General features: G+C 40.3%; 4 protein-coding genes and 1 long non-coding RNA gene across 12 annotated transcripts; 2 read left to right on the top strand and 3 right to left on the bottom strand.

The window, feature by feature from the left end:
* Window positions 1-60,135: 60,135 nt before the first annotated feature.
* Window positions 60,136-85,994, bottom strand: LOC137154077 (uncharacterized). The gene is made up of 4 exons (XR_010920059.1): window positions 85,862-85,994; window positions 63,526-63,635; window positions 60,944-61,015; window positions 60,136-60,640 (listed from the first exon to the last, which is right to left on the bottom strand). It is a non-coding gene; the product is annotated as an uncharacterized lncRNA (long non-coding RNA).
* Window positions 85,995-91,394: 5,400 nt separating this feature from the next.
* IKZF2 (IKAROS family zinc finger 2) lies at window positions 91,395-206,697 on the bottom strand. The gene is made up of 9 exons (XM_067549810.1): window positions 206,671-206,697; window positions 205,115-205,220; window positions 204,976-205,024; window positions 204,080-204,184; window positions 141,350-141,616; window positions 131,219-131,386; window positions 106,510-106,647; window positions 98,410-98,553; window positions 91,395-92,149 (listed from the first exon to the last, which is right to left on the bottom strand). The coding sequence occupies exons 3-9, from the start codon at window positions 205,007-205,009 to the stop codon at window positions 91,434-91,436; spliced, it is 1,572 nt and encodes a 523-aa protein (XP_067405911.1). The 5' UTR covers window positions 205,010-205,024; window positions 205,115-205,220; window positions 206,671-206,697; the 3' UTR covers window positions 91,395-91,433.
* An 84,895-nt stretch (window positions 206,698-291,592) lies between these two features.
* On the top strand, window positions 291,593-958,767 carry SPAG16 (sperm associated antigen 16). 6 transcript variants are annotated; one of them, XM_067548710.1, is made up of 16 exons: window positions 291,593-291,689; window positions 297,347-297,393; window positions 298,933-299,031; window positions 305,596-305,723; window positions 316,912-317,049; window positions 321,957-322,064; window positions 326,950-327,067; window positions 328,671-328,740; window positions 341,727-341,878; window positions 399,798-399,928; window positions 687,654-687,797; window positions 723,463-723,648; window positions 760,411-760,537; window positions 804,745-804,810; window positions 833,636-833,762; window positions 835,019-835,083. In XM_067548710.1, exons 1-16 carry the CDS (start codon window positions 291,638-291,640, stop codon window positions 835,054-835,056), a joined length of 1,731 nt encoding a protein of 576 aa, XP_067404811.1. In that variant the 5' UTR covers window positions 291,593-291,637; the 3' UTR covers window positions 835,057-835,083. The 6 variants fall into 6 exon arrangements, with proteins under 6 accessions (XP_067404811.1, XP_067404812.1, XP_067404809.1 ...); XM_067548708.1 differs by lacking the exon at window positions 835,019-835,083 and adding an exon at window positions 958,455-958,767 and having other exon boundaries at window positions 291,600-291,689; XM_067548709.1 differs by lacking the exons at window positions 291,593-291,689; window positions 297,347-297,393; window positions 835,019-835,083 and adding exons at window positions 298,065-298,344; window positions 958,455-958,767.
* A 23-nt stretch (window positions 958,768-958,790) lies between these two features.
* On the top strand, window positions 958,791-1,040,030 carry VWC2L (von Willebrand factor C domain containing 2 like). Of its 3 annotated transcripts, none has more exons than XM_067548715.1 (4): window positions 958,791-959,461; window positions 961,769-962,232; window positions 985,537-985,666; window positions 1,036,935-1,040,030. In XM_067548715.1, the coding sequence occupies exons 2-4, from the start codon at window positions 961,843-961,845 to the stop codon at window positions 1,037,081-1,037,083; spliced, it is 669 nt and encodes a 222-aa protein (XP_067404816.1). In that variant the 5' UTR covers window positions 958,791-959,461; window positions 961,769-961,842; the 3' UTR covers window positions 1,037,084-1,040,030. The 3 variants fall into 3 exon arrangements, 2 of the variants coding, with proteins under 2 accessions (XP_067404816.1, XP_067404815.1); XM_067548714.1 differs by having other exon boundaries at window positions 958,791-959,616; XR_010919793.1 differs by lacking the exons at window positions 958,791-959,461; window positions 961,769-962,232; window positions 985,537-985,666 and adding an exon at window positions 1,012,473-1,012,522 and having other exon boundaries at window positions 1,036,935-1,037,061.
* A 33,688-nt stretch (window positions 1,040,031-1,073,718) lies between these two features.
* On the bottom strand, window positions 1,073,719-1,140,136 carry BARD1 (BRCA1 associated RING domain 1). Its single transcript, XM_067548707.1, has 11 exons — window positions 1,139,943-1,140,136; window positions 1,138,434-1,138,490; window positions 1,131,875-1,132,020; window positions 1,122,804-1,123,849; window positions 1,110,557-1,110,637; window positions 1,109,665-1,109,837; window positions 1,097,462-1,097,570; window positions 1,094,853-1,094,988; window positions 1,092,073-1,092,165; window positions 1,076,632-1,076,729; window positions 1,073,719-1,075,906 (listed from the first exon to the last, which is right to left on the bottom strand). Exons 1-11 carry the CDS (start codon window positions 1,140,089-1,140,091, stop codon window positions 1,075,574-1,075,576), a joined length of 2,421 nt encoding a protein of 806 aa, XP_067404808.1. The 5' UTR covers window positions 1,140,092-1,140,136; the 3' UTR covers window positions 1,073,719-1,075,573.
* Between the last annotated feature and the right edge of the window lie 13,297 nt (window positions 1,140,137-1,153,433).

Here is a 1,153,433-nt window from a genome sequence, read left to right as displayed (position 1 = left end):
TTGGTAAACAAAAATTGGTGGGTCCAGAAATCAATGAATCAGAATTGGTGTATTGGAATCTAGGCCGAATTGGTGGACAAAATAATGAGGGGATGGGTTATTCCACCCATCACTCCCTTTTTGGATCCTTAAAGAAAGAGATTTTGGGAACAAAAGGAAGAAGAACAGAAGGAGGCTACTGGAGCAATGGCTGCCATCAGGGCTGCCAAAACTACCGTTTCTTGGGACCCCAGGCCTTCATCATCCTGATCCTGAGAGATGTCCAGATGATGTTGCCACCCTTACCAGCTACAACTGAATTCCAAATACCCCCTGGATGAACTGGGATCTGACTTTAACAGCGATAGCAACAACTTCAGCTCACCTCAACTAATTTCTTCTTCTTTACCGCCACAAACTCCACCCCCCCCCACACACACACAGTTAATATCTTCTATAATACCCTCTAAAAAACTGTCAAACAAGGAGTTTTTTCCTTATAAAACTTTCTCCAGTTAAAGGAAAAGGGAACAAGAAATGCTGTTAAAATAAAATCCTCACTTAATATTTCAAATGTTTTACTTGTTTTTCCTTCTTTTCTGTATTGTTAATAAAAAGTTAAATGGATTTTTAGCAGTGTGTTTGCCACAGTATTACGCAAGTTAACAGCTCTACATACGAAACCATGAACCTTGTTTAACACAGTTTAATGTTGGACAGTCATTGGTATATGTTAACACCTTTGGCCTATTTATTCCATCTAAATTAAAAGAACACCATTCTGGCCCACAACTTCCTGCTCTCTCCCATGCTGGGGACGGTGTGGGGCTGTACACCCAACCTTCATAACAGCATAGCATTCCCCTGCACAGAGGAAATTCTCCAGTGGCCATCTTCATCCACATTAGGTTCATCACTTACGCAGACCAGGGAACCTGGCCCAGAGCCTTCAGCAAGAGAGCAGGGCTATGAGCGGAAGACAATTTTATATGAGTGAGATTTTAAAAAATGATGATTAACTGTGTAAAGTCCTCCCTGAATGACTTTAGAGGAACAGGCATCTGGTACTTGAAGAAAAAATAAAATCTAATGTTTCATAATTATTATTGTATTACCATAGCACCTAGGAGCCCCAGTCATGTGCTAGGTGCTGTATGAACACAAAACAACAAGATGGCCCCTGCCCCAAAAAGTGTACAGTCTAAGTAGAAATGACAAATAAAATTAAGGTGCGGTTTTCTTCTGAAAGTAAATGACTGCTCTACGCTCTTTACTGGCTAGCTAATAGTATGATCTTCCCCCCAGTTGCTGGACAAAGCAACTACATCTCCAATTAAAATGAACTGTGAAAAAAGTGGTTTTCGCTTTTTCGCTGTGTTATTGCATACTTGAATACAAACTTTTTTTTTTCCTGTCTGCAAATCTATAGCTTCCTGGGGGTTGCAGAAGGGACTTCCCCACCAACCTCTAACCAGCACTTCAGACTGCTTGGGCGTTCGTCCTACATTGAGAAAGGCAGTCGGAAGTGCTTGTGAGATCTGTCTTGTATGTTCATCTTTTAGTCAGGGAAGAAAAAGAGAGAAACAATTTGTGATTGCAACATCTGCTTCATTAGCAAGGCGAAGCATAAACATGTCTAAATTCACAATACACAAATTCTATCAGCCAAAGGTGGGATTTGAACTTAGATACAGAGCCAGCATGTCTCAGGTTCCAATAGCCCCATTTTAGTTGTTACAGTTAATATGTTTTAGTGCAGTTATACCAGTATAGAATGTCACACATTGAGAAAATACACCAAATGAAAAAAGAAAAAAAAAAGGGGGGGGTCAGTAATAAATTAAAGCAAGATCGGATGTTTTTCAAAGAGATATGCACTAGTTCAACCACAAGCTATTTGGCTTGCTGCAGCATATCACCCAATGACTTTTAGGACCTGTGTTATATAGGAGGTTAAATTAGATGACCATAGTGTTTCCTTCTGGCCTTATAAATCAATGAATAACCATGTAAAGATGTCAGTCTGCTATTAATGGAAAGAATCAGTATATGTATGCTGCAAGTGCATCATTTTCCCAGACGTTGACTTGCCTCCCACAATTATTCATTTAGATTAAGAGGGGAAGAACAAAAAGAGCAAGTGAAAAATGGTGGTTCTTGCAGATTTCTCTTGAAAGTGGAAAGATCTATAGCTGGCTTTTCATCAACGATTACTGGTGGGATAAAGAAGCACCAACTCACCCTACTGTCTGTGAAAGCATTGGACAATGTTCCACGAGTGAAAGTTGCAGAATCTTACTTTGATCAGTCCCAGTGATCTTAGCAGAGCTGTTCATAGAGTAAAGTACAGCTCAAGGCAAGTAAGGGTATCAGAGCCTACCCATAAACAAAATGGTATGCCCAATTATCAGAATCATGCAAATACTGCAAACGAGTGCTTGAGATGCATACACATTTTAACTCCAAAACCTTTTTATCTGGAATGTCTTCCTGTTCCTTTTTATTTATTGTTTGCAAACATTCACTTGAATGAGTTTTTGTTCACAACTAGTTGGGGAAAGATGTTCTTTGGCTGTGAATATCTTCATATGCAAACAATGATAGGATAAAATATACTGAAAAGACTGTAATGCCATTACATAAATCACTCCTACTTCTTCAGCTATATTACTGTGCTCAGTTTTGGTTACCCTATCTTAAAAGAGAGAGAGCAGAAATAGAAGGGGTTCAGAGACTGTTGGCTAAAAGGCACAAAGAGAGACTGACAAGTCTGCGTCTCATTTTAGAGACTAAATGAATAACTGGGGACTTGGTAGTGCTGTACAATACAATGATGGGCAAATCTGGTGCTCTTATTTATAGTTTTATCATGAGATGAAGCCAGTACCAGGCCGGGGTATAGTACTGACCTTCCCTAATATACCTTATCTCCGCTGTGTTTCATTTGGGGTAGCTCACACCCCCCAATCAAAAATACCATTTTTAGCAATGGAGACAAGGCCTAGAAAAGCTGGAAGAGGCATGGTTTTGTCACTGTGAAAAGTTAATTTATCAAAGCCATTAAAATGGGCGTAGATCTAGAAGCAGTCAGCTCGGCAGGCTTTCTGGTACTCTCCTTTGCACACATTTAAACAAGCTGCTTTTGTTAGCAGCTTGTCAAAGCCACTTGATTTGTTGTTCACCTGTCTGGGATTGGATGTTCATTGAAACAAATATTTAATAGACTGTTAATGCCACTTAACTGTATTAATTTCACTGTTTTGCAGCAATTTCCATGATTCACAAAGACAGGATTAAGTGCTAACATAGTGCCGGCTGTTGCAATGTGTCACCTGCAGCCATGATTTTAAACACATGTAGTGGTGCTAATTGAATTCAGGTGACACTACTGTAGTTTGAAAGATAATTTTTCACACCTTATCAGCTCTAATGAAGTGGCTAACTGCATTCAAGAGAGACACCACTGCTGTTCCAAAGGTAATTTCTTGCACTTCATCAGAGCTTGACACCACACACTTAGCAGCGTGGTTAGCCAAAAAAATTGCATCATCAGAATTAATGAGGTGCTTAAACATTTTAATGAATGAGGATTTTTTTTTTTTAAATGATCATTTAGGAACTCCTATGAATACCAGACTTTTGGTGATGGACTTTACCTGCCAGTGGGGGGCGGGGGGCTCCTGTCTGAGTGTGCATGTGTCACTACTGCCCTCTAATGGATGGCATGTCAGAGCACATGTATGATTGTTACACTGTTTACAGAGGAAATCTATTATCCCTAAACTATATTCCACCTAAAGGACAGCCTCTTTTTACTCAAGTGATAGAAGCTTGTGTTTCTGGAGCCAAGGAACCAGAGTTCTATCTCTGTTCATGAATGTGAAGTAGCTACAGTTGTGCAGACAAATCCTTCTTTGGTCAGGGAAGAACGCTCTGGAAAGGTTAGGGCTGTGGGAGATGGAACTGCTCCTTCACTGCCTAGTATTCCAAAATGCTTGAACAATTGGAACTAATTTGATGACACATGCCTTAGAAATACCTGAGGAAGATGCAAGGCCTAATTTGGCCCTACAATACATGTATACAGCTCCCAGAATCTGACCACATAGATATAGAACAGTCAACCAGAGGTGTCCTTGGGTCTGATATTTCTAGCTCTTGTACTGAACAACCTTGTCATGAAATAAAAATAGGATAAAGAGAGCCTTTTTTTGGAGCGGGGTGGGGGGACTTTTAAGGGTTTTTTTAAATTCTCTTTACAGTGTCAGTCAGTATGTGTCTTGACTAGAGCTGAGCAGGAAATCATTTTGAGATTGCAAAAAAAATTTCCTGTTCCATATCAGAATGAAACAAACAAAGAAGATAACCACACCTTACCCACCTCAGAATAGCCAAGAGCCCAGTGGGTCAGGGCAATCAGCTGAGATGTAGGAGACACAGGTTCAAGTCCCTTCTCTACCTGATTTGGAGTGGGGACTTGCACTTGCGTCACCCACATTCCTGGTAAGTGCCCGAACCACTTAGTTTTTGGCTAGACTGGAGATAGTACATGTTGGTTTCTCTCTGTCACATATCCTGGACCTCAGGAAATTTTCACCAAAACTGATACATTCCAATGAAAAGTTTAGGTTTGATAAACTGGAATTTTCTAGCAAAAAGTATTTCAATCAAAAAAATCCCAGCCATCTCTAGTATTCACCCTTCTTCTAGTTTTCTGGTTCCTTCAGTCCCTTAACCTTGCAGTCCTAAATTCCTTTAGTTCCCATATCCCAAGGCTCTTCAAGAGCCCCAAACTCTGATTGCTTTATGTCCTTTCACTGCAAACCAAGATGATTCTGACCGGTTGCTGGACAACTCACACTGTATTTCCTTCAGCCTCAGATTCCAGAAAGAAAGATTTCTGATTCATGTATGCTTCAATTATGCAGATTTTTTTAAACTGACCAGAAAAGAACTAAAAGCAAAGTTACCGTAGGGTCATAGCAATATAAATATATAATCAATAAATAACTCATTAATTTCCCTAAACCGGAAACATTAGTGCCACTCAAGTGTACTGTAAAACTAGAGCTGGTCAGGAACTGAGTTTTCTGTTCTGCAAGAAATTCTGACATTAAATAACATTGTTTTGAATTGCAATGGAAAACGAAAGTTTGAAGTTTTCTGTTAAATGAAATTTAAGAAAGTTTAATTTCTGCTCAGTCAAAATATAGATATAAATTTCCAAACCAAACAGGCATTTGGAAACAAACCACTAGCGCAAAAATCAAAAAGTTCCATTCCAAAATTTTTGCTGAAATGCTTCATTTTGATTTTTTTTTTTTAAATCAGACCTGGAAAGATTGGATGTCAATGAAATGGCATTTTCTGATAAAAAACTTTCTGTCAGATGGTTTTCTACCAGCTATAATTAAACCCAGGCTTCTTCACAGTAGTTCAACCACACTGCCTATTACAACAGCAGCAGAACACTGAGCTATACCCAGACCAATAGTTAAATCCCAGGAGGTTAACGTGGCAGTTTTCTCCTGCTCTCATTGCAAATTTCATGCCATTTTGTACCTCTTTTCTCCCAGTAGTACTGGGTTAGCTTGGGTCTTTCCAACAGAGGTCACTATAGAGCAAAGTTAGAGTCATTATGGCGAGCAGAGGGCGTAATTCACTTAAGATTTTAAAAAACCCTCTCAATTAAAGCTGCTTCAGGTGACCACTCCCGCTCTTAGTTTTCTGTACTCCATTAGATAAAACCTTGTCTCAGAAAGTGACGGGTGGTAGACAAAGCTGCACAGATTAATCCCAAATCTGGTAGTGTAATGTGTCACAAAACAGACAATGTAATTACCTCCAAGTTAGCCAGCTAATACTGCAGCCAGCAATCCAGGGAGGAAACCTCACTTTTTCTTTATCCCCTCAGCCAGTCAAACTTGGTGGGCATGGAATGGTTATAGCTCATAAGATCCTTGGGGCAGGGACTGTCTTTTGGTTTTGTGTTTGCACATTGCTTAGCACAATGGGGTCCTGGTCCATGACTTGGGCTCCTCGATGTTACAATAATACAAATAATAAATGATAGTATTTGTAAACCCTAGAAGCTTTATGGATAACGCAGGATACAAATGCCTTATGAGATACATTACCACTAAGGTATGAACGGCCGGATTTGCTATGGAAGGAGAGATTACAATCTCTATTACTGTACTGTCAAGAGTTGCAAATTATGTTGGAGTGCCTCTGTATTATGCAGAATTATTAAGTATGTGACTTTATTACAGAATGATTTGACTGGCTGCAGAGCTCCAAAGTGGGGGAGCTGGAATCATCAATCCTCTGTAAGCTACACTAGCTCCTCTCCCAAAGGTGGATTTAATTTTTGGTCCTCACATTAAAACCCCTGAATGAGCTAGCACCCAATTACCTATTCGTTTTTACGATTTCACATTTTCAAAAATACAACTGTAGGTGCCATCCAGCACTCTGGGTGTGTATCCCATCAATTAAAAATCTCAACATAAACAAAAGGACTGTCCATAAACATAGCCATCTCAGCCCCCACCATCCTCAACAGACTTAAAAAAGAGTCTTTGCAGCATGCCGGGAATGTTAACAAATTAGGGCTCTTTGGCAGACCAAGGTGGGGGAGTGAGTTCCAAAATCAAGGCATCTAATCGACCACCCTTCCAAGAATATTGTGATCAACAGGTACAAAACAACTGGCAAATAGCCCTGAGGAGACTCGCTGTAGCTGAAGAATGGAGAAGAGATAAAAGACAGGGAATAAGAAAGCAAACTTTGCTGTAGATGTTTCTCTTAACTGACTGTCTAAACCTATAAAAAGTAACTAAACCCATAACACCAGCATCTGGCACCCTCTGCAGATGGACCAGCATGACAGTACATACTAGAAAGGTATTTGTATTTCAGATGTGCTGGAGGTGTTGCAGTTTGTCTTTACTAAACAACTATTTAATGATCAAATTTGGATGCGGGAGCACTCATCACTATTTGCAATACAGGAATGTCCACCCACAAAATAAAATAAATTTAATCGTCTTCACTCCCTATCTGCTCTTCTTCATCTGAGTTATAAACTCTGAGGGGCAGAGGCATAACTTGTGACATTTTCTAGATTTATCTTTTTAATAAATGAGATGCTTATCTCAGCACTATCACCAGAAAAGCAGAGTCCTTCTGACTGCAGCAATAAGCTCAATCACCTGGAATACGTTCTGTGTACATGATGGTTGATAGATAACTCAGAGTAGCAAACTACAGGGTGAGGGGTAGATGGGGTTTCAGGTCTCTTTCAGAGGGAGCAACGGGAGAGAAAAAGACTAACATGCGGCAGATGTTGTGGTCTAGTGGATGGGACATTAGATTAGGCGCCAGGAAACCTGGTTTCTAATCCCAACTCTGCCTCTTGTGTGGTGTAACTTTGATCAAATAATTTCCCTTCCTATCCATTGTCTGTCCTGTTTATTTAAAGTACAAGCTCTTGGGGGCAGGGATGACTCCCTATATTTTTGTACAGCACATAGCACAATGGGTCCCTTTTCTCACTGAAGGTCACTAGCATTTGTAATATAAATAATGCAGAACAAGACTCCGTGGAAGTAAGGAAACCTTAAACCCTAGCTTCGAGGGTAGGTTTTGATGAACAAAGTAAAAATACTGTCAACTACAATGCAAAGTTAAATAACTAAGATTCTTTGAGAAAAGGCCATCAATAAGCCTTTCTAAATATCACACATGCCAAGCCTAATCCTAGAAAAAGTGCCTCTAAATAAATCTTAATTTAACAAATAAGAACGTAAGAACAGCCGTTCTGGGTCAGACCAATGTTCTATCTAGCCCCGTATCCTGTCTCTGACAGAGGTCAGTACCAGATGCTTTGGAGGGAATGAACAGAACAGGGTAATTTTGAGTGATCCATCCCATTGTCCTGTTACAGCTTCTGGGAGTTGGATGTTTAGGGACACCTTTAGCATGGAGTCCCTGACCAGCTTGGTGAATAGCTGTTGATGGACCTATTCTCCATGAAATTTGGATTGTGTGTGTTATGTATAATCATAATACTAGCTAGCTCCTCGATAGCTCTTGTCATCAGTAGATCTCAAAGCACTTCCAAAAGAAGGTCAGGATCTTTGTCCCCACTAAGAGCACAGTATATTGTTTTGTGGGAAGGACTTGGTAGTTGGGGGGGTATCTGGAGAGTTCGGGGGTTTTTGTTTTGTTTTTTTCATTTGAAAGAGGAATTGGTGCACAAGGGGTCAAGGACAATTTGTCCCTAATTCATCTTGCAGGCTGAAGGATGGAATCATGGTATCCAGCAAATGGGGAAGATTATAGGGTCAGGTGGGGGCAGTTGCAATACTAAAGGTTCAATCCAGCAACATGCTGAACAATCTAGACCCAATCCAGAAAAGTCCTTATGCACATGTTTAACATCACGTACATGAGCATTCCCACTGACATTATAGAGTCTCCGCATATGCTTGGAGTGGAAGCTTTAGTCCTTACTTGGCTCAGGACCAGCATGCTCAGCATGTTGCAGGATCAGGGCCTAAAAAAAAAATGGGGTCACAGCATGATGACTCTTACAGAACTTAGCACAGATGTTGGGCTGGCGTGGGTGCAGGGGATGAGAGACTGAGCAAGGGAAAGAACTGGAGCAAAAGTGTGTCATTATATCATCCTTGCTCTAGAAGTGCAGAGACAGGCTGCAGATGTGCCCTTCCTGAACTATACTGAGATTCTACTGCAGCATTGGTTTGGCTCAATCTCCGTATAGGCCTTGCAGCTAGAGCACTGGATAGAGATGCAGGAGACTTGGGTTCCTTTTCTAGCTCTGCCACTGACCTGCTGGGTGACATTAGGCAAGGCACTTCATCTCCCTGGAGCTCAGTTTCCTCATCTGTAAAATGGGATGAATGACACTGCCCTTCTTTGTAAAGTGCTTTGAGATCTACTGATGAAATGTGTTGTATAAGAGCTAGGGATGATTATTAATATCTCTTATTGATTCAAAGTTTAAGAAAAATGTTATGTAACGGCTAGAAACATCAGTAATTGATTCTTATCATTATGAGAAAGAGGGGTAAAGTAGACATTCCTCACTCCAAAGCATGTGTGTTCTCATTTACATTCAGGATTCCAAATAAAATTTAGAAGACAGTTCAATTACATAAAGCCCAACACACTTCAAAGACAGACAACAATTATCAAAGAGATACAGGAAGTATCTACAATAAGTTGTATCTGTAGCAGTGCTCTTGTGTGCGATAACCACACTTTAAAGTCTCTTTCTTTTTGTTTCAGTAAGAAATAAGGTAGAATGTGGCACGCAAGGACTTAAGCATAAAGACTACAGAGGGGTAAATAATAAAAATGAAATATACACAAATATTAGTTCAAAAAATGGAGCAAAATTTATATGTATCTTCATGAACTACCCTCTTTGAAACACTAGAAGAATGCTCGTAAAGTTATGTCAAATTATTTATTTTTTTAAATTATCAGGAAGTTTGTTAAATAAAAAAGATTATTTTTCTACCAGCTCTAATAAATGCTCAGGGGGCAAATTGCTGCAGAGACTTAAGCGTGGCAATGTTAGCTAACAAAGTACTTCAAGATCCTTCCCTACCTGAAGGGAGCAGAAGGATCCAACAGAGAAAATGTCTAATCAGCATTTCCTGATCTTGTCCACTCTGACATCTGCCCATTTATGCCATTGCGATGCTGTCCTGATTCAGCTTGATTAGAGGCTGAATTGATATGTTTTCCAGATGCAGGCACACAATATTGAAGACATTTGAAGATTTTGCCATTAACTTAATTTGCCATTAACTTCGATGGGAACAGGATCAAACCCTAAATGTGGCCTCCGGAAAGCAAATTGGAAACTTATTTTTCATTGAAATATTCTTTTCCCAGCACAGTAAAGAAATGCCACAACCGCAGGGGATAGCTTTTTTTTTTTTTTTTTTTTTTTGGGGGGGGGGGGGTATGTTGTTTTTTTGGATCACTGTGTATTCTTGTCATATGTCATTGCTCTTATGCTTGACTCTGCTGTCATCTTCCAACTGATCATTTAAAGGCCACTCCTTAGACAATACATCTGAAAGTTCTTTAGGAGATTCTTGGGTGGAGTCGTTGCTAAGGTGGCTTTAATGGAATATAGCATTCAAATATTTGTCTGTTTCTGATTGTCAGCCCTCCTTACACATTCCTATCATTCGAGTTCAGATCAAAGTCTGTGAACTGGTTGCCTTTTCCAAAGGTAAACCGACTGGTTTAGCTTCCCAGCTAAATTTACTTCAGGTAGTTATTACCAGCGATGTGAAAACAAAAGAGGGAAAGTTGGCAAGCTTCTAGCTCTCTCTTGTAAAAGAAAAAAAAAAAAAACCCTCCAAGTTATTTATGCCAGGAAAAGTGTTAGAAAAGCTAATTGCGTATCACTATTGCTTATGCATTTAAAGGTAAGATATTTGTTAGAGATGCTACCCTGTTCTATCCCCACTGTCAATGGATTCTGTCCTCGGACTATTTTTTTTAGCCTGGTAGCTCAATGCTCTTTTGCACTCCTCAATGTTACTGGATATCAAAATAGCAAAAAACCATCTACTTCCATCTATCAGTGGCCTGAAAATAGAGCCCCATCCATCCGACACAGATCCGGTCGCTGTAATCCATGCATTTGTGGCTTCCAGTTTTTATTATTGCAACTTATATCTAGGTATGAAGCCACACAACCCAGAAAAAAAGCTTCAACTGCTCCAAAAACAGATCATTCTATCTGCTCAGCAACACAGGTCACCATATCACTATAGTGGCTCTGCTTTCTGCTGAATATATAGCCTGTGTCCTGATATTCAAAGCCCTCCATAGGGCTGCACTTTGTTACCTGAGAGAGTGTTTCTCCTTTCAGGACAATGATCTCCCATGACAGCTACCATTCTCTGAAAGCAAGGAATTGTCAACCAATAATAGCCACCTTGTGAGTACACCTGATGGAATTTGCATAGACGCTGGAGCAAGACTCTGCCACATGAAATAAGAACTGCTGGTTGCAAAACTGTCAGATGTATATGCCAAAACATATTAATGCTCTGAATTTCCTTCTATACAGTCTTCTATTTCTCACACACACCCGAGAACTAAAATACTATAATATTAAAAGGTACTGGTAGGTGCCAACAGAGGAGTCTTACGTCTAAGGACAATCACAGACCTTCATAAAGCCAATGGGAGAGCCAAACTCTCTTTCAGGTTCAACAGGAGCAATCAAGCCCGTTTATGTAGTAAAAATTGCTAAGAATCATGGAGGCTACTGCCCAAGGCACGAGGTTGCCTGGCAGGTCAGAGCTAAGCCATATGGGCCAAGGGTTTTCCTGGCAGGAGCGAGGAGAGTACATTGCAGCCTGTGTGCATTGGAGGCAGGAAGCCAGGAGAAGCAGTTGTGAGCATGACCCTGAGAAGGAGTGCAACACAGCTTCTTGGACAAAGAGCTTGCTAGAATGGCAGACTTGGGGATTTCTGAGCAAGGAAACTTCCTGCTGTTTCTTTCCACTATGTTCCAGGGAACTGGACTTTATGTACAGTTTTGTAAGTAAAGATCACACCAAGAACATACCTGATTTGAACAAGCAATTTTTCATCCTAACGGAAAAACCTTGCAAGGCCCTGAATTTGGTTAATAGTTTAGGCTATAGGGACAACAATACTAAGCAAGCTATTTCTTCTACAAGAGAGAGAAAGGGATGCATTGTTACAGTTATTTCTATTTTTAAGTATTTGGGAGGGGCTCAGACACATAGAATGATGGTGCCATAATAGACAACATAAAAATAGGCAAATGATAGAATAAGGTTAAATTAGATAGGATAGAATAAATGACATACATTATTTGGATTTATTTTGCATCATAGTAGCACTCATGGCGTGCCAGGAATACCAAAAACTCAACACAAGAAAGGTGCACTGGTTCACTTATAAGTGTGATTTTAGATTAATTTTATTAAACTGAGGGTGGGCTGTGGGGAGACAGTTGTTTCAGAGTAATTTATTTTGGTTTAGCTTAAACTGATTCCTAATCAGCTCAAGTTAAACTGATAAAAGTCTGGTTTAAAAGGAAATAAAAGCATCCACATGGTGTTTTGCCCCAGTTTAATTAAGGAGGCTTAAAAACGCACCTTAAGTTAAGCCCGTGAAAGTTTCTAGTGTAGACAAGGGCTAAAATGAATATAGGCCTTGCCCTAAAAGAGGTGGTCCCAGATGAAATGAGGAAGTTGATATGGAGATGGCAATAAATAATAAGAGAGGAGGCCATAAAGGGCAGAATAAGGGATTGGCTGGAATAGGATGAGAATGAAACACTCTCTAATGGTAAAGGAGTGAAATCTTATCCTCATTTAAAATCAGTGGGAATTTTACCCTTAATGTCAATGGGGCCAGAGTTTCACCCTCAGTGACCCTTACTTTGTATTGCTTATGATCATGTGAAAACTTTATGATTTCAATTATTTAAACTTCAAGAAAGAGAATCAGGAGACCTCTATTAACTTCTTAATTTTTTTTAGCTTGTTACAATTTTATGTTTTTATTTGTATGTTATCAACAAGCTGATCATGTAAATGCTAGTAACATGGAAGCAGTCCCATACCTCTCCCGTATTTACCTTTCATGGTCTTGAATGTGTCAAGATGTTAGAACAAGCACAGCTAAACAGGACAATCATTCATTAAACATAAGGATAATTCCATACCCTACTATAATTATTTCCTGAAACTCTAATATGATGAACTACAATAAGTGCAAATTGAAATATTGTCTTGGAAGGTTATTTATTTATTGCTACCTACAGCTACAAACATTTATAACTGGAATTTATTAGTTCATAGTCCTTTCATATAAATATTTTATGTTCAGCCTCAGGGATCTATATCTTTGCATTTAAATGCCTCAGTCTTGGTGTCTGTATCAAGAAGACATGCTCAGTAGACAAAATTTGTTGCACTATTATAGTACAGATATTATTATTTATTATCTGTGCAACAGGTGTGCACAGCAATTTACAGAAATATAAGATGACAAAGGAAATGTCCTTTTATTCTGCTCTACAAATTTATCGATGCATCATGCATGGAATTCCCACCTGCAACAAGATAGGCTCAGGTTCAGTGCTTACCAATGAATTTAACTTTTATTGGGAGCAATTCTACTGAATTGGTGAGATTGGCTAGAGTGACTGAAAAAGACATATGAACTATGGTGAAGTGGGAAGGTTGATTGCAAAGAAAGAGCCGAGTAATGAATCCATTGTTATTCCTGTTTTAGCATAGGTCATTGAGAGACCAACCTGAGATATAAAGTGAGAATTACTTACAAATTAGAAGAAAGGTTTAAAACCAGAGCCTACCAGCTTCCTCTCAAAGGCTCCTGATTCCATATGCACAGTGAGGTAGACAAGGAAAATTAAAGAGTCTCAGTTTAGGCATGAGAAGAATAAAACAATTTGGGAATGGAGATACAGAGCAGGATGGTACAGTCAATATGGACACAAATCCTAGAGCATCAAGGAAACAGGTATAACAGGGGGGTTGTAGTGTCAGTCTCGGAATCTGAATAACAGTGAAGTCAAAACCCTGATCAATATCAGAGATAACAAATTCTATTGGAATAGTAATAATTAGTGGGCAACTTCACCTACTTACATGTAAACTGGAAAGAATACAGGTACATGAACAATTCATTTTTGAAGTCTTTCATTTTGCAGCACACAAGAGGAAAAACTGTTCTTGCCTTTATCCTAGTAAAAGCATGAGGCAAAAAAAAGTGTGGTTGGCTCTTGTGGTTGATTTCTGAACTAATGAGTGACGTAGGCAATGGGGCTGTGTTTAACACCCAAAAAATATCAAATGCAGTTCTCCCTCAAACTTGGTTGAACAAATGGGGGTATAGACAAGGGTATGCCATTTTCAACATCTGATGCAGGAAACATGATCTTTATTCTGACAGGAATCCTATCATGCTTTCCGCATCACGTGTTGACCACAGCTAGGTAATGTCCATACCACCAGCCAAATTGATGTGATCATGGAGGAGTTGTTCTTCACACCAGGTATATTTCTAGTGGAGATAGAGCCCAAATAATATGAAGCTACAGATAAGTGAAGGTGAAGCAGGGTCAGAAGTGTAGATATTAATAAAGAGGTGATTGATCAGTTCCAGCAACTACATTATAATAAATCATCAGGCCTAATATCCTGGGACTGACATGGCTACAACAACACTGCATATAAAAACATGGTAGGTAATTTATCATTAAAAAGCAGCTACCACACTGGAGTGGGGCCAACATTATATCAAGCTTTTCAAAAGGGACTAACAGTCATCCTGGGAATTAAAGACCCTCACTTCAGTACCAGAAAAAAATAGCTGCAAAGATCATGGCTGAGGCGGGAGTGGAAAGAGAGTTAAAAAGCATTTTGATTAATATAATATGAAAGGAACAAACCAGCAAGAATTTTGTAAGGGAAAATTGTTCTGTCCTAACTTATTAGAATGTACTGAAAGAGTTATCAAAGTAACGGCTATAGGAGAACCTGGTGGGTATAATTTAGACTCTCAAATTATTTTTTTTAAATGGCCTCAAGAGACTATGAACCCTCAGAGCATGAAAGACAAATCCTTGTTTTAAGTTATCTGCATTGAGGGACTGGAAAATATATTCATCTCCAGACTCCTCATTTTCATAAATGGAAAAACACACAACAGTGTGTTCTTATTTTGGTGCCTTCACTAGGAGACTGTAGATCTGATTCTACTCTTGCTTATAGCAGTATAAATCAGGAATAACTCCAATGAAGTAGTCCTTCGAGTTACACCGGAGTAATAACTGCCTGTATGATTAGAATCAGGCCAATACGATGTAGATAAATGCTCCATGCACTAAAATGAGATTAGCCCCCTTCAGCTACGCCACAGTTTTTCCTCTTGTTTAATTTTGGTGCGTTTCCCAAGCAGTTCTTTATCATAGAGTTTTTAGCAGCCCTGGAGTACCCAAAGCTCCATCACATAAAGGTTATTGATCTCTTTAGTTTATTCTCTAAAGTGGTTCCCATCAAATGTCAGTAAGTCAACCAGTTTGAGCTGTGTGGGCCATTTACAAAATTCAGAATAAGACGCTCCAGTTTACCAAGGAAATGCTTTTTTGGTTTTTGTAGGGGGAAACTATGGTTCATTTGATACAGCTAACATATTATATTTGCATGCCCTTAAAAATCACTTTATAACAATACTGAGTGCCTCTAAACATTATGTATAAGTAGTTGGTTAACTAGTTGGTGAGTGCTCTAAATGCAGTAGTAAATAAAACAGAGACTCCAAACATCAGCTACATTTAGCAATGTAAGATGGTTTTTTAGCCATGTAATAATTCCAAATGTTAAACAGTTTTTTGTTTTTTTTTAGCTATTGTGTGACTAAAATGTACATTTCAGCTTTTGCAGTAGTTGCTGCTAAATCTCTCTCATGTTTCATCTGAATCTGCTCCCCTCCAGGCAAACAAAATCTTTTATTCGGAGGGAATGGGGATAATTTTGGGAGGCTACAATTTTGTTTGCACAAACTTTTAAATGCCAAAATATTGTTAAATATAACAGTCTTCTTTAGCCTTGGTCTATAGTAGAAACTTTTCCTGATATAATATTGTCTCTGTGGGGAGTGGTGGGTTGTTGTTGTTGTTGCAATATTTCTATACAAGCAAAAGCTGACACTTATGCTGACAAAAAAGTGTTTTCTCTGGCATAGTTATCTTGCTCATGGAACTGATATAAGCTACATCATGAAATGCACTTTTTCACTGGTATAAACAACACCTGTACTAAAAGGGCTTGCCCCAGCAAACCTTCTCTCACACTTATCTGACCTTAAAAGCAAAGGGATGGGAGAAGAACCACTTTGTACGGGGATGATGGTCGTTCCATTACACTGTAATGGAATAGAACCAGTTAACCCAATTTCAGTTTGCATTGCAGCAGAGATTGACAGAAACCACAGCTTCTTCCTTTAGCAAAAACCCTAGATTAAAATATCTGTTTCCAGGGGTTTATAGACCAGTGGTTATGATGGGAAAGGGAGGAGAAACAATTAAAAATAAAATTGAAAGGCTGGTGATTTTTCTTATTGCTTTTATCATAATTCATCCAAGCAACATGTTCTTTTTAACACATGAGGGGACAGCAGTAACTACTCATGCTGATGAAGGCAGTAAAAGAAGTGGAAAAAAAAAAAAAGGATCATTCTTTGATGTAGTGATAATATCCTACCTTATATCATCTTCTAGCCTATCTTTTAGTGAACATACTAGGGGACAATCCTATCATGGAGTCTGATGTTTGCCCATTGACATCAACAGCATCTTCCTATCGATTTCAATTGGCTTTGGATCAGATCCATGGGTATCCTAGCATCTTTCACATAGCCTGTCATGTCTGGTAGCAACAGACCACAGCCATTTGCTGGGGAAAAAAGTCTTTCTATTGACCAAAAAAAAAAAAAAAAAAAAAAAAAAAAAAAAAAGCAAGCAAGATGTATAGTACTTCCACCTCCTCCAAAGTCAAATGCATTTGTCACAAAATGAATCTAATATGTGGACCCAACGTTGGTTTCCCACACACAAGCATAAAAATTTGCTTGCATGAACATTTGCAAAAAGTAAATAGAAAGTGATGCAAAAACATTGAACAGAAATTTAAATTTTCGAATACACCAAAATGTTTGCAAAAAGCTTTCCCCACTACAAGTCCATTTCTAATCAGGTCTGTTCAAAAATCCCTGCTGTTCTGAGGTTAAGGCAATTTAATAAATATCTCAACTTTATTGTCTAGCTGAACAAAGTGGGCTGAAATCTGTTGGGTTATGCAAATGTTCATTAATTTTATGAGTTCCCCTAGTTCAATTACTATGTTGCTAAATATGGTCTACAAATTAAAAAAATAGGCTTTTAAAACATGTGACTAAGATCTGTTTACAGACTGCCTATGATCTGAGGAAAAAACATGCATTTTATAGCCCTCTACAAGGAGAGTTCCTTAATTATTTAAATCTAATTTAAACATGAACATAATTGCAATTGACTACTAATTGGTTCCTGGAATCTTTAAAACTACTATAAATTTGCCAAACATGAAATTACTATTAAAAAATATTCTAGCACACTGTAGTTTTAGGCATTTTCCTTTCCTAAACGCTAAATACCCTAATAGAACACAATGTGTAAACAAATAAGTGAAGAAGATGAATTAAACTTCTCGTTTTAATCTAAAACTGAAAAAAGAAAACCCTTAAGAGTGCCGTTTTCCAATTGAAAAATGTCTGTGTAAATACAGATCATTCAGACAGTAGCTCTTCTGTCTGGGTGTGTTCAAAATCATACGTACTTGCTCTCTCACCCAACTCTACCGCATGAGGACACCTCTGATCCTCTCAGCCCTGATTCAGGACCCACTTCTTGAGCCATAACATTAGCGCCATGAGGAACGGTAGTTGCCCTGACGCTGAAATGCAGCTGTCATGACTCCCGCAGGAGCAGGTAGGGTGACCAGATCACAAGTGTGAAAAATCAGGATGGGGGTGGCAGGGTAAGAGGTGCCTATGTAAGAAAAAGCGCTGAATAATCGGGACTGTCCCTATAAAATTGGGACATCTGGTCACCCTAGCAGCAACACAGTGACCAGAGTCTGGATGCTCCCAGTGGCACCGCTAGTCATTATTATGGACTACATTTTCCTAGAAATGAAACAGACAGAAACATTTGCAAATTCCCTGGTTTGCAACACCCTGGCAAGGTAGGAAAGTACTGTTTAGAGATGGGGACCTGAGGCAAGGACTGGCTAAGTGACTTGGCCAAGATCACACAGAAATCTTGTGCTGGAGTAGGGAAGTGAATCCAGGTTGCCCAAGTCCTAGGCTAGAGTCTTAACCCTTGAACACCACCACTTCCGCTTGCTTCATTCACTGGATTTCCTTATAATCTACTCTTCTGTTAATTCTTTCACAAAGTTCTAAGAAATCAGAGGCCAGTTTTAGCCTTCCAGAAGACAAACTGATTAGAACCTACAACTGTTTTATTACTTGGTTCATTATATACGATTCTCCTGGAAGTGAAATGGAGCCTGATTGTTTTGTGGATCACCTGCTGCTTATGTGATGATTAGCATCAAGCTGGGCACTGCAGGCCCTCTCTGGGTTACTGCATTTTACTTTACTTGGCATTTGAAGGTGGAAGCTATCTGGAAGCTCCAATTTATGCAGAATTTGGTCAGCTACTTCCTTAACAGGTTATATTGCCAAGAATAGCATTCATTGGCTCATAATTTGATTCTGATGTCAAAACAAGGCCTTGCTCCTGATCCTTAAAACATCCATGGCTCAGCACCTAGCTACATCACAGACTGTTTCTCCATCAATCAGTTGCTCTTCTTTGGAACAATGCAGCTGATAAAACCTCAGGGGATAGGCACAAGAGCTATAGATAAAGAATATTTGGTTGAGAAAAATGAGTTACCTGAGGAAAGGAGAGTGAATCAAAGTCTGACTCGTTTTAAAACAAGCTGCAGAACACACCCACTTAATTAAGCTCTCTCACCACAACCAACAGTGCTAATTAACCCCCTCCCCCACCAAGTTGAGCTTTCCAGAACCTGGCTGGGTGAAGAAAAGAATCCCCTATGAAGTTGACTTTGGATGTCAGTGACCTGACCGTGCCTAGAGTAGACCACCTGAAAATGCCAAGGTCAGGGCAGGCTGCAAAAGGAGAGCAGATTCTACCACCACTGGTGGGTGACACTGAAGTTATACTTCCCAACCAGCCACAAACAATGCTTCTGATTCCCCACACAGGTTATCAAGAAGCTAAAACAAAAATATACACAGTCCTCTTTACTGCATTTCAGTCTCTGCTTCCCAATCAGCCACTACATCCAGTAAAGAGATAAGTTATTTGAAACTCTCTGCTCTTTACCAAAAAGGTTTTCCTGACCCCAAAGGATCAGCCACATTACCAGATCAATCTACGTTTGGATCTTACCCAAAATAGCACGCGACCAGTCAATCCTTTAGTAACTAATACTAAAGGTTTATTATAAAAGGAAAGAAAAACCATAAGCGAAATGATAATTGATTAAAGCAATCACATACATACAAATGATTCAAAAGTCCATATATACTAGGTTTCCAGAAGAATTGTGGAGTTTGCAAGCTTGTATAGTCCCTCTGGTGTATATCCAGTACCTGGATGGGTCTCATTCCTTTGTTTCACAGCTTCAGTTGTAGATGAGTTGATCCAGACAGAGGTAGGTGAAAACTAAAGACCTACTGTGAAGACTGAAGAAAAAATGGATGTGGTGCATCTGCCTTTTATGTCCCCTTGGCCTTTGCCATGCTGCTTGTGGAAATTTACAGAAATAAGATGGATTCCAGGATCACATGAGTAAGTCTTGGTGACTCATCAGGTGTAACCCCAGCTTCTCTTCTGGGGCCCATTGTACCTGTGAGATTCCTTAATGGGCCATTAAGCAGGGTAGTGGTGCAACCATCTTGTCCGGGGAGTCGCCCAGAAACACAGCACAAGTTGAAATACTGATACATCAAACATCTCCATAACTTCTAATACAAATATGACACATGCACATAAACAATATCATACTTAGGAAACTATAAGTTTTCTAACGGTACCCGACATGGCTTATCTCATATGAATTATTGTAATTTTGACATATTGATGTTAAATCACATTATAAATGGTCCCCCTAATCCAGCCAGCATCAACCCCTCCCCCCCATGCGAAATTGATGGAGAAAGGGGTGTCACTAGACACTGCTGAATGCATCACAGGAACTTTCCATTTTTGGTTTTGTATTATTACAATTTCTAACACGTTTCCAGTGTTTTACACAATATCAGGCACACAGTACATTTTTACAGTCTCTGGCATTCGAAACAAATTAATTACAAGAGTTAACATCAGCATTAATATTTACATCAAATTAGTACAAATGTGTTCTTACAATCATTTTTGTTATGCCATGTCTCTAATACAGATAGTTTGTCACTGGGGCAGTTTGTTTAATACCCTTCTGGATTTTTGAACACTTAACCAGTCGCTTTTATTTTACCACAATATTCTTTGTACTACAGACTTTTAGTTTAATTACATCTTTGGATTTTGATATTTCAGGGTTAACCTGTGCCTTTCATTCACAGGATAAAGTTTTTCCCTTTTTTTTTTTTTCCTTCTTCCCTGGAGGTTTGAAACCTGGGCTCTCTGGTTTAACAGAATCCACTGGCTGGCTAGGTGTGTCTCCTTTGCTAATAGCTCTGGGTCTGGGCAAATTTTTCCACCCCAGTGAGTCAGGTAAACTACATTAACCCACACACTAGCTTGCTTAGTAGTTTTCAAATTTTCATTTATGGCCAATTTTAAGGCTGGACTGCGTCTCAAAGAGATACCCACCATTCTCACTAGCATCTAATAAACAGGGTTCTGATGTTTTTCCATTACCAAACTCTGACTCCACATGGAATCAGATGTACCTGAGTCCACTGAGACATTACCAGACATATCCAAAGTGTCTAGGGGTGAGAGTTTGCCTGCCACCTCCTGTATTCCTAAGAGATTAACTGCACAGCTGCTCTGCTTTGTAAATTCAGCTACCCAGTTTTCCCTTTGAAACTGAGACACTATCTGTTCACTTGAGTCAGCATGGAGACAGTCATGTTCCAACATCGTCTCCCCAATATACTGGCCAACCACAGCCATTTGGTTACAGCACTGTTTAAGCTTCCTAATAATTTCCACTCCATCTGGAACTTTTTTCCAAGGCATCCACACTGGTTCTTTCTAAAACAAAGTCAGTGAATCCATCCACATTTGAAAAACTCTCGTAGTTAGAAATTGAACCAAGTCTCTCACCATATAAACTGCTGCTTGCTGCTACAGGCAGGGATTCATCCTGAGCTAACTCAATCAATTCACTTTCACACCCTTCAGTTGCAGAAAATTTCTTGCAAAAGCTACTCTGAGGTTTTTTTTCCTTCAGGAGTCTGGTTAAGCAACAAACCATTTTTCACTGATATTCTGCCCTTACTCTTTTCATCCAGGGCCTGCTCTGAAGAAACATCTTCCTGAGCCCTACCAGACTCTTTCAGTGAAGTCCAGAACCAACACTGGTACAACCGACAAATCCTCAATCAGCATAAGCTGAGATGTACTTTCTGTCTGCTCCAGAGACAGAACACTGGAGACCAACAACTCTCCCCCAGCAGATAAACTGCTATTCTTAACATTCAAACAGTTTGACATTTCCTCCCCCTTGCCTCAGCCCTCATGGTCGTTCACAAACACCAGGAGAGCGGGATGGCTTCCTTAATAGGCAAATTGCCACTAACAACAGACAAGCACTTCGAGACAGTTTCTCCCTCAGCAGATAAACTTCTTTTCTGAACACATAAGTTACTATTTTTCACAATTCCAAGGCTAGAGACACTCTCTTCCTTGTCACAGTACACATGGCTAAATACAGACAACTTGGGAGTCATGCACCCCCACCACTTCACACACTTCCCTGTTGATCACAGGTAACACAGAATATTTACATTTATACTCTCTCTGGGACTGGGTTATGACATCAATCTGGTTACACATATTTGCCATATTATTATCAAACATATCAAAATTGTTATAAACTGGACAGATTCTCTCCCAATCTTTGCTATTGAGAGAAGCTGGACTTTCCAGGTGTGGTCAGACCTTTTTTCTCTTCCAGGATCTGGAGTTGGTTTCTGGCTGCTTCCATCTGTCTTTGAGGAGTCCTTTTCTCAGCAGCCATTCACCCCTATGAGATTCTTTGTCTCTCTCTGCAGCTTGCTCGGCTCTTTCTATAGCTCGCTGGACTCTCTCCTCAGCTTCTATTTTCAGTTGGGCAATGTTTAGTTTTTCTTGTATTATAAGGTCTGCCAACACCTTTACTGCTTCCATTGTGACTAACTTTAACCTTTAAGACTCTCAGTATTCAATTTTAAAATTTGCGTGGGGTCCTGATCCAAAATATCTGGTTCTGTGGATCCTGCCATGACTATGCCACTGTGACCCATCCATGCCTAGGGTAGACCACCTGAAAATGCCAAGGTCAGGGCAGGCTGCAAAAGGAGAGCAGATTCTACCACCACTGGTGGGTGACACTGAAGTTATACTTCCCAACCAGCCACAGACAATGCTTCTGATTCCCCACACAGGTTATCAAGAAGCTAAAACAAAAATATACACAGTCCTCTTTACTGCATTTCAGTCTCTGCCTCCTAATCAGCCACTACATCCAGTAAAGAGATAAGTTATTTGAAACCCTATGCTCTTTACCAAAAAGGTTTTCCTGACCCCAAAGGATCAGCCACATTACCAGATCAATCTACGTTTGGATCTTACCCAAAATAGCACGCGACCAGTCAATCCTTTAGTAACTAACACTAAAGGTTTATTATAAAAGGAAAGAAAAACCATAAGCGAAATGATAAATGATTAAAGCAATCAGATACATACAAACAAATGATTCAAAAGTCCATATATACTAGGTTTCCAGAAGAATTGTGGAGTTTGCAAGCTTGTATAGTCCCTCTGGTGTATATCCAGTACCTGGATGGGTCTCATTCCTTTGTTTCACAGCTTCAGTTGTAGATGAGTTGATCCAGACAGAGGTAGGTGAAAACTAAAGACTGACTGTGAAGACTGAAGAAAAAATGGATGTGGTGCATCTGCCTTTTATGTCCCCTTGGCCTTTGCCATGCTGCTTGTGGAAATTTACAGAAATAAGATGGATTCCAGGATCACATGAGTAAGTCTTGGTGACTCATCAGGTGTAACCCCAGCTTCTCTTCTGGGGCCCATTGTACCTGTGAGATTCCTTAATGGGCCGTTATGCAGGGTAGTGGTGCAACCATCCTGTCCGGGGAGTCGCCCAGAAACACAGCACAAGTTGAAATACTGATACATCAAACATATCTATAACTTCCAACACAAATAATGACACATGAACATAAACAATGTCATCATACTTAGCAAACTATAACCTTTCTAACGGTACATGACATAGCCTATCTCATATGAATTATTAATTTTGACATATTGATGTTAAATCATGTTATAAATGGTCCCCCTAATCCAGCCAGCATCACAGTCAGAATGCAGAACTAAGATGGTTGTTCTTTGTTCAGACACTATGGAGATAAATAGAATGTGTGTTTTTAATGCTATGTTACATATTTTATCAGCAGCTTGGTTGCTTTGAATTGTATCTCTTACTTCATTCGCAGACGAATACCATCTGGTCTGGTGATTTATTCCTCATGAGATTTTCAACTTGCTCCATTACCTCTCACTTAATTTTTTTTTCTCCCTCTAGTTCCACACAATCACTGGCCATAGAAATACACGAGAGATATGCATTTTTCTCTAACATACACTCTTGAAACAGATGACTGCTGAAAATCATTTAACGTCTCTGCTGCTCAAGAAGGTCTATGGTCATATATGCTCCTCTTTTGCAGTATTATAGGACAAACGTGTAGCAAGGTCCTATGAAAAAAGATGGTATGTGATCATGTAATGGAAGATTGTATTGTAAATCATACACACAAGGAAGTAGAACTATGATTGCAATAGCAACCTTAACCCTGGAAGTTTCAACCATTTAAGTGCTTGACCCTGAAACCTTAATAATATTGTTTTAATGTAACATAATACTTTGGGCTATTTTTTCTTCATATTTTCTATTTGCTCTTTACTTCCAACTTACTTTTTTACTGGAGCTGGTCAGGAATTTTTTGAGAAAACTTTTTTTGGCAGAAAATGCTGATTCATCATAAAAGACATCTTGCAGGAACAAGTTGGTTTTGACGTATTTCTCAACTCAAAAAATGTTGAAAAAATTTCTGAAGTGGTTGAAACATTATTTGGACTTTTTTTTAAATTAAAAATTCAAGTTCAAATAATTTTTAGAAATTTCAGCTAATTATAATAAAAATATATTTAAAAAAATTAAATCATAGAATCATAGAATCATAGAATATTAGAGTTGGAAGGGACCTCAGGAGGTCATCTAGTCCAACCCCCTGCTCAAAGCAGGACTAACCTCAGCTATATCATCCCAACCAGGGCTTTGTCAAGCCTCAGCTTAAAAACCTGTAAGGATGGAGATTCCACCACCTCCCTAGGTAACCCATTCCAATGCTTCACCACCCTCCTAGTAAAAAACTTTTTCCTAATGTCCAACCTAGACCTCCCCCCTGCAACTTGAGACCGTTGCTCCTTGTTCTGTCATCTGCCACCACCGAGAACAGCCTAGCCCCATCCTCCCTGGAACCCCCTTTCAGGTAGTTAAAAGCCGCTATCAAATCCCCCCTCACTCTTCTCTTTTGCAGACTAAACAAGCCCAGTTCCCTCAGCCTCTCCTCATAAGTCCTGTGCTCCAGCCCCCTAATCATTTTGGTTGCCCTCCGCTGCACTCTCTCCAAATTGTCCACATCTTTTTTGTAGTGGGGGGCCCAAAACTGGACACAGTATTCTAAATGCGGCCTCACCAATGCCGAATAGAGGGGAATAATCACTTCCCGTGACCTGCTGGCAATGCCCCTCCTAATGCAGCCCAATATTCCATTAGCCTTCTTGACAACCAGGGCACACTGCTGACTCATATCCAGCTTTTTATCCACCGTTACCCCCAGGTCCTTTTCTGCAGAGCTGCTGCCCAGCTCGTCGGTCCCCAGTCTATAGCTGTGCATGGGATTCTTCCTTCCTAAGTGGAGGACTCTGCACTTGTCCTTGTTGAACCTCATTAGATTTCTTTTGGCCCAATCCTCCAGTTTGTTTAGGTCACTCTGTATCCTATCCCTACCCTCCAGGGTATCTACCACTCCCCCCAGCTTAGTGTCATCCGCAAACTTGCTGAGGGTGCAATCTACCCCATCCTCCAGATCATTAATAAAGATGTTGAACAAAACCGGCCCCAGGACAGACCCCTGGGGAACTCCACTTGTGACCGGTTGCCAGCTAGACATGGAGCCATTGATCACTACTCGTTGAGCCCTATGCTCTAGCCAGTTCTCTATCCATTTTATAGTCCATTCATCCAACCCATACTTCTTTAACTTGCTGATAAGAATACTGTGCGAGACAGTATCAAAAGCTTTGCTAAAGTCAAGGTATATCACATCCACTGCCTTCCCTACATCCACAGAGCCAGTCACCTCATCATAGAAAGCAATCAGGTTGGTCAGGCATGACTTTCCCTTGGTGAATCCGTGTTGACTGTTCCTGATCACCTTCCTCTCCTCCAAGTGCCTTAAAATGGATTCCTTAAGGACCTGCTCCATGATTTTTCCAGGGATTGAGGTGAGGCTGACCGGTCTGTAGTTCCCTGGATCCTCTTTCCTCCCTTTTTTGAAGATGGGCACTATATTTGCTTTTTTCCAGTCCTCAGGGACCTCCCCCTTTTGCCACGAGCTTTCAAAGATAATAGCCAATGGCTCTGAAATCACCTCAGCCAACTCCCTCAGCACCCTCGGGTGCATTGCATCCGGCCCCATGGACTTGTGTATGTCCAATCCTTCTAAATAGTCTTGGACCTGTTCCTTCAGCACTGTGGGATGTTTGCCTCCTTCCCATTCTGTGCCACCCAATACAGCAGTCTGGGAGCTGATCTTGTCTGTGAAGACAGAGGCAAAAAAGGCATTGAGTACCTCAGCTTTCTCCACATCCTCCGTCACTAGGTCGCCCCCTCATTCTTTAAGGGGCCCACTCTTCCCCGAATCTTCCTCTTGTTGGCAACATGCCTGTAGAAACCCTTCTTGTTCCCCTTCACGTCCCTTGCTAGCTGCAACTCCAATTGCGCTTTGGCCTTCCTGATTTCATTCCTGCACGTTCGAGCAGTGTTTATATAATCCTCCCTAGTCATCTGACCAAGCTTCCACTTCTTGTAAGCTTCTTTTTTGCGTTTAAGTTCGCCAAGGACATCTTTGTTAAGCCAAGCTGGACGCCTACCATATTTGCTATTCTTTCCGCACATCGGGATGGTTTGCTCTTGTGCCCTCAATAAGGTCTCTTTAAAAAACAGCCAGCTCTCTTGGGTTCCTTTCCCCCTCATATTAGCCTCCCAGGGAATCCTGCCCATCAGTTCCCTGAGGGAGTCAAAGTCCGCTTTTCTGAAGTCCATGGTCCGTATCCTGCTGCTCTCCTTCCTTCCTTTCGTCAGGATCCTGAACTCGACCATCTCATGGTCACTGCTGCCTAGGTTGCCACCCACTTCTACTTCCCCTACCAAATCTTCCCTGTTTGTGAGCAGCAGGTCAAGAAAAGCACGGCCCCTAGTTGGTTGCTCCAGCACTTGCACCAGGAAATTGTCTGCAACACTCTCCAAAAACTTCCTGGATTGTTTGTGCTCTGCTGTATTGCTCTCCCAGCAGATGTCAGGGTGATTGAAGTCTCCCATGAGAATCAGGCCCTGTGAACTGGAAACTTTCCCTAGTTGAGCAAAGAAAGCCTCATCCACCTCATCCTCCTGGTCTGGTGGTCTGTAACAGACACCCACCAGGACATCACGCTTATTGTTCTTGCTTCTAAGCTTAACCCAGAGACACTCAACTGACTTATCTCCAGTTTCATACTGGAGCTCAGAGCAGTCATAGTGCTCTCTTACATACAGTGCAACTCCTCCCCCTTTCGCCCCTGCCTGTCCTTCCTGAACAGTTTATACCCATCCATGACAGCGCTCCAATCGTGAGAGTTACTCCACCAAGTCTCAGTTATTCCAATCATGTCGTAGTTTCTTGACTGTGCCAGGACTTCAAGTTCTTCCTGCTTGTTTCCCAGGCTTCTTGCATTTGTGTACAGGCACTTGAGATAAGTAGCCGAGTGGTCTACTTCCACAGTATGAATCGGGAGGCCTCCCCTGCTGCACCCTCCTCCTTCTGCTTTCTTGCGGTGTCCCTCTTCCCCACTAAACTTCGGGCTTAGGTCCCCGTCCCCCGTCGAAACTAGTTTAAAGCCCTCCTCACTAGGTTAGCTAGCCTATCTGCGAAGATACTCTTCCCTGTCTTCGTTAGATGAATCCCGTCCCTTCCTAGTAATCCTTCTTCCTGGAACAGCATTCCATGATCGAAGAATCCAAAGCCCTCCCTTCGACACCACCTGCGTAACCACGCATTTACTTTGCTTAAATGCTTAAAGTCAAAATGAAACCTTTTGAAATTAAATGCTTAAAGTCAAAATGAAACCTTTTGAAATTATTGAAATGAAATGCTCTGATTGTACGAAACTGATTTTTTTTTTCAGTTCGTGAAAATTTTCAAGATTGGCTTTTTGTCCTGATTCAGAATGGGAAAATTTTTCAAAATCTTAAAAATTTTTTCAGGAAGGCATGAAAAAAAAAACAAACCCAACCCCCCCAACCCATCTCACGCACTTCTACAGCTAACTTCTATCTATCTTAGTTTCTTATGTGGCCCCCATCACCGAATAGCTGAGCTACTCACAATCTTTATTTTACTGAGCATCACAGCACTCCAGTATTGTAGGGAAATGCTATTTTCTCCATTTTACAAACAGGGGATTGAAGGACAAGAGAAGCTTGGGATATGCTTACACCACAATACAACACCAAAACTGGCCCGTATCAGCTGACTTGGGTTCACAGGTCTGTAAAATTGCAGTGTAGATGTTCGGGCTTGGGCTAAAGCCCGGGCTCCGGGATTCTCCCCCCTCGCAGGGGGAGAATGAGCCAGAATCCTCAGCTGGTGTAAACTGCCATAATTCCAAAGACTTCACAATCTTTGTTACCCATATGACACACCTGAACTCAGAGCTAGACAGAGGGGGATCTAAGCAGCTTGCTGATTTCATACCATGCAAAGTATGGAGGAAGGGAGATTAAGTATAAAGTAAGGATCAGCAATTGAACTGGGGAAAACAATCTTCCTTTTCTGTCATGATTGAGTGTAACCCACATATGCACCCAGGGTCCCCCTGCCCAAAAGACAGACAGACGATAAGCACTCTACCTGCTTAGCAGCTTTGCCGGACTCTTGCTGTGGGACTATGACTGCACTGCAAAATCATATCTATATTTGCTAGTAGGAGAGAAGGGCTGGAGGGATGCAACTCTGTCTACGTAGCACAGCATCATCTACTGTCAACACTAATAAAACCATTTAAAAATATTAATGACCCTTCATATTTAGGAAACAAATGGATTGGACATTGTGTTGGGGAAAGATATAAAAGTTTTGTCTTACATCCCCAAATCTTCCTTAAACTAGCAGCTTGCACAAGCTTTCCTATTATTATTAAATATTACTACTTATTAATTATTATTAGTATTATTAATTATTGTTTATTATGGGGCTGAGATGCAAACTGTGAACCTGGAGCCCGATCCTAACTGCCTCAAAGGTTGGGGAGATGTGGATCTGGGGTTCTGGTTCAATGTGTTCTAGAAACAGGGGCAAGTGCAAAGATCACATCTAGATCCAAACTCTCCCAGAGTTCAGGCTCATCTTTCATTAACACCTCTCAAGAGTATGAAAACCTATTAAATGAGGAGCTAAAAGGGGGAAATACAGGGCACAGTGAATACAGGTTAGAGGAAAGTGAAAGGTAAGCAGATTGACTGCTCACAATCACCCCCATAACTATAATTCTTTCTCTGCTTCTTATCGTTCATTGAAGAATATGTCAAACAACTATTTTTCCATTTTTCTTATTTTCAGTTTTATAGAAAATTGTATGCAGCTACTGATGACATCTTCGAGTATATTCACAGCTCAGTGAGGCATTTTTGTGTGTGCTAAGTGGAGTCTTTGAAGGAACCTGATACTAAAAGCCCTAGAGGGAAGGACACAGGAAATGTGTGTTTGGGGAATGGCAGGCAAAATACACATAACTCAGACTCAAGCCACACCTGTGCCAGTCATAAGAGGTAAGTCAGTTTTAGCTAACAAATTACCACAAAGTGAATGAAGGGGTGGCAGGACCCTACACCTGCCTCTCAGCACTGCAAACCAGATTAGCTAAAACTCTTCACTTGTGACAATCACAGGTAAATCCTGGACTGGATTTTTCTATTCTCTACCATTCAGCAAATTCTTCTAACCTCCCAGCATAAAGCTCTCCATCCTACTTAGATTATGAACTTCTGTGTTTGGTATTTGTCCTATGCCTCGCTTCATGGGGTCCTGGTCCTACTCAGCACTATTGCAACACAAACATACATACACAATACAAGTATGTTAGTATACATACTACTGCAATACAAATATATATACAATACAAGTATGTTAGCATACATACTACTGCAACACAAATATATATACACAATACAAGTATGTTAGTATACATACTACTGCAATACAAATATATATACAATACAAGTTTACTATAGTATTGCAGTACAAGTATATTAGGCACTGTCACTGCATTGGCAGCCCAATGGTGAATCCTACAGAGAATGTTTTCACAAAAAACACAGATGAAAACCATTGGGGAGAAAAAAAACCTAATTATTTACATTAACATCTTGACTGGAATCTCTCTCTTTGCTCTGTATGTTGGCTCTTTAAAAATGCTAAATCAACAAAATCTGAAAGAGTTGGTCCAGGTTCTCCAGAAATCGGTTAGGGGCAAGGCAACCGAGCTAATCCTTTCAATGTTTTACTGCCCAGAAGAGGTGTGGCGGCTTTAGTGGATTATTGTCTAGTAGCTCTAAAGAAATTCCTTCTAGACAGACTTTAATACACTCACCAAACACCTCTGTAAAATGTGAAGTCCTGGGACACACCTGAAGTTTCTTAAACAAACTTAAACTGGTCATTAAGTGAGGGGTCTGTTTTCAATTAACCTTTACAAGGCTGACCATTTCTTAAACGCCAGCCAAAAATGCAGTGTATGGCAGGTAGGATTCTTCCCTCCACTGACACAGGTACCAGTGAAGGAATTAGGTGGAGGTGGCTTGTGCCCCATCCCATTCAGGCCTTGATCGGGGCCGGAGCAGCCTCCAACACACACACTAGAATAGCCCTGGAGGCTCCTAGAATTTGCACTATTGATGCAATGGCTCTTAAGGGCTATCGTAGTGGTGCACAATGACCAGGGTGCAGGTCTACCCCAGCTACACTTCCTCCTATACCCAGTACTCCCACCATGGCCTATGTCCTACCCTTGGACAATCCTTGCACCCGTGGCTTCTTCAGAGGCAGCTGTGCCTCAGCATAGCAACCTCCTGCAGCACAGGGGCTTATATCTACCCTCTGTACCCTTTTTACCAGTCTAGCTAGTCCAAAAGAGCACTAGGGTGTTGATGAATCAAGCCCACATTTGCAAAAGAAATGTTCATTTTGAGTAATACTTTTAAAAGTTGCAAATATTAAGGTCAATTAACTAGATCTGTGCTAAAGTTTGGAGGAAACCTGAACCAGATGAAACTGGCCTTGTTTGGGGCGATTAGAAACCCAGAACTCTGCCCTGGTTTGCCTAAAGGTTTTTCCGAAAGCACAAACAAGTAAAGCTGCCCTGACCTTCAAAATCTGGCTCAAAATCTAAATTTCCCCTGTATCTGAAGATGATTGGGTTCTGCCTGTTGTTGAAAAGCTGTGCTGAGGTTTGGGGAAATGTTTGCTGAGTTTTGGGTGAATTCCTCACTCCCCACAAATATAGGGGATCGAGTTCTAACTTTGGTTTGAAATTAACCACAAGAAACTCATCAGTTTGGACCTGAGATCCAAACTAAATCTCAGTGAGGCTAACACATGTGAAATAAACAACCCTTACAAGTTCACCCCCAAGAGGAAAAGGAATTTCATATAGCCCCAAGTGAAAGGCATTAAAAGGCAACTCCTAAGTACAGTTCAGTGGATATGGTCTTGGGATGGGCTCAATACACCTGAGATTTAAGTTTGTTTCCCATTCCACTCTTTATCTTTAGACTGTAAGCATTCAGAGTCAGGACTGTCTCCTACCACTTTTGACCAACACCTAGCAAACGAGGGCCCCAATCTCAACCTCTAGATCCTAGTGTAATACAATATATATCCATATAAAACTACGCTAATAGAACATTAAGGATACAATGTTAAGCACTGAAAAGTTAAGAAATATCACAATCAAAGTTGCCCATGCGAATTTAATTTGCCCCTTTTGTGTGTATGTATTCTGATACCGTTTATAATTATATGATCACGTTTTTTTTCTTCCCACAGGACATCTGCCTCATTAAGTCCACAATAAGACCATAATACCTCTAAGTGGCATTACTAGAATACTAGAATACAAATAACAAATAATAAAAACAAACAATAAAGTAGTGATGTGTTGGATTGTAGAAGAAATAGTCAATAAAGAAACAACTTACTCATTTATAGTCCCAGATCATTTTATTTTAAAGGTGCATAAAGATAATCTGGCAGTGCTAGAACACTAACTTAAAATGGGAAATGCTGAAGCAAAAAAAAGAGACTGAAATAGCAGCTGTTTTCCCAGTCCCCCTTTAAAATAAACATTAAACTTAAAAACAAAACCTGTAGGAATGTTATCTGTGATTTTCATATTGTTACCCTTTTTTTCCCTTAGGAAGAAAAGGCTCCTGCAGTGTTTTTAAATATACTAGTCTACAGATTACATATACTTTGTCCTTTTATAAACAATTTTATTATTAGAAAAGTACAGTAAAAATTAATGTTGAAGTGGGAAGATTAAGAGAGTTTTGGGGAGGTAGTCTAAGAGCTGTCAAAACTGTCAGACTATTAGGAACAAAATATTTCACACCCCCGGAATTGCTTATATGTTCATTTTTTTCTGATTCCAGAATCCATGAGTCACCTTGTCTTTACAGAAGCCCTGCTTATCAGTGCCTTATATGTTGAATAAGCTATATCTTATTTTAGTTTCAGGGAATATTTGACAAATGTATCTTTGCTTTAAATAAGAAAGTATTAGTTTGTATAGCTGTTTTGAAAAAAATTATTCTGGAGTGAAATTCACCAGTGGGCAGATGGCCATGGGGTGACCAGATACAAAGTGTGAAAAATCAGGTCAGGGGTAGTGGGTAATAGGGGCCTATATAAGACAAAGCCCCAAATATTGTGACAGTCCCTGTAAAATCGGGACATTTGGTCACCCAAGCTGGCCAGCACAATTTTGTACAACACACAAGTCCCACTTCCCCCTATTTTGAGGACATTAGTAGGGCATAGGCATTGTTTTGGTTCTCTAAACAGGGATACATTGCATCCTTTCTGAATATTGTATCTGATTCAATGCCCACTGAAGTCAATGGGAATCTTTCTATTGGCTCCAAGGGGTCTGGATCAGGCTTTTTTGTAGAAACAGAATGTGACAGTGCTGGAGGCTGAAATCCTTTGGTTATTAACAGCCCAAGTGATGGCTGTGTGAGCTTCCCCACACAGCCCTGCTAATGCATCTTACCCATAACCTGGAAGTGGGAATTTATTGGCTAGGTCATCCTCCATGCCACTCCAACCTTTGTCCTCGCTGTTGAGCGCACCCGTTAGCATGGTGGTCGTTTCTATGATGTGTATACCCCATTGCTAGGAACCCCCACCTCTCTCCACATACCAACTGCTGGCTGTTCAGTGATCTGACAACTTTTAGTCACTTACTTTGGTCACATTAGAACTAATGACCCAGCAGTGAAAGGCTCTGTATCCCATTATTAATCCTCTGACTCCGTGGTTCTCAATCTTCTATATTGAGAGCCTCTCTTTCATACCAGGGTCCCCCTCTTATCTAGCCACCTGATTTCCCTTCCTATTTAGCAGTATGGAAAGACAGGGTGATTGTGACATCTTTTGATTTCCCCCCAGTTTGAGAATTCCTGCTCTGCACGATGCAATGCCCCTAATGCTCCTTTAATGAAGCACTAAATCTTAATTCCTCCACCCACCCATTAAACTGAATAGCCTCTTCTCCTGCCAGAATAAGAGTATTTCAACAGGGTTCTTCTATCACTTTGGTGCTTTTTGAAATCTCACCCACCAGCATCTGAAATATTTCAAAGAAACATACATGTAAGTGGCCTATACTATAGGAAGAGATCTAGGTTTGTATAAAGTCTATGCTCCCCAAATGGACTATATATACTAAGAAGTCAAACAGTTATCTGGCTATGATTTTCTGGTGCCCATTTCTCTCAGGAGATGTACATGCACACAACTCCCATTGAAGTCAATGGGAGTTGCCTACATATCTCTCCCCATGGCTCTGAATGCAAGCATCTCAGACAGTCAGTCATCATATGGGTGCTTACAAAATGTACTTAGGACATTAACAGCGATAATGGAGGCTGTCTGGTATTGCTCAACTGGGTGTAGTCCTGATGGACAGGGATGGAGTGAGTACAGGCAAAATTGTCAGAGGTGCACAATAAATATAACTTATCGTATGAAAATCACCCCTACATATGGAGTCTATTAAGAGAGAGAAAATGAGCCATGTCACCACAGAGCAGGTGACCATTCTTTGGTTAACTTTAAAGGTAATATTTAGTCCCACTGAAGAAGTTGACTGAGTTGATCCATTAGATTATATCCTGCTGAGATGATTACTCAGGTGTGATTGGGAACAATCACTGAAGCACCAATTGTTTCATAGGTTGCAATTCTGCTCTAAAAGAAGATTATGTGAAGCATGCTTTCCTCCCCCGCCTCCCTTTTTTTTTTTTTTTTTTAACTTTAAAACCATCTCTGTTCCATTAAAGCAGAAATGGATCTGAGACAAAAAATTGTGGAACTGAAACCAGGAGCAAACATCTCCAAAATTTGGGAGTGTTTGGATCGTGGCTTCCTTAATACCATAATGGAGCTAAATCTTTCTGTGGGGTGAACGGAGGTAGCTGTACTGACTTCAATAAACCTGTGAAAATTTACACTAGTTGAGGATTTGACCCTCAAATTCAACTGCATAGACATTGAGACCAGCTATAAAGTTTAGGTCTGTACCTGAACCAGATTTCTTTTTTTTAAATCATGGCATTGGCAACCTTTGTGACTTGCAAGGTATACCCCATTTTTAAATAATGGAGGCCAATTTGTTTAAACAGAGCTGTATTCTCCAGCTGTTATAATGCACAAACATATGAAATACATTATAGTGTGGTGTAAATATATTATTCAGCCACTAAATATCTGTGTGCTGTAAAGAGTTCTGGACAGGATGTGGTTCATGGTAAACAAAAGAGACAAAGCTGAATCTCAAGCTGAGTGGAAGCCTGTTGGTGCATTTAGTCTGTAGTTGTTTTGTTTGATAAATTCCTCCTGTTTATAACAGATTGTGATTCCTTCCATCCAGGTGTAAATAAAGGTGATGTAGAAAGATAGAAACTGATCTCAGCTCTTATCGCACTTAGCCTATAACATTATGATTATACTGAAAAATAACACATATAATGGTCTCCCCCCACCAGCCGAGTGGGGTGGGGAAGAGGGAATGGAAAATGGAACATGAGTTCTTTTCGGGGTTGGGCTGCCTTTCACTAGTTCTAGGGGTGGCAGGTGTTGCTGGGTGAGAGCTCTGGCAGCATTGAAGTTTGTTGGATTTTTTTGACAATGTCTTGTTCCTTCAAATAACCTTGATGCTGCACCCACTAATAAACTGGTTTTAATATCGATTGAATAGTTATTGATAAAGCTATCTACAGATAAGTGATCCATAGGTTTTTAATCTATCTAATGGATGCATATTGCCACCATTACTGTAATATTTGAACAGCTCACAGGCTTTAATGTATTTAGCCACACAACATCCCTGCCACTGTAGGTATTATCATCCCCATTTTACAGACAGGAAACTGACACACAGCGAGATTAAGTGACTTGCCCAAGGTCATACAGGAAGTCTGTTATGGAGCAAGGAATTGAACCCACATCTTTAGAGTTCCAGGCTAGCACCCCTGCCACTGGAACATCCTTCCTGATGGTAAACTGCTACTTTTTCAAGTGTATTTTGCGGTTCCACTGAGGCTCTCAATGTTCTTTGCAAACATGAATTAAGTTAGGGTCACAGCACTCCAGTGAGGTGGTTAAGCACAAGTACCCTGGTTTTAGGAAGGTCGCAAGCACATTCAAAAACCTTCTTAAAACACCCCTTTTGGTTTCAGCATGAATGTCAGACACAAGGATATGAATTTCTGATCATTCAGAGATACTGATATTTGGGGTTTAGAATTCAGGATTTCCCTGTATTGTTTACGTTTCAATGATGAGGAAACTGAGGCACACAGATAGGAAGCGTTTTGTGCCTAATTTTGCCTCCCTCCAGTCGATCCAAAAATATTGCTGCCAAAAATAATCTTTTATCTCTTGTTTTAACTACAACACACCTTCATCTTAAAGCCAGTTAACTGGCACTGTGTGGTGCTTTGCATGCATCTTGTCCTTGCTTTCAAATCCATACATCATACAGCCCAAGCCCATTTCTCTGAATGGGCATCCTTTTAAGTTTCCCTCACCTTGATTGCTCTGCCGGGTACACCAGCCTCCACACCTCTCTTATCTGCTCACACAAAGAACCCTATTCCTTCTTCCATACTGCCTTTAATGCTTAGACGTTTCCAGAAGCTGATTGCTTAAAGTGCAAGCACACTGTTATTTTTTTAGGTGGTGCTGCAGAAGTCAAGCTTTTGTAGTGACTTCAGTGAGGGGAGGGTATAGACTGGACAAAGAAATACTAGAGTCACTGTGCTGTACGCATGCTTACATGGGCCGAACATGTGGCCAGGGATCTGTTACTTGCATCCTTTTTTGCCCCTCTTTCTTTGTTGTGTATGTTTATGTTGTGTCTTCATTTGCTTGTCATGTCCAGAAAGTAAGTGTTCTGGGACAGCGATCTGTCGCCATTGGGTTTTCAGTGACATGCCTAGCACATGTATGGGTGTTTGTCCCCTAATAGGCTTATGGATAAGGACCTATTTCAGAAAAAGAGTGAAGAATTATTTAAGGCTCAATGATACAAATTGCCAGGGCAGACAATGTCATTATATAAACGGAAACTCTCCCATATTCCTTAGTCATTTGTTTTGCACAAACCAAACCAGTTTGCTGTCTTCGGACCAATAATACAGTGATGTTAGACATGAAGTACATTATTAACTGGCAAAGCATCACATCATTTCATCTTTTGATGCAAGGTCCCTCAAAGGGGAGTACAAGATCATCTCTTTCCCTGTGAATCATGTTGATGTTTATTTTAAAAGTTCATGGAAACAAAAGAAAGGTAAGGCCTGCTACTGTATATGGAAAGACATTGTAACTAACAAAGAATGCTTCTGGATATCTGCCACGCACAGCAAGGAACATGCAACTCATGGCAATAAGAAATAATCACCATGGTGGTGACAGGAAGTCAACCTTGGCAACTGTAGCTCTGTGTTCATCAGGGTGTCAACCCACATGTAGGTTGGGCAGTAAATGCTGTAGTATAGACTGTGTATATCCTTGTAATCATCTCCATGACATGTGATGCTAGGGCTTTGAGTGGTTTGCTAACTCCCCCAAAAAGAAACAAAAAGTCCTAAAGCACACACTTGTAAATATTTGCTTAAGAGAGATCCTTTCTGATAACAGAGCTGGGCGCCTTTTCAGGGTGACTGCAAAGGTAGGATTAGGGTTGTCTGGGTAGACTAGGAGGGATTGGCAAAATATGAGGCTGTTACCATGGAAAGTTGGAATCTTGCTCTACTGGTGTGTTGGGTTGCCACTTTGGAATCTTAATTGCACCAAAGCCCCAAATCTTTGAAAAAACACGTGGAACTAATTTTAAACGAAAAAGGAGAAAGAGAGAACAGGGAGTCAGTCTCACTGCACCGAGACATAATGGGTAATACCGAAAAAAAATACATCCTTTTCACTTGTAATTAACTCTTTGTTGAACAAGAAAGCCCACAAACCCTTGACTAAATGTTTTGTAATGCCCCTTTGGAAAATATTGTGAGACACATGAAGTGGGTATTGAATGTGTCACATTCAAAGTACACTCCCTCCACAGTATTCTATCATTACAATTGCTTGTTGTATCAATGACTTAAACAAGATTTTAGGTACGGCAGGGCACAGACAGCATTTTTTTCTGTGTTTGTACAGTACCTAGCACAACTGGGCCCCTAGTCCAGATCTTTGAGGGGCTCTCTCAAAACTAATAAGAATTATTGCCGTTCTGAAGATATTAATTCATGGCAGAGCTCCTCTCTGTGTCAAACTCTCCTGGTTAATGACCTTCCCCAGAAAATACCATATAAAATTGACTTTGGAAAAAAAACCTTGACTGTCACTCATCCACTAATCTGTCCTTTTTGTGAATGACACACTCAAAGGTGGAAACTAACAGTCCATATTTTCTCAGCTCCACCTTGTCTTACTGGCTGGAGTTGATGATTTTGACTTAGAATAATGCCACTGGCAAAATGTAACAATGTGGCTTTCATGTTCCCAGTTTCTGAAGATGAAGAGCAGTCAGAGGTGCCATGCTCCAGTTATTTTATAACCCACCCTTAATTACTGTGTAAACACAATGAACAGAACTATGGAGTCATTTCCATGGATTCAGGTATCAGCTTGTTTCAAGTTGAAAGGTTTGTTTTCTCATTTTTGAAGGAACATTTTAACTGAGAAGCCTACACTTTTCAAACAGGTAGGCCTGTTTACACACATTTTTGCATAATATTCTACTGAAATAGTGCATCCTAGTGGGGATGCAGTTATATGGATATAAAGGCACCTTTGATCAGTATAGCTTACTCCTGTATAAGCTAGAACATTATAAGCACGCTGATACTGCTATAACTACATCCATATTAAAGGACTGTACCATTTTAACTATATCATTATCATTAAAGTGGTACAATTTTTGCATATAGACAAGCCCTTACTTTTAACTACCGCCTTCATAACACAGTGCAAAATAAACCTATTGGCCAAAGTCTCACGAGATGTATATCAATGGTGCTGCAACAATTTAATTCATTTAAGGATCTGTCCCAGTAACTCAGTGTGTAGAGCTTCAGTATTGCAAAATCCATTTCCAAAGGTCGTGGAACTGGACAAACATAGCAAAAGATTGTCCATTAAAATTAATCTGAGCTTTAAAACAAATTCACCTTGGATACGTCAAATCTCCTTTTGAGTTAAAGAGTCTAGAAACAAAATTTACTATCAGCAGTATAGCTAGTCAGAAAAATAGCCCTTCCCTCGCCCCCGCAGAAAATTTTCTGCAAAAATATTTTTCATTTTTCTCAACTTTTTATATAGAAACTTAGATTCTTTTAAGGAATCTTTTGGCCTAAATGCAAAATATTTTTATTCAAAATGGCACTGTTTTGCATCATGAGAATTGCATTCTACATTCCTTATGCTCCCTTACATTCTTCTCCATGGGCTGGATTCTCTGGCTAGACTACAACTTCCATGATACACTACCGCAAAGGACTCCTATGACTCACCAACTCCCCTCACCAAGAGGAGATAACATGGTGCATCATGGAAGATGTAGTCTGCACAGAAAGTCCAGTCAGTGAAGGAGAACGGGAGGATAAGGCATGCAGGACTACATGAGGCGAGGCAATGCAATGCCATTTTGAATAGAAATATTTAATATTTCAATATTTTGAGAAAAAATCAAAATTTTCTGAGACAATGTTTTTGTCTAAACAAAAACCCAATTTTTCATTAAAAAACAAAAACAGTTTTGACATTTTTTTGTCCAGCCCTAGTTAAGAAACAGACATTTTTTCCTTCTCTTTGAGGGGGGGGCAGTATTTCATTCTAAAAATTTTAAGCACTGCAGAACATTCATTAAAATCAGAGTTCATGTTTTCAGCTACAAATATTAACCCCATAAAATTGATTCTAAGAGTCACACTTAATCTACTAAACAATAAAAACTTCACTGTTTTCTGTTTGTACAGCTACTAGCACAATTGGCTCTTAGTCCATGACTATGACTTCTAGGCTGTATGATAATACAAATTATAAATAATAATAATTATAATCTAGTATTAAGTACATCCATCATGAAGCTCTCATTTTGAATAGCTTTCTCACATCAAATATCTTGCAAGACAGGTACTGAGTAAGAATTATACAGAGAAGATATACGGCAAATAATTCAATGTCTTGTGAAAATATGGATATCTTCCTACGTGTCACTTGAACAAAATTGGGCTGAAGATGATCCCTGATCTTACTCGCTGCACACCTTATAAGATCGACCAAGATGTATGCATAATGGCTTTCTGATAGCTTCTAGCCAAGCAGTGCCAGATTATGGAATTTCTTTATGCTTCAAAAAATAAATAAATTCCAGGAAATTTCATACAAAAATTAAATTAAGGGAAGTTATGGTTGAACGTTTGAAAGTCAGGAGGTACGAAAGTTAAGGTTACACATACAGCATTGTGTGTAGGCATTACAACACTATTTCTAAAATAACACAATGTAATCTAAACAATTTCCCCTACAACGATGACTGATGTGCATCCAGCACTCCTCCATAATTAGACAGTGGGAATACAAATCTGGACCTTGATTGTAGCCAGAGAGCCTTATTGTTTGAGCTAAAAAATTCACTCTAAAAGAAATAGTGGAGACTAACCCTCTAATGTAGACTAACCCCTACAGGGAGAAATGATTGCATATCTGAACCATATGTTATACCCAGTAGCAAAGCAAGGCTAATTCAGCTGCATGTTAAAGAACAGGCTAAATATGCACATGGACTCCTCAGAAACACTTGCCGTAGGTTCTGTTCATCTTAAAAGATGCCTAGTAGAGAGGCTCAACTAGCCTGTTATTCCTAAAATAGTAGAGAAACAATTAGGCTGCCTCTCCGTGAACTGAGATCCTATTAGAAGACTGATGTTGACTCCCCCCTTGTAAGCTTGAAAAAAGGTCTTCATACTTTCCCAATGTCACACTTAAGTGTCACTGGAAACTAGAATTTGTTCTAAGATGTTTGATTAAATTAAGTAGATATATGTGGACAGACACATTTTCTTTCTCTGTTATATAACACACTCACATATATTCATTTCACAGTCACACATTCAGGACCTGAGTAATTCTCATTAAATGACTAGGAAAGCCATAGCGAGTGACTAAATATGCTACTGTGAAATGCAATTACATCACATCTCAAGAACCTTAACGCTGACCTATGTCTATTTCAATGTCTTTCTATTATCTTTACTTTATTTCTACCTATTTCCTTTTATGGGATACTGGTGGTGGGAAATGTCAATTAATAACTATTCATCAACAGTTGCTATTTCTTGATGAAAGTGCTGAATTAACACACGCACACACAGACTCATGGCCGTGCAATGGCATGTGAGAATGGAAAGAGGATACCGTGCGTTCAGCAAACCAGCCCCAGGGAGCTCTTGAAGAACCTGAGTGTGGAAGGAAAGGATAGATGTAATGAATAACGGTAGATCCTTCTCTAGATCAAGAAGCCATCATGTTTGAAAACAGTGTTGAAACATGGTTCAACTATTGCTCCCATGAAGCCAGAACGCAGCTCTGCTACGGGTTGCCCCATCCCCAACAGCAGGAGAAAACCAATTTCTGACTACTTTCAGTGCCCTGTTTTCTTTGTGCTTTAGTTGGGGTTTTCACTGGCAAAGTGGAGGTTAAATTGATTTCAGGTTCTGCCATGTCTCCCTCACACACTCACTGATCCGGGAATTTTACAAGCCATAATTAGACCTCTCCTGACAAACATTTCACTAGTTTGTCTGTCTGATTGTTTGCTGTCACAGAGCAGGCAAGGAAGCGATCCAGCTCCTATTTGCAGCTGCTCAAAAATATCAGAAAGTGACTTTACGAAAGTTGAGCCAGCAGCTTGCTGAGCTCTGAAAAATGACATGGTACTTGTGCTTTAAAAAGCAGTTGCTGTTGCAAGCCAGTCGAGTTCAGCTCCTTCCCTTTCCTCCCCTGCACGCGTACACGCACAAACACACAGCTATTAGTAGGTTACCATAGTGAGTGGGATTACCACTCTAACCACAGGAATTGGAAATTAGAGCACGGCTGTGCAGTAGGAGTTGCTGGGCATAAGCAGGCAGTAAAGGCCTAAAAAAGAACCACCCTGGCATTAAGCTTGTCCTCATGGCACAAAAACGAAAGCTGAGTTTAGTATTAGCTTGGACCCTCCCCCCTTGAGCGGGTTAGAGCTCTTTTTTAAAAAAAATCCTTTCCAAGCTTGCGAATGTGCTTCACTGATTTCCACTGGAGATTGCTGCACTTTGTGTACAGGGCTTCTGGCTAGGTGTGTCTATCCTTGATGGATTTTACAATGTATCAAACTACTGAACCTTCAGCTTCTAGACGGGCTTTTCTTCCCGAATGGAGGCCACCACGGTCCATGAATGGACTTAAGCACATGCTTAGCTTTAAGCAACCAGGTAGTTCAATGGATTTCAATGGCAGGTGCTTTGCCGGATCACAGTCTTGATGGATTCAAAAGAATAAAAATCAGTAACAACAGAATTGATGAGTTGTTCCAAGCATGTCAAGAGAGGTTTGTTCCTCAGGATTCAAATGTGAGTTTGCTGCAGCTCTTTGGAGGCGGCACAGGTCTGGGAGCAGAGAGTGTGAGTGGGGATGGTGCTCAGGGGCTGGAAGGCTCTACTCACCGCCGGATATCACCTCCTCCTGGCAAGTCTAGGGATTAGCTCTGCCAGGCCAGCACCCCTTCCTCCAATGGCCCTCCATCACTCAGTCTTTTTCTCACTCAGTCTTTCACTCCAGGAGCTGCTGCAGTGGCCTGCGGCCAGGCAACTCAGCGCTTTCCACTTCCAGGGCGGTCCTTCTGGGTCTCTCTCCATGGGCAGCGGCAGGCAGTCCTCAGGCTCAGTGCCCTGACTCGGTCACACCAGAAATGACTCTGGCTGTCTTTGTCTCCGTTGCCCTTAACAACACCACACTACAGTGCTTGGTAGGGGAACCTGACCCACCCTTTCTTCGTAGTTCCAGGCCAGAGTCCTGTGATGAACAGCTAAGGTCTGCATCTGCACCAACTTTACTGCTCTCATGCCTGGACTCCTGCCCACCGGGCTGCTTCTTTGCCCCTTCTTCTTCTTCCTCCTTTTCCCTCACCTTAGGGAGAGAGACTTCAGGCTTCCTCTGTGCAGCTTCCCTGCACTGTTTCTAACCTCCTGATTTTATTGAAGCTCCTCCTGTTCCCTCACAGGTGATCTTCCTTCTAATTAGCTCCCTCCACACAGCCTAAATCCCTCCTTCATTGGCTGATTTGGCGCACTTGGCTTCATTCAACTCTTCCAGGGCTGGTGTGGGGAACCCACCCCATCACTGGTACATTCTCGTTTTATAGGTGACTTGTCTTTTCTCCAACAAGAGGGTGCAGGCTAAACTACTTGCATTGGCAAAAATAAGCAGGGCACAGGATGACTGAAGAGCTCAGGGGATCAATGATGAGATATGGCTCTTTTTACCTCTAGATTACTAATCTCAATCCCACCTAGACTGGCCGTCATCAAAAGCTTTAACATCTGAAGACTGTTGAGTGGTTTTTGTGGATGAACCAACACTCAGACTAGAAGTCAAAAATGGAAGGGTTATAGTCTGAGGCAGCAACCAAGCCAAGCCAAGCAAAGCTTATTACTATCCAAAACATATTACATTGAAACTTAAAATTTACAACATTACAAAACATTACCATGCTCAGAAACAAAGAATAAAAAGGACGCATGCCATTGGCTCTCAAACTGGGGGTTGCGACCCACTCAGGTGTCACAACATGGTTATGTGGGGCTCGTGAGTCGTGAGCCCTAACCCCAGCCAGTCATGGGGCTGTGAGACTCCCTGCTTCCTATAGGGGAGGGAGGCAAGCAGTGATACACGGGTATTGCTCACCTCCCCCCAATGTTCCTCCGCAGCCCCACAGGGGACTGTGGGTGGGGGAGCGAGAAGCAACGCCAGGGCTCCCTGCATCTAGTCACTTTCCCCACCTGGGCTGTGCTGTGAGGTGAGCATCAGGAGCTGCATCTCTCTGCCCTCCCCTTATGCAATCAGGGTTAGGGACAAAGAGGGCACAGTGCAGGAGTTAGCGGAGTGGGGAGCCCACAGGGGCCAGGAGCAGGCACCTACAGGGGCGAGCGGGTCTCACTCAGAGGCTTGCTAAGTGAAAGGGGTCAACCAATACAAAATGTTTGAGAACCTCTAACATACGCCATTAAACTGTCTATGATCATCAGGGCCTTTTTCTTATTTTAGCAGCTGTCCCTGCAGACAGAGCAACTGCTCAAATCACGGATACATTGTCAGCTCCTAACAAGTAATCTATTTTCTAAGAGGTCATAGAAAAAGGCATCCAGGACAAAAACACAGAAAGCCACTTTGACTTCTCGTGACAATACATAGGACAATGTAATAAATAATTGCATAGGTTTTCCACTTGTCTCAAGCCACCTGGGCAGAGGCAATTACATTTCTCGGTACCATCTATGGCCACCCTGCATGGATTGGAAACATAGAGCTGCAAAGGTCCTCCTCAGGGTGCTATTACAAATTATCTAAATATCTTGCATACCCACTAAATTTCATAGGTCATCTACAGAACAAAACTGAGTTATGGTGACAGGGAATTTTGCCCTTCTGCATTTTCTATGATGATAAACCAAAGCCTTCAGTTTCCAGATTTGTCCACCTGGAACCTTGTACCTTCACATAAAGTTTTATTATATTATTGGGATCTTTTTATTCATGATCTCTCAATATAGAAGGGGCTGTGACCATCCTGCCCTTTCAATAATGCTAAATAAGAGGAGAGGAAAGATGCTGTATATGGGGAAAGCAGAAGACTGGGGCTCAGAAGACCTGAGTTCAATCCTGGCTCTAGCACAGTTTTAGCATGCGACCTTGGGCAAGTTGCTTAATCTACGCCACCCCTTGGTTCCTCATCTGCGAAAAGGGGGATAGTGCTTCCATACCAAACAGGGATGATGGATAACAGCCATTAATGACTGTGAAGCACTTTGATGAGGGTCATGCAAGTACCTAAGATAGAAGTAGGGAAGAGGGACCCTAATATAAAAGAAGGTTGAGAGCCAGTACTATAGAGGGAGCTAAACAGTGAGACAATATCACTTCCTACTGATATAAATCTGATGTTAAGGGAACTATTCCAATTTTTGCCAGTGAGCAATTTGGTCCCCAATCATACATTGGGATGGAAGAAGAGAGAAAAATGAGTGGTCTTTAAGAGGGTAAAACAACTCTTACTTGCTGTTTGAGGCAGCAACCTTTTAAGCAGGGGAGGCGGCGCCGTCATCACAGGTGCATGGGGCAGGTGATTGCACATACTGTAAACTAAAAGGGAGAGTGACCTGGATGAGGAAGAGAAAAGATGTTAATTTACTCTGAGACTAGCAGAGACCCACCCATGAAGTATTAGGTTGGTGTTGTTCTGAAGGGATTAATTTGCCCTCACCCTTTTAGGAATTCTCTAGACTGTTTTATAACTGTCACTTACAGGTGCGGTAGGGAAGGGGTCACATGAAAGGTGAGTGAGCTATTAAGGGCTCCACTTCACCCAGGATGGAGCAACACAGAGCAGTCAAACCAGGTGAATAACAAAAAGGATCGCTAGGCTTCTCTGCAGATATATGAATCCAGATAGTCCCGAACAGCCAGCCCCCACTCTCCTACCCTGTGCTGTTTCTGTGTCTCCCCATCTTCCCAGTTGTGGCAGGAAGTATTTTGGATTTTTCTCTTTAGGGTAGCTTCTGATACCCTTAATCAAACTGAGTAGGCTGTTGCTTCACTGAGCTCTAAGGGATAATTCATGGAGTAAGGGTGGCAAACTCTAGTTCCAAGTGATTTGGTAATAACAGTTTATTAAATTTATGAGAGACAATTTTCAATAATTGTTTTGTCTCCCTTTCCATGCAGGACCTGAAATGGACAAGGAGCCCCAAAAGGGCCAGGCCTCCTGCTCCTCAGAAGGAACACCAAAAGATCCCCACGGGTCCCCCAAAAGACCAAATAATATTTTGCAGAGCATGTTCCGCTTGCAACTTGCATGCTAATTCTCAGCTGCCGTACACAGTCTGTGACCATCATCTATTTACAAAAAAAGACATTTTCATTTCATTTCATTGGCCCAGCTTTCACCCATGACACTCACCTGAAAATGAACTTTAACAGAAATAATTTCTGGACAAAAAATGAAATCATCTCTCTTTTGCATTAAACTTCCTCTCTACTGGATGGGCTCTGGAGTCTGTTCATGGCATTCTGGAGTGTACTAAAATCTCCGGTTTGACATTTTCCCTGCCCTGCTTTCCCACTCACTGAGCCAGCAGAAACTGGGAATGCAGATTAGACAGCATTCTCAGCGCCTGGAGTCGAAGGGAGTGGCTGTTGATCCCTTTGCTTGATTAAAAAGCATTGCTGACAGCCTCTGCAGGCAGCTCTGGCCCATTCTCCTTAGCCGGAAGTGAGAACTGTGACACAGGGGCTGGAGGGAATGAATGCAGTATCAAACAGGGGAATGGAGAAAGAATCATCTAAGGGTGGGGACTGGCTCTGTTATTTTTCAACCCATACAAATACATGTGTTAATACAAAAATAAAATTATTCCAGCAAAGTGTAAGCACAAGTGACTGGGGGTGGAGGTTCTGTTTAAAATAACTTGCACCCCCATCATTTTTTCCTACACAGATTCATAGGCCAGTGTTCTCCAACTTTTCCATTAGAGAGAGAGTCCCACTCACAAGTGATGCATCATAACTAGATAATGATAGCGGCCAGAATTCCGTCTTCAATGCAGACAGTGCATGCTGAGGCAGAAGCTTTACTACAGGCAATGATGGAGGCATAGCAGAATGGCCCTTGATTTTCATGTTCCAAGTTGTGTGTGGAGTACTAGCTCTTCAAAAAAGCATCTTCGGATAGGAGTCCTTGAGGGAGAATATGCCATCATATGATGTCCAGTTATTTTCTTTTTTACAGCATTACCTTTTTAATAATTGGCTTTTTAGGGCCTGATCTAGCAGCCACTGAAGTCAATGGGAAGTCTTTCAGAGTCAGGATCAGGCTCTTAAGAAGAGAGAATTAATTTTTGAAAGGGAGCTACAAATGACTTAATATGGACTAAACACTTTACATGGTATTCAGTGAATCAACTCCCACCAGGAAGCAGTGCATGACAGCTAATTAGTTTCAAAGCAAAGACTGGAAATGCAGCTGATATAACCCTACATTTTTCAGGCTTTTTTGCTAGATATGCCATTTTCGGTACCTGTAAAGCCACCCTCCATCCTCCGCTGTTTATGTTACTCTGTACACTGCTAAGTGATGGAGCAAAGGGTCACACACTGAGCCGTCGTGTCTCAAGAAGGCAATAATTTCAAATGCTCAGAAAACACATGTAGAAGTTAGTAGCTAGGCATGTGCCTTAGCAGCTTTATAGTTTTTAAACTAAATTTAAACTGAAGGCTTACACTAAACCAAAGTAATGCTTCTCTAATTCTGAATGAAAGTGTCCACACAGTGGTTTAGTGCATGGTTTAAGTAATCCACTTTAAAATCACATCTTTAATTAATTCGGATTAATTTTCCTGAAAGTTCCCATGTAGACAAGCCTTTAAAGAAGTCAAAATAAAACAGAGGTGTCTAAGACAGAATTCTGAGCTCCATCAATTTCTTGAGAATAACTGTGAGAGGAATAAAGGGAATAAACGCCAGCATAAAATGGAGAGTGGGATTTTTCCTTGCACCAGCGGCACTAAATATGTTTAAATAAAATGGGTGGAACTGAAGACACACATGGGCGAGACTGAAAAAAAAAAAAACAATTCTAATGACAGAATACTTTAAACTGGGGACTTTTATTCAAGAGAACTTCATTGTGGTGTGAAAGTTAACCCATCATTCTGGAAAAGTCAGTTACCATGCCAGTCACACAGCTATGCATCTGATTTGGTTTTTTTTGGCCTATTTTCTCACTACTTGGGCTTTTATAACCTTGCCTCTTTGAGGATATATACTTTAGCTTGGACTTCCCCCCTTGTATTCCGCCTTCCTTCTCCCAAGTGGTGTGTTTTAACCCCTTATGCTTCTACAGAAATTTTTGGAGCGGTGGTAGCTACTCTATAATCAAAGTAGAAACTAGCATCCTATTTTAAACCTGATTTTCAACCCTTCCCTAACTTCCCCCACAAAACAGCCGTCCACATAGCATCCCAAGGTCTTTCCATTTTTCTACTGTGCTGTTAATAGTTTAGATCTTGAAAAGCAAATAGCTTTTACTCCCTTTTTTTTTTTTTTTTTTTTTTGCAATAGCATCCCCAAATATACTAGCTTTTGAACAGACATAAGAGAGCCAGTCAGTCAATTGGTGTAAACAGTATAACTCTACTGGCTAGACTGATTTACACCAACTGTTTATACACATTGGGAAGACATGGAAAGACTTTTGTCCTGAAATAACACATTTTAAAAGAAAAAACAGATGAAAGGTGTGGTGAAAGGCTACAACACTACTATAATTGATTGTGTTATTATCTCTAAGTGATCAGATCAAAGAGCGGAATGCATCTTCTTGTGTGTTACCCACACGGTGCTCTCCTCCCCTCTAGAGTGGCTGGACCATATAAAGAGGTGTATGAACCTGCTACAGGCTTGGTTAATGGAGCTGGACCTTTTAACTCAGCCAGTAGTGACTCTTGCTTTATATTTAATGCCTCTAGATTACTGAATCCTGGACAAAAAAGGAGAAGGAAGATGCTGAGTTCTTCTCGAGGCACAATCTCTCCCCAAGTGCCATAATTTTTCTATGACTTAGAGCTTATCTACCCGGGGAAGTTACTGTGAAATAAGCGAGGGTGTGAATTTAAAGTGAAACCGCTATTCTGGACCAAATGCCCACGTGGACACTCTTATTCCATATTGAGAGTGCCTTGGGTGGTTTAGGTTAATTAACTTTAAAGTAAACTAAGCTACACTGCACAAAGGTACTTTTAGTGTGGAATAAGAGTGTCCGGGCAAACCCGTACACGTCTAGTGGAGGGCAGGGGGAAGGAGGTTTAGTCACCTGTACTTCTAGCTCAGTGGAAACCGCTGACATCGATGTGCTGCACTGGAAACTTGTCCTGCTTTCAAGCTTACCGTGCGCTTCACTAATTCTACAGCCGCCTTGTATAGAGCTGAAAGCTGCTCTCAGGCTCACTCCTGAGCTAGTCATGCTTTGGGTAGATATTGCTTACTTCCTGGAAATCTCAGACTCTAGCATGGAATTTATTTATTTCAAGGTAAGTAATACCTAAAGGGATGCCTCTCCAAGGCTGTAAATGCCATAACACGACATTAACAGTCCAATTCATCTCAGCAATGCTAAAATAATCAATTCACACAGGAACTCAACCAGCCAGTCACCTCCAAGAACTCCTTTCCATCCCTTCATCATCTAAGGTTGCTAAATTTGAAATATTTCAGATCAAGGCAGGGGGGGAAAGAAAGTTCCAGCATCCCGGAGCCCTCTCAGAGAACATCCGACCAGCCGCCACCTCTCTTTTATAACTAGAGGATTCATCTCGAATGCCTGGGCTGACTGCAGCTTTGGCAGTATGGCGTGGGGAGAGAGGCAATCCTTCGAGTAGGCTGGTCCCAGGCCATTCAGGACTCTATAGGTCATTGAACCCAAAGGATACACACACCAGGGCCACAGTTAGAACTGAGGCACAGGTAGCACTGTTTAACTGTAAGTGACTCCTGTAGAACTGTTTAGTAGTAGATAAGTGACACCATGGAGATGGAAGTCAGGCTGCATTTCTATAGTGTGGTCTTAAAATGCTCCAGGCTTCTCCTGTGCCTCTCAAGTTATGTATCACCCCACCGTTATACAATCTTCATCCCTCTGATTAGATCAGGCATTGCGGCACATCAGGATGTTTAGCAAGATGTCAGAAGACCTGGATTAGAGCTGTTGCAGAGTTTGGAAACATGGCCCTGATGAGTAAGCACTGTGTCTCCTTAAAAAAAAAAGAAAAAGAAGCTATCTGCACTCTCGGGAAGATGATAATTAACGTTGCCTGCTATTACTTTCAAATAATACCAGACATTAGTGTGGGCTGTAGCACGCATGTACTGCAAAGGGACAGGTCTGAAAGTTCACACCCTCCTTCCCCACTAGATATCCCTCCCCAGAGCCCATTGAATATAGCCTAATATCCAGAGGTCTAAATCCAGAGCTGGTGTCCATGGAGCAACAGCATCTGGATCTATAGGAGGTGGAAAAATTGGCTTTGGAGCTCTGGAGGAGTTGACTAGCACAGGGGGAGGTGTAATAACAAGGGTTAAAATAAGGGGGAGTGGGAGGGAGCTCAGCTGTCCCTCATCTGCTGAAAGCAGAGGGAGAGCTTCTCCCAGACTCACCCTGACTTGGATACATAGTGCTCCCTTCAGCTACCCCTATAGCCTCTTCGGCTGGTTCTCTGACGGCTGGTCTACACTTACGTGGAGATTCGGCGGTAGTTGATGTGAGTTACGCAAACTACGCAGAGTAGCTTGCGTAACTCATGTTGACTGCTCTGCTTCCCTCCTGCGCGCTGTCTACACTGCGCTGTGCCGACAGGGACGCAGCGCTATGCTGCTTGAGCGGGTGGTTTACCAGTGTTGACTTCCTGATCGATTGAGCGGGTCAACACTGACCGCTCAGTCGATCCAGAAAGATTGATTTGGCGGCGTCGAATTTGCTGCCGTCAGTATAGACATGGCCCGAGAGCCCTCCCTCTGAAGTCTACTCTTACCACTGCCTCAGGTTATGTCTAAACTGCCTTGTAAATCGGGGTCCAGTCTCAGGTTTGACTCCAAATCCCTTTCCCATCCACATACCAATCTGGCTGACTCAGGTCAACAGGTGCTCAGGACTCAGTTCCTAGGACTCACCCAGGGATATGGGGAACCTGAGCCAGAATCATGCTAAGACTCAGGTTCAAACCCAGTCATTTTGAGTATGGACACAGTTCAAGCCACAGACCCACATCAGAAGATCTGCATAGTGCCGTAGGGACATGCCAGCACCATTGAGAGACTTGGGTCCTGCAGCTGTACATCCAGTTTACAATGCAGTGTGGACATTCAAGCGCAGGTCCCACTCAAACATGGGATTAGAGTGCAAAGTAAACAGATTCCGCAGGGCAATTCCATGAGATGGAAAGGTCTGAGGGAAAGTCTTTGAGGAAAGGGCCCATGGATAGGGTGGCTGATGGCCACTTCACCTCCCGCAAGGTATACTAAGGGAAAGAGGGGAGCTCATTAACACTAAGCTAGAAGTAAACAACCACATTGCCAACTGTGAGCACTCAAATAGCATGAATCACACCTCGAAAACCATCAGATTGGCTTAAAAACCATGAGATTAAAGCAAAAAAAACCAAGGTTACTTACCAGTAACTGATGTTCTTCGAGATGTGTTGCTCAAGTCCATTCCACTATAAGTGAATGCACGCCTCCATGCATGGCTACCGGAACTTTTTCCCTCTTAGCAGATTCCATAGGGCTGGCTCCAGTGCCCCCTGGAGGCCTGTGCACATGCTGCAGCATATGAGGCACTGCTGGCCCTATGCCCCCTCAGTCCCTTCTTTCTGACAACTCTGGCAGTGGGGACGGGCGGTGGGTTGTGGAATGGACATGAGCACCACATCTCGAAGAACATCAATTACTAGTAAGTGACCTTGTTTTCTTCTTCGAGTGCTTGCTCATGTCTATTCCACTATAGGTGACTAACAAGCAATACCTTTGGAGGTGGGAAGGAGTTACTAGTGAGCTGCCTTAGCATGACTCTGCCGAATCCCACGTCCTCTCTCGCCTGCTGAGTGATGGCGTAGTGGGACGTGAAGGTATGCACCAATGACCAGGTGGCAGCTCTGCAGCTGTCCTGCAGGGGCACTCTCTCCAGGAAGGCCATAGATGAGGCTTGAGCTTGAGTTGAGTGCGCTGTGATTGTTCCCAGAAGTAGCACCCTCACCTGCTCGTAGCAGAACTTGATGCATGATGTAATCCATGAGGAGATGTGCTGGGTGGAGACAGGTGACCCTTTCATCTGGTCCACCACTGCAACGAAGAGCTGCATCGATTTCCGGAACAGCTTTGTATGCTCAATCTAGAAGGCCAGGGCTTCTCTCACGTCCAGCAAATGCCATAACCTCTCCTTCTCCAAACCGTGTGGTTTGGGAAAAAACACAGGAAGAAAAGTATCTTGATTACAATGAAATTGGGAAACCATCTTGGGCAGAAAGGCTGGATGCGGCCTCAACTGCACCTTATCCTTATAGAATACAGTATAAGGGGACTCTGAGGTCAAGGCCCTAATCTCAGATACCCTCCTAGCTAAGGTAATGGCCACCAGGAAGGATACCTTCCATGAAAGCATGAGCAGAGGGCATGAAGCCATGGGTTCAAAGGGGGGCCCCATGAGTCTCGAGAGGACCAGGTTGAGATCTCAGGGAGGCACCTGCAGACTCACAGACCTGCAGATAAAACCTCTCCACCCCCTTGAGGAACCTGACCAACATGGGATGGGAGAACAGTGATCTCCACCCCCTTGAGGACCTGACGGACATGGGATGGGAGAACAGGGATCTCCCCTCTAGCGGCTGATGGAAGGCCAAAATGGCTGCCAGGTGAACCTTCAGCGAGGCCAGCGCCAGACCCTGGAGCTTTAGCTGGAGCCGGTACTCCAGGATCGCCTGCAGAGGCGAGAGGCTGGGCGGAATGCCCCGGGACTCCGTCCAAGAGGTAAACTGTTTCGACTTAGCTCAATACATGACCTGTGTAGAAGGTTTCCTGCTGCCAAGCAGGACTCGTTGGACCTACACCGAACAGGCTCTCTCTCCCTCCATCAGCCACAGAGCCTCCAGGCCATGAGGTGCAGGGAGTCCAGGACTGGATGTAACAGGTGACCATGGTCCTGGGATAGAAAGTCGTGCCACCTCGGAAGCTCCAGGGGTGGGATGATCGAAAGGTCCAGCAGCATGCTGAACCAGTGCTGTCTCAGCCAAGCCAGAGCAATGAGTATAAGGTCCACCCTGTCCCTCTTTATTTTCAGCAGGGCCTTGGGCAGCAACGGAATGGGCGGAAACGTGTACATGAGGGTCTCTGTCCAGTCCATGAGGAACGTGTTGGAAATTGACCCAGTCTCACGACCCCAGAGCGAGCAGAGCCTCGGGCACTTCACATTCCAGGTCGAAGCAAATAGATCTGGTTGGGGAATGTCCCACTTCTGGAAGATCATAGCCACCACTTCTTGGTGCAATGGCCAGTCGTGGCGGGGTAGAAACGACCTGCTAAGGCGATCTGCCTTGTCGTTCCTCACTCCCGGGAGGTGAGAGGCAGTCAAGTAGAAATCGTGCCTCACGGCAAAGTCCCATAGATGGGTAGCATCCTCGCAGAGTGCCAAGGAGCACGCTCCCTCCTGCCTGTTTATGTAAAATATGGCTGCGGTGTTGTCCGTCAGTACCTGCACCACTCTGCCTGTCAGGAATCGGAGGAACATCTTGCACGCTAGGCAAACGGCCTTCAATTCCTTCATGTTGATGTGCAGGTGCCTCTCCTCCCCCGACCAGAGCCCCTGAGTGCCTAGGTTGGCGCTGATGTGGGCTCCCCATCCTACATCCGAAGCATCAGAAATTAGAGTGACTGACGGAACCAGTTCCCTGAACAGAACGCCCTTCATCACTACTTTCGGTGTCCGCCACCAGTTTAGGGAGGTTAAGACGGGCAGGGGAACTGTGACCACCCGGTCCAATGGATGTCTGCTCGGCACATATACTGAGGGCAACCATGGCTGAAGCAGTCTGAGCCTCAGGCGAGCTAGTCTCACTACGTACGTGCAGGCTGCTATGTGACCTAACAGCTGTAGGCAGTGCCTGGCTGTTGTCGTGAGGCATCGGTGCAGCTGGGAGTTGATAGAGACCATCGCCTCAAAACGTGGCTGAGGCAGGAAGGCTCTGGCCTGGGAAGCGTCCAGGGTGGCCCCAATGAATTCTACGCGTTGCACTGGGGTTAGTGTGGACTTCTGCGTGTTTATGAGTAATCCCAGCCTGCTGCATGTGGAGCAAGTGAGGGTCATGCTCTCCTGCAGTTGGGACCTGGACCTGCCCCTGATCAGCCAATCGTCTACGTACGGGAAATTTGCATACCCTTTCATCTCAGGTGGGCAGCCACTATCGCCATGCACTTGATGAACACCCTTGGAGCCAAGGATAGGCCAAAGGGTAGGGCTGTAAACTGGAAGTGGGAACCAGCCACCGTGAAACGGAGGAAACGCCTGTGGCTGGGGAGGATAGACACATAAAAGTATATGTCCTTGAGATCTAGGGCAGCATACCAGTCTCCTGGATCCAGTAAAGGGATTATGGAGGCTAGGGAGACCATTTGAAACCTGAGTCATTTGACATATTTGTTTAGATGACACAGGGCTAATATGGGTCTCAGACCCCCCTTCGCCTAGGGGATGAGGAAGTACCTCGAATAGAACCCCTTCCTCCTTCTGCTTTGAGGGACCATTTCCACTGCTTCTATGTTGAGGAGGGTGTCCACCTCCTGCAAAAGGAGTTGCTCGTGAGAGGGGTCCCTGAAGAGGGACGGAGGGGGAGGGTTGTTGTGGGGGGGGTGGGTGTAAACTGTAGGGCGTCTTGAGACTATCCCAAAGACCCAACTGTCCAACGTGATCTTTGTCCATTCTGGATAGAAGGGTCATAACCTGGTTTGGAAGGGGCAGGGCGGATCCAGGAGAGCAGTCGGGGTGCCACCCTCGGGCGCACCATCAAAATTGTCTCCTCTGGTTGCCTGACCTCCTGGGGGGCCCCTGCTGGGGGGCTGAGGATGAACCGGGGGGCCGGTTTCTCCTTCTAAACCCCCTATTCCTATCCCTATTTCTGTAGGGTTGAAAGGGCCTAGATGGAGCCCTTGGCTGCTGCTGCGCTTGGGGCCGTGAGTGACACCTGGTAGTCTGGGGCATGTACAGGCCTAGGGAGCAAAGCATTGCCCTGGAGTCCTTCAGCCCATGCAACTTTGCATCGGTCTGGTTGGAGAATAGGACTGACCCATCAAAGGGGAGGTCCTGAATAGACTGCTGCACCTCCTGGGACAGACCTGAGGATTGCAGCCATGAGCACCTTCTCATGCAGATGGCGGAGACTATGGCCCTACCTGCCGAGTCAGCAGCGTCACAGGAAGTCTGGAGCGCTGGCCTAGCTACCATGGTTCCTTCCTACACGATGGTGGTAAAGTCTGCGGCCTGGTCCTGGGGTAGGGCCTCAGCGAACTGCCTGAGGGAGTCCCACAGGTTGAAATTGTATCTACCCAGGAGGGTCTGATGGTTGGCAATCCTGAACTGCAAGCTTGCCGTGGAATAAACCTTTCTCCCAAACAACTCCAGCTTCTTATTGTCTTTGTTTTTGGGAGTGGACCCTGGCTGACCTTGCCTGTCTCGCTGGTTAGCCGTGTCTACCACCAGGATTCCTGGGCCGGAGTGAGTGAACAAATGCTCAGACCCTTGAGCCGGGACATAATATTTTTTCTCGGCCACCCTTGAAGTAGGGGCGACCGAGGAAGGGGTTTGCCACAGGGCCTTTACAATCTTAAAGACCCTTTCGTGAACTGGGAGAGCCACTCTCACTGGGGCAGCCGCCGCCAGCACATTAAAGAGGCTATCTTAAGCCTCTTCTAACTCCTTCACCTCCAGCCCCAAGTTGGAGGCCACCCTCTTGAGCAGCTCCTGGTGCACCTTGAAATCCTCCAGTGGCGCTGAGTGGTCCCGGGAGATTGCCTCGTCTGGTGAGGAGGAAGAGGACTGCCGAGGTGCATCCTGCGGGTGTGCTCCCTCGTGGCAGAGGGTTGCACCCATTGAGGGGACCTCCATGGGGTCCAACTCCTCGTCCGAGGAGTGGTGTCTATGGGACTTATCCTGTGCCGGACTGCACCCCCGATGACATATGGGATTGGGGCCCAGGCCCCATCTGGATACCCCAACGGGCCCAATAAGGCCATTGTTGTGGCCATTGACCCTGGGGCCAAACCGGGGCTGACTATGCCATAGGCTGTGATGCTTTGTGTGGGCATCGACTCTCCAAAAGAAACCTGAGAAACCCCGAGGCACTGGGCTGGCAGTGCCGTGGCCGTCCTCGGTCCCAGGCGACTTTCCGTGCCAGGGACCGCCCTCTCGACACTTCCGACCTGGAGGATGATGAGGACTGCCTACGTCAGTTTCCCCTGTGACACTATTCCCTTCTCCCTGGGTGGAGGAGGGGGCAGAGGTGGCATAGGCAAGGTCAACAAGGCTCTTGAAGTCTGAAAAGCCTCCGGTGTCGACGGCATTGGCAGGGGCACTTGCCTACTCCCAGGAGTTGGCAGAGGCTCCCTGACTGGAGATGCAGGCACCAGAAAAGACTCAACAGGCTGGGACCGGTGCATCTCCATACTCAACCCTGCACGTACCGATGGCACAGGGGAGTGTCCGCGCTCCACGCGCTGCTTCTTCTGCTTCGGTGCCAGCAATGTTGCACGGTGCCGAGTTGAGGCCAGTGCCGGCGGTGCGCTGTGCACCGAAGTCATGCTCGGTGCCGAGGTGGAATGGGCCAGCTCGGACGCTGAGCAGAACACTGCCTCCATCAGCCGGGCTTTTAACTAGATCTCCCGGTCCTTCTGAGTCCTCGGTTTAAAAGCCCTGCAGATCTTGCATTTATCTTTTCTGTGCGCTTCCCCCAAGAACTTAAGGCAGTGGTCGTGGGGGGTCACTGAGCGGGAAGGCCTTCCCGCAGGAGGCACATGGCTTGAATCCCAGCAACCGGGGCATAGCCTGGCTGCTCGAAGTACCCACAGGGTACTTATCTCTAACTACTCTAAACAACACTTAACAACTACTTAACTAACTAAAATTAACTCAAAATAACAAACAAGTTCAAACAAGGGGAATAGTACTTGCTGAGAGCAAGGCTAGTTCCAGCAACCGTCATGGGCGGAAAGAAGGAACTGAGGGACCGTAGGGCCGGCAGCGCCCCATATACCACAGCATGTGCGCGGGGCTCCAGGGGGCACTGGAGCTAGCCCTATGGGATCTGCTAAGGGGAAAAAAGTTCCAGGAACCATGCACGGAGGCGAGCACTCACCTGTAGTGGAATGGACATGAGCAAGCACTCGAAGAAGAAATTCTCATTTCTTTCTATTTGCCTTCTGGTTTCTCAGCCTTTCAGATAGGTTCTCCATATTTTCAGTTTTCTCTGCAGCTGTGAGGGCTAGAAATGTCCTTTTAAAATGAAAGCTGAGATTCCCATGCAGGCTGCAGAGTGCAGCCAAGGGGTCATCAAATATTGCGAGATTCACAATTAAAATCATGAGCGTCAGCAACCCAGAAATAAAACACGGTTTCTTCTGTGGGTGTAAGTGACACCTGCTTCCAGTTCTGCCTATGCCTGTGTTGCCCTGGGAGCAGAGACGCTAATTGACTGCAGTGGTTCTGCATATCTGCTGAGCTTCTTCACCCTCTGATGCATGACATGCCCTCAACTGTTTTTTAAATTCATATAATGCATTCAGAGTGGATTTGCATAAGATATAAAACAAAGCAGAGGTGGCTGTAGTTTACCCAGGATTTTGCTTCCTAAATTTCTTCTGTGGTTCCCATTAACACAGTATCTGAGCGCCTCACAATCTTTTGATGTATTTCTTCCTCACAACTCCATAGGGAAGTACTATTGTCCCCATTTTACAGATGTGCCTAGCTGAGGGACAGAGTGATTAAGTGACTTGCCCAAGGTCACACAGGAATTCTGTTGCTAATCACTCGAACTCAGGTTTCTCATTTCACTGTCCTAATCACTGGATGATCCTTCCTCTCTATGAAGGATTCCAACTTAGCAACTGCTTTGAGCACCAAATCTATGCACAGGTGAGCCTCCCTCCTATGGGAGTCTTATCAGAATCCCAGCACTGTAAGAAATCAGTATTCAAAATGCCCTACTCTTGGACATGCTTCAGCATGCCAAGTGCATATACCAAACACCTATCCCCACCCTTTTCCTGGAAGCCGAAGCACAAGAGTGATCTGTAAAGGACTGAATTAGTTGCCTGGGAATTTTGTGTGTCTGAAAGCATGAGTGATAATAAGGCTGAAAGAATATGAACTGTAGGGCAAACTCAAAACATTTGTATAGCTCCTTCGCAGTGCAGAAGGTCAGTAAAAAGTATTTATGAGTTTGTCGACTCTGAGTACAGCTTGGAGATTACCTAACATGTGCTTTTGCTGCAGCCTACCTGATTTATTTGGGACATCTGTGGGGGTAACAAACAAGAAGTCAAAGGAAATTGTTTCATCTGCTTCCTTTGACCAGAATAATTTGCTGTGTTCCATCTCCCTTCTGGCCTGACCATGCCCTGAGAAAGCAATTCAGAAGTAGGATTTTACAGGAATTCCACCTGGGCTTACTACAGCAATTCTCTCCTAGACAGACTTTAATTAGAAAGGACCAATAAACTGTATGTCAAACAGATGATTTCACTTTTAATTACCTTTTCCAAAGTGTAATAAATAGCTCCATTAAAGTGAATACGAAATCCAAGGTGCCATTTCACAAAACACTGCTTAGTGTCACTTTTAGAGGCAGGCCATTTGCACAGCCCCGCGTCGGCAGATTTAAACACCGCAAAGTGCAGATTGCTTTTTTGCGATGAACTGCTGAACAGCTATTATTTGTTGCAATTATGTGCACATGGCATTGTTATTCATGACTTAATGCCCATAGTAACTTTTGTCTCAAGATGGCCTCTTCAATCTAGCAGAGAAAAATGTAACACAATCCAATGGCTGGGAGTTGAAGACAGACACATTCACACTGGAAATAAGGCATACGTTTTTAACAGTGAGAGTAATTCATCACTGGAACAGTTTACCAAGGTCATGGTGGATTCTCCATGACTGGCTATTTTAAAATCAAGACTGGTTATTTTTTCTACAATATATGATCTAGGAATTATTTTGGGAAAGTTCTATGGCCTGTGTTATGCAGGAGGTCTTACTAGATGGTCACAATGGTCCCTTTTGGCCTTGGAATATATGAATCAATTATTCTACTTGGTTGTTTCTTCTCCTTGATCATTGGAAAATAAGAATGGCCATACTGGGTCAGACCAATGATCCATCTAGCTCAGTGTCCTATCTTCCAACAGTGGCCAATGCCAGGTGCTTCAGAGGGAATGAACAGAACAGATAATCATCAAGTTATCCATTCTGTCTCCCATTTCCCAGCTTCTGTCAAGCAGCCATCCTTGCCCATCCTGGCTAATAGCCATTAATTGACCTATCTTCCATGAACTTATCTAGTTCTTTTTTGAACCCCGTTATAGTCTTGGCCTTCACAACATCCTTCAGCAAGGAGTTCCACAGGTTGACTGAGCATTATGTGAAGAAATACTTCCTTTGGTTCATTTTAAACCTTCTGCCTATTAATTTCATTTGGTGATCCCCTACTTCTTCTTTTATGAGGAGTAAATAACACTTCATTTACTTTTTCCACACCAGTCATGATTTTATAGACCTTAGAACATATATAACTTTGCTCATGTAAGTAATGGAGCTACTTACATAAGTAAAGTTATGCACAGGCTTAAGTGTTTTCAGGGTCAGCGTGTCCGCAAGTTTGGACCCTTCTGGCATGAAGCAGGAATTTAAACTGATAGTATTATAACAGTGATAAAATTCCACTGTAACTTTGAAAGAACTGTGCTGTGCTCTCAGTTACCATGACCAAAATCCAGTGTAATGCCCTGTCCTTAGTGCAGTTACATTAATATAAATCCAGAACAACAGAGTAGAATCAATGAGATGCTGGGCAGACCCTGGGGTCTCCTTGTATCAAGCTCATTGCTGGACTAGGGCCCAAAATATTAATTTTCACATTAAGAAACAGTAAAGTTCTTTAATGTAACCTTAAGGGACAAAAAGCTGAAGTCACTTCTGTATAAGCCCATTGACTGCAATGGAGTTACATGCCTGTGTAATAAGCAAAGGCAGGATTTGGCCCTTAATTGCGAAACAAATCTCCCTTTACTTTTTTATGCTGTGAGATCACCACTATTTCCAGGGTAATGAATGCTCATGTGTCATACAATTGCACTGACATATCAGGAAAAAGATGGAATGAAGGGGCCTTATCTCATCTAGAATCTCAAAATCTCTCCTTGGGTTTCTGAGGCATTGGAAAGCAAGGTCAATATAAACAATTTTGTATCCTAATGTTGTTTAATGAAAACATTCTTGTGTTTACCAGCCTGCTGCTTAACAACGATCCTATTGACATTGTGCTAACTGGAAAGCAAGGAACTTCTGTGTAACGACTCTAGACCCATCAGAATATCTGGCCAGGGATCTAGGTCAAATTGAAAGTCTTATTTACCCTTAATCCAGCCAAACTTTACCATTTCATATTAAAAGTCTCCGCTTAAAGCTGATACTCTGTGTTTTAAAAGACGTTAGTATTTTTTTAAGCATTAACTATAAGGAGGTCACCACAAAACCCCAATAGAGTTCTTATTAATGGGTGCCGCTCAATCTGTACCACACACACACAGTTTGGTACTGCAGGGCATCTCAGAATTAAAGGTGAAATCACCTACAAGAGTGAAGCAAGCCAGTGTCATTGCTATATAGAGACAGTGGAATTCAGGTGGGAGGAATGTAATTAACTGAGTTGGAATCCAGCCAGATTGACATGGGCAGATTGTGCTGGTCTTGCACAAAAGACGGTTCTTGCCACAACCTTGCACAAATTCTTGTCACGGATCTGAAACTCTTTTACGTACAACCACTGAGACTCTAGTTTTAGCAGATGAGTGTAGTGCCTAGACACAGTGTAATAAGGCCAGTATCCCATAAGCATTCTGTACACAGAGCTCCCATTAACATCAATGGATGTTCCACTCATGGAAGTCTTGAAATGGCAGCTCATGTTTAAAACAGCACAAAGACCTGGGTTCTCTAAGGAGAAGGAGTTTGTTCTGGTGGAGTGCAAATCTGAAAAGGACAACCAGCATTCTGTTCATTTTCAAGGTCACTAATTTGCAAACAGTATTTTTAAATCACTGACCAAACATCATATCCAAATAAAATTTTTGACTTATAGCCTCAGCAGGATTAAATCGTCTCAGATTCTCCATTTAAAATTACAAGACAAATGACAAGCTTGTCACTGTGTCTACACAAGACTTGAACTCACTAACCTATTGCTATTCAATCATCAGAGAATGCTGCAGGCTTGTCTAGATTGTATTCCCAAGAATTTACAGTGCAAAAGACTGAAACAAACAACTGGCACTTTCTATTTTCTTCTTTTCAGCTTACCAGTCCTTCTCCTCTTGTGTCATGAGGCAATTCATATGGCTCAGCAGGTTTTCCCATGCTTGCAAAAGAGAGGTCAAACTTTGGAGAGAGAGAAGCTTCCAGATTTCTGAGGTGGTGGCTCATGTGTATCAAGTAATTATGTTTTTGGTTGAGATAAAATTAATCAGTTTTCAGATTTACATTGAAGCTCCTGTGTACTGTGAAGAAAGACATCATTCTTAGAGTATCATTGATCATAAGCCCCCTTTGCCTCCCACACTGGCTAAGGGAGACCCTCAACATCCTGACTAGACCCCCTCCATCTCAAGAACCAACAGGCACCCATTCCCCAACTGACCACCCAGCTCAGGCCCTGTTTTCCAAACCTAGAGATCACATTGCAACTTGCCTGCCATCACTGCTGCCTGTAGCGGCCACAGGACAACCCAGCTACTGAAGCTGCTCTGAGGAACATCAGCTCTGAAGCTGCTCTGAGGAACATCCTATGGAAGTGGACTGACCTTGGTGGCTGCTTCTGCTTTCCATCTCATGCACTCTGTCTTCTCCGTATTTGGAAGCCCTGCCAGAGGGATCTGCGAGATACAACAAAGGAGGAGAAAGAGAGGCAGCCTTGTCTCCAGCACACCAGTGACCCCTTAAGGACTAGCAGAAGGAACTGGGGTGAAAACACGGCTCGAACTGATGGAACAGAAGCTGGTACCCAGGTAAAAATTCTGTTCTCAGCTACACCTGAATAACTCCAATTACACTGGCACAAGAGGGAACAGAATTTGATGCAATGAGCTCAAAATCTGGACCGTCCTGAACAAAACAGGACCATTGACAATTATTTTCTTCCTAGTTTTGCTTGCTGATAGTTATTTCGGTGGCTGGAACAAAGTCAAATGCAGGCTTACCTTGTTGTACAGAGTAAAGTCTGTCACCTCACATAACAAACAAGGATGTTAACATGCAAAATGCTGTATCTATTATAACGAAGAACCCCATAATCATTTGGTCCATCCTGTATTAAAAATACAGTTAACTTCCAACTGCAACGTTTATCATGTTACGTTAAATGCTCGCTTCTTTAAATTCTCACCACTTAATTATAAAGCCTACTACCACTTAGACAACCATTTCCTTCCCTCGTCCAAATTTGGAGTTATGAGAATGATTAGTAATGTATGTCGGTATAATTTTGACCACTGCTTTGTCTGGGGATACTCAAAAACTGATAAAACTTTAAATGGTCACACTTGATATGTAACTAAATAGGGCCAGATCCTCAACTAGTGAAAATCAGCATAAGTCCGTTGACTTAAAACTGATTTCCAATCTTGAAACACACAAGGCTAATTTCAATATGTCAACTACCTTCAAAAATACCATGCTACTTTTTGCCAGCGGTGAGTTCATTTCAATGCTTTGTTAAACTGTTTCATTCACAAGTTTAAAGCCTATTATCTGGAGGTATAGAAGCAGTTCAGCATTATAGCTGGAGTCAGAGTATTTAGAGCTAGTAAAAGGTATTTAGTTTTGTAAATCAATACAAATGTGAATAGTTGGTAGGACTCATGACCTTTTTATGCCCATGTTTCTGCAAAATTTCATAAGGCTTTAATGGAAGCCACTTCCTGCATTCACAGAAAGTTGATGTGCCTTGTTAATTCCCCATTGAACTCTATAGATTGGCATGTATAACTTCAAAGCTAAAGATCATCTTTTAACCTTTTCCTTTCTGAAGAATTTAATCATTTGTTGAAACATAGTCACCAGAAAGCAACTGAGAACATATGCAACCTCTCAAGTTATTTTCCGTGAGGAGTATGTTTGCATGTTCACGTGATCATTTGTCAGAGGAGGAAAGAAACAAGTTTTGAATGGACTGACTGTAGCAGAGCAAGGAAGTATTTCAGATACATCTTGTAAATTTAACCATTGTGTATATAAAACTCACCTTAGCATATTTTCCTCCCATACTGCTATAGACATATAATTAAAGAAAAGCCAGTGTCCCTTTCAGAGCCCATTAATACCTCTCTCTGACCTGACAAACTGATTCAATGTGAATGACTTGAGGCACTCCTTCCTTCCAGGAGTGAAATATAACAGGAGCTGGCCCTAGGGTGAAAGACTTGAGACTTACTGAAGTGTGGTGCTGATACTCACACGTACGAGGCCACCTGGCAGCCTGGCTTTTCTTTAATGATTTGTTTCAGGGTTAGCATGATTTTAGTGTGATTGTGAGTGAGGGCCAGATAGCACTGGAAAAAGCTTGGCATGCTGGGTGCAGACACCAGGCCTCAATTCCCATACAGCTCAACACCAAGGCTCTTCTGGCTTTTCATGAAATATCCCTCACTGTTTCATGCCTGGTCCACTCCTGAGCAGAATCTATCAGCTTGGGTGTGGTTTGTATGCTCTGGGCTTTAACAGGAGATTACACTGAACCCAAAGTAAGGGACACACTTCATACTCCATTACCAAAGCACCTTTGGAAGGGGGAAAAAGCGACCTTTACCGAGCTGCCTCCTAACGCCATATAAGAAGTTTGGAAAGCAGCTATTAGGCACCTTCTGAAGACCAGTGAATGGGCCACCAGCCTTTTAGGAAGGAATGGGAGGGGTTTGGGGCATCACGCTTGCTGAAAGGTAAACTGAGTCCTAACTTCCATGGGAGCCTGCCAGGATACCTGAGAGCCGTAAATTTGGCACAACCGACAGCATTCATGCAGAGGAAGCTGAGAAAAAGAATGACAGAGGCGCTTCAGGTAAGGACTGAACTGCGTTTTGCAGAGCTGTCTGTGCAATCTTGCACAGCACCTGACTTCCGCTTTGCTTGGCTGTAGGCAACGCTATTAGTTCACCTCCATAATGAGCATTAATCTTCACAACAAAGAAACCAAAGAAACCAAGCATTTAGACATGCAATAAGGACAGAGCAATAAAACAGATGAGAGAGAAATTGCTGTTTGCATAAGGCGATTCACTAAATTTTGTGCATTGGGGCAACGGGATAGGATTATTGTTATGCCACAAGACATACTCTATGAGAAGTTGCAAGCACATTTCCCATGGCCGAAAAGAACTATAATAATTACCTGGAATTTCTGTAGTGGGTCGACCATTTGTCCACAGGGCACGAAAAATTCTGTCTGATTGGCTCCCACCTGAAACCACCTTCAAGTTCTTCACCTATGAACATTTTCATCTGAAAGAAATATAAGGAGCAAAAATGAACAGCTGTTTTATGGCTCCATTGCTAAAATTACATTTTTAAAAACTGCTCTATGATGGTTTAAAATAAATACTCTGCAGTTGAGGGGGTTGTTGGCTTTCACTAGTAGAATCAGAACAGGTTATCATCTGTATTACAGTAGCACCTCAAACCAGTACCCACTTTTGGGTCCCATTGTACTAGCAACCTGTACGTACACAGAGCAAGAGGCAGTTTCTGCTCCAAAGGGTTTACAAGAGGGTCAATGTATTTATCCATAGCACTGAAATTGTAACCTTTTAAAGTTTAATGGCCTAAGTTTTGTTGTTATTCATCATTTCCCTGCAATATTCGGAGACTTTTTGAAAAAAGTTTCATTTTTACCTTTGCCCTCTGTAAATTCTCCCACAAGTGACCGTAGCAAAAGGTAAAATGAAACGAAAAAGTGGAAAGAAGAAAAAAAATCCTCACTTTATTCAAAGAGAAAGAGATGAAAACAAAAATTTGAAAATGTAAAGTTTTTCCAAAAAAGATTTCACTAAAAAGTTCAGGGAGGAGAGGGGGGAGCGGAAGGTTTTGTTTTGAATGCTGCAAAACAGAATCAACTTTGAGGTTTCAACTTATTTTGAAAATTGCTTTCCCATTTTTCAACCAGGTTGGCTAATTTACTTCCACTTCACTTCTCTGCACCTCAGTTTAACTATATGTATAATAGGGGAATGTAAACCAGTGGGCCAATGCACCAGTCTGTGTCTCTTGGAACTCTCAGTAGCCACTGGATTGCAGGCCTTTTCTTCAGGATTTAACTTATTTCTCTCAACTAAGGCAGTTTAGTGGACATTCCACCTGTAATTCCACCTGACCCAGGGTCTCCTACAGGAGCCTATCTACACGCTGCAAGGCTCAGTGCTTGGGAGTTAAGGAGAGTTTCTCTTCTCCCTTCTGCTGGAGCATTCCGCCAAGAAAACCAGCCTTCCAGATAGCTCCTTGCAGGGCTGGACTCCTTAGCTCGCTATCTCGGCCCTAAGGAGAACCTCTGTGCTCCCCTCTTGTCTCTCACTTGCCACCTGAACTCAAGCTGCCCTTTACATCCCAGCAGACCTGGCTCTGAGGCACAATCATTTACTATGAGACCCCAGGTAAAGGTATTTATTCCCTTTAATAAATATTTAATAAATAAAGGTATTTATTCCTTTTACCTTGGAAGATGTCCTGATATGGACATAGGCCACCGCTGAGCCCCAGCCCTGGTAAAGGGCCTGCTCAGTCCGTAATAGGGAGGTTTAATCAATGTTTGCGGGAATGGCTCAGATTAATAGCCTTGCATATGTGCTAAGTAGCATTTTATAATGTGGAAATTTTAATTATTTGAGCTAGTTGGGAAGTGGGGGGAAAAGCCAAGAATTTTTTTTCCTTTTGTCAATGACATTTTAGAACACTCACATACTTTTAACTAGCTCTTGTTATTATTACATACTGGGGGTACCATCGAACAGTGTCTACTGCATATATACCTACGCATGCAACAGTGTCTCTGCTACAAGTTTCCAGATGAAGTTGGTTAGGTGATTCCTCTCATCTTGGGTGCTCTTTTCCCTCATTCTTCTCCTTCACAAAGATGTTTCTTGTGATATTTCAATGCCTCCACCTCTCCTCAACCACGTGTAAAACTGCCTGCCTGGATGACATAGCAAATCCCACCCAGGGCTTCAATGAGTGAGCAAAAACTGCCAGACTCTCGTGGCTCTTTGGTCAACTATGTAGTATGAGGCTTTATTTCCCTAGTCCACTTCATCACAAACAGGCATTGACCTGGGAAAAAGCTGCCACCACCACAACTAATACTGTTGTTTGCAGTTTCAGCAGAGGAAAAAGTTCTAAGGGGCCAGATCTTTAGACCTGTGAGGAATCTCAGCTATCTTCTCACCCCTAGGGCTGGTTTCTTCTGGACAAGGTTGAGACAGGGTGATATGAAGAATGCGGTTGCTATTTCAGCTCATCTGTTGAGATCAGGTGTCTGTAAGCTGCCTGGTCAATTCCTCATGATTGCAGTGGGGATGGGCATAGGTGAAACTCGGTCCTTCTTGTCCTTTTCCTCTAAGTTTCTCTTGGCATGTGGGTAAAGCAGAGGCTAATCATTTTATGTGAGAAAACAGCTGATCCAGAAAGCAAGCCTCTAGTATTTGCGATGCATGGATGGCAGATTGTTCTGTGACTGATTATTACAGTTGATAATTGTAATATTTTCCTTATTAATATTCTAAATAATTTAATTGATGAGTTTTACTGGTAGCAGATAGCGCAGCTAGGGACTTTTGTCCAGAACTAGATGTTTCAACCATGTAAGACTAGCTAGGGTCACATTAACTAGAGGGCACTTCAGAGCCTATGAATCCCTGCACAAAATGGGCCCAGCTGAATTTTTCCCTACACTTTACTGGTAACCAGCTCTTGTTAACTGAGACAGTCTCTTTATTTCTTCAGTGCCAGTGTGGGACAGAGATGTCCACATCTCTCTCCCTCACACTCACGCACACCACCAATGGTACCCAAGCATCAATCCCAGAGAGGCCTGGTTTTCAACAAGCATAAAGACCTTTCACTCCTAAAGGTGATCTTGCCAGATCAACTATGAAGCACATTGAAAGGACCACATGGGAGGCACTGCATCCTCATACTGTACCTTCAGTGTGCATAGAGGACTTCAGTCTCTAGAGCATTTTCATAAGCACCACATTGAATTTTCACATGTTTTTAAACATTAATGTAGCTAAAATGATTTCGTACTTTAACTAAACGCCAGGTCATGTCTCAGCTCGGACCCTAAGTAGAACATGAAATTAAGACAAAGAGTTTTTAATCTTATGATCATGGGAATAGATTACTCTTTTTCCATTTCCTCTGCTCTATATACTCGTAAGAATGAATTCACGCTGTGCTATTTCCTCGTCTCATCACACCCTCTCTCACAACAGGGAGTTTTCAGAATTTTAATGCTTAATAATATATTTGACCTTTTTGTTAGGCCACATTTTGATTGGCGGTCCTCTTGTGTCACAAGCTGTAAACAGGAGAGGAAGGCGGATGGCCAGTGATTCATATTAGAGCACACCGAAAAGGTCAATGAGCAGTTAGCTTTCAAAGAATATAGGAGTTGTTACAATCTAAAAAGTTCATTCTGTTGACACAGGCTATCAAAATAGAAATGGTACCAGCAGAATCCATTCCACTGGCATTGGCTAGAATCAGAAGAGCAAAGAGCACAACCATTAAAAACTATTCTTACAAAAAAATAAAAATTAAGTGTACTTGAGACCTATGGTTTGGCACTGCTGGGGATTGTTCTTTAGCCACAGAACAGATATAGTACAAAGAGCAGCAGTGCAAACGCTGAATAATATCAAGATTACAACAACACCAATTCCTACAATTGGACAGCCCAAAAGTCAACAGTTTACCATTTATCATTTTCTATCGTTACAGTCTTATAGCCTGTTTTCAGTCCACATGACAGTGTCCTTATCCCTAACAAGCTGAATTCATTTGACTATAGAATTTCCATGAGTCACTGTGTTAAATGCCTTACAACAATCTGCCACTTTCCCTTCATCTAGATTTCAGGCTAGATTTTTAACTGGCGTTAAATTAACATAATTTCATGGAGTCCATTAACACTGATTCACACCACACCAGAATCTAGCGCTTTGTTTTTTTTTTTTTATCTAAAGCAATCAAGTGTATCTGCCAAACTTTATAATTCTTTCTTAACCCATTTCACTTGTGGCTTATGGTTCTGTTAACTTTTATATGTTTAGTAATCTTTTCACCCTCATTTTTCATTTGTTCCATTAGTGTAACAGGAATAACAGTGTGACACTTGTCACGATTACTCAAATGTCCAGCTTTTCTTTTGCAGATCCTTTGGTAAAATGCATTTTGCCTTCTCTGGTCTTTTGTTACCTCCCATTTTTCTATAACTTTTTAATAAAGTATAGAACATCCTTACAATGGAGCAATTGACTGCCTAGGGTGCAATTCATACCTGTGCATAGGGAAAATATGAGGTCTAATCATCACTCATGTGCCACTAAAGCCATCAAAACAGTGGGATCTGCGTGGTACATAGCCTTGTCCAGGACCTTGACAAAAAGGCAAATTTCTTGTCTAAAATATATATATATATATACACTATCTTTCTCCCTTGGGGCTGTTGATTATTTTTAGAGTCCAATATATGTATCCCCAATCCAGAAAGTCTATTGTTCTTTCATACCTTTTAAGAATTTACAATGTTTTCCAATTTTACCCATTTTTGGTTTTCTCTATATGTAAATAATAATAATATATTTTCATCTGTGTTTCAGTATTTTCTATCTTTCTACGTGATTCTGTATTTTAATACCTGCTTCCATGTGCTATTCTCATCCCTTTCTCAAACAAAGTGTATGAGCTGAAACCTATTCCACTGGGTCAGTTTTTACTTTATTTTTGTTTGTCTGAATTAAAATTAAAAAGTTAAAAACAATATTTTAAAAAAATTGCCAGTAGTTTTGTAAATTTGTTTGCTAATTCCCCTAACATCATAGGATAAATGTTATCTGGATCACTAGACATATATGGGCCTAAACCAATGTCACTGGGAATCCTTCCCTGGTGTTGCATCATGCCCCATATTCTGAGAATTTTTTCCCAGTATCCCCTTATGTTTTCACAAGCACAGTTCTGAGCCCTGCTTGTGGTGTTGGTATGTTCCAGCTTGCTGTGCCTTTCTGTGCATCGGCATGAATATTATAAATAGATAAAAATGTACTGCAAATAGATAAAAACGGTAAAGAGAGTGGAGAAGCAGAATGGAACCAAATAAAGGTTTAAAATTTGTTTGCATTATACCACGTGACACACTTGCATTGGGAACATGGTAAAGGTGCCGGCCTAGATCTAGTGACCACAGGCTTATAGATGCCTCAAGGACCTGATTCACCTTTTAGGTTTTCTCTGGGGCAACAAATGTCTATTTCAAAATGTTCCCAGCAGTGGTCTGAGGCTTTCTTGCTTTGGTACCAGAGATAAGCACTGCACTGACTGTGAACACAGAGCATGGCAATATGTCATTGCTTACCCCAGTAATGGACACCAACTGAAAAAGGAACTCTCTCCTAATCTTATCCAACCAGCACATGATATGTTAAGTTACTCCACATTCGCATCCTCTTTCCCAATATTGCAAACATCCTTGCTGTGTATTCCTTTCTGCAACTCTGACCTGTCTTATCTCCAGTTTATCTTGTCATCACACCCAGGAGAATTGCATGTGTGGAACGAGGCACAGAAAGGCTACGACACTTTAACTGTTTCCATGGCTCTGGCCTGTTGTTCAAATGTATTGTCCAAACGCAGCAGAAATAAAGCACAAATGGGAGCTGGTTCCCTAACTGCTCTTTGTGCCTTTGAAGATCTCCCCCTAAATTAGTTTTATGAGGCACATGCAATTGTTAAGGGCCCAGACACAATGGGAAGCGTGAGACATGCTTAGGAGAGATGCTCCTTCAGCTGAAATTCACACTATTATATGAATTACAGTGGCATATAGATGCCCCAGTCATGGACCAGGACCCCCATTGTGCCAGGTGCTGTACAAACACGGGGGAAAAAAGGTGGCCTCTGTCCCAAAGAACTTACTTATCTCTTCCTGCTTACCCTTACAGACAAAGGTACAGTGAAATATTTGAATGACTTGCAATTCATTGTCCAAAGAGTTCTCTGCTTTGTGAGTATTTTTGTTAAATACTTCATAAAGGATTGTATCAATTCTATTGATTGCTATGCATACTTTTTAAACATAAAACATCAGGTTGTGCCTTGCTTGCAGAAGATATGGGGCTCCAGCTGGGAGGAGTGAATGATTAGCAACAAAATAGTGCAAATAAAAGCTGCAGTGACAGAGTGGTAAGAATTTTGGAGGTGATGAATAGGGCATTTGTGACACATGACTGCAACTCAGTGTGCTGGGATCATGATATAACAACTCTACAATGGGTTAAATACAATTTTATAAAAAAAAGGAGCACAAGGAAAAATCAAAGCTGACGTAATGACATCATACATGGGAAGCAGTGGAGGGAATGGTGACAACCTCAGAATATTAATGGCACTAATAAGTGGCAATGTGATAGTGTGAAAGACCATGTGTCTTCCAGCTTTCATTGGTTGCAACTGACTGACTTGCTTGCTTACTTTGCTAATTGCCTTCTCCCAACTGCTCATCTTTGCTGTAAGAGATAAGTTCTTTTAAAATGTGTCAAAACCAGAGCTGGGAGAAAAGTAGTGGTGGGCAGATAAATTCACTGTTCTATCTTCTCCCCAAGCCCCATCCCTGTTTCCTTATATGGTAACCCTAAAGTGAATTTAGCATCTATAGGCCAGATCTTCAGTCCACAGTAAGGTCCTTTAAACCAGCTTTTGAAGAAAAAACAATAAAACTTTCATGAATGAAAAATTAATTGATGAAATTTTCCACACAAATGTTTCACCAGTTTCACCCAGGTTTACTCTTATGTCTTTGGAGAGTCAGTCAACCAATCATGATTTTAATTCAACTATAATGTCTGGAACTGAGTCAGAACCATAAGATAATCATGTTGGTAGAGTGAGAGAGTCAATATTTACAAGCGATGTCCAAGCCCCACTTCATTCTTAGGTTAATTTCTCTAGGTGCCATAAGGACTCTCTTTGAATTCTGCATCCAGAACATCCCAGACTTCGGTGGTTTGGTAAGCACACACTGTCACCCCACATTTTTATAGATTCATGCACTACAAACATGCTTTCTCAAGCTGCGGTAACATAAATTACCTGGGAAGTTAGTTAGATGGCATTAGAATGCTAGGATGTATTACCACATTGTTTGGATTACAGCCCATCCTGAATAACAAACTTCTCAGCAGATGATGCTGTTGGTTTGTCCTAATTACAATACGTAACTATTAATCTAAATGTATTTAGGGCACCTATCACTATTGGCCTTAACAAACCACCTGACTCCATCATCATTCTTAGCCCATAAATCACTACACAACATACCAATATGCTCTAGTCTGCCCATTGGTCAGATGAAGAGGGGAAAGCAGAACTAACAATATGCATTTATTGCAGAAAGGACAGGTTTGAAATAACAGGGAAATGGGTCACTGGAAATAACATCCATTTATGTAATTACAAAGGGTTTTTTTTTAAGTTTTAAAGGAAATATTAAGAGAGAGAAACTGTAATATTTATAAAGTATTCTGAGATCTAAAGATAAACAGTCAGAACCTCAACTGTTGTAAATGGTGCAACTATATTGACTTTCATGGACCTATGTAAATTTACACCAGCTGAGGATCTAGTCCCATATTTACAATGTAAGGTCCCAAACCTGTACAGATTTATGCGCATGCTTAAATGTATGTATTGACTTCATGGGGCTACTCTCAGGTGTAAAACAAAACAAAACATTTGCCTACGTTACTGTAGAATTGGGACCTATGTGTTAAATGTTATTATTATGAAATATAAATTTGATGGGGACACCAGGATTAACACCACCCTTTTTGTTTTTAAAGTACTGTGGGGTTTTTAGTAACCACAGCTAGTCAGAACCTTGGTTTCTGTAAAGGGAAATCATGCCTCATCAATTTATTAGAATTCTTTGAGGGTGTCAACAAGCCTTTGGACATGGGTGATCCAGCTGATCTAATGTACTTGGCTTTTAAGAAAACCTTTGGTAAGCTCTCACACCAAAGGCTCTTAAGGAAGCTAAGTAGTCATGGGATAAGAGGGAAGGGCCTCTCATGGATCAGTAAGCTGGTTGAAAACCAGGAAACAAAGGATAGGAATAAATGGTTAGTTTTCAAAATGGCGAGAGCTGTACAGAGAGGGTCCTCCAAGGAGCTGGACTGGGATCAGTGCTGTTCAACATATTCATTAATGATTAATTAATTAATGATCTGAAGAAGAGGGTGAATAGTGAAGTGGCAATGTTTTCATACGATACAAAATTATTCAAGATAGTTAAGTCCAAAGCAGACTGTGAGTATCTATAGAGGGATCTCACAAAACTGGCTGACAGGGCAACAAGATGGCAGATGAAATTCATTGTTGCAAAGTAATGCACATTGGAAAAAATAATCCTAACCCTAAATATATAGCGATAGGTTCTAAATTAGCTGTTACCATCCAAGAAAAATATTTTGGAGTCACCATGGATAGTTCTCTGAAAACTTCCGCTCAGTGTGCAATAGCAGTAAAAAAGGCTAAGGATATGGAATTGCTTCCATATGAGGAAAGACTAAAAAGATTTGGGCTGTTCATCTTAGAAAAGAGACAACTAAGGGGGGATATGAAAGAAGTCTACAAAATAATTAATGGTGTAGAAAAGTGAGTAAAAAAGTATTATTGACTCTTTCAAACAATAAAAAACCAGAGGTCACTTGATGAAATTAATAGGCAGCGGGTTAAACACAAACATGAAGAAATACTTTTTCACATAATGCACAGCCTATCTGTGGAACTCATTCCCACGGGATGTTGTGATGGTGAAAAGTATAACTGGATTTTAAAAAAGAACTAGAGAAGTTCATGGAGGATAGATCTATCAATGGCCATTAGCCAAGATTGTCAGGGACACAACCCCATGCTTGGGGCAACCCTAAACCTCTGACTACCAGAAGCTGGGAATGGAAAGCAGGGGTGGACCACTCCATATTTTCCCTGTTGTGTGCAGCCCCCCTGAAGCTCTGGTACAACCACCTTTGGAGTCAGGGTACTGGGTAAGATGGTCCATGGTCTGACCCAGTATGGCAGTTTTTATATTCTAGTGTATGCTTAATGTATCATCCAGACTGATGGCACTCTAGCAGCACAGTACCCCAAACACCATACTGAGTTATTTATTCAATAGATGTGGGGGGAAGAGCGGTACTTATGAATCACCCATTCTATATCTTGTAGCATGTGATTTTTCATTGGAAGTCACGTAGTGAATTTGGTCCAATCATTCTTATACACCCATAAAATGTAGCACATCATCTAGTCACTGCAAGCAGTAACTCTAGTTAGTGCCAGTTGATGTAGCTGTTTTGTTTGATAGATAGCATTCACTGGGAAGTGCTTTAAGACCTCCTACTTAATGCCAGATGGGCTACCAAACAAGCATGTACTGGTTACATCTTTCAGTCATCATCAATATGGGCTGAATTCAGATGACAGCCTAGAAGCTAAGAGCGCTCTCTCCCTTATTCCCAACATCGAGTCCTCTTTGTCAATGTTTGAGCCACAACCGAAGAAAGGCAGATTGTGCCATCAAATAGCACCTTGATTTTTTGGAATCCATTTTGGCTATCAGAAGGGGTGAAATCAATTTCTTTAAAACAAGGCAAAGAAAAAAAAAACCAACCCAACAGATGAATGTGCTCAAGTTTCATTCTTTAAGAGATTCCTGCTGTTTGATAGTGGAGATTACAAAGGAGCTAAAGAAAACCAGATTGTATGAAGCAAAGCATGAGAGATAGGTCCTTAATGGTTTCCCCTTTAAATGATTTCTTTGTTGATTATGAGTAGAGACTCTTCCCCCATTAGGTTTGTAAGCATGGAGAGGCTGAAGAGCTTTTAACATTGAGAGAGAACTTATTCACAAAGCAAGTTTTTTTATTTTTTCCAAGTCCTCACAGCTCTGCTGAAAACCAGAAGTGAAATGGGTCAGGAAAAGGGTTAGGGTTAGCGCTGCAGGACACAAGATAAGCCATCAGGCAGTTAGAAGGCTAAATTTTTATCTAGAAGTACAGGCCTGGCTTTGTTTCCATCTTGATAAACGTTAGATTGGAGATTCTGCTGACGTGTAGCCTGGGATAGGGGACTAGCAGAGGAATTGTGGCAAACCACTAAAGGGAAGATTACATCAAGGTTTTGTGCTTCCACCATCTTATTCAACTTATGCCTCAACTGCCTTAGTTTAAAGTCATATACAGATCAAACTAAAATAACAGCAAATGTTGCCATGATCTCCTTAATAAAAGGAGGCTTTAAACAGACTGGAAATAGGATATCTTTAATTAATGGGAGTATATGTTGTAAAGTGTGGTGCACGGTAGATATTTGCCTCCATTTTGCAATGTAGGAGAGTGAAAGAACCATTGATGAATGAGTGATTTTAAATTTAGTAATATATAATGAAGAGTGATGCAAACTTCAGAATCACTCCTTCCTTAACAGCTTTTGTTATCTTTTATAAAAGATGCCTAAGATTATATGCACGCTAAACTCAGAATGCTTTCAGCTTTCATATATAATGGTGTCTTTAAAAAGTGTTTGAGGTGCCCTCTACAGGTCGCCGCATTCCAGATTAATGAAGCAAATTATCTTCCAGTTGTTTTTTAGCTGATTTGACCAGTATAAATATGGAATTCAAAGTCAATACTAGTCTCACTTTCTCTGATGGGAGAGGACAAAATCAATTCATATATATTAAAAGGGTTAAAAACTGGTTACCTGATAGATCTCACAAAGTAACTGTAAACTGGGAATCACCATTTAGTGGGGAGTATTCCTAGTGGGATCCCACATAAATCCAGTCTTGTCCCAATGCTATTCAATATCTTTATAAATTATCTGAAGACAACGTAAGTGTGTTACTGTTAAAGATGCAGATGACAAAAGAACTGGTGGAGAGATAAATAATGACAGGACAGTTATGGAGACCAAACTGGATCTCATGGTAAGATGGGCTCACTTGAAGATCATATGTTTCAATAAAGCTAAAAGCAACGACCTATATTTAGGAACCAAGAACGTAGGTCATACTTTTGGGATACGGGATTGTATTTTGGAAAGCAGGGACTCAGATAATGGTGGATAATCAACTAAACCTGAACTAACAGTGTGATGCAGTGGCTAAAACAGCAAATGCAGGTGAATATTGAGTAGAAATAGTGAACTGTTATTATTATTGTATATGGTATTAGTGAGACCATTACTGGAATACCATGTCCAGCACTGGTGCCCACACTTTAGAAAGGACATTGACATACTGGAAAGGGTTCAGAAAAGAGCTACAAGAATAACCTGAAGTCTCAGAAGATTGCCTTACAATGAGACACTACAAAAGTTCAATCTTTTATAGACTGTGAGCTCTTCAAAGCAGGGACCCCTCTCTTTGTCATGTGTTTGTACAATGCTTAGCATGACAGGTCTGCTAAGAGATACTGTACTATAAATAAGAATACAGAGCAGTTTCCTCTTCCCTATTTGGTAAGCTGTACTACACATCATACTGCTAACTTCTCCATTTCCTAAGGAAGAAAGGAAGAAACGTTGCAGGGCTAACAAGTGTGGAACAAAAGTAATTATATTAGTTGGCAGAAGACAGTTTTAAAAGGCCATCCAGAGAAAGTATTATTTGCACCTTGCTGCAACAAGTAAATGGCAGCACTGTACCAAAGACATCTAAACTGCACAAAGCTGGATGGGGATTAGAACTGAGGAACATCTGAACCAAAATCTCAGACTTCTACCACCTGGGCCCAAGAACAATCTCCTTTAGCTAGCAGGAGTTTAAAGGCTCATAAAGTAGCCTGTCTGTGGGCCAGCCATTAGAACATGATATTGTCATAATTACTGAGCAGGATCCATGCAGCAAAGAGAAATACAGATGTAGATTAATCCGCACATTGCATAGCCTCTACAATTTCTGACCCAGTCAAGACTCAGTGACACTCATTGCCCTTTTAATCCTCTCCCGTTGTTATATGTGACACTATGGTAATCAAGTGGCCAACATGTGGCTATTTTTATATGAGCACATAGGCCAAGATCCTCAAACAATCCCATTGTTTTCAGTGGGAGTTAGATGCCTAATCCCTTTGAGTATCTGGCCATTAGGTAACACAGTGCAGTACATGTGATATTTTATATATTTAGATCTGGCTATAATATTGATGCTATTCTGTATCTTTGTGCTTTTCAAAGTATACTGGCCAAAATTTTCAGGTGTGTCCGCTAGTTTTGGATGTCTGAACTGAGACACCTAGAACATCATTTTCAGAGGTTCTGAGAAGTGCAGATGGCAAAATGTCCAGCAGGTAGGCCTTAGGTGTCAAGTTGAACACCCATAAACTTAGTATCTAAAATAAGTAGACGTTTCTTAATTTTTGCCTCTGTATCTATCTTGATTGGAACCTAGAACTTAAGTTACATGAAAATGTGCAGTTGTGATCTCAAAAGGATCACTTAAGTAGCTCGTCCACTTGATACAGGCCACATTTATAATGTGCACAGGTAAGGTCTTATTAAAGCTCATATTGTAAGTAGTACACAGTGTTTGCAATCGGCACATTGCGTTCGGTGCAATACTGAAAGAACGCATCCTGTAAAACACAAGGACAGATCTTCTGATGGTGTAAATTGAAACAATTCCATTGAAGTCAATAGAGCTACATTGATTTACACCAGCTGAAAATCTGACCCATTGTGTGAACTTCATCACTTCTACTAGGGAGGCTTTTGATCTCACAGGTGCATTACAATAACTATAACACCATGTTATTACACTAAGAAAAATGTTCAGGGGAAAGGTATCTAAAAGCAGTTTTGGATAGGTATTGGGACACTGAAAGTACCTCCTAAAATAGATTTTGAAAGCTAATCTAAACAGTCCTGTAAACATACTGATGTTTCAGACATACCTCAAATAACTATTGTTAAGGAATTGAAAGTGAACTGGCAACTAAGATCAGCATCAAGAGAAGACAATACAAACTCTCTAATCCCTGCTTCTTACCAGTCATGACTATCATTCAGAGGTGGTTTGTTTTTTAAAGATGGGGCAATATTGGCAAAACATACTGTAGTTGTTGAGCTGCAGGCTGAAGGGTGGTAGGACTTTGCAACTACCTGCTAAAAATATACCATAGAAACAAGTTCATTTTATTTCAAATCTCCTCTGCTGTGAAGATAGTGATCAGCTAGTAAAGGCCACAAAATCAACAGTTAGAAGGGTTGAAAACAGAAGTTAGAACTGAATGGACACCACATATATGTAATACTCTCCATTCCTTGCAGCAGCTAACAGTGTCACAGTGAATTAAATATAACCAGCCCCTACGCTGGAAGAGCTGTTGATGTAGGCAACCAAAAGGAAATAATAAGGATTAGCAAGCTGGAGCCCAGGAAGAAACTTGAGTGGCCACTTGATACTACTACAGCTGGTCAGAAAATAGGGATGAACGGCGGTGGTTCCCATGGAAAATTTTGACTTTTCATTGAAAAACTGAAAAGTATTTGGCCAAAACCAGAAAGCTTTGCAGGTTTAATGTTTTCAGTTTTTCAGTGAAAGGTTTGTTTTCTGAAAACAGTAGACACTTCTGTTCCTATTTCAGTCTGAATATGTATTGTAATGTAGAGTTACAGGTGTGTGTGAAATAATAACAACAATAATGAGATAATACTTAATACTTCTGTGGTTTCATCAGAGGGATTAGACTTTCTTCTGTAGTAACATGCTGGTAAATGTTTTATTCATATACTACATTGGTATTACCTATGATAGGCATTAATAGACATGCAGGTTATTCCACAAGCATCTTAATTATAAAAAAGCTTTCATTTCACCCCTAAACTGCAAGCAATCAAAGGACTTAAACATTAATCCCTTCAATTCATATTTCATTGTATCCAAAAGTCATTATAGCTCACAAGGTATTCTGCTGTGAAAAATTATGCACTGATAATAGCATGCTGGAAATCATGGTCTGCCCATCTGATACAGCAGCAGGAGACAAAAATATGTTCTGAAGGGCAGGAGGGTAAAAGTGAAGTTTACTGAGGACTAAATACATTAGGATAGACATAAAGGGGAAAAAAAGAACAGTGTAAATTGCAATCCAAGCAAAATTTATTTTTAGTTCTTCAATTATTCCAAATTTTGCAACGGGGAAATGTACAGGGCATAACGATGCCTTATATCAAAAGAATTCTGTCATACTCCTTGCAGCATCTTACTTAAAAATGATTCAATATAGGTAATCAGTGAGCTAACACTCACATAAAGATAGAAAAGAAAGGAAGAATCTCTTTGCCCACTCACCACTTTTGAGGACACAAATACACATCTAGGCTCACTTCTGGCCTTTTTCTGGGCCTGCTACACAACAAAAATAATACTGTCATTTTAGAAATAATGGAGCCAGAGAGAATAAAGCCAGAGATGTAGCTATTTCCTGTTGTTTGGAACAACTATGTAGTTTTAGCAAAGCTGTCATTTGTTGGGTTGATTGTTACACCATATGGATTCTTATACATCAGGATTTTAGTCTCCTTACTTGTCTGAAGGGCATGAACACCTATAGCACTACATGAATAATTACTAACAAAAATCTTTCAGAAAGGTCTTGAATTATCTGCCACGACAGTTGTTTTGTGTGGTTCTTTGTACTTTCCTATGCTGGTTTCTTTCATGTACATAATAAAGCATGCTGTCAAATTTTGCTGCTCAGCATTCAGCTTTTGTGCTTACTTTCTTTTAATGGACCAGTGGAAATTTCACTTGGATCCAAATATCTCGGACAGGCAAGTCAGTCACATATTATACATGTACTGTGGAAATGAGCAAACGAAATATGGTAGGATGGTTGGTGAACATCCATGAAGAGGGAGAGGGGACTGTTTGTTGCAAGACCAAGCATGGTTATGTTTGGTTCAAGCAAGAAAACAAAGACAGGGCCATGAACTAGAGCAAGGCTTCCATTCTGTATTAGAGGTTGCGCTGAAGATAAAAGTAGATCACACAATGGCTCAAGATTACAGTTGGGAACACTTCAAAATACTTTTGCATTATAATATCCTCTCTGGGGGAGCAGGGAAGGGACCATTTTTAAGTAGATTGAGAATCCCCAGGTCCCCTGGAAAAGTAAGTAATGCAGAAAAGATTTCCTATTGCCTAATTTAAGGCTGAGAGAGCAGGGCTCTCCTGCATCTTTGCTTTTAGCTGTTGACAGGAAGGCACCAGAAAAGGGCACTGTTACACGATTATTTGAATCTCAGCCAAAAATTTTATAAAGCTGTAATAATATACTGTACTTAAAGCATTGATAGTAGACTTCCACAAGCCCCTTCCTTAATGACCTGAGACCTTGCATGGAATCTCCTTCATGCACAGACAAATAAGGAATCACCAGGCTTAAACAATCATCAATCTTTCAGGTTTTTCTTTCTCCTCTAACCTCTTGGAGACTGATCCAAAGCCCACCAAAGTCAATAGAAAAGATTCTTTTCTTAGAAAAGAAAATCCAATAAGCTTTGGAGCAGGCCCTTATTCTGCCCCCTACCTTCTTCATCTCATAACAGGTGACATGACTTCTCTTTTAGCTTGGAGAGCAACTCTTGTGTGAAAATATGTGCTCAGAGCATAACGTTCCCTGCATGTTAGAATCTTTCAAAGTGAAAACCGGTAGGTAACAGTAATGAACACATCATGGGAAAAAACAAAAACAAGTGAAAAACTTGCTAATTAAATACCCACCAGCAGCACTTAAATTAAGGGGAAGATTCATTCAGGTGATGCTCAGAGCTGTCACCATTATGATAACAGTGACGAGATACTTAAGGGGAGACGATGAATTCTTTTTATAAACTGAACCAATGTTTTATAAGAGTCTTAAAAACAAAAACAACCCCGCTTCCTCCAACTCATGGAGTTTCATGAAGTGGACTTTTTAAATTTTATTTTTAAAAAATTATTTAAAAGTTAATTTAGTTCTTGTGAAAACTACTGGATTGACAGCTCTGAAAACCAAAGTCCTTATTATCATCAAGGGGAGTAAGAAACAGCTATTGGCAACGCAAGCCTCCCCACAAAACCAACCTGGATTCTACCTCCAAATCCATCCAGTCAAAGACCTCTCTGGTGCCAAATATGGTGACTTTGATTTGAATGTGTGTCCATGAGGAATAGGACTGAGATAAACTCATATCAAACATTGCCAGGCAACACCTTAGCTTCCATGTGAACTGGTGATCTCAAAGGAAACAGCCCTGTATATAGGGGATCACACCTATATGCACTGAAGTCAATGGAAGGACTAGCTTTGGTTTTAACAGCCAATGGAGCAGGCCTCTAGTTATCAATTTCATAACCCATCCAGTCTTTTTCATGTTTTCTGTATTGTATGAGAATTCTTTGCAATTAGCTAATATGATTTATCATCATGTGTAAGTGTGATTCCTACTACACTGTTATTTGGCTATTCATGTTTTCAGTTGTACAAGAGAAATGTACGTGAACACCAATGTTAACATAAAGTTGGTATGGAAAAAACTTTCATGTCAGAAGTTTATTTTTATTGGTAAAATATTAAATAATATACAGAATTAAAAACTGCACTTACATTTCTGAGAAGAAATAAGTCTTGGACAAATTATATGCTTGTTCCTGAGATTCCCTACATATATTCCAGTAGCTGTGCACTCAAGACAGTACAAACCTTTATAATATAATCCTTTTCACAAAGTATTACAAAGTTTCTGCAGCTTCTTCTTTTATTTATACACACATACAGACTCGCGCGCTCACACGGCTGTACAACATTCAGACACATACACAATACACACGTACAAGTGTGGTGGAACCATATTATGCACATACGCTAAAGGGAAGGAAACGAAAATATAAATCCAATATTTCTATCTGCAGTGGCAAATCTGTTTAGCATGGGTGTACAGATTCATATTCAAGTGGCTCATGGCTACTACTATTGTAAGGGTTGTTTCAGAACTTCTGTCCTAAGGGCATATTCCCAAACCCACTGAAGGCTGTGGGAAGATTCACCCTGACTTTGAATTAGCCCTTAACCCTGATGTTTAGAGGTTTCTCGTTCAAGCTGTAAACTTCTGCACGGAATTGGAACTCAACCTGGAGGAAAGTTGTTGTTTGCCATACTAGTCAATTGGTTTGCCTCTACCTAAATGACAGATGTCAAATTCAGCCCCAGGGTAAGCAGGGTGCAACTCCACAAAAGGGATTAAAGGTGCATTCATACAAACCACGTTGCAGGATCAGATTCTGACACCCCTTCTCATGCTCAGCAGCTTCTTGCTCCAAGAGCAATCCCATTGAATTAATGAGACCCCTTGTGGAGTAAGAGGCTATTCAACCTGTATATGGTATCACAAACTGGCCCTACATTTGGCCCTAAGAGCATGAAAAATAACCTGGGAAGTTCACCAGTTTGAACATGTTTTGCTTCTAACTCAAAAGTGTCTTGTAAAGAATTTTGGCAATCGATTGGAGAGCGATTTACTCTGACCACCATTGCTATTATTATAAGGAAATATCTTAAATACAAATTGAAAAGACAAAAGTGGCTACTGTGCATGCGCAGTAACAGCCTTTCCAAGAACTCTCAGAGAGATTTTTTATTATGTACCTAGATACATATTTACAGAACAGCGGTTTCCATCTACTGGGAAATAGGCATTTAAAAATAATTATATATAAATATGTATGATATGTAAAACAAGCCCCATCTATAAGACAACGACAGCTCTAAAGAAGCTCTTCTGGTCTCTCAGCAGATAACAGACGCAAGTCCTGCACTTCTTAGACAGGCAAATCTCCCACTGGAATCAATGGGCGTTTTGCCTTAGCTAAGAAGTTAGAGTCTGGTCCAAAGATCATCATGAAAGTCAACAGGAATTTTTCCATTGAGTAGGCTTTGGATCAGGCCCCCGTGTTTTATAAATGTCCATGTTAAGTGCTTTTTCTTAAGAAAAACTGTATTTAAAAAGAAACAAGAGAAAGAGAGGCAATAAAATGTTTGCCCTTAGTTCAAACCATTGTACATATTTTGATGTCAAAGCAAGCCTGAAAGAAAGAACGGGCTTTAGCCTTCGCTTTTAGTTTCTCACCTTTTGTCAGTCTGCTTTGCAATTTTAACTTACGTAATTATTTGACTCTTCTCCTTTAATGTATTTAAGATAGAGCATTTTGGAGTTTTTTTTATTTGTGTTGACTGGGGAAAGATAAAGAAACCACTGTACATTTTTAAGACTTCAGGGAAAATATTGCACTTGAACAGAAAAATAACCAAAATATGTTTTTTGTTTGTCTTTTTTTTAAAAAACTGAGTAATATAAGCAATCTTCCATGTTTACAAACAAGAAGCACGTTCTGAAAGCAAGGTCTAAGAATGAAGTATCAAGAGCAATTTTGTGGTCACTGACCCCCACCCTGGAATACAGCAGTAGTAAAACATCTTTTAAAGCAATTTCTTCCAAAAGGAAAAAAAATTATATGACTTTTTACTTTGCAATTTTAAATCTTTCTAAACATTTGCATTAAAAGTTTCCAGTCTCTCATAAAAAGCTATACATTTTAGGGAAAAAAATTACAACCAGAAAATAAAACCGACTAAAAAGGAAGGCAAATATACAATATTACAATTACACAGCTGCGGAGTCATCTCTTTAGGTACCCCAGTTTTGAAAGTGTTATGAAGATTATGTACCTTAATATTTTTTCTCAAATCAAGTATTTTTTCTTTTTTTCCTCTGTTTTTAATATAAAACTACACTTGAGTATAAAAATATGTAAACAGACTGTACAGCCAACGAACAAGGAAAAAATAATAATAAACTAGACAGCCCGAAGCTATGGGAGATGAGAGCTGGCCCAGTCTTTAAGCTAGGAGAAGGAGGAGGGGAAGATAGAAAGCGAAAACAGTAAAGGAAACTTTACTACATGAAACAGGAAGTGAAAATGTTCAAGCTCTGAGAATGCTTGACAATTAGTCAATAATTGATCACAGTTTCAGAAGTTGAACTACTACAAAAATAACCCAAAGTCCTTCCTTTGTTACAGAGTGTTCAGAAATGAACATCCATTTCCAGTAAGTAATGTCAAATCTCAGTAAGTGCATAGTAGGGGATTCAGTAACCTCTGCTCCTTCACAAAGCTTTTCTTACTCTATGTCACTTGAGGTAAAACCAAATGGCCCAATTCCTGCAAAATGGCTCCTTAGTGCTTACTAAGGAGTCATGCTCTCGATTCTGCTTTGCAGTGGGCCTACATATTTTACATTTGATTCACAATGAAAAGTACAGCCTACTAGTCATTCTTGTACCACTCCGTGGATGGGATGAAGGCTAAGACACAAATCTGAGTGAATATATATTTCCCATAGAACCTCACTAATTTGTACTAGTGACCAAGACCCAATGAGTGAAACTGAATGTTACAAGTTAGCAAATAAGGCTCTGATCCAGTAAAAGAAATTAAGCACATGCTTAGCTTTAGTCCTTAACAAGTAGTCCTATTGACTTGAGTGGGATTGCTCAGGTACTTAAAATTAAGCATGTGTTGAAATATTTCATTGGACTGAGACATATAGGCCTCATCCAATGCCCACTGGAGTCAAAAGGAATCCTTTCAATTGGCTTCAGCGGGTATATCTACAATGCAGTGGGACCCAGGCTCAAGCCTACCCCCCTTGCATCTACACACAAATTGCGCTAACCCAGGGCTCAGACTCATGATCCTAAAACCTCGCGAGGCTGGAGGGTCTGAGGCTGAATCAAGTCAGGACCCAGGGTTCAAGCCCCATTGCCTTACAGTGTAGATGCAGTGCCACTGGACCCAAGTTCTGGGAGTGAGCCAAAAAATTCCACAATCCCATGAGGAGACTTTCTTTGTCTTCTGGACCATCAAGTCTGGTAGACCATCAAGTTTTCCCACACTGTACCACGAACAAAGGGGCATAGCGACCACATTTTGGACAGGTGCCTGCAAGTCTGGGATATTGGTGGTTGGACACAAGCCTACATAAGGCAGCGTAGCTGCTGGAGCCACAGGGTTCAATAATTCCAAACTTGCGGTTACAAAGGAGTGTAGCTACTCAAGACCTAGGTTAACACACCCAGGATCTGCTAAATCAAGTTCTACTAACCCAGGGCGTACATTGCAGTCTAGACACACCCAGTGAGTTTTGGATTAGGCCCTAAGTGAATAAATATGATTTAAATAAAAAGCCAAAAGACCACAGAATATGCTTTGAGCATTTAACTTGACGGATGTCATTTACTTGGACTTCATAATACTTCCAAATGCACTAGTCAATATACCATAGTATTTTTTTGTAAAAATATTGAAGGCTTAAAGTAACGATAGACCTCACTGCAGAAACCTAGTATTAAATCTTTGTAGAGAGAGAGTCTTTCTGTATGCAAATTATAAAGTGTGCAGATCAGCTAGTTTCCCAAATTTATTCCCAAATGGAATGCCTGAATGAGATTACGCTTAACCACCCTCGTAAGACTGCAAGGGAACGGACGTAGGAAGGAACACACATTCCCAGGAATACCAATTGCTGAAAGGTTTAGCAATTTAACCATTTATAAAGGTATCATTTTATTGTTCTCTTGGCCTAGTGTTAATAACAAGGCGTGGAGAAATGTTAGCCACCTCATGAGCCTATTGTACTCGTTTCATATTCTAAGTGACTAATATTAGAAAAGAAATCTTGTCCTCTCAGGAATGCATCACGTGAGTACTGTACAAAGCTCAGACAAAACCGAATAATATTCTTTTAATACAGTACTACAGGAAATTTCCTGGTGGGATGTAAAGGCTCTACTTTACATTCCAAGAGAGGTAAAATATTTGCTATGGGGCAAACGCTGTATTTTATCTACCCACCTTCCAGCCACTGTGAGCATGGTGGGTCCTGACCACTGGGGAACCCATGGGTTTATTCTGTGTGGGGCCTGCTTATGTCCATGAACACAGAGGGATTTGCAGAGAGAGCCACAGAGGAGCCAGGGTGAATCAGCAGATCAGTGACTACGTGTTTCCAATGGGAATTACCTGCCCTTTGGAAGGGGATGGAGGGGTTATAGAATCATAGAAGATTAGAGTTGGAAGGGACCTCAGGATGTCATCTAGTCCAATCCCCTGCTCAAAGCAGGACCAACCACAACTAAATCATCCCAGCAAGGGCTTTGCCAAGCCGGGCCTTGAAAACCTCTAAATATACAAAGGATGTACATGGGGGTTGCAGATCTCTAAGGCTACCATCACAGCTATGGAAAGCCCGATGGTCTGGTGGAAGGATTGCTACCCTACTGACCTCTCTGGCACACTTCAGTTATTCAGGCTGCATGCTGGGACTAAAATCCAACCCTATAGCAAGTCAGGGTCAAGTGTTAGAAAAGTGACAAGACTGGGTCAAAAAACTAGGTCACCAGTCCTGTAAAGCGAGTACCAAAAAAATACTGCATTTTTCACCAAAGCACTCTGCAAATCAAACCCCTATTATGACACACAGCTCCGTCAGGCTTGAGAAACAAATCACATTCCAGAATACCTTCCACAGATTAGTCTGGTTTTCCTCTGTCATCTTATCTGGACAATCAGCATAGCAGTGGTACCACAGTCTTCAAACTTCCACTTCTTTTTTGTATTAAAAAAATAATTTCTTTAAGTTAAGAAAAAGTTTGCAATGATACAGTACTTTAAAGTATACTCTTGTTCCGTCAGGCTGATCAACACAGCACTGGAATACAGAGAGGGATAGATTCTCATGCATGCTTGGTGCAGTGGAGTACAGAGAAAGCAAGAAGATGTTATTAAACCAGCTTTCTGCCCCAAACCGCTTAGTTCAGGAGGCAGCTGGGAGCTTTTTCGGCCCCTACCATTGTTGAGAGCAGTATCAGAAAAAGTTTCTAAATTATGGCCATTATTTATGGCACCAAAGATGCTGCCTGCCACTTCAGGATTTCTGGAGCACACTGCTCTGGACAATTACACACCCTTTCCCATTCCCAAGACCAGGTGGTGTAGAGCCAGCTACACCACTCAGGGATTTTCCCACTGAAGGGGAATCCCCAGCTAGCTATGCAAGCCAGCTTTCTCTGTGCCACTATGTAATATTAGTGTTCTTTAAAATGCATTATGAAAGGCTATGGTATGAAACAGCAGCTTTCAAAATGCACTTGAAAAGGGCACATGTACAATAAAACTTATTTGAATGACGTGATACAGTGTATATACTATTTCAGAATCACAAATCTCCAGATGCTCTATACTGCATATTATCACTGATGTTAACAGTTTTTTAAAAATAAAACTATATAATACTAAGATAAAAGCCAACTAAGACAAAGCCAGTTTCATCTCACTTTTGCAAGAGTTTACTAACCTGGTTTTGGCTGTTCTGCTAACAATATTACCCTTCTTCTTCCAGCAGATCTTAATGAAATGACAAGAAATAGTTGCTTCAAAGTAGTGAGGTTAAAGGAAGTTAACTAATTATGGAACCTTATAATTGCTACTCAGGTCCTTAGTTGAAATGATCAGCTTGCAAATCTTCCATTAGGTACAACCGGCATAAATCACTTTTTGGAGGTAGAAGCAGCTTGTTATTTTGGGGCCTTTCTCCCCCCCCCCCCTTTTCTGTGCATCCCTAAGAAAAGTGCAGAAGACCAGTCCTTGGCCTATGCATGCCTTAAGTCCTACAAAAGCCCAATTTCAAAGAGCTGAATTTCATTCAGACTTGATCCTGAAAAAGCATTCTAGCCCCAACCTAGCAAAGCACGTGTTTAAAACAGCAATTTGGAGAGTTAGACAAATGTTGAATTTCTGCACTTAAGTTTACAGGGTAAGTTTTGTAACAGGTGCCCTAAAGTTGGAAATGCTAATACTGCAGGTAAGAGTCAAGTTGATTTATAAAACAGGTTCTCTCTCTAAGTAGAGACCAATATAGGTTAATGCTGAGACATCATCTTCCACACTACTTCACTGATGGAGGCCCTTTTTAAGGGGAATGTAATTGCTTTAATCGCCTTAATTACATGGTAAAGAACCAGTTTTATTGAGAAACCCTATATATTTAGTTGTGAATTCCTAACTCAATGTAAAGGGCTTTGGCTGTAAAACTCATTAGTCATAACAACCGACAGATACAGAGCTAAAGCTCTGTGCACCAAGCCATGGGTTATCTCAAAACCAGAACTAAGCAGCTGCATCTATATTTAAATTAAGAGTTGCATCTGTTTAAACCAAGTCTGAATCTGCCTCTTTCCTCTTGAAAATCTAGTGAAAGAGTTTACCGGCAGGAATGTTTGAGGAAATAGCTATTTTTAAGCAAATATGGGAAATGCTCACAGAAAGCTCATTCTGAATTTGTAAACACCAGTATTTGACTCAAAACTTGATTCCAAGAGTTACACACATTCTGTGTGACTACTCAAAGCTAACCAGGTTTTTGCACATACGTTGAACAAACTGCTAGTGAACAATAGCAAATACGTGGAGCAGACCGCTCTGCTAATGAACAATCCACAGACCAAGAATTATCAGCTGAAATTTCTTAGTAAATAATTTTGAATAACTAATGAATTTGAAAAAAGTCAATAGCAGCTCTTAGAAATCTGCCAACAGCAAAAGGGAAAAAATCATCACCTAAGGTCCCGATCCTGCAAGTTCAGATTTGTAGGCAGACCCATAAGTCAGCATGGAGTCACACTGCAGTCCCCATTGAGTCAACCTGTGTATGTGAGCTTGCAGAATTGGAGCCTACATTATTGACTGAACTGTTCTCTCCCCTGTAATCTCCCACAGGCATGTATTCATTGATTATGCTAAAATAAGAATTAGCCCAAACTTTTACTCAAAACTTGAACTGAATTAAACCATTTCCCGCACAACCACCCTTAAGAGATGAAAAATCATAGTGAGTTTTAAGAAACGGACAATGACAATACATGTTAATGTCCCCTCCCTCGCCACCCTCCTGCCCCATGGTTTTGGTCTAGACAGGAATTGCCTGCAACTATCAACAAGTGATGACTAAAATTGTGTTGTCCCTCTGACACTCCTGGAAAATGCTAGGATGACAAAGATGTTCTGTGCATCTTCGTAGCATTAGGGACTAGTGCTATGTCATGGGGTTTTCCTGCTAACATGCGATTCTCCCTGCAATAGCTTCTGCTGTGGCAGCACTCAGAGTTGTTCTCACAGAGCTGCACTGACCCTCCAAGTGAATCTTGAATAGCACCATATAAAACACAAACATGAAAACAGGGTTAACGTAACTGAAATGGACAAGAGAAACCCCTGGGCTGTGGTGTCTGGTCTCCTACACGGCCACAGAACATTCCCTAAAGGAGAATGTATCATTAATTAACAAGTATACTAGCTCACAGTGGGTCGGACTGTGGCCAGCTCCTGTGTGTGTACAGAAAGGGATCTCCCCATTCCCCATTCCTTACACTCCTATACCCTTGTGCTAGCCATCCCAAGCGGCCCACCTTCATCCTGGCTACAGAAGCGACTGCAGTTTGCCCTCCGTTAGAGGGTGCAGCAATGGGCTTGACTTCCTCCATTTGTGCCAGCTCAGGCAGGCCTTTGGCTCAATGGTTTTCAGTGCCCCACACCAGCTCCGGCAAGAAGCTAGTAACTTCGAGGTCGAGAACCTTTTATTTTACAGATTATTCTCCAAGTAGCTGCCATGGTTGGGCAGAATTCACGATCACCTTTTAAAAGAGACAGAGGGGTACCTGTTAGTCTGTATACAGCAAAAACAACTAGAGTCCTGTAGCACCTTAAAGACTAACAAATTTCTGCGGGCATAGGCTTTTGTGGGCTGCAGCCCACTTCGTCAGATGCATGAAGTGGAAATCACAGATGTATATATATACCTCCTAGCTAAGGGTAAGAAAGAACAATGGGGAGGGCAAGTGCTAACAAAGTCAATTCAGTTAGGGTAAATGAGGCCTACTCACAACCGTTGATTAGAGGGTGAGAATGTGTGAACAGTGACAATTACTTCTTGTAATGAGAGAACATTCCAAGTCCCTATTCAGACTCAGGGAAAATCCACATGGGGCCCAGAAAGCGTTCAGGGAGCATCTCAATTGTCACACTGGGGATGGAGTTTGCATTCTGTGGAGGAGGCAGGGGACGGGTCACACATCATGAGAGAAATCCTGTTCGGTTATATGTACAGAGTGGGAACAACCACATGTAATGCCTTTGTCAATGCACTGCTCCCCATACCTCCCTCCTCACAATGGGAGAGTGGCTGCTTCTGGATCTATGCTATTGAGCTTGTGCCCAAACCGTGCCCTTCCACTCCTGCCCTAGATAGTGGGGTTTTCAGAGTGTGAAGGGGAACCCACAGGACACAATGCTAACTTGCTCAGTGCCATCTCTTGCAAGGTAACTCCCATGGGTTTTCATAGGGAAGAGGTCAGAGAATACAGCCAATCTCTCAATCCTGTCCCCAGCACACACCCTCAACAGCCACAGAGAATCAGCCCTACAGAGCAAGGGTAGGGCAGAGAAGGAGTTGCTATCCTATTCCCTATCCCCTGGCCATTTGCAGTTCCCTTCTCCTCCATTAATAGAGGGAATGTACGCCCTTTAACAACAACCCTTAGAGTCAAAGAAAGAGTTCAGTGATCATTAGCAGGATAGTAGCTACTTTGATTGCCCCCAGGCACAAGAGAATGGGAGATATAGGGGCAGCTGGTCTTGCCTGAGCTTTATCTGTATCAAAACTAATAAGGATAGAAGAAAAAGAACGTGAAGGACAATGTTGGAACCAGCTCTTTAAATCTGTCTCTGCAAAGTCCATACTTCCCCATCCTTGATAGCTCTCACATTACATGAAGGGACATTTCTATCCATACTGTATTATAATTAATAGGCTACTGCTAAACTTTACCAGCTCCCACTTAATAGCATTTCAGTGCCGGGAAACAGTCATCAGGTAATCTGGCCATGATCTACTGTATCCTTTCTAAATACAGGTTCTATCTGCCAAGCGTGTCGCCATAAAAAGATTTCAATCAATACCACTCAGCTCCTACTTTCTAACGCTGCAACTCTGGGAAGATAAGAAAAACAGACTGAAATGAGCAAAGGGGGATTCATTATGATGTAAGTACGTATGCACTTAAGTAACTTTACTCACATGAAAAGTTCTCATGGAACTCAATGAGGCCACTCATGGGCAGAAAGATTATGCACTCATGCAAACATTTCTATGTTTAAGCTCTATTTTTTGCAGTTCATTTTCAATAATGATTGAGACAAAAAGAGTTGAGTTTCATGTTGGGTTTCAGCTTACTTTGTGTAGAGCAATCAAGTCAACCTACAGGATATTTGACTGGGGGATCTGTTTTGCATTGGTAGAAAAAGAAAAGGGGAAAAAAAGAGCTTGCATTGTTCTTGTTTGGTCTGTATCTAAATGACCTGATTGCACCAGCTTCCCACCTACCCTGCAGTGAAATTAGTAAGTGACAATAAAGGTAACAAAAATACTAAACCAAACTAAACTTAGTGCCTCTAGCTCATGTACCAATTTTCCTAAAGCAAGAAGTGATATCAAAGCAAATTAGCAAATGTTTTTCTGCATGGTTTTCACCCTCTCCTAGAGCAGAGAGTGTGTATCAAGACCTGCAAGGGCTTCTATCCAAAATATAATGAGGAATTAAAGACACTAGGTAGTCACTGATTCAACAAATGAAAGCAAAGGATCTACTGGAGAAGTGGCTATCTGGGGCCAGATACTGAGCTGGTGTAGCTCAGATTAGTTTAATTGAAGTCAATGGAGCTATGATGATTAATTAATGCCAGCTGATAAACTGACCACCAGTGTTTTCCCAGGTGTAAGCCATAATTGAGGCTGCTGCTGAGAGGTTAATCCTGTAGATGATCGGATGAGAAAGTATTTAATATATATGTTTTAAAGAACACTTTGCTACTAACACATCTGCAATGTTAAAAACCAAATTATTTTAGAATCACCGCAGAACTTCTTGAATAAACTGCAGAATTTGTTTTTGCTCCTAGGCTATTTATTGTCCTAGAAGCTAGATTAAAAGTGTTATTTCTAAATGATGTTTCTTAAAACACATGGTGCAACTAACTAGGTATGGATACTATGGGTCTATAAGAAGCCAGTGAGTCAACACAGTTAGGGAATAACAGCAAATCAGCAATTCTAAAGATATGCTTCATAAGTTAAGTAAAATAACATCACAGGACCTCAAATCTACCACAGGAGGCCCCCAAGACTTATGAAACTAAACTCTTGTTACGTGGTACAGTGATACACATACATATTGTATACATTCCAGAGGGGCTGTAAACACAGAAGCCATGGAAATAGCTCACCCTAGGAAGAAATTTTGCAAGGAATATTGACTTTGATTCGTGCGCCTAAATCCCTAAAGTAAAACAATTTTGCTTTAAAAATAATTGTTCATTCTGTAGAATGAAATTCCCCACTCCCCCTATCTTCCCCACCATATCTACACATTTGAAAGGGCTCTCCTCTGATATATTTCTACCTATTTGCTTGAAATTATTAAGCTACAATTGGGTGGCAACTCATTATGACTTTAAAGCACCTACCAGAGTTGAGCGATACCTGAAATATGACATGACGTACAGCTAACTGTGACAGAAATGGACTGCCTTTCAATTCCCACAAAATATTCAAGACAGATCACTGAAACAAAATGACAGCAACAACACAAAACTCTCTCATCCCGTCCCTTCCTTCCTTCCATTTTTAAACTGGGCAGAGTGACTGAGGCTGGGTTCATAGAGTAAGGTTAATCATAATAATTAAACAACAGCAACAACAAACAACAACAACAAAAAAGGTGGGTCAAAGTCTGTGGAAAAGTGGGATTGTAAGTGCAGTACTTCTTCATGTGCAGTTCTTCTACTTCATAAGAGTCCCCTTTGGATGAGAAGGCCTAGCGGAATGTGTGCTCCCCTCGAACAATGTGCGACGAGAACTCATAGCGGTCCTGGCTTCGATGCCCACAGATGTTGCATTCTAATGGGTCCCGGTAGCCATGACAACCCATGTGGATGGTGTACATGACGTGGTCTAGGAAAAGAACTCGACAATGCTCACACTTAAAAGCCCTAATCTGCTCCCCTTCTCCATTGAAGACCTTATAGATATCCTTTAAAGAGCCCTTAGAAGCCTTTGTGGCATCCAAAGCCTTGGTGTCCTCCTTCATGTAAGCTGGGCTTTGCTTCCTCTTGGGATTTAAGGCAGGGTTTCCTTGGTAGGACTGGCGGTCTTCATGGCTGCTCTCTGAGTCAGTAGAATCCAGGCAGCTATTGCTAGGGGAGGCCTCTCTTTCCTGGGGTCGACTCTTTGGTCTGATGAGGGAGATAGGGCCATCCATGTTGTTTTCATGACTGTCAGCTGTTTCCCTGCTAATGGGCCTTTCTATCCTACTAGGATGATAGACCTGAGCATAAGCTGAGCTGATGACTGGGGCCACCTCTGCAATTGTGCTTGGTGTGTGCTGCATCAGAGGGTGAAGTGCGTCAGTTCCAAGGTAGTTGATTGCATTGTTGATGGCTTGGTCCATCATGTGAGACTGCATCAGCTCAGCCTCCTTCTCGTAGGTTAAGTTCATATCAAATGGATAGCCAAATCTCATGAGCTTCTCACCTAAAGGCAAGAACAAAATGAATGAGAAAAAGAAAGTCACCCAGACATTCAACTGTAATAGAGAAAAGACCCTGTCTTAAACATAGAGAAGAGACCATCTGATCATCTAGTCTGACCTCCTGTATATCACAGGCCACTAACCACCACCCAACCATCTCAACAAACACAATTAGACCAAGGTATTACAGCTCTCAGGAGACTAAACTATGGTGGGCCACAGGCAGAAAATAGGAGGGACCAAGGTCCACCAGCACCCTAGGCCTCTGCAGTGGCCAGAAAAGGATTAAGTGAGATATTCCCAGATCATCCTAGCAGGTGATCCCTGCCCCACACTGCAGCGGAAGGCAAAGTTCCCCCCATCCCACATGGTCACTACCAATCTGACCTGGGGGAAAATTCCTTCCCAGCCCTATATATGGCGATCATTAGACCCTCAGCACATAAGCAAGAACCAGCCAGCCAAGCAACTGAGACAGCGAATGCTCTCTACCACTTCAGACCACCACCCCATCCAGTCCAGTGTCCATCTGCAGTTGTGGCCATCTCTGATGCTTCAGAGGAAAGAGCGAAAACAAACAAACAAAAAAAAAATCCAAAAATACAGAATACACTGGAGAAAAACAATCCCTCACTGCCCCCTAAAGATGAGTGGCTGCATTCCTGACTTAGGACAAAATTCACCCCTGAGCAGTAGGACAGAACCAAGCACCATTCGAACGCCACTTAAGCCCTATTTTTGGTTTAAAGGCCTTATGTGGGCCCTCTGCCGAGGGACGGAATTGCAGCCTCAGTGCAGGCACTCTTGATTCTTAACTCTAAATAAGCCTACTTCTGGTATGAATTCCAGACCTGCTGGAAACCTTCCGATGATATTTTCTGTGCCTCAAATGAGGAAATATGGGCCCAGATTCTCAGTTGATGGAAAAGGACGTAATTCCATTGACATCAATGGAGCTACATCAGTTTATACCACCTGACTATCAGGCCAAAGTGTTTTCTATCTCAACATAAGATTAAATCTGCCATGAGGCACTCACCCTGGCTCACCCCTCACATTGCGGGTGTATTGAGGGGGTCTGTCCAAACAATGGCTATACAGGGCAGCAATACTGGGACCTAACAATACTGGGACTGCAGGTGTGCAGCTGCAGGGGCCTGCAGAAGTGAAGAAGATGGTTGCATCTGCCCACAGACTGCAGTAGTGGAGGCAGGTAATGGGAGGCTGAGCTGAAATCACAGGTCCTAGGTTGGGGTTGAATTTTGCATTTCACTCAGTGAAATATGTCCTTTAGTGAATACAGTCTATGTAAATCAGGACAATAATACAACAAAATCACATGCATTAGCTTAGTTTAATTCTCTGCAATCCACAGCAGAGGCTAAATTAATATCACTTTCACTGGCATAAGTTCAGTACACAAGGTATGATTCACTACTGCATTACTGAAATTTAGGCTGTTGAATTAGAGCCATGTAAAACTGGAACAACATAGTGGTGAATCAGGTCAATTCTGGGGCACATTCAAGTCCTGACATAAGGTACATCTCCACTGAGATGAACAGTGTTACATCTACTTACACTAGAGCCAACTCTGGCCCCATTTCTTTTCCAGTTACATTATTGTAAAATGTCAGATAAATGGGAAGGTCATTTAACAACTCTTTAAAAAGTTTTGTTTCTATTATTTTAATTGAAAAGTTAAGGTTATGTTTTAAAGTTACTGGAGACTGGATTTTATAAACTGGACAATACTTTGCTGGTTTTCATTCTCTCTCACCACTTCCCACCATATTCCTTGACAGAAACATATGTATCCTCAGTATTGCAAATAAATTAATCCAGGAAGTCACTAATGTCACTACTTTGGCTGCCCAGGAACTTAAATACCTCAAACTTTTCTTTTACTTTTTGGCAAATTTGCCTGGAGCAAAAAGTATATAAGCCAACACAAGAAAGAAACATAGCACAATCTCAACTCTCCTGAATGGCATCAGTAATGCTTTGATATAGCAACACTTTATTTTCATCACTGATACTGGATATTCCACTCCCTTTGCTTTGTCTTAAAATGATGTGTAAAAAGAGGAATGATTTTACATTACACATGGAAAAATTAGGTTATATCCTCAGAGTCCACACATCACTTCTGCTTGGGATCTCAGACCCTGATTCAGCAAGCTACTTACATATGCGCCTAACCAAAAGCACATGAATAGTCCCACTGACTTCAATGGTGTTACTCGTGCTTCAGACCAGGCAACACGTTTAAGTACCTGGGTCAATCTGAGCCTTCTCCAAGGCTGACCACAGTGAGGTTATAATTTAGCATACAAATGGGAAAAAAAACCAACCAGGAGAAGAAAATGTCCCATTTATTAAACAAAGAAGATGTCAGAGAAAAACAGGATGAGGAGAGGTAAAGCACAGTAAAATGACTGGCTTAATTGCATGCAATATGTTTTAAGTTTGTTGGTTGCCATCAGAAAGTTTCTTTTTAAGCTTTACTTACTGCAGGATTTTCTAGATTGACATTATAGCCTTGGGCTGAAAGTCCTGCCTGTTGTGATTATTATCCTGCCCTGCGGTGAGCTCCTCAGACCTCACTTTCGTTCCTTTCAAATGCCTCATTTAATAACTCCACCAGACTTAGAGCAAACACTAATGGCTTAGGACCTGTGTTGTTCTGTTCCTTTAGTTACGAACCAGATGTTTCACCATAACTGTAAAGATCTTGGGCTGAGTTTTAAAAATGAAATGTGACACACACAAAGAAATAATAATGCTAAAACGTACAGAGACAGTACATTTTAATTTACCACATGCAGCATACAATACAAAAGAAACATTTGCCACTCACTTCAACACATGTTAACATGGTTTTCAATTTTAAATAATTTCTCTTTGGTCACAAGAGTATTCAAAAGTAACTTGTCAGATTTATCTATTGAGTTTCATGGATTATAGGACCTTCCATTCCAATTATTGTCACTCTAATTAATGGAAAGACTAAACAATTTATCCCTTAGTTATCTTATTGTGTATTACCAGATAAATCACATATTTATAGCCAGATCAAGGAACATAGGAATTGCAATACTGGATGAGACCTGGGCTCTGTGTAGGCCACTATCCTATCTCAGAACCAGATGCTTCAGAAGGTGCAAGAAACCCTGCAGTAGGCAATTATGGAATAATCTGAACACAAAGAAAGTTTCTTCCTGACCCCCATTAACAAGAGGTTGTCTTATGTTTTGAAGCATGAGAGTTTTTAGTTCTTCTGAAACTCTTGTGTATTATTTAATCCTTATTATAAAAATGCTGGTTATTATTATAAGCCATACAACTGCCCAATCATCTTCTGAATCCTGATTAGTTCTTAGCCTCAGTGACATCCTGTGGCAATGAGTTTCACAATCTAATTGTGCATCGTGTGAAAGAGTGTTTCCTTTCATCAGTTTTAAATTGGCTGCATTTTAATTTTATTGACTACTCCCTTGTCCCTGTTTTATGAGAGAAAGTGAAAAGAAGTGCTCTAGACACCTTCTCTTTAACATGCATTATTTTGTATACCTCCACTATTTCAACAGAGCTTTCAAGAACTTCTGTGCCTCAGCACTGGATACAACCAATCTCCCTTTCTCAGAAATTACTAGCACTATTTGCAGCATACCACTTCCCTTTCCTTCTGAAATTTTAGCCACAGCACACTCAGTGTGGTCCATAAACGAGGCTCTTTGGAGACTGCTGGCCACAAAATGCAGAAAAGCTCTGAGAGATACAGCATGGGAAAATTCAAGCTTATGCTTTCATGACATCTCCTAGATACCACTATACTATGTTGAAGAAGGAAATGTTGCACAGGAAATGTTACTATGAGCAAAAGTAAGGTCTTCCTGGGTGTGTTGAAGAGTATTTTATTTGGAAGGAAAGGGGTCAAAAGTGAAGCCATGGTAGATGTGGTGGAAAAGAGAAGACCTGCACAAGAGATGAAACATCATTGCCTTTACACTCAGGCACGGCAATCTCAGGGGTGAGAGAAAGTCAGAACAATAAGATATCATTAATATCATACAATATGTTCCTTTTTCTCCCACAGCTGGATTTGGATAATAATCAGGTGTCACCAGAGGCTAATACCTCCCATCCTCTCCACCTTTTCTCAGAAAAATGGCAGAGCCAATAGATTTGTTGAGCCTACAGAGGAATATTCTCAATCTTAAAAAGAAATCTATCCAAGATGATAATAACCATTTGTACTTCTATACGGTATGCCATCCAAAGATTTCAAAGCACTAAGTAGGCCTTTATAGACAGTGATAGTTTGGGGTTGTCACATGTGGGTAGACAAATAAAATAAATCCTCTATATACTCCAAGGTCCATTACCTACATTTTAAAAGGATTCAGTTAATTTAAACCACCCAGAACATGGAGATGACTCAGAGCTATCTCAATCTGTGCAGTAAACTTCTAAAGATCAAATTGTACTGATTCATGGGGACTTTTTTTTCCTCTGGTGATTTTCATATTGTGCTCCAGAATGTTTTTAATTTTAAATATCTCTCTAGCCTTAGGATTGCAAAGATAATCTTAAAAATGTATCACAATGTAATAATATCTGCCTGAGTCTGAAGCTCATTGGAAACAATAGCTCTGAGAAGTGTGAACTACCCTCCTTCCTTTCAAATATTGTCATAATTCTGAAGTCTAATGATGACAATTTAAGTGTCAACAATGTTAACTATGTCACTTTTGATCAAAGCATGTAGGGAGAGGGATGATCATATCAGGAAGATCAACTGTGAGTGAGATCATGTTATACAATTGCAAGTGGTTGGAGTTTGGTTTTGTGAGTGGAAAACCCCACTCCTTTCCAATTCAGCACCTAACTGTTGTATTAAGAGTAAACCAAACTAGTGCCTCTGCACCAGTTCTTATAGCTTGTGTGCACACTAGTTCCTCCAGACCACTTTTAATGTAGGTAACAAAAGCAAAAGAATCTCTAAAAATATATGTCTTTATGCAAGAAATGCTCATTTTAACCCAAGTAAAAAGAAAACACGGGTCACGTTGTCCTGATCCTTTGTTGGTGCACAAGGGAGCAGGAGAGAGGAGACGCACAATTCAGCACAGTTCTGATCAGACACACAGTGCTGGAGCCTAGCACTGCTGACAGTGTTAGACTACTCATAGTGGTCAGGGACAGAGAATGACCTCAGCAAATTCTGCACCAGCAAAACTGGCCTCCTACTCAAGGGCTAGGGTGGAAAACGTTTGTTGCATCTTTTCTAAGGTTAGTGGCATTCCTGATGTGGCATGCACTTCCCCAGAAGAATTCTATCCCAGTCCAAACGCCAGCAGGTGCTCTTGATGTAGCACAAAGTCATCCAACCGCCACAACAATGTGAGCTGCAGCATAAAGTCACAGACTACAACCTAACATGGGTAATGTTTACTACAGCATTTTGTGCTACAGTTTAACAAGGATTCCTTAATATTCTGAGGTATAGGAAACCTAGACAAAAAATGGTTAAATCTGGGCCAGAGATTCTAAAATAAATGGCTAATAAATAAAAGTGGTCTGGTGCTGTCTTGTATTTCATAGAGTCATGGAGTTAAGGCCAGAAGCAACCATTAAATCATTTCATCTGACATCCTGTACAACGTCTTTACATTTCACCCAGTTACTTCTGTACTGAACACAATAACTTGTGTCTGAGCTCCGAAGAATCAATGTATTGTTTCACTTTGAATAGGGGCTTCTTTCAATAAAAGCTGCAAACATGTTGCCAATTCTCAGTTTTATCACAAGTCTTGAGGTACTTGAGGGTTTTTTTAAGCTTCAACTCCTGGAGTCAGATGATTACATGAGAATCTCAGCTTTAACTACAAAATTAAGTTTTTAGCCCTCACGATGACAGAGAAAAGTTCGAAAATGTGACCCAAATGCATGCTGAAGGCTCAAACCACAAAAGAAAAAGACCCAAAACATATATTTTAAAATCTCAAGATTTTGAGGTCCTCACTCTTGAATTTTAGGATTGACAATACTGTAATTCAGTCACTTGCAAATCACTTTTAGGTTGTTTTCTGCTTTGATTTAATCATCTTTCAATTGTTTGCCCGTCCCCCACACACTACCAATCGTGCTCAATTCTCAGAGTGCAGTTTTCCCCTTTGATCTTTTGGCTGTTCTTAGGAGTTAACAAATAACCTATTCCTACTCACTAAGAATAAGAAAAATGCTCTCTCAAGCTTACCCACAAACTTCTGTGGGGTGGAGCTTTTACGCTTTCCCATGTTGCTTGTCAGCTTCTCTATAACAGCAGGTCTCTCAAAAGGCACCAGAGAAATATTGTTGTCCATCACAGGTTCTTGTTCCTTACAATCTTCCATAGGAGGTACTACATAAAACCAAAAAGTCACATCAGACAGGTCTGTCTACACTTCAGAGATGGCGCTAACTATTTTGAGCCCTGTAGACTATCTTGAACAAGTGCATATTGAAATACGAGTGAAAGAAGGTGCAGGAATACAATTGGCAATGAAACAGCATTAAAGTTTGAGCAGTTAGGACCAAGTTTTCAAATGCGGTCTCTGATTTTGAATGCTTCCATTTGTGAGAGACCAACTTTAGACACTTAACAAAGACCTCCTTTTCAAAGGTGCCAAGCACATGGTTCCCAATGAAGCCTGGGGAAGCTGTTATGTGCACAGCACTTTTGAAAAGCCCTCTTGGGACCTGATTCTCTGTTGACCTCCAGCTTGTGTATTCCGTGACACCAGTGCATAGTGAGTGTGAAGTGCTATCCGTTCTGACTTGGTAGCATTTCATACTCCCTTTGCTCCAACATCAATAGCTACATGAGGTGCATGGCAATGGAGATTCAGGCCTCTTCCAAGTAAAGCTGAACACCCAAAAATGGAGGTTTACAAAATCTGAATCCTCTTTTGAAAATGTGGGCTTAAGTGTATATTTCCTTTTTTTCATGCATGAGACTGCTATTCTTCCAGCCATCCTGCATCTAATTTATAGGATTATCATCTCATAGTTTCCCAGTTTAGATGAATGGCATAAAGAGAGGTTCGCAAACATTTTTAGTCTCAATCACCAAATAATGTCAAGATTGCCCTACCCACGCTTTGCAATCAGCAGACAACCTCCCTATCCACTAAATAACATAATCTGTGGCAGCTACAGGAGCTACTTACATGGAGGAGGAATACTCAGAAAATATGTATGTACTTTCAGCTGTCTTTGAAGCTAAAAATAGAAGTTAGTTACACCTTCTATTTTTGCTTATTTCACCGTCCATCTCACGCCTGGTTTGGTTCTCTCAGCTAGAAACAAGGAGCAGGCACCAGACGCACATGAACAGCAAGTACTCTACGGATTGCCAACTAACTTTGTGAACCTCTGGCACAAATTTTTATGAACCTAGCTGAAAAAAAACTCATGAACCCTGACATCTGACTCCTGAGTAACACTTTGTTTTCTTGTTGTTTCTTTTTTACATGCACTAGAATATTAGTTAGATTCAGTGGAACTATGCTGACTGTCCCCAGCTGAGATTCAGACCCACAATTTCTGAATCATTCAAATTCAGCACAGTAGGCTGAAGAAATTACGCATGACAAAAGGCAAGTCCAATTGTTTCAATTGTTCCATTGTATTGAATCTATAAAATAGACTGACTGTCTCCGATTCATCCACAGAAGGTAGCTTTGGTTGAACAGGTTCAACTATCGGCGTCTTTGTGCTAACTGGATGGTATTAGCACTATGATTATGGTTTATATTTAAGAAAGATTCTTAGCCGGCAAACAAAAAGAGGTTTCTGGAATGGCAGAGCAAACAATTGCTCTAATCTGTATGACCTGAGGACACCAAGTTTTCTATTGTTCCCTTCTTTTCCCTCACACCATGGCAACTTCCTTAAGACTCAGTTCCAAGGACCACATCGTGTATGCTTCAGGCACGCATGGAGTCTGTGGGTAGACTGTAGAATTGGGCCTGATCCGGCACTGCATTACTCCAGCGGGACTCCACTGATCTCCATGCTAATGAATCTCCTGGCCTTAAACAGGTAGTTCTTTGGTAGCACAATACACATGAAAATGAGAGAAGAGCATTGCCTTTGCCTCCTCAAAAGGAAGAGCAAATACCAGGCAACTGCAAAATAAAAGATCTGTTCAGGTGAACTTCTCAACTCAAACATTCACATTAAGAAAACATGGGACCATTTATTCCTTTGATTCCATTTGTGTTTGTGCTGGTAGGGAGAGCTGAATGCGTTGAGTCTTAGAATCCAGCATGCACTGTAAAATGATTTGCCCTGCTGCCTTTTTATTTGTACAGGATGCTCTCACTGAGAAACACAATGATTTCTCATTAGCAAGGGAATCCTGCTGGCACTGGTGAAAAGAAATGGAAGAGAAATAGCACCAATGCAAAATGAAATTAATGTTTAAAAAATTGGTGTGTGGTATGCATGAGACCTAATTAATATCCAGGGGAGACTGTGAGGGGTGGGGTAACTGACAGCAGACTGGAATTAGGAAGAGTACTTGCGTAGTTTGGGCTGGTCCAAAGAAACTTACATTGGGACATATTGAGGTATGTACTGAAAACATGGGGAGATTTTCAAAGACACAATTGGCAGTAAGGAGACAGCTCCCATCGACTTTCAATGGTAACTGGGTGCCTAACTGCGCTTTGGGCTTTAAAAAAATCTCCCTCCAAGTATACTATGGGCAAAATCCTGTCCCCGGTGAGGTCAATGGGGAAACTCCTATTAACTTCAATGGGGCCAGAATCACACACACTATTAAGATAAACCAATGACTGCCTGCCCCTGCCATGCATTACATAGGAGGCTTTCTTGGGGGAAAATCGTGGGACGTGCTCAATGCTCTCAATTCCCATTGTAAGTGGGTGTTATGAGCACACTGCACTTCACAGGATTGGGTCTACATAGGCCTGATCCAATGCCCATTGAAATCAGTGGAAAGACTCTCATTGACTTTAATGGTCATTGGGCTGGTCCCAGGGTCATCATATTCATTGATATATGATATAAGGGTTAAATACTAGCTAAAAAGTGCCAACACCCCTTTCTTGGATAAAGATATGTGAAATTTCATAGGAGGAATTTGACCAACATACAACTGGACTTCTTTCTTCCATGGAAATGAAGAGTGTTCACAGAAACATCTTACACCGTATAAATTAGACAAGGATTTTTTTGTTTGGACTCCTCTGTGAAATATCACAGTCAATAGAATACCTTATTTCATATTTCTTAAACTGCCAGAAAGAGAAGGTTGGCTCCGCATTTAGCAATGAGGATGATTCTATTATCTGGTTCAATAGGAAATTAGGTTTTTGCCAATACAGTCAAGTTCCACTCAGAAACATTACTGTGTCTGACCCTCTCCAATATTTACATTACTGTGAAGATAAATTGCCAGAATATGTTTGGTTATGTAGATTTCATAAAAAACAACCACTAAACTCTAATATGTTAAACCTCATGCAAATCAAGATTAGATTGGTTAGATGGTGCCACTATGGAAACTTGGAGAACTAAATGGAATGTCATGTCATTGGAAGTTTTTAATTGAGAAATATTCTTTGACTTTTTAAACAAAAATGAATAGATCATATATGTTAAAAAACAACTGGCAAGTGAGTAAAATGTTGCTTATTTCCTGTATGCTTTTAATTTTAAGGAAAAAAATCAATACCTAAGTAAAAGCCACATAATTCACTGAAGGATATCCCTGTTATAAAACAGAAAAACAAACCCAGAAAGATAACACATGCTCACAACTAAGGATCAAATTCTGCAAATCATCTCTATTCAGCAAAGGTGCGTTAAACACAAATTTAACTTTAAGTCCTGCAAAGGATGTGCTTAACTGCTTGTCTGACTGGGGATGGATTTAAGCAGGTGCTTAAGGGCTTTCCTGTATTGGAGCCTAAGCAAAGATGTTAAGTTTCCTCTGATATTTGCAAGAGAGGATATTAGAAGTAACACTAAAAGTTCTTGTTAGCCCGTCCTTTCAGTATGCAGATGGACAGTCTTCAGGGTGACAAGAGTTGGGGAACACTGCTTCAGAGCCTCCATTTCCCTGAAACCAATCAGACTGTAGATCAAAAGTCAGGACCTGGAGTAACTTTCAGGTTTTGATTGCTTTACTTGTACTAAATCACACACACGTAATAAGCGTCTGTATAATTCACGCAACAGTGAACCCTGCATAACGAAAGTAAAAGCAGTCACCCAGGAGATATTTAGCCGCTGAATGTTTCTTGAAATAGTGAAGCTATGCTGATTTACACCAGCTGAGGCTCTCCACCCTCAGTCTTCTTTCTCAGCTCACATTCTTGATATTAAAAAAAAAGAAAGACGGGGAAAATCCTCATGGATCCTGGTAGGAAATGCTCCTCGGGGTTAGCATTTAAATCAAATTCTACTCAGTTATGTAGGAATACAAGGACACATCATCTCTAATGCGCTGAGCTAACTTTTTGGGGTCACAGAACCAATGACTGGACTCCCTCTCCTCCTTGTTTTTGGGGACCTAAATAAGCAAGCGGAGTACTCTTGAAGCATCTATTTTTAAGAATGTCTCTAGCCTTTTCCTTTGTGAACATCAGATGGAATCTGGAAGCTGATGTAAACACCCAGCTACAGTTGAAAGTTTGTCTTTGGTTTTTCTTGAAGATCACAGATTATTAATGATCACTGCCATAAATGTCCAGACTCTAGACCTATAGCTACAGGTCCCCAGACCAATTTTGCACCTGGGAGGGCCAACATTGCCCAGCTTGCCACCTGCGGCAATAAGATCACTGCAACTTTCTTCTGGCAAGCTGCCTACAAGTGAGCTACCTACTTTGCTGTAGCAGGTAGTGTGGCTTCTAGTCACAAGGAAGGGCAGGTCAGTAGCATGAGAGGCTGCATGCTAGTGGACTAAGCAAGGGACAGGGAGCCAGAAATGTCTGGATTTTAACCCATGCTCTGATAACAAACCACCTTCATGGCTTTAGTTAGGTGATTTATCTATCTATAACACAGAGAAAATGTACTTACCTGCCTCACAGAGCTGTTGTGAGAATGAATGAGTAAATATTTGTAAAGTGCTATAAAGGACCAAATTGAGCAGAGTGTATAATCAACACTCCAGGGGTGCCCAATCCCCTTCTCCCCACCTTATTACAATAACTCACCCTGGCAAAAAGTACTATTCATCGTTGGCAAGGATGCATGGGTCCCAGCACAAAAAGTTGGGGTCTCCTTCCTCCCACAGCAAGACATTGGTGAGGACCAGAAAACCCCCACCCACATCTTTTTATCAAATATGTTTCAGGTAATTTCAGGACCGCTCCAGAGAATCACTTTGCTAATTGTTCCCTAAAATCCTAGGCCAGACGCATGCATTGTGGTATAGAGTTTGTAGGAAGAGTCAGTTATGCTGCAGTGGTCTCATAGGCCCATGCAAATCTTTTATGGCTCATTCTGGTAATATAAGATAAGAAATGTACTGGGGGCATGACAAACGTAATTCTACACCAGGTGTCCCTCCAGAAACACAGCAAATGAGGAACAGTTACAAAGACACACAGGAAAGTGCAAGTTCAGCCTGGTGTGGAGTAATTCTGAGATATCGAACACTCCAAAGCAGTTAGCTCACAATACTAATCTTCAAAAATATATTCCACAGGATAGCAAGGGACAGAAGGAAATATGGGTATATTTTTGCACAATACATTCTTAGGGGTAGACCAAGACCTAACTTTTAGTCTTGCATAATGGACACAGCACAGTTGTGCCACCCTCAGGGTGGCTGTGGGAAGGAATTGTGTCTCAGTCAGTCACAAATCCCTCTCTGTTTCCCCATTGCCCCAGGGAGGAGTAGATTGCTTTAATCTCTTTTATAGGGCAATGGTCACATCCCCTCTCTCACTGGCTAAGCCACACTGGCTAAGCCACACTGGCAGGCACGCTGGGGGTGGTAGACCAGACTCTGTTCACTGTTGGGTGGAGGAGTGGATTTGAAGAGTTTACTGATCTTGCACCTCTCCCCCATGCCCAAAGCAGAAACGCAGGCTGGCCACATAATGGAATGGGCTTGTGCTCCCTTACTCAACTGCACAGCAGGAGATTTAAACACAAGGGACTTGTCTGCATGAGGAAGTTGCATTGGTTCAACTTAAGGTGCGATTTTCAACTAATTGACTTAAACCAGTGAAAAAGCTGTGTGGATCCTCTTATTTGACTTTAAACAAGGTTTAGGAATAAGTTTAGCTTAAACCGATTCAGAATAGGCTTAAAGTAAACTAAGCTAAACTCGACCAAGAGTGTTCACAAAGGGCTTTGCAGTTGCACAGTTTTAACTGAAATTGGTTGAAAAATTGATTTAACTTAAACCAGTGAAACTTTTATGTGTAGAAAAGGCCACGAGCTTGGCCCTCACAATCCACGTTGCACCTTTAACTAGTTTAGATACTACCTTTCCAAGCAAATCTAAAACTGTCTCCACACTGGGGGAGAGAAGCTTTTTTTTTGGCCAGAAATGGAGTAGAACTTGGAGAGATCCCACACAACCTGATCCCTGAAGCATCTGTAGCTTTCATAATTATGTTTTATGGAGAAAGCTCACTAAGGACCCACTTCTGAAAACACCTACACATCTGCTTAACTTTAACCCCTGAAAGAAGTCCCACTGAAGTCACAGGTGTGTAAGCCTTTGCTGAGCTTGGAACCTAAGACTCTTCTTGGGGATGCTGTAGCTGGGTAAAGTCTTTGCTTCCAACTAAGCACCGTCAGTAAAAAAAGATCACGTATGTCTGAAAGTCACAATGCAGAAAAGTCCTGATCCAAAGACCATTGAAATCAGTGGAAGAATTTCTATTGACTTTATGAGCATTAGATCAAACCTAAAATGTCTAGAGTCTAGACAGAAATATCAATCTTTCTGAAAGAACCAGATTTTAAATGCTGATTTTCTTCTCCATGGCATCTATGGTGGTGGTAAATAATTGAAATTATTTAATAGAGCAGTTGAAATTTTTCTATTACAACTTTTTTTGTGTGAAAAAAGAAAGGTCATGAAAACATTACCCATTTAAAATATTTTTATGAATTTTTTCAGCAAAATTTTCTATTAAAATCAATCATTTGAATTGATTTGTTTGTTCTTGGCTTCTTGCTATACATTTCTGAAAATTATTCTTTTAAAATTTGTAAGTAATTAATTAAAATATCCCACCATGTGACTAAACTGACTAATGAACAGTTACACAGTAGCAAAAACCAAACAACAAAATCCCAACTAAACAAACAAACAGAAAGGAAAAAAGTAGGATGTTTTTAATTTTCTTTCCTTTTTTCATTTTGCAACAGTGCAAATTTTGACTGATTAAAATTATATCCTACCAGAGGACTAAGCTAAACAAAATTTTAAAAATATCATTTTCAAAAAGTAATAAAAAATTTAAAAAAAATGAAAATTGTCAATAAAAATATTTTTAAAAGGATAAAACATTTTGTGAAAAATTTCAAAACCAAAAATCCCATTTTAAAAACTAAAAACCAAAAATAATTTTGAAAGTCTGGAAAAAAATTATGGTTTTCTTTTTTTAATTTTTCAACTAGCTATTATTTATAACTAAAGATAAAACTACATTCTCATAGCCTGATAAATTGTACTGTTTGTATCTCAGTACCATAGACCTTTTAGATACGGTAGATTTTAAAATCAACTATATGTAGTTTGAAATTTCTTGCTTTTAATATCCTCTTTTGCAAGCTCCTTATACAACATGAAAAGCCTCAACAATCTTTTTTGATATACTATTTACACATACAGCATGCCTATTATGTAAAAATATTTACATATACACACTTAATGTTTTATATATATATATATAGCATACATCAAGCTTGCAAAATTCTACTTTCCTACCTGCAATGGGGAAGCTTTGTTTTCTCAAAGACTTCAATATTTTTAGAATATTCATAAGCAGTTATTTTAAAAGGTGGGCACTTAATACATTTTGTGCTTGGTCTAATCAATTTTTCATGATAATTTTGCAGGGCTGATTTAGTTACACACTCTCTCTCTCATGTACATGAGGTGAAATCCTGACCCCGCTGAAGTCAAAGGGAGTTTTGTTGACTTCACCAAGGCCAGGATTTCGCGCATGGTTTCTGTCTTAAAAACATTTGAGCTTCACTGTTCTAGGAAGAATGAGGTTATTTAAAGTAAAAAAGGAGAAAAACAAACAAACATGAAATAAGTACAGAAGTCACTCGGTGGTATAGGAGGTTCCTGAACATCATTTCCACCCACCGTGATGACTCATGACCTGCCCAGCAGCCTCCATGCTGACATTCTGAAGATAGTTGTGGCAGCGTTCCTTGTGTTCTTCCAGTGAACTGCGCTGCTTGTAGCTCCGGCCGCAGTAGTTACACTTGTGAGGCTTACCCACTGTGGAAAGAACAGAGCTTTAGGTTAAATTGTCATCTGCACCAAAGTTACATCTCTGTTACAAGCAACTAAATGGACGGAAAGACATTTACAAAGGTCATTTAAGTCCCAAAGCTTTTCTCCTTGCCCCATTTTCCCACCCCCCACGCACCTCCTCCTATCTACCACGCACATCACCCTATTGATCAATCACACTGAAAAGGAGTATCGTCAGACACGCACAAAAAGGCTGACTTGATTGCAAAGCCAATAAATAGACTACACCCATGGAGAGAAAAATAACAGTTGAATCACAACCATCTTATGACTATGTCACCAACCCTGGTGGGAAACCTCTGAGCAGTTTTGTCCATAGAGTCAGCATTTGCCCTCATAGAAGCTTACTGGCCTACTTTAACATCAAAGTGGTGGAGATTGAGTTATATGGCATGAGGGAGGTTTCTTCTGAGTTGGCTTGTTTTGCCAAAACTAGAAAGGTGAGAAATAAAAAAAAGACAACAGCAAGTTGTTTCCAGTTTTTGTGGTATGTCTGAACTGAGTGGTCAACAAGGATATATATAGGGACTGGATAGTTTAAAAAAGCAAACAAAAAACTACAAACACACACAAACAATAGGGGAAGCTGTACAGTAAAAAACAGACTAAATGTAGGCAAGAGAAAATTCCTGTATTATTTTTAGTAACACTTAAGAGCAATATGATCTGGCAAAGGTCTTAATACGTACAAAACCTGGCACCAGATCCTAGTAAAGTGCAGCCTTTTCATACCATGTCATTGAGAAACCACAAGAATAGCTTAACCCTAGGACCAGAAAACTAGCCAAATGGTGTATTTTGCCAAACCCATGTTAATAATGTTTTTAAATACATATTACATGTAGAACATGAGGGTATCCTCTAATAAGTACAGGGCTATTCATTCAGTAGTGGAGGTTTAGTAAAACACACTAGAGTGAGATTTTCAAAACTGCCAGGGGGATTAGAATGGTCAATTCTCAAATGCCTTGAAAATCTAAGTCTTAATGTCTTCTGCTAAGTCTCCCGCCGGCATAGCGCTGTCCACACTGGTGCGTCTGTCTGTAAAACTTGTCAGTCGGAGGGGGTGGAGGGGTTACACACCTCTGATCGACAAAAGTTTTACTGACCAAAGTGCTAGTGTAGACATAGCCTAAGCAGTTACACATTGGAAAACAGCTTGGCTATTCCAGATAAACTCCTTAGATGTACTGTAAGGCATGAAGAAAAAAGCCAGGTACCTTAATCTCAAGAGGCCTCAGTGTCTAGTATTAGTTAAATGCATTATTGCTTAGTCTATACAAACATTTTTTGCTACATTTCTGAGGCCCTAGATAACAAGTCTTGACTTTTGTAATTATAACAAGTGGAAGCAAAACTGGCGAAGTTATCATTTGGATTCCCACTTTCATAACAACCATTGGACAAATTGCATATCATCAGCGAGGCTGAGATTTTCAAAAGGTTTCTAAGGTGTTCATGTGCCCAAATCCCATTGCTTTTCAAGGTTTATAAAAGATGCTAAAAGTAATGGCATTCAGTGGATTTTCCATCTAATGTCAATCCAGTGTATACCTTTGCTTTTAGCTTCTTCTATAAACCTTGAAACATTCAATGGGATTTGCACACATAACCCCCCTAGGCACTTTTGAAAATCCCAGCCTCAGGGTCTCTCCACTACAAATGCAACCACATCAGAGTTTTGTAACCATGTACATAGCTCAGTTAATGTCCTTTCTATGCTACAAAAGTAATCCTTCTCATAACTGGCTCAGGGGATGTCTGTGTCCCTTGACAAAGTTGGGCTGTGTGTGAGGCCATTAACATACTTCACCAAGAATGCTCACAGCCACAATCCATTTCCTGAGAAGTGCTGTTAATACAGGTAGCAATTATGATCTAGTGCACTCACATGTCTAAGGAACTCATTTTTTAAGTAAGAAATGTCAGGTCATTGCAAATGCCTACAAATCTCTCCTCTAGTCCTTAGGAGAGCAACTCATGACAGAAGTAAAACCCACACGCAGGTTAGCAATGGGTGCCATATTTTGTATCACTTGGTAGGAAGATGAAGTACTACGAACATATTGAAAAGCACAAGGAATTCAATTTTGGGGATCGTCTCAATACTGTACTTCGTTCCATGTAGCAGAACCACCCTCCACCCCCTATCTGTATAATTGCAATCTGTGCTCAAGCAACACTTCCAACTGGATTAGCGGAGGCATTACAGGTCACAGCATTGTGCTGGGGATTATGCCTGCACAAATGTTTGCACAGGAAGCCTAACTCACGCTATTAGTCCTTGGTGCTTTGGGGGCCTGAATCACAGCCCACGGAAATGAAAGCAAAGACTTTGGATCAGGTCCTTCATGAGCATTCAGTTTCCACATTAAAAAGGAATACGAAAAAGAAAAACAAATTAAAAAATACTGAACGACACTAATGGAATATATTTATAGTTTTAGTTTAGGATATTTAGTTTCCCACCATATTTTTATGGGAAGTAATCAGATAAAAATAGTATTTAATTATTTAGTATATGTATTACTATAGCACCGAGGAGCCTTAGTCTTGAACCAGGACCCCATTGTGCAGGATGCTGTACAAACACAGAACTGGAAATATATATCACACATATTTTCATACAGAACTGCCAGATTATATTCGATAAAATATGCCTAAAGCTATAGAAACATTTGTTGTTGCATACAGAAAGACTATATTACATGTCCTACGTAAGAACAAAAGGCCCCAAAACCATAACAATGAAAGAGACCACTCCCAGAATCTCAGAAAAGGTATTTCCTTCTTTAAATGTCAGAATTTCCACACATTTAAACTCAGGTTCATTCAGACAAAATGTGGCACAGAAAACCCATAGCTCAAGTCTCAGCCTCAAATGGAAAATAGTACGACAGCCTCAGCATAAAGGACATTTCAATTTCAAAGAGAATTACCACCTTGAATCAGATAAAACATTTACTGAAATTCACAGAGGCCCTGAGATTATGAGATTAAAATGGATGGAAAAAATAAAAGCCAGACTGTTTCTGAGTTAGGAATTTCTCCAGACTTGTAGGTGGACTTTGAGAGCTGAGAAGTCTGCATGCAGTGGTGGAGAGGTGTTGTAATTTTGAGGTCACTATTCAAAATCTAGAGCAGACTTGAGTTTAGGGAAACTTCTTTTAAGTCATAAAAAGGATCAGCATAAGCAAAAGAGCCGGTATGGCACTCACACCCCATTGTGTTACCAAATGAGCTACAAGCACATAGCAGAATATGAAGGAAGTCAAAGGGAAATTACCCATGGAAAACAAAGCATCCCAGGTAATACTGTGCCATAAGCACACAACATGACAAATGCTTATAGAAGATGCTAAAAGCAATGGTGCACACTAGGTGTGAAATCCTGCCCCCCCTGAAGTTAAAGGACAACACTCATTGATTCAGTAGGGTATTTTACCCCAAATTTCTACATGCTGGAAACCATGTGCGGTTTGGAAGAGGATTTCTCCCCTTTCTAGTTCTACCTACTGTGCATAGCTCAGCACTCAGGACTCAGCACTGCCCCACTCCATTTGTCAGAGATTTGGGTCTCAATTGAAAGCCAGCTGAAATCAATGGGATTCTTTCCACTGACTTTCATGGACTTTATATCAGGAATTTACAGTCTGAAAAATTATGCAGCACTCTGAGAAAGGAATGATGCTCAAGATTTCTGAATTCAGCCTAGCAATTTGAAGTGGTCTGCTTTTGGCTTGAAAAGCTATGCTGATGTCACGTCCCGGCCTTGACATCTTGTGGTGAAGTTTAAACTACAACTGAAACTCTGACACCTCATGCAAAAGTCTGCAGCAGCTATTTTATCATCATCATTTTTGAACCAGCACGTCTGCAAAAATATTCAAGGAATTTAATTTTAGCAGCACATGTTATCAGGGGCAGGGTCATAGCTATGAATTATTATTATCATCATTTTACATTTATATTGCAATGGCTCCTAAAGGCCAAAACCAGGTTGGGCCTCATTGTGCTAGCTGCTGTACAAAGGTATAGTAAACAATAGTCCCTGATTCAAAGAGAACAATTAAGTAAAATGTTGAATTTTTAGAAGCACATTCAATGCGTTAATACTGAAAGTAACTTGGCTACAGGTACCTCCAACAATGCTATTCAAGCAGGGCTCATAGAATAGTTTCCATTCAGGAATGTCATAGTATGAAGTTCACGATGATTAGTATCGCTTTACATTTAAAACGGGGCCTTTTGTCCTGAAGGGCCCCAACTTACTTAAACAACATGTAGCGTGTAGGAGAATCATCACTGATATGTAGCTCCTGCAAGTGTGCAACATGGCAGCTGTTTAACAGCACATCACAACACTACACATTCAACGTTAGGGAGGAAAACAAAAAATACTGTTTTTTCCATATCCAACAGTTTGATAATTATAATAAATATATATTCAGTTGTGTTGAGTCCTGGAAACTTCATTATAAGAAAGATGTTAACAATTAAGAGGAAATTCTGACAAGAGGACCCAACTTTTTAGGAATAGTTTGGACAAAATTCTGCACCCAGATAAAACTAGAGCTAGTCTCCTGAGATCAGTTTTAACCAAGGCAGGAAGTACAGTTGTGTGGTTAAGGCCTGGAGCTAGGATGCTAGAGAGCGAAAGTCAATTCCTGGCACTACTAAAAACTGAGTCTGTGATCTTGCAAAAGTCCCGGAGTCTTGCCTTGCTGTTGTTCCCATATAGAGATAATTCTCTACCTCTGAGAGGTGTTATGAAAATAAATTTATGAAAGTTAGGAGCTGCTCATGCACTAGGGCAATGGAGGATCATATAAATATGTAGATGTAGAAGAACCTGGATGGTATCTACAGCCTGACAAATTAAGGACTTAAAAAGAAAAAGATGATAGCAATATACAATAAGTCGATCAGATATGGGAGTAAACAGGGAGAGGAAATATTTAGGATAGTACAGTTGGGAGTAAGGAATGAATACGAGTAATGGGATTGAATTAGAAAAGAGAAAATTTAGGCTGAATATCATCAACATTCCAGGCACATTGTCCTGTTAGGCTGGGAAGAGTCATAGGGCTTAGCTGGTACTAGGGATTAGTTTGAAAGACACAGTCAGGATAAGACAACAAAGCCTGCACAGTAACTAATGTACAATATCTCTGGCCTGTAATTAAAACACACTTTATTTTCTTGAGCAGTGTGTTCCCAAAGCTTCACAGAGACAAATATTTACATGAAAAACAGACCATGAATAAATTATCGAAAAATTAAAATCAAACCTGAATACACTCAGGCTCTGAGCAGGCTATAGCCTTGCCAGGGACAGAGACTCCTGCTCCCCCTTCAGCTCTTAATGATTGTAAATGTGTTCACTGAAATTCAAGGAGCAAATAAATATGAACATACAGAAATGTGACTAGTAATTTGGGATGAGTCAATTTTTGAGTGTCCTGTTTAAAACATCCTTAATAGGCTCTGATTCTCAAAAAGTGCCGAGCACCCACCCTCTGAAAGTCCGGCCCTTTATAAGATGCACCCAAAAGCACTGAAAATCTTGGCTGTGATTTTTAAAGGGTTAAAGCTTTGCACTTGTCAGTCCAAAACGAGATAGCAACACGTGGAATAAATTCTAATGTCTGATCCACCCAGCAGATCACTTGAAGGCTTTTCTTTTCCATAACGTGGATCAGAGAGAAAACTTTAGCCCTGAACACATACTAGTCCCATCATTGCACAAAAGCATGAGTTGGGAATGAAAGATCTGCTTATTAATTAATTGAAACACAAGAAAGCAACATGATATCATTGTTTGGGAAAAATATAACAAGAATCTTATAATAGGTTTTAAAACAGGGACCAATTCTTTAAACCATTATTCACATGAGTGAGGCTTTGCAGAATCAAGCTGTTTATATTTGCTTTTTTGTTTTCTTTTAATTCATGAAAGTACACAGGTGTTGTTTCACCTTTGAATGTTTCAGTATTGTTCTAAGTTGGGTATATAATGCAGAGTTTCTCCAAACTTGGGAAGCTTAATTCTAAAAGTACAGGTTCAAAAGTTCTAGTGTAAAATTACAAGATCAGAGCTCTAAACACAGTTTATGCAGCTGCAACAATGTTCTTGACTTTGAGCTTGAAAAAAGAGTACTCCTGTCACTTCATTCCTTGCTGGCCTGGTGTGTCAGAGACTTGAAGATTAACATTAATTATTTTGTTCACAAATGCTTTGCAAACTACTGGACTGTTCTGGATTTCATGCCCTTGTTGGCAATTGAAAGACAGCCCACCCTAACTTTCAGTACCAGAATCGACAATAAATCATCATTCCTGTCTTTAACTACTACAAACTGTGGTAGCAATCCTACCATGTAATAATGCAATCTGTAACACCTATAATACCATCTATATACTTGTAGTACAATAGCCTGTATTAAAACAATGGCGAAACATTCACACTGATTTTCACTCTTTGTTTTCTGGACACACCCACCTTCTCTATAAATACCTACTGGGCACAAAACAGAAGCCGGAGGCCTGTGCTTACCTGGCAGTTGTTTATTTAAATCAAGCAGGCTAGCAGGAAAATACTGAACAGCCAACATTTAGTCCTGCCTGATCTTCTGCAATGAGAGGTGCTAAACAACAGATTAGATATTAACTCTGAAAACTTTATCCCTGCCATAGTTTGGCTAGAATGAACTGATAAAACAAAAATAGGAAAGAAAGTTCAGAACACATTGTTCTAAATCTAAATATCTGGGCCAGGTTCTCAGCTGGTGTAAATCAGTGTATGTCAATGCCAATTTATAACTGACGATCTACCGCTTTATTTATTTAAAAAAAATACTTCCATCTATAGACATTCATGCTTTATTCTATGATTTATCTTGCATTTGCTGTTAATTATTAGCTCTGTCATTTAATCAGATAAATCAGATTGCATGTTTATTTATTCATTAATTAATTTGCACTATTTTAGAGATACAATAATGATCTCAGCTACCCTCAAGGGTAGAAACAAGTAGCTGGAGTATAATAATAATCTCTCACCACCTCTTTGTCCTTTCCAGGCCATAGGAGAAATTTAGTTTATAGGCTGGCTGGTATATATGTTTGTACGCTGTGTTTATATGTGCTGTCTCTCTGTGAGTGAGTGCTTACAGAGAAGTTATTGAGGGAAAGATGAATTTTGTGGTTAGTTCTGCTCTGCTTCCTATCTGTTGTGGAAGTAGGGTCCATAGCGTAGGCTCAGCTCTTGTGAAAGTTCTGTCTTCCAAATTCATGAGCCTTCCCTAGTTGAACTAAAGACACAGGAGCACTTTCTTTGTGGTGGGCTAACCCTATCCCAAAAGCATGTTTTGTTTAGATCATAAAAAATCCATTTTACCACTAGCTGTCACACTACCAGACAAAAGAGGGCATGCCACACTCCAACTTTGGGGATGCCAGGAAACTTGCATTTCCAGAAAAGTCCTGCAGTTTCCCTCCGCGTCAGTCTTCGCCAGGTGGTGTATGAGATTACACTGCCATGACCGGAGGGGAAAATGTCTTGTGAGCAGGGCTGAGGTGAAAAGGGCAGAGTGCTGATCATTCCGTTCAATCAGGCAGAAGGCTGGACAGACAGGCCTGATGGCGTGGGAACACTGTGATGCTTTTTTGTGGGGAACAGAATTCTGTGACAGAACACGACAGAGGTCAGGGGTGAATTAAGTCTCTGCTGATCCCTCCAGATGGGGAGGGACAAGGAAGCTCCCTCCCAGAGAGATATGTGCAAAGCATGATGGGAAAGGGAAGGAATAAAGAGCAGCCTCATCATTTACTTTCCCCCTGTTTTAAATGACTGCATGGGGACCCTGCATTTTACTAGATTAACCGCCACCTGCAACTGAGGCTTTAAGTATGATTTGCTGTTGAAGGTAGATACACTGATCCAACATGTGCTTTAATGGCTAGAAACTCTTCTGGTATATTTTCATTTGTTTGTAATTTCTTTTCCCTTGGGTATTAAGAGTGAGATTTTCAAAGCTGCCTAAAGGATCTGGATGCTCCTGTTTCATTCAAAATGAATGAGAATCAGGGCTCCAAATCCCTTGTGTAGTTTTTAAAACTCTCCACCCAAATGTTTAGCATATATGATCCAAACACACTACCTCATTCTTGCTGGATCAGAACATTATCCCAGCTTCTCAGGTACACCTAACTTCTGTGAAACTTCCATGAATTTTATAGCAGACACTGAAAGGGTTAAATGCAATTAAAACTGCTGTTTAAATAGTACTAAGGTTGTGAGATAAACTCATAAAAACCAGGAAGTTCATAAGCAACTGAACATTTGTCAACTTGCAGTCTGAAAGTTATTTAAATGCACTGGGATTTAATCACCTTTGGCTGTAATTTTCTTTTGAAGCTGGGGAACCATTGCAGGTGATATATAGGATCATTTAATATTTGGTGTTCTCTACAGCAAGTGACATCCCTATCTACAATACTTAGGCACCAAATGTGTGTGGGAGGGAGTGTGTTAAGGACAGAGATTAAGCCTTAACTGAATTTACTGGCTCTGGACTTTCTACTGCATTTCAGACCTTTAGCATTACGTTATTGTAGATGTGGCATGCTGCGTGCAAATCGATTTACATAAGAAGCCTTCTGAAATATACCAATGAGCGTCTTTGGGTTTTAACCCAGTTTCAGCAAAATACAGCTAGGAAGAAAGAAAGTGCTTTGGTTGACTTATTTTTCTTGTCTGCATGATTAGCACAACTGCCTCTAAGGAATTTAAGGAGCTGGCTGGAGTTCTTTACGTCATTTGCAACTGAAGGTTTGCATTGACCAATCCCAAATGGAGATGAACTGCTCATGCACGCAAAGCAGGGTGTGGAACCTTCAGTTCATATCAGGAATGCTGTTGGACAAACACTCCTTGACAGGTGATTCTTTCTCTTAGTAAAACAAATGTAGATTGTGGGCCAGATCTTCAGGTGATGTAAACTGGGGTAGATCTACTGGAGTCAATTTACACCAGCTCCCGATATGGTATTCTTTTCTTTAAAGTGTAATCTCTTGTACACCACAGTAAGTCCCTCTAGCATTTTACCATAACGTCCACAGCAAATGTGTGTGCTGTCCTCCCAATTCAGTCTATGGAAGGCCTTTATAGTGAGGATGCTGAATTGGCGACACAAGAGATGAAAAGCTCTGACCACTGACCGACAGTGGTTGGTACCTGCTGCTTCAGAGAAAGGTGCAGAAGACAAAGGTGGGATAATCTACCCCCTGTGATGGTCTTGTCCCTCCCAAAATATTTTTTTTTAAAAGCACTAGCTACCATAACTCTTATTATACACATAAATGTCCAATCTTTCATTAGACGTTGCTAAGTTCTTGGCTTCCATCAACAGCATGTGTCAATGAATTCCATGGTCCCAATTAAGCATGTTGTAAGGAAAGTATCTCATTGTATCAGTTTTGAACTTGATGTCTTTCAATTTCACTGAAAGTCCCCTTGTTTTTGTATTATGACACAGGGAGAACAGACACTCTGGACCTATCTTAATGTTCTGGTTTTCATTTAAATAGCTTCATTTTCCCATTTCTCCACAATATTAGAAGATCAGTTTTGAAAACAGATTTTTAACAACAAGTTGTCATGAAGATCAGAGCGACATGGGGAGGGAAAATATTGCCCAATCCTCATTTCTGCTAAGCAGCAGATTAGGAAGTTTTCACTTACTTTGGTCAAAGGCAGTAATCTACAAAACCAGCACTGCTTCCAACAACAGGAAATACAGTGACACTAATGGGCTCCCATGAGACTCTAGAATTATAATTTTTCTTCCTCTACTGCCCCAGGAGCAGTTTAGCACACCCCCCAAAGTTATCCTCACAAAGATCAACAGCTCAAGAATTCATTTGTGCCTTCTCTTTCATGTGTCAAACAAGGTCAGAGACAACACTATCTGATTGAGTCCCTTCACCCTTAAGCCTGTTAGAGTTGCTCGTGGCTTGCCTAGCAGTCTGTTTCTGAAAACTCTACCCTTAGCTCCCGGTATGCACAAGATATTATTACTAATGGGTTCCCTGGTATGTGTGGGCAAGGATACATGGAGCATAAGCCACAGACAGCTAAGGACAGAATCTTTCTGCTACTCATAGGGTGTTGAGTATAAGGACCCAGACAGAAATGATGCTGGAGTGAGCTTGTGCAACATTTGAGAGAAAAATCAGGATCAGTTTTTGTGGGTCTAATTCTGAGCAGCCTTCAGAACAGACTCAATAAGGACATATTTTAAAAGGGGGGCAGAGTCTTTATCTATACGAAAAATGAATCATGGGTATCAGACTACTTCTGTTCTAGTGAAAACCTCTACATCAAGTGCCTACCTCTGACAGTAAAGCTACATTCATCTCTGTCAGGTAATAAAATGCAGCAATTCCTGTTAGCCTTAATACCCTTCCCACTTCTTCTGGAGAGTTTGCAGTTCCTTAAAACATTCAAAATTTGCTTGTTTATAGGTGAAATTAGTCTGGCAATACAAGAACTAGAAACTGTAAAGCCTAAAAAAAGAGAAGAGGACAAAACAAATGGAAATAAAATACAGGTGTAAAATCAAACCAAAAGACTAATCCCTCCCGCATGAAACTGTTTGCATTGAAAGTTAAGGCAGGGGAGTTACAGAAAACAAATCAGGGAACTCTAAATCCACTGATGCACTGTGTGGAAGCAGAGAAGTTAAAACAGAGAACTTAGGAAACTCTAATGTATTAACAGAATTTCATGATCATGGAACAACTAAAAAAAATGCACAGGAGAAATTTTCATGAGAAAGTTTAGAGCTGCTTGCTTCTTTCCATAGTTTTAAAAAGCAGTTTGATGAAAAATATAAAGGTTATCATTCCTCAGTATCCTGAAGGAGGAAAAATCTTTGCTTTCACAAGGTTTTTTTCCTCTTTCCTATTTTAATATTACTTTTTTTTTTTTTTTTAAGTTTGAGGAAGAGTAATCTTGCAGTTAAGGCATCGGCTGGGGACTTAGGAGATCTGTGCTTAGTTCCCAGCTGTGTCACAGACTCTCTGTGTGCCCAAATCACTTAATATATCTGTGCCTCAGCTAACCACCTGCGAAACGGTGATTAAAAAGCCTTCCTTCCTTCTCTTCTTTTCCTGTGTTTTCTATCAAGATAGTCAACTCTTTCAGCAGTGAATATCTCTCACGTGTGTGTACAGCCCCTAGCACAATAGGGCCCTTTTTTTGGTTGAGGACTATAGAAATAATAATAATGTAATTAGTGAACACATTCAAAAGAAAGATCTGAAGGTGCTAGGCACCACCAACTCATACTGAAGTTAATAATAATTCAAGAGGAGGTTGGGCCCTGAGTGATTTTTGTAACTAGCCTGTATTAACTCCACCGATCTGAAGAATATTTAAACTGAGATTCTCTTGTAACCATCTGACTTCAGGAGCTGGGACTTGAAGAAAAACAGCTTTTATATTATAGCCATTTACATTTTTAGGTGTTCTTACTCCACCAGCTTATTTCCTTAGCCAGAAAACAAGCCTGCCCAAGGTTTGCCACACCCAGGGCTAACTGGGAACAGCATGCCAGGGGCCTGTGGGCTGCACAGAATTTCTAAGTAGCTATGCACACTTCCTTAATCAAAAACTGAGGCTCTCCACACCAAAGCACTTGCTCGTCGTTGTTTTTTCCTTGATAGGCAAATACAGACGCACGGATGTCTCAGTTCATTGGCAGTACAAAAATAAAGGCAGAAGCTGACCAGTTCTGACCGCCCCATGCGGGTGTCAGAGAGATGGGGACCGACAGGTAGGGTGTGAGGAGTCAGATCCGCACTTTCACCAAAGAGCCACTTGGCTCGCTGCAGCCTCTGCCGATTTGTAATGTTGTCTGAGAACTGTTGGATTACAGTGCCACCCAGGCACATCCTCCTCCTCCTCCATGTGCCAGTGCTATCACAGGCACAAAGCTATGTTCAGGGGCCAGAAGATCATGGGGCTACTGTCTCTGTGGTGGACTGAGATTCACTTCCACCAGTGAGGAATCGCTGGTGAGGGCAGGTTTAAGGCTGGTTTGCCCTTACTGGAGGCCAGATACTGGCTCTTATATGAATATCTGAGAACCCTTAATTAGGGATGGATTAATTAGTTCTAAAAAAATTGAGACCCACTAACCCCTACCCCAGATCTTCATCCTTTCCAAGGACTAAACTGAACGCAAACCTTTTGGAAGGTTCTGGATTGTTCACATAGGTCTGTTCATAGAGGTTTTATAGAATCATAGAGGATGAGGGTTGGAAGGGACCTCAGGAGGTCATCTAGTCCAACCCCTGCTCAAAGCAGACCAACGCCAACTAAGTCATCCCAGTCAGGGCTTTGTCAAGCTGCACCTCAAAACCCTCTATGGATGGAGATTCCACCACCTCCCTAGGTAACCCATTCCAGTGCTTCACCACCCTCCTAGTGACAAAGTTATACCTAATATCCAATCTAGACCTCCCGCACTGCAACTTGACAGCATTGCTCCTTGTTTTGTCATCTGCCACCACTGAGAACAGCCAAGCTCCATCCTCCCTTGAACCCTGTTTCAGGTAGATGAAGGCCGATATCAAATCCTCCCCCCTCTTCTCTTGGGCAGTCCAGTTCCCTCAGCCTGTCCTCATAAGTCATGTGTTCCAGCCCCCTAATCATTTTTGTTGCCCTCCGCTGGACTCTTCAATTTGTTAACATCCTTCCTGTAGTGGGGAGCCCAAAACTGGACACAATACTCCAAATGTGGCTTCACCATTGCCGCATACAGGGGAATAATCACTTCCCTCGATCTGCTGGCAATGCTCCTACTAATACAGCCCAATATGCCATATCTGATCTTTCACTGTTGCTAACTCTTGCAGTTTTATTTCCAGTCACACAATAATTGGTGTTTTTCTTAAAGTTCCAGCTCCTGGAATCAGGTGATTTCAGAAGAGTCTCACCTTTAGTTTTTTTTTTTTTTTTAAAGGAAGTTTCTAGCCCATATGATTGTGGAAACAAGCTGGGAACATTAACTCTAAAGGCTTAAACACCAGAAGGCCAATAAAAAGAACTGCACATTTATTATTTTACAATCTCCTAATTTTTAAGCCCGTCACTGATTTTAGGATTCTTGACTCTTGATTTTTGACTACTTGGAATTTGCAGTGCTGCAAAACCAGAAGGATTCCATTGAAAACCAAGGGATTTTTTCCTTCAGATTAACTATAATAGAGATCAGAATATCACTCCTTCTGTTTAAAAGATTTCTGTAAATACCTTATCTCTTCCTTCCTCCTGTCATTTTAAGACGTAGCATAGTTAAGATTAAGTTTCAAATCTCCATGAACGTGCTTTACTTTTACTTTACTCCCCATTTCACTTTGGCACTTTAGAGGAAGAAGAGCAGCGTTACATATGAAATTCAGAATAAAATGCCTCTTCCAAAAGATAGCTGTCTTTACTGGGGTCATGTTTTAAATTGTGTATTTACTGCATACTGAGTTTCCTTTTACTGTAGGGTCATATGTGGAAACACTGTGTACATCAGTTTTTCTTTTCATAATCTATTCCTGATACCTACAAGTATGATGAGCTCTGCTCCCAGATTTGGCAAGACAGAACAGGTTGTGCATGGACAGGTTTCTCTGACTCTCCTATTTGGATCAAGTAGGAAAAAGAAAGGGTAGAGGGTGGAGAGTATAAAGAAAAGAGGTGACGTGTTCCTTTGGAGAGAGAATGAGTAATGCAGCTGGCACACAGCCTCGCCACTGCCACAGAGAGGCAAGCACACCAATCGCACAGATTCAGCTATTTAGACAGGAGAAAGGCAAGGTGGAAATTTCACAAACAGTTCTGATATCTGAGGGATGGTGTTATCCAGGAAACAAACTCAAAACCCCACACACCTCATGCAAGATACATGAGACATGTTAACGTGGGATGTATCAGGGCAAGATGTTCAATGGAGAAGCTTGTACAGAACTATTTATGCTCTAATCAGATCGTACAAGATTTTCACCTAATGTCCGTTGGAAATTACAACAGAACTCCAGTTTCGTTCCCCTCCCACAAGCCAAAAACGCAAGACTTTCTACAGCCAAGGTTAGCTGTTCTGATGTAAGTGGCAATCTCCAAGGAAACAAGCAAAATGCATGCAGATGAATAGCACACAAATGAGGAAGATTTTATGGTCTTGCTATAATCAATTTCTCAGCAATGTATTCTTTACAGGTAATGGGTCCGTCTTCCAGTAGGAGTTTAAAAGCCCAAAATATACTGGGATCTGCCTGTCAGAGAGCAACCCTCTTCCCATGTCACATTAGCACAGCAATAGTGCAATCTGACTAGACATGAGGTGGGAGAAAAGGCAGTGCTACAATCCCCATTTTACAGATGGGTGACTGAGGCACAAAGAAAGCATATGACTTGCCCAAGGACTATCCATGTCAGGTTATCTGGCCCACATCATCATGGTCTCTTAGCCCCTCACAATCTTTTTAAATCTTTACTTCCTCTGTGAGGTAGGGCAGTTCAATTACCCTCATTGTACAGATGGGGAAGTGAGGCACAGAGAGAATAAGTGACTTACCCAATGTCACACAGGAAGTCTGTGCTAGAGTCAGGAACTGAACCCAGGTCTCTAAATCCAACTCCCAGGCCTTAACCACAATACTATCCTTCTCAGAGATCACTAAAACTTCTCACACTTGACCTACCTCACTATAAGTGAGAGGTGGCAGCTTGTAGTCTACATGAAGGTCAACTGCCTATAAAACTCATTCTCCTACCCTTGAACCAAACAGCTGGAATTTGCCAACAGTACAAAGTCTTCTCTCTTCTGGGAAGGGTTGAAGGTGGGGCATTGTGCCGTACTGACTGGTGTGTGAACTTTTCTCATTGTATTGTACTGTTGGGTGACATCTTTGCTGATAACAGGCAGGGTGCCAATGTAAGGGTATTTTTTTGGGTTTTATTCTTTTAAAAAAAAATCAAAAGAATGAACATGTTTTAATGATCACTTCTGAAAAAAACAAAAAACATATTTTGCAGCATATGAATAATTGTGCTAGTTGGTATGATAATAACCAGGTGCTCCTTGTGAAATTTCAATGGGGCATGGTGTAAGTAGTGTTCCTCTTAGTTCAGGAATGAAGATATATATCTCTTCTCTCTGTTGCAAAGCATGGAGGAGAACTTGGTGCACTATATCTGAAATCAGTACTACACAGTTATGCAAAACATGTGTGCAACTGACACCTCTTGTGTAATCCTCAGTGTTATCAACTCCTATCAACCACCTCCAGGAAGGAAGGAGGGGCATAAGGTGGGGAAAATTCACAGTTAGATCAAATAGAAAATGGGAAAATAGCCAGAGCTGCAATCAGGTGAAAATTCAGTTCCCCTGAAAGGAAACCTTCAGGATAAATTTCATTGCTTTCCACATACAATTCTAAGAAGGCATGCAGAGAATCACACATGGTTCAAAAAGGTTCACTAAAAAAATTGAGTCTCTCTCTAAATTTTCCTTCTCCGGTGATATCCATCAATATCTTAGCCCTGAAGCAATTTTAATAACAGGTTGGTCGGTGCATGGGAAAAAAATTCAGTAGAAGCCTTGTCCAACTCCACTGTGGTATGGTGTTAACCAGGTTAATTTTTTCTCCAATCTCTCTTAGTTTCCCTCAGGATGGCAAAAAAACCTTGCTCACCTTAGCAGTCTTGCTTATTACCGGAGTTACTGGCCAGTTTCTGGTCTCTATTTTACTTGGCCCCATAAAATGCTAAGTGTTAGCATGAAGGATGGGGCCCAAGACACATATTTCAGACCCAGAGCCAAAGTTTCCTAAAGTGAGGGATTTTGCAGGTCCTTGCAAGAACTGTCAAAGCCTAGCTGACTTTGGATTTGCTCCCAACATAGGCCATTCTAAGAAAGGCTTTTTCCAGTGAAAATAATATTTCCCCTGCTTTCAAAGCAGCTGCAACATCGAGCTGCTCAGATGGCGTAGATCCAAGAAAGTGTCTGGTTTTTCCTGCGCTACGGCTCACTTAAGTGAAAATCACATTTTAACATCAACAACAGGGGCAGGCTCATGACTGCCATCTTGGGTCGTCTTCGCTGAAAAAGTATCTACAGCCAGCTATGAAATTGGTGGTGTGGCAGGATTTGTGTTAAGCCTATCACAATTTTAATGCAACGACAAGCCCCAAAGAGGGCCCAAGATGAGATGTACAAATGCTGCTTAGAGTAGCACTTCTGAGCTTAAATGTCTGCTTATGTGCTTACATGCATTTTGAGCATTCCAATATAAGATGTGTCTAGTGACTGTCATATTGGTTCCCACCAAGGGTTGACCCCCCCAGGACCTCCAGAGCCTCTACATCTTGAGTTAAAGGCCCTTTTAAAATGTGTCCCTAAGTCTTCTAGTTGAAAGACTGTCCTTTATTTATCAGGCACATGGAGAGACACATAATATGCAATCCTCCTTAGGTGCCTATGTTTGCAAATTGGGTCCTGTATGTATAAAGGCCAATGTTTTAAACTGGGATGACTGAAAACTGAAACCTCAATCCAAATTAAGGAAGATAATCAGTATGATTTTTCAGAGGTATTGAACACCCACAGCTCCTAATAATTTCAACTATAGATGATCAGGTCCTTAGATTTTCTGATTCCATTTTCCCTATCAGCAAAAATGGGGTAACAATATATATCTACAGTAGCGCCTCAGAGTTACAAACACCAGCGTTATGAACTGATCAGGCAACCACACACCCCATGTGGAACTGGAAGTACACAGTGAGAAAGCAGAAGAGACAAAAAATAAATAAATAAATAAATAAATAAGCCAATTCAGTATAGTGCTGTGTTAAACATAAACTACAAACAAAAATAAAGGGAAAGCAGCATTTTTCTTCTGCACAGTAACATTTCTGCAAAGTAAATCTGTATTAAGTCAATGTTTGGTTGTGGAACAACCAGAATGTTGTGTTCAGCATTACAAACATTTCAGAGTTACGCACAACCTCCATTCCCAAGGTGTTCGTAACTCTGAGGCTCCACTGTACTTCTCATGGGTATGGTGAGGATTAAATAGTTAATGGTTGCAAAGTGAGTGAAGATGAAAAGTGCAGTCTAAATACTTTATAATTTATAATAAACGCCTTTATCATTTTGTCTGAGATAATCAGCCAGTTATCAGGATATAATACTGCAGTGGTGAGGGTAACACCATCAAATTTCTTCCACTAAGTAATTAATGCATATCACTGTTGCAAGAAGGATATGTAAAATTAAGGGGATAATACATAGATCTACATAGTCTTGGTGCAATAGACACGGGAATAGTTAACTACTTACATGGCTCTCCTTATCACAGAATCCAAGTACCTCACAATCATTAATGCCTCTTACTCTCCCACTACCACTGTGATGTAGGGAAGTGGCATTATCCTCATTTTACAGCTAGAGAACTGAGGCAAAGAGAAGATTAAAATAATTTGTCCAAATTCACAGAGGAAGCCCCTGTCTGAACTAGTTCTAATTCAGCATTTGACCACAAGATCATTCTTCCTTTGGGGCTACTGCCTCCAATTTTGGTCCCTCACAGTTTAGGATGGAAGTAGAAAAGTAGAGAAAATTCAGAACAGGGCAACAAAAAAAAGGTAAACAGATTGGGAGATAAGACAGAGGACAAGACTGAAGAATTTATAGAGTGGTGAACAGAGGCGACTCGGGGCATGTGACTATGGTCTGTAAAAGCCATCAAAATCACAATATAAATAAAGTAAAGGAATTATTCCCGGTCCCAGAAGGTGGTATTACAGGGAACAACAACCTGAAACTGAAGAAGGGATTGTGTAGGTTAAATGTTAGGAAGAGTTTCATAGCTGCAAAAGCAGATGGGCAGGGGCATAGCCTCCCAAGGGAGTCGAGAGAAGCATAACCACCTCCCATCTTTAACATATGCTGGGCCTGATTCACTACTGGGTTATAGCGCCCTGCTGGTATAAATCTGATGCAATTCAGTGGTGAATTGGGCCCCAAATTATCTATCTCAACAGCAGCTCTAGTAGTAGCGTGACAAAATAATGCAAGGGCCATGTTCTCTGCCCTGCTTGCAGCCCCTTTGTGCAGCCTGAGCAATGCTAAGTTGCTGCTGCCAGGCTGAGAATTCCCCAGGGGTCTATGGGGGGGGGGGGGGGGGGGTGACCATCAGCTGGCACTAAACTAGCAGAGGCCACACCCGCACTAGCTGCCTTATCTCGTGCGCGCAGATGCAGTGGCGGTGAAGGCGAGGACATGTAAAAGGTGGTGAGTGACATGCTGGTGGCAGAAAAGAGTGCTATTCCTCTCTGCCCAAGTTCCAAATGGACCCTAAAATCAATGGCCAGCTGTTGTAAGTTACATTCGGGCTAGGACAACCTAAGAATCAGGAAGCCATAATGAGCCCTTTGCATCTGCCCATCTCATGCTGGGCAGAGCTGGATATAGGAGAATCTGGCTCAGCATTACCAGCACACTGAGCAGCTCCAGAACTCCTGTTTTGTTCAGTGGCTGCTATTCTCTTCCATTCTCCGACCCAATGGCCTTCCAGAGGATTTTTCAGCCCCACGTGTGGCTGGATTACCTGGCTATGTGGTAAAGGCCAGTTTACTCGTGCTTACGAGCAGAACCACAATCCTTAGAAGATTTGGGTTTTTTGTTGGACGCTTGAAGAATCTCTCTGCTATTGGCACCCTTTTCCCCCAAACCACAAATGTGTGATTTTTTATTTTCTTAAAAATCAACACTCATCATTATCAGAAAGTGAGTGTTTGGTAAGCCTAGTACACCAAGCACTGTCCTCATTTGCCAAGGCACTTCTCCTATTTGTCAGTCTTATCTGTAAGAAACAGATCTTTTGGGTTTAACAGCTGGTGATTGATTCATAACTTCTGCAGCTATTAGGGAATCTTTAAGAAGGTTTATCTTTTAAAAAATACTATAAGCAAAATAAACCATAGACATATTGGCGGGGAGGGAGAGGGACGAAACTGGATCTCCTTCAGAACAATTTGTACAATAAAATTAGTGTGCGCTTTTTTTCTTTTACGGGGGTGGGCGAAGGATCCTGAATCACTTTTAGAAAACAGTGTTGGGTAATGCTAGTGTCCTGGCCAATACGGTCACTCAAGAAAAAAGGCTCAAAGGCCCAGACCCTCAAACTTATTTAGGCTCCTAACTTCCACTGAAAATCAATGGGAGTTAGAACCCTAACTGGCCCTCTGAAGATCTGGGAATGACCAAAGCTTAGTATGGGAGATATGTCTCAGCGTGTAATGGCTACTCATAATAGGTAGTTGCTGCACTACCAAAACTTACGATCATAAAAGTGCTCTGCAGGTGAAATTCCTACTTGTGCAGAGGGTCATGCCCCACATAAGCCTTCAAAATTGGGTCTCTGTGAAGTGAAGTATGAGTCTTATTCTGGAGCTCTTCATGAGAGCGAATTTCTTGGGATGCCTGGAGTACGAAAGGCCTTATATCACATCAACTCCTCTTCCTTTTACATATTTTAACCTCTCACCTTTTCAGTTCAAATTTAAAACAAGGAACCAGGCATGTGGGAAACCTAAGATATTACTGACTCTACAACAGAGTGAAGGGACTGAATGAAGAAGATACTGCAAGCCCTAACGGGAAAACAACTGTGTATGAACTAACAGCATTTAGGAATACACAGACCAATAAGCAAATAACAAAGCAATTTAATTAAGGGTAATTAATTCCACTGACTTTAACTGAAACTGCACAAGCAAAACCCTGTGTGTATGTGCGCGCACATGTGTGAAAGTCCTGCCTCATTCCGCAGAATCAGAACTCAGTAAATACAGCTACAAGTATTAGATCAGTGGTTCTTAACCTTTCCAAACTACTGTACCCCTGAAGCCTGAGTCCCACCCCCACGGGGCTGAGGCATGTAACTTAGTTTCATGGCGCCCCTGTGGCTCCAGGCAATTGCCTTTCTTGCCACCCCCAATACCAGCTCTGCACTTGCAACCCCTCTAAAACCCCAGGTTAAGAAACACTGTATTAGATCATCAAAACAAACTCTCATTGGGTTATGGAGACACTGTTAGCTGATTGTGGAAGCAGTTCCTCAATGGTATGTAGCCACCTAACTCCCACTAAAAGAAACAAGAGTTAGACGTATAAATGACCTGGAGGATCTGGACCTTACAGCCCCTGCATGCATATCACATATTTCCTTTATTGTTCATAGGGTAACCTCTCAGCTCATGTGTAACTTCTTCTCTACCCATAATATATTCAACGCAAGCAACTCCAGCTTAAAATAGTGGGTGAAATCTTGGCCCCACTGAGGTCCATAGCAAATCTTCCATAATGGCAATAGCATCATAGACTTTAAGGTCAGAAGGAACCATCATGATCGTCTAGTCTGATCTTCACAATGCAGGCCACAGAACCTCACCCACCCCTTCCTGTAATAAACCCCTAACCTCCGGCTGATCTGTTTTTCAGTACTGTGCTTGTTCTTCCAGTTTTCCAGCTGGACTGACTGAGACACTAGAAGGCGAGGTGACTTGCCCAGGCACAGATTGAGTCATTAGCTCAGGCAGAATTAGAATTCTTCTTGGCTCCTAGCCCACACATGTCCATTCCCCAAGTTTTACCTACTCCCCTCCACTGCAAGTGTGTTCTAATGACTAGTGCCTGGAGTGTCACAGAAGGCTGGAATGGACAGCCCTTATTCCTCCCTGAAGACTGCTAACTCATGCAAGTAGCACCATTGGTTTAATTGAGATTACTGTCGCGGTAAATGTCCATCAACAGGAGAAAGGGGTTTGCAATCAAGCCCATAAAAATGAGACTTGCAACCCAAAAACGTTAAGCACAGTGAGAAAACCGTCTTTCTGTAAACGGACATTTGCATGGCTAGTGCATGCCATTTTTCTTAGAAGCTGTAAGTATTTTGCTAAGATCATGCAAAATTTTCTGAGCTGCTCTTTTCAAAACAAATGCTTCACGGCTTTCCTGTCACAAATAAAAAGGATACCATTAGTTCAGTGCTATTGAGAACAGCTCTGTAATAAGAAGCCAATTTTCAAGTACAATAGGGGAAGGCAAAAGGCAAATATTTGTTACAACCATGAAAAAAAATTTCAAAAATTATTTTAAAATCTGTAAAAAAAAAAACAAAAAAACAAACCCCACCCTGGACTCATACTTTAAATTTACATCAGGAAAAATTTCTAAGACAATACACAGAAAAGCCTATGTTAAAGAGAACAGTATTAAGGCTGCAAAGTCATAGCACTGAAAAGTTAGGAAATGGCAGTATAAAAGCTGCCTGTGTAACTTTAATTCAGCCCCCTTGGGCATATGCATTATGATACAGTCTTTAATTATATGATCATATACTATTTCTTTCACAGGACCCTGGCCTTATTCAGTGCACAAGATGGCCAATTAAAGAGCAGTTATTCAATATTATGTTTTCTCCTCATTGTTCTATACATGACCCCAGGTCTTATTTACTACTTACAATTCAAACCCTACTCTGAAGACAGACTTATTAATTTCCTCATAAACTCTTCTATGGCACTCATCACCAGAGAATCTGAGTGCTACACAAACATTAATGAATTTATTTTCACACCTCTGTGCAGGGAGGGGTGGTATTATCCCCATTTTACAGATGGGGAACTGAGGCTCAAAGAGATGAAGGTCCAAAGTATTCACTAATTTTGGGTGCCCAATTTGAGATGCCGAGGACTTGATTTTTCACAGTGCTTAGCTGTATAGTAAATAACTTAGTAAATAACTGTAAGCTCAAACCCTTCATTATTTAAGGCTAGACTATGTCGATACTACACATGTTCAGTGGTATCTATGCGTTGAGTAGTGCCTTCATTTTGGAGCTATGTGCATTGTAAAGTACTAGTGAAGAAGGGTGGCATAGTATGGCTTTTAATGCTTCTAACTACTTTGAGATCCATGGATGAAGATACTACATAAGTACAAAGAAAATAGAAATACAAAAAAAAAAAAAAAAGAATAAAGGGAAAACTGCCAACTCAAAATCCAAGCACAGTGTAGTTGTAGCTGTGGCAGTCCCACGATATTAGAAAGATAAGGTGGGTGAGGTAATATCTTTTATTGGATCAACTTCTGTTGGTGAGAAAGACAAGTATCAGAGCTAAATGTACTTAGGTATGATGCTCCATGTACCTTTCCCAGATGCGAAGAAGAGCTCTGTGTGGCTCAAAAGCTTGTCTCTCTCATCAACAGAAATGAACTCAAAATCTAGTCAGTTTAAAAAAAAGTTAAAAGTAGTTTCAGGTACTTTAGCGGCCTCTGAGATGCTAATTTCTATGGGTTTACATTCACTTTTTCCTATTTTTTTTTAATGTCTTCCTTTCCTCCCTTTTTGTGTGAAAGACCCACACACACAAGAGTGGAAAGCTGACTAACTGACTACACAGGGGAAACAGTAAAACTGACTAAGTGGTGTCATAAACACAAACTGCTGACAAATTCAGAGACTAAACAAGCAGAAAAATTAGATGTTTAAAAAAATGCACCAGTCTCTTTCTCCTATAGTACTCTTGGGTGTTTCTTGTTACGGATAGTACATAAACAATATTTCAGAGAAAAATGTGATATTTAATTTGATGGCGTACTTTCCATTACTAAAATTCATTTTAAGGGAAAGAGTTGAAATTCACATGTTGAAATAATGCCTCAGCACAGCAAATCAGCATAGCTCTCCTGATTTAAGTGAAGAAATGCTGATTTAAACCACTTCTATCAACTCTGGCTCAATACGTAGTGCTTTCACTTAAAAAAAAATTATATGGAAAGAGTACCAGATTAATACCAGTCTGAGGTCTCATATTTCATCATTATCTTCATGCCCTTATTTTTAGGTTTCATCTCTGATGTGCCTAGTTTTATGACTAGGGAAGGGAGAACAGGCAAAGATTCTATGAAGTCTACCACACTTCTGTTAGATCTTCCAGATCAGCTTTTTTACTAGACTATTATGACCACTCTATTAACATGGAAGGTGGTCACATAGTACAATGATGGGAGCCAGTAAAATCACTCCCTCAAATGAAGCTGAAGTTCAAAACTAAAAAGGCAGAACTTGCGAATGCAAGTGAATCATTGAGGCACACAAGTCCAACTGGCTCCCAATGAGACTTGAACTTTTAAGTGACATAGGCACTTTTGAAAAATCTCACAACTGAACAGCAATCTTACATCCTCATACAAAAAGTACAAGATCCGCCTTATATTTTCACACAGGAAATGTGAACAACCTGTATCTAGGTAACAATATCTATAGTCATATTATGAAAAAAAAGACCTTAACCCACAATGTGCATGTTTTTGCAATATGGGTTATTTTTTTGTCATGATTCACTTATAAAAATAAAAATTAACAATTTTTATCATCTTTTCTTTTCACTATATTTCAAGCGTAAGGTGCGGTTATAGTCAGAAGAGCATATGTGTGAAATTCACCGCGTAATGTTCCATATCTATTTTCTGCTGTGTACCAAGAATCATACATTACAACAGCTTAAACAAGTTCTTCAGTAAAAAGGTAAGTAAAACCATTTCCAGACAGTCTTATTATCTCTGTTCATCCAACAATGAACACATAGTCTCCTGTAAATCACATCCCTCAAAAGATGAGCATTCCAGAGGGAAAGAATATGGTGTGTGATTTTCACTTTTTCAGGGGACACAGGCTTGATTGTGTCTGTCTACCCCACAAGTGAGGAAGTTGGAAGTCTGGCCCCTTGAGATACCCATGTACAGGGTCCAGACACAACATGCATGACCCTCAACACAAGGACTGCTGGAGTCAATTGCCACTTACAGTACCAGACTCCTTTCAGGGAGACAACAGGGGTTTGAAAGGATGTGACCATAGCTCCAGCAAAGCTGGTTTTGTATGGGGGGGCGCATACAATGCATTCTCTCCAATGGGGGTGCAATTGGTGCATCCTCCTGATGCTCTCAGAAGCACTGTGGTTTAATGGTATGCCTGAACCCTACAAGTAATTCACGTCTAGAAATCTTACCAACATATGGAAGTTACTAGGTGCCGACAGGGAACGTGACATGAATAGTAAAATACATTTTTAAATACACTAATTTATTCTTATAAATCTTTGGGATTTCATAGCTGTTTCAGGCCAAAGATGTCAATACAATCTAACACTGAAGTCAGGATACGCCCACCGAGATATGCAAAGGGAAATGTGTCAGCATCAGTGCAGGAGCTCATCCATACAAGAGGTAGGTCTGAAACACAAAGCTCTGATTTAGATTCTGGTTTTCCCAGAGTTCAGGACTCAGTGTGCCTGGGCGCCCAGAACTAATTCACCAGGAAAGGTGGTTGCAATTCCACAACCTACTTCAGTTTAAGTGACAAGGAAGGAAACAACAGGGAAGAGGAGTCATTGGAGGCTCACCAGAGTGCGTCCTGAGGTGTCCTGTGAGGGCGTCCCTTCTCCGGCAGGCATAGCTGCAGAAGGGACATTTGAACGGTTTTTCCCCAGAGTGCAACTTGATGTGCCTCAGCAGGTTCCCCTTCTGCGTAAAAGACGCTCCACACTGGTTACAATGGAATGGGCGCTCACCTATAGTGGAGAATGCAGTGGAGAGAATCATCAAGAAACCACTGAACACAGATCCAACATTCGATTGCTTGTAACAGTATATAGGGTGGCCATATTTAAGTCCATTCTATCACCCACTTTAAACCCGCCAGAGATCCTTTTTCTAATGTCTTTGTAACATGGAACTTGCTGATGCTAAGGGCTCGCACTTCTTAATGATCCTGGGCAATATTTTCAATAGTGATTTTGGGCTCCTCAATTTTGGACATCCAATTTGAGATGCTTTAAGTGGCCCAATTTGCATAAAGTACTGAGCAAAAAAAAAGGTAGGAAATGAAAACCACTAATCACGATGGAAAATTTAAGCCCATTACTGGGCTGCTATCTCTGTAGTTTGCAAATATTTTATTACAGGCCCCATCCTCAGAGGGGTTTAGAACCAGTCATAAAAATTTATTCTGGAGAGATATCAAGGTTTCGACTTAAAAATTTTTTTTTTTATTTCAGTAAGAAACCTGAAATAACCCACAAACGTTTTGTGAAATGAAACACAAAAATATACTATGTGATCCACTTTGTAACATACTTAGTCTGTCCCAATTCAACACAGCACTTAAGCAAGTGCTTCACTTTAGTCATATGTTTAAACCCTATTGATTATAAAGGAAGTCTATGGGATTGAAGCATGTATTTAATCTTAACCATATGCTTAAGTGCTTTACAGAATCGGGGCCTTAAACACAGGCACTTTTACTTAGGCATTGATTCAACAAGGTACTTAAGGATATATCTAACTTTCTACCTGCTAGCAGTATCATTTATTTTTTTTCAATCTCTCTCCTATTACAAAGTTTTGGCCAAATCAATTCCAATGTGGTAATGGAATGTTTGGTTTGACACTGAAAGCTGGCTGGACAGGAGTATAAATCTTTTTTTTTTTTAAATTGACAGCATTCTGTAATCAATTTTTAGGCCTGGCTTGACAAAGCTCTGGCTGGGATGATTTAGTTGGGATTGTTCCTGATTTGAGCAAGGGATTGGACTAGTAGACCTCCTGAAGTCCCTTCCAATTCTAATCTTCTATGATTTTTGATTACAGAATGCTGTCAATTAAAAAAAAAAAAGATTTATACTCCTGTCCAGCCAGCTTTCAGTGTCAAACCAAACATTCCATTACCACATTGGGATTGATTAGGCCAAAACTTTGTAATAGGAGAGTTGTGCAGTTTTCTAGTATTTAACTTAGAATCATAGAAGATTATAATTGGAAGGGACCTCAGGAGGTCATCTAGTCCAATCCCTTGCTCAAATCAGGAACAACCCCAACTAAATCATCCCAGCCAGAGCTTTGTCAAGCCGGGCCTTAAAAACCTCTAAGGATGGAGATTCCACCACCTCCCTAGGTAACCCATTCCAGTGCTTCACCACCCTCCTAGTGGAAAAGTTTTTCCTAACATCCAACCTGGACCACCCCCACTGCAACTTGAGACCATGGATCCTAGTTCTGACATCTACTACCACTGAGAACAGCCTAGCTCCATCCTCCCTGGAACCCCCCCTTTAAGACTGCTGCTATCAAATCCCCACTTATTCTTCTCTTCTGCAGACTAAACAAACCTAGTTCCCTCAGCCTCTGCTTGTAAGTCATGTGTTTGAGCCTCCTAATAATTTTTGTTGCCCTCCGCTGGACTCTTTCCAATTTGTCTACATCCTTTCTGTACAGGGGTGACCAAAACTGGACACAATACTCCAAACGTGGCCTCACCAGTGCCGAACAGAGGGGAATAATTGTGACGCTGGGTCACAATAATCACTTTCCTTGATCTACTGCCAATGCCCCTACTAATGCAGCCCAATATGCCATTAGCTTTCTTGGCAATAAGGGCACACTGTTGACTCATATCCAGCTTATTGTCCATTGTAACTCCAGGTCCTTTTCTAGAGAACTGCTTCCTAACCAGCTGGTCCCCATTCTGTAGCAGGGCATGGGATTTTTCCGTCTTAAGTGCAGGACCCTGAACTTGTCCTTGTTGAATCTCATTTTATTTTTTTTTGGCCCAATCCTCCAATTTGTCTAGGTTACTCTATATCCTATCCCTTCCCTCTAGGGTATCTACCACTCCCCCCAGCTTAGTGTCATCTGCAAACTTCCTGAGGGTGCAATCTATCTCATCCTCCAGATCATTAATGAAGATATGGAACAAAACCAGCCCCAGTGGGGTACTCCACTTGTTATGGCTGACAACTAGACATCGAGCTTTTGATCACTACCCGTTGAGCCCGATGATCTAGCCAGCTTTCTATCCATCTTATAGTCCATTCATCCAACCCATACTTCGTTAACTGGCTGATAAGAATAGTGTGGGAGACCATATGAAAAGCTTTGCTAAAGTCAAGGTATATCACGTCCATCACTTTTCCCACATCCACAGAACCAGTCATCTCATCATAGAAAGCAATCAGGATGGCCAGGCATGACTTGCCCTTGGTGAATCCATGCTGACTGTTCCTCATCACCTTCCTCTCTTCCAAGTGCCTCAAAATGGATTCTTTGAGGACCTGCTCCATGATTTTGCTTGAGACTGAGGTGAGGCTGACCAGTCTGTAGTTCCCCAGATTCTCCTCCTTCCCTTTTTAAGGATATATTTGCCTTTTCCAATCATCCGGGACCTCCCCCAATCGACTTCCATAGTTTTGCCCAATTTTGATGCAATGGTCTGTGACACAACAGTTTTCCCAAACATAGATTTAGGGTAGAAATCTGGACTTTTATTTGTAAATGCAAAAAGAGAGGGAAGGAATTCAACTATGTGCTATCAGCTACATTTCAGCTTCTTCTCCCCAATCTGGGCTCAATATATGACCTTTGTATTTAGGATCATTCATGTTGGCTAAATAATGGAAAGGTTCCATAGCTTCTTTGAATCATTTTCCCAATTTTGCTGTGTGTGGTTCCATTTCTTTGCTGTTAATTAGATTAAGCCACATTTACATGGCAACTGCAACAGGGCTGTCATCAACCTATAATCTGTCACATCTGTCCAAAACCTTTGTCGATTGCTTTTATAAGATTAATGGGCCCTTCTTCTATAAAATGCATGTTATGTTTTCTTCAAACCACTTTTTGTGACCAGTACAAATTCCAACATGTGGGTTGGATACAAATTTAGAGATATAATGTTCCTGAGAGCACGACTGAGTGTAATGAAGAAGCTAGGCCATAAATCCTCTTTTTCCAATCAACCAACCATGAGTCTGACTGTAGTTGGGGACTTTTTTTTTGTTTTAGGGACTGGGTTGGGTGTTACTTTTATCTCAACAAGGTTTAAACAGTGAGCAGAACACCCACAACTGAGAAGTCTAAGGCTCCATCTATAAATGGTTTATGAAGGGTTAATAAATGAGTAATAGATGCATTAAACATGTTACAGATATCAGTAGTATATGTTATCGATGGTTATAAGCATCTCAATAGAAGGTGATATAGGTGGTTATAAGCAATCTATTAATATTTTGGACTCGATAATTATCCATAATAATTAATTAGCCACTTATTAAAACCTCTCTTAAATCATAAACCATTTATAAAAGCAACATTAATATACAGGGTAACAAAAAAGACTTCTAGTACCAAAAAAAACCTTTTGAATATACATTATGTTTTTCTAAATATGTGATAGCAGAAGTTCAAAACATTTAAAAAAAAAATCCCTCCCCGACCCCTCACAAAAATAGAAAAAAATCCCAAACCACTGGGTTATTTTTTTCTGAAAAAAAATCCAGGTTGTTCACACCTTATATATAGCCCCCCAAACCAAACAATCAATCAAAATTTCTGAAGCGTGTGGTTCTCTAGAAGAATAACTCAGGTCTCTTTTATGCTCCTGGATTAACTTGTGCATTAACTTCCACACCTAGAAGAACACATAAAAGGTAGACTGAGTAAAGGTTACAGAATATCCTTTTTCTGAGGTCCTTCTGCTTGTGGACTAGTCCGATGATACCTCAAAAATCCTTTGGCTTTTACAAAGGCAAAAATCAAGCCAACAATCATGTGGCTAAATGTTTAACTCCTTATCTGAGCAAAATGCCTACTGCAGCTTACTGCCCTATTCACAATTTATGTAGTCATTAACAGCAGAAATAGTGGGTATAAAATGTTACCGTTCTTGATCTGTTACCATTCTACATCCTCTTTGCACTGGTGTAAATGGCTGCAAAAAGTGTAAGGTGAATTGGGCCCTGAGAATTTGGGCCAAGCTGATTTGGCAGGGTTTGGTCCTTCCCAACTAATTTTAACTCTATTATATATACACACCTTTGCTATAGACTTTACAATAGCACAAATTAGTACTGCGGTATCACGTGAAATGATACAGTCTGGAACCAGTACTATGTATTGATCAACTTCCTATTCACGTTTCTGTATTTTACAATATAAATAGTTCACATGTTCTCAAGAAGCAAAACTAGCCCCTTTTCTGCCTAACCGGACAGCTTCCACGTACATTCTCCCTAATCACTTCAGCCCGGAAGCAGTGTGCAGAAGTTTCAGTATGAGTTACCCTCCTTTATATTTTATCCCACTGTGAAATAAAACTGTGACATTCTCAGCATCAAAGCAGCTGTTTAACTGAGGACAGGGGATATATCCAAAACTGATCTGATGCTTTTAGTGAGACTTGAGTCCAAACAACTTGCAAAGTATTGAAGATGATACGAGTAGCCCTCATAAGAAGGCAGGACACTAAAGGTAAAATAAGTTTCCCCCAAATTCAACAAATTGCTTCCTGCACAGAACTGACACTTGCTTTTTAAAGGAGCTCCATACATTCTGGAGATTTTAAAAGAAAAATTAATGAGATAGAAGTATTGTTGGACCACATTTCTGTTATATATAATTCCAAACATATTACACCTGCATACTTTGAGCCTAAGTTAGGGCTACATTCTAACACCTGTGTTAACAGTGAACAACACCTCTTTTCATAAATTGTCTCGCTGAAGTCAACAGAACTGGTTTCACGTTAAAGCAATGGGCTTAATTCTCATTTACACAAAGGCCACTTTTACACTGCTATGGCAGTGCATATTAATTACATTAATTAAAATTAATTGAAGAGAGTGCTGATGTAATTATTTTACACCTGCCTTTAAGGCTCCTTGGCACTACTAGAAAGGTATAAAGTGGCCTTTGTGTAAATGAGATTCAGGATCAAAATGACTAAAGGTGTCAAAATCTGGCCCACAGAAATAAAGGGATTCTGATTTTGACGATTATTTATTTTGCAGACAATTTTGCTGTTAAAAGAATGTATTAAGCACTGAAAGAGAGACACTTACAAAACAGCCCTCTTCACCTCCTCATGCAAAATTGCAGTGCCCAGGGAGGTATGAAAAAAAAAGTGTTAGCTTAACATAAATAGTAACTTTGATTTTTCACCCTCCATGTTAAGTTGGTTTGGGTTGTTTTAATTCAACTATAGGAAGAAACATTTCCTCTGTTGCACGAGTTGCCTCAAGTGCTCTGGGAGCACAAATTAAATGGTAGCTGCAGTGCTAATCTATCAAACAGGGAAAACATAGCAATCAGCCTTAACTGAGGCAAAATAAGAGTGGATGAACTCACTCCATTTCCATATTTGCTGTTTTTGAATACTTCTGAGCTTCTTGGTCTAGATGTTTACTTATGGACTGCATTGTATTCCATTAGATAGTTAAGCGAGGGGGCTAACCATCACTTTAGACCAGTGGTAAACTACAGAACAAACAGAGAAGCAAGGAAATTATGAGTTTTACTTTATTTTAGATAATCCCACCTCCAGGAGGGGATTTTATTTATATTCTTTTATTAATTTCTCAGTAATTCGTGAGCTCAAATACTTCAAGGGCCCAGATTTTCAAGAGCACTCAGTATCCAAATAGTTGGTCAGATTTTTAAAAGAGCTCAGCTCCCAATTAGTCCCTTAAACAAAGGGACAACATTTTCAAAAAACCCACCAATTCTCATTATTAACCCTTAGAGATGGTGGGCCCAGAACAGTTTTGAAAACCCAGCCTCTTCATTTAAGTTCCGAAATGGGAGCTGAGTTCTTCTGAAAATCCAGCCTTTTTATTTAGGCGCCTAACCAGAAAATGCCCAACTCTTTTGAAAAATTCGTCCTCGAACTTTTCCTCCATTTAATCAATGCCAGATAATATCATGCTGCAAGAGGCAGCAGTTGGCAGTAGTCTATGAATTAAATCAAATTAAGCCTTTCTATAAAAATATTTGACAGTCTGACAAGGTTAATTCTAAGCTATTATTAGGGCCATCTATTTAAATGTGTTTGTGGTTAGCCATATTAAACATAAACGTCTTGAATACTGACTAGCGTAATTGGGTTTTTCGTCCCAAATTGATTGTGCCAAAACAGCCTTATCCCTGAATAAAAAAAGAAAGTTAAATAGCATTTTCAGTTGTTCAAAGTTCTGTATGTCCATCTACAATGCTATGAATTGGATTTGGAAAATTTCCTCACTGGTACATCAACTATACATTGCGGCACTAGCATGCAGGTGGGGTGAAAGCGCAGGCTTGAGAGTTTCCTGAGGAGATCACCGAGAACAGCATAAATGCAGTATTTTGCCAGTGGGAAAAGTGGATTAACATAAGTGAGCTAGATTGCGATACCCTCATCCACGGTGAATAGTATCTTGCAATATAAGCAGGCCCACTGAAGAGAGGCAGTATGGCCTAGTGGACAGAGCACTGGACTGGGACTCAGGAAAACTTGGTTCTATTCTTGGCTCTGCCACGGGCCTGCTGGGTCACATGGGAAAATCACTTCCTTGCTCTGTACCTCAGTTTCCCCATCTGTAAAATGGGGATACTGAAACTGACCTCCTTTGAAAAACACTTTTAGCGATACTGACGAAAAGTAGAGCTAGGTGTTGTTATGGTGATGGATCAAGTTACTATTCAGTGTGTGTAAGGGTCTCACAAACTTTACTGAGGCAATAGCATGGCTACAGAAGAGGATCAATGTACACAATATGGCATCAGCTCTGCTGAAAGCGGGAAGATATGAGAGGGTTTGGTTTCAAGCCTAGAGGGATGACAAATTCACTTTAAAAACATTAGAATTCCTTGTTATTTCAGTAGACAAATTGGATTATTGACCCTATTTTTTCCCCCTCTCTCCTCGATATCACCAAACAAGAATGCCTGGAGTATCCGATGACAATATTACCTGATTATCCAACTACTGCAGTAAAACAAAACCCTTAGAAAGATATTGTTACTGCCCCCCTGACCTTCCCCAGTATGCTATACCATGGAGTACAAGGTTTTTTACTGAAGAGAAAGAGGACGAAAGAGGAGGGAAATAAATTGTGTGCTCTGGTCTTGTGAAATAAGTTGGGACACTACAGCTTACGGAAACTGTTCAGCACTTCACATCTCATCCCTACGCTGAATTTTACCCATACATGACAAACAAATGGAAAGGCTAGCCTTAGGGGCTTGGAAATTGCTTTCCCTGAATTACCAATGCCTTAAAAAAGTGCAGGGTTCTACAATAATGCCTGCTAACTCAGCAGTTGCATTATGGACACCACAGTGGGGGTACCACAAGCCCTGAATTGGTGGCATTGTGAAACTGTGCCATCAGAGGAGCAGACCAGAATTGAATTGAGATTTCCTGGTGCTCTGGGGTGGGGAGAAATAACCTGACAGATTACTTCCCTCATCCATGTCTGTTCGGCTGTGCTGGCTGGTGTGTCATGGCAGCAGAAGGAAGCTTCACCAGGAAGGAAGAGGGAGGCTGCTTTTCCCTCTATGATGAAGGCAGGACCATGCAAAAAAGTAAGGGGCCATTTTGCAACCCCTTTTTCCCCTAGGTGAGCCATAATTTTGCCCTGCCCGTGTGCAACTGATGATGATTAGTGTAAGCGGCAGGGCTCGGGACAGAATGGCATCAGCCTTTTGGGACGGGATCCAGAATTTTGTCTTGCTGCAAGGCAAACAGTGGTCCAGACTGTGCCTTGCAGTATACTGGGCATATCAGCTAAGCAGGAAAGGAAGGGGGAGTCAAGTCTCCTCGTGTGGCGGGAGGCAGTGGGATGGGGAGCATGCTGCATCATGGAAAGGCTGATACTGAATCCGTTAGCCCATGGAAAAAGGGGAGGTGTCTCTGGAGCACAATTCCTTACCAAAGTTCCCTTGGGGGCTGCATAGCCACACGCAGCCTAAGTCTCAGTCCTGCCCATTAGTAACTGCTGCTGATGAAACGGCGGTATATTATTTTCAATACTACCCTTGCTCTAGGATTCTTAACGTTTGCTTCTTTCCAGTAAAGGCCAGGACGTGGACATCCAAGCAAATCCCTCCTTCTATGAAGCTGCCGTTGTGGGCAGCGAAGCGGCGGCATCGAAAAGAAAACAACGTGCCGGCTAGTTCACTAAGACACTGCGTGGTTGGGCACACTGTTAAGGAATGCCCATTTCTAAACGCTCGAAATCATCTGCACAGCGCAGTGCATCACAGCCTCTTTGCTCAGGGGCAAAGAGCTGGGGCTCGGTACGGGAGCTCTAACGGCTTTGCGAAAACAGCAGTGGGTTATGTAATCCTTATCTATACACGGACATAGAGTTGCATCAGTCTGCACAGTAGAAGACAAATGTTGTTGTTTTTGAAATATATTGAGGCACCTAAATAATAAGTGGCTTGATTTTTAGGTATGCTGACACTGCCCTTTAAGGGACCCACCAGTGCTCCACAGGCCATTTTTAATTAGGTGCCTAAATATAAATGTAGGGAGTCTAATATGGCCACTCAAGGTAGACAAGTAGCCTTTCATGTACCTACTGTACACATTTACTTGCCAGTGTGCATACGCTACTGAAAACTTACAGGGCCTCTTTAAAACCTGGGGACTCAGTACTCTGCAGTTTCAACTTGGTCATTCACTGTTCTGTCCTAGTAGTGGGATGTCAAATTATTCATCAAGATTTCAGTTCTCTATCTAGTGCTTTTCCTCTGCTGTAGTTGCCAATCTGTCTGAAATCATTAATGCATCATAAATGATACTGCAGTGTTTTACATTATACATATATGCTAATTTTTATCAACACAATTTCTGTAAAGAGCATTAACTTATAATATATATTATTGCTCTGTGCAGAAGTTCTCTTGATCTCTTTGTCATCAATTGCTCATTACTTGACTGCAAACTAATATGTTCACAAAGGGATAATACGTCTTTTCTTACTCTTCTTTAAACCTCCCACTTTTCTGTTTGTATCCGGGCAGATAGTTCCCGAGTATGACATCTGAGTGTGGACTCTCTCTCACCCCATTAACAATACAAAGGGCATAAAGCAAGAAAGAGCTTTCCCCTTCCCAAAATCTGTGATGAAAGCATGTGTTCCTTTGAGCCCTGTTTCAGGAAAGCGCCTAAGTATGTGCTTGACTTTAAACATACACTTAAGTCCCATTAAACTTAGGCACATGCTGGGTGCTTTCTTGAAATGGGGTCCCAATCTGAGTGCTGCCTAAGGCATTCCCCAGATACTTACACGTGTCCCATCCAGAAGCTAAAAGCTGCAAAGCTAGTAACTTTAGCCACTTAGCTATACAGAACAAATGTGGGATCACACAAACATTAAAGAAATGGGGAAAAAATTGCACTTGTCAATGCTACTTGTGCTGAAATCTCACCATATTACTACTGGGCAAGAATGATAAAGACTGATTTCCAAGTTTCTTTTCTTTGCTATTTCTAAGAACTGAAGGCTGGCACTCAATACCAAGGAAGCTTTTTGCCTGCCAACAATAGAGTGCCACTAGAATTTTGAAAGAACAAATCCTTCCCACTTCCCCTCCCCACCCTATGCCACCATCCCCCGTTGTAACCCTTGAATAAAAAGGCAAGAGAATAGTTGTCAGGTAATATCAACATCAGATGCCACAGGCACTCATCAGTTTTTCTTTCAGCTGCTTACCAGTGTGGCTCCTTTTATGTACCATAAGCACATTGGGCCCAATGCAAACCATGCCACAGACGTCACATTTCAGTTTACCATTCGGAAGCCGGATTCCTCCCTCGCCTGACAGCTCCTGCATCTTTCTGCTGTCCGCCATCTCGTTGTTCTCTGTGAGGGGTTCTTCCAAGCTGCTTCCCTCATCGTGACCCCTGATCTCATCTTCGCGGCTCAGAAGTTTTCTGTCAGACTCCTCATCGCTTTGCATTTCTAGCTTTACTGAATTTGCTGAAATGTTAAAAAAGACATCATAAAAAAAAAATCAATCTTTTCCTTGTTACCAATTAACTAATGCCATGATCAATTAGCATTATTATTATTTGACTACAGAAGTTTCTAGAGGTCCCAAACAAGGTCAGAGCCCCATTAGGCTAGATGCTGTAAATTCACGTAGTTAAAGACAGACCCCGCCCCAAAGCATATACAATCTAAACAGGCAGAAGGTAGAATCAAGGAAGCGTTTTTATCCCCATCTTGCAGATGGGGAAACTGAGGCACAGAAAAATTAAGTGACTTGCCCAAGGCCACCCAGAAATTCTGTGAAAGAAGCAAGAACTGAATCCAGCTCTTCCAGTGTTTTAACCATAAAATCACCCTTCCTTTCATGGAACCACTGAATGCAAAGGGTATGAAGAGTGGTGTACCACAGGGAATGAGCTGTTCAAAATATTTACCCCTCCCCCTGCACCTAGTTCTAGCAGTTGCACATCAAACTATATAAAGCAGTCTTCCCGAGAGAGAGAAAGGGCTACTCAGTCAGTCAATTCACTGAAATGAGCTCTCCTAAAATGAGGAAACTTGTTCAAAATAAATTAGTTTAATGAAGCAGGGCATACATGGTGCAAAGATAATCTCCAAATCATAGTCCTTGCACAGACATGTTATTGGACCAGTTTCTGTTGGTGAAAGAGACAAGCTTTCAAAGCTTACACAGAGCTCTTCTTCGGGTCAGAACCAGATGGCGTGAAGAAGAGCTCTGTGTAGCTCAAAAGCTTGTCCCTCTGCCCAAGAGAAGTTTGTCCAATAAAAGATATTACCTCACCAGCTTGTCTCTTTAATATAGGCTGCAGGAAAGCCATCATGTAGGAAAAAATTTTAGACACCATAGACTGAGGTTAGAGTTGAACCAGAGGGTAAAAGCTTCCTCTATTTCCCATTACAAGTGCCCTGAGCCATCAAGGCCCTCAGCATAAACTTCAATAGTTACCCTTCTGTGTCCCCACCCTAAATATTTGATAGTTTAAAAAATGAAAAGGTTCAGAAATCTGTGTTTCAGTGTTCTCTAGGGCGAGAGTAGCGACAGGAACAAAAACACAAGAGATCAAACGCCAGTTAGACATGACTTGCTAATCATACAATTGTCAAAATATACCTCCCACAATCCATCAAGGCACTAAATGGGATCTAAGGAATGAATATATTGTAGTGAGGCCCGTACAGAAAAAGGAGACAGATAGACCACAGTAGCCTTATGTCGTTGTAAACCCAACCATCAAAACATTGAACATTTTACGCTATGAAATATTTTTGCTCTTTATTTGCCAAAAGGAACTGATATTTTATTTCTACAAAAGATACACTTGATGATATAAAGGCACCATGCTGCACTAAGGGCTATACCGTGACTTTGCCACAAGCTCTGGTTCTGGGTTCCCACTCATTCCTTGTGCCTTCCTGCCCATTACCCATGCACTAGAGAGGCAACTTGCTCCAGCATGCTGCTACCCATAATATGGGTAACTGGCCCAGAAGAATAAGGGGAAGCCTTCCCACACTTTATTCACCCGCATGGACATGCAGGGCAAATCACCATCTGGCCCTACATATGTACAATTCCTATGTCTTACACAGAGCTGGTCAAAAAACAATAATTTTTTTTCTTGAAAATGTCCATGAAAATCTCAACTTCTTTTTTTTTTAAAAACATCAAAATTGCCAATTTCAGTTTGTACTCTAAACAGCCCCAGTTTTGTTTGCTTGAACAAAGTGAGCGGATTCAAGGTAACAAATTAAGAGCCAAAGACCTGGGATCAGTTCCTAGCTCTGCCACTGGTTCACTGGGTGACCTTGGGCAAGTCACTTCCCCTCCTCGTGCCTCAGTTCCTCCATCTGTAAAAAGACACTGACCTCCTTTGTAAAGCATTTAGAAATCTAAAGATGAAAAATGATGTATCATTGCCAGAATTATGCCTATGATGTAAAATGTTCTATAAGAGGTGGAGTTTTTTAACTCTATTCACAATCTTTGAATATATTTATCCTCACAATACCCCTATAAGGTCAGGCAGTGCCAATATCCCCATTTTATAGATGAAGAAACTGAGACATAAAGAGGCAAAGTGACTTGCTCCAAGTTCATTGCAAAGTTTTTGCTTTGGGAATTAAAGGGCCAAGGTTCTAGTCCCACCTTCTCTTTGAAAGTATCTGCTAGTGATGTATCTGGAGCCTGATTTTGAAAGGAGCTGAGAACCTGCATATCCTATTGACTTCTGCTGGAACTAGGGGAGTTCAGGGTACCAATACAACAAGCCCAAAGTAATCGTGTCTGCTCTTTACATGGATTTGTTACATTCAGCTACACAGGAAGTCTGTGGCAGAGTGAGGAGTCAGACTCTGTTCTCCTGACCCCGTATACTGTGTCTCAACCACAAAACTACCCTTTGTCCCTGTACAGTAGGGTTAATATGCAAAATAGTCAAAACACACTTTGCATCAATTGAGTAAAGGAGTGTGTGCATACGTGACTTAATGAGTGTGCATATGATTGACTGAGTGTGTGCCTGTGCAAATGCAAGAGAGAAAGGAGTATAAGTTGTATCCAATGTGTATTTTTATAACACTGTATCTCTATATGTATTTATTGTATCTGGAACAATAAACGTTCATAGATGCTGAGCCCTCGCAGTTCCCATTCAAGTCCATGGGAGTTCTTGTTGCTCCAGTCCTCTGAAAATAAGGTCATAAGTGCTTAGATACTGGAAGATTGTTGTCATCGTCTTATTTTATCTTACCCTGGTGTTTCCTTCTGCTGAATGCTGGCTCGCATCCAGTAGGATAAACAGCAAAACAAAACAGAGCAAGTTGTTTGCTGCAAAAAACCTTGCAGATACACAACCCTCCCAACTCCTTAAGACAAAGCTTGCTAGAACCCTCAGAAGTCTGTATATGTATAGTTGCTAAAACCACCTAATCACTTAAAAACACTCTGGCTATTGTGCAGAATTGTGCAGCCTGTTGACAATTCTCATAACCACACCGCCTTTGACTCTGTCCCTGGCGTTTTCAGAAACCTGGCATCATACTTGTTGCTCTGTGAAGGTTTCCTCCTCATCTGGGACTAGGGAGAGTTGCAGGTCTCCAAGGAAGGGAATGCTGCTACTGTGGGGATCTCCTCAGCTCTTCACTTAGCTCCTGCTAATCAGGTCATCCCGGCTGCATTACATCATATGGATGCATATATCAAACCTGTACACTATTTTACACAAACACACACACTCAAAGCACAGCGGGTGTATTTATTTCTTCTATTTTATTCAGCCCTAAGAAAAAAACAACTATTTACAGAACCTTATCTTTGATTTCACTAGTGCCACAAATTTAACAAATAAAAGAATTATGTTAAAGAGAGAAAGGATATAGAAGTGAGGCTTGGGCTATCCGGTACTGTACAATGTCTACAGGTAAACTGCACCACAAGCCTCTTTCATTCCTTCTTTGCATGCTTTACTGAAAGCTGTGGTCATTCTTGCACTTGACTATGCAACACATAGTCACAAACTTGAAACTTTGTAGCTCCTCTTCTAAAAAGCACAACAAAACAGCAAGTGAGTCTAAAATGTCAAACATAATCCAGAAAGACAAAGGTGAGTGATATCTTCTATTGGACTAACTTCTGTTGGTGAAAGAGAGAAAAACTTTTGAGCTTATACAGAGCTCTTCTCCAGCTCTGAGTCAAAAGCTTGACTCTTTCACCAATGAATGTTGGTCCAGTAAAAGACATTACTTCACCCACCTTGTCTCTTTAATATCCTGTGGACAATACAGCTACAGCCACATTGAAAAAAAAGTCCAGATTTTTTTCCAGGAGCATCAAACCTGAAGCCAGATGTTTTTCCCAGTTCAATGTAAATTTCTTCATTTTATCACCATTCACTTTATTGTACTGTTCAGCACCTCCTGATATAAGACAATCACCAATCAGAGAAGAAAACCTGAAGCTAACAGCATGCTTTTCTTTCTTTCCTTTCCTTCTGAGTATCACTATTCAACTGATTACACTTACACTTTATGAGTAATTATTTTCTACACAGCCACTATAGATAATGCAATCTTGTCTCAAGCTAATTAATCAACAATGCCATATTAAGCAGTACTTTGGTAAGTCCTTAGTGCCAAGATACTTTCTTTACGCCTGCAAGTATAACAATCACCAGCAAAATATTAGCAGTTGTTATATTCCTATTTTAATGATTTTTCTAGCTTGAATATTATAGGATGACCCTCCTGCAGATTTTATCCTCTATTATGGAAGTTATCCCCCCAAAAAATGAAATTTAGAAAATCCCTAGTGTCTCATTAAAAGTTTTGATTCCCCAGGTGCGGCTATAAGGTACATTACTGAAAAGTAAAGGTCATTATTAAAAAAAAAAAAAAAACCAAAGAGATAATAATGCATAGTGGCACCCCAATGCAAGACAAAGGGAAGCACAACAGCTCCTGTGGATGGCATATCATGGGGCAGATGGAATGTAACATGCAAAATCAAAGAAATTCTAAGTTAATGCTGGCAAAATGTGTTCTTAACTCAGCATGTATCTAAACAGAGTAGAGCAGATGGCAAATTAGCTCACCCAGTGTTTGTTCTGAAAAACCTCATCCAGAATACAATGTGATGCAATCAATACTCAAGGCACAGTGGCAAAGTCATGGATAACTTGTCTGCCTTATCTCAGAATTTCAAAGAGCTGAGGAAATTAAGTAAAAGTTAGTAAATTTAACTACTCAGGAAAGTAAGACTCATAGTACTAACTAGAGCAGGAGGTATTACAGGTAGGCACAGTGTAAGCATCTCCATAAAGTCCTGCCAATGATCCGTAACAATTGGTCTATTCCATCCCGAGCTTGTCCCTGATCGGTATAATTCATGTGGAGCGGTTTGATGATGTGGCCAGCTGTCAGCTACAGATGATCAGACATGGACCTAACTCCTTCCACATCTGAACCTGGGCTTATGGACGGAAAGATTACTACATTAAAACACTGTGCCTCGTGTCCATCCAAATCAGAGGAGGGGTGTGTGGGAGAGAGGTATATTTAATTTTAGAAACATGAGAGGCGGAATGACAAGTGGTTTATGACACTAAATAAAGACAAAAAGAGTTTTGCTAATTGCATTACATTTGAGAAAAAGAGCACGTTTCAGCTGGAATTGGTTCTGAAAGCTTGAGGTAAAAAACAATGTCAGAAGCATCTTTTTTCCTGGAAACAAACAAGAGCCTAATTCACAATTAACTCTAAGGCTATGTCTACACTGCAGAGTTGACTCAGGAAACTGGCATCTGGGTCTAAGCACCTGGGTCAGCCCAGCTGGAATGTGAGCAACCCCACTGCAAAGCCCTCCCTGAGATACTGGGTCCTCATCGTTTCTGCGCTCACCCGTGTGGGTCTGGGGTATATGCCCTGGTTCTTTGACCTGAGACACTCAAGGCTTCCTTTCCCAGTCACTTGTGCCAATTGCAGGAGACTTTATCTATCCTTTGGGTGGAGAGGGGAGAATTTTGGGAAGAAGACTGGAGGACTAACAGGACTTGAGTGAGTTAGCCTACATCCTCACTGCAAAGCGGATGGGTGCCGGCCTGAGTTAAAGCAAAGCCTGGGCTCTAACCCACACCCCAGTTGGGAAAGCTAACCCGGGCTTAACACATCTCCAAACCCGGGTTAGAGGTTTTTCTGTTTGGGCAGTAGGGCAGGATGGATAAAAGTGAATTATTTAAAATTAATAAATGGATTTTTAATTTAAATTCGATTTTTAAAAAATCAAATACAGGTTTATAAAAAATAAACCTATTTAAAATTAAAATTGAAATTGACAATCTATGTTATGGCCTACACTTATTATCATCTATTAAAATAATTTAAATTAAATTTAAAAATATATTAAGTAGTACATATTTGCTGCCAAGTTTTAAAGAAAGGCAAACCACTGAACTGGTGGAAGTTACTGGCTAAACATCTGGAACCAGAGTTTGTTGAAGTTTTAAACTAGTTTTTGATAGCAGTAGTCTCTTCTGCGGATGCAGAGAGAATATTTTCTTCATTTCAGTTTATTCAATTAGTTCAGTTCAAAAACCAGTTCATTCAAAATTAAATAATCAACTGGGAGTTGAAAAAGCAAGCAAGATTGTTTTCTTCTTCTAATCTATTAATAAAAACTAGATGCACATTGATTAGATCATTTCAAAGAACTATTCAGGATGGCTCCAAGATGGCTCTTACTTGAATAATAACAGCCAATTTAGACCCCACTGTTTTGTATGAATATTTGGATTACTTTTTCCAATGTGCATTTCATTGCACTTACCAACATGAAATTTCATCTGCCATTTTGTTGCCAAGTCACACAGTATTGTGAGATCCCTTTGTAATAAGTCCAAAGCTGACTTGGAAGTAACTATTTTGAGTAAATTTTTATTTTCTGAAAATTTTGCCACCTCACCATTCAACCTCTTTTCCAGATCATTTATGAATAATGTTGATCAGCACCGATTACAGCACAGATCCTTGGGGGAACCCACTTACTATTCACCTCTCTCCATTGTGAAAACTGGTCATTTATTCCTATCCTTTTTTCCTCTCTTTTAACCAGCTACTAATCATTCAGAGGACCTTCCCTCTTATCCCATGACAGCCATTCTGGCAGTGTAAAGAGGCTTTAATGCTAGTGTAAACATAACTTGACGCTTGAGCAATGCAAAGGGGTCTCTTTATAAAGAAGAATCAAACCCTGAGCCTCTTCTTCAGGGCAGAATTTGGCCTTTAATTAAAGAGGCTTCATAATCAGTTTTGGTTCTAACAATAGTGTGTTGTGAATGGTTTAAACAAGGAGCACCCACAAGAATTCTCTCACTTAGAAAATCATGTGTACCAGGGGTGTGTATCTTGACAGAGCAGAGGGATAAGAGACTAGGGAATCTATTAATTTGTTTTCGCATAGCCAAAGAGGGAGGCAACTCCTCTTGGCAAACAGACTTACATTAAAGTATACTTACTGGAAATTTTATACTTTGTTCCTGAAAAATGCACAGGGCCTGATTCTCCTCTTGCTTACACTTGTGTAAATCAGGAGTAACTCCAAAATCAGTAAAGCTACACTGGTGTAATGCTCACAAGAAAGGAGAACCAGGCCCACTAAGTACATGGATAGTATACTGCAGTGTTCAACTTATCCAATGGGGAAGTGAGGGGGAAATGAAGATATTTCAATAGTGTCTATGAATGGTATCTTCCTGCAGAAAATTTTCTGGAAAATATTTTGACCCTTGTGCAACGTGGTACATTCCAACAGGAAACCCAATGTCTATTCCAGTTGCTCTTGGACTGTATTTTTTATGATTGATAAGCCATCTTTGGCTGGACTGACTGAACTGTATCTAGGCAAAGGGTGAACTCCATGAACAAAGGAAGAGGAATTATCCATCTCTCCTTTCAGTTTTAACTAGAGGCTCTAACACACATGCAAAAGTCCCTTCCACTCCATTACTGGGTGTCAAATTTGTTCGCCAGCTCTGACACAGGATGCATGAAGCTCTTGTGCACACGACAGCCCAGATCCTTAAATGGTGGGCCTCCATGTGACATCACTGATTTCAATAGTGCTATGTTGAGTTATGTGACAACCCAAACACTTTTTCACCTGCCTGTGTTAACTAGAATTGTTAGAAGTAGGTCACAGAATTTTTATCCACTCTATAGCTGGGATTTACCAATGAGTGTAAAGGAGCTAAATGTCCATCTCCCATGGGAGTTGGGTGCCTAACATAGGTACCTTTCATAAACCTGGCCTACAAAAGGATTTTATAGTGACACTGAAGAATCGCAAGCTTAATCCTGCTCCCAAGAAAATCAATGGCAAAGCTTCTGTTGAATTCAATGGGAGCATGAGCCACATACGTCAGGTGTGCGAGATGGGCTAGTCTCATTTACAGTTCTGTTATACCCAGTTGGCTGAAACCAGTTTCTCTTCATCGTCCACACAGGGTTTTGATTGCTCTGTTCTTACCACAACCTTAACACCACAATTTGATTTACACCAGAGATTCACCCCTAATATTTATAGTGAGTTTTCGCCAATCTTACAGCACTGCTCTAACATTAGAGACTCCAACTCTTTGGTTTTTTTAAGAGGTTGGTTCTGACCTACAATAAGGAGCACGAGATGCACGTACTCATTGACCATATGCCAACATTCAATCCAAAGTGACTTTTTAGATCCCACTGTGAATTTTCTATACCCCAAAATTCAGAAATTTGTAAGTGAAATGCTGACAGACCACAGCATATAGGGATCATCAATCAATAAATAAATATATATATAGCACCACTTAAAATTACCAAAACCTCATAGTTTCACTGATCATCTCTACTTCTCAAAGAGCACATGACTTCCTAAATGCTTTCTGAAACACATGAAGCATAATAATTATAACAATAATAATGACTTCATTTATAAAGAGACTTCACCACCAGGGAAGTGCACTCAATTAAAAAGAACAAAAAACATTTAAACACAAAAACGGTGATCAAAAGAGAAGTGAAGTGTCTAGAAAGAATCGCATTGACTTCAATGTGCTTTGGATCAGGTGCTTGAAGAGTGGCAGCTCATTTTCTATGTCTACTAATGTATATATTTTAAAACTAAGTGTAAGGCTTTCATCACAAGTTACAGCCTTTGTGCCACTCACACATTCTCAGCTCATGGAAACAAGCTTGCTTTGTTTTCAATTATGAAACTCTAAGTGATTTTAATATGACTTGACCTATCTGTGTCCTCTTCTAGGAAATAACTATAAATGACACAGCAACGGGACTTCTCCCCAACAGAACACACCTCCACTGAGTAATCCACCCACGGAAAAGTATAGGATAAACACCTGCACAATCACAAAAATATTTTGTACGCCTTCATCTCTGAACCGCAAAAGGGAGCTTCACTGACAGTGGTAAATTCGCCATTGTCAGATCAATTTTTCGGGACTGACTGAGTGGAAATGAAGACCCACTCAAACGATCCGGAAGTTGACTTAATAAATCCACCCCCAAAAAAAGAGTAACGCTGTGTTGAAGGGAACGCATTTCCCGTTGGTGCAGTGTACTGGAGATGGCGTGTAGAACCAACTTTAGAAAGTTGACAGAAGATATGTAAGCTACTATATCATGATGTGGGTGTATATACTACTCAGTTCCTGTGGAAAAGTTTCCAAAGTCAGTGAAATCATTTTGGTTTTAGATGTAGTGTTCTTACAAAAAATGTGTGCTGCTTTAAAAGACCTGTAGTTTCATTTGACACAATTCAGAAATGTGTTTTTCTCTCATTTTTCACTTTGCTGATTTCAGACAGTCCATGAAGGTCAGGGTGCCGGATGGACTCTTGGCGGCTAGCGAGATCCGCTTATGTTCTGAGACACTAGTAACATGTACAGTCAGAACAATGTAATGTGCAAAAGGATGGAGTACAAATGCCAAAGGCCAAATTCTTCCACACTCAATTATCAAAAGGACTATTCACAGAGTGAGACACTGCTGAACCTGAGCAAGGATAACACAGTCTGGTCCTGAACTTCCTTGCTTTTGCAAATTCAAAAGACCAAGTTTGAATATTATTCTTCCATCCTTTTACCCATAACACTATTTTAAAGTAACTTTAGTTATCTATGTAAATCAGAAATTAGATATAAAAGGTTCTGTTAGTTCATCAAGTCCAATTCCTTTTTACTGCATGATAGATTCTGATCTCACAGCCATGGAACTATGGAGTAACTAGTCCAATGAAGTCAATGTATGAGCCTCGGGTTCTGATCTCATTTATACCAGTTAAAACTTGACTAATTACACTCCACTACAATCAATGGACCATACCCTCAGCTGCTATAAATCAATGTGACTTCAGTGGATTAGTTGCACCGCTTGAGGATCTAACCCAATGTTGTGCACAGATTTAAAATTGTTTAAATGAGAGAAGAATCAGACCTGTCAAGTCTAATTCTGCAAATTCTTACATACATAGGTAACTCTTGCCCACGACTGATGCTCCATTGAAATTAATGAGGGTTTTCATTTGTGCAAGGATTACTTCTCATTGCAGGATTGGGCCCATATTCCAACAACATAAGACAACCCAGACGTTCAAGTGGAGAAATATTTAAATGACTATCCATTATTAAAAAAAATCCAGAAATGTTACGCTTTCACCTGTATTATTATGTAGGCAGTGACAGATGGCTATGGAAAAGATATAATATAACTCTCAGTGTATTAACTTATTTCAGGAGCATGTGTGCCAGATTCTTTAGCATAAATAACTGGCATTACACAATCTCATTAAATCTATACATCTGTGTAACAACGTGCAATTTCTGGATATTTTCTGACAGTGTTCAAACCCAAAGCTTTTGCCTCACATTTCTTTTCTCACCATGCCAGCTCTAAGCCACAAGAAAGGCAAACAAAAGCAAAACCCTATAGTAAATATTCCTGAATAACTCTTAGAGAAGATTTGCTATTCATCATCTGTACTTTTTTCTTTTTAAGGAGAGATGAGGGGGAGGGCAGGTGATTATACCCATGGAAATCCTAATATTTATCAGATAAAGAAATGTTTACTGATTTTAAAGCAAAGCAATAATTTTCTCACTTTTTTATTGCTGCCTGAGCCACATCACATTTTTTCAACATTGTGCCCATAAAATGGCATGCAAATAGTCCTATTGACTTTTATAGGACTACTTAGAGAAGTAAGGATTACAGGTTGCAGGACTGGGTCCAAAATCTGAGACATTTCAGATTACTCTAAAGGTGCAATAATGTACAAACAGCTAAAGAGCTGGAGAAAACCAGGAACCCCTTTAAATTCCACCCTCAATGTTCTTCCAGAAGGCTCAGCATTGTCCAGGAAGGCAGAGAGCTGGCAGATTTGCACAAACTGAAGTTCCTACATATTAATTTCAATCTTCTCTCTGCTGCATCTGTTGTTTTCTATTGCTCCCACCCCATGCATGGAACTGTTGCTACTATCAATGGAAGTGCAACAGGCTCTCCAGAGCAGAGACTGTGTATACCCGTGCATACAGCTTCTGGCACAATGGGGCCCTAATGTTGATTGAAACTCAAGGACACTACAACAGCACAAATACTATACAACAGCAGCATGCAATCCAGTCACTAAATATTCACTGGAAACTGACAGGGAGAATAAGAAATCAATAGTGGAGATGAAGACTGGAATTTTACCTAGAAGGAATACAGTAGCTCTACTGGTATTTGCATATTCAGCTATAACCTCACAAATGGTAATTGCTTTTTCAGCTACTCTTATGGTATCTTAGACGTACTGTTCTCTAAAAGAGCTGTTAATACCTCATGGAAAATTAAAACCAATGTACTCAGAAAGATTTCTGCTTAAATACCAAGCCATGCTGTAGGGCCAAATTCAGTTCTCACATACACAAAGCATCCCCCATTGAGCCAAACTCAGACCGGGCATAAGCCATTTCTGTGTTGAAATATTTTGTTTCCTTGGGCTATGGGTTTGTCTAAAGCTATTTGCATGTCAGCATTGACTATAGGCAGGGCTGGTTGCACCACCTACTATTGGCCGATCCTTCTCATTATAAGACCCCCCATTTTCAGTTGCTTATAACTTTGTCAAACTTTAACTGTTTGAGCTGAAATTCTCCATGCCAGGTATCTGGATTTTGGAAAAAATTCAGCCAAAATGGTTCATTTCCAAGAAGCAGGCTAGGGAAAAAAATATGTTGCTGTGCAATGTTAAAACAATTCTGGCAACTTTTTCTTTGAAAAGCTCTAGTGCTCCCATGATTTGGAGCAGGGACTTGGAATTTGGTGGGGTGGTGGAGAGTGAAGGAGGACATTGTGTGTCAGGGATGTGTTTTTTGCTAGGAAAAACTGCCCAAATTTGGCTACATTGTAATTTTTTGAAAAAAAAAAAAATCACAGTTTGCACATGCTCAGTAGGAACTTTTGATTTTAGGAACAAAAATACCTTTAGTTCCCATCTTCACTCAGCAATGCATGTTTGAGTCTCTCACAATTCCTAGTAGAGACTGCACTGCACATGTGGCATCCCTACTGAGTGATGGAGACTGCTACCGCCAGCGCAGGGATACAGAGGTAAACCAGACTTTCTCTGCAATGTCTGCTCTCAGTAGAACAAAAACCAGGGCGCTTGTCTCTCCTATGCTATGACTTCCCTGATGGTGCCCAGGCAGAGCGCAAGAGGAAGCCACCTGACTCATAGGCAGAAGAGCCAATAGCCAGACAAGTGGGGTAGGAGGTGGTGGGGGAAGGGCAAGAGTCGTAGATTAAGATAAAGAGCCTGGGAGATGATTGGGATTAGAAGATGGGAGGAGAGAGAGACTGGGACTGGCTGGGCATGGAAACTAGATCTGGGAGTCTGGGATAGAATGGGGGGAGACTAGGAGCCAGTAGGTGAGGGGGAGACTGAGACAGGCTGGGCAAAGAAACCAGGACTGGAGCCAGTAGGCAGGAGGTAGCTGGGAGAGAGATTTGACATGGGGCCAGGTTGTGGGGAAACAAATGACAGTGGCTGGGGAAAGAAACTGGGCATGAGATGGGATTGGGAATGGCTGGGCAGGGAGACCTGGAATGGGAGTGGGGTGGGAGAACACCAAGAGTGGGATGGGGAGTTAAAAGAGGTGAGAAGAGGACTTGCTGGGGAAGGAGACTGCAACTGAGATGAGATGCCTGAAGAGCAGTGACTGGGACTATGATGAGGAATCTGGATGGGAAACAGACAGGACTTGGACAGATTGGAGGTAACATAGCAGAAGCAGTCAAGCTTGGGGGGTGGGGGGGATAGGCAGAAGAGACTATGCCCTCTACACTCCTAAGTCTCACCATTCCTCTGCTGTCAGCAAATATCTGTGAAACTCAGGGTCAAAGTTTCCATCCCTCTCTAGTGCTTGTTCATAAAAAGGATAACAACCTATTCCTGCTATCAATTATTCCATTGTGTGTGCAGTGGATCTAATGGTTGCAACCCACACTTATGAACCAAATGAGTGTCAGTATGATATAATATGATGGAATTTCTGGTTTAGTTTGCTATTTTAAAAATCTAGGATATTACACACAAATCCCTTACTTTAATTACATGATCACATGCTATTTTTTCCCCCCACAGGACCCCCTTACCCTCTTTTGATGCACAGAAAGGATCTGTTCTGCGGATGAATCAGTGTTGCGCAGCAAATGAGGCTATTCTCCATAGGGAACTCTGCTTCATTTGTTGCAGAAGTTGGAAGGTGTGTAGTGTATTAGATGGGGGATTGCAGGAAGAGAAAGGAAGGTCTCATGGTTAAGGCACTTGCATGCTGCCCTGGAGAACTGGATTCTATCTCTACCTCTAATCCAGAGTTCCTATGTGTTGCTGGTAAGACATTTAGACCAAACTTTTCATTGATCGTCACTAATGTTGTGTTCCTCATTTTCTGGGTGTCTGACTTGAGACCTTGAGGTCTGATCTGGAGAAGAGCTGAGGACTCGCAGCTGCAACTGAACGACCGCATAAAATGCTGTATAATGCTAATTGCTCTGAAAAAAATCAGGTCCTAGGGTATGTGAATTTGGACACCCATAATTAGTGGATGTTTTTCACCTTAATCTCTGTGCCTCAGTTTCCCATCCATAAAATGGGGATAACAGCATCCCCATCTCTCACGGGGTGTGACAATAAATCCATTAATGTTTGTGAAGCACTTGGATACTATCATGATGAGCATCATCGAAAAGTCCAGCAGGAAATGAATAATTCTGTATTCAGAGCATGGTCTGAATAGCCTGCAGCAAGGGTGGAATCGAATTTTCCTAAGGAGGGGACCCAGGTAGCATGTGCTACATTCCCGAGATTCCTCATTGGCGAGATCCTGTTTTACGCGTGTGTTGCATTCTGAGAGACATGTACCCTCATCTCTTTTTCCAGAGTGGATCTGGATGTTGAAGAGGTGGGGGAAGTACCGTGAGGAGATGGTTGTCCGGCGTTCTGGGAAGTGGAGTCCCAAGGGCTAGAGTCCCAGGTGAAGTCTCCATTCCAGCTCCAGGCAGCTCTGGTCACTGACCACTTCAGTTGTCGCTTCTTCCCTGTCTCTGAGGAGCAGGTCTGGATGAGGGAGAGTAGCTGGGGCCCCTCCATCCGTCTATTTCCTTCTCACTGGAGCGACTGGGACCATGAATTTGTAGTAGTGTTTATGGCCAAGGGAGAGGGGCCTGGACCTCACCCTTCGTTGAGCCACTGGTGTGTATTAAATAAAGCCTGGGACCACACAATGAACAACGAGGAGAAAACAGAACTCACTTAATACCAAGCTATTCAATATTTTGTCAATCGTGTGTGCTGAATGAGGCAGAGGTCTAGAAGAAAAAGCAGTATGTGATCATGTCATTACAGACTGTGTCACAAGTGGGCCAAATGAAGGTTACACCAGCTACCCTTAATTCCATCATTTCTTGACTTTGCCACCTTAATAATGTCCTCTTAATGTATTTTTGTGTTTGTAATTATATTAAAGGTAATTAACTGATTAACTGTGCCAAGATGTGTGATTTGTATCTAATATATTAAGCCCAATTCAGCCAAGCACTTAAGCACAGGATTGATTTTAAGCATGTGATAACTCCACTCCTACTTGGCAAAATGCTTAATCATGTATTTAAGTACAGTGAGAATTGAGTACGTGCTTAAGTTTAAGTGCATGCTTAAATGCTTTGTGTAATCTGTGAGGCAATGTCTGCTCACATATATATTGATATTATTAGAGCAGGTTGGATACCTGTAACAATACAAATTGGATCCTATATTGACATTTTTAATTCTCTAAAGTATTGAATCCCCTGTACCAAGTGCCTTAATAAGCTGTGCTTTTAGCTGGTGCAAAGTATGAGACAGAGAGAAACATACAGTTTGCATAATTTTTGTCTCACTTGTGTTTCTTCTATTTTGTACTGTCTAACGCCGAATTACCTCCCTTTGTTTTTCCCAGCTTGTGGATGGGTTGCGTGCATTTTAAAATGGTTACCTACTGCACTCAGAAAGAATCTGACATCCTCAATACAGCTCAGTTAAGTGCATCATTCCATCACCGTACTCTACAAAACACACAATTTCCATGAGGTAATTATCCATGGATTGGAAGGCAATGTGAATACGTGCACAGTCAGTCAATAATATGTTGTGCTTACTTTTTTTTTTTTTAATCAATTTTAATCATTTTGGATCTCTTTCTGCTCCTAAAAGAGAGTGAACTGATTCTGCTTGGACAGATTTCTGGGTATAAAAGATGAGTGAGTGAAACATGAAAGTACTTACTGTTTTACCAGAAATATTTATAAATGGCACCTCTCTCCCTGGGCTGGCAGGATATTAAAGCACTAAGGAAGAAACATCTATGGCTTTTAAAGGGGGAGAAAGGGAAAATCCTATAAGTCTCCATCAACCTCCTCTACCAAACTGAAGGAGCAACACTAAAAGGCTCCATATAAAACCACAATCAGAACTTCCCATTCCCTATCAGACCACCCACATTAAGTCCCATTTTAGCCCCATTTGGAATGTCCTCCAAGTTAGAAGGGATATCATAGGACCTCTTGGAAGAGAAAATAAGCAAGCATGTGTTAACATTTTGGTATCATAATTTATTAAACCCATTGTTTTAACTGGAGTCCCAAACTTTTTTAATTCAAACGAGATCCCAGGACAAGAACCTGATTACTACAACAATGCTGTCTCATTAACTGGATTAGGGCATGATATATGCACACAGAGAACTGAACTCTTCCTACATCCCCAGGCCTTGAAAGCAATTTTCTCTACTTGTTCTTGGATTTGACCCATAACCCGTAGGATGCATTTGATATCTTCGTGCAAGTAACATGCAGTGAGGAAAACTCATCACATTTTTAAGAGAGGTATATGGAACGGTGTTCATGCACTTTTGCGTGAACTCAGCTCAGGCCCATGCAATCCCCTGTGCAAACACAAGCTGGGTTTACGTACGTACGTACGTACACACACACACACACACACACACACACACACACACACACACACAGGCGGATGTAAATCCCTGGTTTGCATGTGCACTTTTGAACAACCTGCTTTGAAAATTTGGGGGCTAAATCTACTTTATATTTTAAGATTTTGTTTTTGGGGCTGGGACCATCCCTTCATTCTGTCTTTGTACAGCACCTCACACAATGGGTCCCTGGTCCACGACAAAAGCTCACAGGTGCTACAGTTATAGAAACAACAACAACAATTAACAAGTGTGACAGAGTTCCGAGTTGTTGTTTGTTTGTTTGTAGCAGCATCCATGGTATGCTAGAGGATTTCTGGACATGAGTCTCAGAACATGCTTTGGGAAAACCTAAGAGGATGACATCACTATATCTCCCACCCTAGAAATGGGAATGCCAGGTCCCAAGGTAATTTGTGCTAAATCTGGTAATTCTAAACCTCGGTCCCTGATCCAGAAAAACATCCCTATAAAAGACAACACTTATGCAACTGCCTAATTTTACATATCTGCTTATGTCTTCAAGTACATGCTTAAATACTGTCCTTGCTGCGCTACAACTTACAGAAGTGATGGAAGGACACTATGTGGGAAGAACTAAGGGTATGTTGGATCAATTCAGTGGAGACCCGCTCAATCGATCCGGAAGTCGACGGCGTTAATCCACCCCCTGCAAAAAGATTAATGCTGCGTTGACGGCAGGGCATTTCCTGTCAGCGCAGCACAGTGGGGATGCTGTGCTACGTAGAAGTTAGGAAGTCGACAGGAGATACGCAAGCAATCTCTCGTTGACCACCGCCGATGGCAGTGTAGACCAAGCCTACGCTGCTTTGAAAGCCTCCAGGAAAGGAGTAGTGGAGTCTAACATTAAACATCTCCACCCTGATGATGACACACAGGATAGGGTGGTGAGATTAGGGTACCCCAGTCATTCAAAGAGGATGACTCTAGTGAGATCTCAGAGGTTATCCTAGTCTGCTCATGCTACTGTCAGAGTTTTAGATAACTTGTGAGCCTTTATGTACAAAATGGGATATTTGTAATAGTTTCCCTGTATGTAAAAGGTATTTTCTTTTTGCTTTAAGTACATGCATTTCCTATTCCAGGATTTCACATATTGGCTCATTTTACTTTCTCATCAGATTTAGGTATTAGAAATAACGATAAGCATATCTTAGTCTTCAAGCCCTGCAATCTTGTGAGTCAAGCTTTTTAGGTATAAAAACTCATAACAAAATAAGGATATAGCCTAATATATCAGAGATAACCCTTTGCATCCACTAATTTAAAACCGGAAATATTGTTCTGGTGACAAAGAAATTTCAGTTACCTTCTAGAGAAACCCCAGCCACAACCAGTGTTGGCCTATAATAAAAATAATCTCTATTGGTAAAATGCATTAATTTCTCAGTTTATCTTAATTCACACTACATATACAAGTTCCTCAGATGAGTATGTCTTCTTTTAAGTACAGGAAATATTAAGGATTTACAATAGGTCATTGAGCACACTAGGTTACAGCAAGCAGAAAGTATTTCAGCTGGCACTGAACTAATTGCCATCTGAGGAAGAGATAAAGACATAAAACAAATTTATTAGCCGTCCAGCAGACTTTAAGTTCAATTTTCTCATCACATTCACATCAAGTGCATGTACCTGCATGATTCTAGCTACAACCAGAACCCTGCCTGACTCAGCTGCCATGGTGCCAAAATCTGAGTCATCACAGGGTACAGGGAGCTGGTGTGTATTGCCCCATGTACAACACACACATTCTTACTGACACACACACACACACAAATACTTCATTCATCTGCCATGTGCTCGGACTAGATCCACTGGTTTCCATTTGGCGTCACTAACCATGTGCAACCATCATTTCTCGCATACACATGTGCCACACCAGTTCACCTACCCTCCTCCCTATTCTTGTCAAGTGACTCTGGCTTGGGGCCATGGGAACATTGTCTTTCTCAGAGATAACACCAACAATGGGACAACGCTTGGAGTGAAGGAGTTTTGGAGTGAAGAAGTACCCTCTTTCACACACAGGGTCTCAACTGTCAGTTCTGATTGCCAAAGAGCTCCCCCCGGCAGCTCCTGAAAGCAGCCACAGCTTGTCAGCTCCCAGAAGGTGGTCTTTATCCAAACTAATCAGGACCTAATACTCTACATCAGTAAGCAGGGATGACCTGGGCAGAGAGAGGTGCCAGGAACCCTGCAGCAGTCCAGAATTTTATTTAACTTTTTGTTTTGTAATTCTACAATGTCAAAAAAAAAAAAAAAAAGGCAAAATCCCAAACATTTGAAATACATACACCTATCTGAAAGCATGGCAATGTGGAATTTAGACAGGCACCCCAAATAACCTTAACTCTGTCCTTGGATCTGCACTACCATGTGCACTCACCATGTAAGAGAAAGGGTAGGGAGGTTAGTCTTGTGGTTATAGCACTGGACTGGGCCTCAGGATACCAGGGTTCATTTCCTGGCTCTGCCACAGACTCCCTGTATAACCTTGGAGAAGTCACTGAGGGCCAGATTTACAAAGGTATTTAGGCACCTAAAGATGAAAATAGGTGCCCAGTGGAACTTACAAAAACATGTGAGCAGGCTAGACACCAAACTCCCATTGAAAGCAAGTTAAGGTAAATCCCACTACCTGCATCTTTAAGCACCTAAACAGCTTTGTAAATCTGGTCCTAAATCCCTCTGTAACTCAGTTGCCTGTCTGTAAAATGGGGATGATACTTCCCTACCATACCGGGATGGAGTAATTATACAATCTTTACTGTTTGCAAGATGGTCAGGTGATGAAGTCAGTGGCAGCAGAACCAGGTCCTAATTCAGTGTAACTGGTACTCACTGTTTAGAGGAAACTGAAGACTAGAATAGTAGTGCTCAAGCTGTCCGGACTGAGATGTATCCGGTACTTGTAAGAGACTTACACAGCATTTACTATACTATTCTTTGCTCAAACTAGTAGGAACAGCTTCTGATTTTCATGAGCACTAATGTTTATTAAATAACTGTGAATCTCAGTTTCCTAATGTTGGACTCTGGGAAAATGATGCAGAAAAACTTGGAACTTTAGTTCTTGTGACATACAAAGTTAAAAACAGGCTGGGAAAAAAAAAATAGAGGTGGGACTTTGCATATGTTCACACAAACGGGAAATTGTTCAAATGAGTAGGGTAAAAAAAAAATAAAATCCAGTGTTAAAGGCTTATAACATGGCCATGCCAGCACATGCAGAGGAGATATGTATCTCACAAAGGACATGTGACATGCTGTTGTATTCATGACTCATTATTTCCATTGGTAGACAGGCTCGAGGAAAATCACGCCAGAGACTGTGATGAATAGGAAAATTAATTTGCGTCATTATAGCAAGTCCCTTTTATATTGCAAACAAGAAATGCTGAGAGAAATCAGACTCAGACTTCAAGTTAAAATAAGATATTGATCTTAAATTACATATAATTGGGGGGGGGGGGAGGAAGAGGGAGGAAGGACAACTAATGAATATATCCTATAGAATAATTACTTTAATGGATGTGAAATCAACAAAATATGACATAACATATTTGATAACATGTTTTATTATATTCTTTGGTAGGTTAGCACAATCCAGTTAACTGGCAGGATGATATGACCACAGGGTCATTTCCCATCTGTTAAACTTGTTTCTGTGAAATGGTTTCTGAGTATGGTTTTTGGTTTGTTTCTGCTGGGGAGACTGGATTTGTCTCTCCCTTTTTTGGTTTGGTTGTGATTGTTTTTAAATATAATGAAATTTTTACTTGCTTGTGGAGCTTGAGTGCGTTCAGTGACACGATCCTTAATCAGGTAACTTCTCCATTGCCTTCTTCAGTACTTACATTGGCAACACTTCCATTCACATCAATGAGTACATTGCCAAAGTAAGTTCTGAGTAAGGTCTGCAGGACTGGACCCTGACTGAACAAGGTCAACCCCCTGTCCCTTTTTATAGTAGAAGTGACAGTTAACAGCTTTGCTTTTATTATGTCTCCATCTTCTGGTAGGAGGATTCATCCATATTGCCTGACCCAGCACTAAAGAAACCGGAAGAAAATAAAATTCTACTATGAACCAATTTAACGTGCTATTGGCCACTTGATGTCTGATCCAACTACCATTCGAGTGAATGGCAGTCGTTAAATGGGAGCTAGACTGCATCATAGGTTATATATACCGTTATCAGGTTTTTGAAATATTAACCAATACCATTGGTTAAACAGTTCATGTGACATTTTCTAGATCAACTGATCTGTGTTTCGTAATCCAGAAAATGGGATTACTGTCTTCCCTCCGGCTTTTTTGGAAGGGGATGAGGGTTAGATTTGGGGTTTGTTTTGTAAAAGGGGCAGGCATCTTGCTGTGTTTCCAACCTTTAACTTTCAGAGAGAACTGTGGTTTCCTGCCAAGCTGCAGCAGCTGGCATCTTTGCCCGCCATAAATTCACATCAGTTAGCCCACAGTCTTTTTCATTGTCTGCCAGAGCGTGTCAAAAGAGATCCTTTTTAGTGCCTTATTTAACCTATCATCAGAGGAGCCACGTCAAAAAGTGCAAAGGAAACTGGACCATGCAAAAGTAGATTCTGGATACCATCACAGAACTAAAGGCAGAAGACCCCTCTGTAACTTGCAAGGGGCAAATGGAGGAGACACTTACCTTATTAAAAATAAATAAGAGAAGGAAAGGGGAAACAAAAAATGAAAGGGGCTATTTTTCTCTGCTTCACATTAAAGATTATAAATCCAAAGTGATTGAAGAAGTTTATGAACCAAGTGTTTCAAAGCTGTCCAATGATTTTGGGTGCCCAACTTGACACATCTTTAAGGGGCTAGATTTTCAAAAAGTGCTGAGCAGCCTCCCCTTCTGAAAATCAGCCCCCTTTAAGCTGTCTCAAGATAGGCACCCAAACAAAGTCACTCAACAATTTTGAAAATCTTGCCCACGTCTTTTAACTGAACTGTTGCTCCTTGGAATGAAAAGTGATTTCTAGTGGAAATTACCATCATCCTCCAATCAATCATTTTTTCAACCCAACTGGCAATGCTCTACACACTTTGATTCTGATCCGGACATGTGCTGAGCACCTGCAATTCTCACTGATCTCAGTGGGAGCTGTGGGTGCTTAACACTTTTCAGAATCAGACCCTTTGCTTCTAGTCAAGATTGCCTGATTTCTATAGTTGTTGAACACTTTGCAAATGCCACTAATGACATTGGAAGCTGCTGGCTGGTGCTCAGCACCCCTGAAAAGTGTCATTCTATATTATAGAACTTGCTAGAGACAAGCAAAAACTATGCATTGTAGGCTCAATTCACTCATGGCAAAGGGCCCACTAAAACCTGAATATTACCCTAGTGTGCATGGGAAAGCTCCACGCGAATTCCAAACAGGATGGTGTCAAAGGCAGAGGTTATGGAAGTGGTTCTGTTTTCACTATTAAGCAGATCCAATGAGCATTAACATCCCATAAAAGTGGCACACCGGTTGGGAAACACTGGCCTACAGTATGTTGTCTGTGCAGCTTACAAAAATGGTTCTCAACCAGGAGTATGCGTACTGCTGGGAGTATGCTGAGGTCTTCCATGGGGTACATCAACTCATCTAGATATTTGCCTAGTTTTACAAAAGGCTATATAAAAAGTACTAGCGAAGTCAGTACAAACTAAAATTTCATGCAGACAATTACTTGTTTATACTGGTCTATATACTATACACTGAAATGTAAGTGCAATATTTATATTCCAATTGATTTATTTTATAATTATATGGTAAAATGAGAAAAATAAGCAATTTTTCAGTAAGTGTGCTGTGACACTTTCGGCATTTTTACGTCTGATTTTGTAATCAAGTAGATTTTAAGTGAGATGACACTTGAGGGTACTCAAGACAAATCAGACCCTGAAAGGGGTACAGTAGTCTGGAAAGCTTGAGAGCCACTACCTTACAGTATTTGACTCAGAGCTTAAGATAATCAATTCTAAAAAACTGAATTTGATAACACACACACCCAAACCCTCCTCAGTTGCATACAACACAAACTCACTAGTGAAATGACAATTCAAAGTCACTGCTGAATTCTCAGGGCGTAAGCATTCACATCATCAGCCAAAAACTTTTAACTCCTTTCGGAGTTGCAGGGGCCCATTCCTCAATACCAGTCCATCAGGATACGTTTCCTCCTAGATTTCCTTTTTTTAAACACCAGATACTGTTTGGGTACATTCATCACTACTAGTTATTTGCATTACAGTAGCGCCTAGAGACTTAGCTGAGATTGGGGCCCAATTGTGTTAGGCAGTGCATATATACTTAGTAAAGCACAGACCTTGCCCCAAATAGCATACAGTCTAAATAAACAAGATAGGGTAGAAGGGGAAACAGAAGCACCCCCAAAAAAGGGGGGGGGACTCACCCAACATCTGAAAGTAGGTCAGTAGCAGAGCTGGGAATGGAGCACCAGGTCTCTTGACTCCCAGTCCAATACCTCATCCACTAGACCCCATTGCCACCCAGTGCAGTGCAAAATACATACAACAGTTACCAAGCTCCTGTTCTACTCCTCAGTCAGAAAAAGCACATCTGGTCTGATTCTGTGGCCAGTTACACTGGCATAAAGCTCAAATGATTCCAGTGTTGTCAGTGGAGATGTTCTATATCTACATGGCTCTAACACCACAGAATTTGGCCCAAGATATGAAAGGGTTATTTTTAGGAATGCTTTTTTTTTTTTTTTTTTTTTAAGTTGATACCAGGAAAAAGGTAACTAGGAAACAGAACACCTAACTGCCTGAGGTGTTCCTTAGCATTCTCTGACTTTTTCCTGGTTGAAACCAGTTTGCCTGGGGATGAGCCAGCTAAGCTGCCGCTTCTCCTGCTTTCCCAGCCTTCCAGCTGAGGACATGACCTTCGCTAACTCCAGGCTACAACTGGATCCAGCCAACAAAATCCAACACATGTAGGAACTTGTCACTCCATTCTCTACTGTCTTCAGGGACAGAAAAACAAGGATTCAGCTGTTCCAAAACTGTCCTTGAGGTCTCCCAATCCTTTTTATTTTTTTTTAAATGACAAAAGACGTTATCAAGACTGTTAATTGCTGATCAACAGCTGCAGTGGCTTCTTGGAAATCTCAATGCCTTGTGCTAGCTCTATTCATTTTGGAAGAATTAACTTTGTCACTCTCCTCAGAGACTGTGGAGACAACTTGGGAGCTTCAGGCAAGTTAGTTTATAACAAATGTAGTATTCCCAGTAAGCCAGTTGTTTATTTGTCATGGCTGGGCATCAGGGTATTAGCCAGTAGAATATGGATGTGTCCCAATTTAAAAACCAAACCAAAAACTCAGAACTGCAGCAATTTGGACAAACAAAATTTGAGGAAAGGGAAGAAGACACCAAAGTCTGTCTCACATACACCCATTATTGGAAATATGGAAAAGATACTGGGAAGTGCACCAAATGATATATGAGGCTGTCATCCTCTCTAGATTTTTAATTGTTTTTTTTCACATCAGGAACAAAAATGCCACATACGAACTGTCCAGGATATGTCCAGGCAGTGGACTGCAGGGCCCAACAATATATCTGAACGCTCTTTTTCAGAGTTCATTCACTAATAGGACCAAAGTTCAAAGCTTTTTAGACTCACTGACGGCAGGCCTTACCCTGACCGAATCAGCCAACTTCGACGGAGTTATTCCTGATTTACACTGGGCTCAGAAACAGAAGAGTCAGGATTAGCATCTCCAACTTTGGAATCTGCATCTAACCTACAGAAGCTACACCTTGAGTGTAGAATAGATACAGATTGCTTTATTTTAATGAGATGTAAGAAGAGGACATTATTATTACTACTTATTATGGGCCAGATTCCGAGACCCATACTCACACTGACTAGAACCTTACTCCACAAGTATCCCTACGGACTTCAGTGAAAGTACGTCTGGTGTAAGGTACAAAAGAGCATGAGTAAGTGTATCACAACCTATTTCCACTTTTATTACAGTAGCACTTGGAGGGCCCATTGTGGATCAGAGCTTCACCCAGTGATGTATAGACTGAGACTGTAACTTGTGGCTGTCTTCTTTGCCTATCCAGCTGAAGTTCTTTACATGCAGGTCCCTGGAGGTACTAGTTCTGGTCTCGTACCAATACATAACAAAAACAGTCCTTGCCCTGAAGAGCACGTAGACCCTGACAATACATGTAAACCTTGTTTTACGTTAGGATTACAGAACATAGGCATTGGCTATGAAATGTAGGCTCTGGGCAGTAGAAACACCAGCTTTGGGTCACTCTGCATCCCTGTTGTGGGGAACTATGGTACATCCAGATATCAGCAGCTCAAAACTATGGATATCTTTCAGAGACCACACTCAAAATATATACACTGCGAGGAGATGACTTTGAGTTATTGTGGCAAGAGAGGAGTTAACTCCTGATTAAACTCTGCAAGATACCAGGATATGCCACACACAGTAACTTGATTAGTATCCAGTGGAATTACTGACCAAGACATGGTATATCCCCAAATGATAAACTGTCTCATGAGATAAAGTGGAGTTAAAACACTTAACCCATGGAGTCTGTGATTTTGCTTTGCTTGGTAAAACCCAGTGAGGTGGTCAGACAAAAGGTTCTTTGTAGCTTACATTAAACTGTACTTTAAAAAGGCAACCATCCCAAACCATAGTATTTTCCAGTATGGGTGAACTCATGGTTTTTCATGATTTTTATAGTAGGAGCACCAAGAGCGTCCATTCAAGACTGGGGCCCCATTGCGCTATTCAAAAAAAAAAATCACAGAATGAGAGAGAGAGAGAGAGACCCTGCCCCAAGAAACTGACAATCTAAACAGACAAGGCGGACAAAGCAAGAGGGAGTGGCATATAACATAAAAATAAAGGAGCTGTCATGATAATGGGCATTAGAGATTTTAGTTTCATTATCCCCTTACCCTCTTCCAAAAGACAAGCAAAATATAAAGGTTCAGGGAGAGTGAAACAATTAAAATATGTTCACTTTTTATAAAACATTCATTATATACATATTTTATATACTAAATGTAAATAAAAACACATCAGTACCTGAACCTAGATAGAGGCCTCTAGGCATTACAATGATATAAATAATAATAAACAGCAGTAACAGGTATACACAACAGTTTTTCAGCATTACAGCTTCATTTATTATCCCCCTCCATCCCCTCAAGTGGAGCTTGCACAGTAAACTACCATGTGTGAGATCATGTCACACACTGGTGGATAACTGCCCACTACAAGAGCTTGCTACTTTCTCTCACTTAAAGGAGTTCTCCATTATGTTGAGTAACAGAAGCCTGTAGTTTTTGTGTCTGGTTTGATCTCAGCTGATGACCAGGGTGTATGTATGCTGCCATGTTTTATTACACTTGGTTCAAGCTAATGCCACTGAATACTTAATCATTGCAAGAGTAATACTATCAAATCACAACTTTTTAAAATATATCCATATTAGAGAGATTTTCACAATACCCCATTTCCATGAAGGTTTCATGCTTACATTTTTCCAATCAATATTTATACACATAAAAAATTTTCCAGCCATATGTCTTAATCTGCTTCCCCCTTCACCACAGTCATTTCATCACCACATCACAGTTTACTACACAGTTTGGAGAGAGTTCCATCCAATACAGAAGGCCATAGATTTTCCTGTAGTTATGGCTTGGAAAATGTGTTACTGGATGTTTTAACTAAAGCCATTGACTATAAAGAATATAGCTCTGCAGTCTTGTCCAAAGTTTGTGATAAAGCATATGAACATACAGTAATGTGTTTGCCTTTAAAGGCCTCTGGGTGGGAGGTTTAAATTAGGAGATGATTCTTCCCCGAACCCTACTTTGTTTTTATATCAGTGTTTTCACATGATCTTGCAGTCCTGTGATTCCTATAATGCAGAAAGTCCTGTTTGGATCTCATAGGCTTTGGGGCACACTATGTTATGTTACTGGAATTCCTTACACAAGATTCCCTTTCACAGATGATGAGACCATTTATACCACAGAGAATTTGCTCCTGTATCAGTCATACAAATTACTGTATTGATCCTTGGATTAATTAATACAAATTTAAATTGGGGGAGAGGAAGGGGGAATGAAGAGAATTCTGATGCTAGTTCTAATAATGACAGAGACATATTCCTCCATTCTGCTGTGGTAAAAACAATGCCTTTTGTTTTCCCCATTTCCATGGGGAGAAAGAACTACATGGAAACAACAGGAAAGAGAGAGAGAGAGAGAGGCACACACAGAGAAAAAAATGTTCATAGGAAGTCCTGGTAATACGTCATCTGTGACACAAGATTACAGACTTTTAAGCAATACATTTCCAAAATAAAACAACTCCTGCCATCTGTCACTGTAAAAACAAGGAAAGAAAACTATACATCATGAGGAGGTCTATGGGGGTGGAGAAAATCATGAGAAAGGTGGGATCTATAGACTTCTAAGGCCAGAAGGGGCCAATATGATCATCTAGTCTGACCTCCTACATGACACTAGCCAGAGAATTTCACCCAGTGATTTCTGTATTAAGCCCACTAACCTAAAGCTGTTAAGTTTGTCTATCCCACTAAAGTCCTTATGTACAGCTCTTTGGATGTAGTAGCTCAAGGTTTCTGACAGTCCACTCAACTCCACTCCACAGTAAAATACAAACACATTAAGTACACAGCTCTCCCCAGGGATAGAACTGGCTCTCTTACGGCAATGGCTGCTGTAATGAAACCGGGCTTCATACAGAAGTGATGTGACGGATACCACCTTGGGCCTGAAACACAAGGGCACACACATTGCTGCACTTGGCTATCCACCACGTTGAGTCTAAGGTGACACACAACACTGTGCCTTAACCAGCACTGGAGGAAGGAGCCCTATAGAAAAGGCCTATAAACTTTGATAGAAAACATAACTCTCTAAAGACTTTTTAAACAACCCATGAAAATTAGTCACGGAATTATATCCCTGCTATACGATACTTCAAAAACATTAAAAAAAAGAGATTCTTCTTTATTAAATTATATGAGGTATTAAGAGTATTTTCTATAGAACCTAAGTTCAAGTGAATCCTACTTGGGAAATCACTATTAAATACTGTAGGACTTTTCCATAAGGAAGCCCTAGGGATAAGCAGACACTGCAGTCTGTGTGTTCCATTCACTCCTTGGCCACTATCTGCAGAGACTGTCAATAAAGGTGCCAAACCTGGTGGTAGTTGTGTGTAGCAGATAGCTACTGGAAACTGTACTCAGATCACCAATCCATTTATACAGGCCCACCTCCAACAGCCACGGTGTGGTAATGAGTTTTGGTTACTACCAGACTTCAGCCAGATTCTAACTGGAGGTCTCAACATGAAAGGCTCCATGCCAATATCAATTCTGTAAAGGCTCTCTGGTCTTCCAAGCCGTGCAAAATGTTAATGGGTTAAGGGACAGGCAGCTCGTTTAACCTCTAAGGAAACAATCATCAAAGTGACCCGCAAAAAGCATAACATGGTAGCAAAAAGGAATATGTGAGCCAAAAGGAAGCCATTTTTTTTAATACTACTAAATTGTTCCTTCCCACAACGAAACTGTGAAAAAGAGAGAGCTCTTCTTTGCCATGTTATTTTTTGAAACACATGGACTGTTGTTATTACCAATGGTTGCTCTCTGGTTTAGTGAGAATTCCAATGGGCACGATCATCAGTAAGTTTGAGAATTGTCATTGTTGCCTGAATGAATTGAGTTAGAAGAGAGATTTGTACTCCCTGCAACGGAGTGATTAACTACACTTATTACCCTCAGGAAGGCCAAAGCGTGGTCCTTATTGGCATGTTTTAAGGTGTCCGTTTCTCCAGACTTTTTCCAACAGGAGTAAAGGTGCTAATGAGGTAAACTGCAAATGAAGTAAGGAGCAACATGTGATAGTCAGGATTCCCTCCAGTGAATGTTCCATATTCATTTACATGGATTTTCAGTGTGCGCAACGATCAGTGCATATAGTACAACAAGAAATAAATGAGACACACGGAAAAGCTTAGACTAGGTTCATCAGAGAAGCTTGGCCAGGACCAACAGGCCTTTGTTAAGGACATTTCTTAATCCAGAACCGTATGTGATAAAGATCAGACAGATAGAAAACATAGACTCTACATGCACTGTATGGAACTTGTTATGGTACAAGTGATAATACACAACCGTCAATAAGAATATTTAGCATTTTTATCCTGGACAGTTTTACACATTCAAAGGACAGGAAGGACTAATTAATTGTCCTGACACCCACCTGCATCTCAAGGGTGCTAAGTATTACCCTCATTTTAGCAGATGAGGTAAATGAAATAAAGTTCAAGCAACTTTCCCAAGTCTACCCAGTGAGTCAGTGGCATAGCCAGAATTTAGAATTCAAGAACTCCAGATTCCCAGCTGGGTGCTTATTATTCATTCCAGACTGCACTGCCTCTCAGCCCTGCTCTATTCTAGTAGATAAGCCCTAATGAAAATGACTCAAGGATTCAAAGGTTTGGTTTGATTTTAAATAACCACATGGGAACAGTGGCAGGTTGATGACTTCTGAAAGTGAGTAGGCAAAGGTGTAAGATTGTGTTCAGATTGGAGCTAATATGCAGCATATGTATAATAAAGTATCTAACTAAAACAGTAGCTTTCCTGCACAACACCTGAAGAAGCTTTCAGCATATGGAACTAGAGTCCATTCACTGATAACTAAACCTTGCCAGCAAGTTAAACCACTTCTGCTACCAAATCGCTATTATGAATTTCAGAAAATCTTTATCAATGTTATTATTCTCCAGGGTATTCACATAATATAACCCAAGGTTTGGATGTAAGACTAACACATCATGGCAATAAAATATTCAACACTGCCGACATTTGTAAGATTTCCTTTGTTACTGAAAGCATCTGCAGTTTATAGAACGAGATTATTAAATGGCGTTATAGCTTTAATGATTTGAACAGAGCTATGCTGATTTTCACCAGACCTGTAATATCTAATGTGACTACAGATTCCTCCTGTTTGGAAATATCAGAATTTAATTAAATTAGTCAGAAGTACATAGTGAATTTATAATGGAAAAGAGAGTAGAGAAAAAGCATAGAGATACACACGATAGATACAGTTTATTGTCGACACTCTTTTTTCTACTCTACTTTTCACAACAAATACTATATGCATAGTAAAATTCCAAAGTGGTTTAACCTGGTTATGGAACCAACACAATGGTGCATTCTTTCTACCAAATTAGCATGATTCAGTATTAAATTAAAATTTAGTAACAAACCTAATGCAGCCTTGTGTAAACTGCGACACATTTTTCTCAACTGAAGTCTGAATATGGAAAAAGACTCTTGGCAGAATATCCTAGTTTCAGTTTGACTTGGATGAAATCAGAAATTACTATAGTCCACATAAAATGAGAAACAAATACACCCAGTTGCATACAAAACTTCAAAATTTAATACACACAACAGTTGCAGTGCACGTGTTTTTTGTTTTGTTTTTTAACGTAAGTACTAAACAAGAGAGGGGGTTAGATATATAAAGGAGTATGGCAAAGTTGAGTGAATATGGGTTGAGACTCCTGATTACACTAAGTAAATATATTGTTCAAAACTACAAAACTCAGGCTTTCAAATTTTAATAAATTGTAAAATGTAGGATTTAACAATAAGTCTTAGGTTCCAATCCTAGAAAGACTAAAGCACATGTGAGTAGCCCTACTGAACTCATTGAGATATTCTGTGCACTCAGACCCTGATTCAGAAAAGCACTTATCTGTGTGCTTAAGTCATCCCTATTCAGCAAAGCATTCAAGAACTTGCTTAAAGTTACACACATATTTAAGTGCTTGCTGAATCAGGGCCTTACAGTTAATTGTCTGTGTAAGTCTTTGCAGAATCAGAGCCTTTATTTGTTCTTAACTGAAGAAATGCAAATGGCATTGCCCAGCCCTCATTTTGAAAAGGGATCCACTCAACCAAGAGTTTATCCACAGGCTGAGGTTTGCACTCTGATTGATACTTGCACACATCCCCCCTGCCAAAACAGACATGGTCCACACCCATCCAAGAGCAAAATTTAGTTTGTTCAGCTTGTTACACACATGCGCTCAGAGCCAGATGTCCAAAAGCGTTCCTTTGTCAGAAGCTGCCATGCCCATTGTTCTCAGTGACAGAATCTGGATGCTGAAAACGTTGGAAACCTGGCCCTCCGGCCCTCATCTGATGACTCAGTGGATGCTGTGTGGCACTGAACTCTTTTGAAGATATAGTACTCAGCGGTCTCTTTTCAAAGACAAACTCTGTCACTCAATAATTTCAGGGACAGACAGAGAAAACTGTGGACTTTCAAGGTCAGATTCAATTTTTTTTTTTTTTTAAATGTATGGCGTTTTTTGACAAATCTGGGCTTTCTATACCAATGGCTCTCTCCATGTTCCTATCAGAGAACATCACCTTAGCCATATGCTTGGCAGGCTGATGCACTTGAAAGATGGCAGGACATGATAAAATTTCAGATTAAAATTGGTTATCTTTCAGATTTGTTGACTGTGAAATTTTAATTTCCAGTTTAAAAAAATAAAATAAAATAAATGCAAATTCTTGTTTTAAAATGCTCTTTGAATGGTTAGGAAGTGTCTGCTGCACACCCACAGCAGAGCTGAATTCTGATTGGGGGCATAAAATGGGATGATTGTTAACTTGTTGAAGGATGGCTCCGCCACACAGGAAGCTTCCCGAGAATCCTGAATGTCATCTAAAGAGAAGCTCACGAGTAAGCTCAGTAACTCTGTGTCTTTAATTTCTGCCTTGAGTTCCTCCATCTCATTTCTGTTCCTTGTGAGTGGTGGGGAACTAAGAGTTAACACTGTGCATTCAGAACAAAAACCACAGAACTCAGGCAAAGCTGCACTCATCCAATCCATTCCTTACCAAACTTGTTGCTAGTCCTGTCTGCACCATCCCAGATCTCCCAGGTTTCACTGGCCTCTAGCCAAAAGTGTCATTTTACTCTCATAATGAAGAAGGGCAGAGGGTTTATTTTTTCCCCAACCCCTCCCCATATTATATCCATCCCTGCAGTGCAACCTTCTTGTTTTTCCACATTTTGTAGCAGTCTCAAACTCTCCCAAGGGCATATCCGCAAGGATCTACTGAGATGGAGGGGTTCTCAGTTTTCAGCTTGTACCTACAATGCTGTACTTAGCTCATTAAATTCCCAATGTTGTACACAAAAACTCCTTCAAAGCCTTTATCCTCACTCTTTGCTTTCTGAGTCGAGTTACACGTTACTTAAAAATCTTTAGAAATTGCGTCTGGCATAGGGAATAACTCATTCTGAGGTTTTAAAGTGATATACACAGTATAAATAATTTTCTCCCAATCCATTGTATATTAAACAAGGAAATGCAGTCCCACCTTAAAATTTCCACATGACGAGTGAAGTCTAAACTCAATGTGCTGTCAGCAACACAGTAAAAAAGGGAAGGCTGCTTTATTATTTGTTAAGCACTGACAGTATATTCAACAGCATACAGGAGAAAGCAAAATATGGTCCCCGCTCCTGTAATTTGCAATTAAACAGACAGGCAAAGTGCAGACAGCAAAATGCACTAGGAGCAAGTGTTGTCATTATAAACTAAAATGTAACCCCAGAGCTTGGTACTAAATTAGGGTGATATTCTTACTGCTTACCGACATTAAATAGTACTTTATTTCATGAGGGCTCCCTCTGACTAGAGCAAGCTTTTTGAGTAGTAAGGTGCTAATCAACGTGAGCAAGGATAATGGGATCTGCCTCTTAAGAGCATTTTTACCAATCTGGGTTAGCATTTGTTGGGATCATGGAACACTTAGAACACAGCTATATGCTGAAAAGTGACTAAAAAAATAGCATTGCATTGTTATTCTACGTTGGTGGTCCCCAAAGGACTTCTGCAACAAAGGCGCTCAGCTATTCCTTACTTCTGGGCTTGGAAGCCAAGCCTAGGCTAGAATGGGAGATTCAAACTGGATTCTCTCTGGCATGTGGACCACCACCAGTAATAAAGGTTTTGCATCTGGAACTTAAACAATACTGTTGATGATGCACAGACAAGAAAATAATCTACACTCTTCTAATGCTTAAGTTCACTTGAACATCTATAGCTGCATTGGCTCTGATAATACTCTGCCTAGAGTAAAAAGCTCTCTTTTTTATGAGTAAAGTGAACAGGGCTCAGAAAGCACAAGGAGCAGACTTATATAAGAAGGTGTTATTTGTACACAGTCACTTTTTCAGACATAACCACACTTTTAAGAAGAAGGTATCCATTATTTCCTATTGCTGTGGTCTTGGGACAGGAATCTGAGCCAGAACACGCTTGTCCTGAGTTTACTTTGTTTTTAGATGCCAGCTTTGATAAGGTCACACCTTAAAACAGCCACCACATACAGTAGAACAGATGGGAATAAAGCTCTCAGCTCTATTCCCATTCTCTGATAATAGCATTTTAAAAGAAGGAAATCAGAATTCATTTGCATATATAAATAGGTTTATATTTCCAAATCATTTGTACTTATACACAAGCCCACCCACACTAGAAAGATTTCTGCTGCAGTGGAGGCAGCGACGTCGGAAAGTGCACAGGCAAGTAGCCCACTCACATAGGCAAAACCCTCCTGCGACTCCCCCCCCTGACAAAATCAGACCTGTCCCCCACCCAGCTGCTGACCCCCAATCCAAAGAGATGTGACCCACACTGTACATTGTAGATGCCACCCAGATGCCTATGTCCAATCAACTTCCACAAGTACAAAAAATCAGTTTTCACTACAGCCTTCCTTTCCCCAAAGGACCCAATCACCTGCCTAACGCAGCCTCATGGGTGTTTTCACTCCCAGCAGTTCTCCCAAGAATCCAGTCTTCCCTCATCCCACAAGGCTCCAACAGCTCCCTAAAGAGTCAAAGTCTCTTTTATTCCCTTTACTCCTGACATCTTCCCATACAACTCAACTTGGGTGTCATTAGTAAGAAGGCAACTGTGTGGCAAATAGATGACAGGATTAAAAAAAAAAAAAAACGGGTGAGGTAATGGTGACCTAATTTCCTAAACTGGCTGTCTTCTAACCACAACTTTAAGGTTTCAGAAACTTTGGCTCACTATCAGGCTTGCTCTAAAATGCTTTCTCTGCAAACCAGAAAATAGGCCTAGTACACTGTTTTGGACAACATCATCCACAAAAACCCAAGGAATGTTCTGATCTTTCATCCCTCCCGAGTAGCAGATCAAAAATCATGTCATCCAGGTCAAACACAGAGCTTGAAAAACAAGAGCTTCATATTTAAAGTGTCTTTTCAGCTGTAACTATTACATCTCAAGTGTGATGTTATGCTTCAAGCTACCCCTGCAACACGATTGCTACATACTTTCAGCTTTAGTGAACTAGGTTAGAAAAACCCTCATTTTACTTTTTCTTTTTCCTAACAGGTTCAACAGATAAACTCTAAAGTTAGTAACAAGCATGTTTAAAATCCATTGTGGGGAGAAAGTTTTGGAAACTGCAGTATCTTAATAACCATGTGCTTGGAAAACTGTGGAAAATCAGTTTGAACAAGGCATAAGGGGTCATTGCTTAACTAACCTCCTGGAATTCTGGAGGATAGTGCTGTCATGAGAGATAAGGAAAAGTCAGGGGATTGTGTACTTAGATTTTTCTAAAAAGCATTTCTCATGATTCTGCATCAGAGATTTACAACTAAGGTGAAGAGTTTCGGAATAGACTCTAAAGTAGAAGCCTAGATAGCAAACAGGGCTAACAGCAGAAGGTGAAAGGGGAGCCAGAAGTGAACATTTTTCATGTTGGAAAAGGGATGAGAAGTGGAGCACCCCAGGGGTCAGTTTCAGTAAGTCGGAATATATTTATTTATTAGCACAAACCCTGGTTATTTGGCTCTGGGTTTGCTACAGATAAAAGGATTTTTGGTTTTCCCCTCCCTGTTCGTGTTAGAAAGAAACAAGATCTCCATGTTCATATGTGACATTACAACTGTTAACAGGGAAAACAATGCAACCAAAGTGAAAAGGGGTTGGATCATTCAGGGAACAGGGACATCATATAACAAATGACATTTAATGGCTCTGTGTACCTAAGTATTATAAACTGGCTTCTTTGCCTAGAACCCAAATCAGATCAGACTCCAGCACACTTTCAGGACAAGGAGGGTCATGGCAGAAAGTTAATTACAGCCACCAGCCCACTACAAAAAGGCCGTAAAAAGGTAATTAAGGAGTTTGGTTATATTATGAGAATACAAAGGAAAAGTAGAGATATTGTTACTATATAAAGCTCCATTCAGCAAAACACTTAAACACCAGCTTAATTTTAAGCACATGCTTAAATCCCATTAAAGCTAAAGGAGGCTTAAGCATGTTCTTTAGACCCATTCCTATTTAACAAAAGCATTTCTTGAAACTAAGCATTGTGCAGAAGTGTTCAGTTGACTAATTTTCTGAATTGGGACCTAAGGCACTTCCTGTAACCCCATCTTGATTGCCAGATGCAATCTTAACTGCCTCACAGGAAGAATTTGTGTCTTGGAAAGGATGCTACTTAGGACAACTACGATGATACCAAACCTCAAGAATTATGCGGAAAGATTAATTATGGGGAAAGATTAAAGGAGTTGGGATTATTTTCCAGTGGAAAAGAGGAGATTCCAAGGTTAACTAATAGAAGTTTTCAATAGAGGGAAAAAGGACAGATACATTTAACACAGGTTAGGGGTTCACAAACTAGGGGACAATCAAAAATTAGGAAACTAGGATTAAAAAGAAGCTCAGGCAAATCTCTTATACACCAGGATAAGTGACCAGGGAAAGGAAACTGAAGTAAAGCTTTTCAGTGAGTTCAGAGAAACTCTGTATACTAAAGATGTTTCCAGCAAAAGAAGGGGGGTAGATATGTATGGAATAAAAACAGTAAGGAGGTCCAGATGACCTTTTCCTGTCCCTAAAATGTATTGAGCCTGATACTCTGTTGCATGGCACAGTTATTTACACCCAATGCAAAGTGGATGTAAAATGCCACCATTCTGAGTTGAATGGGTGTAGAGGCGCAGCAGAGATGGTTGCTTATTATGTTCTTCCTATACAGCACTTCTTACATCCACACTACAGCCTATTAAGTCGCCGACCTTCCAAATGACCTTATATCGACATACAGTTACGAGCTTCTGTATTGTGGCACTGCATTTTGTCAGCTGACTTTCTTCAGCGGAGCTATGGTAAGAACAAAAGGAAGATACTTCTGTGTGCTCGTCACTTCTTGGGTTACGTGCTGAGATCGTTCTTAGGCCAAGAGGTTTTGCTTTCTCTAGCTTTCTTTCAGGCCTTAGATGTGCAACATTCTGGACCTATCTGGTTGCACTAATACTTCTAATGCAAATCTACCGCAAACTATACTAAACTGAGGACTGTTTTACCCACAGAAACCAGGTGCTATGCCTCTCCTTTCTTCCAGCAAAGAATAGGAAGGAGATATATTAACATTGTTCCTCTGCTTAAAGAGAACAAGCACATTTTCAGGGCTAACTTGCAGCTCAAACCTGCGAACCCTAACTTATGGGAGTATACTTACTTGGGTTATTGGCACCAATGAACTAGACATGTGACTAGGGCAGGGATACTCAAACTGAAGCTTGCAAGCAGCTCTTTAATATCTCTCCCACAGCTCTTTGCAGCACATGCTGTCAAAACACGGTGTGATTAATTATTAATAATCAGGATGCTTTGACTATCTTTTACTACTGTAGTTGATAAAATAATACTTGGTCAGTCATTTTGCTGTGAGAATAAACTACATATTTCCCCTGCCACACTGTTTAAATATGAATATCTAGAATTATAGTAAATGAAACAAGCAATGAATTCAGACTACAGTGGCTTGTTTGGGTAATGCTGATCGCTAATTCGGCTCCTGAGCCACTGAGGTCTGAGTATTATTGGACTAGGGGTTACTTGCATGGGTACAGGCTTGATAAATCAATTCCCTATCCTTTACACCACATCGAAGCTATCCAACTATAATAGTCTGAGATCTGACTCCAGCACAAGCAGCTATCAATCTGCACTGACCCTAATCTAGGGCCACTTTACAAAAAACAACTTGCTGAAGAATTGTGCTCAAGATGTTTGTGTGCACACCAGCTGTCCCTCAGTTTGAATAAGAATCACCTGGTTTCAGTTTAATGAGGCTTTGAATTGCTTTTCTATTGAAGGAAACAAGCTCACAGTACAGGCTTATCCTATTCACTTGTCAAATCAGACAGCCTGGAAGTGGGTTTTAATTTAAAATTATGAACCATGGGACAATTTTTAGTTAGCCTGCTAATATATATATATAAAAACATTTCTGAAGCGGCTTCCAGTGCGGATGACAAGTGCCACTGCAATTTATAGCATCAAGAAATTGCCATTCAGAGCCTTTAAAGAATTAATACATCTTAAACATGTTTCCAGAAAACTTCTGACACTTTAGGGTATGTTTTCATAGCAGTGCCTGGGAGGTACATGCACAAATCCCATTATTTGTTAACAGGATTAGTGAACACTGCTTTGAAAACATATCCCTTAGAGTTTTAGAGTTAACACACACATTTAGCCATCTCCAAAATTCTAGGATTAATTCATTCCAACCAAACACCGAGCTATAGATTATAGTCCAAAAACTTCTATTAGCCATCTCCAATTAATCCCTTGCCTCGTTTAATATCCAAACTGCATATATTATATATAATACAGACTAGACTTTACACCACTCTATTTCATATGACAGGTGTAGACGTTTGAAAAAAATCATGTATTTTCATTGTTTAAGTCAGTTCCTTGTTTAAAACATTCCTAACATCACACAAAGAAAAATAATGTTATTCTTTATTACTGAAGAAAGGAAAACAATTGATTGTTATTTATAGTACTTGAGTTTACATAGATTTTGGAGCCCAAAGAGACCACTGTGATCATCTAGTCGCACCTCCTGTATCACATGGACCATAGAAATCCCCCAAAGTAATTCCGAGAGCATATCTTTTAGTAAAGCATCCAATGAGTTAAATGAAAATGACTGAAAGTTAATGGGCCAGATTCTCAGCTGAAAGTAAATTAGCATAGCTACAATGATTTCAATAGCACTACACCAGTTAATGCCAGTTTATGATCTGACAGTAAATGTTTTCAATTTATTCTGACTCTGAGCCTACAAAAATGTACACAAGTGAACAGTCCCTGGAACTATTCATGTGCATGAAATTATCCCCTCCCCCACATAGACAGACAGAGGTATAATTACCTACATATATTTAATATCCAAAAAAGAAATGTATTATCCCATAAATTAATTATCCAATAAACGAAGTGCGGTTTTCTAATTATATTATCTTCTGATCTTTCATGCACCCCAGCACCAGAACTTCAGCTCCACCAGCAGCCTTCTGTGCATGTTGGAATAATACTTTGGAAGGCCCCCTCACTAAAATAAAATTCATATTGACTAGCAATAATATACCAAGTCTACCCTGCAGGATTTTATAGCAAATTATTTGTGGTTTTGGCAAGATCTGAATATTCACTGGAATTTTATTTACTATGTTCAGAGTCAGATCTAAGATTTATGGTGTCCCAAGTACAAACTTGAACTCCGATCTATACAACAACGTATCTTCTTAAAGTCAAGTATGGGCATATTTGCAGTTCTGGGACAGGGCCTGATCTTGCTCTGAGTGAAGTGAATGGCAAAAATTCCCACCAGCTTCAGGGGAAGCAGGATTTGAACCAACCCTTAGGTATTCAGAATCTGAATCTATGGCCATGTGACAAAAGTGATAGACACTAAATCCTGACACCTATCCTTTCAGTCTAGACTTTTTTAGGTATCTAGGGCACCCATCACTGTAATGTCTGAGTGTGTGGGTGTATAGTATATATGAGACATCATGAAAATCTGCTTTACACATTTGTAATTGGGAGTGAGTATAAAATAAAAAATTGTCATCCGGAGATTTTACAGGGAAACTATCAGGCATAAAACCATATATATATATATATATATATATACACACACACACACACCCCCCAAAAAAAACAAAAACAACAACAAAAAAACCAAAAACATCTTTTGTATGAACACTGTTGGATTTTTAAGTTTACTTAATTCACTAATTATGCTTTTTTGAGTGTATTTAGTTTGTGGAGTGGATGTTCCTGGATTTGGGCAATGAACCAAAACACTGCAGAAGTAAGGGTGTGTCTCATGCTGCTCAATAAGGCTAATAAAGGAGTGACACTGACAAGCAACAAAAGAAGCATGGCAGGAGCATTGTGAGATCCCTTTAATCTTCCCCACCCTCACTTGAGTGAAGTAAGGTGAGATGGAAGTCTGAATCCCTCCTCCCCAAGACTTCCTGCACAGCATTCTTCCACCATCTTGCTTTGTGGCACAGTACAAAGTTACCTGACTCTCAATATCTGAAGGCCAGGCCAGCCTTCGGTCCTTAATCCAGCTCAATCCCAATTTATAGCCATGCCCTCATGTACTCACAACACGCCCATCAACTGCTTCCTCCCTGTCTTTCACTCCTCTAGTTACGCTGAGCCCCCTCACACCTTCCCTACCCAGACACACCTGCTTGTGAGGCTCTGCAGCCTCTGGTTTTTGTGGACCAGACAAGCAGGAAGGAGAGCTGATGTGCAATGTTCCAATCAAGAGAGGGGAAGGGCAATTATGGTAAGAAGTATGATGTCTGCTCTTGCCTACTGAGCTGGACGGGGGCATGGACAAGGAAACGGGGACCAGGCTCCTGCTGGCATGCCATTCATGTGGTTCAAGGAACAGGGAAAAGCAGGGTCTTGTGTAGCTGCACAGGTGACAGGCCCTTAGGCTGATTCCATGAAGACAGAGCTTGACACAGGACTTCAAGTATGCATTTGAAAAAGGCAGAGAGAGAAATCCAGGTCAGGGCTCCCAGCAGGTTTGCAGGGATCTCCAAATCCACCCACTCTTAGTGCAGAAAGGTTTTCCTTGATCTGAGACATGCCAACAGATTATTTGCCATCTCTGCAAGTGCTAAGTGTGTATTCATTAAATATTATTTGCATGTAATCCATTTATTTAAAAGCCCCAAGTTTCCATTAAATTGTACTTGCTAAGAGGAAGTATGTACAATTTAGTTTATGGGGAAGGGCATGTTGTGGTAACCAGCTAGTCATACTCAGAAAGGCATAAAACTTCCTGGTAAAAATTGCTGCTGTCACCATCAGACAGTTATTAAAAAAGTCAGTTTCTTTTGCTCTTCTTATTCCCTCTCTGCTCCCGATATGAAGGAATGGGGTTGCTATTTTACACAAATCAGTACTTGGACAGTGCACCCGCAGTACGGCGTGCTGGGCTTCCCCTTCCAGTGGTTTGTCAGGTGGAAGTTAAGAGTCCCCGCAAAACTATTTGACAAGTCATGGAGGATGATCCTGGTGTCCTGCCCAGCATTCCTTCTCTCGCTTTCATAACCAGACACAAATTAACTGGCACTAATGAAATGCTCATGACTGTGGAATATTGCTGCATGCCTAATGTCTAGCTGCAGATACGTAATTAATTGTTCTGGGAGGCATTTTGAGGTAGGGGAAATAAAAACACAACATAAATGCTGAGACCACAGTCTGTAACGTTACTGGACTAGAACAAAAAAGGCCTTCAAGATCAAATAAGAATCCCAGTATTTTTATGCAGAGGACTAATTAGTATATTATTTGTTACCCTTCTTAGTTTGGTTAGAGCACTAATCAGCTGCTGAAATCTAAACTGATTATCTCTGAAGTGTCAACAGATGCAGATGCTCCCTGAGTGAGGTAGGAACATGTGTCAGCTTTTTGTGACAAGGCAAGGGAATATTTCTTGCTTAAAAAACCCAACCCATCCCAACCAACACATTACTTAACATTGTGTAACAATCATGTTCAACTGGAAAATACCATCTGGAGTGCAAAGTGACAACAGAAGGTACTGATTTAACAGTAAAAAAAATGCATAGATATGTTCTCTCCCCCCTCAGGATAGAAAGCAGAGGCGAGGGCCAAATTCTGCCCTCAGTTATGTTTTTTCTTTAATGGAAAAGTAAGGGTATAATTGAGGGCAGAATGTGTTCCAATGAAAGGAACAAAAGGGAAATCTTTAATGAGAGCCAGCAGAGCTGCAAGATAAATTGGTTGGTATAATGTGCTTATTAATGCCGTAATTTAAATAAGTGCTACAAATAAGATGTTTTTTACCCCTATAATATTGAGCTCAAATCTTCTCTCTTCAGCAGGTCACAGCTTGTGTATCTGGCTCCTCCAGCAAGAGTAAATGGATTGAGAGCCACTGGCAAGCTTTTTATTATTATTTATAACCTGGCAGTGTCTGTCTCAACCGCGGGTAGAGGCACTGTACAAATATACGGCAAAAGTAGGGGGTGCACACCCTGTAGCTGCCGTTGGCCGAGCTTACTGAACTCACCAGAAGCTCTTAGCATCCTTGCATGTACTCTCCATCTCGCAAACTCCTTGTGAGCCACCCAACAGTGCAGTCATGGGTGAACGGTGTTTATCAATTTGGGAATAGAGAGTTCAGGTTAGGTCAGATTACCCACTAGGTTTTTTTGTTTGTTTGTTTTTTTACCACTACACCACAGGGGCCACCCAACCCTCCTCTATTCCAGGGACGCTGTCTATCTTCACCTCCCCGTGCTCTCAATTCACCCATTCCCGCCTCCCCCATGCTAAGGGTTCGGTGTGAGCCCTTCCCCAAATATCAGGGTCTCCCTCAATCTCTCAGCAGAAGTTCTGTGTGCTCCACTCCCCTCTTCCTTCACATCAGGGTCCTCCATTCTCCCCTCAATGGCAATGCCAGAGGCTGTGTGCACGCCCCCACTCCTCCCCGTCACTATTCTTCTTTCCAAGGGCATGCACAAGGAGGGACAAGCAGGGGCACGTCCCCATCCTCCCCCCACCCAGTAATCATCTCCACCACTACCCCTAGCTTCTGCCATGGGTGGCAGGGCCTGGGGGCACTGGGTGGGGGTCCGATGTTTCAAATACCCCTCCAAAAGTAGTCACATTTAAATCCCTGCGCATGCCCCTGCTTCAGGGAGATCAGCCATTTAACAGCGTTAACATGTTAAACCCAATGGGCAGGATGGAGAGAGATGAGCAGGGGTATTGCTGTGTTGGAAGGTATTAATGTGTGCCGCCAACTGTTGGGTTTATAGACAATTGTGCAGGTGCTTGAGGCTGTGGCTATGCTAAAGAACTAACAGGGGCTACGTGCATCCCCCATTTTCTCCCTTTTGGTTTCCTGATTTGCCCCCCAAAATCAGTAGGGTCCTGGCCACTGATGATCAGAACATTCCCTGAAATGTTGGTGTTGTTTGGGCAAAGCGTTCAAAAGTTACTGTGTTACAGGCAGACCGAGAGGAAAATGCTGTCGGACTGAGTCTAAGGCCAACGCAAGCTCCACCATGACACTCTTTCCCCTAAAGAGTTTATAATCTAAAGGCCCCAAGCCTGAAAATACTTAGGCATGAGTTTAAGGGTGAAATTCTCACTCCTGCTTCCAGGAAGGTGTAAGGATGGGAGTGGTGTAAAGAGGCCCTAAATGGCCTGGTTTCAACTGGGGAAGGATTCCTTCAGCACAGGAACTGCTTTCCGAGGACCCTTCCAACACAGGGGACATGCCAGAAGTGGGATTTGTGCTGCAGCCCACAGTACTGCAGAGATTTTGGGCAACACCACGGCACGCAGGGCAGCTCGAGGAGGCTGCTGTAACTTAGACAGCAACCCCAGGGATGTTTTGATTATGCTGGTGGCCTCTTTACCCTCCAGAACAGTCCAGGATTGGGAGGGTACAAAGGTGCCTTTGAGTCACCTTAATTCTGCCTCCTTCTCGGGCTGTGAATTCTCAACCCCCGTGTTTGCTGGAATGCAGTCAAAGTGTCTGAAACCGAGCACCACTGAGCCCCATTTTTAAACCTGCGCTAACAGCAGCATTATTTATATTACAGGAACATCCAAGTTGTGCAAGGGGCAGAATGTATAACAGAGGAAGACACAGTCACTGCCCTGAAGAGCGTTAATCCTTCCAAAATTTAAAATATAAATGAACGCGTGGGCTTTAACTGCCATTGTTGAACTTCACAGCTGAAAAGAGTTTTGAACCATCTGGTAAAGCATCACAACAATTTGAAACATCCAATTATCTCTCAGGAGCTTTTTAACTTAAAAATGCATAATAATATCATTATGTGCAGCTCCTATTGACTGGGAGGAATACCTGTTCAAGAATTTAGTCTCCATTTTTTTTTCTTATCAGATAGAATACGAATGGTGTGAATCAGCCAGGGTAAGATTTATTAGAGCTGGTTTGATCTAGTGGAATGAATTTGTGGCGGAAATCAGTAAATCCAGTTTCTATTCTTAGCTCTGTCATTGACTCGCTATGTGTCCTTGGCGAGTCACTGAAACTTAATTTTCAGAAGTGGCCTGTGATTTTGTGCATCCAATTTGACACACACAAAATCTAAATTTTGGAGAGGCTGAGAATCCACCTCTAGCGCTGAGTGAATAACAGACTTTTCAGTTCTATGGTTGCACTAAAAAATTCATTTCTAATCAACCCAAACTGGACATTTTCCCACATTATTTAGGGGTTGTTTGCTTTTAAACTCTTTTTAGTTTTTTAAAATGAGCAAAATTTCAAAACAAAAATGAAAAAGTCAAAATGTTTCAGTTCGAAAGTGTTGAAAGTAAACATTTTGACTAAAAAAATTATATCTGGGCAAACCTACTCCCCGAATTTGACCCAAATTCACTCATAATTTGTTACCCCAAATCTGTAGTTCTGGTTAATAAAATATTTGTCTGAAAAATTTTGCCCAGTTCTATCACCTCTAAAAACCAGGCCCATGATGTCTCAAGTCAGTCACCCAAAAAGACAGTGGCAACTTTTTGACAATGTGGCTGGTATTACTCTCTCCGCTTTGATTCCCTCTGTGTAAAATAGGGAGAATAATGCTTGCTCAGTTTTAAAATAAGCTTTTTGGGAATAAAGACCTGATCGAAAGCCCACTGAAGTCAATGGGAGTCTTTCAACTTCAATGGGCTTCGATCATCATGATGACCTGTGAGCACAAAGCTGCTCTAGTAGTTCAGATAGTTCAAGATGAAACTCATTTTACCAATAGCTTCATGGGACACTAGAAAGAAAGTTCCAAATCTACTGTACATAAACTTCAAAGATAAGTAATTAAAAAGCACCTTGTACAAAGTCAATTAACTCTTTAACTTATTTTTGATTGAGTGGACATCCATGAATCATTCCATTTGTTAAGCATTTCCAGGGAGGAATTCATGTTGGTCTTTACAACATACTGTTTGTGCCTAGTGTAACTGGTATGGTACTTTTCTCTTCCACCAGCAGCTGGAAATTGATCACTGGAGACAAACAGACATTGTGTCTGCTGAATGTTATATAAATAACTGTGAACTTTTAATACTTCAACTTTTTAAAAGCAACAAGTTTTGTCTTTGAAAACCACACTGGAAAATAACCCTTCAGAGGTAACTCAAAATAGAGACTTCTGAAGCAAAGGCAAACACAACTGAGAGTTAATAAAGCCCTATCTGTTAGATACAGCATCCTGTGAACTGATCTTGGGTCGCTAGCACTTGCCATTCTAAAAACGGCTGGAAAAAAATGGTCATGGGTAAAACCCAATAATGTGACAAAATCTTCCTATTTCACTGAAAAGCCACATGTTATTTGCATCTGTTTGAGCGAATCATTGAAGAATAACCAACTATCAATACAGCTGCTTCCATGTCACAAATCATCCAGAGGGAGAAAGGTGATGTTTCAAGAATGACAATTCTGCTGGGGCAGGAGACAAATTGGTGGGGTGGTGGGAAGAGTGAAAATACTGGTTGTTGCAATGTCTCTAATTCAAGGGCCCCCTTTACACCAGAACTGGCAGACAAGGGGACACTGCTCACTGCTACTCTACTGCTGCCCGCACCTGGGAAAAGGAAAAGTTTTAAGTTAATGAGGAAGTGCTCTTAATTGAAGGAGAAAGGGGCAGAGACCTAAATTCAATGGACAGCCAGTAGTCTGAAAAGATCAAGAAAGATTTAATAGACAGCAAAGGTCACTCGTTATGAGCACTGAATGGAAAACTACAAAAGACAGTAGATAGGACCAATTTATCTGTCTTCACTGGGCCTTTGCCCACTAGTACCAAGACTTGGTGTTTTTTGCTGTCAACTAGTGAAAGTCAATCTGTTCAACAAAGAACTCACACACAAAACTTTCTGTTTACAAGATGCAAAAGCTAGACTATAGAGGACAAATCTACCAGGACAGTAGTCTAAAGTAATTTTAGAATAAATGGGCACTTGAGAAATGGTGTTCAGCTTCAATATATCCAATTTCTTCTCATCACCATTTCTTCTTTTAATTCACTCAAAATTCCACCCTACAAACACTGAAGTACATAAATAATTTTACTCAGGTGAGTATTTCCATTCATATAAGCCAAGCTATGTGCCTGCTGAAATATTTGCAAGACCAACTTAAAGACGTTTTCTCTCTGTGCTTTTCCAGATGGCTTGACTATGCCTTGAGATCACCAAATCCCCGAATGAAAGTTGTGTGAAGCACAAACCAGCAAAAAGCAATGGCCTCACACTTCCTTGCAAAATTGAAAAGGCTTAGAGACGGGCTGATGAGTGTCTATGCTCTGCACTTCTAGATAATGGAATCCCTAGAGGAAAAGGAGGATGTCAACACATCTAGCCACCCCAAGTCAGAAGCAAGGTTGCCATGACATGGGGTCCTTTATAGAGGCAAGTGGGGATATCCAGGGTGAAAATCAGTGCCAGCTGAATAATGTCATTGAAATAAAAGGTTAATATGTTTGTGAAGATGCCCATTTTTTGGCCAGCTGGACCAAAAAAAAAAAAAAAAAATTAAATTAAAACAAAAAAGGGTTCTAACCATTTTCATAAAAATGTTGACCTGTGTTTCAACCAGTTCTAGTGAAAATACAGAACTATTCCCATAGGACACCCTGGAATTGAAAAACTGAGATGGAAACGTAATTGTAACACTTCGTACTTCTGGGCCTAAGCCAAAGCTCGCTGAAGTCAAGGGGAGTCTTTTCACTGACTTCAGAAGATTTTGGATAAGGCCCATATAGTCAATACCTGCCTACCCCATTCCCCAAAAATATTTTGGAAATATCAAAACCAGACTAGCCCAGTGCCTTAGTGGTTATAAGCTATGCTGCCACATAAGAAAAGCATGCTATAGTCTCTCTCTCATATATATACACACACTAATTTACTGACCACAGATTCCTTTACTCTAAGATTAAACTGGTTTCCAGATCTCTAGGCAGAGGGGTGACTCACAGTGGTGGCTCTGAAGGATAGCTGCCCACCTAGGAAAATTCAGAAAGAAGAGAAGAACCTTGGGGGATGTATTAGCCTTCTGTATTTAGATCTTTGTGATGTTATATGAAGAAATGATAATGAATGAAGCTGAGAAGTAAGATGAGAAAATCTGGAAGTAATACAGTACTTAACACTTATACAACACTTCATCTCCAAAGTTTTTTACAAACAATGTATTAATTGTCATCATTCTCATTTTAACAATGAGGAAACAGACGAAGAGGAGTGAGGGAATTGTCCAAGACCACAGCAGGAATGGATATAAGACCAAAGATTAGTACTCAGAAGTTACTAGCTCACAGTCCTGCGTTCAGACCACCAGACCATTCCTGTCTCTCAAATAGGAAAAACAAATCCTCCCATTTATTATTTCTCCAACATAACAAAGGATATTGAAATAGCACTTCGGGGGAGGAGGAGAAGGCATACATAGTATCAAGCCTTTAGTGTGCATTTATAATGATGTACAGAAACTGCATTTCAAGATGAAATGATTATTGATTTCTTAATGGATTACTGCTGCACAAATTTACACCCCCCAAAAAACCATCAATCTTAGGATAATAATTATAAACGTATCACAGTTTGTAGAGCATTCTGACAGAGTAGAAACTTATCACTATCTGCCGGGAAATGACCAGTTTTCTATATCTCCTGCTCCGACCACATTACAAGGAGCTACTTAAAAATAAACGCTAGTATAAGACAGTTTATAATAGCCACAATACATACCTTCCATCAACTTGCATTAGACTGACCATTTTTTGAAAGCTTATTAAGTAAACAAATCTGCTGTCCTTAAAATAATGACCTACCCATTAATTACAAGTTTATTAGGATGAGAGTAATTTCTTATGTATTTATTATTTGTATTGCAGTAGCACCTAGGAGTAGAGCCCTGCAAATCTGCAGATATCTGCAGATATCCACATGACCATATTTGCGAATTGGATGCCAACACAAATTTTGTATCCATGCACAACTCTGCCTAGGAGACCTAGTCATGGACCACAAGTTCAAACACACATTTTGCCAACTTATCAACAAGGTCTTATAACTAAGGTTTTTTTGGTCCATAGAACAACTTTGTTAAGAGAGGAATTGTCTGTGGCTATTGGCATGCTGCAAATCACTTAGGAACTGATTCAAAGTCCACTGAATTCAGGGGAAAGATTCCCATTATCTTCTATAGACTTTGGATCTAGCTTTCAAACCATCTGGACTTTATATACACTAAAAATGGACCCGAAAAAAAATATAGCAGATTGATGTACCTACCCCCTGAGCTTTGGGAAGGGTCAGATCTGGATCTACACTTTGAATCTGTCCCCAGCACCTGTGATCCAGGCTATTCAGTATGAGCAACAGGTGTCAGCAATAGACACAGCCCACAGTTTAACAGCAAACAGTCTCTATCTATGTATCCTGGGGGGCATCAGGTCCTGATGTTTCAGTTGGTGGCTCTCTTATCCCAGTGCTGCCTATCTCCTTTCCAGGAACCACAAGCATTAGACCAGTACAAAACACGATCAGTACCATTACAGAAGGCATGAGTTAAAACCTACACAGAGTAAGTTTTAACCTAGTTTTCTGAAACTCTGCTCCACACCTAGTTGCCCTAGTATACACTTGCAGTTAAATCCTGTCCAACAAAACTTCAGCTGCACCCACTGCAGATATCAACTGTATATTTCCAGTGTAAATCAGCTTTAGATAGGATCTGAACCAATTCTTCAGAAAAGTTCAAATTTTGAGTTTTGCTACTCTCTCTCTCCTATATACAGAGTTTCGCTGTATCAAAGTTGACAAGAAGTAGGTTGTACAATGTAATGGTCAGATATTTCCTCCATGTACTGTTACCACGGCATACAATTTTCCTGTGTGTTAAGAGACTGATCCAAAGTCTTCCATTGACTTTAATGGGCTTTAGATTAGGCCCTAAATTACTGCTAAAGAAACTATCCAGCAATACAGAATGTCATCAGCATCCTACAACTATTTCTTTTTAAGAAATATATAAAGAAGTGTTAACAATGTAATTAGTAAGTTGCCTTTTCCCCAAAAAGGCAATTAGACACAAATATCATAAAAAATAACTTCTCAAACAGCCTAAGTTACTCAATATTGTGCGTGTGTGTGTGTATATATTAAAAAGGCCAAAGAAAGTGTCTTTATAAAGTACCATGACCGATGAAGTACAGAAAATATAATCAAACAAACCACCTGGTCTGCAACTCTTTCAATTGGCTTCAATTAGTAATGGCTGCAAAGCGAGGTTTGGAAAAATATGGATGCAAAGTGAGGAAAATTGGAGGCTCTTCAGAGCTGCAGTCGGACAAGAGATGATATCCAAGAATCAAAAGCAAAATGTCAACACACATGCTCACATTAATATTCAAAAGGCCTCTCAGCTTAAAGTCAGCCAACATGCATCTTACTCCAGTAGTTCTTAACGCACTCTTGTTTACAATTGGAAATGTATTATATTATCTCAGTTCCACCTATTCATATAACGCAGAGCAAATTGTCAGACATAAAATGACAAAACTATTATTGTCAGGGATCCCCTTCAGCATAAGAATTAATTTGACCTATTTTATTACTAAATTTTTACTCCCACACAGATTTGCTACCGTAGATATCTATCAGTGCTGACATTTGTATTCTAGCTAGGCGCTCTCAGATGCATATTTTTTTCTCTTCAATCTCAAAAGTGTATTGAACAGATTTGATGTAAACAGCCTGCTGCCAAGCTAGTGAAATTCTTTAAACTGTATACGAATAATTATATTGGGGGTTTAAATAGAATTCAGAGGAAGTTTCAGATCAAAAAACAAACCATGTTATGAGTCAATGCAAATTAGTCTTAATTTCTAGGGGACCTACACATTTTTTTTTACTAAAACTCCCAATGATGTGGCAGCATGTGCTTATTGCCATCACTCGACAAGCTAAGGGAATACAACATAGTGGCTCTGATTAAGCATGTGCTTAAGTTTCACAAAAGTCAATGGGAGTTAAGAACATGGTTAAGTGCTTTGCTAAATCAGGACCAGAATGGGCTACATTTTAAAAACTTGGGGCCTAAATTGAACACATATTAGTATATATTTAGGCCGGGCAGAATTTGATTTTGTAATAGATATCTATTATTTCTATGGATAATATCAGTGTTTATTTTAAAGCATTTTTAATATTTGTCCAAAGTATACAGTGAATTCTGATCCAATCCTGCAACTGTGTCAATTTTTCCTTTTGAGAAGATATGAATGCTGAAACTTTATTATGAAAATGCTAATTTTAAGACTGCACATTTTCCAAAAGTGAATCTCAGATTCTACAATTTGCACTCCACCTTGTGTTAGTTAGCTATATAAGTCATCCAGCCAAGAAAAGGAAAGAACTTCACATGGAATTTGCATAACTAAGTAACTGAGCGTGGATTGCAGATATTAACAATGAATTTCTTGTGATCTGCAAACCAAGAATTAGAGAAGAAATTTGTGAATAATTTCAAACTAATTCTGCTGAGAACCAGACTTGCCAACTCTCACTATTTTATTGCCATTATCATGACATTTGATATTTTTCTTAAAGCGCCACATTCTTGAGTCCAGTCAGAGCAAGAAATCTCAGCTTTTATTTTTTAAAAAAGTATTTTGTAGCTCTCATGTTCACAAAGAAAATCTTGAAAACATGATTTGAGTGGACCTTAATGGCTCAGAAACCAGAACATGAATAAACAGAACGCCAAAATGTATTAATTTTTAAAATCTCATGATTTTTGAGCACTTGAGGTTGGCAATGCTGACTTACACAATCTGGTCACAAAAGTACTTGGGTTCTAGAAATAGTGATGTCATTAAAGGATTATTTGTTTTTAATAGTGAACCAGAAAGTACCAAGAGGAGATCATATAAGGAAATCAAGAAATAAACCAGGTAAAACTTATTTCTTTGCTGAACATCCTCCTACAGCCTAGATAGTTAGAACATTCAGGACAATAATTGGAGTTTAACTCCATATTTGCCATTTTGCAATTCACCTTCATAGGATGATAGGAAACCTTAATAAGACAAGCAGGTCACAAGAGTGGCTGCTTGTGAACTATTGACTTTACTGTAAAAGGTGGCAATAAAAGCTACATCAGACCTTATGTTTCCTTCTTTGTGTATGGTTCAGATAGTTTGTTAAAAGAAACACTATGTGAAGCATGTACAGCCTCTAGCAGGATAGGTCCATTTCAGAGCTAAATAATAAATAAATAAATAATAAAAAAAAAGGAGAATGCTGCTTATAATTTGACCAAAGTGAAAAGAAACCTAGTAGGTCATATGTGCAAGAGAATGGGAACAAATGATGATCTGACTACTGTAGATGTCAAAATATTGCACATTGACATTTTGATATAAAACAATTTTTTTTTAACTCCCTGGTTCCTGCCATATTATAACAATTCCTTTGTTATTAAAATTCCAGGTAGCACATAGGGAAAAGTGAGTGAGAATTATTCTACAGTAAAAAATCCTTATGGCAGATGAAAGATCATGGAATGTTACTTGTTCCACCTTTTTCATTATTTATTATTATTGCGTCGCCATTCAGTTTTGAGAGCTCCAAACTCCAGCAGAAAAGAAACAATTTGGGGAATCCATAAACAATCCCAATATTCCCATACCTCCGACCTTAATAATGTTATGATATACTGGCACCGGCGTAGTGCCTCTTGGCACAATCTCAATCACGAGCAGTAGTTTTTGGGTAAGATTTCCAAAGGCTCCCAGCTTTTGCCTAAGCTCTCATCAAATTCAATAGGAACTGAATTAGAACAATGCTGAGCGTTTTTTAAAAAAGCCCAGCCTAAAGTAATTAACGAGCCAATGGCGCACTACGCTTCATACTTCCTTTCAGAACACCTCGCTCTAACCACTTCCAAACAGTAGCTTTTAAATCTCCGTTTTTAAATTAAATGCATTGTTGTTCCATAATTACTGCTACAATTATTCTCCTCACCTACGGCTCAGCTTTATTTGCAATTCATTTAGATAATTAGTTAGTGGTAGTTTTAGTTGAAAGGTAATAGAAGAAAATTAATAATTCCCTGAGCCATACAAAATTGTTTTTCACAACATGCACATGTTGACAAAAAAATTTTTTTTGGAACACCTGCCAATAACACACAGAAGAGTTTCACTATCTGAAAGCATCAAGTGTTACAAAATTTGATATAGTGGAGTAAACTGTTTATGATTATAAATTATAATTCATAATTATAATTTCTAATCATATTATAATTATAATTTCATCTCAAACTTGTTAGGAAATGTTATCCCTTCCTCTTGCATGAGGACCTGGCTGTGCGTTCATCACCTCCAGGCTGGATTACTGTAACTCATTGTATCTAAAGATGAATGTAAAGATGTTTGCCAGGCTCCTGCTGGCATAGAATGGGGTTGCCTACCTCCTTCACCACTCAGGCGACTGTAAACACATCAGACTTATGCTTAAATCCTAATTTTCAAAACAATTAATATTCACACCCTAGCTACATCAAAGCCAAATTTAAATCTGGAACCACCAGGATAGCTGTGCTCCTCTGGGGCAACGCAGATCACAAAGCCCAAACAAAACACATGCGAACAAAGTATTTTCTGACAAGGCGACCCAGCTAAGGAACAATCTTTCAGAGGAGATCAGGTTAATTCCGATTCTGAACATCTTTAGGAAACACTGCAAAACCTTCCTCTTTGAACAACGCATTAGTGACACTCACAATTCCAGCACGCCTTATATTCCCAAACCCCTCCTAATTCTGCAAAAACAAATTAACCAAAAATAAAACCCTATACCTATCCCAAGCAGAATTCTGACTCCGTAAAGGGAGAAGTGCCAGAGACTCCATGAAATCCACTAGTGACTTTGCTATTGATTTTACGTGGAAGCCACTCAGAACTATGGCGATGGGTGGCAGCACGAAACTACAGTAATTATTTGGACCGCATTATTTATCTAAACCATATTATTTTGGCATTATTACTTCTGCAGGCAATACAGCTGCATCCTAACCAAATGGGCCTATGGCCTTCTTGTTTCATCCTGGGGGAGCAAGGCTGGGTGGGTTCGACCAAAACTTAATTGGGAGATTTTTAAGGAACGCCTAAATTTTATATGAAGTGGTGCTGATGATTCAGAAGCTGATACACACCCAGGTGAGTCAGTACTGCTGAACTAATGCTCCGGCACAGTGTTATGAAGGCACTTCGAAGCTGGAGGTGCCATCTTTTGGATGGGATGTAAAATCAAGGCCCTCCCTGTTTGTGATCACTAGTGATCCTCGGGTAATTACACTCTGCCTATCCTTTGTACGTTTAATTGGAGAATATTACGATCAGTTGCTTGTCTCAGATGTTGTATAACGTTGCTCTGTGCTGTTAAACAGCTGTTGTGTTTCACTCCAGACGAGGCTGCATTTGAGTGGCAGTTAAGGTGATCTCTAAGCATGGTATAGAAGACATGTAAGAGTATGTATGGATTATTTTCTGCAATGCAATCCCATTTGTTTTGATTTTGTATTAGCATACATATTTATGTTTATTAATTATAGCAAAAATCTCATTACCCTCTCTCAATTTTTATATGTAATAGCTATTTGTCAAAAGCTATATTTAAATAACCATGGTACCAGACTCATAAAAATGACAATTTTAAAGTGTGAGAAATAAACAAGTTTCTCAGCATTTTTATATAATTATAGTGTGTAAATGAACTGAAATCATGTTATATGTAATTGGCTGAGCATATCTGATGCCATAGCCTTACCATAAAAGTAGTTTTGCATAACTGTCTTTTAATCAGAGTAAAAATGTTTAAAAATATAATCACTACAACTTGCCCTTTAATATTATATACATAAAAGAATTGGGCAGAGCTGGTAACCCCACTTAGAGTAAATATTGCCTGACATGTTTCATTATAAGATGCTGTTTTCAGTTGTTTATACCATTGCCAAACTTTAACCTTTTGAGTTTCACATGCAACCTTAACTCTGCTATTTCCTAGCTCTGAAGTGCTTGACTTTGTAACCCGAACATTCTTTCAACACAATTGTGTGTGTGTAATATTTAAACATGCAGCTGTGAGGTTTTGTATAGGGTTTTGTAGAAATAAAAAAAAAAATGCTTGTGTAACTGACCAAATATAAATTAAAGAAAAACTGTGCATAAAGTTACACACACGTCTCAGGAGTCTGCCAGGGTTACCATGCTGTAACCATGTTCTCGTACCCTTGTTATATCTATGTATAGTCTCAAAGCTTAAGGTATGTGTGTGTACATTATGTTTTTATTTAGATGAATGAATGATTAAGTCCACTAGGAACCTAGCCACGCAGATTTAATTTCCATGGGTAGCATACAAATACTATGGTGTTGGGTGTAACATACTCTGTTTTCTGGCCTAGTGGACAGAGCACTGGACTGGACTCAGGAAACCTGTTCCATTTCCAGCTCTGCTCCACTTGCCTACTGGGCAATGCTGGTCCATTGGCTTTGTGGGTGACCTTGGGCAAGTTATTTCACCTCTCTGTGCCTCAGTTTCTCCATGTGACCTGGGCAGGATTGGGTCTAATTTTAAGAATTTAAACCATACAGCTATTACACATATTCACATACAGGACTTGCTTATACTTGAAAGTTAACTTGGATTAAGATAGAGTATGAATTTGAAGTCTAATAGCTATTCCTGAATAATTCCATGTTTGGATATTCTTATTTCAGAATAAGAGTGTCTTGTTCCTGTTTAGCTTTGAAAGTAGATTCCAGAATAAGATCTATTCCAGAATAAGTCCATGTGTAGACAAAATCCTCCTCCCCCCATTCACCCCATATCTCCCACCCCCAAGAGAGTTCCAGGAAGAACTTATTTATCAAGACACTGCATATACGAATTACAGGATCTATCCAAGAAAAGTAGCACTAAGCAGTATGAAAAATGAAAATGTAGCATTGATCATTAGAGTTTCTTATTGATTTGTGTTCCTTCTGGTGGCATTACAAGAGCATGACTAAATGCACACATTGATGCAGGACTGAAATAACCATAATACGAGTTTCACATATAATCATGAGTCGAATTTGGAAAATAAACGCCAAACTATCCTAATCTTCTCTCTGCAACTTCTTCTCTTACTTATCAAGTAACTGCTACAGTAATTACTTGAATCTTGTGCAACTTTCCCTGGAAACTACTGAGCCATCCAAGAGAACAGACAATATGCTTCTTTCGTGTAAACAGATTTGCTGTAATATTGTTATACAAAGAGTGGTAAATTCAGCTTCAAAGAAGGGAATTCAAAGAATATCATCAGGTTACTAATCTTCACCCTTTGGACAGATGTTGGTTTGTAATTCATGCTACCAGAATTTAAAGGCTGCATGGAGTCCCACAAACTCTCCCATTTCCAGTCTTATGACCAGAGTATGGCACGTAGGCCGTGTCCCCTCTCCTTACTTTGGACCCACAGATAGCTCTCCCTGGGATCAGGGATCTACTGCTGGGGAAGGGGTTGAGGAGGAGGGAGTGCAAATTCACACAACTCACTAAGTCAAACAAGAATCATGAAAACTGTTAACATGGCCTTCAGCAGAGAGGGTGGATTCCTGGGGGGGCAGAAGTGGTATCAATGCACTTCCAATGGCGTTATATTTCCTGAAAGCTGAATGAAGGCCAGGGATCACATAGCCCATGAGGAAGGCTCTGGTCTACTGTGAATGCCCACGACATATGGATTCTGAGGAAAAAAACCTATTTTGTCCAGATAGAGGGGGATGGGAAGGAGAAACAAGATACCTTCCACCCCATCAAATGTTTAAGTTTAGTATAGTGTATATTTTAATTAAAAAGAACCAACACCTCTTCCATAACAATCTTCCTAAACCATCTATTACCTGAAGATGAACTATGCACCAGGACATTCCCTGCTGGGAGGAAACCGATGGAAGAGCAAAACTGCTCTGAAATGTTTATACTCCTGAATTTAAAGTTATAGGGCCAGATGGTCAGTGGGTATAAGTCAGGAAAGGATCTTGCCTCCAGAGTTTTCACGGTATCATGTCATCAGAGGGCATATTTGTCTTCCCTAGAGTGACCAGGGCTCATGATCTTTCAAATCATTGGCTGCCCTGAGAAATCCAGCAGATATCAGGCCATCTGCACAAAGAGGACAGTCAACTACAAGGGCTGCCCTCTGTGCTATTTCCTAGCCCCTCCCACTACAGCATAGCATGTCTCTACTTAGGAAACCTATTTCCACTGTCCCCAGAGTCATACCACACACCCCTCTGATAATGGGATATAAGGTGCAGAACCAGGTTTCAGTGATATTAGCATCAACATCTATGGGAAATTCTTCAGCTTTTTCCACAGGCAAGCAGGAGATGCTACTGCATAGAGCATCTGTGCATGACTACGTTCTGTGTAACGCTCCCTGTGTAAAACACAGCCAAAAACATGCATAGTGCATGCAGAGAGACTTCGGCATGTTTACCTGGACAACGATGTAACTTTTGCACCACTCTCACTCTTATTTACTACTTCCTGGTATCTGCACACATTTCATCTCCTCCAAACCTATAAGCAGAGGGAGCGATTTGGCCCCATAAAGAGCTACACATATTCACCAAATTCCTAACAGCAACATAAGAGAATGTGCTCGGCTTCAAAGGGAGATAGCTGTACATCTGCGCATCAGAGGGCAGACTTGGCCTCTTACAACACGTATGAGCAATGGGAACTACAGAATGCTAATTAGCGAAAAAGGCAGATCTATGTATGACACAGACAAAATTCATAGTCATTGGGATTTAGTCCTGCGGCATAAGAATAGGGTCCAGCGCATAATGGAATTTAAAACAAACAAAAAACGGAGAGTAGAAAAAGAAGGGTGAGGAAAGTGAAATACAGTAAAAAAGTGAGTGCTAGTTTCCATAAGGTTTTTAAAATGCCTGTTTTAGATGCACCCAACTGTGCACACCAAGAGAGAAAAAAAAACCCCAAGAACTTTCAGAGAAAATAATTGTAAAAAAAACCCAAAATCTATTTTACCACATATTCTGTCACTATAATGTATTTGTATTACAGTAGCATGGGAGGCATCAGTCAAGATCCTGGCACTGATTGGGCACTGCAAATAAGGGCTTGTATACATAGAAAAAGCTGTGCTGCTTTAACTATACCGGTATAGTTAAAACGGTACAGCCTCTCGAGAGTGGAGACAGTTATCTGCATAAAGGTTTGTTATACCCGATACATCTAGTCCTGTGTGGGATGGGAAATAAGCTATTCTGGTATAAGGCACCTTTATACCAGTATAACTATGTCTACACTCGTGGTTGTACTCATATAATTATTTCTGATCTTTTTTATTAATGCAGATATGCGTGTACCCCAGATCTAAGATAAACATGAGTCAGAGTCTCTGTCCTGAATAGTTTACAATCTTTACAATTCAGTCCAGGGAAAAGCAGTGCCACACACACATGAAGTGACTTCCCTAGACACCCAGATCAGTGGGAGAGCGGAGAATGGACCCAGGACTCCAGACTCCCAAGCCAGTGCCCTAGTCACCAGGCCACACAACCTCTCCGTGATTTGTGATGGCACGTGGGGATTCTACTTCTATTCAAAAAAATCACCCGTAGGCCATAGAGAAGCTGATGTTCAACTTTCCAAGTTGATGATGTTAGAGGGAAACCAACGTTCTCTGCCCCAGTGAAACAGAGACAACATGGAGCATGCCCTCTGCTCCCCACATTCAAACCATGTAAAGCAAGAGGGAGTAGGAGGTAGCACAGGGGAGCTCTTCCCTCAAAGTTCCCTTTCCTCCTTGGCTGGGAGAGTGAGAGAAGCTCCCCCTGGTGTTTCAATCTGTTTTAACCACTGCACCTAAAGCAATGGCCAATGCAAAGAACTCCAGTCCTGTATCTCTGAGCCCAATTCTGCAAAATGCCCAGCAACTTTTCTCTTTCCATTGGCTTATGGAAGTAGAGGGAGCTCAGCAGCACTCAGGGACCAGGGAGCCAGCACTCAATCCAATTGCCACTGAAGTCAGCAGAAGGCTTCCTATTTACTACAATGGGAACTGGATCTTGCCCCAAGTTTGTCTTCAGGAAAAAAATGAAATGTTGCATATTGAATTTCTATTAATCTGGTTTTGAGAAGCACATGACAATTACTATACTCCAAAGAATTTGAGGACCTTTTTCCCTCATGGGTGTTGGAAAAGAAATCAAAATGCAGATTCAAAAGCTAAGTATCAAAACCTGCTGACTCTAAAGCTATCAAGAACTTTTGAGTGCCGAAACAGGGTGTGTACTAGAGAGCTAACAGAAGATGACAGTCAAAGGATATTACAGAAGCTCTGGAAGGAAGGTGTGTCCTATAACAAAGCTGGGGTAGGTGACCTCAAGAGAGTCCACTGGCGTAAATAAAATAGTATTTAAACAAGATTAGCTGATAATTCCACTCCACCCTCATTATAACACTCACCAAAAGGGAGGAATATTTTTACTGCCAAGTATCTGATATGGTAGGGAGTGATACTAGGAAAGAGTACACATAATATACAGGTGAACCTAGCTTCACCTGCCCTCTCTCAGGATAGTTTAGGTTGTAACGAAGGTCTGGTCTACATACAGATTTTGTATGTATGACTATTTTGATTAGGAGTGTGGTTTTTTAAAAAAATCAAAATAATTTTACCAGTACAACCTCTATTATGGATTTAGTTACACCAGTATAAAGGTGCCTTAAACATTTATAGCTTATTTGCCTTCTCATAGAAGCATTTTTATACCAGTGTAAATGTGTCCATGCAGGGGGGCAGGGTTTCCTACCACTTTAACTATCAGTATAGTTAAAGCAGTACAACTTTTGTTTGTAGACAAAGCCTGGGTTTCTGTTTAAAGCATGATCTTTCCCCCCTCTAACTTCACCAATGCTCAATCAGTTTGCCTAAAATGTCATGTATCTTCTTCTGCCAGGGAGAATATTTCTTGAGAAGTCTGAGGTTAATTGGATGAGGGATTTGGGTAATGCAAATGTTTTTTAAAATGAGGATGGTTATTTTTTTCCAAGTCTCCTTAAAAACAACAACAACAAAAAATCTTCATCTCTCTAAAATAAGCTTGGCCTAAAAACTTCACTGGCCGACATCCTGTGAAACCAGAACTATTGCTTTACCATATTCTGCATTGGCCACCCTATGAAACTTAATGGCTGTGCTCATTACACACAAAAGAATAAAAGTTCCAAGATTGCATCATGACACAATCTTCAAAGCTGTTTTAATTTCAGGCTGTTTCATTGCAAAAGTTAGAGTCCATGGATGTGTTCATTTATTGAAACAAATGTAATGTGGGAAGTGAAGTTGATACACCTACAGTAGATGCAACATTTTGCACAGGAAAAACAACTGAGGTAACACAAGGCTTGTACTAGAATTTCCAATTCAGAAGGCAAATTAAAGTTACAAAGTAAGATTTTGAGCTTTGAGGTTACAAAAGAGGAACACAATTGATGGTGTAGAATAGTTTTCTTTGATTGGTTGGAATACTATAGGTTATCTTAGAATAATGTCGTCTGACTTCCCTGTAACAGATTTTTAACTTCTTAACATTGTTTTTGAATTCCTTTCACTGGGTACAATCATCCCAATAGCTAGCTAGTCAGCTACTGTATTATTCCCCAATGTCAACGATTGCGGTAGAGTCATTATGTTCAGCAATTGACTCAGGAAACTATAATTATTTTCTTATCAAATTACTTCTTATTCTTTAATAATTTTTCTGCTCTGTTATAAACGTTTTTTTTTTAAAGTACATTGAATTTTTAATCACTTTCCAATATCAATATTGTTGGATTTTAATATTTATGATTGTTCTTACTCCATTTATTTTAAGGCTTCTTTGAATCTAGACCTAGAAAGAAGAAGGCCATCTGTGACACCCACTGTAGCATCATTTAACTCCCTAATTTAAGAGGAACTTTCCTCTGTCATGGTCAGACAGCAAGAGCTGCCATTATTTTCCATACAACAACGGGCAAATGGATTTAGAGAAATATCCTTCATGTTACACAGAGTGGTCGTCAAGTCAACTAAACAAACAACCCAGCCGTTGTAGTTACAGTGGACTTTTTCTGAGTCCATTGTAACCCGGAAAATTGTTTCCTCTTAGACAACTCTATAGCAAGAACATAGTTTGGAGAAACACCGGAATTGATTTGTTTCTTTTAAAAATTGTTTTATTTGTCTGGTTTATCAGCTTTTACTTTAGTACACTGGTTTATATCCTGAGAATCTTGCTCAGTTTTTAAAAATCCCTGACCATTTTATTTCCAATTCAAAGTTCACTGAAGTCAACAGAAAGACTTACACTGACTTCAATTGGATACGGGTCTTCAGTCCCTGTTCTACAATGAGCTTTGAATGGGTGGTATTGAGGTCAGTCAATGCAGCTCTGTCCAGCACCAGCATCCATTCACACCAAGATCACTGCATGACCAGAGGACTTGTGAGAGTTTGCCCAAGTAAGGAGTGAGTAACTAGTGAACTAGGACTTCCAGATTTGGGCCAGTGTAAACATGTGATTCATTGTAAGCATACTACTGGATTTGGTATTTCTTAAACTGAAGTTGGAGGGAAACAGTTTGTCTATTCAACTGGCGACTTACAATTATTAAGTTACAATAAGCTATTTAGAATTATTTGAGTGTCTGCCAATACCTATCCAGTACTTTGCTAAAGGGAGATGCATACTATAAGGTATATGTAACATCGTTAGTTAGCTGTGACAGGCAATCCACTCTGATTTATCTTTTAGGGATCATCTCATTTGGAAGAAAAGTGGGTCTCTGCCCCATCTGTAACCTATGCATGTAACTTGGATACTGTAAAGTGATACTTATGTTAAGCAAGCAATAGTCATCTCTTCAACATGAGCCAAAATATTTAACCTGCAACCTTTTGGAACAGAAGCTGAAAACATCAGTGGCCTGGCCAAAAGTCTTACTAACATGGAATTGCCACAGGCTAATGAATGTGAAAAATTCTTTACCAAGCACATCATTTTACTACTACTGAGTGAGAACTGCTTGATTGTTTCGGAAGCAGGTCTCACACGCTTCTGTCTGCTCTGTGCACTATTTACTGTACATATGAGCCATAGAAAATTGCCTTGTTATGGTTTCATCTCTGTTTAAACTGGACACGACTAAATGAGAGCTGAGGCTCAAAATGATCCAGTCACACACAGGACTGAGGATCTAATCCTGACCTTCACCCCTGCGGACCCAAAAGAACCAATACAGTTCCACTTCTTTAGGGGATGGAGGGTGAATCAGGAAGTGGAGGATTTGGGGACCCAATCCACCTCCCATGGAAGCCCCAATACACCATTGCCCTAAACCTTGAGTCACCACTTATGCCAGTGCAAAAGGAGTGCAAAACACTACCAAATCAGAATAACTTGCACTTTGTACCAATCTAAACAGACAGGCCAGCAGTGTACCAGGGTCTTTCAGTGACTTCACTGGCCATTTAATCAGACCCAAGGGCTGAGCACATAAAGTGCCCATCCTCCCTACCTACTATGGAGTCAACGTTCAACGGTCTTGCATCCCAACAGCAGGGCAAGAGAATCCACAATTTAGCAGTTTCCAACAGCCATTCCCACCCCCGCAGAGGGAAAACATTGAAGCCCATGGGCTGGGGTGTGGACACAAATGTACAGCCTAGTTATTTGGCCTATATACATTGGGTTAAGGATTTGGCCCTATACATGTAAGTTAACCAATTGAATCGCAACCAAAGCTTGACAGCCTGTAATCAACATCTGCAAATTTTTATTTTTTTTTAAACATGGGGAAAAGCGCCTCGTTTTAAAACATTCTGATGTTTAATCTGAATAAAATCTAGTTATGTAATGAAATGAAGAAGAATTTTATATCAAAAGAGGGGGTCATATTCTGAGGTCCCAATACTGCAGTCACCACATAGGCAAAAGTCCTGTGTCTCAAATCAAGTTTTTGCCTGTCTCCAGAACACTGGCTAGAGTCTTATATTTGTCCCCAGCCACATATCCTTAACTCAGCCAAAAACAATGAAAGTTATTGACACATACGCAAGATTAATATTCAGCACATGCAAAAGAATTTTCGTCAACACTAGTAGTCATGCTTATGCTGAACTCAGAACATGCATGCTTCAGGCATGAATGAGGTTAAACAAGAATAATGATTGCAAATATTAACACAGTGAAATTAGAGGTTAAAATATCTTCACCTGAACTCAGCATATACCTTTACTAATTTATTAGACCCTAGTTTTTAGTCTATACGATGAAGATTTAGAACAGTGAAGGGGGGGGGTTATCTCTGATGAAGCCTTCTTATTAATAAAAAGTAAACAAAAAAAATGAAGAAAGTAAGTAGTAAAACTTTTATAACCTAATAAAAAATATCAGAATCCCAATGCAGCAGGATTGGAATTGTCTAAGGCTGCTGAATTATGACAGCTTGTCATATAAAGTTCAGTCCACAGTATTAGCAATCACATTCTTTAGCAACTTGTATATAATTGGAGATCTTTGTAATAACCCTGAGTTTTAAAGGCTCATAAAATCTGTATTTTACACATAATTTGCAGGAGGTAAGGAGAAATTGTTAAGGGAAATAACACTTTCCTCTCAGTAAAAAAAGGCTTTGAAGATAATATATTTATTATTACAATAAACTAATTCTTAAAGCCTTATTTTTCTTCCAGAAAATTTCTGAGAAAGGTACAACCATTTCTTTTACTGTATGTATACACACACACCCACACACATACACGAGAGAGAAAGAAAAAACGTGTATCAAATAAAGAAAAAGAACCCATTGAAAGTATATGAGAAACAACACATTTTAAATTACTTTTGAATACAAGTTACAGAGCACTTTATGATAAATATCTTGATAAAACATTGTAATCAACAGTGAAACAATCTATACTCTTAAGATATGCACGTGCTCCAAAATGTAGCTGAAAGGTGTTGTTTCATCCAAGTGTGAAAAAATCCATCATTAAAAATATTAAGTACACCTGACTCTCAGTGTTCAGACACACAGATCCCTCTGCTCTTTCTCAGTTTCTCTTTTGACATGCTAAAACAAAACCCTTTCAATTTGTTAAAGACTCAACTGGTGAGAGAGTTTCATAAATTACCAATTTATACTGGGCATTTTCTGAAATTTTCAAAGAAAGCTAAGGTAATGAAGAGGATGCTGAAGTTTCCATTCAAAACAGTAAAATACATCCTGCCATCAAGCTTGCAAAGCGTAACTTTAGATTATGCTTGAGTCAAGCCTTTTTTAAATAAAATCTTGTTTGCTTGTTTTAAAGCTATTTCAAACTGCTTTTTGGAATCTGCTAAAAAACTGTTTGGATCTCAAAACCTGTCAAAGCAAAACAACGACTAGTAAAACCTAGCGTTTCCTACCTGATACAGGTAAGGACCAGCTCTCAAATGCCACCTTAGGATAGTTCAGACTAGTAATCAGGCTCATGTTTACAGGACACACTAGCATGAACAAAACCAAAACTGTCCCGTCGTTCTCTTCTTTTGTTAGCAAAATCTACGGCGCTGGCTTTAGTCTGGTGAGCAAGATGAAGACCCCACAGACTAAACTAGTCCAAATATGCTGCTAGAGTGAAATACATAAAAAGAAGGCTTACTGCTTGTCATGTGACTTGGTGAGGTATGCAGCCCATTGGGTGTGCTTGAAGTGAGGTCAATAGCCATGTTGGAGTGCTCCCTTTCGGGCGAAAGCTCATTGTCACCTGCTTTCACAAAATAAAACATTTAGGTTTCTGTCCAATGACTCAATAAAATTATCCAATTACACAGAATTCAGAATTGCTAACTTCTTTCCATCCACCCCCCTTCCAATATTAATAGATTCCTCCACAGCCAACTAAAATTGGTTTTCTAGTAACCATAAATATTAATTTTTTTGAGAATGAAAAAGTTCCCTCCAATCCTCACTGATTAAAAAAATTCTTGCAGAAAATCTTGCTTTGGCTGCTTTGCATGAACAGAATTTAGAATTACTTGCCTATTTCTACATATTGTGGTGCTAAGAGACTAGAAACTGAACTGGAGAAGAATGAAGTACCATTCTGATGTAAGGAACTTCCACTCCAGTTTTGATTCATGGTTTTCAGATAGCTGGCCATTAAGCTATAATAGTTCAACAGAGTAAAGTATTTTTCCCTGATGCACAAGACTCGAGCAATTCATATAACTAAAAAGCCTCACAGTAAAAAAATGATTTAGCTTTTGTCCTTTTTCTCATTTATGTTTTATATAAAATAAGCATCGTTCTTGTATGAAAAGTTCATTCATCCTTAGCAAATATTTAAGTAAATATTTTTTTTTAAATAACCACCAAAGTTTAGTGTCAAATGGTATCTGTCCAGTGTTATCTTACAATATGTAGTTTAATGACAGCACAAATAAAAGTTAAGAGTTTCAGGTGGTTTTGTAACATTTCATGCAGAGATACTGTGAAAAGGAAAGCAAAGGAGGCTTCAAAAGTAAACCAACAAAATAAAATATAATTAGTACTTACATGTTATATATCCATCAGCAGACTCTGCTTCCATAGTCAAAGTGCAATGCTAAAAGGCAAAAGGATACACCCTCAAAGATGCCTGCCACTATCAACGATTAAATGCTTAAACTTACTTAAAGCTATTAGTAGTAGTTACCTATTTTGCTGCTGCTGCTGCTGCAACCAGCACCTAAGAAACATGCAAATGAGCAGATGCAGTGCCCTGGTAACTCTCTGAACTCTTGGCAAATGATCTAAAGCTGCTGCAGATGGGGTAGAAAAGGTAAGTTTGCATCTGGATGAGCTGTATTGAGAATATCACTTGTTTTTTAATTATGGTTCCTTTAAGATTTTTTTTTTTTTAGGTTTCAATTGGATCATGTATGTTTTAACTGGGATTTTAACACTTTATCAATTATCAGTTCTCACAGCCATAGCAGCCCTGAAGGATGTTGATACTATAAAAATTGCCCTTTTCACTTTTGTTCCACGATGGTTCATCATATTCTCACTAAAACAAAACCCTTCAGTGTCCATGTTGCTTTCACAGAGTTATTACAACCTTCTGTCTTCATTGTCCATCTAACACCAACACACACACTCAGGGCACCTGTTCATTGTAACCATACCTATCTGTCATGCTATGGGCTGCATATCATATTTAATATGTCCAGAGCATGCATTTTGTGGCGTGCGCCAATCTCAAAGTTTCTGGAAGCACTTTGCTGACATAGAACAAGCTATTACTTTCCAGAAACTCAAGTAACTGTATAGGATGACACCCCCTAGCTTTCATTAGATTAAGAGAGGACAGGGGGAGGAATCAATAATCATAACCATATTCTTTTAAGTGGAAAAGTTAAGAAACTGACATGACTAGAAGAGAATTGTATTTCCTCTCTCCCTCTACGGACCCTTTTTTGCCTTTAGTTTCAAAACTCTCACTGCACCAAGCAGCTAAATTATTCACAATGAGCCATTTCTGTATTGATCGCCAAGTATATTTAGCCCTGGCTCCTGGAATTTCTCCATTACTTACTGGAAAACAGGCAGCTTCACTTCTTGTCTCCAAAACCACTTCCCTCTCCCCTACTCCCGCCCCCTTCCCCCCCCCCCCCAAAAAAAAAAAAAAAAAAAACTTTTCTCTGTGTTCCTCTCTGGCATAAGGCAGATCAAATTCCCAAGGCAGTCACTACACATAACACTTACATTTCAAACTGCAGAGCTGCTATCCAACTCTTGCAATTACTGATTTTTAAAAACTTTAACAACTTTTAGAGATCACTTTTTTTCAAACCAGACAAGCAGCTTCCTCAAGCCCTTTCAATATTACCTTATCTCTCCCCTAGCACAGGTAGACGGACGGACAGACAGACACGGGGGGGAGGGGGCGGGGAACATGTCAGAAGCAACAGGGAAAGAAGATCACCCTAGCCAATGAATGGAAGGATAGAAAGGAGAGGCCGCGAAGGGTGGAGGGGGAAGGAATGAAATATACATAAAAAGAAAATGGTTTTTGATTCTTAAAAAAAAAAAGAGAGAGAGAGAGAATGAGAGAGAAATAGTTTGATCCATCATGTCCAGGGTGTGATAGCAAATCCCAGCTGCTAACCCCTCCTAGCCACTACGAAGAGAGATATAGCAAGATGGGAAAAGTTCAAACAAATTTTTAAAAATCCCCCCTCCAGCCCGGTCCGTTCCCCTGAAACTTACAAGTAGAACATTCAGAGCCAACATCGGTTGGGGGGGGCTAAGCAGAAAACTGCGAGCGAGGAGAAGGCTCTCTCCCTTGGGATGGTCTTGGTGAGAAAGTCACTCAGGAATGGCACATACTTTCAGGAAAGATGAAGAACAAAAAGAGGGAGGGAGGGAAGGAGGGGGAGAGAGAGAGAGAGAGAGAAAGAAAGGTCAGCCCGTGTTACAGCAATGCGATTAACCAAGAGAGAGAAAAACTTGATCCACCGGTTCCTTAAGAATCGACAAGAAAAGTGAAGGAGAGGAAGAAAAAGGGGACTTGGCGTGGGGTGGGGGGAGGGAACAGAGAGGTTAAAAATAAAAAAGCGCCCAATCCACCCACACATAGCAATAAACCTAGGCCAACTTCACAGGGTTGTTTTTGGCCCTTGGCAAAATGAAGAGATCTTCATTTCATCTCTGTCTCTCCCCGCCCAGAGCAAAACCTGTCAAAGTAATTTAAGTCCGGCCTTGTTCACTACCATGTGTGTCATGCCGGTAACATTAATAATAACAAATACAAGGATCTCGATCACCCTTCTTGCAGGTGGCTGCAGCTAGAATAGGAAGCTGTTGCAAATTGCAATTCAACGCCTTGTTGTCAGCTTCCAGAGATGAGAACTCAGGAATCGATTAACATCCCAGAAAACAGGTTGGGTTTTTTGTTTTAAAAGCACCCCAAATGGCACTGCCAATCCTACCCCTTCGCGCCAGTGACTCTGCTAAACCTACAACAGATAATAACAGGAATCCCTCCCCCAAACACACATCCACAAGCAGATTTATTATTATTAATTATTATTATTATTATTATTCAACAGCAACAAGTCATTTGCTCACATCAGCGCGAGAGATGCTGCATAATTACACTTTACTTTGAGACAGCCCCCTCCCCGTTACAAAACAGACACACTCACACACAGAGAGATGTCTATGAACCATAACACAAATAAGGCAGAGCTCTTCCCCCCCCCCCACAAAACAAAATGCCCAGCGAAGATTTACCTCAGCAGTGCATGCAGTCCCTCACTTCCATCCCCCTTTCGTGTGTGTTTTTATTACTGCCTCTTCTCTCTTTCTTTCTGTGCCTAATGCTTGTGTGCTGTTTGTGCACTGCAGTTGGTTATGGAAACTGTAGGCAGTGGATCTGTAGCTAAGGGTAATCCTGTTTTTACTTCCTCCATCTTCAGAGAGCAGGGTTAGCCTGGGACAGCTGGTCAAACCCCGAGAAACCGATCCGGCAAAGACACACACACACACACACACACACAAACACATCTCACCCAGGCAGCCTCTCTCAGAGACATGCTGAGCTGGAGGGAGAGGCAGGAGGTGGGAGTGTGGCTGGGAGTCTGGCTGGGCTGCTCAGCACACTCGGCAATCGATTACAGGACAAATGCTGCTTCACACACTCACACACACTGTTGTCTCCCAGCAAAGGATCTTAAGGTTGCTTCACCACCCAGGGGTGCCACTGAGACACTGGATTGCAGCCTGAAAAGCCAGAGAGATCCTTCTTCCGAACGAGGGAACCACAGAGCAAGAGGAAGAGGCAAAGCCATGACCCGGGGCTGCGTTTCTGCTGCCTGAATGAACTTATTTTGCTGCTCTCAGATTCATGATTCAGCAGTTCTATTTCTGAACTTTCTTTCTTTCTTAGACTCTGCACTGTGAAGTCACAGACCCAGAGCACGAATACGGTTATGCCTTGTGTGTGAAAAAGAAGAACAATAAGCCTTTCTGGGTGATGGAATAGCAATTTAGAGGATTTAGGGACATAACTCACATTCATCTCAATGTTAGTTACATATCTTAATCCCCTAACTGCAGTGAAAACCTCAGCCACTATATGGGTTTCTCTAATGTCACTGTATAGTAACAGACTGTCAGTGTATAGCACTGTGCATGTAGATATGTAAATAAAATGAAGGTGAATCTCAACTGAACATATGGTGCCCATAATCACACACAGTTTCAAAGTACTGTGCTATATTGGATTTTTAATTTTGTAACTATTTGCTGTATTAGCGTTGCCCCAATTACAGTCTAAATGAGAACACGTGAAAAAACAATAAAGAGGAGAGCAATGTTCCAAATCCATTATTATTATTTAATTGGACATTCATTGTAAGTGTAACATAATTTTTTATTTTTTTAGCATCCTGCCTGTACAGAATATCAGTAAAATAAAGGCGTTTCACTTCTTTTTTTTCCCCTTCTTTCTCAAGTCATATGTGTAGGAGTCAGTTTAGCGAGGAAATTGGTACTATTGTCCCTAGGACTATGACTACACTCATATGTGATGCTAAAATAATATGTGAAAATTCAATGCCTCTCACAATGGACTGTGCAGATCTTGATATGGGGCCTGATCCAAAGCCCATGAAGACAATGGGAGTCTTTCCGCTGACTTTATTAGATTTTGGGTCGGGTTCAGGCCCAACATGATCATTCCTTTTGTTCTTTCGTGCTTTGATCAATACTGAATTAGTTAATGATGTTGGACTTCAAAATATCATCGTTAAGTATCAGGGTTAATGCTCCATTCTTATGAAAGGAGGTTCATACTTACTTCTGAGCTATTGTTTATATGCTGTCTATATCATATTAAATATATTGTAATATGCAAACAAAACAATATTAAAAGAACGTTAAATTTGCAAAGTTAAACACTCAGCATCTTGGAAATGCCAGAATTCAGGTGGCCCATGCGCCCTCTATCACTTGAGCTAACAGATTAGCTGCTATAGTAATAGGTTGTTATACTTTATGTGCACCAGTCACTAGAGGAGGACGAGACATACAGTTTGCCAGATATTTGCAAAGCAATGTGAGACTCTATTCATACTGTGCTCAGCACCATAGGATCTGAGCGCTTTCCAGCAGTGCATTCAGCAATGCGACTAACATCTGTCATGTGTTTGTTCTCTCATCTTCTCCCCAGTAGGCAAAATGTATATAGGGTAGTGTTTTCTTTTGGAAATATTTTATTTGTGTGTATATATATGTGTGTGTGTGTATATATGTATCTCTGTGTATGTGTATATATATAAAATACACACCAACACACATTGCTATATGTTTCTGGAATGCATATGTTTGTGGACTCAGGAATCTTGGGTTCTATTCCAGGTTCTGCAGGGGAGTGTTAGCTAGAGGTCACAGGTCCTTCTGCTCATATCCCCCAACCCTCACCCTTTTCCCCTCCAGCCTGCCCTGACACAGCGCTCTGTTTTCCCTCCCCTCTCCCGCTGGCCCCTTGGCCCAGTCGCAGTTTTCCCTCCATGGTCCTGGACTGAGTCCTAGGTTCCCCCTACTCCCACCTCCTGACCCCCTGTCCCAGTCCCAGTGTTCGCCCTCTTGGGCTCCTTACCTGATCTTAGTGTCCCACCCCACTCTACCTCCCAATCTCCTTGTCCAGCCAGTCCCCTTCTCCCAAGACCTCAGTCTCCTCACTAGGCTCCTTATCCCAATGTACTCCCTCCACTGCCTCCCCCACTTTCCACAGATCCAGCTTTTGTCCCCTCTGCACTGTGGTCAAGCAAACTTCTTCCATCACATTTCTTAGGCACCAGCTGGTAGAGTTCTGAGAGCACTCTCCCTGTGGTCAGTTTTGGTGGCTGGCCCCCAGCAGCCAGGAGCAGTGGTTGCAGGGAAAGTCTTGCTCAGCCTCCCTAGTTCTTGGCAGAAGCATGCTCTGTGCAGATGAAATCTTCAGAGACTTTAGCGGTCAAATCTTAACACGTGTCTGTTGAACTTGTGTGAACAGAGATTTTTTTGCAAAGGCTTATAACTTGGCCAAATGTGGACATCTTTTCATAAGAACAGCAAAAGGGACATTCTTGACATCAGGCAGACTTACCGTGCCAAATTTCTAGTCCCCATTCCAAAGCATGGAGACGCTAGAGCTTCTCAACAAAACAGCCATAAGAATGGTTTTCAATATGGGCAAAACAACATATCCCCTAAATTTGTTCTTTGAAACTTTGAAGAAAAAAAAATCAGTCTGAGGCAGACACCCTGGCATGGAAAATTTCAGCCCCAATGGGGCTGAAAGCAAAGTATAAGCAACTGAAAACAAGGTACTGTAATGGGAAATACCAGGTAACTGTACTGTAGGCGGTGCTATCAGCTCTGCCTATAATATATAAAGAGAGACATTAATTATAAGCAATAAAATAAAAATGCAAATTAAATAATGCTTTCTTCATTTTAAGGACCAAATTCTGCTTGCCTTATGCATGTGTTCTCATTGGGTCAGATTCTAATCTCATTGACATTGTAAATCAGAGAGTTACAATGGTACTAATACTACTGTAACATCAGTAGTATTAGTACCGTTGACTCCAATGGCAAGACTCGTGTTAGGGAAGTGAACAGAATTGGACAGTGGGGTGAAATCTGGTCCCCATTGAAGTCAATAGCAAACCTCCCATTTGATTTTTGTGGAGCCAGGATTTCACTCTAGGTGTGAAAATACATTATATGTTTTATGAAAAGTTAAATCATAGTATATAAAGGAATTTGACGCTTGATGAAATAATACCATACACTATTCTAAGGCACTGCTAAAAATATTTAGCTGTTATCATTTGTAATGTGAGGGAAAGGTAGCTTATTTAAAATATAAAATCTTCTCACACAAGTTATAATGTTAAATTTAAAATTTTCAAATTATGTGTATACACGTCTTTTAATATAACATAATCAGAAATAATTCTTTCCTAAAATATTTTGGATTTTCTTTTATTTATAATTGAATTACATTTTCTGATTGCACTATATGGATTTTCACTCTGTCTGTGTGAACAGAGGGTTGCTGTTAAATTATACCAAGACAACCAAAAGCTATCACTTTTCCATGATGCATTTTGGGATTCTATGGTGCCTAAAACACAGTAGTTAATATTAAATTGGTATTTCAATCCTAGTCACCCAGATTTAATATCGCAAGTATTCCACAACAAATCAAGCTCCACTTTTTTAAATTATAGTATTATGAAAATCACTAGTGCCCTGTAAAGCACTTTGTTGTCTAGCTTTCTGAATCAAGATAAGTTATTGACAATACTTCAATGAAATGATTACAGAAATCAAAGACACTAAGGCTAATATCTATATATAGCTCTTTACACATCCAAAGCATTTTACAAATAGTAGCTAATTAATCATTACAAAACACCTTTGAAGTAGATAAGTTCTACTGTTCTCATGTTACGTGGGAAGAAGGTAGAGCAATTAAGTGACTAGCCCAAAGCCATGTAGAATGGGAAGAGATGAGACTAGAAAGCTGATCTTCTGACTCCCACACCTATGGACTTGGCTTGTCAACACAGGGAAATTGTCTACATGGGTATAATTATCCTATTAGAGCTACACTGGTATCTCTCTCCCTCCATGGGGACACTCTATTCCAGAATAAAAGTGATTTATAAAGATCTGATTTTACAAAGTGATTTATAAAATCACTGTTATTCTGGTATAGAGTGCCACATGGAGTGTTATGCCAGCATAGTTACAGCAGTAGAATTATACTGCTGCAGGGTCTGCTTGTCAGTTTCCCTTTGTAGACAAGTCCTATGCTGCTTTTCTGGATGAAGATTTATAGTTGGAATGAGTCAAAAAACAAGGGAGGTAGGATGGCAATTAATTTTTGTCAGTTTCTAAATTTGAAATTTTATTAGCATTTCAAAACCTATGATCAGCTCTCTAGGGGATGAAATAAATGTAAGTGAAAAATTCTTCCTAATTTTGTAGTTGACATTTTGATGAAAATTTTCATCATTTTGAAATTTGAAAACTTCCGCCCAGCTCTGCTTTCGGGTAGTACATTTCATTAATTAATAAGAACTGCTTCCCCAAAGCAGCCAGAACTAGCTACAGCCGAGGGATGACAGGGACAAATCAGGACCATCTAGCTTTCTTATTTTATCATTTTTCTTCTTTCTTACTTTTGCTTTTGTTGCCCTGTAACTTCTCAAAAGTTAAGGATCTTCTGAACAAGTACAGAGTAACAAAAGGAAAAGTAGAAAGAAAGAAAGAAAGAAAGAAAGAAAGAAAATACAAATGTGTCTTTATAATTAGTTTAATCTAATCTGGGACCACAAACACTAATATCTCTCAGGCATAAGCCTATAGTTAGCACCTGGCATCATGGGTTGAACCCCTGCTTTAAATGCAAAACTTAATTCAGTCTTAATTCAGGAGCTTAGACTGGAGTTTCCATAATAGTCTATATCAAGCACTTATAAATATTATTTATTGAAGCAGTTGGAATGATCTTTAGATTAAGGCCCGAGACTGGGGCTCAGGAGATCTGGGTTCCGTTTCCATCTCTGCCACAGATTCCCCTTAGGATTCCTTACTATATCTGTGTCTCAGTTCTTCCTCATCTTTCAAATGGGGATAATGATATTTCCCCATTACACAGGGTTGTTGTGAGGATAAATTCCTTAAGGCACTTCAGGAATGCACGTAATACTCCATTAATAGGCCCAGCATAAGAACTTGAACTGAAGAGAATTTTTCACCTTTTTATATATAGAAACACTCAAAAAATTGTTCCAAATATCTGTCAAAATGGTCTCTGATAAATCCCCAAATGCTCCTTTTCTATGTGGCTAAGTAAGTTCAAGGAGTTCTTAAAGTGAATCTTCAAAACAATAGGTAAAATATTTATATTAGAATTTATACTAGCCCTCAAATTAGATTAAATAGGTATTAACCCCAAGCAACCATTTATCACAACAAAAGTTCCAGATGTGTTTTGGTTTTGCTCACTTTTGGGGAAAAAAAAGGATACTGTTGAGTTGGACAACTATGAACACCAAGCAACAGACCAGTGGATCAGCTTTATAATAATAATAATAATACCTAGCTCTTATCAAGTGCTTTGAGATCTACTTAGGAAAAGCACGTGCAAAGGGGAAACAGCTGCAGAGGGAATAATGTGACTTGTCCAAGGTCACCCAGTAGGCCAGTGGCAGAACCGAGAAGAGAACCTAGTCCAGTGCTCTAGCCACTAAGATATGCTGCCCAACTTACTTACTGTTGGACTGACTCATCAATCATATAAGAACTACTTTGAGGACATATTACTTCAAGTCCTAATATATTCTGAAGAGAAAAAATATATACTATTATTTACCTAATTCTGCACTTGACTACCTAAAACTACATAAACACTAACTAATCTATTCATTATGCATGCTTCTCTTCCTTACTACACTAAGGCACTGTTTTATGTTTATAAGCACCAGCATCAGTAAAGAGACCTATAAAGAAAATAATGATCACTCTGGAGTATCTGCAAGCTATATCCCTATTAAATCTGAAAGAGGCACAACATACTGTACCCATTGTATTTCATTGAAATAAAACCCATAGATTAATTTCTATTAAAAACAGTTGATATTTTCCAGACATACATATTTCATTTATGGTGAGGCACAATTCTCAAAATAGCTCAAAGAATTCAGAAGCTGTAGATCTGTGTTTTATTGTTGTTGTACAGGCATACCTTGTATGTAGAACTGAGAAAAGGTATTTTATGTAATCTGCATACTGCATTTGTGAATAATTCTACAGCTCCTCATACTAAAGCTAGTTAGGCTTTCAAGAGCAGTGGATGCTTTGTGGGGAACTTAGTGAAACTATAGCACACCCTGTGCTTTCTGTGTTTTTCTTCTTTTCTTTGCAGTTAAGGATATATTCATGAAGACACAATATTTGATTCTTAAAAGTTCACTGGCTCCTGCTGCATTTTGCTCACCTGGATTCTACATCCTCTGTGTGAGACACAGAAAATGCATTATTGCTTTTTCCCCACCAAGTGGACAAGATAAAGCAAATAAATACACACACACTGAGATGCCTTTTTCCTTGTACCTCAGTGCCCAATCTAATCGCTTTGTCAGTTAGTCCATATGGTGCTGTATTTTATGTTTCCCTATCAATAATAAAAGCCTACATATTTTATGTTCTACTATCAATATGTAAACTTACATGTATACAGCATCTTTCATGTAGGATGATCCCAAAGTGTTTTAGAAATTTGAACTACTGTACTAGCTATAGATACAATACTGTGGGGGCAGCACTCATCTTTTTGTTTGTACAGCACCTAGCACAACATGTTTCTGGTTCATGACTGGGGCCCCAGGCACTACCTCAATATATATAAATAAATAATAAAGATCACTTTATTTACCCTTGAAATGTTGCTACCAGTAGTGTGCAATATAGATGGTGTTTGACTGTGCCCAATAGGGCAGCACAGCAGTAGCTGGTATGAAAGAGTACCAACTCCGTTTAGAATTACAGGATGCATTTTCAGTAGGCAGACAATTGTTACCCAAATTGGAATTTGACTAGATCATAGACGTCAACACATATACTCTTGCGGAAAGTGCAATAGAATGTTTAATGGAAACTGAACAGAATCATAACTTTGTCTCATCTGAAAATTGTGTTTGGGGTGAACTGCTCTTCTATTGACAGGACTACAGCTCGGTGAACCTAAAAATGTTAGGAGTTTACATCTGGTTCAGATCAAAGTCAGAAGACCTTTCTGAACTTTTCAAGTCTACCAAAACGGACTCTTAACATGACAAGAGTCAGCTTTTTTTTGCAAGAAATCTGGCACTTACCCTTCTGGCTACAGCCAGAAATACTGCAAGACTGGTCACATTTACGATTTTTCAGCACTTTTGGTCCTGATCCTGCCTGAAAACCAGAATCGATAACACCACCTGCTGTACAGACATTTCTGACATGCAAAAAGAATTGCAATTTGAGTTCTTCTCTAAAAGTGGGCAAAGATTTAAGAGGCATATATAAAGTTCTCATTGACTCCAACCCAACAGGTCCATTCCAACCCTGGAGAACTAAGTTCAAGTAAACCATGCCTTCCAGTTTTACTTGGGCAGTCCCACTTCTTCACACAACATCCTGCTGTTTCGGGAGAATCTTTCAGGACACCTAAAATGTTCTGATTTTTTTTTTCATCACTCAAAACATTTCTTTTTATGTCTACAAAATGTTTGGTCAACATGTATTGCTCTATAGAATAAAATTTACTCTGTTTACCAGGAGCAAGTGGTCCAAGGGAACTAGGGTTCAGTGTGATGAATAGGGTTTGCAGTGAAAAGTCTAATGAGTATAGATGCTATCAAAGCCGTTCTTTTGCTCAAAGGGAAGGATAATGACCCTTGCTCAATGTTTTAGGACAAATTCATTCAGAACATATAATTCACTGAAAAGAATTCTCCACTCTGAGAAATAGGCATAGTTCACTGTTGAGTTAAAAGCTGGCAATCGTGACACCACCTCATATTAGCGGTGACAGACGGTCCAATAGTCAGAGTGTAACTTTGGGATTTGGGAGATGTGGATTCAATTCTCTGCTCTACCAGAGACTTCCTGTGTGACCTTGTAAAAGTCACCTAGTGTCTCAGTTCCTCAGTTATAAAAGGGAGATAACACTACTTCTCTACCACAGTGGAAGGAGGTTGAGGATAATTAAACACATGGAAGAGTACGAGGTGCTCAGATACTACAGTAAGGGACCTATACAAGTACCAAGATAGACTTTTTTTAAAAAAGTATTCTTTTGTATGACTATTTCATACCAGTAAAAATGTGTCACCATAAAAGTGTCCTGGCATTTCATTGTGAAAATATAGTCACCTTAAATTAAATGCACCAATAATCCTTTTTTAAGTGAAGCCATGTTAATGTTAATTAACCATAAGCAACAATTCAGGTAATAAAAATTAAACATTTATTCATGTCTTTTGACACTGCTACAGATAATACATTTAACTATATTTGACCACAGCCTTTTAAAGCTGTATGCTAATTTTTATTGTGAGCCATTCAATGGACTCTTTGTAGCTGTGCAGTTGATGGAATGGTTCATAGTTTTTGTTATGAGTCTGAATCACTTAGTGAGAAGGATAATTTTATTTTTTCAGAGCATTTTTTAAAATTATTATTTCAGAAAAGGAATGAAATTTTCCTGCCTCCCACAGACAATTTTCCAAGAAAAGACCACTTCAAATCTCATTGTTCAAATCTCACGGTTTTTTTACAGGCAAAAATTCCCTTCTTTTAGTTTTCTTTTGAATCAGAGAAGAGAATAAATCCATCTCTCTTACTATAAAACAAATTTTTTCTTCCTGTCTTCCGCCAAAATCCTATCATGGTCTTTGATGTCCGGAAATGCAAGTATTTTTTGTGTATGGTCCATAGTGGTGATTTTCCTAACCAAGGTCTTGTACATCTTTCCTACACTGATAGGGTCATTGATTGAGTGTAATTTCAACAATTCAGAAATCAATTTTTCTGTGCAAGAACCTGATCCTGCAATACTAAAATCAACAGGAACTTGCCAGTGACTTCAACAGCAGCAGGATTGATCCGTAGGGGCCTAATTAAGATTCCTGTTGACTTCAGTAGGTAATGAATCAGGACCTAAATAAGAAGACTTATGCCTTTGCAAATGGCCGGCCTTTATTGTGCCAGGAAGGCCATTTATTTGATTTTTGAAATACCTCAGTGGGTTGCCTGTCTCAGTTTATGGCTGTCAAGACCCCAGAATCAAACCCAGACCCCTACACATCGTCCTTAGTCTCTGTTTCACAGCAGTAATGCTGAATCACTACCCCTGACCAGCAGGGTCAACAGCTCCAGATCCCAAGCTGCTGATTGGTTGGACAAGCCACAGTCCTATTGGATAACTGGATTCTATATTAAAGACCCCAACAGGAAAAGGAAGCTGTCTAGGCAACAGGCCTTTGCCTGCTGGTTGCTGTCTCACCTGACCAGGCTTTGATGCCTTGCCACTGACCCTGCCAAGCTGGCTCCTTGGATTGAATCTCCTGGCTACCAACCCCTTATGGGAACTCTGACCTTTTCCATGAACTGCCCCTTATACTGACTGACCTCCTGGCTACCTGACCACCACACACCACTTGATTACAGCTCTGGACTGCCCAAGCTTGTTTCAGCCACAGGACATTACAATGGCATCCATCCATTGCTGAAGAGTATTCATCTTACACAAGAGTTTCCCTTATGGATAAGCCCAAAAGAATTTATTAGGGCTGAAACCAACCCTGTAGGAAAAACATTCTTACAACATATATATCTAAAGAGAAAAGGAAATCTTTTGGGTATTTTTTAACCCTTCCGTAGCATTCTCTTGCTGGGATATGACTGTATATTAAATTCCATAAGATGATTCTTTTTTTAAAAATGATTAAAAATTATCATTTTCTCTTAAATGCTATAGAACCTTTCCATAAGAGTTGTCCAGTTTTGCAGACAAAGTAGCTATAGGTGTCTTGAGCTGATCTGGTTTTAAACTGATTGCCACCTTACACTGAATTAACTTGACAGGGCAACAACAGAATCACAGTCTTCCAGTGAAGTTATTGTAGATGGCTTCATATAAAGTTTTGCCTAAGGTATTTTCACTTCAAGATCCTCTGTTGATTTTACATTGTGGCATTTTCTATACAGTGGGTCACCAGAGACTGAGATTTCCAAAAGCATGTATCATTGGCTTAATTTTGTTTCGATGGAAGTCACTCTGAGATTTACCATGGACTTCATTGGGAGCAGTTTGGCCATCAATGAGGTGTTTTTTTTTTAAATATTACTCTGAAGTCAAGGCCTCATTTATCATTTTATATTAAAATGGACCTAGCCTTCTTCTCTTGGCATCTGGTTGACCATTCCAGCAAGCAGCAAGCCGCCCCCCCCCACACAGACACACAAAGTAACATGCCCATCCTGTTTTAATGTTGTGATTTGTAAGACCACTTACTAATATTAATACTTACTACAGCAATGGTAAAATCTTGATGCAATACACTAAAGTGTTAGGCTCCGTAGCTAAACAAATGAAAAGTGTTGTTACAATAATGAGTCTCTTATCTGTGATTGCATGGCTCTTGTCATGTGCAGGGCTATCCAAAAATAATCTTCAGAACTACAGGCCTGAGCCCCATATTTTCTCATGGGAAACTCTTCACTGTCTTTCAATGGGAGCTGAATCAGGTCTTATATCCTTTAAGAGCAAGTTTCTTAACTCTAGATAAGTGGTGCTCCAACAGCTTTGTGATAGAACAAAGATGCCACCCAGTGGCCATCTACAATGCTTTAAGTACTGTTAACTAGTAATTCATGCCTTACTGTAGGACCATAGAAAGTGGAGATGGGAAAGCCCTATTGCTCATCTTGTAACCCTCCTCTTTAGAATGCACAGGCCCAGTCATCCTATCAGATGTATGCACGCAACTCCTATTGACTTGGATTGGAATTGTGCAAGGCACCATCAAGCAGATGACTGGCCCTTGGGTTCATTCATAGAATCATAGAGTTGGAAGGGAACTCAGGAGGTCATCTAGTCCAACCCCCTGCTCAAAGCAGGACTAACCTCAGCTAAATAATCCCAGCGAGGGTTTTGTCAAGCCACATCTTAAAAACCTCTAAAGATGGAGATTCCACCACCTCCCTAGGTAACCCATTCCAGTGCTTCACCACCCTCCTAGTGAAAAACTTTTTCCTAATTTCCAACCTAGACCTCCCCCACTGCAACTTGAGACCGTTGCTCCTTGTTCTGTCATCTGCCACCACTGAGAACAGCTTAGCTCCATCCTCCCTGGAACCCCCTTTCAGGTAGTGAAAGGCTGCTTTCAAATCCCCCTCATTCTTCTCTTCTGCAGACTAAACAAGCCTAGTTCCCTCAGCCTCTCCTCATAAGTCTTGTGCTCCAGCCCCCTAATCATTTTTGTTGCCCTCTGCTGGACTCTCTCTAACTTCTCCACATCCTTTTTGTAGTGGGGGGCGCAAAACTGGACACAATACTCCAAATGCGGCCTCACCAATGCCGAATAATCACTTCCGGCAATCAGCTGGCAATGCTCCTACTAATGCAGCCCAATATGCTATTAGCCTTCTTGGCAACCAGGGCACACTGCTGACTCATATCCAGCTTCTTATCCACTGTTACCCCCAGGTCCTTTTCTGCAGAACTGCTGCCTAGCTCGTTGGTCTCCAGTCTATAGCTGTGCATGGGATTCTTCCGTCCTAAGTGCAGGACTCTGCACTTGTCCTTGTTGAACCTCATCAGATTTCTTTTGGCCCAACCTTCCAGTTTGTTTAAGTCCTTCTTATCCCTATCTTCCAGGGTATCTACCACTCCCCCTAGCTTAGTGTCATCTGCAACATGACAATACAAAAATATTTCCAAACTACGGACCACATTATGGTGTTATTGGGAAAAAAAGCAAACTTTTGAAATTTGTAGAAGACTCTAACTTTAAGAGAGAAGCAGGAAGAGCTGATATATGGCTCTATTAGGAGCATGCCAGGTTCATTATTTGGTTAAAGAGATTCACAGAGAATATAAAACCTGTGAAAAACTTAATCCATGTTTCTCAGAACTCCTGTGAGATTATAAAAGAACATGGGCTCTTAGTACTTAATGTAGGGGCCTGGATTCTGCACTGGGCCTCTGGGAGCGGTGTGGGAATGTACAGGTGACCCACATCCTCCATGACAAGCATCCTCATGTTGTCATTCATTGTCTACAGCTCCTCAGGAATGCTGTCTATATTCTGCCTCAGAACCAGCAAGCTGTCTTCCATCTGCACTGAAGAAAGATCCACCAGAAGCTATGGTCTAGGCTACAACACAGCGAGCTAACACAGCTTCAGACATGTGTTAGCATGCATCTTAATGATCATTAGAAGGCTTTTTAGTCAGATTGACCTAACTTCATTTACTTAACACATATGAAAAACACACTCTCTTTGCCCATCAGAACAGAACTCTTGGGTAAGATTCACTCCTGTGCAGAGAGTCAGAACAAGGTCTATGTACCACTTCAGTCCTACTTTGAAGGCTAGAGTGAGACTTCAGTGGAATTTAAGTGAAGCAGAGGCCCTTGCTCACCCTCTGCACAAGAGTGAACTTCACTGAGAGGAAATGCAAGGAAAGGCATAATTTATTTTTTATCATATCTAACCAAGGACTCCAATTTGTGGTGGGTTTTTTTATTTTTATTTTTTTTTATTTTTTAAAGTATAAGAACCACCTTATTTTTCAATCTATATACCTGATGATTACAGCAGGTGCTCAGCACCACTTCTTTATTATTTGTATCACCATAGCACCTAGGACCTAGTCATCAACCAAGGTCCCATTGTGCTAAGCACTGTACAAAAACAGAACAAACAAAATGGTTACTAACCTTTCAGTAGCTGTTGTTCTTCGAGATGTGTTGCTTATGTACACGCATGGGAAAAGTGGAATACATGGTTTAAAATGAGGAAATGTAGATGATCCAGATCCTGGATTGGTGCATCACCCACCGAACACCCCATTAAAAGTTATGCTTTGGAACTTGGGGGTTGCTTCTAGTGGCCTGCTCTGTGGCCAGGTGGGTTTTGGTGCTGTCTTGTCCTGTAATTTCTGTCCCTACTGTAGCCGAAGTCCTGCCTTTGTTGAGGGTGGTAGAACCAGGGCAGCTTCTCAGATTTAAAATCTCTCCATTGGGATGCTGGAGTGCTAGGCCCAGCAACTTGAGGGTAGTCCTTGAGACTATGCAGTTTCGAGTCCGTTTGGTGGGAAAACAAGGACTGTCCCTTGAATGGCAGGTCTTGGATCATTTGTTGCACCTTGTGGGGGAGGACCAAGGACTACAAGCATGAGGTATGTCGCATTGCCACCCCCAAGGCTACACTATATTCTGGAACACCTCCCCTTCCCCCCCACACACCCCCCCCACACCTCCCCCAAACTCTGGTTTTAGATGACAAATTCTGGGACTTCTATTGCTTCCCTTGGGAGATGATTCCAGTCCAACTGACCTCACTATTTTTCTGATACTCAGTACAAAATCTTTCAACTGTTCAGTTTTATCCCATTACTCCAGGCAGGGTCTATTACATTTACACCCATCAAAAACTTACCTGCCTTCAACAGCAACTAGCCAAGCTGAACGTATTTCCCTTTATTACTCTTCCCTCATAGACAATCTCTCCAGAACAATCATCATTTTGGTTACTCTTCTATGAACTCCCTCCAGTTGCAGACCGCTTACTATCAAGGTCCCCCAAAGTGCTTGCTGTATATCAGGTGTCCTATCACCAATGCTGTATAGAGAACAATTCTGTCCCAGCTCTACAGCGTGATGTTACAGTCTATATAGTCCAAAATTACATTGGCATTTACATACCTATTCTGCAATTACACTGCAAGTTCATATCTGATTTGCTGTCCACTTAGGTATCTTTTCAGTATCTTTTTGCTTTCTAAGTAGCTCCCTCCCATTAAATATCTGTGCTTCAGATTATATTTATCCCCTCATGTACAACTTCCATTCCCCCTTCCCCCTCCGGACTGAATCTAATTTTCTTATTTCCTGCTCATGTCATATATCATTCGACTGTAGCCCTTTTTATTATTTCTTGATCCTGTCGGGTCTTTGAAACATTTTCCAACACTGTTATATGGTACTGATTTCATATTGTGCATTATAGTCTATCTGGAATATGTCACTTTGCTGAACGCTACAGCATTATATTTTATGTAACCAGTACCCCCTTTTATGCTTGTGTGATTGGTTTGCTCTTTAGCTATTTTAAACAGCATGATAGTACATTATTCAAAATTTAAAGCAGGGTATCTTTAAAATGCTGCCCTGTTTCTTATCACTGTTGCCAGACAGTGTAGACATCTTAAACTGTTATACAGGACAGCAAAAATGTTACCAATAAGCATTAACATTCCATTCTTTTTCATCCCTACTACCTAATTTGACTCAGCTACCAGAAAAAATGAAGTTCAAATAATCATGCTCTCCCTTTTGTCAGTCTCATGTTCGGCCCATAAAGATCTTGCCAGGAGAGGAGGGCTTTATCTTTTCTGTTTTATTATTTTTAACTAAACGTTTATACAGATTTATAGTTCCTATTTAAACTGATACTGTTAATTTTTTTTAATATTCTCAAATGGCTTTCAATTTTAATTTATAGATCTAATCAAAACGCAGTCACGCTTTATATTAAGGGAACGTGTATAAATAGTTTATAAAGGGCTAATAAATTATTCATAGATATTTTAATAACTGGTTAATGAATTATTATAGAATCCAGCAGATCAATAGGTTGTTTATAACCATGGCTTATAATGATCTACTAATATGCTTCTAATCGTCTATAACATGTAGTCTACATGACCGTAATACACTTACAATAGCTATGTCATGCATTAACTCTTATAAGCTATTTATAAATGCACCCATAAGCTTTATAAAATGTGATCCAAAACACAGAAGTCATGTGGTGATATCTGGTGCTGCACCTTTGCACGGAATTTGCAGCCCAGGGGTTGGGGCATTATGGTAGATTTAAACCACCTTTGCATCGTCCCTGTCTTAAGCTGTTCTGGGGACTGGAGCTGTCCCTAGGGTATGGCTATACTGCATGCCATGCCGAGGCTCTGACTCAGGTTTGAGCCCAAACCTCCCTTCCTTCAACACACAAATCAGCCTGACTTGGGTCAGCAACCCCTCGGGAGTCAGGTCTTAGGATCCTGCTGGAGCGGTGGATCAGAGTCGAAGCCTTGCTGTGACTTGGATCCGAGCCCTCTCATTTTGCAATGTGGACACAGGTCAAGCTGCAGACCTGACTCAAAAAGTCTGCGCAGTGCCGTATGAACATGTTAGCACAGCTGGGGACCCAGCTTCAGCAATTGTAAATCTAGGTTTGCAATGCAGTGTGGACTCTCAAATGCATACAAGCCTGGGTCCCAAACACCTGGCCTTCATGTGCAGCATGGATATTCCCTTTGACAGCTCTGGGGGCCTGTAAGTTATAGCAGCCTTTCTGGACTATCCTATGGGCCACAGCATCACCCAGAATCTCCTCAGTATTGTGTGCTGTCACCTGGTCCCCAACACGCTCCTCCTGTTCCTGTCTCTGACCCAGGGCCCACATCCCTTGTGCCAGGACTTGTGAGAATGTCCTCGGAAGATAGCCTCACTGTCTTCTGCATTGCCTGGACAAGAGGAATCCTCCCAACACCAGGTATAGGGTTTTTAAAACCCTTCAGGCCCTTTTTACCCAGTGTGAAGTAGCTAGGGTTGGTGTCACCCAGCTGATTTCACTTAGCTTCTCAACTGATAAAAATCAGCAGAAGTTCCACTGACTTGAATGGAGCTAGCCCAAATATTTTATTTTTAATTTGGTTTGTGTCACTCATTAGGCAGTTCTTGGCATTGGCTGAACTAGAAGACGGTATTGTGACTACGATAGAAATACAAGTTGCTGTGCTCATTCTGGGTGCAGCTATATGGACGTTATTTGCCTTCACCATAGAAGCCATATAGGCAGCGACGGGGAAAGGTAAGAGCTGGGTTTGTCAATCCACCAGGGGCTGGATCTATCAGGGCGCCCTTGACTTCAATGGAGTTATGACAATTTACACCACCTGAAGATCTGTAGCAACGTTCCTTACTGCAGCAAACTTCCTTTTTCTAGAGTTGCTTAATTCTGAGTTTATATTGAGATAAAATGAGTAACCATGTACAAAGTATTGTTTAAACACCAGCAGAATTTTGAGACATTCATTCCTGTCCTAGGTCTTTTCACAAAGGCAACAGTCACCATGTTTGATTTGGACAAAAAAAATCCTCTTCATAGTATTACTATTACAATAATATTAGGACACATTGTACACCGTTAATGGCTACACATCATTTATTGATTTTTTTCAGTGCTTAAAGCTAGCCATGATTTCAGGCAGATAAAAAAATCTGTCACATTGAAGTCTTTCTGCTATAAATTGCTTTTATGTTAAAAAATAAAACATTCTGTAGAGTGGCCTCTGATTTTTCATATGTACCGTAGGAGATCATGGGTTCTGATTAGAATATGAGTAAGTCCCCAGCTTAGTACATGTCCACACACACATTTGTGGGTTTTCTTCTATTGGCTTGCTTTCAGTATGAGGAATTTTTGTGCTTGCTTTTCGGAGATCTGTCCCCTTTTATAATGTGGTTCTTGGTTATTTTGTTTTCATATAAATGAACATCTCCTTGTTTAACTCTGCGGCTCTCATTTTCAAAAGTTATTTCTGAAAAATCAGTCCACAACATTGCACAGACACGCATTTGCAGATACAAAATCTGCAGTTATGCCTGCAAATGAGAGGTTAGGTGTTTGGGACCTCAGTGTTGGTGTACAAATGTGGGTTAGGTGTGTGCAAATGGACCCATGTGCCATTTTATGGGACATTTTTTGAAAACTGAGCCCATGGCAATGACAGGATTCAGTCCACTGTTCTTGGGTGCAAGAACAGTGCATAGCACAGAGCCACTCTTGCACAAATTGAGCTCAATTCCCACATACATAGGAAGCAGATGGTGTTGAATTAATATTTGATATTTAAAAATATTGACCCTGCTGCATCCTTTTAATACATCTGCGAAGGCACAGTGAACGTGAGGTCTAGTAGGTGTCTCACTAAGCAATTCTTTCAGTTTCTTGGACTAATATTGAATAATATATCTGAGCCCTGTAAGCTGTTATCTGCCCTAATTTGTGGCATACAAATCCAGGCATGTACAATCAGTCACATACAGTACAATGGTCCAACTCCATTTTATACTGGATCTGAATAAGGTTAAGATTCTGGAGCATCCATCTTATGACAGATATACTTGACAATGATAATATTCTTTCAATGAAAATATTAAATGGTGTTCATGGTGTAGATGGAAACAATATGGTGAAAACTTCTTTACTGGGTAAAAATTAATTATGTACACTTTCCGCACATAGGCAGAAAGTCCAAGTTTTATAAGTGTCTTTAATATTAAATGAGAGGGACCTGAAGAATTTGAAACATTTAAAAATGTCAAGAAGTAGTCACTTCTATGTATTTCTAATTTTTCATACATTCAACAGGATGTCTTAAAGCTTACATAAAAATTTAATCTGGGCATCTTCCGTAAGCGGTCTGAGTTTGGGGAGAAAATATTTTATTTTACTTAATCAAGGGAATAAGTGCCAATTTTAACTACATTTTCAATGCCAGCTTAATTATGGAGTCACTCATGATCAATGCCTCCGTAGTTTCATCAACATTTATTTTTCTAGTGTGAAACTTCGTTGTTCACCTTTAGTATCTTTAGACTGACCAGCAAATTATCTATTCTTTGTCCTACAGCATTCCTCCCACGCATGGGGCACACAGACATTTCTCTTTAATTTTTCAGTTTAATGACCTGATCCAGCAAAGTGCTTAAACCCTTATTTAAGTGTTTCGTTAAATCTGGTCTAAACCCACAATTAACACACATGAAAAGCCAGCACACTAAACCCTGACTCAAGGTGTACTAAATGGCAATATCCTTCCAACAAGGTAGGCTTGTATTTGGGGCACAGAATTGGCATTGTTGCACTGCTTCGAGAGCAGACTGGGAACCAGAATCACAGTTTTGTTCCCAGTTCCACCCTTGCTCCAGCTCTATACCTCGCAGAAATTGCTTCCCATTTCATGCCAACTCAGATGTGCTGGACAGCATAGAGGGGGGAAGAGGCAGATTCAAGGTGCCAACCACCTGAGTGGCAGTAGAAATTGCCCCTATGCTGATATCTATGGTTATTTGTATTGCGGTAGCACCTAGGAGCCCCAGTCATGGGCCAGGACCGCACTGTCCTCAGTGCTGTACAAACACAAAACAAAAGGACAGTCCCTACCCCAAAGATCTCACAATCTAAATATAATACAAGAGATGATAGGTGGATACAGACAAACAAGGAAGCACAAGAAAACAATCAGACAATATTGCTTAGCATGCGGGGCAGTGGAATCAGCATACCTGCCACCTAACCATTGTCTAGGTCTTTGTAGGCATCATGGCAAAGGAGAATTTTAAGAAGAGATCTGAAGAAGGATAACGTAGTATGTTATGGGTTGCCAAGGTCACAATAAATATGAAAATTTATAATGCATAGAATATTTCTACTCTTTCACCAAATCAATTTTTTTAAATTTGGTAAAAAAAAAAAAAGAAATAATGGAAGGTAGCTGAAAAATATTACCTATAAAAAGCCTTTTGAAATTGGAGCTCCTACTGTGTACATTCTCTGCCCATTCATAAATAATGGAAATGCTGAGCCCAGACATCATGGGTATATCTACACTGCAATAAACCACCTGCAGCTAGTTCAAGTCAGCTGACTGAGGCTCATGGGGCTTGCGCTGAGAGGCCATAAAATTGCAATGTAGACATTCAGGCTCAAGCTGAAGCCTTGGCTCTTGGACCCTTTCACCTGGTGGGGTCCCAGAGTCTGTGTTCCAGCCTGAGCCCCAACATCTACACTGCAAAGGTATAGGCCCACAGCCCCAGTCCGAGTCAGCTGACATGGACCAGCTATGCGTATTTTACTGTGGTGTAGACATAGCTGCTAAGTGTGGTGGTACTATTTATTGCGTTCCTTGGGGGGGAAATAAGAAGTCATTTTTCTTAAATCTACTACAGTTTACTTTCTAAATTGTGTGTGATTGTAACACTTGCAGATGCATATTTTGAAAGTTGGATTTGATCACTCATGCACTCACACCTCTAGATAACATGTTATTTTTAAATTATCCTCTTCCACAACAATACTTGATGTCTACCTGGTTCCCAACATTCACAAAACAGAAAAAAAGAAAACCTATAATACACATGAAGTATGGTATGTTCAGATCAGTTAGATATAAAGATTACATTACTCTGCTCTCAGTATCACATTGTTCTTTCCAGTCTACAGTGCATCAAATATATAACCTAAGAAAATGACAGCTAGGATAGTGAAAGATTTTATATATTTGTCATTACCCTTTGCTTGGAAAAAGAGAAATGAAAAAAAAATTAGCTATGCCAGTTTACGCTAGCTGAGGATCTGATCCACAGCAGTTATGTCAACAGATAGAAAGATGTTCATCTAAAAAAAGATTCCACTTTCATCACATATTTTAAAACTATTTATCCTAAAACATTGAACTACCTTTTAGTTCAATAGTATTTCCTGCTATTGTAATAGGCTGGTTTCAGTACAAGAGAAATTCGGTGAAATTCTATGGCCTGTATTACACAGGAGGACAGACTAAAGTCTCTGAATCTATGAAGTAGCATGCATATTCTTAAAACCAGAACTAATGTATAATGTAACTTTAAGGGCTGGATCCTGCTAGTCCATCCAGGTACGTAGCTTCGACTTAAGTCAAAGCTGTATTAACTCTATACATTCTTTGGGGCAGGGTCTCTCTCTTACTATGCATTTGTATAGTGCTTTCCACAATGGGACTCCAATCTTAGCATGGAGGCACTCTAGCGCTGCTGCAATATACAACTTTTGTTGTGCAAGGGTTGTATCACTTTCGCATGAAATATATAATACTTAAAACTAAATAGTGTAGTTTTTTTAAAAACCAAGAGAAGTTTTAGGGCAAAATCTTCATTTTATATGGGTTTCTCTTTTGCCTATGAATCTCATTTTGACTGAAATTCCACCTCAGAAATGGATCTTGGTGTGGGAGGAGATTCCAGAACTGCATTTCCCTACTATATCAGTGTCAAACTAATCATTAGAAATTTATCTCTGCATGAATGTATGAGATAGAAGATTCTATGGGGAGATTTTGTAAGGGAGTAATGGTAGTGAGGCACCTAAGTGCTATTTCTGCCTGTGTTAATCTCCCTTTCAGTCTCCGATTTTTGCAGCAAATTCAGACCTCACTCATTAGCTCTCCTCCACCAGAAGAAAGGAATATATCTTAACATATGTGAGGGTAAGTAATTCTACAGCTGAGCAGTGAATGGGATTTTTTCCATGGAAATCAGATACAAACAAACAAAAAAAATCATTTTCATCTAAATTTTCAATGGAAAATTTTGATTTTGATTTTTCACCAAAAAACAGCAACCTCTTTTTGTTTGCTTGTTTTTGTTTTGCCAACCAAACAGAAATGTTTCAGCCAAAAACTGACAAAAAACAAACAAAACAAATCTTTTCTCAGCCATACATTTTTGGTTTTCTAATGAAAAATCATGTTTTGGGGAAACAGTTACTTTTTATGAAAAATTTCATTGAAAACCCAGATTTCCATTAAAAAAGAAGTTCTGATGGAAGATTTTCAACCAGCCCTAAATGTTTACTCTTTTTTTAAATGCATAGCAGAAGGCGAGGGGCTGAGGTGGAAACTAGAGAAGGTTCTAGACAAAAGATCTACAGTGAATCAGAGAGAGAGAGAAAGACACACAGTAACTTTAGGGAGAATTTTGTTTCCCTTATTCTAATAAAGTCCCTTGTTTAATGTCAGAAGAAAGCAATTTTCTGTGATTCTTTACCACTATTACATTACAAGTGGGACTAATATTACCTAAAGCACATTTGTACTTCTGTTGAAAGGCCAGAATCATAAATAGACTACCTCAAACAATTTGCCCCCAATTGTATATCAAATATAAACCAAGGATCATGCAACAGGTTTGCTATAGCCTTGATCAAGTCACACTGTCATCAAGAGACGGCAGTAGGAACTATAGAATTTTATGGCATGTTGTGTATTTGCCGGGGGGTGAAAACAATCGTGACACATGACCTTTGCCTATAATATGCCCACAAGGATGCATTATGTCACAAGCTTCCTATGGCATGGTGAAGGCCATAGTAACAGTAGCTTGTATGGCTCAGCCTCTTCTCAGATGTGTACTATACTTTGTGCTTTAACAATAGACTGGCCATGGAGAATTACTGACAGGCCCTGTTAGGTTCTTCTGTAAGGCGTGCATTTTTAAAGGAAGGATAGCAAATTGTTTGATATTATATTTTTGAGATTTCCTCTTCTTTTAGACAAGTCTCTAGAAATGTATAAAGAATATAGTAAGTTCTCCTATAGTTTTTGCATGAGACGCACAGGAGTTCATGGTTCAAATCTTTACAGTTTTACCTTAGAGAAGTCCAAAGACTGTGAACTTGTTGAAAGAAAAGGAAAGGTCAGATGTGGGTGAATATCACCCAGAAAAGACTTAGGTGGCCTAAATACCTTGGGGCCATAATATCTATGGAGGAAATCCTGGACCGCATTGAAGTCAATGGGAGTTTTGTCTTTGACTTCACTATGGTCAGTATTTTACCTTATATTAATTCAGCAACAGACGACTGCACCATTTGTCTTTACATTGCCCTTTCTCAATTAAAGATCAGGCTATCCAGGATATTATATAACCCCCCTTCATCGTAGTATCTGAGCACTTCATACACATTCATGAATTTATCCTTATAAAATGCACTGATAAGAAAGTACATTCACAATAACTGTGCATATACTTCCTTTATGAGCAGAGCAGAATATGGCTTGTGTGGGCTGGTTGCTGTATTCTCCAGCCTAAAAAACTTTCCCCATTGAAAGGGTTTAGAGTAGGGGAGGAGATGTGTAATTATTTTTAAGAAAAACAAAATACTTTCCACTACACTTTACCTTTTCTTTTTCTGTGGTGAGAGTCAGATAATTTAGATGTCTGTTATCAGTTTTTCCTATTGGAACTGCACAGGCTCAGTGTAACTGTCGTGCTGTAATAATATACATCTGCTCTTTGAAATGCACTGGTGAAAGTCAGTTAGACAGTATTGATGCCTTTTATGGTAGCAAAGTAATTAGCACCCCATGCAAACTTTAAAAAGTATGTGATGAAACAATACAGTAAAGATATCCATAGAATAGACCATTTTTAATAAACAATGGTTATAAACTCTAGAATATCATAAACATTATAAAGGTTAGGGCTTGAATTCAGCAAAGCACTTCAATATGTGCTTAACTTTAAAGACATGCTGAAGTCCCATCGAAGTCGTGGGAATTTAAGCATATGCTTAGATGCTTTTCTGAACAGGAAGAGATTGCTGACTCAGGGAGATAATGATGACATTATACTGTATACAGAATTTTAAACGGTGATGGACAAAACTTAAGGGTGTGGAGGTTAAATGTCTGGACTCAGTTAAGCCAAAACAAGAGTAGGCCCAAATGAAACCCAGTGCTCAGATCAGTTCTATGAAGGAGGCCTATACCATTGCTAGACCTTTAGAGACCTTGGCACTCTTCCCCGGCCTCTAGCCCTCTATACCTTTAATAAAGGAGCTCGTCTACCTACATGGGGGCAGCTCCATTTACTTAAAGTAGAATAGACCCCACTGAAGTTCTATATTTAACTCCTTGAACTTCCTTCATCTTTTAAAACCAGATCCTCAACACAGTTCATGGCTTGTGATTAATTGAGAAATAAAGAGAGGGACTTGATGCGATAAATCATGATGCCCAGTCATAAATTGGCATATGATACCATACTCTTGAGTTCTGAACTCATGATGCGTGAGTTACTTTGATTTCTTTTTTCAGTGATCTACTTGTCCATCTTAAATCTCTCTCTCTTTTTTTTTATTCAATACAGCATTCAGTTTCATTAAATGTTTATGATCCTATTATAGGATACATTTTTAGATGACTGTAATAAAAGGGAGTTGATAAAACTTCATTATCTTTAGTGCCAGAGGATGAATAAAATCTTACATCTTCATAGTTTGTCCGTAATATTTGCTGCAATAACTCCTCAAAAGAAACACCACTGTAACTAGAATTATTTTTAAAAAAATTACACAGTGTGGTCCTTATACATTGATGGCACAAAGGATGTGAAGGAAACTCTGCACAGATAGACTTTCATTGTCATTGCATTAATTACAAAGCGGCAGCAATTTTTTTTAGTGCATTATCATGGTAGAGTTATACTAGTATATTTTGTCACAGGCCAACAATCATAAGAGTAGAAGATATACACTGGGTGCAGGGCTGCAGAATTAATATGGTCCTTTAATTTAAAAAAAAAAAACCAACAAATCTGCCATCATTTAAATCATTTATCAAAGAGAGGTTGGCATTGTTTCAAAGGATCAAAAAAATCAGGGCTTTAAAATTGCACTTGGCTCATCTTGAAGTTCTAACTGGATACAGAAGTAATACGATTTCAAAGATCTGAGGAGGGTTGTTTTAATACCTTTAAATTGTACAAGGATGACTTCAATCTTTTCTTCTAGCAGATCTGCAAGAAGCACTATTTTAATGAAAACATATTCCCAACTTTGCTTTCTATAAAAATTATAACATTGCAAAAAGCTGTACTAACAGCAGCTGTAAAATACTCACATACTCCACACCTATGACATTTTAAGAGTTCAATTTTGTTCAGAAAATGAATTGGACTGAGACACACCACAGAGGCATTTAATCATATACTGGCATAATTAACAACAGTAACTTGCTGCAATTGAGTCCCTACACTTCTGCAGACAAGGGATGGAGCAACCAGAGAGTGTAAAAAGAAGGGAGTGTGGGAAGGAGAGGGGTCCAGAGCTGTGCAGTGGGGAATATAGAGAGAGTTTTAACTCTGTCCCTTCCCCCATACATATGCCTTCCACCACCTAATTTATGCCCCTTTTCAAAAATGCCCCTACTACTTGCTCCAAGCAAGCATGAGATACACCAAAACAGGAAGGGAGATAGTAAGGAACCAGAATGGGAGGTGTGTAAGGGGAAAGAACAGAGGATGGGAGATATTAGGTAGGTAATACAATGAGAAACTAGGTATTAAGAGTTGCGTTCAGGAAGTCATTTGCTGTGTATAACAACAACAGCTTTACTGAACTTATAAATTTATGAACAATACAACAGATGCTATTGTTCCTGTACACCACTTGATGCTGATGTTTAGATACACTAATCACACACACACACACACATATACACGTATACAGATACTGCTTTTCACACACAGCCCTCATAAGACTAGGAGAAGATGGGTTTGCATCTCCTTTAATCAACTGGTTCACAAAAGAGGTTTATGTTTCCCACTGCTTCCAGCTATGGGACTTAGGATACATCTACACTACAATCTTTTCCTGGCATAGGTATGTCAGTCAGGGGTGTGAAGCGGTGTGATCCCTGACTGATACAGCTCTTCTAGGAAAAACCCCTCATGTAGGTGCAGTTATACGAGCAAAACTGTGCTATTGCTGATATAGTTTATTTCGCTATACCACTCAAAGTGCAGTTTTGCCAATATAAGCTGCATCCACACTAGGAACACCTGGCTTGTATAGTATGCCGGTATGGTGTAGGCTCATGCTTCTCATGCATTAAGTCTGGGGTTTAATCACTGATAGCACAAGCAAACTTCATTCTAAGAAACAAAGAGGAGGTCTATGCTAGTTGGATAGAAGAGACTTTGCCTTTGTTCTTTCTTGTTTTTGTTAAGGGACTATGGGAGGAAGTTTAGACTAAAAGTAAATGTTCTAATTTTTCTTTGTAGAAGTGTAACCTGACAGCTAACTTACAACTGATGATTGGTCTGAGTGATGCTCAAAGTGGGTTCCATATTAGTCAATAAAGTGGTTTTCTTTTGTTTGGATTAACAGCACTCAGCACTGTCAATCATAGACATTCAAAAATCATGAGTTAGGTCCCAAAAGCCATGAGATTAAAAAACAAAACAAAGCCCAAAACATGATTTTTAAGACAAAGTAGTTGGACTTCTGGTTTTTGAATTTTTAATGTATACTCAGGTCACATTTTCAAATTTTCTCCACAAGTCTACTTTTTTTTTTTGAATGAACAGTGAAATTTTCATATATTCACATGACTTCAGGAGCTGAGGTTTAATAAAAAACAGCAAATATTGAAAGACCTGCGATAAAAATAATGAAAATTAGCAACACCGGGAGCTCCCTGGCTGCTCCATTTTGTACTAGGGAGATATTAAAGTGAAATTTACATGATTCCTGATCCTTGAAATATCAGGTGCTCACATAAGTAATAAGAGAATGATATACTGTGATAAAAATTTACCTGTACACATGCATGTTACTAAATATGTAATGTCTAGTGATGAACACCAAATCCAAACTGTGGAGTCAAACAGCTTTGAACTTTGAAATCTTAATCCAGATCGAAATGTTGTAGTTTAATTCCAATCTAATGATTGAAGGAACCATTCCAATCAGAGTATTTACTGTCATAGGTATTGCTGGTCAGGAAATGATTCTTTTCTCCATAAAAAACTTTTGATGAAAATGAATTTTTTCCTACTGTTGTTGAATTGTTCTTTAACTTTCGTGGAGATTCTTGGGTGAAGAAAAATGAAAAATTTTCAAAGAAAACAAATTTTTTTCCAATTTGTTTTCTTGAAACAATTTGCAGTTGAAAAAAAAATATTTTGAGGAAAAAATTTTGACCAGCTGAGTCATTAGCATTTTGAATAAATATATAAGTAAAATTTGATGTTTCCCTTTCCATCCCACATGATTGAAAGATGCATTTTAAAAACTCTTGGAGCAATTTATATATGAACTGCAGGATTGGACTGTGCCTCTGAATTTTAACTGTTTAACTGTTGTTCAATTTAGCATTGTTTAAGCTGTGGAGGAGGGGACAGGCTGCAGCAAATATCTCCTAAGGCCTTTTGTGAGAGCACAAAGAGCAAAAATTAAGTTAGTGTCTAGTATTTCTGAAACCACCACAAAGCTGCTATGTTAAAGAGGATGTTGATCTCCCACATATGTTATTTCACACCTGTTAGCTTGCAATGCAACTGTATCCAATTAGTTTCTTTCCCGTTGCATTTGTGGTTAGCAAAAAAACACCAAACCCTCTTAAACAGTGGCTTCATGCTTAGACTTTAGACTCTAGCACATGTTGCTACGAGGACTCCGTCAGGAGAGACAGTAACCTGAGTATCTTGGCCTCTATTGCAGAATTCCTCAAGGAGCAGGACCTAGGGTGACAATGCATGAACTGCTTTCTGGACATTTGTGTTTCAGGAGGAGAAAAGAGTGGATCAGTGGATCCCAAACAGTGGTATGCGTACCATTGGTGCTACGCAGGCCACCTCCCAATGATACACGTCCACCAGTTGCTGGGGGGCTGCCCAGGAGCTGCTCCAGCACCGCCCCCAAGCAACACAGCGGCTGCTCCCCCCACCTGGTCCTGCCCTACCCCTTCCCCCTGCCCCTACAGGTGGTGGCGTTTTATGCTGATGATATGCAACATGGTAGAGTTTGGGAACTGCTGGAGTGGATGAATAATGAAGATGGAAGGACAGCTAGAGAGAGAGAAACAAAATGAAAATGAGGAGCAGGAGACAGAAAGAAAAAGATAATGCATTGCTTACAAGTAATTAAATATGTTTGCTGGACATTTAGGTTTGCATTTTCAAAGGAGACTATAGAAGTTTAGCACCTCCCGGCCTTTTAAAATCAGCCTTAGTGTATGTTCATTTAAACACAGGTGAAGAAGGGCGTTTGAGCACTCCAGAGCACCATCTATTCTGAAGCCTTGCCCACACTATAGCACTCTGGCACTGCAAGCCCCTTACATAGCTGCAGCACATCTTGCATCCATTCACAAACCTCCTTGCAACAGGGAACATTTCAAAGCTCACCACTGTTGCAACCTGCATATAGGATCACTCTGTGCCGTTACAGCGGCACCACAGTGGCCACGAAACACAATCGTCGCAGCAGCTGCAATGGTGCAATCATTCCCACCGTGGTCCTGCCATTGCGCTGGTGACAGCTCAATGCACGGAGGCTATCACCTTTCAAGCTATTCCTCTACCAGCTGCTGGTCAGTCCAACCACATCCAAAACATTCAGCTGCTCTTGGATCTGCCCAGTCCTAATAACCCTGTTCAAGGCAAGTCTGAGTTCAAGGGAGCAACTAAGCAGCTGGTCTTGTTTCTTCAGGTCTCCATTTTCTCCCTTGCACACACTACAAAGCAGCAGTGGACACAAAAAATAATCTAAATCCACCTTTGTTAATAACCTTTTTAGGAGGAAGTCTTTTATTTTTTGGAAGATAAATGAACAGATTCAAGCTCCTTAAATCTTCAAGCGCCAGCACCTGGCATAACGTAAGTCTGTCTGTCTGCCAATAGCTTGAGGAAGGTTGGTGACACCCTCTGGAATCTGTAAGCGTCAGGCTGCAGCAGGGCATAGGCTTTGTCCCTCATTATATATAAGAGCTTGCAAAGGACTGAAGCCTTTGAAAAATACATTGGAACAAACCAAACAGTGGAACAGATCCACATCCACTCTGTGGGCCACAGACATGATGCACCTGCTCTGGAGAGAAGTGCTGGGGTTTGTGGAATCGTGCAAGAATCTACAGGCCTTGCAATGCTTGCAGAGAGCATTCTGGGCAGATGTGGTACATTGTCTGCATCTCAAACAGGATGGGCAGATTGGAAGCTCTATGCCATTGTCACTTGCACTAGTGCAATTTGTAATGATGCAGTCTTGAATGTAGGCAAAGCTTGAAAGGAACATGCAAACTTTGTTAATAGTGAAAAGAAGCAGAACATGTACAGATAAGTAAAGAGTAATAACGGATGAAGGCGCTGGCTAGCAGAGTGCAGCAGTATGTTTCAGTCATCTCACTAAGCTCAAATGCCAGAGCATAGGCGGCGTTTACAGTTGACATTTCATCTTGATAATATTTTGGTGTGAGGGTAAGAGACTTGTGTAGGTTCTACTCAGAAGTACAACTCAAGGTACAAAGGTGTGTGTGTGTGGGGGGGAGGGGGGAACAGGGGGAAGAGAGAGAGAGAGAGAGAGAAGAATGGCAGAAGAACTCAGATGGAGGGTAAAAGCTGGTCAATTACAAAGCATCATCTGGAGATTCAAACCAAGATGCACTTCTCCAGACAAATCAGTTGCTAGTTTGAGATAATTTTGAGTGCCACAAGATGACAAGGAGGCTATAGTTAGAAAATACATGCTTAGGTCTAGATTCTTTCCTGCTCAGAGATCAACAAGAGGTGAAGGGCAAGGAAACTGTCAGGGAGTTGATTAAGGCTCCCTGATTCTAAAATTGCCCCTGAGCTGATGTAAGTTAGAGCAGCCTTGGAGCTGCTCTAATTTATGACAGCTAGCTACTGTCCCTAGGAAACCCTATGACAGTTATGAATTGTCAGAATTAGCTATGCTTTGCTCTCCCCCTAACCTGCCCCCTACATTAAGGAGGCAATGACTGGCATAGAAGTTAGTTCTGCCATGTCAGTGGACAGATCCCCTTCCTCCTGCTGAGGGAATTCTCAACCATGCAGCCGTGACCAAATCCTACTTCTTTCATGCTGCTGGAGCCAGTGCAGAGAATCTGAACTTCTGTTCCAAACAATAAAATCTTTAAATGTGACAAGATTTGTAGGGCTTTTAAGAACGTTTTGAATGGGTCCTACAGTTTGGAATTTTGTTATGTTCTTCTGTAATAGGTCTGTCCTGCACTCCCATCCCTTCTCACCACAGACACTAAGGTTCAGAGAACAAATGTATGTACTTTGGAAATTCACTGACGTCTCTGAAGAATTAATTTGGTTTCATTTCAGTATGCATTTTCCTCTCTGTCCTCAATGCCTGGAGATGCACCTGGTGTTTAATTTACACACCAGTGGAATTTCAGTTGTGATTTGTGCCAGCTGATTTCCCTGGAAGGGGAGAGAGTAGTGGCAGTTAACTAAGCTAAATCAATTTAAAAATTGTGGTCCAGGGTGGGGAGAAGAGAAAGAATTTTCCACATCCACACCCACTACCCCTCTTGTTAGCAATTTTAATGATCACTTTGAATATCTGTAAACCTGTTTTAATTTGTGTCAGCACTCTGTGCTGCCATGCTTATTCTGCTAAGAACATCAATTATATTTCAGTAATTGAGCCATTGCATCTGATTGTCTAGATGGACTAGTGTCTGATGCAGTATGGTAAATCCTACATTCCTGGGGACAGCTCTCTTGTTTCTGAGGTTAGCTGTAAAGCCAAAACCAAAGAATTTTGGTTTAGGGCTCTTAAATGATGCATAAAGAAGATGGCCTCCGATTTTATTTTGTTGAATTAATGTGGTCATACTGATGGAAGCCAGTTAGAGATAAGTTGTGAGTGCACTCATTATTAGACACTCTGGAGGCACAAAGTGTTTTCCATTGACTCTTTGTTTTACACATCCCAGGCCTTTTTGCTGTGGGCAAGTGACTGTGCACAGACGATACTCCAGTGTACAAAGTTCAGCCCTGTAGTAATATTGCCCAAGGAACGTTATAGGTTATATTGCATTCCTGTCTTTCAGGTGTCAAGTGAGCATGGAAGGAAGCTGCTTGTCATATAAGCCAGGGTCTAATCAAAAGGAACTTGCTGATGTTTAAAGGACATTTTATGAAGAAGGCTGCAGGGTGCAAGTGGTTAGTTGACCACACTGAAAAACGCGGATCACCAAGCTTTCCACATCTGGTGGCTCTACAGTTACATTCCTATGCCTTATCTACAAGCCTCAGCGATTGCCCAAAGTGAAATTTAACACTGTCATTGAAAAATAAAAGCAGATGTGATGTGTGAATGTTTCTTTGCCTCTTTTATAATTATTTGAATATTTGCCTCTCATGAGACTAAAAGGGCCTGATTCAAAGCCAGTTAAAGACAGTGGAAATCTTTCCATTGAATCCAATGGGCTTTGGATCAGGCCCTAATAGTATAGTTCTTTTCTTAACAGCATTAACTATAAGATTGACCGCCAGAGTACCGATGCTGTAGACAACTCCAGAATGTCACTGGTTTGTCACTACAGCTGCCGATCCACTCTGAGTGTGACAGCTTGTCAAACTCGGAGCCATCTTCCATCGAAAGCGACACATTTTTTAGCAGCTGTGGTACATAGCTCATGTAGTGATGCTATGAAACTTGTAAGTTTTCTAAGAATCAAGAGAGTGTCAGTAGCATCCAGTATAACATTTCCTACTCTCCCTCTTTCATGCCAGTCTTATCTCACCTCACAAAAATTGGCTGGTTTTATATTAAAAGCTGGAGTGCGTGGGGGTGTGTTGTAGGGAGAGATAACCCTCTGGGCCTCACAGCCTAATCCGGAGAGATTCTCTGCCTCTCTCTGGGCTCAGGATTGTACAATACTAGCCTGTGGATGAAGACTGCCTGGTTTTCATTGTTCATGGGCATCTTCCCAAGTTCCTGCCTATAACCCTCCCCCACCCTCCTCCCTGCACTTCCAAATGTAAATATGAAAATGTGCTGCTCAGAGGTAGCACTCTTTTCATCAGTGCTCACTTGCCTCTTCCCCCGGGCTCATTGAATCCAGCCCACAGACAGTGAAAACTTGTCGGCAAATTACCCTTTATGTGAAAAAATGAGCCATGTTTACAACCACTGCATCCCCTATGGTGCATTCAATACTGCTGCCATCATCTGAAGAGAAACCCTGTTGTTAGAAATTCTTGCATAGCAATTTTTTTCCAGTAGAGAAAATGCAACAAGGTGGCATGGTTTGCGTGCCTTCCTTCCAGCCTGGTCTCTCCTTCTTGCTGTACAAGCGTGGAGATGTATTTTCAAAGCGGCCTGTTGTACTTCTCCACACTTGATTTTGGCATGGAAAGAGCGCTGGTAGTTGTGAGGGAGAAATGAAAGAGGTATCTGAGCTAGGATTATTTAAGTATTCTCTTTACAGGTCTTACCTGTTCTCCTGAAACAATGGCCATATTTGAAACCAGAAATAGAAAATAGGCCTTTTCGGTGTATATCCAACCCACAGTCTGGTGTCAATGAGTTACATTAAAAAACATTTAAAAACATATTTGGGCATAAGCTTTCGTGGGCAGAAATCCACTTCGTCATCTGCCCACAAAAGCTTATGCCCAAATAAATTTGTTAGTCTTTAAGGTGCCACAGGAGTCTCGCTGTTTTGCTAAAAACAGACTAACACGGCTACCCCTCTGGAACTCATTAAAAAACTTGTGAACACTTCTCTATTGCGAGACTTTTGATAAAAATCACAAGAGTTGGCAACACTGCGTAGTCCTTGGGGGAGGAGGGTATACTGCAAATCTACTGGTCTAGTTATTTTCTGTCTCTTCCATGTTAGCCTTGCTATTCACACAAGCTTTCTGCACAACACTAGGAAATGATCTTGAGACCAAAATGTTGTACAACCATATGTGCGGAGTGCACATTCATTCAGTTACTTGCTCTTTCTCAAAAATTCCCAATGGCAGACGTCATGGACCTTATTTTGCCTCTGACTCATTATTATTATGAATTATTTGTACTGTATTACCATAGCACCCAGCACCCTATTGCACAGACTCAGAGGCCTCTCCCGGCACACCTTGCCTTTGTCCGGTCTTTTCTTTTAATAGAGAGAAGGGGATTTTCCCCATTTTGTTGTTGGTGTAAGAAGAAACAAATACAGCCCAGATCCTGAAAGATACTTAGGCGATTAACACCCATTGACTTCAATGGGAGTTAATGCCTAGATTCCTTTGAGGATCTGGTCTAATGTGAGTCGAGTACAGGTGCTCTGTACAATGCTGCTCATTTGTGCTACAGTTTCTCATGACAGCCTGATTTTGATAGTTTTTAATTATTTTTCTTCCCTTCTCTTCAGATCAAACACTTGATTTTCCAACTGCAGAGACATGATGGAATATTCCAATGGCCAAACGTAGAGGGCCTCCTGGACTGAAACTTCTTTTACCTTGTCCTCATTAGCTATGATATAACCATTCCGGGGGGGGAAAACACGACCATATTTCGTTACTTTGTTCTGTATGTACTGTATGCAAGGAACAAAATACTAAGGACATTTAAATTTAAAAATATTATCAGCTACAGAGCCTGACTGACGTACAATATTCATGCAAGTCTGACTGAGGCCAGGTCTACACTACAAACTTATATTGGTACGACTATGTAGGTTGGGGTGTGAAAAATCCACAACCCTGAGTGACGCAGTTATACCAACCTAACTCCCAGGGTAGACAGCGCTATGTCAACAGCAGAGCTTCTCCCATTGACATAACTACCGCCTCTTGGGGAGGTGGATTAACTACGCTGATGGGAGAAGCTCTCCCACCACTGTAGTAGTGTCTTCACTGGAGCACATCTGCAGTGCTGTACGTGAAGACAAGCGCTCAGTCCATCATGGATACTTGTCTTCCATTCAGACAAATCAAACACAGTCAGTGAGATTGTACACATTTATACTAGCTCAGAAGTTAGTCCATTTTCTCAAGTAGTATTATGCACAAGGGTTAAATCAAAGCCCGTTTCTTTAAAATAAGACAGCATCCTGTTCCAGAGAATGAAACATATACAAGGTGCACAGACAGTCATTTTAATGACTATACTTTTCTGTAATGTTATCAGATATTTTAAAGAGTATATCATTTTAACAGAAGCCACTGCCATCTGTGCTTTCCCAATTAGCAATGCAAACAAATATGTATTTTACAGTAACATCAATAAAATGTAATGCACAAATGACTTTTTTTTTTAAAAGATGCAAATGAGGGTACTAGCTATTTTTGAAATTGTGGAATTCCTTGCACAAAGACTTTTTTCATGGCCAAAAGAACAATCTATGCAACTACTCCACGGCATTTCTGTTATTTCTCAAAACCAGATGTATGTAAGTACATTAAATACATTTTATAATATATTGTCTGAAAAGGACATTTTCTCTTTTTATTAGCATTTTAGTGAGATTATGCCCTAAATTTTCAAAAGTAACTTGTGATGATGGATCTCTCCATTATTGCATGCCCAGTTTGAGACTCCTTCACTGGGCCTAGTTTTCAGAGGGGATGCTTAGCTCTTTCGGAAAATTAGGCCTCTTGAGAGGTCTCAAATTGGTCACCGACAACGTGAGCCACCCAAAATCACTGGTTACTTTTAAAAATATTGGCCTATATGCTTATTAGTCCATTTATTACTTGTGAGAGGGTGTTTCACAGATGTTTTCAGCTCAAAGTATTTCCAGAATGTTTTTGTAACAGATTTAGGCTCCTGATCCCGTACTTAGCGCCACACACTCATATCCCTGTGGTTCCCTTGTTGTTTATGCTGCAACCTAGATGAGGGTTTGATCATGGAAGTTTTCAAGGTAAAGTCACAGGGAAATCAGAGTTAAAATGCCAAGGGTTGTGGACATACAGTGAAATTGAAGGCCACAGACATTGTTTAATTTCTACCCAAAATAACCTTTACTGCTCCAGATCTAGGAAAGCTATAAAAACATTGAAATCTGTGTGATTACTTGCACAGCATAGTACTGCACGGAAGAAATGAGGCTGGCAAGAGTTGAGTCCTAAGACATCAAGGCATGAAATCCTGGCCATATTTAAGTTAATGGGGCCAGGCTTTTACTCAAAGTATGTTACTGCATAGGGTATTACAAAATGCTACCCAGCTACAGTCCTGGTAATCACTGAAATAAATGCAGGGTGTTTTTATTATGATTTGTGGATATTATCCAGCAATGTGCACAGACGTGTTAAAGTTATAAAGTTTGTTAAAGTTATATAAAGCAATTTTCTGAGTGCATTCAAATGCAACAGTTCCATAGATCTATAATGGATCATGTTTCTTCATATATATGTCAAACATGAATCCTCTCAGAAGACTAATGGCTGGATTTTCAAAGGTATTTAGGTTCCTGAATATGCAGATAAATGCCTAGTGGGTTTTTCAAAAGAGACTGAGCATCTTTAAGTGTCTACATACCTTTGAACATCTGGCCCCAAAGTGCGTAAGACACTTTTGAAAATGTGACTTAGGCTCCTACCTGTCTTTGGCACTTTTGAAAATTTGACCTTAAGTCCCTGCCCAGTTGGAGGTTTTGCAGAAAGATTTTTTTAATGAGAGTGTCAAAAACACACCTGAAAAATATCCAGAACACCCTGTGTTCACCATAAAGACAAGTGCAAAGTACTTCACTTATGAAGGAAAAAATCAAATGTGCAATTACAAAATGAAGAATAACTTGCTAGATGGTAGTACTGCTGAAAACGATCACAAACAGAATATGAGTTAATATGAGGCAGTTACAAAAAAGCTAATATCATTGTGGGGTGTATGAACAGGAGTGTCACATGTAAGATATGGGAGATAACTGTCCCACTCTACTCAGCACTGGTAAGGCCTCTGCTGGAGTACTGTGTCCAGTTTAGGGCAACACGCTTTAGGAAGGATGTGGACAAATAGGAGGGAGTCCAGAGAAGAGCTACAAAAATAATAAAAGATTTAGACAATTTGCCATATGAGGAAAGGTTAAAAAAACTAGGCATGTTCAGTGTTGAGAAAAAAAGACTGAGCGGGGACTATAGAACAGTCTACAAATATGTTAATGGCTGTCATAGAGAGGACTGTGATTAACAGTTCTCCATGTCCACTGGAGATAGGACAAGAAGTAATGGGCTTAATCTGCAGCAAGGGAGATTTAGGTTAGAAAATTTTCCCTAATATCTAACTATAAGGGAAATTAAACTCTGGAATCAGCTTCCAAGGGAGATTGTGCAATTCCCAATACTGGAGGTTTTTAGAACAGGTTGGATAAACTCCTGCCAAGGATAGTCTAGGTTTACTTGGTCCTGATTCAGCTCAGGGGGCTGGACTAGATAACCTCTTGCAGTCCCTTCCAGCCCTGGATTTCTATGATTCTATATAAACCTTTCCTTCCTTCCATTCTCCCATCAGAACAGGGCTGCTTAACTTCAGCACCATCCACAGTTTGGAAATGCCTATTTCTTTTTTCTTTTCAAGTGTGGACAAGGCAGCTTGCTGCTCAGATTCTCTATGCTACAATTTGCGCCATCCCCTTTCCTGCTTTAGGAAGTGCACCTGCAATCCAAAGCTCTCCTTCTTCAGAAGGAGTGGACAAAGGAGCACAGAAAGCTACACAGGCCTTTTTAAAGTGAAGGAGGAAGTAGGAGGGGAGAGGTGATGTGGCCATTCCTCTTTTTTCCTTTCACTAGTAACAAATATTTCCTTTTTAATTCCCCAGTGGTAGCGTAGGATGGATGGAACCACATGCTACCTCCTCTGTCCAGATGTGCTGAAATGCTGGAGTGGAGGGACACATACAGAAATATCAGACCCCCATAAAGTCCCTACATAATCCTCCACATCTGGATGGATGTAATAGGGCAAGAAGGCTTCCTTGGAGAGATGGGTATTATGACCCCTAGGTTTCCTCTGATGATGAGGAGGCTCTGGCTGTGAACAGACATCCTCTGCCCCGAAGAGAAAATAGACAAAGGATGGGAGAGGAAACAGAGGTGAAGTGACTAACCCAAGGTCAGTGGCAGAGCTGAGGACAGAATGGAGGTGTGCTGACCCCCAAAGGGGGCCCTCTCCCCTGGAGCACACAGCCTCTCTAAGAATATTTATTAGCTGGAAGCTAGGGAGATATGGGAAACAGCAGCAAGTTGCAAAACAGTCTCTGTTGGTAGAGTCACGCAGGTGCAGCTTTAATTTAAAGAGCCAGCCCCAGTAAGGTATGTTGGGAAAAAAGTTCCTGTAAAAGGGCAAGCCTTACCTAGGGGGAATTAGTAGACACCAGGAGGGTATTACTGGGAAGATGAGTTGCTTCAGTGCATGCCACTGCTGTATCACAGGGGCATAGCTCTGAGGCTAGGGGGACTTGGAGGGAGAGGAACCCTGCACCAGACCCTCTCATTCTAGATGATTATCAGACTGATAAGTTTACATTGTGGCTGCTCTTTGCAGACTGGGGAGATGTTTGAAGTTGGAGGGGAGCCGTTGAAAACCTCCATTCTGCTGCAGCACAGCTTCAGTCTGCGGTCAGTCGCTTCTTTATTTTTTTTTTCCATGCAACTGTATTTCAAACTGTTTTCTATCGCACACCAAGCAGAAAAACAAAATAAAAACACAAAAGCACCCTGTCTGTGACTGCTAGTGAGCCATCCCCTGCGTATCTCGTGCTGAATGCTATAATGACTCTTCCCCTAGGAGCTCTTTGTGGTTTAGGGCTTACTGAATAATAATGTAACACAGAATACACATAAAGCCACAGTTCTCTTTTAGAAATACACATCTGATCAGAAGCTGGGCTGCAATTAGAAACATAGCATAGTTTGGTGCTTACTGTGTCAATTTTAGATGGTATTTCATTAGTGCAGTGAAGGCTGGAATACAGAGTAAACATTTTCCATGCAAAGGAAAGGATAGAGTGCAGTTTTAATTATATATATTGTTTGTTTATAATACTTAGCAGTTATGTTAGCACTTTACATCAAAGCTCTTTACAGATATTAACTAATAGTCTTGTATATAGCTATTAACTATCAATCTTGTGGAATACTGAAGGATTATCCCCATTTTATAAATGCAAGAAGCAACAGACACAGAGGTTAACACAGGTCTTGCCCAATAGCCAAACAGTAATATGTAGAGCAGCAGTTAGACCTGAGGAGTTCCCTAGAGCCCAGTCCTTAAGCCATTCGGCCGCACTGTTTCTCAATCATATTAATGATGCATATAAAAAGTAATGCTTTATACTACTACAGGCTCTTCTGAGAACCAAAAAGCACTACCAGACCCCAAAGAGACATGGAAATGTTACCCCATTTTACAGCTGGGGAAAGAAGGGCAGAGAGGTTAAGTAGCTTTTCCAAGGAATCACAGCATTTTAATGGCAGAGACAAGAACAGAAGAAAGCTCTGAGACCTACTCTTGGTGCTACGACTACCTCTCTGTGCATATACTGTGTTTTAAAAAAACTCCTCAGAATATTTAATGGTTGAGCACTGCCTGATGAAATAAGGCTGGAATAATAAATTTAAACTGACCAAAATTATGTGGGCAGTTAATATCAGTGATTGTATATATCCTAGCTGAGAATACATTACAGTATGTCTCATAGATATTAGGTATATTTATAGAGATGCACTTACAATAGGTTGAAGTCTTTGTATTTTTTCCACCTTTAAAAAAAAAGTAGGACATCAATTCACCTGACAAGCTAAACCGTTTGCCAAATCTTGACTTGGATGATCATAGTGTTCCTTTCTAGCCTCGGAATCTGTGACTATTTATGTTAACTCTGAACCAGAAAGACAAAGCCTGATTTAAAAATCTACCTAGCACTATCTCCTCTTGCAGCAATTCCAAATCAAATAAAATTGAATTAGGGAGGAAAAAACATGGAAGAATTCTAATATAGCAGCTATCTAGAGATATGCGCTTGCTCATTGATGCTACAGATAAGGTTGCAAAGCAGACAATTACTTAGTGTCAGTAACTTTCAGAAATTTACTCTTTAGGCTGAAATTTTTCACGATTGATCTCTCTAGTCAAAAGTTATTGTTTGTTGAAACTTTGAGCGAAACCCCTTCAACCATTAAAAAAAAAAATTGGCAGAATATCCCTGTTTTCTTCATTTAAATATGGTGCATATATAGCTACACTACCTCTCTGCACAGGTAATTCAAAGATGAATTTTTGAACTTGGTCAGTAGTCCTTATATAAATAGTCATCACAGAGGAGTAAGTCCAGAACCAAGTCTGAAAACAATAATGGTCTGACTAGTAATTCAAAGCTTTAAAAAATAGAAAATTGGCTATTGTGTCTGAGCAATAGAAAATTACATAAAGTCAGAGTATTTGCCCATATTTAGGGTGGGATTGTGAAAAGTGCTCAGTGTTAGCCTAGCTGACCCATTGACTTCAACGGGAGCAGAGTTAGGCCAATGCTTAAGACATCTGAAAATGCTATCAACAGAGATGCTCTGCACATGCACATGGCCTTTCATAGTAACACATTTATGAGTTTAGGGGCCTGAGCCTGAAAGGGTTAAGAAGAGATGTAAGTATTGAACACCATTCAGAATCAGGCACTAATGGGTCATATCACCATAAAGACCTTTAAAGGTATTTAGGCATTGCTCTGCTCAGTATTGGAATGCCTAACAGTCTTAGAAGCCAAAATTTCATTTTTATAAGTGACATGGGCTCTTAGGAACCTAATTGCCATTGACTTTCAGTGAGACTTAGGTTCCTAAATCAGTTAGGTATTTCAATACTGAATGGGGCAATGCCTAAATACCTTTAAAAATCTAAACCTTAGACGCTGGCCCTGCAAACATTTACACACATGCATGACCTTACTCATGTGAATAGTCTCATGGAATCTAATAAAACATGTATGCAGGACTGGGGCCTTACTGCCAATTTACTATGAATGTATGTTTAAAAGGATGTCCTGCATTAAATCCTAGACACAGTTATTGGGGATTGTTAACCTTGTCCTTATAAAAAATAAAAAAACCAGGAGAAATTAAATGCAAAAAAATGCTGATGCATTTTTAAATGCATTTTAAAGTTACAGTTTCAATTAAAAAAAAACAAACCATGAAATGCAAAAGATGACGTTCCTCCAATTAAATTTCCTGTCCTGATTATCTTGTTGAATGTATGCCAAAGAAATGTGTGCATGTTCACAATCCAGCCTGGTTAACATTAATGTACAGAGATCTCTTATTTAGTGAAGAAAGACATACTCATGAAGGATTTTTGTATGTACCTTGTACCTTGGAAAAATTCAAACAAAACATTAAAGAAAATCAAATCACTAAATCTTCACTCTCTGTGTGCTTTCTCATACATTAATGGTTGCTTCCTTCCTACTGGAATTCTGCTACAGTATCTCACTTAAACCTATCATAGGAGATACACACACAATGAAAATTAATTACATAGCTGTAGAGATGTCCCTGAGCCTTGCTAATAAAGAAATAATTCAATTTGATGGCCATCTTCATTTCTATCTTAACCACAACGTGCAAGATTAGTAATACACGTGTTTCACTTCAGTTAATTACTCTGGGCACAGACACATATACAAACAGGTGCTTCACTTCAATTAATTAGTTTGAGCTCAACAAACTTATTAGGGAACACACCATGCCCCTTTGATAAACAGAGTGCAATTCTGCATAATATTTACATTACTGCCTAGATTCTGTGTTGTTCCACTTTGCACTACACCATTGGTTCAAAGCCAGTGTAACCAGCCCCCGGAGTATCACCCCAGTATAGAGGGAAAAAGCCAGAATAACGCCTTCTGGTCCTGCTGGCATGGAGACATGAGCTAAGCTTCCTTGTTAAATTGAGACCTTTGGCCACCATAACAGCTCATTATGCCATTGGCAGGCAGCTTAAGTTAAAGCATCTTAAATGTTTATGTTACTCTAAGGGAAGCTATTCTGGAGAGCATAGGACTGGTCTAAGAAATGGAGGAGTGTCATTGCTGCCTTTCCACACTACCCATTCTGTGCTGCTTGGGTTTATAACTTCTGAGATTAGAAGCAGACACGGCTCTGTTACCACAGCAGCAGATATAGAAACACAGGCCAAAATTTGCATAGTTAAGTGCCTAAGGTTAGCAGTGGGAGATGTAGGGGCTCAACACTTTGGAAAATCAGGCCACTGTTATTAAGACACCTATCTTCAAACATTTGAGCCACATGACTTAATATACCGGATCAGCTCACTGCTCTATCTAGCCTAGCACCTTGCCTCTGAGAGTAGCCAGTGCCAAATGCTTCAAAGACAGACAAAGAAAACCCTAACAATACACCACACCAATTGTTTACTGCTCTGTATGGAGAAATGTATCCAGACCAATATTGTCTTTGCTGACAACGATTGCCTTGTTGTTTCCTTGTACTTCCTCTTCTCTCTTTCTGTTGTCTCTTGTCATATACGCAGATTGTAAGCTCTTTGGAGCAGAGTCTACCTTTTTGTTTTGTATTTGTACAGTGCATAGCACAATGGGATCGTGGTCTAAGACTGCAATACGAGTAATAAATAATTCCTAGCCCTTACAGGAAATTATTTTATGCTCCAAACTAGAAGATTTGGTTATACTTAATGTTAGCTTAGAATGCATAATTAGAAATCTTGTAAATTGGTCATACGACTGGGCATTTCATTTTGAAACTTGCTCCTTTAATAAAACCCATGTATTATATTTTACACACACACACGATAATATGGATACACACCTAAGTAAACATGCAAACACACACACGAGAAAAATGATGGCAATATATATTCCATGTATAATCAAGGGAGTTCAATAGATATTTAAAACATGAGGCATTAGCGGTTACATTATATTTACTTAGTGACAGGTCACCAATGTGCATCTGTAGCTTGCTTTGTTTTCCTAAATACACAACATTTGTTTGACAGTGTGTGGGCATGTTAAGCACGGAACAAACATATTTATTTTCTCACCTACACTCTACCCACAGACCTAGCTCTGCAGAGACAGTAAGATTCTAATCAACATCTCTACATAGCCATCTCTTAAAAAACAAAAACAATATTACCTTTCCCTTCGTCCATAGACGGCACCTGAGATCAGGCAAGAACAGGAACTAAAAATTATATTTGTTATATTCAGTCCTGGAGTTGTACCAGTTTTAAGGTCTGATCTCCAGTGAACTATCAGGGCAAGATATACTCTAATATTGTATAGCTGGGATTTCTTGTTTGTAATATTACAAAAACATATTTTTCTAGTCCAGGTGCTTCTTATGTTTTCTCAGAAGTGGAATCAGACTTAACTAGGGCTGCCAAATGATTAAAATAAAATAGTCATGATTAATAGCAGTTTTAATCACACTGTTAAACAATAGCATAATACCAATTTAAATTCAGCATGGAAGCATATCCTCTGGAATGGTGGTTGAGGCATGAAGGGGCATACAAATGTTTAGCATATCTGGCATGTAAATACCTTGCAAGGCTGGCTACAAGAGTGCCATGTGAACACCTGTTCTCACTTTCAGGCAGGCAGCATTATCTCCTGTAAACTTGTTTGCCTTAGCGATTGGCTGAACAAGAAGTAGGACTGAATGGACTTGTAGGCTCTAAAGTTTTATGCTGTTTTGTTTTGGAGTTCAGTTAGGTAAAAAAAAAATTCTACATTTGTAAGGTGCACTTTCATGCTAAAGAGATTGCATTACAGTACTTGTATGAGGTAAATTGAAAAATATTATTTCTTTAGTTTATCTTTTTTACAGTGCAAATATCTGTAACAAAAAATGTGATGGAGTAGACTAGGTCTGGAGGCCCCTGCTAGCCGCATCCCGGCCCAGCCTCACCCTACCCCAGAAAAAAGCAGTCCTCCAAGCTGCATAGAGTGGCAGTGTGGGACACAGCAAATCAGGAAAGAGGCTGCAGGGGTAGCCAATCAGGGCCCAGAAGGCTCATATAGAAAGAGTTGCAGGGCCACAGTGAGTTCAATTTGCTTGCAGTGACTGGGGTAGCAAGAGGTGTTCCTGGGTGGCTGCAGGACCTGAAAGGCTGGACAGAGCAGCTATTAGCAGGGCTAGTTGGACTAAGCACGTAGTTACTGGGAGTGACTCAGCCAGGAGCTGTGGTCAGCGAACTGAATCCAAAAGCATGAGAGGTGGGTGCCACCCTGTTACAAAAAATAATATAAAGTGAGCCCTAAACACTTTGTATGCTGTGTTGTAATTGAAATCAATATTTGAAAATGTAGAAAAACATCCAAAACATTTATAATACATTGAAATTGGTATTATTGTTTCACAGTGTGTTTAAAACTGTGATTAAGCACGACTATTTTTTAAATATTTGTTTTGCGTTAATCGCTTGCATTAACTGAGATAAATTGACAGCCCTAGATTTAACCTCAAATTTTATTAGCAGTCACGAGGCACATGACTAAAGCCACTCTGGAAATCTAGGAGTTAAAATCCAAACTATGGGAACACAAACTTTGACCCAGTTTACTAAGATTCCTTAAACTGAATCTTTTATGGCTCCTTTTAAGGACAAGAAGGTAATGCCATTTTCTGGCTCATTAAGACCCCTAAGCAGCAGGCTACTACACACACTTAAGGACCTTCAAGCTCCTGAGTAGTCAATCCCTTTGACTGCAATGAGACTACTCATGCACTCAAAGTTAAGCACGTGCTAAAATACTTTGCTGAACTGGGGATCATTTTCTTTTCTGCTGAGATTGCCACCTAGAGCAGTTAGCATCAGTTTTCATGTGAAACATACATTAACATTTATAAAGCAATTGATTGTCTTCCAGGACCACTGTAAAGTATCCTGATATATTTTGACTTGTTTTATCTGTATTTTTTAGGTTTATATGTCTGCTCATCATTACAATTGCTTCTACATTTCCAAATCCATCATTTTCAAGTAATTATATAAACTGACTTCAAGAGGCACTTCTGAACATTGCTAGCTACTGACATCTAGAGAGTAACAAAATTTGCTCTCTTTTTTACCCTTTTCAATCTCAAAAATCAATAACAAAATTAAATTTCAAAGGAATTTTTCAAAACCTAAAACATTTCAACCAGCTTGCCAAAAACCATGGGGAAAAGATGGGTATACGCTTGTGACGGAATATACCCCTGTATTCACACCTTACACACTATTATAATATACTTTGTACAAAGTATGCCTTGTAAGGTATCATTTAAAAACTCATAATTGGCTAGACATTATTGTCCTGATAAAAGGTGTGCCGCAACACTGTATGCGAAGTTATAAGATTTCCCTGTATGATGTTGTTAACACAAGTTCCAAACCCACAGCCTTGCCAAAACTGAGGTTGGCAAACAGCTCTGTCCTAAACAAAGGAATGTCTGCTGCTTAATTTGCATGTAAGCAGTAAACAGAGTCATCAAGCAGGCAGGGTAACAAAGGAAGCTCAAGCAGATGAGAAAAAGCAGCAGGGCACATCTTTCCCCATAGACTTGGTCTCTTGAATTTCAGTTGAAAATCTTTTTCAAGAAGGGGACTAAAACTATTAAAAGAAAAAAAAGAACCACCCTCCTCTCTCTCCCTGCCCATCACATTCACGGCACCTGAAGGGACAAAGTAAGCATTGGTTGGATTTTGGGAGAAGGCGTCCTGATCTACAGAGTTTGGTCAGTAAGACTGCTGAAAGCATGTGGTGAGAAATTTTGCTTGAATCTGATATGGTTTGAGTGTTAGTAAATGTCTTTTTATTTTTCTTGTAATCATTTCTGACTTTTATGCCTCATTACTGGTATTCACTTAAAACAATAAAACAAATTTATTAACTACAAAGTAAGATTTTTATCTAATCCAGCATGGTTAAATTGAAGTGGCTGTGAAACTCCATTTGGGATAACAAGCAGTGTTCACACTATTCTTTTAAAGAAGTAATGGACTTTATAGAACTTGCATTGCCAGCTCTCTCCTGGACAATACAGGACACATGTCTGGTGGCTGGGTGAGGGGAACTAAGGCTGAGGTATGTTGGGGTCACGCTGCAGTATAACAAAGGCTGGTGAGAGCCAGAATGTAACCCAGGTGTGGCTGGCAGGCTGCAGTTACACACACGTACTTAGGGTGTGGCTTGCATGCTGCAAGGCTGTTTGTGAGTGGCCCAGATCGGAGCTACTTCAGAAAGGCATTGTAAAGCACCCCAGCGTGCAGGGCAGGGGTGACACAGTTGCTCATTAGTCTAGACCAGTGTTTCTCAATTGGTGTTCCGCGGAACCCTGGGGTTCTGCGGGAACACTGTTAGGGTTCCGCGAGCAGCTATTCTCCGCGCCGCCGAGAGCAGCTGTTCTCCGCGCCGCCGAGAGCAGCTGTTCTCCGCGCCGCCGAGAGCAGCTGTTCTCCACGCCGCCGAAAAAGGGAAGATGTCCCGGATATTCCGGCGGAGGGTATCCAGTGTAAGTGTAATTTAATTGAGAAATGCTGACCTTTGCTTATTTCGACATTTGAAGACTGTTAAGAGTTTGGGGGGTTCCGCAATTATTTATGGAGTTCAAAAGGGTTCCGTGGCCAAATTTAATTGAAAAACACTGGTCTAGACAGTACCCTGGTAGGTCACAGTGCTAGAATTCCAATCTTTAACAAAAATCCAATAAAAAAAATTCAAGTTAAAGTTTTGGCTAGCTCTGACATCACAGGCAAAATATAACCAGCGCCACTTTTTGACCATTAAGAATGTGTAACTCCAGAGTTACATTGCTTTAGTTAGCAGGCAAAAAAGCAAACAGATTTTTTATATTTATTTTTGAATGGAATATTTTCAGTTTTCCTAATTTAACAGTTTCATTTTGAGCACAGCACTGTTTCTTTGTGGTGTTTTCTATGCAAGGTCAGTAATAAAACTTCAATTTACTGTAATGCTGCAGATCAGGCTCTTAGTGAAAGGAGAATAAGGTCCAGGATTTTATTGGCCTAGGGTATATTCTCTACCCCTCTTAAAATATAAAATTCAATAATAGAAAATCCACACTAATTTTAATGTTTACATAACATATGTGAACACAGGAGGCCATGTGTAGTTTCACAGAGTTTAAGGTCAGAAGGAACCATTAGAACATCTAGTCTACCCTCTTGTACAACACGAGACAATAATGTCACCCAGTTATCCTTATATTGACCCCAATAACTTCAATTACACTAAAGCATTTAGTTCATCAGGAGGCTAAATGGTAGTGTGCCACAGGCAGAAAACGGGAAGGATTGATGGGTCACCAATGCCCAAGGCCCCAGCGATGGCCAGGAATTGATTAAATAGGATATGTCCAGTAGAACCTAACAGGCCCATCGGATCATATTTTCCTGTCAAGTTTATAGTGCAGTGGAAAGACTTTTCTAATAACTTGCTGCAAAATGAGTTTAAAAAACCCCTCGTATGGGTGAAAGCAGCCTAACTAGCCTGCAAGATAGACACTGCCGCCAGATGGCCACGTAGAAGATCCATAGGCTATGCCAAGGTTCTAACTGGGAAGGATCAGCTGACAGAGCTGTGCTCCAGTCGCAAACTCCCCCAGCAGCATACAGATAACACTGGAAAATCCAGTTTAATAATATTGCCATAGGCAGCATTAAATATCCATGATAGCCTTAGAATATCATCTAAGAAGTATACAGGCACTTCCAGTAGCAGCAAGGCAAGTGAGCCAGGTATACTGCCAGTTGCAGGCAAATGGACAAAGGTCTGTGTGGTTTGGGAACTCCTTCTTCCAATGCATCCTCTATATCTACATATTTTACAGGCTACAATGCCTGCCAGTTCCCTCTCAACTCGAGCCCTGCCTCACAGAGGGAAGTATGCAACAACACTTCAAGAGAAGCCCTGCATGTTTTGAGACAATCCTCCCTTTCTAAGTGATTTTACTCAAGGCAAGGGTGGTTATCTCCCATAATATTTAGCATATAGTTAAGTTGTTATGAACACACCGTGTTACATGTTTTGTAATTTTTGCCCTGGAGGTGTCTGAGTTAAATCATGGTGTCTGAGTGGAAGCAGAGAAGGATGCCATTTCTGTGCAGAATTCTTGCCAGAAAAAAAAGAACAATCTCTCTCTTCCTTAGCACATCAGAAATTGATACCCTTTGAGGTTTATCTCTTACTAAATTTAAATTTTCACAATGGCTTAGCAAGGGGGGGGGGGGGGGGGGGGGAAGGAACAGATTCCAGTGACTTTCATTTTTGCCTGTAAAGACTTTCTTCAACAGAAATATCACCAGGGCATGCATGGGTCTCAGAATGTTTGTGCATGTCCTTGCTACCCATTTGGTAGCAAATCAGACTGTCCAAATCAGACAGCAAGCATTTGTAACTTAGGTGGCCGTGAGCTTGGCTCTGAGGGAGAGAAGGTGGAGACTTATTATAATACTTTCCTCTGATGGTAGAATATTCCCAACCAGGAGTCATGCCTCCATCCTAAAACTTATAAGCAAAGTAGCGATCTGATGGTTTGTGTTCATGTCTAACCTAGCTGTAGCATCACTTTCAAGTCAATGAGCCAATTTGCCCAGATGCTAAGTAAGAGGGTGTGAAAACAACCTGCCTTCTATTGCTCCTCTGGCAAGAAGTCCTCCTCTATGACAGCAATGTGACATTATTGCCAAATGACAGCGTTTCATTGCTGGAATAATTTGGTCTGGACTTTCGCAAGAATGTGATGCTGTTGCAAAAGACGCTAATATTTGTTTTGGGTTGTATTAACAGAAGTGTTGTAAGTTAGAAACAAGAGGTTATTGTCCCACTCTAATCAGCACTGATCAGGCCTCCGCTGGAGAACTGTTTCCAACATTGGCCACCACATTTTATGGAAGATGTGGACAAATTGGAGGGAGTCCAGAGGAGTGCAACAAACAAAATCAAAGGTTTAGAAAACCCAACCTACAAGGAAAGGTAAAAAACCTTTAGAAAAGAACACTGAGGGGAAAGACCTGATAACAGTCTTCCAATATGTTAAGGGCTTTTGTAAAGAAGGCCATGACCACTGAAGGTAGGACAAGAAGTAATGGGAGATTGACGTTAGATAGCAGAGAAAACTTTCTAACTATCAGGGTAGTTACGCTCTGAAATCTGTTTCTGAAGGAGGTTGTGGAATCCCCCTCACTGGAGGTTTTTATGAACTGGTTAGACAAACACCTGTCAGTGATGGTCTAGGTTTCCCTGGTCCAGCCTCAGCACAGGACTGGACTTGAAGACCTCTTGAGGTCTTGTCCAGCTCTACATTCCTATGATTTTATGATTAAGAATCAATAGGAGATAAAGTAGTTGGGGTGAAATTTGACATTATCTATATCATAATTTGTACAGGCTTAATACAATGTTTGACTCAGAATGGGAGTGAGACATTGGGCTGAGAGGCAGTGTGGTCCAGTGAATAGGGCACTGACCTAAACATCAGGAGAGACAGGTGCTATTCCCAGCTCTGCATGATCCTGGGCAATAAACTTCAGCTGTGTTTCTCTTTCCACACATTATCCCTCTTGTCTGTTAGCAGAAACTCTCTCTTCGTATGTGTAATGTACCGTACCTAGCACAATGGGGCATTGATTTCAATTGGTGTCCCTCAGCTCACTGTAATACCACTGATAAAGTTGATAGCCACCGACAATGTACAGTGCTGAGCTATAACAGTCTGGCCAGCAAACCAAATGTATTTGGTGTCATCCTGATCAATCTTATCTTTAGCACAGAGACTTTCCCTGGATCAGTGTTAAGAAGGCACACCCAATATTCTAAATGCTCTGAGCAAACTCTTCAGACAGATGATCAACCAAGTGTGGGATTTCAGAAGATTTATGACTTGGTTCAGAAGTTCTGAGACTTTTTACCTGAACTATAATTGGACTGGAATATCATCCAGCTAGGGTTGAAGCTGAATGCCCTGCTACTGAAATCTGGGCAGTCTGGATAAACTGCATATTTGTGAAAACGATCGGGGCAGTGGCTAATCCAGATTAGAGATACCAATATTGCAAATAGAATCCCTATAGTACACAATTATTATTTTTTATTAGTAGTAGTACAGTAGCACCTAAAGGTCCCAGCTGAGATTTTGGCCCCACTGTGGAAGGCACTCTACAGACCCATGGCAGGAGATACTCCCTGTTCTGAAGAGTTTAGTCTAAACAGGCAAAAGAGACAGAGCTGGAAGGGAAACAGAGGTAAAGGGACTTGTGCAAGGAGGTATGTGGGAGGTTTAGAACAGAAATACTTCTCTCTTTATGGGCAATAGACTCTTGGTTGTTATTTCTGGCACATTATTTTTTACTGGTTGTTGAGCATCAAGAGTGCACTTTACTGAACATCAAAGATGTAAGTCTTGCCCCTAGGATCTTAAAAACTAACTAAACGATAAAATATTAGATAGACAGACAGTGCACTGAGTGATGAGCAGGGCAAACCATCATAGGCTGTTACAAATCCAACTGGCATTGAACAGTAACTGAAAGCTGTTACCACTGTTGCCAACTTTTGTGATTATTTTTTTATAGAAAGTCTCATAATTTGGAGGGGGGGGGGGAGTTTAAAGGTCCAGCTCATGGAGGCAAATGGTTACATGAGAATCTCAGTTTTTATTTTTTGAAATATAAATTTCTAGCCTCATATTTGCAGAAAAACCTGAAAATGTGAACCAGGTGCATCATAAAGGTTCAAAAATCAGAAGGAGAGGTGGGGTGGGAACCCTTCTCTCTCAAGTTCATAATTTTTAAGAAAATTTCACAGTTCTGGGGGTCTGACTCATGATGTTTGCATGCTTAGGGTTGACAGTGCTGCAATAATTGGAACCCATGGTCTAAACCATTAAAGGTGACCAGCAAAGGATTTCCTTTTAAAATTAAGCTTGTGCCTTTTTGGTTTCAATATGATGCAAAACGGAGACTGGAATGTTTGTTTTGGCTTAAAAAAAAAAAAAGTTCTAGTGCCTTATTTTTTTTAACCTTACAAAAACATAACACCAGGAAAAATCAAAATGTTGTTAATCACTCATAAAGGTGGCAAAGCAGTTCATCCCACGGAGCAATCTGTGCAGCAGGCCCAAGATGTGTTCATTTCCTTCTTCTCCCACATCCCCATGTTAATCAAGTATGTATTTGATTTGTTTGTCTAAACTGTAAGGCGAGGAGCAAACACTCAGAACAAATAAGGTTATACACCCCACATTGATCCTTGGGTTTCTGCATTCATTCTGTTTATCTGTTTGCTTGCATGTCTTACCTGTGATTTAACTCTGTCTCTCTTTCAGTGCTCTTTGTGTGGAAGGTTGGGAGAGAACACTGAGTATTCTAAGGAGCAGTAAAGCCTGATTCTTTCCCCTAGCTAGGATATTTTCCTGATGAATTCCCCCTCTGAGGCCTCAAGCCTGCAACTTGTTCTCTTCCTTGTGCCTGTGAAGAGCCCCACTGACTTTAATGGGGCTCTGCAGGGGTCCATCTGCACTGCTCTCAATTCAGGAGAGGGACCTTACAAAGCCATTAGTATAGTAACCTCAGCGGTGGTAAGTTTGAAAAGTCTGCTGTCCATGAGGCCCTACATTGATCCTATTAGCCAGAGGGGGCAGGAAGGCAAATCTCTTCCTACAAGGAGAGAAACATAAATTGGCTCAGAGTCATCAACACTGGACTTCCCCAGGCATGGTTTGGCCCTGCTCCCATTGAAATCCATAGCAAAGCTCCTATTAATTTGCAGTAGGTCCAGATTCATTCCTGGCTTCAATGGAGTGAATTTGGCTGCAGGACAATATCTAGCCTGGTTAGACTTAGGAAGACTGAGACATGGCTACCAACAACCAGTGAAAATAGAATGGATGTTTATTGCTTTTGTGTGTGTGTGTGTGTGTGTCTTGATTTTATATTTATTCTTGTGATTTTAATGCTAGTCTTCTGATAGTTGGGGCTTTTCTTCAAGCCCCATCAGCTCCTGGAGTTATGAATATCAGCTTTTATTTGAGTGTGGAGAAGGGAAAGTAAGTTTCTGGCCCTCATAGTGCATGTAAAAGCTTAAAAGTGTGACACTCTCCTCCTCCAAGGGCCTGAACACCAGAAAAAAATAACCCCAATTCTTATTTTTTAAAGTTTCATGATTTGGGCAGACCCTGATTTGTGACTACTTGGATTTGGCAGTACTTTAATTCTAGTTAAGAGAGGGGATAAAAATACACATAAAGGAAACAAGCATTAGTGCTCAGACGCTATGGTGATAAGCGTGGTATAAAAACCTATATAGAATAGAATAGCACCATACATAAAGTTCACATTGAACAAGATCTAAGCTGCTCATTACATGATGACTCAGAGATTACTAAGAATATTTTCTTTAAAATGTGGTAAAAATAGGCCAAAGTCATCAATGCTGTATTGATCTGGTAACAAGATATTGTTCAATACTATGCTTACTCTTCTGATTTTCATATTAGAAAACAATAGATCAGGTAGTTGGCACTGGAGTTCCAAAGGATAGACACTTTCAGCTGACAATCCAATTCCACTGAAGCAAAACTTCCATTCATTCTTAAAGGGAGTCTTTGAGTAAGAACTGCAGTTTAGGCCCTGTATGTTTAACCATCTGAAACTTTAATCCACCCTTACTTGCAGAGGGTACAAGGAGAACTGTGTGTGGTCCTCACAAGTGTAAGAATACACTCACATGGATCCGACTGACAGATTGCTGTCTTACTGGGGTAGGTATAGGTGGTATGTTGGCGGGGGGAGGGGAAGGGTTTAAATATTTCAACTACGTAATTTTTTTTCTGTGTTTCCAGTGTTGCTGAATCCATGTGTTCACATTGTATAAGATTAGCGTAAAAATCATGAGATTTAAAATACATATGCACACACATATACACACTAAAATTTGGGATATCTTTCTTAAGGTTAGGGTTTTGAGCTTTTCTCTGCAACTTTTTTTTAAATGAATGCTGAGATTCTTCATAAAACCTCAACTCCTGGAGTCATGTAATTACAGAAACCACCAAATAACATAAGTCATGAGAGTTGGAAATGCTGTGTTTGTTAAATTGCTCTGAGGCCTTGGGTGTGTACACCTAAAAACCTTAAAATTTATTTTAAATTATTAAATCCTTCCCGAGCTTCCACATTCCTGATCAAAGATAAAAGGAAGAGGTGGCGAGACCGCGGGTGGGGCTGGCTATTTCCTGCAGTAGCCGTTTCCCAACTACCCCCTGGGAAAGCAGTGAGTGAATTAATGCTGTCGCTGTCAACATTCATTTACCTGCTCCCCTCTGAGGAGGCACTATGGGAAAGGAACACTACAAGAGTCCAAGGGAACACAGCTCCTCTCAGTCATGTGCCAGTGTGGGCTAGGTGGCAGTCTCTCTGCCCAGAGACCTTCCTAGTTTGTTCCTTCTTCCTCTGCTCACCTCAACATTTGCAAAGTCGCCTGTCCCATTTGGGGGAAAAAACTCACATAAACTAGGGCTGAGCACTCCCCTAAGTTCCAGTGCTCCCTTAAGCACATGTGTCAGCTCTAGGAAAAAAGAAGCCCCAAAAGTTTGTACTTATGAAGTTTCCTCATCAGTCTCTGTTAGGGGATATAAACCCATGAATGTCACCATCGAGCTGGATTATCTATGCTGAGGCAATGCTCTTGCACACTGACTCCAAGCTCTCCTGCATCTCTAGCTCTATGGCGAGTATCCCATGTCAACCACTGCTTCCAAGCTCCTTCAGAGAGGTGGAGATTATGTAGGGTAATCCTGACACGGTTATTGTTAACTTGTCCCAGGATCTTCCACAGGGTATGGGAGGGGGACCATGTTCTAGAGAGCTTCTGGCCCCCTCCTTGTTTTGTTGCCTTTATATACAAAGAGGAACATCCCAGCAGACTGGGATGCGAGTAGACAAGAGGAACAGGCTCTTGAGATGGAATTACTTCCTTGTCCCCCACCCAGCTGGGTTCCATTGACCTCTGCTCATGAAAGTAGAAGGTATCATTAGATCCTTGACCAATGAATAACTTTTCTAGCAACTCCATGATGGCACACATCACACACACCTACTCACTTTACTGACTAGAGTATACATCCAATTGTTAGAAGTCTATCAGATGAATATTTTAAAATCTGAACAGGCACGAGCAGGCATTTAGTTAGCACGGATAGTATAGTTTTAAAAAAATATTCCTCTCCCTCTTTTCACCCAACCTGTTCCACTTGTCAGGATACTCTCCCCTCTCATTCCATACCCACTCCATTATCTTTCAATTCATACTTCAAAGGCTCTTCTTTTTATATCCACTCCCAACATTAAACACATCCATTCTTTGAAGCACATGGGCCTCCATCATTACTAAGAAAAAAGGTTATGCTTTACATCAAGCGTGGGTGGAAATTCATTTATTTGGAGAATGTCATTAGGGGAATAGGTGACTACTCCCTCTTTTCCTGACACAGGCCAAATACATGCAGGAATACACTTCTTCGTATTGGGTCTTGAACAACACCTTCTATCAGTTCAGAACGAAATTAAATTGTTATCAATCTGATCTTATAGTGTCTTATACCTACTTTTGCTGGTGTAGATGACTAAAGGTGACTGACAACAGAGAATCAGGGTGCTTATTTTTATATATCTGGGCCTTCACATTAATAATACACAGGAAACTATTAAAAAGACCACATTTGCTAAGTTGCTACGAAGTTGTCATTTAATTATTCCACAGATATGTCCTTTTCTATGGGCCAGATCAAAAAAGCCTGTTGAAGTCAGGATAAGGACTCCCATTTACTACACTAAGAATGCATTAAGTCATGTCAAGTGATGACATTTTTATAGAGATCACTGTGGCATACTTAATTTTCACAGCATTGTTTTCTTTGCTTATGAAAGCAGAGTGATCCTCATTGCACTGCACAACACAACAGATGAACAGTAACTGAGTAGTTTGCTTAAAGCTAGGCCAGACTTCTCTAATTTGACACTAAGATTCAGATTTCAAGTAGTCTATTGAAATATGCACTTTTATGCTGAAAAGCTGCACGTTTCTACAGGGATAATGAGCTTTGCTGGTAAGGACTTTTATGTCTCCAATAACCAGCTGTGGTCATCCTTGGTTCATGTTTTAGAGGAAGGCTTGCTTTAAATTACCATACTTACCACCTCTAATAAGGAGGGACAGACAAAGTACAGTTCTCTGTACTTGACTTCTGTTGTTGCTACAGTAATTCTGTAGAAGAGTGTTTCCCATAGTTCTACTCTAGCAGTGATCTACACAGCTTTACTATCTCACATTTGCAATAGATGAAGGTACAAATGGCTCAGAGCCTCATAAGGTACTTATGCACCTAACTCCCATTTGCACCTAATTCTCATTGATTTCAATGGGAGTTAGGTGCCTCAATATCTTTTGGGGATCTGGGCCAAATCTTCCTGGGTATTTTAGACCCCAGAATACAGGTGTTTTTTCCACTGTGTTAACTTCTGCCCTATTTCCAATGTGGGTCCAGTCCTATTCTTATTTTGTGAATAATGCCAGCTGGGATATAGGATGTTACAGTATTATAATGTAGCTACCCCTTACAATATCTGGATTGCTCTTTCATCCAGAGATCTCAAAATACTTGTCAAGCATTTGTTAGTTAATTTGCCCCCATCATATGCCTGTGAGGTTGGTAAATATCTAGCCTCATTTAGCCAGAGAAGGATTAGAGCCAGTATCTTCAAGTGCAAATTTGCTCCTTATTTCCAGTCTGAATTTGTTTAGCCTCAACTTCCAGCCATTGGATCTTGTTACATCTTTATTATCTTTCAGTCCATCAGACAGAGTCCTTCTTGTCTTACCTCTGGTTTCCTAATACCCTCCCTTTCTTTCTGCTGTGATGTGGGTACAAGCCTTTTAAACAACCCAAGTGCAAAGTTGCCTGGCGACTCGTTAAACATGGTGTAGAGTGGGCAGGAAAACGCTGAATAGTGTTCTTTGCAGGTAGCCTACCTAGTTGTTGCTGTGGTCTGGATGTGTCAATAATGAGGGAAGCATGTCCTTCAGACCCTTCCCGCCCCATATTTAATGTTCTACATGCAAAACAGAGTGTAGAATTTACCATGTTGTGCTTGCCTGTGCCTTCAGATTCAGTGTGTGATGTGCTGGTCCAAGATATTGTTGGTAATTGGTGTTTCCTGAAGTGTGCTTCTATTTTTATTGGACATGTATCCTGTTGCAGACAAAGAATGGTGCAGTGGCCCCTTATCAGGTGTACATTCTTTTTTTGGCAACACTTCTTCTGGAGCTAGCCAGAGCCAGAGCAATGGGAAAGATTGCCTTGACCCATCCTAATAGCATGGACATTTCTGATGTCTTTTTCCTGGGGTGATGTGGATTCTTCTTATTAGCCTGTGATGACTATCCAGATCCTTTCTTCCTCCCTGTTCAGCCTTCCTCCTTGCAGCCCAGAGCAGTAGCTCTCTACTTTTGCATTTAGGGCTACCCCATGTTATGCCTTGCTGCCCATAGCACCAAAAGGCCGTACCAGCAGCCAAAGTTTGCTATTATGTAGCTACAAGCCAGCCAAGTCCTCTTTTACTTTGGCCACACCCCCACAACAAGGGCCAGTGAGGGGAGGAGTAACATAGGAGGAACTCCAGCAATCCTATTCCACCTGCAGACTCTTCCACACTGGAGGAATCCTCAGTTGACCAGATCATTGGATATATTGCAATATAAGAGATTGGCACAAAGGTTCCATAGTGTAGTGGAGATCTGGCCTAACTGCTACAACCATATGAAAGCACAATGGATGCTTAATCTAAAACATGCCCTTGGTCTGAGTGCAAAAAGTGTCCTAGAATGAAGTTCCGTACTTCCAACCAATCCTATTCTTAACTTTTTCACTGACACTCTTTTGCAGCACTATAACCTGTTTTGATGCAAGCACAGTTAGAATGAGTGCACTAGTTCTGGCCTACAGAATATAGCCTCCACTTTTATTTGAATCAGATCATCCCTCTTTCTATGCTTTTACCTCCTTTCTCTTTTGCTACATTTTTGGTATTTTTCTCAAGATACGTATCAAATTTTAGAAAGGAGAATAATAGGTTGAATCTACAAACCAACCCTTATTTAAAACAATACAAAACACTGCAATATTCTACAATGATTATCCAATAATGCAATATTTGTTTTATGACAGTTTCTTTTTTCTTGTCCAAGCTGGGGGAAAAAAAAACAAAACTATCTTAAGGAAAGGTGAAAGCAGAATGCAATGTTGAAACCACCAGAATTGATAGAAGGTTCCAGATCAAGTTGGCTATTGAAGATAAGGCAACTATCATCTTCTGTTAGTTACTGGAACCGAGAGCCAAGTGTTTTCAGTACACACTGGGTAAGAAGTACTTTATAAATCACAGTAACTTCTGACATGCAATAACATCCAGTCTTATTAATATAAACTGCAGGGATTTTTTTAAAAGTCTGTTGGCAGTAAAACCACCCTTTTCATAAAAATCTTGGCATTCACACATGCCCTGCAGGTTTGCACAGCATCTTTAAGCACTAAAGATGTTCATTACCTCATACACTAAAAACTATAGCAAGATTATATCATTGCCTTGAAATATCTGCTTCTCCAAATGTTAGTGAAATTGGAAAGAGCCTATGTAAAGGGTCAGATCCTCAACCGATCTAAATTGTAGTAGCACCATTGAATTCAGAGAAGCTTCCCTGACTTACAGCAGCTCAGGATCTGTACCAATATGTTCCTCCTGTAGTCATTCTCCCATAGCAATATGTCAGCTTTAAGATACTGTGGTGTGTGATCAGAGTTTGAGTGGTATTTGTTAAAATATGGGGACTCGGGCGGGAGGAGAAAAATGTACTGTCTCTCTGTCTTTCTTCCTGCACTGTATTCTTTCAACTATTGCTTTTGTTTTAATATTAAGATCAGAAGAGCAGGGCCTCCCTTCAGACCAAACCCTGTCTGTTGCAATGATTTTATGATCACAGAACTTGGTTTCCTGCTATAGCACAGGTAGCACGTCTGTTTCCTACTGTGGGACACATAAGTACCCCAACTATTGAGCTTCCCATGTCAGCCTGACTGCTCCTATGTGTGAATGTCACTGTGAGCTGATTAAGGACTTGCTCCTTCTTCCAGGGGTATTTGAAGTCAAAATTCTACCTCCCATGGGAGGAGAGGCACCAAGAAGTGTCCTTCTGAAGTCCCCTAAAAGGGAGGAGTCCATGCAGCTTTCCATCCTGCTGGAATCTGGAGGTCCTTGGTCCCACCGAAGCCTGGGCTTCTCATGCTGTCTCTCTCCTCCTTCTATCTCCTTTCAAGAGCCAGGCTCTCCGTGGGGAGAAGACAGACACCCTATTCCTGAGTAAAACATCTCCTCTGAGGGAGCTGCAGGCACAACACCTGGCATCCTTAACTCAGGTGTAGCTGGCCACTGGAATTCCCTGACACTGGAGGCATGAATTCTGTAGACAGGCCCTGCCCCCAAAACTCCAGACAGCCCCAAATCTGTGGATCTCCATAGAGGGGTTCCTTCATGCCTCCCGGTAGGACAGATGAAAACACAAAGTTGAAACTCCCTACTTCCAGCTCCATCCTATCAGGTTCCATTTCACTCACAAAAGCAGAGGGGATGAATGGATCCACATACACTAGAGATCAGTCAGTGATGGGTAAGTTCATGTATGCATGACAGATAGAACTAGATCATTATCCCAGCAGCGTTGATACCATGACTGGAGGGCTAGATTGTGGATGGCCCTCCATGGATGCAAAGGTGGGAGTGGGGAGAAGAGGATGGGAGCTATGCAACACCATGCTTTCTATCACACTGTCCCTTATGAATGGCAAAATCTCCTTAGTAAAATCCAAACAGCCACCAATTTATCTTCCTCCAAATTCCTCCTTAAGACTCATGTCTCCCATGGTGCCTACAACCCATCCTGATCATGACTAGACAGGTGACAAGCTGTGACTATTTCTCTTCCCCTTCTTTCTTTTCCTCTCTCTATCCCAATTAAACCCCCACCTACTCCCCTGCCTCCAAAAAATCCTAGTCCATGTAACTAACAAATCTAGACCAATTCTTCACCAGATTCATTTGCTTGTCTGTAGTATCCTCATCCTTATTCTTCATCTAGTTATGCCTTAGATTGTAAGACATTCAGGACAGGAATTGCCTTTTCAGTGCGTCTACGCCTACCAGTATAATGGGGCCTAAATTTCAGTTGGGGCCAGTGGTTGCTACTATCATATAAATGCTTCTCCTTTCCTTGTATAGGGTCTGGACACAATCCCATTGTGCAGAGGCATTGCATCCAGCTAGTCCATTGAAGCCACCTAGTCTCTTGAAAAGGGCTGTGTGAGAACTGAGGTGAAGTCAATGCCATGATTCTGCCTCCCTTTCTATATCAACCAGCAAAACAGGTCAGGTATACAGCACCCTTTCAAAATGTGGTGGAGCTGCTGCTGCATGCCAGTTTATATTACGCATAGATTGTAAGCTTTCTGGGGCAGTGACTATCTGTTATGTTTGTAAAGTGGCTGGCCCAATGGTATTGAGGCTTCTGAGCTATACTGTAATACAAATTCATAACAATAGTGCTGTGTCAGCTAAAATTCCTTCTGAAGTTCCCACTTTAAGAACATAAGAACTGCCATATTGGGGCAGACCAATGGTCCACCTAGCCCTGTATCTTGTCTTCAGCAGTGGCCAGTACCAGCACTTCAGGGGGAGTATACAGAACAGGGGGATTGTGGAAAGATCCACCTCTGTCCTCCATTCCTGGCTTATAGCAATCAGAGGTTTAAGGTTGTCCCAACCTTGAGGTTGCATCCCTAACCATCTTAGCTAATAGTCATTGATGGAGCTATCCTCCATTAACGTATCTAATTATTTTTTTAACACACTTATAGTTTTGGCCTTCACAACATCCCATAGCAAAGAGTTCCACAGGTTAATTGTTCACTGTGTGAAGATGTACTTAATCTTGCTTGTATTAAACCTGCTACCTATTAATTTAATTAGGTGATACCTGGTTTTTGTAATGTGGGAAAGGGTAAATAACATTTCTCTATTCACTTTTTCCAACACCATTCATGATTTTATAGACCTCTATCATATCCCCCCTTCATCATCTATTTTCTAAGCTGAACAGCCCTAATCTTTTTAGTCTAGTATGGAATACTTTTAGTCTCTTTAAAATACTATTAAATACTCATGATAAATATATGATGATTAAATTATCATAACAATCACTTTATGTAGTTCTCAAACTTATACATTAATTTATACACAGTCTTATCGGCTTGCCTCAATTTCATTCCAGTGTAGCACCACTAGATACAATAAAATTACTCTTGATTTGCATAGATGTGCATGAGACAAAAATCAGGCCCATAACTTCTCATAGAGATATGGGAAGAGTCAGAAGAGAAAAATAGTTTGTCCACTACAGAACAGGTGCTATCTCAACCTGTTAACTTTCTTTGATGTATAATTTGGCAGCAATTCCTGAGAAATGCTAGTGAAAATAACTGTTACTGCCAGTTAATAAATACATTGCTCATAGCTTCAATACAGCATCTCAAATAACAACTGACTATCAATAAAACAATTTTCACAATAAGTTTTCACCATTTCTTGACCATTTCTACCGTCCAGCAATACTAAATAATAATAATAAAAACCTGTGAAACCAGGTAAGCAAAGGATAAAAGGGCAATGAGTGACAATCATATATTCACTACATGTAAACTCTGCTGATATTTTTCACCATCAAATAGAATATGAGCAGATTTATGATTGTTATTTGGAAAAAAACTTTGAGGAATGAAATGGAAGAAATGACTAAAATATGATCAGTATTGTGGGTGGCATTAAAATGGTGCATACAACTTTACCGCTACAAAGCATACACACCCACTTGCTGCATCAATATTTATGTTAATTGCCATTCCCTCCTTGTGTTCTGTTTGGTCTGCTGCTTCAAAGTTTATCTTCACCATAAAATGGTTAAGAAAATATACACAATAAGGGATTCACAATTTCCACTTAGGTGTCATTTGTGATAGAGTGTTGCAGTGCCATCGCAGAGTCACAAACACATTTATAACCTTCCTTTGCAATCTTTTTTTGAGGGAGGGGTGAGTTGTCAATTTTTTTCTTTTTTGCTTCAGGAAATAAAATATATTTCCTATCTGCACATCAATTCTCTCAGCATGAGAAGCAAGACTTCAGTACTAATTGGATGAAAGGAGCAGTGTAAAACTTAATGGGGAAAAAAATAAATCTAGAAGGAGAAGGAAATTAGCGTTTAAATGTCCATGCAAGTCTCCAAAGAGAAAGGAAATGTTTACTTTTACTGAATGTATACAATTTGAATGTACCTTTGTAATAGTAACAAATATTAGATTAGCTGAATATAAAATTCCACAAGTGTTTGCACCTAAAAATTCACTAGAGCTAAAATATCACAGCATTAGTTAAATTCCTTTAGTTTATTACTATGCCGTGTTTGTTTGCAGATTGTTATAGTGCATACAAGTGTTAATAACAAGTACAAAGGATAAGTCATTTGATGTTAGCACCTACTTACGTGGTTTTTTAATTTGAACAGTAGATGTCACCATTGTCATTTTCCTAACAGGGGAGGAAAACTGTTTAAAAACTCTTGCAAGTATGCTTTGTGTGAAATTTTAGTTAAAAAAACAAAAATCTTGGAACCTATTCAGAAATAGGGGGACACAGAAAAAGTAGTTTAAATAATCTGCTAAAGCATTTTATTTTATCTACAGCACATGAATACAAAAAAGCCATTAGAAATGTTACCTAGGGCATTTAAGATCTGTAAAGATGGCCCTCCGAAATCTTTTACAGTTAATTAATATGCTGTCAAAATATCCTTAAGGCTCCTCTTCCATTACTTCTCAAATGCCATATGCCTTTGAAAAGAATAATAAGAAATCATTGTTTCTTCTTCTGATCTGTTTTTCAGTAGTAAAACTGCTGTTCTCTCTTCCTATTCTTCTTCAGTGATCACTGTATATAATTAGTTCACTGTCCAAAAGCTTTAACACAGAGCTAAGGCTTACAGAAAACAAAGAGTTACAGTACACATCAGCCCCACTGCACTGCCCCACTTAACTCAGCCCACGAGAGCTGGCAAGAGTCAATAGGGATATATTTTAAGTATGTTTCAGGTGGTGCTGCCCTGTGAGAAGGAGATATGAAAAAGGACTATGTAAATGGGCCATTTTATCTGAAGCAATATGTTCCATAGAATTGTGTATTGTCATTTGTCTCCACAGACTCCAAATGCCATTCACCATGTTAGGGACAGCTGTGTTGGCTGGGGTAGGGATTAATTGTAGGAAATTGCCAAAACTCATGCTGCAATATGAGGAGAGGTGCACGTCAATGAATCATGAATCCCTCATTTCTGTGTCTAGTTATGTCTGTGTGCAAGTAGAAGAGTGCAATAGTCTATTCTAGCTGTAAGGATGTATAGCTGTCTGGTAGCACACAGTTCAGAGTGGGGGAAGAGTGAAGACAACATTTCAGAGAGAGTATCAGGCCTGGTCTACACATAAAACTTAAGTTGACCTCATTACGTTTCTCATGGGTGTGAAAAATTGCATGTCCTGAGTACTATAGATAGGTCAACCTGACCTATTCAGGTCTAAGCCAGGGGTTGACAGAAGGATTCTTCTTTCAACTTAGCTACTGCCTCTTGGAGAGATGGATCAACTACATCAATGGACAAAACTATTCTATCAATGTAGGAAGCGTCTGCACAAATGCAGAGCTGTAGGTGTGCCACTGTGGCTGGTGAAGTGGCTGAGTATAAACCAGGCCTGGCCAGATGGTGTTCTTTAAATCCACCCTAAACATAACTTGTGCCTGAGAGAGGACCCAGCCGGAGAGCCATGTGCTGTGTCCCAACAGTGTTCCTTATTGCCTAGAAGGATAGAGTGCTAGGATGTCTGTCAGGGGCATTAGTCAAAGAGGGCAAAGAGAAGGTTTCAGGGCACAGCTGGTGTGTAACTTAATTCTGTGTTTCCTGGTTTTCAGAAATTAAAGCTGAGGTGCATTTGATGTCTGAAAGGGCGCTGTCAATCAGCTCTGTGTTAACCAAGTTTTTTGTGCAGTGAATTTCCCTTGGTTTTGGAGAAAGTGGCGGTAGTGAAGGGGGCATGATTGGGGAAACCTATGTGGATGCAAAAGAAGCCTACTCAATTGCTACCTCTGCCATTCTCCCGGCTCTTCCACAACTTCACTACAGCTGCGGGGGCTATGGGGTGGAACAAAGGTGGTAATCAAGAGGCTGAGAGGAGCATGTCTATCATCTGTAGGCAGCAAGGTGGAAGGGGGCTCCAGGGGGCTAGTGTAAGGGGGGAGGGGTTCTGTAAAACCATCTGCAACCCAGGGGCCCATTCATCTCAATGGGATGTTCTCAGATGAGTCTCTCATGCAGAGTCCATTAATTTCAGTTCTTCTCCCACTTTCCCAAAGTCTATCACAGCCCCTGTTGCAGAACACCAATTTTCAAGAAAATCTCCTATGCACATGGGCTTTAGAGTGTTTTGATTATTAAAATTAGCTCTTTATTGGGGAACTCTATTTGAGGAACCCATTGACCACATGATCCCAACTTGCATCACTAACTCTACCCCTGGACCTATTGTGGCACAGCAATATTATGGGGGAAGCAGAGCAATCACCAAGATTTCCATTTTTACAGGGGTGAGAATGGCCAACAAATATTGTCATTTGAATTAGAGTATCACTTTTAAATGTTGATTGTAGTTTGTGCATTATTTGTTTTTTCCATAGCAGATGGGATGAGGAAAGAGAGGGAGAACATCTGAGTTTTGCTTTCAGTGTCTTTAAAAGGACCATGTGACTATCATTTTTCTAATGTCTGACATTTCTTTCTTACTCTTTTTTTCCACAGAAACTGCAGCACTCTGTGGGGTGAAATTGATATGTATTCTACAATATTTCATCCACAGTTGACATTTGTGTTCTGTGTATCTTTTTCATGAGAAACAAAAACTACTGTTCTGACAGTATCCTGGTGCAACTGGGTACTCCTGTCTTTGCTTTATCTACACAGACAGACACCTTCAGTTGTTAAACTGCACTTGGGTTATGATTTACATTTGCTCTTCCCACCACTGATCCATACACCTTATTACTTACTACTTCAGTTCTCTGGAGGAGAGGGCAGAGGAGGAGAGGCTCTCTCTGCCCAGCAATACTTTGTGATTCTGACTTTACAAGCCTGCTTCTCTATTGCCTGCCCTTTCATCCTAGACCCTTTTATATCTCCTGTGTTACTGGACCAATTTGCTCATTAGTCCTCCCCCAGCTCATTCTAATTAGACTCCATCAGGTCTGTTCTTCAGGGGAATTAATTGGCATTTAAGTGAACAGAGTGCTATCCCTGCTGTTAGTTCCCAGCACTCTGTCTCAGCTGGCACCGCATTAGGCAATCTTGACCATATGACAGTCCATAGAATAAAAGTCCTTTAAAAAAAGAATTAGCTAAGTTCATGGAGGATAGGTCCATCAATGGCTATTAGCCAAGATGGTCAGGGATGCAACTATATGTGCTGGGTGTCCCTAAACCTCTGATTGCCAGAAGCTGGGATTGGATGACAGGGGATAGATCATTCTATAATTATCCTGTTCTGTTCATTCCCTCAGAAGCATCTGGCACTGGCCGCTGTCGGAAGACAAGACACTGGGATAGATGGACCATTTGTCTGACCCAATATGGCCATTCTTGTGTTCTGTATTATGGGTGCTCTTGCTGATGCTCAGCAGCCCTTTAGATCCTGCTGACACTTTTCTTTTCTTTGATCACACTCAGTCCCATTGTTCAGGAAATGGATGAAGTTTACATTACCCTACCAATGCTTCTTACTGGAGCCTTTCATCTTTCTTCTGTTTAATTAAAGCTATTTTCTTTGACAACACTTCTAAAGTAAGTCTGAGTATGCATATAGAACCCTTTGAAATATTGGCTCTTTAGCCAGAAACCTTGCTCTTGGGGCAAAACTTCCAAAAGGTGTGTGAGCTCCATAATACACATACATAGAGGTCCTTCTGATAACATTAACTTGACTTCTCTGACATTTCTAAGGATAAAATATACCTGGGGAGGGAAGGAGGGGGAAACCCCACCAATTCCAAAGTCTTTATATATAAGCAGGTGGTGTGGAATCTCTTAAAAAAAATCTTTTGCAGACCATCTTTAAGAAAATGCTCCATGATATTGCTATATTGCTAGAAGATAGGAACACATGCTAAAATGACACAATGTGTGACACAGCAAGGAAGGCAAAAATCAAAAGGGAAGCAACATAGGAAATGTTTGACTCCTTCCTTTAATAAATTGCTACAATGACATTTGGAAATGCTTTGGAAATGTTCTTTTCTTGGGCAGGAGAAGCAAGATTCAACAGATGACATGATCCAAAGACCACTGAAGTCAAAGGGAATCTTTCCATTGATTTCATGGAGGAATTGCTGATATGCTATTTATAAATCAACATAGCTGCAGTACAGATTCCCTATGCAAATGAGGATTTCTTTTTAAATAATGGCTAATGAGCAGAGGTCAGTTCAGATAAGATTAAAAGTATCCCAGTTATGACCCTAGCTACTTAAAAGATAATCATGGAATCACAGAAGGGTTAGGGTCAGAAGAGACCCATATGGCCAAATCCTGCAGTCTACATGTAGGCAAATCAACTATTGAGGATGGGTCTGTAACTGAACAAGGGTTGTGAGCCAACCTGTCCTTTTTAGATTGAATAGGAGGGTGGGGGTGCAGAGCCATCATGCCTGTTCCATCCCTTAAGAGGGTGCTGCACATACTCCCTTCCATTACTGGACAGGCTCACATGCTAATATGGAGGTAGGCTTGTGCCTGGCCCCAGCTTCTTCTTTGTTCCTCCCACTGACCTTATTGAGGGTGCTGTGCACTCCAGGAAGCTCTAACAGGTAGTAGTTTATATGCTCAGGAGAACACAGGGACTGCAACAGCAGCTAATCCACCTGCGCCAGAAGTGTCAAAGTAACAGCAGCTGTATCCCTCAACTGTAGTCCACTCCAGAAGTTTCCAGTGAGGTCTCAGGCCTCTGGACATCACCTGTCTCTGGATAGGGACCCGTGTCCCACTCCCTTCTGACCAGGTGGTTTTAAGGTAGCACACCCCCCCTGCCATTCACAGCGATATCCCCAACAAGCCAGTCTGCTTTAAGGCCAATGGCTGGGCTTTGCTTTCTCTCGGAGGATAAATACAGTGAAGCTCCAAGTTACCACACAGCTGCTTCTCAGAAGAATACATTTATTTAGGATAAAAACAAAACAAAATAGAGAAAATAAAAATTATAGAAGTTCCTACACACTTACTAACCATACCAGAAATCACCCATCTTCCAGATGGGGAGTCCACCAGGCCAGTGTCCCTTCCAACCCTTCAGCATGGGTAAGGGTCCCCTTAGAACCAAAGGGTTTTTGTCTGTTGGTTGAATGAAAAGAAAGGCCCTGCGCCTGTTTCAACTCAGACATTTTTTTACAAAAAGTTTTTCTTTGTCTCTTGTTCTCTGGAAAACTCAGCTTGAACCCAGGCGTGGTACCTCTCTAGAGTTGGTTGCAGTCTGAATGACTTGCCTTAGTCACTATCCATTGTTTTTAGTTCCTATAGGATCTGCGGTAATCTTTCCCCATGGAGTAGAACACAATCATACATAAACCATTAATAAACTTAGTACAGGGGTCCTCGAGATAATGCATGGGGTTGCAATATCAGCCATAGGCTCTTTCTGCCCTCCCCACTTGTATGCACATGCAGGTGATTGCCAGAATCTGGCTCTGAGTACTGCAGGATTTGAACCTTAAAACAGTGGATCATTCAGTCCAGCTCTGGACTGACCAGAGAAAGAGCTAGGGGGTGCAGCACAGCAGAAGATACATACATGAATACATACAGCGAGTAGAAAGGATGTTATCAAAATATATAACAAAATAGTAGAAAAATATATACCACATCCCATTTATTTTTACTAACAAATTTATGGTGTAGTAGGTACATGATTAATTGAGGTGGCATGGTGAAATTGATTGAGGAGAATAAAGCAGTAGCACAATATCTTGGGATCGTAGAGAAGCAATCAAATTTGCAAGGAAATGTTGTCATAGCTAATAACCTGAAGATGGGCATGAGCTGCAAATCTGCACAGCTGCAAAGCTGTAAATTCTGGATTTACAGACATGCGCACAAAGCTTCAGATCTGGAGGGTTTGGTTTGGACCCATCGCTAGTTTTAAAATTACACTCCAAAGTTCGGAGAGTTCAGAACTAAGTTTGGTTCAGGCCCATTCATGCTACTGCCATCCCTGGTAGTAAGACCAGCTTTATTGGTCACTTCTTGATTTTTAGAGTCAGTGTTAACTTTGAATTTTGGTTATTAACACTAATTAAGCAATAACAAACAGGTGATGTAGCCTTTGTAGTAATGGAGCAGATGAAATGGTTTCATAGGGCATAATACTTTAGTCACTTCAAATGCTCTGATTTGAAGATTTCATAGTGCTTACAAAGTTGGATAAGGGTTACTGTTTCTCCATTTTACAGATGGGGAAATGTAAGTACTGTGAGGTTATGGCTCAGAGAGGTTGTTCTCAAAATATCCACTAATTCTGGTTGTCTCCATTTTGGGGTGCCCAATTTAAGAAGTGTAGATGTCTCAAGCTGGACTTCCAAAAACAGGAGCACTTAAGGATGGACATTTTTGAAAATTTGGGTCTAAGTGACTTGCCCAAGATACCACAGTAAGCTGCTAGTGGCAGAGGTGGGAATAGAAACTAGATTCCCAACATTATGTGCCGTGCTCTATTATGAGACACCAGTTCTCTAATGCCAAATTATTTAACATTACCCAAGAATTGAGATAATCCTTTTGCATACAACATTTAGGGCTCATCCCCTGCATTCCTTCCATGGCATTTCAGGAGAGCACGAAATGAAGGATTGGACCTTAAGAATAGTCAGCCATTTACTAGGTGTTATTGACATGGGTAAAAATGACATCATTAGCAACCAGATGTGTCCAGATTTCCCAAGCAGTTTGTAATTTATCTACTTATAAATATATTCATTTCACACAATGTCCCATGGCTGTTTAAGAAAAAATGCTGGTATTTGCTGAACTCCAGTAAAATAATGTGTACTCAGTGACTTAATGAATGGGAAGGAAATTCTTCCATGCAGGTGATTAGTGGGAGCAGGACTGGATCTAAAGTCAAAATTTCCATTGATTTCCAGGGGAGCAGGTCTGGGCCCAAAGTCTATTTTCCTTCTTTTAACAGTGACAGAAGAGGGTCTGCCAGTACGGTACACAACAAGCTTTTACATTGTTAGTTCTGTGGTCAACGTCTCCCGAAGCTCACTGGCTATTTGAAAAAAATCAATGCAATGAACAAGAGTATTCCTTTCTGAATTATTCATTAGAGAATCTTCTGCTGATGAATGAGTCAAGCACATGTGACATACATGACCTGACCAAATATCAGTTTGAATAATTACACTTGGCCAGATTACTTAGAAGTCTAAAGGTGGGGGCCAAAGTGTGAACGAGAACTCTCTCCAGTTCCAGTCTCCATATTAGAGAACCTTGCAAAGGGGGTTAAGGAGGGACCAATGCTTGGGGCTTGCCATGACACCAGGGCATCTGGAGTGCAAGCCTAGCTGCTAACAGACACACAGACCTCTCAGCATGCACCATGTTTACCTTGCCAATCTGTCAGGCAATTGTTCTTTTTAGTGGAAGGAGCTTGGGATATACTCAGTGGGCAAGGGAGAGGAAGGGCATCCCATTTCTCAGAGGATGGAGCTGTCCTGCATTGTCACCTGCATCTTTATACAACAGTGCTGGCTCCCCATCCCCTTGGCAGTAGGGGCCATGCTGCTATTGGCTGAGCTCCACATGCCTACCCAGTAATAGCAACAGAGGAATTAATGTTTGCAACAGCAGTATTAATTCCTGCCCAGTTTCCCACATGGAGATCTGCAGAGGGCAGGTCTGGGGGGAGGGATTGGCCCTTGCTGCATAGCTTCCCAGCTTTCAGCCCAAACCCCATGAAAGAAGAGCTTATGGAGAAGCCAAAGAGCAGATTCTGTAGAGGCCGAAGGATGCTGGAGGAAGTAACACAACCACCTCTCCTGTGAGCAAGGGATAGAGCCTCTCTTCTTGCATAAGCAACAGTGATAACAGGAGAAATTCCACCTACGTAAAATCCTCCTCTATAGTGTAAGGCCTGATCCTACTTGAGTTTTAACACTGAATTTAAACACCACAGGATCAAAGACCTTAAGCATATCTACTGATACTATATTTTTATCTATGTCCTGTCCTAAATGTCACTGTGCACTGTTAATGAGCTACCACATTTCACTCCAAAGACTGCTACACTCAGGAGTCACTTCACTGCCTCCCCTAGCACATTCACACACACTGAGGGCCTGACCCTGTAAGCCTTCTGTGCGCAAGACATCCATTGATTTCAATGCGAGTTCCCTATGTAGAGGTCTTACATGAATTGAATAGAAGCTGGAATCCACTGAGAAGAAAGATACTGTCTATGTGTGTGTTTAATAGGGAAATATCTGTAGCACTGTTTATGAACATGGTCCATGCTTCTGTGTGTCTGTTTATGATCAGTAACTTGCTAAGACCTAAAGAGTGGTTTGCAAAGCTTGGAATGGGAAGATTGGAGGCTTCCTATTGGAGGAGACTTGCTGTACTTAAGATTGTGAGTGATGTTCTGTGGACGTTGTTCATCCTAGTGACAGCAGTCTAGCAGCACATGCACGAAGCTCACTGGACCAAGAAAAGAAAACCAAAGATTAATTAGAGACTTACCTTGTTCCAGATCCCCAAGTTCCTGGTTCCAGCTGGTGTGTTCCTGATCCTTCCATCCCATTTCATCATGGATTGATTCGTCTACTAGTCCTGTCCAAGAGAGAGAGTGTGATGCATTAATTCTCGTATCTTTATACCCATGGTTTTATGTTCATAGAGGTTATGGGTCCTGGCTTCAGGCCTTCTCTTAAAATCAACTCCTGAGCTATGTTTTCCTCATTCAATGTTTATGAATTAATTAATTGATTATAATAAATGTTGACTGTTTTCACCCTTCACATTTGTTATTCTATTGCTAGCTGGTGATAGATACGGAATAGGGAGTGAAAAGGATTTGCGGAAGGAAGGGATCCTGTTTTAGAATCACTCTTTTTCCTAACTAGAACAGGAACATTGCCTCAGCCTGTCAACAAGGGTGTCAGTGAGAACTGACAGACGGGCAAGGAGATGGAGAGAAAGACACAGAAAATGCATCGGGGCAGGCTGCTTCTCACAACCCAGAGATGTAGGTAACTGGACTAGAAGAAATCCACCAAAGCTTGCAAGGAAAGATTAAGGGTGAGGGGAAACATGCAGAAAGACCTTTATTGTTTTTACTCTTTGCTCTGTGTGCTTTATACCTTTGGGTGAATGAATAAAGAATGCTGTGATTTCAAGCAGCTGTTTTTGAGTCTCTTTAACCACCTCTCAGATCACAGGTCACCAGAGTAAAAAGTCTGACAGATGCCAAGATGAGTTGAGCCTGTTACATTAACATGGTTGGGTAACAGGGAGGCTGGTGCCCAGAGACCCAATCCAGAATGGATGAACCATATGAGGTGCAGGAAGCTAGGCCTGTCACCTAAGGGATATGCTTGAAAGGGGATGAAGAGGTCCAAAGTGGAGTTTGCAACCACATGATCACTCTGACATACAAGTAAATCTTAATAATACTTTAAAAAAAATAACATCGCAAATTGTGATATGCTAGTATAGTATACATATTTGCATTCTCTCTATCATACACACCCATTTTGGAGAACTTGAAAATATCTTACATTATATAAATTTGAGAATACTTATTGTTATATTTCTACTTTACTTCTCTTCTGTTTTGTTTGTTGAGTTCAGCTGCAATATTGCACCATATTTACATCTAGAATGGCAAACAAACTGTTTTTTTCTGTAATCTGCAATGATGAAAAGCTGTGGTTTAACTTTCCAGCATTAGGAGCAGCATACTAAATAACAAGTGCAGCTTTGAAGTCCCTGAAGAAATTGAATTTGGTTCCTTTGCACTTGGTGCTTATTTAAAATATCTTGATTAGTCTGTAATAAACATTATATGTTTTACTTATGACTGCTACTGATTTCAAGAAAAAGGTAACTGAACAAAGTTGGCTCTTCAGTCCTTCTCATGCTATGACTGGCTTCTCATGCTATGTCTTAATAAAATATTGGTTTGATTTCCGGAGATAAAAAAAAGAAATAAATGACAGAATATTTACAACATTATTAATCTGAGAAGTTTAAGTTCTCTTATTTGGTATGTCTAGTTTCACAAGTAATACACATATGCATAATTAAATATTAGTTTGATTATGCAAATCAGTATATATATTTTAAAGGACAGCATATAGGTCTATATGGATACTAAAAAATAGAGATTATGCTACAGAAGTAATAAACATTTGATGAGTTACTCAGCCGATCTCTAAGAATGGGTTAGTGGCCCATGGGCAGTACTTGGTCAGTAAGGGAATAAAAATCAGTGGAGTTGTTTTAATCAATTTTTTTTTCTGCAAAAGAAAGGAAATGCAGGTTCCCCTTCTGTTTTAAAAGCCACAGAAGGGAATGAATTAATCAGAAAGCCATGCCTTAATTAGCAAAGGCATTGTTGTCTGCAAGCAATTCTGTGCAAATAGTTTACAAAATAATGAATTGGACTTCTGTGCAAGTAGGGATTTTAATGACAGTCATTTCTCAGATGTTAAATAATATTTTGGCTGTAGCTCCAGCTGATAAAGGCTCAAATGCTCTCATCCATGAGAAGGGGCAGGGGAGGGGGAAAAAAGGAGATCTGGCTTGGGGAAGTGTTAAAAGGGTGTGTATTGGCTGCACAGCCTTCTTCTCCTTTTCTTCCAATCTAGTATACCTGCACCAGTGGGACCTCTAGGGTGTGAATTCCTTGGAATCAGAGAGTGTAAACTGTAAGGATATACATCTAGAGCCACTGCGGAGCATGTGATTCTGTCCTTTGGAAACACAGAGGTTTATGCAGCCATCTATGGTCACAACTGGCATTAAGGGATCACTTCTGAACGGAAGCTTCCCCTTCAAAAAGGAATCAACCTTCATAATTACATAGCTCAGGAGATTTCAAGAGCCTCTGTAGACTAGAGGATGGATAGACAACAGCGATGACAGCAATTTCTGGTCAGTGGCAATGCAGGACTTATATCAATATCCAAACAGAAAGCTTGTTCAAAATGTATTAAAGAAGAATTTAAGTTAATTCAGTATACTTAAATTCTTTCTATAGAGCGATGATAAATTGCGGACACTTTTACAATGTCAGGGAAAAATGGTGTCTTTTGCATGGGTTGATATTTGTTTGAAAATATATGCTATCTAAACATTTGGGGCTAGATTGCACAGACTTTTAACATGTTTAACACCCACTAAAGTAAATTGCAGTTAAAGAGCAAGTTATTCAGACTTAGATAATGATTAAGAGAAGCTGAATCTCTGTAACATTAATGGTACCAAATTGTGCCACTGAATAGAAAAGCTTCCTAGACCAAAACTATGACCACACTGTAAATTGCAAAGAATAGGAAATCAAAGCTGAGGAGCTTAAACTTTAACATTTTCAGATTTCCACTGTCTGTGTCACTTTGATATTTAAACAGAAATATAATGAAACCACAATGCAGAGGTTTGACATTTATGCATACAGTACCGATATATTGTATTGTAGCTTTCATCGGAGATATGTGAAAATGAAAACCACAGTGTTTCATCCGCCCACATAAACTATAATCAATAGGATGCATCAAAGGGTTATATGAAAAGGGTTTTTAAAAATTATTATGCATGATACAAAATATAGGATTTTTTAGAATCACTGCTCCAAAAGCCACAATTTATTAATAACCAGAAGCAGGAAGATGGCTATATGTACTTTGTACTCTGTAATCTGACTTTCTTTGTACACAGTTGGCCAGACCTCAGATGGAGTAAACTATTGTAGCTCTTAGTGACATCAATTGAGATAATATTATTTACATAAATTGAGGGTTCAGCCCCATATCACTTATATTTTTAGCATAATTTATCCGACAAACTGGCACTGCACTAAGAATAAACAAGATAAATTCTAACCTGAGCCTAAATCAACGCAATCACCTTGAATCTCTCTTTGAAGATTTGGCTAAGTACTCCAATACTTAGGCTATGTCTACACTACAGCCTATGTTGGACAAACTTATGTTGCTCAGGGGTCTGAATATTCCATCCTTTGCACAACACAGATACACCGACATAAGCATTCATGTGCACAGCGCTATGTTGTCGGGAAAGCTTCTCCTGCCAACATAGCTTATATCGCTCAAAGAGGTGTTTTTTTATGCCAGTGGGAGAGCTCTCTACCGTTGGCATACAGCATCTTCACCAGACATGCTGCTGCAGTGCTGTATGTATAGACACACCCTTAATAAAAATCACTTTTGCTCCAAACTGGCCCTCCTGCCTTTACCAATAAGCCACAAAACTCACTACTGGTTCCTTGCAGGCTCAGTGATGTCTGGCTCACTCTTTTATCTATTTTCCTGGGATTAGAAATACACCATACATTCTAGGGTGCTTCTAAGTGTGCTTCAGAACAGATAAACTTTGAACATCCATTCTATTAGGTATCACCAGACCTGCTAAGACCACGTGGAGGAACAAGTGGCATCTGAGAACAGGTGTGTCAGGATCAAGATGGATTGATTTAAATCAAAGCAACTTAAATCACTGATTTTAATTATGATTTAAATCAGATTTGTACTGTTTAGTTATTTTCCTAAAGAAAGGTTGATTCTCATTTGATGGTAACCATTAAAACATGTTGATTTCCAACTAAATAATAGCCTTTACACTAATTTTGGTGCTTTTACTTAGCTAACCAGCAGGATACCCTATATCTACCCACATTTATTTAAACAATTATATAGCTTATCATATAAAAATTAAGAATCTGAATAAATGTACTTTTTATATTTTAGAAAATGGTGAATGATGCATTTCTAATGTACTAGATTATTATTAATTTGTGTCAAATTCTATATGGATGGAAATTCAAATTCAATTAAAATATACTAAATAGCATTTTCTTCATTTAATAAAAACTATATTATATCTTGGAAACATAAGAAAAAAATTATTAAAAATTATCAAAACATGTTTTGCATTTAAAACCAACTGATTAATTGAATAAACCAAGCTTTATCTGTAGACAGTGAATTGAATTGATTATTTCTGGTCCCTATGTTCTTCAGAATTTTAGAGGTAGCAGATCTCACCCTCTCGTACCTATTTTTGTAAGAGGAAGACAACCTCTCCCACTTTTTCAACCCTCAATTGATTTTTAACTTTGAATGAGCTAGTCATTGCACTGAACTAGTTGAATAAACTGAAATGAAGAAAATATTCGCTGCACCTGCCGAAAAGGCTACTACTCTCAAAAGCCGTTTTAACTCTTCAAGAGACTCTGGTCCCAACTACTTAGCCAGTGTCTTCCATCAGTTCAGTTGTCTTTCTTTAAACATTGGTGACAAATATGTTCTACTTGTAGTTAATTTAAATGATTTTAGTAGATTATAATAAGTTTAAGCCTAACATAGGTTGTCCGTTTTAAATTAAAAAAAAAAAAAAAAACAACCCTGTATTTAATTTAAATTAAAATATCTGATATATTTTATTCTTTTAACATTGGTTTTTTTATCCATCCTAGTCAGGATGGAAAGTATAGGGGGAGAAGAGTTCATTCTAGTCAAGAAGATCAGCAAGCAAAACAGGATGTGGGCTGAGAGAGGAAAATGGAATGATGTCAAGAGAAGAGAGAGGATCTAGTTGGTGCTTGGAGTATGGAGGGAAAAGGAGTGGGAGCAGAGACAAGATTAGCTAAATCATTTTGACGTTAACAGTCAATATTTTTTTGCTTATGCATTTGTTATGTGCACCTTAAAATTGCCAAGGATGGGGAACACAGGGACTTGGCTGTAAATATCTAGAAGGCGGCAGAATAAGTAGAAAAAGAAGAACAGGAAACCAACCAATATTCTGCAATGTGGTGATCAGTGTGTGGCTGGGAGTTCTAAAGTGAAGGTATTTCATCTGGGTGGTAAATGCATCAATATGAGGTAAATAAGAACTAATCCTCATCTCTATTAACTGTCTTTTCTTTCTGGGTCATCTGAAGCAATTTTCATTCTTCTGTGTGTTATTTAAGCAGCAATAAGGATATATTTCAAATGTAGCATTATCCCTCCTTTGTGTTTTTTAGTATTATGAACATGTGCTTTTCCTTTTTGTAACCTGTAAACGTATTTAGAAATAAATATTTTCTTTCACTTGTAATAAGAGTTAGTTTAGCAATTTTTTCTTTAATAGGTTACTCATGACCACTGTGATTGGTCTTTATAGCATGTTAACTAAATTTAATAGCAGAAGGAGAGGGAGAGAAGAGGTGGGAAACTAGCCTCTAAGCAGAAACAATCTCTGCTGGTTACTAGCTGTGTAAAATATAATGATAATGAAATTAGAACTTGTATGGGGCATGGATCTGTGACACTTGTATATGCAAAAATGACTACATAAATCAAAACTCTTTTCTCTCCCAGCATCATTATTTCTTGCCACCCATCTAGAGCTACCTACAGTTTGGCATGAGGAGATATGGAATACATCACTGTCCAAGTCCCCTTGAATTTGCAATAGCAGAAGATTTGGAGGCTCCAGCTTTTGAAGCATCAGAAATAGCAGCAGTGGCATTTTCTGTGCATCACCATCTGTCACCTGCTTGTACGACAACAGGGTAGCATGTTGAATTTGGCTGTCTCAGAGTCTATCATGCATCAAAATGGTATTTGTGTACCACTTACAACTAGAAAACAACTTGTTCTAGTACAATGTCATGTAAAGTCCAACAATGTGCAGTCATACCATACCTAACCCATTCTGTTGTTATGACTGAAATATCTGAATGCTTATGCCCAGATTTAAAGTGTGTACAAACATGGGGCCAAATCTTTCTCAGAGTCTACTGTATAGACACACAACATGGATGTCCTTGAACAGAATATTGTGTACTTGGTGCAGCTGCCCTGTCACAAGAAAGATTCACATTTATACACACACATTCAGTGCAGTCTAGTCGAAAGAGCCAAGATAAACCCTCAGTAGTTCATCAAGAAAAGCATGGTTTTGGCACTAACCGACTGAATTATGGCTGGTGTTCAAGGCTCCTGCTGTTAATGCATTCAATAAAATGCTGTCTACAGAAATAAAAATTGGCAGGTGCACTGATTCATGTGGAAACAAATTATTTTTGGGGGATAGGATTCGGTCTAGAACCCTATCTTCATTTCAAGAGGAGATTTTACACATCACAGCCATAAGGGCAACAAACAGCCATAAAATGTATGAAAATGGAATAAAGATCAAAATGTTATGTGCTCTACTGAAGGTAGAGAAAAGACAATATGGCTTATTTAATAATCTGAGTTGGACTTTTCACTTGGCAAATTATTAAGTAACCAGTTAAAAGTACCAGTTAAAGCCCCATTAGGGCTACTAATTAAAGGGAGCAAGTAAAGGTTAAAGAACAGACATATATTAACAGTTACATTGATTGTATCTCCATCAGTATTATTGTTGCATCATTTCTGGAAATGATTAATGAATTGCTAATGTTTCTGTCTTTTATTTTGTCAAAATAAAATTAGTTCTCAGGTTTGTGATTTGTATTAATGCTCCCACTAAACAAATGTTATGCTCACTCTGGTTTTCTGTATTTACACTGGTTGAAAGTTCTCTCCTTGCATAACTGGAGAAAAAGTGTATTAGAAGCTGCTATTCTTATTAATTGAAGAAATGGAAATATTCAGACTTTCCAAATCATGCCAAAATGTTACTTTTCATGAACAAAAGCTGTATTGTTTGCAATATTCACATATGTAGGAAACATTTTGATGACTTTATTAGATGTCTTGTAGAGCTGTCTTATAAACAAACACTGTCTGAAACATTTTGTATCCTTTGTGATGTTCCAAAGTATGAAGGACCAAATTCACACTAGGAGGAAAGGTATCATACTCGGTCTATGGATTATATTTGCATATAAAATGTGATATTAGTACAACACTTATTAATTTCTTTCTGTAGAGAATTGTTTACCCATATCCTACCTGTGATATCTCTGTGCATACAGTACCATGAGCCAAAAGCTGCATGGGAGAACATTCGGAAATGCATGTGTGCATGTTAATGAGGCAGAGAATGTTATGTTAGCTGCGTGTCTGTTACAACTGAACCCACAGGATACCCCTTCTAGATAATTACTTGAGGTGGAATGACAGTCAATGGAAGTAGTTTGGGAGGATGCTTTAGAATTGTTTCTGTGCCCACGGAAATCAATGTCAAGATTCCCATTGACTTCTGTGGCAATGGGATTGGGCTCTTTGCTTAGAGTGGAAGCCAAGTCCTATGTTCCTCTAGTAAGTGTAATGAAGGGCTGAAATGTTTAGATTTCCCCTCCTAGAGGGTAAAAAGCACATCAAGGTGTTTAACTGACTGCTGAAGCTGTGAAGGGATAACCCTTCCATTTCTCAAGAGAGGTAACAGGATAGAGTAACAACATTTGTTATTTTACTAGGGGCAAAGTAATAATTTATAACTCAGTTATAACTGTCATGCTGTTGTAAACCAGGATGAATGTCTCCTAATTTATTCTAATTTCCATTAATTAATGTTTGGAATGCAGTATTGCAATAATCAAATGTAACATTTGCATGGGGAGTTCTTAGGTTCATATAGAAAAAACATGATGGTCTTTCATGTATGTTAATGGAAGACTATTGTGATATCAAGTCATTCATGTAACAATAGCTTGATGTCCTAATCAGCTCACATCATAAACTGCCAAGCAAAGCCTCTTAGCTGTTTCCAAACAAAGATTAACACCAGTTGGAGAATAACAGACACACGTTGAACAAACTTTAGAATAAATACTGAATTATTTTTTAAATTAACCTTTAGAATACTAGTTAATCTCCACACAATGGGCCTGATTATCCTCTCAATTACATCATTTTTTTCCATAGATTGTAAGGCCTGAAGGGATCAGTGTGATCATCTGGTCTGACTGCCTGCATAACAGAGGTCACAAAACTTCCCTGAACTAATTCCTGTTTGAACTAAAGTACATATTTTAGAAAAGCATTCTGTGACAAATATTGGAAGCCTATGCAGCATCTTTGGGGGCCATTACATTAAATTTTGAATGGTTTATGTATGATTGGTTCCTACTCCATGAGGGAGGGTTAGTACAGCTTCTACAGGAACTGAAAACAGTATGGGGGGGAATGACCCCTGAGACTGTAATGATTCCAGAAGTTCCATCCCCCCTGGGGGTGGTTCGCATACACTGGGTCAAGCTAGGTTTTCCAGACACTAGGAAACAAAGCAAGGGCTATTGGTATAAAAGGATGAGCTTGAATTGACTCGTAGCTGTAGGTATCAAAGTTCCTTCGGCTGAAGGGGAGTTGGGACTGCACTGCCGACTCTCCCTGAATGCTGTTGAGATCCAGAAGTTCCGGTATGTTTCAAGTGGGAGAGCGTTTGGTGTGTGGAGCCACCATGGTCAGCTGGGAAGAAGAAATGAGAGCTCTCCATGCCAACCAAGCAGGAAGGGTTACCAGATTTGCCTGTCACCTTGAGATATGCTCATTTATTAGTGTTCCTTTTCTGTGGGGGAGGGCGAGCTGGGAGGAGTTGTAATTCTATCAATGTACTATATAGTTCCAGAGGGGTAGCCTTGTTAGTTTGTATACAGCAAAAACAACGAGAGTTCTGTGGCACTTTAAAGACTAACAAATTTAATATTTGCAGGCATAAGCTTTCGAGAGACTTCAGCTCTCTTCTTCAGATGCAGTAATACAGAAAATAGGTAACACAGAGGCATCTTATAGATATCCAGGTGCATTGAGAACAATGGGGGAGGTGGAGTCCAGTACTTAAGACCTAATGACGACCACTGAGTAGGAGGTGAGAATGGGTGAGCAAAGTAATTTACCTTCGGTAGTGAGATAGCCACTCCAAGTCTCTGTTTAAACCCAGTTTGAATGTGCCAAGTTTGCAGATCATTTCTAACTCAGCAGTTTCTCTTTGGAGTTTTTTTGGAGAAGTACAGCAACTTTCAGGTCAGAGACAGAATGCCCTGGGGAATTAAAGTGTTCTCCCACTGGTTTATGGATGTTGTTATTTTTTTTTGTCTGATTAGTGTCCATTTATCCTTGTGCATAGTGATAGTCCAGTTTGGCCAATGTACATGGCAGAGGGGCTTTGCTGGCACATGATGGCATATATAACATTAGTGGATATGCAGGTGAATGAGCCCCTGATGGTGTGATTGATGTGGTTAGGACCAGTGATGATGTCATTAGAGATGATATGTGGGCAGAGCTGACAACGTGGTTTGTTGCAGGGATAGGTTCCTGGGTAGGATTTTTTGTAGGGTGTATGGTTGCTGGTGAGTATTTGCTTCAGGTTGGGGGGCTATCTGTAAGCCAGGATGGGTCTGCCGCCCACTGCCTGAGTGAGAGATGGATCATCTGCTAGGATAGATTATAGATATTTAATGATGTGCTGGAGAGATTTTAGCTGGGGACTGTAGGTGGTGACCAGTAGGGTTCTGTTGTTTTCTTTGTTGGGTCTGTCCTGTAGTAGGTGACTTCTGGGTACCCGTCTGGCTCTGTCAATTTGTTTCTTTACTTCTCCAGGTGGGCATTGTAGTTTTAGGAATGTTTCATAGAGATCCTGTAGGTGTTTGTCTCTGTCTAAGGGATCAGAACAAATCCGGTTGTATCTTAAGGCTTGGCTGTAGACAATGGATCATGTAAGGGTGGAAGCTGGAGGCATGAAGATATGCATTGCATCAGTTGGTTTTTGGTATATCAGATATGCATCAGTTGGTTTTTGGTATAGGGTGGTATTAATGTGCCCATCCTTTATTTTTATTGTAGTGTCCAGGAACTGGATTTCTTGTGTGGATTGGTCCAGGCTGAGGTTGATAGTGGGATGGAAATTATTAAAATCCTGGTGGAAATATTCGAGGGACATCTTCCCGTGGATCCAGATGATGAAAATGTCATCAATGTAGCATAGGTAAAGAAGAGGTGTTAGGGAACGAGTTTTGAGGAAATGTTATTCGAGGTCAGCCATAAAAATGTTGGCATACTGTGGGGCCATGCGGGTGCCTATAGCTGTGCCACTGACTTGGAGGTATAGATTGGTTCCAAATCTGAAGTAGTTGTAGGTCAGGACAAAGTCACAAAGTTCAACTGTGAGGTGTGACGTGATCATCTGGGAGAGTGTTTTTGATGGCTTGAAGTCCATCTTTATGTGGAATGTTAGTGTAGAGAGCTTCTACATCCATAGTGGCTAGGATGGTATTTTCTGGGAGATCACTGATGGGCTGTAGTTTTCTCAGGAAGTCAGTGGTATCATGAAGATAGCTAGGAGTGCTGGTGGCAGAGGGCCTGAGGAGAGAGTCCATATAGCCTGATAGACCTGTAGTGAGAGTGCCAATGCCTGAGATGATAGGGCGTCCAGGATTCCCAGGTTTGTGGATCTTGGGTAGCAGATAGAATAACCCTGGTCGGGGCTCGGGGTGTGTGTCTGTGTAGATTTGTTCCTGTGTTTCTTTAGGGAGTTTATTAAGTAGATGTTTTAGTTTCTTTTGGTATTCTTCAGTGGGATCGAACAGTAGTGGCTTGTAGAATGTGGTGTTTGAGAGTTGTTTGGCAGCCTCCTGTTCATAATCCAATCTATTCATGATGACAATGGCGCCTCCTTTGTCTGCCTCTTTGATTACGATGTCAATGGTCATCATTAGGTCTTAAGTACCGGACTCCACCTCCCCCATTGTTCTCAATGCACCTGGATATCTATAAGATGCCTCTGTGTTACCTATTTTCTGAATTACTGCATTTGAAGAAGAGAGCTGAAGTCTCTCGAAAGCTTATGCCTGCAAATATTAAATTTGTTAGTCTTTAAAGTGCCACAGAACTCTCATTGTTTTTATCAATGTACTGCTTGTGTTACTTGTGTTTTCATATGGAGCTTTACTTCTCCCTTCTGCAAGTCCCGTCCCAATGGAGCTACCCAAAGGACCTAAGACTCCAGCCCCAGACTCAGATAAAACACCCCCATCCCCACCCTAAAAGAGCACATCTGAGTGAATTGGGTCAATCAGCATTCTCAAGCTGACTCCTTATGTGTCCCTGGACTCAGCAGGCTGGACAGAGCAGCACTTCCAAGTTGCCACCCTTATATGCCACTGGCACCACACCAGAATAGAGTACATCTGAGCAGGCTGGGTCAAACAGCACTTCCAAGCTGTCACCCTTATATGCCCCAGGTCGAGCACATCGTTATCCCCACTTTCACTCTACAGTTGTTCTAGTAGTAACCCCCTTGATGAGCAAACCCCACAGGATTGTTGGGTGCAACAGGGACCTTTAGCTTAGGTAAGAAGTGTTGCTGCAGAGCAAGATAGGGAAGCCAAGAACACGCAAGAGTAAACGAAGTTTGGAGAGAGAGACTGGCAACCAGCTTGATTATAAAAGTTATTTTATTGCCAGATATATAGAACTTATGATAGTAATAGCTATGCAAGGAGAGAAAAACAACCAAACAGTTACAATATTTCACGATTTCACTTGGGGTATTGGGGAAATCTAGCCCAAGTTTGATTATAAAAAAGTCAGGTTTAGAAAGTTATACTTGGACTAAGAGAGAGAGAGATCAAATTAGGTCTGAGGGGGAAAAGTGAGCTTAACCGGAGAAGCGAGAGAGAGAGAGTTGGTCTCGCCATTCAGAGCAGCTTGAACCGGTCAAAGGTTCCCAGGAGACAGGCTGTTCAGCTTAGGGTCCGGAGTGCTTGAGAGAGGCAAAGCCCCCAACACTATCAGTCAGGAAAAGGTAAAGTCCCAGTGGAACTGATGCAGTTTTTGGATTCAGGCATCAGAACAGAGTTTTGAACTTGGTTAGGGGAATTTGTAGGGAAGAAATGGTGGTTCCAGGAAGAACAATAGATTTGTTTCTGAGTAAATGATGACTCAAGGGAATAAACCAGAGTTGTTTTGTTTAGGCTGGACAATAGGAACTGATCATTCCTGGCTATGGGCAGTGTTCCTTCGAGGGAGCTCACAATGTAATCAGGCAGATTCAGTGTTCTGGATATCAATAAAGGATCTATGACTAGGACTGATCTGATAACTGCTGAGCTGGGTGCGTGCAGTTATGGATTCATTAACATCTGAAGCAGAGATCTCCCATCATGCCGTGTTTCCCTGCTTCGCTAATCCCAGAATTCAGTGAGGTTCCTGCCTTGGAACTTGGTTCTCCATTCGGTACGCTAATACAGATGTTTCCTCGTTCCATCTTTGATGCAAATTTGGCTCTCTGTTTTCCATTCAGTGTGCTAATGGAGATGCCTCCTTCTCACATGTTTGATGTAGATGAGGTTAGGGGAGTGGCCTTAATCCTGTCACCCTTGTCCAGAGGGGTTTAGGTGTGTCTCCCACTGATTTTCATTGCTTTTTGTAAGTCTTTTTTCTGATCAGTTCTGGTTCAAGTGGCAGCTGCGGGCAGGAGAGGGAGAGAATTCCTTCATGAGTCAGAAAGGTTGGGTACTGTTCCCTGGTTCCCCAAGAACACAGCGCTGACAGGTAACAGAAGTGGAATTTCAGAAATTCCCAGGACTTTAAAGGAGTAGTGGCAGGTAGCTGCAGAGCAGCGAAGTTCAAACTGATGGCCAGAGCGGTCAGGATAGGCACTGTAGGACACTTCTGGAGGCCGTTTACCATGACATAACCAATTGTGGTGTCTAGACTGACACTGTTGATTTAAGTTGGGTGAAAAAATCTCTATGCCTGTCATCAAGGTGGTTTTATTTTGTCGAATAAAATTGGGGAGTGAGTGATTGCAGTGTGTATACCAGCACTGTTTTGTAAAAAAAAAAAAAAAAAAAAGCTGACTTTGGTCAACAAAACAGTCCAGTGTTCTCTCTAGTCTTATAGAGCTCTTTTTAGCCAAGAGGCCATGACACAGAGAATTAGTAAAGTATTACAATCTCTCACTACTGCTGTAGAAAATATAGTACTAACATGCTCTTCCACTACACAGATCATCATGGTTCTCACACTTTTTGTCAATCTCTCAACTGCTGTCTCACACAATTTGGAAACCTTGAAACTGCAAATCTGATCAGTTTCCTAAAACTTCTGCCTCTACGAATTAAAAAGGCAGCAAGTCTACTGTGAGCATTTCTACTAGTTTAACATTTGTGGCATCTTATGACTCACGTGCAATATGTCCTCACTCTGATTAGATCCTCCATTTGATGATCTAATACCTGTTCCATCTCTAACTTTTGTGATCCTCTCTTTGTATGCTTATCTGTCTGAGATACTCTCATCTGGCTCGCAGAATCAGTACATCTCCTTTGAGTCTGACTGCTAGCAGTTCTCCTTCCTGAACCCTTTCAAATTGAAATTAAGAATTTATTTTAAGTTTTTGTGCACAAATGCTAATATCCTTTCTTGCCTAAACAATCCTGAGTTTCTGATCATGTGTAACTACCATTAAAAAAAATAAAAGACAGTGGCAATTTGGAACTGGGCCCTATGGGCCATTTCAAAATCCACTCAAGTCAATGGAAAGATTTCCACTGACTCCAAAGAACCTGAGGTAAGGCCTTTCAAGAACATTAATATACAATACAATATAATATTCTATGACCTCAAAATCAGTGCCCATATTTTTTATTAAACTACAGAGAAATAGCATACCATAGAAACATAATTTGAACAATTAATCCCCTCAAGGATATGCTAAGGTGCAAAATCAGCTCCAAGACATCTTGTTTCTGCTACTCAAAAAAACCCCCAAAACCCTTACTTTCTCTAAAGGGATAATTAGCTCTAGTCTAAAAGGCTTAGGCACCAATAATTTAACTTTTCTTTCTATTAATTTTATTCTTTCACATACACACACTCATGACCATATTGCCTGGATAAAAAGGTACCTACCTGAGATATTGTTTTTGGTGATGAAACTTGTTTAGAATTCAGAGTAACTCATGACTTCTATTTTTAGGTCTGTCAATGACTCATTGTCAGTCCTTATACAAGTTATACAGAAAATCTGTGGCAAAGTGGCTCAGATTACTTATTTATAAAATAGGTATAATACCTTACCTATCACCAAATAACAATTAGTCCACATCTATAGAGTCCTTGAGATGAAAAGTGCTATAAGAATTCAAAATATTATTTATTACACAATTACACCATGAACTATTTCAGTAATACCAACTCCAAGCATTCAAAAACCATGAGTAAACCCTAAAAATATGAGGTTCACTTAAAATGAAGATATTTTAAAAATACATTTAGGGTTCTTTTTATTTGCCTTCCGGTTCTTGAGCCATTAGGATACACGTGATCAAACTTCGCTCAGAAACCATCAGGGCTAAAAACCAGTTTTTAAAATAGAAGTGGAGAGTCTGATGTAGTCACATCACCGCGCTGAGCTGGCATTTTAAGAAATCTAGATTGGAGATAAAATTATGAGTTGGCAACATTGATTTTCCTTTCAACTAAGGATCCCCTGGAGTTGGAATAAACCGAATTCTCCAAAGGGCTTCCCCTTGTTATAGGCTCAAACTTTGCTGTACTTTGGCATTATCTCGTAAGAGTCCATTTTATGAATAACATTGTCCCATTTCCCTTTCAGACGACTGGAAGCTCTGGGTTACACAGAAATGGCTGGACTGCGGGGACTGCCCCGCCAAACCAGAATGTTTCAAGAGTGCTCTGGGTCCATGTATACGTATGCATGGCGAATTCCCAGAGAAAGTGCTAGCATATGATGCCCAGCAATGTGCATCAGGATGCCTGGGGTATCCAGGACAATACACCTGGCCAACCTGCAAGTCGCTGAGCTCTTTGCAGTTCTCCCAAGCAGCAAACTCTGGGCCACTGGGTTACCCTCCATGGAGGCAATTGGGAGGGGGATCAGCTACTTTATGCCCCCCCCCACCCAGAGATGGAGACTCAGGGCTGCATCTGCGCCCCAGGCCCTCCGCAGCGCGGGGGACTCACGGGTGGGTCTGTGCTTCGCCCTGTCAGCGTAGCTGGGCTCCCTTGTCTGCCCACGGGAGGGGAAGCCCTGGACTAGGAGGCGGGACTTTATCCCCCGCCATACACTGATTGGTCAAAGACGCTCTCGGCACCGTCTTACTAAAGCGCCATTGGATCGTCTCTCCCCCGCTCTCCCCAGGAAACGACGGTTGTTATGGCGACCGGGACGCGTCCAACAGTTCCCGCTCCCCCCATCCCCTGCCCTGTCAAACCCGCATAGGACCGAGGTGGGAAGGGGGCGGCGGCGGCTCCTGCTCTCGCGAGAGGCTCTCCGGGTGGGGGGGAAGACACCCTAGCAACTGCGAGCGCCGCGGGGCGTAAACAAGCGGCCGGCGGCGATGGAGGGGGAGGCGGCGGTGGCCGGAGCCGAGGGACCCTTTTGGCTGCAGCGTATCCTCGCCCCGCGCCCTCACAGCCGGCCCCCTGGGCCTGGTGGGCAGCGCAGCGGATTGGGGAGGAAGGGGTCGGAGGGGGGGCGGTTGCTGGCGGTCCTTGCTGGAGGGGGATGGTCAGCCAGGGCAGGGGGGGTGTTGAGGGTTTCGCCGGGGCGGCTGCCTCAGGCCTCCCCCCCACACTCCTTCTGAGTCCAGGGCAAGTTCAAGCGATGGAGCGGGGGCTGGGGTCGCCTAGAAATTTGCAATACTGCAGGGCAGCCTCCGGGCCCATCTCTCTCTCTCAGGGGCCCCAGCACCCCAGCTCTGTCCCAGATTGAGGGAGCGGGGGAAGGACCTTCTTTATGGCCCCTTCAGCCAGGCTTCTCCCTGGCACCTGCAATATGGGCTCCGTTCAGTGCCCCTCTAGTGCGGTGATGGGTATTATTAATACAACAGCAGCATTGAACTCATCAGGTACAGACCCACCCCGTGGGAGCAAGGCCAAAAATCAGGTAATTATGGTGGGGGGAAGCTGTGATTGCCAGCTTATTTTACAGAGGCAGAGTGGCAAAGAAACTCCCTCATTTGCCGCTGGCTAATAGTGAATGTGAGGGGCTACCCCCAAAGTTAGTGCAGTATTAATTTTTTTTTTTAAATTTGAACAACTGTTAAGGCTCTAGTCCTCATGATTAGGAAGATCTTCTAAATGTGAACTGAATGTAACTTGAATCAGTGCCAGCTGCCTTCCTCTGCCAACAGAGGACTCCACAGCCTCTCTGCTGGGGAAGCAGAAAAAGTCAAGTTGTCATGATTCTTGTTAGTTTCATGGAGGGGACTAGGTTCAGAATAGTAAGGGTGGGATTGTCCACAGTCTTGTCCATTTCCATGTGCTCTCATGATCAGCTGTTTAGAGTGGGGAGGGGGGGTGAAACTAACAAGAACCATGACAATTTCACTTTTCTGCTGCTAGTTAGGCAGCAACTGAAGCTGTCACCTCTTACGCCTTTTTGTATTTGTCTCTCTCTAGTAAGCATCTGGAAAGTTTTTTCAAGCCCTTCTCATCAAGCACCAAATACCTATCAGAATGTAACCCGCATTTGCTCATCCTTCCACCGGGCATTTTTTGAATCCCTGATCTTGAGTAAAAGGCTCACATTGCATCATCAAGTGCCTGAATCATCTAATCATGCCCTAAAACTATTTTTCATTCAGTAATTTATACAAGTAATATAAGAGTTTTATTACTAGAGTCCAGTACAGCAATTTACAAGTTTTTTTGTGAGTTATGACATTTAGAAACAAATCAGTTGGGTTCCTTTTCAGTTATAAAAGAGCACAAACAAATAATAAGTTTGTGGATTCAGGGGGTTGGGTTTTTTGGGGGGAAGGGGAGAGAGGGTAGTGTATATTTAAAGTCTGGCAGGCAAGCAGATCTGAGTTCTGTTCCTGACTGACTCACTTTGTGCCCCTTTGTAAGCCACTTCTGTGATTCAGTTTCTGCTTCCCTAAAACAGAAATTTGTAGTTTTCTTCAGTGCCCTGTTGCTGATAAAAGGCATCATGAGTGTCTATATTTATAAATACATTTAAAATAATAAAATTTGTATACAACTTTTGCTCAAAAATGTAATTGAATGAGGAATTATGTCTTTAAAAGATTATGCATCTGAAGTATGATTTTTGAAAAATATTTTCAAGATTAACATGAGGTTTTATTCCACATGCACAGCACCTGCAATACGACAGTAGTCTAGACTATAATGGCACATAAGGGTTATCAAGTCAGTAAACCACTTTAAAAAAAAACAAAAAAACCAAACAAACAAATAGCAAGCCACCCTTCTTGGAAGCACCTACATAATCAATAGCATATTGCATTAGTTTGGAATGTCTGGTGGATATGGCACTGTGACATTTTTATCCACATTGTAAAAGATTCTATAATTGTTGAATGGAATTGTCAATATGGAGAAAAAGGTATGAAGTGTTGCACATATGTAAAACTGTTTGACAAAATTGCTCTCTCATATTATACAATTAAGCATTTTTACTCAAATTGTTGGATGCACAATATGGTATTTAAACTGTATTGTACAAACATTCAAACCTCTATTTACTAATACAATATGATAGTATCAAAAGGCTGCTTAACTAATTACACAGTGACATTAATCCTGGCTTTTATTTTATAAAATGATACTTTGTACATTTTCAGCTTCAGCGTGCTTTGCAAACTTTAAGGTACTATGCAGTTATGATGCTAGTGAATTAATGGTAAATCCTAATTGTTATACAACCAGCAAGGTAGACAACCTTTATCATCCCCTATCTACTGATATAGGACTCTGAGGCCCATAAATTTAATCTGATTTACCCGTGGCCACACAACATGATGGTAGGAGGGCCAGAACTAGAATTCAGGCATTTGTGATGCTCAGTCACAGACCCACATGACTAGATAATACTTGCCTCAAATGTTGTTATACTTTTTTGCTATAATTAAAGTAGTTGCAGTTACATTGTGATTTTTATTATAAAAATGCTTGTAGCTTTCTGAAAAGTTCTCCTGTGTGGCTGAAACTCGCTATTCCTGATCTCAGCTCTGTTTTTTTTTTTTTGACGCTGAAATAAAATCCCTTCATGATCTCAAGTTATCGGAGAGTGGGGAGAAAAATGTTCCCAGACTATTAAGACGTCTTTGGCTTATCCATAACTCAAAAATATCTGTAGGGCCCCCTAAACCTCACATGTAAATTACTACTGAGGAGCCATCCCTGTGCTGTTTGTATAACTAAGGCAAATTGAAAAATTAACATAAGAAATTTAATAAACCCACTTCTGAAATCATCATTTCAAATCAGCAAAGGATTTTTGCAGCTTCAACTAATGAAGCCTTGACCTTTGTCAATAACACAATTAACTTTTTCCTTTACTTGCCACTTTCTCTCTATAGCCGTATAAAAATAATACAACCAAGAACAATTCTCCAAATGAACCAGGGGTTTTAGGGGCCTGCAGAGAGGCACACAAATCTGATTCAGGTTTATAATCAAGGAGTGAGTACAAATATGTAAGTAGCACACATAAGTTGGTCCCTCCTTTATAAAAAGTTGGGCCTTAGCATCCATGCTGTGCAAATAGGACCTCACTTTTTAAAGTCTCATTCACAAGATACCTGCCCCAAATGAAGTAAATTGGATCATGGTCACTTTATGTAGAGTGAAAGGATAAAGAATGAATTGATTCTTGAGTGTCTAGATTTTAAAAAATGATTCTTAGACTACTTACCAAACTCAAAAAAACAGTACTTCTGACCTCACCAATCAATTCTTCTGCTACTAGAGTTCCTCTGCTTTGACTGAACCTATTATACTCCAGAGCCATGCAAGAAACCTGTGATTTCCCTAGAATACATTTTAGTCCTGGTCTTCCTTCCCTATTCTTATAGAAGTAATAGGTCAGAAGCAGCTCTCCTCCCTGTCTCAGCTTGTGAACACTTGAGCAGCTACAGCTAGTTGGCCCTTTCTTCCCAGCTAAGAAGCAGCTAGTGGTTCTTGGACCAATTTGCCTGCTTTTCCACTCCCTCCAGTTAAAGGAGCAGAGTTCAGGCATCACTAGTAGTTTCTTAAGAGCATGAAAAAAAACCAAAGGTAGCTGTTGATGTAATGTCCCTAGCCATTTATCTTTGGGAGTGAGGAGCTAAGACTCAAGGGCCAGACAGCTGCTAAAGTCTTGGAAGGTTGACCAGGGCTCCTGTTCTTCAGGACAGCTCTTCAAAGTCCTTTCCAAAGTGCAACTGTTCTCAGCTGTGTTCACCTTGCCCAATTCAACAGGCACATGGGCTGCTGCTGGGACACATTGGCAGAAGGAGATTGTAAAGCATTCATTGAAACACACACTGCTCAATCCTCCCATTAAAAATCAGTTAATCCAGTTTTAGCTTGGTGTAACTGAAAGTAGATGTAGGACTAGTAAATCTAGTAGTGTGGGATTTTTTTCCCCTCTTGGATTAAAAACCAATTAACCACCCAATCCAGGGTTATTAAAAGCCAACATCTTGTAAAATTAAAGTTTTAGAATAAAAAAGCCCAAAGTTAAGAGGTAAGTTAAAAACAGAAAACATTTTACAGAGAAAACCTGGGACACAGGGAGGTTGTGATTTATCCAGTCCCTGTATTCTGTCTTTCAGTAATTAGGCCTATACGTATCTGTGCATGTACATGAGAAAATCGGAGATCTATATATGCATAAGGCTAGATAGGAGACGTTCATTATGGTTACAAGCATAACTCTAATTTGTGTACGTACATTCTGTAGAACACGTGAAGGAGTCATGCGGCTGGGTGTGCACAGATGGTGTACTGACCTGTTTACTGAAAATCAGGCACTTATTCTGTCAGTGACTTCCCTATTCATTTTGCTGTTTAGAAGAGAAAATCAGCTGTCTCCAACTTTTATCTCAAGCTGGTATCTGAGAATCAGCTGTGTTGCTTCTGCTTAGGACATGATAGCAAACAATAAACATTCTGAGAAGTTGAAATTTAGCTGACAGTTTTATTGATGCACATTGTTTCTGCACTGAGGATAGTAGTTAAAAAACTGTTTGCACCTAGAACTAGATCAGGGAAGCTGGATGGAAATCTAAAAAGTAATCTATTCTATATTAAATGCACGTAACATGATTGTTTTATTTCTTTTCTATGCAAAGGTTTAAAATTAAAGCCTTTTAAAATTTAAATTTGTTTGCAAAGTAATTTGTTGCCAGGTTTTCTTCAGAATTATTTTTCAATAGGAAATGTCTCTAGACTTACATAAGGTGATTGTCAATGACATTCTTGGGGACACAATCAACAGTATGCCACACTAGCAAACATTTTAATTTTGCTTCCAAGAACCATTTTTGCCTTTCTGGAGTGAGAAGTACTTATTTTAGTTTCATTCTGCACCAGTTCATTGTGTTTTTAAAGGAGAGATGAACTGTAGTGTATTTGAAGGAACCATAAAACAATTGTCAAATGAAGTTTTACATTTTGCAAGGTTCACTGATATATAAGTGAATGTTCCTATTAGATCTATACTGCAGATCTTTCACAGGTGTGCTACAATAAGTGTTTTGAGTGGATAACAGAAGCTTCAGTGCTCAATTTACTGTTATTTTTCCCTAGAGCGTGGATTCTCAGATGTGCATTTGTGATATCAGATCTCTAAACCTGATAACAAATGGTTAGTTGTCTAAAAGGAAGAAATTCACACAGAGGTATAAGGACACTGAAAGTCTCCTACTGCACTATAGCCACTGTGATGAATTGATTGTGTACTTGAGTGTAGAGTTTGGCCTATTGTTTATATTAAACACAGCAACTGGCTTCTAGCTATAGCAGAGAAAATAGGTTGTATTTTAATGCTGTCCAATCTGCAATGAAAAGTTTGAGTGCTAAATTCTGTTCTTGAATGCAGAGATATGCCTTTCATTGGAGCTGTGTATGGGTATCCCAGGGCCAAAGTTAGCCTTGAGTATATGAAATTTGGCCTTACGCAGAACAGGGGAGCGGCTGATAGTTTCTGATTTATGGACAGCTGTTTTTTTGGGTTTTTTTAATGATCATTTTAAAATTATTTTAATTCTCATTGGAAAGCACCACATCAGCTGTTTTAGACTTGACACAATATACAGAAGTTACCATTACAGAAGACTCTGAAGATGATTATCAGTATGAAGAGGTAATTTACTTAATTATAATAATACCTTTTACTTTTATAGTGCCTCATCAGTAGATCTCAAAACTTAGGAGATAATCTTAAGACATATCTGTATTGTAGTATCCATCTTTTCTTTTCTTTTAATGCAACAGTCATTATGGTATCTTAGCACAAAAGAAGTAAATTCTATTTTGTGAAGCATACTTTAAAATATGCACAATATTATGCATATATTTTCATTTCATAAAAAGTAGTAACATTTAATTTATTAAGTCTTATTTCCATTTAAATAATTTTGAAAATGTAGTAAGTAGTAGCCAAATTTAGCTGATTTCAGCTTATTCATAGTGAGGAATTTGGGTATTTATTTAAATATGTTTATATTCTATAATATATCTGTGCTTTCTTGGATTTTGTTTTCAATATATTAATGTCTTAGTCTTTAATGCAAAGAAAATTCTCTAACTAAAGCCCATCTTTGATCTCTTTCTATATAGTGGTTGTGTGATGGGGTGAAAACCCCACACAGGTGAATAAAGTGTTAGTAGGAGCTGGAGAGCTCAATTAGCCCACCTTCCTGCACCTGGAGGGTGTGTCAGCCATGATTTGTTATCAGACCCAGCTGAGGTGGAGGAGCTGCGTCTGCTCATAAAGCAGGGAAGTGAAATTTATAAGAGGGTATGTATGGAATAGAGATCTTTTACTCTAGAAAAGGAATTATAGGGTAGCTGTAGGAGAAGATAGAGTATTGGGCTTAGGGCAGAAGTAGGGCTTCTAGGAAAACAATGTTGATAATCAGTGTTTGCAACAATGAGCTGGGGAGACTCTAGTGGGACTAAAAGATGGGGAGTAGAGGGGTAGAGATTCTGTTAGCTGGTTTTGGTTTCTTTAGGATTTTCTGTGTTTTGTTGGGAGAGGCTTGGGGAAAGCCTGGGAATGTCCTCTTCTGAGAGAAGAGTAAGATTGCAAAGGGTGAGTAGAAAATGGTATGTAATGAGATTTGTGTGTGATGTTGGTTGTATGGGACATTGATGTTTCAGAAAAGATGAGACTTCTAAGTGATCTGGCTGGAGGACTAAATTGTGAGAAAATGACTACTTTAGGACTACGTGTTTAGGTGAAGAGAGATTGTTATACCCTGTTGTGCTACAAAGGGGTATGTCAGCAGTGAGTCTACTCTTTCATGAGTAAACTGCTTTGTCAGGCACCATCATCTAATTCTAAACCTGGTGACATTTATAAGAATCTTTCTATTGAGCTTTGGATCAAGCACCTAGAGATCAGGGTTGAAAGTTTGACTCCAAAGAAGTCAGTGGGAGTTTTTTCACTGACTTACATAGGGCTAGGATACCATCTTGAGCTTTTATTTTTAAACATCATATGCTTCAGCACCAAGTAGAACAATAATCAGTTATGTAACTATAACACCAAACTCTTAATAGGGCTATTAACAAGACTTTCTTAACCACTGTGTGCTATTGGGACTTAATTATATTCTGGAAGAAAATATAATACATGAATGCACATTTTAATGTGACTTCATTTATTTTTTGGGTTTAGGTTCCAGCAGATGATGATTTTAGTGTCCTGGAAGGTGATGAAGATTTGGTAAAGGCTTTACAGACAATACAGGAGCAGGATGAAGATGCACAAATTATAGTAAGAGTTTTCTGAAGTTCTTTTGTTAAGAATCCATCAGTAATAAAACTAACTTCTATTAGCTTAAAGGTTAGACATTAGCCACTGTTTATTCAATATAGATATGGAGAAAGACTTTGCCATGTCTTATGGCATAACATTTCTAGAAACATTAGAGATGTGATAAAATGAATGTATTTAAGCTCTCTCACCATTACATCTACCCTGATGTTTCTCTAGTACTTTATTTACTGTTTGCCTGCTTGTTATATGTTTCATGCATCGCTTAATATTTTAAGGTGAATTACATTTCTTTTTAAATGTGGTGTTAGGATCTTCTCTTCTAAAGGGAATGAGTTAAATGAAATATCTAGGACCTGATTCAACAAAGTACTTGACCCATGTGTTTAAGTTCCATTGACTCATATGCTTAAGCCCTATTTAACATGTGCCTAAATGCTTTGCTGAACAGGAGTAGAACTATTCTCATGCTTTTATTTATAATAATAATAAAAAAAAAAAGCCTCTAGCTGCTTAGCTGAATCAGAGATGTGATGAAATTATCACCCATTTAACATTTAGTATTTTTAGATGCTGTTTACCTTTACAGTAATAGAATAGCTTGTAGTGGTGTGGTGGGATTCTATTATGTTCACTGCATGCATCAGCAAGTTAAATTAAAAACCTAAATACTTTAACTGGAAAACTATAACATGACATCACTTTATTTCTTAGAATTCAGAGTAATACAGGAGCCCCAAAACAGTGAGACACAAAGCAGGCTGCTCCCTAAAACAGAGAGCCACAACTAACTTCTCCCTGCTGCAGCTGGCTCTTAGCAAAACTGATTATGTTGCTAGGCCCAGATCACATGCTTCCCTACAGAGCCATGCCCCAACCTGGAAGCAGGACTAGGAAACCCCCTGAGCATTTGAACTGATCACAGCTTGAACACGGTTTTCAATTTGCCATAGTGAGTTCAGGTACTATTTGCAATTTCAGAAAAAATTTGGCTTGGTTGCTTATAGTCACATAGCAAGGTTATCTTTCCTTTCTATTGTATCACCATGAATTTTATTTTCTTCATTTAGGCAGTGAGCAATTGTCCTAATCTTTGTGTTCTATAAAGGCAAACTAATATAATTTAAAAAAAATGAAAGTTAACAGTTGTGAGTGACAACTGAGGAAAGAGGCACTTTATTGTGCACTTGTGTGTAAGTAAGGGCATTTGTTCTGTGACACACACTACACCTTGGATGAAAAACATTGAAAATAAAAAGCCCATTGTCTGTCTTAAAACAGATTCAATTTTTAAAACTTGAAGCAGTGGAAATATTTGAAAATTTTCAGCCATCCTCTGATTATTCAACTTGGCATTAAAATAAAACTTAAAAAACCCAGAATATTTGGGTTATTAGTAGTCTAATAATCTTTTGACTGTGGTAAAACTAGGTAATCTTTCAGCTGTTCCGTAAGTGCCTCTTTCTCTGTTGAACTGTAAGACAGCATGCTACACAGAAACACTTGTTCTAGCCAAACAATACATTAGTTTATATACACTTTGTAGGAACATCTAAAACTTCCTGCAGTTTTGATAGCAAAAAGCGCCATGTGTATAGTTAGCCTCAAGTTCAGTAAGATTTTGTGTTCTAGCTAAAAGGTTTCTCTTTGCTTTTGGGCTTTGGTACTGAGATACTTAATACAAATCTTTTCATTATAAATAATTTTGGAAACGTAGCATATATAAATGAGATATTTTCAGCCATTAGATGGTAGGATCTGTAGTGCAAAACAAAGGTACTTTTTAATCACACTTGTTAATTGCCTTAATGCTTTCATAATTAAATGTTTACTGCTTATTTTATGAGAAGTATCTGCTAGGTTGTTCAGTGCTAATTTACTGGAAAACCCAGGTGTTGAAGCAAGTGGTTGTGATGACTCAGCAAGTAGTAATCTTCTCTCTGATTGTCTACTGAATCAATATCCCAACCCTCTAAGAAACACAATCTTCTATATGTGAGACAAGACTGAGGCAATGAATATTTGTGGCCATTAGATTCCCTGGCACGTCTTGCAAGTGGTAATCCCCGTATTTTGGCTAAAATCCAACATAAATTAAGTCATGTCAGGCACACTTACATGCCCTCTATTGCTTCAGGTCAATTGTTGTACACTGTACACGGAATTCTATAATGTCTGCGTTTAAATAATGGGTGACAATTTATAAGTAAGGAAATAAGTATCCAAAAATCTGCCCCCATAGATTTAATTTGATCCTACTGACCAAAATTCTGCATGTTCCTGTTTCTTCTCTCCTGGCTTCCAGCTGAGTAAGTTTAGAAGAGATTCCTTCAAATGTATTATCCTGAAGGGAGGTGGCAGCATAGAGACCATCTTGTTTGGAGTTGGTCTCTTTCAGCATTCCTTGGACAGAAAATTCCTCTGAGTGCTAGCAGATGGTGCTATGACAAGCCCTAGATATGAAGTCCAAATGTGTGGGGTGTGGTTTTTTTTTTTTTTTTTTTTTTTTTTTTTTTTTAAATTATATTATTTTATTGGGCATGCTTGCTATTGTCAGACCCAGCATCCACTGAGGATTTTTGTGGCGGCTGGCTTTTTTTTTATTCAGTAAAAGAAATTAAACAAACATTTGCACTGAATACATAAGCAGAAGAACTTACATGCTGATTCTAACTAACTACTCATATGGTCTTTGTCACTGTAGTATCTGAACCCCTCACAATCATTAATGGGTTTTATCCTTTCAGCATTCCTGTGAAACAGGGAAGTGTCTCTCCCCATTTTTCAGATGGGAAACTGAAACACAGGATAGGTTAAGTGACTGGCCCAGCATCACAAGAAGTCTGTGGCAGGATCAGGACCTGCATTCCACTCAAAAATCCCAGTCCAGTAGATTTCTAATCTGTACTCTGCTTCTATCCAGTTCCTTGCTCAGGTCTAGCCCTTGGGTCTTAATATATTAGCTAGATGCCACTATCAAGACTCTAAAATATGGGTCAAATTAATATGTGGTAAAGTTCTGCTGATTGTAGTGGCTTTATACCAGAGATGAATTTGGCCCAGTGTTTTAAAACTGGTCTTATGAAGGTATTTTAAGGACCAGCAAGCAGCCTATGGTGGTTTGACAGAGACCTCTTGAGCCCAACTGGTGGTAGGCATAGGGGGTGCATAAGGGTTACACTCCAGTTCCTCAGAGTGTCTTCTGAGGTCTGTAATGAAAGCCTGTGTCATACATCAATATGATTGTGAAAAGCATGTCTGGATGTTGTGTAAGGAATTAAGTATTTACACTGAATTATGTTCTTATGGTTGGTGTCTACATTAGTCAACCGGCAAAGGTGAAAAGCAAACTTTCTTTCAGACAAAGGTTTGTCTACTCACCTTAAGTATTGTATGACTCAGTGAGCCTCCACTCCCAAGACTGAGCTGAATACTAACAAAAGAGATGGACTCCTTTAAAGAGGACAACCGCAGGCCTTAACCTTTCTAAGGGTAATACAATGAACTTTTGAAACTGTATCTGGTATACAGATAACCCCCTTGGTAGTCTTTCAGTCTGTGAGGGGAAAAGCTGTCAGTGGGCTTGATCTTATGAGAAGGGATCTCAACCAAAGTGGTTGAAAACACTGGAGGAAGAACTTGGAGTAAGCTGTCTTGTAGGAGATGGGGAAATGCCTTGTTAAGTTTAGTCTCTAAAAAAGCATGTTACTTTGTTGTATAGGTAAACATTTTGTTTCCAGTAGTCTTACTCACGGTCACTTGAATCTCTCTTCTCTTGATAGTGAAAACAAGAATTTACCTAAGTGCTGTGTATTCAGTAGTGCTGTATTCCAAGATATAACTAATAAGTTGTGGTGTACTGCTCTTAAACAGTACTGGTAATTCTGAGAGTGTTCAATGGAACAGGAGTTGAACACTACAGGGAATGCTTGGAGGACTCGAGTTGATTTGTGTTGTTGCTAACCTATACAGAGAGTGAGGCCTGGAAGGTAGTTCTTGTGTTGCCAGAGGCTGGTGGTTTCAGAAGCGGATCCCCAGCAGGCACAGACAAGATTTCCTCACACTAAGGGCAGGTGGTGGTGAGGAGCCTTGCTATCCTGGGTAGCCTTGGGATGTGTCTCAGTTGGGGAATTTACTTTAATTGGGCCAAAAGAACACCAGGAGCATAGAAAGGAGACTGCTGTATTGCTGCTGCTGTATTCTGTATGGCTATTGTATTTTCCCAACCAGAGCATATCTGTCTGTGGCACATCTTTAGTAAGTCAAAATACCACTGTGCTGGAGTGTGCATTGGTGTGCAGTGTGCACATAATTGAGGACATTGGTCCTTCATGCTCAATTCATACTGCCCATTTAAATTAAACATGCGGTTTGTATCATACAATATCTGTGTTTAGCTCAAAGTGCCTATGAGATATTTCAGTATAGAGTGCTGCATATTCTTAGTTTCCCAGGAGAGCTGCTCTTCAGAGCCAATTTACATTTGAATTTGTGTTCAGTAGAGCTCCAAATAGGGTCACTAACTTCCTGGAAGTGGGTGGAATTAGCAACACCCCATGCCCATGCTGGCCAGTTTTGAAATAAGTGACTGAAATAACTTGCAACGTCCACCTTTGGAATGATGAAGGAAAATCTGAGATTTAGGGTAGGTTCTTTTGGGGCTTTTCTTCTGTAGCCTGATTTTAAGTGTATTGGTTATTTTATAGGGTTATAGGTTTGCCAATTGATTGGATTAGAAGGTTCTTGTCCTAAATCAGACTCCAGAAGGACCCCTGGGTGTACAACAGGAAGTTTCTTAGTGATAACACAAAATGATAGACAAATAACTGATATAGGAAATAAACAATCAAATGGATAATACAATCTTAATTTTAGAGACTCGTATAATATATATATTTCTATTATATGCTTTGGATTCTTATACTCACGCCCTTCCCTGGTTGAGAGAGATGTTTGATTTCTCAACCCTTGAGTAGAGGGGTGGAATAAGCACTGCTAGAGAGCTAAGAGCTATAAACTAAGACTACAAATAAGATTAAGTATAGAATAAAGAAGAAATCTTAACACTAACTAAAAGAAGCTTCAAGCAAGAGTAGATGACGATTGCACCAAATAGCACGATCTTCCCCTTCTTATACCCTAAGAATATTGGTCTTCCTTCTAAGTCCATATTTGGATTATCCACCCCCAAATTATTGGGGTATGCATACTCTATAGGCTGGTAGGTTCATGAATATTAAGGATATCCATGATATTTTACTTCCCATTTCAAAGATTCCATTACCTCACCTTTTATGCCTGATATCATTGCTTTCAACACTTATTTAGGCCAAAGGTCCCGAGTATGTCTGCTAACTGCCAACTAATTTAAGACAAACATGACCGTATATGTCTTGTTTTTGTTATACCATTAACACTTTCAACACTAGTTCCTGAATGTGTATAATAATAATAACGTAGCTGTCATCCAGGATGTCCTGTAAGGTACCTTGCATTACAGCAAAATATATATAAATGCATAATTCTATTATAATCATACTTGTATCTATAAGAAAAGATACATATCTATATAATGCAAGCAAGCAGGCTAGTTCTATAGGCTACACTTCCTATTTCTATCCAGGCTCTAGAGTATTAACTGTAGCATTCACTGATAAGATTTGGAAGGGACACATGCAGGCAGGACCTGGCTGAGGCTCTGTGGAACTGACAGCATAACAATACTGTTCTGGACAAAAAAAAATATCAAAGCAAACTTCATTTTTGAGGTGATGCACTCCTCTCCTCAACATGATGCATGGGTTCCTGAAGTCAATGGAAGTGGCACACTTGTAGTGTGGCAGGGTGGAAGAGGATTTCACAAGTAGGAGGCAAACTGGTTAGCCAAGTACTGTGTCCATTTTTCACCTTGCCATTATCCATTAACATTTGTGAGCCTCAATTATTGAGGGGAAGAAAAAAGCAAACAAATTGGCAGATTACCTACTAATTACAATACTTTGATACCTATGGGATAGAATGTGTCTCGGTCTAAAATCCTGTTTCAAACTCTTCTCCGTCTCTGATAACTCAAATTGGCAGGTGTACTGCAATTTTGTTGTAAAGCCAGATGGAATCCTTTCCATCACAATGTATAATCTTGCTTGATTACGTTTTAAGAAACAAAAGAGAGAACTCACAAGGCTAAGCCTAAAACTTCAGAGGCCTCATTGCAGCGTCTAAATTTTCTCTCCACAGCATTAGTGAGTGCAAATGGCAAAGCTAGGTCTCCAATTACTTGCTGTGTGTATGCGTATTTCTTTGTTTGCATCCAAAGAAGAGGTCACTTTTGACACTTTACCTCATATATAAATGAATAATCTCTTTACCCCCAACAATTATGGAACTGCTTTTTAGTAATATTTTTCTCACACAGGTTAGATGTCTTGCATTGTTTTTATTCCACTGGCTATTGGATGGAGGATGGCCTTGGGGTTTGATTATAGACTAGGAAGTAAGGGGTTCTTGTAGCTTTTTCAGGGGTTGCGCATGTTTAAAATAACAAATATTAAACTTTAATTTCAGGCTCAGCAATCAGTTCTGACTTCTAAGCATTCAGTGTCTGAAATACCTGAAATTGTGGATGACTTTCTTTGCAATTTCCTGGTCAGAATGGGGATGGCCCGAACCCTGGACTGCTTCCAAACTGAATGGTAAAGCTTTTAAAATGTCCATCTAACTGTGAGGCCTCTGGAATAAATGTAGACAATCCAGCCTGTGTGTGCTTCTAAAAGCCAAACCTGCTGTGAGAAACCTACTCTTCAAGAAAATAAGCTTATGTTGAGAATTGGAACAATCATTTGAGCCATATTTTCAAAAGAGCTGAAGCACAGCAGCTCTCATTTAAACACCTAAATGAAATGACCAGAACTTTAGACGTTCTCGGAACCCACAAGCTTTCACCATTCTCACTTTTGAAAAGTGCTCAGTGCCTAAATAAGTGCCCAGATTTTCAAAACATTTTGAAGCATATGTTATTGAATACTTACCTCGTATCTTGAGGCAGAATGATCGCAACTCTTATTTTATTGGTTAAAAAATTGATGGCTACCCTTGGTTTTTTGTTTAAAGTCAGTGCTTTGAAGAGTGGCCCAGGTTACTGACTACGCCTGGTTTCGTCTCTGTATTTTTAAGTATGGATACTTTTGTCTTACAATTTACAAGCAAAAGTCGTATAGGAATTCCATGCACTGCTTTAAAAATGTGTTCAGTCATATACTTTGTTTACTGTAAGAATGACACCGCTTCTGTGGAGAAGAGAGCTATGTTATGGATCTATGGGGTGACTCTAGTAGCAAGATTCTAATGATACAGCTTTCATTATCAGCCTGTTTCAAATCCTCCAAGTAAGTTCTTCTCTTCCTCCTCCCTCCCAAGCTATCTACTTGGTGTCTTAGTGTTGCTTTTAAGGCAGGGGAGAATTCTTAGGCTGATTGACATGCTGTTTTGGAATAATGCAATTTGAAGAGATTGCTTTCACAATGTGAAAGACCCTGAACTTTTTTACAAAAATATTTAAGCCTTGAAACTTACTTGTTTTATTACTGACTGAGGCACTGTCTTGTTCATTGGATGGAGCTTCAGCCATTTGTAAGACTCTGGTGTTACTTAAGCCTTGTCTACACTAACACTTATGCCAACAAGATTGTCACCCAGGGTGGGGGGAAAAAACACATCCCTGAGTGAGTTTTGCCACCATAAACACTTGTGTGGACAGTGCTATGTCAGTAGGAGATGCTCTACTGCCAACATAGCTACCGCCACTTGTTTAGATGGCTTTTATTATGTCAGTGGGAGAGCTCTCTCCCATTGACGTAACGTGGCTACACAAGCACTTAGACCTGCAAAATGTTTGTAACTCGAGGGATGAGAGGGGAGTTCCACACCCCATGAGCGACAAAAATTTCCTTTGCATAAGTGTGAGTGTAGACAATGTCTTATACAGTTTCCTAAGCCAGACATTGCCTGTGGAGTTTGCTGCTTTTTTTTTATACAATATAATTTGTTAAATATAAATGCAGAAAAAGCACCCTGTTACACATTCAGGAACTCTTGCATCTAAGATGGTAAGCAGTTGATGCATTAATATCAGATATAAAACTCTGATGGTAAAAGACAGCTACCCCTAGATGGATATGACTGCTTTTGTATGAAACTGAAACTTTGAAAGGGCAATATCCTGCTTAGATTCAAGTCTGTGGCAAAGCTTCCATTGACTCGAAACAAAGAGGATTAGACCCTAATTTATGGAATTGATCTTGCAAACCTTTACTCGCATGAATAGTTACTCATGTGGGCAATCCCTTAACTTCAGTGATACTACTTTTGTATACATAAGGATTTTCAGGGTCAAGTCCTATGCTATTAAGACACTTCCTCTGAAATACACTTTTATGATATTAGCAAGTGGTTTTTAAACTGGTTTTGAGTTGCTGATTTACACTGCTAATGAGGTGAGCGCAGATGAGTGATCAAGTGCTTCTTTGAACTGGTATCTTCCTCTTGCTAATGTACAGTTGATCCATGCTGTGATCAAGTCCTAATGGGATTTAAAATTAGAATAATTAGTTGAGAACTTCTTTCATTTTCACCAAAAGAGCTTGACTAATTTATCAAATGATCCACTTAAATGTAATCTGCCTAAGATTTAATGCTGTATTAAATTAGACAAAACTATTAGTGTGTTTTATATTGCAGTTTGAGAAAATAGTACTTTCTGTCTGGCTATATAAAAATGTTTCATGTTCATATTGATATCATTTTAAATAAGTACTGCCATGTCATAGGGTAGCAGCATGAGTGAAAAGCAGACTCTGCAGAGTTGCAGTGTCCTCCCTTGTGCAGCTGCACCAGTGCATTGGAGGAAATTTTGCTCAACCAAGGATAGATCCAGTGCAGCATAATTCCTTCCTGGAGCAGCAGAGAAACCAAGAGGCACAGTATGACTGAGACCTTGTTGACACTGGCAATGGAGGTTAACGTAATACCACTTAAAGTATGCATCTGCATTGGCACGCAAGTTCCACCAATCTAAAGCACAATTACGTCAACCTAGTAAAATCACCTCTGCAAGTGGCATAGCGCTAAAGTCAAATTCCAGGAGTTGAATTTGCATCCATGTAGGCAGAGCGCAACATAAATCAACACCATTGGCCTCCGAGAGGTATCTGATGATAATCTGTTGTGACTGCTCTGGACATTTGCACTCTACTGTAATGTTGTCATGTAAAAAGGAAATAGCTTCTCCCCTCAAGCCCCGGGAAATGTTGAATTCCCCTTTCCGTTTTGGACAGCATGGAGAGTGCTATGTAGCTAAACTGCTCATGGCAACTGCATGGCCCAAACATGTGCCAGCTTGGAGTCGACTAGAGGTCTTGGATCTCATCGGTCTGTGGGGCGAAGAGTCTGTTCTGGCTCAGCTCCGAGCCAGCAGAAGAAATTTAGATATCTACAAGAAGATAACTTGCGGCATGTTGGAAAAGGGGCACCTGAAGATCAAAGAGCTGAGGCAGACTTACCAGAAAACTAGGAAAGCTAACAGCTGTTCTGACTCCTCGCCCAAAGTGTGCTGCTTTTACAAGGAGCTGCATGCAATTCTCAGCGGTGAACCCCACCACTGTGCCACCACACATCAATACTGCCGAAGAATCCAGTCCAGAATGAATGAGGAGGACTGTGGAGGAGGAGAGCAGGGTGCAGGAAAGCAGGATCTCTTTTCCCTGAGAGCCAGAACCTGTTCGTTTACCCCCAGAGCAGCGCAGCCACTCACAGGACAGTGGGACTGATCTGGTGAGTTTGTGTGGCTTTTTTTTTTTTTTTTTGGGCATGGTATTTTTCCCAGTTCAGCTTATTCAAAGGAGTTTGTGGTTTTTGAGGGGATGGTCTTCCTGGGTGTTGGTAAACTTCAGTGTAGGGTTACTCCCGGAACAAACTATTTATGTGCAGAGGTATGCTCTGGGAATCCTCTGTGGATATCTCAAGGAAACTTCCATGTTAACCTTTGCAGAAGGTTTCTGGGGAGGGCAGCCTCATCTCTTCTGCCACGGTAGGATACTTCTTCCCTGTCACTCTGCTATTAAATGAGCAGGCATCATCCCAGAACACAGCATAGCAGCATAAAAGCTGATGCTTGCAGCAAATCTTTCCTTTCCACCTGCGTTACCTTCAGGAGATTGATATCGCACACAGTCACCTAGAGAAGATGGTGCACGTTTAAAGTATCCCCCCAATAAAGTCACTCTGTATTATTCCTCTGCTGTGGACAGGGTCCCTGGGCACCTCCCCAAGGCTATTCCTAGTCTTAGTACTGTTGCAATGGGCATTATGGGTCGGGACACTGGTTGCCCTATGTCTTGTGCTGCCACAATTCACCGCAGTGTCCTCTAACTTGTTCTGCCCACTTCTTCCCAAACTGGTCCTTGGCATATTACAGGGGAGCCGGGTGATCCCTCTCCTTGTTCAAGTGTGGATTGTGGGTTTTGGTGCTAATGAAATCTGTCTGTAACAGATGCAAGGGCCCCTTGCTTACCACGTCTGGAACGCAACTCTGACTTGTCCAATATGTACAGATTGAAATGCAGGTCTAGCTTAGCCTTGTGAACATGAAGGGGAGTTTTTACATTGTAACATTTCCTTTACTACTTTGGGTCAGCTAACAATGGCAACTTTGTGCTTTGCTTTTCTTACAGCCGACACTTTGGCCTTCAGCCTCCTTCCCGAAGTCCTGCTGAAAGACTTTCCCAGATTAGGAAGCGGGGTGTGTATGTGTGAAATGCTGGATATGTTCAGTGAACTAATGAACACCTCTGCAGCTGCTGACAGAGCTGTGAGCCTACAGGATGTCCTTGTCTGAAAAAATAGACATGGACATAGAACACACTCCTGTGCACATCATGTGATACGCAACAGGAGATGTTGCGTATTATGGGGGATCAGTCTGCCATGCTGAGGCATCAGGTGGAGCTCCAGAAAGAGCAGAGGCAGGACAGACTCCCCTCTGCAGCCCCTCCAAAACCGCTCCACTGCCTACCACTTATCAGCCCCCACCCCCAAGTGCTCTAGAAGGAGGCTGAGCGAGGTGCAGTATGTGCTGCGTTCTACACTGGTGGAGGTGAGCAGGAGGATGCGAAGGCCCCCTTAAGGACTGCACGCAACTACAGTTGCTTGCACCCCCATTGAAACAGGTCACAAAACTGTACCATTAAAAAAATCTCTTTATTCCTGCATAACTTGGGCAGGAAAAGAAGGGGAGGAGCCCGCTGGAGTGAGTGTGGGGGTTAGGAAAGAAAGTCACAGCAAAGATGTACATTACTGTGGTTCATTGCAAAACCAGTTTTTCAGCGCGTCCCGTAGGTGAAGCACTCAACGGTTGGCTCTTAGAGTAACACTGGAATCTGGCTGCTCAAAATTTGTGACCAGCTTATCAGCCTCTATGGCCCAACCCTGAGGGACCTTTACACCCTTTGTTTCTCACAAATTATGGAGCATGCAGCTATAACTGATGAGATGTTCTTTTCACTGATGTGAAGCCTAGTAAGCAGACATCTCCCTCTGGCTTGTAAATGGCCAAATGCACATTCCATAACCATTCTGCAGTTGCTGAGCCTGTTGTTGAAATGCTCCTCCTTGCTGTCTAGATACCCCGTGTAGGGCTTCATTACTCCAGGGAGCAAGGGGTAGGCAGGATCACAATGGCATTTCCACATCCCCAGTGTTGATTTTTTGGTAGGGAGAAAGTGCCTGCCTGCACCTTATTGGACAGACCTGAGTTCCTAAAGATGCATGTGTCTCATGCATCTTTCCAGACCACCCCCCATTAATACCAGGGAAACGTCCTCTGTGATCCACAAGGGCCTGCAACATCCTTGAGAAGTATCCATTCTGGTTTACGTACTCCAGCAAGAAGTTCAGGTGCTAGGCTAGAGATATGCATGCCCTCAATTGTCGTCGTCCCCTTCTTCCCCCCCCTCACCCCCCCCCCCCAACAGATTGGGAACCCTGTTTCAGTAAACCCCTCCACTATGTCCTGCACATTTTCCAAAGTCACTACCCTTCTTAGCAGAAGCCATTTGATGGCCCTGCACACTTGCATCACAGCAGCTCCAATGGTGGCTTTATTGCCTCCTAACTGACTGGTAGCAGTCTGGGGTTGCCGGCTTCCACAGAGTGGTGGCCTCTCGCTTCTCCAGTCAGAGCTGGGTCTCAAGCGAGCATTCATGTGCTTCAAGGCTGGGGACAGCGCTGTTCAAAGTGGCCTTTTGTATAAGAAAGTTGTGCAGCCACTGCTCATCATTCCACACCTTCTTAACGATGTGATCCTACCAGTCTGCTTTTCCTGGGACCAGAACTGGCGCTCCACGGGTTGAAGATGATGCGTGACAGCCTGCAGCAAATGGGAATTGTTCTGCTCTACGGCTTGTAGCAGGGTGGCCTCAGTAACATCACTATTTTCCATGCTGTGGCTCCTCTCGTGCCTTTGAAAATACTGCAGGATAAGCTGTAAGATATTTGTAATGCTCACGGTGATAGTGAAGAGCTGAGCAAGCACCATGTCTCTCCGGCAATGGATTGTGTGTGGCATAGAAGAATGGCACGAAAAAGCATTTGCAGTTTGTTTGGGACAAGAAAGGAGGGAGTACATTGCATCATGGGAGGACAAGCTTCCCAAAAGCCTGTGTAGCTAGTTGCACTGTGGGATAGCTACCCATGGTGCACTGCTTTGAATGTCAACCCAAGTGGCAACGCAAGAGCCTGGTGGAAGGAGAATGATGTGATCACGCACCTGTGACTTCTGAAATTCAGTGGGTGAAAGTCAATTTAAAGTAAATTGCCTTCAGTCTGCAGTGTAGATATACCCTGAGTCACAATCCCTTGCTCATGCTACTAAAGGGGCAGTGTAACCATATGTTGCCTTTTATGTGGGCCATACTATACAGTGAAAATCTGGTCCTATTAGAGGAAAACGAAGGACAGATTTGCATGCTTCGTTGGAAGGCATTCAAAACAATTCATTCTGGTCTTCAAGGTGATATGGTTTTTATTGAAATATTGGTGTATTTGTAGCCCTATGCATTTATAGGGCACCTATCTCTTTAATATAAGAGTGCACTTTATATAATTTAGTGCAGGAGTAAACAAAATCTTTCCCTAATAGTGAGTACATGCTAGTCAGCACACTGTTTTCCACTATGGTGGAAAACAAATTTATGCTACTGAGCATTTAATGGGAAATATGTAAGGCTGCTGAGGTGTGGTGCAGTTAGGTATCTACTAAATCTTACCCACACAACTGCCTTACAGTTGGATAACGAACAGGCAGAGCAGGGCACTGCAAGTCCCCACTAATCTGTTTCCGTTGTAGATTGGAGGGCCTATTCTGAGGGTAAAGAGATAATTAGTTAAACTTCTATACTCTCTTCCAGCCTGGCCTTGCTGCTGAGACTTCCACTAAGAATGGTAGTGTTTGACAGCATGCCATCTTAAATATTAAAACTTACAAGTGTTAAAAATGTTATCTGATACACAAAGATTGACTATCAACCTAATTAAGTACCACATCCATTAGCTAACCACTGCAGGATCATCATACCACCCAATTCCTTCAAAACACTTTGAGACCTGAATTTGTTTAAAGATAGTTTTGCCAGTGTATTGAATTTCATGATTTCAGCATAGACCTCAATGGGCTTTAAATTGTAACCTCACAGTTAGTGTGTCTGTTTTTTCTCCTCTCTCTTGAGAATCTGTCTTGGGTACTTGTTGTTTCGAGTTAAGAGTCAAGAACTTTGGCAAAGCAATGGTAACAAACTTGAAGAATGCTTGCCTGTAATATGTATGCCTGGCTCCAACGAGACTTTCATTTTGTTTCACAATTCCATTCCAAATTTTAAAGTAAAAGAAACAACTGTCTAGATAGAAATACTCTATGAATTTTCATGGGCAAAATTTAACAAAAGACTCACCACTTTCTGCTCTAGCAGCATGCTTTTTTTTTCTCCTCCTCACTGAAAAAGTAATGAGACATGGATTTTTAATGCTCTTAAAGAAGAGCATGTTAATTTTAATGAAATACAATTTGTTCTGATCAATCTCTTTCAGGGTTCTTAACTCTGCTAGGGGCTAACTTAATCAATTATCCATGTCTTACGCATCTTCATATAGAAAGTCATGGCTTTTATGCTATGGCGCTAGGGCATTCAGTTGAGAAATTTGTTTGACAAAAAGAGTACATAAATTGAATCTCTAGTTGGTGGTGTTGATGATGATTTTATCCCATGAGCAGTCATAGGTTCCTAGCTACTGTAACCAGCAGTTGTACTGTTATCTGAGATATCTGGGGGGTGGGGTAAGAAATCCTATCGCTCTGTCCTGAACCCACAGCCTTATTGAGCAGTACATCAAAGGAAAGATTCTCCTTATTTGTCCAGTTGTGGTGGTGGGGTACAGAATGCAGCCCCAGCTGCACACAGGTAAGGCCACTTAATACTTCCCCATCATGATCAAGAGGGCAGAGATGGGAGAGGCCACTGCTGCACTGCTTCTCCTATGCCTTAGCCAGGAGATCTAATTAGGCATGAAAGGGTAGTGTGGTGCACCTTGACTCTGGCTGGCTGTGTGGTAACTCACATGAAGGGCCTGCAGCAGTGATCCCCTGGCTAGTAATGACTGTTCATAGTGTGCCCTACCCATACACGTAAGTTACTTGGTAAAGTATTAATTTAACATATCCCATCTATTAGAATATACTTGAGGTCTATGCTGTGGTGTTTAGCTTCGTTTCACAGTGACATTGAATTTGTTTGAATATGAAATTTGAAGTTGTGAAACATAAAGAATGAACTTATGTCTAAAGTGCTACACTGGGGTGCCGGAGAGCTGATATTCATTCCTGTGAGACTTCCTGTGTGACCTAGACCTACACTTTCAAAAGCTACTCTTAATTTTGGGTGCCCCTCCTGATGCATCCAGGGTCTGAATTTTTCAGAGGTACTGATCAGCCATAATTCCAGTAATACCACCTTTTGAAAACTAGACCTCAATTTCAGTATGTCACTTGTCCCATTTGTAAAATGGACATAATAGTCCATTGAAATCAGAGTTCTGATTAAAAATTGAAAGTACAGTAAGGTCCTGACTGATTTTTTGGGTGGGAATTTCCAAAGTGAGTAAATGACATATGAACACAAGTGCCATTAAGTAATTTAGATGCACTGACAATACCACTCTTGTAAGAGAATGTTGAGAATATATAATAGTCATAGATAATTTAGATGAGACCAGTTTTAATTGTTCTCTTCCTCTACCCCGAACTGAAAGAGTGAACAGTAAGATTCACTTTTTTACCTTCCCAAAAAGCAGGGATATTAGCCCTAACTAATTAATTTGGGTTTCTTAGAGCGATTTCTAAATATTTCAAGTCTTCCCCAGGCTGTGAGAATGAAAATTTAATACAACTAGATAGGAAGCATGTAGAAGAAAAACACTGGTTCATTGGGTAATCTGATATTAGTGTTTAGTAACTGAGAAAGAGGTTCAGTTTGAGATTTAAAACAAACTGGTTAGTGCCATCTGAAAGTTCTTCCAGAAACCTGTTTTTCTCAATAAAAAAAACATTAGTATTACCATCCTAGACTGTCAAATGTTTTATTAGTGTCAAGTGACAAAGCCATACTTGGGCTGAGGTCACTTCTGCCAGAAAAAGCCTTTGATTTTAATGAAAGTTTTATTTAAAAATCAATGACATGATATGGCTATAGTTCTTTTCTTGAGTCTCTTGGGTTGTATGGTTAGCCTATGTGATATCAAAAGCTACTGTGGGGTAAGAAAACCAAAAGTGGTGCTAGTGTTAATTTTGCTTTGGTTAAATACTATTGAATATTTTCAAAGATCACACAAATCCTGTCACTTTTCTGGTGGTAAAAAGATTCATGAGTGACAGTTTCATTCCTACCTATGAATGGCAATCTCTACTCCTATGGGGAACCAGGGGTAACCCAGACGTCCCAGATCAGCAATTAACCTTGGCAAAGCCCATATGCATGGAAATAATTTCTAACATTCACCTACATCCTTTGAAAACCTTCCACTGAGAATAAACATACACATTTTCAACTGCTGTGATAGCTGCTCTCAATGGTTTACGCCCTCCATAGGATAGTCTACAGAACTTCTAGCTTTCTACAATGTGTGTTTACTGATATGGCTATAATTTCCAGGTTGCAATTATTCTTTTGGAGCCTGTTTGAGTCCTGTTCAGGAGAAAGTGTACAATCTATCCTTCCTGGTTCAAATTTCTACTGCTGCCATGCACAATGATGGTATAAAATGCTGGTGCAAATTCAGTATATTTGCTTTTGGCAAGGCAAAACCTATTGATGAGATTTCCTCTAGCAAGTTCAGCCCCAATACACATGTCTATGGAAATCAGGTTTGATGGAGCCAAGAATTCTAGGTGTAAATTGATTGATATAGTTCCATTGAGGTGATGCTGAACTGCTGTAAATTGGCATAGCTCCTTGGAGCATAGTTTCATTGATCTCAAAGGAACTATGACAATTTATACTGGCTGGGTATCAGTCCCTGAGAATGAAGCCAGATTACCCACTCAGAGCTAAGAAAGCTATGCACTTTAACCTATGTGTACTAGGGAGTAGTCTCTGTGGCTGTGGAATCTGAGAACTCCTTTATAATGTCTAGTGGTACAGAGGCACCTCAAATTAACTGGAGCCCATCGGATCTTGGATTTGTGTGTAGATGTGTTTTTAAAAAACAAACAAACAAAAAAAAACCACACAAGTCTTGGCAAATCTTGAAGTTCATACTTGCTCCCGGCTCGAGTAGAACTCCGACAGAAGGTGCCATATAGGAGATACTGTTCTTGTGGCTATTATCTGTCCTTTTGTAGTGCCTGCCAGCCAGCCAGCCAAAGTGAAATTTGCCTTTCTGCTGGGCGGTTCTGCATCTCCAATGACCTCAATCCCATAGGCTGAATTGCTCCAACGAGTCTGAGTCTTAGATTGGGTAAAGTCACAGACACGGTCCCTAGAATGTAAGAATGACTGAAGGGCTGCATGTGTGTTACGCAAATGTACGTGGCTACCTAAGGATCACTGTTCATTGCTCAGGATATGGGTTGGTCTGCCACTGTTGAGCATAAAATTGGCTGTAAAGTTCTGCATTGCAGAAGCTTGTAGGCTCAAGATTTGGCCTGATAATAACAAAAATGTATAAATATCACATTGAGATGGGAGTTGTGATTGATTCCAAAATAATCAAGGAGAAAAATGTAATACTGAAGTGAGAGGGCTATTGGTAAAATGAAAGTAAAGGGGGTGTTTTATGATATTTCTCCAGGTGAATTATGAGTTCTACACTTGATAGGGTCATTCATCCACATGTTCCATAGCTTGCTTTGAGTCATAGAGGCCATCAGAAAAATATGCATGTGTTTGAGACAGTGACCTAAAAGGACTGTATATATCTATGGAGGCTGCTACTTTTAAAGGGTTACCATGTGAGGTGAATATTTTTCCTTTAAAGCTTTCTCTTGATAGCATAAATCAGAAGAAAGAAAGGAAGGAAAAGAACAAATGTTCAGGTTAAGGCAGTATGCTACAAATAAGATGTTTTGACTGTTATGAAAAATGCTAACATGAAAGGGACTAAAATAGTGCATAACATAGTGAGTGATACTATAAATGTTTGAGTATAAGAGAAGAATTTTTCAATGAGACTGATGTTTGTGATTATAGTTAATATAAACATGAGCATAGGAGGGACAACACTGGGGTGGGGGAATAAAGGAACTTAAATTATAACATCAGTCCATTTATATTGCGTTAGGTATGAACTGATGCAGAAAGGTGCAATTGAACGTAAAGATATTGGCTTTGTCCCAGATATGTACACCTACAATCAGCATTTAGAGATGGAGAACAGAAGGTTAAAGAAGGAATTGGAAAACTATAAACTGGCTGCCAGGTATGTTAGTTTTAATGGAACTTTCTTTCTAATGCTCAGATAAATTAAAATCAAACTTTTAATGGAATTAATACATTTCTAGTTTCTCTGTGCCTCTGCACATTCCCACTTATGGATGAGACCCTGAATGAAATTGCCAAGTATCTCTCAGCTCTGCCTAGAGAGCTGAGTCTGAATTTCTTTTGTGTCTGGTTGTTGGACTTTAGTTGATATTTAAAATCCAATAGTTACAACAAAATACTCCACAGGATTATGAAAATGTAGTGTATAGGGATAAATGAGAAGTTACCATATACAGCTATATAATGAAATGTTACAAATTGTAGAATTGCAACAAGTTGGCACATAAAGGAGAATAATTCCTCATTCTACACCTGGTCTTGTAGTCTTTTCAAATCGAAAACTTCTATTGTTTATAGGCCCTGTTTAATAGGTATGTGTGTCTAAATATATATGTGCACATTATTGACTGTATTTATGCATATGCATCCACAGTAGCAGATTTTTCAAGAGACACACAAATTCACACAGTAATTTACATTCAGACTGTATAACAGAGATGCAGCAGTGAATTACACTGCAGTCTTTTTAAAAAAAAAAAAAAAAAAAAGTTTTCTACATTTGTATTCAATGTTGATGTGCACTGAGAGATGGACTGTGGGTAAAACCATCCCCTAATTCTTCCGTGCACCCTTCCTGAACCTTGGGTCTGGGTGTACAGGGGAAACCAGGCAACCAGCTACTCCAATTTGAGTAGGCAGGGGAAGAGTGGCAAACTGCATTGTAAGAAGGAAAAGCAAAATCCTAGCTCTCTGAAATTGTTGTTTTGGTGGTATCTTCTACAGATTTTCTCTGTAGAACAAAGCATGTTGCTCGCTTTCATAGCGTAACAAACTTTTGACTCATCAGGGCATATCTTCAGCTGGTGTAAATTGTCAGGCCCATTGACTTCAATGGATTTATGGCACTTCACACTATACCATATATTTCAGTTGAAAGGCTTCTATAATCAACCTTTTTCCCCATTGGTGGTACAAAGGGTTATTTTCTGATGCTTCCAACTAACATTACAATGGCTTGATTCTGCCATCTTTATTTAAACTAAATTCTGCAAATAGTCCCATGGAAATGAATGGGACTACTCATAAAGTAAGGTGCTATAGTATGTCTGTAAGGGTGATCAAATAAGAGTCTGTGGGTGAAGTCAATGGGAGTTTTGCCATTGACTTCAATGAAACCAGGATTTTACCCTATGTCTTTTTTTTTTTTTTTTTTTTTTTTTAATGTTTCTCTTCCACCTCAACATGTCAAAAGTGATACTTTAACACTGAGTTATATTTCTTTTCAGTTTAAGAAAATATCTTTAGGAGGTTTTTAAGATCTTTTATTAGATTTCTATCAGTTGACCAGCATAACTAGACAGGTCACTATCAGACGAGAGTTTACTGCTGTTATACAAAATAATTGGATAAATTTGCATTTTCTTTTAATATTTAAATAGGGAAAGAGTAAGAAGGGACACAGTATAGATGAATACTCCAATTAGATCCTTTTATGTAAACAAAAATTTCTTGTCTCCTGTTCCCTTTCTCTCATAGGCAGTCAAATCTTATTCTGAATGTGTTTCTACTGCATAAAACCTATTAAATCCAATTTACAGTTGAGTATTTTTAGCCAGCCCAGTTCATTCTGTTGTGGCTTGATCTTATAGCCATTGAAGTTAATGGCAAAGTTCCCATCGAGGTCAGTGACACAGGATCAGGCACTTTGTGGAACATCAATTATCCTTATTTTGCTATGTAATATTTTATAAACTAGCGCAGTGCAGTTACTTGAATGGTGAGTGAAGCTAAGCATTTGTGGTATCCATACAATAAGGGTTTTTTTATCTTTCAGAGATGTGCCTGACAGCAAATATTTATGACCAATCAACCTATTTCAGAGTTACTGTTAATGACTTTCTTGTTCATATACCCAGTATATGATTGGAGGGAACATCCTTGCTATAATGAAGGAACTGTAGGAACTGTTCCGACAGACAAAATTCCCTCCTTACCAATTTTCAAACATTCTCAACACAAAATAGGGTGCTCTGAACATACTGGTCGGGGGGGATGCTGATTTGACTGATTAGAAGATAATACTCATGCTCAGTCTATCAAACAGAAAGTTTGCATGGTGAGATGCATCGCTGTGAAATGTATTTGAAAATAGCTTCTAATTAAATTTGTTGCTTCTGAGCTTGCTGTTCTTGACAATCATCTCGCTGAAAAAGGATGTTATTTGTGACACCACCAGTACGAGGGCACAGTGTAAGAGACTGTAAACCAATTGCCTCCTGCTTTACTGTTGTTTAAAAATCATAGGGAGAGCTTTAGTGTCTAAAAGCTAAATGTAATTTTGTGTTAGTTTAATATAGTATTAAACTGATTGTATGCAACAGTAGGCACATTTCACCATGGATTTTCAGCATTTAAAGAGAAATTCTTGCTCCGTTTCAATTCTTGTGCACAATAAATGCTACATTTTTAATAAGATGTCTAAAAGCCTCTGTATGCCTACTGAAATAACTAGAGAAAACACTAAAACAAATACCAGAGCATGTGTAGAAATGACCCTTCCACTCCTGCAATACCTTCACAAATATGAATTACGATGCAAAAACTTTGTTAAAATTGATAGGCCTAAATTTCAGTTTAGGATTTTTTTTAATGAAGAGTCTTTTTTATAAAAACTAAACATTTTGAAAGTCATGGAAATCAAAGTTAAAATTGCTTTTATTTTGAAGAATGTAAAAATGTAGAGACACCTCCCCCCTCCCCCCAACAATCTTCATTCTCCTCTTTTCTTTGTACCCTTCAGATAAAATCCTAGGCGTGTATAAATTAGCATAGTTTCATTGAAGTCAAGTTCTGATGACTGGGCAAGGCAGTTGCTTTGTCATCTGCTGGAACACTTCTTTCGCTATAGCAAGGACGTTGTCTCTAGCTGTATAGTGTATGAATAAGAAAATGTCGAAAACATTAACTCTGAAACAATGTATTTAAGAGTACATTAATTGAGATTTAAATCAACAAGTAACGAACACATACCTGGAGGGCTTGATGCTCAGCTGCGGTAAATCAGCATAATTCCATTGTTTTCAATATTGATTTACCCCAGATGAAGATGAGACCTTTTTGTATATTAGTTACTTTTCAGTCAAGTAACATTACAGTTTCAAAGCTAGTTGAAATAGTAAATATTGGTTATCTCGGTGATTTGAGATACCTTGAATCTCTTAGGATTTGTCTTTTGACGTCAGAGGTACCTTCCCGTCCTATGAGCCTATGTTGTTGTTGTTTAAACAGTATTGTATGTATTTAAACTATAATAATGTAATACAATTTATAATATATTATAAAATATATGTATGATTGTTTAAACAAAGGCTATGAATTACATGTGCATATCTCTCTAATGGTAATCAAATTTAAGGTGCCCTTAACAACAGAGGGTCCCAACCACCAGAATTAGTTATAAAATTTCTAGCACCTGATGTGGTGGTAATCTTTTAGGCAGATGTGGTGATGGCTGGATGTATAGCTCTTTGGTTTTGTTTATGCAGTATAGTAGTAGCAATTATTAATAGTTACCAGTGAATACCAGAGCCATAAATCTGATATTTACATGTTTTACAAACGCATGGGCATTGTAATGCTAACTTAAGCTGATGAGGAAATCTAGCTATTGTTTTCATTTTACAGATAGGAATCTAATCTATTTTATGGCACAAGAGATTAGGAGTCTAACTTTCAAAACTGCATGCAATTATATACCATTTACAGCTGAAGTGGGACAATCAGTGTAAAACCTTCCTCAGAATTTATAATCATTTAAAAAATTGAACCCTTGCTTGACTTCCTTCTCACCACACCAAAACACCCATACAAATTTACTTGCCTTTGCCACAGAGAGAAACTCCTTTTTGTGTTTGTTTTTTGCGTCTTTGTTGTGCGCAGCATTTCATACAATGATGTGCTGCATACAGTGTGTAGGTAGAGGCAAGATATTGGTGTAAGTGATAACACATGGTTTCTAAAAGGTTCCACTTTATATTACAGACAACTCAAAGTTTAGGGCTGGAATCTTCAGAGTTTACAGGAGTTAGATGCCAAATTCCATTGCGATTCAGTGGGACCTGGGTGATTAACTCCTTTAGGCTCCTTTGACAATCCCAGCGTAGTTCTATAAATGGTCCTTACACTAAAATCTCTGGCATTCATACCCCCCAAAAGGGATAGCAATGACAATGCTACAGAGGAAGTAGAATCTTCCACACTCTGAACCACCAATGTGCTTTGATCTGGAAGGATCATCTTCAGGAACAAGGGCTTTCTGACAACTCTAGTCTTCAGTCTCTCATCTGAGGCTATCAAGTAGCACTGTGATGGTGTTCTTTGAGCAGACACAGTTCAGTAGGAACTAGACTGAGACTATCCCTCATTTCAGTCACTACTAATCTGAGTTGGATTTGAATCTGTAATTTAGGGGTTGTCTACACTGCCTCATGATTAGGACTATGAGGATGTGAATAGCAGTGTGTATCAAAGTGCTGCACTGTAACCGAACCTACAGCATCCACTAAGGGAAACTAAAAGGTTTCTAGCTAACGTATTCCCCTTCAAACAGGGCTGTGCTAATGTGAACATAGGAACCTTTTAGTTTGCACCTGCAGTGGAGTTACAATGCAACACGTTGGTACACACTGCTATTCACACATCTGTAGTCTCAACTCTGGGACAATGTAGACATAGCCTTAGAGTTAAAAGATTCTGTATCCTATTACCCATCTCTTAAATCATACAGCCTCCCAAGTTCCTGTCTTAAAGAAATTGAATTACAAGTTTCACATTGTTTTCATGCAGCAAAGCTAAAGAGGCTCTGCAAAAAATACAGAAAGAACGTGATTTCCATCGAATGCACCATAAGCGAGTGGTTCAGGAAAAAAACAGGCTCATTAGTGATATTAAAAGGTAAGCACACTGATTTTTTTTTTTTTTTTTTTTTTGAAGTCATTTATCAGAAAGCTAAGTGAGTTTGAATTGTTACTTGGCAATATTATAGCATGACTGAATTTTAAAGTGTTAGGCCCAAGCTAGCTAAATTTAACTAGCATCCTGGTAAATGGCAGTTCTGCCCATCCTTAGAAGCAGAGATATAATGTCTCCAGTGTTCAGAAATTGGAGGGAACTTCTTAAGATGCAGAGAAAGGAGACATATGTACTCTATTTGGTACATAAAGCATGTAACATTCCTTGACTGTCAATTCCCTTTTTTCCATGGTGGTTGGTGAAGCTCACTTGTTTGTTTGAATATGAGTTAGACACAGTAAATCAGTCTTCTATTTTTGTCATTTAGTTCGTGTTCTTGACACTTGTTGACGGTTTTGAGCTAATCTGTAGAATTTTGTGATGTACTTCTTTTTGTTTATTTTGGCATTTTTGCTGTACTGATACAACTGTGCAGGTTTTAGTATATAACATTTATAATTTCTGCTTTCCATGTTGCCTTTCTTAACCTGAAAGAAAGGACTTTTTTTTTTTTTTGTTTAAAACTACATTTGTATATTTGAGATGGCCCTATTGATAGGTAGAATGAAGGAGGATCAGAAATATATAAAAGCAAATAGTACTTTGCACTTATACAGCATCTTTCATGTGAACATCTCAAAATGCTTTCCAAAGGCAGGTGATATATTTATGACACCCAGTGCTATCCAGACCAGTGAGGGGCTGTGTTGCCCTGCCTTGCAGCCTTGGGTATCTCGCAATGCTTTGCTGTTGTAGCTTCCAACTTGGGTTGCTCACAATCAGCCTGCCAGCATGCAGGTCACAGTCTGAGGATCTTATATAGCCACAGTCTTGGTCCAGCAATTCTGACTTTAGCAGCTTGTCAGCCACTCTGGCTTCCAGCAACCTTGGCTAGTACTTGCAGGGTGACCCCAACACACTCCTAGTCCTGAATTTTCCCCCAAAAATGTGTTCTGCACTGCCTAGCCCTCTCCTGGACAGTTCAAATATTTTAGGTCCATTGCCTATGTAATGGAACACTATACAACAATTTGCTACTTTTAAATGGAGTTACTCAAACAATTCACAACACTGGATTAGTGTTTAAAGAGGTTTATTTAATTACAAAGAGATTTTTAAGTGAGTATGAGTATAAGGCATAAAGTCAGAAATGGATACAAGAGATATAAAGATAAAATACTTTCTGTTAACTAAATTTAACAAACTAACCTTGGTTCAGGGTAAAATTCTTCCACATGCTCCCTGCAACAGGGATGGCCAAATTTCAGGTCAGGATCTCTTCCAAAGTCAAATGGCTGATTCTTTTGTTGTCTTAAGTGAAAAAGAGAGGCAGGGGAAGGAGTTCAGGGTGTTCATGCCACTCACTTTATAGTTCAGTCCCCTTTTGAAATGCATTTTCCTGAGGGTTATCCCTACATAATTCCTTCCTGCTATCAGGATGGAGACCAGGAGTCTTGTGGTGAAAGAGGTTCCATGCTATTGTTTGCTAAAATGTGAATTGATCTGTTACTGCTCCCCTTACATTCCAAAGAATGACCACTTGTCAAAGTTGATGGACAATCACCTGTCTTCTGACTATAGGCACCAGCTTGTTCTTTGTCTTTAAGAAACAGGTTAATCCAGTTCCCAGACTTGTCTGGTACCATATTTCAATCATAATTTCAGATTATGTTGTTAACTCTACATATAATGTTGCTACATACATTTCACCTGATATTATTGAACGGTAAGTTGTTTTCAGATGATACCTCACAAGGCATATTTTGTACAAATATCATTGCAGTAGTATGTAGGGTTTGAATACAGGGGTGCATTTTGGTCACAATATTATCCCCATTTTACATATGAGGAAGCTGAGGCACAGAATGGTTAAATAACTCATTCAAGGTCAAACAATGAGTCAGTGGCAGATTTGGAAGTTGCACACTGGTCTTGTGGCTCATAGCCTGGTGCCCTAACTTCTAGAGAACAATGCATCCAGTAAAGCAGGAAGATGCTTTTGGAAGTTGTGTTAACGTATGAGATGGAAACAAGTTCCTTAGTGGAAGTTCAAGACTGTCAGGGTATTTGCGTTGAAGAGATGTATGAGCATCACTTTGCACACTTTCCTTCAGATATAGTACTCCAGCTGACAGTAACTAAGTTTGTCCCATTAATTTCTGTGTGAAGTGCCATGGAGTGATAGATGATACCTTACCACTCACTGTGTGGATAAAATTCATGGGGTGAAGTCCTTGACCTAGAATTTAAAAAAAAATCCTTTTTTATTTTATCATTATTAACATACATGAACTTTCCATATAAACATTTAATCTTATAACGTGTATTTATCACCTTTAAAAGATCCATTAGTGTTCCATCAATCTCTTTTCTGTGTATTAATTCTGTTCAAATTCCTAAAGAATGGTAACTACACATTATAAAATCTACTTCATATAAGGCTGTCACTTTACCGATTCAAAGAATTTCTAATACTTTCCTTCTCCATGCCACTAATGGTGGGGAGCCGTTCTTTTCCAAAAATGAGCTATATCACATCTGGCTGCTAGTAGTAACTGCATTACTAATGTGTCGTTTTCAGAAACGAATAACCTCCTGTGGGCTATAACCTAATAGAATAGGTTCTGTGAGTGGCCTACATTTTAGTTACCTTGAAAACTTTATTTAACATTTTCCTCCCAAACGCTATCATCTTAAGGTATGTTGGCACATATGGTGGCCTGCAGCAGACATATGCTGCACACCCAGCTAGCATGTGTATAAATAGCAATGTAGATGGCGAGACACTGCTTAGGTGAGTAGAGTGCCCTACTCACCTGAACCCTAGGGTATATATTCTACACAGCTCCCCATATGCCCAAACAGTGACTGCCATGTCTGCACTGCTATTTTTAGGAATGTAGTGTCCTGCTGCTTGCTGGAGCCTTTTCCTGCTGTAGTGAAAGACTCCGGCAACAGGGAAAGGTTCTGGCAGCTCCCCACTATTGCAGCCTTTCCCTGCTGCCTTCCCCTTCCCAGAGCCTTTCACTTTTTCCACATGCAATTACACACCATAGTGAGTATGGATGCAGCCTACCTAAAGGCCACTGCAAGTGTAAACAAGGTCTTAGGTCATTCCTCCAGTATATACAGAAAGATATCTAATTCCTCCACATTATCTTCCCTTAGGTTTAGGACTTCCTTTTTTGTATAAGGAAAATATATGAAATGGAGGGATATACTATTGATAAAGTATTTTTTTGTAAATTTCTTTAATGGTTAAACAAATAGATGAGAGAGTGGCTTTCCTCCAGGTATTTTCCCATTATTACAAAGTGACCTCTGATTTTTAGATCCATTTTTCTCCAAAGGTTGTCTTATGTTCAAGATCTGTTTAGTAAAAAGTTGTACTACCTGTGGAAATCAGGCCCTTTGAGATGGTCTTTCCATTAATCCTTTTTAATAATCTCCTGAAACTTGAGCTTTCTACCTGGGTTTTGAATTGCTTTAAGTGCAAATAAGCTCAAACTGTTATGACTCTTTCCTATGAGTTCTTTACTATTAATTTCCATTATTTCATCATTTTGAAATAGCTACTGCTCCTGGAAATTTTTGTGCTCCTTTCCTTCAACTAGTATTACCTGTCATTCCTATGCTGGTCAAGATTAGGTAACTGACCAAGGGTAGGTCTACACTGTAGTAAAATCCCCATTGCAGCAAATCTCAGAGCCTGGGTTCATTGACTTGGGCTTTGGGGCTCACATTATGGGGCTTAAAAAAAAAAAAGTGTAAATGTTCTCCATTGGGCTGAGCCTGGGCTCTGAGACCCACACCCCTGGATGGTTTTCAGAGCCCAGGGGCCAGCCCAGGTGGAGATGTCTATACTGTTTTGCTTTAGGCCTGTAGCATGAGTCCCAGGAGCTCAAGTCAGTTGACATGGGCTCTGAGACTTGCTGCTGCAGGGTTTTTGGTGTGTGGGTTTTTTGTTGTTGTAGACATACCATAAATAAACAGTGATAATTCTTCAGAATCTCTCTTCCTTGAGTTGATCAATTTTAAAGCGAGCTTTAGGCCGAATCCTCGGATTTGCATATTTTAATCCCTCTCAGCACCCCTAATGATTTTGGCTGACTCGCATCATATACATTTTAACTTTACAGTCTATCTTACTGCAAGAAAAATCCCGGTTTTGTCTTTTTGCCAGCATTCTGGCAAAACATAATATTCTTGAAGTTGTTAATTGTTGTGTATTGAGCTGAACAATTTCTCCTGAAAAATGTAGCAGAACATTCTCCTATTTTGATTAATGAGTTGGTATGGGAGACTTAGCTTCTTGTTAATACGATGAAGGGATCCAAATATAGTTTCTACTGTAATTAATGCCACAATTTCATATTTTTCTAAATTAGCAGCCTACTTGGTTGTCAAATCCTATCTGCATTTTTCTTTCTCCCAGTGAAATAATATCCATCTAAAAAGGAAGCAAAGATTAAAAAGGTAGCAAAGATTAAAAAAGGTTAATGTATGTAACGCACTTACTGTACTTTGAAGATTAGGGGAGTTGCTGAAAAAGAAAACAAAACTGGATAGATTACTTCAAAAGGTTTTGGTGGCAGGATATACAGATCCTATTACTGAACAACTGAGACATACTTCTTTTGTTTTTGTTTTTGAGGGGGAAGTACTTCAGTGGGATGGTTGCATGCTAAATAACATTTGCTGTCTCCTTTGTTTTGACCTTTCTACATTCTATTCTCTATAGTACATGGGGGGAAAAGTTATTTAGATGGAAATCACGGATTTAACTCAGTCATCCTTTAAAATACTTTTGGCTTTTTATTGTTCATAGGCTGAAGGCACATTATGCATCATATGAGCCAATGCTGAGGCAGTTGACTGAAAAATATCAGACTACACTGAGACAGAAAATGCTAACCAGCTTGGAGAGAGACAGAGCAGTTGGTCAGGTAAAAATACAGTCAACTACACTGGCAGAAATATACAGGCAGCTGATTCATATTTTTTTTAAATAAAACAGCAGGCTAGAGGTTGAAGAAAAGTATTTCTGAGTTTCATGTGACTTACTTACAAATATTTTGTAATACAAATATTTGAATACAAATATTCTTTAAAAGTTTATACAAATCTTGATGCTTTAGTTTAATGTAGCCAGACAGAATGTTAAAGTCATATCTGCCTTCAAGTACCCTGATGATGTCATGTAGTTGAAGAGCCAAAATTTTGTTAATTGTTTAAACTGGATGTACCTATAGTCACCTCAGTATCAATCAGAAAAAATCACTAGTACAGACTCCTGGAATTTGTTCTTTGCTAGGCCAATCTAAAACTGAACACACAGTCCTGCACCCAAGTAAACATATTAACAGGAATAGGTCTACCAGAAGCATCATCTTAATCATTCTTTCAGCTTTCATATTTCAGAATGAAACATCAGTGGAAATATGACCTAGTCAGATTACTTATGCTGAAACCATATCAAAGTACTATAATTTTGATAATATATTAATCCTTATGGATACTGCATAGGAAACCATCCTCAAAGTTTATTAGCTGCCAAAATAGCTTTAATCAAATATTGTCAGTCAAAAAGGTTTAAAGAAAGATGTATCAATTTATCTTCAATAGTTTCAGATACTTCACAGCATACCTATAGAGATGCAACATCAGTACTGCTAACCTCCACATAATTTAGCTGAGGCCTAGACAATTACATAATTACAATTATACATGTATTTTTCTACTTGGGAATGATCTTAAAACTCCTGCTTCCTGAAGTAGTATGTACCAGATAAACACCTTTGTCCTCCAAGTGGAGATAAAAAGGTTGTGTTTTGCCTGTTCCTGGCCCTTTTAATCTCATCTAAAGGTTGGTGTAGATGACCTCTTGCCCCTTTAGGGATGGGTTAAGAACAAAAGTCTACATAAAGGAAAATGTCCTAGAGGAAAAGAAGGGTTATGGCCAATATATTGACACAGGAAGAGATCAGTTATTTAAACACAGAATAAAAGATTTATCTTGCAAAGTCATCCTCTGGTGTAAGGAAAATGAAAGTTCTTATACTTGACAGTTCAGCTTACCAACTACTGGGATGACCAGCATTCCTTAATGTACAGTACCATATCATGTCATCAGTTGTATCGTGACAACACCTATAGGCCATATTGTACCACCACACTAACTCTTAATTCAATGAGAAATTATGTTTGAAAGTTGATGTAACATGGGCATAACTTTGTCTATATTTGCCTTGTTTTAAAAAAATATGTAGTAATCCAACCAGAAATTCTGGATAGGTTATTTTATATCATTGTTGGACTAAATATTTTCAAAATGAGTTAGTCGAGCTGTTTCTTGGACAGGAAATTGAATGAAATGATTTAAAATCTCTGTATATTCTGACAGAGGTAGAGTGTTAGATAAATCAGTAATTACGTATGGTATTTACTGATTGATTAATTATTTATACATATTTGTTCTGTCTTCTGTACTTGTGGTTACAGGGTACAAAAGCAAAGTCCTCATAACTGTTCTTTATTTTTATTCTTTAGGTTACAGGTTTGCAAGCTACGTTACAAACTTTAGAATCTGGGCGTGCCATTGAGGTCCCTGTGACTAGAGGTAAAACATTCCCTTAAACGTGCACATATACTGTGAGGAAAGAATCTAGTCTAATTCAGAACTTGATATAATGCAAAGTTTGAAATACAGTGGTACTTCAATTTACAAACACCCAATCTTTTGAACCACAAGTTATACAAACCCTTTTTCCCCGTGGGGGGGAAAAAAAATCACATAATGAAAGGGATGTCATTGAAGAACAAATTAACACCCCTTCACCTTCTGATGCCTTCAAACCATGCAAGGCGATTTTCAAGGTCTTGAAGGACAAGAAGAAAGCAATACAATACATCTTACTGCAACTTAGGCATGGTGCATACTGTAGTTTGAGATGTTCATCTTAGTTTTATGAACTCCTCAATCACCAATTAGTTCATAAAATAGTGGTCCTACTGTACTTGCATTTCAAATGTTTTACTAGTTGTTTTAGGGACAGCTACAAACTAAGGATTTAGTTTTCTTATTCTCTCAATTGGTTCTATTGAGGACAATGAAATTACTCAAGCAAGTATTCCTTACAGATGTGTAAGTGTGAAAGGATCATGACCTAGAAACCTAATTTGATTCTGCCATCTGGTCCACTACGTAATACATAACCAGGAAAGCAGGCTCATGTAACTCTCTCTATAAGGTTGGAAGAATTTGATGTTTTGAGAGCTTTTAAAAATTCTGGTATTGTAGAGCTCAACATCTCATTTGAACACATTAATCTTCTGAGGAGGTTTTTAATGACCGTGTATAGTACCTTCTGCAATAACACTGTATCTGTATCTAAAGGAAGTACTTGTCCTGATACTTTGAAAAAAGGAAGAAATTAGTATAAATATTAAGTGAATTTTGTGGCATTTTCAGTGAAAAATGTCCTTTGCTGTGCTTTTTAAAAGTATTTCAGGGGAAACCATGTCTGGAAAGAACTAATAGCCAAATCTTCAACTCTTTGGGTTTTCTAATTCCTGTATTTGAATGAAGGGGACAGCAAATATTTTCCTAGATTATTCCATGACTTATTTAATTCTTAATGCAGATATTATAGCAATCATCCAAATCTTTCACCACCATAAATCCCTTCTCTTTTGTTCACGGTTTGGTTTGCGTCTCTCTTAATTTAAAGGATGCATATTTTCACATTTTGGTTTGTCATGACACTAAGCATCCCTGTATTCACACCCTATATACCATTGTAATCTTTGTTTAAAAAAAAGTGTGCCTTGTGAGAGCATTTGAAAAAATTTGCTGTAACAATGTTATATGTAAAGTTATGAATTCCTCCATGTGATATTAGTACACACTCAAAATCACACAGCCTTGCCTAGGTAAAAGTTGTTAAAGGGGGTCTATCCTAAACAAAGGAATGTGTATTTACCTCACTTTACATATAGGTAGTTTAACAGGGTACTCAAGACAGCAGGGGATAAGATGGCAGGAAACTGACCAATTTGGATTTCAGCAGACACAGGTGGGGGAAGAGCCTGGAGCTACCTTCTCCAGTAGACTGTCACCACCTTTATTACTTGAATACCCTTTTTACTTTGAAGGGTAACCCTCAGCAGAATCCACTTCAAAGATTCAGTGGATTATAAAAGAAAGGGGCAGAGAACCCTAAATTGTCTTTCATCTAAGAAGACACAGGCACCAACACCGTTAAGCCTCTGAGAGAGATCCTGACCAAAGAAAGAGTCAATCACCATCTTGCTGGAATACTGTGGGTGAGCTGTTCAGCCATATAGCTGTTACAACCAATCTATTCTTGGACCTGGGTCGTCTTAACAATACAGCAAAATCAAATCTATGCTTGACTCAGATAATTCTATTCATAGATTCCACACTGGATTAAGTGTAAGGGAGAGTCTTTTAGCTGTAGGTCAGGCTTCTGAGGTTGAGGCAGCTTATTCTCAATGCTCAGGAGTGTCCAATTTAAGAGTAATCTTTTTTTCCTCCCCCCCCCGGGTCTCATGGTGGTCACTACATATGTAACTCCTTTTGTACAATGCACAATGCCTATGCAGCACTGGATGTTTCAGGTTTACAGTCTGTCTGGGAAAATTTGCTCTTGTGGGTCACCATACCTCCAAACATCTTAATGAGAATAAATATCCTAGGAGATGTCCAGTTTGATCCTCCAGCAGCTTTGGTGGTGATAATTTCAGATGTGTTCAACGGTGGTTGGGGGGACACATCTGAATCATCTTGCAGTTCAAGGGCATTGGTCTCAGGAGGAGATTCTGCATGTCTGTGTGTTGGAGTTGAGCCATTTGTCTAATCCTCATATCCTTCCTTCCTCAGGGAAGGATGGTGCAAGTAGTAGGACACTGCAGAAGTATTGTCCATTATGTCAACAAGCAGGGGGGAGTGTGCTCACTTTTCACCTCTTTGTGCAGAAACAATAAGGTTATGGGATTGGTGCATCTTCCACAATATGTTTCCAGTAACCCTGCATTTGCTGGGAGAGAGCAGTGTGCCTGCAGACCATCTTAGAGACATGTCTCGGATACAAGTGGTCCCTGAAGGATTAATTGGTTTACCACATGTTTGCCAGATGCGATCGGCCAGACATGGACCTATTTACAAGTTTTAACAGGAAATGTTAACTCTTCTGTTCCGGAGCCAGAATGGACAGCCAGTCTTCATCAGATGATTTTCTACTGCACTGAGGAAAGGGCCTGTAGTATGACTTTTACCCCCTTTCCATTGATCCAGAAAGTGGCAAGGAAGGTATATCTGGACATGAGGATGATTATCATTGCCCAGCCTGGCTGTGCCAGCAATGTTATGCTGTCTCCTCCAACTGTCCAGCAGAATCTTTGTGCATATTCCTCTGTCATCAGATCTGTTGTCTCAGCTGGAAGGGAGGTTTCTTCATCCCAACTAGCAGTCCCTCCATCTGACAGCATGGGTGATTGACTTCTTCAAATTAGATATAAAGTCCAATCAGACAATATTACAAGTCAAAATGGACCAGATATGTGACTTAAATGACTGGGAAGGGCATCTCTCCTGCTTCCATATCCGTGCTCTGTGTTCTAGAATATTTGATGTTTTTTTTAAATCTGAAGTGTTATCTAATTCATCATTAAAGATTAATTTTGCAACCATTTCTGTCTATCATACTTTAGTTGATGGTAGATCACACTTTGTACATAATACCATTAAGAAGTTTCTGAAGTTTTTATTTAATGTGTTTTATTTCTTTGAGAGATCCTGTCCCTCTTGGGAACTTAATTTGGTTCTAGCCATGCTGATGAAACTACCATTTGAATCTTTTGCTGAATGTTCTTTACGTTATTTATCTATTAAAATGGCTTTTATTGATGCTGTAACATCTTCCAGAAAAGTGAGGTGAGCTAAATTCTCTTATGGCTGATCCACTGTTCACCATTTTTCATGAAGGTAAATGGTTCTTTAATGTGACCCTAGCTTTTTGCCAAAGGTGGGGTTTCTGATTTTCATGTCAATCAGTCCATTGATTTGCTGGGTTTTTCCCCGAAACCACATTCTAATAAGGGTGACTTGGCTTTATGTACTTTGGATGAAAAAAGGATTCTTGCTTTATTATTTGCACAGAACTAAAAGGTTATGTAAATCATCTAGATGGTTTGTTTATGCTAAAAATCGAATGGGATGTATAATTTTTCCCTTACCATTTTTAGGAGCATTAGGCAATGTATTGTTGAATGTTATCCTTTGCAGAGACTCCTCTTCCTGGGACAATATGTCCACATTCCACTAGAGCTGTGGCAACCTCTCTCCCTCCCCTTAAACAAGTCCTTGTGGTGGAGATTTGCAGAGCTGTTACCTGAAGTTCTGTTCACACTTTCGATAAAGCATTGTGGTTTGGACTTGGCCTCTAGGGCAGATGCTGCAGTTGATAGAGTGGTGCCTCAGTCTATATTCACTTAGGACTCTGTCCTTGCCTCCATGTTATTTTCAGCACTGCTTATGAGTCTATCTCATAAATGGGAATATGCAGAACCATTCAAACAGGAAATGAACGTTACTTGTAACTTGGGTTCTTCAAGATGGCTCTGCATATTCTTGCTCCCCACTTATCTGTCTGTCTTTGCCAGAGTCCTAGCTGTGTATTGTTCCCGGGCATTGCAGTGAAAGGATCTGAGGTGGTAGAGGGTGCTCCACCTCATCTATAGTCTCACTCTCAGGATGTTCAGAGATCCTGAAAGGGAAGGGCCTGGTGGTGTGAGTGTGCTCTAATGGACACTGCTGGGAGAAGATTTTACCATAAGGCACCACAAGACTGCGCAGTACCCATGAGTGTGAATACACAACTATTTTGAAGAAATCTGGTAACAAATAACCTTTATTTACTGTTCATTGTTTGTTTGAAATATTTTCTTAGGGCTAGATTCTGATACCCTTAATCATGTGGAATAGCACTTTACTCCTCAAGTCCCACCAAAGTCTCCCAAAAGATGTTGGCCATGCAATGTTGTGTCCACTGGACCTGCTCCATTGTGTACGTTAACTCTTAAGTTACAAATGAATGTGTAAACGTTTGTACCTGAGGAGATGTCCTCACTCACTTTGTCACATTTCAGGTCAGGAAATGGTGTATAGGCTTCCTGTTCCATGCCAGTTTAGGAGACCGGTGTTGTGGCACTCACTACTTTATTGTGCTGTGGTCTGAAGACCTGGGGCATGGGTTCTTCCTCCACTAGTGTTTTATATTATGGGTGCTCCCTCAGTCTCTTTCATATTAAACAGTACTTTCATTTGTTCTTAGGTGATTCAAAGAATCACGGTCCTGCTTGCACACACAGCACTTGTTTATTGCCCCAAAATCTTGAGCATTTTATAATACCAAAAAGTGACAGTCAGAGGAGCACTTAGAAATAAATAAAATCACTTTACATATACCATACAAATGATTAAACTCTTCAGTCATCCACATGCTCTCACAAGCTTTGATTTACCTCATACCCACTACATCACGTTTCAGATGATATTTCATTTCATTCCCTTCTAGTGCCTTCAACTCATGCTTTTTATTGCTTTATGTAGGTCTTGCTTGTGCCTCAGTGCGTAATGCATTTTATTCAGACAGTCTGCACTGCATATTGAAAGATGGGTAGCATATTCTGCTGCATGTTGACAAAAGCTTTTTCAGGCCGTAAGGTAATTGAAACCTTGAGTGGTGGACCTATGCACAGATGTAAATTGGAGGAATTTTGGTGGCTGTTTTTTCTGAATTTGATATCACGTATAGGGAGTACTGAGTAGAGAATGTGATGTGCTCACAATAACCTCTGTGGGGCTGAGGATGTCCATTACTGCACTTTGTACTAGCTGTAGTTACTCCAGGGTTGACAGCTTCATACCCTTATAAACTGCCTTGGTATAGGCTAGCTAAGAGTTAACAAAGTAGTGTATCTGGCAAGTTGTCCTCTGCCAGGAGAAGTAGTAGTTTCCAGATCAGCTGTAGAGGATAGAATTTATTGCTCATGAACACTGCAGTGTGAGGGTTTAGTGTCAGTAAGGCATGCAGGAACAACCCTAACATATAGACCTACTTGATCAATATGCATGTTCAGTCAGAAGGGACTGCACTGTAGCTGTGTACTCAAAGTTTTCTTCTGCCAACTAGTATAATCTCCATTTTCCTCAAATTGAACATCAGCCAGCTGGTTTTTGTTCAGAAATTGAGCTTGGCTTGCAATGGGCTAGTGTGGTGACAGTGATGGTGCTATATGTTGTAAAGGATAGCCAGAGCTATGTACCTGCTGCATATATTTGGTATCAACCCCCCTGTCATTTTATCAGCTCTCCTAGGGGCTATGAACACACAGTGAATAGGACAAGGGATAAAATTAATCTTTGTCGGACTCTTCAACTGAGTGGTCTGATGGCAGATGTACAATTCCCATCACTGTCCTCTGAGTGTGTCCCTTCAGGTTGATCTCAAACCACTTTTGTACATTTCCCTGGACCTCTGCTGAATCTTTTAGGCGGGACAGCAGTATGTCATGATCAATTGTGTGGTGTGTTGCAGAGAAGCTCGAGAGAGAGAGTGGTTCTTGGTCCTTTAGCCATCAATACTCATCTGTGCCATGAATGCTGTTGCCATTCCATATCCTGATCTGACTCGACTCAGATCAGCTTTGTCTAGATGAGCTAGAAAGGAGAAGCTGTGGCATTTGCTGCATGTAAGGCAAGCCTTAAAGTTTTTATCTGAAAAGAACAAAGCTCATAAGAAAAATAGCCTTATTGGTCTTTTTCATGCATGCAAAAGAGGTGCTCCGGTATCTAAAAATCCATCTCATAGTGGATATGCTGGTGCGTTGTTGAGGTTTACAGAGCAAACTGATTCAATCTCTCCAATGGGCACCAGAGTTCACTCACTACAAGTGGTAGCTGAGAAGGTATAGGCCTCTTAGGATGAAAGCTGCAACTTGGTCATCCCTGCACATATTTACCAAGTTTTACAAGATGGATCCTCCGTCTTCAGCTGATGCAGCTTTTGGCAAGTGGGTCCTGCATGCTGAGGTGATCCCTTAGAAAGTATTCCCTTACTCTTTCTCCCACTATTTTGTTCTCTTCCTAGGAATTTTTGTCACTACTGAGAAAATCCTAACCTGAGTATCTGTGGACCCAGTACTGAGATAGAATGGGAGAAGTTGTGCTTGCTTATCTGAAAAATTGCCCTTCATCAAAGTGAAAAATCCACAGATCTGTCTCCTTGGAGAAAAGAGTTCTGTTTAGCTTATGGTTAAAGTTCTGGGCTGTTTTTCTTGTTCTCCATGTTTTTTTTGTTGAGAATTATTTTTGAAAGGTGCTGGTGCAGGTTGAGAATCTTTTTCCCATGGTCCGGAATCTGGGGGAAGCATCATTAAACTGAGGCAGTCTCTGAAAGACGGGGAGGCCGTCTCTAATCCACTGTCCAATCAGTTTTGATTCTGCCCCGCCTCCCCCCCACAGCTGCAGATGGGACAACTGACACTGAAGACCTATGGACCTTTCCCTCCAAAGAAGGGTGAATATTCATGTAATCCATCACAAATCTCCAATTAGGTAAAGCCAACTTGCAAGTCTGAATTGGTGTCATTTTTCCAATGATGTATAAATCAAATATAGACCCTCTTACCTGCTTCTTCTCTGATATGCTGCAGGTGCATTTATTACATGCATATATTATTAAAGAACTATCACACTTTCTTGCTGAACTAAAACTACATTACTTTAAGGGAACGAACCACTGCCTACAAATTAAAGCTAATTCTTAAAAGCCTCTGAGTTTTGGTTCTCATTTTTTTAAACATTTATTGAACATAGTCCTTTTAAAGAAAAACATTAGTGGTTAGAAGATGGGAATTTGATTTGATATGAAACTGTAGTAGCTATTGTCAAGTCATAAAGACGCAACACATTCTGTACTCCAGTGGCTAACACTTTCATAAATAAATATGAGTTCAAGTTACTTTTTAATCAAATATTCACCAACTCTTAAAGCTAAGTGTGCAGATGTGTATATGCTCAGTTAAAGGTAAGGGATTTACAAAAAGAAACAAAATGCAACCAATGATTCAGCAAAGTAAGACTTCTGGCTTTACAGAAGCTAGCCAATTGGAAAGTGTGGCGGTGGTGATTGGTGGTTGTTAAGAATCATAGTGTCATAAGTCAAGTTTACTGTGCTCCCTTCTAGTGCTAGGAAAAGCTTTTGAAATGTTTTTACATTGAACCATTGATATTTTATGCACCCTCCCACCCACTGAATTTTTGTCTACCACTGACCTCCAAAGAGCTAATAGAAATGACATACTAGATTAATAGAGTATGAGGCCAGAAGGAACCATTGTGATCATCTAGTCAAACCTTCTGTATAACACATGCCATAGAAATTCCCCAGCGTAATTCCTACAGAACATATTTTAGAAAAAAAAATGCATCTTGATTTGAAAATGGTCAGTGGTGTAGAATCAACCCCACCCTTTGGTAAATTGTTCCAATGGTTAAAATAAGCTGTACATTTTTAACAAAGGGGTAATTAAGTCTGAATTTATCCACCTTCAACTGTCAGCCATTGGATCATGTTATCTCTCTCTGTGCTTGGTGAAAGAGACTTTATTAAAGCTACTCATAGACTGTAATTCAGTCCCTCTTTAAAATTCTCCCTATTAAGCTAAATCGATTTGAGCTTTCTTGAGATTATCACTATAGGGCATGTTTTCTAGTCCTTTAATCATTCTCATGGATATTTTCTGAACCGGTTCTAATTTGTCAACATCCTTCTTAAACTGTGAATGCTAGAATTGGACATAATATTCCAGCTCTGGAATAGTTGGATATTTTACGCATCCAAGGGTTGCATGAGCCCTTTTGGCCATAGCATTCGCACTGGGAGCCCATGTTCAGCTAATGATCCACCCTAATTGCCAAATCTTTTTCAGAGTCAGTTTCCCAGGATAGAGTCCCACATCCTGCAAATATAATTGATTTTCTTTGTTCCTAGATGTATACATTTACATTTAGCCGTAGTAAGATACGTGTTTGCTTGAGTCCCTGATTTATCAAGTAACCTAGCACAGTGGTTCCCACCCTTTTCGAGTGAAAGGCCCAGTAGTTAATACTAGGTGTAAAACACGTCCCCCTCGTCCCCTGCCCCCCTTATTGGCCATAACCCCTATAAACACATACTAATAACCTTAAATGACTAATAATAATAATAAATTACTCTTACCTGAGTAAGAAGCTAAGTCTTCCCTGGCACAGCTATCAGTGCGTGCCCGGGCTGGCCCTGCCTCTTCCCCTCCCTCATAGACTAATGATAAGGAAGGCAGCATTTGGCAGGTTGGCTGGGGCTGCTCCAGGCCCCCACGGGTGCGGAGCTGCTCCTCCCCAGTTGGGTGCCTGGCTGCTGCAGGGCGGGGGGACTGTTCTGGCCTGCTGCTCCTTTGAGGGGGCTGCTCCTCCACTCCACCCGGTGTGGCGCTCGAGGTTGCTGTGCCTGGTGCGGAGCTCGGGGCTAAATGACCTCAATATTACTGAAGCCTCATGTACTCTCTGGAATCTTCGAACCCCCCCACCCCCAACCCCCCCAGTAGGGTCCTGCCCCTCAGGTTGGGAACCGTTGATCTAGACAAAATGAGAGTCCTGTAGCACTTTAAAGTCGAACAAATTTAATTTCTGTAGGCATAAGCTTTCATGGGCTGTAACCCACTGACACATCTGACAAAGTGCTATAGGATCCTTGTGGTTTTTGCTGTATACAGACTAACACGGCTACCCCTCTGAATTGAGCTAGATGACTGTATCAGTGACCTATCCTCTTTATTATGTACCATATCCCCAATTTTTGTGTCATCTGCTATCTTTGTGATGATTTTGTTTCCTTTGAGGTAATTTAATAAAAATATTAAATAGCATAGGACCAAGAATGTATCCCAGCAAGACCTCACTAGAAATGCACCTGTTTGAAAATGATTCTCCATTTAGAATTACATTCTGAAATCTTTCAGTTAGCCAGCTTTCAATGTGGTACCAAGTCAAATGTCTTACAAAAGTCTAAATATATTACACCAACACAATTAACTTTTATCAACCAAACTTGTAATCTCATGCAAAAGGATATCAAGTTAGTTTGATAGAACCTATTTTACATAACCCATTTTAATTTGCATTAACTACACTACCCTCCCTTCATTCTTTATTTGTCAAATTTCGTATCAGCTGCTCCATTATCTTGCCCAGGATCAATGGCAGGATGACAGGCTTTCTTCTAGTCTTCTGGAACATCCTCTGTGTCCCAAGATTTACTGAAAATAAACATTAACTGCCCAGTAAGCTTCTCAGCCACCTCATTTAAAACTCTTTGATGCAAGTTATGTGGACCTTTAGATTTAAAAATGTCTAACTTTAGTAGCTGCTGTTTAACATCTTCCAGAGTTACTAGTGGAATGGAGAGAGTGTTATCCTTATCACATGATATATCTACATAATCTGTTTTTTCCCAAATACAGAACAAAAATATTTATTGACCACTTCTACCTTCTCTGCACTATTATTGATAATTCTACTATTTCCATCTAATAATGGACCAATACCATTGTTAGGATTTGTTTTGTTCCTTATATACTGAAAAACTCCATCTTATTGACCTTAACTCTGCTGGTCCTCTGTTTTCTCCGTGTGTCTCTTTGCTTCCATTATCCCTTCCTACATAGGGATAAATTTTAAATGCAGTGAACTGAAGTTAAACTGTTAAAGAAACTGTGTAATGAAATCCTCCTTGATAACATTGAAAATACACAGTGTGACAATTAGGGTAGTCAATGATTTTTTTCCTTGCAGCTGTTAGAGCTACAGGCAGAGTGTTAAATAACTTTATCAGAAGCTTTTCTCTCTCTTCTTTTTCTGGTGAACTATTAGATATAATGGATTCCCTCCTCTGGTTTCCTAAATAAGTAAGTATTGGTTAGTAATTGGAAATCTTCTTAAAGGGCTAGTTGAGCAAAACACTTTAGCATGCAACTAACTTCAAGTGTGGTCACGCCAACTGAAATCCCTACTCACATGCTTCTTTTTAAGACTCCTCACATTTGTTACATTCTAAAGACTTTGCTTGAATTGGGGCCCAAAAGGATAAATTATTGGAGCCAATACAAAAATTTACATTTTTTTTCATTGAGAAGAGGGATAGCTCTTTTGTGAAAATTGTAATGAAAAATTTCCCCGTGTTCAATACCAACTTTTCTTAAAACCTACCCTGTCCAGAATTTGAAAAAGGAGTCTAGATAGAGAAGGACTAATATTAGTTCACTGAATAATTATTATTATTTGTTTGTGTTTGTTTGTATTGCTGTAGTCCTAGACCAGGATCCCATTGTGGTAAGTGTTGAATACAGAACAAAAAGACAGTTCTTTCCCTAAAGATCTAAGTAATCATTTGCTGGTTAACATATATATTTGAACCCAGCACTGCTATTAGAATTGGTTCTGAAAACCATGCAATTAACTTGTACTGAGCTGGTAACATTTCATTTATTTTTTTAGAACCTCCAGCTGCTTATTTATTACCCAGTTATGAAATCTAACTCAATGACTTTGTTCATGGTTGAATTAACTCACTGCCAGGCCTCTTAACCATGCCTCCTCCTTCCTTGACCTGATGTAACCCACTCTTGGGATATTATGCAAAAGGAAATTTCAGAGATGCTGGTTATAGTACTTAAACCTGGCTGACCCTTTTCCAGCCACAAGGCAGTCAGAAATGGGAAGTCTGAAAACACGAGCTGTTGCCGATTTATAGAGCATAATCACAATCCTTCAGATTTTGGTCATTCTTTCAAGCAGTTACTGACTTTTTAAGCTCTTTAACTTTCATGGCTCTGTGGTGGTTTATAAATATGTATATTTCACAAGTGCAAACAAACCCAATGTTCCATGAGCATCATAATTGCTAGTGGACAACCGTTACTGAGTGAGGGGAAAATCTTCCACATGAATACAACAATTCTGCATTATATAGTACTTCAGGAAATGTTGTTGTTCAGAGCATTTATTGCAGTAGTCTTCACTTTTAAAGCATTGATAATAGGGCTAGTCTGTTTTGTAAGACACAGTTCTTTTTAACTTTTTATAGCTTTTATTGGAGTTTGTCATACAGAAAGTTTTGATCCTTATTTAACCTGGTGGGTTTTTTTTGAGAGTTAGAATTTCATGACTGAACTGAGCTTTAGTTCCAAAGAGCAGATGTTTATTAGATATGTATATTTTTTGTTTGTTTGTTTTTTAGCCTACTTATTTATTGTATGTGGTTAGAACTGTGTAAATAATGGATATTTTAGGTCACTGGCAATTCCGAAAAGAAAAAATTAGGGTTGACCAAACATTTTTGTTTAATCCAAAATGAAACATTTTATATTGATTTTTTGGTGAGCTTTTTAATGGTTTACATTTACAAAAACAATCAAGAAAATTTAGAAATAGAATTTCTCAATGTTTTGTTTTTCACATTAAACAATATGGCAAAACATTTCAGTGTTTTCAAATCTGCATCCCCCCCCTCCCCCCCGCCAACCCCCTCACAGTTTTGGCTGAAAAGTTTTACCCAGCTCCACATATGTTTTAAGGTTGGGATTTTCAAAAGAGACTTAAGAGCCCAAATCCCATTGAAATTGTTCCATTCTTACTCCTCCAGGGGTCTAGAATCCATTCTAGTGCAATACCAACATGCATAGTATCCCCTATGATTGCCATGGAAACTTCCCAAATATGAATCAGATGTAAACCAATGTGAACATCTCTGCTTGAATCTGCCTGAAATATTATGAACTTTTCCATTCATCTCAGTGAAACCATAACTGAAGTCTAATAACAATTTAAATATCATCATTAACTATTATACTGCTGATTATTTTAGCAGAAATATCAAGCTAATATGTTTGTGTGTCATGTTTTGGGAGGCAATGGCAGATACTGAAATGAAATACAATGGGGAAGCTAATTCCTGTCAAATAGTGCTGGAGTGAAAATTCAAATTCCCTCTCTCTAAGTTTTTAGTCATCTCTACCTCTGGGGGAAAAGGAAAGAGGAGGTGCTATATCTTGGGTTCCAAAATAATTCCCACACCTTGGATGCCAAAAATTACAATTCTCCCCATCTAGTTACCAAAACCTCCAGCTTTTCTTTGACTTACTTCTACAGTGATATTTTTTTGTTTTCAATACTAAAATCTGTACCATGGTTGAAAATCTGGGGCATTGGTAATAGAAGTTAAATGGACTCACACAAAGAACTTGTATTTATGGGACTGAACTGAGCGGGAGAGTAGTAATGTATAATTCTGGAGTTATTGATACATACAACCCGATTACTTGGATATTACTTTATTTCAAAAACCTATTTTGCATTAGTTTCAGCTTCCAGTTCTGTTTAATTTGTCACACAGAGATTATTGCTAGGTAAATGAGATTTTTTTTTTTTCCAGAAGAACAAAAGAGAAATAAATTCTAAAGGATTAAATTGTTTTTATTTTATAGCAGGTCATAGGTGCGAAAGGGAGGATGAAAGACAAGGTCCTACCCAGAAAGCTGTTCAAGAAGCCAGGGAGCAAAAACATCTCTATGCTGGCGTTGCTCTGTATGATCCAGCCAAAGATCCAACAAAGCAGAAGGGCAAGAGGTATTCAAAGGTATGAAACTTTCATTTTGCTTGATATTGAATCTAAACTAAACTTCTTTATTTTACTAACTTAGCAGGAAAGATAGTCGGTTAATGTAACTGAGTCTGACCCTGTACTCTCAGATGTACAGAAAATGTAAGTAAGGAAGACATCTAACAGTTAAAGAGCTCTTGAGTGTGTATCTTTCTAGCTCAATTATCTGAATAGTTCAGGTAATTGAATGAAGTTGTAGCAATATACAGGACTAATGAGGCAGGGTCGGAAGTCCTGCTTAGAAAGCCCAGCCCCTGGGCAGGTGACAATTAGGCTAGAGAGCATGCAGAAGCTGCACTAGAAACTCTGTTTTGTAAGGCTCTAAAACTGCAACATCAGCCTAACCTTGCTTAGCCGGAAGCAAGTGTTGGAGCCTTTCTGAGCGAGAGAAACTTTTGACTACCTGTATGTAAAGCCTGGAAAGTCCAGCCCCAGTCTTGTCCCTCCTGTCTCCACAGATGTCTGATTAAGCTTGCACAGCAGCACATACCTTACATGGTTCCATCTCTTATTCTGCAAAGACAATATTTCTGTGGTTGACATCAGCAAGGTCTCTCCTCTCTGACTAATAGTTTTATTTTTCTGCTCCTTCCCTTCTCTTTCTACCCCTTCCCCTGGGTGACAGCTCAGTTCTATTGCTCTGTTCAGTCCTTCTCATCACTGTATAACTGAAGCAGCTCAGTTCTGGCCAACCTCCCTTCCTATTGTCATCTGAATACTGCTGTGCCTCATTCCACACTCAGCCTATCCCCAGTCTCCTTTGGTGAACTTGTCCAGTTGTTAGGAAATTTAACCCTTTGACTTAACCCAGATAGCACTTATATTTATTTCTGGCTACTGGGCAATTGGATTTTTCCTAGACTAGCAGGTCAGAGATACGCCTGCCCCACAGAGCATTGGGGTGAAGAAATCCTGGTGCTACTTAAGCCAAAGGGAGTTTTAGTATTGAGTTCAGTGGGGCCAGCATCTCACCCTTGGAGATTATAAGCTCTCTTCTCCGATTACATTTATAAATGCTAATTGACTGAATCTGGCAGGCTTCTCTGCTGCCATGGATCATATCAGCCTCAGGTGAGTCCTGTCCAGGTACCCTGAAGTTTTGTTTGCCCATGGAGTTAGTTTAGAAAACCAGAGAATAAGTCCAAAAATAGCCTACCAAATATTCTAGGACTAGTCAAGGGTACTACTCCTTGTTGAAAAGACAAAATAAACCAAATCTGGCATTTTTGGAAAAGAAGTTGGAAAACTTCGATTTTTAAAGTATTACATTTTATGAATATATTGTTCCAGAATGTTTCCTCTGGTGGAAAAGCATCCATGAGAAACTATAGGTGGTGGTTTTCTTTTCGGCCAAGTTGGAGAGGGTGGGGGAATGCCAAAATCAGGTTTAAAACAGGATGTTGCTGATGTCAGAGGGCTATTTACAGCAGAGACTACCGTCTCTCCATAACAACCTCTGTCCTGCAAATCTTCTCCCCCATATCTACTGAAATACAATTCTACTTTGAGAAGTGATTCTAAAAATGATACTTTGAATCAACTCCCCAGATGCCTGCTCCAGTGGGAAAGATTAGGCTATGATTGACTGCTTTGATCTCCCCTATAATGATGACTGGGATCAGACTAATGGAAGTTGCCTCAATTGCATTGTTTGCAGCAGAAACGCCTGGTAAAACATGCCATGTTTTAAACACCGTGGTCCCTCACTTAGTCATGGTCTGTGTGCAACATTGCAATTTATGCTGAAGATAGGGTCACAAATAACGTGATGTGCCTGATTCTTTTTTAAGATTTCTTTTCTAAGATCCCTTTAAGTGCTGTGGTGTAAAGGGGATTTAAGTGGAGGTAAATTAAAGTTACACTCACTCTACGACCCCTTTACACCAGTCTGGCAGTGAAAGGGGTCTTAGAGTAAACACAAATCAGGCTTCATGAGTTCAGAAGGGGGAATAAGCAGCAGGGACCAATACAATTTAATAAACCTGTCCTTTATAATGAAATAGGGAAAGAGAAATAAAAGAAACCATGTGAGAGAGAAATAGAATTGACTGTAAAAAGAATGTTTTCCATAGCTTTTCATGAGGGCTCTGTGTGTTTAAAGCTTAGCTGAAGTCAGAGACAGTGAATTGTTCATCTACTCTCTTATACTTCTTTCAAATATAGCCATGGATTTGTTACCAGTAAAAACAAACAAGAAACTCTCATGAAGTGTCTTTTGATACATGGCAAAAATTAGAAAATATTTGTATTAAATTTATCTGTGCAAACATGAACGAGTTCTAACAATTGAAGTGTTTTTAACTCTTTTGAGAACACTGTGGTCCAGCCATCTGCTAAACAGTGATTTGTTGGTCTGACTTGCTCAGTATCAACTAACTACAAATATGGCCAGTAGCTATCAAGTTTTCTCCAAGGACAGTCAAACACTTCAGTATCCCAATGTCTTATAATAGATGAGGTTTAATTTTAAAACCCAAAGAATCTTTGATATAAAACCTACTACAATAAGAGTGAGAGAGCAGCAAAGGGGTTTCTTTACAGGGAATGGATTTTCCTGGTTCCAAAAGTTTTGTTTCAAGACTTAATTAGGTCACAATATATTGGTTTCCTCATCTGTTAATATCAAAACTCTATTCTGTAATTTTCCGATATCAATTCCATCAATACCTCATAGGTTAAGAATTTGAATCTGATACTTCATAAGACATTTACGTTAATGAAAAATCTCTTACAGCTCAGTTAACCTTTGATAATATGATTGCCTATATATATAAATATGTTTGGAGTAGATTTTTATTGCTTTTTATTATTATTAATTTATGTCAAATTTCAGGTAGAGTGCACACCATAGCTGAAGACTTTGTGTGTTTGTTTTTTTTATTAGCAGGGCAGATTCAGCTTGTCAGTGTCATATGTATTCTGGCAGTAATTTATTGTAAGATGTAATTTCATTCTCTAAAATTTTATTAGGTGCAAAACTTTATTGAAAGGTGCATTGTAAAGCTCAGGGGCTGAGATATTTTCTACCGCTATGGAATAGAGGTTGAAAATGATGATGGCAAATGACATTTAAAAAAAATATGTTCACAGAAATAAAATGCAATACTAATATATGAATCACAGCTCTGGTAATTGTTAGGTCTCTGTGTTTTGATAAGATCACACGTGCATGTAGGTAGGAAGTGTGAGCTGTTCCTTAGAACAGAAAAGCTCTTTGGAAAAGATACAAAAAATAGAGTGAATAAACTTAAAATGCTGATTCTGAAAACATGTATGTACATAAACAACTTTCTAGGCCTAGATGTTCTGCTGATGTAAATTAGTACAGTTCCATTGACTTCAGCGGAGCTATGTCAGTTTTTGCCAACTGATGTTCTGTCCCCTTGAGTTGAAGTCCCATGTCTATAGATACCAACATGCACATGTGTTTACGGGAGTGGGACCTAAGACTTTTAAAATTGTTCCTATGCCTCATATATATGTTGCTACATAAGAATTATTTATAAGACTATTATTGTTACTGAAATATTCAAGGAAAAATACATCAGTGGAGCAACAAAAAAACTTTTTCAAAATGTTTTTTCCAAAGGAATTTACACAGTACCTGTGGTGTTCTTTTATATAAGAATTGTATTTCACAGTGATCCCCTCAATTTCTGCTCTGAGATAGAGGAGGATAGAGGAGGAGAAAAGCTGCAGCTACCACTTAGGGGGTGTTGGGAAGGATTCCTGTCTTCCTCCTTACTCCTGCTTTCCCCTGGGGGATGTTTGTACCACTCAAACTCTTTCGCTCCACAATAATTTCAAGCTATCTCTGCATTTCTGCAAATGTAGGCATCCAGAGTCAGATCAACCACCCACTGAAGTCAGATGTCTTTCCATTGATTTCAGTGGGCTTTGAAGCAGGACTCAAGAGAGTCCCACCATCCTGAGGTTAGGATGAGGAGATACTTTGTGAGGTAAATTCTCTCTTTTGAAACTCCAGGTGTAATTTTTTTTTTTTTGGGTGGGGAAAACACTAATATCATAGGAGGGTTCCACTGTATTTTGTTTGGAATGAATGCTTACTGTATTCTGTTTGAAGTGCCTGAAGGTGGACTCATTTTTTAGAATATACATGGAAAGAGAGCTTTAATGACAGTGGGTCTTTTCTATGTAAGGGAGGAATTAAAAAGAAAAATAGAAATCTAAGAATTTTGGCAAGAAATGATGCTGTCTAATTGGATGACAAAAATCCACATATTTAAGTAGCATATACAAAAAACACAGTTACTACATTTTCCATCTTTATTGTGATTTTTATTATGGTAAGACACTTCAAGCAGTGCATTTCTGGGAAAGGATTATAGTTTATTGGATCTGAAGCCATTGACCTTAGATCATATTATCATACAATGAACCCAAAGCGGATCTATCAAAGGAATGCTTTACTGTCATGACTCATTGCATGCTAAGTATGATATAATAACATGGATATCTTGGGAAGGATAATTACAAAGGAATGTTGAAAAGTATGAGATCTTTGGGCCTAATTCTGATCTCAGGTACTTGATGCACATTGCCAGATATCTTATGAAATCTGCTGTTGAGCTAGCACAAGCATAGCAGCTGATACAAGATTTATAGTAATGCATTACTGCATGCAGCATGGAAGATCCAATATGAGCTGTTACAAGAGCTAAGATGGTAAAACCAATAACTGTTCATATGCACTGCCCTGAATTTATTTAAATGGGAAAACATAGAAAATTAGTATTTTAGAAAACAATTGAGGGTATTATCACACAGTGGTAAGTGGTGATCTTTATTGTAGCTTATAATGCTATCAGATTTGCACTGTGTCTAATAGTGGCTTCCATCTGAGGTCATGGCTCCACTGATATATTAAGTGCGTCTCTAGGTTTGTATGTCTGTCGATATTTGTTGAGTGAACCAGAGCAATGGTCTGGTCTGATCAAAATGCTGGTATAAATTAACCTCCCAAATAATCCATATTTTTTCATCCATAACTGATGGTTATTTGGCAAATGTTGTGGGCACAAGATAATGCCACTCATAGCTGAAGTAACTTCATTCTTTAGCATTAGTCTTTGTGTAGTCACTAGGGACCTGTGCTTTGTGAACTTCCTCATGTGCTGTAGCTTACTAAAATAATCGTGTATGCATATGTTTCAGTTCCATTTTCCACATCTTCTTGGGTTTTTTCCTTGGCTATCTTATAGCTTGATTCTTTTTAAGCTAAACTGTTACCACCCAACTCTGAGACTATGATCTCATGACCACCTTCCACTTCACCTGAGAATTCACCACTTCAAATAGAGACATTTCAGGTAATAACAGACATGTAACCATTCAGAAAAAGGTTGCCGTTACCTACCATGCAGTGAGAAAAATGGGCATATATTACTAAACTCACACAGTGCCCGCTAACCAAACCAAGGCACTAGGAAGGAAGCCCATGAACAAGCAACATGAAGAATGTTAAGATGTTATTTGTGGACATTGTACTAACCACCTATGTGCTTCTTGCTACACCAGTGAGGGTTGACAGATTTTGCAATCTGTTTATTTTGGACATTTTTTATAAGCTGATAGATCAATGAGGAATCATAATTGTTCTTTGCCTATCCAGATTTTGCTGATTTTAGGATGTCATTATGTTTCTCATATGTATTTTCTACTACGATCGTCCCCATTATTGATACTGGGTAGTGTTTTCTGACGCTTCTTTGGACTAGCAGTGTTTTGATGACCTTAACAGTTGAGGGTCTGACAAGATATCTGGCACTGAATTCTACAGGTAGCAATTCAGTTATGATGCAAGGGCATCTAGGAGCTAAAATATATTTTAACAAAAATATGTAAGCATAAGTGTGTTTAAACTGCTTGTAATGCCCTTATTTGATAGCGGTGTGTATCTGAAAGCTTTATTGCCAGCCAGATGTGTAATCTCTACTCTGCCATTTTTGAAGTCAAGCTCTCTCATCAGAAGGATCCTTTTACAGACCTACACTCCATCAATGAACCTCATTGTCCTGTCTCCTGGACTATGACACTCCCCTTTGGTGTATGCCAGCAGTCATTTGCAATTTAAATACCTTGCCACTTTTTTTTTCCCCGTTTCTTTAAAAGGAATCCTATTAACCCATTTAGTGTTCCGTTGAGCAGTTTTACACATCCGCTCTCTGTCACAGCAAGAACACTTCTGCCTGCTCTCTCCCTCCAGCAAGAGAAGGCTCCCTTTTACAGGGAAAATCAGGAGTCCCCTGCTGTGGGTGAGCCACAGGGAAAGGCAATTTCCTTTGCTCTGCACTTTAAATAATACACAAAATAAACAAAGAGGGTTAGGATAAAGGGAGGGAAGGAGGGAAAGCGACATGTCTAACTTCAGGGTCTACATTAATCATAGACCTCTAAAAAGTTAGCCCAAATTGCTTTGAAAGTTTCAGGAATTCTCCCTCTGTGGAATGGAGAATTCGTTAGCTGTGAGGTCTGCCTATCATTGAGCCAGGCATCTATGTTTGGTGGGGATCAACTTTTCCATTTTTTCAGGATTAATTTTTTAGCAACCAACCTGCATGTTGGAACCAGACTTCTTTGTTACCAGGTAACCTCCAGGTATCAGGAATATATCTAAGAATGAAGCTTAAGGAGGGAGGGCTCCAACATATCCAGTTTTTGTTACCTTTAAATAAAAGTGAAAAGACTAAAAATCACAAAAATGCACTATTCAATGCACCTCAGAAGGCTTGGGAGAGAGAGCCCCTCTTCTTGGGCCCTTAGGAGCTGCAAAAAAATCTGACACACAAGTTTGCCTCATTCACTTTGCACCACAAAATATGCACTGATATTTTTCATCTTTCACCTTTGAATGTATGTTTGAGGGCAGTGTAAGTTACGTGTGGTGATACCCAATGATGAAAAATTACATGGAAGAAGAGAATTTGCTGAATCTCTTGTTCATTTACGGATTTGTTAATGTTTGAGTTATTTTGAAAGGTATAGAATTTTGTCAAGAAAATTAATTTTGGAGGTATTTCCTAATTCCATTGAAACATTATTTTAACCTTAAATTTGTTTTTTTTTATTTAAGATTTTTGCAGAATAAACTTTAGTCTACATGACGAATTTCATAATAATTCAAGTGCTATATAAAGAGTTGGGTAGTGTCTCGCACAATGAGTCCTGATCTTGACTGGTGTATCAAAGTGCAACTGTAATACAAATAAAGCTTGACTTTGTGATTTATACATAATTATATCAAAATGTTTTAAAGGAAAAATGTATTTCAACAGGAAGAATAATCACCCATTTATTTTTAAAGTAATATTCTTCCAAAATGAACATTCTGAATACAAATTTCTGTAGCTAATTTACATCAGCATTTAAGAATATGGTTAAAAAAGAAAAGGACTATGCATGCGACAGCACTGTGTACTTAACAAAATGAAAAATTAATGTAAATTGAATGAGACTATAGTTAGCAATACTAATTGTTTTTATGTTTTTCTATTTTAATGTAGGTTAGTTTAAATTATTCATGCACAATACTGGATCTCTTTCAAATTACATAAATGTGATTGAAATGTAAAATAAGAACTCAAAAGCCTAAAGTCTGGAGGAAAGGGGCTCAGGTGCTCATTTAGTGTGGTATTTATATTTGAAATTAACAATTCTATGTTGAATTATGGATTTTCACTCTTAAATCTTTCCCCCAATATTTAAACAAAGCTTTTGCATATGTAAACATCTCCTTAAGAAAAATGAAATGCATTTTTCATGAAGCCTAACTGTAAATGTTGAATCTCTCTAATATGCCACAAGCATCCTGTGCGTAAACATGGTATTAGCTCTGCTATTCATCATATTCAGTGTTGTTTACGTTGTATACTTAAACAATACTTGACTTCTAGGAGTATAAAATAAAATCTTAATTGTTTTTGATAGAATATACTGAAGATGTTAAATGAAAGAAAATGCTAAGGTTACACTCCAAATATCTTATGAATTAATAACCAGATTATTCCCCTGACCATTGCAAATGTGTTCCTTTGGGATGTTGTCTATATCTTTTAAAAACAAGGAGTTTTTGCTTAAGCAGGATTAAGAATCTCTATAAATATATACACACACAACCCCTTTCAGACCAGAATGGGATTTAACTTGGAATCAGAGGCTCAATTAACCCCTCTCCAGGTGCACCTTTAGTGACAGTTAGGGCTGGGTACAGGATTTGAAAAAAGGAGGAAGCACAGTAGTTGGGAGGAGAAAGGGGAGAAGAGCACAGAGGCTTCTGCAGCGGTGAGCTGGACGCCTGACTAGAGATAAGCTATAGTCTGCCTGAATCCCTGAATAAGGGGAGGAGTGTGCCACCCACTGCGCCATGAGGTTGACTGAAGCACAGAAGCCTGTTTACATTCCATTTTGAGACCTATCAGTTAGCCAGTTTTTAATCCATTCAATGTGCACCATGTTGATTTTGTATTTTCTAGTTCCTTAATCAAAATGTCATGCGGTATCAAGTCAGTGCCTTACAGAAGTCTAAATATATTACATTAACACTATTATCTTTATCAACCACACATGTAATCTTACCCCACCTAAAAAAAAAAAAAAAAAAATCAAGTTAGATTGACAAGATCTATTTTCCATAAACCTGTGTTGATGGGTAATAATTATGTACTTTCCTTTAATTCGATATTAATTGAGCATATATTAGCTTTTCTATTATTTGAATGACAGGGCTATATTTACCTGGATTGTCCTGTTTACCCTTTTAAAATATTGGCACAACATTAGCCTTCTTCCTGTTCTGTGGAACTTCCCCAGTGTTCCAAAACTTTTTGAAAATCAATATTAACAGTTCAGAGAGCTCCTTGGCTCAGCCAGGTTTTTTTTTTTTTTAAAATATTTGAATGCGAGTTGTCTGGATCTGCTGATTTTAAAATGTCTGTCTTTAGTAGCTGCTGTTTAACAGCCTCCTTAATCACTGTTGGAGTAGAAAGTATTTTGTCGTTATATGGTACTAATGCGTAATCTGGGTTTTTCCTAGAAATACAGAACCAAATACAATTTATTGACCGTGTATGTGAAGGGGTTTGCTCCCCACAGGCACTGTCTAGTGATTAGGTGAGGGCATGACAAGTGATTTTCTATCTTGGACCCCTCTGCTGATAGCCCTTCTGGCCCCATAGTGGTCTGTCCTCTTCTGCATAGTTCGCTGCCCAGCAAGGGACTTCAGGACTTTATCTGGCTAGAGTCCCAGACTTGGGACTCTGTAGGATATGGGGCCTATTTAATCCTGAGTATCAGAGGGAGTCATTTTGCTTCCAGCTCCCTCTTCTGGGTTCCAATCCAGGGTCCAAAAGATAGGTGACTGAGTCTTGGACTCTGGAATGCTATGAAACTGCCTTCCTAATCACTTTCTGCTGGTCTCCCTATGCAACAGGTTAAAGCTAAGGCTTGTAAACAAAATAAATCAAAGAAGAAATCTCCAACCTTGCAAACATCCAGTATGCTTTTCACTCAGCAGGTTGGGTAGACCACCAGTAGTTAGGGGCTCTAGTAGCAGAACCACTACTCCCCCCCCCCCCCACCCCTCCCGCCGCAACCGTGCTTCATTTTCAGAATTTCAATATGTAGCTACTCTGCTCCGCTTCAAGCTACTCCTCCATCCTGTGCATACATTACGGGTGTGATGGCCCAGAGCAGCTCCTTAACCCCTTCCTCTACAGTTTGGGGTTTGTAAACCCCATCATAGTGTTATACTTGTGTGTTTTAAATCACTTTGCAAAATGCATTACATGCTCCATCACCAGATCATCTCATTTCCACAGAGCCAGATGGTGGTATCAGCTTTACTCCAGAGCAGTGCTTCCCAACCTGTGGCCCAATCAGCGCACTGACATCCTCAGTGCCATACAGGCAGTATATATATTGTGTGGATGCAGCCCACATAACACAGAGAGCTGCATATGCAGCTTACAATGGTCTTCAGCTGTACATCGTTTTTACTCGACGATGACTGTGGAGGAGGGAAATTTATCACTTGTTAGGTTGGTGATGAGCACCAAGTCTAGCATTTGAAATAAAGCCTCTGACAGTTCGGGCAGGAGAAATTGGAGAGCTGCTTGATATTCTGCCATTGAAGATGGTGCTGTTGATATGCTGCCTTTCTGTGCGCATCAACTGGCTGGGTAGAATCATACACTACAGATCTCCATTTACATCAGTCTCTGGCAACTTCTTCCCAGTTCGCTGTTAATATTTGCTTTCTTCAAGTTCCTTTTCAAAACATCCTTGTAGGGCAGCTTCTGCTCTCCTCTATTGCGCTTCCATTCCTTAGATTCACCACAGAGGAGAATCTTTGGGAGCCGCTGATCTGGCATACAGAGAATATGATGACCTGTCCCTCTCAGCTGTGCAGCTGCTAAAAGTGCCTCAATACCGGGCATGTATGCTAGCTCTGCTCAATAACTTGGTGTTTGGAACTTGAACTTGCCATTTAATGTCTAAACTATTCCGCGGATGTCTCAGTTGCAGGCTTGTAAGCTTTTTCATGTGTCGCCTACATAGGGTTATTGTTTCCATAGAATACAGAAGTGCAGTCAGCACCACAGCACAAATGACCTTCATCTTAGTTGCTGTAGTGATGCTGAGCTGATACCAAAGATGTTTCAATAGTCTTTTAAATGCTTTGAATGCTGACTGAATGTGATATGCAACTTCTTCATCAGGGGCGTTTATCGCTAGCAACTGTGCTTCCTACCTATAAAGGTGTTGACACATTTAAGAGTTTCCCCTTGACAAGAATTTCAATTCTTCAGAATATGGCATCACTGCCTATATTTTGTCTATTGGATGGTTGGTAAAGAAGTTTAGTTTTACTGGTATTTATCTTTAATCCAAATTGATTTGCTGCTGACACAAAGCAAGTGGTTATCTCTTGGATATCTCTGAGTGAATGAGCAACTACTGCTGAATTATCTGCAAAGAGAAGTTCTCTAATGCTTTCTTCATACATCTTGGAGCTGACATGTAATCCAGCCAAGTTGAATAGCTTCCTATTGGTTCTAATGCGAATGTAGACTCCGAAACAGGTTTTCTGACACCATAGTGAGGAAGCTGGCTAAGAACATAGTAAAAAGTGTGGGAGTAAAGACACAGCCTGGTCGCACACAATGACATACATCAAATGAGTCAGTAATATTTCCTGCCACAGAAACTCGACCAGTCATTCCATCATGAAAATCTTGTCTTATCTGAACAAACTGTTCTGGAAAGCCATATAGTTTAAGCAGCCTCCATAGGGTTTCTCTATCCACTGTGTCAAAGCCTTGGTAAAATCGACAGATATTACGACGAGGTCTTGATGTTGTTCAAAGGCCTTTTCTTCTAGTTGCCTCATGGAGAAAATCATGTTGTTTGTTGATCTTTTAACACAAAAAAACCCATTGACTTTCAGGAAGAACACTTTGTGATATATTTTTAAATCTGTTTAAAAGAAGTTGAGCCAGGACCTTTCTCAAACTGATAACAGAGCTATACTATGATGATTATCACAGACACCCTTTCACCTTTTCTTTTGTAAATAGTAACAATAAGAGCATCTTTGAAATCCTGAGGGAGCCCTTGGTAAATAGGTTGAGAACCACTTCTCCAGAGGAATAGAGCTATATATCACAAGTAGTTCCAGTGAAGTTGATTTGATTTTTTTTTTTTTTTAAAAGCAGAAAGTGCCATAGGATTTTTAATACCCGCTAGCGGTTTCATATCCCATCTAAAATAATCCTCTTCCTGATTCCTTAGCAATTTTCCTCTTTCATTCAGTCTTATTCCTGTCTCTCATACTCTGTCTATTCCTCATCTTTTCCATAACGCAGTAAGACCTTCCTACTAGTGCACTGAATTAAAAAACAAATGACCTCCCCCTTCACCCCCCCACAGCTTTAAAAGTCTTACAGTGTAGCATTTTGTTGTTTAAAAAAAACTAGCTAAAAATACAAATATTGCTTCAGGTAGGGGTAATATAACTCATGATTGACAAATTCAATTTAAAATGTTTTTTGTGTAGTTTATATCATTTTTGTTTTTGAAGTTTTCCTTTTTATCATGTAGTATCCATGTTTGTACAGTGCATATAATGTACAGTATATTGTAAGTCATCTAAAGGCGATTAGCCAATCAAAATTGTGTGTGTGTGTGTGTGTGTGTGTGTGTGTGTGTGTGTGTAAGGAACTTGTATTTTTGCAGGCATGCCTCACTCAAACAATAGAAAGCAAACAAGCATTACAAAACCCATCAAATGTTTCTGTTGTACTCATAACAAATCCTACTCTTGAAGTAATAGAGTAAAAAATTGAGATTGTCTGCTGTGATTTAAATCTGTTGCAAGCAATTTTCACTGGTTAAAAAGTAAAAGAACAAATAAATAAAATGGGGGAGGAAAAAATCCCAGACCTCCTAGATTTTCAAAAATGCTGTCAGATAATACCATTCCTTCCTTGCTTACATATGAATACTACATGTGTGGCACCTGTGATAATAGGACTATATCTGTCCTACTTACACGCTTGGAGACTTAAATAATATGTACTGATACTTTGAAGTGTTTAACAATAGAACTAAATAATGTAACGTTATCAATTAGCAATAACACAAATAGCTGCAACACCTCTGTGTGTCTCAGCTGTTGAAAGATGTCTCCTTGCATTCCCTTAGCAAAAGAGAATGGCTTAGCTTTTCTTTGTAGTTCTCACGCTGTCAGAATACAGAGTAGAGTGATCTTAACTAAGAGATTTTCAGTCATGATCCTTCACATTTCATATTTAAAAAAAAAAAAAGAGTCCTATTGTATGGTATTTGTGCACCAGTGTTGAGAGAACAAATAAAAACATTCATAAAGGACTTGGTAAAGTCTTACAGTGCTGCAACTGTGTTGTTACAATTAGAACAACGATTATCTAACAAGATCCAAACTGTTTTCTTTTCCAAGTGCAAATACAGCTAACACAGGGATGAGCAGGCAGGGCTGGATAGCATGGAGCTGTGATATCTGGTCTTGGCATGTAGGGCTTTGGGGAATATATGGGTAGTAGGAAGAAACTGATAAGGAGTTGAGCAAGACATAAAAGAGGTGCAGGGGACTGGGTGTGGAAAACGTAGATTACTGTACTCTTTTAACTTTTACTAGTGTAGTACCTAACAACCCTCATCAAAGATCAGAGCCCCATTATGCTACACACTTTGCAGACATGTTAGGTGTATAAAAGGACACGATAAGACAAACTCTCATTAATTTTAAACTAAGCATAAGAGAATGCCCCTTCCGTTTCATAGCCAGTGGTGCACAGGGGAATGATGTGGACAGCATCACATCTGACTCCCTTTGAGTGTCCTAACTCAGTGGCTCACGTACTCATTTTGCAGCTAAATGAACTCGCGCTACTTTCAATGTGAGATTGAGCGTGACACAAACTCAAGAGCTTCAAGATTATTGTCAAGCTCTTTAACCATGTCAGCCAGATGAGCTGGGTACTTTAGTAAGAGAAGAGCTCAAAGTTTTTATTGTGGATAAAAACATTCACCTTTTCTCTTTCTAGTGTGTTCTGCTCAGTACCCTCATATCACGCCAGGTATAGCTCTCTACTTGCCACCTGTGCCTATAGATTTGCTGAAGCGTGTCAGAGGCTCAGAAGAGCTATTGGAGCTGGGTTCCCCTTCTATGGACTTTATATAGGAGCACAATTTCTTAACTTTTTAATTCAAAACCTTGAGGAATTCATATTAACAAATATCATTAACAAGACTAAAGATTGAAAATGTTTTGGTGCAGTCCAACTGTTATCCATTCTAATAGTGCTTTACAAATCTGCATCTTTAACACTCCTCTCTCCCTCCCCACCCCCAGACAGAGATTAACATGTCTGGCAATGAACAGTTAAGAGATCATCTGATGGAAATTGCTATAGAAATGCTAATTATTATCATATGACAATGAAAAAGTCTTATATAGCAATTGCTATTCTATAGCCCTTTTTATCAGATCTTTGTCCAGACTCATAGGCACCACAATAGTACAAATAATAAAAATATTTTGCTAACTCAGCTTTTTTTCTTAATATCTGTCTTTTAAATGTGATGCTGTGTGGATCACTGCCTCTTACCTTTTTATTCTTAGAGAGTATTCTCTCTTGAATCGAAGCTATGTAAAGTGCACCCAGATGTTACAAAGGCACCATATCAATCAAAAGTAATGATACTTTTGCCTCTCACACTTAATGCCTTCTGTCCATTCAGTCCATGAGCTGCCCTTCAGCCCTCTTTCTAGAGCTGACCAGTCTGCCTTTGCTCAGATCCTTCCCTTGATATCCCCTTCCAGGCCTGAAATAGTCAATGATGTCCCTAATGTATTTCCTAGGGGTGTTACCCTTGTTATGAAAACTGGGTTTGCACTCCCTTTTTGCCATTTTGAGGGCTCAGACTTTCCCTCCTAAAGCATATCCAGGTGTTAGTATCCTGTTTTATCCTGTCATTCATAAATACAAATGTTAAAACTAAATATTTTGTAGGCCCCAATAGTACATCTACACTGCAGCTCCCAGGCCAGGAAGACCTCTTTATGCTAACTCACAGTGTGACATTGCAGCAGTGGCAGTGGCATGGGCTAGCTGCCTGAGTCCAAGCCTGCCTGACTCCCTTTGTCCAACCTCGAAGGGCTCTAACCTAAGTGGTGCCCAGCTCCCAACATCCACGGTATTTTTAGCATGCTATCTCAAGCAGAGAGAGCATGTGCCTGTCTACCTACTCTGGAAGCTTACTTTCCAGCTCCTCTGTGGACATACTCTAAGTTAAAAACCAAAAATCAAATCCTTCAAAAAAAAATTTCCAAATCTATCCTAAATTACTGCGAGGAAGGAAAATTATTCTCTTTTCTCTCATTTTCATTCTCCTCAAAGTCTGATTCAGAGGTTAAAGGGAGGGAGATCTCTTCGAACAAACTAACAAATTTAATTGAAAACCCACACAAAAAACTTCAAGGTGGTATTAAGATGACAGGTAAATAGCTTCAGTGTGAGTGCATATTACCTTTCTCGAATGTTAGATTTAAAAAAACCCCAAACCCTAATATTAAAAACCTAGGAACTGCAGAGTTGAGATTACACATCTCAAACGAAGCACCCAAAATACTTTAACTGAGCACTGGCAGACATGCCTGCATGACATTTTCCCTTTGCATGTAAAATATTGAAATTGTATACCACATAAAAATGTTTTATATCTATATGTTTCCATTACTAAGTTTGAATGCCAGACCTTACAGGCTGGTATTGGTTATATACTTCCTTAATGCTTAACATTGATTGCCATTAAAAAGTCAACCTCTTAGCAACAATTAACATAGCTGTACATGTATTTTGAATAAGAAATAAATGTTATTTCCAGTTCCACTGTGTGAAAAAACTGTGTGGCAAATATTGATTTTTTTTTTTTTAATGGGCTCTCCCTATATTTGAGATTTTAACAGATTGATCAAAGTAACAACTGAAAATGGGAAATTGTGTCCAACTTATAAAACTGGTCTGTTTAACATGAATGCACTTACCACTCAGGAGACTCCATCCCTCATTCTTTCTCTCTGCCATCCCTGTGCCTGACCCTTTTCCTTGTTTATATGTATAAGTATTCCCCAACCAAGATACACACAGTCTTTGGAGGAAGTCTCCTGGGTATTCTATGATTCTGGCATGCCACCTACACAGAACAGAATATATAACCTCAAAATCTGATTGAACATCCACAATAATGGATACTGCCTGGGTACCGTTGTATTATAATGTAGCTTAATCAGCTGGAATAATGGTTCCATAGCTATAGAAAAAGAAACCAGAGAAAATCTAAATCTGGACTAATGATTTTTTTCTTTATTGAAAGTCATCAGCAGTATGGAACCACTATTAGGCTTTTTCAGCAGTAGGAAAGGATAAACATGCATTTGATTGTGAATATTGTGGAAAAATATACATATATGGTTTAACAACAATTCTGGATATATTCTTCTTCCCCCGTGCAGGAAAGATTGATTGCTAATGATTCTAAACAAAATATCGTGGGTACTTCAGGCTTTCCACAGCAAAATGTAATGCACCTTTGATAGTAACAGTGAGACGAAGGATAGGCAAACACCACACTAGCGCCCACACAATTAATTAGAATGGGAAATCCCTGCACCAAGAAAGACAAAAATTCATAAATATAACAGATATGAAGTGTGAAAATGATATACGAATGATCTTAATACAAAAATGCAATACAGCTTTACCTTGCATAATGCATCACAGAATTAGTTATATAGTAATAATGAAAGGAGAAAGAAAGTGAGAGAAAATGATAGGAAGAAGAGAGATCATTTCAGCTGAGATGTGATATAAAATGGAGAGGGTGAAAAGCTGGAGAGTAGACTGCTGTTTTGTATGGCAGGAGGTGCAAAGTATTACATCTGTCACATAAGTTTAAAGGGATAGAGTTTAAAGGGATACATTAGTTTAAAGGGATAGAGAAGAGGCCAGTGCTAGATGACTGAAAGGATAGGTGAGGGGGGTAAAAACAGCTAACATCTGCAAATAAGAGGAGCAAGTTTTTAGGAAGTTTCAAATAAAAGGAGGACAATTTGCAACTTGATTTAGAAATGAGTGGAAGACAGTTTGAGAATAGGGTGGTTGTGGGTTTTATGTTCTGTGAATGAAAGTGAGCAATTACGATTCTACATCTGCTGGAGTATGGAGACCTGAGACTTTGAGAAGATATAGATAAAGGAACTGAAATAATCAAAGTCAGAAGAAATGTAATCATAACGTTAAGCAAATTTGTAAACATAGCAGGTGAAGGAAGGGAAGGTGATTTCCTGATGATGCTAAGATTACAGATAGTGGGAGCAAGGGGGTTGACTAGATGACCTCCTGAGATCCCTTCCAACTCTAAACTTCTATGTTTCTATGAAAAACGAGGCCTGGGTCAAGAAGAAGAGGTGAGATGTATTTGAGGATTGCACAAGGACAGCTATATTTGGGAGATTTTCTTGAGGGAGAAGAAACGTAAAGCTTTCTAACATAAACAGACCAAGAGGGACAATAAGGAAGAGTAAGAAATGACATGGATAGTCAGATTTATTGAAACTGTGTACATGACTTTGGTATCTGTGTGCCTTAAAAATATTGAAAGACATGTACAGATGAGTTTCCTCTGCATAAATGTTAAAGTTAGAGGCAGCTTACAGACAGGAACGTAGATAAAGAATGGTAGAAAATGCAAGAATGTACAAGCACTCAATCCTGTTTGACTCCTTTGATTAGAAGTGTTGGAGTGGAGGAGAAACCCCAGGCATAGATCCAATCAACAAATCCAAGAAGGATTTCTCAGAGTTGCCATTTCCTCAAAGAGGAGCTTGGGGCTACATGGTCCTCCCTTCACCTGTCTGATTCAGTGGCTGGGACTAAAGGAGCAGGGAAAAGCATCAGAAGCTGCAACAGTGTTGCGTAGAATAGGCAGAGGACCATAGGGAAAGGTTCAAATCACTCCCAACATCACTACAGGAAACTCCCTTTGCTGTTGGGGGATGGAACAAATGATGCTAGCAGGCCCTTTGAAATTGCCTACCAGCTTATCTCCCTGCTTGCTGCTCCCACTGTGTTCAACTCTGGAATAACCATTCAGGGAAGCATCACCTACACAGAAACAGGGCAGTAGCAAATTACAATGGTGGTCTTTTTTCCCCAATTGCTGGCAGATGTGCTCTAGGTGGGTGGGAGCACAGAGGGAGGAAGAAAGGGGCAGAGAGTTCAGGGACTATGAGTGATGGCTAAAGTGGGATAGACTCACTAGGAACTTGGAGTGGGGCAGAAGCATAGATTCTGTATGGGGAAAGGGTAAGGAGAGAGTGTTATGATTTAGAATTGGCATTTTAAATAGAAAAAAAAGGAGCAGAGAAAAAATAATCAACATTGAATTTGTGCTTAGGGATGCATAAGAGTATTATTGCAACCTGGAGTCACCACCAGAGGCAGAGCAGTTAGGTAAGAGTAGAACCATGACAGAAGAAAACTAAAAATGTCTACATCCTGTATAGCTAGGTGTGTGACAAGGCAAGGTACCATAGAGTTGTCTACATAATTAAACCCTGTACTGAAGTCAAAGAGGAGAAAAAACTGTCGAGAGCAGACACTAGGTGGTCATTGCTCACAAAAAAAATGTTTTCCATAATAAAGGTGTAGTGAAGCCCAATTTTAAAATTGGTCGTGGATATTGTGTAGGTTGTTATGGAAGATAAGAAAAAAAGGTATCTTCCCAAGTACTGCTGAAAGACAGAAATAGGTTTGTAGCTGTCGTATTGTAGTTAAAGTAAGGTTCTGAGAAAAGAATGGACCATTACAGATTTTAAAGACTTGGGGACAGTATCAGAGAAAGTTGTTGCCACATATGGAAATAGGGGAAGCAAGGGCAAGGATACAACAACCAATGACCGCAGAAATAATGAAATCAAGAGAGGAGGTTATTTTCCTAAGGTTCTGGATAATGTTAGCAGGATGTGAGATGTGGAAAATGAATGGGAGAAAAAAGTGAGTGGGGAGGAGAGGAAGTATGTTACATATCAATAGCGATGATTGGTGTGAGGTGTTGCAGAGTGGGAGTTGTGTTTATGAATTAAGACAGTTCTATGGTAGGTAGCAATAAGGAAGCAAAACCCTTTTCAGCTGGCTGGAGAAAAGCTGTGCTGGGGGTTAGAGAAGAATGTTAATGGATGGAAGCAGGAACAAGGTTTATCAGGCTCTTTGTGGACATAAAGAGACTGATGAGATTTCCAGGTCTAGCTGTAGACACACATGGGTTACACAACGCTGTTTTTTCATGCACTAGCTTATGCACTTGAGGGTCTGTAACTGGTTTGAAATTTGAATACTAAAGAGAACCTGAGATACAGGACACAGAGTAGCTTGGCTAAAAGTGCACTTTATGTGAGTAGTTTTGTTCCGCCTGCCAGAAGTAAGAGCTACATTATTGGTTTAAATGCCCTGGAATTCTGTGATGCCACAATTGGGGGATTTGAATATTCTAGAATTGGCTTAGCCTGGGACTTTGTTCATTTCCCTGGCTTTCTAAATAGACTTTCTTGTATGTGCAGAACAAAACTTAAAAGTCCAGAAATAGCAAATATCTAACCCATCTTCTGCCAAATCCTGACTAGAGAAAATGTGTACTTAGCTGTTCCTAAACAATATTAATAATTTTCTCTTACTTTTGTTACTTATACTACATTTATTAGTTTCTTTTATAATGCCATGTTCCAAATACAGCTTTGTGTTGCGTAGGTGAAAGCAACAAAGACACTTTGCGTGGAGACTTTTCTCCAGCCTGACTTTTGCATCTGATTGGCTAAGATCTCTATCTTAAACCATAGCCACTCAGTAGCTCTCTAGCCTGCAACAAACTTCCAGGTTTTAACAGCTGATAGTTGGAGGGTCTAGCAGTCACTAGAAAGGACCAGGTGGAAGCACTTTTATCCATTCATGGTTTGCAGTAGAAAACATGGGACTTACCTGTATACTCCTCAGAAGGTTGTAAATACTTCATTGGGGCTAGAACACTGACAGTTTAAATATGGAGTCCATTGAATTTTCAAGGTTATTTCTGCTAGTATTACAGTGTCAGTGTTCACATGCTACTTTTTCAGATCTGAAAGAAAGAAAATCAACATTTCTTGCAGCAAAAGGGATTGATACTGGTCACATTATTTGCTTTAGCAAAGTTCTCATTACATTTCAAGTGAAGTTCTGTTTGATTATGATTTTTCCACTGTTATATTACAATGATTTTCAGCTTCCTTCTGTGGTAAGTCTCAAGCTTTACAGAATGAATTGGGAAAGTTATATTAATTGTTTCCACCAGTACATGCATGCTTCATTTCTCATAGTGTATGTGCAAAGAATTCTGAGTGCAGAATTAAAATAGGTATCTGCAGGGAACAGTGACTCAGCCATCTCAGCGGATGAAGAATGACCCAGGAGACTGTACTTGCATTCTTTGTGTGTGCAATTTTATTCCACTGATGAAACTGTGCCATTTGGTAGTGCTCTGAGGATTGTAATCAAATAAGCACACTTTTTTTTTTTTTTTTTTTAAATAGCAGATTTGTCCACTGCATTTATTCTCCAAATGGGACAGTGTCTTTGAATTCCTCTTCTCAGTGGAATTTTCTTGATATGTTGTCTGAACATGATGTAAAAAAGTTCCGACTGCTAAGTGCCAGATATACTGTTTCATATTTATTGTGTTTTTATGGATTATTTCAGTTTCCATTATTAGTAGCAGAATTGCAATAATAGCACCTCAGACAAAATTTAGGGCATATGGGCCAGGTACTGTATATATATTTTGTAAGAGAGTCTCTGCTACAAAGAACTTACACTATAAATAGACAAGATGAACAAAGGATCAGAGAAAAGCAGTAATATCCCCATTTTACAGATGGGAAACAGACACACAGAGGCTGAGTTTGTGTCCAGAGGCAGAAAGAGAATCTGTTGGAAAATCTGGAATTAAATCCAACTCCCCTGAGTCTCAGAGCAATGCCCTAAGATCAAGGCCATCTTTCCTCTCTTGATTTATATTTAGCACTGCCTGTCTCTATACATGTTTGTTATCAAAAAACAGGATGGTGTGCAAAGTCACTATGTCTTTTTATTACTTTTTGTGCTATGACTTTAAAACAGATAATCAAGGAGCTAGAATAGTATTTCTTTTTGTGATAAGAATATGAAAATTGATTGGCGTATACACACTGAAAAAGACACAATCCATTTAAAAGAAGTTACCTCCCATATTAATTTACATATAACTATCAGATTTTAAGATGGTCGCCTAGACTCTCAAATTAGCATATTTTAATTGAACATCAAGAAACTGTTCATAGTTGTTACCACCAGAAATTTGATCCTCTCCTTTCCCATCAGGGCACCTCATCCACATGTTGCTATAGGATTACTATAGCTCAGGGTACTGCTCTCTGGTGGTGCCCACAGGGCCAAGGAGGATCCCAGTTGAACAGTGGAAAGGTCTGCACACCAGAAAGTCCAAAGTTCAATTAGACATAGGTTATGACCGGCTGTGACGGTGCATGTAATAGTCCTGTTGCCTTCCATGGATCAAACTCTTCCCCAGGAAGGTGCTGTTCTTCCCACAGCCCATGTAGCTCAGAGTTGCACGTAGCTACAAAAGATAAATATTGGGCTCCTAACTTACTGGGGTTACTTTGAGCTCTTAAAATTCTTGCAGCTGCTGACCCATCCTCCTTTTGTAAACTGTGAAGCTTTTGTCTGACCCTTCACCCCTCTTTTATTTAAATCCCTGTCTCATAAACATAAATGTGTTTTACCTATGTGCCCTTTGGGAAAGGGACTCTTTTTCGATACCATATAGCATTTTGAGGCGCTTCTGCGGCATACAAATAACTGTAAGGCACTCAAATCTATATTCATTGTGTCTTAAAAATCTATTATTACTGCTAGTCAAAATGTAACTCTTACTTTTAAAAAATGGGTAAAAACACCCTGAATAGAATACCTGGTAACTAGACTGCCCATAACCACGCTCCTTCAGGGGCTAAAAAGTCCAAATTAGGTCATTGATTTATAATTGGCTTCTACCTTTTTTTTCCTGTTGGCATATATTTTAGGGCCTGGTCCAAAGTCCGGTGTGAGTCTTTAAACCGACTTCAATGGCTTTCAATCAGTCCTATCGTGTTTTGTGCTGCTTGAATGTGTTTTGGCAGGCCATACCCATTTTGAGTGTTTTCCATCAAAAATCTTGGACATACAGAGTTATGGAGATGATCATCCATTTTACAGGGCGGTAGCATGCAGTGTGGTCCTTAGCTAAGTGCAGCAGCTGCTGTCAGCCTCTCAAATGTCTGATCAAATGTCAGGATCTGTAGTGCAGATCTGATGACGCCGCGTAGCCCTGAGTGCACAGGTTTAGAAGCAGAATTTGAGAACTATTTTAAATGTTTGCCATGCATCGGAGATTAGAATCTGGCCCTAGCAGTGCTTTTACCTCCTCTTTGCAGTATGTTCATCCTCTGTAACTCCAGCAAGCAAGTTTCTCTCCTTCTCTAAATTGGTTTCATGTGCATGGCAAATTGTAATACTGTCAGATTCCCACAATATATCCACGATAAATAATCTAAAACCTGATTAACTATTCTGAGGATGCCATTGGATCATATATACAGATAAATGTTTATTAATGTCTCTTTAGACATTTGTTCTAAACTTGCAATTATTTGTTGATAAAAGCTCTGCCTCAGAACCAACTGCTGTCATATTTGAGTGTATATGTAGTCAAATTAGGTGAAATCTTGGTGCTGTTGAAGTCCATGAGAGTTTTGGCATTGACTTAGTGGAGCCAGGATTCAACCTATTACGTCTATGAAACTTTGTATGTGGTTGTTACTGTTCCCAGTGTGAATCGTACCTTGGCTCCTCTTTCATTCACTCCTATTTGAGAGAGAACTTTAGTCCCCACTCCCCTTTCCAAGCCACTGGTCTGTGCCTGCCCTTCTTTCCAGGCAGAACCTCCAGTTCAGTCTACTTTTACACTGGATCACCAGGTTATAGCACCTCATTCTCAGAATCATATTACCTCTGCAGGCCCAACTGAATTCGAACTTTCCTGCAGAATTATCTCTCGGAGTTTATAACTACATGGGTTAAAATAAAAAATAAAAATCTAAACACATACTATCTTATCTAAACCTTGACCTGGCCAATTTTAGATAGTCACAGCATTGGGATGGACGAGATAGTGCAGTCTCTACCAGTCAGTGTCTCTCTCCTCTGAAAGTCACAAGTTACTTGTCTTGTTAATCATTCCAAAGTCATTTTAGTCAGAATTTCTGCCTGAAGATCACCTGGGGTATGGAGCAGAGTAGCTGAATCTGAACAAACAAGTTTGTGTTTCTTCAGAGAGGTATTCTTGGAGGTAGATTGCTGGTATTGTCCCTTTGAGCACCAGTGAATTGAATTCTGTCCTCAATCAGTATTTGTGGGTTTCTGCAGGATTTAATCTTAGCTACTTTTTAGCCAGCCATATAATAACCACCCGAGCCCAGAAAGATAATTATAGATATAGATTACATTCATAAAAATTAATACAGATAATTCCAACATTCTTCACTGTGTTCATGTGCTATGGCTGCTATCAGATGATATGTGACACTTGAAATGGTTAATGTAGTGCCAAAATCTAACCATTTTAAAAAATATGATGGGAAAGTGGTTTTTTTCAGTTTCTTCATTTCAAAATGGCAGAATGGTTTTTGCTCAAACTTTCCATAAGAGATAAGATCTGAAAGATGAAAGGTTTTATATGTAATATATACTCTCTGACTGTGTGTGTGAGACATTTGATACGTGTGTGTCGTAAATTTAAATAGTACTAGAAGCAAATTTGACAAACTTTAAATTAAACAGGGAAATAGTGCCACAATGAATAGAAGTGCCTTTAAGAGTGCCAGGGGAAAACTACTTTTGATTTGACTGAGTTATGGGATTGTGAAAACTGTCCTTTGAATGTGCACAGTATTTTGGGAATGATTTCTTTTTTACACATTTCATTGATGGTTTAAGCAAAGATTGTTTACATATCTGCTTTGGCTGCATACTGAACATGTACATCTGCTTAGGTGCATAATGAAAAGGTGGGACTTCTAATTTAATAATCTAGTCCTATGATTCAACTACTGCTGATTTTTTACTTACGTTTGAATTCCCTTCAGTCATATATCTTGTATGTGGGTGACATGTCTTGTGTTATGCAGAGGTCAGGCTTGATGATCAACATTGTCTTTTCTGGTCTTAAAATCTATAACAAGATCTCTTCTTTTAAACATAAACGGCAGCCCAAATGCTGTTATGGAACAAACTTTATAAAAGTCTAGATACCTAGGTCTGAGATCAGCAGAGGCAGGGTGGTTTGCGCCTTTCCGCCCCTGGTGATGTCAGGGGCGGATTCAGGCCCAGGCGCTGATTAGGACAGTTTTGAGGGCTCCCCTAACTTGTACTTTAGCTGCCATTAACTCTGAGGAACTTGTCGGTATGTCTACACTACACTTTCACTATGTCCAGACTCTGATTCATGTTTGAGCCCAAGCTCCATTTCTGTCCATGCACAAATCAATCTGACTCGGGTCAGCAAGCACTCAGGACCCAGGTCCTAGGACCCTGTTGTTGTGTGTGTGTGTGTGGGGGGGGGAGGGTGGGGGAGAAAGAGGGGGATGAAGGGTCAGAGTACAACTCCCACTGTGACTCAGGTCTAAGCTTTGTCATTTTGGAGTGTAGATGCAGGTCAAGCCACAAACCTAAGTTAGAAGGTCTATATAGTGCAGTATGGACTTGTTAGCATGTCTGAGACATGGGTCTAGTAATTGTAAACTAAGGTTTATGATGCAGTGTGGACATTTAAGTGCAGGCTTGGACACACTAAGTCCATAAGCCCAGGTCCAATAGACTCAGGCTTAATGTGCGGTGTAGACATACTCTGTATGGCCCAGGGAATAGCTGGGGCACAGTAGATGACCCGGATGCATTCCTTACACCCAAATCTAATACTATATCAGCTAGTTCTACTGCCAGACCTCCTTATAACCTATGAAGAGAGCACCTAAGCATTCACCGATCAGAATGTTTAGGATTACCATCACACTACTGTAGATTTGTAATGAAACTGAGTTGTTGTGCCAATTTTCTTGTGTTTTTATATGAAACGTAGGCATAAAAATATGCAGAGGAAAAATCTAGTGTATATTAAAGTGTAGTTTTACTCTGAAACATGACTCTCAAAGAACAACTAGAATCCAGCTTCCTCTCAGAACTTTATTGGTTTTGAAGGGCTAACGGTAATAAAAAGCAATAAAAACTTCCACCCATTTCAGGAGATATGATTCTGAATACACACAAACCGATCTATTGAGTTAAGCCAGTGCTACTTTTCAGAATAAACCTCGCATTAACTCATCATGGCATCTGTTCTAACCCCTGTAAATAAATTATCTTCCTGTGTAGCGATCTTAGACTGAGTTCAGAAATTGAATAATAACTTCAAGTTATGATATCTTACAAAAATGCATGGTATTGCAATTGTGTTATTTGGGAATAAGGTTAATTAATTCCATTCTTCAACCCTTTCTACACTAAGAAGTTGGCTGACTGCGATTGGAACTGAAAGTGAGAGATTTACAAAATCACCTAAGGAATTGAGGCAAGACTTGATTAATAAAGGAGGGTAATATAATTAATGCCAATCAACATGGGTTTATAGAAGATAATGTTCGAAACTAACTTGATACATTTTTTATGAGATTACACGTTTCGTTGCTAAAGGTAATAGTGTTGATGTAATGTACTTAGACATCTGTAAGGCATTTGGCTTGGTGCTGCACAATATTTTGATTAAGAAACTAAAATGATACAAAATCAACCTGGCACATATGAAGGGATTAAAAACTGGCTAATTGATTGGGATCAAAATGGAATTGTAAATGTAGAATCATCACTTAGTGGGTGTATTTCTGTTTTATCATGGAGTGGGCTCTGCAGTGATTGGTTATTGGCCTTGCTCTATTTAAAATTTTTATCAATGACTGGGAACAAAACATAAAATCATTACTGAAAAAGTTTGCAGATGACAAAGATTGTAGAGAGGCAAATGATGAAGAGGGCAGGTCACTGATACAGAGCTATCTGGATCACATTGTAAACTGGGGGCAAGCAAACAATATGCATTTTAATATGGGCACATGCAAAGCGATACATAGAATCAAAGAACTGTAGAAATGCTGGACTGGAAGGTACCTTGTTAGTACTGCCTGTACTGAGGCAGGACAGAATATTATATAAATTACCCTGGCAGTTGTTTGTCTAATCTATTCTTAAAAACCACCAATGACCGAGATTCCGCAACCTCCCTAGGTAATTGGTTCCAGTGCTTAACTGCCCTTACCGTTGGGAAGTTTTTCCTAATGTCTAACCTAAATCTCCCTTGCTTCAATTTAAGCTCATTATTTCTTTTCTTGTCCTCAGTGGATAAGGAGAATAATTTATCACCCTTTTCTTTGCAACAACCTTTTATGTACTTAAAGCCTGTTACTATGTCCCCCTCAATCTTCTGTTCTCTGGACCAAACAAACCCAGATTTTTCAATCTTTCCTCATAGGTTGTGTTTTCTAGATCTTTAATAATTTTTGTTTCTCACTTCTAGACTTTTTCTCAATTTGTCCCCACCTTTCCTGAAGTGTGGCACCCAGAACTGGACACAGTAGTCCAGTTGAGGCCTTCTCAGTGCTGAGTAGAATAGAAGATTTACTTCTTGTGTCTTGCTTACAACATTCCTGCTAATACATCCCAGAATTCTTTGCTTTTTCTGCAACATTGTCACATTATTGACTCATATTTAGTTTGTGATACACTCTAACCCCCAGATCCTTTTCTGCAGTACTCCTTCCTAGGCAGTCATTTCTCATTTTGCATTTGTTCAATTGATTATCCCTTCCTAAGCAGAGTACTTTGTATTTTTCTTTACTGAATTTCATTCTATTTATTTCAGATCATTTCTCCAGTTTGTCAAGATCATTTTGAATTCTAATCCTGTCCTCCAAAGTGCTTGCAATCCCTTCCAGCTATGTATCATCTGCAAACATTATAGGTGTACTCTCTGTGCTATTATCCAAATAATTTATGAAAATATTGAATAGAACCAGACCTGGAACAGATCCCTGTGGGATCCCACTCGATATGCCCTTCCAGCTTGACTGTGAACCAATGATAACTACTCTCTGAGTACGGTTCATCTGGGCTATATTTCCCTACTTTCTTTATGAGATGGTCATATGAGACGGTATCAAAACCCTAACTAAAGTTGAGCTATATCACAACTACTGCTTTCCCCTAACAAGTCTTGTTACCCTGTCGAAGAAGGATATTAGGTTGGTTTGACATGACTTGTTATTGATAAATCCATGCTAACTGTTACTTATCACCTTATTATTGTCTTGGTGCTTACAAATTAATTTTGATTATTTGCTTCATTTGCTTTCCGGGTACAGAAACTAAGCTGACTGGTCTATAATTCCCTGGGTTGTCCTTTATTCCCCTTTTTATAAATAAGTACTATATTTGCCATTTTCCAATTTTCTGAGATCTTTCTTATCCTCCACACATTCGCAAACATAATTGGTAATGGGTCAGATCTCTTCAATCCGTTCTTAAGTATTCTAGGATGTATTTCATTAGGTGCTGCCAACTTGAAGACGTCTAACTTGGCTAAGTAATTCTTTACTTGTTCTTTCCCTATTTTAGCCTCAGATTCTACCCCATTTACACTGATGTTCACTATATTAGTCATCAGCTCACTGCTAACCTTTTTGGCAAAAACTGAAACAAAAAAGGCATTTAACATTTCAGCATTGCAGTGTTTTCTACTATTGTCTTTCCCTCCTCCATTGAGTAATAGGACTGCCCTGTTCTTAGTCTTCCTCTTGCTTCTAAAGTATTTGTACAATGTTTTCTTGTTACTCTTAATGTCCCTAGCTAGTTTAATCTCATTTTGTGCCTTGGCCTTTCTAATTTTTGGAGATGGAGCAGCAGACCAACCAAGCCTGAATGGCTTGGTGACTTGGCCCATGTGGTCCTATGACTGCCACACCAAAATTGTAGTCTTACCTGTTGCTAACAATTATTGTCATCAAAGGGTCACTTTCTTAATGTAGAGAGGGTCTTAATCTCTGATGCTGGCAAACTGGTCTGAAGGCTCTGTACTTTCACTATGAACTACAGGTCAACATGTTCCTATATAATAGCTTTATTTGTGTTAATCATCCAGTGGGCTTGGGATAAAAGTTATTAGTTAGCAAGTTGTCTTGAAACTGAATCAATATAATGAAATGCAAAAGGGAGTAGGATGGGAGGCACCTCTAAAGAAAAATTGCAAATGTATCAATAACAAGTGGTTTATAAATGTGTTTACCGGCCCATTATAATGACCTTTGAACTCTTCTAAACTATATTTGATTATAAATGTTATTGAGATAATTAAAATAAGAACATGATTACATATGAGACGTTAAGAATTACAGATTCTATAACCACTTTTTACTTCCTGAAAGAACCCTTATAACAAAGCAGCAATTTAAAGAAATATGAAGTTTGGCTTTTTAAATGTTTGAAAAATGAGAAATTAGTAAAGGAAAAAGAACCACAAAATAAATAAATAAATGGAATTGTATTTAATGGCATCAGTACTTTATGAATTATACCACAAAGTATTTGACAGATATTGCAAAGAGTTGTTCTAACCTCTGGAGAACCTTTGGGAAAAAGTATGTTTCGTCAAATAACAGAAATTCTAAAATGGGAAGTATATCTGAGTAAATTACTCAGAAGGCAATAAAAACAGGGTTTTCTACTTAAAAAATTGACAGCATGTCATATTATATAAGAAATAAAATAAAAATTAATTAAGCTGAACTCTAATTTACAACTTCCTTGAATGGACAGATGCTCCCAGATTAACTTCTTTACTAATGGTCTTTAGCATATCTCTCTCCTCATGTCTCTTTCTTTATCTTTTTCTACTTCCACTAGGAATATGTCTTCCTCTTTTTTGTCTGTTGTTTTCCATCCAAAATCTCATTTGACTTGCACAGAGTTGATAGCACAAGTCCTAATCTCTCATTCATGTTTCTTGGAACTTTCCACATCTTAGATTTTTCCCTGAGGTTAATTAGGCCAGCCATGTAGAAGTCTATTTAAAGTGGTCCAATGTTGAAAGCTTTCTAATCTGAGTAGCGGTCAGTGTCCAGCAACAAAGAAGCATTCTGATATTCCACACTGGTTAAAGTGGCTCACTTTTATCCATAGTCTTTCTGCAGTGAACTCTGTGATACCATTAACTGCCTATGTTAGCAAAATATTGGCAGAGCTTCTTCCAACACCCACATACCCATTCTGCATTATACAGACTTCCTCTTTTCTTTCTATGTAATCCTTTAATTTATTTTAATCTGTTTTATAATATGACCAGTCGCAGTGGGTGTTTTTGTCAATATGTGGACTAATCTAGTAGTTTATGGAACAATGTGCTTAATCTGTTGATCCACTAGGATCCAAACTATGTGTTACAACAGCTGGACATGTCAGTAAAAATTGTTTTGCAGTACTATAATGAATCTCACTACAATCAGCACTCAGGGAGCTGCTGTTTGTCTTTGGAATCTGTCTATTTCCTGGCCTCCTGTACAGAAGAGCTGGGTGGGAAATGGTTTTCCTGTCCCAGGAAAATACTTAAGATTTCAAAGAAATTTTTTTCATCCTGAATTGGGATGAGAAATCAAAATCTTAATTTTTTTGCAAACTAACAAAAAAACAAAAACAAAATCAGGTTGGGTCCCTCAAAATGCTTTAAATTATAATTAGTTTGAATTTCTAAATGAAAAGTTGTTTTGAACCAGGAAACCAAAATGTTTTCATTTTGAAACTGGAAAGTGAAATGGGATGTTTAGAAAACTTTTTTTCAAAGTTTTTTGGAGTTGAGAAATTCATCAAAACTACCCCTTCTCTGTGAACAATTTCAGTTTTGACAAATTGATATAAAAGAGAAACTATCACACTGAAAGATTCCTGAGCAGCTCTACTGTTCAGTCAGAGCCCTGCATTTCTTCTTTGTTTTGGGAGTTCCACAGACACACAGGAGCCACAGGATTTGGTCCGCAGTGCTGACTAACATTAAAGAGCCCCATTTCTGTAGCTCCTGATTTCCCAAAATACCAGTTAGAGAGTAAGTAGAAGAGAAAGAATAGAACTGAGAAGAAACATGTAGCATCTATTTCATAATGAAATTTTGTAATTGAAAAGAAAATCCAGAAGAACTCTAATAATTCCAGAGCAATATAGTACTGAAATATTTGCATTGTTATATTATGTAAAGGCAATTTCCTGTATTTGATGTGCAAATGGTATTAAAAATACGCCAAGGATTAATGGATTAAAAAATGTTAAATATTGAAACACTTATTTCCAGAGTGTTTTAATTCTTCCTGCATGTATTGGAAGTGTCACAAAATTTGGTGCTTTTCTTAAAGCTGCTGCTCCAGGAGTCATGGGATTTGAGAAAACCTTAACTTTACTTTTTTTTAGAAGTATGATTCTGGCACTCATTGGTGTGAGGAAAAGCTTGAAAATATGATCTCCTAAAGGCTCAAAAACCATAAGGCAAATACAAATAATCCTTATTTATTATTTTTTTAAATCTCATAATTTTTAAGCCAATCATGATTTTTTGCAGCCTGAGTTATGATTTTTGAATGGCTGGGGTTGGCAATTCTGCACATATGTTTAAGGAATCTTGAACTGAAATGCTATTCTTTGACTACAAATTAAGGGTCAAATCTTGCAAACATCTTATGCACATGAATAATTTTATGTACATGAGTAGCTTCATTGAGTTCAGTGGGACTACTTATGTATTTTACAGTTTGCAGGCCCAGGGCCCAAGTTATATACCATTCCCAGTATTGCCAACCTAACGAGCTGAAAAATCATGAGGTTTGGTTAAAAAATCCTAAGGGTTTTTTTTTTTTTTTTTCAAGCAATGCATTTTGAGTTCAAACCAATTCAATGAGAAGTGCTTGTTTCCCAAGATACCTCAGATTACAAATGTGACAACAAGGTATATATCTCTATATCTCAGTACTTGGCCTTTCAGTTGAGAGAATCAACAAGGGTGCTAATTAGTGCCAGCTGTGGTGTAAGCAGTGGTGGATCATGCATGATGCATGGATTCAGACCCCCTACTTCATGGGGACAATTGAAGCTTGTAGCAGAAGAAGCATCTAATGCTGCTCAAGGTCCAGAAATCTATTGATAGGCACCCTGCTTTCTAAGGTTTGACATCGCTAGTGGATCAATGAAAATAAAGTTCCTATGTCCACATTAGGAATCTGAGACCCTCATTTTAGATAACCAGGTTTGAAAATTTGGGCATAAATTGCCTAGTCAGTTGATCTCTGTGGCTAACTCAAGGAAATGAGGAAATAAATAGGGCTAATAAGTTGTTCAAGGATACCATACCTTTTAGAGTTGTAAATACAAAGAATTAGACCCTGGCAACCCAACATGAACCCGCTGGGACCCGTCTGCAAGTGTTGGGGTGGGGTCTGGTGTGAAAACAACCCAACTCTTTTGGGCTCGGTTTGGGTAGTATCTGATCTCCTCCTGCCTGGGGGGTTGGTGCAGTGGCTGAATGACCCACTCCTGCCAGCTGCCACTGCTTCGTTGCACTGTGTATATGCTGCAGAGCGAGAGTCTCTGCGACTTGTCAGCATACTCAATCTGCAACACATACAGGGCAGCAAGGTGGTAGTGGCTGGGGCACCAACCCCGCAGACAGGAAGCAGCCACTGATGGATTGTGGGCATGGGGAGCAGAAGGCCCCCCACCAGTTGAGTCCCAAGAACGAGGTGGGGGGTGGTGCCGGCACAGGTTTGGGCTGGTTATGAAAATGTCTTGACACTCTTGGGATAGGGTCAGGTTTGGGTTGTTATGGTCTAGCCATGTTCAGGTCCAACTTTCAGATTTGGCCTGAGCAGATCTCTGCACAGAACTGAACAGTAGACCATAACAACCCAAACCTGACCCTATCCCAAGCTCATAATAATCTCCCTCGGTTAATAGATGTTAAAAATGATGAAATGTCTAGCTCATAACAGCAATATTGATAAAGTGCTCTACAAAGCTGAACTAACTTCAGGTCTATCGTATAACCAGAACTGCCTACTTTAACATGCCTCATTAAATTGTATGGGCTATGCACCATGTTTTGCAGTCATTTAAAATATCACTGAAGTCTGGTAGAACCCTAAGCAAAATTTAAATCTCCAAAATAAAACTATGCTCTAGTGAAGTTTGCATATTTTTACACCAATGTTTATAGTTAATGATGAATATAGTAGCTTTCTCAAATGTAGGCCTACATTTGAGAATGAGACAGGTAACGTCCTCAGGAGTGACATGCATTTCATTGTGATGTGCCGAAGTGGTCTTGAAAATTTCCTAGTCAAAGTATAAAATCTGCTTGCATGTGTTTTGCCATAAGGACGGATAGTATTTTTATTAACACTATTTTCTTCCCTTTATATCAGACTTGCAAAATTCCTCTTCTAATTTGCAACTATATTCTCTGAAGCTCTTTTCTATGAAATCATTGACGTTTCCACAATTTTATAGCTGTGGTGTATAGTTACATTGTGGGGGGAAATGGTCACGTTTTACATCTCAAAAAGGAGTGAATGATCTGCTATATTCAGGGTAATTATATATTTGACTATGCTGGAGAATATTCTACCATAATAACGGACTGATGTCATGGCAACAAGAATCAGTATCAACACATTGAAGATTATTAGCTATAAGATATGAGAGAGTTTATTTTTCATCTCTGCTGGGAATTTATATACCTAACCATTTATATACCTGCCATTAGTGGGAATGGGAGTTAGGTGTGTAAAATCCAAGGGTATCTGTAGAATAGACTGTGCATTTTATATTTGTAATATGGAATTAAATGATTTTGCTGATCAAGGGATGAGAATTAAATATACATATTTACTTTTATCTGTCAGACCCTGTAGTCAGAGCCAGAGTCTGTAGTCATGAGACAGGAGTCAATTATCTACAGGGCCAGAATACTGAGAGTTCAGAAGCAGGAAGAAAACTGGAGATCAGGGCCTTGAGTTGGGAACCAGAGTCAGGCTGGGTCAGGATACCAGAGGGTCAAATGCAGGAGCCAAACTGGAGGTCAGGAACCACATATCAGATGCTAGGAGTCAAGCCAGGGAAGCACAAGACACACAATCTAGAGCATGATGGAGGGTATTTAGACAGCTTCTTGTTCCTACTGCTGTCTTAAATAGAGCTGGCAGGACAATCAGTTGCTCTAGGACTCCTTCATGCCGGGCTTGGGCTTCATTGGTCCCAGGTAAGCAGTTGTCAGTAGGTTGCCAGGTATATGGTGTGAGCATGGCTGCTCCCATGAACCGTGTGGGCCCATATTTGAGATTGAAGAGTCATGATTAAGGATAAGATTTTGTCACAAAGGCCACGGAAGTAATGGATACTATGACTTTCAGAGACCTCCGTGACATTTTCTGCTTCAGCCCGTGCCCTAGGGTGGTGGAGACCCTGGCATTCCGAGCTGGTGGTGGAGGCCCTGCAGTTTTCAGCCACCAGTGCGGGTAGCAGGGGCTGGAGTTGTCAATCCCCTGCCAGTAGTCAGCCCTCACTATTATTTTTAGTAAAAGTCACAGACTGGTCACGGGCTTCCATGCATTTTTGTTTATTGCCTGCGACCTGTCTGTGACAAAATCTTAACCTTGGTCATGATAATATCCTTATTCCTAACACCAAGGAGTAATAAAACAATTGGGTAATCATTATGTAGCGTGGAGACTATAACAGAATATAGTCAGCTGAATTACTAGTGTATTGACAGCATCCTGTCTGAGAGCTCACAGTTACTCAATTTATGGACCTAGTAAAGATTGCTAGATTTGCTATATTGCACAATAGATATGGCATGATATTTACAAAGACAGGGACAAAGGTAGGGGCAAAAAATACGTTTGATCAGGCAAGGAGTTTCTTATGTAAACCGATCTAATCCTTCCTAACCAATTATTGAATGTTTGGGCTGAGGGTCAGGACAGTCCTTGACTTTTACTGACTTGTTCACTCACTCACAACTTTGATACTGCAAAAATTAAAAACTAAATGCTGCTGGCCTCACTTATGTGAGGAGTCCTGTTGATTTCAATAGAACTACATGTGCAAGTGAGACGAGAGAGAGATCCAAAAGAGTTCTTAATATGGCCAGTGTACAGGCAATTCCAGAAATAATTCAGTTTCTCTGCTGCATTACTATCCTTTACAGCTGAACAAAGACTTCACAAAATGTGAAGTCTGAGGGCCAAATTTTTCCTGAATGGAAGAGGGTGCAAGGAGCTTTATCCCCACCTTGTACATTCCCCCAGAAGGCACAGGAAGAAGGACAAATCGCATTCTCTATGCTTAACATAGTGTGAAGGCTGTTCCTTCTGTGTGAAAACCACACCACTTGTATAAAGCCTGTGAGTATTCACTCTCCAAGTGAGTGGAATGCAGAGCAGTTGGGGAAATGAAATCTATTTCACAAGCAAGAGTCTGGGTTCACGGCTTCTAGACTGGTCCCAGCCCTCACTCCTCCAAGCAACTCTACCAGCCAATGAGCTGGAATAGTGGTTGCAGTCCCTCCATGCCATATATCTGGGGTGGGGGGTTTTGAGCGATGTATTTGCATGGATGTGGGTCTGTGACCACTCCCTGGCCACTCCTATTGTGGTATTCTGCAAATGCCTATGTGGCTCCAGTTTCCACAGCACATACAATGGCACCCTTGTGTGGCTGTTCTGCCAGGGGAAGCCCCAGTCAGTTTTTTTATAGGGCTTAAATAATGGATATTTGGATTAATTTGTCTGTATGCCCGTAGTAGCGCAAATGATGACTCATGCAGCCTGCACATTTCTGTGGTGTGCCAGGGAGATTAGGAAGAAACAGTCTCACAGCTCCACCTGGGAGAATCGGTCCTTATGTCATTATAAACACTTTATGTTGGTGGTATACGATTTTGCTTTGGATCCTTTACATATATAGTTAATTTGTTTTGAATGTTAATGATTAATTAATTAAGAGATGTGATTGTCACAGATATTTGCCAGCATGTTCACTGAGTTCATCTGGAGCATGAACTGTGCAAAAATTACTGTTTCTATAGGGTTGTACAGTATGAATCATATAAAATATGTTCAGAAGGTTTCTTTAGTTTGATATTTACTTTTACTTACTGTACTAAGGGTACCAAAGGGTAGTCAAATTATGATGGTAATGATCTGAAAAAAGATTACTAAATATTATTATGCACATTGTTGAATTGTACACTTATTTAGTATCAAAATCTAATCTTTTTGTCATATATGATGGTATCCAACTTTGTTCTTGTTCCCAGGTCCGCTGATATACTAAACGATGCTAAGTATAATTTTAACTACTGTAATAAAAGAAATACACCACTAGTTAAAATCAGCAGCATTTCTTCTCAAACCTTATATTCCTTTTTTTTTTTTTAAATAATGAACAGTAAGTTCATTTCCATAAAGACATCAACCAATGCTAATATGAGCTCAAGCCGGGAAAGTATCATTAGGCACCAGAGAAACAGCTGTAAACAAAGTTACCACTGTGTCCCTATCTTCTTCACATCACAGGCAACTGCTGGAAGGAGTTGCCTTGGCAGACCCTTAACACTAACACTGTAAGGAGCAGTTTCAGTTTTAAATTTACTGTTGGCACCAGTACTTAAATTCTGTCTGAACAGTTTGATGAACACAGTGGTCCTGTAGATAAAGTAAGAGCAGTTTTACAATGGCTTTTTTTAATTAATCTAACTTTTACTATCTATTGCATATTATTTTTATGTTTATTAAAAAAAGAAAAATCTTTCAGGGTTATAAAGCTGAATAAGGGAGATTTATGTAGCCACAACCTTTGTGGGTGATTTTTATGAGTTTTATTAACAAGCTAAGCAAGATGTGGTATGCAATAAAACTGAGCTCTCTTGATATTGCTTTCAATATTTTTCCTGATATTTTTAGATGTTTATAAAATAATTGTAGTTCTGATTAAAACAAAACACTCTGTAACGTGTTGTACTACGATATAATGATGAACCCAGTGACATTATAAAAAGCAAGTTTCTTCAATATTAGGGATCATACAAGATTTTGATAGATTGGGAATGTATTAATGATGTTCCATTTATTGGATATACATATTTCTGCATTGCTTAGATTATAGTTTCTTGCACACAGTGCTAACAGTGAAGAATGGAAAATTGGTCTGGGTGGAGAGAATGAATAACAAAATGAAACAACAATGGTTTGCCTTATTTTACACTCATATAATGTGATGCTTGTGGTATAATGCTTAGAAGCACAGTAATTCAATGATTTCCTGTTTAATAATTTATACATTTTCAATCAAACCATCTCCTCTGTACCAAAGCTAAGTCACCTGGCTTTGTGTGGGTCAAGAGGGTGGGACCAGAAATCTGCAGGGGTGGGGGAAATACGAACTGACCTAAACATTTCTTCAAATCTCAAACCGAACTTAAAACAATTTAAATCTATCTTTGTTAGCTAGCCGGTTGTTATTCAGTGCTTCAGCATCTGCATCTTCTGTTTTTTGTGAAGACCAGGAGTAATAAGAAAGAGGTTGGAAATCTCTTGAGCAAGCTTGTTTTCTTAAAAATTTTAGCCCACATATGAAATCCCTATAACTTTAGATTATAAAAAGCATTTAAATTTTGAGGTGCTGTACTGACTGGAAGTTACCTGTCATAAACAGAGATGCAATTAAGATGGTTTTCACCCTTCTTTTGATGTATACATTTGGATTTTCAAGAATTTATGTATATCCGCACTTTGGACTGAGTGGGTTCTTAATGAGCTTAGCATCATCTTGAAAGCAGTTGGGGCTGGAACTGGGATGCAATACCGACCTCTACAGCGTGGTTCTGCTGAGACACAATGGCCCTATTCTAGCAAAGCCCTTATGCTTAAAGCATGCTTCTGAGTAGTCCCATTGACGTCAATGGGATAGCTCTCGGGTTTAAAAATAAGCATGTGCTTAAGTGCTTTGATGGAATGAGATCTCTATTTGTTCTACTTTTATATGGCTCAATAATGTTTCCCTTTTAAATGTATGCATGTATTTATATAACATGTATTTATTTATTCCTTAGTCACATCAGGTCCTTTATCTGGCTTTGTATTATTGATTTTTTTGCTTCCTTTATTTTGGGGACAAATTTTCAAAAAGACAGGATATTTTTCTCTTTTGTATGCATTCCACATATTTTTACATATCATGTAAAATGAGGCTAGGATCAAATGCTCTGCACCCTTCCATATTTTCCCTTCCATAGGTATTATCACAGATCATATTCCATATGCTTCTACATAGTAAGGTCCCAGTGAGCTCCATGCAGGCAGGCTCATGTGCCCATGCAGAGCAGGTTGGATAAAAATCAATGAGGTTTTTGTTTTTTTTTAAGTACAAAAAATCAGATTTTTTTTTTTATTTAAATCGATTTTTTTTTTAAATCATCAATAAATTACTAAATTTCTCTCTCGTTTAAAAAATAACAGTTACAATTAAAACTTATTACAAACATGCTAAACCTACACTTAAGTCTCATAAAAATGAATTAATGACTCTAGTCTGTCCAGCCTAGCTACCAGCTCTTGCTTCTTGAAAGTTCTGGGCTTTCAGTTTCTGTTTCAGTTTCTGTTTCTCAGCAGACTAAAGACACGTGCAAAGAAAGACATAGGCTGAATAAGATTGTTGTTCTGTGCTTTATGTGGTGGTGGAGCTGGGCCACACAAGGCAGAGGAGTTCGTTAAGACACTATCTTAAAAACAGAGACAAAGGACGGAGGCAGAGTAGAAAGGAACAGTGGAGTAGACTGGAAAGAAAAAGGGAAGACATAATTCAGTACGCACACAGCTTCCTATATTCCCTCACACTTTTGCCACAGAAAAACTGTTATGGCTTCTGGGCATAAGAAAGACCCTATATGGGAATATTTTGAAGAAATTCCTTCCCTTGGTTAAAAAGGAACACGTGTCAAGTGCAGGAAGGAGATGTAGGGCCTACTTGCAAGAATGAAACATCATAATGAAAACTGCTTATTGGGAGAAGTGATGTGGATGAAGATGTGGATGTGTCTGAAGAACTATGTGGATCAACTGGTTAGTAACTTAAATAATTCACTTTGCAATGCATCATTCTTCAAGACTCTCTCTATACCTTTTAGTATAAATGTGATTTAACTAGTAAATTCCCAAGCTGTTTGCTATGTTGGATGTTGCTAGAAAAAAAAGTTTAGTTTAGCTAATCCTTATGGCTTGTTTAATTAGTTAAGTAGGTTTAGAATCTATCACCCAAGTATACGGTACAGAAAGCTGCAGTAAGAGAAATCTAGAGTTGCCAGTTGCCACTGGGTGTCATTGTCTTATTTTATATTACATAATACATGCCTCTTATTTTAGAACATCATGGCCACAGACCATAATGGTGATGCCATAAGTCTGTTCCCTATTTTACTTCAGCATAACTCAGCTTTCCCAAGGGAACCCCATCCTATACTTGTTTTCACAAAAAACAGAAGTGCCAGTGAGGTCTATGGGGCTTACTCCAAAATTAAGTGCACTCTAAGTGCAGTCAGTCTTAGCTTTTTTTGGTAATTTGGAATCGGATCTGTATCCTTGCTGAAAAAAATGTAAATGATTAACTGAATAATAGAGTGAGAAGAACAGCTATTCAAAATCATTTTTGATTTTTGTTTCAGGATTCCATTTAAGCATAAGAGATTTTAACTGTGACTGTCTATCTGCAACAACTTCAGAGTCATCATTTGATACTTTTAGCAGCAGTGCTGCAACTTAAGGTATTTCAGACAACAAAGTATCAGTAGCAAGCAAAAAATTTCAGTCATCCAGTAAAACCACCACTAGGGTTTGTAGTAAGGACCAGCAAACATCATCATAGATGAAAAGATTGCTCGGTTCATTTATGCTACAATTTCTCCTTTTCGCATTGTTAACAACAAACACTTCACTGACATGGTTAAGTCCTTATGACCAGTCTATACTTCACCTGGTGGAGCAGACATTGGTGGAAGGTTGCTAGATACAGTGTATGAGAAGGAACTTGAACAGTGAGCAAGAAATACTGATGACAAATTTGCCAGTTTAAGCCTTGATGGGTGGAGCAATGTACACAATGACCCAGTAATATGTGCCTTTGTGACAACAGAAGTTGGGGTTGCATATCTTTCAGAAACAATAGATACATTGGGAAATGCCCACACAACAGAATATTTAAAAGTGGCAGTGAAAGCTGTAATCAACTGTGAACAAAAATTCAACTGTCACATGTGCAGTTTTGTCACAGACAATGCTGCAAACGTGGCAAAGATGAGAAGATACTTAGAAGAAGAAATGGAAGGATGCTCCTTAATAACATATGGCTGCAGTGCCCATTTAATGCATCTTTTAACCAAAGACTTAAGTACGTCTTCTGCAGGAATAAAATAAAATGTTATCGAAGTTGCAAAATACTTTCGTAACAACCATTTTGCTACAGCTTCACTGAAGAGAGCAGGAGAATCCAAACTAATTCTCCCTCAAGATGTTCGATGGAATTCTGTCGTTGATTGTTTTGAACAATTTATTAAGAACTGGCCTATTCTCATAAAACTCTGTGAAGAAACCATGATAAAATAGATGGAAGTATCTCATCCAAAGTATCTAACATTGGATTAAAGAGGAATGTAGAGGATATCCTCAGTATATGGAAGCCTATATCCATAGCCTTAAACAAACTTTAGAGAAATTGTTGCTGCATTGCTGATGATGTCGAAATTTGGAAGGCACTTCAAGAGACATTGAAGAAAGAAATACCTCAACAGAAAGTTAAACTGCAGGCAATAAAGAAGCAAATGGATCAAGCACTAACTCCTACTTCATTTTCTTGTGAACATTCTTGACCCCAGATATAAAGGTAGATGCCCAACTTCTGAAGAAGATGCTGCTGCCATGGCACAGACATCTCAAAATCACTCCTCAGTTATGCCAGTCATAATAAATTTCAGTGCTGGAGCGGAACCATTTAAACAGTTCATGTTTACTGATGATGTTTTGAACAAAGTCACTCCCCTGAATTGGTGAAAATCATTAGGCAGGCACCTTGAAACTGAGTTCCTTCAGTTGCTAAGTCAATTTTTCACAGCAGTAGCTTCCTCTGCAGACACAAAAATAATATTTACATCGTTTGGTATTATCACTCACAGCTAAGAAATGGACTGGGAGTTGAAAAAAGCAGGAAAACTCATATTTCTGTTTGTCTATGAATAAAAATGACAGTGGGAGTGGGGAAGATGAGAGCTAGTTGTAGAAGTTTGAAGGACAGTGTACATTTAGTGTTGTGATGATTTGTCTGTTAGAGTTAATAAAATTTGGAGGAAAAAAAAAAAGAGTTTAAGGACAACCATCAGCCGGCACTTCAGGAGACTGCTGCAATTGCAAATGTGAAATATTTATGTAACATTTAATATTTAGTTTAATAAAATACAAGTGCTATTGTGTTTGTGTGTGAGTTATTCTTAGCATTCCTAATGTACTGCTGCTGTGTCTGCAGCTTGACACAGGTAAAGAGTATTATGTGCTATTTCCTAAATTAATAAAAATCAAGTTATCTAAAAATTTACACAAAGTATACCCTCCTAGATATTGTAAAATGCTGTATTGAATTCTAAATTAACATGTTTTAGTGATCAGATTTGCACCATTGTTTAAGAAATATGTGACGAAGTATCAGTGGGAAACTTGATTTAAATCAATTATTTACTTGGTGATTTAAATCGCCTTGATTTAAATCAATCCACCCTGATGCAGAGTCCCATTGAAATGAATGGAGTGCCACGTAGATACAGTGGTTGATGTACCTGGAGCTGCTTGCAGAGAAGCTGCCTAAAAATGAAATTTTCACTCAATTTTTATATTCATTCATGTGCAACTCAAGTAGACTGTTGTGAGATCATCTACTCAATGGAAATACCCAGTCCATTTAAATCATACAAATGTCAAATGTACATGGACTATAGTGGCAGATTATTTATCTTAGAACAAAAATCAATGCATACCTGCAAAATATTTCTTTTTAAAAGCATTGTACCTCATTTTAAAGAAAATCTGTTTCTGTTGGACCATTGGCAGGTATATATGTGTAAAATAAGGGTCACCTCCCCAAGAAATTGTAAGTTTCTTCTTCTGGTTAATATGCTACAGCTGTTCTTTACCAAAAAAACCCCAAAAATAACAGCAACAAAGAGTAACTCTTTTATAATAATAAATGTGGTTTTTTTTTCACTCTTCTCAGTCTCAAAAACAATTAAAAGTTATTTTTGAAAATGAAGCCATTTTGAAAGGTTTAAAAGAAAAAATGTTTTCAAGCAGAGATTAAATTTGTCAAATTTTTGCCTGGAAGGTGTTATAAACACCTGAAAATAATCCTCTGTTTTGAATAGACATATATAAGTAAGGGTGTGCTTCATAGTAGTAATTGGTAATAATATTGAGCATTTGTAATTAGAGCTGGTTAAAATATTTTGAGAGAACAATTTTCCATTGGAAAATGTAGTTTTGTCAAAATCTAAGCATTGTGCAGGAAAGTTTTTGAAGGGAAATGTCAAAATGAATAGTTCCACTTTCTCATTTCATTTTATTAATGTTGAAACATTTTGTTTCAATAAGATTAAAACTTTTTTTTACTTTACTATTCGTTTTGACTTTTATATTATAATAATTAGATATATAGTATTATGTATTTTAATATAGTATAATGTCTTGACATTAATGAAACAAAATGTTTTGAACGAGAGTCTTGTAGCACTTTAAAGACTAACAAATTTAATTTCTGCAGGCATAAGCTTTCATGGGCTGTAATGTCTGACAAAGTGGATTATGACCCATGAAAGCTTATGCCTGCAGAAATTAAATTTGTTAGTCTTTAAAGTGCTACAGGACTCTCGTTGTTTTTGCTGTATACAGACTAACACAGCTACCCCTATGAAAATGTTTTGAAGTTTCCAAATCAATTTTCTTTTCAGAATTTCCATTCCTTGACAATTATTGAAATTTCTACCTTTTGTTCTGATTCAGAACAAAAACAAATTTCAAAATGCCAGAATTTCCCATGAGACGGAATTCTATTTCCTGATCAGTTCTACTTATAAAGTGCTTGTTGTCTTCAAAGAAATACAAATATTAATTTTTCTGAGTATAGCTAGATTTTGGGCTTCCAATGTTGTGTTTCTTAAGCTCTTCTATTCTTCCTTTACCTTTTTCCAACAAAATATTTGTCAAGTATGTTTTAGATTTGCTTTTTGTTGCTCCATGGGAAAATTTAGACAAAGTGATTGGTGAATTTGTGTGTTTCGGTTTTTGAGTGTCCAACTTAAGGCTACTTAAAGGGTCCTGATTTTCATGGGCAGGTGCTCAGCACTTTCTGAAGCCCTTTTTAAGGTATCACAGTTTAGACACCCCAAAACTGAAATACACTAACTCACCAGTCCCTTTTGAAAATATAAGTAATCATTTTTATGTTTGCAGGGTTATTGTAGCTGTATTGGTCCCAGGTTATGAGAGAGACAAGTAATCAGAGTGTCCCAGCTAAATACAAGGTGGGACAGATTGTTATGCATAAGGAGTTAATTCATCTTGCAGGAGACCACTTAAAATGAAGTGGGCAATTAACACCTCTGCAGTCATAGGATAAAGGAGGGTTAGTAGATTTCAAATTGTAAAAAGTGGGCAAACTAATAACCTCTCAGTTCTCACCCTCAAAGGAAACTTGCACATCTTCAGAAGACAAGCCTGGGAACTTACATTCATAACTCTGCTCGACACTAAAAATCATGGACTCTCAGACACTGGTTTTATGGCTCATTAGCACAATTTGTAACCTACTAACTCTCCTTTGTCCTATGACTGGAGAGTTGTTAAAATGAAGTGGGCAATTAAGTGGTCTCCTGCAATATTGTTAAACATAAGAGGTTAACACATCTGTCCCAACTTGTATTTAACTGTGACACCCTGAATACTTTTTCCAGACCTGAAAATGGGTCTGGGTAGCTTGAAATTTATCTTCTACCAACAGAAGTTGGTCCAATAAAAGATACAGCCTCACCTATCTTGTCTCTATCATTTTTATGTGGCTTTCTAGTACTAATCAAAAGAATAGAAAATAAAATGTCACAATTCCAGGAATAGAAAATACATTTTTAACATGTTGCGTCAAATTGACACCTCTGAAGATTACATTTTTACTTCACTAAATTAATACTAGAGAGGGGCTGAACTGGTTTGAAAAGATCTAGGAATTTCCAAACAGTCTTGTGAGTGGATCACATAGACTGACTACCTAACCTACTTTCTGAGGCTATGTTCAGACTCATGGTGGCAAAATCGCCGCTGCCAGATCGATCTTTCTGAGTAAGTCCACCCCCTCAAGTAGCGTAGTGCTGAGCCCCGTCGGCTCAGCACAGTGAGAACAGTGCGCAGAAGGGAAGCAGAGCAGTTGATATCAGTTAAACAAACTACTCTGCGTAGTTTGTGTAACTCCCGTCAACTGCCGCCAAATTGTTTGGTATGTGTGAACCAGCCCTAAATTGCTACAAGCACCTATCTTAAAGCAGTTTTTCTGGAAATGACATTGTAGTCAATACTGATTCTTTCTCCACTTCTTGCTTGTATATAGATAACTTTTCTTTTAAAGCCAATTATGTCCTCCAAAATATAAGTGCACTTACAAAACATATAAACACCTTCCTGAAACAATGAAATGAACAACCTTTTTAAAAAGTAGATACACTTCTCTCTCTGTGTGTGTCTCTTTTCCCACAATAAGTTAAAAACTGATTTTAAAAGAAGGAGAATAAGGTTAAAATAGCTGATCTAAATGGTGCTTTTCCAATTACAAAATGCATAGTCATTCTTCATTTTGGGTGATAGCCAAGGCAAGAATATTTCATATGGTGAAAACAGTTAGGCAGCCATACAGGTCAGCACTTCGTGAGGATATTTGGACATGTATGTTAAATAAATAAGAAGAACTTAACCTTCACAAGTCTCTCCACCCTTCCTACCTCCCCATTGCCCTTTCATTTGTTAAGTCTCTTTATTTCCTTTTAAAATGAATAAACTGATATATCCAGAGGAGCAATCATCTGCCTTTCACAGGATATGCCCCTTTCATTTTTTTTTTTTTTTTTTGCTTCAGTCTTGATTAAAAAAGATTAATGGTGACCAGATATTCAACACAATTAATATTAAGAACAAGAAGGAAGGAAGGCAAGTCAAAATAGGGAAAGAACACATTAAAGAATATTTAAATAAGTTAGATGTATTCAAGTCAGCAGGACATGATGAAATTCATCTTAAAGTACTTATAAAACAAGCTGAAGCAATTTTGGAACTGTTATCAATTATCATCTAGAACTCATGAAAAACAGGTGAGGTCCTAGAAGACTGGAGAAGGGCAAACATAGTACCTATATTTAAAAAGGGAAACAAAGGGGCCGTCGGGTATTATAGCCTAACTTTGATACCTAGAAAAATACTTGAACGAATATTAAACAATTGGTTTTTAATCACCTAGAGGACAATAGGGTTATAAGGAATAACCAGCATGGATTTGCCAAAAACAAATCATAGCATACTAACTAATTTCCTTCTTTGACAGGATTGCTGGCTAGTGAATAGGGAGGGAGCAGTAGATGTGATATTTCTGGATTTTAGTAAGGCTTTTGACTCAGTCTCACATGATATTCTCCTAAACTAACTAGTGAAATGTGGTCTAGATGAAATTACTATAAGGTGGGTGCACAACTGGTTGAAAGATCATACTCAAAGGCTAGTTACGGTGGTTTGCTATCAAACTGGGAGTGCATTTAATGGGGTCCTACAGGTTAGTCCTGAGTTCAGTACTGGTCAATATTTTTATTTATAACTTGGCTAATGGAGTGGGGAATATGCTTATGAAATTTGCACATGACATCAAACTAGGAGGGGTTGCAAACACTTTGGAGGACATCATTACATTTCAAAATGACCTTGACAAATTAGAGAATTGGTCTGAAATCAAGATGAAATTCAATAAAGATAAGAGCAAAGTACTAAATTTAGGAATGAGAAGTCAAAGGCACAATTACAAAATGAGGAACAACTGTCTAAGTGGTAAAAACAATGAGAGTCCTGTAGCACCTTAAAGACTAACAGATTTCTGCGGGCATATACTTTTGTGGGCTGCAACCCACTTCATCAGATGCATGAAGTGGAAATCACAGATAGGAGGTATATATGTACATCCAAGGGTAAGAAACAACCGTAGGGAGGGCAAGTGCTAACAAAGTCAATTCAGTTAGAGTAGATGAGGCCTATTCACAACCGTTGATTAGAAGGTGAGAATAAACACTAATGTCTAAGTGGTAGCATTGTTGAAAGGGATCTGGAGTTAGAGCGGATCACAAATAGAATAGGAATAATAATGTAATGCAATTGTGAAAAAGGCTAATATCATTCATGTATTAACAGGAGAGTTGTGGATAAGACATGGGAGGTAGTTGTCCCTCTCTGCTCAGCATTGGTGAGGCCTCAGCTGGAGTATTGTGTCCAGTTCTGGGTGCCACACTTTAGGAAAGATGTGGATAAATGGGAGAGAATTCAGAGGTGAAAACAAAAATGATAAAAGGTTCAGAAAACCTGAAGCATGAGGAAGATTAAGAAATACTCGGCAGGTTTAATCTTCAGAAGAGATGACTGAGGGTAGGAAGATAACAGTCTTCACCTGACTGTAACAAAGAGGACAGTGATCAATTGTTTTCCATGTCTTCTGAAGATAGGACAAGAATTAATGGGCTTAATATGCAACAAGGGAGATTTAGGTTAGATATTAGGAATAGGCTTCTGAGGGAGATTGTGGAATCCCACTTACCGGAGATTTTTAAGAACAGGTTGGGCAACCCCCTGTCATAGATGTTCTATTCTTACTTGTTCCTGTCTCAGCGCAGGGGGCTGGGCTTGATGATTTCTTGAGGTCCCTTTCAGCCCTACATTTCTATGATTCAATGATTGATCTGTGTTTACAGGTTTGGAAGTTGGAAGTCAGTGACTAACATCATTGCAGATGTAGTTTTCAAAGCAGAGCTACAAACTGATGTTGCAGAGATCTCAATTGATTTTTTGAAATGGAAATAGACTCCTGCTCCTCATCATAGGGATTTTTGAGTTACTGAGTTACTTCCTGGTGATCTCCCTCTGAATAAAGCTCTCTCACTTTGCAAGCAAGGTAACAAGTTTGATTCTGCTGACATTTGCCTAGTGAAGCTGACTGCCTAGACTTCCATCTAAAACAGTTAGCAAAGCAGAATCATAACATTATAGCCTCATTGATATAGACAAGGCTGAAATTAGACATGAGTACACTGATCAGGATGCACAATACTTCCTAACAGTTCACATATCCCTTACACTATGTCAAGCCTTTCTTGAATTTTGGGAATGATTTAGATGAATTCCATTCACACACTATTTGTCTTCTGTATGTTTTGACAGAAGTGTTTGCCAGCCTATCATCACCCCTATTTCTGCTGTGTACTCTGGTGCTTCCGCACAGTAGATCCCCAGAGTACATAGTATATTTTGAAAGCTCCTGGTCTTACGTGCTTTAGGACTTCTGGATTATACTGTGCATTCTGGGATGTAACTGACCTGAAATGGAAGCCCTAGAACAAATATCAATTCAAACCAAGTAGCAGCTGGACACCGCAGAAAGATTGGTAGACTGCATTCAGGCAGCTGCAGCTAATCTTACTGGAATGGTACTTGAACTTTCTATCTAAAATTACTATGGAGTCTCATCTCTGACAAATTCTGCTAATGTAAGGGAGAACCCCTTTGGTTTTTCTCAGAAAAATCCTGACTGAGGTCCACAAAGTTGTCCTGAAGATTGCTGCTGTCAGAGGTGGGAATGTGTCCTTACAGTAAAGATACAGGACAGGGAAGGAAGAACTCCTTTAGGCATCTCAGGAGATTTGTAAATTTGTTTAAATAAGCAGATAAGTATCTTAACATCTTGGTCCGAGGAATTGTCTTGTGATTAAGGCACTGTATTGGGACTCATGAGATTTGAGTCCAATATAGCTTTGCTGGGTGACCTTGGGCAAATTATTTAATATCTCTATGTCTCTGTTTCCCATCTGTTAAATAGATGGGAAACTGCAAATAGTTTCTTTTCCTCCCAATCTTTGTTTTGTCTATGAGACTGAGAGATCTTTAGGGCTAGGACTGTCTCTTCCTGTGTGTTTGTACAGTGCCTAACACAATAGATTCCCAGTCTCAGTTGGGGTTTCTAAGTGTTTATGTAATACAAATTAATAATCATTATTGAATAGTGGGTAGAGCACTGAACTGGAAATTGGGAGGTCTGGATTATATTCCTGGCTCCCTCATAGACCTGCTGTGACACCTTGAACATTTTACTTTGTTTCCCCATGCCTTAGTTTCTCTATCTGTGAAATGGAGATAATGATACTTACTCCTCTTTGTAAAGTGTTTTGAGATTTATGGTACCAGTGTAGAAGAGCTTAATAATAGTAAAATCTGTAAATTAGCCCTATCTTGTGATTGGCTGACACAATCCATTTCACTGTGTAACTTTAAATAACAAAGATACTGTGATTTTTAAATGACACTCTGGGCATATACAAGGGGTCATTTGTTTTCAGCATCAGCAGAGACTAAGACTTGCTCAGAATGGCCAAGGTTCATGGAGATTCTCTCATGGTCATTACTTAGAAGTCAGTGTTTAATTTTACAGGCAGGAAATGCATTAGTCTGTTTTGTACATAGTGGGGAGAGAGAATCGTAAGGCCTTTTCATGTGCAATGTAATACAAATGTAATACACTGTGTATGCTAGAGCAAACAAAATAATACACAGTTAATAATAAGTGCACATTGCTTTGGATGCTTAACTTTTCTATTTCTTTGACTTTTGTGTATGCAAATTCTTGTTGTTGATGTTGAAATAGCATACATATTTGCAGTTAATATTTGCATTTTCAAGAAAACCTCTGTATGCTACATCTCAGCTATGCTGCACTGAGGATTTTCTACTGTTCTGAGGGTTAGTGAATGAGGATTAGACAATTGAGCTCCTGCCTCTGCCAAAACTTGTTGGCATGCTCCTTCACATCCGAAAGCACTGTGCAACTGTGTAACATTTTTATTGAATGATACTCTTAGTATAAGGATTGTGCATTTATTTCACAATGCTAAATAACTGTAATTACCTTAGGGCCCAGTCTTAATCTTGTTTAACTCCTATGACTTCAAAGGGAACAGGTTTGGGTTCCTTTGGAAGAGCAGGACTCAGAAGTTATCCATTTTGCGCATTGAAGAGGGGGAAAAAACATGAGGAAGGATGGTCCAGTGGTTAGGGCACTAGCCTGGAACTTGGGATATCTGGGTTCAATTTCCTTCTTTGCCATGGACTGCCGATGTGAACTTGAGTAATTTGTTATAACCTTTCTGTCCCTCAGTTTCCCATCTATAAAATGGGAATACTACTACTACTTTTCAGGGCTGTTGTGATGATAAATACATTAAAGATTATGAAGTGCTTTGAGATGTACTGATGTTAGGCACTATTTAAGAACTAAGAATTAAGATGTGTTAGTTAATAAACAAAACAAAAAGATCAATAATAAATGTTTATTGCACTAGGCAGAATCTAAAACTGGTTCCAATTCTAAACTCCATGCAAAGTAGTCACCTTGGTAGTAAATTTGATTGATTACATTATAGGGCCAGATTTTCAGCTGATGTAAATTGCAGTAACTCCACTGACCTCACATTTAATTTGGACATCAGTGGAGTTACCACTATTTACATTATCTGGGCCATGAATTGTGATAGAATCTTCATAGTTAAGGATGAATCTCATGTTCCTGAATAATGCAGTATTCACACTCTTAAGGAGATTGAAACTGTCATTTCAAAAATGTACATGGAGGACCTTATTGCATTGTTAAATTGATAAGGAAAGTTGTAGTTGAAACTGGTAAGGGATTTCAGAAATGTCTTTTAAAAATAATAATGAAAATATGTATATATTTTTCATGCTATCCTAGTGCTTTTTTGCTGACTTAACTGAAAACCAGAGCTGGTTGTAAAAACGAGAAAAAAAAAATCATAAAAATTTCCATAGAAAATATTAAAACTTTTTCAACTAGTTCTACTCAAAATGCCTTAATCTAAACTCTTCAGATTTGTTACACTTAGTTACCCATGCTAAGATGAGTGTGTTTGACTGTAGTGGTTAATTGTAATAACCTTAAAATGGAGTGATGTATAATTTCCAGTAAGCACACAGTGTTGATGTGGCATAAAATTCATGCTTATTATTACATTGTGATTTCAGAAGAACATGTTTAGTAGTATGCATGCTTGTTTTATAATGCCCTAACATTTACATAGATGAAAGCAATGGGGGGCAGGGAACATGTGGGCCTTAGGCTATGTCTACACTGCTGTAGTGCTTCAGTGTAGACGCTTACTATAGCAACTGGGGTGGGAGGTGTTCTCCTGTCAGTATAGTTAATCCACCTCCCAGAGAGACAGTTTCTAGGTGACAGAAGAATTCTTCCATCCACGTAGTGCTGTCTACACAGGTAGATAAGTTGGCTTAATTATGTTGCTCATGGGTTTGGCTTTTTCACACACCTGAGCGATGTAGCTGGGTCAACCTAACATTTTAGTGTAGACCTTATCTGCATGAGGAGAGACGTATGTACTGGGATCATATGGACTTCTAGCCAACTTCCCCAAGGAAACTCCACAGTGCTCTTTGGCCTCTATCTGTTCCCATAGACTCACCACTGCACCTTCCCAAATTTGGCTCCTTGTAGATTTCCTAAAGTCCACAGAAGCTGCTGCAGGTGTCTGTGAGAACGAAGGGGCTGATGCATATTTCAAAAGCCTGTTTTGGGCTATTACAAATATTTATAAAGAAACTTGACTTTTAATATTTAATCATAAATAAATTATGGTTTGACCCATAGCTTTCTGCAATACATGTGCAAAGTTAAGGTGTTTTTGGAGGCTTTAATGTTCCTTTCCTTAGGTTTAAAAGATTGGGTGTCTGAGCATTTGAAGCCAATTCATTATTTTAAATTTGCATACATTTTGTGCACCTATTAATTTAACTTTTTTTTTAACTATTTTTTTTTTTTTGCCTGTGAATTAGGAAAGATTTCTGTATTGACAATTTTGTTTATCGTCCACATATTGCAAACAGAACTTGAAGAGTTCAGGGCTTAGTTTAAGTCATATTTCCATTTCTGTTTATGAAAATGTTTTCACTCTGTTGTTAAAATTAGGCAGTTAGGCATTTTTTGTAAATTCCATTAGATGCCTATCTGCATCTTTAAGTGCCTAAACAACTTTGTATATCTGTCTGTCATTGTAAAACAACACATAATAAAGAGAGACTCTAACCAAATAATTGCCATCAATTCCATAATTAGAGAATGAAATGTTTTCCAAAGGAAAGTGTGTTCTAGTATTTTAATCAAAATGCTTCAACATAATAAGGGGCTCAGTATACCACCCTTACTTTGGTCTCATTGGGACTACTTGTTTAATAAGAAAGCATTTAACAGGAGTAAGAGTGATAGAACTGGGCTCTTAAAGACTGCAAAACTTTTGGGGCCAGGTTTTCAAAGGTCTTTAGGTTCCTAAAGATGCCACAATGTGCCCAGTGGGATTTTTCAAAAGACCCCAAGCAGATAAAGCACCTAACTCCCAAGGATTTCCACAGAAAAAATTAAAACTCCCACTGATTTCACTGGGAACTCAACTCACACACTTATGAAAATTCCACTAGCCATCCATCTGCATCTTTAGAAACCGAAATACTGTTTCAATAATAACATCATTGCAACCTTCAGGTTGCACAGGGAAGCAAATAAAGAGTTAAATTAATCACAGTAATATACTGTGGCTGAAGAGTTTGTGCCACAGCGAGGGGGGCGTAGCCTCCTTCACAGACTGACAAGGAGGGATGGCCACGCACTCCTACAGTCCCATAGCGATGCTGCTGGTTCAAAATAAAGGGTTCCTAGTTCACATTAGCATATTCCTCTTTCACACAAGACTATGGGAGTGTGAGCTAGGTACCTTTTGAGTTCACACCAACAGCATTCCCATGGAGTAGTTACAGTGCAATTCTTCGGTGTGCTCTATAGTTCACACCTCTGTAGTCCACATTGTGGGACTGTGTAGAAATAGCCTGAGTCAAAGAAGAAATCCTTACAATAAACAATGTTGCTAAAGTTCTGTATGTGTATTTCTCTGGAAAACCAGCTTCTGAGATACTGATAAGTTACTGTTCAGAAGTGCGTTTGCAAAAGAAAAACAAAATTATTGAAATATGTAGTACATGGCTGCTGAAAAATTTTATAAAAGATACAGACTGTAGAGGGAAGAGAATTTACAAATGTCTAGGAGCCAAATTATGAGTAATGCTGACCATCTGCATCTTTCTCGGTCCAACTCCTGCATTCATTAAAGTCAAGGCAAAACTCTAAGGATGAGGTTTTGCTGTTGTCTCATTGAGCTGTGTGCTGCCAACCCCATCTCCCCCAACATCTCTGCTTGGTCAAGTAATATCTCCCTGCTGTATCCGGCAGCCTTTGCTATTACAATATTAGTAATCAAATCAATTCAATATAATATTTCAGACAGTGGTTAAAGCATTATAGAATGTCTGGCAGTATTAAGTGGATTTCTTTTCTTTAGGAGCTTCATGCATGATATGAGTTGATAGTCTGTTTAGATCACTGATGTAGAGCTTGTCAAGTGTCTCTCTTGTCTTCCTTTTTGTGCATATTCAGTACCTGAAGTAGCTTGGTCACAGTACTTTCCCCACAGTCTGTTACATTCCTTTGTAAGATCTGTGTGATAAATAGTAATAATAACTTATAGATCTCAAAGCACTTTACAAAGGAGGTCAATATCATTATCCCCATTTGAAACATGGGGAAAATGAGGCATGCAGCAGTGGAATGATTTGCTCAAGATCACCCAGCAGGCCAGTGGCAGAGCTGGGAACAGAATCCAAGGAAAGCTGCAATGTGGGTAAAGGATCCAACCTAGTACCAGGCCCTGGGCTGGAACCCAGTATCAGGGGTAGGATTTGGGTTCCTCTACCAGCCCCAAGGAAGGGGTAGGTAAGCCCTTCACACTTGTGCCCAGCAAGGGGGCAGCAGACTGAACTGAGGATGGGTTGAAGAAATGCCCCAGAGTGGGTGGAAGGCTTTTTGTTTCTGTTAAACAAAGTTTTAGAATTTAGTTTGGACACAAATGACCCTGGAAGGGGTGGACTAAAGACTGTGACCTGGATGGTGGGCTGAGTCATTGGCTAAACTACCAGACAGAGACATGACCACCGCAGCTGAGTGACTGTCAACAGGGGGTGCTAGTAGAGCAAGAAGCAGATATGTCATTCCTTAATGGACTTGTCCTATGCCATGAGGGGATGCTAAGTGGTGAGTGGACTCTACAAGGCAGCATGAATTAGAGAGAGGTTTTAAAACGTGAATTAAAATGATATCCTTTTAATACTCTGCAGTTTTGGAATTTAATTGGCTTATGCTTATTCCATCAGTTTAATCATAAAACTGAGCAACTATGACTGAGTTCAAGAACTAGTGCAAACAGACACTAAAGGAATGTCAGCATCCCTGCTGTATGCACATACTCAGATTATACCATGTGGATCTTATTCCATCCTTAATCTTAGTGGGTGATGGGGATTTTAAAGAACACTATAAGCTAATTTATTGTATAAAACTACTTTCAACAGTGTATTTTGGGGAATGTTGCAAACATGTACGGACAACTGAGTCTTTTTAGAATTCTTTTAAGGTTACAAGCACTTTTTTTAAAGTCCTTAAAGTATATTGTATAAAATTAGAGCTCTCCTGACCTTCTTAAATGACAATCTGTTTTTAATAAAGCCCATTTAGCCAGACAAATTAGTGCCGGTAATAAAATCTTCTAGCTGGCTGATTATTTTTTAGAAAATATTTAAGCGTCTACATGGTCAGAGAATTGAGGCTGCAAAACCATATGGAGATAGAGATAGAAACACATTGACTGTTTAGCATTATATCCTGGATAAAGATAAAATATGCCTTTCTAAAGGATATGTATTAATATTTTTTTATTTTTCTGATAGTTTGAAAGACAATTTTATCACTAAAGATGGGATTAAATGAAATCCCTGGCTCAAAACATCCTAACCCTTGGAATGTTTGAAATCTGTAATCAGGTTAAAATTTTGCTAGTAGTCCCATCTTTATGATGGTTAGACCTAAATCCTTAATCTGGACACCATGGAACTTGTGGGCATTTGAAATCCAGTTCTGACTTTTGCAGTTTGAGCCCATCTCTCTTCTGCAATTCATTACTGATTGTCTAATACAATGCAGACTAGTCTAATCTAGTCTAGGTCTTTATACAACACTCATCCCCATGGTATCTTTGCTTTATTAGAAATCGCACATGCAATTTAAATATCTGCAAAAAGTTCAAACTTTGATGCTGAAAGATAAGTACTTATAACACCATAGTTAAGGATCTGATTGAAAGCCCTTTGAAGTTGGTGTTGGATTCTTTCCGTTGATTTCAATGGGCATTGGATCAGAGCTTTAGGGCCAGATTTTCAAATTTATCTAGGTGCCTAAAGAAGCAGATAGATGCCTACTGGATTTACAGAAGTGCCTAAAAAGATTCGATATCTAAATCCCATTGATTTCAGTGGATTTAGGCACTTTACCTACTTAGGGCTTCTCTTCACTTGCAACTGTGTCAATGCTGCAGCAATTGATGCAGTAGCAACTGACTGAGCAGATTTGGTGAAGGTGCACTCAGTCAATTGCTGAGCCGACGCTGATACTCCACTGGAACGAGAATAGTAAGCTATGTCAACGAAAGTGTCCCATCAGCATAACTTAGGGAAGACAGTGCGGCTACTTGACACAAGGTACATCAACGTCAATTACATTACCTATGTAACGTAACTTGCATACCTAGCGTTGACGTAGCTGCCTAGTGTGGACAGGTCCTTAGGCTCCTAGTGGGATTTTCAAAAGCAGCTTTCTTCCTCTTTAGGCACCTACATACCTTTGTAAATCTGGTCCTTGGTGCCTAAATAACAAATGACTTAATTTTCAGAAGTTGTGGATGCTCACAAGTCATTGAAGACATTGCAAAACTATAGATGTCAGAACCTAGAACCTGTTTAGCCATCTTCTCACTCAGTCTCTTCTTCCTGGCATTTCTAAAGACAACTTGGACAAGAAGGAAGCACTCAAGGAAATGAAGAAAAATGGGGGGAGGAGGAAGACGCCACTAAAGAAGGATAAAATGAAAATTGTCCACTAACCCTTCGCTATCTGTGTAGTTTCCCAGCAGTGTAGGCGCCAATAACTCTCTGCACCAGGCTCCTGGCTCCTCTGAACCTACTATAATTGACTCCCTTCCAGATGTGGATGGGCTTCTGTGTCTGAAGCTATCTACACAAGAATGCATTCGGCACCTCGGTGTTACTCCTCTCTCCTGCACTCGATTGGGACGTTTCTCATTATGCAGCCAGGAGATACCTCTCTTTGGGACATTTTCCCATCTGCAGTGCTTTTACCATTTGAAACCTTACAGTGCCAGCAATCCTCTCATCCAGGAAGGGGAGAGGGAACACCTTCAAAGAAATTGAAGGCAGTGGGTATCTCTGACCCCATCATTTTTAGTTGCAGCTCCTAGTATATTGTAGGACGGTGGTTCTACATCCCAGGCCACTTGTCCCCTTCATCCCTCATCTGCTATTGATTCCAGTTCGAGGGTCTCTATTGGAGGTGATGTAATCTCCGGCCCAGTATACACTCTGCTAGATCCTCTCAATAGCTTTGTGTACTGGATTCTCCTTCCCTGCCCACTCCCTGGTCACTATTTTTCTTCCTGAGAGAGCTGGTGATGTGCAGGTCTCCCCTCTCAACCTTCCTCTCCATCATTAGAAACCTTGCTGCAGCTTATTGGACTCTTCAGTGCAGGATGATTAAAGTTCAAGTGATGCTGGTGTTTTACTGTAGTATAGTTTTCACTTTGCAGGGCTGGATATGTCAGCTGTGTCTAGTTCCTTGAGGGGATGCAGTGCTGTGCCCAGACTCTCTTTCCTTCCCTTCCCTCCTGTGCTTCCCAGTGTCAGATTTTTCCCTCCATTTTAGTGCCCTGTTTCAGGAAGTTCAGGGATTCCATTGGTGCAAAAGGAATTTCCATTTTTTGTACAACAATTGGAGTAAAGTAGTTTGTTTCTTAGTTTGCTGCAGAGTTGATTTGTGAAATCCTGGCCCTATTGAAGTCAATGGCAAAACTCACACTGAAATAAGTAAGGCCAAAATTGTGTTCCTACTTCCTCAGTTCAGCTGTTCTCCCTGTTACTCACTGTCTCTGTATCCTTCTGGCTGCTGTACAAATATACAAGGTGCAGAACCAGATGCTTAGTGATGGAAGTCAGTAAAATCTGTCTGTTTACCTTAGATGAAGTTCTGGTCTACAGTCTCTGTTCTAAAGAGCTTAGAGTCTCAAAAGACAAGTGACATAGAAAGGGTACAGGAGGGAGGTAAAACAAAGGAATAGGGTGAATCTGTTCACACATGGGTATGAGCATGAATACAAAAAACCACTTTTGCAGATATTTTAGATGCATAAGCATACAGGTTTAATAAGTTCTAACAAGTCTCAAATTGTTTAAAAATGTGTCCCTAGAAGTCTACATTAATGAATAATTATCAGACTTGGATTACTCTGTAATACAAAGGCCTGTTGTGTTCTGCTCCTGAAACAATAACTTGTGTGGTATCCACTGTAAAGAAAGACTGAGCATCTCTTTTTGATCAAGGGTTACAGAGGGAAAAAGCAAAACAAAAATAAATACACAGGATGCCATATAAGTTCTAATTTTATACATATAACACAGACCATGAGCCCCATTCCTGCTTCTGCAATTGAACCCTGACATCTCCACTTTGCTTCTGCAAGATGTATCTGGTTTAAAGTAGGACCGATCACAATGAAACACATGTTAACAGGTTGTATCATAGGATCTTATGAGAAATGCTGTATATGACAGATGTCAATTTTCTGCACTATCCTGGACAAACCTCCTTGAATTAAGGTTTAGTATCTTTGTAGTTAATTATATTAAAAATGCAAACGTTAGTATGTAACCTCTCTAGGGAGGAGGCCTGACTAATGTAAATCCTGGGAAGTGTGGTGAGTTTCAAAGGACTATTTGAATCAATGTGAACTTTTTAAAGTTAAGAAGGTTTCACAGGAAGTCTCTCAGCAGAGGAGTATGCAAATATAAACTCCTCTGGGTATCCAAGAACTCAGCCTTTAAAGCCTGATCAGGAGGAGGGGATCTTTTGTCTGCTGATTAAATATTACAGGGGTGTCAAACATACGGCCTGCGAACCTTTTTAGTCCATCCCACGAGCGGCTGGGATACGGCCTGCGATCATTTTTGTTCCAGCCCCTGGCGGCTGGATAGTGTCCGCAAACCTTTTTGTTCTGGCCCCTCGTTGTTGCCGCTGAAGGGTAAAACGCCGTGAGTTGCCGCCGAAAAGAAGGATGCGCCATCAGTGTAGATGTACCCTAAGTGTATGTTTTCTTTCTGGACCATAAGGGGGAAATACAAGGGTAGTTTTCCTGAACTGTGACACTACATTTGCAAAAACTCACCTGAGCTAATGAAATAAGTGTGAACATAAGTAACACTGCTAACACTCATTTTTTGACCAAAATGTAGATATTTTTTTAGTAAAAACAAGCTTTTACAAAACTGAAGACCAAGACAAATGTTTTCATCTTTATTTCCTCTCCAAATTATGTTGAAAACAGTTGATCTTTAACTGATAAAGACTCCTGTATGATGTTTGCAACACAAACATTACAGCTCTGAGACCTGATAATGAAAATGGACTTCAATTTTTTTATTGTCCAAATTGAGAGAAATAAAAAAAGTAAACAAATAGGAGTAAGTAAAAGGTAAACAGCTTAAGTAGGACTGATTTAGTGAGTGCAAATTATAATGCATAGGCAGCTCTAAGTTACACTGGAAGCAATAATGGTTGAAGATTGGGGGAAATTGAAAAAAGTGGCTTAAAATCACCTTTGCTTGAACATGAGTTTGCTATAGTGCAGGACTGAATCCAAGATTTTTAAATTGACAGTGTCCTTAAATTTCTTGCTGTAATGCTGGCTAAACAATCTCAAAGGATTGCTACTGGTTAAAGAATAACATGTTGCATAATAAATTGTAAACTGACATTCATCCTGTGATTTATGAAACTGGTATTTATGGCGTAGAAATTTGGTTTAAATTTTATATAGTGTTGCTCTGCTGCTGGTTTAACCAATTTCACTTTTCAGCAACATAGTTGCCACTATCAGTAGGTTCATAAATGGTCATTTTAATTAAAGTACAAAACCAAATTCTTCTTTTATTTACATCCATGTACTTGCATAAATTTCAGTTAAGGTGCATGTGTATAAATGACAGCAGAACTTGGTTATTATTTTCCATTATATTTCACAATTTACAGTGTAGATTTGCTTCTCGCTTTGAAAATTTATAAACTGCTGTGTTGAGTGGTGTAGCTGCAGTCTTTTCAGATTCAGAGACAAAGGGATGGGTTTGGGCTACTTTGAACAACTAACATTGCTTCAGAAGTATACTCAATGGAACACATATTTAAAAGAACAAATAATTAGGTCTTTGCATATACTCAGTGTTATCACTTAGACACCAATCCTGCAAATACACTTTTGCTTAGCTTTGTACTTTATTGTTTGCAGGACTGGAGCCAGAGTGTATTTTACTAGAAGTAATATTGAAGAACCAATAGTGATCAATGGAAAAATTAGATAAAACTGTACACATGCAAAAATAAATTAATAAATCATTTGTTACATGAACTTGTGCAGTAATCTCAAGAATTAATACCTCTTTCTTTTTTCCTAGGATTCAGAGTTTCCCATAGATACTCAAGTGAACCCTTACCTTGCTCGCGCCAAGGAATGCACCCGACCATTGAAATCTGGAGTATACAGGATGAGCCACACTTTAAAAGTCCATGATCTAGCAGTCAGCTGGTAGGAACCTTAACAATTTATTCAGTTTATTAATATATAAGTATTGAATTTTATGTTTCAACAGGTCATAGACAGCAATTTGCTGAAAGTGAAGGGACTGTTCTTGCTGAACATCTAAAACCGTTGTCAAAAGCACTGGGCAGCCTAGTGGACTGTGCTGAGTCCTTGACTAAAAGACTTAAACCCTCATCTATAAAATGTATAGAATACTTTCTCTGAGATTCGCATGCTATTTACTTACTGCCATAATCATATCTCTGCTGCTCTGGTGTAAATCTAGAATAAATTCATTGAATCCAGTGAATTCCTCCAGATAGTCCCTTTTACCAGTTGAAGTAACTGAGATGAGTATCCGGACATTAGAAAAGAATAAATGCCTGTGTCTATGTCCTTTCCCTCTCTGTAGTTCATTTTGTCAGAGTGGATTTTCAAACCAGGTGAAAAGCATATGTTATGGGCCAACATTCTCAATATATCCATTAAAAATAGCTGGAAGTTTGGCATAAAAAAACTGTATGGTAATTGAGTTTGAATGTATGTACCTCTAATGTTAACAGCTGTTCTTTATAGACATTTAAAGAGTGTGTAAATTGGTCTTCAAGAGAAATAAAATGAACAGAATTGGCTTGCCAAGGTATAATAGATAGGTACTGTGTAGTGCTCATCCAAGTTAGTCTGCATCTAATAGGGACCTATTTAACATATTCATCTATTTATAGTGCCATGTTCTTTTACAGCAGCATAAAATAATTAATAATAGCATCAGAGGCTAACGTTTTTTATTCCTGCTTTTTATTTTATTTGAAATGTTTTGTTATAGTTGTACATAAGGAAATGAAGCATTCTTCCTCTTGTTTAAATATCAGATCTGAATGCTTGTCGTGAAAAACTTTTCTGGTTTATTGGAATACTTGCATGCCTCTTATCTCAAGCAGAATAATTGATGGAGAAACTATTCCATCACATTTTCTTGGTGTTCTTGTTATCTGTGTGTGCACCATCCGTTACAATGCTCCATTCAAAGCTAGTTGTTCAAGGTTTTGGGCACCAAATGTTATTGCATTGCTTTTGGATCATACCTGTCTGCATAATTGTTTTTAAAATCTCCCCAGGGAGCACTTTGCATTGTTGACTACGAATAATATTTATAAAGTGTATGGTCCAATATTATGTAAAACATACATTTGTTTGTTGTAATAGAGGCGGTCTCCCCCTTAAGAGCCAGGGGACCTAAGATCAGTTAGCTTTGTTCAGGAGCAGAGCCACTTCAAAAACAGGTGTTTGGACCTTGTCAAAGGGATTATCAAACCCAGCTAGAAAGGGGTAAGGTGACTGCTTGATGAACATCTGATTTCTATAAAGGCTGGAAGAGTGGGCGGTGGGATTTACAGGAAACTAGCTGAATCCTGTGGTAAACCATGGGACTGGGTTGCTCTGGGAAGGAAGTCTCTGGGTCAGGGAAATGTAGCTGTTGGGCCTATGTTGAACTGTTTTATTTTGGGGATTACTTAAGGTTGTCAGTGCAAGAACAGACTCTGAGGTTGGCATTAGTCTCTCCTGGGCTGGGGAGACAGCCTAACACCCTAACTATCTCTACATACACTCTTTAAAAAGATAGCATATATTCCTGTTTACATGTAATTGGATGCTCTGAAATCCTTTTAGTCCTGCATGATACTCTGTAGTGGCAAAGAATAGGTCTAAACAGTTATGTCTGGGCAGAGTAGCCATATGACTTTAGAGATAATAAAGAAAAGCAAATATAAAGGATTTAATGAGATATAGGTTTTCCTGATAGGATGAGTCAAAGATATTTTTCCTCAAGGATTAGCTCATCATTATATCTAATTATAGTAGTTTTCCCCATTATTATCAGTGGCTTCCTGCGAAGATATATTTTTTAATCTCTTGGAGAACTCAAGCAAATTGATTTGCTGTAGAAAATGTTATAACATCCCCTCATTCTAAAATTACACATTAGAGATCTGCAAAGACTCAGCGATCTTCTGTGCTTTATACTTGTGTTCAAGTCTAGTTTTGGAGAATTAAAAGGTCAATGCTATAGTCTGGTTCATCATCCAATTTACATGTGGTTTTCTTCTTATTTAAAATGGAATCCTCTTCAGACTGCTTGCATGTTTAGGATGTAAAGACAGTGTTGCTTGTTGTCAATTGTGAGTCTCTTCCTTTAACAGCCAAACATTTTAGCTTCCAGGTAAAAATGCTCTGTTTGCCAAACTTCTATGGAGCAGTGATGACATCTTCTGTGTATTAAGGAAAACCCAGACTTTTAACAGGGTCTTTATCAACTAACCCTGCTATTCCTGCATACAGAGTTCAAAACTGAGCAAATGTTATTTGAGCAATTGCAAATTAGATAATCCAACTGCATATTATTAGTACCTTAGAAGTACCTAATAGTCCTCCATTTGCTATAAACTGGAAACGGTGTTGAACTTAAACTCTTCCTTCAGACATTCTTTCAGGGCTTCCACTGAAGGCTTTCGGTCTTGTTCTCGTGAATCAGAGAGAAAAAATTAGCTAACAGTTTGCATAATTGCACATTCTGTGGCACCATTTGATATATGAGCCATCTGTCTGACATTGTCTCTTTAATGTCTAAAAACTCATTTTTTAAAGTGCCCAAATCTGGGGAGTTTATACAGCTGTTTGAGATGAGTTAAGATTCTGTCAGATACTTAAGAACTGTCGCCTTACTAGAAATAGTGTGTGTACATTAGATAATACTTTATGAATGTAGTTAGCAAAATCCCTCAAGTCCCCAGAAAACGTATGTAATAAATTTCTTCGATGCATTATGACTTGTTGAATCTTTACTGAGAAATATATGTAAGAACAGCAAAAGGACCTCACATTCCTTTACATGGAAACAACTGGCTTAGGGGAATGGGAACGTTGTGAATGCTAACTTACTTACTTTCCTCCTAATTCTTCTTTTAGAGGATGCAGTTTTCCTTCTAGCTCCATTGAAGTGGCAATGGGTCTGCCACAGAACCTATAAGTCACCACTCTTTTCCACTCTTCCATGTGGAGGATGTGTGGGATCTTTTGCTTGCATGAAGCAAAGGGAAGCACTATCCCTCAGGTCACAGTTGAAACTGATTAGTAATTTTTGGACATGTTTTTTGGTTGGAAAATACTGATTTGACAAAACTGAAAACTTTCATGGAAAACCCATTGGTTTTGAAAAAAATTTCATTGCAATGTTTCTCAGGTTCCAGAATAACCAATAGCCCAGTACTATGGCATCATCTGGGATATGGAAAACCTGGTTTCTCTCTGCTATGCCAAACTTAGAGCAAGAATTTGAACATGGATCTCCTGGGTCCCAGATGAGTGCACTAACTACCAGTCACTGTCTTTCACTCTCTGGCTAAATTAATATTTAATTGTTTATATGAAGTGGAACAGCTCCAACAGGAGAAATTAACTTTATAGCCTGGTGTTTAGGGCACTTACCTGTTATGTGGGGGACCCAGTTTCAAGTACCTGCTCGCCTGAATCAGAACCTCCTTTTCCAATATACAAGGTGAGTGCCTATCCTAACCACTGGACAACTCTGGGATGGGTCTCTGTTTTTTCACTAAAAATAAAATAAAAAAGAAATGGAAAGGTCTCAGAACACAGATTTCTCAAACTCTCAATTTTTTGGAAAACTGAATTCATGTTTTCCATCCAGCCTTAGTCATGATAAAAAAAACCCAATATTTTGTGCCTAATGTGCCTAATATGTGATGGGCATATAATGTCTGCAGTGTGAGAATTTTAAAGCTTACTTTATTTTCTTTGCAAGCATATCTTAAATGAAGTGTAGTAGAAATATTTTTGCTTTTCATAACAAGCCAGCCCTACCTAACATTACACTGATGATGCAACTTTCTGTAGTCTACCTCTGAGGAGCACTGGTAAGGTTTAATACACTTTCATGTCTGTGCCACTTTGCCACTTGCCTTGTGTTTCTTGGCTTCTGAGACTCTTTTTTTTTTTTTGGCCTAGGATTTAATATTTTGATACAGAGATGTCTGAGGCATATATAAATACTGTGTTAGCTCAAGTATGCATGCACACGCACATGTTTCATGGTTTCTTTCAATCTCTGGGGAAAGAGTCGTGGATTTCAGACTCATTGTCCAGGTTTGGCCTGGAAGTCATGGAAAATTAGATGGGTTCATTCATAGAATCATAGGACTGAAATAGACCTTGAGAGGTCTTCTATTGCAGGCTCCTACAGGTTGAGTAGAAAATACTGCAGAGAAGGCAGTGATCAACTGCTGGGCCTGGGCCCTCTATTCTGAAGTGAGATTGCTCCCAATTTTGATTATCCCAGGCTTTGAGGTTCAGGTGGCCTGTGGACCCAGTTCAGGCTCCGGCAGGTAGGGAACTATAAACAGACTGTCTTGGGCCTTCCATGGCTTTAGAGCATTCACATGATAAATTTGTTGGAATTTTCACTTGTGTGGTTGCAGAGTTTCATAATTCACCAGCCCAAATCATTATATCACTTCATAAAGCCCTTGCTAGTGGGCCAGCAGCTTTGATTCTGCACTGAAATAATAAGAGAACCTCTTTATTATAGACTGCTTCTTGGGTATTCTGGGCATGTAAACGGTTCTCCCTGGTCAATGAACCTGTAGCTTCAAGCGTCTCCCAAAGGTTAAGGATGTAGTATACCATGTTATTAGCTCAAGGTGACTGTTCTTCCCACATTACATAATAGCTGTAACATCAAGAAGTCGGTGGAAGACTATGGTACCTCTCATATGGCAAACAGGAGAGGAGGGAGTAATTGATCCCAGTGTCAGATGTCCATAGCAATGAACCTCCTTTAGCATACACTTTAGGATCCTATTGAACCAATATACTAGCCTGTCTGTTTGGGAATGGTGGATAGACATTCAGAGGATCTTTTTCAACAGCAAACATAGTGCTTTATTGTGTGGGACATAAAGCTTGTTCCCTGGTATTGTAATCTCCCACGGTACCCAATCTGGTTTTCGTAAGTTCTGAAGCAACCACTTTGGCATTAGAGCACAGGCGTATGGCCTGAGACTACTGGGTAACAGTCTATCAACACTAATATGAACTGGTAGCCTGCAGTGCTCTTTTCAAGGGGGAGGCAGAGTACATATATTCCAATGCACTCAAAGATTATATTGCCCTCCTGCTAGTGAACTGAGGGAGCTTTATCTGTTGGCTGAGGACCCAGGAGCTGGCACTCCAGGCATGAGGCACAGAAGCTGAGAATTTCCTTATAGACTCTGGGCCAAAAAAACTGGGCTAAAATTAGAGCCAGCATTTTCTACCTCCTTAGGTGATGAGGTGATGGGCTATGAAGCACCATCCCTGAAGGGCACCGGATCATTGGCCAGTCCAGCCCCGATGAGTGCTGAGCACCCCCTATTTTTTCCAGAGAATCGGCACCTATGGCAGGCCCTATCTTTGTAAGCCTGACAGGAACAGGGTCCATGGAAGATTGAGGCTCACTGGCCCCACCGTGGTGGACAGCTGTAGTATGTTGACCACTTGCTCTATTAGCTGCTGCTGCTGTTGGGCTGTTTGGTCATGGATTAACTGCTGCTGCTGGTTGGCCATTTTTTTGGAAGAGTTGCTGTCACTTTTGGAAATGAGCATTCTGCTCAGTCATCCATTTTAGTAGTTGATCCATATCCATTCAGCAATGGGGTTAAGAGGAGGAGGATGGTCGTTCACTTTAGGGCCCTTTTTAAAGGCTTGACCAACTCCCTTGCACAGAGACTGGTTCATTGCCCACATTCTTCACCAAATTTGTAATGGCGTGGCTAGAATAGTGCCCCCTTGTGCCCTTCCCAGCATCCTGATGTAGCCAAGGGTCTCTCCAGGGAGACAAAGATAGGAGGAAGTCTCTGTCTTCTGTATTCACTGGACTTTCCTACAGTTTTAACCCCTTCAGGGAGCTGAAGGGGCTTAGCCCCAAAATGTTCCTAAGCAAAAAGTAAAGTCAGTTCACTAAAGGTCATCCCCAGTCTCCTAAACAGTTACTTAGTTGAGTGTCACTCTCTCTATTGGGAGCTAAGTGCTTCTCCCCCAGTGGCTGCCCTGGCTATAAGACCTGTTTCTCCACCAGCAAATCTCCCCTATTGCAGTGAGGCACAGCTCCATACTGTTTCCTTGCCTGTCATCCCTGAACTGAGCCAGATTCTTTCTTTTTATTTTTCTTAGGCTTGGCAGAGCTGCAGGTGTAGCAGGGTGGGACTAGATGGGCCCACTGGCTTTCTTTAACCTCTTCTGCTAATGTGAGACCTCTCTGCTCCATCACACCTCTGTTTTGCTGCTTCTTTGCTTCCTTTTCGTGTGTGTGTGCTTCATAATAGAGAAGTGCATGCAGTCCATAGAGGGGATTACTCTGCGTAGTTTGCGTAACTCCCATCAACTGTCGCCGAATCGCGCGGTAAGTGTGAACCAGCCCTAAGTGACATGACAAAGACCTCTAGTTTGGTTGGTTGAATTGAGGTCAGTAGTGATTGGAAGTCACTTCTTTCATTGGATGTATCAAATGAGGTGTAGATTTAATTTTGTTGTTGTTTTGGTGTGCTGGCTTTCAGAAGCACCATCTTGTGTTCTGTCCTGTTATGTGATATGGCACAACCAACGTAATCAAATCTGCATCTGAATGTCACTCAGTGAAGTTCCAGATCAAACAGCAATGGAGTAGTTTCACTGTATTTGTTTAACTCTATTAATTTCATTGTAGAATCATGTACAAAAAGGAGTTTATATCCAAGAGGCTTTGCTTTGATTCTAGTTCCCATTCATTAAGTTGTCTGCTACTTGACAGCAAATTTCTGCATGTTGAGATGCATAAGAAAAGAAGATAATATTTCTTTGGAAAGAGCAAAGAGAGAACAATGTAAATATACCCTGTAGATGATTCAATCATGTTTTCATGTATATTTGAGTCAGCATACATACAGCTTGCCAATATTGTAGGAAGACTGTAGTTTGGGGAAGTCTAAAGCATTGTTGAATGAATTGTCATCAGAACCAAAGTTTTCTATGTATGATATAATAAAAAAAGAGAAAAGGAGAAAATATCATGGCAAAAAGAAGGCACTAAGTTAAAATAAATGAATCAAACTTAAGATAAATAAGTGACTTACATAATGGAATAATTTCAAGAGTAATGCAAAGTGTTTGTAATACTGGTCATATGAAGATGCCACTCAAAAATAATGCCCATGGTTGTCTATACTATTTTAAATGAAGAATTAGTTTTGCCAATAATTAATGTTTTATAATTAATATAGTAAAGCACTTTTTACTTTCTTTGATACTATACTGTACAAATTGCAAATTAATTTGTTAATGCTTCTAGGCTTTCCTTTTTCTTAAGCTGCTTACTTGATAATGTAATGCATATATTAAAAAGTTGTTACATTATACATTACTTTATCATTGTATACAGGAAGGGAAACTTAAAAGAAATTACCTACCCTTCCTTTGTAGGTCTAGAATATAAGATGAATTGTAACAACAAAATGGTAAAAACAAACAAAAATCCTAAACATTTAATTTAAAGTCCAGTCATACATAAAGACATTTAAGTTTTTAACTTCGTCTCTTTGTGATAAAGTCAGACCAGAGGACTACAAAAGGTACTTGAGGGCAGGTGTGTGTCAGCCTTAGAGTGTTAAAGGCCCTTTTCTCTGCAGGCAGGAGAGAGGTTACTGCAGGTTAATTAGAAATACCTGAGCCAAATCAAAAGCTACTCCAGGCCTGTTAAAACCCCACCTCAGCTAGAGAGTGGGGAGAAAGTGGGGGGTACACACACAAGCTGCCAGAAGGCTTGTGGCAGCGGGAGGAGAGACTTCCCCAAAAATAGGAGATAGTGCTTCTCCCCAGGAGGGGAGCAGCAGAAGAGAAGGGGGGGAAAAAAAAACCCAGACAGCAGGTTGGGGGAAAGACTGAGATCACTCTGGCCCTAGGGCGACACCGCCAGGTCTACAGCTCCAGCAGAGGAGCCAGACAAAGGTACTCCCTGGGGTCTGGGCGATATAAACTTACTGATTCCCTCCCTCCCAGTAGGATGGAGGGGCATTCCATAGGCCAAACCAAGGCCAAGGACTCATCCAGGGTGGGGCAGATTTACCCCACACCCGGTCCACCAGAGGAGATGGTTGTTACCTGGCAAGACTGAGGGGGTGTTTTGCCACACTTTATAATACAGCACAATAGCAGTGGTATTTTGATTATACATAACTCTATCCCCCGAATATATTTTGGGTTGATGGATCTCATATGGGTTTTATCCATGAGATGAATGTATTTGAAAAGTTTGAAACAAATTTGTTGAGGCATTTTCCCCTGTCTGAACATTTTAAACTGTTGAAACTGTTTTTTTATTTTTTATTATTTATTTATTTATTTATTTTGCCATTAAGGTGAGCGTAGTACTTGAACTGCAGTGTCTGTCATAGATCTTTAGAGAAGGGAAATATGCAAATATGTATGCCCTGTAGAACTTCAGGTCAAGTTTACATGTATAAGGGTGCATGTGTGTGTAATATATTGTGAGGAAGTTTGCAGAATTATTGAATGACATTTATCAGTACCAAAGGGTAATAAAGACAAGAGAAAGTGAGGTGCATTAGCAAAAAGAGGGCATTGCATAGATATAAATAAAATGTGAGCCATACAAATATGGAACTGAGTAACTTACATAATGAAATAATGACAAGAGTAATGCAAAGTGCTCCTCAAATCATTCACATAAAATTTCTACTCAGAAATTATTGATGTGAAGATTAAATTCCTTAATATCTAGTATGTGAGCTACTCAAATACTATGGAATGTGTCACAGAGCACCCTTTAAATGGCCAGTAAAATCAGTGCTTGCCCACACAAAGAGCCAGATTATGATGGACCTTTTTGCAGGTGCTGTGTAGAGAAGAGGGCTCAGAGAATCTTCCACTACCTTGTACACCTTACATGAAGAGCAGAGATAATAGCAACTCTTGTGCTTAGGAGAGTGTAGGGACTGCTTCCTCTCTGAGACTGCAGGGGTGCACAATACCTAACAGAGGGCAACAAGTTGTAGCTGCACATCCCAACCTCTGCTCCAGTCTATTGAATGGGCTAGATAGTCCAATGAAGCAGGCTGCCCCATAAGAGCATCTACATCGCCATGAACTGCAAAACTCGGGGAAGGATTATGCGTCCTTGAGGAGGTTCAACTCACCCCTACTCCCCTGTCTAAGATACCATTGTTTTTCCTACTTTTAGAATGGAAATATCTGGGAACTATCTAATATTGCTAAATGTTGACTTTTTAATGGCGATCATTTTCTGACTGTTCAATAAACTAATGGCTGGATTTGTTAGATATGTTAATTTCACCAAATATGAGCCTGATTTCCTCACTGCGTTCCTCCAGGTTTACACTGCTGTTACTCCATTGAAGTTAATAGAATTACAGTTGAATAAAATGGTGACTGAGACCCTGTATAATTAATGATAATGGGTTTGTACACTGCTGCATTGAATATTGCCTTTTTGCCAACCATCAGAAGTATGAAAATAGAGATCAATCCTACTTATATTCTGTTTAGATTCTTATATATTGCCCATCACCATGCTATATGGATACATAACTATGTTGTATTTTTATTGCATATCTCTTGTACTGCGTGTGTACACATAACTTCATAGATTCCAAGGCCAGAAGGGACCATTGTCATCATCTAGTCTGACTTCCTATTAAACACAGGCCATAGAACTTCGCCCAAATATTTTCTAGAGCAGATCTTTTAGGAAAAAACATCCAGGCTTGACTTAAAAATTGTCAGTGATGGAGAAGCCACCATGACCTTTCGTAAATTGATACAATGGTTAATTACCCTCCCTGTCAAAAATATACACGTTGTTTCTGGTCTGAATTTGTCTAGCTTCAACTTCCAGCCATAAGATAGTTTTATACCTTTCTTTGCTAGATTGAAGAGCTCGTTATTAAATACTTGTTCCCCATGTAGATACTTATAGACTGTAAACAAGTCACCCCTTAACCTTCCCCTTGTTAAGCTAAATAGATGAAGCTCCTTGAGTGTACCGCTATAAGGCATGTTTTTCTATTCCTTTAATCATTCTCATGGCTCTTCTCTGAATCCTTTCCAATTTTTCAACATCCTTCTTGAACTATGGATACCAGAATTGGACCCAGGATTCCAGCAGTGGTCACATGTGTGCCAAATACAGAGGCAAAATAGTCTCTCAACTCCTACCTGAGAGTCACTTGTAAATGCATCCCAGGATTGCATTAACTCTTTTGGCCACAATGTGACAGTGGGAGCTCATATTCAGCTGATTATCCACCGTAACCCCAAAATCTCTTTTAGAGTCTCTACTTCTCAGGATAGTGTTCCCCACCCTGTAACTATGGCCTGTATTCTTTGTTCCTATATGTATACATTTATATTTAGCCATACTGAAATTTGTATTGTTTGCTTGCCCTCAGTTTTCCAAGTGATCCAGATTGCATTGTATCAGTGATCTGTCCTCCTCATTATTTACCGCTCCCCCCAATTTTTGTGTCATCTGCCAGCGTTGTGATTTGGTTTTCTTCCAGGTCATTGATAAAAATGTTAAATAGCATATGGCCAAGAACCAGTCCCTGTAGGACATCACTGGAAATGTACCTACTTGATGACGATTCCTTGTTTAAGGTTACATTTTGAGAACTATCAATTAGCCAGTTTTGATCCCTTTAATGTGTGCCATATTAATTTTATATCATTCTAGCTTTCTAATCAAAATGACATGCAGTGCCAAGTCAACGTATATTATGTGAACACTATTACCTTTGTCAACCAAACTTGTGATCTCATAAAAAATATACTGTTAGTGGGACAGGATCTATTTTCTATAAATAAATGTTGGTTTGTATTAATTACATAAACCTTTTAAAATTCTTTATTAATAGTCTCACATCAACTGCTCCATTATCTTGTCTGGGATCGATGTCAGGCTGAGAGGCCTATAATTATCCAGGTCGGAGTATGTTCACAATGCATAAAAATAGAATTGTTTTAAAAAGATACAATACCACTCCTGATTGCATTTTTCTTTTTCTCTCTTAACTGCAAATATATTTTCTTTAGCTTAATTCCCTAAAATCTCTGTTCTGGTAAATTCCATGAGCTGCCCAAATGTTGGCAAGGTTAAAAGAGAACATAAGATGCTACCAGTTCCCCTAGATTGCAACCTGGAACTGTGGAAATGAGACTGCTATGCTCCCTTAACTCTCCACCCTAGGCTGTCTCTCACAATGCCATACTAGTGACAAGCAGTAGACCCTGCCAGGTGCTGTTATCACCTAGCCCAACAGCCTGTGGAGCCCTAGACTCAGTTAGATTGCATTAATGTTTGTCTGGGTTGCCTCTCACACTGTGATGCTGTTGTCAAGCTACAAATCTCTAGCAGGTATTGCACTTACACAGACATCCAGAGGCAGGGACACATCCAACTGAGTTACCTGAATGCTTTCCCCAGCCACTCTCGAACCAGCAATAGAGGCACCAGTCAATTCCCCCCAGCTTTTCGGTCTTGCACCCCGGTACTGTACCGTCTTGCACTGGTCAGAAGCCTGGCCAGTGTAAGTTCAGTATCCAGTTCGCCATGTCTTCAAAGGAAAGTGGACGTTCACCAGCCTTTGTAACATGAGCAGATTTCCCAATTCTTCAACCAAATCACACTGTTTTATTAACTACAGAAAGTTGGATTTTAAATGATTATAGGTGGTATGCATAAAAGATCAGATTTGGTTACTTAGGAAACAAAAGTATATTTACAGTCTAAGTTTGACAAACTAAACAGGATTTGAATAAAGCAATGTATCACCCTGACAGATGGTACAAGCAGGATACAGATTCTTAATACACGGGCTTCTCCAGCCTGGGACTCCCTTCACAGTCAAACGTCTTTTTCCTCCAGCTGTATTTCCAGGTGTTTAGTTGTGGGGGGAGTGAAGCCAAGCAATGATGTCACTTCCCCTCTTTTATAGCTTCTTCCAGCTTGCTGTAAAGTTCTCTGGCTATGATGTCGGGAGGTGCCCAATTGGTCAAGAAGTGCCCATTGCGTATGTGATTACTCTGTGAAGTCTTCATTGTAAACAGTCCCTGAGATAGTGAATTCTTTCCTTGATGGGTGTTGGTGATCCATTAATACTGTCTGGCTACTTCATTGTTATACCTGAAAGGCTGGCTTAAGGCTGGTTTGTGGGTGTTTTTCCGCTTCACATCATATTTTAGTAACCTATATATCATACTTCATAACTTCACATACAATGATGGTACATACAATCCAACAGGATATTAATGTTTAGTAGATCAAGACTTTTAAAATGATACCTTACAAGGCATACTTTGTACAAAACATATCATAATTATATGACAGTGGTGAATATGGGGTTCCAGGATGCTGTTTTGAGGCACAGAGTGTCACAGTGAGGTTGTTTAAAAATTACTGAAAAATAGACAAGTTGTTCAGGAGGAAAGTAAATTCCCTGGAGTTTGTTTATTGGAATGCTGAGACTGAATTTCTTGAGTTCATTTTACTTGTTGGACTATTCCCAACAGAATTGTCTGCTAGTTCCTCTGCCAGTTAATTGCCTTCTTAATCTTTCAAAATATACCTCCCTGGAGATTTTCTAACACTATAATTTTAAATGTCCAGATACACTGGTTAGGAAAGTAAGTGAGACAGAAGTCTCTAGATTTTTCTTCAGGATGGTTTATCATTCCCTTTTTTATAGCAGTCATTTAATTTCTGTACACAATACCAAATTTTCAGATGTATTTAAGGTGCAATATTCATGAATTTCCTGATGTTGATGACTGGACTTGCCATAATATTTCACCCATAAAACATCAATAATGCATTTTTAAAGCGTTTTTTTTAAGATACTGTATAAAGAACACTTTGTGCACTGCATGTAGCACTGAGATTTTGTTCCCCACCCCTCCCACTTCATAAATATGCTAGCATGTCATAACAAGTGCCCTAGCATGCGATAAATATATATAGGAACAAGTGAAAAATGCATGAATGTGACAAGCTGTGACAGTAGATTTGTTTACATAATGGATCTGATTCACCATTACTCTAGTTTTATGCCAGTCCCAGCTGGTGTAAGATCTCTTAAGGACTATAGCCAGCTGACATAAGTATAGCAGACCCTACCTATGTCAGGGCAAACACAGATTGGCCCAGAGAATTAGGGAGTTGTAACCAATTCTTGAGCCTGCACCATCTCATCCCTCCAATGGCTATTGGCACAGGGGAGAATCTGGGGTAGAACTGGGGGAATCCGGTAGTGAATTAGGCCAGATATGTCTAGAGCAAGGAAGGAGAACCACTGACAAAAATGTCTGAAGGACTATACATTTTTGCCAGTTAACTAGGAAAAAAGTGGATGATAGAAGTAACACAATTGTTAAAATAAAAAAATTAATCCCTATTTAGGGAAAATGAATTTATAAGAATCCGGGCCAGGTGGAATCCACCAGAGTATTAAAGGAATTATCTGAGAAATGATTAGCATGTTTATCAGTTATATTTAGTTGCTCGTTTTGGACAAAGGTCTCTGATAAATGATGTAGTGCAAGTAAAAACAGCCTTCAAAAAGAAAAGTAAAGGACACTAGTTAGTTTAATGTTAATGCCAAGTGAAATGTTGGACAATCTATTATTGAACATTTGAAGAAAAAATCATGTAGTTCATATCTCATCTGATGTGTTGTTACATGCTATTATTCATATACAACTATAGAAATTAACAATAGAAAACATGTATTTAGTTCATCTTGCCCTTCCCATGCTAAGGCAATATTGTTCTTATGTGGCGTATTGGGCCAGGTGTTGAGATAGAGCTTATTCATCATGAATAACTCTATTAAACATTTCCAGAGGGGTAGCCGTGTTAGTCTGTAAACTTGACACATTCAAACTGGGTTAAACAGAGATTTGGAGTGGCTATCTCACTACTGAAGGTAAATTACTTTGCTCACCCATTCTCACCTCCTACTCAATGGTCGTCATTAGGTCTTAAGTACCGGACTCCACCTCCCCCATTGTTCACAATGCACCTGGATATCTATAAGATGCCTCTGTGTTACCTATTTTCTGTATTACTGCATCTGAAGAAGAGAGCCGAAATCTCTCGAAAGCTTATGTCTGCAAATATTAAATTTGTTAACCTATTAAACATATTATGCAACAGGTATGTAACCCATTCTCTTCAATGGGGTTTTTGTATATTTGTGTTAGGTAGCAAACCTTAAAGTAGGCAAAATTGCTCTCTGCCTGCTGTTTGAATGTACAATAGTCACATATTCCTGAAATGTATTTTTGTAACTTTTTAGTTACCAGATCGGTAAACTTTTGCTGAACTGCAATAAGGTGCTTATCTTCTCGAAAGCAGTTCAGTGTCATCATTTTTTATATTTCCCAATTCGAAATGATTAGGATGCATTACATTCATTTGTATTATAATTGTTGTTCATCTTCAGGGGAACCTTGGTAAAACCTATCACTTTGTTATCAGACTGTCTTAACATTTGGTTATTAAAGGGACACAGTCAACTTTCAAATCACATTTCTTTCTGAAAATTGTGTTGCTGTTGTTACAAGTGAACTTTCAGATCAATAGAATTGTAAGTAAATTTATATATATATATATTCTATATTCAGTCTAGGACCATGTGTAATTTTGTGGGCAAGTAAATAATAGAAAGGAAAGGGAATTGTCATCTGATTTAATAAAAATCTACAGAAACATAATTTCAGTGGTATCACTTTCTGCCCCTACCTCCAGCTCCTGGTCTCTTGGTGAAAATTTTCATAATACAGCATGGCGAGAAATGGGTCAAGGTGAGTATCATTCAAAAGCTCTTTCTCCCACTAAGACAAGGCTACCAAACATGACAAACCTAGAACAGTTGTGTAGCGCTTTATTTTAAAAAAAAGTTTTTAAAAAAATCAGTGTTTAATTATACTTTAACACAGGCATGTCAAATGTGTACCCTCAGAAAGTTACTTGTACTCTTTACTGAAAATTTTGTTATCAGTTAATGCTCAGAACATATTACTTGATGAATTTTTTTTAATGTTAGATTATATAAATGGATGGAGTGCTTCAAGATGATTTGCCATCATCAGCAAAAAGCCTGTTAAGTGGTATTGATTATCAGATTTGTTTATGATTCTAAAAGAGTTTTAATGAGGTACTAGTTAAGACATCAGCATCCATCGAGAAATTCCTGGAGTCCATCTGCTAAAAGTATGCATGTACTTACCTAACATACATTATATGACATAATTACAATCCCAAAGTAATTTATTACAAAGTCCTTTGTTTCACTTTGGTCTTGATCTTTTTATGCATCAGTGGGGAGACAGAGTATCAACTAGTAGCTGAAACTTTGGAGAATAACCACAATGGATGATTTGATTAAACACAGTGCTTGGTAGCACCTTACATACCCTAATAAGTGCACCCATAAACTGAATTTGGCAAAGTTGGAGAGGAAGTACATAAAGCGAGCATCAGGAGAAAGTTGAAGATACTAGGGCAAGTGCCAGCTGTGGGTGAGATTTGCCTTATAGTAGGTCCTATGTCATGCATCTTGAGAAAATCTGCTTCTTCTCTGGTAAGCCCAAAGTCATCCATTAAGTACAATTCCAACATGTGTGACAGGTGAGAATCTGTATGAAGTATTTATTCTTACTGAGAATGTTGCATGGAAAGTAAAGTTGGTGCATTGACCCAAAGATGCCCAGGCACGTGATATTTGGTATCACACTGAGTGCTACCCAGAGAATGTATGTAATGTATTGAGTCAAAAGATAAAAGTAACAAACAAACACTGATTTTACTACTGCAAACTGTATGACTCAGCTGAAGTTCATAAATTGCTTTAGAGAGGCACTAATGGAGGGGAAAGTGGTGGCAATGGCCAGTGCAGAGGCTAAGTATAGAGAAATATGTGCTTTGAATGGGATTGAAGAGGAACAAATGTTCAGCAGAAAGGCTCTTAAAGCAATTATTGAAGATGAACTGTGGGATATGGATGTCATTTTCAGCAATCCTATCTTCAGAAATGAATCATGGTGCATATCCTTAAAAGCTGCAAAAGACATGGCACTAATAAAAGCGGAAGAAAGCACTGATGTCAACAGTAATATGAAGACTCTGTTTGCAGCTGTTAAACTTTTATGAAAAATAATTTTGTCCTGTAGTACATCGGAGTTTAAGGGATCCACAACTGATGCCAAACCTTAAAAAAAGTACTGCATGACCTGTACTACTTTAAATGGTGCATTGATGGTTACAGTGACTTCAGTACCAGCATGTCTGATAGTAAACAAGTAGAGCACAGGCTGCTATAGAATCATAGAAACATAGGGTTAGTAGGGACCGTAAGGGTCACCTACCATCTGCCAAGATGCAGAATTTGTTGAGTCTAAACCATCCAAGACAGACAGCCGTCCAGCCTCCTTTTGAAAATCTCTAGTGAAGGAACTTCCACAACCTCCCTTAGCAGACTGTTCCATAGTCCTACCGTTCTTACACTTAGGAAGTTTTTCCTGAGATTTAGTCTAAATCTGCTATGCTGTAGTTTGAACCCATTGCCACTAGTCCTATTCTTTGTGGCAATAGAACAACTTTTCTCCATCTTTTTTCAGGTATTTGAAGACTGTTATCATGTCCCTCCTTAATCTCCTCTTTGCAAACTAAACATACCCAGTTCATAAGAACATAGAAACAGCCATACTGGGTCAGACCAATGATCCATCCAGCCCAGTGTCCTGTCTTTCAACTGTGGCCAATGCCAGGTGCTTCAGAGGGAATGAACAGAACCAGTAATCATCAAGTGATAGTGATCCATCCTCTCTCGCCCTTTCCCAGCTTCTGGCAAAGTTCCTTCAGCCTTTGATCATACGGCTTGCATTCCATCCCTTTGATCATCTTAGTCACCAGCCTCTGGATCCTTTCCAGTTTCTCCACATTTTTTCTGTACATTGGTGACCAAAATTGGATACAGTATTCCAGCTGAGGCCTAACTAGCAGTAAGTAGAGCGGTACTATCGCCTCTCATGACTTACATGGTGTATGCCTCTGTTAATACAACATAAAATTGAATTTGCCTTTTTTATTTTTTTTTTTTTTGCAACAGCATTGCATTGTTGACTAATGTTAAGGTTCTGATCCACCAGAACTACCAAATCCTTCTCAGCAATGCTGCTACCAAGCCAGTTATCCCCCATTCTGTATTTGTGCATTTGGTTTTTCTTTCCTAAGTGTAGCACCTTACATTTGTCTTTTGTTGAATTTTGTTTTGTTGTCTATAGCCCAGTTCTCCAATTTATCAAGATCCCTTTGAATTTTAGCTCTATCATCCAAAGTATTTGAACCTCCCCAGCTTTGCGTCATCTGCAAATTTGATCAGCATGCTCTCTATTACTACACCCAGATTATTGATGAAGATGTTAAACAATGCTGGACCCAGAACAGATCCCTGTGGAATCCAACTTGAGACATCCTTCCATTTTGATACCATTCCATTAGCAACTACTTTTTGTTTGCAATTGTTTAATCAATTATGTATCCATTTAATGATAGTCCCACTGAGCCCCCTTTTCTCCAACTTACTTATCAGAATGTTGTTTGGGACTATGTCAAAAGCTTTATTGAAGTCCAGATATATTATGTCCACTGCATTCCACCTATTCACCAAACCAGTGTTACCAGATTTGCCCTTCACCTTGGGGTATGCTCATTTATTAGGATTACCTTCCTGGAAGGGGGGTGTGATTCTAGGGGTGTGATTCTACTAATGCACTGCTTGTGTTACTTGTGTGTTCATGGGCTACAAGCCCCCTCCCAATGGAGGTATCCTGCAGGACCTAAGGTTTTCAGGGCTGGGTTCCTCCAGCACAACCCCCCACAGATACGCACACACACACATACACAGTTCAGCTCAACTTAGTGCGTCTGAGCAGACCGGGCTATCAGCGCTCTCAGCTGACCCCTTATATGTCCCTGAACTCAGCAGGCTGGGTGACACCACACTCTCAGTGGCTACCCTTATATGTCCCTGTGCAACACACCAGAATAGAGCAGGCTGGGTCCAAACAGCACCTTTTTGGCTACTCCCCTTAATTGCCCCTTGGAATCAATCAGGCTGGGTCAAACAGCACTTGAGCTGCACCCTCATTTGCCCCTGGACCCCATAGGCTAGGCAGAGTAGCACTTCCTGGCTGTCCCCTTCATATGCCCCTTTACACCACAATTGTTCTAGCAATAACCCCCTTGATGAGCAAACCCCATAGGATTTTTGGGCACTCCAGGGATCTTTGGCTTAGGTAAGAGAAGCATTGCTACAGAGCAAGATAGGGACCAAGGACACAAAGGAAAAACATAAAGTTTGGAGAGAGAGACAGAGAAAGTGGCAACCAGCTTGATTATAACAGTTATTTTATTGCTAGGTATATAAAACTTATGATACTAATAGTAATACCATACAAGGAGAGAAAAACAATCAAACACTTACAATACTACACAATTACAATTGGGGTATTGGAGAAAGCTATCCCAGGTTTGATTACAAAAGTAGAAAGTTATACCTGGACTGAGAGAGAGAGATCAGTTGTGTTGGGGGAAGGAGGAGGGGGTTGATCTCACCACTCCATGCAGTTCAGAGGTTCCCAGGAACAGGCTTGTCAGTTCAGGGTCTGGAGTGCTTTGAGTCTGGCAGAGCCCCCAGCACGATCAGTCAGGAAGGGAAGACAGGTTACAGTGGAACTGATGCAGAGTTTGGATCCAAGCATCAGAACAGAGGTTTGAGCTTTGATAGGGGATTTGTAGATGCCAGGTTTGTTTATGGATAAACAATGTCTGGACAAAAGGAGCTGATCCTTCCTGGAAGGGCATCTTTCCTTGAGAGAGAGCCCACAATGCAACCAGGATATAGTGTTTTGCATATCAATAACTAGAATGTCTGATAACTGCGGAGCTGGATGTGTACAGGTGTTAGTTCATTTACATCAAGAGCAGGGATTTCCCAACATGCAGTGCTTCCCTGCTTCAGCAATCCCAGAGTTCAGTGCGTTCCTTGCTGTACCAATCCCAGAATTCCGTGCGTGTTCCATCTTTGATGTAGATGAAGCTTCTGTTCTCCATTCATGTGCTAACTGAGATGCTTATGAGGCATGGGGAGTTGTCTCACCCTTAATGGGGAGGGTTTCAGTTGTGTCTCCTGCCTTTTCATGTTAAGAATGTCTTTGATTTCTGATTCAAGCAGCCTGCCAGGTGGTGGTGGGGGGGTATTCAGGTGAGCAATTGGTGTTTTGCGCCCTGGTTCCCCAAGAACACAGAGCTGCTAGGTAACACCAGTTACCTTGTCAAAGAAAATCAGACTGGTTTGTCATGATTAGTTCTTAATAAATCCATGTCAGCTGCTTGTACTACCTCTTCATTTTCCACGTATTTGTAAATTGAATGTTATATGCATTGCTCTAGTAGCTTCCCAGGTATCAAGGGTAGGATGACTGGCCTATAGTTCCCAGCTTCTCCTTTTTCCCATTTTTAAAGATGGACATTACATTGGCCCTTCTCCAGTCTCCTGTCATCCATGAGTTTGCAAATATTATTGCCAGTGACACCGAGATTTCTTCAGCTAATTCCTTCAGCATGCTGTGGTGAATAGCATCAGGCTCTAGCATCAGGCCCTGCTGACTTTAAGTCATTCAAATTTGTCAGAATATCTTTGATGTGTTCTTTACTTATCCTGATCTGTATCCCTTCCCCTCTCTTGTCTATGGTAACTTCAGTAGTCATCTGGTCACATGTTATTTTTTTGCGAGAAGACTGAAGCAAAGTAGGCATTGAGCAGCACAGGTTGAAATCTGCCTTTCTGAAGTCCAGTGTCCTTGTTTTGTTGTTCTCATGTCCTCCTTTCCTTAGGACCTTGAATTTTGTCAGATCATGATCACTTCCTCCCAAATTCCTGACCATCTTCAGATTCACAATTAATTTATCTCTGTTGGTCAACACGATATCCAAAATGGATCACCCTTTAGTTGTTTTCTCAACTTTCTGAATCAGAAAGTTGTCCCCTACACATGCTAAGAACTTGTAGAACATATTTTGTTTTGCTGTAATAGTCTTCCAACAGATATCAGAGAAGCTAAAATCCCCCTTTAATACATGCTTGTGTGTTAGATAATATTGTTACCTGCTTGTAGAATTCCTCATTCACTTCCTCTTCTTGAATTGGTCGTCTATAATAGATCCATAACATCGCTACTGTTCTTTTCCCTTTTTCTCCTCACCTGGAGACTCTCAGTAGGTCTTTCACTTACTTCCTCTTGGACCTCGGAGCAAATGTACATGTTCTTGACATACAGCGCAACACCTCCTCCTTTTTTTCCCCCATACCTATCCCTCTGGAAGCTATACCCCTCAATGCTGGTACTCCAATCATGGGAGTTGCCATGTTATTACAAAAACTCATGTACGAGTGTTGAATGAAAGGCAACAGGTTTCCAACACCTACATGACAACTGTTCAGCATATGCATAATTTACCACTACAAGTGGCTGTTTAACAAATCATTTAAAAAACCCGTAGCAAATACCATGAGCAGCTTATGCACAGCTCTCAACAATCCAGAAACTGTTAACATCTCCCAAGATTTGGCAGAATACTTCATTATGAGGCTACCGAGAAGATACTAGATCTATGACAAACCACCTCCTGCTTGACATGTAGGCAGAGGAATCCATTAACAATATTATCAGAAAGAAGGGACTCCATGGTATTACATCTGTCCAGTACAAAAAAATTGACTCCACGAACATCTCCAATGTGCAATGAAGAAGCTACTGTCTGATACTTGCATGAAGGACAAGTTAACCACATACCTTTCAGGAAAAATGTGCCAGCATGTGAAGAACTGCTCAAATTTCAATAGTCTCATGGCACAATGAAGTTGCTGCCTCACACTGTTCAGTGGCATTTCTTTGTAGCTCAAATGAGGAAGCTAATACTAAAATTATTTTGCATGCCATCAGTGCCAGAGAGAGAGAGGTACTACTAAACTCCAGATTTTTGCACAAGACACAGTTTTCTCTGTGAGATGCTACCAAAGACCAAAAACAAGATTTTGTTTTTGTAGCTGTAGCTACAGAACAGAAACGCTGTATATCATTCAGTTGTGTTCCTATAACTCAGACCATAAAAGCCATTCCACTGCCAGGTTCCATGCCCTTTCATTATGTGACACTACTAGAAAGTTGGCTGGAAATACCAAATTCTTATTTCAAGGAATTTAATTAATCCTCCCAAAACTAACTTTCCTCACTTCTGAAAGTGTTTAGAATGTCTGAGACAATCACTGAGGTCATAAATGCACTGCAGGCATTTATGTGCAGAGTTTACCATTTGAAGACCAATATTATGACACTTGCAGAGCTATGTTGGATGTTTTTCCAGGAAGCAGACAAATAGAGGACTTGCCATCAACAAGGGGTACATTTATACCTGGTATCAAGACGGCAAATGATCAAGAAATGGAATGGCTATGAGATAATCAAGTGCATCCAAAACTACCCTCTTTTATCAGGAATGGATGGGTCATAAAGAATGGATTCATCACCAGGTGAATCCATTCACCATGCACTCCCAATCCTTCAAGTAATCAAATGCCCATGTGCAAAGACCAGAACACTAGCAGCCTGCCTTATACAGAGATGTGCAAATGCAGCAAGGAGGAGGATCAGTGTGACATTGTATCTACCATGCATACCTTTAATCGAGATGACACAGATGAAATTATTTGATTAATAAATTTTTGAATCCTACATGTCAAGGACAACTTCCCTAGGATTACGAATGATCAATATCCTATTTTTTTATGTAAGCAAAGCATTCCCCATTTTAAAGTATAATTAAAAAGATGGCCCATAAACATTTTCTCTAATATATATGGCCATAATTGTTCTAAGTTTCTCATGGTATCACTGTGTTTGTGGGAGAAAGGGCTTTTGAATGATACCCAAGTTGACCCACTTCTGACAATGTTATATTATCAAAATTTCCACACACTTGAGGACCTGGGGCTGGGAACCAGTGGAAGCGCGAGCTCACCCCTCCCCCATGCCATGCTGCAGAGGGTGACACCATTGAATTTGCTTCTTTTTTTACATATCAAATGACACCTCCCTTACCTTTCTATCACTAACTTGCCCACAGAATGAGATTTTACTACATTATGCTCCCTGACTAATCCTTTCAGTTTAACTTGGAGAATTTTGTGTATTTTGTAGTCCATTTCACTATTTGTTCGATGATTATTTTTAGCACTGCTCAGTGGGGCTTCACCTGCACATTCTTCCACAAGAGGATGTTTGTCAGTAACAGCAGCAGTGAAAGTGAATCTAAAGAGGCGGTAGGCATATGTATGAGCAGTGGGATGGGCCTGAGCATGTTTAATGTACTATCAAGTATTATCTCAGAAGGACAAGGGCTGTCTCTAGTTAAAACATCTTTTATGACAGCTTTATTTCCAACTCTAAAACTCTTGTTTACCTCAGCAAGTGGAAGCAGAACTGGTATTAGCTCATGATGTAATATTTTGTGCAGATCAACTGTGCTTCGTGCATTCTAGACATAATTGATGTGCTGAAATCTGAGATGATAAGTCTTTATTGTGACTACCTTGTCTTTGATTGTCTTTTGCAACTGCTTAGGGAAGAAAACATTAGAGTCCTTGTGTTTTTCAGTAGGTCACAAAATTTGGTATGGGCACTTGCCTTCTTTGGCATCACAAGCCTTTCCTGAATATAGGCATTCAATTGCACCTGGCCAAATATTGGTGCATTCAGCAGAGCTTACTGAATCCCTTCTGTAGTTAAATAGTTTCTTTTAATATTTTGTAGTGTGTTGGAGGCTGACTTGGTAGTGAATAATTTGAATCTTTGAAGTGTATTTAACATTTCATTTTCATCAACATGATCATGCTGCTTTCATGCTTGTGTGGTTTCACTGCAAGTCATTTCGTCATCTGGTTCGAGACTGAACAATTTTCTGGTTTGAGCTGCAATTGGGGCACATAGGAGAGAGCCCATCTGTTCAATACTGAGGCCATTCTTGTGATACCCTTAATTCTTCTTCCTCTTTTACCAGTGGCATTGAGCCACTCTTGGATGTGGTCCAGATATACCTGATTGAATCTGTGGTTGGAACCTTTCACAACGCCATTGCATCTTTGGAACTCTTCAAGTATCTTCAGAGGGAGCTGGTTCATTTCTGCGGAGTATACAGATCCCCCATCAAGCATCATTTGTGGTCATATTAGTGATATAATAGAAACATTCTTCTGAAGGCATACAGATGAAGCTTCCAAATTCCATCCAGTTCTGGTGAAAAAGTAGGATATGCACAATGTCCATGTGCTGCCACCAGTATTGGAAATTGGGATGGCTGTCATGTCACTCAGCACAAATTATTCCATATGACCACAGAAACTTGGTGATGACAGAATAAACAGTAGGTTATTGTAATCCATGTCAGGTTTCGCAAAATCCAGGAGCTTTTCTTTGCATTTCTTGTCATGTTGTCATAGATAGCTCAAAAGTTGTAGTAACAGTTGCCATGCTGCCTGAAGGGTGATCTTGTGAGCATGAGTTTTATTTTTACTTTTGCATAATTTTTACCAGCAATTGCATGCTCTATTGTTGATCTACCTAAAATTCCACTTTCAGTCCACACGTTTGAACATTCAGAGTTCTGTTGCCTCAGCACTTTTAGGATGCTCATTGATATTCTGATTCCACAATTAGGAAGTCTACTTATCGTTATATTCTGGTACAGATCACATTAGCTGCATCAGCGTAGGGAAGAGTGCTGGATCAACAGTCAAGTATACATGTTTCTGTCAAAGATAATGTGTGACTTGTGCTAGTATTTTCATGACAATGTTCAGTATATCAACCTCATGAGCAAAGAATTGAATGATAGGCATGTTTCATGTTGTTAATGGAGAGTTACCGTTACTGCACTTTACATTAAAACTTGTCCAGCCATATTCTGAATTTTCAAATTGATGTTTAAGGAAAAATGCCGTGTCTTGTGCTTGTGCTTTCTCAAAGCTGACTGTCAATTATTTGCGTCCATTAAATCATTCCTCCAGGATATCTTCTTTGAGTTTTGGTTCAGCTGTACCTTCTGTGATATTAGCAGAAAAGATGGTGTTCATGACATCTGGAACATTCAAAGTAGTAGTATGTGTTGGCGCAATGTCCTGCGGTATCAGATCAGATGCGAGTCCTCTGTGCCAGGCTGGATAATGTGTGGCATGAAATGTGTTTTAGCCCATCAAGTGTACACTCATGTATATCAATGATATCTTTCGTAAAACAGGTAAATCTTCCTGTAGCCAGATTTGATGTGATCATTGTTCCATCCTCATTCTTTGTCATCATTGTGCTCTTGGCCAGTTCTGTGTCAACTTGAGGTACTTCCTTGTAGCTAGTACAGTGCCCAGCATTGTGAAACATCTGGACAAGTTTTTCTGATCTTGTGGCCTGGTGAAGGGCGCTTCCAAGCCTAACATCAAATCAACATATACATCACATCAGGATAGGCCAAACAGCGCACACGATCAAGCTTTCATGCTGACAACATTCTTGTTTTTGTATCTGTACCTAAAGATTCTGTTCTTAACCTATAAAATCTAACAAATTTGGATTTCTATCAAGATATAAAACCAGTTGTGAAAAATCATAAATTCTGGTTTGATTGTTTTATTAGGAATTTTTTAAAAACTTATTTTCACATATTTTGAAACCACATTGGCAATCATGCTCTTATTTTCTGTATTTCTATTCTGTTATGTTCATTGTGGCCTACATTAGGTATTTAACTGGCTGAAGGTGATGTGTCTTGGGAAGTAGATGGCAGAAGTAATCTTACCTTATAAAATTGTTTTAATCTATTTTTGATTCTTTTCATAAAAGGTGAAATTTTTCAAAAGTGCATAAGATAGGTATCCAACTTGCATTGTTTTTCATTCCTTCCCAAAGGATAATATTAGGGCCAGATTTTCAAAACATCCTGCAGCAGCTCCCATTTTGGTATCCAAATAATGTCCACATTTTCAAAAGAGCCCAGCTCCCATTTAGGCACTTAAATAAATGGCCAGAGTTTTTAAAAATGCCCAGTACCCAATAGAACAATGGGAGATGCTGAGCACTTTTGAAAATGTTTCCATTTCACTTAGGTTTCTCAATGAAAGCTGAGCTCTTCTGACAATCTGCCCCCAATGGAGAATGCTGAGTACTCTTGATCTTCTGCATAGCTTTAAATTTGAAATTAATGATGTAGTTTAGATTTTTTTCAATCAACAATGTAGAAGAGAGCAGTCTGCAAAGATGAGCAAGTAACAAACTGATCCTGTCAAACCAGACAAAAGAGCATCTTGATTTGCATTTTAAACTAATTGATACTAAAAAAAAAAAAGGGGATACAATGGTGCTTGCAAGATCATTATCTCTTTTTGTTTATTTCAAAACAAATGAGATCTATAAATTAAACTTTTCATCAAAATAGATGGAGCTTTCTATTCCTAATCTGTCTCATTTACACGTGTGTTGGTACTTGAATTTGTATAAGGAAAAGGTCACCCTGACCAAAGCCTGTGCAAAGTTATGATCATGGGTGGGTTGGCTGGTTGTGAGTATTCATAATCATGAAAGTTAATAGATTGCACCACTGAAAATCAAATTTTCTATGTATCTGTCACATTCTGAGGTGCAATCCAGACCAGTGCAGGGTTGTTACCACCTGTTCTGCAACCTGGAATGCCTCACAATATTTTGCTGTTGTAGCTGTCAGTGTGGCTCCTTACAAACAGCATGCACATCACAGCCTGAGTGTCTGTATATAGCTGCAGCCCACCAGCAACATTGACCCCAGCAGCCTTGGTTACTACTTGCAGGGTGACCCCAACACACTCCCAGTCCTGAATTTCCCCCCAAAATGTGTTCTGCACTGTCCAGCCCCCTCCTGGACAGTTCAGATATTAAATTACCCTGCTCAAGGGTCAATACACAACAGTGTGCTACTCTAATTGAAGTTACCCAACATTTCAGTTTAAACATTACACTGGACTAGTTTGATTAAAGCATAATGCAAGTTTATTTAACTACAAAGACAGATTTTAAGTGAGTACAAATATAAGGTATTAAAGTCAGAAATGGTTACAAGAGAAATAAAGAGAAAACATTTGCTAGTACTAAAACTTAGCAAATTTTACTTAATTCAAGGTAAAATCCTTACCACATGCTTGCAGCAATAGACTTGACCAAATTTCAGGTCAGGATCTCTCCCAAAGTCAAAATGGCTTGTTCCTTTCTCTTAAGTGAAAGAGAATTAGATAGGGAGAGATAAAAAGAGAATGGGGTGTTCTTGCCTCTCACTTTTATAGTCTCAATCTTTTGAAGATTACCCCTCAAAGCAAAGTTTATTCAAACAGTAATGAAGGCGATGAGAGTCTGGGAGTGAGGTGCCCCCATGCTCTTTCTTCGCCCCCTGTGTATGCTGAAATGCAGATTTGCCTTGATTCTCTCATAGTATCAAGAATCTTGTTTACTACATATATGTAAATTGGGGTAAACACACATTCCTTTGGTTAAGATAGACTTGCTTAACCACTTCTACCTAATTAGGACTATGTGGGTTTGAACACGTGCTACTAACATCAGTTGGGAAATTCATAACTTTACATATAATGTTGCTACATACATTTTGCCATGATATTATTGACCAGTGAGTTATCAGTTTTCAAATGATACCTCACAAAGGATATTTTGTACAAAGATTATTACAATAGCACGTAGGATGTGAATTACAGGGGTGCATTTGGTCACAGTATCTCCAAGCTATTTACAATCAGAGCTGCTGCAGTGATGGCGTTTTGTGAAGCCAGAACTATATATAAGGCATCTGGCTTTATTTAGGTGTCAATAATTCCTTTGTTTGTTTGTTTGTCCTTGTATAAAATTACATGTTTGAGGCAAGGACTGTCCAAAATAAATTTGCCTTACGCAAGTTTATGACTCATAGTTATCCAAACATCTGCTGCCAGCTTACTCTGTCCTGCTTTCACTGTTTTGCTTTGTTGTTTTAAAATTGAATCTAAACACAGAGACAGTAAAATCCTTTCCATTTATTTGTTGAACTTAAAAGAGAAAACTTGTGATTTGGCACATTAAGGAAAACATTTTGGATCCTTTCTTAAATGTATTATTTTAAAAATATTTCTTTGAAATGGCAAGGCATAGAGAAGGAGAAATCAAGGAAAGAATGAAACCGATAAAATAGGGGAAAGTAATAAAATACATAACGAGCTTGCTTGAAGAGTCTGCTTAGTTTCTTCACCTAATGCTTATATGAACTACTACAGTCCTTCTAATATGAACAATAGTCAAAATATTATACAAATATCATATTGACAATAAATACCTCTTTAAACAGCTGATATTGCTGAATGGAGCTCCACTGACCTTGCTTCATCTGGAGAGAGATGGCTTTCAAAAGTTTGTTTCTCTGCACTACATAGGTCAAGAGCTATTTTACACCAAACAGAAACATTAATTGGAAAGTTACTCATCCACTGACCTAAAATGATTTTCTAAACAGAGAAAAATAAGTTGTATTAGTTTTTTTCATTACCCAGGAGTCCTACCAAAATGGAAATCTTATACCAAAAAGAGCTTAAATTGAATATATAGGGAGCTAACCTTTTCAGTAGCTTCACATATTTGAGTGAATACATCAGTCCAAAATGCACAAGACCACAACTAGAGCTTTCCAGAAAACAATTCCATTTATTGAAAAATGTTGAGGTTTTGAAATTCTGTTTTTTGTTCTCAGGTGGAACAAAACCAAGAGCTTTCAAAAATTTTCACAGGAAAAACGAGAGAGAGAAATATAAATTTTGTCAGGGGGAGGGGGAAGTGGTTAAATAAAAAAGTCAGCATAAAAGTCAACAGTTACTACACAGTAGTATTGGAGATTACCATCTTTTCTTTTCTCAGAAAAAGAGGCATCTGTTTTAGCTTTGTGGAAGTAGAATGGTTGTCAATAAAAGCTATGTGAAACTATAAAACTGTTCATGTTTCATATATAGAAGAAAAGACAGAAAGAGACATAATTTTCTCGAAATACTTAAAGTGATTAAGTTATTTTCATTGGGTCAAGAAGATCTAACAAGCAAGAGGATTAAAATGTGTGACAGGGAACGCTGTTAAGACAATTAAATGATAAATAGAAGATCATTGAAGGGCTGGAACAAGATAGCATTAATGGTTCTGGAATCACTGTCATTTGGGATATTCAAGACTGGAGACAAAGCCAGTCTACATTAGTGATGATTTACAAATAATTAAATCAGTCCTGTCACAGTCTTGTGCTGATGGGACTAGATGTCAGGTTGGAGGTTCTGTCTAATGCAAATGAGTCTGGAATTCCATAACAAGGGGTCATCAAAATGGAGAAATTCTAGATCTGGAGAAAAGCATCTGATAACAAGGTCAGCTATACAACTGAATAACATTCTGTGGGAGGATGTGAGGGACAACATTGCTAACAATGTTCAAGATCAGAAAGTGTACAGTAGAACATTGAATGAGAGTGGATTAAATGGTCTAGCAGGTCTGTTCCAGCCTTATCTTTTTATAGTTTCACATAGCACTTAATGAAAGCAGGAATAGAAATTGTTTTTTCAGGAGGGAAAATTTGCAACAGTTGAGCATCAGCTTTAAGGATAGTATATATAACAAAAATGCTAAAGACCCATTAAGGCTGTAGTGTAGTGAGTTATGAAGAAACCTAATTAATACTGTTTTGGGGGAACACAGATAAACAGTTATTTAGTACAGTGCTTTTCAGCTCATTTAAATTAGTTAATGTTTCAGCACAGTATCCCCAGTAGGGGCTCATTGAATTGACTCATTTGAATTGAATTGTAAATCTCATTTATATGGTTTTCTTTTTTCACCCTGAATTCCTTTATAATTAAAGATTTTGCTGCCTGCAATCAATGGCTATCCTAACTGCTTCATTTTGAAATAGTTTTTGATAATATCACATTTACAAGTTATGGTGGGAAAGTAGCAGAAAAACAAACATCATAATACCAGCTGCCTAAACAACTGTAAATTAACCAATCAATACAATTTTAAGGTTGTCAGTAAAATTTTACAGGAATCAATGAGGGCCAACTGTTTAAGCTCTTTCCTAAATGCTGTCATTTGCAAATCTTTTTCCTTATGAAGACATTTGATTTTGTAATATATACATAAGAATTTCTACAAAAATGTCTACAGGCAGTAAACCTGGAATGTAGCCCTTTATTGTCTGAGTTAAATTTAAATACTGTGGTTTCAGACAGTACATGCGTTTCAAACCTGAACTTAGATTGCTAACCCATCCCCTTTATTGTATGACCATAATTGCTCAATAATGATAATGTGGTCAGCAAGGTAAGAGGAAAAGAACCAGGGCAGTGCAGAATCACAGGAACCTAGATAAGAGAAGATACCAACAAAGACAGAGTAATCAGCATTTTGTAAACAGCTTAGAGATATAGAACAATATGTGCTAGCTAGTGTCAACTTAGTGATCTGATCAACTGTTGTAAGGGAAATAAAACTTTGAACTAAGATCTTTGTATGTAAAAAACAGAAATGATTAATAAACTTAAAATGTACTTAAGATTTTAAAACTATACATAAAGGCACAACTGCAAACTCTCCTGAAGAAAAGAAAAGATAGGAAGAATAGTAAGAGGCCATTATAGCTCCATCTGGAGCTTTTTAATGACCTGAAAATCAAAAAGGAATCATACAATTATACTCTAAGTGGAAACTTGGACAAATTGCTAAGGAGGAATACTAAAGAACAGCACAAGCATGTAGGGACAAAATCAGAAAGGTTAAGACGTAAAATGTTACAGCTAGCAAGGGACAAAAAAGGCAATAAAAGAGGTTCTTTAAATACATTAAGAGCAAGAAAAAGACAAAGTAAAATGTAGGTCTTTTACTTGGTGGGGAAGGAGAGCTGATAATATCAAGAAGGCTGAGGTATTTAATGCCTATTTTGCTTCAGTCTTCACTAAAAAGTTTAACGGTGACCAGTTACTGAACACAATTAATATTAATAAGGGGAAAGGAATGCAAGCCAAAACAGGGAAAGATAAAAGGTTCAAGAATATTTAGATAAGTTAGATATATTCAAGTCAGCAGGACCTAAAGAAATCCATTCTAGGGTACTTAAGGAACTAGTGGAATCAGTCTCGAAATTGTTAGCAATTATCTTTGAGAACTCATGGAGGACAGCTGAGGAGGACTGGACAATGGCAAACATAGTACCTGTCCTTAAAAGGGGGAAGAAGGAGAACTCAAAGAATTATAGACTGGTCAGCCTAACTTCAATACCTGGAAAGATACTGAGAATAATAAAGTTATAAGGAATAATCAAGGATTTGTCAAAAACAAATCATGCCAGACCAAACCAATTTCCTTTTTTGGCAGGGCTACTGGCCTAATGAATAGGAGGGAACCAGTAGATGTGATATAGCTTGATTTTAATAACACTTTTGATACAGACCCACATGAAATTCTGTGGGTACAATCTAGATAAAATTATGATAGATCAACAAAAAGACTAAAATATCATCAATGGTTCACTGTCAACAATGTGTAAACAGGGTCAGGAACTATGTAATATTTTCCTTAATGATGTGGATAATGGAGTGGAGTATACTTATACAATTTGCAGATGATGCCAAGCTTGGAGGGGTTGCCAGTGCATTGGAGGACAGAATTAGAATTCAAAATAACCTTGACAAATTGGAGAATTGGTCTGAAATCAACAAGATGAAATTCAATAAAAACAAGTGCAAAGTACTACGCTTAGGAAGGAAGAATCAAAAGCACAACTACAAAATGGGAAATAACTGGCTAGGTGATAGTATTTCTGAAAAGGATCTGTGGGTTAGAGTAGATCACAAATAAAATATGAGTCAACAATGGTAAACAGTGGTGAAAAAAGGCTAGTATCATTCTGGGGTGTATTAGCAGGTGTGTCACATGTAAGACATGGGGAGGTAATTGTCCTGCTCTAGTCCACGTCTCTGAAGCCTCAGCTGGAGTACTGTGTCCAATTCTTGGTGCCATACTTTAAGAAAGATGTTGACAAATTGGAGAGAGTCCAGAGGAGAACAACAACAATGATATTAAAAAACCTTATGTGATATAGCGAGGGCAGAGGACAGTAGGAGAGTGGTGGAAGGAAGGTATGTGAGCCCCAGAATGCTCAGGGCTCTGTTCCCTGCTGACTAGCTTAGAGCCATTAGGGGGCAATTAGGAGCAGCTGAGGCCAGTTAAGGACCAGCCAGGTGCTTCATAAAAGCCCTCTGCTCCAAACAGTCAGGGCGCGAGCTGGAGGAGTAGGAGTGCCGTGCTGTGGAATGGATAGGAGTGCTGAGTTGAGTGGAGGAGCAGATCGGAGTGCAGAGTTCTGTGGACAGAAGGAAGATACCAGGCTCAAGAAGCCAGAAGGAGGGGGAAAATTAGCCCAGGGGAAGACAGTGCAGCTGGGAACATGGTGCCAGCAGCACATAGCTGCTTCTCATAGGGCCCCTACCCCCTCCTTGGGGAAGACGGGATGACTGGAGACGCCCTGGCCCACTACAAATAGTACAAGCATGAGACCCACTGGAGGGGAGCCGGCCGCTTGCCACACTTAGAAAAACTGACATAGGAGGAAAGGTTAAAAAGGAATGGGGATGTCTAATCTTGAGAAAAGAAGACGGGGGGAAGGGGATCTGATATGTCTTCAAATATGTTAAGGGTTGTTATAAAGAGGATGATGATCAATTGTTCTCTATCTCCACTAAAGAGAAGACAATAGCTTATCTGGTCCTGCCTCTGTTCAGGGACCTAGACTAGATGACCTCTCAATGCTCCTACCAGCCCTCCATTTCTATGGTTCTATATATTTTGTAGCTTTGGTGATCTTCAACTTTTTAACAAATCATCTGAATTCATATTTAAAAGCAAATATGCCACTGATTTGCAGAACCTCTGAAATATTATTAGGAATTATGGATCACTGGCTGAAGTGCTGCAAATGTCAACATATTTCAAAATCACCATATGACTAAATTAATGAATACAAATGTGTTGAGTTTATAGCATTGTCAGAACTAAATATTATACAGCTATGTTTTTATTTTAAATCTCTGGTGAAATTTACAGCAAATACAAGGGCACTTGCTTAATAACAGGATGTGATTAATATTTCTGTCTTTACTCTCTGTACCATACATTGACAATTTGAGAAATCCATTCTATCATGTTTTGTGGGAATGGTAGTCTGACATTTTGTAGTTATAGTGTTTAGGGCTCAATTCTGTACTTTCTTGCACTGATGCTCTCCCACCATCCATGGTGAAAACACCCAACCAACATTCATAAAGCTGCCAGGTTATAAAGCTTTGTGCCTACAAATCACTCCCTGTGATGCTGTGTATAAGAAAGGTTCCCATATCACTGTTGTTGCCATTGTGACACAATTTCCATAAATCTTATACAAAGTGTATCATGTAGAGTGTCAATGGAAAAATTAAGATTGATTGTCCTCTTTATATGGATATATCATCTTTGTATCTGAAATTATGAGTATTGGCTATGTGATTGTATCTTAAACCTGTGTTTGTATTCCTGGGGGATGCCCTCCAGATAGAATTTACATTAGGGCTAAATAGCAATGTGTTGATGGCCCATCAAAGAAACTCAGCTCTCACAGTGGGCCATTGAAGAAACTCATCCTGTCCAGATAGCTCTTCCTGAGTATGCCTTACTGTGGGGTGCGAATGGCCACTCCTTGTGAATCAGCAAACCATGTAAGGACGTGTGACCATGAACTCCATCTTGGACCAGTAACTTTCTACATACAGGGGCAGTGGGCTTTGTTTGGGATAGTAAAATTCCATGCACCTGGCAGAGGATACAAAAGACTCCTGAGATCTCCATTTTGCCTCTTTTCCTGCTCTAATTCTCTGGGCAATGAATTTACAAATAAAAAGGAGCATCTTGAACAATGGACTGAGGATCTTCCAATATTTTGGAAGTTACCAAAGTGACTTTACAAACCAGAAGTCTATCACTGCTACAAACCTGAGATAAGGACTTTGTAGTCATTTGTATGTATATGGTCTATTAACCATTTATAACTCTGTTCTTTTCTTTTATTATTAAATCTTTAATTAGTTTACTAAGGATTGGCTGACAGTGGGATATTTGGGTAAGATTTGAGATTCATATTGACCTGGGGGTATGTGTCTGATCCTTTGGTATTGGAAAGAACCTTACATATGGTGAAATGGGTTTTCAATAACTTCTCACTATATTAGATTGGGTTGCCTGGATGGGAGCCAAGGGCTGAAATGCCTAAAGGAGATTGTGTTTGTCTTCTGGTTACTGAGCGTGGTACTGCAGAAGCTCTTTTGTTTCTGGTTTGGTGAATCTAATTATAGAGTAAACCACCAGTTTTGGGGATTGTCTGATGTATTTCTTGCAGCCTGCCCTGAGTGTGGCATTCTCAGTGTGGCCCTTCCAGGCAGCCAGTCACACTCTTGTCTGGTATTGGTTAGGCTAACAGTGAGCTGGTATGTCTACTTTTCTGCTAATCCTGCACAATGGGGCCATGCTCCTTCGCTGAGTTTCCTAGACTGTAATACTACTAATAAATTGCTCTATGTATGTGTGGGGGTGTGTGAAGTGGTAAAATGGAGACTGATTCTACCATAGACTCATAGACTCTGAGGTTAAAAGGGACCAATATGATCATCTAATCTGACCTCCTGCACAATGCAGGCCACAGAAACTCACCCACTCACTCCTGTAATAAACCTCTAACATATGACTGAGTTATTAAAGTCTTCAAATCATGATTTGGAGACTTTAAAGTACAGAGAATCCACCAGCAAGTGAGCCATGCCCCATGCTACAAAGGAAAGTGAAACACCCCCATGGTATACAAAGCCCACAGTCAGCATCACTGTTACATGCAGAGAAGTAAATCACAGATCACAAAGACATGGTTTGGTAGAAATGATGCCTGGCTAGTATCCAAACCAGTTAGAACATATGCTGGTCTGAGTAAGTGCTGGCTATGATTTGATTTATCACATAGCCATCCACTGGTAGTTTTAGGATTCCCATCACTGTAGAATCTGAGCATTATGTTTCAAAATCATTATACATCATGTACTTTGCTGCTCTCCTCTTATAGGTTCCAGTTGTCTTGTTTCCATCCTCTTCTTTCTTGTTGTTGTTGTAATTCCTTCCATATCTTTGGCTATTACAAGAAAGCTCTGGCAAAAAAGGTCTTGCAATACGTTCTGAAAATGATGAGACGTGAGCTCATCTTCTCTCTTCTAGTTGGTTTTTCCATTAATTGGGACCCTGAAACTACAATTTTTTTTTCAGTGAGAATTTTTGAGATTTCTAAAAAAAATTCCCATTCCAAATCAGGAAACAAATGGGGTTTTAGTAAAATGCATGCATGCAGCACTGTTGTGATGTGCAAGGCTGCTGCCAAACATGGGATCTCTGAGGTGGATGCCCTGTCTTTGGGTTGGAGATAGGTTTGGTTGCCCCCAAACAGAGGGAACGGGCTGCTCTGTATCTGTGAAGAACAGCACAGTTCCTCACTGTATGTGTCCAAGAGCAGCTCTGGAAGGTGCTTCTGCAACTGCCCATGAGAGACACCAGGGGGCAGGGAGGGCAGAGCTGATGGACATTCAGTGTAACTACATCATCACTAGTTGATGGAACTACTTATATAATAAGTTCTCCAATACTGCTGTCAATACTTTGAGAAGAATGCTGATAAACTGGAGGGTTTTTAGAGAAAAACCATGAGAATAATTACAAATTTGGAAAACATATCCTATAGTGAAAGGCTTAAAGAACTCAATCGAATTAGCTTAATAAAGATTAAGGGATGACTTGTTCACAAATGCCTACATGAGGAACAGAAATTTGATCATAGAGGGCTCAACAAGATCCCATGGCTGGAAGTCCAAGCTAGACAAACAGAGATACAAGATGGGTGTATTTTTTATTGGACCTGACTGGTTAGCATAAGTAATTAACACATATTGTAAGAGACCATTCAAAGTGAAGTGTGTCCCATGACACCAACATGGGACAATTTAAGGTCATCTCCACCATCACCTGGACCAGAAGTTTCTGAGCTATAAGAGAATTTATCAGAGGAGACTGAGGAAGGAGTAGACCAAGATATCACAGCATCCCATAATTCCTCATCACCACCCAATGAGGCTACGTCACTGCCTTCTACCACGGTTGATGACTTTCAACAATTTCAAGAACTTTTCAAAAGAGTGGCAATAAGCCTACCTCTGCAGGAGATAAAGAAAAATCAACGCAAACTCTTCCAGATACTACACACATCCACCAGTGCTAAGATTGCCTTACCAATAAATGATGCTTTAATGGAACCTGCCAAGGTCATTTGGCAGATGGCAAGCAGCTGTCCCACCAATCTGCAAAAGGTTGGACAGAAAATACTTTGTCCCTGCCTAGGGCATGGAATTTCTATATACCCACCTTTCTCTAAACTCCTTGGTTGTAGATGCAGTGAACCAAAGAAACAAACAAACACAATATAAGTCTATACCACAAAACAAAGACAGCTGTGGTCATGCGCCACGCATCATGGCTGCAATCATCAGGCATTCCAAGGGATCTGCACTTAAAAGTAGAAGACTTATCTTTTGGCAGGGAGAAATTATTCTCAAAAAAAAGATAACGTACTCTACTCCATGAAAGACTCGTGAGTGACTCTGAGAATACTTGGGATCCATACACCTTCCCACAAGCATAAAAGATACCAACCCTATCAACGCAGAGAACCCTCGTTTACCCAATGACAAAGGCCATTCAAGGCATATAGACAAAAACAGAGATCTTAGAGATGCAGGTCAAATCAAACCCAAGCTTCATCCTCTCAACCATCACAGGCAAAGCTATCATTTTGAAGCTTTGGTCGAGGATATGAGAAACCTCCCCACCACTTTAGCACCAGCAGCCATCACCGCATGAATTTTTGGACACAATTACACCCTTTTTACAATACCTGGGCATCAGTGACCACAGACAAATGGGCCCTAGAGATCATCCGAGCGGGCTACTCTGTCGGTTTCACAACCATACCACCTACCCAACCTCCCTCCCAGTCCCTTCTCAGGGACCCCTCTCATGAGTACCTGCTACAACAAGAGGGGTGTCATCTCCTACAACCAGGGGCAATAGAACCGGTCCCACCACAATACAAAGGGGAGGGATCCTGTTCCCATTATTTTTTAACTCAGAAAAAAAGCAGAGGTTGGAAGCCAATACTAGATCTCAGGAAGCTCAACAAATACATTTGTGTCCAAAAGTTCAAGATGGTCACTTTAACCACAATTAATTCCAGCGCTGGAACAGGGAGACTGGTTCTCAGCCCTCGACCTGCAAAATGTGTATTTTCATATCAAAATATACCCAGCACATCGGTGATTTATTCGTTTCACTGTGGGAGCAGAACACTATCAATACAAGGTATTGCCATTTGGCCTTTCTACCATACTATAGATCTTCTCCAAGACACTCGCAGTTGTGGAGCACATTTATGCAGACAGGTGATAGTCATTTTCCTATTACTGGGCAACTGCCTCTTGAGAAGTCCCACATGCTCAGAGGCATTACAAAATACACAGAGGGCCATCTAGCTCTTTCAAAGCCTAGGACTTCAAATAAATTAGCAGAAATCAACCACGGTATCACTCAACAACTGGAATTCCTAGGGGCACACCTTGAACATCACTACCAACACAAATATTCTTTACACTAACAAATCTCATTTCAGAAATTATAAATAGCCTGTACATCACAGCGTGTATCTGCATTCAACTATTGGGGCGTATAGCAGCCACTATATTCATAGTGCAACATGCAAGGTTACACATGTGCTGCCTCCAAGGATGGTTACATTTCTTCTACACACCAAACAGGCACAACCTAAACAAACGACTGGTACTACCTCACAAAATCAAAGACTCACTACGTTGGTGGTCATATTCAGACGTCTGCAACAGCATACCATTCCAACGAGAACCATTCCAACGTCTGCAACAGCATACCATTATCCAATGATAATCACTACAGATGCTTCGCTAGTTGGTGAGGGTGTCCATGTGCGAAATCTTACTATTCAAGGACAATGGTCTCCAACAGAAGCTCGTCTGAACATCAACCTACTCAAGCTAAGGGAAGTGTGCAATGCGTGCTCACACTTTCTTCCACAAATAGTGAACAAGTCAGTGCAAGTGACGACTGACAACATTGCTTGCATGTTCTAGATAAACTGACAGGGTGGGGTGGTGCTTGATTCCACTGCCTACACACTGAAGCCACAAGACAGTGGAATTGGTGCATCGGCCAGAATATAAACATCTCTGCCTCATACCTCCCTGGTTGTATGACTACAATAGCAGACATTCTGAGCAGAAAATTCAATCAAGAACACGAATGGGAACTGAACGACATAGTGCTACACGATATATTCCAACGATGGGGAGTGCCAACAATAGACTTATTCACAACAACAACAAACCGCAAATGCCCCCACTTCTGCTCGAGAGTGGGGATATGACATCGATCCCTAAGAGATGCCTTCCTCCTCAAATGAGAAACGACACTACTATATCACCATTCCCATTATTGACTGGGATTGATTATTGATCATCATAGCAATGGAGATATGTCTTCAGGTTTTGCATCTGTTGTTGCAGTGTCTGGTGCCACTTTGAGTTGTTGGGTCATGGTCTGTGGGAAGTCTGTGATGAGTTTGATGAGGTTGAGGGGTTGTTTGAAGGCCAGAAGAGGGGGTTTAGGAAAAGACAAGCCTGGGAGCTTAAATTCATAATTTTTTCTAGACACTAAAAATTATGGTCTTCATAAATACACTGAATTTATGGCTTCTTACAACAATCTTTAACCCACTAACCCCTGCCCCCCTTTTTTGTCCTATGACTGCAGAAATGTAACAGGCCAGTCCACTTGGAATGGTCTCTTACAATATGTATTAACTACTTTTGCTAAACAATCTGCTCCATCTTTTATTTAGGTGTGACACACCAAGTATCTTTTCCTAGACTTGTAGATGAGTCTGTGTAACTCAAAAACTTGTGTTTCACCAACAGAAGCTGATCCAATAAAAGATATTATGTCACCCACCTGTTTCTCTAATATCCTGGGACCAACATGGCTAAAACAACACTTTAAGCTAGACAAACTCAGACTAGAAAGAAAGCACAGTTTTTTAACCATTGGAGCAACTTGCCAAGGTTGTAGTGGATTCTTCATCACTGGAAATTTTTAAATCAAAATTGAAGTTTTCTAAAAGATATGCTCCATTTAAAGCACAGTTGTTAGACTTGAAGTGGGAATTAATACAGTTAATTCCTGTGGCCTGGGAGGTAAGATTAGACAACGACAATGATTCCTTTGGCCTTAAAATCTGTGAGCCATGCTGCCTATGTGGATTTCATGACCTGCCGTCTTTTCCCACTACCTCAGAGTCTTATGCCATCTGGATTCTGTATTGATAAAGGAAATAAGGGACATTTGGGCCTGCTCCATCCTTTCTGGGGGGATATGAGGGCATCTTGGGTGCAGGCTTGTCCCCAACACACATGGCTGGCCAAAAGAATCTGAGTGCATGCACCGTAGAAGTGGAATCCACGTGGACAACACATCTTGATGAACCACAGTTAATGTAGGGTAAATAGCCATTGTTTGTTATACATCTGCAATTTATTTTAAAAGTACAAGCCCTAAAGGCTCAGAAGACACTGCTCTGATGATAAATTACCATATATTTTTTGTATTAGTACCTTAGCAATATTTGTATGAGCTTTGTTATAAGTCCTGTAGGAATTCTTGAAAGTTGAATTGACTTTTTTTTAATGAGGTGGGTGTACATACAAAATGATATGAGCAGTTTTTTGGTTTTGTAAATTACTTGGCTTTATTAATTAACATAGCCCTTTGAGAGCTCCTTGTGTGAAGATTACTTGTGTTTCTCCAAGATAAACAACCAAAAATGCAAGTGTTCAACCTTTTGAGACTAATATTCTTCTAATTTATATAAAATTTTACTAAACTAAATTTAGTTGATGGAGGAAAGGCAAAACCTCAGAGGAGATGTAGTAAAGGTAATGCACATCCACCCATATTAATTCCTCTGTTCTCTATCGCTAAAATATACTTTAAATTAAAGAATGTTTGGGTAACTTGTAATGTTTTTAAATTAAAGAATGTTTTAGTAAACTGAATAACAAAATGAAAGAGAAATAATCCAAAGTAAAACTTTAAGGGGAAAATTAAGTCAAGCACAAAGGGTGAGCCTCTGCATACCATGTGTGGTGAGGAGGGGAAGGTACATTGGAACCAGATAGGATGACAGTGTGGGTGGCATTGGAAGCTATTCTAGAAGGGAGTTCTAGATGCCTAAGTATGTACCCTTTTTTCCTGCCTTCATCAGCAGCAATTTGCGAGGTTTTCATAGACCTGGACTCTTCTAAACCCAGAATAGGACCAAAATCTTTGCAAGGAAACTGCAGTTCCCATCCACCTGTCAGCTAGCTTTGCAGTTTTCTGCCACATGTTCAGTAGTCCTAGACTATGTCTCATTGCATTGAAATTTGTATCCTCATTTGCATCCCTTTGTTATTCAATAGGGATAACACAGGTTTCCTAATGAAATATATGTCACAGTTTCATACACATTTCTTCTGATCTAGAATTAAGCCTGGTGTTGACAGTAGATCATCTGCATCATCTCCCAATGGTGCAAATGAAAAAAAATTAACTTGTTCAGCACATTCATGAACATGTCCTGTTGTAGAAAATCACTATTTCAATGGCCTATTCCTTATGACAGTGCTGATTTAACAGCAAATTTGAAGATCTTTGGAGGGACACATAGATCTTTGATCCATGGGACACATTAGTTTCATTGATCCTGAAAAATAACTCATATTCCATTACAAACTCTGATAAGGTTTTTCCTGAAGATTATGTGCCTTTAAGAAAGCTCTCACCACTCCTTTCCTCCTCCCTCTCTCTTGCTGTGCGAGGTAGGCACTTTTGTTGCAGTTGATTGTGGTATACGGCCAATTTCTTTGCAGATCCTCCTCAGAATTAACAGACTTTACTTTCTCTGTGCCACCTGATTTTCTATTTGCCTTTCTGCTGTCTTTCTTCTTTCTCTTTCAGTGTCTTGTTCTGGGGGATTATCCAGAGCTTGGGGACAAGCAAAAAAAGTTCATTACAGAGGATTTTCACTTGCTTGCCCTTCCTTCATCCCTGTTCCCTTTTCTCACTCTTGTTTCCTGGCCAGCCCTATTAACTACGCATTGTGCTGTTGAAAATATCCCCTTCATATGGCTTGCTGCAAAGCTTAATGAATTATCACCAGTTTGAAAGACATCCCTTCTAGATGAATGAAAGACCTTTACTGAGCTGGGCGTGCTATGCTGAGCCAGAACAATGCTGAACTTGGGTTTCTTAAGTGCTATCATTGAGGGTTTCCAAACCCATTTCACTTCACCTTAATCTTTATCATTGAATATAGAATTGATTGTTTGCCTGCTAATCCACACAGATTATTTAGCTAGATAAACATATAGTGACAACAGATAAACTCCAAATAAATGACTTTCCTCTTTGTCATGAAACAGCAACATCCTGTTGACTAGAGCTGGTGTTGAAACTCAGTGTTTCTATTCTGCAGGAAGTTCTGATATTTCAAAATTGTGACAAAAACAAACAAACAAAAAATAATTTCTGCAAAACAAATTTTTATAACAATTAATTCCAGCTCAACCAAAATGTTATGATGTTGCCTTTTTATTTCATATAATCATTTACAATTTAAAATAAATTCCAAAATGAAAAATTGAAACCTTCTAAATGCTTTGTTTCAATTTTTTTCTCACCAAAATTTCACTGACATGTTTCCATGGAAAGCTTTGATTATTGACCAGCTCTTCTGCCGACTACATCTTTCTTAACTCAGGTTTAGGTTTACTTCAGAGAAATGTAGATGTATTAGCTCGTTGTTATTTGCCAAAATCAGTTTGTACATTCCTAATGTTCATGGAATCAGTTTTTGATGCCCTTATTCAGGCAAACTGTCGTTTACTTCAATGGGAATTTGCCTTAGTAAAAAGAGGGTCCCATGATCTCTTTACCTGAATGCAGGTGAATCTGTGCCCACAGTAGGGAAAGAAATGCATGTTTGTGCCACAACCCGTTCTCTAACCTAGTGGAAGCCCTGAGTGGAGGTGTTGGAAGCTGATGCAGGAACTGGCAAGCAAACAAAAGGAAAAATGTGCAAAATTTAATCTCAGCAAGTTATATTCTTTGCCTACTCAGGTTTCTGACCTAAACTGAGTTCCCACAGACTTCAACACCCTTGGCTGAAGGATCCAATGTTCTGTGATTTCAAGAGCTTTGTGTCCTTTAATCCCATAAGTGATGGATACCAAAATGACTTTCTGTTTTAGCTTACATCTCCCAATGTTCATTGACCCATTACATGTGGTAGGAAGGTTTCCTGCTGTTCTTCCCTCCCTGTTGACTTCCTGTCTTCCTGCTGATTTTGTATATAAATGGGGATTTCATTGTTTTGATTCCACGATGTTTAATGCCCAGTGGAGATAAGTAGATAGCTGCCTTCCCTCCTGTCTGGGAGAAAACCTTTTCCTCCCTGTGTTTGGTCACAGACTTTAAAGCATAATATCACTGAGTATCCATAATTCCTTATATAGTGTTAATGCATAATTTCACAAAGCTATTAATCACCAGTATGTCACAGGCTTTCATAAAAGACCTTATTTCATACATTTCTATAATACAATAATAGTGTATACAATCAATTGAATCAAAAGCTTATCACTTGAAGTTCAGCACCCTCTGTCTTTACAGACCAGTAAACCTTGGAAATGTATTCTCTGAAGTTTCTCTCTCCTTCTGGGGTGTAGTCACCATGTTAACTCGCCCCACACACACTTGTTAGCTTTGTGTACCTTGTATGGAAATGTACCCGCATTGTCTCTGTCTGACAGCCAGGCTGGTCAGACAAGCAAATACACATTGCTTTGTCTAAAGCATATTGAGCTTACACACAGATTGCCAGATATGCTTTAAGAACATAATTCTAGCATGTGCTTATAACGCTTTGGACACATCTTGTACATATATCACACAAGAATATGAATGAATGAGTTATTAGTTTTCCAATGATGATATACATGCCACCCTTTGGGTATATGTCATGACAACAGTGTGCTAGGTATACTGAGTATGTCAGGCCTGACAAGAGTTGCTGACACAGATGAGTGAACCACTAATATGCTTTTGGGTCACAATGATATTTAGTTGGAAATTTTAATAATTTTTACAAACCTAGATTTAAGAATATGATATAAAACAAACAAACAAACAAACAGGTTTTTTTTTTTATGGAGCAGTTATCATATGGTAATCTATTTTGAGATAATTTTTGTTAGTACCTTACCTATGGAATATTTGGCATTTTTCTGATTCTCAGTGTAACAGCATGAGTAGACTGGCATTGTGCCTTTAAAAGGATGACAATTATACTTTACCAGCTGATGGAAGACAGATTTGGAGTAGATGAACTGCTGGTATGTTGCATACTTGCACTGTTTGCTATAATTACACAGTTGATCTCTTACATAGTTTGCTTCTTCAGCTCTCTGTAATTTATAATTATGTCACAATCATAGCTTTTCAAATGGTTGAGAGTACTATTACATCAGAGCTAAAAAATTCAAGGGCTAATTATCTTCATGGCTCCTCTGTGTATCTGTTAATGTTTTTATGGGGCTTTGAGGGAGAGTTTAGAAATTGGCGAAATAAAGTGCTAAATACTAGAAACAAGGTAAAACTGGATTCAGCTCAGAATTCAAAAACTGGATTAACGGTATAATGATTTATAATGAAGGGTAATTATGCTCTATCAGTTTGGTGACAGATGGGTAGAAATCAAATGTGGGAAAACCTGCGTGGCCAGCAGTCTGTCTGTCATCACTCTTTTTTATTTTTGAAACTAAGTAAACAAAAGGGCTGATCAAATTAATAAGTTTAGGTAAAGTTTACTTAAAATCAATGGAGGTTTTTTAAACATAAGAAAGAAGAATGAATCAAAACCCTTGTTGAATTTCAAATAGTGTGATGAATTAGAACTGCACCCATAGAAACAGAAACAAAAAAACTCTCCAAAACATGACCACCGCAATCATGCAAGCCATTCCACACAAGCAGACTCCTGCGCTTACTTGGAGGCCATTTTAATGGGGCTCCTAGCAGGTGCACTGGTTCACCTGTGCAGAAGAGCAGGATCAGGGCCTATAGCTTGCAAATTAGAGTGACATTCTTGATTCATAGCTGGCTGATGATCATGTCTGCATTGGGGAAAGCCATTTTAGCTGGGATGCTGCAGAGAGTTAGTGCTGTGAGAGCTCTACTTCTTTATCCACTATAGGGCCCTGAAGGGGCCATCACCATCCCCTTGGCAGGCCTTAGGGGAAAGGAGGACTTTAAAGCTCAAGAAACAAAGAAGAGCACAACCATTTTGCACCAAATCACAGATGAGTCACAAATTTCACACATTCTTCTTTCCTGATCTAAAAATAAGCCAATAAGCAAAGATATTACTTAGTAAAATAACATCAAATAAGTCTGTCAGTAAAATATCTTAATCTAATTGAGATAGAAACTAAAGTTTTGTGTTAGTCTGATTGTGTTAAATGGTGATGTGTGTGTCTACTGTGTAAGGTTCCATGTTAGAATGGAAAGTGAATTTATTGTGGGGCTGAGGATCATATCCAAGAAATCTCTGAATTGGAGTCAATGTGGACATTAGATTGTAAGCTCTTTGGGTCAGGGACCAACTTCTGTGTTTGTACAGAGCCTTGCACAATAGGGTGTCCTGGTTCATGACCAGGTCTCCAGGGCACTACGTTAATACAGATAAATAATATACTTACTGTTGGCTTAACTGTTAAAATCCTTATTTTATTGATTATGTAGTTAAGAAAAGCCGTTGGGCAACCTTAACTCTAAAAGTTAGATTTAAATTTTAGATTTTGTTTTCATACATGCTTCTCAAACTTCTCAAGGCACTGTAGCTCTTTTAAATATTCTCTGCTTCTTGAGTTATGTATTCTTTTATTGAGTAGACTGACTGACACTTTCAGTCTACAAGACAGACACACTTATCTACAAGCATTCAGTGAGTGGTTTTCCTGGGTCAAGAGGTATCAGTTCTAATACTGTTCTCATTCCACTCTATTATGAACTCCATCAAGTATTTTACTCATTTTTATTGCATTTGCAAGTAATAGAGTAGTGTTATTGGAGGCTGACTGGATGATAAATGCAAACTCTTTTATTATTTAGAATTGTGTATTCAAGGCATTTAGGATTTTTTTTAATTAAATGGCACAAAGGGTGTTAGAGTGACAAAACCATCTGCTTCCAATCCCAAAAAAGCAAAAGCAGAGAGAACTTGTATGATAAATTTAACAAGTTAGATTAGTTAAAGACACTTCTTACTTTTACCCATCATTATTTTTATGCAAACACAGTCTAAGGGGAAGGCTTCACAATAGGTTCCCATTTGCGGGTCTGTTCTCCTACTTGTTATAGGGACTGAAATACTCAGTAACAAAGAACTCTAAATAGCGCTTGATTTGATCCAAAAATGGAAGCCCTTTAGAGCCTCTCTCCAAGGATTTGTCTACATTGCAGTCAGGGTTGTGAATGCAGCAAAGATAGGCAGGATTGAGCTATCTTTAATCTAGCTAGCGCAGGTACCAGAAGCCATAGCAGCATGGGTTTCATCAGAGGCAGTACAAAACCACATGGGGACCCTGGGTACTTGAATGGCAGTTCACTGGAGCCTCACTACCAGAGATGGTTAGATAAAGTTACCTCACATATGTATAGACATGCTGCAATCACACCTCTATTGCCCTGTAGACATACCCTCAATCTCTAGGGCCCCCCTCATTATCTTGGGTGACTGGAAAGCTCTACAGGAGCAGGATGCCTCTTAGGGACTGTGAGAGGCCCCTTAGAAGCAGGATAGCTGGATTGCAGCTAGGACATGCAGTACCAGCCATACCAGATCAAGTATGTTCTTTATTAAAAAAACTTAAATTTCCTCACCACTAGAGGGAAATATTGGTGAGTAACTGTGGTTATCAATTAGAGCTGAGTGAATAGCTGAATTTTTGGTTTGGTAGTCAAATAAAAAAAACTCCTCCCAAAAATTGTTTGGGTTTACCCCCAAATGGAAATGTTTTGGCTTTTATTGCTGAAATGAGAAACCTTCTGTTTCACATGGTATTTTTACTCCTTTCTAAAAATAAATGTAGCTAGATTTTGGAACAAAATATTTTGAAGTGAAATGTCAAAATATTTTATGTAGAAAATGTCAGCTGAGAATGTTTTGGCTTTTTATTTTTTTGTTTGGCCAAAACAATTTGCCATATTCAGCCTAATATTCACATTATATTTTGTCTACCTAAAATTGCATTTTTCGGCAAATAAACTATTTCACCAAAAGATTTTTGTGCAGCTGTTCAGTATTGCCAGTTCTTGAGATTTTATTGAGATCATGAGAGATCTCATGATAATTGTGTTTTTTCTTAAAGCTCCAGCTCTTGGAGTCATATGAATAAACCCCCCAAGTTTCTAGCCTTTGGGATTGCTGAGAAAGGCTCAAAGACCAGAAGGCAAATAAAAATGACTCAGTATATTATTTTTTTAAAATCTCATGATTTTTGAACACTTGACATCGCAAATGCTGTCAATCATCTATTCCTTTCTTCTGATTGATGACCCTCCATTGGATTCAGAATTCAACTCTAAATTTAGTAATCTTTCACATTTCAGTGATATTTCTCAGCTTTTATTTTTCCCTGGTATAGATTCCTTCAGAAGTTTTACCTTTTTTTCATGAGTAAGTCTGCCCTTTGGCAATAAATCTGCTTCTTAGAAACTTACGTTTTTTGTATAAATAAGATTTTTTTTATTTCAATTTTTGTTAGCCATTTTAGTTGTATTTTGTTTTGGAGATTGAAGGATTTAGTCCATATATTGATGTGTCTTTTAAAGGCCACTGTATTGAAACCTGAGGGCATAGTACTGCTAGAGATTAGTTTAGCTGTAATTTGGAGCAGACTGCTGGAACTGGACTTTTCTGCGTGCTTGGATTTACTCCCAAAAGACAATCCACTCCCAGTGATTACAAGACACAAATGTCAGTCTAGTTTTTCCCTGGCTTGAATGGGAGTTTTACCTGAGTAAGGACTACATATGCCATGTATGCAAGCATAGCCAAATGGATTATTTGAAAGCTTCTAATTTTTAACTTTTATGTTTCCCATTTATTTATTTTTTTTACTGAAAGGCTTTCCAAAACAATTGGCTGGTAGATAGTAAAATGATATAACCTATTTTTAGATGCTTATGAAAAACCATTTCATTTTTCATTTATCCCATAAATGCTTCACTAACCTCATGCATCCAGTTTTTTAAAAAAATACTTAAAATTAACATGTCAAACAGTTGTTGCTGGATATGGCACATTAGAATATAGAAAGTTGGCTGGATGCATCTCAAAGTTAAGTTCATTAAAAGGGAATTGGAATGAAATATTAATCTAAAAGTCATCAAATCCTCGTTGAAAAGAAATGAGGGTAAGCTTTCAAAAGGTCATACTTCTGATTAACCATTTAATGCCCTTTTACTCACCCAAAAGACACGTTCTCAGAAGAATTATGGAATTGTCATTCTCTTCTTATTTTCTCTTTCCATTATCCATCTTTTATTTTTATACCCTGACATTTCCTGCATGTCATACTTCTTAGTCAGCAACAAATGCACACAGTGAATAGTTACAGCTTTCCAATTAGCACACTCTAGTTCCATACACTATGAACTATATGAAATAAGAATCATTAATGGAATTGCAAATGCAAATCCCAGAGCAATCGTGACTCAGGGATATTTTTTTAAAAGTTCATTAAAGTAATGTTGCAGTTCTGACATATCTGGCAATGTCCTTGTTATAGTTACAATTATAAGGCTTCCCGTAGAATATATCTGCTGTTCCTAGTCAATGGGGTCTTTATGGAACATGAGTAGGTCTCTCAGCACTAGGCAAGGTGACATTACATTTGATTAGTTGTTCTTTGTCATTGTAATATTGTAGGCTAGGTGGTATTGTAATACAAAAAACTGCATTGAGGGTAAAATCCTGCTGTATTGCTTTGGGGCATAGGAGTGAAGTGATACGGGCCACACAATGAGCCCCTGAGCCATCTTGCGAAAACAGTGCAGAAGGGCATGGGAAAAAAACCACACTGAGATGCAACCTACTGCTGCTCTTGAAAGGAACACAAAGGGCCCTATGCTAGGGGGTTCTGCCTCCTACAGACTTACACACATGCTCAGAATGGGGACTGATCTTGTCCTCAAAATGACAGACTACAACTTTGTGGGGTTGTGGAGAAATACGGCCATGGTAGCTTGGGCTCTTCCCTCCCACCCCAAGGGCTTAAGAATACAGGATGGTATCTCATCTTGTTGTATGGCTAAACTTGTTGGCTGCTACTCCTCCTCTGTCCTGCCTCACACCCATACAACGTGAGGCATTTAGCCCTACATTATTTTATTGAAAGTTAATCTTCAGCTGAGAAAATCAGAGAGCTTAGTAGTTCAGAATCTTGGCTGGATTCCTTTCCTTAACTCACAAAGTGTGGAAAAAAGCAGAATGAAAGGGTATGTGTTAAGGATGGTGTGTTTCTGTGGGATAGAGTTTATAGTCATCCGTATTCTTAATTCATAGAATTCATTTACCTGTTTTCATGTATTCCAGAATTAATGTCCTTTGGTTTTCACCAAAACTTTGAAAGTAAAATAATTTTTTTTGTAAAATTCAGAAAATATGGGGGGAGACTTGTGCCAAGCAACCATAACAATGCATTACCTATGGCTGTATTGACTCCATACTCTTTTTACCAGAAAAGTTTGTCACTGTGGCTGTTGTACCATTAGATATGTTAAAAGGCCCATAAGAAGCCAGGTGGGCCTATAATCAGATATTTCTGAACATTTGCCTCATTGTGTTTTGCTTCCAATGTTTTATGTCTACTAAAAGTCTGTTCTACCATTAAAAAAAAAAAAACATTATTGGCAATGCCTTCACAAACCTTGGATACAATCCACAAGTTTAAGAGTTCACTCCAGTACCTTTTATGGGGAAACTCGAATTACCAAAAGGTACTGAAGCTGGGTTCTATAATACAATGGCCTACTGCACATTTGGAACGTACTTACTGAATCCTGGCATGACTGAAACAATAACTTGGACACTGCATCAAGTAGAAGGCACTAAAGTTAACATGTTGAGTAACACAATATTCTACATATATTCAAGGGGGTCTAACAACTTTTAATTTAAAATCTCAACAGTTACTTGCATTAGAACAGATTTTTGCATTTGATTTTGTGTGTATATGACTATCTGACTTCCTTACTGCATGTGTCATATTATAATAACAGGAGCAATCTATAGTCAATAGTAACAAATATTCATAATGAAAAAAGTCATCTTTTTGTTTACATTATGTAAATCTGATACAAAACATAAGATAGAGTATGTATCACTAGCATTTGACTTAGTAATGCTGCATGTAATTCTCTGAGAGCTGGTCTACATGGTGCCGGCGGTAGACAGGACATACATTGCGATAGCTTACGTATCTCCCATTGACATACTTACGTTGACGTACCGTGGCGTCTTCATAGTGCTGCGTCGACGGGAGATGCCCTCCCGTCGACGCAGCCTTATTTCTTTTCAGGGGGTGGACTAATTGAGTAGACCAGCGAGTGCTCTCCGATCGACTGAGTGGGTCTAAACGATGCCGCTTCATCGATCCGTGCTGCCGTGGCAGTGTAGATATACCCTCAGAATATTTTCTGTTCTAGTGTTCGGTCAGCGCGATATTCTTTCTTTTTTTTTTTTTTTTTTAACCTTAGTTAAGAAAGAACTTGAACTACCTGACTCTGGTTTTTTGGGGTTTTTTTAAGTGCACCTTAGCTAACTCATTCTTCAAGCTGCCAGCCTTTGACAGTCTTCTGGTAGCAATGAGCCAGGAAAGAAAGATTTGTTCACTATAAATGAGGCACAGTGAAGAGCTGTCCTTAGTGAACACATGTACTAAAAGTTTGCCTGCCATATCATGCAGCCTGCCTCCTTTTCACAGCTACTAATGATTTTAGCAATGGCTTGATGAATGTTAAACTGTGGAGAAAAGCTGCATTGTGGACACAGTAGACCCATTCCTTCCATGAAACTTCTGTTATATGTTCAATGGTAGGGACAGGAATACATAAAAACCATAAAAATGGGCCCTTTGTAGGTTAAAAATAGCTGACCACAACTTTGGCTAATGCAAAAGGTTAATGATGAACATGACCCAAACTGGCTTTACATTCAAAAGCTTAAGGGAGTAATAACCAAACCACATCTGCTAAGGTCACATAGAGGATGAAATTTGGTTTTTGAACATTCTAAAGTGTAAAAAGTGCACTGACTGTAATTATATACTGCAAATGATAAAGCCATATACAGTAATTTGAAAGTCTCAGGGAGTAAATGTTCTGACTAAAAAGTCTGTAATTAAGGAATAAAGAAGAGGACAGGCTTCTAGAATGAAACATGCTTCTGAAATAGGCATATTAATCAGTAATAACCGTGTAAAGATCATTGCTGTGAGAGAAGGAACTATGTCACTAGTAAAGTGTCTCAAGATCGCTGAGCAAGAGCAAGGTCAATTGTACACCATGATTGCTACTAGAAATAATGTTGTTATGAACAGAATGTTAACAAAATACTGTCTGATTTTTGTTATTATTAAGATTAGTCTTGTTGATGTGATCTTAGATTAGAATTTGGTATTGGGGGAGGAGGGAATTGTACATAAAGGTGATAATTCTGTCTTGTTGTATTGGGGTTTACAGAACCCACACTAAGATAAAAGGAGTGGTGGGACAGCCCCATCCCTCAGCAGCTGCTGGGCATATTCCCTATGGAGGACCTGCTTAAAAGGGAGCTCTGGCAGTCTGGATAGGGATAGTGTGGATGAGAATCTGCGGAGGCAGACAGACTGCAGCTGCTGAAGCAGAGCAATCTACAGGGGCAGGACTGAGATTGTGGGTAAGACTCAGCCAGGTTCCCCCCTTCCTCCTGACTATAATGGGGGAACAACCAAACGCTGAGGGTGAGCTGGGAAGCCTTCCCTCCACTCCCAGCTGAAGCCCTAAATTACAGAGATTGTGTAAGCAGAAGGCTAGGGCCACAACTGCAACTGAAAGGAAAGCAGGGAAGATAGGAGGCTGCCTGGGGAGGTTGATCTGGAGTGGCAGCAAGATGGGACTAGCCATTCATCACTTTTATTCCCTTGAGCCCTGACCTGGTTGAGAGGGAAGGCTTGGGTCCCCCTATCCTTCCCCTAGCCTCCTGGGAGATCCCGGAGATCTCTGGGGTGGGGTGACAATGAATTGTGGCTTGACTACTTGCCCCTGCACTGCTTAGAAAAGTTGCCTCAAGACTGTTTGGCCATGGTCGGACCACTAGGCATGTTGGCCCCCAAGCAAAACCTGCTATAGTTGTACATAGTCTGGGCTACGTTCCAAGGAACCTTAATCCAGTTTTAATTTTGGATGAAGAATTGTACCTGTTTAATCTATAAATCATCTTATGCAGGGGCTTGGGTTTTCTATAGCCATAGTATTACCATGGCCATAGTATCTAGGAGCTTTGGTGGTAAATTAAATCTGAATAACAAAGTCTCCAGTGAAATTCTGTGGATCAGATTACAGAATTCACATGTACAAAACGTATTTGTGAATGTAATGTAATGACAGGGGAGATGCAAAATTAGAGGCCAAATCTGGCCAAATAACGGCCTTCAAATTGTGGTAGAAGGATTTAGCCATGCAGCTCCTGTTAACATTGATAGGAGTCAGGTGGCTAAATTCTCATTCATCTCTTTAAAAACAAATGTTCCTTAGATATCTTTATCATTCACCTCTCTACTTCACAGGGTGGGACCAACCCAATTAACACCCACAGGCATAAAAGCATTGTATGCCTTATATTTTTAACCTCTTACATCCAATGTGCTACTCATAAATCAAAGGGATGTCACATGGTTCTAGAATATGTTGCTGTCAGTTTTATTTCAAATAACATTACTGCTACTCCTCTCACTTGCCCATCTCTAGTCCTTCTCAGTCCATGCTTACCTCTTCTCCTTTCCAGTCCATGATGGACCTCTCCCCCCTACTTACCCATTAGCTGGGTCAGCACAGCTACCAACTACATGCCAGCTAACTACCCACTCTTCTAGTTAAGTATGAGCTTCTCCTTTGCTCTTTCAAAGCTCTCCATACCATCACACTTATTTATTTGTTTTCTTTCATCTCCTCCTTCAGCCCAGTGCAAGCTTCTCTCTTGATCATTTCTTTCATCTACTCCAAACTCTACTATTGATGTTTTGCTTTCTTTAATGCGACCCTGAATATTTTGAGCAACCTATCAATGAAGATACACTAAGCTGCTGCCTCCTCTCTTCCTTCAATATCTCATAAAATTTCATCTTCTCCATAGCAAAAACAACGAGAATTTTGTAGCACTTAGAAGATTAACAAATTTAATTTCAGCAGGCATTATGCTCATTCTCATTGTTTTTGCTATATACAGACTAACATGGCTACCCCTCTGGAACTCATCTTCTTTATAGAATCATAGACATGTATGTCTGGAAGGGATCTCAGGAGGTCATCTTGCCCCTTACCCCACCATCCCCATGCTAAGGCAGGGTTGAGTATACCTAGATCATCCCTGACAAGTGTTTATCTAACTTGTTCTTAAAAACATCCAAGGACGGGCATTCCCCAACCCCCCTTGATAACCTGTCCGAGTGCTTAGCTATCCTTACAGTTAGGAAGTTTTTCCTAATATGAATCTTCGATCTTCCTCGCTATAAAGTAAGCTGATTACTTATTGCCCTATCCTCAGTGGACATGGAGAAAAATTGATCACCATCCTCTTTATAATAACCTTTTACATGTCTCCCCTAAGCCTTCTCTTCTCTAAACTAAACATGCCCAGTTCTTCCAACCTTTCCTCATAGGTCATGTTTTTCTAAACCCCTCATCATATTTGTTTCTCTTTGTTGGACTATCTCCAATATGGTCATATTTTTCTTAAAGTGTCATTCGCCAAACTGGGCATACTACTCCATGCTGAGCCCTCACCCAGGCTGAGGAGAGAAGAATTACCTTCTCTGTTTTAGGTGCAATGCTTCTTTTAATACATCCTAAATTAAATTGCCTTTTTTCGCAACAGTATCCCACTGTTGACTCATATTCAATATGTGATCTAGTATAACCCCGGATCCTTTTCTGCTGTACTGCTGCTTAGCCAATTATTTCCCCATTTTGTATTTGTGCTTTTGATTTTTTCTTCCTAAGTATAGTACTTTGCACTTGTTTGTTTTGCATTTTTTTGACCAATCCTCCAATTTATCCAGATAATTCTAATCCTGTCCTCCAAAGTGCTTGCAACCCCTCTCAGTTGGGTGTCGTGCAAATTTTATAAGCATTCTTTCCATTCCCTCATCCAACTCATTAATGAAAATTATTGAATAGTACTGGACTTAGACAGATCCCTGTGGGATCCCAGTTTGACAGCAAACCATTGATAACTGCTCTTTGAGTTTAGTTTTTCAACCAGCTGTGCATTCACCTAATAATAATTTCATCTAGACCACAATTCCCTAGTTTATTAATGACACTGTCATGTGGGACTGTGTCAAAAGTCTTATAAAAAATCAAGATAGATTATACCTACTGCTTCCCTCCATCCACTAGGCCAGTAATCCTTCAAAGAAGGAAATTAGACTGGTTTTATATGAAGCATTCCCATTTTAATCACCGCACATGATTTCGTGCTTATTCTGTATTGGACTGTACTTGATGATGAATAGAGACTGTAAGGTTCTTTTCTAGGAAGGAACCCATTATTTTCTGTAATATTTATAAATAGTATTTATTTGCAAATCAGCTTTGGTGTAGTGTGATGTAAATTTAAAATTCTTTATAAATAATCATTAATCTCTGAATATTACTGTATATATTTTTATTAAATATTCACTTGGTGTTCTTATAATACCTGCAAAAAAATTATCTGCTAACGTGGCACATCCTTGTTTATATTGCTCAACTGTGTGTCCACCATACCTGTAAATTACAACCTTCATTGAAAAACATACTGTATATCATCAGAAATGTTTTGTGCAGTTGGAAAGAGTGAAATGATTTTTGGTTAAATCTTCAGAAGCCATTTACCCCTCAGTTTTCTAAACAGTGTATGATCCCATACACATACCCAGTGTATGATTCCATAGATTTTAATGGGAGTTAATGGCTATGGCCCAATGCAACATTTACAAATGCAGACACTGTTGTATTGGGGATTCTGTTTTCTGTGTGTGATTCCTTGAAAGTTTAATCAGATTTGGTAGGTATCATTTCTGCAAATTTTGTTGCTTTCAAATGTCAGATGCTCAGCATCTCTCAGGATTTGGTTCTTAGTTTGTGTCACTGAACACATGAACCTAGTGAAACACTGATTTACACGGTTACTATGCTGACATTTATCTGGGAGCTGTTAGAATTGTTATTTCTCTATATCCCACAAAGTAACAGTCACAATTAGCATCTCATTTAGAAACTTCTGGATGTTTTGAACTTTGCCTTTCATGATTAGCATTTTTAGTGAAAAAAAGAATAATTTTCATGGATATAAACAACGGATTTTTTTTTTCAAAACAATTTTCAATGTTTGAAAAACAGCTAGAAAAGTTTTGAAAGTTTATCAAACTCTGAACTTCCTTGGTTTTTCCCATTGAGTGAAGGTAATATAAAAAGCATAAAGGTGCAAGGAAAAATACCTTCATTTAGAATGCATGCTGTTCACGTTGGCCTTTATACATTGAGAGAGCAGACACTTATTCATTGACCCCATGCAGGGGGCCCACACAGACATTAATGCACCGTTTCAGCACTACACTAATGCCCCAATGACCTCAGTGAGACTGCTCGTTTGCTTAGTGTACCGTCTAGATCGGGGCCTAGAATACTGATTCAGTGATCACTGCAGCTGTCTACTAAAGCAAATGGAAATATTCCCACTGACTTTTATGGGCATTGGATCAACCCGCAGGGATTATTCATTTATATGTGGCACATAGCGCAAGCCCTCTGTGCTTGAGTTTATTTCACTCTTAGACCTTCATAAATTCATTCTTGTTTGTCAACATATAACTGTTAATTTTGATTGATTGGGTGATAATGATTGTGTGGGATGGGACTTTCAAAGGGGCCTAGGTGAGTTAAGTGTCCAATTCCTACTGATTTTCAATGGGACTTGGGTACAGATCATATAAGCTGGAAAGAATATCTCTCACACAAATGATTCCTCTTCTTCATGCACTGTGGAAAGGGAGGATATTGACTGTATTTATTGGAATGCTTTCTGCCATTCCCACCAAGTGTTATTTTACTAAGTGACCAAGAGCAAGTGGCTGAGATGTGTTGAGATGTGACTTATGAATAGCACTTTTAAGTGACTCATTGCTATTGTCCTTTTTTGTTCAGGCACTATAGAGAAATATTTCATTCTATAAGCCGAATAAAAAGAGAGAAAAGGACAAGTAATATTTTCATTCTTGAATCTCAGTAATTACAGCTTTTCTGCTTGCATATCTCTGAAAGGTCTGAAAGGAAAACATCACAAAAAATAATCCATTCAGGAGGAGAAGAGAATGTTGTCTCTAATGGCTTACGGTGGTTGACTGAATGCTTGAAATTACCACTGTGATAGTAAACTGCCTTATTTTTTAAAGCAATGTATTCACTACATGCAAAACAAGTGTGGATATTTTTCACTTCTCACAATTTTAAAAAGAAAAGCAAGTCTGTGAATGTGATTAGATTTTAACTATCTTCTTGAAAGTTGAGTTTAGGTCAAAAAGCTCTATAATTCAGCTGTGTTCTATCATCAGTTGGGATGAGAAGGAGATAAAACTAAGCTAAGACTAGGAGGACTAGATTCTTGCATATAAAACATAAATAGAAATGAAAGCTTTCAGAGTTAAGCTAAGATTTCTTCAGAATTCAACAGGAAATTCTATTAAAAAAAAAAACAACTTGAGGTCTGTAGCACTTTAAAGACTAACCATTTTAATTTCAGTAGGCATAAGCTTTCGTGAGTCTCAGCTCACTTCCTCAGATGCAGTTGGTAGAAATGATACAGCAAAATAGGTAACATAGAAAATATATAGAAGGCAACATTTACATATTTTGCTGTATCATTTCTACCAACTGCATCTGAGGAAGTGAGCTGAGGCTCACGAAAGCTTATGCCTACTGAAATTAAAATGGTTAGTCTTTAAAGTGCTACAGACCTCAAGTTGTTTTTTGCTGTATACAGACTAACACAGCTACCCCTCAGGAAATTCCACGTATATTTCCTCCCTATTGATTGTTTGCCTTAGGGTATTTGTTTTTTTTGTTTTTTTTTTTTAAACCCACTATTATAATATCCTTGAAGATACTCTTTGCTTCATTGGTCTCCCTTCATCACATCATCCTCTGAATTGTTAAATAAATTTCAGGAGCAGTGTTTTTCCTCTGTTAAACCTGTGCAATCCCTTTAGAGAAAATGGGGTCAGCACGGGAGTGACTGACAGAGGAATTTGAAGGCAAATGATTAGATACTCAGCAGCGTCACACTGCAAGAACAAAAGTACCAACCACATGTATAGAAAATGATATGATCAGTTTAAACTCATCAAGGTTTTTCCCCTCTTCAAATCAAAATAAGAAAGCCAACTTGCATTTCAACAAGTGAGTTGATTATCTTTCAGAAGCAAATTCACTTCCGGGCAGTCTTCCGTACAGCCCTGGCAGTAATTTGCTCTTCTTAAGAGAACTTTGACAAGGTAGTGTCCCTGGTATCCCAAATCAGAAGGCGAAACATGTCTGTCAGACATTGGGGATAATAAACCTGGTTCGGGACTAGGAAGTATGCAGGTAATTTGCTTCATTTCCTGTTATCTCAGTGGGATCTAATAGAAATATGCCCTCCAAGTCAGTGTTCTCTTAATGCATCTCAAATTGTAAGAGATCTGTCTGGGGTGGAGACTTGCCTCTGAGCTCTGCAATATTTATGAATAGTTCAACTTACTCTTTTCCAATCTACATTATCTTGCACTTGTCTTAAATTTTGTCTTACATTATGCTGTCTAAGCCCCTACCTTTGTTTAGTCCTTTTGGAGTTCCTTAAGTTCTCTTTAGATTTAAATAGTTTAAATAATTTAATATAATCTGTAAATTTGCAACCTCACTTGGATAAAAAAAAAAAAAATGTGGGAAAAGGCCTCTTGTTCTCTTTTATAGCGAAGTGGCTGTTTCCATGCCTTAAGGAAACTTGCATGGATAAGGGGCTTTTCTCTGCTTTGGCTTCCAAGATACATTCCTTTAGAGGAATATTGGTTTCCTGGGCAGAAAGAGAATCTTCTGAGGTAAAGATTTCCAAGACATGAGCTAATCACCAGATAAATACTTTTACTTGATATCAGATAGATATCAGCATGTCAACTAATGCAGCCTTTGGATATAGACTCCTGGAAGCCATGGTCCAAAGCAACACCTTGTAGTTCTCCTCTCTTAGAGTAGACCACTCAGTGTTTGTTGTGGATGTGGTAGATATAGTTCATTTCTAGGATGTTGGGCTTACGAGCATGAAGAGGAATTTTTGTCATGGCATGCCTTGCAAATTCTTTTCCCAGGTGAGGAAGCCACCAATATGGAAACAACATTTCAGTATTGTTTTTAAACTGTGTGGTGTTCTTTGAGTGATTGCAGGTGTTTGTGCAATCCAGTGCACAGTTTTCAGGGAGTTTTTACCCTTAACAGTACCCGTTGGTGTGGCCTGAACACCCTCTGCTGACTTGTGCACCACATGCAGGCATAAAGTGCTGAGCCATCTCGCGACCCTCTCAGTTACTTCCGTTCTTACAGCCTGTGAATGTTGTTGGAGCTCCCTGTCCTAGCTTATGCAAGTCTTTACATGATACCTGCTTAGTGTGAGTGTGTGTACGTAAATAAATCAATAACTAAATAAAAATGTTTGATGTGGTTCCAGCACCCAGTTTGGGTACCAGGTCTGGTACCAGAGATATGCTGCGCTTTCTGGGTTTCAAGCCCTGCCATTGTTTGCAGCAAGAAAATTCATAATAAGAACCATCACCCCAGCTGTCTTAAGTGCTTGGGGAAAGCTCATGTGAGCAACAAGTGTGGCATTTGTAAGGGCATTAAGCCCCATTCAAAAAAAGACAGGGCAGCTTGGTTAAATTATCTGCTGATGGAATCAGAGCTACAGCCTCTATCTGAGCCCTTAACCTTGATCCGAATACTGAGCACCATAACATTGGTCTGTACACATCACCAGCATTACCAATACCGAGAGGCAGATCAGCATCACCAATACGAACGAAGAGCATAGGAAATTGGAGTCTCTCCCAGTGTTATCAAAAGACTTGTAGAGGGTTGGTTCTGCTAAAGACTCAGGAGGTTGTTCAAAGAAGAAGCACTTCCTAAAGCACACCTCTAAACAAAGGAATTTGTTGACTCCAGAACCCAGGGTAGGCTGTTGAGATCAGCTCCTGAAGCACCTTCATCAGCATCTCCTTGCACCGTGGTGCCACAGAATGTTGTCCTGGTACCATATGCTCCTGAGGTGTTTGAGGCTGAGAGAGAGTTGTAGAACCTCTCCGTGCCACTGTCACCAGCGGTTCAAGAGACACACCCAACATTGGCATGCAAATAGCACCTCCAGTGCCTTCACCTCTGTACCTAGAAGCTCCATCGTATGTGACCATCAGGATACCAGGTAGGCTGGTACCATCCAGGGGAAAGCCACAGGTGATCTCCCGGCTTCCCTTTCTTCAGAGTCTGATCCTTCTTCACTGGTACCAACAGGTGTGGTGCTGCCTTGGTCTCAAGAAGACGCATCTTGATCATCAGATTCTGAAGTGGGATCCTATGTATGCCAACCTAGTCAGTCCCATCAGGAGGGATAAGTTCACTTGCCTGCACCTCAATACCAGCAGGAAGGTTATAAGAGGGACATGTGAGCTATGCATCATTGGGGACTGATGCTATACCAGTGGCTCTTTTGGAACCTGTGGGGCTCCCTGCCTCCAATGAAGTGTGTCTCTGCGGCCACTTAAGTCGGCACCATCTACTGGGCATTGGAAGCTTCATTGCCGCAAGCACCATAAAGTTGGTACCAACCCTGACACCGAGCATAGCTGGGATCCCTCTTACAAACAGTTGCAAGAAGACCAAGAACTGGACCAGCTTCATGTTCCTTATCCCCAGATGAGGCAATTGTAGCGGTGCCTATTTCTCCAACTCCGGATAATTTTAAGACTGATCAGGAATTGAGGAGACTGGCTGTGGTGCTGGATATTCACACACAGGTCAGGGGAAACCCCGCAAGCTGGTGGACATTCTGACATCTGTGGACTCCAGCTTCCCTTCCTCAGACTGCAAAAAGATTGGTGAGACAATACTATATCTCCTCCCACATGTTCAAGCTATTACATAACCATCCTCCTCCAGGTTCCCTTGCAGTGGCAGCAGCCAATGAAAAAGAAATACAGAGGCACTAAGCTTCAATCCCAAAGAAGAGAGGAAATGAAGCTGGACTTACTTGGGAGGTGGGTGTATTCCACAAGTGGTTTACAACCTTGTATTGCAAACCAGCAAGCTTTGAAAAGACAAACAAGACTCCACATAGTCTCAAAGATTCTACAGCAACCCTGAAATCTCTGGGCATTTATGCTCCAGCAGTAAGCGGTAGGTGTTTTACCCTCATCAGTCTCAGCATTTTCAGGGGTTTTCTCCTTGAACCCAAGACCTTCCAAGGAGACGGAGCAGAGTTGCAAATATCAACCACTGCCTTTCTCTATATCTGCAGCCACCAGTTCATCAAGGTTAGTGGCATCTTCCAAAATTTAATTTTGATAGGCAGGTTGTGAGCAGTCCATCAGTTCCAAGAGTGACATGTTTTTCTTTTCCAGTTTTTGCAATCTGCTGTCCCACTTCCCTCGTGCTTGGGCTACACCACAAAAGATCAGTGGGTTCTAAGCACAGTGGAAGTGGGATATATACTCCATTTTCTTTCTATCCCACCCTCCGGTCCTTCTTCAGGGACTCCCAGACAAAAAAGTATTACTGTAAGACATGCAATCTCTTCTCCTTGCAGGCTATATGCAGGAGATCCCTCCTTTGTTCAGGGGAAAGAGACACTTACTCCCGGTACTACCTGATTCCGAAGGCAAAAGCAAACCTTAGGTCAATTTTAGATCTAAGGCAGTTTAACAAGTTCTTGAAAAAAATCAAAATTCTAGATGGTCACTCTCGCTTCCAATATTCCATCCTTGGAGCCAGGGAGTGGTATGATGCTATCAACTTAAAGGATGCCTATGGTCATGTGGCAATTCATCAGGACCGCAGAACATTTTGTAGATTCGGTGTGAGCGACCACCATTATCAGTTCACAGTCCTCCTCTTTGGTTTCTGGGCTATTCCCAGTGTTTTTATGAAGTGTATCATGGTAGTAGCAGTATTCATCCAGAGGTTAGGGGGTCCAAGTATTCCTTCACCTGGATGACTGGTGTTGTCAAGCATTGACATAATCCAATACATCTTTGATGTGCTAGGCCTCCTGATCAATTCAGAGAAGTCAGTCCTGTCTCCAGTACAAAAATAGCATTTATTGGAGCTGTCCTGAACTTGAGAATGGTCAGGGTTTTTCTGTCTCACATAAGATTACATACAATATGAAGCCTCATTCTGGACTTAGCTTCTCACCATGGTGAAAGGATAAATTTGTGGCTGCTGGGACACATGGCAGTGTTCACTTATGTCATCCAGTATGGCAGACTGCACCTCAGACTCCTTCAGGGCTGGATGGCAAAAGTATCTTCGCCAAGCCTCACATAGGTGTGTTAGTGCATGAACCAAGTCACATCTCATTCTCCCTGAATTGGTGGAAAGACCCAATCAATGTGTGCAAGGGAGGTTTTTTTGCCCCATCTCAGTGCTCATTCCTGAGCCACAGATGCTTCAGACCCGGGATAAGGGGCTTACCTGGGACACCTGCAGGTGCAGTGTCTTTGGTTTCAAAGATCTCAGTCTACTGACAAACATCAGGGAGGTGTGGGCTATCTGTTTAGTTTGCCTGGCATTCCTCCTTTGCATCAGGAGAAAGGGTGTACTGGTCCTGACCAACAATACGACTGCCATGTTTTATGTAAACAGAGAGTTCAGTCCTCACTACTTTGTCGAGAACCAATCCTTTTCTGGGACTTTTGTATCAGCAACTTCTGAAAGCAGCCCTTCTCCCAGGGGCCCAGAATACACTGGAAGATTGCCTGAGCAGGTTGTTTATCTGTCATCGTGAGTGATCTTTTTGCCCAGACATAGCAAGGTCCATTTTCCAGCTCTGTGGAACTTCCCAAATGCATCTGTTTGCAACAAAGGACAACACAAAATGTCACCAGTTCTGCGTGACGAAGCCCAGTTTATTGATGTTTGCTTTCTACTGTCTTGGTCAGAGTCTACTGTATGCTTTTCCCCATATCCTTCTTCTGCCAAGAGTTCTGTGCAAGGTCAAACAGTACAAGGTAAGTCTTGTACTGATCACCCCAACTTGGCCTTGTCAGAACTATTTTTCACAGGTCTTGGACCTCTCATTCAGTTCCAGTGTTACTCTCACTTCACACAGACCTAGTTTTGCTGAATTGTGGGTGCCCCCTCCATCCCAACTTTCAGGCCCTCCAATTGATGGCCTGAAAATGTTATCATTAATATTGGCAGAGGAGTCTTCTCCAGAGAGGTGCAGGAGGTGCTTCTGAATAGTAGAAAGCCATCAACAAGAACAACTTACCTTCCGAAATGGAAGAGGTTTTCCATTTTGTCAAGGCTGAAAGGGATCTCCCCCATTCTTGCTTCTATTCAGCATGTCTGCACTTTCTTTTGTTTCTGAAACATCAAGGATTAGTGGCTGGTTTGATTAGGGTACACCCAACAGCTATAACAGTATTTCACTCTCCTGTGGATAATTGCTCCCTTCTTTCCAGCCTGATGGTTGTACAATTTTTAAAGGGTTTGGACAGGCTGTTTCAACACATGCAGAGCCCTATTTCACCATGGAGCCTGAATTTCATCTTAATAAAGTTGATGGGTCCCTCCTTGAAGCCTCTACTCTCTTTTACACCTTTCAATGAATGTAGCATTTTTAATAGCTATTACATCAGTCAGGGGAGTTGAGTGCATTAGTATCAGGTCATCCATATACTTTTTTTATGCAGATAAAGTCTACCTTCATCCTCATCCAAGATTTCTTATAAAAGGGGTTTCCTCTTTTCATATCAGCCAAGCAGTTTTCTTACTGACTTTCTTCCCAAAGGCTCACAGTAATGAGGGAGAGGTGTCACTGCATGCTCTAGATTTTAAAAGAGTGCTAGCATTTCATCTGAAACGGACTAAATCTTTCAGGTCTTCCTCTCAGTTGTTTGTTGTATTTGTGGACAGAATGATGGGCAGCTTGGTGTCCAAAGGATTTTGTCATGCACATTCGGATGTGTTTGCCTTTTTTACCAGTTGTCTAATGTGAAGCTGCTGAATTGAGTATTGGGTCATTTGACTAGATCCCAACCAGCCTTTGCAGCATTTCTGGCTCATGGGCCGATATTAGACATTTGCAAAACTGCAACCTAGTCATCTCACACATTTGCCTCCAACTAAGCAATGTCTCAACAATCTGGATACAACACTAAATTTGGACAAGTGGTTCCTCCAGTCCCTGTTCAAACAGACTCAACCCAGTTGCGGATGGGACTGCTTGTGAATCACCCACAGTGGAATGGATGTGTGCAATCATTGAAAGAAGAAAAAATGGTTACTAATCTTTATGTAACTGTTGTTCTTCAAGATGAGTTGCACATGTCCGTTTCACGACTGACTCTCTTTGCCATCTCTATCGGAGTCATTCTTATAGGAAGGAACTGAGGTGGGTCTGGGGCAGTTTGGCTCCTTATGTCTGCGTGGTGTGCACAAGACAGCAAAGGGCACTGGAGTCATCCCATCAGGTACCGCTAAGGGTAAAAAGTCTCCAACAACTGTGCACTGGACTGCATACACATCTGCAGTGGAATGGACATGTGCAACACATCTCGAAGCACAGTAGTTACAGAAAGGTTAATAAGCATTGTATTCAGAATTTCACTGCAATTGATACTAGATGCTAAAGAAGTTTTGAATGTGGAGAAGATGGATTGCTGGGGTGGAATGGAAAGCTGGGTATGAAAAATACTAGCAACAATTCAGGGCCTATCTACTACAAGACAACAAGGAGATTTGGTAGGGGAAATAGAAGTGGGTGGCAACCTAGGCAGCAGTGACCATGAGATGGTCGAGTTCAGGATCCTGATGAAAGGAAGAAAGGAGAACAGCAGGATACGGACCATGGACTTCAGAAAAGCGGACTTTGACTCCCTCAGGGAACTGATGGGCAGGATTCCCTGGGAGGCTAATATGAGGGGGAAAGGAATCCAAGAGAGCTGGCTGTATTTTAAAGAAACCTTATTGAAGGCACAGGAGCAAACCATCCCGATGTGCAGAAAGAATAGCAAATATGGTAGGCGTCCAGCTTGGCTTAACAAGGATGTCCTTGGCGAACTTAAACGCAAAAAAGAAGCTTACAAGAAGTGGAAGCTTGGTCAGATGACCAGGGAGGATTATAAAAACTCTGCTAGAACGTGCAGGAATGAAATCAGGAAGGCCAAAGCACAATTGGAGTTGCAGTTAGCAAGGGACGTGAAGGGGAACAAGAAGGGTTTCTACAGGCATGTTGCCAACAAGAGGAAGATTAGGGAAAGTGTGGGCCCCTTAGAGAATGAGGGAGGCGACCTAGTGACGGAGGATGTGGAGAAAGCTGAGGTACTCAATGCCTTTTTTGCCTCTGTCTTCACACACAAGGTCAGCTCCCAGACTGCTGTACTGGGTGGCACAGAATGGGAAGGAGGCAAACATCCCGCAGTGCTGAAGGAACGGGTCCAAGACTATTTAGAAGGACTGGACATACACAAGTCCATGGGGCCGGATGCAATGCACCCGAGGGTGCTGAGGGAGTTGGCTGAGGTGATTTCAGAGCCATTGGCTATTATCTTTGAAAGCTCGTGGCAACAGGGGGAGGTCCCTGAGGACTGGAAAAAAGCAAATATAGTGCCCATCTTCAAAAAAGGGAGGAAAGAGGATCCGGGGAACTACAGACCGGTCAGCCTCACCTCAATCCCTGGAAAAATCATGGAGCAGATCCTTAAGGAATCCATTTTAAGGCACTTGGAAGAGAGGAAGGTGATCAGGAACAGTCAACACGGATTCACCAAGGGAAAGTCATGCCTGACCAACCTGATTGCTTTCTATGATGAGGTGACTGGCTCTGTGGATGTAGGGAAGGCGGTGGATGTGATATACCTTGACTTTAGCAAAGTTTTTGATACTGTCTCTCACGGTATTCTTATCAGCAAGTTAAAGAAGTATGGGTTGGACGAATGGACTATAAAATGGATAGAGAACTGGCTAGAGCATAGGGCTCAACGAGTAGTGATCAATGGCTCCATGTCTAGCTGGCAACCGGTCACAAGCGGAGTTCCCCAAGGGTCGGTCCTGGGGCCGGTTTTGTTCAACATCTTTATTAATGATCTGGAGGATGGGGTAGATTGCACCCTCAGCAAGTTTGCGGATGACACTAAGCTGGGGGGAGTGGTAGATACCCTGCGAGGTAGGGATAGGATACAGAGTGACCTAAACAAACTGGAGGATTGGGCCAAAAGAAATCTGATGAGGTTCAACAAGAACAAGTGCAGAGTCCTCCACTTAGGAAGGAAGAATCCCATGCACAGCTATAGATTGGGGACCGACGAGCTGGGCAGCAGCTCTGCAGAAAAGGACCTGGGGGTAACAGTGGATAAAAAGCTGGATATGAGTCAGCAGTGTGCCCTGGTTGTCAAGAAGGCTAATGGCATATTGGGCTGCATTAGGAGGGGCATTGCCAGCAGGTCACGGGAAGTGATTATTCCCCTCTATTCGGCATTGGTGAGGCCGCATTTAGAGTATTGTGTCCAGTTTTGGGCCCCCCACTACAAAAAGGATGTGGACAAGTTGGAGAGAGTCCAGCGGAGGGCAACAAAAATGATTAGGGGGCTGGAGCACAGGACTTATGATGAGAGGCTGAGGGAACTGGGCTTGTTTAGTCTGCAAAAGAGAAGAATGAGGGGGGATTTGATAGCGGCCTTTAACTACCTGAAAGGGGGTTCCAGGGAGGATGGGGCTAGGCTGTTCTCGGTGGTGGCGGATGACAGAACAAGGAGCAACGGTCTCAAGTTGCAGTGGGGGAGGTCTAGGTTGGACATTAGGAAAAAGTTTTTCACTAGGAGGGTGGTGAAGCACTGGAATGGGTTACCTAGGGAGGTGGTGGAATCTCCATCCTTAGAGGTTTTTAAGCTGAGGCTTGACAAAGCCCTGGCTGGGATGGTGTAGCTGAGATTTGTCCTGCTTTGAGCAGGGGGTTGGACTAGATGACCTCCTGAGGTCCCTTCCAACTCTAATATTCTATGATTCTATGATTCTATGACACATCCCAATTTCAGATTGTTGGTTTGCCCATAGATTACATCTTACAAAGTAATACTAAAATTCTACTTCCTACATGGCTACTGGAGCTCATCCATTTAGATTTTGGTGGCTGTATCTTAGTAGTGAAAAATAATTAAACCTTTATTCTTTTTGTAACTGAAATTTTAAAACAGTATATTGTGGAATGTGATTTTAAAAAACCTGTTATTTAAGGCAAAAAATTGGGTCTTTTTCAGTCTCTTATAACTCAATATGTTCTATCTTTGAGTGATTGCTCATGTCCATTCCAATATAGGTGTGTGCACGCCACAGTGCATGGTTCCCGGAACTTTTTTCCCCTTAGCAGACCCCGTAGGGCCAGCTCTGGTGCCCCCTGGAGTGCCCTGCACATGCCGCAGCATATGAGGCACTGCCGGCCGTACGCCCCCTCAGTCTCTTCTTTCTGCCCGCCTGTGATGGTCGGATGGAACTAGCACTTGCTCTCTGCAAGTGCCATTCCCCTTCTTTGAACTCTTTGTTAATCAAAGTACCTAGTTAGTTTAAGTAGTATGTTAGGTACTGTAGTTTAGGAAGAAGTCCCTGACAGACTACGTCCCGGCCGCCTGGGTTTAACCCCCTTCTTTTCCCCCCACTCGGTACCTTAAGTGCCTGGGGGGACAGCAGACAAGAGTAAGATATGCAAGGCTTTTAAACAGTGAGCCAGAGGCAGAGAGATCAGGTTTAAAGTCTTTCTCCTATCGCAGCGCTCCACTCTGTGTCCGGGTTGTCCTGCTCTCCCTTGGTGTGGAGCACATCATTGGCACCGTCGGCACCGGATTCCACTCGGCATGGAGCAGCATCCCCGGTGCCGATGTCGAGGAGAGCGCAACTCCCCTGCGCCGTGGGTACGGGCAAGGTCGAGGACAGAGATGCACCAGCCATGACCCGTCGAGTCCCCTCCGGGTCTGCATCTCTGAGCAGGGGTCCACCCCCGACTCCTGGGAGTGGGAGAATGCCCCTGCCAATGTGGAGGTCTGGCAGCAAGAGCCTTGTTGGCCGGCCTATGCCACCTCCGCCCCGCCCCCCCCGAGGATGAAGGGGCCGGGATCCCAGGACCGTCAGCACTGGATTCGACTCGGCATGGAGCCGACGGCGAGGTGAGCGCGTGGAGCGTGGCACTCACCTGCGCCGTGGGTGGCAGGGACGCATATGAGCAGGGAGCCATCCCCGACTCCTGGGAGTGGGAGAGTGCCCCTGCCAATGCAGAGGTTTCAGGTGGCAAGAACCCGGTTGGCCTGCCTACGCCACCTCCGCCCCCCGTCCCCTCTCCCCCCCGCTGAGGGAGAAGGGGCTAGGGTCCCGGGGCAAACCCGCGTGGGGTCCCCTGAAGGGCAGTGGAGATCCCCGGTCCGCGGAGGAAGATCTCCCACCAGACAGCCACCGGGGGTAGAGCAAGGACGCTCCCCCAGCAGGTTGGCGGCGCTGCAAGTCCTGGGTGCCGAGGCTCCTTCCCCCAGTACCGAACCCCCCGGAGCAGTAGCGGGGCTCTCGCGATGCCGCAGCCCCAGGTGGTGCGGGGCTCCCGGTGGTAGTGGGGCTCCCGGCGGTAACGGGGCTCTCCCGGCACCGCAGCTCCAGGCCGTGCCTGAGCTCCCGGCGGTAGCGGGGCTCTCCCGGCACTGCAGCTCCAGGCAGCCGGAGCTCCACGCGGTGCCGAGGCTCCGGTGATAGCGGGGCTCTCAGCAACACCACAGCCTCACGTGGCACTGCGGCTTCACGCGGTACCGCAGCTCCACGTGGTGCTGCAGCTCTCTGTGGTGCTGAGGGCTCGTGGGAGCTGCCCCTTGATGGTCCCCTTCCCCCTGCCCATACCGACACAGGCAGTCCTTGTCGTCCTCCATGGCTGAGGCAGCGAAAACACAGTCCCCGGCATGGGCACAACACCCGTGACCAAGCACGGCTGCCTATGTAGCGGCTCCGGTCCCACAGGGGGAACAGTAGTCTGGACGGCCGACGCCCCCATAAGGTGTCCAAGAAGGTGGCACAGTCAGCCTCAGCTGGGACCTGGGGTCAAAAGCCTTATTGGGACCTATGGAACACCCAGATGGGACCAGGGCCCCAATCCACTCTGCTAGCAGGGGTACAGTCAGTGCCCTGGCACAGTGTAAGGGGCATAAACACCGCTCCTCAGCTGAGGAGTTGGACCCCGTGGAGGGACCCGCTACAGGTGCATCCCTTCAGCAAGGGGAGCACCTGCAAGACTTGACTCAGCAGTCCTCTTCCTCCTCCCTGGATGAGGCAGCCTCTGGGGATCACATGGCGCCACTGGAAGATTTCAGGGCGCACCAGGAGCCGCTCAAGAGGGGGACCCCTACCTTGAGGTTGGATTCTGCCTTCCTGCATGGAAGAATCATGGTGGATAGGGCAGCGCTCCTAACCTCCAATGACGGTGCTGCCATGGCAGGTAGGGCCATAGCCCCCCCAGTTCCATGAGAAAGTACTCATGGCTGCTACCCTCAGGCCTGTCCAGGAGGTGCAGGAATCAATCCAGGATCTTCCCTTTCATAGGTCAGCCCTCTTCTCCAACCGGACTAATGCGGAACTGCACGGCCCAAAGGTCTCCAGGGCCATGCTTCGCTCCCTGGGCCTGTACACGCCCAGGCTTCCAAGCGGCAATCATGGCCCAGGCGCAGCAGCGACCAGGACCTCCGCATAGGCCCCTTTCAACCCTACAGAAATATGGACAGAACTAGGGGGTTTGAAAAACAGGCTCAGCCCCCCCAGCTCGTCCTCTGCCCCAGCAGGGGCCCCCCAGGGGGTCAGGCAATCGTAGGAGACAGTGCGATGGTGCACCCGAGGGTGGCACCCCTACTGCTTTCCTGACCCGCCCCACTCTGCCCTGAACAGGTTAAGGCCCTTCTATCCTGAAGGGGCGCCCCCAAGGGTCTGAGTCCCGTACTAGACCTGCGTCGTTTGAACAAATATATCGAAGACTCAGGTTTCGCATAGTCTCCCTAGCCTCCATAATCCTTGCCTGGATCCAGGAGATTAGTATGCCGCCCTCGGCCTATGCAGACGCATATTTTCGTGGGTCCATCCTCCGGAGCCACAGGCGCTTCCTCCACTTCACAGTGGCTGGCTCTCACTACCGTTTACAGCCTGCCCTTTGGCCTACCTTCGCTTCCAAGGGTGTTCACCAAATGCGTGGCAGTAATGGCAGCCCGCCTGAGGCATAAGAGTGTGCAAATCTTCCCTTACCTGGACGATTGGCTGGTCAGGGGCAGGTCCAGGTTCCAAGTGCAGGAGAGATTGACCCTCACTTGCTCCACGTGCAGCAGGCCGGTACTGCTCATAAATGAGCAGGAGTCCACACTAACCCCAGTGCAACACATATAATTCATGGGTGCCATCCTGGACGCTTCCACGTGATGACCTGCACGTCCATAGTGAGGCTCGCTCGCCTGAGGCACAGGCCGCTTCAGGCATGGTTGGCCTCGGTATATGTGCCGAGCAGACACCCACTGAATTGGGTGGTCCAGTTCCCCTGCCCGCCCTAGCCTCCCTAAACTGGTGGATGTTCCCCAGGGTAGTAGGGAAGGGCGTTCCATTCACGGAACTGGTCCTGTCAGTCACCTTAATCTCCGACAACTCGTATGTGGGATGGGAGCCCACATCAGTGCCAACCTGAGCACTCGGGGGCTCTGGTCGGGGGAGGAGAGGTGCCAGCAGGTCACCGTGGAGGAGCTCAGCACCATTTTCCTAGCGTGCAGGCTGTTCCTCCGATTCCTGATGGGCAGAGTGGTGCAGGCGCTGCCGGACAACACCGCACCCATTTTTACATAAAGAGGCAGGGAGGGGCATGCTCCTCCGTTCTCTGCGAGGAAGCTACCCGTCCGTGGGGCTTTGCCGCAGGCATGACTCTGCTGGACTGCCTTTCACCTCATGATCGCCTCAAGAGGTCGTTTCTACCCCACTACGACTGGTCGCTGCACTCAGGGGTAGTGACTGCGATCCTCCAGAAGTGGGGTGTCCCCCAACTGGATCTGTTCGTGTCGGTTTGGAATGCGCAGTGCCAAGGCTCGGATTGCGCCGGGGTCATGAGACTGGGTTGGTTTCTGATACGTTCCTCAGTAACGGGACAGGGACCCTCAGGTACATCTTCCCGCCCACTCTACTCCTGCCAAAGGTCTTACTGAACATAAACAGGGGCAGGCGGATGTCATATTCACTGCTCAGGCCTGACCGAGCCCGCGCTGGCTCAGCATACTGCTGGACCTTTCGTTCGCCCCACCCATGGGGCTCCCGAGGTGGCATGACCGTCTCTCCCAGGGCCACAATCACCTGTTACACCCGTTCCTGGATTCCCTGCAGTTCACGGCCTGGAGGCTCTGTGGCTGACGGAGGTAGAGGGAGCCTGCTTGGTGCAGGTCCCACAACTCCTGCTGGGCAGCAGGGACCCTTCTACAGAGGTCGTGTATCAGGCTAAGTGGACATGGTTTACCTCTTGGGCGGAATCCCGGGGCATTCCACCATCCTCTTGCCTCCACAGGCAACCGTGGAGTACTCCGGGGTCTGGTGCTGGCCTAGCTGACGGTCCACTTGGCAGCTACTCTGGCCTTCCATCACCCGCTAGCGGGGAGATCCCCGTTCTCCCATCCCATGTTGGTCAGGGTGCTCAAAGGGGTGGAGAGGTGGTATCCCCAGGTCCGCAACCCGGTACCTCCCTGGGATATCAGCCTTGTCCTCTCGAGACTCATAGGGCCCTCCCCCTTGGAACTCATGGCTTCATGCCCTCTGCCGCGTTTCGTGGATGGTAGCCTTCCGGGCAGCCATTACCTCAGCTTGGTGGGTCTCCAAAATTACGGCCTTGACCTCGGAGCCCCCTTATACACTATTGTATATGGATAAGCTGCAGTGGAGGCCACGCCTGGCCTCCCAGCCTGGGTTGGTTTCCCAATCTCGTTGTAACCACGATTGATCTCTCCTGTGTTTTTCCCAAACCACACAGTTTTGGGAAGGAGCGGAGATGGCATTCGCTAGACGGGAGACGAGTCCTGGCCTGCTACATTGAAGATATGGCCGTTCCAGAAATCGGCGCAGCTCCTCGCCGCTGGGGGTGGGGACCGGATGAAAGGATCACAGGTCTCCACCCAGCACATCTCTGCGTGGATCACATCCTGTATCAAGTGCTGCTATGAGCAGGCGAATGTGCCGCTGCCGGGTGTCATCACAGCGCATTCACCCAGAGCTAAGGCCTCATCTGCGGCTTTTCTGGAGAGAGTTCCCCTGCAGGACATCTGTAAAGCAGCAGCCTAGTTGTCGGTCCACACCTTCATGTCCCACTACGCCATCATTCAGCAGGCGAGAGAGGACGTAGGATTCGGCAGAGCCATGCTGAGCGCAGCTCACCGGTAACTCCTACCCACCTCCGAGGTATGGCTATTTAATCACCTATTTTGGAATGAATATGAGCAATCACTCGAAGATAGAAAACATGATTACTTACCAGTAACTGTTGTTCTTTGAGATGTGTTGCTCATATCCATTCCACCCCTAACCCCTGTGCTCGCTGTCGGAGTTGGCAGAAAGAAGGGACTGAGGGAGCGTAGGGCCGGCAGTGCCTCATGTGTTGCGGCATGCGCAGGGCACTCCGGGGGGCACCAGAACCGGCCCTACGGGGTCTGCTAAGGGGAAAAAAGTTCAGAGAACCGTGCACTGTGACATTCACACACCTATATTGGAATGGATATGAGCAACACATCTCGAAGAACAACAGTTACTGGTAAGTAACCATGTTTTTTAAGGGATTTTCTTCAGGTTTTCTGAACAAATCCATATCTGAAATGAGCCAAATTGTAGAATGTTTGAGACCCAAGGAAAACATTTTGGAAAGTTGTAAGCACATGAAAATGAAAATGTTAATGTAATTCTGAATGTATATTTAAGATTACCATACCTTACACTCTTATATTACACAAAAAAGTTGCAAAAGATCTGAACTGTCCATATTCGTATTCTCTGGTATTAGCAGTTTCAGATAGAAATATTTTTTCTTCAAGATATTTATTGAAGAATCCCAGAGGATAATAAATTGTTTACTTTGCAGAGCCAGAAGCTCTTCCAAATTTCCCTTAAATGTATTAAGCCTAAAGTTAAAATGCAGCCACTATGTATTCATGTGTGAGAGACTTCTGTAGAGCAGTACTACATTATGTTGGTACTTAATTTGCTTATTTTCTATTATATGTGTGTTCTTAGATCTCTGCTATCAACATGTTCATCTTTTTCTCTCTGACATTCAGAATGTTACCCTTTTCCATTGCTGTCTGTGTAATGGTGACTAATTTTCAAGTTAATACATTTATGCAAAACACAGACTAAATATAATATAATATATTAACCTTAAATATATATATTGAAAACTGTAAAAAAAACCAAAAAAACCCCAAAAACTCTCCCCCCCCCCCCAAATAAATACACCTATGCACTATTTTCCCTCATGGTCATATTATTTTACCTTATTCAAATTAAGTATTATTGGCAGTTTTATGTTTTCACCAACAGGTGGCACTAGCATTTTCTCCAATTTTTTAGATAGGTAACTGAACTTTTAGGCTCCAAACAAGCATTGAGTTGTTCTGATGGTACCTTATGGTTACCAAGTTAAGTGTATTTCCTTATCCTGGTTTCTTGTGGTTGTGTTTTAAGCCTATCATGGCTCACACAAGGAAAACTGATAATGTTTTTGAAGAAACAGTTTTATTTTGAGGTCAAAATAGGATTTTGTAAAATGTATGAATCAAAATCTAAATATTACTTCGGAAAAGGATAGAACAGAGAAGAAGGGTAGGGTTACTTAGCTTTAACAAAATATATGGCGCTCTAGCCATTGAAATGAAGTTTTGTAAAATGTAAATTCTGAAAAAGTGTGACATCTTTTGGTCTCAGGTGACTTTGCTTTTTAATTGTGCAAACTATGAACTCAACACCAGAGGTATAGCAATATTACATTACAATCTTCCCTTGCTTCCAAACAGTGGTGCCAATCTTTGATGCTCAATCTTTCAAAGCAATATAACAGCTTTAGGGCTGCAGGGATCACTTCTGAATTACAGTCTGCAAGCTTTCCAAGTGAAACTCTCCAGGCACAGATTCATCTCATCTCCACTTGTAAGGTCAGCAAGTGAATGAACTCATGGTAACATAATTTAATGCAGATTCTCTGGGAAAGAAACACAATTATTGTTGGGTACATCAGCATGCTTAGTGGAAATGTGTTCTATTGTTGTTTCCATGGAAGACAAAATGGTAAGAGAAATATAAAGAACTGGAAGGCAAGAGGTCAGCAGAATTTATTGCAAACCATGAGAAAAATATATTACTCAGTTAGGAATATTAATCTATATCTATACCTGTCTAATGCAATCTATTTTATATTTCTAAGGTGCCTGTAATGATGATATCTAAAGATGAATTAACAGGTGTGGTCCTGACAGGTGATTTATATACCGGTCACATCACATTTAAAACATTTTAATTATTCCAGACTGGATTTTAGGTTATCTTATTCCTTGTAAGTTCTACATCATAAAATATTTAGAAAATCATTTAAATTAAATATTGCATTAACCTCAGGTTTTTATTTAACTCCAATAATTTTCACAGTTACCTTTTGGGTGCTTGAATTTTGTGTTGTAGTGTAGGCAGGAGCAAGGAGGCCCATGTGGTTATGGTTCAGGAAAGTTCTTTATTAGTAATAACCCAGAAATGACACAATTGTCACCACTGCTACTTGTATAGAGTTACAATATAAAATCTTTAAGACTCTCCCAGCACAAATCTCATCTCAGTACATACATTCCAAATGAAATCAGGGAAACTATATGAAGAAAATACACACAGAATTCTACTCTTCCGAAGTGTGCGTGAATCATTTTGAAAGCCTTAGTTTTGTCTAATTTCTGTCTATGATTACTATGCAAGAGAGGAAACACTTCTTGGGTAATACAAAGATTTTTAAAAAAAGACTGTCGAGAGCCTTTTATTTTCACACATACTTGCAAAATAATTCATAATAATACTAGCAATAATTCATAATACTAACAATAATTGAGACTAACAGAAAATGTTTATTGTGTTTGTGATGGTGTGATTATTTTTGTCTTGGTTCAGTGGCAATTACAATTTTTTCATTCAGCCCTAATTCCTTGGACATTATAAACTGGATTTCCTGCATTTTTGTATTTAGTTCATACTCTTTATGGCATTTGGATATAAATAAAATATTATCCCACAATAATTATATGCAGACTTAAGAATTGCAAATACATCTAAACTTTAAAAGTAGATTTGAAATTTGGCTTGAATATCAAATTCACTTCTATGGCCCAGTCATGCCATCCATATTCAGGCAAAACTAGTGGAGTTAATAGGAGTTTTGCCTAAAACTGTGTTGCAGTGCCCATGTTTCCTTGCCAGTTCAATTCAGGAAAGTGGCTACCGCAAGGGACTGGGAGCCAGGACTTTATGAGTGATTAAATGTTTGACCTTTGGCAAGTCAAGTGAACCCTCTATGCTTCAGTTTATCAATACCTGAAATGGGTATGAGGAGTGACTTGTGAAATACCTTAATGTCATCAGATGAAAGTTATTATATAAGTGCAAAGTTTTGGGATTGATTACAGAGAAGTCATTGGAAACTTGGTTCTAAAGTGCTACTTTCAGTCTCACTGAATTGTGTGAATAAAGAGTAATTTCCTAGGTTGAGTGTGCTCTCTAACATCAATGAAGTATATATGATACAATTTTTTTTCAAAATTTGTGTGCAAATTGGTAACGAACATATCTATATGACTCACGTTAATATTGTCATTAGGAGATTAAAGGCAGTGGGGGCTGGAGTCAGCCATAGGATAATTAGAATAGCTTGTGGAAATGCTGAATGTCCTCTGCCTCAGTGACCTATTGCAGACCTACATACCCTGCCTTGTGCTGTCTGTAGTGTATAATGGTAATAACGTGGGAAGCACAGAATAGAGGACAGCAGTGTAGTTTCACCAGTGATACATGAGCTATTTTTTCACTGTAAAAATGCAGCACAGAATGTGCCAGTGATGAATTGTGCATAACTCAGAGTAACTGTTCCATGAGGTTGCTGCTATTGAACAAGTTGGTTTGTTTATGAAGTTGTTACTGTTAATGGTTACAGAGGAGAGATGTGTGCTTTACTTCTTGCATGTCTGGAATGAAAATGCACATGTGCTAGGTTAGTGATTATTGTAGGGAAGTGCTGGCCCCACCCTATTTGTTCCTGTGTGTTTGTCTGAGTATATCACTTTACATTCTGCCTGATGTGTGTATTTCATCTCACAAAGTCTCACTTACTGCATTTCACCACAGGATAATAAGTAACATCCCTTGTGCACATCCCTGTGTGTGGTTGCCATTTCCTGGGCACACTTGGACGTTTCTGAAAATCCTGAGGCCTGTGTTCTCCTCCAGACATTGGGTAAATAATCTGTGGAGAAGGCAATGTTGGGGCTGAATTTCAGAGCTGTCCTCCAAAAATTAGCATTGTATTTATGGTGGCCCAAAGAGACAACTTTCCTCTATCACTTCAGTGGGCTTTGGATCAGTCTCCAAGAGTCTTTTTTGAAAGCCAGACTAGATTGTAAGGTTACAGTCCATTTCTCCTGATTCCCAGTTAAGTATTAGTATTTTAGCCTACAACTGCTCCATACTAAAAAATGTGTTGTAATGCCTATTTTTCTCAAAATTCAGTAATTCGCAATGGTTTGCCCAATAATTGTTGAGAGCTGGCAAGGCTCCATTGGAATTTTGTTTAAAAACAAAACAAAACAAGCCCAGCAGCTTCTAGTTAGAAGTCTTCTTTCACAAGAATCTATTCATGGTATTCTGGCTTGTATTTTTTCTTAGTATCACTATAGTTTATCCTTGCTTGCTGGTATAGGACAACACCAATAACAGTTTCAACCATTGCAAATGACTCCTATGTTGTTCTTTTCTATACACCTAGATACCACCTTGTGAGTCAAATTCTGATCTTAGCTGCATATTTTCAGAATCTGATTCTGCTTTTGCATGAGTAGCTATCATCGTACTCAGTTTTGCCAAAACCAGGCAGGGACACCAACATTATTTCTATTTAGTTTTATAAAATAGATAGCTGGAGATCTTGAGTGAAATGAATTGCTCTTATTTCTACTTTTATTAAGTTGATTTGCAGTTCATGATACCAGTTTTAAGCAGGAGCAGGCATGTCTGATTGGAGGAGAGGGTTTGTTGAGTGAAAAGAAATAGTACAAAAAGTATTCAACCATGTGCTGAGCAGGCCAGGGCACTAAATTAAATTTCACAGCTTTTTTATTATAATTATGAGCAAATTACCATTCTTAGTAATTTTTGACAAAAGGATAACAACCTCAACTCAGTAGAGAACATCTGGTCTAGCCTCTGTTGACTGAAAATCAATTAGAATCTTTAATTATTTTTGTGCATCATCTGAATAATGATCTGTGGAACAAAATTAATTGGTCTTTCATTTGGTAGAGTACAATGATACCTTCATTGCAATGACAAACATTTTGTTAGTGTTGGATGGATTTGTGTATGCATGTTGGAAAAGCTTGCCCCATGTTTGAATCATGTTTGAAAAAATTCCTATGGGGTGCAACACAATTGTGAAATCAGTATATTCAGATCTTTGAAGAATTCCTATCTAGAGGAATGATTGGGTGGCACAGAGTGGCTGTAGCAGCTTTACATACCTGTCCTCCTGGCTTTTAGTGTAGGGGATGTGACTAGGGCATAGGTACACCTTAGTGATCTCTGGCATGTCCTTCTGGGTTCTAACTTTTACCAGAGACTGTCCCAGTCTCTGGCTGGCCCTAGGAGCAAGGAAGCATAAAGGTAGCTTTAAGCCCCTTTGCCTTTACCACATCAGGCCTTGCATCATATTCATCTTGGTTCAGCTGGAGGATCTTGACCATAGTATAAGGTTTATACTATAATTATACTAACAAAAAAACAAATTATGCAGTTTTGAAAGTTTTTTTGTAAATTGTATTGCGAAATCCGCCTATGGATTAAACTTAATCTTTTCATCAATGACCTACTACTGTCTACAGGGATTTCTTTGTATTCTTATTTGGAAAAAAAGGAGTGCAGAGGAGAGTTTCTCATTAAGAGCTGAACTCAAGAAGTGCTCATGCAACAGTATAGTAGGACTTCTTCCCTTTGTCCTTCATCAACATTTCCTGATGTTGAGAGCATTGACAGGAAGCTATATAGTCTCTGGGAGTACAGCAATCAAATCTCATTACAACTCTAGGTATACCATATTATTCTGTCTTTAAAATTACACTGGCGTATAAAAAGATTACACTTTAAATACCTTTTTAAATGAAATTAACTTTTACTGGTTCCCTATACTTGAGAGACTCCCTACACTTAAAATGGGAAGTACCACTGGAATCAGTAATATTATTAAAAGCAAATAAGTATTTCTTAAATATTATTCAGAAAAAAACATCCTGAAGTGTTTATTTGGGCACTGTCCTTTATGTACAAATATAAGTGGTCCACAAATTGTCATCAAATTGCCTCTCAATCTTCAAATCAACCAACATGTGACACCAGTAATCAAAGGATATATCTACACTGCAATTAAACAGCCATGGCTGGCTCATGTCAGCTGACGTGGGCTTGAGCTAAGGGGCTGTTTTAACCATGGTATAGACATTCAGGCTTGGGCTGGAGCCCAGGCTCTGGAATCCCGAGCCCAAACATCTACACCGCAATTGAACACGCCTATAGCTCGAGCCCAAGTCAGGTGACATGGGCCAGCTGTGGGTTTTTTACTGCAGTATAGACATACCCAAAATGGCTGACCAATAACTGAAGTGTTGAATGCCTATATTTTGTTACACATTGCACCATAATTTATAGATTATAATGTTTGTTTGTTTTTTTAAAAAAGCACCTATTAAAAGTATGTCATCTCACTGTCAGAATGAAATAAACTAGTTTTTAAAAACAATACTTGAAAAACGAATTCTATCTCATCCATATATAGACATTCTTCTTAGGTTGATGGCAGTACATGACTTTGGACCTTCATCACGCAACCCAATCACTTGAGCTACAGGAAGTATTATCATACTAGATAGATCATACTGTTTGTGAATGGGTTATGCAACTAATTAAGATTAGTAGTAGGATATTGGAGATCTGGAATTCTGAGTCATGTCCCTGGCTCCCTGGGGTGGGAGTGTGGTGTGGTACTTAGATATAGAATAACCAAAGTGCACTGGCATTGGAGAGTTTTCCCTTAGGAGTACCCATTGGAGCAGTGCACATGCCCTACGCCTCTTCAAAGACCCTCATGCCCTAACGCCCCTTATTTCCTTTTTACAGCCAGCAGATTTAGTTCAAGCTCACCATATGTGAGTCTTCTCCTCTCAGTTTTTTTCTCTTTGTCATGCTTGTTTTACTGAGTTTTTATTTTGGTAAATAATTTTTAATAGTTGCTTGTGGTAGTACCATAGTCTAGTTTAGTTTTTAGTGTAGTTTTTATAGTCAGTCTTGTTTTGTGGTGCCTGGCACTGAGGGTTATGCAGTGGGGTCTCTATCCATGGCACTAACTCACAGACTTGCTGCTTTCTCTGCTTAAAAAAGGGTCATCTTAAAGAAAGGTGTAACATCTGTTGTTCTTTTAAAAAGAGAGCACAGATCATCAGAGAATTTTGTCTGAAGCAGTACTTTCTGGAGCAGGCTATGAGGCCTTCAAGTCGGATCACTCTCAGCCATCTTCCCCCTCTGAAGTTATGGCAGGGGGAAAGAGATTGCTCTGCATCTTGGGAACTGCCTTGAAAGAGGACCCACAAGATGGATTGATATTAAAGTTAGATCCAGGCAATCAACCCATGTCTCCCCAGTATGGGGGTAGGAGATTTCTGATACCATTCTGTTGACTCCAGATCTATCTGGGGGATTGCCATCAAGTCTGGTATCTACAGACACAGTTACAGCACCACTGCTTTTGGTACTTTTAACCCCATAGGCCTATGTGGTAGCAACAGACCAATTCTATTTATCCATGCCAGCCTTGCCACTACCTCAGGAATCAATGGGACTATTGATACCACCTGCTATTCCAGGCCCTTCAACTTATTCAGAATCAAGGCTGTGGTTAATGCCATCAATATCCTTGGTACCGGTGATGAAACAGATGTCATCTTCAATGCAGCTGACTGTGGATTTGGTACCAGTGCATTCCCCCCGCCCACGTGGTACTGTCTGTATCCTTCATCTTGGTGCTGGGGATCTCATTACCTAGACTCTTCTCTAAGTCCACTCTGTTTTCTTATCACTACCAGGGAGTACAAAGAGGCAATTCCCTGGGCCTATTGGCAACATGTCCAGTACCAAAAACACTCCTGGTTCTTGGGACTAACTTTTCCTTTTTGTCAAGGTACTCATAGCCCCACTTGGGTCGTCTCCACCCATGACCACAGAGGGCTTCTCAAATTCTGATATGAAGTCTTCTAGCTCTTCTTCACCATGGTGGAAGAAATATCGCCGATCCTCTAAGTACCCTGCAGAAGAAAAATGTCAGTACCAAGAGTATTCCCATTGTTACAGTAAGGACAGACCATCTTGGCTCCTGCTATAGTGGCCTCCTATGCCAGTCCTCTTCTCACAGTGGCCCTCCTGGGACACGTGGAGTGCTGCCCGCTCATGTAGAGCTGTAGGAAGTAGTCAGGAAGTAGCTCTTCCTGCCATCAGAGGGAGCTTCTCTTATAGGTGCAGGAGGATGTCCATCCTCTAGAGCCGCATCTCCGGAGGAGCCTCTGACAGAACAGCAACCATTCCTTAGGGAGACAACCCTGGCTACATCATCTCTCTTCCTGTCACCTCTGTAAAATCCATTAGTCCCAGATTCCTCATCTCCCCTCCCAGAGGATGTTAAATTTTTCCAGGACCTGCTTTGAAAGGATGGTGTCAGCTCTGGGTATACAGGCTGAACTAGTCCAGGAAAATACCCACAACTTACTGGACATTCTACCCTTACTTATTGGACTCTTACTCTGGGAAAGATTGCTCTCCCGATAATTTTTTATTATAACCTGCAAAGACTTTATGGTTAAACCCCTCTTTCACTTACCTTGACACCTAAACATAAGCATTATGTACCTGCTCAGGGGGTTAAATACTTTTATTCACACCTACTATCTAACTCTATAATAGTCACAGCTGCCAATGAGAGGTCTTAGTGGGGGAGGTCCAAAGCAACAACAAAAGAAAGAGCTTGATTTATTGGGAAGGAAAATGTATTTGACTGCCTTCCTCCAGATGATGATAGTGAACCAGCAAGCATTGTTGGCAAAATATGATTTCCTCAGTTGGGAGACGATGGTTACATCCTGGAGGATGTAAGGGACAAGTTTAAGTCCTTCCTCACAGAGGATAGCTGATAGATGAAGACTTCACTCCAATCGGCGCTTGATGTTGCAGATGCCTCTTCAGGGGCTGAGGCTGATGCAATTATTATGAGAAGGGCAACGTGGTTGTGAAATTCTGGAATAGCACTGGCCATTCAACAGTCGCTGGTTACCCTGGGGCTATAGAGGAGGTTCCCCCACAGTTTTTTGGGGTTGGGTTTTTACCCTGCTTTATGATCCCCAAAACCAAAAGGAACTGAGACCCATACTCAACCTCCATGCTCTCAACAATGTTATCTAACAAGCGAAATTCCATATGGTTAGGGAAAAAGCTGATCTACACTTTTACAAAGGTCACAATTTGTAGACGTTTTGCCATGTGTTCAGAGATCAGTCAAAATTTTCAGTTCAAGTTCTATTTCATTTCTAAAGACAGCATATGGAGCAGTATTTAGTCAACAAAGACAACTGATCCCAACTTTTTACTGCACATCCTTCATAGTTCATAGCACTGAAACAAAAAATAAAATAAAGTTATTTCTGCTATTTACTACTGTATTTACAGTGTCATACTGTTGTTGTCTGTTGGCCTTTTAATGACAAGTTTTACTCAATCAATTATTATGGTAAAAGGGACCACCTAAATACCTGTATAAATGCAGTAGATGGTTAATTGCTAGGGTTCTCATTATGGTGTAATGTTTTTAGCTATAAAAAGCTTTCAATCACTTTAGTAAATTTTAAAGTTATTCCTAAATTATTCCTTCTTTATTCTTTAACTACTTCCTATTTGATCACCATTAATCATAATAAAAAATAGAAAAGTAATTCAGTCTGACTCAGATAAAGTATCTTCTACATTTGCCATTAGTAAAACAAGCCTCCATAGTGGTTATTTTTTCTGGAAAACAGCTTAAGGTATTCATTAAGCGACAAGCTGCTTTTCAGAATATTATTAGATGTTTAAAATACTTAAAGAACATTTCCCATTAATATATGTTATATGATTCTTAAATCTACTTAATGCTTCTGACATGTAGTGTTTTACAGGATACATCACTGTCTGTCATTCCTATTTTACATTGAACACCTAAATCTGAACAAAAACAATTAGAAAAAATGCAGACAGGGCAAAAGATTTATCCTTCACCACATAACGATCACAAGGGCTGAATTTGAAAAATCTGATTAAATAATTTAATTATTGCTCAGATTCTTGAGGATCATGGTTTCATGAATTCTAAGTAGAAAGTGGAAAAGGCTTGAGGTTGTGGTCTAATATTATCCATGTCTTCAGGTGGAAGTAATGCCCAACTTCAAGCATTTCCTAGCAATGGGCCAAATTCTGTCCGTCTTACTGACAGTAGTCTCACTAAGAACTTGTACAAGACAGACAAACAGGATTTGGCTTAGTACTGAATCAAATTCTCCCCCAGTCACGTGCAGGAAACTCCACTTATAGCAGTGGAGTTACATAGATGTAACTGGGGTCAACATTTGATTTTGTCTCCATATGTTTTGCCTCACTTGACAATGTAATATTTTAATGTTAGAAGGGAAGTAATGATTAATTGTTCTGTTACAAATGATTAAAAACAACATGCCTCATCATTTTTCTCTTTATGCGGCTTTCCTGTTTGAACTGTATTTCTGAATATTAGCATGTCGATTGAAGAGAGTCAGGTTCCCATGTGCTCTGCAGCAAGCTAGACCTAAATTCTGGAGTTAAGGTTTCTAAGTATGAAAATAATTAATACAGTCAGCACAGTAGCCCGTGTGGGTTTTTTTTTTTCCTCTTAAATTCAATTGCACTGTTCCTAAATTTACAGTTTTCAGTTCATTGTAATTCTTACACTGACTACATACAGTTGTGTTTTCTGGGACCTAGTTCCACTGGCATGACACAGATGGGTAGCTTCTTCTTGAATGTAGATCAGGCAGGATATCTACTAAGACAAAGCTCTCGTTTAGGAAGACTTCACCTAGCCTAGCTGTGCTCCCTCTCTGTGCTCTCTTACTGGGAAGAGGTAGCATAGTGCAGCTTGTTTCCTTTTTGGACTGTGCAGCATGCTCTTTCCTTGCAAGAGGCTTCCTATGGAAGGTTTTTCCATGGCTCTTATCATTTTCCTTCACCTGGCTCTGAACCCCCTCTATTTCTATTATGCAATTTTTGCGATGAGATAATCAGCAATGAGCACACTACTCCTTCAATAAGGGTTATATTCCTCACCCAATTCTACAGCCTTGGAATTGCAGAACACACAGGGCCCTGCTTATAGTGCAGCTAGCTAAATCAGTACACAGTTGTTTGGTTGTCAGTTGTAGATTCCAGTATAGTGGCAAGTTCAAGTGTAATGCATGCTAAGATGTACTTTCTATATTGATCCACTAGGATTTTATATTGATCCACTAGGATTTCTTACTCACTTTCTTTAGCACTAGCAGGACTCACACATACAAATCCTAGTGAACAAAGTGGACATCTTCGAAGTAAATCCAAAGCCCTGATGTGGGAGGGCTGCATCACTAGGGAAAAATCAGTTGATCCAAAGAAGAGAGACCCAGTTTTTGCGTGCATTGGGGGATATTTGGAAGTTGCTCTTATTTCCAGAACTGGATATCACTGTCATGTTGTCACCATTATCCAGTATTATTCTGTTCAGTATCTATTCTCCCAGTTGTAAAAGAAGTGATTGTGTTGTTGTAGTTAGAAATTAAATACAGTTATAGCAATACCAGACCTTGGTAACTTGTTTGAATATTTATTGTTTCCTTTCCCTGAACACCCCGGAACAGCAATCTTTCTTGTTTGCTCTTGTACAAGTTTCATGAGCAGAGAATAAAAAGTTCCAGTGAAGTCAGAGAAGGTTCAGAAATACTGATGTTGCTGAATGACAAGTGTTTAAAATGAGTGTGGTTTACAGATTTATTTCATGCTATATAGATTAGTGTGAAAAATATCTTCTGAATCAGCACTGAGAAATAGCATAATAACCTTTTCTTTTTTTTAAAAATCATTGAATGTCTGTCATGGTTTTATTAATCAAATAATGAGTCTCTGGTGTCTTTGGTTCACTACATGGTTCACTACATATCAATGTCTGATCATACTCTTGGGATAATTTCAAAGGTATAATGAATACTTGCTTCTGATAGGATTTATGTACAGGACTTGTCATATTGTTCTCACCTAGCAAGATCTTCGCAATGAAGTAGAACACCTCGTGCTTTCCTTTCAATTAATGTAATACCTTTAAAGTTTTAGATTTTAAAAAATAGTCTCTTGGAACATCTGATGCATGCATTTTACTTTTATGTACATACAGTAATTAGTCATTACCATATAGAATTAATTAATTACCTTCACTTTGTTTCTGGGGCATCTTATCATGGGGTTTGTAATGAAATGACAGCAAATGTTCATGAATGGTATTTTAATGTTATAAGAGTGAACATGGCTTAAATAGTTAAATTTAAAGGATGGGACTGGGAGTCAGGAATTCTGCGATGTTGGGCACATCATTTAACCTCTCTGTGACTCATGCATCAGAGGAATCAATTTTTTTTTAACTCTATTAACTTAAATATTCCTTTTCAGACAGAATTTCCACACAAGGAAAGATAGTTATGCAAAGTTTGCACAGCATAAATGAAATTTATTTATGCTGAGAAATACAAAATTTGAAAAACCTTTTTTTATTCATGAACTTTTGGGCTTCAAAAACCTGAAACAGAACTCTATAGCAGAGCTAAACAACTGTTGAAGTAAAATACAGAAGATGCTAACATAATGCGTATAGTGTGGAACTGTGCCATCCTTCAAAAATACTAGGAAAGTATACAACAGCCAATGAACTGCTGGAATAGAATAAAAATACTCCACTGGCTCCGAGGATATTTCTTTTAAGTATTCTCCCTTGAAGACATTTTTCTCGTATATGTTACACAACAAAGAACATCAGGAAAGGCCCTGACTGTACATGAATGGATTTCAGAAGTTTCACAGTGTGCCACGTATGAAGAACTGGCCTATATTGTAGACTGAAAAATAACACTACAGCAATAAGACAAATTGACTATTACTTTCATTATACCTTTATGACTCCATCAGGATCCACTACTATGAACCCTGCATCTGTGTGGAGTCCCATTAAAATAACAGTAACAGGATTTCTCTGGACTCTTTCAATGAGTGGCCATCTGCAGATTTATTGTTAGAAAATGCTATAGCTTTTTTGGGCAAGCGCAGTATGCAGTATACCCTATGCTAATTTCATTCAATCTGAAGTAGGAAAGCCACAGTTCTGAGAGAGTTAAAATATATTCTATGGCCATTCAATAAATTAATTTGTAAGTATACTTATTTGCATAAGTTTGGCTTCCACTAATCATCATCTGAAGTGCCAGAGCTGTCAGAGCAGAGTTGAGTTATCACTGTCGTCCATAACAATGAAACAGCATCTAGAAAGATTAAAGGGGACTGCTTTTGGCAAATTTATGCCTGCATGTTTGTGCAAGTGTAAGCAGTTTAGCTAATCACCTCCACAGCATATTATGGTATTTTATGAATGATTAATTTACTGAAATCTACAGCTCAGTCATGTTATATCATTTTACAGATCACTTAGGGAATAGGTGCATTTAACTCATGTATCCCAATGCTGTAAATCCATAGGCTCACTTAGCCAAATTACTTCAGAGATTTTTTTAAAGAAAAGAGTAATTAATATTTAAATTAAAATCCACCCTGGGAGCTACATTCCAAGTGAGTCAACAGCTAAGCTAATCATCCACTGGCTTACTTGAATTTCCAAACCTGTTCATCTTCTCTTGAGTCTTCTCACTCATACCTGTGCAGTAATATAATAGATTACACAGTAGTCTCCCTTTAAAACTACCTCATTTTTGTCTTGGCAACTAGTAATGTTGTTGCAGTATTCCTTATACAAGTGCTAGGGCATAAAGGGGGTACCACATTTATTAATTTAGTTAGTTAGTTACAGAGGCAACTGAAAGATTTTTGTGGGTGACCTCTGTAACAGACAACTTGCATTAAAATACTCCTTGTAGCAGGGCTGGATTTAGGGGCAGCGGACTACCTTGGGTGATAGACTTTGGGGACGCTGGGCTCAGAGTGCTGTCCTTGACCAATTGTACGGACCTTCACCGGACGCTGACACATGGGGAACGTTCAGACGTCGGTGATAAAGACTTCTGTCCAGTTGGACAACATCCGTCACATTTTGCCACACAGGAAGCACTCTCACTCCAAGTTCTCCAATTAATTCATGATGCAGAGCTGAAGGACACTTTTCCTAATGTGTGGATAGTGTGGTAAAGTCAGGCCAGATGGCTATGAAAAGGTATACTATTTGTAATCCAGGGAGTGGGCAGAAGCAAGCCCGCCCACTGCTAAAGGCCCCTCCCCCAGCGTAAGGAGCCCGGGATACAACTGAGTACGGGGGAAAACTAATGAAAAAACCAGGAAGCGGAGTGGGGGTCACAGGGTCAAACAGAGGGAACCAGAATGGGACACCGAGCAGAGAACCCCAGACAGCGCCCACTGCTTCCGGAAAGTGTCAAGGGAGCCAACGGATGCTGCCCAGAGGAACTCTGCCCGGATGCGTGAGTGGACAGAGGAACGGAAGTAGACCCCACAGTCGCAGAGCACCTCCCCTCCCCAGCCAACCTCCTCTCCCTGGTCTTGTAGATGGCCATTTTGGCCAGGGCTAGGAGGAGGGTAGATGAGGAGGTCCCGTGATTTTGTGGGGCCATGGATGGGTATACCAGGGCAGGTATGTGAGCCCTAGACTGCTAAAAGCCCTTTTCCCTGCAGGCAGAGCAGAGGTTACTGCAGATCAATTAGAGACACCTGGATCCAATTAAGGGCCACTCCAGGTCTACTTAAACCCTGCCTCCCCAGAGCGGAGGGTGGGAGACAGGGGGGCAAAGAAGGAGAGAAGGAAGCTGCCAGAAGGCTTGTGGCGGGAGGGGGAGAGGATCCCCCAGACTAGGAGATAATGCTTCTCCATGGCCAAGAGAGACAGACAAGGGAAAACCCCTGCCCGTCGGGAAGGACCGATGCAGCTCTGATCCTCCAGGGCTTTGCCACCACCTCTACAGCCCTGCGCAGGAGCCACAGGAAGGTACCTCCGGGGGTCCTGGGGCATACAGTGACTGGACTTACCTGCCTTCCCATGGGGTTGAAGGGCACCCTTCAGGCCCTATGGCCATGAGAGACTGTGGGGTATACCATAATAGCTTTGAGGATTCAGCTCACGCTGCCAGTCACAGTTGCGAGTGGTGAGTGCAGCTTTTTGAAGCTTAGGCTCATTAAAACATATCTTTGATTGATGATGGCTGAAGAGAGGCTGACATCGCCTGCTATTTTATCTCTTGAAAATGCCATTGGCTAGTTTTTGGATCTCTCTGATGCTGTGCTTCAGTTTACAAGGGCAAAGGCGAGAAAAACAACCTTTTGAACGAACGGACAAGGTTAACGTTCTAAGGCTGTCACCTACTGTAACACTATTTAATACTGTCCACCCAATGTTGGTGCACAGTTCAATTTCTTGATAGTACAGTTAAGTTACTCTTAAAATCAAGCAATTTCTATAAGCTTAGAGGAAAAACATTTTTTTTATTTTTATATATGGCATGAATAAACACAGATTTACAGATCTTAGCATGCAAATTTATCATCTTATATGACAGGGATAAATCATGCATGAAAATCATGCATCCAAGGCATGAAATGGGCTACAAATGCAATACAAAATAAGATATTCAAAAGTTTAACAATGGGGGTGGAGGGCGCCAAAGATGCTCCTCATCTGGGGCACCATTTGATCTAGGGCCAACCCTGCCTAGTAGTAGAGCCAATTGAGGGACTTAAAAACCTGCAGCTGGAGAATTCTGATAGTGGGAACAGAGGTAAGTGAAAGAGTCAGGAATTAAAAGGGGAAACGAGTACAGCAAACTGTTACTATTATTTATATATTGCAGCAGTGCCTAGTAGTCCCAGACATAGACCAGAACACTGTTGTATTAGGCCCTGTACACAGAAGAAAGCGACTGTTCCCACTCAAAGAGCTTACAGTGCCAGTCCTGTAACTAGACCCAAATGGATAGCCTTCTGTGTGCATGAGAAACCTCAAAGTTCTTCAAAGGTACAAGAAGCCAGCCGCATGAATCTGATTGCAGCATGAAGGCCTAAACTTACATCATTGTAGTTACTCCCACTGAGAGAGAGTTTTTTGCTTTTTTTAAAGAGTTGTGAAAATAAGGTATAGTCAGAAGTTAACTAGCACCGGTAATTACGTGTATTCTATTGCTAATAAAAAGGAGGTGATTTCTGAGTGACTTGGTATAAATATTCTGTTTTAAGCTCCGTCACTAATTTACAGTGCAGTCTTCAACTGTAATTTCACCTTGCTGTGCTTCAGTCACACATCTATGAAAAGAGAATAATAATAGTTACCTACCTTTAATGGATGTTGTGAGCCTTCGCTAGTTGTCTGTAAAGTGATTTGGGATCAGATGAGAGCTCTTCAGAAGTCCAAAGTAGTGGTTGTATTATTATTATTATTATTTTATTTATTATTATTATTACTATTGTTGTTTATTACTAACTACTGGTGGGCCTCCTCCCTCTTATTTTTTTAACCCATTCACTCTCCTACCCCTTTTGCTCAAAGAAATTGAGTAACATGTATTTAAGATTTGTGAGTATAAATATTAGAGATTTTGCTAGCAAAGTCACTTATTTTACCTAAAGGATATGTAAAGGTGACAAGTTTTGGATAACATTTCCTTTTATGATGCTCCAAGTTTGCTGCTTTTAATCATGAGAAGTGTCAGGAAGAAAAAGAAACAAAATAGTTTCTTAGGAAATTTGTTTTAAAAATGAACTGTGTATATTTTATGAAATAAAAGTGTTTTAAAGTAAGCACCACATTGAATACATGAAAATGGCACACAAGTGATTTAAAAGACCTTCAGTTATTTCATTTCCTTTTTTATCCTTTAATAGAGCGTTTATGTATCTTCCATTACTTCTTATCAAAAGGAAGACCTCCTCATAGAAATATAATGCTTGTTTAACAGGAAATTGAATATAGCCCATCAAAATGTAGACCTATGCTAATGTTTATTAACTGTGCTATTTGGACAGTTGGAAAGCTTTTAATGTTATTTTGCGGAACTGTGCTGTCCTCATCCAACATTCATGAAAATCCTGTATAATAAAATTCACAATTGCAAAAAGATGACATTGTGGTAATGCTTCACATCCATTTTCCCTGTTTTTCATTTGAATGCTAAGAATACAGAATCACTGGTCACAAAGTCTCTGTCAAAAGTATTTTTCTTATGCAAAAAAAAAAATGGGTATAAAATATAAATGATATGACTGAATAGTAGATGTATACGAGAACCTCACTCATTCACACTTGACTGAGAAAACCCAGTAAATTCAAATGACTGAATTTGGGGAATTGATGAGGACTTGAATGAGCACAATAATAAAGCACGGAGAATTCCTCACAAAATGCACATTGTTCATTTAGAGCCAGATTGTGACCCAGTTAGTGCAGCAGCAGAGGAATGTAATGGGATACAAGGGGCCTTTTTTGCCCCTGAGCTGGCTACTCATATAACAAGTTAAAAGGCAGGCCTTCCCAAGTGAAAGCAGTCTCTGAAAGGCTAATAATACCCCCTCCCCACCGTGCAGAATGGGGAAGAGGCAGATCTTTGGCTCCACATCCTCAATGCAGTGGGCAACATAGTCACGGCAGCAGCATCAAACAAACTGTAGTGCACTGGATGTAGATGCAGCACAGTTTATTCCCTCTCTGGAGCAAAAAGAGAACCAGATCAGTGTTGTTTGAACAATTTTTATAGTGGGGGTGTTGAAAAACATTGAACCAAACAGTAAACCCTGTATATGCTGTAAACCACTTCAAGCTAGGGGGTGCTGCTGCACCCCCAGCACCCATTGTTCCAGTATCCCTGAACCAGAAAGGAGATTGTGACACTGTCCTGAGATGCTCTAGGAACAGAATAACAGTGAGCTACACCTTACTCATACTGTAGCCTTTATTTAGATAGACATTTTAGTTTACATTACTTATAGTAGTTCATATTTTTGAATATCTAGCGAGGTTTTAGAACTGTAATATGACCTCTTACTATGCCATCCTGTTTATTTAAGCTTTGTCAAGAAGACAAGGAGGATCTATAGTTTTTATTGTATTTATTGATGTATGAATGTATTTATTTATTTATAGTGTGAATTATCCAGTGTGACAATTAAAGTGTGTCTTAGTGAGAGCCTGTAGATCTTGATTACTAGAATGAAATATGTTATTTTGAGACACCCGTAATGTTCTGTTTCATTACCTAGATTGACTATTTCCAGAAAATTCAGCAAATATGTTGAAAAACAAAACAAAATGTATGTCTTGTCAAACTTCTATCTGTTTGAGAAGGAAAGAAATTTTCATAATGTGCCGTTTAGTCTAGTTGATTTAGTAAGCACATTTAATGCTAATAGTCAGCCCTGTGCCTAAGCTAGGATGATGTCATCTGTGTTTTCAAAGTAAATAGAAGTGAGTTTAAATAAAAATGGATTCTTGCACCCAAAATGTCAGTCAGTGTGATGGAATAGAAAACCACATCTTTTGTAGGTTAGATGAAGATATACATTACACTGATGATTCAAAAACACAGAGTGAGAGAGAGAATGTAATGCCCATTACTTGTTGCAGGAAGGCTCAGTGTGCACCTGTTTGTTAGCTGAACTCTTGTACTAAATGCCTGCACCTGTGAAATCCAGCAATTGACCTCCAAATGGACCTGAGTCATATGCAATATATGTTAGTGGAGTTTGAAGGGAGGGGACATGAAAAAGCTCTGGCTAGTGCAAACTACAGCATCATATTTGTCGAGCAGCCCAGGCCAATGGGAGGAGATAATATCAGCGCTTCACTCCCAGCACTAGCTCCTCGGTCTTGTACTAGACCCATTTCACGTTTCTGGTCTTAATTTTCAAAATCAGCAATAGGCTGGGCCTGTACTGTCTCAGGGACAGAATCTCCATTGCCCTCCATGACAGCTAGCTTTAATCATTCATTATAAAGTTGACCGTGCTTACAGTTGTGGTGTCCCCTTCCTCCAGAATTTAGGTTGTCATTAGACCTTGCCATGTTCAAAATAAAATGTACCACTCCTGTCTTTGCTACATCTGTATCCAGAAACTCCCTCACCTGCCTTAACTTATGACTGGATGTTGCTGTATGTAATTTTGCTGGTGCCCAGATATTAAGGTACTAGGATGCTAGGAACTAGGATTCCTATTCTGAGAAATTCCAAAATGTCAAAAATGTTTTCATTCTTAAAGGGGGAGCAGGAATTCCAAATTTCATTGAGAAAAAGTCAAAATGACACCTCATTGTAATCTTTTCTACAAGTTTCTGAGGTTCTCTGAACTGCCCAGAGCCCCAAGAGATAAGGTGCCTGAGTCTCACAGGGCTTCTAGGCTGCTGAGAAGCCAGGAATTGGAAGCCTTGGGACCTTCAACTCTGAGGCAGCCACCTTTGTGGGCTGTCCCAGAACCAGGGACACTGGGCACTCAGGCTGCTGAAGAGCCGGGAGTTTGAGGGGCCAGGCTGCTGAGGAGCTGTGTGGGTGAACTGGCAGAAAATCAGGGAGGCTTTGAAACCTATCCGGCAGGCAGGGTTCCATTGGAGTGGAACCGCATCAGTGGCACACCTTCTTGGGAGAGAGCTGAACAAGTCCGTTCCTCACCATTTTCATAGCTAAATGCCAGACTCCTGCCTCTTTTTGGATAAGCACTCTCCAAGCAGCAGCATCTGCTTTCAGTACCAGCCCTCTAACCACTAAGAAGTTATTTTATTATGGTTTTTCCAGTTCCAGCTCCATAGCTAAGGTTTTGTTAAGTGTTGCATTTAAGATAGTTGTTATGAAGCTTCAGCTAGTACAAAATGCATGCCTTCTGAATAAGTGTGACCCAAGAGTTCATGTTACACTTCTGCTCCATACACTAACTGCCAAGTCATTTCTGGGTGAAAATGGAGGTATGATTATGTACAGAACCTTCATGGATTTCTAGGTCCTCGTTTCTCAGGGGTCACCTCTCCCACATTTTGGCTGGCTGTCCCACAGGTTAAGGTTTCAGGAAACAGGGATAGTGGTTCTTAGTGATAAGATTTTTACTTTTGAAATTTGCTCCTGCTAGACCCGTGTAGCAGTATGAGCCTGGCCAACTTTATAGCATGTTATAAGATTCAGCTTCTAGTTCAGGCTTCCCATTCAATGCAATTCTGGAGTATTATGTCTTGTAGACCAACTATGTTGTTTCCCCATCTCCGGTGTCATTGAGGAAGTTAGTTTGGTGTTGTGGAGTAGAGTCTTAGTGAGAAATCCTGGACCCATAGAAGTCAATGGCAAAACTTCCTTTGACTTCAGTAGGACTCGTTTTTCACCCGTAATAGGTATGATTGTGAGTTTTGGGAAATTATTGTTATACCTGAGACTTTATCTGTGTAAAGAGCCTCCATATACTATGGTGATGGATGCACTTTAAATGTGTGTAATAATATATGCTTACATAGTAAAATCTTACTATAATTCTTAATTATATCTGACTCCCTACTAAGCCTATTCTGTGTTAACCCTGTATTTCCACAAGCAGTCAGAAAATTCATTGAGCACATTGAACCCCGCATTTGTTCTACTCCTTGATGAAAATGACTAAACATAATAGAATGGATCAGGAGTGGCCAAACTGTGGCTCATGAGCCGCATGCAGCTCTTTTACAGTTAAAGTGCAGCTTGCAGAGCTTCCTATGATCCCCCCTTCTCTGCCTACCAGACTGGAGTAGGGAGCTTGGAGCTTCTGCCCTGCGGCAGCGGGGTAGGGCTAGAGGATTCTGCCATGTGGGGGGCTGGGTCTTGGGGGGGTCAGTAAGTTTGGCCGCCCCAGAATAGATTTTAAAAGTATATATTGATGTAATTCAGTTTTTTCCATATTTTATATTGCTTTATCAACTAAGATTCATGTTAAGACCTATAACAAAATTAGAAATAAAAAGTGCTAGAGTAATAAAGGCAGGGTTTTCAGACAGGTATGCCATACTACAAAGAACTATACAGTACATGAAGCTCAGTGCGAAACTGTAATTAACTTTAGTAGGAGTTCTGGATGCTCAGGGAATATAGGATCAGGCCCCATGTTAACAAATAGGAACTTTATAGCACAATTATAGCAAACTAATCTGACAAACACTGTCTGAACAATGCCGCCAAGATGAGGGTTATGCACATGTGATAGTATCATTCCATTTTACAGATTTTTGAAACCTGATGTCCCAACCCATGCTTAAACTCTTGGTGGATATCATCAGCTTAAATATGTCCATCCTTGTGCTAGGAGTAAATAATGAACCCAATAAGAAAAGGTAGATCCTCATGTTAAAATCCTCTTAGTCATAATTCATTAATACATCTCAGCTGGCCAGAATAATGCTTATATTTCTTCTTTAAACTGGTTCAAAGGACAAGTGAGACACCACTGTAATAGAGAAATTCCCATGCCTGAAAAAATGAAGAAAAAAGGTATGAAGTACTGGACAAAAGGGTATTATTTTTATCAAGATCATAGACTCTAGTGCATAGTAATTGCCTAAAAATCAATCCTGCTAGCCTCTTTTACACTTTATTCTATCTAGGTATTTATGTAGCTCCCATCAGTGTAGCATCTCACAAACGTAACTGAATTTTTTCATATTACAGCCCTGTGAGGTAGGAAAATGTATTGTCCCAATTTTATAGATAGAAATTGAGGCACATAGATTTCGGTGACTTGCCCAAATTCACATGGGAATTCTGTGACACACTGTCAAATAGAACCTAGATCTCCTGAGTTCCAGTCCAGTGCTTTTGTCATAAGACTATCCTTCCTCTCATTATTAAATGAATCTTTGCAAGATCTTATAAACCTTGAACATTATTTTTGTATGTCTTCACATTCATTTCCTATGTCATGTCTAAATTCTCAGGGCAGGGGCCTGTCTGTGTTTTCTGTGAGGGATTTGCCTCTACCCAATGCGGTGGCACAAATAACTGTTTGTCTTCTGTGCACGTATTGATATAACACAATGTATACTCTATGTAGCAATAAGTAGCTCCTGGAAAACTTACTTGATGATTAATGCACAAGCCATGAGATCATTTATGTGTTGTTCCTACTGTTCTTTTTAAGAGTTTCTGAAATGAAAAATCAAATATGAAAGATGCTAGTTGAGAAGTGTGCATACAGATTGTTTGTGAAAGTCACATATTGAAAGGAAGACGTGGTGCCCTGGCAAGGTGATTCAGGGATCTTCAGATGGAAGGGGGCTTGATGAATCAGGTACAGAACAAGTATAATATGGTCGTTTCTAAAGCTCATTTTACAAACTGAAGGATGTTCAACGGGGCTTGACACACCTGTGAAGACGTTACATATTTTCCTCTTTTTTTTATACTCTTAATTATCACTTCAAAGTCCCTGTACCAAGGAGTTGATGGCTTTATAAATTGGTCCTTTTGCAGGTGGGAAAGAAAAGGGTTTCATTAAGAATTAACTGAATATTTTTCAGAAGAAAATCCATTATTTATCCCTGTGTTTCCATCCTGGAAGAAATAGAACCCATCTCAGTAGACAGGAAAAGCACAAATTCCTCCTATTAGCAAAGAAGTTGTTATTGGCAAATCTGGTGCCTATATTATAGAATTGCAAAGGGTGAGGTAGTCCCAGACTGTGGACCTTGCAGCAGGTCAACTGATCCCGAGAATGGTAGGGCATGGCCTAGAAGAAGTTCCAAGATGTTTCACTCATCTGTGTGACTGCAGCATCTGAAAATGTGGGAACACAATTCTTTCATTGGTTCATCTCTAGATATTTATGTGCATTTTAGGACTTAGTAGCTGCTTGTGGGAAAGAAAATCATTTACTGATAATTCATGAAGCTCTTTTTGCATAGTAAGACGCTGATTTTGAAGTATCTCCTGTGCTGTTTGGGGAATGGAATCTATATGCTAGGGAGATATTTTCCATGAAAGGGGAGAGAAGCTTAGTCCCTGTCAGAGATTCAGAGGCCTTACAGAAAACAGAAGTGGCAAAAAACTGAGAAGTGTTGGACACAGAAGGATGAAGGAAGCAGTGAAAAACACCCCCTGCCAAAAACAGCATCTCTTGCTAGTCACAAACAGAAGGTGCTGCATCTAGAGGAGCATCGGGAAAAGGAGTGAAATGAGCGAGTCCTGATTAAGGGCCAGGTTGTGGCCAGCTCTTGTTTGACTCAGGGTGGGGGCTGAGAGGCGGGGAACCAGGGAGTTTCTCACAATTTGCTTTTCTTGTGGATAGGCCGGCCAGGATGGTCTCCAGTGCACTAGGGGACTGCAGGTTCTGTTACCAAGACACTGACCATAAGAAGCGCACAGTGCCAATGGAAGAGGGAAAGGGCAAAGGAGGGTTAGAAGGCGATCCAATATATACCTTATATATGTAGCTTGTTGGCTGGAATATTATGTTCACTTCTGGGCAATTCATTACCAGAAATGTATTGACAAATTGGGGAATGTTCAGAGACAAAAATGATCAGGACGCTTGAGTTACTGATGTCTGATATAGATTTAGGAACCATAATCCATGTATTATTCACATCTAGACTGCACTACGCAAATCTGACACTTTTCTTAGTGTCAATTTTGACATTTAAAAATTTCGTCTCTTGAATGGGTATAGCTGCTGCAAGCACATTATGTAAGTTCTCTGCACTCTCCACTGTCCTATTCTAATTCCAGCTCCCTGTACTAATCTTCAAGGACCTTGGTGGTTTAGGACCAGACTTTGATTGCCTTTCTATCCACAATCTACCAAAACAACTTTGGTTCACTGAGGAATAGAAAAAAAATCACTTGCAAAGGTTAAACTTTATGAACCAGGAAGCAGACTTTTGATCCTTGTTTGTGGAACTCTCTTGTCAGAAAAGATAAAACCAAACCTGATCCAGTAATTTTTACAGCCCAGTGCTAATCCCAGTTTAGTCACAGAAGCCTACTGTTATGATTCAGGTTCAGCTTTACCTTTGTCTTCTCTCTCTGTAGACATCTCTTTCATTTGCCTATATTTGCATTTCTCTCATAGTCTAATCCCACAATTCACTCCACATTTAGAGTGGATCACCACCCCTGTTTACCAAAAATATTACCCTTTCAGGTCCAACTGGCTTTGGCCCCTGCTATTGAAGTCCCTCCCTGGAAGCTGTGATCAGTCTGAAAATGCAGTGATAGAGAGCAGCTTGTCAAAACAAAGTATTTATTAATCATATGAATATGATAAACAGAGAGAAAAGGATTAAGACAACAAAAGCATATTGTCTTATCTAAACTCAGCATTTACCTCATGCAAGTAGGCAGGCCTGAATTAACCTTGGTACCTCCCTGTTCTCATGTGGACCAAGCTATAGTATGTTTTTCTGCAGACCATTTTTCTCTCCAGCATCTTCAGAGGCTCAACTTTTTAGCTACTTTCCAGATTTTTATTTCAGAGTTCCTGCCTAACAGCCCATGAAGTTTCAAGCTGGAATTTTTTCTCCTGCCTTCCTGTGAGACCAGGGAGATCCTTATTCCACATACATTTCAAAGGAATTATCATCTTCATTGTCTGAATCCCAGCCACTGGGGATGGTCTGTGTCCATTGATTTTTGGTTCCTGCAATGGTCAATAAGACTGATGTAATTCTCTGTTACCCCATAGCCAGCAATACAATAACCACCAAGCCCACAGAGTTATATATAACTTTAATAAATTAATACAGATAACTCCCACATTCTTCATGCCTACCCACAATAACAGGTGGTATGAATGGTGAAGAAGAGAAAAGAAAGGGAGGACTGGTGGGGAATCCAAGTTAAATAAACAGTGGAACCTAGGATGACAAGAGCAGAGTCAATTTTGAGAATTTTGTATTCTATTTCAAGCTCCTTGAAATGGAAAGGGCACTGTTAAAATCAAAAGCCTAATAAAGGGCTACACAAATGAGTGTTCTGTAGAAGAGACTGAAGAAACTGGATGTGTGGAACTTAAAAGAGACATATAGAGGGACATAGAGAACTAGAGTTAGACTGTAAGCCCTTTGAGGATTTTTGATATTTGTTCAGGATTGAGAACATTGGGAATACTCAATGAATAGTATAATGATGCAAAAATCTTGACACAATGACAAAAAGGAGTAGTATTTGGTGTGGCTAAGGCAAAAATATAAGGAGTGAAATCCTGATGACAGAAAAAGGAAAATTCAACTGAGATTTTAGGAATTAGAAAGTCTACAAGTGAAGTTAATTGGGCAAAAAATAATGCGCTAAGAAAAGTTATTGAAGCATCTTTGTTTTATTTTAATTAAAGGAAAACTGGATTTAATATTTGTCAAAATGGAATACAGTAACTTATGTACTTATTCAGAAGGATGGGCTATATGACCCAGAAAATCACTTCCTATCCCCTTCTAGAATGGAATGGTGACTATATATATGACTTGAATCTGCTGTTGTGGTCAGCAAACCTGTAATATATGCATGCATCATTGTTTGTTAGCCCAGTTCACATTCACATTATCTAAGACAGGATGTGGTCATTCATTGCAACAAGATATGTCTAAATGATCCACATATGTAAATGCGTATGCTAGTGTATGTGTTATTCAGAAGAGTAGAAAATATATGGGTAATTTACAGATGACTCTTCAGAAACATAATTTAGTTAAAATTTCAAGGCAGAAAAATGGTGGATAAGATACCCTACTGAAAGTGAGAGGTAAAAAAATCCATCAGTGCTGTCTCACATAACCCTTCCTCCCATCCACAGCCTTCTTAGGCACAATAGCCATGCAATTAATTGAAGCTAACTGGGAGCCCATAATGAAAAGTCTAACATCATGTAGCTGCTTTCATTAATAATATCATTGTCTTTTGTCAAGTTTAATAGCATTTGGGTTTATCCAGCTGGAAAAAGTTAGACAAAGACAGATAGACAGGCAAGTCTGTTTACTGTCAATTAACTTAAGAAGAAATGCAGCCTTGCTTTTTAGATACATCAATCTTGACACTTTCTGCACTTTTTAGGTTTACTTATGAAACTTTGTGTACGGGGGCTGTCAGCAGTTTGATTAATAGTAGAAAAAAGTAGTTGTAGAGGACAATAGTTGGAAGAGCTAATGGGAGCCACTGCTTATTTCTTGTTATAAAGATAAATATCTTTATAGTACCCAATAAAGTTATAAATAGCTGAAAAACAGAAATTGGTATTAATCTTCAGCGAGAGATTAAGAAAAATAATATAAACTTTGCTGCTTCTTATTCTTGTTGGACTATCAATTCTGTGCAAAATACAGCTATAACAAAGTTTGGAAATATATTCTGATAACTAGAAGCCTTAATTTCACACCTTTGTAATATTACATAATTTGGGAATTCACCTTCAATGTCCTAATTGTGAATCCTTTGCTGATGCAAAATTTTCAATGAAGCTTCTGTGCAAATTATTGGTGGACAAGGAATGCAGGATTAATCTCTAAATCACTAAACAGAAATATTAACTCATTATTATGCAACAAGCAGGTATTTGGTTATTGAAAGTCCTGGCTATCATTATTTTCCAATGCTGAATTTGCACTTCAACTTATCCTAACATTAATTATTCAATAATATGATACTGAATTGTGCTTTGTGAATCACCCTTATGTATTTCATCAATGTATTTTTGTGCTTCATTAATTAGTAAGTGGCTGGAAGTAAATGATCATCAGGTGTCAATCTCCACAAGATGCATTGGTTTGCCATTCACTGCCAGATTAGAAAATGATTGCAAATTATTCCCATCATGTCTTTATTCTTCCATTCTGATTATAGCAAACTGATTAAATCACATGACATAGGGTATTAGAAATGTGTATTGTAATCTAATAAGTAGCAAGGAAGTGATCACTTTATTGATAGCTGTAGTGTGCTGGCTAATATAGTTCATGGAATGCAGAAAGAGGAATCATAGCCCTTTTGCTTCTGCTTAAAGTTTCAGATCCATCCTGTATAAGTTAATTTTATTTATTTTTAGAGTTCTCTGATGTTTCTGTGCACATCTTGTGACCCATGTAAACATCTAAAAAATAAACAATATCTCTTTTGAAAAGCAAAGGAAGAAGGTACATTCTCCAGATAAACCTTTCTCACTTTCACACACTGTGTTATTGTTCATCTTTGAGGGGGAAAAAAAGGTGGCCCTTACACTATACCCTGAAGGCCCTCAAATTCAACTCCTCAACAAGAGAGGGAGAGAATCCCCGATTGGGAGCAAAGGGGTGGGAATGGGCTCTTTATCCTGCACTTTTAGAAGCTCAAACGGTGCTGATGCATGAGCTATAGAAAAAATATGTTGTGAGACAACAGGGGGATGGCGGGCAGGGGGGACACCCATACACAGGAAAGGAGCTGAGGAAGATATGATAGCTAACTATATATTTCTCCACATTAATAACTGTGGGCCAAATTCTGCCCTCTGTTAAAGTGATATAAACCTAGAGTGACTCCACTGAATTTACATTGGTTTAAGTGAAAGCAGAATTTGGCTCCATCTTTCTGAAAATGGCCTGAATTCTTCATTTACGTTCAAGGCCTGGCCTCCATTTTGTCCCTTTGGCATTTATGTGATGTCACAAAGGAGTCGTAAAGCTGCCCTAACCATCTAGCAGCTGGCGTACAGGTGGTGTAGCTAGCCCTACTCAACTTCTTCTCCCAACCCCAGTAGGGATATGTCGGGTGCATGTCAAGGAGAGATGAGGCATAGTTATAGTCTGCTTCACTCTGGCAATTCTTGGGGACTATTACAAACTGCATAAATTAAAGCAATCCTGAGGCTACTCTAATTTACCCAACAAACTGGCTAGCACTTGGGATCAGGAGTGTGCAAAGGTAGCTTGAAAAGACACCTTTACCTTCCTTTTCTTCATGTCTACTGAGCAGACCGCTGGTGCTCCTGAGGAACAGGGATTCTCTATCCATGTTTGATATTGCCAGAATACCTGGCTAGAATTAATACCTTACTTAGGTACAGTATGCATGAAATCAGTGTAACTAATCCACATATGAAGTTTTATGCAGATAGTGAATGCCAATTGCACTCATTCCAAATTTAATTTTAATTTTAATTAGCATGTCTCTTGTCCAATAATTTATCTGCTTTCAGAAGCAGTGTCTGGACTAACAGTAGAGTAACTAAAAACCACAGATCCTTATCTCAGTGCAACCCTCAGAACTGTCACTATATTTTCTCTAAATGGAAGGATATTCTTAGCTCAAATTTATGCAAATTATCTTAATCAAATATCATTTTGCAAGAGGGCAGAGTAGCAAACTCACTGACAACGTTTTATTCTTACATACTGAATAGTTTTTAAATGTGTTGTAGTAACAGAATTAATCTTTATTAATAAACATGTCAAGTTGGATGGGGCTGGGTAGGATGCAAAAGAGACTGCCAGATGCCAGCTTCACTGGAGTATAAAATGCTGACTCCTTTGTATTGATGCTTACTGGGAAAAATGCCAAAGAAATGAGAATTTGACCCAATAAAGGTGTACAGCTGAGATCAGGTTTAGAAGAACTGACCAGTGTTATGAATTGCCCTTCCCCCAGAGCAATTCAGTCAAGTTCAAGAGAGACTGGGTGGTTTTAACAATTTATTAAAAACTACAACACTATATGATCCTAGGCTACAATTAAAGCACGTAAGTAAAATCTCATCCCTTGCTGGGTGGTCTGGTGAGGTGTACTGTCTGTGGTTGGATGAATCTGTTTCTGTCTAGAATCTGTCACCACTGCACCGCCATCACATAGCACCAGAGAAGCCACCAACCTTTATACCATTTTTCAATTCACACGTCATCATCCTTCTTTTGCTATCTGCTATCTGTCAATTTTATTTTTAGACTTGCAAACGTTATTTACCTCACAGTTTTATAATCTGCAGCATCGATGTTTACCACCTTTCCCTGCCAATTCTATATTTAGCGCTACATGACCTGCAGCTTCCATCTAATGGAGGAGTAACTCTTGCATATTCAAAATGGAGGCCAGGGGTACAAGATGGAGTCACTGAGGATCTCCCGTATCACCAGGCTATAGCCACACTTGAGAAAAATGTTTCTTATACATTTCCTTTACCCATGTTTGTCTATGCGATTACCATGATAGCAGAATTTTTCAGTTCCAACATAATGTCAGAAGCTTTTGCTTTTGTTTGGGCATGAATTAATTTTTTAATATACAGCATATTGCACACAGTAAATACAAATTGAAACAGAGTTTGAATTTAGAATTTCAACATTAACCAACTTTTGTAAAATAATAAGGCCATATTCTGGTTTCTCATTAAATATGGAACATATCCCTAAATGATGATAGATTGCATACTTAACACAGTGCCTTTTGATTGTGAATTTTATTTTATTTTAAAAGCTAAATTTTTAAAGAGAATAAATTTCATGTTATCTAAATATTGCTAATTTGGATTAGTGAAGATTACAGTTGTGCAATGCGAGTATGCTGTTTCATTTCTTCTATGTTTACAATCAATTTACTTGGGATAACCATTAAGAAAAAAAATCTGTCAGCAAAAGTAACAAATATATTGTTGCTATTGTACATAACCTACTCAGACTACCTCTTTTCTCTTTGATTCTGTAACATCATATTGTGTATTTAGAAAGCCTCAAAATGGCAGACGAATCAGTATTACTAGTGAAGTTTTATAGTCTAGTCATATTCTGTGTATTTTAGTCTGTTTTTTAGATTTCTTACGATTGGGGCAAATTATACCTAGCTCTTGTACAGTGGGGAAAGACTGCTAAAGATAGAACCATGAGATCTCAGAGAATGATTTTGCACTACTTGGGACTGTGCCTAAAAGGCATAATCTAGTCTTTAAATATTTATGTTCTTTTGTACCTATTGGCCTTCCTTCTGTATGACACTTGCTGTTGGGAATGTCTGGAAATTTGTAAAGTTTTCTCTTTAATCTAGTGACCTATAACCCCCACCCTGCTCACAATTTTTTTACTGCTTTCTCAAATTTAAGACCATATTCTAGGAAAGAAGAACACTTATCAAATTGTAACCCAAGTCATGAAGAATTTTGTTTCTTTGCTACAGAAGTGATTCTTTCCTGCTACCAACACTATTCAATCAATTCTATTTCAAACCAGAAAATGAGCCCAGTGGCAGTGTGAAATAACTGTTTTCATGAGTAATGGTATACAACAGACATCTAAAATTGGGTGTCACAAAACCAAATCTTGAGAGTTGGTAATACTGCTAATCTCTGCTGCATCAATGGTTTTAATTATGACTTGGAGGGAACTCTCTCTTTGGGGGAAAAGTAATTTGATTTCACTGCAATTTCAGTTTTGTGTCGTTCCCTTAATACTCTATCAGTGCTGTCATATCACGTCCTTTTTGTGATTTTTTAACTTCTGCTTTTTGTGAAATAGACCTAATAGAAAACTGATGTTACCTAAGGTCTTGGTTAAGACTAAAAGTCCCCTGTAATGCACTGTCAGTTAATAGTTACACCACCTTGACATTACTGTGAAAATATCTGTTCATAAACAAATTCTTTGGCCCAAATGTTCTTTAACAAACCCACGGAAGAGGAAATGGTCACTCAAAAGTCAGTCATGCGCACAACCTGATATAGTGTCCTCATAGTGGGAGAAGTTAGTGGCAACATACAAGGGTCTTAGTCTCTTAATCATGTAGCATGAAAGGATCCATGAGGCATCTTTTGGATAACTATGTTGAGCACCAGCTCCCTGTGCATTCTTTACAGGCACACTTTGCCTGCCCTCACAGCCGTTTCAGTGGCCATATTTCCACTGTCTCTCTCTCTCACTCTCAGTTGCATACAGATTCCATGAGATGTGGAAGCTGCAGATTAGACATTAAAGATACAAAAAGAAATGTTAACATCTGCTGGGATTGACATATGTAAAATGTCAGTTTGTCAAAGGAGCGTTCTACCTACAGGATTTACTCATGGGTTTGTGGATACCCCAGCTGTGCATTGTTTGTACAATGGATCTTCGATTGTCTCAGGAATTCTTTTGGGTTATGGTGAGGGATTGTGGAGGATGATTGTCCACAGGTCTCCTCCTTCCACAATTTCTGGACAGATTTTACATAATTAGAGGGCATTAATACTCCTATGAAGTGAGAAACGGGAAAATTTGGCCCTTTGTTTTCTTGAAGTGCTAATCCCTTCACCTTCCATATGTATTTTCAAAGTACTGAAGGTCTGTAACAGCTCCACTGATGTGATGAACATTTCCATCTATTACTGCAATTAGCTTGATTCATCCTATGGGATGTTGATTCACTGTTCATTTTTGACAAAGCAAAATAGCTGATATTTTGTTTCACAATTCGTTTCCTTTATTCTTTCTTTCTTTCTAATCTTCTTTCCACTACCATCATCTCCTTCTATTTACTCTCTACTTTTCCATTTTGGATGAAATACACCCACATTGCCTGCATTGTGGAAGCCTAATGGCTACCCTGCATAGCTGTGGTAGTCATGCAGTGGTATCTTTGCAATTGCTGCTCACCAGCAAGCTGCACTTTCTGCTATCACCAAATGGACAGGTGGAGCATTAGGGCGGCCACTGAATGAGAATCCCCACAGATGGTAGATGGAGTTTGAAGGCTGACTATCCATGGGAAGTGGGTTGATGCTCTGCAGCCAGGCATCCTGCCCTCAGGTCTAGCAGTGAATTTCCTTTTCCTTCCAAGTCCTCTGCAGGAAGCTGCTATAAATCCCAATTACTCGGCTTTTATGTGGCTTTCCTGAATGTCATCTTTAAAGAACAGTTTGTTTTTTGTGAATACAGCTACTGGCTCTGCCACTCCTGCAGCTTCCAGTCTGTCCTTCTCATCCCAAGCAGTGCTGAACCAACACTGCTGGAGACTAAGCTCACAGTCAGTGATTGGCATGAGATGCTGCTGCCTTCATTGTTAGTTCCCTGCTGTGGAGCCATCAAATTAATAGTAACTGTGGCAGTAAGAGGAAAAGGCTGTAAGCAGTTATAGTACAAAACAATAGACCAGACTTTAAATCAGTAGGATTGAATGTCATGGAGTTAGCAGAGATGGGACAGATCAAGAGTTCACTTTTTTGCTGTTAAACTCACATACAAAGTTACAGGTTACATCATCACATCTGCTCTTAGGCCAAATGTAACAAACACCAGCAAGACTGATACCTGGAAATTTAGCACTACACATTAAATTCTGACCCCACCGATGTGCCACATCTTGAATTAGTGGTTTGGGTGTTGTAGGCCTGATTAGCCCATTGCTATTCCATTAAATGTTTACATTCCATCTCTTTAAATTTATATATAATAATAAATACAGCGTGCGATTTTAAACTTAAATTTAAATGGGGCTGGTAGCACCACATATTATAAAGGTTGACAGGCATTTCCAGTGATAAGACCCAGTTTTCAGTTGCTTATAACTTTGCTAAGCTTTAATCATTTGGGCTGACATTTTCCATGCTGGGTGTTTGCCACAAGCTAATATTTTTGGGGGGGAATATTTCAGTCATAATGGTTTTGTGCATTGATTTGGCTCTGTTAAAAAAGTCTTGAGACCTTCACTTTGAAATGCTCTAGAACCTGCATGCTTTGGAGGTGGGACTTGAAATTTGACAGAGGTTTTAAAGAAGAGAAATAGGCATGTTAAGGTTAAAGCAGTTGAATGTTGTCCTGGAGAACTATATTGAATCCCTGCCTCTGCCACAGAGTTGCTATGTGAAGTTGGGCAAGTCACTCAAACCAAATTTTTCACAGGTGATCACTAATTGTGTGTTTCTCACTTTCTGGATGCCTGAATTAAGATCCTGGGGTCTGATTTCTAGAAGTGCAGAGCTCTCACAGCTGTAGCTGATGTCAATCATACCTGTGCTTGAATATATAAAGTGCTATCTACGTAGATACTCTGAGAACGCAGGATTTAGACATCTCAGATTAGGCACCCAAAATAAGTGGATTCTTCTAACCTTAATCTCACTGTGCTTCTGCTCCCCTCTGTAAAATGGAGGTAGAACCACTCCCTCTTCTCACAGGGGGGTTTTAAAGATAGATTAATGTCTGTTAAGCACTCAGATACTATAGTGATGAATGCCATAGAAAATCCCATGAGGAAGTTAATAATCCTCTGTTCAGAGCAGGGTCTGTGTAGTGTGCAATGAATAAGGCCTGAAGCCACACACTGAACCATGTGGATAAAACAAAATGTTGAATAGCTGCTTGCTATGTGAGCACTGTCCATTTTGGGCACTGAATGAGGCAGGGTCCTCCAGAATAAATAGCTTGTGATCATGTAATTACTTTATCCTAATGCATACACACTGGAGACCCAGACTGAGATTGCACGGGCATCGTTAATTCTGGCATGTACTAAGGTTTGGTTACTGAACTTTGCAACCTAAATATTGTTCTTTGAAGGTAGTTTTTTCTGTGTGTAATAGATAATAAAGTTGGCTTTTTATTCTAGGAAGCAGGTTTAGCCATGTAGATTATTAATTTCATCCTGACTTCAAATTTCACAGCACAGTAACTATGGTATTAGATCAAACCAAAATCAGCACTGAGCTATTTTATTTTTTGACAGCTGTTTTCTTAACATCTTTTTATCTGAATGTAAATATATGTTGGTACTATGAGTCTCTACTATCGATTGTTGTTTTAATTTTTATTTGACCTTAATGTATTTTTCCTGTGTTTCTTGACAATGCATTAGAACATCAAGTACATATACATCTCCTATTGACAAGCTGTTACAGCTGTTAGGGATGTTTAGATTCCTTGTAAGCTAGCCATTTGACATTTCCATTTTCTGCAGAGTGTATAATTTGAAAATATATTAGTGTCATCACTCAGATTGCTATAGCTAAGCCTTGTTGGAGTTTCTATTGCCTCATTTCTGAAATGTATAGTTTGCACAGTTAAATTCATTGGCATGAAAGATCTGAGTCTGGGAGCAAATATTTTTGTAACATTTGAATAAGCATTTGGCCATTTTTCTGAGTTTGAGTAAAAAAAAACAAAATGACTTTTGAATGCACTCTTTTGCTTGGATACCTAAAATACATTTTACAGACACTTTGTGGTACAGAATTTGCGGGACAATGTAACTGTTTATTATCTTCAAAAAGTGAGATTCTCTGAGTAGGGAGCAAGATGTAGTGATAACATACAGGCAGCATGTTTGTGGCTGGTGGGGACTAAGCATATTTTGTCACTTTTTAAATAACTGTGTGGTAAGGGAATGAAACAGTAGTGATGGGTTTTAGTGTTGGGGGAAGCATCCAGAGTCTTCCATTAGAGAAGAAGGCTGTAGAAGGAGGAAGGGAAATTGGCAGATCCTGGGATCTTCAGGGACTCATTGGAATCCTTTAAGTAAAGGAAAATTATATTAATGCATTTATTACACATTTTCAGAATGGTGGAGTCTCAACAAAAGGCGGAACAAGCCTGTCCGTACATTATATTACAAGTACTGGGTTATTTATAAGAAGTGGGCTCAGATAGAGTTAGTTTTTTTTTGTATTTACCTGTAGATGATCATTATTATTTATGATTATTTACCTGTAAATGATCTTTTTAATACTGTGAAAAAGTAAGTGCTTTCCCCAAATGCTAACTGTTAGGGCAACTGACAAGGGGTTTGGAAGAAAGCTAATATGTGTTTTCTCTGCTACATTTTAATAGTTGGAAATACTATATTTCTATTTCTTTTCTCTTATTAATAAAAATGGACTTTTATCGGATGTGGTTGTCTTCCCCATCCTCTGAGAGAGGCAGTCAGGGACACTTGGTTTTATTGCTCTGCCTACGAAGACTCAAGGAAGCAAAGGAGTTGAGTGTCAGAATTCCCTTATAGACTTCAGGCTGCCCCCTCCATTAATTTTTCTTTATGTCCTCCATCTTGGGAGCATGGGGATTTTTCTCTTTCTTCTTATAACCCACTTTTGTTTTGTTTCTATGGAAAAACAGAAATATAAAGATTCTCCCATCCATTGGATCTGACTGGAGGGGATACAAAATAAAAGAGAAAATATGGAAGGTGTAGTTACTTTCTTTGCTGGTAGCAGGGTGATCTCACCAAAGGAAATAAACTTCGGGAGCCATTTCCTAGCCTTCCTCTCTGTGATGATATTGAAGAGCCTGTGTATCTTTCAGTAAGGCCTACTTCTACAACAAAGCATGGCTTATTACATTGCTCTCTGGCTGATTCAAAGTGATGTGGGATAACAAACTGCTTTTGAATCAGGAAGAGCAAGGACCTTAGCCTGCATCTCCTATATGTGAGGACAGTGTCCTAACTACCAAGTTACAGGAAGTCTCTCTCTGGGTATGTCTTCACTGATGGTGGCAAAATTGCCGCCATCAGATAGATCTATCCGGACTGATTGAGCGGTCAGTGAAGAAACGCAAAATCGATCCGGAAGTCGACGCAATAAAACTACCCCTTCAAGGACGTAGCGCTATGTCGAATGGAATGCATTTTCCGTTGGCACAGCGCAGTGAAGACGCCATGTAGAAGAGGAGTTACGAAGTCGACAGTAGTTTTGCAAGATACTGTGCATAGCTTGCGTAACTCCCGTTGACTGTTGCCAAATTTCCAAGTAAGTGTAGACCTGGCCTCTGTGACCAGCAACCCCTGGACCCAAAAAATTCTTCCTGAATCAAAATGCTCAGGTTTCAGTCTGAAAACAAACATTTCAGCACAACTTCTCTTTTGCAAAAACATTAAAAAGGTTTTGTTTTTATTCCAATATGAAAGAAAAACAAATTTTGAAATCAGAATTCTTGTCTACTGGACAGGTCTCCTCAAACCCTCCCTGGGTTCATTTTCTGTCTGGACTAGCTTTTTGCCCTCCATTAGGAAATGATTTTTGTTTTGCAATTCACAATAACTATATATTGCCTCTAAATACCTCAGAGATTAATAAAAAGAGCAAGCGATAATGATAAATAGCCTCTTTAAAAAAAGGTATACTACAATACTGAGTACTACTAGAAGGAAACGTGATTTGTCCATGTATCAGTGGAAGTAATAGTATTTGATCATGTATTTAAGGATAATATTAGATATGGTGATAGATACTGTTTATGCATAAAGGAATAGAATAAAAATGGTCTGGGCAACCTTAATTCTGGCATTTCTTAACTTGGGTGTACTTGACTTAGCAACCTTAATAATCTTCTTTTAGCACAGGTGGTGCTCATGTAATTTTGTATTTCTTTTTAAAGAAAAAAAGGGAAAACACAAATTCTAAAATTTTATTATGCACAACTATAACAATCCTCCCCATGAGACATCAGTAGGGTTTGAACTGTGGACCTTGAAAACAGACTTCTATCATTTGAACTAAAAGAGTAACTGCTCTTTGGGTCAGGGAAGTCTTTCTGTTCTGTGTTTGTACAGCACCTTGCACAATTGGGTCCTAGTCAATGACTAGGGCTCCCAGGTGCTAATGTAATACAAATAACAATGATAATACATTGGACTGTGTAAGAATAGACTGTTGTCCTTTGTGAATCAGCTACTAGAGGATGATGTGTACATGCATAATGCACTGAAACAAGTATCACATATGCAGGAGTTGCCCACTTTTACCAGCAGTATAGTCAAGCACACAGATTTAGCACAGTTTTTCAGAAATACAGTGTGGGCAAGCAGATGAGATTTTGGTCAGTCATATTACAGCACTGGGTTCTGTTCCCAGCTCTGTCAGAATTGACCTTGGATAATTGTTAGTCAGAAGAGGAAGGAGATAGATCAGGAGCAACCATGGCTGAGGAAACATAGATGCTATTGCGGCAATAGCCGAAATGTAATGTGAGCTATTATAAACAACAATTCTTTTGCCATCCTTTCTTTTACAAAATCACACTCTTTTGCCACCTGTCATACACAATCTGTAATGCACACACACTTCTGCCTACTGTTCCCTAAAATTCACACAGACCAGCTTCTACCTTCAAAATCTCTCTCACACTGCCTTCCTCTCACAATCGATCAAAGATGCAAACACATATGGGCTCCTCCCATGCTGGTCCACACACATTGGGTTTGTTACACTAGCTCTTTCCCCAGAGTCCAAACAAATATTCAGATACCCCTCCCCAATACAAGTGGTGCCTCTTCCTCCGCTCTATGTCTTCAATCCCCAGTCTCTCTTCCCATTCCCCCTTTCTTGGCTTTCTCTCTGCTCTTTTCCTTCTGTTGCTGACCCCTCAGCATGCAAAAAGGGAATTTGTTGCGGGAGGAAGTGCTGCATTATTTAGCTTCCCTCTTTCATTGCAGGCTCTTGCAGACCAGCAATAACAAGATGAAGGGTTAGACAGAGCATTTCTTCTAAACTAGTCACCTGAGCTGACGAGGTGCAAAGGGGAGCTTAAGAAGTGCCCTGCAAAAGGGTGGCAAAGCTATTGTACTGCACATTCCTGGAAACAGCACAAAGAATTCCAGCTTGGCCAACCACAATTCCTTCTAGGATGTTTGCTGTCATGTGGCTCCCTCTTCACTTTCCATCTTATGCAGAGCTTAATTTGTAGGTGCAATCTAGCTCTATGTATTACAACTGAATTTACTATACTGCAACCAAGTTTTGTATTAGCTCTTCGGATTTATTAACATTAGAGAGACTTTATAAAAGACAGTTAAAAAATCAAGATTGCATTGTTTTGAAAGACACTTTCATTGCCAAATAACATGGCAAGAGTAGCTGTTCGGAATCTAAAGCTTAGTCCTAAGGTAAATGTAAGCAGAAGTAAACATTTGCTACCATGGAACTGTTACTCTACAGGACCAATCTGTTTCTATTGTTTTTTTTTTTAAATAACTTAAACTCTATTTGCGTTATTTAATCTAATTCTATAACATAAATCCTTTTTGTAAACCAAGATCTTACTCTGTTTTCATGAAAAGTTGTGAATGGCTGCTTTTGCAGCTTTAGAAACACAGAGAATGGCAAACTTTGCTGCTTACCCTCAGAATGAGTTCTTGAAGTGGGGGAATTTCTAAGGCCAAACACTTCATCTATGGCTGAGGGTGGCCAACGGTGATGATTTCAGGATTGTACCAGTACAGCTTCAGCTGCCCACACTGTCATGGCAAATCATCTGGGTATGTTCAAAAAATTGTTGATACAGATATTCAGCTTAAAGGCAAAGCTCTCACTTTGTGCTCTAAAATTCTGTTGTGCATTATATTCTAAGAACTTCTATTTATGTCAGTTTGATATGATATAATTTGGTATTTGGAGTCCTAAAGGTAAGGAGGATAATACTTTCTCTTGTAGCTTTCTCTTGTATGCCAAAAGCACCATGTTTGCAAAGTGGAATATCCAGATGGCACTGTTGCTGCAGGACAAGTGGTGTGTGTGTGTACAGTGATATTTCTGATAACAAGCTTTTAAGCAAAATTGTCTATTCCTGGTGTGTGACTAGTTCAGAGTTCCTACATAACTAGTTTTTGAAGTTATTTAAAGGATATGGTGAATGGTTCAGAGGTGTGCTGAACGATTCAGAGTAATTGCTATAATTGTAGCTGGTGATCCATTATAATAACTGATGCATGGATACTATTGATTATATATACTTTGTTTGCTGAACTTCTCTTCACCTCAGTAAATATGGGTGATACATCCACCATCTGAATTCATGTCTGCATACTAAAAAGGGTAATCTTCTTTTGTGACTTTGACAGAAACCACCCTCAATTAAATCATTTTTATGGCAAAGGAAAAAGGAGAAAGCTTGCGTTGTTTTGTTTTTCTTAAGACTGGACACTCTATCAGTTGTTTTCATTCCTGAATTTTCTAACTGTATTTTATTATATTGGTTCTCAACCGGAGTCTGCGTTCTCAGAGGTCTTCCGGGGGTACATCAACTCATCTAGATATTTGTCTAGTTTTACAACAGGCTACATAAAAACCACTAGTGAAGTCAGTACAAACTAAAATTTTATATAATGACTTGTTTTTATTGCTTTATATACTATACACTGAAATGTAAGTACAATATTTCTATTTCAATTATTTTATTTTATAATGATATGGTAAAATGAGAAAGTAAGCAATTATTCGGTAATACTTCACTGTGACACTTGGGTATTTTTATGTATGATTTTGTAAGTAAGTAGCTTTTAAGTGAGATGAAACTTGGGGTACTCAAGACAAATCGGTCTCCTGAAAGGGGTACAGTAGTCTGGAAAGGATGAGAGCTACTGTTTTACTGTATACCAAGCATTTATTACATGGAAATATTTTTCCACTAGTTCATATGTTAAAAAAATTACCAAATGCTTTAATTAAACAATTACTGCACAGTTATCAATACCATATATTCTCAACTCATCAAAGTTTTATAAATGTTGTTTATGGAAATATTAGCTATCCTAGTCTTCAGGGGGGGAATTCTGGTGAAAGCAATCAGTAGTTAATTGAGATACAGTTTTAGATATAAAATTTACATTTAAAAGTGTCTTAATAATAATAATAATAATAATAATAATAATATTCCCCTTGTTTCCAAACTACCATAATCTACCTCTTGGTTTCTCTCTCCAGTCTTCCCCCATTCCTTCTCCAGCTTTTCTGTCTCAATCCATATTCGACAAAGGTGAAGATTCCTAAACATTTTTTTTCCTGAAAAATGCCCTTTGAATAGATGAACACCTGTGTGTGAGTCTATAAAGAGCTGGTTGTGTGTGTAAAATATAGAGAACCATCTAAAACATGACAATGTTTAGACCATGGTGGCAGGTAATATTATGAGACATTAAAGCACATGTAATTTTCAAGTAAGTAACATATAAGCATCTTTAATCCTACACTTCCCAAATTCTCAAGGAAAAAAGCCCCAAACTCTTGTCATCCCTTGTCTGAAACAGAGAAATCATTTATTCCAATTGAAAGTGAGTGGATGGTAGAAAATATGACTTAAAATGCAAGTCTAGACTCATCTATGCCAATGGAGCTACAGCAGGATACTTCCTTTATAAGCAAGCATTGAGGGGATTCAACTTGCACATCCTTCTCATTGGTTTGTATCCACACATAGAAATCTGACTTGGTTTTCCTTAGAAGAGAAAATTTGTTAGTATTTCTGTGGTTTAAGTGACCTTTTGCTTGATTTAATTTTTGGTACCAATTTCAAGTAGTTAAAAATGTTCTCAGCACTTGTATTTTAAAAAGTTAGGTTTACCTCACTTAAACAATCTGACTTGCATAATATTTTCCTTTTTCTGATTAACATAATTACTGTTTGTTTTTTGTTAAAGCCTAATAAGCAACCTTCTGGTTAATCTTTAGGTATCCGAAACCACTGTTAACCTTCTGGTTAATCTTTAGGTATCCGAAACCACCTATTCTTCAACAGCTCTACTTCTGTGAGTGAGATTCCTTCTATTAAGCCTTTTCTTTTTTCTGCCCTTCTTTTCTTGAGTTCCACCATCTGCCATTATTATTTCACCAGCCCTTCCTCAGTTTCTGTCTCTAAAGAATCTTGTTGCATGTTCTTGAATCTTTATACATATAAACAGTGTTTAACCTTCCCTTCTTTAGAGTATTTTACTGTAGAAGACTGATTCTGAATGTAGATTGAGAGTTACAGTACAAATCCCCACCTCTAGTGATTTTAAGTCCTTCCAGGCCCTGGCTGTAATCTCACCCAGCTTTTTTTCTTCTTTAGCTTTTAGTTTTTTAAATCTCTTTTTGGCACAGAGAGGTTACTCCATAGCTGTTCCCTGAATCATGTCTTTAATTGTGAAACTTTGCAACTGACTTTGTCTCTTACCAGCCCTGCGTTGGGGAATTGGAACCCTGTGTGCCATTTCTGTTTTTATCTTTTTCACAAAGATTTATAAATCATTAATCAAGGTTTGCTCATAATGAAATTGGTTTCCTCTTGCTACGTCTTTCAGGTCTGTCTTGATACTGATCTTGTTTCTACTGACTGTGTTTTCCCTGTAGTCCATTGCTGCAGGTATGTCTTGCTTTCTGTGGTATCCCCCATTCTAGCTTCCAGCACAGTGACCCTGTCCTTCAAAATCAGCAATCTCTGTCATCACAAACGGAATTGTGAGACATAATTGTCTGAAACTCAGTTTTGTAGCCAACTGGCTTTAATTTTTGGCCTTGTCAGCTTTGTTTGTTTTGGGTACTATCTTCTCTGGCGGACAGAGCCTTCTCATTCTGCAAGCTTGATGCGCTCCTCTTTGTAAAATATGTTTAAATGAATAATTTTCTTGGAGTAAATAATGAGGTCATGGTCCATAACCAAGGCTTCTAAGTGCTGTAGTAGCAACTTGTGCTCTGCTTTTTGATGTACTGTTGTGTTGTGATGTTAAGTGAGTTTTAAGGGGTCAGTGAAGACAGATTCTTATACTATTCCATCAATGCTCAGGTCTCAGACAGATATTTTACATCTGACTTCCTGCTGGTCCTGCACTGCTGCTGGTTCTCTTCAGAATGATGGAAAAGTTCAATAGCCCACATTTTATGACATGGGCTTTTAGGTTCAGTATATCTCTTGGTCTCTGACCATTATTAAGCACCATAAGTAATCCGCAAAAGTTTCTCCATGAATGTGATCTGACCACATTCAAAAATCTCTCATTAATGAGTGAAGAGATTTAATTGCTGTATAGACAGCTTCTGACTTCTCAACATTGTGTTAATCAGTTCAGGGCCAGTGCAGATCTTCTGAATTCACCTACTGATTCAGAGAATCAGCTTCTTTCCTGTAATAGCCATCTCATATCTGTATTTTCATTATTCATATTCATTATTTCATATTCCATTTTGCCGGAAGAGTGCAAGAGTTGACATATGTTTGTGTGGTGTTGGGTGGTCTTTTTGCATTTTTTCCCATTGCTGTAAACCAGTTTTCACACTCACAAAGTAACTCCTTTTCTCTAGGATGCACAGTAGCAGAGGGTTGCACACCAGCCACTGAGGCTCCATAATTTCTTCAGAGTGTGTGTATGTGTAACTGGGTAAGGGTGTGCTATAATATATATAACCCTTTTTCCTGCAACTCAGTCTACTTTGGTGCTGAAGCATAGGTCAGACCTCAGTCTTGTCAGAAGGTAAAGAAAAGTATTACACAGAGTTAAACTTCTGAGAGTGCCATACAATTTCTTCCAATAACATTTAATATATATAAGCATCTGCAACCAGCATTTGGAATACTCATGAAACCTTTTCTTAAACAACTAGTATATAATAACTCCATTGATATTTTCTCACACAGATTTCCCAACTTTATTGCTGTTACATAAGTTTGTCAGTGCAAAGCTATACCTTAACCAAACACACGCACGCACACACTCCCCCTAAACTTTTCTCCCCTCTTTAGACTAAAGAAAATCAGTAGCTGCAGTGCAAGCATGTGGGTTACACACATGTGGGCTTTGCACAATAAATTTTGACCTTGGCTCTTTTCAGCGGTTGGTAGGACTCTACATGATAGATGAGTATATTTTCACAAAGTCCTTTATTTTCACAGCGTAGAAAAGTTGCATGCATTTACATTGCTGTGCTGATATTTTGGGTTCCTTCCTTTGTCAATTAACCTTATAGGCTGCACCTGGGGGAAAGTCAGGCTTGGTTCATAAGCACTAACTGAAGATGAAGCGCGGCAGGACAGGAGCATGCTGGGCTTCTATAAAGCCAGTAGTTGAGAAGGCCAGTGTGGCTGCAGCAAGAAAGTCTTCAGTTGCTCTTTATGTGGATAGAGAGAAACAGAGAGGTGGATAGGAGGAAATGTGGGGGGGCAGCAAAAGTCCTGGGCTCCTGTCCCTGACAGAAGGGGTTTACCCAGAGGAGTTAGGGGAAAGGAAGCCTGTGGAAGGCAGAGTAGGAAAAAGTCCAGAGAAAAAACAGCGAAGTTTGAGATTGTGTAGAACTTGGCTGCTGCTGATATGGTCACTGGAACCAGAAATAGTGGGTGGGCCCGAGTTCCCCTACTAGCCACTGGGGAAATGGCACAGACTGGGAACTGGCACAGAGGACTGCCAGGGGCAGTGTATGAACACTTGGTCCAGAGGGACTCTTATGCCCCAGAAAGGGAAGATTGTATAGTGACCTAAGTGGAGGGTTGAGTCATGAAAAGAGAGCACTCTGATTCTGGGAGAGCAAGAGGCGCTGCAGGGCAAGTGATGGAGGGGTAGGGGGGCTAGACTGAATAAGAGCTGATCCCCAGACCTAGCCACAAGGGGCACTCCCAGTGGTGAGTGAATCCCGTTACAGGGAGTCATTTGGATCTCTGATTCTGCAGCATTCTTTCCCCCAGTGCAGTCTGAACTGTAGGTGGACATGGGGCATCATCCCCAAGTTGGATTCTCCATCTGCTGAAAAGTGCAAATTGGCCTTAAATTGTTATGGGCAGATGTGAATCGGGGAGCAACAACCAGTGGTGCCCCCTCTGCCTACCTCCGCCTTCCTCTATGCTGTGCCTGTGTTCAGCAGTGAGACAGAATGAACTACCACAAACATTGACAGGTTAACCCATATAGGAGAGACACACGTGTGTCTCTCCTATATCTCTATACTATATGCAAATTATTGTCTTGCACTTCTCCTCCAAAGATGCATGTTCTCCTACTACCTTTGCTTGTTGTGCCCTTTCATGTGAGGTTGTCAGTGCCTCCTCATCTGTTGATAGTGCATTGAGATCAGAGACAATGTTTCTATCTGAAGAAACTCAAACCTGTTATGAAAATTATTACAGTAGCTCAATCCTCTGTTCCCCATGATCATTGCTTTCACCTTTTTCTCAAAGGCAATGAATTCAAAGAAGTAATCAAAGAAAAAAAGTAAACTTTTAGAAAAGACAAATGATAACATGGGAGAGTCGCCTCTAACTTATTGAGAAACACTTAAATTAGTCCTTGGGGTCATTTAGTAGGATACTACCATAAAAAAATAATAGGGCTCTCCCTTGCTTATTGCTACTGTTACCTACCCCTTCCTCTCCATCATTTCGTTCTTCAACTTATATTGCTATTGGGTATATGATGTCTTTTGAACCATCAATTCCCTGTTTCCTTGCCCACATATCAGACTTAATTCACCATTTTCTGTGACATGGTTAGCAGCAACCCAATTTTTGCTACTATCTCTTCCCCAAATGGTTCTTGAAATGACAAATTTATCAACTTTAAGATCTGAACACCTCAGAAATATTTTAAAATATAAATCTGTTTTTTTTCCCTTCCTGTCTTGTGAGAGGATTCACTTGTGGGTTTTTTGGGGTCAGTCAGGGATGTGTTTGTGTGTGTGTTTGGGGGAATTACTGGGGAAAAACCAAGGAGAAGAAAGGAATTTTGCATATTGTTCTGCTTGAGAAAGTTTCCTCACTGGTGTAAACAGGTGGAACCCCATTGACTTTCAGAGAGTCCTACCAGCTTGCTCAAATAGTACTTCTGAATTTTTAGGATTGAGAAATAGCAAGAAAACCAAGAGAATTTGTACAACATAAATTGAAAATATAGGAAATTGACTTCTTAAATACTTACCACTTTTCACCTTCAAATTGCTTCACAAATTTTAATTGATTAGTCTTCTCAACAACTCTCTCAGGTTGTTAAATATTGCCATCCATATTTAAAGATGGGAAAAATGGATTAGAGATGTTATAAGATGAAATTGGGTGAAATCCTGACCTTATTGAAGTCCAGGGAGTTTTTCCATTTATTTCAGTAGGGTCAGAATTTTCACCCATCTCAAATTTAAACTTCAGGCTTATGAATTTAAAATAGATTACCTACTACTAATACAAGCAACAGATAAGATTAATATAACTGAAAGAGATTGAAGAATAAAGTTCAGTTTTTTAGTTTTTGTACATTTGACAGCACTTCGTGTAAGTCCATTTATCATTTTGCTCTCATATATTCAGTTTTCCCTGTTTGTTTGTGGGTTTTTTGTTTGTTTGTTTGTTTTTTTGCATGAGCCCTTCTCACAGGAACAATCCAGGGAAAAACATTTTAATAACAAAAGAAAATGTTGACCCCAAAATTGGCAGAGGGATTCAGGGACTAAAACTACTTTTAACTCATATTTGAAATTGACTAGGTTCTGAATTGACAGTGACCCTTTAAGTGAGTTTAAGGCAATAGTTGAAGAGTCAGACTCAGTCAGTGTCAGTGCTGGGATTAGAGCCCAAGAGTCTTGAGCTCTAAGAATGCCTCTGACACATTGTGTTAAAATATTAATGATTATTCATGCAAATACAAGGGATGTTGTAATAATTGGTTCTAAAGATGTACCCTAATTATAACTGTAACTGTAAAAAATCAATAAAAGTGTATAAAGTATCAAATTAATCTATAACAACAAATACTAATGGGAAAAGGTGCAAAAACAAGACCTACTGAATTAGTCCAAACAAAAAGGTCTAATATAACTCAAGGACTGTGATAAGGTTATGCCTCATTGTAAGGCCCCGTGGATCTAAAACCCAGGCCTGCAGCGCTGCCAGATAGCTGGCATCTGCAGGATACCACATGGTGGCAGTTGTAACCAGCTTGCAGTCCACTGCCCATGATCTGCTGTGGACACAGACCATGAGAAGTCCTGCTGCAAAGGGACTGACACACGTAGCCTCATGGCTCCCCACCCTATATAAACACAAGAGGTATTCCAGGAAGTGTCCAGGCAACAGTATGGATCTTCTGTAGCAGCCACGACCATTCCTGCTCCCAAGCTCCTGGCTTCAACCTCAGTTTGATCTGGACTTTGCCTCCTGACTGGGCCCTGAAATCTGACTTGGACTCTGACTGTTGATATCAACCCTGGCCTAATCTCTGACTTCGAACTTTTCTGTTACTCCCAGCTTCAGATTTGACCCTACTCTGACCCTTGGTCCCGACAACCCTTTTTAGGATCCTGACACCAGTAAATAAGAACAGTATGAGACCAAAAATCAATTAACTGAACAGTGTCAGAAAATAGGGCTAATTGGTGGAAAAAATAATCAGGGGATAGGCTACTTTGCCCATCTCTCTTTTTTGGGGTTCTTAAAGAAAGACTTTGGGGGAGAAAAATTGGCTACTGGAATGAGCTTCACCATCATGGCTGCCACCCTCACAGTCTCTTGAAACCAAAGACCATCTTCACCATAATTCTAAAGAATGTTCTAATCAGAGCGGGTTAAAGAGCGACCCAGATGACATCACCACCTCCACAGGCTCCAGCTAAATCCCAAACACCACTTGGGATATAAGACTTTGTCTCCTTGCCCAATTGTGTCCTTTTCCTTCCGCACCTTATTTCTTCTCTTTCTTATGTCTCTCCTCTTTTCTTCTACCTAATAAGTATATCTTAGCTAGCCAAGACTACATATTTTACAACACTGCTCTGAAACTATAATAAAAAAACGTCAGCTAAAAGCAATGAACTAGTCAGTCTAATGCTGGTACATTTCAGAGGGGCTAATAAACCCACAGGCTGTGCCTGTGTTTCTCCAGAAATGAGGTTGCAAGTAAAAGTCAACACTAAAATGCAGAAGCTGTGTTTTCTGTCTTTGCTGTTCTTTTCTCTCCCCCTTTTTTGTGTTTTCATTTTGTTTTGACTTCTTTTCTTCTTTTCACAATGCCAACAACAGCTTCAACCTATCTCTACTAACTTCTCTTTTTATCCCAAAAACTAATTATTACCATCTAAAAGACTGTGAAATGGGTTTTTTCCTTCTAAAACCTCTTCCCAGCTAAAGAGAAAGGGAACAAGAAATATTAAAATAAAAGCCTTATTTAATACTTTACATTTGAAATGCTTTAACTATTTTCCCTTCTTTTCTATATCTTTAATAGAAATATCTTTTTAAACAAAATTGAGGTATATTTGCCATGATACTAAGCAATCTAACTCCAAACTTTGTTTAAAACTATTTAATGTTAAACAGTAACTGGGTTTATGTTAACACTTTTGCCCACATAACCCATCAACATTAATATAACAGGGACAAAATATATTTAGCTTTGTGTTAGGCATTAGGGATTACTGTATATCTGGTGCATTTGTATTTTGTGTCATGTGTAAATAAGAACAAAGTTTCATGCTCTACTTTTTAAAGAAAATTATATCCATTAAGTTATTAAATGGAGCATTACCAAACTAGTAATGCTTTAAAACAACAGCAAAATGAAATGGCAAGTTTTTGAAAGCATATAGAGGTTTCAACTGGAGTCCTGTGGTTTAGTTTAGCTGCACATAGAAAACCATGTTGTTCTTTCAATACTCTTTCTTGTTCCTTCCAACTAAAGATAGTTGTGAATTAAAGGTAGCGCCTGGCAAAAAGTGTGCTTGTCATTTTGTGCACTTCACTTAACCCATTAACTGTCACATTATTTAAGCAAGGAAGGCTTCATAAATCAAGAGTAAATTTCCCAATAGAAATTTACTTTTTCACAGGGAAACTTTTGACATTTAAGAACATCATAGTATTATCTTGCTTAATAGAAGTGGCAATATATGCAAGTAGTGTAAATGAAGAAATGCATTTAGCAAGTTGAAGTGGTAACATTTTTTTTCAGGTTACGGTGTGGTTATTTTTTCATAAAAAGGTACACACATATGAGTATAGTATATTTTGGTAATGTAGTAATTGTAAATATAAAATGTGTACATTTTTGTGCACAACTTGCAACTTCATAAAATTTTCAGACAGGCATGCTTAGAATGCCAATTTTTCAACACTCCAGGTTTTTTTTCATTTTTAAAGAGAAATGGATATAATTATAGTGGAAAAGTTCCATTTTTTTTTCACTCTCAAGTAAACCAAATTGCTTTTCCTCATTCATTTAAACAAATGAACTTAGAGCAGAGATCAAGGATGCAGATGTTCAACCCAAAAAGGTAATATTTTTGGAAAATTATGAATTTGAAAAAATAGAGGAAATTGGAAAAAAAAGGAATAATTGTAATGGCTTCTGCAAATTTAAACTATAGTGGTCACCACATTAAACAACTGTTAACCAGGAATGTTCATACTGCAAAGCAAGCCTGAAAAAGAACATTTACACAAAAATAAATGTACTTTTTATATTTATCTTTTCCCCCTTTTGCTATTTATTGACGCTAATGTTCACTTGTTAAATTCTTTCTCCCTACCAATTCATCTTTTCATTTTGCTTGTTCATGCAATGAAGTCATAATCATATATATTTAGCTCCCTTTGTAAAGTGTTTTGAGATCTACTGATGGAGATCAGTATATAAGGACTAGGTAGTATTATTATTAGGCACCGCTGTCTGTGGCCATGGAAATTTTTATGTCACTAATTTAGCATTTATAATTGAAAGCTTCAAACCTGCCGTGAAAACTGCACTAAACTAGCTAATATACAAAGTAAAGTAGCTAGCTCAGAGTCTTTCACAAACCCTATGTTAACTGCCCTGGCAACTGAAGTTCTCTTATCACAGACCAGGTAGAGGACAAGAATTATCTGTACAAGCTTCCCCATAGTGCCCCTATAATGGGCTTCAGTACTGTTTTGGAAAGACCACCTTTTAAGATACAAATAGTTCATTCTTGGTGTCCATTAGTTTTAGCCTTGTTGTTGAGACTGGTAGTCTCAGCCTAGCTGTTGGCAATTCATGTTACATACAGTGAACTACAAAAGAGACCGCCGTTGGTAAGGACATTACCATTACCAGTATTGTGGGTTTTACTGTTAGCATCTTTGATACTGTCAGTGAAATATCAACTAATGCAAAAAGGCAGTGACTAACACAATGTGACAACTATTACATTTGTACTGTGCTAGTATTTAAATTACAAAATGAACACTATTCCTATCACTTTCAGGCATATTTTGTCTCATTCAAAATATCTGTGACCAAACTGAACTTTCCCTGTCCGACTATTCTATTTAAGTTACTTGACAATGAAATGCCATTACTTGCAGCATTTCTGACTTAATATACTAACATTTATTAATTTCTAAATGTATTTAGTAATTCGGTCATAGTTTTGCTGAATACAATTTACTAAATAGATGGTCTTTATATAGGAGTTATTGCTTTAGTAACTAGGAACTATTTATGATCATTAAAAACTTAAATTGCTTTAGAGACTTGCAGTGTTATAATCGGAACATTTTAAAATGAGGAATTTTCAGCATCCACATTTTGAGCATGATAGTGGTTAGCTGGTTGTCAGCCATTTGTTAGGTTCAAGTTTTCTGAAATTCATTCCTAGTTTCTGTTGAACCTTTGAACCCATTGATAAATAGATAGCATTTGAATAGCTTTGAACAGTGTGATGCATTTTATATTACTGTAGATGTTTTGAAAATGTCACCATACTGCAATTAATTACATGAACAATTTTAAAAAATCACCCATTAGCATTGGTTATTAAATCGCCTAATGTAGGGATTTTATTCTCTTATTTGTTTAATTGTTTAAAGTTTCAGAAAATGTCAACTCAGACATCACAAGATCAGCTGTAGCTTTAAGACAAAGAAATAGCAGTATAGCTATGAGATATATATGAGATACAGGTCTATCCAGCACAGATTCGTTTTATTTTGTTCTTGATGCAGTATGTGAATGTCAAATACGACCATACTATAGCCAAGCAGAAGGGCTGTTACACTACAGTTACAAGCTGCTTGTTTTTTCCACAGAAGAACTTTCTGTGAATTGAAGGACCACACAGCACTTTCTTAGGCCTTTTTTCACCCAAATCTTTTACTTTTTTTTAAGCACATAAAGAAAACTCCAAGATGTTTAAAGCAGGGCTGAAGCTCCCTGATATTGTAGCAGACCAGGAGTGAGAATATTCCCACCTTGCAGATGTGTACATGAGAACATCAACAGGATAATTGTCATTCCCCTCATCCAAATTTTTCTCGTAGGTTTTAAGGCCAGAGGGAACCATTATGATTAGCCAATCTGACCTTCTGCATGACACAGACCATTATCTGTGGATGATCTCAAGTGTATTTTATAGAAAGACATCTGTTCTTGATTTAAAGACTTGAGGTGGCACAGGAGTCAATTTTTTAAAACTATTTCCCCCACTCTATTGTTCTGACTAAGGCTTAGAGATTTAAACAGCTTGTCTCGTCAGCTTCCATAAAGTGTTTTAACATCTCCTTGATCACCTTTCTATAGTTTTGTACCCAGACAGGTGCACACTAGAACATTAGCCTGATTTTTCCGTGTATTAGTTATTTAATAAGGTTATAGGCTTGCCAGTTGCTTTGATTAGAAGATAATAAGGTTCTTGTCTCTGAATCAGGCTCCAGAAGAGTTTTATAGGTACCCCGGGGTGCACAACAGGAAGGTTCTTAGTGATAACCAAATTTGTATAATTGTATAAGTTTTATTAAGGTAACATAAAATGATAGACAAATGACTGATATAGAGAAAATGAACAATCAAATGGATAATGGATAATCCAATCTTAATTATATATATATATATATATATTGACTCATATGATATATATATATATATATTTTTATGATATGCTTTGGATTAATATACTCATGCTCTTCCCTGTTGACCTGGTTGAGAGAGATGTTTGGTTCCTCAATTCTTGAGTAGAGGGAGAGAGATGGAGTAGTTTTGATACCGACATCAACACTTTTAACACTTGTCTAGGCCAAAGGTCCCGAACATATGTATGTTAACTGCTAACTCATCTAGGGCGAAGGCCATGACCATATATGTCTTGTCTTTTTATACATCAACACATATCTAGGTCAAAGGTCCCAAATATATGTATGCTAACTAGTATCTGTCATACAGGATGTGGCCTGTAAGGTACCTTGCATTACAGCAAAAAAATGTATATAAATTTATAGCTCTATTATTAATCACACAATCATACTTAAATCTATAAGAAAAGATACATATCTATATAATGCAAGCAAGCAGGCTAGTCCTATGGGCTACAAGCAGTAATATCACTTTTCATATGTTCCACACACTTTTAGCCAATAAGAAAACAGCTGAAGGGCATGGTGTCACTAATCCATGTAGAACAGACCTAAAGATAATTAATTGCTTCATTGCTGGATTAAAATAACAGTGTGAACCTGGCCACCTATATTAACACTGTATCCTTGTAAACACGTTCTATTGAGGAAAAAAGAAACAGATACATTTATTTTTGTTTTTACTGTTAAGCCTCATAGGCAGTGTGCTGTGTATTTCAGTAACTCTCTATTGGGAATTGTCACTAACGAAGTCCATATTCTCTGTAGAACTTAAAGACATTCTAACATGAGGATTACATGCAAAGCCTCTAGGCAAGGTGAAATTATTTCTACATGATTTGTTGTCAACAATAATATTTTCAAGGTCTCAGCTATTGTCAACACACTTATAAAATGTTTTTACTAGTCAGAATGTTTTTACTGGTTTGAGAAGTATTTCCTCTGTGTTTAATGGAGAATACTAGTATAACCAGTAAACTTTCTAACCAATATTAACTTTGTGTTTATACTGTACTGATTTATGTTTCTTAATCACATATGCTGTAAAACTTAGTACCTTTTTATTAAATTCTTTATTAAACTTTCTTTTTTCTCCCTCCCATATAATTTTTAACAAATGTTGGATAGGACCGAATGCACAATCTGAATTTACTCTTTCTTTCATATTTGATTATTTTTCTACTTATATTTTAGTTTCTCTTTCCTTTGCCACTTTTATTCTATGGGACGAAAATCTGGTTGCAGGATAGTGTTTAAAAATGATCAGCAGGAATTTTCTGCATTATTCCTTCAGGAATGCCACTTTGAAACAAAATATTTGCTACAAAATGTCTTACTGATATATCTGCATGATTAAAGTTTTCTTTCCTTTTTAACATTTCAAAAAAGTTCTCTTCTAACCTGTTTGTTTCAGGGTAGCAAATAACAGTGCTAGTATGCTTTGTGCTATTTAAGAATGTCTGAAATTCCTCAATTCTTAATTGAGAGCTATTGTTTAATAAGTCTTATTTGGAATCTGTTTTCAGCAAACCATTTTGTCAGAGCTTCAGTGGTTTTGCTAAAGGAAGTACCATTTCAAGCCACATCTAGACAGCTTGCATACGCATCAGCAGTTAAGGGAGAGGTTAGCTTGTCTCTTTTTGCAAGACAAAATTAATCTGTTGCCAGTCTTTGATCCCATTCATTTGGAGGGCACGACGCAGTGACAGGAACCTTTGGTCCACATCATATTGTGCATTCAACAACTTCATGTCATGAGCCATACTTGGCTTCCAAAGATAGGCTTTGCTAGGAGATTATCTAATTCAAGTTGGTTTGCATGCATTGTGGTAACACCATATGGAAACCTCCATTTTACAATTATTCAGCTGTCACCTTGTCTTTCAGGTTGCATATGAGGAAGGGAGGAAGTGTAGGCAGTAGGAAAAGGTAGGAGTTAAAAAACCATCAGCCTGATTCAGCAAAGTATAACACAGAAGGGCTTGGATCAAGCAGGTATAAAATAGGTGACAAAAACAGTAAGATAAGGAATATGAAACACTTAAGCCCCATAAATAAGCCCCATTTCCAAAATTTAATTGAAATCTAACTGTCCCAGGGTTTTATGAAGAAAGATTAAGCTTTGTGCAATTTACCGGAATCATAAGAAGCTTCCAAATAAGGGTAATTCTCTTGTAAGTGGGTTCAAATGATTTCCTATGTGTATCATGGGTATCAATTGCCCTGCTGCTCAAGTGAAATGTCAGTTTGTCCAAATGAAGGTCCTATTGCTAAGTTGTTCTATCAAATGCAACTTTGAAAGAACCAAAAGTTCTTCTTTGAGTGATGTCCCTGTGGGTGCTCCATTTTAGGTGTTGTCGCATCGCAGAGATCTTCTCAGCAGTACTTGCTCGGGCCACATGCTTGCAGCTCTTGTCTCACGGTGCCGTTGGCGTGTCTTCTGTCGTGTGCACGGTCTGACCCCCTCAGTTCCTTCTCAACCATCCACGGGCTGAGATGGTGCAATACCAGAAGTCAAAAGTTTTTTCCTCTAATTTTTTTTTTCTTTTTTCTGAGTAGCAGAGCTTATAGAAATAAGACATGCCAGGTTACCCTGGTTTCAAGAGGTGTACCTCTTGTAGAGAGGCTATGCCAGTGTCTGATGGACACTCACTCTGTGTACGCTGCTGAAACCCATATGCCACAAAAGTGTACACACTGCAAAGAACTCAACACAAGAGCCAGGAGGAACAGATAACTGATGTTGAAGCTAATTTTCCTGGAAAAAATCCCTCAGACCCTCATCTGACCCAGGCCCAGACAAGCCTGAAGCAAAACGAACACCAAAGAAAAGGGTCTCTTCCCCTACTTCTAGCTCTGCAGCAAAAATAAAACATTCGCCTAAGAGGCTGTCCCCCAAACCGAGTACCAAAGAGGCAAAAGGATCTTCAGGTACAACTTGGTCAGTGCCACCTAAGGACTGAAAATGTCCTGGTGTGGAGTCGAGCAGCTTACAAAAACTGTCCTTCTCCAGTACAGCACCGCGTAAAAACACGGTGCAGAAACCTCCTTGACCCATGGGCAATGGTGACTTCGGCACCACCAGACTCAGTGTCGCCAAAGAAAAGTACGGTGCTGAAAGACACATTAGCACCTATGCCGGCACCGACACCGATCATGGCACTGGCAATAGAGAATATGCAGGATGCATCACTGATAACCAGTAAGGTACCAACCATGGCAGGACCAGGAAGGCACCGACAGCGACACTGACTGTTAGTGATACACTGCTCATTGTACCTACCTCTGATATGGTTCCATCCTCAGCACAGACAACCATCACAGAACCGATGGGAGCCACGGCACCGACCCTGGCACCTTCAGGCAAAAGGAGCTGCAAACAACATCACATACAACCTGTGCAGTCTTCATCTCCAAGATCAGAAGGCACCCTGGGGTCACCGGTACACTCCCTCAATGCCGATGATAGTGATGCAGAGGAAGTTCAATTCTCATCTGAGCACTCCTCCCCTACCAGACCCTCACTAGTACCTCCTGATTATGCCTACCATAGGGGATATAAGCCATATCCCTACTATGGTCCACCATGGTTTGCCCCTCTTATACCATATCACGGGCAATGGTATAGCTGGGATGCCTGGTCCTTCCATTCAAGAGCATACGAGAGACCTACTAGCTCCCAGCACCACAAAATCTGTGAGACCATCAACTTCAAATACAGTGACTGAAGCAGGGAAGGAACCTCAGATGAAGAGCTTCGCTGTGGATCAGGATACATCTCCTCCCACAAACAAATCATCATGTTCCCCAGATGAAGCTGTGATTTCCCCGGCACCTAGTGTTGTCAATGATCCCAAACAGTTCAATGATCATTTTAAGAGGGTAGCTCGAGATCTGGAGATCCCTCTAGAGGAAATAACACAATATCACCACAAGTTGCTGAAAATATTGCATATGGCAACACCGTCCAAAATCGCAATCCCGATAGATGAGGCTTTAATGGAACCTGCTAATAATATATGGATGACACTGGCAATCATTCCTTCTACTAACAAGAGGAATGATAGAAAATATTACATTCCAGCCAAGGGGATGGGATTTTTATTCACTCACCCACCTCCGAACTTGCTTGTGGTAGATGCTGCTAATCAGAGAGGAAAGCAGATAAACTATAAAGCCACATCACACGACAAGGACGGGAAACATCTTGATTTATTAGGCAGGAAAGTCTACTCATCCTCTACTTTGTTAATGAGGATCTCTAATTATGCAGCACTTCTATCTAATTATGATCACAACATTATGAAAAGTTGTCACAATTTACCAATGACATCCCAGACACTAAGAGAGATCAATTTAAAAAACTGATTAATGAAGGACAACTTGCAGCAAGGACATCCCTGCAGGCCGCTTTAGACATGGCAGATACCACAGCTAGGACAACAGCCAAAGCCATCGTCATGTATAGGACTTCCTGGCTTCATTCCGCAGGTCTTCCAAGTGAGTTTTTCCAAGGGAGCTGCCCTTCGACAAAACACAGCTTTTTGCTGCCAAGATGGATGAAGTTCTGCACTCAGTGAAAGATTTCAGGGTGACCCTCAGAACACTGGGCGTATATACACCTGAAACAAAAAGAAAACAACACAGGTTTCAGCCCTACGCTCGCAGATATCCCTTCCAACCCCAGTATAAACAGTACAAACCTCAAATGGGAAGACAAAGATCACACTGACACAGACAGCCACAACAGTCATCTACCACTTCTCAACCTACACCTTGTACAGTTTTGAGAAGTTGATCAAGGGTATGAGAAACCCCAATCAACATGCAGTGCCAGCCTCACTAAAGAAAAATTTCAAATTTTGCCTAAGACAGTTCCCTCCCAATTGGTCAACAATAACAACAGACAAATGGGTTTTGGAAACAATCAACTCAGGATATACCATCCCATTCATATCCATCTCCCCCACCACTACTCTTCCCTGTCCCTTTTCAGTGACCCAGCTCATGTGCAAGTATTGCTACAAGAAATAGAACATCTACAAATAGGGGCAATAGAACATGTACCACTTCAGAATATAGGGAAAGGATTCTATTCCCACTATTTCGTAGTACAAAGAAAGAGTGGGGGACGGAGACCCATATTAGACCTCAGGGCATTAAATAAATCCATGAGGCGACAAAAATTCAAAATGGTCACTCTAACGACTATAATACCAGCACTGAAAAGAGGGGACTGGTTCTCAGCCCTCAACCTACAAAGATGCATATTTTCATATTACTTTCCACCCGACGCACAGGCATTTCCTAAGATTTACGGTCTCCGGCAACCACTATCAATACAGATTTCCACCATTTGGCCTTTCCACGGCACCAAGAGTGTTCTCCAAAGTGCTTGCAGTGGTAGTGGCACATTTAAGGAGACAGGGAGTTACCATCTTCCCATACTTGGATGATTGTCTGATAAAGGCATCTACTCAAAACCTAGCCAGACAAGCTACCGATCAAGCCATAAAAATATTTCAAAAATTTGGACCAAGGATAAACATTGAAAAGTCCACTTTAAATCCAACTCAGTGTCTGGAATTTATAGGAGCGGCCTTCGACTCAACAATAGCCAGGGCATCACTACCAATGCCAAGGTTCGGATCTGTTGCGGACCTGATATAATTAGTAAGGAATAGCCAGACCGTAACAGCGCGTGTAGCCCTACAGCTTTTGGGTCACATGGCAGCTACAAAGTTCGTAGTGCGTCATGCATGTCTACACATGTGATGTCTCCAAGGGTGGCTCGCTTCAGTATACAGACCGAACAGACACAGCCTGAACAGTGTTAACAATACCAAATATGGTAAAAGACTTTCTGATACGGTGGACTCAGGAAAATAATATGATGATAGGAATTCAATTTTCCCAGAAGCCATCACCACCGATTATGATCACCACCGATGCATCACTCCTAGGATGGAGAGCTCACATGCAGGAATACACAATTCAGGGAAGATGGTCAGAATTGGAAACTTACCTTCACATAAACATATTAGAAGTTCGGGCGGTGCAATACTTGCAGACACTTTCTACCACACATAAGGAACAAATCAATAAAAGTAATGACGGACAATATAGCCTGCATGTTCTACATAAACTGCCAGGGAGGAGCAAGATCCCACTCCCTATGCAGCGAATCAATGAGACTATGGAACTGGTGTATAAAACACAATATCGACATATCAATGGCATACCTGCCTGGCAAACAAAACATAATCGCAGACAATCTAAGCAGACATTTTGAACGAAATCACGAGTGGGAACTGAACAACGAAGTCATCAAAGAAATTTTCCATCAATGGGCACATCCAACAATAGATCTCTTTGCCACAAAACAGAATCTCAAGTGCCACCTTTTCTGCTCGAGAGCAGGACTGGGATCAGGATCGATGGCAGATGCCTTCATTCTCAACTGGGATGAGGGACTATTATATGCATTTCTACCCATACCAATGATACACAAGACCATGCAAAAAATCAAGGCCAACAAGGCAACTGTGATAATGATAGCAGCAACCTGGCCGAGACAAACATGGTTCTCAGATCTCCTTAGCATGTCATTACACAAACCGATCACACTTCTCCCGAGACACGATATCTTCTATCAGGATGCAGGCCAAATTTTTCACCCAGAATACGAAAACTTCACCTCACAGCCTGGCTAATAAATGGTTCTCTCCCAAAGAGTTCCAATGCCCTGAACAGTTGAGACAGATATTAATAAATAGCAGAAAACTAACAACAAGGAAGACTTACCTGCAGAAATGGCATAGATTCCAATCATGGTATGAAGAGTGATGAACTGACGCATCATCTTCTTCTATTCTGATGATTCTTGAATATATAATGGAACTAAAGAAAACAGGGTTATCAATTAGTTCCGTAAGAGTACATCTATCGGCGATCACCATATTCCATAACAAAATAAATTATACTACAGTATTCTCTCACCCGATAGTAAAAAGATTTTTAGCAAGGTTATAGAGAGTATTTCCAGTTGTTTGTGCCCCCACACCATCGTGGGATTTAAGTTTGGTTCTCGGAGATATTACTAAGCCACCATTTCAGGCTCTAGCAACATGTTCGTTCCTCCACATGTCCATGAAGGTTTAATTTCTGGTTGCTATTACATCTGCCCAACTAGTAGGAGAGATTAGCGCGCTGATGGCTTATCCCCCCACATGTTATTTCACAAAGATAAAATCACCCTTAGACCACACCCTAAATTCGGATTTCCATATTAACCAACCCATCCACCTACCTACTTTTTATCTGAAACCACATACCAATCCATAGGAGGCGGGCACTACGCACTCTGGACATCAGAAGGGCCATAGCTTTTTACCTGGAGAGAACAAAACAATTTCGAAAATCAGATAAATTGTTTGTGTCACTAGTGGAGCGCTCAAGGGCAAGGCCATCTCCAGCCAAAGGCTATCTAAGTGGATTTCAACATGCATTCGCTTATTCTACAAACAAAAAGGCTTACAGGTTCCCTCAGGGACCAGAACTGATTCCGCGAGAGCAATAGCCACTTCTGTAGCCTTCTTGAATGACATCCTATAACGGACTGTGACAGGGGCTACCGGAGGGTGGTAGAAAGGCGCTATATTAGCCTAAGAATGACCAAGGCCCTGTTCCCCTAGCAGCTGCCTAAGGCTTCCTCCAGGCTGATTAGGGTCAGCTGAGGCCAGAGTCAGCTGAGACCAATTAGGGTCAGCTGAGGCCAGAGTCAGCTAAGACCCATTAAGCACTGCCTGGGGGCAGATATAAGCTCCCTGCCAGCCAGGCAGGGTGCTCTTCGAGTATGGAGAGTTTGGAGATCTGGAGCTTTGGAGAGAAGGAGAAGGAGAAGTGTGAGTGGCAGGAGCCAGAGGAAAGCAGGGGCTTGCCCGATGGAGTGGCTGTTTAGCCCCAACGAAGACCAGGGTAGGGAAGTAGCCCAGAGAAAAGACTTACACAGTGCCTTATAGCAGCAGCCAGCCACTGCTGTCAACCAGAGTTTCTGGGCTGGTGTCAGAAGAAGAGGGCGGGCTCGGACACCCCCTACCCCAACCTTAGAATCTAAGGTCCCGAGGGCACTGCTCAGCCTGCGAAGGCCTGAAGGAAGAGGGGGCAGAAGCGAGGCGGCCGCCATCTTAAGACTGGTGGGAGCCTCGGGCGGCCATTTTGTGCCCACCACACTGGAAAAGTGCTCGGCCCACGGGAGCACGAAGGCCACCCCATCACAGGACATATGCACGGCTGCAACATGGGCAGCAGCTAATACCTTTATAAAACATTATGCTATTGATCAGGCATCAGCCAGGGATGCTTCACTAGGACTAACAGTACTGTTATCCGTACAAAACAATTCATTCCTAAGTCCCTTGTCCTATACAGTCACCTAAAGTGGTGCACCCATAGGGACATGACTCGAAGAAGAAGAAGAAAAGGTTACTCATCTGGTGCAGTAACTGGTGTTCTTCAAGATGCGTGTCCCTGTGGGTTCTCCACTACCCTCCATCCTCCCCTCTACTTTGAAGTTCTAACTGTGTACTCTGTAGTGGAGAAGGAACTGAGGGTGTTGGGCCACGGATGAGATAGAAGACGTGCCAATGGCACTGTGAGAGAAAAGCTGTGTGTGCAGAGCCCAAGCGAGTGCTGCTGAGAAGATCTCTTATCGAGGCCGCGGGACGCAATGACACCTAAAGTGGAGCAGCCACAGGGGGACACATCTCAAAGAAAACCAGTTACTGCACCAGGTGAGTAACCTTTTCATTTCCAACTCCATCAACGTTGCTTACACAATCACTAATCTTGATCTCAGTTTTAGATCATTTGAAATACTTAAATGGCCTTTCTCTTTGATCAAAACTATATTACCACTCATGTAACAAAAGACTTCTATGAGAGGATTTCACTCTTTAAAGATGATCCCTAATTGGGTTCTTTGACTTCTAAGGATGGTCTCTAACTCCTTTAGTTAGGGGAGTGACAGGAGAATTCTGTACTCATTGAGTAGCCACTTCATTTGATGACATTCCTGACAGAGAATCTGTAAATAGAAAAGAAAATTTCCCATTAAGAGAGGCAGAAGGAAAAGCCAAAAAGCTTTAAACCCTGAGAAAACTAAACTCTGTTAAATTGCATAGTTTCTGGTGAATTTATGCCTTGCTTATGATAAGAGGATAAAGGTTAATTAATTAAAGAGAAAGGAAGGCAGTCAGAAATCTGAGAGTATTTTACATGTTGGTGGTTGTTAATTTTGTGTTTTATGTAGTAATTCCAATGAATGTTGAAATAACAGTATGATTAAAAAAGGAATACATTTGTATGAGTTGAATTATTTTGTTACTTAAAATATATATAATGGAAACTGACCGTTTTCAAAGAAAAACATAATATTCATATTAATGGAAATGGAGCTAAAAGAATACAGATTAAGAAGTTTCGTACCATGCAGTATTTCCATAATTCAGGTTGGCATGGACGTTATCAATCAAAAGAAAAGGGAATTTTGTTGCAGTAGAGTAATTGGTACAAACACAGTGTCATATTACTCTATCGGTGTTTTAGAATGAGACTTCCTGGCATCTGGAATAGGTGTTGCTCCCGTGCCTGGTGCAGATTATTGTTTTGAAGGAGAAAAAAGAAGAGAGAACTATCCACCAAAGGATGGATCTCTTGCTGTTTGCAATCATCAGGACTACATGGAGATTAACAGTGCATTCACCCCAGGTAGATAGACTGACCTACTACTGGCTTTTTGTAGATTCTGTACTGATCCAACCCCAGCAGTTGTGTAGGAATTTTTGTGGATAGTTACTTCAATGGCTGTATTTCCAAACTGAGTGTATGTTGTGAACAATCAAATAGACTCATGGAATGGACTGAATGTTGTATGTGTTTTCTATCTATGTATCTGTGAATGTTTAAACTGTAAAGGTGAAGCAAGCAACCAAGGAAGGAACCCCATCTCCTTTTATCCTTTTATCCTTAATGCTTGAAAGGAAATCCTGAATCCGAGAGAATTAAATGACATTACAAGATTCAAAGGACTAGCACAAAAGGTGTAACTGAGAGGGATTTTTAGTCCCCAGTCACGTATTGCTGCCATATCCCTAGCTGATGTTTGCTGGACTGAAGAGCTCCAGTTACACTATTTCATAGATCATCTACTGACATAATTTGGCATCTTTTCCTGCACAGGCCACTGGTGCTATATTGAAGACAAGAAGATGCTCGAGGTCAAAATATTCCCTACTTAGCATTCAAGTATTTATGTTTGTAAGTTCTGTGTGTGTGATAGAATAAGGTATTTACCTTATCTCTGATAGTACATCACTGCTGTTTCAGTAGTCAAATCCCACTCCTTATATTCATCACTGTATTGAGCTTTTAGGTTGGTATCAAAAGAATTGAGCCTTTTGTTTTAAGAACCACTGTCTGCAGTGTTCCTTTCTGGGAGCTAATTGGGAGAGGCTGGGCCTTTCCGAACAGGGCTTCTTTCTTTTAAGACTCCTCTTGCCTCCAAGATTGTCTGCCTGAGCCCAAAGCTGTTCTCTAACCTCTTCTTGCCTGGTGCATGGTTTGTGCACCTTGTCATAGTACCTATTAAACTGCAGTGTTATAGCTGTGTTGATTCTAGGATATTAGAGAGAGAAGGTGGGTGAGGTAATCTCTGATTGGACCAACTTCTGTTGGTGAAAGAGACAAGTTTCTGAGCTTCCGCAAATTTCATCTTCAGGTCACCTGAAGAAGAGCTCTGTGTAAGTTTGAAAACTTGTTTCTTACCAACAGAAGTTGGTCCAATAAAAGATATTACCTCACCCACCTTGTCTCTCTAATTCATTGAAAATAACCGTTTTGTCTGGTCACACGTCCTGCCTATTTGTCCATTAATGTCAGTTCAGGAGTTGTTGTTCTTAACTTGCTGCCACAGAGGTAGAATGAGCAAGCAGTAGGGTAACCGCGTCTCCTTTGAGCATGACTGTTACAGAGAGACTGTAAACCTGGGTCAGGGGAAGCAATTGGATGGAGTGGGGGGAGGTTGAGAAGTGTCTTAAAAGTGAAAACAGAAACCTGGGTATAGGATTCACCAGTATGTCTGTTGTACGTCTGTAAATAGCTCTGGTATGCATCAGATTTGTGCAGTATGGGAGGCCTTCTAGTCTCTTCTCTGACATAGCCAGTGTGTATCTGGGATCATTGATGTTATCACAGTTAGTACTAGTTGTTGGTATTAAGACAAAAGAGCTCAAATCAAAACTGGCCTGAATCTGGATATGAAAGCAGTGTCAAATAGTGTACAGGCCAAATTTAGAGGAATTAGTCTTGAGCATGCTATTCTGGATCTCAAATATATATATATTTGGAGGCCAGTCATATTTAATCCCTATCCGTAAAATTTTCCATTTACAATTGCAAAGTTCATTCACATTCTAGAAATATAACCAGCTCCAGTGTTGGTCTCCATTTGAAAGGTAGTGAATATTACTGGAAATGGTAAATCTTTATAGAGGCATAAATTGAGAAGGAAAACGAAAGTGCCCTATGTCAGTGGCTGCTCCTAAAACTGTGACTAATTACCATCAAATTCACGACAAATGACAGTGCACAAGTGTATTTAATAACAGCTTTCAACCAACCTGCCCCCCCTGCCTTTCAGAATATACTGCCTTTGGCGGGTATGATATTCTTATTGTCCTCTTGTACTGTATTGGCAGAACATTAGTTTTTCACAAAGAACTTCATTAAAATAAACCCACACACACATGTGCCACAAAGCACAATCCAGGACTTGATGTAGATTACAACTGAATGGCCCAAGTGTAAATGCTTTCCAGCTTTGACAGCTGCTCTCTCTTTTGGCTTGATAGATATCAAGAACAAATATATTCATGGACACAGTGAAAGTGGGCACTCAAAAACGAAGGCAGATAGGAGTAATGGAGGACTGGATTAACTCTGTTTTATATGATCAGATCTTGATTTCAGACCAAACAGATATTATCCTTAATATAATTTAGATATTTGAATTTTATAATTATTGTGTATTCTCAATTTTGATGGATGGTCTCAAGCTAATTTTGGCTTTACTACCATTTATGTTAAGGGCATATCTACACTTGAAACATGGCTTAATTAACATGTTTGTAAATTCCAGAGTAGACAGAATACAAATGGTTTTGTCCCATTTGCAGGCTAGCGTTAAACATGACTATCAACAAACATTTGTGTCTTGTCTGCACTAGAATTTACAAACCTGTTAATTAACATGTATTCAAACATGACTAAATGTTAGTGTAGACCTACCCTTAATAAAAAGGATACAATTAAACATAAAAAACATATGAGTGTCAGATACACTAAAAGCAAGAAGAATTAAAAAGAGAGAACCTACACAATAATTGAACAATCAGAGAAATGCTTTCACAGCAGCCACAGTATTTCATTTTAATTTACTGAAAATAGTGTGATCACAGCTAGAAAAGTGGCATAATTGTTTTCTTGTCAGATGATCATGTTTGAAGCCCTGGGACCCATGGACAATTGAGTAGGATTTCCTTGTTCCAACCTATCCCATGTACTGTCATTAAATGGAAAACTGAAATTTTATTGGCCTGCCTGAACTCTGAATCCAATGTTTCTCTCTTCATGCTGGCCCAAAGACAGAAAAGAAAAAACAGATTAATTTAGTCTGAGAAACAATCCTGTTACTGTACATCTGTGTCTTGATATATGATTGAAGCAATTAGCAGTCTGATTAGTATTCAAACTTAATGTGCTGTGGGAAGAATAATATGTTACACTCACATAGCTCCAGTCATTCAAGGATTTCAGAATAATTTTCAGTACATGAAGGCTGCAGCACTCCTTTGAGGTATAGTAGGTATTATTATATACACTTACAGAAAGGTAAACTGAGGCACACAGCTCAAACAGTGGAATAGAGCCTCTTGCTCTTTACATGGGGGGAGGTAAGAGCTTCAGATCACAACCTCTCCTCTTGCTGGTATTTCATCCCCTGTAGTGTGAGGAGATGAATGAGGTGGACCAGGGCCTCAGTGCCACTCCCTGCTCAACTCAATCACTGGAGCCTGACTGTAGGGGAAATGTTTTCTGATCCCATTTCCCCAGAACATATTCTATAGCCAGGGGAAGGGGAGGAGTCCAGCTGACTGAGTGTAGCTGTTCAGCCATTCAGACCAGCATTTCCTGCACTGGGGGAGGGTAATCAGGTTGAAATCCACATCTCCCTAGTTGCTGTGGCAGCAGGTGAAGCTTGGGTTGGGAAAAAATAGAGAGAACACTAGAAAGTCTGGAAGCCAAGAATAAACAGAAGGCAGGAGGCAACAAAAACCATGGGGAGATCATGACTAAATAATTTCAGGAAGGGGGAGAGAGAGAGAGAGAGAGAGAGAACAAACAATAGTAAATTGTTTAAATTAAGGGGGGGATGGCTGTATTTGATGCAAATTAGACTGGTGGCTGAAAGAAACTCAGATGTATGAATTAGACACTGCTCTCTACAGGGCTCTGTTAGAGCTATGTACAATTGTGGGTCAGAGATTGTCTGAATAAATAAGACTGTGCGTGCAACCTAGCTATGATCTCATGGCTGCTTCAATATGAGAAGCTTTTAGAAAATATTCCACAAGGTCTATAGTCGCCTATGTGACATTTTTTGAGAAATGTCTTATTGCAGAGAAAGTCAAGACTGCTACCTTGATTTCCACTTGTAACTGTACATAGCCTTGTGCCATTGTCTTACCATGTAGGTCTGATATCCATTTCAGACAGCAGTTTTACTGAGTAATTTCTTCTCAGACCCAATATTTTAGTAGATGGTTGTTATTGTTGTTTAATCCCCCAAAATGAGAATCTAAACTGTACTGCCAATACTCCAGGGAGAAAGAAAAGCTACTTGCCTTATAACTGGTTGCTTAACTAGATAGTTAGTGTAGATGCACATTGCCCAGCCTCCCACTTGTTCAGAATCTTTTGGCCTGATTCTCCTTGTCTAAAGTGCTGATTCAGCAAAGCATTTAAACACATGAATAATCCCATCTTTATTCGGTAAAGCACTTAGCAACTGCTTAACTTTAAGCAGGACTGCTTACTTACATCTTTATTAATGTGCTTAGGTGCTGTGCTGACTCAGAGCCTTGGTCAGAATTAACTCTTTAGTAGAATTAATTCTTTAGTAGAGTTAATGAAAATGAATCAGATTCAGGCCCACTCTTTCATTTTTTGTTTAAATGGAGCAGACCTTGTGTGGGGCTGGTACAGTGACTCATTCTGCCTTGTGGAATATTTGGTTGCACTAGGGAGCATATACATGGTCCCAACAGCCACTGACTTCCTGTGGGTTGAGAGGTTGGCACTCAGAATTCATGCATGCTTACAAGCATGGATCTATATGAAAAATCTACCTAAATAACTATAGTTACTAGGTACTAACTTTTCTTTATTGTGCTACGATGACATCATGCTGCCTGCAGTGATTCAACATTGTTAAAAAACCAGAGCACAAACCCCAAATTGGTTGAGAGTTCCATACCTAGCTTTCACAAACCAATTATCAAGTGTAAGCTCCTCAGGCACTATAATAGCCTTAACATGGAGTCACAGACAGTCCCTTTGTGTACTCAGATCTGTCTTGCCACCCAGGTGAGCCTACCTTTGTGATATATGGGCCCTTACACCCAAGAATCATAGCAATATTTGGGTTACTTTGAGTCCCAAAGAACCAGACCTTTACCCCAGGTCAGTTGCATCATAGATCACACACCATAGACAACGCTTGTAGACAATCCTATAATAAATCATATACAGATTTATTAAATAGGAAAAGGAAATAAGAGTTATTTACAAGGGTAAAGCAGGTAAACATAGGTATACAAATGAGTTACAATCTTAAGTTTTAAAAGGTAATAGAAGCGTCTATAATAAACAAGCTCTGTATTTCCTTTAGGGCTAACTCAAGCTAAGCAGCTGGGGATCCCTTGCCTATGCCTAGAAACCTTGCCCTCCAGAGTTCAAACAGCATAGAGATACTGTTCCTTCTTGTTAGGGGTTTTTATTCCCTCCTCCCATATGATCTGAGCTGTGAACTCAGCTGATGGTAGGATTCCACTTGCATGGGGGAAGAGGTAGGATTCTTGCATGGGGGAAGATGGTAGGATTCCACTTGCATGGGGGAAGAGCAAAGCAACAAAATCTTTTGTCCTCTTTAATTTTCCACAATAATCTGTCTGGAGTCGATGGACCTTTCCTGTTGGGCAGGACATAATACCTATGATTGCAGATTGGCACTTCACGCTAGTTTAATGTGCCTTTCTTGTCTGGTGATTTACCTGGTTACAGAGGCTTACAATACCTTACAGTAGGGGATACAGATACTATAAGTGAGATTAATGCAGGCAGCAGCTCACAAGCATTCAATAAAGTCTAAATACTAAACACATTCTAATACCTATTTTAAGAACACTAGTACACAGGTGAGCCAGACTGATTTCAGCTGTGTATTTGTCAGTGTTCAATTGAGAAATGGGGATGCTAGCGTGAGCTGGCACCTGGTCTGCCAGCATCACAGATGTAGTTTATAAAGCTAATGATTTAGGAACTTCCTTTTACTTGTGGAATTAAAATTAACATCTGATCCTCCCCCCCCCCCACCGTTGGAAGTATACTTATATGTGATGTCCAGTGATATACACGGATGTGAAGAGGTTTTAAATGTGATGGTAGAGGTGAACATAGCTGCTGGAGGTGTTGCTGCACCCAATTGCTTGAAGTAATAATAACACCCCAAATACATGGTTTCTGCCTTCAGTACACCCACTATAAAAATTGTTCCAGCACCACTGGATCTGGTAGAACTTTGTTAAACCCACTGATGAGTGTTTTAATGAAGGGATTTGTTTAAAATGTGAAGTGTTTTCATACAGATTTTTTTTTTAAATCAAAAAAACATTAGGCTGTTTTACTTGAATGTTCATTTTATTGCCCAAAGCCGAAGAAACTATAAACATAAAAAAGATGATGGCAGCAAGTTTACATTACATATCAAAATGTGCCTTCTACTTGAATTAATTACATAATATTATTTTTTCCCTTTAAATATGGGATATCCATCTTTAAGCCTAATTTGAGCTATTTATCATCCTTATAAAAGTAAAAGAATGATATACTCTCTTGCAAAGATCCATCTATGTTATGTGTTTTGCATGGGCCACACGCAAAGTGCACTTTAGAAAACATTTTCAGCATATTTGCCACATGTTGTCTAGCACCCACAGCTGGCAGTCCAAACAAACAGTCATGTTAAAAAAGTAACCTAGAAAAGAAGTGGGAGCTAAGTGCTGCAATGATTTAGTTGACTTCTAGAGAGCTCTTCCCTAAACCTTTATTTATGCAAAAGGCAATGAATTTGGTGCTTTCCTACATCCTATTGCTATATGATATAAACATGCCATAAACAGTCATTTCAGTAGTGGCTGAGTGGATCAGCGTGTTTCCATCTCCATTTTGTTGACTGTGGGCAGACTTTAGTTTGGAGGGGATGTTTTATGGAGTTTGTCTCCACCAAACTACAGCTGTTCTAGATTTGTTTTGGTTACTGAGTTCAATGCTATGGATTTAATACACTTAACACTTGATTTAAAGGGGTAACTTTTTCTGGCTGTATACGCAGACTGTAATCCTTGGTAATAATGGCACCTCCAGTGAAGCATAGAGCTCTTCAACTTTCCCCAACAACTGTAGTTCTAAAAAGCTGGTTCAAAATCCAGTGTGGCCCTTTGAAGAAAAAGGTTGTGAATCAATGTATTAAATTCACATTAGTATACAAAGGTGGAAAATAGGTTAAGGAATATATTCCTCTCTTGTGTGGGACATCAACTGCTCAGCACCTACCACCATTACTGGAGTTGCATGACTATGGTGAGAATATACCCATTCAGTGGTTTTTATTTATATTTATCCAGGTTTTTATGCTCTCTCTCTCTCCTACTCATTAAAGTCAGATTCTAAGTCAAAGTAGAATTTATTGCAGTTTCAATTAACCCAAAATTATTTGTGAAGTTGACACTAATTTGCTGAATAGTTTTGTCCAAAAAATATATTTTGGGACTTAGGTGTCACTGCGTCACTGAAGGGAGGCTTTCCTTATTACCCAATGTTTAGACCACTCACCTGCAATATGGGAGTCTCAGATTCAATTCCCTGCTCTGCTTGATGAGGAAAAGGAATTTCACACATTGTAGGAAAGTGCCTTTGTCATTAGGTATGTAGTATTTTAGTGCCTGTATTTTAGATAGTCATTGGAGCAGGGACTTGTCTCCCCCACAACCTAGGTTTGTGCCCTAGCTACTAGGCTGATGAATCAGTCTCAAATTATTTACCTAGCATAATGACTATTCATTGTCATTATGAGTGACTATGAATTGCCACTATGAATGTGGGAGGCCCACATTCAAACTCCTGCTGCACATCAAGCAGAGAGAGGAATTGAACTAGGGTTTCCCACATCCCATGTCATTGCTCTGACCACTTGGTTAAAGGTTATAAGTGAGATGTCTACGGCTGCCACCTAAATCTACCCCTTTACAAATGCCCTCAAATTATTTTTTTATTTGCTGAAATATTTTGCAACTTTCAGATTGAGTTGGACCCAAACATTTTTTTAAAATGCTTTTATAACTGCCATCGACCCAAACGGTAAGTTATTTGCCCAGCTCTGCAATAAGCTGTGCAGACATAAAAAACAGATAGCGACAAGGAAAATATTATTTTGTTCATGGCCTGTCTTCATCCAGTTTCTTGTCAAATTCAATCATCATTACATACAATACCGTGATGATGTAACTTTTTGAAAGTATATAACATATAATAGTCAAGTAACTAGAGAAGGTTCTCCGAAGACTTTCTCTCTCTTTTTTTTTTTTTTTTATCATATAGAGCAATATTTGTGCACAGTAGAAGAACAGCTCCTTTGTAAGACAAGGTCAGTTGCACATACTGATTGAAATGAAAATGCGCAAGGACAGTTCTAATTAGTAAAGGTCTAGAAGAACATAATTTAAATGTTCAAAAGTGACTAATGATTCTGAAGACTTCTAAAAGGACCTGATTTTTAGAGGGTATATGTTCAATGCTTTCTAAATATCACAAATTTAAGGCCTCATATTTAGAATGTTTAGATATTCTAAATATCACAAATTTAAGGCCTCATATTTAGAAAAGTCAGTAGGTCAGTGTCTTAAAATATTAGTAAGAATGTTAAATAAAATCATTCTATAATGAAATAAATGTCTTATGGCACGTGAAGAAATTCTGGCATCAGTTAAGTCAATAAGAGTTTTACCATTGATTTCAATGTAGCCAGGGTCTCACCAATATTGTTTAAATAATCTGTAAATATGGCCTATCATAGCCTGTCATTGTTCCATATGTGAAAGGTTTCAATTGACCACAGAAATAGGGGTATATGTAATGGTATATGTATGTTATTCCTAGTTTAAATCTTCTTTTCATATTTTGTATCTAATAATGTTGACAGCAGAGTCTTGTCCAGTTCCTGTAAACTTTGTTGAACATGTGCACCCATTCGCATGTCTGAAATACACACCAAAAATAAAGAATGGGGAGTTCAGTACAGAAATGTAAAGAGAGTTTCTTTCACTCAAATTATATTTTAACTCAAAATTCTGAGTAGTGGAATAGAGCCCTAAGACGTATTTTCAGTGGTTCTAGTATTTAGGCATTTGTAAGTCAGAACAGCCTGCCATGAGAAATAACTAATTAATTTTCTGATCTTTAATGTCACAAAACATTTGAATCTTTATTCAGTAGATCATAATGGATTAATCCATAAATCACTTACATTTGCATCTAAACTTCACTGGATATAATAAAACATTATGTAAGACTATATTTTATGTGCCTTAAAGACAGATGTCAGTTAATTCAAGGTTGACATCAATATGACACTATTTTTAAAAACAAGTGAAAATGCTAATAATTTCCCATGTGGTACCATCTCAAATGCTTTACTGAAGTTCAAATATATTAGATGTACTGCAATTCTTTTATATAAAAATCAGTTATTTTCTCAAAGAAGGAAATGGGGTTAGTCTGACATGAAATGCCATTGTTAAACACAAGTTTCATAACATTCCTTTTACCATTTACCTCCTTTTTTCTCTTAAATATAGGTTTGATTTTATTCTCCAGTCACATGGTACTACCCTCAAATACATTGATATGTCAAAAATCCATACTACCAGACTAGCAATTTTATCTGCTAGTTCTTTCAGTATTCTGGGATGGAAGTTATCTTGTCTCCCCAATTTGTGTGCACATTTTCCATATTATTTTCCATATTATTATCGTTATTGAAAGCCAAGGGAAAGTATTCATTTAGTGGGATATACATAGATTGTCTTTAATATCCTTTCCATCCACACCGCTTACTGACCCAAACTCATCCTTTTTTATTCTCTTTTTATTTGTATGACTAAAAGAACCTCTTTTTATTTATTTCAATATTCTTTCCAAGAGCTAATTCAATGTGACTTTTAGCAATTCTCATTGTATTTCTACATTTTCTAACCTCCGCAATGTCACTTTCTTTGTTTAATCAACCTCTTTTTGTGTTCCCAATAGGCTTTCAGCTTACTTCTAATAACCTTTTTGAGATGCTTATTCATCCAGTAGGGTCTGAAGCCTTTCCTTACAAGCTTTTTCCCCTTGCTTGGGATGCAAATTTTAGATAGTTATTGTATATTTGTTTTGTTATGATGAGGCAGCAAGCAGACACATCTTCTCCCTGAAAATCATATGCAGATGGGAAAGTATCAGGAATAAATTAATTTGTGATTCTGTAACAATTCCAGAATCCAGTTTAGCATGTAAAACGGCAGATGATGTGGCCTAGCACAGGTTTGGGAATCAGAGGATTGGTTCTAGTTCCAGGTCTGCCATTCCCTCAGCTTTGCCATGATAGCCTCCTTATGTAGACATGCCCTGAGTCATGTTTGGAACGTAAATCCATAATCTTCCTATGGAAATCACACTAAAGTCTACAGTTTCAATAAATCATTTTTAATATGTCAAACTAATGCATCACTTTTTGATACAAGTAGATTTTGTCTGCTGTGCAAAATGATGTCAGGTGCTGATTCAACAATCAATTTAAAAACACCATTTGAAATTCCTGTATCATCAGAGCTCTTACACAGCTTGCTGTTTCTGGTATTTATTGTATAGCATACTGGCAATAGAAGAGGCAAGGAGGACTCCTGTAACATTTATCCCTCCTTGTATGGCGTAGGACTTTCCTCTCCCAAGTTTCAAACACTTTACCTGAGTTTACAAAGAGTTTATTTTGTGGTTCTGTATTCGCTAATTCTACCAGTGGACTAAGACAATAATAGTCAAGGAGATTATGATGGGTCTTCTAAATATTTGTACAAGTAGTTTTAAAGTATTGGCGAGAGGAGATATCGACTGAAGGGTGAAGAATCACTGTGTATAACAGAAGAGTTTCTCTGAGAATTCCAAGGGAAATAACCTGTGTTGGGAGGCACAAAGTAGCTACATTCACCAGGCCCCTGCCTCAGATCCTGGACATCTATAGGAACAGCTGGAAGCAAGGAGGAGGAATCACTATCATGCGATCAGCCATCTCCAAGCAGATCACCAACAACTTCTTTGCAATCAGCCAGTAGATACCACTGCTGTATTCCATTAGTCAGAAACTAAAACCAGCTATGGCTTTGGTTTTGCATTTGCAAAATATAACTGGGGGTTTTGAAAACCCAAACTACCCCCAAACTTTCTGCCATTTCTAAGAGAAAGATCCAAATGTTTTTTAATGGATTACATCAAAATACTCATGTATTACAAAACATCATGGCCCTGTGTGACTTCATACACAGATAGTGTGGCTTTATTCGGCTTAACAAGAAGTAAAACTTAATGAAACTGTTTCCTGCAAATAATACAAAGTGTTATTCATAAGGATTTGAGTAGTTAGTGGTTTTAATACTGCATAAATATCAGAAGAAAATATACTTCCAAAATGTTAGTAGAGGTGTTTATACACATAAATACACGATGTAGTTTTGGAATGCAGTAGGCAATGCAGGGTGCTAAATCCTTTTATAAACCAAGCCTACGCATTTCAGCAACGGAGATTACTTTTTCATAAATTCAGAGTAATCTTATTTTTCTAATTCATAGCAATGACTCACATTTTCCCCACCTGAAGGAACAGTTAATAACCCTCTCATTGTTCCCATGTACCCACCAATGGAAATGATCACTTGTGTATTTGTACTTTATGTTTTTAGGAAACATTACACAGAGGAGACTTTATCAAATGGACATGACTGCATGAAGAATTGCCCTCCAAAACAAGGCTCAGAAAATAGACCTTAATGAATCTGTCAGATTTTATGCTATTACCAAGAATTCTTTTCAAATTGAATTTATATTTATTACTTAGTTTTCTTTAAGGACCATTGCTTTATTACACTGTTGACATTAACACTTAATACTAAATGTGGCCAAAATGACATTTTGATGTTTTTTTCAAGGAAAACAGGTTGAAATATATATTGGCAGAGTTTGTGGCCAATAATATGTAATCTTCTTCAAGGTGGCTCCTACATGGCTCCTGTATATTCCCACTTGTGAGATGTACATCTTGGCATAGCTGAGCATCAAGAGTCTTCTAGAAAAGCAGACTTTGTAGTAACTGCATGAGAACGTCTTGTGGCACCAAACATTCTGAAGTGACTGAGGTGATGATTAAAGGTCATGCAGCACCCAGCCACTTCTGCTCCTTCTTTTCCATGGCAAGCTGATAATGCAAACACCTTTATTGTATGCCCATAGAGATTTCTCTTGGTTTGCACCAAAAATGCAGTTGCAGATTTAGATATCTTTACATATTTTTTTAGATAATCTAAGTGATGTTAGTTAGTGTATATGTACAGCTGGTCAAAAAAATTTCAAGGGAATAATTTTCCATGATGTCCTGTGTCATTAATCATATAGGTAAGATGGAGTGGATCTCGGAGAGGGTCTTCATTTCAGGGGAACTGGTGCCATCGGAGAAGAGACAGAAGAAATATAAGGGTGGCAGAGTATTTGGGCACATGTAAATCTTGGCTGTGGCTTACTTCAGTCATTTATGGTGGTTGCACTTAGAGAGTTCATTATTGTTTTAGGAATGCTGCCAGTCTTCTTAGTAGTCTCCATTTTAAGTAGAGGGAAATCATTCATATCAGCAGAATTTTTAAAACCAGTTAATTCTTCATTCCCTACTTAAACTCCCATTAGGGTCAGTGCGTATTCAGCATGGATTTTACTTTAGAAAGGACTGCTTCAAGGACACTAAATTGTGGAAGGGTTAATTCATAATGAGAACTTCAGAATGCTGAAGATTTGAAACTTATTAGTGGATCTTCACCTGATGTCAGTGCTCCATTCATGACAAAATCCACTTTTAAACAAAAGCAAAGGCAAGTATGTTACCAGAAAAATCTTTTTAACAGAGCATTGTAAGAACATATAGCCTTCCAATGGGCTAATTTAATAATTTCAGTGTAGAAAAATAAATTGACCTTGTTTTGATTAGCTAACAAATATGTAGAAACATCATTTTGCATGTTTAAATATTTCAGGGTCCATTCCAATGACTTTATGAGAGAAACTATCAAATTAACATGGGTCTATGTTAATCCCTAACGTCTTCGAAATATATTGAATTTTACTATTTTGAAAACAGGATTTAACTTTTCTTTTAGAGATCTGAAGTATTTTTTTAGATGAAGACTTAAAAATGAAGGTAAAAATATTTCATTTGAGTGCAGCATAGGTAAAGGTTAGTTACTGCTATTTAGATGATGAGTATATCAGATTTATGGATGTATGGCTTTCTATTTAAATCAAACACATTGTACACTAAGAAACTGACTTGACAGGCAATTAATATGGAAATATCTGTGTAACAGTTACACTTCTCCCTATAAATGGGAATTTCAGCTACTCATATTTTTAAAACAAAGACACCCTTTGGAGGTAGCTTTTAGAAATATGGAATTAAGTAACCATTAGAGTGAAGTTCTGGAACAAACTCCCGAGGGGAGCAGTGGGGGCAAAAAACCTGACAGGATTCAGGACTAAGCTTGATAAATTTATGGAGAGGATGGTATGATGAGATGACATGACTATGATGCAGGCATTTGGACTAGAAGACCTCTCAAGGTCCCTTCCAGTCCTGTGGCTCTATGATTTTATGAGATTGTTTACAATGGCATGTGGATAATCTGTGACTGCTCGGAGCAAATATCTCCAATGTCTGGAGCTGGGACAATAGATGGTGAGATCTCTGCATTACTACAGTGAATTCTTTCCCAGGTGTCTGGCTGGTGGGTCTTGCTGACATGCTCAGGTTCTAAATGATCACCATATTTGAGGTTGGAAAGGAATTTTCTCCCATGTTAGATTGGCAGAGATTCTGGGGGTTTTCACCTTCCTCTGCAGCATGAGGCCCAGGTCTCTTGCAGGTTTAAACTAGTGTAAAGGTGGATTCTCTGTAACTTGATGTCTTTAAATAATTATTTGAGGACTTCAGTAAATCAGCCAGAGGTTATGAGTCTATTAAGGAGTTGGTGAGTGAGGTTCTGTGGCCTGCAATGCGCAGGAGATCAGACTATATGATCACAATTGTCCCTTCTGGCCTTAAAGTCTATGAGTCTGAATCTATAAGTATATTAAGAATCTTGTTCCTTACTTTTAATGCTATCATGGTAGTCAGACACACTAGTGCCTGTGTGCTGTAATAATAATGAAATGATTACTACCTAGGAAAAGCCTTGTTAATTTAAAATTCATTTCATAAAGCAGCATCATTTTGGTAATTAGAGGCATCACTGACAAGAGTTAGTCTATAATCAATTAATCAATCTTTTCAACTAATAAATTGAAATTTATTTTAAATTCAAAAGTTTTATTCTAATCAAAGCGTTGAGGAGGTGCAGTGTTCCAAGAATAGTTCTGGTTTCAAGAAACTCTTTTTGTATTTTTCTAAACTGTTAGATTGCTTTTAGAAGCAGACAGACTGAATAATTTTATATTCTTCAGTATGAAAAATCTCACTTCTAAGCAACTGATAATCTGGGATCAAGATTAAGGTTATGTCTACATAGCAAAGGCTGTGCATGGGCTAATCTACCTGAGTTTGCTTGAATCCAACTAGCATGGGTAACAATAGCAGTGAAGATAGCACAGCATAGGCTTCAGCCTAGGAAGTACAAACCCAGCATGGGCCCTGGATATGTACTGTACTTGCTCTGAAGACTGCATTGCATTGTCTTCTCTGCTGTTGTCAATCTGAGATCCCTTGCGGAATTTGACTGAGTGTGCAAGGACCTTGTTACTAGTTGATACCACTCGGGAGGTATTGCAAGGGTTTTGTCTGTGGAGATGATTTGTACCAGCAGGGAGGTTTTGATAATGGAATGATTTCACATCAACAGCCATAAACTGCGCCCCTAACCCCTACCAGTCATCTTGTGAATGCATGCCACTGGAGCACAGGTGAATGGGGGAGAGAGTGTGTGAATGGTGTGACACAAGCCATCAGCACTAGAAAAAATCTATTCATATATTCAATGATGGAGGAAAGTCTTATAGTGATGGGCAAGTGGCAAAGCAATAGATATGGGGATCCTGTTGGTTGTAGCTTCAGCTTTGCATGTAGGCATCTCACAACACCAATTATCATAGCTTTGTGGAATATTACGACTTTGTGACAACCCTATCACCAGCTGACCTGAAAGAGACACAGAACTTGTTGCAAGAGAACTGGCCAGGTACAGGGTTGATATTGCTGAACTCAGTGAAACCAGGGCAACGCGGATGAAGGGGAACTCATAGAGGTTGGTGCAGGGTACATGTTGTTATGGTGAGGTCATCTGTCCACAGAGCCATGAAAATCAGCTGTTGGTTTTGCCATTAGTGACTCCATTTGCTTCCTAGTTCAAAAGTCTACCTAAAAGCATAAATAATTGTCTTATACTTCTATGGTTGCCACTGAAACATAAGCGGTATGTTGCCATCATCAGTGCTTATGCTATAATGTGATAAACTGATGATCATGGGGGACTTGAACACAAGGGTTGGAAGTAATGCAATAATCTGATTCATGCCATTGCATAGTATGAGACTGGGAAAGAAAATAGCAATGGAACTCTGCTTCTTAGTGAATTTGTCAAAGGGCAATTAGCGATCAGAAATATATTTTTCCGTCTACTAGACAAAATGAAAATGTCATGGATGCATGGAAGATTCAAACAATGGCATTTTATCAACTACATCATTGTCTGGGGGTGAGATTGGCAGGATGTACAACTCACTGCAGCCATGTATGGGGCAGACTGCTGGACAGACCATCACATGATCCACTCCAATTTGTTATTAGCAATTCAACCAGTGCATTGCAACTCAAATTCTAACCCAGTCAGATGACTCGATGTAAAGCAATTACAAGATGAAGCTACACAAGCACACCCTTGTAATAATATTGTGTCAGCTTTGCCTGACCCTGCTGATATGACTACTAATGCTAAAGTAAACAGTGAGGGGGCGACTTTTTGCAACATTATATATCGAGCTGCACTCGCCACCTTCAACAGCTACTCACTAAAAATCATGAGATGCATCGCCTAATTCTTGTATCCCATCTCCCTGTTGGCAGAGTTATAAGATGCTGATGTAAGCTTAGAGACATGTAGGATAAATGGTGGAATGCCAAGGTAGATGAAATTCAGTTCTATGGCAACTGTCATGAGACCAAAGACTTGCATGTATCAATCTACACTGAAAGACTTCTATACTGCTTTGAAAGACATATATAGTCCTGTGCATACCACTGCAGTGCCTTTGAAGAGTGTGAATGGCCTAGCACTGATTATTGATATTATTGACCTTGACTGATTATTGATTATTGCATTGGTGACTGCATTTTAGTGATCTTTTCAGCGCACTGTCCAACATTACAGACAGCCACTAATAAGAGTAGTGGATCAGCCGCCATGTAATGATAACCTGGATGCAATCCCTTCCCTTGACAAAGTCAGTACTGCAGTCAGTACCATGAAGAACTGCAGGGCCCCCGATCTCATGGCATTCCTGCAGAAATGTTCAAGTATAGAGTTGAGATCCTGGTGAGGCATCTTCATGGAGTATTTCTCAATATATGGAGTACTGAAGATGTGCCACAAGATCTCAGAGACACCACCATTGTCACCATATACAAGAGAAAAGGTGAAAAGTCTGATTACATACACATTGCAGTATCTCATTACTCTCCATTACTGGAAAGGTTCTGACCAGAGTACTCTTTGATCGTCTGCTTTGCAACATAGGTATTTGTGTGCCACCAGAGTGCCAATGTGAGTAATGGGAGACATGATATTTGTAGCCCATCAGATGAAGAGAAGTGCAGAGAACAACAACAGGACCTCTACACAGTCTTTATTGAGTTGGATAAAGCACTTGATATCATAACTAGATCTGGGCTTTGGCAATTATTATGTAAGTTTGGTTGTGCAGAAAAATTCACCAACATTCTGAGGCTCTTGCATGACATAATGCTCGGATGAGTCTGTGTACATGGTGTTCTGTCTGACCCATTTCCTATCACTACTGGTATTAAGCAGGGCTGCGTAATTGGCCCACTCTTGTTTAATCTCTTTTATGCAACAATGCTCGATGCTGCTACAAGAGACCTGAATGTCGGCATTGGATATGTTTCCAATCTTCTGGAAAACTATTTAATCTGAACAGGCTGTGATCTTCCACAAAGGTCTTCAAAGCAATAGTTCATGAGCTGCTGTGTAATGAAGACTGTGCTCCAGGAGCACATACTCTAAAAGAGAGAGAATTGATTATGGACAGATTCCACAGAGGCTGCAGAAAGGTGCAGGCTGATAGTCATTCTGAAAAATACAGAGGTCATGTATCAACCTGCACCAGGGAAACCCTACACAAATCCAGAAGTCACTATTAGCAACACATAGCTGAATTCTGTTACAGACTTCTGCTATTTTGGTAGAATTTCGTAGAATGATATTACTATAGACAAAGAGCTAATGTGTTATCAACAAAGCCCGTTCATCATTTGGCAGACTACTGGGCAGAATCTAGCAGCAACATGGTAGTGCTGTCCAACTTTTTGTATGGTTGTGAGACCTGGACCTGTTTCAGTTATCACATTGAGCTTCTAGATAAGTTTAATTTACGACATCTGTGTGCCATACTTTGCATTAAATGACAGAATAAAGTTACCAATAGTGAGGTTCTGGAACATAATCACTCCACAGGGATTGAAGCCATACCTATCGCATCACAGTTACACTGGGCTGGTCATGTATTGAGGATGGATGATAATAGAGTGCCAAAACAGTTGCTGTATGGTGAATGGAAAGTGGACAGCCACATACAAGAAAGACAGAAAAAACACTTCAAGGACACACTGAAAGATAACTTCAAATAGTGCAACATTGGTGTTGACAGCTGGGAGCTGTCAGCAACAAATAGATCAAGCTGGTGAGCAGTAATTAATGATGGGATTACCCAGTTCAAGATTTAACCACTGTATGGATCTTGAGGCACAGAGGCTGAATTGTAAACAGCAGCAAACTCAGCAGGCACAGATTGTAATCTCTTCCTCTGCATTATGTTACCTATGCACTTTATGTGGAAAGGACTACCACTCATGAATTGGCCTTTTTAGCCACAATCATATTCACAAGACGTAATACGATCATCAGCATCATCTTTGGTCATAAAGGACAACAACAACACACCTCCCTTGCTAGCTGGATTCAATCTACAGTAGGTAGGCTATACACTGCTTTTGTTGTGTAGACATGGCCTAAAACATGGCTTATTGAGTCCTGAATGGTTTCAACCTTCTTGTCATGCTGCAAGGGAGTTTCATAGACAAGCTATTAACTGAAAAAGAGGGTCTTCTTGCAACTTACAAACCTACACCAAAGGACTTACGCCAGTACAAAGAGAGTAGTGCACTCACTAACATAAATAATGTCCCAGAGTTCACTGCACAGCATAGTTAGAATGTGCATGTGGCGGTCACTACTTCTGTGATTGTTTATTTTTCTATTCTTAAATATTCATGAATTCAAATATGAGTCAAAGATTTGTTGCATTCTGAAAATCAATGGAAGTTAGGTACTTAATTCATTTACACATTTTTGAAAATCACACTAGCCACCTATATACATCATTAAATACCTTAATACTTTTGTCAACCTGGCACAATATTTTAATTGGTTCATTTTGTTTCATTTGTGTTATAACAGAGAAGTGCTAGATATAGGGGAAAGTGTTATTTAGATTACTGTCAACATTTTGGGGAGGAGAATGTATTTTTTATCTTAGTACTATCAGTATAGATTCCTCTTCCAGGGTGTTCATGCACTGATTGAAAACAGTGACCATGTGTTTGCTTATCCATCAAGATGAAGATTTGGCATGAAGTTGTGTAGGGGAATCATAGTCCTATTCCCTCTACTTCCTTTTAACTATGGCAGACACTGATGTCAAAACTCCATCTGGCATTCACCATTGTTTCATAAACTATAGCAGTCTGGTATTATTGGAAATGTTTGTTTTCTGGATTCATTAGTTATTTTTGTTAAATTAGTAAGCTCTTAACTAGATTCATGATTCTGAGTGATTCTGAAGTCTGTTTCACCAGGTTTGTTTCATCAGTCAGTTGACTTGATTTGATAAATCAGAATTGGGGCCAAAGAAGACATAAACACAAAGGACCATACCTACAGGCCCCTAGATCCATGTGTCATGTGATTTAATCACGTTGTCATTGCCATCACAGTGTCATCACATTGCCAGTGTCACCACATCCTTTTTTTCATGGCCACTTCACATTAGCAGTTCATAGTCATCCTGTGATCAACCAGTACGCTCAGGTCCTTCTCCTCCTCTGTCACCTCCAACTGATGCGTCCCCAGCTTATAGCAAAATTTCCTGTTATGAGTCCCTAAGTGCATGACCATGCATTTTCCACTATTAAATTTAATTCTATTTCTATTACTCCAGTTTATAAGGTCATCCAGATCTTCCTGTATGATATCCCTATCCTTCTCTGTATTGGCAATACCTCCCAACTCTGTATCATCTGCAAACTTTATTAGCACATTCCCACTTTTTGTGGAAAGGTCAGTAATAAAAAAGTAAAATAAGATCAGTCCCAAGACTGATCGCTGAGGAACTCCACTAGTAATCTCTCTCCAGCCTTACAATTCACCTTTCAGTATAACCCATTGTAGTCTCCCCTTTAACCCATTCTTTATCCACTTTTCAATTTTCATATTAATCCCCATCTTTTCCAATTTAACTAATAATTCCCTATGTGGAACCGTATCAAATGCCTTACTGAAATCTAAGTAAATTAGATCCACTGCATTCCCTTTGTCTAAAACGGGTGGGTAACGTCCGGCCTGCGGGCCGTATAAGGCCCACGAAATCATTTGGTCCGGCCCGCGGGACCATTTGGTCCGGCCCTGGCGGCGGGGTGGAATTCGGCGGTGGGGGGGAATTCGGCGGTGGCGCAGTTTCATGGTGGGGGGTTCCGTGGGGGGGAGGGGGCAGTGCCTGCCGCTGAAACCCTGCCGCCATTTGCCCCTTTTCGGCGGCGGACACTCAGCCATCTTCCGCGTATCACCATCAGGCCCTTTGCAGAAAAAAGGTTCCCCACCCCTGGTCTAAAAAATCTGTTATCTTCTCAAAAGAGAAGATCAAGTTGGTCTGGCACGATCTGCCTTTTGTAAAGCCATGTTGTATTTTATCCCAATTACCCTTAACCTTGATGGCCTTAATTACTTTCTCTTTCAAAAAATTTGTCAAGACCTTGCATCCTATTGAGGTCAAACTAACAGGTCTGTAGTTACCCAGATCACTTTTTTTCCTTTTCTTAAAAACAGGAAATATGTTAGCAATTCTCCAGTCATACAGTACAACCTCAGAATTTACAGATTCATTAAAATTCTTTGTTAATGGGCTTGCAATTTCATGTGATGTGCTAGTTTCTTTAATATTCTCGGATGGAGATTATCTGCCCCCCTTCCCTCTCCCCATCCAATTTAGTCCCATTAAGTTGTTCGAGTTTGGCTTCTATATGGTATGTGATAATTTCTACCTCCATATCCTCATTCCCATTAGCCACCCTATCACTATCCCGAAGATCATCATTAGCCTAATTAGAAATGAAGGCAAAGTATTTGTTTAGATATTCTGCCATGCCTAGATTATCTTTAACCTCCACCCCATCCTAGTGTTTAGCAGTCCCTCTTCTTCTTTCTTGATTTTCTTCCTATTTATATGGCTATAGAACCTTCTACTATTGATTTTAATTCCCTTTGCAAGGTCCAACTCTACCTGGCTTTTGGCCTTTCTCTCTTTATCTCTACATGTTCTGAACTCTAAAAGGTAGCTTTCCTTACTGATACCTCCCGTCTTTCACTACTTGTAGGCTTTCTGCTTTCTCTTAATCACCTGTCTGAGATGCTTACTCATCCAGCTTTGTCTACAACTCTTGCCTATGAATTTTTCCCCTTCCTTGGAATGCAGGTTTCAGATAGTTCTGCAGTTATGACTTGAAGTAATTGTAAGCCTCTTCCGCCTTTAGATCCATGAGTCCTTAAGTCCAGTCCACTTCACCAACTAATTCCCTTAATGTTTTAGAGTTAGCCCTTTTGAAGTCAAAGACCCTAGTCACAGATCTATTTTTGTTTATCCTTCCATTTAGTTTGAACTGAATTAGCTTATGTTCGCTTGAACCTACAACCAGTTCTTCTATGAGGTCCTCATAGAACACCAACACCAAATCTAAAATGGCATCCCCTTTTGTTGGTTCAGTAACTATTTGGTGAAGGAATTCATCAGTAATCACATCCAGGAAAATCTGGGCCCTATTATTACTACTAGCACTTGTCCTCCAGTCTATATCTGGTAAGTTAAAGTCTCCCATAATCACACAGTTCCCAGTAGTATTTACTTCATTAACAGTCTTAAGGAGGTCTCTATCCATGTTCAAATCAGATCCCGGTGTTCTGTAGCACAACCCAAGCACTATCCCAGGTGAAACTCTAGTAGTTTTCTTCCCCAATGTGATTTTTACCCAGACAGACTCTGTCTTATCACTTCCATCACTTCTAATTTCTTTACAGTCTACCTCATCATTGATATACAATGCTACTCCACCATCGTTGCCTTCATAACTGTCTTTCCTAAACAGCACATACTCTTCAATACTTGTACACCAGTCGTGACTACTATTCCACCATGTTTCTGTTATCCCTATAATATCAGGTTTCACTTCCTCTATCAGTAGCTCTACTTCCTCCTTTTTGTTATCCAGGATCCTCGCATTAGTATACAAACATCTTAATTTTTGCTGTTTGGATTCGCTCACATTCCTTACCTGATTTGTCACTCTCATTCTACTCCAATATCACCTATTAGACTGTATCTACACTAGCATTCCTCCTAAAGTCCATTCTTCTCCCCACTGCTGTGTCCTTTCTTGCTTCATTTTCCTCCCTCTCAATGCTAAAATTAGGCGTGGAAATTACCTGGGCATCTCCCAAACATCTCCCCCAACTCCCTAGTTTAAAGCTCTCTTAATCAGTTGTGCCAGCCTCCATCCTAGAAGTGCATTTCCCTCCCTACTGAGGTGAAGTCCATCCCAAGGGAACAGTTCTCTGTCCATGAATGCCTCCCAGTGACCATACATCCCAAAGCCCTCTTTACAGCACCACTGCCTGAGCCATCTGTTGATCATCAGAATCTTGTCATGCCTTTGTTGTCCTCTTCCTCTAGGGACAAGCAGAATCCCACTAAAGATCGCCTGGGCCTTGATTTCCTTAAGCGTCTTCCCCAGCCTGGCATAGTCTTGTTTGATGTGTTCTAGCAAGACTCTAGCTATATCATTTGTACCCACATGAAGGACAATCAGTGGATTCTTTCCCACTCCCATTAGGATCCTCTTCGGCCTCATGTCCACATCTCGTATCCTCGCATCGGCAGACAGCACACCCTTCTGTTCTCCGGATCAGCTCTGGTTACAGGCCTATCTGTTCTTCTCAGGAGGGAGCCCCAATCATGTAGACCTGCCTTTTCCTGGTGACGGTGTGATTCTCCAGTCTATCCCCTGTTCTTCCTGGCTGCAAGTCATCTCATCTACTATTCTCCTTTGCAATCCTCTGCAACCATTCCTATATCCTCCTAGGGCTCTTATTGGGTGATATCTCCATTGGCTCATCCACTTTTTGTATAGGACTATCTGCTCTTCTCTTCTTCCATGCCCTCCCACCTTCAGCAACCACCTGCTGTGCCCCTTCTTCATTTTCCAACTCCGCAAACCTGTTTCTGAGCTCTATTTCTCCTTCACTAGCCCATCTTTTCGTCTGCCGGGTTCTTGCAGTCACATGCTTCCACTGGTCACTTTCCTCACCCAGCATTCACCCCTCAGAGTTTGTTGGTTTTGCTTCCATCTGCAGGTCTGGGTTTTTCCCTTCAGCCTCCTCGTTCCTTTGCTCCATCATCTGCTCAAACCCCCTTCTAAATTCAACCGGAGTTTCCACGTGCATCTCCAACCCTCAAATCTTCTCTTCCATCAACTCTATGAGGTGGCACTTCATACAAACGAAGCTCTTTTGAGGTACCCAGGATCATGTACATCCCACAGCTTCCACATCCAGTTATCTTCATTGTCTCTTCCAGTGCTTGAATGACTACCACCTCTGTTGTAGATTATCTGTATACATCTATGCTTCCTACTCTCCATCCCTAATTCTTTGGAACCTTTATTAGGGATTTTGATTAAATGGAAGGAAAGTTGAGGCTCCAGCTCCTTATACAGAGTCAGTTTGATTAGCCCTTGCAATGGGGCTGGTGATGGTGGGGCAGAAAAAGCCCACCTCACTGTATAGCCTGCTCCAGGGTCAATCACCATATTCATCCCTGTGTGAATACCATCTAGCCCATAACCTTTCCCAGAATATTTGGTTCCATATGAGAACATCTATGCATCCCCCAAAATCACTGCTTTTCAGAGGGTATCAACCTGAACTCTGAGAGCACATGCACAAACCAGAGATGTGTATCTATTCACAAAGGGCCTAACTGTGCAATCCTTTTGTTAACAAGCACTTATGTGATTAGTCTCATTGACTTCAGTGGGCCTGTTCATGTAAATGCTCATCAGTGGAAATAATGGTTGCAATCGGACCCACAATCTACTCAAAGAACCTGTTATTGGTCATTAGATTTTCTCTCCTTCTTCCATCTTTCTGACATTTTATAATTCAGTTGCGGTTTATAATATCTCTAAAAAATCCACTGAATCTCAACATTTCTTCATTGGGTGTTTTGATAATTTTGTGCATGATATGGTTTTAGGGAGGGATTAATTTCACTATCTGGACCAGGTGCATTGTTTGAACTTCCTAATTATACAGTGTACTAGAAAGAGAGCAGAAAAGATTGCTAGTGGAACTCTGCCATTGCACCTTATTCCTGACCAGCAGCTTCTCTATTAGCCTCGCCAAGGGCCACTGTTACATACAGATTTCTGGTCACGGTATATTGTCATAAAATAGTGGTTATTGTGATGAGGATAAATGTCCATGTAATGGATTAGGAAGAGATCACTGGTCTCACTTCCATTTTTAGCCCTGCTGGAAGCTTCATAAAAGGCGAAAGCACCAATAGCATTGCATTGTTCCTGTACTCAGTTTAAGGATGGGAATATAAAAAAGACATATTTTGACAATTATATACATCATCTATTTGATTTCCAATGGGCAGCCAAAATTGGAGCTAGCACTACAATGTTTAAAAGAGTAATCTCTATCTACACTGAAAGAAGCGTAAACATTTTCAAATTAGAATATAAATCTTTTATAAATGGTCATTATCTACATTAATGGTGGTATTGAAACTGTTCACTGATTCTGTTTTTAATACATCTGTGTTTTTGTCCACTTTTTTCAGTATGAACTTGTTGTCTTCATCTTTGCTTTCTTTTTCTTTGGTTGTTTCCTATGGCTACAGCAATATGTTATGCAAGTAGTATGATGATAATTATTTATTCTCAATGTCGGGCAGAGAAAGTCTATAGAAACTACAAATTTGAACTGTTGTGCTTTCTTTATTTTTAAAAAATAGTTCCTCTTCTCCAGTCTTGGAGGCTAAAAATTGTACTCTCTCCTCTAGTCACCTATTCCTTTGTGTATCTTGTTAGTATTCCATCGTAATAATACTCAGCATCTAACAAGGATACTGTGAACACTGTGCACCACAGCAAACTAATCAGGCTATGGGGAAGTGGTTCTTGTTCCCTGAAACAGCCTGTTGTGCTTTTGAAAACAGTTGAGAATGATCTCCAGCATATATGAAAGAAGAAACAAAAACACTTCAGAATAAGGCACATGGGGTTGTTTCCTGCTCTCATAACAATATGTTACAGAATTGATTTTTTTTCATTTGCCTCATATTTTATTATGCTTGCTTTATTGGTGTGATGGTAACTCTGTTTAGCTATCTTGTCTGTGTAAGCAAAATTGCTTTTACTGTTTCTTATTCTGTTGCTCCTCTTAGTGTATTTTATGATGGTTTCTGAGTGCAATATATTCTGGTTTTCTTTTAATTATATTTCTAGCATTCATATAGGTAGGTTAATTATACAGATAAAAGTGGGAAAGTCTGCAGAATTCCCTGAGATGTACCATAGATTCCCACAGAACCTAGATAAAAACCCTCACAGATGTTAATGAACATGCTCAACAGATTTCTCTTGACCCTGTAGATTGCTTTTCCTCCCCACAAAATGTTTTGAAAACTATAAAACTGTGAAAGTATTGACTATGTTTTCTTTGTGCCTACCAAAATTCCACCTCAAGAAAAACTTTCAAGTTAGTAGTAAGTTCGCTTAAGAACATTTCTTGTCAATCAAAATCAAGAGAAATGACTAATCAACATTAGCATTTTAAATCAACATTAACATCTACAAGTTCAGCTCAGATCTTAAAATCCAAACACCATTATATGCAAATGCAGTCAGTCTGCATAGCCGATCAACACACTCATTCCTAACATAGAATCATATCCAGTGCATGCTGTAAGTTTCTCGCAAGGAAATCAAATACATGACCTTAACTGACATCAGTTAGATGAAGCCACATTGTCTGGACACATGCCATTAATAGTAGTATTTATTTAATTAATGAGTTAGTTAATTAATTAATTAATTAATTATTATATAAAGTAAATAAATTATAATTAATTAATTTATTTATTTATTTATTTTATTTTATTAATGAGTTAATTTATTTAATGAATTGTTTGTTCCTGAAAAAATATGAGGTCAGAGTTAAAGTCTTATGTGTTTGTGAAAAATAAGAGAGTTCTGGCAAAATCACAAAGAAACAAACACAATCCCAGCTATTTATAGTCTGAATACTTTATTTTAAACATTATCTTATGTTGAGCTTTTCTGTAATATGAAGCCATGTGGTTAAATTTCAAGCATGTGATGTTTTATATTGTCACTGAAAAAAAGTCACAATCTGTATGGAAATTTTTATAAGTGGGTCTTAATATCTTTTAGAACTCTGCAAAGAAGGCCGTAAGGTAGAGTTTCCCAAACTTTTGAAAACTAAGCATTTCCCTGAGTATCAGTAAAATGAAACCAATTGCTCCTCCCTTTAACTCCACCATGTGTTGTTAAAGGACTAGTCAAAATAAGTGGTCTCTCAGAGTAGACTTATCTTCCAGTAGATCTTAAAAGCTTTTTCTTTTTTCTTACATACTTTGATGAGCAGTGTAATAGTTAACCGTACTGACATTGAAAGTATCATTACTGGCAATTAAATAAGGACCCATTTAATTATTTGGGCCAGTTCAGACCTCCCAGCTATTCTTTCAGGCTGTATGCAACTCAGACAGACATCACTTCATCCGTGTCACTGGATCACAGTTTCTTGGCAATCATAACAATTAGAGACTTATATTTTTTTTTAAATGAAAATTGGACTCTGTAGAACAAATGAGCATCTGGTCCATGCCCCTTGACTAATCCTTTATGCCCACCCACCCAGGGTCACACCCTACAGTTTGGGAAATGATGCCCTGAGCAGAGTGAAAAGTACCTGAAAATTAAGTTTCTCTTTTTTGACATAGTTCATGGCTGTGATTGATTTTAGTAAAAGGTCATGCTTATTTAAAGGTATTTACACACCACTTCATGTAGATGAAGTCTTAACTATGGAGACACTTGGGCACCTCCATAATGTGCTATGTACACTTATAGTAAGATGTTTACTTTGAAGGTATATGGAGAGTCTTAGGCATCAAGCTCTGAGATTTTTACTGCTCCTACCCAAGTGGTCCAGAAATTATCATCACATTCCTATTAAACTGCCTTTTAACTTCCATCTTCCCTCCGTTGCTAAAATAAATCTACAGGTCAGTTCCATGAGACTTAACATGAGATTTGCTTGTTGGGGAGGCGGTTAATTAACAACAGAGAAATCAAAACACTCCCTTTTGGGAACTAATGATTTTGTAGTTTCCCACACTTCATTTCAGCTAGCCCTTTAAGTGAGAATTATATTGTAGAGATGAATTTGTACTTTGTGTATCTCCTAGTCAATGCATTACGTCTATGCCATTCAGTTTGCCATCGTGCTTTTTTAAAAACATGGGATTCTCAGTACTATAGCTACAATAGCTACTTCTGAAGCTGTGTCATATGTTGAGATTCCTCAGAGAAAAAGGGGAAAAAACCTGTATTCAGCAAGAAAATGGGAAAAAAACTGGTTGATATTTTACAATTTTACAATATTTTACAATGATTATTTCTAGTACACCAGTCTTCTACCTGTGTCAGCCAGATATGCAGCACAATTATTTGAGCAAATCTTAAATGAAATATGCTTAAACTAATATATGTTAAGGCCAATTTTTTCAAACTTGGGTGTCTTAAGTTAAGCACCTAAATAATACTATCTTTATTTTTAAAGACTAGAATATTGACTAGAATACGACTTCTGAATGCTGAGTTCCTCTGAAACTTAGGCCATTAGTTATGATTTGTTTTTCAGTATCTGGCTCCCATTGTGCTAAAAGCTGAACACAAACAGTAAGAAACAGTCCCTGCTCTGAAGAGCTTACTGCTTTTATAAGACAAAGGAAGTATTATTATCCCCATTTTATACATGAGGAATTGAGGCACAGAAAGATTAAGTGATTTGCTCATTATCACAAAGGCAGTCTGTGGCAGGGCTAGAAATGAACCAAGATTTCCTCAGTCCCACTCCAGTGCTTTAACCATACTAACATGAACTGAGTGAAATTGATGACTCAATGTCTACCTGGGTTTGCAGAGAGCCTGAAACAATACCTGCAAGGTGTGAACTGCCCCAGTAATTTAAATAGGTGCTAACTCAACTGGCAATTTTTATGCTTTAAATGTCAGCATTGTTACTATTTCACTGCTCATCAAATCATATATGTGCCTAATTATGGATTTAGGTGCCTAGCATTAGATTATTTTGGCCTATATCTCCATATATATCTTTCATTTCCTACACAGTATTTTCTAGAGGAAGAATTCTTCATTTTGTCCAGTGTTGTCTCTAATGCCAGACCCTGAAACATATTCTGTACTGATAAAATTTCTATCCTTTATTATCTTTAAGCCCCACATTGTTTTTTACAGCATGGACGTATGCAAAGCACACTCAGAAACATTCAAAGAAAATATGATGAAAAAAATATGGCAGTGCTTTTATTACTGGAATATGTAAAAGTTATGCATGATCTTGATACTAGAAGGGAAGTTATTGAACCGAATACAAATTCATAGAATCTGCTTCAGCTGTCTATAACAATTTAGCACTTTTGTTGGCAATGACATTGCATGTAACTGGTTTGTTGGTTGAGGTACTTGACTGTAATTGTTTTGAAGCATGCTTCTGTCATATTAGAAAAATTCCACAGAGATGACTCAGCTTCAACAATGGAATTTGATATAACAAAATCAAAATATTAATTTAATTGTGACAACAACCAGCAGTATCATTTTTATTAAAGAGAAATTTTTCCTGTACTTTTACCTATTTATTTAGTGTATTTAATGGTCCCAGAGAGAGAATTTTTTTGGTGGGATAAAAAACTCATAGCTATTTAGAGTCTGATTTTACTAACTTAGAGCAGATTAATTGAAACCCAGTGATCCTAATTATTATCCATATATCCATTATCCATATATTTTTACAACAATTTTGTCTTCAACCTCTTGAATGGTGTTTGCATTATGAAATGAACATACATACCATACCATCGCCCTCTGTTGTTCAGACTGGAAATAGTTCTTCCAATTCCTATGAATCCCAAAATCCTCTGAAATCTTTCATATTTTAATCAGTCTTGGTCTCACTGTTGATGCAACCCCATTAAACTAATTTTGTAAGCAGGCTTTGAGAGCGTTCCTTTGAAATTGTATATTGCACTTTTCAAATAAAGTAAATATTATTTAAATTCTGATTAATTTAAATTTTGTTTTCAGAATTGGACAATATAAGGCATTAGTTATCATTATTATTGGCAATCTTAAGAGAGACAACCCCAAATGAATGATTGTTGTTTGTTGTAGTATGTTGTAACACTTTGTTGTCACTATCATCAGCTCTAAAATTCTTGATCATCTGTCTAAAATGCATAGAGAATAAAACTCAGGAATTGAACAGAATTAATGCACAGGCAACCTTCATTCTGGCATTTCCTAACTTTTTAGTGCTTGACTTTATTTTAATGTAAGGTTTGTTTGTATTTTTTTAACATAATTGACATAATAATTACATGTGCTTGCACCTATTTACAAATCACTTGTTTCTCTGTATGTGTAATATACCTTATGTGCTGAACAGTCTTTTTGCTTTCCATTGCCTGGTAGATGGTACTTAATATTTGTGTGGAATCTTGTTTTGAAGAATGAGAGAAGGGAAAGGGCCTTACCAAACACGATTGCCTTGAAATTATTTTTGACCAGCTCCATTGGAGGAGAAGCACATGCACATGAGCTAGTCTGATTCCACGCAGTAGAAGGCAGTGGCATACATAAGACCAGTACATCACAGTATTAGGAAGCTTGCACTACTAGTGTTTATGCTGTATATACCATGGATTAATTAAGGAGTCCAATTTCCATTATTATCAGTTTTTATTTTTGAACTCTCCTTAGAACTAAATTCTTTTTGCAAATAGGACCAAGATGAGGCAGAGCTTGCTCCACTGCAACTTCTGGCAACCATTTCAACATAAACATTTGTAACAACATAAGTGAGAGGGCTATGTTTGTTTCACAGTTATTTCGTTAACTACCATATAATATACTTCAACAATAGCACCAACTGGCAAGCAACTGTCCTCAAGAATGTCTTTAGAACTTTCTCTTTGGAAATTGAAAAATGTTACATGGATGAACGATATTGTAAGACATCTAGAACCAATGGAGACTTGAGGCTATCTTCACATAGACAGCATTTTCAGAGTAGAATTTAGGCACTGCTATAACCAATCAAAAAGAAAAGGCTTCAGAAGGCATATGGCCACAGTATCCTTGACAGAGTTTGAGAAAGTGACTCTAACTTTTGTTCTGCTAATGTTCTCTGTTTAGATTTGATGCAGAAGTGATTCATGTCTCCACCTTTTTTCCACCAATAAATGACATTTTTTTTATTCATATGCTATTGCCTTTGGGGACACCAGCGCACATGCTAAATTCTATTAAAAGTAATTCAAGGGCTCAGCCACGCATGCAGTAATTATGATTGTGAGCATCCAAGGAAAATTAGTGTATAATGTCTTAATTAAAGCAGGATAATACAATTTTAGTTACAGATTGGATTATATTAAGTCTTTAGAATAGTGAGTTTTCCTTTTACTTTCATGTAATTAATATTAGTATAGCTGTTTTAATAATACATTGCATTATTAATAAATATTTTGCCAGAAAGAATAAGAAAATGCACAAAATAATCTCTTGGAAAGTCTAATAAATTATGGCACTGTAAGATTGAAAAATTCCTGTTTACTTTTGTAGACTGCAGATACTTGGAAGTTACTTTCTTAATTACTTGTTCAAGAAAATGTGCTTGCATCAGTAAAACTGAAGGAAATTGTAATATACTCTATAACCCAGGTTTCATCTTTCACATTAACTTCTGAGGCTGGTACACTAAAGTTTTACTGTCTTGTTTGTCTGAATCTTTATTTTATTTATCTATAGCAAATTACAGTTAACACACACATTGGTGTGATGTTAGGTTCAGTTTTAGGACTGAGTCATTAAGCTTCACTTCATAGTACCACAGATGAGTTGCTTACGAAGGATGAAATCCTGGCACTACAGAAGTAAGTGGCAGTTTTTCCATTGACTTCAATGGGGGTGACTTCAGTGATTTCACCCAAAATATCTACTAATTCAATGGAATGCAAACTTACAAACATCAGAGAATTTATAATAACAACATCTTAACTAATTATAAGGCTATTTACTAATAGCAGACTAGTGACTAAGATATGTATAAGAAAGACATGGTGGGTGAGGTAATAACTTTCATTGGACCAACTTCTGTTGGTGAGAGAAACTTTGTAGCTACACAGAGATCATCTATAGCTGAAAAGCTTCTCTCTTTCGCCAACAGGAGTTGGTCCAATAAATTATATTGTCTCATCCACATTGTCTCTCTAATATTCTGGGACTAACCCAGCTACAAAAAGAGTGCACATAAGATTTGTATAGATTTTCCCCTTTTCTTGTATGAAATAAAGATATTAGTAGATTTCAGAGCTAATAATATGTAGAATGTGTGCACTCACAAACTCACCTAATCAGCACAGCAAAAGCAATCATTTCTAATCCTTTGGATGAATCCCTAAAATGCTGCTGATATTCTTCTGAATGTCAAAATTTAGGTGTGAATTGTGACTTTAAGGCACAACCCTGTGTAAAAGCCAATGAAGAGTTTCACCATCCTATAGGTGAGATTTCTTCTAATCTAGCTACTGGTCTGTCTTAGATATTTATAAGGTTCCAGTCACCATAAGAGCTGAGTTATTTTGATTTTAATTTGGTCCCAGCAATATTGTTCCCACTCTTTTTAAAAATTAAATAGACATGAAGATTTTACCAGTAAATACACAGAACTTCAGGGTAATGACTACAAAACTTGAAAAAAAAACCCTGTTATATTGTATTTGAAGGACACAGTCCTACGTTTTGTTTTGTGGCTCAAGTAGTCTGTTAACAAATATCTACTAGTAACATGACATTGTATCTTTTTATTGGTGTCGCTATGACTTAAAAAGCAGAAACTGATTTATCACAGAAGTGCTGAGAATAATAGATACCAATAAGTGAATGACTGTACCATTTCTGAAGTATATTGCTACATTGATAATTTGATTTGAAGCTCCATTTGTAGAGAGTACCTTCAGTTTTGTATTTTCTTACACGAGGTTGAACCCATTTTATACTTTTAATTTGGCAAATATATGCTATTCCTTTGTTTTATCTGACTATTTAATATTTTTAAGCATCAATAATGTTCCTGATGCTGTACAAGAAACAGGATTAAGGCCCCAATTCAACAGTCCATTCTTATTCAGCAAAGTACTTAAGCATGTGCTTAACTTTAGGCACATGCTTAAGTCTAATTGAAATCAAGTTAAACATGTGCTTAAGTTTTTTGCTGAATAGGAATAGACTTAACCACATGCTCAGATTCTTGACTGAATAGGGGTCCATGACTGTACCTGCCCTGAATAATCTATATTGGGTTTGACTGGCATCTTGTATACCACCTGAATAAGGGACAGCAAGCATGTTTCTGCACTGCCCCTGATGCTGGACAGAGTCCAAACAGTGCCAGAGAGAGTCACAATTTGGCCCTGATTCCCTTTGCTCCATGTGGAAGTAAGTTGTGTCATCTCTTTTCACGTACTGTGCTGCTGTACCAGGATCAGAAATTGTGACAGAACAGCTCTCTTTTAATAACTGACACTCCACAGACTGACTGGATAGCTGTTATCTGAATCCAGAAATGGAAGGTCTTGTGTAAAAAATGGCTGTTGGATTTTGGTTTTAATTTCTTTGTAAGAGGGGTGGATTATTTCCAAAAAATAGTTTTCTCCAAAGGCATCAGTCATATTAAATGCTCTCTTTAGCAGAACTGGCTGACAAGCTAGGAATTGAAAACACTCTCCAAAGCCATAGCTATGTGACCTAAGGCAGATATTACAATGTCCCAGCTTTCTGCGCTCATCTTATTCTCTTCCTCTAAGGATCAAGGATAAGGCTAGACAGCTCTCTAATGGCTCAGCCATTAGAGACACTTGCATTCCTCTTTCTCGATTAATTTGCTTGCTGTTCAGTTTCTTACATGAAAAATGTATGGTTTTGTATAGTTTTTTTCTCCATTAGTTGAAGGAATTGTGAACTGAACTTCTTTATATTTAGAACATCTTATTGTGGTTTTACTTATTACTTCCTATTTGTATCATAGATTTTTGCTATTTCTTGGCTCTTCAGATTCATCTCTCACTCAGTTTGAAAAATTATTTGTTAGAACTCAAGATTGCAGGTGTCTGATCATACACTTCACATAACAATGTGTGTGTTCTCTCTGATTCCACTAGCTTAATTCTTTTTCAGGAAGAAATGTTGTCTAGTCAAGGGATTTTGCCCTGTCAGAACTCTGCATTTCAGAGATCCTTTGATAATCAGGAGAGGCATATTCCTACAACAGAGATTTTGCAGTGGGGAGCCGCTGAAGGAAGTCATTCCATTATGCCCTATCACATGTGAATGCTTCAAACTTTGAAGGCCAGCAGCTGGAACAGTGTGACTGGGATTGAGCTGTTTGCCTAGATAATGGCACCACTAGTTTTTCAGGCTGACCTCTCTGCCTCATGTGTGTGGCCTGCTTGTGAGTTCTCTCTTCACTATGGATTAAATGGAATAGGAGTAGTATGCATTTGAGGATGGGAACTTGAATCAGGCCCAGACACTCCAAGGCATTCTGTCTAGTCAGTGCAGTAGAGTCTCAGGTGTCTGGGGAGATCAGTGCATGGTGTTTTGAACGAGCAAACAAACAGTCCCTCCATAGTAAAAAAACAAATCAAAACAAAACACCCACTAACCTGTAAGAAGACTAAATTCACTTCTGCAAGCGCAAAGAAGTGCAAGCTATGCCTCACAGAACTAGGAGAGGGTGGGGAATCTACCCTCCAGGGAAAGCAGCTTGTATTTCTAATGGCACCCACCCTCAGTGAGGTGTATCTTTAGATTCCTCCAAAGTCTGCTCAGGAAGTGGTGATGTACTGAACCAGTTCAGTCCTCTGCAATATTAACTTCACTCCCTGTCCTGCCAACATCCCCAATTTAGGGCTATGCAGGCTGCCTGCAGTTAATTTGCTGGAGGGGAGGTTGGAGCCATTTTTTTTCCCTGCACCTTCTGCTCAGCAGTCTTTCTGCCATCAGATGCCTCTCCCCAGGTTTCACACATAAGCTGGTGGAAACCAGTATAAATAGGGCCAGCATAAAAATAGCTGCAGAAAGGGCTGGAAAGCCAGTGTAATGAGCCAGCTGGGAAAACCTTGACTCTATGCCACTCCTTCCTCAACCCATAGTGGAGGGGTGATGGCAAAAGCATGGCCAGTGCGTTGCACTTGGACAAATTCTAGCTATATAACAGGCCCTGTGTGCTGCCTGGGTGGCAAAATTTGCAAATGATACAAAACTACTCAAGATAGTTAAGTCCAAAGTAGACTGCAAAGAGTTACAAAAGGATCTCACACAATGGGGTGCCGGGGCAACACAATGGCAGATTAAATTCAATGTTAATAAATGCAAAGTAATGTACATTGGAAAACATAATCCCAACTATACATATAAAATGATGGGGTCTAAATTAGCTGTTACCACTCAAGAAAGAGATCTTGGAGTCATTGTGGGTAGTTCTCTGAAAACATCGGCTCAACGTGCAGCAGCAGTCAAAAAAGCTAACGGAATGTTGGGAATTATTAGGAAAGGGATAGATAAGACAGAAAATATCATATTACGTCTTTATAAATCCATGGTACGTCCACATCTTGAATACTGCAGATCTGGTCTCCCTATCTCAAAAAAGATCGGAATGGAAAAAGATGCAGAAAAGGGTAACAAAAATTATTAGGGATATAGAAAAGCTTCCATATGAGGAGAGATTAGTAAGATTGGGACTTTTCATCTTGGAAAAGAGATGACTAAGGGGGGAGATGATAGAGGTCTATAAATTATGACAGGTGTGGAGAAGGTAAATAAGGAAGTGTTATTTATTCCTTCTCATAACACACAAACTAAGGGTCACCAAATGAAATTAATAGGCAACAGGTTTAAAACAAACAAAAGGAAGTATTTCTTCACACAATGTGCAGTCAACCTATGGAACTCCTTGCCAGAGGATGTTGTGAAGGCCAAGACTATAAGGGGTTCAAAAAAGAATTAGATAAGTTCATGAAGGATAGGTTCTTCAATGGCTATTAGCCAGATGGGCAGGAATTGCTATTTGCCAGAAGCTAGGAATGGGTGATGAAATGGATCATTGATGATTACTTGTTCTGTTCATTCCCTCTGAAACAAATAGCAGTGGCCACTGTCAAAAGCCAGGACACTGGGCTAGATAGATCATTGGTCTGACCCAGTATGGACATTCTTCTGTTCTAAGATCATATGGCTTCACATTTTGATCCCTCTCCTCCCCTTCTCCATCATTAACATAAGAGCTAGAGACATTTATTTATTCATTTTAATGATAGCTCAAATTTTGCATAAAATTAGGCATCAACAGCAGGATGCCAAAAAAAAAAAAAAAAGGCAACCTGGCAGCCTAAAGGGTTCTGCACTATAGGGTGAGATCCTGACTCCATGGACATCAATTACAAAATCCCCAGTAACTTTAGTGGGGCCAGGATTTTCAGTCCATAGATTTAGTTCTAAAAATGATAATGCTTTTTATTCCTTTTCAGTTTGTATGTATGGGGGGAAGGGGGGGAGAAGGGGGTGCAAATGGCTTGCCACCATAAAAGGATTATGTGACACATCAAAATTCCTAACCTTAAATATCTTCTAAGAAAAAAAATATTAACCAAAAGTATTTTTTATCAACAACTTCTGAAGCATTTAGGCTAATACAATGCTTTAAATCAATTTAGCCTTTTAAAATATCATTAGTACCATTTTGTCACCATGAACTAAGCATACTGTACCTGCTTTGTATGGTCCTTTCTTGTGTTTTGATTTTGAAAATTTGGTAGAACACTATTTTTTTCCATTAGAAATACTGGTGTTGAAAAGTTTTAAGTATTAGCTGTGAGCATTTCCTGTCTGACCTTTTACAAAATCCTTAGCAAATGAATTATTGCCATAGGGAAAAAAATACATCTCACAGATTATTGTACTTTCTATACAGAATGTTAACTACAAGGAATTCACTGCTGTGCAAGAGAAAGGTTCAACCATATGCAGAACTCACTTATTTTTAGTAGGTTCCAAGATCAAGGAACTCATAAGAAAAGCTATCTTTTTTCCCTGCTAGTACCTAGAGAAACAAGTGTGTGTAGTGCAGGTAAAATTTCCCTCCTGAACTAGTGGATGCAGCCTAGACTGAATCCAATTGATGATTGGGCTAGAGTTGTTTGCATCAGCATGTCTCCTGACTAACCTCACCAGTCCCTGGCTAACCCCACCACTTCTGGTCTCCAGGCTGCACAACAGAGTGAATAAAGAGTTTAAGATGCCTTGCACTGATGTGACCTTTCCCGTAGGGAGATTTTCCTATATCCATAGCATACAATGATGCAAGACATAGTAAACAGGGAGTAAATGTGCTTACATTTTCTTAGTAAACTGTAGTAACATGCTTTTTAACTGAATTCAAGCTATCCTCATTTAGGCCTTGACTCAGTGTGTTAGCATGTGGTTTGCTGAATCAGTGTCTTAATCATGGGAAAGCGTATAGTATTCTAGATGACAATCACAGTATCTATTTGTATGAAATTGTGCCACATTCATGCATACACATATGCCTTATCTCCACAAGTGTTTAATCTATCTCTTCAATTAATTTAACACATTCATGCAATGGTTACAAGAAGTCTAGGTATACAAAAAAAGCTATTAATCAGAAAAATCAATAAGTTTCTGTATTAGATCTGGCTGAATTAAGGTCATCTTTAATTGATCATAGATGAAACACTACAGGTTATGGTGCTGCAACTAAAACTCAGCTCTGTATTCTAGATGTTTTTTGCAATACTTCATTGTTTCAGTGATTTATGAACTTGCCATTTCAGCATGTATGAAGAATTGGTTAAGGTGACCTTGAAAGGAAGAGGGGGTATTTTCACTTTTTTTTTGTTAGCTTTAATGCATGAGCAAAACAACCAGAAGTATTTTTTCCAGATTTGACCACAGTATAGAAATCATAATGAAACACTATAGCAAATGTTAAATATTTGCATTGTATACAAGATTTAGACAGCTATATTCTGCTTAGAGAGATTTCATTTTTTGAATCCTCTGAATGCTAATATCAAAAGCTTTTTGAGTCCATTCCTGAATTTGCATAACTAGTAAGCTGTTGTTTAGACACGCACGTGTGTGTGCGCACACAAACTATACGTGTGTTTGCATGTGTATTCTCAGGCTGTGGTGCTTAGGCAGACCCTATTAGATGTGGAAACATTTTTTTTAAATCCTGCAAATAGTTACATATTGGTTTGGAAGGATTAAACTGTGATCAGTAAATGGTGGTAAATATTGATTTCACCATGCACACAGATGAAAATATTTTTCCATCTATAATAATCAAAATGTAGAGATAGACAAAGCAAAAAAACAGATGCTTGAGAAATTATTACAGTTTGACTCAAGGATATTTCCTTAGTCTGATTCCCTCATTGTCTAAGCACCCCATAATTTCCTGCAACTGTGAAAATTGATTAAATTGATTTAAAAAATTGTAAATGCTTAAAACTCATAATTTTTGCAACTGTGAAAATTAAAATTTATTTTAAAAAATTAAATGTTTTAAAATAAGCATCAATATTATCCATCAAAATTATCAACAAAATAAAAATGAAATTTTTTCAAGCCTGGTTATATACCAGGCATTCAGATTTACATTGCATATCTAACCCACGGTACATATCCAGAAAAGGTGGATAGGTGCATGGAGAGGGGTTATTTCTGGATTCACCACCTGTTTATGCCACATCTTGGAACACAGTACTGGCTCCACACATGTGGCAACTGTAGAAATTTCAATTGTCAGTGTTCCCAGGGCTGCTTTTATAACCACTTTTCACATACATGTGCATGACTGCAGTTATAGATGTGCAATAAGCCTGCTATTTATTAACCTTCACATATTCATATTGCCACTCTTTGTTGCAGGCTCAAGTCTTAAGACTGAAAATGCTCTTTAAAATACCATTTCTTTAAAAAAAACGTAATAACAGATACCCGTATACACATTTATCTTTATTTTATTATATGTTTTCTTAGTCAGCTACGCAGTAGATTACTTCCTATTTCTCTTGAAAAAACTCCTGAAAACAAGATTTGCTTAGGTTTCGTAGGGGAAATAATGTATTGAAAAAATGATTGAAAATTAATTTAGTTTACTGTATTATCCCTCTGTGCAAACATTTTCTATTTTTGTCTTTATTTCTTTATACTTATGTTTTATTTTTTGCATTGTATCTTTTTAGATTAATGTTTTCACTACTTTCTCCCTAAATATACTTTTAAATGCCCTTTTTAATCCACAGCAGCCAGTAAATAGTTTTCATTATCCTACATTCCTGCTTGCTCATCAATACATGAACTACGTTTTATGAGCAAAATCCTTTGGCCAAAACTAAGTACCCTTTGAACCATTCCTAAAGGGGCATCTCTGATATAGATGCCTCCCCGGTGGTGTAAATCCAGCTCTAAATCACCCATTTCCCTTGGTACCAACCCATGTAGGGGGCATTCTGGCATGGGTTGGGGGAGAAAACAGCATAGCTGAAATATGCTGCAATCCTGGGACATTGGAATGGTCCTTAGCACAGCCACAGGACGGCTCTAATTTATGTGAGCTAGGGACAGCCTGCTAACTGTGAGAACTGGGGGAAGCAGAAAGATAGCTTTGCAACCTTTGTGTCTTGTGCCCCTTGGCTGTGCCATGCATGGGCTCAATGCAGCTGGGTTTGGGGCTGAGAAGCACTGGCAATGTCAACTTTCAGCTAATCAGCTATTAGTTTTAATCAGATTTCTGTTTACAATCTGGACAAATAGCCAGATGCACACTCATTTTATTTGTTCCCGTTTATATATTACTGATAGCTGTCTATTCTGACAATGTCACAGGAATGGTCGCTTCAGACTCAGGTAGAGGAAATGTGAATCTCAAAAACCTGTCTCTGCAGAAGTTTGGGTCTGTAATCTAATGACTAACTGGGAATTCCCTGGGTGTCAGACTGATAATCTTTGACTGGCAGTTGAAAATAGAGTTCTTTCAGTGTTGCCTGTCAAAGTGTCAGCTACCAAACCCCAAGACACAGACTTCAAGAAGCTTTGGTTGCCCTATCAATACATACATTTTAGTATCTGTTAATTAAATCTGATTCTGCCATGCTCAATATTCTGCCACATAGATCAATCAATACATTCCTCTACTTACTATATTTAAGTAGTTGTCCATGCTCAGAAAATGTGTACATTATTATTATTATTTATGTTGTGTCCAAAATGTGTTGTGTGCTTTACAAATCAAGTAACAGGCACCCACGCTGCTCAAAGGAGTTTGCAAGGTAATTTTAGACATGATACAGCGAGTCAGAGTAGCAAACGGTGGAGGGGGGAGTAAAATAAAGAGATTACATGATTACTGATATTTGTTATGTACGTGTCTTGTTAGTTCTAATATATTTAACAACGATTATTATTTGGGGAAAGGAGAGCCTGAGTCTATACTGGAGCCAATGTATAGCAGAATAAGTCCAACTTTGGGAAACAGAACTCTCCTGACTTTCTGCAAAAATCCAAAGTTGTTCTTTTCCTTTTGGAACAAAAAGATCTTCTTTGTACCTTACAAGTAAATGAGGAAAAGCAACACGCATCCTGAGGTGGCTTCTTCAAGCCCCAAACTCCTAAACCCCAGCACTATGTTGTTCTATAGAAAATACAGGGAGAGAGGAAGGGAACTCCTTAAAAGGAAGGATTTCAAATATATAGTTAAACCTGATGTTTCATATCAAGTCTCTGTATTCTGTGGAAGCAAAGGTCTCTGGTTTGGACTTGATTTAATGGGGTTGAACAGCATTTGAGCCATGTGGTGGCTGAAATTAAGGCTTTATAAGACTGTGGAAGGAACACCTAAATTTGTGAAATCCCCCCCCTCAAAAACAATAAGAAAAATATTAAAAACTCAAGAAGACTAAATGAGGGTTCAAATGTTTGAATTCTAGATTTCTGGATAATTTTGATGCTGTATATTATAGAAAAGTTTATCTACTAAACTTGATACACTATGGGGTTCCCATGCATAAACCTCGAGAAAGGCTCTAAGAAGCACCAATAAAGTCTCTCTATCCAATGTTCGTGACACGTAGAGAATCCTGAAGGCAGCTTCAGCTGCGGGTGACATCACATACAAAGGCAAAAACATTTTATCATTTTGTGACTTAAAATGGCCTTAGCACAAGAAGTTTACATTCCTCAAAATGACATTTGGAAAAACAGGAGAGAAACCATCATATTATTTTCTGCTAAACTCTGTGTTATTGAAGGAGGGAAAAGTGGAATCGTTTGAGCCACTAATTCTATTAAGACCCTATCGGAAAAGATTCTTAAAGCTAAAGGATAGATTGAAGTCAGTGGAACTGCATTGATTCATAGCAGCTTAGAATACGTTTGATTTCTCCTTCGAGTAATTATCCATATGCATATTCCAATTGTGCATGTACCCGAGTTGAAAGTATTTTGGCCAGCAGTGTTCACTGTAGTCACACAGGGCATAAATTGGTGTGGGAAGCCAACCATCACTCTGTTCCTCTCCCCATTTCCTGGTTTCAAGATGGAGCTGCATGCTGTGTGTTCAGCAAATTGCTGCCTCTTTTTCAACTTTGTGAAAATGGTGTAGTTAGTTGTTACCTGTGAGTATTTTGTTTGCTATTCCTAGTTTAAAAAAAAAAGAAGAAAGAAAGAAAGAAATGAGACCTATTCCTAAGAAAAACTGTATCTTTCTAGTACAGGAATGGCTTCTTCTAAATTTCCTGGATTTAAATATTGCTCCTCAGGAGGCAGTTTTGTGTCCATTAATGGTGGGCACATAAAATGTTTATTTTGTTTGGAAGAATCGTACAGCCCCAACAATTGAGTTATTTGCAAGTTCTACTTTCACAGCATCCACAAATTTACTTAATGGAGAAATCAGTAATACTGGCTGGAGACCCTGGGTCACATAATCCCCTAATCCCAGGTGTACATGATTTGGCTGCAGGCAAGAGTGCTAGTACAGAGTCCATACCTTCCTGGGCCAATCAGGAACATTACCTGTTTTAAAATCCCACAAGCTGAACAAGAAACTGTCTGCAAAAAAAGTACAGGGCATGGAGGATTCCAGAGGTAGATCCTTAACTAAGGATTTCTCAGAGAGAAGTGTGACTTCCCTGCACTACTCTGCCTCCTTATAGACCTTGCAACCTGATATGGTTCCTGCTGAAGCTCAGTCTAGCCACAGCATTGAGGCTTTGGCACCATCAGGCATGCTGAGCACTCATTTTGTGCAGTACCACCCCAGGCTATGTGTACGTTTCGAAGTAGGAGTGTGATTTCCCCTACGCACATACACATACCTGTGCTAGTTTGTACTCAGCTAGGTTCAGCTGTGCCTCCTCTGCTGCTCTGTGTGCTACTGTGGCTACATTGCTATGTATACTCATGTTAGCTCAATGAGAACTAGCATGACTACTTGCATATGAGCAGGGGAATCATATCCCTAGCTCATAGTATAGACATAGCCTCAAGCTCCCGCTATATCTCAGTGCTCAGTACTTTGAATTTATCTTTCTGCTTCATTGATATCATCTACATCTAGAACTCCAGCACCACATTCTCAGCTATGGACCATGTTGGCACCATTGACTTCAGCTACCTTTCTGCTAACTCAGCTGTTGACCCTTCTACATCATGTGGTACTAGTAACATTCACAGTACTGGCAGATGTTTGAGTCTTTTAGGAGCTGGATCACCAATGCTAACTACTGTGGTGTCTCTTGCAGCACTGGGCCCATCTTTGACTGTGGTACCGAATACCTCTACTGCTCTACCATCAATTCTTGTATCAACTGTTGGAGTGTTACTTCTCATCATCATCTTTGATGACTTTGGATGACAATGTTGGACACCCACACATATTTTCTAAGAATATCTCCTCCAATTTCTTCTGTCCCGTGCAAAGATTCCAGAGACTCCTCCTAGGACAGATAATATGATGTTCATCACCTTGGGCATGGCCTACCCCATGGCCACCAGGCTATTGCTCATCAGTGTTTATGTGGCTTTATTGGGGGTCACAGACTTCTTCTGGATGGGGATATTATCCTGGTAGACCTCACATTCCTAAGAAACCTCCTCATTCTGCAGCATCATTTATCCAGGCTACTCCTAAGCATCAACCTGTTCAGCCTTCTCTTCAGTCTGAGGAGTTATCTGAATGAGATGGGATCTCCTTAGCTGATTTGTTGGGTCCACTATTGTTTCATTGTCATTCCCTGAGGAGAACATGACTGGATGTATGCTCTGGATGACTGGGTTTCAGGACCTGCTTAACAAGGGTCTCAGACTCCTTACAAATTCCCTGGGAAGAGGTCCAGGAACTGAGTCACAGGTTGGTTGATATGTTTCCATTTGCTGCATCTGGTAAAATTAAGCTATTATTCATAAATGGATATGGACCCAGTGGAAGTTACTTGGCTACAGCAGTCTCCACCTCCCAGAAACTGAGTAAGAAATACTGAGTAAGGTTGCGTTAAGGGGGGATGAGTTCTTTTACATGCACATGCCTTTTATGCACATGCCTTTTATATGCCTTTTATGCCTTTTATATGCTCATATATTAGATGCCTCAGGGTCTATCACTGGCTCCTAAAAGAAAAAAATCAGACATCAATTCTATGCCCTGTAGATATCAGTTTTACCACTTCCCTTCTTTGACTATAAACTAACAGAGCCCCACCAAAAGAGGCAGCGTTTCCACAGGAAAAGACAATCTCAGCTGCCCATTCATTGTTGTCTGTATTTGGACCAAAGCTCTCATTTTGATGGGACAGTCGAGAGATGCAAAGCCACTTCCAGGGATCCAGAATCACCAGCTCTTCCTCTTTGGTACCATTTGAATTTCTTCAGGCACACCATTTATGATGGAATATTTTATGTAGTTTTATACAGTGCCTACTCCCTCCTCCTTTCCTCATCCCTGGTCAGTGGGCCATCTCATGAGGGTCTACTGAATCAAGAAGTCCTCCTGCTTATTTCACTCTGAGCATAGAAGGATTCCTCCTCAGTATCAAGAGAAGGGGTTTTACAGCATATACTTTGTCCTTCCAAAAAAGAAAGGAGTATGGTAGTCCATCTTGGACTTAATAAGGCTCAACACCTTTATATAGAAGTTGAAGTTCAGAATGGTTATGCTGGCTTCAGTAATTCCCTCTCTGGATCCCGGGGGCTGGTTCACATCTCTCAACTTCCAAGATGCGTATTTCTATATTTTGATAATACTATTGCACAGGAAGTACTTAAAGTTCATGGTAGGCCACAAACATTTTCAGTATCAAGTTCCACCTTTGGCCTATTGATTGAAGGTTTTTACCAAGGTTCTTGTGGTCATTGTGGCACATCTCAGAAAGAAGAACATATCTGTATGCCATTACCTGGATGATTGGCTAGTTTGGGGAAGGTCTCCTCATCAAGTATCAGCTGCCATTTGCCACATTTTCAAATCATTCTAAGATCTTTGTCTGAAATTCAACATACAAGAATCTAAACTGACTCTTGTTCAGAGGCTCGAGTTTATAGGGGCAGTCTTGGGTTCCACCAAAGCCCATGGCTTATCTACTTCAGGACAGGTTTAAGAACACGTCTGTCTTAATAATCAAACTAGAGTCAAACCCAAATACCACAGTGAAGGCATGTCTTGCTCTTCTTGGGTATATGGCTTCATGCACCTGCAAGACCACACCTTTAGAGTAAGCAGGTCTGGTTAAAGTTGGTGTATTTCTCCACCAGATACCAATAGGACATATTTCTGTGTGTCTCCACTAGTACTTTCCTCCCTAAAATGGTGGGAAGAGCCTGGAATACCTGAAAAGGAGAGTCCCCTTTGTACCTCCTCACCCATCCAAAACTATAGTGATGGACTTTTGATGGTCTGCAGGCTCAGAGCCTTTCGACTATGTGAGAAGCATGGATGCGCATTAGTCTGCTAGAACTCAGGGCAGTGCTCAGAATCCTGTCTCACATCCAAGGTTAAACTGTCTGTTTATGGTCCACACTCACTCTTAGAGCATTCCTTGTATTAGTGTGTAACGTCACCGGTATCCTCAGCTCCAGTGCTTCCTGCAGGCCATCTGCTTCTCACCAGATCTTCCATGGCTCGGCCCTCTGGCCAAGTCACATAAAGTTCAGACACCCCCTGGGATACTCAGAATCTCAGTTGACATACCAAAAGTCCTTACCCCTCCTGGGCTCAATTCATCCTTCCTTCTCACTCTTATCAGAGTGCTGACTACTCCAGACTTGTCCCCAATGTCAGTCCAAATGCAACCTAAACAGCTGTTCCACCACTGCTGAGCCTTTCTTCTGTTCCCTGTTTCTTGTAGTCACTAGTTCAGGACTCCCCCACAGGACCCTACCTTTCTCATTGTGTGTCTTTTCTGTTCCATTTCTCTTTTGGAACACTGGCCCCAGGACACCTTGCCCCTGGCTCCAGGCCCCCACCACAGGAGTTAGCTCTACTCCTATGGCTCACCTGTCCAACAGCAGCCTGCTCCAAACTGCTGGACCTCTCCAAAGGCACCAACCAGCTCTCTTCCCTGAGTTAACAATCAGATGTCCCCTACTGTCTCCCTTCCCCAGGAATCTGACCATCTTCCCTGGAGGCTCTCCCAGTTACGTTCTAGCCCTAGCTCAGGGCTCCTCCCTTACATAAGCCTGTACTGTTTCCTGAATTCCCCTAGCCTATAGTCCCAGGCCTTCCCCAGTGACAGAACTCTCTTCCTTTCTCTAACGTGCGATCTCTCTTCCTATCTGAACAGCTTCCTACTTATGCTGTTCAGGAGTCTTCTTACAGAACTCATCTGCTTCCTTGCTAATTGTCAGACGAGACACCACGTGGAGGACCAACCTGCTCTCAGGTGTAGTTTATGGGGCCATCAGAGGCAAGTTAGTTTCTGATTCTTCCTGAAGGACCACTGGCCCCATGACACATCCCTGGATCCTAGGGGACTACAGGAGAACAGGACTCCCTCTGATTCAGGTTTGACAGACTGTTCATCCAAATCTGGGGCCAAATCCTAGTTCCCCTGAAATCAATGACAAAACTGTTGATTTCAAGAGAAGATGATTTTGCCCCAGGACTAGGCTTTGCTTACATAAACATACGATTAAATAAGGAAAAGTTATTTCAACCCCATGGTCAGCATAACAGGAAATCTGCAAGGGACTGCAAATGAGTATGTCTCAAGTTGTAAGGGGAAGCATAAGAGAAAGGAACTGCAACACTATGACTGTGTACTACTGATACAACAGACCATGGGAAAATGTCTGCATGAATCCTTTATTCTCTGAATTCTGAGATGACAAGAAACAGAGATAAGGAAGGAATACCAATTTCAGTTCTACTTGAGATTAAAAGAATGAAAAAGAGTTAAAGGGTTCTGTTTGCTACTGGAAAGCTTGTTTCCACAATATTTCATATAATGATGAGCATGTTTAATAGGAGAACTGGTATCCCTTTGAGTTACACTTTTGTTAACTGCATTCCCAAATAATAAACTGGCAATCCCAGGCTTTCTTCTGTTAAGCAGGTTACTTTGCTTTTTTGAATAGTGAAGCGTGTTCAATCTGCAAAATGAAATAAAAAAGAAAAATAGGAAAACCATTCAGCTCACTCAAAAAAAATTTTTTTTATTTATCACCCAGTGCCCATTTTCTCCTGAAAACTACAAGGTGCCCGTGCTCGACTCCAACTGCATTCTGTATAAGAGAGCTGTCACTGTATTTCCTTAAATGCTATTTTACCTTGAAAAGCTATCATTTGGTTCTTATATAGGTGAGCAAATGATATGAAGGAGGGCAACACTTGCTTTTTTAAAGTAAAATGAAATTTCAGAAGATAAACTGTCTTGTTTCCATTATGTGTTTTTTAATAAAGAAGGCAGCAATGAAGGTCGTTTTCAAATCTTGGTAACTTCATTAAAAAGCACTCAGTAACTCATTTTAAAAACGTGCAGTATTAGCTTTTAAGCTATTTATTCTCTTTGAAAAGACACGTTTGTTTTCCCCCTAAGTCACATACTTCACTCTTTGTAATTCAGGGAGGAATGTGTTGTTTTTCAAGAGACTGTAAACGAGAAAAAAGAGTTTTTGTGAAACACTCTGTTCAGGAAGATCATCCCAAGGATCTTCCAATAGCTATCAGATTTGGGGCATCAGGAGTTAGTAGATTTCATGTATTGCTCATTTATTTATTTATTTATTTATTTATTTCATCCATTGCTCACCCCTCAATTTTTGGATGTTGTCACTTGCCATTTATCCGTCAAGAAATCCTTCATTCCCTTTTCACCTGCAGTATTAGTGGGTCAGTCAGTACCTAGGGAATCCCAGGCTCCTTCCAGCCTTTTCCCTACTCTGGGGGTGCAGTGAAGCCTTCCCTTCCCAGCTCCTGATCCTGTCTGGAAGCAATCAAGTGAGAAATGCTAATAAGAGTTGTTAAGAGAGAGGCTGAGGGAACTGGACTTGGGTACTCTGCAAAAGAGAAGAGCGAGAGGGGATTTGATAGTGGCCTTCAACTACCTGAAGGAGGTATTCCAGGGAGGCTGGAGCTAGGCTGTCCTCAGTGGTGGCAAAGGACAGAACAAGGAGCAATGGTCTCAAGTTGCGGTGGGGGAGGTCTAAGTTGGCTATTAGGAAAAACTTTTTTCCTTAGGAAGGTGGTGAAGCACTGGAATGAGTTACCTAGGGAGATGGTGGAATATCCATCCTTAGAAGTTTTTAAGGCCTGGCTTAACGAAGCCTTGGCTGGGATAATTTAGTTGGGGTTTGTCCTGCTTTGAGCAGGGGTTGGACTAGATGACCTCCTGAGGTCCCTTCCAACCCTCATCTTCTATGGTTCTATTCCTGCTTACCTCACTACCAAAATCATTTTCTTTTTATTCTTCCTACCTCATCAAGACCAAATTCTAACTAGATGCTACAGTGATGGGATTATATAACAATAAAATTAATCATAGTGATTATAATAATGACAGTGAAAACCACAGGGGCACAAATGGAAGCACAGCTGGTTATTCCATGATGGAACTTCCCAGTTGTCTGGCCACACATCCCTACATGCAATATTATCATATACCATCTGGACTTAATCTTCCATTGGTTCATTTTCTGCATCACTAGCTGCTAAGAAGCAAAACCACATAAGATGTGAGTGTAAGCCTCAGATAGAACAGAACAAATTACTGAGAGCCAGATTTTCTTAAGTACTCCTCTCCTAACTTTATTAATAGGAGTCGCTGGCTGCTGAGCTCTTTGGAAATCTGACACGTAATGTTCTGCTGGGGAACCAGTGGTGGCTGGTGACTTTTTTGACAGGAGAGGCACCTATCACAAAGTCTCACAAATTCCAATATACAGCATCCTCCTTCCAATCCTGGCTGGGGTTCTCTCCTGTGCCACTCCAGCATCACAGCCTCCCCACTTCATTCTGCACCTGCAGAGATCCAGTGTCACTGGGCCTGTGACCCTGCAGGGAGCCCTCTGCCTTGCTTACCTGCCAGGGTAGTGGGAGCAGTCCCCAGGCAGGAACTATTCAGCAGTGGGATGGCCTCCCTTGCGGCTGGGGGTTTGTCCTCCTCCTTACCATCTTGGCCAGGAGTCTCTGCTTTGCCAGGCCAGTATGACTGCAGCCTCCCCTACACCTTACGCCCTGGTGTCTTGGCCCCTTCCAGGGAACCCCCACCAGCCCCACTGTGTCACTAACAGGAGGGGGTCCCCTGCAGCCCCACTATCAGAACCAGCCTTAACTGCTGCCATTCTGCTGGGCCTCACCAAGCCATGGTTACTACAGCAACACCCTCTTAAAAGGCCTCTTGGGTGTGGTGAGTTGCCATGGCAACAAGGCAGCTTCTTGAGGCACTATTACCTACACCAGGATTTGAGCCTCACTCCACAGCACTACATTTTCTGGCATTGCCTGTCACTACAGAGAGAGTGAGTAACATGCCCAACATAAATCAAACCACGAGCACTTCTTGTGGATTTACCTGTTTTAAAAGGTACGTGCTTAACTGTCCTTAAAAATCTGTATATATACTAAAATGTCACTTTTGGGAATTAGGTTCTGAATTCTTTGGTTGCCTCAGAAATATGGGACTAAATGATCATTATCTGAGATTATGTTAAAGTAAACTCATTATCTGTATAGTAGCATGAGCACATGCTAAGAATATCCACGCTACACACATAGCACACAAGTTTATTATTTCCATCTAATCACTTTCGCTGTCTGGCTCCTTAGCAAGGTGTGGATTTTCCAGGGAGCATGTCAGATACTTTTCTTTGGTGTTACTGAGTGTCTTCATATTGAGAGGTGAATCTCTTGACATTTCATTGTGCTGATGTGAGGAGCATAAATACATATTTTCCTCTCATTTAACATAAAATACCTGGGATGTGGACTGTAACTCTGACAAGTTGCCAACCTGAATCTATGGAGTGATAGGAGATATATCCCCCAGGGAGTGTCCATTTGAAGTTCTTCATTGCTAATGCTTGCTTTGTGACCTTTCCATGAGCAAATGTGTGTGGCTATAAATATGCATCTGTCCCTCCATCTCCCGCATGGCTCCACCTCTGAACAACAGTTATTCATTCAGCCAGCAACTCCCATGACTACATATAGGGTGGGAGAATTCAGAACTAAGGATGTGTTGAGAGCAAAATTCTTCCATTTTGGCTAAGTCACAACCTGTCTTTTTTCAGAAATTTATGTTTCATGTGAGTAAATGCACAGTAAGCAGAAATTACTGTTACAGTGGTTCTCAACCTTTTCCATACTGAGACCTCCTCCAATTTAGTAATATGAGAGAGGCAGGTTTGGACCCCTGGCACCTTCTTGCAACCCTCTGTGATACAGAACGATATAAAGATGCTCAAAGTAGATATAAGGCAATTTCTGCCATGGATTAGACAGGATGATTTTGATTTTTCAAAGCAAGAATGTAGGATTAGCCACACCATATCAGACCAGTGGTCCAGCTAGCTCAATGCCTGCCTCCAATATTAGCCAGTGACTGATTTATTTATTCATAAGCACACAAAAGCTCAAACTCTATAATGCACTCAATCGTGCAATGCTCTTCATTACAATGGACTCAACCTGTAATTAAGGTCGGTTGATGTCCCAGAGTGTGAGATTACATTGGATCTAGTTCAAATTGTATAACTAACAGATATTATTAATAGTCATAGATTATCCAATATTTTTAGAAACCAGACACAATTACATTATTGAAGCTAACAACCTCATAAGACAATCACAGGGGGATTCCATCATGTGAAGCACTACTTTCTGTAATTTCTTTTACCTTTACCAGCCATTACTTTCATTGTCTCTCCTTGTTCTCATATTTTTGGGGAGGGATAGAAAGGTGTTTTTAAGGTACCAGTAAACTTAGTGTCTAATATAACGCGTGTGTCATCAGCACTGCATTAAAGGCTATAGTGAAATTTAGCAGTACAAGCATAACACTTGTGTTTCCTGTCCATACCCAGGAGCAGGTCATCTTTCAGTACTAGGTCTGTCTCTGTGTTATGTCCCGATCTGAAACTCCCTCAGATACCATCATAGAGTAACTGAAACAATGAGAAATCTATGGTTATTTTAATGATTGATACATTATTAAGATGATAGGAAATTTACCAGTTGCATACCTGTACATTTGTAATTTTACTTTCTTTTGATTTATCTGTTTTGAACAGATTAGTTTATTTTCTTTTAATCCATATATTTGTTAGCCCAACAACATATCCTGGGAGATGTAGACTGGCCCGGGAGATGAGCCAGGGAGCTAAGGATGGGGGTACAAGGCACCTGAAATACAATTCCTATGAAGCACCATGATGGTATTTCCAAATCAAAATTTTTGATTTTCAGATAAAATTTTCAGCCTAAAAGTGTTTGATTCTTGGTTGAAAATATTGATTTTTTTTTCCCATCCAAAAATGTACTGTTGATTTTAGACCATAGACTTAAGCTGTGGACTGCAAGCCAGAACGTGCTGCATTTTGATTCCAGTTCTGCTACTAATGTGTGGCCTTTGGCAAGTTGTCTTATTTAGACTCGAAACTCCTGCGGGCAAAGACCAGGTTTTCCTTTGTGTCATGTTCAGGGCTAAATTAACTGTGAGAATATAACAAATAATTAAAATGACAATAATTAATAATCTCTCTGTTTTAGTTCCTTATCTCTAAAATGAGAATAATACTGGTTTTCCTTCGCAGGGGCCCTAAGAAGATTAATGTTCATACAGTGCTTTGACGATGTAAAGCACTATGTGAATGCCAAATATTATTGTTACTTGGATTCTCATAGAAAAAGAGGAGGTATTCATCAGCCCCTCTTGCTACATGATGATGAGACACCAGTCTCAGTATGCTTGATATTTTGCATATTATCATTTATATCCTTGAAGTACTCTGATGGCCAAGAACAGGTGATCATTAGCTGTATGAAAAACTTGAGGGTTCCCCCCTAAACTTCAAAACCATGCTAAATTTAGTTTCCTGTTTGACAAGGATATTTATGCTTGATCTGAGTTATATACTGTCAGCTATATTTCTGACAGGAGATCCTGTTTCCTGGGGGAACATTTTAATTGATAAAAAGAGGCATATTTCTACCTTCCAGAAAAGACAGAATTCTTCACTTAAGCCTGTGTAGTTTTTCTAGTTAGCACACTAATTCTGGGGTCTGTGTTTGTGCACTTTGCCAATTTTGATCAGAGTATGCTGGGAGCATGCAACTCTTAGGTGTGCATGTGGAGTTAAAGGAAAGGGTCAATTTGGGATGAGAATAGGTCCCTATTTCCTGTTGCTTGTTTAATAGCTTTGTCCTTAGTTATTCAGGTCTGAACCACACTTACATTAGAGTTTATTGGGCAGTTTTAGTATTCTCCATAATTCTCTGGCTGTTCTTTCCTCTTCCATGGATGATGCGTTTTTCTTTTCAAGAAGTCCTTCTAGTGATTCACCTTAACCAGCATGTTAAGGGATCTTCAAACATTTTACCTGATCCTTTTCTTGTTTCAAGGATATCTTCCATGCATGGAATATTACAGAAAATGGCAATGACATTTTACATTACAATGGGAAGGAATTATCAGTGTCCTGAAACAGACCTAATTACTGAGAAAAAAAATCTTCAATTCAGAATTTTGACAGGTGGATTTATAGGAAAGCTTCTTTCCAAGTAATGCTTTTCTAAGGGACATTCTTTGTACTGAGTGTTTGGTTTCATTGTCAGTAGGTGCACATTAATGTACCCATGGGTTTACCCCACCACGCTTGTCTTAGTGCATTATCCCCATCTTTATGGGTAGGATCCATACAGCATCTTCTTTGTAACTTTATGTTGACTTCCAATCGTTTGTCAGGTTAGCTTTAAAAAATGTTGAGTAGGGTCGTGCTTCTGTCTCTTCACCTTTATTAGGAAGACTCTCCAGCTTAGCTCCTGAGGTTTTACTGCTTGCTGTTTCCAAGAATGGGAATCTGTAGTGGCAAGAAACTGAGTAACCTTCCGTAACTGGAGTTCTCTAATCTATTGGCTTCACAGATACACACTCTTCCTCCCACCTTCTACACTTTTCTTTGGATCACTCTGTGGCAGAAAGTTTTGGAACCCACTAATGACTGGTTTTGAGGCACTGGACCCTAAAATCTATGCTTTTAAGGTCCTCATCAGACAACACAAGCTCCCAGAGTGGAGGCAATATATTTAGTTTTACAGTGATAACCTAGTTTACTCATTTCTGATGGTATAAAATGCATATAGTAAAGTGATCCTATGTTGGATTGAGACATCCTTGATTTCTTGGGGTGGTTTTTTTTTCCCCCAGGAGATAATTTAATTTATTATTCTGCGTGCTTTTATTTTTCCAGATTCAAAAGAGGAAGTTTGTAAGAAGCAGTTTTAGTGCGTCCAATGAAATAACATTAGCTTGTGTAAAATAACAAATACAAAGTTCAAGAAGTGCGTAGTGTTTGCTGTATGATGAAATTTTCAAAAGCAAGAGCAGTTGTAGCTCTGTTAGATCCAGGATATTAGTGAGACAAAGCCGGTGAGGTAATATTTTTTATTGGAAGGTAGTTCAATAAAAGACATTACCTCACCTACCTCGTCTCTCTAAAAAAAAAATGTGTAACAAAAGTCTAATTCAATACCCATCTCTTAGTCCACACTCTCCTCCTTGAAAGAGCAAGTACTAAGAATAGGGGATGAGATCTTGCCTCATTGAATTCAGTGGGAGTTTCTCCATTGCCTTCAATGGAGCCAGGTTTTCACTCAGGAAGTATATCTTTACATATCAATGCATACTTAATTGAAGTACCTATCAGTAACAGTCCCCACTATGAGTTTTGTGGGCATACATGAAATAGGCCTTTTCTAAGTAGAAATGGAAGCAAGACTTATTTTCTTAGGCAGAGAAACATCACACAAACACCTAAATAGAGCCATATACAGTTTAAAGAAAACATATGAAATATCATATGATAATATTGTTATAGTTAATATCGCCCTATGGATATTTAAATTTGGACACAACTTTCCTGAATTACTGAGTAGAGTGGGACCCTCGTATAGAGCTCTGATACAGTGAAAATCAGTCCATAGTGAGTCGAGTGGAAGTTTTGTTTCAGTGTAGTGTGGTATGCAAACTTCATTCTTGGTTAGATCTTCCCTTTTAGGTCAGGTGCAGCAAGTCTCACATGTAGCGGAACCAGTATGGGTCGTCTGCGCAGGGGCTGGATTTGGGGAGGATGCACAAGGTATGTGCACATATGGGGAGCAGAGCCAGCTCTGCTGGAGTGCCTCAAATGTTGTCAGTCCAGGGAAAAAGCAAGGGCCAAGGAAACAGGAGTTCATGCCTTCCTTTCCCTTCCCCCACACTCTCCCTGTGGAGATCACCAATCACTCAGGCTGAATGCTCTTAACAAAATTTGGCCCCTCAGATAGGTGTCCTGTGAAGCAAGTTACTTCAACTATAGTATACTTCCATTTTTGTAAAATACAAAACTTTCCCCATGACAATAATAGTATATTGAAATATTTTCCTTTGTGGAAAAAAAAATTCTCAATTCCTTCTTGTATAGTACCTTGTTGCCATAGACTGAAGGCAAAATGAGGTAATCCAATGTATGAGGCTCTGGCATGAGTTTAAGGAAATTAAGGCAACAATCCTTGAATAGTAATCTGGTAGACAAATTCAGATCTTGAGGCCAGTTGGGGACCAGAGTTCAGATCCTGATGTAATTTAGAGTACATGGAGGGCTACATGTTACACTGACAGTAAAAGTCTGTCAGGCATGTCCCTGCCTGGGAGGAGAGAAGAATGTGGTATAGAGCTGCTTTTACATCACCCAGGAAATTCACCTATGCTAGGGATATAACTGACTCATTAGGGCATCTTTCCAGCAGCCTGATCCACACAAAGCACATGGAATGGTTGGTAGGGAAGATGCAAGGATCTGGCCCTACATTTACACACGTGTAGGTATAAATCAGAGTAATCAATGTATTAAATGTGATTTGTAAGCATGCTTGTTTTTAAGACACAGTATTTAAAATCCGTCATTCTTTACTTTGCAGGCTTGCATTTTAATTTTACCTTGGTACCCAGTACATCCGTGTTGTAAATTAAATTATATATGTATAAAATAGCGAGCCCTTTCTTCAGTTGTTACTCATTTCTTAGGCAAGACTCCTGTTAAAATCAATGGGAATTAACTTGGGTGAGATGTGAGGAAAACTGACTAAAGTCCTCAGAATTTAGCCTGTGGTTTTTTTTTTATTGTTTGTTAAGCAGAAGAGCACGACAGGATGTAAATCACCTTATATGAATCTTTGCCTGTTGTGTTATTTGGCATGAGGCCACAAACAAAGTGCTGTCATTACAGCTAGGTGCAAATTAGTGTGGCAATTCTCACACTGGAGTCCTACTGTGTTAATAAAAGGTTTTCATCTCATTAGCATAAATTCTGAACAGTGAGTGTAATATTCAGAGCTGCACATTCATAGCAGGCCATTGTGGTAATTACAGTCATGCTTGGGATTACTGGCCAATCAGATCGCTCTATTTCATCTTCTTATTTTATAATACAGTATCAATACAGTAGATTTGTTACTTAATATATTATGAACAGGTTAGACAAATGTCTGTCAGGGATTATCTAGTTATGCTTGATCCTGTTTTAGCAGGGAGGGTTGGATTAGATGACCTCTCGACGTTCCTTCCAGCCCTACATATTTATGATTCTGTCATTAGTTAGGGCCAGATTCTAGTCTGCATTGTTCTACTCCATCAGCAAAAACAGATTTACAGCCGGTCTTAGTGGCCAGCTGAAGACTTCTGAAGAAAAAAAGGTATCCCCATGTAGAAAAGAGCCAGCACAGGGGATGTATCAAGGTGAAGGACCATGAATGGAGAACTGCCATTGCCGCTGGGTATAACTATCTTCTGTGGTGGAGCAAATTGGTCCCAGAATTTTGGGGGCTCAAAGTGATGTGTAGCCATCTTCTATTACAAAACTCCCATGATTCTTGGAGGAAATTATGGAGGAGCCCCTAATGTAACTTGTCATAATGTGAATTCAGTTGCTTGATCAGATAGTATGTTTTTTTTTCATCACTATTTCTTTTAATTTTTTTTCTGTGAATCAGCAATACATAAAGTTATTGTCTATTAGCATTTCATCTCTGTGTGCCAATTGTTGACTGACTTTCTTTCTCTGAACTGGCAACATGTGCGAGGGCAAATTTTTGAGTGGTTAAACTACACTGTGACAGTCTTATAATGCTCTTTATTAATGAATGTAATCATTATTATTCTTTCTTTGTATTATGGTAGCATCCAAAGATCCTATCAGACCTAGAGCTGGGTGAAATTTTTGGCTGAAACTTTTTTTTTGCAAAAAAATGCAGATTCAGGTCTACTGAAATTTTCATCTCAATTTCAGTGAATTGTTTTCAGTCAAAAGGAAAAGAAATATTTTGGAAAAGTCAAAATTAACCATTATGACATTATCAAAATAAAGCATATTGCTTTTTCAGAGTAGATTCACAAAGGAATTTAGGAACTATTCACAAAAGAGAAGAAGGTGGTGGTGCCAGTGTCTCTGTTATAATCAGTTAGCCCAGCAATTAGAAAAATTGCATAAGATATGCGAGACCTAGGTTTGAACCTTGCTCTGTAGCAGAGACTTGAATGCAGGTCTCCTTCCCTCTCAAGTGTGTGCCTGAACCACCACGCTGCAGCCTATTTTGGTATTTGTTTCTCTGAGTCTCTCCCATTGAAGCTGTTCCACTTTGTATAAATTCTCACTCAGTTTCTCTGGCCCAATGACTATTCAACTATTTTATGTATTCACCCCTGCTTCCTATTCTAACTGATTCTGTTGTAACTGGTGGGCGTCATGGTAGGTCTGTTGGGTCTTGATGTCTGCAGGCCTGGAATTCCCATCCTGGAATCTGTACTTGTTTTCTATGTTTATAAAATGCATGTGAAGGTGAGTGGCTAGATAAACTTCTAGATAACTTAGTTAAATAGAGTGCCATCCCTTGACAATTAAGGTAGATGTTCTGGAAAAACCATGGGAGTTTTTGGTATCTTGTGGGATTCCTTCATGAGAAGGAAGAAGATCCCTGCTGATTTGGTTTGCATTTTAAAACACAGTGGAATAAGGCAGTGTACAAATACATCTAAACGTAAGTGTGAGAAGAAAAAAAGTTCTGAGTAGTTTAAAACAGCCACTGAGACTGGCTCCCTCTTAAACACAAAGCCATAACTGGAACTAAAATTCAATATGGTTGCCTTAATGGAATCTGCTTCCAATTACACTATGCTTTTAATGCACTTGTCATTTTATTTATTAAACAAGTTGCAGATTCATTGTAGCATAGTTGTTGTTTTTAATAACATGACCATGATGTAGTGGTAAAGTCAAGGCCTGGAATTCAGGATATCTGCATTATGTTTCTGACCCTACTGTTGCCTTACAGTGTCATATTTGGCAAATCATCTATCCTTTCTATTCCTTGGGGTCAACATCAGTAAAATTAAGATTATGGTTATGTACCTTGCAGAGGTGTTGTAAGAGTCACTAAATTATGTTTTAAAGTACTTTGAGATCCTCATTTTCTAGAGGTGCAAAGTATAAATTAGGTTATTAGAGACCATGTCGTCATTTTTTTGCAGATTGATCCATAAAATCTTACCAGTGCTGCTCATCTCTCATAACTAATGATAGAAGTCATGCAAGACACTACATAACTTCAAATTAACTTTATCTCCTCTACATATTTTTATAGTGTACCACCTTGTAAACATACATAAAAAATGTGTTCATGATTTGAAAAGGTCCAGAATACAATAAACTCAACACTCTGTACAAATTACATACATCAGGTGGAGTAAATTCACAATTAAGTTTACACAATAAGATTATGGATCAACCATCTACACGACAAACATACTTCACTAAATTCTGCCTTGACTTACTCTCTATGCAACCTAATTGACTTCAGTGGAACTGCACAGGGTATAAATCACACCAGAATTTGGTTAATTATTTACAAAATATTTAAAATATCTGTGCAAAGACAGTATAGTCTAGGAGATTGGTAATGGATTTCAGAGACTTTCACTTATCATTGGTTGAACTCAGTATTGACCTGAAGTCATTACCTTCTAATGACCTTTCAATAGCCTGTGTGTGTATGGTGGGGTGTATCTTATCTATTGCTTAGTAGACAAGTGTTCAAATCACAAATAACATCAAATCCCTTTGGACCAAAATAGCCCAAATCTGTTGATTTTCAGTGCATGCTGCAAGGCAGATGCAGACTTTCAGGGCACACTGCAAAGTGTATCTTTTTTGGAGATCTGATAAAAAAGCAATTCTGTAGGAGTGTTACGTAAGGAAAGTGGAGAATTTAGTTTATATTGTTGTGCTGTCTTGTTATGTATATTATTATATATTATGGGGTTGATGTTTTTATATACTGTATTTTTAATTATTTGTCAGAGACACAGTGTGTGCAGATAGTGTCTCTTATTTAATAAATAAATGAAAATTGGCAAAAATTGGCACTCCCCTTGATAGTCTCTATAATGTTAACTTTGCAATCGGTATATAGTTTCCCAAAATGTATTTTTATGAAATGAAAGTGCGAGAGATGGTAGGAGAGGGACAACTCTTATAAATGAATTTCATCATCATTGGCACTGATGTTTTTATTTTCTCATGAAGCATTAGACTCTTTCAGTGTATGTTCTCAGTGTCCCACTTCCTTTTCCTCAAACAATTCTATCAGCTTTTTTTCTTGTAATATCTAATGTCCATTCTGAGCACACAGAATCTTTCAGTGACATATTGAGAGTGCTACTGAAATATATTTTAGAACACACTATTGGGCTCATTTATGCCTAAGCTTGCCAGAATTCTATTTTTATTTTTTTAAATAATTTTGATGGATAATATTGATGTAATTTTAAAGCATTTTTTCCCCATTTTTATCAATGTACATGTTCACAGTTGTGCAAAACTATGAATTTTAAGCATTTTTATTTTTATCAATTTTAATTTTCACAGTTTGAGGAAATAATAGGGGAAGTGAGACATTATTTAATGAGAGTAGGCATTGAGATATAAAAGTTATAAAGCTTTATAAATGTTAAAGCACAAGTTGTCAACATCACATGTCAGAATATACAAAGTAAATATACTTAAATTAAACTACAATAAGTTCTCAGGCAGCATTTGACTTACTTTGCTTTCTGTAAATTTTGATTATTACCAATGGTGTGTGTGTGTATGTGTGTACAGTGAAATTGACATTTATCAATAAAAATCTAGCCTTTCCTAGTAATGCCTGTTTTGTGCAGTGTTGGGAGTTGGGCAAAGTTATATCACTTCAGTGGGAGCTTCAGGAAATAATGTGCAATATATGCTCCTTTCCTGGCTCAGGCCCTAGTGTCTTCCCTGCCTCCTTTGTGGTGCTTAGCATCCAGTGGTTAGTAGTCTTGTACTCAGCTGATTGTTGTGGCGCAAATACAGAAGAGCCCTCTTTGTGCACCCCAAAAGAAGGCCAGCTACAATCTGATCCTCAATTAGCTGGGCTTTTCCAATAATTTTAGGAAATCTTCCCTTGTTTTGCATAAAGCACAGTGTGATGAGACAGAGGTGAGACTAATTCCAAATATCTATTATAAATAGATTCTTTGTTATAAATAAAAATGTATCTAGATCTCTTTGCATTTTTTTTTTTTTTTTTTTTTTTGCTCAGAGTCAATAAATAATGGAGGAACAAATTCTCTTCTAGAATTCAAATATCTGTAGGCACTTGTCTTAAAACTTGCTGCGTCTGATGCCTCATCTGAGAGCCAAACTGCAGGCTGTATTATCTCTAAAAGATAACATGTTTAAAATGTTCTTGACTGACTCTCACTTTTCATATCTGCTTACTTGTTCACAGCTCATACAAAGTGGAAACAACATTACTCTAAACATGAGATGCATATCATAGCTCATGTAATTGTTATAGACAGTTAGGCCACAATGTGAAGACAATAATCTTATGAACATTCAGCCTTTCATGTTTTGTCGCCTCCCTTGTGTAAAGAATATTACTGAGTCTGCAACATTGCAGGGTTCAGAGCTAGTTATTAATGAGATATGAGGCAGTAACACTTTGGATGAAGGACGCATATCAGTGGTGACTACAACATGTACAGATGTTATTTTTTATTAAGAGCTCGTTAGTCAAATTATTTTCATTCTGTCCCAAGTACAAAGGAGAAATCTTCTGCAGCAGTATAAATCTTACTTTTTATAAACCTCATTATCAATAGTTACAGCCAATTATTTTGCAATGTGATGTATATGGTAGATTGTTTCTCATGATATAAACCTCCGTCAAGGTCATTTTGATGTGTCCATAAGTTATGAAGAATGCTTTGTGGCTTATCAATCATTATATTGCTCCTGCAGTAACTGTTCTAGCAAAAGCGTCTTGCTGTGTGGGATAGAGCTCCTGGGATTTAATGGTCTTCAGAATAGCTGTAGGTGTAATTTGTGAGTTCGCTGCTACAGGTATTTTTTGAGGGGGGAAACATGGTATAGGGAGCAAACTGAGCACAAGATAAGATAGTTTTTATTACATGATCCTTATATGTGGGGTCAGAAAGGAATTTTCCCCCATGAAAGATTGGCAGTGACCTTGGGGGTTTTCATCTTTCTCTGTAGTATGGTGTTTGGGTCCCTTGCTGAGATTATCTGGGTCGCTCACTTAATCAATTCCCTGCCATCGCGGAGGTCTCGGGCATTGGTGCAACTCGATCCTTCCTGTTCTCTGCCAGTGGCACATAATAGCTCATTCTCCTGGGGTTGTAATACTTTAGTCTAATTGTGTGATTGCTGGGTTTGGTGTGTGGGTGCTGGGTGGTGTTGGTGGCCTGTGATATAGTGGAGGTCAGTTTAGAAGATCTGGGGGTCTATTCTGGCCTGAATCTCTATATGACTCTGTGATTCTAAGAGGGGACAGTTTTCATTTCAATTTGGCATGAAAGTGAAAAGTTCCAAAATTCTCATAGAAGTGCATAGAGCCCAAACTCTGGGGCAGTCCGTTTGGCTCCTCTGCAGTCTGCCTGCCTCTGCCTACTGCGAAACCATGGACTCTAGAAATCTTGGGGTTTTAGAGCTGCTTGGCACTGAAATTTCCACAGAATGTTTCACTGAACATCCCCACAGAACATTGTGATTTCAGCAAATTCTTACCCGAAAGCCCCCCTCCCCCAGTTTAAATTCTTTTTAAACAGAATTCAATTTTTCTTCTTTTTAAACTGCTTAACAGTTCACAGGCATGAGTGCATTCCAAGCAAACAATGGCCATTCAGGTAGCAAGCTGAGTCCACTGCTTATTATGCATAAAATGTTGATTTTACTCTTATCTCTTCCTTTTGTCTATTATTCTGTTTGTTATCTCTTGTCATAATTCTAGGCTGTGAGCTCTCTGGTGCAGGGTCTTTCTTATTTACATGTTTATATAATACCTAGCACAATGTAATGCCTAGAAAATTGACTGGGGTCTCAAAGGAGCTACCACAGTACAAATAATAAATAATAAAGCAAATGTAGCAATTTGAATAGTTTGTCCTCAGGCCTGAGCAGAAACCAATGAAAGTTGCATTATTTCTCTGAGTAGCAGAATTTGGCTCTTTTTAATTTTTGTTCCGTGTTGGTCTGTTAAGGAAATTATAGGCAACAGAAAACTTAGAATTGAGTGTTACGCAGTCATTTCAAAGTGCAGTATCAAAGCAAAAGCACAAAAGACTCTAAGTTAGTCTACAATACTTCAGTAATCTAAAATATATTTATTTGTACTGTAACATAGAGCTTATTGACAGATATGTAGAAATCTTTTAGGTCTGATAACTCCACAAATAATGGTTTAGATAATGTGATTTTTTTGGTCAGTACCTGCACCAGCACAAAAAATACACTAATTTTAGCTTATGGAGTCAATGATCCTGCAAACTTCTGACATTTTAAATGTTATTTACAGGTTAAAAACCTGAGTCAATATTTTAATATGTTATAATTTGTTTATTGCTCTTTTGAGATTTTCTGAGATTTTCTGATTGTGCCAAGACCAGCTGCTGCTGAAAGCCTGCCTAAAGCATTTACAAGTGATTTTTGGCTTTGAAATATGAAAGGACACTGCTAGTATTGTTTCCTGCTCCTTAGTCGTTTTATGGCACAGAATGATTTCCTCCAAATGCCTTGCTGTTGCTAGGAATATGGAGGAGCTGCAGAGGAATGCAGCCCCAGGCTATATTAATTTTCCACTGGGATTTCCAAAGGGCATGGGGGAGGAATATTGTGCATGCCCAGCTCAACCCCTGTCCTCCTACCATCTTCCCCATCATGCTGCTCCTAAGTTAGACCCTTGCTTCATGAAGAGAACCCAATGGGAGCAGGACAGTTCTGTAGCTGTGGCTGTTCCCCTTCTCTTCCTAAACAGAATGGATTCTCTACTGTCCTCTGACTGACCAGTTGGTCTGATCCCTGCTCTTCGGTGCAAATTAGCAAGATTCTCCAGAAGATGTAAACACTATTCCAACCTTGTGTTTATTAAGTGATGTTCCAAATATTGAAAATATCTCAAGATCACAGCAATTTGTTATGATGAGTATCATTAGCAAGAACAAGACAAATGATATTGTGACAGTGTTTTGTTTCTCCTCCAGCAGAGGCAGAAAGGATTGCTTTGCTCAGGCAAACTGCAAGTAATGAGAGGGTGATATTCAGCATATAAAATAGGATAGATACATTTAATCATGTATTAAAATGTTTTATTGATCACATGGAAAAAGTGAAATATGATCGAAATCACTTATACTCATTTCTGTGACAGCATGAAAAACACTTTTGTGGAAGATTTTCTATATCTTTGTTTCAACCTTTATTCAAGGAGTCATATTTTGTGTCTGTATGCTCTTTAATGCTACTATTCAGTGAGTTTGAACATGCCAAGCTATGTGCCATGATTATATTGCTGGCATTTGGGTCTGTGGTGGCTCTCAGCTTCCTCCAATGGCTTCATGCAGATGTTAAAAAGTTAGGTTAGAGAACCAAGATTTGTGAAATTCCCAAACTCTGGGTCTTTGTCGCAGACTATATCCCACATTAGGGTCTTGGCAGATTGATTGATGGCAGGCATGTACTGCTCCCTTTTGAAACAGCAATAAAACATGGGTCAGAGTGTGTTTCCTCTGCCTCTCTCTGCCCTGCATCATTTTGACTTGAACCCTGTGCAAAGCTAGAACCATCTGTTCCTTCTGCAATGTGATTCCTATGAGTCAGGGCAGGATTTTTTTTATGGTAAAGTAAATAAAAGAATGGCAATTAAACGATCAAAGTCTATAGTACCAAAAGCTTTATTGGAAATTGTGGGAAATAGTCATGCAAACAAATCTGAAAAAAGACAAGGGCAGAAAGGAGTTAATGGTCTGTCCTGGAGGCAAGGACTGAGACTATCCCCACTATATAACTCCCACCAGCAACAGCAAGCTGGGAGGGAGGAAACACTTCAGAGCTGGCTTGTCCAGGAAAAGTGATTTTGGTTATGTAGCAGAAATGACATAGAGGATGGGTTGAGTAGCCAAGCCTGGAGGAAATGCTTTGATCATTCTTTATGGTCTTATTCATTTGATAATAAAACCAAAAGAAAGCCATGAATTTTGCGCTTACACTGGGTCTATGGCCTGTGTTTTAACATAGGTGGGAAAGTCACATGTTCGCAGTCCGTATACAGTATATTCCAAAGCAATGGCTTCCAAAGTGCACGGTCCATATCACTCATGACAAAGTGCTTTGCAGCTTTGTGGTGAAAAATCTAACCTTTATTTAGCAAACTCTCCTGTAGATTGTGTCAGTTCTGCAGTCATGTAACAAACTGGAAGCAAAAATTAATAAAAAGTTTACTAGAAAATCAATTACACACTACGTGAAGCACTAATTTAGGGGTTCTGCAGAAATAGGAAAAATTCCCTGTGTCTTTCAACAGTTTTTACATTGCCTCTGGTTAGTGGGAGAGGCAGGAAGGGTATTCTTGCACTGGCTCAAAGAATTCACACAATATTTCATGCAAATCAATATGCATATTTTTAATAACGAAAGTGATATAAAAAAGCCTTACCATCACCCTGTTTTATGGTGTAAAGTAGCTAAATGTGTAGAAGTAATATTGTACAAGAATACCATTCTGTCTGTTTCATCTGTGTTCATGATTCAGTCAACTGAATATATAACTTAATACTATATATATAACTGAAACTATATAGATTTATGCTAGCAAGATGTTTCATCTGTACACCTTCTCATATCTGATGAGGAGGTTTAAATATTCACTGTCAAAACACCCTGCTGATCTCTCTGCAGTTTCAGTTAATGAGGAAAAAATACACTGATACATTGTACAAAAGCATTTTAGCTAGTGCAGCCCCATTTATTCTTTAATTTGATGCCTCTGTGCATCACAAAATCAACCCTTACAAAAATAAATAAATAGAAGTCCAGAATTAATCTTCAGCTCCACTGAGCCTCATGATGGACTTTGTCTCCATGGAGCATTGGGGTGTGGATTCAGATCTTGCATGTCACTTGCTGAGCTCTGTGCCGCTTTCCACTCCACCCCAAAGAGATACACAGTTTGGTCTGCCTCAACAGCAGCTCAAGGAAGGTCTGTACTTCCTCTATAGAGCAGTTGCTTTCTCACCTCTCTCTTCAAACATACTTCTAATACTGGACATTTAAGCTACTTGTTTTCACTGGGTCACAAATACAATCATTTATCTAACTGTAACTGAACCTCTGGGATCTTCTGTCCTGTATTCAACTCCTCTTCTCCTTAGCAAGCCCATCAACACCTGCACCTCTACAGTGAAAAGGGATCTCATACAGGCAGAGCCAGAGGAACCCTTCTCAACTCAGGAGGCTATACAGCCTTCTGCTCTAAAGAAAATTTGAAACAAATCTAACAATCTACCCTTTAGGGTAACTTCTGACCCAAGTTATCCATTTCCCTCATTTACTCCGACCAGCCTTCCCACAAGCCAAAGTCAAGACAAAAGAAAATCTCTGCCAGATCTGTCTGTTCCAAAAAGAAATTACATGTCTAGTCCCAGTTTTCAGTACTCTCTCTCAGAATTAGGTGTTCCTCTTCTGAGATACCTCATTGTAATCTATTTTGCATACGACTCAGAGGAAAATATGTAGGAGGCAAGTTTACAGTCCTTTGTCCCTGCACTCCCTTGAATTCCAGCCATAGGAGAGAGGATTTCTCCCAAGTGAAGCTCATGAGCTCCAGCGAAAAGCATTAGGAGTGGCGCTTCACAAGTAAAGGGAGAGGGAGAGCTGTGCCCCTGCAGAGATACCTCCTCTCAGTCCCATCTGTAAAAATTAGGTGCTTGGCAGGGCCTAACTCCTTCGTTCTGAGCGCATAGGCTCTGCAGGAGCATCGTAGGGTGTACATCAGCCTAATACATTGTTTTCCAGGCAAATCCTTCCCCTCTTTTTTGTGGCTCAGTGGTGTCTCCTAGGAGCAGAAATGAAGAAACCACCCTCTGCAAGGCATGCACAGGAATGTTTGCAGGAGAAACAGAGCACATCCCATCAGTGACACATATCCCTGTGGCAACTCTCAGGGGAACGGAGGCACATTGGATCCAGGGAGTGCTGTTCCAGTTACTGGTTGCACTGTTCCTCAGAGACTTCACACCGAGCAGGAAGAATTCTTCTCCATGTATCTGCCAGGAGCCCAGCCCAGATATTTGGGATAAAATATATAGATAAAGATAAAATATATTTATTTATTAGGCCAAGTGGTTTTGGCAATATAGTGACCAGGTCAAGGAAGTATTGGGAAAGCCAATTCACTTTACTGTTTTAACCCCAATAGACTTGATTCACCTTTACACTAAGGACACTTCAGACCATTCTGGCAGCATAAAAGGGGCCTTAAAGTGGGTATAAATAGAACTTATGTCTACTTTACTCCACCAGAAATGTGTAAAGAAGCCTAATATAAATGAGAATCAGCCTCTGGTATCTCTAAAACATCCCATCCAATTTTATTCTGGGCTATCCTCTGGGATATGCCAACATAGTTAGGTTGGTTTGTTTTTTTGCAAGTGCATGTGTTAGAAAGGGTGTAGTGAGAGCCTTTAAAATGGGGCTTCAGCCTTAGCTGAAAAGAGACTAGTACCTCTGTATCATAGACACACACACAAACACACACAAACTATTAACTGAAACTGTAAGAATAAACAGAGTCCTATCTTGTCTTCAGCAGTGTTCAGTGAGTCTGAGTTAGTGTCCGAAATAATCCCTTTTCTGGGGTTTGGCCTTATAGATAACTCAAAAGCAATAACACAACATATGCTTCTTCCATGAGTTTAGCTGCCATAGTATTTCCTCCACAACCTTCTCTTTCTAGTTCCTCTTCTCCTGAGGGGCATGCTCACCTCCCTTCATATTCAGTGTCCAGTTAACAAGTTGCATCTGCCACAATAAATCAGCCAATCTTCAGCAGTTTTATGTAGGGTTCCAGAACTTGCTGACAGGATAGGTCAACAGAAGAGCTCTTCTGCTCTGTTCCACAAGTTTGCACACACAGGAGGGCCTAATCATATGAGATGCTAAATGTCTCCAATTCAGACTTAAGCGTGCTCATCCACTCACAGGAGTTGACTGCCTAACATGTAGTTTTCTTCCTTGTAAAATCTTTTCTTTGCACCATGCTAACTGTATGCTTGGGTGACTCTGATGTGTTCTTTCGTAAGACTGTAAATTGTAATGGATTTCTTTGCTTCTTGAATTTCTGGATACCTCTGTGAGATGATCTTGCATTGAATGAAAATGCCAAACCTCATGCAAGCTGTCAGTCAGTGTTAGCTAGTGCACATGATTCTTTCTCAATGAATTGATTTTGCAGACTCATCTTCTGTTTTTATTCCCATGAGTCTGCTAACAATTTGGTCATTAAATTGTGTCCTTAATGCTTGCTCCTCTGCCAATCATATTTTCATTCTCTTGTCTTAGTCTGCAGAATAAAAAAATACACGCTTGAGGTCTAGTTGTTTGGCCATAGGATATTTCATAAAAGTGATATATAAAAGAAAATAAATTATTGAATGATAAAACAGCTTCCTTGCAGGAAGCATCAAAAGCTTGAATATTTTAACTGAGTGTCAGAAAGAAGACCAGAATAAGCCTCTGTGTTAATTTTTCGTATATGAAATACAAGCTTCCTTTTTTCCCTATAGTAACATAAAGATGTCTGCTTTTTATTTAAATCTAATTGCTTGGTTTAGGGTTTGTTGTGACTGGCTGTATTAAATCTTTGTCTCCTCTCTGTATCAAAGATGTAAGCAGACTGAGAAAATGAATCTCATATGCTTATATTTTTTAATTTTCTTTTTTTTAAATCACTGAAAACCTAGATACCTAGTAAAAATAAATCATGCCTTTTAAAGAATTAAAGTTCTGTATTTATTGTACATAATCTCCAAATGGGGACAATTTAATCTGTACATTCTGGACAGTGGACAGTGCATGTTGATGGATACGTCTACCAGCAGGAAGAAAACCAGACAATTTACCATCTGGGGCCAAATTCAGAGCTGATGTAAACAGGAATTTGTAAATGCAAATCCACTGAAGTCAGCAGAGTTATTGTTTATTATTTGTTTTATGGTAGTGCATAGAGGCCTCTCTTGAGAATGGGGCCCCATTGCACTAGGCGCTGTACAAATACATAGTGAGAGGAACTTCAGTGAAACTATGAACATACTTAAAGTTAAGCACTTACTTAAGTCCGTTGCTAGACCGGAGACAGAGTGCACCAGACTGAAGCCCAAAGTGACTCACTCAAGGTCACACAGGAAATGCTTTGACAAAGGCTACGTTTATACTGACGGTGGCAAATTCGCCGCCGCCATATCGATCTTTCTGGATCGATTGAGCGGTCAGCGAGACCCGCTCAATCGATCAGGAAGTCGACTGAGTAAGTCCAACCCCTCAAGTAGTGTAGCGCTGAGCTGACGGGAACTCAGCGCAATGTAAACAGCGCAACGGAAGGGAAGCAGAGCAATCGACGTGGGTTACGCAAACTACTCCCGTCGACTGCCGCCGAATCGTGTGGTAAGTGTGAACCAGCCCTAAGTTGCAGATTGAAACCATATTTCTCAAGTCCCAGTGCAGTTCTTTAATGACAAGATCATTCTTCTGCTGCATACACTAAGATTGTATTTGACCTTGGGTATATTATGGTACGCTTTAGACTCTTCTGTGAATTGTTTTCATTTTGTCCTTTTGTATCTGCATAGGTGCCACTGAATACCTGTTTGTTCTGTGATATGCTTCTCTCCATTCCCTTTTAATCTCTCCATCCCCATACCTTTTTGTCATTATTATAGATTGCCACTATGTCACATTGTTTTCTTAGAAGTGGAACGGAAAACACTGCCTCCTGTTAGGCAGCCGTGAGGCACCCAATTCACATCAGGTTAAAACCAGCGGTCTTGAGATCCAAGAGCCCAGCATCCTGCCTATCATTTCACAAGAACTGCCCTCTTACTTAATGTCTGATATTTGGGACTCACCCATCAAGACAGTGGTGTGGTGGTTTTGTGGTGATATTTTACCTCAAGTCAGGAAGAAGAAACATAGTGTGAAGAGGAATTTACACTGATGAAGAAATGCACACCTTTGAGGTGCAAGGCCACAGCCCAGCACCCAGCTTCAGAACCTGGGTGGGGTGCTGGGCAGAGTTTATTCTTACTCAGTGACTGGGATAGGTTCCAGGGGGTTTGCATGATCCCCTGCCCCCCGTCCCTCTCATAGAGAGAGGTTAGCTGAATCCCTGTAGAGTTGCATCCTCAACCCCAGCTCCTCCTTTATCCTGCCCAAGCACCACCCCCACTATGCTGCTACACAGGAAGCCACTGCAGAGGTATGCATCCTCTGTCTGCCATCGTTCCCCTTGGGCAGCAGAACCCTTCCACTTCTGCCTGTGTTGTAGGGGATCCTTCATGGTCACAAGGGCAGATGCAGGATTTCTCCCTTAATGTAGATTGCATTAAAATTTACTTACCCAGGCACAACATTTATTCACCCACTCTTCCCATGTGGGAATGAGGAAACAACTTGCTTGCCAGGAGGAGTGGGCGAATGTAAATTACATAATACCTTGACAAAAATTAAACACAGAACCATTAAGTCAGCCTTGCAAAACTCCAGTGACATGATTTTATTTTGACAGTTTAATGTTGTTTCTGTAGACCTACCATGGCATCGCTGCATTTTGACTATGCTGTCAGCTCCATAGATTTATCCTGACACTGTTGTATTTCATCTTGATGCCATAGACTTGATTTGACATTGCAATGCCACCTCCATATATTCATACTGTCATTCTTAGCCCATTGTCTTGATATTTATCAAAAGAAAGACGGGCTGCAGGTTGGGAACTGGGGTCAATGTGAAGGAAAATTTTGGTGGGGTATGTAAGAGGTGTGCACAAGCGGATGCTAGCATCTGATGGGGGAAAGGGGTTGTGCTAGGTGACCAGTGTTCACTGGTAGGCCATGTAGGGACAGTATGACAACATATGACTCTCTACTAAGAGGTGGTCCTTGAGGTGTATATGCACTCAGCCAGTCTGTTGTCAGTTTCCACTTTCACTTTCTCAGCCTCTAATGTTGGTGGTAATGATGATGGTGGGTGTTCCAAAAAGTGAAATCAAGTAGCCACGGCACCAGGACGTGTCCTGAAAACAAACATTCCCAATATTAAGGAACGACACAGGAGGCTGTATCGTTGCGTTTGTGGAACTCAGATATGCTTTGTTTTATTTCCCATTGATATCATCATTGTCTTCATGGGCTCACATCAACAACTGGATATCATTTTGAACTTGTAATACCTTTATAGAAAGACAATATCACTGTTTCCCCTTGTTTTGATATCTTAATCGATTTGCGTTAATGTTGTTTAAAGGAGACCTTGAGCAACAAAGTCTGTCTACTCTGCATTCACATTAAATATCTCATGGCACTATTTGTAGGAGTTTTTACTACCCTTTTTCCCTCTGTTGGCCAGCATGCTAGTTGCTGTTCTCCACTCCAGAGGTAGCTGCATTGCAGTGGTGGTGTATATAGTAATATAGGACCAATGGGATCACCTAGTCTCTAGTTTAGCCTCTTCCTTATATATAGTTTTGTCAGCTAGTTATGGAGTGGCCTCTTTGCAGCAGGAGGGCTTGATATCAGAACTAAATGGATATGTATTAAAGTGACTATGCTGCAACTGGGCCACTGTATATCTGTGTATTCTGACTCCGTGTGACTAAACCCATTTGAAATGGCATGCAGAGTTTTTTGCTCACACAGCTCTTTGGCTTTTAGATTGATGGTAATGCTCTAACAAGAAGGATCACCTCAAAAATGACAGCTTGTCTTGTGGATTAGTTCCTCAAACACCTTGAATTACAATTTTATCTGCTGCACAGTTTAGACACAGCAGAAGAGGAATGTTTAAAATATCCAGCAAACTTCTGGCTGACCATGGTACAGATCCCCATGGAGGATTGTTCTAATATTGCATGTTTAATAAAGAGCTGCAGGAACTCACCAAGCTATACATATTAGTGATTGTTAGATCCATAATTTTGGAGTCCAGATGGGCCACATCACTGGCAATCTGACACATATTAAAAATGTTTAGAAATGCCTCCAAAATGGTATTTACTGTATGTTTTCTATTGAAAACCTCTCAATGCAACACTGCTGTTCTTCTGGTAAATTTGTATGTCTAGTGTGCTGCTAGTCCCAGAAAAGATTATATGATGCTTGTTTATTTCCCCATGGCTGTGCCATATTTCACAGAATTATTATTTGCTGCCAGAACATTTTCATAGATACAGTGATCAGTATTAAATTGTCAGGTTTTTTACCACGAGATAGCTTCTGAGATTACCATAATTTACCTTTACACTTAAAGTAGAAGATATCTATAATAATTGGTGGGTAATGGTTGGAAAATGTTAACAACTTGTGCTGTATCACAGATAACACTGGGGGTAAAAAACATTGTGGGAGGAAAATGGGTGATGGCTCCAAAAATTTGAGAATCCGTCCAAGTGTACACACTCAAAAATTTGAATCCTGCTTAGAGATTCCTCATCTCCCTACATTTCAGTAAGGCAGCTCGCCATGTGAAGAATTAGGCAATTTTGTAGCCAATAGGATTCTGATAGCTCTGTGAACAATTCACAGTGGGGAAAGGAAGGGATATGAATGAAAATGGCTGACATAATTAAGATGTACTTGCTATAAATAATGGAAATTTACGATAAAATTCATGCACATCCTACAGCCATGAGAAATGTTAGAATTCTCTATCATAAAGGATCAGTAGTACTGAAGTCCCTGATCCTACATTCGGATCCATGCAGGCAGATCCCTCCTTTCCTTTGAAGTCACTGGGGCTCCAGACAAGGACAGGGATATGTCTGTACAGATCTATTTGTGAGCATCCCTGTCTCAGGGCCACATTATGCCATCAATGTTTAAGCAGAGCTCTCCATTAAAATCAATAATGGGATATGAGCTCTGGTTCCTAAATATTTTAGTAGTAGTAGGCATTCTTCCATTCCAAGAGACCATGAGCATGCACCCCGAGAGGCAAAAAAAAATTAGCTCAGTTGGTTTTATGGCAGCCACGGCTGTGGCTGAAGAGATCCGCTTGCACCCTCAGCAAGTTTGCAGATGACACTAAGCTGGGAGGAGTGGTACATATCCTGGAAGGTAGGGATAGGATACAAAAGGACCTAAACAAACTGGAGGATTGGGCCAAAAGAAATCTGACGAGGTTCAACAAGGACAAGTGCAGAGTCCTGCACTTAGGACGGAAGAATCCCATGCACAGCTACAGACTGGGGACCGACGAACTAGGCAGCAGTTCTGTAGAAAAGGACCTGGGGGTAACAGTGGATAAAAAGCTGGATATGAGTCAGCAGTGTGCCCTGGTTGCCAAGAAGGCTAATAGCATATTGGGCTGCATTAGTAGGAGCATTGCCAGCAGATCGCAGGAAGTGATTATTCCCCTCTATTCAGCATTGGTGAGGCCGAATTTGGAGTATTTTGTCCAGTTTTGGGCCCCCCACTACGAAAAGGATGTGGAGAAGTTGGAGAGAGTCCAGCGGAGGGCAACAAAAATGATTAGGGGGCTGGAGCACAAGACTTATGAGGAGAGGCTGAGGGAACTAGGCTTGTTTAGTCTGCAGAAGAGAAGAATGAGGGGGCTTTGATAGCAGCCTTTAACTACTTGAAAGGGTGTTCCAGGGAGGATGGAGCTAGGCTGTTCTCAGTGGTGGCAGATGACAGAACAAGGAGCAACAGTCTCAAGTTGCAGTGTGGGTGGTCTAGGTTGGACATTAGGAAAAAGCTTTTCACTAGGAGGGTGGCGAAGCACTGGAATGGGTTACCTAGGGAGGTGGTGGAATCTCCATCTTTGGAGGTTTTTAAGCTGTGGCTTGACAGAACCCTTGCTGGGATTATTTAACTGAGATTAGTCCTGCTTTAAGGTCCTTTGATGACCTCCTGAGGTCCCTTCCAACTCTATGATTCTATGATTCTACTTAAAAGAGGCAATCTTTGCTGCATTTGTCACATTTAAAGGTGGTGTTTTGACCTTTTAGGCTCTGCCTTCTTCGAGCTCTTTTCTCCTCTGCTAAGATGGACTGCTTCCTCTCATAGCTTTGGAGACCTTTATTGAGCTCTTGTTCCAGAGGCTGTGGTCCTGAGTATGAGCTTCCCAGTTATCCATATCCATGTCCATTCCTTTGAGGTCTCACTTGCACACATTCTTGAAATACAATTTTGGGCATCCTTTAGGTCTTTTTCCAGGTGCCATTTGTCCCTAGAGGATGTCCTTTGGGGTGTGCCCATCATTCATTTGGCACACATGCCCAAGCCAATGGCGGCATCTCTGTTTAAGGAGTGTTTGCGTGCTGGTATGCCAGTCCGCTTGAGCATCTCAAAGTTGGTGACTCCGTCCCTCCAGGAGATTCCAAAAATTTCACAAAGACAATGCATATGAAAAGCTGTTGAGCCTTTTTTCCTGATGAAAGTATAAGGTTCATGTCTCACTCCCATACAAAAATGTACTGATAACACGTGCAGGATACACACAGATCTTTGTGTGTTCAGCCAGTTTATTGTTTTGCTAAACCCTCTTGCTCAGTTTAGACATTGCAGTTGTTATTTATTCTTAAATGGAGCATTGATTTTTTATCAAAACTATTCCTGAGTCATTGAAATTAATAGAACTACAAAAACATTTTATAAAACAGGTAATCATTTTAAACTAGCAAAATTTTAGAGCGCATTATTATATTTTATTACTTTTGTCATCGCCTTGTGATTCCATCAGATGTGTTTGCTATGCCATAGTGTTTGTGGGAAGAGGATGGATCTGTTATTTATAAAACCAGATTCCATAACCTCTCACTAAAGAAGGAAAAGAAATTAATTCAACATAGCTTTTTAATTGCTACAGAGAATTAAAATACATCAGAAATGAAGTGACAGATTTATCCTTTCTAAGCTAACTTTACAGATTCTCCACCAATGTCTAACAGAAAACAGATGCCAAAGGGCAATGCAATAGAAGGATAAAACCATCTGTTTTTTTTCCCCTCTGTGGAATGAGTTGAGCTAAAGCATTTAATATTAACTGGCTGCTGTAAAGTCTACACTTCCACTTTTAGGAGACACAGTAATTGTCCTAAAGGAAAATAAAATAAAATTTCATGCCTAGTCTATATTGAGATCTCTGTCAGTATATACTGGTGTCTATGGAAACATTAATAGGTATTTGCTGTACACCTTGCACATCGTGATAGAAGATGGGGAGTCCTGCCATCCCTTGTGTGAGCACCCCTTTCTGTGCTTTTGAGAAACGTGCGATGTTACAATTCATCTGTGGCACTGCAAAGGAGGGATCTGTGGATGGGGAGGGGACAAGGACAGTGACTCTGCAAACTTAATTGACCAAAAACCCAGCTTGGGGTTAGGGGAGCAGGGTGACCACAGACTGGCTACTGAGGAGTTTGAAGAGGTGAGTTCCCTCTTCATCCTCTCTCCAGTGATTTCATCTTTGCACAATTCATTTACACAGGATTTGTGCAACTGATGAGGATTTTACCCATAGGCTTTGATTCCACAAATGGCTCGCCCTTACTTCCACAAACAGTTCCTCTTGAGATCTTTGTGACTCTGCATTTAGGGGTTCATGCTTGATGGACCCATTGCGGGATCTGGTTGTCGGTAAGTAAACTGGAAATTTAACAGTGCCTAAAATGCCATTTGTAGACAACATCTGTATATATTGGCCAAACGCCTTTAACGAAGAGCAATGTGTCCTCAAATTAACTTCACTTTTCTGGCTTAGACACAAACATCACAAAGCATCTTCGGGAGTATGGGAAACTGAAGTGGCTGGAGAAAGAACTGAGGGAACAAAGGACCATTAGTGGCAAAAAAAAAAATGGATAGCTTGTTAAATATGCCTAACGTTCATTCTTTGAGTTCAGGAAATTAATTTTTTTGCGGACACAAACAAACGTCCCAAAGCCGCGATTTATTAACCTTCTAGACATGGCACAAAGACCATCATTTTTCTTGGGCATTTTGGGAGGAGGTGGACTGTGAGAAGTCAGTTAGAACTTAGGAACAGTTTAAAACATGATTATTGATTGGTGAGTATTTGTGAGAGCTGTGTGGGAAGTGCAGTTGCTACTTTGATTTTTTTAAGAATTGGGAATTAAATCAGTTAACTTAAATTGGGAAAGCTCTCCATTGGGCAGTTATACTGATTCCAAATTGAAATAAAGAAATAGTAAATGGTGCAATGACTTAATCATAGGACTGGAAGGGACCTTGAGAGGTCTTCTAATCCAGTTCCATGCACTAAAGACAGCACTAAATATTATCTAGACCATCCCTGACAGGTATTTTTCTAATCTGCTCTTAAAAGTCTCCAGTGACAGAGATTCCACAACCTCTCTAGACAATTTATTCCAGTGCTTAAATACTCTGACAGTTAGGAAGTTTTTTTTAAAGTCCAACCTAAATTGCCCATGCTGCAATTTAAGCCCGTTGCTTCTTGTTCTATCCTCCATGGTTGACAAGAACAATTTTTCCCTCCTCCTAGTAACAGCCTTTTATGTACTTGAAAACTGTCATCATGTCCCCCCTCAGTCTTCTCTTTTCCAGACTAAACAAACCCATTTTTTTTCCGTCATAGGTCATGTTTTCTAGACCTTTAATCATTTTTGTTGCTTTTCTCTGGACTTTCTCCAGTTTGTCCACATATTTCCTGAAATGTGGCTTCCAGAACTGGACATAATACTTCAATTGAGGCCTAATCAGTGCGGAGTAGAGCGGAAGAATTACTTTTTATGTCTTGCTTACAACAATCCTGCTAGTACATCTCAGAATGATGTTGCTTTTTTGCAACAATGTTACACTGTTAACTCAGTTAGCTTGCGATCCACTGTGACACCCAGATCCCTTTCCGCAGTACTCCTTCCTAGGCAATCATTTCCCATTTTGTATGTGTGCAACTGATTGTTCCTTCTTAAGTGAAGTACTTTGCATTTGTCCTTATTGAATTTCATCCTATTTACTTCAGAATATTTCTCCAGTTTGTCCAGATCATTTTGGATTTTAATCCTATCCTGCAAAGCACTTGGAACCCCTCCCAGATTGGTATCATCTGCAATCTTTATAAGTGCACTCTCTATGCCATTATCTAAATCACTGATGAAAAATATTGAACAGAATCAGACCCAGAACTGATCCCTGCAGGACTCTACTTGATATGCCCTTCCAGCTTGACTGTGAACCAATGATAACTAGGTCTCTGGGAGTGGTGTTCCAAACCATCTTATAGTAGGTCCATCTAGGTTGTATTTTCCTAGTTTGTTTATGAGAAGGTCATGCAAGACAGAATCAAAAGCCTTACTAAAGTCAAAATATACCACATCTACTGCTTTCCCCCATCCACAAGGCTTGTTATCCTGTCAAAGAAAGCTATCAGATTAGTTTGACACATTTTGTTCTTGAAAAATCCGTGTTGACTATTAATTATCACCTTATTATCTTTTAGGTGTTTGCAAATTGATTGCTTAATTATCTGTAAATGCGGGTTAAGTGGCCAGTGGAGTTGAGTTTCACAACTGCTTCATGTCATGGGAGTAGAGCAAAATCTAGGGCATATGGGTGGCCCAGTACATTTTGTAATGAATTATCCTTGCTGTATTAGTTGTGTATTCATTCAAAAAATCTCAACTATTTTCCTACCAGAAAAATCATGGAGCAGGTCCTCAAGGAATCTATTTTGAAGCACTTGGAGGAAAGGAAGGTGATCAGGAACAGTCAGCATGGATTCACCAAGGGCAAATCATACCTGACCAACCTCCTTCTGTGGAGATGACTGGCTCTCTGATGGGTGGAAAGTGGTGTACATGATATACCTTTTAGCAAAGCTTTTCATACAGTCTCCCACAGTATTCTTGCCAGCAAGTTCAAGAAGTGTGAGTTGGATAAGTGGACTATAAGGTGGCTAGAAAGCTGGCTAGATCATCAGGCTCAATGGATAGTGATCAATGGCTCGATGTCTAGTTGGCAGCCCATATCAAGCGGAGTGCCCCAGGGATTGGTTCTGGGGCTGGTTTTGTTCAACATCTTCATTAATGCTCTGAATGATGGCGTGGATTGCACCCTCAGCAAGTTCATGGATGACACTAAGCTGGGGGAGTGGTAGATACACTGGTGGGTGGGGATAGGATACAGAGTGACTTAGGCAAATTGGAGGATCAGGCCAAAAGAAATCTGGTGAGGTTTTACAAGGACAAATGCAGAGTCCTGCACTTAGGATGGAAGAATCCCATGCACTGCTACAGACTTGGGACTGACTGGCTAAGCAGCAATTCTGCATAAAAGGACCTGGGGTTATAGTGGAGAAGAAGCTGGACATGAGACAACAGTATGCCCTAGATGCCAAGAAGGCCAGTGGCATATTTTGCCGTATTAGTAGGAGCATTGCCAGCAGATTGAAGGAAGTGGTAATTCCCCTCTATTTGGCACTGGTGAGGCCACATCTGGAATACTGTGTCCAGTTTTGAGCCCCCCACTTCCGAAAGGATGTGGTTTCAGCCTGCAGTCATTACTCATCTCCTTTTACCCCCAGACACAGACCCTTCCTTTCCCCTGCCACATTGCCAAGAAACTGGCTTGACCTGATCATTTACAAATGCTAGGAACATGTTCGGGTCCAGAGTGTTACAGTACTGAGAGTTGTGGACCTAAGTTAGAATGAATGTACTGTGGAACATCCATCTCCCCATTTAGTCACAGGGAAACATAGACTAATCCAATACTCAGCTCAGCAGCCTAAGGCACTTCAGGTACAAAACTCCACCAAATGAAATCAGTGCCATGCTCTTGAATTGCTGAAGCTTAGTTACTGATAAGAATGGATTCAAATTAAACTGCCATCAGTCAGAAACCAACTTATCCAGAAAAGTGCTTTAAAAAAAAGTCCAGGAGTGTTTCTGAGCAAGCTCTGAACAGTTATGTGTACTAAAAACTAACAGAATACAGTAAGCATGAATACAATCAAATTAATATTGTAGGTAAGCAGACAAAGTAATTTGATTGACTCAAGTGCATTAAGTGATTTATAATTGTTGTTGCAATCCTGCCTTCTGAATTCTAACTCCAGGCACAATACATAGCACATATATCTTACTTTACCAAATATCCATTACTGTGTATGTGTAATCACTTTTTCAACATACCGTATATGTCTATGTATCTGATATTACAACTGAACTCTAAGTATCTAGGGAATTTAAAAAAACAAACAAAACTGGGATCTTCTTTAGAAGCTTGCTTGTGGCGTATTAAGCTGTATCAGCTGACATGCAAGTTTTTAGGACATTGGTTTCATGTCTTATTCAAAATTCAATGACAGGAGTCACAAAACAATGCCCCCCAGCAAGCTGGGACAGTCGCGGAGATTGATCTCTTAATATTAATATGAATCTTTCTCCTTTTGATAAACAGAGGTGCAACGTTTTCATTGAACTGCCCCAAAGCAGATACAGTGATTGGTATTTTTTTTTCTGTTGTATAGTTATGAGTGATCAGTCATCTGAAAATCAGTTTTTCTTTCTTTCTTTCTTTCTTTCTTTCTTTCTTTCTTTCTTTCTTATGTGTTTGTCTCTTTATTTTGTGAGACTTTCTTTAAGGAAAGGGAATCTATGTTAATGCACTTATGCAAGGAATTTGCTGCCTAGTAATGGGCCAGTTTATGATAACACCAACTCACATTGAGTAATATCTTACTCCACAAGTAGACCTGTTAATTTGAATAGGACTACTCGTGGAATAAAGGCACTGCTCAATTTGAATAGGAATGTCACACTCTGGCCCAATGTGATTAAAGGGTTTTTAATAGCATTTTTACAAAAGTTATCCAAGTGAATGTGTTAAAGGAACATAAGATTGGCGCTTTTATGTTTGCAGTGTTACATTCCTTTTAAAAAGTTTATTAGAAGTGCTAGCATAATAAATCTTATTTAAACAACTAGTAAATGGATTAACTACAACGTGTGGAAAGCCACTGTGTATGGAACAAAGGAATTCAGATCAGCAAGCCTTCAGATTCTGAGTCCTAGGGCCATGCTAGGGGGAGGGCGATCAGCATCACAGTCCTGTAATGACCCAGGAACAAGCCCTATCATTTTGCAGTGTGGACACAGTTCAAGCTGCAGACCCAAGTCATAGTGCAGTATGAGCGCGTTAGTATGGCTATGAGACCCGTCCAGCAGTTGTAATGCAATGTGGAGGCTCAAGCACAGGGCTTGGAAACACCAGGTTCACAGACCCAGGTTTACAAAGCAATGTAGATGTACCCTAAGTACCTTTGAACTTTCATACGGAGGACTTCTCTGATCATTTAGCCCCCTGCTGCCTCACTTGGTTGTTTGATTTTTTAATCCTGCATCAGCTTTCTCCCTCTCCATTGATGTTGGATCAAGTTCTTTATTGATGTAAATGGCACAGATTCATTGATTTTAATAGAGTCAATCCATTTACACCACCAGGCTATTTGACCCCCTTTCTTCATAACTGCTCTCTAACTTCTCAAAAATAGAGTTCCCTTTATCTAACCACTGCTTTATTTCCTTAAACATGGCTCACTTTCACCCAGCTTCCACTGTTTTATCTAACGTCTTCATAACATCGAATCCACCAACCTCCATCTGTGTAGTTCTCTCCTCCCATCCCTTTCCACACTTATCACCATTGAGTCTGTAGTTAACGACATCAACTTTAGTTTCTCCTCCATCACTGATACATCTCTCTCAATGCACCATCCATCTCACTAACCCCCAGCCATTGAACTCATACTGTGTACGAGCTCTTGTTCTCATGCCACTGCACATCTTTGGTGAAAATTGAAAAAATGCATAGCTTTCCTTCATTGCTAATTTATTCTTTCCTCCCACACAGCTGCCCTCTTCCTTGCAAACCAACTCTACTTCTTAAGTCACACACCTACAAGTCCTCTCCCCTCTTTTTTTCTCCTTCCCACCTTAGGACCTCACTGACTTCTTCAAGAGGATTTCCTTCTCTCCTGTCCCACCCCACTGTCCTCCTCTTCTCTTGTAATTAATTCAGCTACCTACACTCCACCTGTATGCCTTCCATATGTCCCTTTCACTGCCTCTTTTCCTGGCTATTGATTGCTCTTGGTCCCCACCCTAACCGACTCCATCTCTCTTTCTCTTTGGACTCCATCCCCTCTAAGTACAATAACCCTCTTCCTGAAAAACACTGACTCTGAAACTCAGCTGTCTTTCCAACTACTCTCCCATCTCCCTCATCTACAAATGAATTGAATTTGCAGTTTAAAACCATCACTTTGACTTCCTCTCCTCTAATTCACTCCTGAACAGGAGCGTGCACAAAGGGGGGCAATCAGGTGCATTCTTCCTCCCCAATAATTGGTGGGAGTGGGGGGGCACAGAGCTCCTCCACTCCTCTGAGGCCCGGCAGGGAGGGGACACATTCCTTCCCTCCTTCAGGGCCAGGTGGGAGCATAGAATGTTCTCCTCCAAAAGCACTGGAATTTAAATGTCTGCGCACACCCCTGCTCCTGGATGCACTCTAGTCTGGCTTCTGCCCACTTCTTGTTACTTAAACTACTCCCACTATCCTATAGGGACCTCTTCTTTGTCAAAAGTCAGGACCTTCACTGGTTCATTTTCATGGAGCTCTCTGCTGCTTTCAACATCGTTGCTCACTCAGTCCTGCTTGATGTCCTTTAATCCTTGGTATTCGTGGCACTGTCCTCTTACGTTTCTACTTCCACCTCTCCAAGCATCCTTTCAGCATTTCTTTTGATGATTTCTTCCCTTCTTGTCTCCCACTGTCTGTGAGAGCCCCTGAGTTCTCCTAGGCCTCCTCTTTTTCTCCCTCTACATCTTATCACTCAGTGACCTCCTCTTCTCAGACACATTCAAGCATTATCTCTATGCTGATGATTTACAAATCTGTCTCTCAACTCATGACTTGTTTACCTCTGTCCAAGAATGCATTTCAGGCTGTCTCTCCAACATTTCTGCGTTGATGGCTTGCTGACAACTTAACATAGCTAAAGCAGAGCTCCTTATCTGTCCCTCTAAACCCTCTACACTTCCCCCATCCTTCACTTCAGTTGACATCCATATTATCTATGATCAGTTAATATTCATGCTGTCTAAAAGTATGCCACTATGAATCTCCTCTTCTCTGGCTTTGTTGGCACCACCACCAAACCCCCCTGTCATTTAGATTTGTGACCCTGCTTTCATCTTTGATGCCTTCATTTTCTTCTCCACTTAGGCTCATTCAAAATTTTACTGTTTTTCCTATTGCCACAATGCTAACCTGCACTCGTAATTTACCTTTTGATTATTTCAATCTCCTCCAAATTTGCCTTGCTTGTCCTCATTTTCTTTCCACTAATCCATCCTAAATGCTGCTCTCAAGATCATCTTTATTTTGCACACTCAATTCATGTCACCTTTCATGAATCTCTGCATTTGTTTCCCACCTGATTCAATGAATGGTGTGAGAATATCTTCATTTGCAAAGATGTCCAGACAGTGTTCTTACATAGGACTCTGCCTCCATTTCCTCCTACATGTCATCCAAACGTCTCCTGACTGTTCCCTTTGTCTGCTTCTCGTATTCTATGCCTCCTTTCATGTTTCCCTGGGCCCTGGCACTCTCAGTTGATGTGTATCAATCACTCTCCTCCACTCCTTCAAATTTCACTTCTTAATTTCCACCTCTTCCATGAGGCTTAATTGATGTTGCTTTCATACACAGCCCTTTTTTTTGGTACCTCTGCTGTACTTGTTTTTGATTTTTTTGTAGGTCATTGGGCCAGCGGCTCAATTTTCACTTGCTATTTTTCAACTGTTGTGAAGCTGTGTATACCATTAAGGTATTACTAATATTTCATTAATAATCCTCTCACTCATTGCATTCTGAGGCAAAATGGTTGTTTTCTCCCTCAGATATGCTTTGCTGGGTTTTAGGCATAGTTGTGAGAATATGGAAACTGTTGCTTCAAACACTGTGGCATTAAACAACCCTTTTAAAATAGCTGTGATCTGTTTATAGAAAGCAATATGTTATTTAGCAACAGGAAATATCTCCCTCTGAAGAGAACCCAGGTGTCATTTCTTTTGTAAACCCTTTTAAGACTGCTAGCCAAGAGGAAGCTAGCCTCCAGATGACTCCAGCAAATATAATATAAAACATACAAGAACATGTTGTTCTATATTCACACATTCAGGGATTATGAGCAGTGTTGTTTTAGGTTTATTCCAAAATCTTAAAAAGTAAACTGGGCTATCATCAATAATAGATTTCATTTTTACAATGTTAACATTTTATTCCTTGGACACTCTTCACAGCATGGAAAGGATAATTACTTTTGCATTCAGAAGCCAAGATAGTGAATATGTAGAAGATATATTTTACTTTCAACTATCAGACCAGAATGGAAGCACCATCTTTCACAATAACAATCATCCTCTATAATTTGTAAAGCAGCAACAATCAGCTAGCTATTTTTGTTATCAATCCATTATAGGCTGCATGGCTTTTTAACATTTCTTTTAAATCACAAGACCATATTAAGGAAATTAATTTTGATCCTCATAAACACTTTCTGCCAGACAGAATCTGCATATCATGGTAAATGATCTCAGTCTCTTTGTAACAATGAATTCGTGCTTAACATTCACCATTTTTGTTTAATTATTTTCATAGTCCACTGACTGTCTTATTATCTATCCTTTTCCTAATGATTCCCAGCCTGCTGTTGCACATTGAGTGGATGTGTTCAGAGAACTATCCACAATGATTCCAAGATCTCTTTCTTGAGTGGTAACAGCTAATTTAGATCCCATCATTTTATATATATAGTTGGGATTACGTTTTCCAATGTGCATTGCTTTGCATATAACAACATTGAATATCATCTGCCATTTTGTTTCCCTGTCACTCAGTTTTGTGAGATCCCTCTGTAACTCTTCACAGTCTGTTTTATATTTAAGTATCTTAAGTTGTTTTGTATCATCTGCAAATTTTGTCACCTCACTGTTTACCCCTTTTTCCAGATCATTTTTGAATACATTGAACAGTACTGATCCCAGTACAGATCTCTGAGGGACACCGCTATTTACCTCTCTCCATTTTGAGAACTGACCATTTAGAATAAGGTAGTTGATCTTCCTTGCAGGAGAAAATTCTTCTCTCAGGGGCATGCCCAGCTCCCCGGGGTTTAAACACTGCTTTATGTGTAGGCCCTCTGTCTTGCTCTCGGATGGGCATTCACAGTATGTCTGCTGCCTTGGCAAGACACACATCCCACAGAAGTGCTCACATTGCCATAACCTGAAAGACTGTGCCAGGTAGGTGAATATTTGCAATTGAACCTCCTTTAGATGGAGAAGTCTCTGTGCCTGGTGTCTGAGCCTGAATCAAGGACCCCGCCTGGACAGCGGTCTCCTACTGCAGCCTCTGACAGAGGCTCTCCTTTATTGGCTCAGGCAAAAGAACACTCCAAAAAGAAAGTCACCAAAAAGTGGGCTCTGACTTCTCAGGAATTTTACAAGAAACAGTGTTTCCCAAATTGTCATACCCCATCGGTACTGACTGTACTGGGACATTCCACAGCCGATGTATCAGGATCATCCAGTACCATGGGTACCACAAGAGCAAAAGACCCTAAGTAGGCAGGCTCAGTCAAGGGCAGCAAAGGGAAATCAAAACTCTCTGCCTCAGCACCATCAGAGCTGACCAAGCAGCTTCATACCACTACATACCACGGCGCCACCTTCTGTAGGCACAATGCACACAGTGTGATCCTAGTTCAACGATGCTCCCAGAATGGCAGCAATTCCTGTGCCATAAATACCTGCTGGTCTCCTCAACACCAGAATCTCCTCTTCTTGGTCCTGACATCACTTCAGCATGGTTGGTACCAAGTCATTTTACCACGCCACCCAAATCTGCTCCTCCCTTCTCAAGTGATGAGGACGATGAAGACGAAGAAGAAATCTACTCACACCACTCTCCCTCCCTCCACGTCTACCAGATTATGTCCATCACAGCAAAGGGACTATCAGACAGGGTCTGAACCTCAAAGCTGGTATGGATACCCATGGATGCCACCGATGCCTTCCCCACCACAATGGTCTTACTGGAACCCTTGGGCACCATACCCCCCATGACATCACAAGCCTCCCAGTCCACCCAGGGTGAGGCCATGACCTTCCCCTTCATCTTCAGTACTGGGATTCTCTGAGCCCCCAGAAGAGGCAGCTGAAGAGTCAGATGATTTTTCAGACCAGGAAGCTGTGCCACGAACCAATATCATTCTCTTCCCCGGATGAAACCATCAGGTCCCCTCCTCCAATCACAGGGAATGACTTTAAACAATTCCAGGAGCTCTTTAAGAGAGTGGCAGACTCTTTGGACATTTCACTAGAGGAAGTGGCTGAATCCCAGCCTAAGATATTTTACATATTTTATATTCTCTAAAGTTGCTTTAGCAATTAATGATGCACTCATGGAACTAGCGAAAACCATCTGATGGACCTCAGCAACAATCCCATCACCTGGCCAAGTACAACTACATAAACTACTAAAAACTGTCAGAGTTTATTTAATTCCTGCCAGAAGAAAAGAGAGAACAATTTTGGGCCATCATCTCTGAGGGGCATCTCACTGCTAGAACAGCATTGCAAGCTTCACTGGATTCTGCAGACACCGTGGCTTGGTCTGTAGCCACAGCAGTAGCCATGTGATGCGCATCCTGGCCACACCTCTCTGGTTTTCCCAGAGAAGTACAAGTAAAGGTTGAGGATCTTCTCTTTGAAGACCCTAAAATATTTGCAGCCAAAATTGATGAGTCCCTTCACATGTTGAAGGACTCCAGAATGATGCTGAAGTCCCTGGGCATCTATATGCCTATGAACAAGAAAAAACAGGGCAAGTACTATGTGTCACAAAGATTTTGTTCTGTGCCTTACACACAACCTCTGAGACAATATGACCCACAAAGACAGAGACGGAGACCCGCAAGAAGACAACAGTCCCTGCCCCAGCCTTTGATATCCCAGCAAACTCCATCAAGACAATAATTTTAAGGTTTTGGTTGAGGGTCCAAGATTCCCACAATTTCAAGTGCTGGAAACACCTGCTACTTCCCATCCGTTCAGAGACCATCTGACCCCATTTTACCCAGCCTGGCAGACAGTCATGTCAGACAGATGCGTATTAGAGATAATTGAGATTGGCTAGTCCATCCCATTTACCTCCATGCCCCCTACCCACCATCCCTCTCCGTCCCTCTTCAGGGACCTCTCTCACGAACATCTACTGTGACAGGTGGTGAACCACCTCATACAGCTAGGCCCAGTAAAACCAGTACCAACATAATACAGAGGGAAGGGATTCTATTCACATTACTTCTTAACACAGAAAAAAACTGGAAGGTGGAGGCCCGTTCTTGACTTAAGAAAACTCAACAAATTTGTGAAGATCCAACACTTCAGGATGGTCACATTGGCAACCCTTATTTCAGCATTAGGAAAAGGGGACCGGTTCTCGGTCCTCGACCTCCAAGGCACATATTTTCATATAACAATAAATCCTTCATACAGGAGGTTCCTCAGATTTATTCTAGGAATTGATCACTTTCACTTTGTAATGCACTTTAAATATAAAGTACTGCCCTTTGGACTATCCACTGCCCCCCGGGTATTTTCAAATGTCCTCACAGTGGTGGTGGCCCATCTCTGCAGACAAGGGATAATAATATTCCCCTATTTGGATAATTGTCTATTGTATCGACTCGAAGCTACTCAAAACACAGTAGCTGTTTTCACACATAATTTTTGGGCTGTAGGAAGCCGCTGTGGCCTCCCCCGGAGCCAGAGCCCGAGGAAGGGCGCAAGCACCCTGATTGGACCACCTCACATCCTGCCACGGAGTCTGCCCGGCAACAAGGGACCCGTGCCGTGATAGGACCACCCAGCCAGTCCAATCGGCGGCAGCAGGGCGGAGCCCCGACAGGAAGGGGAAGTATAAAAGCCAGGCCCCTGAGCTCAGTAGGCCACAGACTGCTGCCAGAGACAGACGTGCGGCCCTGCCCACAGAGGCCTAGGCCAGAGCCGAGCCGCCGACGAACCCCGGCCATACCTGGGCCTGGGGACTGGATAGGGCCTTCGCAGAGTTGGACCAGGCAACCCGGCCAGGACGACTGGGCCGAGCTACCCCGACCCCGAGCCTGGGCCCGTGCTCCGGAACCACCGGACTGGGCCGAGACCCCGGAGCAGCCCGAGTGGTGGGCACCCCCGGAGGCTGGGCCGGATCTGGAGGAACTGCCGGCCGCTGAGCCCCTCCCTGAGGCAGGGCAGGACTTGGAGGAGCTGCCAGAGGCCGAGCCTCTCCCCACCTACAATGACCTTGAGGAGCTGCCCCCTGAAGAGGAGCTCCCCGCCTTACCCCCCGGTCGATGAAGAGGGACTGACGGCGCTATGCCCGGCGGACTACCCTGGCAGCCCGGAGGAGGCAGGTACTGGGGTCAGTGGGGAGGAAGTAGCCCAGGGACAGCCACTGCCTGTGGCTGAAGCCGCATATAGTCAGTGTGTGGCAGCGGGAGCCCCGCCGACACAATGGCAGCCGCTTCTGCCACTACTAGGGCTCTGGGCTGGGACGCAGTGGCGACGGGTGGGCCTGCGTCCCCCTCCCCTTCCCCTTTTCCCTAGCCACCCTCCGGAGAATCTCTCTCCTGACTGATCCTGAAGCCGTTGCCTTGCTTGCTGCTCACCCTGCCTAAGGGTTGGAGCAACTGACTCCTTGCTCGCTCGCCCCGCCTGAGGGCCTGAGCGATTAACTGCTGCTCACCCTGCCTAAGGGTTGGAGCAACTGACTCCTGGCTTGCTTGCCCTGACTGAGGGCCTGGGCGATTAACTGCTGCTCACCCTGCCTAAGGGTTGGAACAACTGACTCCGTGCTCACTCGCCCTGACTAAGGGCCTGAGCCATTAACTGCTGCTCACCCTGCCTAAGAGTTGGAGCAACTGACTTCTGGCTCGCTCGCCCAGATTGGGGGCCTGAGCAGTAGACTAGGGTGCTCACCCTGCCTAAAAGGGTATTGCTAAGACTGCTCACTCGCCGAACACGAGCTATTCCCCCGTCTGTAGGAAGCCGCTGTGGCCTCGCCCGGAGCCAACACGCTTACATGGGCCTACAATTAAATGCCCCAAAATCAACATTAACACTTATGCACAAACTGGAATTCATCGGAGCCTAGCAAATTCTCCGGAGACTACAGCCTCTCTTCCCCAACAACAGTTCATGATTTTACTCCATGATATTAGATAATCCACAGACATCAGCCAGGGCTTGCCTACCATTGTTTGGCCACATGTCTGCAACGATGTTTGTCATCAAATATGCAAGACTGCACATGTGATGTTTGCAAGCCTGGCTCTGGACAGTCTACATTCCGCACAGACACGGCATAAACAAATGCCTTACGATGCCAAGCAAAGTAAAAGACTCCCTACAGTTGTGGACATGACCAAGCAATGTTTGTGCAGGAGTCCCCTTTGTATAGAACCCTCCAGGAATGATACTCACTATGGATGCTTCCCTACAAGTTTGCGGGGCACACTTGCATGCTCTCACTATCCAAGACCATTGGTCTTCATCAGAATCCCTCCTACATAAACCTACTGGAGCTATGGGTGGTTTGCAGTGCGTGCTCCTATTTTCTACGTATGATCAAGAACAAAACCATAAAAACTGTCAAAGACAGCTTTGCTGGCATGTTCTATGTAAACTGACATGAGCAGGAGGGGCACGTTCATGCTCCCTATGCATGAAAGCCGTGCTACTTTGGACCTGGTACATCAGTTACAATGTCGACATCTCAGCCTCCTGCCCACCAAGATGTCAGAACAACACTGCAGATGCATTAGCCAGAAAATTCTCCCAAGACCACGAGTGGGAAATGGACCCCTAAGTACTATGGAATATATTCAAACAGTGGGAGTTCCCAAGTATAGATCTCTGTGCGACCACACAAAATGCCAAATGTGCACAGTTCTGCTCCAGAGCAGGATTGACTTCCGTTCCCTGGGCGACACCTTTCTCATCAAATGGGACGTACACCTACTGTACATCTTCCCTCTGACCCCTCTTCTATCCTGGGTATTACACAAGATCAGAGCAGACAATTCCAAAGTCATCTTGATAGCTCCCATACATAGTTTCCTTACCTCCTAAAGATGGCTGCATGTCCATCACACACTTTTCCTCTTCTACCTCTCACAAGATGTGGGCCAGATTCACCTGTTATACTTATGGAATAAACAGCAGGATCTTATTCAGGAGACAAGGCAGAATGCCTCATTTATTATGAATACAGAAAATATTTGAAAAAGCAATTGCCTAATACACACTTACACACACACATAGACACACACAAAGTTCTGCAGGAGGGATATAATTACCAGTCTTTGTGTTGCTTGAGCTGAATCACTGGCCAGGTGACTCAGACACGAGGATGGATCCAGGCTCTGTCGATCGCGACACAATGCTCCTTGGGGTTTGCAGAACGAGCCCAAAGTCCAGGTTTCTTCACCCCATTTTTATACTTATCCCTCCCCATTCAGGTCTATGGATTTTGTCATGTCAGATAGTCCTCGTTTGATGTAATCGTCACTTACGTTTGATATCGCAAGTGTGACAGCTTTCCCATTCTTCTTTCATTCCTGTTTCACACTTTGTCTTGTTCCTGTCCTTGGGTGTTAACTCCCCTGTTTTCTGGGGTTATTTTGATCTTCGGCCATCTGGGTTGTAAAAGTTCTTTAAACAAAAGCATCTTCTCTCCCTCCTGCCCTTGGAGGCTGAGAACCATTACCTCAGCAATTACTTCCTCGCCGTCTTATCTCAGCAGACTCAAACTGCATTCACTCCTCATTCATACTTACTAAAAATCATTACATTCTTATCACATTACATTGATACATTATCTTATACTAGCTTACCAACATAATAAAATCCTTATACCTACACCAATTCTATTAATACCAATTTTAGTAAAAAGAAATAAAAGAAATCGTATTTGCCTTCTGATTGCCCCATGATTTACACATCAACCACATTCCTGATACGCATTGGGCATGTTACTTTACTTGTAAATTATCACAATTAGTTTTCAGGGTGTTCCCAAACATTCATACATAGAGTTTCACAAACAAGGCCCCAATGTGTCATAAATGTTAAATCACAAAATGTTTAGGCAGGATGTTGCCACTCATATGTTCAAGCAGTCAATTATCATAGTGGAGCCTGGGGTGGCATGAACAAACAATCAATGTGTCCAGAACATCCCTATCTATAATGCCTAGTTTTATTCTTTCTCAGTGTGAGGATTAACCTTTAAGCTTCAAATATGTATTCATGGCTCGGGCCTGCTATGGTTCAGGCCTACATCACAGTGCTGGAGCCTACACACCACCCAAACCTGATAAGGCTTCACCTCAAGGTGTGGCTCGTTCATGGCTCCAAGAAGCCAAAATTACCTGCCCAGAGGAAGTTATATAGTCTGTTATATATAGTAACGGAAGTTATATAGTCCGTTACATTCTGTTATATAGTCATAGAACAACTATTCAACATACAGACCTACACAAATGGAGGCAATTCACTACATGGTACCAAAATAAACAAATCATGGCAGACTCTTCTCCTTTATCTCTGGTACTAGACTATATATTGGAACTTAAGAAATTGGGTCACTCCATAAGCTCAATCAGAGTACATCTCGCAGCTATTACAGCTTTTCATTGTAAGGTGGATGAGTTATTGATTTTCGCTCACCCAATCACCAAGCACTTTCTTGAGGACCTTTGTAATATTTACCCCAAAATGTGAACCACTGCTCCATCATGGAACCTTAATCTTGTGTTATGAGACCTTACTGGACCACCATCTGAACCACTCACTACTTCACCTTTCAATGAAGGTGGCCTTCCTCATCGCTATCACATCTGCCAGACTGGTGGAGGAATTAGGGGCCCTCATGGCACACCCATCATACACAACATTTTTCAAAAATAAAGTTACCTTAAGACCGCATCTCAAGTTCTTACCTAAGGTTGCCTCCTCATTCCATCTGAATCCGCCCATTTATCTCTCATCTTTCTTTCTGAAACCCAATGGGAATAAAAGCGAAGGAGCAGTTCACACCCTGGACATATGAAGGGCACTAGCCTTTTCCATCAAGAGAACAAAGACTTTTTGACAGTCACCAAAATGATTCTTCTCCATCACAGAAGTCTCAAATGGAGATGTCATATCTAAATAGAGACTGTCTAAATGGATCTCCAAATGCTTTTTCTATCGTCAACAACTTCAGCGCCCACCAGGGACCCCCACATACTCCACCAGAGCTCCCTCTGATTTCATAGCCTTCCTAAACAATGTCTTCATTATGGACATCTGCAAAACAGCAACCTGAGCATCAGCGCATACATTCACACAACATTATGCAGTAAAGCAGCATACATCATCAAATGCAGTATTCAGACTTATCTTGTCATCCACCATGATTACAACTCCAAAGCCCCTTCCTTCCAGTGAAGGACACCTAAAGTGGATCACTCACAGGGACACTCCTTGAAGAAGAAGACATTACTCGCCCTGTGAAGTAACTGAGGTTCTTCAAGATGGTTGTCCCTGTGGGTGCTCCACTACTCTCCCTCCTTCCCCCTACTTTGAAGTTTTCACACTAGATACTCTGGGGTAGAGAAGGAACTAAGGGAGAGTTGGTCATATGGCGATATGTAACCACCTGAGTCGGCACAAGATGGGGACATTGCATGTGCGATCCAACCAGGCACTGCTACTACAAATCTTTGATTACTACTGCAGGGGCACACAATCACCTAAAGTAGAGCGCCCACAGGTACACTCCTCAAAAAACCTCAGTTACTGCGATAAGTGAGTAACCTTCTCTTCAGAATTTGGCAAAGCATTACACTTACAATTGCATTTGAAAGACAAAGCTGATTTAAATCACAGTACAGTAGCTTAAAGTAATTCTTCACCGAACAGGTAAAAGTAAATTTGCATTAACTATAACAGAGTTGAATTAGCAGTACTGCTAATTTAAATTCAGAGGAAGAAATGAAAACATACATTCAAATTTTAGTTCTGGGAGCAGATCCTCACGTTGAGTAAATGGGCATAGGTCTATTGAAGTCAGTGGAGCTACATCAATTTACAGCAGCTGATATTCTAGTCCCTGGACTAGATATTTTTTTCACATGTGAATAGTGATTTTAGGCCCAGATTCTGATATATTTATTCATGTTGGATAACAAGTTATTCCATAAGATTTCAGTGGGACTGTTTGTGAAGTACAGTACTGGTATAATGTGAGTAAAGGGATCAGGATCTAGCACTTTATTGGATATTGTATATTGAGCCAAGTCCTCTTTGCCTTGTTCATGTGAGCAGTCCCATTGATTTATTTGGGAATAAAGGAGCAAAAGATCTCCATTGACTTCAATGGAGCTATGACAATATATGCCAGCTGAGGACATCCTCCAAATGAACAACATTTGAACCCTTTAGGTCATGCTTTGGAAACTCTTTCATCACTCCAAAGATCGACCTGGGAAAATAGATTCCACCTTAAAGTTTTAACAAGTTCCATTATTTTGATCCTGCTAGAGGAAATAAAAGACTCCGCCAAGCCTTTCAAAGATTATTAGGACATTTAAGGAAAAAAATGAGAATTTTATAAAGCTTCACATTGCAAAGTTAATTGGACTCCAGCAGTTCTAAGGAGAATGTTGCCATTTAAAAGAAAATTGGCCAGGGTTGGTGGATTAGTTTCCCTATTAGAGAAAAAGTTTGGTTATCCTGAAAGTGGGGAAATTAGTCCGTGGTTCCCATTTAAACTTTTACATACTTCAGACTTTTGGCTGCAGTCAGCAGTAAGAAGGCTTGCCCCTGATCAGTTCTTTCCCTATCAGCAGATACCAGTGAGGAAATTAATATGCAGTTTTAGAGCTGTGAGTGCTTGCAAAAATCCACTTGGCAAACAAGGTCTCTTTTTCTTGAAGGAACAAAGGAACTCTAAGCTTTCTATGATTGGAAGTTTCCCTTGCTCATCTCCTGCATTAAATTTTCTGCTAGTGTTAGCAGATACCTTATTCATCTTCCTAAGGATGTACCAATACTAGAATTACTTTCTCTCATATATTCCTTTTAGGGCCAGATGTTCGTGTTAGTAGTAAAGGGAAATATTTGTGTGAATAAGGTTTTGTGGAACTGGGCCCTCAATTAGCTTTCCTGGTGGCCACAGTGTTAAACTTTGTCCATGGTTCCCATTTAAACTTTTACATACTTCAGACTTTTGGCTGCAGTCAGCAGTAAGAAGGCTTGCCCCTGATCAGTTCTTTGGGTACTTTGATTTACTTCAAAAAACAGTCTACCTATAATCAACCACATGGTTTCATGTAGTCATCATAGCAGAGGTGAGTCTTCAGGAGGCATCTGAATATAGAGGTGCTATGGGCCTTATGGACCAGTTCAGGACAGGAAGAGGAATTCCATGTGTAGGGTGCAGCATGGAAGTTTGTGCATTGAAACTTGTGAAAGGAGCAGATAAACAGGGTGATGCATCTGGTATTGCTGGCAGAACAGAGGGGGGAAAGGAGACAAGAGTGGCTAAATGTGAGAGATGGAGTAATGCAGGGTCGTTAATGGGATCACAAGAAGCTAGAATATGGGAAAGCAGTGGTGGAACTGAAGATCAGAACAATAAGTGGGGAAGTTAATCATGGCAGCTTTATTTTGAGTGCATGGGAAGAGAGCAGGGAGACCAATAGTCAAGATGGGAGATCATGTGGGCCTGAGTGAGAGGTTTAGCTATAGAAATAGAGAAACAGACAAATTTTGGAAATGTTTCAGAAGAAGTGGCATGATTTAGATGTGTGGAGCAATGAAGAGAGAGGTTTCAAAAATGTCCCCCAGGTTATGGGTGAGAGTGACAGGAAGGATAGCAATTTACTCTGCAGAGAATATGAAGAATGGAGATGTTTTGGGAGGAAAGAACAAGATTAGGTGACAAGACTGAGAAAAACCTTTGTGTCAGGTCTACTCTAGCACTTCCACTTTTGCTTGGATCAGTGCAGCACTACCTATTGGGGTAAGAAATTTCCTAATGAAACCAGCCTAAGAATGCCTGCAAGTAAAGAATTAGACAAAAAATGAGAATCACAAATCACAGTGTTTCAGAAAAAATGTAATAGCTATTTAAAGTGGTAAAATCTCTTCTAGAAAATAATCCCAAGGTGAAATTTAAAAAGGGAGAAGAAGAGAGATACCAAAAACTCGTTTGCAACAACAATAACTACCTCTTCTGTGTTTTCACCTTCTACTGAGAGCTAATAAGACTGTCAAATTGATGTAAAGCTCTTCCTACTTGCTAAATTATAGCACCTAAATCTACATTACCATAATATGTGCTGAAAATGAAATACTGGCCTGTTTCAGAGCCTGTGATTTTCTTTTATTACTTACAGGTGATTTTGTAAACTTAGTTATAATTTTTGTTCTTTACTTTTTAAAGAAAAACTATATTCTTTTATGTTATATATCCAGTAAAGTGGATGAAGTTTTAGAGATAGAAATGGAGGACAATTTTGTTTCTTTTTCCCTGATGTCTTTTGAAGCCTATGGGAATCAGTTTCAGATGAAAGGATGTCACTGTGAAGTTGAGGTATAATATGGTTTTAAAGGAAGGATGGAAAGTACAAGAGCCCTGCAAAATGGAAACAATCCCCTCCTTAAAAGGCCTGTTCCTGCAAACCATTATTGATGCAAGTATTTCCACTGCCTTCTTGTGAGAAAGGGTTTGTAGATTAAGACCCTTAATAAATAATGTAACTATTTTTTCCATCTGAGTAGAGAGATACAAAAACTCTTTTTTCTTTATCTCACCTTAAAAAGAGAAGCTATTTTGTAGATAACTTTAAGAATACTTTGTTGTTTTCTGTACTTAAATACTCTGGCAGGCCAGGGGCATAAGCTAAATAACCCAGAGTGTATGTCATCTGTGTCTGAAGTCAACATTCTTTTAATAAAACTTCTTGTGTAAGTATTACTGTAAAATTTATCTCATTTCACTTTTGGAGGATCAAGATTTGTTGTGCATGGCATTCTTTTAATTATTTCAGGTGAAAATTGTAGCATAGCTGCAATTGTAGCAATAGCTGTAGGGAGCTTTTGTAATGTTGCATTGGTAACATTGCATTGGTAACATTACTGATATTTTATAATTATTTGATTATTATATTATATAATCAGTTAGTTATATAACGTCTATTTATATTTAAAACTTAGAGTGAGGATACATATTATGAATTCTTATTCTATTCAGCACTGAAATGCCACTTTGCATAATTCAGACTAAATGACTACTGAGTCTGATCATATGAATTAGTAATTTCAATAAACCACGTTCTGATGATGAAACACACCATTTTTTTTTAAGGAAAACACACAATGTGATGGACTTTGGCTGACTCTTGTTTAAAACAAACATAAGGAAGTACTTCTTCACACAATACATAGTCAACCTGTGGAACTTGTTGCCAGGGGATGTTGTGAAGGCCAAAAGCATAACTGGGTTTAAAAAAAGAGAGAGAATTAGATAAATTAATGGAGGATAGGTCCATCAATGTCTGTTAGCTAAGATGCAACCCAATGCTCCACATGTCCTTATACCTCAGATTGCCAGAAATTGGGACTAGATGACAGGGGATGGATCACTCAATAATTGCCCCATTCTGTTTATTCCCTCTGAAGCTACTGGCCCTGGCCATGCTGGAAGACAGGATACTGATCTTAGATGGACCATTGGTCTGACCCAGGATGGCCATTCTTATGTTCTCGTGAATCCATATATAATGCTATGCAGCATTCCCAATGGCACTCAATCTGCAAGGAGAATACGTCCCTTTGGGATTTACCTTGATGATGATGAGTATTGCCAATGCCAAACATTTAAAAATCATGTCAGTACTCAAAAAGAAAAAATTGAATTAATTTTGTTTGTCTTCTGGTTTTTGAGTCTGTGGGGTCATGTTTTTAAGCTTTCTCTATACCATAATGAGTTCTACAAACTTGTGTTTAAAAAAAAGGCTATAAGCTGGTGCTATAAAAAAATCACCAATTACCATTAAACTCCGTAAGTACTAGAACTCGGGGTGTGGTGGGTGCTGCTGCTTCGTCTGGCTTGGAGTGGTTTCCATCATATACTGGGTTTAAAGTTTGGTTCAATGGCTCTCAGTGCCCCCATTATACAAATTGTTCCAGCCCCCCGTTAGACTCCTGATAAACTCATGAAATTTGTCAGCGTTGGATATGGGCCTCAATGACTAGCATATTTGGGCTTCTGGTTGCATCTCACAGCTGTGGCAAAACAGTCATATGCATAGCTCCAGCAGCTGATTAGATTAAGCATCCAGATGTTTTCTATCATCAGAGCAGCACAGAGCATTTGGAGTATACATGCAAATCTGTCCCCAAATATGTGTGAGTGTATCTGTAGCCATATATCAAGGACTTTCATTTTTATGTACAAAATGCGGGTTTTTTTGTTTTTTTTGTTTGTTTTTTTTTTAGTAACTTCATTCCCACTCTTCATTCCTTGGTGTTGTTTCTTCTCACTTAGACTTGATCAGATTACTGTTGCTATAGCTGTACTATTTCTTTGGCTTGCCGGGAATTAAAATAGATTTTTCTTTTTTGTATTTGAAGCCATTGCCCATAAATTGCATAAAGGAACAGTGTGCTTGAACATGTAGCCAGTGGCTTTGTTCCCTGAAGACTGAATTTCTCACCAGTATAACATGCTCATTCTTAGGGGATTTTATTCTGAAAATTTAGATTTGATGGTCTGGGAAAATCTGCACCAAATAATAGTTTGGTAGAGTAAATTTTATACACGTGTTTAGAAGAATCCTATTTTGTTAGTGGAGTGAATTCAGATTACATAGTATATTGAAATACTTTGGCTACTTTAATACATAGTAAACAATGAATTAGAAGGAAATTGCAATGAAGGGTTGATATTCTAAAACTAAGAGAATGGTGTTTAAGAGTTTTGTCATAACATTAAACCCTAAAATTGCATGTATGTTATTATCATAGAATCATAGAAATGTAGGGCTGGCAGGGACTTCGAGATGTCATCAAGTCCACTTCCCTGCGCTGAGGCAGGACCAAATAACAGTAGACCATCCCTGACAGGTGTTTGTCCAACCTGTTCTTAAAAACTTCCAATGATGGGAATTCCACAACCTCCCTTGCGAGCTGATTTCAGAACTTAACAATCCTTATAGGAAGAAAGATTTTCTTAATATCTAACCTAAATCTTCCTTGCTGGACATTAAACTCATTATTTCTTGTCCTACCTTCAATGGACATGGAGAACAATTGATCACTGTCTTCTTTATAACTGCCTTAACAAATCTGAAGACTGTTATCAGGTCCCTCCCTCAGTTTTCCTTTTTCAAGACTAAACATGCCTAGATTTTTTTAAAACTTCCCTCATATATCGTGTTTTCTAAACCTTTTGTCATTTTTGTAGTTCTCCTCTGGACTTTCTCCAATTTGTCTTCATCTTTCTTAAAGTGTGATGCCTAGAATTGGACACAGAACTCCAGCTAAGGTCTCATCAGTGCCAAGTAGAGCAGGCCATTACCTCTTGTGTCCAATATATTACACTCCTGTTAATACACCCCACAGTGATTTTACCCATTTTCACAACTGTATCTCTTTGTTGACTCATATTCAATTTGTGCTCTACTAGAACCCCCAGATCCTTTCCAGGCATAATATCTAGCCCATTATTCCCCATTTTATAGTTGTGCATTTGATTATTCCTTCCTAAGTGAATTATTTTGCAGCTAACTTTATTGAATTTCATCTTATTGATTTCAGGCCAGTTCTCTAATTTGTCAAGGTTGTTTTGAATTCTAATGCTATCCTCTGTTAGCAACTGCTAGCAACCACGTCCAGGTGGTGTCATCCACAAATTTTATAAACATACTCTCCATTTACTGTACGTCACTACAGATCATTTATTAATTTATATACTATATAAATCCATAATGGTTCTTAAGTTTCAAATAATTTAAAATTAGGTTAATTAAAGTAGGGAGATTTTTGAAAATGCCTAAAGGATTTAGGAGTACAAGTCCCATTTGGGAATTATAGTTCTAAATTCCTTAGGGCCTTTTGAAAATCTTCTCTGTAGCATGTTTGTTGGAAATTATTGAAAGAATCAGAGTAAATAATGTGTGATGAGGTTTTATCTTAATGAATTTGGGATGGCTGCATTAATAATGCATGAGTTATCTAAGAAATCCCAAATGAATGGCTATATAACCATTATACCATACCATCATGGATTTGGTAGTTCACAAATGTAACAGAAAAAACAATTTTACAAATGTGCTAGGGGGTTTAAAATTGGTTTACAGCCAGTTTCTCTGGTGTAGGGCCACCACGCTCTTTGTCACATCACTCAGTAAAGCTATCTAGGTAGGATGGAAGGAATGATTATCAGTGATGTGAAGTGCTACTAGGACAGACAGTCCACGAGATGGAAAGGGCCTGATTCTCATTTACACGCAGGCCCCTGGTAATGTAAGAGGGATCTTAAAATCAGTGTAAATGTAACATGTCCACTCAAAAGTCCCCTTTACACTGCCAGAACTCTAAAGGGATCTTGGTGTAAATGAGACTCATATCCAGATCATTTAAGGAACAATACGGTAGCTAATTAAAAGTATGATCTGGGTAGATGAAGCTAAAGATGACCAAGTTATGCTAGTGACTTCTAAACAATGCCAATTGTCTTAGAAACTAAATAGCATTACTTCCGTATTTGCAGTATTCCCTAGGCTCATGCTACAGTAACCCTAAGGAATACTACAATTACCATTACCTATCTTTATATAGGACAATATTTTCAAAAGAGCTCTATTCCTACCACAACCCATACGCTGAGCTCTTTTGAAAATTTGGCTGTAAATGTCTCATTTACAGTGCTGAGCACTTCTGAAAGTCTGGTGCCTATTAAAGTAAACAAAAGGGAGCTCAACTCTTAAAATCTGGCTCAATTTATGGATTCTGAGCACTTGAAAAATTGCCCTTGTGCTCTTTTATATGTTTGGCCCTTAAGGCAAAACTGGTAAGATTGTAAGGGCAACCACTGCAACTTGTATATAATAAACTGTGGACAGCATAGGGAAAAAAAAAAGTCTACTCAGACAGACAACACTTGTATTAGATGGAGGGAGGAGAGCAATATTCTGTGTTATAGGATAGCTTGCACAGTCTGCATGTTCTTCCTGCAACAAATTTACACAAAGGAGTATATGCTTTTTACAAATACAGATGGTATAAAGAGTTTATTGCCCAGTAACCTGAAGTGACTAGAAAGGAGGAATCACTTTCTGGTTCAGAGCATAATTTAAGGTCCCCTAAGTGGAACAGGGTATCTTTGAAGAGCCTATCTTGTTAATGTCTTGTTTAACACATCAAAGCAAAGAAAGGATGTCTTTATTTCTCTTTGTAAATCAAAAGAAAATTATGACTTGTGATTGCATGAAATCCTGCTTCAAAAAGTTCCAGGTGTCCCATCTGTATTTGGGGGTGAATACATTGTCATTGGTAGTATAGAAATAGCTTTCAGTTTGTAACACCCGTACTGTATTTCCGGGACCTCACTCTAGCAAATTGGATGAAGAAATTGGCTCTCACTTGATCCTGGCTCCTACTATTTTTGTTTTAAATTATTTTGTGAAGAGAGATGAGAAAAGAAGCTTAAAGATTTTTCCATTTTGCCGTTACATCAAGATTCTGAAATATCACAGCCATGTTAACATTCAAAATATTCATTTTTAGCATAGTTTCCATTAGATATTTTTAAATATTCAAATGGTAGCTCGCTCTTTGAATAAGAGGTACAGTAAATTGGAAACACCCTAATTGATGTTTGATACATTCCTTTCTTCTGCAATTGGATCAGGGTTATTCTGGCCTTCACAGAATTGGTAAAGTATACATAGATATTACCTGCCAACCCTAATTTATTTGAACAGTAGTTGTATCATATAGGAAGTCGACTGAGTAGCAACTACAAAGCACAGTATGTGTTTTTGCTGCTGTTCTTTATTGCATGGACTCGATTAGCACTATTGTACTATATGATAACTCTTATCTCCCTTTAAAGCACACTATGGATTGGTGTCGCAACCTCGGCAGTAGGTCGCCTGAAGTACAATTCTTTTTCAATTTTTTTAAAGCACAGTGTTACCTATCTCCAAATGATGGGTGACTTGGAGGGAGCAAGCAGAACTAGCAGACTAAAATGCTGCCCAAAGTGCTATAACTGTTGGCCTCCACTGTTAGATCAATCCTCCATTCATAGAATACGGATGGTTACAGTAACTGTGTAGTAAGCCTTTTTTTGTAGGCATGCTTTAATATGATGATCCATCAGAGTTCTATTCTTCACCAAAGGGTTTCTACAACACTCCTTAATGAATCTTTCTGTCCAGAGAACTGGAGAAATGATGGTAATCTTTGTTCTGTTATATAGAGAAGCTCTGGCAAGTGGAAAACTGTCCTACCTTCAGATGCTAGCCTTTGAGGATGTGGACTATTGAAGGGGAGGCATAGTCCACAGAAACTGCTCAAAGGAACAGAGGGAAAACAGCATACATTTCTTGGAGCTGAGCACAGCAAGAGAAGAAGAAATTGGAAAACACAACATGTAATAGCAGCAACAGATAATGTAATCAGTCTCCTAATTAAACTGGCAACAAAGAGACCAGAGGTTCAGTGGAAGCCCCTCCACAAGTGAACAATTTGTCCCTCAAGTGTATCCATATAAGAGGAACATCAACCTAATGGCAGACTGGCTGTCTCATGGTGGCTGGATTGAGGGGGGCATTTATTATATTATTTAACATCAGTATGTCAAAATCATAATAATCCATGTGAGATATGCCATGTCAGGTACTGGTAGAAAGACTATAATGTGCTAAGTAAGATGATGATGTTTATGTTCATGTGTTATATGTGTAATGGAAGTTATGGATATGGTTGATATATCTGTATTTCAAATTGTGCTCTGTCTGGGCAATTCCCCAGACAGGATAGCTACAGCAATAGTCTGCTTAATGGCCCATTAAGAAATTCACAGGAACAAGGGGCCCAGGGGGAGAAGCCAGGGATATATCTGATGAGTCACCTGGACTTACTCATGTGACTCTGGATTCCATTTTGGGTTCCTGTAAAATTCCACAAGCAACATGGCACAGACCAAAGGACATAAAAGGCAGCTGCCCGGGATCCATTTTGTCTTTAGTCTGTCTTTCAGTCTTTAAGTCTTTCCTCTCTACTTACCTCTGGATCATCTCATCTACAGCTGAACTGAAGCTGTGAAACAAAGGACTGAGACCCATCCAGATACTGGATGTACACCAGAGAGATTATACAAGCCTGCAAACTCCACAGTTCTTCTAGAAACCTGATATATATGGACTTTCAAATCATTTGTATGTATCTGATTGCTTTAATCTTTAACATTTCTCTTATAGTTTGTTCCTTTCTTTTTTATAACAAACCTTTAGTTTTAGTTACTAAAGGATTGGCTGGCAGCATGGTATTTTGGGTAAGATCCAAACCTATATTGATCTGGTACTGTGGCTGACCCTTTGGGGTCAGGAGGAACCTTTTGGGTAAAGAGTATATAGTTTTAAATAACTGGTCTATTTACGGACATAGTGGTTGATTGGGGAGCCTGAGACTGAAATGCAGTAAAGGGGACTGTGTATATTTGTTTATTGGCTTTTTGATAATCCGTTTGTGGAATCAGAAGCAGTTTGTGGCTGGTTGGGAAGTCTGACTTCTGTGTCACCCACCAGTGTTGGGAGAATCTGCTCTCCTTTTGCAGCTCGCCCTGACCTTGGCATTTTCAGGTGGCTACCCTAGGGATGGACGGGTTACAGGCTGAACAGAAGGTCCTTGCAGCCAGGGGAATACCTGTGATCCAAAAAGCTTTTGAATGGGTTGTAATATCACTTGGCATTCTAGGCCTCCACAGAAAATTTCAAAGGCCTGTTGTACTTTTCAGGAAGCCCAATAAATGAACTCTGCAGTCAATACTCCTCTGCTGCAACTGTGGTCACAACATCTTCTATGTGCCTTCATCCAGTATCCCTCCTGCCCAGACAGTACAGAATAGAAGGTTGGAATGAGCCAAATGCCATACTTATTACACCATACTGGACACAGAGACCACGTGTGGTTTTTTTGAAACTCGTACTGATGTTAGCATATTGAGACCTCCAGATGAAACCAGATTATCTCAGCCATGGTCCAGCAAAGTACCAGCACCCACAGCCACTGAATCTGGTATCCTGATTGCTTAAAGAGAAGCTAAGAGAAAGGGAGAACTGTCAGAAACAATAGTCAACAATTTTATTTTTTTCAAACAACCATTCATGCATAAATCATAATCCAGAACAATTCAGACACTAGTTTATATGGACCTGAACATCTTCCTAAAACCCTAAAATATCAGAGATTCTTGAATGCATGAAAGATGGATTTAGGGCCGGCCCCCAGGAGAGCCTAGAAATTGGGAAGCAAAAAAGTGTCTTACAGCTGGCTTTGATCCCCAACTCCACCATTACAGGCTATACCTCCTGCGAGGCACAGTTCAGAATGAAGGCCACTAATCCAACTGAACTTTATCCAAGTATCTATATTATATATAAATGTAAAAGTATATAAATGGCTGGGGTATTTTTACTCATATCCTCAAGGCAAAATTAAAATTATTTTAATAATCTATTGCTGAATATTGAAATGGTTTTGCTTGGAAGTTAACTTTGAACTAATATACTTTAAACCATCCTCTGTGGGAAGTATAAACTCTGGAGAAACAGTTCATTGGAAGGTCCCTTCACCATTTGACTGGTGACTGACAGCTCTAGCTGTGAGTAAAGAGAACCCAATCAATTTGTAAAGAATCCAGAATCCTAAATAATCAGGCAGCTAAGAAATCCATTTTCTGTCGTCTTTTCTGTATACTGCTGATGAATTTCTACTTTGCAATGACGGATGCTGGTGGTGTGATCAGTCTTTGAGAACTAGTTCAATGGATAAGAAAAAAAAATGATGCAGCATCTATAATGGCAACATAAGTTAATTTTGAAGTTACTGCAAGATCTCCTTTTTTTTTTTTTGTTCAGATCTTGTGATGTATTGCTGTGCCTAACTGCTTTGTTTAGAAAAGATGTCTTACTAATAAAGCATCATAGCATATTCTCTTGAGTTCAGTCTTAATGGTATTTCCTCCAGATATTGTGATGGAAATTCAGCTAACTGGCAGAATTTATTTATCTTTTATACTAAGAATATGCACTAATAATGGTATAGAACCTCTGTAGCAAGTTGTAAAGTGTGTATGAAATTACAAAATAAAATCTCTGCCCAGTTCACTGAATACAAGTGTTATGTACTGTGCTGTTTAATGCACTATTCATTTGGGACATCACCAGCACAAAGACCAAAAATTAGAGAAGAAAAGAAATTTAAACATTTTTCTTTCTGTCTTTCTTTTCTTCTTGGCTCTTTCCTGCACATATATCCAGCTATCTATTTCATGCATTCCAGAGATGGTCCTTATAGAGTCTTCCCACCAGTTAAATTACTTTTTTAAAAAAACCACCTTTTTATTATATTGTATTAAATTCTCTATGCAATTTTCAAAACTATACATTTCCCCAATCTGGTGCTATAAGTAGTACATTAGCTGTCTCCAAAATCTAAAACAAACTACAGTGGCTTTTGACAGTGCTAGAGATCAGAGAAAGAACATTTTTCAGAGAAAGTCATAGAGGCAAAGAGTCAGACCCTTTCACAGAGTGCCCCAAGTATTATTCTGGTTAAGGCAGGTAGAAAAACCTACCTAACTGATTGACGGCTACCACCAGGTAAATTGTGTCCAATTACTAAATGCCAGCTCTGTCTCTATGTAGTTACATAGCCTAACCGTCAGAGACACTTAAATTTGCACATGGGCTAATTCCTTTACTGTCTTGTTGCATTTTCATTATCTTTTCAAAAATACAAGACTTACTCAGCCATGAATGTATTTCTGCACAATCAAAGGTCTCGGAAATAATCATGGGAGGCGGGGGACTGGGAATATACCTCCAAGAATAACCTAGTGTGCATGAAAAAAACCTCTTGTGTTTTTAAGTAACTGCAAGTTAATACATATTCATGACTTATGTTTGTGAGAATTTGCAGAACAACAGAAGAGAGAGAAAGAAAACATTTCCTTCATTTAATAAAAAAAACTGCAAATCCTCAAAAATATGCCCATATCAATGTACTTTCCCACCATTTACTTGGGAATTTAAGTTGGAAAATACCAATAGTTTAAGTTGTGTAATATGAAGATTTCAAAAGGTCTCTGAGAAGTAGAAGTCTACTTTTTCAATACTTCCAAATGATGGTCCTCTTATACTGCACTTGCTTGCCATTAAAGGTCTTATTCTCTTGACTCAAGGGAATACAGCTGATTGAGCTCTTACTGAAATTCTTCAGATTCTCCTGGGTTTCTGCTCCCAGCCTGTGACTCTGATAGCACCACCATAGATCAAATTCCTGAGCCTCTATTCAGTTTCACTTACAGTATAGTGGTCATCCTCACCAGCCCCAACAGCCATGAGTTCATGTTCTCTGATATCATTTGAGGGGATGTACTTACTGCTATTTGCTCTTCTTGTTTCTGTATTCCTGAACTTAGCTGATAAGTTTTTTCTTTTATCTGTGTTGCCTTTCTTTTGGCAACATTCAAGCTTTATTCTTTCAAAAGCATTGAGTAACATTTTAAAATACTTTTGGGTGGAGGGGAGGAGGAGCATGATAGAAAGTCTCGATTCCTTGTACCTTTTTAATGTCAAAGTTTATTTTTTCGCAACTATCAGAAAGGATCCCATTGGTAAGTCCAAGAGATGACATTCGTCTTTTGTGAACAGTCACGTTCAGTGTTTGTGCTGGCTTGACGTCAACCATGTTGCTTTTGGGTGTAGTATCCACTCGGGGATGCCTTATTTCAAACTTCAGCTCCTGGGGAGAACTTAGCAGGCTTTGGCTTGATTCTCTCAGAGCAGAATAGAAACTTTGAGGTAAAAGTTTTCAAAGGTAGTGTTTGGGCATTATGCCCACTAAGAGTCCAGTTCAGCTGCCGAGTTCAGCTCTTGCTTGTCTTAATAGATCCATTATCATAGTTTTGTGAAATTGGCAAGAAAATGTACCAGCCAAGGCAAAAATCTACTAGGTCACTCTATAAACGCAAGCCATAAACTTCTCCATCAATACAATGTGCGCAGGTTTGCACACACATTCACATATGCTCGAACACATTTGCACTCTCATTCTCTCTCTCTCTCTCTCTCTTAACACACACAATCTCTTGGACTCATTCTCAAAGAGCTTAGGATCATGCATTAGTGGCATTTCAACAGCATCAAATCCGTTTCCTTGCTCCCATGTGATGTGTTAGAGCATAGGGTCTGTGCTGACACTTTAATGTTAAATTTTCCCACAATGGTTCTTAAGGGCTCAGCTCTGACTTGAAGTCAAATTGAAGCCTCCCTGAAGCACATGTCAATTGCTGTGTAGTTAGTTAAACATACCATGCCTCATTATGCCTTCTCACCTGTCTTGTATTCATTCCAGCCTCCTCAGTCCCAATCCTTTTAGGAGAAACCCTAGTCTGCTAGGCACTAGGTAACTTCTGTACAGCCTGGTAAATTACTTCCCCCTTCTTCTCACAGCCACATATATGCTTTATGCACCAAATGCCAGCCATCACTGCCCACTTCTTAAATTTTCAAATAAACATCTTCGTGCTTTCTTCTATGTTGCCCTACACACTTGGGAGGTGCTCCCTGTACACATGCACAAAACTACCTTCAAATCCCTTCTCAAAACACTCCCTTGCCGTGATGCCTGCAGAAAGCTTGATATTGGTAAGGTTGCTAGTTTGCAGAGATCATAAGCTGTCATGTTGACCAGTATTGCCTCATTGTTTACTTGTACTTCGCCATCTATCTATATCCATCTCTTCTGTATTGTCTCATATTTACTTTGTAAGCTGTTTGGGGCAAGGGACCATCTTTTTGTTCTGTGTTTATGCAGTGGGGTCTTGATCCCATAATTAGAGCTCCTAGGTAATACAAATAAATAATAATAATGCTCTCTCTCCCTTACACTCCCTCTTTGTGCTCATCTGCAGCTTACTTATTCTTGGTGAATTATGTTAGATGATTAACCATTCCATTCTGTATTTTAAAAAGAGTACCTAAGTTTGTGATGAATATATTCTTAGATACAAGACTGCAGTGCCAGTGAGTAATAACAGACTGTCATCCAGTTTCTCAATCGATCCTATGGCACGAGGTTGAAAATGTAATAATACCTATCACATACACATGGTGAAATCATCTCTTTAGTAAATTAAATAACACAGACTCTCCCATAAAGCACATTTTCAAAGGAATGTGTTGTTTACAATAAAAAGGGACCACAAGAAAACAATCCATTTCTTATATTTTTTCCCTCTTTATTGTCTTTTCCTGCTCTTTCCCCATTTTCTTTTCCTCCTCTAATGTACTCTTCTGTTTGTCTCCTATCTGTGGAAATGTTCTCTTTTCCAGCTATATAGCGCCAAATCTTTAAATATAATTTTATGATTTTTAAAATCATACAATAGTTGCTAGTTTTAGTACTACAAGAGTGAAAACAAATCCTCAAAGACAGAATGAAAGAGGAGCATTTTTGGATAAAATTGAAGATACTTTCTAAGGTGTGACTTTGAAGCTGATAATAATCTAATGCCTTATGATTTGCCAATTGCATTGCATACTTGACACTAAAATTCTAGAGGCAAGGATAGGCTGATGCAACTAACAACAAGATTAAAGGAGTTAACAGACCTTCAGTAGTTCTGAGTTCAGAAAATGGGGACATAAAATAACAGCCTGCAAAAAAGAAAAATTTGAATGGCAATTTAGAGGAGCAGACCTCGAAGAAATCCTGTGATCTGAAAGAGATGAGAAAGTCCATTTAATGCCTTATCAAAAAGGTTGTTGACCTAGAAAAGCAACCATGGCTCCCGCTCCAATTTTAGATTTTAAAAGGATACCTGTGGAGGTCAGCACATAAAAGGTTTTATTTAGACTCTGCTAAAGAGCTTTTTCATTGAGATTTTTTTTTGTCTCACTGAGAGCCTGTGATGATCTACATTAATGTTCTAATCCTAAAGAAAGAACTAGAGCAGTAACCGCCCATTTCCTGAAATGGACCAAAAAAGCCAAAATGCATACATAGCTAATAGGCAGTGTTGTTCTTGTAGCCATACTGGTCACAGAATATTAGCAAGACAAGGTGGGTGAGATATCTTTTATGGAACCAACTTCTCTTGGTGAAAGAGGCAAGCTTTTGAGCTTACGCAGAGCTCTTCTTTAGGCCCCGTAAGCTTGAAAGCTTGTCTCTCTTACCAATAAAATTTGGTCCAATAACAAACATTACCTCACCCACCTTGTCTATCTAATACATAACTAGGACATGTAAGGAAATTTACACACCAAGGTTTTCCATCCCCAAAACTTCTTGGCCCTAATGCTGGGACTCAAAGAAGCTGAGAAACTCAGGCCCATCATGGAAAGCCAGAAAGGATGAGGGCTCCAAGCATTAACGTTATACCAGGGGACTGAATACTGTGCAATGCTAAAAGGTCAAATGCTCTGGCTGAGTTACTTTTCCTGGCTCATTCTGATGAGTGCCATTCCAATCTAGCTGTTGGGGAAATTCCTGACCAGGTAACGTGGAGGATGTCTTTATGAAGAGAGAAATGCAATCAGATTCTGGCACAACAAATTGGTGAAAAATAATAGAGAAAAATATAAACACTCATTTTTAATAACTATTTGCAAGAAAGAAACACAGTAAAGTTGAAAAAAGTGAAGGGGCATGAGTGTCTGTAACATGCAAGATTCATAGATATGTGCTGTGTACACATGCAAAGTTGTTAAGTCAAATTTCACATGGAGCTTTGTTGTTTTGAGAAGCTAAAAGTCAGAAATAATGGTTTGTAAAAGCTCCCATGAAAGCTACATTCTCCATTCCCTTCCAGAGAGTTTTATTTCTTTCAGTAGTAGGATTCGGGCAAGTTCATTTTGCTGAAATGTGTGGGTGTTTGTATGCCTTGCAGTATCAGATACGACACTCTTTAAACAAAAGGAAGGCAGTGAAAACACTTTTTAAGGGCATAAAATAATATTGGGCTTTTATAATCCAGCCAAAGGAGACTCCACTTTTGCATGTGTGTTCAATGTGAAAATCAAGGACTAATCACAGAGCAAGGTGTTGCTCCAAGTGGACTAATTTTGTTACACTATCACAATATATAGGGAAGATTCAGGAGAGCGCTGACAACTCCAGCATGTAGGCATATTATTAGTTGGATTAATTTTGATTAATGTTGCCAGAGTCCAGCAGTGCTTGTTTGCTTCCTTGGTTCTATATCAGAAAGAGCAGGAAATGGAGATTTCTGCTCTACTGTCTTAAAACTGCTTTCCTAGTTTTGAGTGCCAGAGTTATGCCCAGCTCCGAATCTTCTTTCTTACATGGAGAAATTGGTAGTAGCATGTAGAACAGCACACTTTATAACAAATAATCATCTGCTAATTGTGATGGTTGCCCTCTAAAGCTCAGTATGCATTCCTCTACTGGCAAATAGCACTGTAGCACTTAGTTTCGAAAAATTGTAGATAACAAGGAGTGGGACTGCAGATAAGAGACAAATTGGGAATCAGGAATGTTGAATTTAGCTTTTGATCTATGCAAAGTCAATGAGAGTGGAGTCTAGTGTAGGATCTGCTATTTGATGATTATCATGTCATTACCAGAATGGATTGCCTAGGCTTTCTGCTTTTTAAAATGAGAAGGGCAATTTAGGACAAAGAGGCAATGTTAGGTTTCACATTAATCTCAATATACATTGCGTAACAGACAGAACCAGAATCTGATCTTCAGTACTAAGATATTGCTCTTAGTATTATTTAATATTCATATTGTGGTGGTGTCTCAGTTGGGTGCTCAGTTGGGTCATGGATGTGTTATGCTAGTTGCTGTACAAACATAAAGTAAATTAACAATCTGCCCAAAAATGTTTATTAAAATTTTAATGGTTAATGGAATTTGACTAATTTAAATTTCTCAACCACAAACTTTCAAAAATCTGTAATGTCCTTATTTTTTAAAAAAAAGTGTATTGACATGCATGTGGAAAGCTGATACTTACCTATGAGATTTAAAAAACAACAACAAAAAACCCCAAGCATGTTTTGGAATACAGGCATTTTTACTGTACCTGGTAAATGGTGAGAATGTTAATCATGAAGCTCTCTAAACAATCTCACCATTTTTTGCTAGAGTGCAGGCAGTGATTCTTTGGGGACAGGTTATGTTCTCTAGGGCAGTAGAATAACTTGATTTGGCATTCTCACTTTCGCTCATTTGCTTAGATTACATTGTTCTTATTTTCCATGTTTTTGTTTATGTGCGTCCTCTAGTCAAGTACTGTTAAAATATTGATTGAAAACCAGACTTTAAGGTAAGTGGGCCATGATGTTGGATTATGATTGGGATTGGAAATATTGTTCTAATTCCCACAGAAAAAATTGTATTTCTTTACATGGGATGCCCTTTAAAAGACTAATGAACTTCCCTCATCCCTCACTCCAAGTCTTTACCTTAAACCAAAAGACTTCTTCTCCTTGTTCAGTTCTTTATGCTTGCGATATATCCACCCCACACTGTCCCACTATTCATTTTACCTAGCTGGCCCTAACAGTGAAAGCGTAGACACAAATAGCAGTTGATTCAGATAAAAGAGCCCTGTTCCATTGCAGGGTGGAGCCAAAATTGATGGGATCATCAGAGGTGTAGCTAGGCTGATGTACTTCACATGTCAAATCTTAAAGGCACAGCGGTGCCCAAAATTATATGAATGCATTGACTGCAATAGGACAGCTCTGAAATAAACGTAGGCGTTATTTTTAATATGTCAAAAGATCATGATCAGGCAGGGTGGGCCCTACCGCTAAACCCTCCTTGTCAGAAGAAGCCCGGAAACCTCTGGAAGGGTTATGGGTGGGCGGGTGGGTAAGTGTGTAACACCTCTGGAAAGGTGGGCATGTTTGAATTTAAACCACAAATACCCTGATTGGCTAAAGGGCACAATGCCAATGTCACATTTAAATTATGCTGATAAGGACTTTGTATGGGGAGGACTTGAATATTCCAATACATTGTTAACAACATTCTCTCATATATTGTTACAGTAGAGGTTCTTTTTCTTTTTGCATGTCATTATATTTAGTTTTCAGTGTACAATAGCAGACTGTACATTTTGTACATAGACAACTACTAGGGAAAAAGAAAAATCTCTAGTAGTTATTTATGGGTTGTGTTTTCCTACATTCCTGCTGAATGTTTATTTAATCTGTGTTGTTTCAAAAATGGTCTCTCTAGGTCTGAGAATGACAGATAAATAAATGAGTAATTAAAAAATAGGAGCATCTATGTCAATGTAAATAGAGTCAATAATATCATTGATAATTATATGACTCAGGGAGCTTCCACACACTGAAAACTAATTGGACCGAGTAGAGATTGGATCTGGTTTTTTCGGTAGTTGACAAATAGGCTTCCTTGTGTGGTTCAGTTTGTCTGAATGGTAGAAATTTTTCAAATTATTTAGTAAGCACACAGAGTCAGGATTGTCAGGAGAGAAGTTATTAACTGTACAAGTACTCAGTTGATTTGGACTATTGTGGCTTCTGAAAACATCCTATTCTCACTGTGCAGGTTCAGAGGCTTACCACAGATATTATCATAGTTGCTGTTATACCTGACACTACCTTGATACTCATACTTACACCTTCCTTGAAAAGTGCATGGATATCAAGGAACATATGGCAGAGATGTTTGTTGTCCTTTCTGCTGTTTGTTCTGTACTACACATAATTAAACAAACATTGACAGCTTTTCGGGACAATCTCTTGGGTTATTGACTTGGACCCAAATTTTTAAAAGTGATGAGTGATTTTGGTGGCTGAACTAAAGACACCCTATAGGGGCCTGGTTTTCAGAGGGTGGGTGCAATTCACTCTTTGATAATCAGGCCCCTTCAAGGTGGGTCCCCAAAAATGGAGACAACCAAAATACTAGTAAGCTTTGAAAAGTTGTGCCTAGGGAAGAAAATATCGCTCAAAACACCCAACAAATAAATAACTCTTACATAAAAGACAAAAATCCTGGTTTATAGTGGGCTGAAGATAGTCTTGAGATGAGTACAAATGATTTTCAATATTGTTCTTCTCTGAAGAGAGATTTGGAGGAATATTAAGCAATGATTTTGCATATGTAAATGAGAGCTACCTGCCTGCCAGCCTCTGAAATCAGTGAAAACTATTACTTCTAACCAGCCAATTAAATAGTATATGCACATCTCTGCATCCCAATTAATTTAGCAGAAGTAGGTTTTTTTTTCCTGGTCTTCTATATAAATACATGCTTATCATTGTTAATATGTTTATTAGTAGTCATATTGAGATACTGGCATATTCTATTTAATTAAACCCAGGCAGTTCAGGTGTAAAATTTAAAATTAATTCCTCAGAGTCTCAGAGTACATAGATTATATTTGTCTGTTGTTTTGTAATATGCAACATATCCTAATTCTATTACCGAATACTTATGTGCTAGGATCAGCTATTTTATAACTAAATTGGCTTTAAGCAAAACTGAAATGCTGCCTGTGTTGTGGGGGAGAGATTATATTCAAAAAATTATGTTTGAATGGGCAGACAACACTATAAATACTTGAGTCTCCAGGCCATATTGTTCCTGTTGTACCTCCATTGGTACACTAGTATGAATTTGGCCCTTGATTTCTCCATCTGTTCATTTTTTTGTGTGCTTGTAGCTACTCCCGTCTCCATAAAGAGCTTCCTCCAATGTCTTATGTTTCTCTTCTCCTCCCATTAGCTCATTAGTAGTCAGAATATGTAAAATCTAAATAAATCGCCTTCCAAGGTTTAGTTTTGAGATTACCTCTTTCACCCTGTGGACATACAAGGAAGGGTTGTCTGATACATTGTTTACTTGCAAAATTAATTTGGAATAACAAGATTTCAACAATTAATTTAATCTCTAAGGGGGTGGGAGCTAGCATGGCTAGATTTCATTTCAAAATATTTCTGAACAGTGAGGTTGAGAAATACAGTTGTCTTAACTTCCTCACACCTCAAAGAAGAAAAAATGGTCATCTCTTCTGAAACAGTTAGTTAATGCTGGGGGAATGCATATAATACTGTTAATAGCAATATTTTAAATTTACATAGCACCTTTCACCCAAGGATCTGAAAGAGCTTTACTGTAGTGGTAGAGTAGTGTTCTCCCCATTTTAGAGATGGAGAAACTGGAACATACAGAGCCTGATTCATAGTTCAACTGTAGCAGGCACATAGACCCCAGATGCAAGAAGTGCTATGTGGGAATAGGGATGAATTTGATCCCCAGACTTTGTGAGTTGCACAGAAGCCTAAAGTGACAGAAATAGCAATAGTGATCATGGGCCAAAGTCTGCTCTGAATGTAATATCAGAATAACTTCATTAGTTTAATCCAGATTAATTGACAGCCAATTTTTTTCCTGATGTCCTGTCCCCTGCTGTAACCACTACAACTATATTTCGGGAGCATTTTGTCTTTCTACTACTACTTATGTGGCATCTCCATTACTGGAAGTTTGGAACCTTTGTAACCCATTCTTTATGACCCTCCGTTAATTTTTTTGTGGATGAACAGTCCTTTTAATCCACTCAGGATACTAGAACGTTCACCCGAGATCTTTTTCTGCCTCATGTTCTTCTGCCATCAACTTTCCCTTCCAATGCCCGTAAATGCATCATCTGCCGCACCTCTTAAAGTGTGTCTGGCAGATCATATCTTTCTTTTCATGATTAGCATTTGCTGAGTTCTAATCACCTCCAATACTCTATTGCTCTATCCATAATATTTTCAGAATTCTTCTATAATGCCATAATTTGAAGGATTGTCATTTCTTTAATATTGATTGTTTAAATGTCCATGTTTCATAGCCATAATTTAGCACAGACCAAATGTCTTACCCAGGAATGCATGCTCTTTTCCCAGCCAGTCTCACAGACACAAGTCACAAAACCTGAACATCAAAAAGTTCAATTTTGTCTTTTCATGTTCAACACATGATGTTCTTGATTTAACATTTTCTAAGCAGGAATTCCTGCTACACAGAAAGTTGATTCAAAATGACAGAAGCATAACTGCTTCTAGGTTAACACATCACCAAAACCACTGACACAAGATCCACCGCCTGTGTTAGTAGTCAGAATAGAAAATATTATGACATCAAAATTAAGCAATGTTTCACTGAAGAGGTCATCTTTCCAGGTTATTGATGAAGAATTATGGAATGCTTGTCTTGCCACTTCCTGTCCCATATTTCTTTTGTGAATATAATACAAGATAGTGATTTCCATCCCAGATGTTCAGGAACTTCTATGAACACTACATTTTAGTGGAATTTCTCTCTGCCTCGGTTTACTGCCTGTGAAATGGAACACAACACACTTACCTCCATTCTAATTCTTTGTATACATAGTATAATAAATGTGCTTTCATCAGACAGTTGTTTTGAATGCAGTGTTTGTGAAAGGTGCTTGAATCCCTCTAATCACAGAACAGTTGCAGTGCAGGCAGTGAAAGTGAAAGCTTCCCCCTGTTGTTCTACCAATTCGCCTTTAACCTTGTTCTGGAGGGATTATCTCTGAGATGACAAAGCAGTTCACTGTGCTGAAACTGCCGGTAACGTTGCCCATTACAATGATAGCTTTTATGAAAACACTAGGAGCTACAGTGCAGACATCAACTTATTTTATATATGCCATTTGTCTTTATATGATAGTGATTTCAGTTACTCTTACCTTAAGAAATGCACACATAACTTACATTGAACATAATAAGGGCAAAATTTAGCCTTTGGCATGGGGTTTGAACGGATGATCCAGAGTGGAAAGCTGCATGCAGCAGCATTTCCTCTGCTTTGAGATAGTTCTGTGTAGTGCTAGTTGGGATAAAATTATTTCACTTGTTATTCTATTTGAGTAGTTTTTAAAGATCACATTTTGTCATCTCTTTAAACCACTGTTATTAACCAGCTGATAATTATGTCTAACAAGATTTTTAAAAGTCAAAGGGGAAAAAAAAGATCTAATTTTAACTTGACTGACTTTAACAATGTTAAAATTCACTGAAAATTCTTTCTTTCTTTGTTGCCTGTAAAATATGTTGGACTGAGAATTAAATATATCAAGAGAATAAACAGACCATCAGTTTTGTAGCATTTAGCTGGCTTTGACATCATCATCTTTTTCAGTTAGCAGATGTGTGTGTTGAGCTACAATATAGGTCCCAATATTTGTCTTGTTAATCAGATATTCTTGAATTATTTGGAACCTCTTCTTATTTTGTAAACATCCAGAATCCTGAAGCTCACAGGGTTGCCTGCAATATAACAGGAGACCCAGGAGATCTCTTCTAGTCCTTTGTTCTATATGTTCCGATGTTCTTAAGACCTGCAGTTTGTTGAAAAGCAGACACTCATTAGTTTAACAAAAATCTCTATTTTTCTTCTGGGTTTTTTGGTTTAAGCTGTCTTCTCTCCATCTTCCTTTAGAGATTCCAAACTTCTTGGGTGAAGATCCATCTTTATTTTGTGTCTTATGCAGTGCTGAACACATTGTCAGCACTTAATAAATAGTGCAGTAGATATATTACCAATATTAGAAAAAAATAGAAATTAGAGATGGAAGTTAATCCATGGTTCCTGAGAATGTTGGATTTTTCTCTAGGATACATTTTCTAGTCCATTGTCTAATTTAGTTTTCAGGGACCAAATGATGAGCCTTTCGCTATTGGAAGACTATTCCACAGTCATTAACACATTTTTCCTGATATTCAACCTAAATTGGTTTTGGCTTATATCTTGCCTCGCACCTCACTTGCATAATTCCTCTCTCACCTTGATGGCTTTCTTTCTTGGTATCTTGTATGCAGTTATTACCTTTCATCTTAGTTGTCCTTTGCCAAAGCTGCCAACACTCTCCTTCCTAGGTGCAGGTATCTCCAGTGTGCTAATTTACACTAGTGCAGCCACCTCCTTTCTGGCTTCCTTACATCTCATCCATATCTGCCCTACTTCTAGACTAATCAAAATGCTTCTTCTTCGAGCCATGTCCCTGTGGGTGGTCCACTTCGGGTGCTCATTCGCCTCTTGAGCTCTTGATCGGAGATTTTCCATTAGCAGCGTCCATTCGACCCAGGTACGTGTCCTATGCATCCCTGTGCCACACAACAAGTCTATATAGGGCTGTGCAGGTGAACCACTCTCAGTTCCTTGTTAACTGTGTCAACCTGAGACAGAGCCTTAGCGTGTCCACCTTGAGCATGCCTCGGCTAATCTCTTATATAGGTAACTATAGTTTTTTATTTAGAACTAAATATAGGAAGTTAGAGGACTGACTTATTTCTTCTCCCTCCCCTTCCTTAGGGAGCCTTATTCTCTGGTAGTGCATGCCTGGCTCACCAGGTTTTAAATGTTGCCTCTTTTGTCGAGAGGCTACACCTGTTAGTGACAGCTACTCCAAGTTCGTCTGTTGCCTGGGGGAGTCCATATCTGCCAGAAGTGCAACTACTGCCTTGTCCTCAAATCCAGGGCAATGAAGAACAGGGAGATTAAACTGAGTGCTGCTGATGAAGCACTCCCTTCAATCAGCTTCTGAGTCAGGTCAGAAGACGCCTCCCTTTCCCCCACTTGTCTTCAGACACATCCAGTGCCCCTTCAACCTCCATGCAGGTTTCACCTAAGAAAGGGAAGGCTATCAGGGAAAATCTTGTAGAAGAGGAGCTCAAACTCTCATCATAAAAAGCCAGCTCCGAAAAGGCCCTGGTCCCTCGCTATATCTATGGTCTTGGAAACCTCAATCTTTCAGCTTGGTACTGTACAGACAAAAACTCCTCCTCAGGTACTGATGGGACCAGAAGATCCTTGAGCTCTAATGAGAAATATGGCTCCAACAGCCCCAATACTGCCTATGAGAGACAAAGAGGGCAAGGATAAGCTTTTCAGACTGGTATTGTCTTGCACAACCTCACCATTGCGACTTACCCATTCAGCGCTCTTGGTACTGGGCAAATCATAATGCCCAACACTATCAGCACCTGGGTCAGTATACTCCAAAGGCACCATCTTCTTCAGCTACCATGTTAGTATCAATCCCTTACTGAAAGGTCGATTCTATGAAGAAGTGCCGTCTTCCACCCATACAGCCCTTGCTCTTTTCCAAGAATTGAGTCTCTAGCTAAATGTAAAAAAAATCCCTGTTAACCCTGGTACAGAAAATGCAGTTCATAGAGGTGTACATCTGTTTGTTGACAGCCAGGGCCTATCTTCGTACAGTCAAATTGATAAGTTTGTCAGGGCAATTCAGGGGTATGCTCAAACTACAATAAGGAACGGTCTCCCGTTCCTGGGACAGATGACAGCTTGCAATTTTGTGACTGAACATGCAAGGCTGCACCTCCCCTGCTTCCAGGGCTGGCTCAGAACAACCTGATCGCTGGGCAGAGACACTTTGGACAGGCAGGTGACGGTTCCCTCCAGGTGAGCAGCTCTCTAGACTGGTAGAAGAATCATCACAATGTCTGTGTGGCATTCCTTTCCTTTGCCCTGCTCCAATGGTAACCATGACAACGGATGCATCACTGTTGGCATGGGAGCTCACTTCAGTGCCCTTACAACTCAGGGTATATGGAAACCTCAGGAAACCAGTCTCCACATCAACCTGTTAGAACTCAGGAACACTTGCTCAATTTCCTACCCTCATCAGGGACAAATCATTCAGGGTTATGACAGACAATGTGACCTGCATGCTCTATATCAACAAATAGGGATAAGCAAGATCCCTCTCCCTGTGTGCCAAAGTTCTGGAACTGAGGAACTGGTGTATAACCCATCAGATCCAAATGTCAGCTGTCTACCTCCCAGGTATGCAGAATGCCACAACTAATATTCTCAGCAGATGCCTCTCCCAGGACTAGGAATGGGAGCTAGACTCTCAAATTCACCACAGTATATTCCAAAGGTTGGGACTTCCACTGGTGTATGTTCCACATCCAGGAACAAAAAGTGTCCTCTGTTCTGCTCAAGAGGAGGTCTAAGCCACTGCTCTTTGGGCACCGTCTCTCTCCTATCTTGGATGCAGGTGTGCTCTGTGCATTTCCTCCAATGCCACTAATTCAAAGGGTGATGAACAAAATCGGACAGGACAAATAATATAATAGTACCAACCTGGTGAAGACAGGCTTGGTACACTTGCCTGCTCCACCTGTCTGTCCAACAGCCATTCAGGCTTCTGACTTTTCTTCATCTTCTATCTGAGGTTGGGTGTTTCACCCCAACCTAGAGGTTCTCCTCCTCAAGGCATGGATTCTCAGTGACTCTCAGGGTTACAATCTTCCAGCTCTGTGGAAGTGCAACAGGTGTTACTGAACAGTAGGAATGAGTCAACACAAATTACTTACCTGCAGAAATAGAAGATATCATTCCATTGGTGTTATTGCCAGTGTCTGGTGCCAGCATCTCTGTCACTGTCAGTCATCTTGGATGACCTGTTGGATCAAAAGAATTCAGGGTTATCAGTTAGTTCAATTAAGGTCCACTTGGCCATGACATCAGCCTTTCATCCTCCAGCAGGAGGGTTTTCCATATTTCCTCACCCTATGTCATTAAGTTTCATTAACAGTTTGGGGTATCTCTTCCCCCAGGTTAGGGATCCCCCACCCACTTGGGACCTCAACCTGGTACTTAAATACCTCAGGATACCTCCATTCATACTAATGGCAAACTGCTCTCTGCTCCACTTATCTTTGAAAATGGCCTTTTTAGTAGCTATCACATCGGCCCATAGCAGTGGTTTTCAAACTGGTATACTTGAGCTCTCATCAGGGGGTACATGAGAAAAATCCTGTAATGGTAGACAATGTGTTTTATTTAGTAAGACTTGGCAATTTAATCGTAGGCATATTATGACTCTATCTTAAATGGGGGTATGCAGTACACTACATGATTTGGAAAGAGGTATGCAGCCTAAAAAGTTTCAAAACCACTGGCCTATAGAGTCGGGGAAATTGGGGCCTTGATGGCAGATCCCCGCTTTACTGTGTTCTTCAAGGACAATTCTCTTTATGTCTACACCTCAAATTCTTACCGAAGGTACTATCAGAATTTCATTTTAATCTGTCCATTCATCTATCAGTGTTTATTTTCAAAACCACATAGCCCTCTGCAGGAGACCTGTTTTCATACCTTAGATGTTTGAAGGGCACTGGCCTTCTACCTAGGCCTGGTCTACACTGGCTGCGGATTTCGGCGGCAGTCGACGGGAGATACGCAAGCTACATATAATAACTTGCATATCTCCCGTTGAGCTACTAACGTCTACTTACTGTGGCGTGTCCACTGCGCTGTGCTGACAGGAAATGCCCTCCTGTCAATGCAGCGCTACGCTTCTTGCCAGGGTGAATTCACAGAGTTGACTTCCGGGTTTGATTGAGTGAGTCTTCCAATCAATCAAACTCACAAAATCGATCCTGCACTGCTGGCGGCAGTGTAGACATAGCCCTAGATAAGGTCACCTAACTATTAATTTCCATCACAGATAGATCCAAGGAGTCCATAATTGCCGCTCAGAGACTGTGTCAAGGTAGATATTTGGGTGTATTGTCATTTGCTATGATACGGCTGGAGTCCATCTCCTCAAATGGGTGATAGCACATTCTATCAGATTGAAAGCAACATCCACAACATGACTCAAAAACATTCCAGTATCTGAGATCTGTAGGGCCACTGCATATATACACTACAATATATACATTTTCTAATCACGATGTCTTGTACCATGCCAACAGATCCAATGTAGTAAAGTTGTATTATTGTCCGTTCTGGACTCAGTTATGACGTTCCCTCTTCTTTCTGGGGATACTGCTTAGGAATTACCTGAAGAGCAGCACCCATAGGGACACTACTCAAAGAAAAAGAAGTTGTTGTTATTGTTCACCTTGTGCAGTAACTGTAGTTCTTCAAGATGTATGTCCCTATGCTTGCATTATTACCCACCCTCCATCCCTTCTGCTTCGGGATGGTTTCTGTGGGACATTTGGATGGAGAATGAACTAAGGGTAATTTGCCCACACAGTGTTTTATAGCTTTAGTGTGTGGCATGAAGATGCACAGATGCATGCATTGGCCAAATGGATACTACTAACAAAAAATTTCCCAGCAAGAACTTGAGAGGTGCATGCGCACCTGAAGTGGAGGACTCATAGGGGGACACATCTCAGAGAACCACAATTTCTGAAAAAGCTGAGTAATCTGTTCTTCTTCTACTTCTGTGGCCATGTCACCCTCTTGGAATTTCTTCACAGGCTTCCGTTCCTCTTCTGTTTAAGCATCTTGGACTCACCTTCCAAACGCTTTCCACTCTAGTGCTTCTTTCCTCCTAGATGCTCACGCAGTTTCCTTTTTCCTGTCTTATGCTCTGTCTTTTCATGTCCTTAGTCTATATCTGTAATAGCCTCCTAGTTCCTCTATATTACAAATATGAAAGTAGCATAATGTTAGTGTATTCAGGGAATTGTTCTTTGAGAGGAGTCATGTGAGTAGAGTTATTTACGTAGATAAATATTTGCAGGATCAGATTCTTAAATGATTAGGTGTTTATTCAAATTTTTTAAAAATACCCAAAACCCCAGAAATCTCTGATCTCGAAATGAAAGAGAATCTGGGTGAAATCCAGACTCCAGTGAAGTCAATGGGAGTTTTGCCATTGACTTCCATGGGGGCAATATTTCATCCTCTGTTTTATTGCTAATAATTTGGTAAGGCTGTTACAGATTTCTGACCAAAGATTATTTTCAAATTTGGGCATGGGGATTCTATAATACTGTGAAAATCATGGGATACTACCTTTTGTTAAATCAAAGCTTCAGTTTACACAGTTTAGTAGACTCCGGTTAGTACACTGTTTGCCAACAATCCTAATGCGTTACACATATCACTGCCACATTTCTTTATTGTTTTTTATGTTTCTTCTGTTAGAATTTGTATTTTGTAATTTCTATCTTTTTCTTTTATCTCCATACTCAATAGGTATGACAGGGTTTTCTAACGTTTTCTGAGCTGCAATTTTGACTTATCCAGAAAAACTCATAGCATTCAGATGTGTGTTAGTGAAAATAAAACAGAGTTTAGCATTTATGATCTGTAATTTTATTTCAGAAAGACAGTAGAAATTTTACACACATTTTATTAGACAGAAGACTTCAGAATATGCATTATCCTTTTCAAAACTACAAAGGCTACGTAGAATTCAAAGCATAGTTTCCCACATTACAGTCACAGAATCAGGTATCTTGCTATTTTAAAACTGAAAAAAAAATAGCATCACTTTGTCTCGGAAGTATAAAAGGCAGAAACCTAACCCAAAAGAAGTGAATATAACTGTAAACAGGTCAATTGTTTTATACTTATTGAATTAACACAATTTATTTAAAATGTGAATGCTGAATGGTCTCTGAATAGTTTAATTGGGTTTTGTAACTGATACTCATTCCCTTTTTTAAAAAAATGATTGGATTAACTATGGATTAACCATATTTCTCATCCACAAAGGGAAAGAGAATTAAAGTAATTTTGTTTTTAAGGTAGTAAAATAGTTTCCTGTTAAAAGCGATAAAGCCATTGACTTTTGCTTTGCAATTTGAACTGGTCAGTTAGTAACTGTTAGTAATTGTCTCTGGTCATTACAGTGGATCTTGACTCAGATATTCTGCTGTTGGGATAGCTTTGCTGGTAGGGAAAAGAGAATGTTGGTGCTCAGATCTGCCATGCAGAACTAAATTTTGCCCTTTGATGTTATTATATGTAAGTATAAGGGATTGATCCTATTATCATATATTCACATGAGTAATTTTACTCAGATGATGGTCCCGTTGACTCACCATTGTGTCTTAAAAGCAAGACTCCAGCAGACCTTCAAGAGAGAGTTCTACAAGTGAGGACCTTGGGACCAATAAAGTTCTATTCTAGTCAAATGACAGGCGTGCAGATAACTGATTCCCCTGCTTCTGTCCAAAAAGGCAAGCAACCAGTTGTGTTATGCAAATCCAATTAGCAGTGCATTACAGTAGTCTAACCTGCATGAGAGTAAGGCAGGACTAACCAAGGTGAGATCCATATCTTAGAGAAACAGGTTGGTTTTTCAGATGAGATGGAGATACCACTTGGATGCAGGGTGGACCCGCATGATGACAGAGCAAACAGGAGTCAATTCCATATTCCACACCTGTGTCATTAGTGAAGCTCTGAATAATGTGAACACCCACAAAACTTCAGTTGAAAGTGAAATGCTGTAATTCAGGCATCCTGTCCTCAGTGCTGCTGAGAGTCAGAAGTTTTAGCCACTGAGACTACACTTATTCTGACTTGACTCCTTCAGGAAACTACAATTTTGCTTGCAGAAAACCTCTCTGATCAACATAACTGTGTACCATCTGAGGAAATCAATAAAAGCATTGTGTTTCTTGTACGTAATGGTCTTGTGAAATCCTGGGGCTTGATGCTGATCTCACAGGCTCTCATTTTACACCAGCCTAACTGTTGAGTTCAATGGAATTATTCTTAGCCTACAGTAAAATCAGAATCAGAATCCAATCCCAGTGTACCAAGCCCTATTGATTCATTTTGAGACTGGAGGGATGCTTATAACTAAGCTGTTCTATATTACTCCAATACTTCAGTTCTATTTTTCATTAGAAGAATTATGTTCCCCTTTTTCAGTTATCTTGCCTGAGTAATAGTAGGCATATTTTAGTTAGTATGTAAATGAAGTAGCAATATCAGAGATCAGGATAAATTGGATATCACTAGCAGAAAAGATTTTCCCCAGTGTCCTGGCTAAAATTTCCATTTTTCTCAACTGTTGTATAGGAGACTATGCTTAGTTGGCTGATTGTGTTCTCCAACACAGAGGTGCTGCTTTGCAAGGGAGCTATATGCATAGAGTAGCGGTTACCAAACTGTGGGTCGTGACTCCAGGTGGGATCACTTCATCAACAGATGGGGTCATGGCAATCCCAAGTATACAAAGGATGCCATTTTACAAAATGGCCTCCTCTGCACAGAGTGACCTCACACGCACCTTATACACAAGGTCACATCAGACAGAGGATGCTATTTTGCTCTACAGAATGTCACTCTTCATGCAGCATGACCTTACACACACTGTATGTGTGTGAGCTCATGCAGTCCAGAGACACCATTTTGTAAAGCAAAATGGCATCCTCTTTGCAGTGTGACCTTGCATGTACAGTGCGTGTGAGGTCACACTGCAGGGAGGACACCATTTTTAAATGGCAGCTTCCATGCTGTTTGGGGTAGTGGGAAACAATGCATCTGAAAATGGGGTCATGCAGGGAAAATGTTTGGAAACCTCTGGCATAGAGAGTGAGAGCCTCACACCTACTCTGGCCCCTTTATTCCACTCCAGCACTTTTATGTGGTGTAAAGAGGTCCTGAAAGTCCCAGTTCCATTCCATGGAAGATTCCTCTACTGCAGACTTTGTGGTACACAGCTGTATGGCTGCCTACCCAGCACCTCCTCAGAAGTGCTGGAGTAGAGGAAGTGCTAGTGTTGGGAGTGGTATGTCAATGTGCAGTGAAGAGTTTGGGCAATGCCATCATGGCACAGTACAGAATCTCACCAAGAGTCTATGAAACACCTTGGAACTCAATCAGAACAAAAGGCGCAATATCTATGTAAAATATTGGACAGGATTGTAGCTTGGTGGTACCATACTGCCACTTAGGAATCTCTGGGAGGAATCTTGCCTACAAAAGATCCAGTGAGCAGAGGGTCAGAGCAAATACAATGGCTGCATTTAAAACTTCCTTATGTTTTTCCCAGAGTCTACTGTTTTTGGGGAGATTCCCTGCACTTGCAATGGGAAATACTGCTGGAACCAGTCATTAGAAAAACAAACTTTTGTAAGTGTCAGTGTTATACTTTTGGCCAGCAAAAGTGTGTCTGCAATTTTCCCCATGGAAAAAGAATTGGAAGCACAATTCAAAATAATTCTGCCTCTAAATAAGTCATTTGTATTAAAAGAATAAAGTAAAGAGAGTTGGAAAAAAATGCAAAAAAGTATAAATAGTCTGAGAATATCAGTGTTTCACTGTTTTATTTTAACCATCTAGTAGGAACTATTCTTATAAAAGGGGGAGATGTCAAAATAGAAAAAAGTTAAATAATAAATTTTAACAGTACAAAAACATAACCATATGGTAGCACAATATACAATTAATTTAAAAATATGATTCATTCATCCATTAATGCATACCTTGCGTGGTTGAAAATATAAACCAGACCTGGCATGTATTAAGGCATTGCTAAATCATATCCTATCATGGTTTATTATTGCATTAAAATCAATTTTGGCTTTCTTATTTGCTGTCAGTGATAGACTGACTCATGCCTTGTTAATTACCATTTCTCTCCTCTCTGTGCCATTGATGACATCCTCAAAATCCTATTTCTGTCCTCTTCCTGCTCCTGTGTCTAGGCCTTCTATAACTGTTCCAATTCTGCATGGACTTTCCAGTCCCAGTGTACCAAGCCCTATACCCATTTTTCCAAAACACTCACAAACACTAACTCATATCAGTCAAACATTTTCACTACCCTAAGATTCCATAGAAGGATGGTAAGTGGTGAAGTGGTAAAGAAAAAAATTACAAGTCAACCCTTTCTTCTGAGCCTCCCAATATATCTCTGATCTGTGTCTTTCAATTTGGAAGCTACTCTGGACAGGGACTGTCTTCATTTGTGATTTGTACAGCTCAGAACTTAATTTATTAATAAATAACAATGCTCAATGCACAGTATAGTGACTAGTTCCAACTGTGTTCTTTGGTTTTGTATGTTTCTTTTATAAGTACCAAAGACAGAACAGACAATTTAGCAGCTTATTGCATTGCTCAGATGGTTAAATTAATTTGGTTTGTCCTTGTGCCTTACTTCTACCCAACAATTACTATACTGGTGCAGGAACATGCTATCTGTCATATCTTATTGTTTAAATACTTTTCAGACATCTTTTTGTTTACACGTAGTACCTAAGAGACAAATTATAAGGAATTTCCATTAACATACTCTGAAATGTAACTTGTTTGCTACTGACCTAGAAGAAAAAAATTAATGAAAATTTAACATATTAAGGTCTGAAATGTGCTTTAATGAAATGCAGTATTTCAGTTACTTATGTATTTATTCAACGTACAGGGTACCTATCCACGGCTGAAGGCAGCACAGAACAGTTACAGAATACAAATGACTAAGTTAAAGATCCTATGGCCTATTTGTATCCCTGAAATATTCTAGAAGTTTTCAAATTAACAGATAACTGATAGTGCGGTCTAGATGGTCTCCCTCTCTAGAGATATCTGCATTAAGTCTGACAACAGAATTCCCTAAACACTGGTCAGAAGACACCCATTCTAATTTGTGTGAAATATGAGGATGCTCTTTATTCAGACCTCTCTAGTATACTCGATTTAGTGTGACATATCAGTTTTCTTGCCCTCTAGGACTCCTCTGTATGGGTACAGTGTCTTCTGCATTTCACAGGAGGCAGGCAGCCATCTTCCTCTTCTTCAGCCTTTATCCCTGCAAGTCCTACACAGGCATATTGATTCCCCCTACCAGTAGAGTAATCTTGTGCATCAGACTCTCTTTGCAGCACTTCCTGTCAAGCTATATCAATAGAGAGACCCAAATGCTCATTTTAATGGCCCAGTAGAATCTATCTATCTATCTATATATATACACACATAAACCTTCCAAAAATACCACTCCAAGGGAAAATCACCACTTGCATCTCTGATAATGGGCTGAAGAGGTGGGGCCAATGGGTGGGGGAAGAAGAATGAAGATACTACAATGACTGGCTGATCGTAAATGAAGAAAATAGAAATGGATCAGGCACTGGAGAGGGGAAATGGTTCAAGACAGAAGAAAGGAGGAAAGAGGTGGATGATTGGGAGGAAATATAAACTCTCTGTCTCTCTCGTGTGTGTGTGTGTTTCTAAATCTTATTTATGCTATTTGAATTGGCCAGAGAGCAACACAAAATGCACTCCTCCCTTTTAGTATTTACATCACCAAAGTGGTGGTCTTGTTTGACTCTAGCTATTCCTCAAAAAGGAAAGTCTTTATGCAGAACAACTTCCAGTCTTGCATACCCACAGAGAGGGTGTAAAGCTGTGGATAATGAATTGGTATTGCATGTAAATAGCCATATAGGTCTACATTCTGGGGGTTTTTTCTGGATTTTCAACAATTATGCCAATACACACACATTTTGAAATCAATAGTATCCCTTAGTTCAAAATAGTGGGGTTCTGATGATCTACAGGTCATCTGCAAAGTTCGCTTTCCCTCCTGAGGCATCTATAAACAGGTGTGGGGCTAAAACAAGAGGGGTATTTGTGCTTTTGGGTTGCCTTATCTGCTGGTGGCATATTGAATTGTACTACTGCATTTTAGTTATGGTTGGATTTTGATTTTCTTGTATATTTAAACTGTGTTGAGTGCTTAAAAGTTAGGTATTTTCTTTTAATGTGCATATAAATTTAAATACAAAAATAACAATGCTTTGTTGGCATGATCAGCTATACAAGAATTGCCCAGGTTTAAAAGAGAGACAACTCTGAAGTATCTGTCACAGGCCAAAACAATTTGAGATGGGGTTTGCGCTGAGCGAGGTTTTTACTCCTTTGTCTTTTTACTGCTTGTATCTATTTCTGATCAGGTTACTATGCAGTGTAATGCCATCTTTCTCTTTTTTCCCAGGCTTAGAAATGGTTTTTCCTCATTTCTTACTGTAGAAATATCTTTGGCCATTCTGACCATTTAAGGAAATGTTCTTCTTGTGCTCCTATGTATGTCAGATTTTGGAGTAGAAAGTGTTTCTCTCTCAATCCCTTCTCTGTTGTGTTAGTTGCACATACACTTCTGTCTGGTTTTGAAATGTGCTTTGTCTCTCCATCTGTAGTTCTTCCGTGGTTTGTGCGAATGGTGGGGGAGAGGAAACAAGTGTTCCATGCTTCATTCATTTTTCACCTATTCTTGTATGGTAGCCACTCTCACATACTTGCGTATTTGGAGCTTGAAAGGTTGTCTGCATGTGTTTTCAGTCACTTATTCTCAATGAGTAAGGCATGGGAAAACCTGGAAAAGATGGACAGCCTGTAAAACACAATGACAGGTGAAAATGACAGTATCTGTTTATTCTGATAAATAGATTTCTTTGTGCTGAACCTCTTCACTCAAAAAGGGATATAAAAAAAGGCTAAGATTATCCCTCAGTAATCTGAAAACAGACAACCACAGAGGCTTGAGCAGCAAAAATGGATTAGTGGTGCTTTCCTTATCTCTTGGAACCAAGCCATAAAAGTAGGAACCCAAGATATTGTACTTTTAATTTCTTCCTTTGCATGTCTGAGAGGCAAGCAAAATGAGTTTGGAACTCAGTGGGAGTTGTATCTTTCTCTCTCTCCTTAGAGACAGATTCATGAATCCTTTGGGGGAGGGGGGAAAGTGAAAGTCAATGGAGAAGAGTTACTGAACTATAAATATTAAGGACTATATTTTAACAGGAATTCATGGAATTGTATGTATATAAAATTGAATATCAATGCTGCATCTTTAATTAGTTCCTTTCTAACCTTCCTTCTTCTTCTGGCCAAGATACAGTGTTAAAGAGACAGCAGCTATTAACTATGGTAAGTAAGCAAAATATGCAGTCATTTGGTTCCCTTACTGCTTTTTGACAGGTATTGGGGATACTTTTCAGTTCTTCTTTTTAAGGACCAAATGTTGCTGTCTGGTGATCTAAACTGGTGTAAACCCGGAGTAATTTCATTGATGGAATTTGGCCCTTCATATGCATTAGAGTGATGCCTTCACAAGACCTGTTCAGGTCCCAACATTCTTTTCCCTGATAATATCTTCCTTACACACTGTAATATGGGGATTGATTTGATCTTGAACGGGCAAGCATTTTAGACCTGCCTCACTGAGACAGTAGAACCCATTTAACCCTTTCCCAGTAGGATCAACACCTACTCACAGAGTGAGGTTTTTCAGACAAACATTGCCATTGTGTTACAACCACTTCCTTGATCTACACCCCACGTGTATTTGGAGTGTCTGTATGCTGCAGCGCATGTCTATTGGTGAATGTCCAGCTCAAAATTAGTAGTGCTTTGGCTCCAACGGGCAAGGATTCTGTTTGCCTACCACACTGAGAGGCTTGTTTAACTGCTGTTTCTGCTTCTCCTGCATGTGTTCATTATACCCCTTCTGGACCTTTATCCTCTCTTTGTGGCTGTCTGTGTGCAGTGCAGATAATAAGAATCAGTGATGTTGATGGAATCCTGATGCAGATCAGGCTGAAGATGCTGCTCTCTGTATACAATTTACTTCCCTTGGGGAGGATTTAAGGGGGGAAAGCAAATTCCAAACATCATCCCCTTCTAATCTGCTGTGCAAACAAACATTTGCAGGTGCAAGCTTTTGATTTGATAGCTGTCTGGGGGAGAAATTCCAAGCATCAATCAAAGTGGCCAAAATGTTCACCACTTTCTCATGCTAGCTGCACCAGACCTGATATTTACGGTTCCAGAGGGACTCACGTTGCAAAGTGTACCCAGTTACATACTCACCACTGAAATGCAGCCATTTCTGAGGTGCTGGAGTGGCAGATGACAATTTAGGAAAAAGGAGTTTTAGGCAAGGACTCCTGAACAAACTTCTGTGCATACAAATGGTGCCATGGAATCTACTACCCATCTGGGGGAAAGAATTCCTTGGATTATCAGATCTCCTCCCTAATATTAAACTCTGTGGTAGTCTATTTATCAGTTTTGGAAAGATAATTGGCTGAATCATCCTTGCTGGGATTTCGTCTGGTTCCAGAGGCCTTGTTATTCTAAAAGTAATAATTCCATCACTACCTTCTATTCTAAACTAAAGTCCGAGATCTCTGCTGAGCAAAGATGGCCCTTAACAACTGATTGTGTGCTACTGGGGCCTTTCTCATTCCAGCATTTATGCAGGTGCATTGATTTCAATGAGAGCTGTGCATACTATCAAGATGTTGGACTATTTTATTTCTGAAATAAACTGTGTTCAGAATGAACCCAACAATCCCATTTGTTGTTAGTCAAATTAGTGATTAAACACATTTGAATGAACTCAGAACAGCCCATCCCAACATCCTCTACTGTTTGTTCGTTTGTTTTTTGAAGGAAAATTATTCTTCTTCCTTTACCTAGTTTTTGGAAAACTGCTAATTTTCAGTAAGCAATGACTAATAAGGTGCTAGCTTTGCATGATATTGATTCAAAAGAGGAAGAGAACCATCCAGTATGTCTGTAGAGGCAAATGTAAATGTAAAATTTTGCAAATTCTAAAAACTACTGTTACCCAGGGTTCCTTGACCCATTAACTTTTAGTCTCTGCGAGTCGGTATCAGGAAATAAACCAAAGGAAACGCAGTACTTTCACCTACTATATGGCTGGATAGACAAGTCAAAACCAAGTGCTTTTAATTTAAAGCTTTACTTAATGTTCTCCAGCAATTGCCATTGGAATGCTTCTACCAAAGTCTCCACTTATTAGTTTTAAGCACATATAAATAGGTGGTGAGGATACTCCAAAAACTTGATAGTTACCCCACAAGTCTGAGGCAGTCTTCAGGTGAATCAGTCACAGATTTCCCAATGGCCAATCCTTCAGTCTGCCCTGGAGATCCTTCCACATGTGTCCACAAAGCAATCCACCTGACTCAGATTTGCTACCTACCTCTTATACTCCAAAAGTTACAGAGACATGTCAATCAAAAGAATATTACATAGCTGAATAAACAGATCAATCAGTGGGCAGAAGCAGGAGTGAGAGACGTGTCATTACAAAAAAATGTTAAAGCAAACAGTTTTAAGCTGCTAGTCTGATCGCTAAATTTCCCCCTACTGACAATTCTAAAATATATCCAGATTTCCTGTTTTTCACAGACATTTGCCCCAGCATATTCAGAGAAAGAGAATGCATACAGCCAAGCTCACTTAACGTGTTCACTGTCTACCTCTTCTCCCCTCCTCCTAGTTTGATTAGTTATACTAAATTCCTGCAAAGGCCTGAAAATGGCTAAAAGGAGCAAGCAGAATAATTGATAATTCATCCCAATAATTGGCAGTGGCTTGGACACCTGGCTGGTTGCTAAAATGCCTCTGTATTTAACAAGCCACTAAATAGAAAGGATTAAAGTAAGATTTATTTTTTTTTTTGAGTTAAAAGTTTGTTTAAAAAGAAAAAAGAAGATATTTCAAAATGTGGGGTAAAACATTTTCCTTGTCCAGCAGTTGTTTTAAACCTATGGTATATATGATTGACATGCAACCCACAATGTCACATATCAATGAAATTTTAGTGAAATCAATGAAATATTCTAATCCTAAGGGGAGAATTGCATTTTTTTCTCATGAGCTAGCTTTTCAAAACATCTCTGTTGAAATGAAATTTTTGATTTGCTGCTAACAGCTGCAGAAAGAAGGAAAGAGTTCTTCCTTGCAAACAAAAGCAAGAAAATGACATTTAAAATTGTAATGTCCCTAAGGGGAAAGATATCTGTGCAGTGTTGTTTAAACGGTATTGTCTCAGCATCGTATGCAGTTTTATAGTAATATAATAACTCTCTTCAGGGTCTCAGGGGCTTCCAAACTAGATCACTACTTAGATGGGAAATGTCTCTGATTATGAGACTTGAGGAAAATATATATAATAGTATATGTATGTATAATAGAGAGATTTATTCTCAGGTAAGCTATAGTTGACAAAAGGGACACGATATCTTGAAGGATGCCTTGTAAATTTCTACTTATGGCAGACAACATGAGAATCAATTATATGAATGAAGTGATTTGAGAAGAGCCTGGAAGATGGGGCTCAATAGAGGTGATGTTCTTGGAAATATTTAGTGATAATCCTGTTTACAAGGGAAATAAGAAAAAGCTGATATTGGAGACCTGCAAATGTATGCACTGGAATTATAGGCCCCGATTCAGTAAACCATTCAGCCTTTAAGTTCCACAGTCTTCAGAGACTTGATTTCAATGAGGCTTAGGCAGGTGCTTAAAGCGAAGCACTTGCTAATGTGCTTTGCTGAATTGGGGCCATGATACAGGAGAGAGGTTTGGATACATGGAGCATTAGAATGCCAACAATGATTAATGAAGACTCTAATCCACTCTCCATTTAAGCAGATGAACCACTGTTTTACTGAGTTCAAACAAGCCGGGCTTGTCAGGTAGACTTAGGTAGAAAATGGGTAGAACACAGCTCTTGCTTAATTAATTTTTTAAAATCTAACAATTCCAATTTGAGTAACAAGTTAAAAACAGAAAACAAAAACAGAGATATTGACTGCAGCCAAACATAAATTAATTGACTGTAAAGGGCATATTAATATAAATGAATAAAAGGAGTATTAGAAATAAACACCTGTGATGGGGGTATAGCTGGCATGTGTTGCCTCCTGCTGGAGGCCACCCTACCACTTTATGCACCCTGCCCAAAGAAAATGTCCTTTAGGGGAAAAACGCCAGCAAATTTTGAGTTTCAAGAGCTGCTTAGTGAGGCCACCCAGGATCAGCTGTGGATGGAACCAAGAGAATTGGTCCTCCAATGGTTAGAAGGGCTGGGAACAGACAGAAACCAACCAGGACCCAACAGGCAGGGTAAAAAGGGCTCGTGGCTTCTTCCAAGGGGCAGTTCTGGATGAAACTGAGTTGGGGAAGGAAGAAGGATCTCTTTTGTCTGAACCGGAAAGCCTGGCCTGGTCAGGAGTTTAACTCTGGCTGCACCTTTTTGATTGAGTTCATGGAACACTGTTTTTGTTTGGGTGTGCACAAGGATTTAATGGGACTATTTTTGCAGGGGCACTTTAAACACCAGCCCCCCACCCAGTGCCTCTGGGCTCTTTTGCATCCCCCCACCCACCAGGTCCCTGCTGCCTTGCTAGGCTCCCCACCCATCCGCCCTTGATCCTACTGCCTCCTGCCCAGTTGTCCTGAGCTGTGCACCTCAGGTGGGCTCTAAACACTCACTGGAGGCTTCAGGCAAGGAAGGAGTGGGACTCAGCAGGCTTCCCTGCGTCCCTTCTGGCAGAACTGTGCTGCCAGCCTGGCTTCCCTGCACTAAGTACCACATAGCAGGACTCAGTGGGAGCTCTAGCTTCAGTGCCTTTTTCAGGCATGTCCCTTCAGCCATGCTCAGCCTGACTCCCACCTGGTAGAAAGTGGAAAGGATGGGCTCGGGGAAGGGAATCCCAAGGTGGCGGTCCAGGGCAGAGGCTGAGGGTGGTGGAGAGGATTATTGGGGGGGCCCTGCTGCCCCCCCCTCGTGCACATCCCTGGTTTTGTGGACTGTAAAGCCCAGGTGGCCATCTTGAATCGAATATCACTTTGACTGCTGTATAATTTTAGGGCACTTGCTGTGTGGGTCTTCACACTGGTTCAGGTGAACCAGTGTCAGCTCCTCAGGCCCTGAGGCTGTGTCTACCATAGAACATTGAATTGGTGGCATGGATGCTAGCCATGCTCCTTCAATGGCAATTGTGCCTGCATCGCTATACTACACAACTGCAATTCCACTGCCCTCTGGGTACCTACCATTCCCAGCCCAGCTCTCTGAAGCACGAGCTTCTGGAAAATTTCTAAAAGCTTTAAAGGAATCAAGGAGAATTGTGGGGAAAAGTAGGCCAAACTGCTATAGTTGGCTAGGAAACTGTGTAATTCCCCAGGTATTTCCCCACAGCTATTTCCTGGTCCCTGTTTCCCCCTCAGTGATGGCCAGCATGAGTGTTCCTCTCTTGCCTGACAAGGAATATTTTTAAAAGCAGTTGTAAGGCAGCTGTGATGAGGAAATGGGGGGCAGGGCTTCCCCATACCCTGAACCTGCCAGGTGTGTAGATGAATTAGTATCTGCTGGAAGTGTGTTGTGGAGAAACTGAAAGCAAGATGGAGACAGCTGATCCCCTACAATGACATTTCAGTGACAAATGAGGCAATTATAACATCTACAAGCTGCCTTTTGTGTATGATACCTGAACGCAGAGGTGAGGTCTTTAATGGACTGTGTAGTGAGGAAGCAGCAGAACTTGCAGCCACGTATGCACAGCAGGCTAGAGAAGCTGTTGAACCTGAGGTTGTTGCTTTATATTAGGACAGCCTGCATCTGGCATATGGCCCTGGTTGGTAATGCTCTGTGTACACTTTTTGAGACTGATGCTGGGGAGTTGTGGGATGAATCACCAAAATGGATATTTCCTTTTTATTTATTTTTTTAAAAGGAGAGTGAATGATACATTGCTCATGGGATTTATGTGCTTCTGATGGCTTTCTATGTTTCTTCTTCTTGTGGTTAATTAATTAATGATTTGTATTAGTTATGGTGAGGGAGTTTATGGAGGAGTGAATTAATATTTCATTTGTATTAAAGAACAACATGATTGATGTTCTAATTACATGGATACTTGTTTTCAATATTCTTCTTTATTATACAAAAATATAAAGACCAGCAACAATAGCAAATCAAGGTAATATATTTACAAGAGCAAAATAGATACAGTTTTTCAGGTTCATGGGTTTCCATTTTTTTATGCATTACTCTCACAAAGGGGTGGATTGTATAATAAATGGATGTGAGAGAGCTGGGCAATAAGGGGCTGTCTAAGAAGTACTGTTGTACTGCTTAAAACTGCCCTGTTGTGCAGGTGATGCAGGTACATGTGCAGTTGTTGGATGAACTATATAATAATTATTATTCTTAAGTATTCATGTACTAAGGATTCACTCCTATAAGGCACTGAACACTCAAGCCGCAATCCATCAAAGCACATAAGCACATGTGTGATCTTATTGACATCAAAATATATTACCGTGGTTTGCTAGTGACCTGGTCTTCATAGGACTACTCATTTTTAAAATGAAGCACTTGCTCAAGTACTTTGCCTTGCAGGATCAAACGTTAATTGAATATTTCCTAAAGACACTGTCAGTCCTCCATTCTCATTTCCCATGTATTCATCCCTGTCTGTTAAATGTTGCCCTCATTTTTGTCCTTTTTGAAATGGTACATTCAGTTCAAGCTTCCCTTCTTGTCTCAGTGTATGTCCAGTAATCCAGTATATATTAGTGTCTATATATAACTTACATACAAATGAGTACTAAAGACACTTTTAGACCTCATTGGACCATTACTATGTTTAATTTGTAACACAGTTTTACAAGAAAAAATATTTTAGAAATGATTTAAAGATTTTGAAATGTTATTTGTGATACTTTTTGTATCTCCCTTCTTGTAAAGCTAGGCTTCCATAGTAACATGCATCCAACTGTCAGGCTTACAAGGGTGAAAAAACTCACAAATTTATTGTAGAAAGCTTTAAAAATTATTGAAAATAGATTTTCTATAAATCATAATGCAACTATAAGTACAGATATTTCACAAGCTAGTGCAACGTTTGCAGTTTCCCATTGCAATATTGTCTGTCATGCACCTCTGATCAGTGTCATTTGTAGGGAGAGACGATAAGTACAGTGTTTGTGCCTTTAAAGCCAAATCCTAAAGTACTGAGTCAGGCCAAATTCCCATGAACTTTAATGGTGATTTTTTTCCAAAGTAAGAGTCTCCACAAAGCCCATCAAAATAAGTGAAATACTCTATTGACTTCACTAGGCTTGGATCAGGTGTCAGGACTTAAGGACACACATATAGAAGAGGATATATGTATGTAATATATATACACACATACACTAGATGCACAGAAAAATAACATTTTAATATGTAAAGAATTTGTCACTTGGAAAGACTTAGGAGTAAATGTTCAAAGCCATGCACAAGGATTTGGTGCTTTGATTACTACTTATATTAATGAGATTCCTGCGGCTAGAGCCCATGCACCACTTTGAAAACATATCCCTCACTGTCCAGTTACAGACTGTAATAAGACTGATGAGTATAAATGAATTTATTAGAGCCATTCTGGAAAAAACTTTTGTACAGGAATGCCTGTTGCATATTAACGAGACTGAGGGTGGCATATGTCTCTTTTCTACGTAGGTATGGCGTGGTGCTCTGTGGTACTGAATTTTAACACAGTGACTTATTTTCTCAAGCCATACAATAATGTTGCAAAATTGACTCCACTGTCAGTAATTCTGTACTGCTATGTTGTTTGTGCCTTGCTGGCTATATGGTTTTCGAGGAGCCAGCAAACACATTGTTTGCACATTATTTGTTACTTTCCGATATACTTTATAAACTGACGTGCATAATACCAAACTAAATGACTATAGGAAAAAAAGGTTATTGTGTGTGTCACCTTCACACAATAGGCTGAGCCTTGGCATCTGTGCAGATCATTTACTAACTTGAAACTCAACTTAAAGCTCTCTGCAGCTACTGTAGGTGATTTCATCTGCACGATTGCTATTTAAAGAGAGAGAGGGAGTTAATTCTCATCTCAGAATTTCATGTCCCTATTGCTTCTTGGAATGTACAGGAAGCTGATTTTGGACAGTTGCCCTTTATAAAGACTGGGAACATCGCTACATAGTCTATTTGTCATAGAAAAAAAAAACCATTAGCACAGTAATTGTAGAAGTGTGCAATGCACAGTTTAAGGACTAATGTTGGCAAAATTTTTACTCCACATGGTGGGAAGACTAATGGGGCACATCTTAGATTAGTTTAGTTTTACAAATAGTGGCACCAGAATTAAAATTCATTTAGACCCTTATTCTACTTAATTTCTAGTCCATTTGTCTGGTGGATGTGTCTGTTCCTAATTTTTTTTTTTTGCTTGGAAAAAATCTCTTCCTTAATTATATGAATGAAACAATAATTATATTTAAATTGAAGTTAAGGAAGCCTGAAAAGTCTTCCAACCTGAAGTCATTAATGGTAATATTAATATTTTACTTGACATCAATGTTAACTTTTGTACATTCCTGAATAGCTGATAGCAAATTAAATTTTTGCACACCTGTGTTTATGACATAATGGTGTATATATTTTGAAGCATTCATAATTTAATATGATTTTTGTTGTTTACTTATAGGAACTAACATTATTTCTCATAGTCCATTGGATCCCTGATCAATGTAGATGATATTACACAGATATTAAGTGTGTAAAAAAAAAAGTTGGTCAGACAAAATGTATACATACTGTATTTGATTACAATACTGTCTCATATTTTTGCATACTTAGGCGAGAATTGTTTTTACATAAATGCATAGGGGTCTAGTAGTGCTAGAAAATATTTCTGTCTTTGGGATTTAGAATAATTTGGGCTCACCATGAATAATGTATGATTGCTCCATTTGAAAAATTCTAGTCTAGTGCAGAGTCAGTCACCGGATATACTGTAATGCCTTGCCATTACATCACCAAATGTTCTCTAAGGTATACAAGTTTTGCATTGCGTAGAGTATACGAGTATCTTATTGCAACACCAAGCAGTCTACACATTTCTCTCACCTTTGCCCATTCCTAACCTCCAGCAAACTAAATTGCCTCATTATCAAACTGGAGAGATAAGGAGGGTACAGAAATATTTTTATTGGACTAGCTTCTGTTGGTGAAAAAACTCTTCTTCAGCTCAAAAGCCTGTCTCTTTTACCAGCAGAAGTTGCGCCAGTAAAAGATATTACCTCACCCACTTTGTTTCTCTAATATCCTGGGACCAAAACAGTTACAACAACACTGCAAGCAATCATTATCAAATTGTAAAGCATACATACACACACACCCACACACAATGCTCTGCCTTTGTTTTGTGGGATGTTAAGCCCCTTGTCTGCATTTCTAATTCATCCAAACCGTCTTATCTAGTAATTCTCAGACTTCTTCATAGGGGGAATGACATAATAGTAAGATTATCTTATAGACCAACTCCCCTGCATGGTTTTTTCATAGATTCCAAGGTCACAAGGAACTATGGTGATCATCTAGTCTGACCTCCCATATAACACAGAGCAGATGGTTTAGGAAAAAAATCCAATCTTGACTTTAAAATTGTCAGTCTTGGAGAACCCACCAGGACCCTTTGTAAATTGTTTTAATGGTTAATTACTCTCATGGTTAAAAATGTATGCCTAATTTCCAGCCTGAATTTGCCTAGCTTCAGCTTATAGCCATTGGATCATGTTATATCTTTCTCTACTAGACTGAAGAAACCAATATTAAATATTTGTTCCCGGTGTAGGTACTCATTCTGTAATCAAGTCACCTCTTAACCTTCTCTTTGTTTAGCTAACTGTAGACTGAGCTCCTTTAGTGTATCACCATAAACCAAGGCATGTTTTCTAATGCTTTAGTCATTCTTGTGGCTCTTCTCTGAACCCTTTCCAATTTATTAACATCTTTCTTGAATTGTGGGCAATAGAACTGCATACAATATTCCATCAGTACCAAAAACAAAGAGAAAACAATCTCTTTATTCCTGCTTGAGATTTCCGTGTTTATGCATCCAATGATCACATTAGCCCTTTCAGCCACAGCATTGCACTGAGAGCTCATGTTAAGCTATTTATCCAGAATGACTCCCAAATCTTTTCCAGAGTCACTGATTTCCAGGATATAGTCCCTCAACCTGTAATATTCTTTGTTACTAGATTTATATACATTTATCTTTAGCTGTATTAAAATGCATATTATTTGCTTGTCCCCCAGTTTACCAAGTGATCCAGATCATCTGTATCAGTGGCCTGTCCACTTGATTATTTACCAGTCCCCCAATTTTTTTGTCATCTGCAAATTTTATCAGTAATGATTTTATGTTTTCTTTCAGGTCATTAATAAAAAGGTTAAACAATGTAGGGCCAAGAACTGATCCCTGCAGGACACCATTAGAAATATACCCATTCAGTGATAATTCCTTTTATCCAGTTACATTATGAGACCTATCAGTTGGCCAGTTTTTAATCCATTTAATGTGTGCCAGGTTAATTTTATATTTTTTAGGTTTTTTTATCAAAATCTCATTCAGTACCAAGTCAAATGCCTTATAAAAGTCTAAGGATATTACATCAACACTATTACCTTTATCAGTCAAACTTAATCTCATCAAAAATATTAAATTAGTTTGACAGGATCTATTTTCCATAAAAACAAGTTGAGTGGCATTAATTCCTCCTTTAACTCTTTTTTTAATCAAACCCCATATCAAGAGCTCCATTGTCTTGCCTGCTATCGATGTCAGACTGGCAGTCCTATAATTACCTGGGTCATCCCTTTTGCTCTTTTTAAATGTTGGCAAAACGTTAGCTTTCTTCCAGTCTTCTGGAAGTTCTCTGGTATTCTGAAACTTATTGAAAATCAACACTAATGGCCCAGCAAGCTTTTCAGCCAGCTCTTTTAATACTGTAGGATGCAAGTTTATCTGGAGCCGCTGATTTAAAAATGTTTAACTTTAGTAGCTGCTGTTTAACATCCTCCTAAGGTGTGAATGGAAAATGTGTTATCATATGATATGACTACACCATCTATTTTTTCCCAAATACAGAACAGAAATATTTATTGAACACTTGTATCTTTTCTGCATTATTATTGATAATTCTACCATTTCCATTTAGTAATGGATCAGTACCGTTGTTTGGATTCTTTTTGTTCCTAATATTCTTAAAACTCCTTATTCTCCTTAATTCTGATTGTCAGAGATTTCTCCTTGTGTCCCTTTGCTTCCCTTATCAATTTTCTAGAATTACTAATTTCTGATGTATATTTCTATCAGTTTCCTCTTTCTTCCATTTGTTTATCTAGCTGCCCTCACTTCCCATCTAAATCAGGCTGTTTTTTTAACCAGTACAGCTTTCTTCCTTGTTTGTGGGATTGTGGCTTTTTGGGCATCTAGTAAAATGTTCTTAAACAACTCACAACCATCATCCACATTTTTCTGACTAAATTCTTCCTCCCACCTGATTTGGTTCATAACTGTTTTCAGCTTTGTGGAATTAGCTCTTTTAAAGCACCTACCATATATATCACTGGTCTGAACTTTATTCTTTTTGCACATTATAAATGTAATCAAGTCATGATCTCTTATACCTAAATTACTATTAATTTTTAGTTCAGTTATCAGTTCCTCTTTATATGTCAAAACAAAGTCCCCCATGTTGGATGCAACACTTTCTGAGTTAGGTAATTGTCATCTACAATATTTATAAATTCCAAGGATATTATAGTACTGACAACATAAGATCTCCAGCATATGTTGCTCAAATTGAAGTCCACCATGATTGTGCAGCTTTTTTCATATACATTATAGATAGATGCATCAGGAGCTGGTCATCCTTATGTGTGTGGTTTGGTGGTCTATGGAAGACAACAACTAATACCCCATCTAGTGTTTTATATCTTAGGACATTGATCCATAAGTAATCAAGACCATTTTCTTTTGAGTTATCAGTGACTCAAACTGGTAATGCCATTTTTGACATAGACTGCCACTCCCCCTTCCCTTTTGCCTATTCAGTCTTTCCTAAATGCATTATAAACATTAATCATCCCACCAGGTTTCAGTTATACCAACTAGATCAAATTATGCTCATAAATGAGTGTTGCAAGGGGGTGTGGCCTCCCTCAGAAACAGACAGGGAGAAATCCTCACACATGCACTGGTGGCTGGAGCCAGGACACCCACACTCACCCACCAGAAGCAGAAGGGTGGGACAGGAAGTATAAAAGGTGAGCCCTCTAGCTCAGTTGGGCTGGAGCTACCAGAGGAGAAAGACATCCCTCTCCCGTTGTTGGTGCCCAAGCCTGACCATGGCAATGCTACGGACCTGGAGGACATGCCAGAGCTGCCTGGTGCCTGGGACCCAGAGGAGTCATCGGAGCCACCTGCCATCTGCAACACCGAGGGTCTGTTGGGGTTATTACTTGCTGTTTAACCCAGGGAGATGGACAATGACCCCAAGGCCCAGGTACTCCAGGGAGGGGAGGTAGGAAGTAGCCCGGGGAACCAGACAATAGTCTAGTTGTACTGTGGCCTGACACCACGTTGGTGCGTTTCGGCTGGAGCCCTGCTGACTGAGTGGCGGAACACACCACTGTTGTGAGGGTCCTGGGCTGGGACCTGTTGGAGTAGGATGCAGCTGGGACCCCCATCCCTTTCCCTGCTGCTGACCCCACCCTTTGCATGGCAGCTGTCTCATCACAGGGTAGGAGGCCTGATTCTGTTCACCTTCTGCTTGTGAGCTTCTAGGCTGCTTAATTGCCCCACCTGGCCTGAGGGCCTGGGGCCATCAATTCTGTAATTGCCCCTCCCGACTCCATAATTGCCCCACTCAACCTGAGGACCTGGGGCCATTGACTGCTTGTTTGCTGTGCCCCTGCCACAGGGGCCAGAGCCCTTGAACGCTAATTTCCCCCCTGTGAGCTTTTGTCCCCACAGAAGCACTGTAGAAAGGGGGCATGGCCTCCCTCCCAGATGGACAGGGAGGGATGACCCAACCCCTTATAATGAGTAATTCCACTTCCTCTTGTTTGATACCCACGATCTTAGGCAATTAAATAATTTCTTCTTTTCATGTCCTTTGGTTCCTTGATTAAAATTGTTCTCAACATCTTTTGAGTATTTAATCCCCAGCAAGGTTCATCTGTCTTCCTTGGACAGTTGGAGAACTCTTTGTGGGCAAACTTGATTTTCTTACGGTTGCTCTACCTTTGATCTACCACAGGCATGACCCATACATCTCTTATTCCCTTGGACCACCTAGATTTTGAGAGGTATCTTCCATAGTTTCCATGCTGGGGACCAGATATTGATTGGAAACCACTAGCTGTCTGGAATTCCTCCCCTTTTTTTCTCTTTGGTAGACACAGTCTGCCCATCCTTGTCTATCTACAGCCTTGCAGGATGCTGTCATGACCCCTTCCTCTGGTGGCTATGAACTGCCAGGCCTCCTCTCTGACTTCTTCTCTCCCTGACTACTTGGTGGCCAGCTCCTTTCTTTCTTGAACCTAAATATTGATGTTAGGAGCATGTTGTCAACCTCCCCCCTCATTCATAATCCTTTAGCATCCCTGTGACTTCTACAGCAGTTGCTTGCATAGGAAAAGTAACATTAGGAAAGTATTTAGTGTATTCTTAGCTATCTTTTAATGCAATATAGCACCTAGGAATAAGAGGGGAGCCAATGTCCAGGGCCTGATTCAGTGCTCATTGAAGTAAAACAGAGTGTTTTGATTGACTTCAGTTGGCTTTGGATCAGGCCACAGATGACCCTCTAGTTCTCCACAGACCACCAGTGATCCACAGAGCAAAATTTAGAAACCTGTTATTGGATCTGTCCTCCTTGGTTTTGCTGTGATATTTGTGTGGGATTTGAGGCAGCGAGTGCTAAAGTTGAGGTGAAATTTGAGACCTTTCTATTGCTTTCTTTTAAGATTTGAATATACCATAACAAACACATATATCAAACTATAGGCTTTCCTCAGACAAGGCATAGACTGATTTTGAGCTTATTTCAATCTCCATGATGACTAGGTCTGAATAGAGACTGGGAGTGGCTAGCCCACTACAAAAAATAATGTTCCCTCTTTTGGCATTCACACCTCTACATCAACTGTTGTGAATGGGACTCATCCACCCTGATTGAATACCTTGTTAACACTTGCCCTTCTCACTGTGATGTAACTCACCCATCCTTGCATGTGTATCTATACCTATCTAACTGAAGTTTCCACTTCATGCATCTGACGAAGTGGGTTTCTGCCTATGAAAGCTTATGCCCAGATAAATTTGTTAGTCTTTAAGGTGCCACAGAACTCTCATTGTTTTGCTGAAAACAGACTAACACGGCTACCCCTCTGGAACTCATGATGGCCTAGAGTCTTACAACAGTATGAAAGACAACTTCTTTTTCCTTCTTTTCTGCTCAAGAAAGAGGCTTCTCAGTTGTCAAAGTCTATTGTAAAAGCACATATTCCTTACGTGTTCAATAATGGGCAAGGAGGAAAGCAATGATGGCCTTTGAGGCTGATGCTTATCCTTCATTATAGCTCAGTTTGAAGTGAATTGAAAACAGTTTGGAAGCAAGATAAATGCCAACCCTTGAGGTAAATATTGTATAAAATTGCAGTTGTTGATAATAAGTAATCCTTTTAGTCATGTGTAGGATTTTACCCTTCCAGCACAGTATATAGAAGCACTCTCTGGCAGGAATGTTACTTTCTACTCAGAAAGTTTAGGAAGCCTTGTTGACATTGTGTGATATTTTGAAACCAAGTTAGTTAATTGGCTATCTCTGAGGTACAGGAGAAGACTTGTGATTTAATTGTTAGTACTGTTTTGAGATTTGTAATCAGAGTAAACATCAGGAAGCCTTTGATCTAAGGTGAGACATCTTTGATGGAGCTAAGTCAGTGACCAGTGAAATGTCAGGGTTTTTTATTTTCCCCCCAAATCTTGAGTGAAAATGTGATATGTTCTTTTATCTCAAAAAAGATCATGTTAGTTACAAAAAGTAGCTTTCCATTGATTATTAAGTGTGAGATTTGAACTCAAAGAAAATTGTACATAATTAAGCGCTTTAAATAGCATCAGGTGCCAGGAGCATACAACATCCTGTGTTTTAGCTACAGCTGAAATCCAACTTCCATTCTAATTCCCTATCCTTTTCTATTGCTCAGAAATTACTAAGACAAACTCCTTTTAGGCCAATGTTTTCCATATTCGGTCATAACCTGATGGTGAATATTTGAGTGAAAGCAGTTCAGCTGTTTTTAAATTATTGGAGTGTAGAAATAAACCACCAATTTTCCTATATGTTCTAATTATAAATTTTGCAACAGCTGACACTAGAAACTTCAAACTCAGTTAGAATCTACAGATTCTAACAAACTACACAAGAGTTCAGAAAGTTCTTTTATTAGTTTTAAAGTTAGAAGCTGAAATGCTGGCTCCACTGAAGTCCATAGTAAAACTCCCAGGCATTATAAGGATTTGTAAACTCCATAGAGAAAAGGAATTTCTCTACAGATTTTATACAGTCAGTTAAGGCTGGTACTGTTAGAGATGTTGGGTCCAGGAGCATGTGGAGATTATAAGCTCAGCAAGAGATATAGCCATTGATCTGGGAAGCCTTTAGTGTAGTTCTAGGATGAAGGAACTAACAAGATCTCTTGATAATACCAGGAAGGTTATTAATAAATTCTACAGAGTGTTTAGAAGTTTTGGTTTTTTGCATTTAACTTCCTTGTAAAAAAACAAAACAAAACAAACAAAACACCCTCCAACCAATCCCCAGACAAAAATGCAAAGAACAAAACAAATAAACAAAATCACCTAATGAAACATTGTTGAAATGTCAACCACATGAAAGTCAGGAAATTCAAAAATTAAAGTTTCTCCATATAGTGTCCACATTGCACCTGTGTAGGATTTTCAGTTCCTGATGCCCACATCAAATGTAAATGTTAAGATATTGTTTGCTGTGAGCACATATCTCAAAAAATGGGATATGAAAGTTGGCTGAGTTAAAGTTGTAAAAGCAGTTTTAACTTTTGGAATTTCAAAACTTTTGACTGTTGATATTTAATCCTTAAAATGGCATTGATGGTATTTTAATTTTATTTTTTATATTTAAAAATATATAATTTGCCTTTTAAAAAATAAATCCCCCTATAGTTGTGAGGAACTTGATTCATTGCATGAGGATGCTGTGAATGCACGAACCAACACACTTGTGTATCCTAGAGACTATGTATGGGACCTGTGCATTGAATGAGGCAGGTGTCCTGTGGGGATAAAAGTAGTATGTGGTCAGAGAATTAAAGTGGATAGGCACAAGGGGGCCAAATCAAGGCTGTACAGGCAATCTTAATTCTGCATTTCCTGCTGTTTGAGTTGTTGTCTATGCAATTTCAGCTTCCTTTTAGGAAAGACTGAGTGGCCTGTCTGCAAACATTTTGTTTTTGGCAAGCTGGGATGTGAATCTACTCAGCACTAGCCTGCTGTGAACTGTCTATGTGGACTCTGCTAGCGAACTGTTAATGATCATGAGCAGGGACCATATGGATAGTTAGTGTGTGTCAGGGAAGTGTGGGGCAGTTTTACACGCCAGGCTGCCACAAACTAAATGTTAGTGTAGACAAGCCCTAAGTTACAGGAGTTTAGGCTTTCTCAGGGTCATGTCTGAATTGGCCCCAAAAATCCAATTGACCATACGGAGAATGAGACATGAGAGGGAGTATATGAGACCTCTTAACATTATTATAAATCATTAAAAATATGAAATAACAGAATCACATACATGGTTATTTTTCTTTTTGGTATAACTTTAAGATATATCCTTTAGACGTAGCTAATTAAACAGCGCACATCATCTTTCACTAAGACTTTGAGTGATCAGCCAGGAACCAATGAATGATTTACAATCTAAACTGTAAAGTACTCAGAGATCTTTCGACAAGGAGACTGATAGATAATTCTGAACAGAGCGGGTCTCTCCTGAATGAGTAGCTTCTGTAACATTGGCCTGTTCCATTGTGACTGGATGGAAAGGGTGGATATTTGAAGATACATATATAAGGATGGTTTCTGACATTTTTGTGTTGAATTATCTTTTTTTCCAATTGTATTCTAGGAGTGCTTTATAGAAAGTATATAAACCTAATAGTACATAGCACAAATCTTAATTTAGCAAAATACTTATGTTGTTCAAAACCCCAAAAGAGTGGAAGAGGAATCTTGAAATAAAGTGTGATTAGCTCTGATAAAAAAAAAATCCTAAATCCTTAGAATCATTACTTAGCATTTTTCATGCAACCAAAAGCAAATGGAAGGAGATAAATTCGTGTCTAAAAGAAAGGTGCAATCCTTTGCAAGGCATATAGTTGTGAAGTATGCTTCTTGGATTATTTCTGAATTAGAGATACCCTTACTAACAATTCAGACATCAGTACAGAATTGTTCATATTTGCTCTGTGTTTCTCTAGTGACATAGTCTGATATCTCAATTATTCATGGGGACCCTCTCATACAACTAGAACAAGATATACTTTCATTAAAAGACTAGGAATAGTCTGAACTTAGTGACCCTGGTTATCTGAATGTTCCATAGTGCTTTATCATGCTTAATAAATGGCAGGGCTTTTGTGGGTTGATGAGATTTTGTTTATTTGATTTTGGATTTTTTTATCTTTTATTGTCAATATTCACAAAATATATGTCTCATACTTTGGAACATACTAGTGATATTTAATATTTTATTATTCCCAGCTTCAGTTATGTCCCCAAATGAACAAATCTTTTATTTATTCTGTATTCCTTTGTCCTCTCTTGCTGTGTATGTTGGGGAATAAGAAGGATCCTGAGGGCCATTTCTGATTTCCCTAAACAACTCTGAATCTGGGTTTTTGAGTTCTCCGGTTGTTTTCAAGTATTTTGAGGGTTTTTTGTTTCTTTTCTCTTTCTCCCTTTGTGATGTTGACAATCAGCAAAAATAAACACCTGGGAGTCAGAGAGGGAGTTCAGAGACCACTCTGAATGGGAGAAGCCCTGAGTCTCACAGGGAACAGACCTCCTGGTACTCTGCTCTGTGTCCACCAATCCAATATTCATATGCTTAGCAGTCATGACCCTACTGGGCACCTGGGTGTATACAGCTGTATGCCCGCAAGCCAACTTTTTGTCCCCTTTCTGGGGTTAGATCCCCTTCCCCAAAGGAGTGAGGCAAATCGACAGCTATTAGGTTTGATGTAGAAACCACCTGGTGACATTCTCTGGCCTGCACTAGCCATGAGATCAAACTAGATGATCATAACGGTCTTTTCTGGCCTTAAAATCTGTGAATTTCATTTATGTGAGGATTAAGGTTTGTAGAAATCAAATTTAACTTTTAATAGAAGATGTGGATTAAAGCCCCTGTTCTGGAAATACGCATGCACACATGTAGCTTTCCTCACATGAGTATTTCCATTGATCGAACCCTAAGGCATTCTCTGATTTTTACACCCAAATTAAACAGAGCATGTAGTCCTCCAAAAATAACAGAAAACTAGTAAGGAAAGAAAGTGGTCTTGAAAAGTTAGTGCATTGTAATTTCTTATTAAATTAGAAATTTGAATTGACAGTTTGATACTGTAATTGTAAAATTAATCTTTAAATACTTTCCCTTATCAACCCTAATAATGTAACAGAATTTACCAAGTGGTACGTATCAAGTAGCATTAATTCCAAACCTGAATAAAACACACCACTACTTCTACCCATCTGTGAAAAGCTGACTGGGAATTGTTAACAACAGTGATGAAAGTCAAAACAGTCAAAACAGTCAAAACAGGCTACAGATAGAAACTCTTGCTGTAGTGATCTGCATCTTTTCAAGTTGATCAAGCTAAAATTGCATTTTAGAAAAGGCAGTTTGTCTTTCATTACGAAGGAAGACAAGCTATTATCTCAGTACCCCGAAAGTACATACTTCAATAGCACAAAGGGCAGAAAATAGGCCTCCATTATGTATTGAGCAGGGAATGTTTTTCTCATGTATTCACTGCAGAATACCTCACACATCAAAAGAGGCTCTGACTTAGGGGTTTATTGTGAGCCCTGTGCTAGAAGTCAGATAGAGCCATGTTGCAGTGGGTATAACATGAGGCATTGTCCAGGGATGAGAGGGAAGCTCAGCTGCTGCTCTCCCCATAACAAGATTCAGCATATGTTCTGTTCTATGACTGGCCAGCACCAGAGAGTAGGGGGACATAACTAACCACATGTATGCCTATGCTACACTAAGCTGGAGCTCTGGGACCTAGGCTTGTGGACTCCATGTTTCCAAGCCCACATTTGAGCATCCACACTATATTTTAAAGCTAGGTTTACAGTTCTGGACTTGAGTCTCAAAACTGTGCTAATGTGTCCCCACTACATATACTTCTGACTCAGGTCTGTTGACTGAGCTGCATCCACACTGTAAAATGACAGGACTTGCTGGAACTTAGGCTCTGACCTACCCCGATACTAGGGCCGTAGGAGCTGAGTCCTGAGTGGTTGCTGATTCTACTCAAATTGATTTGTGTGTGGATGGAAGGGGAGCTTGGGCTCAAACCTGAGTCAGAGCCCAGGCTTAATGTGCAGCATAGACATACTGTTAGGCAGCAGTATCAGAGACCAGCAAACTCTGCGATAGAGGCTCATGCTGCATGGGGATGCAGTGGGAAAAGGCTTCTTGTACAATTCTCCTCATTTGTCCACCTGCCTGGGGAGGGGGGTCATCACAATCTGGCTTGGTATGTTTAGTGGCACTCGGACTCATCTCCATTTTAATATAGTTTCCCTTAAACAGAGACCAACAGGAAAATCTGCACAGCTTCTGTGAAATTGTAAATGATGCGGAATATTTTTGACATTAGTTTTCAGCAGGTGGAAATGTACTCATCTAGTTTTTTTTTTTCTCAGTGACTTTAAAATCTCTTTATCCAGTAGAATAATAGTTCCTTTCTTTTCATTGTCTCCGTTAAATGCAACAAGTCTAAATGAGAAATGGCCTGGAATTGACGTGCCTACAGGTATTGTTTGTTGTGATTATTTATTATTTGTGTTGTGGTTTTGCCTGGAGGCACAACCCCATTGTGCTAGGCTCTCTACAAACATAAGAAAGATGGTTCCTGCCTCAAAGTGCTTTCAATGTAAGTAAAGATCTTACAATAAATAGGTAGCACCAGTAAATCCTTAGGGAATCATAGGGACATCCATGCAATCCATACAGGGTCAAATTGTATCAAGGCCAAGAATATTCACAGTTCCTGTTCTAAATGAAATGTTGGGACTATTCCGTCTGAGTCCCCCCCATACCCCCCCCAGGTATACGTTGCCCCAAAATGGTCAGGAGGAGACAGGCCTATGGCGCTACTCTCCCCTGCATATTGGAGCATGGTGCACTGAGGAAAACAAACTGTACCTTTGCCAGGGCTGGGGATTGACGCAGCCTCCTCACCCACCAGAGAATTCTGATCCTCCGGGGCACAATCTCTGCCTGAGTTTCCCCAGAGATGGTGCAGCTGCACATTGGCCTCTCCTTGGGGCTGTGTCTAATGAGCACAGTCTAACCCTCACAAGGGTGCCAAGCAGCTTCTTTACATTCTGTGAAGGACCCATGTCCCCTGAACTGTCAGTTTAGTGCAGGGTAGTGCAGAAATAAAGGAAGTTTGACTGTTTGTCAGATCACTGTCAGTGGAACTAAGGGGCTACAGGAAAATTGTGTGCCAGATGTTAGACCACATTAAAATCTTACTGACATGGGGAATATAAATTACATATTGGTAAATCCACGTGAGCAGGCACAGCCTTCACACCAGGGACAAAGTATCTCAGAAAACAGAAGTAACAAGAAGGTGTAAGTTGCTGCCCCCTGCTTTAACGTACACCTTCTTGTACCTTCCAGTTGGTTTCTCCTGCCTTACTCTCTGTTTCTGCCTCTGGGTATATAAATCAGCTCTTCTTACGGCACACCAACCTCCTGATTTGTAATTTACATCATCATTAATGTCACCTGTGAATTTGGCTCATAACTTTGGGAAGTAAGAGGAGCAGTTTTCAATAGTTACCCTGCCTACTCTCGGTTCTCCACTAGGGCCATCAGGAATATGTATATGATCCTTGGATTATAATAAAATACTTGCCTTACACTTATTCACACAGATTTTCCTGGGGCTGTTCAAATAATTGCTAGCCTAAATTTGGATTAATTTTGTTATAGTTTAAATATATCTATCTATCTGTCTATCTATCTATATATTTAAATAGTGGAAGTCACAGCTTTGTCATAGTCTAAGCTATGTGGCTTAAAATGTCCACAGGTACTTCAAGCACAAAGGAAATATAATCTTTTTCTGTAAATTATATTCCTGAGCGTCATAATACATGAGAATGCAACATTGGTTATAATGTGTATATTACCTATGGGATCTGTGGGTAGCCTTCCTGCTCCCAGCAAATCAAGAACCCAATCCTGCAAAAACTTATGTAGGTACTTAACTTTCTGCATTGTGGAGTTAATGGCACGTTCTCAGTACAGAAAGTTAACCGTGTTCAAAATTCTTTTCAGGATTGGGGCCTACAACATATTTAATGTCAGCATGATACCTATGAATAGAACATTTGACTCGGGTTTGATTGTATATTGGACCAGTTTTTGCTATTAAGAAAAGTATTTAGAGAAATCTACATTTCTGTTCATAGAATCATAGAGTTGGAAGGGACCTCAGGAGGTCATCTAGTCCAACCCCCTGCTCAAAGCAGGACTAACCAGGACTAACCTCAGCTAAATAATCCCAGCCAGGGCTTTGTCAAGCCGCATCTTAAAAACCTCCAACGATGGAGATTCCACCACCTCCCTAGGTAACCCATTCCAGTGCTTCACCACCCTCCTAGTGAAAAACTTTTTCCTAATGTCCAACCTAGACCTCCCCAACTGAAACTTAAGAGTGTTGCTCCTTGTTCTGTCATCTACCACCACTCAGAACAGCCTAGCTCCATCCTCCCTGGAACCTTATTTCAGGTAGTTAAAGGCTGCTATCAAATCCCCCCTCATTCTTCTCTTCTGCAGACTAAACAAGCCTAGTTCCCTCAGCCTCTCCTCATAAGTCTTGTGCTCCAGCCCCCTAACCATTTTTGTTGCCCTCCACTGGATTCTCTCCAACTTCTCCACATCCTTTCTGTAGTGGGGGGCCCAAAACTGGACACAATACTCCAAATGCAGCCACACTAATGCCGAATAGAGTAGAATAATCACTTCCTGCAATCTGCTGGCAATGCTCCTATTAATGCAGCCCAATATGCTATTAGCCTTCTTGGCAACCAGGGCACACTGCTGACTCATATCCAGCTTCTTATCCACTGTTACCCCCAGGTCCTTTTCTGAAGAACCGCTGCCAAGCTCATCGGTCCTCAGTCTGTAACTGTGCATGGGATTCTTCCGTCCTAAGTGCAGGACTCTGCACTTGTCCTTACTGAACCTCATCAGATTTCTTTTGGCCCAATCCTCCAGTTTGTTTAGGTCCTTCTGTATCCTATCCCTACCTTCAAGGGTATCTACCGCTCCCCCTAGATTAGTGTCATCTGCAAACATGCTGAGGGTGCAATCTACCCCATCCTCCAGATCATTAATGAAGATGTTGAACAAAACTGGCCCCAGGACCGACCCCTGGGGCACTCCGCTTGTGACCGGCTGCCAGCTAGACATGGAGCCATTGATCACTACTCGTTGAGCCCTATGCTCTAACCAGTTCTCTATCCATTTTATAGTCCATTCATCCAACCCACATTTCCTTAACTTGCTGATAAGAATACTATGAGAGACCATATCAAAAACTTTGCTAAAATCAAGGTATATCACGTCCACTACTTTCCCCACATCTACAAAGCCAGTCACTTCTTCATAGAAAGCAATCAGATTGGTCAGGCATGACTTTCCCTTGGTGAATCCATGTTGACTGTTCCTGATCACCTTCCTCTCTTCCAAGTGCCTAAAAATGGATTCCTTGAGGACCTGCTCCATGATTTTTCCAGGGATTGAGGTGAGGCTGACCAGTCTGTAGTTCCCTGGATCCTCTTTCCTCCCTTTCTTGAAGATGGGCACTATATTTGCTTTTTTCAAGTCCTCAGGGACCTCCCCCAGTAGCTACGAGCTTTCAAAGATAATAGCCAATGGCTCTGAAATCACATCAGCCAACTTCCTCAGCACCCTCGGGTGCATTGCATCTGGCCCCATGGACTTGTGTATGTCCAATCTTTCTAAATAGTTTTGGACCTGTTCCTTCAGCACTGAGGGATGTTCACCTCCTTCCCATTCTGTGCCGCCCAGTGCAGTAATCTGAGAGCTGACCTTGTCTGTGAAGACAGAGGCAAAAAAGGCATTGAGTACCTCAGCTTTCTCCACATCCTCTGTCATTCTGTAAAGGGCCCACACTTTCCCTAATCTTCCTCTTGTTGGTAACATACCTGTAGAAACCCTTCTTGTTCCTCTTCACATCCCTTGCTAGATGCAACTCCAATCGTGCTTTGGCCTTCCTGATTTCATTCCTGCATGTTCGAGCAGTGTTTTTATAATCCTCCCTAATCATCTGACCAACCTTCCACTTCTTGTAAGCTTCTTTTTTGTGTTTAAGTTCACCAAAGACTTCTTTGTTAAGCCAAGCTGGACGCCTACCATATTTGATATTCTTTCTGCACATCGGGATGGTTTGTTCCTGTGCCCTCAATAAGGTTTCTTTAAAATACAGCCAGCTCTCTTGGATTACTTTCCCCCTCCTATTAGCCTCCCAGGGGATCCTGCTCATCAGTTCTCTATGGGAGTCAAAGTCTGCTTTTCTGAAGTCCATGGTCCGTATCCTGCTGTTCTCCTTTCTTCCTTTTGTCAGGATCCTGAACTTGACCATCTCATGGTCACTGCTGCCTAGGTTGCCACCCACTTCTACTTCCCCTACCAAATCTTCTCTGTTTGTGAGCAGCAGGTCAAGAGAAGCATGGCCCCTAGTTGGTTGCTCCAGCACTTGCACCAGGAAGTTATCTGCAACACTATCCAAAAACTTCCTGGATTGTTTGTGCTCTGCTGTATTGCTCTTCCAGCTGATGTCAGGGTGATTGAAGTCCCCCATGAGAACCAGGTCCTGTGAACTGGAAACTTTCCCTAGTTGACTGAAGAAAGTCTCATCTACCTTGTCCTCCTGGTCTGGTGGTCTATAACAGATACCCACCATGACATCACCCTTATTGTTCTTGCTTCTAAGCTTAACCCAGAGACTCTCAACTGGATTATCTCCAGTTTCATACTGGAGCTCAGAGCAATCATAGTGCTCTCTTACATACAGTGCAACTCCTCCACCCTTTCGCCCCTGCCTGTTTTTCCTGAACAGTTTATACCCATCCATGACAGTCCTCCAGTCGTGCGAGTTACTCCACCAAGTCTCAATTATTCCAATCATGTCATAGTTTCTTGACTGTGCCAGGACTTCCAATTCTTCCTGCTTGTTTCCCAGGCTTCTTGCATTTGTGTATAGGCACTTGAGATAACTAGCCGATTGCCCTATTTTCTCAGTATGAATCGGGAGGTCTCCCCTGCTGCATCCTCCTCCTTCTGCTTCCTTGAGGTGTCCCACTTCCCTTCGGGCTTAGGTCTCCGTCCCCCATCGAACCTAGTTTAAAGCCCTCCTCACTAGGTTAGCCAGCCTGTCTGCGAAGATACTCTTCCCTCCAATCAAATGCAGTAAAATCTAGCTACTTCACATAAAGACTTGGGGGTCCATTGCAATTTACTGAATTTTGCTCATTTTCAGGTAAGTGAACAAACCAACAACAACAAAAAAACTAGGAAAGTTTTGTTTGGAAAAGTTTTGCTTATTTTCAATTAATGATCTTTTATAATATACTCTAATGTATAAAATATTTTGTATAACCCTGTAGTGTTGATAACAAAACTTCATTGCAGTATAGCACTCTGCTATTACATTTTAAGGGGATGCTATATTTGGGTGAGTTATAAAGTAAATGGATTAACAAAGTGCAGATTAGTGAGGTGCAGCTTCATAAATATGCATACTAATTGTGAATCCGTGAGTAGTGTGTAACTGAGACTGAAGATTTTGCATGCATGATATAGAGAAGGGCTAGGTTGGAGGACTCCATGGGTTAATTTCTCAGCCTTTCATTTCTGGAGAGGTGGATTAAAAACCCTTAGAGGATTAGGACAGTTGATGAATTGTGGTCTACAAAGGATTGCTGGATGGTCTGAAGGGAAGGTTTTAGGTATGTTGGTGCCCTCCTGAGTAAAAGCTGTTTGCACCTTTTTTCCCCCCCTGTTCCTAACTCATACAGGTAAAAAAAATAAAATGAAAAGGGCCACCAATATCAATAGAATTTAAAAAAAAAAAAAAAAAGGCCCATAACTGAGATCCACCCTGAAACACAGGCTAGCATGTTGGAATATGAAAAAAAATTATTTGTATCTGAATGTTGTGGGATTTGCCTGTATCCTAGTCCATTGTTTGTTTACTGGTTGACAGTTTTGCTTTATTTTCTGTTTTACTTTTATTTTGCTTTCACTCCATATTTTCTTTTCCTTCCTTTTTTTGCTCTCTCATTTTGTTAGAAGAAGGCAGGCTTTAAGGCCCTGGGTAGGAATACAGGGATTTTTAACAAAAAAAAATCCTAGACTCAGGTGCTAAAACCCAGTATTAAAAGTCAAGGTAATAATTATAGCTGAGGTAAGATGGCAGGTGGGACCAATTAGTTCCAACCAAGACATAAAGGAGGTGGAATGAGATACCTCTAATAGCAGTTCAGGAGAGGAATACTGGGAGTACCAGCAAAGTCTGGGGGGGTGTTGAGGGTGAGGCTTTTCTGGTAGTTTTGTTTTTAAATGATCAATAAGGTCAAATCTCAGAGGGGGTGAGTTTGGCCAGTGAATTCTCCTCTGTGGAGGATGGAGGTAAGGACTTTCTCCTTTGGTTTCTCTCTCTCCCCCCTGCCTCCTCTCCTATCCCAATTGCTGAAGAAGCAAGCAGAGGGATTTTCATGGCCAGTGACCAGATGGCTCTATTGTCCCCACTGCCTCCTGTTTCACCTTCCCCTTCACCCCACTCAGCTTGTGTTCCTAAGGAGACATATATAGGCCTCATGGCTGATGGCCCAGCCTTTGCATTTTCATCAGCCATTCACCTCAGATGGTTATGTACCAGGATTCTTCTCAAAACCTTTTCCAGGAGTGCACATCAGTCTGCCCCCTCTATTTGCTTGTCTGCATTTCTGACTTTCCTGTTTGTACTTTGAGTAGTAAAGGCACATAGAAGTACCTTGGGATGATTTTATTTATGTGGGCATCTGCCTAGTTGGGCCACATCTAATGTTGCCACTGGGGGTACAAAAGTGCAATCCAAGACATGCAATCCAAACAAAACCATTCTTTCTACTAGACCATTGGTACCGAAAATATAGTAATTGGTTTGATTTGTTACTAATCAGCTGAGAGACTTGGGAATAAATCAAAACTTTCTCTATGCAATACTAAAATCTGTGTTTTTAAGATGCAGCTTGGCAAAACTCTTAAACACAGACATACGTGAATAGTGCTACTGATTTCAACAGGACTGCCAGTGTTCCTAGCAGTTAAACATATAATTAATCGTTTTGCTGGTTTGGGCGTTAGTGACTTTGCCTTCTGGCCATCCTCTAACCATTTATAGCAAACATAAGAAGCAGGCATAAAGGCCCCCAACAAATTCCACAGGCTTAATCAGATAATTTCAAGAGGGCTTAGTTAACAACTCACAAATAAACAGGGTGATTTGTTTTGCTGAGAGAGACGTTTAGAATGGCTTATAGTTAAAGGAGTTACTATAGTTTGACCAATATATGGCAAACATTTTTAATGCAAAGATATTAACTATATTTCTACATTTGGCAGCAAAGCTTTCCAGAATCCAGTTGCCAATCTGAAATACTAATTACCCAGTATATTCTTACTATTACAGGTGGAGCTGTTAGGTAAAGCTACTGTTGCTTAACAATTTCCATTATAAGACCCAGTTTTCAGTTGCTTATAACTTCACCAGACTGTAACTGTTCAGGCTGAAATTTCCAAGCCCAGTTGTCTAACTCAGGTTGATTTAAAAAAAAAAAAAAAAAAGTCTGAGAATGAGATTATGGAAAAATGTACTGATTTTACCTATGTTAAATTCTTACAGTTGTTGGGCTGAGAAGCTCTAATGTCTCTATTCTTTGGAGCAGGGACTCAAAATTTATCAGAAGGGTTGCCCTGGTGTCAAGGATGTGCCTTTTGTCATTCCTGTGAAAATCCACACAAACTCAGCTAAATCATGAAGCTCTGAAAATTTCAGTTTGTATATGTTCAGTAGAGGGTTATTAGAGTTTGGCAGCTAAATTCCATCTGCACCAACCCTGCTCCCTCTTAATATAGCTCCTGTTTATCAGTTGGTCTGCACATGTGCTCTTCCTATGCAGTGACTGAGCAGGACTTTCCCCGCAATTTCTCCTCCCAGGTGCCAGCGTCCATTGTGATACAGGGCATCAGAGCTGAGTAGGGAGACTTTCTCCCTTACTGGCATCTTGGTGGATATAGAACAAAAGCCTGTTTCAAATGCAGAATACTTGGGTGCATAACAGGAGGAAGACCTGGGGGGAAGGTGGTAGAGAGGAGGATAGAAACCAGGGGAGGTGGGAATAGGGACAAGAGAGTTTATAACCACTAATCCCTTCCAGAATCGGGATCTGAACCCAGGATTCCTGAATCTCAATATTCCTTTGTGGTCAGCAAATAGCTGTGAAACCCACAGGCAAAAGGTGTATCCCCTACCTTTGCAGTGACTGTCCCACAAAGAATAACAACTTACCACTGCTGTCAGTTGCTCCATTACCTCAAGTGATAAGGGACTCTTTTGTAGATCTAAAAGTCCCTGCCCTACTGATGTCCCATGTGGGAGCAGAATGTGGTCCCCCTCCATGATGGAATTTCTATGGTCACATTATTTGTAAAAACTTAGGAAATAACATTAAAAAAACCTACATTAAAAATGTTGGTATGGTCAAGCACTCAAAAATTAGGAAATGCCAGAAATTAAGTTTGCCCGTGCATCCATTAATTCAGCTTCTTTGTGGATATGTGTTGTGATACAGTGTTCAGTTACATGATCACATACTATTTTTCCACAAGACCCCTGCTTCATTCAGTACACAGGCTGGACTTGATCTGGGGATGAATCAGTTTTGTGTAGTAAATGAGGCTGTTCTCTGAGGGGACGCCTGCCCCATTTGTTGCAGAAGTTGGCAATGTGTAGTGAGTGAAGCAGGAGATTGCAGGAAGACAAAAGACGGTCTCATGGCTAATGCAGATGAATGCCATGCTGGAAAATTGGATTTTATCCCTATCTTTGCCACAGGGTTCTTATTTAGTGCTGGGAGAGTCACTTAAACCAATTTTTTTCATAATTGGCCACTAATTTTATATTCCTTGATTTCAGAGTGCCCAGTTTGAGGCACCTGGGACCAGGTTTGAAGAAGAGCAGAATGTTCCCTGCTCCTGCTGAAGTCCTTGAGAGCTGTTCTGTGAACATATAAAGTGCTATAAAAATGCTAAGTCCTCTGAAAAATGAGGCCCCAAGTGTCTCAGTAAAGCCACCAAAAATTAATAAACAACTTTTGGCTTTAATCCCTCTGTGCCTCTGTTTTTGCCATTTATAAAATGGGGATAATATACCTGGGAGGGGTGTTGTGAAGATAAATTCATTAATATTTTAGCAACATTAATTATCTATTCACTGATCTCTGTCCATCTTGTGTACTCAATGAGGTAGGGGTTCTATAGATATAGTAGTTTGTGTAGCACAAAGGAGGCCAAGATAAGGTTGCCTAGGCAATCTTAATTCTGGCATTTCCTAATTTTTGAGTTCTTGACTTTGCAACCTTAATATTGTTTTAATGTAGCTTTTTATGTAGTATGTATTTTGCTTTGAAATTTCCTTTAGCCTGCACCTTAAGATGCTGTATGTTTACTATTCAGTCAAGGTAAATTAATATAATACATGAGTGTTTTGAAAGCAAATTACTGAAAGCACTATAGATCTACCACTGCAAGTGATGAAGAAATTTAAATGATTTCTGCTGCTGAAATGGGTATATAAAAATACCTGTTTCCACAGCACAACAGCAGCAAATGTCTGAGAGTTCTCCTACTGCTGCCTGTGTCCCCTCTTCCCGCGCGCGCGTGCGCGCACACAAACACACACTCACACACACACACACACACAAAGAGGAGGAGGAAACTAATGTTCATATAACACGTCCTGTTATTGATTTTCACCCCAATCCACCCTAAGTCTTCTGTGCTGGAAATAATTAGACCCTGTGAACAAAGATGAAGCAAGAATCAATTCAATGCTAGGTTGCCAAAAACGAAGACAAGGGCACCTAATTAATGTTGTGCATAGCACTCTTTTTTGGATGAATGTGCTTCCCGTTTTAAGAAGCAGCTCAACGGTGGTTATGTCACCCAGCGTGCTGTTAATTAAATGGTGTTAGCTTTATGCCTGTACAATTCCATTGGGGGAAGGGGGGAAAAACAGTCGGAACAGCAACATTTTACAGGAGTTCAGCAATTAAAAAGAAAACTCTATACAATGTACAGTGCGAGTTCCATTCCAATTGCAAGAGCTTATTTCCTCTGATATATAACACACTTTATTGTTATAGGGCATCCTTTAACAAAGAGCAGTGCAAAGCACTTTAGAAACCTAAAAGGAAGAGGAAAGGAAGGTTTAAAGACTGGATTTGAAGAGAGGAATTATCTCAGTGGCTTGGCGGGCAGGGAAGAAACTGTTCCAGACAGATGGGGCAGGATGTGCAAATGAATAACTTCCAACTGTGGACAATTGTAGGGAAGCTATGAAGCAGCAGCCAGGTTAGAAGAGTGGAGTGAGGAGGTGGATATGAATCTAGAGTAAATCGTCAGCGCAATCTTGAATTGGATGTTGGAAGTGAAGGTGACAGGAATGAGATTGTTTAGCAGGTTTCTGAATGTAGGAAGACTTATAAAAGGGATGATTGAAAGCTGAGGTCAGGACCCATTGATGATCTCTTTAGACACCCAGCCAGCTAATTATGGAAGTATTGTGAAGGGCAGAATAGACAAATTTAGAAACAGGAGAGGCAGTCAGAAGATAAAGTATTGGGGTTTAGTATGACATCAAGATTTCAAGAGGTATCCAATGATATTTTTGTAATTTTTCAAACAGGAGAGAAATCCAACTGTTTAAAATGATGGGATTAGCCAAGCAGAAAACCTCAGGCTTTCAGTTTTCCCATTGTAGGCAGGCTTTAGTGATGCCTAAACACATATTTTATGCTCTAGACCTGTACAGCAGCTTCACTGCAGGAACTCCTTGCCTCTGAGCAGACTTCATTTATACAGGCCTTACTGGGAATCTACTTCTGTTTCTTCCTGCCTCCTACCATTCTCCTTCTACATCTATTACGCCAGTGGAATCTGAACAGCAGCCTGGTGAGAACTGTGTTCCCAGGTCTGCTCCATCACCATATGTGCACTGGCTCTGCTTCTGCCTGCCATGCTGCCAGTGGCTTTGCCCACATGTGCTTGCCAGCTGGGAAGCTCCAACTTAATGCAGCCTGCCATGATGTCTTCTGAAGGTGAGATGAAGACTGTCTGTAGGCCCTGCTGGGCCCCTCTCCCTTTGACCTCCATGGACTCCCCTTTATGACTGGTGTTATTCTGAACCCTCCTTTGTAGCCCTGGGGCTCCTTTCTGGTTGGCTTACCCCCATCTTGGCAATAGTACTACTTTCCCATCAGATACAGTCATGTTATCACAGATTTTTTTGTGCTTCACGGTCCACCTATATCAATGAGACTTCTGGGCCGAGACAGGTTGACCAGTATCAATTAGGTCTCTCCTTTGTCTTGTAATAGGCTGGGGATGTTACTCTTCATGTGACCTTTCCTTCTACTCCCTCCCCAGCTACACACCAAATTGTGACCAGTCTAATTTATATGTTTATTATGTATTCATGATTGTTGTATCTGAATAATATAATTTCCTCTCTCTCCTCCCCCAGTAAATGTGAGGACAATATCCTCCTCTTTATCTAAGAGTGGCAAGATCTCCTCCTCTTTTGAGAATCCTTTCCAAATGAGTATCTAATTGTTAAATCCCTGGAAACTGAAGATTTTCCTGTACTATAAGTTGGTGCTTTGAAATAGGAGAGCATATGTGGGTGTTTCTTGATAGAAAGCTAACCAAAATAAGTGAGTTTTTGAGTGGATTTGAAGCAGAGTTAGATCCTTGGTCTACCAGAGGAGGGGATCCTGGTCTATGGAGCTGTGGAATAAAGATGTTTTTCTGATGTGACATTCACGTACTTCTTATGAGTGGAACTCTACTTAGCTGCTATGTATCCATTCTCTCCAGTCTGATCTCACCTTAAACACTTTGCAAACTACTAACATTAAATCAACTCTTCTTTGTTGGGTATTATCTTATCTGTCTACAAAAATACAGTTTCTCATCTCTCATTGCATTTTGATTCTGAACTATATTGTTGGTCTATTTAAGCCATTTGCTCCACAAGGCTATGTCCTTCTTGGATGTAGGACTAAGCACAGTGTTGATGCTCAGTAAATATTGATTTAAGTCAAGTGATTACGCCCAAATAAAAAAGAATTTGGTTATGTTCATTGTAACAGGTTCACATTTTCTTTTGTAGATGCACAATGGCTAAACCAAAAGTAGACTAAGTTGGTATGAATTTTCAGGCAAGGGTAATAATAGATTCATAATGTCTTAGCCAGTATGTTCCTATCACTTCATTACACAAAAGGAAAACCTACAGAACATCTTGAGAGTAGAACTGAAATGGATTTGCTGAATTTAGCCTAATCCCAGTGAATAGTGGCTGAAATCTTAACAATAAACCAGAGCTACTGTAGTGTAATTCACATTTCAGTAGTGTCTGTGCGCTTAGAACACCTTAAGCACATGAACACAGTGGACTAACACACAGTCTGATTTCCTATTACCCATCTCTCTTGAGTATATTATTTCTGGAACAGTGTTAATGATTCACATTGTTTTTGTTGGTTCATAATTTATCATTTTTAATTTTTTATAGCACTCATTTAGGGAATCAACTCCGCAAAGCATTTAAGCATGTGTCTAGGTGCCTTACTGAATAGGGGCCTTAAGAGTTTAAGTCCCGTACTGTTTCCACTGAAGTTTTTGTTTTGGGAGTTTTGCCATTTACTTCAAATAAAGCAGGATCAGGCTTATAATATATAAAGGATTTGTATATCAGGTATCCTTTGGAAGCATAAATATTTACACACACCATCCAAAATCATGGTAATGTAGACCTTGCTTTTGTTAAAATCAAATCATGATGCTTTAGATTTTATATAACAAGATTAAACTGAGTCAGGTTCTTACGTCTCTCTCTTTTCGTCCGTAGTTTGGCTTTACATCCACGGAAAGACATCTTTGTGACTGCAAGTGATGACCATCTCTGGAAGATGTGGGCCTTCCCTAATGGGAACATCATTATGACAGGTGAAGGTCACACTGATTGGCTTTCTGGCTGCTGCTTTCATCCAAGGTTAGTGCAAATAATACCCTCAACCAGCGCTAATCCCTTCTGGGGAAGTGCTTGTTTGCTCTTTCATCCCTCGGTGGCCTGCTTTGATGACTTTCTATTCTCAGAGTAACTCTGTGCTCTCTGCTGAATTTCCAAACATGTAGATAAATGTTCCCTTTGGCTTTCACTGTGTTGACTTAAGATTGATTGCTTTGGATATTTTGTACGTCTCAAACTTTGTGTACATGCTGGCACATTGAACAAATAGTACTGAGGTTTTTTAAGTCTAGCTGTGTTCATTCTCTGTGTGTCCCTGCACCGTGATAAACACTGTGTTCTTTAATTGCTTAGAACAGCTGTCTTCCTTGTATAATCATTTTTGTGGGTCTTATTTAAGATATTCAAAGTGTGTGGCTTCCCCCTACCCCCTCTATGGAAAGACAAATGATTTAGCAAACAAAAAGTAATGTTCAGAACAAGTAACAGTCATAAGTTACCAAAATAGTCCAAAAATGATTTAAAATTAATGGTCATTCTGTAGAAATATGTAATTTACTTGAACTCTGGAAAAGTTAGCTTTTCATCTGTTAGATTGGAGGTGTATATAGTAAAATGAATTTGCATCAGATTTATGTTGTGCACTGTGGCTTGCAGTTGTAGTAGAGCCCTTTTATTTTAACATGGTGAAAATCTGCATGATTCCACAGCCCAAATTTTAACTTAAAGCCTTATTAAGCCTCCAATTCTGTATTTTGTTTTTCATTGTGAGGTATTATCTATGCTGGTCTTCAGAAATAATTTAAAAAAAAAAAAACCTCTTTAATTTAAAAACTTCTGTTGGCTTCTCATATGTTTGAATCTTTTTTTTTTTTTTTTTTTTTTTTTTTTTAAAGTGTAGTAGTATTTTAGTCCCCAGTGCAGGAATGCATCGCTATTTGGGAGAGAACTTAAGCACATGCTTAATATTCGGATTATACCATTTTCTTCAGTGGGACTTACATGCTTACATGCTTTCCTGAAATTGATATTACTGATTAAGAGGGAAAGTGGCAGACTTGATCCTCTGTTTCCTTATGCTCCCAAAATTTCCCTTGACTTAACTGGGAGTTTCAGGTGCACAAGTAATGTAGGTTCAGACCACAAATATGGTGCTTATGCTTCAGAATACCCTCATAATGCTTAGAAGCAGTTATATATATATATATATATATATATATATATATATATATATATATATATATATATATAAGGGGCATTGCTTTGATATTTGAATGAATTAAAAAAGAGAAGGTAACAAAGAATAAAGTAGGGAGGCGGGAAGAATGGGAAGTTGGGTCTTCCATGTCGCTTAATACCACAGATTTTTTTTTTTTCAATGAATGGTCACTCAGATTGAACTGAACTGATAAGCATTCAGTACATTCCATATCAGACTTATAGATAAATAGAACACTGCCATTCTCTCACCTCTTATGAACATAAAACTCCTCTCTGAGAACAGAAAATACAATTATGCTATCACTTATAAGGCAGCTGGGCATACTAATCAGATTTTGAAAATACATTGTTACCGTGACACCGATGACTCAGATTTTTTAAAAAAATTCTCATTAGTCTTTGACCAGCAGACAGTTCTTTCAATAGGCCTCCCTGTTTCTCATTCAATTATTAAAATTTAAAATGAGTAAGATACATCATTATTCACTTGCAATATGAATTTACTCCAGCTGAATGCTATATAAAGAGTAAAAGAAATGCTGCTACAATATTCGTCTGCTGTTAATGGATGAAATAAATATAATGGGAAAGAACACATTTAATCATAGTCTTTTTTTCAGCTGAGGGCTTCTACAATCAGATGTTCCAGACGTGAAATTAACAAGATGGAAGTGGAAAGTTCTTGTACAGGGTGTCAAGATTAAAATATAGACATTCATTAGTTTTATTTTTATTTCCATGAACTAAGGGTTTATTCACCTAGAGGGTTGAGAGGAAGGATATTCCTGTAGCTAGACTACTCAATGGGGATTCAAAGACCTGGGTTCAATTCCCTGTTCATACACAAACTTCCTGTGTGATCTTGGGCAAGTCACTTAATTGCTCTGTGCTTCAGTTCTCCATCTGTGACATGGGGATAATACCTCCTTTCTTCCACCCTCTCTCTGTCTTGTCTATTTAGATTCTAAAATCTTCAGTAAAGGCACCGTCTCTTATGCTATGATTATACAATGCCTAGCACAATGGGGCCCTAACCTGGCTGGTACTATAATGCAAAGAATAATAATCTATCTTTAGAAGAGATTAAAAACAAAGCTCTTTTACATGTTTACAGGCTCAGTTGTGTTAGAGCTTGGGTTTTATTTACACAAGACAAGAGTTTTGCTATAAATAAGGGAATAAATGTTCTCCTTCGAGTCATATCCCGGTGGGTGGTCCACTTCAGGTGCATATGCGCCACTTGAGCCCATGATCAGAGATTTTTCCATTAGCAACATTCGTTCAGCTGCACATGCTTCCTATGCCTCCTCATGCTGCGCAACAAGATTATAGGGATCTGAAGACGAACTGCCCTCAGTTCCTTCTCACCTTCTCAATTGCCTGAGCCTGGGGTGGAGTCTTAGTATGTCCTCCTTGAGCATGCCTCGACTATCTCGTATTCTGTTTTTCCTGTGGTAGTTTGTTTAGGATTAGTTAGTATAGTTAGTTGTTAGTGATAGTTACAGTTAGTTAAAGATAGGATTGAGTGGATTGTTTTGTTCCTCTTCATCCCCTTAGAAACCGTCATTCTCCCGGCTGGCATGCCTGGCTTGCCAGATTTTGAACACTCTCATTGAGAGGCTACACCTTTTAGCAACAGCCACATTAAGTGTGTCCATTGTGGGGGGGAGTTCTACATCTCCCAGAAGTGCAACTTCTGCCTGGCCTTCAAATCCAGGGCAAGGAAGAATAGGGAGATTAAACTCTGATTCTTGATAATGGAATGATCCCTTCTGGAACCAGCTGCTGACTGAGGAGACCCTATCTGTCCGTCTGTCTCTGAATAGATCCAACTCCCCTTCAACCTTTGTAGAGGCTTTCCCTAGGAAAGGAAAGACTTTAGAAGCTTCAGGGAAAACTTCCAAAAAGAGGAGCACAGACTCTCACATTAAGGAGCCAGCTCTGAAAAAGCCCAAGTCACCTGCAAGATCTATGGTCTCCGAACCTTGACCTCTGTGTTTGATACCATTGAGTCAAGGGACTCCTCATCCAGTGCCAGCAGGGCCAGAAAGTCCCACAGCTCAGAAGAGAGACATGGCTCCAGTAGTGCCTCATTATCCTCTCCCAAGGACAAGGAGGGTAAGCATAAGCAATCTGGACTGGAACTGTTGGGCTCAGCCCTGCTGTTGGTGCCTACTCATTTGGCACCCTCAGTACTGAGCAAGCAATGGCACGAGATACCCTCAGTGCCTGCATTTGTATGCCCTCCTCCCCCCATCAACTGTACCATCGGCTTTGGCTACTGTGTCCTTGGCTACTGCATCAGTACCAATCCCATACTCAGTATCATAAGAGTTCAGATACACTAAGGACCTGTCTGTAATAGACAAAGCGGAGTCCCTGCTCCTCATGGGTACTGAGCGTCTCTCAGTACCGAGACCCTGGTCTCCAGACCACTACTGTCCACTGATACTGCAGGACTCTCCACCCTTTTCTGCAGGTGCTCCTCCATTGGACGATATTGAGGAGGATAAAAGGGACTTCCAGTTAGTCTCCTATTTTTGTTCAGGGTTTTCCAACATATCCTTTCAGCAACTTACTCTTTGAAAGTCACAGGAAAGTTGGTGTTTGTCAATGAGGGTGGTGGACGCAACCCTGCATGCCACCCCTACTTCCATTGGTGTCATTGCCACTGTCTGGTGCCTGCATCTCTGTCACTGTCAGTCATCCTAGATGACCTGTTGGATCCAAAAGAAATCAGAGTTATCAGTTAGTTCGATTAAGGTCCACTTGGCCATGACATCAGCCTTTCATCCTCCAGCAGAAGGGTTCTCCATATTTCCTCACCCTATGTCATTAAGTTTCAATAATGGTTTGGGGTATCTTTTCCCCCAGGTTAGGGATCCCCCACTCACTTGAGACCTCAACCTGGTACTTAAATACATCATGAGACCTCCATTCGTACTAATGGACACTTGACTCTGCACCACTTATCTCTCAAGATGGCCTTTTTAGTAGCTATCACATCAGCCCATATGGTTGGGGAAATTGGGGACCTTGATGGCAGATTCCCGCTTTATTGTGTTCTTCAAGGACAAGGTCTCTTTACACCCACACCTCAAATTCTTTCCTAAGGTACAATCATAATTTCATCTTAACCAGACCATTCATCTACCAGTGTTATTCTTTTCTTTTCCCCAAACTGCATAGCTCTCTGCAGGAGCCCTGTTTTCATATCTTAGATGTTAGAAGAACATTGGTATCCTATGTAGATAGGACCAAACTATTTCAGAAGTCACCTAGACTGTTTATTTCCATCACAGATAGATCCAAGGGGTCTACAATCTCTGCTCAGAGACTGAGTGTCGAGGTGGGTGTATTATCACTTGTTATGATGCAGCGGGCATTCATCCCCCAAGGATGATAACCTTCTATCAGATCGCTAACAGCATCCACAGAATTACTTAAGAATTTGAGATATGTAGGGCCACCACATAGGCTTCAGTATATATATTTTTCTAAACATGACGCTTTGATCCATGCCACCAGATCTGATATGACACTTGGTTCTGCAGTACTATCTTCAGTTCTAGAGTCAGCTCAGAAACTCCCTCCTCCCTCTGGGGATACTGCTTGGAAGTCACCTGAAGAGCAGCACCCATGGGGATGCTACCTGAAGAAAAAGAAGGTTACTCACCTTGTGCAGTCACTGCGGTTCTTAGAGATGTGTGTCCCAGTGGGTGCTCCACTACCTGCTCTCCTTTCCCTCTGCTTTGCACTGTTTTCCATGGGATGTTCGGGTGGAGAAGGAACTAAGAGTGGTTCACCCATGCATCCCTATAATGCCTCAGTTTTCAGCATAGATAGGCATAGAGAGCATGTGCAGGCTGAAAGGATTCTGCTAATGGAAAATCTCCAGCCAGGGCTTGATACACATGCACAGCTGAAGGGGAGCACCCATCGGAATATACATCTTGAAGAACTGCTGTTACTGCACAAGGTCAGAAATCTCTTCCTCTAGATCTTTACGTAGTGGTGCTAGGAAAACTGTGCAGACCATTTTTAAAAATCCTTTGGTCCATTGCTGTTGTATTGTTTCTATATGTCAACATGCATCACTGGCTTATTTAATCCTTTTCTGAAGTTTTTCTACAAATTTCATTTTAGGGCCAAGCATAGGATTTTTCTACAAACCACCATTTATTTTCAGCCATTAGTTGCCTGGTACAGTACAGTAAAGTGATTCTCTTTCACAAAAGCCCTTTAGAACAAAGCCTAAAAATCCAGTCTGAATTTTAGGAGTTGTAGAGAATTCGCCCCAAGGGCCAGGTCCAATAAAAGATTCATCTGGTGTCTCAGCAAGGCCATACAAGCTCTGAACTGTAATTGAAATTAATCGAACACTTTTCTTCATATTCACCTAAAAATCCCATTCAGCACCAGAATACTTTTTAAAAAATTGCAGGGCTTAAAAATATTTAATAACCATATTGCTGACTTCCTGTGGCAATTTTATATTTTATGGCCGACAAAGAGAATGCTTGCTTTGTATTATTCCCTATAGAAATCTTGGAAATTGCCGCCTTTAAACTTACAGCTAATGTAACCCAGAACAGAATCTGTTCTGACCTTTACATTGTCTTTCACAAAGTGAAGTTGCAAAGTCCTCTGGTACTGCTTTTCACCAGTCTTAAATAACTGGAAAGGGAAAGAAATGGAACAGTCTCTACACAAGTGAAAGAACAGTACATATTTCATTGGTGGAGCTGTGTGGAAAATAATCATTCCGAGTTGACCATAAACAAAAAGTTTTCAATTTTTTCATGGACCCAACCAAAAAAAAAAAAAAAAGGAGAAAAATTGTTTTGAATTGAATGAAATGTTTCCATTTTCTCATAATTTTTTTCAACTGACAAAATTCCATGCATTTGATGTGGATTTGGAAAATGATTTGGCTGACCTGAATCTGCAAGTTTTGACTAAAAAAATTCACCCAGCTCTACTTATTGACCAAACCTTGGATGCATGATTGAATTGAATTTTCTTTCCAATACTCATCTAAATCGAACTACCATATGACGTTGGAGTCAGATTGACTGCAGCTGCATTCTTATTAACTGGGTAGGAATTTTACTGAGAACAATCTCGTGTTTAGAATAATTCCCCAGGAAAGAGAGAGATGATGACAAACCTATTTTCATCACCACATTATTTCACATACACAACAGATATCCATTTATAACTACAGCTATATTGCCTGGCACACCAGGGTTGAATAAAGGGCTTCCAGAACTAAAACCATGTTGACCTAAATAGCCAGAAGACAATATATATAGGGAGAACAGAATGTCTGTGTTGTGGTCCCTTGTGCAAATCTGATAGTAGAATCTGGCCATGAGCTTTTTTTAAAAATGAAAGGAAAACTTCAGACAGGCCCAGTCATCTGCAGAGCACTGCAGCTGGAGGGGCGGTGCTTTCTTTTTGAAGTTCAGGTGACAAGTAGTTAAACTTCAAAGGGAATCACCCTGGCTTTCTCCAGTCTGGCTGAACAGCACTTTGAAGGTTGGAGAACTGCTTTCAGGATTCAGTTTTTATTTAAATCACTGAGGGCTAAATTCTGGCTCATCTTGTGTGAGTATGTGGAGGGTGATGGGAAAAGGAGTGCTTCCTTCCACTGCCATCCACAGAGATCTCATGCAGAATGCTGACATTAGAAATCACATCTGATGATTCTGGATGGCCCCACAGTTTGGAGTTGTAGGCAAAATCCCATGGACCTAGCACCCCTGACAGCAGCCTCCAGAATGAGCAGAGGGAGCTCATGCTGCACTCCTAACCAGCATGCAAGGGGAGCCATACAGTCCCCTAGTTCTTTCTGAAGCGTTCTGCCTAGATCCTCCCCAGAGCATCCCTGCTCAGTCTCTTCAATGCCATGTTCCTCACCTACAATGTTCCAGTGAGGAACCGGAGTAAAAGTGGGTTATAAACTAGTGTGTATTCAGCTCTAGACTATTTAGAAACTGACCCAGATTCACCACAGGATCTAGTCTGGCAGAGACCTGATGATGGGGGAAAAAATCTGCAGCCTTCTGTCTCCCTGTGGAAACTTAGGGTGTCAGCACAGTTTCCACAGAGTACAGGCAGGGTGACCAAAGAATGCGCTGATTGTCTATCACGTTAGCTTCAACCAGGGAGGCTCCTTAAAACTGAAAGCTGCTTTCCTTTTGTCGCCAATGGAAACCAAGAGAGAACACAAGTGATTGCATCAGTGTCTGCTTTCCCTAGTGGTGAAATTCTTCCTCAGGCACAGAGGTCCTGACTGGTGCAGGGAGGCATAATTTGCATCCACCTACAACCCCTCTGGTGAATTTCATGCATGTTGACACTGCAGTTAGGAGTGTGATTGCCACTCATGTAGACGCACCTGAGCTAGCTTGGATACGGATCAGTGAAGTTGCTGCCACACGGGCTTCCACATGAGCTGTGCAAGAGTGCCTGAAACCCTGGGTAATTATTCTAGCCTACAATGGAGCCCATCCTGCCATAGCTTTGCTGCTCCAACACCCAAGCTGCCTAGATGAAAGCTAGCTCAGGGATGTCTGCACAAGCCGCAGTCACACCCTGTAATTGCAGTGCAGACATCACTTCAGCCACTGTACTTAAAACTGAAGTCTGTTTGACCATCAGCAGTATTAATGAGAGACGTAAGGTTCATGGGGGGCTGTTTTAAAATTCTCCCCAGTGCCCTCCTATGCTTTTAACAGCACTGTATAGTTCTTCAGCCACTTTTCTTTCTCACATCCTATTGCAAAATATAAATGTTTTGTGGTAAAGCTCTATGAGGACTTTGCCCAACCTCCAGCACTGAGCATCTCTCAACTGAGTCGTCAGCAGTATGAAGTGAAAGGGGCTGATGGGACACAAACTTCTCAGGAAGAACCAGGGTTCCTAAAACATGTAGGCGAGGAGGAAGGAAACATTAAGGTTAGGCAAAAATCATTTTCAAATAATTGTATTAAAAATGGTAGAAGAATATCTCTGTACTACTTTAACGTCTCCCTTTTCTTTAAAAACTGGTTTTAAAGAGATTTTTGTAAAATAATAAAACACCCTAAAGAACTATATTATAATAGCACTAAACTACTTCAGGGCATGTATTATATTTTATTGGCCTATTAATACTAGCCTCGGGTGGTTGAAGCACCAAGCCACGCAGCGTACCTGAGGTGTATGTTAATGGCCCAATAAAACTCACCATGGAGTGTCTTAATGCTATATTACTTGTTCTCCACATATGCTAGTATAATGTTCAATGACTTAATATAGTACTGAATATTAATAGAGTACTTTCTTTTCTGAACATTTTTTGTAGACTTTCTCATGCAAAACAGGAATTGAGCATGTGAAACAACATGAACTTTTTATTTCAGATCCTCTGAATGTAAAAGCAACTATGAATAGTAATTTTGATTCATTCTCAAGCCCTTGTGCTGCAAATTGTGGGCTCATGAACTGGTAGTATTCTGTTGATCTGAGCATTCATTATAGCAAGAATGCACCACAAATATTTTATAACCAACTTCCTGGGTCTCCTACCTGTATTCCTTCCAGAGCAGTACAAGGTGAAAGGCTTTGTAAGCTTTCTGAATCATGAACTGTCATTTTCTGTTTGTATAGCGCCTAGAACAGTAGGGCTTAACCAGGTAGCCTCTAGGCGCTACCGCAATATAAATGTTTAATAATAATTTTAGAATGGAATTTTTTTCTTTTGACCACCTCAGAATGTCCAAATTTCTCACTAACTACGGACCCGCTCTGTAGCATGCTAGCTTCCTACTGAGTTTGAAGTCTGAAGAAAACAGCAATTAATGAATGGTTGCTTTGTTAAGTTCAATATCAGAGATCTGTACGCAACATGTCCAAACTGGGGCTCTTAAGATGATATGGGTAGTTCCTTTCCTTTCTTTCTTTAGGACATGAAGCGAAAGAGCAAAATAAGAAAAGGCAATAGGAAACCCTGATACCACTTAAGTAGGAATCTGTCTGACAGATTAAAATAAAACAAAAAAAGATGTACCTGCTCTTGTGTGAAATCACAAACTTTTCATATTGCCTGGGGAGACAATTTTATTTCAATATGAGCTCACTGGCTTTTTTCTGAGGCTACCTCTGAATTCTGCAGTTTAACTGTTCAGAAGAGAATTCTACTCCTTTTTTTTTGTATAGGTGTTGGGAAAAAAAAATTTGCAGTTATCTTTCTGTCAAAGGATCATCTTACCTCCTAGGTGGTTCGAGGAATGCATAGTTATGACATCATAACTGTGAGGAGCTTATAGCCTTTCCCTTTGAAAGACTGAGTGGGCTAGTCTTATTGCCCAAAGTTCTATGTTCATGTGTAATCTGGTCTAAGTGGTTCCCCCAAGATGAATTGGAGGTATCGATACATATCTTTGGAGAAGTGGTAGGAAAGCAGAAAGTGGAAGAGGGCATTTGGGAGAAATGCCCAACAGAAGAAGGGCTGACAGGTTGTATGAAAGAGATAAAGAACTTTTCCGAGACTGTGTAACCACGGTCAATAATGAGAATTAGCCAAGAGTGAAGAGGTTTAAAACAGAGCCTACTTTGATGTGCGGAGTCACCCTCATTAATCTTAGCACCTGTGTTTTAAATATATGCTTTGGTCATGCTCTAAATCTACTAAATCTTTAGCTGAATCTATTGATAACAACAATGGGAATTTACAAAGAAAGCTGAAAGAGACAATGTTAAACAGGAAGAGAGAGATTGCTGCAACCTGCATTAGTCAAAAGACAAAAGGAGTAAGATTTGTGTCTGGATTTACAGGCCCTTTTATTAATCTCCTTTGAAACACTCTGTTCCATAGCCCTAAAGGGCCCAGACCCTCTAATGGTGAATGGTAGCTACTTAAAAATATTTCAGACTTGTGACATTGGTTTACATGACTCCAAAAGAAGCAATTCTGTGATGCAGAAGCAGTTCTTGTATTTGCTACAAAGAAGCATTCCCAGTCTATAACTAGGGAGAAATCTAAACTGAAAATGGCCCATTGACTATTGTCAAGTATTTTGAGGATGAGGATGCAGCTGGTTTGAATACCAAGGCGAGATCAATGCTCCCTCCTCCATTCCCCATGTCTCAGATTGTATACTCCCTATAGATTGAACCAGTGAGCAGGGATCTAATACTGGTAAATGCAACTACATCAATCTAAGTCAATCTTCTGGTCCGTGATAATGCTCTCAAACATCAGTGTTCGGTGAGAAACAGCTACTGAGTGCACAGAGAGTCAAACATTCTATCAATCTGATTCCAAAAATATGTAGGCTGCTTTCTATCTGGCTGCATATGGTAACTATTTTTCCTTAATAAACATAACTACAATGAGTCATGGAGCAAAGACAAAGGAAAGTGATTTGATAACAAATTGACCAAAGACTAGAGTTCTTCATGGTGTCAATATTATTTAAAAAACTATGCTGAGAGCAAATATGTTCCTCCCTAATATTTCAATAATTTCTAACATCAGTCTTGTATAGTATGTTTCATTGGCAAATACAGCCAGCAGCAAATGGATTATCCTGCTATTGTATCTCTTCTCTTGTTTAATAGGTGGACTTAAACTTAGAGTATGCAGTGTTGTAGCTGTATTGGTCCCTGGATATTAGAGAGACAAGGTGGGTTAGGCATGTGTAAGCTCAAAAAATTGTCTCTCTCACCAATAGAAGTTGGTCCAACCAAAGATATTACCTCACCCCTTTGTCTCTTTAAGCTTAGAGTCACACTGAGAGTATTCTCTGAAGCTAGAAAGGTTTGTAGATCAAGCAAACACTGTCAAAATCATGACTCCAGGACCTGCTAAATGCCATTATAAAGTAATGTTACTTAGCTCTAGTTAAACAAAACAACATTAATCTGTACCTAAACTGTAAAGAAGCATTAGCTTATGTGACTTGACCTTGCTGTTTGATGGTCTTATTAATTTCAGAGGAGACCTTGACATGGTGTTTTAGGGGTCTTGGAAAATTCTGTTGATATGGAGACAAGTGGAGGAGTTTTTAAAAAAACGTCTTAGAGAATATTATTGGGTTCTGTCTAGACAACAGAACATGTGGCTTTGAAAGGTTCCACTTAGGACTGGCCAGGTCAAAAATCATGCCTAAAGTAGTGCCATATATATATATATATTTTTATGTTGAGCCACTCAGGTTTAAAGGTGACTCTTCAAAATGCTTATCCCTTTGGAGAATGGAAGAGGCCGAGAATTTAAGTATCCCCGTGATCTAGTCTCAATAACTCTGTCGTCGACACACTCAGGTTTTGCTATGGAAAAGTGTTTTTCTGCCAACCACTGCTGAAAGTGCAAAGTACTGCTAGGGAGCCGAAAGAAAAGGGACAATTATAATAAGTAAGGGCCAGATTGTACGTGGCTACTGCACATTTTCATAGGGGTCAGCAAAAAAACTTCCCCATTCCTCATTTCCTACTACCAAGGGGCCTGTTCATAATAGCAAGTCCTGTGCTCTGGGGAGCTCTGAGACTCATTCCTTGCTTCTCTTAGGGAACAGAATGGTGGCAAGGAGGAGTGCTGATGGCACTGTTCCCTCCTCTCTGGCAATGGGAGGAGTGGCCAGTCTCTGCAGTCCTCACAGTGCTGCCGTGAATGGCCACTGCAGAACCACGCGGTGTGGGAAGAGTTTGACTGAAGCTTCCATGCTAAGTCATGCAGCTCCACCCCCTTCCCCACACAGGGCTCTGGGGGAAAAGCTACAGCCTCATCCCTAAGGAATAACATAAAAGAGAGATGTATGGCTCATATTCACTGCAAGGTCTCTGTTAAATGGTAGCGTGATAGAATTACTCAGTTTTGTGGCTTTAGGTAAGAAGGAGGCTTTTAAACCTGATTCAGATTTCACTATAGAAACACAAATCTTATTTATCCCTGGTAAAACTATTTGTGATACTGAATAAGGAAACACACTATGTCTAATATATTAATTAGGACTTTTAAGTTGCATTTTTACTGTAAAGCCAAATTGATTTGACACATTTGTGGAAGGCTTTGAATGACACAACTCAACAAAGCCTTCTTTTATTAGACTACATATTAAATATAATAATAACTTGAGCCTTTTTGGGGAGATATGATTATTTTTCAGTCACATAACAAGCTTTGCAAAACACACTAGTTTTGGCAAGCTAGATACAAGTCAAGAGACTTTTGAAAATGGTCATAGCACAGAACATACAAAAAAAAAAAAGCTTTTTTTCCCCCCAAAAACCCATTGTTTTCAAAAGCCTTTCAGATTGAATGATTTTTAGCTGTGGAGGGATGTACTCACCCACTGACACTGCATACTGGATATAACAAAACCTGCATTTGGAAAGTAGTGTTGTCTATTTAGTCCATTTTCAAACTTCAAGGATAAATAATTGGTAAATACAGAGTGGGCAGAATATCTGAGCAGTACTTATTGTACAACAACATATAAAAAGAAACAAATTTCACGTAACAGAAGCTTCCTTCAAGTGAAGAAACCCCACTACTTTTACTTCACAAACCCTGTCTTGAGTGGGTGGACATTAAATTCCCTTTTGGATTCTCAATCTCCTTCATTTTTATCAATAAACGGCCTTTTCCTGGACAAACGAATAAATCACATATAAATGAAATATGAGCGATTACACCAGAAGCCAAGTTTTTGTTTAGACTAATCCAATATCTTTGGCCAAACGTCTCAATGTCAAAAGCTTTATAAGTATTCTGCAGGATCAGCCTGGCAAAGAGAAATCAATAACCAGGTAATGGATTTGATTAAAATGTTTATTTTTTTTCTCCTTCCTTCCATCCCCACAAGCCAAATGTTCCTACCCATACTAATCTGCCACTGGTATATGTAACTGTTGTTTAGCCACTCTGCTTTTCCAGTGTATGTGTGTGAGCATATACATACACATATTTCATACAGGTGTGTTCTATAACACATCTCAGATATTAAACTCTCTGTGTCCATTTTTTATAATGGCATAGGCACAGCTCACATATCATTTTTCTTTAGATAGATTCATCCTAAAATGCACCATTGCAGACTACAGTATGTTAGTGGGTTTTTTACCAGAGCAGGATACACAGTGAATGATCACAGAGTCAAAGAATCATAGAAATGTATGGCGGGAAGGGAGTTTGACTTCCAGTTAGTGCTGGAAGCTATAAAGTAGATTAATATCTACATAATAAGATTCCAGGATTGTCACTCTGAAACCTAAAATGTCTGTTGAGTCAGTGTGAGGTGATTGAAATAGATATAAACATGTGGAAGAGTTCTTATTGTTTAGGATATCACAGGTTGAATCAACACTGGATTTTGCAGTTTGTTGTTCAATTTTTCAGTTCTCAGCCATTTTGACTTTACAAATTACACTTGTGTAGCGTACAACTACAATAAAGGCACATCTACACTGTAGGCATTACTGGAGCATAGCCGTTGCTATGCCACTGTGATGTAGAGCTTCCTACGTCAATGAAAGGGGTTTTTCTGTTTATGTAGGCAATGCAGAGCAGCAGCAACTTGCCTGACAAAACTATTCTCCCATCCATCTAGCCACCTCTACAGCAGGACTTAGGTTGGCATAATGACATTGCTCAGGGGTGTGAATTTTTCACACCCTGAAGCAGCGTAGATAGGTCACTTTAAATTTTAAGCATAGACCAGGGCTAAGGCATGTGTCTATGCTATTCCAAGAGTCCAAGGCTATTGTAATATCAGGGACAACTCAGTCAATCATCACCCTTAATCTACATCTAATTTGCATGCAACAGTTTCATTGGTTGTATGAGGCAGACTGCACAGATGATGGATTAGCTGGCCCAACTGCCACATTTCTGCACCATACATGTGTGGTGTGTACAAGGTCACACTGTGTGGAGGATGCCATTTTGCTTTTCAAATGGTGTCCTCCAGTCTGTCTGGGTTCCTTGGAGGAAATATTTCATTAAAATGGGGTTGTGCCAGCCAAAAGTTTGGGAACTCTTGCCTTAAGTATACACCCTAGCCCAGAGCCATAGGTAACACAAGAAAGACAGACTTGGAACTGAGAACAAAGACACCATATAATTTTATTTTTATCTTTGAAACAAATCCCTCAGTTATAGACTTGTCCTTGGAAAACTGCTTAAACTAGAAATACATTGCAGGACAAAACACAAAATATAATAGCTTTTTCTTAGATCAGGAAACTTAAAAGTCTATCATTATATTGATTTAAAAAGCAAATAACTAGCAGTTCTATGCTATGGTTACTGAATAGGCTTAACTTTTCATCAGGAATGACCATTCGCTAATGCAAAAATCGTCTTTGGTTTCTATGCCCCGTTAGGTAAAAATATTGACCACCCTAAATTAAAGTAATTCACTAATATTATCTTCATTGCAATAATTTAACAAACAGCAGGAGAGACGATGCTGATGACTGTTCAGAGAAGTCAAAGGCAGAAAACTAGCTGACAGGGAATAAGCAATCATTCTTTTGAACAATTCAAATGTACATGTCAAATAATTCCTAGAAGGAATTGTATAAAAATAAAATGCTGTCCTTTGAGACTGCTGTGAAGTTAGCTACTTGGGTGATTTTACGTATTTATTTTCAGAAAGTCATAATTGAAACCTATTGAAATTTTTGTATGGACACTAATAAATTGTGTTACTTGGTAAATGCCCTTTCCATATTAAAGACAAACTACAATACAATCTGTTTTTATGTAAAATGTGTCAGAAACATTTTTGTGGCTAGGCTTGTTAAGTGCTTTGTGCTGAACGACATACTGGTTGAGATAAGAGGAAGTTTGGTTCATTTGGAGCTGGATAAAAGAGTTGTTTGATATCTGCATATATTGATTTGAATAAGAAAAAATGACTTCCAATACTGTTTAAGTTGTGGCAGAAACTGAAATAAATCAATAAATTTGCATTTGGGAAGGAGAAAAATGTTTATGAAATTGGGATGAGGTGTTGGCCTTCATTTGAATTTCCTCTTTCTTTTATGCTTTTTTTCCTGTATGCTACTAAGTAACTGGAATTCTAGTAACTGTGAAAAATATGGTTGGTTTCTTTATACATTGGTATATTGGCAGTTTCCTGAAGATACCAGGAAACTTCCCCTTTGTGTTCCTGTAGTGGGAGTTAACTGGACATCCCTTCAATTACTGCAGAAAAGACATACACACTCTGAAATGTAATTCACGCATGCCAGAGAACGGTACACTGAGCACATGCCAATGAAGCTCTCAAGATACACATTTTTGACATTTACGTCACAGAGAAGAGCTTTGCCATCAGTCTGGGTGGAAGCTTTGCTTGTGATGGAAGTAATGTCTAATCTAGTAGAGACTGTTTTATTTAACCTAAAAATTGTAATGTACAAAAGGAGGAGAGGATAATGTCCAAGGTTACCACTGTGACATTCACAGCATTCACACAAAAAAGCCATCAAATGCACTTGCTAAAGGTTTTCAGTGGAACACTACTTTCATACTTAGAATCCAAGATGATAACACGCTAATCAAAAGCAGAAAAAAACAAAGCTGGCTGCTCCCTGAGGCATCACTCATTCCGCCTTCTTCTAGATTCTTTCCAGACACTCTGTTGGACTCTTCCACAGAGCCCTTTAGCCTGCAAACAGAACCAGGAAACCCCTTACAATTAAAATTACAGCCTACAATTCCAGCCTTCAATTTTCAGATACACCACAACCACTTTCAAAATATGCTTCAGTCCTATGGGATATCCAGAGATATGACTTAGCTCTGAAAATGTATACATTTAAAATGAGGGTAGTATGGTAGAATGAAACCCTAGTATATTTTATTCACTAGTGGACTACCACATACTCCAGTGCTCTTGAACATTTTTCTTTCTGGTAGACTATTGATATATTAACTCATGGGTTTGTCTGCCCTTTAGTGCCAACATGAAAAAATGACTTTAAGGCCTTTATCCTTCCATTGGATCTCTTAGTGTAGACTCCTCCACCCATAGAGAGTCCCTTTGAAGCCATTTGGAGTCCATCTGAGATATGGGAGTGTGCTAGTCATCCCCATGGCAGGATTGTGGTCTTACATTCAGTGTTAAGCCTTTCTATAAACATAAATATATTTCAATTCCATTTGTTACTTTTCATAATTAGAAGTGTTCTTAAAAGCTCATAACATGTGTGTCAAGTTCCACCTGTATGTGGATATTTGACCGAAAAATAGATGTTAGTCATATTGAGACCGCTCAGGCCTGGTCTACACTGGTGGCTTAATTCGAATTAAAGTCCCTTAATTCAAATTAATTACTCCCACATCTACACTTGCGCATTGTTACTTCGAATTAAGGAGCCTTTAAAATCGAATTAATAAAAGCACCTCTGCAAGTGGATTAGTGGTGCCTGAAGCGCATCAGTTAATTCGCATTAGTGTGAGTGTGGATGCAATGGGACTTAATTCGAATTAATTGGCCTCCAGACTGTATCCCATTTCAGTACCCTCCCCCAAAGCAGCTCCGGGAAGATTTAAATCTTCATTTCCTGCAGTGAATAGGTTTAAAATCCAAGCTGCAATCACCCCTCACCCCCGCACACACACACACACACACAACAAGCCCTTTGCAGTTTGTCCCTTTGAAAGTTTAGCCCTTTAAAGTTTGTCCCATTGAAAGATTTCACCCCCCACCCCCCTCCCCACGTGGTGAATGCGTTTTAAATGCCAGCAGTGAGAGGAAATTCTTTGCTACATTGTTTCAGTGGCCAATCATGGAAACTGATACTTTCTTAAGAGTTTATTCACAGTGCTACATGTGGATACATTATATCATGCTTTCCATCAGTTAAATGGAAACATTTGTATCACTGTATTAATATACTAACTGACTCCATTGTTATTTATCTTGCATTCTACAGACACCTGTAGAATCAAAATCAAAGGCAAGCAATATACAGTGGGTGCTAGGGGGAGCATAAAAGGCAAACAGCATACAGGTGGGGGGGTTCGTTTGGTGAAAGGAAAAATCAAAGGCAAGCAATATACCCGGGGTGGTGGGGGGAGCATAAAAGGCAAACAGCATACAGTTCTAAAGTAATCTAGGATAAGCTGCGATGTATTTGTCACGGTCAAAATGAGAGCATAGTTCAGCTGGCTCCATGTGCCTGCAGCAATGGTGATCGGAGGAGTAAAAAAACAGCATGAAAATTCTTTTCCTGTTTGTTTGAGGGTGGGGGAAGAGAGTGGCGGAAGCAGCGCTGCATCCTGGGATGATGACACTCGTCACAACAGCCTCTGTGGTTAGTTGCACTGTGGGATAGCTTCCCACATTGCACTGCTTTCTAATTCGAATTAAGGCTGGCCAGTGTGGATGCAAGAAACCAGCACAAACACTGTAGTGTGGACAGTCTGCAGTGCTTTCTATAGATCTCTTTCTGTAATTCGAATTAAGCTAATTCGAATTAGTGCTGAAGTGTAGACATAGCCTTAGCCAACTTTAATCATAGTGGTGTGAAGGCACTGTGATTACCTTCACGTGCTGTAAGGAGTATATGTCAAATATAATATTGACAAAGTTATTTCAGTTAATCAAATTCACCTGAGTAATATGATCTGAACTTTAAAACTTTTGGAAATTAAGAGTAGAGTATTTGATCAGATTTGTGAGTAATCAGATCCTGTGTGGAACCTGAACAGAATTTACTTAAGAAACGTAAAGGTGTAACAAGCTATATACAATAACACTATGGTAGAAGAACGCAGGTGATACATGTCTATGTAATATGGACAGCTTCAGAATGCTAAGCCCATTCATTCAGCTAACATACAAAATAGCTGTATTTTCACACCCTCAGATAGGTTCATATTATTTATTTTCATACAGCTCTCAGGACTTGTCTACACATATGATGCAGCCGCACCGCTGTTGTGCATAGTGAAGCTGCTATCTATGCCGATGGGATTGCATTCTGGGGGAGATGCATTATCTATGGGAGCTGCAGCATTGTCTACACCAGGGATTCAGTCGATATGACTGTATCCACACCTCTGAGCAATGTAATTATACTGACGTAAATCTGTCGTATCGACGGAGCTGCAGTGTGCTGGATGCTTCTGAAACATAGAAAACTTCACAGTCCCACGTGCACATGTCCTTTTATTAGAGGTTAGCCAGAAACAGAACTTAAATCTGAACCCATTCAAATATCATAACGGATTCAGATTAGAATTCCAGATCTTCATCCATCCCTGTGACTATAATTCTCCCCTTTTGATTCCAATCTATTTTACCTTAGGGTTCTATTATTGATGCCCATCACCGTTGTATCTGGGTGCCTTCATGTAATATCAATAGCAATAGTGAAATCTCTATTGGACTTCATGGAGTCTCCAGCATATCTTCCTGTTCAGGGACAAAACTCTGCTTGGTTCCCTTCTTCCTCCTTCCCCCCTGCCACATCATCATCTTTCGTCTTTTTCCTTTATTTTATTTATTTGCTCTTTTTATGTGGCTGATAAGGTTTCGGGGCAGAAGAGGTGTCAGTACTATGTATCAGCTTTATAAATCTCATGTGAATTATGGTGTTGTAAAATCTGGGGCGTCCCCAGAAATTTTACACGTTACATCCCAGGGCTCCCCGCTACCTCTCTTCCAGTCAGCTCCCTGATGTGGGCACTCAATGTCGCTCCCTGTACGTGTGGCATGACTTGGGGCTGTTGCTGAGCGAGTCCTGCAGGCAGAGCATAGGGGACATGGGCTGCTGGAAGCACGGTAAGGCTGGTCAGGCTCTGGGTGGAGCTGTGGTGTAGAAGCCAGCCCCACAGCAGCAGTAAGAAGATGCAGCACCCGCGCTTTGACTCCAGTGGCCCTTCCATCATAATGGGTGGGGTGGCGATATCAAAACTGTGACTGAGTGGCATTGTGACCTGATGCACGGGGGTTACAGTGCTGCTCAGGTTTGGCCTCTCTGTCAAGATGGAGGGTCATGGGGCCAAACGTGCATGGCCAGTGGGGGACCCAGCGTTGATCTTTCTCACCGCTGCCATAGGGCCAGTTTCTGCACCAGGGCACTCTCAGGGGCCCCTGCCAGTGGTATGCACTGTGTGTAACATGTACGGTTTTGGGCGCCACTGTGTAAAATTATGACTGAAGATGATGGAAATCTTGCAGGGGCACTTGATCTTGTGAGACTTACATTTTCATCTCACAAGATGTAAGGGAATCAAACTTAAACTCTAATCTTGATTTGACTTCATACCCAAGTGCTGAACAGACAATTTGATCTCCTGTAACAGCCCCCCCACCCAGAAGATGTTCTGCTTTGAGAACTATCTGGGGTTATTCTAACAGAGGCTGACATAGTTCTTGGCTGAATCAAAAAGGTAGAAGAGGATCTAAGAGAAATCCTATATTAAATCCTTTTCTCCTCTGGTGATTCTGTGATGCCTACTGTTAGCTTGCAGAAGGTTGTCTTGTTAGAATTTATGTGAGTATTCTCTATAAGGGTTACACATTTGTTCCAGGAAGGGTTTGTAGAAGTCTGTCCCCTGCTTCTGGTGTCCTTGGGTTGTCTGTGTTCTAAGTGACTTAATGTCATCTAGTTCCTTAGTTTTCAGTGGTTGTATGACAGCTGCTACCTGGTGCTCAATAAAATAAGTCAGATTTGTGGATGTTCCTCTTATTCATTATAAAGGCTGCCGTTATTTTTTTCTGGATTCTCACTATTAAGGCTGCAGTTTTTTTTTTTTTTTTTCTGGTTTGATCATTATTTCACTCTACATTGGGTGGAAATTTTGGAGAATGTCAAAGGGTTGCTGCTTCTTCATTTGGGTTGCTAGCAGTATATTTGCTCTGTTCCCATGTTTTCATTTAATACATTGTTCAGTTCTGTTCAGTTTTTGTTCTAGAGATTTGATCATCTCTCTTAATTTAATCTTTTTGTGCAGCATTTCTGTTTGTGCAATTATCTTGAGGCATTAAATGTTCTCTGTCCATTACTATTTTCTTTTATGAATTAAAGGCAATTATTTTGTCCCTGAGGACTGTTTTTAGGGTTTCTCATGGGGTTACTGGTGATGTAGGCATATATATGAATTGATTGAAATATGCATATCCTAAAAGGGAGCTGTTAAGATTATATGATTTAGTACTACTGCTGACTGGAGGACAGCAACCTTTCAGGCTTTCAAATGGAACAAAACCAAAATCTTTCCAACATTTTCTGGAATATGGAATTGTCAAACTGTCAAGTTTCAGGTGAAACCTTAGCTTTGCCGTTCATGTAGGTGTATGTGTGGCCTGTGGTTAGGCCACTGCCCTGCTATGTGGGAGATTCAGGTTCAAGTTCCTGCTCTGCATGATCCAGAGTGATCTACGATGAAAATCTCTGCTCTGAATCAGGCAGAGCAGGGGCTTGGACTGGGGTTTTCTACATCCAAGGTTAGTGCCCTAATCACCAGGCTATAGAATGGGCATGCCTTATTTCATTACACCAAAAGTGTGCTGACCAGTTCTATCTAAAATATGTTATCAGTGATGTATGGTCAGTGCTTTAGGATGCTCTATATTTAGCTGGAAGCATAAACTTTGGAGGAGAATTATGTGAACAATAAGCACTTGTTAGTAAACTACATTGATGCCACATCATTTAATGAAGCATCATGAGAGCCCTTAATAGAGCTTCTGGATTAGAGAAAAATCACTTCCTGGAACATGTACATATGATTTGGATAACACTTTTACAGAGCACTTTCTTAATCTGCATCGTTAACCAGGTGGTGTTAATATTAGGATAAAAGAGAGGATTCAAAGTAGCAATTCCACACAGTTGCAGAAGAACGAGCTGCATACTGTACAAAGGCAAAATATGGAAGGAAAACAGACACAAGAAATTTTCAAATAACCTAGAACCAATTTTACATAAGTAGAAACTCACTTTTTAAAGAAAGTTTTTCAGTTAGAGGTATTAAAACTATCTTTAGGAAGAGTTGGGTTTCTCAAAACATGGGCACACTGTTGTGCAAACCAGACTGGCAATTTCCTGCCGTGTCCTGAATGAGCTTTATTGAATTAGGTTAAGCCTTATTGAATTAGTTTTGGGGTCCATTGTATTAAAAATGCAATTGTGTATGTGTTACTATGGACTGATTAATACAATACCTTGAAGGTATTAGGAACTTCAAAGGACTTTTTAGAACAATACATGTGAAGTGGATTTCCTAGGAAGTACCTGGGGATAAGGGGAATGAAAATGACCCACTTAAAATCTACTTTTTTGAAGCTTCACGCTGGGGAGGAAAACCCTTCTTTAAGATGCATTCCTCTCCTAAATGAATTAACCTTCTTCATAACGGGCCACAGTTTGTATACTATTCTGGGTTTATTATTTGTCTAATTACCAGCTTCTGGAACTCCAGATCAAAACCCCTGAAGTGTATAAAGGGTGGACCAAACATGTTATGAGTGTGCTTGTTCTGAGCTGAAGCTGAGATGAACCTGAGACCACAAAGGAAACCCCGTAAGTGGGGTTCTGAAAGACTGCTCCTGTTAGAGCTCATATTACTGTTGGGATGAAGTCTGCTAAGCTTATTAGCATGCATGTCGTTTCTCTTATTGTATTTAATATGTTTTCTCTGTAGTGCTTTTACTTTGAGAATAAAATAGGCTTACATATAAAGAGTGTATAAAGGGTGGAAAAGAATACACACTAGAAGGGATTTATGTTGACATTAAAATTACCCACCCATTGTTTAATACTTTCATCAGTAGGTCTCAAAGTTCTTTACAAAGGAGGTCAACGTTACCATCTGCATTTAGCAAACAGGGAAACACAGAGTTGAAGTGACTTGCCTAAGGCCACCAAGTAGGCCAGTGACAGAGCTGAGAAGAGAACCTAGGTCCTCTGAGTTCCAGTCGAATGTTGTATTTGCTTGTCCACATTGCCCCGTTTAAGAGCTTTATGTATTAACCTCACAACAATGCACTGTTTAAGGCAAACTGCATTACGAATCTTGATTGTTAGTATGTATGGCTTTATGTGACTAAATGTATTAATTTATGTAGACATTCAGTAGAACATAGGAAGAGTTTTGATTGAAATTATTTGGCAAAACAGTATTGTAAAAATGTTTATAACTGCTGAAAATAGGAAAACCACTTCTGCTACCCTTACTCACAATGAGTAGCTTAACAAAAAGAAGGTTAAGGGGTGACACAGTCTATAAGTTCCTTCATGGCGAACAGAAATTTGATAATAGAGGGCTCTTCTATCTAGCATACAATGATATAACAAGTTGCAATGGATAGAATTTGAACTAAATAAAATTCAGACTCAGAATAAAGCATAAATTTTTAAGTGAGGGTAATTAGCCATTGGAACAACTTACCAAGGGTTGTAGTGGGTTCTCTATCACTGACAATTTTTAAATCAAGATTGGATGTTTTTCTAAAAGATATGCTATAGTTCAACCAGGAATTAATTCAGAGAAGTTTATACAGAAGATCAGACCTAAGTGATCCCAGTGATCCCTGCAGGCTTTATAATCTATGAATCTATCTGATTATTCCCAGTGAAGACAATGGGGGGAACTTGCTTGAGTGTTACTCAACATAAGAATGGAAGAACTGGGTCCATCAGGATATACGTAGCCACTAAAAGATTCTGTTTGAACAAAATAGCATTCATTACATCTAACTGCATTCCCACATCATCACAATGTGTCAGACAAGAGAACTTCCAAATATAAACCTCAACCTACTGCCCTTTGTGTTAAGAAACTTTCAATCAAAACTAGTGTTTTGCATCATTTGTTGGATTTGCCCCAGATGTTTATTATAGACATAGACAAACTAAACCACCCCAAAATTTAATCTGCCATGAAGAGATGTTTCTATTCCCAGATACTCAACTGCAGATGGCAAATGAAGATAGTTTACTTGCAGCTATTGTGGCAGGTTTTCAATTTTTATCTTTTGGCTTTTGCATTTTTATTCCCTATTCTGGATGCTTCCAAAACCTCTTTAAAGGCAAGTTAGTGTGTACTAAGTACTTAGCCTTCTACTGGGTGCCTAAATTATTTAAAATTTTCATTTAATTATTCTTTAATTGCATGAATTTGAAAGGAAGCTCCGTAAATTTCTAAGAGGACTAGACTGGAAAGAACTGTATCACTCAGGGTATTTGTACTGGGACTGAGAGTTGTGCATTGCAAACTGACTCATTTGAATCCAGCCCAGGCCACAGCCTGCTGTCTGTCTGTTTGTCTTCTGTTGTGGTCTCGGTGCACACTGTTAGATTTGGTCTTTCCCACAGTTAGTGGGAGATTAACAGGTCACAACTGAACATATCTGACCCAGCTCCCTGTACCTGGGGTTTCAGAACAAACAAGCCAACAGCATAAGAGATATTCAGAGCTCTTTGTCCTGGTTCCCGTTGGTGAAGAAACCATTGGGCTCAGGGAAATGCTTATGAGAGAGATCAAAAAAGCATGGTGCAACCGCTGGAGGGGCTTGATTGAACCAACAAAACTGTGCCATAATAGCAAAAAAGCACAGGCTACCATTTGCAATCTGAACCCTGATGGACAACAATGAAAAGGGGATCACTACAGTCTCTTCCAAACAAATTGCACACCAACTCATCCTGAATGGCAAACCAGTCCACAAAGCAAAGCGTAGAATGAAACATGTTAAGCAGTAACTTTGCTCACTCCTCATAAACGCTGAAGTCCACTATGAGCACTGAGGATCTGACAATATCAATGAAAACCCTGAATTATGGAAAGGCAGCTAGTCTCAAATGTATATTTCATGATCTATTACTACACTTCGGAATAAGAGCACAGAAGGGGGTACTTACAACTTTAATTCTTGCAATGCAGATACCCAACACTGTGAAAATAGCCTGCAGTGGTTACACTACTCAAACCACAGAAAGATCCTAACTCTGCAAAGAGTTACTGACCAATATCCTTACTGTACTCAACCTACAAGCTATATGAGTGGATGATAATAAGTAAAATAGCCCCAGTAGTGGAAGGGAAGCTGATTGATGACCAAGTCCGTTTCTGCCCAGGATGATCATGCTGCGGTGAAGTTGCAAACCTAACTCAGTACATTGAAGATGGCTTTGAAACCTGAAAAATTACAAGGGTTGTATTTGTTGATCTGTCAGTTGCTTATATCTCTAAACCATTGTGCACTTCTAGTGAAAGTGGCAAAAAATTTTCAAAATAGCAAGATGGTCCAGGCCATCTCCTCCCTGATATGGCTGCTACCTAACCAGAAAGATTTGAGGACATCGAGCATCTTCTAATTGGCTCTCTGAGTGTATCTGGAGAATACTATTGCACATGGTTCCTGAATGCCAACCCTAGATAACAAAAGTGTGTGCCTTCCACCTGAAACACCATCAGGCCAAGCAAAAACTCCAAATACCAGTAATTGAGCATTAAGAACATCCAATGTATCTAGATGTCATATTGGACCAAATGCTGACATTCAAAGAGCACATCAAGAAGCTGAAAAAAGAAAGTGAACCCCATGAATTGTATACTCCATAAACTGACCAATACAAAAGGGGTAACTGATTCCAAAACATGCTGAGCAATCTGTCTCACCCCGTGTTAGTCATCTGGGGAGTACTATGCCATGATCACGCTCGAGCCATGCCCACACAAATGATAGTGATTTTAATTAATCCTGTAGGATCAACACAGACACCTTGAAACAAGTTCTCACACTGTTGCTATACTTCCTCACAGGGATTGCGCCACCGTTAGTGAGGCAGCAGGATGACTTCAGTAAAAAGGAGAGACAAAAACAGGTGCATCATCAGAGACACCCACTGTATACTGGACATATACTACCAACCAAGAGGCTGAAGTCCAGAAAGGGCTTTGCTTCTGAAAATCCGTTACCCCAAAATACCACTGTGGAAGGCTACAAAGTAACAAAATGGTGGGAAAGGCCAATGATCTCGGAGAACCTGGTTCCTTCATGACAACTCCCTCAAATGAAATACAGTGTACTCTAACTTGAACGAGACTTGGGGTCACAAAGATTGGTGACAATATGACCAAGTGGAGGCTGAGGAATGACCCCAAATGTGAATGTGGAGAGCCTAGCCAAGCACTTGAACATTGACTGATGCTGTGCTCTCTGTCAACATTTTGTATACCCGAGAAACTGTTTGAGATAAGTAGTAACACCAGATGTTGGCTGCAGTTTTGGAGCAATAAGCTTTTGTTATGATGACCTACAGTATATAAAATGAATTGACACTGCCAGTCTATTTCCTTATAGACATTAGAAAACAAGCACAATTGTCAGTGAATGCAGAGACCAAAGACTGAATTTGAATGCAGACTGAACTGTCCTTACTTTTAGAAATACTGGGTGTACCTCTGCATCCTCACTGAATCAAACTGGCAGAGGTATTGTTGGGAAAGCTTGCTTTGTGGAGTTGAGGATTTCTTTCTTTAGTTTGACAAGCCAGCATCTTCCACCAATACTCTGTTCACTTGAAAATGAAAAAATATTTACACATTTGGAGAACCAAATAAACATAGCACATGTGAGATTTAGTCAATAAATTTACTTACAACCCTCCCATCCCTCTCAAAGCTCATGTGTACTTTATTTTGAATCTTACTGGCAGTTAGAGGCATGTTCTTTTTTAAATTATGGTGGCCATGTAACTATACCCAACTAGTCTTCATTTCTGAAACACATTGAAGCATGAGGATATCTGACTGAATGAGATGATGCTGCACTGTCTTAAAGTACAACTGCTCTTTTATGTAGCCAAAGACCTTTCACAGAAGTGCTTGTCTCCCATAGAACTGGTGACAGGTGGTTCTCAAAAAGAACATTCCCTTTCCATTGCCACAGCTTTCCTACAACACCAGAACCACCTGTCAACCAGCTAGTGGAGGAGTGGAAACTAATTACAATATCTTTGAACAACAGACATACAGAAACATATTAGTGAAGGCTCTAACTACTATGAAGAGTGGGATGAAAAATGACCCATAATTTGCACTAGGCGTATCCTGCATTACCAGTTTTGGAGAGAATTTCTAAAGGCTTCCAGAAGGCAGTTTTTGTGTCACATCTTTGTTGAAAGTAGCAGTAATTGCTGACTTGGTTGAGCCAGAAATATGACGAGCCTTTTGGTGCAAAGGCTATATTAACAAACATAGATAACTGAACTATTCAGTCAGTCCTCCTTCCTTCAAAAAAGCAAACAAAAAAGCTGATTTGTATTTCATCTAAATGTGTTCAACATTCCTTAGTGCTTTTAGATGCAAGATGGCCAGCTACATGGTTGGAAGTAACTGAGAAGTGACATCAACATGTTAGTGGAAGCAATATATCACTGCTCAGCATGATCTTTTTAGCCCAATCCAGTGAAATCGGCTTTCTGAAAGACAGAGACTCTTTCTCTCTCTTCCCCACCAGTTTGGTAACTGATTTTTTTAAGGGTATTTAGCAAAGTCAGAGTGCACTCACTGGGACCAAACCCAACCAATCCTAGTACAACATTGGAGAGCAGAGAAACAGCCGGATGTGGTTTGAGTACATGTATCCTGCTGGCTAGGACTGGATTCCTCAAGGAAGGCCAGGACCCTGCAGTTTGGAGTGATCTGTTGCTTCTGTGAGGAGGTGCTTGCTGCTATGTTTGCTGGACCTGAAATTTCTTAACTGGTTTATAAAATGCCAGTTTAGGATTGAGTTTGCACCTCTAAAATTAAATTAATACTTGTCCCAGTTTTGATGATAAATGAGAAGAAGAAAGACCTTTCCGTATGCTTCTGATTTCTGACTCCTTCTGTGGCATCAGCTACCTGGATAAATGATGTCATTGTGTAGATTAATAAAATGGGTTCTTTCCTAGCCTTGTGTTTTATTTTTAAAGGAGTGTCATACTGCAGTTATAGCATGAGAGATGTGTGTTGTAGACTCATAGAATAAGTGAGGGAGAGGGAAGGCAGAAAGAAATCAAGAAGGCATTGTATGCATTAAAATAGGGAATTTTAATTTTAAAAATCTATTATAAATCTGATTTACAGCATAGCAAAATTCAGTAAATAAGTCACCACATTTTCAGGCTGAGTCTTTAAATATATAAGTTTCTGCTAGAAACTAAGCCATACATGATATCTAACTGGCATTGATATCTCACCTAGACTGAGTTCTTAGGTGTTGCAGACCAGTTAAATAGTCCCTTGATTCCACCCCTTTTATATTTCAACCAATCAGCCTCCTCCACCATTCCATGCTGTGTTATATTTTTCCTTTGATTTAAAACAATATTCCACTTTTTCTCCTCTAACCAGGAGGTAATAAGGGACCACCACCAACAACCTATGTAAAGAAGAACAACAAATCAAAATGAGAACCAAGCAAACAGCTAAACTAAAAATTGGCCATTTCATGCCCTTAGTGGGAAGCTGCAGTGCTGCATTCTTAGCACCAGATGGTTCAGCATGAGGGGATAAACAGCTGCACCCACAAGCCCCATCACATGATCTAAAACAGGATCCATGAGCAAATACCCACTCTCCTGAGTTAAATGTCCTGGTCCCTGTCTTTTGTAATGAGGTCTGAATGAAGGAAGAAACCAGCGGGGCACATGCAGCCTGCTATTGCTTGTTTTTCTTCCCGACCTTTCCCCTCAGGCCTTCCATATAGTTTCAGCAAAGGATTTTAATGCAACTAAAATAGCTTTTTTGATATTAACCCAAGGGGTAAAGCTATTAAATGTTTTTCTCATACTCAGTGATAGCTTGCTCTGTCAGAAGGAGTAGTACAGCAATTCTGTAAATCCAGATTTAGAATAATTGCATGCTTGTAAAGTAATAATTAACAGAAATGTTATTTTTGCGCTTTAGGATTGATTCTATTGCATTTTTATTTACACTATTATTTCTCAAGTATGATAAAAGTTGATAGTTTAATGTGTTAGCCTGTATTTCAAAATATTTTAAGTTGTTGGTTTTATTTTATAAAATTAATTTAACTTAAATTTACCTCACTCTCTTCCTGAAAACTTAGTGCATCCAGCTGACATTCTACTATTAAACTCCAGTCAGGTGTTCCCCATTGCCACTATCATTTCTAGAGTTATGAAACAAAACTTTAAGGAAGTCACCCAAGCTCTTCTTCTGACCCTCTCTATCCTTGTTTTCAGACCCCATAATTATCACCCCTATCTATGAATCTCTGCTCATCTACTACATATGAGACTGTAAGATGATCAGGATAGGAACCTTGTCTTATTTTATGTCTGCAGAGCACTATGCATGGCACATGCAAGTAGCATAGATGTCATTAAGTTTATGTATGTCATGTAGGATACAATGACACATTAGTTGCACTAAATCTCTTGTGGTGTCTCCTAAAAGTAGACTAACAACACCCATAGTACCACCTCAGGAAAGGTCTGGGTTGGAAAGCAGAGACTGGCCTTATATTACCAAAGTTTAGCAGATTCAAGTTTTCCAAACATGAAGGGAAGAAAATTCAAATGTTCAGCTCTTACCACCAGCAGTCAGTTCTAAGATAGTAACTGAACAAGAATGCTCCAGCTGACCTCAGCTGTTATGAGCATCTCCACAGCAGGAGCAGTGGTGTTTCAGGCAGCCAAGACTCAAACCATATAACCATATAATAAAAGACTTTACAGATTTCCTTCCCCTCAATTATCATGACTTACACAAAATGAAAGCCATTTCAATTTTGCGGTGGGAGGTTGGAGTAATATATTCCCTTGCATCTGATACCACCAATAGGTAGGCATTTCTGCTGTAGCTTCCAGATAGTCTTCAAGGGCAGCCCGAATAATACACTCTGAAGATCACAAAGGTAAACACTTTTGGCTATTGGCTATTTGGCTATTGAGGCTGTGAAGTAGCCATGAGCACCCCCATAATCACACCTCTTCATTAATATGGGGACAATCTGTGTTCTATAATTTAGCTACTTCCTGCATCAACCAGGTTGCTTTTATTCATATCCCAGCATACCCTGAACACTGTACATCTTGGTATGATGAAAATAAGACCAAGCTAATGGCCGTGCAGCCAAAATAGTTCTATTATCCCACAAATGGGCCTGCAATGTTATATGGAATTGGATTGGTGACATCAATGAATCTTGCAGAACCCTGCACAAGACCGTTTGGGACAGAAACTCAATTGTCCAATATCACTCAATTGTCCAATATCACTTTCCCTCAGGCACAGCTTCATCAACAGACCTCATGGCCAATAGCAAGAAAGGCTGTGTGGAGATCTAGTTGTAGCAGCATATATACCTGACCTTTTTCCATTCAGCAAGGAGACTACTATGCATGGAGGCATAAAGGGGTCAGGGAAATGTGCAACTCAGATGACAATTCACTTCTCCCTAACTTTACCTAAAAAGACAAATTAAGAGACAAGCCAACAGCTGTCAGGATGGCCAGCATCAAAAGGAGGATTCATAAGCAAGGGCCTAAAGGCAGCTTTTTTGAGAGAAACAGTGTGAAGTCCCCACTTGTGAAGATGTCAGTGAGAGAGTGAGGCTTTGAAAAGAAAGAAGGGAAGAAATATGCTTACTTGAGTTTTATACAAATGTTAAACAAACAAACAAACAAAAAGCGCATATATTACCAGATCATTTCTTTTGCACTGGTATAGCCCCAAATGAATAATAGAAACTCACAAAAATGCAGAGTGTACAATTCTAATGCATAATTGCTTCTTTCTGATATACCTCCCCTCCAGGTCATAGCTGAGTAATGAGATTGTGACATGCAAAATGGCCATCCTTTCTCCCTCCACTGCTGCTTAATGAATGACTCATTATTGGGTGATGGATTGTGATAGTATCTCCAGTGAGATCATGATAGGTTAGATAAATTATCCAGTTGTCACTCTTCCCATGTTTCTTGTTTTCTTCTCCTCCTTAATGGGATGGTTACATCAGAAGTAAAGGAGTAAAGCATTCTCATCCCTTGCCTTTCTGCTCTTTTCTTTCACCCTTTTTTCGTCTTCTATCCACACTACAGTCCTCTTGGTTTAAAATGCCACAGAATAATGTTAATTTAAATATTGCTTTGATTTTAAAATAGAGATGTTATTTACATCTTTGGAAAAATGTGGTGTCCTGTTGCTCCCAATGTAAAGGTTTTCTGCTCTTCCAGAAGGAAACATGAAGACTTTCATTTCATTTGAGACACACAGATGTTGAAAATTTCCAGCACTGCAGCCATACTATCCACTGAAAGACATCACTGAAAACCTCCCAAAAAGGAATTAAATGAGAAAAATAAATATTTGTATATAAAAAGATAATTGACTAGATTGTATAATTCTTACATCTATTTAAAGCAACTAAAGCTGATGGTGAGGGAAATGCATAAGAAATGCAGACAGTTAATATTAAATAAAATGTTTTAGCTGCAACAACCTATTCTGTCGTGGTCTGGGACCTCCTGCCGTAGCACTACTGGAAAACTGTAATGTCACTAGGTTTCTCAATGGGTTAAAGTCAATGGAGTTGCCCCAGTCTGGGATTCTAGCCTATTTTGTTATATTAGAAATAGGAAACAGATTAAAGCCTAGGGAAAATGAGGGAGCTGAAGGGAGAATGTATTTGTAATGTAGGAAATCTGTGTTGTCCCTGGTGTGTGTCTAAAGAACTTTTTGGAATTCAGGAATGGGAGAAGTAGATGTTAGGGTTGAAATAAACTTGGGAATTGGTGGGAAGAATAGAACAGGAGGGTAAAGGAATCAAGTGCCAGGACCAGCAATCAGAGTTAAATACATACATCTGGCAATGGCATGGCAATCAATTCATGGAGGGGGGGCACTGTTAAGCTCACTCCAAGAGGCTGCGTGGAGTGGCAGTGCTGGTCTTTGATCACAAATCTGGAAGCATCTGTATCTTATATTTTTTAATTTAGAACAGAATGAGGGAAAGGTTCAGGAAAATTTACCAAGAGTTGATGCTCTGTTTCCCTCTGAGAAGCTGAGACTGATCTTTCCAAAACTCTTTGTGCTCTAATAATTAAAAAAAAAAAAGTAGTTTAGCAAGGAAATTCAGCTCTTGAAACAATGCAGGAAATTACAGTGTTAATGGAATCTGTACTGGAGATAAAATGTGAAGTACTACTTTTAATAATAAAGTATATTTTATTTTAATAAATCTTTGGTCCTTCTAAAAATCCTGAATACAATCTTAAAAACAACCTATTAGATCAGTGTAGGACTGTTAAGCTGAGTGTCATTCTTTCTCAGAGATCAGGAAAGAATATAGCCTAATTTGTAATAGTTGGTATGCAAAATTGTGCACATGCATTTCCAAGTGTTTGAGCTGAAAGCAAAAGTTGGTATTGTGTCCTATAGCTACTGTGCTCCCTTATGTATATGTATGGATGATAATTTATTAATACAGTTTACAGTAAATGAATAAAAACATCTGGAAACAATTAGACAGGAAAGCAACCAACATCTGCCTGCCTTCTTTGCAATTATGGGAAATTAGCCAGGTGGAATACACCTACCTTCCCCTGAGTCAGTACTTCAGGTGGAGATAAAAACCTCCAAGGTCTCTAACCAAATGCCCAGGTGAAGATCCCAAATCTGAGGATCAGTTAATCCCTGTGCATATAGGTCCTTATTCAAAGTCTACTAGCTTCATTGGGGGACTTTCCATTGACTTTAGAAGGCTTTAGATCAGGCCCATAAGCACAAATCCCTATATTAGGCATCTAACGTCATGTATAACTTACATTACTTTTTATGTCCAAGTACATTTCTCTTCCAGTCTTAGTAAGGTTCTGCCAGTAATCCATGAAATGTATATATTGATTACCCTATGAAGGGGGTGGAGAGAGAAAAAGCCCTCCATCTAATTAACCAAAACTCTTTTTTTCTCCTGTTAATAAATCTTACATTTGTAGAGTCCCTAATGGGAATTACTGCTGATAATTGGGTCTGAGTTAGGTCAACATTGGTGTGGCATTTACAATATATTTTTGCATTGAATAGTTACTATATATTTCAGTAAAAATATCAATAATACATCATAAATCCGTGTGTATATAGTATAGATAGATAAACATTTGCTATAGATATAATTTAATGTCAATTTATTGAGATTTTAGAATCAGGCAAGTGTAAAGATAAATATTATATCAAACATGTAGAGTGGTCACACTTTTTAAAACTGTCATTAACTGTGGAGAACAAAATCTTACCTCAGAATCTGTGCTATATCCGTTATCTGTAAATGTAATGAATGGTGCAGTTAGGTAACATAATATTGGAAAAAATGTAAGCAGGACTACTGCATGTATAATTTGTTTATCATCGGGACATTTGATTCAGGAGCATAACATTAGGTTTTTAAAACTTTGATGTGTGTATTTTCATGATCACTTACGTAAGTGCTATCCAAGTTTGCCAATGTCATAACTTCAAAATGTATTTTCCGTAATGAAATGCTGTTGGGTCCAACAACAGACATTCCCACCAACACTGCACAGCATGTGTGTCAACTGTGGGCTTTTTGTGTGCTGTCAGGTGTCTTAGGGATGGCATGGATATAGGGGCAAATCCTCAGTTGGTGTAACCCCATCGACTTTAATGAAGCTCACTTGATTTACACCAGGTGAGGATCTGACCCTTAATGTTGCAAAAGGTATGCTATTGGGTACCTTTATTTTACACCTTCCTTACATTTACTCACCACCACTAGAAGCTATCCTTTATGGGACCTTTCCTTTCACATGCAGTATTTTTAGCTGCCACACACTCTGCCCTTCCCCTTGTTCCAGAAGAAGAACTAGACTCCATTTGCACTACCACAGAATGCCAATTGGGATCCATTTAGACTACTTTCCTGTGTATACCTGCTTTCTGGGCAATTTACATCAGACATTTGGTTTACATACCTAATAAAGAAAAAATTTGAGCCAATGAACTTATGTTTCATGTAGCTTTTTTGGGACCATGTATTTAAAAGTTTGTAAGTTAATAAAGCCTCATTATAAATCACAATAACTATAAATGCTGCTATCATTTTGAATCAGTCAGATTTTCCATCAAATCCATTTTATAGCTGTTCCCAAACTTGTTTTAAAATTATTTTTGAATAAAAAAAGTTAAACATTCTTAGCCCAAGGATATGTTTTTTAAGTAAATTCCCCTCCCATCATCCAAAATGTGCTCTTTATAAATGAATAAATGGAATCATAGCTCATCACTGTGTTACTTTTATATGCCCCTTGAAGTCAGAGTTAGCTTGAATTATTAAGAGGGCAAGTGATTCATTAATTTGCTTTTTGCAGTTTGGCAAAATTAGGGTCTTGCCCTGCGACCTTTCCTCAAACTAGATACTTTTATCCTTGGGAATATTTTAGAAAGGGTAGCAGAACTGAGCCCTGTAGTTTTAAAACTGCAGGGAAATTTAACTTTGAAAAGTTTCTCCTTGACATGAGGTGTAACTGCTTTTTACAAATCACGTAGGTTAAAAATGGCCTAAAACTATACTTAAGGTACATCTATACAGCAAAAAAAGATCTGTGGTAATGAGTCTGAGAGCCCAGGTCAACTGACTTGGTCTTGTGGAACTCATGCTGTGGAACTAAAAATAACAGTATAAACGTTCGGGCTCAGGCTGGAGGCCAGGCTCTGGAATCCAGTGATGGGTCAGGCCTTAGAGCTCTATCTCCAGCCTGAGCCAAATGTCTACACTGCTATTTTTAGCCCCGTAGCATGAGCCTGCGTCAGTTGACCCAGGTTCTGAGACTCACTGCCGGGTTGGTTTGGGGTTTTTTTGCAGTTTAGCATACCCTTAGGCAATATTTCATAATGCCAAGTGAGCCTTTAAGATGTATCCGATAAATGAGACACATTTTTCAAGCTGTCTCAGTACATATGTTTATGCAACAATCTGTCAGAAATCTATTGGAAAAGAAAGAGGGGGAGGAAGTAATGGATGTAAAATAGGCCATTCAGCTACAAGCCACAGAAGACTGAATATCTCAGGTTGCCATCAATCTGAATATACTCGTAGGAGCGATTTCCTGATGTGACCTCTCAGGTCGGTAGTGCAGCTGTTCTCAATCCTCACATTTTCATGTCAGAGGGGTTGATGGAAGGATGTTCTCAACAGAGAGTCCTCAATTCTGGACAACACCTCCTCTATCAGTCTAACAAACCCAGAGTTTGTTGAATCTTTAAGGCAAGATCCATCCACACAGTAGTTTAGTTTCCTGAGGGCTGTAAGATTTTGGTCTAATTCCAGTTGGGTTTACTGGGGGGGTGAGTGGAGGGTGTTATGTGATACACAGGAGCTCAGCTTAGATGAGCTGGCAGTCTGTTTTGACCTTAAACTCTGACTCTAGGTTTCCACAGCTATTTTCTTGATGTGGATGAGAAGTAGTAGTTCAGGCATTATTTGACTCAGGGTATGTCTATATTGACGGTGGTACTGTCAGCGCCCCCACATCAATTCTGCAGGATCAATTGAGCAGCAGTGGAGACCCGCTCAATCAATCTGGAAGTCGATGCTTTCAATCCATCCCTGCAAAAAGATTAATTCTGCATTGATGGGAGGGCATTTCGCCTGGGTGCAGCGTAGTGGGGATGCCATGCTAGGTAGAAGTTAGGATGTCAATGGGAGATAAGCAAGCTATTCCATGTGTAAACCAGGCTTTACCACAAATGATTTTAAGTATGTGATCCCAGAGCATTTTTTCTTTGATGCATTTATAAATAAAATAGAGGGCCAGATCACTGGCTGGTGTAAATTGGGGAAGCTCTGTTACCTTCAGTAGAGCTATACTTATTTACACCAGCTCAAGATCTGACAAAAAATCTGAGTGGAGTTCTGTTTTCACACATTTATATAATATATAATGAAGCTGTTGTATGTTGACGACTGTAATTAAACCTTACTGAGACAGAAGAGAGAGAATTATAATGTTTAAATAATAATTTATTGGTTAAAAACTAATATGGATTTTGAAAAAAAAAATTCTTCCCTTAACCTCTTTTACTTGCATATGAAAGTAGTTGTTTGAGCTTGAGTTACTTTATTGCTGAACCTCTTAAAAATAAATTAGAAAAAGTGAGTGGTATTTATAAAATCCATGTTTACTTTCCATTGAAGTTGTTTTAAGTGTTTTTTTCTTTTCTCTTAATATGACTTCATTAATACACACAAAAATGCCAGCTTCATCTGCATCTGTATCAGAAAGCTGTGTAAAGAAAGGACTTTGCTGAGATTTTTCTAGCACATTTCTTTTTGATTGCTGTATTTTATTCAAAATGTAACTATAGGTGCCCATCCTGTACTTCTATAGAGAAAAAAGATGGTTTGCAGAAGGCCTCGAAGTATTCTACCCCTCCATCTTTGCTAATGATCCTTCTCCTCTTTTTTTGTCCGCCTGGTAACAGTGGCACCAAATTGGTCACTTCAAGTGGAGACACAACAGTGCGGATATGGGACTTCACAAAGGGTGAATGTATTCTGACTTTAGAAGGACACAGTCGTGCAGTATGGGACTGCTCATGGCACTCCTGTGGAGATTTTGTGGCTTCAGCTTCCATGGACAACACCAGCAAAATATGGGACATTAACAGGTGTGTACTTATTGAAGATCATTGTGTCACTGATTGATAACTATAATTAACAGCAAAATGTGATATGTTTTAGATCACTTGTAGAGAGAGAGATTTTTAGGCCTCATTCCAGTAAAACCAAGGTTGGGTTTCAGCACAAGTAGTCCCACTGAGGTCAACACTAGGATAATGTATGTGCTTTGCTAAATCAGGGCTTTAGTAAGCAGCAAGGTGGGAAGCAGGTAATTTAAAGTAGTTCAGAACAAGACTGTTTTATTCTGCATCTGAATTTCTTTGGTGTTTTTTCAAGATCAATGGTTTGTGGGGCTTTGTGACAGAAACTTAATTTTGTTTTCTAGGCTTTGTTTCTGGTGCATGACTACACAACACCTTTTAAACTAAGACTAACCCAGTAGAACAATATTTCACTTATTTTCTTTGTACTGCAAGTGTGATTCCTGATTGATTAAAGGACACATGCCCTATATCCTTGATTTCCTTCTTTGATCAAATTAGAGCCTACTTCATAAAAGACACTTCTGGAAATACTGGTGTGTTTCTGTCTACAGCTCAGTTAATAGTTCTTCACTTTTAATGAGATGGCATTATATATTGCTTAATTTGCGTATATGGCTGGAGGTATACAAAATAAAATGATTGAAAGTAAATTTTAAAAATTGTCCACTCTGGACTCTTGCGTAATTAGGAAACAATAAAACTGATATCTATAATACATTCTATTTGGATAGGTATTATAATGATTACCATCATTTGAGTGTCATCAGTCTGATTGGCAAAGTACAACACACAGCATGACACAATCCTTGTCCCAAGGAGTTTACAGTCTGAATTAGACAGACAAAACTGTTTAAGATAAACCTTAGATCAGTAGAAAGTCAAATTGAAAATTGCAGATCTGCAAGGTCAGGATCCATATGGACCATAATTCTCAGAGAAGAATTGTTTTTTTGACATAGGAACTGTGGTTGTTTGACATACTTTCCCATGTAGATTCATACTTCTCAGTCACTTTCCCCACTTGAGGAATCTCTTGCGAAGGAATTCTTGAATTAGAGGAAAGGACTGAAGGTTGGTCAAGTGACAGTCCTCCTTTGATACCATCAGAATCCCATGTGAGGGAAAGTAGATTGAGTTGCCCCCAGGGGAAGCTACTTTCTATAAAATTCCCACCTCGAGCAATGGGAACTTGTTTATACCAAATATGTGGAACTATATGGGAAATTATTCCAGAGAACTATGGTGGTTGTGGTCAGTAAGCCTTTTATTTTTAGTCATTTCTCGCCTACCTCAGGCTCTTGTCATTTTCCTGTTCCTTATAAATAGCGCTATATTCAGACAATAATATTTTTTTTCTAACACAAAAATCTCCACCTCCATGAATTGTTACAGCATATGCCCACCCTATGTACACATAGTCCATCTGAATACTCTCATCATCCTCTCCTTGTAATTCCTTGAAGAAGCTTTCTCATATAGGATGTCTTTTCTCAGTCCTATCTAGAACAACCTTCTGTGATAGTATTTATCTTTTTCCAGTTTTTAAGATCAAGCCTAACTTAAGTTCTTTGCTCATTTTCAATTAATTTGAAGTAATTCAGCTGTTTTGTGCAAACCAGATTTGTTACCCCATTATCCAATGCACTTGTTTATTTTTGATAATTCAGTAACAGCTGCTTGGAAGTCACAACTGATTAATTTAATTACACTTTTTGTCTCACTCAGCAAAACTTTTATGTCTATATAAGATATTGGTTGATTCTCCTCTTCTTCCACTTTACGGATATTTTCTTAATGGGAGTAGCCTCATTATCAGCAGGTCCATCAGAGACTGTCACTTTTTCCTAACTTAGATAGAATTTTATATAGAATCATAGGAATTGCTGTACTGTATCAGATCATCCCATCATCCGGAGTCCAAGAGTTCATGGTACCAATTGCTCCAGAGGGAGGTGCAAGAAATGCCGCAATAGGCAGTTATGGGATAATCTCCCGCTAGGGATGGTTTCCTCATAACCCCAAATAGTTAGAGGTGCTCAAAATGTGAGGGTTTATGTCCCTTCTAAAAGTTCTTTGGATTGTTTTTTTTGGGGTTTTTTTTTTTTTTTTGGTCGGAGTTTTTAGTATTGTATCTCCAGATATTCTTGTTATCCATAGAAATGTCCAATCCTGTTTCTGAATCCTGCTAAGCTCTTGACCTCAATGTAGTAATGAGATCCTCAGTGTCATTGTGTATTGTGTAAAAAGCAATATTTCCTTCTTTAAGTATTGAATTTCCCACTTTTCAATTGCAGTGATGGCCCCAAGCTTAGAATCATAGAATCATAGAATATTAGAGTTGGAAGGGACCTCAGGAGGTCATCTAGTCCAACCCCCTGCTCAAAGCAGGACTAACCTCAGCTATATCATCCCAACCAGGGCTTTGTCAAGCCTCAGCTTAAAAACCTCTAAGGATGGAGATTCCACCACCTCCCTAGGTAACCCATTCCAGTGCTTCACCACCCTCCTAGTAAAAAACTTTTTCCTAATGTCCAACCTAGACCTTCCGCCCTGCAACTTGAGACCGTTGCTCCTTGTTCTGTCATCTGCCACCACCGAGAACAGCCTAGCCCCATCCTCCCTGGAACCCCCTTTCAGGTAGTTAAAGGCCGCTATCAAATCCCCCTCACTCTTCTCTTTTGCAGACTAAACAAGCCCAGTTCCCTCAGCCTCTCCTCATAAGTCCTGTGCTCCAGCCCCCTAATCATTTTTGTTGCCCTCCGCTGGGCTCTCTCCAACTTGTCCACATCCTTTTTGTAGTGGGGGGCCCAAAACTGGACACAATATTCTAAATGCGGCCTCACCAATGCCGAATAGAGGGGAATAATCACTTCCCGTGACCTGCTGGCAATGTCCCTCCTAATGCAGCCCAATATGCCATTAGCCTTCTTGACAACCAGGGCACACTGCTGACTCATATCCAGCTTTTTATCCACCATTACCCCCAGGTCCCTTTCTGCAGAGCTGCTGCCCAGTTCGTCGGTCCCCAGTCTATAGCTGTGCATGGGATTCTTCCTTCCTAAGTGGAGGACTCTGCACTTATCTTTGTTGAACCTCATTAGATTTCTTTTGGCCCAATCCTCCAGTTTGTTTAGGTCACTCTGTATCCTATCCCTACCTTGCAGGGTATCTACCACTCCCCACAGCTTAGTGTCGTCCGCAAACTTGCTGAGGGTGCAATCTACCCCATCCTCCAGATCATTAATAAAGATGTTGAACAAAACCGGCCCCAGGACTGACCCCTGGGCAACTCCGCTTGTGACCGGTTGCCAGCTAGACATGGAGCCATTGATCACTACTCGTTGAGCCCTATGCTCTAGCCAGTTCTCTATCCATTTTATAGTCCATTCATCCAACCCATACTTCTTTAACTTGCCGATAAGAATACCGTGAGAGACCGTATCAAGCTTGACCTCTTCCCTGTTCCCTCCAGCCTTTCCCCCACCCATTCCCACTTCCAGCCCTTGTCTCCTGCCCCCTGCTCTGATTCCCAGTCTCATTCTCTAGGTTCCCCATTCAATGTCTGTCTCTTTGTTCAGCCAGTCACAGTTTTCCCCGCACCCTTGCTTCTCATCAGCTCTCTTCTCTTCCCCACCATCTCCTTCCTCTAGCCCGGCTTGTTTCGAGTGTCAGTCTCCTTACCAGCCAGTCCCAGGTTTCCCTGTCAGGTTCTCCAATCTCAGCCACCCACTTGCTCCCCATCCCTACCCTGTTTCCTTCTCTAGCCTCCAATTCCAATTATGTGTCTCCACCACCACCAGACTCCTTGCCCCAATCTAATCTTCCTCACCCTCAGATCTGGCTTTTGTCCCCTCTGCATTTGAACCAGGCAGTTTTCTCTTCCACGCTGCCTGGCTCCAGCAGGGGGTAATTGAGAGTACAGGAGAGACAGTCGTCTGCTTCCATTTTCAGTTCCTGGACCAGGCCTGGCCTGCTGTTGTCCAAAACTGCAATTGCAGGGAAAATCCTGCTCAGCTCTGGGCTGGAACACGCTCATTGCTGATGAATTCTTCAGAGTTTTGGAGCTGCAAAGGTCTAGCACGTCGCTACAGAGCCTATGTGAACTGCAGTTTTTCAAAGCCTTAAAACTGGGCCAAATTTGGGCAGATTTTCACAGCAATGGCAAAAAGTACACGTCTGGCACATTTCAGGTCTCTCCTGAAAAATTTCAAGTCTCTGCTCTAAAACATGGGGCACTAGATGGCTTCAAAGAAAATGTGTCTGAATTTTTTTTATCATGAACAAAACACTATTTTTCACTTGCCTTGTTCTTGGAAATGGATGAACCATTATGACTGAAATAAATAAATAAAATCAGTTTGCAGCAGACACCCAGCCTGTGAAATTTAAGCCCAAACAGTTAAAGTTTAGCAAAATTATAAGCAACCGAAAACAGGTTTTTATAATAGGAAGTGTTGGGCAATCTTAATAAGAGGCTGTTCTACCAGCCTAACTATAGCAGCAGTCATTCGGACAAGAATTAATGGTCAGTATTAGGTGGAGGCTTCTCATGTCTTCATGTATTGATCTCTTGTATAATTGCCTCTCTTCTTAAACTGTTGTAACTTTATTATCTTTCAGCAGAATTTAAAACATATTTGTGACCTCTAATGAATAGTACTAAGAATAGCTTTAATTTTATGTCTGAATGATTTTAAATTTGCTGATGGGTGGTTGTGTTTAGACATCTTAAAATATCATCTCCACCAAGGAAGCTTTTGTTGTCAGAGAGATGAAAGCATAGCTTCACCACCAATCCTACCCTCCCACTCACGCTAATTTGCAACTAGCCTTTCTACTTTGTCTGTGTTAGATATACATGTTGCATTTGGCAATGGGAGAGACTCATCCACTAATACAACCACAAGTAAACAGCTCAGTGACAATGTGAAATACTATCAGTACATAATTGTTAAAATCTTAAATAATGAGAAAGTCTAAATGGGTAGAGGGAGTAGGAGGTGGTACAAAAATGTGACATAATATCCCTGTCAGAGTTAGAAGACTCAATGGTTATTAAATTATTAAGCTTATGTGGAAACTTCACTGGTTGATTTTTCTGTGTTGTCACAGAGGCCTGCATTCTTGCTTATTTACTTTAATGTGATCATATCAAGTCTACAAGGCAATAATAGAGTTTGTCCAGCAAGTCTACTGAATTTAGATCTCTTTGTCTGATTTACCTTAGAAAAGATTTTCTGTATGTACAATATGTACAAACTGGTTGTAAAAGATATTTGCAAACACTGTTTCCCTCAAATAGAAAAATATTTACTATTTCCTACATAAGAAATAAGAAAAAAAGAAAGGTTGTGCTTCTCTACTAAACTACCTCAAGCTGGGCATAAAAAAATTGAAAGGCACTGAAAATTAGATTGCTTTTGAAAATGTTGACCTTAAAATTTTGCACACTGGTCCATGCAACAAGATTCTCTGTGCATAATTTATCTATTATGTCACAAAAGACATGGGACTTGCATTCAGTGTACATTTTATTAATATTAATATTAATAATAATTTGATGATGAATGTATTTATCTTGCAGAAGCACCCTTAGGCCCCAGTCAACCATTGGACCCCCTACTCTGGTAGACAGAGCACACGCACATAATGAAAACACTCTCCTTTTCAAAAAGAACTTAAAGATTACATGAAGTGCTTTTTTAAAAATGGCAATGCTTCAGCATGGCTGTAGGTGCAAACAAGCTACTCTCTGTGTAAATTTAATGCACCCTTTGTACTATAAGGAGAAACCTGCCTTACTGGCAGCTGGAGATTCACCTTGCAAAGAGGCGCTGTTGGGGATGAACCAGTCCCCTAGCTACCATCAGGGCAAAAAGGTGATGCTACTTGCCAAGCTTCACCCACGGCCCCTACAACTCTGCCTGACGTCGGTGTGCTCCCCATTCAAGTACCACATGAAAAAGAGGGTCAGGGTCCTGCGTCAAGTCCTGAGAGAGCTGAGCTGGGAGCCAGACTCCAGGTGGTACGAAAGGGAGAGGTTCATTCTTAGCCCCCTGTCTGACAGTGGCACTCAATTATATATTCATCAGGAACAGGATAGGGGACCCATCAGGCTGGCTTGCATGGTATTCCCATCTGTTCTATGGAACTGCGCAGGGCGGATCTTCACAGACAATACACCTGCAATGCATTGCATAAGCAAGCATCCTCTGCCAGGAAACTATCAAGCTATTGACATGGTGCCATCAACACAAGATAATCCCATTGAACTGTTCTGGCAGAAATTTCCCTCCCCAAAATAGAGACCTGGCATGAAAAATTTCAGCCCATCCAAATAAAGGTACCCAGCGCTGCCTACAGCAGCAGAGGCACAGCTGTTTGGTTGCTCAGGTTCTTTCCTCTTACATTTTTAGATACATTTCAATGCATCATATTTGAAATAGAATAGATTTATCTGAGCACAGGTTCCAAACGAGTACTTCCATAGAGTAAATACTGATCCAGTAGCCCCTCTCCAGTCTCCACTCTAAGCTGGCATTTTCAGAGCTGAAACAAGCAAATGGAGGGAGTCCCATGGTGCCGACGGCTTAGTGTGGACTCTCTGGCAACTGACAGATTTTACCCTGAAAGTGGGTTCTGCTATATTAGAAAAACTCCAGTTGTGAGCCATCAAATGGCTTAAAATAAAAATTTTTCTGATGTGCAGTCCCTTGTGAAAATTGCCAAAGTACTGAGCCAGGTGTTGCTGTGTTCAGTAGACATCAAAGAGAAGTCGGCTGTCTGTTCCTGACGGCTGCTTCCCATTTACCAAAGCCTCTAACTTCACTAATCTGACCGTGTGGGCACTTTCCATTTTCACTTTATTTTAGAAAATCTATATTACACGCTGTTCACAGCTCCCAATTCAACCTTCCTAAAAGAAAGTATGTGTTGTGTTTTCCACGCAGGCAGCCACTTTCTCCTCCCCACAACCGAGCTGCTGCTTCTTCAGCTGCTCCTCGTCAGCACATTGACATAAAGATTTTGTTTTACTATTGGACAGGCTGAATCTAGAGCACAGTAAGCTCCTTTTATAGAATGTGAAAAGTAGGCCAGCCACCCATGAGAAAAAAGGGATCTGATGGCAGCAAGGAGATCCAGCCTGTGGCCCCAATCCTGCAAGACAATCAGATGCAGATGACCTTAGTCCCACACTGACTGCACCCAGGTAAAGGTTCATTCCGTACATAATGCTACTGTATAAACCCACACCTTGAACACTGCAAGTATTTCTGATCACCCCATCTCAAAACAGATATATTAGAATTTGAAAGAGTTTGGAGAAAGGCAACAGAAATCACTAGGAGGATGAAATGGCTTCCATATGAAGGAAGATCAAAAAGACTGGGACTGTTCATCTTGGAGGAGAGACAACTGAGGGAAGATATGATAAATGTCTTTAAAATCACAACTGGTGTGGAGAAAGTGAATAAGAAAGTGTTATTTACCCCTTCACATAACATAAGGACCAGGAGTCACCCGATGAATTGAATAGGCAGCATATTTAAGACAAAGAAAAGGAAGTACTTTTTCACACAACATGCAGTGAACCTGTGGAACTCATTGCTAGGGGATGTTATGATGGCCAAAAGTATAACTGGATTAAAAAAGAATTAGATAAATTTATGGAAGATAGGTCCAGGATGGGCAGGGGTCCAAAAGACTGACTGCCAAAAGCTAGGACTGGATAACAGGAGTTGGATCACTTGATAATTGCTCTGTTGTGTTCATTCCCTCTAAAGCACCTGGCAGCAGCCCACTGTTGGAAGACAGAATACTGGGCTAGATGGACTATTGGTCTGACCCAGTGTGGCCAGTTTATGTTCTTACAGAAGGTGTTTCAAGATAGGGGCCTAAAGAAAGGGAAAAAGAAAAGTTGGATATTAAACCATATTAACTTTATAAGAGAACAGTGGTTACTATAAATAAAGGCATCTCTTGTTACCATATTTCTATGTATTTTCCTCTTTTCTTTCATTATGAACTATTTTCCATAACAAAAGTTATGTCTAAAAAGAGAATATATTACTGTGCCTTTTTGTAGAAATATAACAGTTATACTGTACTGCATATATATGTACTATAGTATACCATACTATTCTCTCATCTGGAATTCAGCTGTCTTAGCCACAAGGCTATCCTTTCTCTACCTGCAGTCGCTTTCTTCATTCACCACACACCTTGCAACAAACATAGCAGAAGTGCTTCAGACAAGAACCTCATTCACTGCACAACCCGGATTTATTCCCAAAACACTGTATAATCTGTGCACTGAATGACCTATGGGAGAAAATGTGATCATATACTTAAAGCTATAATTCAAAAGCACAAGGAGGGGGGATTTTTTTGTTTGTTTTGTTTTTTGAGTGCTTGACTTAGCAACCTTGACACTCTTCTGAAATAGATTTTTAAAACTTAATTTCCTACTTTTTTTTAATTTAGGCAAATTCTACTCTACCAGCTCTACTTCTCCATTTAATGGGTGAACGTTTTTAAGCATTTGTAAAACAATGTATTTTCTCCCCTGCCTTATTCTCAGAAATAGCCAAATCATTTTTACAGAAACATGCCAGAAAAATTCAACCTGAGGCTAACACCCAGCATGGGAAACTTCAGCCTGAATTGTTAAAGTTTGGCAAAGTTATTTAAAGAAAAAAAAAGGTCTTATAATGGACAGTTAGGCAACCCTAACTGTAGGCTCTGCCTATAATATTTCTATTGTGATTAAGCCTAAAGGCATCGATCAGGAGCCCATTAAAACATGGAATGAAAATCTGAAAGAGTTTACAGTCTAGGGGTATGATGAGAAAACAGGTGTATACAACAAAGAGATTGGATGGGGGAGGGATGATTATGATTACTAGTATGATTACTATATTAGTAATCAATGGGTCACAGTCATTCAATTTAATCCACTGCTAAATTATTTCTATTATTATTAATCTCATTTTATGAATGAGTCTTTTTTTCACAGATAATGTACTTTGATGGGTGTCCTATATAAATTACAACACTCTGGGAAAACATCATATTGAAAAATACTACAAGTGCAAGAGAGATATCAAGGCTATTAACTGTCACCTTTCCAAAGAAGATGCTTTATAAATAAGCAATATGCAGAAAATATCTCCTTGATGCCTATTATCTATAAAGTATTTTCATCAGTAGATCTCAAAGTGCTTTACAAAGGATGTAAACAGCATTATCCCCATTTTTGCAGATAGGAAAAATGAGGCACAAAGAGGAGAATAGCTTGCCTAAGGTCACCTGGCAGACTAGTGGCACCATAACACCAGAGTTCCTGAATTCAGTCCAGTGCTCTATCTGCTAGGCCACATTTTGTAGTAATGAAAGGTAATCTTTGTTTTTCTCTAGAAAGAAACTCAAATTTCATAAAGAAATTCTCTTGTTTATATATTAGGAAATGATCTCCTCCCCAGTAAATATATAATTTCTGCAAATGCTGAAGGCAGTTTCTTTCCTTGGTAGTAAATTTGATATCAGCAGTCTTTTTTGCATCTTTTCTACCAGTTAACCTGAAAAAGTTACTTCGATAAGCATTTGAAATCAGATCTCCATCGCTGGTTAGAGTTAACTCAGGATTTGAAACAAGAGGCAGTTCCAAAAATACAATACATTTATGATAAGACATTAAAACACGCATAACTTAGGAAGAGTATCATGTATAGTATTTTGCAAGCAGTCAAAAATATATATAATTGTCAATGATAGGAAAGCTGGGCAACTACAGGAAAGCTGGGCAATTACCACATGCTTGTTTTTCTATTTTTACTGTTAGAATGGGACACTGATTCCGAAACGTCTGGTCTTTGCAATGGAAATTATTCACAAGCACTTTTCTTTTCTGTAGCTTGTAAGCGTCTGCGATATATCAAGCCACAAATGGCATTCCTACAATCAGGATAATGTAAGGTAGCTTTGTAATCTTCAATGTTCTTCTCCTGGAGTGCCTATTTGCCCTTGATTTAAAGATCTGTTTTGAGTAAAAAATGCAGAATCTTTTTTCCCCCAAGAGACATACAAGTGCTATAAAAGAAGCACTATCCATATTACCCACCCTTGCCTACCAGTATTAACTGTTCTGCAACAACGTTATTGGTGGTTTTGAAGAGCTTTGAAGTCTAGCTGTCTATTAAAGGAAATGAAAATAAAGTATGTAATGATGTAGTGTCTTTAGGTAAATAGAGATACTTAATCTAACTGCTCGGATGGAAGTACTGATGTATTTAGATATATCCAGCCTTCACAGGCTGTACTGCTTTCTGTAGTAACCACAGGAAGTAGCTTGTGGGGAAGAAAGGGTAGAGGAGATGCTAATCATTATTTTGTATAACAGTCTTATTATTCACCAGTGTAACTAAAATTGAAAATATATAGCTGCCCATGTTAATAGCTCAGCAAACAATTCAGGATTGTTTTCCCTGACCATAAATTCAGGGCTGTCAAAGTCATTATGGCAAGATTAATTGTGATTATCTAACTATAAATCTCTTCAGAGATTCAAGGCCTAGCTCTGAAATGCAAATCAAGCTTAGCTTAAAGTTCCTACTGTAAACACAGATTGACAGTTATTTAGCTCAGCATGCACATGCTGTATACAGTATATAAGATATAAAAACTATGTTATTTATGCCTTTAATTTGAGAAATTGTTTGCAGTGAATGGGAACATTTAAAGTAAAGGGGCTAAATTCTGCTCTGATCTACACTGAAATTTAATGGAGCCAATTTTCCATTCTTGCTTGGGCCCTTTTACACTGTTCCAGTGCCATGAGGAGGGTGGAACCAGCCCTTGAGAAGAACAGCTGTATAGTGCGCTCTTGCAGTCTCCTGTATGAATAAAGGTATCAGAATCAGGACCAGAGTTACTTGCTATTCATTATTCCCTACTCATTATTTGTCATTTTATTATTCAATATCTCCCTGCTTTCATTTAATATTACCTATTTTTCCAGTGCTCCAGGATTTGTTAAAAATCAACATTTTAAATTGCTCCTTGGCCAATTCTTTTAATACTCTTGGGTGCAAACTTTCCAGACCTGCCAATTTAAAAATATTGAACTTTAATAAGTGCTGTTTACCCTCCTCTCTAGTTACTGATATAATATAAAGTATCTCATTATCACTGTAAGATATGATTACAATGCTTCTTTCTAAGTACAGAATAGAAATATTTATTTCTACATTATGATTGGCAATTTTACTCTTCTTATTTAGTACCATACCATTGCTAAGAATGTATTTGTTCCTGATATATTTGCAGAGTTTCTTCTCATTTACTGTACTCTACTAGCAGATTTTTCACAGATACCCTTATCTTCTTTTACCTATTGTCTGCATGTTCTAACTGCTGGTCTGTAGTTGTAATTCTACTCAAAAGAAGTGTTATGAGTTCAGGGAATTCAGATTTAAGAATAAATGTGAAAGAAATTAAGGTTAGGAATTACAAAGTTAGTGCCCACTTAATAACTGTGACACACCTCTGTAATGACACTATATAATATCTGTACAATTATGATTAACCCATCATAACAGAGTTAGTAGTACCGCAGGAGATTTAACTGTGATTTTAAAAGATACAGTATACAGTTTTTATATTTTTTTCTGTAGTGTCTCTCTGGGACGAGTTAAGGTTTTTGGATTACATAATTAGCTAGGTAAACTGCAATTACAGCTGCTTTGCATCAACCAGAGCAACACAAAGTAGCCAGTGTACAATCCAGTATCTCTCTACCTCATTTACCTTTGTGTTCTGCTGGACTCTCTTCCCTCTGTATTGCACTGCTTCTATTCATTTGCCCTCCTTGGTGAATAGAACTGATGTAATGGGTAATTTTAAAATTACGTACCTAGGGTTAATGTTATTTTTTATGTTATTTTTCATAGCTGAAATTTTTTTTGTCAATGAAGGTTAATGCATAAAATCTTCTCCTTCAGAGAAATCCATGAAGAATTGCCAACTTTCGAAGTGGCTGCCTTCTCTTAGTGTTCTGTATGGGACTGTGGTTATAGCATGCCCTTGGTTAACATGTCCTCTTTTAAAATGGCCACCATCTCCCATTGTTCTCAGAGGGAATGAGGCCATAAATGTTCTGTTTTAAAATGGCCACTCCCTCATCTTCTTCCCTGTAGGAGTGAGTCAAGTTGCCCTTAGGAAGGTGGTGGTCCCCTATGCAGTCTGGAAGTAAAGAGGAGCACTAAGAGGGGCTGGTGAAGGATGAATGGTGATGAATGTCTTTTTAAAGAATACTGTGTAGCCTCAATCACACTGAGAACATTTGGAGATACCAGCCATTTTGAAACACGGAAGTTCTTTGTGGGATTCACTGAATAATATTAATAATAATAATCATGTTTATTGCAGCAGTGCCAAGGGACAAACCAAGAATTGGATTCCATTCTGCTAGGGGCTGTACAAACACAGAGTAGTCAAAAGTTCCTGCCCCAAAGGGATTGCATCTAAATAGGCAAGATAGACTCTTAAGCTACTATTGTAGAAGAAATTTTCAGTTATGAAGAATAATGATAGAAGTTTTCAATAATCCTGAAAAAGAAATCTTTAAAAAAGTCTTAAAATCTATGCACAAGTTTTCAAAGGTTTAACTATATGGTGAGTTTGAAGACTCTTTGTTGTTCTGTTACTGAAATGATTCAGGACAAAACAGGACACCCGGTGTTAAATTTCTTAAAGAACCCATTTTAAAATTAATTTGAACTGATGAATGCATTAATGGATTTACTTGTAAATTCAAAGGAAAAAGCATTCTGTGCCCAAAGACTAAGTGTAGTAATTTTCGAGAAAGATATACATAACAGATAAGATGAAACTATACTTTATAAACTATGTAAGTGCAAAATTCCACTCATTCTTAACTACAGAGCTGTGAGCAACACCTCAATATTTTATACTTATTTACATCTAATTGTAGAGTAGTACAAAATATTTTTATAAACAGAACTTAGTTACTAAGAAATACCTCAATATAATAAAATAAAAATAGCATAATATTTCACATCTGTTTCAAAGCAACATACAAACAGTACTTCATGAATCCTCACAACAAATCTGTGAGGTAGATGGATATTATTTATTATTACTATTATTTATTATTGTAGTGCCTAGGAGCTCTAGTCGCAAACAGGGAATGTGGTACATAAAAAGGTTAAGTGATTTACTCAAGGTCACACAGTGAGTTAGTGGTAAAGGCAGAATTAGATGTTACCCAGAGTTCCTCGACACAGTAACTTTTGGTCTCAGCAAGTCGGTATCAGGAAATAAACCAAAGGAAACACAGTACCTCTGCCTGCTACATGGCTCACCTAGACAAGTCAAAACCAAGTACTTTTAACTTAACGCTTTACTTTATTAGTCTCCAGCAATTCCCATTAGAATCACTTTTACTGGAAGTTTCCACTTATTAGTCTTAAGCACATACAAATACAATAAATGCTTAGAGTACACCAAAACTTGATAGTTACTCCACAAGTCTGAGGCAGTCTTTGGGTGAATCAGTCACAGATTTTTGGATGGCCGGTCCTTCTGTCTGTTCCTGGAGATCTTTCCAAATGTGTCCACAAAGTGATCAGCCTGACTCAGACTTGCTACCTCCCTCTTATACCCCTAAATTTACAGTGACATGTCAATTAAAAGAATGTTACATTGCTGACCAAACAACTCAATCACTGGGCAGAATCAGAAGTTTCAGAGACATGTCATTAAAATATATATATTGTTAAGCGATCAGTCTTAAGCTGTTAGTCTGATAGATGAATTTCCCATACCGACAATTCTAAAATATATCCAGACTTCTTGTTTTTCACAGACATTCTCCTCTGCATATTCAGAGAAAGAGAGTGCACAGAGCCAGGCTCCCTTCATCTGTTCACTCTCTACCCTCTTCCCTCCTGGTTTGCTTAGTTATGCTAAGTTCCTGCAAAGGCCTGAAAATGGCTAAAAGTAGCAAGCAGAGTAATTGATAGTCCATCCCAATAATTGACAGTGGCTTGGACACCTGGCTGGTTGCTCAAATGTCCCTGTACATAGAAACACTATTTTTTTCATTCTTGGATAACATAAAAAATGTCTAAATGGATTTTCTTCGAACTTTCTGAAAGAAAGAAGGGAAAAATGTTTGGCAAGGAATGAGGTTAGAATGACTACTGCAATATTAATTGTTATTTAAAAATGTCGCTGGACATTATTCCAACTGTCATTAAGATAATATACTATGAAGAAATAGTTTTCAGCAAACTTTTCTGCACTTTGGTCTTGCAATGATCAGATAGGTTACTTATAGGAATAAGAAGCATCAGAAGTTACACTAGCTATGATTAGAATTACAAGGGCTATCAGTTCTCAAGGCTTCAAGGCATAAACTAATCACCAGCTGGGGTCAAGGACAAATGCTCCTCCATGGCACAGTATTAAACTACTAAGCATATAATGGGAGTTTTACAACTTCCACAGAAACATCCGTATTGGCAGCTGTTAGAGACAGGTCTAAATGGTTCATGTTCTGTCCTCATATGGAATGTGTTGTCACTGGAGCTGCCTGTGTGGGTGTCGCTTGTTTTAGAGTGATATGCATACCTCTTTCTTCCCTAAAAAACAGTAATTGGTTCATTTCCAGGAGTGTTTTTTGGATGTGTTCTTTTCCAAGTATTAAAAACTATTAGAAAAATAAGAAAAAAATAGAAAATTGCACTCTGTTGGATTCTGGAAATGGGCTTGAAATGTACAGCAAAATTATTTTTTTGATTAATTAAGGCATATCATCATGATTTTGATCAAATAACTACATCACTTAAAAATAAGATGCTGCTAAATAGAAATATTTTTTCTTAATTCCCTTCTCTATAAATTGTGGTTATTATTCTGTTATTTGAACTCTACATTCAGCTAGGTATATAAGATTTCCATTAAAGTTAGAAACCAGACATCAGTGGTAATTTCACTTGGCCATGTATGTAACATTTTTGTTTCTTAAAATTATTTTTGTTTCCTTTTAAATTTTTATTATTAATACCTTCCAATATGGCTTTGTAAAAGCATTTAGTGGTCTGATTCATCAGTATGTTCCAGCTGCTCTGCATCAAACCAAAGGTGCAAAGATATCCTAAACTAGGCTTAATCAGCTGCCAGGAGGGTTTGTCGGTGATCACTGGCAGCTAACATTAAATAGAGCAATGTTCAGACTTAAAGCTACTTTTGACTACCTCCACCCTTCTTCTGACTTGCAACAAGCACATATTGGTTGACCTGCAGAACCCAGCCCTCTTTGTAGAAGAGTTTTAAAACAGCTGTGTTTATTTGCTAACAACACTTGTAAATAGAATATTTTGTCTTATTCACAATGTGTAGAAATTTTAACTCTGGGTCTTGTAAAATATTGTATATAGTTCCATGGAAACCTTCCATAACCCCATATAAAATATGCACAATGCCATAAACAGCACTTTGGACAGGCAGTTTATTTTAGCTAACAGTACAGTCTCACCAAAAGTCCAGATCCCTTATCCAATCACATTCTTTCTACTTCCAGTGCCTTACTTTCAATCTTTTCTTTCCCCATCCCCTTTTAACGTAAATGTCATCCCACAGCATCCCAAACAAAACAAGGATTAATTCTCTTGATGGAGAGATTCAAACGACACTGAGAGCTGTCAAATATTTTTATACTAGTCACTAAAGACAACGGTTCATTAAGATGAAGTATTTCTGTCATCACTTCTATATTCTCTCAGTTCCAGTTAGTGCAAATTTTATATGCACTGTATGTGGTACATCTTAAAAAGGTATGTTACCCAAAAGCACATATGTTACATCAAAAGTAATTGCAAATAGTTTCACTGCTTACAGCTCTAGTCAGGTGAGAAGAACTGGCCCGTTCTTTATTACTCATAAGCAGTAGTACATGGAAAGGCACAAGCCCCTGAATCCTAAACTGTTGTTAACTGTTAATGTATTCTAGTTTGAAATTAGATGAGCTGGTCATTTGATATGAAAGGGAAAGATTGTTGCAATGGATGCCTCCACACATATCAATTCCTCTCATTTGGATTCTAGTTCTTTTGGCCTCAGGCAGTCTTCAGAGATGGATCTTTTTTTAGAGTTCAGAAAGAGTAGGCTTTGCATAAATTCTTAGGTTGTCAGATGATTTTTCCACCCTAAATGGTGGAAGTCTCATCTTCTGCCATATCAGTGTCCTTTTAAAGCAGCCCATGTTCATCTTTGATTAGCTTCACTGCAATATGAACCTGAGTCACGTAGCAGCCCTTAAACAATGACTTCTTTGGTATTAAAAAAAAAGTCTCCAGGGCTCTTTATTGAAGTTGGCAGATACTGAATTGTCTTGGTACTGTCTTAAAATGTGAATAAATATAATTCCGTACAACAATTCTTTCTCCCCTAAAACACAAACCGTTTTCTAAAACCTGTGGGCTGAATTCTGTCCCAAAGCTTAAATGCACCCAAATGAGCAAGTACAGACACACATGCAGCTATTTCTGTGTCATTGCATTCTGGCTGGCAGCAGCCCTCCTGCACAGATCTCTTCTTCTAGGGATCTGAATAATTGACACAGAAGAGTGGATGCAGAGACCACTGTTGATACTGGATGCTTAGTGATCAGTGTGAATACCAGTTCAATAAGGTTTAATGTGCAAGGTTTTCTATAGATATACTAGTTGAATACAAAGCCTAAAATTAACTACAGTATATCACACTCACTAAACCTGGAGAGCTAAGCAGTCACTCAGAAGGCTGTATACAGGAACGGCTTTCTTCAGGGGCCCCACCAAGGAGTCAGTGGATCCTCTGTTCCGACCGGCAGCACCTCCCGCAGAGTCAGGCATTGATGGAGCACTCCTCTTTGTCTAAGCAGTGACTTCTTATGCCCTTCCATAAACAGCTTTCACCTAATTACCTCTCCACTCATTATCATATATGCTAATTACGTACATTGGGTTTTCATTCTTAACTACATTCCATTCTCACCATGATAATTGGGGTGGTCAAAACAACATCTGGTGATAGGAGGGGCAGTGTAAAAATATGCCCCTTGGCAATAAAAAAGTGTACTCCCAGACGTTCAAGGATAACTTGTTGTTATCTATGTGCAGCTGCAAACATACATGTTGTGTATTTCATAGAATCATAGAATATTAGAGTTGGAAGGGACCTCAGGAGGTCATCTAGTCCAACCCCTGCTCAAAGCAGGACTAACCTCAGCTATATCATCCCAGCCAGGGCTTTGTCAAGCCCCAGCTTAAAAACCTCTAAAGATGGAGATTCCACCACCTCCCTAGGTAACCCATTCCAGTGCTTCACCACCCTCCTAGTGAAAAACTTTTTCCTAATGTTCAACCTAGACCTCCCCAACTGCAACTTGAGACCGTTGCTCCTTGTTCTGTCATCTGCCACCACCGAGAACAGCCTAGCCCCATTCTCCCTGGAACCCCCTTTCAGGTAGTTAAAGGCTGCTATCAAATCCCCCCTCATTCTTCTCTTTTGCAGATTAAACAAGCCCAGTTTCCTTAGCCTCTCCTCATAAGTCCTGTGCTCCAGCCCTCTAATCATTTTTGTTGCCCTCCACTGGACTCTCTCCAACTTGTCCACATCCTTTTTGTAGTGGGGGGCCCAAAACTGGACACAATACTTTAAATGCGGCCTTACCAATGCCGAATAGAGGGGAATAATCTCTTGCCGTGACCTGCTGGCAATGCTCCTCTTAATGCAGCGCAATATGCTATTAGCCTTCTTGACAACCAGGGCACACTGCTGACTCATATCCAGCTTTTTATCCACTGTTACCCCCAGGTCCTTTTCTGCAGAACTGCTGCCTAGCTCGTCGGTCCCCAGTCTATAGCTGTGCATGGGATTTTTCCTTCCTAAGTGGAGGACTCTGCATTTTTCTTTGTTGAACCTCATTAGATTTCTTTTGGCCCAATCCTCCAGTTTGTTTAGGTCCTTCTGTATCCTATCCCTACCTTCCAGGGTATCTACCACTCCCCCCAGCTTAGTGTCATCCGCAAACTTTCGTCTTATGTGCCGAAGTATGCAGAAACTGAGACATCTGCAAGGTTATTCAGTAGTCCTATTCATCTCTGCCAACCGGAAGATGTCATGCTACAGAGGTCAGAATAGCCAAGAAAGCAACTAAAGCTATGCTAGGGCTGTAGGACAGTGGTCAGGCAACTCAAATTGCACTGGGCCTCCAACAACCACTGTCAGCTTAGGGGATGTATGTGCTGAAATTGCCCCTTCAAGGTCCAACCCTAGGCCTGTCATGAGAACATCTTCCTCTACTTTCTCCATGAGGTTTTGGGGTAGCCACAAATGGGGCAGACAACTTCTTCTCTGTGTTTCCCCTGCTGTTAGCAGGTTTTGTCATGGGTCCTTAGGCACAATATCATGAAAGAATTTGGCCCCATGGCAGCCAAATTTGTCTACCTGCTTGAAAGTATTTACCAATCTGAGACACATTTCATATAAATCAATTTACGAAACACAGCACCAGCAAAGCGTTCGGCCTGGTAGAAATTTGGAATTTCCAGATAATGCTGAAACATTTGACTTCCTTTGCATTTCAGTGTCTCTTTCACTCATGTCTATACCATCTAGACAGAGACTCTATTCCAGCTATTGAGATTCTTGCACAACTTCACTGAAGTTGGTGAGCTATTCAATGTGTGGTAAATAGTCACAGCTCTTTCTTTGCTACCCAGGAGAGTAACTCCAGCCAGGGTGGGGAGAACAGAAGCTACTGACTCAGTACTTCCCACCGTCAGCAAGTGGCAGGGGAGCCCTATTCAGGACAGAATTTTTTTTTGAAATATCAAAATTTTTCCCAGGACAGGAATATCATTTCCTGCCCAGCTTTACTACACATCTTTGAAAATCCAAATCTACATAATCAAAGAAGCCCAACTGCCATTTTGTTACAAAGTTACGGATGTGTGTGTTCAATGTGTATACATCTTCTCCCCCACCCCTTCATACAAGGTTAACGCAAAATGGTGCAATAGAATTAAAATAATTCTTTCCAAACCAACCCCAAACCTACCTTCCATCTGAGAAGTCTTGACATTTTCAACTCACAGAATAACTTCTTTGGAAAGATAGAAGCATCTGAAAATAAGGCTTGGAATAGAAGTACGTTCTCAGCCACAGCTATAGCGTAAGTAGTGGAACATAAAAGGGCCAGTTTGGGGACCCCTTACTCAGAGTCATGAGCAGTCACATGAGTATGAGTCTGAGTGGCTGCTCATCACCAGGATTAAGGACTTTGAAACTTGGCCCATACTAATTAGAACTAAGTATTTAGTGTCAAATTCTGATGTCCTTACTCATGCTGGGTAGCACCTTATCCCCTGAGTGGTCCCATTGGTTTCAGCAGGATTACTCACAGAGTAAGGTGCCACTTGGAATGAATGACAGTATCAGAATGTGGCCCTTAGTTTTACTTTCACATTTGGGGTTAGATTATGGCTTTGTCACAAACCTTGGCTATGGGGCAGAGCACAGACCATTCTGGGACTTGATGCAGGAGGAAAGTAATCTGTGCCAGCCCTATGCCTGGTTCCTCTCACTCCCTGTCCTTGCCCCCCATTTATGCAAGAGGGAGAATAATGGCTTTTTAAAGAATTCCCTGTTCCCTACAATACTAGTAGAGCAGGCAGGGGGCAAGAACATGATTACATTCCCTTAGTCGCTGGTGAATGAAATGGCTCACAATCAAGTCCATAATGTCAGTCTGATCAGATAGAGGGATCTGGGGCTGCAACTGCAAAGTATGAATGTATTTGAAGTTATACTGTATCTGACCTGTGAAGTTATACCTACCATTGGCATAATAAAGTACTGGATTTGAGTTTTGCAGTTAAATTAATGTTAGATTTTTCTGCTTAGAAGCTGGTTTTTAGAGAGATAATTGTTTCTTTCACTTTTATGGTAATAGCAAAGATCTGAAGTAACAGCATCTTGAAAGTTTAGGTGAAAATAATGGCTTGAGGAAGCAGTGTGTTATACAGTGTATAAAATTAACAGCTAGTGCTCTGGGGTGACAAAAATCTAATCTTGACTGTGTGAACTTTTTGCATAATTCTTATTAGGTTATCAATCACTGTTTGACATTACTTTGATTACATATTCAACACCTCTAACAATCGTATAAACTTAGATTACATTCTGCAATTTAGGATTTACACAATCTGTTGATGGAAATATCTTATACTTATTTAATGCAAGGAGATGATTTTTTTTACTGTGGGTATAAAACAATGCCACATCTTCCAAATATACAGTGCCAGCCCTTAAAATCTTAGCAGTCACTGACCTGTTAACCTTATTGTAATCTTAGATTTCATATACTCCATGCTGGCTTTTGGGGCCAATGGCAGAGACCGACTGCAGAAATATTCATGTGTATGCTTATAAATTTACTCCTGTGAGTTTTCTGAATTAGAGCTGGGCAAGGGAATAATTTATTCTTCAGTTTCCTGTAAGTGAAAAATAAAAATCAATTCAACCCAAACTGAAACCAAAAATTCTGAAAAAAAAATTGGCAAATCAAAAAAAATTCATCAGAATTTTTGTTTCTGGTCAAAAAAAAAAAATGTTTTGTTCAGTTTTCAGACATTTTTAAAAATAAAGGCAAAAATAAATAAAAATTAAGATCTAGATTCACAAAATGGCCAGAAGAGGAGGAGAAAGAGGTAGTATTGGTAATGGTGCTCATCTTATAGCTTTTTACCCCAGCAGTTAAGGCATTCTCTTGCAGTATGGTAGGACCCTGTTCAAATCCCTTCTCCACACCAGTTAGACTGGGGAACTGAATACCATCTTTCACATCGCATGACCTTCACCTCTTCTTCTTCTTCCGGTTGTTTTCTGAATGGCACCTTAATTGCAAAGAAACAAAAAATGAAACTGAAAAAAAGTGAATTTGTGTCAAATTCGTCAGTAGTTTCAGTTTAACCAAAACTATATTTTTCAGTGAATAAACTATTAGTCTGAAAAATGTAATCCAACTCTAGTCCCCATTAAGCCACTGGAACCATTAACATGTGTAAAGTTAAGCACTTGTGTGTGCAGGATTGAGTCCAAAGTGGACATACAACAATCAGTGCTCAATAATCACAAATCACAAAGGGGTCAATTATTTGCGGCTCTCTATCCACGTCTGTTGAAACCAAAATATGTGGAAAGTCCTCAGCTCTCTCAGGGTCTGGCTGTATGTCTATAAAAGTGTTGATATGTACTTTATGGTAAAGGCCAGATGACTTTCAAACAGATTCTATGCTGTTATCAATTTTGTTTTGTCTGCCTATTCTGAAAATCTTTGGGCCTTGCTTATGTCATTAATATTCAACGCTTAAGTAATTTGCTCATAGTCTAATGAACGTATTCTCTTTGTTTTACTGGACAACCTCAGACACAATTAAAAGTGCACTTCCACTCTGAACCGTAAGTGTACAAAAAGCACTGTGGGGTTCCAGATTTTTCTCAATTAATTCTGTATTAAATTTGCAGTTTACAGGTAAAAATGATTTTTCTGACTGCCTGAACTGCATATTCAACCTGGGTTCTGAAAGTCAAGCTCGATTCTTTAATCTCATTCATTATTACCAGTAACTAAGATTTTGCAGACCACATGCTGTCCTAAGAAATATTTGTGCAACCCATTTCATCTTCAAATTACAGCTTCAGTAATACCTATGTAACCCAACTGAAAATGCTGTGGTTTTCCCAAGTGTAAATAAAGGCATACATTAGCCTGAAGAATCTTGCCATTGTCTTCCCCTTTCTCATACACTCAGTTTATTACACAAAACGAGCTAGTTTATTTTGGAGTGTATTCCAGTAAAACCAGCTTACCAACCCTTCTGACAATCCATAGGCTGGCCCTGCATAATAGTGATGGAGGGCCAATTTAAACCATTGTCTCAAGATGAAGCTTGGGAGGAAAGTTTCATCTAAAATAGTTCAGCCATTTCTGAGAATGTGGCTGGGGAAAATTACAACTGTTTTAACCTTGTAATGAAAAAACTCTTATAACTGTTTCATACATGCTCAGGAGACATTTGTTAGAATTTGGCAGCTAAATTCTCTAAAGGTTCTGTCTGCGCTGGGCATCCTTCACCCTCTCCCAACTCCTACGTGTGTCCTGACTGAGGGTGCACCATTCCCACAAAAGTGACCGAGCATTCTTCATCCAATGGGCTGCAGGGACTAAGCAGGACTTTCTCTACTCTAGCTCTTCTCTAGCTCATCATGGTGCCAGGCACAAGAACTGAGAGCAAGGACACTTCCTCTGCTTTGTTCTCAATGATCCCCTGGCTTGTAAATGGGTAGCATGGAGAAGGAGGAGCAGCCTGAATGGAAAGTAGAAAGATGAGGAACTAAAAATAGGGGAGAGAAAGAGAGACATGGCGGGTACACAGGGAAAAGAGCTTGGGAGGTAGAACCAAGAGGTGGGGACAGTGGCAAAAGCAGAGAGGCAGATGATGGGTGTGGGTGGCAGGAACAAGAGGGGAAAGAAGGGCAGGAACAGAGGGAAGGGGAAGGATAGGAGTAGGGGTGGGGAGAGGACATGAGTCATGGAGGCAGGAAAGATAGGAAGCAGAGGTTCTGTGGGAGAAAAGTATGTGAGCATATAATTAGAGACTGTACCATACACATATGCACAAAGGCAGGAGGGAGGGAAGAAATTAAAGTTGTACGGGCAACCTTAACTCAAGTGTCTCCTAACTTTTGAGTGCTTGACTTTGCAACTTTACCTCACTTTGTCTCTCTAATATCCTAGATCAGAGACAGCAACAGGGCTTATGCTTAATTTCTGTCTCCTGGCAATGCTGCCCCATTGTAATTCTTTCCCATGTAACTAAATGTTCCTAGAGAGACAAGGCGGGTGAGGTAATATCTTTTATTGGACCAACTTCTGTTGGTGAAAGAGAAATTTTAAAGCTACACAGAGCTCTGCATAAGTGCAGAAACTTGCCTCTTCCACTAACAAAAGTTTGTCCAATAAAAGATATTGCCTCATCCCCTTCTGTGTCTAGTATTCTGGGACCAACACACCTACAGCAACACTTCAAACATAAATATTGGTTAGTCAAGGGAGAGCTCGTGCCCAAGTTAAGATGGCAGGAGATGCACCAGGATTCCCTCGGATCCTTCTAGGAGTTTGTGATTCCATAGTTATGTGACTGAGTGCATAATATCTAAGGCAGCAATTATACAATCCCTACCAGCCCAAAATCAGAAGTATGCTTTGTATAGTCACATCCTAGCATATCTGACTTTTAAAAGGTTGGTCTCTTCTGAGCTAAGCCACAGATCAGAATAAGAGATGACCTTTGGAGTTTAGCCTCTTATTTGCTGAGTTTTCAGTGCTTTCTCCCTATAAAACCAGACAGAGGCAATGCAGTAATTTGTTTCAGTGGTTATGAAAAATAAACTGAATGAAAATTATATCACCTGTATGTTAGACCAGGAGGCAAGGCTTTTTTATTCCTCACTCCAGCAGCTGCTTATTAGAGAACCAGAATGATATTGTATTTGTTGTGGTGCTGTGTCTAAGTGCACAGCAAATCCATTATTCATATCTTCCCAAGCTCATAAAGCCATTGAAACAGTGCAGCATGTCTCCTTAAGACTGCCACCCACTCAAAATCCATTTCATTTGGACAAATAATGAAACTCTCCTCTGAAGAAAACCAATTTGAAAACACACTGAAATTCATTTTACTCACTTTAATATTTATGTGCTTATATTTATTGTGTTTCAGCCATTTTGTACTGTTTTCAAAAGTATTTGCTCATTTAATAGATTGAAAGCAATGTCAGTCAAATTTAAAGTAAGGAAGAAAATCAACCCAAAATAAGACAAGGGTAACAATGATGTGTGTATTGTCTCTATACTAGGTAATTAAAACTGAGCCATTAATAAGCTGTATAGAATTGTTGGGGGAACCCCAACAGTATATATATTTTCATGTTAATTTACTATAGCACAGTATTGGCTCCAAACTCTGTGTGTTAGTATTGTATAATATTGGCACAGCATGGAACTGGGTATTTTAGCCTATAACCTTTCATTCTAAAGATTAATAGACCCTGGCTCTGAGATGCTAAGACTATATGAATAAAAAGGGCATTTCTTCCAAAGAAAGAAGGAGAAATACCACTAACACTCAGCTGCAACTGCATTGCTTGAATTTGACATGCTGCAATATTTTTATCTGACTTTATTTTTGATTCAGTTATTTTCTTGTATGAACCCATAGGAATAATAGGATGATCTCCAATGGAATTATATCAGCACCTTGTGCGTAGTTTTGGTGGATTGCACATTTGGATGAGTTAGGTGAATGCAAATTACTGTAAAGTTTCTTACGTGTATGTTGAGAAATCTGAATCACCCACATTGTATACTAATCTTCTTGATTGGGTAGGGAGGAGTCAGATGAAAACTTTCATGCCATCCTGTTGTATTAAGAATCTAGAAATCTGATTAAATGAAATAGTAGATTGGTTCTGTCTTCCTCCCCACAAAACCAATATCTGCCCTCCATCACTATTATGCAGGGCCAGCCTATGGATTGTCAGAAGGGTTAGTTTTTCTGGAATACACTCCAAAATAAACTAGCTCGTTTTGTGTAATAAATTGAGTGTATGAGAAAGGAGGTCTTTATGTTCCTTCCCCTGGCCTCCAGCTATATAACTGGAGTCCAGCTGTTTGTTCCTGTCCATGGGTATACAACAGTTGACATTTCACAAGGGAGAAGGCTAGAATCTTGCATTTTAAAAAAGTGAGTGGAGGTTCTCCTCATGGAGCCCAAGGTCAACTTTAACAGATGCCACAGGAGTGCCCCTTCCAGCGCATCAGTGGGCAGGAGAGCCTTTCCTTCTTCAAACATAAACTCTGCTAAATCATGACAAATTCCTGAGAAAAAAAAAGACCTTGCAAATATAGTTTTCAACGGGACCAGGCTCCGACAATTTAATACAGACTAAGGGTTAGATTTTCAAAAGTGCCTAATGGAGTTCTTGAAAGCCAAGGGGAATTAGGTACCTATGAAGTTCTGAAAATCCCATTAAATGTTTATCTGCATCTTTAGATTCCTAAATACTTTTTAAAATCTGCCTCATAACATGAGCTAGTTGTGAGTTTTTCAACAAAGCTTTTTTTTCCCCCCTGAAAAATGCCAATTTGTCAAAACTGAAAATACTTGCAGAATAGTGTTGGGATCAAGACACAACTTGAAAATCTTTTGGTAAAGATGTTCTGAAATTGTTTAAATGCCCTGTCTTGACGTCAAACCAGAAAAGTTTCAGTTATTCAACTCAAAAAAGTGAGAAAAGGTTGAAATCTCAATGAAACATTTTTAAATTATCAAAACAAAATGTTTCAATTGACCTGAACCAATTTTAGATTTTTATTTTTGGTTTGTGAAAATTGTCAAGATTTCAACTTTTTCATAGAATCATAGCAATGTAGGGTGCTTCCGAAGGGACCTCAAAAGATCTTAGATTTAGTCTATCCCTCCATGATGAGACAGGACTAAGTGTACCTGGCTCATCCCTGACTGGTGTTTTATAATGTGTTCTTAAAGTCCTCCAGTGATGAGGATGCCACAACCCCTGACATAGCTACGACAGCAGAAGTCTGTAGTATAGACATAGCCTTAGGTGCATTTAAAAATCTGACCATAAACCTAGAAATGACTCTGAAAACCTATAGCATTAATAGATTCTTTGTGTGAGAAGTCTATACAAGGGATGTAATTTTCTATTAAATATTATGTGATGTTTAAAATTCCTATAGGAAAGTTAAAATTTACTACTATATTCTTTGGTACTTTTTCATAAGCAGAAGTAAGCAGCATCAGCTTCAGAATGACACTTTGAGAACGTCTACAATTAAACATCTGCAGTTGACCCATGTCAGCTGACTTGAACTCGTGGGGCTCAGGCTGCGAGGTGGTAAAATTGTGGTGTAGACGTTTCGGCTCGAACTGTAGTTCAGGTTCTGGGACCCTCCCCCCTCATGGGGTTCCAGTGTTCAAGCACCAGCTTGAGCCCAAACATCTACACCATCTACATCGCAGCTTTGCAGCCCAAACCCTTCAGCCTGAGTCAGCTGATATGGGCCAGCCATGGGTGTTTAGTTGCTATATTAGACATACCCTTCAAGGTTCAACAGTAAATGTGTGTACTACTACATGATGAGGTCAGGTGGACCATGTGCAAAAGGAGGTGGAGAAGTTTAAAGGGACCTGCATCACATGCCTTAAGAATTCCCTAGAGGCTGGGCAAGGTAGGCTGGAACACAAATCAGCAGGTCTTGCTGAATTCTACAAAGAAAGGGCTGGACAAGCTGCTGAGAATATTGGGCCATGTCGGGATGGTGAAAGATGGCTAGTGTTGGAGATAAAGGGCAAGTTTTCAGAGAAAATGCCAAAAGTGGACTTTGTCAGTCATTCACCCAGAGGGGTGAAATTATAGGCCATTTATTGAGTTTTATTCTGGTTTAAGAATCTGTTTGGATTGACAGATGTAGGCTGTTTTACAATTTTGTTCTTGCATCCAATAACTGATGGAAACATTTTGTAAATCTAAAAATAAATACCAGATCATGGAGGAGAACAGGAGCTATAACAGAAGTATCTATTTAACCAGATGCTTGAAATAAAGTATAGAAAAGACTGGATATCGAATCTAGAAAGTGAACTTCCCTGGATGTTTTATTTGAAAAACAAAAGCATAAAATTATGGCTGCAGCAACGTGTCTGGACAAAGCAGGCCTAAAGAAAGCTTAAGGATCATTTAAAAAAAAAAAAAAAAGTCGCTTGGAAAGCCATTTGATCCCTCAAAGTACAAGTCATGGAAGCTTTCCCCTTTATGCTGTTGCTTTGTAGCAACCAACAGCAATATGCACTTGGATGGATTAAGGGAAAAACCTGGATTTAGTCATCCAAGTAAAAGTTTTACCTGTATGAAGGCAGTGCGAGAGAACAGAACAAAAAGCGGTAGCTTCAGAACATGCCTCATAAGAAACACTTACCAAAAAGTGACATCAGTTCTGTGGTAATTTCAGCTGATACATGAATTGAGGATAAACTACCTGTCCTCAGGGAGTGAGTCATATATTCTATTCTTTTGCTGCAGAGCTGCTGAGTAGAAAACATGGTCATACTTGTGCTGCAGTGTTTCATGATTACTTAATTAAATGTTTTAAATTTATTTCTGGTTGTTTTTAACTACTTATGTGGCACCCAGGTTTCCTTGGTGGGGGTAGGAGAGGATTGCTTGATAAAATAAAGCCAAGATTTTCAAAAGTGGCTAGTGATTTCAGATGCCTCGGTTTTTAAGTACCCAATTTGAAACCCATTGAAGGGGCATGATTTTCAGAAAGTGCTCAACCCCCACCCTCCAAAAATCAGACTCCTTTCAGGTGCTGGGCCCCAAAAATGGAGGTACCCCTGATTACTAGTCATTCTGAAAATTTTGGCCTATTTTAATTAATATGTTTCCATTCATAATACACAATAAGATACTTACTTTAGCAAACATTTTTCACCTGATTTTGAGAAGTGCTGAGTCTTGCGTGTGCTGTTGACTTCAGCTGCAGGTGGGCGTGCTCAATTCCTCTGACAGTCAAGGCCTGTCTCTGTGGATATTTTAAAGCAAACGTTGACAAAATACAGAGGCCAGCTGAGGCGATATTTTAAAAGAAAATGAAATACACATTTAGATCTGATAAGAAAAATCTGTAATATATTCTAAGCCTTTTTATCTCAAAGGGTATTGTCTTTGAGCAAGCTAAGGCATTTATGAAGTATTTACACCCCTCCTTCCCTACAAAAAAATGGCAATCCTGGAAATGGAAGTGCTTTCATCTACAACATCAGAACAGATACAGCTTGCTGTACAACAGCCCAGGCTTTCCGGGTCTGCCTTGCCAATGTGCCTATGCCCCAGGGGTAGGAGTGATAAAGCAACTGTCTCCATTCATTCTGATCATTCACTCCTTTGGCTTTCTGTTGAGACTACCAATGGAGGTGCTAATTACCTTGGGGTTTTTTGGATCTGAATCCTCTGTGAGGCTGTATACTCTGGCTCTGATCCAGCAGAGCCTTTAAGCACATACTTAATTTGAAATCCAATATTAGTCCTGCTATTCACATGTGTGAAGTTCAGCGCCTCCATAAGGTCTTGTCTAGAAGCAGAGTTTTCACTACTGCAACTATAGATTTGGAAATCAGCATAGCCCACCAATGTGGATGTAATTACACTGCTACAAAGGTGCTTTTACTGCATTCAAACTAGGGATTCTGCCAATTCAATTATATCAGAATAAAACCACACCTTGAATTGGAAGAGTTAAATCGGTATAGAAACTGTTTATAGAGTAGCTCTAAGTCTCTGTAAGATTGGAGCTTTAATTTTATTCTTTTGTTTTAGCAGACCTTTTATCTTTTCTCCATTTAAAACCAGAAAGGCATTATCTGAAACAGAAAACAATCTAAATAATACTACTTACCACTTACAGAGCACTTTACATCTTCAAAGCAGTGTAAAAACATTATCTGACTAATCCTTCATTAAGATAATTAGCAAAAGCCTCATTATTAATATTTTAATCCATTAAAGAACAGGTGGCAAAGATTATAGCCACACACTGTTAGGCTTCTTCACACCCTTCTATTAAAGCCTAATTAAAATAATACTAGGAAAGATATACTTTAGTCATATAAAACAAGTCAAATAATAGAATCAATCAGAAATTATTTTCAGTATTTACCAAAATAAATTCTGGTTCTGAGGACTATTTAAAACACATAATGTCTTCTATTTCTTCTGAAGACTATTTAAAACACACCCAGTCTTCTTTTGCTAGGCATCTTCAACAGGAACTTGCAAAAGTCTTTTGTTTTAGAAAACACAACAGCCACCACCATAGTATAGTCGATACAGAAACGAGTAGAGCAATCAGAAGAGTGGAAGATAAGGGGTCCTCATTGCATCTTAGGAGAGCAACAACCATCAGGCAGCCAAATGCATGGCCAACACGGTCGCAACCACTGTTTCTTCACAGATTCCTCTTGGTGGACTGAGTAGTCTTCTTACTGAGTGTCCACCCAAAACTGGAGACTTCCATGAACCAAACAAATCACTCTATAGTTTCCACTACTATACATGTAATGGCACTCCTCCAGAAGTTTCTTACTATATTTTTCTCCTCAGAAAATTACTTTTGTGCAATAAGAAATTTTGTGTTGCCCTCTGCTTTAATTTCTTTCAATAATATAAGTTCTGTCTTTAAATTTGTAATCAGCTGAGAAACATAAGCTTTTCAGTCATGGAGGCAAGGCAGGAGCTTTGGTATTTGTCTCCTCCAGCACTTACGGAACCCTTGTTTCCAGAGCTGGGAGTATTTTTATGTTCCCTAGTCTCATTTCAGATTATTGTTCTGACTAGAGAGTTGCTTTCTCTCAGTTAATTGTAAGTATGCAATCAGTTGAAGATGTGTTCACCAAATGCCCCCTATCTGCAAATATTTGTTTTTAGTCTGAATCCTTCGTGAGCTATTAGATGTCGCTGAATATACAAACAAGGCACTGCTGTCCCTATCTATCCTGGGCAGAGCCCAAGCATAATTTTTTCAGGCCCAATACAAACTTGTAACATGGGCCCCATCCCACAGACATACCATAATCCCTTATCCCATACATACAATCTCATGAGCCATGAACATTTTTTCCCTCGTGGTAATGGAGGTTTGCAGCTTGGGCCAGGGCCTCCGGGCCCCGATAAAGTGTACCCGTTTCCCCCCCCCAATGTGGGGGCCCTGATCTTGGATCGCTCTTTGCGTGTCCTATGTGTTGTTTAGTCCCATATGTTTGCCCTCTCTGCGGCGTGTTCAATGGAGGAATTCTTTCAAATTACAGAAATGCAACAAAGATAATTTTTAGACTAGGAGAAACATGCAAGGAGCTAAGATCCTGGAAGGTCCAGTAAATTTCCAAGACAAGCCTCCAGTATCACAACTAGATTATTTTCCTGTTCTTTTTGAATGTTTCTGTTGAACAGTGCATTAACACCACCCAAACTCAAACATTGCTCATGCCCTGAGCTGCTCCCCATAGGTAGATCCGGGCACCCCATGGAGAATGGGATACTATGTGCGTAGAAGGGTTTGCCTTCATTGAGCTCACTGCAAGGGGAGAGCCAAAATAGCATTCTGCATTCCCTCTTCCAGCACTGTGCTAGCTGTTAGCCAACAAAAAAATATCCCCAGAACTGCTGTGACTTCATTGTTTATGTTGGCACCAGATTATATTGTTGCATAAACAAATGGCCTGATCTTGCTTCCATTGAAATGAATGGGAGTTTTGCCATTGACTTCACTGTGAACCAAGGCAGGACCAATTATATTTTTTTTATCATGGCAAGACAATTTATAACATGGTGTCAAATAATAGGTGCCATGTTAAATTCAGCTCCATTCAAAATACAGGGAAAGTATGTTTGCCAAGTTTCTGAAAAGAAAACTGCCATCAGTGTAAATTAAAATGCTTCAGCAAACCCAGCAAGACCAAAATGTAAGCTCTTAAAAATGACTTGTATCTTTTTAATTAAAAGGGAAGCAGTTTGAACCATCTCAGAACTTGATTATTTTAAGAATGGACATACCACAGTTAAATTATGAGACTCATCCATTTTCATTTTTCTCAAGGAGGTATAACAGAAGACTATAATAATAGTTTATTACTGACTTATGAAATTGCAGAGTCAGAAGAAATGTGTTCATTTATATATCTAGAAAATATTAGGAAAACATTGTACCATGTTGGGGTGGGGGTTCCTCTTGTTGTTTCTAGCAACCTTTGCTTTGATATTAGTGGACTCAGTGGAGGGAAGAGTGGAGAATTTTAGCTTAACAGTTAAGACTGTATTTCTTCAGGGATTGGTTTCTTTTTACATGCCCAATTTGTTGTGTACTGGGCTGAGGGTTTGGACTGCCAACCTCCTATGGTGATAAACGAAGGCCCAATCCAGTGCCCACTGAAGTCAAAGTCAAAACTTGATTGCCTTCAGTGGGAGCAGGATTGGGTTGCTACACTGTAGTAACCAATCTCCAGCCACTGCTTGCTTTACTCCCATGACTAGTCCCACAAACTCAATGGGATTGCTACAACGAATAATGAGAGAAATGGCACTTAATCTTAATTTTACCCACCAGTGTGCCTAAAAAGAGTACAATGAGAAAATCCAGCCATTGAATAAGGCAGTGTAATTGCAGTTATGAGGCTTAGTGACTTAAGGCTAGACTCTGCAAATTGATCCGTCCAGGTAGGTCTCCTAAATCATCACTGAAGATAAGGGACTGCCCGGGCAGATTTATTTGCAGAGGATAGCCGCTGATGTTGGTAGAGGATTTTGAAGATGAAAATACTCTAAATTCTGAGTTTTATTAATATAAATTATTTATACAACCAATTAGCTGATCATCATTATATTTCTAAGTGTATGTAAATTTACATCAGAGAAGAGAATTTCTGTACTTTTGCAAAAATAATAATAAGCACCTATGTACTCCAGCACTTTTCTTCTTTGAAGCACTGTGAAAACCTTAATTAAACAGAAACTGTAAACTGAGTATTCAGAATTAGAGCATAACTTTATTTTATTGAAGGGAGGTAATAAAAGCATATCTTGTATTGAGCTGAATGGCTCATACTGGCAATATCATAGACATCTATATCTTTTCTAAGACAAATATGCTTTATAGAGGACGTCTCCGCTCATCAATGTCTTATGAAACCTTGATTATGTATAGTGAATTAATGGGTCAAGAAAAAAATCATTGTTATAAGTGATGGTAGGCACTTTTTATTGAAATACTAGTAGTTTCATATTCTTGACATGAATAATTGGATGTGTCATATGTGAAGCTACCTAGAAATAAAGTAGAGGTAATAAAATGTAGAGACATGATAGGATGTATTTATAACATCATAAAACAAACTGGCATTTTAATGTCTTAAGCCAACCCATTTGCTATACTTGTTTTTTGATCTTGGCTACAAAGATTCTGTGCCTGACTTAAACATGTTTTGGAGATAAAGTCACATAGTGGGTAAGTGATAGGATATGTTTCTGTTGATGGCATTCTCCTTTTTATTGGCCTAATTCTATCAGTTTAACAGGTTTGGAAGATGAGATTGGTGTGTCATCCTACAAAACTTTCACAGAACTACTGTGTGTAGATTCTTTGTTAATCACTTTGTGGTGCAAATTTCCCGCACATTTAGTTGATAGCAAAGACCGTTCAGATGGTAGGATGTTATGTGTAGTTATGAAAAAGGAGCTTAGTGTTTTTTCCATGTCATGATTTGAGAAATCAATTGATAAGAAAGATGCTGTTGTTTGAGGGTATTAATGCTTTTGATAATTTTGGTATGGATGGTATGTGAAGGGGCTGTGACTGAAACCCTGATTCAGAGCACATGCTTAAATCCCATTAACTTCAGTGGTACTTAAGTATGTGCTTATGTGCCTTTTGTGAATCACGGCCTAATATGGCATTGGAATAAAATAAGTTGCACTGTGTTTATTACATCATTAAAGTTGTGTCCGTGCTTCATGACCTTTTTTCAGTTGTAACTTACTACACAAGGCCTCATCTCAAGATTAATTATTTAATTTTTTATCATTTCTTTAATTTAAGAAGATCAGCTGTAGTTGATTCTATTTTTAAAAGGGTCATAATTTCTCTAGGTTTAATTACCAGTTTGTGTTGATTAATTAGCATGAACACCACCGTTGGCTGATCCCTTTATACCTAATAGTCATCCTACAGCTTGGGTTTTGCTATTTTCAGAAAGCAACTCTGGGTGGAAGTTGGTAGCTGACAAAGTAGCAAGGTGTTGGAATTGGTTTGTCCTGTTTAGTCTGGTTGGGCAAAGTGCCAATAAAGTACCTGCAGCTGCCATTTTAGCAATTTTTACAAAGTGGTATTCAAAGTTGCCAAGCCCAAATATTCAATAGTCATAAGTCAGGACCCCCCAAATCAAGAATTTTTTAAAAATTAACAATTTGGGTTGTTGCTATTTGCCTTCTGTTTTTTAAGGTACACTGGGGTGACATTTTTGTGCTGTTCTCTGCTAATATGAGGTCTAAAAACTTATTTTAAAAAATGAAAGCAGAGATACTCATGTATTTATATGACTCCAGTAGCTGGGTCTATAAGGAAACTGCTAAGTTGTTACAAATACCTCACCTACCATGAATAGGAGGTTTCCTCTGTTTTATGAGCTGCCTAGTTAAGCCCATCTGTAATGAGTGTGTGTTTTATAAGGAGAAAAGGCCAGAGCCCAGTTCTGCTCTTTGTTTCATCAGGCTATATCTGGAGCAACTGGTTTTAGAACAATGGAGTTTCTCTGGATTTACTCCATGTCAACGAGTGTAGAATCTGGTCTATTGTGTATAAAATGTGCCAGAATCAGTTGGTATATTGCGTCAAACCAAGTTTTCTTTTTCCAGAGCAGAACATCTAGATAAAAGTTTTCCCTTCCTATTAGAAGTGAGCTTGTGTGCAAGAAATAAAGTCACATTTAAATTATATCTCAGCTGGACGGGAAGATGAGTTTGTTTTATGTAGCAGTCAGAGGTTCTCAGAAATATCAGTCAGTCAGTTACCAGAGTGGTAAATTAAATCTGGAGTGTGAGACAACTTGCTCATTACTACACATTGATATGGAGGTTGCAAAGAGAGAGAGAGAGAGAGAGAGCTGCATCAAGCCTAAGTGTTTGTGTTTTTGATGGAAATGTACAACTCATTTCCTTCCCTTCCACTGCTGTTATGGTCTGTCACTTTAGTCCATTTTCACCTTGCTACGGCTTTCTGAATGGGCCTTCCTGCTATGGCACCTAATTAATCTCTCACAAGTCTGTTCTTGCAGCTGGTCTGCCTGGGATGCACCCTCTCTTAGGCCTCCTGAACAATACTCTTCCTCCCTCCCCACCCCTCTGTTGTTGCTCTCCCATCCCACAAAGAGATGAGATGTAGTGCTCAGCTAGCTTTTTGGGGAAGAGTATGATATCAATCCTCTTATTATTCTACTGTACAGAAGTAAATCCCCCAAAGTGCACTCATCCTCACTCTAGCTCTCTTTTCTTCTTCTTCTAATCGGACATAATGTGACATTAAGATATAAACTGGCCTACATTTTCAAAAATTCCAGGTGGGCATTCAGCATCACCAGTCAACACTTTAAAGTGTTCTGACTAAGAGAAAATGCTGAGTACCCACCATGTGAAAATCAGGTTCCCTTAAGGGATATCAGATTGGGCACCTGAAAATTGTTGGTCACTTTTGAAAATGTAGAGATACCAATACCCGCGTGCATGTATATATATCTGTCCTGTTGGTTAAAACAGTGTGACCCTGGGGAATATAAAACATAATAAGTTATTTTATCACTATATATCAAATAATCTGAACATCAGACAAACTATGCAGTAATCTCTAAAAACCAGAAAGCTACATGTATGACATAAATAACAGATTCTTTAACTTGGATCCTCGTTACAAAATAACACATACTATGCTATATATAATAATTAATATATAAGATAGTATAATGTAATATCTAGAATAATATGTAATTACTTTGTGTAATATACAATGTACTTGAAATATCTTTCTTGGGTAAAATTTCCATTTAGAAAGCAGCTATATGCATGTGCACGCACACAAACACAAACTACTACATCTTCTGCAAAAACTATATTGATCTTCAGATGCATAGCAGCATATACCTTCTAACCTGGAAAATGGAAAGGGATCTTAAGTAGGTCTTGGGAGCTCACTTTGCTCTGGCAGATCAGTGTGAACCTCTGGCAAAACTCCTCAAGCTCTCCTGGTCCGTATCATATCTCCAATGATTTTTTAGTACAAAAAATCTAGAAGAGCTCTATGAGTCTTCTGGCATCATGCAGGTATGAAATACCCCACAAAATCTTTAATTCCCTCTGTGACAGCCTTCTAAAGAGAATACTGTAAGAAATTTGACCTTTTTCAGTTGAGACCCCCAGTAATTTAATTTGCCAGCCCAACGTATTCAGTAGCCAGCACAGAACTAGTGTGTTTCCAGTTATCAAACCACATGTGCAATGAATAAAATACTAAACTAACACTGCAAATTACAGTGGGCAGTGATGGCTGACTGCTTTCAGTTTGTTTGTTTGTCTACCCCTCTTTATTTGAGGGACTAGGACATACAGGACAGAACTGATGACATTACTAATTGTAAAATTCTTGTCTGTACGTGTGTATTAAATTAATCTTTTTGAAACCTTACATAGTAACAAAAAGTTGGAAACTGGCTTGACAAGCAAGAAAGGATGCAACAACTAGTTATGGGCAAAAAGGAATTGCTTTTGGGTTTTCATAAGATCATTATCTTCCCCATCCAAACTGTTTCAGAAGCAGGGATGAGTTCTCATCCTCTTTTACTGGAAACCCCAAAGTTTCAGAGCAAAGAAGAGCTGGTTAAATGTTTCTGGTTTGGACCCATCTATGCTTACAATACTAATATCCCTTTTCCATGCCCTTGTACCTGACCTTCACTAATCCTAATATCAATCTTGGTAAAGCAAAGTAAATAATAACAATAAAAATCAAATCAAATCAGTGCTTTGAACAGGCCTTGCACTTCTGAACTGAGGCTCTTATTTCACAGATCATAGAAATATAGGGCTGGAAGGGACTTCAAGAGATCATCAAGTTCAGTCTCCTGTGCTGAGTCAAGACGAAGTGAACCTAGACTATCCCTGACAGGTCCAATCTTTTTAAAAACCTCCAGTGATGGGGATTCTACAATCTCCTATGGAAGCCTATTCCATTGCTTACCTATCCTAATAGCTAGAAAGATTTTCCTAATATCTAACCTCAAACACTCTCCTTCCTTCAGTGTACATGGGGAACAGTTAATCATAGTTCCCCTTACAACATCCCTTAACATACTTGAAGACAGTTATCAGTGTCCCTTCAGTATTCTTTTCTCAAGACTCAGCATGCACAATTTTTTTAACTTTTCCTTACTGTAGATATACAGTCTGTGTAAATGCTCTTTGAAGTATCAGTAGGGTGGTAACTTATTTCACACTCTTTTGATCTTTATTCTTTTTCTCTCCAATGCAGTAGATACCTCTCAACCTTTCAAAATTTCAAATAACTTCATAGAAAGCTTAGGGAACATTTTAATGATGGTTGTTTTAGCCTGTGCTATAAACCTTCCACTGTGTACTAACGTCTTTGAAAATAGTAACTAAAACTATGTCTACACCAGAGCCTATATCAGCATAACTTATGTCACTCGGGAGTGCGAAAAAACCACCTCCTGAGCGATGTAAGTAACACCAATATAAGCCTCAGGTGCACAGCACTATGTAGGCGGGAGAACTTCTCCCACCAACATTACTTCTCCCACTTATGGAGATGGTTTTATTATTCCGACGGAAGAGCTCTCTCTCGTTGGCATGGAGCATCTTCACCAGCGCTGTACCTATAGACATGGCCTTAGACAATTAACTATATTTTAAATTTGATTCTTTTTCACTGCCATTGTCTAGACTGCTCATTCTCTTTAATGGCAAGAGCTTTATTTCTGTCATGGTTTTCTTTTACAGTGAGAGGTGCAGATACACCATGCGTGGCCATAAGGATTCGGTCAATAGTATAGAGTTTCTTCCATTCTCCAACATCATTCTCACCAGCTCTGCAGACAAGACCTTATCTCTCTGGGATGCCAGAACAGTGAGTAAACTGTGGTTTTGTACACTTTCTGAATTTATGGAAGTTAGTGCAAATACAATGGTTGATTAATGCAAAAGAAGAATGAAAGCCAGTGCAGAAAATCAACAGATGTGTTATTAGGGGACTTGGTAGTAGCATACAGAGCCTTTCCTGCATGGCTCCGGTCAAAAGCCCCTAAGGGCCCTTGAACACAAAGTCAGTGGCTTCAGCAAACTGTCCTTGACTTCTGAATAACAATAGTTTCTTTCAACAACTGATCTCTAATCGATGTAAGTAGCTAGGGACTGCTGCTTGCAACGGCAAGTGGCAGAAGTTCCAGCAACCGTCAGAGGCAGAAAGAAGGGACTGGGGGCCCGCGGGGTCAGCAGTGCCCTTTATACCGCGACATGAGCGCGGCACTCCAGGGGGCGCCTGAGCTGGCCCTGCAGGGCTTGCTAGGGAAAAAGGTTCCGGGAATCTGTGCACGGGGTGCGCACACACCTAAATTGGAATGGATATGAGCAACACATCTCGAAGAACAACAGTTACTGGTAAGTAACCTTGTTTTCCTCTTTAGTATTATATACTGACCAAAAATTTAGTACTCTGTAACAGCACTTTGGTGGCCTCTGAAATACGTTGGTCATCACAGTACATTTGCTAATACACAGATATCAACATCACAGAAATAACGGCCACACTTAGATTCAATTGTTGTCTTTATTGGCTTTCTTAGCAGAAAGACTGAGGGCTGAATCCTAACATTATAACTTACCCTTTCAGAATGGAGTTGAGAACACTCTGTGTGCAGAAGACTGCACTACTACAGCCCTGGTGTATTTATTCTGCAAATAGAACAGCTGTCAGTGAGTTCTGTCTGGCATCTTTCATAAGCATTCAAATTCATTTTAAATTATTTATAAAGAAAATGTAGAAATGAAGAATGGTGGGGGGGATAGGGACGAATAAAGGATATAATTGTGTGTAGGTCTAATACGTTTATTTTTCTTTTGGAGGGAATGGCCTTCATAACTTACTTCTGACTCTCTCTGGGTCATTCTCTCATGAAGGGGAATATATCACTGTGGCCACTGCCTGAAAATGTGCAGCTTTCCCTTTCATTCTTTCCTAGCCTCACTTTTTCCTATGTGATAAATACCAGGATTGATAGGCATTGACACAGTATATACTGTACAAAATATATGCATGATGCTCGATACGTTGCAACCCCTTGATCTCTGTTCTTTTCAGTCAACACCAGAATGTTTACACCTAATTGATGTTTAAATATCTGCATCTAATTGATAAGGAATGTAATAACAAAAGTTCATTTAGGAATAAAATAAGAGGGATTTCCACCTCCCCATGGGAAACACAAAGTAGAGGGCCAAACGGGGAAAGCACATCCACCACCATGGTATTCCTCCTACACTGTGGGAATTCTGAAGTAGCTTGTTGAACTGTCATTATGGCCCCTTTGCAATACTGTAGCAGCACAAAGGAACCAGAACCTGGCACAGAATGCAGAAGATCATGTTGGTGTGAGAAGTAATTATGTGGGGGATGAAAGAGGAAGAAAAAAAATCTGTGTATTAAAAGTCATTGCTGTAATAGTTACGCAAATGTTAGAGGAGAAAGAGAAGTTTGCATGAAGGGGACAGTGGGGTACTCTGAAGTTCATTAGCCACTTTCTATTTATGGATCATAGAAACAGACAGGATAAAGGTAATTTAATAAGAATCATGAGCATTAAGCCCAGCAAGTTAAAGTGAAGTCAATCAAGACTCATTGTTCTTAGATATGAAAGTTTCTGAGGAAGTTTGACATCAAAGTATGAATAATTCAAAAGAAAAGTGAATATTGAAATACAAAAAGAGTTAAAACTTAATTGAAAAAAAGAACTTTGTTTATATTAAAATAACTTTTTAACCATAACTTAATGTCACATTATCAATAAAATCTCACCAATATTGCTTTGTTCACTAACAAAATTAGTCAGTTACAGATACAGCATTCACTATGGTTTGTCCTTTACTAAACTTGGAATTAACTCTGTCCAATGTTAGTTCACCTGCACTGGTTTTCAACAATGAATACTTTTCTAGTGTAGAAAAAGCCTTTATCCAAACATAGTATATGTTTAAAATTGTTTTGCACGTTTACTCTATTTGTGTCCCTCAGGATATCTTGCAAATTTAAGATAAGTTGTTCATATTTGGAAAGCACTTGAAATGTCTAGTTCATTATGAACACCTTATTTCTTTTACATATACTGAATGATCAGGTTATACTAATGGTCTCTTCCAGAAACACGGAAAACAATTTAGTCACATTAGTCAGACTGGAACAATGCATTTTTCCACCTCTCTGGGATCAATTAGTATTAAGGCATACACCTAAAGATGTTCTTTAATGAAACATGAAAATTATACTCTGGTTTATTTTCCTATAAATTGGGTTTAAAGCTTCTGTTCACATTATTAATCACATCTTGCTCTTAAATCATTAGCCCAAGTCAACTCTCTATTATTAAACATAATGGATGCAGAGAACAGCACGTCAATTCAGTCGAAGTCAAATGGACAGATCAGCTCTGAATTTCAGAGGAAAATGGAACATAAATTTTTATAATCACAAGGCTTAACCTATAAAACATCTTGCAGAGTTGGGAAATTAATGAAATTTGCATGGGGTTTTTTTTCTAATAGCAAGCATGGTTTGTTCCAGCAGGCTGAAAATATTCCAGGATTTAATTAATATTAAATAGGAAAGAAGCATTTTGTTTTCAGGAAAATAAGATTATGAAGGATTAAATAATATTTAGATGATCATGGATCTTTCCAAAGTTTTGGAAAGAAACAACATATTGAATTTGAAATGGAAGCATCTTAATATGGCCGAAGTCCTGTTGGATTACATCACTGTAACAGAGGGCACAATTCAGTAGTGGAATCTCTTGGCAATAAAGCTGAAGATTTTTGTGCTAAGCAAAGTTGTTGAATTTATTTCTCTCTTTTTGCCAGTTTCATAGAATATTCTGAACATTTTTATGCTGTCACATCAGAGTGAACATCTTCCCTTCTTGGGAATTGCAATATGTATCCAATGTTAAATGTAAGACATGTGAGAGAACTTCAAGCCCCTAAAGCACACTTCACCTGCATGGATAGTTCTGTCCAAGATAAGATGACTGCCATTCATCTGTATTTCTCACATTCTAGTGCTAATCAAATTTGTTTGAAGAAAATAAAAACGAGTCCGAATATCCAGTCATCTCAGCCTGCCTCTATGCTGAGCTTTCAACAAATTGGATGAAAAGAAACAAACAAACAAAAAAATTCAAAGCATGTATTTGTCTATATATGTGAAGTCATATTTAATTTATAAACTGCTTTATCCACTATCTGAGGTAAAAATATGTCAAATTTTGTAACTGGAGATTTCACATTCTGCAACTGGTATGTAATAGTAGTTGCCATTAAAAAGTTAACATTTACTAATAGTAACACACTGTGGTGTGATCTTGCAGAGACTTACACATGTACTTAGCATTACCCATCTGAATAATTCCATTGACTCAGTGGGACTACTTGTGTGTAAAATTAAGTATATGCATAACTCTTTGCAGAATTAGGGCCATACTGTGCGTAATTTGTATTCTAACTATAGGGAAATACTAGGTAACTGAGATATCATTCTGTAGTTACTGCTGGCAAATGTTGACTCTTCAATGGCAACCACTGTAATTAAACCATGTGTAGTACAATTTATGTCATTATCCATGATTTGCTTTCAGATTTTGGCAGTTATTTTGCAGCACAATCTAACAATTTCAAACATGCTTTTTATTCTTCCATATTCTGTCTGCAGCAGAATGCTAGCATAATAACACAGGTGATGCCATTCCTATCCTGCTGTGAAGCTAACATTCCTGGCATTCAAATAGGAAGGCAGCAAGCATGTCAGATTTTTACTGTTTGAGTTAAAAATGACTTAAACATTAGTAAAACAGCTCAGCACAACAGTGGCCAATCTTATGTCCAAACTCTATGCATCAAACCTTATCAATGACAGTAATTTGTGGACTGAACAGCACAGTCTAAAGCTAAAAGCTCTGAAGTAGTGTGGTGTCTTTGATGAATAATGTAGACACCCACCACAGCAGAAGAGGAAGAAAACTGGATAGACTGTCCAAAACACTGACACTTCTGCTTTGACTGCAGCAAATAACTCCCATTAGTGCTAACTCATTTTCTTAGAGCCTGTATCAGGAAGGTCTGATGACCAACTGGGCTAGTGTTCAGGTCATGGCTGTACAGTTTTTACCATCCCTGTGTGCTCCAGTTTCTCCCCCAGGAGCTCTGTCACTACAGAGAAGCAGGGTGGCAAGGTAGGGGGACCCAGGTCCTACAGGTTTATCAGAGTGCCCAGTCAAGTCATTGAGCTATCCCAAATTATGTTTTCCCCTGTGTCACTTTCTACCAGTCTGGAATTCTTCAGGTTAGGGTATCATCAGAGGCGTAGCAGACTCCCCTGGGTCTCTTAGTGTCCTGTTCTCTTAGGGCTTTCAACTTGAAATCCAAGTCCCTGCTGCTAGAGCAGCCCTCACAAAGCTGTTGCTGTCCCTGGCAGAGCTCTCAGCATTAGCCTTGCATCCTGTTGCCACATGCAGCTCATTCCCCTCTCTCTTGGGTACCAGCATCCTTTTTAATTGTGCCCTGCACCTGTTGAGAGGTGGGACATTCCTTAGCTCAGTATTTCTCTGTTCCCAGCCTTTGTTCAGTGGTGGGTCTGAAAGCCCTGTCACAAGCCCTTCCCACCACTTTCAGAATCCCTGGGCTACTTATGTTGACACCCTCACTTACTCCCCATCTCAGAAAAAGAAGTCTGCATTTTTCTGATCTTTTCCATTTCAATGCAGTACGTCAAAGCAGTATGGTTGAGGGACGAATACCACCTCATGATTTGGGGGTTATGGTCCTTCATGGATTGTAGCCATCCTAGGAATGCAAGGCCCCCACAGCCCACAATAGTGCTAGAGCCTCCTTCTCTATCAGTGAATAATCAGCTTTTCAGGGAAGAAGCTTCCTGCTAAGATATAGGACAGGATGCTCCTGTCCCCCTACTTTTTGTGACTGTACAGATCCAAGACCAATATCCGATGCATCTGTTCCTAAAATAAAAGGCTTTGAAAAGTCGGGATGAAATAAAAAGTGTTCCTTGAACCAGCAATATTTTTTAGCACATGGAAGGCTCAGTCGCAGGCATTGGTCGACCAGATCTTCCCGGATGAGGCGTCTTTTAGTAGGACTGCTAAGGCTGCAGCTATTATGGCAAAGTTGGGTATGAACCGCCTATAATGCCCTACTAGCCACAGGAAGTGGTATACTTGTTTCTTCATAGAGGAGATAGGGCATTCTGACAAGGCTTTTACCTTCCCTACTAGTGGGTGTAGTGATCCTGCACCCATGGTGTATCCCAGGTAGTTCACTTCCCAGTTGGTTAATCAACATTTATCCAGATTAGCTGTCAGCTCGGTCTCTTGGGGTATGTCAATACTGACGGCAGCAAAGTTGCCACTGTCAGATCAATCTTTCTGGATCAATTGAGTGGTCAGTGTAGACCCACTCAATCGATCAGGAAGTCAATGCTGGTAATTCACCTCCTCAAGTGGCTCAGTGCTGCGTTGATGGGAATGCAGTTCCCGTCAGCACAGTTCAGTGAAGATGGCGCGCAGAAGGGAAGCACAGCAGTTGACGGGAGTTACGCAAGCTACACTGCGTAGCTTGCATAACTCCCGTTGACTGCTGTTGAATTTCCAGGTAAGTGTAGACCAGGGCTTGGAGTGCCTGTAGGAGCTCTGTGAGGTGTTTTATGGGGTTGTCACAGGTCCCATTGTAGATGACAATATTGTTGATATAAGCAGCTGCGTACTGACTATGTGGGCTCAATATCAGATCCATTAACCTCTGGAACATAGTCACAGTCCCATGCAGTCCAAAGGGCATGGTTGTACACTGAAAAAATTGCAGGGATGTATAGAAGGCTGTCTTTTTCCTGAATTTGGGGTGAAGGGGGATCTGGCAGTATCCCTTAGTTAGGTCAAAGTAGATATGTACCTGGCAGCTCCCAGCATCTCTAGCAATTTGTTAGCCTGCAGCCTGTAATAGGCATAGAATTTGAATATTGCATTCACTTTTTGAAAGTCTATGCAGAACCATGTTGAGCGTGAGCAATCTCGAACTTCACCACTCACCCGACTCCTTGACAACTCTCAGGGCCAACATATTCTGTGGCTCTTGTCACACAGTCTCCCACATTTTTCCAGGTAATGGTGGTACACTTTCTTGCACTTTCTGGCCAGTTTCAGTCTCTATACAATGGAATACTAGGTACATCTGGGACTAGTGTTGCCGAAAACTTAGAGAGGGATTTGCTGATGGGTTTGTGTGTCTGTTGTTCCTGGTCAGGTTATAAGTCTTTCCTGACTGATATGGTCCCTGACTGAGGAACTGTCATGGCACAGGGGCTGAATTTAGGCTCACGGGGAAATGGAGCGATTAAGAGTCCGTTTCATTCTTTCCACACTTTCCATAAATTGACATGATATATTTGGATAGCTTTCCTCTTTCCAGGATTGCATACTTTGTAGTCTACAGTCCTCATTAGTCTCACTATTTCAAAGGGCCCTTGCCACTGAGCCAACAGCTTCGATTCGGAGGTAGGTAGCAGAAGTACCACTGAGTCCCCTGGTTGGAATTCTGGGATACAGATGCTCTTGTTATACTTCTTCTCCTGGTCTTCTTGTGCCTTCAGCAATTTCTCCAGATCCTCCCACTTGGAGTGTGGGAGTGGGTGATACAATATGAAGACACTGTAGGAAGCAGTGACATTGATTGAGAACAGTATGGTGACCTTCACACCCACCCACAAAACACCAAAAAGGGGACCCCACTCAACACCAGCCAACTCATGACCAGGGGAAGCATGAGAGGAACCTGGCGGCTCACAGTCAATGAACAGGAGTAACACTCTATTCTGGAGAAAATAAAAAAGTGAGCAGCAGAAAACACAGATACAAAACGGCACGGGTTGTACAAGGAAAGATCATGCAATACACCAAAACAATTATAAATACAGAGAATGCTACATGATGTTATAACTCTTTCTTTTCAGTAAAGTTGTAGTGCTTGAGAAAGATGCTGGATTCATAGCTCTGGAGAGTGAAGTCATTAATTTATACACAGAACACGGACAGCATGGATTGCAACAAAACAAGATTCCCCTGTACTGCCTGGCTAGTGTGCCTCAAACATTAGGGGATGTGTGTCTGTGTGTATAAGCTTTTGAGCTGTCTGTTGAGATTGCTAATTCGTGCCAATTCTGGTGGTGTAGCATTTTTATGATATGGACATCTGTCCTGTCACATTGGAATTAGTCTGATCCACCCATGTGTTTCACACAGCCACAGAACAAGGGCTAGATGGCAATGAATTCAAGTCACTGAGGACCTGCGTTGGGCCCTAATCCTTCAATGCCACCCCTCTTTGGCCTCAGTGCAGCTCCTTGTGGCTGCAGGTGTCCAACTATGTGGTTCTCAGTGCAAGATTGAGTCATTGGGTTGCAGGAGGTACTGATTGTGAAAGCCTTGACAGCACAAGTCTGAAAATTATGGGAGGTTTCTGCAACCCTGGGATAAAGGGGGTTCTGGCTCAACAGAAGAGCCATATATTTTTGAAAAAGCTATACTCTGAATGTATTTTGGAACATAGTGAAGAAGGGTTGGATGCTAGTCATTTGGCTATAAAAATCCTGAGAGCACAACAGTTTGAATAAACTGAGACTTTTAGTTAGTTTAGGCTTGGTTAAACGGGGCTGAATTGTGTATCATAATTACTAATCCCCTAAACCATCCAACCCCCTTTCTCCTGCTTCTAAGAAATACTGATTTTGATAAAACATTTTAAATAGTTTTAGTACTAACTAAGAATCTCCTATTAGTCACATTTGCCTTTGTGTATTGGGAGCCTCAAGAGACTATTTCCTATGTTCTGCAACAAGTTTACTACCACCCTCCTGTGACAGGGTGGTGGGGGGAAAGGGTGAACCCCCTTTTAAGCCCTCTGCCATGCTGGTCTAGCTAGCAGAAGGGCAGCAGAGCAGGTAGTTGGGTTGGGGTTGATTGCCTGAGGGAAGGCAGCTGGGCGGAGATGCAGATTGAGCAGTTTCCCAGGGGAGTAATTTAGCCCATGAACAGCAGCTGCCCGAGAAGCCCTAGAAGGTTTATAAGCCATGCCAGATGGTTTGGGAAGACAGGGGAGAACCAGAACCAAAGACGCCACGCGATGCGTACTCCAGATGCATGCTGTAAATAAACCAAGGTGACTGCAAGTCTGTGGGTCCTTGTCTCCTTTTTGACCCAGAGGGAAAAGGAAGAGGGAGGCAGTGGCACCGGAACTGTTACATCTTCACATTCATTTGACTTGTTGGTGTTGATATTCATAGGCTAAATTCAGCAAAGTATATAGACCTGGCAATACACAAAGGCAAAACATATAGACCTGAAAGTAGAGCTACCTTAGCCAGCTAACCCTAGAGCAACCAAAAGGTGACTCATCCTTAGAGAAGGCATATCTATGCTAGTTCAAGTGACACTGGTGGATCTGTTTCTGTAACTTACATCATGAAATATGCCTGAACCAGAAAACTAAAATGCAAATTAAGATCTAGATAATAATTCCTCAGAATACTGAGGATTTTTGGAGTTGTCTGTTTGATTGGGGCTCCTTTTGAACTCATGAGGATTGTATTCAAGATCTGAGTGGATATACTTTTTTTTTAAGAAATAAGGTTATTTTTAAAATCTGACATAGTTTATGTACATTATTCAAGTCTGATCTCTATAAAACCTGGTCAAAGATTAAAGCTTTCAGTCTTGAAGACCGAGCATTTCATGAAAGGTTTAGCCTTTTAATATCATTGAACCTTTCTGCTAGAAGTCCAGGCCCTAGCACAAAGAGTTAACTGGTAACAAATATCTTTTATTTTGTTCTGCACTTGTAAATAATAGGCCTCCTGTTTTATAATCCCTGCCTTGGATGAGCAGGGGAATGTGTGAGTCACAATGAAATATGGAATAAATAACAAGCAGCTGTGAATTACTGGGTTATAATTCCATCAAGAAGTTCTGGGAGTGTCATAAGCCAAAAAAGCCAAGCTTTCTGCTTGCATAGTCATTGGAATGAACCCCAAAGTAGAATTATAACCTCATAATTCTTTTGGTTAGCCCTGACATTGCTGACCTCCCCCTTCCTGGTCTGCATTCCAGCTGCACAGTAAACCCAAAGCTGAAGACTGTGTATGTAACAACAAACGTGTTTCATTACCTTTTTGCCATTGTATCCCCCCTTGTTCCTTTCCCTCCTTCTCTGTTTGTTTGAAATGCCTTGCTGTGCTACATCTCATTTAGATTTTAAGCACCTCAGGGCGGGGACCCATCATTTCTGTTGGTTTGTAAAGCCCTATACACACAAAATATTCCTGTTTATTCCCATGCCTGCACTTGCCCGCCAGGTGTTTGGTTCCTCTCACCAGCTGGAAGGCAAATCGTTTTGCAGTCCTAAACTCATGAGCCTACTCTTCATTACAAAAAAATTATAGGTGCTGACCTGAAATTAACCAAGTCCGAGTAAAATCCTAGAGAGCATAAAGCGATATGTAGAGTAAAGACTAGTCTTCACTTTGACCTGCTGACTCATGTGAAAACTCCAAAATGCTCAGCAGGATTTTACCTGGAGTTAGTTAACTTGAGTTGAGAGCATACCATTTGTCACAGTGAAAACAAGGCCATGGTGGCTCAGGTTGCTGCTGCAGCAGTGTGTGCCACTATGTTATTGGCTGTTGTTGTCCACTTCCGTAGTGTTTCTTGCTCCAGCAGTAGCTCCCTTTTGTAGCTCAAGTATTGTAACAAGAGGAGGAGAGAGACCATCACCTATCTTATCTTAAAGCCAGGTCTCCTGCAACACCCTTCAACCCATATGCACCTGGCTGTCTGTCACAGATTCTTAACTCTCCTCAACACCAAAGCTTAGCTAACTTGGTGGTAGTTTAGAGGAGTGTATTGCCAATTCCCCAGTCCCAAATATAATGTAGAGTGGGTAGGCAGAGGGTGGTGGACACCCCCTCCCCATTCTCCTCCCCGCTTCAGGGTCCCCAGAGCTCGGGTTCTAATCGAAGCCTGAACAGCAATTTTACAACCCAGGGCCTGAGCCCATGAGCCCAAGTCAGCTGACCTGGGCTAGCTGTGGGTTCTTTATTCCTGTGTAGATGTACCCAAGGAGAAGAGAGGGTCTGGGGGCAGGGGCAGAAGGCATGGTGGGTGAATGAATTTGGGCAGAGCTGAGGAGGGAGGAGGATTAGTTGTAGATTGTTTCTCACTAGTTATCAAGTTGGTTAACAAATTTACAACGTATTGTCTAGGCTGCCTGCACCTGCTCCTCCGGCCCTGTGTTTTACTTTATATATGTGGATCCTAGTCTTGCATCCTTGTTGTGCTCTGGATCAGACTTGTGCCTTCCAACATCTTCTCTCCTCTCTCCTTAAACTTTCCCGTTTACTGCCATGCTTGCCCACATATTTCCTAGGGAGCATGACTACTTATCTCCCATCTAGCAAGTCATTCACTGCTGCCCCTCTCCTCCTGCAGGTACCTATAGCTTTTGCTGCTGCCTCCTCCATCTCGAAGTTCCTTCTCCTGCCTCCTTCTTACCTCTTTACCAGACAAAAATTGTCTCCCTCGCTGCTTTCCCTGCAACTCCATTGACTGTTCCCTAACATTCTAGTGCTTCCTACTTCACTTCTTCTTTTTCATCCTTTACTAATAACCAAGCAGCTTCCCTGTCTGTCTTTTGGGCTGGCTGTTTCAGCCATAGAATGTAGCCGAATCTTGTAAATCATGGCTATGACACCTCACCTATAATTATGGATAACGGATGGTCATGGTTCAGGCCTGGAGCACCATATATCACATATACCTGTGCGTGAAACCTCCCTTTGATGTAGTACAGATGCTGATGTGTTGTAAACGTTGCATGGGGAAAAGAAGTCATAGAGCAAAATGTGGGAGAAAACTCATATATTGCCAATAGAATCAGATCTTATCAATTAAAAAGCCAGTGTATTAATTTTAAATTTGCTGCTTGTCATCAGAAAATATTAAAGGTAGTTACAGAGCTTTTTAAAAAGGTATACTTTAAAGTGTGTTAAGCTACAACCATGAGACACACATGGCTGTAGATGTCAGTAAGTACTTATTCATTTGTGGCTTCTGACATACAGTATCTATAGTAGGTATTCCTGGAATGTGTAATGTCAGGTTGTGCTGATATGTCACTGATTTGGAAATAGAATGAGAAAAGTAAGCAGCATTCCTGTCTGGACAGCAAAAGGATTGACCTGAATTTGAACTTTTTAGCTACTGGTAGTGTATATCTGTAATGTGTGTACATGATATATAGCTACCCCTATGAGTTTAATTTTTATGTCACCAATGTCACTTCCAAGCAAAATGAGAGCAAAATTCTTTCAAAGACCTTGGAAAAGATCTGACTGAAAAATAACATTTTCATTGTCTTCTTGGCCCTGAAATTCTAATTAAATTATTGATTATGAAGTAGGCTGTTTTCTTAATAGTTTTTAATTTAGCAATTAAAGCAAAGTAAGTAATTAAATGGATGGAATTGCAAATGCAATCTTGGAAAGGTTGTTTTTAATTTAATCACTTTATTGGAAGAAGCAAAAAAAATAAATTAGTCATCAATAAATAATTTGTGTGTGTGTGTGTGGGTGTGTGTGGGTGTGGGTGGGTGTACAAATGTACCCATCACATTGTTCCTGGGCGGCACATATGTCAGTTAATGAAAAAAGTACAACGTTTATTATTTGTATTGTGCTACAAATTGTCAGGCGCTGTGCAAACACAGAACCAAAAGGCAGTCCCAGTTCTTGAACAGCTTACTGTCTAAGCATAAGCCAAAAGACAACAGGTGGACACAACAAACAGGCAGAGGAAGCCCAAGGTAGTAATGAAATGATTATGTACAGCTTAATAAGCAGAGCTCACAGCACATCCACTGCCTAACTATTGGAGAGGTTTTTTTGGAGCCAGTAAGCCAGGGGAGAATATTTAGGAGAGATTTGAAGGAGGACACTGAGATGGCATTGCAGATGTTTATCTGGAGCTCCTCCCATACAAGGGACAGCATGGGATAATGCATGAAGGTGTTTGCTGAAAAATTTTCCAAATGGGCAGTCAAGGTTGGCGTCACTGGCAGAGCGGAGGCGGGAGCTGACATGTAATTGTTGTTTAAGAGAAAGTAGGTAGGGCAGGGGTAAATAGGCAAAACAAAAACTTCCATGCATTCAACAATAAACAAAGCACACAGCCAAATATCATTCCTCCAAAAAGTAAGAGTCTGATTAGAGGAGGCCTGATTGTCATTTACATAAAGTCCCTTTGCCCTGGTTTTGTAATATAAAGGGACCTTAGTGTAAATGAGAATCATGGCCACAGACTGTGTGCTGTCCCCTGACGTTCTTCAAGTCAGGTTCTGTCAGGCCAAGAAGGGAATTAATTTGAGTCCAGGACACACTCCTCAAAACAGACTGCCCTGAATCCTGGGTCTTTTAAATATAAAGACTTCTAGTTTGTGTACCTCAGCCCTTCTCAACTTTTGTAGTGATTCATGGACAGGCTATGGTAGTTGGGACTGTAACCTTTTAGGGCATGTTTACACTGCATCTGAGACCAAGCTTCCCAGCCTGGGTCCACAGACTTGTGCTAGCAGGACTTGTGCTAGTCCTCTAAGGATAGCTGTGTAGATGTTACTTGAATGTTGTGGCTCAGACTAGAGCTTGGACTCAAGTCCACCTCTTCCACACCCCCAGGTTTCAGAGCCCAAGTTCCAACCCGAGTTGCTATATCTACACAGCTATTTCTAGAGAGCTACTGCAAGCCCCACTAGCACAGGTCTGTACACATACCCATACAGATCAGTAGCAACACTTTGATGGCACATGGTAGCAAATAGGAAGCCAGTGAAGTCTTTGAAGCATTGGTATAATGTTTCCTCAAGCTTGACTGGCTGCCATACTCTGCATCAGCTGCACCTCTGAGAGATCATGAAGTGTAATCCAGTCTAGTGGCGACAAAAGCATGGATGACTGCACATCGGAGAGAAATGGTTGCATTTGGTGGTCTTAGCTTATGTGAAAAGAGTCATCTGGTATTACAGGAGTAATTGAAGATCCATACATAGCCCATCTGCGTGAACTTTATGGACGTAGGGTGGGCAAACCCCTTCATAATGGGTAGATGCCATCCCCATTGTACTCCGTTGATGCTGTCCCTAGATAACAGGCATCACCCATGTCTTATCTGGATTTAGCCTCAACTAGTTTCCTCTTATTCAAATCTCATTTTTGACAAGGCATTGAGGAAAGAGATATCTCACTATTAGGGTCTGATGGAAGATATGTAGCTCTACATATCTTCTATATGCTGATGGCTCTCCAACTCAGACCTCCTCGCTACCTTCCCCACTGCTTTCATATACCCATTGAACAAAACAGGTTACAGAAGGGAGTAGGGTGACAAGCTAGTAAGTGTGAAAAATTGGGATGTTTGGTGGCAGGGGGAGTTATTGGTACCTATATAAGACAAATCCCCGAATATCGGGACTGTCCCTATAAAATTGGGACATCTGGTCACCCTAGAAGGAAGCCATGCATAAAAGACTTGTGGGGAGTAGCACCCTATAGATGGTTCACCCCAGTGCACCTCATCTTCTCTGCCAAATAATGTGAAAGGAGAGGACTGAGGCATAGCCGTATCTTCTCTCTCTTCTTTTTGGAGTGATACATGCTCCAAGGAAACAATGCTTATGTTCCACTGAGCATACGGCCTGCCATTGTGACTAGCTCTTGCATGCTTCCCCAGGTTGGAGTAAAGACCAATGACCATCTCACCCACAGTGAATACAGCTATTATGTGTTGTATTTAGCACATCCAAAGTTGGCATTGTACCCCTAACTCAAAACCTGGGCCGTTATCTGACTGATCATATATTTTCCCCCATCCCAACCGCACCTTTGCCAAACTCTACAATTTGTAATTGTGTTTTCAGTGAATTAGTCATTTTAACTATACCCCTGAAGTTCATCAGAAAGTCTGAGGGAGGTAATGGCTGTAGCATGACTGCGTTCTCAAACAGAACCATAAAAAGGAACATTATAAATCGTTTTCTTTTCTAATAACAATAATGTTCAGAAGTAAATAATATATTCTCAGAAAACAGCTTTCAGGTTGGGTAAATGCAGAATCAAAATGTTGGTGTTTACCCAACCTGGAAACCATTTATTGCATCATATACAATATTACTCTCTTCTAACCATTATTGCTTAAGTAACAAAATTATTTCCATTCCAGTTTCTCATATCTTTAGTGTGTGGCTTTTTAGACTTGTTGTTCACAGATCATTGACATAATAGAAGTAGAAACACTGTGTTGTTGGAAGCAGCTTGAACTGAAAAACAGGCAGACATTTTCTATTTCAAACTGAAAACGCTTCATCCTAGGTTTCATGCTGTCTGGAGTGGCTCACAGCTATGAGTGCCTACCTCAGAGTCGACACCCCAAACTGGTGGTACGGTCTATAACAGCGTTCCTCAACCCATGGGTCAGGACCCAAAATTGGGTCACCAGAATGGTTCAAAGGGTCGCGTGGCAGCTCCTGTACCATGGGGCTGGCTGGGCTCTCCTCTCTGCTCTAGGCACCGCAACTTATCGGGTCCCAGTGCCACTTAGGTGCTGCCCAGCCATCATAATGATGGGATTTGGGGAGGCCAAATCTGAGTGAGTGGCCCTGCAACTCCATGAGCGATGTCACACCTTCACTCCCGCAAATCTAGTCTAGTCAGGGGGGCAGAGCCAAACCTGAACAGCACTGGAACCCTGGAGTTTGCAACTCCAAGAGTAGACAGCCAAGCCCAGTCAGCCCCACAGTGCAGGAGCTGCCACTGAGGGATGAGTGCTGGGCAGAGCCCAACTTCCCTGCGGGGTAGGACCTGACCAAAACCACCCCAGGGCTTCCACCCCCAGATTATTTACTGGGTCGCAGCAGACCATGAGCATTTACAAATGAGTCCTGAGCCCAAAAAGATTGAGGACCAGTGGTCTGTAAATAGATTTTACGAGCCCAGTAACAAATGTGAACTCTTAAAGTACTACACTAGTCTTATAATGGAGTCTCAGTGGACACTCCAGTCTATCTTGCCATCCAGGCAAGTTGGATTTAACGATAAACGGTCACTTACACAAAAAAATCACAAAATATTCAGATTGCTCCCAGTTCTGAGAGACCATTACTTACCCCAGGTCAATTTGTACCTTAGATCTCACACCAGAGACAACACCTATAGACCACGCTTCAATAAACTAACTATAGACTTATTAACTACGGGAAAAGAATAAGAGCGTTATTTACAGGTTCAAGCAAGCACATATACAGAAATGAGTTTGTCTGTGATGCAGAAAGTGACAGTTGTAGCAATCTGTCAGTTCAAAGTGTCTTTTGAGGCAAATCCACACCAAGCAGTATGGGGATCTCTATGGTTTTATGTTTAGGAATCCTTTCCCCTCAGAATCCAGACAGAATAAAAGAGTCAGTTTCACCTTGTCAGGCATTTTTATCTCCTCCCAAGTCCAAACTGTTGGGATGGGTTCATGCCTCAGCTTTTCCTTCGTGGAGAGAGTTAGGAATGCTGTCAACAGGGCCTCTCTCCATTGATGCTACACAATACCTCATTTGCCTTCAGTGGGCCATCTTGAACACTTTACCTTAATTAATGCTTCTTTTCTGGTTTGGTGAGTTGCACAATTACAGAGCTTTACAATGCAAACACTCGATGTAACTTTATACCATGGGCTATAAAGGTTATGAGTGAGATCAATGCATGCAGCATCCTACAAGCATTTTATAAAGTCTAAACACATTCTTATCAACTTAACATCTAATATCTATTTTGATAATGCTAGTCCACAGATAAGCAAGACAAGTTTCCAGCTATGCATTTGTAAGTGGTCACTGAGGCCTGCGGCCTTGGCATCATCTGGCACCTGGGCTGCTAGCATCACATTGGGGCTGCTTGACAATTTTTCCTTAACCATTTTTTTTTAACATAAAATTAGTTTTTCAGTGTATTGATTTTTGTGGAAGGTATCCACTTTCCTCACCGTTTAAATTTTTTGTTTGAAAGCTGAAACCCAGGAAAAATTCTGTTTTCAGCTGAACATTTTTTAGGGTTTTCTGAGCAGCTCTATTCCATTGCACTAATTATTCGCATCTTCTGAAAAGAGGAATTTGAAAGAGGACTAACTCACTATTTATTTCTTATTTGTACTACAGCAGTGCCCACAATGTTATCCATATTATGTATTATCCACGTGTAAACAGTCTCTTCCCCAAAGAGCTTCTAATTTAATGCTCCAATCCTGTAACTGATTCTTTCCTTGCAGAGGAACCCTTGTGCCATCACTGGGACTCCACATGGGTGCATGGAGTCCGTTGCAGCTGGGGCAGAAGATTAAAATCCACAAGCAAAAATTACTCCTGTTGCCCCTTGAACTAGTCTTTGGAGATAAGATAGACCTGAGGAGGGGTTTAAAGGAGAAAGCTGTGGCATCTTGGATCTGTTCAAGGATAGTGTCCCACGTGTGAGTTTTGGTGGACAGTGAGCAATTGCAGTGCTAATCCAAATGTATTGAGTTCTTGACCTTGATCCAAATAAAAACTTTGCAAATACAAGTTCAGTTCACACAGAATTGTCACTGTATCAGAAACTTGGAGCTGCTCTGAGACTCTCAGGCTCAGGGTGCAGAGAAAAGGTCATCAAACTCTGTGCTTTAAATTCAGATTTCTCCCACCGTTGGTTATTAGATAACTACAGATCCCATTTTAATCAGCATGATGCAACATTGTCAAATATGAACACTCCGTGTTGAGAAGCAGCATGGCACAGTGGAATGGGATTTGAGAGGCCAGCCTTCTCTTCCTGGCTCTGCCGCTGACTTGCTTCCAGACTTTGGGCAAGTCATTTCACCTCTCTCTTTCTCTGTTTCCCCTCCAACCCTTTGTCTTATCTGTTTAGACTGCAAACTTGTCAAGGCAGGAATTGTCTCTTACAATGTGTAGGTGCCGTACCTAGCACATTGAGACCTTTGGGGCACTCCTGTAATACAAATAACAATACAGGCCTTAAAAAGCCCGTTCTAAACACATGGAAGTACCTTCTGTCATATGTTGCTCTAAAAATCCAAAGGCTTTTCCGCTCTCTCTGGCAGGACTCAAGTCCTAGAACACTAACTAACACATGTACATCTCTCTTTAGAAATCATATTTCTTCCCCACTCCTTCTTTCTTCCATTCCTCCACCATGAGGCATGGAAAGTGTGAAGCTGGTGCAAATGCCAAAGACGACCGGCTGGTAAGCATGAAAAGGGCAGGACAAAGCATACACGGTATCATCAGTCCTGCCTTAAGGCAGTGCTTCATGCAATGGCATGCTACCGGTTTCAGTAGAGGTGAGGGGGCTAAGGGAGCAGCTGTTGCATACAGCATTATCCTTTTTGAGGCTGGCAGATGTTCCAGTAGAAAACCCATTGGGAGTCCATACTGCTCAGAGCAATCCTGACACCTGCTCCACAGCTTCTGTTCCGTAACAGAGGAGGTAGCATATAGTTGGGCCACCAGAGGTAAGCTGGCTTCTGAGCAAGTTGCTAGGGGGAGGGCTATCTGTGCAGATGCTGTGAGATCCCTGGATGTTCCAAGATTCTAGAGCAACCAATTATACACTGTAATTACATGATATGCTTAAGAGAGAGCAGCAGTATCTTTCCAAGTTTGACTTTCTAGTCAACAATAGGATTGTACTTCAAATAGTGACATTAACATATGCTGTATGCATGTTCTGGTGCCCTCTAGCTAACTGCCTGGATAACTAGCATCATCACTTGTCCCAGGACTTCTTCATTTGACTATAACATTTCCTCAGGTGGGGATGATGCATTAGAATCACATTATATTATTATATTTTCTGCGTATATTCTGTGTCCTGTTGTGGGAGGCAATGATAGGCTCTTTAGTTTTCATGACACAATTAGACATCTCTCTTTCGTTGTGTGTGTGTGTGTGTGTGTGTGTCTCTCTCTCTCTCACACACACACACACACACACACCCTCCCCAAGTCCATGCACACACAATCCAAAGTAGCATTCAATTGTGAGTGCACTAATCCCTTCATGAATGATACTTGGAGCTGCATTGTCATCTCTCACTCTCCAGCAGTTTGAACTCTGCTGTGCTGAATTGAAACCACCAATCTCAGAGCCCCACTTCACTGTGTGCCTAGCAGGTGATTGCAGATTTAGGGTGGAAGAACCAGCTTACACAGGGGAATTGCAATCTGGGGCTTGATCTCTCAAATTCAGAACTCTGGCAGTATCTTTCTGCAGCACTGCTTAAAACTAATTGTTTCAGAACCTGAAGTGTACTGAAACAAAACACAGAAGGAATGAGACATTGCCAGAAAGGGGCTTCATGCTGATCCACTGAGAACTGGCAGTTTCTGAATCATTTGCAGTGGCTTTCAGATACAGAAAGAATCTTCCAATAAACACAGATTTCAGTTTGAGGGTTTATTTAGCATTTAATTTTCTCTAAAAATATATGGGTATATATCTCATTTTTGTTTCGTTTTGTCTCATTTTTGTGGCCTGAACCCAGCATTTCTGCCTGCAAGGGCATTTCAGGCTAGTGTTTTGCTAATGATAGTGCTTTACATGCCAGTTTCTCACTCAACTGATTGTTTTGTTTTGGTTCCATTCCCCCCCCCCCCCCAAAAAAAAAAAATGCTATATAAAGAATAAATAATCTTTCAAAGAGAACAGACATTTTTCACACACAGATTAGAAACACTGGGACAAAAGTGATATGCAAGGAGCACAATTTAACAATGTGACAGAACCTGTGCCCCTAATCTTCCACTAGTGGTGACTAGAATAAATATATGGGGCCTGATTCTCTGTTCTGACCACGCTACATTCAGCAGAGGCATGGGTGTGCAGGGTGGTTTACACCACCTTTGATCCTCCCTGTATTCTTAGCCCACAACTCTCCTCTCTCACTCTCTCACACACACGCATACCACAATCCTGCTCCTAGTGCCATGGATCTATCCATACACACTTGGAGTGGCAGGGGAACCCTTCATCCCTCCTACAGAGGATGGGAAAGTACAATGGAGCATCGTCTTCCCCCAAAAAATAGCAGCGGCATTTCCTTTCCCTCACTGGAGCGGCAGAGGTGGCAGCAGAGGAACCCCTGAGCAGTTACCTCAGCAGCTGGGATGTGTCAGGGTGTGTGTGTGGGTGGCCAAGCAGGCTGGCAGGGCCTACCCCTTTTTTCTTTTCCTGCCATGCACAGAGTCCTTTGCTGGGCTGGTGCTGATGGGCCCTCTGGAGCAGTGGCTTTGGGAGTTAACGCCTCGTGAAAATGCATGAGGCAATCACCCCCCTCAGAACCATTGTGTCAGGGTGACTACAGACTTAGACAGGTGTCCTGACTGCAACTAATGCCGGGACTTGTTTTTAACCTTTGCTTCATCATCATCCTGATGGCTACAGGCTTGGTTTTTTTGTTTTGTTTTTTTTAAATGAAAGCTGGGCGTCTGATGTAATCACGTGACTCCAGAAGTCATAGAACTATCATGTCTGTGTCTTAATCAGGCCCTGGAAGAGTCAGAGAATCTAAGGCTAGAAGGACCACCAGGTCATCTACATTAACCTCCTACACGTCACGCCACCAAATCCCACCTTGTTACTCCCGTATTGAGCACAATAACCGAAATTAGAATGAAGTATTACAGCTCTCAGGAGACTAAACTATTGTGTGCCACAGGCAGGGAACAGGAGGCAGCAAGGTGCTCCAACCTGTGTGGCCATCACTCCTCGTGGCTCACCTTTGGGGGGCTGAGAGCTGGAGTAGCATAAAGCTGCTGTAGTTGGCTCTGTAACATCTGGGGAAGCCCTACATTAAGCACATTCCCGAGTGAGCAGAACCCCGGCTTTCACGACTTGGTTACACTAAATAGTGTAAGGGGCTATGGAGCAAGATAGAACTGGGCCCTAGAACTTAAGTAAAGTATTTGATGTAGGGTCTGATTATGCAATTATTGGCCTTAAAACACTAATTGATTTCAGTAACGTAATTAGTCATCAATGTAATTTGAAATCGGGATGAGTTTTGACTGTGTAGGGATGGCAAGGATCAGACATTGTGAGAGAAACACAACAGACTGGTTTACACTGAAAAAGTGGCCAAGAATAATTTTGTTTTTTTTCCAAATGTGATCCCTTCCTAGGATCCTTGTTTCTCTCCAGACTTGTTTTCCATTGGATTTTGCAGTGTGTTCTTGGCTCTGTTCCCTTTTAATCCTGCTATTAAAAATTAACACTTTGTCAATTCCTCCCTGAATAAAGCAGAGCTTCAAGACACAACTTCCCCAACACCCATGTGCAGCAGTAGATATGACCCACACTGATGGAGCTCACAGAGGGATTAAATTGGGCATACTCAGGGAAAACGCTGCTGTTCACACATAGGGGGTTTGCCTTTCAGAAGCTGACTCAGGACCCTCTGCAGCTGATCAACCTTAAAAGCACACATACATACCTCTCTCATGCAGGTGTTTTGAGATCTGATGTATGCCTTGACAACAGCTTTAGATCTTGAATATTATATCCCGCAAGAGCAATTGTCCTGTTTTATACAGTACAACATGAATATGCCTCGGATACAGACCATATTTCTATCCTTAAAGCTTTTCCTTTTAATCTGGAAATCATGGGATCCGTTAATCTAAAGGATAAAAAGAACAATATTCTTGTATAAGGTCATCCCCCTCCCCCAGCACTTAGAATTTCCAGCTATGCAAGACTGATTTTTGGTAGAAATGAGTAAGAATGGCCAGTGAAGATATTCTTATTAACTAAGGTGTGCATGTGGGTGTACACATTTTTCTGGGTATATTTTACTCTGTCTCTGGAACAAAATTGATTTGCAGTAGCATATTATTTTATTGTTAGTCCTAACGTGATAGAGACATGATTATTGGACACTGGATAATGAGAAAAACTGAAAATAATCAAGTAGCACTGATCCAAATTTAGTACCTTTTGTGATTATAGCTCACCATTGTCTGCTATTTGACTTAGATGTTCAACTTTAAAAAAGATTTACTGTATAAAACAATCTAACCAAATGAACTGGTTTACATTCCTCATTAGCCCCTATTCCTAATTAACTTGAAAAGTTCCAGGGGGGTAGCCATGTTAGTCTGTATACAGCAAAAACATTGAGAGTTCTGTAGCACTTTAAAGACTAACAAATTTAATTTCTGCAGGCATAAGCTTTGGTGGGCAGTAACCCACTTCATCAAATGTAAGGAATAGAAATCAGATTGGAGGTATATATATACATCTAAGGGTAAGGAACAAAAATGTGAAAGTTAGGTATAAGCAAAGTCCATTCAGTTAGAGTAGTGGAGGCCTATTCACAACCATTGATTAGGAGGTGAGAATGTATGAACAGTGATAATTACTTCTTGTAATGAGAGAACCATTCCAAGTCCCTATTTAGACACAGTTTGATTGTGTCAAGTTTGCAGATGAGTTCCAACTCTGCAGTTTCTCTTTGTAGCTGACTTGAAAGTTGCTATACTTCTACAAAAAAACCTTCAAAAACAGACTTCAGAGTGTCCTGGGAGGTTGAAGTGCTCTCAGATTGGTTTATGGATGTTACCATTTTTTATGTCTGATTTGTGTCCATTTATTCTTTTGTGTAGTGACAGTCCGGTTTGGCCAATGTATGTGGCAGAGGGGCATTGCTGGCACATGATGGCATATATTACATTAGTAGATGTGCAGGTGAATGAGCTTCTTATGGTGTGGCTGATGTGGTTAGGACCTGTGATGGTGTCACTAGAGTCAATGTGTGGGCAGAGCTGGCAATGGGGTTTGTTGCAGGGGTATGTTCCTGGGTTAGTGATCTTCTTCTATGGTGTATGGTTACTGGTGAGTATTTGCTTCAGGTTTGGGGGGCTGTCTGTAAGCAAGAATAGGTCTGCCTCCCACAGCTTGAACGATATGCTTGGCATTCCTCATCACATAGAAGGAAATGATTAATAACTTTTTTTAAAAATTGCTTTATTTTCACACCTTTATTCCATTTTTAACTGCCAAAACGAAGCAAATGTCTGGGCGGGGGTGTGAGGAGGATAACAAAAGTAATTACTTTCCTCTTTCTTTAACTTCCTCTTAATTACCTTTTAATCTATGTTGTTACGCAAAAAGCAGCCCTTAATGCTAATGTGTCTAAAATAGAGAAGATAGTGATTTAAATGATTTAGATAAACATCTGCCTAGCACACAGGCATAAAATTTACAAAATTAGGAAAAGAGTGGCTGGCTGCCAGCTTTAACTGACAGCAAAATCAAGATTTTGCTTTCTTTTTTGAGTCTTTACCCTTATGTATACAAGATCATGAGGAATGAGCTAGGCCTCATATATAGTAGTTTGGGTCATGGGTTGGTTCTCATAAAGGAAACTCTCCATACATCACAAAACTGTTAGAGGTTTTCTCAGGAATAAAATTCAATATTTTAATCAGTTTTGAGTAGATTTCTCCCTCTTAATCTAAGAAAAGAATTAGAGAATCCTGCATTGATACCACCACACTATTCTGTTTTATGGCAATAATCATTCACACTATTTCAATGGGGTGAAAGAAGTCAATGCTGTTCTGAATGGGTCAGATTCCGTTTATTATCTATCCAAAGAGTGAAAGTAAAAACAGCAAAGCAAAGAAAAATAGCAGGGGACGGAGGAAAAGGGGAAGCAAACAAGGTGAAGGAAAAAAGAGAGAAGACAAAAATTGGGACATGATTTTTTTTTTCTGTTTGCCACTAAGAAACCTAATAAAAGGCCGTGTAATAATGATGGACTTGCAATCTCTAGTGTCATCATCCTAACCCCCAATGCCATCTGGAGGCCATCTGAAAAGTCTGAATGCAGCAGTGAAGTTCTGCCTGGCAGAAAGAGGAACTGGTGATCAATTTTCTTCCTGCCAGGCAGGTCTGCTTTGCTCCATTCACATTCACTTTTCAATATCCTATCTGCAAAAAGCTTCCAGACAGTACCCAGGAAGACAGCACACTGAAACCAGGGATTACAAATCAGCTGTTTTTATTATCACCAAAGCCTGAAGCTGAACCCCGATGACAGACAGTGCAATTCTTTTGTTCAATAATTTAGGTGTTTCTTAAGGAGTATGAAGAGCCCTCCCTTTATTTTTTCAAGACACATTGCTATTCTGTAGCCACTTGTGGGAGGCATAGTGGGAGAGAATTCACACTGAGGATGCTGAAAATTATGACGCTCATGCCCCTCTTCTGCTGCACAGGATTTTGTGGTCGTTCAGGAGCAGAGGTTCAGTCAGATTCATGGCAGAGGGTTTCCTCTGGGAGCCTGTGCTCTCCCATGTACACTAGGAAACAGAAGTCGTATGTGTATCCAAAGAACACAAGGTCCTGTGTAGACAGAATGTTGAGAACAAAGGTGTGTGCCTTGTTCATGGACCTACCAAAAAAAGGGCTGGGTGGAAATCCTTTGGAAAAGTCCTGGGCCCTTGCTGCTGTGAGAGAAATAGGAGAGAGAGGGGTCCGTACTAGATGTGAGATATAAGCTGTGCCTAGGCCTAGCAGCAACATAGTCCTCAGGGCTGAAGGGAGTCTGTGAAAAAGCAGCATAAAGAGAGAGAAAAAAAAATATTAACATACTGGGAAGTAGTTGTGGGACAGAATTTGGTGTCTCCTCCCCCAGCTTGCTGGCACCTGCAAAAAAAGACCATCAAAGGTGAGTTCTTCCCTCTTGGTGGAAGAAGAGGACAGACAGCAACTTGCTGCAGCCGGCAGGGAGTTGGTAGAATATTTGGATTGTTCATCAGTACAGTTATTTAAATGTGCTGAGTTTCACTGGTAGTGTTTTCAGGGCAAATGACTGGTTGGGCAAATGACTCCAGGGCTATGGAGTTGATCACACCTTTTAATGGATGTTAATCAGAAACCATGGCCCTGCAGCAGTGTAGGCTGGAATGGGGGAAAAAGAGGTAGGTACAGTTAGCATAAATTTTCTAACAATACTCAGCACAGGGCAAGGACTGTCTGAGAGCTTTTACAAAAGGGATAAATAAAAATGTAAAAGAGAAATTATTAAAACTGTCCCTTGATAACTAAACGGTTGATCATAAATTGGAGTGTCTATGCAAATGAAGTAAATAATTAAAAACCTCCAAGAACAGCATTGACTAGGTGGTTGATGGCTGGCAATTATAAAAGCTGAATTTTTAATATGCATACATCTAAGGAGCCAGTAAAAATTAGCTGCCAGACTAATGGACTTGCCTTTCTTTCAAGGCAGAATTTTAATGAGAGCATTATTTATAGCAGAGCCGAAGAACGAATGTACTCTTGCTTAGTCTTGGTTTTTTTTTTTTTTTTTTTTTTGTTCCCTGACACCTTATTCATTAAACTGTGATCATCTTTAGATAAGAAAAATACTTTACACAGTGAGGAGCAAAGGTCAGCTTGACCTCTGTAATTAGTCTTGGTTTGTATATTGTAAAGACAGTGCTTCTTTGAACAAAATAATGTTTATAAAAGCCGGTTTGCAATACGTACTCATTTCATGCTGCTTCCCAGGTCACCTGTGTGCACAGTTAACTGAAGTGAAAATGAAGATAATGGGAGACTGTAAAATGCCCATTATAGCCCCTAAGGATGTAATGCCACCTACCACACAGGACACAGTGGCACAAGGAGTGTTGTGTCCTGCATGGTAGGTGGCATTACACCCTTGGGAACGATAATGGACATTTTAAGTGCGTATTTTGATGGTCTGAGGTGGGTCTGAGCATGGCATTAGGAGACACAAACTCCTGAATTCTAATTCCAGCTCAGATACCGGACCTGATCTGACATTGCCCTCGTTCTGTTTACACCAGGTAGGCCCTCACACAGATGCCACAGGGCAAAGTTACCCCTCCCTCTGTGGAATATCTCCAGCACAGATGCAAAGCCACTTCATCAGTTCTGCACCACCTTCACAAGAGCCTGTGGTGCTGGGGGAAGACACCCAGGTGATTCTGCCCCCTGAAAAACTCTGTGGCTCATTGAAGCAGGGGCACAAGCATAACAGAGCTGGTCAAATGCATTTTTCCCATTAAAACTTTTGCCTCATCCCCTGACTGAATGGTAAAAGAGGACCATTCTCATTTTGGTTGGGCATTTCAAATTTTTGGCAGATGTTCAAGTCACCATCTGATTGGTCCAGACCAGCATCGCCAAGAAGAAGACCCAAGTTTGATCACCCAGCAGAAATGAGATAAAATGGTCTGTCTCCTTCAGCTCTGAAAGCTGAAGATTCTCAGATTATTGAAGTCCTGGCCTGGATACCTGGGAGTGCTCCTGGTGACATCAGGTATCTAGCTTGGATAGGCAAATTTAACCATCTTTGTGTTTTCCAGCAATTTGGGTTGCCCACTAAGCCCACCAGGAAAAGACTAGTCATGTCCATCTTTTGGCCCACCTGTGATTGGAGTGTCAACTTCTGCTGATGGCTGTGCTAAAGTCTGGAGATAAGTAACACCCAGACTTTCTCTTGGGTGATGACCCAAATCAGTCAATTGACCACTTCCTAAAACAGGGTACCTCGTTAATAAGGAAGTGTATGTGTATGTGTGCATGAGTGCTGTAAAGATTGTCACAGAGTTACAGTGCGTGTTTGGGTTCTGTAACAAGTTGCGATCAAGATCGTTATAAAGTAGCTTTGAAACTGAACAGGTACCATGGCAATCTAAGACTGTGAAATACTGTACATATGTCTACCATAGTTAATGGTTTCACACTGCCTTTCAAGTTGTAAGTATATAAAGACATAAAATGAGACCAAGTGTGCGAGCCTCTTGAGCTGTGCTCAGTCTGCATAGTTATAAATGTTATATTAGATAGTTAAGAGCGTTAATCAGATCCTGGGCTAATACAATTTGCTGGGAATTGGGTGCAAAGGGGTAGACTAATACAGATCCATTGGGAAGGCGCATGCAAGTCATTGACCAAACTGTCTTATGCTATAGCTTTGTATTGTTTTTCTTGTTGTGTTACCAACACTAGAGTTGATAATCAATTGTCACAAGTGAAGCTGTATTCTGAGGGACTCAGTCAAAAATCTAAACCAAGTCTCATTCCCAGGATAGTGAGAGTCCTGTAGCACCTTAAAGACTAAGACATTTACTTGGTCATAAGCTTTTGTGGGTAGAAACCCACTTCATCGGATTCATGAAGTAGAAACTTCAGATTGGTAGGTATATATACACATGCAGGGATGGGTGAGTTACATCACAGTAAGGACGGCAAGTGTTAACGAGGTAAATTCAATCAGGGTGGATGAGGCCATACACAACAGTTCCCAGGGTTGTGACTGAGTATAAGTGTTATTTTCTATTGTGGCTGTATTATTTATTCTGAAAACCTGGATGATTACTGTATTGATCAGCTTTCTAGTTTGATAGAAGAATCATAGACCAGTATTATTTTTGCCTTTTTATATCCTATCCTATCCATTGCTGTTATTAAGAATAATTAATAAAATTCCATAAAATTAAATTCAACTCTTTAATCCTTTTTCTTTAGTTAAGCAATCAAAATTCAAAAACCCTAAGTAAGATGGTACAAGTAACCAGCGAAATAGTTTGCTTAACTAAGGTTTGTCTTGTTCCATATTCTTCTTATAATGTTATCATGGTTTTGATTCATGGAATCATTCTTCCTAGTCACACAATCACACTCTGAGGAAAAGAAAGAACTCAGGAGGCAGTTATTAACAGTGTGTAAAATTAAAATATATCACAGGAGATGCAGGATAGGTTTGAGATATTGAGTTTACAGGATTAAAAAAAGGCTTGGTAAATAGTAAGGGTTTTTAAAAAAAATGTTGTGGAAGGAATATGACCTCTTGTTTTTCCATGCATAAGTCAACCTGAAAGAATGGGGTATAGGAAGAAACTTCCTAAGGGCAGGTTATTCCATACTGCCTGTTCTGTAATTTATAACTTCCTCTGAACTGTCTGATGCTGCCCTCCTATAGACACAGAGTACCGTACTAGCTGGGTTTTATCTGATATAGCAATTTCTGTGTTCTGGGAGATTATCATTGGGATCAGGAGAGTGGTCTCAGAGCCAATGTTAAAACATGTATTTTGGGGACATCATAGTTCAGAAGCCTAGTACTAGAATGTGGTGCCTTTCATGTCTGTGTCTATGTCAATGGTTGAAATCCAGCCAAGATCATTAGTGACCAAAAGTTGTTACTATCTGATGTTGTTTAGTGGCCTACATGAAATGAATCAGTGGTCTCATTCTTTTCTTAGGAAAAATGTCCATATTACAAATACAGTTTCCACAGCTGGCATTTCCACAGAGTAGCTAAAGACTGAAAGGGTATTGTGATGGGGTGTTCATCTCACACCAGAAAGGAAGGAGTTAAAAGCAGCCTAGGGAAGCTGTACAAGGAGCAGCCAATCAGAGAGTGGCTGCACAAAGCAGCCAATCAGGGCCCAGCAGGCCCATATAAAAAGAGCTGCAGGGGACAGCAGGGTCACTTGCCGCAGAAAGCCCAAGGAAAAAGATCTGGGTTCCAAGAGGGCAATCCTTGGGACATAACCAGTACCTGGGACAGAGCAGGTGCTAGCAGGGACCAAGTGAGCTAGAGAGAGCTCCTGGCTGGCTGCTGGGATTTGCTGGTTCGAGGCTCTGAGAAGAGGGCAAAGAAGGTGCTGGGGCTGTGGGGAAGTGACTCAGAGAACTTAAGCACTTATGGAGAAGTTAGGAGGCAGCAGAGGGCAAGGTCTACAAGGTCCCTGGGCCAAGACCCAGAGTAATCAGTGGGCCTGGGTCCCTCCCATTCACCACTAGGGGAGTGGCTGGATTAGGATATACTCCCCCTTCCCCCCGGCCTCCAGAAGGGGGAAAACACAGATGGTGACACAGCTGGAGGGCTGAGTCATGAAGAAGATGCTGCAGGGCTTGGACCTTTGATAATCCCAGCCATAGAGTCTAGCATAATGAAGGTCAGAAAGTGCCAAAGTCTCTGATTACAAACAATAACTTACAGTAGAAAATCAGACTGCAGTGGGAGCTCTCATCCAATGCAAGGTTGTTTCAAATACCTGCAATCTTTTAGGAGGCAGGAATTCACTCAGGGATTGCTCCAACACAGAGAAATGTCCCAGTGCTCTCATGAGTGTGTACAGGACCCTAGTATTATTGCGAAGAATAGCCAATGGGAGTATGGCACATATCCAAGCTGCCTAAAAAGAATTTTCCCTCCATTAGTCACAAAGAGGCTCCACAAGCTCTCCAGCCATGGCTCCGTAGTCCTAGATTAAGGCACCTTCTTCCATTTGGAGATAAACTGATCCTTATGTCTGATGCAGGCTCACAGGGACCATGCACGCATGCTGCTCCTGGGGCCCATCCCCGAGAGCCAGAGCTTAGACTCCAATTAGGCTTGATGTGCCCCAACATGCTCTCTCCAGCAGCCTCTAAAATCCCTTCTCAAATTGCATCCCCATCTTCTGATTGGAAACAGCTGGCAGCTGGATTTCCTGCCAGCTGTCTAACCAGCCACAGCTCCATGATAGGTAGAAAAGGCCAGCTTCTTTTGTCTGCTTATTGCCTAGTCAGTCAGGACCTTGGGGGCAGAGCCAGCCTTCATGGCACTGCTGCTGATCTATGGAATGGGGGCTCCACAAGACTATTTGTCCGTTTAAATCTTATTTATTTCTGCTCTGAACTCTTTCTCTCAAAAAGAGCAGGAACCTACAGTGGTTGCCTGTGTTTTTCTGTGTGATTTTATTTTCCCAGAACCCTTTTTAAGTGTCTAGTATGGTATCACAGAAGAATCAAAGGTGAAAAGCCTATGCTTTTACCCGCTGAGCTATCCAAGGCCACCCTTGGCGATACAAGAAAAGAAAATACAGTGGTAAAAATATATATATCCAGTCATAGATTTTAGAATGGGACATGTGGCAAACAGAAGCGTTTAATATTTTTCCCCAGTGTATAAAACCCCTAAGCATTCAACAACAAATCAGTACTGAACAATGGCGAATGATTCTCTGGGTTTTGAAGACTTAGAGTTCATTCTGGAAGCAGGAGACTATCATAGTGGAGTGAGGAGGGAAGAAAAGGAAAATAATTTTTACAAGCACTCAGTTGTTGCTCTTCCTATCTTTTTCTCAGAACAAATTCAGGTAAGATTTTAGGCTTTAATTTATTCTTAAGGTATCAAAATACAGACATTTGTTTCCCCCCTTGCTGCTTTTTATTTCCAACTAGCCACTGCTCCATTCATATTGATGAAGGCTTTTGTGTTCTTCATGCTCTGGTTTGCTTCATGTTTAATTTCCTAGGGCTTTGCCATAATGCCTTAGTTTCTCAAGGTAAGGGGATTCCATTTCCAGGAAGGGAGGGATCATGCCCTGATATTAACTTGTAATTGACAAGACTTTGTTTTATAAACCAATGTACTCTATCACTGCACTGAACAAAAGCGGGTTTTCATCAAAAGAAGTTCCCAGAGGGATCACTTACTTTAAAGGAAATGCATTAATTAAAGCACTCTGAAAAGTAGTGGACGAAGAAATGCATAACATTTCAGATAGATTTTATGCTACATTAAGCCCTTTTTTGACCTTCATCTCCAAATGGTAAATAGAAATGTAGTTTTGAAAACCTTAGTACATACTGGTAGTACAACTTGATTGTTTCCTCTGCTATTTCCTTAGAAAGAACAACAAAAATAGAGTGCAGTTACCATATCCACAGCTGAGGCTGTTTCGAGCCCAAGTGACTAACATTAATAAATGAGGATAATTAGACTTGATTTGCATATTAAAATGGTCTTAATTAAACACAGATTCTGTAAACGTTTTAAAGGCTGTAATCGATCTTTTGCAGGCTTCCTTGGTTATTTATATGATCTAATAAAGACTAGAGGCTTTGTTAATGAGACCTCTATTTCCTAACTTGTATGTGTCAATGAGATTATTTCACTAACAATTATGGAGCAGGCTGCCTTTAATAACTCGTAAAAACCTAAGGCTGAAATTCTTTTGTCTGAATACTACATAAAATGATAGATCTACTATAATGTGAGCCTGCTGTGTATGTTTTCTATTTTCCATTACATACTGTAAGGCGCTGTCTAGCAATCCTTACTCAGGCAGAACTCCCACTGAGTCACTGGGAGCTTTGTCTGAATAGGCCCTGCAGGATTGTCCTTCTGCAATGTTTAAATAATATATCTAATATTTTATACAGTACAAGACATATGCAGGATAGATTTGGTCAGAGACTCCCATTCATGTGTCCAAAAAAGGCAGATTTAAAGTAACGTTTCTTTCCATATATATATAGCAGCATGCTGCAGTTTCAAATTGCAGCATGTCTATGAACTGTAGGAAACGTTTAGTGCAGAGCAGCGGGGTCCACAAGGATACTTAGGTTGTGGCGTGCTGGAATGCTGTAGATATACACTCCAGTTTGCATCATGGTAAGTGCTCATGCAGACATACTCTCCAACTAATGTGCAGTCATGCTGCAGTTTCACTACTGAACTGTGAAAATGCTTCAAGGAGTGTTACTCTTTTTCAGTATTTGCTTGCTAAAGGTTTATGCCATTATACTAGCATCTTGGGAGGAACATTGCTGTGAAAGAGGTGGAGACCACTGACCCATCAATGTTTACTCTCTTCAGGTGCTAAGTGGGTTTTGGAGAATTAGTTTTTGTCTTGACAACGTTGTCTGTAACAGGCAAGAAATCTTTCAGGAGAAAGTGCTTCAGATCCATTTTTATTTTTTCACCCTTAAATTTGTTAATGGTCCCTTATCCCATTATTTGTTAAATGTTTATCAAAAGCAACTGGTGCTGACATTTTCTTTACCATGGGACGTGCCCTTGTACGATTTTCTGGTTTCACCTGTCTCTGAATGTTGGTTTGAAGGCTGCAAGGATAATTACATAGTTTATACTCCTGTGAGCACAGTCCTCAAATGCAATGCCTGGAAACAAAAAGTAAAACAGAAATTCCCTTTTCATTTACATCAGAGGTATTCTTTATAGGGAAATATGAACAAAGCTAAGCTTAATGACATATATTTTTTAAGTAACCACAAAATATAAAAATTAGAAATTATATTCCTGCGGTGTGATCAGAGCTAAATGGGTTATATAACATGGAACAAAATCACTCAGCACTGGTCTAGTTCGGTTCCCACTGACGTGAACTGTGGACCATGGGAGCAGAGGTAGGCCAGCAGTGAGCCATTCTGAAAATCCTAAAGCTGCAATTTAGCATTGCACTTAAGCATGTGCTTTTATTTTTAAGCATGTGATTAGTCCAATTGTGCTTAAAGTTAAAACCATGTGTTTAAGTACCTTCCTGGATCTGAGCCCAAATGATTTGGGATAGATACTTCAGTGCGTAATACAACATTGGAATCAGTGGGAGTTTTGTGGAAGCAAGGGTGGCAGGATGAGGTCCTATGATTGAAACTGATAGGAATTTTGCCATTCACGTCAATGGGCCCAGGATCTGACCCATTCCATAATTCAGTATCTGTACCAAAAACATTTACTACACGTAAATTGCAATGTATGGTAACCATTATCATGAAGTTGCTGTCTTTTTAAGTGATAACTGGATCCTGGGCAGAACAAGTTCAAGGCCATAGGCCCAGGAATTTATTAACTCAGAATGTGGTTATCACTGTATTTAATGGGAAGCACCATCCTGTCACTGTTATACTGACATTTAATTTAAATATTCACATTTTAAATAAAAGATGAGAAAAAAATCTCTAAAGCCCCCCCCAGAGAGTTGGTCAAACCTGATTAAATTATTAGAGTGGGTTGAAAGTGACTGTTTCAAAATACTGACAACATTTGAAATTCAGCATTTTGAAATTTTGAAAAAAATTAGGAATTTTGGATGAAATTTTCACAATTCCTCAGACAGAAAGTCCCGGGTGAGAAAGTGGTTCCCTTTCCATGCCCATTCAGTGCTTAGTTTCTCTACTGAGACTGCTAATTTGTGTGGCAGTTGGGGTTATGGCTCTCTGCCCAGTAGGAAATGGATTGAGAGCACAGGTTATTTTCTCATAAACCAACGAACAGCAATTAGATGGTGAAGGAGCTGAATATATACATTTAAAAATCTATAGCACAATCAACCCACCTTGTAGATGAATGAACACAATAAAGGATACAGAACAAACGAGGTGGGTAAGGTAGTATCTTTTATTGAACCAACACTGCACGGAACAAATACTAAGACGCAAGAGTATAAAATGCCAATTACAAATTATATCTGAAGACTTTTAATAAAAATTTCACGATTGTTTATAGTTGGAAATACTGCCATTGTTTGCTTCTTGTTTTAATTTCCCCTCTTTTGGTTTATTTCTTCATTGATCTGCTGTGTTAGACTTGGAAGGGGATGTGCTATGTCTAACGGGTTTGACAATAGAATTAAGAGTGTAAATGCAGTATAGTTACTAATGAGTTTGTGAAAATAAAAATGAGATTTAAAAAAACCAGATAGCGGTCAGAGGGGTAATAGCTTTGCTACCACTGACCTGACTTTGGATTCTCACTGGCATTTTGAAAATGGAAGAGACTCTTTCACCACTCTCTTTCCTTGAGCCACCCAAAGTTTTATCTTTTTTTTAATAAACACTCTTCCATATGTTTTCTGCAAGGTTTTCTAAGTTCTGTTCTAGTTAAACTCTTTAGTTTTGTTCAAGATAGGCCAAATAATCAGTGTTCTGGTCTGATTTAGAATTAGACAATGGTTTGGAGTTTGGGTCTGAATCTGAACCAAGGCTATGGTGCCTTGAAGTTGTCTAAATACATGTGAGCGCTTTTCAAGAGCTTTTAAGTGGAAATAAAATGGAAAATGCAACATATTTTGCAATATTTTTGCCATCCTGAGATGTAGATTTTATTTATTTGTTTGTTTATTTATTGAGAGTCATAGGTAGAGAAGATAAAGAAATAGCGTGTGCAACTTTAAAAATACAATCACTGGACACAGGCAAGGAGTTTACAACCATAGAAGGGGTGCAGAAATCGTCAAAATCTTATGATATCAGCTGTTTTTGTTAAGTTTCCAATAAGTTGGGCTGCATTTGAGCCACATCCAAAAATATAAGACCCTTTCTATATTTGACTTCACACAGAATCAAAACTCTAAAGGCAGGGAACTTGAATCCAGTCCCCTGCTCTCTAAATCTGGGGAGGAAAAAGAGCTGGCCGATTTTTCAGTTTGACTCATCTCTATTTTTTATATTTAATTCAAGTCCACTTATATATTACTTGTGTTGCCATCCACCTTCATGTCGTCTCATTTACAAGGCCAACATAAATCCTCTTGAATGTTCCATTCTGCTTTCACTGTGGTCATTACTTCTCTTATTATGCACCATCAGCAAATTCAGTTATTTTGTCATTGATCTTTTTGTAGAGCTCCTTTCAAAGTTAAGCTAACTGTGCTCAGAAGACTGAACATGAGAGAGCCCCATTATATCCATGTCACGTGAACATAACTCATGAAAACTCTTGTTTGCTTTTCAGAGTTTTGGAATAATGAGTTCATTTAATGCAGTGGTTCTCAACTCATGGCCTGCAGGCCTCTTGCAGCCTAATCAGCACACAGCTTTGACCAATGTGACATCCTCAGGGCCATATAGATAGTACTGGATTTTGCCCACAATGGTAAATAGGTTGATAACCACTGATTTAATGTGACCTTTAGCTACAATAAAAATGAACTACCCTGTTCTGTGCGGGAGAAGGGTCCCATCCCACTCATGCAATGACCAGAGCTGAGGGACGCACTCACTCTCTCTAGCACCATCCTTTCTGACGACCATCCTCCAGAACCTCTCTCGGGTGGATCACTAAAAGTACAGGGGGAGGAATGCAATCACCTAAATAGGACGCTAGGATAATTTAAGGGCAATCTGATATCTTCATGTATATCTATGAATCCATCTGAAAAGAAGGAATGGGTTCTGTGTCTAGGGTTGTCTGCAGACATCAACCAGGTGAATAAACACTTTATATAACTGTGACACTGGGCCAAGAAGAGTTAAGCCTAGCAGACTGAAATAACCCAAAATCAATCTTTAAGGACATGTTTAAAGTTATTGAAATGGTAATTAGAGCCATTCCTTGTAGGTAGTTAGTGGAACCACGTTAAGTAAACCCAACTGTTTGATAAGAAAGTATATAGCTGGAAGTTATTTGGTGGTGTTTACTTGTATCTTGTTAGAGGTTGACAATGTAGATAAACTGCTTTCTTGTCTGTTACTATTGTTCTATTGATTCAGAAATCAAAAGAAATCAAATTAACATCTAGATGAACCTTGGGTGTAATAACATCATTCTCTGTATTTCACTTTGAGGTTTAAGTAAACTGTCTGTTGACTGTTTAATGAGTCGTTACTGATGTGTGCCTAGGAAGTAAAAGATGTTATTTCAAAGACACAAGTGGTTACCTATTGTTCATTCAGGGAAATACTTGCTGAAAAGAGACTGTCATAGCCTGCTAAAAGACTATAAAATAAGCCTCAGACCCAATCCTTTTTATTTTAGGATTGCTTAAATCTTGACAGGGAAGGTTTGAGTCACAAATCCGAGATCCCAGCTTGCCTGGTCCACCTTGCTATTTTCTCATGAAAAAATTATACAGACTCTATATATGGACTTTCTGTTGGTCTATAATCTGTGGAACTCAATCTGAAAGAATTTCTGCAATACAGTTTATCATCTCATTTTGGAGCCGACCCATGAACCTTATTTTTATCTGTATGTATATGATCTTTTAACCAATATTATTTCTTTTTTTAATAAATATTAGTTTAGTTAATAAGCATTGGGTTTAAGTATGTATTTGGGCAAGATCTGAAATATTCATTGACCTGGCTGGTAATGTGTCCGATCCTTTGGGATTGGTAGAACTTTTTTTTACATGTGTTGGATAAAGATTTTCAGTAATAGCCAATTCAAATGTGATGGGGATCTGGGTAGAAGCCAGAGGGCTGGATGGCTTTAAGGGAACTGTATTTTATTGTTTGAATAACCAGTGAGGTGATCAGAAGCTGTTTGTTCCTGGCTTGGTATATTTTATGGAAGAATAACCACCCATGTTTAGGGCGTTGCCTGCCCCATTCTTTGCAGTTTTGCCCTGTTTAAGCTATCTCACCGTGGCTCCCCTAGGCCAACATCACAATAATCTTTAGGTTCTTCCAGCTACAGCTCCTCAGATATCCTCTTCAAGGACATTGGTACCCCATAGATACCTTGGATGTCTTTTTAAGAGGTGGTCTGTCCAGCCTTGCACTCTCCTCCTCACAAGCCATATGGCCATCTCCACCCCGCCACCCCAGGTTCTTCAGGGGGTACCATGTGCTTACTTTCTTCATCTTGCTAGGTACAGACCACCCTTCACTGGTCTTCAGTGAGAAGAGGAGTGGGAAGTGGCTGACTCCTACTAATAGAGTAATGCCTGAGCATCAGTCTCTAGATATTTTGTGAGGGGTGTGAACTGTACCTATTCATTTGAAAAGGTTGTTGATTCTGAAGAATAATGTTGATTTAAAAAATCGGTATTATCCACTCTTTCTCTGCTGATCAAGGTATGTAAGCAAGGAAAGGATGATCTTAATATGAAGAGCTACTGTGAGGGGAGTTTCATGGTGATTTCATCTTTTGGTGTGTCATGTAGATGGCACATGGGAGAGTACCACTACTATTTATTTTCCAGTTGGATCCTGATGGACTGGTTGAAAAATGAGTCATAAGTTTAAAAAATGACTCCCACCCTGTCCTCAAGCATTTTTGGAACAGTTATCCTCTGATGTGGCCTGGACCAACTGAGTTCAACACTCATTGTAGCAAAGTTAACTGAACTGTAGACATCGCAACAAGGCAAAAACTTCTTCAGTTAGTATTGAATTCAGTTGACTTGTCCTACACTGCCTGAGGGAAGGTTGTACAGTTTTTGACACCCTTTGTCAAAAACAGGTAGTCTTCCTACTGTGGAGAAGGCCTTAGGGTCAAATAGTCAGCAGTCTGTTTTTCAATTACATCTATTTTTAAAACCTTCTCTGGGGAAATGGCATAGAAACTCTGCAAATGTATAGTAAATAGGTCACAAAACCATATTTCTTCCATGCCTCTGGTTTGTTGAAACTTTTTTCTGTTGGGTTGGAAGCTGATGAATCCTGAAGAAGTTCATAGAGGAGAGTATCCTACTTGGTTGTGTCTATTTAAATATTGCCTCTGGTTAAGGGTTTTAGCAGACTGAAGTATTAGAAATCTAAGTGTTAGGAGAAGACAAAAAGATAATTCACTTTCATCTCAAGAACAAAGCCAAACAGAAAGGCTTTTTCAACTTTCTTAATTCATGAAACATTTATCTTGGAGTCAGATTATATTATAGAGGCATGAATATGGTCTGTCAGCATTCTGTTATAAACCCCTGTTTTCAGGGTTTCATAGGAGAGCCTTCAAGGGTCGCTTTGAACTGACTTAGCATTCAAGGTCTTGGACTGGAAGCACATTTTTCTTCCCAATTAAGAAAAATAAGTTTGAACGTTTTTATCTTGGAAGACTATTCAGTGCAAAAGCTATGTTAATGCTACGTTAAGGTGAAGTTCAAATGCATAAAAGTGAGGAAAGTCAGAAATAAGTGCTTCCAAAGTAAGATGGCCTTATCTCCTTCCATATTTGTAATGACCTATTGCCAGTGGTATTGTATATGCTGATTCAAAGGTGTTTCCAGGGGTGTTGGAACGAGGAGTGCTGGGGGTACAGTAGTGGTTTGAAGTGGTTTTCATCATAAGCAGGGTTTACAGTTTTGTTCAATGGCTTTCGGCATCCCCACTATAAAAAGTGTTCCAATGCCACTGCATGTGCCATAATATTTATGTGGAATGTGTTGTGGGAATCTTATTTTGTTGTGTTTAAATTCCCAATCTTGACAGGTTTCTAGCAGATTTTTTTTTCCTGTTGAAGGGAAGCCTGGTCTTGTGTTTGAAACATGGGAGTAAAAGCTGAGAGGGCATAGGTTGTGTTGGGGGGAGGGTGTAAAGTGGGTAAACTGAGCTGCAAGTCCACCCAATTTAGACTTAATCAATTCTCGCCTTTATTTATACAATTTCAGACAGAAGTAGTGTCACTTATCGTGTCTGAACATATATTTATGCCATACAATAGTATCGGACAAAACAGAATATGTGGAGGGCCCAAATTTCCACATTCTGGGGCACTGAGAAAATTCTCCTGTACTTCATGCTGGCATTGCCTCCTCTGATCCCTTGGTCTGGTCCTTCAGTTTGTGGTCCATTGTTTCTCTGATTTGTGCCTTATTCACTTCTTTTATACATTTTTACATTCCATATATCTTTTCTCCAATCATCTTCTAGCACATCCACCCTTTAATTCTTTATGTAACCTGTACATTTCAATTTACCCAACTCCTGCATTTTTTCCGCTGTTTTGCAGTTTTTATGTCATATTGTTTTGTGTCACTCGGTTCTTGGGTTTTCTCAATAAAATACTTCTTGTTGTTACAGGTTTGTTTGTTTCTACCTCAAAACTTCCAGAACAGCATTACCTTTGTTCTGTCAGCAATAACATCATTTTAAGTAGATTGGCAACTCAAGGCCTTGGTCTAAGTGTTACCTCATCTAAACTGATTCACTATCCATAATTACAAATTATTACAATATATCTATCAAAACTCTTACCCTTACCATTTAACAATCGTCATTTTTATATTTCAGTTGCATATTCATCATACCCCTTTAATCTCTTTGGAGAGGAGGAGTTCTGGAAAACAGGATGATTCTTTAGTGTCAACGTTCCTTATCTTCTTTAAACATGACTTTTGAAAGGCCTTTTTCATTCAAAGTCCAGATTTGTTTGTGAATTGTTACAAAAAAAACCTTCATTCGAAGTTTTCCAGTGAATGCATTTTGAGGGATGTCTTAGTTTTAGGCCCATGATGTTTAGTTGCTTTTATTGGTACAAGCCTGCCACAGACTTCCTGTGTGATTTTAGACAAGTTACTTAATCAGTTTATGCCTTGGTTACTCCACCTGTACAATGGATATAATACTACTATTTACGTACCTCATTGGGTGTCATTTGTAAAGTACTATATAAGTGCAAGGCATTGTTTATTTTAATTAATAAGTATGTTTTATTTATTTTTAGAGTAAAAAAGTTATTTGCATATTTGAATCTCTAGCCAAATAAATAAGTGTATGTAGGCTTAGATATGTATATCGAAAATATCATAAAGAATTAAATCAGTAAAGAAAATGATATACTGTACTTACAGAGTACATTATATTCAATCAATTATAACATATTTCTCAGCCAAACCTTTCAGCCTTGTAAAGCATGTGTTCTTTGTGGAAGTCTATCACCCACGGTACCTAGAATCACAGAATGACATTCTATGTCCAAAAGGAGTTCAAATTATCAAAGCCTTCAAAATGATTGAGCACTTCCTTAAAACATGCAGCACAATATTTTTTTACACTCTCATAAATCAAAAATGCCTCAATGGATTTTGTTAAACCGGCAATTAAATACATATTAGGAAAACCCAACTGCTGCGGTAAGCAGTTAATGGTCTGACTTAATGCCACAGATGCAAAGAAATGAAGAGCTGAGCTTACATTTCTATCCTTAACCTGCCCAGTTTTGCCTTGGTATGCATCACTCAACAGCAGGGAGGAATTAGAACAGAATTTCACCATTGCCACTGAATTCCCTGGTTTTTTTGTGTGGTGTAAATTAGACCTAAGAAATTATTTAAATTTAGGTTCCTTGTTTCAGTGTTCCATGAGGATTGCTTCAAGGTTACCTATTTTAGCTTCTCAGCTACAAGGAAATGGCAAAATGCTTTCTGATGCTACCTTTTCTTTTGTGCTATGCTGAGGTTTAAAAATAGAAGCATCATCAGGATCTTTTAAAATCTTCAAATGATTCTAATCCCAGACAGACAATTAACAGCTATGTTTAGTGAAAGCTAACTGTTTGATATGCACAAGTGGGGGAGGTTTCTGTGTTATTTATAAACACTTATTCTAATATTAGTTTAAAGCTTTGAAATGAAAAATAATATTTATGATCCATTTTTATCAACAAATGCTTTACTTTTAATACTTGTTTTCTTTCAATGAATGCTGCTGCTGTGTTGTTTTTCTTTATGATTGTTACTTTCATGGCAAATCTACAAAAGAAGAATTTAGTGCACATAAAAGGAAGTGGCTACCAACTAGTAATTCAAAGAGAATGTAGGAAAACTCAGTTTTACAAATTTAATTTCAAAGATATCAGAAGACTGATGACTCAGTTTAACAGTTACAATAGCATTCTTCATAATTTAGTGCCCCATGAGGCTCCTGGGTTTTGTACCTATGGAGATTAATACATTCCTCGGCGGGGAAGGGCCTGGATAAATTTGCTGCTCTTTTACAGCTGTGGAATTCTACATTAAGCATTTTGCTGTCTTATTTTCCTCTCTCTGGAGAGCTTCCCTGACTGTGCATAGTTTAATGGTCATTGGACTTGCGAAAATGTCTCGGGAGCTTCTGACCCTAATCAGAGAATTTTCCAAAATAATGATGTGGGATAAGATCTTCTCTTTCTAACAAATCTTTTCCCTTATTATATGAGTCAAAGTACTATGTTCCAGAGTTTGCCTCTTACATTCTTGTAAATGGAGAGGTTCGGTCAAATGCCTGCCATACATATTGCTTTCTTGGTGGCAAGAAATACTGTCAGTAAGCCAGGCATTGTGGTGTGAAGTGCTGGAGTGCCAGTGATGTTTGCATCAGTTCCGCCAGCCTAGCCTCAGCCAGGGAAGGCATATAGAGTGGGATCCATGATGGTTCTGAGGCATCTAAATTCGAGGTGTAGGCACCTCAATCTCAGGCAACCTTTAGGTGTCCAAGTCCCCGTTTTGGTTCCACTGCAACTCACAAAGCTCTCACCGAGCCCTATAGGTACCCAAAGACACTTAATACCTAATTTTTCAGAATAAAAGTTCCCTCGGTGCCTACGTTTCTGCCCCTGGACACTGCTGTCTCACTGCACATACCAAGACACTTATCTCCCACCTACACCCCAAAGCAATTCATGAAGCAGGGAAGGACTACACTTGTGCAGCCACCTAAGTTGTGTGCGGGGACTGATCTGATAGGCAGCCTCTGAGCATACCTGCTGTATCCAGTCCCATTTAAAATATGTCCATAGGAGAATGAGGAGGTGTTAGAGCACTGACCTGGGAGGTGGAACACCCAGGTTCAATTCCCATTTCTGCCAGATGGGGAGAATGGATCTTAAGAGGGGTCTCCCAACTCTCAGGAGAGTGCTGTAACTATGAGCTTTGGGATATTCTTGGGCCTTTAACGATTACTTCTCATACTGTATGGACCAGATTATGCAAACGGCAAAGGGACCGTGCCCCAAAGATACTGTAGAGCCATTCTACCTCAATGGGAGCTCCACGAAAGCATGTTCTTCAGGACCCCTGCCTCATTCATTCTCCATGGCTCAACCTCTCAACTGAGTGTGAAATTCACCCCTTGAACATAGGACACTCAAAATACTTCATAAGTAAGACTTAAGCCGCTTGCTCTAGCTGTCTGCAAGGGGTGAATTTCGCACTGAATGAGACGGGGTCCTGACGATATACTACATACAGTCAAGTAATTACAGACCAAAGCAGAATGCATGTGCAAGGGCGGAGGCACAGTTTTAAGGCTGTGTGTGCATCATTAATTCACTTGAGTGCTCAGCTTTGCAAACAGAACATTTTCTTAACATAGGGGCTGACCCTGAAAATACTTATTACCCCTTGACTTCCCTGGGGTTGCTCACTGTATTATGCACTATATGTTCAGTAGTAAGAGTTTACAGGTTCAGTCATATAGTTTTTATGTATGCAGTTAAAGAACAAATCTTAGAACTACTGGGGCTGTTGAAGGGAACAGTAAAATTTAAACTGTAAAAGGTATATTAGATTTATTTGGAATTATTATCATCAATTAAATTTAATCTGCTGTTACAGTATATAATATGATGAATCTAGCGGCATTGTCATAATTACTTTTCAGAGACATTATTTAGAAACACTTTAAAAGATCAATGTCTCTTTTCTTTGTTGGTGATAAACATTGTGTTCTTTCTAGAAGGAAAGTCAAGAAGTGCTCATTCTGAAATATTGTGTCCACGTGTTTCTTGCCTTTTCCTGTTGAATTCTCGTGCTTGTGGGAAGATGGATTTTTTAAAAAGGATTAGCGTACATGTATCAGAGTGCAAGTCCCATAAGGGGAGATGGGCCTCAGCCTCACCTGTAACATGTTCAGCTCACCTCCCCAGGTGGAGAAGAGGAGTAATAATAAATGAGGTCATGTGACTAACTCAGGCAAGGTCTAGGACAAAAGGGCGAGGCAGATCTTGAGTGGGAGCCCGTAACACTCCAGCAAGGTAGGGCTAGGAGTGTCAGGCAGGACAGAAGCCTGGGAGGTTGCAGCTGGCCTGAGAAAGCAGCAGTAGGTGAGTGCTGCAGGGGGCAACACTGGCCACTGCAGGAAGTAATGGGGATATTGGGATTATAACCCAGCTCCAGGAAGGAAGACTGAGGACGTCTGATTTGAGCAGACAAGACTGGTTGAATTGGGGAATCAGTGTCCAGCAATGGTAAGCTGGCATGAAGTACTAATGTGTATATGGATTAAACAAAGTGAATCCGCCCTCTGGAAGGAGCAGGTTTTGGAATAATGTGGACTGGATGGAGTTTGGAGGAGCCCCCTAAGAGAGGGAAACTGAGGCAGGGTGTGGTAGAGTCACCACAGGCTCTTTGTGTGTGTGTCTCTGTGCACGCACAAGCTCAGGAGGGATCGTCCTGTTTATAGTCCTGAACGTTAAAGCTGCAGAGCAGCCACAATTCTTACTGACTTCAATGAGATGTGACTCTTCAGGATTAAGCTTTACAGCCTAGTGTTGGGACTGGATCCCGTAACCCATGCAGATTCACAGGCAAACTCTGGCCCTACACTTGTATTCAGTTTCATGACTAAAATCTTTTGAGCTGTAAAAATTATAATCTCTTTATGAAAAAGTCACAAAATGCCAAAGCTGAGATTTTCATCATCATAATTTGAACAGAGTGTAAATTAATGTAACAGACAACTAGCAATCCCAGAGTCCTGTGTTTATTGTAGTTACCATTTCTGTGAGAACCTTCTCTTCTGCATATCCTGACTTCTGAGTAGTTAAAATTGTAAGTTTAACCTTTCATTGGTGTGCATGTTTGTTTTAATATCCCTGGCATTTTTTAGGGAAAAGTAAAAAAGTGAGGCCCTGTCCTGAAAACACAACTTTTCTGATGTGCGTTGAAGTCAGTGGTGCTGCTGACGTGCTTAATAGAAATTCCATACTTTTATTGTTCTTTGCAAGTTAGCCTAGAGACTAGGACTAACCTTGCTGTGAAGGTTTAGTTTATGAATTTCAGCAATTTTTGAGTTATCCATGCCCCACAGAGCACATTAAAATCTTTTCTCAGTGGAAAACCTATAATTTTTCACTCTCTCATACTTCTGAGTCGTTGCACAGTTTAAAACTTCCCCCAAACAACAACAATGGGTTGAGGATAATGATTGTAGATTCAGCTACACTAAGAATTTCAGATAAAAGGAGCACAAGAATAGAAGGGGTATGACAGTGTGTAATCTCAATAGCAGTTTTTGCTATTGGTCACATTTACATAAACAAATATTGATTGGTTCCAATACTAGTAGCAGTAAAATATTGGCAAAAGTGCAAATGATAGCATGTGATACATTGCCCAAAACCTTTGGCTATTTTTAATGGAAGGCATCTTAATGCTATTTCCATTTGAGTCAATTTGTATTTATTTTTACTAAGATGGGTTAATTTTTTTTCTCTCCATTGCCCAACTTATTGACAGGAAAGGCCCTAGCTTCCCTTGAGAAGAACATTCCTCCAAGGCTGGGGGAGTCCTGGTAAATGCACCTTGTACTCCAGATCTAGACTTCAAATGAAGGGAATAGTGGTTGATAGAGTGAGTGTGTGGAGGGGGAGAGGGGGCATTAGATGTCTCTCTGGAAGGGATCAAGCTGGCACAGTGGAGGCAACCTTGGAGTCTTTTATGCCAGGCCTCCATTCCCTGAAGACCCACATCATCTGTCCCCAGGACAAGCGTGTTGCTGATTGCTCTTCTTCTTGCCAGTAGGCTGCTTTCCACATCTGGAGATTATAGGTTGACTGGCTTGTTTCTTCCACCTTGGCCATTCTTTCCCTTGGCGGAAGATATCGTGGTTTGTGGCATTAGGTATTGTGGTGCTATACACAGAAAGTACATGTCAGAAATCAAAGATGACATCTGACCTATACTCCTGGCCACCCTAGGTCAATTTGTAGCCTACTGGGGAAGGCAATAGAAGATAATTAATTTTGATTTCACTGCTTTTGGATTTTTAAGAAAGACATTAAAGGTGTGTGTATAATAAATATAAAACTACTACACTTTATTGAATCATTATTGAAGCCTTTCTTGGAAGCTGGCACTCTGCTTTCCAAAGGACTATAATTGTATGTGTCTAGTTCATTAAAAGCAGAATCCTTTTTGTAAGAGAGCCATTATCTGACAATATTTTAATGCATCTTTTCTACTAACCACAATTATAAATGCAGATGTGCATCATCACATATCTTTAAATAATCTGCTCCTTGTCATTCATGCAGAAGTGCAGTAGCTGATTTTTAGCATGTTGAATGACATGCATCTTTGTACATGATAGTAAAATCAAGCTCTTTATTGATAAGGAAGTACTGTAATGTACATAGCTATAACTCTTTTAATTGTTTTCCTTTTTTTGATTGATTTCCAGGGGCTCTGTGCTCAGACTTTCTGTGGTCATCTGCATTCCTGTAATGATGCGACGTTCAACATGAAGGTAAGTTCTATGCACGAAGGCTTGATTTCTCAAGTCGCAAATTATAAAGCCAGAAGTGACCATTGTGATTATCTAGTCTGACCTCCTGTATAACACAGGCCATACACCTTCCCTGAAATCATTCCTGTTTGAATTAGAGCATATCTTTTAGAAAAACATCCAATATTGATCTTAAAATCTCCATATTCCTCTTTTGTAAACACTCTTCATGCACAGATATTTCTCCCTCATGAAATTGACAATCCTATAGGAATCTCTCACGATCCTATGACAATCCATGGGGGCACACACACTGACTACTGTATGTGACATTCCAGCTATATTCACAATAAAGCTCCATCCCTGTGACCAACCTTAGTTTGTTTCTTGCTGCCTCTGAGCCATTCCCCCTCACTGTGACTGTACAGTTAGTTTAGTTAGCTGACATTTCCTGTTGGCTGTTAGTCATTTCCTGGGTAGTTGGTTTTGTTGTTGCTCTCTCTAAATGATATTCTATATCATTTTGAGTTGGATTAGTGGTAGAGTGCAGATAGATGTGGAGAAGGTGTGGACCTTCATGGCTGAATTTCATGTGAGAGTAGACTGTTCCTCACAGACCAGCACATTAAATGCTTAAAAGGCCCGGATCCAAAGCCTGTTGAAGTTGGTGCACAAAAACCCATTGATTTCAAAGGGCCCAACATGCCCATGAAAAGGTTGTGTCCTCTGTAAGCGCTCAGTCTACTGGGCCTGAATTTACAAGCTCCAAACCTGGAATACTCTTTGTTTCGATATCTGAGAGCCTCTTCTGGGTTCCCTATAACTAGTGGAGTGAAGGGAGGGCAGGGCACCCCAAAATCTTCTGCTAATGGTGGGGAGCAGGACAAGGCACAGCAGTGCTCCTCCCACCACACTGTGCTTCAAAAGGGCTTCCTGCTGCATGAAATGGAGAAGTTGAAGCCGCTCTGCTTGCATTCGATGGCAAGACTGGGAGATTGGAGATCTGGTGGCTTGTCTGGCTCCCCCACCTCTCTTGACCAGACAGCTCTATTGTTTGGGGGGGATGCTAATCCTCAGAGTCCTCCCCAGACTGGCATAAGGGTGATGGTCCCACAAACACTGTTTCCTTTCTCTTGGGCTTCTGCTCCCTGCTGTCCTTCTGGCCAAGTGTCTTCCAGCGGGTGTCTCTGATGCCTGTCCTTTACCCTCCATCTCATTATTGCAGGGTTTTGAGGGCCATCCGCTAGCTGCAGGGAACATTGGATATTTTCTCCTTGCCCAATAGGGGCTATTGCTCAGCTGTCTCCTGGTGCCCCTGAGTTACTAGGAAGGAATCCTAAGGGCTAATCTTCTCATATGACCTAGTAAGGGGTAGGCCATATTCCTGGTTGGGGGATAGGTACTCCCATGGGATGCGAACTCCCTCCTGCACTGTATTTTGTTTTAAATGATGCCTATTTTGGGCAATTACTTATCCTGACCCTTAGTATTTTGAAGCATGATGGCCTTGAAAAGATAGAATATAACTATTTCATGTAATTAGAACAGTGAATAAAGGCTTCATCATAGCACGCAAGGGTACAGGCTGGCCTTTATGCTGAGCATGTACTAAAGGACTCTCATCTCCGGTGCAGAATATCCTACATGACCTAAAATAATTAACAGGAAGCCAAGGGAGTGTGTGCCGATAATCTTCCAGATAAGCATGTTATTTTGATAGAGACTATTACAGCAGACATTAAACTCTAGGCTGAAATCACTGGTTGACATTCTCAATGATTGAATTAGTAAAGATGGAAACAGCCAGTGCAGTATTGATTGGACTGAGGGAGGAGTGTAATTTCAGAATTGGTAATTACAGTTGTATAAATTAATTGTACATGCTCAGAAGGCAAGGCAGCTAAACCTGAGGTATACATGTTTCAATCGTCAGATTGTCTGGCCAGCATAGCTAGGACAACATTGCAGCTGAAAATAGCACTGAAGGAATATTTTCCAAATCTTTTCTCTACTGGATACCTACTGAAAGATTCAACTATTTGGTGGAACCCAGTAATCTAAAGGACTGGCAATTCTGCCCTCATCTGGTCATGATGGGCAAAATATCTAAAAGCACGACGTTCCATTTTCAAAGGTGACTTAGGCACTTCAGCCCAAGTTTCATTAAAAATCAATAGGACTTAAGTTCCTAAAGTGCCTAACTCACTTCTGCAAATATGACTTAGTCTCTTAAACCACTTAAGTTGTTTTGAAATTTTATCCTTAGGCTCCTATGTGCCTAAGTCACTTTTGGAAATGAGACTCTAGAGGACAGTTTTCCATTGTTACATGAAGTATCAATTACCCAGTAGGTTGCATTCTATATAATCACATTGTATACTATATAAATTCTTGTGGAGCTGTCTGAAACAATATGTATTTTGGATAAAATGAATGAATGTCAGTTGTTTAGTATTTCACGTTACTGGAATCACAGATGTTACTTTTTGTTTAAAAATACTTCAGAGTTGGATAGACTTTTAGGGCCAACAATTTCAAAAGTGCTCAGCACCCACAATTAGCAGTTATATTTTCCAAAGAGATTGACTCCCGTTATACGTCTGAAAATATGGCCACTGATTTAAGTATCTGAGTGTGAGCTGAGCACTTTTGAAAATCTTTTGAAAATTATCACATTAATTTAGTAGGTATTCTGTTAGCAGTTAAGATTATGGAAAGACTTCTATGACACACTGTTTTCAGTTGTTTGTAAGTTTTTGTAGCATTCTAGGTTTCTGTACCTAGAGGTGAAATTGTCTTGGAGCGATTGAACAAATTCTGTTTAGCCATAGAGAGGTGGAAAAATATCTTTTCTTTTGGAAGTTAATATCTTATTTGCTTACTTCTCCATAATTACATCACAGCTAACTTTTCATCTAAAATGCTCAAGGTGGCTTTTGCTCGTGCAGGATTAGGCCATTTCACTATTTACAAAAATACATAAGTGCAGATATAGTTTAGCACATTTCTTTAGAGTTTACTGTGCACGCTCAGACTCTCTTCAAAGGCTCTGACACTGACCAGAATAACAGATTTCATGTAGCTCAATTAACTGGAATTGCTAAAGTGCACCATCCCAGGGAGACCCAAGTGAAATAGCACCTGGGAAGTAATCCTTTCTCCAGCTTATGTGGTATTATGGGGGCTTTATCCAAAAACAATTGAGTGGGCTTTGGTACAGACAGATACTTTGCATAGTGCAGCTTATTCACCCCTCCATAACAGGTTACCTCCACTGGCCCAGGCTGAATAGGAAAGTAGGGCCATAGACACACCCCTTCCTTGTTCATTGTGGATGCACATAAGAGGAAAAGTGGGACAGTTTTAAAGGGCAATCATTGTACTGTTTATTCTGCAAAATATTATTATTCTGAGTTTTGGAAAATAAGACCGTATGTGTATATTTGTGTTCAGCAATGAAAGGAAACCAGTACAATTGCATAATATAAATTTCACTGCGGCAACTTGAACTGGCATTCAATTTAAGAATTTTCTCTCTAATACACCTGTATGAAATTTTAGGAATTTCATAAACCACTCCATTTGAAACAAGTCCTCATATAGCAGAGTCATACAGCACTTTGCAACTTGACATGCATTTACATTCTTTGTACCTCATTATCTTATTGTAACCTCTGTTTACCTCTGTGGAATTACTTCAGATTCAGTGTAATTTATAGCAAAATTTAAACCTGTGTGTGTGTGTGTGTATACAAAAATGCTTGCATATAAATGAAGGAATGAGTCACCATTCATTAGTGATTGTTTATAACTGCTTTTTCCACACCTTGTCTGCATTAGAGTTGGGGGGAAAAATTTCAGTAACAAAATTTCCTTAAAACAAATAGTATTTCTGAAATTATCAATGCCCAAAAGGCCACACAAAACATTCTTCAATAGCAGGATCCAGCTTTCTCTCCCCATGCAGAAATGCAAACAGCATTTCAGGTCAGTCTTCCATTGATTTACTGAAGGACAAATAATGTCAGACAGTTCTTATACCAAAACAAAATTTCAATTTTGTTTACCTCTTCAGCAGTCCAGCTTGATGTCAGCTACCATTTAGCTGGGCCAATAATATTGATATTTGATGTCAGTTCTTATTCATTACTGCACCCAAATGATGCAAAAGCCAAATCTTTTAGATGTTTCCATGGATGGCCAAATAAAGCCAGGGGCTGTCAAACTATAGCTGACAGACGGAAACCAGAAAAGAACAGAATACAAAATCAGACATGTATCTGCTGCTGTTATTTATGTATTCAGAGTGTTCTGTTCTTTGCACAAGCTCAAAGCCAGTCACTTATAAAGGTTACCTAGTAATATCAAATGTGTAATTATACATGCAAAAGGCTAATAGGTTCTTCTTCTAGTTTATTGCTGTCTTCGTGCATAAGAAATATAATTACAGACCTGGGTTGCATTCTAAATACAAATATTAGTAGTATTAGTTGAAAATTATTAGAAGGGAAAAAAAACCCTGAAAAGTATTCTTATAAAGGCAAAGGGAGAAAGAAATTCCTATTCTGTCAAGTGGTGGGGCAGAGAGGAAAATATGCACCAAAACAGTTATTCCTCAAACCGTTTTTCACTCATTTTGCTGGTAGATAGAGAAATTCAATCAGATGCAGGTGAAATTATAGAACGATCCTCCATTCACAAGAAGTAGGACAGATTCCAACTCTGGTGGCTGGGAAGATCATCTGAGTCCCCATTCCTTGTAGCGGCTTCTCTGGGATTCTGTCTCTTTCTGCCACATAGAGTATTCACCACCCCTTCCCCCATTTTACACCATCAATACTCTGTTTAGAATCCCACAAGTAGTCATTACCTATCTGAATAATCAAGGTATGATCAGAAAAGAAGTTCTGAAGCCATCCTCGGAGGATCCAGTATGTCCATGTCTGCCACATATATCAAGGTCAAAACTAAATATAATGCAGAAATCAGATTCTCAAACTATGAGACTAGACTAGAAAAGCTCTCTTTGATGACTATTCCAAACACCAGAAACTCTTCAACCTATTCACCTCAGTAACCATCATAGACAATACCTCTGTTCTTCCAGTTGCTGAAACACAATGTCTTGGAGAGTGGATTATGTCTTCTTTCTGTGGAGAATCCCCTAGAAGTACACCTTTTTTCTTGTCCCGCTGATACTCAGAAAGTCGGGAAGACCAAGAAAGTTCATGCTCCACAAATTCTTATTGTACTGTGTTAGCCTTGCAAACCATAATTCTTTTGCCTTCTGGAGGGGAAAGATAGTCTCATAATTAAGCACTTGATTGGGACTAAGGAGGTGTGGATCCCATCCTTCATTATGCCACAGCTTCCTGTGTAACTCTGAGTTCTCCATTCTTTATTCTATTTCCTTATCTCAGAGAGGTGTTTTGAAGATAAACTTATAATACTTGTAATACAGTTATGGTTCAGCTCAAATAGCAGTGTCTTGAACCAATCTGGCTGTCCTTAGCCTCTGGGTACCCAGTAAACAGATAATACAAACCTGTGAATACTCCCCAAATATATGAACTGGGGATTTTCATCAGGGCCTTAGGGAATCTGGCACTCAGATCCCATTGAGCTGAACGCTATGGTGATGGAGGCCATTAAAATACTTACATTGAAAGATCATCCCTCACTTCTTTATGACAGATTATGTTAATCCAGGCACTTTCTTTGTCGAGCACTAATTTAGCACACAACCTCCCTTCAGCTCTGCCTTTTCACTGTAAAACAGAAAAATGTAGTTCTTCCAATTGGTAGTTACACTCCTATTTTCATCCAAGAAAGACTCAACTTCTAGGATTACATTTCTTGGATGAAAATAGGAGTGTAACTATCAACTAGAAGAACTACACATTTCTGTCTTAAAGTGGAAAGGTAGATCTGACGGCTTTGAATATTTCTCTCTCTCTATTTTTTGCACAGAGTTATGGAAATTTTACTCAAAAAGATTCAATCTACAGAAGTTAGTTCTCTCAGTGTGCAAGTTGCCTTAGGAATCTTGGATTTAACAAGCCTTTCACTCTCCCACAAGTTACTAGGTTGTTGAAGGCTTTCACCAGATTTAGTCCTATCAAGATTTATATCTCTAAATGGAATCTTAAAAGAATAGTTATCAGTCAAGGTAACATCTTTCAATCTCATCCTCCTTTATTGTTTTAGCCATTAAATTCTTTCTCCTTTGCTATTACTTCAACCAGTAGAGGAGGTGAACTGGAGGTTCATTGAACTTAATCTCCCATTCTTCCAAGATAAGATCACATCCTCAATACTTTTCCTTCATCCGTCATCAAGATTAACATAACTTTCCATTTGAACCAAGAATTTCTTTGTTCTTCTTTGGTTGTTACCAAAGAAGAACTCAATGGAGTCCAAAGAGCATCAGGTACCCTTCACAAAAAATATTCTCTTTGCAAAATGTGTCTATCTTTCTTCCTTATTGTAAATCCAAAAAAGGTCTCCGAACTCTCTAGAAAGTCTTTCAGTCCCACTAAGCAATGGCAAACCATCAGCTCTAAAATCATTCCTCATCCAGCTATCTCTACTTTCTCAGCTCTCTCTCTCTCTCTCTCACATGGAATCCTCCAGGAAAAAAAGGAATATAGGTTCCCATAATGAGATTTGTAGAGCCACCTTTTGAGCTTCAATGCTCCCCTTCACTAGACAATATGAGATTGATGTCTGCTTGTCGGCAGATGTTCCCTTCAGGCATCAGGTCCTGAAAGCTGCTATGTTTTTCTAAGCTGTTTAATATCTTTGTTCTCTTCCTTACATAATATATTGTTTGATGTATCCCAGTAGTATTCCATGTTTCTGGATCAGTGAGTACACAACAAATTGGAATGGGATAATCCCTGTCTGTATATTGGTTATCTCGGAGTAAATGCACACACCATTGTGGAGACTGTCTCCATCCTTGCTTTGAATTTTAACTTGTCTCCTTTCTCTGTGGTGTCCAACATGACACATCTGTTTCTTTGGACTCCTATGAGGTCATATACCAGATACATGCCTCCTAAACAGGTTAAATGTGGTGCCAACATAAAAATTCCTTAAAAACTGCCTTTTTGTCAAAGATTTATCGATGATGTAGTCAGTAGTTCTCTATGTGCTTCTGGAATGGTGAATGCACTTGCTCTGAGAAGAGTAATATAAATGTATTTACAGGTCACACAAGATTGTCTCTTTTATTGTGCCAATTTTTAATCTATTTAATCAAATACTGGCATCTTATTAAATGAAAAACAGAACCGATCAGTTAAACTATACTTTTGTATGTAAATAAGCTTCATGTTCTATAGAATTTTTGTGACTTTTCCATCAAAATGTTTTTGATGGAAAATGGGGTTTCTGCATAATCAAAAATTTTCACAGGGAAATTAGCGAGACAAGATGGATGAGTTAATATCTTTTATTGGACCAACTTCGAGCTACACAGAGCTCTTCTTCAGGTCTGGGAAAATACGCCAGGTGTCACACCTAAACACAAGTTAGAACAGATTGTTTAGCATAAGTAGTTAAAACATGTGCTAAGAGACCATTAAAGGAGAATGTTAACTATCCAAGGAGACCTGTTAACACCGCTGCAGTCCTGGGGACAACAAAAGTAGGGTTAGTGGTTTACAGATTGTTTTAATAAACCATAAATCCAATGTCTTTATTAAGATAAAGACACTCTTACTGAAGGACTATCAGGACTCATAGAAACCTTCCTTAAACCACTCACTACAGCTTCTTCCAGGACACAACTGACCTCTTCCACAATAGGGGAATAGCCATGGGTACTAGGATGGCTCCCCAATATGCTAACCTCTTCATGGGACACCTTGAGGAAGAATTTCGGGACAACTACATGAAACCAATGATGTACTGGAGATACACTCATGCTGTTTCCATCCTCTGGAAAGAGGATTCCTGAACTCATTAAAAATGGTTCTGAGTTTCTTTCACCAACAGAAGTTGGTCCAATAAAAGATATTACCTCACCCACCTTCTCTGTCTAATATCCTGAAACTCTCACAGTTATACCACCACAGGAAAATGTTGACTTTACAGGATTTTTTTATTTATTTATTTTCCATTTAGAAAACCAAAAGATTTTGGGGGGGTCAGTTCAACATTATTCTTTGTCCATGTGACATATGAGAGTACAAGCCAGATCAGTGAGTAGCTGTGTCCCTCCCGCCTTCTCATGTGGGATGCCCTTTACAATGCCTTGCTGCCGTAGTTTCCAACCTGGACTGCTCACAAACAATCTCTAGCATATACATCACTCCCAACTTTGTCAATGTGTTTGCTGCAGCTAGCCAGCCACATCTTGGCTCTTACCAGCCTTAACGATTACCAGGTGACCTCCAACATACTTCCAGTTCCAGATTTCCCCCTCTCCCTCCGAAACATATGTTCTGTACTGCCCAGCCCTCTCCTGGACAGTACGAATATATGGAGTTCATTATTTCTTAAGGGATTAATATGCACACAACTTGTTACTCCAAAATGAGTTACCCAAGCTCTTCAACTTGAACACACTGGATTAAATAAAACAACAAAGCATGTTTACTAATTACAAAGAGAGAGATTTTAAGTGAATACAATAAATGAGGCATAAAAGTCAGAAATGGTTACAAAAAAAATAAAGCTAAAACACTTACTGGTGCCTAACTTAACAAATTATATCAGATTCAGAACCAAGTTTTCTCACCACATGCTTTCAGCAGTCTTACTGACCAAACTCTTTGGATCAGGACCTCTCCCTGAGACTCCAGCAACTGCTTCCTTTGTCTCTTCAGGTGCAGTGAATGTGATGGGCTGGGAGAGAGAGAAGGGTATCTTGGGGTGTCTGCTCCTTCTTTTTATAGTTCTGTCCCCCGATAAACAAGCATTTCCAGCTGGAAGCAAAGTGACAGGTAGTCTTTATGGGAGGGAACTCCATGCTGTTTTTTTGCTAAGATGCAGATTTTTTGCCCCTGCTCCGTTTCCTACCAAAGAATGGCCACTTAGCATCAGCCTTGTTTACACCTGGTTTAAATGTCACTTTACCCTTTTTCTCCAAGGAACTGGTTTGGCCACAGGAAAACAGGTCATGATTTCAGTTTATGTTTATAACATCACATATAGTGCAGCTACTTGCATTTTGCCATGATACTATTGATCAGCAAATTATCTTTTTAAATGATATCTCACAAGGCATAGTTTGTACAAACATTATTACAGTAGTGTGTAGGGTGTGAACCCAGGGGTGTATTTCATCATAATCAACATAAGCTACTATGGTGTCTCATGGGAGCTGTTCTTTGGATGCTTCATATTTCTATTCTGCAGTAGAAACTAGGCTTCCTGGCTGGACTACATCTCTCATGATACACTGCAGCCTCTCCATGGGTGAGCTGCATTGGTGAATTGTGGGAGATGTAGCCTGCCAAGGAGCCCCACTCACAGGGGGAAACTGGGGTATGAGGTACCCAAATACAAGACTCATGCAACACCACAGTGGCTCAACCAGATGCAGATTAATGTCAAAACAGAACACTTCAACATTTCAAAACTGAAAGAATTCAGAACTTTTTGTTCATAAACATTTTTGATATTTTGACTATTTGTTCTGTTTTGGGGTTTTTTCTGGGGGAAAAAAAGGTCAAAATATCAGAATTTCCTATTGGATGGAGATTCTGTTATTTAATCAGCTCCAGTTTTTAATAGGACTGACTGTACATTTGATGCCTAATCTAGTGTAACTGACCTTGACTTAATATGATTCTGTATGGCTAAGGAACTGCACATATCTTAGGTCAGTTTGAGCCTTTAAGAGATTCTAGAAAGAAACAGATAATAAACACATCATATATCATACCTCCCTTCATACATTTGAACTTCGTATTTGCAAAATATTAACAAAACAGTCATACCAATTTGTGCCTAAATATAATTACAAGAAAAAAAGATTATCTCAGTTAATGTGATTTTTGTTAGCTTCATTGTGTGTTCTTCAGCGAATGTGGCCCTCTCTATGTATAATCCAAGAAACAAATGCTATTTAACATGCAAAACTTCAAGCAGTGCAGAAGACTTTGCCCTTCCTTCTCAGAGGAGAATTAATTTGTATATCCCAAGCAGCAACAGCAGGAATAAGGTTTTTAAAATACACCTCCTGGTAGAACATACTAGCATTTCCTGTGGCAGATTTACATTGTGGGCCTCAGCTCTACCTATTTCATTTTAACTGCTGTTTTTTAAACTCACCATTTCACTAAACAAACAAGACTTCATATAAATACTAAGATCCATATATTTCATTGATACACTCATCAGACAGGTTCCTCACCACAGACGTATGCAGATTCACATGCATTCATGCACCTACATGGATGTTATACTGTTGTTCAATTAAATTTTATAAGATGCATGCATATTCATATATGATAGAATATGGCTTTTATACAACTTTTTCTCCCCATACTCACCCCCTTTCCTCCCTCATATGACAGTAGTCTTCAAACAAAACTGCAAGAGATTTAGGCTCTGATCTGCAATAAGAATTTTGCCATTGACTTCAGTGGGAACAAGATTAGACCCTTAGAGAGCTTGTTTCTAATTTAAGATACACAGGAACATAATGTTATATACTTGGAGGTATGGTATATGATTTTACATCATACACAGGAATGCACCTGTCTAAAACCCATCTGTCTCAGAATAGCATGGAGCCTTTAGGGTCAAATTTTGAAAATGCAGCATTTGTTTTTGAAGGTGCAATTAGTCATTGTGTCATCCCCAAAGGTACAATCTGTACTGTTGAATCACTGTGTTCCTTTAACTCTCCAACCCAGGGTGCCTTTTACACTGCTTTGCTAGTGAAAAGCAGCCTCTCCAGGCTCTGCTCACACATTGCCATTAGCATGTAAAGTTCAGCTAAATTATGTGAATGCTTTCACAGCCACTCATGAATTACATGTAGGGTGACACCCACAAATTCTTAGTCCCAGCCTTGCACCCCAGAAATGTATGTCTTGCACTGTCCACACACTACTGAATTGAATGCAAGCTCATCAATAGTCCGTCATTTATGTCAAAGAAAATGATCATGCACCAGCCTTTGTTAACCTGAGTACAGATTCCCCAAACACTTCAACCAAACACACTAGTTTAGCTAAAACAATAAAACACATTTATTAACTAGAGAAAGATAGATTTTAAGTGATTATAAGTGAGAAGGCATATAAGTCAGAGTTGGTTTAACAGAAGAAATAAAGAGATAAATAAACAAGCTAATTCCTAAACTTTACCAAGCTCAATAAGATTTGAAAGCAAAATGGTTTCTCTCCCGCAAAAACTTTCAGCAGCCCATACTAACTGGAAAGCATTCTGTTTAGGATCCCTGCTCCTCAAGTGATCTTGCTTCTGTGAGTGGATATGGGGATGAGGAGGTCACTGTCACTGTCTCTCTTTTTTTATACTCTGACCCTTTGTACTGGAAAAGTCTTTGCTGTGTCATGGGATCAGGCAGTTCCATGGCATACGTGAGCTGCCAACTGTCCATCAGGTGAATTTTAAATGTCTTGTTTACATCTCCTCTGCTGGTGAATCTCCAGTTAAACAGGATGATGGCCTTCTAGCATCTAGCCGACGTGCCATTGTGTCTTTGTCTTTGAGAAAATGGTCTGAGGGTTTTATCTAGAACTAAAGCATATTTCAGTAACAAACGTATAGTAAAATCTCATACTTTCACATGCAGTGTTGTTATGCACATTTCAGCAGAATAATAATATTTAGCAGATTTTGAGTTTTCAAATGATATCTCACAAGGCATACTTTGTACCCAATATATCATAATCATATAACAGGGTGAACATAGGACAATCATGTAGATTGTCGAAATATCAGATTTTGCAGGTAAACATCTAGATTATATCACCTGAGAATAATTGTAGGTGCATTGACGTGTCTGAGTTTAGTAGCTGGCACAAAAACAGAGATAAATTCAGAATCAGAATGAAGATCATGTCCTTGAATTGATGGGATGAGTTTGTTTAGTTCCATCATCCACTGTGTTCCAAAATATTTTGAAATTAGAAAGGAAAACTTTATGTTATTATTATTACTACTACTACTACTACTATTATGTAAAACTGATAGAGCAATGATTAATTTCTGGAGTAAAATTCTGATGAAGGTGAAAATTTTGCTGACATTTTTCTTAGTTTTTTTTCTTTTTGTCAAATTGAAAACCTGAAAATCAAAAATATTTCCGTTTTCAGCAGCTGAAAACTTTTGTTTGGTTTTTTCAATTAAAATGCAAAAAGTTTCAACAACAGTGGATAATTTTCAGGCAAATTTCTGTGTCAAAAAAAAATTGGTGAAAAAATTCAACCAGCTTTATTTTATATTGTGTGAATGCATGAAGTATAGTTAAGTGGTGCTTGTTTGCCTTTAATGGAAAATGTTTTCTGATTTATTAGCGCTAAGCATTAGGGTAGATAAGTTCTTATTTAAAATGATACTTGATATGTTGCCACTATCAGTGAATTTATGGAATCGTATATTACATACACATCAGTAAGCAAAATAAAGCTATGGTGATAATGTTATTACAGTGAATACAAAGCTAATCAATAATGACTGCCCACTTATTTTTAAGTGTGTAATCCTTTACTTTAATGGTATGTAGAAGCTGAATTACAATAGAACTCTTGAGAAGAACACATGACATCTATTGTAATACCCTATGAGTTCATTATGATCAGTGCTATCAAAGGGAATACCTAATGAGGTAACATTGTCACCTAACTTTAGTTTAGGCATGATAGCTTTCAAAATATTCAGAAAAGCAAGTAATAGCAATTAGCATTCACCTCCTTCTTCCATTGCACAACTCCTGGAATTCAAAGACACTGCTTTGATGGATATAAAGAAAAACAAAACTGATCATCTTAAGCCCCTGTACAAAAAGAAGTAGTTCTCTCTGCTGTACTGTTTCAATTGAAGTGTCAACGATGGCTAGCAGTAACTCTGCAGGGAGTGCAATGAGCTTCAGTTTTCTATGTAAATTTATGCAAAGGACTTCTGCAAGCCTAGCATGTGCTGTTCTCAAACACCTCAAGGAACTTCTTAATACTTGATGTGGCAGAGGGAAGAGAGATTCCCTCTGTTTCACACAGCAAGAGGGGAGCCTGCGGAATGCATGTAAACAAAGAAAGAGAACAATGATCTATCATTATTTGAAAGTTGGTAGTACTAGAAAATCTACTGAAACAAAAGCTCCCCCTTTTTCTTTATTTAGAGTGATCCCCATAACCCAAAGTTATGAAAAGTGTGCTCTTTATTAGCCTCTACTTCCTCCCACAATGTAAAATTAGTAAGCCAGAAATAATATCATCCTGGCATTTTCATCATTCCTGTATCAAATCATTTTATTGAGTCCTATAAGACTGAGGAAATAAAGCCAATAGCAAGTAGTACTGATCCAAATACTACTCAGCTTTTGAGTTTGTCCCTTTCCTTTGTATGGTATAACACACCCACCACTTTTCCTAGGAGCATGATGCCTTCTCAACCCCATCATCATTTCATTCTGGGAGGCATATTGATTGCTAATACAAGAACACTCTTCTCACTATGTATAACCATTTCAATATGATATTTTTTACCCTGCTGTAAGCAGATTATGTGTCTACCCTGCTCTTACCCCTTTTGTTGGTCTGGCTTTATTGCCTATCCAGAGAAGAGTAATGAAACTTAAACCTCCGTCTAAGCTTCTCCCCAAGCTTGTCTGTTTCTTGGATTTTCCTGCAGAATTTCCTATGTCCAGTTCCTTCTGCCCCTCAGACGCTCCAACCCCCCTTTTATTAGATTGAAGCTAACAAAATCCACCTCCCAGCATGAGCTAGCAGTGATTACTTTGCATCTTGATAGAGAGTTCTAGCTCCTGAATTTAAGGTTGCTCAATGGAGACACTCTGCATTTTTATGAATGATCCTCCAAACCAACACACTGTTCAGTGTGGCTGTTTCCTACTCCGGTTATGGGAGTATGTGAAAAAAGAAGAGCACATTGCTATATAATCCTCCTAATGGGTTTGTAATGATGCAGTTAATTTATCTATGGTCTTTATGGACCTCAGCTGCCAGGAGCTTGAAGGGAAATCAGCCAGCAAAATAACAGAGGTAGGAACAAGAATGATCTTCACTACCCACTAGCACAAAACATCAGCCAGCTCATTGGCAAGAGATCCCCTTTGAGCTGGGGATAAAGATGCTGATAATATCCTATAAGTGGGATCTCAGGATAGATTCCTGGCTGGATTTTAACATTTCTGTGTTTTGATTTTCATTGTGATTGTTAATAGTAATGACAAAGTGATGGGCACTCTATAGATTATTTGTCAAACACTGGCGTTGAGCATAGTGCTGTAAAGAACATAGAATGAAGGCCATCCTTGTCCTAAAGAGCTTCCACAGTGAGTAGCATTACTGAGACCTGCTGCTGTGAACCATATTGTCAATGAAAAGAGTAGAATAATTAACCACATTAGATATAACAAAAATAACCAGATTAATGTCTTGCACTGGGCCCTGTCTCTTCCCAAACTTTAGCTCTAATAGACAGCCAAGCGATCCAAAGATAGTGGTTGTCCACTGACAGACCTCTCCTGGCAATCCTAGAGAGTTCATCTCCAGACTCTAATGCAGTAATAGTCTCACAATAGTCTCACAGATGATTGTGTCTGCCATGATGGGAAGAAAATCTCTATGGGAAGAAGTATCCTCTTAGTAATTGCCTTAGTCTGTTCAGGGTTTTAAGAGTGTTAGGGACATGCCAAGAGACAGTGGTGGCATCCCTATTCCCGGAGTCCTAGATTTTTGTGACATATAGTTGCCTTATAAGACAAATGATATTACCTTACTGTGATCATGATTAAAAAGATGAACTGTAAAAGGAAAAGGCTAGTGAAAAGGTGGATAGAGGAAAACTTGTAGTAAGTGGCTGTAGATAAACTCTAATTATCCCATTTTTCCCCACTCTTGACTAAAATAATGTATTCAAAATACATTCTTTTCTTTTGAAATGGTAATCAATATAGTCAGAATCCTTGCTGCACTAAATAATTCTGAGTCATTCTTAGAAAAATTATTTTCATTGGAAGAAAGATGATTTAATCTTGATACCTGAAAATGATCTGAGATTGATTAGCCGTAATTCTAATAATGGGTTACAGATGGATTTTCTCTTCTCAGATCTGATACTTTACACGTTTAATTAGAAATTAAAAGCTCTATTCCCTGCTTCCGCTGCAGCAGATCTTCTGGCCTCAGACCACCCCTGCTCAGAGCTGTGCAAAAAACCAGATTTCACACCACACAGAGAAAGTACCACTGTTATTTCCAACCTTAAATTCTGCTCCATCTATTGTTTATTTTTTGTATTACATTAGTGTCTACAGCTACTAACAATGATCAGGGCTTGACTGCTAGGTATACAAACACATGGTAAGAGACAGTCCCTGCTCCAAAGAGCTTGCAATATAAATGGACAGTACAGACAAAGCATTTAAGAAAGGAAGAATTATCCCCAATTTACAAATAGAAAACTGAGGTACAGAGAGCCAATGACTTGCAAAAAGTCACATCAATAGTCTGTGTTAGAATTTAGCAGAGGTATGTTAGTGGATAACCCCTACTTTTGGACTTTTTGCATCCCAATCAGGTGCCTTAAGCATAAGTCCATCTTTCCTCCCCCATTATGCAGCGGAACCTTACTGCTTCAGGTGTCAGAGTACATCTGTCACCATGTAGGAAAGGAGTTGGATCTGCCCCCTCAGGCAGACATGACCATTACATTCTTTGGAAATTGTGGTGACCACACTCTCGGCTGTTTATTCCATAAACACTTTGTCATGCCAGGCATCAGTCAGACACTCAGTAGTAAAAGATGGGGTGAGGGATTGTGGGGGGGAACTCAAAGAAACGTCATCCTCATGAGCATGTCATAGGGTTTGATCTAGTTTCCATTGAAGTCAGTGGGAGGATTAATGATATAATCACAATAATCCATTAATAATAAAATATTATTTTCATGTACAGAATTGTAGTTTTGAAAACAAAGGATCAGATTCAGACCTCGTGTAAGGGAGTGCAACACCACTGACTGGAAATGGGTTGCACTTGCCTTCCCCAGGTCTGAATTCAGTACAAATGTCTAATTTTCTTACAACATAAAAAACATAATGAAACCTACATTAGATGTTCTTCAATACTGTACCCTTTTAAAAGATGTGCAGAATGTCACAAAGCAATTAATAAATCTCCTTCAGAGTTAAGACTTTACAGGGGCAGCTCCCCAAAGGAGTTTATCGCAATCAGAATTAGATAAAGCCATTTGATTATGTTTTAGGCACTACAGATCTACCGTGCATATATTTAGAGGTCTGTTATTAATGGAGAGCCATAACTGTTCATATTTTTTATCTTTAATGAGATATAACAATAATCAAGAGGTCTTTACACAGGATAATCGGTAACATTAGTATCATTGTTACTAAGATTTTTCACAAATGTACTGTAGTAATAATTTTAAAAGGAAAAGGAGATAGCATAATTAGCAAAAACTTAAAGTAATTTAGATCAATTCTTTAATATCTGCCAATGGCTGGTGATACTGTTAGACTCAACCTTGTTGTTATAATTATTAATTATTTGTATTATGGTATCCTCTAGAAGTGCCACCTGAGACTGACAAACCATTGTGCTTTAGGACTGTAAGTTGTACACATAATAAGAGACGCTTCCTACCCCAAAGACCTCAGTCTGAACAGGCAAGAAAGATGAAGAATTGGGGAATGGAAGTGTTTTATTCCCATTTTAGAAATGGGGAACTCTTGCACAGGGAGATTAAATGACTTGCAAAAAAAGCACTAAGAATTCAACCCTAATCTCCTGAGTTCTTGCGTAGTGCCTCAGAATTGACCCTTAATCATAAGACCAACTTCCTTTTTTAATTACCATAGAGCAAAAACCTAATAGAGATGTACAATAGTTTATGAAATATGAGAAGCAAATTTCCAACATCTGTCTTATCAGCTTTGTGAATCATCCAGATGATGATGGATCTGTTTGACTAGATGAAATAACAGAGTTGATGTTTCCTCAGTTGAAGTGCAATATAAAGCATGACAAAGAGAATGGAGCACAATTTTTGCCTTGATGTACTGGAGTTTCAACATTTCTCCTTAGATCACATTTAATTCTTTCCCTACATGCAAGAAAACCATGGTCCACTGCTTTAATACTCTGACGATAAATATATCATAAAAAGACTTTTTAATGTGGCAAGAAAAAGAAAACAAAGCAAGGCAGAGGGCTTATTCATGAATAAATAAAATAATAATAATAGGGATGAAGATGCAGAAAGCTCACATGAGAATTAAACCCAAGTCCTCTTTAAAGCATTTGAAAAAGACTCATTGCCAGAGGCAGAATGTATTAGTTTAAGATGCCACGCCAATCACTTACTTTTTTCTCATTCTTTAAATAAAATGTAGCTTCAAAAACTGTCCTTAAAGCACAACTCCATTCCTTTTCTAATATTTTGTTCACTCTCATTAAAAAGTTGCTGTCCCACAACTTCAGGGTCCAACTCATTTGATTTAGGAAATGGGTTAATAGAGATTACACTATGCCAATGAAAAGGTAGAAGGGAATAGTAAGCTCATTAACAAAAAACATTCAGTGGCAGTCTTAGCATAGTAGCTTTGTTAGTTATCAATTTACACATTTACTGATTTACACATTAATAATCAGCTACCATTCAGTGTATGCCAAGGCTGATAAAACATTTGATAAGCATTTTAAATAATTTTTATAAGAACTCTAAATTTTTAAAATCTTTTTTGTGTAGGTCTCTTGCATTTTCATGTAAATATGAAATGTAAATAAGTCTTTTTATATTTACTTTTACTGTAAATTACTATTATGTTTTATAATTATACCACATATTTGTTCTGAATTCTGTGAAATGTCTGCCAAGAACTTTTGACACAATAGAAATTATTTTATTCTGATTCTTAGATTGTAAGGAGCAAGGATCATCTTTTCGTTCTGTGTTTGTACAATGTCTAGCACAATGGGATTCTGGTTCATGATTAAGGCTCCTAGGTGTTATTGCAGTATAAACAATAAATAATAATAGTAATGATCCTTGTAGATAACACTTGAAGCTATCCATTTTGATATGGTCACATATTACTTCATGGATGAGAATTTAAAACAGGAGTGATGCAGATCAACTGCTAGATATACTTGTATTAAGTGCAAGCTAAGGGCTTGATTTAGGATGACCAGCTGTCCCAATTTTATAGGGACAGTCCCAGTATTTGGGGTTTTGTCTTATATAGGCACCCATTACCCCCTCACTCCTTGTTCCGATTTTTCATACTTGCTATCTGGCCACCCTAGCTTGATTGTGAGTTACTCCACTCTTCTCTTGTGCTGCTCAGTGCAGCTAAACTGGCTCATAAGAGGAGTAAGTTGCAGCAGATATAGGACACATTATTTTCCCAGAACAGTACAGATATGTACTGTCCCTACTCACAATTTACCACTAAGACTGCAAACACTTTGGGGCAGGGACTGTCATTTACTATATGTTTATACAGTGCCTAGCACAATGAGACACCTTCCTGGTTGAGCCCTTTAGGTGTTATTGTAATATAGATGTTAAATTATAACAACAATAAAGAAAGGAGAAGTCTCATAGTAGAGACCCATCAAAAGGAAAGGACTAGAGTTACAGAATGCCTTCCATGGTTATATGAGTTTGGGTTAGATGGGTTATTATTTACTACAAGGAGTGCTGATTACCTTGGTTTGAATCTGGCAATACTTGTTAGGCAAGCTTTAAACTAGGTAGCAATTAGCAAGCATTCATGTAATACAAGAGAGTTGGAGTATACTTCAAGTATACAAAGCAAGGCTGAAGATGAAGATGTTCTGAACCAAAAGATTAAAATCAAGAAGGGTATTAACCCATTAAATCAACTGTACAGGAATGCAAGAAGCACAAGCAACATGCAAAAAGATGTAGAAGTCATATTAAATCATAGAGATTATGATATACTGGATATAATAGAAACTAATGATTCTCATAAGTGGAATGCCAATATTGATGGGATAACCTACAGATGGGAGAGAAAAGGAAGAGGAAGTGGAGTTGTGGTGGTCTATTCCTAAAGCCTAGTGTTTAAAGTAGCCTACATGGAGGGTCTATGCAGTACCACTTCCCCTTGTTAGTGGGGTAGAGGAGGATCCATATAAAAGAGAAGTCCCTCATGCCTACTTATGCCCCATCCCCTCCCACACTTTGGGTGCTACCATGTGATAATCTCCCTTGGACCTCTGACAACTCTCCACTCAATAGAGTTGTGGATGTTCAGCACTTTTGAAAATCAGGTCTTGGGTGTCTCAAGTTGGACACCTAAAGTGAGTGTCCAACTTTTGAAAATATGGGGTAATGCCTTTATGAAAGTCTGCGGTATTTGCCCTCAGAGCTAATTCCAGTGTCAGTATTTTTTCCATTGAAAATTAGCTTCATTGAGACTTAATTCAGAATAAACCCATTATTTGTGAATTGTCATTACTGCCTCTAAGACAAGTATAAGTAATTTTTTTTAATGATTGACTTGCCTTTGCAATTTATATAAACTGAACCTTGTGAAAGGAACCAAATGAAACTATAGAGAATTAGATGAGTACATATTGAGCCAGATTTTTAACAGTGCTCAATACTCAGCATGGAGAGGTTGTTTGTAAATCTGGCTAATAAGCTCTTCTGAGGGCCTGCCCTCAGCTATCGGTGCCGAGTAGAGCTGTCCACAGGACAACAATTACATTTCAGGTTTCAAAATTTGTTTTCATTTTGCATTAGAAAGAAAGTTCCAAGAACAAGTCCCTGCTCTGCCTGATTCAGAGCACAATTTTTCATCCCAAGTCATGCCAAATCAGCTTGAACCTGGATCTCCCACATCCCAGGCCAGTACCCTAACCATCCAGGTATTCACAGTCTTTCCCTGAGACCTAAAAAATATTCCCAGTTGACGTTTCATGGAAACTGATAAATCTTTGCAAAATATTGCCCTTTGAAAAAACAGCATATTTCACCAAAAGTTCCAACCTGCTGTACTGCTGAGTACTTTGTAACATCTACTCTATGGTGATTGGAATAATTTTTCAAAACCTTGTAATCAGAAAGTTGAAGTGTTGTCCCTCATTACTTTCTGAGAAATGTAGATGATGACTGACCATTGTTCGTTTTTCATTATTGTACTTCCAACATTTCTTTGTAATACGCCAGAAATAAATTTTGAAATATTACACCTCCTGCAAATGAACCTAAACATTTCATTATAGTTATACCTTAATACTGGTTTGCAGGTCATTACCTTCTCCTTTGGAAGGCAATGGATGTCTTCAGGTCTAAAAGCCTCTATTTGCTTGATGACCCTGTGCTTTTTCCTTGCATGGATTACCTCCAGAAAAGGAATGAAAATTAAAGGTACAAGGCTTAGACACAGAATCTGACCCATTTTAAAATTGTAATAATCTGAGGCCTGATCCTGAATTCATGTAATTCCCGTTGAAGTCAATAAGATGCGTTCTGTTCTGACAGACTAGTATATCAGAAGTACTTACATTGATTTAGGTTGAATTACTCTAGGTTTACATCAATGTAATTCTGATATCAGAATTTGGACTCCCTATATTCTAAAATTCTATAGAATCACAAAATCATACAAATGTAGGGCTAGAATGGACTGTAAGAGGTCATCTAGTTTAGCCCCCTGAACTGAGGCAGGACCTACCTAGACCACCCCTGTTTGCCAACCTGTTCTTAAAATACTTCAATGAGGGGGATTCCACAACCTCCCTTAGAAGCCTATTCCAGTGCTTAACTATCCTTACATTTAGAAAGTTTTTCCTGTTATCTAACCTAATTCTTCTTTGCTGCAGATTAAGCCCATTACTTCTTGTCTATTTTCAGTGGAGATGGAGAACAGTTGATCATTGTCCTGTCTGTAACAGTCCTTAATATATTTGAAGATTATTATCAGGTCCCTCCTAAGTGTTCTTTCTCAAGACTAAACATGCCCAGATTTTTTAACCCTTTCCTGATAGGGTTTCTAAAACATATCTTTTTTTTTTTGTTCTCCTCTGAACGCTCTCCAATTTGTCCACATCTTTCCTAAAGTGTGGACCCAGTACTCCAGCTGAGGCCTCACCAGTACCAAGTACAGCAGCACAATTACCTTCCATATCTTGCATACAACACTCCTGTAGTTATACCCCAGAATATTAGCTGTTTCTTGCAACTGCATCACATAGTTTTTTCATACTCAGATTATGATCTGGTATAACTCTAGATCCTTTTCAGCAGCAATAGCACCTCCTCATCAGTTACTCCCCATATGGTGGTTGTGCATTTGATTTTTCCTTCTTAAGTGAAGTACTCTGCACTTGTCTTTATTGAATTTCATCTTGTTGCTTTCAGACCAATTCTGTAACTGCTCCAGGTTGCTTGGAATTCTAATACTGTCTTTCAAAGTGCTAGCAATCCTCCCATCTTGACTCAGGAGATGAGAGACTTACAGCTAAAGCAACACCTTCTGGAGCAGGTCATGAGGCCCACTTTGGCCCTGAGGCCTTCGTCTTATTGGTGATCACCTTCAGAACCAGCTAGTGATGCTACTGCATGGTTTGAACTCCGGGTTTCTCCCAAGAGGAAGAGGAATCATACTCCTTCCTCTGTTGTTGCAAGAAAGAGGTCCCATAAGATTAATCGGGACCACTGTAGGGCTCAGGGAGACTCTTCCTCAGCTTCTAAGAGGAGTGCTGACTGGCACCATACACCTGCCAGCACATGGGATGGAGCAGGTCCATCTAACTGCTCCCCAATACCACACCGAGATCAGAAGCCCATAACACCTACTCCAGTTCTGGCCCTGGGGTGTCTGTTGAGTCCCGTACTGCTGATGTTGGCTCCAGCGCAAACTGTCTCCACATTGCTGGCGTATCAGGTGGCATCAGACCTGCTTTGCTTCTCAGTCCCCGACTCTCCACTAGTTGAGGAATTTTCCAGTGCCGTAGCATCTACCACTTCATCCTCTGTTGTGCCTGTGGCGCCCTCTGGTTGTGTTGTAGAACTGCTGGGTTCGTCAGCACCTCAGCTTGCACTGCCCAGGTCCCAGACAATCTCTGCCCATCTCTGAAGGCCCCTCGACACTGGTGTGCCTTTCGGCATCATCATTGCCCTGATGCAGGTCCCATTGTCAAGTTCAGTGCCACCCTTGGCCTCTGTGCCTGTGCCTCTTCTGGTACCATGTGGAAGTGTGTCTCGTTTGGTACCACCAGTGCCAATTCCCCACTGATGCTACGGCTGTGTTGGGCTTCGGATGAGTCCGATCATTTGTTCACTACATCGGGACTGGCTCCCCGGTTGTTAATGGAGAATATCTGGGACTCCTTGAGATCCAGGTCAGGGTCATCCTCCTCTTTCTTGTCATCAGTAGTACCAGAGACCATCCTCAGATTACCATCGGTGCTGCAGTTGGGACAGAGGCTCTTGGCTCAGTGCTACTGGCTATGAAGGCCATATGCCTTTGCCCAGGGGCCTCCTTGGGATACCCTGCAGTTTTGAGGTTCCACTCTTAAACCCACTGAAGAGGAAGATCCCTGGTCCCATTGGTGACTCCTGTTCTTGAATCACCTCAGTTATAAGCAACTGCTAAGCTCATTCCCTCTGACTTGCAGGGTTATCCCAACAAGATTCTGTGATTCAAGAACAGCACCTGTCATTGACACAGCAAACTCCTTCTTTTTCCTCTCCAGATGACTCTCTCATGCTGGGCTCTTCCTTTCCCTGAATGCCTGAGGACTTTAAGGCATATAGGATCTCCTTAGGCATCCAGGCTGAGTTTCTGCAGGAGAACATGCATAAACTGCTGGGTATTCCCTAATCATCAGCTCCAGGAAAAGTAGCTCTCCTGATAAGTGAGATTCTCTTGGAGTCTGCAAAGCCCCTTTGGATTATTCTTTCTTTGTTGCTTTGCACTGCAAAGCATGTTACAAAGCAATACTTTGTTCCTGTGCATGTTTTTGATGGTTTCTACTCCTGTCCGTCCCCTAACTCTCTTGTGGTAACTTCAGCAAATGACAGAGCATGACAGGGATATATAAGTTTACATCTAAAGACAAAGAGTCCAAGAGGATTGATTGATGGGGCAGAAGATTTATACCTCCTTTTCCGTGCAGATGCGCATCATGAACCATCAGATGTTGCTCTCTAAATACAACTTTGTTAATTGGGAGACCATGTTTAAATTTGTGGATAAGTTGCCAGAAGCCACCAAGAAAGAGTTTAAGGCATTAATTGCAGAAGGCTGTCTGGTAGCCAAGACTTCATTAGTGTCAGCTTTGGCATGGTGGATGCCTCGGCCAGAATTAGGGCATCAGCTGTGACCGTGAGGATGGCATCATGGCTGGAGAGTTTGGGCATTGCACCCAATGTGCAGCAGACCATTGAGGGCTTAGCCATTTGATAGTAGGCTTTGTTTTCAAAAAAGATAGATGAGACCCTGCATTCTTTTAATTCCCAAGCTACTTTGCATTCCCTGGGAGTTTATAATCTCACTATAGAGACACCACTATTAATTATTTCAATAGCAGCCATTAATTATTTATTAATTTGTTTATTATTATTATTATTTATTTGTTACTAATGATTAATTAATTAATGAATTATTAATTAATTATTACAATAGCAGCAATACCACTTGCAGTGTTTCTTCAGACAGTCCTCCTTTCCTGCAAGGCAGCAGGACTGCCCTAGGAAGGGAAATAGATCCCAGAGGTGAAGGCTTTCTGGTTCTGGAGTTAGCCAGTTGACGCATCCTCCCCCGGCATCCAGCCCATTTTCATGTGTGTGTCCGGGGCAGTGATCCTGTTGTCACCTCTCCATCACCATTCCCCTTTGTTTGGAGGCAGGCTGGCTCATATTTATTGAGTTTGGGACTCAATTACCATGGATAGCTGGGTCCTAAGCACTGTCAGGTTGGGTTATGTCATATAGTCCCTCTCCATCCTTCCTCCTACCACCTGCCCCATCCCTCTTCAGGCACCCCTCTCATAAGACACTGCTCCTTGAGCAGGTTCAGTCTTTATTGGCTTTGGGAACTGTAGGGGAGGTTCCCAGCAGTAGCAGGGAGAGGGATTCTACTTCCAGTATTTCCTGGTTCCCAGGCCCAAGGGGAGATGAGACCTATCCTTGACTTCCACAACCACAACAAATACATCAGATATGTGAGATTCCATATGGTCACTCTAGCAACTATCCTCCCCACCTTATATCACAATGGCTGGTTTGCTGCTCTGGATCTTAAGGGCACTTATTTCCACATAGCAATTCTTCTGAGCCACAGGAGGTTTCTCTGGTTTGTCACGGCATTATCAGTATGCCATGCTCTCTTTTGGTCTGTCTTCCGCTTCCCAGGTTTTTACCAAATGCATGACTGTGGTGACAGTGTACCTCAGGAAGAGGGGAATTCATATCTTCCCATATCTGGATAATTGGTTACTGAGAGGCAAGTCCAGAGAAGAAGTCCTCTTTCATGTTCAGTTCAGCTTGTTTGAACATCATGGTTTCATCCTAAACAGTGGGAAATCAACACTGGCTCCAACTCAGAGAATCGAGTTCATTGGGGCCTGCTAGACTCTTGAGTTCAAGAGCATTTCTGCAGATCGACTGATTCCACGTGATTTGCCACCTACATCTGGAATTGCAGTCTCAACCCTCAACCACAGCCCAAGTATGCCTGAGGTTGCTAGATCTTATGGCTGCATGCACACAAGTAGTCCAATATGCCAGGTTGCACCTTCATCCTCTTCAAATGTGGCTGAAGTAGGTCTATCATCCAAGCCATCATCCCTTGGACAGATTGGTCTGACTTCCTCCACTGATTCTGGTCGTCTTACGGTGTAAGCGGCTCAGAGCAGTGTGTTTCCTTGACTCAGTCCCCACCGATCAGGAATATGATTACTCCTTTATAAGTTTGGGACTGCATCTGGTGTCACTGAAAGTTCAATGCCTGCAGTCAGAACAGGAAGCTATTCTGCATATGAATGCTTCATGCCATCTACAATGCCTGTCAGGCCTTTCAAGATCATATCCGGGACTCGGCCATGCATTGTGTGCATTATGTGAACCGACAGAGGGAAGCATACGCTAATGTCCCATGTCAGGAGACAATCAAAGCTCTGGCAGTTTTGCTTCAGGGAAAACCTTACCTCTGAGGCTGATCATTTACCTAGGTTCCACAATCACAGTTCCTAGGGTTGATCAAGGATGCAAGTTTTCCCATATGGGGTGGGGAATAAGACGGATCTTTTTCCTCCGCCTTCCCTCTGCACTGGCCTATGAACCTAGGCAGCTGAGCAGAGAAGTCCAAAGATGTTACAGCATGCACATTCTTCCTGAGGCACAGTCTCTCATGGAACTCTCAGTGGGGCAATGCAGCTCCATCTTGTTTCCTACTCTGGGCTGCTAAATGCCACAACATAAGCCAGAGTGTCAATGGGACACTCTGAGTTGCATGAGTAAAGACCGTTTAAGAAGAGCGTATGAGTAAGGGTTCCAGGATCAGGCTCAACATTTTTAAAGAGAAATTATTGTTTGCTGAGGAACTAACATGACAAAAAGTTATATCGGAATGTATAATCTATTATAAGCAGAGCTGTGGAAAGCTCCTTTGCTTGTTTTAAACAGTTTATACATTTAAGACCAGACTTCATTATATATGCCTTTCACATTTTTCCAATATATGGTGCAAAACTATGACTCTTTCTGCATCACTTCAAAGAGTAGAGGGAAAAAAAGCCTTTCCGAGTTTGGCAGCATTTCTCAGTCTCTTTCCATTGCTTTGATGCAATAACCTATCTTGTAATATTGAGCCACTATTCACACTGTTTCAGTTATTTTACCCTGCACTTTCAACTTCCTGCCTGAGATTCACAGAGTCGTTCTTTGTGCAGTATTTTTTCCTCAGGAGTTTTGACACTGAATAAATGCATGACCCCTAAGTATTTTAACATTAACATAATTCCCCTTCTACATACTTCAAGTAACCTCCCCCTGCCATTTTCCCAGAATTCTTATAATATTCCTCTGAAAAACATGACTATTTTGTATATATGGGATAAAACATGCAGACGCAAGAGGTACATAGCCCTACCTGGCATTGCATCATGAGCTGAGTCAGTAAAACACATTGGGCCTCCGTGTATTGAAGAAAAAAGGGGCATGGATTATTTCTATAACTGATGAAAAATCAGAGAATTTATAGATATGAGCAGCCCTCTTGATATAGCTATTATGTTGTTTGAAATTAATACTAGGTGTAAATTGTGGTAAGTAAAATAACTGAAACTATGTGATGGTCAGCTCATGATTTCCCTCATGAAGAAATATGGCCAGAGACTTGGATTCTTGTTCTGTTGATTGACTCACAACCTTAGCAAACTGGAAGTTTTTTTTTAAATGTAATTTTATTTCTTTTTCTTTTTCTTTTTTTAAATTTTTTTATTTTTATGTATTTATTTATTTTGGTTAGGCCTTCTATGACTCAATAACTCCTAATGGCTGCTAGCAAGAGGGTTATAAAATATCCTGATTCGGGTATGTACATTCTGGTTCACCAAAGAATGTCATGTGAGGTCTTAAATGAAAGCCAGGGTCACACAGGTTTGTAATATCATTGTGAAATATATGTACAGATACTATGATGCAGTTATGCATTTGTTCTGAAATATGTTCTTAGATTCTGTATCAGAGTAGAGGTGGAGAAACAGGTTTTCTGTCAGACAAAAGATGTTTACTCACCTTTCTCTCTGTCAGATGTAAATTAAGCATGTAAGCTAACACAATGGATGCTCATTTACATAGAAAGTTATCAAAGAGATCTAGTCAACAGAAAAGAACAGAAAAACAAGTGAAAGGAAGGTGGGTTTATGATCTTTGGGGCTATAAAGAGAAGGCAAAGAAAACACCCCTTTATGCTGAACCTAGGAAGTAAGTAGGCAGTATGTTTACATTCATGAAAACAGGATTTCTGCCTACCTTGATAGAAGAAGCTGCAAAAAGCTTTGGATGTGATAAACATCATTAGACATGAGGTTCGTCTAATAGTTAAATGGAGTCTCTAGAAAGCATGTTAAGATTTCACTTTACATGTAACCCTTTGTTTCCATTGTCCTTACTCACTATTACTGGTATCTTGAATCCAAGTGCTGTGATATTAAGCAAAGGGCTGATCCTGAGATGAATCATACAAGCTCGTGTGTACACTGTTCCCTTGGGGACAGCGGACATGATAATTCGCCTCTTTAAATTCCTCCAATAGCACCATCTGCCATGGCTAGCCCAGTGCAGGCTACGATTATGCTATATTGCAATGAAAGATTAAGTATTATATTGATTGAGTTTTGATGAGATTACTGTACTAATTATATTTATTGTGTGTGTATTTATATTTTTAACGACCAGTAATAGCTTTATTAACAGTCAGTTACTACATAAGCTTTCTCTGAAAATAAACATAAACCTTAATAATCAAAATAACTTAAAAAATCAAAATGTTAGTGCTGGTTAACATCAAATGTAGCTAATATTTAAATCTTGTTTTGTGTATATAATTGATGTGAGATTAAAGTGAAGTTAACCTAACAATTTTTATGACCATTTTATTCTGAAATATGGTTTTTAGATAAATTATTTTTAAAAATGTCATTCACCATTTTCTGTTTTCCAAAGGGTAAAACAACAAGCAAAACACAAAAGCATTTAAAGATATGATTTCAGTTCCAAATAGAGCTTCTCACAGTTACCAGGCTAACTGCATCTTTCCTGGACCCTGTGAGCACACCCCTTTTAGGTCTCAGGCCTCCAGCCATCGCCTGTGTCTTCAGGTGGGATCGCCCACTCTCAGAACAGGCCCTGGGTTGAAGTCCTCTGTGTATCGACCATGGTTACCTCAGCAGATCTGACTTCTGTCCAGACCCCGCAATTCTGTTCCCTCTAGGGCAATGACAGTGGTCATCATAAAAAGCCACCTCTAAGACAAGGATTATTTATTTAGAACAAAAACATTTAAGAGAAAACCAATCTTAAAAACAATGAAACAAACTGCAGACATATCTAGCTTACCAGGTTTTTAACCATCTTCCTCATGGGGACCCCAAGACTTCACTTCCTATGAACTCCTCCACAGAGGCTTTCTCTGTGTCAGCTTGTCTCTTGTCAGAGCTCACTGACACCTCCCTGGATAATGCCTGCCCCCAAATCTGGGCACCTTTTCACTGTTTATAGCCCGTTAGTCCGGTCACTCCCAGTTTTGGCATGACCAGGTTTGCAAGTGGTTGGAGACAGGATCCTTGAAACTAACAGCTTGCCCCATTGTCTTTCAAGTGTGTGCTGGAGTGTTCTTATCTGAGAAGCCATTCTCTTACCTTCATGTTCAGACCATGTTAAATTTGGGCATTATAGGTGCATAATAAACATTTCGCTACCCCTGATATAAGTTAAATCAAAACAGTCACAGAGAATATTCAATAACTTCCCCTCACTATCCTGATAACCTACAGTGTTTGTAAAACTGGTATATCTCAGAATTCTTAACATCAGTACTCATCAGCTCCATGTCTATCAGAGTGCTGTCTTCCTTTCGGTAGTACAAATAATAATGTATTCATTTTTTAATACTTGGCAGGGTGACACCATTGTTTCCTGTGACTCCTATGGTGTGATGAAATTCTGGGATGTTCGGAAGGTAACACCTATGGTATCTATAGATGCAGGCCCCCATCCTGGCAATCAGGTGGTCTTCGACCCATCTGGTAAGATCTTTTCTTAAGCTGGCAGTCCTGACTATCAGAAGAGGTGTTTTGCTCTGAAAGCATTTTGTAACTGAGTTTAAATTTCTGAGGCCAGATCCTCAATTGGTGTAAATCAGGATAACTCTATTGGCTTCAGTGAATCTATGCCCATTTATACCAGCTAATGATGTGACCCATACTTATTTTAATTTGGCAAATTGTATTAATGCTCAATTATTAAAACTAAACATCTACAATGATGCAAAAAAAGAATTACAGAGGTCAGAAATGCTCACTGTCTGAGGAAAAGAGAGAGATTTATTTCTCCTCCTTTTCTACTGCTCCATCACGTTTATACAACAGTTGTGTTTCATAACCACCCATGATAAATCCTATTATTCTCCCTGCAGAGCTCCGCATATAGAAATAAGTGGTGTATTACATACAAAGAATTGAAATGCATGTATAGCTCAACACTTTTTGCATCATCAGCCATATATTACATCACCAGCATTGTGAGTGACTGTTCCTTTTTTATTTTTAATAGTGCCACTGTACAAAATGAACAAAAATAGCTTTGTTTTACACAGGACATTAATCTTCACTTCCAAGGGGCAGATAAGCAGTTGTATCACAGTACAAATTTAGGCCCCTATTCTGGGAAACATTCCTGTTCAGAACAACTTAAAACGTGCTCAACTTTAAGCATGCACTTAAGTGCCATTGAGGCCAATGTATAAGACACACAGAAATAAACATTTAAATCAAATATGAGAAATGAGAGACAGCAGCACTTTACTAATAATAGTACTATAGTCACAATGGTAAAAAAAAAATATATTACAGAATATAGAATATTATTTCACTGAGTTGCTATTACTATAAAATGTTCCTTAGAACATTGTAGCATTTTATAAAGGAATTTTAGAGATCTCTAGATTTAATCATTAAAGAATGTATTGTCATTCTAGAAACTATGTTGCCATTATACACTTTCCACTACTTCCACAAGTCAAAATTCAGCTGTGTTCTGTATAAGAGTATAAAGTTTAGGAAAATGGCTCACATTCTTCATGAATTGGATTTGAAGCAGTTTTGCTTTTTCATACCTGGAATGTAATGTAGGGTCATTTGTAAAGGAGTCACATCCCTGAAAAATGCAGTAGCAGTATTTTGAGCCAGATGGAAAGTTTCCAGTAGAAAGCTTATCAGCTTCAGATAGTCTGAATGAACAAAATTTCCCATCATTTGGATAAAATCCAAAATTTTCTCTGCAGGAGTAACCGCAACAGAGATGTCAAGCTGGGAAGAATGACCACAAACCATAATATAAAAGAATGCAGTCATAAGCAATATCTGACTAAAATAAAATTTTGCAGTATCTGTATCTCTGTTATTTGTATGCTGGTAGTGCTTTAGATGACCCAATTAGGATTACAGGCTCTTTTGGTTTGAGCATTGTATACACAGAGAATGAAAAGGCAGTCCCTGCCCCAAATTGCTTAAAATCTAATTATGTGTCTTGTTCCCATCACCGAGATATACGCATATAAAGATCACATAAATAAAATATTCATCTCCTTGTAAAGCACTGTAATTATACTTAATAGAAGATTTTTGTTTGATTTTCTTTTGCCACCATTTTAAGGTAGTTACCTTGGGAAATCTAATGTAAAGAGATGGGTTTTATATTTTGGTCTGAAGATGGCAAGATCCTTTGTCAATATGACATCTGATGAAAATGAGTTCTCCAGTCCGGCTACCAAGAAAGCCTCATTTCCTTGTAACATTACTGGGAGAAACCAGATGGTGCTACTGAAGATGCTCTTTGCCAGTTCTGTTGTTCTGAATGTTACTGTTGGCAGAAGTGCTTATTGGCGGCTGTGATGCAGTTCTTTTTAGAAGCTTTTAAAGACCCTTAAAGACCTCTAAGGATGGAGATTCTACCACCTCCCTAGGTAATCCATTCCAGTGCTTCACCACCCTCCTAATGAAAATTTTTTTCCTAATATCCAACCTAAACTTCCCCCACTGCAATTTGAAACCACTGCTCCTTGTTCTGTCATCTTCCACCTCTGAGAACAGCCTAGCTCCATCCTTTTTGGAACCCCCCTTCAGGTAGTTGAAGGCTGCTATCCATATGACCGGTACAGGGATATTCATTTTCTCTCTGAGCCTTACTCAGAGCCCAGTTAAGTTAATGGAAAGACTCCTGTTACCTAAAGAGGGCTTTGGATCGGGCCCCCTCTGCCTTAGTTTTTCTCTGATTGAATATCAATAGTAAAGTCTATTCTCTCTCTGCCTGAGCTTTTCTCTCACTGAATCACTTTCTTAGGTGTAGATATTGTCTTCAATTTATACCTATGTAAACAAAATATTACACCCTTATGCTTGCAAGTCTCATTGTAAATATAGCTTCAGGTTTTTCAGGGAGGTTTCTGAGAGAAACTACAATGCTAGCTCATGGTATGGAAAGCGAGACAGTCCTTGAGATAGCTAGGGCACAGCCCACTGAGGGACTTGATCATCAGGATCAAGCTTAACATCAGTGCTACAAAGACATGCACATCTGCGTAACTTTGTCCACTCTGAGTACCCATTGGCTCATTGTATTCATAGTTAGGCATGTGGGTGAATCTGTGCAGTGTTGGGGCCTAACATTTCTGTAACTTATCCTTTATTATTAAAAATAGATCTGGCTGTTAGTAAGTAAGTTGACCACCATCTCCAGGTGCTTATATCACCTGTCTGACACCTACAGACCTGCAACTAACATTCACAAACCATGCATGGGTCAGAACCCCTCCTTTCCTCATCAGCAAGCCACCAAGCTTGCAGCATATGATGCACTCAGGTGTTTGTCACAGTTGCCATCCAGCAAATACACCTGAAAAGATGAAGAACAGCACAGTTAATAGCAACTGTTAGTGTAAAGAGTGAGAACTATAGAAGCTTCAGGACATTCTCTTTGAACCCTAATGTGCATATACTACCATCCTGTTGCATAAGGAGAGACATTTGGACTGTGGCTGAGATGCAGAAACCAGGAAGTAATACCAGGAAAATGTAATGCAGTTTAATATACCTGGCAGATACTGTGGAATGGGACATTTTTTGCCAGTTTGCACCCATTTTGGGGAGAGAGAAAAAAAATTCTGCTCTATGTAAAAGGAGTATGATGACTATATGATTTCTGCTGCAATGTATGCTGTGATTTACAGACTGCTGAGCTCTCTAAACATGTGAAAGGACTCACTGTATGTCTATATGACATCTGAAAACACTGTTAAAAGAACATTAAGGTTGCCAGGGCTCAATAGTTAGGAAATGCCTGTAAAATCTCCTGCCAAATCTCAAGTCACTGCTCCAAAGCATAGAGGCGCTAGAGCTTCGCAACAAAATGGTTGTGAGAATTTTTTTTAAATGGGCAAAAATTGTAGTTTTTCCCAATCTAATGGTGAGAAACAGCAGAGTAATTTGAGCTGAAACTTTTTTTAGGCAGACACTCAACAGGGAAAATTTCAGCCTGAATCATTTGAAGTTGGAAAAGTTATAAGGAACTGAAACCTGGGTCTTATAATGGAAAGTGTTGGGCAACCTTAACTATACAGGTCAATGCCTGTGCTGCTTAGAATATTTTATTAGCAATTTTATTAGCAGGAATTAGCAGCAATTCTAACCTTCTGATCCTCATACACTACATGATCTCAAGTCAAACAACAAGAGGGATTTGTCTGTAGTCATTTTTAATTGAGTAAAAGGGTGCCAAAACAAAATTGAATACATAGTCATTTTCTGTAATATGTAAGGTTGATTTCATAAATGGGATATCCTTTAACAGAAGTTTCAGTTAATTTGGTCTGCATTTTATTTGCAAAAACACCCAGGCTAAGTAGTACATTATTAGCAAAAGACTGTAGGCTGCTCAGATGGCACTAGAAATAACCACTAATCTTATTTTATGTAGAATTGAATTTAAAACAAACATTTAAATGCAATTTGTACAGACTTTGAGCTCAGAGGTTCCCTCTCCTTTTTATTTTAGGTGGAAAATAAAAAGCTGTTCTGCTTGTTTTTATTTGGTTGAACAATGTGCAAATTTAAGAAAAGGACAAGTATTTTATTCTGTGAAAATGAAACATGTAATGTGTGGTTTTCTAGCACTTACGGTGTGATGAAAAATCTATAATCTTCAGACCTACAGTGTACATTTTAGAGTTCCTCTGATGTTCTTCACCCTTTTCTTGCTGACCTCTTAAGGCTTGTCTTCACTTACCTCCGAGATTCGGCGGCAGTCAACCGGAGTTACGCAAGCTACGCAAAAAATTTGCGTAACTCCCGTCGACTTCTCTGCTTCTCTTCTGCGCGCTGTCTTCACTTCACTGTGCCAATGGGAGCAGCATTCCCGTCGATGCAGCGCTATGCTACTTGAGGAGGTGGTCTTAATATGTCGATTTCTGGATCGACTGAGTGGGTCTTCACTGACCGCTCAGTTGATCCAGAGAAGTTGATCTGATGATGGCGAATTTCCGCAGTCAGTGAAGACATAGCCCTAGAGAGAGAGTACTAAACGCTACCTGGGGACTTAGACTGTACACCAGCACAAGAGAGTAAGAACCCTCTTTACATTTTCTATTGACAGGCTATCCTGGCTTTCTCCACTCTCTGCAATAGATGGGAAGGTAGGGGTGAACCTTGGTTCCATATTAGACCCCTCACTAGCCAGAATAGATAAATCAGCACCTGGTGGGGGGTTAGTAACTAACTGCTGGTGTAGGTCAGTGGTAAATTATTACATCCAGAAGCAAGGAAATAGCAGGGGAGGAATTGTGACTAGAGCTGGGGGGATATTTTAGCACAAAGAAAAAGTAGATAAAAAATAGCCGCCTTCTGAAAATAGAAGTTTTTTCCAAAAATTGTTGACATCTTACTTTTTTTTGTTTTTCATGAATGTTTCCAAAACGTTGTTGTTCATTTTTTTTTTATTGAAATCATGATTGAAATTGTGATAGAACCTGATTTTGATCATTTCTCTTAAAACTTTGGAAAATTCACAGAAATGTTTATGGAAAATGGATTCACTGTTAAATCTGTGAAAAGGGAACAGTTCCACACTCATAAATTCTATACAAAAATGTTTTTCTTTTTTCAGTCAGCTGTAGCTGTGACTCGTGAGGTCTGTGAAGCACAATACTTCCTGGGGCTATTCCTGGACTGGTGTAACCTAAAGGCATAACCTAGTTTACAGTAATTTGACAACAGGGGAGGGGTGTAACAGAAATAATCCTTCTTCTAAAAGAGGAGAAAGAATACATTCAGATCCGGCTAATTTGTTATGTGTTGTGCCTTAAAAAAAGAAACCAAGCAAATAATTACTTCTGCTTGATATTTTGTACTGAATTGTATTTTAGAGTCTGATCCTGCAATGGGAATCACACCCAAAAACTATTTTGTTTCCTTAACTTCTGCTGGAGTTTTGGTTCCAGATCCTTGCTAGAAATTGGTGCCAATGGCTGTGATGACAGTGACATTATCGTTCTCTCCCCTTGTTTTGGTCACTTTGCACCTATCAGGAGGTACAAAATGGAATCTAGTTCTAACTGGCCAGCTGAGGCGTCTCCCAGCAAGGAGAGCTCTCACTTAGTCTAATGCAGCTCTCCTGCAGTAACTGCCCGGTCGTAGGGGCAAGGCACAATGCACCTCCACTCCACCAATCCTCAGCTTTTGGGGATCACAGCCAGCTGGCACAAACTGGATCAGTCTAGAGTTCAGTTGCAGGATTGAATCTGCACCATTATCTCCCCATTTTTTCCTGGTGTCCTTACCTTGCACTTTGTTTAGTAACCTCTTACTTATGGTTAATATAATACTTCACAAAAAAATATAACCCTCACGCATTGTTTGCAGAGTTAGCCTTTGTAGCAGCAGCTTATTTTCTCCAAATAGGACAATGATATTCTGAATTTGTGCAGTTTTTTAGTATGCCTCTAATTTCTGTATTGAAAGGCATGTGATTATTTTATATATACATATTATTTTATTTATTACAAGCATTCTATTGACCTGCATTTTTTTAAATCCAAAAGGCAGATTATATAACAACACTAATTATTCTTCAGGGTACTTTTTCCTTCATAGTTCAAGGTCTGAGATCCAACCTCATTGAGGATAAAATAAGAAGAATATATAAATATAGCTTGTTGTATGTGACTCATCCTTTGCAATTGTACTGGCATTTTTCTGAGTTTGGTTTAAAAATTCAGACAAACCAAAAATCCCTACTTCTGATTATTTTTCATTCTCGTTTTTCTATCTTACATGCAGTGGTAAAGCTGCACCTATCAGGAAGAAAGGAGGTGTATCAACCATGTATTTAACAGCTCATCTGTCCACTTCCCTCCAGTTCCTTTGCCTTCTTCTGCGTGGAATAATTGGAGTCCGTGTCACTCATCCATATTTCAGCTTCTTTTGTCCATAATTCTGCTTCTGTCCTACCTTCCAGGCCTCTTTAAAACAAAGGAATAAGGGAAAAAAGCCAAACCAAAAGATGGAATCTGAATCTGAGGTGGGATGAAAGACGAATCCAGCAGAGACAGGGGACTGGTTCACAGTGACCGCGCGATACGGTGGCAGTTGATGGGAGTTACGCAAACTACTCTGCGTGGTTTGCATAACTGACGTTGACTGCTCAGCTTCCCTTCTGCACGCTGTTCACACTGTGCTGCTGTTCCCGTCAACTCAGCGCTACGCTACTTGAGGGGTTGGACTTACTCAGTCGACTTCCTGATCGATTGAGCGGGTCTCACTGACCACTCAGTCGATCCTGAAAGATCGATCTGGTGGTAGTGATTTTGCCGCCGTCAGTGTAAACGTAGCCAGGATCTCTGCCTCAGAGTCCTTGGTTGCTAAATGAGATGCGCTTTCAAGTGAGGAGCAACCCAGAGAGCCAGCTAGTTCAGTAGGTCTTTCAAAGGGTCTGGGTCATTTTGCAGGCTGTGTGGGTATGGTTCCTGGCCCATCTTTGGCCTCTTAAGTCCTTCCAAGTAGCCTGGTGGCAATCTATCCATGACTTCCAGGATCCTTTCTTCCCAAGTTAGCTTAGTACGCCTTTGCCTAGCAGTTCTCCTAACTCCACTTTTAGTGGGTCTCCCTTTTCTATCCTGAATTTTCCCATTGCCATCTGTACAGATGCCAGCTTTTTGAGTTGAGGTGTCTGTGGGGATCCACTCTTGGTTCAAGGAGAATAGTCTTTCTCTGACCAACAGAGACTGACAATAAATCTCCTATTGCCTCAGGCTATCTTCTTAGCCCTCCAAACTTGAGAATCCCCAATGTTCCACAAGCATGTATGATAGTGGAGCTACCAGTAGTCAGCAGTCTAAATGTAAATAGAATAAAGAAGACAAGGACCACTCTTCTCCTTTTGGTAGTAGGTCATCTGGGTGTCTGGTTGATATCCTAACATGGAGCTCTTCAGGACATCAGTCTTCAGTTCTACTGTTGACTCAGCCATCACTAATGAAGACAATGGAGGTTTAATATTTTTCACCTCGGCTTTATCATCCAAACTCCTTTGCATTTGCACCTAGTTCATCAAGCTCAGATCCCTGCTCACAGGAGTTTTTGCAAAACATTGGGACAAACAGCTACTGGTGCCCCAAATCCCCAGTGTTCCCAGGAAAATAACCAAGAATAATTCAGAGGTGGTGTGTTTGTCCCCTCACGCTCAAACAGCTCTGGTTTTTGAAACTGGTGCATCTTTCAGTGGACTCCATGTGGAAGCTCCTATGTCCTCTGCACCTGTTGGCCTATGGCCAAATTCTCTTCCCTTGTGCTGCCTGGCTGTATTTCTGTAACTCAGGATGTCTCTCTTTGTGTTAAAGTCTTACAAGCAACACATTAATATAAGCCCTCCTTCTTCTCCAGGTACTGCTTATTACATCTATTGGCTGTTCTTGACTGACTCAGTGGATAGAATGGGAATATAGGGATGTAAAACAAGGCAAAACTGCTCAGTGATAAGTCCTTAGTCCCCATCAGGCAGCCTTCTCTGACATCTGCATTGCATCTGATTTTTCTCTCTCTCTCTCTTCCTCCTCCCCCCTCCCCCGCACCTCTGGAATTCTCTAACTGGAAAGAAGTGGATTGTCCAGGGCCTTCATAGGTAGGATTTGACTGACAGGTGTTTTGCGTCCTTGTAGGTGAAGCCATAGCATTGTCAACTCCTGACTGTCTCTGCCTTCCAATGGGAGGGAATTGCCAGTGAGTAATTTTCCTTTGTTTACCAAGGGGAGAGTTATACTATATATTTATGCCATGACATGAACATTTTTCAGGGTGACCATAGTCCATGCTCTTTAAATGTGTAGAAAGGAAGGGAAAGAGTTTTTGAATATGTATAACTACATTTCCACTATATACTTGTGAATTAAAATGTATGAAATATTTGTATCTTGGAAAAGAGAGGGAGTAGGGTTTGCAAATTCAGTGCTTAATATTTTTATACTTTATATAAATGAAGGATTGTATTCTATGTTTGTGTCTATTGTCTTTGCTAATGTGATGGTGACTGAGTACTACTGCAGGCAATTGCTTTGAGCTCTTACCACTTTGATAAGATTGACTCCATTGATATTCTCTTCATCTCTGTTGGGGAGGAATGCTTCCTTACCTCAAGTGCAGGAAGATGGACAGCTGTTTAATAGAGCCAGCTTTTGTCAAGTAGATACACTGTAGCATTAAATATTCTCTTCCTATGTGCCTGCATATCTCCAACATTAAAACAAGGTTCTGGATGCAAGTGTGGTACCTTATTAGAGTAATATACTGGTCTGTTAGTTTTGTTGAGTAGCCCAGGTCGAATGTGGTGTTAGCTGACTGGTTAAACATTATTCTTTAAGGAAGAGCGGGACTCTAGGCTATACTGGCATTAAACCCATAACCTGGTGAGGGGGAATCATTTGTTCTGAGAGTGAGTGTCAGTAACGTCCACATGATTTTGCAATCCCTATGTTAAACTAACACAAACTGAAAGTAATTGGAGGTTTGCACTTCCCAATTGGAACGTAACATATCAAAATTTTGATTCTCTAGAACCTAACCATAAATCAGAAAAATATATTTTTCAATAGTTTTTTTTTTAATCCCCTTAAACTAGGGACAAGTATTTTTAAATATAAACCTATTCAACATCTCAAATGTTTTCCTATAGCATTGGCTGCTCTTGTGACCTAATTGTGACTTGAATTTATATTAATTCCAGTTCACAAAGGTACAATTAGTAAATTCCTAGTCTGAATGTATTTACAATTATTTAATGAAATCTCCTTTCTTTTATTCTGGAAGCCTCACTGTTCCATCTAAAGTTTGGCTTAGATACAAGACTTCATCTCCTGATTAGCTTATTCCCACAGACAATCAGACACTTTAGATCTTTGAAGGTCATCCTATCCTTTCTTCCATGAAAGCTTCTCGTAAAGATCAACAACTTAGTCAGGTTTTGTGCTTTGAGTAAGGTTTACTCTATTATACTTAAATAAAGGGATCAATATTGCCTTTATTTATATAATATAATAAAAAAGGAGAGATTTATAAAATAAAGTATCAAATTAATCTGACTGTATAAGATCCAAGGGAATAATCCAGCTCTGGGGACAACGAAGGAAGGACTCAGACCTGAAGCCCAGGCTGGGCGAATCTAAGTTACTTTGCATTTTTGCTATGACCAAAGCAAGCAGACACTGTTCATTTTTCATTTGGGCTTTGAGTTCAGTTTGGGGACACCAGGGAGTTGCGTGGGAACCGCCACTCTGAAGAAGGAGGCTGAGGAAGAGCCTGGCTTTCCTATTATAGTGGTGGACTATACTTGTGACTCGGAGGAGGGGGGTTTATTTTGAACAATTTGTGTTAATACATTTGCCTGACGCCAGGGCTCTATTGAATCAAAGATGGAGTTTATGAGGAACTTTGCAATGGGAAAACTGAGGTTGGGGCCACCTCTAGCCATGACGGGCTGCTGCAGGAGGACCTGCTTTAATACAATGTGTAGGTAAGTAATTTTACTTTAGGTTTGCTGAGTGCAGTATTGTTTTTTTTTTACTAATGTACCTACCTGAGCCCAGAGGCAAGGAGATGGGACACTTTTAAATTCTAAAAATTAATAATTTAACTGGCCAAAGACTGGAAGTTCCGGAGCAACAAGTCCCTAAGTTCATGGACATGAGAATCAAAGTCCAGGTGGAAAGCCCTGACGGATCTGACTAAGCCTTTGAGGGAAGCCATTTTCTCCAACTTAAATGCTGGCCTCTGTGGGATGTGAGGGTGAGCTGACACCTCAGATCCCAAATGGTGACAGTTCAGAGTGAGAGACTCTTGCACTCTAAACATGACTGTCACACTGTGGCCCAGGCAGATTTGCTCTTACCTTCTGTTTGCCTTAGACTACCCCGCTATAAAATGAGGATAGAGCTCAGAAAATAATTTACTCTAAATACCTTTTTTTAATTTTGCCTGTTTTTCTGCTTGTTGCCTGGCTTACTTCAAGTATTTCCTTCTGGTGTCCAGAACAACAACCTGGGGTCACTCAATCATCCTCCCCTCGGCAACGTGGTTCTCACACATAGCAAGCAGGTCTCCCAGACCAACGGTGCCAGGAGCAATCACCCTCTCTTGGTTTTTGCACTTGCTCCAAGTTCTATAGGCTGTGGAGCTGGGGGAATGGAGAAGGAGGGACATCCTGGCCACTTTTAAGGAGTGGGCCCTTGTTTTAGGAGTGGTCCCATGTACTAAATCAGTACAGCTGACGCCAAGGCATGCAGAGCATTACTCCAAGTGCATAGTGCCACTGAAATTTGACCTGGCTGTCCCTTCATATAAATGAAGGGCAACCAGGCCCAATTTCAGTAAGAGGCTTTATGACCTGGCACACCGCTCACAACACCACTGAAATTTGGCCCCTCTGTCCAGAGAGAGGGGTGGCCAGGCCAAACAGTATTGCGACCTAGCACACAAGGAGTCTGTTCCTTCATGGTGTAGTGAAGGAGAATCCGCTGAGAACTCAACTCCTGCATCATGCAGGTCAGAGAGAAGAGAGACTCCGTAACCAAAGGAGACCTGACATTCTTGTCGGGGTGGGGCGAGACTAGCTGGGACTGTAATGGGGGGGAGGGACTGGAAAAACACCCCACCAAAATATCTATATTGGCACCACTGCACCACACGCACCTGCTCAGACCCCTCCCGGCATGTTGTTTTTGCCCTTCCCCTAGTGATCGTACTGCTTGGAAAGTTAAGTGGCCTTCCGGGCCCTGAGCAGTGGTGCTCCTCAGGATGCGATATGAAGAACGTGTTGAGAGGCCAATCTGTCATGTGGTTCTATCGGATATCTATTTTTGAGTGTTGGCTCCCCTGCCTGGCCACCCTCCAGAAACTTAACCAGACTTCCAGGTGCCCAATGTGTTGCCATCACCTGATGCTTTTCCTTCCAGGGGAGATACTTTCTGATGCCAGGGATCAAACCAGCATAACCCAGGACTAATTCTAGCCCATTGTATTTTCCTACTCCATTACTCTTTCTTTTGTACGTGTCTGGCTGTAAATCATTCAGGAGCGTATTTTAAACCCTTTTATAATAGAGAGAATTTCAAACTTTTGGAACAAGGGACATTTAACCCTCACATGACCTCATCTTAAAGGCCCATGTGATTACTGACTAGTAGGAGAATGTGTCATTATTCCCCTCAACAGATTTATCTGTTCTTGTACTGTAAGGTGATCTTGTTTATTATTATTAGATGTGAGCCTGAGATGCACAGTTTAGCTGTGAGTTAAGCTGAACCCTATCCCTAAAATACAGCATTATTTGAATTCAGGGTTTGGTGTGGTCTTTTGTACAGAATGGTCCTACCGTGAAACTTAAATCCCAGTCTGGATTTTGACTTCTCTTTCTTTCCCCCTTCACCTTGGCAAAGTTAGTGGTAGTTCAGATCCTAGGGTTTTATTTCAGGCTCCTCTGTAGCTTTTGTCTCCTGAAGGTATGCCATGATGGAGTTGCAGTTGTCTATTTTAAATTCTCTGCTGGTAAATTAATATCTCAAAGATATGTTTTAGTAAATGAAGGCTCTGCTTTCACACAAAGGAAAAGGACTCTTTCAGAAAGAAAGGAAAGAAAAGAATTATAAGTGGCATTTTTGTCTGTGATTTCTACTCTCTATATCCCTTCCTTCACCTCAATAAATCTGCCAGTCTCAGCTTGTATCTGCTTGATATGTCCCAGATAACACAATAGGTACTCTACAGTGGTGATTTATTTATTTTTTATTATTTTAGCTGTACTTACAAGCCTGCCCTTTAAGAAGCTTGATAAAAGCATTGAATCCTTTACCGAAAATTTTCATGGTACAGAGTTGTAATGCATTTTCAAGCACAATTGTTTCATAAGGGGAGTGTTTGCAGATCACTAAGATAACACATGAGAGGGGTATGTTAGGTCATAGTCCTCAATCCCAATTCCTTTTTAAAGTTGGTATATCTTCTTGTCACAATTAGAGCTGTGGGGATGGGGAAATGTGAGTGACTCTAGACACTGCAGTACCTACGGGACTGTGGTATCCATAAATCTGTTAATTTATTCTCCAAAGTCTCGCATGAACCTGGTTCTAGCTAGGGTACAGGGGAGGGGAAGCATGCAAGGATCCTTCCCACAACCTTGACGTCCCCCACATAAAAGTCAAGCAAAATTTTCAGTGACCAGGTTTGAAGGGACACAGCAACTGTACCTCAAAAATACAAGCCACCCAAGGGGAAGGGAGAGTGGTGTTATGACACAGCTCTGCACTGCCCCAACATGAGTCAGAGTGTATATTATAGAATCTGGCCTCAACTACTCTGAATATTGATTACTGTCCAAAACTAGTCCCAGAAAATTGCTTTTAGATTGTTGCTGTTGGGTTTCAGTTAACTGCAGATGTTTTTTAGTTCTTTTCAGTAGCTGAAGAATGTATTTTAAAAAATGCTTTCCTCCCTCTGTGCCTTTTACCTTTGCAAAAATGGAGGAAACCCTTCATTTTTTATTCTTCTGTTTTTAATTGCATATTGCACATGTTCCTGTACAGGTAAAACCAAAGGACACAAAAGATATAGATGATGTGTGGAAGAAAAAATAGTTCTTATTAAAGTTTCATCAAGGATGGCATCTAATTGCTTCAGAGAGTGCACAAGTTTTAGGTCAACTTCCCCATGCTGTGTTCATTTATTAATACAAATATATGTTCTTGGGGCATGGTCCAAAACTCTCTGAAATCACTGGAAAGACTCCTATTGACCTCCGCTTCCTGTAGATCAGGTCCCCAATGTGTTTACTGTGATTTCTGCTATGAAGCCTCTCTTACTATTAATAACTTTCTGAGCAGTACTGAAAATCTCAGTGGCAGTACAAAATTAAGATCGTTTAATCAGTCTATAACGCCCTGAATTGTCTTTTTAACTGTATATTTTAATGTCACAACATATATATTTTACCTCCTTCTGGTAACGATTCATATTGTTTTGCAAGTCACTGACCAATTTATGTTTTAATTGAGGCCATAACTAAACAGAACTGAGCATCACGAAGCCGATGCTCACCAGAGTATTAAGATGTTTAAATTTGCATAGAGTTTAATATAAAAAACCCTTTATATTGATTTTTTCTTTAAAAAATTACTAATTTTTTTTTATCTAAAGGGCAAATATCTAGAAAGCATGGTAGAATGCCTAATTCTTCCCTCTACAAGGTGTCAGTGGTCCTCTTTAGACTTAATGGGCCCTGGGTTCTTTGTTCTTGATGCCTACACCTAGTGGACAGATGCATAAATTAACAGGCAACCCATATAGTCTCTAGGACACTACAGTTTCTAATTACAGGAAATCAAGGACCAGTAGAGTGTCAGGCTGACCAAACATTTTATTCCTGGAAAGGATAAGGGTAAATTAAAAGGAAAAGGGAACAGGCAAAAGGAAAAAAGGATATCTAATAAGCAACCAACCAATCCTGCAGAAATAAACTTTTTCCCTCAAAAATTCACAATAAAGTAAAAATAATGAGGATACCCCCTAAAGTCTACCCTCAGGCTTTAGCAGGCTGGCAGAGTTGGAGTTTGGAGAAAGGGAAGTCTTGGGCATCAGCTGGCTCCTGGGGCAAGAGAGGGCCAGATGCAGTCTGGTCTTTGTGATGAGGTAGAAGCTTTGGAGCTCTTGGATACAGATGCAGGGGAAGCCTACATGACTCAGCTGGCATGCAGCCCTTGAGAGACAAACTGGGGTCAGGCCTGCTGCACAAGAGAGCCTCTGGGAGCTGCATTCTATCTGCTGCTGTTCCTTTCCGCCAGCAATTTCTTCTACAAACACTGTTAATATCTGGGCTCAGCTGACGTGCCTGGGCGGTCCCAACCATATGCAGGCTGTCTGGGTCCTGCAGTAGGTCAGCCTGATTGTCACTTGGGCTCCTGGTCCAGTTCCCATAGGTCATTTATTTTTTAAACACACTAGCAGCCTGTTTCAGTTAAATCCCCCCAGTTTGCACGCTGCTGTCTGTGAGAGCTCCTGGGAATCGCTTTTTCTCCAAACCTGTCCTCCCACACACACTGACTAGAAAAGGTGATTACATTTGCTACACATTTTATAACCGTTCATTTGTATTGTTAAGTTAATATTTTAAAATCTATTTCATTTCTTTTCCTATTAGAAAATACTTTTGTTCTAATAATTTTTTGAAGTTCCCATTTCTGTTTTGTCTTCTCTTTTGAGAATTACAAGTCACAGTGGCAGAGAGGTCGACCTTACAGTAATCCTATGGAGGGGATCAAAAATGGCAAAAGCAGGGGCATTTAATAAGTGAAACCCCAATAGCTGTGTATCTATAAAATAAAGAATAGATGCTACTTCATGTATGGTTGCACAGACAATAATATTCAGTGCACTTTTGCTATAAGAGCAAATGTTTTACTAGGAAAACATTGTGTGAGGTCGTTCTTTTTTTTTTAACCCCCTGCTTAGGACTGGCTAACAAGCTCTTATCTCAAGAAACTACCCAATTAGGTGAGCAGACATGTTTGCTGAATATAGATACCATAGAATGGTCATTAGGACTTTGCTTGTGCCATCATAAAAAGCGAGAATAGTGGGCCCTTTTCAGTGGGAGCAGGAGCAGAAGTTAATAACATGACGGTTGGCTTCTGCTCTCTGTACTGACAGGGTTTTCTATGCTAGCCTCTAACTGGTACGATACCTGTCTGATTCCTCAGAATCATGGAGGAGAAATGTGAATCTCATCTCTGCTATATCCCAGCTATTCATCATGGATAGAAAACAATTACTGAGAATGTCATTCTCTGACTAACAGGAGGGACTCCACCCAGGATTGTCCTATATAACGTGTGCACATTGTAACATAATGAAACTCAGTTTAAAGTTTTATGCTTTGGCTGTTTGGGTCCTAATACAATCCAAATGGCTTTGATTTCATATGTGTTACTCAGTTTTATAAAGAAATCACACAACATAGTCAATCTTGGTTTTTGTAGGCAAAACAAACACTTTCCAAGGAGCTATTGTGAACAGATGGACTCATATTCATAAAACAGACAGCCCCCTAAGAAAGTGATTTGTTTTTGCATAAAACTTATTGTTTCCATTGAGGGTTACACTGCCATTTGGTCCAATTATTTTTCATATTTGGACATCATTTTGTGAACATAGGAAATGGACAATGTGTCAGGAATAATTAAACAGTGTGGTGCCGAAAGCCCTGGTGGATGTGAAACATCATATATTAAAGAAACCAGTTACCTGTGGACCTGCCATTTCTACTTACACAAGCCCATCTGTTTACAACTATTTTTGTTCCCCAAGGAGCAATATACATCTTATGTGAAGAATTCCCACTAGAGGTCATAGACTTCTTCCCACACAAAAACGCTGTTCTCTTGTTTATTTTTCCCTCCTTCCTTTCTAAGAAACTATACAATTATTATTATCCAGATACAGTTTCTTAGAAGACTAAGTAACTAGCCTTACCATATAAAGTTAAATGAGTTTTATCTCTTGTCATTTTCTTCTGAAACCTGCCCTGTGATATATTATTTGTGTTGCCAGTTGTAATGGCTTCAAGCCAGCAAGGCCCATGGGGTTACCAAGAAGGCTTAGAGGATGGAGCCTTGCTACTGGTTGCTAGGGATCAGTGGACCAACATGATGACTGATTCTAGGATCGAGATTCTGTTTTTGTATCATGACAGCATGGGGAGATCAGGCAGAAAGAAATCAGAGATAGCAGTTGACAGTGAATCCAAACTTCAGCTCATTCTGATTAATGTAATGGTAGCTGTTACTAAAACCATTACCTTATCTGGTTTGATTGCAGATGAAGTGCCTGACTTTGCATGCGTGATTCAGCTGTTGGTGCAGATTTTTCCACCTGTGTGCTTGATTCAACTTAAGGCTAGACTCCTAGAACAGGAAATAGTTGTGCTTTTGGCATATCAGATGTAAGTGGTGCACAATATTAACTTGAACGTCTACAAATGATATGTGAAACCTGGGACAAAATGAATTTAGAAATCCTGATAGTGTACAGGCTACTTTATTGTTCTCTCAGTTTTTTACCTAAACAGAGTTGCTGTCAAGGTTGGTGCTAAATTTACCTGGATGTAGTTATGTGGAGAAGCTTGAGCTGCCTCTTGACCCATTCCTTTTGGTTTCCATTATTGTGTTGAATTTTGGGTTAATTAGGTACTTTGTGTAAGTAGTTCCCCTTATTTTTGTTTGCTCATATCAATCATTTGTGTCTTAGGTACATTTTATGCAGAGATTTTTATCTTCCTAGAGATCTGGAAATAGTGTTCTTTACAAGTTTAGGCACAGGAAAATAAAGACTTTGCCCAACCTATCCAGTGAATCTAGCAGTCAAAGGCAAAGATTAATGGACTGGTTTTTAATTAGGAATAGATCACAGATGAGGAAATTTACTAAATCTATGGGACTCTTTGCAGAGACCTGCTTTGGGCAGCTATGGGAGAAATATCATCTACAGTTTCCAGACAGTCAGCAGATAAAGGTTTCAAGCCTTCTAGCAATCTCTAGCAACCCCAATTCTGTGTTTAAACAATTTGAATGGAGAAGAGAAACAAACATACAAACACTCGTGCAGCTTTAGAATCAATAGCAACTAAGGCCCGCATATGGATGGATCAGATGTTGGATTTGATTTATTCCTCTATATCTGAAGTAAAAGATCTTCAAAAGGCCACATCATGCCTATTTCAGAAAGAAAGCCAAGTAGCAAGTAAATTCACTTTATCTATCTACCTACCTTCCATCCATCCATTTATCTATCTAATTTCTCATTGTTTTTTTAACCTACCTATTTTTAGGAAGAAATAAATGTATTGACTTAAATAATGTGCATAACGGCTAATTAAATTAATCTTAAGTTCTTTTCTATATTTGAATAAAAAATATTATGACATTTGAACCATATACAGTATCTTCATATAAATACATGCTCTATTCAGATATTATTAAAATTGCACCAGTCTCCAGAAATCAGATAGCTTTAATTCACGTTTCCTTACCCATATATTACACATTAATGGTCCTGAATGCTAATTGTAATAGTTTTTACCTCTACTTCCTTCAGCTCTCATTATTCAAAGATGAAAGTCTATTAAATAATGTAATTAAAACCCAAATTCTTACGCAAAATGCTAGCAATTATTAGCAAATCCATAATAAACCACTTCTCTTGTTCTGAAAGTAACTATTATCAGAAAGCTACCGGCGAAATTCTCTCAGCTTTAAATCAATATTTCCCATCCCTCTGAACTAGAGCATATCAGATTATACAAGTGTGACTGGTGTGTTGAGAAGTAACCATGTTGCATGCTTTCTAGTCTGCATCAGTAAAGAATTTAAGCATCTGCTTAAGCACATGAGTAGCCCCATTGGCTTCCCTAAAATTACATACCTGCTTTGTGCTAAGTGGCTCAAGGCTAGAGTGCACTGCAATTTGTAGGATCAAGCCCTCTGAAAAAAAATTTGACTAAGAAAAAAATGAATATGTTTATGATGAAGTGACTTATCTTAATAAATAAGACCATTTTCTTTCTTATTCATATAAATGTTCTCATACAGAACTGCGAGCTTCCTCCAGCTAATTACCGCATCTAGCTTAGCTTTACACAGTACTTTACAAAATTATTCTCTTGATTCATTCAAGCTTTTGGCTGTAGAATGGCAGGCCCATGGCTTCTGTGCTTGTTAGATTAATATCAGAAGGCAGAATTTGCATCGGGCCAATCGGCAGTTAGTCATCAAATCAGCAAATGGAGCTAATGTGGAATAATAATGGGAGATCTTGTTTCCAAGTACTGAGGACTAAAATACATTTTACACAGTATGCAGCTCACATAAGAAAAATCACAAAAGCCATTAAAAACTGAATATATCTTATTCGTCATGTCAGTGGAGGTGCAATCATTATCTGTTCCGTGACATTTACGATTTTCAGGCAGTAAACATTACTGTTGTCCATCAGCCTAAGAATTTTTTGATACTGCTTTTAAATGCCAGTTATGTAAATAATGTTCCATTTTTTTTCCTTCTTAAAAGGCCACACTTCAAAATATTTTCATTGTTCTAGAGGCCTTTCCATTGTGAGAATGTATTAATGTAGAAAGATGCAGGGTATGAAGAGCACAGCAAACGTAGCTTAAAGAAAGCAGAATTGATTTCTTTTTTGCTTTGATATGATTTTTTTTTCATCTATTAGGCTTGCATATACTATAATCTAGTCTTTCTTTGGCTGGGTGATGTCTTTGATTGATAGAATACTGAGTAAAAGTTGGAAACACTTTGATAGTGAACTTAAAATGTTTGCATTTGTAGTCTAAATGGTGAATTATGAATCTTTAAAACATTTTAAAATCTGGAATCAGTAACTGCATCTAGGTAGAATTTTAAGTTACAACTAAAATACATTTTTGTTTGAAAATTAGTTTCTTTTCCACTTGCCTCCCAGGACATGAGGTCAGCATTCCAAGCTGTCTTGCAACAACCCATGGTATCACAACTATTTAAAAACCAGTGGATCCCACCAGCTGGTCTATGAATACTTCACTGTGCAACTTTAAGTTTCCTATCTCTATTGGTAGGATGTTTTTTGGGGTTTTTTAATGGACTGCTAATTAATTCTGGGGCTGCTACACCATGGAAAACTCAAAATCCTGTTGACCTTTAATCTATAGTCTGACTGCAATCAATTGATTAATGTTGAATAGAGTATTGGGTAACAAAGATAGTGTAGTATATTGAGTCACGACACCATTACCATCATGAAAGATGACAATTTGGAGGGAATATATTTTGAAAATGAAGCCAGCAATCTTGTTGGTGAATATTAGATTAAATAATGCCTCCAAAATGTATACACACTGGATAAGAAGGTGATGAAAAATCTAAGGCAGAACAAGAGTGTTTTATATTGGCTTTTAACCTAGCATGTGGATCTAAAAGCCAAAATGAATAACAGTTATACCCGCCTCCTGTTGAATACATGGCTAACAGAAGAATGGTGTAACACTCCCCAATACAGAGCTTTGGAGCATTATTCAAAGAGACTCAGAAGCAATTAACCTGACTTCACTCAACAGGGTTTCTGGAAGCAAATAAATGGTATAAAAAATTCATACTCTGAGTTTTTGCTACTGTAAATGCATATTCAGTGTTTGCTCATTTTTATAGTGTAAAAACATAAATTTAGGCAAATAAATGTTATAATTGAAAGAAACTGAAAGTACATTCAGTCTACAAAGTTCATTTGGAACTTATTTTCATATATTTAGAGTTAAAATGCTTCCAATGGCATGTTACAGACTTGCTTTTTCAATTCTTATGGCCAGCTTGAATTTGACTGTTTTGGTGAAGTGCAAAACCTTTCTTCATTCAAGGAGATCTTTGCTTACAGCCAGAAATGTCAGCCCTAGAGAATTAACTCGAAGCAGAAGAAATCATTGGGATGTTGGTTTAACCAGCCTTATGTTTGTCATGTCTTATCCAACTGACTGCTGTTCGTCATGATCCCATTTGTACTGTACAGGGTTGGCATGAAAATGATGGGGTTAGTGAGGTGATCCCTTTGGAAGCATTCAAACTTAGCTAACTCATTTTATTCAACAGTTGTGTGTGTGGGTGCTTGTGTGTGTGCGCACGTGCTAGGGTGTATGGGTGCAGTGAATCTTCAGATACAATCTGGCCTCCTACTGTAAGACAACTGGATCCCAGCTGTTTGTGCATTGCCAGCATTTAGAGTATTGCAAGGGGAAAATATCCAGCTAAGATGAGGGGGCAGGGCATGCTAGACTCTCACCTGATAGAGGGCTTTATATGCATTCTGGGGATTCATAGCACATGTATAACACTTCTCAAACATTAACCAATTAATCATCACAATGGCCCATGAGGCAGGCAAATATTATTCTCATTTTACAGATGGTGAAACTGAGGCAGAGTGGTTAATAACTTTACCAAGGCTGTAGAGGGAGCCCATGAGGTTGGAAAATAGGAGTCCTGAGCCTATTCCAATAGACCTCTTATGCTGTTGAGCTGCACTTTGTTGTGATCAGACCACACTGCAGTGGCTATGATGGAGATAATTCTCCCCTAGCTTTTTGTGCCCCTTCCCCAGTGACATGCCCCTAACTCTAGCTGGGAATTCCTTACTGTGGTCCTCTTACAGTCTTCTTCCTGCTGCCCATCAGGAGCTGCCGCTTCCTTAATAAGGGGAGAAACAGGGTGCTCAATCCCAAGCACTTCTGTTCTTCTTGAAGGAGAGGAGGGAAATGGAGGGGGCAGAGCAGCTGCAGCTGCTGCTTTTTTCACTGGAGGGGTGGGGGAGCAAGGAACAGAGTCCAGCTGGAAGAGGAGGTGGGAAGCTGAGAGCCCAGGAGACGTGTGTAACCAGCAGAATCTACATGGAAGCCCTGCAGAGAAGGCCATGTGGGATGGAGAATGAATTGATTTTTGTGAAGGCAGATTAATTTTGAGGCATCAAATTGATTGTTCTGGGAAAGGAGAACTAAGTGATTTTGGGGGATGAATTAATTGATTTTCGAGGAAGAAAATTTGCATGCATGCCTGTAGCATAAGTAGGGCCCTACCAAATTCACAGTCCATTCTGGATAATTCCAGGCTGTAGGATTTGGAGATTAGCCAATTTCATGTTTTCAGATGTTTACATCTGAAATTTCATAGTGGTGTAACTATGGGAGTCCCAACCCAAAAGGGGGTTGTGGAGGTGTTGCAAAGCTGTTGTTGGAGGATTGCAGGATTGCCACTCTCACTTCTGTGCTGCCTTCACAGTTGGATGTGGGTCCAATCCTCCCTGTGCTTCTGGGAGCACCCCTGTTTGGGAGCTCCTAGTTGCTAGTCCTGGTGAATGGTAGATTAATTCCTGGGCCCACAGGGCCTATGCCCAGGGGCCCAAGCCAATTTGGGGGCTTCCTGGAGAAATGGGTGTCCTGAATCCTGGCAGGAGCCATGGGGCAGAAGCCCTGAGCCTTGGCAGAAGCCACGGGGTGGAAGCCCCGGGCTTGGGCACCCCTAGTCATGGCAGACTCCCCGAGCCCCGGCAAAAGCTGCTGGGCAGAAGCCTTGAGCCCGACTGCCAGCCAAGTTGGGGAGGGACAGGATACTCTTCCCCAGCATGGCTGCTCTCAGGGGGAGATCAGACCCACCTCCAAGTACCTCCCCTGGCTGCAAGAAGCTCCGGGGGTATCACTTCTGCGCTGCCTCTGGTGGTGGGGCTGATCTTCCCACCTAGAGCGGCCGTGCAGGGAAAGAGCAAGTTTTGTCCTTCCCCAGCCTGGCTGGGATTAGCAGCTAGGAGTCCCCGACAGGGATGCTCCCAGCAGCACTGTAGGAAGCCCCACATCTGCTGCCCAGCTGCGGAGCTTCCTGCAGCAGGGAGAGGTAGCCGGAGATGGATCTGATCTCCCCTGAGAATGGCTGTGCAGGGGAAGGACAAGTCCTGTCCCTTCCCAGCCCAGCTGGGCCTCACAGCTAGGAGCCCATGAGCAGCATGGGGGAAATCAGATTTCATGGGGAAGGGTTTATTTCACAGTCCATGACATGTTTTCACAACCATAAAATTGATAGGATCCTAAGCATAAGAAAATAAAACACTAGTCCATACACAAGTGGATGTTTACCCATTTTGTGTGTGCAAATACATGCTTTCTGTATGCAATTAATCTATAAGTAAATTTTGCGTGCAGAATTCAGGTATCTGTGTCTGAAAAATTGGCCCTATAGATACAAAAATTTGTATAAGCAGCAATTCACTGAATCTTGTATTCCAATCATAATTCTAATTCACAACCATTATGATGGAGAGGTATATATATTCCTGAACAGAAACTATGCTAAAATGGAGTTAAGGTTGAGAATATGTATCAGTAACTTGGGGAAAAATGTTACTGGGATATTGTAATTATGTCAAAATGAAATATTCCAAACACGTGAAATTCAGAGCTACTGTTACATATAAAAGAAATACAAACATGTTAATTTATGGAAATGCAAACAGCCTTAACTGTGCCCTATAGTTACATCATGCCATAGATGTGCAATTATGATTAATACATTTCAGTGTTTGTGGCCCCAGATCAGTTCAATACAATTTTTTTAAATGTATTTTTCCCCCAAATGATGCCACTGTGATGAAACAAAACAGCCCTAAACATGAGTGATTAAACTAGGTTTACAGTTGCTTTGCTTCATTGGAGTGGCACAAAGCAGCTGGAGCATGCCCGTGAAGCTGGCCTCTGACTTTTTTGTATAGATTATTTTGCTACCGCTAATCTGAGGACAGATCCTTCTTACCTTACTCAAGGAAGCTGGTACAATTTAAGTGAATATGGCTATTTACATAAGTAAGGTGATCAGGAATTGAAATTTGGACTAGAGCTGGTACAAAATTAATTTGTCTTTGATGAAAATATTTGGGTTTTTCTTGGGGAAAATTTTTTTTCCTTGTTTAAGTTTTTAAATGAAAACTAAAAACTTTCATAGAAAATTCTTCTTGAATTTTTTTCTGTGGGGGAAGGAGAAGAAAAAATGTCCTAGTCATCTTTATCTTGGACTCCTTTTCTACAGTACCTGTTAAGTTTATGTAATGCTCAAAGCAACCAAGTACTATACAATATAGTAAATGCTGTTCAAGTACGAGTACAGCCCTTGAAAGGATTATGACATAAATTGTGTTATTTCCTTTATCAAATGTTAAATGAGATGAAAAAAGTATGGGCCACTTTTGATTCTACCTTTCCCTTTGTGAAACTCTTGTTGTAATTACATCTGGTAAAATGATTTAGTGTACATTAGTTGTAATTAAAACAATGATATTTTAACATTTCTTCTAAAGGCAGTACCTGTTATGGGATTTTCAAATACACGTAACTGTCTTAGGAGCACAACTCACTTTCAACTTGAGACTTTGCTGCTTAGTAGGGCTGAGGAAATGTTTTGCGCAAATAGTAAATTCACTGGAAAATATATGTTTTTAGGGCACCAAAATTATTTCCAAAAAATTGGTGAATAATTTTTGTGCAGGGGGAGAAAGAACAAATTTATGCTGAGAAATGTTGCACATTTTTATTTTGATGTATTCAAAAAAAGCCATTTGGAACCATTTATTTCAAAATATAATTTTTTTTAACAAATTGTCAGTTTTGAACCAAAAAAATCAATTATTTACTCAGCTCTACTCATAAGTCACTCAATGTACATCTGCACTGCAAAGAAAATTTACCCATGACACCAAGTCTGCAAGCCCGGGTTAATTGACTTGAGCTAGTGGGGCTCCAGCTGTGGGGCTAAAATAGCAGTGTAAGACATTCCCACACAGGCTGGAGTCTCTGCTCCAAGACCTGCCCAGGTTCTAGCTGGGGTCTGAAACTCAGCACTGCAGGTTTTTCTTTGCTTTGTAGACGTACCCTTAGGGTCCTAAATCCATGCTTAGGCAGCTAGGCAGCAGCCTCATAAGCCACTGGTTGTTCATTATTTTAGACAAAGTTAGAAACCTAATTTTAAGCACCCAGTTTTGAAAATCTTGGCCTTAAATTCTTGGGCTGGGAATTTAATTAGCGCTCAGTGTAGTAGAGAGAGAGAGCTTGGAATACTGGGCCTGGTGCAAGATCTGAGGCCTGACCCAGAGGCTGTGAATCAAAGTTAAGCCGTGTATCAAAGCAGGTGCTTACAAGTTCACTGTTCGGTACGTGTACTTGGCAAAGCTTTTGCTAGTGTACGAGGCACTAAATATATTCCAGCTAGTACAGATACATCCCAATTTAGTACAAGATAAGATGGCTTGACAAAATAATGAATAGGGATGTTTTGTCCAAGATATCAGGAACAAGGGGAGGTAACAAATAGATGTCATGAAAAACACAAGGTGCATGTAATTTTTTTCCTCCAGTTGTTTGTTTCTGTCTATAAATGTTGGGGTTCTTCACCTTAACCCTTTGTGTGGCCTAGTGAACAGCAAAAACTTCTGCTGTTGACTGAGCCTTTCTTGCCAAGGGGCACTCATGTGTTAGTGTACCTGTAACTGCGGAGCTAGGGCACTAGGACCGTACCTTGAGGGAAATAAACCCAGTTGAGTGCCTTTGTCACTAAACCATGCCTGTGGTCTTTCTTTATGAGTAACACCAAGATCTGCTGAATTAGCAGGCTGCTTTATATGCTGTTCGTACTGATAACACTGAAGCTCCAAGGACAGAAGCACTGATAAGCTTAAATAGAATTACTGAGGCAACAACATTCCAGCCTTCAGCACTTAACAACACAGTGTTGACCTAACTTGATTTCAAAGTGAGTGCACATATTTTGAAAATCCCACCCTTGAGCAGCCTAACTGTACCTAGGACTCTGCTGAAAACCAAGAAAGGGTGAATCTGAATTGTGACCATGGTTATGTATGCAATGGAAGATGATGAGCTTTTAATCTTCAGAAATCATTAATAAACATCAAGAGTGGGATTTTCAAAGAAGTTAGGCACCAAACTCCCATTAAAATTTAATAAAATTCTGACTCCTAATTCCCCTAAGCTCTTTTGAAAATCCCGGGCTAATTTAATTTCTTTTATAATTGTTACAGGAAGGCTAATGAAGTATTACGACCTTTACTTGAGTCTAAAATCTATTGGATGAAATTCCGGTCCATTGAACTAACTGGGAGTTTGCCCAGTGACTTCACTAGGACCAGGATTTCACCCTGTCTTTATTAAAGAATACTGAAGAGTGACCCAGAATGTGAGATGGCCACATATTTTAATATTAAGCTTAAGAAACTTTCCTGACTGAAAACTGAATGAGAATAATACTTTTTGAAAGAAGAATAACACTTCTGAAATCACAAGGGTAATACGTCAATTGATTTAATGGGCAGTCAGAAGCAAAGCTTGCAATTGTGGGACTTCAGAAATCTAATTATTTCTATTAATATGCTCACATTAAACAATCATATTTCAGGCCTGTCCCAGGCCTCACTTGTCTTGCTGCCTGTTATCAAATTCAAGCCTTTAAAATCTCCTGTTTGCATTTTAATTGGCCTTGGGAATAAGCAGGAAAAGAAGAATGGAAATAAGTGGCAAAATTAATGTAATGCATTTGAGAACCTGGAGGCATATAACACTCTCTATAGCCCCTGTTTCAGATACCTTTGTGTCTGAGATGTCAGATTCCTCTCTACCTGATCATTACAAAAAAAGCCACTTTAAGTCTACATATATTTTGTGCATGTTTCTGGTGTTAATGTCACACTTGGGGTCTACAGTTATATCGGCTAAGCCATTCTGTATTCCCAGCCGTCTTGTTAAAGTGGGGAATTTAATTCTTGTAAACACCAAGGAACAGGACTTCAGATGAGAGGAATCTGCAGGCTGAGTTCACTGCAAGCTGTGCTAAGCAGATTTCATTGGCTTGCAGGACACCACTCCTTTGCTCCTGAGAATTAAATCCTTCAGGGTCATTCAGTTCTGGCCTCCTTTGGAAAAAAAAAAGTTACAGTCATTGTGCAACATTCTAATCAATGCAGAGAGGATGGGTTTGGGTTTTTTATTCCCCCTCCTCCCCCCTCAATTCATAGGGAATTTAGCTGGTAATATATGGAACATCTATCTGTAGTGCTTTGAGGCAGTGAAATGTTGTTTTTCTTTCTTTCCTCTCTTTACTTTTCTCTTTCACCAGCTGTTTCTTTTTATATACAGCTGGGCAAAGAGCTGATGCCTGACAGGAGCTAAAGCTCCATTATTTAAAAAAAAAAAAAAAAAAGTTTGAAAGACTGAGAACCAAGGTGTGCTCTGGTGTAAGAAGGGGGAAATCCATTGAAGCGCAAGTGACTGGGAAATATTTATACTGAATTTGGCTCAACATTTTTAAATGCTTATCTTCTCTTTTAGCATTAGCCATTGTGATGACTTAAGGCTAGCATGAATTTGACTCTTATGTCAAAGACTTTAGACCTTCATGTAGTCCTGAGTGGAGCACAGGATCTTGTCCAAGAGGTAGATATGGCTGAACCACTTGGTAATAGTGACCATAAGATAATAAAATTTAACATTCCTGTAGAGAAGGAACACTAAAGCAGCCCACCACTGTAGCATTTCATTTCAGAAAGGGGAACTACACAAAAATGAGGAAGTTAGTTAAACAGAAATTAAAAGTTAAAGTGCCAAAAATGAAATCCCTGCAAGCTGTATGGAAACTTTTAAAAGACACCATAATAGAGGCTCAATTTAAATGTATACCCCAAATTAAAAAATATAGTAAGAGGATCATAAAAGTGCCACCGTGGCTAAACAACAAAGTAAAAGAAGCACTAAGAGTCAAAAAGTCATCCTTTAAAAAGTGGAAGTTAAATCCTACTTAAGAAAATAGAAAGGAGCAAAAAATCTGGCAAGTGAAGTGTAAAAATAAAATTAGGGAGGCCAAAAAAGAATTTGAAGAACAGCTAGCCAAAGACACACAAAGTAACAGCAAAAAAAAAAAATTAAATACATCAGAAGCAGGAGATCTGCTAAACAACCAGTGGGGCCACTGGACGATGGAGATGCTAAAGGAGCACTCAAGGAAGATAAGGCTATTGCGGAGAAACTAAATTAATTTTTTGCATTGGTTTTCATGGCTAAGGATGAGGAAGATTCCCAGTCATGAGTCATTCTTTTTGGGTGACAAATCTTGAGGAATTGTCTCAGATTGAGGTGTCATTTGAGGAGGTTTTGGAACAAATTGATAAATTAAACAGTAATAAATCACCAGGACCAGATGGTATCTATCCAAGAATTCTGAAGGAACTCAAATGTGAAATTGCAGAACTACTATCTTGGTATGTAACCTGTTATTTAACTCAGCTTCTGTACCAGATGACTGGAAGATAGCTAATGTGATGTCAATTTTTTTAAAAGGCTCCAGAGGCGATCCTGGCAATTACAGGCTGGAAAGCCTAACTTCAGAACCAGGCCAATTGGTTGAAATTATAATAAAGAATAGAATTATCAGGCACACAGATTAATGTGATTTGTTGGGAAAGAGTCAGCATGGTTTTTGTAAAGGAAAATCATGCTTCACCAATCTACTAGAATTCTTTGAGGAGGTCAACAAGCATATGGACAAGGGTGATCCAGTGGATATAGTGTACTTAGATTTTCAGAAAACCTTTGACAAGGTCCCTCACCAAACGTTTTTAAGAAAAGTAAGTGGTCATGGGATAAGAGGGAAGGTCCTCTCCTGTATCAGTAACTGGTTAAATGGTAGGAAACAAAGGGTAGGGATAAATGGTCAGTTTTCAGAATGGAGAGAAGTAAATAGTGGTGTCCCCTAGGAGTCTGTACTGGGACCAGTACTGTTCAGCATATTCATAAAAGATCTGGAAAATGGAGTAAAAAGTGAGGTGGCAAAATTTGCAGATTATACAAAACTACTCAAGATAGCTAAATCCAAAGTAGACTGTGAAGAGTTACAAAGGAATCTCAGAAAACTGGGTGACTGGGCAACAAAATGGCAGATGAAATTCAATGTTGATAAATGCAAAGTAATGAACATTGGAAAACATAATCCAAACTATCCATATAAAATGATGGGGTCTAAATTAGCTCTTACCACTCAAGAAAGAGATCTTGCAGTCATTGTGGATAGTTCTCTGAAAACTTCCACTCAATATGCAGCGACAGTCAAAAAAGCTAAAAGAATGTTGGGAATCATTAGGAAAGGGATAGATAATAAGACAGAAAATGTTGCTTCATGATAAATCCATGGTACGCGCATATCTTGAATACTGAGTGCAGATCTGATTGATCCATCTCAAAAAAACATATTAGTATTGGAAAGGTACAGAAAAGGGCAATGAAAATTATTATGGCTATGGAAAAGCTTCTAAATGAGGAGAGAATTATAAGATTGGGACTTTTCAGTTTGGAAAAGAAATGACTAAGGAGAGATACAATAGAGATCTATGAAATCATGACTGGTGTGGAGAAAGTAAATAAGGAAGTGTTATTTACTCCTTCTCATAACACAAAACAAGGGGTCACTAAATGAAATGAATAGTCAGCAGGTGTAAAACAAAGAAAAGGAAGTATTTCTTCACACAGTGCACAGTCAATCTGTGGAACTCGTTGCCAGAGGATGTTGTGAAGGCCAAGACTACAAGAGGGTTAAAAAAAGAACTAGATAAGTTCATGGAGGATAGGTCCATCAATGGCTATTAGACAGGATAGGCAGGGATTGCTATTTGCCAGAGGCTGGAAATGGGCAACTGGGCACTTGATGATTACCTGTTCTGTTCATTCCCTCTGAAACGCCTGGTATTGGCCACTGTCGGAAGACGATACTGGGCTGGATGGACCATTGCTCTGACCCAGTTTGGCCATTCTTATGTTTTTAAGGCCATCAGTTAGGGGCTGAACTGCTATTTCTGTAAACTGTTTCGATTAAACACAATATAACAAAGTAGCCAGAGTGGATAGTAATCTTCAGAGTTTGTTAGCCCTTATAGCATTGTTAGGGTATTATTCAGGGATCCTGCAAATGATGCTTTCTGTGCTTTTCTTTTCCATAGATATAAAATCCCATGCAAATCAACAGAACAAATGAAAGCACCTAACCTTAGCTAATGCTAGTAGATAAAGCTTCAGTCTGTTCTGATAAATTTGAGTTATTACAGTTGATTGAGACTGGTTAGTTATTTGACTGACACTGTATCGCATAAGCCCAGCTGCCTTCTGGCAACTTAAGTGTGGGTAGTGCTGGTTACTGTTTTATTCCAAAGGTAAACCTAGTGTGGCCTGCAATATTACTAGACTAAATTATTAATTTCTGGAGATTCTAAATGAAAGAATGGGAAGGTATATGAGTCAAATAACTCATTTGGAAACCAGAATGTCATTAGTGCCTGTCAGTCTTCAGTATGGAATGATCAAAGAATAAAGTAGCAGGGGTTTTTTCCTGTCACCCTCATTTCTTAAAACAGGGATGGTTTGTTTGTTTTTTTCCAGTGCGAGGTATAGGAAAAGGATATTTTGTAATGAGGGGAGTGTGTGTATGTACATGTACGTGCTTGTGTGTGAATATGAACCTTTTACTGACCGTGCATTGAAAAATGGGCATCCATACCATATGATGTTCCCAAGATGCCTCAGTTTTGAAAGCAGCAGGAACAGATCACGAACCTTAAGTAAGCTCAGAAATAGCCAAGGCTGGTTTTATTCTAAAACTGTTTCATCGGGCAAGGGTAGGTCATGTCAACTTACTGCATACTCACTGAATGGATCACATAGGGAGTTATTAACTTATCCAGCTCCTCTGATGGTGGTTTTCAGTACAAGAGCCACTGATCGGGCAGTTTTCAATCTGTTTGCTTTGACAAATCAAGAAAAGTGAATAGAAGCTTAACAGTGGTTGACAAGTGAGTACAGGATTCTTATAAGGAGAAACATTTATGTTATAGTAATGTAATGTCTTTTGGAAGTAAATCCAGGAACACACACAAAAGCACAGAATAAATGCTCTTTCATTACCTGAGTTCCAGATAACTGCTCCACATTCCGACTGCATGTGCATTAGAGCCCCAGCAATGTTGGACTATGCAGATTAGAATACTACAATACACTTAGCGGGACTAAGCAGTGATTTTTAATAGAGATATAGCAGCTGCCGTTGCAAAAGTTTAGGTACTTCTGAAGTCAACTGTCTTGCAGTCCATGACATTTTTGATATACAATGGACCAAATTCTATCTTCACACTCACTGGCCTTATAGAGATGCAAGTGAGAACAGAATGTACTCAAATGCCTTTCTCTAGTTACCAATGGATACTGTGTTTTATATGGCATTCCTTAAAACAGCAGTCCTTTAAACCAAAAGTGCTGCTGGCATTCATTCTACTAATTGCTTAGGCCTGGTCTGTACTGACCAGGACATTCGGTGGCAATAAAAGCTCTACATAGCTTGCGTATCTCCCATTGACTTCCTAACTTCTACTTACAACGGCATCTTCATTTCCCTAAGCCAACGGGAAATGCGCTCCCATCAGCACAGCATTACTCTTTTTCTAGGGGTGGATTTATTAAATCAACTTCCAGATCGATTGAATGGGTCTTCACTTCCTCTCAATCGATCCCGAAGAATCGATCTGATGGTGGCAGTGAAGACATATCCTTAGAATTGTGAGGTCAGTCTTGGAAACATCCAGGGTGATGTGCTGTGAGGAATAGTTTTATAGTGATCATCATTAAAAAGTCAATGTTCAAAAAAATTGGCTGGCATAACTTCACTGAACTGAGTGGAGTTAGCCAGTAGAGAATTTGGCCTAATATTTACAAACATCTACCACACCTTGTAGCTAAATACCACAAAATTTCCCTATTTTTAGCTTACAAACACTATAATATGTTACAGATTCATTAATTTTTAAGGCCCGGACCTCCTGCGTAACATAGGCCATAGGTTTTCCCTTCTTCAAGTCCAATAGCTGTGGCTGAGCTAGAACACATCTTTTAGAAAAACGTCCAATCGTTAGTCACATTGTGTAACGCACTACTGGAAGGTGCTTTGTTCCTACAGCGATGACATGATATAAGAACCTGAAGAGCATAGAATGTCAGATCCTGTGGTGTGGTAGCTGTTGAGGAATGGTGACATTTTCATGGTGACAATTCTATATAATGAAAGGTTGATATTTGCATGTTTTTTTCCATAAACCTGGAAGTAGATGTACAGTATTTTATTACTCACATCTGTACTCTTGAAAGTTAACTGTGGATATGGCAGATAAGTATATAATCTCAATTTAGCTGGCAATTGGCAAAATTCCAGGTTTCTAAAGGATAAACCAAGGGTCCATGAGTTTCAGAGCCCATTGTGAGACTCTTTGCATGCCCTACCAATTGTAAATATAAAAGCTGTGCCTTGAGACAGATGGTTATTTACGGTGTTTTCTCTATTATACTGGATAAATTATTAACTGGAAAATAATTGAATATTGAATATGCCCTGGCACGGAAATAATCTTTCACCAACTCTGTCACATAAGATGCTGCAAGTGTGCATTCTAATTAATGAAGTGGGTGTACTAGATTAATGTAACAAGCCATTTAGATTCATGATCTATATTTGCTTTACTTGTTTTCCAATCACTATCAATTTGTGGCACATTTTTGGCTTTGGTTTCTAAACTTTCTCTGTCTTTTTTTAAAACTTTTGTTATGAGTGCAATGTGAGTTTATGGAATCATAAGTCAGTCTGAATAGCAAAGTAAGAGAGTCTACTTGTTGATATTTATTAATCTTAGACTGCATTCATATTAGAGCTGGGCAAACCAAGCAATAATGTTTGCTGTCTTCCAAATAATTTATCATGTTTAACATATTAATCTACAGTGCAAGAAACTACCTATCTGAAATGGACATCAAAATCACTAATGTATTTCAAGAGGGGAAATCTGATTTTTTTATAAATTATGAAAAATACTCTCATTACAATATTAACAGATCATAAAATGGCCTAATAAATACTGTTGTACATTAATTCATGACATATGGAGTGTAATGAAAACTGGAAATGTACCATGGATTTACTAGTTGTAAAGAATTTGAAGTGTTTCATTCCATTCAGCTGAGTCAAATATATAAATGCAATAAATTTCATTTGCAAAGAAATTGTATTATTCCTTTCCAATGAAATTATGTTCTTGATTACTAAGAATTAACTTCAAGACAATTGACCTTTTTCTTTTAGGTCATCACTGTATTTCTGTTTCAGCTCTTTCCTCTTTTTGTTTAATTCTGTTTACTAACAGTGTGAATGGACAGCAAGAGAGGTAGCAACACTGAGAAAGACATCAGGAAAAAGACCATAATAGAGATAACAAACCAAAAAGAGGAACTCAGACTTATCAGTAGCTGAACTGTAACTGTAAAGAGCATTCTTTCAAACTGTTTCTGTTATGTTGGCCTTAGTCTTTAATGTATGTCTGTGCCCGACGGAGTTTAAACATTCTTTAAACTAGTCTAGCATCAGAGTCAACTCAGGCTTAGAACTCTGAGAACGCTTTACAGCCTCAAAGTTATTTCGATACTCTATTAATAGCACACAGCGCGAGCCTATTCTTAACTGGTTAAATTTCTGTAATCTTTTTACCCAGGAAGATAAAATATAAGAGTTGGCTAAACGTGGCTGAAAGTACAGTATTAATGGTCTTAAACTGACTCTATCTGGCGTGGTAGACCCTGGGTTAAACACCCTGGCCTAAACTGTGATAAGTGATGTGCAGTTTGCTTGGTTTACTTGTTCCTCCCAATCCCCTGGAAGCAAAATAAAAAGATTATACAACCTTTTGTGAAAATACAACCCATTCTCTATAGGAGTTTTAAACGACAATCATCACAACTCACTATTAGAGTCATTCAGCCCCATACTGGTCTGTTTTCTTACTTTCCAACAGTTATGAGAGGCTCACGGGTAAAAGGAAAGAAATAGGCATGCTGAAGGAAAGTGAAAAAAATGTTGGCATTTCCTAAGATTTAGAGCACATTAACAAGAAATCTGAAATTTTAATATAAACCTGGCTTTAAGTTAAGAAAAACAACAGAAATCAATGTCCAAAAAATAATTTGTGACTTCCAATTTATGCCAAAAGTACTAAATAGTCTTAGAACACAGACACATTAGCAGATCACTATTTCTTGGGCATAATACAGATGTGTTCCTTAAATACTTCTGCTAACCCTTTTGAATTATTTAAGCCAGAGTGTATTTTAAAGCCCCAGACTATTCTTTCTTAACAATAATTTTATGAGCTTGCCTGCTTTTTACCTTAATAGAAAGGAAATTACATTAGAAGCTGAAAAGTGGCTTCTATTCCATTCTCCTCTGTGATAGTGTCTATTGATAATTTTCCACTCACATGTTGTCATGGGGATCTGTTTATTAACACAGATAGCTGCTTGCTTTCTTCTTCAAGATGTCCTATGCACGTTCCATTTTCAGGGATTAACTGCCTATCACAATTGAACTTCAGGAACCTTACAGAGAAGCTGTACCCTTCACAGCAATGAATTTTCAGATATGAGATTATGTGAAGCTGTGTGGCCTCCAGCAGTTCTTTCCATAGCTAGCTTCTGATGTTAGAGACCTTTGCTCTGAGTCCAAAGGGCCTTTTCTTGGTTTTACACTAAATTGTTTGTTTCTTATTAGAGTTGTCACAGTTTAGAGTTTCTTAAATAAGTGTTTAGGTAATTTAAGGTAGTTTCTGTGCTTTTTCATAGTTGAGGTTCCACATCTATCTCCAGCTCCACTCTGAGAGATCGCATCCCATCCAGATCCCAAATACCTTGGAGAAAAGGCTGAGTTTAAGCACTGTATTTCCTGCCACTTTGTCTTCCCATTCCCACTCTTTCTTTTGATGCACATACTAACTGCCTGATGTGCCTTGGAGAAGGCCATTCCCCAGATTGCTATTCGGTGTGTTGATCCTATATGCCTTGGGTCCTGAAAGACATGCACACTCAGTTCCAGGTCTTCTTTAGGTTAGAAGCCTTTGAACCAGAATCTCAGATCTCCCCATGGTCAATCAAGGCCCTCTTCTCATGCAGAGTCAGGAATAGCCTTCATTGGTTTTGAATACCCCTGAAAGTTTCAGTGTTTGCAATAAGAAGAACATTCTGAATGCAGTTCCAGGGATACTCCAGCCATGAGAAGACTGGCTCCATGATCTGTTGCTACCAGGGAGCATCTTTAATGTCAGGGACTCTAGCAGCGTCCATTTCTGGGAAGAAACAAGCTGTTGTTGATTTCTTTGTGCTGGAGTCCGTCTCAGTACTGGATAGTCTCTACCAAAGTGGATTGCTGTCGATGCCAAGTTTTCCTTGGATCTGATGTTTCATTTGGACCCAATACTTGTGAAAACCTAAGTTCTGCTCTTCTCTGCCCTAAGGCATAAGCTTAAGAAGTAGCTCAGAGTGTCTCCCCATATTGTGAGACATGATGCAGTTGCAGAGGAGGAAGAAGAAACATCTCTGTAGACTGAAGATCTCTTTTCCTGCTTCTTTGGTTCTGAAGGAACCAGGGATACTTACACCTAAGACTCAGTCTGGCTTTCTATCCTGTGAGGATAGTGCAGGTTCTTCAGTATGGGTACATCGTCTTCTGCACGGTACCTGTTTCTCTGTAGAGGAATCCAGGAGAAGTCCTCCTTCAAATCTGGGAGATGTACTGGGACTTCTGATTTAGAGTCTGAGCTCAGGAAGCTTTCTGATTTGGATTTGGCCTCACCCGGGAAGGGCTTGGAGGCTCACTTGGACGGTTCTTCGGAAAAGGAAGCTGAGCCTTCTGTGAGTTCATGTTTCCCCTTGGGCTCCACTAGAAAGACCTTTCAGGCTTCCTGGGACACTGATGCAAACTTGTTTTCCTTCTGTTAACCCATCGTTGATACGTCCATATTTTCAGCGAGTTTTGGTGGTTGGGGGATCACAAGAGGTCAACTGAGAAGCCCAGTCCTTTAATTTACTCTTCTGCCTCTCCTAAAAGTCTGAATTGCAGTCACCTCCCTCATTGCCATATCTTGTCATGGAATCTACTGCCATCTGTAGCCAATGTTTGCTTAGAGAGAGCAGCTCTGCTATCTTTGTTTAACCAGCTTACCACAGAAGTTGGGTGCTGCTTCTACTGGGACTTCCACAAAAGGGATGTGCAGAAGCCATCTTGAAGAAGATAGGGGGGGGGGGAGAGTGTGGGAGGGCGGTCCTCCCTAAGAACCACAGCTCTTAGTAAGTGACCTTTCTTTCATCCACTCCAGTGTGTTTCAAGTACACTATTGAAAATAAGCTTCTGCTCGTGGTAGTACAGTTCATTTTGTGTTATTCAGAGTTGTGCTAATGTTTTCCTTGACATTCTGCATAATAATGAGCTAAGGGAAAATCCCTCACTAGCCCGTGGTTTACATATTCCCATCAACAAGAAGTTTGAGCACAACGTGGTTCCTTTAACATCTGACATAAGATATTCTGTTAGACATAGAACATTTTTTTTGTGAGAATGTTCTGTCCATTCTGAAAAGTTGGAACCTTTTTTTTTCATAAAGAATTTAAGAAATGAAAGCTAAATATAACTTTAATTAAAAATACAATCACTGATATTATTAAAATGTCATCTGCAATAGGGCAGATGAAGATTTAATATTTTGGTGATCATATTCTTTAGTTCAAATAATATTCAACTTTTGGCTCCCAAATTCATATATCAAAGCATCAACAGGCTTTCCTAATGACAGGAAAAGTTAAGAAAAGCAGTGACTAACTGGTACAGGGAAGGATGTTTGCTGTGATCTCCTGCTTCTTATATCTGCCCTTTTAAAAACATGTGTAAGTATGTATTTTCAGACTACAAAACAATGTTTAAAACTTCCATTTTAATCTGACATTCCTTATGGAAGCAGTTACACAATGAAAATGTTTGTTTTGGTACTTCTGATTTTATTCCATGTAATATGAAAATTAAATGCAGCCCACAACATTCCAAATGGTTGGTTGTAGCAAAATGATGCTTTTTATGCCTATACAGTACATAGTGTACCATATAATTATTTGAAATCCTACAGTGGTTTTCTTTCAGGTCCAAGTATTATGCTGCAATATAAAGCCCAATCCTGCTCTTACTGGATTAATGATGATTTTAGATAATAATTTCTGTTCAAGCTATATTCCAGGCTTACTCTAAAATGCAGATTTATGCTTATATTTTATTTGTATTCATTTTATTTTGCATTTTGGTTCCAGGACTTCAGGACACAATTTATCAATTAATTCTTTTTTATTTATTTTTTGGAGGGGACAGGAAAACAAGCCTTTAAAACAATACATTTGTTTACATGTTAAGAACCAGTTTCCAAAAAAAAGGACACATGAAGATGTATTGGTCCCGCTCCTGGTACTGCAATCAAAAAGAGCACCGCACAGCAGTGGTACAAAGATGGTTTTAAGTTTTCTGTTCCCCCAATCCCAAGGCCATGTGCACCAGCCCAGCCCCTTGTTAGAGAATCCTTAAAACTGCTCTAAGTTCTGCAAGCTCCCAAGGGGCCATCATGGCAACCAGGGGTTGCTGTGGTATAGAGAAGACCAAGCCATGCACCCTACACTGGTTGAAGGAAGGGAGTTGATGTGGGAGGTTTCAAATTTCTAGGATTCCCATTATATACGTTCTTTTGTTTGTTTGTTTTAATTATAAATTACATTAGTAGATAAGAACCAAGATATAATTACAATAGATATGAATATGAATGTTGGTTATCACATGGATTCCCACAATATTGTCTCTTTTGTTTTAATATTTTCTTAATTTTTGTAAATTTACTAATCAGGCTGTTGTTATTTCTTGATCCATGCTTGTGGCTTGTGGGCATTATTGTTGTAAAATTAGTGTTAAGATTCCCATTGAGTTCTCTGATGCAGCATTGTCTTTGTTTCTTGACCATTCTGTCACTGAAGAGCCATCATGGCGCCCTTTTACTATTCTACTTTTTCTAATTCAAAGACCTATTGTACATGAATAATTTTGGCATTTTACCCCATTAGACCACAACGTGGTTTAGTATTTCATTACCCTAGATATACTCTTCAAACTTCTCCTTTGACAGCTGTCATTCTTGTTAGCCACCAGACCTTGGAATAGCGTAGTGAGTGCTTGAAAGTGCTTTCCAGAATGCAACTCTTCTGGCTGTGGGAGAACTCTGGAATCCTTTCTAGCCAAACTAAAATCTGGAGACTGTGCTAGAAGCTGCCTGCTGGATTTTCTGTCCTGTCATTCACAGACATAACTACTGTACGCGGGACAGAAAATGTGGTACAATAAGATGCCGTTGTTTTAACATTGGTAAGTACCTACTAACTAAAAGCATTACTCAGGCCTTTAAAGAAGTACCTTCTTTGAATTCTGCTTTCCTCTTTAAGACTTCTGTTTTATTAAAGTAGGATTTAGAGTGTCTTAGTATAATTTGGGGGATATCCTTTCATAAGGCAGAAAATCAGCTAGATTAGCACAACGTGTAATAATGCTTGCTGCTAAACAATCACTGGTAAGAGATCACAAATTTGTTCTTTCCCCTAACTTGTGGTCAAATAACTACTACTTAGAAGCTAAGAAAAAACAAAGTAAAAGTAATATACCAGAAACGCTTTGTGCTTTCGTTCTAGGCACCTTACAAATATCAGTTGCTAAGAGTATGTCTACACTGAAGTCACAGGATGTAGTACAGCTCATGTAGACACACCCGAGCTAGCTTTAATCTAGTTGCCTTGAGTACTGGAGCACTGCAGCTGTGGCAACATGGGCTTCAGTGCAGGCTGTACAAGCCCACCTAGAACCCTGTGTAATTCTTTGGGCGGCTAGCCCACTCTGAACGCTGGCTGTCACAGCCTCACTGTGCATCAGGAGGTGATTTATGACCTTTTCTGGTGACACAATGTAACCTGATCAGCTGACTGGAATGTGTAATAGAGCCACTTCCATAGGAGAGAGTTCAAGAGAAGGATTGAGAACTCACTTGTAAAAATTTATGTGGACAATCAGTGATTTTTATACCAATATGTCTGAGGAAAATAAACAGCAGTGCATACATATATGTGTGATAGAATGCAGATGCATTTTTTCTGTTCAGGAAAATAATTTGCATTTTCAGAATTGCATAAATATATAATTATTTGATATAAGGTCAGATCATTATCAACCACTTCTGGAAAGGTACATTCTGGGGTTTTGTTGTTTGTTTGTTTTTTTAATAATGAAAAAGTCCCTTCTTCAGATAATATTCAGCCCCTGAAAGAACTGCCTGAAAACCAAAACAAGTAGGGTAGACTAAACATTATTGTGAGATATTGCAGGAATCTCCAAAGAGAGGGTGATCCATTGTGTCATAAGTGATGCACAAGCAAAGCAAAGCAAGCTGAGTATGAGCTGGGTTACATTTTTAACTCGGACTGTCCTGGCTTTAAATTAGCCTTCATGATCTGTAGCTTCAGATCCAGCCCTAGTGAAGGCAATGGAGTTGCACTTATTTATTCCTGGACGGACCTTGATGTGAAACAAATCGAAGCATAATATAAGGATGGGACACAGGTTTTATTTTTCTCCTCTACATAATGTCAAATATACAGAAATAAAAGCTGCCATTTCCAAGGTCAGTGTTTGCATTTTTTTAAATTAAAGAAAAGTTCCTTATTTGTCCTACAGAGAGAGTTTAACGCGTTATTGCAGGTTTTATGCTACAGTAGATCTTGTCTAGATTAGGGTTGGGAAGGTGTTAGCTAATAGGTGTTAACAACCTAGTGTTAGAGTGTCTTTCATATGTGTCCAGCTGGTCAAGATAAAGCCTACCTTGGTTCAGTTCAACTGATTTAACACATGTTAAAGGCACGTTAACTAAAACATGTTAGCTAACACCTTGCTATTCCTGAAAAGGAAAACCTGGGAAGGAGTTAGGATACTCAGTTTCCACATTAAGCTATTTTGTAATCATCTCACTGGGGGAGGAGTAAAGATTTCCCCTGGCCAGAACTGGCAGGAAGTTCCATCCCCCAAATTCATAGGCGTCCCCAAATCCATACAGATCTTGCGACATTTGCAAAGGGTAAGGACATCTCGGTAGAAGAGCCTCCCACCCGTATTTCATGACAGTGTCATTCCATGAGCTGTTGGATTTCCATCTGGTATCTGACAGTGGTTGCACCTAAAGCCTTTCTTAGGGGGTTAGTTCCTAGTACCATTCTCTTCTTGTCCTCGAGAACTGCAGTGCACATAAGCATAAAAACATATGAACCTGGGACAGAATATCATTGAACTACTGCTTTATTCCCTCTGTTGCTTTGAAACCCAATATGCCATATACTTTATTACTTTGCATACGAGGCCTACATTTCGCACTAACATATTGCACGAAGATAGTCTAATCTTTTAAAAAATGGGATTTGTTTAAATATTCAACTTGTGTGATTCTGCTGCAATGGGGGCTGGGGTTGGGTCGTGGCAAATTAAATGTCCAATTGTTCGTCTGTTTAAAATACAGTGACGGCCAAGAGATCTATATTTTGCTGCTACTGTTTTGTAATTCACTAAATCAAAGAATGGCATTTACAATGGAAAGTTATTCTATAGTTCCCTTGTCAGGAAACTGTTTTTATTTTCTCTCTACGAAGAGAGCAGAGTGTGGTGCTATTGACTGGCTGTAGTAGTTGGTTTCATATTCATGATTTAAAAAAAATCATTTTAAAATCCAGAGATCTTACCAGCATCCTTTCTTGTTTCTGACAGCATCAACTGTAGCATTGTTCTGCCTCATGCTATATATCATGTATCAGTTTTTCTTTTTTTTAAAACTGTCAAAAGTAAATAAATGTTGCACTTCCACTGTAGGAACCCAAGTCATTTCACATTTTCTTTATCATGTTTTATCATATTGTTTTAAATGTATTCGCCACTGACCTTGAAAGAAAGCCACTTCTTTTTATCCAGAAGTTTTGATAAAGCTAGCATATTTCTTATTATTTACATTTTCTCTTTAAAAGATAAAAGCCCAATCTGACCTCAAATAATTTAAAATATTACTACAGTGGCTGGTATCATGGTACAGATTGAACTTTTATTTCTGTAGTTTATACCTCAGGAAAATCTCATAGCAAAGATTTGCATCCCCAGCTTAAAAATATTTTTTTCTTTCAGCCATTCATTTCTTTTCTTTGTCTAATTATTTACACATGTAAGTCCAAATCCTGCTTAAGTTCAGCAGCAATTTTGCATCGATCAAGCAAGCAGGATATGGCCTACATAGTATACTGAAATAAGTAGTGCTGTATAAAAATGTTGTTACAGTTGTTGCATGAGTTAGAGAAGGCAAGAATAGTGTTTGCTACCGAGAAAGCAGCATCCAGAAAGAACGCTCACCTGAACGTATGGATGCAGTCAAGTGCATTCAAGGAACATTGCATTTGCCCACAGCTGAGGCAGACCCAAGAAAAAGTGGGTGAGGGCATCAGAAAAGTGGTCACAGGTTCCAGTCATTTCATCCTCCTTCACCTCGCTGTGCACCTGAGGCCTGACCTAATGCCGATTGGAGCCTTTCCATTGACTTCAACAAGCTTTGGATTAGACAAACTAATATCAAAACATGATTATGGGAGGCTTCAAATACAGCATGATGGATTTAGTGCATTCCATGGACCCAGTTCCTCCCTTTGACACCACCAGGTGCCACGTCTCCGCTACAGCGGTGGGATGATTCTCTCTACGTTCCAAAAAGCAACATTGGCCTTTACCTTGAATTTGATTGGCTTCTGCATGGGAGCCTTACCTTCATGATAAAGGCAACGTATCATTAGGGTTCCCAATTTTGGTTGGACATATTCCTGGAGATTTCATTACATGACATAATCTTTAATTCAAGATGAATCTTTAATTCATGGAGTCTCCAGGATAATCCTGGAGGGTTGCCAACCCTGTGTGTCATAAGGACGGCAGGGTTGAAAAGGGCACTGACAAGGCATTAACTGAGCAATCACTTGAATAATAGATGAGTATGGCCAATACCCCGCTAAATACCCGAACACCAACAGAAGCCATTGGCATCCTTCACACCATGAATGGTGACTCCTACATCGAGGCCAACTAATTGGACAGCATTGGTATTTGCCACTCACTGCTTGGGATTCTCCACCATGGCTGCCATTCGGCTCTCTTACCTGCTCCCTGTTGTGATGAGCTACATAAAAGTACTGGCTGGCCTGGTGACTGTTGTTTTAGAGGAGGCAGCATTTCTAAGGTATCGGTCTGTTTGCCTACTTTTGAGATATTTCTGATGTCCTTACTCTGAGCAGATATGGAGATGGAACCCCAATCTTCATTCTGCTCTGTGCAGAGTCAACATCTTTTCTGCAGAACAGTCACGTGGATTTTGTGCTTCCTACCATATACATTTAGGGGGGAATGCATTTGTCTGCATCTTTCTCCTTGCACCCTTTTTTGCTCTCCTAGGATCCATTGGGCCCCAGATGTTCATTAAATACTTTGGACTAGCCTTTAGCTCCAGCCCTTTGGAGCAATCTTTTTCAGAGCTCCACAGTATGATGCAGAAGAGAGTATGTGGGATGCACAATTCTTTAGGACAGAGTTTTCAAACTGTGGGACGGAGGTACAGAAGAACATTCAGGGAGGCGAGTGATGATGCCAGGTGGCTCAGATCAGCCCCGCACAATGGGACTCGGTGGAAGTAATGCCATCTCCACCTCTTGATTCACTTTAGTGGGCCACCCAGCCCGTGGATCAGTGTCAACATCTGCCGTGACTGTACCCATTTCTGCTCCCAGCAGCCTCAGTGCCCAGCACTGGCTTCACCTCCAGAGGCCATCACACATGCCTTCCTCCACCCTGAAAACCCGAGTGCGGAGGGGCAGGTATTGTGTCTATTTTTGTTTGGGTTGGGAGGCCACAAACAAAAATTGTAACTCAAAGGGGGGACTTGAGTTTGAAAACCGGTGCTTTAGGATGTAGGGACTAGGGAATAGGAAATAGACCAAAGTTCCAGCTCCTGCCTTTTCCGTGTCCACTTTGGAGCAGTGTGCGCCCTTTGGGAATGCACAGAGGGAGGTGAGGGAGAAGGTTCTTTCAACCTCCCCTCTATGGCACACGTGCAAAATGGCTCGGGTCTAGCTGCCGTCAGATTTGACTTTGATGAGATTTAAGCATGAGCTTTATTGAACCAGAGTCTAAACCTCTATAATGAGGATTTGATTGGGTTTCAAGAGATTTCAGGCTATTCTTCTAGATAACAACTTCAAAGAACGGTTATCTTTAAAACTGGCATCAAGTTAGAGAGTCCAGCTTTAATTAATATATTTCCATTAATAATTCAATCAAATTAAGGTGTTGGTTAAGAGTCTGTAATGGCATTTTAATAAGGACATTTAATATACTACCAAAAATTCTTTTCTTTATTTTAAATTCATGTTATGGCCTTTATTAGATACAGTTCATGTGAATGTTGCATACATGAAATTAAGCCTTAGATTGCCTAGAATATGTTGTGTATAGAGTTCTGTCTAGCTCTTTTTCTGTACAGTCCATGTGCTCATGGTTGACCTACTCAAATGTTACTCCCAGTGTTAGCTCGTTCTTTTCCTTTTCAAAATATACCATCTCTCTGTTCTTTGGCCAAAGAGTTTCAATGCCTTTACAATAAGGGCTTCATAGAGCGATTGCTGATAATCACAGTATTATTCATGTCCATGCTTTGCTGCTCCTATCAAATCCTCTCTTTAAAAATGTAGCTTTGTAATAGGATTATGCACTTAGGCTCATATGATACTGTCAGACCCACACTGTGAAGCTGCAGAATTTGGCAGTCTTAGTGCATTGATGGGTCAGACAGCTGCCTCCACACCTACATGAAATCAGCTGGGTTGCTCCCATCCTGATAACTTCATATCCACATATTTGTCCTGCTTGTCTGAAAAGACTCAGGGAGGGCCAAGGTTTGTTCTTTCTGCATAAAAGCAGTTTCATTGTCAGCATGCACATTTACTCATGGACTTAGAAGAACACCCCTCTTATGCTTAGAAAATCAAGGATGAATATACCAAATGCTCACACACATACCCAACAACCTCCCAAAAGTCCCCCAGCCTCTCTCCAGTAATGCTGAACATTTCTCCTTATTCCCAATTGCTAGTTTCCCCTGAACTCTTGTAACAAGTCATTTAACCTGTCTGTGCCTCAATATCACCTATATGATAATAATGCACAGCTTTGTAAATCACTTTGAGATGCACAGAGGAAAAGTTCTAGATTGTATTATTCATAGTTTTAAGCCTTACATTTCACCTTTAAGACTGGTGTTCACTTGAATCGACCAGTGTCTCCAGAAAAACTGAACAGCAGCCATTATAAGATCTTTATTAATAATGTAACAGTTACAATTTTATAGGTAAATAGTTAAGATACAGATTCACAGTCCTATAATCTCACATTTACACTCTTGTAATACTCTCATGGTACTGTCTGGTTTATCTGCCTCATCCATGACCCATTTACAATCCATTCACAACACAACAGCACATTTCATTTATTTCTTTGCCTCGCTACAACAGGCCCTTATTCAAACACCTACTGTGGCTACCCATTAACTTGCAAAAAAAATTAACACCTTTATTATTTTTATTTAAGGTTACTCATTCCTTAGCGCCATCAAATCTCTGTAAAATGATTAATGTTTATGGCCCTGTTGAAAGACATATATTCCAGGTCAGATAATTCACTTGTTGCATCATGTATGCCCTCTGCAGTCTCCTGGTATAGCATTTTCTCTCATTTAACTCCAAGTGTGTGAAGTCAGATTATACTTTCAATAAGCTTAAGGTTAAATGTTAAAAATTCTTTCTGTCTAGTTACTTTAGATGAGATATTCTGAGTATTTCTGTGCTCTGTTGTATATAATCTTGTACATCACCCTATGAAGGCTACTTTTGAAAAATTAGTCAATAATAGCCAAATGTGTGCACCATCTATTGGCACAGCACTCAGCAAATTGCACAGTCAATCAGCAGAGGTTCACATATGGTTCCCTTGTGATCTACAGGAGCTGAGAGGGACAACTCATAGGTGATGCTCTCACTCTCCAGGGCAAAAGGTTGCCATGCATAAGCCCATCCTCCCACTCCTCTCATGCCAGACAGCTATTTTAAAAGGAGAATGTCAGCCCTGTCAGATGTGTACTTACACTTCATCTGTGAAATGTCTAATTTGGAAAATGTCAGTTTAGAAGCAGCTGCATGAAAGCCTCATGTCCTTGGCTAAAATGGCAAAAGAGCAAATGTCACTGCACATGAAGAAGTGAAAGCAACATGCAGGCTTTGAGCATTAAAATTCTGCCTGCTCTGGAGGAAATTTCCTGCTAGGTGAATTCCATTGAATAACATGGAGTTCCTGTAAAAAGTATTCACTTTCTGTTGGACAGGCAGCTTTTTAAAGGGACACTGTCAACTTAAACATCACACTTTATTTCTCCTCTTCTATTCTTAGAGGTAACTGCTAAAATAATGTAAAGAGATTGAGAAAAACCCTGTGTTTCCCTGTTTTCAGTGTATTTAATTTGTGCATTTAACGTACTGTGTGTATAACCAGCTTTGCTATTTCCCCTGTGTAGTCCATCAGGTTTTAATTTGGGGGTGAGGGGGATCATTTCTAAACAGTAAAATTGTAAAGCCACAAATTTGGGCAGGTGAGTATCTTCAGCTACTTCGAATTCATGTTTGTTTATGTGGACTAGATTTTTAAGTTGATGGGGTCCCTTTAAGGCTCCATGGCTGTGTCTTGAGCTTTAGCTAATGTTAGAAGGGTAGAAAACTATTCTAATGCCTTAGATGTCACTCCTGCACTTTAAAAAACCCCTGAAACTCATCCTTCAAACCAGCAGAGTCTCCATAACATGACAGCGAGCTCACATTTCTCTGATTTTAAAAACCCTTTGGGTAACTAGAAGAAATTATCACTAACCCTTCCTCTGCATCAGATTGCTAGAAATGAGACACAATCATTCAGGGTGAAATTCATCCCTCCACAGAGGATTTAGATGGATCTTAAGTGGTGCATAGGTCCTGTGTGTTCATGGGGGTGAATTCCAACCAGGGTGCAATACTATTCACCAGGAGTAAGGGTAGCGGAATCAGAATTTAACTTGCTGGCATTCAGAAAAAATACATTTGGGCCTTATTCTCCATTGCCCTGTATTGCGTGTAGTCATTTACACCAAAAATGAGTGCAACATGCTACCATTCTGCTTTGGGAGCCTTGTACACTACTTTGCACTGATGTAAATGACTCTCTATTGCCTTTCATCAAGCATTATTAGACCCATTGAATTTTAATGAAAAACAAACACAAGTCGATAATCGTAGAATTTTCTGACTATCCTAGGAACGTATAGGTCGTGTCCCCTGCCTCTCAAAGAACTAGAATGTTCAATAGACCATGGAAAAACTGACTTCCCTATCTCAAATACTGCAGAGAATGCATGGCGATAAATGTGTTTTAATTACTGCAGTGTAGTAACAGGACCAGATAAAGCATTATTTTAGACTGACACCACAAAAAACTAATTACACTTATGATCGCCATATTTCTCATGCCTTCCTGACAGGCTGACTCAATGAAATATACAGTTAGCAATTTCAGGTTCATGGTCAGTTTCATGCACCAAACACCACTGTAATTTACACTGGCTTGTGGGTCGCCACAAGTAATTAATGTGACGAGAGAGGATATCTGAGATATTCCAGATACAAGTGTGTCTAAAATTCCAGACTCTTTCAGTATTTGGAAAAAAAATCACTCTAAAATAGAGCATAGCCCCATGTAATCCTTTCAGCCCTGATCCTGCAAGTTGGTGCAATGAGGGATCACTTGCCTGCACAGAGGCCCACTGATTTTATTCTGAATCTTTGTGGATAAAGGGTCCCACCCTGATATACATCTTATGTGCTTCAATAGGCACAGTGGTCATCCATGCATGCATCCGCTTGCAGGACTGCAGCCTTAGTATAAGATGTTGTTAAAGAGTTAATGAATGCTAACAGTCACATCTCATAAGCCTTGGGGCAACAGTTAAAACAAACCAGCTACTGCCTTCTGTGGTAGGTTCTGCCTTGAGTTTATATGGCTGTATATTTCACTGCCATATGAAGTCAGGTACACCACCTGACATCTTTCAGTAGCAAAGCACAAGTGCAAAGCAAGCCAAAATTAAGGACAAAATTCTCCTCTACCATCCTCACTGTGAATCTCAAATGCCTATGGTACACTCGTTTCTCATGTAAAACTCCTATTGATGTCATTAGGAATCCCGGCATAGAATGAGGGCAAGACTTAAAACAGAGAGCCATGCTGTTGAAAGTAGAGGGGAATTTTGTCCTAAATTAACATTTCTTTCCTTAACCACAGTTGGCAGCACAGATTACTTAGAATTAGTAGTACAGCCACCTTAGTGAAAACTTGAGACTGCGTTTACCACTAACCTAAAGTACTGTCCAAACCAAAATGAATAACTTAACATGATTTTATCAATATGGGCTTGATCCTGCTCCATTTGTAATCTCTCATTCCTTCTGTTGATTCCAGTCGAAGCATGATCGATTCCCTAGTTGGGATCTGCCTTAAGTTATGTCAGAAATGAAATAACTATCAGTTTTCAATCTTGATTCACATTGTATGGCCACTGGGCTAGTTTCTGCTTTCATTTGCCATCCAGCTTGATTTACATCAGTGGCCATGCATATAGAGGCTCTGTGGGGTAACCGTGTAGTATTGACTTTAAATCCAGTGAGATTGCGTAATAGAATTAACTCATATTGAGTTATTTTGGATTTACACGGATGTAACTGAGCAGTGTTGAGCACTCTGACACTTAACAATTAGCAACATTGATTTTGCCCCTGTCTTGACAAATTTCCATGATTGAGTAAACTAACCAGGTAGCACTTCAGTAAGCATTGTGTGTACACATAAACCTAGGGGCTGCTCTAATGTACACCACTAGCATAAGGTCACTAAACAACGTTTCTCCACTGAAGGTTCAATGTAGCATAGCAGAGGTACACTACTCCCGCACAAATGTTTTCTTTACTTTGGGGATGTAGGGGCAGCTCAATCAGCTTTATGCCAGTAGAAAGTTTCCCTTCACTAGGGGGATTCTCCATTGATCTCTTTGGGCCAGAATTGAGCCCCTTTATGGTGTCTGAGTCATGCAAAGTTGTCAGCGTAGAACCAAGAATCTGGTCTGGAACCAATAAAATATTCACTGGTCTCAAGCATATATATGGGCAACTAATTCCTGTGAGATCTGACTAACAGTAAGTGGCAAACAATATTATAAAAAGCTTTTAAGATCAATTTTGGATCAATTAATTGTCATTTAAACACCTTACATAATTATGATCCTCTCCTTTTTATTTCAATGACTTTTTCTTCACCATGTTTTGGTATCACATTTCATATGTCATCCCAGCTTGCTGTTACCATATATTATAAAGATTTTATTATTTGAATCTATGCCATCTCAAATGTACCAACTGGCTTCTAAGTTCTTCCTCATCCTAGGTTATCTCATTTCACTATATTACATTGTACCTTGAAATCCCATAGCTGACAAAAAATGGATCTATGCCAAAAACATGAGCTCAAAGTGGTTTAGGCTGGGAAAATTAGGAGTTTTAGTAGCTATTTTTAAGTTCTTTATGGGTATAGTTTTAATGACAGCGCAATCTATCCAACACCAACTAAAACATAAAAATCATTTACTGGAATGGGGAAAAGAACACCTTCAAAATATTTGAAAAAAGAACATAAACAACCTTCTTCAATGTCACCAAGAAATGAGGCATAAAGAAAATTTTAGGAGCTTGCTTTTCAGATGAAAATAAGCTGACAGAAAATTGTTCCCTCAATGCCCACCATCAGACACATTCAGTGTACTTAACAGCATGGATCAGAAATCCCTATGAAAATCAGAACTTTAATCTACTATTAATTAACTTCCAAACACAACTAAGTAGTTTTAATTGGCACTGTGGCTTCAAGTTTACTTGCTAGAGTGTAACTAATGAATAGAATTGTCATGATCACAGGCAGTGTGTGATTTCTGAAATGCTTAATTGTACACAAAAAATGTGGTGGAAGATGACCATGCATCTAATTTCTAGTTTACTCTCCCTGTTTATTGATGAATATCATTAAGATATTAAAATCCACAATATGGAAAGCTGTTGTCCCAATGGAGGAAAGAGTAAATGAGGAAGTAATTTATCACAACTGTTGTAGTCCTGACTTGGAAAAGTAACTTCTGAGAAAATTTGCAATATTAATCTTGGTTTTTTTGGGGGAAAAAAGACTTTATTTGAAAGTTCAAGAAGTTTGTTCCATCATCTGGTAGTTTGTACATTTATTGTACAAAATATCACCATGCAAGTGCCCAAGCCACTATTCAGATTTTCTCAGGCAATACCTGACTGCTGGGAAGCATCTGCTCTTGCCATTAAAAGAACCTGGCACTGTATTCCATATTGAAGCTGAATGAACTCTGCAGCATCTGGCCGATAAGTGTGAAAGAACTGTTTGGAGGGGTTGGCGCTAGGCCAACCCACGCAGTTTGCTTGGAAGTAGAAACCACTAAGAACCTAAGAATCTGTGCCCCTGGAATCCTCCGAACCATAGTTGTTTGTGCAGATTGGTGGGCTGATCTGTTTGACCCATTGTGACAGTTCTCAGGGCACCTTGTTACCTGCCTCATCAGGCAGAAGACTTGCTTAACTGGTTGTCAGTTCCCTGTTACCACTAGCCCATTAGCCACCCATGCACTCTCCTCTGGGCTATGCGAGCCCTTACTTTGCCTTGCAGGTTAACAGTAGGTGCTCCCCAGGTCCTGAACTTCTTTGAAATGTTCCTCGGTAGAGCTCATCCCCTTCTTCACTGGATGCTCACGGAAATACTAGGTTTGCTGTCCCCAAGGGAACAGTGTACACACCAGCCTGTGTGATTCCACTCCGGATCAGCTCCTTGTGTCCCACCATTGCCACACTAAGATATATTTATAGCGAAAACAATGTTTACTATCAAAGATTCAAGAAACAAAAGGGTTACAGATAAAACAAAATCATAACATGATGACTAGAGACTAAACTTAATAGGCTAACTTCCTATCTAGTTTCTCCCAGCCCAAGTGTCCTTTGCAGAGTTTTAACCAAGCCTGGTGGAGATTTCATGAATATAACATGCTATCCATTTATTTCCTAAGTGCAGGATAAGGGGATGTATTTTTGCCTTCTACTTATATCCCCAAAGTTTATTGTCTGCCCTCAGGGACAGTAAAACCTTCCTGTTACCTGTTCTTTCTCAGTCCTGCTTCTTCCCAGTTGATTTTGCATTCCCTTATTGACTTTGTAGGTAAATGGGGCTTGGACTATGTTGGCTTACAATGCATAATTTACATGCTGACCAAGAGAGAAGTGAATAAACATGTTTTGTCTGTTGACTCTACCTTGATAGGGCTTTAGGAACATATTTTCGGCATACATATGTAACTCCTTACATAATATCTGTACATACATTTCACAATGATGATATTGACCAGTGTGACCCAGGCTTTCATTGAAGACCTCACATGATATTCTTTGCTGAATCAGAATGTATATACCAGGTTCAGGATATTTTTATCACCCTGTTGCTATTGGCTCCTCTCTTTTTCTCTCTCTTTATTTTTTTGGTCAGGTAGGACAAGTGCCACATACTCTCTGGGGGGAAGCAACTTTCCCTCCTTCCTTTATAGATCATTGAAAGGGAAATATTCCTTTTCCATTGCTTACCAACCTGAACAACTAATCTGTTCTGTGTGATCCGATATATGTCTACTGTCCTTCCGCTATTTGGAGGTGGCAGAAAGTAGAGAACGGGGAGTTTCCTTCTACTCTATTGCTGCCTGTTGCATTGAGGAGGAGTCATACCAACTCCTGATCTCTCTGAAAATGGAGAAGGGAGTGGTGCTAACTGGTGATCCCTTGGAGAAACTGGCGAAACAGCCACCACATGGCTATGGATGACTCAGGGAGGTCCCATACTTAAAGGCTTGCTCCAAAGAACAAAGAGGTCCGTGGAAAGACTCCCAGCAGCTTCAGTTTGCTTTGGATCAGGCTTTTCGTTGAGGAGAGGACAAGGGGACAGATAGAAACAGAGACTAGGGAGGGCCCTGGGCCCTGAATAGTGGTGGCAAGGCAGAGATGCTGTGGGAGACTAGCTCAAATCTGCCAAACATTCATGGACTGAGGGTTAATATTTGTCAGTTTGGCTACAAACCAAATGCACCCTGATGTGGGGTGGTGTCTGGGTTTAGATTAAATGTTTGTACAGTCTTTCATATCTGTCCATTAGTCACAAACAAATCCATAACTGCCCCACTAAGCTAACTCTGTTATCTTGCACCTTATGGAGAGCGTGCATGTGATTGCAGATATGTCATATGTAATCCCTACTAAAATCAATGTGAGCCAAAGTTATGCTGCATATGAGAAGTAAATCATGGATTAGATGTATTATGTGGTAAATTAGGGCATTTTTTATGAGATTATGGGACTGCATTTCTGTGAAATTAATTTCACCTTTATCATATGCTGACAGGAAATGGATAGGAACAGAGTTTTATGTACACACTGGTTTAAATAACAGATTAATATAGAAAGCTAATCCAAAATGAACCACTTTTTGGATTTCAATTCAGATACTCATGCCTGTATAATTTTATACAAGTTTGCTGATTCATCTTTTGTGACATTATCATTGCATATAGTATCATTCCCTTTCATTCATAATGTGAAAGGCATGGTGTTCAATTTATTTAAAATGATATTTAGGCTACTTGTTCTTCTGTTATAATTGAGTGAGGTTAGGTTCTTGGGTTGGATAAGAGGAAATTGTAATAAGTTAGGATTCATAGATCTGTGAAATTGACAGTGCTGGAGTTGTGCAGTTTTTGATACACGAGTCTCCTTCAGTATGTAATTTCCCAGGTTTCAGAATGTTTTGAAGGACAGTAATTTCAAATAGATATGAGCAATTCAAAATTGCTAAACAAAAATGCTGTCAATACTTTTCTGAGAAACCAAGAGCTTCAGTTAGAGAAATAAAGCTCTGAGCTAAATTCCATCTGGTTGTACACGTTTGCTGACCAAAAAAAACCCATTAACTACAGTGAACAAATTTGCAAAAGATGCCCATCCAAATTCTGTATCTTCAAGAAAGACATGAAAAGACTGCCACATGCCGGTCATCCATGACTAATATGATGGGGAGCATTATAGTCCTTAGGCATAGGTAGCTGATCGTAATTCGCTTGCATATCCATACATTCCCGTGTGCACACCTAGACAAAGCAATGGTCCCTACGTATTGTCCCCCATGGAAATTATTCCAACTCTTGGTAGGAGCAGAATGTAAACGGGAACTGTACATAGAGCTGACCTCTGCCAGAACGCACCTACATTGATGACTCTTTGGAGCATCTATACAGTGGGTGCTCTGAAATTCTTGACATTTACTGCTTACAATGCATAAATCCACTGTGACATTTGCAGTGTTCCCCATTCTAAGTGTAGGGAATATCTGTAAATACCACAGGTAAGGTAAATACTGTATTGTGGTAAATGTCAAGATTTTAAGGGCATCCACAATATGCACCCTTTGAGAGGAAAGCCAATTACATCAGTTCCACTGCATTAGAATCTATACACATGGGAATCTCCAAATGTGGAGTTACTTCACTCATGTGGGTAACATGGATATAAATCCACCCGGCTACTTATGAAATGAATAAAAATTCAGGCCACAGAAAAATGCCCTACAGCCTTCAGCTGGTTCCAAAATCCTTTTTTTTTTTTTTTTTTTAAAGGGGGAGGACAGGAAACTATTTCTGTGAAGATTAGGATAGTAAAAACATGATTTCTTTTAACCAAAACAAATATCCTTTTTGGCTGTGCTTCCTTAAATGGCCTGTCACATGATATTACATGGATAGGCCATATTGTGAACTCCCTTGAAAAGACAGAAGTTTGGCTTTAAACCATCTCAAAAGAAAGTTGCCTGAATGTATTTTTTTTATTTACTCATGATTAGTGCTGATATTTTGACTAAGGGACAGATGCTGATATCTTTACATCCATTTGGCCAGATCCAAAATCCTCTGAAGTCAGTGGAAAGACTCCCATTGACTTCAGTAGGCTTTGAATGCAGACCAATTGCAAAATAATTTATTCCATAAGCAGTCATGGAATGGAGCTATTTGTAGATGAAGATCCTACCAAGGGGAAGGATTGTCTAATGGTTAGGGCATTAGCCTAGGACTGCGGAGATCTTGGTTCAAGTCGCTGCTCTGCTGTAGACTTCCTGTGTGAAACTGGGTAAGTGAGTTAGCCACTCTGTGTATCTTTGTAAAATGGGGATACTAGGACTACCCTATCTCGCAGAGGAGTTGTGAGGGTAAATACATTACAGACTGTGAGGCACTCAGGTACTCCTGTGATAGGACCATATAAATACCAGTATAGATAGGAGCCAATGGAACTACTCATAGATTAAGGATATCAGAATCAGGCCTATTGTCTTCAGTGGGACCATGCTTGGCATAAGGTGCTATTCAGCCCAAGTACAGGTGTCAGAATCTGTCCTGACATACACAGAACATATTTCAAAAGCCACATTTCTGTTGTACTTATTTATTTTGTGCATGGCATTACTGCAATCGACTACAAAGTGTGAACTTAAACATCTGTGAAACAAAATAAATGGCCATTAAGTTTGGAAGCACCATGTGACCTGCTTGAAATATTATACCAAACATTGCCTTTGCTTTGTAAGTGAAGCAGAACTTTTGGAGGGGCTGTTGCTGATGAAAGACCCCCTTTAGATCTGGAGGGAAAGAGCATAATGCAAAATGAATCTGGGCAATGACAAAAATAACAAAACCAAACTGTAAGACTAGTTTATATTTTAACAGGAGGAAATTCAGTTTGGTTGCAAGGATTTTCCTGTGCCCTATTTTTCCAGAATGCAAAGAAAGATTTGTTTACACTTATTTGTGAGTGTGACAGAGCAGAGGGATAAACCCCTCAGTTGTCTCTGTCGGTCCTGGCCCAAGGAGCTGGAGCAGGTGCAATGCTGATTAGGCTGAGTCAGAGCCAGGATTAACAAGGTGGAGTGGAACAGCTGGTGACCTGGCCAGGGGGATATATAGGCCAGGGCAGGAAACTAGAGAGGGAGGTATGGGCAAGAAGGGCAGGAGGAGACTGTTAGTCAGACTGCCTGCTGGCCAGGAGCAACGCAGAACACTGAGCCTGGGGCAGCAGTGGGGACCAAACTGTAAGCACTGTAAATAAACAAGCATGGGTGACAGCAAATCCAAAGGTGTGGTGAGTCTTTTGTGGAGTCCTTAACTCCAGGGGAACAGAACCGGAGGGAGAGCAGGAGGCCCTGGTGAAATGGTACACTACAGTGTACTTTAAAGGCATGGAACCAAATCCTGAAAGATGCTAAGGGGAGAGACTGTAGGAACAATATTTGTCTAAATCTGCCAAATATTGACATGCCTATTGTTGTTCATATTAGAGGAGCACTAGAGACTTCAACCAGCATTGGTAGCCATTATGCTAGGCACCATATGCACACAATAAGAGACTGTCCCTGTCCCCAGAGAATAGAAAGACAGAGTGTTGAAGTGACTTGCCCACATTCACACAGCAGGTCAGATGTAGAGCTGAGAACAAAGTCTAGGTAGAATCCAACTCTCCTGACTCCCATTCCAGTGCCTAGTCCACTGTACAATGCTTCCTCTCATTGCCCTGGCTAATATTCTGTTAGAAACCAAACCCATGTCAATGTTTGGTTCTTTAAGGATTCTAGATGAGACATTCTTAACATAGCCTTTCAGTAGATGGCAATATGTGCATTAATCACAACCAAATATGGAGCTGCATTCACTGTTATAACACTTGTGTAAAACATACATGGAATTTCCAATATACCATATATAATCACAATTTTCAGTCCATAATTATTTAGAAAGGCACCCCTAGATTCCCACATGAATAACCTGAATATACTCACTACACAGGCTACATCTTGACTAGGAAAAGAGCATGTGTTTAAAAACATGTTAGTTAAAATGTTTGAAACAGTGGTGTAGACTAGTGCAGACACTTCTAAAAGTATATTGGCTGGTGGGGTGATTGTGCTAATTAACGTCTTCAAATACAACCTCTTTTCCTAGTCTAAACGTGTGTGTGCGTGTCTGTGTGTAATCTTCACTTTTCAATTCCTTTTCCCATTTACATGGGGTCAGAGCTGCCCACGATTCTTTGCCACATCTTCAAATCCATGACACGGGTTCATAGTGCTTCGGTTTCCAGTCCTTCTCTTCAAACTTCTTTTGACAGATTCTTTCCATCATATCCTTGGTCTTCCATGTCTTTTCTTTCTGTCTTCTTCCTCCCATGTTTTTTTTTCCTGATCATTCTTCTCCCATTTTTATCACGTGTCCAGCCTATGTCAAACATTCACTTTCCAGCCTATCTGTGATAAACAGTCCCACATTCATCTTCCCCCTAATTTCACTGTGTGTATGTGTGTGTATATATATATATAATAAACAGAATGATGTCTGGTCCCAACTATATTGAAACTTCAAGGTAACCAAAAAAACCCAAAAAAACAACTGCTAAAGTATTTACTCTGCATCCTAAATCCTTAAACAAATATAGGCTCATTTACTTACAAACATAAAAAGGGACAAAATCACCATGCCTGTTAGTCCCAAACAAACCTTTTCCCAGTGGGAGCAACCAGGCCAGGAAATGGGTACACTGCATAACTGTGCCACACCCAGGGTACTTAGACCTGTCCCTACCAGCAATGCTACCAGAAACATAGAATTCTAGAAGACGAGGGTTGGAAGAGACCACAGGAGGTCATCTAGTCCAACCCCCTGCTCAAAGCAGGAACAACCCCAACTAAATCATCCCAGCCAGGGCTTTGTCAAGCAGCATCTTAAAAACCTCTAAGGATGGAGATTCTGCCACCTCCCTAGGTAACCCATTCCAGTGCTTCACCACCCTCCTAGTGACAAAGTGTTTCCTAATATCCAACCTTGACCTCCCCCACTGGAACTTCAGACCGTTACTCCTAGTTCTGTCATCTGCCACCACTAAGAACTGCCTAGCTCCATCCTCCCTGAAATCCCTTTCAGGTAGATAAAAGGCTGCCGTCAAATCCCCACTTATTTTTCTGTTCTGCAGACTAAATAAGCCTAGTTCCTTCAACCTTTCCTCATAAATAATGTGTTCCAGCTCCCTAATCATTTTTGTTGCCCTCCTCTAGACTCTCCAATTTGTCCACAATTTTCCTGTAGTGTGGGGCCCAAAACTGGACACAATATTCCAAATGTGACCTCACCAGTGCCAAATAGAGGGGAATAATCGCTTCCCTCAATCTGCTGGCAATGCTCCTACTAATGCAGTCCAATATGCCATTAGCCTTCTTGGCAATAAGAACACTGTTGACTCATATCCAGCTTCTTGTCCTCTGTAACCTCAGGTCCTTTTCTGCAGAATTGCTGTCCAGCCAATCGGTCCCCAGTCTGTGGCAGTGTATGGGTTTCTTCCGTCCTAAGTGCAGGACTCCGCACTTGTCCTTGTTGAACCTCATCAGATTTTTTTTGGCCCACTCTTCCAATTTGTCTATATCACTCTGTATCCCATCCCTACTCTCCAGCATATTTTCCACTCTCCCCATCTTAGTGTCATCTGCAAACTTGCTGAGGGTGCAATCCACCCCATCCTCCAGAGCATTAATGAAGATGTTGAACAAAACCGGCCCCAGCACCGACCCCTGGGGCACTCCGCTTGTGACCAGCTGCCAACTAGAAATCGAGCTGTCGATCACTACCTGTTGAGCCTGATTATCTAGCTAGCTTTCTGTCTATCTTATTCCATTCATTCAACCCATACTTCTTTAACTTGCTGATGAGAATATTGTGAGAGACCATATCAAAAGCTTTGCTAAAGTCAAGGTATACCAGTTTCTGTCCTGATGTCTTCCATAATTCAATCCCAGTCCATTTAAGTCATTGGAAGTTTTGCTGGTTAAATAAGGCTCTTGGAATTTAGCATGATAATTGCTGTGGATAGAGTCCTTGTTATGATTGGTTTCTGAAGCAAAATTTTACAACTACTCTTCACTTCCAGGATATTGCACTTTTCAGAGTACATTACAATTATTAAATGAGCCTCAAAATACATCTTTAAGGTAAGTATTGTTCTATCCATTGTACAAAAGGGGAAGTGGTGGCACAGAGAGGTTAAGTGACTTGCTAGAGGTCACATAATGAGTTGGTGGAAAAGCTGAACCTGACTTTTCAGTCCCTTGCTATAAGCACTAGACAACTTTTTGTTCCCTTTATAATGGTTGAGCCTCCAGATTTTCATTATTCCTCTCCTTTCTTCACTGCTGCTGAGAAAAGAACCTTTTAAAATTCAATTTAGCCTTTTTTCTTCTTTCAGATATCTATTAAATAAGTTGAGTTTCTACAGATAGTAACCAGGTTATGGAGGGCATTTCTTTCATAACACATTTCTTAATTGCAGTTCCCAGTTACAATTGCTACCAACTTTAAAGGTTTGGGTACATCGATCATCTGTCAAACCGTGGCAGAATTCTGAATGAGGAGACTAAAGTATGTGTAAGCAGGAGATTGGGAGCATTTATACAGGAAAACAAACCGAATAATATTGTGTGTGTGTGTGTGTGTGTAATGTAATTTGCACAAGATCCTCAGCTAGTGTAAATCACTGAACTCAATGGAGCTACATCCGTTTACAGCAGCTAAGGGTCTGGCCATTTGGTGTTTTTATTGTTTCCTCCTAGACTTCAAGATCCTTTATAATCTGCCTCTCCCACCTCCATCACTCTGGCCTCATTTCTTTCTACGTTTCCGCCACAATTACTTTCTGTGCCTCTCCCTTTACCTTCTCTCTCCACAGTCAGCAATAGATCCTCTCCTGACCATCTGGAACAGCTGTCAGCTTCTTTATTTCCTAATTGACTCCCTATCTCTTTACAACACATCTCTCTCCTCTGGTCTGTAACTCCAAACCCTTTCAGTGACACAACCACCTCCTACTCCCTGTGTTCTCTCTTATTTCAGATCCTTCTAGACCTATCTCTTTTGTCCTACTTCCCTCCCTTTCCTTCTAACCATCGATTTTTTTCAATCTCAACATGATCCCTGTCCCCAAAGTTAGATTCTGTTTTCCTTCAAATCTCTACTCAGTTTTTCCTCTGGGAATTCTCCTTTTTTTCCTCTCCTTCATTTTTTTGGGTCTCCTAAGCTTTTCTCTTTCCTTCTCCTTCAGTCTCTCACCTTGATGTCTTCATCCTCTCTCAGCAAATTCTCTTTCTCCCACCGAGCCCTTCAATGCTAATCCTGATCTTGCCTTTCTGATCCCACACTCTCTTGCATATTTTCTTACTGCTGTCGATTGTGCTGCCTTTCTGGACTGACACCACTTCCCAAGGGGAAGGAGTGCTGTTGTAATGATTGGTGGCAGTGATGTGCCTTAACCATCTTGTTAGAGCACAAACACTGTCACAGTTTTAGAGGAGCCATATTAATTGAACATGGATTTGTTCAAAGGGCTCATTGGATGGATTTTTCCCATGGGTGGCTGGTAGTACAGCTTGCTTTAGCTACACACTGATTCGGAATCGTAGTTAGCGCATTTCCATCAGCTGCCCCTGTTGCATGCCATGTCTCACTCGATCTGAAAATGAGAAAGCCCTGCAAGAATCCGCTTACAAAGACTGAAGTGAAGATGAATACTGTTTCACTATGAAAAGTGAAATGCTGGGATATTGTAAAAGGTAAACAAAACCTAGAGCGCGAACTATTTTACACAGTGCTCATCCTGCCGAGGTTAATCAAATGGCAACCAAACAGAAGTTCACCTGCAAAACGTAACAGGAGATGTTGGGTCTGATTCAGCCCTGTGCTGGCACAGGCACTGGTGCTGGGTAGGAAGGAGGGGTTGCAGTGGCCACTGAGGCTGCTGATGCAGGCTAAAACTGCCTTAATTTATGTCCTTGCTTTACTGGACCCTATGGGTTGTTGCAGGGGAGAGACTGACCTCTTCCTATCTCTCAATCCACACCTTTCCTCTCCCAGCCTGCCCCAGAATGCTCCCTGAGCTCAGGGCTGCTGTGGAGATGGAACAGAGTTGGCTCTGGACTTAGGCCTAGGGCCTCTCTGTGCTGTGCTTGCCCTTTAAGGGCCTTACTCCTGTCCTACAGCCCCTTTGCCACTGCTTAGCTGACCCAAAGGGACCCTAGGGGAACAATGCATCAGGCTCTTCTAAGTATACTGGCAAAGATCCAATGAAGTATGTGCAGATGTTTGCTAAACCATAGGCAGAGTGGGAATTTGGATCCCTCCCCTAGAGGAAGCACCTCGTTCAATCATGATCTCTGGATGCGGCCTCCCTCTGAGCCAGAAGGGGAGGAACCACCATTCCTACCCAAGTAGGTGAAGCCAGACCAACCTCACTCCCTGCCCCACCGGAAGCAGGTAGGCGGGACAGGAAATATAAAAGGCAGGACCCCCAGCTCAGTTGGGGCCAAGACAGCAAGGGAGACAGAAGCATCCGACTCGCTCCAGGATGTTGCCTTTGCTGACGAGCCCAGAGACATGCTGCCTGCTGGGAGCCTAGGCCAGCAGGGAAATCGCCAGGACTGTTGCTAACCACCTACCCTGGGGAGACTGAGGACACCGCGTGGACCCAGGCTGCTGATCCTGCTGATGAACCCAGAGATGCCCTGCCCACTGGGAAGCCTGTGCCTGCAGGGGAACCGCTGGGGCTGCTGCTGGTCACATACCCTGGGGTAACCAAGAATATCCCGTGGACCCAGGTACACTCTGAGGTGAGGAAAGGAAGTAGCCCAGGGGCAGCTGACTACAATTCAACTGTGTTGAGGCCTGAGCCCCATTTAGTGCATTACAGCTGGATTCCCCTCTGGCCCAGTGGCAGAATGCTTCCCCACTGTTAGGGCCCTGGACTGGGACATGGTGGAGTCGGGTGGGCTCGCGTCCCTCTACCCCTGTCACTCCACCTCTGGGGTAGCAGCACCTCACCAGAGACCTGAGCCCCTGTACTGCTTTGGTCCTCACCCCCATGCCTGAGCCATAGACTGCTTGCTGGCCCTGCCCTGCCTGTGGGCCAGGGGTGATCGATTGTTTATTGGCTAATTCCCCGTCAGTAGACAGTGGTCAAGTAAGGTGATGTGGCCTCCCTCTGACCCAGATGGGGAGGAGCAACCGACACCCCTCTACAATCTCCAAAAGTTGAAGCAGTACTTCGCCTAATGATAGTTCAGTTATAGGAAGCCAGCCCTTTCTTAAAGTACAGTGATTTCTTAAGCTAAAAACAGTAACCTTTCAATATAATGAGAAAGCAGGACACTTGAGAAAACTCTTGAGGAGGCTTTAGAGACTTTCCTGTCTCTGGTTGTCTATTAACAACGCTTTGCAAAGTTTCTTTGTCTTGCTGTTGGAAGGCTTTTGGAGGAGTTAACTGATTGTTGGCATGTTGTTCTAGCTTAATGAATACAGACTTTTACTATGGGCCTGCACTTCAGAGTTGCAGAGCACACACACAACCCCCATTAAAGCCAGTGCGAACTCTAGGAGCTCAGCACCTCTCAAAATCAAGCATCAAGATTCAAACTGCTCCTCTGTGATCTGCATCCTCCTGGTTTGATTATTGACTCATGCTTGCAGATTTAGTGGTTTTGCGAGGGCACAGGTGCAGTGGCTCTATACATGCAAGGGTTATATATTTGCATTTCATCTCTCTAAATTAACATAATTCCCCTAACTATCCTCTTCAGCAAATTTCTAATTGCTGACTATTTATGTCTTTACCTGCTTATTGCAAAACTTTGCAAGCTGCAGTAAAATTGGCTTATGGGGCTTGGGTGCTTGTGGCAGTTGAATCATTTATGTTCTGAGCACTTTAAAGAAGCATGTGTCTTAAAATCAGCAATGCGTTTACTGACTACTTTTGCATAGATGGTGAAGTCTGTTTTATTTTAGTGCATCACATTGCTAAATAACCTTGGTTGTTGTTCTTCAAGGTCTTCGTGTTTTGAGCTATTAACAGCTATGGAATGTTTCTAAACTTCATTAAGGCTGCATAACTACAAACTAAGGGATAATCAAAGATCCTTCAGGCTTAACACAAGCATATGGACAACTCACTACTACTAGTTTAAAAAAATTGATTTTTAAATTTTTAGGCCAAGTTCCCCTGTGATACTGTCTTCAATTTATACAAAGCAAATAGAAAAATCTGTGAGAATAAGTAACTGAAAGTTACAGTACTTTGAAAGGAAGAAGGATTACATGAATATTTAATCTAATTGTGTATATGTAAAATTAGTGCAGTAGATAAATAATTTGAGTAGTGATGCATATATTTAATTCATAGTTCTATGCATTTTTTAAGAAAATGTAAGTAGATAAAATCTTGAGCTTAGTTAAAACAGGAAGATAAACACTCAAAATAGTTTACTCTCTATTTAATATTGAAACACACGTGACAATGCCTGAAAATTGCAATTCCCTAAAGGGAGAGACTTAAGAATCTGTGAAATCCAACAATGAAATCATAATAGCTCTTGAATTACAATACACATGGCAGGCATTTCACAGAGCCTGCAGAATTTCAGAGCATTCGGTGTATTGAATTTTTTAGTCATGGCCACTATACATACACTGAATTTTTTTAGTAAACTTTCCATACTTTATTTGCAAGGTTGTGAAGGCAAATAAAACTGAGAGTCACTGTAGTGACTCAAAGGTAAAAGATCATTTACACACACTTTCTCTCTCTCACACACACACTGTTATATCAAATAATTATTTAACTTAATCGGGATTCTGGGATACAAGCCTGATAACATAATACCAGGCATTCATTTTGGTTTTGTACAGACGTAAGCATTCTAACATGAAATATATAAAGATCATGTTAAGAAGAATTGTATGTAGACAGAGATGTCAGCCAGCTCTAGAAAAATCATTTGTCTTCTCTGATCCACTGTTGAACAACTTGTGTGAGAGAACTGTAAGTTATAACAATATCATCAACATCATACATGGAGTTAGAGTCTCAGCTCTACCCAGTAGAAGGGAAAAGCAAAAACAGCCAGGTGCAGTTTCTGTAGCACACACCAGCTCTAGTGGTAGCCCCCAAGGGACTTTCAGCCAGCTGGGAATGGCTGGAGTGCAACAACACTCTAGCCATTTCCATTCCTACTCCTGGTATGCCCCCTACTGTAGGCCAACTATGTCAGCCATACACCAGTTGGAGGACTCCCTATACCAGAGGAATCTCCATCTACGGAAATCTGACAAGCTTCCATCCCTTTGGTGTTGCTGGAGCAGGGCAAAGTGGTTGGAACAGGCCAAAAGATCTAGTATTTATATTAATGTTACAATAGCATCCCCACGCTCCAATCAAAATGGGGGTTCCGTTCTGCTAGATCATACCCCTTTCCCTCCAAGAGCTTACAGCTATGCTTGAGTAATTAATCTATTTCAATCCTCGCTACTTTCAGTTGGAAGTTTGCCTTTGGCTGTCATTTGACACAGAAGCAGCTAGATCTGTGGTCTACATGTGATGTATTGCATTTTATTCTCTTCATCCATTCAATCTGTATTCTCTATATCTCCAAATGTGCATATTAGTACCCGTTATATAAGTGATTTTTGTGATGTGGAGGCTTCTCCACTTAGGACTGGACTGAAACCACCAATCCGTTTCACATATTTTGCCAGTGTACCTCACTACTGACCTGAACAAGATTTAAGCCGGAGACTAACAGTTTGGTCCAAGGGTCATTGAAGTCAACTGCCTACAGTGGGCTTTGGACCAGATCCCTAGAGAAGAAAAGCTCTGTAACCAAGTACCAAGCCCCTTAACCATCCAGACCTTCCTTCATCCATCACATTTTGAAGCTGAGCCAGTTATCTGTATGGGTTCATCTATACTTACAATGATCACATTATCCACATTTTTTTTATATGTGAATTACATGCTGGGCTTCCTATTGCAACTGCAGAAATGTTCTCTTGAAATAATCCCTGTCAGTTAGTCTCTGTAACTTGGAAGTTCAATATTTTTTTTTTAAGTCTACCTATTGTATGTTTTTTACATGCCACTTATGGTTAGGGTTGGTCGTAAACACATACTTTATGCTAGTACATATATGTTGTCCATGGTTTCATCTCTGTTATACCCTTTACAAAAGGCCATATATCAGAGGGCCACTGCAAAATATATTCAAAAGAGATTTTAAACACTTCCATAATAAAGGGATTTTTTAAAATTTTATATGCTAATGACTTCTATGATATGGAAGTATGTGACTGATATCTGAGAAGATGTAAGAATAAAATAAGACTTTTGACATTTTCCTGAAGAACTCAGGATGCAGTAAACATCAGGTTGCTTGTAAACGTGGCTGTGCTCTGCATGAGGATTTTCATCACCCTTTTCATGTCCCGTGCAGCACTGTCACTCTTTCAGCCTCTCAAATGTGCACATCTGAAATGCGTGCTTGTTGAGTAACATACCAACTACTTAGGAATATGCAGCTCTACATAGTGAGTCTCACCTGACGCCAGTTTTTCTAACCCTAGAAAACAGGAGAATATGGAAAATATGGACAAACCATTGTAATTACAGTTTGGTTAGGGGTTCTAGTTGTAGCTGACAAGCAGTATTTTAGATAAGTCACTGAGCAATATCACTCCACATTTCATGCACTGTATTTCAGCTTTTCCTTTTTGGTTTGATTTGGTTGTTCAAACTGACACACATTTGGAAAAAAATATGGCAATGACAGGGTTAACCTTACATCTCACATAGAGTTCTACAGGATTATCTATTAGTTCATAATGTGCTCAACTGGAACCTTACTGTCTGCTCTTGGTAAGGTAGCTGTACTGGCCCAGAAGCAGATTGGAGAATGAATTGTGACTCAGAATCCCAGTTCCTTCCCTAATCCATCCTTGCCTCAGAGGGCAAGGTGGGTGAAATAATGTCTTTTTACTGGACCAACTTCAGTTGGTAAGACACAAGCTTTCAAGCTGCACAGAGCTCTTCTTTATGGAGCACATTACTTTTCTTACGCACTGGGCCAGCTCCTCTGGCTGGCAAGTAGGAGGGATGAAACTAGGGCTAGAATCACATTGTGTGGCATCTTTGCTCCCCTGCAAGGCTAAGTAAGGGATGTGGCAATCTTGCCCAATGTTGGTACAGATGAGTGAACAATTTGCAATGCATATCTTATTTGACATGTCATTTCCTTTTCCACTCCCAGGATGTCCATGAGCCAATCACAGTTTCCTCCACTTACTTAGTCTAATTTATTCAAATATATTTTCAAATCTTTTACTCCATGAATGCATGATGAATACTCTAAAGTCAACATGTCTTGATTAGCTATGATTGGTCAGATGAGTCACATGCTATTGTTTCTGGTGACTTAGTTGATAAGAACACGCAAGCACTTCTGACATGAATATTTGTTCCAGTGAAATTGAAACTTCAGTCTCCAAGAATACTCACACATCTAACTTTAAAAATCACTTTTCAACAATATTTTGACCCCTGAAACTTGATAGCTTGAACATTCAGAGAAATCAAACACAAACTTTTATGTTAATTCACTTTGATGAATTAATTTAAAATTCAAAAGAGCATTCTCAGCAAATAGTTTGTATTATTCACCCGGTTGTAACAAAATCTTAGACCTTCACGTTTACTATGTATCACTCATATCACATATGAGCTTGAGTGTATTTTTCCCTTTGTTGCACCAAGGGAGATATTTACTTAACTTTAAGAACATCATATATGGTTCCAGAGAATGCAGAGGACACATACCAGTTGCTAACAAATAGATCAAAGATCTCCATACAACTGTTGGGTTTCTTTCGTTCATCTTGATATATTATGTAACACATCAGTGGGTGCATAACTGCTATTCCTAATGGAGAGAGCAAGTTTTATTGACAGGTTAGCCAAAGGAAGACAAAAATTATCGCAGTAGCTACATGGTAGATGAAAAGTTGGTAGAAGATATTGAGTTGAGCCTGTTGCAGACTCAGTATGATATGCATAGATATTAACAATCAGTACTGTTATATTTTCATGTACGGAGAAGCAGAAGTGAACCATCCACAACAGAATAATATATTACAATGAATGGTAATGTGGTATTATTAATGATTTCATTATCCTCCATTCTTCTGTCTGCAGATTGGTCTGATTTTGAGGTTTCTTGAATTCATGTTATGCTTGTTTTTTTTCACGTACTTTGTTTTATTAAATTACAGAGTTACTATAATTATATTTTGCAATATTTCTCCTGCAGGCATGGAAGGTTTGTTTTGGGGGCTTTTTAAATGTTTTTTTAATTAGTCAAATACACCCTTGCCACTTGAGCTCAAATTGAAAAAAGCTTTATTCCAAACTATTGATGCATTAGAACACTGTTGGCAGCTTTTTATATTGCTCTAACACTTTGCATTTAATGAGGAAAATGCTTTAAGTGCATATATACCAATATGGCAGTGAGGATGAAAATATTTGAGTAAACTCTGTTCACATTTGCGATCATTCCAGTACTAGTATTTTTGTATAAGATGCAATTTAAATTAACATACAAATAAAAATGTAATACCTAAAGCAGTTAGCAGAGAAGAAACACACACAAAGAACCAGTGGGAAGAAAAGAAATTCAGTAAAATACAATGAATTGAAAGCTTAGCAGGAATTTTCTTTGCAAGATGTAAAGTCATTAAAAACAATGGTTAATCTCAATGATTCCTGTTGATTTAAGAGCTTTAGAGCTCTCCAGTAAACTAGGCAGTTCATATAGCATATTAAAGTGAAGTGTCACACACACTTTCACGCCTAATATTAATGATTAAAGCTATAGACAATTGCTGTTGGAGATACAGAAATATCAGTTTCATACAGATTTGACTCTTCTGGGGTGAAATGATTCATGCAGTAATAGGGCCAGATCCTCAGTGGATGTAAACTCGTTAATTGACTTCAGCTGAGCCATGCTGATTTTCACCACCTGAGGATCTGGCCCTATTTGTTTATATATCATCTTGTCCCTGGAAAGTCAAATGTATTTAAGTTCAATGGTGCTACACTGATTTACATCAGCTGAGGGTCTAGTCTGTAATATTTTGAGTATAAGGAGGAAAAAAGGCTTCAATACACGTGGGACATATAGTAGTCAGCCTATGCAAACATCAATGTAAAGCCTCATATCAGTTACTATGATTGACATAAAAAACAAATCTGTGATGTGTATATACACACACAGGGTAAATCAGCTAGCGTAAATCAGAGTTACTCCATTGGAATCAATGGAGCTGTGGTGGTTGTCACCACTTGAGGTACATGCCCATGCATTCTGGTCTTATTTATGAAAAAATCAAAGCTGACAAAAAATACTCAGACATAGTACATTTGCAGAAGCTAGTAGAGCAACGGCAGGAGTGTCTGATGGAATGAAGCGCCTTAGCCGGTGCTCCTCTTGCACTTGTTTTCCCCATACTGGGAGTGGAACACCTGACATGGGTCAGGGATTGAAGGCAAGAGTAAAAGTGATGAGTAGCAAAATAACAATAATCATCCTGGGCCAAGATTTTCAGCTGGTGGAAATCAGCAAAGCGCCAGTGAGATCGAGGGAGTGATGCTGATTTATACCAGCGGAACATCTGACCCCATTTTTATTTATTTATTTATTTATTTATTTTTACTATTTTCATTTGATTTGTTGTCAGTATCCTGGGTGTTTTGTTTTGTTTTTAACAAGAAATGTCCTATTCTCTCTTCGAGTGATTGCTCATATTCATTCCATTATAGGTGTGTGTGCGCCCCATGCACAGATTCCCGGAACTTTTTCCCTTTAGCAAGCCCCATAGGGTCGGCTCAGGCGCCCCCTGGAGTACCGCGCTCATGCTGTGGTACATAGGGCGCTGCCGACCCCGCAGGCCCTCAGTTCCTTCTTTCCGCCCGTTGACGGTTGCTGGAACGTTTGCCTCTTGCTTTGCAAGTCGCAGGCCCTTAGTAATTGTTAGCTGATTGTTACAGATCGTTAAGTAGTTAAGTTAAATTAGTTTACATAGATAGTTAAGGAAACCCTCAGGGGTTTTCTTCACATTGGGCCATGCATGGCTCAACGGGCTTCAAACCCTGCACCGAGTGTGCCAAGCCTGTTCCCGTGAGCGACCCTCACGATCGCTGCCTCCAATGCCTTGGAGAGCAGCACCGCAGAGATAAGTGCAAGATCTGCAGAGCTTTCAAGCCCCGCACCCAGAAAGAGAGGGAGGCGTGGCTGAAAGCTATCCTCATGGAGTCCGCCCTCCGTCCGGACTCTGAACCAGCGCGTTCCCCTGCAGCACCGAGCATCTCCTCGGTGCAGAGTGCTCCTCTAGCACTGGCGTCGTCGATCCAGGGCCCGGCACCGAAGCACCGCAAGGACACTGTGCGCTGAGACTCCCCCGCACCACCTGCCCGGCCTGGGGGGAGTCAGGAGATGCCCCAGCCACGTGCCATGGAGATTACTCTGGCATCGGCATCTCCACGCAGGGAGCCTTCCCGACTGCGGAGTGGGGTAGTGCCCCTGCAAGGACCTTTGATGCCAGAGGCGTTAGCCGTGGCATGCGCCCTCATGGGCCTGCCCATGCCTCCGTCCCCCCACTCGGCCAAGGGCTAGGGGACCTGCGTCTCGAGGTAAACCCACGCTGGGTGGCCCCGGTGGTTGGCAGAGACAGGAGTCCAAGTCTCCCCCCAGACGATCAAGGAGGGTAGAGAGTGTGGGATCCCCTCCCAGCTCCGGCACCGACTCGTCGAGCTCCTCGACACCGCAGCACCGAGGGCGGTCTAGAGGTTCACGCAGTGCTACCTCTCAGTCCTCCCTGGAGAGGCCAGCTCGGCACCGCACACCATGGCACCGGTCTCGATCCCAGGGGGGGAAGTGTCGACGCAAGACGTCGAGGGGGAGGAGACATTCCAGCTCTAGCAGCTCTTCTCCATGCCGGCACCGCAGACGACGACACCGGCATTCACCATCGTCGTCCTCCAGGAGTCGTTACCCTGTAAAGGGAAGTAAGCGGAGGTCCAGCAGCTCCGGATCCAGATCCCGGCACCAGGTGTCCCAGTCGGCACCGATGCCAGCTCCAGCGTGGCCTCAGGGACCTTGGCAGTGGCCATATTGGGGCCCTTGGGGTACACAAGTGGGCCAGGCTACCGCCTCAGTCCACTCATCAGTGGCCCCTCCCCCTCCCCCCATGAGCCAGCCAGATAAGGGCCATCCCTCCGATGGGGGATCAGACCCTGAGGAAGGCCCCTCCACAGGGCCACTTCCTCAATCCTCCTCCTCATCCCTGGACGATGTGACCTCCCAGGACCATAAGGCTCATCATTTCAAGGCTCATCAGGACATGCTAAAAAGAGCAGCAAGCAACCTGAACTTAGAGCTAAAAGAGCTCTCAGAGGAGGAGGACCCCCTCTTCGGGGTTTCAGGGATGGCAGGGCCATCTAGAGTAGCCCTGCCAGTACACGAGAGGGTACTCAAATTGGCAAAATCCCTCTGGCAAACCCCCGCCTTGGTTCCCCCTATTTCCAAGAGCACTGAGAGGAAATACTTTGTGCCCACCGAGGGGGTTTAATACTTATATAATCACCCTGCACCATGCTCGCTAGTGGTGGACACAGTGAACCAGCGGGACAGACAGGGGGCCCAGGGTAACACCCCCAAAAATAAGGAAGCCAGAAAGCTAGACCTGTTCGGCCGCAAGGTCTATTCAACAGCGTCTCTGCAGCTGAGGATCGCGAACCACCAGGTGCTCCTCGGGAGGTATAACCTCAACATCTGGTCCTCACTGCAGAGGCTCGCTAAGATCCTGCCACAGGTGTTACCCCAGAATCAAGCGGCGGACTTCTCGAGTGTCATCGAGGAGGGCGCTGCAGTGGCAGGAGCAGCCTTGCATTCTACAAGCGATGCGGCGGATGCTGCCAGCAGGGCTATGGCCTCGGCCATAGTCATGCGACGATCCTTGTGGCTCCAGTCGTCGGGGCTGTCCCAAGAGGTCCAGCAGACCATACAAGATCTCCCATTCGATGGTGCTGGCCTCTTCTCGGACAAAACCAATGATAAGCTCCATGCCCTGAAAGATTCTAGGGCTACACTGCAGTCCCTAGGGCTCTACACCCCCCAGGCCTCGAGGCGTCAGTCTCGGCCTCAGATCCAGCAGCAACCTCAGCCTCCCCCAAGGCAGCCCCCCAGACCCGCTCAACCCCGGAGGGGTCGGGAGTGGTTCCGGGGCCCCAACCGCCGTGACCATTCGGGCTCTTCGGCGGGGCCTCAGCAAGGCCCAAATAAGGGCCAAAATAATAAAAAATCCTTTTGACGGTACGCACGAGGGTGGCACTCTTCCTTTCCTTCTGGATCTCAACCGGCCCTTTGCCCACAGACTCAGGCCGCATTATGCTCACTGGCAAAATATTACTTCGGACCGATGGGTACTTGGTATAGTCCGCAGGGGCTATGCCTTACAGCTGACAGCCTTCCCTCCAGATTCCCCCCCACCCAATCCCTCTTCAGGGACCCGTCTCACGAGCAGCTCCTCCCTCAGGAAGTCTGCTCCCTCCTCCAGTGAGGAGCGGTGGAAGAGGTTCCCCCACGGGAAAGGGGAAGGGGATTTTACTCCCGGTATTTCCTAATCCCCAAGGCCAAGGGGGGCCTGAGGCCCATTCTAGATCTCTGCCGTCTGAACAAGTTCATCAGATGCCTCAGGTTCCGGATGGTCTCCCTAGCCTCCATCATTCCTACACTAGATCCAGGGGACTGGTATGCTGCCCTCGACTTAAAGGACGCATACTTTCACATCTCTATCCTCCCAGGGCACAGAAGGTTTCTGCGATTTGTAGTAGCTGGTGGCCACTACCAGTTTTCAGCCCTGCCCTTTGGCTTTTCATCCACCCCCAGGGTGTTTACAAAGTGTATGGCAGTAGTGGCGGCACACACTTCCATACCTGGATGACTGGCTGATCCGGGGCAGGTCCAGGGCCCATGTCAGGAACAGCCTAGAGCTCACGTGCGCAGTGTGCACCAACCTGGGGCTGCTCATCAATGAGCAGAAGTCCATTCTCACCCCGGTGCAGCGCATAGAGTTCATTGGGGCCACACTGGATGCCACCCAGGCCAGAGCCTTCCTCCCAAGGCCTCGCTTCAAGGCGATGGCTGCCATAATCGACGACCTCCACAGGTCCCCCATGATGACAACCAGGCATTGCCTCCAGAGGTTGGGACACATGGCAGCCTGCACGTACGTGGTGAGGCTGGCTCGCCTCAAACTCAGGCCTCTCCAGACGTTGCTAGCCTCCGTGTACGCCCCAGCCAGACACCCTTTGAACAGGATGGTCATGTTGCCCACCCAGATATTGGCTTCCCTAGTCTGGTGGAAGGACCCAAGGGAGGTGTTGAAGGGAGTTCCCTTCAGGGAGGAAATACCATTGGTGACTCTGATCACGGATGCCTCAGATGTGGGGTGGGGAGCACACATCACCGGCAACCTGAGCACCCAAGGGCGCTGGTCACCAGGCGAGATGTCCCTCCACATCAATATCAGGGAACTCAGAGCAGTACGCCTGGCATGCAGTGTTTTCCTCCAGTTCCTCAAGGGCAGAGTGGTACAGGTCCTAACGGACAATACAGCAGCCATGTTCTGTATGAACAGGCGGGGGGAGCGCGCTCCTCGACTCTCTGCCAGGAGGCCATGCAACTTTGGGACTTGGCGATGAGACACAACTTTCATATATCTGCCTCTCACCTCCCGGGGGTCAGGAACAACGAGGCGGACCGCCTCAGCAGGTCGTTCCTTCCCCGACACGACTGGTCACTACACCCGGAGGTCGTAGTTTCTGTCTTCCGCAAGTGGGGTGTTCCCCAGCTGGACCTGTTTGCATCGTCCTGGAACAGGAAATGCCCAAGGTTCTGCTCGCTCCGGGTTCGTGAGCCAGGCTCCATCTCCAACGCATTCCTTGTAGACTGGACGGGGACCCTCATGTATGTGTTACCCCCCATTCCGTTGCTGCCCAGAGTCCTCTTGAAGATCAAGAGAGACAAGGCAGATGTCATACTGATTGCCCCAGCGTGGCCGAGACAGCTCTGGTTCAGCATATTGCTGGACCTATCCATAGCCACACCCCTGCCGCTTCCGAGGCGTTACAACCTGCTCTCCCAGGACCAGGGTCGCCTGCTCCACCCGGACCTGGACTCCCTCCACCTGACAGCCTGGAGACTCTGTGGCTGATGGAGGGAGAGAGAGCCTGCTCCATGCAAGTACAGCAGGTCCTGCTTAGCAGCAGGAAACCTTCCACCCAGGTGGTGTACCGAGCCAAGTGGAAGAGTTTTGCCTGTTGGGCTCAGTCCCGGGGCATTCCACCAAGCTCCTCGCCAATACAGGTGGTTTTGGAGTACCTCCTTCACTTGAAGCTACAGGGCTTAGCTCTGGCCTCTCTTCGGGTGCACCTGGCGGCCATCTCGGTCTTCCACCAGCCGATGGAGGGCAGATCCTTATTTTCACACCCCATGTCAACTAGGTTCCTCAAGGGGGTGGAAAGGCTATATCCCCAGGTCCGCGACCTGGTGCCTCCCTGGGACTTAAACCTGGTCCTCACCATGCTGACAGGACCACCCTTTGAGCCCATGGCTACATGCCCATTGCTTGTCCTCTCTTGGAAGGTATCCAAGTGGCCATTACATCAGCTAGGAGGGTCTCCGAGATAAGAGCTTTGACCTTGGAGCCCCCCTATATGGTCTTCTACAAAGATAAGATCCGACTGAGACCAGCTTTCCTGCCTAAGATGGTGTCTCAGTTTCATTATAACCAGGATATCTTCCTCCCCATATTTTTTCCTAAACCACACGGTTCGGAGAAAGAGTGGAGATGGCACTCCCTGGATGTCAGACGAGCCCTGGCCTACTACATCAAGCGGACCAGGCCGTTCCGGAAGTCGACGCAGCTGTTCGTGGCAGTGGCGGACCGGATGAAAGTCTCACCTGTCTCCACCCAGCACATCTCCACCTGGATCACCACCTGCATCAGGACCTGTTAAGAGCGGGCAAAGGTGCCGCTTCCAGAAGCTCTGACAGCGCACTCAACCAGAGCCCAGGCCTCATCTGCGGCCTTCCTGGGAGGAGTGCCCCTGCAGATATCTGCAGAGCAGCGACCTGGTCGTCGTTCCACACCTTCACGTCCCACTACACCATCGTGCAGCAGGCGAGAGAGGATGCAGGATTCGGCAGAGCCGTGCTGGCGAGGGCGGCGCAATGCTGACTCCTACCCACCTCCAAGGTACGGCTATTTAATCACCTATAATGGAATGGATATGAGCAATCACTCGAAGAGAGAAAACAGGGTTACTTACCAGTAACTGTTTTTCTTCGAGATGTGTTGCTCATATCCATTCCATACCCCCCCCTCCGTCCCCGCTGTCAGAGTCGGCAGAAAGAAGGGACTGAGGGCCCACGAGGTCGGCAGCGCCCTATGTACCACGGCATGAGCGCAGTACTCCAGGGGGCACCTGAGCTGACCCTCCGGGGCTTGCTAAGGGGAAAAAGTTCCAGGAATCTGTGCACGGGGCGCATACACACCTATAATGGAATGGATATGAGCAACACATCTCGAAGAACAACAGTTACTTGTAAGTAACCCTGTTTTTTCATGACTCCAATGGCAAATTCATGGCCTAAACCATTTTTCACTAATCTTCTTTAGTTTCCTTAATATGCTATATTTTTAGTGATTAGCATCTGTGGATTAGCTTCCTTTTTGTAAAAGTGATACAGCCTGGATTGATTAACATGTTGATTGAAAAAGTAAATGAGGCAACAATATTTGAAGGTACACCTGTTCTTAATCACAAATTAATTTTTATGGATATTGTATCTTCTTTTTCCCGGCAACCCTTCCAGACACAGACTTGAAATTTACCCCTTCCTTTTTTGATCGTTGTTCATTATCAGCACCTCTCATTTGCAACTCATTCTTGTTAGCTGCAGAATGCCAAATTCTCCCTCCAGATGAATGAGTAGCTTCAATGGTAGTATATGGACTTCATGTGTGCAGCCAAGGACAGAATTTAGACCATGATATCTTTTAATTTTGCATTTCTGAGCATCTTCATTACAAGTGTCCCTTGGTCTTGACGTCACAATAAAATAGACTCAAACCTCAAATGCGTTTGAATGGGTTGTTAAAATTTCAAACCCAGAAAGTCCAACTGTCATTGAATTTCTCTAGGACTTTGCCCCATCATCCCTAGTTAATCTCTTCATTAGAATCTGTTTATTTTAAATCCAGATAGCTACTTTTCTCTCTCTCTCTCTCTCTCTCTCTCTCTCTCTGATGATAGCTTCTCTGTCTCTCGAGTCAAAAATCTGCAACGATTTCTTTCATTTTGTGTAGCCTTTCTGATTCAATGAAGGGAAAATAGAAAGTGGAACTGTAGGTAGAGAAGGGATGCTGCCAGCAATTGCAGCCTGCACATTCAGAGACAAAGCATTTAAGCATTTCAAGGTGGAAATGATTTTCACAGTAATCAGATTGAACACTCAAGTAAAAAGGAAAAACTCAACCTTTCTACGCTGGTCTTGTGAAATAAGGTGTGAATCATATCGGTAGCTCTGGAAGGGAAATGAGCATGATTAATGAAGCGAATCATAAATTTTAATGTGTATGATAAAACTGTTATTCCAAGCTGAAAATGATATCTTTAGCAATTCAAAATATTGTTAGTTGCACCTTTTAAATCTCCTTTTCCTTTTCATTGCCCACAGACTCTGGCTTGCTGGCATCTGTTGCTAAGATATTAAAAAATCACCTCTTTCCTTCCCTTCCCTCTCCCCGTGCATTTGTCTTTTTATCTTTTATGCATGTGCCAGCCTAGAATTTATATTCCCTGACACCCCCAACAAAAACTGCAGAGTTTTGTTTGTTTAAGCATTTATGTTTGTGTTTCTACAGAAAAATAACCCCAAAATGAGCTAAATTATGTTGTCAGCTACATCATTGAAACTCCACTTAGGTCAATAGGGTTTGTACTGGTGTAATTGAGGGTAAAATTTGGTCCAAGCACAAAGCCATCAACTAGTTGAACCCTCAAAAAAAAGTTTGGTGGCAAATGAATCTTGGTAAGTTTTTAGCAACCTTCAGTGACTGAAAACAAGTTAAACAAATGGAAATAGTGCTCTAATATTGCAAACCTAAGCAAATGTCCTATAAACACACCCTTTACATGTTCCAAAGCCTACTGAAGTCAATGGAAGGAATCCTACTGACCTCATTAGACTTTGGAAGAGGCTTATGAAAATCATAGTTATTGTCTGACCGGAATACATTAATAGTCCTTCTCTTCCACCATTCTGTGTCCTCCAGTGGTCTATAAGCTATACCAGATGCCTATGCTGCCTTAATGCAGCTGGATATGAGAGAAAAGAGATTTCTTCCTCACTCCAGTTGAGGGTCAGTTTGGGATTCATGACTTTTGTGGTGTCTTATCTAGCATATTGCAATTGCAGATGATTTTCTCTGTCAAGTATGTCTAAGCCTTTTAAAAAGAAATCTCGCTAAGCTGTTTGTTTCAATGATGTCCTGTGGCAGTGGGTATCATGGTTTAATTCATATGTGGAGTGTACAAGTATGTCTGCTGTATTTTAAATGCATGCCTTTTATTAAGAGTCTCCTCATCCCTATATTATGGGAGAGGGTAAATCAGAATGTTCAATTGCCTTTTTCTGTACCATTCGCATCAATTACAAAGATCTGGGGGAGGAATTGACTGTGAAGAAGACGGGGACAAATTTTACTCCATCTTTTGTTGTATGTTGAATCAGAGAATTTGGTCCCTCCCCTGCTACTCTGGACACATGCTAATGCTTGAAGTAGCCCATCTGGAGATGATGATGATTCTTTGTGATTGACAAGAAGCACTACCTCTGACTTAAGACTATTTCTGGTGTCATTCTCTATTTTCCTCTAGATGGTTTCTGACCCCTCTCTCTGTGTGTCTCCTGTTTTTTTTCTTTTCTTTTACCTCTCTGGAAATCTGTAATAGCTGTGCATAACCAATAGAAAAATGTAATTGTTCAGAGTCTCCTGAAATATTATGCAGCATATATATATGTTAATAGGATTATGTTAATTAGACAGTGTTAAAATGATATAGAACATTATAAAGGAGGGTACAGTATTTTGCCATAGTCTTATTTTTTTTAATCGGGATAAACATATTGAATCAGGGAGAGCTATAAATATGTGGCAGACTCACTCCTTCCCCCACCCTCCTTCCCCTTGTCACTCTCCCTCTAGGCAGCTCTCTTCATTTTTCTCTCAGCCATGATATCTTGAAGCACAAACAGTGTTCTGTACCTACTGCTAGCAGTGTTTATAGGGTGGGGTTTTCAGAAGCACACAGCATTGGCCTACCTCTAATCCCACTAACGTAAATAAAAATAGAGTTACAGCAACACAGAGCACTTTGAAAATTTCTCCTCCAGTGTCTCCTCCAGTAAATCTGCTAGTGATCCCTGCTGGGATGAATATGTGGACAGCAAAGCAGGATTGCAAATGCAGGGGGCAATCACTTACTCAGAAATGAATCTTGCATTCATTACTTTTTGTACTTCCATCACATACACATACTCCAAATTATTGTTAAAGATCTGGCATTTTAAATCTCTTTTAGGATAGGAGTTCCCATACCCCAGGTCTAAAATCATTTTCACTGGTCTTCTCTGGAGCATTTTTTTTCCACTGCAGTCTTTTCCAGGTGAAGTGCCCAAACTAAATGTAGCATTCAAGATATGCACATATATGTTCATTGCTGATATGTTTGTATTTCTCTGTATCATGCAGCCTAATATCTGATTTGCAGTTTTGACTTCTGCTCTGTGTTGAGCCAAGACACTTACTGAGTTGTCTACAATGGCTCCTAGAGAGGTTGCAACTAATTTAGAACCCATCAGTTTGTGTGTGAATACTTTAAATTAAATAAATCCATATTAAGTCTTGGTGTTAAGACCAAGCCTTGGTCTTGTCTACACTTACCTGATGATTCGGCAACAGTCGACGGGAGTTACACAAGCTACACAGAGTAGCTTGCAAAACTCCCGTTGACTGCTGTGCTTCTCTTCTGCGCGCCGTCTTCACTGTACTGCGCCGACGGGAACCGCGTTCCTGTCGACGCAGTGCTACGCCACTTGAGGGAGTGGATTAACAACATCAACTTCTGGATCGATTGAGCGGGTCTTCACTGACTGCTCAGTCGATCCAGATAAGTCGATCTGATGGCAGCGACTTTGCTGCCATCAGTGTAGATGTACCACAAGATTGATGGAGCTCTATGTTGACATCCAGAGCAGATGAGCTCTTCATTATTTTAAATTATTTTACTGATAGTATGAGAGCCATATTTCACCTTGCAACTGCATGAGGACCTCTTTTTGACACCAACCTCAGTTCTGAGTGATACTCAAAGCTAGGATGGCCACTACTCTTTCTTGCATAGCTGCATGTATTAAGGACAAATCTTTACCAGAGAAACATTTGTGATATGTTCATATCATGTTGTAAGTAAGTTTCAGCCAGATTCCGATCCCCTTATTCCATAAGTAGTTCCATTGACTTCAAGGGGGCTATTTGTGGAAGAAAGTACTATTCAACATGAGTAAGGTAAACAGAACCTGGATCTTTGATATTAAATATATTTCTGCTTTGGATAATTTTAACTGGAGCTGTTTTAAATTTAAATCCAGTATACATTTAGTTTGAATTATGTTTTGTAAATGGTGTGAGACAGAAGGGCTGAGGGACAGCTGGAGACTGATAGAAGGGAGATATAGAAGCTCTAGAATGATCTGGGCCTTATTCCCTGTGAACTGAGGAGGTCAATTAGGAGCACCTGAGGCCAATTAAGGCCCAGCCAGGGGCCTGATAAAAACCCCTGCTTCAGCCAGGCAGCTGGTGAGAGGAAGGAGAGCTGGTGAGATAGTTGGAGGAGTGCGGTGACTGACGAGAAATACGAGATAACCAGATGAAGGAGAACGCTGGGAGGGAGAGTTGCCTGCCAAACTCCAGAAGCCAAAAGGACGGGGGGAAAGTAGCCCAGGGGAAAGTAGCAGCCGTAAGCACTGGTGGCAGTGCATAGCTGCTACTACTAGGGCCCCTGTGCTAGGGCCTGGAGAATTGGGTGGGCCCGGGTCCCTTCCCCCTCTCCCCTTACCCCACAGGGCATTACTGGGCTGGCCAATGCCTAGAAATAGGGGAACGCATGGCACCCAGACACTCCATGAAAAAGAAAAGTGCGGGACTCATAGTAGCCGAGCTAGTGATTTGTCATAATGGAAATTCCAATTCTCTTGATCAGAAATGTAGAGTGAGTCAGAAATTCCCGCTATCCCTGAGTTCATTCAGATTTCATTTGGAATCATAATTTATTTTCCTACAGACATTGTTTATTTTCCTCTTGTTTATGTACTGATTTGAATTACATAGAAAGTCTTCCACTACTCTAACATTGTTACTGGGAATGGTAGAGTTTACCATTACTTGCAACAGGTATCATCTATCTGTTACCAGATAGATAAACCTGGGCAATTTACCCAAGTTCTAAATGTTGCAAAGACCCTAACCTACTCTTCTCCGAAAATGAATATTTCTGAATTGGGTGGTCCTGATTCTTTGAATAAAGCTGCATTTTTATTGTATATTATGTTGGGATATCATCTTTACATTTATGTCTACAAAACTGTGCTGTACCAGATTTGGCTGTTACATTCATTATGACCAGATTATGCAGTGGTTTGGAGGTCAGTTACTCAAAACTGAATCTGTTACTGTTATGAAGAAAGTCTTTTCTGTGAGTCCATATAGCTACATGAGAAAGGACATTACTCAATCTGTATCATCATGGTTAAAGACAACTCCAATTTTATATTTCTTTGACTGCATTTTTTAACTTCCAAACTTCAGTGCTTTCTCAAAAATGATCAGATTAATGCTGCCATACCAAACAATAAAAGCTGTCCTTTTGACTATAATTTTTATTCTCAGACTCGTTTTTTTTTAAAAAAAATCAGTATTTAGTGAATAACAGCTATTTACCAAATTACACCCGGGATGTCAACCAAAGTATCCCACTGTATCAGCATAGTTTGTGCAACCAGGGTTATCTGTAAAGCCCTGGACACTGGATGAACATAATATTGCATTAATTTTCATAGATCTCTGTAAGACTTGATGAATAACTTGAAATGTATGGCAAATGTAAGGACTTCAGGCTCCCGGTGTTCTTACTATTCTTTCTCTGATGTGTTTGGAAGACAGAAATGAAGACCTTTCATATTGTGTGACTGAGTCCAGAACTTTCCTCCCCTTCCTCTGTGGAAGAATGAGAGGAGACTGCAGAGATCAGGAGATACAGCTGGCCAGTTCCCAGAAAACCCTTAACTTTGATCCCCTTGGCTTTTTATGGTCATGCGCAGGTTCCTTTGGAAGCTATCATTCTTTTCAAGGCACTATACCTTGCAGCATCATTGAAAGCACCAATGCACCACTTCCTCCTCCTCCCACGCAAGAGGTTTCCACAGGCCCTCCTCTTCTTCCTTTCACTACAGCCATTTACCTGGCGCAGTGAAGATGGTGGAGAGAGATGGTGATTGAGAGAAGAGAAACACGGTTGGAGGTGAGATAAGGTAAGGGGGGGCAATGAGGAGAAGTTGGGATGAAGGGGATGAAGCAGTTAAAACATCAGCTGGAGAGAAATGGGATGGAGGGAACTTAACTGCAAGGAGCAGTTGTGAGCTGTTCAGGAGAGGGAAGGGCAACTGGTGACGCAAGTGTGAAAGGAAGGAAGAGAAGAGAGGATACACTCTCTGCTCACTGAATCTTGTTAACTCAAACATATCGAGCCTGTTTCCAATGCTTATCTTATAGTGGATTTCTTTTGTTTCTCTCCTTTTAACATTTGTAAGTTATGTGGGTGTAGTCAGCTGATGTCATTCTTACTCCGTAAGAGCAGTGACATGTCCTGATGTAGAATCTCATGTTAGGATTGGAAGAGCCCACTTGAGTCATCCAGTCTAACCCCATTCATAAAACAGCATCTTCCTCTACAGCAATCCCACCAGAATTTTGCTCTATTTCTGAAGATTTCTAATGGATCTGAGTCATCTTATGTAGGCAGTTAATTTCTAGATTCTGCTTTAAAAATGTCTATAACTATGGATTCCTGTTACTAGGATTAACTTGAGCAAACCCAGTTTTGATCACCATCTCCTAAACATGTCATCCTGATCCTTAAACAGTTAATCTCCTATGTTAAATATATATCACATATGTCTGTACACATACAGACTACCACCACCACCTTTTCTAAACAAAGCAGGCTTTGCCAGGGTTTTCCTGCTTTAGCAGATCAGTCAGGTTTTATTACGGGCTGTCATTTGCACTCTGAGAAACTGTAACAATCTTTTCCTGAATTCAAACAGCACTCAGAAAGGTGTGAAATGTTTTTCCTTCCCTTGAGGACATCAATGAAACTATTCTAGACTGAGTCTTACAATCAATGTCTGTAGGTATGTCTACACTGCAGCATGAAGTTGATTTAATTTAAGTCGACCTTCATCCGCCGAGCTGCAGAAGTTGGAGCATGATCACACCATGCTCATTGCTTGGGGGGATTGTGTCCCCACCATCCGTGCTTACATCGACAATCAAAGCAATGCACTGTGGGTAGCTATCCCACAGTGCAAATAACTGTAGTGGCATTTGGGAAGGTTGTCATCCTCCCATGATGTAATGTCCTCCCTCCCCTCCTCTCTTCTTGTCCCAAACAGATGAACGCCTTTTTGTACCATTTTTCGAAACGCTTCAGTCTCTACCGCGCGCTAGCCATTGCCTGAGATGAATGCATTGTGAGCATCACAAACACCTCATGACTTATTCTGCAGGATTTTCAGGGCCGCGACAGGATCTGCAGTGCTAAAAATTGCAGTGTTACTGAAGCCGTCTTGCTATAAACCATAGAACGAAACAATTCCTGTTTGCTGAAGGCTGTCACGCACCATCTGCAGTTGGTGGAGCACTGCTTCTGGCCCCAGGAAACAAGCAGTGACTGGTGGGATCACATAGTTATGAAGGTGTGAGATGATGACCAGTGGCTGCAGAACTTTTGAATGCGAAAGGCCACTTTCCTGGAACTTTGCTCAGAGCTTTCCCCTGCCCTGAAACGCATGAATACTTGCTTGAGACCTACTCTGACAGTGGACAAGAGAGTGGCCATCACTCTGTGGAAGCTAGCAATGCCAGACTGCTACCATTCAGTTGGAAATCAGTTTGGAGTTGGTAAATCCACCATGGGAGCAGCTGTGATGCAAGTGTGCTGGGCCATTAATAGACTTCTGCTAAGAAGGGTAGTGACTTTGGGAAACGTGTAAGAAGTGGAAGGCTTTTCTGCAAAGGGGTTCTCATACTGGGGGGGGGGTGGCGATAGATGGCACGCATATCCCTATCTTAGCACTGGACCACCTTGCCATAGAGTACATAAACTGAAAGGGATACTTCTCTATGGTGTTGCAGCCCTTGTAGATCACAGGGTACACTTCACTGACATCATTGTGGGCGTTCTGGAAAGGTGCATGATGCGTGCATTTTAGGAATTCAGGTCTGTTCAAAAGGATGCAGGTGAGCACTTTCTTCTGAGACTAAAAAATAACTATTGGTGATGTTGAAATGCCAATAGTGATCCTGGGGGACCCTGCCTACCCCTTGCTCCCCTGGCTAATGAAGCCCTACACCGGGCACCTGGACAGCGAGAAGGAGCATTTTAATAATAGGCTTCTCAAGTGCAGAATGGTGGTGGAATGTGCATTTGGACGTTTAAAGGCGCACTGGCGCAGTTTGCTCACTAGGTTAGACCGCAGTGAAAGAAACATCCCAATAGTTATCTCTGCCTGCTGTGTGCTCCGTAATGTTGTGAGACAAAGGGGGAGAAGTTCCCATTGGGTTGGGTTGTGGAGACAGATAGGCTGGCCGCAAATTTTGAGCAGCCAGATGCCACTGCAATGCTGAGAGCCAACCATGGAGCTGTGCCTCTGGAAAGTATTGAAAACCCATTTTTGAAATGAGACACAGTAATGTGCGCCACTTATCTGTGCTGTTTTCCCTTCCTATCACCTACCCATTCCCCACCCATGAAATTTTGTGCTCCCCCACCTCCCTCACCGCTCATCCCCTTGTTCTCAAGAAATAGACTGATGAATTATAAAGCAGAACTTTTTTATTATTGATCCTTAACAGTGGAGGGCAAGGAAGATAATGTAACATTTTGCATGCATTGTCAGAGGACTGAGAGGGGATACAGAACCAAGTTTGACTGCGCAAACAGCAAAAAACGCACATTCCCACTCCCTAAAGAGGCCGTCGCCTCTTTCTGCTCCCCTCAACCAGCGATGAGTGGAGCACATACTGCACCCTGCTCAACCTCTTCCTACACTGCTTCGGGGTGGGGCTAGGAAAGAGTGTGTTAGTTCAGAGTTTTGCAGGGGCTGCAGAAGGAGTCTCTCCTTCCACTGAGCTTCCCGAAGCTCAACCAGAGGCCTCAACACGTCTGACTGATCCCTCATTATGCGCAGCATCTCATCCTGCATTGCACGCTCATATTCCTGGGCTGCCTTCCTGTTGTCCATATCTATGTTCAGTTTGTCTGATAATGAAATCCTCCATGCTCTTAGCTCTGTGTCAGCAGCCATGGAGGCGTTCATTATCTCATTGAACATGTCATCCCGAGGTTGGGTATTTTCGCTTTCTCATCTGCGCCAGGTGCTCAGCAGGCATAGTAGAGGCCGTGTTGAAGGCCACGCTGTCCACTGAAAGGCAAGGAAAGCACAAGTATCTATTGTTAGCTGGTCCCATGGATGAAAAGCAATGTTACAATGTAAAAAGAACTCCCCTTTATATTCCCAAGGGAATGGTAGACCCACATACCAGTCTCTATTGCACAGATCACAGTTCCATTCCAGCCACGGTAAGCAAGTGCATGCCTCCCTGTGCAGAAGGATTGTGGGGCTCCAGTGGTCCTTCCAAAAACCGTTTTTGAAGCAGCAGTCCAAAGGGTGTGGGGTGGGTAGTGGTTAAGTATCCCTTGGGAAAAAATATGGGCATCCGTTTGTGGATCCCTGAGACCCAGAGCAACAAGTTCCTGTCTAGGAACTTGTTTCACTGACGCTAGAAACTATGAATGACCATGGAATAAAAGACACTTTAAAAAAGTAAATTATGCAGGTACTGTAAATGTGTGCCATCTTCCCTAGGTGACCAGGAGTGATATCAGTCTGCTGAGGGTTACACAGGTGGAAAGGGAGGATTTGCTGCAAGCATCTGGGTACAGGCCTGACCCTTATGCTGCTATGTTGTGTTCTGTGATGCCTGCACAATTAATAACACAGTGGCAAAGGAAAGTGTCCTATCGCAGTGGAAAAAATAAGGCTACCCTTCAAGAAATCTTCTGTAAAGGATTGCTAAGTACCTACATGAAAGTTTCCTGGAGATAGCTATGGATTCTCGGAGCATCCCTTTACACATAAATGATCTTTCCGGGGTGAACCCTATGCTTAAGCACACCAACTACATAGAAGCCTATCCCCACCACCACACACACTATTTTTTTTCGCTATTACAAGAAGCTGGATTGGAGCTATAAGCACAGAAATGAGATTTGCAGTACATACTCACCAGATGTGCCTTCCCCGGCATCTCGCTCAGTCATGCTGTCCTGCATCCGGCTAGACTAGTCCTGTGTAGCAAACAGTTCCTGGCTTTTAGGGAGAAGGGATACCCCACTCACCTGCCCCCTGTTCTCCTCCTCCTCCTCCTCCTCCTCATCATCATCATCTACAGATTCATCCTCATTCTTCCTGGCCTCAGCTTCCCCTGAGGTATCTACACTGCATGGTAGTACAGTGGTGGGGTCACCACTGAGAATCACATGCAGTTCCTCGTAAATGTGGCATGTCTTTGGTGACGAACCAGAACAATTGTTAGCCTCCCTAGTTTTCTGGTACACCTGCCTCAGCTCTTTGATTTTAACATGGCACTGCTGCGCATCCCTGTTGTGCCCCTTCTCCAACATGCTGTGCATTATCTTTTCATAGATATCCAAATTTCTTTTGCTGGCTCTGAGCTGAGCCAGAACAGACTCTTCGCCCCACAGACCAATGAGATCAAAGACCTCGGGTCGAGTCCAGGCTGGGGCATGTTTGGGGTGTTCAGTCGCCATGATGAGTTCTGCTGGCAAGCTCTCTCCACACTGTCCAAAGAGGAAATGGGAATTCAAAATTTCCCAGGGCCTGAGGAGAGGGGCTGTTTCCAGTGTACGTGGCCACAGTGCAGAGTGTGAATGCCCAGAGTGGTCATAGCAGAGCATTATGGGATACCTCCCAGAGGCCAATGACGTTGATTTATGTTGTGCTCTGCCTACACTGCTGCACATTTGACCACCACAATTTGACTTCAGCGCTATGCCTCTTGCGGAGGTGGTTTTATTAAGTCAAATTTTCCAGTAATTTAGGTCGGCATAACTGACCTTTCAGTGGAGATGCCTACATTATTTGGTCAACGGGAGCCGCATTCCGTCGACCTACCTTATCAGTGTAGATCAGGCTTATGTCCTTTAGTCAAGCCAAAGATCTGGGCCCAAATTCCTGCTGATCTTAGTGAGTGAGGGGAAAACATGTCAGTATCTATAATTAATGGCTTTAGAGAAGTATGATTTGATCCCTTGATGACCACTATAAAGATTATTAAACTTGAATTCCACTGTATTTTCAAACTAAATCTTGAGAGTATTTTTTTTACAATTTCTCCTCATTTCAACAGTCTCAGAACGCAATCTGTATGTAAATGTATGTATTGTAGAATAAATCATTATTTGATTTGTTCAATAGCAGTAACCTCCAGAAAAAAATGAAGATAATCTTAGATCAAATATAGTTTATTGGTAGAATAGCTGCAGCGCTAAGCACAGGTTAGCTTTAGTCAAGGGTGCTGCTGCATTTACACTTCCTCTTGCATTACTTCAGAATTCTTCTTATTTTAAATTTAGGCCCATGCTCTAGGGCATTGCAGAATCTGCCCCTTACATTCCTGTCCCCAGTTGTGGCAAAGGAATGCTTATCACAGCGGGGGTAGGGAGTGCAAAGGTAGCTTTAAAGCTTATGTGCTAGTATGTGTCTTAGAATCATAATTGTAGTGCAGTAGATTCCTGTTGACTATAATGGAATTTGAATGAGGTAGGCCCAGAAACGGCAAAACATAAAATCCATAGCACTTAGAACTTCAAAAACACCTGTAATGTCTTCTAGCCTCTGCTCTTTCATCCCCTTTCAAGTGCAGGATTGTTTCCAATAGTATACTTAAGGCATGACAAGGGACAGGGAGGAAAGGGGGAGACCACACAATGGAAAGCTTTCTACTAAATGCAATATGTACCCAGAAGATATTAGAAGTCTTTTGAATAAAATGTTTATATTAACTATAGCTGAATAACACAAAAGCCCTTTAATTACCAGTAAGTTATATTCTTAGAATTTACCTGTGAATTAGTTCAGCTCTCATTTAGTTCCATAAGATCGTCTTTATTTACAGGTTGCATGTATTATGCATACTTTATTTTTTTAATAATTGAGTTTTGGGATCAAGGTATTTAGAATAACAATGTAGCATATAAAAGGCTCCTATTGTCTTTGTTCAGCTAATATAAATAACATATACTATGTATGCATCTATATGCTGAATATATATTAGGGTAATTCATGGCACTGTATCTTTTAGCATCCAGCTCCATGATTTAGCTGTGTGCTATGATTTTTATTAAACCAGGTTGATTATCTGTTTTGCAGTGTTTGGAATAGAAGCAGTTTTCATTCTCTGCACACAGTCTGTTTTTTAGGATATTTATTGAAATGGCTGGTGAGATGCAGCAAGCCCGACAATATTCCCCTTGCCTTTTGTGTGACTGCACCGTAATGAAGAATTAATAAGGGATTGCTGAAGAATATTAATCACACTTTCTCAAGCCAGCAGGGAACAATTTAAGAGTGAGAAAGTAAATATAAAGATTGAACAAAAGGGCCTTTCTTAAGAGAATCCCTTTCTCTCATGCTGTGGAGCACCAGTGCAACCCATGAGCGATTGTACAATACAGTGAATTCCTGCCACGCTCAGGGGATCTTGCTGTTGTGGATCCACTGGCCCTACCTTCAAACCTCCCTCCATAAGTCTGTCTGCACAGTGACTGAAAGGTATGATTTCCAGTTTGGATAGACACACACACACTGGCTCTGCTAGGGGTCTGTCTGAGCTCCTAGGTACATAATTGGGTGGCTAGCCTGAGCTGCTGTGGCTGTGCTGCTATTTTTAGCATGTTAGCTCGAACAGACCTAGCGTGTGTATGCCTACCTGAGCTAGGAATTACCTGTCCCAGGTACATTGAAAATATATCCAATATTTCTTCAGAGAAAGCCCCCAAGGAGCACTTCTCTGCTATACCCAGAAGGTGCAGAATGGGGCTGGGTGGGAAGCAATTTCCCAATCCTGTGAAAATTTCTGCGATTTTTGAAAATGGTTCCTGTCCAAAATCAGAATAAAAGTTCAAAATTTGGACAACTTTTATGAACCAACAAACTGAAAATGTCTTGGTTGGGGTCAGTGAAAAGGCCTGTGGTAGGTGTTGTCCCTAAAAAAGATGTTTAATGGAGAATTATAATGCTCTGTCCATCATCTATAGAAAAATCAATTTGTTCAAAGTCTTCTGAATTTTTATGCAGCAGATAAATGCGTTAATAGGATTCTTTTAATTAGGCATAGTGTTAAAATGAAATATAACATTATAGAGAGGAGTACAGTATTTTGCTGTCATCCTATTTTTTAATCAGGATAAACCTATTGTATCAGGGAGAGCTATAAATTTGTGGGAAACTCACTTACGAAGATCAATAGTAAATAAAGACTAAATTCTAGCCTTAGAAGCCCAAAGTAGAAATGGATGAATAATGGAGAAAAAATTATTCATGAATAATTTAAATTATTCAATGGAAAATTCCCCAAGTTCTACCCAATTTGGGGCCTTATGATCTCACTTACACGGGTGTTAAGGTTCAGGAATAATTCCACTGGAGTAATGATGTACAACTGATATAAAGTGAGATCCGAATCAGCCCCCTTATTTGTAGTGATATTTTCAATCATCTCTAACCAAAGATGTGTGCAGGGTGGGTAGCAGGACATAATCAGCTACACCTCTAGTATCGCAGTGGGCTGCTGTTGCCTCGCAAGATGTTTTATATTGAGTTGGCAAACCAGGTTTTGGACACTTACTAATTCTTGCAAGGAAGCAGTGTGTTTAACTGTGCTTGCTGCTGTGGCAGTTTGTGTGTCAGTGGGACTGAGAGTCAGCCATTTCTCCTTTCCAGCTTTTCATGCCCCATAAGACCTCTGCTTAGTGCCCCATCATAGTAGGTACCAGGTCACTCTGTTGCACTAGGCAGCATGCCATCTGCCCATCAGTATGACCCTGCTTGCCTGCTGGGTTGCAATTTAGCTCCTGAATAGGGGCCCATGAGGAACTTCATTGACCCAGCGGGAGCTTGGGGATGCCTGGCTTGTCAGGAAACATGACCGTTGCAAAAGCTCTCTCGCACACAGCAATGAATACACCTGTTGCTCCATTTTTTGCGGTGCTGTGGTCTGCTTCTCTAACACACCCAGCTAGTCCCATAGTCCAAGGCAGAGATGAAGGGTATGGCCCTGCACTCCCCTTTCTGCCCTGATTTGCATCCCCAGTTATGTATGGAGAGAAAGAATGCCTACATTCCTCCAAATCTGGGCCCTACAATTGTTTCTGGCCTCTGTGTGGGGTGTATTAGTGTTGGGAAAGGCTCCTTCCACCCTCCTACATCCTTGCTCTAGGGCAGGGCAGTGTGTTCAAATGCCTCTTCTGAACCTTGAATGCTGGATATGGATTCCCTTATTTCCTATCTTGCCAGCCAATGAAAGAATGATTGGGCATCCTAAAAGGACTCAGAAAAATTGGCAATATCTGAATACAAGCTGTGATATAAATCGTGTAGAGAATCCCACCCAGCACCTTCCAAACTTTCATGAGGGCCTTCAGGAGCAAAGAAATTCCTTGATAAAACCAGTGGTCTTTTGAACCCCCTTGCTGACTGCTCCTTACTGTATTAAATCAAGAATATTCCCTCCCCTACCCCTCCAAGGAAAGTTAAATAGCAGGTGTAGAACTTAATGAACTGCAGCAGCTTGGGTCTAGTAGTGTGGTAAATAGATTGTGATATTCATTTCCAATTAAAGTTCTTTTGCAAGATCAATGAAGCACATTCTCGTAAATTGAATCACAGTAAACTAATAAACAAATTTTTCTCAGCCTGTTGATGGCAAATTATTATTTCCTTAACATGTTAGATCACATCATGGTATTAATTATGTGATGCATGGGCTACCAAAGAACAATCACTTATTTACCAGTATCTTTATTTTTTATTTTTTACCTTGAAATTAATTTTACAGAAAAAGTAAGGAACATTAAGCATTAGTAAAAGTAATTTTATATAAATGTTATTAATATTGGACTTTTGCCTCTGATCCATAAACTTTTTGAAAATCTTTTTAAAGAATATGCAGCAGTAATGTTACTGATTAAAAGGCTCGCTCTGTAGGAAATTAAGAAAAGGAGTGCAATAACCTTTAAACTCAGTTAGTATACAAGACCCATTCATATCACTAGCAACGTTGTTTATGGTTAATAGTGGGAAAGACTTATTTCTGCATCCTTAAACACACTGCTGTAGTTACTTTAGAAAAATTAAGATATTAATTTAGCTGGCTTAAATATCACCGGTATATTCTCACTGTATTGTAATGGTGTGGTGCTTTTATTGAGATTTCACTATCATTATATATGTGTATATTTCCTAGCAGAACTGGGCTTTGATCACTGATTTGGGGCTTCTAAGAAATACCACAATACAGATTATACTAGTAAAAATCATAAAAATAATGCTGGTTGTACAGTAATGGCATGATAGCATTTTGCTGGGATCCAATTATCATTATTTGTGTGTATAGTATAGGCGCAATGGAGCCCTGATCCCTGACTTGGACTTCTAGCTGCAATCACTATGCAAATTATAAGAGTAATAATAAAACTCCCACCATATCTCTTTGAGATTTTTTTTTCGGGGTCTTTTTTTATTTTGTCCATTTCGGATCCAGTTCAAAGCATTTGAGCATGTGTTTCAGTCCATTTCTAATCAACAAAACATTTAAGCACATGCTTAAGTATTTTGCTGAATAGGGTTGGCCTGCTGAATCAGTCTTAATACTAAACGCATTAATTTTTTGCTGGCAATGGACTGCTAGAACTAATGTGTCACAGAATTCTTCCTGTAAAGATTTGAAAGAACACACTTAAAAATAGGCTGATATTTTATTCAGCTTTGATATATTTATCCACTTTATTCTGAACTCTAATGGTATCTCTGGATCTAACTGTGTTTCTGGATCAGTTCATTGCTAGCACCGAAGCTCCTCGCAGGTAGGGACTGAAACAAACACTGCAACTACTGAACTGCTTCCCCAAACCTGTTCCAACAGATAGCAAGTTGAAAGACAAATTATTCCGAAAGGAGAGTAACATACACTAGCCCATTGTGGAATCCATCTCCGGTGGACGTTGTCATTTTATTTTTCACACAAAACGTCTTGTAAATTTTGCAATCAGACACAGCTTTTTTCAGACTTGAAATATAGACATTTTAAATTTGTAGGCTATCTAAAAACCCAGCACCCAGGAAAGTGACTCAGCTCATATATAAAGTAAAATTAAAAAATTCACCTTTTGGGATCACTTTGGAAGTGACTGATGGGTGACTTTGCGTAACTAAACTCATGTGTCTTTTCTGCACAGCCCTTGTCCTTAGATCTCTGTGGTTGTGTAAAAGGTGAACCAAAATACATAGTGAAATACAATCAGCCATTGTCTTGCTCTTTGGCCCAGTGGCAGAAAAAAGCTAGCATTCTCTGGTGCTAACATGTTTTTCAGTTTCACACAGTGAACTTCCCGTGAAACTTATTTTTCTGTCTCTAATATCAAATTAGGGAATAACACAGTGAGGAAAAATAATGTAAATTCTATTATAACTAAATTTGAATGGGTTTTGCAGACATGCACCGGAAGTGGCTCAGATTCGTGGTCCATCCAATCAAATACCCTGTCATGGACAGTGGCCGGCACCAGTTGTTTCAAAGGATGGTGTAATAAAAGCTTTGCAGAGAGTAAAACTTCTTCCTACTCCACATTGGCTGGGTTGGCTTATGCCTTGAGCTATGTGGCTTTATACTATTATAACTCGGGATATTTTTGTTGTATGTGTAAACACCCAATCCTTTCAGTGACATCTTGTGGCAATGTTTTCCGCATACATGTATGCTGGAAGGTCGTCTGTATATATGGATAGCAGCCACGTGATGTGATTTGGTGCAGTCCAGCAGGTCTTAAAAAGTAACTTACACTGGATAGCACTGGCACATCAGTACATAGAGTATTTCTATAGATTACCATTCATAGCGCGCCACACTCCTTCCAATATCTTTCTACTGAGTCACCTTCCCACATTGTTCTTAGTTTGTTGTACTTATCTGGCTCCCATTAGTGCAGTATTTGAGCGTTTTACAGTCTTTAATGTGTTGTTGCTCACAACACCTCTGTGAGTTAGAGAAATACTGTTATCCCAATTTTACAGATGGGGAACTGAGCCATAGAGAAGCTAAGTGACTTGCCCAAGGTCACACAAGAAGCTTGTGGTGGAGCAGGGATTGGGGCGGCACACTAATCGTTGGGCCATCCTTTCTTGAATATGTCCCGATTTCATGCCTTGGATTTGAAAGCTTTTTAAATTTTAGAGGCAGAATGCAAGGAAACAATGACATGACCATCTCTACAGGGAAAAATAATTAACACGAACAGGGTTAAAAAAATAAGTGATGGTCTGACACAGTGTTCACAGAAGTGGTGACATAGCCATGCTGTCTGGAACAAGACACAGCATAGGCATGAGAAGTAAACATTTCTACACAGCCCTGTCAGCACAACTGAGTTCTGACCTGAAATACACTCAATATCCTGGTTCCGGGTAGAGAACTCCAATTGCACCAAATTGCATGGTGGTTTTGTGAGGCGAGCATGTCTTATTTTAAACAGGAGTGAGTTTGAGGGAATATAGTTGTGTTGACCCCACATCCGCTTTTATATTGCATGTAATTGACCAGATTATATATTCTATTAATCAAAGCGAGACAGTAACCTCACAGAGAATGAGTCCAAATTGTTAGTTGTGATGTGTGCGTGCAATATACATTTTCCTTGTGGTCCTAATTACCCCAATTGCACATGCAAATAGGAGTTTCAAATGAGGGGCCTCATAAATCCAGTGCTGATAAATCTCCTCATGATATTTGTTGTTCTAGATCAACTTCCAAGGGCAAAATCCTGTCCCCACCCTGACAAAACTCCCGTGGATTTTCATAGGGCTAGGATTTCACCCCCTAATTTAGGAAAGCAGTACCTTTTTCTGCATACCGAAATTCCTATTTAACAATGCAAATATAGTAATTCTGCCCACACGCAAGTAAGATTTTGTAGTCTTACTTTTTTTTTTTTTTTTTTAGTAACTGAATTTTAATGCTGAAAATAAAAAACACAAATATTTTGATTGATGTTGATAGTAATATTAATGCTATTTTATTTGTATTTGTTATTTGTAATTATCATGAATCTTAAGGTGTAGAATTATTAATACCACATAAGACACCAGTCAGCATACTCATATAGACAGCAGATATGTAGGTAAGGGATACATGGGATCTATCTGAAAGTGGCACCATCTTTTTCAGGTATTTTACTTATTAAGGTCTTTATCCATGGAGCAGCAATTTTCCCATTTCCTCCCTAGATCTTCCAAACCTCTTGCCTTGCACATCTCTACTCTTAATCACTTTCTCACCTTCTTCATTTTTGCACCTTTTCTCTGGGCCTAGAAATCAGTGTGGCTGATCCACAGATGGCTAAAATGATAAGAGAAAGAGGAGGAAGGGAAGGGACCCTGCCCGATAATAGTAACAGTCTCCAACTTCCTATCTGCCTTCCAAGGGGAGTAGTGGAGATAAAATACCTAACTTGTTTCAATATTGAGCTTGATACATTTATGGAGGGGATGGGATGATGAGATTGCCTGCCTACAATGGCATATGGCCCATCTGCAAAGGCTAGTAGCAAAAATCCCCAGCAGTCGGAGATATGACAGTAGATGGGAAGGGCTCTGAGTTACAGAGAATTCTTTCCCAGGTATCTGATTGGTGGGTCTTGCCGATAGGATCCAACTGACCACCACATTTGGGGTTGGGAAGGAATTTTTCCCCAGGTCAGATTGGCAGAGATCCTGCGAGGTTTTCACCTTCCTCTGCAGCATGGGGCATGGTCACTTTCTGGTTTAAACTAGAGTAAAAGGTGGATTCTCTGTAAATTGAAGTCTTTAAATAATGATTTATTTTACTTCATTGACTGATTGACATGAATCATGACTTCAGAAACTCAGCCAAAGATTATGGGTCTATTTCAGGAGGGAGTTGATGAGGTTCTGTGGCCTGCAATGTACAAGAGGTCAGACTAGATTATCATGACAGTCCCTTCTGGCCTTGAAGCCTGAGTCTATGAGAATCTGCCAACTCCACCTCAGGTGCCTGCTTAAAATCCATTTCTTCCAGAAATCTTTCCTTTCATCCATCCCTCTCTCTCTGAAGTGAAGTCTTGTGTGTTTTCAGACAAGGAGTGTATCGTCTTCTATTACTCTCTAAAGCCTAATGTAAAATTATGGCACAACAAAAATGTTGATTATTATTAATAAGAATTTAAACTAAGATTTCTCAATCTGTTTATATTAAATGGTGGGATATTGAAATTAAAATTGCTCCATCTAGAGGTTTGTCCAAACATTTAATCCTAGCTCCTCTCTTGGTGAATCTGAGTGATTTCAGTTTAAGAGAAGTTGAAAACTTCTATAACCAGGTAATAATGTGGCTAACGAGAGATTGAATTTCATACCAGAAGCAGTTACCTTGATTGATCTAAAATTTGAAAAAATTGGTTCAAGACATAATGATATTGACAAGAAAGTCGTAACTGAGTCAGTAACCTCCTTGAACAGGTAAGGTTCTGAGTTTAGAAGAAATAATCCAGTTAATCCAAAAATAATAACCTCCCCCCCAAAAAAACAGAATCAGTTTTAGCAAAGCTAAAACAAGGAATAAAAATATTAGAATTGTAGTCATGACAGAGAGTCTAGGATGAGAAGATCAGGAAAGATTCTTCACAACATCATTTTATTGCACGTGTGTTGTTCCTGTTCCTTTCTTGTGCCATTAATAACTAAATAAAAGTGACTTTCAAAAGCCTTATGGCCTCAAATCATTCTGAACCTTTATCTTATAACTCTGTTAGGTGTTTCTCTGTGAAGAAAACTGGATATCATAAACCAAGGATATTACTCCTGATTACATTCTCATATCCTGGTATACACAATGGAATTCTTAGGGCCATCAGCAAAGTCAAAGGCATTTTTTTATTCATGAGTCCTGGATTGTGTCTTATTCTGGCTATGTACTTGCATTACTAAAGAAAAGGAAATAATATCTGACATTAAAAAAGAATAGAATTACATAACAAGGGGTCTGATTTATCATTGTTCCATACAAGACTGAGAGTCAGTTATGGGGAAACACATGCTTTGCCATCTCGAGCTAATATGATGATGATTTTTTTGTTGCAACAGGTGAAATGGAGATTGGCAGGAAAGATATTAACTAACACTTCTGATTTGTAATCTAATGTATGAATGTTTCTGTGACTCTGCGTGCCAAGGTGGAACTTTCTTTTTTACTCTCACATTGATCTGTGTGTACCGTCCTCATCTGTATCGGTTTTCTCTTTATGTCTAATAGCTGCGGGGACAGAACATCTTAGGATTCCCCTCCACCAGCCATGGTTCCTTTTGAATTTTTATTTCATTACTAGTTACTTAAGCCTCAATAATGCCAGCATATGGTGACCTCACAAATGCACATACCTGCATTTTACATAGTACTCTGTTATAAAAACCTGTTTATAAAGCAGGTACGTTGGTTTTTTGGCAATGTGAAATTATGCTCAAAAACATTATAGTCATTATAGCCAAAAAGCATATCGCAGTTAAAACTCTTATAATTGTAAAAGAATTACAGTGGCTGTACATAAGCAAAATGTCTTCAGAGATGATAAACAACAAAAAAGCATGATCAATTGAAAATACAATAGAAATGACAGTCCCTAATGTAAATACTTTAATATAGACTTTCATATTTGTTAGGCGTTTTGGGGGAGAGGGCGTTTGCTGATCCTCGACTATTATAAATAAGTCTCCTTTTGTTACAGACCATTCCTATAGATTTTAAATTAAAAATCATATAGAAAAATTATTGTATTCAAGTAACATATAGAAATCTGCAATTCCAGTTTTTCAGGTGGCATAAATCATTCCAGCTCCACTGAGGTCAATGTTGAGGATCTGGCTCTGATTTTTCTGTTCATTTCTATACATTAGTTTAAAAATTCCACAGAGAAGACGTCATTCTCTATTAAATAATATGGAATTCCAAATAATTTCTGAAAAACCCTATTACATTTCTACAGAACACTTTGGTTTTCAGGTCCCTAGTAAATTCTATAGAACTGTCCTAAAAGGACTAAATTGTACCTTTGATGAGAATTTGGTTTTATTGGTAGGTTCTAGTAACGCATACAAACCATGCCAGGTCTTTCAGTGCCTCCTTCCCGATGCCCTACCCTTCATTGTCATGCCATTGGACGATGAGGCCAGTTGGGTTTAGGAGGGGGTCATGTGTCACTTCAGGCTCAGTACTGGGAGCTCTGAAGAGCACCCAGTCCAGTTCTTTGAAGAACAGGCATGTTGGAGGACCCTTTCTGAACTGACTTCGGAGATTTTTGCCCTCCAGTACCAGAGCCTCAGTTGCTTTATCTGTTTTTAGACCTGGCTGAAATATTATGAATCATCACCCGTGACAGCCTCTCTGAAACTTCCCAATACAGGTGTAAGTTCCTTGGGCTGCAGGAGAAGTCATGGAGGATGGCGAATTCTGATCACAAATTTATCAGGACCTTTGTGTGCTTGGCTGACCAAGTGGCTGTTCTTGAAGCATGTTCATGTATACTGGGGGAAAGAGTGCAGTGGAAAATTGTGTTGTGAAGTGGTCAGTGTCTCGCCGGGTTATGGATCCCCCAGAGTCAATAATGAGTCAGTTGGATAATACAACAAAATTTTATTAAGGGATATGGGGTACATGCTTTAATACTTAGCTTAAAAGATTATCATATGAAACAAGCAGAGAAAAAGGCAAAGCAGTTACTTTCTATATCTCACCACTAGGAACAGAAGGAGTCGCAGCATATCGTTCGGTACGGGCCGGCTTACACGATTCGCGCTCAGAGTGCGGGAGAGGCGGGGCGGACCAGGTGATCAGGCTAGCAGATGCTCTCTCAATTTGGGCATGGGGCGTACCCCTTTTTATACTAGAGAATGCGTCACAAGTTTAGTAGCTTCGGATTGGAGAAGGGATATACATTAGTACGTGCCAGACTATGACGATGCCTGTGGCCTTGAGTGGAGCTGTTATGGCACTGGATACATAGTCCATTATCGGTGGGCAACAAAGACATCTGTGAACAACATAGGCACTGGGGTGCGTAGGTGGTTTTCTTATGGGGAGGGTAGCAGCATAACAACTAAATGCTGACAACAACAGATGCAGCCTAATAAGGTCAGGTCACGGTTTTACTGTTAGCACCGAGCGGGTGGGGTGCGAGGGGTGGGCATGCTGGGAATTATGCTGCAACAGTCAGCACAGCTTGCTGTTATGGGTGGGAATGGGGAGACAGGGACCTTTCTAGAACTGGGTAACAGTCAGAGCATTGTGGAATAGGGCTGGGGGACTAAGGGCCATGCCCTTCCTCCCATCCACACTACAAACTGGCACAGGTACACAGGAGTGCTACAGCCCAAGGTTTGTTCATACCCATGACCCTCATTCTTGTCCCATACATGCCTTGAAATTCATGTTTCTGAGATTTAAATGTGGATGATAAGGGGGTTCTGGCAAAATCACATGCTTGGATCTGTGTTCAATCACCAGTGTAGACGTAGCCTAAATTGAGTGACATGCCCTGAAATGATAGGTATAGCTGTCAACAAAGTTTACTGCTCTCCATATCTGAATGGATGTAGAAAGTTTCCATGCTTTCTAGCATGTGCAAAAATTTCTCATTCATCCTGAAATCTCAGCACTTTCTTTGTGATGACCATGTAGTTGTCTTCTTGTTTGAGTAATGGTTGAAGGGGCCTTTGTTCTCTCTTTACTTCCATTTTGTGAATGAATGCATTTTTCTTCCATAACTGTATTAATCAGATTGATTATGAAATCAATCAAATATTTGCCTTCAGCATCCTCCACCATACCTATTATTCTTAGGTTTGAGCATCATAACTTGTTTTCCAAGTCTTTGGTTTTATTATCAAAACAGGTAGTATTTTCCGTGTAACTGGAAAATCTATAAACTCCTGCAGAAGAGATTCTCTTCTTCGTCTCTGCAATTATCACAGTAATTTTTTTAGTTTTAAATCTAAAGACAGACTGCAGTCATTCTGGCCTGGTCAGTAGATTTTCAGCATGGATTCTTACAAGCATCAACTCAGTTCCTGGCAAGTTCTCTGTTTGCTGCAGATTTGCAGCAGTCCTTCTCTTTGGTGAGTTGTCTGAAGTAACGGTTCTAGTTGCTTTGAGTAGAAATTAACTTGGAACTGGAGCTGTGTTAATGTGTGTTTTTCTCCATTAGTAGTCCAGACCCTAGGAGCCTTCTTGCTTTGTTCTTTTTGAAATGGCACAGCTTAAGGCATAGTCAAACATCTCAAACACTAACATTCTGTATACTCTGTTTAGGCCCTGTGACTTGGCTCTTAGAGCATTCATGTTTCCATAAGGGCCATTAGAAGAAGTAATGAAAAGAGTCCTGTTAGAATCCCAAACCAATATTTTCTGCTTTCTAAAGAATGTGCAGTTAACCAAATCATCCATTCTGTTGCTTTGCCCCGGAGAGTAAATCTAGTGCCTCAGCTTTGTGTGAATCTGCTTTTGAACTTTCATATGGAGTCTCTCTGTTACATCTTTGTATGCTGTATATGTACTTTCCCAGAGCTTACCTGAGGATGGGACTTAGATGCTACAGCAAGGGGGGTCTAGAAGGTATATCATGCATCATTTCTACTTCTTGTTAAGGGATCTTGTTCAAGAAACTGACAATCTGGGAATTCATTTGGATCTTTGTCTGTTCCTGGAATCCCAGTTGATGCTGGTGGCTAAGAATGCCCTTTATCAACAGGATCTGGCTAGTTGTTTGCAACAAAGATGGAGTATCCAGTTACTCATACATACAATGTTTTTTTTATTTCATGGTACCCGTACAAAGCTGCACACATTTCAGCTATGTAATCAGACAACTTGGAGGTGGAGAAGTGGGAGCCATTTTGCAAATACCAAATGTTTGATCATCTAGGGCTTGATCTTCTGACTTCACTGGGACTGTTCATGTGCTTAAATGAAGCACTTGTTTAAGTGCTTTGCTGGATTGGGGCCAAAGTGTACATGACCTTCCAGAATTGAGCCCATACTCTATTGGCTCTTGTATTGTGAGAATTGCTGCTGGTTATTTATTCTGTTTGTTGCCATTTATATCAAGGATGCCCAGAGCTTTAGATAGCCATCTTTTCAAACTCAAATAATGTGCAAAAACTCCAACTTATCCTGCAAAATATCTGCTTTTCCTGAACAAATTGACCATGCTTGATCCAGATAGTTGCTCATATAATGCCAGATGCTGCTCTCAAAAGGGACCTTCTTGCATGTGCTTTGGTCCTGCTCAGGTCTGCAGAGGTCACTGAAATAATATTTATGCAGTGAGGATCATGGTTCCTGATGTTTTCATTATAGAGGGACTTGAAGAAATTTCAGATGAGCAAGTTCATTTATCTCAATTGATTGCAAAATGATGAATCACCTTGCACTGGAAATCTGCCAGCTCCTCAGCACATCAGGCCTGGATCAAAACTGTGTTGAATGTGAACTCCATGGGAAAAGCCTCTTCCTTCCATTCCATGGTTTGGAGGAAAGTCATTGTATTTGTCTGGCTCCTGTTCTTGTACCTCTATAAAAGAGGAAGACTAATTAAATAAATGATAGACACGAAGTAATCAAACTTCCAGGATTTTATCGCCCAGCCACCTAGCTTCATCTGATAGGCACAGATGATTCAAGTTACATATCAGTAAATGGGTATATCTGTAAGGGGGCAGAAGGGTGAGGCGGGAAAGTAACTGACAAGAAGGTGTAAGAGAAAGCAGGTCACATCTTTCATGTCTTGATCCAGCAAAACATTTAAGCACATGCTTAACTTTAAGCATGTGGGTAGTTCCATTAATGTCAACAAGACTACTTATGCTTCAAGTTAAACACATGCTTAAATGCTTTGCGGGACTGGGGCCTCAGCCCTCTACTTACCTTACATCTTCTTACTGAAGCTGTGTGATTATAGTTTAAGGGTGATTTATTGGTGAAAGTAGTTATTTAGTGTGACAGTAGACATTGTAGATGCAGAGCTATGTTTCTATCACGTAGCCCTCTGTACAGCGAAGCATTTTAACCATAACTATGCACAAGTCCACGTGTAAGCAGAAGATGTGACAGGAATTTTATCTGTTACTTATTTAAAAAGAGGAGAGCCTGCAAATGTTATAATGTGTGTTTTAATGCAAAAATAAATAAATAAATAAAAAGTTTCTCTATTTAAAATAGTCATTTGGGCTAATTAGCATAATCCCTCCCTCTTCCTAAAGGAAGCGAAAATACAGCTCCCTAGGTCAGTGGGAAAACTTAGCCCACAATTATCAATATTGCGTTAGAAATTATGCTGCCCAGAGCGCTGTAACCCTTAGAGCTGAAATAAAGCAGAAGAAATGAATCAGTTTGGCATGAGAGTTGCCTGTTCTTCTGCACAACACTGGCAGCAAATGGGAAAGAGAAATGCCCTTCTGTATTCTCATACACTTAAAGTATTATGAGTAGTCTTCTGCACAGGTGTCCAAGTGATGTGAAATTCAAGCTGAGCAAAATTCTATTGAGAAATCATTTCAGAAGTGGGCAGAGTTAGAGATTTTCTAATATCCCAGGGATTTCAGGTAAATATCAGTCTCCTTATTAAGTTTGGTATCCAGTCTGATTGGCTGCTTTGTGGAAGAATGGGGTTTGACAAATTTCTGTGTCTTTCTCTGGTTTAACCTTTAAAATTAGAATGTTACAAGCTTTGAGGAATTTCAAACAAAACTTCCCTTCAGCTTACAATGACAGCTTCAACTTGACTTTGCTTTACAAGGATTTAAAAACAAAAGAGTTTTCAATTTTTCTGAAATAATTCAGTCCCCTTTTCAGGTTTAAACCCTAGAGAGAATATTTTCAATGTTCTTGAAAGGAACTCTTTTGACACTGATTTAATATTCATCCAGTCTTACTTTGACCTGGCTTGGATAGATTGTTTCTTTTTTAAAAAGCATACCTTTTTCTTTTTGTTTTGTTTTGTTTTTATGAATAGTTGCAATCAAGGTTAACCTTATACCTTTTTACCACAGTGCACTATTGTAACTACAGCTGGTTTGAAAATATTTTGACCAAACAGTTTTCTGTCAAAATGCTCTTTTGTCAAAAGGAAAATATTTTGCAGGAACATATCAATTTTGATGAAATTTTTGATGGACGAAATTCAAAATGATTCAAATCAAAATAGTGTTGTGTCGACCTTCTTATTTTGTTTCAAAATGTACCTATTTTTTGGAATTTTTGTTTTGTGAAAAAAAATTGAAATTTTGTGTTCTGATGCAGAACACAACTTTCACAACACAAATTTCAAAATGTCAGAATTTTCTGCAGCAGGGACATTCCGTTTTCTGACTAGCTGTAATGTAGCATCTAAAAGGGGATCCAAATAATTATTCTTGTGTAACTGGTAAGATGGATATGTAAGGAATATTTATTTCATCCCTCTTTGATGCAGGCTACTGTTTAAGTGTAGTTGTATGGGATTCTACTTAAACTCATTTATAAAGATAATTTTTACATTTGAATCAGGCAGTCATGGTCTGTATAAACTGAATTAGCTGAAAAACAGTTTGGACAGGTACATACCCTCTGCCTTTTTTCTTATTTATGCATGCAATATTCATCTTTTTGTAAGGTGAATCAGGAAGCTAAAATGAAAAATATGTAAAAACACAGGAATTGTCATAACAGATCAAACCAATGGTCCATCTAGTCCAGCATCCTGTCTCAGACAGTAGCCAGGACCAGATGCTTTAGAGAAAGATGCAAAACCCCTATAATGGACAATTTAGCAATAACATGCCCCTGGGAGAAATTTCTGTCTAAACTCAAGCAGGTAGTGACTGGCTATGTCCTGAAAAGTAAGGGCTGAAAGTCCTTACAAATTTCCATCCCAGCTATCATAAGAACTGGTAGGGTTCTTTGAAATGCCACATTTCCTCACATTAGTGTGCAGGCAGATTTCTTGGTTTCTTTCTCAGCCTTCCATTTCCATTACTTCCCATTGTTTCTGACTTCCTGGTCCTCCACATACACGTCCATCACTTATTTCTTACTGTCTCTCCATGTAGCAATTCTGTCACCATCCAAAAAGCAGCTTTATGTCTTAGAGCTTCCTCCAGATGCTTTTGAAGGATTGACAAACCTCTCTGGTGCCAAACCAGAAAGGCATTCTCATCCATCCCTGGTGCTGTAGATCCTGTCAGCAATAGCAGCCTCTGCTGCCAGGATACTAGAGAACATAAATCTGTTGGTAATGACAGCTCATTCACAGCCTCCACAGTCTATGATTATCAGAAGCCCAGCTTTGGAAAGCAGTCTTTCTTTCATTAGAGAAAAACAGGTTGCATTTCCCAACATTAAACAGCCTAAAATTAAAAAAAATAAAAAAAAGTGAGGGCACTGGAAATTACTAACATTGTCTTTGAAAGAGAATTTAGACCGTGATTTTGTGTCCCTCCCCTAGATCTGAACTGCATAGTACATATCAACACAAGAAGATTCTCTTCATAACTGTGGGTGAATGTGCATTAAGACCCACTAGTCAAATTCATGTAAAATCTTGTCATTATTTCACACACACAAGCTAATGGGAGCTTTGCATGTAAAAGGACTGAGAGATTGGAATAGTAAGCAAACCTGCTTTTAAGTGTTGCTCGCTCTTTCTTTCTTTCTTTCTGTCTGTCTTTCTATATTCTATGGCGGGCTTGTAGGCCTGGGAAAGGTTATTTGATATAAATGCATGGGAAAAGTGTGCTGATTAGCTCTGCTTACTTTCTGCTCCTCTCCTTTATTTCTGATGCTTTTAAAGAGTGCTTAAAGGAAAAGTGCTTGGTTCGCATCGCAGTTCATGGTCTTCCTCTCTTGGCACCACATCTTCAGCTCTTTTTTTTCATGGCTTTGAGGGGCCAGAGGTCATTTTTCAGCACCCAGATGAGATGGAGACATTGGGTCTGATTCTCCACTCCTTTACACAGGTTTTACACCTTTGACTCTGTTGCGATCAATGCAATTGAACTCATCTAAAATCAAAGTAACAGTGGAGAATCAGCCCCTGGACATAAGCACAGGATTGGCTAGCATCATGTACCTACAACTGATGTGGTTCCTCCCTTTGGAATGTCATGCTGAGTCTGGCTGATCCAGTGGGCTGAATGCCATGGAGGTGTGGAGGTCCAAGACTTGGCCCCTGGTGATTTACACCACTTGTGTATTTCACTCTACATCATAATTTCCTTGACCATTTGTTCTTCATATCTTCTTTTTCCCTTTTTTTTTTTTTTTTTTTTTTTTTTTTAAACTCCCAGCTTTGTACATTATCTGACACAGACTGTGATCTTAGGATGCTTTTCTTTGTTCTGGTTAACTTCGCTGCTTAAGCATGGTGGTTTGACCCTTCTCTTCTTGTTTTTTCTCCTTTTGCTCAGAGGTAAAGAAACCGTAAGCACGTCTAATATTGTGTTCCTAAAAATACTACAGGCTGATTCTATGGGGGATTACTCCTTAACCTGTGTTTAACCATTTTCCTCATAGTTAAAACATCCCCTTTGAAAGCTCATTGTTTTTGTGTTACCCTAGGAGAGTCAGCCTCCATTATGGCAGCAAATTTAACTATGACCTTTCAGCTCCTTTAATACTGTATTTTAACTTAAAAGCTTTCTAGACCAGTGGGAGTTTAACATAAAGGCAGCAATATTTGGTATTAAAATTCAGTATAGGATCCTGGCATTGTAGGGTTGGATTTGCCTATTTTGTCCTGTAATTTGCTCACCATGACAAAATGAAACATCATTAATTGCTGGTTGAATTTCAGCTGTCATTTGCATTGTGCTGCAAGCTTTTGTTGCTCTTTATAGGATTTACATTAAATAGTCTGGCATACAACTTTGCATTGTACCACTGTCCTGTAGGGAAAGCATTAACAGGAAATCAAGTAAACTTAATGTACTCTCCAAGTACATCTTTGTCCCCCTCAAGTGGCTGAACTAGTGGTTTGAGTCCGCAACTGTCTCCCAGCCTACAGACCTGGCCCTTTTGTTCAGGAGGTGGTAGGTCATGATGTTAGATCCAGAGATCGCTGCTTCAGCCCTCACAGATGACCAGAGCAGGGTCATTGTTACATTAATACTGCCTTAAAACAGATTAAATAAAAATATTGAGTTATTTTGTTTCATCATCATATTGATCCAAGATGACTAAAGCATGGATGATAGCTATTATAGTATGTTCTGGTTAATCAGTATAAAAATGATGGGGAAACAACCACCATCTTAAATCTTTTTTATCAGTGGGTATATGTTCTTAAAGCATTGCCTAGACTAGTTCTTACCTCACCCTTATTTCCTTTTTGTTTCAAAGTAATTATTCCTGATTAAAATAATATGACATGCAAATTTTACCAGTACAGCTGTAGACAGAATTTGATGATGGTAACTGTTACAGCTATGATTATATGATTACCTCTCTCCCCCCCATCTCATTCATTTCCAAGCTCCTTCCAGGGTCAAGTGCATCCAAAAATAGACATGATTTTTCACTTTTTGGGGGTGGGGTGGGGATTTTTTTAGTTAGCTGGAATCTCCCTAACTTTTCTTCAGAAATAAACTAGCATAATGTGGTACAACAAACGGTACATTTCCACTGTAGTACACAATGATGAACTGTATGACTCCTTGTAATATTAATACATTACTTCTCTGATAAATTAAAAATTTGTAGTGATTACATGTTATTTTAGCATATATTGAAGAACCCTTGTGAGTTTGTATCCATAATACTGACTTGAGAAAGGAGTTCTTGGCCAATTTCATCCCATCTTTAAAAGCTCTAACTCTTCCATAGAGGTAGGAGATTTGACATTCACCTCATTTTATTCCAAAAGAACTATTTGCAGTACAAGTTTTAAGAATAACCTGAAGCAGATACAAATCCACTTATCATAAAACTCAATCATTCTGCAGTGTAATGCTTGCAGAATTCTATAAGAGTCCCATTTTTAAGCATGAATAGAACCTCTTTAGCATAACAGTTTTCACAATGTTAGTTATCATTTTTCCATACCATTCTGAAATTGCCAATAGACCTCTGTTGATCAATGAATTAAAACTATTCAGCTCTGATATTTGCTTGCTTGTAATGAAGGATTACCACTGTTCATATTGTTGGGAGACAGTAAATTACAGTTTTGGGAAACTTGTCAGTTCAAAGCTAAGCTAAAACAAAAGGGGAAATTTTCATTACATTGTATATACTGGAGCTATAGCTAACCTGTTAGTTCAGGCACCTTAGCTGACTTGTCAGTAAAAGCCAGTTTTGTGCATCCTTTTCTCTTCCATCTTCATTCTGCAGGCGCGCGCGCACACACACACACACATACACACACACACACACACAATCTAGCTAGAAGAGATATCAATAGTAATTTTTATCACTGCTGGTGCCCAATTTATTGATCTCAGATTGAACCTACTGAATTTGCTTTATTTCCTTTTTTCTTTTTCCTCAATTTTCCAAGTTCACTTTAACTTTTCCTTCACTTAATTCACATTTCTTTGATCTTCCTTCCCCTCCTATTCTTTCCTGTATATCCATTTATTTCTTCTTTCCCTTCTATCTTGGTCTTTTTTCCCCTCCTCTTACAGTTTTGATCTTATTTCTATCTGTTGCTTTTCTCTGCTTCCTGGCTTTACAGTGATGGCAGCCGTTCTTTTCACAAGGATCAAACAATGAATATAATCACACCTCTGTCTGACCCTAAAGAGATACCCTGTCGGAGAGGTGGGAGGCCCTTTCTTGTTAAGTGGCATGGACAATTCTCATTTGATTATCAAAAAACCCAGCTAAACAGTGATGAAATAAAAACAATTCCTGGCATCTTGCTAAAAGCCTGCATTCAAACAGAAGCTGTTATTTTGATTGATTTGCTGCTAGCATTGAAATGGGAAGTAGCTGGCTGTCCAAGTATTAAGACTCTTTACCAGCAGCACAGATGATAGAATTAAGACAAGCCCTGAGGAATATCTTTTTGAAATTTAATAACATAAAAGAAATATTCCACACTTCACTAGCAAATTTAATGCCACACATAGGCTGGTGTTTTGAAACCATGTATTAAAAAAAAAAAAAAAAAAAAGGAACTAGTTTACCAGAATCTATTAAGAATGTGATTTGCACACTGTTTCATTTTAGAAAATCACATTGCTGTCTGAGGCATGTTTTCCTGTACTTTATATCTTTTGAAGTGTATTAATTTTCCCTGCTGGGGAAAATGTCGTTCAAAAGGATGGAGGGAGGGGGTAAGTTGGCATCCTCATTATGCTGTCAGATAAAGACTACTTCAGACTCTTCAAGACCTGTGTCTCTGAAAGAATGACAGCCTAATATGTTCTATTCTTAAATTCTAAGTATCCTTTGATAGCGCACCAAGCAATTTATCTTTAAAAATAAAAAAGTGAAAAGTCTGCTGGTGTGTAGATGTTGAAAGTCATTGGAAGATAGCTGAATAAAATTGAAATTTCTCATATCTTTTGAAAATACAAATCCAAAATGTTGGCACGCTAATCTGCAAATGCATACATCTCCACAGCGTAAGACTAGGTATAATTACCTGCATACTATGAATTTAATTTCCATCGCAAGATCTTGAGACAGGAATATCATATGTGATTGCAGTATTTCCAATAAGAATAATGACTTCTGATGCCATGACCCACTGTGGTGTGAAATAAGTTCATGTTAGTAGGTATATCTGGGCTGAATCAGAAACAAGATTTAATAATGGGGGAAAAAAATAAATCAAGTACTGAACATATATATATTCTCCATCAAGCAGACACTCAGGAATTTTGAACTTCAGTTTTCTACAGCAGTAGAAGCAGAGAGCAATTACATTGAGGATTCAGCAGTGCTGGCCTTTTGCCTGTGATGTCATCATTTTAAAACCCAGACGTAGATTTCTAGATGTAAAGTGACAGGGCATTCATCTGAAAGAGTGAAAGATAAACAGTGTAACAGTATATAAGGAGCAGAAGCTTTATATAATGTTGAGGAATTTACCTAAGCAATTCAGATAGTCAGCAACACACTTACCTATTACTACTAAATGAATAACTCCTATTTGAGAATATTCAGATAGGGCCCAGACTGAGCAAACAGTTTGGTTTAGTTATCTATCAAGTACTGAAGAACAAGTGGATTTGTAACACTGTCTGAGGGACTTTGGATCCATAAAGCAATGAGTGGATTATACTCATCCACATGTAGGTTTTTAATCTCTTTCAGAGATTAAACTATGGGTATTAGTTGTCATTTAATATGTAATCCCAATACAATTCTGTACAAGTTAATAATGTAGAGTAAATTATTTAAACTAAATTGTTTAACTATTGCAGAACTTCATGTATGGGAGACAAATGTGAACGGAAACTGCTGATACAGAACACAGGAGGGGCCTTGAGCATTTTGTGATATATATATGCCTCTCAGAGCACTGAAAGGCATGTCACACCCTGAATTTTCTTCTGAGGCATGCTGCTGCTAAGGTGGAATGTCACAGCTGAAAACTTGGCTTGTGATGTTGCATTCACGTCACTAAATGTTGTTCTAGGAGAAGTCCAAAAGGGCATTTACTGTCACAAGAGAGAGGCGTGGTCTAGTGTTTTGAGCACCAGACTGGGAATCAAAGTCCTCATACTGAATCTGCCTTCAACTCTCTCTGTGAGCTTGAGCAAAACTCATTTTCACTAACCCATTGAATTTCTAATTTTTAAACTTTGGGGTTCTGAATCTTCCAGGGAATAAGAGATGGTGCAATTTTCTACAGTATTTCATCTTTAGCACCTAAAGTCACACCAGCCCATCTACTTGGTCGTTCAGGTTGCTTTAATTTAGAGAGAATTCTGTATTGGTCTGAAACCTCAAACTTAAAGCTGACTCCTCTTCGAATTCATGAAAAGTATCACTGAATCTCAAAGTGAGTTCCATAGACTGCTGTGGGCATACTGAGTACATGGTGGTGATCTTTGAGAAGTTTGCCGCTCACAAGGGGCTGATTTCTCCCTTCCTAATTTCCAGCTGCTAAATGACATTAAAAGACAGCTAAAAATACATCACTTTCCTAATATTCCTATACCTGCCATATTTCTTTATATGCTTCTCCTTAGAACCAATTCCTATAGTGATATTTCATTCCTGCAAATGGGAAGGGTGTTGTGGTTTGCATAATAGTGTATGCAAGGGAGATGTCCACATGACAGCTTGTTTTGAACACAGCCCTTTATCAATGCCTATCTTCTTCCTTGTGATTTTCATTATAACTGTATTTTGAAGCTCAGTTAAATTTCATTAAATAATTAAATGGAATAACTGATTTTTTTCCCCCACTGATCACTGCCCTTTGCAAGTGCAGGCATTCTCATGAATGCTGAATGTATTATGTCTCTGTGATATGCAACTGATTCTTATATAATGCTGTTTTGTCATAATTGCTTTTTAAGAGTGGATTGGAGGCTCATTTTTAGATTAAACTGTATTTATACCGGCAGCAAAAATCTGGTTAATGATATCTAAATCAGTAGATTGTGAGGGTGAAATAATTTTCTTATACTGATGATTATTATTTAAGCATTTAATTTAAGATTTAATCAGTAGTTCACCAACAGTTTAATGTGCTGCAGGAAGCAAATAGCAGAGAACCAAACCTTTCACCACTCAAGGAAACAAAAAACAGCACACTGATTCTCACTCAGTCACAACCAGTGACTGCTAACATACAAAAGCAAGAGCTTTGTTTATGAACTCAAGAGTCTAATCCTTTAGTAAAGTCCTGTTCTTCCACTGAGTGATTACTCAGGCAAAATTCCTGGCGTTCAGTTCTCTTCTGTGTAAAGGGTGATGGGATGGTTTAGATATGAGAAAAATAGGTTCATATGGAAGTGGATGAATTGTGTGTAAGAGTGCACTCCCCCATCGCCTCAGTTTACCCCAGCAATATTACTGCATTCTAAACTGTCTGCAGTGTCTGCACCAGCTCAAACTTTGAGATATGCAGCCAGCTCCATTGGATGTCTGGGTCTCTCAACAGCCATCATAGAATCATTATGTAGTGTTAAAAAATAAATTGCAGCTGTATGACATGCTGGGACCGAATAAACTCTGCTAAACAACATCTTCCTTACAGTGGATGTTTCTGAGCATTAGTTTAAATTAATTTAATTGAAATCTCTTTGGGTTTTTGAAGAAAATATAGACACATTGTCTGAGTCTTGAAACTTCTCAAAGTAAAATTCCAGAGAGTCAACAAAAAAAATTCTTTGTCTTTCTGTCTTTTGCCAGGTATGTGGTGAAACATCTCAGCTCTCCCAGCCTGTGCTGCCTTCCTTACTGCACACTTTCCTTTATCTGAGCTTCAGTATCTCTCCTGGTTCCCCTCTTGTCCGTCCAACCATCCCATTGTTGTCTCTCACAGTCTTCCCATCCATAGAGGTTTTTAAGCTGTGGCTTGACAAAGCCCTGGCTGGGATGATTTAGCTGAGGTTAGTCCTGCTTTGAGCGGGGGGTTGGACTAGGTGACCTCATGAGGTCCCTTCCAACCCTCATCTTCTATGATCTCTGATCTTCTTCAACACTCTGTCCTAGAGGTGGTCCCTTCTCTCCCCCAGGTGATATCTTCCACTCTCCCAGTGGAAGATTGTGTGGAGGCAGTTGTATATGAAGCATTCAAATGGGGTACTGAGAAGCAGAAGGGGGTGGCATGGAAAAAGATGGTGGATAAGTCAGAGCAAGCTATGCAAGGCTCTAGACAATGAAAAGTTTGAATTGGATTTGATGTGGCGGGGGGCAATGAAGGAGAGTGACATAATCAAATCAGACAAAGCAAATAATCTTAATAGCAGCCTTTTTTACTGGGGAAAGGAGGATGGAGGACTGTAGGTGTCAGGGAGGAGGAAGTCACAGTAATGAATACAAGAAATGATGAGCTAGAGATGTCATGAAGCAAGAAGCAGCAAGATTTAGACACAGCCTATATGCATGAGGGAAAGGAGCGGAGAGAATTGAAGATGACACCCAGGGCCAGAGCTAGAAGGAAGATAGTGATATGTTCATCAGTTACAGAGAACGGGGAGTAGAGAGGGTTTGGGAGGAAAAGTAAGCAGTACAGTTCAAGTGTAAGTTGACAACAGGATGTCAAGGGGATGTCAGAAAGACTGGCCAAACTATTGGATTGATTGGAGTTTGCATGGTGAGTTTTCATAAAGAATATTTCGTCTGCCCTCTCTTTAAATGTTCCCTCCTTGAGTTTGTAAGCAGCAGTAAGAACAAACAAAGAAAATCTTAAGAGCAGCATACTACTTACTGTCAGATATCTGGTACTGCATTCATATCTAAGGGTAGGCTCTGGCCCTTAGTGTGTAAGCAACAGAATTTGTGGCCATTCTGGATACAGTTCAGGTCTGTGTAAAGCAATTCCATGTGAAAGACTTATTTCAATTACAGAACAATTCTGGGGAAAGGTTCTGTTCAAAACTGCTTGTTGAAATTCCATTTCACGTGTACTTGTGTGATTGCTTTAGCTTTGTTGTTTAAAGTTCTTGTGAAATCCAAACTAACTCCCTAAAGAGAATATTAACATTTTATAAGGAAAATCAGAGCTGGAACCAAACCAAAGTTCTGGCTCCAAATATCTATGAACTTTGAGAGTGTTTGAATCTGAACATTGAGGCTGGCTTCTTCTGTTGTAATGGGTAAAACAAAAACTCCAGATCTGAACACTCCAGAACTTTGAGTGAGCCCAGACATGGATTTTGACCCAAACTTTGTGGCCGGAGGTTCTCTTAAAAGAAGTTAATGAAGCTATCTGGATTTGCCCTTACTGAGAACTTGGCCCTAGGAAAGTGGGACCCAAGGCTCATGTATAATGGGAAGAAAAGAAGATGTAGTAAAAGTGGTGTTTGATAGAAATGTCATATTGTTTAATGTCTAATTTATTTAAAGATAATTCAGTGCTGAGTTAAACATTGAATATTAGTTGTATTTAGGAACATTTTGTTACCTGAGAAATGTTTTTCATGTGATCTCATGAATAGAATTCTCAGGAAAAAAAAAATATGTCAGAGCACAGATTTCATCTGCTTTAAACCAACAGCTTTTTCAACCTGATAGTCACTCTGTGCACCACCTATTTGAATCGTTGTCTACATGAAACATATGCTTACCATCAATTCTGCAGTGACATGTTTGCCAGAGGAGAATTTATGAAGGTCTTTTCTGCAAATAAGAAAGGACCCAGGATGGCTGTTTCTTTTTGCTGGGCACAGGTAATAATCGTGCTGTTCTCAGAGAGCCTTAGCTTTTCTTGGAATGGCAGTGTGTATATTGCCCATTTCTGTTTGTGTTCTTTCAGTAACATAGCAGTGAGAGAAAGAAGTGATTCAAGCTTTCATTTTAATGTTATGAAAATTGGAGAATGTAATTGCTGCAGTTCCAGAAAGCGGTGGCTCTGTCAGTGCTTGCTATTAACAGACTATTTGTGGACTGATCGGTAGTTAGTTCAAAACAATACCCAGGGCAGGGTTGTTTGTTGTTGTTGTGTGTTTGTTTTTGCATTGTTTCCTTTTCTTTAAAAGTTTAAAATTTGCATTGGATAGGGGATTTATAAAATAATTTGCACTAACTACAAGCTTTTCTGTTATGAATGTTTCCCACATACCTAATTAGGATATTCTGGACCCAATGTTCATAGGCATGCACAGCAATCTGTTTCGTTTGTTGACTGTTGATCCCTGACCTGATCTTGGAGGGTATATTTTTGGGGTAAAATATAATCTATTTGCTAAGTATGTGTACAGAAATAATAATGGAAACAATTGACGCTGTAACAACAAATAGGAGAACCAAAATGGAGGTATTAAATATAGTCAAAATGGAGGTATTAAAAAATAAAAATGCTATATGTCTTCAGCATTAAATGTTAAGGGCTAAAAGTGAGGCCCAGTAGAAGTTGGCAGTTGGTATAAGCTAGCAAGAGTATTATGTGTTTGATCTAATGTTATAAAATTTTGCAGTATGTTTAAAGGTGCAACTTGACAACCCCTGGTGGGTTTGATTTAGTTGGGGTTGGTCCTGCTTTGAGCAGGGGGTTGGACTAGATGACATGAGGTCCCTTCCAACCCTAATCTTCTATGATTCTATGTCTCTTGTGGTAGTTGAGCAATGCATTCTGTGACAAATAGGTAACCCATATGAAAATATGGTAGCATCTTAGAGGACTTTTGCAATAAAGTCACCATGGAGCTAACTGCCTTGCCATCAAAACTATTGGGACATTAAGTGACACAGATGAGGTGTTTACAGTCAGAAGTTTAAGTATGATTAGCCGAATACCACACACGGATAAGGGCCAAAACCTCAGGCATGTGTGGGTGGAATAGGAAAAGGTGTATAAAAGATGCGTTTACCCAGCCTGTTGTGGGACAGTTGGGGATGGGACAACCGGGTAGGAAGCCTAGCCCAGCATCACCTTCTTGGCATGATCTCCACTTACATTTTCTTCCATCTTTGTTTCTAAAGGACTCCAGAAGTTGGTAAGTATGCACAATGTAAGATTGTAAGTATGAACAATGCAGGAAGCCACTTTACTGTATTTATCTTATTCTTATACTTCTTTATACTGATTTTTATATGGTTTCCATTATATTTGTCTGTGTTAACGAAAGCTTATAAAGTTTCTGTGTGTGGTTCACCAATTTCATCTTCTTAATTAACTCTAAGTAGCCATCTGAAAAAGAACTTATTATGTGTTACAAGTGCATATTGCATCCCAATAAATAACTTTATAATTGTAATAACTGATCAGAATACACCTGGATATTCTTGCAATTCAATAAGGAAAAATGCTTCAATGTATGTTGTAATACTCATTTTAGTTGAATGCTAAATATGCAGCATTTTGGAGAACACACAAAAATACACAGTCCCTGCTTCAAATCACTTAAAATTCAACTCAGGTACAATATATGGGGTAACACTTCAAATGTGGAAGATTTCATGGAACCTAAGATTGGCCATAGTGGGCCAGATCATAGTGGCCCCTTATCCTGTCTTCCAGCAGTGGTTAGATGCTTCAGAGGGAGTGAACAGAACAGGGCAATTATTGAGTGATCCATCCCCTGTCATCCAGTCCCAGCATCTGGTAGTCAGAGGCTTAGGGACACCCAGAGCACGAGGTTGCTAATAGCCACTGATGGACCTATCCTCCATGGAAGAAGTGGTTCGTGCTTACTACCCCCGGGAACAGCTGGGGTAGGAATGGATAGTGCTTTGACTCCCGGCCAGTGAGTGGGAAAGGGAAGGGGTGAAGAGCTGAGCCTGCTAATGGGTGTGGCTATTTGCTGCTGATATGCATGGTGCAAGGAGGAAGCCAGGAAGGAAATGTGGCTCAGAGAGGTTTCTCTGAGTTCGGTGCCTTCCAGAGCTACTCTTGGGTTGGTGCACTACCCATTGGTCAGGACTGTGCCTAATCTGTCCCTGGGTTTAGGAATAGAGAAGACTGTTACCCAACTGAGTTTCACCCGTGGGTATCAAAGATTCAAAAAAGTGTTACCCAAAAAAAACAACAGTGAAAGGAACAAATAAGAAAACTTCAGAAAAAATCATGTACACTTCATAAAATACAAAGGATTCATTTTACAAATATAGTTCCAGGGGCATGTGAATGCGCCAGCAGCATTTTACAGCATGGGACTCCAAGGGTATAAAAATCTGAATTTCATCGTATACGGCTAATGATTAAAGTATGTGTGATGGTAGTCACAGTAACAGCACTGAACGAGTAAGCACCTGTCTTTCTCTCAGGTGTTCTGACAGCCTGATATTAAAGAGCTGCAAGTGTCAGAAGATGTAGGAAATCAACTGGCCTCTTTGACAGATTTTACAGTGTAGTGTTTGCACTGTCAAGACAGTGAATATGACAAACCTGAGAAATGACAGTAATAGGAATGTTTAGGTAAAAGAACAAGCCTAATAGAGATGCCACCGTTGACAATAACATGTTTATGTTAAAGGCAGAGCCTCTGCTTTAGTTTTTCCCTGGAAAAGATTTTACTAAACCTATTTTCTAAATCTGTGTTTTTTCACTATCATGGTAAAACACGTTGTAGTTGTTTACAGGGCAAAACAGTTAGCTGCCAATCATTTTATAATAATCTACATTAAAGAAACCTCTTAAACCTATGTATTTATTTATATTATTTATACTGCAGTCGCACCTAAGGGCTTCAGCTGACATTGGGGCTCTGTTGTGCTACATACTGAACAAACAGAAGAAGACACTGTTCCTGCCCTGAATAGTTTACGATCGAAACAGAAAAAAACTTCAGAGATGGGAGTATTATTATCCCCATTTTACAGATGAGAACTTAATCCTCAATTCATTTGTCCAAGATCACGTAAGAAGTTTGTAGAAAAGCCAGGCATTGAATCCAGGTCTTCTGAATTCCAGTCTCATTATTTAACCACAAGATAAACCCTCCTCTCAAGTGAATATTGTTTAGGGCTAGACTTCTCTTAGCTAAAAAGACTTACATGTCTCTAAGGTTTAACATGATGAATAGCAATCTCCGTCTTTATTCGTTTACTTCTTGTCTCGCAAACTAACTTAATAGCCAAAATGCAATTGTTTCCTCAGTTAATCTGGTGCAAATGGAAGGTGAGTACTAGAAGTATTAAAGCTCAAAACAAGTGCTTCTCAGCAGCTTCTTCTATAATCCAGCCCAAGGAGAACCCAAGTGCTTTATTCTATGCACATACTCAACGGTTTAGGAACATTTGGGAACGAAGGTTGCAACTTGTGAGATGAAGCAAAATGATTTTTTTTTCCCCAAACTCCTTTTCTGTTGACATCTTGTATGTACATCTCATTACAGTGAGTTTGAATTCTTGCAAGGCTAAAATTGAGCTTGATATCCAGACCTGCAGAACAACTGACAACAACTCTCAACCACCTGATTCCACTTTAATTTTGTGCATCCGTCATCATAAATGAGAGGCACATCTGAAAGGTTCATTAGGCTCAGTGCACTCTATAAGGCTGTTCGAGGAGCCAAGGGAATTGTATCAGAGAGGTAGGTGTTAATTACAACCGGTTAGAAGTACAGTAGAGAAAACAAGTGTGTGACCTCAAAGTTAGAGCTACAGAATTTATGCAAAGGATGCAGTCTGCTTCAGTATCATATATATTTAAATTATGGATTGGTACTATGGCTTCATGACTGCACCTTGCCATGAAGATCCAGGTTCAGTAGTGGACACAGGCCTTGGGGCCACATTTTTAAAGGTGTGTAGGTGCCAAGTGGGATTTTCAAAAGTGCCTGAGTGCCAAATTCCCATTTATTTCAATAGTAGAATGGGAGTTAGACCTCTAAATCCTTTTGAAAATCCAGAAGGCACCCATCTGCATCCTAAAGTGTCTAAATCCCATTAAAAATCTGACCATTCATTCTTTAAGATAATGATAAGGTTAGATAGATGACACACATGAGTATCCATGGGGAAAATAAGTCATTACTTACATTCTGGTCTGATCTTGAACATCACTGGCATATCCATATTATCATTTGAGAAAGAAAGGAGGATCAAAGTGGCTTGTATTAAATGACTGCAGGCATCCAAAAAGAAAGAGAGGAGTAGAATATTAATAAAAAAGAAGGTTATTTTATGTTCTGTGAATGCTTCTGAAAATCATGTTTCTGTTAATCAGAGACAGGTTTCTGAATGTCTGGCTGTTTTTACGTTGTTTATAAAATGCAACAGAAATATTGCATTGTGAAATGACAGAAAACTTAGGTCTATATATTGAGATATTTAACCCCTTTGTTAGGCCAGCAACAGAAGATAGAATTCTTGCAACTGGAATAATATGAATGCCCTGGTCTTTTAGCTGGACCTCATACTGACTTCCAATGGTATGAGCTGTTTTGCATAATAATTATATACAAGGATCCCAACTCTAAAGAAGTCCAGTGTAAATTCCAGTTTGTAACATGCACTTTGCTATCATTTACGTTATTTTAGGTTTCCCAGAACACTGAGAAAGGGAAGGTAAGATGCTTTAGTTAACATATTTCACATCAAGGTTTGTTTCTCCCTGACTGTTGTAGGAAAGTTGCTTGTAATATCAAAGAAATAGCTAGTACATTTTGAAGAAAGTATTGCATCCAGTACTCAGTCCTTTGAACTGAAATTTCAGATGTGCAATTTTAATAGAAGAATAAAAATGGTTATTAAAAGTAATGTTTATGCTTGAACCCGAACTGTAATCACAGAAATTATTATGGAAAATTTCCCTCTGAGTGGAGTTTCAATTCAGGAACTCACATAGATAATTTTATGATGATTAATTCATTTTAGAAGATCAGCGGATTATACTGATCGTTACTCTTTCCCTCAGTCACCTTCCACTTATGCAGAATTTTAACATTTGACATTTTTCTGTCATTTCCTTGCCCTTAGGGGCATGAACACTACAGCAGCAATGTTATTAATGTCACATTCTCTGAAGTTCTTCAGACCACAACTATTGATCTAGTCCTTACTCTGACATGTCTTCATACTGCTTCCCATTGAATCAGCATCAGAATACCATTAATATTCCGACAAATGTGCTATCATTACCAATGTATATTGGGCCAGCCCGATGTTTAGATTCACATATTATCAAGCCAGAAGGGACCATTGTGATCATCTAGTCTGACCCGTAGAACGCAGGCCATAGGACTTCTCTGAATTGATTCCTGTTTGAACTGGAACATATTTTTTTTTAGAAAAACATCCAATCTTGATTTAAATATTTCCAGTGTTGGAAAATTTATCACTACCCTAGGTGAGTTGTTCCAATGGTTCATTATACTCACTGTTAAATTGGACCCATTGGATCTTGTTATACCTTTGTCTGTTAGACTGCAGGTCCCTTTATAATAAAATTTCTGTTCCCTGTGTAGATACTTACAGATTGTGTTCAAGTCATCCTTTAGCCTTCTCTTTGTTAAGCTAAATAGATTGAGCTCTTTAAGTCTATCACTATAAGGCAGCGTGTTTCCCAATCCTTTTTATCATTCTTGTGGCTCTTCACTGCCTCCTCTCCTATTTATCCACATCATTCTTGATTTGTGGACACTATTGAATTGTGGTCACAATATTTCAGCAGTGCTTGCCAAATACAGACATAACACCACAGGGGGGGGGTATAACAGCCAATTTCAAATGACTGGGTCTCAGTCCCCCAGGCCTATACATGACAATACTACTGACCTTTCTGCCCAAGAAAAATGTTTCACTCCAAGAGTGCAGAAATGAGATCAGTCACTCCTGACAATATACACAAACTCAGTTACCCCCAAACTAGAAAATTCACTAAGGCCACACTTCTCTGATAATGCTCCGGACAAAGCTCTCTACACCAGTAGGATCTTCCTGAGTTGCCCAAAACAAGAGCAGGCACTCTCCCACACTTCTACTCTGAGATCCCCACCCATCACAAAAATAAAAAGCCTCCTTACTTCTCAATGCACCCAAACCCAGCAACTTTATACGTATACGTACATCACCATAACATTTTGAGAAATAGAACTTAGTTGACATACAGTTCTAGCTAATCACTACCAAAAAGCTAAGAACTTTTAATTTCTGTGATGATCCATCTTTTGCTCTATTTCAATGGCTTCTATAGCTTACATCTCCCAATTTACCTTTTGAAGTGCTTTAAGAGCCATCAAACTTTGTAGTTCAGTATTATAGGATGGGAGTTTCAAATGAGATTAAGGGGGTTAGACACCTACCTCCTATTGAAAATCAATGGAAATTGGGTGTCCAACTCCCTTAGGTCAAGTTGACTATCACCAGCCCTTTGACTGTTATTTTTTTCAGCATGAGGATAACTCCTGCCTGTGGTTACTACCAGAACAGCTGGATCTAAGAGACAACATCAGAGATGAAGCAGTGTCTAGTCATTAACGGATCCTGTTCCACCCTATTTTCTCAACAGTATACCTATATCTTCTCCTGGGAATACCCTCCTTGTTTGACACCAGTTGAAGACTACCAGAAATTCCACCCCAAACACTTACACAAACTAAACATAAATGACTATAAATCTTCACCTATGTTTGCTCTCTTCAATTACCTGCTGTTAGGAAATTCTAAGCAGAGTTAATGATCTTTCCACTGTTTACCAGAATGCCATCTGCCATGTGCTTAATCTTATATTCTGGGAAACTCACTTGCAGTGACTGTGTCTCCACAAATGCACTTCAAAAGTGACGTCTAAAAACAGTGCTCCAACACATTCCTCCTTTTAGTTTTTCCTTTTTTTAAAACAAGCAGTTTGAAAACCCTAAATACCATCAAAAGGCCAAATAAAATCTAATTTAAACAAGTTCATGTTCACCTGAAAAATAACTGTATGCTAATTGTTCAGGATCTTATAAAATATTTTAAGACTCTTTGTATAAAGGGTTTTTTTCCTATCAGAAGATACCTGCTTTCTTTGCTTTTTTTTTTAAAAAAAAAGGAAAGTTACTCTATCAAAAAGGAATTTGTCAAGTTCTGAGAACTGTTCAAACTTTGGAAAGAGTGCCTCCCCATCCAGGTCAATAATCATAGCTAAACAGCTTGCTCCATTTGATTGGCCAAATGCTGACCAGATCCTTTGCTCTCCAAAAAGTAAATGCATATGGACAGATCCTACAGTAAACCCATCTTTTGCTAGGGACAGCCCTCCGTCCAAAGGGACTGAAGTATAACCAGCTGATGTGGAATCAATGTTATCTTTCAGTACCATCATGATGACCTATTATCCTGACAATGTGAATCATTCTGTGATTCATTGAAAGCCCCCTACACACTCCTCAATTTCTATTGAGGAATTTGCCAAAAAGTCTTATTTCCTCTGGCTTTAATTCATGTTACAGTTCTCTTCCTTAAATAGTTGAATCTAGTAAATCTGTGTCCTGCCTTTATATACACTTATTCAACATAAAAAGCTAAATTTCCTGTTACAAGGCTCCAACCATGTCAGAGCTGTTAAAGAACCAAATAAAAGTGGATCTGTCCATCATAAGACACACCTACCACAGCCCATGTGCTTAAAGTTAGGCCGTTAGTACCTTCCTGAGTCTGGGACTATGTTCTTTTCTTTCTGTTGATTGCCTCTGTCTCCCTTTATGCTCTTTTGCAGTTGGCTTATCTGAAAACAATAAATACTGAATCACAATAAAACTTCTCTAATTGCAAAGTAAGGCCCTCATCCTGCAAACACTTAAGCATGTGAGTAATTGCATTGAATTCCATGGGACACTTTGCATGAGTAAGATGACTCAAGAGTTTAAGTGCTTGTCAATAACACAGTAATATTTCCTAATGTACATTGCCAGTCTTTGACTAGGTAGTTTTAAGAAAAAATCAGTGATTTCTTAACAGATACTAAGTGTTAGTTCAGTAGCAACTTATTAAAAACCATTCTCGATGTCAACAAATTCTTGAGAGCTCTTTCTTTTTTCCCCAATTGTCTTGGAATGAATTACTATAATATTTTGTAAAATATTCCATGTGAATTAGCACCTTCTTGAGAACATTCTTCTTCATTCCCTCTTATGAAAACTTAAATAAATGCTCAGGGCTGGGGGGCATGTGGTTTTACTAGCAAGAGAAGAATATTTCAAAGTATTTATTCATATGCTTCTAGACTTTAGGAATTATAGCAATGTCAAAGAAGTGCATTCCTAAGCAAAACATGGTTTATATTTGGAAGATAATAAATAATTACTGTATTTGTTGAAACAAAACAAAAACATATAAAACATTTTTCCTATGGTGAAAATCAGTTGCATGGTAAATAACATTCTATGTGGTATGATAGTAATGAAGAATTTTATCTACTGTTTGCAACAGCTGTTAAACATTTTATCTACTCTTACTGAGGCTAGCACTCTAACATTGTAAAGCTTGTAAAGTCTGACACTGGGGTATCTAGATGTCTTCCCTTCCATCATTCCTACACCCAAAAAGTTCCCAAAAATAAATGCTTGTGTGATTTCACACTAATTTTAAACTTTGTGGGCCATATCCTCAGCTGATGTAAATCAGCTTCAATCAGCTCCTCCGATTCACAGCAGGGGGGATCTGTAAATTTAGAGCCAAGTCCTTTCCTCCTACCATGGTGCCTAGAAGGCGTTTGGCAGTGGGTAGGCAGTTTGACCACAGCTTATTACACTTACTGTTGTCCCACTTTACCTTGTACTCCCTGATCTATTGGCCATCTGTAGTCTCTAGTCCAGTATTTCTTAATCTGGGGGTTTAGAGGGGTCGCAAGTGCAGAGCTGGTATTGGGGGTGGCAAGAAAGGCAATTGCCTGGAGCCACAGAGGCACCATGAAACTAAGTTACATGCCTCAGCCCCGTGGGGGTGGGACTCAGGCTTCAGGGGTACAGTAGTTTGGAAAGGTTAAGAACCACTGCTCTAGTCTTTGACTTAGTTTCCAAGCTCTTTGGGTAAGGGACAAACTTATTGTACAGTGTCTAGCACAATGGGGATCCAATCCATGATTGGACCCTATAGGTACTATCGTAATATAAGATATAATAATAATGATGCAAATTGTTGTAGCTCCATTGGCTGCAGTGAAATTTCAACTATTTACACCAGCAAAGAATTTAGACTTTCCCTCCCCTCTTCAAACCCCCTCCCCTCCCCCCCGGCGATTTACCATATGCATTTGACAAAGAGGATGCTTTACAAAGGGGACAGACAGTGAAAACACATTTGGCACAATTTGTATTTTAAAAGATGAGTTGCAGGTAAGGTTTCAAAACAACTTATTTTACAATGCATTATATTGACTAACAATCATGTGCTAAAAATAAGCCAAATTATATTTCACCTCTCTTTGAATGGGATTGCAAAGTCCTGAGTAATGACACTGGTTGAACCATTAATGTAAATCCTTAAAATATAAGTAGTTTTTTGATACTTTTCACTTTGAGGCATCTTTCTAGAGAAACAACAGATGCCTCTCCTCATGCATAGAAGAAATCAATGGAGGTAATCAATAACTCCCTCCACAGGTAATAAATGCTGAGAAGCATTTCTGTCTATCTATATTGATCCTGGAGAATTGCTTTAAATTGGTTCTGATGTGTATAAAAATCATTTTCATATTGATCAAAGTTTTGCTTTCTTTCTATGATGTTATTTCATCTCTGCTACACATTAGTTCGTCTTCCTCCCTATGCAGTTATGATAAACAAAATAGCTAAAATTCATGCAGGATGCTCATAATTTGAATAGAATATAAAATGATTGGATTTGTTTCTTTGAGGAATGCTTTGCTTACAATTTTAAGCAGAGCTGGTGGTGGTAAACTGGGAAAACTGTTGCTCTTGGTTTATTTTCAGTAAGAAATATAACAACTTTTATTACCTCCTTCTTTTATTAGAAGCAATAATCCAAGTCTGGTATCCTTCATTTGCCTGAATAGTCCCTTATTGACTGCTTACATGAATAAAAGCTGAGGGAGTGGACCCAAGAATTTTACATGACATTTTTTAGACTTATCTTGTTCTGTTCCATAAATAAGCCAAAGAGTTACTACTGGGTCTATACAAATAATGGAATTAAAGATAGCACACAAAGCTATTTATATTCTACTTTATCAGCACTAATGTCTCAATCTAATAGGAAACATTAAGTAGTGTATTTATTTATTTGTATGTGGCCTTTATTAGACTTGTTATTTGGAGGGTTTTTTAGCATTTATGCTACCAAAATTCTGTAGAGACACTATGCAGCTTGGGTCCTGCTCAAACAGGAATATTCAGAGTATTCAATAATTAAATTAGATGCATAATTTCTACATTCATTTGCCTGAAGAAAAATTCCACATAAGTATTATCTTATAATTCCAATCAACTAGTCCTTCATTTGTCTTTGGTTTGACATGGACATTTAGCCGTAATAGTTTAAGCCTATAGCAGGATTTAGTGGAGAAGTAGAAAGCAAATTAGGTTAGATCTGCTGGAGTGTTTTCTATGGAGGGCTCAGTTTCTAACTGTTTGATGCATTAACTGCAGAACAGCCTTTAGGGTTGTGACTTATTCCTTTAATAACAAAAAATCAAAGGCTTTGGTCAACATGATTTATCAAATGTCAAAGCCAAATATCAGTAAAACAGTCTGCTTGTTAGGTTATTCCATTGCAAAAATGGCATTGTTTATGGATACTTGAATATGTAGCCTCGTAAAGCATTGCCTAATTTTGTCTTGGCAGAGCTTCACTCTGAATTCATTTTACAAAGACAGCTGGTAATCATTGCTGTGATTTCTATTAGGATCTCATGGAATATGAATTGTCAGGTTTTTTTGTCCTTTGACAAGTATAGGTCTTGTTCCCACTACCCTAGGTAATTTGGCTTTATCAACCCAGCAAATTAATCTTGTCTAGTTTTGTGTTCTAAAGAAATATGTCATGCAGTAACAAATTAAATTAAACTGCTTCAATGTACAAGCACTATTTTAGATTTAGCCAACAATTCGTATCATGAGATGGATTTCATACTACATTTACATAAAGTGGTTTCATTATTATTATTATTTACTAAACACCATAGGTGTGTGTGGTTCTTTACATCAAGGGAAAAAATGCAGGTACCTATTTCCATAGAACTTAAAATCAAATGTAGTTAAACATATAATGGCCATGACTTTGGACTCATGCTGGTTACTCCGCATTTGCATCAGTGTAAGATCAGAATTTGATCCCTTAGTATTGTATGTCTATAAAATATCTCTAATTCCAAAATCTTACACATTACTAAAGTTCGAAGGCCAGATCCTCAGCTGGTGTAAATCAGATTAGCACCATCAATGGCATAGAGCTACACTGATTTACACCAGATAAGGCTTTGGCCCATAAAATACAAAGTTAGAATATCTTTTGAGATACTAACCAATTATGAGATTGCACCTCTGATCTCAAGAGAGAACACCTAGGATATGTTTTGTTTGTGCAGTCTTTCTAAAAGGGCAATGTTGATAAAAGGGCAAGGGGAAAATTGCAATGATCTTCAGGTTTTTGTAATTTTTCAAGCATATATCTGGCCAAATCTTCAGGATTGTCCTTGTAGTAAATCAGTGTCTAAAATAAAAAGCTTGGCTAATCTGTTAATGGCAACATGACAAGTTACCATGCAGGAGTTTAGAACCTGGAGTCCAAGAACAGCTGTGCTTATAGGACACTTGAATTTGGGAACAGGGTGGAGGTAGCTAATTCTGCTGCTGAGACCATATGCTCTGTTCCCTTATTGTGCATTTGGAGGGAAAGGATCAGAAGTCCTTAATCACTCACAGAAAAGTCAAGGAAGAACAGAGAGGAAATGTGACCATACAGTTATACTCTCCCACACATTATATATCTGGCTATAGCCTTTATGTGGCCAGAATAAGGAAATTAAGCTCTATGCTGCTGGCCAATAGAGAGGGAAGGAACAGACAGAACAGATATCAAACATATGAACTAGGGACTATTATGAAAATATCCCACCATTCTGACCTCTGGTGGCCTCTGGCATTTTTTCCACTGTAAAGCAAGTATAACTAACATGGTCATGAAAACAGACCCATCTGCAGCAGCCTTTTGTCTGCATAGTGATTCACACTGGTGCTAGCACCAGTCAGTTGAGCCAAAAAAGTTACCCATATTTCAGTCACAGGCAGGAATGGTGCCATTGCATTAGCAGTAACAGTGGAATAAGTGCTAGAGTAGATGGAGTTCAGGCACTTTTATCACCATGTCACGACAACCTGCTTAGTGGTGAGGCCCATGAAGACGCCATAGGATTTGAGGTATTTGCAATGCCCCTTTTGGAGCCACATTGCTCCTGGCACATTCCCAGTGCCAGTACCCTACTGCCATTGGCTGTCTCGTTCCAGTCCTATTCCCTCCATCTGTTCATGGGTATTACTGCTGATAGAAGCAAAAATAACTGTGCACGGTCCTGCTTTGAACAATGACTGTTAAAATGGCAGCCTGAGTTTCCATGCTTATTGTCTCTGTGACACCTGATCTAATGTGCTCAGTTGCTTTCTCTTCCTCTTTACCAGCCCTACTGACACTGGGATCTCAAGATCAAGCGGGGTCCTTTCCTTCTTATGCATCATCACCTGTAATAAGGAATTATACCATCATTGACACCCCTGTGATTCATTACCATCACTGTGGGTGCACAGGTGTAACAGCCTGGAACTTATTAACAATTCTGTTGATGATGCATAAGCAGGAATAGAATCCAGCCCATTCCCTTAATGGTGTTGGCTCAGTAGGGCTAACTGGAGCAAAACACACATACAGTCTTATTTTTGTCATTAATGTCAGCAGAAATGGTTCTGCATATGCAGAGATACCAGATCTGCTGAGTAAGAAGATGCCATGTTTACATAGCCACTTTCCAGAAGACTCTGATGTAAATGATCTTGTAGCTTACACTGTTCTAACAGAGTAACATGCCACCTTGGGTGAGTTGGCGTCTCTACATTAGAAACATTAGTACCTGTATTTAGCTGCATCTGTGCCAAGCTGCTACTGCAGATAGGGCCCCACTGTCATGAAGAACTGCTTAGTCATTCCTCCTGCCTAACAAACTGAGAAGGAGGCAGGGGTTCAGTAAAGTTCATGGGACTGCAAGTGGCAATGGTGGATCTTTGCTAGCTGTGTATCCAGTGTTGTGGGTGAGCCAGTAGCAATGCGGCTCCAACAGAGGCCTTGCAAATGGTTTGAAATCTATAGGTCTACCTTGGCTTTACATGTTGATTTCAGTCTTGATGCTTTTAAAACTTAAAATGTTTTTAAAGCTACATTCTATGCCATAGTTTTGTCCTCCCATAAAGTGCTGCATCAAAGTGCCTTTGTTAATGTCCACATAAGTGTGCTTTATAAAAACACTAAGTGTAAGTAGAGTTTTACATAATAATTTTGTAATAGCTTTTGTGTGATTTGCTAATTGGAGAACATTTTGATCAGCAATAGAACACAATTTGTTCTCTCTCTGAAACCAGAAAAATCTTGGGGAGAGGAGGAAGAAAGGAGTAAATTTACAGTAATCAGTGAATCATCATAAGCAAGTAGATCAATATTGACATAAAGTGTAACAGAAATGAGTCATTCCTATTATGTGCCCTGTCTTCCCCATTTGCTGTCTCACTCACTCTCACATTCACTCGTACACCCTTCTGCTACAGAGCAAATAGGTTGCTTTATTCATAATCAGCTATAGCAATGCACCATAAACTGGATAGCATTGAATGTGTGTGAAAAGAACCATTCTCCACTAATACTTACACACACCCTCAAACATCTTCCCCAAAGAGTACTAGCTGTCAAACACATTCAGTTCCCTACTTCTTTGATCACCATTGCACCATACAGCTAGTTGTTACTATATTTTACTATCATTTTCAGATATTCATATGTGCCAACCAAGTAACATAAATAAATTTTTCTTTCAGGCATATGATTTATGTGGCAAAGGGTTATAAAGATGTACTTGTCCTACTCCCCTTGAAGTCAATAAGAATTTTAACAAAATGTTTAAGTATATTGCTTCAAATAGCAGTTTGGATTGATTTTACTTTCTTAAAATTATCTGGGACTGTCCAAATCCTGTCTCTTCTGAACATGTGCATTTGTTTCTGTTTTAAAAAGATGAAGTGTGACATTAAGCCCCTACCCAGCTGTTGCAGTGTTAAGACTCTGAGCTAAAAGTCATTTGTTTGGCTCTTTGGGAAAAGTTCCCAGCAATTGCCTATAGAGTCCGGCTGCAAGTGAAATCCATATGTAATGCTTCTGTCAGCAAAGACTTGGTAAAAGAGAGTTTATAATAAATATTCGTATCTGCTGCTTTGGACACCCTAATCCATCCTCTAGATCTGTGCTGTGTCAGGCTTTGTTCTAGATGAAGAAGCCCGGTAGTTATAAAGGTTTGCAAATAGGGCATATTTATCATGGTTAGCTCTACTTCTATACTTCCACCTCTTGTAAAAGTATCCATGGCCACTCCAGGCATAACCTGTGATTAAATGTTCTCAATGCATTTTTTAAATTATTTTTGCCTAAATGTTTCACTTGATAAATTGAGAAATGGCATTTGTTTACCTCACACACTGACAAATGAAGCCATCCTATTGTGATGAGCAGAACAAGAGACATCATCGTCATGAATTATTCTGAAGGGAGGGACGATATATTTCCAGGATAAAATTTACATCAGACTCTGCTACTCTGACTTCGGCATCCTTAAAATGACATTTTCTTTTGGGCCAGATTCTTTCCCACTCACTTGTGTTTGGTTATACATCCTGATCAGCTATTCATGGAGTGAGTGTGGCAACATTTGGTCCTCTTTTCCCTACTCTTCCTCAAAAATTATTGCTTCAATACTGCATTGCCTTTGTGAATGTCAGCATTAATTCAGTTTCTACTGGTGATAGGTCTTTGCTTTCAGGGGGAAAAAAAGTCCTGATACATGAAAAAGGGCCGTAATCATTCTGAGGGTATATTGAACCTGCATCTAATAGCTAAAGGTGTTTGGCCAAGATCATGACTTGAAATACAACGATGGCTTTGTTGAGCAGACCATGTCTGCCTTGAAATTAATGTATTGATTTTGTGTTGGGTTTTGTTGTTGTTGTGTGTGTATGTACATATGTGAAGCTCATGATTATTACAGTTAATTTCTAAGCAGAGAGATTCTCTCATCTGGTGGCTGGGAAAATAAGGGGTGATTCAAATGTATCAGCTGTTACCATGGTTTTTTAAACTGCAAAATAATAAACTTATAAATACATATTGGGCTTGATAAAATATAGAGGCAGCTTGTTTTATAAATAAATGCAAAGAAGCTTTGGACTCTGTGAAACCTTTCTTTCCCTTCTATATCCACTTCTTTATTAACTGTTTAATTAGGCTGAATTTTTTTTTTTGGAACCAGCGAGAGTTATGTGCTCAACTCCTGGTAAAGTTCATTGAATTGAGGTGTCTAAACTCACCTAGGCTCTATTGAGAATCTACACCTCAATTTATTAGGCTATTATATCAGTTGGCCTGATCCTGATTTATTTGGATAGGATAGCATCTTACTCCACCCGTGCTGACTCATTTCAATTAAACTACCTGTGGACTGAAGTGCTTTTTTCAGTGACAGTATCAAAATCTGGCCCAAAATCATTGTATGAAAATAAAAACAGGATCGCTGCCTTCCCAATGAGCAGCAAGTCCAGATCTTCAGTTCACTTAATCACTCTGAAATCTAATCTGCTATAATTGATGGATGTTACTTTCCCATAGAGGAGTTTAGATTATCCCAGGCACAGTGGCATGCAAGATATGGGTGCATTTAAAGAAAGAGTGCACAGCATCAGACTTGAACGTGCAGGCATTTGCTCCCTCAGTGGCCTTCTACAACTCTGATTACTGTGCTCTGAATTCCAGGTCATGTCGTCGCTCTCGCAAGTAACGATGGGACGGTGAAGACCCTGGAACTCAAGTCCGGGCAGCTTTCCAGCTTGGCGGGCCATGAAGACGAAGTGCAGAGCGTTGTCTTTGACCACAAGGCAGAGCATCTGCTCTCGGGCGGCTCGGATGGAACCGTTCGACTCTGGTGCTGAGACCCCGGGCGTTGCTGAATGCAGCCTCAGTACTTCTGGGAAATGATTTGACCCCAGAGCGGCAGCGATCCGCTCGCTAAATGCCTTCTCCAGTTCTTGTTTGCAGATGATGCAAAATAAAAGCTCCCGTGTCTTTCTCTCGGCAGCGAAGTGTGTCTGTCCCTCTGCAGAGAGGGGTTGCGTGTCAGAGCCGCCCCTCGGGCTGCTGCCGGAGAAACAGCTTTCCGATGACGCCTAATGACAGCCCAGGCGAACTGCAAGGAGACTGCTTTGTAATGCAACACAGCGAGACGAGGCGCAAGAGCCCGGCTGCTCCCCCCCCGTCCCTGCCCCCTCCCCCCAACCCTAGCCTGTGAGCAGCTCTGAAGTTTGCCTAACGCAGCAAGGTGGGGTTGTTTCCCTCCCTCCCCTGCAGCCAGGGGCTTTGCACGTCGGCAGGGCCAGCAGGCAGGAGAGCGGCGGAGAGATGCCCTGAGCTTGGCCGCCGCTTCCAGCAGCTGCGGGGCTCTGGGAGCCAGTGGGACCCTTCCCATAGGGGCTGAACCGATTGGGGGCGCGGGGGACCGTCCGATGCAAGCGCCTCGTGGGATGGAAAAGCGCCAGGCCGGGCTCCTGGCTGGGGAAATCCCTCCCCGGGGCCGGTGGCGACGGGGCTGGCTCTGATCTGCAGCCGGCGGGGGCCGCCCCGGGTGCCCCTAGCGAAGCAGCCCTGCCCGGCGGGGCGGGAGCCGAGGCGAGCCGGACGCGAGGATTTGTGCAGCCGAGCCGGCGGCGGGATGGGGCTGGAGCTCCTGCCCTCGACCGGCTTCGGAGGCTGAGCGCCGGGCGAAGGTGGGCAGGCGCCTCTCGGCGGCGGGCTCGGTGCGGGGCCATGGGGGCCGGGGCTGGTCCGGGAGGCGCCGCCGGGCGTGTAACTCCGAGGAGCCGCCTCCGCTCAGACGTTCGCTCACCGCCGGGCCTCGCTGCTTGAACCCGGCGCCCGAGAGGTGAGGAGGGGCTGGTCCGGGGGGCGGCGCTGGGGAGCCTGCGGCTGCTGCCCGGGCTGGGACGTGATCCTGACACCGGCCGGCCACCACGGGAAAGTTTAACTGGGAACCACCCGTCCGTAGCCCAGCCGGGCTTGTGTGTTTGGGGAAAGCCTTTCCCCGAGCCGGTCTGAGTTCGGCTCCCTTCCAGTGCCGCTAGTTCAACGGGGTCTTCTCCATTGCTCCGGAGCATCCAAGATCAGACTCCACCGAGAGAGACCGCCAAACTTGGGGTGGGGCTGAATCGGCTCACATTACCTCCAATGTGAATTACTTTCCGTGCTGCTTTATTTTTTCTTAAATCTCCACTCACCTGAGCACAGAAAAATTGATGCCTACCTGTGGCTTCTACCTGGGCAAAACTCTTTACTGGCCAGATCTTTACAGCACACTTCTCTGTGTGTTTTATTTTAATTTTTTTAACAGCGTGTTACAACAGAGATTGCTGGCAGTACTATAGCACATCACCCTGGTGATAAAAACATATCTAGAACTTCAATTAAGAGGCTATCTTTTGATGTTGACAAAGCTTGTGTAATATCCGGTGTCTCCCTCTATAGTAGCTTCGGAAAACTGCCTTTTTTTTTTAAAGCAGGATCCTTTAGCCTCTTCTGTAAGGTTTCTCCTGATTCATCCTTTTTGACAGATTTTGTTTAATATAACCATTTATCATCAGTATTCACCAAAAATCTGAGTATACAGGAAGCGTTTCTTTTGGGGGGAGGAAGGGGAAATAGATATTCATGTGAGTATGTGTGTATTTATACCTGTGTGTAAATACATTTACATATGTATTCATATACACATGTATTTGTGTGTGTGCTATTAGCAGAATCTGAATACCTCACTATTAATAAATATGAAGCTAATATTTCAGTTAATAAACTTTCCTGCAAATACTTTTCACTGTAGGACAGCCATTCCCTGTCCAGTGATCTAAAAACAGGTCAGAGACCATGTTTCTGCTGGCATTACACTGGAATCTGAATGGCATTTAGAAAAGGATTGAGAATGTGTGCATTGGTGACCGTGATCTGACATACAGCACAGCCATATGCTGAGCCTTTCTTTTTTGCCTAATTCTTCCTGGGACAGGGACAGGCTTTCCTCCCGTTTCAGATCAGTCCATCATCACATTGGCCATTTAAGCAGCACTCTCCATTGCCAAATAACATGGGTGTTCTACAGAGCTGTGATGGCATATGAAGTTTTCGAATGGAGATTGTCACTAACCTAATGAGACAAATATATTACAATAATTCCATGCACTTGCCAGAAATTTTAAAATACTGATCTATGACCTCCTAGCTGGAAATTAATGCAAACCTAAATACTGCTTCCCTGAAAAAAAATCAGTGTCTAGAAATACTGAATAAGAACTGGACTATATAACAAATACTACAGGCTTGATAGATATTCCTGCCCCAACCTCTTTACCTTCCTCTGCAAAAAATGCCACATTTAAAACACTATTTCATTCCTTCTCTCTACGTCTAAATAAAATACAGGATTGTCTTTCATATGTGAAGCTCAAACCTATCTAAAGCTCGTACTATTGTTGTTTTACCTTTTTTTTTTTTTTTTCTTCTTTCCTGCCAGAGCTTCTCTTCTCTTGATTCTTTATTCTCTTAATTTTAACAAACTGAGCTGTGTGTTGTAGCAAAGAGAGTGTAATGGTTACAGCAAAAGGAGAGGAACAATTCCAATCCCGCATTCAGTCCCTCTGAACTACCCACTCACTGTGTAGTTGCAGGCAATCATTCCACTTCTTTGTGTGTCAGATGACCCAGTTGTACAAATAGGTAAAAGCAAACATTAGTCATCAATGTAAATCAACATTCAAATGGAGATTTGCTATGGGCCAATGTATGCATGCACATCTACTTGTGTATATATCTCTATGTGTACATACAATTGCTAGCTTTAATGTTTATTATGCTTTGTTCTCCTTAGGAATAATTGAGAAGAGACTTGTTTCAAATGAAATGACATTTAATATCTGGATGCCTTGAAAGCGCAGGGCTTGGTCTCCAGATACAGGTTGAACGCATGGTCTTCATAAGTCTTTTTGTTGCTATTTCAAGTTATTCTTACTTTAAATCTTTGTTTTCAGACCACCCCCTGGTGTCCCTATGGAAGCAGCTGTTTCTATCTGATCTTAGGACCCTATGTGGAAGTTAGGAGGGAATGGCGTTTCATATTCATGAGGCCTGCCTACTTCTGTTGCTGATCCTTGGGCTGGTCACCCCAGCTGCCATCAATCATGAAGACTACCCAGCTGATGAAGGCGACCAGACCTCCAGTAATGACAATCTGATCTTTGATGACTATCGAGGGAAAGGCTGTGTGGATGACAGTGGCTTTGTATACAAACTGGGAGAACGTTTTTTCCCAGGGCATTCCAACTGTCCCTGTGTCTGTACTGAGGATGGACCTGTTTGTGATCAACCAGAATGTCCTAAAATCCACCCAAAGTGTACGAAAGTGGAACACAATGGATGCTGCCCAGAGTGCAAAGAAGTGAAAAACTTTTGTGAATATCATGGGAAAAATTACAAAATCTTGGAGGAATTTAAGGTATGAGCTATCCTTAGTATTTATGCAATACTAGCATGTCATATGAACTGTGATGGTGGAACTCAAAGGCTCATCAGTATTGGCCTATCTCTGCTCTCACTGAAGTTAACAGTAAAACTCCCATTGATTTCAATGGGAGCAGAGTCAAACCAAAGCTGAGCACTTTTCAAAAATCCCACCCCAAATCTGTACAACAAAAAGTGATGATGTCGTGCTTAGAGAATTAATATTCACAAATACATCAAAATATGTAACTGTCGTCTGGACTTGCTATGTCTGGCTAAGTAGTGCTAATCAAGTTCACTAGTAGCTGAATTTCCATGCAGGTGACTCTAAAATAATGGGAAGTATATGGCTCAATTATTGGTCTTAACTGTCAAGTGTTGAGTTGAGAGTATTTAGTAGTCTTTTTGAAAGAAACTTTAAATGTAGGACCAAACCATAGTTTCATAAAATCTTTACCATTAACACAACATATGTTTGTGATTTTTATAAATTAGATTAAAGGTTTTCCATTAAGCTAAGGAAAATGTCATACTGTGGTTGCAGTAGCGTCTATACCCAACACATGAGTTTATACTCCCAGAACATATATGACCTCCAGACTCAGAGCTCTATAATGAAGACTTGCTTTGAAGGACAACCTGTATCTCTTCATGGGTTTAGGCCTTATCCCTCGATATACTTGCCAGTTTCTTTGCTTCTCTAGCAGTGAAAATACTTTCACATCAGTCTTTGTGTTTTCCAGCATTTCAGTTACACAAGATAGAACTTCTTTATTTCCAGCTAGTATCTTCTCTTGCTGTTGTTTCCTGTAGTAAATAGTATATAGTTTAGTTTTTCTTTCCTGGGGGATTTCCCATCCACCCATAACTAGCATTAGTCAAAATATCCTAGTACAAGCCTAATAGCTTCATAAGGTACTATAGTGCATTGGACACATGTCATGATGAGTGTATCCTTTGCTTTGCAGAAGAACACAACATGAGGCTGCTGAATATGTGACATGTAAAACCCTATTGGAATGTTGGTAGCTTAAGAAAAATTAGTCCAACTTTGCTATCACAGGCTCATCTTTTTGACCCTTGAAGATGGAACGTTCCCATCTTTGGATGACTCATTCACCAATAGGTGGCCAAGTATCCCACCCCATGTGTATTTCCTGGGTCAGGATCAAGTACACATGCTAAAATAATGCAAGAACTTTTTAGGAGAGGTCCTAGATCAAAAAGGATGCAGAGTGGATCTTTATGTCACAAACCCTGTGCAAGAAAAAAAAAAGTCACCCAACTAATGGTCATATTTTAGCTTTATACCTAGAGAAACAATTAAATGAGTATTTTACCACTGATAACACTAGGAGTATGTTTTCAATGTTATGCATTGAGATTGAGCCATAAAACTTCAGTTAAAACAAATAAGATGTATTTGATTCCCTGTTTACTGCCCTGAAAATTAATTCCCACCTGAACTTAATGCTAAATTTTTAGCTGGAGACTGATCAGTAGGCAGAGGAGTTCCAATATCATAATAACCAGCTACCAACCAAGGAAAAGGGTATCAGCTTGTGGAACGTCCCACGTCAAATAATCCTCAATCCAGGACTTCAGTGGAGATACTTCTGATTCAATTTAGATCACAATCAAGCCTTCTCTTGCTCATAGCTGGGCTCCTGAATAGAGTGGAGAGAATTTTTTTCAGCAAATAGCAAATTCACAAAAGGATGCGTTTTCAGGGAGCACTGAGAGGTCACAATTTCAGCCACCGAACTGAAAAATCAATTATCCACTCATCTCCGCTCCTGAGAAGGTGAGAGTGGATATACTGTAGGGTAGAGTGGCACTTACAAGAAGCTTGCTTATTGTGAAACTCCACCTATACTGAAATAGCAAAGTGCTGTTATTCCTCAAGGTATTTCTATGGACTTCAACTCTGTTTACAATGAAGCACAATTCCATAGATATAGAAAAACTTGGGGAGCTGAAAGATAGATCCTGGGCCAATAACTAGGATCCTGTAAATGCCATAGGAGAGAACCCTGGCACCAGGAATTTGCTGGCCTTATTGAGTGGTATCCTGACTGCATTGAATTCAAATGCAGTTTTCCCATTGATGTCAATGGAGCCTGGATTTCCTCCATTATGTCTATAGTAGAAATTCTGAAGAGTTCATAAATTCTGCAGGCTCCATGTCTGGCTTTTCTTTCTCTTGTGGTGTTTAGGTCTGCAGGCTTTCTCAATGCACTTCTGCACATAGTGAAGTCACACTGTGCCAGAGAGGAGAGGCTTTCTTAAATCTGCTTAGAAACATCCTGCTCGTAATTGGAATAGACTCATGCTATTTAACCCTTTCACCTGTCACAATAATTGCTTGATTACTGTTTGTTTGTCAATATCTAAGTTCCAGCATCCTATTTTGTACAGCTATGCTGGTCAATCCATAGAGAAGGCTGATATTAGATTGATTTTTTGCTTACACACATATATGCGCATGCGTGTACACACACACACAGAGTGTATTCATTAATTTCACCCGAACTGAACCAAAAATGTCATATTCATATTAGTTCAAGATAGATTTTTTTTGTCAGGAAAGTTTGGGGTGAGTTGAAGAAGACATTTTTGACAATGTAATGAGTCAAAACTTGAGAGGTTTCAGTTATGGATAATTTTCCTAACTTATTTTTAGCTCACTGTATCTCCTCTTTGGCTTGGCATAGAAAACCCAGATTTGTATAAAATCTGTTGCTCTTAGTGAGTACAGATGCATTTGACTAGATTTGGGGGTCAAAAGGTGGTACCTAGTGAGAATTGCTTCGTTACTAAGTCTTACATTTTCAAAAATCCGACTTCCACTTTGTGGCCACAATTAGTGCCTGTAATTTTTCTGCACTCATAATAAACTGTATGCACAAATGTAAGCATGTGGGCAGCCAGCCACCTAATTTGTACCTGCAAATGAGGTCACTGCTCACTAGCTGTTCAAATGTTTATATTTGCATGCCTAAAAGGAAGGCTAAGCTGAAACTCAAATGAAATCTGTCTTCACAAGTAGTTTGTGTACTTTTTAAAGCCCCTTATATGTTTGTAACATGCTGTTGGGGATAAAGAGAGCTGTGAGCCATTATGTTACCTCTCTACCTCAGCAAGAGTGAGTTTTGCTGGGCATTAGACTGGTGTCAGCCCCTGCCACGCCACTCTGTCTTCCACCCTCACCAGCAAACTCCTCAAGGCTCTCCCGGCCCAAACCTCACCTAGCAGGAAACAATCAATTCACCCCAGCCCTCAAGTTCCTCAGAGATGTTTCTCTGCAATGCACTGTGTATTCACAGAAGATATTAAGTTCACTGCTCTTTTAAAGAGTCACTACATCATAGTTTATTAATTTCACTGGGGTAAATACTACACCCTTCCCTTCCTGAATTGGTTTATAGTAAAAGTAAAACAAGCTTTTTGACAAAGGAGCAAGGATTAAGTGATACCAAATAAGAGAGATACAGGTAGAGGTGGTTACAAGCAACTAAAAGTGAAAACAAGCATCTAAAGGTCCAAAACTTAGTCTAGCAAGATACAGTCTTTGTTCAATTTTAACTCAATAGCTTTTTTTACCACTAATATGTAAACTGAGGTAAGCCCATATTGCTTTGTTTAGGACAGACCTGTTTATCACCTTTTACCTGGGCTAGGCTATCTTGTCATAAACCTCATACAGCAAGAATTCATAACTTCACATATAAAGCTAACACATGCATTTTACAAGATATTAATAACCAGCATGTTATTAGTGGTCATATGGTACCTCACAAGCCATATTTTGTACAGATATCATTGCAGTAGTGTGTAAAGTGTGAATACAGGGGGCCTAAGGTCACAATGTTATAAAAAGGCCAGATAACCTTTAAGACATACTATAGACCTCCTGGCTCTGATGTGGACCTTACAAAATCTTCATGGAACTTCAGGCAAGGGTTAGGGACTGCCTCCTGAGGAATTGTAGGGACACATCAAAGAGTGCTCTAAAGATGGCGGCAGTACCCAAGATCTGGCTCTGGGCATTTAGGCCCAGATTTGTAAAGGTATTTTAGGTGTTGCTGCACTCAGCGTCGTAATATTTGACTGATTTAGGAGGCTGAATCTCATTTTCAAAAGGGATTTAGGCACTTAGGAGTCTATATCAACTGCCAATGGGAATTAGGCTCTAAATCAGTGGGGCATTACAACACAGAGTGCAGCGATGCCTAAATGCCTTTAGAAATCTGGGCCTTAATATCCACAAAACTGACCAGTTTCCAGGGTTTTGCATTGGCTATTGGGGAAGTAATGTGCATGGGAAAAGAGAGGCAGGACCAGGTCATGACTTTTGGGAGGAGCCAGTCCTAACCTAGCTTACCTCACCACTTCAGGAACAAACCCTCCTCTCCCAGTCTGGGGTCCCAACATGGCCTTTTCTGGTCTTTTGCATTAGTCCCACGAAGCAGAATTCCCACCACCCCAGGGGGATTCAGGTTCAGGAAGGAGGGCAGAGCTCTATCCCTTCTACCTTTCTCCTTCCACCATGTTTCATTCTCTTCCCATCTCCCATAGCCACTTCCTGGCAGCTGCTGCCTCTGGATCCTTCTTCCACTCTTTTCCCTGCTTCTAAGATCAAACGTTAGAATGACAGGTTGAGGCTGGCCCTTTCTTTCGCTCCCTCCACCCAGGCAGCCAGGAGGTGGCAGTAGCAAAGGAGTGGAGACGTTCTTCATGTGGTCAGACAATATAAGGTTTGTCCTCTTTTCTCCTCTGCGGGCAGGTGGTGGCCTTCTGTTTCCCCACACCTATGTGGTCAGATAACCTTTCTTCCCCATGCGTCAGCCATGGCTTTCAATTACAAATATCCAAGACCCATGCCATTCAATGCCATTCAATGCTAACCCAGAAAATTCTTCTAACTCTTCCAACAGGTCATGATCTCTCCCCTTTCTCCCTGGATGGGGTGCTGGGGGAACATCGGGAAACAGCCTCAGGTCATCATAAACGCACTTAGTGTTTTAAATTAGCGTTCCTGCGTATGCACTTGTGTAGATTTAATGAAACTATGTGTCAGATGACTCTTAGTGTTAATTAAGCAAATATGAAGGAGTCACGAGACAATCAGACAGCAGCTTTTCTTTGCTCTTGATTATTTTTTACTCTAATACATAATTTACGGAATAAAAGGAGTCATAACTTCCCCCCTTCTCCCATTTAAAATATTTGTTTACAGCATGACTTCTGATACATTTATAATCAAAGGCAAATGCATTTTTGTGATTTATTAGGTTTTCATTGTGAAGAGTCAAATTTTGTGTGTCCATAACCGCTTCTATGCATCTCCATGATTCTTTCATCACTCAGCACAGGAAGACACAGACTGATCATCAGAGTGCTCCTATCTGTGTATATATCAACACATAAAAATACTGTTAAGGAGCATTCATTGCTGGGGATAGACAATCTGTACTGTCGGCCAATATGTTGCAAGAATTGGTTGGTATTAAGGCTAGGCAACCAGCAGGAGGAGATTTGAGTAGGTCTTGCTTCCTTCCACTCCCACCTCAGTGGAGGATCCACTCCAGGAACACTGAGGCCCAGTTACCTACTTTCCTACTATGGGATCCCCCTCCTGCCCACACAGATGTTACCCGCACAGACTCCAACGGCAGGCGCTTCCCACTCTGTATTCATGGCTCCATGCTCACTACCAGTGCTCAGAGCCTTCCTACCCAGCACAATGGTTCACTCCCCCGGTCTCTCATGCACCAGAACTCCAGGAGTTGGAGGCAGCTCTCCCCGCTCTTCAGTACAGACACTCCTTGTGTGCTGCAGGGTGAGCTACTCCAGCCTCCTGCTCCAGCTCAGATGTTCTCTTCCAATATCGCCACAGGATCCCAGACTCCACCAGCTACTGACTCTTACAGCTACCTGCTTTGTTGAACATGTTCTTATTGATACTCTTTCCCGGCCTTGCCATACCACTTCTGCTCATCCTCCTGATCCTTAGCTAACCTCCTTCTTCTGGTACCTGTCCCTAGCCCAGCATTCCTTGTCTCCTTTTTTCTGCTCCTATGTTCTTAGCCACCCTGACTTAATGTCACCCCCTCTCACATCCTCTGCTGCTTCCTTCAGTCTCATTGGCTCAAACCCATCCCCCAAAAGAATCCCTTAGCAGCCAATAAACATTCATAATTTGTACTGAGCGTGACCAAAGGGTGAAGAAAAAGAGAGTGAAAATAATCCATTGCCACTGTAGGATCCTCCATCCCATCAGGGTACACCCGTGATTGATCTAACGCAAGAGGTGACATCCTGGCATCGCTGAAGTCAATGGCCAAACTCCCACTGATGTTAATGGAACCAGGATGGTGTTTTACTGTGAACCTCATCCTCTTTCCCAGCTCTTTTCAGATAACTCATGTCATGTCTGAAATTTGGCCCTGATCCTCAAGTTGACTCTGCATGGGTATGCAGCTGTGTTCGGTTGGCTTAGGTTCAACTCAGCAGGCCAGAAGTCATGTCTTCTTGTGCAGTCCCTTGTCCAGTGGAGTTCTGACTGGGACCTTTGGGGTGGGACTATAATTTAAATAATAGCTGTATTGTGTGCTTTATCAAACACTAATTATCAAATTATTTTGGGAATAGCAACATCTGTCCCATTGTTAATTCTCTTTAAAAATGTTTTATCAATGCAAATATATTAATAATATTTTGGAAGGTAGATAGCACCTTTTATCAAAGTGTGTCCGTGCACAGCACACATTATTCAGCTATCCTCATGACACCCCTCGGAACTTGACCAGTATTAATGTCTTTTTGTTCTGTGTTTGTACAGCGCCTAGCACATTAGGGTCCTGGTCTATAATTATGCACAGTGATGATGAAGATGATAATATTAATATTGTCCATTATATCTTTGGTTAAGCTGAGGCACAGAGAGTTAAGTAATTTTTTTTTCTCCAATGACTGCTAGAAACAGAATTCAAGTGTACTGACACCAAAATCCCTTCTCTAGCCATTAGCAAATACAATAAGTACAGCCTTTTTAAATGTTAATAAAATGCATATTTTGGAACAATAACAGACTGTATAATATTGTTATACCAAGATGAATCCCAAAGCTGATATGCAAACAGCTTATCACTATTACTATAATTTGTGTAATCGATGTCTGCATTATATTTAAAATTCTTAGGTCAGAGTTCTCAGATCTGTTAACTGCAGATTCCAAGCTCCTTCTGTGCACAAAATTCCCATTGATTTCAAAAGGACTTCTGTCCTCATTTTACATGCAGGCTATGTGATAGAGATGTGTAGTGTGGATGAGATAGGAAAATATTCGCTGCATGTTTAATTTTAAAAGCGATCATTATCCCTCCTCAGACTCAGCCTTTCCCAAGTAAATCTAATAGCCCAGTTGCAGCTGTGAAGAGCGTTCTATGTTTTAAAGCAGCATCACAGAGAAGAAATAGGACATCTTAAATCCGAGAAGCTTCATTAGGCTGGTCACGAATTTTCCATATAAAGTTTGCGTCCTCCTTTAATACCATGAATGCTAAGTCTCAGCTTCGTGGTGAACCTGGGAAAGCACTCAAATCAAGGGAGGCTAATAATAGCAAGAGCAAACATTATTAAAACCTTTTGGCAGCGTGCTGACCACTGATCCAAGTCACTAGTAATTTTCAGATACCTATTTGTAAATTACAAGAAACTGATTACTAACAGGGTCACTACAGGGCCCCAATCTTAATATTATTTTTTTTCCATCTGAGATGCATACAGCAGTGATTTTACATTATAACTTGAACAAATGAGGCCTTTTTCTTATATGTTCTGCAATTTCACGTACTGCTAGAAAATATAGTACAAAAGACATTTCAATAATGTGCCTATCCTTTAATAAAAGGAGCCGTGAACAATACTAGCTTGCAAGATAGCACACACAGCCATTGAAATCAGATAGAGGAAACAGAATATCAGTCAAATGGAAAAGTGTGATTTATTATCTCCCTCCTGACAAAATTACAGTGACAGTGTCTATGCAGTGGTATCTGAAATTACTGACTTACTGTATTTCTGTCATAGTTTATACAAAAAATACATAATAAAGTAGAATGGTATGTCATATACTGAACTATAATAATACCTAGTTTAAAAGCGTGCTGTGTTTTTAGATACTGATGGTATACTACATATATAACGTTGTGAAGTTCCCCTCTGCAAAATGGTGTATTACTGTGTTATCCCAATCCCTTGCTCTTGGAACCCATCTCACTCAGCTCTGCTGTATGAACCCCTGCAGTCCTGGGCAGTTAACACACAGCCTCCTGCAAGCAAACTGCTCTCAACTCAGTGAGTGAGTGCTTCTGGCCAGCCACTCATAGGATTATGCAATAGAATTACCCCAGCAAACATCCCACCAGAAAGATTTTAAGTGATTATAAATCAGAGGAAAGCAGGTCAGATTTGATCAAAAGAAAATAAAAGGCAAATTGCATTTTAAACTAAGTTTAACACTTTCAGCAACCTTACAGTCTTAGATGATTCTCACCACAGGCTGGCTGCTCTGCCTCCAACCAGTCCCCCTCCCCCTGTGATCAACACTTCAGTTGCTTGGTGTTGTTTGTAGATGGGAGTGGAAGAGAGAGAGCTCTCACAGCCAAAATGTCCCCCTTTTTACCATGCTCCTTCGTCCCCCTCTGGGGCCTCACCTCCCCCCCCCCTTTCAGGTTCAGGTGACAAACAGTATCTATGCATGGTTTTCTCCATGTCCTGAGACTGTGGTTCTTTGTGGATTCCCTTGTTGACATCTTGTCTGGTTCTTTGTTCTTAGAATGCTGAGCTGGGTTGTTCTATACAAGTCTTAGTGATGTGTGAATGGCCCTCCAGCTCTGTAGAGTTTTGCCTACATCTGCCTCAAGCCATGAGACACATATTTGGGAAGATTACATAGCCTCATAACCATACACATGACATTGCAACAAACATACTACTATAACAATACTATTCAGTGTGCCATGAGCATTCCAAAAACTTCTTACATGACATACCTTGCATCAAACAATACACAGGTACACTATAAGGGTGAACATGAATGAGACACAGTCACACCATACGAGGGCCCATGGGGGTGCAGTGTGTCACAAATGTATATTACATTATGCACTAGTACTGTATTACAATATAATTTGATGTTCTTTACCAAATCTAACATTTTGGGGTGTATGCTGCTCTCAGTTTCCGGGTATAAATCTGGAATAATTCCAGTGACTTCATGTTGGTGTTGTTGATTTGTGTTACAGTAGCATCTAGAGGCCTCAGCTGAGTTCAGACCCCCGTTGTGCCAGGCACTGTATATACACATTGTAAGAGACAGCCTGTGCCCCAAAGAGCTCACCATTTAAATAGATAAGGCTGAAAAAAGCAACGTTATCATCACTATTTACAGGTGAGATACAGAGACCCATAGGGGGAAGTTTTCAAAGGTGCAGATGGGAGTTAGTGCCCAAATCCCATGGGTTTTAAGTGTGTGCTGGGCCTACCTGGCCTTTGTAAATCTCCCCTAGCTGACTTGCCAAAGGTCACAGAGAGGGTCTGTGGCAGCACTAGGAGTCAAACCCATATCTCAGAAATCCCCATCCAGTGCCTTAACCAAAAGCCCATCCATCCCCCTTATGGCAGAAAGGAGAAGAATTTGGTCTGTAACCTCCTGCCCATGTGTTTGGGTTTTTCCCCATTAAATAAGACCCAGGAATGAGCATGTGACCATCACTACTATCACTAAAAACTGTGGCCACATTTTCAGAAGCGTTCACTAATTCTGTGCGCCTCAACTTGTGGGTTGCCAGCTCCAGACATAGACATCCGCTCCATTAAATGAGCCACTAGGTCTACTTCCAAAGCTGGGGGAGCCCCAGGGGTCTGCTGGATGACAAGGTGTCTGCTCAGAGAGGCCTTGTGCCCCTGAATTAGCTCTGACTCTAACAACACCTTCATCTCCACAGGAACTGTGCTGCTAGGGTTATATCCAGGAGAGAATACCTAGCATGCAGCTATTCCCAGGCACTGCAGAGCGAAGGCTAAATGGAAAAGATAATCTAGCCATAGACTATTATCATTCCTGATTAAAACGTGTAGGATCAGACTAAGTATCATCCATATGTCACCTGGCCTGCTCAGCTTCTGTCACTTCTCACCCACAAAGTGCCTTCCACAGAGGTCTCGAGACGGAGGAGATCCCCTTTATTTTTAAAGCAAATAATCATTTCTTTTCATTAGTCTTATAAAAACGTTTCGGTTCCTTCGACCTTAAGGATGAAATCTCATTACTCATAAAGAGGGTTTTTAATATATGGATTTACATGCTGTAAATATATGGTCAGTAATTTGTCATTTTAAATACTACGGGTGGGGCATTTCAAAAACACTTAGAACTGGACATGTCTTTGCTCTCACTGAAATCAATGTGCAACTGCCCAGTGGGAGCAGAGTTAGGAATATATCAGCCTGAAAATATAACAAAGTCTTAGTGAGGAGATAACGTCATAGGGACCAATCCTGCCATCAGCCTGTGAACACAGCTTCTACTGAAGTATATGAGAAAAAGCACAAATTCATGGAAGGTTTTCAGTACTGTAATAGAGTGCTCTGAAAAGTGTAGGCAGCTGGGTTGATGGAGTGTTGATAGTTGAAAATGCTTTACACAGAATTACATTAATTAAAAAGTAATGCCCGAGTAGATAATTATCCTAGTGATTGTTTTTAAACCAAAAATTGAATAAATCATTCAATGACAGCTTTCAATACAGTTGGTTAAAATAGAGACTGTGTCAAGCTGTGATTCTGATTTCCTAGGTGTTAATCAGGGATAACTCTCTTGGAGCCAAGGGGGTTATGCCAGTGTAAAATGAATGTGAGTGAGAGGAGAATCAGGCCCCAAAGCAGCTGCATAAATTATAATGAAGGCAAAAACCACACAGCCAAAGTCACTGTCCTCTGTTTAAGCAGGTGAACCTTGCTAATAGTGAATTAACCAAGATCTATCACTGGATGTTCAGTAAATAACAGCCCATTCCTTAAACACAGGCAAACCATTCCAGCATCCTTTTAGCGAAAAATACCTTTTCTGGTATCCTCTCCTTCCTTAGCTTCCAATCGTGATCATAGATAATGTCATCCCCTAAGGGCAGAAAAGACCTTCTCTTACATCGTTCTGTGATTCCCTACGGTATTTCAAATAATGGCAGCTGGAATTAGATTCCTTCCTGCCCTCCCAACCCATTATTAATTACTATTATTGCTGAGCCGGACTGCCCACAAGAACTGCATGTGTCTCTCTGTGTTCCCTTTACCTAGGGTGTCTGCAGTGAGGATGGGGTGGTCCAGCCTGTGCTCCGCATCCTCACAGTCAGAATGATCAGAGAGAAACTACGCTAGGGGATCCTCATAGAGCTATCCTCCCTCGCAGCTCTTCACAGAGCAGAGAGCTGGCACCTCAATATGGTGATGAATGTTGTTTAGCTTGTAAAATCTTTGGGTATGAAGTGACTTTTAGTCTGTATTTATATAGCTCCTACTGCGATGGGGCTCTGATTCTAGATTCACTGTGACCCAAAAAGTGAGCATCATAAACAGAGGGGGAAACCTCACATGATTATGCTGGGCAGGGAGACATGTGTCTACCTCTATAGCTGCATTGCTTCCCACCCCCTTCCTACCTTCAATTCTCATAGGTGAGTTGGCTGGAGTGAGTTTTTAGGAGGGGTTTGAATGAGCCCAGGGAGTAGTTACCTATTCTTAAGATCATCTATGTTAAAATCAAGGAGATTTTCCCCATATGAATGTTATTCCAGTATTAAATTGAGCCTTATCACCTTCCTCTCTATCTTTCCCTAGATATATTCAGAGGCAATTTTTATAATTCGTACAAATGCTAACTAACAAATCCTCTCTACCTACCTGCATGGATTGTCAGTAGCATTAACCAGCATTTTAACAAAGGAGAAACTAAGGCAAAGATGTTAAGTGACTTGCACAAGGTCACAGAGTCAGTCGGTGTCAGGGCTGCTTGCTCCGAGTCCTGACACAAACCACTAACCAATGGCTTCCCTAATTTGAATGTTCCTGACTATTACAACACAGGGATTGATCCTGAAGCTTCTTTGAAATCAGTAACAGCTAAGGCCACTGAGCACCTGCAGGATTGGACCCATACTATTTTGGGCCTAAAAGATACCCTGTACAGAGGGAACCATTATCTGCTGTGGTTTGTAATTAAGTCCCCTATTTATGCATCCTAAGATTCTCATCCTTTTTTTTTTTTTGACTGCTAATAACACAGAGGCCCAAATTCTGATTTCAGTTACCCTGCTGTAAATCGGGATGTCAATGGAGTTACTCTGGATTTACAGTGATGTAATGATCTGGCCCTACACCCTGAATTTCTGGTTATTACTCTGGCTTCTAGGTCCTTTTCCTTGGTGTTCCCTTGATTAAGGAGACATTCAGAATTTATATTTGCCATCTAGGTGGTTCTTCCTGGATGTCTGATTTTACATTTTCTGACACCAAGTTTCATCACGCCAGTCTTTTACACATTGCCCTAGGCTGTTTAAATACTCTCGTACAACACTGCCATCCTCTTTAGTGTCATCAGCCTCTATTGCCTTAATGTCATCCGCATCTTCCAAGACACTAGCTTAGTCCTTCATCCAAACCACTTACTAGCAAGTTAAATAGGAGACATTTCAACCTGGAGCCTTGTGGAGACCTTTCTCAATATGTCACTCCAAGAACACTTCCATTTAAAAGATCCTAGGCCTGTTTTCTTCTCTCACTCACATCTGTGTAAATAGGAATTAATTCCACTGAAGCCTGGGAGCCAGATTCCCTGCTAGTGTAAAGTGGCACAGCTCCATTGACTTCAATTAGCCCAACGAGGTTCTGCAGGTTAAAATCTGGCATTAAGTGAGAGCTGCCCTTATAGAGATCACGTGGTGCTGAACTGGGACAGGGATTGCCTGAAGGAGTTGTCATGCACCCAACTCCCTCTGCTTCAAAATCCACCTACTGAACTGCCAGAAAACCAGCCCAAAATCAAAAGAAAAAACTTTGTGAGTAAACCTAATAGAAGGAAAAACAACCTTCCCCGGAACAGCAGCAGTAAAGGACACCACCACCCATCCCACTGGCAAACCAAACAGCAGCATCTACCCCACCTCCATTGATGGTGCATTAGCAGAATGGAGAACATAATTCACCCTCCCTCATCCCCTGTACCAGCAACACAGCAAGAGCAAGACCAAGAGGGCTCTGTTCCTAGGGATGGAGGATGTGACCTGCCTCCTCCCTTTTCACCAGACTGACAAGCACAGCAGTAGCATCTGGCAGCTCAGCCATACATTGCGCACTGGACTCTTATGAAATTTGGCACCCTTTTATGAGCTAATTGAAGAATGGCTATCCAGATAAAAAACCAATTCCAGGAGTCTTAGAAATAAGTCAGCTGGCCAGACACCCGGAAAATACAGCAAACTTAGCAAAGCTAATAATTACCTGACTCTCCTCCTGTAACATCAAATATAGGACCTGGTTATCTCTTATGGTGCCACCCCTGTGTGCTGCTTCCCAACCATTAAGCCAGCTTTATCATCTGGCCTGGAATTCTTGCAGCATATGGAGAATCCCCAATGGTGGTGATGCAGGCTGCTCTCTATCTAGAGCCTACTCATGTAGGAGGGGCATAGTTACCTTTTCTTTAGAGCTCTAGCATCTGGAAGCGACAAAGGTAGAATCAGATCATCTTTGCATTTTAGTCAGGTACTGCTCTGAGTACAACTCAGCGGGATCTGAGAGTCAGGGCCATCATTGGTAGAGTGTGTTTTAGTTACTTTAAAAGAGTTATATGGTTATTCCTTTGTTCTTTTGATTGGATAAATAATTCCTCACTGGTCACTGAATTTCAGTGATCACTGTGATAACTCCTGTGTATATTGCCTGGTTTTCAAAACTGTTAAGCACCCTGTTGACTTGGACTTAGGGGTGCTCAGTGTTTTTGAAATCTGTCTAGTAGTTTGTGTTAGTCTCTAAAGTGGATTGAGCTCTTCTAAATATTGTGACAGATGACATTACATAATGCCAGTCATTGTTATTTATTTATATACAATTAAATAACAAACAAATCATTCATCACAAATAAATTAGCTAACCATTTTAGCACTATTTTCTGTTGACAACTCATTTGGGAACCAGTCTTCTTTTCTGTGGCTGTATTAACTATGTGTAAATAGTCACCCGCTAGTTTAGTTGAACACACTTCAGCCTCTGGGGGAGGGTGTGAATCTTTATAATTCCATGTAATGGCCATGTAAGTTACACAGTAGTGTAGCTACTCTGATTGGATGTTTTGAAACTTTAAAAAAAAAATGACAGATGAGAAGCAATGAACAGTGACTAATGAATACTCAGGTGCAAATATACATATTTGTAGGAAGAACAGCCATTCCCCAAACATTAAGGTGAATAAAAAAACCCCAACAAAACAACATCATCTATGCAAATATTTATGAATAGCCAATAAAAATAGGGATGAACATGGCCAAACTGAAGTTAGTCAGAATTCAAATGGATGTTTTCAATTAATGGGCTAATTCTAATACCAGTACTCCCACTGAATAATATCTTCTACCCACTGAAGTCAATGGGACTAATTCCATAACAAGTTGCTGCTCAGAATCCTGCAATATACAGCCACCTCTAATTATAAATAAATAACCTACCATTCCATCCTTTCTGATTGATTCCTCTATCTTGCCTAGGGTGGTGTCAAGCTAACTGGTTTGTCCTCAGTAGTTAAGCTTCTTGCTTCCTGCTAAGCTGCTTAGGAGAAGGCACTACATCAGCTTTCTTGCAATCCCCTTCTATTCTGCCTGAGATCAGAGGCAATTTAAATAGCAATGAAAATTATTCCAATTTCAACTCCTGCAATATTCTCTGATGAATGCCATCCTGTGTCGATGATTTCTTTTTATATGCATCTCTTCCCATTTATAACCTACTATCTTAGCTGTAATGTGGAAGCTGTTGTGACTCCAATCTTATTCATCAACACCTTTTAAACCTTTTTCCATTGCTCTTGCCTCTTCCCCCCCTATAAATGCATCACCTGAAACTGTAGCTACAAAAATCATCTCTGTCAGAGTTGCCATTGTCCTTAGCATCCTTAAAATGTACATGTGTACTGCTGGTATAAGTGCACAATTTGACAGACCTCCCTTTACCTATTTCTGCACTTCCTGCTGTTGCCTTTTCCTCATTCCATCAGTAGACTCTGCGCTCAGGACGGTTGAGGGCAATTAGAGCTGGTACCAATGGCTCACCGACAATGAAAGAGCAGTAAAATGGCATTTATGCAAGCCATGAAAGCTTTGGTGACATACCAGATCTTGCATCTGCTTAGTTGGAAGCTCCATGGCGGTGGCAGCATCCCTGACTGAGAGCAGGTCTTTTGAAACCGAGTCAAAATGAGTCCAAACCTAAGCCAGTTCCCCCAAACTTTTAGAACTGCATCCAGAATTTACAACTGGAGTCCATTTTGAAATCCGATTCTTTCCCAAGCTGCCCATGACATCGGAAACTGACAAGGCTCCAGTAGAAACTGATATAATCACACATACTACATGTTATAGGAGTTTCACAGAGTTATTGAGTCATAGATTTTAAGGCCAGAAGGGGCCATTAGGTCATCTAGTCTGACCATCAAAACCACCCAGCGCCCACACTCAAAACCCAACAATAGAAATGAGACCCAAGTATTACAGCCCACAGGAGACTAAATTAAAATGTGCCAAAGGCAGAGAATAGGAGGGACTGGGGTGCACCAATGCATAAGACATTGATTAAGTGAGAAAAGTAAAGAATTGATTAAGTGAGACGTACCCAGATAATCCTGGTAAGAGACCCACACCCCACAGAGGAAGGCAAAATCCCCCAAGAACACTGCCTATCAGACCTGGGGGAAAAGTCCTTCCCAACCCCACACATGGCGATCAGTTAGACCCTAAGCATGTGAGTAAGAACCAGCCAGCCAAGCGCCTGACAGAAGGAATGTTCTGTGCCACCTCAAAGACCTCACCTACCCTGTCCAATGTCTCATCTCCAGCCATGGCCAGGTCTGGTGCTTCAGAGGAAGAAGGACCAAGCCCCCCCCCCACACACACACACAATCAACCTTACAAAATACAATAAAAATACATTTTCCATGTCTCAGTTAACTTTTTAAAGTAAAAAACATATAGCAACTCAATATTCAGAGAAAATATGGTGAACATGTTTCTTGGTCCAATCTAGACTTAAATCAGACATATATTTCTGCATTCTTTGTGTGGATAAAGGAGAACAGGGTAAGTAATTTGTCCTGACTAAGGTTGTTATCCTAAAAATAGTGGAATTTACTCTGCAGCTGCGACAGGTGTGTATTTCCCCTTGGCTTCAGTGGGCATTGTGTACCTTCAAAAATAGGGCTCAGTTATCATTTCTCTATTTGTTCCAACCCACTCGGATGTCTCATCAACCAATCAGTTTCCTCCTTTTAGCCAGCCCTTTCCGTAAACTTGCATGCATGTATTTCATGGAGAGATGCAACGTGGGCCCGCCCTTACATCCAATGGAGTCAGTGGAAAGACTCCCATTGCCTTCAGCAGAACGGTAACAGGTGGTGTTCAGTAGGTGATGGCTATAACTTGAATTGGATGATAAACCAACCTGGTATGCAACCTTCTTACCATTCCCCCCACCCCCCCAACATATTAGTGAACTGATGTTTGTAACGTTTGCTTTGCTCTACAATTGTTTACTACTAAGTATTTGTGATGAACAAGGAACTGCTCTGTAATAATCTAAGAATACTGAGAGGTAATACTTTTCTGAGCATTGTATGTGACCTGATCAGTGAGGGGACGTTATTGTACATTGGGTTATAAGACTTTCCCTCTGGAAATGTTTTGATCTAGCTTACTAGGGGGCTGTGGGAAAAACAAGCAGGGAAGCAACACAGTGAGAATCCAGATTAGCAACCTGTAAACAAACACTTAGGGGACAAATACAGGACAATGGGAAAAGCTCTTAGCTTTGAAGATCCTATATTCTGTCTCTAATGAAGATGCAAGCCTTGTTTTGCATGGGACACTGGCAGCCCAGAGGTCAAAATAATGACAAACCATTAAAAAGCCTTTCCCAGTAAAGGAGCTGGGGTGGGGGCAATTGTCAGGGATTATGAGGGGACAGGTTGACAAAGAACTAGGCTCTGGCGAGAAGTCTGAAAGAGCTGGTGCTTCTCCATGTCCAGGGAATGTAAGCCCTAGGGAGAAGCAGGCCTGCATACAGACTGGCTTAGTGTTTTTAAGATCTGTTTTCTCTTAAATGCTTTTGGACAAACTAAATATGTGGCTTTAAGAAGGCTCTCGGGTTACTGGTTACCACTGCCATTGCCCTGAGGGGAAATGACCTGCAGATACTGAACCCAGCTCAAGCCTGCTGAGGTAACCACAGTTGATCCAAAGGGACTGCAGCCCAAGTCTGGTCTGAGACTGGGAGAATCATGATTCCACCCTGACAGTCGTCATGGCTAGAAGATTGAGACTTGAGAGGAGTTGCTCTCAGAGACCAGCAGGGACCAGAGGTACAGTTAGCCCCCCAGTTAACTGTGACGGTATTAACAGGGGCAAAAAAGAGCGGAAACTTTCTCTCAAGGACAAAACAAGCAAGTCAAGAAAAAACATTGTGCATTTGTCACCTTAAAAGCTCTTCCGTTGTCTTAGGTAAGTAACTCCTTGTCCACCCTGTAGTCGTGTTTGCTTAGAAATACCTAAGACTGATTAACAAATAGACATAGAATACAGGGGCCAGGCCAATCTAGGGCTAGAGTTTGGGTTCAGATTCAGCAATGCTGAGCTCTTGCAAATCCTTCCGGCAAGGTTTCGACAAAAATGTCTGAAGTCTTGTGAGATCAATTATTTTTTCAATTTTTGCCACCATCTTTGGCTGCATCCGAACTAGATCTGGGAAACGTGCCCTGCCCACACCCAAATCTAGAGAGTTGGGTCGGGATAGTGGGATTTGAATCCAATTAGTTTTCCACATTCCCCACAAAAATAAATAAATATAATAATAATAATCTAGGGGAAGGATCATTATTTTTCCTTGTTGAATCGTTATCTTCCCTTTACCTTTGTTGCCTTCTTGGTATGTCAGATTTATCCTTACCTGCTTCCTTGAACATAAAATGTTTATTTATCTGTGTGTATCCTCTATCCCCATTTTTAATTTTCATTTTAAAAAAAGTAAACTTTACTGGCTGTAGATGTCCCCCACTTGACCAGACAAAAGACTAACATCTTCTAGCCTCACCTCTCTGCTGGAGGGACCAACCCTAGGAAGAAGATAATAGTTCAACTATGCTTTTACTATGGCCTCTTTGCTGAGACTGACAATAGGGGAGCTAAAATAATCTCAGTACTGATGGTGAGAAAGGCAGTGGACTTGGGATCCACCGACTCAGTCTTTAACGGCCACTGAACCATCATCAGATGATGGCCGCTTTGGCTCAATATCACCTTGGCTAGATTGGAATCAGTGCCCTAGAAAATGAGAGCACTTCATTATTTCACCAGATTCCCTGAGCTTTGACAGAAATGATAACCTGATAATCTGTACTGACATCTCTTACGGTGGTCCCAGTTTAGTTACTCTTGATGTTAATGGCAGATCCTGCAGAAGGGGTAGTGAACTTGACCCTGTTCCATCAAAGTATATGGTTCAGAATTTCTCTTGCAAAACATTATCATAGTGATTGTGTGTGTCTATGTATTACTGTATATACATATGGACATGAATCATGTTCCTTCTTTCAATTGGATAGCTAATTAGAAGAGTTCTAACACACACATGCAGAGGTTCTTCTTCTTCTTTTTCAATGCTTAGCTGAACGGTCAGCTGTAGCAATTGTTCACCATTTGGTCCATTCCTGAGCAGCTGCAAGGGCTTGACGAGCCGAGAGTCCAATATCAGAACAGACTTGATGAACCCATGTAAAATGGGGTCTGCCTCTGGGCTGCTTCCATCCTTGATTGGTGGAATTTTATCCTGGATGTTACAAGCCAACTGGAGAACAACATTCACTGGAACATCTTATAACATTCTTGCAACATGTCCAAAAAGTATAAGATGCTGTCTGCGGACAATGGCCCCAGTAATTTGTATACTGAAGCGACCGTAAACATCTGCATTAGAAATGAAGTCATTCCACTTTATGCCCAATATATAATGTTGGCATTTTGTGTGGAAAGCCTCCAGTTTTGCTGTGTCTGAGTGGCATAATGTCCAACACTGGTTGGTTCTTGAAAAATCTTATTAAAATGCTTTCCTAGAGACCTCTTCCAAGAAATTGTTCTTGTTCAGAAGGATAGTGTTAAACCCTGCCCAAAATCTTTTACCATACATAACCCTTTACTAATCTGAATTCATTGATCTCCTCAGAGTTTTTTATAAGGTATTATTAAAAGATGCTGGTTAGGCTATTTGCACTGTCTAAAAGGAAATATCATGACTGTTGGTTCTGAATGGTCTTTTTGTATATCAGGAATTAGTAAACATTTCCATCACTGCTTTTCAATTCGGATGGGAGAACATCTTCAAGAACATTTGTTAATCCATTTGAATTTCACTGGTGTGCCATGCTCTATGAGTGACACACCTTTAAATACCAACCATGGTGCTGCTGAAAACTGGCAAAGTTATGCACTGTATATTATAAAGAGTATCTCGCCATGTGTGATATTTGCAAAGGAATGAAAAGCAAAGCAGCATCAGCATCTGGAAGACAACTTCACTAGGGTCAATAGAATAAATGCTGTTGCCTGGAGGAAAATAAGAACAGATGGGCTGGATAGAGGAGTCAGAAAAAGACTCAGAGGTGTCCCAGATGAATCCCAATTCCTGCGCTAATTCCCAACTTCAGTTTCAGTGCCTTTCCTCACAACATTTGACTCATCTCTGTATAGAAGAGCAGTTCATTCATGAGATAAATAAATAACAGATGATTCAATCAGCTGGTTTCCTGTAGGCATTCCATCTCCAGGAGGAATCTAAGGCTCTGATCCAAAGCCCACTGATGTCATTAAAAAGAATCCTATTGATTTCACTGTGCTTTGGAGCAAGTCCTATATGTGATGGGAGTGGCTTTGCAGATCAACTCCGGGAAGTTGTTCCAGGAATAAGGGAAGATGTGGAAGAAAGCCCTGAGACACTTGTAGGAGAAGCAAGCTTTGTATCACTGGTGGAGGGGAGGGGTTATATGGGTGATGCAATAGAGACTAAGATTAGTGAGTACTGAAGGGCAAGGTTAAGGATGGTTCTGAAGGCAAGAACATGTAGTTTGAACGTGATGTGTGGGGAATAGGAAGCTGGTAGAGAGATTCCAAGAGAGGGTGACATAGATTGAATATTCTCTTTTATCTCGAAGAATATTCATTCTCTGAAAAGTTGAAGAGCTCATTCCATCTTACAACCATACAAAGTTCTCCCATCCCAAAAGCTGCTTCCAGTGTCAAATAACATCATATTTTATTACAGTGTCATTTTCAGGTAACATTAACAACACAAAAGCAAAAGATATACATGTCTTGTTTCATTTACGCAGTTCAAAGTCATGTAGGGGCATCTTCTACATCTACTGATGCTCTTCCATCTCAGGCATATGCAATAAAATAAATTGCAGTGCGAGCATCTCAGCAAAATCAATGTAACTTTGGGGCAGAGGGAAATCACTAAGGATGTGCTAATGAAAGATCTCCACATCATAAGATCTTAGCTGGACTATTCCATATCACTATTGACCAAATTGAGGAAAAACAAAACAGTAATTTCTTATTGATCAGTGGGCAAGTTGTTCTGTCTGTTTTGTTCTGTACTGTTTTTTATTGTTGTTAAAGTTAAATAGACTTGAATAAGAAAAGCCGGTAAAAGGAATTTAGATTCCTGGTGCTTCAGATAGAAACCAAAGCAGAATTGAAGGAGGGAAGATAATTAGACAGAGGATTTGCACCTCCACTGACTGCTTCCCTAACTCAGGAAGTGCTGATTTTATCTAATTTGCCAGAGCCACTAGTAATGAGAGTTGATGGGGATTACAGATTGCAGCCGTTCTGACAAAGCAAAGGAATCTTTAATTAGTCCATTTTAGGGTGGAAATGAATTCCCGGGGAATAAATGATTTGATTCAAGACATATGGAGCCTCTTAGAGATGAACTGAAAAGCTTATTACCTGCCAAGACCCAGAACTCAGAGTGTTCTATCTGTCTTGTACAAATGAGTGAATGACATCACTGTGACCAGAAACATTTCATTGCCATTCTGCTCTCATTTAATTTGGAGGAATTCCATTGAATTCAAAGGCATTATTGTGGCTTTCCCCTCATGTAATGGCAGGAAGAGTTTGCTCCAGTACTCTCTACCCATCAGTTTAGGTGCCAATGAGAGGATCAACTGTTTTGGAAGATGACTGAATTCAGTGTTTGACAGGTAATTGAATAAAATGATTTTCTAGTGATTTTCTTTTCACATGCATTTATCTGTCATTTTTATTTCACTTTCCACGCTTAAGTTCCACTCCCTCTCTGAAGGGCATGTCTATATGGAGCATTAGTGCATGGCACACTCGAGTGAAACTCCACAGCACTCTGGTGTGCTGCACACTACCTAGCTGTGTGATCCCTGCTACCGCACACTGAAAGTTCCCTAGGGTGCTTTGGCTTATTGCTGTTTCAAACAAATCCACACAGACACGTGGTGCGCAGCACACTAGATCGCTGTAGATTTTACACTCCAGCCTGCCACTCACTAATTCTCCACATGGACATGCCCTTAATCGGTCTCCTTTTCTGCATGTGTGTGTGTCTCCGGGCTAGTTTACAATTAAAACTTACAGCAGCACAGCTGTATCAGTACAGCTGTGCCGCTGTAAGAGTGTTTGGGTAGCTGGGTTATGTTGGCAGGAGAGAGCTCTCCCGTCAACATAATAAAACTAGTTAAATGAGTGGCAGTAGCTATGTCAGCAGGAGAGCGTCTCCCACCGACATAGATAGCGCTGTCTACGCAAGCGCTTCAGTGGGCAAAATGTATGTTGCTCAGGGGGGTGTTTTTTTCACACCCGTGAGCAACAAAAGTTTTGCCAGCATATGTGCTAGTGCAGGTAAGGCCTCTGTCTCATGCACAAGCACACACTTATTGTTTTAGGGACCTGAAACAGTGACATTTCTATTTTTTTTAAAGATTTCTTCACTCTCCATTAAAAGGGAAGACAAGTGAGATGAAGACAACTCTCTCTACCTTGTTAAAGGCACACTCTTTAGACTGACAGTTCTAAAATGTAACCAGTTCAGTTTGTTCTTAAGTACGGCTTACCTCAATGACTTCAGTGGGCCTATTCACAGCTTAATCTTGGGCATATGGTTAAATACCTTGTTGAGGGTGGGGCTAGGAAAATGAAATTATTATTATTATTTATTATTTGTGTTGTGGTAGTGTTTAGGGGGCTCTATCAGGGCTCTGTTGTGCTAGGCACAGTGCAAACACAGAACAAAAATACAAACCCTGCCCCACGTGAAAAACAACTGAAATTCTTCTTGATTCTGAAAAAATACCAGCTCTTCTAACGTCAGGCTGCAAGGTTTCAGATTCTGAGCAGGCTGATCCAGCAGCAACACACTCAGGACATTAGGCTTGTTTGTGACTGTGAGGTTGCACATGACATGAATGTGCATTTGAACATCATTCAGTCCCTCTGCCCCTTCCCAAGAGCAGCCACAGAGCTGAAATTTACTAGAATCCTGTTCTTATAAATCTTAACACCAGACTTGCTCACAGGAAGACAACAGATGAACAAAGGAGCATGGTCTGTGACTTGGACTCGTGTGTTCAAACCAAAGCCAAACTGGTGACTTGTTTTAGACCTCCTGACCTGTTCTGGGTCCTTTTATAAAAGAGAGGTAAGTGTGACAATGGACGAAGGACGAGGATGGTCCTTAAAAAGTATAATTCTGATCATTCTCTTTTAGCACTTTTAAAAGTATTTCAGACTTTGCTATTTTGTCCTATAGGGTAATTTGTGTGCACATGATGAATGAATACAGTGAAGTCATATTAAACGCAGATGTTTTGTCTTATGGCAACATATAAATGTTACAAACGTATGAGCTGCAGGAGGAAATGGGCTAATTTTAGATTTGTTCCTAGCCCTCTCCATGTGAATGGTGTCGCTGTGAGCCCAGCAATGAAGTTCACTGTGTTGTAGCAGACTGCGCAGTTCCTGAATGTGTCAACCCAGTCTATGAACCAGAACAGTGTTGTCCTGTCTGCAAAAATGGTAAGAATGCGCCGTATTAGCTTTAAAGGAGTGATAACAGCAAAATACTATAAAGGTTTTTGTTATCTACACGCAGCCAAGAAACTCCATTGGCTGGCAAAGGCCGATATTTGAACATGTTCCTTCTCATTGTGTGCGTACTTTAGTTATCAACTTCCATCAATACGACCCAAGGACACCCTTATTCACATGAGTCAACTCATTGAAGTCAATGGGACTGTTCACCAGAGCAAGGGTTTGTAGGATGTTCCCTAAACTAATGAGGTGAGACCTTCATCTCTCCAAGGTCTAACTCCTGCTTACCTTGCCCCCACACTTGGTCCCACTTGAAGTCAAAAGGACTTTTGCATGAGTCAGGGAAGCAGCATTTGGCTCTAGATTGAGATGACCGGGGTCAACATTTGTCTAAGGTCAGTAGGTTGATGTTGCTCTCATTGGAATCAATAGCCAAACTCCCATTGGTTTTGGTGAAAGCAGAGTTGGGCCCTTGGTGATTTAGCTTATTATTTGCCATTAGTGAGTGTTTGTAGTGCAAGCATGTATTCTCCATTGACAGATGCACAATGCACCACCTGTACCATAATATCACCACATTAATAACAGCCCACAAAGCACAGAGCCTGTGGCAGGATATGTGAACTCTGGTGCTTGGGAGGCTCAAAGCCAGCTGCTAAAGCATCTTTAACCACTGCAGGAACATGACTTAGTCATTATGACTTCATTCAGGGAGTCATGCCTATGGGCATTTCTAGGGTTATCTATGCTTAAAACTTACAGTGGCACAGCTGTATCAGTACAGCTGCACCAGTGTAAGAGCGCTGGTGTCGTCGCGTTATGTTGATGGATGGGTAAGAGGTCTCCTGTTGACATAATAAAACCACCTAAATGAGCAGTGTGTGTAAGTTAGGATCCCTTAGATTCAAAGAGACTCACTGATCACATGACCACAATGTAGTTTACATCATCATATACATCACCTCTGTATTAGGTCTGTTGAGTCCCGGTAGCATGTTCTCTCCAGTGATGAATCCTTATATTCCAGTTAGCTGTGACGAGACCTGAACTTCATCCATCGGTTTCAGCATCCACTGTTTCCATTCTGCGAGGTTCGCTCCAGACAGCTCTTCACTCTTAAAAGACAACAGACAGCCAACAACCAGAGCTGTGGGAGTGGGGCAAGGACAGCTAGTCAGTCACATGAAGGCACCATATGCCATTGCATAGAAAGCAGTGGTGCCTGGTGGATAGAGCACTGGACTGGGACTCAAGAGAACTGGCTTCTACTCCCATCTCTGCCACCTGTCTGATGACTGACCTTGGGCAAGTCATTTCATCTCCCTATAATTCAGCTTTCCCTGTGTGGACTGGGAATTATGATACCGACCTTCTTTTTAAAGCGCTTTGAGATCTACTGATGAAAAGTGCTTTATAAGAGCTAGGTATTATTATTATACTCACCCCCCAGCCATTTCAGATCAAAAGTTCTGGTCTATTAAGGAATGTGGGTTTTGAGGCAAAAGAGGATTGTGGGGAAGAAATATGGAGGATCAAGACTCACCGGTTATCTGTATGTCCATGTCATCAGTCACCTCTTTGTTACTATAGCAAACGTGATGAGTAGACTCAGTCATTCCTCTTTGACGTTATTTTTTTTCCTATTGGGCATCTTAATCGTTGACCTCTCATCTCAGGGGACTGTATCCTGGGAAGCAGTGATTCCGAAAAGGTTTGGGAGTTCAGGTGGACAATCAGTTGAACGTGTCTTCCAATGCAATGCTGTGGCCAAAAGGGCTAATGTCATCCTTGGATGCATAAACGGGAATCTCAAGTAGGAGTAGAGAACTTATTTCAGCTCTGTATTTGGCACTGGGGTGCCTGCTGCTGGAATCTTCTGTCTTGTACTGGTGCCCACAATTCAAGAAGGATGTTGATAAACTGGGGAGTGTTCAGGGAAAAAAGCCCTGAGAATGACTGAAGGATTAGAGAGCATGCCTTATACAGTGATTGACTCAAGGAGCTCAATTTGTGTAGTTCAACAAAAAGAAAGTTAAGGGGTGACTTGATTACAGTCTATAAGTAGCTACAGGAGGAACAAATGTTTTAACAGTGGGTTCTTCAATCTAGCAGAGCAATTGTAACATGATCTAATGACTAGAAGCTGAAGCTAGACAAATTCAGGCTGGAAATAAGGCATAATTTTTTAACAGTGGGAGTAATTAACCATGGAAACAGCTTACCAAGGGTCGAGGTGGATTCTCCATCATGACAATTTTTAAATCAAGATGGGATGTTTTTCTAAAAGATCTGTGCTAGGAATTATTTTGAGGAAGTTCTCTAGCCTATGTTACATAGGAGGTCAGACAAGATGATCACAATGCTCCCTTTTTACCTCGGAATCTGTGGATCTATGAATTCTTTGGTATCTTGACTATAAAAGCGTAGAAAGATAGTGAATGTGTCACCTCCCCCTCGTAATTTGCTAAAATGAGATTTGCATCACTTTCACAGAAGAAGCTAACTAGCCATGTTCAGGCTAAGCTTTTACTTCTGAAATCTCCACTGTACCCAGTCAATTAAAGATTAGTTTCACAAAGGTGCTCATGGAAAATTCTATTTGACAGTCTCACTTAACAGAGTGATGCCCTTTTTTTCTTTTCTTTTTCCACTCTACAGCTTTTGTTTTCTAATCAAGAAAAATATTTCACTGGAAAGATTTGCTGTGATCAAAAGATTTCAACTCCATCTTACTGCTTCTTTGGTTATTGTTCTATAAAGGCAAATGAAGGAGATTTGAGGATGTGATTATATCCCCAGAGCAGCAGGCAATGCAGATTCTTGTTTGAAAAGTTATTCCTTATGAATTTAGTGGGAAAGGCCATCATTTTTGGTTAAGATCGAGCCCTATGTCTTTTGCTGTGGTAAGCAGTGTAGCTTGCCTTTTTGTGTAACCATTGCTGTCATTAATTGGAGAATAATTTCTTTCTGATATATTGAGAATGATTTTCATGCCTGTCTTAATTACGGCTTGCCAAGGGGAGAAGTGCTGTGCAGAGGTAAGGTTAATGCGGAAATGTGTTGAATCTACCCTACCTGACCTGAAGATTCCTTAACAGCCAATATGAATTCCTTTCCCCTGCATCCTGAAGAAGCAAGTTTGGAGATTTACTCCTAATTGTCAAAAGACATAGAACCATTATCCTGTGCTTTGAAAAATTCAGTGGAGTGACTGCAAAGCTTGCTGTATCAGGCTGCTTAACAGAACTGCACATACAGTAGGCAAAGTTCATTGCCAGGCTAAAATTTAGGAGGAAACATTCCTTCTTTCATGGCCCATCATCAAAATTGTCACAGTAAATGTTAAGGGTCATGGCTCCAGGTACTGTACAGGGCTTTTGACTTAAGATGAAAGGTTACTGGATTTCAAGTTTTCCATTAGTGACAGAATACAAAATTATTGCCCCAAGTTGTTCTTTCTGGTCATTGTGACTTTTCCAGAGAAAAGTCTGTCAACTACTGTTAACTTCCATCTCTACATGATCTTAAACTTGCCCATTATTATGAAAATCAAGCTCACCACGGCTGTGGTCTGTGACGTCCCTCCTGCCCCAGGGGCTTTACTTTATCTCAACAAGAAAATTATCCACCCAGTTTACGCTAAAGCAAGAGCAGCAGCCTCTCTACGCAAATTCCTCCTGTCCCCTGAGCTTTTTCACCCAAGTCTTTCTGCACATGTGAGCGCATTCTTATTACTTATCTCCATTGCATGGTTTGTCACACACCCTTGGACCCGTCCATCTCCAACATCCAGCGTGAGACCTCCATCTTTATCATCACTACCTGTTGCTAATTATGCATCAGAATTGCAGCTAGTGTCATTCAGTTGAAATCAAGGGAGCCATACCATCAGACATGAGATGAGTATCTGGCACATTGTCTCCCAATTAGCCAGTCATGTCTACAAACATACTGTACAATTGGCCTGTCCCCTAGTTTGCTTCTTATCACTTAACAGGATTCCCATTACTCTCACCAAAGGCCTTTCTTGATGTTGGCCAAGTCCTGCTTGGCTTTGTGAGTGAGGGAACAAATGTCAGAGCTCATTATCAGTGGAATGGACAATCTTTAAAGCTCTTTATTAATGAAAATTGGGAGATTGCTCTTTACGATGCCTTTAATCCTCTTGAATGCACTCTGGCTCAGCCTGTTTTTTCAGTTTATTATCTTCCAATTCTTCTAATCTGGTTAAAGCCCCTGTCCAAGTTAAATGGGTTCTTCTCGCTTTTGTCTCTGGCCCTTAACAGTTATCACCTTTGGATCATGGGAAAAAAAGCACAAGATGAGAGACACTTCCCCATGCACAGGACTGCTTGACTAGGACCAAGTCCTGAGTTAGGACTTGAGGATTTGGCTCTTCACAGTTAGACAAGGAGAACAGCTCTGCTATAGTGTATTGTCCTCTGGGAAGACAAGATAGGTTTTTTTCCTATGCTGTTTTGGGTTAGCTACAGTGTGATCTTTATCCACTACTCTAAATTGGCTCTGCTTGATACAGTTCCATGACAGTTTTGCATCCCACTTCCCATTCACTGCTCTGCTGAAGAAAAATCCAGATGCATTTTAAAATTAAAAGAAACTAGACTGGTTTGAGAAGCATAGTTATGAGTGAAAACAAGGAAAGGGCAAAATAAGATTATGCAGTCAGTTCCCAGAGGCCTTTAGTCTCATGAATTATAGGCACTATTTTAAAATTCTTTCCCAAAATAATTTTGACATGAGCAAGAATTCATCACTGGGGTTTTTTGTTGCATGACTGTGTCACAGAAATTAATTTAAAAATCCAATAAATGCAGCCTCAGAATAGTTAACATTTTTCTCTGCTAAAGCATGAAATTCTTTTTAGAGCAAAAGCTTTCTCACCCACTTACATGCACATTAATGCAGTTGCTAAAATATTAGACTGTGCCCTGGCATTTTCGATTTCAGGAGGGATGAGCAAAAAAAGCCTTCTACATTTCTGATTTGGGGTCTGGCTTTGACTTTAATTTAATTTTTGTTGCCACCAATCCTCAAGAAGGTAATTAGTTATACACAACAAAACAGATAAAACCTAACACATCTGCAGTGAAATACTTTCAGACAACTATTCTTATTTACTCGTTGCATAGACTGCTGGAGAGATTCATGATGAAATACTTGACAAGAGAAAGATGTTTCATAGATAATCTGTCACTGAGTCTGTAATTAAAGTTTTAAATTACCACACTTGATAACGTCTGATCCTTTCCTCCATATTCAGGGCAGAGTCCCATTGATTTCAACGGGAGTTTTACCTGGGTAAAGAGGCCAAGATCCAGCACAGTTATTATGCACATTTATTTTAATAGGCTATAAATATTAATAATTTCCTACAAATATCTTCATCTTTCAGGGCATGGACAGAAATTAATGTAAATAACAATTTATTTCCTTGCATAGAAATCCATATTTCACCTAAGCTTCTTTCTTAATTTACTGAGAATATAAACTCTCTCCTCATTATTTTGGAGTTTGAGTTAATTTAAAATAAGCATTCTGCGCGCTAATCAGTTTCTTCTGTGACATAGCGTATTTTGCACAGAACATCTCCAAGCACCTGATCCAAAGCCCATTTAAAGTAATAGGAACCTTTCATATGCTTTGGTTCTGGCCCTAAGTGAATTCTACATGCAGCTACATTAAAAGAACAGGGAAGGAATTTTTGCTCTTCCATGGCTGTCTTTTTCTAGTAAACATTTTGTAGTAGTGTATTTAAATTGAGCAATCAGATCTCCTTTTGGCACTATGAGGGTGGTGAAGCACTGGAGTGGGTTGCTGAGGGAGGTGGTGGATTCTCTATCCTTAGAGGTTTTTAAGACCCAGCTTGACAAAGCCTTGGCTGGGATGGTTTAGTTGGGGTTGGTCCTGCTTTGAGCAGGGGGTTGGACTAGATGACCTCCTGAGGTCCTTTCCAACCCTAATCATCTATGATTCTATGATCTATGATTCTAAGAGCTCCTTCTTTTCTAATGGAGAGCTTTTCAAAGACGTCAAATACAGAGAAGAGTCCGACACCTGTTGATGCCTCACTGCCCCTTTGTATCTTTGAAAAGCTTCCCCTTAGGTTTTTATGAGTCTTAACACTTCTAAATGTGAGTAAATAACATCACAGGTTGCCGCCAGGGCAAACATGGCCGATTGCTATATCCATATCTCTCCCAACCTGGGGTGTGACATTGTTTGGAAAGGCCTCCAAGCAAAAGACATAATTGGGGACCCTTCTTACACTACTTTGAACAGCTCAGCTCACCTCCCAGGTGCATTGGGAACTCCCTGACAGATCGTCCTAGAGTCATGAGCTCCCGCCCACTAGTGAGGGTAGGATCAGACCCCTGTTGCAAATGTATCTCACTCACCACTGTCAACATTTTGCTGTTTCATCCAGTCCTGGGATTTTTCCTGAGCAGACAGGTTACTTTGCTGGATTAAGTCATAGGGGCTATTTTGTGTTGTGGACAAATATCCACTGTGGACAAGTTTGTGCTTTTCAAGGTTCTTTTGATTCCTAATCTCCATTTGAATTTACTCCTCCAGAGGTGAATATTAGATGTATTAATTGATCCATTACTGAACTCTTCCAGCTATTTAATCTCACTTACTTTCATAAACTAAGCAGGGCTAAGACTGGTTATTCTGGGGAAATCTAGATGTTACAGGAAGCAATGCTGGTGATGGAAGGAACACTGGTGGTGGAGGAAATCTAGATGTTACAGGAAGCAACACTGGTGTTTCAATCAATAGATTGTAGTCTTTTCTCTAAAATCAGGTAAGAAAAAAATCAGTGTCCAGCTATGGTGTTAGAAGACAATGTAGTCTGGTTAGCTTGCAAAGTCTTTAAGGATGAAAGGTACTATATAAATGTAAATTGTTGATTGTACTTTAGGTGAAGATAATGGATTAACTAACCAGTGTAAGCAATATAAGGAGTTAACCAATGATGACAAAAAAACTTTTCCATTTGGTGTATATACCACAAAGTTATCTGTTAAATTTAGATATACCAAAAGTTTAATATCCATTAATCCAATGCTTGGGTATTAAAAGTAACCAATACTTTATTGCACAGGTAATGTAGCCTGTTACTTACCTACAGAATTTGGATTGTTGACTTATCGTACCAGTGTTTAATGAGAGAGACTGCTTCTGATGTTGATAGCAGTTGAAAAACAAGAAAGAATTGCAAAAACTTACAAAGATTTTGAGAAAAAAATGAGGTTGGGGGGGGATTATCTGCCATTTGACTGTGTAAAACTATTGCAGGATAAAAAAGACACAGGAAATTAAGGCATGGAGTGAAAACAAGAGAAGACGTCAAATTCATTCACTTTTCAGAAAACAATGGGCTTGGAGCCCTGGGTAAATTACTTTAGGGAAAAAAAGCCCAACTTTTAATTATGTCAGGAAGTTATGAATTGACCAGATTTTAGGATTCAAATTAAAACCATTCAGACAAAATGTGTACAATGTGCTGATTGTTTGTGCAGATATATTTTACTCATGATGGGCAAAATATGAGAGAAGATGGAGAAGCATCAGACACGCTGGACTTAGTTTACACAAAACAGTGTTAAGAGGCTGCAGATGGTAGGATAATGTAGCCACAGCACATTTCTTTCAATGTGAATTAAATAATCACGGCAGCCAACCAGCTTTTCATATACTGTCAAACTCCCAGTTCAAATGGAGCTCTGAAGGAAAGTTTGGAAGACCTACCAATTTTCGGCCAGCGCTACTCCAACAATCAGTGGCCGGCTTTTGTTTCAAAACCTTATACTTGGCGATGCTTAAATACGTAAATAAAGATCCCTTTCCTGCCTTGGATTCTCATGCCATTGTTTCAACCTAAATAAATTGTAACATACCATATTAGTGCTTATATTGGAAGATTGAAAGAAGAAGAAAATGTATGACAACATCTTAAAATGGATGCCAGTTGATTCTTTCAGCTAAAGTTTGGGGTTTTTTTTTACATTTAGGAACAAGAACGTAAATGGTGATAATGTTAATTCAATTAAAAGAACTACCTGATTTCCAACGGAGGAAGAAGCATGCTATTTAAAAGACAATAAGAAGACCTAGAAAGAAGCTAATATATTTAGGCCACTTAGGCTTTGATCCAGCAAAACACTGAAACACATGCTTAACTTTAAGCACAGGAGTAGTCCATTGAAGTTGATTTTCAGTGGGATTTGTGCTCCCAAGTCACTTAGGTCAAGATCCACAAAGATGTTTAGGCTTCTAATTTCCATTGAATTCAATGCAAGTTTGGAGCCCAAATAATACCTTTCTGTCTTCGGTAATTTTGCAAACTTCACTCAGATGGATTATTCACATGCTTAAATTCTTCGTTGGATTGATACCACGGTTTACTCTCCATAGACACAACTGTTGGCAGCATTAACATACATTATTTTAAAATTTTTTGAAAGGTAAATAGAGAATAAAGGCATTAAAATAATCTGAGACACCCATATACTGAGCAATTTTAAGGGGATGGTGTAGAATTTGCCACCTTACAAAAATGAGATGAAGTAGCAATTGAAAGAGGTTATGTGCTAGATCAGTGGGAGAAGAAAAGTCTGTGTTTAGACAACAAAAAAGACCTAAAACAAACAGAAGTTAATGGGGTTAACTCTGTCATGCAGTTCAATGCCCACACAACACAGTGAGCACTGGACTATATAACATGAGAGTGATAGATACACTACGAGGGATTCAGGCAGCTAAGGAACCAATCCAGAAAAAACTGCACTAGGAAGACCACCAAAAAATTCCATTGTGGACTTGAATTACTAGTCTGTCTGCTTATGGGTCCCCATCACTTCAATATCTGAGCATTTCATTAACAGTGAATTTATCCACATAAGACCCCTGTGAAGTAGGGAAGCATTATAATCACTGAAACGATGTTGAACTGAATTAATGCATATGAGGAATGGATACCTTTGGAAATTAGGTTGCTTTTAGAGTTGATCATTCAATTTCTGGAATAAGGGAAGCAGAATAGCATCTGGAGGCCGAGGTGGAAGATCACACCTCTTACAGAACTATTGTTAGCCCTTTTTTATTTTTATTAACCCCTTTATATAATCATCTTGAAGAAGCTAAAATACTTGGTCAGCTTATGGGCACACAGAAAGAGATGCCATTTACAAGGCTAGAAAGTTGATGGACAATTGATTTTTCACTAAGGCTGTGGCAAGACTGAAGGGCACAGATACAGAATGTCTTTTACTTATTGGTATCCCCTGGCTCTCTTTTGGTGTTTGAGTCCAAGGTGTTATATGGGATGGTAGAATCTTCAGTCACCCTGAAAGCACATTTGCAAACACTTAAAGCCATAGAAGAAAACAGTGTGTCTGTATGCAACAAGTCCTAATTGTTGTTAGCAATGAACAGGTAAAAACCCAGAAGAAAGATTACGCCAGATTTGGTGTGAATTGCTGTCAATGCAGCTACTGTAATTTACACCAGCTAAGATCTGGCCTGTTGATCTGTTTTAACCAAAAGTGTGTAGATTTGCGTGGTAGGCAAAGAACTGATCCAATACAGAGGGACTGAGCATCTGGGAAATATGCAGTATGTGCTAGGATTCCTGGTTTTAGTAAGGAACACAGCTTGAGAAAGGCCCATGGGACAATTTCATTGAAACTTTGTGTAAACATTTGGGATTCACTGTTAAACCTTTAACAGTGGGAAGAGTCTGCAGATTCCATTATCTCCCCATCTGCAGGGCTGGGCTTTTGGACAGTGTACCTCAAGCTCAGGTTGGGAGCACAGGCAGGCTGATAAAACAGGAGCTGTTCAGAAAGTACTACAATTAAAGCAGGTGTATCATTATTACTCCCTGGGCAATCAAATCATCAGTGTCATTTAGAAGAGTATAAATGATGTTTGTATCCAAATATATTTACTGCTGTAAACCATTTGGCTGCCTCGGAGCTCTAGGACCAGAGACCTCAGCTGGTGTTAAATTGAAGCTAGTGGACCTACACTGATTTACACTAGCTAAGGATCTGCCATTGACTCTGATGTCTATGATGCAGAGGCGAACTATGAAAAGAGGCTCCAGTGTTTTGGATGGTTAAGCTTCTAAAAGAATTAGGGAAGGGTTTATTTTCTTCCCCACAGGATTTGGATTGTTAGTCATAGCTATATGAGAAGAGCTGCAGAGGCTAATTTCGTGTATTTCTAATTTTATGAATGTTTAATGCCTCTTATTGGTGCTTACATAGATGTAGACCAGGGAATGTGTAAAAGGGGTTGACATGTGGAATAATTGATATCTGAGCTGCTCCCTTTACATGAAATAGGGAGTTTCTAGAGCAAAGAGAATATAATAAAAATATGAATTAAAAATTAGAGCTAAGTGAGTTGGGAAGAAATTAGAATGAAAAACACAGTGAGAAATTTTCTGTCCAGGTTTCCTCTGCTCCCAACCCTCCATTCTCTCTGGCTCCCTGGTACAGTCAGTAATTTCAGACCTGGGCTGCTGTCTTATTCTCACTCATCCACCCACACACCCTTTAGAATGAGATCATTCCAGTAATCTTGTTCTGGACATTATCATACGTTAAGCAGCATCCTTGGCTCTAAGTTTGCAGAACTCCCACTGGTCTGGTTAGTTGAGATTTTTAAAACATTTCTTAAGGTGCGTCTTTCATCCCAAGCCCTAACGTGCGGACAGAGGAAGAGCATAGTCAGCTCCTGGGCAGAAAAGAAAGCACGTGAGCTTTGTGGAATTGATTTGCCAGAGGGACCCACAATTTGTTACCACACTTCTTCCTGGCCAGGTAAAAGACAGGCAAATAGGTTATGGAGGTGATGCTATTTTCCCCTTTGCTTCAGGTGAATGAATGAATGTGGTTAACTTTGTGCTATATATATGTGCAAGTATATGTCTATGCAAGTGACAATTTTCCTCTTAAAAGAATTTTTTTTTAAAATCAGCCCTTAATGTGCTGAGCGATCTGCACTTTTTGCTGCAGGAATTAATTTAAGTGAAAGAGAGGCACCTCAGCACTCCATTCCAAATATGATACCTTGACCCTGACCACTTATTGCAGCACTTAAAGGATGAAAGCATGCAAATAAAGCATACAAAAAAAAAATTGGGCTAGAAAACAGATACAGTTCCAGCACGGCAACACTGGGAATTCTATGCCATTGTTGCTCAGTCATCGTAATCAGTTTCCCTCTAGCACCTTAGCCCTTCCCTTCTTGCCCTTTCGCTTAGCTCTCTTCATCCTCCACTCCCTGTGGGTGTTTTCATCCTTTCAGAGCTGCAATAAGTGGTTGGTGTGAAGGTGTCACTTTTGGAATGGAGTACTGAGGTGTCTCTATTTGGCTTAATTGAATTCCTGCAGCAAAAAGTGCAATCAGCTTGGCACGTTAAGGGCTGATTTAAAAAAAATTAAAAGGAAAACCTTCCACAAGGTTGTAGTGAATTCCTTCACTCTTAAGCTAAGCAAAGCTGGACAAGATTCAAATTCCAGGGCTTGGTCACCCTAATGTGTGTATAAAAACATGGTGAAAAGAAGAGGGGAACGTTGTTTTCATTTTGGCTTTCCAGGGAGGAGTGTACAGTTTCCCATGAGCCTGCAGTCTCTTCCTGCGGGCCTCACGGAGTCCTTGCTTGGGCAAAGCTCTCTCTGAAGTGATAGGGAGTTGCAACTCTTATTTTTATGTGAACATGGTAGGGTGGTGTATGGAGGTTTATGCTGGAACTGCAAGCCATCACTGTAAGAGCTGGGGGGCAGGAGGGCGCTTCCTGGTCCTCTTTGCAGACTAGAGGGCTCTCCAGAGAAGCCTGCAATTCTAGGCCTCAGTCAGCAGCTAGCTAAGCCAGCCTAGAGTAAGGTAGAGTGAGTTTTGGCTCTCTGTTTTAGGGTGCGGCTTGCATTGGTTCTTTCTGGGCGTGTATACACTGGAGCTGGGAATTTGCTTCCGAGCTCAAGTAGACAGATACACTAGCTCAGTGCACTCCAAGGCAGTACAGGTGATAGCTCAGGCTAGCCACCTGAGCACATATCTAGGGGATCTGGGCAGGTTTGTACTCGGGTAGTTAAATTCTAGTAAAAATATAAATAATAAGTAATAATAATAGAGGCTGCAATCAAAGAAAATGTTCCAGTTGACCCAGCCTGAATTGTTTTTGTTTTTGTTTTGGCTTTTCGATTCACAAAAGTTCACGAGATGTCTGCTGTTCTTCCTGATTCAGGGCAGAACCTTTTTTCAAACTCTCAAAAATGGGAGATGGGAAAATCTTTTTGTCACTCAGCTCTCCAATTTTACCTGGATAGGTCTGCACCTCATAATGCAGCTAGCCTCAGCACGGAGTTAAAATACCCTTTCTATCTCACTGGCCTGATCGTGAGAGGTGTCAGGCCTCTAAGCTTCCATTACAGCTAGTGGGAGCTGAGGGCGCTCGGCATTTCGCAGGATTGGGCCCTCAGAATATATGTAGGACAAGAGCTCCTGTTATGTGCGACGGCAACTGTGCCTTTAATTACATCTTCCTGCCCAATTAAAACACATGAAAAATGATAGGAGATTATATGATTCAGACTCCTGGTTAATATCGCCTCTGTATTTCTGAATCTCATTAGCCAAAGTCAGGGCATTTACCTGGTTTCTAGTTTCTCACTTGTGCTGCAGAATATAGCAATCTCTTAGCATAAAAAAAAAAGGACTCGGAAACAGGGAGTAAGCAATCCCCCTGATTGATTCCTCATTCTGTAGCCAAGTAGAGTGGAGCGAATCTACTGCAGTCAATTTGCAGTGTTTCTCTGCAGAAGAAACACAATGGACTTTTTAAATCAATGGGTTTGATTATACAGATTCTAAAATGAGCCCTGCAAACCTGGGTTGCTGGCTCCCGGGGAGTCCAATTCTGCAAAATCGTACACACACAAGTAGCCATTCCGCAGGGAAAGCAGCCTCTTTGAAGTCAATGGGATCCTCCCAAGAGTAAAGCTTGTTGGAAGGAGTAAGGTCTGCAGGATCTGATCCATCCTTTTTAATCCCCAGTAAGTGAAAAATAGAATGCATGCTGACGGGGGTGGGGAGGAGGGGCCAAAATATAAATTTCAGTACAGCACAATAATTGCAGATATACTCCTTGGGTGATCAGGTCATCAGATGCCAAATATTAATGAAAGAATTTAGCCTGCCTTTATTTGACACACTGCCATTGATTTGCATACGGCTCTCATGCCCTGGTAATGCTGCAAGCAAAGGCTCGGGAGATGATTTTTGGTTACTTTTCAAGGTGTGTCACACAAACAAGAAATGCATTACAGGGAATGATGAGCAGTAATTATAAAGGACTTGGAAAAACTGTGATTAAAAACGGAGACCTGTCTGTTAAACTGGCAATTACTTTTATTCACGACATGTAGACAGAAACCACCTTTTTCAACTGCATTTTTTTCCCTCTGGAGGTTTGACATTGCAGGCCAGGTTCTGAGCTGGTGTAGACTAGCGTAGCTCCATTAACTCCAGTGCAAATACAACAATTTACACCACCTGAGGACCCAGCCCTGTGTCTGATTTTAATAATAACTTTGCAATTAAATAGTAAAAGCTGAATTTCCAGGGCCAAGTTTTCCGCTGGTGGAAATCAGCATGGTCAGTTGAGTGGTGCTATGCCAGTTTATACCAGTTGCAGAGCTGGCCCCTAGTGTTTAGTTCCGCTACCATTCAGGATAGCTGGGACCAAGGTGCTGTCTCTTCAGACTAGTGGAATGTTGTGTTGATTAATAAACCTACAGGCTGCAAGACAGAATTTCAGCACGACACCCAGCATGACTTTGCCCTTTATGCTGTGCAGAAGCCAAATCCACTGCAGGGGGGAAAACAAGCTGTTTTTTCCCCTTCTAGAGCTGTATGAAACATCCAGTCCTAATACCACCAGCAAATAGCAGGGGAAGGTGAAGCAGCAGCAATGTGCGGTGGAGATAAGAAAGGATAAGACAGGTGGGAAAATGGGAATACTCTACCATTTCATGACCTACATAACACAGCACCCGATGGCGTCGGCAGAAATTCCACTGTAATATCAAAAGGTCTTGGTTTTGCAACCCATTCTGGAGAGGGAATTCAAAGGGGCCTGGAAATGCAAACTTACCAGAGCAAACTTCCATTTATGTATTTTTATTTAAAGTGGAATTGCTATTTATCAGGAACCTAAGTATTCTCTTCTTCACCAGTATCTCCACTGTACCTTGGTTTGCCTTGAAGTGCACTGGACTTCTAGGAATAAGTGACTACAACATCAGTACTCACTCTCCTACCTTTTCTTTGTTAGTTAAGGCAGCCTATATACATCCCTAACAAAGTAACAAATCCAGTTCTTTGGACTGTCTCTTTTTTGCACATGCATGTACAGCGACTAGCACAATGGGCCCTTGATCCCTGACTGGAACATCTAGATAGTACTGCAGTACAAATAATGGGCATTTAAATTAAAATAGCTAATAAATAGCTAATGCTAATAACTAAGACCTTTTGCAAACAGAGAAGCAGCTCTAATTTCATCCAGTAGAGGGCAGTGGCACATCCATATAGGTACTTGCTGTAGGGGATAGTTTGTCAAACTGTAGGTCCCAAATGGCCACAGAGGGGTTGCGATCTAACCTCCCTTTCTTGGTGGCTAGATGAAAGAGGGCTTCCTGAGCTTACTGGCAAGGAGTCCTGCAATGTTTCTCTGCTGTGCCCTAGTGTCACGGTTAAGTCCCATTGCTCTAATGCACCAGAGTCCTAACAAACAGAGCAGTGACATTTTTAAAATATGCGGCGACTCTTTAGGAATCTGCACGCTGAATATCAACGAAATCTCTGACGTTCCCGATGACAGATGCTGCTGCCCCAACCCCGGCAGTTCTCTGTCACACACAGCAGCAGTTTTCTGAATGCATGCAGGCATGGTTATTTGTACTTTGTGTTAGCTTGGAAATGTTGCCTACTCCTTCCATTCTACCCCAGCGCCAGGCTCATGTTTGCGCCAACAAAAAAAGCTCTGCTTCTAAATTCAGGTTAAATAAATCATCAGTCTTCTTGGGAAGCCAGAAAAGAGATTGGAGGAGACTGCTGGTAATTGGAAGCACTAACAGTAACCGTGCTTGGCAGGTCCGAGTGTGATGCTATTTGACTTCCAACAGCAGACTGGATCAGACACTGCGCTCTCAGCAAACAGGCAGTCGTCTCTCAGCCGTGGATATGCATCATTATTTAAAACAATGGCGCTTGAAGGCGTCTCCCCTGGTGAGCGGAGGATTCTGAAGTTTCGTGTAATGGTGATGCATTGCAGCCTAATTTTCATTTACATTAACGGCCTCTTTACATGGTGCTGGCCGTGCAAAGGGGCCATAGCAGAAATGAGAATCAAGCCCACTGTGTATTTTCAAGGACAGCTCCTTAGGTTTCTTAATGGTAGAGCCCTGCTTAAATGTATTCCTATATAACCATGGGCCAGATCCTTGGATGGCGTAAATCAGCGTCTCTCCACTGACACGCTGATTTGCACCCTTTAAGGATATGTGGCTTGCATGGGGATGTGGCTATTGAACTGTACACTTAGACAGGAGAGTTGAACGCAGAACAGCAGTTGCATGTGCTGATTCGACTGTAGCTTTTGTGTTTTTTAGCCCACAGTGGTTTTAACTGGGCAAGCAGTGCAGGTGACACTGGGGAATAATTTGCTAAGTTAGACTACCACCATATTGATCGACTGCCGTGTTTCTCAACTGATGGGTTTCAGCCCCCAAAGGGGTCATTAAAGGCAAGGTGATGAAAATGTTGTATAATTCTAAAGCAACTAAAAGGAAGTTTCCAGAATAAGTTTGGAGTGGCCAAAGCCTTGAAAGTTTGTGAGGTCAGCAGGGGTAGTAACTGTAGTAGTAGCTTTTATGTCCACAGAAGCAATTCTCTCCCACTGTCTCGTTCCCTGACTCCCTGTGTGCACTTACCCATCAAGGTCAAGTATTCTCTGGCAACCTCTTGAAACACAGGATACGTCAGCATTGCAATAAAAGGCCCGTGGCAGGGCTGCGTTGTTCCAGGTCAGCTGACTTGGGCTTACGAAGCTCAGGCTGGAGTCCGGGCTCTGAGGACGTGCGAGGGGGGACGGTCTCAGAGCGCAGGCTCCAGTGCGAGCCGGAACGTCTGCACTGCAATTTTTAGCCCTGCAACCCAAGATCTGCAAGTCTGAGACAGCACAGCTGGGCTCGGAGGCTCGGTGCTGCAGGTTTTTTAATCGCAGTGGTGACATACCTGCAGAGAGAGAAATGATACAAGCTTATTGTTGTCATTGAGATGACAACATTCTTACAGTGAATGTCAGGATGGGAGGGGTTGGGAAAATTGAAATAAAGGGTCACCAACCTGAAAATGTTGGGAAACATTGATATACGGTGGCGTGATGGCACCTTAGGGCTAAAAAGTTCTTCATGCCATTTCCTTCCAATACAATGGGAGTGAATAGCTAATAAACCCAAGAAGATCTGTCTGCATTGAGTTCCATCATGGGCCCAATTCCCTTTGGTTCTGCTCCTGGTACGGTCATTTACATTGGTGCAGAGTGGGTGCAGAAAGTTAGAGAGGTACCATTTTGCACATATGTAAATGGATCCAAACAGGGTAAGGCTACAATGAATCTGGCCCCTTATCCTCTGGAGACAGCTTCTTGCAACGTGAGCTACTTGGACCTGATGAATGACTCTAAGCTTAACGTTTCCATGCCATGTAAATCACTTGTTCAACATGTCATATTTTGCAGTTTTGCATTTCATCCAGAAGTCCCTGGTTTTCATACCTTCCCCAGATTAAATCTGCTGCATCAATTGAGGATTTATCTTGCACATTCCACCTGAAAGTCTTTTGGGACAGAAAGAAAAACACATTTGCAACATCGACAGAAGCGACCTTACCATTAATCTTTAGCTTTTAAACGTGGCCAAGTGTGTCTTGTCTTATGGACTATGTTTTACTTCTTCTTGGTGCTTTTGGTAGAATCCCAAGGGCATATAACTCTCTGAGAATGGCTCTATTCTGCTGAGAAGATGCCATTGGACTAGGCTGACCAGATGGCCCGACTTTATAGAGACAGTCCCAATATTCGGGGCTTTGTCTTATATAGGTACCTATTAGTGCCCACCCCCTATCCTGATTTTTCACACTTACTATCTGGCCACCCTACTTTGGACTCTTTGTTTGAGTGTATTTCTAGCTAAAAGATTAGCATTTAGCGGCAGCAAAATGATTTTATAAAGTGTAAGACATTTGCTCATCAGCCTAGGCGACTGTGGCATGTCACAAGAAGACCGATGGCAAAATGAGATTCTGCATTAGAAAGCTTGACATTGAAGCTAGCCCAGTCCAGCCCACAAGCTCATTAGAATGAATTGCACAGCCCAGCAGGGATAGACTGCACTTCAGAGAAGTATTTAGTCTCGCTGCCTGATTGCTCACTTGTGATACAGTGGTTAACAATCCCGTTCTGTAACATATGTGGCTGACACTTTGATAACCTGCCATTTATTAAGAAGTTCAATCAGGCTGCCCAGCAGCAAAAGTCAGCTTCCAAACAGCTAGGCAAGACTGGCCAACAGCAAATAAAAGCCCGTGGCACAGCTTTATCACTCAGCTCTAGTCAGCTCCCTTTAATTAAGGCAGAACAAAATAGCTTTCAAAAGTGCTTGTTACCAGCAAAAGAATGACATGAATGCAGAGAAGAATCACCCTTGATATTAATAAGAATTGAAAAAAAGAAAAGAAATATATAGTGAGGGCACCATGGCAGTGGTGTCACCGCATGAATAGGCTTTGTTTAATTGCTATTCCCCCACCACCTTCATGCTGCTTCAATAAGCACGTAGGGTTCCAAAAATAAATCTGCTTGCCAGCGTGGCCAACTGCAAGATCTCAAGGCAGGCTTTCCTTAAAGAGAGAGCAAGACACTTCTTTAAAAAGAAACGTTTCCCTGGCTTTACGCTGTTGATCAAACCGCGGCAATCGTTCTTAAGACAGAGAGGTTTTGGGTGACACCTGTTTGAATTCTGATCGTTGTTGCAATCACTGCAGACGAATAAAGAGGAGAGAAGAAAAAAAGAAAAGAAACCAAATAAACAGAGCAACTTCTGGCACTGGCAAAGTTTTCATCTTCCAAGGCCAATGCTGATTTCATTTCGAAAGTGTTCTGCTCGCTTTTGCAGGTTTGGCTATAGCAGTAGCCCCGGCCATATGTACAATGGCCATCTGGAATCTGCTCCTAACTTTAGTGAGCATTACATCAATTTGCCTTGAGACTATGTTTACGGTCTGGCACGGCTGTTTCTTTTCAGTGGCTGCATGCACTTCTTCGTACTCCAATTTACTCCAGATTCTACTACTAGCCAAAACAAACAGTGGTAACGTCCATACCTCTCCATTGAGGATGCAGCCACATACTGAGTACCGAATGCTTTTCCCCTGTGTTTCTCGATAATTTATATCCGTCTTTATTTCTTTTTACAGCCATGTAGTTGTTGAGTTCTGCGTTAGTTATAGGCATTCAAGACTACAAGATCTTGTTTCTTTCTCCAGATAAGGAAATGCTCAAAGGTATAATCAGGGCCTTCCACGGTATTTGATTAGCCATAATTAAACGCATCTACACAAAGCCCAGGATTTTCGATGTCTAGTCTTGTTACATTGCTAATGAATTAATTGGCATTGATGAAATACAATAGGAAACCTCAAGCTTTTAAAGTGAAACATTTTTTAACCATTTTGCAAAATTGTTAACTTAGTATCTAAGAAAAACATGAGAATTTGTAATCAGGGGAGTGAAAATCCTCACCGTTTATGTGGAGTTTTTTTTTTTCTTCGATGGCACGGTCATTGCAGAATAGCGATGAGGTCAGCAGTGGCTTTATCCCAAGCCCCGTGGAAGGGAGATCATGATGTTGCAGGAGCAGCCTAAAATGCAACTTATTCCCGCCCCCTGCCAGTGAGGGAACATACCCTGGGCCAACACCTAGCATAGTATATGTGCTGGTGCAACTCTGCTGGCTTGCACATCAAGGGGGTGGAGCCAAGGCCTTTTTTGGTCACCTCCCCCCCACGGATGTAGGATGGGCCATAGGGTGAGCCTATGAAGACTGCTTTCCCTTCTGCGCTACTACCCACGGTTTGTATCCTCTTTAGTCCCCTGCTCAGCCACAATCTGGCTGCAGGACATTTAATTCCTGGCCACTGGCAAAGCCTCAGAAGTTTGGCTAACAATCATGCGGGGCCAGCGATTAGGGCTCTATCCTTAAATTCAGAAGACTTGGTTTCAATTCCCTGCTCTGCAACAAGTTTCCTTGGGCGAGTCACATGGTCCCAGACGCCTAACTGCCATTGAGTTCAATGGAAAGTAGGTGCCCAAATAACTTTGGGGCTCTCGGCCTTGGTTTCTCTGTGCCTTGGTTCCCCATCTGTACAATGGGGATAACAGCACTGCCCTCGTCACAGGAGTGTAGTGAGGATAAAGGTGCTCAAATACTATGGGACTGAGGGGTTGTATGAATGCCACAGCTAGATTTGACTTGGTTAATGTGGTTGATCCAAGAATAAATCCTCAAGCAAGAAAAAGATCTTGAAGGATTCTAAAAATAATCTGAAACCCATAAAAGAAATCTCATAGGGTGAGCCTGATTCTCCACTGCATTGCAACCTGGGTCGCCATTCATTACAGTGCAAACAGGATATAAAATCCTACCCGATCAGAATGGTATCACTTGTCAGCCACTCTGCCCAGGTGCAGATGCCTGTCGTGTTGTAAGGCATTGAAGAATCAGCCTTTTTGCACTGCGGTGGTGCCCAAAATGACTGGCACACAGAGGTATGACCAGTTTCCAGTTGGTGATTTTAATTAAATGCAACTACTTCCACAAAAAATGGCATATGCTCATTTTATTGGCTCAGCAACCTGACTCTGCCCAGTACTGCAATAAAGCAATATGCAAATGTCATAAATCTTATTAATTTCATTTAAACGACCAGGCCTTAGGGAGGAAAAGTTTGGAGGAGAAAGGGGATTGAGCTGCATCCTTGCTGAAGTGTGCTAACTACATTCTCCAGCCTGAGGCAAAATGGACCATGAACCTATTCATCTGGGATACCTACCCATTTGGGTCCCACTGACCTTAATAGGAGTCTTTCCACTGACATCAAATGGCTTTGGTGCAGGCCCTTGGAGCCAAAACCACTGAGGTCTTTGCTTGGGGACGGGTCCTGTTGTGATTGTGGAGCATGAGTTCCTCCACCCCCAGACCACGAGGTACCACATCCAGGCCACTGTTACAGCCCTGCATTAGATCCTGCATTAGTATCATCAGCACCCCTCCACTGGGACTGGGCAGCCAGGATGCTATCATACCTGGTCTGACCCTTCCGTCTCTCCAAACTGCACCAGGGGTGATTGCGTCTGCTTCCCTCCCATTCCACAGAGTCAATCCTAGAGCGATCAGAGCCCAGGGAGCTGGCTGAATGAGAGGTGATAGAGTCAAGAGTGGCGCTCATTCATTTCAAGTGAGTGTGTTTCTCTGAAGTGGCCTGCACTCCAGACAACACGTGTTAATCAGCATGCATTGTCCTTTTTTGCATGCAGTCCTCCCATGCAATTCTCCTGTTATCGTGTGAGCCCGAAGCCCCTGCAATCCCTAGTGAGGGAAGCACCCGAGCTGCAAAATGTTGCAGACAGATTTAGAGGCAGAGCAGAACTTTCCCAGAGTTCAGTAGATGTTTGGATCTGAAGTTGATCTTCTCCAAAAATTACCCTAGAACTCTGGACTGTTTAACAATTTAATTAACATAATGATGCATAGTCTGAAGACGTAAATAATGACGAAATCCATATACTTATCATAGTAGAAGGGTTATTATGTATTCATCTTCCTGAATTTGTTTGCCCTACTAGGCCATCACTGTCAGGAACTGAGAGTCCCAAAATAAATTAAGAAATTTCATTTCTTTTTCATTTCATGTACATTTCTTTTGTTGTGTTTATTTACTTCTTTGCTGCTTCTTTACATTTATAATGGGTCGCCTAAAACATACTTAGGCACCTAACTCCCATTGGTTTAACAGAAGTCAATGAGATTTAGGCACCTAAATACCTTTGAGGATCTGAGCCCCAGTCATAAGTGCAAATTAGTGAAACTCTACTGTCCTGGGAGACCTGGAAAAGTAGGAGGAGATTTGCTTTATTAAGGCCTCACCCAATGCCCCTGGAAGTCAGTGGGAGTCATTCTACTAACTTCAGTGGGCCTTGGCCCTGATTCTGTGACGTGAAGTGTGTGAGCAGATCCCTGCACATGAGGTGCATGGACTCCAACAGGGATTTTGAGGAGAGCAGGGTTGCAACTGCATGCATTGAAAGGTTGTGGCGAACAGAGTTCAATTGCAGTTGTCAGTTAAATTTGCATCTGACTCACATCTTGCTACTTCTGGGATTGTGGCCTTCCTAGACTGTGGGTTTTGGGAACAGCAACACTTAGCGTCAGAGCCAAGTGGTAATTTCCGCAGTTTAAAAAAAACGCGTTTTCATTCCAAACTGAAAAGAAAACAGAGAATTTCTAAATTTCCCATGAAACAAAAGTTTTGAAAAAAATTTACTTTTGGGTCAATTGAAACACTTTGTTTCAATTCCAACTTTTTAATTCTATATGGCAGTATAATTTATTATATAATGTAAGCTAAAATACATTTTGAAATGAAAAGTTATTTTGAACGGAAAAATTGAAATGTTCCCATAAGGCTGAAATGCGATGTTCCATTCAACGGATCCAAACGGTTTCTTTTCTTTTCTTTAACAATAATTTCGTTAAAACTGAGACATTCCCGTAGAACATTTTGGTTGCAATGAATTGGCATTTTCCAATGGAAAAAGGTTTTGTTTAGAAAACTTTCAACCAGCTCTACTTATTGTTATTGTACTTAGGGTCCCAAATGGAAAGGGAGATCTTTCATTCCTTTGCATAGATCTACCCACTTTATGGGCAATTACTTAATTTTCACATTATGCCAATAATCAATCACTGCACTGACTTTTGCACCGGTGCCGCTTCATAGAGCAACCGTATGTTAACTAGCTGTAGTTCCATTAGCAAGAAAGACTTTCACTGATTCATTCAGCACACACCATGCCATGTAGAACTCACTCACATAAATATGTTTGAATTCTGCTGGTGGCACTATTTTTTAAATGTATTGATTTATTTTTGGTGTTTTAGAACCGTGGTGTTCCAAAATCGGCATAATCACAGTTTCCGCCTCCTTTATGGCCAATATAAAAAAAATTGCAAAAAGCCATCGTTCACAACTGTAGCTGTGGAATCAGATTCTATTCTGGCTTTATACTGACTTGACTTGCAGCCAATACTCTTACATATATCATCCATGATTGCATTTAAAGGAGGAATCACAGTTTTAATTCTTATATCGAATTTATTATTATTTTTTTAAAAGATATAAAAGTGTTAAAACGGACCATAAAAATCATTAAATTTTCAACTAATGCATTACTGTGATGCCAAGGAGTTGGCTAAAACTGGAAAGAACTAGAAAATGTGGAGACAGTGCTTTAACTCTGGAATTAACCTGCTGCTTTATGTGGAAGTATTGATTTTGGGAGCAAAATCCCACCTCTCTTGAAATCAGAAGAGTTTTGCCATTGAGGATTTCACTTTGCATCTTTACAGACATGGAACTGCTATTCACGTCAGTCAGAGTTACATTTGTATATGAACGGTCGGCCTGTGCCTTGTAATAGCAATGGATGGTTTCACGGAGCTGGAGTTCTGCAATACTAGGGTGAACTGATACCACACTAATGAACGTGGTATGAAAGCCCAGGCAGACAGCTAGGTGGATCAGTAAGGTTTAAGGGCCTCTTCCTATTTCCATTTAAATGAATCCGAGTTTTGTCATTGACTTCAATGGAACTAGGATCAGACCCTAAATTAGTGTTCTGTGTTATTTCATAGGTCTTACTCAAATCTGGCAGTCCTAGCTAAGTACAGTTTTAGCTATATAGCTAATCAGTGGGGTTATTTAGAGATGATTTAAACCTATATGCTGCTAAAGTCTTAAATGATTTACTGGATGTCTATATACCTATATGTGAACTATTGTCTTTTTGGACTTCATATTTAAAACAGCAATATTAGAAACAGCTGGTTTTGTTTTGACTTTGATGGAATAAATGAGCCCAGAGTTCTCTATTTAAGACATCACTTTTAGCTGATTCTTTAGCTGACAATTTATACAAGCGCAGGATCTGACCCCAGCTGTGGATCTGGTACTGAGCCATTAGTGAGACATCAAACCTGATATGAGGCATTATAAAACAGGGCCAGGTGCTGTCCCCTTTACTCATTCTGAGTAGTATCTTGCTGTACAAGGAATACCATTAAAATCAACAGGGATATTTGCAAAGTATGATAATAGGATGAAATTCAAGGACAAATGCAAAGTATTCCACTTAGTAAGGAACAATCAATTGCACACATATAAAATGGGAAATTATTGCCTAGGAAGGTGTACTATGAAAAAGGATCAGGGGGTTATAGTGGATCACAAGCTAAATATGAGTCAACAGTGTAAGACTGTTACAAAAAAAATGGACATCATTCTGGGATCCATTTACAGGATGGTTGTAAGCAAGGCACAAGAAGTAATTCTTCTACTCTACTCCATACTGATAAGGACTGGACTGGAGTATTGTGTCTTGTTCTGGGCACCACATTTCAGGAAATATGTGGACAAATTGGAGAAAGTCCTGAGGAGAGCAACAAAAATGATTAAAGGGCTAGAAAACATGACGTATGAGGAAAGATTGAAAAATTTGGGTTTGTTAAATCTGGAGAAGCGAAGACTGAAGGGAGACCCCTCATAACAGTTTTCAAGTACACAAAAGGTTGTTACAAGGAGGAAGGAGAAAAATTGTTCTTGTTAACCTCTGAGGATAGGACAAGAAGCAATGAGAGGGTTTAGGTTGGACATTAGGAAAAACTTTCTAACTGTCAGGATAGTTAAACACTGGAATAAATTACCTAGGGAGGTTGTGGAATCTCCAACATTGGAGGTATTCAAAAGCAGGTTATATAAACAGCTGCCAGGGATGGTCTAGTTAACACTTAGTCCTGCCTTAAGTGCTGGGGACTGGACTAGATGACCTTTCAAGGTCCCTTCCAGACCTACACTTGTATGATTCTATCCAGAATGACAAAGGTAGCAGAATCTAGCCCATAATGAATAATAACAGATTGACCCAGTGCTGTGTGTTAAGGATCTATGGCCCTATCTTGCATAATATTATTCAGACAAGTAATCCTTACTCACGTGTGTAATTCCATTGACTCCAATGGAATACTTGCATAAATAAGGATTCTACATGTATATATGTGTTTGAAGGAGTAGGCCCAAGAGTTTAAACTTTTTATTTATATCTCCTTTCTTTGGCTCTAAATGTCATTCTTAACATTGTTCATTTTACCTCACGTAGGGCGGCAGTCGACCGGAGTTACGCAAGCTACGCAAAAAACTTGCATAACTCCCGTCGACTTCTCTGCTTCTGTTCTGCGTGCCGTCTTCACTGACGCAGAGCAACGCTACTTGAGAAGGTGGTCTTAATACGTCGATTTCTGGATCAACTGAGCGGGTCTTCACTGACTGCTCAGTCGATCCAGAGAAGTCGATCTGACAGTGGCGAATTTGCCGCCATCAGTGAAGACATAGCCTTAGTATTGTCAATGTTAACTTCATTGGTTTATTTTTAATTATTTGGTTTACATGAAGTCAAAAAGAAAAGATCTGTGCCATGTTTGATCTGTACCTTCAGAGCTATTAGAGTTCATTTGGGGCTTTCACTATTTAGACATGTTTTTAAAAGCATATTACTTACCTAAAAGGTTATAATGGCTCAGAAGTAGCTGTTACAGCCAGCTGTTAAAACCTACCAATAATTCTTAAAATGAATATTATTCACCTAAAATGCCATGCCATCTGCAAAGGGATCTTATTAAATACTCTTGCTTATGCATCCAGGCACATTTTGAAATATGCGTTGTTTAAGCAATAGACAGTTATATGTTATGTTACTGCTTTCGAGTAGTGATAGTTTGCCTAGTAAATATATATTTTTAAGTGTGCATAGTAAAAATCTGATTAAAAAAGTAATCCTGCTGCTCTACATGCAAAACAGCTACTTTTCAAATGGAAGTATCTTGGCTCCTTGTACATTTCTTAATAAAGATTAACATTTTCAGGGCTGTCTAAGGTATTTGGGCACTCTATTCCCATTAAAATGAATGGGAATTTGGTGTGCAAATCCTCTAGCTGACTTTGGAAATGTCAGCCTGCATCTTCTATAAAAATAACCCCAAAAATACAGCAATAGATTGATTCATCTCCCATTTGGGGCCTGATACTGAGAATATGCTGGGCACTTGAGCCCAGACTGTCAAACGTATTTAGGTGCCTAACTCTCATCACCCAGATCTTCAGAAGTAATTCATTGCCTAAATCCCATTGGAATCAGTGGGAGTTAGGTGCCTATCTGCCTTTGCGCATCTGGACCTTAAGCTTCCACAGCTTTGCGTGAGTTGTTATAGCTCAGCACCGCAACGCCACGATTGATTGAAATACATTATTCAGCCACTAGAAGTATGTAGGTAGGTAAGGGAATATTATTATTTGATTATTTATTTGTTTGGAAGTAATGCTTAGGAGCCCCAGCCATGGACCAGGAGCCCCATTGTGCTAGGTGCTGTACAAACTGGAACAAAAAGATACTCCCTGCCCCAAAGAACTTACAATCTATGTAGCGTTGCTATTCTATCAATACTACTCTTTATTTCTCTAGCACCTCTCACCTGAGGATCTGAGTGTGCAAACCCTGATTAACCCTCACAGCTCTGGTGAGAGGTGAGAAAGCATGACAGGATGGTCTGGTGCTGGGGGGGGGGGGGGAGGGTGAGATCTATTCATTAGGGGAGGCTTTGCCCTCCTTTTCAGAGAAGTCTCTGTCGTTCACAAGGGCCCAGAGCCACAAAAGGAACTCAGGGTCTGCATTGCAAGGCCTTGCTTTGGCACTCTGTTGCCAAGAGGAACCCTCTGCTCTGAGGCGGGCCCCCAGGCTCCCTTTCCAAGGCATGGAGAGCGTGTGGGCACTGAGGACGGCGTTCACAAAAGCCAGCCTGCCGAGTGGGGAGCTGCCTGAGCTGGCCAAGAGAAAATGCCGAGGAGAGGGATGGGAAATAGGTCCCGCCCTCCAAAGGGAGTTACGTATCCAACTCTGGGTTGGAGGAAGGTGCCCACGTAGCTGGGAATCCACCTAAATCAGGTCAGCCCCTTTGTGGCAAAAAACAAGCCAGAGAAGCCTCCCTTATACACCATATCTCAGGGGTTAGAGCACTCAGCTGGGAGGGGAGGGACTGCCAAATTCAAGCTCTAGCTCCTGTCCCACTTTCTTGTGGGAGTCAAATGAGCCTCAGAGTGCTGGCAGCTGGGAATCAGCTGGATTGTCCAAACAATTAGCTAGCAAACACAGGCTCTACCTACCCAGGTTTAATCGTGAGTGGCCAATTGAGGCTTGTTAGGGAATTCAGAGCCTGGGGCCAATCTGGAGAAAGGAGTCAGATAAAAACAGCTCTCCTTAGTTGGAGTGTGGCAGTTTAAATGCTGGAAGCTGCAGGCCATTTGGACCTGAATGCTGGGGATAATCATTGGAGGACAGCTGTCTGAAACCCCTGGCTGGTAAGCCTGAATTTTGATTTTTGGGGGGGGCTAGATCCACAAAGGGGACTTATTCAGTGTTGCAATGCCTAGGATTTAGGAACGCTGCTGCATGGTGGAATGCACCGTCCAGAGTTAGGTCCCCAGCTCTTGTTAGGCACCCAAAAATGGGATTCCCAGAAGCCAGTATCCTGATTTGGAGCTGCCTAAGCTAGTCATAGGAAATGCAGAGGAGAAGGGTGTGGTGTAAACCCCACCCCCTCAAAAGGATTTAGGTGCCTAGCTCTGAGATGGGGCGGGAGATGCTTCCCTCGGCTTGGGCCTCCCAGCTGTGAATTCTCCACTGGAGTGAGGAGTCAAAGACAGATCAGTCCTTGCAAAAAAAACAAAACAAAAACAACCCAACTCATGAGGATGGTTGTACTGCCCTCCTCTTCTCCCCTCCCATATCCCAGTGGTTAGAGCATGCAGTCAGAGTGGGGAGGCCAGGGTTCAAATCTCCACTCTCCTCCTCAACTGGGTTTTGTGTGAGGTCTGATCTGGGAGTCTATCAAATTGGGCCCTGTAGCGAGATAGGTGGAGGGGTGCCTTGTCCGGGGGTCCCACCCAGCCTGAGGATCCAAGCAGCTTAGGTGGCTTTGCAGATGCCCACTGGAAGACATTTAGGCATCTAGGGGACTTTACTGGCAGAAACTTCTGTGCCTAGGGAATTTAGGCACCTGTAAGATTTGGGAGCAGCTGAGCAGGGGTTTTAAGGATCTCAACTTTGGACCTAGCTACCTAAACTGGCAGTGAGGTGCCTAAATCCCTTTGGGGATCTAGCCCCAGGTTTTTGTGTTTGGAATGTTTTGGGTCTATCCTTTTCCAGCTTGGGGAAGGATGGAGAAATCTGTTGTTAACCCTGGAGAAAGAAGCACCTGTGATTTTTTCCCCCCCCTTTCATGAAAGCCAGACCTACCCCTCAAGTCATCCCTGTGACAGACACTCTGCACATTGGTTATACACCGTGTAGGGACGTGAGGCATCAATCAACTCTGCATCACAAACTCATTGCGATCAGTTCGTTCACAAATACTTTGCCTGATCGAAAACCCAGCGTGAATCTTTTCATTGTGTTCAATGGACTTTGGATCAAGCCCCAGCAGATAAAGAGACTACATTCAATGAAAATTGGATTGGTGCGACTATTCATTCCAGCTCTGTGACCCCCAATACTCAGGCAACATTGTTATTTCAGGCATCTACCCTTAATCTCTGAAAGATCACGGGAAATGTACCAGTAGGCATAGCTATATCTTCTTTAATATGGCCAGATTGGTTTAATTTTATTGAATAATCTGCAGTGGTCTTTGATGGTGAAAAAGATTCATTCTCAGTGTTCTCATTTTTGATGAGATATGATCATAAACTATTTTCCTTCCCATAATGAGGCGGCTGGAGTCTCCGGAGTGGATTTATAATAAAACAACAGCGACTCAGCAGAATCCGTCAAGTCCTGTGGGTTCCAAAATCACAGCCCTTTTGAATGTTTTGCCTCTGCAGTTTCCTCCTCCTCAAGCTGAAGAAGCAGCAGCAAATGTGAAAATCAGAACAATCACTGTAGTTTCTTAAACAGAGACTTTACTGCACTGCAGTGTTTCCTATTCTGAGTAGAGGGAACACCAAAGAAGCTAGGGGAAATCTTATTCCCATACCACAGTAAATGCTGTTTTTGGTTTTTCTTTTTTCCCCGGTGATGATTTTCGTGGTGTGTTTTGCCTTCCATCCTGCCAGGAAGTCATGATGCAGTATTGCTGACCGCACAATCATTGCCATGACAGCATGGTGTAATGTTATTCAGGCAAGACTCTGATTTCACTGTGGAATCAAACTAGATTAGCAACTGAATTGGTGAGAGGAAACATCTCCCTCCTCCTCCCTTCCCCCCCCCCCCCCCGATAAAGTTTCCAATAAATAACCATGGGTCTGATTTGCTCCCCCCGGAAGTGGATGAGAGTCTCCCCATCGAGAAGACAGAAAGCTGACATCACAGAATATTGCATTGGGGATAAATATATTTGTAGCATCATAGGTATACAAAGGAATGAGATGAGACTTGTCTGGACATCCACCAACTTTAGCCCTAACACAGCAGCACCTGTCTCCCCTAGAGCTGATGACAGCCTACACTACCCAGACCAAGAGAGGGTTCCTCCCAGCCATGTGCTAGCATGCTAAAAATAGCAGGGTAACCGTCTGTTGGGCTAGTAGTCTAAGTACACGCCCTGGGGATCTGGGAAGACTTGTAGTCAGCTGGCTAATCCATGCTGCTGAGGTTACACTGCTATTGTTAATGCACTAGCTCAAGCAGAGCTAGCATGTCTGTACTACCTGTACTGGGAAGCACACCTTCAGCTGCAGTGAAGGCATAGCCTTTGTGTCAGTTTCTATTCTCCCAGCTTTTCTCAAACCACAGGCGCCTCTGCAATCAGGATGGAAGTCGCCTTACACTGTTTTTCTCAGGTTTGCCTCACTGTGAAATTAATGTTGTGAACCACTTGCTCGTCGAGATCTATGGGACCAGTTTGATTAAAAGGCCGACCTTGCCCACCCAATTCCCCTGGACATTGGTGCGAGTCGCATGTGCTTGAGCCTGACATGCCAAGCCATGTCTCATAATAAGGGCCAAATGTTGCCCTCTGCTTTTAGATCCACCTTGGTGGCCCATGGGACTTCTGTGGTCAAGATGTAGTGTTGCTCTAATTAAACCTTTCAATTGTTGAACAAAAATCAGATCTTTTTTCTTAGTTTAAAGCTGAAACTTGTCTACCATATTGTAGGAATTGTTGGCGCCAAGCCGGGTGGATGATTCTGATCTCATACCAGGGTAAAGCAAGGATATGTGTATTTACATCAACTAAATCCCAATATCCAGTCAGGATGATCATATGAATATAAGGTCTTATCCAACCAGGAGCTGAACATCTTCTACAAGATGATGAGTTGAGAGTACTCAGCTTCTTCGAGGATTGGCTCTTAGAACCCACACATGAGTTCTTCCTTCATGCTCAGAACAAAACAAAGAAAAACACAGAACCCAGAGCTGGGCCTTAAACTGATCTGTAAGATCCAGCAAAATTAGTTCCCAGAGTCATGCTGCCACCTTTAGCTCTCTGAATTACTCTGAGTCAAGCACCTTTACAGCTTATAACAGAGAAGGAATGTCAGTAGTGAAGGTGGGCAAAACATGTGCAACGAAATGCAAAATGTGAGAATATTTGCATTCTGTTTCAAAGTCAGAATTGCTTGCACTTTCTTTACAGGTCAGTATCAGCTTTGAATCTGGTGGTTTCCATTGCCAAATGTCACTGTTTTGCACATTCTTGCAACTGAAGTACCCATTTCGTGAAACTTTAGGAAAATGCATAAATTTGGGGAGTGAACATGGGCAAAATGAATTTGCAGGAAATTTCTCTGTCCTTTTTCATTGAACTGTTTCTGCAAATTTGCACAGCCGTAGGCCCCTGTTCCGGAAAGTATTCCTATCTAAGACTGCTCATAAGCATATGCTTTAAATTAAGTATGTGCTTGTCTTGGACAGGGATGGATTTAAGCACATGATTTCATGCTTTTCTGAATTGTGGTCCCAGTTAATAGCTCTTATGTGTTTAGGCAACTTTCTTCCTGCCTTTCTATACATCAGTGGTGGATAACTCAACAACACTTGCTAGCAAACAGTGACAAATGTCTCCCTCTTTGAGGTATGTGTTTCTGGGAATCCATGGAACAGCTTGAGTATGTGGCAATATGTGGTATAGGTAGGGAAAGAGTTTTACTAGCATGAAAGGTTACCATGCACTTAAGAAGGTTTCCAGAGTTCACGCAACTCTATTTTGCATACATGCATAAGATTTCACAAAACAAGACCTTTTTTTTTTAATGGAAATCCCATGGTTACGAAGTATAGTGCTTTTGCTACCAGTCAGGGTCAGCCAATTAGAATTGAGCAAGCTGGAGGGACAGGTATACTGGAGATGATCATACAGTAATAAGCATGTGGGAAACATCACAACACACAAGCAGAATTCCTTTGCCATGTTACCTCATACGTGATGCTCAGGAATTGCACGGGGAAAGGAATTTGCAGATGCAATTTTCAGCTGATCTGTTTTAAATGCCCAAACCAGCAGTCCTTATTTAACTTCCTGGTGGAGTGATAATCTGTATTCTGCGTGCACATCTCATATCAAAATTTCCTTTGGTAGAAGCCATCATTCCTAAACAGAGTGCTTTTAAATTGCATCTATAGATCTTCTTTGTACCAAAACATTTCTGATTCGGTATGTAGTGATGCCTGCATTTATGTCTCCTCATCAAATTAAGTAACTGCCATCAATAAAAAGGAGTAAGGCAGTGCATTCCCTTAGGATGCCATCCTGTCCCTGATTTGTTTGGGGACTCTTGCACTTGATTAAGAATGATAACAAGCTATTGGTAATCTAAGCTTGATGCAAAGCAGCTAAGATTAAATCAATCTGTGTCAGTGAAAGGCAGATCATCCATTTAAGAAATGCAAGTTTATCTCCTACATTTATTAGACCGAAATGCAGTGGTCTCTTGAGGCTGCCTGGGCAAATAACCATTGATGTGCCTTGATCTCTAGCGTCTTTTTCATAACCTTTTCTTCATCAGAATATCTATGTGAAAGCCACACAGTAGAAGAATAGCCTGTGAAAACTGATGCCATTCAGGGTAGTCTTTAGTAGTTGCAAATAGGGAAGATGGGGTTTGAGAGAACTATAGTATTCCAGTGAAATGAAATGCTTAGTAGACATCTGCTTCTGACTGTGGATCATCACGCTGCGTAGAATCTACAACCTCGGAAGCTTCTAATTAACTTGCTGTTCTTGTGCCCATATAGCTAACATAAGGTCATTGGCTCCACTATGGGTTGCCCTGGTGAAATTGAGTTTATGAGCCTGATTCTCATTTACACAAAGGTCCTTTTACGAGAACATAAGAACAGCCAGACTGGGTCAGACCAATAGTCCATCTAGCCCAGTATCCTGTCTTCCAACAGTGGCTAATGCCAAATGCTTCAGAGGGAATTAACAGAACAGGGAAATGATCCATTCCCCTATCATCCAGTCCCATTTTATGGCAGTCAGAGGTTTAGACCATAGGGTTGCATCCCTGACCATCTTGGCTAATAGCCATGAAATTATCTAATTCTTTTTTAAACCCAGTTATACTTTTGGCCTTCATAACATCTCCTGGAAATGAGTTCCACAGGTTGCCTGTGCATTGTGTGAAGAAGTACTCCTTTTGTTTGTTTTAAACTTTCTGCCTATTAATTTCATTGGGTGACATCTGAGTCGTATGCTATGTGAAGGGGTAAATAACACTTCCTTATTCACTTTCTCTACACCATTCCTGATTTTATGGACTTCTATCAAACTTGGCTTCTTCACCGACAAATTATTAGGGTACACTTATTCTATAGGCTGGCAGGCTCATACGTATTAATGACACATCCATATCCCTTCCAGACGGTTTGCTTATCTCACTTTTGTTATTTCTGGCCCTTTCTGAGGGTTTTGTGGTGTATCTGTGACATTTACTCAGGGCATAAACTGAGACAGCCCTCCTGTCTTGTTGCCTCCTGACTTATCTAGGGTAAAGGTTATAACCACATATGTCATTATTTATCTGGGCCAAAGGTCCCGAACATATGTATGCTAACAGCCTTAGCTTTTCATACAGGATGTGGCCTGTTGGTATCTTGCATTACAGCTCTAATACTTTAACATAAATCTGTGACTCTGGTATAATAAAACAAATATTTACATTTATAAGTAAGTGTATATATGTGCAGTAAGTGGGCTAGTCCTGTAGGCTACATTAGTCATCTTTTTTTTCCTAAGATGTCTCAATCTTTTTAACCTCTCCTCAGATGGAAAGTTTTCCATGCCTCTAATCATTTTTTGTTGCCTTTCTCTGTGCTTTTTCCAATTTTAATATACCTTTTTTGAGATGGGGTGATCAGAACTGCACGTAGTATTCCAGGTGTGGGCTTCCCATGGATTTATAGAGTAGCATTATGATATTTTCTATCTGAAAGACTTTGTCAAAGGCTTTCTGAAAGTCCAAGTATGTTATATCCAATGGATCATTCTTGTCCACATACTTGTTGATACTCTCAAAGAATTCTAATAGATTGATGAGGCACGATTTCTCTTGCTGATAATTCTGTTCCTTTCTATACTTTCAACCAATTTGCCTGGTACTGACGTTATTGTCAACTGGAGTCTTTTTTTTAAAAAATTGGTGTTACATTAGCTAACCTCCAGTCCAGTGGCTGATTTAAGTTATAGATTACACACCACAGTTAGTAGCTCTACAATTTTGAGTTCCTTCATAACTCTTAGGTGAATACCATTTAGTCCTGATGACTGATCATTGTTAAATTTCTCAATTTGTTCCAAAACCTCCTCTGACACCTCACTCTGGGACAGTTTATTAGATTTGTCACCTAAAAAGAGAGGCTCAGGTGTGGGAATCTCCCTCGCTTCGTCTAGTGAAGACCAATGCTAAGAATTCATTTAGCTTCTCCACAGTAGCTTTGTCTTTCTTGCATGTTCCTTCAGCATCTAGATTGTCCAACGGCCCCACTGCTTTTTTTTTGGCAGGCTTCCTGCTTCTGTTGTACTTTAAAAGCTTTTGCTGTTTTCCTGTCTTTTGCTAGTTGCTCATCAAATTCTTTTTTGGCCTACCTAATTATACTTTTACACTTGACTTGCCAGAGTTTATGCTCCTTTCTATTTTCCTCAATAGGGTGGACTTTCGATTTTTAAGAGGTGTCTTTTTGTTTCTGACTACCTCTCTTAGTCCATTGTTTAGCTATGGCATTTTATTTATTTATTTATTTATTTATTTTGGTCCTCAGACTTTGTGGTTTGTTTGGGGGGTTTTTTGGTTGGTTTTTTTGTTTGTTTTTAAATTATTTGGGATATACATTTAGTTTGAGCCTTTTTATGGTAGTTTTTAAGTTTCCGGGAATTTCTCTTGTGACTGTTCCTTTTAATTTCCATTTAACTAGCATCCTCATTTCTGTGTAGTTCCCTTTCTGAAGATAAATGCTACTGAGGTGCATCTCTTCAGTATTTCCTCCCTGCAAAGATGTCCAATTTAATTACATTATGATCACTATAACCAAATGGTTCAGCTATATTCACCTCTTGGACCAGATCCTGCACACCCCTTAGGTCTAAATCAAGGACTAGCTGCTCCAAGAAGCAGTCATTGATGGTATCTAGAAATTTTATCTCTGCATCCCATCCTGAGGTGACATGTACATAGTCAATATAGCGATAGTTGAAATCTCCCATTATCTTGTATTACTGTGTCCCATTGGTTAGCGTCAGAGAAATTTGGTGTAACTATGCCTATTATATTAATATCCTCAATTAATACCAGCTGCTCTAGCTCAGCCATCTTAGTATTTAGACTTTTAGCATTTGTGTACATGCACTTATAAGATTTGTCAATATGTAGTTGTCTGCCTTCATGTGATGTAATTGAATGGGACTGGTTTTCATTTCACTGTTTCTTTTCAGTTCATACCTGTACTTCATCAAGTTCTATCCGCTCCTCTTTACTAGGATATAGAGCATCCCCTTTAATAAAGCCTCCCCTAAGGAATGTCTCTCTCTGAACTGTGCTCCCCCGAACCTGTTGACTTTCCCCCAGTCCCTAGTTTAAAAACACCTCTATGATCTTTTTAATTTTATATGCCAGCAATCTGGGTCTACTCTGCTTTAAGTGTAGCCCATTCTTCCTGTGTAGGCTCCTGCTTTCCAAAAAGGTTCCTCAGTTCCTAATAAACCTAAATCTTGCCTCCAAACACCATCATCTCATCCATGCATGGAGAGCCTGTAGTTCTGCCTGTCTAAATGGACCAGTGTGTGAAACTGAAGCATTTCAGAGAATGCCACCACAAAGGTCCTGGACTTCAGCCTCTTACAAAGCAGCCTAAATTTGTCCTCCAGGACCTCTCTCCTACCTTTCCTTGTGTCATTGGTACCTACATGTAACATAACCATTAGTTCCTCACCAGCACTGCACATAAGCCTGTCCTAGATGTCTCAAGAGATCTGCAACCTTCACACCTGCAGGCAACTCACCAGACAATTCTCCTGATCCTTACAAACCCAACTATCTATATTTCTAATAATTGAATTCTTCATTCCCGTTACCTGTCTCTTCCTAATAACTGGGTGTCTTTTCTCTCCGGGAAGTATCCTCAGTGTGAGAGGACACCATGACATCATCTGGAAGGAGAGTCCCAAATATGGAATCATTTCCCTCCACTCCAGTTTGATGTCCTCCTTCCCTGAGACCTTCATTCTCCTCAAGAGCACAGAGGCTGTTAGACTGGGGGTGAGACCGTTCTACTGCGTCCTGGAAACTCTCCTCTATGTACCTCTTTGCCATCCTTAGCTCCTCCTGTTCAGTCACTCAGGTCTCAAGAGCCTGTACTTGCTCTGAGGGTCATGAGCTCCTGGCACCACAGGCACACACATGCCACCAACCCACAAGGCAGATAATCCTACGTGCTGCACTCAGTGCAATGAACTGGATAGCCCCCACTCTGCTGCTGGGCTTCTGCCCACATTGTTTTTAATCTTGCAGGATGTTTTTGTTCTTTGGCTTTGTAGTTGTGGGTTTTTTTTTTTTGGGGGGGGGGGATGGGGAAGTGGTTATTTGCCTATGTTTTTAGTATGTTTGTTAGGTGTACCTGGTTTTCTCACTCCCTCACAAAACTCGCCTGTTCGCTAGTTCCTCTGGTCACCTAGGAGTTGGCTTTTTAAACCCCCTGTTATCCCTGAGTTAGCCCCGCCCCCTCATCAAGGAATCCCAAAGGGATTGGGGGTCAATGGATAGCCTCATTTAGAAGCTCTCAGCCTTGCCTAGCAGGCCGCTAGGCTCATCACACAGCCCCCGAAAACAGACCACGCTCTAAACTTCAATCAGGCAGGCACACGGCAGGCAAGCCAGCACTCAAACAGACAACAAACTCACCCCACACCAAACAAACCACTGGCTTTCTTCAGAAAGGGAATGCCTGAAAAATTCGAAGCAATTAGGGATGACTTTTTAGAGGTCCATGATTAACATAAACCCTGAAGATATAGAAATGTCACTTCCCCTGCCCTCCCTTTACCCTAACCCTCTTTACTTACTTTGTGCATTAGGATGAATCTGGTATTTTTGGTATATTTGTTGTATTTGGAAAAACTAATAAACATCATAAATATAATACACTATTGTTAATGTCCATTTTTTTTTTTTTTTTTTGACCAGTGCTGTGGAATCCTGAAGTATTATTTGTAAATCGATCCCATCTTAATCAAACCTCATCTTAATCAGCTGACTTTGTTTTAGTCCTCATTTTGGACCCCCTTGTAGAGTTTATCTTTAAGTTTAGGTACCTTGTGGGGAAGCCAGACCTCCCTCACTGCTTTGACAAGTTAATCAAGGACACAGCTTGAGATCTTTTCTTACACTCTGAACTGCCTATAAATAGTTGTTTATAGTGTTGTACAAATATCAGAGAGAGAAAGGAATTAACATCTGAAAAGCTTGTGCAAGATCAGAATAGCTAAACTACATTATCATACAGAAATAGGGTCCATTAGAACCATTAGGAACCAGAATCTGATATCCATACTTACACTAAGTAATAATTCACTCTTGTGAGTCATGCCATTGTCATCAATGGGACTCCCAATTCAGTGTGTGGTATCAGAATATAGCTCATGATACATCCAGGTGGGCAGAGCAAGGAATTTGAAATGTCTCCAGCCTGTAAGGTATATGAAATAGCTGATCCATGTGTTTAGACAACTCTGCCCAAAACAGCAAAAAAAAAAAAAACAACAAACAAACAAACCAAAAAACAGGTTGAACATCTAGATCCTGAATTGTTTGACAACTGAAAGGAGGGGGAAAAAAAGCTTTGGGAAAAATAGCTGTGGGTGAGGTTGTCTGCCAAAAATAATGACAACAAGCGAAAAGAACAAAAAATGGAAATTTGCTGAGAATATGCAACCACTAGATTGCTTTACTCTTTATTTTATAGCATGGTTTGGCTGGATTCTGGGTTCATTTAAGAGCATCAATCGATTCTATAGCCAAGCTTTGTGATGCACTAGTATTGAGGTTGGACAGCAGCGGAGTGATTTGGGATATGTTTATCGGTTTTTATTATAGCGATTGCAGTAATCTGTCACCTCGAGTTCAAGAATAGGCAGGAAAACTCTATTCTAGCCTTCTTTCATTGATATGTCAAAGGGGTTCCAGCACCATATGACTTGTAGAATTGTCCAGCCACGTTGCACAGCTGTACCAGATCAGAATAATGCCGTGATTTAACACAGGTGTAAATGTAAATGACTAAGCCAGGTGCAAGCCCATTGGGAATCAGGCACAAGGTAGTTAAGAAAGCTACATAGTGTTGTGAAGCTTTGTTATAGTCATTCCACAAATAGGTAAACTGAGGCACCCAGGCTTTGTAAATTGCTCATGGTCTTGCAAGGCCCACCATTTTTCTCAAGCATTTGGTTTAGGGATGTGGGTATTGTGAAACGTTGGCACAAGTGCCTGGAGTGGTATATAAATCACATCTTTTATACACTCAAGAAACAAAGTAATACATACAAGACTATAGTGGCAGAGTCTGGGATAAAATCCAGGATTATTCCTACAGCCACTTCTTCTCTTTACCCACTGGATAGACTCCTTACACAGGCCACAGTCATTAGTTCAGGCACTCTCGTGAGAAATTAAGCAGACTTAATAGAGCTGGGGGAATAATTTGTAGTAATTTATTTTACAAATTTCATCTTTCTCTCTTTGTGGATTGGCTGCAAGCAGATTGTGACTTTTTCCCCCCCTCGTTCGTTTAGTGTATAATTCTCACTCTATAGTTTGTTTGTGGTCAGGTCTTTGTGAATAATCAGTATTTGGCGTATGAGTTGTTTGGATATGACCTGAATGTCCAATGCTATTGTCTTTATTCCCTGATTGGATGGTCATAACTCAGAACGAGGCTTCTGGTGTGAATAGCTGTGGTTAGGAAAGCTGCATTCACTTTCTGAGAAGGTTCTGCCATACTTGCTAGAAACTCTTTCCATTTCAATAAACATTTCTGTTAGAATATTCATGGACAGCAAACTGTGACCGCAAATTCATTGACATTTGAATGAATAGTCATGGGAATGTTTGTTGTATCCACCCAACTCTAAATATTATGGAGCAAAGGGGAGGATTAGTATCTTTATCAAAAAACAAGACAACACCCAACACAATGTAAATTCCACTCTTTGGGAATGTGGCACATTGTCTGGGAGATGAGGCAAGGATGTCTAAATGTACTTACTGTACATCACGTAATTGGCCAAAATTACCAACATGACATAGATAAGAAAGTATCTATGTTCTCCTCTCCCTAAAACAATATATGCCCCTTGGATTGATCAATAATCTGAATTATTTTGGAGACATTAGCCACATCTCTGATAGCGTATTGGGCGGGGAGAACACATACAGCTATGTGAAAAAACTAGCCTAGCTGGCAAAAATGTAGGGCCATATTGTGATATCTTTACTCACCAGAAAAATACTAATATTCACTGGAACCTTATTCCATGAGTAGTTCTACTGAAGTCAATGTGATGTCTCATGGAGTAGGATATTAGTCAGCATAAGTAAGGGTGTCACCATCTGCCCTAAGTGATTCCTGCTCACTCTTGGTGTTTAATCTTTCATTTCCTTTTATTGCCACATTCATTCACACGTAAAAGGCTAAGTTCTGAACTGATGTAGGCCCCCGGCAAAGCCATTGATTTTAATTGGCTTGCCTGAGAGGTAACTGTGAATAGAATGTAGCCCATGGTGCTTAGGCATCACTATGGCATTTGGCGCTGAACTGCTAAGATGTACAAAACTTCGGCATGATGCCATATGCTCAGCATCTGAAAGAAAATTAAGCCACATGCTCCCTGCTATTTGTTTGCTTTAAGTCAGTGCTTGCAAGTTGCTATTGAATTGTAATGTTTTATTCCACATCTCAATAATGCTGTCGTGGGCGAGTAGAACAAAGTCGTAATTTACTCTAAAAGTGGCTCAGCGGCAGTTGGGTTGGATGCTTCTCTGGCATTTGTTTTCAACACAGGTGCTCCTCCAGGATCATAAAGAGAAAGCAGAAGGCTCGGATTATGGCACATTCAAAACGTTAGTTTAGCAATCCAAAAAAAAAAAAAATCATGTCTGTTTTTTTAACTCATTTCAGTTGGTGTTAAACCAGGAGCATAAAACTCTGTCTGCCTGAGTGCCGCAAGCCATTAGTATTCATTAATCCATGTTGTTGTTAATGGGGCAGATCCACAGTTGGTATAAACCTGGCAGTTGACACCAGCTGAGGATCTGACCCCATATGTTTTGGACCTTTGGTGGCGCCCACTTTTTTCCCCCCTCTGTTCTCTATGGATTTAAATGCCTCACTAAGAGCTGGATTACAATGGGCCCTTATGCATGAGCATAGGGGGAAGAACCATCTGCCCATCGCCTCCAACATAGGCACATACGACACAAGAATCAGGAAGCTCTATCAGACTCAAGGTCCATCTAGTCCAGAAACCTGTCTCTGACCACAGCCAGCACCAGTGGCTTCTGAGGAAGGTGCATGAAACCCCCATGCAATAGGCAGTAATGGGATAATTTACCCCCCCTATGAAGGTCTCCTCCTAATTCCTATGAGTGAGGGCCTCCTAAAATTAGACTCAGCGCTTATAGGAGTCAGTGCACCCCGAAAAGGGGCGCATACCACTCCAGCGAGAGCTGGGCCAGCAGAGAAGAGTTCAACCCACATGTGCAAGCAGACCTACGTTCCTGATGCTTGGCACAATGTTCACAGCCCCACTGCCACCTGGAAGATTCAGGATGGGTCCCCGTCCCTCCGAGTTCCCCCTAGCAGATTGCACAGCCTTGCCTGTAGTAATGTTGGGCCTTATCCTGGCAGCTGAGGATAGTGCATATTCTTCCCAAATGGTAGCAAGGGTTTGCTGGCGCCAGCCCTTTAGAGAGTGGATCTTTGCAGCCTCACCAGTGTTCTGTTTCCGTTGCTTTCTCGGGGAAGATCGATGACCTGTCTCGGTGGGAAATGGAGTCCTGCCACGGCTTGTGATTTTTATTGCTGGGCTTGCTGTAGTGAGGGGTTCACTTAGAGCCTCCGCTTCGCAAAGATTGCCAGATCTGGTTCTCAGTAGTACGCGTTCATGCTTAGCAGTGGCACTTATCTTTTGACGATAGGAGCACATGTGTGAGACTAAAAGGCGCACAATATGAAGAATATTGGAGCTAGATTAGATCTGCCACAGATCAAAATACTTCATTTTTGCCTAGTAATCCTTACAGACTGAGATACCTCCAGGGACTATCACAAATCCACCTAATGCTCCCTGCTGCTGGATTTTGCCTTTGTATCACTGGATTAGCTGTCAGATGTGTAAACACACAGGTAGCTAGAAAGTGTCTCCATGATGACCCTGCTTCAGGAAAATGCCACTTATTCCAGGCCGGCTGTCACTGCGCTTTAGTGATGATTGGGTTCTCCTTTGGACACACAGCAGGTGCCTCTTCATTACAAAGGAGGGAAACAGAGCTAGATCTCTGTAGATTTGCCCTTTTTGAAGCAGGGCAGCGGTCTGTTAGAGGCAGTTGTCAGGTCCTCAATGGGACAATGAATCTCAGAGCTTAGTAGGCTTCTTACTATTTAATTAACATTTCTAGTGTGGTATTCTCCTGAGGCCTTACCCAGGTGGGGCTGCTAATTTGCTAGGCATGTCCAAACACATTGCATGTCTGATTGCATGGCCCACCTGCCTTATCTCATTTCCAGTGGGTGTATTGTGCATCTAGTCCATTTCCCCCACCTGTCCCCTCCCCTCTTGCACACTGAGCCTGCCCGGCTCCCACAGGAGCTACTCCTCCCCTGCCATTCCGCCAGGTCTGCTGCAGTCTCTGTACAGAGGGACTGCGGAGTGGAATGGTTCAGCAGTTAACTTGACTGCTTGGAAGCTAGCCAATCCTCCTAGCCTGGTGGAGAGACGCACCACCTCGCTGCAGCCAACGCTGACTCACAGGCAGCACGAAACTAACCATTAGTCAATGTCGCTGCAAAGTCCTGTTCCGTAAAGAACCCGGGGTGAGGGGTGCAGATGGGCAGGGAGAAGGACGAAGGGGTGGGAGGAGAGAGATGAAGAAGGCGGGAGAAGAGCACGGGAGGAAGAGGGAATGTGGAGTTAGAGGGAAAATGAGAGGTGTGGGAGGGAAAGAGAACAGATGAAGGAGTGGAGGAGGGAAAGGTATGAGACAACTGATCCAGTGGGCTCACCTGGCCTACTGGCAGCCTAGGTGGTCTACACACACCCAGGCTGCTCCTCTCCTGTGGTCACTCCCACCGTCAGCTCTCCCTGCTTTGCTCCTGGAAACGTGGGCCCAAGGCACGTGGTGGCCAGAGGGCTGCTCGGTGGATCGCACGGAGGGAGGCTCAGCTCTGAGTCTGGCCCACGCATGCCGAGCAGAGAGGGGAGCGCCGACCAGGGCTGGAGGTGGGCAGCTCTCTCCCACCAGCAAGAGGGTGGTGAACTGGGGAACAGGGGCAGACAGGCAGGACGATGAGGAAGGAGGAAGCAGAGTAGAAGACCTAATCCAGCCCTCCCTCTGGCCCTGGAGAATCCCCCTAGGAGCCCATAGACACAGCCAAAATCCATTGCCGGAAGGCACAGAGTCCCCAGCCTGGGCTCTGCTAGAGAGACACAAGCTGGGTTAGCAGATGCAGTCTGTGCTAGCATCTGACAGGTAGAGGATTCCCTCAGCCTGTCAAACCCCTTAGCGCTAAAAGCTCCCAGCTCCCTCCCTTTCCCTGGCACAGCTTGGCAGTATTTCTCCTCACACATTCAGCAGAGTTAATTGGAGCTTGGTGCTATAAATCTTACATCGTTAAGTGTCAGGCGATCCCTCCATCTCACATTTTGTGTGGGAGTTGTGGCAGTATTGAATTTTCAAATAAAATGATTAACAGGCAGCCTTAGGGCAACAATAGAGAGAACCTTCTCTTTACCTCCCCTGCCCTCCCTTGCCACCCTAATCTCCAGAAGAAGCTTTTGGTTTAAATTTTAATGAAAAGGGCTTGTCTCTCTATTCTAGGGGGCGAATAACTCTTGCCCAGATCTGGGGACTGTTTTGGAATCTCTTTAGGAGTCTGGCAGGCAATCAGGACATGGCTCTGAAGAGGTACAGACTCTTAGTTCAACTTCAAATGCAGCTAGCTACAATTATTGGCGTTTCAAGTGTTTTTAACCTGGGACTTCAAATAGTAGAAAAGAAGTCTACCTGATGGACAAGTTCTATGTGTCAGAACACAACAACATCCATCAGATTTCATGAAGCAGAGAATTAAAATCCGTTATAAACACTGCAGACAGCGTTTCGGTGCAACCAGACGCAGAAGTCAGTAAGCCTACTGCTTGAAGAAACAATTACTTCAAGAGACTGCCAAAGAAATATAGACATTCGGTTTATAGCCCTGCACAACCAGAATCTGCCTTGTTCGTGCTGTAGCAAAGATCATTTCATAGAATCATAGAATATTAGAGTTGGAAGGGACCTCAGGAGGTCATCTAGTCCAACCCCCTGCTCAAAGCAGGACTAACCTCAGCTATATCAACCCAACCAGGGCTTTGTCAAGCCTCAGCTTAAAAACCTCTAAGGATGGAGATTCCACCACCTCCCTAGGTAACCTATTCCAGTGCTTCACCACCCTCCTAGTGAAAAACTTTTTCCTAATGTCCAACCTAGACCTTCCGCCCTGCAACTTGAGACCGTTGCTCCTTGTTCTGTCATCTGCCACCACCGAGAACAGCCTAGCCCCATCCTCCCTGGAACCCCCTTTCAGGTAGTTAAAGGCCGCTATCAAATCCCCCCTCACTCTTCTCTTTTGCAGACTAAACAAGCCCAGTTCCCTCAGCCTCTCCTCATGAGTCCTGTGCTCCAGCCCCCTAATCATTTTTGTTGCCCTCCACTGCACTCTCTCCAACTTCTCCACATCCTTTTTGTAGTGGTTGGCCCAAAACTGGACACAATATTCTAAATGCGGCCTCACCAATGCCGAATAGAGGGGAATAATCACTTCCCGTGACCTGCTGACAACGCCCCTTCTAATGCAGCCCAATATGCCATTAGCCTTCTTGACAACCAGGGCACACTGCGGACTCATATCCAGCTTTTTATCCACCTTTACCCCCAGGTCCCTTTCTGCAGAGCTGCTGCCCAGTTCATCGGTCCCCAGTCTATAGCTGTGCATGGGATTCTTCCTTCCTAAGTGGAGGACTCTGCACTTATCTTTGTTGAACCTCATTAGATTTCTTTTGGCCCAATCCTCCAGTTTGTTTAGGTCACTCTGTATCCTATCCCTACCTTGCAGGGTATCTACCACTCCCCCCAGCTTAGTGTCGTCCGCAAACTTGCTGAGGGTGCAATCTACCCCATCCTCCAGATCATTAATAAAGATGTTGAACAAAACCGGCCCCAGGACCGACCCCTGGGGCACTCCGCTTGTGACTGGTTGCCAGCTAGACATGGAGCCATTGATCACTACTCGTTGAGCCCTATGCCCTAGCAAGTTCTCTATCCATTTTATAGTCCATTCATCCAACCCATACTTCTTTAACTTGCCGATAAGAATACCGTGAGAGACCGTATCAAAAACTTTGCTAAAGTCAAGGTATATCACATCCACCGCCTTCCCTACATCCACAGAGCCAGTCACCTCTTCATAGAAGGCAATCAGGTTGGTCAGGCATGACTTTCCCTTGGTGAATCCGTGTTGACTGTTCCTGATCACCTTCCTCTCTTCCAAGTGCCTTAAAATGGATTCCTTAAGGACCTGCTCCATGATTTTTCCAGGGATTGAGGTGAGGCTGTAGTTCCCTGGATCCTCTTTCCTCCCTTTTTTGAAGATGGGCACTATATTTGCTTTTTTCCAGTCCTCAGGGACCTCCCCCTGTTGCCACGAGCTTTCAAAGATAATAGCCAATGGCTCTGAAATCACCTCAGCCAACTCCCTCGGGTGCATTGCATCCGGCCCCATGGACTTGTGAATGTCCAATCTTTCTAAATAGTCTTGGACCCGTTCCTTCAGCACTGCGGGATGTTTGCCTCCTTCCCATTCTGTGCCACCCAGTACGGCAGTCTGGGAGCTGATCTTGTCTGTGAAGACAGAGGCAAAAAAGGCATTGAGTACCTCAGCTTTCTCCACATCCTCCGTCACTAGGTCGCCCCCCCTCATTTTCTAAGGGGCCCACACTTTCCCGAACCTTCCTCTTGTTGGCAACATGCCTGTAGAAACCCTTCTTGTTCCCCTTCACTTCCCTTGCTAGCTGCAACTCCAATTGCGCTTTGGCCTTCCTGATTTCATTCCTGCACGTTCGAGCAGTGTTTATGTACTCCTCCCTAGTCATCTGACCAAGCTTCCACTTCTTGTAAGCTTCTTTTTTGCGTTTAAGTTCGCCAAGGACATCTTTGTTAAGCCAAGCTGGATGCCTACCATATTTGCTATTCTTTCTGCACATCGGGATGGTTTGCTCTTGTGCCCTCAATAAGGTCTCTTTAAAATACAGCCAGCTCTCTTGGGTTCTTTCCCCCTCATATTAGCCTCCCAGGGAATCCTGCCCATCAGTTCCCTGAGGGAGTCAAAGTCCGCTTTTCTGAAGTCCATGGTCCGTATCCTGCTGTTCTCCTTTCTTCCTTTCGTCAGGATCCTGAACTCGACCATCTCATGGTCACTGCTGCCTAGGTTGCCACCCACTTCTACTTCCCCTACCAAATCTTCCCTGTTTGTGAGCAGGAGATCAAGAGAAGCTCAGCCCCTAGTTGGTTGCTCCAGCACTTGCACCAGGAAATTGTCAGCGACACTCTCCAAAAACTTCCTGGATTGTTTGTGCTCTGCTGTATTGTTCTTCCAGCAGATATCAGATATCATTTAACAGAGATTTCAAAAAGGCACAGTATAAAAATCTCCAGATTGGGACCAAAAATGGTTCTCAGAATCTACCAGGCAGAGGTCTGTTGCAAATGAAAAAAGGGATCTCTTCATGAGTACCAAATGTACTTATGCATATCACAGGAGTTCAAATTGATCAAATACATTTAAAGTAGTGTTTTAAATTATGCTTTCAACATTCAGTGTTGGATGAGAGAAACTTGGATGAGTGAAATTTATGCACTAGGTTGGAGACTACGGGGGTAGTTCGGGGAGTAGTTTTTGCCACAGTCTTGCCTTTTGCATTGTACGTTTATGTACCACGCTGTTATGCATTATATGTATTGTTATGCTTTTTGACCTGAACGACTAGCCAGAATTTGGGATCTTGTCGTTTTTTTCCAGTTGGGGGAAGAAACTGATGATGGACTCTGGTGCAATCTTGTTAATTTACAAAGAATGTAAAACATCTTGTTTCCCTGAACACAGGAGGAACAAAGAGAAGGAGATTGTTTCTTTGCTTACAGCCCCATCTTTCTGTTATCCAGCTTCTCCATGCTGTGTATATTTTCTGACCCTTCTCATTTTCTCTCTGCTTCCTTCTCTCTCTCTCTTCCCCCCTCCCCTTCGCCCCCCGGAGGCCTTCAGCCACATAGTTCAGATTCTTGGGTGGGCTCCCATATCCACTTTGACCCTGTCTACACTTACCTCTGAGATTCTTGCGTAATTCCCATCGACTTCTCTGCTTTCTTTTGTGCGCTGTCTTCACTGCACTGCGCCGATGGGAACTGTGTTCCCGTCGACGCAGCGCTACACCACTTGTGAAGGTGGTCTTAGTAAATCGATTTCTGGATCAACTGAGTGGGTCTTCACTGACTGTTCAGTCAATCCAGAGAAATCGATCTGATGGCAGCGACTTTGCCGCCGTCAGTGTAGCTGTAGCCTTTGTATCATTTGGCGGCTGCTTAGCCGTGTCTTACAGCTATCTTCAAATAAGGCGTGGAGGACACACTCGACAGTTTAAACAAGGTTTAACCCAACTCACAGCAGTAGGTTACATACAATATGTTCACCGATACAGAGTGTTTTTTTTGGGAGGGGGAAGCAAAATTGCAGGCCAAATTCTGTTGTCCTAGACAGGCCTGATTCTCCATGGACTCTGCTTTTGTCACCTCTGTTTTACATCATCCTGAGTGATCAGTGTGAGAGAGAAGAGAGTCAAGTCTGGTGGGTGAGAGAAAGAGAGAGAAATGGCACAATTTGGCCCTGATTGCATAAAGAATGAAAGTAAGTCATGAAAACAACAGCATGCAAACCACACGTAGCATTGTCTAGACAGCTCAGGGTCATTGTGGTTGTTAAACCCCCAACATCCGGGATTCCCTTTTGTTTGTTGATGTCTTTTTTTGGTTAAGAAGGGGAAGAAAGAGAGAGAGACCAACCTACATCAATTATAACAATGCCCTAGGACAGTCGAGTCGGGTGTGAAAATTAAGCCCAGAACCTCTGGATCTTAAAAGCATGAGCATCAGGAACTAAAGTTTGTTATATATGGACGGCAGCAGCAGCAGATTCATAAAGGATTTACATGTTCCAGCCACTAGATGGGGACAAAGCTATACTGCCCAACCACCACTCCCCCAAGCATGTACACAGCCATAGAAATGCTGTGTGCTTCAGAGAGGACCGTTTGGCGTAATGGAAATGCTCAGTTAAGGCATCCAAAGAGCCTCAACTCTTTCCTGTAGTGACACCATGAAAGGGAGTGGGGAATCTAGTCTTGGATTACAAATATTTAAAATGCATTAATCATCATCTCATGGGTATTGCATCTCTAGGGGGCAAAGCTGAGCTTGTTTGCATGCCTTAATGTGCTTGGATTTCTTTTAAGATTAGCCTTGGCTCTGAATTTCCTGGGGTGATTATACTTGGTTTGGGGATATTTTCAACCTCCGTGTGCCGTATTTTAACATAAATTGCTGCTATCCACTCTCTGCCTTAACTCCAGTGTATTCAGGACTGGTCCAAATTCCCCTGAATTCAATGGAAAGATGCCCATTGACTTCCTTGGGCTTGAAGCAGGCCCTTGATCATTAACCCATCCAATCAGCATCCCGAACCCTTCTAAGAGAGAGGCCTCCAAACCTGCGCCCATATTTGCTGGGATCCCACTGCAGCTGCCTGGATCCATTTCTGCTTGCTGCCTTTTCTAGGCGTTCATCTTGGAGGGAATCATGCTGTGCATGGGTCTGGCCCTGCCCACACCTCTTTCCAGAAAGGCCATGCCTGTTCTTTTCAAACATGCTGAGATCACCTGAAGCCCCTCCCTTGCTCTTGTGGGTCTCTCTGGAGAATTAGATGTACCGTTTTGTCAATCACAGCCCAGGCATCACCTGCTTGACTCAGCCTTACAGAATTATTCAGAGGCAAAATGCATGTCATGATACTGCATTCGTGCTTTCTGCTTCGTTTCTTAAAGCGGCAGCACAGAGATTTGCAATGCAATCACAGCACTGCTCTTAAAAACACTATTGAGACGCTCCTGGATGGCCATTTAAAGGTCAAAGTTGTTTGCTACAATGAGGATACTGTTAGCACCACATGGTAACTACATGTTGGTTTTTCTTATCCATTATTGGTATGATCACCCAGAGGTCCCAGCCAAGATTGGGAATGCAGCGTGCTGAGCGCTGGACAAACACGTAGTAACTTAAACCTCTGCCCTGAGGAGCTGACAATCTAAATACGCAGGACAGACAAAGGAATGATCATTCCTGTTTTGCAGCCGGGGACCTGAGGGACAGAGAGATGAAAGAACCAAAACCTGAATGCAGATCTACTGAATTCTAGCCCGGTGCCTTAACCTCAAGACCGTCCTTCCTCTCATGACATGGAGCATGCTACTTTTGAAACGCAGAGCAGCGTGGCGCTACCTTAACACGCAACAGTCTCCCAGGCAATTGGCTCCATACCAGAGAAGTCTGTATTTTTACAGCGTCAGAAAACTACTTCTTTCCTCTCATTAACTTTATTAGTACGCGTCTCCGAACCCACAGGTTTAAGTATGCCAGGCCACAAGTTTGACATTGCTGGTCTTAACTACCTAGAAGTAATTTAGATAGTTGTCATGCAGGATAATTAGGTGTTTCTTAGCTATTATTCACATTTAAGTCATCCCTCCCTTTAATAAGTGCCGCTATAAATTTAGATCAGCTTTGTCTCAGCTTTTGCTATCCACATTAATGGCGTCACAATAAAACCATATCTGTGAGACACTTCTGATAACTTTCCCACTAATATGTGTAGCTATTCTATACACCCCAGACCTATTATTTCACTGCCATCCACTTTCATACTAATAGGAACCGCTTCCTTGTAATCTACATGTTCAGTGGGAAGCGTACCAATAAAGTCATGGTACTGATAAAGTTAATGAGAGGAAAGAAATAGTTTTCGGATGCTGTAAAAGGCAAATGTCTCCGGAATGGAGCCAGACCACCCCATTTCCAGTCATGCCTGTGACAGGCAAGGACCAGCAAAGCATTACCAACAACATACTGCATTTCACCTCCTTCCCCTTAAATGGATTGACACCTCTGATTTAGACTCATCTATAATTTTAGCATGTCCCAATGTCTTGCTTTGCCCATAAGAGCTTCAATTTTTAGGCAAGTCTTCTGGGCAAATGTTAAGAGTTTCCCCTCATCCCTTTGTTAAATGTGATAATACAGATGTTATCCCTGCAAATGAATTTGTGAAGGGTGGGAGGAGAAGAATTTTTGAACTTTCTGTCTATTTTGTGAGCTTAGTCATTTGAAAGGGCATTTCATTGCATTCATGTCCATGGAAATAGTTCTCAAACGGTCAGTGTACATGGAATGGAAGTAACCGTTCAAGTAGGTGACCGCTGCCTGTCTCTGTATATGCAGTGCTTCTATACTTTAGGTTTCTTCCATTTGGGGACAGATTACCAGTCCCCGGTTTTAAGAATAGGGAATGGCACTCAAACGGCTAATCTTTCAAACCACAAGAAACTTTAAGAGCATTTCCACTGTGTGCTTGTGCCCGTCTGTGTACATGTACGCTTAAAAAATTCCTTCTGTTTTCCAAAGTTTGGCCTAGAAAGGCAGTTGGTCCAGTGGATGGGGTGCCTGGGTGTTGGAGCTAGTTCTGCCACTGATTTACTGTGTGACCTTGGGCAAGTCATTTCCCCTTCCATCCATCATCTGTCTTATCTATTTAGACTGTAAGCTTGTTTGGATAAGGCCTATTTCTTACCCTGTGCACAGTACTTAGCACAATTGCCAATAAAGCCCTTACGTGCTACTGTAGTGTAAATAATATCAATGTGGGAGGTCTATTAAATGGGAAACCGCTGCTGCTGCTGACATCTTGAGGACTATGACTATATTAAAATTTCCACGTTCACCAAGCCAATGGCATGAAGTGAAATTTCATTTGATAACGTTGGCATGGTAAGTAGAATTGAGTGCAATTTCGAAATTCTGTCCCGTGAGAAATTGACATTTGAACATTGGGTTTTGTCATGAAACAGGTGCTGTGGTCCTCCAGGGAGCCTGGCCCATAGGGAATCAGGGCTGGAACTGTAACTTTTGTAAGGCAATGTATCATGATAAGAAAAATTGTAGTTTCATGTTTTGTTGAACTGATTCAAAATGAAACATTTTGGATCATTTCTGACAATGAAATATTCTAGTTTGGGTCAAACTAACCCAAAATAAAATGTTTCACTTTGGTTTTCCTAATGGAAAATCAAAAGTTTTTGGCAAAATCTGTATTTCTGATACATAAAAAAAGTTATTTTGCAGAAACTACATTTTCCATTAGAAAATTACTTCAAATCATTTTCCATTGGAATCTAGACCATTCCTAATCAATTCCAACTGTTGGTTAACACTAAAAGAGGCAGGAATGCAATTCAGCATCCTCCTTTCACAATCACTTGCATACACGTTTGCAGATATGCATTTTTATTTCCTGAAATATAGACTTAAAATGCATTCTGATATACATAAATTCACATCAGAAAGATCTGCGTTCCCTTAAAACCGTGCTAAGTCTAGTTTTGAGATCTCACTAGCCTGTGATACCTGTGCTTTGATGTTAAAGTATTATATATTGCAAATTAACTGCAGGTGGTAGGAAAATAGATCCCAAAAATGTGAATAGAGGACAGTTGATGTTACACTTAGCCATAGTTTTGGGCAGTCATTAGTACATGTGACAATCAAAATTATCCAGAGCTGATAATTTTAGCTAATTTTAACCTCTACAATCAGATCACCTGGAGATTGGGATAATGGAACCAATGGTCCTCAAAGATGCTGGACCTCTACACCCCCTTGCATCTGTGTCTTGAATTCACTTTTGATTATATTAAGATCTGAGGCTCAGTACCCCCTAGCATTATGCATGGGTGTGTGGATGGAGAAGCATTGCATGTACATAAATAGTTGGGCCATGTTTTATTTGTTCAGGTTTTTATGAGCATAAGACAATAAAAATCCTGCTGACAACAGAAGCGACTTGGGTTTGATATTGTCTGATAAAAGAATTTTTCTTAAAAAAGCAAAGATCAGCAGCTTAAAGAATCCCCTTTATAAAATAAAATATATAACAAAGCTTGTGCGGGAGACAAATAAATTATTGATGCCGTGAATTATTCATTGTTCTCAAGTAACCAGCTCAGGATCCCAGGAACTTACGGAGCTGCAGGGAGTTATAGCAGCTACACTTGCTGTGCGCTTAAATTGGCAGAGCTCCATTGACTTCAGTGGAACTTCCCCCAGTTTACACCAGCAGAAGATTTAGCCCAAATGTTTTTCTTCTGTCTTGTGGGCAGCCTAGGAAGAAGGGGATGCTGCCTTACCAATCAGCTGATCAGAAAATGCTTTGATCAGGACAAAGCATCCAATGTCATTCATAAGTGGTGGGGGGCAGTGGAGACGAAGGAAGCAAAATCTTTGCAGCTTTGTTTTACGCTTGGAATCCTATCCAGTGTTCTGATGGCGTCTGTGAAAACTTTAACTGTGCACAATGGGTGAAATCCTCGCCCCCATCGAAGTGATTGGGTTGGGGTTTTTTTGCCCTTGACTTCAATGGGGCTAGGATTTCATCGCTGGTGCTAATGTACCAAGGTGGTGTTGGACTGGACAGTAATTTGAAGGAGGTGGGTTGTACTTGGGGTTGACTTCATCTGACTCTCTGCTCATAAATTATTATCATGTGGTCTAACTCTCATATCCACCATGCCCCTCCCTTACCCTCTCCCCCCCACAGCCCCCAATTTCAATTTATTTATTTATTTTGTGTATATGTGTGTGTTTCTAGGTCCGAACTGCTTTGCAGGGAGCACCATAATTCCGGCTGGCATTGACGTGAAAGTGGATGAGTGTAACGTCTGTCATTGTCACAACGGGGACTGGTGGAAGCCTGCTCAGTGTTCAAAACGCGAATGCCACGGCAAGCAGATGCTATAGAGGCAAAATCCACACTACTGACAAGTCCATTTAAAAAAAACAAAAAAAACGTAATGGCTTCTACACTGCACATATTAAACTTCCTCCTGCCAGCTGCAACAGGGTCACCAGCAAAACCTTTTAGGGGCAACAAAAATGACTGTTTTACTAACAAACAGGAAAGTTCTCTCACACACGCACTATTCAGAATATATATACAGTAGCTAGATATCTTATCTGCTTTTGCTTGATGGGGACTCAATAGCTGAGGTTTTTGGAAGGGAAAAGACCTGCACAGATTCCTCCATTCGTGATGCCTCCAATCTGTCAATTAACGTATAGCTCTTCTATCACTTCCTACAACATGAATTGCATTTTTGCTCTGGTGATTTTTTTTTTTTTTTTTTTTTTTTTTTTTTTTTAAAAGCATCTTCCTAAACTTTCTCACAACCAGGGTCTTCTGGGTAATAAGGTTCTGAGTTAAAGAAGAATGAATACTATTTATTTTTTTTAACGTCCGTTGTAAAAAAAAAAAAAAAAAAAAAAGACAGATAGAGGGAAGAAATCAAATTGGAATGGAAACTGCAGAAAGCTTGAGCTCAATGCACAGATATGGGGATCGGCCCCACCCTAGCAACAATCCATTTGTGTTCTGCTTTTTCCACTGAGTGGAGACAATCAAGTTGAAGAAATCTACACAATCATCACGACTGATCCATTAAAGCTATTCATCAAACCCACTAAAAGATGCCAGGCAACAGCAGTAGCTGGACACAACTCCATTGGTACCGATGACCTTGATAGGACAACACAAACCAAAATAATTTTGAAAAATGACCAACACTAGGTTTGCATCCAAGGTTGAAGACGTGCACCATTTGTCAAGCGCTTGGTTTTGGACTGCTTGTAGTCACTTTGGATCCATATATGGTCCTGGTGTAACAGTGCTGATTTGCACCAACGATTAGTTTCACCCTGTGGGGCTTCTGCTAGCATAAACCATTGGCCTAAGGTGTGTAGACCCACTATGAATCAGATCAGAATTGGCGTAAGAGCTCTGAGGTGGTTTCAACATGCAGTTTCCCTGAGATATGTCTGAGTTTACCTTGTCACTGTGCCATCACAATTCCATGCCATCCCTACTCTCACTGCAGTAACTGAAAAAATTTCCCTCAACCTCAGGGAGATCGAGCTTCCACCCCCCCACCCCATTTCTAGTTCAAGGGCAGATCTGTATGCATCTCTAATGCGCCCAAGCCCCACCATGAGAGTTCCATGGCCATTGGCTGGAATTTTTTTTTTTTTAAATAGGGGTTGAGACTAAAAAAATGTTAAAAGCCAAGCATCTAATTCACAAAACTGCCGTGGAGCACCGGCAAAGAGAGTGACAGTAGCCAATGGGTTGTCCTCTAAGCCAGCTAAACCTAGGCCCTTAGTAATCTACGGGATGTGAGCTGTTGCACAATGTATTCTCCTGTCCTATGGAGAGGGGGTAAGACATTGTTTCCTGAGAACACTCCTGACGATCCCCTTGTTTTTCATTCACTTCTTACAACGGCCACAGCCTTGTTTTATAATGACCATTCAGGCCAAGAACCGCACCAGTAACATCCCCATGCCCAAGAGAGAGCATGCTCCTTGCATCTAGGATGCTGCTAGACCCCAGCATAGTAAAGACCAAGCATGAATGGCTCATCCCTACGTTGTCCCCTTGACTTCAGTGGAAGGTGGCTGAGGCACAGAATTGTGTGGTGTGTTACCCATGGCATCCTCAAATGAGGCCCCCAAAGCCATATTTCCCTGGATTTACAATAGCACTTGTTATACAAGGCCAAATTCTTAACCTCCTCCCTTCCCCTTGAGTAGCTCAGATTGAAGTCAATGGGCCCCCCGCGTAGAGTAAGGTACTACTCAGCGTGAGCCGGGATCAGAACGCGTCCTATAGACATTACACATCTTCCCTGCTCATAGCAGTTAGTTCCAGCAAGAGCCAGGCCTAAAAATGAACCTGGGAAGGAATTAGCCCTCAGTCCTCAACACAGTCTTGAGTAAACTGGTTTCTTTACAGTACAAATAGCATTGCCATCCTGCAGAGCCCGGGTCTGCACCAAGGTTGGGACTTTGTCGTGGCAGCCATTAATAGATAATGTGCTATCCTGAATCATTCTTGCGCAGTCCCCCCCCTCTGTGATTTGTTCATGTCCACACAATGTAGAGGCACTCCAGGCTTTCCGTGCATGGAGAGGAAGGGTTTCCGTTGCACTAGTGTAACCTCGAGCCAGCTTTGAAATTCACAGGCGTGGGGCTGAGACATAAATGATGTGGCTGGGGTTGAAACACAAAGAAAACCTTTAGTGCAGCCCTGACGTAGCCATTATTAAAGCGCGACCATGCCACCTTGAGGGAACTGAAAGAGCAAATGCAATGGGGAAGCCAAGATGTAATAATTCTGCATCAAAGGATAAGCACACCAAGAATTTACTAGGGCAGAGGGTGGGTACGCTAAGTTATCTTCAGACAGCAGCTACAATCGCTGCTGGAGGAGGGCGCTCCATCACCTTTGTTAGCAGCCAGAGAGAGTCTTTTCCTGACATCGCCTGGCAAGCTAAATACTTTCAGGCTTCATTGCACTGACACCTGTTTATTTAGCTTACTGAAGATGTAACCCAATACTGTGACAGCCCTCCTCACAGGGTGATACCATTTTACAACTCTATTATAGCCAGGTCACTGCGAGGCGTTTGATGTGTTTGCTTTTTCCACAATGATTTTGTGAAGCCTTTGGGCCCCGTAATGGCTCTAATGCGAGTTGACGCAGAACTCTTGGGGAACAGCTCCTCCGTGGCTATAAATTGGCACGGTTCTTCTGAAATCAAAGAAGCCCATGTTGATGTATACCAGCTGAGGAGCTGGTCCACGTTGGCTTCAACCGTAGAAGTATCAGTTCCTTTGTTTGCAACCAGCCTGTTGCCTTTGTAGTCTTATTTCAGCCCCATTTTGTTTTCTTGGGGCCAGCTTTGCCGCTGGTGAAATTCAGCCTCGGTCTGTTGAAGTCAGCTACAATTTACACCCGCTAAGAATGCGGCCCATGTACATGGCTACCGTTAAATAAGGGACCATCGTATTTATTTGTAAACTGCTATCATCTGTCAATGACTAGCCAGTTTCAAAAATTTCTAAACAACAGTGTGCCTGAAAACAAAGGGGGGGAGGGAGGAAAAAACTTGACTGTAAAAAAAAAAAAAAAAAAAAAAAGGGGACTCTAGCAACAATATTTGATGTGTAAAAATATATTATTAAAAATTATTTTGTTAAATATAAAGTGTGTTAACCAGCAAAACAAAAATGTTTTTGGTGTATTTTACTCTGCCACGCATTCGGCTCCCTCCCCTCAAGCCCAAATCCATGTCAACTAATCCCATGCGTTCAGTGTCAAATGCAGCAGGAAAGCATGATCTCCGGGAGCTCCACGGTGGTTAAGTAAGGCTGTGCAGAAGTGACTGCAGGCTATGACTGGGTGTCTGTAACTCTCTGAGACGTTCCTGAATTCTGGCCCATGAGGTTAAACTACACAATCGTCAGTTGGTGTAAATGGGTTAATGGTGCTACACTGATTTACACCAGCTGAGGTGCTTGCCCACAGCCTTTTTTTGAACATCTGTTTAGTTGTTAAACAATGGGACCTGAACTTATATTCGCTTTTGTTCCAGTTCAGCGCTAGCCTACAAACTTATGTCCCCAGGGGCGACAAGGGTAGTTTCTGTATCAATGAATTCAAAGCCCTACAATGCAAACCATAGTATGGAGAGTTACACAAGCCAGAAAGGGCACATTGCCACTAGATTTGCTCCATAGGTCTGTACTGTGCAATTGCGAGCTTGCCTGATTTCAGAATGGTAATAGTCCCCTGCACGTCTTTAGCGACTACCATCCAAGCCTTTTAACAGCCGTTAATGGAAAATAATAAACTACCCGGTGCTTAAAGTGCTTCACAAAGGAGGTCAATATCATTAGCACCTTTTTACAGATGGACAAACTGAAGCACGGGGGGGGGGGGGGGTTTGTTCACATGGCTGCCCAAGGTCACATTGAGCTGTTAAGGCGGTGCTGTGGACATCTTCATCCTGGCTTTTGGTTCTTTCCTTTAACCCCAGTGTGGTCACCCCTATTGTGGTACCACTTTGAACTTGATGCCAGCTAATCAGAGTAGTAATTTGCTGTCAGTTCACAAAAGCCATTTGGTACCTACAGAGGGAGAGGCCCCATTGTTTACACTAATTAGTAGTTACTCGACTTAATTACAGATTGACTATAGTTAATGTGTGCACAGTGCTTTAAACATGTACAGCACTATACATGTTAAATAGTATTAAATAAACTAGCCATCTCTGTAGTTCATGCTATGCTTTGTAATCATTTTTCAAAGGCCAAACGCTCCTACTATTACTTGCACTGAGTAGTACCTTCCTCCTTGAGTAGTGCTATTGATGTCAATGGGACACCTCACAGAGTAAAGTGCTACCGAGTGTGAAACAGGGCTGAAGAAACTGACCCTTTCTTTCATCTCCAGCCAGTTTAGAAGTGGATTGCTAAACAATCCAGGGATTTTTAACCTGTTTTGGACAATCATTTTGCAAGACCAGGTATTAGGGAAAAAAGGGTGTTGCACTTTTAAAGCAGGCAATTAACAAGCTGCTGACCTTAGCAGTCAAGCCTTGATCATAAGTTATGAAAAAATTGATGGAGATACACTGAAATCCAGGCTTACAATCACTTCCAAGTGCCAGTCACCCCCAGTATCTGCGAGAGAGCTATTCGCCTGTATTAGGCTCCCAGCTTAGCTTCTCAAAGGACCTTACAAGGCTGAGTACCTTTGTGGATCTCGGTCCCTATGAGAAGCAGGCATGTGGGGTGTTTATTGCTGCTCATACACTGCCTGCTGCAGTTGTAGGCTTTAATGCCTGCTCAGTAGCTACCCAACCCCAAACCTGACCCACTGCAGCTTACATGGGCCAGCAATAGACCAGAGACGCAGCAAGAGGCACTGAGAAATGTGCCCAAGGGACAGTTCTGGGTTTGGGAGGCAGACTAAAGTAATACAAGATGGGTGAGGCTGACCGGGCAATAGCAGGGGAGTTTACGTAAGGCCAGGCACAGAGCCACTTTGCCCCATGAATCGGCGGCAGAGAGCGCTAAAGGCATGGCAAAAGAAATAAAATCAAGCGGTGCTCTCACTGAGTCTAACGGAGAACGTGGGTGAAACAGGTTTACTGCACTAGCGTTTACCCTGCAGCTGACTGAAGCAGTGGACAAAGCCGAAGGGCATAGCACCGTTCCAGTTGGGTCGCATGAAACCTGCGTGCTAGATTAAAGCACAGTGCAGCTTACGTTGTTAGGACAGGAGTCACTGGTTGTTGGTGTTACCCATAGTCTTCCAGGTTAGCCTGTTTAGTGTGAGCACACATTTTGACTGTGGGCAGGTGTGATGTGCTGTTCGTTCGGGATTTGTGGTAGAAGGCCATGAGGAAGGCAGGCACGCAGCAGGCGTGTTTGCTTTTGGTTCTGATTAGCGTCAATATTTGAGTCAGAGTTGCTCCATGGGAACTGGCCTCTGTTGTTGGACTGACATATCTGGAAGGAGGGATTGCCCACTTGCTGTTTGCTTATTTCAGGACTGGTGTATACTGTAAAGAAAGCACGTTACACCTAGTGCATACCCAGACACCCCCATCACTGAGTCCTCCTGAGGGCAGCTGCCCTGCAAAGCCGAGGCTATCCGTTACTGATCATCAGGGGGTAACACTGGTTTCAGAATAGGCTCCTGGGAGCAGAAGAAGGGATGACACTAGCCTGGGTGAAATTAGGGCTTTTTGCACAGAACAGAATTTAAAGGCTCTCTCTACTGAGAGTGTTAAATTGTATAATCGGCTGGCCCCGAATCTCATTTCCACTGAAGCCTATTTTAGGGTATAAAGGGGCATACGTGTAAATAAGATCCAGCCCTTCAATTATACAGGCCTGTAGTTATTATGGCCACACTACCTGGGCACTGACATAACTAAATAAGCCCAAATTCTGACTGAAGGATGGAATTTTCCAGCCATCCTTCACTTTATGGCATTTAAACGTTCGTCCCCCTCCCCGCAGGATTATCTTTGTTCAATGGTGCCAGGCCATTCATCAGCCATTGTTACTGAGGGAAGGTCTGTGCCAAGAACATTTCATGCTAAAGGCTTTGGACCAAGCCAGGTGGTAGTGGCCAGGAGGTCCATGGCCTTCACCCATGTAAAAATACCTGGTGCTTTGTGGGTGAGTTCTCCAGTTTAAAAACAAACACGAGGGATATTCTAAGATGTAGGCATCTTGGGCCCACCCATTTCAATCGAGCATGCCTTGCATTACAATCCTTCACATACGAACATGCTCAGACTAGAGTAAGCTCATGTCCTCAGGCTCATTTACTCCACCCTGAGATGGCATAATGAGTGGGACATGAGCAGGGAGTGAGTGGGCTGACCCGTGGCTCCGCCCTTCCAATGCACTGGCCAGCATCAGCCTTGGGCTGTTGATATGAGGCCAGGCGCAGGGGAAGAATTGTACCTTAGAGGAGTAGCTTTGAGGTCGGTTGCAGCCAAAGTCAGCACCCCCTTGCTCATGTCTGTGCCTAAAAGGTACCATCATGCCCTTTGCATACAGAGCTGTGCGGTATTCCTGTTATTCGGTGTCTCTGTGCAGTTGCGATAGAAATGCGCTGTGTCATACAGTCCAGCGTATGCATCGCCACATAGATTTTAAAAAGCCATCTTCTGTGCTTTGTGCTTGGTTCAGGCTCACCTCACTAATGACCTGGCTGAATGACTATTTAGCTGACACATAGTGAGGCAACCCCCTGTTACGCCAGCCATAGAAAATTAGTTCTGCAAGCTGGCATTAACTGGCACCCCGGCTTACCACCTATTCACCACGGCGTTGCTTAGTAGTTGCTATGGAACGGGATTGTGGTACAATTGGTTTCAGTCTTGGAGCTGCTGACGCCCAAACAGCTGAGTAGGCCCGATATCAACTTGATTCTAGCGCTTGCGCCCTTTTACCTAACTCCCCTTTCAGAGCTTCACACGTCCAAAGGAGGGTCCTGCTCATTACACAGGAGCCCTATAGATGATGAAATACAGGTGACTGGAATGACTCGCTACCTTCTCACACTGCAGTTCACGTCCAGCAACTGCAAGATAGGGTTGTGCTAACGTAGGACTCTGCCGCATGTGGAGAACCAAAGAGCGCTCCAAGAGACATTGGACCAGATCCTCAACAGGTGTTGAGGTGCCTAAGGGGTTTAGGTGCCTAACTCCCACTGATTCCAATGGGAGTTAGGGACCTAAATACCTTTAAGGCTCTGTGCCATTGTTCTTTGGACGTCCTTGTCAGCAAGGGTGGTGCGGCCACTGGTAGATCGTCATCAGTTGAGTCTCATATTCAAGGGAATTACACGCCTAATTCCTATGGAAAGCCAGTGGGAAGTGTGTGCTTAGTTCCCTTAGCCTCATTTCAGAAGCGCAGGCTAAGGGTCTGCTCCCACATGTATCAGCACAGTGAGGTCGCTGTGGCCCTGCCCTTTTCCCATCCCTTGTGCCAGATCCTGTGCAAGGTGTACAAACTGGGGAGGATCTCAGGACCTAGTCTGTCTGTCCCCAGCTGGTCAGCGTGATTAGCCACAAAAGCCTTCGCCACCGTTCAGTAGGTATTTTGCATAGCATGGCAAAGTAGGCTATCTGCCACTCTTGTCTTTGAGCAGTGTAAATACTACGGCGGCATAGCACAATGTGATAGACCTGCAGTCATCATTGCAAAGTAGTGCATGCTCAGCTCACTTTACCATCCCTGGCCAGCAAAACATCTGCATAGCCATGGAAAAGGACTGTATTCCAGCACCTTCAGTGACGGCCATGCAGCCTCAGCTCTTGGGGCTGGTCCCAGTGCTGCTAATGAACTGCTGAGACAAGGTGGGTGAGGTAATCTCTTTTATTGGCCTAACTTGGGTTGGTGTGAGAGATAGAGAGACGAGCTTTATTACCTCACCCACCTTCTCTCTCTAATAGCCTGGGACCAACACTGTATAATGAGTCACCATGGGCAAACCACCCTGTCATGCCTCTTTTTTTCCCCACACCCAGTGTCTGGCTTAGCTGCCTCGGCCCCAGTTCAGGAACATACTTAAGCACATGATTAAAGTTCAGCGCATGTTTAAAGTACTGTCTTGAACAGGGCTGCTTTCCTGACTGGGGGGGGGGGGGGCCTAGATTGCAAGCCCTTTAGGGCAGGGACCGATACTCCATGTGTTTTTCTACAGCACCTAGTACAATGGGGGGGGAGGGGGGAGGGCGCAGCGGAGGCCCTTAGGAGCCCGTGTAATACAAATTGGGGGAGATTTTCAAAAGCACCCAAGGGATTTAGGAGCACAATCCCCATTGATTGCCCCCCAACAAATGCTAATAATAATATAGTCCACAGTGATTTTGCTTACCAATGTTCCAGGACAGGGTGAGTTAAACTGTGATTTCACCTTCCTGGGAGATGGATAGACTGTCCATTTTCAAAGCTAAGCACACACATCTCCGTTTATTTATTTATTTTAATATTTTTGTGGCTCGCTCGTCCCCTTTTCATTAATCACCGCACTGGGCCAGCCAGACCCATTAACTACTCTTCCTCATTTAGGCCTTTCTGCAGAGGCAATTTAATTTCTTGACCCATGATCAATAGCAATTAATAGCATCTCTTTAATCTTGTTGAAAGATTCATCTTGGGCTTCCAGGAGCTGCCATCACAAGCAAAAGGTGTCCGAGACACATGTTATTAGCACCAGGTTCACAGCCTGTACGATTGCCCATCCTTTCTCCTCCTCGACAGCTGACACTCATGGCGTGATTTCTCAATGCCTGATTTTCGGTCTATGCACCTGCAATTGTGCTCAAGGCTGCGAAGGTTAAAGTCCTGCCATGGGCTGTGTAGGGCCATAAACCAAAAAGGGAGAGGCTGTTCTAAGCTGTGATGTGAATGCTGGGACATTCCAGTGTAGGGCTCCAGGTAGCTGGACAGGTGTGTATGCAGGAGCTGGCCTGGTCAATCTATCGGTGATGCAATGGCTGGGTTGTACCCTGACGATCTAGCACGACCAACAGGGCAGTGCAGGAACCCGACTGTCACTCTTAGAAGCACAGGCTGGGCTCTGCTTCCCCCTTTCTCCTGAGGGGCAGCCATTGCCTGCCCTCTTGCTGGCACAGATTACATGCCCACCCACTCCTGAAGGCGGACAAGTGGAAGCCCTCCTCCCTTGGCCCGATAGTTCCAGGACCGTGACCAGCCCCATGCAATGAGGTCAGGGGGGCTGAGACGTCTCCCTTCCCTGCGTGATGGAACGGCCAGGCTCATGGACAAAAGACGGCAGCGAGCCAGGTTTAGGACAGGCAGCAGGGGATCAGCTTCTTGTCTAGTGCCAGTTACAGTGTCTGTCTGTCTGTCCTGGGAGCACAGGGGGTGTTCAGGGGATGGAGAGGGCGCTGAAGGGATTCATTGGAAGAGTAGAAGGGACACGGGGAGCTCAGAGGAGAGCGAGGGAGTTGAGTGGCTAGAGAAAGGTGTGCAGGGTGAGCTGAGGACATAGAGGAAAGTGGAAGGTGGGAGCTGGTGGAAAGCATAGGAAATATGTGGGAATAGACTTGCTTGGGGAAAATGGAGAGAGAGAAAGACAAAGGTGGTAAAAATGGAGATGAGGAGAGATTAGCAATGGGTGTGTGGGTGGGTGGGTGTGTGAGAGAGAGATGGTGAGACAGAGATCAGGAGAGAGAGAGTGTATGTGTAAGACAAGTAGGATTTTTTTTACAGGAAAAAAATGATTTTTTTTATAAGGTTGCTAAGTAGAGGAAATGAGTCTGAGGGAAAACACAACCACGAAGAAATTGCAGCAGAGTCGCACAGGGACCTGGTGGATAGGAAAGAGAGATGGGAAAGCTCCACAGGGAGTTGGTATGTTATTGCTTTTTTAAATTTAAATACAATTTGCTTTATTCAAACTTTTCTCGCTGTAACAGACTCCGTTTTCCTGTTCCCCAAATTGGGCCCGTGCGTGAATTCATCGCACCTCTCCTCTTTAATGAAAACACCTCCTAGCTCCTTCAGTCCCAGGAGCCGTGCCTCACAGTTTTGTCTGGTTTTAGAGCCTTATTAATATGCTGTTATCAAGAATTTAAGATTATTTCCTCCCCACACACACACACCCCTCTGGAAATCCATCTCTGCTTTGTATCACCTGCAAAGCATGATAAGGCATATTTCATCCTTGTACAACAGCATTAGAGAGGCACTTATTGAAACAGGCTAAGACTGGAACAAATTGGAGTTGCAACTCCCTCCATCCTTCCCTCAGCTACCGCCAACCTCTGTCAGCACCCAGACTGCTGATTACCAATGCCCCTGAGTCAGCAGCGTGTAATTGCTTCAGTGGCACATAATGACTCGAGTTCCATTTTACTTGACCTTCTTGAGGATCAGCGGGCATCCCAATCAGCAGGAAGGCCAGAGCCACTGCAGCAAAAGCTATTCAGCGATGTGTCTGAACGAAGCATCACAAAGCAACACGCGTGCACACAAAGAGCAGCGGCTCACTGTGCCTGTAGCTTCCATCCACCATGTAGGATGAAAATATTATAGTTTTGTTTACGGCTTACTATAGGGAAAAGGCAACAATACATACAGTCAAGGAGAAACAAGGTGGGTGAGGTAACATCTTTGATTGGATCAATTTCTGTTGGTGAGTGAGAGATGTGTTTGAACTCACCAACAGAAGTTGGGCCAATCTAAGCTATTACTTCACCCATCTTGTCTCTCTAATATCCTGGGACTGACACAGTTACAACTACACAGTCATATTCAGTTAAACTGACCTCCCCATGCAATGCACTAACACCATCAAAAACAAGGGGGCACAATACGTTACCATTCTGATGGCATGAAGAAAAGTGCCTATACTTTCTTGTTTAATGATACAGCCTACTTAACGGATAGATATATAAGAAAAATTCTAAAAAGTCTAGTCTGGGATGCAGAAAACCCTGAGGGCAGGTGTGCAGCGCTTTTCCAAAATCAGGCCCTTTTAAAGTCTCAAGTTGGGCATCCAAAAATTGAGGCCCTAAAAAGACCACTGCAATTCATGCTCTGTCTGCCACCAGAGGTTATCAGTGTCGATACATGGTGGTGAGTGTAACAGTGGTTGGTGGAGTGAGCACCTATAATCACTCTTGCTCGCTGTGCTTGCTCTTCATGGGATTCCTGAGGTGTTAACAACACAGAATGGCCCGCAATTTATGAATGGCTCCCTTGGCAATCCTCTTTCACACGTCATTCCTCCACAACTGAGCTATCCCTTACAGTGCATCATCACATGGGTTAGCAGACAAGATGGCGCCGATACCCTACGTTTAAATAAAGAAAACAGCCGAGCAGAGGTTCCCAAGTCGTGGGGCATGTACCACTGGCGCCCTGTGAGCGTGTTGGAAGTGTGACACCAACCATGCCCCCATCTTCCATGGCGTGACACACACTGCAGCACACAGGAAAAGGCTTGCACAGCATAACGCTTCTGTCTGACTGCTTTCAGCTGGCGCAAACCCCCCTGCCTTCCCCCCCCCCCTCCCCACTGACCATGCTAGCAGAGCAGGTTTACACAGGGCTGTGTTGTGCACATGGATGCTGGACTCGCCTCTGGAGCATAGCGAGGTGGCTTTCTGCTAGGCCCAGCTGGCGCTCAGCCTCACAGCTCGAGCGACTGAGGCGAATGAGTAAAATGCCACCTACCCAGCCAAAAAGACATGTTCAGAGCGGTGCCCTGAGATCAAAGCGTCCCCACACAGGAAGGTGCTGCAGGGGAAGAATGCTGTGCCTGGCTCTGCCGGAAAGCTGAGGGGTTGGTGATGGTTGCTCAGGTCTGGTGCAAAAAAAAGCCTGGGCTGAGGACAGTCACCTGGCTTTTCGGCTGCAGAGCTGCTGGATGGATTCAATTTGAGCCTCCTCCTAGAAGAGGGAGAAGCTCACCAAGCATGCTTGGGTGCAAGCCAGAGCTGTTGAGGCATAAGATGCCTCCTGACACCCAGCCAAGTCTCTCCCACCTCTACTCTGCTCCTCTAAGTCCACCATGTTAGACAAGCACATTCCCTACCAGAGCCCCCTGACTTTTACATGCACATACCCCATCCTGTCACACACGTATCCCTTTCTCAGTAATGCCACATTTTGTTTTCTCCAAGAGTGACTCAAAACAGCTTTGGATTGCCCTTGATTTAAATCTGCTAAAAGAGAAGCAGAGTGATGTTTGGCTCATCCGTGTGCAACAATGATCCCCAGAGCAGACTTAGCAGGAGCGTCACACTTTCATCAGACACGTTTACAAGCCGCAGAATTTAGTTCATTGACACGCACTCAAACGTCTCAGTGTCATCTGGTGACATCCTGACTTGTTCCTGGTAACTTGTGTATCATGAAAGACAAGTAATAAGACTGGCTGCTTCGTTGTGTTTCTTTCTGATGTCCAGTCTAAATACCTGAGCTGTTTAAAAAGGCAGTTATCATTGAACATGTTAGACTTCCTGAGGCATTTTTTTACTATTAGTAGTTGAAAGCCCGTGCTATGGAATGGGTCTGGCAATTGGGCCCAGTAATCCACCATCTGTGCACTCTCTCTCATACAACCAATGAAAATATTGCATGCAAATTCCTCGTAGAATAAGGATGCTGATTGGTTGAGTTATTGCTGATATCACAAAGGTTGAGGACACTTGCCATATCATAGATATATGCCTCACTGTAGCTTTACGTGGCACAAGTGTAGTTTGTGAAGTCAAAAATGGCTGAGAACTTAAAAATTGGAAAATAACAGATTGTGAATATCAGTTGTGATTGAACCTAGTGATATTCTAAACAAAAAGCGTTCTGAACCATATTTGTAGCTATTCCCATCACTGCACAATGACTCATCAGATATTCTAGGCTTCAGAGTGACACACAGACAGAGGGGCAATTCTGCAATATTATTATATAGATAGCAACTGGTAATACTTAAGTTAGCCTATTAAGTCCTAAAATAACTGTGCCCTAAAAGAAAAAATTTGTATGTGGTATTTCTAACATCAACTTTTTAAAGAAAGTAGTATGTGAACCAATAAAGTTTAGGACCCTCTTCCCAGGGGATTCAAAGGGACCCATGCTGAGCACAGTTATAATATGGCAGAGCACCTCATGATGCGTTCTTAAGATCACCAGTCTAGACACTTATGAGTGGATATAAAACAAAAATTAGTGCCAAGATCTAACAAGCTTCTGGACCAAAGTCAATCAACCCTGAAAAAAAAATACAAAAAAGACTACAGTAGAACAGAAAAAAAAAAAAAAAAATACCGCACATGCCCAACTTAGACCCTCAGTGTAAGAGACACAGCGTGCAAGCAAAAAGTGGTAGCAATATACATGTCTGTGGTGGTAGTAGCTATGCTAGCTGCATCACGGGCATATGTAGGCGTGGCAGAATTAGCTTTTTAATCGGTAAATGTCAGTAAATATCGATTTCACCATACACACACAAACCAATGAAAAAATATTTCCATGGATATTAATCCGCATTTACAGGTAAGGAACATTAGAAAACTGATGCTTAAGAACTTATTAGAGCTTGATTTAAGGATATTTTCTTTGTATATTTTTGGCATGCGATGGTGACAATTTCTGTTGTGCTGGTTATAAAGCTTTAACTTTTTGAATCTCAGTGGCTGCTAGCATTAAATCATTATTGTCTGACACCCACAACTGTGAATACTTAAATCAATTAAAAAAATAAAAATGACCATAATGCAAAAATGTGAAAAGTTAAATTGATAAAATATGTCAAAAAAATAGATATTCTCCATCAAAATTATTTTAAAAAATCAGACAAAACGTATTCATATGACACTATCACCCCTGAAGAACAGCAAACATTGAAACAAAACCAAGGAGGTTAGCTGCTGACAACACTTGCCTGAAATAACGTGCGCCCATCCAGTCACTGACCAGGAAAAACACCAGGGAGCTGGAAATACAGGTTCCAAATGGTAAAACCACTTCAGACCAGGACACTGCAGACGGGACTGGTTTACGAAGAATAATCTGCATGTGATCACAAAGCCATCTAGGGTCAGAGATAGTTACTGACAAATGGATAACAAAAAAACCAGAAAAATCCTCTCATCTGCCAGGAAATTCATTTACCCTGATGCCCCACCCTACCTGATTCCAGGTGGGCTCGTCTAGTCTATTTTGCTCTAGTCATCTATGGTGGGTGGTTTGTTGCTATTTTGTTTTAATTGAATGTGACCTTTCTTAAAGAAAGGAGGTGGGGGACACATGAACTTTAGTCATTGGATTCATTCATGATATACTTTCCTAACCCAGTATAAACTCTCCTAACCCTGATGGTGCTGGGGGCTAGGAAATAAATACCTCTCCTGCATTCCTGTCCTGTGTGTCACACCAGGATTACAATGAGATGCATGTGCTTAGTTGCTTTTATAATGCACCTTTGATCATCTCACCTGCCTTCCGCTCACTGATCCGTCTCTGCTAGGATCTCTGAGAAGCTTCAAACAGCTGCCACGTAAATATCTTCAACCTGCCATCAAAGTGTCTCCTTTGCCATACGACAGTTTAACATTTGCTTCATAGTGTTGCATTGACAAGTGAGATGGGGCTGGACTTTAGATTGGTTTCAATAATATAGCACTGTATCCTCAGTAATAATAGATCAATTCTAGTAAAAGTTTAATTAATTAAATGCTCCTCTTGACTATATGGCATCTGGTATTCAAAAGAGCACTATTAAAGTATTTTTCATCATTAAAAAATGTTTACACATTGCTCCTCTGTTTATAACCCCCCATGAAAGCTTAAATGGTAGCTGATTTGATATTATTGCACCCATTCCCCAGTTGTGCATATACATAATATTATTTCAGGGTTGTCCAGGACTGGGCTGCCCAGTAATGACTTTTGTGTGCTTTGAAATGCAGTGTAGGCCCAGAATTGTATGGACTCTGGTAAACAGGTTTAAAAAAAACCAAACCCACTGTAAGTCAAATTTGGGGCTCGAAACTGTCCCTATAAATAAAGTGTACAAATATAAATAGTTTCAGTATAAAAGCTGGACTGCTTCACCTAAGAGATAGTAGGCAATGACATTACAGCAGTATGATGGAACTGGATTATATTAACAATCACCAAGTCTGATATTCACATTAAAAGCATAGGAAGATGCAGATTGCATCTCCCATAATAGTCATTACTGGCAGATTCAGAAGGTGCAAGAAACTTGGTAGTAGGCAAGTATACGATAACTTGAACACAGAAACTTTAGTAGTTAGCGGTTGAGTGCAACATGTTGGGTTATAGCCTTGCCAAAGCAAAATAATAATAAGAGTGGGTCATTAATGAATAATTAATGACTTGGTCTTAATAATGTATTATTATTACTATATAAATGGCTTGATGGATGCAAACGTTATCTGCTCGCTTCATAACAACCACCCTGGTAGGGTCCCTGCATATCAACAGTGTTGATATAACAGCTGTATTGCCACCGCCTTATTTTTTAACTGTTGAAGCTTTTTGAGACAAAGAACGTCCCAGGAGAATTTATCATCAGCTGCACAAAAATATCTGAAATGAAGTTGGCACAGAGTGATGATAAGCTAATAAAATGGTTTCTGTCTTGTCTGCCCACATAGATGTATACATGTATTTTGGAGGCCGGGGGGACACCAATATAAAAATGTGAGCGAGTTGTTCTCCCACAAATAATTCTTTCCCGTACATTGTGAAATGCTCATTTTTCAGTCCATTAAGTTCAATTTAATGCATATAGAACATACCCAGAATCGATGGGATTGTGAAGGTTTCATTTTTAATTTTACTCAGATGAAATTCAGCATGCTCCTTGATAGTGCTGGCATTTATGTAGCAAAGACAACAGGCCCCAGAGGACGCATGAGGCCAAGGTTAAAGCAGTTCTAAGTCAAGATGCTATAATACCCAAAGAACCAATTTTCCATTGTATTGCATCTTATGGTATTTTATTGGCATGAGTGGAATTTGAGAGCAAAAAAGGGTGCACTGGGACCAATTTCAGTTGCAGATGTATAATTCTTGGCTTTAAATTTCCCCTAACTTCCACTGGATTCAAGGTTACTGTCTTGGAATATTACAGTCCTGTAGCTGTTTGCTAATTTGATACCTAGACAAACAACACAGCGCATGATTGATTTCCTCCCCTCCCCTTTTCCTTTACAAACATTGACGGCCATGGGATGCTCTTAAAAAAGAAGCACGTTTACTATAAGGGTGTGAATCCCCAGAGAGTCTCTCAGCCCCCCAAAAGCATCACTAATCGATCCTGAAAAAAGCTGCTTATACTGGTCCTGCTGACAACACTATATTTAAGGTCTGGGTGACTTGACAGGAGGGTAACAACATTAACAAATGGGTTTTGCAGCCCATGTTCGGCCGGCCTGCGTCACAAGGAAAATGCCCATCTCTGATTCAGGCAAAAATGACATCAGTGTCACACCATCTTAGATATAAACCAAGCTTTTGAAAAGTGGAAGTGCAAGGATCTCAGCATCACCTTAGTGGGACTGTAGATAGAATGGTCACATATGGTGGGGGGGCTCATCAAGGCTATCAGAGAGGGCATAATGTGGGTCAACCAGGGGCAGGCCAAGGTAACCAGGTTGATATGGAACCCACCATACACAAGTGGTGCAGACAGCAGTGTCTACTGCTCTGGCCTATGGACTAGAGTAGAGGCTGTAGGCAAAGGGATGGGTTAAAAAAAGAGAGTCTATGCTCAGAACTTTCTGACCATCAGGCCTCTTTATGGTGTCTTATATTGGACATCCCAAAATTGAGGCACCCAAACTCCTTAGTTGCTGTTGAAAAACCTTGCCCTTAATGGCTGGCTTGAGTTTTGATGGATCGTCTTGCTAGAGCAACAGGAAGTATCTTACGCTAGGTTCCCCACACAGACACACACAAACATAGAAAAGGGCTCAAACATGATGAGACAAGTGGGGAATCAAGGTGGTTTATTGGGAAATAGCCACTGAATTTAGCAGTTTTGGGCACAGAACATGAGTCACTTTGAGCAAACCAAATGTCTGATCTAGAAGCATTCAGACTGGAATGTGGACACAAGACTTTGTCCTGGTGGGGTGCGCTTGAGCAGATGCAGTACTCTGGGGTGACACAGTACACTCCATGGCACCTGCTGAGTGCTCACTCGCCAGACCTGCAAGAGCCCATCGATGCTGGAAACCAAGCCCAGAATGTCAGGGCTTGTCTACACTTATCTCGGAGATTCGGCGTCAGTCAACCAGAGTTAAGCAAACTACGCAAAAACCTTGCGTAACTCCCGTCGACTTCTGTGCTTCTGTTCTGCGCGCTGTCTTCACTGCACTGCACCGACGGGAACCGCATTCCCGTCAACGCAACGCAACGCTACGCCACTTGAGAAGGTGGTCTTAATATGTCGATTTCTGGATCTGGAGTGGGTCTTCACTGACTGCTCAGTCGATTCAGATAAGTCGATCTGACGGCGGCTGAAGACATAGCCTCCCAAACTGAGCTCCCAAACTATTGACAATATGACTCTTTATGCCCTGTTCATGAGCAAACGTGCCTAGCACTGAAAGTCACTCAGCCTGTTCCAGGCCTCTTTGTAAATGTGCACCGCACCTGTGGTAGGGCCAGACACTGAAAGCCAATGGCACTTAGGATACCAAGTGCCTATCACTTTTGGAAATGGCACTTAGCCGTGTAAGCCACTTGACATCAAAGAGAGAGAGATGTCTTAATACGTTGAAAAATCTGGGCCTTACTGACTTCAGCATAGATCCTACAAACTCTTACAAAGTTGGGGCTTGAATCCTGCAAGGTGCTGAGCATTCTGGCCCAATCCAACAAAGCACCAAAGCCCACACTTAATTTTGAGTCCACAAGTAATTCAATTAAAGCTAATGGGGGCTACTCGCGTGCTTAAAGTTGGTCACAAACTTACGTTCTTCACTGGATCAGGCCACAGCACTCAGGATCAAGCTCTTGTTTAATTTTCTACATGCCAGTGGGATGATGGACGCTCTAAAAGTTAAGCCAATGCTTTGTTTCTTTGCTGATTCCATGTCCCTATGAGCTCTCCTTCCCACTATAAGTCTATTCAGAACACATTGGTTCCTTGCCTGATAGAACAAGCAAATATGATTTGTTTAAATCTCCTTATACAAGAGCAAATTATTGACTGCATTGCTGGTGGTATGGAAAACACATGCCTATGTGAACTCAATTCTTTCATCTGGAATTAAATGTGTAAGAGTTTCACTGGATGCATAGTCCTGGCACCAGTTATTACACAACAAACATTTAAAAGGGTCAGATTATCCTTTTCATTATTTGATACATTTTCTGTTGTGTAGCAGGATTTATCAGAATTGGTATGTCCAGCAGATTCATTCTTGAAATGGTTTATTACTCACCTATTCATTTAAGCAGGTTTTGCCATATAAGTAAGTGGGTCTCTTTAGTACAGTGTGTCACGTCTTTTGAGATGGAATAAAAACAGGCATTGGAATATAATACATTGGCACAGATCTTCCATCTCCATGAGGCACAAGAACATCAAAAGGAGGCAATTACTTTCACTCTTGAGCCAACGCATACTGTGGGATCAATGGTCAGCAATTCTGGGGCTCTGCTGTTGCAGAATCTGGAGCTGTCACAGCTCTTTTATCATTAAATGCTACTAAAACCTCTGTTATGAAGAAGCTAACACTTGGGAGGTGGTTTCAGGGAGAGAAAAGAAATTGAGCATTTTGGAAAACAAGAAAGTATTAAAACGTTCTTTCATATGGCTAAAGGGCCTAGGGAACAGACATAATGGCAGGAAAGTAAATGAGGCACAGATTTATCTCAGATAAAATCAGATTTTTTAGGTCCAGATCTTGCATTGATTTCAGTGAGAATGGGCTTGGACTCAAACTCTACACAAGCAACGCTAAGAAGCTTCAGAATTACTTACAAACAGAAGTGTTACAGTAGCCTACACCCTAATTTCTTGTATACATCGGTGATAAATAACACATGTCAAGCTGAGACAAAAACTCACAAAACCTCTGTCCTGATCAGAATGCTGGGGTGCAAAGGTAAACTTAGTCATTTTTCTGTAGGCTTCTGTTATTCTGATGCATCATGTATATCAAAATGATTAGGGCTGAAAATTCAGTGTTGGTATGATCGATCACGTCAAAATATGGACCAAGTTAGGTTATATTAAATTAGTATGTGGCCTCTGAAACTTTCTAAAGAGTAGCAGCTGGTATTAAAATCATATTACTATTGATGCAACATATTATGGTTTGTATTGTTGTTATTTTTATTAACAGATTTGTCATCCTTCCTCTGCTATGGAAAGCCCATTAGATAAGGGGGATACATAATAGTAAAACAAGAGCTTTATTACCTGGTCTAAATGCAGATCATTTACAAGAACAAGCAGCATTAATAAAGTTCAAGAATTAGCCATTTGCAGGGAATTGTGTTTGATAGGAAAAACTCACTTTGGGGAGGTAAATGAAATGTTAAACAAAAGTGATTTCCAAGCAAAATAGTCCAGCCATATATCATAAAACTAATAAAAGTAACAAATATGCAACCATGTAATACAGGGATTTTTTTAAAAAAAGATCTTGGTCACAAATCACTTGTGCTTCATTTCTCATGGTGTATATATTATACACCAAGTCATAACAACATTATATCTTTATAGTACTTGGTTTCTTGTGGCAGGTAGTTTATTCAGCTTGTTTATTTTCTACAAATAACAAGTCATACATTTTCTCTTCTCTGCAGTCTTTTTGATTAATAAATCACAGAAGCTTCACTTCTTAACTGCGAAATAGTAATTTTTTTAAATCCCTGGATCACAAAGCATTTTACAAATGTGGACCAATGTTTTTATTCCAATTTTATAAGGGGGATATTGGGGAACAAAGGGCTGGCTTTTCAAGCACTCAGCACGCACAATTGGAGCCAGCTTTTCAAAAGAGCTCAGTGCCCAACAACTCCCAGTGTGACACGGGCAGATTTTTAAAAAGAGTTGAACACCTTTTCTGAAAATCTGACTGCTGATTTTTGGCACCAAATAGGAGCCGAGCTCTTTTGGAAATCTGGCTGAGAGAAGCTAATTGATTTGCCCAAGTTCACAACAGCACATTCTAAGCAGAGCCAGAGCAGAACACATCTCCGACTCACTGTCTGGCGGGCTAGGATATGGTAGCTTCTTTTGTTCTGTGTGTATAAGCAACAAGGCAAAGTCACTCAGAGGAGTGCTTTCTAGGAGCAATGCTCTTTGATTCATCCTTGCTTGCCAACTCCCATTCCAGGGAAAAGAGTGTAATTCTGTATGAGAGCAGAGCAGGAGGAAACAGGACTCATGGGTTCCCTTACAAGTTCCAATTCTAACACGCCATATGATCTTGGTCAAGTTACGGTTACTGCCCTGCTTCTGTCAGCTAGCCACCTTGCCAGACTTATGGAGTTTATAAGAAGTTTATGAGAAGAGGTCAAAGAAGTGCAAAGTAGCACGATGCCTATCATGTGCACTCTAGTGAGCTATGGAAAGTACTGTGAAGGTTGGAATCAAACAGTTCAGATGCTCATTGTTTTGGGCTGTTTTATTTGAAATTTTTGGTTTTTGAGGTTATTTTTTGTGTGGGGAGGGAGAACAGTGCATTAATATCTAAGATTCACCCATTTTGCCTTGTTTACTTAATCCCATGGGCATTCAAAGGCCCCATATCTGCCCTTCCTCTCTTCCTCCTCGTCACGAGATGGGGAAGAGAGAGTTGGAATAGCCCAGCCCTCTTCAGGTGGTAGGGAAGGATTCGCGAAACCTCCATTTCGCTTCTTAGATACAGAAACCTCACCCTGGCGGTCAGAAGGTGAATCAGCCTTCCTTGGTGGAAGGTAGCTTACATGCGAACAACACCTGTTTTGGGCTGTGGGTCTCATGGAGGGGGAGCGCCCCAGTGAAAGGTCCCTGCTGACTCACATAGAGGAGTCGATGTGAAAACACACTATGTACATACTCCTTTCCTCCTCCTTGGGGGCAAGTACATACAGGGGCAATACCACTACTTCATCTTTATACAGAACTTTTCTGGCCCAGCTTTGTGCCCTTGTATACAGTGAAACCAACAGAAGCTCTGGGGGCCCAGCACATCTGAAAATCAAATCTGGCAGCACATCTAAAAAACAGAGACTCCCAAAAACCAAAGGACCCTTTGATAGAAACCTAAGGGACTTAGCCCCAGTCACACAGGAACCTGTGAAGTAGCCAAGATCACCCAGGTGTCCTCATGGCCTACTTCTGGTCTCTAACAGCTAGACTGTGCCTCCTGCCCAGGAGCGTGCATGAGGACGATGGGAAAAACATAGGAACACAAAGGAGATCTGTTTATACAAGTCAGAAGGACTATAGCCACCTGCTCACGAAACATCCCCTCAAGCATAGCCAGGCAGCCACAGGTGTATCATTTTTTTAAATGAAATGTCACTACAATAACAGACTTTCAGTGTCCCCTGAAGCCATTCTGCTCAATGTTTATAATCACTTAATAAGCGCAAGAAAAATTGCACAGTACAGCCCTGCATAATCTATGTGCAATGATCCTTGGTGACAAAGTGTAAGTGACCAAATCCCTTTTCGGATCTAATGCTATTTTGCTCTACTAGGCTAGTGATGTATTTCACATGGCCAAAAAAATAAAAACGCACTCATGCATAAAATTAATAGCGTATGCACTGAAGACATAAAGCTTTCACATAGTGATTTATTTGGAAGCGAGCATGACTAACTTGTAATTCAAGTTCTCCCAGTGCCTTAGCCCCCATAGATTCTTGGGTCACTTATGTTTTGCGTGCCAGACTTGGGAGGTTTCTGAAGCATATGAAATATTAAGAAACTTGTAATGAATCCCACTTGGGTCACGTGCATTGAAGATTGAGGGTATGTCTACACTGCTGGCTCCTTGGGGATTGATGCAGTGGGATCGATTGAGCGGGTCATGGTGTGATCAATTGATCCCGGAAGTGCTTGCCAGTCAACGCCATTAATCCACCTCCCCGAAAGGAATAAGGCTGTGTCGACTGGAGGGCGTCTACGGTTGACACAGCGCAGTGACGATGCCGTGGTACGGCAACATAAGTAAGTCGCCTGTCGATGGTAGCGTAGACCAAGCCAGAGAAGATGCCAACAATGGGGTCTTTGTAAAGAGTCACATTCTTCACATTTCAAGAGCTGCTTGAGAAAATGGCAACAAATAATCTATTCCTGGAACTGTGCCTTTATTCTTCCATTTGAAAACAGAGACCCAAATTATTAAATGCATTCAGTCTTTTGAAATTATTTGGGAATTTTTTCAGGCTGAAATTCACCCTGTTCAGCGAGCCAAAACAAGGCCTATGCCCCACTTAAATACCACTTACACAGGCCTCTGAAGATGACTCCTTTTACAAAAAGTTCACTGAGAACGTCTGCAATGTGCCCAGAAAGTTATGCTGTGTTGCTTAGCTAGACTCGTCACCTGGTTTTAATCTCTGTTATCTGATTGGCTGACTCATGTAACTAACAACCACAATGTAAATGACAAACCGTGACCGGTGTAACTGAAAAGCTGTTGGATTGTCTTTTGGTCTATGTTTGTCCAGTGCCAAGAGCACTGGTCCATTATGAAAGCTTCTAGGCACTATGTTAACACAATTCATAATTCACCTCTATAACTGATAAATTTGCCTCTCTTCTCATTAAAGCTTTCATAGCTGAATCCTGCTGTGATGCTTCCTAGGACAAGAACTGCATTACTTTTGTAACACTTTGTTAGTCTTTTTTTCTGATCCCCCGCGGTAGTATCATGAATCTTTAACACTAAGTTGCAACGGTCAAAATAAAGGAACAGAATACATCATATAATGTGTTAGCCTTGACTCCTTTTTTTACATGTATTACAGTGACCCTCACCGAGAGAGGAGAGCCCATCATGAAAGGCACTGTCTGAACACATAGAAAGAGAGAATCCTGGCCCCTGGAGTTTACAATCTGAAATAGACAAAGTCTAGCAGGAGAAACAGAGGCAAAGGGACTGGCCCAAGGTCACACAGCAGGCAGAGCTGGGAAGAGAATCCTAGTCATGTGATGCCCAGTCCAGTGTACTGCCCACTAGACCATAGCTAGTCATTTGGGTGGAATTTGCCCCCCCACTACAGAGGAGCAGCACTAGAGCTATGCCTCACTCAAGACATATTTTGAGGCCGAAAGTGGGAATTAAGCAGTGTGTACACTTAGTGCTGGCCGCTGTACTATGGGACTTCTACCCATACTCTGCCCCTGCTCCCATTGACGTAATCAGTAAAACTCCTGTTGACCGAATAGCACAAGACCAGGGTGTCAGTCACAAAAATCCGTTATCTGCAGTGTGTCTCAGTCATTAGTGAGCTTCACCCCTTCTCTTCATGACTGGAAGGCGACAAGAGAGAAATGCCTTTTGTCGCTTTCATAGAACACATTGCTAATATAATGCTCGGGTCACACTGCACGCTGAACACTATAATGAAAATGGGTGCGTTTGGTTCCATTGCTCCATTTTCATAGTAACATTCATCATGAAAATCGGCTTAATTTTATGCCATTTTCCGTTCTCATTTACAATATTTTTTTTTGTCAAATGAAAGGTGGGTGAGAATGTGAATGTCTCCTACTGTTACTGCACAGTGGGTAAATTATGGATGTATGTGTCACTGCTTTTGACCTTTTCAGTATTCTGTGTGCAGATCTTATTAATTCAGGGATCAGAAATGAAAACCAAAGGCGATCTTCTGAGATTCTTCTAAAGGAAAATGCAATGTTACTTCCCTCTGCCCCATCCTTACTATTGGGAGAGCCATTTTGAGGGACATAAGGTAAAATGATCAGGCTGAAGGAAACATGAACAGGATGGGAGATGACTTCGAGAGTAGAAGAGAACAATAAAAGCAAGGAAAGGAGAAACATGACATACAAAAGATGATGTGTTGGATGGAATAGGCAGAGAGCATAGAGGTCTTTTTAAATATTTTGTAGCATACATGAATGACACTGGCACTGTTTTTCAACTTTCTTATCTCATCCCGCACAACTACCCTATGTTATATTACCCACAAAATGTGCAGAAATGAAACAAATGCCATATAAATTAACAATTTCATGAGCAAACCACTCCAGATATGTGGTGTGACTGGAATATGGGAATTATTTTATGATGTACAGCTGGGAGTACCTTATTCCTCCATCACCAGAACATAGAAGAGGTCACCAAATGAAACAGACACTATACATCAAAGTGCTACTGTGCTTCTTTGGCATCTGCTGCTGTGAGTCTGAAATACAAGAACATATTGCTGGATTCTCCAGGTCATGAGCCATGTGTCTTTCAAGCAGAAAAATAATTATCATTACAGAATAATAAGATCCAGAAGCTGAAAAATCAAGCGTTAGCTCTCCAGTCAAGAATACGGTCATGTTATTGACTTTTGGATACCTGAAATAAGGGAGGATGTGAATGTTATCAAATGATTTCTTTGGTGATAAACTGCTCCAAAGGTTATCATTAGATTATAGGCAACTGAAAAATATAGATTGCGTTATCATTAAGGTAGAATTAAAGTACCAAGGATTTGTTTTACTTGAACACTGCAAAGCACTTAAGCACATGCTTAGTGGTAAGCACATGAGTAATCCCATTGGAAGCAGGGACATTGTACTCAACACCTTGCAGAATCAAGCTGTAAGCACTGATAAAACTACATGATGCTACAATAGCTTAATTAGGCTGTAGACTCCAATAGTTCTGACCTTTCACAGTTCTGTGGGTTAAGGTCTGGGAGTCGGGGTAAGCAACATAGCAGGGTTGGTGAATCACACATACAAAGTCCCAGACAGGGAGCCACCATTGAGAAAAAATAATCCTTTCAGGAAATTTACTAAAAGACCACACTGAATTACGTACTGTGATGATACATTGTCTTGGAGGCTTTGCTGGTTGTTGCCATTTGCTTTAACAGGTTTTAAATCCATTACATCATTTTGTCTGACTTTTCGTACAGCACAGGCCATAGAACGGGATGGGACAGATTATGTTATTTCTTCTGTTCAACATATTGGGAATGTAACTGGGGTACCCTTACTGCTTCACGTGTGTTCCAGGACCTATGCGAGCTAGAGAGCCATTCCCAGTGGAATGTATGCCAGGGAGACATGCAATCTCAAAGATCTACATAAAAGATTTTTTTATTGTTGAGGCTAGCGTCCTCAGAAAGCATTAGACACCACACTACTTAAGATGTAGGTATCTGAATCAAGCTTCATCAATAATATTTAATCAGAGGAAAGTTAATAGCCCAAATAAATCTCAGATGCAGGATTTCAAGTTTTTCATGCCCTTTTCAGTCCTTATGAATTTACAGAAATTGGTTGTCTTGTCCTAACACACACAAAAAAAGAACTAATGGATTTACATTAACCATCTGGTAGTAGATTTCCTGATACTAGCTACTAATGCAAAAATCCATTAGAAGACATTGTCTGGAAATCCTAACATGTGGTATCATAATGTTGAGAATTAGCCTGTAAAAGTCTGATGCAGGAATCATAGGTGTAGTGCCCCAATGAAAGGTGCTTTGAAGAGTAAGCGGGATAAAGAAAATCTATCCAGGTTTAGTTCAGTCTAGTGTTACTGTATGGAAGCCCTTAAAAAGGCTTCAGAGCTGCGGATTTTGAAAAAGCTCCTCTCTCATATTTAGAACCTTATAAATAATATGATTCTTCAGCCCACACAAGTGGCCACCTAGTTTAGCTGTCTTGCATTTTCCTAACATTTGAGTGCTTGACTTTACAACTTTAATGTTCTGTTAACTTAGGGTTTTTTTTAATGTATTATTTAAAATTCTTTAACTTTGCAAAGGAATCATCCATAAAGCGAACAAATTAGGCATGTGTTTTCCCCTTATTAGTAATTGTCTAGGATTCCCTTCAGTGAAGAACAATCACTTCATGAAAGTCCTGCGTCAACGGTCTCTCATCACTTTCACATCAATCAGGTTTTTTAACACGCTAAGTTTAATATCCGCTAAGAAGCGTGTGCGAGAGGCAGAGTGCCTTTCATTGGGTTTTTTTTACATTTGTGAATATGTATCACATCCTAAGGGCTAATTATAGCCTTCTTTCCATACAGCACTCGGATGCATTTCACTTAAGAGATCAAATATTAAAACATGTAAAAAGATTTATCGCCCTGTAGGACTGAAAGGAAATTGTGATTTAGCCTCATAAGTAATGATAGTTTTAGTAAGACGATTGTTAGCAAATGAGGACAAAATATAATTTAATTGGCCATCTGGAATCCATTTGGAATGTCACAGCATGAACTCTGTGACACTAATTCTTCATAATACCACACACTGAAGGGCCACATTCTCCAGTCTGAGCACAGAAGCGGGGCCAAGGGCTGAATGGGAAAAAAGATGGTGCAGTTAGGCCCCTGGCTTGGACTCAGAAGATCCACGTTCAGTTCCCAGCTCTGCCACAGCCTCCTTGTGCGACCTTGAGCATGTCATTGACGCGCTCTGTGCCTCTGATCCCCGGCTGTGACATTGGGATAACAATGCTGCCATTGTCTTGTCTAAGTCAGATTGTGAGCTCTTCAGGGCAGAGACTGCTGCCTCCTCCCCTGTGCACATACAAGCCTTTGCACAGCTAGAGCGCCACAGGAAACAGTTGGCCCATCCTGCAAGAATGTTTGAGATTCTGAACTTTTTTCCTGTTCTGAATTGATATGAAATGCCGCACTCTCTGCGTCTGTGTGAATCAAACAACTCTCTCCCGTCCCCGTCCCCCCCTGGTTTTTTTTTTTGGATCAGGTCAGTAAAAAGGTTCTGTTTCCATAAGTCCAAAACATTTCAACTTTGACTTTTTTTTAAAAAAAATCTGTTGATTATAAATGAATATCAGCGTTGAAGGAAAAAGTGGTTTGGAACTGGAAGAGTGTCAAACCCCTTCCCCGTTCGACAGTTTCAAAACTTTTCTCTTCCGTTTCCCCTCCCTCTTCCCCATACAGGAACTTTGTGAAAACCGACCCTTTCCCACAAACCAGCTTTGGATTTGACTAACTGTCCTTTTCCAAACAAACAAACAAAAGAAGGTTTAGTCAAAAAAGTTCCCCATCAGCTCTGACTACACAGAGCTTTGCACGTGTCTGGTGCTTGGTCTGCAGTTGTACCATTAGTTGGAGGTTTTATGCCACCTTTTCAGCTTCTTTATCTTGGGGCCTTTTGTGCCTGGTATCAATCACCAGGGTACTGAGGTGTTACTAAACATATTAATAATCATTTGAAATGGACTCTTCTTTTGCCATCCTGAGATTCAGCCAGTTAAATGCGGAGGTTCTCGCTTTCCTTCTCTTCATGATCTCCTTCCTCTGCTCTCTCTTGCTCCTCTCTTATTCACTCTTATATTCACTCACCACCACTAGTGAAGATGCCCATCGAGATTTAACAGATTGTTGCACCATCAAGGTTACAGATCCAGTCCAAAATCCTATTCCTTGGCAAAACTGCCTCGGGTGTGAGTACCATGGGAATTTTATCTGCCTAAGCACTAGCGAAGACCTGAAAACCCAACATCATAGACTACAAGGTCAGAAGGGACCATTATGATCATCTAGTCTGACCTCCTGTACAATGCAGGCTACAGAACTTCACGCATGCACTCCTGTAATAGACCCCTAACCTAAGATTGAGTGATTGAAGTCCTCAAATAATGATTTAAAGACTTCACAGTACAGAGAATCCACCAGCAAGTGACTCATGCCCCATGCTGCAGAGGAAAGTGAAAAACCACCAGGGCCTCTGCCAATCTGCCCTGAGGGAAAATTCCTTCCTGACCCCGAATATGGCGATCAGTTAAGCCCTGAGCATGTGGGCAAGACTCACCAGCCAGACGTCCATGAAAGAATTCTCTGTAGTAACTAAAAACCCACCGCATCTAACATCCCATCCCAGGCCACTGGGCGTATCTACCGCTAGTAGACAAAGATCAGAGACTATGTCTTTTGAATGACATATGGCTCCTGATAAACTAGGAGTTGTCTGAATCTGACAATTCATTGTGTGTGTAGCTTCTGGGTTATATTTTCAGAACATTTCACCTTCGTTGTGCAAACACAACCTGCTCCCATGGTTCAATGACAGGCCCACATCTGAACAGCAGTGCTCTAGCTGCCCTGCTACAGCTGCCCACAGACAAATGGCTATGTAAACGGACGCCGGCTGACACCGTTCGAAGGATAGCTCTCTTTCAGAAAGGTGCTTTTAGAACCAAGTTGCATCATGGCGCTCACATCAACAGCACTAATGAGGCTCTGTGCTGACACAATTGGTGCCCTTAGCCAAACTGATGAGGAAATAAAAGCAAGAATAATGGGATTTTCACGGACTCGCAAACACTTAATTTGGTGGATTACAGCAGTAATGGATACAATTTGCTAAATGCAAATAGCTTTCAGTCAAATCCCAGTCCCTCTTCACCTCCCATGAACGCTGCTGAGTTCCACGGAGTTTAACGTTTATGGGACCTCTAGCTGCGATCAGAAAGTCAAGGCCCTTTCTGCTTATGAATAGGCAATAAAGCTTGGCTCAGAATATATTTCAGAAGAGCAGAAGTTTACTCTAGCGTAATGGGCCAGCATTTCCCTATCCCATCCACCACGGTGCTCAGGTTGGCTGCCACCCCAGAATCAGGTTAGTAGCGTTACATGATCATTTCCACTAAGGGCACTTCACACCACTCTGGCAGTGAAAGGGGTCTTAAAATGGGTGTGACTGTAGTTCATATCCACGGTAAGCCCTTTATTGCCACAGGAATGTAAAGCAGCCTTAGTATAAATGAGAACTCAGGCTATAGAATAAGATATATATACACACGCAAATATATATTTATATATCTAAATATAGATATATAAATATATATTTGGGTGTGTATATATCTTATATACAGTGCTTCTGATCTACTATCACGTTTGCTGATACACCCTGACTGCTTAGCAAAGCAGTCATAAATCCATCTTAACTGGTTGATCAGGCTGGGTACATGTCGGGTTTGACTCGCCGGAGTGGCGCAAAGCAGTCAGCATGCACCCCTGAAAGTGACCCATCTGCCAGGAGATCCACTCAGATCCCCACAGGTGACCCAAAGAAAGCACAAAGGTGAAGCACAATGCAAGACCAGGGCCTCTGTTTGCAGGGTGCTTTGCATAACTCCTTTCATCCTGAAGGATTCCAAACATAAGACAATAACGTACCATGGGACAAGGACTCAATCATGCAGTGCCTCTTCCGATCCCCTTAATAACTACACGTGCCATGGTGAGTGGAACACAGTTACACGTGTGCTTCCAGGGTGGCTCAGACACATGCCCTGGTAGAACTCCCCAGGCTGTGGTGTTTGGAGCCCAGTTCACTTTACGTCTCCTGAGTCTGAAGGCAGTCCTGGCACTGCCTCTGGCTGAGGTCTCTAGACAGACTCTCGGGGTGGCGCTCCTCTGTCTGGCAGCCCGCCCTGAGCACAAGTCCAACTGCCTTGTCCCTAGTGAGGAGCCCCCTCACCCTGTCTCAGAGCTCCAGCCACGTGGGCGCTCCGAGGTTTACAGCTTAACTTGTTAGGGCGTGTGCCAGTGAAAGCAAGAGACCCGTTGCACAGATGCTAAACACAATTTGCTCTGCTTAGTAGCACGAGAAATACTCGGATCGAGAGAACACTCCTGTGCGCATTTCCTTGGCTCGGTTTCATTATCACTCTGAAGAGCCCGCTGGGGGCCAGACTCCTTCTCCTGCAGCACACGGCTTCTCCTCAGCATCCTGGAACCTTTCTCTAATCATCTTATCTTCCAGTCTGGCCTTGGCTGATCCCACAGTTCAACAGGACCCCGCCTCACTACAAATACATGCCCCGCTCTCCTGCTCCTGCGAGTCCCTCAAGTTTCTATGTCCCCCTACTGATAACTGGTTTCTTTGTTCTGCTGTGGTGGATTTCCCACTCCCCTCCCTGCAGAGAAGTTGGAGGGAGCAGTTTCTCCTAGATTCTGCCAACCCATCATCCTGAATAGGTGACCATTAAGGTTCAATGACCAGCTCTGTCCTTGGTCTGGGAGCCTCTGTCAGCAAATAATGGATTCCACATGCCATGATACAAAGTCATAACATCAGCCAGAATTCATGAGCTGTTTCTAATAATTCATAAATTGACCAGATTCACCATCAATAGAAGTTGGTCCAATACCTCACCTACCTTGTCTCTCTAAGCCAGTGGTTCTCAACCTATTTACCACGGTGGGCTGCACATGCAGCTCTATGTGTGTTATGTGGGCCACATCCACACAATATATACACTGCCTGTATGGCCTGAGGATGTCACATGGGCCGCAGCTGTGTGCTGATCCAGCTCCAGGTTGACAGTCACTGCTCTAAGCTGTACATAGACAAATCTCCCAAATCATCACATATATGGCCTGGTGGCAGTGTGAGATCAGCACCAGGCAAGATGCTTCATTTTTTATTCAAGCATAAAAGACTGGCTTCACCGCCAAGGCTTCCCTTTTCTTCAATTAAAGTTGCCTGCAACCAATTATTTAAAAGCTGAAGTAAATCCCTTACTAACAAATCATTTACAATAATAGAAATAAACAACTGGTTACTCACTGTAACTGTGGGTCTTCAAGATGCGATGCAGAGGTGTATTCCACTTAGGTGTACACACACCCTGGCCGTCAGAAGGAACTCAGCGGGGTCAGGGTAGCGCTGCCCCACATAGCCAGGGGTGGGACTGGGGCCACGAAGCGTGAGCGCTGCACCTCTACAACTACAGCTAGGCAAAATTCTCCTGCTGGGCACACACAGACCTCATTGGAACGGAGAACAGCCTCTACTATTGTAATCCCGTAACACACAAAGTTAGACTTGGACAATACCTTCAGCACCTAAGAAATGTATTGGGTGGGGGGAAATAAAACAATGACCAGCTAAACATCAGCTCTGTGCTCAAGTGGTGTTGAACTCCTTTAAATCCCATCTATTTCAGTATCAGTCCTAATGTTCATGACTTAAATGGGGCGATCCAACACTCATTGCCAGCAGTAGAAGCCTTGCAGTTTAATTCAGTGAGCACTGGATTGCTTCCTAAGTGCTAACTTTTCAAGTGCTCAGTACCCATGATACTGGGGCAAATTTTCCGAAGAGCTTGGATGCTGAGCTTTTTGGAAAATCTGACCATAAATGGTGCTGCTGGGTGTCGAGCGCATCTGAAAATCTGGCCCTTATTTAGGTGTCTCAATAGGTGCTGAGCTCTCTGGAAAAGCGGGGCCCACCTGTCTATGCCTGAGTGGAGCCAATCTGTTCGGGAAGGTTCCTGCGTTTCTTACAATGAACATTAAGACATCTTGCACCTAGTAATTTCTCTAAAAATGCATGACGCAGTCTATGCCGGGTCTTGAAATGGTCTTCTGTGGCAGGCCATCATTAGAAAACACTGGCTCAGTGCGATTTCATGCCTGAATGGTTTTGCCGCTTTGTGTTTGACAAGTATGTTAAAAGCAAAGAATTGGGAAGCTGATAGCCTGGGCTGCATATGAAACAAAGTGGGTGGAGGGAAACCCTTCTCTCCTTTGCTACAGTTAAATTAAATTAAACTCTCGTATTAATGACAGTTTCGCTATTAAACCTTCTGCCTAGGGCCATAAAAAAAATTGTTCAGGGTTGGTGGAGTTTAAACTGGAACCTGTTCAACAGATGGTCCTGGGGGCTGTGGATGGCTTAAACACAACTTGTTGCCCAGTTGATGGTACTTGACTTGGTTACCTTCCTCACTAACAGCAGCCAATAGGCACAGCTTCTGGAGACGGAGCCTGATCCAAAGACCACAGAAGTCACTGGCAACACTCCCACAGATCTCAATGGGCTTTGCGTTCAGGCCATGGCACATCCCGCTGTGTCCAGGGGTTACAGGAGACACAGCTGGAGCGCCTGCATTCAGTGCCTCACTCAATGTGTGACCTTGGGCAAGTTTGTCTGTTTGACTCAACTGCAGCCCAGCACGATATTGCTTTCAGCTGCCAAATCTCCTCTCCCACGGTGCCTGACACTCAGCTGCCAATCCCTCCAGCCCCTCTGGCACCTGCTCCAATGCAGCTAGGTGTTAACAGCGCTGTGAAAGATTCACATTTCTGGCACAGCGCACAATAAACGGGGGGAAATAGCTCAAAAACCAGAGGCCTTGGTATTGAATTAACACAATCAAGCTCATATTGTGCCAGTCATATTAATATTTCATTCAGAAAAAGGCCTCTGGATTTTGAAAGCTCTTCCTTTTATGTCATGCTGCGGCAGACATTTAAATTTTGCTACAGAATTTAAGTCCAGAGTGGCCCAGCTTCAGTCTGGAGCACTGACTGACTAGAAGTTCATTTGGTATGGTCTATTAATACTTCATGCTTGTGGATGAGCTAAATGGGATCAAAAACACTGACAGCAAATTCAATAGCATGGAAAGTGATTATTTAGGAGACAGCGGTATAGTGATCAGTGCACTGGACTGGGAACTAGGAGCCCTGGGTTTTGTTCCTGGCTCCATTACATGGCCTTTATGCTTCTTTGTTCTCTTCCCACCCCTTTGCCCGTCTGGGCTATTTAGCTAGTAAGTTCTTCGGGGCGGGCAGTGGCTCCCAGGATTTATTTGTTCACGTTTAGCACAATGGGGCCCTGACCTTGATGGAGCATGCCAGAATGCTACTCTAATGACTAACCAAAATACAAGTTGAGGCAGCAGCATGCATGTGGGTGAAGTGATATCAGACACGTACCTTTTGGATGTCAGCTCACATCTAGGCAAGGCTGTACTCCCCCAGCTAGCAGCTGCATAGCTCTGCAGAGTTCATTTGCCTTAGCTGCAAAGCATGCTCGGGCCATGTTTCTGGCTTCAGTGGGCACAAAGCGTTACAATCCATCCGGTGTAACATTGCAAGGTGTAACAGCGAAGCACATTACCTGTCACTGCTTTGGCAACTCTGTGATGACCATGGGGCATGTGCGTCTCTCTCTCTCGCTGTCTCACAGTAGGGGCTGACATTTCACTGCTACTTCATCAGATCAGACGTCCTGCTGAGAATTAGATTGAGCCAGAGAAAATGCATCTCTCCCAGAGGACTAAATAGAAGGTGGGAGATTTTTCAAAATTGTTATATACAGGGGCATTCTTCTGCTAGTTAAACTACTGTTAAATTAACCAAATAGCTATAGAAATCTAGAAATTGCTGGAAAAAAAAAATCGCTATTCCCCATTCAAAGACAGAGCCATTGCCCATTCCTAACCATCATCATCTGGCTGTCAAGGAGTTGTCGAATTATAGCTTTTCAAGTGATATTTAAGACATGCAACTTTCTTTCTCAAAGAATTCACTCCTCTGCCATGACTAGGTGCAGGGATTCAAATCCCTTTTCTTTAAAGGCTGGTGGATGGCCAGAGGAGGCACACTGGGCAAACAGGACATGGGTGTTTTGTAGTTATTCTGCCTCAGTGAATTCCACATAAAAGGGCCTCATTTTCCAAGTCTAAACAAGAACTCTGCTAGCAGTGGAAGTTGACTGATTTTTGAAAATCAAGCCATATTCACCCTGGCTTCACACATTGTACTCAACAATGAAGATTCTGGACTAAGTTTAGCTGACAATTTTGTTGATTGATGAAACATGAGCGAATACAGTTTGCTCTTCATCAGTTCTGGCAGTAAAACTGATTTTTTTTCTCTTCGTAAAGTCAGCCAATATGAATCAGAAGATGCATAGGATGCAGACGCGTGCAGAGCGTAGCAAGATGTCATTTTTACAAGTGTGTTCTTGTCAATAACCACACGCTAAGACCTAGTTTTACAATAATCTGAGGCTTCATATGGACTTTTACCCCTTTGCTCCAAGTTTGATATTTGCAGCTGTCTCACGAGAGCCTCTTTGGTTACCTTGCAGTGACGCTTCATATCAAAAAAAGCTTTGAGCCTTTGCAAAGAAGTTTGCTTTTCTCATTAAGACACTGGACTGGGACTGAGGGAATCTAGCACCAATCCCTGGCTGTGACTTCCTTGAGAGGAAGTCAAGGTCTAAAACCATCCCCATAAAATAAGACAGGAAGATGAAGTCCAGCAAGGCTGACTGCAATAAATACATCAGGCTTCACAAAGTCTAAGGCATTACCTAGGCTACCTCTACACGACACACCACTTTCAGTGGCATGCAGTGCACCTGGAGCTACACGCCATGGCCACAGCGAAAAGCAGGCTGTGTCCACATTGCAGCGTGTAGCTACATGCATCAGTGAAAGGCTCTGGCAGGGGATAGAGCAGGGAAAAGCTTCAGCAGCTCTCTGCTGCCCAAATCTTTAACTGCAACGGGAAAAGGCTCAGCTTTTCCCAGCTGCCAACTCCCTACCGGAGCTTCCCCCCCCCGTGGGAGTCTTTTCCTGCTCTGGGGACAGAAAGGCTGCAGCAACTAAAAATGGCAGGGCAAGGAGGCACTCACTGCTTGGGTGAGGAGAGAGCTATGTAGGGCATGTATTTGCACACATATCCACGCTGTTCAAGCAGGTCTTTACTCACCCAAGCTGTGCCTCACCAACTACACTTATTTATATCTGTACTGGCGGTGGGTGGGGCATACACAGGTAGGTACACTACACGCTGCCAAAAGTGGTATGTAGTGTGCAGACATAGCCCTAGGATGTTAATAGCTTCAGATTAATAAGAATGCCTATAAGCCAAAGTACAAAGGCTTAAACATCCTCTCATTCACATGCCCCACTGCCAGAAAACCTCAAACGGTACAGAACTAATCTACACATATTAATAAGGGACTATTGTCAGGCAGAAATCCCACCATTAAACCAGGCAAGTTGATTTTAACCTTAAAATGCAAAGAATTTCTGTGCTACAACGCACATCAATGGCACAGCAGTTTATGATTAATAAGACTTGTGGATTGCAATCAAGATTCCAGATCATCAAGCTCAAAACTTTTAAAACTCACCCAAAATGCTTCAAAATGGGTTTTAGGCATGCCCTTGTTTGGCCTTTTACCGAAGTAAATTGACAGAATCCCTAACTTCTGTGAGATCTGTCTGAGTGTTTCTGATTTCTGGATCTTGGATTCTTTTTTCTACATCCAATAAGTAATTCCCTTTGCAGTTGTGACCTCACCAGTTCATCCCATTGAATCATATAACCAAAGCAATTGGAAATCAAATTAAATTGTGAGGGTATAACTTTTTTGAAGCAGGAAGCAAGTCAAAAAATGTAACAGTAAACAAACTACATCAAATGCTATAGTTGAAAACTCAAAGTGAATACTGCTATACTGATTCTTTTAGTGGATTTTTAAAAATTCTTGTTTAGTCTCAAATATATATATATTAAAAGAATGATTCCATCTTCCAGCACTAAAACTGGCCAGGATCCTGCAATTATTCCTACAGGCAGACCCTGGTACCCACATAGAACCCCCTTAAAGACAACAGGGTGCAGGGATCTGATTGCAGAGAAAATCTTGCAAGACCCAGACCCAAGTTTATGTCTTTTGTATGTTTCGCAGATAAGGCTAGATATCACTCAGTCTGATGTTATATGGTTCCTACAGCATAGAAACCTGACTTGGAAGCGTGAGCTAAGTTCAGAGAAACAAAAGTCCACTTGTGAGCAAAACAGATGAATTTAGGAGGATGTGGCTTTTTTTTTGTTTTTGAGACACTGAGCTGTGGCAACTTTATAGTTTCTAACCCCAATTCTATCCAGTCATTAATTTCCATGTGACTTGTCCACTTTATAATTTGCAGCTCCCCTCTGACACCCCAAATGGTGACTCTCCTATTAAAATTCTGAAGAGGGATTAGATTAGTAAAATAGAATAGTAAATTAGTAAAAATAGCAGGGTCAAATTCCTTGCTGGTGTAAAGCTGCTGTCCATCACAGCAGCAATGAATGAGTGTTCATTATTTTTATGAAGTATACCATAGTACAGTGTTTCTCAATTAAATTTGGCCACGGAACCCTTTTGAACTCGATAAATAATTGCGGAACCCCCGAAACTCTTAACAGTATTTTTACATATGGGGCCAAAAAAATGTCAAAATAAGCAAATAATATATACAAACAACTAGGTCAGCGTTTCTCAATTAAATATAAATTAAATTACACTTACACTGGATACCCTCCGCCGAAAAATCCAGGACATCTTCCCTTTTTCGGCGGCGCGGAGAACAGCTGCTCTCGGTGGCACGGAGAACAGCTGCTCGCGGAACCCTAACAGTGTTCCCGCGGAACCCCAATTGAGAAACACTGCCATAGTACATTACTTACACATTTAATATTTCAGTATTAACTGGTGTCAAAATAAATGAATAGTGATATGTGTTCATCTCTGTAGCGTTTATTCAGTCATTTGCTTATTCACAAAAATCAGCAGTTTGCAATGGTTATTCCGTTAATCAGTGACATTTGCACGCGCACTTGCCAGTTTATACACACACAGCCAAGTGCATGAAACCTGCTTTTAGTATACAGTGATGGTTCACCAATCTAAATGGGAGATCCACATACTGGGGACTTCAGCTCCTAAAGTCACTTTGGCGCTTTTGAAAATTTTACCCATTGTATTGTCTGTGAAAAAAGCAACACTCCCCAAAGAGTTCTCTGGAAGATAATGGAAATGGCCTAGAATCCCCAGTGACAATGGTTATAGAAAAGAAATCAATTGTCCTTTCCCCAGAAGAGAGTGGGGCTTTCGCAGACAGAATCTTTGTTGCGCTCAGCTGCTGTGTCGGGAATTTATGCAAATAATTCTTGTTAAGATATGTAGGAGCTTCAGATTTATTCTGCAGCTAAACTTACGTAATAAATTATTTTAAAGTCATTGGCACCATAAGTTTTATTACAAGCAATACAAAATGTGAATAGAAAGGCTTAATCCTCCCCTCTTACTCCTTCCCCAGTCATCATCATCATCATCACTATCACCATCACATAGCAAACATTACAATCACAAGGCTCCGAGTCATGATTTTATACCTGATGCGACCTACAGGATGAAAAGCTTCAAAGCCACTCGAATACATTGAAAGAAAGCGAGATTATAGACATTAACATAAACTGTGGTCAATTACAAAGGCAATAAAGGATTCAGTAAAAATCAGCTATTAGAACAAAATATGTAAAACGTCAAAATTTACTCAAATGCAACCAGAATAAATTTTTAATAAAACGCTCTACTTTCTAAAAGGCACGATTTTATGCTTGTGGTTGCTGCAGTTTTCCCATTGAAGAGGCTATGATAGTAGTCATATGTAATATAATTACCATTTGTAGACATGGATAAAACAATTCTGAATATAGTTATCATCTGACACTTCTTTAAATCTGACATTTTAAAAAAATTATGCCTTAAATTAGCTGCTATTTTGTTAGGATTTTTTTAAATTACATATTTACAGGTATGAAAGTGGAATGAAATTTGATAATGATTTATATGCTGTTATTAAATATCAACAGTAGTTTAGCTCAAGATTTTTAAAGATAGAAAATTTGAAAATCCCACCCCTAAGTGATTTAAGACCACAAATCCTATTGAATGTCTAATGGGACTTGTCCTAAGTAACTTAAGTGGTTTTGCAAATTCCACTTAGGATCTTTAAATTAGGCTCCTAATTCTGTATTTATGCACCTGCCCAATTTTCAAAAGTGCTGAGCACACAACTGCCCCAGATCTCAGTGAAATCAGGCAGATGCCCAAGTAGGGCTTTAGGCATTTAACCTTAGGTTCCAATTTTTTAATTCTTGGCCTTAAAGGGAAATCTGATTATGTGACACTTATAGTAGAGCCCTGTTAATACACATAAAAATGGTGAACTCATCCACTTTGAAGGGAAGGTTTGAACAACCCCAGGTGATCTAAAGGTCTCAAGTTACAAAAACTTTATTTATAAATTACAAAATACCAATGGGACATTTATTAGTATGCCAAAATATAACAATTAAAATTATCTTTGTCAAATAAATGAATTTAAAGTACATTTTTGATGCACTATCCTTATTTTTTTCATTGTTTGTTCATTTAGTCACAACATTCAGCAATTCACAGTGAGACCCCCCCATCATTACTAGGATCTACAGTGGTTCTAAGTATGAGTAATGCAAAGTGGCTTTGGTTTTTGATTCCAGACTGCCTAGCTTCAGAGGTCATTTCAGAATCTTGTTCATGCTGCCGGGATATTCACTTTGTAACAGGTAACAGCTGAAATGACATCACACAGTCTATGAGCCAGCTGGAGGGGGCCGTCCAGACTTTGCCTTGGCGAATTTTGTCTGGTTTGTATTTAGAAGACACATCATAGATAACGTATTGTGTGCAGAAACTCTGATCAGAGCCAGATTCTGCATGGTAGGCCACTGTGTTGATGGTTTGTGTCACGTCGCTATCTGGCTTTGGCTGCCGAATGAGGATTTGTCCTCCCGCTGCTTTAACCAGCTCCATGAGCTCATTCTTCTGATGGTGGTTGAAAGTTCCCAAAAAATAGAAGTAGCAACCATCAAACAACTTAGGCAGCTAAGAAAAAAAACAAGAAATAGAATAAGTACAGGAATCTACAGCTCAGCATATGATGGGGGAAGTCAAAAGAACAAGCATTAGCTCAATAGGTGCATCAGAAAATATAGGCTAAGTTGTGCAACAAGTTCTAGAAGCCTCAATATATGTTTCCATCCAATCAAAGCCAGTCTCTGAAAGGCATTTATTTAGACTGTAAGCTCCTTGGTGTTTTGTTAGTACAGTATGCACCACGAGGGGGTCCTGGTCCATGATTAGGGCTGCTAGGTGCTACCACAACACAACTGATGAAATTACATCAGAAGACTGGTGTACATTTACATCCGGAGATGATAGTTTAAAAGATAGGATGGACCTAAGACTGAATGAAAAATAATTACAATATTTTTCCTTCCTTTCAGATGGAGTCATTCCAAGTAGCAACTGAAACTGAACTGGAGAGTCCTAGAGGAAACTTTAGCCTTTGTGTTTCATGCAACTTCTTGCATAAATCTAACTGAGACTTGCCTCTGAAGCTTTGGCAAGGTTTATGGGAATAAAAGTCACATAACCATTAACAGTTTATGACAACTGTGAACATCCATAAGGCAGTAATTTCAATCACCTCTCTCTCACAAACACCTGAATAAATGCACATTAAAATATTAAATCTCTCATCCACGCATGAGTCAGAGGGCAGCAGCATAGAAGATCATTAAAAACAAAATCTGCATCCAGATAGCTACCAACTGTTCTTGGTTGAGTCTGCCTCTTCGTGGACCATCACAAAGTTCATACTTTTCCTCTTGTTCACGAACTCTGCTTTGCAAACATGCCTTCACCCCTGGAATTAGGACATATGTCAAGGTAACAGAGCAAAGCATTGTTATTGCCAACTCACAAGATTACATCACATAGTAAGGTTGCATTTCAACAAAGACTTACATGTGTGCTTAATTTTATGTACTGCAAACAGTTACACACTGAAGTCAAAGGGAATATTCCTAGCATATCAATTTAAACAGATGTGGAAATCCTTGCAACATCAAGGCCTAAGTGACTATTTCAGCCAATTTCTAAGAATCTCTTTAAAGTGAGTTTATAGAAGTGCTTCTGAAAGATGGTAATTTGATGGCCCTGGAAAATGAAATCCTACTCCTAGATGGAAAGTATACTGTAAGTGAGTGGCATCAAACATTCTACCCATGGGGTGTACGGGGTCTGCTTGATCATAGAATTATAGAAGATTAGGATTGGAAAGGATCTCAGGAGGTCATCTAATCCAACCCCCTGCTCAAAGCAGGACCAACCCCAACTAAATCATTGGTGTTCTTAAGGGACTCTGCTTGATGCGCATCCTGCAGAATCTAAGCTTTCATGTAAATTTAAAAAAAAAAACCCAAACCATGCAGAGTTCTCACTAGTGCAAAGATAACCTTCTAAATATGAATCAGGCAGACAAAACTGCATCAGGTCTGCAAGTTGCCAGAAACAATGACTGAGAAGTATGAACTTCATCTCCCACTACTCCCATTGGACATGGACTCTAAAGTGTCATTAATAGACACTTTAAAATGTCAGAATTAACTACTGCTTTGCTGATCATTTGGCTCCTTAAGACCACAAACTTATCTTGCAGGCCAATTAGCAGCCATCAGATGGTAGCAAATGCCTGACCTACGCTGGATATTAGCTAGTAAAAAGCTGACTCTGTATTGCATTACTAATACCAGGAACCATATCTCATTCCTGTTTTAATGAAAATTATCTGGGAGAGGTAGTTTGTAGTTGAGATATGAAATCAGAACAGAAACTTTATAATGCCTTACCTTGTGCTCTTTCCCTTTCAGATTCCCCAATTAATTTGCATTTAAGTAGCATTTTAAAGATGCACAAGTGTGAATGCTATGTGAATATACATTTGTGAAGCTGCTTTTGAAAGAAGTTCAATAAAACCTGTTAACTGCCTCCAAGAGGTGCACTGGCTCAGTAGCTCTCAACTTTGATGCTTCATTATACTCAGGCCCCCAGTCCCTAAAATCTGAAACCAAGAAAACCAGTACTCAACCAAGCCAACAAAAACCCAACCCTACTCTCAGTTTTTACCCCAAAAAGGGAGAAGAGCAAGAGATTCCATGAAGCCTATGAAGGACATTGCTATTTCCAACTGATTTTACATGTAAGGGACTCAGATATTATGGAGATCAGTCGCACTACAGAACCTTGAGAGAGATCTCCCAGCTTGGGCCAACCCCAGGCAGCTTGACTGTGCTGCAAACAGGCCACTGATCATTTGATTTTAATTTTCATTCTGGCTTTATTTTGAATTTTAAAATAAGTTATAAATAAAAAACCACCAAGCTATCGGTTTACATGAAAGCAAATGATAATTTGATGAGGCAAGCTGTGTTTATATATTTGATTGCAAATATGGCCACCAGTTTATGGAGAGGTCAAAAATTCCACAGGCCACAACACTATGTTTTCCACAGTTTTTCCTCTCATCTACGCATGCCAGCCTGAATGTGTGCGTGCTCTGCTCAATTACTTGTGTGAAATTAACATGAACCTGTACAAAATTTAAAAAGGGGACCAAAAACTCTTATTTTCTGGAAAAGGAAAAAATCATGTGTTTACTGGAACCCAGAGCAGTGAATACTGACAAAATATTTCAAAAGTCTTCATAACTCAAGTAATAACTATAGCTTTAAAACTACTTCCACAACCCTTACGTTGATACCCACTGCACCTGGACAGAAAGAAGTCCCAATAGATTTTCATCTTAAGGTTGGGTTTTTTTCCTCCTCTCACGAATGCACTGATGTTGATGTGTATTACTTACAATTAAAAGGAGAAATGTTCTTTATTTTTAATGCATATTAAAATATACTTGCCCCGATTTTCAGAGGTACTGCACAGCCACAACTCCCAATAAAGTAAACAAGAGTTGCATGTGCTCAGCACCTCTGAAAAAAAGAGCAGGCTATTAATGTTTAAGAATCAGTTTGTATTTTTCAAAGAGTGGCTTTGGTCAGAAAAACAAAATGACATCTGCATGTTTCCTGTTTGGGTTACCAACAAATCTGAGCTATTAGCAGCAGCAAAGAACCAGTATACCTGTTGGAGAACATGCTTTATGACAGTGGTTCCCAACTTGTGGCCCGTGGGGTCTTTCAAAGTGGCCTGCCACTCCCCCCCCACTGGCTGCAGAAGGGAGCCGTGCTTAAGGATCCAGGCGGAGCACGTTGCCACAGGGCTACAGCTTGCTTTCTGCAGCCAGAGGGACGGGAGATCAGTGCTTGGCAAAGTGCTCTGCCTGAGTCCAAAGGTGCTGGGGTCCCTGCTGGAGCCAGAAGGAGGGGAGCACTGATCTCCCATCCCCCTGGCTACAGAAGGGAGCCACTGCCTAGGGGCTCAAGTGAAGCACACAGGGCTATAGGACGCGTGCTGTTTCCCTGCTGCAGCCAGGGGGACGGGAGATCAGAGAGGAGGCAGCTTCCTTGCTGAACTCCTTCTGTCTGGCTGCAGTGGGGGGAAGGGGGGCTGCTGCTGGAGACTGGCGGCCCTTCAGAGTTGTAAAAATGATAGCTGTGGCCCTTGAGCAAAAAAGGTTGGGAACCACTGCTGTATGCTATTCTGCTTCACGCATGAGCCAACTTGCCAGCGAAGTTCAACTTCCAGGATCCTTGCTTAAGGAAGGTGAGGCTTTATAAGGCTAGATTCATCACAACTTGATTTTCGAATGACAACTTGAGCTTGTAGTGCTGGCAGTGGTAAACAGAGCAAATCTGATGAGAGCAACAGAGGAAGCAGAATGAATATAGAACACTAAGATGCCTTTTTACAGAGTTACTTTCCTGAGCATAACTAAACTTTAAATCATGAAAGTGACTAATGTTGGCAAAAGGCACCTCTTTTAGCAGAAAATGCAAAGTACATTAAATCTCTGCATACATGCCTTCCCATTTCATGCAGCCAACTCCCCTGACAAATCTTTTCAGTAAAATTTAATTGCAGTCATTTTAATGCTTTAATTTTTAACTACAATGAGGACACTTAACCAAGATAGTGAAGATGCTTCTGATCCAACCATCTCATTTTCACCAAGTTCTAATACTGAGAGTTAGCACCGATTCCTATAAGTATTTAAAAAAAAAAATTAACAGTGTGCATGTGTACACATGGAAACGCACACACACACATGGCCTACTAAATGTTTGTCTGAGGAGTTTTCTTTTCCATCCATATCTCATCAAAATCACACAAGGTGTGTGGTTCATTTACAGATATGGAAAAAAGATATGGGCCTAAGTTATTGGTGCACAGATGAAACAATCTTTAAAATGCAGACATTTTAAGTGAGTTGACTTTGCTAGGGTTATATGCCACTTCTCGGAGTGATCTGAACCTCACAAGTTGTCATCAGGACGGTACGACTAAGCTTCCACTATTGGAGAAAGTCTATCCTATAACAATGCTGAAGCAGAACTTGTTTCAAATCATCTGTCTTTTAATATTTGACAACAGCTCATGGCTAGACAGTTTTACAGAACCATGTGTGCTGAGATGCTTTTCAAACAGCTGTCATTCAGTCTCTTCTCTAACCCACTCTACAATGTTCCTGTCTGTGTATGGGAAGCAATGTGAAAATTACTAAAATCCTCAGCTCTGCATGGATGTCAGCTGATGCTTCAGACTTCTATATCCTAGATGTCATTTTACTGTCAACAGCACAACTAATAGGCAGTAAGGAAACCGCACAGCTTAGAAAAGAACAGACAATACTCACAGGATAAGAGCAGAGAGATAAGAATGAATAAGGAACTGAGGGAAACATTACAATTGCCATACAAGATCAGACTAGTGGTTTATCTGTTTTAGTATCTTGTCTGACAGTTGTAAGTATTAGATGCTTCAGCGGAAGGTGCAAGAAACCCTAATACAAATAATTATGGAATAATTTGCCCATCAGAGAAGTGTTTTTCAAACCCTGTGAGAATAAAAAAATTGTAACAATGTTTACTTTAGCATATAAACCAACTACTAACTGGGGACATTCTCTTCCATATGTTTTCTAAAGCAGTGGTCCCCAAACTTTTTACATCGCCCCCCCCCCCCATCCCTGTCCACATCTCCTCACCCCCCAGCTGGGGTTGGGAGCAGGGCTGCAGTAGGGGCCGAAGCTGGGAATGGGATGGGGGTCAAGGCCACGGTGGCTGAGGACCTCAGGGACCAGGCACCCATGGCTGGATGTCAAAAGCAGAGAATGGGCACTGAGGCCATGACTGGGCTGGGCACAGGAGATTGAGGACGGGGCACCGCAGGCAGAGGCTGGCGCTGCAGGCAAGACCGCAGCCAGGAGCTGGAGCCACGGCAGGAGGGGGCCAGGCCAGGAACTGAGTAGCTACAGCCAGGCACCAGGGGCTGCAGCTGGGGGATCAGGAGCTAGGGTGACCAGATGTCCCGATTTTATAGGGACAGTCCCAATATTCAGGGCTTTGTCTTATGTGTGTCTATAACTCCCACCCGCAACCCCCTTCCCGATTTTTCACATTTGCTATCTGGTCACCATACCAGGGTGACCAGGTGATGGGGCCGCAGTCGGGGGGATGGGACCAGAGCAGAGCTCGGGGCAGAGGGGTGCTCCATCCTGGCCCCTACTCTGTTCTAAAGCTACTAACTTCTTGGCCTCGCTGAAGTATTGTGATCATGATTTCCACAGGTTAATCGTACACTCTCAATTAAACCATGTGATTTCTTCATTTTTGTTTTGAGTGAATTAGTTCAGCTGAATATCTTACTCTAGTATTATGAGAAAAGTTAACAGAAGGGCCTAAATAACCCTTTCCATATCATGCTGTGTTAGTCTGGATACAGCAAAAACAACAAGAGATCTGTGGCACTTTAAAGACTAACAAATTTAATATTTGCAGACATAAGCTTTCGAGAGACTTCAGCTCTCTTCTTCAGATGCAGTAATACGGAAAATAGGTAACACAGAGGCATCTTATAGATATCCAGGTACATTGAGAACAATTGGGGAGATGGAGTCCGGTACTTAAGACCTAATGACGACCATTGAGTAGGAGGTGAGAATGGGTGAGCAAAGTAATTTACCTTCGGTAGTGAGATAGCAGAAACAGTGGGCTATCTCCCCCCCCCCCCCTTTTTTTTTTTTAAGCTAAAATGATTAGAACTGAACACAATATTCTAGGGGGGCTGCACCACTGAGGGTAATATAATAATAATAATAGATTTTTGATGGCACCTAGAAACCTCAATTACAGATCAGAGCATCAACTGCGGTAGACACAGTACAAATTTCACAGAATGATCGTCCCCACTCTTAAAGATCAGATCTTACCATCTAAATACAAGAGATGGGGGGACTTGGATTCTAAATTCTTTAGGGCAGGACTGTGTCTTGGTTTTGTGTACCGTGCCTAGCCTGGTGGCATCCTATATACTACAGTAATACAAATAAATAGACTGGGAAGCAGAAGACAATGAGACTTTCTATAACATCATACAGGGGAACATTCTGTCTGCTGTATGGTAACTTCGGAGTATTAAGCAGACATTTTCACTAAGTTGTCCACAATAAAGCCCAGGTCTTCTCCTGTGCATCTCTCAATAATTTAAAACCCAGCAATGTGTATGACTGGCTGAGTAAAATGGTAGTTTCCTTTTAACAACCCCTCTACCATACTCAGTCTGTCATCATGATTAAGAGGAGACCAAATGAAATAAAATACCATACTGAATAAATAATTGAGTGATATTTATATACATAGAGTAGGATTTTCAAAAGCTCTCAGTGTTGGCCTATCTCTGCTCCTACTGAAGTCAAAGGTAAAACTCCCTTGGACTCCCGTGGGAGCTGAGTTGGGTCAATGCTGAGTGCTTTTGAAAATGCCATTCAATCTGTGATTTCATAATTTTCATACTGAAAGACCAGAGCTGAGAATTTGATCCTGTGACACTAGCTGAATGACCCATCACACAGTAGAATTTAGCTGTAGTACCAGTTAAAAAAATTATTGTCATACTCCGTCATTAACATGCTATTTTAATTTCCTAGAATAGATCCTAATAAGATGGCCATACGCATAAACCTGGGAAAACAAAGACAGAGCCATAAAGGCCTACTGAATTTTTAAAGATGATCTATCTTTCGAACTTTCATAAGGTAATGGTGGCAGAAAGGAAAGCATTCATGTGGATAGATTAAGTTTCGCCCTTGTGGAAACTATAGCTTTTTGAGTGAGGCACACACAATGACTTTTGGTTTTTTTATCCCCAAACTGGCTCTGCTACATATAGGTTTGTAAATAAGCCTAAACAGATTTCAAAAGGTTTATATACTCATTTAAACTTCTAATTAACACCTTCTGAACAAATTTAAAAGCAACCAATGCTTGCAATGGACTGACCTGCTGTAAAGTAGTATTTGCTCACTCAAACATCAACAGTCAGGATTCCTTAATATACAAAATCTTGATTTGTTCTGCATTACTACCATCAATCATTAAATAGATGATTAAATGGATGACTGTAACCCATAGACTCAGACTATAAGGTCAGAAGAGACCATTATAATCATCTAGTCTGGTCTCCTGCACAACACAGGCCACAGAACTTCACCCACCCACTCCTGTAATAGACCCCTAACCTAAGACTGAGTTATTGAAGTCCTCAAATAGTGGTTTAAAGACTTCCAAGGTACAGAGAATCCACCAGCAAGTGACCCGTGCCCCATGCTGCAGAGGAAAGTGAAAAACCACCAGGGCCTCTGCCAATCTGCCCTGGGGGAAAATTCCTTCCCAATCCCAAATATGGTGATGAGTTAAACCCGGAGCATATGGGCAAGACTCACCAGCCACACACCCAGAAAGAATTCTCTGTAGTAACTCAGAACCCACCGCATCTAACATCCTGTCAAAGGCCACTGGGCGTATTTACCGCTAGTAGTCAAAGACTAGTCATTTGTCAAATTAGGCTGTCCCACCATACCATCCCCTCCATAAACTTATCAAGCTCAGTTTTGAAGCCAGCTAGGTTTCTTGTCCCCACTGCTCACCTTGGAAGGCTGTTCCAGAACTTCACTCCTCTAATGGTTAGAAACATTTGTGTAATTTCAAGTCTAAACTTCTTGATGGCCAGTTTATATCCATTTGTTCTCGTGTCCACATTGGTGCTGAACTTACATAACTCCCCTCCCTCCCTGGTATTTGTCCCTCTGATGTATCTATAGAGAGCAATCATATCGCCCCTCATCCTTCTTTTGGCTAGGCTAAATAGGCCAAGCTCTTCAAGTCTCCTCTCACAAGGCAGGTTTTCCATTCCTCAGATCATCCTTGTAGCCCTTCTCTACACCTATTCCAGTTTGAATTCATCTTTCTTAAACATGGGAGACCAGAACTGCACACAGTATTCCAGATGAGGTCTGACCAACGCCTTGTATAATGGTACTAACACCTCCCTATCTCTACTGGAAATACCTCGCCTGATGCATCCTAGGACCGCATTAGCTTTTTTCACAGCCACATCACATTGGCAGCTCATAGTCATCCTGTGATCAACCAATACGCCCAGGTTCTTCTCTTCCTCTGTCACTTCCAACTGATGTGTCCCCAGCTTATAGAAAAAGTTCTTGTTATGAGTCCCTAAGTGTATGACCTTGCATTTTCCACTATTAAATTTCATCCTATTTCTATTACTTCAGTTTACAAGGTCATCCAGATCTTGTTGTACAATATCCTGTTTTTTCTCTGTATTAAGCAATACCTCTAAACTCTGTCTCATCTGCAAACTTTATTAGTACACTCCCACTTTTTGTGCCAAGGTCAGTAATAAAAAGGTTAAATAAGATCGGTCCCAAGACCAATCCCTGAGGAACTCCACTAGTAACCTCCCTCCAGCCTGACAGTTCATCTTTCAGTATGATCTGTTGTAGTCTCCCCTTTAACCAGTTCCTTATCCACCTTTCAATTTTCATATTAATCCCCATCTTTTCCAATTTAACTAATAATTCCCCATGTGGAACCGTATCAAATGCCTTACTGAAATCTAGGTAAATTAGATCCACTGGATTCCTTTTGTCTAAAAAATCTTACCTTCTCAAAAAAAGGAGATCAGGTTGGTCTAGCACGATCCACCTTTTGTAAAACCATGTTGTATTTTGTCTCAATTACTGTTACCTTTGATGTCCTTAACTACTTTCTCTTTCAACATTTTTTCCAACACCTTGCAAACTACTGAGGTCAAACTAACAGTCCTATAATTACCTGGATCACTTTTTTCCCCTTTCTTAAAAATAGGAACTATGTTAGCAATTCTCCAGTCATACCACACAGCCCCTGAGTTTACAGATTCATTAAAAATCCTTGCTAATGGGCTTGCAATTTCACATGCCAGTTCCTTTAATATCCTTGGATGGAGATTATCCAGCCCCCTGATTTAGTCCCATTAAGCAGTTCGAGTTTGGCTTCTACCTCGGATGTGGTCATTTCTACCTCCATATTCTCAATCTCATTAGCTCCCCAGCCACTATCCCTAAGATCTTCATTAGCCTCATTAAAAACTGAGGCAAAGCATTTGTTTAGATATTGGGCCATGTCTACATTATCCTTAACCTCCACCCCATCCTCAGTGCTTAGAGGTCTGACTTCTTTCTTTGTTTTCTTCCTGTTTATATGGCTATAGAACCTTTTACTACTGGTTTTAATTCCCTTTGCAAGGTCCAACTCTCCTTGGTTTTTGGCATTTCTCACTTTATCTTTATATGTTCCGACTTCCAAAAAGTAGCATTCCTCACTGATCCCTCCCATCTTCCACTCCTTGTAGACTTTCTGCTTTCTTCTAATCACCTTTTTGAAATGCTTGCTCATCCAGTTTGGTCTACAACTCTTGCCTATGAATTCTTTCCCCTTCCTTGGGACGCAGACTTCAGACAGTTCCTGCAACTTTGACTTGAAGTAATTCCAAGCCTCCTCTGCCTTCAGATCCACGCGTTCTTCAGTCCAGTCCACTTCCCTAACTAATTCCCTTAATTTTTTTAAATTGGCTCTTTTGAAATCAAAGACCCTAGTCACAGTTCTATTTTTGTTTATCCTTCCATTTAGTTTGAACTTAATTAGCTCATGGTCACTCAAATCAAGGTTGTCCCCATATTGAGTCCGTCTATGAGGTCCTGACTACTCACCAATACCAAATCTAAAATGTCATCCCCTCTTGTTGGTTCAGTAACTATTTGGTGAAAGAATCAGTCAGCTATCACATCCAGGAAAATCTGGGCTTATTATTATTACTAGCACTAGTCTTCCAGTCTCTATCTGAGAAATTAAAGTCTCCCATAATCCCACAGTTCCCACTAGTATTTACTTCATTAAAAACATTTAGGTCTCTATCCGTATCCAAATCGGATTCCCAGTGGTCTGTAGCACACTCTAAGCACTATCCCAGTGGAAGCTCTAGTAGCTTTCTTCTTTTCCAGTGTGATTTTTGCCCAGACAGACTCTGTCTTATCCATTGCATCACACTTCTAATTTCTTTACAGTCTGCTTCATCACTGATATACAATGCTACTCCACTACCTTTGCCTTTATTTCTGCCTTTCCTAAACAACACATACCCTTCAATTCCTGTACTCCAGTCATGACTACTATTTCAACATGTTTCTGCTATCCCTATATCATCTGGTTTCACTTCCTGCACCAGCAGCTCTAGTTCCTTCATTTTATTACCCAGGATCCTCGCATAGGTGTAAAAACATCTTAATTTTTGTTGTTTGGCTTCACTCACATTCCTCACACAATTCGGCACTGTCATTCTACCGCCAGTATCACCTATTAGACTGGTATCTACACCACTCTTCCTCTTAATCTCCATTCTCCTACCCACTGCTATATACTTTCTTTTTTCATTTTCCTCCCTCTCAATGTTAAAATCAGATGTGGAGATTATTTGAGCATCTCCCCCAAATTCCTAGTTTAAAGGTCTCTTAATCATTTGTGCCAGCCTCCATCCTAGAAGTCTATTTTCCTTCTTATTCAGGTGAAATCCATCCCAAGAGAACAGTCCTCTGTCCATGAATGCCTCCCAATGGCCATACATCCCAAAGCCCTTCTTATAGCACCACTGCCTGAGCCATCTGTTGATCATAATCTTGTCAAGCCTTTGTTGTCCTCCTCTAGGGGCAGGCAGAATCCCACTGAAGATCACCTGAGTCTCGATTTCCTTAGGAGTCTTCCCCAGCCTGGCATAGTCCCCCTTGATTCGTTCCAGTGAGACTCTAGCTATATCATTTGTTCCCGCGTGAAGGACAATCAGTGGATTCTCTCTCGCTCCTGTTAGGATCCTTTTCAGCCTCAGGTTCACATCTCGTATCCTAGAATTGGGCAGACAGCACACCCTTCTGATCTCCAGATCAGCTCTGGTTACAGGCCTGACTGTTCTTCTCAGTAGGGAGTCCCCAATCACATAGACCAGCCTTTTCCTATTGATAGTGCGATTCTCCGGCCTCTCCCATGTTCTTTCTGGCTGCAAGTCCTCTCGTCTTCTATTCTTCTTTACAATCTTCTGCAACCCATCCTAGATCCTCCTGGGGCTCTTATTGGGTGATATCTCCATTGTTGCATCCACTTTTTGTATAGGACTAGCTTCTCTTCTCTTCTCCCTTGCCCTCCCACCTTCAGTTACCGCTTGCTGTGCCCCTTCTTCATTTTCCAACTCCACAAACCAGTTCTTGAGCTCTATTTTTCCTTCACTAGCCCATCTTTTCCTCTGCCTGGTTCTTGTAGTCACATGCTTCCACTGGCCATTTTATTTATCCTGTGACTAAAGTTTGCTGGATCAACTACCCAAAAAGAATAAGGGCTTATAGCAAGAATATGCATTTCCTTCCATTTCAAAGGGATTGGAATCATACTTCAGGGGTAACCCACTGCGGAGTGCGCATTCCTTAGTAAACCATGTTGAGTACCTGTCTGTTTCTCTTGCTTACCCTGAACCATTTCTGCCCCTAGTCTTCCCAAAACATTTGGGGCAATCAATACAAATTCACAATGCGCTGTCTGCCTGAATGCTGGCACTAGTTTACCTTTGTTACTACCCTTTCATATTCATGTAGTTTCCAGGCCACGGAAAATAAGAAACTGCAATTTGTAAATTTTGCAAGGCAAGGGCGCAATCCTCCAACCCTTACTCACAGGAGCAGTCCTATTGACTTTAGTGAAGCTACTTACATTAGCAAGGACTATTTACATGAGCATGGGTTGGAGAACTGGACAGCAAGGTCAGAGTTGTATTCACCAGTGTTACATTGGTGTAAGTCCTAAGTTACTTCACTGACCTCAAGGGAGTTATGTAGGAATTACACTAGGTAATTATACACTACAGCTAAGCATAGAATTTGGTCCTAAATTTTTGAGAATACTACCATCCTAAAAACTTTTATACTCTTTAAAATTACATATTTTTGTGAAGCCAGGTAGAGATTGGAGCGGTGTAGTTAAAGCTATCTATTCCAATGCAGACATTCACATGAAAGTATTTCTTGAATCCATTTACTCTGACAATCATAGTAGCCATTGTAACAAACATGTAACAGATTGTCATCTATTTAAATGATGAAAAATAGTCAAGCCTTTTTCAGGAGAAAACAGTGAACTCCAAAGATATTAAAGAACTCTGATGTTTTTAATCAAACTGTACTCTGATTTAGAAAAAAGCTGAAATGAAATTCAGTAATATTTGAAACTTAATCTCAACATACTTGCTGGAGGATAATGATATGCTACTTTTTGTGTCTATTACAAGTCCCAGAAATAATGAAGGCAATAAAATAATGAAAGGAATGAAAGATATGGCCAAGGGCAAGGAGCAGGGTGACAATGGTGTCTCAATTGATTTGTATGCTGCTCTGAAAATGGAGATATCGCTGATAGTTCGTTAAGTATATATAAAACGTATAGAAAATAAGCAATAGGTACAATGAAATCTTTCATCTCTGAAGATACCTTTTTGCACACTATTACCACTCCTACATTGTCAGCCTCCACTGAGCCCAAAGGGAATTCAAATAGCTGTGGTGGTTTTTGGGCCATGTATACTAGCAGCAGGCTTTGTGCAAGCCCAAATAAAAGAGTAGTGCAGTCTCCACTAGAATGTTCCAAAGTCAGCTCTTTACTAAACAAGTATTTAGGGAGATTACACATTCTTCTAAAATAAAAATACAATCTCAAATTCGGCATTATGATACAGAATGATTCAGGCAGATGAGAAAGGAGATTGTTTTTATTACACAGATATGAAAATCTGCTGTCACTGAAGAGTTCATACTGAAGAGTTCATACAGAAGAATAGAATTTTTTAATAAAATATTTTTTGCAAAGTATAAAGCAGGGTCTTTTGGTAAGTGACATGAACAAACTGTTTAGGCCATACATGTAAATTTCCTTTAAAAAACATACTGGGAGAACAATTTTAACATGTGCCACAATATGAATATTTCCACAAGCAAAATACTGGGTCTTTCCATTAACTCAGTGAGTTTTGAAGTGGATCCCAAATTTGAATTTCTGGCTTAAACATTTAAGCATAAATAGACAACATTTCTTAGGTTTAATTTATTTGCAATGGCTTTGATTTAGATGCAGGGTCAAAAGAAATACACCTGAGTAAGTGCACACTTTTAAAAAGCTTATTTTTATGTCACATCTAAGTGGACTTAACCAATTACTAAACAGAAGCCCCAAAAACAATGATAAATAAGGAGAGAGAGTATGAAAAGCAAAGCAAAGCAAAACCCTATTCCCTAGACAAATGTTTCATCAGCAGGCGTCCAATTATTTGTTATAACAATCTTTAACTTGCAATGACTCTGAAGAAGACCAACAACAAACTGGTGGGAGCAGATGGAGTAGTGTTGTTAATTATAGGCACTTAGCTGCATCAGACCCCATGAGTTATTACTAACATTTCCCACTAGGGAGGAGAAACACTTGCTTTTAAAAAGTATGTTGCTTACTAAGCTGTGAGCGCTAGCAGCCTGGAGTATACTAATCAGTACTTTAACACCACATTAAATAAAGCTCAACAGAAAACAAAAATATTAAAATATCCATGGAACAAAGATTCCTGCACAGGCGGCATTTACTTTTTTCTGTCACATTTCTAAAGTTAAAAAACAATCAAGTTCTCTCACAAATGTTCGATCTCACCCCTGCTACAAAAATTCACCTTCTCCCTAGTGCTCAATTGAAGGAAGAGATAATCCTGTACTGGTGACATCATTATGTATTAGTTTCTATATTGTTTGACCCGTAAAATGTTGAGATGGAGAAGAGGAGGATACCTAACGTGTACATTTGGAAAATTCATAGACTTCCTGAACAGCCTGTATGTAGCTTTGATAAAGTCAAGATCTACCAGAGAAATGTTAGGTTTAAATATTCTCAGTGAAAAAGAATTCTAACTATTGAACACTCACACTCCATAGTCACCCTGTGCAAGCTCCAGCCTCCACCAGACTTCTAACCCCTCCGAAATTTGTTAGAATGTTTCTCTGTTGCTGTGGGTTTCTTCCTGCCCATGTGTACCTCTAAGCAGCCAGATAGCTACAATACCATAATTGCCCCACAATTACCCCTACTTTTCAACAGCCAAAGTATCTGAAGCTAGTGCTGGATGCCAAATTCCACGTGTTTGTTTGGGCATGCCAACATTTATCAACATGTCTGAGGGAGTCAATGAGAAACTACTCATGTAACTAGAACCTTGTAACAGATCACAGTACCAAGACTCCTTGAAGAGTTATCTATAGGTAATTCAAAAAGAAAAGGGGAATGAACCCAAGCTGTTTCAATTAAGTGATATTAAAAGCATCCAATGCGCCATTTGAAAAGAATAGAGAAAAAAAATCAAGTGGACATTAGAAAGTTACATGAACATTAAAAGCAGATGGCCCAAGTTTTCCAACGTGATTTTGGCTGCCCAACCTGGGACACCTTAATTGGACCTCATGCTCTGCATTTTTTGAAAAAAATCAGGCCCCTTTAAGTTGGGCATCCAAAATCCAAAGATTCAGGCTGCTAAATTCAGTCCCTCTTGAGTAAAGATGAATTTTCATATCCAATTGTTTAGTCACCCAAGACACTCCTGAAACCACTTAAAGAAATCTATAAATACTCCATTGATAGATAAGCTGCACACAAGTTAATTATAATTTTAAAAGAATAAAGGAACAAGAATAAAGGAACGGGGTGAGGGTGGGAGGTGGGGGAGGGGGTTGAGAGGGAAGAATTCTTGCCCCAGAGAAGTCAAGGGGAACAAGAAGAGCTTTCACAATATTAGAAGACAACAAAGTGCTGGAGAAATAAATTAGAAGGGAACTTAATAAAGTCAGTCCTCAAGATATACACAGAGAACAACTGCTAAAGATCCACATGCGGTAAAATAGCTATCGATAAACTGCGTAAGGGAATACTTGAAAAATGGCTTCAGAGGTATACTATATAGATATCTGTTCATCTGCCCTTGCATTTAAATTACTATTTTGTTAGATGGAATATAAAAGTTCTTCAGTGCACAGGTGTATTGAATAGTATAACTACTACTTTATATATTGCTGTCAGGCACTAATCCTATACCCCTAAAGCAACCAAAATTCCCCACTGACTTCTGTGGGAGCTATACAAGCATAAAGAATACAAGGATGGGCCCACAAGCTTGACTGGGTTTTGCTGTTAACTAGTCATCCTGTCATTTTTCCTAATCAGTCTTATACTGCTATACAAATCAGCCCTTATCTACAGCCATTTAAAATGCTTAACCTTAATACTAAACACATCCATTGGAACATTTACCTTGAGCATTCCAGCACTATTGCTAACATGCTGAGCGGTAAGCAAATTCACCTCCTCCTTACATTTGGTGAATGACTATCTCAATAGCATCTCATTAACAATAATGCGTTACACATCTTCCACTGATGGAGTAATTAAGAATTTAAGATTAAATTCTTATCATTCAAAATTTAAAAAGCCCCATAGTTTGGGTTAAGCCAATATCTATATTTAAAACCAGTTTCTGAAAAAAGAATGGAAAGTTCTCAGGTAATATTCATCCTCAAGTGAAAGTATACATTTGTTTGAAAAATAAAACATTACATCCATTCTAATACTTACACTCAAATTTCAGGACCCAACATCCAGCCAGAATGGCCAGCATACATTTGATTGTACTTCGCATTGGCTCATCCGGGATAATGACGTGAGTCACTAGGGTAAAAGTTACACATGTAAGAGAGCCTACAAACCTAAAATAACCAGATTTATAAGACTTGTTACAAATCCAGTCACCCACAATTTATGAACTATTTCCTCCCCGTTTATAAGCTCCCCAAACTCAAAATCTGTTTTCATTCACTGTGATCAAAAGCTTCTCTTTACAAACTTGTGCAAGTGGATGTTATAGCTGAAAAGCCACAACATTTCTTTCTGCTGCAAAAAGACAGCTTTTACTTGTTGTAAGTGTATGCTTGTAATTTATAAAAGAAGGAAACATTATTGATCAATAAACCTGCTTCTCCTCCAAAGGTATAACTGCAATAGGATTCTCACTATTGGGTGTTAGTATCTTAACCCAAGAGGGGTGGAATTTTCTCAGCTCAAGATTTTCAGGCTCTACATGCAGCAGTAGATGGGTGAAACATGAGCCATGCCCCTTCTTAGGACTGCATTGCATTTGGGCTACATTTATATTGACCATATCGATCTTTCTGGATCGACTGAGTGGTCAGCGAGACCCGCTCAATCGATCAGGAAGTCGACTGAGTAAGTCCACCCCCTCAAATAGCGTAGCGCTGAGCCATCCCTTGAGCTGTTCCCATTGGCTCAGCGCAGTGTAAACAACATGCAGAAGAGAAGCAGAGCAATCGACGTGAGTTACGCAAACTACTCTGCGTAGTTTGCTTAACTCCCGTTGACTGCCGCCAAATCACGCAGTAAGTGTAAACCAGCCCTTGATCAGCTTCACCACAACATGAGAACCTTTCAGTCAGTTCTATATTGCACGGGTAACAGAGCTCTCAAAGGGAATAAGCCGATCAATAGAAGGGATTAAGAGAATGCCTCAAAAAAAACAAAAAAAAAAAAACCCCAAACAATCAAAGTGTAACTATTTATCAACACGTAAAGATGAATTTGAAACTGAGGATAGATGGCAGGCAACAGAACTCATCATAACAGTATTTTCAGAGAAGAGTTAGAGATCAGTAAGTTGCCCTTCTCTAAAGATACCACCTGTGTAGGATTCTTACTTCAAGAGTAAAACTCAAGAGACGTCTCAAGTAAAGTAGTAAAAGTGCAACAAGCAGCAACTCTAGGGCCAGAACCAAAAATGTTAACAAAACAGGTTTTCTCCTTTTAAATGAGGAAGGAGAGTAACATCAGCTGCCTAGGCTTTAGTTAGGGGCTTTAGTAACAGCATGCTGAAATGCCGCAGGCTCCTTCTTGAAGCCTCTTGTCTTCTGGAGAGGCTCTGCTTAAGATGAGCTCGAGCACCGTATCAGTGACTCCAAACACAGGGGCCCCAACTGTGGCCTCAGCTTTGAAGGTGGTGATTTCATGCACTTTGATGATGCCATTCTGCCAACAATGGATTTATGAGAGGGGAGCTGGGTTTGCAGGTAACACCAATGCAGACAGGTCAAAACTAGAGTCCTGAGCCAGGAGGTTTAACCAGGCTGGCTTCATGCAAATTGATAGGAGTCTCCCTGGGTGCTGAGGGAGAATTGAAGGTATTTTCCCATGTTTTCTAACTGTCTGGCAAAATGTGACGTCGTGGTACAGTCCAAGGCAGATAACCATATTTGCTACCTTATCTGCTATAGACATGGTCCTGCGAACTAACAAGGGTGAAGCAGCTTTACTGTCTCCCTTCCTTCCTCCATGTTAGACGTCATGTAACAAATGATGCACATCCAAAAAAGGAAAAAAGCCAGAAGATGAAAAGATGCAGCAAAGTGCTGCAAATGCAAGGCACTGAGGAACCAGAACAAGTGTGGATCAACTCAGGCTCCAGCAAAGGAGCACCAAGACAGGTGCTGAAGCACGGCAAATATTAGAGCTGTAGTGCCGAGGACTCAGAACTACAGCAGCAACAAGAGGGTGCTGAGTGCCCGTGACCCCAGCACAAATGCAGAGGCTGGCACCGACGTATTACCCAAAAATTGCTGCCAAAGTGCAAAGTAAGTGGCAAAACACCAGCCACCACTGGTGCTGAAATGCAACAGAAAAAACAAAAACACAGACAGCAAACTAAGCAACAAGCACCCAAAGCAAACAGAACAGTTGATCATGGTTTTGACTACAAGGGAGGGACTGTTACTGGAAAAGGATACCAGATGCGTGAAAACACAGATGAAAACAGTCAAACCGGTGACTGACATACACACAGAGCTCCTGTAGGCAGCATTTTCACCAACTGTGGTCCAGAAGGAACTGAATGAAAGGTTGCAAGGGCAGTAGTTAAGCTGAAGAGGGCTATCCTACCACCTCAACAGCATGGGGCCAGGCCAGCAAAGTAGTTGGGGCCAAATATAAGAGTTTGTGGAATTCTGCCTGACTTGTACTGGGAAACAGGGAACTTGGCATTAGAATCCTGGTGGATGGTTCCTTTTAGAAAATAAGTTTCTAGCCAATTCATTTTCTCTACCAGCAAGTTTCACAACTTCTCTTGTACCAAAGGCTTCTCTCCAGAAAAGGTATCCCTAGACTATAGGCTAAAAATGTTAAACCTTATATTGCTTCAGTCCTATTAAGACATAAATACCATATCAATTGTGGAACCTGAAGTTTTATTTTCAGCTACAAAACTTTATGCAATTAACATCTTGATAGCTAAAAGGTATAACCCTTGTACAGAGTGAGTATTAAAAGAGACATTCCGACATGGGCTTACTTACCTGTGCTGTTAAACTCAGTACATTTTTTAGCCTTCAGAACTGCTGCAAGTTTATTCAGTGATTTTTGTTGCTCTGAATTGAGGCCGCTCCCCAGTAGAACAATAGGCCCTTCTCTAGGGTGGCCTGGGCTTCCTTGCTGTGTGAGGACAAGAGGAAAAAGTGCTAAGTTTTTCCTAAACTGAATGTTTGGGAACTTAAAGAAAGCAACTAATCTGTCTGACAGTTCTATTAGATAAAGAATAAGCCTTTTGAAATAAAAAATTCATGGCACCTTACAGGGACACAGAATTCATAAATAAATCTATATGTAATCAACTAGCTCGAGAGGGAATGCTATGGCATTGTAGATATTTTCTTTAGTTTATGTAACATACAAAAACAATTTTCAATTAACAAGGTTCTGTCTTGGGGATTTTTTGATTCAGTAACACCTTTCAGCAAATGGGCTGATGCAGCAGGTTCTGTTTGGAAACTGTAGTACATGCCTACATTCCATAGGTCACAGTTATGTGACAAGAAATTCACCACACAGTGAAACCTATACTTTCAAATTTAGAGAACAGCTTTTCCCCCTAAGAATAGCAGTTCCTGCGTATTAATCAACAGAAGAACATAACCTACTCATTTACTGAGTTTTTAAATCAATGTGCGCTCTGAATGGTTTAAACTGGGGCGTTAAAGGGTAATGATTTTAAAAAGTCACCTTCAGTGTACAGTGCCTAGCACAATGCAGCTCTTTTCTTTGACTGGGTCCTCTAGGTGCTATCGAAATTTTTTAATATACAGTGTAGCAACCGGCCGGCTTCATCCTAGTGGGTCTCGCGCTTTTGCCTCTTGTAGTGGGTCAGGGTGTCGCTAAAATTACCCCGTCTCCCCAGGGAAGAGGGTAGGGACCCGGGCCTGCCCACTCCTCTGGGTCCCAGCCAGGGGCCCTATGAGTAGCAGCTATGTGCTGCTGGCACTGTACTCGCAGCTGCTGACTCTTCCCCTGGGCTAATTCCACCCCCTACTCCTCAGTCTTTCCAGCTCCTCAGGCCCTGCTTCCTTGCTGCCTGGACTGGGCTTCCTTACCCAGGCCCGGGTGCCTGGGGGAGTATCTCAGTCTTGCCAGACGCAGGTTTCCCCCCCTCTTGAGCCCAGTACCTCTCTCAGGACTCCTCCGCTCTTCCACACAACACTGTACTCCTTTCTGCTCCTTAGCACAGCACCCCTACTCCTCCAGCTTGTTCCTGTCTCTCCGGAGTAGAGGGTTTTTAATCAGGCACCTGGCTAGGCCTTAATTGGCTTCAGCTGCTCCTAACTGCCCTCTAATGACTCTGGCTAGTCTACTGGGAACAGAAAGCCCTGAGCATTCTGGGGCTTATATTGATGTTAAATATCATAATCCAATGATTGGGAGGATCACTGTGATATGTGGTTTTATAAGACATTTCTTATTGTTGTCAGGCCTGATAGGAGCTGCTGTTACAGAACAGTGAAGCCTTTGCCAGTTAGCATTGAGCAGTCCTTAGGGTCACGCCATGCCAGCAACAAGAGCCATACAAGCAAGACTCAGAGCGTATTCTGGGATATCAGAAATGTCAAAAAGACTGAGCTGTGTCATTCAGGTTTTTGTGTACCGTTTTCAAATAAATTAACCACTCTCCTACTGCCCTCTGCCCTCGCTATATCACAATAGTCAATAAAACATACAAACACAGACACATAAAACATACATTTGTACATTAGCTATAAAATGAAACACATTTTACTGTAATGAGGCGCTCAGAATTGAAACTGTTATACAAAGACACAGTCACGTAAACTGCAGCATCAAAGACAGCAACAAAACCAGTTTGTCCAAAGAGGCACCACACCCTTTCCCCCATATCCCCAAAGGTCTTGAAGGGTATTCTAAACAATGAAGTGTACATATTTTTATTACATATTCTGGATACATAGGGAAACGTGTATGTAAGGCCTAATTCTCATTTACACTAAAGCTTTTCTACATGTTCTTCTGGCAGTGAAAAGGGGCATTTGTGTAAATATGACCACCACTCATATACAGAACTATATTTGTGATTGTCAAGGTACACTGGGAGGCCAACTGTTTTCACTAGATGCGAGAAACTGAGGGGCCTCTGGCAGAAGACTGTAAAGATGCATAATATCCCAGCAGTTGAAAATATTAATTATTGGGTGAAGAGGGATATGATACTGCAATAGCCTCTTATATTTTTTAAGCGTGTAAAAGCATTTAGAGCAAAGGATAAGTGCTTCTTTTTACTGGATGTGTATACACAACAACATAAACAATGGAAGCTGACAACACACAATGTGAAATAAAGTTTGTAAGGATTTTGGGAATGGCCATAATATTCACAATCAACAAAGCCATTCTGAGTTATGGAGATGACCCCATAGTTTTGCATATAAAGCCTTCCTACCACCTTCTGTATATATAATTTCTCTTACAGAATGCTTCTTGGGAATGTTGGAGAGTTTTAAAAATTTGACTGGGACTATTTTTTTCAACCCATTTTTAACCGGTCTATAAAGCCAGATGCCCTCGTTACCCCAGGTCTAATGGGGCTCATAAGATGGATTTTATTTTTAGAAACACTTACTTCTGAGCATTGACTAAATGAATATGATTCATTCTTCATTGGTACCATTAGCACAGACTTCATCTTTTCAGTTTCTGCATAGTCCACAGGGCGCAGACCGAATATATTACTGGTAAAACAAGCACAGATGGGTTTAAGTAAATAAAATATGTGACTTGATTCTTAACTAACTGGATGCATTAGCTGGATAGTTTTCCCACCTTCTTACTAATATGCAATTTCAGCTAAAACACACAGAAAAGATTCAAGAATTGCATCAAAGGCAGATGGATTCAGAATCGCAATCTGCTACATTCAACACGAAAAGTAAGAGAGTTTACAAGCATATGCTAAGTTAAATAAACCACAGCCCTTGTTAAACGTTTTGCTTCTCACACATTGATATCTATCACAACAGCCAGAATTTTCAATACAGAGAATTTGGTTGTATAATGTTTAATTGCAATCATACCACCAGGGAAGAAAATGCATGTTGATTCCAAATGGAAAGTTCTAACATTATTACAAGTTAATACAAACAAATACACAGGTTAAACAAACACACAAAGTCTTCACTGGAATCCACCAACATCATGTCACACTGCTGATGTACAAAAATATATGCTAGTAAGTAAACAAAAGGCTTTCGTTTAGGTACAAAAATCCACATGAGCTACTACAGACCATAAGACATACTGAAAGTCTCTATATAATAGGTTAGAGGTACTAATCAAGACCAAAGGTTTATTGTCAATGCTATTTTCTCCTCACTCAGTATTCCATTAGCAAATCCTCCAGCTACCAGAATTGGAACACAATTCAAACTAACAGGGTCATATTTTGATTGACACGAAGTACTATAAGATGCCTGTTACCAAGGCCACCCCATGGCAGAAAACACACATGCGCATGAGGATCCCACAGGTAGCCAACACCGCTTTGTATTATAGTCATCAACACACATTTTGGTGTTGTTTCTCTTGGTCTGTTTGTTACCATACATCACAGGTGACAAATATGATCTGCCAATATCAGGAGAAATTATGGCTATTAGGTATGCTATGGGGCACATAGGAAACCCCCTACTCCCTACATAATGCACCAGCCATAATTTGGATAGTTGTAACTGTAATGAATCATGGGCATGTCTGAGTGTGACCATGATGTCTGTCTCCTTGCCACACCATCTTACAGTAGCAGGACAGTAGTTAGGGGAGAAAAGCCTGCAGCTACAGAACAGGTGTAATAACTGGTGTTAGCAAGTATGGTCCCACTAGCGCTCCTGGGGGGCACTGTACCTGCATTGTCCTTTGTAGGAATAATGGCTACTACAGCTGTTCCTCTTACTTCCACCTTATGTGGTCCTAGAACTTAAAAGGAAAAATAAAAGCTCATGACGGGGAAGCACGTCTCCAAGAATGAAGTGATTCAGTTATGCCAATTTTCAGAGTAAGGAGTAACCGAAAAAGCAGATCTAAAGAGGTCAAAAAACCGCTGTGTCACTGTAGCATTATCTTTTTAAGATGCCACATGCTGCTGTGTCAATCCTATATTAAGGATGAAAGCAGATTTTAGTCTCTTATGTGGAAGTACCTCGGTTGAGTCACCTGATTGACAAACAGAAAGATCCTCATATTTAGTCTTAACCAAGGAAAAAAACACAATGAAATCCAAGCTGTATGATCATTCTAACCTAAATGCACCTCTTCTTCTTTCATTTCTCTTTGCTCATTAGTATGCACAACTTGCTAACAGACAGAATCTCTGGTCAAAGATTCTGGATGGGTTTTTGCTAAAAACACCCTAATTTCACAATATTGCTGGCCCTTAGCTCTCCTGTATTAATAATGCGCTGGGAGCTGGCATATTACCAATGCTACAGATTAAAAGATAATTGGTTACACCTCAGCCCAGTCCTGGGAGTTGCAGCCCATTAAATACTACCATGCTGTTCCTGCTTTGTCATGCATCAGAGTAGGTTTTGGACTCTCTTTAAATTAGGACCATATTTAAATCAAGCTGCTATAAGATGGTTCCTTCAAACAGGTCCAAAAGAGAAATAAATATTAGCATATGCATTAAAATCATCTTTACAACAGATGGCTAAACATAGCTTTTAAAAAGGTTAATTTTCATGTCAGTTTGTATGTTTTTTTTTATTTTAAAGAGTGATAGTGATGTCATGAATTGTTGCAAAAGAATCCCAAGGGCTTCAACTCAGGTCTTGGCAATTAAGTGAAAGAAAAACTATATGCCTTATTATATACAGTGTTTTCATTTGCACTTTTTGTCTTCACATTGTATTTAATTGGGATTTTATGACAATTTGGAAGTTTTTGTTTCAAAAGAGCTTTTTTTTTAAACTTCACCTTTTACCAGTGCATACGCTGCACAAGGTTGATATCGCAAGGTGACAAAAAAAAAAATAAGGAATGTTCACATAACGTTAAAGTCGAACAATTAAAGTACAATAATGTTAGAAAGTGCAAGAACTCAGGTTTGCGCAACTGGGCCATATTACACATCCCAAATATTTTGTTATCTATATATTTATTTTAAATTGTGCAACTGTAACATTGCATAAACATAGGCTGTAGATTTTGTTAAATGTGCCACCAAAGCCTGAGGCCCTTGCAATAGCCGGACATTGATTAGGTGAGACATGCCCAGATGATCCCAGCAGGCAAACCACACCTTATGCTACAGAGGAAGATGAACACCCTCCCCGCGCCACCATGGTCCTTGCCAATTGTGAGAGCAAGACATACCAACCAAGCAGCTAGAAAGGATTTTCTGTATTACCTTAGAAATGGTCCACCCTGCCCAGTGTCCCATCTCTAGCTAAGGTCAATTTGATGCTTCAGAGGAAGGTATTCTGAGTTTTCTTTCCATTAGATCTTTTTGGCCCAGCATTGCACTGAGAGCGCATATTGAGCTGATTATCTATGACAAGCCCAAAATCCCTCTAAATCTCTGCTTTCCAAGACACTTGAAGATAATCTCTCATCCTGCAGATAACCTGTGTTTTTGATTCCCAGAGCTATAACCTTGCATTTGACTACATTAGAACAAATTATATTGCAAGTATTTAGCCAAGCGATTCAGATTGCTCTATAACAGTAACCCACCCTCATTATTTACTACTCCACCAATCTTTGTCTCATCTGCGAACTTCACCAGCAAAGATTTTATATCATTTTCTGGAGCACTGATAAAAATATTTGACAGAGTTGGACCAAAAACTGATTCTTGGAGGACCCTACTGGAAAAAAGACTACTTATTGGTATCTCGCTATCAACAACTACATTTTGAGATCTGTCCGTGATCCAGTTTTTAATCCCTCTAACATGTGTTCTGTTAATTCCATATAATGTACTTTAAAAAAAAAAAAAAAACCAAAAAACCAAAATGTCATGTGAAACCCAGGATAAATCCAAGTATACTATATCAACACAGTTGCTTTTATCAACTAGATCTGTAAAACAGATTTGTTTTTTCCCCCCCCATACGATTACAAGACCTATTTTCTATGAAACCATGCTGACTAGAATTAATATTAATTAATATTAATAATAATCATATTCACAAAAAAAATGTAATAGAGTTAAGATTGTCCAATGGCATCTTGTGCCCTTCTAGAACATAGAGTTCAGCAAAACTCAACCTTCTGAAAACCAGGAAACAAAGTTAAGGTACATCTCCATGCAATCTTAATTCTGTCCCCCTGGATTGGGCAATAGTATACTGTTAGATGGCAGCTTGTGTATAAGGATGACGGGGCTGACGAGACTGTAAATTTAGCAGGTGAGGTATTCTTTTTGTGGAGTAGACTAAAGTGAAGTAGTACAGGTGTAGGTGACTCCAGTACAGCGCAAAGGCAGAGTGAGAGCATGGATGTTCTGAGCGCACTGGGGCATCGCTCAAAGGGAACACAGTTAAGTTCACATGGGAGCATAGCTGAACTCTTCACTCCCAGTTTGTCAGAAGTTGAGGTTTGCGGTACTTAACATTCCAGAAGGGCAAAAAAGTTACCACCGGGCAACTGCAACTCTGCATTGAGGGGTTTCTGTCAGTGAATTATCTCAAAGCACTTCACCAATGAGGGAAACATCATTAGCCCCAATGTACAGATGGGAAACCGGAGGCACTGAGAGGTGAAGGTGCCAAGGTCACCCAGCAGGTCTGTGACAGAGTTGGGAACACAGCCCAGGTTTTCTGAGTCCCAGTCCACTTTTCTCTGCACTAGGCCCAGCATGGTTGTGTAAAATTCCTAAATATCACCTTCTGTATACTTTGTTATAGTAGAGTTGGGATGAAGGTTATGCTTTGAATGTTTGGAGTGTGTAGGTGCTAACAGGGCCAATGAGAGAAATCAAGAACTTGACAGTTTTATTACATGGCAGTTATAGTAACTAAGCACATGAATAAAGATAGGTGTGTTTCTCTCCTTTTCCACTCCTCCTCTCCCACAATACATAGGCTCCCCACCACCATTCTCAGTTCACCATCCCATTCCTTACCCATTAAGCCATAGCACCGTAGAAGTTATTAGCACACAAATTGTGCCAAGCTGTTTGGCACACCCTGCTGCTACATACATATCAGGCAGATTATTGGAGGCCCACAGGCCTTGATTTTTGTAGCCTTAACTGTACAAGGAGCCTACACACCTATTAAGTCCCCCCAGCCCATAGACTCCTTGTCTCTGCTTTGGCCAACGCTACTATGCCACACCCCTTGCCCACCCAGTCCACCTTCCCTCCATTCCACTCCTGCCCCACTAGCTCCCCCAATCCACACAGGGATGGTGTGTAACAACTTTGTATTTCTCTCAGGTTTAAATTTGTGTTACCTTCAGGGCCTCCCAAGATCCTGGCACACATCTGGGGAGCAGAGAGAGGGTCTCAGACCCACCATACAGGGTCAGAGCCCCCAGATCCCAACACAGACACAGAAGGGAGAATGACAGTCCCCACACCCCTAATCACCCTGCCCCCAACTCCCAGTGCCCCACACCCTGACCTGTGCCCACAGTCCCTATCCTATCCCTCCATTCTTCCCCCTTCTCCCAGCAAGCATTTGCATGCGCAATTTATTTTCTTTTTCAAGATACTTTGAGCACCTTCTGAATTTTCTGCTGTATTCAAATTACATTTTCCTCCCCACTTCCCCCAAAAAACAAAACAAAAATTAAAACCAACCCTTTGACAAAGGCAGATTGTAGCAATATGCAGACATTTCATTTTCAGATTTTTGCCACGGGTGGGTTCTGAATTTATAATGCCTCGGTGTTGCTCAGGTTCAATGACCATAGCATCTCGCCTTGAGCCACCAAGATCATGTGAAAACAGGCTGGGTAGCAACCCTCTTGCATACTTTGCACATGTGACGTGTAACCCATTTGGTGCACAAACCTTAGGCGCAAACCTAATGCTCTGTTTAACGACATCTTCAATGTTGCCTTCCCAAAGGGGCAGTGGTGGCCATGCATTAACTGAGGTAAGTGTTGAGTGATTGAGACAGCATTGGGCACATGGTTTGATGCCCAGATATGCACAGAAAAGCATCAGTAAAATTTGTCAACTTTAAGAAAAGCTTTTGGGGAGAGGAGAAGCAAGAGGCTGTATCTTGGGGACCTTTAGCTCAAATAATTCCAAATATGGATCACTCCCTCTACCCTTCACCCCTACTGAGGAACACCACATTTCAAGGTGATCCATGTAAGCATGCAGGGTTTACAGTACATAGAAGAGTCTCCTTTTAAATAAAGGGTTCCTCAACCTTAACTAAAGCCCTACAATTTTTAGCCTCTTATTCTTTGCTGACAGACTCCTGAAGTTAGAGGCTCCATCTTTTTTAGACAAGGTAGATGTACTGTTCTTGCTAATCCAGAGTCCAGAAGTGCTCCAATAAATGCCTCTTCTTGAATGAGGGTGAAAGTAGACTTTTCAAGGTTGATTTAGTTGTACAAGAGCCAGAAAGTCTGTCAGCTAGTCATCAAAGTACTGACTGATGGTGAAGTAACTCAAGGCTAAAGAGAACCTAAACCTAATATTGGAAGGATCGCTGTGCTGGAGAACAGACACCCTCAAGGGCACTTCAAGCCTCATGCTTAAACCAATACGGAGAGTAATGTTGCATATGATACTGCAGCTGACCTCTCAGGACTTTCAATGATGGATTTTGACGACCACAACATCAAAGAGCTCCTCAACAGCAGCTGACAACCTTTAGCCCTGGAGTTTGTTTGATGGGCAACACTACTGAACAATGGGAGTCCATTGGCTGCTGCCAGTTGAACGGAATCAATGTAAAATTTCCAGGATGTTTGTTATTGAGGGATGAGGGTGACATCACTGATACCAACAGGTGGAGCTTGACGTGGGCCTCTCATGTTGGAAAAGCACACTTGGTGCAGAAAGCAGCGCTCAGTTTCAAGGTAGGGCACAACAGGCATTGAGAATACTTCTCAATCATGAATACAGAAGCTTGAAAATATTTTTGTTTTTTAAATCAGTACATTTTTATTTACACACACACACACACACACACACACACACACACACACACACACACACACACACACACACACAAAATATTTCCATCGATGATAATCGAAATTTACAGATAGGTAAAGTAAGAAAAGTGCTGCTTGAGAACTTCTTAGAGTTTGATTTACTTCAGATACTTTTACACATGATGCTGAAAATTTGAGTTTTAAGAGTAATAAAGCTTTTAACTTTTTTAATCTCAACATCTAGAGTCACTAAATAATTGTCATCTGACCCCCATCATTTCCTACAACTCTGAAAATGTTAATACATAATAATAGGGGAAAAAGTGCTTAAAAATAAACATTGATAATATCCCTTGAAATTACAAATACTAAAAATTGAATTCTGCCAAGCCCACACATACAATTCCAGCATATGGGGTAACAATAACGATATAGCTAAGTGTAGTGAGGGGAGGACCTGCTAGTCAGGAAATAAGGGTCAGAGAGAAGAAGAGAACAGAAGAAGGCAGATATGTGTGCAGAATTAAGGATAACTTCAAAAGCCTTGAGAAGTTTGATTTTTGGTTTGCAGTCTCCAATTTAGGCAGTCAAATGCTAAATTTTTGTATGCACAGGTGTATTCCTGGTTTCCAACCCTTCTTGGAAATAGAGAGATCAGCTCCCAATGCTACATTTTTACCATTTACCACATGTGGAAAATTCCTAATTCCCTGTAGATAACTCATTTACCGGTCAGACTTGGGCTATATGGTAAACAGCAAGAACTCTCTTTTTACACTGTGGAAACAGGAAGATGGGAAGTGGGCACAGCCTTGACTCTGCTCCCCAATGCACCAGCCATTACTAACTTTAATGCACTACTAAAGTTAATGCACCAGCACTAACTAAGATGGATTGTGAGTTATGATTTGCTGCTGGTATAGGGCAACAGGCAAATTAATACACACCCCTCTGCCCCCCGCAACACCCAAGCAAGGGGTAAGCAAGGAAGGAATTGTGTCTGAGGAGTATCTGAGGCACAACATAATCTGGGACTACTTGCAGAGTGGAGCAAAGTATGCCCATGCCTTCCTCACATCTCCACTTAGAGGCAAGTCTACTCCTAAATAAATATTCCCATTTGCCTAGGATTGTTCAAACTCAAACTTGCATCCACTGGATGAAGGCTAACACACACCTAAAAGAAATAAGGCAATGAGACAATTTTTACTAATGCTAAACTTATTGTGCATGAAGAACTGGCGAGATAGCCCATTTGAGTGAAAGCATTTATGAACAACTGTGAAATTGCAAATGCATAGATCTAATTTTTCAAGTCACTTGGCTTGCTGTGAAGCAAGGAAAAAAAGACAGAACTCAAGAGAACAAGCACATGAAAATATAAATGTGTAGGAGATTAACTTAAAAAAATTAACTAGACTTGCCGGGCAATTAATAGGTCCACTGGTCCATATAATATTTTTCATTTGCAGTTTGTATCTCTCAGAAAAACTTTGAACAGAAAAGAAAATTCCCTATTTAATCTTGCAGATTCCCCCCTCCAAAAAAGTCTTGCCAAGGAAACCTGAAATCCTATGATATGTCTTCTGGAAAATAACAACAATTCTGATCTGTGTTCTCTTCTTACAAAATATGTACATACACTCCCTTTTACAGTAATGCTATTTCCTATACCTAAATCATAGAAATAAAAATCTGACAGTTTCCTTCAAGTGAGATGTGCTAGATGTGAAGTTTATTTAAATGGTATATAAGACATCTGTTTAAAGGTGCTTGAAAAGTTAAATTTTAAAAATTCACAAAGACTCCAAATGTGAGTAATGTATGTACTACAGCTAAAACATTAATTCTTGGCCTAGCCGAGACTACTGGTGCGACTCTGGGCAAGCCTTTGCCTCAGTTCTCCATCTGTCAAATGGAGATAAAAGTACTTCTTTTCTCCCTTACAATCTAAACAGACAGGGCAGACAAAGCGTAAGCTTTCAGATCTTACCATGTATATGTACAGCATTTAACACAATGGGTCTATCTCAGTTGGGATCTCTAGGCACGGCAGTAAATAAGATACTAAATCCCTAAAAAGCAGTATTAAACTAGGTTGCTGTATTTTATAGTACACTTCTTGCAAAGTGCTAATATAGAACTATTCAGACTAGCACTCTAAGGATATGTCTACACTTAGAGAGGGAGGTGTAAATTCAGCTTGAGAAGACATAGGTGCAGTAGCTCCATTCAAGTTAGTGAACTAAATAGCGTCGCTGTGGTATTGCGAGTGGTGGGAGGAGCTAGCACCCCAAGTATTTGGCTGCCCAAGATGCTAGGTACATACCCAAGGTGGCTAGCCACTCCCCGACCACTTGTGCTCCCATGGCTACACTATATTCTTACTGTGCTAGCTTGATCAGAGCTAATGCTGGTATGTCTCTCGAGCTGAAATTTACACCACCAGCTCTCAAATGTAGACATACCCTAAATGCAACACACGCTTCACTTTTATTCCGATACACTAACACCCCAAATTAATAGGGCACACTCAAAAATAAAATGGTGGCTTACATAATTTTGCAGTCAAAATAAAGGAGGTTGACTGCAAAAGCCACATTTTGCTTAATGATGAATATTTATGCAGTGGGCCTAAATATGGATTGATCACATTTAACATGTTGACAAAATTTAGTGGGCTAAGATAGATACAGGAAAAACTGGTGATTATTCAGGCTTTTATATGGCTCTAAAAGGTTTCATCAGCTAATTAAGAACCACTTACATCTCATGACAAAGAGGGCTCCCTTTAATAGGAAGTTTTAAGCTCCTCAAGTGTCTGGTGATATGGAGATGAACAAAAATTAGTAGAAAACTGAAATATTAGCCAGATGAACTGAGATGAAGATAACAGCAAAGCAGTTTAAGCAGTACAAGCTAAGACCACAAACATCTGCCATTTAAAGTTGTGCATCTTCCTAGTAGATTCTTAAACTGATAGTACAGCTTCAGACCCCTGATCAAGACTCAGTATTACTCAATCTCTACCCTTTCTAGAGCCTAGCTGATATTGACAGAAATCCCATGTCAGAGGTGTACATAAGTAGCCTGGTTCTAAGAAATCACATATTGAAAAACAATGGGATTATTAACTCAATGATAAGAAACCATCCTGCCTTGATCAATAAGGGGCTTTGAACCTCTATACTACCAGCTTGGTCACAATTACTGCTACACAGGCAATTAGGAAAGTCTGAATTTATGTGATGTCATGTTATGTCATGCTTTCAGTGAAAATAAATACAAGAATTAACTGAAGCAAGGGATGCCAAAGAGCAGAATGAAGAGTTGAGAGTCAGAGGGAACTGCAAGAGTCAACATGATGCACTGTCACACTGGGAACAGGAGCAAGCTTTATGAGAGAAAAATCTCTAGAACTTAGAAGTTTTGTTTGCACTTTAATGTCATCTTCTCACCATGCCTCAGTTTCCACATCTGTAAAATAGCAATAATAATACTGCCTCCTTTGTAAAGCACTTTGGGATTTACTGATGAAAAATACCTAGATTTACATAGTGCTATTAAATTGAAGGCTTACTCCTGACATCGTTGAAAGGGAGGGCACTCTTCTATACTCTACAACATGGGAGTATCTTTATCCAATGGAGTCAGAGGACTAATTGCTTTTACCAAACGGGAAGAAAAGATCTTCGCTGCAATTCTGCAACTACTCCAGTAGTGAGTTACACAATAGTATCCTCAACAACAGACATAGAAGGACTATATAAATGAGGAAAACAAACTTTTCTGTGGTACTTGGCAAGTGTCTAGTGTTTTAGCACTTCATAAGACTTGCAGGTCTATTTCAAGAGATGAAACACAAAGAATGCTAAATTTGTTCCCAGAGGATTGTAAGAAAGTTTGAATAAATCACTGATGTAATTACTGCGTGAGAATTGTCTAGCATTATCATTATTCTCAGACACCACACACTTTACAGGAGCCTTTAGCAAGGTACATTTAAAAAAATCTTGCTAGGTACCTATTTGTAAAATCACATAAGTAAATATAAATGAATTTAGTATATCCTGGAAATTCTGAAGTCATGGTGCCCCCCCGTTATTAACATTGCTCATTTAAAAATTCAAATACAGCCCTTTTCTGTACCTAAAGATTCCACCAATGGCAGTATGCTGATAGCACCTGTTGCCAGTCTCCTAAAAATACTGATGTTAGAGGGGATGTAGTCTTAGATATCCCATGTCACACTTTTAGATATAATTTTTGCTACAATAAATAGTAGAATATTGATTCTATCCACATTAGACTATGTCTTGTTAGTTCGCATTCGCTTGAATGGAACTGGACTTCAATCTATTTTCTTGATTTGAAATGAGTAGGAGACTTTTTGACCAAAGGTGGTCATATATTTGCCAGTATGAAAAGGCTAACTGGAAAAAAAGTTCTCTCAGCTTCACTTCAGTTTCTGATAGCAAATCTACCAAAAACAGACCTAGATCTGAAAAATCTAGTGTTGCCGATTTAAAGTCTTACTGTACAATTTTTCCAGTCTTTTGGCTGCTATCAAAAAGATTTATACCAAAATCGGTTGTTTGTGAAATATTTTCAGAAACCCAGGAGAGTTGTAAAAACCATATAGCCAGCTACCAAAATCCAACTGGTGAACCAGTTCTTGGAAAGCTGACACATTAAGAAGCAGACATATGATCCTTTATACATACATATACATATATGCATGCTGCAAGGGCCAAGAGAAGGATTCCTTTTTACTTTTCTGATTTAATTTTTATATTCTGATGCATTTCATATAAACTAGGAGTATTTTCTGATCGCTTTCTGCTTACAGATAAAATACCTCCATTCTGTAACAGAACTTCAATAAGTTTACAAAATTTGTGGTAACTAATTTACTAAAGTTTCCTTATCTCCAACTTCACACCATGGCCAACGAGGTACATATTTCAGCAAACAAGTCAGATATGAACAAGGCTACATTCTATAAGCATGTAATGTGTACATGCCATTTACTGGTAACATGCATAGTACCAGATTCCAGATTTTATACATGTCACTGCTAATACAAATAGCAATACTACCATATCATCTCATGACCAGGTTAGTCCTGCTTTGAGCAGGGAGTTGGACTAGATGACCTCCTGAGGTCCCTTCCAACTCTAATATTCTATGACCAACATAGCGTCTCATTCAGCTGATGTGATGACAGTTGGAAAGATAAATCCATGAATAATTCTAGTGTATGAGTCAGTATCAATCACTTTATAACTCCAGACGTTTGCTACATGCATATCAATAGAGCAAACTCACCAGAAATATATATAGTTAAAATGGAAGTACTTTTAAAAAAGTATCAGTAATAATTTCCATTATGCACTCAGATTATTTTTTTTTTTTTACTAATTTTTAAAAGAAGCCCAATATTCGTGATTTGTTCCAAACTTCATAAAGGAAAGCTTAGGTCAACCTTGAAGCTTCAGCAAAAAGGATAACATCCAACTTGAAAAGAGGGAAGATAAGAGCATTGTGTAATTGAACACAAAAAGAAGCTCTCACTGAATAAACCATGCGTATTGTATTAAGAGTTTTCGTTCAAATTTACTCAATGTTACATCCTGGATTTTCACCAGCGACATGAATTTGGAAATAAAGAAGTCAATTAAAAAACAACATTACACATCTACTCACACTGCATCCTGGGAGGCCCCATGTGAAAGCAACAGCTCAACAATGCTCACATGTCCATTCTTGGCAGCATCATGAAGCGGTGAGTCGTTCTGATACCCAGTCGTGTTTACCAAAGCCCTGTGCTGTAGCAATAGCTCCACCACCTTCTCGTGTCCTTGATTACAAGCCTCATGCTAATCAGTGATGTTGACAAAAAGTACACGGGAGAGAAAGACATAACATTCAAATGAAAGCACAGAATTTTTTTTTAAAATGGATGCTTGTCACCATGAGTTAATGCATTCACTTTCATAGCATCTCACAGACTGGCACTATGATATGGAGACGCTATTAAGTTTTGACAGTACAACAGCCATAACAAGTATGTATCTTTTCAAATTGGGCAAATAAGATTATAAAGGAAAGCCTTCCAAGTTATCGACTAGGGTCAAAACATGCTCTTTGGGAGAAAAAGGCAGTAGATGAAAAGGGATTAGCACTCACTACCTACCATTTTTTAAATGAAATTCAAGCATGCAGCAATATGAAAATATACCTGATGGTAACCAGAAGTTCAAATTCCACTATCTGATGAGCACCCAAAATGGTGGGAACTTCAGGTCTAATGGCATTAAGAGTTTTACAAGATGTACAAGAAACCGTCCTTGCACACTAACCTTGAAAGAGATCATTTTCCACACTTACAAAATCATAGAAGATTGTCCTGAATATGATGGTAAAAGTGGTAGAGAACACTGACACTTGAGGAGAGGTGGAATGATTCTAAAGGAAGACCATTCTCACATTGTCAGAAGGAAGATAGGGGCGGGGAAGAACAAACTTTAAGAAATGGAAGTGGGGAGGAAAGGAAAACAGACAAAAATGTAGATATCAGAAAAATATTGATACCCACCAACGGTGTCCATCCAGCATGGTCTTTAACATTGGGGTCTGCTCCATTTTTCAGTAAGTATTCAACGGCTGATACATCACCCTAGAAGGGGGGGGAAAAAAATTGCTAAACATCTTAGGAAGGTATAGACAGAACAAAGAGAAAAATAAATGGGAGAGAACAATTATAAAATACATCATTTTGATTGCAATTAAATCAAACCTTTTATTTAGACAATGCCAACCTGATAAAGTTTTACTCTTTGTTTTGGAAAAAAACACTGTTTATTTATATAGTTTAGTCAGAAACACTTAACTGTTTTATTTAAGTCAGGAGCAGACTGAATAAGGCATGTTTGACGCAGTCTAAATAATTCAGAATATAGAACTGGACAAGTGTAGACTGCAATCTATTGGCTAAGACCAACTGCAAAGATTAAGACCAGGTACACATTTATCCAAAAACTGCATGTCCTTCAAACCAAAAATGTTGTCAAACTAATCTAAATAACTAGCTAAAAGCATGCACAAGTGAACCCGATTTATGTGCCTGACTTAGAAACATCCAATTTGCAGGTCTAAAATACTGAAAGAAGTAGCAAAGAGAAAGTATTTCTATTTAACATTTCAATTATTATGTATGGTAAAACTGCCAGCACCCTTATCTTATTGACAGTTATACTATCATAATTTCATTTCCACTCTGGTAGAATACTACAAGATATTCAGGTTTTGCTAAGGTATAGAGGGGAAGTCATGCAGGAAGGAAGGGAGAATGCCCAAAAGACAGAAATGATTGGAGTAGAAGGAGGAGCCTCTAAGAATATAACCTAGGATTTACCAAAGTGCCCATAGAATTAGTTACAGTGGGGGACGTAACAGCTCCCAGACTCCCTGCTTATTAGAATTCTGAACCAGATGCCTTTCTGTTTTATCAGACATTACTTACAGCAGTGGCTCTCAGCCTTTCCAGACTACTGTACCCCTTTCAGGAGTCTGATTTGTCTTGTGTATCCCAAGTTTCACCTCATTTTAAAACTACTTGCTTACAAAATCAGACAGAAAAAGACACAAGTGTCACAGTGCACTATTACTGTAAAATTGCTTACTTTCTCATTTTTATCATAGAATTATAAAATAAATCAACTGGAATACAATATTGTTCGGACATTACAGTATATAGAGAACAGTAAAAACAAATCATTATCTGTATGAAATTTTAGTTTAGCTACTGCTTTCTATGTTGCCTATTGAAAAAATTAGGCAAATATCTAGATGAGATGACATACCCCCTGGAGTACCTCTGCATACCCCATCAGTACATATACACCTGGTTGAGAACCACTGACTTAGAGCATGAACAAGGTTCCGTCACCCTTGTCTATTATGCTGTTTGTTGGAATGGCTACTTTGCTGTGTTTCTACCACTTAAATGTTTTTATGAGAATAGGTTGTTGACCTATCACTCAACCCCCAACCTGGAGGACCAGTTGATTGCTGTTCTTCTGGTCCCTATCCTTTCACCTGTCCAGCTGGGTGGCCCTACCGGGAGTTAAAGCTCTCAGGGTCATGGGAACACATGAGCTTTCCCACTGTGTCAAAGGGCAGTCCCCAGGGAAATTAGAACTATCCTTGGCAAAATCTGTATTGCCAGCTATGAACCCCAAGATGTGAAGACGGACAAACCAGGCAAGAAGAGAAAGAAAGGAAGGGGGACTTACAGAAGGAGAGACAAGGTGGGAAAAACCATTAGGAAGAAGTAAGAACTTCATATGCCAAGAACCTAAGACTCCAAAGAAGGTAAAGAAAGGAGAGAAAAATAATTGGAAGTGGAAGACAGAACTGCAAACTTACATAGAGACAATAGGGAAAAAAACTAAATAGGTGAGATGAAATCTCCTGCCCTCATGGCAAAAGCTGAAACGTGGAAGGCCTTCAAATGCAGGTCTACTGAAAACAGGGTAAGGGAACTCAAAAAGATTGAAAGCCAGTAGCTCACTCTCTCTCTCTCTCTCTCTCTCTCTCTCTCTCTCTCTCTCTCTCTCAACAAAAAGTTGTGAAAGGAGTTAATATTTGAGTACCTGTAGTTCTTGTGCCATCTGGTATATTAACTGAAAGAGATCCTGACCATTACCCTCCTACCACACTACTTACCTTAGAATTCACCTCTTTCTTTAGGAACAACGTATATGAGGCCCAAAATTGAGGACCACATTTAACCAAATGAAGGACAGAATCAAACCTGTGTTATGGTATCAAGGAACATTTCTGAGACAATGAAGAATAGCATTAACCCTCATTCTTTACAACTAGAGAAAACTCTTCCAAGACACTGAATTCTGTTCAGCAGAAAAATAAGCAGCAACTGACAGTAGAAAAATTAACTCAACATTCACATAAAACGCGACATCAGTCAACTGAATTTATATAACAGAGATATGTTCCATGCCTTATATTACAACTTAGACACCCCCAGCAAAATATTACATTTTAAGCAATTAAAGAATATGCAGTTCTAGTTAGAATATTTTTTGATCTCAAAGAAAGAGACACATTGAAACCATGCACAAAGATAAAATATTCACAGGCAGATAACAGTGATCAGTGCTACAGAGTTTTTCCCATGGATAAAAAGAGTTACCTATGGTAAGTGATATCTGAGCTTCTCTTTTAAAATTATCAAGCTTGTGAACAAGTATAACAATGATTGATATTTTTGCAGTGTTCTCTTAAAGCAGTTAACACACCTGGCAAATAATTCATACCTGGTGTGGGCATTAGCTACATTAAATGCTCAGAATGTTAACATTCATATTACAAATCCATAAAATGCTAGTTTAATTTTTATTACAGTAAAAGTTTGCTGCTGTGGATAAATAAAAGTACTATCAACATGTACAGAATGAAAAATGGTTAGAGTAAAACTATAAAACAATATTTCTCAGTTTACAATGGAGCTGAGTGGATTTTTTCTTCTCTGGAAATGAGAAAAAATCCATTTTGTTACCTAAACTGTAAATGGAACTTCTCTTTTTACCACTTGCAACTCACAGTAAAAGTGAAGGGAGTGGGAGAAGAGCTTTCATTTCGATTACACACATGCACAATGACTGAACAGCTACTGTCAATCAAGATTAGAAGAGATGCATTAAGAAAGCTGTTTGTGGCCTAGAGACTGACAGAGGAAATATAGCCAGAAATTAAAGTTTAAATTTACAGCTCCAGGGCATGTTAGAAGATTCATGGAGGCTATGTTTTCCGCACCCTGAACCTTTAAGATGTTTTTAAATGCATTCAACTACTTGACAGTGAATAGCTGTTAAAAAAGAAACATGCGAGGGAAAAATAGGTGTGGCAGATCTTCAACAGGCACGTACCAGGGACTCAATCTTCCAAGCTCCTGATTACTCCAACAAAACAATTAAGACATACTTAACTTTAAGCATGCAAATGGTCCTATTGACTTCAATAGCGACTATTCGCATGCTTAAAGGTAAGGGAATGCCTAAGCATTTTGCTGGGTCACGGCCGGAGTGTTAAGTACCTGGCAGAACTGAGCCCCAATTGAAGATCTGGTTCTATATAGTGTCCATCTCCCTTTGGGAGGAATCAGGAAGATAAGTGATCAGTTAATGTTCTTTGACTGTTTTCACCAACTGCAAAGAAAACAAAATAGGACTCTCCATCTATACATAGTTCTAGTTTCAAGAGTACCATCCAGTACTCATTTAACCAGAAGGCACAGAAAACTTGCTTTGGCTTTTATTTTAAAACAATTTCTTATGATCAGATAAAAAATTATTTCCTTGCTTCTATATGTATTTGTGACACTACGATACATCATCCAACCTTTTCCACCACACAGTATTAGCACTGAGGTATGATACCACTACCATATTTTGTGTCTGTTTGAGCTTATGCTAGGAAGGCTGTTAAGCTTAATGGGAAAAAATAGGTCCAAAGAGTCAAAAGTGTTAACATGATTCCATCACTATACAACACTAAACATTTAAACATGATTTGGGGCTTCAAGTACATCCACCTCAGCCTGCTTTGTCCCATACCACCCATCATCATTCAAGCCTTAATAATCTTTTATTAAAGAAACAGGAAAAAAAGGGGTGAAAATTAAAGTATTTTACTTGTAATGTATTAAGTAAGAATTTCATTTTAACAACATTCCTTATTCCCTTTAATTGTATACAGTATTTTTATACAGAAAACCTTGTATGACACTCTTTTAGACAGTATTAAAGATGGTAATAACAGGGGATAGTTATTCGGGAAAGAGAAAAATTCAGCTGAGATGAGCTGGAACTGCTACTGTTGAAGTCCAATCCTGCTTCCTTTAGACAAAAAAAGAGAGAAATATGCACAAAAGGGTAAAGAAAAGAATAGCCTAGATAGAAAATGCAGTTTCTGTGGTGTTCACTCTTACTTGCAACCCTGCTGTGGAGAAAAACATGCAACACACTGTGTTACCAGCTAATCTGAGACCTGGCAAACTTGTATCAGCATCAGGCTGTCTTTGGCTTGGTCTACACTTACCCCGGTGATTCGGCAGCAGTCGACAGAAGTTACGCAAACTATGCAGAGAGCTTGTGAAACTCCCGTCGACGGCTGTGCTTCTCTTCTGCGCAGCGTCTTCCCATCGACGTTCCCGCCGCATTCTCATCGACGCAGCACTACACTACTTGAGGGGGTGGATTAACAGCATCAACTTCTGGATTGACTGAGCGGGTCTTCACTGACCGCTCAATCGATCCAGATAAGTCGATCTGATGGCTGCGACTTTGCTGCTGTCAGTGTAGATGTGCCCTTTGAGACATTACTTTGAGCTGTCTCACTGGTTGTGAGCTCACAGCAGTGTAATGAATCTCTTTCTTGGCTGGCTTAGCCAAACTTATTAAACAAAAGGCAAAAGACAGATAAGAAATGAAAAGAAGGTGGGGAAGGAAGGAATATGACACATGGAGGTGTGGGGGCATTGACAGCAGAGACCCAAATATCACATTCCAGGTGTTGCTCGGGATTTAGTCGAAGCTGGTGGAGGTAGCAATGTCATCTGGGTCTCTCTCTGGCCCTGCCTGGTCAGTTAAGGTCATCTCTCAGGAGAATGACAATGAAAGTCCAATGGTATTTCATGATGGATTCTTTGGTCCCAACAGATGGTGAGGGTGACAGCAATGATAGTAAAGCTCACTCTTTACAGTCCACCCATCTCCAGGCGTTAGATCCCCAAGGAGTCTTTCAAAAGGACCTCATGGGGCATGGAGGTAATGGATAGGATAGTCCATTCCCTCACTATTTTGACCACCAATTAGACCTAGTTTCCAACCTACAGATTTTGGGCCATTTCAATTTCCGGTTCCATTCTCCTTTTGTTTACTAGTCATGATCTTAATAGCCTTTGGGTGATATAAGTAGACCTTTTAGTCTGGACTAATTCAGTCTGTGTCTCACTTTCACTGATTTTATGAGCAATTTTATATAACTCACTGAGCTGGACTTCTGTTACCTTGGTCAACTTAGATACAGACCTCTGCCCAACAGATTTATTGGAAAGACTTAGGATGCTCCTACTTGGGAGAATACCACCTGATGTTTATATATGTGACACAGGAATAGAGGTTAGCTAGCTAAAGCTGATATAGTAAATTATTGTGGGTTTTTTATTGTTAATGAATAGTACCCAAAGGAAACAACTAGCTTGTGTACAAGAAGAAAACCATCACAGGGTATGTGGGGGGGGAGAATTATCTACTGGAAACAGATCAAGGGAAGGACATTTTAAGCTGATTATCAAGGTTGTGAATAGCAGCAGTGAAAAATTACATGGCTCTGGTTAGTCTTCACTCTGCTGCAGGTTGGGAAAGCTCCAAGCACAGCAGCATGAAAGGCACTGGAGCCATCTGTCCACAAATCTAGAAGACAGCACTGAACTGGTTTACATGGAGAAGGATATTTTCACAGCCATCACGCCCCCCTCCCGCCCCCCCCCTTTTTTTTTTTTTTTTTTTTTTTTTAAATTTATTTATTTCTTTATTTTAAATGAAACCTTAGATTCTGCAGATGCTGATGGCATTTGCTCAGAAATGCTTCCCATTTGGCATGGGCAAGTGGATTTTTTCAAGTCTTAATATCAATTGTATCAAATGCGAGTACAGACAGATGGTTCAGAAAAGCAGCCAGCATCCCTTTAACTATTTTATAACTTTTCCCCCTTTACTACTTCTGTTAAATAAAGATATTTTGCAGCTTCCTTATAATAACCAGTGTGTTAAAGTTAATGGAGATATTAAATGCCAGGATGGAAAAAATAAAGTACAATAAGAATTAGAGTCTATCACATGAAGAGGACTAAAGCTGAGACCAGATAAATCCACAGAAGTCATTTCCCTCTCTATTTCTAAATCTCCAAGTGATTTTACTATATTGCAAGTCCAACAAAATAATCCAATATCTGATATAATGAATCAACTACCTGGTTGTTAAACAACCCATTTTCCCCTCTTCCCCGGCCCTTATTGCTTTCCCACATCTTATATATAACTTGCACTAAGTGGAGAAAGAGGATGACAAGGAATTAGAACTTATAATAATTGTGAATTCTCTGACTAAAACTTTAATCACCTTTTCACCTCTGATTTCTTTAAAATTAATTTCCTCAACAGCAGATCATTTAGTGAGTAATAAGCATGGTGGTTCAGCACATTTATTTGTAACAAAGTATCCAAGAAGAGTTAAGCTAAACCCATCTCCCATCACAGAGACCGAGCACTATAAAAAGCAGTATTTGTAGAAGAGTGGAAACAATTTTAGATTTGACACTAATACTTGAGAAACAAAAATTGAGTGTGATCACAGCAATCCTTCTGTTTCTAAATTCTATATATAAAGTAGTTATGAAGCTTTTATATTTGTTTGAAATACATTTAAGCTGTTGAGTGTGAATTTCATTTGAAAAAGCCTGGAAATTATTATCTACAATAGTCTGTTTAGTATTACTACAGCACTTAGATTTTAAAAGGACATGACCAGATTTAAAGTTGATTAATGTCAAACAAGTTAAAGGCAGTAGCAGGTATTGCACCTGCTTCTGAGTTACCCTGCCAATTTCCTTTAGTTTTTCAATCAGTTTAAAGTTTTTTAAGAACTGGATCTTTCCTCTCTGCTGCTGTGTGAAAAAGCTTCATGTGGCTTAGGTATTTAAACTCATTGCCTTTTTTACATAACATTTAAACACTCTAGTCTCCCCCAGTAAAAAATATTGAGGTTTTGGGGACAGATGGTGATGAATTAAACTTGTTGAAATGGAAACCAAAAGTCACTTTATAGAGGAGTTTGGATATAGTATTACCTTAGGCTCAGGAATACCGTGAAAGAGGTGTCTGGATCTCTCTCTCCTCCTAGATGATGTACTATACTTAACTAGGAATGCAGTCCCTACAGGATAAGTGAAAAAGCAAAAACTCCCTCAGGGGTTTAGAAGGGATTACCCAGAAGTCTTGACTGCACTAAATGCAAGTGCCATGAAAGTAAAGGAACCAGTACTAAACTTGAACAAATACACAAAAATTGAGGATCCCTGGAGTAGAGAGGAAAGCTGCCAAGTAATCTTTTTACTAGCACCCAAAGCAAATCCTGACAGTCCCACACTGTTCCGTCAATTAAAATAAAATCACCTAAATACATGCAAATTGCTTCCAGCTCCCAGAATCTGAGTGTGATAGCTCTGTTCTTAGCTGCTACTGGTTAAGGGCATAAAGTTCCAACTCTTCCCAACTATATGTGCTTTCACCTGTGTTGTCCTCATCCCATCTCACATTTTATCATTCTTTCCTCTTGCTGTACTTTATACTGGTGCTGCTTCTGCTTAGGGAACCTTCCCTACAGTCTCCCTTGCCCATTGACACTGCAGCTTGCAGGAGAAATACAGGCAAAATCTTATTTGAAGGAAAGTGTATGCAGGAAGTTTACAGGATTCTCTAATTCCATGCTAAATTTAAAACCCTGTGGTATCTACAAGCCAAGAGGTGCAAGTTTCTATGTTTTAATCACCACATATGTAAGGCAGTTAGTTCTCTGAACTAACGTTTGGTATAAATTAATTTAGATAATTAAGAGGTGGGAGAACTGTGATGGAGTGGGGCTTTCCCCAGTAGTGTAGATAATAATTTTAAAAGTACAATAGACCACATTTTGCACTTTAACTACTTGAAAATTTTACTTTTAATGAGTATGGAAGGTAATAAAAAACATGATTTCAGTTCACTGGGCAAATAGCTACATTCATTCTAATTTATGAATGTAGTTCAGCATGAACCATGCCATAATCTTTTTTTCAGAACCATTTTGTTTTTAATATGTTTACTATTAGTGTAGAAGTAGTAAAAGGAAAGAGCCCTATACACTTCCAGCTCAGATTAATTTGGAACAGCACAATACACTTAATTTTAATGCCTGATAATGTTAATTATCTCTTTTAAAAGACAAAAAAGTAGAACTCAATTAACTTCCATTAAGTGCAATGTATTAGGGCCTACAAGCTAATGAAAATAATATGGATTTCATAATTAATGAAGTCCCAGAGAATTAAGTTTTAATTCTTTTTTTTTCCTTCAAGACTGTTTCCATTACCGTGACCATTTGAGAAACATGGGTGAATGAAGAAATCAGGAAAACAATGTTCGAATTACTGAGAAAGAAACTCATTCTGCTGTAGAACTGAAATAGCTGACTGGGCGACCTTACATGTATAACTGTCTAAAATTCTCTTTACATGAGAAGTCAGGTGCAGAGATTACTCAATTCCCTTTACTGTTTGTGTTATGTTCACTGCATAGGCACAGAAACAAAATACACTTGCTGAAAGACTGCAAGGTAACACTACTTTATTTCTTTGAATCCAGAACTGTAACACACAAGAATAAAAAAAACCACACACAAAAAGCAGGCTGTGCTCTAAAATAGAGAGGCACAATTCAATCCACCTGGCTCTTTACAGACTGACTGTTGAAGACCTAAATCGCATGCTTCCCTACAATGCCCTCTTGCTTTCAACCAAGACTCAAAAACCCCTTAAAACTTAAAAAGTGTAGCTTGAAATTTTAACCGTTTTCAATACACCACAGCTTGCATTGCAGTGGTTCCTAGAGCATTGCATCAGAGGCTGTATGCACACCCAGTATGAGATTATTCCTGCCCAAAAGATTTTACCATCTAAATACACAAGACAAAGTGTGGAAGAAAGAAAGCATTATCCTCATTTTACAGAGGAGGAAGTGAAGCACAGAGAGATAAAGGGTATGTCTACACCTCAGTTAAAAACCCACGGCTGGCCCATGCCAGCTGAACTGGGCCACGGGGCTTGGGTTTTAGGGGCTGTTTAACTGCACAGTAGACATTCAGGCTCAGGCTGAAGTGCAGGCTTTAGGACTCTGCGAAGTGGGAGGGTCCCAGAGCTCAGGGCCGAGCCCAAATGTCTACACCACAATTCAACAGCCTTAGAAGCCCAATTCAGTTGGCACAGGCCAGCCACAGGTTTTTAATTGCAGTGTAGACATATCCAAAGTGACTAGTTTAGGGTCACACAAGAAATCTATGGTAGGCCTGGGAATTGAACCCAGCTGAATTCAGTTGCATGTCTTAACCACAAGACCATTCTTTCTTTTATCAGTTGCTGAACTGAGAGGCAATCAAACTCAATTTTAAGCCTATCCAATTATATATATGAATAATTAGTATTGCTGGGTGTTCTTTAATGCAGAAAAAGAAAACTGAGGAAAATTGTACCAATACTAATGAGGAATAGCATCAGATTTCCATGTTTAGCTCATTGACTAGAAACACCAAGAAAACCATACCTTGATAATTGCACCTTATTGACTTATCTCTTGGTTTACTATGAATCTCACCATAAGCTGCATAGCTGCTCCTTTCCCATCTCAAAAATATATTGAACATACTGCAATCCTGAAGGAAAGGTGTGGGAAAGCTGTCAAGGTAGGTCAAATTTTAGGACAATCAATCCTGACAGTATCCCTTAAAAAAAATCCCTCTGGAAACGTACAGGGATAGTTTGTAAGCAGCCTTTTAATAATAAAAGATGAGTATGCTGAATTTGTGAACTGAGGTAATAGCAGTACCATGCTTAGAGCTCTCAAGTCACTAATTACAGTATGTAATTTTCTCTCCCATAACTAAATATAAATGATTTCAAACAGAGGATTTGTACTCAACCCATAGGTTCTACTTCCATTTTAATCAAATGGCAGAATTATTTCACAAGCAGCAGGTGAGAATTGCTATAATGCCTCCATGAGAGGCAGAAAACAGTTATTTATCAAGGAAATTATTTGACTCTACCAATAGAAATGCAGTGTATTAAAGTAAGAGTGTTTACAGGTATATCAATTCTAGATGTAAAGGCATTTTACTGATGAAACTTTCTTTTATGTATGATTTAACATAAAATATATTTAAAGTGCTAATGCATAAAGCATAAGTTCTTTGAAATGACCCAAGAGAATGTTACCGATTTTCTAAACATGATACTCCTCTGTCTGGTTCCCTGGAAAAAGAACTTGAGACACTGCACAACAGAAAATAAAAAACACTCTCTTAAAAGGACACCGATTTTAAAAAGTCACTATGTCAAACTGTTTAACTTGTTATTATAATACCAATGATTACTATAGCCAAAAAGAAAGATGGTGAAAAAACATTCCTCCTTCCTTGTTTATTTAGTGACCTAGACAACAGTGACTACACAGGAGGAAACAGTTAACTGACTATAGACAGCTTTTCCTCTTTCTGTGGTCTTTCACACAGCAACAGGGGAGAGGAAAAACCCATTTAAAGGAATAGGAGTGTGCAACCACAGAAGTTGACAGAGAGACTCACTGACTGTTAACATCAGGGAAACTGGCAGGTTTGACCCACAGATGAATGAGCACCGTGTAAATGCATCATTAAAAAAAATCAAATTGCATCCAAGAGTCCTAACTCTCAGACTCCTGCTATAACCATCAGATCATACCCTCCTCCCAAAAACAGGAACACAGAATCCTGATATGCAGCGTTCCACCTGTCCACCATGACTGAATTTTTGCTTTCAATTTTGTTAGTTTTTTTAAGAAGTCCTAGAAATTCCATCTAAAAAGTGATATTAGGAGATTATTATTAATGCTGTAAAGTCAAGGTCTCAAAAGCTAGGCAATATAGTATTAAGGTAGTCTTGTGCAATGTTAATTGTAGTTAAGTAATCTAGTTGCAGTGTTGATGTGGTCATTGATCAGCCAACCAATTACAAATTAAGGCTACCTAGCAAGGGAGACCTGAAATATCCAAAATAAACCCAAAGACAACGTCAATCACACATTCAACTTTTTGACCTATATAATATCTTTAGAACAAAACCTAGACAGTTAGCATTTTCCGGAAGTCATGTGCAAGACAATCCGAGGTGATGTTGGAATGCACACTGAAATCTCCAAGGACAATAATCTAAAAAAACCGCAGCTTTGACATCAATTCTACACAGAAAAAAAAAAACAAAAAACCCACATCCAGAGAGCATCAGAGCCAGGATCAACTGACTCAGGCTTGCAGGACTTACGCTGCAGGGCTGAATACCAGCACAGACATCCCTGCTTGGGCTGAAGCCCAGGCTCTGAAATCTGGAAAAGGGGGTGGGCCTCATGGTATGTCTATACTGCAATTAAACACCCACAGCTGGCCCATGTCAGCTGAGTGGTTAAAAGACTGTTTAACTGCAGGGTAGACATTCAAGCTTGGGCTGGAGGGCTCTGGGACCCCACAATGGGGAGGCAATACCCATGATCTAGCTCCAGATTGGGCTCTGGGACCCCATATAAAGGGGAGGGTCCCAGGCTCCAGCCCAAGTCTGAATGTCTACACTGCAGTTAAACTGCCCCATAGCCTGAGCTGGAGTCAGCTGATACAGGCCAACCATGAGTATTTAATTGCAGTGTAGTTATACACTCTCAGATACCAGGAGACTGAGTCAGTTGACCTTGACCTTGAGCTCTGAGACTGCCCTAGGTATTTTTTTTCAGTGTCGACGTACCCTCAGACAAAATCCCCATGACATCTGGGGAACAATAAATATTGGCACTGCCCCAGAAATACAAGAGACATGGAAGTAATGTTGCAATTTTGAAGTGACAGTCTGAAAAACCTTTGCACTTGTCTTAAAGTGACCATTCATCCACTGTCTCAAACCAGAAGAATAAGACAGTCCTTACCTTGATGGAAGCAACATGGAGCAAGGTCTCTCCTCTGTGATTCCTTTTGGTAGTTGTGTTACCACCAGGAGACTTCTTCACCGAAGAAGGGCTGTGTGTTGTTTCCATGCAATTATGAGTATTTGAAGTGAATGAGGTAGAGGGTGTTTTTGGACATGAAGGGCTATTTATTTCTTGAAAAATTGCAGAGCTTCTTGTCTTTGATAAGGTACCACCAGTAAGTTTAAATGCCGGCGAGGAGATCTGAACTGGAGCTCCATGCTCAGTAATTGGAGAGATTTTAACAGTGCAACCCTGAGGTAACTGCTGTGAGCAAACACCCAGGCTGACCAAGTGTGTATCAGCACTCTGTCCACCTCTTCTAAGTCTTTTAGAATGAGATATAGTGGGGGATATGGACTGCTGTCTTCCATGTTTTAGAGGAGTAGTTTCATTTTCTGATGGCAGAGGCTTCTCTGTGTTAATACAATCCATTGTGTTAACTTGTGCAGAACATGTGACCTTTCTGCTATCTTTAGTCTCTGTGGGTTTTACTTGTATGGCCATTTCCAAATGGGATTCACTTCCATTCTTAAGGTAGGTTTCTGTTACAAATTCCTGTCCTATTGTCTCCTCCATACTATTTGGTTCTGGATTGCATATAACTAATGGTTGGCTGCAAAAGCTCACAGTCTTTTCTTTAAATTCATCTTGGGTCTCCTCTTCAGCTGTACTCCCCTCTTTTGGCTTCTTCTCTATGCCCCACACTTTGTTGATGTCTACTAGACTTCTTTTCTTCAGCTTCTTCTTCGATCCACGTGGTGGTTGCTTAGTTGTCTTGGAAGGCTTCTCTTGAGGGGGAGAAGGAAAGAAGTCAAAAGCAGAAAATGGGCCCTGGTGAATGCTAGCACTATTAGTCACCAATTGATTCTGCTTCTGAAAGGAACTATTGTTCAGGACACATCTGATCTTTCTACTCCGTGGGCTGAACCACATTTTTATCTGCCTCTTCTTACTTCTTGTTTCATGATCAGGACCTATTGATGTGAACAAGTCTTCTGCAGGATCTGGTAGGAAAGGGGGATTTGGATGGGGAGAAGAAAAAAAGAAGTTAAGCAATTTGTAGACTACAACCTCCAACAAAATGCTGCAGGAAAGTCTGAAACTGTCTGCTAAATAAGAACCTTCATTTAAAAACATTGTCCTTCACTATCTGCATTACTACTAATGGAGGCTCTCTGGTGAATTTCATCAAGCTGGAGAGATCAATCAAAAGATTTCATATGGGTTTAGATACTCCGAAGGCAGTAAAGTAACCAAAGACAGTAGGTAGGCATGTGACAATGCTATTAAGGGCATTTTCCATTGGACAACTTGCTGAATGGTCTGTGTATGTAGCAATAGTGTAAGAGAGCAGAGGCTCTGCACAGTCTACCTTGGGACTTTAACTAGATTTTAAGAGTAAATTAAAAAGCAGGAACTCCAAACTCTCCCATAGAGGGACAATGACGACTTCAATTTTCTAGCCCCTCTCATGCTCAAAAATAATTTAAAAAAAAATAATCCTAAGGGATGGTTACTTGGATACCAAAGTTATCATATGGTATAACTAACACTAAAGAGTTAGGGAAATTCTCAAGAATAATCAGAATTTATTGCATTATTAGTGACTGTAGGTTTTTATCTTCTGAAAAGGGAACATCTACTTTAACCAGGTTGAATATATCTCACATGATTATAGTTTCCTGTGACTGCTGAGGGTAAGGCACTAGTGGACTTAAGCCTTTCTTTTGTCTAGGTTTGTAATGGTCAGAATTATAGAACACTGACCAAAAACTCATTGTACCTAGTGAGGCAGCAGATAGAGCTCATTTTAAAAAATCCTAAGTCCAAGATCAGCTGTTTAACATTCTAGAAATAGAGTTGTAAATCAAAATTTTGAATATTAAAAATGGAAGCCTTTATGAGACTGCAATAACTATATTACCTCTATTTCAGTGCATTAACTTTCCAGACATAATTTTGTCTTCTCTACATCTTCTATTTTTAGGATTAGTGGCAATATCCTTTCTTCTAACTCAAGCAGTAATAAGTTTATGGATACCAGATAGGTATGCTACTTGGCCATTCCCCCAAAAAAAGGAGTTTGAGATAATTTCACTTTTAACAAAATTCACATGAAAAATTGCAAAGATAGATCTAATGAAAAGCTCTGCAGTGTAGCAGTCAAATGTTAAGAACATACATTTCCAGTGCTCCTCAGAAATGATATTTCAAGATAGACTGCTTTCCTATCCTTATTTAAAATTCCCCTATTTATCCCTCCAACTAAGTGTAGTTAAATATTTGGAGATTCAGTTAAAAAAAGAAATGTGTGGCATCAGACTGAGGCTTATTTAAAAAATAGTATAACCTCAGGCTATCTGATCAATCATTTAAGTATTCAGTAATAGCTACAGCATATAGGCATGATGGTGGATTCGACGACCTATTGAGGTCTCTTCCAGTCCTATACTTCTATGATGGTTGTCAACTACAATATAGATTCTCGACTTACTTTAAAGGAATGGGATTGATGGAAAGGAGGAAAGAAAGTTAAAATTGAGACAAATCCTGTAACTAGTTAACCTTCATAAAGATCTCAGATCCAATTTTGTTTTAACGATAGTATCTAAAAAGGAAGGGCTTGATTGCAAACAGATGCACAATATAAAATGCAGATATTTACTCTCATTTTGTCTTCACTGTTTACACAACTAGCAGATCTATTCTAAAATATTTACCTTGATATAACTATCATTCATCTCTATGGAATAGAGACCAAGAGTTAAATCAGCTTGCAAGAATCATTTGTGTAGAGATTTTGTGACAGCCCAGATTATATTTGACACACACAGCACAGTAAGACATCGTGATAACAGTCACTATCTTTCAGAATTACAAAGTTTAAAGCAATATTAATACAATTAAGCATTTGCACAGCAAATTACATTTGCTTCACATGTACCACTTGTGGGATCAGTAGTGCTTGGAAAATGGATTACAAAGATTCTCAAACTGATCTGTGAACTACTGATGGAAAGCAGAGGGCTGGCTGGTCACATGGTACTGAGACTCCTCATTTTCAGTTTAGTTTCATTAAAAGAATACTTTCCTAATATTTTTCCTATAAGCAATTGTTTCAGTTGCTATCGGGATGTTGCATGATTCAAAAGACTCTCTTAAAATGTAGTCTACACCATGAGAAAGTTTGAGTATTCCCAGTTTTCCAGACACCTACTAGCCACAGGCCAATAAAGGAGATGAGCCATGGAAATTTAGCCCTTCTAGGAAGGGGATCACTGGGATTCTTACAAGGTATTGCATCCCTGGATCCTTCCCAGAGTCTTCATCTTTCAGAAGAACCTGGGGCTGGTAGCATAAACTATATATGAATCTGTCCACCTGGCTACTGGAAAAAAACAGCAACACTCATTCTCCTGCCTATTCATGTGGGGAAAAGAGACAATTAGGACAAGTGCCAACTCTACTCCTCTCCTCCTTTGATGCATTTACAGAGAGGCTTCTGCAGAGTTGTGAGAGAAAGAAGAGACATGCCTGAATTGACCTCTCACTCTTCCTTTCTGTAAACCCATCCCAGATTAACATGTGTTCAGTAGGGGAGGAGGACAATGAATTCCTATCTGCAGAAGGACGTCCAAATGAATCTGTGTTACAGTGTAAGAATTGTATATTAGCTATGAAAAGGAAGTTCTCAGAGTCTTAAAAATGGTCATTTATACAAAGAGGGAATTAAAGCAGTAACTGAGCAGGCAATTAAGTAAGGCTCCTTCAGAAAAAGCTGCAAGCAGATTTTGATCCAAAGGAATCATATGCTGCTTCCAAGCTAGAAACAAAGTCAATACAATTTGTACCTTAATGTAAATGAAGAAAGTTAGCTGTATATGCTTAAAAGTGAATACTTAATTTCACTTGTATGAATCTGACCCCAAAATTTAAAAATGATGTATTTAAGGGAATAGACAGATCAACATGACAAACCTTGCTAATTCTGGATTACCTGAAGCATTTACAATAATGTAAAAAGACAACCCACTCTAACAGTATTAAAACCAGTTGATAATTCCAGCAAATTTACTCTTGACTACCTACATGCTAAACATAATATTCATATACATGATAAATTAACAAAATCATCTCTATTCAAAATATCTGGTTTATTTTCACATATTAAAACCAACTTTCTTGGTGTTGACATTTAATAGAATTCAATTCCCTGAATTTTAAAATGATTCAGACTAGACAAAAATATTATGAGGTACAGAGAGACTTATCACTAAAGAGCTGCATATTCAAGTTTTTGCTGTAATGCAATAATAAACTGTAGAGGAAAAAGAAGCAATTAGAAAATGTGGCTTAGCTATCATTAATCTGCATCAAAGGAATATAATGATGCACATTGTGTGTCTTTCAAATTATTCTCTATTATGGGTTTCAGAACAGAAGTTGAGAAATCTCTTTGACAAACTAGTCCCTTATTAAAAATCAAAGGGAAGTGCTTTGGTACCATCTGTGCAACATTAGTGCCTTCACTGAAGAATGATTATTTTGCAAGTTAAGTATTCAGCACAGGGAAAAAAGAGGAAAAATTCCAGCTATTCAAATACTCATCTTTAGCTATTATGAAAAATGTCAGAGAACACACAAAATGCAATGTAATCTATTACAGAAGGCATCCGATATCTTCCCCTCCACACCAAAATATGAGAAACTAAATTGCTATCCTATAAAGGCTAATCAAAGTCAATCTGTTTTGCTGTCCACCAGCATCAACATGTGCTTAACAAGATCTGACCAACACCTGAAAGGTCTGGTTTAATATAAGAAAAGGAAAGTGAATAAAAAGCTTTCAATTTAACGCTATTAGTCTAAGGCAGATTGTGTTATGAAGAATAAGGTAAAATTATCTATAAATGGTTGTCAGGAAAATTTATGACAGACAATATCTTCTCTTTAAAGTACACTGAAAAGAAAAAAATCTGCTGAAGTATTTAGAAGCTAATTTTGAAAAATATTACTGTAAATCAGGCTTTTTTATCTCTAGTATGCCATATTTTATGTCCATGATTCGACAAGTTCTTCTTATTACTCACCTTAATTACAGTAATTATATACTTTCTAGTAAATGCCGGTAATAAGATTCACTTGGAAAGGGAATTGTCAAACAGGGTGAAAAAAAAAAAAACCCTTGCAATTCTGGGGGATGACAGAGCTGTTAATGACAATAATTCAGAGGAGTAGTTTATCTCCTCCTCCCCAGTGGAGAAGAGGACTGTTGCATTTTGGGACTGGGAGAAGAGTACTGAAAGTCAAATAATAATCATTATTAGCAATTACAGCAACATACACAATACTTAAGGTGAAGGTGTTAGTAGAGAAAGGTTTTCATTGTTCTAAGAGATGTTTTCAAAAATTTTAATTTTTCATGTTTCACAGAGATTACATGTACAAATCTAGAGCATCAAGACAAGAACACAGGTAAGGCACAATCCTACTATGATATGTTTTAATGCACAGATAGAAAAGATGGAAATCGGTGCAAGTATAGTGTTTGATTTTCCATTATATGCTCCATTTTGTGCCCTGTATGAGTATAATCAAGCCTTTAATATGTCCCAATTGCTTGTAGTCAAGATTTTATAAAATAATTCCTAAGTTGTATAAAGAGGACCATTATAGATTCAAAGCTGGCTAAACAGGACAAATTCTTAAGGTATTCTGATTATGAACTTAATTACATGTGAATTAAAAATGTAACTGTCCCTTTAACATATTTAATAACTGTATTGCCACCTACAGGCTGTTTCTTAAAACACAATTCCAATATTAACTATTTTTTTTTAAGATGTGTAGATTAAAATCTTTAAAATGTAGATCTTACTTTACAATTTCAGATTTGTTCTTCATATTTGTGGTATAAAAAAGGTGCTTAAAGAGAGGGCACTTTTTTGACAGAGAGAAAAATGAGCACAAATCCAACAAATCAAAACTTATACACCGAAATCTCCATATTACCAGCCACTTAGACTCAAGGGCAACAGAAGTCTACAGAGATCTGACTATTTTGTTTTCTTGTCTGCTAGAGGGAGACAAGGAAAAAAAAAGCAGTTGCTTAAGACTGGATCACAACTGAGGGAGCCCAATTGTAAAATGGATGGTCTTTCATTAACAGAATTTGGTCCATCAAAAAAAAATATTACCTCACCCACCTTGTCTCTCTAATATCCTGGGACCAACATAGCTACAACTACACTACAGACAAAGGATGGTCTTATCATTTAAGGCACTGGACTGGGAGTCAGTCATGGGTTTCACCCTTGGTTCTGCCTCAGATCTCAGGCTGCTCAATGTCTAAAATAAGTGTTAAAAAAAGATCCTTTCTCCCACCCCATCTTGTCTATTTAGACTGAGCAAGGGCTATCAAACTAGGTGCCTTTATGACACCTAGCACAATGGGGCTCAGTCACTGTTGAGGACTGTACATGCTATCTGTAACCTAAATAACAAAGGAAACCACATATTCTGGATTCTGCTTTTCACTTGAGACTCCAACAGTGGGTGTCAAGGACAGACATTTTCTTCTGCGCGCACTGCACTGCAGGGTAGTTCAAAAATAGCTCATCCCCCAAAGTACTTGAGTACTTTGCTGGATAGGCATCCATTGTCTGCTGCCCCTTCCAGCATAACCATCTTCCTGCCCTCCAATCACCAAGAGACTGCCCTCAAAACTCATCTTATGATGTCTGCCACGCTGGTGTTGCCAAATTTCTGTCTACGAAGACAACTTACTCCTGATTTCCACCCATCCTCAATCACATGGAGAAGCTCCCTTCCAAAATTACTCCATATATACATGCGGAAAGCAGAATGTTGACTTGCTCGACTTGCCTTGCAACGCACACAAACAATTGCAAAAGACACCAGATCATAAAAGACAGAAATTTGTCCACTTCTTATTGCCACAGGAGAAAAATCTGGCTGAAAGTAAGTCTGATATGAAGGGTTACTTTTTTGTGGCTTTATTATGATTATTATTATTATTATTATTTGTAATGTCTTTCGTAACCCAGCTGGAACCCTGCAAAAATACTCTGATCTGCATTGTGCAAATTACCATAATGAAAAAGGTCTGATTCGGCAAAGACACATACTTAACTTTATACCTGTGAAGGAGTTCCACTAGACACACATCTAAGGGAAGTTACAAATGTCCAAGGGCAAACATGAGTGGCCAAATAACCTAGATTACCACAATTTGCAAATCTTTAATTCCTGCAGCCTTCTACCTTTCATCATTAGATGTACCATAATAATGCCTTTATTTTCATTTGATCAAGCCTCGTCAACTAGTTATGCTATAGCATCTATGATATCAAAATCCCTCAAAAATTGTTTTTTCCTTAAGTCAGGAATAAGAGACTAATAAAAGGTCACTAATACTTAATAAGTGAGGAATCCTTCAGTAATGAAAATGAATCATCACTTCATATTTTAGCACTCTTCTGATGCAGTAGTATTGAAAAATTGCTTATAAAGAATACTATAATGATTAAAAAAGAAATCAGATTAGACACAAGAGTTTTTCAAAGCTGAATACATTTATCTTTAAAATAATTTCAAAATATTTCATCTGTTACTCTGGTTTCCAATGCCTTGCATAAACCCTATTTTAAAATATATTTCATTCCATTCCATTGTTCTTGTAATTAAAGGCCACCATAGATGGAAACTTCACTTCAGACCAAAGTAAGCTCATGCATGATTTTCTCCATTCACTTTGACATTTGGAATATCCTTAAAGTTCACTCAATAACCATAAAAGGTGGCTTCTCTGCTTTGACTTATTCTTCAGCACTGTACATAAAAGTGCCTCAAGCCAGTTACCTCAAAAGCCCTCCCTTCCCATTATAGTCTTAAAGAATTTCACCATACAAATATGTTCCCCAAATCCTATTAAACTGTCATCCACATTTTCCATCTTACTCATAGCTTTTGATTACTCAGATATTTCAGCTGTATAAGAAAAACTTTATTTACTGTTAGACATGTCCTTTAACTTCACTGCTTCAGTGATATCACAATACAGTATTTGGATGTCAAAAAAGGACTGCCATAGAAGTGATTGTGATGTCAACCTTTTTGTAATCAGGTTGATAAAGGAGACTTCTATTTAGATTAATATTGGAAATAAGCAATGAGGAAAAAAGTACGTTATTTGTATTTGACAGCTTAACGAGTGTTTTCTAAAATGGGATAACTACTCACAAGACACATCTACAATCACTTTGCTTCAATCTTCCCTACTTTGTCAATCAGGCAAAACTTTGGTAAGGAAATAATGGAAGTGAAATCCCAGGTCAGCAATCTGCAGTTTTATAGCACAGTCACTACCACAGGTGTCAGAAATGACAGATCTCCACAACAAAGAATAGGTACAGGTATGTCATTCTAATTTCTGACAATCCAAGAAAATTGAGTCTTGCCTCCCTCCCAATCATTAAGCAGAAAGTGCAAGATTTCACATGTGCAACCACATAATCTGAAAACTAATGGACACATTCCATATAAGGCTGCATCAATACAAGTGTGATATGTGAAAAAACCCCTGCATCTGCAATGAGATCCCCTTCAAAAGGGCTCACTGAAGAATGAAGCCTTAGAACCGTATATGCTCTCACAAACAGAGTACAGACATGATAGGACACGATGCTTGACACTTTCAAACTTGTAACTGTGTCATGTGACTTGGGAATGTTACCTACATTTCATCTAAATTTAACAGAGATTCTAATGAGCTGTGGACTAATGCAATTCTAGACTTTTTCCTTTTCTTTAATAAGGATCTAGGGAGATGTGAAGAAGGAGATAAACCAAGCAACTGTTCTATTCAAATGTGATTTTTCCAAGTGTGATTTGATATAACCTTTCAGAATCTTAAAAAAGCCACTTTTCTTATCCTTTAAAAGCATATGTAACTGACGCAAGTTTGAATAGGGAGTGCACACTGTGAAGAGATCAAGATCTTCTCTTACCTGTGAAGTCCTTGCCCAGTAGATTTCGCAGTTTGCTGCACAGTTGGACCATGTTGTCTAGCTGCCTATTTATTTGCACATCTTGTACCCAGGCTGGAGTGTGACACACTGGGCATTCTGTGCCAATACAGTCACCCACACAAGCTCTGAAAGTCAAGCATGTATAAACACAAGTCATTCACACAAGTAAACTAGCACAATCACTCTATCAACTGCTAACATAGCCTTGCCTAGCATCCAGCTTTCTTATTTTAATACTAAAAAAGCTGATATTGCAAAGAATACAAGAATTATTTACAATTCAAATCAAATATTTTGTGTGGCAAATTACAAGCCAGAATTAAGCAAGCCAAGTCCAAAAGTCTTATCAGGAAGCTGTGTCATCAAAACTGTTTAATAAACTTTTGAATCTCACACTCTCCCTTGTTAGTCAAAATTTAAAATATACCAAAGCTTCACTTCTACTCATTGTCTCTGTTAAGCTACTCAAAAATGTAATTCCCTGTTAATTCTAGATTCTTCTGTACCCCAACTAAACAGTGCTGTTTTTCAACAGCATTCCTTTTTATAAGTGTGTGACAAAAAATCCAATCAATACTAAGCTATCACTTTCACCTGTCTGTTGTTAAAACTGTCTTGATACTTTTAAGTTACACCTCTCTGAACACTTCTCAGTAAGATGTCCCCCAGGAGTCCATAGGTGTCAGAATTTTATTTTTTTCAGAGCATTTATCTCTGAAACAGCCCAAGGAGAAACAAGTTTGCTTAGTAAAGGTCACTTAAACCCAAACTTGTAGCTTCCAACTATTGCTTTTCCTCCTTCTTCCACATAATTATATTTAAAGAAACCTTTTACTCATTTGATTACTATAGCCAAGAGACTTTTGGATGCATCACACAAGTTATCAGGTCGAATTCTCGAAAGCACCTCTCTCACATTTCTGGGACTACTGCTCTTCAGATTCATACCCTGACTTGCCAAGCACTAAGGCTACGGCTACACTGACGGTGGCAAAGTCACCACTGTCCGATAGATTTCTCTGGATCGACTGAGCGGTCAGTGAACACTTGCTTAGTTGATCCAGAAATCAACGTACTAAGACCTCCTTCTCAAGTGACAGTGCTGTGATGACAGCGCGCAGAAGAGAAGCAGAGAAGTCGACGGGAGTTACGCAAGTTTTTGGCATAGCTTGCAGAACTCCCGTTGACTGCCGCCAAATCTCGGAGACAGGGTCTTAGTCTCCATGTAGATCTAACCTATGTCATCAAAAAATAGCCTCAGTCTAGATATAATCAATCAATATCCCTACATCACAGGGTCAGCAAAATATTACGGGCAAGATTTTCTAAGGCACTTAGTATTGGTCTATGTTCCCATCAAAATCAATGGTAACTGTTGACTTCAATGGTTCTGAGCAGAGTTAGGCTAACACTGGGGGCTTTTGAAAGTCTCTCACTAAACCCCCATACTTATCTATACTTCTCTTTGTTAATTTCATGGTGAGAGATTTTCAAAAGCACAAATAAATGACAGTTAGCTGACTGACAGCTGTAACTTTGAAATTCTTCTCCCATGAACTTTATGTTGTTGAGAGGACAAGTGGTCTTGCGGTTATGGCACTGGATTGGGACTAAGGATTTTTCAGTTCAGTTTCTGGCTCAAACAAACTCATTGCGTGACACTGGACAAGACACTTATGCCTACATTTTTAAAAGAGCACAGCACCCAGCTGATCTTGTTCTTAATGGGAGCTGCCGGGTCCTGAGTATTTTGGAAATTCAACTGTTAATCTCTGCATCAGAAACTATTATCCCATGTTACAGATGGGGATCTTTCTTCCACTCTGTATCTGACGTATATATTTAGGTTCCAAGCTCTTCAGGGCAGGGGCTGTCAATCTGTATCTGTACATTCTCATATATTCCACTATCTTGATGCATGACATCCATTCACTGTAGTTAACCTACTGAAATTACTTTGGACCAGACCATACTACAGAGATTGATTTCAAATAATAAATATCAAAGCCCATAGTAAAAATCTACCACATGTGACCCAATTACTGCAGGTCATTTCCTTTCACACATTCATCCTTATACATCATAGTTATTTCTATTTCCCCCCCTCTTTTAGTATATTAATAATTTTCTCTATTTGCTTGTGGACCAGAATAACATCATGTCAGACTACTGACCTCTTGCAGGCTTGGTTGGAAACAAACTACAGTTAACTAGCCTAAATCATAGAATCATAGAGTTGGAAGGGACCTCAGGAGGTCATCTAGTCCAATCCCCTGCTCAAAGCAGCACTAACCTCAGCTAAATAATCCCAGCGAGGGTTTTGTCAAGCTGCAGCTTAAAAACCTCTAAAAATGGAGATTCCACCACCTCCCTAGGTAACCCATTCCAGTGCTTCACCACCCTCCTAGTGAAAAACTTTTTCCTAATGTCCAACCTAGACCTCCCCAACTGCAACTCGAGACCATTGCTCCCTGTACTGTCATCTGCCACCACTAAGAACAGCCTAGCTCCATCCTCCCTGGAACCCCCTTTCAGGTAGTTAAAGGCTGCTATCAAACCCCCCCTCATTCTTCTCTTCTGCAGACTAAACAAGCATAGTTCCCTCAGCCTCTCCTCATAAGTCTTGTGCTCCAGCCCCCTAATCATTTTTGTTGCCCTCCGCTGGACTCTCTCCAACTTCTCCACATCCTCTTTGTAGTGGGGGGCCCAAAACTGGACATAATACTCCAGATGCGGCCTCACCAATGCCAAATAGAGGGGAATAATCACTTCCAGCAATCTGCTGGCAATGCTCCTACTAAGGCAGCCCAATATGCTATTAGCCTTCTTGGCAACCAGGGCACACTGCTGACTCACTCCAGCTTCTTATCCACTGTTACCCTCAGGTCCTTTTCTGCAGAACTGCTGCATAGCTCGTCGATCCCCAGTCTGTAGCTGTGCAAATCACCATATAAAGTGCAACAAAACAAACAGCCACTATGTATGAATAAGCCACCATAGGAAATGGATTAGAAATGATGACAGAAGGTATACATAAGTAATAAAGTAGTCCACCACTAAATAAATAAAGGACCATGATACAGTAGTTTGGATTATATTGGTAATGCAGATTATTTGCTTCCTAATAGCAAGACCTAGAGAAAAACAGCTTTTATCAAAAGCTAAGGTGCCCATTGGTTCCTCCCCATGACACTCAACCAGATTCAGAACAACAAAAGGTGCTGTAAAGTTATTCTAAAAAAAATAAATCTTACTTCAATAATAATGTCCGAATATCTTAGAAGATTTGTTCTTCAAATTACGAAGGGGTTATCCAAAACTAAATAGTCAGATATTTAAAACATACTAATCAGCCAATTAACTCAATTAAAGATTTCTATTACTACTCCCCAATGACCTATATTACCTCTCAAAACTGCTTTTATTAAAACAATGATACACCCTACACACAACGTCTCTTGACCAAGCTTAAATTTGAGGATTAATTTGCAAAGCATCAAATACATGTGGCAAAATGATGTAAATGGAACATGGAAAAAGGGTTTCAGTAGAGCTTGTGGGACCGTGATTTAACAGGGCTGTGGGGAGGTTCCACAGAAGTTGTAGACAATGTCTGGAAAAGAAACAGTGACTGTAGTAAAAGTAGATCACTTAGGGACCTTTCCCACATATTTAAATGGGAAAGATGCTGCCAGAACCTTCATGGAAAGTATATAATTGCTGCCCTTTAACTCACTAGCCGTGAAGAATCAGAAAATGCCTCCTGCTACCATTTGCCCATCAAGGTCTGGCTGCACTGTGATAAAAGATCTGCAGCGTAGCCAGGGCTGGCCCAGGTCAGCTGACTCAGGCACTCAGGGCTATAAAATTTCATTGTAAATGTTCAGGTGCCCTCTCTATGCAGCTTTGTACTGCAGATCAAATGCTTGTGGGTAAGCAATTCAACCATGCTCAATACGGCTCTACATTTGCGTTTGAGGACCTGAGTGCTCTGCAACTTTATTCATTTGTTAAGTGGTGTGATCATGGAAAAGATATTCCTGCAGTTCCAGCTTTTGTCAGGGAAATGTTGGCTGACACTCAGAAGGTGTTTGAGTCTAAAGACATTTAGGCCTTGTCTACACTCAAAATAAGTCGACATAATATATGTAGACTTACAGCCACTGCAGTAATTACGTCCACACTATCCTCCTTGGGTTGGTGGAGTGCATCCTCACCAGAAGCACTTCCACTGATATAAGAGGGGCAGTTTAGGAAGCTGAGACAGCCATGTCTCAGCTCCCTGCTGGGAGCCCCACAAGCTGACTATCTCCCTCCCCCATTCCCGTTTCCCACCAGGAACCAGCCCTAAGCTTCTCCCAATCCTTACAAGGAACTGGGGGAAGCCGCCAGGGGTTTCCTCCCTCCCTGTTCCCAGGGGGAAGCAACCCAGTGGAGCGGTGAAATTGACAAGAATGACAATGTAAGGGGACGCATTGTCTACATTGACACTGAGTTGCCCTAACTAAATCGACAAAAGCCCTACACCTCTCGTTGAGGTGGTTTTATTTTGTCGAAAAAACAGGGTAGTTTTCTCAGCAGAAGGGTCGATTGCAGTGTGTAAACCAGCACTGTTTTGTCGACAAAAGCTGACTTTTGTCAATAAAACCCTCTAGTGTAGAGCAGCCTTCAGTCCTTACAACATATTATTGAAGAACCTCATGCTGTTGTAACTCAGCACATGCTACAACTACTGGGTAGCAGTGTTGCATGAGAAGAGCGAGAAAGAAAAGGACCAGCGGAAACCTGAATGGCTTGCGCCTCAATCTAGCCATTAAAAAGAACAAGTCATTGGCCAGCTCCTGCAATGTGAGGACAGCTTTGAAGAGCATGTCAGAAGAGCATCTTAGCAAATGAAGTTTTGGATGTCTACACAACAGAGGTAAGTCAGATATTGGATCCCCGTTACAAGATGGATGGAAAAAGGTGGATGATGAACTATTTCCCATATTTTTCAAGGGCCCAATGGCTTTCAAGCTTCTGTAAGACCTTATTTGTGCCTGTACCAGTAGGGGTCAACTGTGTAAATTTTCACTGCACAGAACTGTATGCGTGCCAAGGGAACAAAGACCATGGTAATTCCCATATTCTTGACCAAGATCATAATGACGAACAAGAGGATAATGATGTTGACTAGAAATGTCATCAGTGCTATTACATTTCAGTGATACCTGTACAAATTTATTATTAGATTTTGTTTTACCCTTTAGATTGTTGTTGTAATGCTTTGAGATCTCAAAGAAATCCAATACTGAGTCTTTAAATTAACAAATGAATGTAACTATTTTAACCTCTTGATGGTGTCATTGTTTAGCCCCAATTCTATGTTAACAGCACCACGTAACAGTTCCACATCATACCTCATCGTAAAGTAGGTATAATAAGCTTTCAAGTGATGTATGATGTGCCTGTGTGTAGTGAGGGTTTATTAAGTAGACCAAATCGGTGGTGTCTGCCGCTCACTGAGACAGGGAGAGCCCCACATGAGGGAGAATATATTGACCACGTAACTTTTAGGGGCACAGAGACTATCGTATTAACAAGAAGCTGAGGTGAAACAAATTATTGTCTTACAACTAGCATCAAGTAAACTGTGAAGCAAAAGACTTGCGTATCTTCCCATCTCTAATATGACCCTGCATGTTCCCTGGGAATTTCTGAACTGTAAAAATAGACGTCTGTTTCCTCTCCCTCTCCTCAATACATAACTAACCAGCTAGTTCAGACACTTTAAACCCTCCATTTGCTTTTGTACGTCAATAAAACCTATGAACATTTCTGCCTGTCCAGTATGTACATTATCCTCTCAGATGATAATATTACAGTTGGGACAAACTATTGAATCTTTTCAGAGTAATTCCTGTAACTGAAAAGTTCCCTTTGGTATTCTCAGCACTACAATTCAAACATAAAGGAGATAATTTCAGCCTTACAGTTCAGAGAATTGCCCTCTTACAAACACAGCTCAATGTGCTGTGATCTAAGACCTACACATATAGGCACTGATCCTGCTACAATCTCCATGCAGACAAACCTCTGTATCCACTTGGACCCCTACTAAAGCCAAAAGGGGCTCTGCATGGGCAGACCATTGTGGGATTAGGGCCTTGATTCCAAGATCTGTGATTTCTTGTGCAGACCTAATCAGGAAGAGCTAGTGCTTTATTTAAAAAAAAAAAAAAAAAAAAAAAAAGAACAAAAAAAAACCACCATATAATTTTCCCTGTTGTATTCCCCAAGCCCTTCTTTTCCCATAGAACAGACTACAAGAATAAAGGACAGCATGAACTTCAGGTATTATTCTTTTTTAAAAACTGTTTAGCTTTTTCTTTTAACCTTACTATCACCAAATCAGCAAAACTTAAGCACATGTAGAACAATCCCATTGATGTCAACTGAACTACTCAAATATGTAAAATTAGGATATTATACATAACTATTTGCAGGACTAGGATCCTTTTTTTAAAGCTGTTTCATATAAAGTAAATATGGTACTTACAGACAGAAGACATGCTCACATTTTCCCAAGCACACAGGTTCCTTCAGAATGTTAATGCTATTCAGAGAGAAAGAAAAACATTGATGATAAAAAAAAAAAGGTTTTAATTCCTAGAACACAAAGAACCAATTAACTTAAAGGCATCTGAATTTGTGCCTGAAGTTTAAACATTATTGCTAGCAGGATTTTCCTGATGAGTTTGGGATATTTTGTTTGAGGACTGTATTATAAATCATGCTAATGAGTAAGTGGAGAGTAGTGTATAGTATAGCTAGCATGGTTTTTTGATCAAATATCTCCTTCCATAATAATCAGGGAAACCATGGTAGAACCCTGCTAGCAACAGTGTTTAAGCCCACTGACAGCTGGGATGATTCGAATTCCAATGTAGATACATCACAGCCAGCTTCCTTAGGCTCTGTCCAGATAGCAGCACTATCAAGCTGCCAACAACTGTCTTCTGAAACAAGTAAACACAATTCAGCTTCACTACATTAGCCACACTGAACACTGCTCACTGTTAATCTCCCTGGGGAAGGTATAATAAGCCCATTACCTGCAGTACCCAAGTACTGGGAAATCCAAGGATATTTTTACTACACAATCATTATAGTTCTCTCCTCATTATGATTACGATTCTCTGGGGTGAATGTGCTTTTGGGAGTGGTCATACCACCTGATTATGGCAATGCGATTACACTAGAAAGAGCAGATCCTCAACACTACAGAACCTTCCACTAGGATGTCAGTTTAAGAGGTCTGATTTGGAGATCAAAGGTGCCTGGCAAAGCGGGGTGAGGCACTCAACAGAACAGTGTATAAATCGTGTCTCCCAAAACTCCTACGTATTAACACCACTTAGGCCTCAACCCTACCATGGGATGGGCTAGCTGGACGCCAGGAAGCGTCAGGTAAGGTGGGCCCACACCAGCATGAGTTCTCATCCCAAACGGATCAGGCGGGGGTGGAGTAGGCACAGGGAGAGTGCATGAGACCCACAGGGCTTCAGTCCTGTCACTGCCAGGGAGGGAGGACGATAGAGGGTGATCGGGAGATTTCCTGTAAGGACACGGGGAGGGGACCACCTTGTGCGGAACAATCTCCAGCACAAGAGGGTTCAAGGGGCAAGTCAATCTCTCCCCTGGGCAGATGTCAGGGGATTCCCTTTGGGGTTTGTCAGCCCCCCCGGTCCCGGCGCAGAGGAGGGATCCCGGGGGCAGAGGGATGCTCAGAAAGGCGGGTCAGTCTCTCTGCAACAGAGGCTATGGGGGGGGGGCCCTGAACCTGGAGGTGGGTCAGTCTCTGCTCGGGAGAGAGGAGAGCCCTCCGGGGGGGGAGGGGCCAGGAGGTGCGGGTCAGTCTTTCCCGGAGAAGTTCGGGAATCCCCCGGGAGGAGGGCGGGTCAATCGCTCCGCGGGAAGGAGGGGAGCGGCCCCGGCAGGTCAGTCTCTCCCCAGGAGCGGGGGGGGGGCGAAGGCGGTGACTCTCCCCAGCCCGGGGCGCGGTTACCAGCGGGAGCAGCGCAGCCGCCTCTCCAGCTGCCGCAGAGCAGCCCGGCTGTTCTCCCAGCGGCCGGCGGGCTGCTCCATGCCGGGCGGCGCGGGAGCGGCCCCGCTCGCCGGCTGGTTCCCGGAGCGAGCCCGCAGCGCAGCCCGCATCTTCCCGCCGCTCGGCTCAAACCACCCGCCGCCTGGTCCCGCCAGAGGCACTGCGCATGCGGGGCGGCCCGGAGATGGGGGAGGCGTGTCCGGGCACGCGCGCAAGGGCCACGGGGGAGAGCGAACCCCGGCCCCGCCCACAGACGCTGCCGCAAGGACTGGGCGGGGCGGGGCTCTGTAGAGGGGAGGAGCCAGGAGGGACACTCACAGCCGGGCTCCACCCCTCAGTCCCGGAAGGGGCGGGGCCTAGATTCCACCAGGCTCCCCCTCATCAGGGGGCGGGGGGAAGAGGGGGCGGGGCTGAGAATAACCCTCTTCCTTCCCCCATGAGAGGGACTTTCCCTCCCCTGTGTGTTGTTGGGGCAGGCACTCCAGGCAGTAGAGACACACCCTGCCCCTCCTCTCCCCCACAGATGCAGTGGTTCTGGGTCCATCTTTACGAGTCACCCCTGCCCCGCATGGAACTTAGTGGGAAAAGTGACACAATTTTCCTTGGCGATCTTTGCTGGGAAGGGGGGCAATGTACAACCCACAATGCCCTGTCATACCCCTCCTCCTTGCTCCCACATCCAGGCCCCATGGCTTGTGACAGTCTCCAGCGCCCCATCAAACTCTGCAAGGTCCAAAGAAAGGAGGGATGGGGCCAGGGCCTTTTTCTGCATTGGGCGGGGGGGAGGGGAGGGAGGTCCGATCTAGCCGCAAATCTAAGAGCATGAGCTCCCACCAATATTAGTCCAACCAGTCTAGCAGAAGCACTGCATGTGTGCAGGATTGAGCTATTCAAACCAACTGCAAGCATCACAGCCTGCAGTCACTGCCTGTAGCTACAAAACCACACAATTTACTCAGTTAAAGAATTGCAGCCCAGGACCCTGAAATATACATGAGGCAGGGCTGGCATTTTCCATGCAAGAAAAAGCAATACTGCTCATGTACTCAACTGCACGGTGCAATAGTCTAGGCCAGTGTTTCTCAATTAAATTTGGCCACGGAACCCTTTTGAACTCCATAAATAATTGCGGAACCCCCCAAACTCTTAACAGTCTTCAAATGTCTAAATAAGCAAAGGTCAGCATTTCTCACTTAAATTACACTTACACTGGATACCCTCAGCCAGAAAATCCGAGATATCTTCCCTTTTTCGGCGGCGGGGAGAACAGCTGCTCTCGGCGGCGGGGAGAACAGCTGCTCACGGAACCCTAACAGTGTTCCCACGGAACCCCAGCGTTCCGCGGAACACCAATTGAGAAACACTGGTCTAGGCCTTTTCAACTCAGTACTTCAAAGAGATAGAATCCAGCAGAGTACTTCCTAATGAGAGCAGTCCCATTGATTTCATTGGAGTTGGAATCAATGGGACTGATTACTCACCATGGTATTTGCAAGGTCAGAGCATTTTATTTGGTTTTGCAGAGTTGCTCAAGAGTGCTATGCCACAGGAACTAGTTTGTATGCTTCCATAAGAAAACAGAACTCGCTTTTTATGGATTTCTTTAGGCTATTTGTTCAGTTTTTTTATACATTCAAATATTAGGGCTTCCCCACGTCTCTGATTTCCAATTCCCTTTCATTTCTCTAGTTCTGTTCATTTAAAAAGTAAAATAAAACAAATTAATTTGAGAATAACGATAATTGAAGCCTTTGTTTTGAAAAGAGTAAAAAACACACAAGGAAACAAACCCACAAAAAGGGCTCCAAACTGGCAATATTAACTGTTGCCCTGATAGAGAACTACAGTCTCACAGAATGACTGTTGCTGATAAGCATCTTCTCTGGTGGTCAATTTTCTAGTCCCTGTGTAAAGATAAAAGTTCTGAGTCTTTTCTGCATCAGGTTCAGTTTTGGATAAATAAGCTTGGATGGATTTGATTTTTATTGGTAAATGTGGATTTCGACAGACACACACAAACTGATGAAAAAATATTTCCATCCGCGATCATTGAAATTTAAATATAGGCAAAGTGAGAAAAATGCTGCTTGAGAACTTACTAAAGTTTAAGCATATTTAATTGGTATATTTTTATGTGATGTTGACAATCGGTCTTTTAACAGTTAAAAAGTTTTAACTTTTTGACTGTCAGCATCTACTGTTATTAAATACTTATTATCTGGACCCCCCATTCATTACCTTCCCACATCTGTGAAAATTTGAATAGATAAAAGTTGAAAAAAATACTTGAAACTCATGCATTCACACAACTGTGAAAATATAAATGGATAAAAAATATTAAAATGAATAAAAATACATATCAATATTACCCACTGGCATTATAAAAAATAATAAAAATTGAATTCTGCAAAAGTGTATGTATAGAGAATAATCAAGTCATGTGACCTTAATGGATCTACTCAGAATCACATGGTCTTTTCTAGCATATTAGAAAACAAAATGTTTGTCAAATGTGTAGCCTTTGGGAGTGTTCTTATTCAAATTGTGAGCCCAATGTCTTTTTTAAGTTGGAAAGACATTCATAATGGCAATGAGATTCTTATCTACCTGTCAGTCAGATGGGTCAAGGGCATTAGTACATGAGAGGCCACACACAGCTGTCAAAAGAGAGAGCAAAAAAGGGAACACAGTTCATTTTCTGTCTGCTCTGTCTTGACTGTGGTTAACCTTGGTTGCATATTTCATTTGGCCCACTGAGCACATGCAGCCAGGTCCTCAGCTGGTTTAAATTGACACCATTCCATTGCAAGCAATGGAGCTACTTTTACACCAGTTATGGATCTGGCCCAATGCATTCCTGCTCCTGTTTGAAGTGTTGTGTATCTGTCCAATTCCATGCCAGTACCTTGTCAATCTGCAGGCGACGTGGCAGTTTTTTAACTTCTTGTTCTAAAGTGGAGTGGGCTTGAGGGGGGAGGAATTTTTAGTCTCAGCCAAGGGAAACAGATGAAAACCTTTGCCGAGTAATGCCATTTTGTAATTCACTTGCCTCATGCTTTGATAAGGACACTTACAACTATCTGTGCAAACCTATTTCAAACCTCAATAATTCTCTCACTTAGAATACTCAATGCTCTTTGTAAGCAAAATTTTTATCTGATAAATGGGTCTACATTGCCACATATTCTGTTCCACAGGCAGAGCAGTCCCTAGGGCATGGTGAATCGGGGCGACTGCCCCGAGCCCTGCACTTGGGGGGTCCCACCAGTGGCATACCGAGGGTGGGGCCATGCATCCGGGAGTGAGCCTGGAGGGGGGCACCGACGGGGCCCATGTGGGAAAGGGGTGGGGCTGGGAGAGGGGGCAGCCGCCGCACTCCTTGGGGCAGGAGTGGCTCCTGGCCAGGGCACTGGGCCCATGTGGGAGAGGGGCGGGGGGAAGAGGTGGGGCCGGGGCAGCCGCCACGCTGCTTGGGGCCAAGGACCATGGGCCAGATCCACGGGGAGGCAGGGGCCCGGCCTTCCGGTGCCTGGAGCAAGTCAAGGCTAGGGCTGACACAAGACACAGTATGATTTGCCCCAGGCCCCGCACCCCTCTAGGGACAGCCCTGGCTGTAGGACACTGATTATACATGCAGACTAGCGGATATTTAAAACTGAGCCCTTTCTATTTATTTTCTTAACACTGTCCTTCTGATTTAAGGCAACATGACAATCCTTTCTTATTGGGATACTGATTTTTTTAAAATGATCTGAGGACATATTGGGCTCCACTAGGCAACTGAATTTAGCCTCAGCATTTCTCTCCTTATGAATTGCATAGTACAGCTATTATGATGCCAAGGAATAGCAATGAAAGCAAGTCTTATCATAGCATTGCCCCATTACTTTTGCGTAGAGAATCAGCAAGTGCTGACAAGAGTTAGAAGACGAAGCTCAATGAAGGCCCGTTTTGTTATGTTTTCTCCTCATCGTTCAGGGACTTTCATTACTAAGGCCCTGTCTACACTTACCTGTGAGATTCGGTGGCAGTCAATGGGAGTTACACAAAGTACACAAAAAACTTGCGTAACTCCCGTCGACTGCTGAGCTTCTCTTCTGCGCTCCGTCTGCACTGCACTGCCAATGGGAATGCAGTGCTACACTACTTTTGTAGCTGGTCTTAATACATCGATTTCTTGATCGACTGAGCGGGTCTTCACTGACTGCTAAGTCGATCCAGAGAAATCGATCTGATGGCAGCAAGGTCAGTGTAGCCATAGCCTAAAACACAGACTCTGCCATTTAAGCTAATGGGTGACATTATTAGCTGGCAGCATTAGTAGGTGTTACCCTCTGTGTAGACTAGCCCTGCAGGGGAATACAATACACATTTAAATCGCATGTTATACAGACACTGAGAAGGAAGCCAAAACAAGTTGGCAGATCATAGAGATGAGTTTTAAATCTTCCTCAGTAAGATGATGCCAAGATTTTGTGGTGGCCCTTACTGCACAATCATGGAATTGCACTTACTTTGCCCACTCCGCGGGTTTGTTACCTAGGTATCTGAGGAAAGTTATAAAATGCTTAAAATGTGGAGTTCATGGAATGCCAACATATTAACAACTGTAATAATGGAATGATTAAACTGGTACCATTCTCCAGGTTGGACGACTCTCTGCAGACCTAGTAAAAGCACGAAAGGTTGTGGACAGAGATGGGGTGAAGGTAGCACGACGAGGAGAGTGGTCTTTGAGTTGCCGTGTATGCAACCAAGGAAAAACGATCATTCTCAGGACACAGCAATATTAAGATGTTCCCACAATGGCCTTAAAGGTTTCTGTACCTCTTATATTTCCAGGTCATTTATCAAATTCAATCTGACACAGATATTTCACTGGTCATTGTTTTTTGTTCAATAACACTTCAGAGTTCAACCCATTCCACTGCTTTTTACTGCTTGCTACTTTTAAAAGATACCTCTGTAGAAACCCCTCCCTTCTCCTTTTCTCTACAGTGTAATTACTGAAGCACATAAAGCAGTTATAGCAGGAATTTATCACTTTCAGGTAGAAATACTCCCAGCTAAATAAAAGATGGAGCAGGAATGCCAGAGGCAATTTATAACACGCTTACTGACATTTCATGTCGAGAAACTCTCCCAGTGAATACTCATCAAGTCATAAATCTCTGAGCAAATGTGATTAAAGCAAGCAAGTTATTCTTTGTGGGGGGGACTTCATAATAAAAGAATTCTGTGATGCAGAGCAGTGAAATTTGGTTGTCAGAAATCATGGAAAACAGCTGTCAGTAAAATGTACAAACTGCTTGTTTTAAATTTCAGTGGTGTTTACCAGCTGTTTGGGCACACATAAAATGTTCATTTGGCACATGGACCCTGGCACCCATTCCAGTTTCCTTTGTACGTTGACATTTTGCAATCAGCTTCATCAGAACTCCAGCAGTAATTTCAATTCATATCAAAGGAGCAGTTGAGAGTTAACACTCAACAACGGCTCACGGCTGCTAAGACAAAGTTTGTGGCGGTAGTGCTTCAGCGCCCACCGTCTTTACAATCCCACACACTACTTTGTCATATGGTACTCCCCATCATGGCCCCTACTCAGGAAAGTATTTAAGCACATGCCTAATTTTAAGCATGTGAGTAGGCCCAGCATATGCTTAAGTACCTTCCAAAAGAGAGGCCATAAAAATGGCTATAAAATGGCTTTTTATCGCCATAAACCCTTTATTTTACTAACAGTCTTTTCCAGTGGTTGAGATCTATTGCAACACATAATTGTTAGAGAACAAGTTTTTCCTTTTTTTTTCTGGAACTCTTACCTGCTGCTTGATGGGGAATTTCTGTGGACTATTAAATCCGGGTTTAAAATACATTTTAAGGATTTTGAGGTTTTTTCCCCCCATACACACAAAAGTAGATTCTTCCATTTTTAGGTTTAACATGGAGAACTTATGCTTTTGGCAGAAGGGGTGGCTTCACAGAGAAAACATAGGGAAAAAGCATGAGTATGTCCCTAAGAAGAGGTATGACATACGGTCCTTTCTTCAATCTAATTCTCCCCTTTTATTCTCCGCATAGCATGAAAAGCTAGTTTTCAGGAAGATTTCAGAGCTATCCAAAACCTGTAAATACTTGGGGTTATGGCTAAGTAAGGGGTGGAATGCAAGGTATGTGCTGCTGTAGGAGGCACTGTTACGCACTTTGGTTAGAGAGAGGTTGGAGAACTGGGACTGCATCCTGTCCCCTCAATCTAGCAAAACACTTAAGCACATGCTTTAAGTTAAGCATGTGCTTAAGTGCTTTGCTGTAGGTTGCATCTTTGTGCTAATGGTATGGCAAATTTTTTCCTATTCGATTCAGATTCTTATACCTTGCCTCTCATTTTGGTATCAGAGCACCTTCTCTCCTTCAGTGTGTTTGGACGATGTTAGCAGCATAATCCAGTGTTGCCTTTGGGGCTGATTTATCTGTGGTATTTAACTAAGATTTGTAGCAGAACCCTTTTGATTCACTCTCTCCCTTACTCAAGCAAAGAGGAGTTTTATTTCAGTAGTTTCACACTTTCAGCAGTTAATTTAACTTGGTGCAAGAATGAACACAGGAATCGGCTTTGTATTCCTGCTAAATGACAAAAATGTGGCACCTGTAGATATGGCTAAGTTGTTACTGGCAAAGAATCAAACAGTCAATCAAATAGTCAGTATGGGGGATTTTTTGTGGGGACCTTCCACAACCACTTACATAAGGCTAAATAATCACCTTCAAATCAACTAACTAGAGCCTCTTTTTTAGTTTCCTGTTCCACTCAAGATAGAAAGGGCTGAGCCCATAAATCCTAAGAGGAATTCAGCACCACACAGGATCTGGAGTCTGGAAATCTCTTAGCATCATCAAAGTAAAAGAAAATGTCCTTATTGACATCCAAAATAATTTGAAGTTTGGTTGGATAAAATATCACTCCATGAATTTTAACCTTAGCAAATCCAGGCTTCAATAAATCAAATTTATGTGTCCTAATCTAGGTTGCCCTAGATAAATCAAGGAACATAAAAATGCATCTTTCTGAAAAGGTAATCATTGTCTTTGTTTGTATTTGAGATAACACTTGCTTCTTATCCCACAGGGAGGAAAGAAACAATGAAGTTACAGTGAGAGTCTGATATGAAAAACAATGACCCATCTTTTACAAATGCAATTTACATCAGCGAAATCTGCATTGGCTATTAAAATGCAGGTGCAGTACATCAAGGTAAAGATGAGGTATTCTGGTTTGCACCTGCACCTCACTCTACATGTGCAAAAATACAGGCCATTTATTGTCATCAGCAGTGTGGTAGTCTCATCTGTGTGCTTGGTTCCAGCTGTGAAAAGTGTGGTTAGATCTCTGTAATAGCCCGTGTTTCTGGGCCCTGCTGTGTTAATAATACTGAGCAGGATGCTGTTAGTAACTGCCTGTAATCACAAGTGGTGGGATTTAAGTGGTGTATAAGCTTTGTGCTGGTCATTGCCTCACGGCTGTATTCCACCCAGAGTGAATAAATGATCCAGCCATAGCAAGAGTGGAAGTAAAAACAAAAGTCTGCACCTTGTAAAAAGAGATGTTTAGGTCCCTTGCAGATCCAAGGCAACAGGCCTGCAACATGCACAGTTTTGTCTCACGAGGCATTTCTGGTGGTGAGTGACCTCCCTGAACTGTTATACAACAATATCAATCTTATTTGCATTATTTACTTGGGAAAAAGTTGGAAGCCAGGGATTAGGGAGGAGTTTGCTGAATACAGAGGATGTGATTAATGCTCTTATTCTATGACATAATAATATTATCGTCTAACTCTTCTGGTATACTTACCCAAGGTCACCCAGCAGGCCAGCGGCAGACCACTGAGCTCTCCTGGGCCCCAGTCTGGTGCTCTATCCACTAAGCCACACACAGAAGAAAACAGCAGCTCTCGAAGGCAGGAGGTTTTCTTTGGGGCTGATCCAGGGCTGGAATTCTTCTTCTGAGAGAGAACAAGATGATGATGATGAGGAGGAGGTCAGTGCTGCAGCAGTGCCAGTAGCTCCAGAGCAGGAAGGTCATGTCATGGAATGGCCTCACGCAGGTGGCACTAGCGGGTGGGCAGGAGGGACTCACCACGATATGCAGCAGCTGCCCTTTTACTGCAGGAAGAGTGTCCCGAAAGAAAAGTACTTAAAGGTGATGGGGCAAAGGTCCCGCTAGTGGAATCAGTGGGGACACAGAGGCTAGTAGGGCAGAATGCTGGCGATTCCCGTGATGTTATCTGTACTGCTCCAAGCGGTGGCAATATCAGCAGAAATCCCAACACCCAGTAAGCCCCAGAAAGGGACAAAAAACAAAATGTGGAAAGCCCAGATTTCGCTCCTGGCTGGGGATACCTCATCAAGCAGTCACAGTGATGAACAGGCTCAGGGGGCGGGGGGAGGAACACAAACCAAAACACCAGGTGAGCCTCAGCATAGATGGGGCAGGAGAAATGCACCCATGGATGCTAGTCTAGCCAGTGCAAGTTTGAGCAATCCTGTGGGCTTGCCCTCCGGGTCAAGCCAGAGGAAGAGTGGCAGAAAGCCCCCTATTGCCCCTGCCCAGGTGAGCCCAGCAGAGTGCAGGCACGCTAGAGGAGGTATGAGTTAAGTGACATATAACCACAGGCAAGGATCACTAGAGCTCAGCCGTCACCGTCCAGCCCGTCCCTCCCTCAAAACTAGCAACCACTGGGATGGCCAAAATGCCAGCAGGGCCAGAAGTGAGAGCTGAAGAACAGGCAATGAAGTTTCTACGCCACCTGGGAGTCCACTATGCAAGGGCAATGCCTTGTTAGGCAGCTCCCCATCCCCTTTCTTCCCGCTTCTCAAAGGGGATGGACTCCTCAAAACTCTGAAACTAATGAAAGAATCCTAAACTAAAATAATGTTCTATTAGCTCACTTGGTCGCTAAATATGAGCATTCATCAAACCAATCCCTTGCTTCACGCTCCTTTTTATTATGCTTTATGCATCACATGCTTGATACACAAAAGCTGGAGGGTTAAAGGATGTCCAGCTGATCAAGTTAACTGCAAGTGCTTTATAATTAGTAGAACTTTGCTAACGGTCCTCCCAACATGATGAGCCTCTAAAAAACACTCCCAATTTGAATCATTCAGCACAGTGCTACAAACAATATATGATCCATACGTCTCTTTAGTGAATGTGGCATTTACATTAGAAAAATATGGGATGCCAATATATACTGTATAGGACAATAAAACAGATAAGTACCTCTTTTTCCCTGCTGCTAGTTGAATTATGCTTTGGATCCTTCCCAATAAATCAGTATATATGTACAGAGCCCCCATTGTGTGGAAACATTATCCACAGATTTACAACTAAGTTAAATGTAAGACAAACCACCGCCCTGGGCAGCTAAGATCTAACAAATACTTTTATTCAGGAAATTTATAAAAGCCGTGAGTGATTCATTATCCCTAATTTTGTAAGGTTAAGGAGTTGCAGATCCTGAAAATATAAGAAATAACTGTCCCTACACTGAATTACTGCAGACAGTTGGCGAGTCAGAAGCAAAAATGCTGCAGACAACAGGGGAGTGAAAAATAAACAGAGCACTAAAATTTGGTTTATGCAGTATTTAAAGTACAGGCAAAGCAATTCTGGCCTATCTGAGGCCCACGTATTTTAAAATCAATTTGTTATGTGACAGAAAGCAAGTAAAATAGTTTCAGTAGTGGTGTGATATAGTGAGATAGTCAAGTTCCAGACATGCATGAATCAAGTACTCTATATCCTGCCGAGACAACAATGCTCTTAGCCTTGCTAAATTGATAATGTGATTTCTTAACAATGTGGTTCTTCAAAGAAAAGCTCAGGATGAAGTATGGTGCCAAGGTTTCCAGCTGACAGGGAAGGGAAAATCATATTCCACCTTGTGCTAAAACAGAACGTTGCCCATGTGGTAATGCCCATTTTATGTAAATACACCAGTGCTTGATATTTTATTCATTAAGCAAAGTTCCCCAGCTGATTTTCAGTAAAGCTACAATTATTATAGTATTCATCATATAACAGCGCCGGGCACAGTAAGAATGATAGTGATAAATACAGGCAACTGCCCTTACATTTGACAAGTCAGTTTGTTTTCCTTACGCTGAACAACTATGAACCAGCGAGAGCTTTTCCCTTTTAAATCAGGTACCAAGCAGGTCTTTAAATAACCCACCTCCTCCCCTCAAAAGCACCATTTCAAAGGTGGTACCGGGTCCTGAGGCAGTTCTAAAGAAATGCCACAGAAATGTACTCAGTAGTTGATATGATGCTCTTTAGAACTGCCGCAGGGCCCGGTTCTAGCTCTGACAAACCACATATGGATGCCCACTCTGCTTCGTGTCATTGGGTTAGAGCGACATAGATCATAGCTCCAGGTGAGTGTACAAGGGCTGTGGGGCTAGGGATTAGTGGATAAAGAAGGGCAGGGAGCAGGTGGAGTTATAGCTCTACCCGCCTATACACCAGATGAGCATATGCTACACCCAAGGGCTGTTGTGATTACTCCTTGCAAAATGGAGCTCTGGGAGTTATTGCGGATCTGAGGCACAATGTTTTCTGCTGGTGACCTGCCTACTAACCAGTAAAGGCCTTGGGACTATATCTAAAGATACAATCTAGCTTTCAGGATTTATGTGGAAGTTCATGAGACCACCAATGAAGGGGAAAGGGAAATCTGCTCCAGCTAAATGATAGTGCTTCAGTTTTCCTTAAGCAGTATGGTAAAATTCTACTATGAGAACAATGCAATAGCTATGGCCCATCTGCCATTCATTAACGCTGATCAATAATTGTGGGAGAGAAACCACAGAAGAACTGGGTGTTGTGAAAGCTTTAGAATGTCCCTAAGAAATGATTATTTAGATTTGCCTTGCAACTACGTCTTGTAGAGCAGTGGTTCTCAACCAGGGGCATGTGTACCTCTCGGGGAACGCAGAGGTCTTCCGGGTGGTACATCAACTCATCTAGCTATTTGCCTAGTTTTGCAACAGTCTACATAAAAAGCACTAGTGAAGTCAATACAAACTAAAATTTTATACAGACAATGATTTGTTTATACTGCTCTATAGACTATACACTGAAATGTAAGTACAATATTTACATTCCAATTGATTTATTTTAGAATTATATGGTAAAAGGAGAAAGTAAGCAATTTTTCAGTAATAGTGCACTGTGACACGTTTGTATTTTTATGTCTGATTTTGTAAGCAGGTAGTTTTTAAGTGAGGTGAAACTTGGAGGTTCACACGACAAATCAGACTCCTGAAAGGGGTACAGTAGTCTGGAAAGATTGAGAGTCACTATTGGAGAGAGAGAGAGAGTGTGTGTGTGTCTGTCTGTATCAGGGGCAGCTCTTGTTATGTTTTCCTTTGTTGGTGCTTTAAATAAGAAAGCTCTCTTCTTGCCCCTCATCTAGTCACAGAAAGAAGGAAAAACCAGCGCAGAATTAAAACAGGAATCTCATAAAGATCTCAAAGATCTTAAATTAGTTTGGGTTTCTCCCATCTGTACAGAGTGCCTTCAATGAGTGATTGAAACCATGGCTGCAGATACAAATAAACTGTCATTTTCGCCACTTTTTAACTTGCTGTTTTTCTATTTCAGTTTCAGAGAGTGTGCTCTGATGAAATCCTTTGTAGATGTGCCCTTTGGATTTAGTGATTCATACGGTGAAAGCAGAACTGATGAACCACGAACTTCTGTGCTGCTGACTTTAATTAAAAATGCCATGTCTAACTCCAGCAGATGTTTCTGCCATTGAGAGTAGACTAATAATTTGATGCTGACTCTGCTGCTTAGGCTAAGGATATAAGACACTTTTTTTTTAATTTCCTTACGGGATCAAATCCCTCAATATTCAAAATTTGATGTTCTAGTGGGCCTGAACCAATTATGAGTCAAATGATCTTAGTAACATCATGCCTTTCAGACTTGTGTAGAAACCTAAAGTGGTTGTGAAAATACTAGAATAATGTCTGGGAGCTTTCAGGGCTTTGCCCATGGGTTGAAATTAGACCAACCATAGGCGGCATGGTGTACAAACTGAACCCATTAGAGCACTATAATTCAGCTGTTTGGGGGAAGAGGGAGTTCAGGGAGTGAGCCTACTCCTTTCTGTTTTCTTAGACTCATAGACTATAAGGCCAGAAGGACCACCATAGTCCTCTAGTCTGACCTCCTGCACACTGCAGGGCACAGAACTTCACCCACTAACTCCTGTAATAGACCCAGAATTTCTGGCTGAGTTACTGAAGTCCTCAAATCATGATTTAAAGACTTCAAGTTACAAAGGCTCCTCCATTTACACCAGTTTAAACCTGCAGGTGACCTGTGCCCCATGTTGCAGAGGAAGACAAAAAACTCTCAGGGTCTCTGCCAAGCTGGGAAAATATTGCAGTCAGCTGAAACCTGAGCATTTCAGCAAGACCCACCAGCCAGACACCTGAGAAAGAATTCTGTGTAGTAACTCAGGGCCTTCCCCATTTAGTGCCCCATCACAGGCCATTCGGGATATTTGCTGCTAGCAGTAGCAAATTGGCTACATGTCACTGTAGGCAATCTCATCATACCATCCCCTCGGTAAATGTAGCAAGCTCATTCTTGAAGGCAGTTTGGTTTTTTGCCCCCCATTGTTCCCCTTGGAAGGCTGTCCCAGAACTTCACTCCTCTGATGGTTAGAAACCTTCATCTAATTTCAAGCCTAAACTTGTTGATGACCAGTTTATATCCATTTGTTCTTGTGTCCACATTGATGCTTAACTTACATAACTCCTCTCCCTCCCTGGTATTTGTTCCTCTGATGTATTTATAGAGAGCAATCATATCTGCCCCCAGCCTTCATTTGGCTAGGCTAAAGAAGCCAAGCTCTGTGAGTCTCCTCTCATAAGGCAGGTTTTCAATTCCTCTGATCATCCTAGTGGCCCTTCTCTGCACCCGTTCCAGTTTGAATTCATCTTTCTTAAACAGGAGAGACCAAAATTGCACACAGTATTCCAGATAAGTCTCACCAGTGCCTTGTATAATGGTATTAACACCTCCCTATCTCTACTGGAAATACCTCACCTGATGCATCCTAGGACCGCATTAGCTCTTTTCACAGATGCATCACGTTGACGGCTCATAGTCATCCTGTGATTGACCAATACGCCCAGGTCTTTGTCCTCCTCTGTCGCTTCCAACTGATAAATTCTCAGTTTATAGTAAAAATTCTTGTTGTTAGTCCCTAAGTGCATTTCACTAATTTTCTTTTTTCATGGAAACATTTTTTGGGGGGAGAGATGTTTGCAAAAATAACCAAAAAAAGCTGTTTAGAATTCATTTTTTCAATGACAACCCCAAAAAGTCAAAGAAAAAAATTAGTGAGGATGAACTAATTTCCTTACCCG

This window comes from Emydura macquarii, unplaced genomic scaffold (genome assembly GCF_026122565.2).
Source record: "Emydura macquarii macquarii isolate MOO-44397 ecotype Brisbane River unplaced genomic scaffold, CSIRO-AGI_Emac_v2 contig_1253, whole genome shotgun sequence".
In the NCBI taxonomy this organism is placed as follows: domain Eukaryota; kingdom Metazoa; phylum Chordata; order Testudines; family Chelidae; genus Emydura; species Emydura macquarii.
The sequence above is the reverse complement of the archived record's forward strand: the minus strand, read 5'-3'. Positions and strand labels throughout refer to the sequence as shown.

Bases quoted from the DNA above. Each gene is read 5' to 3' on its own strand.
- SPAG16 (XM_067548708.1), top strand. From the start codon at position 291,638: ATGGAGGGGGAGGCGGCGGTGGCCGGAGCCGAGGGACCCTTTTGGCTG. The intron at 341,879-399,797 runs GTATGAAACTTT...CTTTTTTCCTAG, and splicing joins AGGGCAAGAGGTATTCAAAG to GATTCAGAGTTTCCCATAGA. The intron at 804,811-833,635 runs GTAAGTTCTATG...AATACTTGGCAG, and splicing joins ATGCGACGTTCAACATGAAG to GGTGACACCATTGTTTCCTG.
- VWC2L (XM_067548715.1), top strand. From the start codon at position 961,843: ATGGCGTTTCATATTCATGAGGCCTGCCTACTTCTGTTGCTGATCCTT. The intron at 962,233-985,536 runs GTATGAGCTATC...ATTTGTTCCTAG, and splicing joins AAATCTTGGAGGAATTTAAG to CCCTCTCCATGTGAATGGTG. The intron at 985,667-1,036,934 runs GTAAGAATGCGC...GTGTGTTTCTAG, and splicing joins TTGTCCTGTCTGCAAAAATG to GTCCGAACTGCTTTGCAGGG.
- BARD1 (XM_067548707.1), bottom strand. From the start codon at position 1,140,091: ATGCGGGCTGCGCTGCGGGCTCGCTCCGGGAACCAGCCGGCGAGCGGG. The intron at 1,132,021-1,138,433 runs GTAAGTACCATA...CTTGACTTTCAG, and splicing joins TGTGAGCATGTCTTCTGTCT to AGCTTGTGTGGGTGACTGTA. The intron at 1,097,571-1,109,664 runs GTGAGTAGATGT...TTGTTTTACCAG, and splicing joins GGGGCCTCCCAGGATGCAGT to TAATATATTCGGTCTGCGCC.
- IKZF2 (XM_067549810.1), bottom strand. From the start codon at position 205,009: ATGGAAGCAGAGTCTGCTGATGGATATATAACAT. The intron at 204,185-204,975 runs GTAAGTACTAAT...TTGTGAAAGCAG, and splicing joins TGCTGATGGATATATAACAT to GTGACAATGAGCTTTCGCCC. The intron at 92,150-98,409 runs GTAAGCTTGAGA...TCTTGCCTTTAG, and splicing joins CACCCCACAGAAGTTTGTGG to GTGAGAAGCTCATGAGATTT.